General features: G+C 37.5%; 4 protein-coding genes, 3 long non-coding RNA genes, 1 other non-coding gene and 6 pseudogenes across 53 annotated transcripts, besides 34 other annotated features; 8 read left to right on the forward strand and 6 right to left on the reverse strand.

Moving 5' to 3' along the window:
- Window positions 5,334-5,988: an enhancer, noted in NCBI's record as "OCT4-NANOG hESC enhancer chr2:148513531-148514185 (GRCh37/hg19 assembly coordinates)". NCBI's record gives its function as "activates a minimal SCP1, AML or CMV promoter by ChIP-STARR-seq in naive H9 embryonic stem cells {active_cell/tissue: H9 hESC(naive)}" and the evidence as "EXISTENCE:reporter gene assay evidence [ECO:0000049][PMID:30033119]".
- On the forward strand, window positions 51,219-59,936 carry RPL26P14 (ribosomal protein L26 pseudogene 14; annotated as a pseudogene).
- Window positions 92,751-93,501: an enhancer, noted in NCBI's record as "NANOG-H3K27ac-H3K4me1 hESC enhancer chr2:148600948-148601698 (GRCh37/hg19 assembly coordinates)". NCBI's record gives its function as "activates a minimal SCP1, AML or CMV promoter by ChIP-STARR-seq in primed H9 embryonic stem cells {active_cell/tissue: H9 hESC(primed)}" and the evidence as "EXISTENCE:reporter gene assay evidence [ECO:0000049][PMID:30033119]".
- Window positions 93,628-93,817: a silencer, noted in NCBI's record as "silent region_11995". NCBI's record gives its function as "represses an Ori minimal core promoter by ATAC-STARR-seq in GM12878 lymphoblastoid cells {active_cell/tissue: GM12878}" and the evidence as "EXISTENCE:reporter gene assay evidence [ECO:0000049][PMID:35858748]".
- On the forward strand, window positions 93,889-180,194 carry ACVR2A (activin A receptor type 2A). 4 transcript variants are annotated; one of them, NM_001278579.2, is made up of 12 exons: window positions 93,889-94,078; window positions 94,446-94,579; window positions 145,673-145,880; window positions 148,830-148,939; window positions 149,116-149,270; window positions 164,563-164,706; window positions 166,655-166,798; window positions 167,819-167,964; window positions 169,602-169,716; window positions 172,345-172,483; window positions 175,403-175,533; window positions 176,452-180,194. In NM_001278579.2, the coding sequence occupies exons 2-12, from the start codon at window positions 94,525-94,527 to the stop codon at window positions 176,644-176,646; spliced, it is 1,542 nt and encodes a 513-aa protein (NP_001265508.1). In that variant the 5' UTR covers window positions 93,889-94,078; window positions 94,446-94,524; the 3' UTR covers window positions 176,647-180,194. The 4 variants fall into 4 exon arrangements, with proteins under 4 accessions (NP_001265508.1, XP_047302248.1, NP_001265509.1 ...); XM_047446292.1 differs by lacking the exon at window positions 94,446-94,579; NM_001278580.2 differs by lacking the exon at window positions 94,446-94,579 and having other exon boundaries at window positions 145,736-145,880.
- Window positions 93,898-94,007: a silencer, noted in NCBI's record as "silent region_11996". NCBI's record gives its function as "represses an Ori minimal core promoter by ATAC-STARR-seq in GM12878 lymphoblastoid cells {active_cell/tissue: GM12878}" and the evidence as "EXISTENCE:reporter gene assay evidence [ECO:0000049][PMID:35858748]".
- Window positions 94,763-94,842: a silencer, noted in NCBI's record as "silent region_11997". NCBI's record gives its function as "represses an Ori minimal core promoter by ATAC-STARR-seq in GM12878 lymphoblastoid cells {active_cell/tissue: GM12878}" and the evidence as "EXISTENCE:reporter gene assay evidence [ECO:0000049][PMID:35858748]".
- Window positions 126,794-126,900, forward strand: RNU6-1275P (RNA, U6 small nuclear 1275, pseudogene; annotated as a pseudogene).
- On the reverse strand, window positions 179,768-270,923 carry ORC4 (origin recognition complex subunit 4). 10 transcript variants are annotated; one of them, NM_001374270.1, is made up of 16 exons: window positions 269,980-270,109; window positions 231,300-231,453; window positions 229,511-229,570; window positions 225,274-225,347; window positions 222,820-222,896; window positions 222,111-222,201; window positions 208,163-208,238; window positions 207,670-207,755; window positions 204,719-204,767; window positions 201,745-201,896; window positions 197,423-197,596; window positions 192,808-192,894; window positions 188,512-188,620; window positions 187,670-187,765; window positions 187,518-187,585; window positions 179,768-185,070 (listed from the first exon to the last, which is right to left on the reverse strand). In NM_001374270.1, exons 4-16 carry the CDS (start codon window positions 225,328-225,330, stop codon window positions 184,882-184,884), a joined length of 1,311 nt encoding a protein of 436 aa, NP_001361199.1. In that variant the 5' UTR covers window positions 225,331-225,347; window positions 229,511-229,570; window positions 231,300-231,453; window positions 269,980-270,109; the 3' UTR covers window positions 179,768-184,881. The 10 variants fall into 10 exon arrangements, with proteins under 10 accessions (NP_001361199.1, NP_001361201.1, NP_001177808.1 ...); NM_001374272.1 differs by lacking the exons at window positions 229,511-229,570; window positions 231,300-231,453 and adding an exon at window positions 209,614-209,678 and having other exon boundaries at window positions 270,005-270,109; NM_001190879.3 differs by lacking the exon at window positions 229,511-229,570 and having other exon boundaries at window positions 270,005-270,109.
- LOC105373674 (uncharacterized) lies at window positions 232,983-242,607 on the forward strand. Its single transcript, XR_007087258.1, has 5 exons — window positions 232,983-233,426; window positions 233,595-233,692; window positions 237,555-237,680; window positions 239,413-239,543; window positions 242,349-242,607. It is a non-coding gene; the product is annotated as an uncharacterized LOC105373674 (long non-coding RNA).
- Window positions 257,316-258,515: an enhancer, noted in NCBI's record as "P300/CBP strongly-dependent group 1 enhancer chr2:148765513-148766712 (GRCh37/hg19 assembly coordinates)". NCBI's record gives its function as "activates an origin of replication core promoter dependent on BRD2, BRD4, P300/CBP, MED14 and CDK7 cofactors, with strong dependence on P300/CBP, by STARR-seq in HCT116 cells {active_cell/tissue: HCT116}" and the evidence as "EXISTENCE:reporter gene assay evidence [ECO:0000049][PMID:35650434]".
- Window positions 269,754-270,351: an enhancer, noted in NCBI's record as "H3K27ac hESC enhancer chr2:148777951-148778548 (GRCh37/hg19 assembly coordinates)". NCBI's record gives its function as "activates a minimal SCP1, AML or CMV promoter by ChIP-STARR-seq in naive H9 embryonic stem cells {active_cell/tissue: H9 hESC(naive)}" and the evidence as "EXISTENCE:reporter gene assay evidence [ECO:0000049][PMID:30033119]".
- Window positions 270,021-270,180: a silencer, noted in NCBI's record as "silent region_11998". NCBI's record gives its function as "represses an Ori minimal core promoter by ATAC-STARR-seq in GM12878 lymphoblastoid cells {active_cell/tissue: GM12878}" and the evidence as "EXISTENCE:reporter gene assay evidence [ECO:0000049][PMID:35858748]".
- MBD5 (methyl-CpG binding domain protein 5) lies at window positions 270,299-766,343 on the forward strand. Of its 31 annotated transcripts, none has more exons than XM_047445058.1 (16): window positions 270,463-271,056; window positions 274,338-301,368; window positions 303,763-303,821; window positions 428,072-428,165; window positions 482,617-482,767; window positions 591,586-591,708; window positions 707,575-708,243; window positions 711,954-712,056; window positions 713,111-713,291; window positions 717,713-719,833; window positions 732,482-733,507; window positions 735,114-735,322; window positions 738,758-739,966; window positions 751,769-751,881; window positions 759,432-759,507; window positions 762,242-766,343. In XM_047445058.1, exons 7-16 carry the CDS (start codon window positions 708,131-708,133, stop codon window positions 762,311-762,313), a joined length of 5,223 nt encoding a protein of 1,740 aa, XP_047301014.1. In that variant the 5' UTR covers window positions 270,463-271,056; window positions 274,338-301,368; window positions 303,763-303,821; window positions 428,072-428,165; window positions 482,617-482,767; window positions 591,586-591,708; window positions 707,575-708,130; the 3' UTR covers window positions 762,314-766,343. The 31 variants fall into 31 exon arrangements, with proteins under 31 accessions (XP_047301012.1, XP_011509774.1, XP_047301024.1 ...); XM_047445074.1 differs by having other exon boundaries at window positions 274,338-290,761; XM_047445079.1 differs by lacking the exon at window positions 274,338-301,368 and adding an exon at window positions 469,319-469,405.
- Window positions 270,531-270,630: an enhancer, noted in NCBI's record as "active region_16614". NCBI's record gives its function as "activates an Ori minimal core promoter by ATAC-STARR-seq in GM12878 lymphoblastoid cells {active_cell/tissue: GM12878}" and the evidence as "EXISTENCE:reporter gene assay evidence [ECO:0000049][PMID:35858748]".
- Window positions 282,967-317,731, reverse strand: LOC105373673 (uncharacterized). The gene is made up of 2 exons (XR_001739136.3): window positions 317,671-317,731; window positions 282,967-283,203 (listed from the first exon to the last, which is right to left on the reverse strand). It is a non-coding gene; the product is annotated as an uncharacterized LOC105373673 (long non-coding RNA).
- Window positions 287,027-287,528: an enhancer, noted in NCBI's record as "NANOG hESC enhancer chr2:148795224-148795725 (GRCh37/hg19 assembly coordinates)". NCBI's record gives its function as "activates a minimal SCP1, AML or CMV promoter by ChIP-STARR-seq in primed H9 embryonic stem cells {active_cell/tissue: H9 hESC(primed)}" and the evidence as "EXISTENCE:reporter gene assay evidence [ECO:0000049][PMID:30033119]".
- Window positions 297,840-297,929: an enhancer, noted in NCBI's record as "active region_16615". NCBI's record gives its function as "activates an Ori minimal core promoter by ATAC-STARR-seq in GM12878 lymphoblastoid cells {active_cell/tissue: GM12878}" and the evidence as "EXISTENCE:reporter gene assay evidence [ECO:0000049][PMID:35858748]".
- Window positions 438,464-439,167: an enhancer, noted in NCBI's record as "NANOG-H3K27ac-H3K4me1 hESC enhancer chr2:148946661-148947364 (GRCh37/hg19 assembly coordinates)". NCBI's record gives its function as "activates a minimal SCP1, AML or CMV promoter by ChIP-STARR-seq in naive H9 embryonic stem cells {active_cell/tissue: H9 hESC(naive)}" and the evidence as "EXISTENCE:reporter gene assay evidence [ECO:0000049][PMID:30033119]".
- Window positions 508,584-509,783: an enhancer, noted in NCBI's record as "BRD4-independent group 4 enhancer chr2:149016781-149017980 (GRCh37/hg19 assembly coordinates)". NCBI's record gives its function as "activates an origin of replication core promoter dependent on BRD2, P300/CBP, MED14 and CDK7 cofactors, and independent of BRD4, by STARR-seq in HCT116 cells {active_cell/tissue: HCT116}" and the evidence as "EXISTENCE:reporter gene assay evidence [ECO:0000049][PMID:35650434]".
- Window positions 509,946-510,080, reverse strand: LOC124900532 (small nucleolar RNA SNORA48). Its single transcript, XR_007088725.1, has one exon. It is a non-coding gene; the product is annotated as a small nucleolar RNA SNORA48 (small nucleolar RNA).
- On the reverse strand, window positions 544,777-546,036 carry USP12P2 (USP12 pseudogene 2; annotated as a pseudogene).
- LOC641381 (ARF like GTPase 5A pseudogene) lies at window positions 580,755-581,410 on the reverse strand (annotated as a pseudogene).
- Window positions 611,425-611,963: an enhancer, noted in NCBI's record as "H3K27ac-H3K4me1 hESC enhancer chr2:149119622-149120160 (GRCh37/hg19 assembly coordinates)". NCBI's record gives its function as "activates a minimal SCP1, AML or CMV promoter by ChIP-STARR-seq in primed H9 embryonic stem cells {active_cell/tissue: H9 hESC(primed)}" and the evidence as "EXISTENCE:reporter gene assay evidence [ECO:0000049][PMID:30033119]".
- On the forward strand, window positions 769,452-778,795 carry LOC124907896 (uncharacterized). The gene is made up of 2 exons (XR_007087259.1): window positions 769,452-769,564; window positions 771,079-778,795. It is a non-coding gene; the product is annotated as an uncharacterized LOC124907896 (long non-coding RNA).
- Window positions 772,566-773,103: an enhancer, noted in NCBI's record as "OCT4 hESC enhancer chr2:149280763-149281300 (GRCh37/hg19 assembly coordinates)". NCBI's record gives its function as "activates a minimal SCP1, AML or CMV promoter by ChIP-STARR-seq in naive H9 embryonic stem cells {active_cell/tissue: H9 hESC(naive)}" and the evidence as "EXISTENCE:reporter gene assay evidence [ECO:0000049][PMID:30033119]".
- Window positions 792,180-792,373: a silencer, noted in NCBI's record as "fragment chr2:149300377-149300570 (GRCh37/hg19 assembly coordinates)". NCBI's record gives its function as "represses an EF-1alpha promoter that drives an FKBP-Casp9 reporter gene in an ReSE screen in phorbol 12-myristate 13-acetate-treated (for megakaryocytic differentiation) K562 erythroleukemia cells {active_cell/tissue: K562(+PMA)}" and the evidence as "EXISTENCE:reporter gene assay evidence [ECO:0000049][PMID:32094911]".
- Window positions 803,174-804,131: an enhancer, noted in NCBI's record as "NANOG-H3K27ac hESC enhancer chr2:149311371-149312328 (GRCh37/hg19 assembly coordinates)". NCBI's record gives its function as "activates a minimal SCP1, AML or CMV promoter by ChIP-STARR-seq in naive H9 embryonic stem cells {active_cell/tissue: H9 hESC(naive)}" and the evidence as "EXISTENCE:reporter gene assay evidence [ECO:0000049][PMID:30033119]".
- Window positions 809,642-810,593: an enhancer, noted in NCBI's record as "H3K4me1 hESC enhancer chr2:149317839-149318790 (GRCh37/hg19 assembly coordinates)". NCBI's record gives its function as "activates a minimal SCP1, AML or CMV promoter by ChIP-STARR-seq in naive H9 embryonic stem cells {active_cell/tissue: H9 hESC(naive)}" and the evidence as "EXISTENCE:reporter gene assay evidence [ECO:0000049][PMID:30033119]".
- Window positions 827,194-827,908: an enhancer, noted in NCBI's record as "OCT4-NANOG hESC enhancer chr2:149335391-149336105 (GRCh37/hg19 assembly coordinates)". NCBI's record gives its function as "activates a minimal SCP1, AML or CMV promoter by ChIP-STARR-seq in naive and primed H9 embryonic stem cells {active_cell/tissue: H9 hESC(naive and primed)}" and the evidence as "EXISTENCE:reporter gene assay evidence [ECO:0000049][PMID:30033119]".
- Window positions 827,909-828,622: an enhancer, noted in NCBI's record as "OCT4-NANOG hESC enhancer chr2:149336106-149336819 (GRCh37/hg19 assembly coordinates)". NCBI's record gives its function as "activates a minimal SCP1, AML or CMV promoter by ChIP-STARR-seq in naive H9 embryonic stem cells {active_cell/tissue: H9 hESC(naive)}" and the evidence as "EXISTENCE:reporter gene assay evidence [ECO:0000049][PMID:30033119]".
- On the forward strand, window positions 844,499-844,787 carry RPS29P8 (ribosomal protein S29 pseudogene 8; annotated as a pseudogene).
- Window positions 852,602-852,711: an enhancer, noted in NCBI's record as "active region_16616". NCBI's record gives its function as "activates an Ori minimal core promoter by ATAC-STARR-seq in GM12878 lymphoblastoid cells {active_cell/tissue: GM12878}" and the evidence as "EXISTENCE:reporter gene assay evidence [ECO:0000049][PMID:35858748]".
- Window positions 853,242-853,431: an enhancer, noted in NCBI's record as "active region_16617". NCBI's record gives its function as "activates an Ori minimal core promoter by ATAC-STARR-seq in GM12878 lymphoblastoid cells {active_cell/tissue: GM12878}" and the evidence as "EXISTENCE:reporter gene assay evidence [ECO:0000049][PMID:35858748]".
- Window positions 853,964-854,073: an enhancer, noted in NCBI's record as "active region_16618". NCBI's record gives its function as "activates an Ori minimal core promoter by ATAC-STARR-seq in GM12878 lymphoblastoid cells {active_cell/tissue: GM12878}" and the evidence as "EXISTENCE:reporter gene assay evidence [ECO:0000049][PMID:35858748]".
- Window positions 863,183-863,788: an enhancer, noted in NCBI's record as "OCT4-NANOG-H3K27ac-H3K4me1 hESC enhancer chr2:149371380-149371985 (GRCh37/hg19 assembly coordinates)". NCBI's record gives its function as "activates a minimal SCP1, AML or CMV promoter by ChIP-STARR-seq in primed H9 embryonic stem cells {active_cell/tissue: H9 hESC(primed)}" and the evidence as "EXISTENCE:reporter gene assay evidence [ECO:0000049][PMID:30033119]".
- Window positions 863,790-863,919: an enhancer, noted in NCBI's record as "active region_16619". NCBI's record gives its function as "activates an Ori minimal core promoter by ATAC-STARR-seq in GM12878 lymphoblastoid cells {active_cell/tissue: GM12878}" and the evidence as "EXISTENCE:reporter gene assay evidence [ECO:0000049][PMID:35858748]".
- Window positions 893,777-894,356: a silencer, noted in NCBI's record as "silent region_11999". NCBI's record gives its function as "represses an Ori minimal core promoter by ATAC-STARR-seq in GM12878 lymphoblastoid cells {active_cell/tissue: GM12878}" and the evidence as "EXISTENCE:reporter gene assay evidence [ECO:0000049][PMID:35858748]".
- Window positions 893,777-894,700: a biological region, named in NCBI's record as "H3K27ac hESC enhancer GRCh37_chr2:149402393-149402897".
- On the forward strand, window positions 894,123-1,036,941 carry EPC2 (enhancer of polycomb 2). 4 transcript variants are annotated; one of them, NM_015630.4, is made up of 14 exons: window positions 894,123-894,542; window positions 939,586-939,745; window positions 992,994-993,139; window positions 1,003,299-1,003,505; window positions 1,011,154-1,011,302; window positions 1,012,042-1,012,174; window positions 1,014,327-1,014,518; window positions 1,018,523-1,018,612; window positions 1,020,164-1,020,309; window positions 1,020,416-1,020,759; window positions 1,031,016-1,031,152; window positions 1,032,969-1,033,128; window positions 1,034,040-1,034,373; window positions 1,035,677-1,036,941. In NM_015630.4, exons 1-14 carry the CDS (start codon window positions 894,390-894,392, stop codon window positions 1,035,747-1,035,749), a joined length of 2,424 nt encoding a protein of 807 aa, NP_056445.3. In that variant the 5' UTR covers window positions 894,123-894,389; the 3' UTR covers window positions 1,035,750-1,036,941. The 4 variants fall into 4 exon arrangements, with proteins under 4 accessions (NP_056445.3, XP_011509243.1, XP_011509245.1 ...); XM_011510941.3 differs by having other exon boundaries at window positions 1,031,022-1,031,152; XM_011510943.4 differs by lacking the exons at window positions 894,123-894,542; window positions 939,586-939,745 and adding an exon at window positions 985,232-985,478.
- Window positions 894,196-894,700: an enhancer, noted in NCBI's record as "H3K27ac hESC enhancer chr2:149402393-149402897 (GRCh37/hg19 assembly coordinates)". NCBI's record gives its function as "activates a minimal SCP1, AML or CMV promoter by ChIP-STARR-seq in primed H9 embryonic stem cells {active_cell/tissue: H9 hESC(primed)}" and the evidence as "EXISTENCE:reporter gene assay evidence [ECO:0000049][PMID:30033119]".
- Window positions 895,117-895,206: a silencer, noted in NCBI's record as "silent region_12000". NCBI's record gives its function as "represses an Ori minimal core promoter by ATAC-STARR-seq in GM12878 lymphoblastoid cells {active_cell/tissue: GM12878}" and the evidence as "EXISTENCE:reporter gene assay evidence [ECO:0000049][PMID:35858748]".
- Window positions 895,297-895,446: an enhancer, noted in NCBI's record as "active region_16620". NCBI's record gives its function as "activates an Ori minimal core promoter by ATAC-STARR-seq in GM12878 lymphoblastoid cells {active_cell/tissue: GM12878}" and the evidence as "EXISTENCE:reporter gene assay evidence [ECO:0000049][PMID:35858748]".
- Window positions 902,783-902,872: an enhancer, noted in NCBI's record as "active region_16621". NCBI's record gives its function as "activates an Ori minimal core promoter by ATAC-STARR-seq in GM12878 lymphoblastoid cells {active_cell/tissue: GM12878}" and the evidence as "EXISTENCE:reporter gene assay evidence [ECO:0000049][PMID:35858748]".
- Window positions 927,396-927,995: an enhancer, noted in NCBI's record as "H3K27ac-H3K4me1 hESC enhancer chr2:149435593-149436192 (GRCh37/hg19 assembly coordinates)". NCBI's record gives its function as "activates a minimal SCP1, AML or CMV promoter by ChIP-STARR-seq in primed H9 embryonic stem cells {active_cell/tissue: H9 hESC(primed)}" and the evidence as "EXISTENCE:reporter gene assay evidence [ECO:0000049][PMID:30033119]".
- Window positions 1,013,579-1,013,748: an enhancer, noted in NCBI's record as "experimental_53210 CRE fragment used in MPRA reporter constructs". NCBI's record gives its function as "activates a minimal promoter by MPRAs in K562 erythroleukemia cells, with activity observed for the non-introgressed 2:149521861 variant allele {active_cell/tissue: K562}" and the evidence as "EXISTENCE:reporter gene assay evidence [ECO:0000049][PMID:34662402]".
- RNU2-9P (RNA, U2 small nuclear 9, pseudogene) lies at window positions 1,075,063-1,075,207 on the reverse strand (annotated as a pseudogene).
- Window positions 1,088,398-1,088,594: a silencer, noted in NCBI's record as "fragment chr2:149596595-149596791 (GRCh37/hg19 assembly coordinates)". NCBI's record gives its function as "represses an EF-1alpha promoter that drives an FKBP-Casp9 reporter gene in an ReSE screen in K562 erythroleukemia cells {active_cell/tissue: K562}" and the evidence as "EXISTENCE:reporter gene assay evidence [ECO:0000049][PMID:32094911]".

The following is a 1,099,305-nucleotide window of genomic DNA, read 5'->3' on the forward strand; positions in this document are numbered from 1 at the left end:
ATGAAATACTATTCAGTTATTAAAAAGAATGAGGTAGTTCTATAGGTACAATATGGAAGGCTCCTGAAGATATATGACTGAATTAAACAAGTCAAAGTTTATATCTTTAGTATGTTAATATCTTTAGTATGTTACCTATCTTTTATATAAGAAAACAAAGGAATAAAAAATATATCATTGTATATGCCTAGAATATCTCAAAGGATACACAATAATCTAGTTACAAGGTCACTTCTGGGCATGAGAACTGTGTGGGATAGAAGAGAAACTTATTCTCAGTTCATACCCTTTTGTATCTTTTGAATGTTATAGCATATACATGTACTACCTATTCAAAAAGTATTTTTGAAAATTTAAAGAAGGAGAGCTCCAAGAGGTCAAGTGAAATAAGGACTGAAAATTGACCATCGTTAAGGCAAGATGGAGGTTCTTGGTGGCCTTGGTAAGAGTGAGTTCACTGGAGTGGTAAGCATGAAAACGTGATTGGATTTTCAGGAGAGAATGGGAGGTAAGTGGCAATAGTGAATGTAGAGTTCTATACAGGAAAGAATACTGCACTTTATTTTAACTTCTGATTCAACCATTTCTTACCCTTTCAACCTGGACAATTCACTTAATTTCTGTGAGCCCCAGTTACATCACAAGTAAGATGAAGAAAGCCATGTTTGCCCTCCCTACTGTAGAGCATCCTTGTTGAGCTCAAATGAGAGAGTGTCTTTTAATTGGTAAGCTGCAAAACTCTGATAGGACATGTCATTATTGTTATTAATATACAAGCACTCTTGCGATACAGGAAAAAAACTCTCAAAATAAGTATTTTGGAGAGTTTGAGATTTTGTTTTTGCTGTACTGGTCCATTTTTCTAACATAACCTATATTATATTATAGGTGTCTCTATACTGTTGCTTTCTTAAATGCCTCTTTTTTCCCAAAGGGAAATATATTTTATTTCTGATTTTAAACTCACTGGTTTTAAAACCATAGCTTTAGCAAAAAGCTTTAAAAAACCTACTGGTTATCTTTTCCTTAACATTATTGTGATGATAAAGAAATACATAAAGTCAAAAATACAATATCACAACAGTCTCATTTCTCAGAGATAACCACTATTAACCAGTACATTTTAAAAATCTTTCCAGACATTTCTCTGTCACAGTCAGCAATGCAATCAATGTCCTTGTATGCATTTACTTTGGATTTAAACAAAAACAAGTTGACCTCTCCTGACAGTTCTTAATCCAAAACCGAAACTTAGTCACAGTGTCCCACCTCAAACATACATTACCCATCCAGATTTGACTTACAATAGGAAAAATCAAGAGCTTTTTTTTTTTCTGGCGTGAACAGAGTCCATGTAAAAGTGTGAATAGAAACAACCACTTTTGATATTAGTTCCTTCCTAAATGTTAAGTTTCTAGTTTGGGCAGAAGTTGTTGTAGCTAATTTTACCCTGCCAAATAATTCTTATCTTATTGGAAGCTGGGGTAATAATGTGGATGAATGCCTTGCAGAATAAAGAATGCAAAACTCACTCTGCTACTAACTTCTTTGACCAAGATAATTAGGAATCACCTAATTTAGCCCTGAACATTCAATAGTGAATAACATATTCTCATTTGAAATAATGATTTTAAGACATAATAAATATTCTTTTTAATCAAATTAATCTTTGTTTGCTTAAGCAGACCCATCTCAAGGGCAGGCACAAGAACAGAATTTGCTCATACATTATACAATCCACCTCTGTCTACAACTGTGAATTTGCAAGTTGCAGAAACTTAGCATGCACTGCAGGGATAAGTATACTTCTTACTTTCTAACTGTAATGTCAGTACTTGCAACATCACCAAATCAATGGGAAAATAGCGGAATTTGGCCATATGAAAAAAGTATTTTTTAATTGGTTGTTGGCTGCTCATCTCTCATAACAAAATCCCACCTACTATGTGACTTAAACAACAGAAACATGTTCTCTCACAGCTATGGAGGCTAGAAGTCCAAGATCAGGGTGGCAGCATGGTCAGTTTTTGGCAAGGGGTCTCTTCCCAATTTACAGATCGCTGCCTTCTTGCTGTGTTCTCACATGATGGAGAGAGGACCAGCAAGTTTTCTGGTGTCTCTTCTTATAAGGAGCTGTAGTCCTATCATGAGGGCCCTATCCTCATGACCTCATATAACCCTAAATACTTTTGTAGGAGTCCTATCTGCAAATACCATCACACTGAGAATTTGGGGCTTTGACATCTGAGTTTTGGGGAAACACAAACATTCAGTCCATACCATTAGTCCTTTCTATGGTGATTTTATAATTAAAAGAACTATAAAAAGAATGAAAAGTAGTGAAAAATGTCCTGGATTAGAAGTCAACAGATTTGAGTTGTATCACAACTCCTTGTGTCCTTGAGCTAGACATTAAATATCTCTCAGTTTCTCTCATTTGTTAAAATGAAACAGGTACACAAGAGACTCACCACCAAAGCTAATACTGCATTTATTCAAAGCAAAAGAAATGTTATAGAACTTAATTTTTCTAACACTGGCTAAAATTAATTTCTCTCCAGCTGTGAAAAGGCAATTGAATTATAACCTCCTTTTCTCTTTCAACAATTATCTTTTCCAAACAAAAATCTAGTTTTGTTGCTAGAAATAAATCCCAATATCTATAGGAGAGACAGTTTAACATTGCAAAACCATGTATAATGTATACCACATGACTGATGAAGAATTAACAAAGAGACATTGGGAACAATCCACTGGAGAAAAAGTTTAAATTATTTCAAATTTCTTATTAATTTTCTTTCATCATCTCACCTTCATCTCTGAATTCATTCCTTCATACTATAATGTTATCAGGACCAGATTTAACAAAATTAGTTAATAATCTTTCCACTTTCATAGTGATACATAATTGCCTAAGCTTCATTTTATGAGGGTAATATGTAGGTTACATGACTGTCACAAAATACTTTTAGATACCATGAAATTTAGATAGCAAGTATTTGGGGATTTTGTTATTCACAGGATTCAGACACCTCACAAACTCTAAGAATAAAAACAAGAACTCAAAAGTTACTCAATAACTATTTATTGAGAGTTTAACAGTGGCATGTACTCAATCAATGCTTAAATTTTCTGAATTAGAAGTAGGCATAGAAAATATTCCACAGTGACACTAGGAAGCCATAAAAATGATTTCTACACAACACGGGATCATTCTAGGTGGAATCCAACCAGTGGCTGTTTCCTCATATCAAAAAGCCACAGAAATACTTCTAATGACTTTCAACCCCTCAATATAGAACAGATCAAAACCTCTCAGAGATTCTAAGCTGCAGCAATGCTTGCAAAGCACAATCCCACTCCAGGAACCAAAATGGGGAAAAGGATTTTACAGAGTATAGGGGAAGCACAAGAATCCTTATATTTGATGAAATTATAGAGTTGAAACAAATTACATTTGATGCAATTAGCTAAAAAATGGTTTATAAAGTGCTACTTAGAGATTGTCTTGTGTGATTGTAAATGTAGCAACCAAATATCCTCTTCTAGTCATAACCCAGACTCTGAGGCAATGCATGTTCATTCTGAGACGGGTAGAAGTAGGACATGCAGACTGTAGGACCCGGGAAAGGAGCCACGCAAAGGGACCAACACTAGGTCGGAGGCATTTCTCTGATTCACACTCACCTAAGGTTTCATCAATTTCCTCATGTGAAGGGAATGAATGTTGCTGTCAGAATCATGTTCAATATCCATTGTAGTTTGTTGGATATATGTTCATGTTCAACTTAATTTGAATTATAATAGTACTAATTTTATAGCATGGTTTCAGTGATTAATTACACACATTTCCTTCATACCTTCTTAAAGAATGTTAACTGGGCTAAGTGGTTCCCAAGTCCCCAGCTAACTGCAGTCAAGATTCAGTTGCCCAAAGTGAATGAGCTAAGTGAGCATTACTCCTAGCAGAGGGCGTCTGAACAAGTCTTATTCCTACCTGGCTGTATATAGAGTACACCAGCCTTTAACTAGGTAATAAATGGACGACTACTCTAGAAACTTATTACATAGTTGAGAAGGCAAAAACTAATATACATACACGCACAAATGTAGCAAACGAGGGTCTAAGTGTAAGACACTATGCTACGCATAATATAAAGATGAACGAGACAGGCATGGTCTTGAATTCAAAATGATCATAATCTTGTAAGTAGTAGAGGACATAATAATAACAATGAAATAATAATTTAAAATATATAGGGCTCACATAATGTGGCAAGGACTACACCAAGAGACCCATAGCACATTCTGTTTTATCCTTTTATTAATACTTACGGGGTAGGTATAATTATTCTCAACTTACAGGAGAACAAACTAAGTTCACAGAGTTTAAGTAAGCAGTTCAAGTTTATAAAGCTACTTAGTAGGACTTGTCTGTTTGACTCCAAAGAGCATTAGCTCCTTTCTGTGACATCATATTTCCACATATAGGCAGATCACTGTGATATGGCAAACACTACAAAAACAGACCAAAAAACTGAAGGACTTTTACAGCACTCATTTCCAGCCAGAGGAAACTAGAAACGTTTGGTGGAAGAGGTGTCCTTTGAGCTGGCCCTTGAGGACTCTAATAGGGGATGAATAACTGTAGAAAGCTGGATTATTCCAGGAGGCAGAAGGCACGGGGGCAAAAACATAGAGGTAGGAGAGCCTACGTTTTGCAAAGGAAGAATGATCAGTAATCTATTTTGGTGACAGCCTAGAAAAAATATGGTGGAGTGGTGGGAAAAATGGGTTGGAATTAGGTTGGAACCAAATGGTAACACACAGGTCTGGAATGTGACTTTAAGAAGTTTAGAATATTTGATAGGTACCATTGACCTACTGAAAAGCGTTTGAGGAAGAAGGGCTTAATCAAAACCATGCTTTAGTGTGAACAAACAAACAATAATCAGGGATATGTGACAACAAATATTTGATAAAATCTAATGTCAGGAAATATTCTTGTTGTAACATAAGGAGAAAACTAGTAGGCTGTTGAAGTTTGATCCCCTGGAAGAAATAATAAGAAAAATAAAATAATAAATTATAATAATAGCCAACCTTTGTTAAACTCATATTATGCACCAGGCTCTGTCTCCAAGTTCCTTATAATAACAATCGAGTATTCACTCTGTGAGTCCAGGTTTGCTGCAAAGGAGGTTGTAAGTCAGCAGTCCCCAATTTTTTTGGCACCAGGGACTGGTTTCGTGAAAAACAGGTTTTCCACAGACCAAGGATTCAAGTGCATTACATTTATTGTGCATTTTATTTCTATTATAATTACATTGTAATATATAATGAAATAATTATACAACTCACATAATGTAAAGTCAGCGGGAGCCCTGAGCTTGTTTTCCTGCAACTAAATGGTCCCATCTGGGGGTGACAGGAGACAGTGACAGATCATCAGACATTAGATTCTCATGAGGAGTGCACAACCTAGATCCCCCACATGCTCAGTTCACAATAGGGTTCACGCTTCTAAGAGAATATAGTGCTGCTACTGCTGATCTGACAGGAGGTTGAGCTCAGGCAGTAATGCATGTGATGGGGAGCAGCTGTAAATACAGATGAAGCTTTGTTTGCTCACCCACCACTCACCTCCTCCTGTGCGGCATAGTTAGTTCCTAACTGTCCATGGCCCAGGGGTTGGGGACCCCTGCTGTAAACTATTTAAATCAAGCTGTTAGAGATCAGAGAATTCATCTCTTTTCAAGTGATCAGGTCACTAGTGACATCAAATATAGTCTCTTCCTCCTGTTGAGTGGGCATGAATAAACACTGAAAAATACTCTCACCAACTTTTTCTTTCCTAAACTCCATAAGGACCATTTGTCACTAACATGCCTCCATTTCCAAGATTACAGTTTCTTTTACATTACTTATATTTTGTGGTGCTTGTTTCCCAGCACTTCTGTCCCTTCAGTAAACTCTCTTCTCCAAATCAGACTGTAGGATGGGTTATTTCTAGGAAAAGCTCCTCCAAATAAACTGATTCCACCCACTATGTATTCATTCTGATGTCTTGTTCCTGCAATTTAAAGCACTTTTGGAACCTGAAGCTCACAATTTATAATTGCTTCAACTTTCTCAATGTAAGGAGGGGCAGGGATTGCAAAACAAAAAGCAAGAGAAAGATTTTGCGACCATTATCATTCTTAACTAGCAAAGGAGAATTAGTCACCCATGTTCTCATTCACAAAACACTATCTGTAAGTAAGCTGTGTGCTTACAAGCTACATGAGTACAGAGTATGGGGGAATAAGCACAAGTTTGAGCCAAATTATTACATATCAGTTCTTTAATGATAGAAATTACTTAATTATTTTTATATTTCTGAATTGCCTAGCACAGTGAACTGCACACTCTAGACACTGAATAAATATCTGGTGAATAAATGAATAAATAAATGCTTTCTTAGCAAACTATAGATTAGTAAAGGGAGAGAAAGTAAAATTCAAATGTGAATAATTCATATATTTTAACAGTTTGGATTAACGTATCTCATGAAGAATGAGGATAATGGCTAAATTTGAGCAGAATGTTGGATTTTTGTGGAGATTTAATTATCTATTATTTAACATGACCAATGCAATAAATACCTTTAATAATAATATTCAATTATTTAATCTGACAACTCAGGCAGGTGTAGCCTCCAAAAAGATATGTCCAAGCCCAAATCCCTGAGACCTGTGAATATTGCCTTATTTGGAAAAGGGGACTTTGCAAACGTAATTAAGTGGAAGTTCTTAACTAAAGATTATCCTAGACTGCCTGGGTGGGCCCTGAATTCAATGACAAGTACCCTAAGAGACAGAAAAGCAGGATGCAACATGACAAGGGAGGCAGTGATTGGAGAGATGCCACCGAGAAATGCCAATGAATGCTAACAGCCACCAGATGCTGAAGGAGACACAACATGGATTCTCCCATAGAACCTCCAGAGGACGTAGAGCCTTACAGACACGTTAATTTTGGACTTCTGCCATGCAGAACTGTGAGAGAATACATTTTTGTCATTTTAAGCCACCCAGTTTGTGGAAATTTGTTACAGCATGCCTAAAAATCTAAGATAAATAAAGACCCCTTCTTTCCCCTAAAATCAACCTTGACTTCCATCTTTTGTTCACCAACAATCCCTCCAACAGCACTGCTTTTAAAACATACCCAGTATCCAACCACTTCTCACCACTTCCACTGCTCCCACTGATCCTAGCCACCATCCTGCATTAGCCTCTTAAAGAATCTCCTTGATCCCGCCCATCCCCACTACAATCTATTCTCAGCACCCAGGCTGCAACATTTAAACTTAAGTCATATCATGTAAAAACACTGCAAGCCCCCACTCCCCCGCATTACCTCCAGAGTAAAAGCAAAAATCCCCACATTGGCCTACACAGCCCCCAGTCACCTACTGATCTCATTTCCTACTACTCTCCCCAGGCATCGCTCTGCCCCAGACTTGGCCTCTAGTCCTCTTTGCTCCCCTCCTGCACTCCAGGCATGGTCCCACCTCAAGGCCTTTGCACTGGCAGTTTCCTCTGTTCTGTAAGTCGTTTCCTCAGGCAGGTACCTTCTTCTTCTAATGTCACCTTCTCAGTGATGTGTAAAAATGTATTGAATATGTAACAAAGAAAATATTTTTATAACTATCTTTATAATTTTGTTTACTTTATTCTGTTTTCTCTATTATTGTTCTTTTTTTAATCATATGACCTGGTCTTAGTGTTCCATGCATATTTTCTCAGCTTGTACAGAACTAGATTCCTCTATAATGTCCCATGTGTTAACTATGATTTGTTAATGACTTTGGATATTTGAGAAACATACAATAATGTCCAACATTTTCTGAAGTAGTACATCATGCCTTGACCATATAATTAATTATTTTTAATTTGTGACTTAAGTAAAATAGTCTTTGCTTTATGATCAGGGAGACAACTGTGTATCTCCTCTTTACTTCCAAAGTTACAAACCACTCTCAAAAGCACAAATAGTGATTAGTTAATGAATAATGTAAGAGAGTAGTGAGAATAACATAGAAATTTAGCTTCAAAAATGAGCAAATCTATCAAAGTAAAAGCTATTTCTCCAATATGGTCAGGATGGTAGCAGGTATATTATCACTACAGGAAGCAAATTTGACTGTCAAGTTGATGAGGAATAATTACGATTGTCAGGCAGAGAAATGATGAGATTGTGGGAAATTGAGCATTCCAAAATTCTCATGAAAGTGTTGACTTCATGTCATAGTCCCCAAACTCATTTTAATGCTATAAGATCCAACTCACTTTTCCAGAAGTTATTGTTGCCAGTTTTCATCCTGCCAATTGTGAGATGTTCCAATGTGATTTTTGTGTTTGTTTGTTTTGTTTGGGAATTCATTATCACATTGTCAGATTTCTAGGTCATTGCTTGGAGAGGCAATTCTAGTAGTGTTTTAAATCACCCATGTGATAAACCTTTTCTTTGGAAAGACCTCTCCCCCAATCATCCAAAATAATTTCATAATCTCTCTTGGTTTGAAAGTTTATAGATTTGAGGCCCACGTAATTCTTTCCTTGGCTAAGATAATATGCTAAAAAGAACTTTCCCAAACTATATTGAAAACAAAATTATGACATTCTACTAAGTATCAGTTTCAACAAATACTTTTTTAAAAATTTCAAGCAGATCAAATACTTCTACAAGTTAGGCATTGTGGGTCCCCTTCTATTTCATTAGGTGTATGGCTTCTGGAACTCCTAAGACCGCAGCACTTCCTTTGAAATAAGTATTCTTGAAGGCTCTAGAGACAGTGGGCTCAGAAAAGCGCCTCAGGCCTCTATACAGGAGACAGACCTGGTATAATTTGTACAACAGCCCACGGCATTACCAATTCACCCTGTAATTTTGCCAGATCTTATAAACTAAGCAGGCTTGGCCCTAGTCATTACAGAGATGGGAAGCCTCCAGGGTAAACCCAATTGCTGCAGAAACTATCATTAAAACTATTATTGAACATCTATCTGGTGCCAAAAATACATCCAACTTATTGTAGTCATTTGGATCTGCAGCAAGACGATGCTTCTGCACTTCACAAGAAACACATGAAGGCCTTGGCAATTTTAACCTAGGGAAATGCTGAAATGGAAAAGCACTTGTCCCAAAAGGCACTCAGGCAACATCACGCTGCCCCCACAACCCCAGACTGGATCACTGCCAGTTCCAGCATCCTTTATCATTCCCTCCTGTAGCCAAGACTCTGAAGGGAGGCCCAGATACAATTTGGTCATATTTAGACTATTTTATCACTAAAATACTTCTCAGTCTATCTCCTCTTTCTTCATGCCAAATACCATTGCCTTAGTTTAGTCCTTCACACCTTTGACCTGAACTAACACAAAAGCTTCCTAACTGATTCTCTTAACTCCTTTCTACCTTCCTCCCACACCTCAGATCCCCTTACATACATCCTCCACACTGCAGAGAGAGTGATCTGCCTGAAACACACATCCGATCATTTCACTCCCAAGTTTTGAATGGCTGTGAATTCACTCATTGATGCACTCATTTAATTCATTCAATAAACACCCAGTGCTTGGCACTAGGAATACAACAGTAAACAAAACAGACACATCTCTACCGTCTTGAAGCTTACATTCCTGTGGACAAGATGGGAAATAAGCAAACAGATATAAATATATATATATATATAAATATATAAATATATATATATATATATATATATATATATATATATATATATATATATATATGGAAAAAGAGAGAGTAAAAGATGGGGTGGGGGATTTTTAGAAAGAGTAGTCAGGACAGTCCTTCATCAACACATAGGGATGAGGGGAGAGAGTCAGCCATGAGGCAGGGAAAGGGAGTGTTGGACCAACTCAAATGAGGCCTTGCCTTTCAGGCCTTGGTAAGAATGTGGATTTTATTCTAGATGGGGAAGAAGCCATTGGGGTTTGAGTACTGGGGAATGACATTATCTAACTTGTGTTTTAGAGGAAACACTCTCACTCTGTGCATAGGGTAAACCATAGAGGGACAGAAGTGGGAGCAAGGAGACCTGATTACCAGACTAATTGTGGAGCCATTGATGTGATCCTGGTGGAGGTAGAAGTAGCTTAGATTAGCCTGGTGATGATGATCAGATTTGGGATATCTGGCCAAAAGGATTTGCTGAAGGACTGAATGTGGATGTGCAAGAAAGCAAGGAATGAAGGACTCAGCACTGCCCACAGAAAAAAACAACCCACATGTGGCATCCAAGTCCTTCCCAATCTGACTCCTCCTTCTCTCTTCAGCCTCATCTCACACCACTCCACACCTGAAACATTTCCTTCCAGTAATTCTGAATTCCAGGAGTTTCTTCACTCAGGCTTGCACACAGCAAAGGCTCAATGAATGCTGATCAGAACTGAACTCCTAAGAACTATCCATATCATCAGGTCAGCCAGATCACAGACCAGAGGAATGATATCATCAGAGAAAAATGGAAAGCAATGCTTTCCTGGATAAATCCCCTTGCACGAGGGGGTGTGCTGACCACATGAATCAGGAGCTCTTCCTATGGAGTCAAGTCCTGTAGTCAAAGTTAGCCAGCCCCAAAACATCTCTGGAGGTGACAAAGATAGGCATCAAAGATAAATGGCTTGGGGAAAAAGAGAAAAAGAACACACTCGCCCATTCTATTTTACAATGAGGGTAACAGGCATCTAGAAAAATGAAAAAACCAGGCGCTAGCTGCCTGTTACCTCCACGCGCAACCTCAACGGCAGCCCATGCTGCTTTTCACAGTCATGCCTGGTAGACAATGTTGAGAGAATCAGTCCGCAAGCTACAGGTACAAAGCAGTGTTCAGGGGATCTATAATCATGTTACATAAAGTGGGGTTTATATAAAGTTGACAGAATGTGCTGATGTGAGCCATTTACAGTTCAATTGTAACAGAGCAGTCTGGCAAGCAGCTAGCTTTATCTGGGATACGATGTACTTTGGATTCTGCTATCAAGTCAGATTTAGAATAACAATCTGAAGGGAATGCAATCCCCCTTTTAAAAATCCTGCCTTTTCTTTCTTGGATCTAGGAAATAAAACTAGGTGAGTCTACATAATCCCAGCAAACTTTTCATTACTTTATAAAGAAATAAAAATCATCTAAAAATTTTGTTCAAGGAAAACAAATTCAGTGCACAGAACTTGATTTAATACAGTGGACAAGAAATCTTTAAAAATATATATATATGTTTCCTTGAACTTAAGATATTTGCCAGATGAATTAATCTAATATTTTAATGTATTTCAGCATAGCTTTACTATGTACCATAAAACACAAAGCCAGTGAAAATTCTACATAGGGATTAAATTATAGAAAAGACACAGACTATCAGTCTATATGTGTTATGTGTGTGAAAAGATTGAGAACTGTTCTCCTTAAAAACACAGGACTATATTGTTATCTGATTTTACTTTCAGATGCATTTTCAAATATGTGTTTAAAATGTTTTCCCAATTTGTTTTAGATTCTTCTGGGTTTTTAAATCTTTTTACTATGCTGAATTTTTTTTATTTTTATAGATAAATAATTCAATATTTTCGTGTGTGTGTGTGCGTACGTGAGCACACGTGTGTGTGTGCATGTGTTGGGAAAAGGCTTTCCCCACCACAAGTGTATATTAGCCACCTTTGTTTGTTTGTTTATACTTCTATTATTTCAGTTTTTCACTAAATATTTAATCCATTTAGGATTAAAGTCAGTATTGGTCTCTTTTTTTTCCTGAATGAACAGTTTTCTTCACTATTCATTAAATAATTCACATTTTTTACACTGCCACCTTTATCATAGATTTTGTTCCTCTATTTACATTAGTCTCTTTGTGAACTCATTGTTGTATTTCATCCTTCTGTCTATTCCTGTGCTAGGAGAACCACATACCTTTACTTATCCCTCATCACTTTTCTTTTTCAGATTTTTATTGGCTATGATATCCACTGGCTATTATTATTTTTTCAATATTGCTGGATATATTTATGTATTTATTTATTATTTTTATTTTTATTTGTTGAGGTGGACTGAGTCTCCCTCTGTCACCCAGGATGGAGTGCAGTGGCACAATCTCATCTCACTGCAACCTCCACCTTCCGGATTCAAGCGATTCTCCTGTCTCAGTCTCCTGAGTAGCTGGGATTACAGGTGCAAGCCAGCACGCCCAGCTAAATTTTGTATTTTTAGTAGAGATGGGGTTTCGCCATGTTAGCCAGGCTGGTCTCGAACTCCCGACCTCAAGTGATCCACCCACCCAGGCCTTCTGAAGTGTTGGGATTATAGGCGTGAGCCACCACACCTGGCCTGTTGACTATATTTATGATCCATGATTATCTTTATAATTATTTTGTCAAATTCCCTCCAAAAAACGCACTTGTGGTTTTGATGAGGATTACCATTCACATGCAGATTTTGAGAACACTGTCATCTTTACATATAGTGTACATTTCTAGCCAAGAAAAGATATCTTTACACTATTGTTATCTTCTTTTATGCCTCTTTATTAGTCAATTTTCACACTGCTATGAAGAAATACCAGAGACTGGGTAATTTATAAAGAAAAAGACGTTTAATGGACTCATAGTTCCACATTGCAGGAGAGGCCTCACAAACGTGGCAGAAGGCAAAAGAGGAGCAAAGGTGTATCTTATGGTGGCAGGCAAGAGAGCATGTGCGGGGGAACTGCCCTTTATAAAACCATTAGATCTCATGAGACTTATTCACTATCATGATAACAGCACAGGAAAAACCTGCCTCCATGATCAGTTACCTCCCACTGGGTCCCTCCCACGACACGTGGGGATTAGGGGGGCTACAATTCAAGGTGAGATTTGGGTGGGGACACAGCAAAACCATATCAGCCCCTCGGTACATTTTATCCCTTTCTTCATAGGTTATACCCATTTCCTGTTACATTTATACCTCAGTATTTTGGGTGTTTGCAATTTAGAAATTATAATTTGTCATGTCCTATACATCAAGATTCAAAAAAAAGATCTTAGCCCCTTTCAGTCACACCCTGTTAATGAATCACTAATTTTAATTGCTATCTCATCCCAAAACAAATGTGTCTTTACTGAGTTTCTTCAGTCATAGCCTTTGGAATTTTATCATTTATAGCTGCTTGGTATCTTTTAAACACTCTCAATATTTTGATAGATTCTCACATTGTGAATCCATCCTTGCCAAAGTAGAATTAAACAAAACAAAAGGAAAACAAAAGACACTATTCCTTCCAGACTCACTTGCAGCTACAGTACAAGCATCAGACCTAGACTGTACTAAGCAAATACAACCATAGAAGACTAAACTTGTGGAAGGTAGCAACATGACTAGTGGCCACATGGGGGAAACTGATCTGGCAAATGTGGTAGTATAGGCATCTCATTCTTCAGGAGATATCTGACTGCTGGTATGTGGCACCACACACAGTCAGTGAAGGGTGGCAGCTGGTTTCTTGGAGATAACAACCCTGCAGCATGGTGAGGCAGAGCTTCAGCCTGTATTGGTGGAGAATGTGTTGCATTCAAAAGGGGTTGATGGCCCTTGCAGAGATTCTGTGAGCTACCTGAGATACTTTAAGATGTCTCTCTTCAAACTATCCAGAGTGGACTCTGGGATTTGCGACTAAAAACCATGACCAATTCATAAATGAAAGATGGAAATTCAGGCAATAGGCACTAAGAAGAAAGAACTAGAAGCAAAAGTGGATGGATTTTGTCTATGCTTCTCTTTCTAGTCCTCTGGCATTTATTTAATTACGGCCTTTACCATGCATGCCTCTAATTAGTAAACAAGGCTTCTGTTTGAATTCAAGTGCTGGTAAACTTGGCTCCCTGGTGTGAAGAGGAAACATACTTTCATAACACAGGACTTCGATCCCTCAGTTGTTTAATTAACAATGCCTTTTGGAGAAAATGTGTGAATTTGCTCATTTTTTTTAATCCTTATTAATAGGTATGCTTAAACACACAAATTACGCATTCATATATAACCATTAATCCACAAATAAGACAATAAACATATATATTGCTAAACTGCATACTGGTCTCAGATACACCATTCACCACCAATAATTCTACATATTTTTACAGAGTTTCCAAGCCACGTTAAATAAGCTAGAAGAGACCAAGTTTTTAGAATCGAATGGGGACTTATTGCTTTGGTTATTGGTTTCCCATTCCTGAACACCAGCTGAAGATGAAAACAAAAAAAAGGCTCTCTTTAAGATTGCTAGGTATAACATATGGAAAAGTGAATCCCAATATATATTCCATTTTTTTGTCTAATTCCATTTTTCTCTCCCCATCTCATACACATAGTTGACCCCTTTCCCCTTTTTTGTCTCCTTTCCATTTCCTCAACTATATAGTGAAATCTCTGCTCTGTTCTTCCTTAGTCAAAGTTCAAAGACACCTAGGACTTCTATTTGTCTCAACCAAGACTAAGATCATCCCTACTGATTTCCAAAAATACACCTCATACTCTGTTTAAGTCATCTGCTAGTCTTTAGAAGAATAATGATTAACAGAGGATTAATTCCCAGAATGCTCACACCACCTCGAGTGCCATTTTATTTCTCAAGCTCCAGAATCTGTAACCTCCATTTTAATTTTTTTTAAATTATCTTCTCCAGAGCTTAACACAGTCCCTGATACATATGGGGTGCACAAGCAATATTTATTAAATGATGTTTTGGTATTGATCAGTTTCTTGAATATATGTGAAAATGCATTATAACTACATTTTAAATTTCCAATGCATTTGAGGTGGTCCATGGTTCAAATAGCAAAAATATTGATCATTAGTGCATATTTTTTCCTTCTGAAATTTATTTTTATAATTTACTTTAGAAGAGAGGATGAAAGTAAATTCATATTCACCCAAAAATTGCCTTATATGAATACATTTTTGAAAAGTTCATGGTTCTGCTCATATTAGCAACTACATGCACCAGACATAGCTTATTCAAATGAAGCAATCAACAGAGACCATTTCACAAAGAGTTGAACTGAAACATTTATCCAGTGAGAGTCAGTGGGATTATCTTTACTATTGTAATAATATATATTATTAATATATTTTGGAATGAGTACTAGACTCTATATTATATTATTATGTGGAAAATTTTCTATCAAATTGAAAAGTCTTTTCTTTTTTCTGATCTAATAGGCCATCCTATCTAAAGACTCTTTTCCTGTGAGGACATGGCTAAAATGAGTTTTTAAATACTTGTTTCTTTGGCTCTGAGGTTATCTGATTGTCCCTCTAAAACGTAAGCCACAACTCAGGTAGCTGCTATAAATTTTATTTTTTGTGCAATGATTCATTTTTCTCCAATTGACCTTCCTTTTTCAATAATAATTGCAATAAAAATTAATAGCAATTGGGAAATCAAGAAGGATTTTACCCAAGAAACTTGACAATGTAAGAAAAACTGAACACTTCAAAGGTAGTGGCCTTTATAAATATTTTCTTGACATCTTGTATTTATTGCTTCAGACTAATCATGTTGATTGTAATTACTGGCTTGCATATAAATACAATTAAGAAACATTTTCTTTTCATATAAGAAAAGATGGATACTTGTTCTCTAATAAAGCAAAAATGATGACAGAATGAAAAAGGAAAAGAAGGTAAGCTCTCCCAAACCTAAAACACTGTGATTGATTCTTCTTTTTAAAGAATACAAAAGGGTCCTTTCTCGGCCCTTTATACACTAGGAATTTATCTCCTCAGCTTCAATCATATTAAACAGGAATCTTATGGTTTAATGCCTATATATCACATTGAAAAGAGAGGACAAGGGGGGTGGAGCCAAGATGGCTGAATAGGCAGCTCCAGTCTACAGCTCCCAGCGTGAGCGATGCAGAAGATGGGTGATTTCTGCATTTCCAACTGAGGTACCAGGTTCATCTCACTGGGGAGTGTCAGAAAGTGGGTGCAGGACAGTGGGTGCAGCGCACCGAGTGTGAGCCAAAGAAGGGCGAGGCATCGCCTCACCTGGGAAGCGCAAGGGATCAGGGAATTCCCTTTCCTAGTCAAAGAAAGGGGTGACAGACGGCACCTGGAAAATCGGGTCACTCCCACCCTAATACTGCGCTTTTCCAATGGTCTTAGCAAACGGCACACCAGGAGATTATATCCCACGCCTGGCTCAGAGGGTCCTACACCCACAGAGCCTCACTCATTCCTAGCACAGCAGTCTGAGATCAAATTGCAAGGTGGCAGCGAGGCTGGGGGAGGGACGCCCACCGCTGCCGAGGCTTGAGTAGGTAAGCAAAGCCTCCGGGAAGCTCGAACTGGGTGGAGCCCACCGCAGCTCAAGGAGGCCTGCCTGCCTCTGTAGACTCCACCTCTGGGGGCAGGGCATAGCCAAATAAAAGGCAGCAGAAACCTCTGCAGACTTAAATATCCCTGTCTGACAGCTTTGAAGAGAGTAGTGGTTCTCCCAGCACGCAGCTGGAGATCTGAGAATGGAGAGACTGCCTCCTCAAGTGGGTCCCTGACCCCCAAGTAGCCTAACTGGGAGGCACCCCCGAGTAGGGGCAGACTGACACCCCTCATGGCCGGGTACTCCTCTGAGACAAAACTTCCAGAGGAAAAATCAGGCAGCAACATTTGCTGTTCACCAATATCCACTGCTCTGCAGCCTCTGCTGCTGATACGCAGGCACACAGGGTCTGGAGCGGACCTCCAGAAAACTCCAACAGACCTGCAGCTGAGGGTCCTGACTGTTAGAAGGAAAACTAACAAACAGAAAGGACATCCACACCAAAATCCCATCTGTATGTCACCATCATCAAAGACCAAAGGTAGATAAAACCACAAAGATGGGGAAAAAACAGAGCAGAAAAACTGGAAACTGTAAAAATCAGAGCACCTCTCCTCTTCCAAAGGAATGCAGCTCCTCACCAGCAACAGAACAAAGCTGGACGGAGAATGACATTGACGAGTTGAGAGAAGAAGGTTTCAGACGATCAAACTACTCCGAGCTAAAGGAAGAAGTTCGAACCCATGGCAAAGAAGTTAAAAACCTTGAAAAAAAATTAGATGAATGGCTAACTAGAATGACCAATGCAGAGAAGTCCTTAAAGGACCTGATGGAGCTGAAAACCAAGGCACGAGAACTACGTGATGAATGCACAAGCCTCAGTAGCCAATTCGATCCACTGGAAGAAAGGGTATCAGTGATGGAAGATCAAATGAATGAAATGAAGTGAGAAGAGAAGTTTAGAGAAAAAAGAATAAAAAGAAACGAACAAAGCCTCCAAGAAATATGGGACTATGTGAAAAGACCAAATCTACGTCTGATTGGTGTACTTGAAAGTGACGGGGAGAATGGAACCAAGTTGGAAAACACTCTGCAGGATATTACCCAGGAGAACTTCCCCAATCTAGCAAGGCAGGCCAACATTCAGATTCAGGAAATACAGAGAATGCCACAAAGATACTCCTCGAGAAGAGCAACTCCAAGACACATAATTGTCAGATTCACCAAAGTTGACATGAAGGAGAAACTGTTAAGGGCAGCCAGAGAGAAAGGTTGGCTTACCCACAAAGGGAAGCCCATCACACTAACAACTGATCTCTCAGCAGAAACTCTACAAGTCTGAAGAGAGAGGGGGCCGATATTCAACATTCTTAAAGAAAAGGATTTTCAACCCAGAATTTCATATCCAGCCAAACTAAGCTTCATAAGTGAAGGAGAAATAAAATACTTTACAGACAAGCAAATGCTGAGAGATTTTGTCACCACCAGGCCTGCCCTAAAAGAGCTCCTGAAGGAAGCACTAAACATGGAAAGGAACAACCGGTACCAGCCACTGCAAAAACATACCAAATTGTAAAGACCTTCGAGGCTAGGAAGAAACTGCATCAACTAACAAGCAAAATAACCAGCTAACATCATAATGACAGGATCAAATTCACACATAACAATATTAACTTTAAATGTAAATGGGCTAAAGGCTCCAATTAAAAGACACAGACTGGCAAATCGGATAAACAGTCAAGACCCATCAGTGTGCTGTATTCAGGAAACCCATCTCAAGTGCAGAGACACACATAGGCTCAAAATAAAGGGATGGAGGAAGATCTACCAAGCAAATGGAAAACAAGAAAAGGCAGGGGTTGCAATCCTAGTCTCAGATAAAACAGACTTTAAACCAACAAAGATCAAAAGAGACAAAGAAGGCCATTACATAATGGTAAAGGGATCAATTCAACAAGAAGAGCTAACTATCCTAAATATATATGCACCCAATACAGGAGCACCCAGATTCATAAAGCAAGTCCTTACAGACCTACAAAGAGACTTAGACTGCCACACAATAATAATGGGAGACTTTAACACCCCACTGTCAACATTAGACAGATCAACGAGACAGAAAGTTAACAAGGATATCCAGGAATTGAACTCAGCTCTGCACCAAGCGGACCTAATATACAACAGAATATACATTCTTTTCAACACCACACCACACCTATTCCAAAACTGACCACATACTTGGAAGTAAAGCACTCCTCAGCAAATGTAAAAGAACAGAAATTATAACAAACTGTCTCTCAGACCACAGTGCAATCAAACTAGAACTGGGGATTAAGAAACTCACTTAAAACCGCTCAACTACATGGAAACTGAACAGCCTGCTTCTGAATGACTACTGGGTACATAACGAAATGAAGGCAGAAATAAAGATGTTCTTTGAAATCAACGAGAACAGAGACACAACATACCAGAATCTCTGGGACACATTCAAAGCAGTGTGTAGAGGGAAATTTATAGCACTAAATGCCCACAAGAGAAAGCAGGAAAGATCTAAAATTGACACACTAACATCACAATTAAAAGAACTAGAGAAGCAAGAGCAAACACATTCAAAAGCTAGCAGAAGGCAAGAAATAACTAAGATCAGAGCAAAACTGAAGGAAATAGAGACACAAAAAACCCTTCAAAAAATCAATGAATCCAGGAGCTGGTTTTTGTGAAAAGATCAACAAAATTGATAGACTGCTAGCAAGACTAATAAAGAAGAAAAGAGAGAAGAATCAAATAGATGCAATAAAAAACGATAAAGGGGATATCACCACCGATCCCACAGAAATACAAACTACCATCAGAGAATACTATAAACACCTCTACACAAATAAACTAGAAAATCTAGAAGAAATGGATAAATTCCTTGACACATACACCCTCCCCAGACTAAACCAGGAAAAAGATGAATCTCTGAATAGACCAATAACAGGCTCTGAAATTGAGGCAATAATCAACAGCTTACCAACCAAAAAAACTCCAGGACCAGATGGATTCACAGCCAAATTCTACCAGAGGTACAAGGAGGAGCTGGTACCATTCCTTCTGAAACTATTCCAATCAATAGAAAAAGAGGGAATCCTCCCTAACTCATTTTATGAGGCCAGCATCATCCTGATACCAAAGCCTGGCAGAGACACAACAAAAAAGGAGAATTTTAGACCAATATCCCTGATGAACATTGATGCAAAAATCCTCAATAAAATACTGGCAAACCGAATCCAGCAGCACATCAAAAAGCTTATCCACCATGATCAAGTGGGCTTCATCCCTGGGATGCAAGGCTGGTTCAACATATGAAAATCAATAAACATAATCCAGCATATAAACAGAACCAAAGACAAAAACTATATAATTATCTCAATAGATGCAGAAAAGGCCTTTGACAAAATTCAAAAACCCTTCTTGCTAAAAACTCTCAATAAATTAGGTATTGATGGGATGTATATCAAAATAATAAGAGCTATCTATGACAAACCCACAGCCAATATCATACTAAATGGGCAAAAACTGGAAGCATTCCCTTTGAAAACTGGCACAAGACAGGGATGCCCTCTCTCACCACTCCTATTCAACATAGTGTTGGAAGTTCTGGCCAGGGCAATCAGGCAGGAGAAGGAAATAAAGGGTATTCAATTAGGAAAAGAGGAAGTCAAATTGTCCCTGTTGCAGATGACATGACTGTATATCTAGAAAACCCCATCGTCTCAACCCAAAATCTCCTTAAGCTGATAGGCAACTTCAGCAAGGTCTCAGGATACAAAATCAATGTACAAAAATCACAAGCATTCTTATACACTAATAACAGACAGATAGCCAAATCATGAGTGAACTCCCATTCACAATTGCTTCAAAGAGAATAAAATACCTAGGAATCCAACTTACAAGGGATGTGAAGGACCTCTTCAAGGAGAACTACAAACCACTGCTCAAGGAAATAAAAGAGGATACAGACAAATGGAAGAACATTCCATGCTCATGGGTAGGAAGAATCAATATCGTGAAAATGGCCATACTGCCCAAGGTAATTTATAGAGTCAATGCCATCCCCATCAAGCTGCCAATGACTTTCTTCACAGAATTGGAAAAAACTACTTTAAAGTTCATATGGAGCCAAAAAAGAGCCTGCATTGCCAAGTCAATCCTAACCCAAAAGAACAAAGCTGGAGGCATCACACTACCTGACTTCAAACTATACTACAAGGTTACAGTAACCAAAACAGCATGGTACTGGTATCAAAACAGAGATATAGACCAATGGAACAGAACAGAGCCCTCAGAAATAATGCCACATTTCTACAACCATCTGATCTTTGACAAACCTGAGAAAAACAAGCAATGGGGAAAGGATTCCCTATTTAATAAATGGTGCTGGGAAAACTGGCTAGCCATATGTAGAAAGCTGAAACTGGATCCCTTCCTTACACCTTATACAAAAATTAATTCAAGATGGATTAAAGACTTAAATATTAGACCTAAAACCACAAAAACCCTAGAAGAAAACCTAGGCAATACCATTCAGGACATAGGCATGGGCAAGGACTTCATGTCTAAAACACCAAAAGCAATGGCAACAGAAGCCAAAATTGACAAATGGGATCTAATTAAACTAAAGAGCTTCTGAACAGCAAAAGAAACTACCACCAGAGTGAACAGGCAACCTACAGAATGGGGGAAAATTTTTGCAATCTACTCATCTGACAAAGGGCTAATATCCAGAATCTACAATGAACTCAAACAAATTTACAAGAAAAAAACAAACAACCCCATCAAAAAGTGGGCAAAGGACATGAACAGACACTTCTCAGAAGAAGACATTTATGCAACCAAAAGACACATGAAAAAATGCTCATCATCACTGGCCATCAGAGAAATGCAAATCAAAACCACAATGAGATACCATCTCACACCAGTTAGAATGGCAATCATTAAGAAGTCAGGAAACAACAGGTGCTGGAGAGGATGTGGAGAAATAGGAACACTTTTACACTGTTGGTGGGACTGTAAACTAGTTCAACCATTGTGGAAGTCAGTGTGGCGATTCCTCAGGGATCTAGAACTAGAAATACCATTTGACCCAGCCATCCCATTACTGGGTATATACCCAAAGGATTATAAATCCTGCTGCTATAAAGACACATGCACATGTATGTTTATTGTGGCACTATTCACAATAGCAAAGACTTGGAACCAATCCAAATGTCCAACAATGATAGACTGGATTAAGAAAATGTGGCACATATACACCATGGAATACTATGCAGCCATAAAAAATGATGAGTTCATGTCCTTTGCAGGGACATGGATGAAGCTGGAAATCATCATTCTCAGCAACCTATTGCAAGGACAAAAAACCAAACACCACATGTTCTCACTCATAGGTTAGAAGTGAACAATGAGAACACATGGACACAGGAAGGGGAACATCACACACCAGGGCCTGTTGTGGGGTGGGGGGAGGGGGGAGGGATAGCATTAGGAGATATACCTAATGTTAAATGATGAGTTAATGGGTGCAGCACACCAACATGGCACATGTATACATATGTAACTAACCTGCACGTTATGCACATGTACCCTAAAACTTAAAGTATAATAAATTTTTTAAAAAAGGAAATGAAAAGAGGGGACAAAACTGTAAATAGGCATTGTAAAGTGATGAGTTTGCTGTTAGAGGTCTTTCAAAGCCATGTTGAAGAAAATCAAGTCCCTAATTGTTGGAAACAAACAACAAAAAAAGTGACAGTTACTAATAGTAAGTGGTCACTTACAAAGCAGAGGATTCTTTTACTCCTAAAGTCTCCACATTTTTGACTTCAGTCTGGGTGACCCATTTCTTTGCTATTTCAAATTTGTGTCAACCCCAGTGATCTCTTTTCCTTATGTGCCACACTGCAGATTAAGGTCACTGATTTCACACACAGCAATATGAAGGGGAAGAAAAGAAAAACAAAAACAAAACAGAACAAGAACCAATTTCAATCAGTAACTAGGAGGAAAAAGGTCAGTCTGTTAACAGTTATCTATTAAACAGCCACTATGTGTGGAGGCCTGGAATAAATTCTGTATAGGGAAACAGGAAACAGAAGATAGTAACCATACCTCTTGAAGAACTCAAAAGCTAACAGGGATAGAACAAATCTAACAGAGACAGAACAATTATAAAAATCATGACATACAAAAATCTAGGAAAAAATACATATGAACGGCCTGAGTTTTCCATGCAGGAAAAAAATCGAAGATCTTCACTACTTTGCTGAATTTAAGGGGTAGACCGTAGGACAAGAAACCTGGGTCAAACAAACACAACCCACATGTGTCAACCTTTCATCATGCAAGTGTCTGAACATTTCAAAGTTTATTCCTTACTTGTGAATTCAAAGGTTTAAAGAAATCTTTTAATATCAAAACTATATTCTAGATAACCATTAACTTAAATCTTCATTGGAAAGTGAATGTTTCCCACACCCTTCTGGTTTAATAAAAACAATTCAATTTTATTAGTATTTTTCATTGGATTCCTTGAGAAAAACAATTGGAAAAAAAAATTTCTCCATTTGTGAATCCAGGCCAAGCAAGCAGAAGACTATGTGAAAAAACAAAAGATGGCTCTGGCTACCCCGTGGAGCATCAGGGCTGTGTGACTGCTGCTTCTCCTCATAGGGTAGCTGTCCAAACAGAGGGAATTTTTGAAAAACGGTAGAAGATGAACACAGAACCGCAACCTGGGAAAATTCACCAAGCATGCCAAGCTTGCCAAGGAAGCTTTTCCTTCCTTCTTTTGTGTTGGCAATAAGCACCACAAAGACACACGTTCACATGCATTAAAATTTTTCAAGACAAGTTCCTATCTCAAAAATAGCAAGTTCCTAGTGGGAGCAGAATAAAAGGTATGTTGATTCTTTTGCAGATAGATGGTTACCGCTGTGAATGCCAGTGTTTTTGTTGGGCTTGGGTTTTTTTTTTTTTTTTTAAGTACTCAAAAAAAAAATGCCATCCATCTGTCCTTAATCTGGAAATGACTCAATGGTTTAAAAGCTTTTGTTTAAAGCTCACAGGATTGCTATACATTGACTTGACTGCCTAAATGTGAAACTCAGGACTTCAATTAGACACCCAAGTGAGAAAATTATAAGTAACAGAATTGTGTTTTTTAATAACCATTTATTGTCATCAGTATATTTAACTTAATATCTTATGTCTTCCTTGACATCTAGTTAAAATGTTAGTCTCATTTCACTGAAATTGATGAAATCTAAAATGTATAATTAATGACCTCCTTTGCAGAAGAGTAGAAAATTAACTTTATTTCTTTTAGAAAAGGTGTTATTCTCATGAATAACCAAATTTATCTAAGTTGTTGGAAGTAGTTTAGCTTAATAGTCTTATAAAAAAAGATCACAGAATTTTTATTCTTCCTTTTGCAAAAGAAATAAAAGCTGCATGTTCTGTAACACTAATTCTCAAAATCAGAAATTTTATACTGACTACTTTCATTCTTAGCCCCTCACCTCATTGCTTGCTATAACCCCCCTTTTCTATCCTTTTGTATTATTTCTGCATTTCTGTGCCCCCTACCCCACTCCCACCCTCACAAGACAGTAAACTCTTTGGAAACCAAGAAAGGAGTCTTATTCATTGTAAGTTTCAGAGCTTCCATCTCCTAGTCCAATAATGAGTATCTAGTAGGTGCTCATTAAATATTGGCTCACAAATATTTTAAAATCTAAATTAATAAACAGGCAAAATATTTTTATTTTGTTTCTATATACAAAAAGGGAAAATTGTTGACATCACAGCCCTGATGATGGTAAGACTTCCAATTAGGTAGGTGATATGTGAGCAATCCCTTGCCCAGCTCTACCTTCCCCATCTGGCCTGGAGCTGCCGTTAGAGTGAATCACATAACATTCCTTCCTATCCTTAAGGCTGTTCTTGATACCAGAATAAGTCACGTGCTCCAAGATTGAGAACCCATGTCAGGAGAGCTTAGCCATGATAGTGTCTTATTCCAAATACATATATGGCCTTGGCCTGGAGAAACCCCGCTAAACTTCCCCAGGTCCCAATCAGTAGGAGGAGTCCATTGGTTGCCTGAGCAGGAAAATGCAGAGTTCCTTAGAGAATGTGCATATGCTTTAGGAAGATGCTCTAATAGCCTAGGTCTGTTTGAAGAAGGAAAGATTTCAAGCTGCTGGAAGTTGGTGATCTAGAGCACTGCAAGAATGGAGGGGGTGAGTATCAAGACTCTGAAGAGTGTTCGTCTAAATGTTCTCGGAGTCAACTGTGTTTCTGCAATCAGCAGATCCAGTGCTCCATCACACATGGGTTAGAGTGTTTGGCTCTTCGCTGTCCATTCACACTCCACCCTGGTTAATATCAGGGATCCTCAGTAGGGAATGAAAAGGCTGGAACAGAAACCCTTTGGCTTCAACCTCCCCAGCTCCAAGAGTAACAGCATCTAGGAGAAGAATGATCAGGGTTAGCTTGAGGCTGTGGCCAAATGGGGCTCAAAGTCCCACTCCTGCACTAGATAGCTCAAAGCGTCAAGCCCAAGCATCAAGCATAGAACAGAAATAATAGTTCTAAGCACAAGGTTCACTGTGACAGGCAGAGGGCCAGTGGGTTCAGAGGCAGAGCTGTGATGACATGGCAAGAATGGAAGCCTTTAATGGAGTTCCACATACAAATCCACCAACAAACAGGAAACTGTTAGTGGCCATGCTGGTTTGTACTTATTGTTTTCTCAGTACCCAAGAGTATCAGAATAGGAGGAGAATCTTATAGGATCCCAGAACATGCCCTTCCAAGAGGTTCTTAATTTTTGAGTTGTTTGTTTCCCAAAATCAGAATCAGAGAATCACCAATTGGCTCTGGGAGGAAAAGAGCATTGATGTGGAAGATGACAAAAATGATATGAAGGCAACATTGGCGATGGCACCAGAAAAAGCCCCAGGGAAGTCAGCAAAAACGGAGACCCATCTATGGTTCCAGGAGTGGCATCCCTGACTGAGACCAATCAAGGGGAAGCCAGAATAACTCTAATACTTGTACTAATGTGTTGCCTTCACCAAGTAACATAAGTATTTGAGTTACACGAGGCATACGTAAGGCACAGTTTTCTAAAGGAAACAATCAGGATGCTACACTCTCCTGTAGTATATAAATTCTGTGCCTGTGAAGTAACTGCCACAGTTAGATTGGATGGCTACCACTTGCCTTTAAGAAGGAGCATTCATGTGAGAATGGGATTCACCTGGATGCTTCATGCACAGGCAGAGGGGAAGAGGGGGCCTTCATTTGTCATCTGCATAAACATTCTTCAGCTATTCATTGAATGACCAGTAGGCACAAGATTTTGTTTTAGGCACTGGTGATAGATAGTAGTGAGCAAAAAAGGTAAAATCTCTATCCTTATGGAGTTTTCTTTCTACTTGGAGAAATAGATCAATAAGTAAAACATATTTTTGAGATGGTAGGAAGCACTGTGTAGAAAATATATCAAGGAAGTTGGATAAGGAATGTTGGTGGGGGAGAGTTTACAATTGCAAATAAGATATCCAGACAAGGTCTCACTGAGAAGGTGATGTTCATTTGACAGGTGACATCCTCAAGCATTTTTTTTAACCATGAAAATGCATATTATCTTTAAATAAATATGGAGAGCTGTGTAGAAAAATCAAAGAAGAGGAAAGGATGTCACATAAGGGGTAAGGTGTCTGCTGAGAATTATATGTGAAAATGGGGGAGGACTTGCAGCAGGTCCAGCATTGAAGTATTTATAAGGAACTTGGGAGTTCCCTGGGGCCCCCACCTCCTCCTTCAGGGAAAGGGTGCTTTCTGTCCTCTGGGTGCAATCAGAGCCTGTTCTTACTGCTGGTCGTCTCCAGAAGTGGCTCCCTCCCTGCTGGCTTCTTTGTGGGATGCCCTTCAGGACCAGACCTCTACCTGGAGCTCAGAGTGTGACTGGAACCCAGGAGAGGATGGAATGGAATGGAATGGGCATCGTTTCCTTTTGCTGCACAAGCCTTTTAGCTTCCAAAAAAAATAACTCACTAGATTGCACAAAGGCAAATTTCTTTTCTAAAGGATTAGTGGAATTTCAGAAGGTAATAACATAGGCAGAACAAATATTAAAATTTCATCAATTCCAGCACTTTGGGAGGCTGAGGTGGGATCATGAGGTCAGGAGTTCAAGACCAGCCTGGCCAACACAGTGAAACCCTGTCTCTACAAATTAGCCGGGCATGGTGGCAGGTGCCTATAATCCCAGCTACTTGGGAGGCTGAGGCAGGAGAATCTCTTGAACCTGGGAGGCGGAGGTTGCAGTGAGCTGAGATCATACCACTGCACTTCAGCCTGGGTGACAGTGCAAGACTCTGTCTAAAAAAATAACAATAAAAATAAAAATATCAACTTGAACTTCTTCCTTGAGTGTCAAATGCACCTCACAGACACACATCAAGACTTAAACCTTCACAAAGGATGGTCCTGACTTTCCCTAGCTCCAAGTATGTTTCTCTTACTCTCTCTTTCTCTCTCTCTTTCACACACACACACACACTCCCACACACTCATACAACCAACCTTCCCTCCACCACCACCTCCTTACAGATGGCTATTGATGCTAAGCAAAAACAAAAAAACAAAACGATGTAAAACAATCCTCTCTGGTTTTTATAGGTTCCTAAATGTCACTCGGCTGGTACATACATAAATCCTTCAGTAGTGGGTCTCCTGGATACCTTCTTATTTTTTAGTACTATCTGATAGAACTATCTCTATATTTACCCTGTTTCCAACCTATAACCAGCCATTTAGTTCCAAAATCCTAGGGGTTCATCCTCCCATCCTTTCCTAAATTGACTGTATTTGAGAAATAGCTTCAAGCACAAAAGCAGCATAGAAATTCAATCACATGGAAAAAAATGATTTGAAATAGGAAAATTAACCCAAATTTTCCTCCATACCTAGAAAATATAGTTTGAAATTCATCTCTGAAAGTTCTTCTTTGAATGGACATCCAATTGAATAAAGAAAATAAGGTTACCAGTATATCATTTGTTGAACAGCTGTGAATACTCAGAAGACTGAAGGTTGAATGATTTGCTATTAAATATTTTTGACCTAACAAGCTATTATAGAGAAAAAAGGGCCAGTTTAAACATAACCCACACTGGACCATGCCTCAGCATGGGAAACACATGAGTGTGGCCACTCAGATTTGTCAAGGGTCATTTTAATATTTAGTAGAGGAAAATGTGACTATTCTTCTAACATTTAATTAGAGGAATGTCATCTTTGAGAGCTCAGGGCACTCACGTTTTCACCTCCATCTGATTTAACGAGCACTGTCCCTTTTTCTCCCTACAGATTATTTTCCTGTAAATTTTTCTGGGTAAGATTGCATTTTCATCTAACTAATATTCTCTTTATGCAAATAGATGTTATTTACATATATAAAACTGGTTAAGAAATCAAAATGACATTCAATTGATATTTACAGGCAATTTCATGTGCTTATTTTTCAGTTTCATAGGATTTAAATTTAGCATTTTCTGACTTGGAATCCATTGGGTTGATATACTTAAGAGTTAAGCTGATTTTCTTTCATTAAAGTTTAGTTTCTCTGGTTTAATCAGTGAACATATAATTGCTTAAAGTATCCACTTTATAAGATTTTTCAATAAATTATCAAGGATGTTTAAATCTAAAAACTGATGCTATTTCTGTACTTGTGGTCATAGATACACAGCACAATTTTTGCAGCTAGTCAGCCTGCTGTACTTTAATCTAATAAGCCAGCTGGAAAAATGGTTCTGTTTTCTCCCTGCGGATTCTTTTTCCTATATGAATATGACCATTTCATACTCTATCATTCTGTTTCAAAGGCCATCAAGCTTTACTTTGAATCATTTCTTGATTCATCAGGTATACTTAACATTGATTGAGAGCTTACTACATGCTAAGCACAGAGTAATAGATTAACTCATTTGCTCCTCATAACAACCCTAGGAGATATTTAGAAATAATGCTCACCTTCCATGTCTGCCATGTCTTCAATAAGTGCAAGAATGTATATGTAAAGCATGTAGCTTTGTGAGGTCTGCCATGTTCTTATTACATGTGGTGATATATGTGAAATGTGCAGCATAATACCTAGCATCATCTTCGCACTGTAAGCATTCAACTAGACTTAGCTCCTGTTGTACTTTCTGTATACATTCCCCTACTATAGCAAGTGGCTCACCACGTTCCAATTATGTATTTAGCTAAATGAACTTAAAGTGCTTAACAGCTAGCAAGTAGCATGGCAGGATTCTTACCCAGGCAGTTCTTGCATTGAGTCCTAGCTCTTAATCAGTACCATATAGTGCTAGATAAACAATGAAATATTAATAATTCCATCAAATCAACACATGTTCCCCCTTACTACACTATTATGAAACACAGGGGATAACCCTATTACCACAGTTACTGAGAATATCATCCATAGTCAAATCTACATGACAATACCATGGAGTAAATACTAAGGGAAAATATGAAATAAGTGCACACAGTAAAAGGTGTAGTCTGTAGTGAGCACTCTATAAAACCTAGTTAAGACTGGGTAGGACAAAAGCATGAGTCACCTAACTCTGAAGAAAAGGGAAAATGCAGAAACCCAGTCCTAAAATAAGAAAGGGATAAATGAAGCATTTCGTTCATGGCCTTCATCTTGGTAATGCTTTTAAGTCAATAAAGAAATTAGTGAAGTAATTGTAATTTGTAAAACTTTTAAAGATAGAATCATTCTTACCTGCCACCAGATTGCTCTTTCTGAAACACAAATCCAATATTCCTTTGCCGAAACCTTGTGGAGGCTGCTCACCAGCCACGAGGTTCCCCGTGATCTGGTCCTGTCTCTTGCAGCTGTCTCTCCTTTCCTCACCTTGCACTAACCACTTAATGTGGTGGAGAGAACTTGGGTTTTGAAGCTAGAAAGACACATTGAAATTCCTTACTCCATTACTGCAAACTGAGTGATCTAGAGGAGTTTACTTAACCTGTCTAACCCTACTGACCCTTAACCTCTTTGATTCCTTCTCTGTAAACTGCAGATAATTATACATACCTCTAGGGTAATATTATTAGGATTAAATGCAAAATACATACGTATATATACGTGTATATATGTGTGTGTGTGTGTGTGTGTGTGTATGGCATGTAACATAATGCTCAACATACCATAAGTATTGTAAGCATTCAATTAGCTTTAATCCCATTATATTTTATTTGCATATTTTTCTATTATAGCAAGGCTCACACTATATTCCAATGCTTTCAAGGTCCTTCATTTATTTAGGCCCCATTTTCCTCGTCTTCAAAATGGTCATAAGAATACACATTTACCTAGAAGAATTTTATGGGGATTAAGGAAAATAAGGAAAGTGAGCTCTGTTGTAATCACTCCATAAATGGTAACTGTGTTTTATCACTGTGCTGCTGTCAGCCCATGAGCTTCTCCAGGACAGGACTCTGTCTTCTTTTTATCCTGGTGTCTTACGTAGACAGCACCAAACAGATGCTATGCAGTAGGTGTTCAACAAAATCTCAAAGTGTGAACAAAGGACTTATATTCACTCTGCCCTGGAGGCAGGATTCCTTGGGATCCTCCAACAAAACTGGAATTTACAGCAGTTTCAAACCTCATATTCTTAGTCCTACTGGAAATTTCAGAATCCAACTTTATTAGTGAAGGTAAATATCTACAATTGCTATAGCAGACAACCCCCAAACCTCAATAGTTCAACCCGAAGAGTTTATTTCTTAACTCATAGTACAATCTATAGCATGTTGGATTCTCAATGGTTTGTGATGGGGATAAAATTACCAAAAGCTTCTAAGTTCCTGTAGAGTAGGATCAGTGTTGTATAGTATATTTATTTATATATGTGACTTTCTCAATCACCACTACCACCTTTGTCTATAGATATTAGCACAGTCTCTTGTCCTCTGTAAGAATATTTATTGTTTACAAATCAAACTACACAATAAAGTCAGGCCATTGTCCACATATTTTAGAAAAATATTCTCTTATTAAAGAGAAGAGAACTGGAATATAACTTTAGGCAGCTGAGCTCAGAGCCTGTACTTTTAACCACCTCCTCTACTGTAACCGTAATAAAGCATGGATTGAAGAAAAAGAATTTATTTTTGGTTTTCAACTACTGTCTTGGTCTTTACAAAAAACTGTGTAGAAAACCACCTGGGAAAATTGTCATTAGAAACAATATAAGCACAATTGTCTTTTATTATTTTAGCTTTTAAAAAGCTAAAGCTTTAGAATCACCTAAATTGACAGCACTTGAGTTATGAATTAGCTTGGGAGCTGCTTTCTTTGATGCCAAAAAGGCACTTGATTTGATGTGGCAAAATAATACAATCCAGTTTTAAGGGTAACATTTGAGCTGAACTCAAGATTTGCTTTTTAAAAAACAATCTGTAATCTTCAGTTACCAATGGCTGATTTCCAGGTTCTATTTTGAAAGTGATAATTAGGCCTGAAATTTTTTTTTTGCTAACTTTGTTATGTAAATCACACCTTTGGGGGGAAAATTGGACAAAATAACACAATAGCAATAAAAAAAATTTTACTCTGAATGATTTTTTTAAGTCTATTCAGTCAGATGAGATATATGCCAGGCTTTTTGTTACACTCCATGATTTCCAGAGCATTTAAAATTTCAGTCCTCAGTTTAAAAAAGAATGGTCCCTATTTTTGTTTAATCCAACCTCAGATATAATCTGGAGTTCCTTAGGTCTTGAGTCTTCATCCCTTGACTAGTTAGAGGCTCATTATAGAATCTCAAATGTTAAACATTTTTCTCTTTTATATCACATTCCCTTCCCCACCCCTCCAACTCCATTTGTAACAACTCTACTCTGGAAAGACTATAAATAAATCTCCTGTTCATAATTTTTCATTTCTATTTCTACACTTTTTTAAAAACTTTGAGATTAAATTATACAACTCCTGAAGACTTTTCTTATTCAAGGCTATGGCCAAGTAAAAACCCTATAGTCTGCACTGCACAACCAATGGGAGATGGCTTGTTGGGGACAGACAAGAAAAAGAAAGAATAACTGTATCAGTTCTTTTGCTGCAGTGCTGCATCACAGTGGGAGAGAAAATAAAAATGGTCCTACTGAATAGCACTGAACATCCTATTCTGACTCCTCAAGAAGCAGTGTCTGGTTTTGATGGGAAAGTCCAATTCCAATGACAGACTCAAGACATCTGCAGAACTAAATATATCTCTAAATACAGCACAGCTTGAAAAACAGACCAGATCTGGTTTCAAAACACTATGTTGTTAACCCTTTTCAAGATGTGGAATTCCTTGAAATGATTATCCTCATAGTTATAGAGAAAAAAAAGTCATAGAAAATCATTTGGATCCAAATATTTGCTTATATCTTATGATATGACATTCACATAGTGGCTGCATCCTACCTTAAATTACTTACTGTATGGTATCCAATGACTTACCAATTGCTAAAGCCAAGAACAAAAGCAAATGGATATAATTCTCCCACTCATATGTCGAGGTCAGAACAGAGAGGCTGACTCATCATAGAGTCGTTAGCAAGTCATAGTCCTTGCTACTATCAGTTTGTTCATTTGTTATTATGAGCTATTCAGTTGCTGTTTTGCTTTATTCATTCAGGGCAGAAACATAAGGTCTAGGCCAGAGAGAATGGAATCCTTAATGGCTCTTTTCTCTCTCATTTCCCCACTTGACAGGATGGCCAGTTGGCTTACGAAGCCAGTTGGATACAAATGCCTTTGTCATTTCGCATCCTCATGTCTTCCTGCATTAATCACTTGCCAGTGTGCTTTTGTCTCTTGCCTGTTGAGAGGGTAGTTTTGCTGAGCACATATGCTCTCTTTGTTGCTAGATATGACATTTATCACAGTGCAGCTTAAATTTAATGTGTGTTTTAACAACGCACCTACTTTAAGGATGTCACTTTCCCTTAATTCACATTCTTCCCGATGATGAAGATCCCACATGAATAAGGGGACCTTGCTTTTTCTAACTCCAGATCCTAACGTATCCAGGTTTCAATAAACATGCTGACTCAAAGAAATTTTCTCTAATATCATAATAATATTTCCCTTTTCTTTCCCTTGGCAGTATTATTTGGAGTACATATTTAATATCTTATTCTATTCTTTTTCAGTCTTGGCTTGCCTGTCAGTGATTCCCAAACCTGTTGTGTATTGGAAATGCTACTCCTGTGCATTCTGACTCAGTAGTCCCTGAAAAACCCAGGAATTTGTATTGTTTTTAAAGCTCCTACAATTTTTTCTTATTCTTATTCCCACCCACAAAAAGAGATTGCTTGCATTGCACAATGTGAAACAGACTAAGAGAAGCACAATGTCTATGTGGAGGTGGCCTGGGAATATACTTTTTTAAGTTCCATTAATGATTCTCAGGTAAACAGTCCCTGGGCCAGTAATTGAGAATTTTTGTCAGCAACTTATAGTAGAAATAGGGGATGTTAAAGTGGAGATAGGAATGCAGAGAAGACTAGCGTGGCTGGAGCATACAAGTAGGGACTAAAATGATAGGTTGGACTGAATGAATAAGGACCTCAAAATGCTAAGGAATGTGGATTTATTTTGTAGATAATGAAATGCTATCAAAGCTTCTTAGAAAATGGGTGTCGGCCGGGTGCAGTGGCTCACACCTGTAATCTCAGCACTTTGGGAGGCCGAGGCAGGCTGATCACCTGAGGTCAGGAGTTCGAGACCAGCCTGGCCAACATGGCGAAACCCCATCTCTACTAAAAATACAAAAAACCTAGCCAGGCGTGGTGGCGGGTACCTGTAATCCCAGCTACTCGGGAAGCTGAGGCAGGAGATTCGCTTGAACCCAGGAGGCAGAGGTAGCAGTGAGCCGAGATCACGCCATTGCACTCTAGCCTGGGCAACAAGAGCGAAACTCTGTCTCAAATAAAAAAAAAAAAAGTGTCATGATCCAGCCACAATTTTAAAAATATAATTTTGAAAGCATTAGAAGGATGGCATTGATGAGGGAAGAGACTAGAGTCAGGTGAAACCATTAATGGACTAGAGATGAAGAGGGTCTAATTAATGAAGTGTGGGAAAGAAGTAAATGTGAGATGGCAAAGGAAAACTGTCAGGTGTTAGTGTTAGAACGAAGATGGAGAGTCAGGTGGCAGGAGGGATTGAAAATGACCTCAAACCTCAAACTGGATCACAAGAAAGTTTGTAATCCCATTACTTTAAAAAGGAGGCACAGGTTTTGAGGGAAAGATGATGACTATAGCAATGTATTTCTTACTTACAAATGAGACTCAACTTAATTTTGGAAAGATACTCAGTAGCCAGTTGGAAGTTTAGGTTCAGAATTCAGGAGAGAGTTGGAAACTGGAGAGGTATGTTTAGAGTCATCTACATAGAGGTACTATGTACTTCTCAGGGAACTAGAATATTGAGAGTGTAAGGAGATTGGGATCAGTGGGGGCCTTACTTTTGAGTGTAGGCTAGCTGCATGTTCTTTCCTGAATCTATCAGCTCAGTGAAGAGACCATTGTGGGGAATGTGAGAAGGAATAAATCGAGGAGGAGTAAAAGATCATCTAGCAGCATCAATGGCTGTATCAGGCTTTGCCAACTGCTATCTCAAACAGCCTCCAAAAGTCAGTGGCTTAACACAATTACAGTGTATTTCTTATTTATGTCACAGTTCAATGAAGGTTGGTGGTGGCATGGGAGGAGTAAAGGATTAGAGTCAGTGATGGGCTTGACTCTGCTCTGTGTACTCATTCTGGGACCCCAGTTTCTTCACTCTTCAACAGTGGTGTTAAGGCCAACCTGGCATCATCCAACCAGAGGATGCGGAAAGGCATATTGCGGCAAATTTACAAGACATTTTAGAGGTCTGGCCCAGAAGAGGTGTATATTGCTCCATCCACATTCCACTGGTCAGAACTCAGTTAGATGGTTTCATTCAACTGCAAGAGATGCTAGGAAATATAATTTTGTTGCATGACCAGTGGAAAAGAAGACAGACTTGGTGAGCACATGGAATTGTCTCTGCCCTTCTGGTCTCCACATATCTGTTTCAGCCCCTCCTCCTATACACAGAACAAAATCACCCCCTCCCCACAAGAGACAATCCCAGTCCCCATTTAATCACCACATCCAGCCCGAAGACCAGGATCTCTAAGTCATGATCAGATGCTCCATCAAGTCCAGCTAAGAGTCCTCAAGTTCTTACAAACTATGAACTAAAAGAGACACAAGGTGTCTGCCCCTCAACACACACACACTCCCAAAATTCATTGGTAGAATGATCACAGAATGACCATCAAAAAACACCTCCCATTTGGGAAGAGAAAGCAGGCATGAGTTAAAGCAATTCTAAAATTGTGCTGGCCAGGCACTGTGAGGGCCTCCTATCCTGGAGTGGGGAAGGGGTGGGGGTAGGAGAAGATTTTAGTGTGCAGATCTGGATTCTACTCTTTGGGAGTTGACCATTTTATCCACAGCCACTATCCCTTATCCAACAGGTTCTCTAGCCATGTCTAAAATGGGCACTAGGGAGTATTTCCTTCTTGCAGACTGCATAGCTTTTATAGGCTGCTTCCGGTTAGAGCAACTTGAAAGTCTAAAAATTGTCTTATTGCTTGAACAGTCAAGTTTTTTTTTTAAAATCCAAGTTTGCAGTGTTTATGGTTCCCTCAAAAGCACAGAATGTCTCTGGTCTACTTTACTCATGTTCATTCCATTAGCTAAATAACCATCCCAAAGTTATTTCTTAGATGAAATTCTCAAATGTGTTTTGTTTCTTTTTCTTTCTCACCCTGAGCCTTGCTGTCTCAATTTAATGACAGTTACCTCAAAGCCATCAAGCTTCATTGTAAAGCCACATCCTTAACCTGATCTTTGCCAAATGCTTGGCTCTTAATTGGTTTGGGGACTTTTTTCAATCTTATTTCCTACTGATTGGGGCTGAGAAATGGTCACCTTTGCCAACCCATCAAGGCCCCAAATTTCTAGACTCTTACTTTCATTTCTGCTTGCTAAGTGGCCAATTCTTTCCTGATCTGATCTTTTAAAAATATTTTTCAGTATGCAGCCAACAGGAGTCAATACACATGGATACTTTCTTTCCATCCACTTCCTCTATAGTTATTCCCTCAATAGGGATGTCATCTGCTTCCCGAAATATAAGAGGTGATACTTTTACCAAACCATTTACTACTGTGTAACATGGAGTGCTATCTTTTAGCTTCTAATATCAGTTTACTATCTGCTCCCTCTCCTGAAAACTGCTAAGCCAATGCGACATATTTTCCCACAAAACATGCTATGAAAAACCCATTTTCTTGTCTTTGCTCACACTTTTCTTGCCTTTGCTCACACTTTTCTTGCCTTTGCTCACACTTTTCTTGCCTTTTGGAATATCAACCCCATCCTTCTCTGCTTATCAGGCTAAGTCCTACGAATTCCTCAAGTCTCTTCTATGTCCTCCTCTGTGGAGTTTTCTAGGTATTGCAGCCCACCTCAATTCTCAATTACTAGAACTCACTATTTTATAATATTATTTTAGCATACTATCCTTAGATACCTTCTATATAGCTTTTTTCTGTCCCCAATAGACTTAGAATAAAATGTATTTTTATATTTCTAAACTTCTCAGGCTTTCAAAATTCATTTGTTGGCTAGAATATGTTCGCATGAATTACCTGTTCATTTGCTTCTTTCAAAGCCATAAATTGGCAAATCTTTTTTCAGTGTGGTGTCTAGATATGGTCTTCCCTGGTCAAAAGTGTGAAACAGATAATGCTGTGTAGTCTTTCAAAGCTTTTTCCTGCATATTTTTTCCTTTTAAAAAAAATGTACTCTATACCACCTTCCTACCACTGCCAGGGTATCAAGGGCTGCCTTAATTGTGTAGTTCTATCTAGGATAGCTCCTATGACCATAGATACTCTTCAGTTTTCTCATCTCTCCCCTAAAAAATATACTCATCCTCTCTTCCACCTCCAGGTGTCCAAACCTAATCTTATAAACAATTTTAAAGTAAGGTATAGATGCTCAAGATGGCAGCAGTTTCATGACATTCAGGATTGTTTGTGCAAATTGTAGGCAGTGAGGTAACACCGGAAGTGGGAGGGCAATGCGTAAAGAACTTTGCATGTCCCTCAAATAACAAAACCACATGGGCTAAACTCAGTGGTCCAAGGGTATCCAGTAAAGTATCATCATTGTAAGGGGGAGAAAATTCTCCTTAAAATCGATTTGAGTAGTAAAACATCATAAAATGAGTAATCTATAGAAATAATTTTAGTATTGAGGATTTGTATTCCTATTGTAGCTATTGTGGCTGTCTATATATAAGTCTATGGTTATAAGAGAATTGCATAGAAGCTGAGCAGCTACTTCATATAAAAGTTTATTTTAAAAAATAATCATTTTCTGACTCATAAACATCTAGTAAGAGAGATATAATAACAAGCAGTGCTTTGGAGAACAACTTTCTGTTTAACAGTAAATTCATCTAATAGAAAAATAATGACTAGATATAAGCATGAAAATATCTACCTCTTCTGCAAGACAGCTGGATGGCAGGGCCACAGATATAATGACCCAGGCCCTCCAGACATAGTCCAGCCAGGCACTGACCACTTCTGAGAGACAGCTGGAGATGGGCAGGCTCTACTTTTAGATTATGAGCCACATATACCTGGAGACGACCACGTCTCATTGATTCTCCTAGAATACTCTTGCATAGTACCATGTGCATTTTTAACACTCAACTTTCCTTCAGTGCTGATAACAAAAAGCTTTTCATCTTTGCAAAGAAGAGAAACCTTCACCTACACTCAAATGTTCCCATACCATTTAAGGCCCAGCAGCTGAGACGTCTTCCCCCACTCCATCATAAAATATTTTATTATGTCAATTATGGGAAACCCAATTACTCAAATAATTCATAGTGAGCTGGAGCAAAGTACCTGGAGAACCATGGGGAATAGTCATAAAACTGGCAATGGATGTGAGACCATGGTATAAACGTCTTTCTAATTTCAATGATTCCTGATTCCTAAAAATAAAGGAAATTAATCATTCATTCCTCCTTTTTAACTACAAACCTAGATATAAATGGATTTAAATAGAGGAGTTAGGTTGAGCATCATAATCACCAGTTTTCATTATGGATGAGGTCAATTCAAAGAAAGAAGAAAAAGACAAAAACTAGCAACATTCTCCTGTTTCTCTCTGTATATATATACAGTCCTCTATGTATCTCTAGAGACAGAAATATAAACATACACACATACAGTTATCCCTGGTATCCCCGGGGAATTGGTTTCAAGACCCACAAAGATATCTAAACCCTCTGATGCTTAAATTCTTTACATAAAATGGTATAGTATTTTCATGTAACCTACGTATATCCTCCCATATGCTTATAGATTACCTATAATACATACCACAATGTAAATGCTACATAAGTATTATAATAGTTGCTATACTGTATTTTTGTTATTTTTTGTTTTATTATTTTTATTCTTTTTCAAAAATATTTTGATCCTCAGTTAATTGCAGAAACTGCCAATACTAAGGGCCGATTCTGTGTGTGTGTGTGTGTGTGTGTGTGTGTGTGTGTTCATTAGCAAATCAAGCTTCACATATTTTTATTTAATTTTTGAATAAAAGTAATTTAAGGATCTTTGTTATATAACATCAAAATAAAAGACAGAGTTAATCTCTTCTTTCTTTCTTTCTAAAATAGTCCTACCCATTAATAGGTATTTTAAAGCACACTGAAGGGTAAATTGTTACTTATAAAACAAAGGCATACTGATTACCTGTAATGTTTCTTAGCTATATTTTTCTTTACCACACAAAACTACTCTTTTGATTTTATTATTCTTTTTGTTTTCCATTTCAACAATTTTGCCACCAACTGAATTAATATTAACACGTTTGTGAATTTTACAAACAAAACCCTGTAGAATTAAAAGTCTGCCTAATAGCCTTTTTGTTGTCAGAAATTCTTCTTTTCCACATCTTTGCTGTTACCAAAAAAAAAGCCAATCCCAAATTTTATTATAAATGACAAACATTTTAAAAAGAAAAATTGGTTTCAGTGATCCTTTTTCAATTCATGGCAAAATAATTTCTCTGATACACCAGTGACAATGCCTTTGCACCATTCCTCATGAACACTTTTCTCTGTCCTATAATATGTAACCTCTCTGGCTTCAAATAACTAAAGGCAGATGCAAAGTTGCAAAGAAGCACACCTTTATGCCTTTCCAGAAAGAAAGAATGAAGTTCTGTGGCTACATGGCTTCATCTCTGAATGAGTGATTAGTCAGCTTTCCCTTCCTTGTGTTCTCTCCTCTGCCCTGGAATGTGCACCCACAAATGTACGTGGTGGAAACAGGTAGGGTGGCTGTCACAGGTTCAAACTCCCCTACTCGTGGCTGAGTCAATGGGATCTGTTTATGGCCTCAAACATGTTTGTGATGACAAAAGAAAGGAGAAAATACAAAGAAGGGACTTCTCTACCCCTGGCTATTTGAACACTTAAAGATGACCTGCACCCACCTCCAACAAGTTACTGTTCCTGCAGAGCCCTGTTCAAATTAGAGCATTCATCTCCAAAGACTGACTTTTCTAATGGTCCAAATAGACAACCTACATTCTCACAAGAAAAACACATTCTCATTTATTTAAAAAACGTCTTACGTGCTTGGAACCAAAACACTCTTCTAAACAATATCATGTGGTGAAAAGTGAAAGTAATAAAAGATGTTTTAGTCACTAGGTTTTGTTGTGTTAAATAAATGCAGCATGAAGTTTACATATTTATGTGGGTGTAATGATGTAATCCAACCTCTGAAAACTCATACATTAACAAATTGATGTTGGGTTATATGCATTCCTGAACAGTGACATTAACAATGCATTTATATAAAACTATAAAAACTGTTGACGAAAAAAAATTGCCACTGTTAAGAGAAGAAAAATAAAGACAAAGGCCAGCCATTCATATGAAGTATCTTGATCAATTCTCTGTTAGCTTAAAATTGAATTAGCTCAATTTTCTTCCAGTTTAACAGTCCAGCAAATTCTCCTGAAGTCCTCCTAAACCATCCTGAATCTTCTTTTCCTATTCTTATTTCAATTTTACTCTAAAATTTCCTGTTTTTTATCATGCTATATTGTACATAAGCTACCGTAATTTTTTTTTTGAACAATGTGAAAAAGATACCCATTCATATCTCCTTTCCCCAGTCCCAAGAACAAGATGGTACCTACTCTGCCTTCTTCAGAGAGTCTGTGTCCAAAGCTCACCTCAGAACTGCCTTGGGAGAATTACTCAGCCTTCATAGCAGCTCCACTCTTAGCTTCATGTGGTAGAGAAGTTTTGCAGGGATGTGTGTGTGTGAGCATTAAAAATCATCATGTAGAGAGACTGGCTTGAAGAACATACAGGATCAGATACTGTATGTTAGAGCAGCTACAATTAGACCTAGCTCAATTCTGCCCCTTCTTCCAGGTGACTTCAACAAATTGATTGCTCCTCCATGCCCTTTCCCCAATAACGCTAAAGTCCTAAGTGGCAGGATTATGGCCCCAACACTCCTTGCGTTCCTCTTGCATTTCTTATGACCTCATCCAATCCTGTATACACAATGCAAATATTTGTTGAGCACTTAACCATATGCCCAGCAATATTCTACTACCCACTTAACATATATGAGTATTACTGCATTTAATTACATCAACAACACTATGAAGTAGGGATTAATTTTATCAACATTTTTTGAATGATAGAACCAAGGCACAAAGATGTTCAGTAACTTGCCAAAGTACAAATCCACTTTATAAGTAGCAAAGTCAGAACTCAAAGCCAGAGTCTGCACTTTTTTTTTTTTTTTTTTTTGAAACAGAGTCTTGCTCTATCACCCAGGCTGGAGTGCAACCGCACAGTCTCAGCTCACTGCAACCTCCGCCTCTCAGGTTTAAGCAATTCTCCTGCCTCAGCCTCCCAAGTAGCTGGGATTACAGGCGTGTGCCACCACACCCGGCTACTTTTTGTATTTTTAGTAGAGGCAGGGTTTTATCATGTTGGCCAGGCTGGCCTCGAACCCCTGACCTCAGGCAATCAGCCCGCCTCGGCCTTCCAAAGCGCTGGGATTACAGGCATGAGCCACCGTGCCCTGACAAGTCTGCACTCTTGACCACTAAGCAACCCTTCTTCCTACTAAGCACACTAAAGATGTTTCATTTTTGTTTGCTTGCTTAATCAATTTTTGACATGAAAATGGGTGATTTCAGCAAGCAAGATCATGAAAATGGGAGAAAGCAGTTGAAAGGTCAATTGTTCAAATAAAAAGGTGGTATGGTTTGGTTCCGTGTCCCCATCCAAATCTCATCTTGAATTGTAATCCTCACATGTCAAGGGAGGGATCTGGTAGAAGGTGATTGGCTCATGGGGGTGGTTTCCCCATGCTGTTCTCATGACGTGAGTTCTCACAAGAACTGATGGTTTAAAAGTGTTTGGCAGCTCTGCCCTCCCCCTTCCTGCTGCCTTGAGAAGAGGGTGCCTGCTTCCCCTGTGCCTTCTGCCATGATTGCAAGTTTCCAGAGGCCTCCCCAGCCAGGCAGAACTGTGAGTCAATTAAACTTCTTTTGATTATAAATTACCCAGTCTCAGGTAGTATCTTTATAGCAGTGTGAAAATGGACTAATGAAAAAGGAGAGTATCCTTGATAATTCAGAAGTTCTACCTTATATCATGTGTTCAGCCACTGTGAATGGCACCTCTTGAACCAGACTGTGTTGTGGACACTGCCATCGCCTAAATGACAACAGAAACTTCCTACCTGGCCCTCCTTGTCTCCAATCTCTCCCACTTTCAAACCATGTTCTCTGTTTTTCAAATTGATGATATTAAGGGTTCTAATGTAGATTGGATCAAAATAATTTAGTAAAATTATTTGTCTCTCTTATTTGTCTCAAAATTAAAGCTCACTGAGATAGGGACTATATCTTATGATTTTTATGTTTGCTATATTGTCTTTCAAGTAGTAGACCCCCAATAAATGTTGAAATTAGTTTAATGAGAACCTTGTCAGGTTTGGCTACTTTTCAGGGGGCTGAGTAGGGTGACCTTGATTGACAAAATATTCTGGAAGGAGGACCAAGTGTAGATATATGCAAAATTATACCTATATACAGTTTCTTCCTCCAATTCTGTATTGTTAGGAACGTGTTCAGCTTCAAGAAATAGAAAGACTAGCTACATGTTTCAAATGAATAGAGTTTCTTTTTCTTACATAGCAAGATTAAGGGTAGCAGTTGCCAGGATTAGCTCAGCTGCTCAAGTATGCCTCGGGACCCAGGCGCTTTCTATTCTGCCCTTTCACCATACTCAATTTATTGGCTTTACCTCTGCATGATTTTTATCCTATGTTTGAATGGTGGATCTGAACATCACATCCACAGTCAGGGCAGGAAGAAAGGAAAGGGACAACACCAGCCATTCCTTTTATCAGGAAAGCAGTACTTTACCAGAAATCTCTATTCCCACCCCAAGCAGGCTATTACTTATGCATCATTGGTCAGCATTCTGTTACATGGCCACCCACCTAAAAGGAAAGCTGAGGCAGTACATTGTCTTTTCCAGCCTTCCTAGTGAAAGGAGACAAGAGAGAAGGGGGATTGGAAATTGCTATGGTTTGGCCAACCAGCAGTGCCTGCCACAGATTCTTCCCTTCCCATCTTCTTTGCCCCCATAAGAACGTCATCTCTGGGAAATTCAGATATATGTGCTCTTTTCACCACCTCTTACCAGTCTACATATCAAAACTAGTTGTAAGGAAAGAATCTGAAACTTAGGGTAAATTCTGAGTGACAATGACAACTCTGGTATTTACATGTTAAAAGAAACCAAAGCCTTAAGCTAGACTATCAGTACCTCTCACCACATGCAACATAACTGACAGCTCATGCAAGATAGTCTTCATTGTCCCTGTGCCCCACCCCAACTGACTGTAGTAATCCAAAATGTTCCTTTCATTTCCAAATGTCCCGTAAAGAATCTCCAGTTGAGAACCATTGAGCTAAAGGAATGGACCTCCAGGGTGTGATGTCAGAAATCAACAGCTGGAGACTGAGTAAGAAATTGGGTTGGGAAAAAATGTGAAAATGACAGCCTAATGAGTCAATAAGACCTCCTCAGAACCCCTGAAAAGTTAATGCCATCTGAAAAAGAAAAAAACCTAAATAACTTCTCATTATTGTCTGCCATTAGCTCTTCAGAAAGAAGAGATCATTTTGGATTCTTATCTGACCAACGTCACTGCATTCCACAATCCATCAAAGACCACAGATGGAATGAGAACAGGGTTGGTGAAGTAAGTCTGACACCCAGTTTAGGGAATGGCCAAGGCAGCAGGCATTTACACACACACATACACACACACACACACACACACATACACAGGTTATGCAGAATTTTTTCTAAGTTATATTGCAATGTCATCTGCATACCATACAGTTCACCCACTTACAGCATACAATTACCGTTTTCTTTCCAAGATGGATTTTACTCGTGTCTGAGGACTGAAAGGTTGGGCTCGATGGTCTCTAAGGGATTCTCCAGCTTGCTGTGCTCTTCTACTTTTCTTATTTCTGGGAGAATAAAGGATGATGGCAAGAGGATTGCCTAGCCCTGCAATCAGTGCTGAGGCAGAGACGCTCTCTGCGTCACCACCCTGTACCCAGTACACTGAGAATGTGGTGCCACTGAGCAATAATTGTAACAGTTATAAATATGTATTTAATAGTACCATCCTGTAAAGAGCTCAAAGATACCATTACTTTACAGCAGTATTTATTTTCAGTGTCTGCATTAAGTAGGTTGGGGTTGAGTATGAATATCTTTACTTCGCTGATAATGAAAATGAAGGAATTTGTTTTAGGTGGCTTAAGCAAAGTTCCATCATTTCTCACTGGGTTAACTGCACTGAGATTTCCAGTGAGAGTAATCTGCTTTTGGCCAGGAGTGGTGACTCACACCTGTAATCCCAGCACTTTGGGAGGCCAAGAAGGGAGGATCACCTGAGGTCAGGAGTTCTAGACCAGCCTGGCCAACATGGTGAAACCCCATCTCTACTAAAAGTACAAAAATTAGCTGGGCGTGGTGGCACGTGCCTGTAATCCCAGCTACTCGGGTGGCTGAGGCAGGAGAATTGCTTGGACCCAGGAAGCGGAGGTTGCAGTGAGTGAAGATCGCACCACTGCACTCCAGCCTGGGTGACAGAGAGAGACTCTGTCTGGAAAAAAAAAAAAAAAGAGTGCTCTGCTTTTATCTCTTAGGAGAATAAACGTTAATGGCAGTTTTCAACAAAATTGAAGAGAAAACATTACAATAAAATACAATTTTTGTACAATATGCTTGATGTGCTCTTTCAAACTTGATCTTTTGTTACTAACAATGAAGATTTAGCACTTATGTAGCACTTTTAATCCACAAAGCACTTTCCAAATGTTAACTAATTAAACATCACAAGCACCCTAGGAATGAGAAAGTTATTATGTTAGAATTATATGCTTTCTGTAACATGTATATTAAATACTTCATTTTGAGTTCATCAGAATATTAGTGACATCGATGAAGGAAATTTCATCTTAACTAATTAATTGTCTTCTTTACATAAGGCAATAGAAAATGTTATTGAAAGTATTGATTAGATATTCTGAAATTTTCATTTAAATGGAATAATATATGGCTTGAGACTCTTAATGTCTATTTGCTGTGACATATTGTGATTTGAAAACACAATAAAGTAATATCATTAACTAGGATCATTTTAAATCAACCATTGAGAGGGTAAAAAAAATCATCAACAGTAATAAAAATTGCTAACATTTATCAAGCCTCCTCTACGCCAGATACATTTGTAAGTGGTTTGCATTCATCAGTTTAATCCTGGGAACAACCTTATAATCAAGTATACAATTATTCCCATTGTACAGATGAGGAAACTGAGGAAGAGAGGTTAAATATCCTAAACAAAGTTAGGGTTAGGGTCCCAGAATCTATGTTCTATAATTATATAATATACTATTAAATTATACAATAACATACTATCAGTCTCAGGACTCTGAGAGGCTGAGGTGGGAGGATCGCTTGAGGTCAGGAGTTCAAGACCAGCCTGGGAAATACAGTAAGCTTCCACCTCTAAATCATTTCTTTGTTTAATTAGCTGGGCATGGTTGTGCACGCCTGCAGTCCCAGCTACTCAGGAGGCTGAGGCAGGTGGATTTCTTGAGCCCAAGAGTTTGAGGCTGCAAATGAGCTATGATCACAGCACTGTACTCCAGCCCTGGCAAAAAAAAAAATAAAAATAAAAATAATGAGATCCCCATCTCTTCCAAAAAAAAAAAGGAAAAATAAAAAGACTTTGCAATCTTAAAGGCCCATGAAAAGTTACTAGTATAAAATCTGTCCAGGCACCCTTAGAAGTCTTAAACATATTTAATTGTGAATATAGAAAATGAGCTAAAGTTCTGGCAATGTTTCAAATTTGTGGAAAATAATGATAGATTTCATATTTTTCAAGATGATTTTAATGCTTGATAATTACTTTAAATGCGCATATATTAAAACTATTCTCCAACACCAACCACAGTTAAATTTTTGAATTTTTAATTTGTCTGTTAATAACATCTAAAAACAACTGTTAAACCTAACACTGAGTGGGGAAAAAAAGCCATATGTAAAATGTTTCCTGTAGATATATAAAGTACGTAAAGATGTGTGTGGTTGTGTGTGTGTGTGTGTTTTACATAATATAAGCTCAGAACAAGTGGAATAAAATACTTATATCAGGAAAGAACCAAATCTAACCTTGGTAAACATATACTGTTTCAAATACCATAGTAAATTCAGTGGGTATTCAATAAGCATTCTTCATGCACACAGCATCTATTGAGCTTCTGCTGTGAATCTTTGGCAAGGAAGAAGAAATTTAAAAACAAAAATTGTCTAGCATCTTATCTATAATTGAGTATATTACTACAAATATCTTCATAGAAAAAGAAATGCTCATTTGCTAGGATTCAATGTGCCAAGATACATGACTTAACATCCATGTTGAATCAAAATAATGTGTCATCCTGCAGTTAATTGTTTCATTTTACTATGGATTAGATGTATACTTCAATTCAAATAGTGACCTTGAGTTTCTCTCACTAAAATGCAGGAAAAAACCTTAAGTTATGAATGTAAATTTCATGTCTGATACTCATGTTATAACAGTGGCTCCATTGTATCATCAATGTTTTAAAAGTCATCTTTGAGAAAGCTACAGAATCCTCACCTCCTTGTTGAACCAACCCAGAGCAAATTCCCCACTCTTTACCCCTCCTCTTGCCATCCTTCTATCACAATGCCCTCCCCACCCCCACCTGCAGAGTAAGAGGCATACCCCTAACAAGCCATGTATGGCCAAAGACACTAAAAATAGCTCGAATTTTAAAAAACACTCTAGCTATTATGTCACTTATTGGGAAGATATATGCATTATACTATTTTGTTACTTTTTCTCCCCTGTAGCATTTCCATCACTTCATATTCCTGGAGGTATAAACATACGCTCAAAACAGTTAAAAACAACAAAATTAGTCATGGAGTTTACAAACCAAACATGTCAATGATATTTTGAAATGCTTGTTAATGTCAGCCTTATTAACCCTCCACTTGGAATAACTCATTTCTTTTGCTTTGTCAGAAAGACAATTAACTATTTTAAAGGTGTATATCACGATAAGAACAATAAAACTTATAATGCTTAGTGCATAGAAAATCAATAAGACATTTTACATTTACCTTCAAGACTGGAAAGTTTTTCTTTCACTTTCCCTTTGTTTTTTAACTACAGCTTCAGGAATAAGAAACATTGTACCTAATATGTGTGTTATGTAAGGCCAGTGGAGACAATACCACTCACAGGCACTTGTAAATCTTAAGCAAAGCTCTCTGATTCAAGATATGGAGCCTAACCATCAAACAAATCTTCCAATTAAGAAGTCAATCATTTTGATAAAAAGCACCAAATTTGGTGATGTTAAAAGAAAGTTACAATAAAAAGAAGGAAATGTGACAAAACAGCAGGGCATACTATATTCTAACTTGTCTCACTAGGGAATTAATGTGCTGTAATGTTTGATCACAATCTAGTTGTTAAGTGAAATGATTGTGTGACAAATGAGTGTAACATGTGTCACAAGGACTATCTAGATAAGGAGTGTTTCATGCCTAAGAAGGACAACATCCTATTTTAATAAATCTATGGTAGGAAGGCATTTGTTTAAAAAATGTTTATTATTTTTTATCATAAAGATAATGTTTTCCTTTGTGTGTCCACGTAGTTGACACTGTATTCTCTATAGAACTATATTTGTATTATATTTGGGAGTATGTATGTATGTAGATTTTTTGTCCTGCTTTTTTCATCTTGCATCTAACACCACATTTTCTTAAGAAAGAGTTTTGAAAATATAATTAAGGGATTCCTATTCTGCTACATAGCCTAAGTCAAAAGGAAGGAAAAGAAAGAGTGAAAAATGGACAGCCAGAAGCAGGACTTTCATTTACCATTCCCCCAAAAAGATTCTTATCACCATTATTGATCACCTCAGGTTTAGGCATATAAACAAGGGTGTGGCATGTCAGTACATCACTCTTTATGTTGCAGATGACAGAAAACCCAACTCAAACTGCCTTAAATAATAAAAGAAATGTGTAAGGCTTAAGGAGTTGAATTTCTTCGGGAAGGCTGGATTTAACAGCTTCATTGATTTTACCAATGAGCCAGTTTATCTGTATTTTCTACATTTTACCTTCCTTGGTGTTGAGTTTATCCTTCAACGCCGTATATTTGCCCCTAGTGGCTTCATCTGCAGCAGCTGCAAGCCTGACGTCTTTATAACACACCAACCAAGAAAAGAAAGACTTCAAAAGTCAAAGACAAATCTTTGGTTCAGGATCTCCTTGGTCCAGGTTGGGTCACATGCCTAACTCTGAACTAATCATGGGGGCCACAAAGATGAGATATCAATAATGCAATAAAGGCCCAGTCCATGACTGAGAATAGTGTCAATCTCATCAACCAAACCATTGGCATGGTTTAGAATGGAGGAAGATACACTGGAAAATGACAAGGATTGTGAGACAGAATAAAACCAAATAATAAAATAGTAAAATATGTACTCTATGCCAGACCAGTATTGTTCCACTGTGGTTGCTTCAGATCAGACCTTCTTGGATCTATTGTCTTCACAAAATAAAATGGGAAATGTTAAAAATGTGCAGATGATTCATAGATGAACAACAAAAATAACTGAAAGTATTTGGTCCTTAGCCTAAGGAAGGAAAATCTGAAATCTGATCTAACAGATTCCACAAGAATTGTTGTTTAAAAAAAGCTACAATCTACTTTATTTTTCCTTTTGGAAGGACAAAGTTGTTGATCTCTTAGATTTTCCCCTGTGACTGAATTTATCTTGCTGTTACACTGCCTGTTCTACCTCAGAGCCAGGCTAGAATGCTCTATTGCTGTATTATGGCTTAGAGTGGCAGAATTAGCCAGGTCTCTTGGCTAAGCATATTGTCACTCACAAGTGTAACCACCACCACAAGGGCCAGCTTCTATTGACTGCTTACTATGAGCCAGACAGTGTGCTAAGAGCTTTACACGCACGCTTTTTAAGGTTCACAACTCCATTGGGTGGTAACTGTTATTATCCTCATCCTATAGATGAGGAAACAAAGTCGAGCTTCTTCTTCAAGGTCACATTCTCGAAGTATTGCAGAATTCTTTCTCCATGTCCAAATGAAAAGCAACATAATGAACCTATTTATAATAAGCCTATTGTAGGGCTCTTGGATAAGGTACTACTTTTTTAAAATAAGAGACTCATTTTTCTTGAGGATATATTCATGTACTCTTTGAGGATAGCTACCAAGTTTTATGCTCTTTGAATGACTGTTACAGCTATCCTAGGACAATGACCATAATTGGCCCACATAGATTATATTAGTGGAGGATTAATCTGGTCAAAGATAGTCTTAAACTATTGTTCAAATATATCTCTCTATTTTATAATGATACATAGGCTTAGCTGAGTTTCAAGATTTCTTTTTCATGCTAAGTCTATAGGTATGGATTTTATCTTTACAATTAAACCCTTTTGTAACAGATAGCTATTTCTCCTTAACAAACTGCCCCAACACTCAAATCAAAAAAATATATGAGCATTGATTATTTGTCATGTCTCTATGGGTTAGCTGAAGTGTCTTTGCTTCAGACTGGACCAGGACTACTCTGCTTCACTGCTGAAGGGGTATGACTACCTGGGGTGTATACTTACCTTGGTGGAGCCAGAAGAGAAATAAAAATAATCCTAGTGTGGAAGCATATGCCAAAACTTCACTCACATCATATTCTCTAACATCCTATTGGCAAAGGCAAGGTACATGGTCAAGATCCACATCAGTGGGATAGGGAAATGTACCTCTTTTATGGAGGTTTTTGAGGGAGAAGAGACTAAATGTTGTCTGAACAATAATTTATCACAACTCCTTAAATAAATGAGAAGAAAAGATTAACATGCATTAAGCACATACTCATTTATGCATCATTTTAGAAAATATTAAAGAGTAGGTACAATGTAGCAACTTTGTGCTAGATAACTGAGGCTGCAGTAATGAACAATAACCTAGTGGCAAAACAAATGTTTATTTCCTTGTGAGCCCTAATAGCAATCCCACTGCTAGACATACACTCTTCCTTATTTTGCAGCTGAAGAAACTAAGGCAACAATTGATTAAATAATTTGGCCAAAGCCACACAGATAGGTAGCAAAGGTGGAATGTAAAGACTAATCAGCCTGAGTAGAAAGCCTTAATTATTTCAACCTCATCAATTTTGCTTTCCAGTAATAGATAAAATCTTATATGGCTTCAGAAATGAATAATGAAAAATAGACCACCATGGGTATGAGTTAGGGTTCAATCAGGTAAGCAGGACTAATATAAGTGATAGAGAATAAGGAATTCATTTATTAGAGCAATTAGCCCTTACACAGTTGAGGATGTCTGTTGCCTCTAGGTCTGGTGCTGAGCCCGAGGGCCAGCAGTCAGGAGGAGGAGATGGGTTTAATACCCATCTTAATGTAGGAGAGGCCAAGGACAAACAGGAATCTTTTAGGAGAAACTAAACATTCACCAAATCACTCATTACCTCAAGTTCCAATGACTGGGTGACTTGTGGGATAGGCCAGCATCCTTTAGTACAGAGCTGTATGTGCCCAGGACTCTCAGAATCCGAAGGAGTCTAATGAGAGCTGTAGCAGCTGTGGGCCCAGCAGCTGCCCCTTGCCAGCAGCAAATCTGTGACACCGCACACAAACTGCAACTGCACCTGCCTGACAGCAATCTTCAAAACCTAAAAATGTCTCCCCTCTACTTCCAAACCCTGCCCAAATAATTATCATGGCCAACCCTAACCTGAAACCACATAGGAAGGGAATTTGAGGAAATTGACATGGTCCAAAGCCAGCATACTCTGTTAGAACTCTTACTATGAATCAATTAAAAGTAGTATTGTAGTATTTGAAAGAGGAATATATAAAGTAAAATGATTCACTAGAATTTTCAAGTGCTGTAGTATGGGAAATACTGAGAGAGATCAGAGAGTTCGTGTCCAGAAGCTTTTCCCCTGCTTCTCTTTATTGTCACATCTGGGAGTTATTCCTTTTAGGGGTTGGTGACAGATTATGAGTACTTTTCATTTAACATTAAATGTCATGCTTAAGGATTCTTTTTTTTTTTTTTTTTTTTTTTTTTCAGACAGAGTCTTGCTCTGTAGCCCAGGCTAGAGTGCAGTGGTGTGATCTCAGCTTGCTGCAACTTTCGCCTCCTGGGCCCCAGTTCAAGCAATTCTCCTGCCTCAGCCTCCCGAGTAGCCGGTATTACAGGCACGTGCCACCATGCCCAGCTAATTTTTGTATTTTTAGTAGAGACGGGGTTTCACCATGTTGGCCAGGATGGTCTTGAACTCCTGACCTCATGATCCGCCCGCCTCGGCCTCCCAAAGTGCTGGGATTACAGGCGTGAACCACCACATCCGGCCACTTAAGGATTCTTAACATTTGTTTTTTCTCAGCATAATTCCTCTCTGATGTATACTATTTTGGCTACAAGTGATATAACTCCAACTCAAACTTGCTTAAGCAAAGAGGAGAAAATTTATTGGCCCAAATGCCTGGAAATTCAAGGATGACTCTTGCTTCAGGCATAGCCTCAGTTCAGGAGTACAAATTGTATCATTAGGGTTAGGCAGTATCCCAACTATGCTAGCCTCTGCTTATCAGTGTGTGTAAGGTTCACATTTTCCTATGTCAAATGGACTCTCTTCACATGGAGGAAAACCTAAGCGCCCGTATTCCCAAGTGTGCATCTTTACATCTTGAAATGCAAAAAATAAATAAGCCATTTCTCTTCCAACACATGCACACACTGACATTCCTCACAAAAGGACTCTAAGTTGTCCTGTCTCGGTCATGCGCCCACCACTTGCATCAAACACTGTAGGCAGAAGGAAGAGATACCATGATCAGACAGGCTTGGGTCTTCTGCCCATTGCTACAGCCACAAGCTGGCCCTTCACTGAGACTGACGTTTCCACCAAAACCCCCGGCATGAGGGAAGAGCAACTCCTTAAAGAACATGAGGGTTCTGGTGAAATTAAAATGACTGGTATCTGATTCAAATGTACTTTAAGGGAAATAATTGTACCTCCTTTAATTGAGAGAGGGAGGATGTTGACACTTACGTTGTTATTTTCCCTTTTCTAGAAAGTACAGCAGTGGCATAAAGAAGCACCTTTATTAGTTTTCTGATAACAGATGGAATGTAAGGAGAGAAACACACACTGGCAATAGAACCAAATGCAATTTTCTATAGATAGCTCCGTCTACTACTATACCAATTTAAAATACATTCAAAAAATTGCCACCAGATGAACTCTTTATAGCCAGCTTTAGCTTTGAGGGAAATAAAAGAAATCTAATGTCCAAGTGATATCTTGTAGTGGTTTGCTTTTGTTTGGGATTTTTTTTATTAACAAATAATCATGCATACAGCTGTTACACATTGGTCATTCACAACTCATATTTTTATATGAATTTTCTCATAATCTTATACATGTGTGTGTTTATGTGAATGGAGAGGCTTCTAACAGTGAAGAATGGCCTCTAATTGTAATGGATTTTACTTTTAGGTAAATTGGTAAAAACTAATTTTTACAGCATAACTTTAAATGGCTATTTTTCTTAATGATTTTTTTCCAGACAGAATGTGAATCCAGAAGTAATAAAGTACTGAAACCATTTCACAACTAAAAGTACTAAAGGATTTATCATTCACTCCTTCCTTCACTCTGTATGGAGGGGCTATCTTATGTCATACACTGAGCTAAGAACTAGGAATACTAAAAAGAGTAATACAGGTCCTTGCCCTGGATAAGCTCACAGAGTGGTGGAGGAAAATTCAAGAAACACAGAAAGTGCTATAAGCCACTTATGTCCAAACAACTATTACAGCACAGAAGAAAAAACATCTCATTTTCCTGAGGGTGTCAGAGAAGGCTTTTTAGATGAGATTTATGGAAAAAATAGCAATTTTATAATCAGAAGCCTAGAAAAGGGTATTCCAGGAAGAAAAAGCAGCATCCACTACTATAGAGCTCTTTGGACTAACTAGGTCACTGGTAGGACAGGGGACAGTGGGTAGGAGTGCCCAAGAAGCTGATAGGGGTGAGATCAGACAGAATGGGATGAGAACAGTATGTCATGCCAAGGAGTTTGGAAAGATAACTCTGGAAGCAAGGAAAAGGGTTGTGACAAATGAGAGAGACTGGTAACACTGAGACCTTATAGGTTGTAGAGAAGGCTTATAGAAGGTTGTAGACAAGGGGCCTAAAGGAAGACAATGGAAGCCTACAGAGACTTCTCCAATTAGAATGGAAATTAAGTAATGGATTGAATGAAAGAGCTAAGGAAGAAGAAGGAATGAAAATATTTCTCATGCGTCTAGTTTAGGAGAAATTAGTTGGATACAGTTACCATTAAATATACTAGGGAAAATGAGAAGAAACAGACATAGGGGTAGAGATTGGGGCAGCAATGAATTAGAAGAGAGAACAGAGCTATGTTTGCCTGTGCTACTAGGCATTAATTTTGTGTTCAGTGCAACAGCTCATAAAATAATGTATTTTAATCATAATATATTATTCTTTGATATATTTTGATTAATGTCACTTATGAAAGTATTCATCATGTCAATACACGTTATTAAATAACAGTATGGATCAAGTCATCTATTTCCATATTCCTAATACTTTATGAGAAATAGAGTGCTTTGAGTAGCAGTAATCTCATAATATATTTAATATTCTGTCTTCATAATTAGTATATTTATTATAGATGCTTTTGGGGGGGAGATACTGTCTGTAAGGTATGTGACTGCACAATATTTTGAGACAAATAATTTCTGCTGACCTCAACTGGTGATCCCTTTATTAAAGCTGAAAGCTAATACAGTTCATATTTCCTAAGCTCTATTTTTCATGTAGAGATGTTTTCATCTATAGGGGTATAACAAATGTTAAACCTTTTCAAATGGTGTCTTTTGGTTTAATTTGTGAAACTGGAGGACTACAGATTCCGTTGGGCTGGGATTAAACTGTGTGCACCAGAAACAATATAGCTAATAGTTGTTGAATATACACAGCATTTTTCAATGATGCTCTGAGAAACATGCTTACTACTACAGTTTAACTTTCACAGTGATCTTAGATAAGGCAATAAAATGTATTGCAAAAGAGGTAGCTAAGATTTTTTTTCTTGTCAAATGTCGGGTCGCAGGGGGTGGTTTGGGTGTCTAGTCTTATTTCACACTGAGTCTTTTTCATTTACTTTTCTTAATGCATTCAAAAGTTGTTAAAGTTTCTTATATAAAAAATATGATTGATTGTTACAGTGACAGTAATTGCATTTTAGCAAAAGTAACCATTATAGTAATTTTCTTCAGGGAAGAGAAATCTAACTAACTAAAGTAGCTAGTTACTTCCTCACACATTAACTTTGAAAATTTTTAACATAAAAATACTTTATAAGGGAAGTACAGAGTGAAGAACATAAAATGGCATGCAATATTTATAAAACTACTTCCATTAGGTGGCTCACAATTTTATGTAGCTGTTAATCACAACTTAAGTGAAACAAAGTAGAGAGAAAAACTAAAATTTCCTTGCTGTTGGGTCAATTAAACTAAGTCCTCAATTGAAGCCTTTTAAAAATGACTCTCAGATATTTTTTTTCATTTGTAAACTACAGAAGGTAATGATTTTTTAAACCAAAAAGATTTATTCATATCATGGCCTTAGAAGATTGAATAAAATAACTACATGAAGATATTATGATTGCAAAGAAAAAACAACTATTATACATGTGCATAGACAGGGTAATGTAGCATATAGTAACTTGTACATGTTAAATCACAAATGAAGCAGCATTAGCATTTAATTTTATGTATTCCACTGCACACCTGAATACTAATTAGCAACTAAAATAAGAAATGTGTGGTACTGCATGTATTGATAAAATCTCAGTTTGGTATTCTTCAGACACCATCAATTTAATATGAATTGCATACTGGGAAAAGATAGTTTATCATTTTTACAGTTTTGTTTCTAAAATCATTTTTCCTTATTATTGAAAGCAATATACTAATTTCAAAATCAGTTGAAGGTACATGGAATGCTGGCTAAATCTGGAATTACATTTTTAAATATTTATTGTTAACAATGTATAGACAGCAGCTGCCATTAGGAGTACAAAGCAGAAGCTGCAAATTCAGTATGCAAACGCATGAACAGTAATTCAAGATAACTTAAATCAATTGAGTCAACTCAAATTTTTCATTTTTAGTGAGGCACAGAGAACACTGGTACTTTGTCTCTGCCCTTCCTTAACCCTGTTTTTGAAATGGCCCCCAGAACTGCAAAAGAAAGATTTATTTTGAAGGCTGAGATACAGAAAAAAGAGTTTAAACTTCATGATTTTCCCCTGGCCACCTCTATTCATCTCTCTCCATCTCCATTCCTTTGCTAGCCTCTGTATTTAAATTGGCCTTTGCACTACCATTTGATTTATTTTTGAAGTTGTTATAGAAGAAAATTTCATTCACAAAACCACATTTCTTTAAATTAATACCTTCCTTTATTTTTCTATTATCCCCATAGATTACAGATCCCCTTCCATTCATTGGTACCATTCTGCCCATCTATTGCATCTATAATGCAAACTAGCTTTTATTATACATGGCAGGGAGTTCAGTGGGGGAAATTGCAGGGGTGTGTGTGTGTGTGTGTGTGTGTGTGTTTGCTTTTGAGTTGCAGTCTAAGGATTTAGTATACAGTTGGCTTATTGTAGTCTTTCAGCAAAGTCCTATCTGCTTAATGCATGGCTGGTATCTCACGTATTTATTAATAGAACACAAAGGTAAAAGGTAATTTTAAAATAATCACAGTAGCAGACATCAAAATAAAATGTTTCAAAGAGAAGGACGCAATAAATATCTACCAAGAAAATCACAAGGACTGTATTAGTTAGGATACTTCTAGTTATAAACAACAGGAAATCCAACTCAAATTTGCATAAATAATAAAGAGAATTTATGGGCTCATATAAGTAATAGTCCAGAAGATGGGAGACTTAGGTGCAAATGATCAGTTCCAGTTCCATTTGGCTGCCACTCTCTCAGTTCTTTCATTCTTTGATTTTTGGGTCTGCCCTTAAGCTACTTTCTTTCCAGGTTGCAAAGCTTTAGCTAGCAGCAACCGGGTTCATGTTATTTCTCATTTATATCTCCCAAAAGAAGGCATGTTCTCCTTTAGCCAAAAAAAACATCAAAGTCTGAGCTTCATTCTGATAGGCCCAATTTGGGTAATTCTTGAGTCATTTGTAGTGGCAAGAAGGAAAGATATATTGGTAGGAACCAACTTCAGCATGTACCTGGCACACACTGATATAACCCCATAGGTATATAAAATATTGAAATCCTTCTATACCGGAGGATAAGTAGCCAATATTCTAAGCTCCCCTCTCCCTCTGCTAAAGTGTTCACTGTACCAGCATCCCAGCCTTGAATGCCCCTGACTTCTCTATTACCCAGTGGTTAAAAAGTTAATACCTGCAAAGCAAGCATTCATTTGGACCCTGTTCCAGCAATGTAGCAGACACCTCTTCTGTTTGGGTGGATCGTGTACTGGTTGTTAGACGTGTTCACAGTCATACAAGCCTTCAGCTGAGGGCAGGATCAATCACACTGTATTGGTTCCATAGAGCTGCCGTAACAAAGTACCACACACTGAGTAGCTTAAAACAATAGACATTTACTCTCATTATTCTATAGTCCTTGAAGTCCAAAATCTAGGTATTGGCTGGGCCATGCTCCCTGTGAAAGCTCAGGGAAGAATCCCTCCTCATCTCTTCTAGCTTCTGGTTGTTGACAGTAATCCTTGGTGTTCCTTGGCTCGATACATAACAATTCCAATCTCTGCCTCTGTCTTTACATGGTGCCTTTATTCTGTGTCTCTGCCTAAATTTCCCTCTTCTTGTGATTCAATTAGGGCCCACTCTAATCCAGCATGACTTCATCTTAACTTGATCACATCTTCAAAGACCCTATTTCCAAACAAGGTCACATTCACAGGTTCTGAGTGAATAAGAATTTGAGAGGAGAAACTATCCAACCCAGTACACTAACCCAAATGGAATGGCTGTTAAGCAGCAGGAAAGTAGCAAAGTGCTGTTGGGGAAATGACCACAACGTCCACTACAGATACTGGACTCTCTGGGCCTTTGCTCTCCTCACTTACCTAATTGAAGTCAACAGCTTCATGGCTGAACTGGCATTTCAGGTTTTATTTGCATAAGACTTTCAGAGCTGGCTCCCATACTGCTTAACCTCATTTTTAACTCTAAGTCCTGAGTCCATGGACTTCAAAAAGTAGTTTAGAGAAGGGGTTTGGCAAAGAGTTCTTAAACCCACATACCAGTTCACACATCAGTAGAGTGAACAAGCAATACATCTCATCTGTGTAAGCACTATTATTTTTCAAGTGTATGTAGCTGTGATTAATTAAATAAAAATTTACTTAAAACCTTCTTGCATTTATAATACCTCATTGTTATTATGTATTTTCTCTATCAACAGATAATAGAGAACAACTGCTGCTGTACTTTAGCACACTGGCCTCTATTAGAAGGGCCATGGGATTCAAGTCTGGCCTCTGTAGTGAAGGTGAAAACAACAATGGCTCAAATAAATAGTCATTGATTTCTTTCTTATATAAGAGCTGGAGGGCCAGACACGGTGGCTCAAGCCTGTAATCCCAGCACTTCGGGAGGCCAAGGTGGGCAGATCACTTGAGGTCAGGAGTTTGAGACCAGCCTGGCCAACATAAGCCATTTCTAAATGACTTACATGGCTCTGCTCACTGAAAACACTGGCCATCACCTCTCAATGTTCATTATCCCACTTTTCTACTTTAGATGTATTTGTAAGCCATTTCTAAATTTACTAATCCTTGTTCAAGGCTTGGGGTTTTTTTTTAGAGACTTTAGTGTCTCTGGTATATAGATAATTTTTTGGTCTACTTTCCATAGAAATCTCCTGAAGTTTTGTGAAGTTTTCTGGAGTTCTAAGCTTCTTAACCAATAGATATGCAATATTTGTTATTTCAAGGAAGCAAACGTCTCACTCTCTAAAAGTTTGAATTGGGAAGTGAGGTGAAAGATAGATTTCCTCAAAATGTATTCCCCAAATTACATTTTATTATGAGCAATACATTAGCAAGTCAGATAGTTCTTCCTCATCTCCAGCTTTTCTTCATCCTAATGCTAGTGCTAGTGGGTCCCAGGACTTAGTCTCTTGTCTACATATACTCATCTTCTGGTATCCACAGTCTGCCTACATGGCTTAAAACCCTAATGAACATTTTCTCTTCTTGGTCTAATAAGCATTTTAATCTCAAACTTATCTAAATGAACACTTCTGATCTGTCCCCCATTCTCATTTCCAAACATGTCAATGTCCCAGTCTTAATCTTTCATTTACCAACCACTCCAGTTTCTTAAGCTAAAATCTTTAGAGTCATCCAAAATTTTATTTGCCTTTTTCTCACACCCTACAAAAATCCTTCAGCCCCTTTATGCAAAATATATCCAGATTACAATCCCTCCTGACTGCTTCCTCTGCTACCCACAACTCTGATTCAAGTCACCACCATCACTTGTATGGATTACTACAGTAACCTACTCATTGATCTTCCCTGCCTCTGTCCTGGTCCTTCTAGCAGTATCTTCTCAACAGAGGAGTCAGACTGCTTTCTGGTTAAATCATAGTCAGATCTTGTCATTCCTCTGCTCAATCCCCTCCATTCAGAGTAACACCCAAAGCCCTTACACCGCCTCCAGGGTGCCACATGACGTGGCCTCTGCTATCTTTCTGGCTGCATCTCCTACTCTACCCCAGACACGCCTGCCTCTTTGCTTCAGGATAATGTACTTGCCATTATCTCTTCCATCAGGTATTCAAATGGTTCACTCCCTCCACTCCTTCAAGTCTCTGCTCAAATGTTACCCGTTCCTGGCACAACTTGTTCTCCTACAATTGTTATCATCATTTGATATATTATATATTTCACATATTTATATTGTTCATTGTTTGTCTTCCCCAGAAGAATATAAATTCTTATATAAAAGTAATATTTCTTAAATAGTCTCAGTTTTTTCATTTTGTTTTTTGGGTTTGTTTGTTTGTTTGTTTTGAGACAGGGTCTCCCTTTCACCCAGGCTGGAGTGCAGTGGCTTGACCATGGCTCACTGCACCTTAACCTCCCGGGCTCAAGTGATTCGCCTGCCTCAGTCTCCTGAGTAGCTGGGACCACAGACATGAGTCACCACACCTGGCTAATTTTTAAATAATTTTTTTTTTGTGCAGATGGGGTCTTACTGTGCTCCCCAGGCTAGTCTTGAACTCCTGGATTCAAGTGATTCTCCTGCCTCAGTCTTCCAAAGTGCTGGGATTACAGGCATAAGCCACTGTGCCTGGCCTATTCTAAGTTTTATTTACTATATATTTTCAGCTCTTAAACCTGTACCTGGCATAAAGAAGAGCACAACAATATTTGACGCATGAACGAAAGTATATTTTTTTAATTTTTTAAACATAAACCCTTTCACAAAAATAAATAGGCATTCAAATATCCCAAATAAATTTAAAAGAAACTCATACATATAGAGTGCCAACCACGTGTCAGGCTCTAGGTAGCACTTTACAAGTATGGAATTTTCATAGCAGGTCCTGTGTGATTGGTCTTATTATAAACAACTTATGATGAGATGTTACATAACTAATTTTAGAAGTGGAAAAAGTCAACACATGCGTAATAAGCTCAAAGTCTGACTTATCTGACTCCAGAGTCCATTCTTTCAACACGTCTCTTTGAACAACGACAAAAAAAACCACCAAAACAACAATAAAAAAAAATGGGGTGGGGCTGAGCGTGGTGACTCACGCCTGTAATCCAGCACTTCAGGAGGCTGAGGCGTGTGGATCACTTGAGGTCAGAAGTTCGAGATCAGCCTGGCCAACATGGTGAAACCCCGTCTCTACTAAAAATAGAAAAATTAGCCTCACGTGCTGGTACATTCCTGTAATCCCAGCTACTCAGGAGACTGAGGCAGGAGAATCGCTTGAACCCAGGAGGCAGAGGTTGCAGTGAGCTGAGATCGTGCCGCTGTACTCCAGCCTGGGTGGCAGAGCGAGGCTCAGTCTCAAAACACAAAACAAAACAAAAAACAAACAAACAAAGAGATGTCATCAAATCTTTGTGTAAAAGAGTACAGCTAAATGCCTAACTAGGATTCCAAGTGTGTGAAAATTACAAACACAAACTTTCAGAAGAAAAAAAAAAAACTCAGTAGGCCAGGCAATAGACTGAGTGCAGACTGGAATGGAACACCTGTACAGTCAAGCAGACCAGGAGATTCTGGCTAGAGAAAATGCTCTGAAAACTCCATCTTCTCTTCTCTTTTGTGGCCATCACTGAAGCAGCAGCAGCCAAAACAAAAGCCAATCCCTTTGTGATATGTGAGCAGACCAAGAACTGGAAAAGTCATTTCAATGCACCTTCCCACATTCACAAGAAGATTATGTCTTCCCCACTTTCCAAAGAACTAAGACAGAAAAGAAACGTTCAATCCGTGTTCATCCAAAAGGATAATAAAGTACAGGTTGTCCAAGGACACTACAAAGGCCAGCAAATTGGCAAAATAGTCCAGGTTTAGAGGAAGAAATATATGATCTACATTGAACCGATGCAGCAGGAGAAGGCTAATGGCACAACTGTCCCTGTGGGAATTCACCCCAGCAGGATGGTTGTCACTAAGCTAAAACTGGACAAAGAGTGCAAAAAGATCCTTGAACCGAAAGGCAAATCTCACTAAGTACAAAAGGGAAAGGACAAATTCAAGGAAGAAACAATTCAGAAGATGGAGAAGGCCGGGTGCAGTGGCTCACGCTTGTAATCACAGCACTTTGGGAGGCCGAGGCAGTAGGATTGCTTGAGCTCAGGAGTTCCAGGTCACAGTGAGCCATGATCACATCACAGCAATCCAGCCTGAGCAACAAAATGAACCCTGACAAGAAAGAAAGTAAAGGAAGGAAGGAAGGAAGGGAGGGAGGAAGGGAGGGAGGGAGAGAGGGAGGGAGGGAGGGAGGAAGGAAGGAAGGAAGGAGGGAGGGAGGGAGGGAGGGAGGGAGGGAGGGGAAATAATCTTATATACAATTTTTATTAAAAACTGCTAAAATATTTTTTAAAAAATCTTAGCCCCATTCCTGTGGTACACCTGCTACCCCACATTCCCACCACTCAAAAGGTAGAGGATGGTTTTAAGTTCTTAGTGATTTGATATCAATTTGCACCAGAAGAAAGACATAATCAAAGACATCCAGGAATACAATTAGGGCCTTCTTTATGCAAGAGTTCTCCTGTCTTTGTCAATTATAAAACAGTAGAAAGGGCATTCCTTTGCCCTGCTGCTGACCATGTGAAGAAACCTGAGCATGGCTCTACCTCTGTTCTTCTGGAAGTCTTTCCTTTGAAAGATGCATTACCTTTGAAAACAACTATGTTTTAAAAATAATCCAAAAAGGAAAAAGAAAGAGGGCAAAAGTAATGGCACACCCTAGATATAAGGAAATGTTCTTGGGAAACATTTGCAAGTAGGTACCTGAAATTTTTTTAAACCACATCAATAAAAGAAGAGATTATATGAATGACTTTTGAATATTGAAACTTCAAGTATGTTGGCAAACAAGAAGGCCCATAAAATAAGACAACACCCTTTCTACCTTCCCCTAAGGTCTCTAGTCCATAAGCAGAAATTCTACAGGAACATTTATATAAGTAATTTCTATTTGGAGCCAACAGAAGCCTCACAATTGCCAGTATCTCTCAGATAATAAAGACAATAATAAGTGCCTTAAGATTTTGATTCTTCATGTTATCTGATCTGAAGTTTCACTGGTTTTGCTTCAGAATTTGTCTCAAAGAAAATTAAAATTTATATAAAAATCTGGGATTTTAAAAGCATTTTATATCTTGGCTTTCTTTAGAGAATTTTGTAGAAGACAGATAAAATATTAAAACCATAGCTGAAACAAGGCAATAAATTTGAATTTACTAGAGCAAAGTCAGAATTTTAGTACCAATAGTATAAATCTACATATTCACAAATTCATTTCTCTATTGTACATATTTTATATTAACTGACACAACTGTCCAATATCCATGCTTATGTTTTCTCTAACAATTAGAAACATGGCTTGAGATGTACCGCAAATGAAAATATTCTTCAACATACTAAATTTCACATTATAATGGCTAGCTCAGTACTAAAACTTGGGTGACAGCTGCAGCTCTTCAGAAACTAGCATTTAAAGGTAGTAATATTCTAGGAAGCACTTAAAGAAGACATGTTGTCCCCATCTAATTTAAGGTAGAGAACTGTATATATAGAAAAAAAAAACTGGCAGAAATTCAGCAAACAGAAACCTGTGTCTCATAGCAAAAGACAGTTGGACAACTTCAAAAGATAGCAAGATATTATTTAAGTCAAACATCTCTACTAACTAGGAAAAATTAGATTATCTCATCAAATCCAATATGTGCCATTTTTAAAAATTACATGCCCATAATTAAGTGGTTGAGTTCACCTACATATTTGAGCTAACGTATCAAACAAAGAAAACAGGCTTGGCCGCAAAGTCAATGAAAGTCAAATAAAAGGCCAAACTAAACAGATGAGACACCATGCCCTGAAGATCAACAAAGGAGATTACTGTTAGGTGAGGCAGGTTTAGAAACTTTTGGCAAGGAGGATTTGATGTGCCCATCACAAACACAAAGCAACTCATTCAAGCTAGTTAAACACAATTGTACTGCAAGATTGATGGATAGTTGATTGCCTACAATTGAATTTCTTTTTTCTTTTTTTTTTTTTTTTGAGACAGAGTCTCACTCTGTCACCCAGGCTGGAGTGCAGTGGTGCGATCCTGGCTCACTGCAAGCTCTGCCTCCCGGGTTCACGCCATTCTACTGTCTCAGCCTCCCGAGTAGCTGGGACTACAGGCACCCGCCACCACGCCTGGCTAATTTTTTTTTTTTTTGTATTTTTTAAGTAGAGACGGGGTTTCACCGTGTTAGCCAGGATGGTCTCGATCTCCTGACCTTATGATCTGCCTGCCTCAGTCTCCCAAAGTGCTGGGATTACAGGTGTGAGCCGCCGCTCCCAACCACTAATTTTTCGTATTTTTTAGTAGAGACGAGGTTTTGCCATGTTGGCCAGGCAGGTCTTGAACTCCTGACATCAGGTGATCTACCCACCTCAGCCTCCCAAAGTGCTGGGATTACAGGCGTGTGCCACCATGCCTGGCTGAATTTCTTTTACCATACTGTACTAAAGTTAAAATCCAATGAGCTTTACATAGATAGCCCAGACATATTTTTTAAATGTTTGGTAATAACAGAGTAGTAACAAATAGGTAGCTTTGTATTCATTAATTGTTTTAAATAAAGACAGGGCGCTATATATATATATATACACACACATATATATACACATATATATACATATATGCACATATATACACATATATACATATATACATATATACATATATACATATATACATATATATACATATATATATACACATATATATGTATATATATGAAATGTGATGGCAAGAATGACGGCTGATGTTAAGATAATAATGCAGTATTCCTGTTTTAATACAATCCTCATTCAGGTGTATCCCTCCTAAAATAATTCTATACCTTTTGAACACCTGTCATCACCTGGTCTGGTCTAGGGTACCAAAGAGTCCATAATATAACCATATTTGCCATTTCTGGGATTTGTCAGAAGAAACCTCCATTCATTAAACTTTGCAAAGCACAATTTCTTCTCCCTCGTGGCATTCATCAGGATTCTTCCTGCAGGTATTACAATCATACACCTAGAAAACTCAATAGACTTGACTAAAAAACTGTTTAGCAAAGTATTAAGGCACAAAATTAATATACAGAAGTCAAACAATAAACAGTATAAATGTGTAATGGAAGAAAGGACCCACTTACATAGAAAAGCAAAATAAAATACACAAAAGTGTAAGGGACTTTTGAGAGAAATACAAGAAATTTTGAACAAAGGGAAGATGTACCTCATCAGTGGAGTTAACATCCAAAAAATATCAATTCTTTATCAGCTAATTTATCATTTCAACATGAGCCCCATAAGAAAAATATTGACAGTGGGTTTTTGTGAAACTGGCAAACATCATAGAGTTTACAAAGAAAAATAATTTACCAAAATAAATCAGGAAAACTCTGAGAAAAAGCAGCAGAGAGGGAATTAGCACTATCTGATATTAAAACATATTATAAAAACCTAAATACTTAAAACAGTGTGGTGTTGGTTCATCAGTACACAAACTGACCAACAGAACATTACAGAAAGTCCAGAAATAATTACAAAAGCATACTTCAATATATGATAGAGACAGCATTTCAGATCAGTAGGGAAAAGATGAACATTTTAATAAATGATAATAGACTATCTGAGGGAAGAGATGTCTTTTTTCCTATTTAGATGGGTACTTTCTTCCATTATATAATCATACTGTTTGTTGTTTGATTTCTGTATATTAATTGTGTGCCCCAGCACTTTGCTAAAGAGTTTTTCTGTCAAGTCTCTTGAATTTTCTAGATATACAATTACAATATCTGGCAGGAAGGATTTTAATGGATGTTGAGAGGAGGCATACTCCAATAAAACCAGTATAAATTTCAAATGAATCAAAGATCTACACATAAAATACAGAGAGCATATAAATATTGGAAGAAAGCACAGAATTTCTTTTTAACATTGCAGTGGAGATGCGAGTTATATTTGTGACTTAAAATTCAGAATTCATAAAATACAATAGTAAATTTAATAAAAAAGCTATAAACAAAGTCAAAAGACAAATGATAAACTGAGAAACTCAAATCATAGACAAATACTAATCTCTCTAACTCATAAAGAGTTACTAGAAACTAATAAGAGCCCAACCACATAATAAGAAAATCAGCAAAAATATGTATATTCGAGTCATAGAAGAGAATGCAAATGGCTTGTAAACATAAATAGATATAAACATAATTAAATGATCAAGTTCACTTAAAATAAGATAAATACATGCTGAAACTACACTGGAATACCTTTTTTTTCAGAATAGTAATGGTGTAAGAGCTCGATCGTAGGAAAACAGACCCTCTTATACATTAGGGACAGCTGAAATTAGACAACTCTGATGGAAGGAAATTTTGCAATATTTATTAAAGCCAAAATTGCATATACCCATTGATGCAGAAGTGTACTTCTAAGGAATTTATACTTATACTTGCCCACATGTGAAATGACTAATATGTAACTGTATCCATGCCAGTATTGTTTGAAATTTAAAACGTTTTAAATGTTTGAAACAATTTGAAATAACTCAAGTGCCCATCAGTAGGAGAATGGTTAAAAAGTTATTGTACATTTACAGAGTGGAGTACTACACAGTGGTATTTTTAAAAAAAAGAATAAGGAAGCTCACTAGTATTGAGCATCAAGATGTATTGCTAAATGCAAAATTAAAAGCAATGTATAAATTAGTGTAATTTTATGCTGCTTTTTGTAAAAAGTGAAGGAATAAGACTGTATATTCATATTTTCCAGTGTATGCATAAAGAAACTTTGCAAGAACATTTAAGAAAATAATAACAGTGATCATGGTTGTGTGTGTAAGAGGGTTGTGGAAATAGTATACAAAGTGAGAGCAACACTTTTCACAGTGCCTTTCAACTTTTTTTTAAAGTTTGAACTATGTGAATATATCACATTTTAAAGAAGGGGTTTGAGTAGACTGTTCTTGCCAAGAGGAGCTGTTCCATTACAGACTTAGTCACAAGACAAACCATTTGCTGTTAGGGAGAGTGGGAAGTCAATTAAAACTACCTTCTTCATTGACAGAGGACTCCTACTAAAAAGTACACCATTAATGCTACATTTTGGAAAGAGAGATAACATACATTTTTATTTATTTTTGTGGCTTTACCTAAAAAAAAGGGAATTATGACCAAATACAATGTCTTTTCCTTTAAGTTTCTCTTTTTTTCAACTACTATTATTATTATTATTTTTTTTTTTTTTTTTTGAGACAGAGTGGCGTGATCTTGGCTCACTGCAACCTCCGCCTCCCAGGTTCCTCTATCTCTTGACCTTGAGATCCACCCACCTCGGCCTCCCAAAGTGCTGGGATTACAGGTGTGAGCCACTGCGCCCAGTCTCTTCAACTATTCTTAAACATTTTTTTAAAAACCCACTCCTCACCTTCCTTGTAACGTTGTTGTTGTTGTTGTTGTTGCTGCTGTTTTGTTTGAGAAGGAGTCTTGCTCTGTCACCCAGGCTGGAGTGCAGTGGCACAATCTCAGCTCACTGCAACCTCCGCCTCCCAGGTACAAGCGATTCTCCTGCCTCAGCCTCCCAAGTAGCTGGGATTACAGGCACCCACAACCACACCTGGCTAATTTTTGTATTTTTAGTACAGACGGGGTTTTGCCATGTTGGCCAGGCTGGTCTAGAACTCCTGACCTCAGGTGATCCACCTGCCTCGGCCTCTCAGAGTACTGGAATTACAGGCGTGAACCACTGCGCCTGGCCGTAACCTTTTTAATGTTATTTTGAAAGCTGATATTTCCTCTATCTTTGTTGATTTTGCCATTAACGTGGGAAATGATTTCAGTTTGTCTAAAGAACTTTAAAGTTTTCTCATCAAGGTGGAAATATTGTTTTAGTACAAGCTTGTCAAATGAAAAGTGTAGTGGAAAGGATTGTTTCTCAAACTGAATTCATGAGAGTTTCTTTGTGCTTAAGGCTCACCTTGTATGTGTCGCCTCTGATTTCACACTCTGGCTTCAGACTAACATCTTACCAACTTATGAAGGTCATTTTTCTCTCCTCTAAGATATTAATTAACAAACCATCCATTTCAGCTCCCTAAAAGTATAACAATATGTTTTCAATTCTTTCATCAGGAAATCAACGAAATATAAAAGCAACTACACTCATCACAGCTTTGCACTATCATTTGATTCATTTCCTCTAGAAGCATGTCTATAACTGACTACTCTTCAGCTGCAACTTTGCCAAATTGTTCAACTACCTAGAAGTGGGGTAAACCAGACTGCACTATTTTAGTTATCTGAAAGCTTCTTCCCTCTTCTCGCAGCTGCTGCAGCTGCTAATACTTCATCATAAGTAGATATCCTTAGACCTCAACCTGCCTAGATTGAAACTGATCCAATCTTCTGTCCAGAGGTTTCATAGAAGAATGCATAACTATGACAACACTAGTTTGATGAAAGAAAAGTAAACTCCAATAATCTAGAATTCCCTTTAGCAATTGTTTCAAAGAGGAATTTATCACACTTTGCATTGTAACTTGGCGTATGTGGTAACAATAATATGAAAGAGCTACTGCTGGAATTAAAAGACTTATATTCAGTTCATTTTTCTTTATCTCCCCTCCGCCTCACCACTGTTTTTTCCCCTTGTGCTTCAGTTTGGTTTCAGGACTGTAAATAGAATAAAGGGCAGATTGATCTTGGGGGAAAATAATTTTAATGCAATATGGTGACCAAAAATGTTTGTTTAAAAAATAAACATAAGCAGGCTGGGCTCGGTGGCTCATGCTTGTAATCCCAGCACTTTGGGAGGCCAAGGCAGGTCAGGAGTTCAAGACCAGCCTGGCCAACATGGTGAAACCCCATCTCTACTAAAAATACAAAAATTAGCTGGGCATGGTGGCATGCACCTGTAATCCCAGCTGCTCAGGAGGCTGAGGCAGGGGAATCAGTTGAACCTGGAAGACAGAGGTTGCAGTGAGCCATGATGGTGCCACTGCACTCCAGCCTGGGCAACAGAATGAGACCCTGTCTCGAAAACAGAAATAAAAATAAAAACATATGCATACAATAATAATTGAAGTAGCTAAGTGGTAGATCCCTGAAGGTTTAATATACTGTCCCTCAACTTTTGTGTAATCTCAGCACTTTGGGAGGCCGAGGCAGGCAGATCACAAGGTCAGGAGATCGAGATCATCCTGGCTAACATGGTGAAACCCCATCTCTACTAAAAATACAAAAAAATTAGCTGGGCGTGGTGGCAGGTGCCTGTAGTCCCAGCTACTCGGGAGGCTGAGGCAGGAGAACGGTGTGAACCCGGGAGGCGGAGCTTGCAGTAAGCCGAGATTGAGCCACTGCATTCCAGCCTGGGCGACAGAGCAAGACTCCGTCTCAAAAAAAAAAAAAAAAAAAAAAAAAAATTCCATATCAAAATATTAAAATCGGTAAGCATTAAAGTACATTCTCATTCTCTTTTGCTGTGGTGCATCTTATCGGATATCCTCTGAATTACCCTTTGCCTCATCCCCCCAAATTGGATTTAAATCCAGAGACAGGGATTAAAATATAATTGAGGTAAAATGTCCTGTTGTTTTGTTGTATTTGAGAATATAATGGGGAAGGTACAGCGATAACAGCAAAGTGATAGTGATCCCTGAATGCTAGAAAATGGGGGCCACTCAGGCAAGTTGTTGATGTTGATTGTATATGTTTAGAGACAGGGAGGAGAGAACATGGTATGGGGTTACACAAGGTTGCTGTGAGGAAATAAGGGTTTAAAGGAACTCTGAATCCAGACAGTCAAGAACACGAGGGGAAAAAAAAAAAAGAACATGCTCAGAAGGGGCTGGTAACTAACTAAAGGCTGAGCTCAGGAGATCTCTGGATATTTTTACATTTCCAAAATAAAGGAAAGAAGGCTGATCATGAGAGATCTGTGGTTTCATTCCCAATGGCTCTGGATAGGCTGGACACTCAGATGGCTACAAGGATTGCTGTTTTAATCTGAAGCTCATCCAGGCATAAAAAGACACTGAATCTACAAGACATAGCTTTTTTAAGAAAGGTTTATTTGCCCTTGCTTGAGAATGGAAGTAGAGTGAACTAGAAAGGAAAGTGATGTCACAGGTTAGGATTCAAGGGGGAGAGCAGCAAAAGAGAGAATTGAGATTGCTTAAGAGAGATGGTTTATGGCTTTCAGGCTGTACTGAGCTAATGAAGCAACATACAGAAGTAACTCACCTCTTCTAGCTATAGCTTGTTCCTGAGATTGCCCAAGAAGATAGTAATATAGTTGTGGGATTGATCAGATTGTGTGTACTATATTTTGATGAATGTAATGGAAAAGGCGTGCTCCAGAGAGGAAAAGGACTATCAGTCTGTAGAGAGGTATTTGGAAAAGAGATCCCTCCTGGCTTGAATCTTTAAATGGTTGAAAGGTAAGCTTTTTCTCAAGATGAAGGTCAGAGAAAACCCAGGTGAAGTTGCTTTCTGTTTGGGACTTGAGAGTGGTGTTTCATCAAGTATTTAGAACCTAATTGCAAAAGCATAAATAAATTTCCCAAGCCCCTTATTCTCTTTATAAATAGCACCTTCTCACTTATATGCTGTTCTTCATTTGCCTGAAAAACAAAATAAGGCTTTCTAGTATCTGTATCTATCCACAGATACTCAGCAGCTTTGTGGGTCCTGCTTTATTATTCTCATTTGTGATTTCAGAATTTATCTTGAGAATATGCTTATGAAACTCGCCAAAGATGCAAAGTTAGTTGGAATGCCCTTTACTTAAGAAAACATGATTAAATTCTAAGTCATCTTCACAAATCTGATTACCTTTAATAGGGGCAAAAGCAGATTAAATCACTTAAAAGAAATAGATGTTATAAATTTATATAAGAAGGCAGAATATTTTCTACTGTCATGATGTATCAGAAACAAACAAACAAACAGAAACCTCTACATTGATCACTGACCAGGTCTTAATCAGGGTACTGTTTTTTAGGAGAAAGCCTTTTAATGCAGATGAAATGACAAGGCAAGGATCTCTTCTGAAAGGGAGAAATTCAACCAATATGTCAAGGTTTACTAAATGACAGAAGGAAAGCTTAAATGAAGTAAAGATCACTAAGGTAAGAATAGAATCTAATAATCTTCAAATATCTAGAAAGGAATCATAGAATTGTGATCAATCATACTACATTTGAATAGAAGGCAGGGAAAGAGCAAATTGTAAAAATACTTATTATTATCATGGAATGACTTCCTTATCATAAAAAGTATGTAAGATTATAATAAATAAGCATTAAGAAATCTCATCAAAAGACATGCTTAAGTTGGGATTGGGCATGGTGGCTCACGCCTGTCATCATAACACTTTAGGAGGCTGCGGTGGGAGCATTGCTTGAGGCCAGAAGTTTGAGACCAGCCTGGGAAACATAGCAGGACTCCATCGCTACCAAAAAAAAAAAAAAAAAAAAAAAATAGCTGGGCAGTGGCATGCACCTGTAGTCCCAGCATCTCAAAAGGTGGAGGCAGGAGGATTGTTTGAGCCCAGGAGTTTGAGGTTGCAGTAAGCTATTATCACACTACTTGCACTCCAGCCTAGTAACAGAGTATAATGCTGTCTCATAAAGAAAAAAAAAAGATATGTTTAATTTGGATGACAAATACTCTTCTGTCTCACAGAGAGCATTAAAAGATGACGTTCAAAATTCTTTCTATCCCTGAAATCCTAAGATTATCTGTAGAATCAAGAATTAATATTGTTCTTTATGAATGACCTAACAGAGATTCTGAAACCTTGGATACCTATCTAATTTTAATAAGTTGGTGGCTAGTAATATTCTAAAGAAACTGACACGGCAGTAAGTGTGGTAGAAAAGCATAATAATCCTAGAGTAAGACAATCCTGACTCTCTCCTCACAAATCTTATGACTGTCTACATCTGAATCTCCACATTTGGAAATTACTACATTTGAAATCCAACTTCAAGAGTTGTACAAATGGTAAGATAATATATGTGAAAGTTTAAAAACTATAAAGCCTTGTAGGCATATAAGTTTTTGTTAATAGTAGTAATACTGTTAGAAATAAATCATTCCTATTTCTCAGTGGCACATGCAGGAATCTCTCTACTGTGAGTATAAAACCTTTCTCTCCTTGCACAAAACTACGCAAGGGAATTTATCCAAGAATTAAAGAAGGGCCTCAAGGTTAATCATTTACTTTTATTTGTTTTTAAAGTTGTTTTTACAAGAGTATGCATTCATATAACAAAGTACACAAAGTGTATTGCTCAAATAATTTTAATAAATGAATACACCTGTGCATCCATCATTCAGGTCAAAATATAGAACGTTACCAACATCCTAGAATGTTCTCTTATGTTAATACCTCCTCCTCAAAGATAACTACTGTTGTGACTTTCATTTTAACTATCTTAGAAGTTCACATAAATAAAATCATAGTGTACACTCTTTTGTATCTGGCTTCTTTGGCTCAACATATTTCTATGAGATTCATCTATGCTGTTGCATGAAGCAGTTGTTCATTCTTTTTCTTACTATAGGCTATTTCAATTTAAGAAAACACCAAAATAGAAGCACTTGTAGAACGACAAAGTAAGGACCTCTGAAAATGTCTACCTCTACAAAAGCAAAAGGACACTAGTAAAACTGGTCAAAACTAACTTTTTCAAAAGTCTGGAAACAAAAAATTTACACCAATCTGAGCAGCATTAATTAAAAACACAACTGGATTTTGGTAAAAACAGTGAGTTTTGTGGCATTTTAACTTGACTTTTTACCATAGTCCTCTTCCCACCCAGATCCAGGGTAGCTTTGAAAATCAGCAGACTTGCATCATGTTTTGTAAAAACCACCCTAGCAGTCACCGAAATGGCAAGAAGGGTTTGGGGTTCCCAAATACTCCTCAGTGAATTGTCAGTATTCGATCTATCTGGCAGCTCCCTGGAAAAGCTCTTTTCACAAAACTTGTCGTTTTTACCTGACTCAAGAGTTCACTCAGCGAGGAGAGGTCTATCCTCAAGACAATTTTCAGAAGCATTCAGTGACAATTGTTTGACATTATAGCTGCCTAGGCATTTCAGCCAAATAAGAGGCTTGCCAAAAAACTTTAAATGGAAATTCTGGAAAATGAGTGCATAGTGGATTTTTAAAAAACTCCAACACATTCCTTGAAATGTAGAAGGCCACATGCATGCCCCAGAAAGACCTGGCAAAGCCCTATTCTTTTATCTCTAGCACAATTTGAGGCTCTGTGCAAGTAGGAAGTGAAGGCTAAGGCAGGCTTATAAGATACCTGAACACTGAAGGCATGTTCCAACACAAACACACATAGAGCCTCTGGGCAAAATCTGGGAGACATTATTTCAAGGCACTTAAGAAAATCTTCCTCCAATCATTAGCTGACCACTAAGCTAACCAAGCAGAGACTTCAGGGGCTACATGCAACAAAAAGTACAAATTTTACAGAATTAGTCCAGGAAAGTCACCAAACAAAAAAGAACAAACAGTAACAACATTAAATGCTGGAGGGAGGAATTCTGATTTCTGACGTTACCACATTATATTATATAAATAGTCCAGTTTTCAAAAACAAAAACATGTAAGACATACAAAGACACAGGAAAGTATGTCCCATACACAGTGGGGAAAAAAGTAGTTAATAGAAACTGCCCCTGAAGTATCCCAGGTGTTGAGCTTTCTAGGCAAAACATTTAAATCAGCCACTAGAAATATTTTCAAAAAGTTAAAGGAAATATGGCTAATGAATTAAAGGAAAGTGTAAGAAAGGTGTCTTATCAAATAGAGAATATGAAAAAATATATAGAAGTTACTTTTTTAAAAAAGAATCAAAGAGAAAATTTGTAAGAACTAAACTGAAAAATCTGTAATAACTGAAATAACTAACATGAACAATTTACAGAAGAGTTCAAGACCAGATTTGAGCTGGCAGAGGAAGAATCAGCAAAATTAAAGAAAGGATAATTAAAGTTGTCAGTTCTGAGAAATAGAATTTTTTATGAAGAAAAATGAACAGAGCCTGTGGAACACACTCAAGAGTACCAAAATGTGCCTAATGGAAACCGCAGAAGGAAGAGAGAGAAAGAAACAAAGATTATTTGAAGAAACAATGGCCAAATACTTCCCACATTTGAAGAAAAACTTTAATCTATAGATCTAGGAAGCTCAACAAACCCAAATGTAATCAACATGAAGAGATGTATCTCTAGATAAATAATAGTCAAACTGCCAAAAAACAAAGAATAGAAATGTAATTTTGTTCATAACACTTTTCTTCTCCTGAATGATTTAAAAGGTAGCTGTATAAAATGATTATAGAACTCTTTTGATGGGTTTTGATGTATAAAAGTATAATTGGTATGATAAACACAAATAGCACAAAAGAATGGGGAGGGAAGGAGCTATAGTGGAGCAAAGTTTTGGTACATTCTTAAAATTAACTTAGTATTAATCTAACGCAGATCATTTTAACACATCAAATGCAATCTCCATGGCAACCACTATGAAATTAACTCAAAATAATAGAAGAAACAATAAAGGAATTAAAATGTTACACTAGAAAGTAATACAAAAGCAGGCAGTGACTGAGAAACAAAAACACATAAGACATATAGAATACAAATAGCAAAATGGCAGGTGTAAATTCTATCTTATCAGTAATTACATTAAATGTGGATGGATTAAGCACTTGAATCAAAATACAAAGACTGGCAAAATAGATTTTTAAAAATATGACCCCACTATTGAATCTAAAGTCTTTAAAAGATATACTTTAGATTCAAAGAACAAAGAGATTGAAATTAAAGTAACAGTAAAAATCTCTGGGGTTGTAACCAAAGAGACTTAGTACTCAAAAGAGACTTTGATTGGCTATATTAATATCAGAAAAATGGAAGCGAAGATTAAAAAAATGACTATTAGAGACAAAGAGAACATTTTATAACAATAATTGGGCCAATCCATCAAGATGGCTAAACAATTATAAACATATATGCACCTAGCAGCATAGCTCCAAAGACATGAAGTAAAAGGTTATAGAATTGAATAAAGAAATAGTTCAAAAACAGTAGTTGGAAATGTCAATATTTCACTTTAAATAATGGATATAAGAAAACAAGAGAAGACTAACAAGAAAATAGAAGCCTAGAACAATATAAGCCAACTAGACCTAACAGGCTTCTGTAGAACACTCTCTAGTAATAGCAGAATTCACATTTCTCTCAACTGAACATGGAATAATTTTCCAAGACAGACTGTGTGTTAGGCCATAAAACAAGCCTCAATACATTTTAAAAGACTGAAATCATACAAAGTATGTTCTCCAAACATAATACAGTGAAATTTGAATTAATAGAAACAATTAAAGAAATATACCAAAAATGTAAGCCATGAAGTAAAAACAGTGCTCAGAGAGAAATGTATAACTATAATTATCTATATTTAAAAAGAAGAAAGACCTCAAATTAGTAATCTAAACTTCCATGTTAAGAAAATAGCAAAAGAACAGCAAGTTAAATTTGAAACAAGCAGAAAGAAATTAAGAAATAAGCAGAGGAAACAAATAGATAACAGAAAAATAGAGAAAAAACAAAACCAAAAGTTGGTTCTTTGAAAATATCAACACAATTGGTAATCCTTTAGCTATACTGACCCTCTCTGCCCCCCACCAAAAAACACTGGAAATACAAGGCTCAAATTACAAAAATCATAAAGGAAAAATGGACCATTACTACAATCTTACAGAAATATAAAAGATTATAAAATACATTTATAATGTTTATAACACTGTATGACAACAAATTAAATAAACAAGATGAAATGGACAAATTGCTAGAAAGACAAACTATTAAAACTAAGTCAAGGAGAAATAGAAAATCTGAATAGACCTATAAAAAGTAAGGAGCTTCAATTTATCATTACATACGTTGCAAAAAGAGAAGTTCGGGCCCATGTGACTTCACTGGTGAAAATTACCAAACGTTTAGAAAAAAAATACCAATCTCTACAAGCTCTTGAAAAAGTTAAAAAAAAAAAAAAAGGAAGTCTTCTCAAGTAATTCTATGAGGCCAGTATGAACCTGATACCAAACCAGACATCACAAGGGAAGAAAATCACAGGCCAATATTCCTTAAAAATATAGATGCAAAAAGTTCTCAACAAAATATTAGGAAAGCAAGTCCAGTTACATATAAAAATGATTATACGCCATGACAAAATAAGATTTAACTCAGGAATGCAAGTTTTGCTTAACATTCAAAAATCAATCAATGTGTTACATCCTATTAATAGAATAAAGAACAAAAATCACATGACCATCTTAATAGATGCAATAAAAAAGCATTTGATAAGATACAACACTCCTCTGTTAAAAAACACTCAAACAGCTAGGCACAGATTTCCTAAACCTGATTTAGAGAATCTACAAAATGTACAGCTACCACCGTTCATAAAGGTGAAAGACTAAATGCTTCCCCACAAAGGTCAGGAATGAGACAAAGATGCCCTCTCTCGCCACTTCTATTGAATATTGTATTGAAAGTTCTAGCCACAGCAATTAGAGAAGAAAAGAAGTAATAAAAGACATTCACTTTGCTAAGGAAGAAGTAAAACTATTCATAGTTGCCAATGGCATGATATTATTATTTATATAGAATATCCTAAGGAATGTGAATGTGCACTAATACATACATTTAGTGTATGTAAAATTACATGATACAAGATTAATAAATAAAATCAATTGTATTTTTATATACTAGCAATGAAATTTCTAAAAATGAATTCAAAAAGACAATTCTATTTACAATAGCATAAAAAGAATAAATACTTAGAAATAAATTTAATGAAAGAAGTGCAGTGCTAAAAACTACAAAACATTGTCTAAAGAAATGAAAGAGGTTGGGCACGGTGGCTCATGCCTGTAATCCCAGCACTTTGGGAGGCCAAGGCGGGTGGATCACCTGAAGTCAGGAGTTCGAGAACAGCCTGACCAACATGGTGAAACCCCGTCTCTACTAAAAATACAAAAATTAGCTGGGTGTGGTGGTGCACCCCTGTAATCCCAGCTACTAGGGAGACTGAGGCACAAGAATCACTTGAACCCAGGAGGCGGAGGTTGCAGTGAGCTGAGATGGTGCCACTGCACTCCAGCCTGGGCAACAGAGTGAGACTCTGTTTAAAAAAAAAAAAAAGTTAAAATGGCAGTATTACCAAATTGATTCACAGATTGAGCATAATTTTTATCCAAACCCCAGCTAGCTTTTCTGCAGAAATTAATAACTTGATCTTAAAACTCACAAGGAGGCCAGGTGTGGTGGCTCATGTCTGTAACAGCACTTTGGAAGGCCAAGGCAGGTGGATCACCTGAGGTGAGGAATTCAAGACTAGCCTGGTCAATTTGGTGAAACCCTGTCTCTACTAAAAACAAAAATTAGCCAGGTGTGGTGGTGCGCACCTCTAATTCCAGCTACTCGGGAGGCTGAGGCAGGAGAACAGCTTGAACCTGGAAGGCAGAGGCTGCAGTTAGCCAAGATCACGCCACTGCACTCCAGCCTGGAGGACAGAGCAAGACTGTATCAAAAACAACAACAACAACAATAACAAAACTCACAAGAAAATGCAAAGGACTCCAAATTGCCAAAATGATCTTAAAAAACAGGAACCTACTTGGAGGCTCACACTTCCCGATTTGAAAACTTACTACAAAGCTACAGTGACAAAAATAGTGTAGTATAGGCATAGAGTTATTGGGAATCCAGAAATAAACCCTTACACTATCTTCAATTGATTTTAACAAGCTTGCCAAGACAACTCAATAAGGAAAGCTCAGTCTTTTCAACAGTTTTGAGACCACATGCAAAAGTATGAAGTTGGACCCCCACCTCATCCTGAGAGGTGACAGCGGGCTCGCTCTTGGCGCCTCCTCGGCCTCGGCGCCCACTCTGGCCGCGCTTGAGAAGCCCTTCAGCCCGCCGCTGCACTGTGGGAGCCCCTTCCTGGGATGGCCGAGGCTGGAGCCGGCTCCCTCAGCCTGCAGGGATGTGTGGAGGGAGAGGGACGGGCAGGAACCGGGGGTAAGCGCGGCGCTTGCGGGCCAGCCAGAGTTCCGGGTGGGCGTGGGCTTGGCGGGCCCGCACTCGGAGCGGCCGGCCGGCCCCGCAGGCCCCGGCAGTGAATGGCTTAGCACCCGGGCCAGCAGCGCGGAGGGTGCGCCGGGTCCCCCAGCAGTGCCGGCCCACCTGGCGCTGGGCTCGATTTCTCGCCGGGCCTTAGCTGCCTCCCTGTGGAGTAGGGCTCGGGACCTGCAGCCCGCCATGCCTGAGCCTCTCCCCTCTTCCGTGGGCTCCTGCGCGGCCTAAGCCTCCCTGAGGAGCACCGCCCCCTGCTCCACGGCGCCGGGTCCCATCCACAGCCCAAGGGCTGAGGAGTGCGGGCGCACCGCGCTGGACTGGCAGGCAGCTCCACCTGCGGCCGCAGCGCAGGATCAACTGGGTGAAGCCAGCTGGGCTCCTGAGTCTACTGGGGACTTGGAGAAACTTATACACCAATCAGCACTCTGTATCTAGCTCAAGGTTTGTGACCACACCAATCAGCACCCTGTGTCTAGCTCAAGGTTTGTGGATGCACCAATTGGCACTCTGTATCTAGCTAATCTGGTGGGGACTTGGAGAATCTTTATGTCTAGCTAAGGGATTGTGAATACACCCATTGGCACTCTGTATCTAGCTCAAGGTTTGTAAATGCACCAATCAGCACTCTGTGTCTAGCTCAGGGTTTGTAAATACACCAATCAGCACTCTGTATCTAGCTAATCTAGTGGGCATGTGGAGAACTTTTGTGTCTAGCTCAGGGATTGTAAATGCACCAATCAGCACCCTGTCAAAATGAACCATTCAGCTCTCTGTAAAACAGACCAATCGGCTCTCTGTAAAACAGACCAATCGGCTCTCTGTAAAATGGACCAATCAGCAGGATGTGAGTGGGACCAGATAAGACAATAAAAGTAGGCTGCCCCCCAGCCAGCAGTGGTAACTCGAGGGTTCTTTTCCCCACTGTGGAAGCATTTGTTTTTTTGCTCTTAGCAATAAATTTTGCTACTCCTTACTCTTTGGGTCCACACTGCCTTTTTGAGCTGTAATACTCACCACTAAGGTCTGCAGCTTCACTCCTGAGCCAGCGAGACCACAAACCCACCAGAAGGAAGAAACTCCGAACACATCCGAACATCAGAAGGAACAAACTCCGGATGTGCAGCCTTTAAGAACTATAACACTCACGGTGAGGGTCTGCGGCTTCATTCTTGAAGTCAGTGAGACAAGAACCCATCAATTCCAGACACAATACCATACAGAACAATTAATTCAAAATGCAGGAGAGACCTAAATGTAACATGTAAAATTATAAAACTCTTAGTAGAAAACACTGAGATAGAAAAAAATTAATAAAACGAATTTTATCAAAATTAAGACCCTAGCTGGGCGCAGTGGGTCATGCCTGTAATCCCAGCACTTTGGGAGGCCGAGGCAGGCAGATCACTTGAGGTCAGGAGTTTGAGACCAGGCTGGCCAACATAGTGAACCCCATCTCTACTAAAAATACAAAAATTAGCTGGGAGTGGTGGCACACACCTGCGATCCCACCCAAGGTCCTGAGGCAGGAGAATCACTCAAACTCGGGAGGCGGGATCACCTGAACAGTGAGCCATAATTGTGCCAATGCACTCCAGTCTCAGTGACAGAGCAAGACTCTGTCTCAAAAAAAAAAAAAATTTAAAACCCTAAGCACTTCAAAGGAATTCCACCAAGAAACTGAAAGTGACAGCCTACAGAATGTGAGAAAATATTTTTAAATCATATATATAAGGGATTACAACTCTTTTTTTCTTTGAGACGGAGTCTCGCTCTGTCGCGCAGGCTGGAGTGCAATGGCGTGACTTCGGCTCACTGCAAGCTCCGCCTCCTGGGTTCACGCCATTCTCCTGCCTCAGCCTCCTGAGTAGCTGGGACTACAGGCGCCCGCCACCACGCTCGGCTAATTTTTTGTATTTTTAGTAGAAACGGGGTTCCACCGTGTTAGCCAGGATGGTCTCCTGACCTCGTAATCTGCCCGCCTCAGCCTCCCAAAGTGCTGGGATTACAGGTGTGAGCCATGGCGCCTGGCTTATTACAACTCTTATAACTCAATAATAGAAGGACAAATAACCCGATTTAAAAATAGGGAAATTATTTGAAAAGACATTTTCCAAAGAAGATATTCAAATGGCCAATAAGTACAAGAAAAGATGCTAGACATCATTAATCATTAGGGAAATGCTAATCAAAACCACAATGAACTATCACTCCACACCAACTAGGATGGCTAAAATAAAAAAAAAAAGTTAGAAAATAACAAGTGTTGTTAAGGAGGTGGAAAAATTGGAACCCTCATATGCTGCTGATAGGATTGTAAAATGATGCAGTCCCTTTGGAAAATATCTTGGCAGTTCCTCAAAATGGTAACCATAGTTACCAAATGACTCAGCAATTCTACTCTTAGGGTCATACCCAAGAGAAATGAAAATAAATACTCACATGAAAACTTGAACATATATGTTCATAGTAGCATTATTCCTAACAGCCAAAATGTGGAAACAACCCAAATATCCATCATCTGATGAACAGACAAATAATATGTATACTATACATACAGTGGAATATTCTTCAGCATTAAAAAAATTAATTACTGATATATGCTACTTCCTGGATGAACCTTGAAAGCATTATGATACATAAAAATAGCCAGTCAAAAAACACCACATATTATTTGATTCTTTGTATATGAAGTGTCCAAAATAGACAAATCCATAGAGACAGAACATAAATTAATGGTTGTCAAGGGATGTAGGGGAAGTTAGGAGTGACTGCTAATGAGCATAGTGCTTCTTTTTGTGGTAATGAAAATGTTATAAAATTAGATAATACTAATAACTCCACAACTCTGAACAAACTAAAAACCACTGAATTGAACACTACAAAGGTGAATTTTATGGGATGTAAATTATATCTAAATAAAGTTGTTTTATAGTCACATATATAAAGCTGTTATATACGTATCATTGTATTTATTCATCCTACTGTTTATGGTTGTTTTTAGAATTTGGGTATTATAAATAAACCTTTATGGACACTTTTGTGCTTGTCATGGACATATGTACCCACTTATCTTGGATATAGAAATAAAATTGTATTTGCTGGGTCATAAGCTAAGCAACTATAGTAGACATGTTAGTAGAAAGTGAAGCAGCTTTCAAAAATACATGTATCAATTTATGTTTTTGCGAGCAACATGTGAGAATTTCAATTGATCTACCTTCTTGCCAACAATGGAATGGTCATTAAGATAAAATTTTCAGCTATTCTGGTGGATGTGCGTTAATGTCTCATTGTGGTTTCAGCGACCATTTTCACTCCTTACTTACGATATTACTTTTTCATATGTTTATGAGATATTTGCCTATTTTCTTTTGTGAATTGCTGGTTCAAGAATTTTGCCTGTTTTAAAAAATTCGTCTGAGGAATTCTTTATATACTCTCTTTAAACAGTGTCTTTGATCACAGAAGTTTTTCATTTTATTACAATTCACGCTTTCATCATTTTTTATGCTTAGGTGGTTTTGTGTTTTGTTTTGATTATCTTTAAGAAATCTTCACCAACCCTAAGCTCATGAGTATATTTGCCTGTGCTATCTTCTAGAAGATTTGTTGCTAAATATTTCTCATGGAGATCTATGATATATCAGAAATAGAATATCATTTTTACGTATGATGTGAGGTCGGGGACAAGTCTCATTTTTATCTCTAAGACTGTCCAGTTTATTCAACTATTTATAGAACATACCAACATTTCTTCACAACATTGCAATGGCACTTTTATCATAAAACAGGTGACTGTACACATGGTGGATATGTTTCTGGACTATCTGATTTGTTCCTTCAGTTTTTTTTTTTATTCTTGAGCCATTACCACACTGTTTTAATTACTATAGCTTTACAATAAGTCTTAACATCTGGATGTGAGCCCTCTTTGCTCTTTAAGATTATTTTGAGCATTTCAGACTCTAATTTGTGATTTCATATTTTAAAATTAGCTTGCCTATTTTTATCAATATATCTAAATTCTAGCATCACTGTATCCAATTGCCACCAAACTAAAAACAAAAGCACAACCTGTTATGCTTTTCATTAGCAATGCATTGAATCTAGAGATGAATGAAAGGGAATTGAAATCTTTATAACATTATCTATTTCATGAACATGGTATGCCTTTATTTATGTAGATCCTCTCTCATTTCATTCAGTAATATTTTGTAGCTTTCTGTGTAGAGGTATTTTATATCTTATATTAGTTTTACTCCTAGGTAACATATTTTTAGATGCTTCTGAAATTGGTGTTCTTTAAGCTTTCATTTTCTAATTGTTGCTAAATGTTGATATACAATTGCAAATTGACTTTTTATCAAGAGACTGCTAAATTCACTTTGTAATTCTAGCAGTTTATCTGTGGATTCTTTTGAATTTCCTACATGTTACAATTATGACATTTGTAAATAGTGAGAACAGTCTTATTTCTTCTTTTCTAATCCATATTTATTATAATACTAACACATCCAGCATAGTGTTGAATAAAAGCAATGATAGCAGGCATAATCTTTCCTTCCCAATTTAAGGGTGAAAACTCTCAATATATCATCATTAAGTCTGATGTTAGCTATAGTTTTATTTTGTTTTTATTTGTTTGTTTGTTTTGCAGATAGTGTTTATCAGATGAAGAAAGTTCCCTTCTAGTCCCAGTTTGTTAATAATTATATTTTTAAGTTACAATCAGGTGCTGAATTGCATTTAATAATTTTTCTGGATCTATTGAAACATATCTATTGAAATCAAGGGGCTTTTCTTGTTTATTATGTTAATACTGTTAATTACTTTTTTGATGTGAAATTAGCCATTTATTTTTAGAATAAACACAATTTGATCATGACATATTGCTTTATTAATATATCACTGGATTTTATTTGCAAATTTTTCTATTGGATTTTTCTGTCTCTTCATGAAAGTTATTTTCCTGTGATTTTTCTTTCTTGTATCAAGATTTTAGTATCAAGATTTTGTTAGATTTTGGTATCAAGGTTAAATTCTCTGGAAGAGTTTATGTAATAATAGCGTTATTTTTTCCTGTACTATTTGGAAGAATTCACAGGTGAAATCATGTACACTTGGAGTGTGTGTGTGTGTGTGTGTGTGTATGTGTGAGAGAGAAACGAACTGTGAAAAGTTTCTTATTAAATGTTTTAATTTATTTAATAGATACAGGATGATTTAGATTGTCCAGTCATCCTGTGTCCATTTTTCTAAGTTTTCTTTTTTAAGGAATTTTGCAATTTCATTGAAATATTCAAGTTTATTAGCAGTACATGTGACAATATTCTCTAGCCTTTAAAATATCTATAGGGTGATGTCACCTTTTAATTTCTAATACTGATAATATTAATTTTTTCTTGATTAGAGTTGCTAGGGCATTGCCAATTTTATTAATCATTTCAAACCACCAAGTTTTAAATACTTTCTTTATTTTATATTTTATTGATTCCTGTTTTTAACTTTATCATTTACTTCCTTTTGTTTTCTTGCATTTATTTTGCTGTTCCTTTTTTAGAATCTCAAAATGGAATCTGAGCATTGATTTTCAGCATTTATTCTTTACTAAATGCACTTATGACTATACATTTCCTGCTATGCATTTTAGCTGCAAGCACTAGTTTTTGTATACACATTTTTGCTAACATAACTCAAATATTTTCTAATTTCCATTGCAATCTCCACTTTGGTCCGTAAGTAATTTAAAAATGTATTGAAAATTTCCTAACACTGAGGATTTTTGCGTCCTTTTCTGTTAATAGTTTAATAGTTTTTAGCTTCAATCTATTGAGGTCAGAGAATATACTCTGTATGATTTAAGTGATTTGAAATCTACTGTTAGTTGCTCCAACTATACATAGTTGATTTTGAGCAATGTTCCATGAGAATTAGAAAAATGTTTACATTCTGCGGTTGTTAGGTATAGTGTTCTTCACCATCAATTACTAAAATAGGTATTAAAAAGATCTTCAACTATGGTTCTCTAATTTGTCTATTCTATATTTTATTTCTGTAATATCTTTCTTCCTGTATTTTAAGGCTATATTATTACCTTTAAATTTAAATTTAAAATTCTACTGATCCCTTTATCATCATGAAACTATTATTTTCTCTACTAATACCTTTTGCTTTAGAATCTGCCTGATATGAGTACAGCTGCACCATTTTCTTTTGGTTATATTTTTATGTTATGTCTTTCATACTATTACTTTCAACCTTCAAGAGTCCTTATATTTAAAATGTATATCTTATAAGCAGCATATTGTTGGGTATTATTTTTATTATTTACTCTGATCATCTTTGTCATTTAATTGGAGTATTAATACCACTAGTTTAATCCAAGTATTGACATATTTGGATTTATGGTACCATCTTACTATTTTCTCTATTTTACTGTTTTCTGTTTTTCTTTCTATTAGGTTAATCAAATGTTTATTATTCCATTTACTAGATTGTTAGTTATAGATTTATTATTTTATTGGTTACCCTAAAATAATAGATTCAAATATTAATCCTTGCTTATTACAGACTACCTTAAGTTAGTACATTTATTACTCCTTGAATAGTGCAAGGACCTTACAACACTCTAACTTCATCTATTCCTTGTTATGAATGGAATGTCCGTAATGAAATTTGTGTATTGAATCCCTAATCCCTAGCATAATAGTATTTGGAGGGGGGTGCTTCAGGATGAGCCCTATGATAGAATTAGTGCCCTAATAAGAAGATAAAGAGATCAGAGTCCTTGCTCACTTGCACACTCATGCACTCTCTCTCTGTCTCTTCCCATGCAAAGTCAAAGCCAGAAGGTGGCTGGCTGGCTGCAAGCCAGGAAGACAGCCCTCACCAGGAACTGAATCTTTTGGCACCTTGATCTTGGACTTCCCAGCCTCCAGAACTTCGAGAAATAAATGCTTGTCGTTTAAACCACACAATCTATGATATTTTGTAATAGCAGCCTGAACTGACTAAAATACTCTCTTTTTACTTTTTGTGCAATTGCTGTCATGTATTTTAATCTTACATCTATTTTTAAAACCTGTAATACATTACTGCTATTGTTTATATTTAGATTTACTCATATATTTACCCTTCCCTGTGTTATTAATTTTTCTGCAGTTCCATGTTTAAATATGAAACATTAAGCTTAGGTCTAGAAACTAGAAAAAAAAAGAAAACAAAAATAAAAACGAAAAAAATCCTTACATTCTCTTTTAGTGTGAGTCTACTAGCAACAGACTTGCTCCAATTTTGTTTGTCTGAAAATATACTTATTTAACATTCCTTTTTGATGGATATTTTTATGATTATAGAATTCTTGCTTGGCAATTGTATTCTTTCAGAACTTTGAAGATGTCATTCCATTGTTTCCATAGTTTCCATTGGAAAGTCAGCACTAAGTCTTATTTTTACTCCTTTGAAAGTAATGTGTATTTATTCTCTATTGTTAGTATTTCATTTTTATCATTGTTTTTCAGATGTTGGACTACAATGTTCTAGGTGTATTTATAAACAAATTTATCCTGAATACAGATTGTGGAGCTTCTTGAATTCATGACTAGATTTCTTTCATTAGTTTTGTAAAATTAGTTGCCAACAGCTTTTCAAATGTTGCTTTTGTTCAATTAATGTTCTCCTATCCTTCTGGGATTCCAGTTACAGATACGTCAGAACTTAAATTGTCCTACATATCTCTTATGATCTCTTCTGTATTTTCTATCCTTTTTACTCTCTATCCTTAAATCTGAGTATTTACTATGTCCTTCCTCTCAATTCATTATTTTTTTTTTGCCGTGCTTGATCTACTATATACCCATATTTTAATTTATTATAATTCTTCTAATTTTGGTTACAGCATTTCCATTTGGCCCTATGTTTTACGTGGCTGGTAATTTTTTAATGAATGCTGGGTATTGTGAAAAATTGCAAAAACTCTCCATTAAGTTATCTTTTTCCAGAAAGAATATAACTTGCTCCATCAGTCGTATAATATATGGATTTATCATACCAATTTAGTCATGTTGGATTTCAGATTTTAGGGGGCTCATCAACTTCCAGTTTGTCCTAAATCTTAAAGCTTAGCCTTTACTTTGCAAAGAATAGTCTTCTTGAGTTCTCATCTGAAATCCTGAGGTATTTTACTTGGACTCTCCCTCCTTGGTGGTCCCCAAATTCCCATCTCTGGTTCCCAAGGTCTCCAAAATTGGCAAAATCTTGGCTAAACTCTTTAACCTCCAGCTTGCTCCTTTACCCTTAATTTCTCTACATTTCACCCTGCATAGTTGAGGAGTCAGCACTGCCTTGAAGGGATATTGCACAGAATTTTGGACTCCCTTTTGGTTTTCTCAACTCCTGGACCTTAGTTCCTCAAGTCTTAATCACTTTGGCACCTCAAACTCCAACATCTGTCTCCCTAACCCAGTGAAACTACATAAGCCCAGACTGCTACTTTCTTCTTAGCCTCTATTACTCGTGCCATGTATCTGCAAGTACCAAAGTGAAAAGCTTAGGTGAATGTGGGGCTCAATTCAATATACTTCTCTCCTCTCTGGGTTCTTTGTCCCCCCAGTACTGTCTTCCTTAGTTCCTCTCTAGTGGCTTCAAATAGTTGTTGAATAAATTATTTTAAAATAGTTGTTCATAATAGGAGAGTTAATGTAATACAAAGTATTCTATCATAGCCAGAAGCGGAAATAGAATTATTTACTTTTAATTTGCAATTTAAAAAGAATCTACTTTCAATAATCTTCTCATTTGTGGTTTTAAAATTACAGAGTCAAAATTGAGTGAAAAACAATTATGTACCTGGGTGGACTTGAAATAAGAGAAATGAGTCAGGAAGGCATTTATTCAAATAATAAATAAAATTTGTACAATTGCTATTTTTCTATGATTAGCCTAAATAACAAAGGGTAAATTGGATGCCTGAATTATCTTGGTGTTTATCTGATACAGCAAATTCACCATTCTGTGTAACCCAGGTCCAATGATAGCATTGAAAAACAATATCAGACATTCTTTTGGTTTTATAACTATAAAGTTTAGTGCTTTTTCTGTAACAGTTATTTTGTATTACTTTTCAAATTGATACCAGTTATTTCCTCTTTAACAAAAAGGCAAGTTTAACAGTTCTGTGGCCGGGGGGTGGTTTTATTTGTTTGTTTGTTTTTGTTTTTTGTTGTTGTTGTTGTTTGTTTGTTTTAACTAAGTAAAAGAAGTAGGTCTTTTTACTGTGTTGCATAGGTCTTCTGGATGGGACATGCTCCATTTAGAGTTCTTTTTCCTGCTTGAAGGAACAATTAATATGCTTACTACTTGAGAAACAGCATGGCTCATTGGACTAAGCTTTGAGTCAGTAGTTTGGAGTTATAATCCCATTTCTGCTACGGATTCAATTTGTGCCCCTGGGCAAGCCATTTAACCTTTGTATTTGTTCAGCAGAAAATAGGATAAAATTATTACTTCATTTCAGGAGTAGCTAATAATAACTGCTTTTGAATATAAAGAAATGCACATAATGTATTTTGACCAGTTAAAATCACTGCAAACATTCCTACAATTTAGTTTCCCCTAAAGCTTCAGTATGGCTTTGATTAAAATTCTTCTGATTTAAGTTAAAATGAAGCACAATAAAGTGCAGTTAAGTGTTTTGTTTAATTTGCATTCTTAAACAGGTGGGCAAATCCAGTGTAGTTAAGCCTAAGAAAACAAAAATTAAAAAAAAAAAAAAAGAAAAGAAAAAACAATCGCTCTTTCCTTACAGGCTTTAAAAAAAAAAAATGGTAAAAAGTACTCTATATCATTCTCTGTCACCAAAGTGCAAAAATTTACATTCATACCAAATAATATTAAACTTACACCTATTATTTTTCTTTTCTTATTTATAATTCTTTAGAAATAGAGTATTAAATAATAATTATTCCTAAAATGTTATGATAATTTTATCTCAGCACAGATTGACTCATCCAACACCCTGGATACTTTGACATCCCAATTCTTGGACCACCTCATCACCAGTGACCATTTTTTCTATCACTACTATGGTAACTCCCTGGCCATTGTCATTATCAGACACAATTCCTCTCCAAAACCTTGTTAATTTCTAGTCTCTGGCCATAGCTCCTATCCTTCTAGCTCACTTGCTTAAATATCTGCCAAGAAGCAATGGATCCTCCTACTGATGTCAGTTCTCTAATCCAGCGGTCCCCAACCTTTTTGACACCAGGGACCGGTTTTGTGGAAAACAATTTTTCCATGGGGGTATTGGATAATTTCAGGATGAAACTGTTTGACTCAGGTTATCAGGCATTAGAGTCTCATTAGGAGTGCACAATTTAGATCCCTTGCATATGCAGTTCACAATAGGGCTGGCGAGAATCTAATGCTGCTGCTGATCCCCGGAGGTGGAGCGCAGGTGGTAATGCTTGCTGGCCTGATGCTCACCTCCTGCTGTGCGGCCTGGTTCTTAACAGGCCACAGACTAGTATAGGTCTGCGATGTGGGACTTGGGGACTCCTGATCTAATCCATTCTCCTATCAATTCTTTCTATCCACATAGCCTCTTCTAGACTGTCCTTTCTTTTTGTCCAACTCAAATTCTGTGAGTCATTGTTCCAATGGCTCCCATATAATTCCCATAACTTCTTTACCCCTCACTTTCTCAAAATCACTTACTTAATAAATCCAGCCATGTAAGAACTCAATCATCTGCCTTCTCCGTGCCTGCCAACACCTCTACGTTGCAGAAAATAATCACACAGCTGGGTAGACTGGAGTCACCAATCTCAAATGGGCACTCAACCCTGGCAATTCCACTATAAAGCCTCTCTCTCCAGTCTCACTTAGGACTCTTTCATACCTTTTCATCATGCCCCTTTCACTTTAAGGTGAAAACCTTGCTTTACATGTCAGAGAAAAGAAGAGCCCTCAGCTGGGATTGCCATTATGCTCCAATGTTCGGTTCTGTAAACTCATCTGCTTCTGCAAACTCATCTGCTTCTGCTTGCCCTTCCTGCCTCAAAAGGAGGAGGAGGAGGAAGAAGAGGAAGAGGAAGAGAACAACCACTCTCTTCTCAAAGGCCAACCTAACTCTCTCATGTTCTGAAGCTTGTCCTTTCTTGCCTTCACAAGTATTTTGCCCATTCAGTTTTCCTTTCTTCTGCATTTTCAATCTTTCCTCCTATGGCACCATACCTATGAGTTTACATATATAATTTATGATGTCTCCTCTGAAAAGAGAAACAAAATAAAATCCTCTCTTGATTGTGCATTTCCCTTTAGCCACCACCCCATTTATTTGATTTTTTTAAATAGCCAAATGTCTTTAAGGCTTTGTTATTTTTGTATTTTGTTTTTATTTATTTATTTTTGAGACTGAGTCTTGCACTATCGTCCAGGCTGGAGTGCAGTGGTGCGATCTCAGGTCACTGCAGCCTCCGCCTCCCAGGTTCAAGCAATTCTTGTGTCTCAGCCTCCTGAGTAGCTGGGACTTCAGGCACGCACTGCCACGCCTGGCTAATTTTTGTATTTTTAGTAGAGACAGGGTTTCGCCATGTTGGCCAGGCTGGTCTTGAACTCCCAACCTCAGGTGATCTGCCCACCTTAGGTTCCCAAAGTGCTGGGATTACAGGCATGAGCCACTGCGCCGGGCCAAGGCTTTGTTATTTTTGATGTTTCTAAATTTTCATTTACCATTGACTTCAAATATTTCCATCTAGCTTCTGCTAAAACTACTTTCAAGGATGTTAATTCCTTCTATGATGCCACATCCAATGGCTTACATTTTTGTTTTTCATTTTGCTGTATGTCTCTATCGGATTCAACACTGACCCTATCTTCCTTTTGTGAAACACGCCCACATGTGACATCCGTCGCCCCTGGTTTTTATTTAATCTCTGCCTGCCACTTCTTTATCCCCTTTCCTGGCTTTTAATCCTCCACTTGATTGCTACATTTATTCTTCTCTCTCTCTCTCCTCCCTATTTAGATACTCTCATTCATTTCTATGGCCTTAAATACCATTTGCATGGTGACAACTCCCAGATTTATATCTGTAGCATTGCATGTTGCTCCAAACTTCAGTCACGTAGATCCACTTGCTTATGTTACACTATCTCCATTTGAGTGTCTCACAGGCATCTTAAATATAACATTTTTAAAACTAAGTATTTTCACTATTCATCTTTCCAATTTCTGCCCTATAATATCTCTTCCCTTTAAATCTTCCCCATATCAATAAATGACATGACCTCTACTCATTTGCTCAAGAAAAAAAGTAGGAGTCATCCAATCCATCAGCATGTCTTCCAGAATATATCTTAAATCTGCCCACTTCCTTCTGTATTAGTTTACAATATTATCGTCTCATGTCTGACTTACTATAATGCCCTTCTAACTAATTTCTCCGCTTGCTTTGGTAACCTCTTGCAACTCGTTCTTCATGTAACAGCCAGAGTGATCTACTAAACATAAGCCAGACCACACAACTCCCTGACTTAAAACCCTCCAATGGATTGCTACTTCACTTTGAATAAAATCCAAGGACCTTACTTTGGTCCATAGGCTGTTGCATGGACTGGAGCCTATTTTCCTCTCTCTCCTTATTCATACTACTCTCCTAATTGCCATGAGAGCCTTCTTTCAGTTTCTTAAATACATCATCTGTACTGTTTCTTCTTCACTAGCTTCTTTCATGGTTATCTCCTTTTCATCTTCCAGGTTTCAGTTGAAATGTCACATCCTTTGTAAGTCCTTCCTGAATCATTTTCTCTAAATAGTTCCCCTCTTCCTATACTATCCCATTGCTCTTTATCTTAGCATTCTGTCTGCTTTTATAAATAATCCTTTCCATTTGGGAATTACTTGTTTACTGGCTGTTTTCCTGTCTTCTTCGTGATACTGTCAGCTCAGTGATGGTGGAGACTATATCCATTTCATTCGACACTTGTACAACCAAAATCTAGCACAAATTCTGTATCTGATAATTACTTGTTGAATAGATGAATGCCACAGAGAGTGTAATGAAAATGACTGACCCTTATGTGGACTTGTATTATAGAAAATTTCAGGACTATAACATCAAAGCTTTATTCGAGATTTTAAGCACTTGTCAAAATGGATGAAGGCCATTTTTTTTTGAGAAAGAATTGTGTATATAGTCTGCTTTCTACTCCAGTAGGAAATCCATTCTTAGATCCTCTATGATGAATTTCCAATCTGTGAGACCTTTGTGAAGTCAAAGTACAATAAAATTGAATTACTAAGAACTTGAGGCCGGGCACAGTGGCTCACACCTATAATCTGAGCACTTTGGGAGGCCGAGGTAGGCAGATCACTTGAGCTCAGGAGTTCAAGACCAGCCTGGGCAATATGGCAAAACGCCGTCTCTACAAAAAAATGGAAAAAAAAAAATTAGCCCGGTATGTTTGGCACACGTCTGTAGTCCCAGTTACTCAGGAAGCTAAAGTGGGAGGATCACCAGAGCCTGGGAAGTCAAGACTGCAGTGAGTGGTAATTGCATCACTGCACACCAGCCTAGGTGACAGAGTGAGACCTATCTCAAAAATAAAAACAAAAAACAAAACACTTGAAATTAAAACAATAAAATATAAGCTCAATTATTTTATAGTTTCAACAGACGTAATTATCAAGTTTCTACAAAACTTTGTGAACAATTGTTGTCTGTGTCCATACATATCTCATTAAATATTAGTAACAAATCTTTTGAGACCAGCACTGGCTTAAGACCTACACTTTGAGTAGTGCAGGTTTACTCCATCATCCTTCCATTTGATATTGGTTTAAGGTAATAGATCTCAAATCCTGAACTATTCTTTGTCGGGTATGCTAAATGCCCAACCTCCTGCAGAGTATTTAGTATCCTAGTCCTAGGACACTAAAAACCAGTGCCATCACCCTTACTAGTTATTGTCCAAACCAACACCTTTCCCACCTCCTACCCACCAATGGGGGAGCATCAGCAACGCCATAATTTGGAACCACTTGGGGGTGTGGGTTCTGACAGTTGCTCAGTAGTGTTAGCGTAGGCACTGTGGTTATCAGCCTGGGGAGGAATTGAGTCCTAGCACCTGTTCAAGAAAATTAAGCACCTGTGGTAATGAATTTAAAGTGGAGGGTGGGAAAGAATCCTTGCCAAATTATGCCTATTAGTTTTGTTTCCTACACATTTCTTGAATTTTGAAGGGGGCGATAGTGGGGAGAAAAAGTCAAATATTACCTTTGGGATGTTGGGATGTTGAGATTTATATTACATCACAGTTTCTCTTAACTCTTCTAACTCACTTTCTCCTTCACCTAAAATCTTTTGTCTTAACACTTTTCCCCTTATCCATTCCCACATTCTTATCCTCCTCGATATGTCTTTTTGACCCCATTGGCACAGTGCAATGCTATACAGATGGACGTTAAGTAGAAGGGGAGGAATAAATAGCAGCAAAAGCTAGGATGTAGAGAATTTTCTTCCCACCTTGGGCACTTAAGGAGAGGGGGATATTTATAAAAGATACATCGATCATTTCTCCCTTCCTTGGACTCACCAAGTTACCAAATTTATTCCCCATGCATTATGCCTTACAGCGTTGGCATATAAGAAATTCGTTACTTGTGCCACTTCAAGAATGCCCATGTCATCTGAACACAGATTTTTATAGTAGCTAGAAAGCAGCACGAAAGCTTCTAAGTCCTTCATTTAAGGGGAACTTAACATCCTCCATACTCCAAAGGTTTTCAGTCATCTTCCTGAAGATGAAGGAAAAGAGATTAGACGTGTGTTGCTGAAGTGTCTGTTGGTGGGTCCAAACGCAAGTTCAATTATAACCCAGTTCATTTCCAGCTCTACTTCAGAACTGAAGATTTAAACTTCTCCACATCTTTTTGAGCCATGACTTTGTTAACACAAAAAGAAATCTTTTATTCTGGAAGCAGTCTGTGTCACTTATTTACCTCTACCTCCTCATCCAGCCAACACTCTAGATTGAACTGGCTTCTCAAGATTCTTCCACCTGGGAATAATTTTCAGTTCAATTGAACTTGGCAGGACTCTGAACTTCAAATTCTAGCATTGGAGTGGCCATAAGGCTAGGTCTTGGGGCTGGGAAGTGAATGAAGTTAGCTAAAGATGTTTATCTCATAATGCCCGATGCTCTGGTCGATTAGAATTCATGTTTCCTTTTCCTTTCCTCTCCTTTCTCATTTTCCTTCCCAAACCAGGTTTTACACCTTGCAATGTGTTAGGAAGTGGTTGTTGGATTTATGGATTTTAAAAAGTGATTCTAGAAAACAAGGAGGAAAGAAGGGCAATGGGGTTAGCTGTAGCTACCTCTTTTTAAGCTTTGAAGCTCCGGTGGAAATTAGTCACAATTCCTTGTCTTTTTAGGTTACATTATTTTTGAATTAAAAAAAAAAACGAAGGGGTAATTGAACACATTTAGGAACAGAATAGCTGCGTTACTGGTTGTTAATACTTTTCCCATGGGGTTTTCTGTCTTTGTTAGAAAGGAATGTCCTCGTGAAGACTGGCTGCTTCTCTTTAGTACTACAGAAAAATAATTTTCATGCTCTCGTTCTTATAATGGCAAATTTAGTTGGTAAGATAAGGAATATATTTACAAGTTTCAGTTGTATTACTCGCTATTCCAGTTATTCCACTTGCTCAGGCTTCACAATTAAAGAAATACTGAAGTGATGCACAGATAAGACAAGAGTGGGGCCTGACCCTAACTGACATCAAATTCTCTAATGAACTTCAAGTGTTTCTAGAGTAAAATATACTCTTCCATTCCAGAACCGTTAGTACAACTCTTAATTCAACCAGAAAATGGAAGGCTTACACATATTCCTTTGACCAACTCATAAAGATAGGAGAACTACATGAGATCATTCAGACACCTTTAATACCGACTTGGGACTTTGTAACTGTTCCAACATCAGTCAAATTCTGAGCATCACGATTTGAGAACTGGCAATCTTGGAGAGATTTAAAGAGCCACGTTGATTATTAATAACCCTGATAAGTTGTAGAAATGGGCAGATAATTACAGGATGAACTTAATAGACAGAAATACAGAGTAATTTAGAGGAAGTAAACTGCTGTAAATATAAGTGAGAAGACTTGGCTTTGTGGGAAAAGGTGGGAATCAGTAAACCACAAATGAAACATGAATTAGCCATATTATACAGTTGTTTTATTAAAAACCAAAACTTTGTAGAGTACATTAACAGAGACTGTATTTAAGAGAAAGGCAGTCATCCCTTAGTCATTTATACAATTATTTATTAAGCACTTATGTGCTAGTTGATACTTCTGGGTGCTGGAATAAAATAAGGAAAAAATCAAGATCTCTACCTTCACGAAGCTCACTAAAGTGTGGTAAATGACAGAGCAACTACCTTCAATAGTCTCTAGTTTGTATTCTGCAACCAACTGAATACAGCAAATACTAAAAGCTACTTGAGGTAGGGATCCATCCTATTTTTACCTGTTGGATCCCATTCCGTGCCTAGCACACCAGCTTGTAAGCAATCGACATGGATTAAGGGGTAAAAACAGGCCCTTAAATAGCTAAAATTTTGACAAGTAATCACTTGTCTGATCATCAAATATGTCGTTCGAAATCCTCATTTTTTTCTTCAAAGCGCAGTAAACAAGTATTTGCGCACCTATTACGTGCAAAACAGTTTTCAACACAATGCTTTGTGTGTAAAAGGAACGGCGGGAATGGATTCAAGTTGCGCATCGTGATAAATGGCGTGAATATCCTGAGCGGGTGGACAGCCCTTCCTCCGTGAGTTTTTTCTTTTTCTTTTCTAGTCACCAAGACAGCACGCGTGTGCAGAAGCTGCAGCGGTGGGACGCAGTGCTAAGTCTGGGGGCGCACACACCAGCTCGCGCGTCGCGAGCTCGCCTGGGCAGCTCGGCGGGCGCGGCGAAACAGCTCCCACGTCCGCCTTCCACCGACTCCTCGGTATCAGAGCGGACGAGGCGTCCCCCCAGAGGAAAGACTGGGCGCCGCAGACGCCCCTTGGAGAAGTCCCTGGCCACTCGCCCCACCTCGGGGTCCTCTTCCTCTTGGGCTTCTCCTGACCCTTTGGGTGGGCGCTCCAGACAGGCCCGTCGGACGCGATTTGGAAACGGGTCGTGCCCGGCCTAGCCCGCATCTACTCGCCCGGCCACAGCCCAGCCACAGCTTAGGGACTTTGAGGCGCCCGCGCCCCTTTGTCGCGGTATCTCTAGCCCAAGCAGGCCGGACGCCGAGGCCTCGCGGTATCGAGCCTCCGTCCGCCCCGCCTCCTCGCCCTCCACTCCGCCCCGCCCTCGCTCTCTCACCCCTCCCCCGCTCCCGCCTCGCTTCCCCGACAATCTCCTCGCGCTCCCGGCCCGGCACGCGCGCTGCGCCCGGCCGCCGCTGCCGCCGCCGCCGCCGCCGCCGCTGCCGCCGAGCGTTCCTCCGCTGCGCCTGGCTTCCAGCTTCGGGCCGGAACCGGAAGTTTGGGGGGCGGAGCCCGGCGGAGGCCAGGAGACCGAAAACGCGGCCGAGCCCGGAGCCCGGAGCTGGAGCCAGAGCCTGGACCAGAACTTGGCCGCCGCCTGCACCGCCGCCGCCGCTGCCGCCCGCCGCCCCTTCCCCGCGCCGCAGCCGCCTCGCCGCCACCGCCGCGAGCTCGGCCGCCAGTGGTCCTCGGACTTTAGGTGTCTGGGTTGAAGGTCGGTCCGGACATCGGACCCAGTCAGTTCCCAGACTGTCCGGGCGGCAGCGGACGCCGCTGCCGCCGCCGCCTCTTCGTCGCCTCAGCCTGGCGTTTTGTTCCGAGAGACGGGAGAGGCGAGCGGAGCTGACAGTGATTTTGACAGTGATTTAAACCCGCTTTTGTTGTTGTTGGCTTTTCGTTGTTTGGTTTTGTGTGTTGTGCGTGTGTGTGGCGGTTTTTCCCCCGTGGTGCATTTTATTTTTTATCGTTGTGCTCTTTTTTTTCTTTTTTTTTTTTAACCCAGTGAGCGTTTTTTTTTTTTTTTTTTTTTTTTTTTGGTCTGGGCTTCCGAATATGTTTTATGACGGTTGATTTTACACCAGGAGGTTTGTCTCCGAGGAAGACCCAGGGAACTGGATATCTAGCGAGAACTTCCTCCGGATTCCCCGGCGCCTCGGGAAAATGGGAGCTGCTGCAAAGTTGGCGTTTGCCGTCTTTCTTATCTCCTGTTCTTCAGGTAGGTGCAGGGAGCGCGGCGCGGTGGGGCTGCTCCTGCGGCCGCGGCGGCCGCTGCTGGGGGCCGCGGCTGGTGTTGAGTCGGAGAGTCCAGTGGAGCCTGGGGAGGTTGCCCACTCCCTGCGCCCCTCGGCTGCCACCGCCCCCCCCCCCCGCCCCCAGGTCTGATTGTGATCTGGAAACCTCCATGCATTTTTCTCTTTTTGAGTTGGGTCGGCGAGCTGATAAGAGTGAGTGCTGTGTTGTTGTGGAAGTGAGAAAGTCATGTTTTGTGGCCATAACACTGGATGACAGCGCTGGTTGGGTTGCAATTAAGCCGCAAATACCACAAGTGACAATTTATGCAAAGGTTGAGATCTGAAAGGAGTATTTAGTGTGGGCTCCTCCAAAACAAGGGTTGCTTTTTGTCATCGTTTAATTAGTGCTTCACCGGTGAATATCACGACATAGATCAAGCCAGTTGCTGCTTAATTTTGGCTGTGGGAAACAATACATCCTATCAGCAATTTAATCTGGGTCTCCCCTCACGTTTTCTTCAACTTCAGCGTCCAGCAGTGTTAAAAATAGTTGTAGTTGTTGTTGGAGTATTAACTATAACCCAGTGCAGAAGAGGTATGCCGCTTGGTATTGGTAATGTGCTGGCGTTCAACCACCATTTGTGTGCTCTTTTGGGGCATAGATTTTGCTTACCTACGGAATACTTATTTTAAACGCTTTGTATTGAAGCATTGTTTTCGGTTTAGAACAACCCATGTGAAATTGTTTTTGTTAAATATAGTACACTCATAAAATAGGTTTTAGCTCAAGGTTGGGGGAATAAACGGGCCATTTTATATTGGAAATTTTGATTTTGTGAGGACGTTCTATGGTTGCAACCAGTGGTTGGAAAAACTATCTAGTCTTTTGTATTTGAAATTCTATAAATAAATACAGCATCTAGCTGAAAGGTGTGCAGATGTACATAACAGGAGAGTTAGTTCAATAGATGAAACATTTTAAATAAGTCTCATTGGATCTATTTATTGTAAAATTTAATATTCAGTTACAAGCTTGTGGCATAGAATTACGGGGGACTCTTGGAAACGGGGGCGAATTGACAGGTTTCATGGCCATGTCTTTATCTCGTTTGCCACAGGAAAATTAAAGGGTGGTAGTCTTCTTTGTGTACCTCTGTGGGGTGTGTGTGTGTGTGTTTGTGTGTTTGTGTCCGTCTTCCCCACCCCCCTTTAAATATAATCTTTTGTAATGTATAGAATTTTGCTGAATGGTACATTTCCTTGTGGTTAATAAATGGATAAAGTCTAGTCTTATGTCTGTAGTGGTATTGATCAGTTCCGGGTGGGCTGAATGTGTTGTGAAATGGCGATCATTGCCAGAGATTAACCAAAAGAATCATGTCTGTTTAAATGGAAGAAGGAACATGCTTAAGGCAGGCTGACAGTTCTTTTTGTGCACGGTTTGGGAAGGAAGCTAAACAATGGTGTGTCTGAAATGAATGAAGGCCTTGATAACATTAAACCTCTTGCTTTTGTGACATGACTTAACCATGTAGTTTTTATCTTTCCAGTAGTACTCTTTTTTCCTCTGCTTCTATATGTTGTGGCTGGTGAACTCCTCTTGTTCAAATCCCTTGTTCTGATCTCTTGCCCTTGAGGAGGAGGGGCATCATGGCCACTGACCAAGGAATTGTGGACATTATTCCCTCTCAAACCCACCTGAGTCACACTAATTGATGAAGGAGGTTATTCTTGAGCAGTCTCAAGGTATTACTTCTTGAAAAGCAGGCTGTCGCTACAGATCTTACAGCTTCTTCTGCTTGGTTTGGTAGTAAAAATAATTGAGCATTAGTTTCTTGTGGGATTATTTTCATTGGGCCAGGATTATTTTCAGTGGGCCAGGAGGTTAATAGCTATAATTTTGAAATAAAGTGATTTTGTTGCTGTAGGGCATATAGATATTCCACTTATATTAAACTAATATTATGTTGTTGCATAGGCTTTTTAAGATGAACATTCCCAGTTGAACTAAAATATGTGATTCTGTTGAAGATAATTGAAATAATCATAAAGACCTTAATCCATATTTATACATGAACAATTTGAGTACTTAAAATGTCTGATTTTTAAAAGCCTTTTGTTATGGATCAGATGCACTCTAAAAAAGGATTATTATGTTTCTCCAACTAATTGATTTTTCTACAAAATGTGTGATCTGACATGTTGGAAGCATGAGGTGACTATTTTTATGAGAATTTTAAAAATTCTCAGGTTGTCAGTTTTTCATTTCTAGATATTTGATTTTTTTTAAAAATCAAAATGGGAAACAATAGTAAGGAACAGTTTTGTTCCAGGTGTTTAGGAGGGATGTTTACTATTTCGTGGACTCTGATTTTTCAGTTTCCATCCCATGGTATGTATTCTGGAGACTGATTATGCAGACTATTCCTGTAGGATATGGCCAAGTGTATAATTTCCTCCTCTCTCTCATTCCAGGGGAAACATTTTAAATTTTGCCCCTATCCTGGAGTGCCTTCAGATTACCTTTGATTTTGAATTTTTTCATTCCTCTCATACTTTCTCAGATTCTGTTTCAAAACATAAATCTTAGTTTTCTTTTTATAGCATTGTGGTTTATTTGTGTCTTTCCCCACAGTTTGTTGAAGTATGAGAATGACTTTAATACTTGCTTTAGTACTTAGATTTATCCTATCTAGAGTTATGCAGCTATTGTGGTATTTGAGTTGCATAGAAGTAAGTTGAGAATTCCTTTGGATTTTGTGGGAGCTGGAGCAGTATGGTCAATGTATTTGATGAAAGAGGAAATGGAAATATGGTAATTATGTTTTCTTCAGTTCAGCTAGGCAGTACTGTGTATGTGTGAATGTATGTGTGGTTGGAGGGGGAGTTAGCATTACAGAGAATCTTTTGGGATTCTTTTGAACTTTGATTAACAAGTGATGGATGATAAATACTTTGTTTTCTAAAAGGCAGAATCTCTTATAAATGGTGTCTGTGGTCAAATTCAAATATAATACATTGAAACATGGAGACTAGAAACAAAATGAAACAAAATTCTCCCTCCATTCATTTTCTATTTTTTTTTCCTGTTTATGATCTAAGCCAACAGTTCTCAAGCTGGGGTGAGTCCCCCTCCCTACTTCCCCAGATCCCCATCCATGGGACATTTGGAGACATTTTTGGTTGTCACAACAGGGGACGGGGTGTGCTACTGGCATCTAGTTGGGTAGAGGGCAGGGATGCTTCTAATCGTCCTAAAATACATGGTACAGCCTTCCACAACAAAGAGTTAGCTGGCTCAATATGTCAGTAGTGTAGAGGTCAAAAAACCCTGTTCTAAGAAAACCAAATACCACATGTTCCTATAAGTAGGAGCAAAATGATGAGAAAACATGAAAACAAAGAACAGAACAGCAGACACTGGGGTCTACTCAAGGATGGAGGGTGGGAGGAGGTAGATGAGCAGAAAAGATAACTATTGGGTACTGGACTTAATACCTGGGTAATGAAGTAATCTGCACAGCAAACCCCATTATACGAGTTTACCCATGTAACAGACCTTCACATGTACCCCCAAACCTAAAATACAAATTAAAAAAAAAGGAAAAACTCAGTTCTAAACTCTTAAATTTTAAAAGCAGTAGTTTATTAGTAAAAGGGCTCTGCTCTCTTCCCCCTAAAGTTAGTAATCTAAATTTTACAAGTACATGGTATTGATGATCTCCAGGTAACGTTGTATTGAAAGATTTTTATCTTTTCATTATCTTTTAAATTAGAATATGATTAAATTAGAGAAACAGACTATAGATACGCACATTCTTTCATCCTTGATGAAATGCTTGAGAATTCACCAGTATAGTATAATATTTTATACTATAATAAAATATTCCAATGACTTATGGATAAACTCTCCTATCACCGATTTTGATAGAGTGCTCATGAAGACTGCATGTTCCTGGACATAATGAATGATTGGTTAAGGTATCAAGTTTAATTATATTTGCTTTAGATCCAGGATTTTCTTTGCCATGATATGATCTTTAAGGATATTTGCCTTTATTTTTACTGACATCATTGGGCTGCCTTATGGCGGTATTCGTGTGTGTGTGTAACATGTTGCCTGAAATATGTTCACTATTACATGTTCCCTGAATAGTTTCAAGGTAGAAATTCTGTTTTTTTAAAAAAGATATTTCTTTTGTCTAGCTAACTTTAATTTCAAGAAACTTTTAACCTAATCTCTTAATTACATAATTATCTTGAGAATCACTAGCTGGGTTTTGGTTACCGTTAGACTAATTCATGATACAGTAAGTAATATTTTATGATCTATTGCAGATCGTTTCCCTTTTTAAGGCTAAATCTTGACCATAATTAATAAAATGCTTACCTTGTTTTGAACTCTGGTTTTAAGGGAGTTAACCTAGCCAACCAAGATAAGAATTACAGTGAAACTCTTAGCAAATTAAGGAGCATTATACCATAGAGAGGAAAATTCTGAAGTCATTCCCACAAATGGTGTCCAAATGAGCCTCACAGTGTCTTTGTAACACACCTCTCCATACCCTTCTCTCTGATACTGACATTTTCGCCTTTTGGGTCCACCAGACTCACTGTTCTTAAGAGAAGCACAACTAAACCAAATGAGATTTTAGTAATCTCTAAATTGTTTCTTTAGATTCCAAGACTTTATTTTGTTGCATTTTGACTTTTTAAAGTGCTACTATGATTTTCTCATCTTTGATATTTCATGAGTCCAATGATTTAAATTTGTGTTTTCATGGTCTGTTAAGTTGCCAGTTGCCATGTTGTCTCAGATTATAGGTAAGGTTGGCAACATTTGATACTAGGGGTCACTGGTATGCCTTAGCTTTTTGCTCACTGCTCTGTAACTCATTGTTTTTTCCATTCCCTTTCATTATTGTTCCCTTTCCATTTTCCTCCCTTCTTTGTCTACTCCCTTTTCTTCCCCTGACCCTTCTGTACTTCCTTATACTGCTTGCTTGTGGAACCCAGTTGTGGCTTAGCATCATGGGTGACTCCAGAGGGCTTACCCGTAGTTTTAATGAAAACAGATTGAATTTAGAATGCTTGAGAATTGACCAGATAGTCTTTTCCACTGTTTTTTCATTTACTGGTTTCTGGACTACCTCGCACACCCTCTTGGGAATAGTGTTACTCTCTTAGAATCAAATGGCTTGAACTTTAGATTGCTCTTATTCTCTTTTTTAATATTCAGGTTTTCCTTAACTCTTTGCTGCTTCAGAAAAAGTTTCGCTCATCTTATTATTCATTTATCATCTCTGTTTAAGCCAAAATTTGACTAGAACCAAGAGTATATTTATTGCTGCTGATAGGACCACATTAGACTTCCTCTGTGGTAGATTTAATTCTGTTAGATTGTAAAATAGTCATGTCTAGACAGAACATTGATTTCAAATTGACTATTGAACATGAAAATTCCAGGAATAGTGTATAGAGGAAGGAGGAGGAGGAGGAGAAATCAAGAAGGTAAGAAAACTACTGTAGATAGCAAGTGACTTTCTGTCATTCTCCACCTAGATTTCTTGTTAGTCACTTTTGTATACCCAGTGCATCTAGAGGTCAGGCTTTGTTTTAATAAAGGGACTTAAAGGAAATATGTTTTTGTCTCTGAGATTGGATTTTTTGAACTGTTAGAGTGGTGGACCTAAGGGAAAGAATTGGAAACTTCATATGGATAGTGATCAAGAATGTGGTCGTAGAGGTTGGTAGACTTGAGCTGTGGTGTCAGTGCTGCCAGTATCTAGCTTATGTATCATTTTCTGTTACTTGATTATTGTAGCACTTTTCTAGCTAAGATTCACCAGTTCCCTATCACTACTTCCTTTTCTTTCTAGTCCATCTGCATAGCTGCTGGAGTGATCTTATTAAAAAATAAATCTGAATATGTTACCCTTGCTTAAAACCTTTCACTGACTGTGAGTCACCTTTAGCATAGAATCTAAAGTCTTAGAATGTCATAAAAGGTCCTTCATCGTTTGGTTCCTGCCTATTTTTTCTAACCTCTTGGTATTGGTTAAGAGTATAGACTCTGGATATAGACCTAATTGGTTTAAATCTTGGTTTCATAACTTAACCTTGGTCAAGTTACTTCACCTTTGTGTGCCTCAGTTTTCTCATCTACACAATGGGGGGATATTAATAGTGCCTACCTCAGAGAGTGGTTTGAATATTAAATGCTAGTTATTCTGCTGCAGCTTCTCCTCAGCCTGAGTACTATATTCCATCCATACAGACTTGACTTGCAGTTTCTTAAATGTGTAATCCTTTATTGTATATCAGTATGGTGCCTTTGTACATATTACTCTTCCTCTTCTACCTGGCTAACCCCTTTTTGGTTTTAAGACTGAGAAGTATCACCTCTTTAGAAACATTTTCTCTGTCACTCAACCCAGATTGAGTTAGTTGCTTTCTGTTCATCTAACACCTTGTAAATGACCTTGATTTCAGTAATAATTGCAAATGTTTACTTGCCTGTTTCCACTTTAGACTGTGCAAATGTTTACTTTCCTGTTTCTACTCTTTGAAGACATCTTTCCTTTATCCACACACCCATTCCTGGAACCTGGTACACAATAGGTGCTCAGCAAATGTTTATTAAATGAATGAAATGAAATTATTTCACTTCTCTGAGCCACGGTTGTCCTCTTAATGTATTGAAGTGGTGAACTTGGATTAGATGATCCCTGATTTTTTTTCCTACTCTGAAAGCTTTATGGTTCTATAATTTTAAGGTTAGAGTTCAGTGGTGACATTTTATTAAGAAAAGATGATTTTGCTCATTGTTTTGATATCTTTAAGTTATGTTCAAATTTAAATTTTTTTAAATAATTAAAATTAGAATTTGAATTATATAGATTTAGAGGGGATCTTAGGTATCCTCATGTTCCATGGCTTTCATACTTTTTTGACTGTAATACACAATAGGAATTACACATTGCATTATGACTTAGTTCCCATGTAGTAGTAGGGGTGTATGTATATATGTCTGTGTGCATCAGAAATGAAAGTTTCATGAACTGTGTACTCTTAACTATGTGCAGGACACTTATGTATTTTTATATTACATTTCATTTAAAAAACATTGATCGTGACCCATTAATTGATTCATTGACCAACTAATGGATTGTAAATCCCTAAAACCAGTGACCTAGTTCAACAATCCTTATTTCCTGTATTCAGTACTCTCTTAGTGGAAAAGGAAGCTTCATATGTAAATGTGTGCAATGAAAAATATATGCACTGAAAAATATGGTCATTAATTAATCTACAATAGAGACTGTGTGCCTAGGTATAGAATATAGGGAAAACTGGTCTCAAGGGAGAACATGGCTCTTCCCTGATTAAGGTCTTCTCTCTTTTGGACTAGTCGAATAAATTAAGCACACACGAAGGCGCTGAAACAACATTAGATTGTAATTTTGGGGAGTTGGGATTTTTTAATTTAGGAAAGACTTGCTGGACTTAGTACTGGAAAAAAAGTCTTAGACGGAGATTAGGAAGGATGTTAATATGAAGGAAAAGACACAAAATAGCATCAGGAACACAATAGCCATTTGAGAGTAAACTTGACCATGGATGAAGGCAAGGTGGGATGGAGAAATTTTGACTAAATCTGAGGAAGAGATTTGTGTGATGAAGAGAGTTCACAATTGCTTGAAGAAGTAGGACAATCTCAGGGGGTTAACCCTTAAATTCAAATGAAAAGTAATTAAAACTGAGGAGGTAAGAGTGGATGATACATATCCTGATGTATGTCCCAAATACCCCATATGTGGATATAGGACTGAAAAGCAACTCGAAGACTAAGGTAGAATGGTAGCACTACTAAATAAAATTGGTAAGGAAGTAATGAGCCAGAGGAAAATTGAAAGTGCCTTCATAACTAAAAAAGTTTACAGATAGATATAGTTTTAGATGATAAGCATGAATAGAAATAAAGACATGTATTTGGAAAAATAAGAGTACATAATAAAACATGATAACGTAATATTCTCTTAAAGAGGCAGACACTGTATGATGGATATGTCTTCATTGTGAAGTCTAGTTAAAGAATTCTAAACATTAGTGGCTCAATATGTTGTTTATGTTTAAATGATGGTCAAATTTCAGTAATTACTCATACTGGTCATCCAGATTATATTCTTTGAAATCTGTATGAGACCCTACAGTAAAATACACTGTTCTAAGGAAGTAGATTTAGATGCTTTTCTGAATTTGGTATATGGTATTCACGCTTGAAACCTAAACTTTTCAGTGACCATTCTTTTGGACTAGTTTTTTCTTTGGTTGGCTGTAGTCACACTGGGAATTACTTTATTCTCTAATATTGCTAAAGAAAATAAATGTAAAGCAAGAAGAGAGTTACTACATTAGAAGGACTGGCTACACATGTGGGGAGGGGTTGCCTTTCAAAAGATTTTAAAAATGAATCAAGTCTTTACATATTGTAATAAAAGTAAGCCTATTTATAAAGCTTAGAGGGAGGAGTTTTCGTAGTTATGATTATTAACTTTAAAATTTTTATTTTAAAGGAAAAGTTTATTGTTCTTCCCATCTTCATAACTATATGTGATATATCAAGCTTGCTCCAAGGCATTATTTCAAGAGGAAGGGGCATGGACAAGTTATGAGATCTTGGCACATTTCTAAAACTCTGAGATTAACTTTTAAAATTTGTAAACCAAGATGTATTAAATGAATTGATAACTCCACATAACATGGTAGCTGGTCCAGAGTAGATCTTACATATTAGTTTTTAATCTATCTTTAAGTCCCATTTAAAAGGATATGGTATGTAAAACATTAAAAAATATAGATTTGGTTCTTGGGGGATATTTACATTTGCAGGTTACTTATCAGTCAGTTAATGTGAAATAATACTCTGACTAAATGATACAGCCAAAGAACATATCATTATAGAGAGCCAGATAGCTGCCAATAAATATCTAGAATATTCAGATATCGTGGTTCCTTACAAAGAGTTCTTTAAGGTCTCACTGTTTTAGCATGCATTAAAAAGAAACAATGGACTAAATCGTCTCTATTTATTAGTGGGAATTTAAAATATCTTTTTTTCTTGGACAACTTCTCTTAAACTTTTTAAGTGTTTTAAAACTTTTTAGTAGAAGTAAAGTTTTGAAAGATTCTCAAGTCTGTTTTTTAGGTACCAGCTACTTTAAGCTTTGAAAACACAAAGCTATTCAATGACTGTACTTTGAGATCAATATTTTGAATGTGGTATAATATTTTGGACTAAAACTTAAGAGTCTGTCATTCAAATTCCTACTTTCCTACTGACTCTTCTTTGACCTTTGACAGCCATTAAGATTTCACTTTACTCACCCTAAATTAAAGAGGGTGAAATAGGTATTCATTCACTTAACAAATCAATATTGAACTACATGCTAGACACTATGGTAAGTGCTTGGGATACATTATTAAACATGAAGACAGATATGATTATGCCTTTCTGAAGCTTATAGTCATAAAGTAAGTAGTCAAATGAACAACATAATTACAGATTGTCATACGTGCTCGGACAGAAACTAACAGGGTGCCGAGAGGATTACTCTTTATTTGCCTTATCACATATCACATCTGTTTACTTTATCTGCCTATTTCTTTTTTTTTTGAGACTGAGTCTCGCTCTGTTGGCCAGGCTGGAGTGCAGTGGTGCAATCTTGGCTTACCACAACCCCAGCCTTCCAGTTCAAGTGATTCTCCTGCCTCAGCCTCCTGAGTAACTGGGACTACAGGCATGCGCCACCATGCCTGGCTAATTTTTGTATTTTTGGTAGAGAGGGGGTTTAACCATGTTGGGCAGGCTGGTCTCGAACTCCTGTCTCAAGTGATCTGCCCTCCTTGGCCTCCCAAAGTGCTGGGATTACAGGTGTGAGCCACCGCGCCTGGCCTATTTCTTATTTGTCCTTTCTAATATTAGAATGTAAGCTCTACTGGGGTGGGGAAGGGTGTGACTTTTTCTTAATACTTCCAATGCATGGCACAGTTTCTGGCACAGAGGCGAAGCTCAGTGAATATTTAACTAGCTGCCTGAAGCAATGAATGCAGTGATGGGACTGGAGAGATAGGGACAGGATCATGCAGGTCTTTGATGTAACAGGGGAAGGAGTTAGAATAAAATGCAAATGGCAGTGTGAAGCAAAGAGTTTTAAGGAAGAGCAGATCTGGGTTATGTGTTGAGATCACTTTGGCAGCTATCTGAAAAACATACTGGAAGAGTGTAGGAGGGAAGAGGTGAGACCATTAGGAACCTGTTGCATCAGTGTAAGCTAGAGAGACTCTCCTAGATCCCTTCCAGCTTTGAACATTCTCTGATTGTATTGTAAAGCTTGCCTACACTTATCAGTCTTCCTTTTGTATCTTATTTTAGTCATCTTATTTTTTTTCCTACTTGTCATTGCTTAAAAAAAAAACATGAATGGATAGGCTTCTTGTGCATATGTGAACTTTGAATACAAATTCTCAGAAAAAAGAAATAATGAAACGCAGACTAGAGGTTATTGAATTTTTGTAACAAATTTCTATCTTTAGATTTTGTACATTTGCTAATTTATATATATTCTTATTTAAGCATTCCTATTTCTCTCTGAAATTGGCTTTACTCCTTTTCAGGTGTCTATTTTTTTCATAAGCTTACCACCTCTTTATTGTTTCAGATGTAATATACTATATTGTTGGTATGGTTGAAGATTCAGAAGTAGAAACTCAGTGTATTTTATATCTTAATTCTTAGAAATTTGATATCTTTTCAGGTTATCAAGGTCTTACAATAAAGGCTGAAAGGATGAATACTTAATACTTTAGGCTATTAGTTTTACTCAGGGCTGCAGCCTCTAACTCTAGGTATTCAGCTTGAATGTTTTTATCTGGAAAGATTTCAATCCTCTCCTGTTGGTGGTAAAGAGGTGGTGCTTGGCACAGGGAAATAAGCTCTTTATTATGGCAGAAGTTCAGCTGTAGCATCTGTGCCTAGGAAAAACTGCATTATTACACACAGGTAAAACCAGAAGAGATGTTAAACTTTACTGAATTTAAAAAATATAATGGTGCCTGCCTCTTTTCATCTGGTTTCACTTGGATTTTTTCATTTTGGAAGCAGATAAAGCTAACCATCTTTGATAAGCCACCTTCTATAAAGTTCAGTTTTACCCTATAAATACTATAGGTCATTTTATTTATTATTACCTTAAGTAAAATAGTTCTAGAAGAAGAACTGGATGCTAGGCCTTTCTTTTACCTGGTAGTGGAGTTTCATACTTCAGGATTAGTGAATACAGTTTGCTAATTAATTTTATATAACCTAAGACTCAAAATGAACTTGTAATAATTACTAAAATTATATGAGGAGAAATGAAAAGTCAATGAGTAAATGAGGACGATGATAAATAATGAATAATTGCAAGATAACATATACAAGACGGATATGGTAATAGTAAAGCAATTTGATTAGTGGGCATTCAAAGTAGAATAAAACACCTTTCTGAATGGCCAGAAAAATGGTTGAATAGCCACTGACCATCTTTTTAATTCTATATTATATAACAAATCTTTCTTGGTAATCTTTACTTATTTTCCTCCTCAGTTCTTTAGAGATACATATACTTGGTTTGGGTGTTGAATTAGGAAATTAATTGCTAATTGTAGTTTTTGTTAAAATGTAAATAGAGATTGCTTATTAGCTGAGAGGGTTAGAAATAATAGAGGAAATTAAATTAGCAAGCTTTTACTGCTGGGAGGGCCTAACAAACTGTCAGGTACTATTTTCTCCAGTAACTACCTTTATCGGAATGATGCTTAGGAAGAATAAACTACTCAAGCTGATCCTCACTTCTGAAGGATGGAGTAAAAGTAAAAGGTTAGGGTCAGAGAAGAAGGGTGGTTATACTTTATTTTCCTTTTGAATCATTGAAGAGTAGTTTTGACTTTTTACCTGCAGATCTTATTTTTCACTATTGTATCCCTAGAATATCCCCACATCAAGAACTGTAGTTTCTAGTTAGTCTAGCAACATATATTTAGCAGTCCTCAATTAGACAGTATTTTTGTAATTAATATCTAGCCTTGCATCTGTGATGGAAGGAAATCAGCTCACTAAGCCAGAGCACAGAAGAGTAGAGGAGCCTACTCTGTTATAGATAATAGAACCATTGAAACGTTATTTGTCAGTTAGGGCTGGTTAATAGAAATAAAAGCTCATTTTGTTGGTACATATGTAGCCGTTTGTTGGCAAGAATGGTTTTCTTTAAAAAAAAAAAAAAAAAAACAAAAAAACCCCTAACACTTGCTTTATCTTCAGATTCAATGAAAGTAATTAATTATGCAGATCTTTGGGTTGATATAGTAGAAAGAGCAAACATTCTGCCAGGAGAAAACCTGGGTGTTGTGCCTGTCTACCACAGTATGGAATATCATGTGAACTTGGGAAAATTTCATTACCTTAGTTTCTATTTTATAGTACCTACCTCAAAGATTTGAGTAAGGATCAGAGGCTACACACACAAGCCCAAGCATACTCACATAAACATATATACATGCGACTTAAAAAAAAAATTATTTTAAGTTCAGGAGTACACCTGCAGGTTTGTTACATAGGTAAACTTGTGTCATGGGGGTTTGTTTTATGGATTATTTTATCACCCAGGTATTAAGCCTAGTACTCATTAGTTATTTTTCCTGATCCTCTCCCTCCTCCCTCCCATAGGCCCCAGTGTTCCCCTCTATGTGTCCATGTCTTCCCATCATTTAGCTTTCACTTGTGAGAACTTGTGGTATTTGGTTTTCTGTTCTGTGTTAGTTTGCTAAGCATAATGGCCTTCCAGCTCCATCCATGTCCCTGCGAAGGACGTGCTCTCGTTTGCTTTTATGGCCATACATGCAACTTAAATTATTTTTCTTCTCTCCTACCTTTTGCTGAACATGCAACCTTTAAAACTTTGAAATGCTATGCCAAATATTTGTAATTAATACAGTTATTTTTTTCAAGGAGTAGAGAGTAATAGGAAGGATTGAAGGGAACTATACCAGCACTTCGAATTCAGAATTTGTGATGCCTGATGGGTCGACATTTATCTTTAGGCTGTCTGCAAATAAAGGGGTTAATTCCATAAACAACCAAATATTAGATATTAGAGGGCTTATTCCTTACAGTGACCTTAAAGGCTCTGTATGATATGGCCCCATTCCATCCTTATCTTTTGCGGTATTGGCCCTCTGGTAGTTCCTACAACAAACCAACTGCTTTTTATTCCTCTGAGCTTTTTTTCACTTGTTTGTCTTCCATTAATATTTATGACAAGGGCCATATCAGACTTATAATGTAGTTTCTTCCATGCCTGGCACATAACAGATGCTTAACAAATATTTATCAATGAATGTTGAATGCTTTCGAGCACTTAGAATGGGGGTCCGCAGACATTTTTGTAAAGGGCCAGATAGTATTTTAGGCAGTCCCTTTTGCAGTTTCTCAGCTGTGCCAGCTGTAACACAAAAGCAGTCAGACAATATGTAAATAAACTAGTGTCACTGTGTTCCAGTAAAACTTTATTTGTGGGCACTGAAATTTGAATTTCATATAATTTCATGTGTCACAGAGTATTATTATTTTGATTTTTTTTCAACCATTTAAAAATGTAAAAACCATTGTTCAGGGGCTATATACAGACTGGATTTTGACCTGAGGGCTGTAGTTTGCCAATCTCTTGGACATTGTATAGGTGGCATCCCTCCCCCACCTTAGAAATATGTTTAAAAAACTTTGTTCGGGAGCATTTTCTTATAGAATTATTGTTATATATGTAGGTTAAGTTCCTAGACTAATCCACAATCCTGTTTTACTTCCAGTGTTTTAGTCTAGCAATACAACTTTGTTTTACCCCCAAGAATAACTCTGTCTCTGAGGGAAAATAGATTTAGTATTCCTTCTTGGACCAGAAGCAGCACATATTCTCCCCAGCACTCTCACAGTTTCCTTCTTCCCTGATCTCTCTTCTACCTGCTGGGGTTTGCATCCTAGGAAATACTCTTCTAGGGGCTCCTGTAGGGTGGAATGGTAACAAAACTAAAAAGAGCTTTCTGTGTGTGATTAGAGAGGAGGGCATGGGAGGAGAAAGGTGGAGAGAAGAGTGCAAAGTAGTTTCTTTTAAAACTGCAGATTACAGCCCATTTGAGGCTTATAAAATCAGTGTAGAGGGTCACCACAGACAAAAAAAAAAAAAAGAAAATAGAAAATATTAGAATGAATCACCCATAGCATAGTATTGTTTTGTGAAACTTCAGTTGTGTGTGTGATTGTATGTGTGTATGTACTGGGTCACAGTGAAAAATGTGCTATGTGGTCAGAAAAGTTTGAGAGCCTGTGTTCCAAGGGTTTGGGGTACTGATCCTGAGTTTTTTTGTTTGTTTGTTTTTGTTTTTTTCCCTTACTGTATATGAGGCGCATGAAAAGTGTAAAGGCAGTCTCTTGATTTCTTGCTACAGTACGTTTTTGGTACTCAGCTACCTTATGAGGTAGTTAACTGTTTTACAGATGAGAAAACAGGGTCATACAGATAAAAAGCTTCACAACTGAGATTGAAACAGAAGCTCACCAGAAGCTCACCTTATTTTAGAATATGTTCTTCTTCCATTATACCATGTTGTTTTTCCTGTAGGAAAAGGAGCTATGTACGACTTCCTTTGTGTTTTAGAGGACAAAAATTATTCCAGTTGGCCACAGCTCACTGATTTCTTGAGACAAAGCATTGGCTTTAGTGATAGGACAGGGCCACTGAAAGGTGTGAAGAGAATGGTTAGGAACTCAGTAGAAAGGATGACGTAGTATGTAAGAAAGGAGGGATTTCACCTTTATTTTCTTCTTTGTCCTCTGTAGTACTATCCCTGCTCCTTCATTCCTCACCACCAGCTGGGCTCTTAACTCATGCTAGAAATAGCACAGAATTGAGGATGAGGTTTAGTGAGGAAGGGTAATATAATCATGTCTTTAGCTGAAAGGGGAATGAGGAGGGAAACCCAAGTAGCAGGGCCACCTGGCCACCCAGATGGGTTGGCTGTTCCCAGGTGGCAATTTACAAGTGGGTGTAGGTAAAACAGGGCCTGCTATTAATTGTGTTACAAGCAGAAGTCTTGGCTGTGGAAACTGGTAGCTTTGATACGCTAATTGAAAATAGTTCTTTTTAAAGTTATATTAAGGGAAAGCCTGTCTTAAGCAACACTTGGTTAGTCCAGAGTCAGTTACCCATTTTAAGTACTTAAAAATCATAATATATGTCTTTTAAGAAATCTCTTTTTCTTAGTTTCTGGTAAAAACTAATTTATCCCTGATTCTGATCTCTACCTTAATTTGGAATGGTTTTGGGAAGAAAAAGATTGATGGGAAGGCTCTTCTTCACTAGGAAAGTAACAGAACCATAGTAGACAGGTTGGTTAATTGAACAGAAAGATGAGAGATCCTTACAGAATGTGTTCATCTTCCCCAGGCCGAGTTGGGATTCTTGCTTTTACAATGGGAATTACTGTTTCATAGGGAATGAGTTTTAACTATGTAGTAGTATCTGAAGACTTAGTATTTTTTAGCCCATCACTTGCCCCTACAGTATTGCTTACCATTCTGTATTATAATATCTTGTTAATGTGTCAGGCTCCCAGCTGACCCTAAGTTGTTACAGATTTTTCAGTGTAAAGTTAGTGTGTTCAGCTTAGGTTAAGAGTATTGAAGCCAGATGCCTGGTCCTCGTCTGGAAAATGGAGATAATAAGGGTAACCTACTTTACACAGTTGTTATAAAGTGTAAATGAGTTGATAGATGCAAAGTGCTTTGAATGATTTCTCACATGTAGCATTCTAAATAACTAAATAAATATTAATTGCTGATGCTGCTTGATATTACCCACCAGTGTCAAGCTCTGAACTATTTATTGAATACGAACAAGTTATAATGTAGTGAATGTATTCACAATATTGAGGACATTCCAGTATATTTATTGAGAAACTGTACCTTTGTAGATGGCCATGCTGTTTTGTTTAGGATGCAAGTAGTGTTTATTTATAATATTTGTATTTATTTGACTCTGATTTAATTCTAGAACATCATCTGGTGTTCAGGGAAGAATACTAATATTTTCAATTATGTAGTTTATTGGTATAGTTTTATGTAAAGATTTTGGGGAGGATCTTTTCAGAAAAGTGTAAAGTAGCATGTCATTCAGTAGTATACAGGTTGAGCATGCCAGATCTGAAAATCCAAAATTTGAAATTCTTCAAAATTCGGAACATTTTGTGTGACAGCATGATGCTCAAAGGAAATGCTCATTGGAGCATTTCAGATTTCAGATTTTCAGATTTGGGATGCTTAACTGGTATACCACCAGTATTTTGAAATATTGAAATATTTGAAATCCGAAAAAAAAATCTGAAATCCAAAACACTTCTGATCCTAAGCATTTTGGATAAGGGATATTCAGCCTGTATTCCCGAATGAGAGCACCTGAAAACCTTCTTTCCAAAGTGAGAGAAAGATAAAGTGGTGTGAATGTGTGAGGGGAATAACTGAAATTTCTAAAAGTGTATCTTGTTTTGTTTTCTCAGCATCTGAATATTAACATTTCTGGGTAGTTTCCGTGTTTTATAGTTTTTTAAGTGATTTCATGTCTGTTTCTGTTGATCCTATTTGAGCCTGTTTGAACTAGGTTCTGTTTTGTTTTAACTCAAACCCTGAGATAATGCAATTTGCCTGAAGTCACTAATCAGTGGAGCTAGAACTAAAACCCTGATTTTCAAGTTCAGTGTTCTTTTGTAGTAGCAAAAAATGCTTTCTGGCTTTTAGAGAGTCCCCTTCCACTGTCTCCCATCCTTAGTGTTTGCAGTGATTTATAGAGTTGGTTGCTTTGCAGATAATCTTTGTACCACACTTTCAGAAACCCATGTTTAGAGTCTGGGGAGCCAGAAGTAGCAATATAGCAATAATAAGCACCAAAGCGAACTCTAATTCTAGGGCAGATTTTTTTTTTTTTTGGAGTAGGGGTCTTGCTTGGCTAGCTTGATGTTGTAACTATAAATCCACATGTTAATTGTTGCCTGAAGTAAATTTGTAGGTAAATCCTGCCATTGATTGCTGCAGATGTGCTTTTCTCAATCACTTTTGCTTTTGATTAAGAACATTTAAAATTGTTTTCCTGGGCAGGGCACCATGGCTTCATGCCTGTAATCCCAGCACTTTGGGAGGCAGAGGCGGGCAGATCACCTGAAGTCAGGAGTTTGAGACCAGCCTGGCCAACATGGTGCAACCCCGTCTTTACTAAAAATATGAAAATTAGCCGGGTGTGGTAGCACACACCTGTAATCTCAGCTACTGGGGAGGCTGAGGCAGGAGAATTGCTTGAACCCATGAGACGGATGTTGCAGTGAGCCGAGATTGCGCCACTGCACTCCAGCCTGGGTGACAGAGCGAGACTCTGTCTCAAAAAAAAAAAAATTGTTTTTCTAACAGTCCATTGCTAGATCAGTCTCATTACACATGTGCCAGAATTTTACATTATTTTCACATTACTACATTACTTGGGTCAAAATTGGAACTGGCAAGTTATGTCACAGCACAACCATTATGTATAACAATAGTATTGCTAATGATTACCGTTTGTTAAAACTGTCATTATTAACCACCACTTATAGCATGCTCCCTGCTAAGTGCTATTAAGTTTTCATGATAATGTGCCTGACTAGCCCTACAAGGTAATTGTTACCCCATTTTATAGATAAGGAAACTGAGACTCAGTGACTTGCCTAAGGCTATGTAATTAAGTAAGTAGCAGAACTTAGGTCTGTAAGGCTTACATCTATTCTTTGGTATCTACTATGCTAAAATAATGAGTTACCAATTCCAGGACTGTGTGATGTTTTTTGAACCTGTTCTGCCAAGGTTCTCTATCCTGCTCAAGTTAACAGCAACTACTGTTGCCAGCACCCCTTGAAACCTATGATGTGGTAAAAACTGCTGACTTACCAAATTGAAGTGAATGATGGTCTACTATGTTTCCTGTGGCTGATAATAGCAGAGCTTTCTCCACCTCTGAAATGAAAGTACACTGCTTGACCCTTGAACAACGTGGGGATTAGGGGTATTGACACCCTGTGAGGTTGAAAATCCAGATATAACTTTTGACTCCACCAGAAGTTAACTAATAATACCCTGTTATTGACTGGAAGCCCTACTGATAACATAAACAGTTGATTAACGCATGTTTTGTATGTTATATGTGTTACACATATACATACTATTTTGTATGTTTTATTGTATTCTTACAATAAGGAAGCTAAAGGAAAGAAAATGCTATTAAGAAAAATCATAAGGGAGGGAAAATATTTTTACTCTTCATTAAGTGGAAGTAGATTAGTCTTGCTATCTCAGGGATGGCAGAGGTAGAAGAAAGTCTGCATACAGGTGGATTCACACAGTTCAAACCCATGTTTGAGGGTTGTTTGAGGGTCAGCTGTAATTGTCCATAGCTGCTTAAAAACTGAGTAACAGAAGTTGTTCCTTTTGGTTATATAGTGAGCCAGAATCAGAACTAGGTCAGAATTCATTTGCTCTGATCACCACTTGAGTAATTAGAGAATCAAATGTTCAAAGTAAATGCATCTTCTTAAAATGATTATACCTTGACTCAGAGAAGTTGAATTAATTGAAATTTGCTCATGTAGAAGAAAACAAATCCATGTTGCTTTTGACTCATATTTAGAACATAATTTAATGTTAGTGGTCATTAATTGCTCATTGGTGCCTGTTTCCTGTGTTGGGTGAGTGAGCAAGAACATGCTAGATAAGTACGAATAGTTCTGGCATTAGGATTTGTGGTTCCCCTCTTCACATTATTTTTAAGACAAATTGATTAAATGATGTAGCATACTTTGTTTTTCCTAATTGAAGGACCTCAACTTTCTGTTACTATAACTTTTTGTTTTTTTTGAGAGGGAGTCTAACTGTGTCACCCAGGCTGGAGTGCAGTGGCGCGATGTCGGCTCACTGCAACCTCCACCTCCCAGTTTCAAGCAATTCTCCTGCCTCAGCCTCCTAAGTAGCTGGGATTACATGCGCGCTCTACAACGCCCCGCTAATTTTTTTTGTATTTTTTTAGAGGTGAGGTTTCACCATCTTGGCCAAGCTGGTCTGAAACTCCTGACCTGGTGATCCGCCTACCTTGGCCTCCCTAAGTGCTGGGATTACAGGTGTGAGCCACCGTTCCTGGCCTGTTATTGTAACTTTTAAAGTATCAATTAGCTTGCAGAAACTGAGATATGAAGAGAATAGGAAGAAAGGGAAATTTCTTATCTGTGTTTTTTAGGCTAGGGAATATGAATAAAAGGTGGCAAAGGAGTAGTGAAGACAAGTAAAAAATTCCTAGGGACTTGATTTGAATTTAAGGGATGGAATTTATAGAAAACCAAATATAGCCATAATCCGTTTAGTTATAATTTCCATTATAATTAAACAATAATCCACTTAGTTGTTGAAATCAACCAACAATTAAGGGGACCCTACTATGTTCGTCTCATTGTGCCAGGTACTATGGAGCTTACAAAAAGAGTGTAAAGTTTTTAATTGTCTAAGAAAACAGTCACTTTGGAATGATAATCCATATGCTCTAAAAATACACATTCTGAAACTAAAAATGCAATATAAAAACATGAGATACATTGATTACTAAAATTAATGATATCTGACACCAAGTGACTTTTTTTTTTTGGGAGGCTTGGCTTATCTTTTAGGACTTCACTAGGTTAGGGATGCATTTCAGATTCTACTCCACCTAGTCTTAGTTCTTGGCCTTGTTTCTTTCTGAATTTATTGCTGCTAAAATAAAACCACCACGAGGATAGGGATTGTGGCCCTCGTGTTTATTACCACAGTCCTAGTGTCCAGTGCTCAATAAATACTGTTGAATAAATTAATATGAAAGTCTTCCTTTTTCCTCTCACCGTCCAGTTTCTTCAAATGATTCCTCTGTATGTGGCTCCACATCCGTACCTTTTGTTCCCTCTTTAACCAACTGTTAACCTAAAGTAAGTGACATAATTCTCTCAAAGATTAAGGATTTTTTAGTAGCCTAATCTAAAGCATTCTTATTATATTTGATTATGAATTGACTTTTCTATAAGTTTGACGCTATTGTCTGCCTGTTTCTTCTCAAAGTTCTCTTGTCCTGTTACACTCCCAATTCTGTAGCCCCTTGCTACCTCAGTATTCATTCTGCCCATCCTTTTTGTGTTGCTGTTTCTCAGAGTTTAATCCTTAATGGAATTTTGCTCTACATACCCTTCCTGTTGAAGTAATCCCATCTCATCTTCACTTTTTGACTAAGTGTAGGAGATGTCCAGAGTTACCTTGCTGATTCTGATCTCCCTCCTGAGCTCCAAACTTATTTATTAGTCATCTAGTAAATGTTAAGTATATGTCACAACTGGGAGAAGAGATGAATAAGACACAATCTTTACCCTAGGGGATTCATAGCCTAGTGGGAGGAGAATGATTAGTAAACTAGCATTTATGCAGCACATGGAATCTATGTTAGAGTCCCTTGGGATAGCAGAAGCAGCTTTTGGAGTGGGGTCAGGTAATTTTTCCTACAGGGACACTTGAGGTGATCTTGAAGGATGGATGATTAGGAGTTCACCAGGTAAATAGAGAGGGAGGAATATTTTATGTTTTCTCTGTCAGGCCTGGTGAGTTGCTCCCTGGTGGTGAGACAGCTCAGTATGGACAAGTTTTCCAAGGCCCGAGGACAGTTAGAGAGTAGGCCCAGGGGAGCCAATGTCATGGCCAACAAAATGGTATCAAGCATTAAAGCCAGAGGGTTAGAAGTGACTGAGAAAACAGGGGAGTTAATAACAAACGAAATACATGACTACTCATTCAAAGCAGTGTATGTAAGGGAATGATTTAGACTAAGACTCTGAAAGTGGCATGCGCTGGGTTTGTCCTTTTCAGTGATACCTGTTGTATATTGCCGTAGCCACCATGATAGATTAAAGCAGTGCTTCTCCAGCTTTAATATGCATAGGAACCGCATGGAGATATTGTTAAAATGTAGATTTTGATTTGTTAAATCTGGAGTGGGGCCTGAGGTTCCGCATTTCCAAGAGGCTCCCAGTGATGCCATGCTTGGTTCAGGGACCGTACTTTCAGAAGAAAGAGATTAAAGGAGCCAAGAATGGCCAAATGCAGAGGAAACAATTTATACAGGCACATGAATAATTGTTATGTGTTTCAGGAACTGAGATTAGTTCAGGACACTGAGATCTTAAGGCATATATGGGGGATGGAGCAGTAATGGGAGACGAGTCTGCAGAGGTGGGTAGGGGTCAGGTTATGAGGGGCTGGATTTGCTAGCGAGTGTTAACTTCATGCCAAGGACTGTGGAAGGGCCATTTTGAGCAGAAGAGTACTATTATCATTCAATGCTTTAGAATGAAGAGATGAATTAGGTTTTTATCAAGTTGAGTTCAAAGTACTTGTGGCCCATTCTGATAGGGATATCAAATAAGTAGTAGAGGTAGATCTAAGCTGGGCAGAGAGATTTGAGTATTCAGCCAATAGATGTACAGCATGAAATCAACTAGGCAGAATGAGGAATGAAAACAGACCAAAGATCTAACTCTGGGGAATGCTGTCATTTTCAGAGCAGGGAGAGAAGTTAAGGAAGAGCTTGTAGAGAAGATCAAGGTGTGTCCAGAAAGGTAGAAGGAAAACAAGTATCGTTTCATTGTAAGAAATCTAGATGGAGACAGTATTAAAAAAATGTCAGATCTAATAAGGTAGAGCCTGAAAAGTCACCACTAGATTTGTCAATTAGGAGATTATTTGTAACTTTACCAAGAGACATTTTGGTAAAGTGGTGGAGACAAAATCCATGTTGTAGGAGATGAGTAGTGAAATGTAGATGAGGAAGTGGTTTCAGCTGTGGTCTATTACTTTTCAAGAAATGTTGGCTAAGAAGGGATGTAAAGAGGTGGGGAAGAAAGCCAGAGTCGAGATGTTTCTGTGCTTAAGAGTTGAGTTCAGGAGAGAGCTTACAGAAAGGGGAAAATTAAAATTGAAACCATTTGGAGCCAGAAACTTGGCTGCCATCTTCAACGTGTTCTTCATAATGTTCTTCAAAATCCAAGCAATTACTAAGTTCTGTCAGTTTGACTTTCCATGTGTTTCTTGAGTCTATACCTGCTTCCTTTCCATTACCAATGTGTTAGTTCCATCCTTACCATCTCGTATCTGGACTCTTTAAGTGGACCTATTCCTCCCTTACTCCAGAAACTAAACAAAGCAAACAAAAATGCACCAGGGAAACAGAAAACTTCCCTTCCACACTCTTTGCTAGAAACCGTGGAGATTACAGAAACTAAGGGATCTATGAAAATGTACAGATCTGCTCCTGACAGTTAACTTCTTAAAACCCCTTACTTCTTGTCACTTACAAATGGTGAAAGTCAAGCTTTTTAACAATACACGCAGTACCCCCAAGATTATTCTTTTCCAGCTTCATTTCCTGCCACTCACTGCCTCCCACTTTAATCTTACAACACTAGAAGACTTCTGATCTTTACTACCCTTGTGCCTTGTGCCTCTACACTCCGCTGATTTTGTACTTCCTGCAATTACTGTGGGACACCTCTATCTCACCTCTTCCCTAGCAAGTTGTTAGGTGCTTCTTTCTGTGTTCCCATAGCACCTTACTTATTTACTGATTGTTACACTTTCTACATTATTATTTTCTCTACTTCTCTCTCTTCACGTTAGAACTTAACAAGTTTTTCTCATTCATCTCTGTATTCTCCGTGAGTGGCTCAATGCTGGTGGAATCGGCGCCCAGTTCACGTTCACTGAAATGTGAAGAGTAATACAAGGAGGTAGTGGCATTTGTCTGGACCTTGGAAGAATGATAGGATGTCACCAAGTTCCCTTTGATGGGGAAGAGGATTCTGTACAGAGTGGCTAGCATACGCAAGAGCTTTGAGGCAGTCAAGATGATAATATTTATAGATAATGCTGAAAACTCCCTTTAGACAGGAGAGAAGAAGTGGAAAATGTAATGGCAGATAACGTTAGAAAAATAAGTTGGGCACAGATGAAATGGAGCCTGGGATGCCATGTTTTAAGATTTTTCTTTCCTTTTTTCCCCTGTAGCAGTGGGCAACCTTTGTGTATTGTTAAAAAGTAGAAAATAACACCAACTCTTGAATTTTGAAGAAAGGTTCTGTATTTTCTGGAAGTATCTGATGTGGATAATCTGTTCCCTGCCCCCCCCAAGGTTTTAGTCATTTCTGTTTCTGTTATATTTTATTTTATTTTATTTATTTATTTATTTATTTATTTAGAGACAGGGTCTCCTTCTGTAGCCCAGGCTGGAGTGCAGTGACGGGAACATGGCTTACTACAGCCTCCACCTCCCAGGCCCAAGCGATCCTGTCACCTCAGCCTCCTGAGAAGCTAGGACCACAGGCATGCCACCACACCTGGCTAATTTTTTAATTTTTTTTGTAGAAATAGGGATCTTGCCATGTTGCCCAGGCTGGTCTCCACCTCCAGGGCTCAAGCAGTTCTCCTGTCTTGGTCCCTCAAAGTGCTGGGATTACAGACGTGAGCCACCATGCCCAGCCTTTATTTTTTTTCAGTTTCCTTCCTAAAGATAAGATGTTTTGTTTTGTTTTTTCAGTTCTCTTCCTAAAGATTATAGCATGTTTGCCCATTTTGGGTATAAGTACTTTCTGTCACTGTTCTTTCATATCTTTAAAAGCAGTCCTTGACGAGTTCTAGATTTGTTTTCTCTCAGAGATAATTATTTAATAATATACCTTGCATTATTTTTTTCTTTAATATTAGAAAATATTCTGATACCTACTTTCATATTCCTTAGAAAACTTTCTACATTTGTTTCCTTTTGGCTGGTAACTTGCTGTTCAGAATTGCTTGTTGAAATTGGTAAACCTGGAAGTGTTAATATACGTATGCTTTTCCAGGTTATTTGTAAAAGTGTTGAAATTGATTTTGCATCATTCATAAGGGAGACTGACTATTCTTCCTTGACGTTTGCTTATTCCCTTAAGCCAATAATCTAGTTTATGATTGCAAGACCCTCGCAGTTGTGTTTGCGTGTGTTTAAATGTGGTGTTGTCAAGTTGTGGAAGGAAATCCAGGGATTGAATGTGTTTGGGAAACTGTTAGACAAGATTAGGTTAAATAGGGGAATAACATATAGGGTAACAGCCATTGAAAAGCAGTGTGCCTTTTATTTTGTTGCTGTGGAGAAAACAGAAAGCTGTGGCCTATGCTTATGCTCTAGTTGAAGGGAGAATTCTATATTTAAATCAACAGTAAATGTTACAATATAGTTTATATTTAAATGCAAAATTGCATGAGAAACCAGATGAATACCAGCTGAGTAACTAAGAAATCCAGGACAAAGAAAAATCAAGAGGCAAAGTAGGCTGGAAAGCTTCATGAAGGAAATGGGACTTCAGTGAACCTTGAAAGATGAGTTAAAATCTATATAGCTGGAAAAGTGGTTGTGGTTGAGGGGGTGAGAAGTTGCGGGGAAGGCAAGGGAAGGGGCATGAACTAAGATGGGGTGGGACAGTGAGAACAGTATGTTTGCAGTGTAGGGTTTAGAACTGGGTTGGGAGGGTCAATTATTGCCAGGTTATTTATGTAGGTCCTTGAATGTCAGAGTAAAAGAGTTGGAAAGGTGTTTGGGGCTGTATGAAGGGGTATAGGTGGGTGTAGGGGTATATGGGAGGACGTATGAGGAGGGGGGATGTGAGGTATGTGGGGGATGTGAAGGTGTTGTCAGGTGTGTGAGAAGGTCTTAATGTGGTGTATTCTCTAAAGCAAAATAAAAAAATTAGTAGAGTGAAAAATGTCTGACCTATAAGAAAACCTTCTATAATCGTAAATGCCTGTTAGTCATTGTGATTAGCATAACATTACAGTAAGTATTGGCCTATTTTTTCCTCTCTTTAATATTCTACTTGATCATCTTTGTTATTAATTTAATAAAAAATGCTACTTATAATCTGAAATAACTCTATGTATCTGCCCTTTTTTGATTTAGTCTTTGGGTGAAGTATACCTTGCCACAATGCTGAATTTAACATGCCACTTCTGATTTTTCTTGTTAGAGTGTTTGAGTCTTGAGAGCAGATGTCACATTTCGTACAATTCTTTGGCCTGTCTAGTACCCTGTGGGCTGCCCGGTATGGAGTTGGCACTAAATATTGGAGATCTATGCATTAACCCTTACGTCTTCAGGCTTGGTAACCTGTAAAGTCAGTATGCAGTAACTCTGAATATCATAGATAATTGTCGTGAGTCTTTTAGTTGCAAGAACTGTTTACCCTGATTTATCTCATTTCATTCTCCTGTTTAATCCACTGACTATATCGTGAAGACAACCCCATTTTTCCTTCTTCCCTTTTAATGAGTTTCCTTTTTCATTACTTCTCAGTACAGACTGCTTTCTGCATATGTGCCATTCTTTTCCCTGAGTACCCTCTTCCTTCTTTATATACTTCTTTTTATACTTTCCAAATATAGCTAGAATCTTTTTCATATACTGCTTCTATGAAGCCTTTTTTAATTAATCTTTTTTATTCCTTTTAGTCTTTATTCACATTCCTCATGTATTTTGTTTGCCAATAAGCTATAAATTATTTTCAATAAATTTCTAAATTTTTGATATGTTTGATATTCAGAATGAATTGCAGATTCCCCAAGGGCAGAAAAAGACTCTTCTATTTCTTTTGGTGTGTTTCCATAATGTTTTGCATATACTGAGCATTTAGATACGGTTATTGTTACAAGCTCAGTCTCCTGTCCTGTGCCTAGAGCTCATGTGTGGAAAGGTGCCTCCCCTGCTTTATTAAAAGTCCTCTGGTTCTCAGACTTGATTTTTTTTTTTAAATATACATTTGCTAGGAAGAAATTGTTTTTCCTTTGTCTTTGTCAATGTTGAGTAAATGCCAATGAGTTAATATATTAATACTACTTAAATTAGTGGTTGAATACGCTTTATTGTGCATTTAGCTCCTGCTAATAATTTTCTTTGCATTTTAATACCTAAATTCTAAGAACCTGAAGGGACATCAAGAAATAATTTAATTTGATCTACTTTTAGGTCATGGTTTTATTCAAATAAGAAAATTTGCAGAATATCTAGCCTAGATGTCTCTGCATTTACGTAGGTATGTATAAAATTATAAGTACATTTTTATATCAGATATATCAATATTTTGTGAAGAAAAAGTAAAAAGAAAGAATATGCTGTTTGCTGTATGTTCTAGCAAGCAAAAGTGTAGAATAGCTGCTCTTATGCCTTGCACTGCCTTTTCAGTTTCAATGGAATTGAGCAGATATATATTGAAAAACTCATTGTGTAATATTCTGAGGACTAAGCCTCGTTGTTAGCCATCTGTTAAGATTTCATTTTAAAGACAAACTTGCCTTCTACTCTTTGGGGTCACCTAGAGAGCTGCTTAAATTGCCATCTTCTTGCTCTTCTTTTAATCGACATCTTGTTAATTTTTCTGCTCATTCTCTTCTCTTGTTTCTTTCTCCCATTTGCATTCCTTATGACTTGATTTCATTTGTTCATTGATCTTTGGCATGAGTAGGAGAAAAATAATTTGTTGAATGCCTACCGTATTACAGATTTTTATTTATGAAGATTGCTTGTTCTCTGATGCAAGTTCTTTTACCCAACATAGTGACAAACCTGATCACGTATTTTCCATTTTCTCCTTTGAGTTAGCATTGAAAATATGGAGCCCATGGTTTGATACGTATTTATTCTACCACAGCAAAATTTTAATGATTGATAGCTCACTTCTTAAGTGTGTTCCACCTGCCACTTTTGCATCTACCAAAAAAAGTCATACATTATTTTTGCACATTAGCCATAGTATGTAAAGCCCAATTAAAAGTAAGCCATGCGTTGATGCAAAAAGCTTATTATGTCTTAATGGAAAGTTAATATCATGGACATTCAATGTGTTGTGTAATTGATTTAAAGCATTGATAGCTTACCTTATGTTGTGCTTCATATTTTCAGAATACTTTTCAACAGACATTTCTCTCTCTTGCCCCTTTTCAGTCTGGCAGCAATAGACTGCAGTGATTTTTTTATTTGATGTTCTGGTTTATCACTGCCACTTGTGCAAATTCAAGAAAGTTGTCAATGATGTATTTCTTGGCCCATACAATTAACGAAGTGTTGGCTTGATCTCTTCCTTTGACATACAGGCTACTAGATGAACATGGTAGAAGTCTGTGGTCCCTGAGTCATTTTGTTGAGCAGGATTTGTTGTAGATGTTTAAATGCATCCTTTCTGAAAATTATGATGTTTTTTTTCTTAATAACACATCTTTTAACTCCCAGCATTTTGTATGCATTTAGTTTTACATATAGATATTTTACAAGTAGAAGTTATACTTGTCTTTCTATAGTTTCCAGGATTTTCTTTTTCCTTTGTTAGAGGTAGCCATCACTTTACCTTCTTGGAGGCACATTTTAAGTACACAGGAGAGAAAGCAGTAAGAAAAGTTCCAGAAATTACTTGAGAGAGTAATTTCCAAGTACAAGATAGGACTGTTTCTAGGGTAGGCAAGAAGGTGGTTTATGTGTTCATTTGTTTGACAGCTGTGCCTATTTGTTTGACACTTGTATTGGAGACATTCATGTTAGCTTATTGTTTTCCTTGAAATGCCCACATACATTATTTGTGATGAGACATCATTTTAGATTTTTTAATTGGATGAACTAGTTGGTACAACATTGAGGAAATGATTGAACAGATAGAGTGGCTGTGTTCTAAGAATGCCTCATATGGCATGGGTTATAATGAGGTCATTGGGACAATCAAGTTTAGCACTATGGAGTGTCTAGAGTGGTGCTACAAAAGAAATGCAATGCCAGCAGCAAACATGAGCCAAAAAATGAAATTTCAGATTTTCTAGTAGCCACATTAAATGTTTTTAAAATAAAATTAATTTTAGTAATGTATTTTATTCAACAGTATATTCAGAATATCATTTCAATGCATAATCAATATGAACATGATTAATGTGGGTTTTTTTGGTGCTAATTTTTTGAAATCCAGTGTGTATCTTGTACTTACGGCACATCTCAATTCATATTAGCCACTTTTCTAGGACTCTAACTATACATGGCTAGTGGCTACTGTATTGGACAGCTAAAGTCTAGAGCATTTGGTGAAATTGTGAAATTGTGATGATGCCAGGAAATTGGGGAAAGCATAAGAGGAGCAAATATGAATCTCTAAGGTAGACCTTGTGCAGGGAATTCTATAGGAAATTATATACTTTTGGGAGAGAGACAGAAACTGGTGTGGAATGAAACTTTGATGATGGTGAAACCATTTGGAAAATGAGAATGGCAGAGATTCAATAGAAAATGAAAATAGGAAACGGCAGAACTTGACAATGCTTAATATTCTATGACAAGGCCAAAATATAATAGTTGGTTCTTTTTAAGAAAAACATCTTTTTCATCCAAGGGCTTTTTAGCCTAGGCTGTGTCTGTGTAGCCTGGAGGAGAGAAGTAGTTATTCATGAAACACAAGAGAAGCCATTGAGATCAGCAGATAAAATTGATTGCAGAGGAATAATGTGGATAGCAGCGTGGCATGGAGGATGAATTATGCTAATATAGTAGAGAGGAAGAGTCTGAGGTAAATGATTGATTTTTGTAAAGTAAGAACTGGACAAAGTTCTTGGTGACTTAAGAGCAAATGAAAGATTAGGCAGAATACTATATCAGAATTTATTGCTTTGACAGTGAAATAAGATAGGACCTAGTGATAGGGACTTTGGTCACAGTATATAAGTGGTTAAGAGCTCATGCACTTAACTTTAATCCAGTCTTGACCACTTAACTTTGCATTTCTTTGCAAGTTACAATTATCCAGGTCTCAGTTTTTTCATCCATAAAATGGGCAGAAACACCTACTTCATAGAATTACATGGATTAAATGAGATTATATATGTAGCAACTTTGACTAGTATGACACATCTTCCTGTTATTTGTCTTAGTTTGGGATGTCCAGAGGGGAAAAAAAGAGTTACCATTGTGTTTTCTTGGAATACATGTTTATATCACATCTTCTAAGTTGTTACCCCTTAAAGCAGTTTTCAGAGTTCAGCTTGGTGAAATCTCTTGATTATTTCTCAAACTGTGGTGTGAGGACCTCCGGCATTAGAATCACTTTGGTTGTTAGATAAAAATATAGATTCTTGAGCTGCACGTTAGGGCTGCTCAGTCAGTCTCTGAGAGTAGAACCAAGGAAGTTTTATTCAACACTCAAATATAGCTGTTGCATATCACATCCAATTGGAGAACCACTAGAATGGATGATTCTAAGATCTGGTTTGGTTCAAGATGAATCTACTACGCACTGTGTTAATCTAGAGTAGGAGTTGGGTAGGAATAATAATACCTATTCCTGTTTACAACGTAGGATTGTTGTGGGGGATGAAATAAGATATTTTTAAGTTTGTAAAAGTAGGTTTAAGTTAAAAGATATTTGAAGTTTAGACTCCTGTAGATTGTAACATCTAAAGGGCAGTGACTTTTCTGTACTAGGTGAGTCTAGGTGGCTCATAGTTGTCATTAAGTAGTTTTTGATGACAAATTTCCTGTCCACCAAATTATGAGCTTATTTTTATCTCTTTCATCCACATTTAATTTTTTGCTTATTTTACTTGTGTAGAGGCGAAGCGGGATTATAGACGTTCAAACCAGATGGATATATAATTTGAAATATTAATATCTGTTTAAATTTAGAGGTTTAGAGTGTGTCAGTATTATAAATTTTTTTCTCACAATCTCTGTAACTCATTAATCATTTAAGGTAGATTGTTCTGTTTAAGGATTATCTGTAATCTACCCATAATACTCTTTTCCATCAGTTAACCTCTTCTGCTCTCAATTAATGATAAAACCAACCCAGAACAAAAAGCCACCCTACCGTGAGTGTACTTTATGGGGATAAAATACAATCTCCCATTTTCTCCATTTCCAGAGAGATGTATATGCTCTCTTATTGAGCAGTGTAACTACTTTGTGTTCATTACAGTGTTTCGTGCTTTAAAAATTTTTATTTAATCCTACACATAACTAATAGAATCTCTTTTTTCCCCTGTGGAAATAAAAAAACTGCTTATTAAAAATGCAGAGCCCCAGACGAACAGTACACTTTGAGAGAATTTCAGTGAGTCTGGAATAGGCCTGCAAATCAGCATTTTGATGATTTTGATGGAGGTTGTGCACTGTGAGAAACATTGCTCTGTTTCTTATTACCTCCAGAGGCATAAATATGTAGGTGCTGTCTACATAAAATAAATTAGGAATGGTATGCTTCCAGCTTGAAAATGAACAAATAAATGTACATCAGAACTCCATGTATGTTGGTGTATGTTTCACATAGGAACTGAAGATGATATTAGCACAGATGTCAGATAAAGGGACAAACCTACCATCCACAGGTTACAAGTGTTTAGTATTACAGAAAACATTTTTATAAAAAGGAAGATCATAGGACATGTAACCTCTCAAAGTTTATACTTCTCAGCCTTCCCTTTTAGGTTAGCTTCAGGGATCTAGAAACATTACCATCCATTACAGAAAACTGAAAGATTATGTGGCAAAATAAACAGGGAAGCAGAAATAGAATAGACAGTGTACTTCTGTTAAGAAAAAGTACTTACATTAAGAAAAACTATTGAGCTTTATTAGATACTGAGTACTGTGCTCTTGCAAGCATCTTCTACAGCACTAGTGTTCACCTCTTAAAAGCATTAAATGATACTGGCATTGCCTTCATTCCCTTCAATCCTCAGTTTTTGGTCCTCTTTCCTCTTCCTAATTTAAACAGTCTACTCACTGTTATTCTATTCTTGTAATTTGTCTCACTTTTTTGGCTTCCATGACTTCTTGCTTTTCTTTTTTATTGTATAGTATAAATACAAAATGAATAAAACAGCTTCTAAAAGAAAATTTAAAATATGTATCAAAAGTGAGCAAAAAATTTAAATTTGGTTTAATAAAACCCATTTTCTTTATAGCAGTGTTGCTGTTTTTTCTTTTAGGTATTTACCCCAAAATTATGCCTTGAGGCATATGCCTCAAGGTTGAGGTATATGCCATAAATTGCTTATTTATATTTTTAAAATGCTAATATTAAAGGCTAAGATCTTGGACTGTGTGGCACCTAGGGACATAATTCTCATCAGCCTATCACTGTCATTCACTTCATCAGAATTACAAGGGCTTTTAACACCTGTAGATATGTAAGTTCCTCTTGCGCTTTCATTGCAGTTGTTTCCTCTTCTTAATTTGTTTTTAAAAAGCAGAATTGTTCTTCATTAGAAATTGGAGCAGGTGGATGAAAGTGATAAACAAGGAGAGGATACGTGAGTTCCACTAGGAATTGGTCTTAAAATTTAGTGGAAGGCCAGGGATTAGAATTGGTGACCCCTGACTCATCTGCCAGCCAGTTGCTTAAATTGAGAGCAGTTCTGATAGACACAGTTGTTCCTTGTGTCCTTTCAACTACATTTTGTCTTCTATATGTTGCTCCTGTCCCTTCACCATGTCCTCATTGCACAGATACGCCACTGAGTTTGAAAAGGGATAACTGGTAGCCTTATTAGTAAAGCTGCTGTGTCTCTCTATTCTTTTACTTTCTTCTACACGTCTTGATCGCAGGATTTTATGCTCTGGGTGGACCTGAACGTAAAAGTTGGCCAGCTGTGGCCTTATTTAGTTTTTGGTATTCCAAAAGTAGCTTTTAACATGGAGAAAAGTGCCCTATTATTTGAACTTTTTTGAATCTTTTGGTATCTTTCAGTGGCCCACTAGTAAGAATTTTTTTGTCTTATGTTTAAATGTTTCACTAATAGAAGACTGGGAACAGTTCCCAATAATTATTATGGTTCTGTGGATCTTTGTTTTTTAAGAAAATGATGGATGTAAACATTTCTCTGAGGAAAGAAATGGGGGAATGACATTCAGGATAGGTTGACAAAAGTCACAAAGTTTTTTTCAAGACATTTGTTTTATTAAAACATAAGCAAGGTGCTTGCTTTGGCAGCACATATACTAATATCGGAATAATAGAGAAAACATTAGCATGGCCCCTGGTCAAGGATGCCATACAAATTCATGAAGAACATAAGCAAAGAAAGATATATCACCTTGTTAATTTAACTCTTCCACTGTTGAATTTAAAGTAAGGAGTTAAACTTTGTTTATTATTCTTTAGTTCTACTTTTCCTGAACAAAAAATTGCTTTTACTCTTTGCTTAGTAAACAATTTTTCTTATTTTATTAGTTCACATAGATAGTAAAACTTATCAGTCATTGATTATTGTTGAAGTAAACATGACCTTTCAAGTGAAAGTTATATTAGTGAAATTGATAAAATTTGTAAACTAAATGTGAGTAATAGGCTTTACAGATGTTTATATGAAAGCTTTCTGTTTCTGTAGGGGGCTAGTCTACACTGTGTTGTCCATGTTCTGTTGCTGTGTCTTATCTATGTTCTGCTGTAACTTCGATCCTTGCTTTAAACTTTACATTTATCATGCTGCTTTTTTTACTCTTCGAAAACTGTATTTCTCAATTACCGACTATACAGAGAAATGTGAATACTTATAGTAGAAGCTGTTGCCTGTAGTATGTGATTTTTTTTCCATTAAATTATGAGGGCAAAATCTATAGAGCTACTATTAAAATAATTCTTTGTGGTAATTAACATAGGACAGAACTGTCTTTTTGTTAGATTTTAGGCAGTGTTAATATAGCAAGACTATAAAAGTGTCAGAGAAAAATTTTTTATTTTGGTTTACAAGACAGAATTAAGCTGGATTTGGAGGAAATGTTTTTAATTGTAAACGTGAAAGATTTAAATTAAATATACTTTGGAATATTAAACAAAAACATGTGTGTGAATCTGATTTTATTATTCCTGCTACTCTTCTTTTATAGTACTTACGTAAGCCAGTATCGAAAACAACTTTGGTGATTGTTGAAAGGTGTTGGGTTGAGATTTTTACCTTTAAAGTGGACAGACATGACTTTTACAAATAAGACTTTTACTTTTTTTTTTTTATTAAGAAAGAGGCCAGGAACTATGAACTAGATTTAGATATTTATCTGATTTAGAATGTCTATCTGAAATTTTTGGTTGCCTTTTCTCTGAGTTTGAGGGGAAGACTGCCCTTGTTTTGTGTTACAGTGACTTAGGGATTTTTAGAGAAAGGTTATTAAGGTCTTTCCTAGGCTGGGCATGGTGGCTCATGCCTGTAATTCCAGCACTTCAGGAGGCCGAGGTTGGTGGATTGCTTGAGCTCAGAAGTTTGAGACTAGCCTGGGCAACATGGCAAAACCCTGTCTCTACAAAAAAATACAAAAAAAAGCCGGTGTGGTGGCAGCCACCTGCAGTCCCAGCTATTTGGGAGGCTAGGGTGGGAAGATCAATTGAGCCCAGCAGGTTAAGGCTGCAGTGAACTGTTACCATGCCACTGCACTCCAGCCTGGGTGACAGAAAGAGACCTGTCTTTAAAAAAAAAAATCTTTTTTTGGAGGAAAAGGTAATGGTTATAGAAAAATCATATAAGCTTAACTGATTATTTTAATTTGTTAAGAGTTTAGAGAATAGTATGATAGTTTCTTGGGAGTAGACCATATGGTAAATGTATGTTTTTCAAACTTACTAAATGCAATCAAACTGTTTTCAGTGGTTCAAGAAGTATTTGCAAATTAGAGATGATATTTTGCTTTTTTTCATTTCATTTTGTGAACTGGTGATAACTGTTTTTCAACTTTGTTTTACTCTGTTTTGTGTTGCTATTACAGAATACCTGAGAGGAGGTAACTTATAAAGAACAGAAATTTCTTCTCTTACAGTTCTGGAGACTCCAAGATCAAGGCAAAGGCATCTGGTGTGGGTCTGTTTACTGTGTCCTCACAGGGCAGAGGGCAGAAGGACAAGAGACAGCCCACTCCTAAAAGCCCTTTTTATAATGGCATTAATCTGTGACCTAAACGCCACCATTAGGCCCCACCTCTCAATACACTGGCAATTAAATTTCAACATAAATTTTGGAAGGGGTGAACATTTAAACCATAGCAAACTTTTTCAAACATTTTCTCAATGTTTAAGTCCACTCCATTATCTCACCTATTAAAAGGAAGTTAGGGATGGGGAGAAAGTGGTAGAAAGAATGTATCAAGGCCTGAGATAGTTTGATGTTCAAAGAGTGTCCACTTGTCTCATGTGAGTTGAGGCTAAAGAAGAGCCAAACTGTGGAAAGGCCTGTAAGATTTGTTAAAGATTTTGATTTTAAGGCCAAGGGTAGTGGGAAGCCATTGAATGGCTTTAAGTTGGGGTAGTGACTTGATTTTGTTTGCTTTAGTAAATTGTCTGACTTGTGAATGAAGAACTGATTAGATGGGATAAAATGGAAGCTGGGAGACCAGTTAAAGAGGCTGTTGCTATAGTCCAGGGAGAGATGTTGGTGACTTGCAGTAATAACCTTCCAGTGATACTCACATTCTTTAAAAATCTAACTTAGATTTTCTAATTCTAATGCTTATGCCTTAAACCTCTTCCCTGATGTTCTTTTTTGTTGTTGTTTCAATTCTCTATAAATTCTCATTTGACAAGCTAGATAACATGGTTTTATTGTTTTACTGATTAAGAGTGCTAGTATAAATGGGTGATATCTTTATGACTAGTATGAATTCCTTTATAGAGGGTTTATTTACTTTCTAAGGTATCATTACTACCTACCATCAAGAAGCTGTTATGGTTGCTGCTCTGTATTATCAAGCAGTGATGACTAGTAAGCATTTTTTATTTTAAAAAAAATTTTTTATAGTAGGTTCTTGCTATGTTGCTTAGGCTGGTGTTGAACTCCTGGGTGTAATTCTCACACCTCTGCCTTCCAAAGTATTGGGATTACAGGCATGAGCCACTGTGCCTGGCCCCAGTGACATTTTTTAATGCCAACTCAGGATACTTCAATCATTTTTTTATATTTCTTTATTAATCTTTTTATTTTCTAAAGTCAGTTTTAAGACAAAAATCTACTCTTTCCAGAGGTATTAACATGATTTTAAAAATAATAAAGTACCTTGATAAAGATGTATACTTGAAATCCTCTGTCTTTATGATCTTCTAGTTACTTGTCTATCATTCCTTCCTTCTGTCTTACCTTGCAGGATAAATTAGAATAGGCCTTAGTTGAGTTTCAGAATTATTGAAAGATTTGTGAGTTCTTTTACTTTCTACTTGTTGTGTCTTTTGAAAATTGAGCTTCTCATTTTTCTCTTCCTTTCAAGAAGTTAGCTATTTCTCAAACTTTGGAATTACTTTTTTACTATTTCTGCTTAATACCTAGGTTGTCAAAGTGCCTGCAACTAGTATGACAGCATTAGATATTTGTTGAATGCAGAAGATGCTGTACCTGTGTGAAAGACCTAGTGTCCTCTAAGATTTCTTGTAGCATGTCACCAGAATAGATTTCAAAGTGTCCTGCCCAGGGGTGGAAGGGCTAGAAAGGGTAAAATTTTCTCATTCTGAAGGGGAAAACACTGGGCTCCTATTTTTCCCTCTTTGTTTAATGGAAATCTATCCCTTTTATAATGTTATGAGAAGCTTACTTATATTGGTTAAAATGAGAAGAAAGCAGGTCTTTTCTTAAAACCATTTCCCCTACCCCATTTTTAATTATTAAAAAGGCACAGGGAAGTTGAGATCTGGAACATTTTCAGGCTTTCTTGGCCTGTCCTAGCAAAGCAGTCCTAAATGTGGTCCCAGGTGTTATTCAGTTGAATGATAAATCCGAAGTTTTGTGATTTGCTCTTTTCCTGGTTCCTGTTGTTCTATATATACTTTTTGTATTTAGGGAAGTGAAGTTTTTTGATAGTTGATTTTAAAATCAGTGTCTTTATTCTGGGCTACCAACCAAATAATAACAATTTGAAGTATATTTCTTCCCAAAAAGATGTCAAGTCATTTCTTAAGAGTGTTAGAACAGTTACCTTTAAAGATGAAATGATTCTTGGTTCTGATGCCTTCATATTGTAATTTTTCTGCCTGTACATCAGTGTGTCTGTATCTGTGACTTGAATTTTTTTTTTCTTTCCTTTAGGTCTTTTTGGAGAAAACATTATAATGGATGTCTAGTTATTTAGTAATTGAATGCAGGTTAGTTAGCATCTTTTTTTTTCTCCTCTCAAGAAGCTGCTTAGTGTGTGTGTGTGTGTGTGTGTGTGTGTGTGTGTGTGTGTATGTGTGTGTGTGTGTGTGGTTTTTTTTATATTAGATTGACAGGGCCTAAAATGTTGCATTGCCAATATAGAAATTTTATTTGAAAATTTATTCTTTTTTCATATATCTAACTTGTCTATCATTAAGTTTGTGAGAGGATAGGACAAAAAGATGCTAACTAACCTGCATTCAATTACTAAACTAAGTAACAACAAGCCCTATGTAGAGTATCTTCTGTATTTAGAGAAAGGTTTAAGAAATTTAAGTCCTCTAAAAATTTTGTTAATACAAAAATGTACCGTTTGTGTTGAACTGGATCTACAATTTAAGTGAATTAAGAAACAAACTATTAAGAATTATTTTAAAAGGATGGTTGCTTGTCTCTTTTATAAAAGGAAATTCTACCATTACAAATTTGCCACTCTCTTTGGGACTCTAAAACTTTTATGTTGAGGCATTTTAAGAAAGAGATTTGAGAAATTGATTGAGTTATTCAAATTTTGGTCTGTATCCAGGTAGATATATATTTATTTGGAGCCATCTATGTGGGGATAATTAGTCATTTAAGTGTTAACAATATTGAAATACGTTTTGGATGCTTGCCTTTGTAATTTGTCAGGAATTAACATTAGAAGACCTTAAATAACGCTGGATGCAGTTGCTCATGACTGTAATCCCAGCACTTTGGGAGGCCCAGTGGGGCGGATCACTTGAGGTCAGGAGTTCGAGACCAGCCTGGCCATCATGGCGAAACCCTGTCTCTACCAAAAATACAAAAATTAGCTGGGTGTGGTGGCGTGCGCCTGTAATTCCAGCCACTTGGGAGTTTGAGGCAGGAGAATCGCTTGAACCTGGGAGGCAGAGGTTGTAGTGAGCCGCTAAGATTGGGCCACTGCACTCCAGCCTGAACAACAGAGTGAGACTCTGTCTCAAAGGAAAACAGCAACAAAAAGAAGTCCCTAAGTAACTAGTGGTTAAATGTTGACTTCCAAGTATTTTTACTCTCCTTACACATGCCACATGCACATTGTCTAGTGCCACAACATATAATGTTTATATTTTTAGTTTATTCTGTGCTAGTTGTGCTTTTAGTTTAGTAATAGAAATATATTACTTTAGTTAGATGGATGGAATCTTGTAATGTTTTGTCAGACTGATAGTAAGTACTAAGTATGGGGTATTACAGACAAGAGGAAAAAAAATTTCTGGGAAGAAAGCCAGACAATGTTTGTGTTTTCCTTTAGAAGTGATTGTTTGGTGGTGGGAAGGGGCTTAGTTTAAAAAAAAAAAATTAGATTGACAGGGCCTAAAATGTTGTATGGCCAATGCAGAAATTTTATTTGAAAATTTATTCTCTTTCTTCATATATCTAACTTGTCTATCAAAAGTCTTTTGGGACAGTGTGGACTTTATGATAACTTTTGAACAGTGTTACCTTTCATAATGCTTAAAAGCAACCCAGGGCAGCCAAATAGGAAAGGTGACTGCCTCTAGGATGTGTATCAATATAGAAAAGAAAAGATATCAAAAGACTCAATGTGTAGTAAAATGAGTTTTTTTGTTTTTGTTTTTGTTTTTGTTTTTTGAGACGGAGTTTTGCTCTTGTTGCCCAGGCTGGAGTGCAATGGCACGATCTCAGCTCACCACAACCTCCATCTCTCAGGTTCAAGCAATTCTTCTACCTCAGCCTCCCGAGTAGCTGGGATTATAGGCGCACGCTACCACACCCAGCTAATTTTTGTATTTTTGGTAGAGACAGCGTTTTGCCATGTTGGCCAGGCTGGTCTAAAACTCCTGACCTCAGGTTATCTGCCCGCCTTGGCTTCCCAAAGTGCTGGGATTACAGGCATGAGCCACTGTGCCTGGCAAAATGAGTTTTCAAGTAGGAAAGAAACTACATAATACACAAAAGTAATAAACAAGACATTGAGATTTTTTTTTAATACTCATAATCTTGCTTCTTAAAAGTTGAAGCAACATAGTTATGAAAAAAACTGTTGGTGATTATGGCCTGTTAAGTGATTCTATATCCATTGTTATTTAAGGTCATTATGAATTATCAGCTTACCATCTTCTACTGTATTTAAAGCTACTCTAATATATATTGTTAATTTTCTTCATTAGCTGGTTTTAAATGACCAAATATTGCTTTGATGGAAATGTTTGTGATGAGGTTTTTGTGCTTTGTTTTATTTTTGTTTTTCAAATTTCTCACTCTTAACATTGCTGGTTCCTCAAAGATGATTTCACATTATCTTCATAGCAAGCAGAAGTGATCCATTTTTACTCTTTCTGTGACAGATTGATGTTTTATTAAAAAGAGGGCCTGCATCTTCCTAAGTAAAATAAAGCACTAAACAAACCCTTAATGTAGGTAGTGTCTTTTCAGTGTAATTGACACTTTTAGGTTGGTTTTTGCAGGAACTAGTAGGAACTATTGTGTGCATGTTTGTTTCCTTAATTTTTTTAGAAGCTCTGTTCTGATTTTGAGAATTTACCTTTTATCTCTTATTCTTCTAAATTTATGCCCGATTTTGTTTTTTTGTGCATTTAAAAAACTAGCCTATAAATTCTGTTGCAAGTATTGGCCTCTAGCTGCAGTCACCATTATCCCTTCTCCCCGCAAAGAAGAACATCTAATGTTAGAAATCTGTTTTGCACAGCCTAGTTAAAACTTGTATTTACTTGTACCTGTTTTGATGTAATTCATCTTATGAGTTAGGGCCAGAGAACTGCATGGAACTATTTTAATCTTAAAACCCGGGCATTTGTAGATACTCTACACATTTTGTGGCTGTAGGCAAAAAGAATTTTCTGTTGTGTGTTAGGTATTTTTGAAGATGCCTAACTTATTCTGGGCAATATACAGTGTATCTTTCATGACAGTAAGACTAAAATATTAGGAAGATAATTAGCAGTGAAGTGAAGCATAGGATAATTATGTATAGAAGCAAGCTTTGTTTTCTCAGAAGTTTATAAGATAAAACATTTAGAAACAGCTAACTACCCAACCCAATAAACCAAATCATTTTTATCTTTTAGTTTCTTATGCTTAGGGAAAACAAATAAGGGACTGTGGAAGGCAAAAGCTTCATCTCTGTATTCTAATTTGACAATGCATTTGATACCTGTGGCCTTTCAGCATAGATATTGTATACCCCTTGTTTTTATTGGGTAGTTAATATAGTGTCCTGAGTTTTGTTCTGTTCCAACAGTTTACTCATTGTTTTCTGATTAATCTTTAAAATACTACCTCTATTCTTTTGATGACTTCCAAACCTCTCCTGGCTATACCCAATACTACAGAATATAGAATGCTGTAGTCCAATGAGGGCAGTCTTGTCAAACACTCTGGTTATTCACAACCCTGTTTATTTGGTCTTCATCTTCCCAACCTCTGTTTAACTTACAGTTCTGTGTCTCCTTAATAGCCCTGCTTTAGTTTCATTTTCTCTGCAAAGCCCTCTTTTTTCTTACTATTCTAGGCCTTGTGAATTGTTGATTTAGTGCAAATGTAACTGAATTCCTATACTGTGCTAGGCACTGATGATACTTCATCTGCATATGTCCAGTATTAAGCAAAGTTTTCTCTAAAAAAAAATTTCTAAAAAAAAGTCATCTTATATTTGAGTCCTTAAAAAGTTTTTCATATTTTGAGCTCTCTCTCAATTATTTTATTTTGAATAGAAGTATAGTATTTGGAGAATATAGAAGAGCTTGAAATGATGTCAGTCAGTACTTGTTTTAAAAGTCTGTAGAGGTTTCCTGAGGGAATAGATAAAAGGGTATAGTAAAAAGTTTAAACAAATTAGAAATTATTTGTGGGCAGGGAGTTATACTCTTATAAGTTGTTGTGAAAAAAGCCTTTACAATCACTTTTAAAAGAGATATGTAAGCAGTTACATTGTGAAGATCATAGTATGTACCTGTAGCACAATTAAAAAACCAACCATCTTAGAATCATGTGAATGGATATTTGTGGCTTGGAAAAACATTTTCAATGATGGTATTATGACTTCTAAAAGTATTGTTTCTCAGAACAACTTAAATGGAAGTAAAGATTATTCACTTCATGATACTTACAGGTCACTCAAAAAGAAAGTAACGAGATGATACTTGGTGAAGATGTAGGTAAAGTTTGAATAAAGTTATTTTGTAAAATTTATGTGCTTTGTGATTTTAAAACATTCATAAGACTAAATTAATAAAAGTATATATTGGACTGTATGATGTACATGGAAAGGTTTGTATATTTCAAATTGGTAAAAATTTAAAAAAAGAACTTTTTATTGGGGAAAATTGGGAAATCCTTTGTGTTGAGATTTGCCTGGTACTCATTTATTTATGGTAGCTTGCAAGTTTCTGGGCAGTAGGATGATTATTAAGCATAGTCAGAGACTGTTAAATAATACCTACTGAACTAATAAAATTTTGTATACATTTACTGATTGATGCCATGAAAGATTGTACTATACCAGAATTTTCCAAGTACCTAAAATCATTCTTTTGTATAGTATTCTTGATACTTAAAAAAAACTATACTGTAAGATGTTTTGGATTAAAACCATCATTCAATTTAATCCATCTTCTATAGCTGATTCTTTGGACTTGTGGTTTGTCCCCAGAGTGGCAGGAGCAATGACACGTGAAAGGGAAACAAGAATTGCTTTTTAAGTTGGATTTATTACATTTGAAACTTCATTAACTCTTCCCAGAGGACTAAGTTGCCTGTGGTAGGCACAAGTTTAGGAAAGAGATTGTTTCATACCTCTTTATACTGTTTCTCAATGACTTTTTGATGATTTCAGACAGCATTAGAATGTTTTTCCAGAAATTCCTCAAATTTGTAAGTTCCCGAAACAGTTCTTATTTTTCTGCTTAACATTGGTTGCATACATAGGAGAATTGTGATAGGTAAGCTAGTCACAGGACTATGAAAGATATTGTCATCTTAATCAGAAAAAAGTGTAGTGAAATTGATAATTGTAAAAGATTTACATTTCATCCACCTGTTTCAAAGAGTAGAGGGAAATCAGTAGTAGTTGAGTTTTTATTCAGTTATAATTTGTTTTTGCATTTTATCATTCATTAAGTACTGTTTGTGTTAAGAACTCAAGTAAGATGGATAGTCTTAGACCCTAGTGGCATCTTTTTTTTTTTTTTTTGGGACGTTTGTTTTACATTGATTTAATTCAAAGCTGCAGACCCCAAAAACTCCTTAATGCCAATGATAAAATTGTTAGGTATTTCATCATATTGAGAATGACACATTCTAAGCAACTATAACTGTACTGTACAAGAAGACAAGGCTGAGTGCTTGGCTCACACCTGTAATCCCAGCACTTTGGGAGTCAGAGGCAGGAGGATCTCTTGAGGCCAGGAGTTCAAGACCGGTCTGGGCAAAATAGCAAGACCTTATCTATACAAAAAATAAAAATAACTAGCAGTATGTGGTGGCACATACCTGTTGTCCTAGTTACTTAGGAGGCTGAGGCAGGAGGATCGCTTGAGCCCAGGAGCTCAAGTCTACAGTAAGCTATGATTGCACCACTGCATTCCAGCCTAGGCTATAGAGCGAGATCTTGTCTCAAAAAAAAAAAAAAGTTTAAAGAAGGGAAACTAGTGAAAATGTGATTAAAGAATGTAATAGATGGAACAGTTTGGGAAAAAAAGAACTCTTTAATTTTATATTAAGCTACATCCAGATATTTTTTGATTGACTACATCTATTTGTCAATTTACCAAATATTAATTGAATGCCTTCTGAGTTTCAAGAATTGTGCTAGATATTAGGGATTCAGTCATGAAAATATTACACTATTTGCTTGCAAGAAGCTGACAGTCTGGTGAAGGACATTCCATTCTATCACCACCTTCTATCTTCTTTCTAAATAAAGACGTGTCAGTTTAGGCCATTCTAACTCATATATCTTCTCTGGTCCTTAAATCAGGTATCTATCATTATTTTTATAAAAATTAATTTTTTAATTGACAAATAATTGCATATATTTATTATCAACATGGTTTGAAATATGTATATGTTGTGGGATGGCTAAATCAAACAAATTAACATATCTATTACCTCACATATGCAGTACTTATTTTTTATGGTGAGAACACTTAAAATCTAACCCCAATGGAATTCTGACATGTAGAAGAACGTATATAGACAACTGATTTAAAAATCAGTGAGTAAATATAAAACAATTACATTGGATTGCAAGAAGTGTGCACTTTGGGAGAAGGAGGAGTCCTGATTAAAAGATTTTTAAGATTTTATTATGCATACCTTGAGAAAACTTGGAAATTGTCACCATATGAGAGGTTTTTCTGGGAGGCTTTCTACAAGAGCTGGGCTTTCTGGAACTACTGGGATAATAGAGTGAGGACATTCAAAATGTATTTGCCTGAACCATGTCTGATTGCTCCAGCTCCATTTGTTGGAAAAGCTATTCCTTTTCCATTGAATTGCCTTTGCTTATTTGTCAAAAACGAATTAGACGTGTTTGTATGTAGATCTCTTTCTGGGTCCTATATCTTTTTCACTGATGTATGTTTCTGTCCCTCTGTCAGTACCTTGCTGTCTTTATTATTGCAGTTACATTTTAAGCCTTAACGTCAGGAAAGCGGGTGGTGATTTCTCCCACTTTATTATTATTTTTCAAAAAAGTTTAGAATATACTTGTTTACAGTGAAACTTGCTGAGATTTTGATATGAATTGCATTACACCTATCCATCAATTTAGGGAGAATTGACATCTTTATGTTCAATCTTCCAATCCATGAACAGTTTGTCTTTCCAAATGTTTAGGTTTTATTTGATTTCTTTCATCAGCATTTTAAAATTTTAATCATAGGGATCCTATACATGTTTTGTTAAATTATACCTAAGTGTTTTATTTTTCTTCAGAGCAACCGTAACTGGTGTTGCATTTTTAATTTTAGTTTCACTTGTTCATTGTCACCAAATAGAAATGCAATTGATTTTTGTGTTTCGTTCATCTATCCTGTGACCTTACTTAATTCGCTTATTAGTTCGGGGGCTGCTGCTGCTGCTTCTTTTTTTTTTTTTTTTAAAGATTCCTTCGGAATTCCTCCGTATACCAGCATGTCATCTGCAAATAGAGGGAGTTTTATTTCTTCCTTTCTAGACAGTATGCCCTTAAGTTCTTTTCCTTGCCTTATTGCAGTAGTTACAACTTTCAGTACTGTGTTTCAGTACTGTGTTAGAGTGTTGAGAGTGAAATTGTTGACTTGTTTCTGAGCTCAGCAAAAACATTTGTTGTTTCACTGTTAAGTATGACATCAACTGTAGGTTTTTTGGTAGGTGCTTTTTATGACATTGAGTAAGTTCCCTTCTATTCCTAGTGTACTGATAGTTTTTTTTTTATTGTGAATAATATTCAATTTTATCTAATGCTTTTTCTGCAACCACCGATATGACCATATGATTTTTCACTTTTAGTCTGTTGATTTGTTAGATTGTGTGATTGATTTTTGAATCTTGAGACAGCCATGTATGTCTGGAGCAGATCCCACTTTGCTGTGATGTAATACTTTTAAAAAATATATTGTTGGATTCTCTTTGCTAAAATTTTGTTGAGGACTTTTGCACCTAAGTTAATGAGAGATACCGGTCTGTGTTTTTCTTTTTGGGCTTTGTTTTTGATATCGAGATGATACTGGTCTCATAAAATGAGTTGGGAAGTCTCTTTTGTTTCTGGAAGAGGTTGTATAAAATTGGTGTTGATATATTAATCATGTTTTTAAAAAACAAAACTTGAATTGTCCTCAGATACAGTTGCTTGAGGTGAAAATTTTCTCATAGAAGTAGACTTTTGGCCGGGCGCAGTGGCTCACGCCTGTAATCCCAGCACTTTGGGAGGCTGAGGCGGGCAGATCACAAGGTCAGGAGATTGAGACCATCCTGTCTAACACGGTGAAACCCTGTTTCCACTAAAAATACAAAAAAAAATTAGCCAAGCTTGGTGGCTGCCGCCTGTAGTCCCAGCTACTTGGGAGGCTGAGGCAGGAGAATGGCATGGACCCAGGAGGCGGAGGTTGCAGTGAGCCGAGATCGCACCATTGCACTCCAGCCTGGGCGACAGAGTGAGACTCCGTCTCAAAAAAAAAGAAGTAGACTTTTGCAGAGTTATGGTAAAACATTTTACCAAATTTCAGATTCTGTGTATTGCTATTTTTTTTTTAATGGTAGGAAGAATGAAGCAGTCAGTACTAGTCAGTAAACCATAAGCAGTACTTTGAATATAGAACTATTATATAAATTAACTCATACTAGATTATGTGATTAGACTTACTGATTTACTGTAAACTGAGTGTGAATTATGGTTCTGGAAAAGAATTTGGAAATTGAATCAATCTGCTTGATTTTACAGATGCGGAAACAAGGTAGTGAGGGGTTTGGTACCTTGTCCAAGGTCACAGTTTGTGAAACAGATTCCAGATTCAGGCCAACTCTATTAAGCCAGTGGGTTTTACATAGGGAGGAACATTAGATTACCAGTGGGTCTTTGCAGAAAAACAAAAACAACAACAAACCCCACACATGTGCATATACTATATTCTGTATACATTAGAAGTAGCAGCCCTTCTTCTATAGAATACAGGTGAGACAGATTACCAGAGGAGTTTGCAGTATGTCAGTTCATGCTATTTTTTCTTCCGTAGTTGAGAGGAAGTCCATGGCACCATTAGTATAGTGTGTGTGTGTGTGTGTGTGTGTGTGTATACACACATACATGTACTCTTTATATATAGTAGCATGTATATATATAGTGTATGTATGTGTATATTTATATATATTCTCAAAATAAACTTTTCAGCTCCCCATTCCCAGGACCTACATAATGGCACTCAGACATATGAATGTGAGAAAATATAGAGGGGATTCTGATGCACATCATTGGTTAAGAACTGCTGTACTAAACCCTGCACGCAAACCTTTTATACTTATTTATTTCTTTTGAAAATGTCAGTAGTAACTATTTAGAGTTACTTTGATAGAATAAACCTATGGGTAGAGATTTAAAGTTTCAGAAAATTTTAAATTGGGAGATGTCGTTAAAACTTAATATACATAAATAACCATGCCATCCTTTTTAGAACTACACCTTTAAAGTTGTAATGTAAGCTTAAGAATATAAAAATACATATAATTTACTTATTTTTATAATCATGATGTTACTATATTGAGTTTTTTTAGAGACTTGATGGGATAGAGACTGATTGCAGAATCAGCTTGAGGAGGGGTGGGAAAATTGTCACAGCATTCCCCGTAAGCCATTTTCTTTCTACTTATGAAAAATACCACTCTAGTTTAGATCTAGAAAACCATCCTTAATCCTATCTACCTTAAAAAATGGTGGAAATATCTTTTTAATAAATAAAATGGCCCTTTGTTTATCTTTTTTCTAGACTAGGATGGCAAATACAAGACACTAATGCTGCTCCCCTTCCCTTCCAATACTATGAAATCCTCTCTAAAAATATCCTCAAAATCTTTCTTGGTATAGTGCCCTAGGCAGCCATTACTAACGCTGATTGGAATTGACTCCGAAGGTAAAACCTATTTGGCACTTTTGCTCTAGGCAGTGTTCAATTTTTTTGTCAGTTTTGTTTAGTTTTTGGGGTGTTCCTATGCCTGAGTGGGATTCTTCTTTTGGAAATTGGAAATAGTTGCATAGTGGTTTTTAACATGAATTAAATAGGTGATAATTCACAGAGCCCCCTTTCCCAACAAAATAAACAAAAGGTAGGTTAGACGGACTATTGGGATTAGGATGTTGTTTTAAGCTAGGAGGTGGCAGACCGCACAACCTATGGGCCAAATCCATCTTGGAGCTAAGAATGATTTTTATATTTTTAGATGGTAGCAAAAAAAAAAAAATCCAAAAAAAGAATAGTATTTTGTGAGTTGTAAAAACTACCAAAAAAATCCAAAAAAAGAATAATATTTTGTGAGTTGTAAAAACTACATGAAATCCAATTTTCAGTGTCCATAAATAAAGTTTTAATGCAACATAATCATGTTCATTCATGTATTGTCTATGGATGCTTTTATGCTACAAGGGCAGAGTTAAGTAGTTGTGACAGACCACATGGCCTGTAAAGCCTGAAATATTTACTGTCTGAATCTTTACATAAAAAAATTGCCATTCCTGTTTTAAGATAACAGTGGGGGCATTGAATATTGCTTTTGTATTATTTGGTAAAGGAGGAAACTTACCTTGCTCATATTTTCAACATGTTTCTGAAAATAATTTAGAAAGTGCCTATTGTTTGCATACAGATAAGTGGTGGTAGCAGCCCTTCTTTTTTTTGTTTTTTTTGTTTTGTTTTGTTTTTTTGAGACAGAGTCTCTTTCTGTTGCCCAGGCTGGCGTGCAGTGGTACGATCTCGGCTCACTGCAACCTCCACCTCCTGGGTTCAAGGGATTCTCCTGCCTTAGCCTCCTGAGTAGCTGGGATTACAGGTGCGCGCCACTATGCCCAGCTAATTTTTGTATTTTTAACAGAGAAGGGGTTTCACCATGTTGGCCAGGCTGGTCTCAAACTCCTGACCTCATGATCCGCCTGCCTCGGCTTCCCAAAGTGCTGGCATTACAGATGTGAGCCACCGTGCTGGGCCCATTCTTTTATACACGGTTGAGATGGAGTTACCAGAACATAGTTTGCACTGTCAGTTCATGCTATAATTTCTTCCACAGTTGAGAGGAAGTCCATGGCACCATTACTGCCCACAAATACTGGCAACTTATAACTACATCTCTGTGCTAGTATATTGTAGAACCACTGTTCTCAAACTTTTTAGTCTCAGGACTTCTTTAGAGCTCTTAAAAATTAAAGACCCCAAAACTTTTTTAAAATAGTAATATATATCAATATTTACCATATCAAAAATTAAAGAAAATGTTTAAATATTAACTTATTTAAAATAGCAATAATAATCCATTATGTGTTAGTAAAGAACAAGTTTTTATGAAAAATATTTTCCAAAACAAAAAATTAGTAAAATTACAGTCTCTTAATGATTGTTGTAGTAGAAGAAAACTGGATTATTGTATCTGTTTCTCCGTTCAGTTTTTGTGATATGTTATTTTGATTGAAGCATATGAAGGAAATCTGGTCATACACAGATACATAGTTAGAAAAAAAGGAATAGTATTTTAATAATTTTTTTTTTTGGTGTGACTGTTTTTCTTTGATATCATACCATAACTCAAGATATGGTAGTTTCTTTTCTATTGTTTTTTTTGAAGTCAGTTTTATTTACATAGAATAAAATGTGCTTTTTTAGATATGCAATTCCATAAGTTTTGATTAGAATATATGAACCATACATATTATACAATCATAATACACCCTAGTCAAGGCGTGGTGTTCCTATTTCCTTCATCCCACAAAGTTTCCTCATGCCCTTTTGTAATCACCTCCTTTTCCCTCACTCCCAGCTTCTGGCAATCTCTGAGCTGATTTCTGTCTGCCTTTTCCAGAATATTATGTAAATGGAATCATACGGGACAGCCTTTTGAGTCTGTCTGCTTTCACTTAGCATAATGTTTGAGATTCATCCATTTTGTTGTAGGTATCACTAGTTCATTCCTTTTTTATTGTATGGATATTTGCTTCTCCATTCACCATTGATGGACATAGGAGTGTTTTTAGTTTTCAGAGATTATCAATAAAGCCACTCTGAACAGTCATCTACAGATTTTTACATGGACTTATGTTTTTATCTCACGTAGATACCTACACATGTGATTGCTGGGTAGTATGGCTGGTGTATGTTTTAACTTTAAGAAGCTGTAAAGCTGTTTTCCAAAGTGACTGGGCCATTTTGCTCTACCACCATCAATATGTGAAAGTTCTAGTTGCTCACATTTTCAGCAATACTTGATATTGTCCGTTTGTGTTTTTGTTTTGTTTTAGCCATTCTAATTAGTGTTAGTATTTCATTGTAGTTTTAGTTTGCATTTCCCTGATGATTGATAATATTGGGTAGCTTTTTTCAAAAAAAATTTTTATTCTTTGCTCTTTGGCAAAGGACCTATTTGAATCTTTTGCCCATTTAAATAATTGGACAGTGTTTTTTCCTATGATTGACTTGTAAGAGGCCGTTATATTTTCTGAGCATCAGTCCTTTTTTAGAAATGTGTTTTGCAAGTATTTTCTTCCAGTCTGTGACTTTTTTCATCCCCTTAGCCTTCAAAGAGTAGAAGTTTTCATTTTAGTGAGGTTCAGTTTATCGGTTCTGTCTTTTTTGTAGGTCATATGTGTTGTTCTAAGAAATCTTTCGTAATTCAGGGTCACAAAGATTTTTCATGTTTTCTTTTGGAAGTTTAATAGTTTCAGGTATTATTTTAGGTCTATGATATGTTTAGAATTAATTTTTGTATATGGCGTGATATATGGGTTGAAGTTGTTTGTTTTTTCTTTTTGTGTATGGATATTCAATTGCTCCAGCATCTGTGGTTGCTACGACTATCGTTTTTCTATTGAATTGCCTTGACATCTTTTCTCTACATCAGTTGACCATTTATATGTGGGTCTATTTCTGGGTTCTCTGTTCTGTCCCATTGATACATGTTTCTGTCTTTTCACTATAACCATACTGTTTTTATTGCTGAAGTTTTATAGTAAGTCTTAAAATCAGTTAGTATGAATTCTCCTTTGTACTTCTTTTTCAGAATTATTTTGGGTATTCCAGTTTCCTTGTTTTTCAAATAGACAAGACATAATTTTGTAAATGCTAGTTGCAGTGGGGAAGCTGAAACCATTGATGAACTTTTTGTCTTTTGTAACATTAAAGTCTGCTTTGTCATGCACATTGAGTGGATTTTTTTTTAACCCATGAATACTTTTGTAATATCACAATTCATTTGGAAAATATTGGTTCTCTGAATTATGTAGACTTTCTAAATACTGTCACATTTCATTATTCAATATTTAAAAGTCACATTTATTGATATCACCACTGATCTCATCAGAAAATTCTTTTGACTATTGGAAAGGTTGACACCATCACCTATTGCTGATGGTAGTAGATAAAAATTTTCAAAATTTTTATTTTTTGCTTGAAAACTTAAATTTTATCATTGGAAACGCATACTTGTTAGTTGCCTTTCTTGAAGTCACAGGTTCACTTGGTTTACTTTTGAGAACATGCCTGTCAGATACCCAAGTCTAAATAGCCATAGGTTGTTAGTTTACAACTCAGTCATACGTGGGCTTTTTCTTGAGGCAACCATTGTACAGTTGATCCTTGAATAACAAGGGTCTTAATTGTGTCAGTCTACACATATGTGGATTTTTTTCAATAAGTATGTTGGAAAAGGCTTTGGAGATTTGGGACAATTTGAAAAAACTCACAAATGAACTTTTTAGCCTAGAAATATTGAAAAAATTAAGAAAAGATATATGTCATGAATGCATAAAATATATGTACAAACCAGTCTTTTATTATTTGCTACCATAAAATATACGCACATCTATTATAAAAAGTTAAAATTTATCAAAACTTACATACACACTTACAGACCATACATGGCACAGTTTGCAGTTGAGAGAAATGTAAACAAATGTAAAGATACAGTATTAAATTATAATTGCATAAAATTAACTATAGTACATAGTGCACTACTGTAATAATTTCATAGCCACCTCCTGTTGCTATTGCGGTGAGCTCAAGTGTTGCAAATATCTACTTACAACACCATATGATGCTAATCATCTCAGCTTGAGCAGTTTGTCTCTCCAGTAAATTGTATATCACAGTAAAAAGTGATCTCTTGTGGTTCTAGCATATTTTTCATTGTGTTTAGTGCAATGCCGTGAACCTTGAATAACACCTTGGGACCCATACAAAGTGCCACTCTTGGTACTGGAATTGCTCCTGAGAAGAGAAAAGTCTTGACATTACAAGAAAAAGTGGAATTGTTTGATACATACCATAGATTGAGGTCTGCCGTTGTGGTTGCCATTTATGATTTATTTTGTGAACAGAAGGTGTAAACTTACAGTATCGATAAATACAGTTCAGTACTGTAAATGTATTTTCTGTTCCTTATTTTTAAAATAATATTGTCTTTTCTTTAGCTTACTTTAGTGTAAGAATTTAGTATATAATATGTATAACATAGAAAATATGTGTTAATCGACTGTTGATGCTATTGGTAAAGCTTCTGGTTAACAGTAGTCTATTGGGAAAGTTTTTGGGGAGTCAAAAGTTACACACTGATTTTTGTTTGTGCAAAGCCAGTGATCCTTACCCCTGAGTTGTTAGGGGTCAACTGTAGTCACTATGCAGCAGAGTTATGTTTGCTTAGTTTTTGTCCCACACAATATTAAAAAGTAGTCTACTCAAGGGCCAAGGTTTCATAAAATTAACAATTTCTGTGGCTTTTCATCAAGGACATTCTCAAGTGAAGTGAAACTAGTGGTGTTCAGAGAAATACTGTGATATATATGGTTATTTCCTATTATAATGGCTATTTTTATATTTAAAGTACAGGGATTAACCTGGAAACCTAAACCCAAAGTTATAAGTGGGAAGACGGTGAATTACTGACACTTTAGGAATACCTAAAGTTGCTATCTTGGGAAACAGTCTTTTATTTTAACAGATAATGTGGTTATATTATTGTTTTTATTATCTTATAGGTGCTATACTTGGTAGATCAGAAACTCAGGAGTGTCTTTTCTTTAATGCTAATTGGGAAAAAGACAGAACCAATCAAACTGGTGTTGAACCGTGTTATGGTGACAAAGATAAACGGCGGCATTGTTTTGCTACCTGGAAGAATATTTCTGGTTCCATTGAAATAGTGAAACAAGGTTGTTGGCTGGATGATATCAACTGCTATGACAGGTAAGAACACATTTAAGATTTTATGGTAGTATTGAGTAATTTTCACACTTCCCCTCTTTTTGAAAGGGGAAAGATCAGTGCATAAATTTTCACTTAAATGTTTCTTGCTTTTTAAAAAATGGGATTATAAAGAACATTATAACATGCTGTAATGACAGTATATTTTAAAGTAATAAACATGGCATATATATGTTTTATCTTTGATATATTTTGAATAATCTACCCAGTAGTGAGAACTCTGAAATAAAAACCATTTTCCCCAATATTGTTACGATTATAAACTTTTAAAATGCCAGTTTTAAGGAAAACATTTAAAAAATTACTTTAAAAGAGTATATCTGTTGAAAATCTGTCCTCAAGAAGAATAAAACTTAATCATGTGTTTAATTTTCTTTCAGTTTCCTTCTTTATGTATCTGGAAGAAATTGATCTTACTACATTCCCCCCTCCCCCCGCCCCTTTTTTTTTTCTTGCAAAGTAGGCCTTTCGCTCTTTACCCGAAGAGACTTTTTATTTTTGAGACAGATTTCGCTCTTGTTGCCCAGGCTGGAGTGCAATGATGCAATCTTGGCTCACCGCGACCTCCGCCTCCCGGGTTCAAGCAATTCTTCTGCCTCAGCCTCCCAAGTAGCTGGGATTACAGGCATGCACCACCATGCCTGGCTAGTTTTGTATTTTTAGTAGATACAGGGTTTCTCCATGTTGGTCAAGCTGGTCTCGATCTCCCGACCTCAGGTTATCCGCCTACCTCAGCCTCCCAAAGTGCTAGGATTACAGATGTGAGCCACCATGCCTGGTCTACCCCAAGAGACATTTTAACTTGACATTCAGAATTTCATCAGAACTAACAGTCCTCAAACTACATACTTGTTTTAATTGCTTTACTCTGTACTGGAAGTAAAATACAGTGGTCATGTTATTGACTGCCTGTGATCTTTCTGTATGGAGTCCCATAGCTGTTAGGGTGATCCCTTAACTGCCTGGGCCACAGGATTTCTACTGTGGGTAGGTGCTGAAGACAGGCAGAAGCTGTGAAGTCCTAGATAAACAGACATTTTGGAGCCAAAAAGTACTGCTGTATACAGTGAACACTAGATACTTCTGGATCACTTTTGAGAGCCTCAGTTGATTACCTGGAATCTGTGTTTGATTAGCTGTATGTGACTAAGAGCAAAATGCATTGAATAGGCCCTTGAAAATTGGATTAACTACACTTTTTGTGAGAAATTACAACACAGTCATTTAGATTTAGATATATATTTCGTATTTAGAATGTACTTCTAAGTATGTGAATTTTCCAGGGATTATTTCTATGTACTTATATATTTTAGCTGCATTTCTGATTATCAGCCTCTGCTAACAGAAGTGGTCAAGTGATATGTGCTGTTACGAAAGGTACACAGGAAGAAATTGGGGAAAAATGAGTTTGGGAATCATCTTTATCCCAAACTATCTTTTATCATTTAGTTGGAATCAGGGATTCCTATTCTTTTTTGTAGTAGAAAACTACTTTGCTCTTTACCTAAAGACAATACTCCAGCTATGTGAGACTCGGATAGTGCCAAAAAGAGTAGTGAGCCATTTTCACTGGAGTCTGCAAGTGTGTTATTCATTGCAAATACTTGCTCTTAGAATGGTAATTACTATACCATCTTTGTGTCTGGAGGTTAAATGCTAATTTTAAACTATAAAATTTTGTTTTTATACTCTAAATTTGATTGAAAACAAATAGGATAGTAAGAGAAGTAAGAGGAAAAGAAGATTCAAGAATTGTCAAAGTGTGGAAGAAAAGAAAATGATAAAAGAAGAATGAAATTGAATGGTGAAAAGTAACTTTATTGAATTAATTAGGCTAAGTAATCATGTTAATCTGTTGTAATTTGAGACATGATTTTAAATATGTTTTTAAATTTATATATTTCTCTTTATAAATTGTTAAAATTTAGCTTTCATTTATCTTTAAAAACCTCCTGCCAAATAGATGTTGATGTTGAGTATATTTTAGTTTGATTTTGTTAAAACTCCTATCTCCCTGAAATTTCTTCAGCTTTTCACTTAAGAATTAAATTCTACCTTATTATTCTGACAACTATCAAAAAAGTTCAGTTTGTTATTAAGATACATCTTTTAAGTTCATCTGATGTTGATTTTTTTTAATAGTTTTAGCTGTTTATTAGTGGCTGATTAGGATTTGTTCTAGAGGCTAAATCCAGGTCTTTTCATGACTTAAGGTCCTATATAAAAGGCTACTTTATTTTTATTTTTTTGGTTTAATTCTAATCCGTTTGAGTTAGTAGGTGCTATGTGATTATTGTTTACGTGTTTGTTTTCTACTTATTGCTGCTCATCTCAACCCTGTTCATTGCATTCAGGGAATTTAAATCTACACTCTAAAAAACAGTGACAGTATTAATTTCTCAGCCTAGTTTGGGTTTCTGATGTTGAAATGTTTCACCCATGAGATACGAGCTTTTATCACTTAGCATGTGTGTATGTATTTATATGTATACATACACACACATACACAGTTTTATATATAGTTTTCAGTTTTTGTATTCACAGAATGGAAATGCCATATTTCCTGTGAGCAAAAGCACTCTTTGACCAAATTGCCTCATTGACTTTATGTCCTCTTCAAGCTTTTCTAATAATTAAAAAAATAAAAAAAGATGCTTGCCTTAGGTTGCTCATTAAAAACCAAATTACAGCAATAGTCTCTAGTAGTCAGTGTGATTGTTATAAAATCAGTTGTTAATTTTTTTTTCTTAAGAGATTTAGTAACAGGAATCCAGGAACATTTTTGGTTTTTAAGAATTATTAGATATAAATACGAATCTTGAAGTTGAATATAAATGACTAATTTATTATTTTATTGCAGAATAAAAACACTTGTTGTAGGGTCAGTATAATAATATTGATTTTAATTATTTTTTCTCTGCTTATTTATAGGACTGATTGTGTAGAAAAAAAAGACAGCCCTGAAGTATATTTTTGTTGCTGTGAGGGCAATATGTGTAATGAAAAGTTTTCTTATTTTCCGGAGATGGAAGTCACACAGCGTAAGTTCACAGGGAAAATACGTAGGTTTGCTCAACTGTAGATTGGAAACAAAATATATTTGTGTTGATGGAATAATTTGCCCCTACCTCTTCCCCAAAATTTGAGACTATGACAGATATTTATTATAGAATTTTGTAGACCAAATCTGAGTTATTTTTCCCCCCCTTTTCCACAGCCACTTCAAATCCAGTTACACCTAAGCCACCCTATTACAACATCCTGCTCTATTCCTTGGTGCCACTTATGTTAATTGCGGGGATTGTCATTTGTGCATTTTGGGTGTACAGGCATCACAAGATGGCCTACCCTCCTGTACTTGTTCCAACTCAAGTAAGTTATTGTCCTGTACTTTGTAGTGTTTTAAATTGTATATTTTTGAGAAATATTACTGTGGTGAAACCCACTAACTTATTACAGATTATTTTCCTTTGGAGTTAATTTTTGAATGTTTATTGTCATGAGAACTCTAGCTAACTTTGCAAACTTATTAATGTACCTACCGTGTCCTTAACTTTTCTCACTTTAGGGTTGAGGTCGAGTAGAATGAAGGGATATTCCCATTTCTATTCCTCTTTGGAGAGTTTTACTCTCATGCTAACACTAACCTGCTTTGCTTCTTGAGAAGTCATTTATGATGGAGAAGTGAAATCATAACCCTGTCTTTGCCCTCTGTCCCCTCCTCCATTTCTAGATTTCTGTGCCTTTTTCAAGACCACTTGGCAAAACATTTTATCCATGGGGATAGACTTAGGAAAGTAACCAAAAAAGTATAGAAAAGAGAGGTTTCATAAAGCCTTCAGGAAGATACCTCCATAAAGATGTTTTTGTAGGGAAGAGGAGCAGAAAAGTAACCTTTCTTACCATATGTTGTTGGTAGATCAAGTATTTTTTTTGGTTGCCTCATATCAAGTGTGTACTGAAGACTAAACACTTCTTTTAAGGCTCTTGATTGTCACACATCACACCCCAAATATTTCTGGAAATATAGGTGTGGAGAGTAATCAGATTAAATTCATTAAATTTTCTACATTCTCTTATCATGTAGACACTTTGTGCAGGTCTGGTATTTATAAGGACTTTTCATGGAAGTAGTTAGTATTCTACAGGTCTACGAAAACTGATAACTTTTGGTTTTACTTGCTTGAGACATCTCTGAATTGTAGTTTTTACTGTGTTTCTTTTAACTCTTAAGATCACATTACCTCAGCCTTCTGAATCTCTTGGTGTAACTTTGCTTCTTTAATACCAGAAGGATTAATGGTTAAAACTTGATAGAAAAAAATGGCAAAGTCCTATAATTTAATGACCAAAACAACTCCTTCCCTCTAAGCTTTATTTATATAACACATTTATTTCTCAGCGCTTGCAGCAATCTGTTAGCATTAGATCATGGATTCCCATAATCCTTGTAAGATGTGTATATAGAGAAATAAACCCAAAGGTAAAATACCATGTTCGGTAATTAGGTAAACATTATTTTGTACACCTTGAGTATTTTAACTTTTAAACAGTAGTAGCTAAGTTTGTGTTCATTAAGAATCATTTCTAAAAAGTGTTTTAAAATAAAAAGTTTTAGTACCTAGTCTATGTAGTTTACTCCAAATGGCCATAGGATACACTTTACCTTCTGTCAGTGATAACTTTTAAAAAATTTGTTTTAGTATCAAAATTTAGAAGAGAGAGTATTCAGTATTATAATAGTTTCCTCAGTTTACCAGATCTGTGATATGCTAGGAACAAGCTGGGAACCACATTTATAAATAAATTTGTTAAGGTTTTTATAGGAGGAGTTTTAAAATGTAATCTTATAGATAACACTGATCTGTATACAGTATTGTTACAAAAATGTGCTTAAAGCTTTTCTTAAAGGGCTTTATATCCTATGTATGTGGTCAGTTTTTTAAGAAAGACTAAATAATTTAAGGGTTTGGACTTTTAAAAAGGATTGATGTTATGCATAAATAAGAACCAGGGATTTTCTGTGAGTATCCGTACATCTCTGTGGGTTTTAGATATTTGTTATGGTTAAAGTTACTGTACACATTTATTTAGTACTTACATGCTCTGTCATGAGTTTATATGAATTTGTATGAATTTCTGAAAAATAAGGAAGAAATGTAAAGATTTTGTGATAAAGTCACCTGGTGTGGTCAAGCTTTGGTATGAAAAATACAAGACAGGCCTGACTTTATGCTTTCCTTCTGTCATAAACTATGTTGTGGAAAAGGGGCATTGTCATCAGTGTGGAACTTCACTTTTGTCATCTTTTGCAGTCTCTGAAGCAGTATGGTTTCGTGCTTCAAATCTTGTTTTTGCTGAGAGGTTTATGCAAACTGTTCTGCAAGACCACTTCGTGGCCATCATGTAACAAAAGGCTTAGTTTTATCTTCTATTTCAAAATAATGATAATTACATCAAGCATTTATTGAGCATTTTACAGTGTACTAGGGCACTGTTAAGTTATATTATACATAAAGATATAAATTATATGGGAACATATAAAAAGCATAAAATATTTTTTTTCAATGATTTCCAAGTTGTGAGACTGATTATCATCTTTGGAATTTGTTAAAAAATACAAATTTTGGGACCACACTCCTGAAAGTATGGAATGGGGCATGGGATGTTATGTTTTTAATAAGCTTCCCAGGCGATTCTGGTGACCAGCCAGGTATGGAAAATACTAATTTACTTTCATCTCACAGAGTTGTTTATGTAGTAAAATCTCCATTTTATAGATAGAAAAATCTGACCCAAGGACTCTTTGACACTAAAGCTTTGTTCTTATTACTTACGCTGTTCTGCCTCTTTTTTCATAAAGCACATGCCTTTTGTTTCATATAATTCAGTAAACTTTTCTGCCATCTCAAAATCATCCTGTAGGCTAATTTATTTTCCTTTTGGATATTGAATAATTTGTATGACTACTAAAATGAGGAATAACATCATCTTATGTAAACATTGTCTCACATAGGACAAAAAGAGAAGTAAAGAAGTCATAGATACATAGAAGGGCATATTCATGTGTTTTCCATTAAAAATTTCCAAAAATTCTAAAGTACATTTTGGAATAGGGTTGATGACCCTTTTTAGAATAGGGTTTATAAACATGTGATTGGGCTGTAGATAAAAATATCTGTGCTTGAGTTGATACTGCCAATTCCTATTAAGACTTTTTCGAAGGGTAGGAGAAGTAGGAGAGAGATATTTGAAGTCTTAAAGTGACTTCTGTATTTCACCCCATATTCACGTCCCCATATTTCAACTTTACATCAGTTAGGAAAAGATCTTACAGTCTTGCTGCGGATTTTTGGAACATTCTTCCTCTGGATTCTTTAAGTGCTTTTAGACAGTGCCATAACATTTGTCATTCTTTTTCTTAGGGAGACTTTTTCTCAAAGCTTTGGCTAAAGGATGGTTTGTGAATGAACTGGTCTGTTGTAAGACATTGTTCTCATTATTAGTAAGCTGGTTCTGGCAGTTAGGTGAGGGATTCTTTATGACATCAAATTGTTTAGAATTTTTCCTGGTTGTGTTAGTATTTTGTTCTGAAGAAGTGATGTAGGGGTATAAGTACTTTAAAATCTGGTCTTTCATTATGGTTCCTAGTAACCAATACAAATACAAATTCTAGAATAAATTTAGCACAGTCGAAGGCATAGAAAAAAGCAGTTTTCTGGTCGTTTTTTTTTTTTCATAAGTCCTATATTTCTGTCATTGTTTCATGGTATCACTTTATTCTTATTCATCCTGGATGAAAGCCTTGGAGACAACTATTCTTGGCTCTGTCATTTACCAAGTCCTGTTCATTCACCTTTTCATCCTGATTGATCCTATTGTAGTTCAGGACATTATTACTCCTAAGGCTAAGATTATTTCTATAATCTCAAAGTTGGCCTTCTTGCGTCCATTTCTCTCCCTTCATCTGTACTATTGCCAGAATAGCATTTTACATGTTTGATTATGTTACTTATGTGCTTAAAATATGTGTGGGCTCTCAGTGAGCCACAGCAAAGAATACAAAGTTGGAGCATGACATGTGGTCTTCCATACTCTCTTTGTCTTTTGGTACTTTCTTCCCATTACACCCCAAAACATCTGTCATATGCATCTAACATTGTATTAGTTGTAATCCTCCTTGAAAGATTTGAGAAAATAGTGCTTGGGTCATTCTTTCATTTGTCATTCATATAAATAACCCCAGTTGAGAAGGGCTCATAATGTGTTTTATTCTCCCACTAGATTGTAAGCCTCTTGAAGATGAGATATGTATTGTAATTACTGCTGTGTCTTACACAGTATTTGTATGGAATAATCATTCAGTAAGTGCTGAATTGCTAAATTGAGTTTGTTGCATTTGGAATTATACTGAGATGATAATGAAGTATGTCCAGGGATTCCTTTAATAAACATTCAGGTGCTTTAGGGCTTTGCGTTGAGAGAAATCTTGAGGCCATGATTTTGTGGGGGGCTGTAAAATAAGTTGAAGTATTTCAGGCATTTATAAGAGAATGACATTATTCAGTTCTTTCTGTAATCACAGACTGAAGCATCCTATCTGTTTTCGTTACCCAGCTCACTTTTCTTTTGCCTGTGCTGAAACTATCTTCCCACATATAGGAAGATGCTTTTATAATATGCATTGAGTAAACCGAATGCAAACTGGTTTTTCTAGTGACAGTGAGTCATGAATATGAGGGAATTGATGGACTCTATTATTAAGAAGTCTTATTGTGGTTAGAGTTAATGCAGTTTCAGTAAAATGGCGCCGCTTTCATAACCATATGTGAGCTTGTTTCCTGCTTATAAGATCTATATTTGTGCTGATAAAATACCACTTGATAAGAAATTGAATTTTAAGGGTTAGAAATGACCTACCTTTAACAAGGCACGAAGTTAGCTTCTTGTTTACTTTTAAAGGCTATATAAGTAGCACTTCAGTATTGAAAATTAATTCTTTCTTAAATAACATCAGCCTGTTCAATCTTTATGATAGTTTGTCTAGGTGTGGGTCTGATAAGGACTAAAGCTTTGGGATACCTAAATTAGGCATACAAAATAATCCTTTTGACCTTAGCATTAAAGTGATAATAGGTTGTCATTTCATGCTATGTCAGAGTGCTATTCACTGAGAAACCAAGCCATCTGTGAAAATGCTTTGTAGGATTTTCTTCTTGAACATGAGTTTATGTATTTAAAATTAATAAGAATCTGAAAGGGTAGGAAAACAGTTTTCAGCCAAGTTAATTTAGAAGAGTATACTGCTTCCTTACTGGGGGAGGGTGCAGGAGAAATTTACTAAATTTATTGAGTATTTAATATGCTAATAACAAGTTATACTTACAAAATATTACATTCATAGAAACATGTCTTGAAATAGGTTGACTACTGATTGGAGTTTATGAACACATCTCTTTCTCTTCTGCTTTTTCTCTCTTCATTTAAAATTCTCTTCTAATTAAAAAGTTAATTATAAATACATGCTTGTGGTATCAAGACAAACTGTACAGAAAGACGTATGAAAAAATAGAATCATTTTCTCCTCTTTTCCCTTTCTCTGTCACTTTCCTGAAATAATCAATTTTAACAGATTGGTGTGTATCCCTTGGCACCTTTCTTTAGCCTTATTTTTTTGAGTATATATGTTTTCTTTTTTATAAACTATAAACTATTCCACAACTGGCTTATTTTAATTTAACAGTATATGGACAGCTTTTCAGATTGATATTTTTAATCTTTTGTTTTATTATGTGTTTTTAAGTGAAATGTAATAGAGTTTTATTGTATGCTTATGAAATAGCAAAATTTGATTTTTTGGTAAAAATTTTGTATATTTAAGGTGTACAATGTGATTTTTTTTTTAAGCTTAGAGTTTGTATTAGGTTTCTGCAAAGACAGAACTCACATCTCACAAATATTTGCAACTGTATTGTTTTAGTATGTTTGAAATATGACATAATGCTGTTGTCTTAGGCGTGAGCATTCTTTTGTGTGTGTGTGTGGGTGTGTGTATGTGTATGTCTAAGAAATAGTATAGGGCTACTATAGATGTTGTTCTGTGTCCTACCTTGGTGTGTGATTATTTTTGTATTGGTAACCTAAATTACAACTTACTTTAAATATATACTTCTAATTGTGGGGAGAAGTGTCATAAGTTATCTCGACATGCAGGTTGACAAAAAAAATTACTCTCATCAGGCATATATAATTTATTCCACTTACAAATGCTCAGACAAGGCCAGTTGGAGATTGTCTAAAATTCTGTGTCCAAAAGCAAAAAGGGAGGAAGGGGAGAAAGTAGAAAATTTAAACCTTTATCAATAGCTTAAAATAAGGTAAAGTTGCACATTAAAATTAATTAGTGCACCTTATTTCTAAAAGTGACTTCTGTTTAAATTTTGAAATCTTGAGTTCAGGTTTTCTTTGGCTTGTACAGGGTCTCGTCTGTCAGTTGATTGGTGCATATGGACCAGACTATATAATTTATCCTCCTTCTCTGGCAAGGAGATGTGTATTTAGGAGGAAGTGAGTTTGTTTTTTTCCTGTGTTCTTCATTTCCTGGACCTCATCCTAGACCTTGTTCTTTCATTCCTAGTTACTTCATTGCTGTCAAATCTTTTTTTTTTAAATTAAGATAATAGAAATGAAAAACGTCCCATTGTTAGCTAAAGCTGCTTGTAGCACATGAGCTAGGAATTGTTCAGGGTTTTCATTTTTGCTTAACCGCTCACTCAATGCTTGATTGCCTATGGTGTGCCAGGCACCATGCTGTGTGTATGGTAAAAGTGGCACGAGGACAGTACTTGCTTCACCTTCTGGGGCCTACAGTTAATATGTAGGTGAAGTAACACAGGATGATTGTTTGACTGTAGCCTGGAAATGAAGGGTAAAGAGTGTAAGAAGTGAGTTGCTTCAACAATTTTAGGCAAAGACTGGAGGAAGGGAGGAAAAATGTCTATTTCCAGATCTGTACTGATTGGGAGAGGAGCCACATGTGGGTGCCTAGCTAATGCTAAGTGCTCAGTAAGTATTCACTGTTATTGGTGTTAGAGTAACAGCTTCAAAATTGAACTCAAACAGAATCATTTTTACTGAAATTATTGTTGATATATGTTAATACTTTGAAATTAACTTGGTGTAATAAAAGATTCATTTTGAGTATTATATCAGGCACTATACAGATCACTTTACACATATTAACTCATTTAATTTGTTAGTACCATGGGGTTCTGTCCTGTTTATCAAGTCCATTTTTTTTTTTTTTTTTTTTTAACTTTAAATTCTGGGATACATGTGCAGAACATGCAGGTTTGTTACATAGGTATATCTGTGCCATGGTGGTATGCTGCACCTATCAACCCGTCAGCTAGGTTTTAAGCCCCACATGCATTAACTATTTGTCCTGATGCTCCCCTTCCCTTGTTCCCCTGCCCCTTGACAGGCCCCAGTGTACGTTGTTCACCTCCCTGTGTCCATGTGTTCTCATTGTTCTACTCCCACTTATGAGTGAGAACATGTGGTGTTTGGGTTTCTGTTCCTGGGTTAGTTTGCTGAGGATTATGGCTTCCAGCTTCATCCATGTCCCTGCAAAGGACATGATCTCATTCCTTTTTATGGCTGCATAGTATTCCATGGTATACATGTACCACATTTTCTTTATCCAGTCTATCATTGATGGGCATTTGGGTTGGTTCCATGTCTTTGCTGTTGTGAATAGTGCTGCAGTAAATATACGTGTGCATGTGTCTTTATAATAGAATGATTTATATTCCTTTGGGTATATACCCAGTAATGGGATTGCTGGGTCAAATGGTATTTCTGGTTCTAGATCCTTGAGGAATCACCACACTGTCTTCTACTATGGTTGAACTAATTTACATTCCCACCAACAATGTGAAAGTGTTCCCATTTCTCCACAGCCTCGCCAGCACCTGTTGTTTCTTGACTTTTTAATAATCAGCCATTCTGACTGTTGTGAGATGCTATCTCATTGTAGTTTTGAAGTCCGTTTTATAGATAAGAAAATTGAGGCATTCATAGATGAAGTGACTTGGCTTAGAGTCACCCTAGTGGGTGGCAAAGCCTGGGCATTTATATCCAAGGATTATTGCCCATTGATTGAATGGCTTATTTCAGTAAATAATTAAGTGGAGTCCATAAAAAAACCAAAGCAGGGGCTGGGTGTGGTGGCTCAGACCTGTAATCCCAGCACTTTAGGAGGCCGAGGTGGGTGGATCACCTGAGGTCAGGAGTTTGAGACCAGCCTGGCCAACATGGGAAAACAACATGGGGAAACCCCATCTCTACTAAAAATACAAAAATTAGCCAGGCATGGTGGTGCACACCTGTAATCCCAGCTACTTCGGAGGCTGAGGTGGGAGAATTGCTTGAACCTGGGAGGCGGAGCTTGCAGTGAGCCGAGACCATGCTACTGCACTCTAGCCTGGGTGACAGAGCAAGACTCTGTTTCAAAAAAAAAAAAAAAAGAAAAAAAAGAAAAAAAAAGCAAAGTAGGATAAAGAGATCAAAGTATATAAACTACATTTAAAATAGTTTTCATAGTGACTATATGTGGCCTTGTAGATAACCATTTTACCATCTCACAATTTATTCATGTGTAACATGGTTTATTTTCTGGTTTTTTCAGCTACACTTGCAGAATACAGATATGAAAATAAATCAAAATAAACTTCTGTAGCCAGTCATAAAACCTGATTCTTTTAAGCATCAACCCCAAAAAGAGAATGGGCATACCTACGTTTTTTTCAGACTTTTAACTCCAGTGCTGGCTACCTTGAGGTGCTCTACTTCTTAGGGAACATATCCAGAATCTTCATTTCACCTGCCTTGGCCTTTCTTTGCTTTCCTTTCAAGAGGAGTAAGATGAGAGAAACTGTAGGAAGTAGGAATTATCACAGAGGAATTTTGACGATCTAATTGGCTGGAATCATTGCTGTGCAATTGACATGTCAATACTGTTGAATCTCTTAATGTATGTCTTGCTTTCCTTAGTTCAGAAACATTGTCCTCGCATATACTGTATTATTTATAAATTCTGTTTCTATTCTGCTTGGCAGGATAGTCTTTTTAAAATTTAAAATGGTAAAATTTCTTAGAATGTAAAATAATTAGTTGATATTAAGAGGAAACAAATTCAGAATTTGTCAGTTTTCATATAGTTTGGATAGGAGGACCTTAATTCGTCTTGGTAGTCCTAAAAAGTTGTTGAGTGAGGTATCTCCACTCCCAGAAAAAAATCAGTCTCTCTCTCTCTAGATACAGAGATACAGATATTTCTTGGAATGGTTTGAATAGTAAATAAAAGAAATCTTATAACACATATCATATATACATATTTATAGTATATAAACAAAAATCTCTATTTTCTGGAAAGATTTTTTGTATTCCAGATCTGTGTATGTGTTTACTAAATATCTCCATTTATATGTCTCCAAGCACTTACCATTCACAGGTAGTGATTGTCTCTCACAAACCTGGTTCTCAGTAAATGGAACCACTGTCCATTTGGTTGCATAAGCCAGGAAACTAGGATGTCTCAACTCTGTTTTTCACCTTAACTGCTTCTCCCTAGTACTTACTCCATTTTTCAAGGGTGTTCTCCACAGGGAAATCTTCTCAGACTTTACCTGTCATTATAAGTCAGGTTTCTCTTTACAGATGTTGAAGGTACTGAATTCCTTTTTATTAGTGTGAATTGTTGATTAGTCCTTCTGTCCTGCACTGCTGCAAGCTTCATGAGAGCCTGGCTAGTCAGTGCCTGGCACAGACTAGTTACTCAGTAAAATTTGTTGGATGAATGAATGAATGAATGAATGAACTATTCTTCATTCTTTTCTGATATTTGGCAGTAGTTTTTTTTCCACCTCAGGGAGAAGCAACAAATCTTTTTCTCACCTACAAACCTAATAGCTTGATATTAATGTGCAGATTCGATTTTCACCGTTACCTACAGTTATAGTATATAATAGTCAAGCTACATTTTCTATGTTGTGAATCCAGAGTTTTGTTTGCTTTTTGCTTAGTTGTATATTTTAGTGCATTTTATTTTGCTTTATTTTTATTTTTGGAGATGAGGTATCACTCTGTCACCCAGGCGGGAATGCAGTGGCATGATCACAGCCCACTGCAGCCTCAATCTCCCAGGCTCAAGATGTCTTCCCTCCTCAGACATCCGAGTAGCTGGGACCACAGGCATATGCAACCACGCCCAGCTAATTTTTAAAAAATTTTTTTGTAGAGAAGGGATCTCCCTGTGTTGCCTAGGCTGGTCTCGAACTCCTGAGCTCAAAGATCCTCCTGCCTTGGCCTCCCAAAATGCAGAGATTATAGGTATGAGCTATCACACCTGGCCTTTAAAAAAATTTTGCTTTACCGCTCTTATTTTGTCATGTAGTTTATACATTGAGGACTGTTGCTGGTGTCTCTTGTTTGTTTATTCTAATCCTCATTTATTGAGAAGTGTATTAAGCAAACATATGTGGTTATTTTGTATTTATTCATGTACTTAAGTGAATGTATTTTTTTGTTCCGTTTTTACCCTTCATATTTTGTTGCATAGTTGATATTTTGAGGCTTGTTCTTGGTGTCAGTTTGGGTTATTTTATAGCTTATCCTAATGTTCATTTCTTGGGAAATGTATTGGGCAGAGACATACTTTTTGGTAAGATGTATGGATAGCACCTACTTGCACAGTGCTAGTATAGTGTCATCTTTATAGTGTCATCTTTATCTCTGAAAACACCTGTATTTAAACAAGATCTGAGAGATCCTTGAGCCTTTGGAAACCATAGTCTACTTATTCAGTTGGCATGTATTTCTTTCAAGGGATTAATTTTACTCTGGAGTACTGGATAAGATGTTTTGATAGTAGGATTATCTCAGCCTTTTGGATGAATTATAAATACTCTTGAATCATTATCACAGGAAGAAAATCTAGAAGGAAGAAAACTAGTTAAGCAACTGGTACAGATAAATGAGTTGTCCATTCTGTTTTGTCAGTGCTATTGTTCTCTATAGAAATATTGGAAACTGGGGAACATAGCCATCATCCATTGGAGGAATTCTCAGCCTTCCCTACCACTGGTGATCATATTTCTTTTAATTTTAAATTTAGACCCTTACCTATTTTGGGATGACTGGAAAAATGAAAATCCTGTTCTCTATCAGTGTCTGAGTGTCTTTAGAATGTGAGATGTGTGATTACTTGTTCCCAGGGCCACCTCTGCTTAACTGCTTCACCTTGATGTGCTGGGCAAGTAGGTTTGATAATATTCTGTCACTATGTTTTACTTAATTCTGATGATCTTGTTTTCCTGTCTTAGTTTCTTGCCATGGTGTATTATGGTGCACGCACATAGCCACCAGAAACATTTTTCTGTCTCACCATTATGATTCTGTCTTCCATGAAAGGGAAGTGAGGCAGTTCAGGAAATAGGAAATTCTAGAGGTTCTTAAGACAACTATCAGAAAGTCTGAGAAACTGATTTCTAGCTATATATAAATTTGTTAGGGCTGCTAGCTCGTTTTTGCTAAAGGCAATACTGCCCTCTAGTGTCGAGAAGGCAATTCCAATTTGTAAATTCCTTGTTTTATAATTTAGACTCTAGAGGCTCTTAGAAAAATAAATAATCATTATTTAAGACTTGATTTAGTTTGTTTGCAGGCATGAAGTCATTGGATCAGTTAACTTGGGATTAAACTGGAGTCAAGAATTTGTTTACCACCTATCTCTCATATCTAAGGGGTTCTTTTTGATATTACTTTCCTCTGTTTGTAAGGAAAGTGTTCCCTATCTTTATTTAAACAATGTAAAACTTTGGATCATTGCCAACTTTTAAAATACTAAACCATTATTCTCTTTCCTTCACTTTTGTAACTGATGTGTCATTTTTCATTTCATTCTGGATATGAATCGTAATTTCTTTTGCCTGTGTTTTTTCTTCACAAGCACGCCTTTCATATAATGATAGAGGTAAGATGCATTGATGTTTGTTTTATGGTTGTGGAACTTTCTGTGGATGCATACTAAACATTTTGTTCTTAGATTTTTGTTGTTGTTACTGCTTTACTGTGCATCCTCTATAATTTATATATTTATGTCATAAAGGGTTCTCCCTCACCCAGCTTTTATAATTAAAATGTGATTGATTTGACTTAGGAATGGCTTTTAGTTTTAAGAGACTGAGAGTATTTATATTTATTTAAGGTAGGATGTAGAAAAAACCGTTTTACTTGATTAGAAGTTAACACCTTAACGGCTCCATTCGCCTCAAAAACCTTGTATTGGTTAATTTTTATATGTCATTAGCTTAAATGTCAGCATGTGTTCATTTTTAACAGGGGTCGATTTTCTAATCCAGCCCATTGTATTTAAATGTGAAATAGATATTTTTAGATAGCTTCATCTTTGGCATCTTTAGCAAATGAACTAGCTACAGGAGTATAACTTTTGATGATATTTTGCTATCTGAGGTTTAAGCGTTTAATTAGATTAAAATTCACCCTTCAAATGGAGAACTCAGAATAAGTAAAATGATCAGAGATGACTTTGTAGCTTCCCACCTCTAATAATTTATTCCACTGTTGGTTATAGTAATGATATTGGGTAGTGGTTTGGGGGCAGGAGATTACTTTTTACCAGGTTATCATTTCAGTATGTGTTCTGAAGCTGATGTCTTCTGATACCATAATTTTTACATATAAATGAGTAAAGAAGAAATGTAATCAGAACTGTGTTTGAATGCATATCTTTTTAGTTTTGCAAAATAGCATGGATGTTGTAAGAGAACTGGAAATTTAGGGAAGTTTTTAGGAATTCTGAAATCCTTCTAGGTGCCTCTCAGCTCCCCATTGGTTTCTCTATGTAGCCAGGTAAAGCCATATTTTGTGTATGACATCAGAAATTGCTTGTCATTTTGAAATTTATGTCTACATTTGTCTTCCCAGGGGCTCATATATTTTAAAGGTATACATTTTTATTTTTAGAATCAAGTATTGATTTTTTTGTGAATAAATTACTATAATGATGCCAATTAATTGAAAATCATTTCTACTATTATAGGATGAGTGAAACTTACAGATGAATTTAAAGTTTCATTCTAGTAATTTTTTATTTAAAAAGGATTAGAGATTTTATAATCTGTCCTACAGTTATCATTTTTGAACCCAATCCTTTGTGTATTAAAGAATATTATTTAAAATTCCATTTTTGAAAAGCTCATGTCATTGCTAAAGGTTTTGAGATTCTACAGGAAGACCTTGTAGACCTTTTTGTCACCCTTTCGAAATTGACCAGTATTCTTTCTAATTGAAGCTTTTACCTTTTAAGTAATTTTGACAACAATATTTGTTCTGGCTGTTACTATACAATATTGAATAAATTATAGTAGGAGGGTGATCTAAGATTATTTCTTTCTGAAATAATGATAGCTTAGAAACTTGTTAAACAGAGCCTTGGGAATGTATGGGAACTTGAAGTATATGCATTTGGAAAACATTTAATGAACTTTTTTTTTTAATGTAGATATTAAAAATTATTTTTTCTAAAATTAATGTTATACTAAAATCATAGTTTGAATTGCTGACATATTAATTGTGGATTAAATAATCTATATCTTACAGACTGAATCATATTCATGTTGTTGATGTCCTTTAGAACAGAGAATGGGTAATGTGTAGATTAACTATAGAGACATTACCAGTGTACATAAAAGCTATTAAAAATCTTAATATTGTAATTTAGCACTGTATTCCCTCTACCTAGTTATTTTTCCTCTTCAGCTTTCAGCCATTTTCTGTATACTTTAGTTTTTAGTTTTTGGCATCCCCTCTGGTTTGAAACCTATCTCTCTACCTTTCTAACATTTTCTATTTAGTTTAAATATGTCTTTATGCAGTTATACAATAACTCTTTGCCCTTGAGGACTGAATGGTTTCCTTTCCTGTAGAAGAGTTGTTTTCAAGCTTTTTTTCTCTTGTCTCCACATTCATATAAGCAGTCTGCTCTGATCAGTAGAATTTCTCGGATAGAGGTGATCACTTGAAGAATGAGGGAGGGAGGGTGTAGTTTTTAATAAAAACTCTCTAGAGGTTCTTGTGTCCCCTCCACTGAGAATCACACTTGAGAGCCCATCCTTCCTATAAGATTTATATCTGACCTCCTTGACCCGTCACTCTGCTAAACAGAAACGTTCTTTCATGTTTTGAATGTGGGAAGGACAAGCAACTTGTAGACAAAAAAAAAAAAAAAAAAAAAAAAAAAAAGTCTGAGTTTGAAATGAGTCACAAGAAGTCTTTTGTTTTATCTTACTGTTTAAACAGGAATTCTAAAGCCATTTTATAAAGATGGTTTCATTTAGAAGAAGAAATTGCATGTTTTTCCTACATAACACCTTGCAATGTTTCTGTTGCTGAGGTTCTTTCTAGTACACAGTAAACTTTTAAAACTCCTGAGTGGCACCAGTGAGCTGAGTGATGCCTAAAGAAAGCACTAACTGTCTTTGAGGCATTAGAAGAAGAGAGAAAAAGAAAGGCAGAGAGGATGCATTGATCTGGGATCACATACCATTTCCAAGTGTCTGAGGTGCCACCCAGTGTCATCATATCAGTTGCTTTTGCCACAGAAATTTTAGTTCCTCCTCAAAATACTCATTATGCAGCCCTCCAAACCCTTCTGTTGCTTTTCTCTGGAAGCTTTCCAAAAGGCTTCCTGCATCTTGCTTTAGTTGCAGATAGGGAACTGAGAGAATGCTTTCAATGGAGGGTTGCATTCTGCTTTGATAGGATTTCCTTGTGATTTGTAGATGCTGTATTCCTATTTATATATTATGTTTGCTCTATTTTTAAAAAACTATAGCAGTGCACGTTTCTTTCATTTACCATATCCTGTTATCTACTATGATGACCACTTCTTTTCTGGATTTTTATTCGTACTTCTTTGCCAGTCAGTCAGTTCCAGAACACAAATGATTTTTTATCTCAGATCAAAGGGATGAATTGTTAATATGTTTAAAATTAGAATGAACCAGTTTGGTTAAAGAAATATTTACTTACATATTTCCTGTATGTGCTTTGTATTTGATATACCTATCTGCAATGTGTTTAAGAATGACTGCCGGTATCTCTGAGATTAATGAAGAAAAAATTTAAACAGTCACTGGAGAAAGTAATAGATCTTCAGGAGAGGTTTTTGCTGATATATAGTCATAATTTGCTGTTTCTGGCACTTTTCAAATCATCCTCCTCGAAGTACACACTGGATGAAACAAATGAAATATTGTTAGGAGTATTTCGTAGTTCACAGAAAATCTTAGTGGGGAATATTACTGAGACTGATCAGAAAGATTTTAGATCTTCTCTCCTGTGGTACATATATAGCAATAATGCTGAACATTATTATGAAACTCTGAATTCAGGTTGCCTGCCTTGTGATCACTATAGATAATTAGTAATCTAATTATGGCAACATTGAAGTTAATGTCATTCATATGTGTTTACTGTTTCTGTCAGTTGACTTTTCAGTATACTCACTTTTTTTCTCATTTTCAGAGTTGGTGTGTGTCATGTTCTGCTTATTTATAGTATTATTATTATTTATCTGTAGGACCCAGGACCACCCCCACCTTCTCCATTACTAGGTTTGAAACCACTGCAGTTATTAGAAGTGAAAGCAAGGGGAAGATTTGGTTGTGTCTGGAAAGCCCAGTTGCTTAACGAATATGTGGCTGTCAAAATATTTCCAATACAGGTATGTTTATTGCAGTTTTGTCATCTTACATACATGTTTTATGGCTAGGTCATCATAACTCAGAAATAGTCTCAAAACAGAAGCCATATGTACCAAGGTGGTTCTTTGTGATACTGGGGAAAGCAGTTAGCTCTTTTAATGCCTGCCTTTGCATCTGAGAAATGGAATTGTTAATATAACAATCATTATGTTTGTCTGGAGTGGTGGAATTAAATGAATGCATAGTAGATCTTTTGCCAGTGAAAATTCTAATAGAAATGTTAAATAAAGATAAAGATTCCAATAAACAAGTCTAATTGAGTGGTTAAATTTTAATATCCCCCTACGTTGTCAGAGAAAGCAAACAAAAAAACAAAAGAGCAGTATACTTTGTTTTAGAATTGGTATTTAGAGGTATATCACCAGACTTGACTTACTTTCATTCTACTTTGAGTGTTTAATTATTTCAGTTTTTGTTTGATGCATTTTCAGAGGCAATCGAGACTTCAAATAATTGGTTTACTGTTGAATTGTTTTTAAGGTTGGCTGGACTTCTCATAAAACTCTGATCTAATGTACCTCTGAGCTATTCTTGTGTTTTGTTTTGTTCCGTTGGTGGTATAGATTTATGATGATTCTGTCTTCCCCATCTCTTGCTTATATACCCTGGCAGCTCATGATACCCTTGGTACTGACGTCTTGGCTGGATTTGGTGTTGCAGGCTCTACCACCATACTTAGAGAGTGGATGTTTCTTTTTCCAAAGTTATCATATAAGCAGTTTCTTTGTCTTAATATACCTAGATTTTAACCTTTTTACCTCCTCTGTTCAATCTTACCTCCTCTGTTCAGTCTATAAACTGTTTACATAGAGTTTATGAACTGTATTACATTTTTTTTTGGTAGCTGTAAACCACAGTTTAGTTTTCAGAGAGAAAGTGTATTCTGTTGTGCCAAGATTCATAAATAAGATAAGGGAAGAAATTATTTCCATGTGTAAGGAAGCATAAAGCTCAGAGAAAGGCATTTGGATGATATTAACAAGCCCGACAACAGCAACAACAGTAGCTAACATTTTATTGTATGCTTTTATTGGGTCAGGTAGGGGTGTTTTACATATATGAGTACTCACTAATATGTGTACGTATATTACCCACATGTACATAAAATGCAACATATAATACAACAATTCTATAAGACAGACACTACAATGCCTTTTCTACTTAATGAGGACACTGAAGGATTATGTAACTTGCCAGAGGTTAGTGGGAGAGCCAGGATTTAAGTTTGGACAGTTTGGATGCAGAGAGTTTCTAAGGGTTTCTAACCATTATGCCATAGTGCCTCTTACTATTATTGTCTTTTAGTAGTGAAAAGAAGCTAATCTTTTATAAGTAGATACTTAGTAGACATGGATTGCTTGCAGGCACAAGTGAATATATGGTGTCTTAAATTATTGCATTGCATATCTTTGCCCCTTGCTTTCTCATAGACCTTGTAGGGTATGCTAAACATTTTTTGAAGGATGTTTGATATTATGTTAGTTTTTGAAAAGAAGAAGTTTTCTATTTAGAGGAAGTCATTCTGCCGGAATTTCATCTTTCAAGGAGATTATTCTGAATAGTACCACAAGTAACTTCACACCATGATGAAATTACAGTGTAATACTTGCAGTAACTTACGTGTTGCCATTGTAAGACACAGAATGCAGCATTTCCGATCACCTTCTGTGTTTGTAAACTAGAAACACAGAAAAGTACGTTTTGAGGGAATGAAAAGGGCAGGCATTTAGTATAAATTTGTTAACCTATTGTCAGAGCTTTTTCTTATTACAAAACAGAACAAAAAATTTTTTAAGACTTTTTTGTTTTGTTTTGTTTTACTTTGGAACTTATTTGAGTAATCTCTTATGCATGGTTTATTAAACCTGTATTCCTTGTGTTCTTACTATTCTTTCTTTTTGACTCTAGGACAAACAGTCATGGCAAAATGAATACGAAGTCTACAGTTTGCCTGGAATGAAGCATGAGAACATATTACAGTTCATTGGTGCAGAAAAACGAGGCACCAGTGTTGATGTGGATCTTTGGCTGATCACAGCATTTCATGAAAAGGTAAAACTACTTAACGTTTTACTTTAGTAAAGTCTGAGTTGGCCTGCCTACCTAATGCTGGCTATAAATCCCTCAGAGTTATTTTTCGAGACATCTTATAGTTGATTAATATTTAACCTGAAAATAAAAATCATTCTTGAATAAAAATGTTTTAAAAGGTAGTTTATTTTAATAAAAGAGCAAAGATGGCAACTTTTTAACCTAAAACTCTACTCATATAAACCACCCTTTTGTTCCTTATTTCTTGTGCTGTAATTACTCTTACAAACATTTATTTTAGTGTAGGTAATGCTTAGTAATTTTCATTTACCATTTACAATTCATTTTGATTACGTGAACCATTTTTTTAAGTTTTAATCAGTCTTGCTTGTGACAAAACCAGAGTCAGGAAATTTATCTGATCTTTGATCTGTCACTAACTTGCAGGGTAATTATCACCAAAATGTAATTGCTAGTTTTCCTCAATTTTTCTACTTTTAGAGTCAGTGTGAAAGTACCATTAATGAAGTAGGAAATTATGTTTTTGGTAATTGGTTTCATCATTGTGAAATGTAAGTGGTTCTTTTACTTCTCTTATCTTGACCTAAAGGACAACAATAATCTAGAGGAATATTCTACATATTAGTTGTTATTTTATGTTGTTATTTTGTGTTCTGCTAGTCCCATGATATAACAACTCTATAGTCAGGATATTTTAACTTTTAAAATATTTTCTAGAACCTTAGATTTTCAACTAGTCTTTAAAAAAAAAAAAAAACAAACTTGTCTTATAGATTGGTGGAAGTTGACTATTCTTGTAACAAAAGTTTAAAGCTCTGGTATTTCCTTCTGGTCAAATGTTTATTAATGTGAAATGGAAGGAAATTTGAACCATTTGAACCATTCCAGAAAGATTGTTTCTTGGATATTATTTTTCCCTGAAAGGGAAACTCACAACCTCTTATAGGTAAAAAGAAAAGTCTCCTTATACATATGGCCTTTGTCAAGAACATAAGTTTCTTTTTTTCCCTCTTTTTTTAGGGTTCACTATCAGACTTTCTTAAGGCTAATGTGGTCTCTTGGAATGAACTGTGTCATATTGCAGAAACCATGGCTAGAGGATTGGCATATTTACATGAGGATATACCTGGCCTAAAAGATGGCCACAAACCTGCCATATCTCACAGGTAGACTAAATTTATATTGTTTTCCCAGATAATTGAGTATATATTTACTAAACTTTTAAGCCCCTGGGTAAATTTTAATTTTTCCTTTGTTATGCAATCATGCTTTACAAGACAGTCAGTTTTCATTTGTTTTTTAAAATTAGCTTTGAGATTGGCCAGGAAGTATTTTGGATAATGTATATGTTAACATTATTGGTAAAGTTTAATGATCTACTTCATCTCATTTCTGAAAGCATGATTGAAAATAAACTATATTTTCTCGATCTCAAAGGAAAAAGACATTTGTTTTACCTCAAAACATGATTTATCAATAGGGATTATTATCCAAGGGCATGTAATGAAGGAGAGACTTTGAATGTCTTCCTTGCTTGTTTTTTGAATGACCTTATCTGTACCCTGAGCCAAGTCTTAAAGGGAGGCATCACTTAAAACAGTTGTCCAGTGAAGAAATACTACTTAGACCCAACAGTTGTCATGCCCGCAAAAGGAAAAATGATTGTGTCTTAAACATGGAATTCAGTTTGCCATGTATTTAATTTTCTTGAACGTGGGATTCAATTTGTTGTCTTGTGTTCCATTTAAAGATGGTTGTTTGAAAAGTAGGCATTAACTGATTCACAGAACAGATACTTAGCTGAGTGCCACCAGGCGATGTTTTAGGTTGCTGGGAGGCATTATTGTAAGTCAGCCTCTAATTTAGGTTCTGATTTTGCAAACTTTAAATGACGTCTACCTCAGAAATAACTCTTCTCACTTTCTTACATGCAGTCTATTGGCCTCGTCTTCGATTTTCCCTTGCCCTACCTGGTCACATAGGGAATTAATCCTTAAGGACCCCCAAAGTTATTAAGGGCCTGAAAGTCTTTTGAAACTAAGATCGATTAGCTTTTATAGCATTTGGGAGTGTCTGCTTGTGCTTTCAGTATCCCATTATTGGTCTATATGTCTGCACATAAATTTAACCACTAGTCATTGGCATAGATGTATTTAACTAGGGTATAGTAATCTCTAGGATGAGCCAGTTGAGACAGGTGTGTAGAAGAGGATATCTTACTGCCTTAAAACTGTTACCCTTTTCAGAACACCAGGATCTAGCTAGAGCAGTGTATGTTTATGGTAAAAAGTTTCTGTTATTCATTCCATAAGATGCTTTTCTACAACCAGGTGGAAGAATATAAGAACCTCTATAATAAGGGATTATTCTAAAATGTAGGTCTCTACCAATAAGCAGAAGGCCCCAATTCAGCTATTTTTTAAAAGTTTCTTCATTTTGGTTTAAAATTTCTGTTTCTATGGGAGTTTGCAAATCAGAACTCTGAGATATTAACAGTAGTTTTATGATTGGTAGGTGGGTGACATAGATAACATATCTTTTTGGTATGGCAGATTTTTATATAACTGCTTTATAGGTAGGATTCCTTCTTATTGTCCATGTTATGAATAGGGGTTTGTCACCGTGCTCTTGTGTTTAAGGCTGCATGGGGCTCTGAGCTTTGTTTGTCTCACTTTCTCTGCATTTCATAATTTTAAGTAACTATTTTTTCATAGTGTACATATTCCCCCTTTTCTGCTTTCAATAAAAAATTTAAAAAGGTAACTAGTTTAAACTTAATTTGAATACTCTTTTTATTTGCAAGGGACATCAAAAGTAAAAATGTGCTGTTGAAAAACAACCTGACAGCTTGCATTGCTGACTTTGGGTTGGCCTTAAAATTTGAGGCTGGCAAGTCTGCAGGCGATACCCATGGACAGGTAAGGATGATGATTATAAAATGTAAGAAAAAATAAACTTGTTCCATATTTTCTTAGAATGGCATGTCAGGACTGAATTAGTCTAAAATTGTTGTGGTGTTTAAATCAGCATCTAATAGAGTTATCAAAGTTTCTGAGGAAGACATTTTCATATGATGGTAGAGGACTCAGGTGGTTTAGATCAAGCACTTCGTAAAGCAACCCTTAGACACACGTCATAGGATTCTTTTTGAAAAATTGATCAAAGAATAATCCACCACCTTTTAACAGACCTCATTCTTAGGGAATTCTTCGTATGAACTCCGTAGTTTTAGTCTGTTAGTTCTTTCACCATCTTAAGAAGAGTGGAAGAATAATTAGTCACTGTCCTTACTACAGTGTATTAAGATTTCCTGTCCATTTTCCCATGCAATAATAGTTTATTGCTTCTTGTTGTTTATTGCTTCATTAATTTCTTTAATCAACTTGATGGCTTTTCTCCAAATTCTCTCCAGAGTTCAGAGCACTTGTAAACCCCTGAATTAGGTAACTCTTCACACCTCTGTATATATCCATATGCACAGAAATCTTAGTAATGGGAACCTCTAGGAAGGCCAAAAGGGAAAAGAACATTATCCATACAGTTTATTCTCAGAAACTTTGAGGCTGGAAAAGATGTTTTCATTCCTGCAAGATCACCTTTTATTTTTATTTATTTATTTATTTTTGAGACAGAGTCTCGCTCTGTCACCCAGGCTGGAGTGCAGTGGCATGATCTTGGCTCACTGCAGCCTCTGCCTTCCAAGTTCAAGTGATTCTCCTGGCTCAGCTTCCTGAGTAGCTGGGATTACACACATGCACCACCATGCCCAGCCTAATGTTTGTATTTTTAATGGAGATGGGGTTTCACCAAGTTGGCCAGGCTTGTATCGAGCTCCTGACCTCAAGTGATCCTCCCACCTCGGCCTCCCAAAGTGCTGGGATTATAGGCGTGAGCCACCACGCCCAGCCAAGATCACCTTTTAATCAGGGAAACCAGTTCAACCTAAAAGGTGACATTTTCTACAAAGCTAAATGGTTCAGGCCTTCGACATTATCATTTCTTCATCTTTCATATCATGTAAATTATTTGGCCAACTAATTCTTAGGTTTCTTTTCCCCAGCATATCCTATTGGTTCCTGAGGACACGTTTTTAATGTCATGGCACCACCAATTTTGGCAGTATTGACTAACTATTTAAGAATGTAGTTTGGGGTAATGGTCAGTAGCCATATAGCTCTAGAAAAGTTGACTGCAAATGTGTATGGGAATGGAGGCAATTTTGTGGAGAATACTACCAAGATTGTGTAGGAAGCCTGAGGACAAACTTCTAAGCTAATTGAATGATAGACTATCATAAGACTAAATTCTGGGAACATATTCTTAATTTGGTACCTCATAAGCCCTCCCTCATTTTTTGAGAAAAAAAATTTCTGACTCATTCATGTCATATTTTTAACTCCTTCACAACTGGGTTTTATGATTAGTTAAAAATTATTGGCTTACAGTAATGACTCCTTGACTTTAGATTTCATGGACCAGAAAATTTCAGAAATATTTGGAGGGACTTGCATGTTATTGCACATTTTATATAGTACAAAGAACACATATAAAAGAGGGAACATTTTATGTCAACATGGTAAATAAACCATAATCTTACAATAAAAGAGGTAGGTACCTTGGATGGCATACATTTACCTGTAAGAGAAAAGTAGGCTTTAGGGAAACATTCACTGATAGCACAATTAAAATAATTATTCTGAGTAGTAAATTTTTTAAAAGTAGAGCCACTTTTCCCTTTAATGTGTTCTCCTTGAACTTTAGTCTTAGTGATCTGTCTTTATTCTTAAAAAAAATCTTTACATGTATATTTGCATAAATTGCCCAACTTTTAGTCTAGAGTAGAGATTATAGCCACCTAAGGATGGAGCGTTATGGACGTACCAATATCTAGACTACTCTCTAGTTCGAATACATCGCAAGTATGTTGTGATGTACCCAGCTATCTCACAAATATTTTTAAGCATTCATATATGAATGTTGTCAAGCACCAACCAAAGCTAGCTGTACTAGCTTAGTAACCATAGTTACAGTACTAAGAAATACCAAATTGTTGGGGACAGTTATAAATAAAGGACTCCAAGACAGAAGAATTTATGAATAAACAAATACATAGATTTTGTACAGATAGAACTTTTTAACATCAGTCTGTCCTTTACTTAGCTAATTCTTTTTATAACATTTTATTAGTTTTTTTAATACAGAGAAAAGACCTCAAAAAAAGTTTTTTTTTTAAAGCTACATTTCAAACAGTATGCAAAGGTACAGTTGAAAAGTATGCAGCATCCTTCTCCCAGCTGACAATTGGTTCAGTTTCTTGTGATTACATCCAGAAAGGGGAACATAAAAACTTCTAAGTCTGTACCAGCATAATGTCTGTTGATATATTTTTTAAGTATACGCAGAAAGGATCTTTCTATTTATACGCTATAGTGTGTATACCTTACCCTGGTAATAGACCACATTTGGTTTTGATTCATCTTACAAAATCATATGTTAGTTCATAAAGTTAATGAATGAGTACTCTTTGCTTTTAACATCTTTTTCAGGTTGGTACCCGGAGGTACATGGCTCCAGAGGTATTAGAGGGTGCTATAAACTTCCAAAGGGATGCATTTTTGAGGATAGATATGTATGCCATGGGATTAGTCCTATGGGAACTGGCTTCTCGCTGTACTGCTGCAGATGGTAAGGGAAAAAAATATTTTTAAAAAAGATATATATGCCTACCACACATATATGAAAAGGGATGATACACTCCAAGGTAATATTTTAAAGTACAGTTTTTTTTTAATTGACTCCAAGAGATGGTAGAGAATTCAGGAGGCAGGGGAGCAGTGGGTGGGGTAGGAGAGGAAAGGAATTGCTATGTATTGATCCTTTACCATTACTAGCTATGTTGCTGGACACTTCACATACCTTAAGGTTATTTCCTAAAACGGTTTCAGAGGTAGTTATTATGCTTTACATATGAGGAAATTGAGATGCAGAGAAATTAAGTAGTTTGCCTACTTTAGCCTCAAACTGGTGAATGATGAAACCTAGATTTGAAACTCTGATCCAGACATAGGGAGAGGTCTGCTTTAAGGTCATATGGGTCCTGCCCCCCAGGTTAAAGGGTTTCTATTACTTGTTCTTGTTATTGAAGTCCATGTTCAAGTCTTATAGATATTTGCTTTTATTTATTTATTTTTCTGGGTAAATTTTCAGACGATATTTCCAGTGTGACAGAACTATTTTAGTGTTTCAAGCACTGTCTTTAGTACTCCTTCATAAGGTCTTTACTCTGTCTTCAAGTATGTTGCAGCATTTTTTGTTTTGAATAATATAAGGCAAACTTGCCGACTGCTAAACTCCTAAACAGATGTAAATGAGCTTGATCTGTTTCTTAAGTTCTAATTTATAATTGCCTAAAAACTTCCTGTGATTGTCAAAGACCATAGAAGAAATTGTGAATATTTTAAGTTATAACCAATGTAACCTATGTTACTAACAATATTTTATTTTCTGAGTACTGTAATAGGCTCTCGTTGTAGGACAGACTGCCACTGGAATATGAAATTCAATATAGGGTACTATTAAAGGGAATTTAATAGAGTGTTCAGAAATGGGCATTCTTCCAGGATTGAGGGATTGGCTTGGGAGTCAATGCCAAACCTAAGAAAAGTTGAAGCAATTTTGGAATAATTTCAGAAGTCTTTAGGAAGAAGCGTTAAGAACGCAGAGTGTTTTGACTCTAAGAGGAATGACATTTATGATGTGCATTTATGGAAGCAGAAGTAGGTTAGATGGCAGATGTTATAGGAAAATATATTTTATAAGAACTTTATTAATATGAACTCTCCATAACAAATCATTGGATTAAGTAATTTAGGAGACACAAGACCTTATTCTCAAGTAATATACAGTTTAGTTAGGGCAATAAAATATATCCTGGACAATTAACTCTAGAGTAAGTTAAGTGTGAGTTGTCTGGCCCATTCCCCAGTACATAGGTATTCAATAAATGTTTCTGGGTTAGTGCAATACTTAAGAAATACAAGCATGTGTTTTAGGAGTTTAGGGGAGAAATTGCTTTGTTTATGGGGAAGAGAGGTTTCAGAGAAGTTCTTTTGGAAAAAGAAAAGGCTAGATACTGACTTTTCTTAAATGCCATGAAATAATTTCAGAGTCAGGCATTTCTGACTCTTAAGTCAGAACCCAATTGTTAAGTCAGAAATTGGGGTAGAGAGGATAGTGTGAGCATTGATTGCTAAAGTAGGTGCTTTCACGTGTGTTGATGGTTACTTGTTTGTTAAATGAAGTAATTCTCAAACTTTAATGTGTCATACCAGATTCTTAGGAATCTTGTTAAAATTTAGATTCTGACTCAGTAGGTCTGGGTTGAAGCCTGAGAGTCTACATTTCTTAAAAGCTAAGCTACCAGTTGACGGCAGTGTTGCTGGCCTGTACACCACATAAGTGTTGAATAGACACCTTAGAATGTCGGTACTTTGTCACTGGAAGTACTCAAGCAGAGACCAACTGTCCAGCCATAGATAATTCTTATATTTGAAGAGGGTTAAGTTAGATGACCCCTTTATGATTCATTGTATTCTACCCAGGAGTATTTAGTGCATTTCAAGAGCTTCACAAAATTTGTGTTTATGCACACATACATCTATCTGGTCACTGATACTGCTCAGTGGTGACCTGTGTCTGTCAAAGGAAGGCAATCCAGTGATTAAAACCAGACTTCAGAGTTATTTAGAGAGTTGGGTTCAATTCCAGCTCTACCGTTTAACAGCTGTATGTCTTTGTGCAAATTATGTAACTTTTCTGAGCTTCTTATCAGTAAATAGAGGTACTGCCATCTTAACCCTGTGAAGTAAGTAATATATGTAAAGTTTCTGATCAGGATAGGTGCTTACTGGATGTTAGTTATTATTAACTCCTAAATACAATTTTCTATTTATCTGAGTAGGCCTAAGAAAAAAGGAATTATTTATGTTGTTTAATGTTGTCTATGAAGGCACATCCTGACTTGTTGGGACCCCTAGTTGGAGAGCCTGTTTGTGATTTTCTAAAAAATAAACATGTACTTTTTGGCAGCTGTTGTGAGGGAGTGTAGAGAAGAGGTATGACTCTGAGGTGCATAATTCCTCATGTGGGGCATGCAGGGGGTTTGGATATGCCATAGAATAAACATGGTTATAATAGATTGAACCTAGAGCCTCCAGAGCTGGAAGCACCACTGTTAACATTCTGATCTGAATTGTAAGGAATGGGTACCTTAAAGGGATATTATATAACGTTAATTTACAAATACTGATTGTTCCTTATGTCCTCTGTGCAGATGGAAATAGGCATCCTTTATACCTAGATAAGAAAGCCCCTTATGCAATCTTTAAGGGAATTACATGCCAAATTATAGGCCTTTTCATTTCCCATACATTAGTTTGGTCACACTGTGGTATAAGTACAGTTGAGAGTCTGTTTCTCTTCTGTCCTCATAGCATGTAAACAGTTGGGAATAGGTGACAGAGTATATTTTAGAAAGTTTGTACCAGTTTGAAAGTCAGGAGGATTTTAATGAAAATGATTTATTTTACTTTTCTTACTTTTCAGGACCTGTAGATGAATACATGTTGCCATTTGAGGAGGAAATTGGCCAGCATCCATCTCTTGAAGACATGCAGGAAGTTGTTGTGCATAAAAAAAAGAGGCCTGTTTTAAGAGATTATTGGCAGAAACATGCTGTAAGTTATCCAGTTAGCTTTTCATTTGAAATTCCAATAAAACACTTTTCAGAGGAATTATTTATCTCTGCACATTTCTCTTTCTTCTGCAAGTATTTTCTGGAAGGTGATCTTCACACAGGATATTCTAGAGTTCTAGAGGCAGAATTAGGGCTATGTCTGTATACCCCTGAAGGTGATTGTAAAGTAATAGAGCTTTAGAGGGCTTTTGTCTCAATGGTCCTGTGCAGAAGATTGTGTCATCTATTTAGAAAGTTTCCCAGGGAAAAGGCATGCCAGACTCGGAAACTGTGGATAGTTGGGTAACTTTGCTGATGACCACTTCCAATATGACAACATTTTAAAAAGTTTATGAAGCACCATGTTTTCTCCTCTCCATGGGAGTTTGTTGTAGCCTTTTAATTTCGGCTTAGACTTTCAAGTCTTAATAGTGCTTTAAAACTATAGAGACCAGGCACATAACAGTATTGCCCTGGTTATTTCAGTCTAAATATAACTAGAAACCTGGCTAAAACCAGGTAGAGAAATCCCAAGGGTGGCTTTCTGATCTTCTGTTTAATTGTAAGATAGAAATGCTGATATTAACTAAGAAAACAATAAAAATTGGTAGGTCCCCTTTATCCTTGATTTTTGAGTCCATTTGAAGGGTTAGCATTGAAATGACCTGGGTTATGAACAAGGGATAGAGATTTTTTTTTTGGAGTTAAAAAAATTCCTCTTGTGATAGTCTCATGCTTAAAAAAAAAGTTCTGTTTGTGCTTTTCTTTATGATTCTGCACATGGTAGTCAATAAAAGTGAATGTTGACAGAAACTTCTTTGACCCAGAAAAATAGCCATTTCTTCATGAAAATTTTATTGTTTCCTAATAGAAAACAAAAACTGCTGTGGCGTTTGAGTATATGTTTTTCTCCTTTTAGGGAATGGCAATGCTCTGTGAAACCATTGAAGAATGTTGGGATCACGACGCAGAAGCCAGGTTATCAGCTGGATGTGTAGGTGAAAGAATTACCCAGATGCAGAGACTAACAAATATTATTACCACAGAGGACATTGTAACAGTGGTCACAATGGTGACAAATGTTGACTTTCCTCCCAAAGAATCTAGTCTATGATGGTTGCGCCATCTGTGCACACTAAGAAATGGGACTCTGAACTGGAGCTGCTAAGCTAAAGAAACTGCTTACAGTTTATTTTCTGTGTAAAATGAGTAGGATGTCTCTTGGAAATGTTAAGAAAGAAGACCCTTTGTTGAAAAATGTTGCTCTGGGAGACTTACTGCATTGCCGACAGCACAGATGTGAAGGACATGAGACTAAGAGAAACCTTGCAAACTCTATAAAGAAACTTTTGAAAAAGTGTACATGAAGAATGTAGCCCTCTCCAAATCAAGGATCTTTTGGACCTGGCTAATGGAGTGTTTGAAAACTGACATCAGATTTCTTAATGTCTGTCAGAAGACACTAATTCCTTAAATGAACTACTGCTATTTTTTTTAAATCAAAAACTTTTCATTTCAGATTTTAAAAAGGGTAACTTGTTTTTATTGCATTTGCTGTTGTTTCTATAAATGACTATTGTAATGCCAATATGACACAGCTTGTGAATGTTTAGTGTGCTGCTGTTCTGTGTACATAAAGTCATCAAAGTGGGGTACAGTAAAGAGGCTTCCAAGCATTACTTTAACCTCCCTCAACAAGGTATACCTCAGTTCCACGGTTGCTAAATTATAAAATTGAAAACACTAACAAAATTTGAATAATAAATCGATCCATGTTTTGTAACAAATTCACTGTGTTATTTAAGGAAAAAAAGGTAAGCTATGCTTAGTGCCAACAATAAGTGGCCATTCGTAAAGCAGTGTTTTAGCATTTCTTGTGCTGGCTTGTAATGTAGGGAAAAAAAGTGCTGTTTTTTGAAAAGATGGTGTCATTTCCCCCTTCTTCCCATGTTTTAAAGCCCCATCTTATATCCAGTTCCCAAAATTTGCATACTTACCTAAGTATTTTTTTTAGGTGTGCTGTGTTTGGGGAATATTTGAAAATTTAAAGCATGATTTAAAATTTTTTAAAGTGAGCTGTGACACTGGAAAGCTCTTCATTTTATCTTTTAAAATAGAGTTTTTTCTATTTATATATGTAAAATTGTAGTGTATTTCTTTTCACCAAACAGTGTGTGGGACATTCTTTATCACTGTTTTAGGATCACCTCAGGAAGTGTCGTTACCCAGAATTCCCCACTGTCTGCTATGAGACTTGTAACTTTATCACTATACTTCTGCTTGGTGCCATCTTGTCAGAGTAATATTTGATGTCTGTGATATGTAAAGAATTATCCTAGGATAAAGATATTAAACTTTAAGCAGATTTCAGATGTTACTGCTTTAAAACAAATCAGGGATAACAAATTAAACGTATAACTTAAAATATGCAATGACATTTAGAGGTAACCAATGTTGATATAGGTAGCATAGCCTAGCCTCCTCCCCAAAATTGCTTTTACAACTAACACTGATACTAATTTAGGATAGTTCATGCCTTATCCTTGCTAAGAAAATGGAATTGATGGTAGGCAGGTGCTAAAGTGCTTTTCAAAACAATATTACGTTAGAATACAATTGGATTCTTCCTCAAATTTATACAGGCCAAAAAGTAAAACATTAATTTTCTGAATTTCCAGATTACCAATCAATTAATCAACAAATAGCCAGTATTATGCTGTGTATTTCTGTCAGGTCATTTTAAAATCCATGTTAATTTTATAAAAGAATTTTTTACATGTCACTGTCAGGAGCTCACTGTGAATGTGTTGTCTTCAAATGGTTATTTAACCACACAGTACACTACATTTTACATATATGTACGTAATCTCTGGGAATAGTAAATTAATTATGTTATTTATAAACAATACATAGGTCAACAGACTTTAAGCAGGGAGGAAAAGAAGAGTAATAGCGTCTGTGTGCTGCAGACCATTCAGAACTGTCACGTGTGTCCCCATGGTCTCATTCATTGTATTCCTAGCAATTCCCTTTTCAATGTTGAGTTCACCTCTTTATTTCACAAAGTACTTGGTCTCTCAATTTCTTGATCTGGTTTTGCTTCCATTTAAAAACTAATCAAGAAGGGAAAATATTGAGAATGTGCATACAAGAAAATCATTAATTTCCTGAAGATGAATTTCTACCTGTTGTGAACATTTAACTTTCTTTTTAAAAGTTAAACAAAAATAAACAAGGGATATTATGATGAATGTTTGGCTTATGTGAGTACTAGAGATAAAATTTTTAAACCCAGTTATTCACAATATAAAATGTTTTCAAGTTAGAAAAAATTTTTAGAAATCCTGGGTATTGTATTTAACTGTAGCTAACCAATTTTAAAACTTGTATTCTTTTGAGAACTATTATTAATAGAAAAACTTTTTATAAGCAGTAAAATAAGAATGTTCCAGTGACTACCTGTCCTTATACCTAGTCTTGTTAAAACTTTCTTTTGCAGGGTATTTAGTGTTTGGTTTACAGTCAGTGCAGAGTGGGCAAGTTAACAGAAAGTTTGAGCTAGAGATACTGGAAAAAAAAAAGATCAAAGAATGAGAAAAATGGTGATCCATTTTGGGGCAAACTGAGACCCCCCAAATAACTCTTTCCTCATGTGTATGGTGCTCCTCATGACTCGTCTTGTATTTTGCCTTTCTGATACCCATCAGAACTGCTGCTGCTCTAACTTATACTCTTTACCTTGCCCAGATCTCCGCGTAAGGAATGCTTTATGATCAACTTGCCATAGGACTGATGGATTAACCAGTGTTCGGCTTTATTTGAAGTCTATGCCCTGCACAGCTCTTGTATGTATTTTAGATGCTAGAAGTTTTTTTAGCATGTGATGTGTGATTCTTGTTTGAATTCTAGGTACCTTGTGAATTCCAGAAAAAGAGACTGTGCTTCACGATTGTTAGTCCCATGAACTTGCACTATCTATCTTTCATGGTGATGTTTTGAAAATACAATCAGGAAAAAACCCAACACCTTTGGAATTTAAAATAGAATCATATCATGAAATTTAAAAAGAATCTCTTCTGTTGCATTTCCTCACCCCTAAGTAACAGCTACATTTAAGTAAAATGCAGGTGGTAGGGGAAAAAAAACCATGGCGAGATGGTGGTTTAGTGGAATAAACTGATTACTGGTTTTTTTGTTTTTTTTTTTTTTTTTAAAGAAAGAAGCTTCATCACAGATACTTTCCAGTTTCTCTTTTATACTTTTTTGAAAGATTACTTTTTAGGAACATTTGGTATGATATGCATAAAATTATTTATCCATTTATGGGCAAAATGATACAAGTAGCATCTTGATTGAACATCATTTACCTCAGATATTCAACCAGCAGTACGTTTTTTATGCAGTCTCAACCCATATCCCATTTGTTACCTCTCAGAATATTGGTAAGCAGTTATTTTCGCTTTACTCTGTATTTCTTGTGTTTTGGGCACAGGTTATTGTACTACTGTCAAATCGTACTTGCTATTTTTTCTGCAAGTATTTAACAGAAAGCTTAAAATCCCCATAAAACCCCACCTTGGATAAGTGATTGTTAAATATTGTACAAATAAAATGTATGCTATCCCCATTCCATCCCCAAGTTAAATAAAAAAATGAATACGGTATGATTTGCATATGCAGTTTTTCTTTAGCTATGTTTTTTTTTTTTTTTATACTTTAAGTTTTAGGGTACATGTGCACATTGTGCAGGTTAGTTACATAGGTATACATGTGCCATGCTGGTGCGCTGCACCCACTAACTCGTCATCTAGCATTAGGTATATCTCCTAATGCTATCCCTCCCCCATCCCCCCACCCCACAACAGTCCCCAGAGTGTGATATTCCCCTTCCTGTGTCCATGTGATCTCATTGTTCAATTCCCACCTATGAGTGAGAATATGCGGTGTTTGGTTTTTTGTTCTTGTGATAGTTTACTGAGAATGATGATTTCCAATTTCATCCATGTCCCTACAAAGGACATGAACTCATCATTTTTTATGGCTGCATAGTATTCCATGGTGTATATGTGCCACGTTTTCTTAATCCAGTCTATCATTGTTGGACATTTGGGTTGGTTCCAAGTCTTTGCTATTGTGAATAATGCCACAATAAACATACGTGTGCATGTGTCTTTATAGCAGCATGATTTATAGTCCTTTGGGTATATACCCAGTAATGGGATGGCTGGGTCAAATGGTGTTTCCAGTTCTAGATCCCTGAGGAATCGCCACACTGACTTCCACAATGGTTGAACTAGTTTACAGTCCCACCAACAGTGTGAAAGTGTTCCTATTTCTCCACATCCTCTCCAGCACCTGTTGTTTCCTGACTTTTTAATGATTGCCATTCTAACTGGATAAAATACTGGCAAAACGAATCCAGCAGCACATCAAAAAGCTTATCCACCATGATCAAGTGGGCTTCATCCCTGGGATGCAAGGCTGGTTCAATATACGCAAATCAATGAATGTAATCCAGCATATAAACAGAGCCAAAGACAAAAAACACATGATTATCTCAATAGATGCAGAAAAAGCCTTTGACAAAATTCAACAACCCTTCATGCTAAAAACTCTCAATAAATTAGGGATTGATGGGGTGTATTTCAAAATAATAAGAGCTATCTATGACAAACCCACAGCCAATATCATACTGAATGGGCAAAAACTGGAAGCATTCCCTTTGAAAACTGGCACAAGACAGGGATGCCCTCTCTCACCACTCGTATTCAACATAGTGTTGGAAGTTCTGGCCAGGGCAATTAGGCAGGAGAAGGAAATAAAGGGTATTCAATTAGGAAAAGAGGAAGTCAAATTGTCCGTTTGCAGACGACATGATTGTATATCTAGAAAACCCCATCGTCTCAGCCCAAAATCTCCTTAAGCTGATAAGCAACTTCAGCAAAGTCTCAGGATACAAAATCAATGTACAAAAATCACAAGCATTCTTATACACCAACAACAGACAAACAGAGAGCCAAATCATGAGTGAACTCCCATTCACAATTGCTTCAAAGAGAATAAAATACCTAGGAATCCAACTTACAAGGGATGTGAAGGACCTCTTCAAGGAGAACTACAAGCTACTGCTCAAGGAAATAAAAGAGGATACAAACAAATGGAAGAACATTCCATGCTCTTGGGTAGGAAGAATCAATATTGTGAAAATGGCCATACTGCCCAAGGTAATTTACAGATTCAATGCCATCCCCATCAAGCTACCAATGACTTTCTTCACAGAATTGGAAAAAACTACTTAAGTTCATATGGAACCAAAAAAGAGCCCACATCGCCAAGGCAATCCTAAGCTATGTGTTCTTAAAGAGGGGAGTGGTAGCTTTGTAACTTACAGTGAGGCTTACACCTTGACAACTGCAAGAATGAGGATAGTGGTGAGTGAAGGGAGATTTGTTAATTATGGCATTTCCCTCTATTATCGTCTAAACAGATTATATTCCCACTAAAGTATGTGTGTTGGTCCTGCCAGTATTAGAAACCAGAGGCTTGTTGGCATTGTGTCACACAGTACACACCAATGGATTCTCAGATTTTCTAGGGTAAAGGTGAAGGATGGGGCAGCACTTAGGTTATGGTGGTTTGAAAGAAACTGAATTGCTTTCTAAACCAGATGAGGATCAGAGTGCGAACCATGGTGAAATATGCATGGAAACTACAGAAAGACTGAAGTGTTTCTTACGGTGTTTTCTGCAAAACGTGATTCATTAGGACATTAACAGGTATTACGTTTTCAACATATACAGCATTATGATACAGTAAGTTTGGACCAAACAGGTATTCATTCCCCAGAGCCTTTCACATGCACGAGAATCAGTCATTTTAACAAGAATTCCGTTTCTGCTGGGCCACTTGGATCCCTTGGATTCAGATGTAAAAACACACTGAAATATTCCTCCTTTCACCTGCTTTTCAGTTTGAGGTAATCAGATTGAAAAGCAGGAGTTCATGCATTTTTTGGTTCTATTTTTCCTCCTCTAGTAAATGAAGAAAATAAGCTATATGTATAAGTTTACATTATTCTTGAACCGCTTTTTAAACTAGGGTTTTTCATATTTGTTTTTATTGATGACAATTAAAGCAATTTAAGAGACGAAGTTAGCTCAAAACTCTTGCGAATAGATTTTAGCATTTTTGTATGAGGGAATATGGAAAGGCCAACAAGCAGCACTGTTCCTCCCCACAAAAATGCCTTGGGAATATAATAGGCGTACACTTCATTTGTGTAACTTTTCCTAATGTATTTTTTTTTAATTTGCTTTATAACGGTTTCATGTTTACCTCAATTGGTACTTAGTCTTAAAATCTTTCTTTATACTTGGTTATTGATGGATCTTCTGCAGCTCTTATGTAGCCAATGAGACAGATGAGGGCTGTCAGCTTTTAAGTGACATCTTAAGCTAATAAGAAATTGGAATCCTCAAGTCATTTCATGAGGCTGTTACCCTTTAAGACAAATAATACTTTCCTCAAATAGTTCAGAAAATTTTTAAAAGGATCACTTAGAGCATAAGTGTAAAATTCTTGCTTCTAGTATATAATAGTGATGTTACCATGTCAAGTATTTTGGTGAAATATCCCCTAAAAATGTGTAGACTACGGCACAGATTGAGTATGCAAGCCTTAGCTTGAATGAGACTGCTGAGAAGTAAATGACAGGGATCTGAATACTTAGCAGGCTTAACTTTTTGCAGGGAAGGAAAGGCTATGTATGCAAAAGAATAGGTTGTAACTACTGAAGAGCTACTTTATGCTCAGAAACCTTTTATTCCACTTTGTATCCAAGATTTCATTAAAACATTGTTCCTTAGAGCATACTTTAAAAACTATTTGGTAAGGAATCCACTGTTGAACTTCAGGTCTTAATAGCACTGGCTTTGGTGCTAAACTGAGTTGAATTCCAAGCCTGTTGGCCATTCCCAGCATTGCCACTGCTGTGTTAGTTTTCTCATCTGTAAATAACTGCCTACATCTCACAGGGCCTCTAATAGTTAAATAGATTGTAAGCTGCACAAGCATAGGGACAGTCTGTCTTTTGTAAACCTCCCATGCACACAATAGGAAATCAAATATTCTTGAACAAATGAAGTCACTAAGTGCTCATTAAATTTCATTTTAAATATATGCCTCTGTTAATTCATGGATCTTGGAACTTACTTAAAAGACAATGCTTTGACGGACATTTCCACATTCCTCATAGGGATTTACTTTTTAATACAAACAGGTTCAGTTAACATTGCCATACACATCTCATTACTTTTGGGAGTGCTTTTCCAGAAATCTCTGGTAGTCACGTCACTTCATGATGGGGCTACGTTCTGAGAAATGTGTCTTTGGGTGATTTCATCACTGTATGAACATCACAGAGTATACTTACACAGACCCTGATGATATGTATATAGCCTGTTACACACTTAGGCTATACAGATAGCCTAGCCTATTACTCTTCAGCTATAGCACTGTACAGAATGTTACTGTAATCATACTGTAGGCAACTGTAACACAATGGTAAAACATTTGTATATTTAGACATAGAAAAGGTACAGTAAAAATATGGTATAATCTTATGAGACCACCCTTTATACAATGTCATTGACCAAAATGTTACGTGGTGCCATGACTATACTTGTTAAGAAGGAAAATTCCAGTCCTTTTGACCTATGGTAGGCTCAACAATCTGTAATTTTAGAAAATCCTACAAGGGATTCTGATGTGGATGGTATGAGTACCACATTTTGAGATGTCTAGAAGAAAAATCTTCAAACTCCTTGGCCTTTTTCTTCCATGGAACCATCTTCTGACTAAGCTGGTTAGTCTTCTGAACTAGAAAACCTGGGTCTGGGATAGAATCCAAAATTTGCATGTGGACAGAAAAAAACACTGCAGCAAACCTGCTGTACCAAAGGTTACTTATTATACTTCAGTGCTTACCATTGTTTTTTTTACTCCTTTGGTTTAAGGTTTGTAAAGACATCTAGCTGTTAGGTTGAAGTGAGCTCTTCAAATAGACCATTATATATATAAGTGTTAAAAAAGCACATGGTCTAGTCCCTAAAACAGTCATATTTTATTCTTCTGAACAGCTACTTACAAAGTAATCTCAATCAGTGAAATTATAAATCATGTAACTGTTCATGATTAAAAGGCAAGACACAGCCAAGACAGTAGATGGGCAAGTCTCACATAAATACAAGAATGTTTATAGAATGTTTAGCATATCATGTTAATGGACAATAGTTTTCCGTTCTCTACAGAAGTATGAATGAAATGCCAAAGTTGAAGTCACTGGTTATATTCATAACCAGCTTAGTGAGGATGTTGCCCACTGCCTCACATCTGTAGGACAGTTGGGATATTTCTGCAGAGCATTCATAATTTGAGTATTATCCAAAAGCAGTTTCATCAGCTGGTACTCTCTCTGTGAATTTCCTGAAGTTCTTTCCATGGGCTTTATTAATTCTAATTGCTGCAAGTGTTCAAAAGCCTGAAAGATGAAAGAAATAGTTTAGGTTGAATAGGAGAGGAGAGTGACAACTCTCCTGTTCTCTCCCAGAGAACAGTTAGCATTTTGGTCAGCTGCAGAACAGAGTACTGGGAAGCAAAATGTAACAACAATCAATAGGATTAAAAAAACTCTCACAACCCCATGAAAACTCATATTATCAGGTAAAACAGTGTCAGTGCACACTTACTTGTCCATATATTGTTGAATGTAAACACGGCAAACTTTAATTCAATATATACAATATGGTTTTCTTCCTAGCCTCATTCTCTATCATAGCTCCTCCTAGTACTTTAATAAATAGTTTCCAGTTCTCTGTAAAAACCTAAGAATCAGATAAGACTTTCTGATCAATTCCCTAGGCTACTCAGATTTGCATTTATATTTTGTCTGTCTCTATTTTTGCTTTGCTATGTAAAAAGGTAACACAGCTGTAACAGAGGGAGGCAGAAAAAGACCCTTGAGTCAACTAGACATATTCAGCTGATCCTGTAAGTAAAGGATTCAGCAGGCTAGTATGGACATGGAGGAGAAGGGACAGGCTCCTGTTTCCTCTAAGAAGTCTGACTGAGACTGTCACAACCTTCTTCCATCTTCCCCATCTTAATAGGGCTCTTTCTTGTCTACTTCCTCTTATCCTTAATATTCACCTATTATATCTTTTCTAACCTTGAGTGTTGTGTTAGGTACGTTATTAGGTTATGAAAAAAAAAACCATTAAATCATGATATACTAACCATTAAATAATGATACACTGAAATAGATTCCTGAGGATTCTATTATATTCTTACAACTCACTGTAAAAAACATCACTGGAACATATTCTCTATGTATCACATAAATTCTTCTGATAGAGAAACAGCTCAGATACCTTCATATCTGAACATGAGAAAATACTGGAGGCTGCAGGTGTTAAGAGCTGAATAGAACTGTGCAGATTTAAAACATTTCTAAATAGCAAAATACTTCATAATTGAAAATTCAGAAATGAGCAGCTACAAATTATTGAGAATTTAAATGCAGGCTGGGCGCAGTGGCTCACGCCTGTAATCCCAGCACTTTGGGAGGCCGAGGTGGGCGGATCATGAGGTCAGGAGTTTGAGACCAGCCTGACCAACATGGTGAAACACTGTCTCTACTAAGAATACAAAAATTAGATGGGCATAGTGGTGCACGCCTGTAATCCCAGCTATTCAGGAGGCTGAGGCAGGAGAATCGCTTAACTTGGGAGGCAGAGGTTGCAGTGAGCCAAGATTGCGCCCGCCACTGTACTCCAGCGTAGGCGACAGGAGACTCCATCTCAAAAAAAAAAAAAAAAAAAAAATTTAAATACTTGGGTAACCTTTCCATTTTCACAGCTCTCACAAAATAAGACTATTAGGGGAAAAAAACCCTCCAGTATTGTAAAATACTTTTCCTGTTTCTTTGAAGAAATGGCAATGCTCTGTACTCATTTTTGTTGCTACAAGAAATGAAATTCTGGTTACTAGGGCCTATAAGGGATGCCAATGGACTTGGGGAATCCACTGTTTTAAAAGTTTCTTTCCTTAAAATCTTCAAGAGCTGCACTGTCCACGCTAGGCTACTGAGCACTTCAATGTGTGACTCAATTTTTTTTTAAACTTAAAAATGGATATTTAGTTCTATTAGAAAATTCTGAGCATGTTTAGAACAATTTCAAAATGTAAATTTACTTTCTCAGCTATACATTTTATGGAATCTAAACAGCAAGAATTTCCAGTAAACATTTAGGCCATTGAGATGTGCTTAAATATAATGTACACCAAATGTTAAAGACTTAATTCAAAAGAATGTAAAATACCTTACTGTTCTTCTATAATGATTATAGAATGACACATTTTTGATATGTTGCATTAAATATATAATTAAAATTAAACCTTTTTATTTTTCTTACAGGTACTAGAAAATTTAAAACTACATTACATGGCTCACATTATCTTTGTAGTGGACAATGGTAATCTACATGAAGTCCTGAAGTTGTAAAACTCATGACTCAGCCCCCAAATAACACTTTCTCTGTATGCCCTCACAGGCCAATAAGATTTTGTCTTTTAAGTTTCTTAATGGCTCTAATTTTCATTGTTTTCTCCTTTTACTGCTGAGATTATAAAAGCCAATCCTTGGGTTGGAAAGGGAAAGGTTATATCACACACTATACTGAATAGTTGTTTTCGGGATGCAAGTGCTCTGAAGAGACAGCAGAGGGCAGTATACCTCCACAAACTAAAACAACCGGTCACTTCCTCAGATTTTTCCAAAATATTTCATTTTTAGATAATTTTCTTGTTTTGAAAAAAATCTCTATAATACTTAATGTTTAAAAATGAAAGTGCAATTTTAATACATAATCAAATTGGATGTAAAAAATATACTTGTCTGTAGAAAAATGACAGCAAACTAAATCTTACCTTCATGACAACAGGTTTTTCAAAATTATAAACGGAATGTGCTTTCCTTTGAACAAACTTCTGAAACTCTGAGTAGAAAGCAATGACAACATTATACCTTCAAATAAGCAGTGGGGAAGAGTCAGAAAAAAGCTACTTAAGTCTCATCTCACCATTATAGACCATTTGAAAATTAAATGGCTCTTCCTCATAGATGTCATTTAAATGTTTCATTGCTATTATAAGACAGATTTCCAAGACTGATAGACCTACAGTAAAAGGGAAAAAAAACTATCAGTTTAATGACATATAAGACTGAAATAACTGTTCTCCAAAGAATACAATATAGTGAAAGATCTATGGTTCTGAGGGGTGAAGAAGGTCAAGATTCTTCTAGATTTCAATGTGTTTCAATTATCTATATAAATTTAAGTTACTTAACCTCCCTGAGCTTAGTTTTTTTCCTATCTGCAAAATAAGGATATTTTTAAACTTTTAGAAATGTCACAAAGATTGGCGAAATATTATCAGGCACTCACCATATGGCCCACAGTAAACAAAATAAACTTCAATTGTTATGTGACTTTAAATCACACAGGGCCTTTGCGTAGGATTTATCTAGAGACTTCCTAAACTCCTGGAAATTATATCCAAATCTGTGTATTCCTTTTTTCCCCGGAGAGGAAAAGGTTCATTACATTTGGAAAAGGAAATAACAAACCCAAAATGACTGAAACCCAGAGAATGCTCTTCAGTAGTTCTTGATACAATGATAACATCAGCAACACAGTCTTACCTGGATTTCCAATGTGGCAAAAGAGGCAGAGCGTCAAATTTTTTTTTCACTTTAAATGGGAGTGATAGTACCTTTAAAAGGACTAAGTTAAAGGCTATATGGATACGAAAGTATTTTATAAAGCATTATGCCCACGTTAATTGTAATTTTAAAAACATTCCATTATCTAAATTCAAAGTTTTAAAAACCACAATTTAAAAAATAAGGCTGGGTTCTCACCATGTACAATATTTGCTTTCGAGTCCATGCTACACAGTTGGCTTGCTTCCATTAGATCTACGGCAGTCATAAATGGGTGCGATGCTGTTACTCGATTTAAAGCAAGCATCTAGGGAAAGACAGATCAGAAAAACAATTACGTATTTACATGGGCATTTTGGAGATACTGTGCAAAACTTCTGAATTTGTATAGTTAATTCTTAAGGGAGAGTAAATATTAATGCTTAGGAAGGTATTCTCAAATTCAGTTGTATTAAAATACAGTATTTCAATTTGTGTGTCACATAACTGCAGATGTAAAGCATAAAAAAAGTTCCTGCTGCTCTCTCTAACCCATCCCAGTTGCATAACTTGTTTACTTACTGCTTGGAAGAACAATGTTTAAAGAGGAGTAGGTCAAGGAGAAGAAACTGAAAATAATTAAGAATACTTACTAATAAAAGCCCCAAACACAAGCCCAAAAGGCAGATCTACGCCTTACTTGTTAACTTTTTCACCACCCAATCATCCAGCCAGGTTAGTATTAATTTAGACAGAAGTTAGCTGTTTTATGTTCAATTGTACAAAAAAGAAAAGAAAATAGCACATTTATACTCAGGAATAACTCTCCTTGAAAGCACAGTCTCCTTCTCTTGTGCTGCTTCTCTGTTCAAAAATGAACAGAGGTCCTGGACCAGAGTTGCTACTCAAGTATTTGAAGATTTCCTTCCTTCCTTCTTTATTTGTATTTTTCATGAAAGTTAAATTTGGTCATTTAGGGTTACAAGATTTAGCAGATAAAAATGCATGACCTCTGGTTAAATTTCAATTTCAAATAAACAATAAATAGTTTCTTAGTAGTATGTGCCATGCAATATTTGGGATATAATTATCCAAGAAACTCTCCTTCACCTTAACAAGGGCGCAACTGATTAGCTGGGCAGAGAGTTTGGCAATCCTTGTCCTTCATTCTCCTACTGGTTGGGACCTAGATTGCCAGTGCTCCCTCCCTTTCTCTCTCCTTTCCTTTTTCCTTTAGTTATTAATTTTTTAATTTTTATTTTTTAACTTCATTTTTCCATAAGTTATTGTGGTATGGGTGGTATTTGGTTACATGAGTAAGTTCTTTAGTGGTGATTTGTGAGACTTTGGTGAATGCATCACTTGAGCAGTATACACTGCATCATATTTGTAGTCTTTTATCCCTCGCCCCACTGGAAAACAATGTGGAGATTCCTTAAAGAACTAAAAGTAGAACTACCATTTGATACAGCCATCCCACTACAGGGCATCTACCCAGAGGAAAAGAAGTTATTATTTGAAAAAGAAAGAAGTCATTATTTGAAAAAGATGCTTGCATGTGCATGTTTATAGCAGCAAAACTCACAATTGCAAAATCGTAGAACCAACCCAAATGCCCATCAATCAACGAGTGGATAAAGAAACTGTGGTATATATATACTATGGATATGGATAAAGAAACTGTGGTATATATATACTATGGATATATGGATATATATATATATGTGGTATATATATACTATGGATACTACACAGTCATAAAAAGGAATGAACTAACAGCATTTGCAGTGACCTGGATGAGACTGGAGACTATTATTCTAAGTGAAGTAACTCAGGAATGGAAAACCAAACATCGTATGTTCTCACTGATATGATATGTGGGAGCTAAGCTATGAGGACACAAAGGCATAAATTTTTTTTAACATATACAAAGGCAACAGAGAATAATAAATATCTATGACTACTTTACCTGCTTAAGAAATATGATTTTAGAGTTGAAGCCCATCTCCTCCGGATTGGACTCTACTCTTCCCCACATAAAACAACCAAGTATGTCTATACTATTAGGTTGGTGCAAAAGTAATTGCCATTTTGGGCACTGAAAGTAATGGTAACTTTTGCACCAACCTAATACTTCTACTACATATACATGTATTATACAACAGAGTAATTTTCAACTTTTATATAAATATATTGTATCTTCACAACTCTCTTCACTGTGAGGTTTTACCCATGTTGAGGCAGTATCAATTCTGGTTTATTCATTTTTTCATTATATTTCTTTGTATATATCCACGATTATTCATTTCCTAATTTCCTATTGACAGACATCTTTCATTTCTTTTTTTTTCCCAATTATAAACAAGACTGCAATAAACAACCTTGGACATGTCTTCCTGTGCATTAGGTAACTAGACTTTCTCTAATTAGTATGTTTCTCTAGTTACCTAATTTGCTAAATAAATTGCTCTCCAAAGCACTTACACATATTTACATTGGCAGCAGCAATAAATATTAATAGTCACAGTCATGATACCATCAAGCATAATCTTTAACACCCACTAGATTGGCAAGAAAAAAAAAGTTTAATTGTAGTATTTCTCTGGTTACTGGAGAGGCTGAAAATCTGTAATCTATAATGAGCTTCCACAGTAAGACAATGACAACAAATAATGGGATGAGCTAAGAATATGAGTAAGCAGCCCTCAAAGTAGAATCCCATATGACAAAAAACAAGCCATTATTTAATTCATTACCATGAATTAAAAATGTAATAGAAAAATGGCAGAACAATGGCCGTTAATATTGACAATACTGAGGCAGAGATATTTTCCCAGATGGAGATGTGTGTGTATATATATATACATACACACATACACACACACACCCCTCCTCTAAAAATTACTAGTCCCCAAATTCCTTCATGATATGCTGAAAATGGCAGTATGCTTTTGACAATAGAAGAAAAGTAAATAGGGATAAAAAGACTTAAATTCCTCAGCAGAAGCAGCAATGAGGAAAGAAAACTTGTATATAAACATGGGTGAACCATACAGCCAAGTAGGACACAAACTTGAAGCCAGAGAGCTTTGGATTAAGTCCTGGCTTTGTTATCTACTAGTAGTGTGACCTTCGGCAAGTTACTTAGCTTTAAGGAGCCTCAATTTCTTTAGGGGTAAGAATAAAAAATAAGATTATTCCAATGGCCAGACATAATATAGGTACTACTAGCATCAACAGTACTTGGCTCATATGCCAGTCCATAAATGGTAGCTACTGTCATTATTATTCTATTATTATTAAAAATGACCTTTCTATGAAACCAAAACTATCTTGTCTTTCAAAGGTATTTGCCATAATTTTCTAGAAATATTAGACTAAAACCAAATACTCTTAGTGAAGAAAGTTAATTTTCAGAACAATTAAGTACTTCTTGTTTGATATTGGTATTATGTAAGCTTAAGATATAATTACTTGGCAAAACATCATAACCAGGTAGGATTTATTCCAGGTATATAAGGCTGGTTCAACACTCAAAAAATAACATAATCAAATATATCAACAGGTTAAAGAGAAACATGGTCATGCGAAACGATCGAGAATAAGCATTTGACAAAATCCAACACCCATTTATAAGAAACTCTCAGCAAGTTACAAACAGATGAGGATTACCTCAACCTGATAATGAACATGTATAAAAAACCTACAGCTAACATTATACTTAATGGTAAAAGTTTGAATCCTTTCTTCCTAAGACTGGGAACAAGAAAGGATGTCCACTCTCACTGCTCTAATTCAACATAACACTGGAAATTCTAGCCATTGCAAAAAAGCAAGAAAAGAAATAAAAGGCATACAGATTGGAAAGAAAAAAAAAACCGTCACTATTTGTGAAAAATGTAATGGTCTACATCAAAAGTCCCAAGGAATCTATTAAAAAACCTCTTAGAATAAGTGAGTTCAGCATAGACTATAAGTCAATCACATTTCTATATATTAATGTGTATATATATAATCAATCACATATTCTATATGTAATGAATATGTGGGAAATGTAATGAATATGTGGGAAACCAAAATTTCAAAACCCATTTACAATTGTTCTAACAAATTAAATATTGGTATACACATTAAATAAGTACATCATCTGTGTAGTAAGAGCTATAAAATGCTGATGAAAGTAATCAAACAAGAAATCAAATAAAAGGAGATATGAACCCTATTCAGAGATTGGAACACTCGATGTAGTGTTCCAATGCATGTCGATTCTCCCAAAATTTACCTACAGGTTTAATCAATTCCCATAAAAACTTAATTATCTAATGAAAGATAGAAAATGATAAAAGTAGGCTGGGCACAGTGGTTGATGCTTGTAATGTCAGCACTTAGGGAGGCAGAGGTGGGAGGATGGCTTAAGGCCAGGAGTTCGCAACCAGTCTGAGCAACAAAGTGAGACCCCGTCACTATTAAAAACAAAAACAAAGCAACAAGCAATAAAACAAAACTAATACAAACCAATAGCATGTGTAATGACCGCAGGTTTTTGCTGATATTGAAATGCTTCTGTAGTACTTCTTGCACACTTCTATCTTCTGAGAGATACTAAAAGGAAAAAAAAAAAAAAAGCCAAAATTGAGGAAAGATGTAGTTTAAAACCTAAATATAATCCTGTGCCTTACTGGTTGGTGTACCTTAGTAACTCTATCTAATATTAATTCATTATTAAATAGATGTTGGTCTTATTTGTAGAACACTAAAACCAAAATAAAGTTTCCAGTCTACTGATTTTCTTATCCTGTTCTTTACGTTAATTCAATAAACACAATGATAAAACAATCCTGGCTAACCCCAAATTCGTACTTGAATAAGGGAAACTACTACACAGTCATACTAGTGAAATGAACAAAATGCAGCACAAAAACAGAAGTGCATGAGTTACTGTACCTAGGGATACAAGGTAAAGTATTACAAAGAATGCTTAAACTGGATGAGACAAGAGATTTAAAAAAGAAGGAAGAACATTCCAGTTACAGGGAACAGCATGAGTAGCAGGAAAATTATCACATTGGCAGAAAATGAGTAGTCACGTACTGGAGTTTCAATTACTGGCAAAGTGAATGTACAAAAAGAAAAGGCAGAAAAACCTAACTGGAGGTAGCTGTCCAGACAAGAGGTAAAGTGGGTCGGAATTATCTGAGTGTTATGAAGAAAAAAGAATTAAGACGTTTATAGGAGTACATCTGGTAGAGAATTAACTGGTAGCAGAAGAGAAGGAAGGGTTTGAAAGGTAGAAGATAAAAATCAAACATGATCTATGGGAAACAAAATGGCCTGTGAAAAGTGAAATGTGGTCAAAAAATGAATCTTGGATTATTAATATTTAAGTAGTAGGTGGGAAAAGAGAAAAACTAAGAAATTAAGAAAGATACCAAAGACTGGAAGAGAATCTAAGACAGAGTAGAGATCTAGAAAACAAGGGAACAAAGTTTTAAGAGAGAAGTGAGGTTCAACAATATAAACTACTTTGTAAAAAGATATATTTGAGAAGAGGCTAATGGCTTTAGAAATTCAAAGATCACCACAGCCCTTTGAGAAAGTACCATCTAAAGAGGCAAGTGACTGCAGTAATTAGGGTTGAATGGAAGGTGAGGAACACTGGCATTGAAGAAAAGATTAGATGAAAAAAGAGTAAATTCAGAAGTAGCAGAGCCAAGAAAGGCCTGGAAAAGATTGTCATAATTTTTCAAAAATCATCTGCATGGAATAAGGATTCTTTTAAAAAAAAAAAAAAGCCCAGAAAACTAAGCATTTCTGTATTTTCTAGAGCTGTAATTATATGTCTTTACTTTGTCCACTCTAAGAAGACCAGATTCAGAAGTAAGTTCTAGTCTACTGGAATAAAATTTTATACTCTCAGGAAATATATTATCTTAATTATAGTTCCCACTCCCTTGCTATTGTTTCTAGTCTTCTCTTTGTATTTTAAAGGACTTCTGGTTACTATATCTTTTTCTATCACAAACACGGTAGAATATCCTTGGAAGTACACAGGGTGAACATAAAAAAAACAAAGTAATACCTTTTGGAAATTAAAAAAAAATTTGTTTAGCTTTTCCAGTTTTAAAATTGCAATATGGAAGATATGTGGCTAAATATCACAGGCAAACTATAGTCTTGGTTTCTGTAATCTGTAAGTTGTAAAAGTTGATGTGGTAAAATCGGAGCACTTAGGAAAACTAAAGAAAATCACCTGGGACAAAATTGAAGAAATTTTCTCTGCAAGAATCAATTATTTTTAAAACCTGCATTTGCCTCTCTTTGACATGATGCTTCAAAGGTTAATCTTCTATACTCCACCTTCCTACTTTATCTCTTTATTTTTTAGTGGTTTGACTCCAATTCCCCCTCTTTCTAAAAGCTATCGCCTTCTTGCTTCTATAATTACTTATTCTGCTTTTTAAAATGCCTACCTTATCTACATGAGCCATTTAAACAAAAAAAATTGTCTAACCTCGTTCATTATATTTTTAATTCCATCTTGATTCAAACACTATACTCTATTTGAGGATAAGGCTATTATCAACAACCACATAAGCTACAGTACTTTGGGAGATTTCATTTGAGGAGAATAAGGTATGATTCTTTTAAATGTTCTTTTCAAAGGATCCCTCTTATACTGCCATGCTAAGATAGAGTCTACTTTGCTTATTTGACTCATTTGAAGTAGGGCTAAAACAAACCTTCAAATTAGGCAGGATATCAAGGTTCAATCTTATCCTGAAGATATTTCTTGGATGAGATTCCATGTGTGACCTGTTATCTGTATCACTGCTATTGGCTTAATCCTGCCATTCAAAATAGCTTCCTGGATAATCGGCACTAAGAGAAAGAATAGCTCCCTTAATGCAGCTACCACCCTACTCCACAAGGCAGGGACTCTGACCATGGTGCTGACAGATTTTTCAAGTGAAGCTCATTTTATTCACATACCAAAGACAGGCACAAGATGATCAGGATAGGGGAAGAAAATATTAGAACTCAGAGACACAAACACCAGTGATGCTGGTTCTACTTAATGAAACTGACTATTAAGACTATCAAAATGATGACAAGACAGTGCTCACATGCAGGGGATTTAAGGTCTGCAACAAAAGTCCAGAAAGTAGATTAGTTATGCTACTAACACATGGTTATCATTTTCTAAGTCACGCAGTTATACTTCTTCACCAGTAACTCCCAGCATCCTCTTTATTTATAGACTCAATTTGAGATGCTCAGAATGCAACACAGTTGGGAAGGAAAGTGGATGAAAAATGGCACAGTGCAACCTAGACCATGTAGTTACCTTAAGAAGATTAAGTGTGAGCAGGTATGGAAAAAAAAAAGCCCATGGAAAGTACAGACATTTAAATACTATGAAAGACTACATTTGAATCTCTAAAACAGCCAGAAAAACATACTGGTGGAATAAGACAATCAGTTCAGGAGTTGTAGAAGATGAAAGTCTGTGAGGCACTGAAAAGTAGATCTAAAAGCTGAAGATCCAGAGGTCTGGTTCACACCAGACCCCAGTAAAAGGGGACAATGTGGGAGTACCAACTACAAAGAAGGTGCTCCTATAGATGGAATCCTATAATTAGAAATAGTATCAAAGACACTTGGTCAGGTAATTGAAATACCCGAGTCTCAGGAAAGATTGAGTGGAAGGGAGGATCCATACCTAATTATATCAAGGCATAATATCTGAATTTTAAAGATAATGTCAGCTATTTTTACATACAATTATGTATAGTTGTATTAAGAAAAAGAACAGGGAATTATTAATCATAACAATGGGAAAAAAGTAATATAAAAATATGTAGGCTTTGAGTCCTTTATGTAAAAACAACATATTTAGCATGTATATAAACTCTGCAATGTTGTAGACCAAGTAATTATTCCATAGTAGAAGAAAGGAGAATTGATATAGTCTTAAGGGAAACTTCCACTGTTTATCATGTATTCTTTTGCACTAATTACATTTTGTTCAATAAACTTTTATGATATTTTAAAAAAATGAAATGTGTCAAAATACTGCTTACATGAGCAGACTATATTTTATAATCAAACAATAATCATTTAAAGAACAAACTAAATGCAAAACGCTTCCAATTTAGTATTAGTATTTAAAAATTCACGGTAAAAATACAATCTACCACTATTGCTTTAAAATAAAATGATCCTTTTTATAGAGTCAGTGAATATAGACTGTGTAATTCTATTCAAAGATCTAATTATCCTTACCGGTATTTTAACATTATAAATCAGTTTTTCCCAATTCCTTCAGAGCCAGGGACTCTATATTATTTTCCACTCTCACGAGGCCAATATTTTTTGAGATTCTAGCATAAGGGACTTATTCATTAATGATGTTTTTCAATTATATTATTAAATACACACACATATGCATACTTCCTCCTTTCTCTTTGCCAACTGAAACTTTTTGACAGCGTAAGATTAAAATGCTAGTGTGTTGAGAATATTTTAAGCACAGGTAAATTTATAGTCTCAAAGGTGTGGCAAATCTTTAAAACAACATATGAACCTGCCTTTGTATCTAAGACTCTCAAGTCTCCAGGGACTGTGAGATGTGATCACCTATTAGATAATATAACTGGAGGTGCCACAGTCTGTACTGCCTCTTAAGGCCCAACAAAATAAAAGCTGAAGTTGCTAATGAAAACTGGAAGAAAAAAAATATCCACACATAATAGGTATGAGTCATTAACATTTATTTATCATTATTTACTATTTATTATTATTGCTAAATATGTAAAATATATAAAATAAAATTATCTAAAATATAAACCACATACAGATAAAACTAAAGCCTCATTAAAGTTTACTTCAAACTAATAACATAAATCCTAAAGCTTAACTGTGATGTTCTTTTGAGATAGAATTTAGGAGAAATGACATTTCAACTGTCTAAGAAGAAAATTTTTAAAAAGTATATAATTTGTATTACTGCAGCATTATCCTTCAGCAATATTAGAAACTTTGTGTTAATTTACTAATTTCTAAAATTTGTGTTTTAATTGCTTTAAATCATATAGCAAGGAACATTTAGCTTTATTGCCTTTTAAGATACCTGAACATTTTCATTCCACTTCTCAGCAAAAACCTTGTCTGGAAACTCTGCAGGTAGAGATAACTGTTCTTTAAATATTTTAACATACTGTGGAAAACCAAATGAATTCATTAAGTGTATCTGCCGGTGAGAAAATCTTGACTTCACTCTTTTTTCTAAGAGTTCCAAAATATCCTTAAAAACAAACAGAAATCTCTATAAGGAAGATGAATGTTTTTAAAAAAACAAAAACACTGTACCAATGTTAGAGGTATAAGTAAACTATCACCTATAATTAGTAATGTTTAGTCTACAATACATAATTAAACATTTAAAACATTTTATGCAAACTAAATAATCCACCTCCAGGCATTTGCTGGCTTGGTGATGTCATGCCTTTTTCCCACCATGTTACTCTCAGCTAATCTGTAACATTCCAAGACCCAACATGACTGTTTAAAAAAACTGACAATATTGAATAGCTATATGTCACAATAACACCAAGAGTGTCAATAAGGAATTCTGTACATTCTATGAAGAACTGAGATTAAAAAATTAATAGCATGATAGGCAGCAGGAACCAACTTTAGGAGAGGAAAGTGGCAGAAATGCAACATGGCATTCGTAAGTTATCTTCCGGCTTTTTTTTTTTTATAGTAATGCTTTTAGACTCTATTTGTATTTGTGCTATTTTTCCTTAAAAAGAAATCAGGAATCAAATTTACTGTCAAAGAACACTAAAAACCAAAGGATAACTAATATGTACTGCTTGTAAGGACATACGAAGTGTTCTTAAATGAAGAAAATACTTCCACAAAACTGATAGGCATTCAAACTATCCAAGACATCAAAAGCACAATAGGTAAGCTGTCTTCCTAAGTCACATATATTGCAGGAACTGTCATTCCTAAATCTCTTTTTAATAATGAACTTGAGCAATTTTTCAAAATATATTATAGTACACAGCATATTATATATAATATATATAATTTATATTATATATGTATATATACATCTATATATATACAGTATAGTATAATATATATTTATTACTTAAGTTACACTCCAAGGTATACAACCAAGACAAATGAAACCAGATAACCACAAAAAAAGTGTATGTGAATGTTTGCAGCAGTATTATTTTTAATAGCTTAAGAAATATAAACAACCCAAATGTCCATCAACTGATGAATGGATAAACAAAGTGTGGTATATCTACACAACAGAATATTATTTGGTAATAAAAAGGAATAAAGGGCTGATATATGCTGTAACACAGATCAACTCTGAAAACATGTTAAAGAAGCCAGTCACACAAAACTATACGTTGTATGATTCAAAAATTACTAAACAGTCAGAAAGTGGATTAGCAGATTAGTGGTTGCATAGGGCTGGGGAGGGAACAGGGGATTTGGGGTGATCACTAAAAGGTACGTGGCTCTTAAACTGTGGTGATAAATGCACAACTCTATGAATAAACAAAAACCCTGTTAATTGTATAATTTAAATGAGTGAGTTGTATGGTATAAATTACATCTCAATAAAGCTGTTTTAAAAACAGTGACATGATATTTGATGACTTTAAGGAATTACAGCTAATATAACAATTATATTAGGGAAATATATTTTTAAAGAGCTCTTATCTCCTAAAAATACATTCTAAAATACTTACTGATAAAATGATATAATACCTAGTTTTTGCCTCAAAATAATACAGGAATGAAAGGAGATGTTGAGGATAAATAAAATTAGTCTGTAGTAATTGAATCTTGGCAATGAGTGGAGAAGGGAATTCAGGGCTCATTATTTATTCTTTCCTATGTATATTGTTGAAATGTTATAAAGATTTTTAAAAGGGGAGTAGTTTAAGCCCAGAAATATACATCTCCACATCTAGCCAGATGACTCTCATAATACCTACGTGAAGAAATCATGATATAGAGGAAAGAATTCAAGTGATCAAAATGGGATCATGGTTAGTTTGGGAAGGTGGACAGGAAAGACTAATAGCCTGAGGTAGGAGGTGGGAGGGTGAATAAAAAATTTTGAATGTTTTTATGAGGTCAAAGAAAAGTATAGTGCCAGCATGAGAACTAAAAGACAAGAAAGGTTATATTCAGAGATTCAGATATTGTACATTTATTTTCTATTAAGAAAGAGTTCTAGGTCACCCATATAGGTAGACAGTGGAAGTAATAATCTATACAAGCAACAATTCAGACCCTAAATTTGGGAATGAAAAGAGATGGAAGTAAATACTGTCTTTGTAGTAGGCAGTAATGACAGAAGTTGGCAATGTGGGCATACAGGAACTAGTAAAAACAAAACAAAACCAAAAAACAAAAATGGAATTACTCCCAATGGGGAAGAAGATGCTTGCTGGCAAAGTCACTACTCCCTCTATACTTTTGTTCTCTCCCTATAAACGTGGATACACAGATAAAATTATACTTGAGGCCAGGCGCAGTGGCTCACGCCTGTAATCCCAGCACTTTGGGAGGCCAAGGGGGGTAGATCACGAGGTCAGGAGTTCGAGAGCAGCCTGGGCAACATGGTGAAACCCCATCTCTACTAAACATACAAAAATTAGCCAGGCATGGCGGTGTGTGGCTGTAATCCCAGCTACTCGGGAGGCTAAGGCAGGAGAATTGCTTGAACCCCGAAGGTGGAGGTTGCAGTGAGCCGAGATTATGCCATTGTACTCCAGCCTGGGCGACAGAGCAAGACTCCATCTCAAAAAAAAAAAAAAAGAAAAAGAAAAAAAATTACACTTGAAAGAACTACACAGTTGGAGAATTATATATATACAATAAAAAAGAACATCTGATAACACTGCTAAGAAGTTACTGGCATTTTATTTGGTCCGTTATTGGGTCAACAACACTCACCACAGCCACTTCCACCCAAAGGAAGATTTTTTTTTTTTTGGCAAGAAGGAGGATGCTTCTTTGATCCTTGTCATCGCCTGCTGCTTTTGGCAAGGAGGAATAAAGATATGTGGAGCACCAGCCAGTGATGTATGAGGGATGTTTATACTAAAGCCATGTATCATAAGCTCTAGAGCACAGGAAAGGAGGGGCAAATGACAGTCACTCTATAGAGAAACAGCACTGGAAGGAGGACTGTTGAAATATGAATTAGAAAAAAGTTTCACTTTTCTGAAAAAGAAAAAGGGTTGTAGGAAAGGAGATGTGAACATGTAAATGTGCCTGACACATCTGCCGAGAATGGAGGGGGAAGAGGATTGCAAGAAAGCTATGGAGGCATGGCAGTCATAGCATGAGAAAAGAGACAACTTTGCTATGGTTTGGATATGGTTTGTCCCCACCAAATCTCATGTTGAAATTTAATTGCCAGTGCAACAGTGGGAAGTCACTGGAGTGGACCCTCATAAATAGATTTAATGCCTTCTTACTGGAGTGAGTTCTTGTTCTCATGGGGATAGATTAGTTCTTGAGACAGTGAGTTGTTATAAATTGAGGTTCCAACTCCTATCTGGTTCGTTTTTGCACATTTCGGTTCCCCATTTGACCTTCCACCATGTCATGCAGCATGAAAACCCTTGCAACAAAGCCAGTGCCATGCGCTTGAATTTTTCAGCCTGCAGAACTGTGAGATAAATAAACTTCTTTTCTTTAAAAATTACCAAGTCTCAGGTATTATGTTATAGCAACACAAAATGGGCCAAGGCACTCTTCAATACCAGTTTTATCTGAATTCAGTAAGTTAATACTACATGCGTGTAAGAAGGTAAACACAAAAAGGCCTGTACTGCTGTCCAAAGGTACACATGGTTCAATATGTACAGAGCCTTCACAAGGCAAAGTGATAGTGATATTGAGACTATAGTTAAAATCATTCTAAAATATCCCATGGAATGAAGAAGCCACTATCTACTGTCAGTGCTTGGTAGAATCTTTTCCATTTCTGGAGATGTGTACTTTGAAAGTTGGAATAGTATTACTTAGAGTTGATTTCAAGCCTTTTCAAAATATGGAAAAAAATCTTAAAATAAAAACTATTACCAAGTTTTCTCAAATATTGGTGAGATTTAACCGCCTCATTACTTGATAATGTAGAAATTATATTTATTAGCATAATCTGATTTCATACTTTTTTCTTCAGTAATTTCACTGGGAGGAGGGAGGTATTCATTAATGGGCTAAGGTAACTACTAAACTGTTTTCCTCAATTTGAGTTGAAAGCAGGATAAATACACCAGGCACTGCTGAAACAAAATTTTTAAAATGACCTAAATAAGTGAAAAAAACTAGCAGTGTCAGCAATTAAGCTTGAATTTTAAAATATTATAATCAATTTTTTTAATGAACAGAAAGACTTACCAATCTACATGTAAGACCAATAACTGCTATTGGGGTCTGTGCAGACTGAGAAATGTCAAAAAGATTATAGAGAAGTGTTTGGTTTTTATGATGAGCAAAAAGATCAAATTCATCTAATATGAAGATCACTGGGCAACTGCTAGTTCGGTCACCTAAGATAAAATAAGAGCATTACATTAATAAGAAATTATATCCACCTTTCCTAAATTTCCAAACCATTTACTATATTTCAGTTTTTAAAACTCAATTCTGTAAACATTCTGATAGCCTACTTTGGGTAGGGGATTTACTGATGCATATACGTTCATTCAACAGAAAAAAATTATTCAAAGGACAAACACAGCCCCGACTGCTCTCAAGAAGTTCAGTCTAGGCTGGGCGTGGTGGCTCATGCCTGTAATCCCAGCACTTTGGGAGGCTGAGGTGGGTGGATCACCTGAGGTCGGGAGTTCGAGACCAGCCTGACAAACATGGAGAAATCCCATCTCTACTAAAAATACAAAATTAGTCAGGTGTGGTGGCGCATGCCTGTAATCCCAGCTACTCGGGAGGCTGAGGCAGGAGAATTGCTTGAACCCAGGAGGCAGAGGTTGTGGTGAGCCAAGATCGTGCCACTGCACTCCAGCCTGGGCAACGAGAGTGAAACTCCATCTCAAAAAAAAAAAGTTCAGTCTAGGCCGGGCATGGTGACTCACGCTTGTAATCCCAGCACTTTGGGAGGCCGAGGTAGGTGGATCACCTAAGGTCAGGGGTTTGAGACCAGCCTGGCCAACATGGTAAAACCCCATCTCTGCTATTAAAAAAAAAAAAAAAAATTAGCTACTTGGGAGGCTGAGGCAGGAGAATCTCTTGAACTGCGGAGGCAGAGGTTGCAGTGAGCTGAGATCACACCATTGTATTCTAGCCTGGGCAACAAGAGTGAAACTCCATCTCCAAAAAATAAAAAGTGCAGTCTAGTTCCTAGACTCTAGTAGAGTTTGTTGTTGAAAAATGTCAAAAATCATTTAAATGACTAAAGACTATTATTTTTATAATTACGTAAATATAATTCTTATTTAATGATTATAAAATTGACAGAGTTTTCTATACCTACACAGAACCAAAACACTTTAAGATTAAAATATAAGGGGAGTCACTAATTAATGAACAAAACTAATGCTTTAAAAGAGAGTTGTTTATTTAGTAGAAATACAAGGTACATTTCTTGTAGAAATACTTTTTATAAACAAACTTGTAGATTATAAAGTTCAACTAAAGCCACTTAAACTCCCTTGAAGCACAACTTTTAGCATTTCAACTACAATGCTTTTCATGGGGAAAGTTCCACATCACCCTCTGGTTACATTTTTCTCACTTCAATAATGGAAACAACTTTAGTAAAAGAATCCCTTTTACCTTAGGCTTAACGCCTTTATATTTGTGTTAAAAAGTGAAACAAATATCTGATAAAAGAAAGACTTATTTCAACAAATAACAAATACAGTAGCCTAAATGACTTAATACTGGTACAAAACCAAAGGGATTACTCAAAAGTCTAGAAAGAGACTTATGTACTAATATAGAATTTTAGTATTTGATAAAATATTGCATTATACATCAGTGGGGAAAATTAGTCTATTCAAAGTCAGATCCCTACTTTACAGGTAAAATCAGAATAAATTCCAAACAAATTATAAATTACAAATATATATATATATTAAATAAAAAGATGGATCAATGAATGTTTTTATAATCTGAAGGAGAGAAAAAACTTTCTAGATAAACTTAACTATGTGGAAAACATAAAACTTTAGATCAGCAGAAAAGTCCAAACCAAACTTAAGGGAAGAGAAAAATAAAACACAAAAATTCCGATAAATAAGCATAACATAAACATTACCACAATAGGTCAAAGACCCAACAGGAAATACAGTCGTGTGTCCCTTAATGACAGAGATACGTTCTGAGAAATGTATTGTTAGGTGACTGCATCGTTGTACAAGCATCCTAACAGTGTACTTACCCAAGCCTAGATGGTATAGCCTACTAGACACCTAGGCTATATGGCATAGCCTATTGCTCCTAGGCTATGAACCTATGAGCATGTGATAGTGTAGACAACTGTAACACAATGCGAAGTATTTGTGTATCTAAACATATCTAAACACAGGAAAGGTACAGTAAAAATATGGTTTTATAATCTAATAGGACCACTGTCACATATGTGGTCTATCATTGAATTAAAGGTTGTTATGTGGCACATGACTGTACATAAACCAGGAAATTTCAAAGGTCAATAAAAATATGAAATGACAAGCATCACCACTATCAGAATTATGCAAATTAAGTAACCAGAATTATGCAAATTAAAGAACAAAATTATTCAAATTAAACTAAGAGCTGAAAGTTTTTCTATTATATGGGCAAACATAAAAATAATAATTGTTTTTGAGGTTGTGAAGAAAAAGGTATTATCAAATATTTTTACAAATTAAACCTTTAGGGTAGTTTTTAAATGTTAAAGATGGTGCCTTTTAACCCAGAATTCTACCCACAGAAATTTATCCCAGGAAATATCTGGATGATCATCAAAGTATCTCTTCTTAATTATAAAAAATTAGAAACAAAAGCCCATAATTGGTGATTAATAAATAGCACCTTATAAAACAAGAACCATAAAAATGATGATGCAGATCAAAATCTTATTACAAAATAGGTAAAATAATTTTATTGTTGTAAAAAATCACATTTATCTCTATCAATAATATACTGATATAAAGATCAGTATATCATTGAATAAAGATAAGAAACCAAATGCTAATTGAGATAATCACTGTTATAGTGGTGGGAATACAGTGAACATTGTATTCTTTTTAATGTTTCTGTATTTTATGAGAGCTTTTTTTTTTGGCAAAAGCTTGTATTACCTTTATAATCAGGGAAAAAATAAAGTTAAAACAGATCTTCTGAAACGGCTGAATATGTTAATATTTACCTTTTTTTAAAGCTTCCAGAAGAAATGAAAGGTTTTCAGCAAAGCTTCCCTGAACAACAAAATGAGATAAAATGATTAAAAGTTTAGTGAAATAAAGAACAAAAGATGGCTGTCTGATTCTCAAATTTTATATAAACACTGTATATCTTCTAGTTATTAGAGTCATTGCCCAGACTCTGCTGAGTGTCTCTATACTTCCTATCTAAAACTTAAATACTTAAGCAAAGATGGCACATCACTGAAAATGGCAATTACAATGTCATCTTTGAAATTTTATATTTTAGAACTTGAGGATAAAACGGTCAAAGAAGAAAAAGAAAAGTAAGAAATTTTATATTTTCCGGAAAAAATCTGAAAGAATGTTAAATTTATTTGAAGGTAGTTTTGTAGAATTGCCATATTCTAAATATAGTTTGAGACCTAGAAATGGATTCTACTTTGTGTCTTCAAACACAATGGGGTCTTGCAAGTCTCTAATTTGTACTGGTAAAGAAATAACCATGAATTTAAATGAGAAACAAAAAGAAAAGGCTTTTTTGAAACATTAGATACTATAACAGTGTTTGTCTATTCAAGAGTATACTGAAGAATTTATGTATATCATATCATGTTTGGCTATGTTTACTTGGAATATAGCCAAAACATTTTTGGATACTATTAAATATTCTTGATGAAACTTAGTGTAGTAGATGCATTATCCAGGTGCTCCAGATTGTGGGTAGAAGCCCCATTAAAATATTTGTTTCATTAAAATTATTAACTTTTACTTCATTCAGAGTTCATAACTAAAAGAAACAGCCAACTTTAAATTTGAGGAGATATAAAGGAGAAAAGAAACACACTTATTCACTCTCCAGTTGAGAGATCTAACATAAAAATAGCATAAAGGTTTTAAAACTTTCACATATTGTGATGTTGTTATGCTATTTCCAAGGCAGGCAGACCAAGAGGTGTTATCCATAATTTACCGTAATATAACAAATCCTCAAAGAGACAATCTGTTGGGAAATCAGTGGTCAGTTACTCAAAGGTAGCTTGTCTTTCAGGCTTTTTGCTTAAAAGATTATTACATCTGATACTAAGTATATGCTTCTATAAATACGTATTTGTGCATGTATAATATACATATATATGTCTGTTTATATCAAACCAGAAAAGCTGTGGGTTGAATTAAGTGACTTAGGTTCTTATAATGTCCAGGCTCTGCCATTTTATGACCTTCGGCAACCTAATTATGCTCTCTGAGCAGAAGCCAAATTTATATAATGAAGGAATTAAACTATTAATTTCTATAGCAGTATTTCTCTATTCAAGAGTACATTGAAGAATTTATGTATATCGTATCATGTTTGGCTATGCTTACTCGGAACACAGCCAAAACATTTTTGGGTACAACTTAAACTAATAATCTCTATATATGATAATAATAGCGAAGATTAGAACAGAATGATAAAAAATTGTCATTTTTATTATTTCACATAAAACCAATATGAATATGTAACATTTAAAAATGTCAGAAACACCTACCCAGATCAACTGGGAACCAAAAGCCAAACTGAGCATACTTAACAAGAACTGTCTTTGGCTCAGTATAGGCCACTAGCTTCAACATCACATTCTAAACAGGAGGTAGAATATTAGATTTATAGATGGGGCATTTTGAAACTGCACTTCAAAGACCTACAGACTTTGGAAGGGACAAATTTACTCAACCTTTTAGATTAGATTAACATTTTATATTAATATTTTTATAGATTAATATATTATATTAATAATTTAGATTATAATCTATAATTACATATAATAAACTATAATTATATATAATCTATTAGATAATTATATAGATATAACCTATTATAGAATTACATAGATTATATAATTATATAATTATATAATTAATAATTTTATAGAGTATATAATTATATAATTAATAATTTTATAGATTGATTATTAAAGAAAGAAACTCATAAATGCTAGGAGTCTTACACAACTATGGCGGTGTCATTGCAGCACAAAGCACACAGTTCAGAAATTAGAGCGATGCCACCGCATGGTCACCAGTAACCAGAAAATGAAGTTGGAATGTGTATAATCCACTCCAACTGCATAAGCAGTATGAGGCTAGGTAATTTCATCATGAAAATTCAGGTAGGTGCAAAATTAAATTATCATGTTTTCCTTAGGCCCTATATATTAGGTGAAAGGTAAAAGTTTAATACAAGTTTCAAAACATTTCAAGTCAGTTTCTTTTACTGATGTTGTTCACTGCCCTGAGACTATAAGATGATATGATAATGAAGTATGAATAAATTTCTGAAAACAGAATAACTGACATTTGTACAGCACATTACCATCCAGCAAATTATTTTTTAAGTTAAATGATGTGTAATGTTTTCTTTCTTCTTCAAAATAATCCTGTGAAGTATGGATAATAAAATAACGCCCAATTAACATGTAAAGAATCTGAATTCAGAGATACTTGTTAGCTCAGGATTATCAGGCAGTCAAAGGGTTGTAAGGCATGACTGAAACCCACCTATTGCAGCCTCAAATTTAGCACATTTTCTACTATACACAGGCTACTCAAGTCTCAAAAAAGTAGAAATAGGCTGCTGGAGCATGGTATTTTTAAAAATGTGTTAATCTATCTCCAGAGATACAGAATCAAAGTATTCACCTTACAGAAAATGAAATAAACTCAGAATATCTACATAAACTTGGGTTTCTTAGCTATTTTACAGCTACTATAACCTACTATGGAAAAATCCAAGTATTGTAGACTTAATGACTAAATGTATCCTATACATTACACATTTTTATGAAAGAATCTCATATATTTCAATTAAGAATTTCTGAACCTCTCCCTACCCTTCCAGAAATATAAAAATATACATGGTATAAAGACATTACCTTAAAAGTCTATTTAATAAAATAACTGAAATGATACTTACAAAAACTTTATCTCCAACTACATTTTCCAGATTTAACTGCCTTGTGATTTCCTTTAGGGCGATTTTGTCATTGATCTGCAGCAGTCCTAAAATAAAGTCCATTTAAAAGTATTTAATTAAAATTAAACATGTATTTGATACAGCAGGTTGTTTTCCAGTTAAGTAAATCTTCCCAGTCAAAGCCTGTGAGTTCATATCACTTTCTTCTTAAAACTTAGCAATAAAGACATTCGGTAGAATCAAAAAACAATCCTCCTTGGGATTAGAATGATTAAAAAAAAAAAAACCAAAAAACCCACAAAAACCAGAGTCCTTCTGCGACTCCTTCATTATTATTATTTTAATTTCTAAAAATACTGCATATGGTGTGCTAAGTAAAACATGGATCTAGTTTTCAAAATCTAACTATTAAAATGGATTTGAAATATACAAGTCATATAAAAACCCCACAAAGTTTACATAATCTCCAATGGCAAAATAATGGCATACTTACCATTTAAGTGAACTTGTAATACATTTTCACTCACTTCTTCTATTTCCATGAGTTCTTTCAAAGCATGATTTATTAACTAAATATGAAAAGTTTATGAAATAATAATAGGTAAAAGATAAAAATAAGTCCATATTCGTTTTTAAACTACAAGCAGTAAGAACAGAATATAAATAAATTGACCTCTTTAACAAGTAAGTTTTCAAATTCTTTACAGATAAAAGGTTTAACTAGAACATCTCATATCTGACTCTTTTTAAGAAACAAGAGCCAGGACTGATACAATATTCTCTCAATCACCTACCCGAACTTTTAATACAAATTTAGAAACAACCAAGTTTTAAAATAAATATTTCTCTACATGTCACATTAAACATGTGACATGGCCCTTATAAACTTCATGTCTCAGTTAGTACATTACACATCTCTCTGACAATTACTCTACTAAATATCATTGTAATCAGTTAAAAGCCCATTGAATTAAAGGTTTCTATGAAGCATACTTTTTTAAATAACATTGTATTGCTCTTGTACTGTGATATCATACATATCTCTTCATATTACCAATGCATTCTTTTTTTTAAAGAATTTGAAAATGAATGTAATTAAGAAAAGCCAAAAACCTATTTAAAGAGTAAAGATGGACTGTTCCTTCCAATATTAAAATATAGGTACTATCATAAATAAGTGAACTGGGAAAAGCAGTTGTATACACAAAATATTAATAGAGATGGCATCAAAACTTAGGACAAAAAGTATTACTCAACGAAGGCACTGGGACAACTGGTAAACTATTTTCCAAAACAAAATACTGTTTGTATTTGCAATATGCTACTTATTTGTCATTGCAACACCTTATCTAAAAAGAAAAAAGCAAATATGATCCTCATTTTAAATTACATATGTTTCATAACAAGACAACAAAAATAAAAAAAATTTCCTGTTATACCTGCATGGTTTTTAAAGCATAGGGAATTCCAGGTCCTCTGAAAAGGAGACAATCTCAAGATATCACCTGTCATACTACCAGTAATAGCCCAACTGAGAAGTGACATTTAATGAGAAGTGACATTTAATGAGAAGTAACATTAAAGGACTGCATAGAGGTACTTCTTCACCTCTGGATCAGGTCAGACACTATAATAAGAGTACATCCCTAGATGATACAGAGTTGGTCTCTCAAAACAGTGCTTTCAGCAAAAATTTTTTATTTTTTATTTTTTTTGCAATCCATGGTATTTTCTTTCTTCCATCTCTTGATATTTTGCTTAATATATTTTTTCCTAGGTTATGATTTTGTTTTAATTCATACAATGTTTTATGTTTTGATGAATTATTCAAAACCATTTCAAATCCTTTGCTAAAAGGAATGGGGATTTTAATAATACCTTCCATTTTATATATGCATAAGGAGAGTTGTAACAGATTTATAGCTTTCTTTCCACTCAACTTACTTTAAACACCAACTTATGCTTTGCTTGGATCAGCCCACTAATATTTTATGGGTTGTGTGTATGGTCTGAAATGATAAATATATTAGCAAGTGAGTCTTCAAATAATGTTAGTTCTAATCTGGGTATTGCTAAAATTTATTGTTTATGCAATCAACCATTTAAGTTAGCTTTTTTCTTGAATATGTTATCATTTCAAATATTTAAACTACATTATACACTAAAAATATTTAGTTGGTTATTAATATCACACTGACCAACATAACCAAATTTGGTCATCTCCTTTCCACATTCTTTGTGCCTAAAATTTAATTTTACAAACATACTAAGATAATTTTCTTAGACCTCCCAACATCCAGTAATTTTTATGCTCACCAACTTATACTATTCCCAAATATTATAATAAACACAGGTTTCACCAATATGCAACTAGGAGAAATATCCTATTTAACCATCTAGCAAATTTGTCTACAGTAAATTGCATGTGTAAGAGCATTTTCTAAGGGTCGGTACAGTGGGTCACACCTGTAATCTGAGTGCTTTGAGAGGCAGAGGCAGGAGGACTGCCTGAGCCCAGGAGGTTGAGGCTTTAGTGAGCTATGATTGAGCCGCTGGGCGCCAGCATGGGTGACAGAGAGCCTGTCTCTTAAAACAAAAAAAGGTATTTTCTAGGGGTCAATCTGTCACTTGAAGCCATATCAATTTTTTTTTTAAATAAAATGCTTGTAATATTATAAGCCACACTATTGCCTTTTTCAATTAACTATAGAGTTAGCATTTTTGTATTTCAGACAGTTTGGCCAAGTATAGTGTTTTAAATATACTATAATCTTAGGGTTAGGATTAGGGGTTAAAACAAACAAACATAAGACTACAGTCTTATGTTTTAAAATTTGAATTTATATAATTATACTAATGAGGCTAGGCACAGTGGCTCATGCCTGTAATCCCAGCACTTTGGAAGGCCAAGGTGGGTGGATCACTTGAGCACAGCAGTTCCAGACAAACCTGGTAAACATGGTGAAACCCCATCTCTACTAAACATAAAAAACTTAGCTGGGTGTGGTGGCACATGCCTGTCCCAGCTACTCGGGAGGCAAATGTGGGAGGATTGCTTGAGCCCGCGAGGCAGAGGTTGCAGTGAGTCTAGATCGTGCCACTGCACTCCAGCCTGGGCAACAGAGTGAGACTCTGTCAAAGAAAAAAAAAAAAAGAAAAGAAAAAGAAAAAAATTATACTATCGAGAGTTATTGTCTAAAAATAAATTATATCTGACAATTTATTCAATCTATATTTTCTCTCAGGATACTCCCACACATACAACAAATTACAAAAGTAGCACAAGTCAAACAATGCTCATCTCTTCAACCTGCCAGCATCAGAGTACATCAGGAATATATGAAACTATATCAAAATGGAATGCCATGCAAGGGACTCTTCCAGATTCCACTATAGTGAAAATAAATGACTGCAAGGCACCACAATAGGGCTCTGGTTTAAAAAGCAAAAAGTAGATAAACTGTCAGTGTGGCCAAGAATAACTGATCCATTTTATTAACTGATAAATACTATGATTTAATGCTTTTGCCTTTAAATTTCAGTACATTGATTAAACCTATAGGGGTTTATGAAAAGGTGCTATAACGTGGAAGGGAACAACAAGCAGATTAAAAAGATTAAGTTCAGATTTAAAATATTAAGCAAGATGGCTGATTAGAGACTCCTGGTGCTCGTACTCCCAACAAGAAAGGACCACAGCAATGAATGAACAGCTAAGATTTGACTGGCGTGTTGAAGGGAGAGTACTGGAGTGCAGCAGGGAAGGGGAAATGTGTAGTGACTGAAAATCCAGGAGGGTAGTGTGTAGGCACCTGGCCTCTGCAGCTACATCTCCTGCACCCCGATCAAATCTTCCCGTAGTCAGGAGGGACTTCCCGTTCTGGGGAAAAGGTAAGCAGAAGATCCCCACCAGTCCTCACCGCCATCACAAACACCTACAGTCCTTACCACAGGAGAATCCCATAGTCCTAGCAAGCCCTAAGTCAAGGTGGACAGCTGCTGGGAATTCAAGCAGTTGCATTGCTCCAGATCATGAGAATAAGGTATGCACTCTCCAACCCTCACCCACCTGTAGGCCAACCTGCCCTGCTGCAGCATGGCACCATTGAGGCCAGAGCCACCTCTGTTGTGCGCCCCGCTCTGTGGGCCAGTAGTCACTGCACCTTTCCAGTACTAGGGGTCCATCTTCATTCCACCAAGCCCACATAGGTGGCTGAACACACAACTCTAGCTGCACAGAGACTGAGCCTATAATTGGTTATGACTCTGGTCCTACACAGCAAGGAAACCAACCCCTTGCTGCCACACTTCCAGCCAGAGAACCAATCTGGCAGTCCCACCCAGGGCAAACTCTCACTTGAGGTGACCAAACCAGGGTGGGGCTCTCTCCCAAGAAGGAGAGGCCCCCGAGCATCCAAGCAGCTGATACACCCCTTGCACTGGCAGAGCGGCTATGCACCCACACTCAGAACCTGAGAAACAGCCCCACAATACCGTGCACCCCTCCCTCCCGCAGACATACCCCTAGCTTGCCCAGTGGTCCTGTGCCCACAATCAGAGCCTGAAAAATAGCCCAGAAGGTTACCCCTGGCAGGCATGCCCCCAGCCCAGCCGAGCAGCCATGAGCCATGACCTGTACCTGAGAAACAGCCCTATGGGCCACCCATGGTGAATACACCTCCCACAGGGTGGCCAAGCATCCCTGTGAACACATACTAGGCCTGAGAAGTAGCCCTTCAGGCCATTCTTGAGCCTGCCAAGCAGTCTTGTGCTCACCTCCCAAACCTGACAAACAGCACAGCCTCCCTATAACTCCATCAGACATGCCCCAGGACCAGCCAAGCAATCATGTGCCCACGTCGCTAACCTGAGAAGTACACTTGCCAACTGCCCCTAACAGACACATTACCCTAGCTGGCTGAGCAGCATTACACCTTAGGCCTACAAATCAGCCCTGAGGGTTGCCTCTGGCAGACACTCTTTTGGGCCAGTCGAGCAACCCTGCTCCTACTTCCCAGGTCTACAAAATGGTCCAGTGGGCCATCTGCTGCAGAAAAGTTCCCAGGCCAGCCAAGCAGCAGTGTCACAGGCCTGAGAAACAGCCTCACAGGACGCCTCTAGTGGGCATGCCCATAAGCCAGCTGAATAGCCTTGTGCCTGCATCCTAAACCTGAGAAACAATCCTGTGGAACCCCTCAGCAGATACGGCCCTAAGCCAGTCGAGGAACTGTATCCCTACACCTCTGTTGGGATCAAGCAGCCTTGCACCTGGATCCCAGGCATCTCCTGGGCCTGAGAAACAAACCAGTGAGTTGTTCCTGGCAAACATTCACCAAGACTGGCTAAGCAACCACATGACTATGCTCCTGGCCACATTAATAGCCCCATCTGCCAGTGTGTCAGATCCCAAGGTGATTGACCCACCATATGCATGCATATGCCCCCAAACTGAGAACCAGCCCAGCAAACCCACCCCTTGCAAAGCTGTACAACTGCCACCACAAACAACTCTCAGCCTAGGCCACTGAGACACTTGTAAATGACACTAGTGTGGATTACAGCTGAAAAAACTACACAAAGACCACACTACTGTATCCAACTAGAACCAAGGCCAATGAACCACATCAAACTGACACCTCGAGACACATTGACACAAATCAGTACTTCCTTACGAGATCAATTCTGTAAGATTGGAAAAGACAATTTTACTTTTCTACCTGAGGCGTATCAATCAACATAGGGACACATTAAACATAAAAAAGCAAGAAAACATGACACTTCCAAAGGAAAACAATAATTCCTCTAGTAACAGACAAGAATCATAAAGAAATACAGAAAATGCCAGAAGAATTTAAAATAATAATCTTGACAACACTCAGTGAAATTCAAAAGAATACAGATAGAAAATTGAACAAAATCAGAAAAACAACTTGTGATTCGAATAAGAAATTAACAGAGATACCATAAAAAAACAAACAGAAATCCTACAGCTGAAGAAGTTAATGAATGAAATAGAAAATACAACTGAGACCTTCAATAACAGACTACATCAAGCATAAGCATTTCTTAAATTGAAGACAAATTGTTTGAAATAACACAGGCAGACAAGAAAAAAAATAGAATGAAGAAAGTCTACAGGATTTATAAGACTTCAATAAGTGAACAAATATTTGTATTATTGTACTTTCAGGAGGAGAAAAGAAGGAAAAGGTGAGAAAAACATATTTAATAAAACCATAGTTGAAAACTTCCCAGTTCTTGAGAGAGGAATGGACATCCAAAGGAAGCTCAAAACTCCAAACAGACTCAACACAAACAGAAGGTCTTCTCTGAGGCATATTATAGTCAAATTGTTAAAAGTCACAGACAAATAATTAAAGCAGCAAAAGTAAAGTGTCAAGTCACTATAAGGGAATCCCTATTATACTAACAGTAGATTTCTTCTTCTTTATAGCAGATTTCTTTTTTTTAATTAAAAATTTTAAACTATCATTTTTTTAAATGATATTTTAAAACATCTTTCATCCTTCTTGTTTACATTTTAGCTGATTGTCAGAATATACAACAGCAGATTTCTTAAGAGAAACCTGACAGGACAGAGGGGAATGGGATGATACAATCAAAGCTCAGAATGAAAGAACTGTCAGCTAAGAATATAATACCCAGCAGCTTCAGAAATAAAGGAGAAATAAAATCTTTCACAGACAAGCAAAAACTAAAGCAATCCGTCATCACTAGACCAGACCTATAAGAAATGTTCAAGGGAGTCTAACATCCACAAATGCAAAGATGATGACCACCATCATGAAAACAGGGAAAACTATAAAACTCACTGGTACTGCGGATACATAAAGGAGAAAGAGAAAGGATCAAGCCTTATCACTACAGAGAGGCACCCAACTGGAAAAATAAATGAGAGGAAGTAAGAAACAAAGGATATATGAAACAACCAGAAAACAATCACTAAAATGACAGGGTAAGTCCTCACTTATCAATAATAATCTTGAATATAAACCAATTAAGTTTCCCATTTAAAAAATACAGAACAGATAAAAAAAAAAACTCAATTATATGCTGCTACAAGAAACTCACCTCACCTGTATAGACACACAGACTTAAAGGTATGAAAAAGATATCCTATGAAAATGGAAAATAAAAGTGATAAGAAAGTTGTAAAAACAAAGAACATTATATAATAATAAAAGGATCAATTCAACAACAGAATATAACAGTTGTACATATAAATGTACCCAACACTGAAACACTCAGATGTATAAAGCAAGTATTATTAGATCTAAAGAGAGATAAATTGCAATAAAATAATAGGAACTTCAACACCCTATTCTCAGCATTGGACAGATAATTTAGACAGAAAATCAACAAAGAGACATTGAATTTGAACTTCACCATAGACCAAATGGACCTAAAATACATCTATAGAACATTTCACCCAACAACTGCAGAATGTACATTCTTCTCATCAGCACACAGAAGATTCTCCAAGACTGACCTCATGTTAGGACACAACAGAAGTCTTAAAACATTTTTTTAAAAAAAGCAAAATCCTATCAAGTATCTGATCTGGCCACAATGGAATAAAACTAGATATCGATAATAAAAACAACTGGCTAGGTGTGGTAGCTCACACCTGTAACCCCAACACTTTGAGACGCCAAGGTGGGAGGATCCCTTGAGCCCAGGAGTTTGAGACCAGCCTGGGCAAAATAGGGAGACCTGGTCTATATTTTTTTTAAAAAGTAATAATAATGACAGGAACATTAAAAACTATACAAAAATATGGAAATTAGACAACATGCCCATGAACAATGGGCAAAAGAAATTAAGAATATTACAGATTCCTAGAAACAAAAGAAAATAGAAACACAACTTACTAAAACTTAAGGAACACACAGCAAAAGCAGAATTAAGAGGCAAGTTTATATCAATATATGCCTACATCAAAAAACTAGAAAAATTTCAAATAAAGAATCTAACAATGCAATCCAAAAAATTAGAAAAATTTTAAATTAAAAAATCTAACAATGTATTCCAAAGAGCTAGAAAAGAACAAACCAAACCCCAAATTAGTCAAAGGAAATAAATATCAGAGAAGGAATAAACAAAATTGAGACTAAAACAATACTACAAAAAATCACTGAAACAAAAGTTGCTTAGCTAGACTAAGAAAGACCAAAATAAATAAATGAGAAAAGAAAAAGGAGACATCAAACTGAATATCACAGAAATAAAAAGGATCATTAGGGACTACTATGAAGAACTATACATCAATAAATTACAAAACCTAAAGGAAATGGTTAAGTTCCTGGACACATACAACCTTTCAATATTGAAGCAAGAAGACACAGAAAACCTGGAGAGACCAATAACAAATAATGAGGTAGAATCAGGAATAAAAAGTCTTCCAACAAAGGAAAATCCAGTACTGGATGGCTTTGCTGCTGAATTCTACTAAACCCTTAAGGAATTAATGCCAATTCTTCTAAAACTATTCCAAAAAATTCAAGCAGAGAAAATTCTTCCTAATTCGTTCTATGAGGCCAGCATAACCCTGACATCAAAACTAGACAAGGACAAAACAGCAACAAAAACTACAGGTCAACATCTCTGATGAATATAGATGCAAAAGTCTTCAATAAAGTATTAGTAAGCTGAATGCAAAAAGATCATTCACCATGATCAAGTGGGATTTATCCCAGGGATGCAAGGATGGTTTAATATACGCAAATCAATAAACATCATACACCACATCAATAGAATGGAGGCCAGAAACTATATCATCTCAATGGATGCAGAAAAAAACACGTGATAAAATTCAACATCCCTTCATGATAGAAACTGTCAAAAAGGTATAGAAAAAAAACACCACAACACAGTAAAGGCCATATATGACAAACCCAAAACCAACATCACACCAAATGGGGAAAAACTAAAAGTTTCTCCTGTAAGAACTGGAACAATACAAGGATGTTCACTCTCCCCATTCTTATTCAATATAGTACTAGATGTTCAAGCCAAAGCAATGGGAAAGGAAGAAGTCAATTCATTCCTTTTTGCAGATGACATAATCTTATATATAGAAAAACCTAGAGACTCTACCAAAAAACTCTTAGAATTTCAGTAAAGTTGAAGGCTACAAAATCAATATACAATAACCAGTACTGTTTGTATATACTAACAACAAACTACCCGAAAAAAAAAAATCAAGAAGGCAATCCCATTTATAAGAGCTACCAAAAAAACGTAATTACTGAGGAATAAATTCAATTAAGGAGGTGAAAGGTACAGTTTTGTACAAGGAAAACTACAAAGCACTGAAGAAAGAAATTGAGGAGGATACACACAAATGAAAAGACACCCATACTCACATGATAGAAAGAATGAATATTGTTAAAATTACTATATTACCAGAAGCAATCTACAGTTTCAATGATATTCCTATCATAACACTAATGATATTCTTCACAGAGATAGAAAAAAAATCCTAAAATTCATATGAAACAACAAAAGATGCCAAATCGCTAAAGCAATCTTGAGCACAAGGAATAAGGCTGGAGTCAACATACTGCCTTACTTCAAATATACTACAAAGCTGTAGTAACCAAAACAGCATGGTACTGGCATAAAAACAGACATGTAGACCAATAGAACAGAATAGAGAACCCAGAAATTAATCTGCTTATCAACAGCCAACTGATTTTTACAAAGGCCAAGAACACTCACTCATCAGGGAAAGGGCAATTTCTTCAATAAATGGTGCTGAGAAAACTGGATATGCAGAAGAATTAAACTAGATTCCCATCTCTCATCCTGTACAAAAATCATTTCATAATAGATCAAAGACCTCAATGTTAAGACCTGAAACTATAAAACTACTAGAAGAAAACATAGGGGTAATACTTCAGGACACTAGTCTAGGAAAATATCTTATGAATAAAAACTGCAAATCACAGACAACATAAAAAAATAGACAAATCTGCTAACATCAAACTCAAAAGCTTCTGCATAGCAAGGGAAACAATCAACAGCATGAAAAGACAATCTACAGAATAAATGAAAATATCTGCAAAGTATTCATCTCATAGGGATTCATATCCAGATTACACAAGGAACTCCAGTATCTCAAAAGCAAAAAACCAATTTGCTTAAAAAACAGGCAAATTATCTGAACAGACATTTCTGAAAGGACATACATATAGCCAACGAATACATGAAGAAATGCTTAACATCATCAATCATCAGGGAAATGCAAATAGAAACCACAGTGAGGTATCATCTCACTCCAGTTAGGATGTCTATTTTCAGAAAAACAAAAAATAATAAATGCTGGTGAAGATGCAAAAAAAAGGAACTTTTATACACCATTGGTGGGAATGTAAACTAGCCAATATTGAAAACAGTACAAAGGTTCCCCAAAAACCACTACAAATAGAACTACCATATGGTCCAGCAATCACACTACTGAGAATTTATATAAAGGAACGGAAATCATTACATCAGAGAGACATCTGCAGCCCGTATTTATTGTTGTACTATTCACAATAGCCATGATATGGATCAACCTAGTTGTCCAACAACAGATGAATGGATAAAGAATATGTGTATATACACACAATGGAATACTGTTCAGCCATTAAAAAAAGAAATGAAATTCTGTCATTCACAGCAACATAGATGGAACTGGAAGAAGTTATATTAAATGAAATAAGCCAGGAAAAGAAAGTTAAACACCATGCGTTTTCACTCATCTATGGAAGCCAAGAAAAGTAGGTCTTACAGAAGTCAAAAGTAGAAGAGAGGATAGGGTAGGAAGGGTAGGAGGAAAGGAGGGATAGTGAGAGATTCAATAATGAACACAAAATTACAGCAAGATAGGAGGAGTAAGTAACAGTGTTGTACTATCATTTTTCTGTAACTATAGGATGACTATAATTAACAATAATATTTTCCAATAGCTAGAAGAAGGATACTGGATGTTCCCCACATAAATAAATGATAAATGTTTGAGATGATTGATATGCTAATTATTCTGATTTGATCACTATACACTATATGCATCAAAACATCACTATATATCCCATGAAAGTGTATAATTATTATGAGTCAATTTAAAAATAAAGTATAAAAAGGTTAATTACTACCTAAAATGACTATTTTATGAAATAAATGTTTTGAGCTATTTAAGCCAGACTTAGACAAGAAGAAAAGATTCTTAGAAAACTGAAATGCAATATCAGATTAGAAGAAGCAAATGACAGCACTGGCAGTAAAGAAAATCACATTGGCCATATGACAGAATGCTGAGAGAGGGGGAAAAAACATGAAAAAGATGGTAGACATGGAAAAATGAAAACAAAGATTTAAGAACTGAATATTCTAATATTGGATATTCATTTTTTCTAATCATAAGAAAAAATGAAAGAATATTCAAAAATAAAAGAATATTATTCTTTAGTGAACAATACCCTCTAAATTTATACTAAATCAGTATGCAGAGTATTAGTGAATTTTATGATTAACTGTTAGACATAGTCTATGAATAACTAATGCAATAAAAGAAGAAAAGGAATAGAAGTATGGAGATAGGGAAGGAATAATTAAAACTGTCTTTGTTGACAGATAACATAACTGTCTAAGTAAAAAAATCTCAAAGAACTGACAAAAAAACTAATGGAATTGAGAAGCAATTATAGCAAGGTTGCAGAATACAAGCAAATATAGAAAAGCCAAGTGTTTAGCTATCTACTAGCAATGAAGACTTAGAAAAGGAAATAAAAAACACAGTACTATTCGCACTAGAACCAAAAAAATGAAAAATTAGGTATAAATCTAACGAAACATGTGTAAGATCTTTATTAAGAAAACTACAAAAACTGACAAAAGTCTTAAATAAATAGATACTCCAAGAACGGGAAGACTAAATATAGTTAAGATGTCCATTCTTCCTATTGTGATGTATAAATTTAACTCAAAATCTAGCAATTCACAAAGATTCCCAGAATTTTCTGGATATGTACAAAGTGATTCTAAAGTTAATATGAAAAGGCAAAGTATGCAGACAGCCAACACAATACTGCAGAAGAACGAGGTCAGAAGACTGACAGTACTTACCTTAAAGACTCACTAAAAATCTACAGTAATCAAAACAATGTGATATTGGCAAAAGACAGACAAAGCAAGGGAATAGAAAGAGAACCTAAAAACAGAACCACATAAACATAGTCAACTGATCTTTGACAAAGAAGCAAAGGCAATTCAATGGATAAAAGATAGTCTTTCTCCAATTGGGCATTCATTTGCAAAAAAAAAAAAGAAAAAAAAACGAATCTAAACACAGACCTTACATCTTTCACAAAAATTAACTCAAAATGAATCACAGACCTATATATAAAATGCAAAACTATAAAGCTTGTAGAAGATACATAGGAAAAAATCTACATGACTTTCGGTTTGGTGATGAAGCTTCAGATACAATACCAAAATCATAATACATGATAGAAAAAACTGACAAATTAGATTATTAAGATCAAAGACTTCAGTTGGGCACAGTGGCTCATGTCTGTAATCCCAGCACTTTGGAAAGCTAAGGCAGGATTGCTTGAGCTCAGGGTTCAGGACCAGCCTGGGAAACATGGGGAGACCTCGTCTCTACACAAAATTAAAAAAAAAAAATTAGCCAGGTGTGATGGTGCATGCTTGCAGTCCCATGTACTCAGGAGGCTGAGGTGGGAGGACTGCTTGAGCACAAGAGGCCAAGGCTACAGTGAGCTGTGATCATGCCACTGCACTCCGGCCTGGGTGAAAGAGCAAGACCCTATTCTTGTAAGTAAGTAAGTAAAATAAATAAATAAAAACTACTCTACCAAAGATACAGTTAATAGTATGAAAAGACATAGCAACATCCCATCTCAAAAATAAATAAATAAATAAATGAAATCTTCTGCTCTGCCAAAGACAATGTTATTATTAATAGTATGAAAAGAATAATATTCTTTTAATATTATGAAATAATATTAATAGTATGAAAAGAAAAGCCACAGACTGTAAGAAAATACTTGCAAAACAAAACTGAAAATCAGAAATATAAAGGACTCCTAAAACCTATCAATAAGAAAACAAATAACCCAAATTAAAAATGGGCATAAGACACCTCACCAAACATATATAGATGAAAAAGAAGTGTATGAAAAGATGCTCAACAGCATATGTCATTAGAGAATTACAAGTACAAACAATGAGACACCAATATATACCTATTAGAATGGTTAAAATAAAAAGTTTCTTAAATTTAAAAATTTAAAAATTTGAAATTTAAAAACATTTCACATAGCCCTCTTGTGAAAACTACCCAAAATAACAGTGAATTCAAATGCAAAGAAAAACCATAATAAAAAACTCAAGAATGAAGAAATAGTGATTATAGAAGCTGAGTATGAGGACTAAAACAAATTAAACATAGATTTGAAACTAAAAAATTACTGCAAATATGATTATATATAAATGTGACAATTTGTGAAATATTGAAAGAAATTACCTAGATCTAAATTCTCAATTTATATTAAACAATACTTCAGATGTGATAACAGTAAAATCCTAACGTACTCATCTTAATAATGTAATTTCAATATACATTGCTTAAATGTTAAAAAAAATTTTGCTTCTCATCCATTTTTTTAAAGTACATTGGTCAAAAATTGAAATTTATTGTATATAATACATGAGAACAGATTTTACACAGACTACTTAGCATTGAAATTAATTGCTTTCAAAAGTTAACACCCATAATTTGTCTCCTATATTGCATAAAGGATATCAAAGAAAAGAGTAAAGGGAAATAAGTAAGAATATCTTTTTGAGGTAACTAAGCAAATATGATAAAGAGCAAAAGGAGACAAGAATGATATAAGATGTGAGCATGCACTGAAAAACTGTGTAAGTTAGGGTTAAACAAATAGTAATGATGTAGGAAAAATAAAAAGAATGCATGATATGATAGTTCCCTAACCTATAACAAAGGGAAAAACCCTACCGTGCAGTGTTGATGTAAAGAATAAATGAGAGAACACAATAAAAAGACACATAGTACATGCTCAATACATGCTATTTTCTTTTTCCACTGGAAATCTCTACTTCTTTAAGGACAAAAGACCATGTTGGAACAAACATCAATTGACAATTTTTCACTAGGAGGACAAATAAGGGGGAAAAAGGTCTGCTACACTCAAATATACCACCCTAAGTTTATAAAGTTTTACATGTCTTCTGTGATTAAAAAAGAAAAAAACAAAAAAGTAAAACATTACAAAATAATGAAAAGTATTTTCAGTATTACATAAAATAAGATTTATATATGAATTTATTTATTCTTATATAAAATAAGAATCATCACATGCCAACAAACACCAGAAATCAACAGCTTTTACCATAGTTTTTCCTGATCCTCGGGGTCCGATAATAAGGACAGAGTTACTCTCTCCATGGAGAGCAGTTCTTTTCAGCAGCTCACTTAAGTGTCTAAAATGATATAAATAGGACAAAATTTTAAAAATGAAGCTGGAATACTTTGTTATGTTGTAGTTTTTAAAAGGCATATTTGAATATGCACAGAAATTTCCTCTCTTCTCTCCCTCTGGGTACTTGGCCTAGCTTCTGAATGGTCCTAAATAGAAAAATACAAAAGAAATAGTAGGGCAGTATTGATTCTCTGAAATCTTCAGGTGAAAACGTAGTCAGATTGGAATATATTGATTTATACGATAGTAGGGGACAAGGGACAATAGTGGCAACTCTCGGGACCCTTGGATTCAAATCTCTTTTCCTACTAATACTCTGGACTTTTACTCCATAGCTGGCTGCTGGGTATTAAGGGCAAGATGGCTAGAATTCTCTCCACAGTATCAGATAACAGAAACAAAACAAAATTGAAAGTTAAAGTGCTATTGCATTATGGAAATATTTGTATCTGCTCCTGCTTCATGCTATGTGGTGTTTCTATTCACAAAGCAAAATTTTTTATTTCTATAAAAGTGTTTGTTAGCTTTATTTAATATCAAATTTGTACAATAATTTTTGCAAAACCTGGAAGGCATCTGTAAGTAGGTCCATAACAGTCAAGAGGACAGCTAGACTTACTTGTATTGTACTTGCACTCCAAATAGGTTACTATGTGGACTCTGACGACAAAATCTTTCACGTAAAATTCTTTGTACCTGATGAAAATAAAGTGAATAAATATAAATAAAAATATTACACATGATATAAAAAATAAATAAGAAAGCACATTTACAATAGTCAGAATTAGGTATTAATGAATCAATTCAACCCTCCCTAAATTCTTATCCTCTAGAGTTCTGGCACCATTTTCATATGTTAAAAAATTAATGGATTTCTTACCTATCTCAAGTCCCATAGGAAGAATGAGAATTTAGTTGTGAAGGTTTCAACAAGAGGGAGAATCACTGACTTTAGCTATATTAGCAACTTAAGGGCCATTGTAATGCATGTGAACGAGTTAAGAAAAGAATTCTTGTAAGCAGCTATATTTTGAGGTCATCTTAGAACTAAGGCCTTAGACTTAGTCATGAAAAATTATGTCAGATAATCTACCATACTCTTTAAAAAGATGGACCATTAAAGTCGTTCCTTTTTTGGATCTGCAGCTAATACAGAGGTCTTTCAAGGACAACAACCTGAGGGTGCTATCTCAGATTTGGCCCCATGAACTGGAATAAAAAGGCTCCAAGAATATTTGCTTCTCCTAGACTGACAGCATGGAACTAATCCTTCATGTACCAAAGAAGTAAATCTGAGTTCTTGTTCCATGTACAGAGGCAAAGCAAAGAAAATGATTCATTAGGGACAAAACAATACATACTTGTTCATTATCGAGGAAGTTAAAGAGTAAGGACATTGGCTCCAGAAGAGTCTATTATATGAATTTTAAAAGGTTAAGTCTGTTCTAAATTTTAATTTCTGTATCTATAAAATAGGGACAATAACATCTTATGGCAGGCCTGTTTGAAAGATTAAAAAAGGGGGCTGGCCGCTGTGGCTCACGTCTGTAATCCCAACACTTTGGGAGGTCGAGATGGGCAGATCGCTTGAGGTTAGGAGTTCAAGACCAGCCTGGCCAACATGGTTGAAATCCCTTCTCTAATAAAAATTCAAAAATTAGCCAGACGTGGTGGTGGATGCCTGTAATACCAGCTACTTGGGAGGCTGAGGCAGGAGAATTGCTTGAACCCAGGAGGCAGAGGTTGCAGTGAGCCAAGACTGCACCACTGCACTCCAGCTGGGGCAACAGAGCAAGACTTGGTCTCAAAAAAAAAAAAAGGTTTAAAAAAGGCAATTATTTGTAACACAAATAGGCTTTGTACAGGTAATAGCTAATATCTGTAAAAATACATAAAAGAACATATATATGCCTCAACTAATCATAATGTGTATTCCTCTACCTAGATGAGATCAAAAGAAAAAACTCAATCTTTTCCTTAAAAAAAAAAAAAAAAAAACCCAGAAAACCTCATTAAAATATCTTAGAGGCAGTAACGGGGTATAAAATATAAGCTAGATAAAGCTACAGTGACTAGTCAGAAGGTTCACAAATCTCAAAGTGATCTGGCATAGAAGTTAAATAGGTATACACATGTATTGATATTAAGTCAGCTGTACATGGAGGATTCGTGCACTTTACATACAAAGGTATGTAAAGCATATTTCAGTTAAAAATTTTTTTAGAAAGAGAGTTAAACTACTTCCTTCAAAAAGAAAGCCAAGTCGTATAAAAGAATACCAGTAACACTTAATTTTTATTTAAAAACTACATGGAGTTCAGGTCAAGCTAGATAAATACAAATGCCAGGGTAGAAATACCATGCTCATTTCCCTACTAATCTATAAGCTTCTTAAGGAAGAGACATACAGATAGATGCTCAGCACTTGGAATACAATATACACTTCTTATAACATTCATTATAAAAACACTCAACAGATGAGGAAACGTAACGGAACTTCCTCAACTTAATAAAGGGCATCTACAAAAAAATCCTACAGTTAACATCATATATAACAGTGACAGACTGAATGCTGCTGTTTCTCTAAGATGAAAACATAGACAAGAATGTCCATTCTTCCCAATCCTATTCAACATTTTAAAGAAAGTTCAAGCCAGGGCAATTAGGCAAGAAAAGGGAAAAAAAAAAAAAGGCATCTAGATTGGAAAGAAAAAAGTAAAAGCTAGAATTCTGACTACCCAGACTTAATAAGGATAAAATTAAATTACAGTATAAAACACTAATATTAAAAAAAATATATGAACTGACAAAAAGGGCAGAGAACAATCATAACAACAAAATCTGTTGGTCCACATTTAATTTTGACAGAGTTTGGAAAATTTTGCTTCCAGATGATTGTTCTTACGACCTTGTGCTGGCATCTCGTTAAGGTCTCGTACTGATATCTCCCTAAGGTTAGAAAGAGTGATTCTTCCTAAATGCTAAAGGGAAAATTCAGGTTAAGAAGATAACTATTTCTCTGAACAGCTTTACAGGGTAAAATATCTTGAGATTAATGAAAATACATACTAACCTGTGAAAGGCACTCTGTGTGAATTAAGCTGTTACTCTTTGATTTACGACTGCTCATTTCAACAAATTCAAATCCTTTAAAAAAATTGGCATAAATATTATAAACGTAGTGACTTAAAGAGATTACTTAAGAATTTACTGTTCTAGAATTAAAATAAATACAAGTTTTTAAAAGTAAAAAATGCTCAAACCCTAAGACCTTCAAAATCTTCGATGGCTTCATTTTGTCTAAGTACAGGCTGATTCAACACTCTCATACCACACTTTAGGCACACTTTGTTTTACTGTGCTTTGCAGATGGTGCATTTTTTTTTTAAAGTAAACTGAAGGTTTGTAGCAACTCTGTGTCCAACAAGTCGATAGGCACCATTTTTCAAACACCATGTCCCCATTTTGTGTCTGTCAGCATTTTTTAGCAATAAGGTATTTTCAAATTAAGGTATGTACATTTTTTAGACATGCTACTACTGCACACTTAGTAGACTAGTATACTGTAAATATAAATTTTATATGCACTGAGAAAAGTTTTGGGTGATTCACTTTATTGTGATATTTGCTTCACTGCAATGGTCTGGAACTGAACCTACAATACCTCCAGGCCTGTATGTGGTTCTTACAGCTACTCCTCCCTTTCGATTAAATCTTCTATTCACCTTCCCTTTCTTCCTTTTTCTTTTTTTAACTTACATGCTTCCTTTATGATTCTCCCACCCATCCATCCCACAGGATCATCCCTTATAGAAAACCTTCCCTTTCTTGCTCCACTCACCAACAATACACAAATAATCATTACAGACTAGGTTAAATGCCTCTTCCTTAAACACTCATAAGTGCCTGTATTTTGCTTTATTATTGAATTATTTTAAACAAAATTGTCTGTTTAATTGCTACTGTTTCCAAATTGAGATTTTTTATATTCTAAGCATTGTAGCATAATGCCCAAAACAAAGTTGGCAATGAATAACTGGAATGAAAAAAAAATTAATGAAAAAATTATATTTTTTGTAAAATTCTCCTCAAGTGTACCATACTCATAGACAAATGACTAAAAGACCTTTGACTAAAAGACCTAATTTTCTTAGCACTGATTTCCTATAGGAATAAATTTTAACAGATAGACAGTAACAGCTTAAGCAGTGTTTAGGTATCAGGAATTGTTACAAATGCTTTGCATTTATCAACTCATTTAATCCTCAAAACTATCATGTGGAATAACTACTATTATAATCCTCTTTTAAGGTTAGAAGACACAGATAGGCTAGGTATGTTGACCAAAATCAAACAGTATATAAATGGAAGAGCCAGGATTTGGATCCAACCAAGTTAACCACTTTTTTAAAAAAGTGTATTCTGGTCTCATCTAATCTCCAGAAGGAACACAGCTTTGCTAACACCCTGAATTTAGCTCAGTGAAAGACATTTTGGAACTTTTTTACTGCCAGAACTCATAAAACTCAAAAAAAGCTGACTTATCATCAAATCACCAATGATTAACATTATAATAATGCGAGAATGACAGCAGCAAGATGAAATAGGAGGCCCTTCAGCTTGTGTCCCCAAATAGCAACAATAATTTCACAGCCACCCACGGACAAAATGGTCTTTGTGTTAGCGTTGAGATTCAGGCAGGCGTCTGTGAAACCCCAGTGGGGCCCAAGACCTGGAAAAGTCAATTGGAGGGCAGATCTTCATTCACGTGACAGATTCCCCAACTGTGGTCCAGGCTTCAGACTTGGAAAGGGCCCTGTCCTCCCGATAGGACCTTGTTACCAGGGGCTGTAGCAGGATATGAACCCTATCTGGTCCCTTGGCGGACTGGACTTTTTCTAGGACCTCGGTCTGTACAGTGGATGAAGATATGCAGAGAAAAGACCTGTTACCAGGTGTGTGGATGGTTTGGCTTTCTCTGGGAACCTGGGAGGGCTCCTACTGGATCACTGAGTAGATTCCTTAACAGGCAGTACTGCCCTAGTCCACAGCTGAGTGGGGCTGGAACTAAGCTACAGGGTTGCTTCAGGGCCTACAGTCAAGACTTAGGTCTTCAGGCCTAAGGTGTCACAAACCTGCATGTCTCCCTTCAGGTCCTTAAGTTAGCGGGCCTGCTGTATTGAGAGGGGCTGGAGCCACTTTTCAGGGGTGTTTCAGGGACTGATGAGGGACCTAGGTCAGGTGGCCTGTTTGCAGGGCTATGGACAGCCCCATCTCCCTCCAGGATGCTGGGTAGGCAGAACTGCTCTCTGACCACAGCTGAGAGGGGCTTATGCCAAGATTCAGGGTTGTTTCAGGACCTGCTGTGGGACTGAAATCTGCCTGCCTGTCCTGAGGACACAGAAGGATGTATCTCCTGACTACAGGAGGATTTCTGTGCAGGATTTCTGTAAGACTGTGGCTGAGTGGAGCTGAATCCCCGATTCAGAGCTTTTTCAGCATATGCTATGGGACAGAGATTGGCAAGTCTGTACTGATGGCACAGACAGGTGAGTCTCCTAGCAGTTCCTTGTGCAGGCAGGGTTGCTCTCAGGCTGCAACCAACAGTGGCAGGAGCTGAGCTTCAGGGCTGTTTCAGTATTTAATGCAGGACCAAGTTCAGAAAGCTTGACCCAGGGATTCAGACAGTTTTGTCTTCTTGTGGGTCCTTGAACTGATCTCAGACCATAGCCAAGTTAAAGTGTCTTATCAGGGTCCGCAGTTGGGACTGAGGACAGTGGACTTATTTTCTGAGGTACCAGTGTGCATGAATTTTCCCAGGCCTCTTGGTGAACAGTTTCGGTAGCAGGCCAATATCCTTGATGAATATAGGTGCAAAAATCCTCAACAAATACTGGCAAATCTAATTCAACAGTACATTAGATCAATTACCATGATCAAGTGGGATTTATCTTTGGAATGCAAAGACGGTTCAACATATGTAAATCTATAAATGTGATATAATGCATTAACAGAATGAAGGACAAAAATCACATGACTGACTCAACAGATACAGAAAAAGCTTCTAACAGAATTCAATATTCCTTCAGGTTTAAAAACTGTCAATATATTAGGTATAAAAGGAATATACTTCAACACAATAAAGGCCATATATAACAAACTCACAGCTAACATCACACCCCAAAGGTAAAAAGTTGGAAGCTTTCCCTCTAAGATCAAGAACATGACAAGAATGCCCACTTTGGCCATTTATATTCAATATAGTACTGCAAGTCCTAGCCAGAGGAATTAGGTAAGAAAAAATAAATAAAAGGCATCCAAATCAAAAAAGAGAAAGTTAAATGGTCTGTTTGCAGATAACATAATTTTATATAGAGAAAATCCTTAAGACTCTACCAAAAAACTGTTAGTACTAATACATACAGTAAAGTGGCAGGATACAAAATCAACATAAAAAAATCAATAAGATTTCTCCACACTAATAACTATTTGATAAAATTAAAAACCAGTCCTAATTACAATAGCATCAAAAACAAATTAGAAAGAAATGTAACAAAAGAGGTGAAAGGTCTGTCACTGAAAACTATACAATATTGATGAAAGAAAGTGAAGACACAAATAAATGGAAATATACTCCATGTTCATGGACTGAAAGAATCAATGTTATTAAAATGTCCCTACTACTGGAAGTGAAGGTTCAAAGTAATCCATATCAAAATTCTAATGACATTTTTCATAGAAATAGAAAAAAATCCTAAAATTCATATGGACCCACAGAGACATTTAATAGCTAAGACAATCATGAGCTAAAGAACAATGCTGGAGGTATCAGACTACCTGATTTCAATACCTAGTGCAAAACTAAGATAATTCAAAACAACATGGTTCTGGCATAAAAACAAACATACAGACCCCAGAATACAGAGTCGAGAAATAAATCCATACTTTTACAGTTGACTTATGTTCAACAAAAGTGCCAAGAACACACAACGGAGTAAGGACAGTCTCTTCAAGAAATGGTGTTAGGAAAACTGGATATCCACAGGCAGAAGAATGAAATTGAACCCTTATTGCACACCATATACAAAGATCAACTAAAAATGGATTAAAGACAAACATAAGACCTGAAACATAGGGGAAGAAAACACAGGGGGAAAGCTTTTTGACACTGGACTCGGCAAAGATTTTTTTGGGATATGACTCCAAAAGCAGAAGCAAGAATAATGAAAACAGACATAAAACTAAAAAGCTTCAATCAACAGAGTGAAGAGACAACCTTCAGAATAAGTGAAACTATTTGCAAATCTTACATCTGCTAACAGGTTAAAATCCAAAATATGTAGTCGCTCCTCATCAGCAGATTCAACCAACTTAAGAGAGAGAAAATTTAGAGGGGAAAAAAAATGCAACAATAAAAATTAATATAAATTTTAAAAACAATACATTATAATAGCTATTTACAAAGCACTTACATTGTATTAGAAATTATAAGTAATCTAGTGATGATTTAAAGAATATGGGATATGTGTAGGTTATACGCTAATACCATGCCAATTTATAGAAAGGACTTGAGCATCTACAGATTTTGGTATCTCAGGGGAGTCCTGGAACCAGTTTCCCGTGGATACAGAGGGATGACTGTATAAGGAACTAAAAAAAACAAAAACAAAAACAACAACAAAAAAAACTTAATAGCAAGGAAACAACCCAATTTAAAAAATGGTCAAAAAGATTTCTCACAGGACATAAAAATGTCAAATAGGTATTTGAGAAAATTCTCAGTGTTACTAATTGTCAGGGATTTTCAGGGAAGTACAAACAAAACCACAATGAGATAACATTTCACACCTGCTAGGAAGGCTATTGTCAAAAAAAGGCAAAAGATGATGAGTGTTGTTGAGGATTATGAAGAAAGGAAACTCTTGTACACTGTTGGTAAAAATGTAAATTAGTATAATCATTATGGAAAACAGTATGGAGGTTCTTGAAAAAATTAGAAGTCAAATTACATGACCGGTAATCCCACTCCTGAATATCCATCAATATATACAAAGGAAATGAAATCAATATGTCAAAGATATATCCTCACTCCCATATACACTCCAGCATTATTCACAGCCAAAATACGGAATCAACCTAAGTGTCCATCAATGGATGAAAAGATAAAGAAGATGTGGTATATATACACAATAGAACACTAACTCAGCCTTAAACAAAAAAGAAATCCTGTCATTTGCAGCAACATAGATGCATTTGGGAGATATTCTGTTAGCTGAAATAAGCCAGGCACAGAAAGACAAACACCACATAATCTAATTTATACAGTAGTCTCTCCTTATCCATGGGAGATGAATTCCAAGGCGCCCCTCGCATGTCTGAAATCATGGATAGTACCCAACTCTCTCTATATACTATGTTCTTTTAATCTGATAACCTAGATGGCTACTGAGTGATTATGGGACACATGCAATACACAGCATGGATACGCTGGACGAAGAAATTATGTATGTCCCAGGCAAGACAGAGCAGGACACTGCAAGATTTCATCACATTACTCAGAGTGGCATGCAATTTAAAACTCATGAATTATTTATTTCTGGAGTTTTCCATTTAATATTTTGGAACTTCAGCTGACCAAAAGTAACTGAAACAATGGAAAGTGAAACTGAGGATAAGGGAGGGACTACAATAGGTGGAACCTCTAACAGGGGAACTCATAGAATGAAAGCAGATTTTAAATTTTCTTACTACAAAAAAATGGTATGTGAGGTAACAGATATATTAATAGGCTTAATTTTGTCATTCCACAATGTATACCTATATTAAAACATTATGCTGTATACCATAAATGGATAAGATTTTTATTCATCAATTAGAAAAAAAACATATAAAATATACATCAAAAAGCAAGTAAGTGCAGAGCCAGGATTTGAATGATTTGAACCCAAATAAGTTGTACTCTTATGAAATTGTTACGTATTTAGCAAACTTTTTTGAAAAAAGAAGTACAAACACATTTCAATAACCTGAAGGAAGATCAGCCAATATATTTTACATTCACATTTATTAATTTCATATAGTGACAATTAGAAAGCAAACCATGGTAATGCTGTTTTCTTCTCTAGAAATGTTAACAGGTCCTTAGCTGAGCCAGGCCTTGACAGACAGACAGCAAGCAAATCTGTGTCCTCCTTAATGTGTAAGCCAGGTAGCTAAGGCCTCAGCCACCAAAAGTCCTCTGGCTCCAGGCTTCCTAATTGAAAATTAAATAACAGAGTACTCAATTATTGTCTTGACCCTTAAGCATCTTCTTTCTTAGAAGAAAAGTGGTCTTCTCAGCTGTCTTAGGATACCTTCTAGCAGTCTTTTATATCTAAAGTTTTATCTTATTCTATTTTTTATTTTTCCTAATCAGTGTTATGAGAGGGAAAAACCTTTTTAGCTAATAAAATATCCTCAACTCTGGTTTATGATGCTCTTGACTATCAGCCAAAATCTAAAATCACAAAGAACTATGTAATAATTGTCTCCTAGATTATAAGACTAATTAAAATGTAAAAAGGAGAAAGGGCTTTTGCAGTATGTTTTATTTTGTAGAACTACATTAGCTATCTTACAGTATTGTTAGAATTAAAAGATATTTTTTACCCACTTCATGAATTAAGAAAGAATTACTCAAAAAAGCTAAATAAATGTCCACAGTTCCAAGGCAGGTATCTAATCTGCCCCTTTGCATCATATATAAATCAGGTAAGCTATTAAGATAATTCATTTTTTCTTCATGTGGGGCCAGCATTCATAAAAGAAACAACAAACATGCCACTATGGTATCTACCTTATAACCTACATAAATTTTGACTGTAAATAAAGTTTTAGTCCAAAGGTTATTTTGACATCTTCCCCCTTCATGTAATGGTCAAATATCTACTATATAATAAAGAATATTTCAAAGACAATTCTAATAGTACAGATGAGACAAGCTTCAGACTGGGAGAAAATACCTGCAAACCACATATCTGACAAAAGATCTGTATCTAAAGAACCCTCAACACTCAATAATAAAAAAGGAATCCCATTAGAAAATAGGCAAAATACATAAGTAGACATTTCACCAAAGATATGCAGGTGGCAAATAAGCATATGCAAAGATGTTTAATATCATTATCCGCTAGGAAAATGCAAAGTAAAACCATAGTAAGATACCACCACACACTGATTAAGGCAGCTAAAATAACACAAAGATGGTGAGGATGTAAAGAAAATGAATCTTTCATTTAACCACTGGTGGGAATGTATAATGGCATGGCTACTCTGAAAAGTTTCTTGACAGCAGTTTCTTAGAAAACTACAAATACTCTTACCAAGCCACATAGCAATTGCACTCTTGGGTACTTACCTGACAGAAAAACTTATGTTCACACAAAAACCTGTAACACGTATGTTCATGATAAATTTATTCGTAATAGTCAAAACACTGGAACCGATTCACTCAATGAGCCAATGGGGTTAATGAATTAGTTCCACTGATGCTTTGTCACTGAAGTCAGGAAGTACCCAGACAGTAAGGGACTGCCTTTTGAAGTTCTTCTGATATTGGACAATGCCCCTGGCTACCCAGAATCCCATGAGTTCAACACCGAAGGCTTTTGTCCAAGTGGTCCACTGGTCCCCAAACACAAACTCTCTAATTCAGCCTGTAGATCAGGGGGTCATAGGGACCTTTAAGGTTCATTACACACAGAACTCTATGGAAACGAATGTCAACACTATGGAAAAACCTCCACAGACAGAACATGATGAAAGTCTGGGAGGATTATCCCATTGAAGATGCCCTGTTGTCATAGAAAAAGCCATGAAAGCCAACAAGACTGAAACAAATTTCTGCTGAAGAAATCTATGTCCAGATGTTGTGCATGACTTCACAGGATTTACTACAAAGCCAATCAAGAAAATCATGAAAGAGATTGTAGACACGGCAAAAAGGGTGGGGAGTGATGTGTTTCAACATATGGGTCTTAGAGAAATTCAAGAGCTAACAGATACCACACCAGAGGAATTAACAGAAGACAAGGTGGAGATAGATGCTTCTGAACCACTGCCAGACAGTGAGAAAGATGCAGAACAGTGCCAGAAAACAAACTGACATTAGACAATCTGGCAGAACGGTTCTGAATATACAAGACTACTCTTGACTTCTTTTACGACATGGACCCTTCTATGATACAGGTACTGGAATCAAAGCAAATGGTTGAGGAAGGGTTGATACTGTATAGAAACATTTTAAAAGAAATTAGAAACCAAAAGAGATAGACAGAAATTACCTGTTTAGTTACACCCAGTGTGCCTAACCTGTCTTGTCTCCCCTTCTACCTCCTCCACCTCTTCTACCCCTAGGCAACAAGATCAACCCCTCCTCTTCCTCCTCAGCCTACTCAACAGGAAGACAAGTAGGATGCAGACCTTTACAATGAGCCACTTCAACTTAATGAATAGTAAATATATTTTCTATATATAGTAGATATATTTTCTAAATATCTTTTCTTTACCTTACTTTATTATAATAATACAATATATAATACATACATAAAATATATATTAATTGACTATGTTACCAGCAAGGCTTCCAGTCAAGTAGGCTATTAACAGTTAAGTTTTTGGGGAGGCAAAAGTTATATGCAGATTTTCAACTGCTTTTGGTAGGGAGGGGGTGTTTCGACCCCTAACCCTTACATTGTTCAAGAGTCAACTGCGTATGGAGGAAATTCTCATTACTGCAGTTCCAGAGCACTACTATACATCAGAGAGCTACTGACCATTTTAAATTTACTTCTGTATTGACAAAGGACAAAAATTATAGGAATTGTAAAAATGTGTCATCTAAAGCTGTCTGCTCTCTAAATTGCCTATGTGCATTTCCCCATGACAGTAAGTCCCCTACAATCTATACCTTTACAAAGGAAGGGATGAATTCTGAAATATATTCACTGACCACTACTTACTGTATCTGTATTTGAAATTTTATAGTTACATGCTAACTAAAGCAGGATGACTAAATAATCTCAAGACTCAATCACATGTATATTCATACTCCCATTTTTCAACTGAGGTGGCTTATTTATTGTAATTCTCCATTCCTATGCTTTCCAAGGGTTGCTTGTTGATAAATTCTAAAAATTATGAAGTACATCCTTTACTGCTCTTGAGGTTTCATGAGTACTTATAACTCTTCTTTCTCATGATGCCTTCCTCAGATCCAAACCCTCACTCAGAGCCTCTTTGTCTACCACACTGATTCTGCATAATGTATTTTAGACTAACTCTGTTTGGCCAACAATAATGATAACTATTCAGTAAACTCTCTGTTTTTTTTGTTTTTTTGTTTTTTTGAGACAGAGTCTCGCTCTGTTGCCCAGGCTGGAGTGCAGTGGCGCTATCTCGGCTCACTGCAAGCTCCACCTCCCGGGTTCACACCATTCTCCTCCCTCAGCCTCCTGAGTAGCTGGGACTACAGGCGCCTGCCACCATGCCCGGCTAATTTTTTGTATTTTTAGTAGAGACGGGGTTTCACCATGTTAGCCAGGATAGTCTCGATTTCCTGACCTCGTGATCCGCCTGCCTCGGCCTCCCAAGGTGCTGGGATTACAGGCGTGAGCCACCGTGCCCAGCCTTAGTAAACTCTCTTAACATCTAAAGACAGAATTAGAAAATAGCTGACACTAACAACTTATTCCTACATATAGCTCAATAGCCATTCAGATGTCAAATGTTTTCCTACCTTAGAAATAGAACATAAAAGCCCTCCATTTAGTTTGCACAACTAACTTAAGCTCCTCATCTTAGGTTAGTTCTAATCACTGTTTTTTAGACTAACATAATCCTAAACTTTGTGGGAGAAGCAACCTGGATGAACTCCTGGTGACAGTCCTTCATGTCAAATTTGAAGTTTGGTCAATTTACCAAATACCTCTCTGCTTGCTGACTAGCAATGGTATACAATGACCTGCCCAAGATGACATAGCTTACTTAACAGCAGCAGTAGCTGTTAGGTCTATTGACTCCCAATCAGAGGTTGGTTAGTCTCAACTGGCATGAAAAAAAACCCTGCAAACATCAGAAAGTTCATCAAAATCATCACTGGGCTTTTCTTTAGGAGACAAAACATAGCAGAGGAATACATTCTGAAAGAACACGGTTATTATAACAGATGTTCAATACCAACAATTCACTTCTCTTTGAATGTCTATGTGTACAATTTGTATTTTTTTCTGTACACATCTTTATTTTTAAGATCATAAACTTTCTTCCCATCGCTAAAAAGGAATACATGTTTCGTACAGAAACTCTGGAATTTTAATTAGGAATTGTGCAGATAAAATGGTAAAAAATGGAATCAGAGAATCTTTCTCCTCTAATAAAACAAAACAAAAAACTGTTAAACAGAAATACTTTAGCAGTAACTAAACAAAGAGACAAGTTAATAATAAACAAGCCTAGAAAATTCTACAGGAGTTCTCCATAGTTCCTAACTTTAACCTCACTCTTAAAAGCTATACTTGCATCAATAAAATCTCCTAAACTCTCATCAATGTATCAAATATGAAAAGAAGAAAACTGATAAAAACTGTAATTCAATTATTAAATTTCAAGCCTAAAAAAAAGAATTCACTGGGACTCAGCCTGAAAAACACCTACAAGGGAGAAAAAAATGCTAAAATATGGTGTCATAATATCTACAAAGTTCTGAGAGAGAGACCAAGACTCATACCTAGCAAAGATGTCACTCACATATAAAGGTAACAGGTATAGCCTTATCAAATAAGAATGAACTTATTTAGTACACAGAGCCAATAAAGCCTTGTGTGGAGTGTGTGTGTTGCAGGAGGATATGGGGAACTCAATGACAAAATCCAGCCAACTAAAGCATAATTAAAAACACAATTTTATACAGACACACACACACATACACACACACACACACACACACACTAGTGACCTTTGAATCCACTAAAATAAAAAACTAAAACCAAAAAAAGGTAAATAATTATAGTAGCAGGTGGAAACATAAGTCGTTACACAGTGAAAATAATCATTCAACAAAAAAATGAAAAAAAAGTGGCATGAATGCATACGGTTGCTAATTTCATTCTTCAGAGTAGAAAGAAAATGTCTAAACTTAAAACATGAAGTGTAAAAAAGGAACTTAAAACTATTTTTTTTTTAGACCCAGGGTCTCACTGTATTGCACAAGCTGGATTTGAATTCCTGGGCTCAAGAGATCCTTCCGTCTCAGCCTCCTAAGTAGCTGGGTCAACACCTTGAGCAGCTTGAAACTTTTTTTAACCTAAGATTGAGATCTTTAAAAAAAAAAAAATCTCTTGGGTTTAATAAATATCTAAAGTCCAGCAATTCCTATAATTTTTATTAGGTTAAAAATGTGGCCTGCCTACACACACACATACTTTTTCAACCAAAATGGGCTCTATTTCATAATATTTGTCATTTAAAAGAACAAGAACTTTCCATATATAGATATATATATGTGTGTGTGTGTGTGTATATATATACACACACACACACACACACAAAAAGTAACATATTTTAAATTATTTTTTCTACAGCTACCATAAGGTAAAAAACAAAAATAAGAATTAGTGGATCAAATTGTTTAAGAAAAAGAACCATGTACCTCAGCTGGATAATCAAAAGTACTCTAGTATTATGAGCATCTTACTAGTAATTACGACGCCAGGAGCTGTAACACTGTGTACCCAAAAAAAAGCATTTAAGGAGAAAACAGGTGTGAACATGTCCGATTTATTTAGTTTCAAAGTTGTCCAAGCACAGGTCAAAGAGGTAACAACAAACAATTTTTCCTATCTTTCATATAAATGGTCAGTAAGGTGGCTGGTGCAAAATAACCCTCTGGAATAAGAAAGTATTGTAGGCTGGGCACAGTGGCTCCCACCTGTAATCCCAGCACTTTGGGAGGCCGAGGCGGGCAGATCATGAGGTGAGGAGATCGAGACCATCCTGGCTAACATGATGAAACCCCATCTCTACTAAAAATACAAAAAATTAGCCAGGTGTGGTGGCCGGCGCCTATAGTCCCAGCTACTTGGGAGGCTTAGGCAGGAGAATGGTGTGAACCCGGGAGGCGGAGCTTGCAGTGAGCCAAGATAGAGCCACTGCACTCCAGCCTGGGCAACAGAGCGAGACTCTGTCTCAAAAAAAAAAAAAAAAGAAAGTATTGTAATATGTTTACCTATAAATATCTATCCAAAAAATAAGAGCTAAATTAAACTTAACTAATATTTAATATATACATTGACAAATTTTACTTGGTCTCTGTATCAGCAGGTCAAGTCATGTTACTCAACCCAGACGCCCTAAGGAAAGGGAAGAGTTCAAGATCAATAACAAGAAGGGGTTCCGAGTGGCACCATCACATATTCATTTACTGTCAGCTCATTAATACACAATGTAGGTATATGAATCCAGTTTGGAGACATTACTGAATCCAGCTGACTTACTGAATTTTTTTTTTTTTTTGAGACAGAATCTCGCTCTGTCGCCCTGGTGGGAGTGCAAGGTTGCAATCTTGGCTCACTGCAACCTCCGCCTCCTGGGTTCAAGCTATTCTCCTGCCTCAGGAGATAGGAGCTGGGATTACAGGCATGTGCCACCATGCCTGGCTAATTTTTGCATTTTTAGTAGAGATGGGGGTTTCACCATGTTGGCCAGGCTGGTCTCGAACTCCTGACCTCAAGTGATCCACCCACCTTGGCCTCAGTTGGGATTACAGGCCTGAATCACCACGCCCAGCCTCACTTGCTGAATTTAAAGATGTTATTATTTTTAAAATGTAAGTGAAATAATCTCAGCTGTTCCAACTGCAGCTTTTTCCTGGAATGAAAAATGGCTGCCTGTCAACAGCATGCTGCTTAGTAAATAAAAAACAAAAAGCAAAAAAAAAAAAAAGATTTACTTCATCTGGAATTTTAAAATAAAAGTAGGAAAGAAACTGCTTTTTAGAAGAAATTTGTGTTATAGGGCATTTTGAAAATGTTTCCAACACTGATTTTATAGCCAAAAATTAGGTGTTACCTATAAAAATTCTCATATCTATACACTTAAAACATTTATAAACATAACTTTTTATTCTATTCACAAATATTTCTGTAAATAATGTAAGTTTTATATGTGTTGACCTAAAAGGAAAGAAGTTGAGGCAAAATTAATAACATACATAGAGAGTTCATTTGAGCCAAGCTTGAGGGTTGCAACCAAGGAGCATAAATTCAAGTTGCCCTGAATATGCTCATTAGCAGCAGTAACAAGTAGATTTTTAAAGAGAAAAAGAAAAATAAAAAGGCACGCTCTGAGTTGTTCACCAAGAATCTACATTAAAATAACAAACTATCCATTGGCTACAGAGTGGCAGGGGGTAGGGAGTTGGGGTGGAGTATGGGGGCATAACTGAAGTCCCATACTACTCACATCTCTCTGGGCCTGCATACCTCAGAGCTCAGACTGTTCTGAGCATTTTTTGTTTTCTCATACCCATTTGTTAAAAATATAAAAACATACCACTTTTCGGCTGGGCGCAGTGGCTCACACCTGTTATACCAGCACTTTGGGAGACTGAGGTGGGCAGATCACTTGAGGTCAGGAGTTTGAGACGAGCCTGGCCAACATGGTGAAACTCCATCTCTACTAAAAATACAAAAATTAGCCAGGTGTGGTGGCACGTGCCTGTAATCCCAGCTACTCAGGAGACTTGAGGCAGGAGAACTGCTTGAACCCAGGAGGCGGAGGTTGCAGTGAGCCAAGATCGCCAACACTGCACTCCCACCAGGGCAATAGGGCGAGACTCATCTCAAAAACAACAACAATAGGAACAACAACAACAAGAAACAAAAACCATGCACCACTTTCCAAGAACACTAATTTATATCAAGTTTTTCTTAGTTTGGAATAAGAACTAACACATCAAGAGAAGATGAAATTGGCTAACAACTCCTACAAAAACCTTGGTAAAATTAGTGGATGAGACTAGAAAATATAATTCAAAAATACACAAATGATCATGTATTATTTTCTCTAATACCCTTACTTTGAGGCAAAACCTTACAGCTCCAGCAGATGGGGGCATTACTTTGTGAAAAGAACTCTTAGTAAATTAAAAAGATGTTTAATACTGCTTTCTTTCCAGATGGTGGCAGAAGAAAACACCGAAAACAATACCACTACCCCACTCCCTTTATTAGAAAAAAGTTAAAATACAAATTCTATTACTGTTTACCTAGGACCTAACTTCACACGGCTGACATTTCTCAAAGATAGGTAAGTATGGACAAAATTTCAGAACTTTGCCTCTCTTCAGTTCGATAAAATGTTCTTGATTTGCTAGCTAAACAGTCAAATAACGTAAAATGAAAGGTATTTTAGGAGAAATTTGAAGGTGGTTTCCATGTTTTGTTACTGTCCTTTGAGATGAAACTGAGGCAAGAAAAATACATTTAAGCTGTTTTTCAGTCCATCAGAATTAGTTTTCATTCTTTTTTCTCCCCCAGTTGGATTGTTTGTACAGAGGTAAAGATTAAAATAGAGTTAAAAGAATGGTTGAGTGTGGGGAGAAATAAGGGCCAATACTGATATATATTCCAAGTTAGAAAATAAGTAAACTCTGTTAGTTCTTCCTAAAGAGATCAGCTCAAAAATGCTATCTATATCAAGTTGGGGCACAGCCTCTGGTGAGATGTTTCCTTGAGTTCTCCAGAGCTGAAGAATAATTCCACACAAATCAACTTTTGGACCACAGGTGAATAAACCATGGTAATTACTGACAGTTTTGTAAAATCTTTTTTTCCTCCTCATTTGTTGCCAGTGAATATTAAAAGGACACAATTTACTTAAGGACACATTCAGATTAAATGATTCCAAGGTTTGATAACCTTTAGTTAAGTAATATGATGCCATGATATTTTCTCATTGATATTAAAATGAAGAAAAATATTTTATAATGTCTTGGTACTTAAACTGATTAAATAATTGAAAAGGCTTGCAATTCTCCAGAAAAGCCATGTTCTCTCTAACCTCTGAATTTCAGTAATCTTCACTAGTACATGGCAGTATGTCTGGAATCATATATACACAGACACACACAACCACACATACATATATATACACACATATGAATATAAACGTATATACATATATATCTTTTTTTTTTTTTTTTGAGCTGGACTTTCACTCTGTCGCCTGGCTGGAGTGCAGTGGCACCATCTCAGCTCACTGCAACCTCCACCTCCAGGGTTCAAGCGATTCTCCTGCCTCAGCCTCCTGAGTAGCTGGGATTACAGGCATGCGCCACCACGCTCGGCTAATTTTTGTATTTTTAGTAGAGATGGGGTTTCACCATATTGGCCAGGCTGGTCTCGAACTCCTGACCTGGTGATCCGCCCACCTCAGCCTCCCAAAGTGCTGCTGGGATTACAGGCGTGAGCCACTGCACCCCATACATATATATCTTTTAATAAGTGTACTTACTTTATAAAGTACCTATTAGAGCCTTGATATTCATGAATAAGCCAATAAAGTTGTTTTCAAGAACATGGGAGGTAAATAGTTATGAAATAAACAACCCCCAGAAGGATAATCAGAGAGTTAATACTATGATATGTTCAGTAAAGAAAGACATTTAGAAATTACTACAGTTGGCCGGGCATGGTGGCTCACACCTGTAATCCCAGCACTTTGGGAGGCTGAGGCGGGTGGATCACCTGAGTTCAGGAGTTTGAGACCAGACTAGACAACATGGTGAAACCCCGTCTCTACTAAAAATACAAAATTAGCCAGGTGTCGTGGTGCGTACCTGTAATCCCAGATACTCGGGAAGCTGAGACAGGAGAATCGCTTGAACCGGGGAGGCGGAGGCTGCAGTAAGCGGAGATTGCACCACTGCACTCCAACCAGGGCAAGACAGAGCAAGACTCCGTCTCACAAAATGAAAAAAAGACATTACTACAGTTGTTTTGATTATTAACCATGGAATACACCTTGTAAATGATACAAAGTATCAATTCTGCAGTAGTGTTGATGAATGAATAAAAAAGAAATACTAGTTGGAGGACTTCTTTAAAGTATACGTCTTAAAATGCATTTACTTCTGAATTATATAGGCTAACAAAAGAACTAACACAAATTTGCAACGTATTTAGAAATCCTTTAGAAGCTTTGGAAATGCATTATATGATCTTACTGGCACTGACATAACTACATCTTAAATATTATAGTGATCAACAGTAGTCTATGTTCTCTGAGCACATGGAAGTAGGCTACCTTCAGGATTTAAGCTTGTGAATCCAAGCTAATGTGTTTAATTGGATGGATAAATAGTATAAGGGCGACAGACACTTGAATCAACGAAAACTTTTTTTTGTTTTTGGTTTAAGAGATGGGGCTTCCCTCTGTCAACTAGGGCAGTGGCACGATAATAGCTCACTGAAGTCATGAACTCCTGGCCTCAAGCAATCCTCCTGACTCAGCCTCCTAAATAGCTGGGATTACAAGTGTGAGGTACTGCCCCTGACAAAAATATCATTTTTGTGAAGGATGGTTGCATTATATGGGACACAAGATTTAAGACTAGGGCACTAAAATTGGTGGGTGAGAAGGCACATGTAGACAAATTTTCCTTGAAAAGCCCCAAACTACACATAAATTACAGAACTGTACTTTCTTGCAATATCAATTACTTCAGGGTATATGTTCATTTGAGAAGAATAATGAATAGAATACTGTCCACTATTCAAATAAATTTTTCCTTTGCCACGTTTACAGACTTGAGTTTACTTAAATGTAAGTATGATACTGCTAGGGCTAAGGAAATGATACTCCAAAATAAAGTCCTCCAAAGCAGCTCTCTCTGACCATCTCCTAACTTCCTGTCTCTGGCCTCTCATTCTCCTGAGGCTAGCCACTGAAACTACCATCCCTCGTCCCCAAGGTAGTCCACAGAAACCAGAACTCCCTTTCCCCAAAGCCAGCCACAGAACCTAAATATATTACTCTAATGTTCCCTGCCCTCATCTTTCTGTGTAAAAACTAACTATAAAGACATATCTGACCTATTCTGTTTGATTGTAGGTCATAGGATCCCCATTCCAGAAAGGGTGCTGTTCCATACCCGGAAGGAAAGAATGCTGCACAGAGAGGCCAAGAAGAATCTATACAGACAGGCAGGCCTTGCTGGGTTTCCCCACTCAGTATATGGCTGTCCAGACTTTGCTGAACCTAAGCATACCAATGGGCAGTTTTCTCCTATATCTTTAGGTCTTTATTCTGAAGGCTCCCATGTCACGTAACACCAAGATCAAATAAAATCATATGCCCTTTCTCCTATTAATCTGCCTTTTTTCAGCTGATTTTCAAAGAACCTTCAGAGGCTGAAAGGGAAGTTTTTTCTTGGCCCCTACAATATGCTACAACTCCAGTAAGTTAATTAGTAAATATTAAACTATTTTTGGAAGGAAAAAAAACTGAAAATAACATTGCTTTAGAGATAAATTATTTAAGAATTGCTAGAAATTACCCTAGAAATTATCCTAGAAAAATCTTAAAATTTTCCCTAAAAACTTTTAGGAATAATACATTGTTTCTAATGAGACCCTTCAGCTTATGCAAAAAGCACAGGAGACTAAATTCTAGAGTCAACGAAACGATATTCTCCAATTCTGTTTTGCTAATGAATATGTTGTCCATCCCCCCATCAGCATGCTTAGGTAATCTTGCAAGGATAAATGGAAATGTCAGTTGACATTTACAATGAAATAGGATTTTTAGACAGTTGTGCTTTTTGGGTGGGAAAAGGAGAGCTAAAAATTAGGGGGTTGGGGGCTTAAAAAAGACAGCATTATATGGCTTAGAACTTTGGTACCCTACCTTCATCCTTTTCTGCAATCCCTTTTACTCCCCAAAGTTAAAAGGCTATCAATGGGACAATAATTGATGATCAACTATGAAGAAATAGGCTCAAATACACTGTTTTATTATATTTTTATCATTCTTTATATACCTTTTCTCATCATTCTTTGTCCCAATAGTATGCTATGATTATGCACGTAGAAAATCCCAAAATAACAACAAAATCACTGGAACTAATAAACTACTGTAGAAAGGTTGCAGGATACAAGGTTAATATACAAATTGTCAACTTCCTTCCTATGTATCAGTAATGAACAACTGAAATTAGAAATTAAAATAATACCATATACATTAGCAACAACAACAAAAAACATTCACCAAAAATGTAGATATAAATCTAACAAAATATGTACAAGATCTCTATGAGGATCACTATAAAACTCTGATTCAAGAAATCAAAGAAAGTCTAAATAAATGAGATCATTCAAGAGTAGAAAAAAATTCGTATTGTTAAATGTCAGTTCTTCCAACCTTGATCTATAAATTCAATGCAATCCCAATCAAAATTCTGGATAGTTATTTTGTGGATATGACAAACTGATTTTAAAGTATACACAGAAAGACCCAGGAGAACCAACACGATACCGAAGGAGAACAAAGTTGGAGGACAAAACCTACCCAACTTCAAGACATTATAAAACTATACTAATCAATACAGTGTGATAATGGTGAAAGAACAGACAAATCAAGGGAACAAAACAGAGCCCAGAAATAGGCCCACATAAACATAGTCAGCTGGTCTTTTACGAATAAGCAAAGGCAATTCAATGGAGAAAAGAACAATCTTTGCAACAAATGGTAATGGAAAAACTAGACATACACATGCCAAAACATGAATTGACACAGACCTTACAAGTTTCACACACAAAAAATCTAAAAATGGATCACAGACCTAAATATAAAATGCAAAACTATAAAACTCCAAAAATGGCCGAGCACAGTGGCTCACGCCTCTAATCCCAGCACTCTGGGACACCAAGGCAGGTGGATCACCTGAGGTCAGGAGTTCGAAACCAGCCCGACCAACATGGTGAAACCCTGTCTCTACTAAAAATACAAAAATTAGCTGGGCATTGTGGCAGGCTCCTGTAATCCCAGCTACTTGGTGACAGGTGAAGCCAGCTGGACTTCCTGGGTCGAGTGGGGACTTGGACAACTTTTCTGTCTAGCTAGAGGACTGTAAATGCACCAATCAGCACTCAATAAAAAAACGCACCACTCAGCGCTCTGTGGATTAAAGGATTGTAAATGCACCAATCAGCACTCTATAAAAACGCACCAATCAGCGCTCTGTGTCTAAAGGACTGTAAATGCACCAATCAGCACTCTGTAAAAATGCACCACTCAGCATTCTGTGTCTAGCTAAAGGATTGTAAATGCACCAATCAGCACTCTATAAAAACGCACCAATCAGCACTCTGTGTCTAAAGTATTGTAAATGCACCAATCAGCACTCTGGTCTAGCTAAAGGATTGTAAATGCACCAATCAGCACTGTGTAAAAACGCACCACTCAGCGCTCTGTAAAATGGACCAATCAGCAGGATGTGTGTGGGGCCAAATAAGGGAATAAAAGTTGGCATGGACCAATCAGCAGGATGTGCGTGGGGCCAAATAAGGGAATAAAAGCTGGCCACCCGAGTCAGCAGTGGCAACCTGCTGGGGTCCCCTTCCACGCTGTGGAAGCTTTGTTCTTTCGCTCTTCACAATAGATCTTGCTGCTGCTCACTCTTTGGGTCCGCACTGCCTTTATGAGCTGTAACACTCACCAGGAGGGTCTGCGGCTTCATTCCTCAAGTGAGCAAGACACAAACCCACTGGGAGGAACAAACAACTCCAGACGCGCCACCTTTAAGAGCTGTAACACTCACTGCGAAGGTCCGCTGCTTCACTCCCGAAGTTAGCGAGACCACGAACCCAATGGAAGGAAGAAACTCCGGACACATCTGAACATCTGAACAAACAAACTCCAGACACACCATCTTTAAGAGCTTTAACATTCACTGCGAGGGTCTGCGGCTTCATTCTTGAAGTCAGCGAGACGAAGAACCCAATGGAAGGAATAAATTCCAGACACATCGGGAAGCTGAAGCAGGAGAATCGCTTGAACCCAGGAGGCAGAGGTTGCAGTGAGCCGAGATCACGCCATTGCACTCCAGCCTGGGCGACAGAGCAAGACTCCATCTCAAAAAAAAAAAAAACAAAAAACAGGCCAGGTGCGGTGGCTTACGCCTGTAATCCCAGTGCTTTGGGAGGCAGAGGCTGGTGGACCATGAGGTCAAGAGATCCGAGACCATCCTGGCCAATGTGGTGAAACCCCGTCTCTACTAAAAATTCAAAAATTAGCTGGGCATGGTGGTGTGTGCCTGTAGTTCCAGCTACTTGGGAGGCTGAGGCAGGAGAACCACTTGAACCCGGGAGGTGGAAGTTGTAGTGAGCCAAGATTGTGCCACTGCACTCAAGCCTGGTGACAGAGTGAGACTCCATCTCAAAAAACAAACAAACAAACAAACAAAATTCCAAAAATGTAACACAAAAGAAAATCTAGGTGACCTTGGTTATGGCCATGTGTTTTTAGATACAACACCGAAAGTACAATCCATGAAAGAAAATAAAAAATTGATTTAGACTTCATTAAAATTAAAAACTTCTGCTCTACCAAATGGCACTACTAAGAAAATTAAAACACAAAATACACATGGGGATAAAATATGTGAAAAACACTTATTTTGTTACACAAAATATACAAAGAACTCAACAAGGAAATAACCCAGTTTAAAATTGGCATCCAAATAAACATCTCACCAAATAAGATACAGAGGTGGCAAATAAGCATATGAAAAGATGCTCAACATCATATGTCAATAGGGAATTACATAATCAAACAATGAGATACCATTGCACACCTATTACAATGGCTAAATCCAAAACAATGACAATACCAAATACTAGTGAGAAGGTAGAGCAATGGGAACTCTCATTCATGGCTCATGGAAAAGCAAAATGGCACAGACACTTTGGAAAACAGTTTGGCAGCTTCTTATAAAACTAAACATATTTGTTTTACATAATCTAGCAATCATGTACCCTGGTTACACCCAAATGAGTTGAAGACAGGTCCACACAAAGACCTGTACCTTCCTGTTTACAGCAGTTTTATTTATAATTGCCAAAACTTGGAAGTAAGCAAGAGTGTCCTTCAATATGTGAATGGATAAACCAACTGTGGTACATCCATACAATGGAATCTTACTCAGCATGTAAAAGAAATAAAGCCATGAAAAGACATGAAGGAAACTTAGATGTATACTGCTAAGTGAAAGAAGCCAATCTGAAGAGACTACCTACTGTATGTTTCCAACTATATGATATTCTGGAATAGGCAAAACTACAGAAATAGATGTTTTAGTGATCTTTTCACTAAAAGATCAGTGGTTGTCAAGAAAAGAGAAGTATGGAACATGAGATTTTTAGGGCAATTAAATTATTCTGAATGATACTGTAATAATGGATCATTATATATTTATCAAAATCCATAGAATGTACAAAACAAAGAATGAATTTATTCATATGTTTGTCGTTTTTAAAGAAATAAGACATTTCAAGAACATTTATATACCAAAGTAAGAAAATTTTTTATATCTTATCTTTCTTTGTCAACACCAATCATCACACTATTCAAGAGCATAATTCCTAATGGTTGAGAAGAGACTCTTGCAATATAAAGCAAACAAACATATTGTTATTTTGTAAGTATTTAATATAATGAAAACATGTTATCTATGATTATTTCTTCTCAAAGTACATGACAAAGCTCTATGATCTCATGCTGCCATTAAATGTATAAAAACATAGCTTAAAAAGACTAATATTACACATATTAGCATCTTGGAATTATTTCTGGGTGCAAAGGTTATAGGTAATTTTCATTTTTTAATCACTTTTATACTGAATGTATATTATGTTTGTAACTTTAAAAATTTTCTTGCACATTTAAATCAAATCTTGTACTTTACAATTTGAATATATAAATTTCTAAGTGTAAATTATGATGCTAAAATTCTATTTTAACTTTTAAACATGTTACAAACATAAAATGTGTTTTAACATAAAATTTTAAAAACATGATGCTCACCAGATATTGCAGCAGTGTTGGTATAACATGCTGGACATAATTAAAAAAACACCAAAGTCTAATGGATATTAGCTGAAACCCAGCTTTTTAGGGAAAATAGTTTTGGTATTTACTCATTATAAAGTAAGTTGACTGAGACATAAACAAACCATACAAGTGGTCATATTAAGAGTGCATTTAAGACTGACATGTCTGGGTTATCTGTATTAGATATTTTTGTAAACAATACAAAAAAGAAACAAAGGAGAAAGTGAAAATGTGCAAGTGAAAAGCCAACAGATCAGAACTTAATTCTTGAAAAAGTCTGACCTCACTTTGGTCATGCTATAATTTGGATTTGGTTTCTTTATCACCACCAAAGCTAATGTGGAAATTTGAACCCCAGCGTGGCAATATTGAAAGGTGAGGCCTAGAGGGAGGTGTCTGGGTTCTACGGGTAGATGCCTCATAAATGGCTCAGTGCTATTCTGGAGTTAGTGTGTTCTGGCTCTCATGAGACTGGATTAGTTCTCTGGCGAATGGCTTAGTTCCTTCCCACAAGAGTGGGTTGTTATAAGGCCACTATGCACTCCTCAGATTTTCCTCTCTTTGAATGTTTCTTTTTCTCCTTTGACCTTGTCCACCGTGTTGTGAAGTATGAAAGATCTTGCCAGAAGCCAGGTCTATGCTCTTGAACTTCTCAGTCTGCAGAACTGTGAGCTATAAAACCTCATATCTTTATAAATTACCCAGTCTTAGGTATTCTTTTATAGCAATACAAAACAGACTAAGGCAGGTCAAAATTTCACACTATTCTCAATTCCCCTATTAATCAAAAAAGTAGTATAGGACTAAGAATTTGTTATGTTTTATTGGAGGTGAGGAGAGATATGGGAGAATATAAGATAAAGGTTAAAAAGAGATTAGGAAAAGGTAGCAACCCCAAAGCATGTTTAAGATCAGTGCTTTGAGCAAGATCAGGAATGAAAAGAGAGAATAAAACAGAAATGAAAGGATGGGAACAGCTGTCAATTCCAGGTTTCATCTACCTTTTGGTTTATAATCTTCAACTCATGTCTTATTTTTCTACTTATGCATTTAGTAAAATATACAAAGCCATCCAGTCTCGTCAGCTAATACTCTAAATAATATAAACATACAACAAGTTCACTAAATAACTGGTCTTTTAATTTGGGCTAGAATTCAATGAGAAAACCATTTCTAAAAGACTTGCAGTGCTAACATGGCTCAAATTAAACAGAAGCCTCTAACCCACTTCATCAGAGGCCATGAGGCTTATTTTCTACACAGGGTAAGACAGAAGAAATCTACCCTGAGGACACAAGACACAGCAGAAGGTGAGGGTATCAGACAAAAAGGTTTTGAGGGGGAGGAGAGGATTAAGAGAGTGTTTATATATTGAACGTTGAGGCCCCCTAGCTCTCTTCTTTCACATAGTTCTCATACTACTGGCAATCAGACTTATACCCTAAAGCAGGGTTTCTCAGGATAACATTTTAAACTTGATTGTTCTTCGTTGTTGGAGCTGTCCTATGCACTGTAGGATGTAACAAGACCCCCAGATTCTATGCATCAGTTTTCAGGAGCAACCTATCTGTGGCAATCAAATAAGTCTCTAGACACTGCTAAATTTCTCTTAGGGGGCCAAATTGTCCCACTTGAGAATCACTGACCTAAAGGCAGAAGCTTGGAGAACTCTTCTTATTAGACTCTTATTAACCCTAGAAAAAAGGTTTCCAAACTTAAAGATAATGACACCAGGGGTTTCCACCCACAAAATGCCCAGCCATATTCACAGAGCTCTAAAATAGCTTTCTAATGAATCTAACATAAATTTGAACATGCAATCAATGATTGCTACATAGCTGAGGAAAGCCTCGATTAAAAAGATGAAAACATATTAACAGAAAGAATAATTTGGAAAAAGTAGAGAAAGCAGGAAGCAATAAATTTCAAAACCAAACAATAATTTTAATTCATAAAAAGAAAACATAACAGGATATAATAAGAAAATTATACAGAGATCAAAAAAGGCCTTGGAAATTAAAAGTATGATAGCAGAAATCAAAGTCTCAAAAGTTTGAAAAAGGTAAATTTTCCAGAAAGTATGAAGAAAAAAAAAACATAAAAAATGACAGAAAAAAAATAGGTCCAGGAGGTAGAATGTTTAATTAGAGTTCCAGAACCAAAAACAAAGGCAAGAAAATTAAAGAAAAAACATGAGGAATTTTCCCAGAGTTGATGGACACAAATTGTCAGACTGAAAGGACCCATAAAATGCATGGCAAAATGAAAGACTATAGACTCATAATAAGTAACATGGCTGTGACATTTCAGAACTCTAGATACAACAAAGAGAAACATTTGATAAGTTTCAAAATGAGATCGTATAATCTTCCACAGAGGAGACAAAAGTGATCTGAAGAGTGATGGAAGTAAGAAGGGCTTCTAATTTTACAACAGATGCTATGAATTCCTTCAAAGCTCTTAAGAACAATTTCACCTTTATAATTTGAAAGCCAGCTAAACTAATAGTTGGGGTAAAATAAAGACACTTATATAAATATAATACCACAGAACACTTGCCTTTCAGAAAGCTACTAGAAAATGGAATAAACCAAGAGAATACACAAGCCAAAGGATTACATAGGATATAGGAAACAGAGGAACTAGCATAGGATAGAGACTGCACCAGCAGCAACTATATCAAGCAATGGGCTAAAACTGCAGCACATAAGAATGCTCTGGGAGAAATTTCTTGATGATGGATAAACTGATAAAAATACTTGATACCTCTGAATATATGGAAAGGCTGTTTTGACAACCAGCAGATAGTTTGGGTCTAAATGACTAATAAATATTTAGAACTATACAAATGCTCAATGGTCGTATATGAAAAATTAAACTATCAATGGGAAGATGGGGGGAATGGATGGGATGTTTGTGGAAAAAGGCTAAATCTACATCACCTATAGTAAGTCAAGAGATAATGCCTAAAACTGAAAAAACAGGAGGTAGCAATATAAAATGTTATTTAGAGATACAGAAGTATATACCAAAAGAATAAGCCAAAAAAAGTTTTAGAAGTATTTCCCTCTATTTGGGGAAAACTGGGGTAGTGACAGCTACCTTGTCCAACATCACAGCCTTCCTGGGATTAAGCAAATAAGGCGATAAAGGCCCAATCATTTCGTTGCACCATGGTATCAATCTGAAGGAAAATATTCTGGAGAACCTAACCTGTGACAAAGAAGTAAGAACTGTTTTTAATCATAAGCTATGGAGAAGCAGTTAAAAACTTAAGCATGTGTTCTTTTACCTTTGCAACAGTTAAAAGAAAAAGAGAAAGAGAAGAAACAGGCTGCTTAAATATATTTTCTAATTTCATTAACTTGGCTTCTTATACTGCAGAGCCGAATGTTATTTTAGAAATTTAAAGCCCATCAGACTAACAACGGATCTCTCTGCAGGAGCCCTATAAGCCAGAAGAGAGTAGGGGCCAATAGTCAACATTCTTAAAGAAAAGAATTTTCAACACAGAATTTCATATCCAGCCAAACTAAGCTTCATAAGTGAAGGATAAATAAAATCCTTTATAGACAAGCAAATGCTGACAGATTTTGTCACCACCAGGCCTGCCTTACAAGAGCTCCTGAAGGAAGCACTAAATATGTAAAGGAAAAACTGGTAACAGCCACTGGAAAAACATACCAAATTGTAAAGACCATTGACACTATGAAGAAACTACATCAACTAACGGGCAAAATAACCAGCTAGCATCATAATGATAGTACCAAATTCACACATAACAATATTAACCTTAAATGTAAATGGGCTAACTGGCCCAATTAAAAGACACAGACTGGCAAATTGGATAAAGAGTCAAGACCCATCGGTGTGCTATATTCAAGAGACCCACCTCACTTGCAAAGACACACAAAGGTTCAAAATAAAGGGATGGAGGAATATTTACCAAGCAAATGGAAAGCAAAAAAGAGCAGGGGTTGCAATCCTAGTCTCTGATAAAACAGACTTTAAACCAACAAAGATAAAAAAAGACAAAGAAGGACATTACATAATGACAAAGTTATCAATGCAAAAAGAAGTGCTAACTATCCTAAATATATATGCACCCAATAAGGGAGCACCCAGATTCATAAAGCAAGTTCTTAGAGACCTACAAAGAGACTTAGACCCCCCCACAACAATAGCAGTGGGAGACTTTAACACCCCACTGTCAATATTAGACAGATCAACAAGACAGAAAATTAACAAGGACACTCAGGACTTGAACTCAGCTATGGACCAAGTGGACCTAATAGACATCTACAGAACTCTCCACCCCAAATCAACAGAATATACATTCTTCTCAGCACCACATCGCACTTATTCTAAAATTGACCACATAATTGGAAGTAAAACACTCCTCAACAAAGGCAAAAGAATGAAGTCATAACAAACAGTCTCCCAGACCATAGTGCAATCAAATTAGAACTCAGGATTAAGAAACTCACTCAAAACTGCACAACTATGTGGAAACTGAACAACCTGCTCCTGAATGAATACTGGGTAAATAACAAAATTAAGGCAGAAATAAATACATTCTTTAAAACCAATGAGAACAAAGACACAATGTACCAGAATCTCTGAGACACAGCTAAAGCAGTGTGTAGAGGGAAATTTATAGCACTAAATGCCCACAGAAGAAAGCAGAAAAGATCTAAAACCAACACCCTTACATCACAATTAAAAAAACTAGAGAAGCAAGAGCAAACAAATTCAAAAGCCAGCAGAAGACAAGAAATAACTAAGACCAGAGCAGAACTGAAGGAGATAGAGACACAAAAACCCCCTCAAAAAAATAAATGAATCCAGGAGCTGCTTTTTTGAAAACTTTAACAAAATAGGTAGACCGCTAGCCAGACTAATAAAGAAAAGAGAGAAGAATCAAATAGACACAATAAAAAATGATAAAGGGGATATCACCACTGATCCCACAGAAATACAAACTACCATCAGAGAATACTATAAACACTTCTACACAAATAAACTAGAAAATCTAGAAGAAATGGATGAATTCCTGGACACAGACACCATCCCAAGACTAAACCAGGAAGAAGTCGAATCCCTAAATAGACCAATAGCAAGTTCTGAAATTGAGGCAGTAATTAATAGCCTACCAACCAAAAAAAAGCCCAGGACCAGATGGATTCACAGACAAATTCTACCAGAGGTACAAAGCGGAGCTGGTACCATTCCTTCTGAAACTATTCCAAATAAAAGAAAAAGAGGGACTCCTCTCTAACTCATTTTATGAGTCCAGCATCATCCTGATACCAAAATCTGGCAGAGACACAACAAAAAAAGAAAATTCCAGGCCAATATCCCTGATGAACATCAATGCAAAAATCCTCAATAAAATGCTGGCAAACTGAATCCAGCAGCACATCAAAAAGTTTATCCACCATGATCAAGTTGGCTTCATCCCTGGGATGCAAGGCTGGTTCAACATATGCAAATCAATAAATGTAATCCATCACATAAACAGAACCAATGAGAAAAACCACGATTATCTCAATAGATGTAGAAAACGCCTTCGACAAAATTCAACACCCCTTCATGCTAAAAACTCTCAATAAACTAAGAATCGATAGAACGTATCTCAAAATAATAAGAGCTATTTATGACAAACCCACGGCCAATATCACACTGAATGGGCAAAAACAGGAAGCATTCCCTTTGAAAACCGGCACAAGAAAAGGATGCCCTCTCTCACCACTCCTATTCAACATAGTATTGGAAGTTCTGGCCAGGGCAATCAGGCAAGAGAAAGAAATAAAAGGTATTTGAATAGGAAGAGAGGAAGTCAAATTGTCTGTTTGCAGATGACATGATTGTATATTTAGAAAACCCTGTTGTCTCAGCCCAAAATCTCCTTGAGCTGATAAGCAATTTCAGCAAAGTGTCAGGATACAAAATCAATGTGCAAAAATAACAAGCATTCCTATATACCAATAATAGACAAACAGAGAGCCAAGTCATGAGTGAACTCCCATTCGCAATTCCTACAAAGAGAATAAAATACATAGGAATACAACTTATAAGGGATGTGAAGGACCGCTTCAAGGAGAACTACAAACCACTGCTCAAGGAAATAAGAGAGGACACAAACAAATGGAAAAACATTCCATGCGCATGGATAGGAAGGATCAATATCATGAAAATGGCCACACCGCCCAAAGTAATTTATAGATTCAATGCTAAACCCATCAAGCTACCACTGACTTTCTTCACAGAATTAGAAAAAAAACTACTTTAAATTTCATATGGAACCAAAAAAGAGCCCGCATAAGCCAAGACAATGCTAAGCAAAGAGAACAAAGCTGGAGGCATCACGCTACCTGACTTCAAACTATACTATAAGGCTACAGTAACCAAAGCAGCATAGTACTGGTACCAAAACAGATATACAGACCAATGGAACAGAACAGAGTCCTCAGAAATAACACCATACATCAACAACAACCATCTGATCTTTGAAAAACCTGATGACAACAAGCAATTGGGAAAGGATTCCCTCCCTATTTAATAAATGGTGTTGGGAAAACTGGCTAGCCATATGGAGAAAACTGAAACTGGCCCCCCCTTCCTTACACCTTATACAAAAATGGATTAAAGACTAAAACATAAGACCTAAAACCATAAAAACTCTATAAGAAAACCTAGGCAATATCATTCAGGACATAGGCATGGGCAAAAATTTCATGACTAAAACACCAAAAGCAATGGCAACAAAAGGATACGAACAGACACTTCTCAAGAGAAGACATTTATGTGGCCAACAAACATGTGAAAAAAAGCTTATCATTACTGGTCATGACAGAAAAGGAAATCAAAACCACAATGAGATACCATCTCATGCCAGCTGGAATGGTGATCATTAAAAAGTCAGGAAACAACAGATACTGGAGAGGATGTGGAAAAACAGGAACGCTTTTACACTGTTGGTGGGAACATAAATTAGTTAAACCATTGTGGAAGACAATGTGGCGATTCCTCAAGGATCTAGAACCAGAAATACCATTTGACCCAGCAATCCCATTACTGGGTATATACCCAAAGGATTATAAATCATTCTACTATAAAGACACATGCATACGTATGTTTATTGCAGCACTGTTCACAATAGCAAAGACTTGGAACCAATCCAAATGTCCTTCAATGATAGACCAGATAAAGAAAATGTGGCACATATACGCCATGGAATACTATGAAGCCATAAAAAAGGATGAGTTCATGTCCTTTGCAGGGACACGGATGAAGCTGGAAACCATTATTCTCAGCAAACTAATACAGGAACAGAAAACCAAACAACGCATGTTCCCATAAGTGGGAGCTGAACAATGAGAACACATGGACACAGGGAGGGCAACATCACACACTGGGGCCTGCTGGGGGATGGGGGGGCTAAGGGAGGGATAGCATTAGGAAAAATACCTAATGTAGATGACAGGTTAATGACACGTGTATACCTATGTAACAAACCTACATGTTCTGCACATGTATCCCAGAACTTAAATTATAATAAAAAAGAAAAATTTAAAATAGACATTGTTTTTCCTTGCAGAGGAGGCAGAACAAGATTGCTGAAGAGAATCCCCCAGGAATCATCCCGTAGCAGGAACACCAAACTGAACAACTATCCATGCAAAAAAAAAAAAAAAAAAAAAAAACAACCTTCATAAGAATCAGCTGGCACAGTGGTACATGCCCATAATCTCAGCACTTTGGAAGGTCAAGGCGAGTGGATCATTTGATCTCAGTTCAAGACCAGTCTGGGCAACCTGATGAAACCCTGTCTTTACAAAATATGAAAAAATTAGCTGGGCATGGTGGCATGTGCCTGTAGTGCCAGCTACTCGGGAGGCTGAGGTGGGAGGATCACTTCAGCCCAGGAGGTCAATTGAGGCTGGAATGAGTTGAGATCACGCCATGCACTCCAGCCTGGGTGACAGAGTGAGACCCTGCCTCAAAACAAACAAATAAACACACTAACAAACAAACAAAAAATCCAAAATCAGGTGAGTAATCACGGCACCTGGTTTTAACATAATATCAAGGAAAGAAGCATCGAAGAGGGTAGGAAAGACAGTCTTGCGCTGACTACACCAACCCTCCTCCAACCCCAGGCAGCACAGCACTGAGATAGAATCTGTGTGCTTGGGAGAGAGAGCGAAAGTAAGTATGGGACTTTGCGCTGGAACTCAGTGCTGCTCTGTAACAGCAGAACACAACACAGGGCATTCTGCTGGTGCCCACAGAAGGAGCATTTAGCTTAGTCCTGGGCCAGAGAGAAATCCTCCCCCCAAGGAGAGTAATTGGTTTTCATCACATTCTGACTAAAGTAGTCTAGGGCCCGGAATAAATTGGAGTGACAGGCCACAAGGACTGCATCCTTTGGCAAGCCTTGGTACTGCACTGGCCTTGGAGGTAATGGACTTAAGATAAAACCCAGTGCAATACCACCCGTGGCAGCTAAGGGAATCCCTGAGGCACCCCTCCCCAACTACTTCAGCTTGGGGTAAGGAAAAGGAAGAGTAGACAGAACTTTGTTTTGCAACCGGAGTATTGGTTCAGTCACAGTAAAATAAAGCAAAAGACAGATTTCTGAAGCTTTTGATAGCAAGCTTTTGCTCCGGGATGGCATTTATAGATTGACCCTAGGCAGGAAGGGAATGGCTGCCATGATGGGATGGACTCAGTCTTGGCAGAATTCACCACCTGCTAACTAAAGTGGCCTTTGGCCTTGAATAACCAGTGGCAGTCACGCAGGACTGGCCGTGGACCTTGGGTGAGCCCCAATACTGTGCTGGTCTGCAATGCTTCAGAGGCAACTCAGCATAGTTCCAACTGTGGTGGCTACAGGAATGCCTGTATCACCCCCCACCAACACTGGGCAGGCCAGTACAGAGAAAGACTCCTGATTGAAGGAAAGGGAAGGTAGAGAGCAAGAGACTCTGCCTGGTAACCCAGGGAATTCTCCCAATTATCTTCCCAAGTCCATCAGGACTGTGTATGTAGGAGTCTGCAAGACTCACAGCGTTCCTGTGCTTTGGATGCTCCTTAATGCCAAAATGGCTGCAGTGACTACAGGCTTAGGTCACAACACTCAATCTGCTTTGATTTCCTGGAAAGCCCCCTGGAGAGTGACAGGAATGAACAAACCCAAACTGTGAAGACTAGCTCTTCGATGCCTAGACATCAATGAATATCCACAATTATCAAGAACATCTAGGAAAACAGGACCTCACCAAACAGACTAATCCTGGAGCAATAAAGATACGTGACCTTTTAGATGGGAAATTCAAAATAGCGGTCTTGAGAAAGCTCAATTTAATTCAAGATAAAAGAGATAAAAAATTCAGAATTATATCAGAGAAACTTAACAAAGAGACTAAAATGATGAACAAGCAGAAATTCTGAAGCTCGAAAATTCAACAAGCTGAAAATGCATCAGTCTCAACAGCAGAAGAATAAATTAGTGAGCTTGAAGACAGGTTTATGAAAATACAGTCAGAAGAGAAAAAATAATAAAACAATAATGAAGTATGCCTACAAAATCTGGAAAATAGCCCCCAAAAGTCATAATCTAAGAGTTACTGGCCTTAAAGAGGGCTTACAGAAAGAGATTGAGGTAGAAAGTGTTTTCAAAGAAATAATAGCAGAGTACTTTTCAAACTGAGAGAAAGATATGAATATACAGGTACAAGAAGGTCAAAGAACACCAAATAGATTCAACCCAAATAAGATTACCTTAAGGCATATAATAATTAAAGTCTCAAAAGTAAAGGACAAAGAAAGGATCCTAAAAGCGGCAAAAGAAAAGAAGTAACTTCATATGAAGGAGTTATACTACATCTGGCAGCAAACTTCAGCAGAAACGCTACAGGCCAGAAGAGAGTAGGATGACAAACTTTAGCAGAAACCCTGGCAGGCCAGAAGAGAGTAGAATAGTATTAGGTTGGTGCACAAGTAACCACGGTTTTTGTAATTACTTTTAATGGCAAAAACCACGTTAACTTTTGCACCAATCTAATACATCCACCGAAATTATCCTTGAAACAGGGAGACATGAAGACTCTCCTAGACTAATAAAAGCTGAGGGATTTCATCAACACCAGACTCATCTTTCAGAAAATGCTAAAGGGAAGTTCTTCAATCTGAAAGAAAAGGACATTAACAAGCAACAAGAAATCATCTGAAGGTATAAAACTCACTGGTGAAAGTAAGTGCACAGATAAATACAGAATACTCTAACCGCTCATATCTTTAGCAGGAAGATTAAAAGACAAACCTATATTGTTAGAAGAGTTCTAAACTCTACCTTATCTAGAGAACCTTCTTCTTTTAGAAAATCAAGCAAAACAACTAAGCCAAGACATGTTAAGAAAAGTTTGAAAAGAAAGCTGTAAGGAAATACAAGGGGAGGGATTGTTAGATATGAGTTCTAAATTTCTTTTCAAAGAATTAGTGTGTCAGTATGTTCAATTCTTTGCCTTCTAGTTTTAAACTTAACTTCCTCGTAAAGCAACCTTTTTCGATTACCTACTCCACCCTGACTCATTCTGATCATCTGCTCCACCCAACATTCCAATCACCTGCTCCACCCTAACTCATTCCAATTACCTGCTACCTGCTCTGCCCTGACTCCCGCCAAAGCATTCACCCTGTCATTCTCTTTAAATTAGCCAATTGGAATTAGTTTAGCCCGTGCGGTCTAACCCCAGCCAATAGGGGAACGACAGAGCAGCAGGGGCCACATACGTCAGGGATTAGAACCCCTTCCCATCCCTTGTCCAAATGTGCGCTCACCATTGTTCCATCTGTAAGGGTGCACCCTTCTATATAGAAGTAGCTTGCCTTGCTGAATATTAAAAAGAAAATTTTGTATTCGAGTGCTATTTCTTTTGCAGCATCGAAACTTTCTATATAACACTATCAAAAAAAAACTACTCCAAAACTTAAAATATAAAAATATATAGAGACAAAAAGTCAAAAAGTGAAGGGATGGAGTAGAAGTGTACAGGTTTTTAGTTTTTTCTGTGCGTGTATTTTTTCTTTTCTTTGCAATCAGAGTTGTCATCAGTTGCAAATAATTGGCTATAAATTGTTATTTGCTAACCTCATAGTAACCACAAAACAAAAACCTCTAATAGGTGCACAAAAAAATAAAAAGCAAGAAATTAAAACATACTACCAAAAAATAATTATCACAAAGGAAAACAAGGAAAAAAATGGGGGAAAAGCCCTAGAAAATAACCAGAACAACAATAAAAAGGCAGTAGTAAGTCCTTACCTATCAATAATAATACTGAATGTGAATGGACTAAATTCTTCACTATAAAAACATAGACTAACAACAAAAAGACGGAAAAAGATACTGCACCAAACAGAAACCCAAAAAGAGCCCAAGTAGCTTTGTATCTATTTTTAGATAAAATAGATTTCAACATAAAAACTATGAAGAAAGAAAAAAAGGTTATCATATAATACAAAAGGTTTTAATTCAGCAAGAGGACATAAAAATTATAAATACATATCTATCCAACACAGAAGCATCTAGATATATAGAGTCAAGTGTATTAGAGTTAAGGAGACAGAACCCAATACAGTAATGACTTGGGACTTCAACAGCCCACTTTCACCATTGGACAGATCATCTAGACAGAAAGAAACAATGAATTTAATCTGCACTATAGATTAAATGGACCTAATAGACATTTACAGAAGCTGTCATCCAACAGCCGCAGAATACATTCTTCTCCTTAGCACATGGAACATTTCTCAAGGATGGATCCTAAATTCTCCAATCAAAAGACACAGAAGAGCTGAAGGGCTAAACAAAACAAGGCCCTACTACCTGCTACATATAAGAAACCCACTTCATTTATAAAAACATAGATAGACCAAAAGATGGAAAGAGACATTGCATGCAAACAGAAATCCAAAAAGAGCACCATCATGTTAGGCCGCAAAACAAGTCTGATAAAAAGTATATTTTCTAACCACAATGGAATAAAAGTAGAAATAAATAACAAGTGGAACTTTGGAAACTATACAAACATATAAGAATTAAACAATACGTGCCTGAACAACCAATGAAGTAATTAAGGAAATTAAAAAATGTCTTGAAACAAATGAAAATGGAAACACAACCTACTAAAACTTATGAGATACAGTTAAAGCTAACACTAAAGGGAATGTTTATAGCAATAAATGTGCAAATCAAAAAGTAGAAAACCAAGAAATAAACAACCTAGTAATGCATCTTAAAGAACTAGAAAAGCAAGAGCATGCCAAGCCCCAAATTAAGAAGAGAAATAATAAAGAAAACAAGAAAATAAATAATAAAAAACAGAAATAAAATTGAGACAAAAAAATAGAAAAGATCAATGAAATGAAAAGGGTTGTTTGGAAAGACAGACAAAATCAATGAACCTTTACCCAGACTAAGAAAAGAAAAAAAAGAAGATCCAAATAAAATCAGAGACAAAAAAGGAGACATTACAATTGATATCACAAAAATTCAAAGGATCATTGGAGACCATTTGAACAACTGCATGCCAATAAATTGTAAAACCTAGAAGAAACGAATAAATTCCTAGGCACATACAGCCTAAGAAGAATGAAACATTAAGAAAACCAAAATCGAAATAGACCCATAATAAGTTTCAAGATAGAAACAATAATAAAAAGTCCCCCATCACAGAAAAGGCCAGGACTTCATGGCTTCACTGAGTTCTACCAAACATTTAAAGAAGAACTAACATCAATCCTACTCAAATCATTCTCCAAAATCAAGGAGGATCTCCAAATTCATTTTATGAGGCCAGATTTATTCTTTTTTTTTTTTTTTTTTTTTTTGAGACAGAGTCTCACTCTGTTGCCCAGGTGATCTGCAACCTCCACCTACTGGGTTCAAGCGATTCTCCTGCCTCAGCCTCCAGATTAGCTGGGATTACAGGCATAAGCCACCATGCCCAGCTAATTTTTGTATTTTTTGTAGAGATGGGGTTTCACCATGTCGGCCAGGCTGGTCTCAAACTCCTGGCTTCAAGAGATCTGCCTGCCTCAGCCTCCCAAAGTTCTGGGATTACTGGCGTGAGCTACCATGCCTGGCCCCAGATTTATTCTGATACCAAAACCAGACAACGATACAACAACAACAAAAAAGAAACTACAGGCCAGTATCTCTGATGAAAATAGATATAAAAATCTTCAACAAAACACAGCAAACCAAATTCAACAGCACATTAAAAAGATCATCATAATCAAGTGGGATTCATCCCAGGGATGTAAGGATGGTTCAACATATGTAAATCAATCAGTGTGATACATGGTATCAACAGAATGAAGGACACAAAGTGTATTGTCATTTCAATAGATGCCAAAAAAATCTTTTTTGATAAAATTCAATATCCCTTCATAAAAACTCTCAGCAAACTGGGGACAGAAGGATCATCCCTCAACATGATAAAGCCATACACAACAAACCCACAGTTAGTATCAGACTGAATGGGGGAAAAACTGAAAGCCTTTATTCTAGGATCTAGAAGAAGGATGGGCACTTTCACCACTATTACTCAAGTTAGTAACAGAAGTCCTAGCCAGAGTAAACAGACAAGAGAATGAAATAAAGGGCATTTAAATTGGAAAGGAGTAAGTAAAATTATCATTGTTTGCAGCTCATGTGATCTTATACTAACCTAAAGACTCCAACAAACGACTATTAGAACTAATAAATTCAGTAACATTGCAGAATACAAAATCAACACACAAAAATCCATAGAATTTCTCTATGCCAACAGTGACAACCTATCTGAAAAAGAAATCAAGAAGGTGATCCCATTTACAATAGCTACAAATAATATTAAATATCTAGAAATAAACTTAACCAACTACAATGCAAACTATCAAACATTGATGAAATTAATTGAAGAGGACACAAACAAATGAAAAGACATCCCATGCTCATGGGTTGAAAAAAATTGTATTGTTAAAATGACAATACTTCCCACAGCAATCTACAGATTCAAAGCCATCCCTATCAAGAGCAATGACATTCTTCACAGAAATAGAAAAAAAAAATCCTAAAATTGTATGGAAGCACAAAAGACCCCAAATAGCCAAAACAATCCTGACCAAAAAGAACAGAGCTGGTAACTGGTAGACTTACCACACTACCAAACCTCAAAATATACTACAACGCTATAGTAACCAAAATAGCACGATAGTGGCATAAAAACAGACATGTAGAACAACAGAACAGAGAGTCCAGAAATTAATCTGTGTATTTAAAGCCAATTAGTTTTTTACTAAGGTGCCAAAAACACTCATTGGGAAAGGACAGTCTCTTCAATAAATGGTGTTGGGAAAACTGGATGCCCACATTCAGAACAACAAAAGTAGACCCCAACTCTTGCCATATACAAAAATCAAAGAAAAATGCATTAAAGACTTACATCTATGAAACTAATCAAGGAAACCATTAGGCAAAAACTCCAGGACATTGGTCTAGGCAAAGACTTCTTAAATAAGACCTCAAAAACACAAGCAACTAAAGCAAGAAAATAAAATAAAATAACAACAAATGAGATCTCTCCAAGCCAAAAAGCTTCTGCACAGCAATGAAAACAATAAAATGAAGATATAACATGTAGAATGGGAGAAAATATTTCAAACTAATATCTGACAAAGGATTAATAACCAGAATATATAAGAATCTCAAACGACTCAATAGGAAAAAAAAATCTGATTTTAAAATGGGCAAAAGATCTGAGGAGACATTTCTCAAAAAGACATACAAATGGCAAACAGGCATATGAAAAAAATGTTCCACATTATTAATAATCAGAGAAATACAAATCAAAACTATAATGAGGTATCAACTCACTCCAGTTAAAATGGCTTTTATCGAAAAGGCAGTCAATATCAGATGCTGGTGAGAATGTGGAGAAAGGGGAACCCTTGTACACTGTTGGTGGAAATGTAAACTGGCACAGTCACAACAGAGAACAGTATGGAGCTTCCTAAAAACACAACAAATAGAACTATAATCCAGCAATCCCACTACTGTGTATATACCCAAGAGAAAGGAAATCAGTATATAAAAGGTATCTGTACTCCCATGTTAACTGCAGCACTATACACAATAGCCAGGATATGGAATCAACCTAACTGTCAATCAATGGATGGATAAAGAAATGTGGTACATATACACAATGGAATGTTATTCAGCCATAAAAAAAAAATGAAATCCTGTCATTTTCAACAATATGGATGTGACTGACATTATAAGGGAAATAAGCCAGGCATAGAAAGACAAGTATCACATGTTCTCACCCATATGTGGAAGCTTCAAAAAAATTGAAGTCATAGAGATAGTGAGTAAAAAGATGTTAGCAGAGGCTGGGAAGGGTAGTGTTGAGAGGAGAATCAAGAGGAGATGGTTAATGGGTAGAAAAATATAGTTAGATAGAAGGAATAAAATATAGTGTTCAGTAGCACAATATAGTAATTACAGCTAACAATAATTTAGTGTATGTTTTAGAACAATTAAATGAGTGGAAATGAAATGTCCCTAACACAAAGAAATGACAAATACTTGAGGTAATGGATATCCCAATTACCTGATTTGATCATTACACATTGTATGCTTATATCAAATATCACATACTCCCCATTTTATGTATCCATAGTAATTAAAAATTAAAATTTTTAAATATATGAGTTAAGTTAAAAAAATTTTGGCTCAAAGCATAAATATATTAAAATCAAATCTCAGAAGTAAAAAAGAAAGACAATTAGGGTTTTATTTATGGTAGTGGCAGACAGGACCAACCTTTCTGCTGACGCCAACAAAAAAACTAAATAATGAATGAAATAAAGTAATGTGAAATTACTTACCAAATTCCATGTGAAGGTAAACCAGAAACAAACCATACACCAAGTAACTTTTGTTCTGAGGACATTTTCCTGTCTAGAAGAAAAGGCTGAGAAAAAAGGCTGAGCTAATGGAAGATGTGCCGGTCTATGGTAAAAAAATCAAAGCACAAGGCCAGGTGTGGTGGCTCATGCCTGTAATCCTATCCTTTGACAGGCCAAGGCAGGAGGATAGCTTGAGCCCAGGAATTCAGGATGATTGTGTGCAATACAGCGAGACCTCATTTAAAATAAAAATAAACACAAAAAATCAAAATCAAAAATAAAAATAAAAGCACATTGCCTAACAAAGCTGGGGACTCAGATAAACTACCCAATTTATGTTCAGAGTTTAAGGACAACATCATTAGGATAAGAGGAAATTGAAGGAAAATAGAATTCATGATCTTAAAGTCTTCCTTAATGTCATGTGTATAACAGAAGGAATCCCAACTCTTGAACATGAATAGTGACTTGGGACTGAAAGCACTCCTAGAGACCTTTCCTAGAAAAATGTACCTTCTTAAAAAAGATACTATTATTCTAGGACTCATATATTCCTATAATTTTTTAAATACAACTGGTACTCAAGGCACACAAGAAAAAAATATCATAAGCTAGCAGACACAGACTTAGAAAATTTAGAAACTGGAATTATCTTCAACAAACAACAAATGAACTATGAATATAGTCGGCCCTTCATAGCCACAGATTCACTCAACCAAGGATTAAAAATACATGTATATTTTTAAAAACACGACTATAAAAAATAATAGAAATTTTTAAAAAGCCATGACAGTATAACAATATTTACATAGCATCTACATTGTATTAGGTACCATAAGCAATCTAGAGATTATTTAAAATACGTGGGAGGATGTGTGTAGGCCGTATGCAAACATGATGGCATGTTATATAAGGAATTTGAGCTGCCTGTGGATTGTGGTATCTGCACGGGGTTCTGAAACCAATTTCCAGCAGATACTAAGGAGCAACTATACTAGGCCAATAAAAGCAAGATTGTAATTTTCAGCAGGTAACCAGAAACAGTAAGAATATCACCAATATCTTTAAAAAGATACTGATGCATTGATCTAATAATCTCGATGAATACAGGGCAAGATAAAGAATGCCACACGATGATTGAACATTTCCTCTACCCCCACAACCACACTTGACTAGGAGAAAAAAAAAAAAGAAGAAAAGAATTCCACACAAAAAGATTAGAGTGAAACAGCAGAAAAATTACAACCAAAAAAAGAAACAAACAAAAAAAAATTCTAAAAGAGAGATTTCCTTCAAAGCAGCATGAATTATTAGGTTGGTACAAAATTAATTGTGGTTTTTGCATTGTTGGAATTTGCCATTTGATATTGGAATTTTTTTTTTTTTTTTTTTTTTTTTGAGATGGAGTCTCTCTCTGTTGCCCAGGCTGGGCTGCAGTGGCGCGATCTCGGCTCACTGCAAGCTCTGCCTCCAGGGTTCACACCATTCTCCTGCCTCAGCCTTCTGAGTAGCTGGGACTACAGGCACCCGCCACCACGCCTGGCTAATTTTTTGTATTTTTAGTAGAGACAGGGTCTCACCATGTTAGCCAGGATGGTATCGATCTCCTGACCTCGTGATCCGCCCACCTCAGCCTCCCAAAGTGCTGGGATTACAGGTGTGAGCCACCACACCCGGCCTGGAATACATTCTTAAATAAATGTGGTTATGTTATATGTCATTTTAATGGGCATTTCTTGCTTTTTTTTTTTGGCTAATGACTTATTACTTGCTGTTTATATTTATTTTGGACTATGGAAATGATGCTAGACAAAAAGCAAAGTTGAGTGATTTTCTTATTTAAGTTCAAAGTGGGTCGTAAAACAGCAGAGACAACTTGCAATATCAACAATGCATTTGGCCCAGGAACTGCTAATGAACGTACAGTGCAGTGGTGGTTCAAGAAGTTTTGCAAAAGATACCAGAGCCTTGAGGATGAGGAGTGTAGTGGCAGGCCACTGGAAGTTGACAACAACCAATTGAGAGCAATCATTGAAGCAGATTGATCCTCTTACAATTACATGAGAAGTTGCTGAAGAACTCAACGTAAGAACTCAACGTCAACCATTCCACAGTTGTTCAGTATTTGAAGCAAATTGAAAAGGTGAAAAAGCTCGATAAGTGGGTGCCTCACCAGCTGAGCAAAAATTTAAAAAAACACCGTTTTGAAGTGTTGTCTTCTCTTATTCTCCACAACAACGAACCATTTCTCAATCGGACTGTGAGGTGCAACAAAAACTAGATTTTATATGACAAGCAATGACCAGCTCAGTGGCTGGACCGCGAAGAAGCTCCAAAGCACTTCCCAAAGCCAAACTTGCACCAAAAAAGGCCATGGTAACTGTTTGCTGGTCTGCTGCCGGTCTGATCCACTACAGCTTTCTGAATCCTGGAGAAACCATTACATCTGAGAAGTATGCTCAGCAAATCAATGAGATGCACTTAAAACTGTGATGCCTGCAGCCAGCATGGGTCAACAGAAAGGGCCCAATTCTCCACAGTAACACCCAACCGCACACTGCACAACCAACACTTCAAAAGTTGAACGAACTGGGCTACAAAGTTTTGCCTCATCTGCCATATTCACCTGACCTCTCAACTGACTACCACTCCTTCAAGCATCTCTACAACTTTTTTCAGGGAAAATGCTTCCACAACCAGCAGGATGCAGGAAAAAGCTTTCCAAGAGTTTGTGGAATCCTGAAGCATGGATTTTTACATTACAGGAAAAAACAAACTTATTTCTTGTCGGCAAAAATGTGTTGATTGTAATGACCTATTTTAATTAATAAAGATATGTTAGAGCCTCGTTATAATGATTTAAAATTCGCTGTCCCAAACCACAATTTCTTTTGTACCAACCTAATGCATTGACAGCTGATTTCTCAAAATCAATAATGAAAACCAAAAACAGTGAAATGTTATCTTCAAGGTACAAGTAAAACAACCACAAATCTGTAATATCCCCCAAAACATTCTTCAAGATTGAAGGCAAAACAAAAAATTAAGACAAAGCAAAAAAATTAAGAGAACTGACCATCAGAATGTCTGCATTATGAAACTTCTACTGAGTGTGCTAAAGTAAAAGTTAAAAGATTCCAAAAGAAAAGTCAGAGACGCAGGAAGAAATTAAGACATGGTAAACACATAGGAACATCTAGCTCAAAGTACTGTCCAGCAGCAATACAGTAAAAGTGACATAAGTAATTTAAAATTTTCTATTGTTCACACTAAAAGAAAACAAGGTGAAATCAATTATAATTTCAACATGTAATCATAATGAAAAGCTGAGGTATTTTACATTGTTTTCATACTGTCTTTGAAATATGGTGTTTATACAACATTACAATGCAGATGCTAAATTAAAACTGCCATATAAAATACTTGATCTATATTTTTATATAATTTGCAGCTAATGCCGGGTGCAGTGGCTCACGTCTGTGATCCCATCACTTTGGAAGCCCAAGGTGGGTGGATCACTTGAGGTCAGGAGTTTGAGACCAGCCTAGCCAAAATGGTGAAACTTTGCCTCTACTAGAAATAAAAACATTAGCCAGGTGTGGTGGCACATGCTTGTAATCCCAGCTACTAGGGAGGCTGAGGCAGGAGAATCACTTGAACTTGGGAGGCGGAGGTTGCAGTGAGCCAAGATCATGCCACTGGACTCCAGCCTGGGCAACAGAGCGAGACTCCATCTCCAGGGGGGAAAAAATCTCCAAAAATTAAAAAATAATAATTTAATAATTTGCGGTTAAGAAAGGTTTATGTATCCGAGTTGTTCCAAACATACAGGTTTTACAGTAACTGAATCAAGTGTCAGTTTTTAAACTTAATTGAACACTAAATAAAACTAAAAATTCAGTTCCTCAGTCATACTAGCCACATTTCAAGTGCTCAAAAGCCACACGCAGCTAGTAGCTACTGCAATGAATAGCACAAGCATAGAACTTGTTATCTGGAGTTTAAACTACGTATACAATTCAAAGAACAATGACAGCCTATAAGACCTACATGAAGATAAAAGTTGCCATCCCAGAAGAGAGTAATGCTCCAAGCACAGAGAAGATATTGGCCATACTGCTAGAAATCCCTGAGTAAAACAGACAACCCAATTAAAACAAAAAACAAACAAACAAAAAAACCTCCCAAAAAGATTTAAAAAGACAATGCACAAAAGATTTAAGAATTAAAAAGACAATTCTAGAAAGAGGAAATTCAAATAGCCGGTAAGTTTTTGAAAAAGTGCTCAAACTCTTTAGTGTCCTGGGCAGAATAAATTAAAACAACAATAAGATAAAGCCACATTCATCAAGTTGGGAAAAAGGAAAAATAACTCTTGGTGAGACAGTAAAAGTAAAGGGATCTACCATATACTGCTGTCGGGGTATACATTGGTGTATCTACTTTGGAAAAGGCATAACTAGTGAAGTTGAAGATAAACATACGTACTCTACAAAAACCCATGGTAATGTACATTAAGAATACATGTACAAGAACATTCATAATAGCATTGTTCATAACTACTAAAAACGGAACACAATCCAAATGTTTATTAATATTAGACTAAACTGTGGCTCATTTCCATTAAGACTTTTTATACTATACTTATTATACTATAGATTACTACAATCCAATATAAGAACTAGAGCTAAATGTACTAATAGAGTTATATCCCAGCTGCATGAGAGAAAAAGATACATAATGATATGTAATATATAATCCACTTACATACAATTAAGAAACAGGCAAAACGAACCTAAATTGCTTAGGAATGCTGACATAGGTGGTTAAGAAATACTAAGAAAGAAAGCAGTAAATGATTGCCATAAAAATCAGTATAGTGTTAACCACTGAAAAGAATTGAGGAAAGGGATGATCAGGAATAGAATGGAGAGGGGAGCTTCTCAGGTGCCACAGACGTTCTAGTTCTTGACTGTGGCAGCGCTTACATAGAGTTCACACTTTATAGTTTTTCATTATACTATGTATCGATGTTTGTATGCTTAAATACTAAATGTATGGAAAAAGACACAAAATATTTAAAATTGTAGCTAAGGCACATTAACTGCCTTGCTGGTATTTTTTTTTTTCATTACAAAGTGGCAGACAATTGGTTACACTATAAAGACAGACAATTGGTTACACTACAAAGAAAATTTTAAAGCACAGGAGTCTAGTTTTGATTCCATCGGACATGATTACCGTACACAATACAGAAGATACTAAGGGCTAAGCAATGATGCATAAACGGGGTCCACTGCCCAAACTTACAGAAAGCAAAACGTGGAAAATTAGTAACTTTAACTGATAGTGTACACCTAAAGAACCTACACCGGCCGGGCGCGGTGGCTCACGCCTGTAATCCCAGCACTTTGGGAGGCCGAGGCGGGAGGATCATTTGAGGTCAAGAGATCGAGACCAGCCTGACCAACATGGTGAAACCCCGTCCCTACTGAAAACACAAAAAAATTAGCCAGGCGTGGTGGCACATGCCTGTAGTTTCAGCTACTCGGGAGGGTGAGGCAGGAGAACTGCTTGAACCCAGGAGACAGAGGTTGCAGTGAGCCGAGATCGCGCCACTGCACTCGTCTGGGAGACAGAGCGAGACTCCGTCTCAAAACAAAAAACAAACAAAAAGAACCCACCCAACAGAATTAAGTACCAACATAATAAATACGAAGAATTTTAGATTCTTGGTTTTTAAAAAACATACAAAGATGATATTCCTTCAAAATATCTTTACAAAACATATTGAGACTGTGATGCTTTATATTGATTGTATGAAAACAATGAAAAAGAACCAGCACTGTTTCACTATAAAAGCTTTACTAATGTAAATTTATAAATCCTTTCTTAAATATTTTGAGTTAATTCTAATTTTATGATAGAAATTCATTATTTTCAGCAAAAACAGCTGGCATTTGGGAAACCAAAGGCTCAAAAACTAAGAATAGTAACCAAAGAAACTTGACAAAACAGTCCTTTTAAAACTCTCATCTACACTATAAGGGGAAACTTTGATCACGTCCCTTCTCCTTCATCAATCGTAGAACTCAACATTAAGGACTACACAATCCCACATCCCTCTCCGAGAAAAAGCAAAGGCTTTGTGTTGTAGCAACAACGCAAGACATGGAGGGAAGCTCCACTCAAGACTTCCCTGCCTGCTCCTTCCCCAAAGCCACTCCAGAATACCAGGGAGGGTTGAGAGGTAAGGCATGAAGGGCGCAATATCCAATATGAGCAACGCGTGTGATGCATCTGGTCAAAATGCATACAGAGGACTTGTCTCTGTCCCTAGATAGAAGTCCTCCGTCCTGCAGTCATGAGGGTCAATTGCTGAGGCTTCACAGTTCCCTTCTCTCTTACACTCGGACCGTCACGCTCCTCACCTACTACCCCGATGCAGAGGTAGACTCAGGATCCCTGCACTTGTCAAGGATTCCTCGGCAAGCTCACGGGGCGGGAGTGGCCACAAGACGGAGCTCGCCTGGTCCTGGCCTTCCCGGCCTATACAAGCCTGCCCCCTTCCCAATTCCCAATCTCCACAGCCTTCCATCCTCCCACTTTCGATTCACCTTGCGCCACCGACGCCCCTGGCCTTCGTTTGCAGCAAGTTTACCCCCACCATTACCTCTCGCATAAAAGCCTGCATTTACCAGGTCAAAGAGGGGAACCAACGCCTGCAGGAATCGCTTCACCGAATCGCCTGGCCGCGTCCTCTGCTAGACTTCACCTGCCGCTGCGGACCGTACACAACCACTCCCGGCATGCCCCGCGCACGCACTACCTCTCCCACCCCGCCCCTCTCCCGCCCAAACACGTGACCTCCTTTCGTCTCCGTCCACGCCCACTTCCGTTCCTCCACTTTCCCTTAGGAAGGAGGAGGGAGCTGGGGGTGTTAAAAGCGTAGCGACTTCCTCCTCCTCCCCGCCCCCGCTCCTGTACCTCCCGCTACAATGTCTTCCGGGTCGCTAGCGCCTCGACGCCTTCTGGGAAAATAGCTCATTTCCTCCCCTCCCCCTCCTCCTGCCTTCAACCAACCAGCCACCCGTCAGAGAGGGACATGCGCAGTGAGTGCCTCCCGTCTCTTCTACCCGAACCCCCCCTCCCCCCCAAGCAGAGAGACCCCAGCAGCAGCAGCAGCTGATGATGAAGAGAGAGGCAGTGGCAGAGGGGGGGCACCTTTTATTTCTATTTTTAAAGGGACAGGACACTAATTCTACCCCACTTCAACCTTGAATTCAGGGGGGTGGGGGGAAGGCGGCTGAGTTCCTTCCCCCACCCTCCAGCCCTGAGCCCTGAGAGGGGGATTGAGCCTGAGAGAGGAGAAGGAGTTTCTTCTTCTTCGAAAACCCCCATCCACGACTCCTACCCCCTCACCCCTCCAACTCGCCTCCCTCCCTCCACCCTCCTCCTCTTTGGCCGTGAGAGGAGGAGAGAAAGAAACCAAAAGCCTCTTAGCAACACAGACCCTTTGCTGCTGCTGTTGCTGCTGCTGCTGCTGTTGCTGCTGCTGCTGCTACTGCTGCTGCTGCTACTGCTGCTGCTTGGCCCTGGCTGGAGACATCTCACTACACCCAGGAGCAGCCACTTCCCCAGCTCTCCTCCTCCTCCTTCGCCTCCTCCTCCTCCACTCCCCCCCTTTATTACCCTTTGTGTCATCCTCCACAGCTCCAGGGAAGGCACTCAAAAGTGGGGGGCAGGAAAGGTAAGTGTGTCTGTGGGGGCTTCATTGCCTTCCTCTGGCTCTGACTTTCACTCCGGGGCAACAGTAGCACCAAACCACATACGCAGTGGAGCTCCGGGGTGAGGAGGGGGTGGTGCTGGGGGGGGTGAAGGAGGGGTTGGAGTAGGGAGGGGTGTGTGAGGTGGGGTGCCCATCCTGTCAGGGGAGGAAGGGCACTTTTATTTTTATTTGCTGTTGTCAAAAGTGGTTTCTCTCCTCCATCTAACATCTGATTGTGTCTTGCTCCAGTGGGGGAGAATACAAAAACAACCCCCTCCTTCCTCCAATGAGGCGCCAGGGAAAGAGACAGAAAGAGGCACACTTTCTAGATGTCACTTAAAAAAAATTCATTGGAGAGCTCTTTTTCTCCAGGAAAAGCTCCACTGCATTTGTTTCTGAGTGGGAAAATGTCGGGATCTGGATTGTATTGGAACTGCTTATCCATTTGTAGACCTGAGTGTTTTCCCCTTTTTGGTCCTGTATGAGATTTGGATATTGACTTCAGTGTTGGAAGACTTGATTGGTTTTTGCTTTAAGGGTTTCATTTTCCATTTTTTCGTTTTGTCTGACTTCCATGGAAAATTTCAAATTTTTAGTTGGTAGAGGCCTTTGGTTAGGTTTTGACTTGCATTATTGCTTTTTTTTTGGTTAAATGTCTGTTTCATATATCAGTATATAAAGTCCAAAGCTCTAAAATGCTTAAAGTTTAAATGCCACTGCTATTGTCTGTTCCCACATACGTTCCTGATACTTATTTTCCATATGATGAGAATATTAGCTATTTTATAATTAATCTGGGTATATTTGTAATCTTTGTAACTTGTCTGAACAAGTAATCCCCATTGAAAACTTTATGTTGTTCTGGCTGCATGGAAGGCCAAACCTCTCCATCAATAGTTTGCTGGATTGGTACCACTTTCAGTTTTAGCTGAATTATTTATTTACTGTTGTAAATTGAGATGAGTTTTTCATCTCAATTTCTCTTGGGGTTCTGAACCAAATTGCCCACTGTATGTAAAAGTACACAAATTTCTAAAATATGTTTTCATGAGTCAAAGAAATCATGAACTTATAGTTAGTATATTAATTTCAGTTAGCTATAAATTGAAAGGTAAATCCAGATTTAAGTTTATGGAATAACAATATTGATAAAAATCACTTCATTTTTGTATAATGTGTTCTTAGTGCATAGCTTTAAAATTCAGTGCTGTATTTTATTTCACAAATGTTAGAAAGTATGTTTCTGATGTAGGCCTTTTACTAGGGCTTATATTGGAAAGTGTTATTTTGTTTCATATATACATTTCTTTATTCTTTCCTTGAAGATGGATGCACACATGCATATACACACACTCTCTTTCGCTCGCTCTCTCTCCCTCACACCCTTTTTTTTTTTTTTGTAACTGCATTGGTATCTCTGATCCCATAATTTATGTCAGCAAAAAATATTCTTCTGTAAAGCAGCAATTTTGTGATCAGACTGGCAATATGAAAACAGCAATTTGATCAACTAGAAAGGATTGAAGAAATATAAATCTAGAAGGATATTTGGCAAAAATATTATAAAGACATGATAATACTTCTAATTTTTTATTTTCTTGATGGTTAAAGCTAAAACATATATTTTAGTGACAGTGAAGCATTGCATATGTAGAAACTTGTTCTGTAAAATTTTAATTATCAACTGTGTGCAAAAGTAGACATTTACATACCGAAATAAAAAAGCTTTATAGCAGTAAACAATATGATCTTATTTCCCTTCTGTTATAAATTTGAACAATTTTTTACCTTTCTCTGAGATGTAATTAGTGCACTTAAGCAGAAATCTGTGCCAAGTTCAAGTTTTTCTCCCAACATCAATACTGCCATTCCAAGTCCTTGTAAGGTTTCTTGTTCTCACCTTAAAACCTCAGCAACTTTAAAGGTAAGAGAGAGACAGTAGAACTTACTGAAGAAATTAATTTTAGGTAAGGGAATTATGTAGATAATTGGGGTGGTAGTTGCCCAGTAGGCAGCTGAGTAAAAATTTAGTCTTGAGTTTAATGTCTTTCCTTATTTTGTTTCTTTTTTTTTTTTAAACATTTTTTTATCACACCCCTCACCCTCACCCCCATGATCCTTTATGGTTAGAAGATTGCAGACTTTATCTAAGTTGGATAATGATTTATGTTTAGAAAACCTTTTTAAGTATTAAGAACCATTGATACTTTAGGATTGTAATTGTTCAACTGGGTGGTATCTTGGAGGTCACTTTATCCAACTCTACCTATTGCTGAAGTTCTAAGAACTTGAACTTGCCTGAGGTTCCAAGGCCTGGAAGTGACAGAGCAGGGACCAGGGAACTCAGGTCTCCTGATGCTCACTATGCTGCACTACCTCATTTCCTTTGTCAGAAATGAAACTATTATGTACAGTTCTGGGTATACCACTTGAGGGTTTCATATGGGAGCATGTTATTGTAAGAATATTAAGGTAAATGGCTTTAAAGCTATTATTTTGTCTACTTAAATTTAGTAATTTGTTAATTTTTTAAAGTACTAATTGCACTTATTGTAGGTTATTACTATTTTGAAAATAATTTCAGCTTTCTCTAATACTTATTTTCCTCCTGCACTTACAATTAATCAGTAAATATACTTACTGTTGTATTAAGGGCCCATACTTATAAGAATAAATGGAATGCATATTCTCTTATAAATGCTTACTTGTGAGTCTTGCCCTATGAACTGCCTAAAAACAAACATTTTTGTTTTGTTAACACATCCTTCTACTCTTGGCACAATATCTGGTACACAGTAGTTCCTACTGGTAGCTTGTCATAATCCATGTTAGTTTTAGAGTTAGGCATATTTGAATTTCTTTACTTCCATATGTGGAATTCCTTTCCTCTCCTTTTCTTGTCCTCCCTTGCCACAATTTTCACTATCATGAACATTTTTTCTTTATCTCTACTGTGGCTCTCATTTTATCTAATTAACAGCCAAATTAAATACTGTTAACAATATGGTACTCATAGTAACAAGACATATTCCCTTCTTATACAGGAAGCAGTTTGGCAAAAGTGATATATTATGAATAAGCAATAATGATCCAACACATTCCAGTTAAAAATATACTTGTAAAAATTGTTCAGGATGCACTTAAATTTCATTGACCGGTGCAATAGGTTGTTGGAATGATTAGGCCGCTTTTACCAGCTCTATAAAACAAGTGCTACTTAGGTGACATGTTTCCCTGACTTTGTTTTTTTGGTCCTTACCCAGACAATTATCAACTTTCCAGTTTTCTATGGATATGAAGATTTACTCCTAGTCATCAGTGGGACCCCCATGAAGTCAGCCAGAAAGCCTATATCCAACTTATGTACCTTTGCAAACTTGTCTGGATTTTGACTGTATGTGCAAAACAGATTGTACTTAGCGATTCATTAAACATCTTTTGATCATCTGCTGTCTGCCAGGCACTGTGCTAGGCATCTGAAAAACAAAGATGGTCCCTGCAGTTTAATGTGAAGAGCTATCTTAATTGTATTCCACAAGTGTATTGGTCGTATCTTTGTTTTGGTGTTTCTACCTAAATAAATTTTATATTAACTAAATGGATACTGTTAGGTGGAAAAATGCATGTTTAAGAAAGATATTGCTGTTATTTTATTAAAATACAAATATATAAAGAAAAATTTTCCACTTAATACTGTATTCTAGGGATTTATATTCTGTATATAGTTAACACATTTTAGACAATGAAAATAGCCTATGTGGTTGCCTTTGCTGGATTTTTATTGCTAACCGTAATTCTTTTAAGATGACCAACAATGTTCATTAAGTTATCTCATTAAATTTTTCCAAAAAAAAAAAAACACCCCAAACCCTCTAAACTTAAATCTTTTTCTCAAAAGTAACTTTTTTCTTTTTTATCTCATATAACAGATTATCATTCATGATTCATTGGAAGACATTGTACATTTTCATTTTGAGTTTTCAGATATTTTCTACCAAATTTTAGCAAATCTAACAGCATGATTTAATTATTCTGCAGTAATTAGTGTGCACTATTTAGGAGTTTTGGAATTTTTAGTATGTAGTAGAAATATCATTGCAAAATCCTCATAAGAAACTTCCCAATTCTAGTTCTAAGTCAGTTGTAATTTTTAATCTTTATTAAGTGGTATAATCTCTATAGCTTTAGTAAAATGATTTGGAATTTTCTTAGTAGATAGATGTTTCAAAAACAAAGAATCTTATCTCAGTTCCTGTCATGGCTTTCATGTGTAATCGAAAAGTATATTAGAAAAAGTACTGGATTAAATTTGCCTTTCTTAAAGTATACCTTTTACAAAAGTATTGATTTGCAGTTAAAAAGAAGGTGGGGATGCCTCTGCTGGTGCAGTATCTTGTGAAGATAAATAGACTCCTGAGTGGTGAATTCTGATCTCTTTCACGTTCATTCTTAACTTTCTATTTTAGTAATAATCATAGTTACCATTGATTATAAGTACCCAGCACTGTGATAAATTGAATTCACATTACATTTATGACACTTTCTAATTCAAAACACAGTCACAGTAGAGTTTTTATCAATCTGTACACTGGTAAGCGATGGTAAAATTATGGCCCTGATAGCTTCACAGACTAATGGAAAATTTCTGAAAGTTTACAAGTACAGAAAAACAAAGAAAAAAAACCCAGTCTTTTATAAGGAATGTAGATACAGACCATTGTACAATTTAAAATATACATAATGTCAGTCTTTTCTTTGTATGGCAAAAATGACATTTGGGAACTGCTCATGGTGACTCAACGCTTGTAATGTAATCCCAGCTACTCGGAGGCTGAGGCGGGAGAATTATTTGAGCCCCAGATTTTGAGGCTGCAGCGAACTATGCAATCCAGCCTAGGCCACAGAGCGGGACCTTGTCTCTAAAAATAAAAAATAAGGTCAGGTGGAATAGCTCAAGCCTGTAATTCCAACAACTGGGAGGTGAGGTAGGAGGATTTATCACTTGAGGCTAGTAGTTCAGGGTCAGCCTGTGCAATGTAGTGAGATCTGATCCCTACAAAATCAAAATAGTAGCTGAGCTTGGTGTGGTGCACACTGTAGTCCCAGCTACTCAGGAGGCTGGAGAGGATCTCTTGAACTCAGGTTGAGGCTGCAGTGAGCCATGATCATGCCACTGGACTCTGTGCTGAGCAACAGAGTGAGACCCTGTCTCTAAATAAATAAATAAACAAATAAAAAAACAGTAAAAAAAAGTTCAGTTCAATCCTTATCTGTATTAAACTTCCTTTAACTTGTGTGGAGTTACATTTAATATTTTCTTATATGAAGTTCAAAGGTTATAACAATTTCTGATCCAATGAATATTTACTATAAAATTTTTAATATAAATGTGTTGATGGTGTAAAAGCCCATAAAAAATGGGAAGTTTATATTGTCTTGTGCTTTGGTGTATGTATACACATTACCTTCTGGACTCTATCATACATTTTCATAATTACTACATTACATATATAGGATTAAGTTTAATGTACTCTTTTTAGTACTAAAGTCAGAAATATTTTGGTATAAGAATGATCAACTTGTTGGGTTCTCTAGGTGCCTAAATTATTTCATATTTATACTTAAAAGCTACTGAATTAAAATACTTTTTAATACAGTTCTCTTTGGGTAGTTGAGTTTTACATCCTTTACTTTTAAGAGAAAAAAAATTAAAAACTTTTTTTCCTGTTTTTATTACTTAAGTAACTTTTGTGTCTCTTCTAAGTAAATACATGTTCATATTATAAATTTATACAGGTTGAGTATTCCTAATCCAGAATTCCAAAATCCGAAATGCTTAAAAATCTGAAACTTTTTGAGCACTGACATGATGCTCAAAGAAAATGCTCACTGAAGCATTTTGGATTTTGGATTTTGAGGTTAGGGATGTTCAATAGATATATAAGGCAAATATTCCCAAATCTGTAAAAATCCAAAATTCTAAATACTTCTGGTCCACAAAACCTTTTGAATAAGGGATATCAACTTTTATTGACTCTATCGTCCTGCAAATATTATGCCAGTACATAATGACCTGCAGAGTTTGGAAACATTTTTAAATGCTAAAGAAATATTCTTTATCATCTGTTATATATTAGAAAAGTTTATTGCAAATGTTTTGTTGCTTATAAGAATAATCCGAATAATCAGTAGTGTGATCTTAAATAATTTCTTTAAACAACCCAAAGATAATTCAGTTAAAAGTAAATATTCTAACTCTAACACTTAGAGTATTTCTGTTTGAGGTATTTCTATGTCATGTAAGATGTCAGAAGCTGGAATGACTCACTGTAACTCACTATAACTCTTCAAAGAGACAGTGAGATCCAGGCTTAACTTATATTATGGTATAATTTATTCAAAGTTGGATATCACAAATTTTGATTTGTATCCTTATTTCAGTTGACCTATATAACCTTTTATTAGAGAACCTGTAATTAAGTTCAGTGTCATTGAGTAGATTATTAGAATACATTGTTTTAAAGGACTAATATGAGTTATGTAAATCAGTCACCAACCTTGAAATGGTGAAAAGTTTTTGTACACATATGCTTCACTGAATTCTTCTGCTAACCAATCAAGATTCTAGCAATGGGAGGAAAATTTTCTGTGTGGTGCTAATGTTAAAACTTAAGTTCATGTGTAGCTTTTAAAAAAAAAATTTAATATCTGTATCTCAGAAGTTAGAAGTAATCCCAAAGTGTTTTTTAAGATTGACTGTGTGCTAAATTATACTTAGGGTTATCCTTGTATTCACAATTACTGTTTTTTATACACCATGAGTCCAGAAGTATCTACTAATCTGTTGGCCATCAACTAACTTAATCCATACATTCTTAATATTATTAGGATCTAAAAATAATAATTTAGACTGTATAAGTACATTTACTGATGTTGGGGGAGGGAAATATTCCACATTCAATAAAAGCAAATATTGATTTTTAAATAGCTTTGTTACTTGGGATATACTGACCTAAAAAGAGTTCACTGTGTAAGATATAAAATATTCTTATTTGAAAAGTTATAAAGTATCATTAATGAGTATTAAATAACATAAAAATATTTAGGAAATCAAATACGTGCTCCTGTAATATTCAGAGGCTATTTTTTTAGTGTTATTCCAAAATCATTTTCCTTCTATATTTGTCACACTGGAGTTTCTGCTGAAGGATTTCTTGGCCATTTTAGACAATGTAATCTAGTTAAAAGGTTTGTTTATGCTTCCCATCTCTGTTCTGCTGATGGTATTAGAATGCAGGCCAGAGCCAGACATCTAACTGTTTATAACATTCAAACTTCAATTAAAGCTACAGTGTTCAGTTTACTATGTATCAGAAAGCTCTTACTAGCTACAAATATCACTAATAGTGATGAGAGTGATGTTGACTAGCTATAAGCTTTCCTAAATCATACCACTCATTAAGAATACTTTTTTTAAAATTTAGGTGTTAACCTTTAATTCTTTCATAGAAGTATAAAATTAAGCTTTTTTTTTTTACTAGAAGTAATATAGTCTTTTCCTTTAACACTTTTTATAATAAAACCTAACAGCATATATTATTGCATGTATTATTTAAATGGTCCACCTTAGTTGTTTTGAAATTAATGAATTCTGTAGAAGGTGTTACTTTGCTATTCAATTTATTCGAATTTTCTTCCTAGCTTGAAAAATATAGCAATATGTTGCCCACTAGAAAATAAACCTAACAGTCACATTAGTCAGGTGTTCTTACATGTATGAAAGGAGTCTAGTCCCACATAACACAGATTCTAATTTAACATATCGCTTTTCTAGGCTGCTGTTCTTATTGTTTTAAGTATTTTGGTAAATTGTTTTAGAAGGGTTTTTTGTTTTTAAAAATTATTTAGAATTCTTTGAAACCATTTCTTCAACAGCTTCTGTTTTTGTACAGTTTACCTGGGCCAGTCAGAAAAGGATTTGAATTTTATGTGTGTTTAATTTTTCTAATTAGTAGGCAAATTTGCTATGTTACATTGGTTTCTTTTTTTACGAAACCAAATTTTAGTTTTTATTAATTTTAGACCTTGAATGACTAAATCTACACATTCTTTATGTATGTACATGTAATTTTTATTGACATCCAAGTTTATAAGAGGTATAAGTAACAGATCATTTAGGAAAGATGGAAAATCATATTAAATCTAATGCATTGCTGGTAAAATGCTTTTAATTAAAAAATACTACGATGGAAATATTAAAAGAAGCTAAGTAATATAAAAAGTTAGGGGCCAGGTGCGGTGGCTCATGCCTTAACCCCAGCACTTTGGGAGGCCAAGGTGGGTGGATTGCTTGAGGTCAGGAGTTCATGACCAGCCTGACCAGCATGGTAAAACCCCATCTCTATTAAAAATACAAAAATTAGCCAGGCTTGGTGGCACATACCTCTAATCCCAGCTGCTTGGGAGGCTGAGGCAAGAGAATCGCTTCAACTCAGGAGGCAGAGGTTGCCTCCTGAGTGCAGAGATCATGCCACTGCACTTCAGCCTGGGTAACAGAGCAAGACTCTGTCTCATAAGAAAAAAAAAAGTTGGGAAATACTCTCAAGTGTATCTGAAGATAAGAATGAAAAACAACCATGCAAAACTTAGATTTATAGTTTAAATCCATGGAAAGATCTCTAAGATAAGCTAGGTTGAAAAGCACATCACAAAATAATATGCACACTATGATTTCATTTATGTAAAAAATGGACAGAATAATAAGTATGCAATGTTTATGAATGTATATGTTTACATCCATACAATACATTTTTATACTATTTATACCATAAAGACATAAAGTATATGCCATATATATTAGAACCTCAGTACATTAAGAAAAAATCTGGAAGATAGGTATCAAATTCCATGCTTTGTATACGGAAAGTATATATGTGGGATGTGGGAAGGTTGACGAATTCTTTTTATTTAATCTTTAGCATTACTTGGATTTATTTGTAGCAATAAGCTTATATTCATGTAATGATTTTTGATGAGAAAATATACTTACGTATTGAAGTAAAAAATGACCCAGGAAAATTGCAGTTCTAGTCTAAATAGTCACATGAATATATCCCTAGAATATCTTGAAGAGAATATAGTATTGGCTAACAGTCATCATAGCTTGATAGAGAATAAAGTCTGTCAGACTTATCTAACAGGGTGAAAAGCCTAGTCAATTGAGGAAGGAACAATGGATATAATGTAGTTTTTAAATATTTTGCTTCTTACTGAAAAATGCACTTCTCACTGTCCTGGAAAAATATAGACTGGGCTGCTGGTGATAAAGGATGGCAGTTATAAAGTGGTAGACAATTTCAATCTGAGATAAGATATAATATATGGGAATAAGATGAACTTTATTATTTTAATCAGTGATCCAAATTATTATATGTTCACTCAAAATACAGATAGTATAATCATGTAATATTTTTGTAATGTTTTCTATAATCAGGTACTGGTTTGAATAGAGGACAAAAATAAAACAGAAGGTTTGAAGACTAAGTACTTCTTTTTAAGTGACTGAAACATGTACTTGAAAAACACTTTAAGAACCTTTGTAAAATAACATTAAACTGAGTGTGTAAATATGCCTTGTAAAAAAAAAAGCAATTAGAATTCTGTAGAGTTAATCACAGTGTGCTTTTGGGGAGGACCTGAGTTAATCAGGGTTTAGGTGGAGTTTAGATACTAGTTTGTCACAGAAGAGGGTAATTCAGGTAAAGACAAAGCTTCCAATGGGTGAGAGGATTGGGAAGCTTATTTTTACTAGTTTGAAAGCTGGGATTAAAATTCAGAGTAGCCTGGTAAATTAGGGAAATGATTTGAAATAATATACCGTACCTTTACTTTTATGGTTCTAAAATTTTATTTCCCTGAATGTAGTTTCGAAAAGAAAGAAGTAGAGAAAGGGGGAAAAATTATTTGCACAAAAAATAAGGAAATGAATAGGTCCTTGCAATTATGACTAGAGAGTCCATTGGAGTCTGAAGTGTTTTCTGAATATGAGTTGGAAATGAAAACACTAGTTAAGGCAGCAAACATGCAAGAATACTAGCTAAGGTTCTTTTTTCTTTCACAAATAAATTTTTTACCCAGGTTGATCCCTAGGATCAATAGTAAATAGTACACAATTAAAACTATAAATCATCTATAAATGCTGAAAGTAACAAAGGATGCAGCTTATGTTTTCTCCATTTTCTTTATAAGTTTTGTTTGCATCTAATTTATTTCCAGGTACCCCTATGATGTAAATTACCATCCAGTCTTCACCTACTACCAGAAATTGAACTTTTTTATTTCTTCTGAAAGTTTAAAGAGTTCTAATATGGCTCTGTATTTTTTTTAGCTAAAATGTCATAGTGAATTTCTTTAAACGGTGGTTATTGTTGACTCAGTGTTTATCTCTTTTTCACAAAGGGTTTGCCAGTGTCTTTCTTTGACAAACATGTGTTGTTACTATTATGTGCTCACTGGGATAGTGAGCAAAAATAGACATAGGTCTTGATCTCCCGGAACTTATATCTAAAGATAGAAAAGGATATTAATGAAATAATCATACAAATAAATGCAAAGTTGGAACTGTTTCAGTTGCTGTAGAGAGGTACGTAATATGAGGGCTTTTAGAAGGAGAATTTACTCAGTGCGATCAAGAGGAATTTTTTTTTGGAGGAAGTGTTTATTTAGCTGAGATCTCAAGTAAGTTAATTTGATCAAGATGAAGAAAAGAGTTTTCTGGGAAGAAGGAATAGCATATACAGAGGTTCTGAGGTGGGAGGAAGCATAGTACCGAATATTAAACAAAGGTCAATGTGGCAGAAGTTTAGAGCAAGAGTTTGCATGGTAAGTGATGATGCTAGGGAGTTATGTAGGAGCCAAACTGCAGAACTTTGTGTAGGCCAAGCTTTCCTTTATCCTTAGGTTTAATATTTAAACTTAGACTAATGTTCCTTAGGTTTAACAAGAAAAACCTACTATTAATTATAAAAGATTTGTGTTATAGAAGTTCATTTTTATTTCAGTTTAAAACCAATAATGCTTTTTCCCATAGAATCATGGTTACAGTGACAGGTCTCATAAGAAACCCTTTTAACAGAAATAACATTGGAAACCAGTCAACGTAGTGTCATAAATATAACCAGGTAGAAGTTAGAAAAGAAAAGGAAGGAGATTAAAAGTTATGTCTATATGTATTCAAAAGAGAATGTCCTGGGTATGATTGACTAAGCTGTGAATAATGAAGAAAAAAGCCTTACTTCAAGTGCATTAGGCTGGTGCAAGAGATTCTAACAAATGATGGTGAGGGACACATTCAGCTGGACAGCTTAGAAGATCCTTAGCTGGCACCTAGATATAGAACAGAGTGATAATGTCGAGCAAACCAAGGTAGAAGGAGAGTAGAAGTATCACATTCATAATTTGTTCTGAATTTAGCACATATTCGTGTCAGTTGTTAGAATATAAACATTTAAAAAATTATATACTGGTAAGAAATGCAGAGCTACCAAATGTCAGCAATACAGATGCCAACTTTATTTTGATTATATTGAGAGTGATTTCATACAGTTAGAAGTGATTATAAATTGCTCAGTTGTACTATTTTAGGCCATAATGTTAGCTTTGAATATCTTAGTGTGCATCACTTGGAGTGATACTTTAAAGAGGAAGTTGAAGAAATTTAATTTTTTAATTCTTATTTTTCTTTTAACTTATTGTCAATAAATTATCTTCATTTCAGGTTGATCTTAAGTTTTAAGCCTCTTTGGACACTAGTTTCTGTCTGTATTAAGTAATTAACAATCTAATAACTGAAAATTCAAGGAATGCCCAAAATATTAAGAGCATTATAAAAAATAATTGATTAAGCAACTTTTATTAAGAAGAAAATATCACAAAGATGTAATAAATTGTAAGAGACAAGGAAGATATGTACAAGTCTTCATTAAATAAACAGCGTACCACATAACAGTTGATGAATTCTGCCAATGCTTGAAGTTGAAAATTGATGAAGGTACTTCATCAGGTGATCTTGAACTTAATTTTCTCGCATTCTCAGGTACAGCAGACCATGCTTTTACAGCAGATTGGCATCTAAAAATAAGAACTATAGAATTTAGAGCTTATTTATTTGTTTACTTATTTTTAAAACATTCCAATTGAGAAAATACCAGCATTGATTCATTTTCCATGCAATATCTAGCAGGCTACTTTTAATTAATAGACCAACAGTGTTCGGAAAGCTTATTAGAATGTTTGACAGCCTGGGCACCATGGTGAAACCTCATTTCTGCAAAAAATGCAAAAATTAGCCAGGCATGGGGGCAAGTGCCTGTAGTCCCAGGTCCTTTGGAGGCTGAGGTAGGAGGATCACTTAAGCCTGCGAGGTCAAGGCTGCAGGGAGCCGTGATGATGCCACTGTACTCCAGCCTGGGTGACACAGTAAGACCCTGTCTCAAAACAAAAGAATGTTTGAAAAGACAGTTTACTAAATTTATCTAATAATTCTAAGAGGTCAGTGTACCTCTTAAATAGAAATGAAGTTTCACTTGTGCATTTTTCAGGGATTGATACGTTTCTTCTATTTTACAGCTTTCTACTGTTGTTTAGCGAAGCGTATTCCAAGGTCCTCTAGTTCTGTGATAACTTAATAGGTATGATTATCCTCGCACCTGAAAAAACCCAAAAGGCTGCTTCATCAAATAAGGTTTAAAAACCATGATTATGATTAACGAATGCTGGATAAACATTTTTACTGCAATATTTTTTCAAGGGGTCTTAATATGTAATTCTTCTGAACTTCTAATAATGGTCACTAACATTTATTGAGTACTTTGCGCCACTCATTGTGCTAAAAGTCTTGTAGACATTATCTTATTTTATCATTATAACAAACAAACATTCTGAGGAACATACTTAATGAAGTGTTTCTTCATATTTCACTGCTTATAAACACCTACCCAAAAATTTAACGTGAAGAATACAAAAGTGAGACAAACATCATTTTCTTTTGTTGCATCCTTAGCGGCTTTGAGAAAGAAAGGTCATGAAAATTATTTTTAAAGTTAAGTGCTGAGCTTATCAATATGTTTTTACACTCTTCTAATTACTATTACTCACAGATGACCAATGATAAACATTATACCCTTTTTATTAATAGGCGACAACCTGTAGAGCTTTCAGAGACATTCCTGGGTTTGAGCATTGGCTCCATAGACTGAATACTACAATATAGAACCTTTAACGAGCTGTTAAAGTTCTGAACTTTAGTTTATCAGTAAAATTAGTATGGTAATGCATATCTCAGAGTTGTCATGACTATGAATGATAGAGTATGAAGTCCTAGAATGTTGTGGACATTCACTAAATTTTTTCATTTTCCTTCTCTCCTATTACTAATAGCATCTACTACCATAGTAGATGAAAAAAAATGAAAAAAATGGATTGTTACCTTTATTAATAACAAAATATCACAAAGATGAATTAATTCTAAGAGAGGGAAGATATGTGCAAGTCTTCGTTGAATAAGCAGGGTGCACTATTAGTAATAGTAGAAGGCGAGAAGGAAAATGAAATTATATTACTATTAATAACTGTTCTATAATCTGTATGTTATGCGTTAAAAATTTTTTCTTTTTTTAGAAATAAAATTATCTGTTAATCTTAAAGCTATTTTAAAGCTTTCTTGAACTCCTACATTTTTCTGAGGACTGATATACTTCATTTTTGTGCTGTTCTGCACTTTGCCAACACAGTAAGACCCACAAAGTGGACATCTGTAAACATGAAACTCAGATGGTGGAGAAATTTGAATAAATGCTCCCCAACTTGGTTAATGTAAATATTCTCATAACTTACAGCATTGGTTTTGGTGATTGTTATTAAGTGAACAAATATGTAAATATATTTTCTTTCCTTGTCTTTGTTTCCTCACATTAGGTAGGCAATATTGCAAAAACGTTAAGAGCACGGACCCTAGAGCCAGACTGTCTGGATTCAAATCCCTGCTCCACCACTTAACTAGCTATGGGATATTCTGTGCCTCAGTCTCTTCATTAGTAAAATGGGCCTAGTCAGTTGTGTCCACCTCAGGGTTATTTAGTGAGTTTAGATATAATCAATGCTTTAGATATATACAATGCTTTAAAAATGCCTGGTTCATGCTAAGTGACACAAAAGTATTAACTGTTATAGTGATTATATGTGTTGTCTTTATATTAGTTGTACTATAGAAAATAGTGACTAGTATATTATGGTAAATCTTTAACTTGGTAATATTTCATTTGGTACAATAAAACAAATTCTATTTATAGTTCTTTGAAATGTATACCAGACTTTTCAAATGACACTTTTATGTGTCTTTTTACATTTGCCAGATTCTTTACATTATTGTTTTACTTCTTGTTGAGGGAGATAGTGGGAAAAATATCTTTGTTGTTTCTCATAAAGAAACAGACATACAGAGTGTTTAGGACCTTTTAAAGTATAGCAATAAGAAAGTCAGTGGAAAGACTAAAATTAGAACCCAACATATTCCATGTGCCAATGTGTTGAGCCAAGCTATCTGTTCTCCTTATTGAGAATTCAAACAACAAAACTATTAGTTGACATTCTCCTCATTGAGAATTCAAACAACAAAACCATTAGTTGGCAAAGTAAATGTAAAGATATGTTCTTCTGTTGTTTAAAATTGTATTAGCTTGTGTCTGCTTTGGATATATCCTCTTACTTAAGGTTGGTTCACTCAAAGATTACTTGAAAAGTTTGATTTAAATGGGTGTAGACAATTAAAGTTAAGTATTGGGCTAGCCATCCCTTAGGACATTTAAGGGCTGAATATCTTTTTTAGCCATCAACTGGCTTTTTCTCCATCTTTGATGAACTAGGTCAAAAACTCCTATTTCTCATAGTCAGTACTCTAGTACTATATATGGGCTCAGTGCTCCTGTGAGCCATCCTAGAAACTTAACTGTCATTCTTAGTATTTCATTTCTATTAAGTGATTCCAAGTTTCAGGGAATAAATTAGTGAGCAATGAGGTTTTGAACAGCACTAGATTTATAAGGTGAACAGTATCTATGTTTTAATTTTCATATTAAAGAACATTTTAAATAGGTTTTTATTTTTTCTTATTTAAACTATTACAGAGTGTGTAACTCATAAGTTTAAGAAACTGATGAACAGTTTGGTTGGGGGACCCAGAAAATAATAAATATTGGCAATCAAAACACTCAGAAGCATTTTTAAAGAGATAATTATAAATGGTTGCGTAGATAACAAAAGTAATTTCAAATTTATAATTTATGCTCATAATTGCTTAAGACGTAGGGTTTTTATGTAAAGGCAGAATGAATTTTCTCTTCCAAAATAACCAAACTTAACATTTAGTATACTACTCTAAAAATTGCAAACACTTAATGGAGATTTTTACATAAAGGCCACTTTTATTGTAGAAAACTAAACAAAGATAATTTGTTTGTTTCAAATAACCAAGTATTGACTGGATTCTGGTACACAACATCCCTGGTATTTTTCATATGAAATAATGCTTAAATGTTATAAACAAGTTCTACAAAATGTTCTAAAATCTTTTTTGGTATTTTCATATATTCATTCTGCATAGAATCAGGAAACCTAATCACCCAGTAACCCAGTTTGAAAACTCATATTATTTTGTAAATCCTGATGTAATTAAACCACTTTAAATGTCTGCTAAAAAATATCAAGTTATATTTACATATGCTTTTTTAAAGTTATGCCTTGTGAAAAATATTATTATCTTTAAATGAGACAGTTAGAGACATCTTAAACTATTAAGGTTAACATCAGCTGCTAAGAGACATCAAATCCTGATTCAAGAGAATAGTAATATTTTCATAAGCAGAAATTTTTCTCAAAGAGAAAAAACAGAATGTGCAGTGTATTCGCATTATAAATGCAGTTAGGAAAAATGCATTTACAGAAAGTCCCAGGACTTGAGAAGCAAGCTCAGGTTTTTCATAGTGATGTAGAGAAGCATAAATGTTCATTAATTCAGTTACTCATTCTAAAAATATTAAGTACTTACTGTATGCCAGTTATTCACCTATGAATAAGACAGGCAAGGACTATGGAGCTTATAGTCTTTCCACTGAAGACCAATACTAAGGAAATATTTATGAGTGATATACATTACAAAAGAACAAACAGTTCTTTTCAGCTATTTAGAGAATGCAGATACAAGTTGAGTTGTAAAGCAAACATTTCTAGGTGATAATAATAAAAGCATTAATTTTTCATTCTCTCAATGTTTTGGATCAGGAGAAAGAGACCCAGAAAAGGTCTCTTATCCAAGGTTATATAACAACTGGTATATCTGGTACCTCGGTCCCCTGCCTCCTAGTGTAATAATATCTGCCATAAGAAATAAAGCAGGAATGTGAAAGAGAAGAAAGTCAGGCAGGATGCCTAGAAAGTTCAACCAGACACTGGATTTCAGTGTAGTCTATATAACAGGAGGAATCACATTTTTAAAACTTCTTTTATGCTTGTTTTATACATTTCTTTTCAGTTTCTTTTAGCATTTACTAAATCTTTCAGGACTTTGCTAAGTTCCATACATCTACAAAATTTCTAAACAGGAGTCTTATGTCCCTGGAAGCAAACTATGTTGGTACTATGGTTCCTAAATCTCATCTCTACAAAAACTTTTCAGGGTTGTATCTTTTTTCTTTTTTCTCGGTAAAGAAGGTTGTTTTCTTTAATTACCTTGAATTTAATAAGTACAGTCTTATGATTGCTGACAAAAAAAAAAAAAAGGAAAAGAAAAAGAAAACTTGAGGATTGGGGAAATTAAGGACACATTTTTTTTTCCTGGGATGGTTTTGATGTAACACCAGTTTGTAATCTTCTTACTGTGAATTAATCTTCACTGTATCTGATAATAAAAGAGTTTATAATAAGTTAGAAAGCATATCCCATCAATCACATGTAAGGTTTTGACTAAACTAACGGATAAAGATTTGTAAGGAAGTTAGGTGATTTTATCTTACTGTCCATTGTATTTTTTTAATTTGGTTTTTGATGTTACTGTTTAAATTATACCAGGTTAACGAAGGGTTTGATTTTTGTTTCAAAAATATATATTAAATAGAAAAACTGAGTACACATCCTAATACTTACTTTGACTTGGGGACAGCAAAGCACAATTATAGGATCACACTTTGAGAAGTAAATAAACTGTTTGAAAATTGAGTCTGCAAAGCTAGACATAGTAACAACAGGAAACATCCCACCTACAATGCATATGGCAAAGGAGAAAGATAGTGCAGCAGACTACAGACAAAAATAATAGCTGAGAGCTGAAAACAAGTATTCTGCTTTACAACCTTAGATCTGTCATCTCAAAAATAGAGATAATCTTTCTTCAAAATATAATATGGTGATGTGAGCATATTTTAATTTATAAGAAAAATCTTTTTCTTTAGGTATCCCATATCATATTTTTGCATTCTTTATAGTGGAGGGTACAGTGTCTCCTGTATGTTTTAAACCTTATTATTTTTCTGGTGTATATTTGTTGTTTTGTCTTCTAGGGACACATACTATTTTTACTTTACTAATGTGCCAAATTTTAAGAAATTTAATACTTAAAAAACCGAATATGCAAAGTTCGTAAAGTAAATGGTGAGAAGATTTCACTGAAGAATTGCTTTAAATAGAAAGCTCTTCTGATGTACTTAAGTGTTTGTAAAGTCACTTCCTACCCTGGGCTAAAAGAGACACAAGAAAACTCGAGGCTTAAAATGTTGGAAATCACTGTTGCTTGAATAGTAAGCAGAAATGAGGGTAAATCATTTCTGAAATTTTAAGTATAAACTAATGAAAAATTGCTTTGCTATAGAAATTGCATTTTCATCTAATTGAATATATTCATTTTATTAAGTGGGTTACTACTGTGTATTCTTTAATTTCATTATCTTCAAGATTAATTTATAGAGTCTATATGAAAATACTACGTGGAATAGGAGTTATATTTTATAAGGAGTTGCTGTGTTTTAAGGAGTTATGTTAAAATCACATTATCTGGTGAGTATCAGTTAACCACAAGGGTACTGGCCAGTCAGTTATGTTTCAAAATACCTGTTACTTAGTTTGAGAAAAAGTGACTTTGGGCACATATTCCTGCTTCTTATTTTGTAAAAGGGAATGCTGTGGTTTGTAATACTAGGCTATTGTCTAGTTTGATTCAAAGCACCCTACTCCATTCAGCCTGGGCAAGATAGTGAGACCCCATCTCTACAAAAAATTTAAAAATTAAGGGCGGGAGGAGGGAGAGGATCAAAAAACTATGTATTGGGTACTATGCTTATTTCTTGGGGGACAAAATAATCTGTGCACCAAACTCCTGTGACATGCAGTTTACCTATCTGACAAACCTGCACATGTACCCCTGAACCTAAAATAAAAGTTAAAAAGTAATAACTAAATAAATAACAAATAAGCTAGACATGGTGGCACGAGCCTGTAGTCCCAGAAGGAAGAGGTGGGAAGACCCCTTGGGCCAAGAGGTCAAGACTGCAGTGAGCCATGATTGTGTGACTGCACTCCAGCCTTTCATAAAAAAATCCCTGCAAAAGTACCCTACTGGTAGATAATATCTTCTTTAAAATTATAAATAATGTCATGTTCATTAAATCTGAGTGTGTATACTATATGGACAGAATAGATTATCCAGCCTTTTGATTCTTTAATTCTATCTCTCTGTGATCTAATTAAATAAAACTAAGTTACTTTGATGTATATATGGGTATTTATATCATTAATTCATAATAAGGCAAAATAAATAATTGCTGTAAGTGACAATGATAGCTTTTTAAAAAATATAGCCAACATTATTTCTGTTATATTTATTCAAACTCCCAATTTTGATAACAAACACAATTTAATCTTTATCATATATGTGTATCCATTAATTTATTTTTGGCCCCATCCTTAACAGTTAAACATATTATGGCAGTAGTTTTTGTTTTTGCGTGCGTTTTTCTCCTAGGTCTGGAATAACTATTCTTGGCCCTGTGGGTGCACATTAAAATCATGTAGGACCAGGCCCTAAATTTTAAATCAAAATCTTTGAGGGTGGAGGCCCTGGTATTTTTTAAAGCCCCTCACGTGATGGCTTTACAAAATAAGCCACAAAAGCACTGGTAGATGTTATCTACCAGTGATATGCTTTTGTGGAGTTTTGTTTGTTTGTTTGTTTTTGAGTCAAGATCTAGCTCTGTCACCCAGGCTGGAGTGCAGCAGATCGATCATGGGTCACTATAGCCTCAACCTCCGGGCTTAAGTGATCCTCTAACCTCAGCCTCCTGGGACTAAAGGCTCATGCCACCATGCCCAGCTTATTTATTGAAGTCCAGCCAGTATCGAGAATTACTGTGCTAGGGCTATGATCCCCTGTGTTAACATTTTCTTACCTTGCTCTTGAAGGATCGTTAAACACCAGTTCAGCGGGAGTTGGAGGGCTGACGACACTACAGAATCTGGACTCTATGACTTGTTTTGGGAGTAACAGGAGGGTGTGATGAGGAATTTCTGTGAAGGTGACTTCTGGATCCTCAGCTTCAATTACTGAAACTATGGAGAGACATGAAAGCACCCCACCCTGGCTCAGGTCAGGAAAGAATTAGGAAAGGGGACTTCTGACTGGTTAGGTGAAATTGAGGAAGGGTTAGAAGTTCAGGAAAGTAATACTTAAAAGTAGCAGATTGTATAGACACTCTTGTTCTGAAGTACCTTGAAATGGATTTGGAGAAGAACCACCATCAGGCCATCATGGATGATCTTTCTCAGGAGAAAGATGAGAACCAGTTTACAACAGGCCATCTAGTTTAACAGCTTTCACTCTTGTACCTGTACACACGTTACACACTTATGCATACTCATGTACATCATACACACAAACACTCGTTATTCTAAAGCAAGTAAGATGATGCAGAGATTGATTACTGGGGCAAAAGAAGGTTCTGCCTTGGTCTTCACTGCCTTTCTTCTGCTTTCCACCCATCTTTCCTCTCTCCAAAAACGTAAAAATCCTTTAATACCTACTTGCTTGTACTTGAAATTTTTTAAGGGGAACAAACTTTCTTCTTAAACAAATAAGAAAGTCTTAACATGGAAATATACACAGAAATCTTCTCAGAGCATTGTATGGTCTTTTAACAAGTTAAAGCCATCTTTATCCTTTCCTATATTTTAATCTGAGAGAGAGTGATAAGGAGAGAAAAGCTCTGGCCACCTAAAGGGGACTGTCTTCTACTTCGTTGTTTACTATTTACTTTTAATTGTGAAGAAAACCTAAAAATATATGTGCAAAAGTACTTATAACCTACCAAACCTCTGCTGAGCACTTTAGTTGCAGATACCTCATTAGCATATAATACTCTTGCTTTCAAGAGATGTGGAATTTCTCTTTTATAAGAATCTATGTGGATATAAATAGTGGTGATCAAGGCACTCTTACACTAAGAGTTCAGTGATGATACATCTCTGTCCTTTCTTGGCAATTTTTGCTACCACTTATTTTTAGTGCCTATATAACATTTTAAAGTTGCATCCTCCTTTTTATGACTGATGAGAAGCATATGCCTCTATGAGGAAGAAAAGGTATTTATGACTTACAGAAAAAAATTTCTCACAGCTATGAGTAAGCTATAGGGAACTGAAAACAAGAGGCCAAAGAACCTTTTTTTTTTTAATGGCCTTGGTTACATAAAGATATTTAGACCAGCTTTCAAAAATAACAACAGTTTTTAAAATTTACCATATCGAGCCTCAGTACGTTACTCTAAAACACAGCTTTATAATTCCTCTATAATCTACATTAAATGAAGAGTAAAATAAAACTACAAATTTAGGAAGATGAGGAGGACCAAAAAAACTACAAATAAGGTAAATAAGAAAAATTGCAAACCTCAAATCTCTTACAAAGAAAATTATGATATTAATAGTTTCCTTACTCACATTTGGTAATTGTATAAAGACTGCAGAGTTACTACCTGTACATCTGAAAAAGGAGAAAAAGGACCTAACCAGTGTTGCTGAAAGAAATTTTACAAATAAAGGGATCGATCTGGTAGCTAGTCAGGTTTATTTTTACCTGGGATTTAGGGCTTCCTGAGGCAATGTAGCCTTTACCCTTTTTTAGGTCTTAGCTCCCTTTGAAAATCTGATGAAATCATTAGATTTGGGGGGTAGGATGTCTTGTATAAAAAATTTTGTATGGGCTTGTTTATGTATTTCAGGGAGTTTGTGAGTGCTCTGAAAACGAATGAACTCCTAGACCACCTGTATCGGAATCACCTGAGTTGCATATTAAAATTGCAGACTATTGGACTCCACCCTAATCTTATTGTATTAGAATTTCTAGGCCTGGCACTGTGGCTCACACCTGTAATCCCAGCACTTTGGGAGGCCAAGGCAGGTGGATCACGAGGTCAGGAGATTGAGACCATCCTGGCTAACACAGTGAAACCCTCTCTCTACTAAAAATACAAAAAAAAAATAAAAAAATAAATAAATAAATAAATTAGCCGGGCATGGTAACGGGCACCTGTAATCCCAGCTACTCCTGAGGCTGAGGCAGGAGAATCGCCTGAACCCAGGAGGCGGAGGTTGCAGTGAGCCAAGATCGTGCCACTGCACTCCTGTCTGGGCGACAGAGCGAGACTCCTTCTCAAATAAATAAATAAATAAATAAATAAATAAATAAAAGAATAGACTTTCTAGTTACTTGGGCTCAGGAATCTCGATTTTAACAAGGATTGCCTGATGGTTCTCTTTCCATCACTAAAGTTTGAGAATCACTGCTCTAGAGCTTTATGGATTACACCAGTTCTGCCTTTGGCCTAGAAGCAGGTTTTCTTATTCCCTGTTCAGTGATACTTGACTCACCATATGTTGCCTACCAATTTCTTACCCATCTACAAAATCAGGATTGTAAAGAAAGATATTTGTGCTGGGTTGATAATTTTAGTTGAAGGAAATAAGTCATTAGAAATACATATTTTAGATCCTGGGTCTGTCAGTACCTATGATTTGCAAAATAAGTAAATTTAACTTATTTCCAGTCTTTTGTAAAACATATTTATTTGCTCTAAAAATGTATCTGCAGTTATTTAAGTGTTTAATACATCAGACTGGGATTTTCAATTATAGCTACTTGAAAATACTGCTAACTCAGAATAATTGAGGTCGGATCCAGTGTAAATTTTGGGGAAGCATGACTTACAGAATTAAATTAAAAATATATGCAGTTTAACTTCAGATGTACGTAGTGATATGAACTGTCTCCAAGAAGAGTCATCTTTATATCTGAATAAAGCTTATTTGTAATGCATATATTAAGTGGTGTTATGTAAATCAATGCTTTTAAGATAATTTAAAAACTGCTTGAAAATAATATGCAAAATTTGACCAAACATTTCCTTGCAAATCTTGTTATAGTCTTAATTTATTTTTGCTGGTTTACTTCACAGATAAATTTAGAATTGAACTTTAGTCTAGTAGGGACATGCCATTATCTCATTTCCAATTATTGGATCTGGATTAATGAGTGAGTATGCCCATGGGGCTGAACTATTTAGTATTAAGCAGAAACATTTTTATACCATGACACTGAGAACCAGGTTACAAGTCTAGTATTCCTGTGACTTTTTTAAACACAGAAGAAAAAGTTTCCTAGACAAGGATTATGCGATGTATTTTAGTCAACTTTCTCATCAAATGTGTTGTTGGGAGTCACGGGAGACCAGGTAAAATAATGTAGATGACTCAGTGAAGGATACTTGTTGCTAAGAGGAAATAAATAAATATAAGATGATGAGTGGGTAAGTCAGAAATACCTTTTCTGTGTGGGAAAAATATATGCTATTGTTATTACTATTCATTTGTATAATAAAAGTGCCTGTTAATGTTTATCTGTGTCTTTCTTAAAAGCAAATTAAAATTAGTTCAGTAAATATTATGTAAAATCTGTTATTCCTAAAGTCCTTATTTCTGAGAAACTACATGAAAATACCTTATAAAAATTTTTCATGTCTCCTATGGTCATCCAAATTTATGTAAAGATAATAGTTTTGGTAATTACTCTACAAAGATTAAAATTTAGTTGGTGATTTCCCTGCTGCCTCTTATTTTCCTCAGTAAAAATTTATGTTTTACTATAAGATGATACTGATTTTTATGGTATATTGTTTGGTAACTGTTGAATTCAATTTCTTGGTTCCCTTTGACTTTGTCCTCATGTATTCCTCAGTGGCGCACACGTGCACACATGCACACAAATACATCATTATGTCTCTGTAATAAGAGGTGTATTATATTTTCCTATTTGACAAAATGGAGTATAATGGTTATAATAGCAGCTTACTTTTGATAAGCGTACTAACTGGTACATAGTAAATACATACTGTGCATGCATTATGTCATTTATATCCACACAGTCACCTTCAAATTCAGTACAATTTGTATTCCCGTTTTACAGATGAGAAAGCATATTTTGGTGAACTCAACCAAGGTTACATGACTAGTAAATTTTAAATGAGATTTAATTTCAGTACTTACTAACCATTATGCATTGCTAAATTTGAACATTACTTTAAAATATAACTTCTAAAGTGTTCATATTAGAAACCTATAAATATACATAGATTTGTCTCCTCTCTTACGAAGAACACATGAAGGAAAGAAAGATATTAATTTGGTGGCTTATCATATGCCAGACATAGATATAGATGCTTGTATGTATGGCATTTAATCCTTATCTGTGAGGTAGGTCTTTTTATGCCTTTCTATAGATTTAAATTAAAGGTTCAGTTTAGTAACTTGCTCGAGGTTATACAGAATGTGGCAGAACTAATATCTGACCCCATAGTGCTTATAACTGGTAAATAAACAACTTGGATTAGGTCACTTTCTCAAGTGTACTGGAGACTAATTGCTCCAAGATAAAAGGCAGATAGACTGTTACCTACTAGTAAATGTAAAGAGGAAATGTCATTTCTCTTCTTTCTCCATTGTCTTTATGCTATTAAGTATGTTAGAATTTGTATATAGCAATCTAGAAATTTTGAAAACTTCCCCTCTTAATCCTAGAATGGATAATAAAATTGTTTCCTAATTTATGTACACAATCATGGTTCACACTAGTCAAACAGTTCACCAAGGGCTTGTTGTTAGTATTGTCTTAATGAAGTGCCTTTTTTTTTTTTTTTTTTTTTTTTTTTTGAGACAGAGTCTCGCGGTGTTGCCAGGCTGGAGTGCAGTGGTGCAATCTCGGCTCACCACAACCTCCGCCTCCCAGGTTCAAGTGATCCTCCTGCCTCAGCCCCTCGAGTAGCTGGGACTACAGGCGTGTGCCATCACACCCAGCTAATTTTTGTATTTTTAGTAGAGACGGGGTTTCACCATGTTGGCCAGGACGGTTTTGATCTCTTGACCTTGTGATCCGCCCACCTTGGCCTCCCAAAGTGCTGGGATTACAGGCATGAGCCACTGCACCCAACCTTAATGAAGGCTTTTTATACACTAGTGATGTTATGAAAGAAATAAAATACAAGGTTTTCGAAGTTTTGTGATTGGTTGAGAAATCTACTTAAACACATCAAAATAATTCAGCATATGATTAAGTTGTAGACTGAGTGGTTAGCAGTATAAGTCCCTGAGGTCTTTCAAACTGAGTATTTATGTAATTACTCATTAACATCTCCCACAAACCTCTTTTGCTTGTATTTACTTTCTTGGATGGTGCTGTCCCTGTCTACCCCAATTCCCCAAGTTAGAAATATCATAGTCCTCTTCCACCCCTTCTTTACCTCCATAGTCAGCCTATCACCAAATCGTATAGAATTGTTTTCCTTCCTAATTCCTAAGTCCGCTCAGTTCTATCTTTGTGTTATGCACATTGCTGCTAGTTTAGTTCATTCCTTGACTAGAGAATGGTAGTAAGTAATCTCCTTAGCTAATTAATCTGCCTCTGACTTTTCTGTACTCTGGGCCATATTCTGTCTTTTGCTGAGTTGTTACCAAACATAAACCTGGTTATGTCACTACCCTAATTAAAAACCTTGTGGATTGTTCCTTTTTATTGGTTTATATAAAATCCTATTTTCAATCTGAAGTATAAGCCCTTCATCTTTATATCTTATGTCAACTTAGACCTCCAGCTTCATCTCCCATTACTTTTCCCCTTATGATGTCTTTCATCGCAGCTAACCAACCCACTTCCTCTTCAAGATTATGTTGTGCTCCTTCAGGTCTCCTTGGCTTTATTCACATGCTGTCTTTTGTACAGTGCCTCTTGCCTTATCCACTGTCTCCCCCAACATAGTTTTACTGCAAATCCCAAATCAGGTGTCACTTCTTATCAAATCATCCTGGCCATCCTCAATTTTCCCCTTCTTAGTTAATGATGCACTCATTTAACTTTTATGATCATATAAGATGGTTGTTTTTTTACTTCTAGTGTCAGTCACCAAGATTATCAAGTTCTTGCTTTGTTTTCTTTTGCATCTTCAAATCTAGCTCAAGCCATAACTAAGACCATGACCTTTACTAAGGGTCATACAAACCTGAATTGAAGTAAGGGCTCTGCAACCAAAAGAAATGGAGTACATTTTGCGTGGAGACAGAGGAAGTTTTAAAAAGGATCATGGGCAATGGCAATTCTAGATGTTTTTTACATCCTGCTTGGCCAGAATTAAGCAGATAATACCTGAATATACGAGAAGGCCAAATTGGGAGATGTAGAAATTGTTAACCAATATTTTTACCAAGTGCCTTGATAAATGTTTGTGTTTGTGCCACACAGGCACTAGGGGTACAAAGATGAATAAGAAAGGAACTCTGCCTTTGAAGAAATTTAGAGTGACTAGGGGAGAAAGACATGTAAATAAATGTATAAGGTCATCTAGAGTATTCATTTAATGAAGTAATTGTAAAGAACAGCAAGCAACCACTTAGGATGAGAATACCTCCTTTGGCAGAATGGCCCTAAGTCCAAAGTGATACCTTAGCTAAATTTTAAGTTATGAGTTGGAATTCTACAATTGCATAAGATGGTAAGGGCTTCCTAGACTAAGAGAACAGCATGTGCAAAGACACGAGTTACAAAAGCAGCAAAACTAGAGAAACCATTGTTTGTGAGATCTCATACATAGAGTTGTTTATTTTAGAAAGCCTCACAAAGAAGCCTCTAGTAAGATACTGTAGATAATTCCCAACTTAAATATGCTGTCTTGAAACAATCCTCTTATATCAATTTATTCATTGTTCTTTCCCTTTGAAGTCTAAGGTGGATAGGGGCATAAACTTTGGTGATGATTAATTTAAGTTCAGATCCTGAAACATTCTGTCTCTGTAAAGCATCATTTTACCTGTTCAAAAAAAGGTTACTAACTACCTCCTTCTCATGGTTTTTGGAAGATTCAGAGGGATAATGCATACAAAGTTGTTGACACAATGCCTGGTCCGTCTCAGTAGGACTCGAGAAATGTTAACATATATTAAGGCTCCTGATAGGCCTTTTTTGGTTTCCCACCCATTTATTTAAGAAATTGTTTTTTAAATGCTTACTACTTATTAGGTGCTGGAATTATGAAGATGAGTAAACACAACATCTGCCTTTGAAGAATTTATAGTTTAGTGAGGATATGCACATACCTATGTTGAAAATCAACAATAATAATACAACCTGGCAAATGCTTTAGTGGAGAGTTTTGTGAGAAAATAAGAACTGAGAAAAGAAGCCGCCAAATCTATTTTTGGACATTAGCAAAGTCTTCTTCAGGGAGCACTGACCTGAAGAATGAAGAGCAGTTTGCTGTTTTGGAGTTGGAGAGTAGAGAAGAGTAAGGCTTTCCAGGAATGAGGAAGAACATATTCAAAAGGAGGGTCAAGGTAACATGACTTGTTCAGTAAAAGACAAATGATAAGAAAACCACTAAAAGAGAAAAGAATGGAGTAGAAAACAGAGGACTGAATGTACTCAGGGGAAACTCTGTGGTTGAAAAGTCCCCCAGAAGGCCTAAAGTTACTACTTTGCTCCCTTGAGAAAAGAAGTGAATAAATTTCCTAGGGTGGGTATGAGATAAGCCTCTCTGTGAAAAATTGCCCTGTCTCATCCTGGGATGTTGGAATAGTCTAGTCCACTCTTCTTACATGAATTCTTGTGTACTCCCAGAAAGTACTGCAGTGCTCAAAGGGTGAGGCAGGAGGAGCAAAGAAATAGAATTTCATTAGTGATGTTAGTGTCTGAGAAGTGGTGCCAGCAAGAGTCATATTGACCACATTGTGGGAAATGGTAAAAAAGAAGCATTTTCCTGTGGTTGCTGGGAGTTTCTGGTAACATGTGATGGATTGACTGGACTGTAGCTTGACTAGACAGTGGCATCAACCTGTGTATTCACTGGTTCTCAGCTGCCCAGTGATTGTACCCAGAAACTGGACATCACCTTAGCTCTTTAGAAGCTAGAAATCTTGTGGCAAGTGGATTTCGTGCACCATCCATTCTTCACTTTGCTTTGAACCAAGGGAGGAATTTGGATAGCACTAGAAATTTATGGAAATCTGTCAGTGGGAGCTAGCCATAGAATAATTGTTATGCTGTGGTTTTGCACTCCAGCTGTATTTCTAGCTAGTTAGGACTATGGCAATATCTTTTGAACAAGAAAGCAAACAGGAAAAATAACTGAAATTTGTTGAGTAATTACTGTTTACCTAGTACTGTAGTACTTGCTTTCTGTGGGGGAGAAGGGTGGCTTTCATTTTTTATTGAGGTAAAATCCACATAGCATGAAATTTACAATTTAAATCATTTTAGAGCATGCAATTCCTTGGTTTTCAGCATATTCACATTTTTGTGGAGCCATCACCAAATCTAATTCCAGAATATTTCTATCTCCCTGAAAAGAAACCCTATACCTGTTAGCAGTAACTTCCAAGTACCTCCCTCCTTCCCATATCGTCTGGCAACTTCTAGTCTACTTTCTAACTATATAGATTTGCTTATTCTGGACATTTCATATAAATGAATTTATATAATATGTGGCCTTTTGTGTCTGGCTTCTTTCACTTGAATAAGGTTTCATTCATATGCTAATGTGCATCAGTACTTCAATCTCCTTTATGGCTAAGTAATTTTTCATATGAGGATGTACCACATTTTGTTTATCCATTCATCAGTATTTGGTGATGGACATCTGGGTTGCTTTCACTTTTTGGTTATGGATAATGCTGCTGTAAACATTTGTGTACAAGTTTTTGTGTTAACATATATTTTAACACATTCCTAGGAATGTAATTGCTGGGTCTCATGGTGACTCTATGTTTAACATCCAAGGAACTACCAAACTGTTTTTCAAAGTAGCTGCACCATTTTCATTAGCATACGAGGGTTCCAGTTTCTCAGCTTCCTTACCAACACTTGTTGTGTCTTTTTTGTTACAGCCATCAAGTGAGGTTGAAATTTTATCTCATTTGGTTTTGATTTGCCTTTACTGATGGCTAACGATGTTCCAAATGTTTTCATGTGCTTATTAGCCATTTGCATACCTTCTTTAGAGAAATGTTTATTCAAATCCTTTTCCATTTTAGAGAAATGATTATTCAAATCCTTTTCCACTTTTTCGTGTTTGCCTTTTCATTATCTTTTTATTATTGAATTGTAAGAGTTCTTTATACATTTTGGATACTAGACCCTTATCATATATGATTGCAATATTTTCTCCCATTCTGTGTGCTGTCTTTTCACTCTCTATAATGTCATTTGATCCACAAAAATTTTGTCTCAATAATTTTTTTCTTTTGTTACTTTAACTTTTGGTGTTAATTTAATAGATTATTGCCTATTCCAAGGTTATGAAAATTTACATTATATCTTGAAGAGACTATATCCCCCCATTGAATTGCCCTAGCACTCCTGTCAAAAATCTGTTAATCAAAGACATGTGGGTGTATTTCAGGCTTTCAGTAATATCCTGTTGGTCTGTACGTCTCTCCTTATATCAATACTACACTGTTTTGATTACTGTAGCTTTGTGTAGTAAGTTTTGAAATCAAGAAGTGTGTTTCCTTACTATAGTTTTTTTGTTTCTTGATTTTTCTAAGATTGTTTTAGCTATTCAGGGTTCCTTATATTTTCATATGAATTTTAAAATCAGCTTGTCCCTTTCTGAAAATGAAAAATAGACTGTTGAAATTTTAGTAGGAGATTGTATTGAGTCTGTGGATCAGTTTGGGAATTATTGCCATCTTAACAGTAGTAACTCTTCCAGTCCATGAACAGTATGTCTTTTCATTTCTGTACATTTCCTTTAATTTTTTAAACAGTGTTTTGTAGTTTTCAGTGGACAAGTCTTACACTTCTTGGCTAAATTTATTCTTAAGTATTTTATTCCATTTAATGCTATTGTAAACAGAATTGTTTTCTTAATTTCATTTTTGGTTTGTTCATTGCTAGTTTTTAGAAATACAACTGCTTTTTGCATATTAATTTTGTATTCTGCATTTTTGCAGACCTTATTAGCTCTAAAATATTTTAGTGGATTCTTCCGGGTTTTTTATACATAAGATTATGTCATCTGCAAATAGAAATAGTTTTACTTCTAATCTGGATGTCTTTTCATTTCTGTTTTTCTTTTTTTTTTTTCGCCCAGTTTCCCTGGCTGGAATGCTTAGTACAATATTGAATAGAAGAGGTGTGAGCAGACATCCTTTTCTTGTTCCTGATTACTTAGGGGAAAGCTTTTACTGTCTTACCATTATGTTAGTTTTGAGGTTTTCACAGATGTTCTGTCAGGCTGAGGAAATTTCCTTCTGTTCTGTTTGTTGAGTGTGTGTGTGTGTGTGTGTGTGTGTGTGTGTGTGTGTGTGTGTTGTCATGAAAGGATGTTATATTTTGTCATATGCTTTTTCTGCATTTGTTGAGATGATCATATGGTTTAATATAATCACAATTATGATATAATAATTCTTCTAGATTAAATTTTATAGTATTTTGTTGAGTATTCTTGAATTTATATTTATAAGAGCTATTGATCTATAGTTTTCTTGGGATTTCTTTGGCTTTTGTGTCAAGATATGCTGGTCTTACAGTATGAGTTAAGGAGTATTCTTTCCTCTTCTGTTTTTTTAAAGAGCTTGATAAGGACTGACATTAATTTTTCTTGAATGGTAGAATTCGCCAGTGAAGCCATCTAGTCCTGGGCTTTTTATTTCTATAAGGTCAGTAGTGACATTCTTGTTATCATTCCTAATTTTACCCTTCTCTCTTTTTTTTCTTGGGTAGTCTAGCTAAAGGTTTGTAAATTTTGTTGATTATTTTAAAGAACAAACTTTTGCTTTTGTGGGTTTATTTTTCTCTTTTGTTCTAGCCTCAGTTTTGTTATCTCTGTTGTAATGTTTATTTTCTTATGGTATAAGACTGTTATTGAGTTTTTTTTTTTTTTTTTTTTTGAGATGGAGTCTCACTCTTGTAGCCCAGGCTGGAGTGCAATGGTGCAATCTTGGCTCACTGCAACCTCTGCCTCCCAGGTTCAAGCAATTCCCCTGCCTCAGCCTCCTGAGTTGCTGGGATTACAGGCATGTGACACCACACCCAGCTAATTGTGTATTTTCAGTAGAGATGGGGTTTCTCTGTGTTGGTCAGGCTGGTCTCGAACTCTCGATCTCAGGTGATCCACCTGCCTTGGCCTCCCAAAGTGCTGGTGTTACAGGCCTGAGACACCATGCCCAGCAGAGATCTTTTTTATTGTGGGCATTTACAGCTATAAATTTCCCTCTTAGCACTGCTTTTTCTGCATACTATAAGTTTTCATATGTTATGTTTTCGTCTTAATTTATCTCAAAGTATATCTAACTTTCCTTCTGATTTGTTCTTTGACCTATTGATTATTTAGGAGTATGTTGTTGAATTTCCACATATTCATGAATTTTCCAAATTTCCTTCTATTAAATTCTCATTTCATTCCATACAGTCTGATAAACCCACTTTGTTTGGTTTCAAACTTTAAAAAATATATCGGTGTTTGTTTTCTATGCCATAAACATGTGACTTATCCTGGAAAATGCTGTGTATTTACTTTAGAAGAATGTGTATTCTGTCACTTGAGTCCAGGAGGCAGAAGTTGCAATGAGCCAATATCACATTACTGCACTCCAACCTGGGCGACAGACCCAAGAGTTCGTCTCAAAAAAAAAAAAAAAAAAAAGAGAGAGACAATGTGTATTCTACTTGGGGTGGAGTCTCCTATAGATGTCTATTAGTTTCTAGGATTGTTCAAGCCTTCTTTTTTCTTGCTCATCTTCTATTTAGATTTGTATGTTCATTATCAAAAGTGTAGTGTTGAAGATGCCAACTGTTATTGTTGAACTGTCTATTTCTCCTGCAATTCTGTGAGTTTTTGCTTTATGTATCTTGGGGCTGTATTGTTAGGTGCACATATGTTGATAACTGTTATATCTTCTTATTGAATTGACCCGTTTTTCATTATATGATGCACTTTTCTTTCATGACAGCTGTGTCTCAGTAGCACTGTTTTTACAAAATACTTTAGCATTTACATTTAAAGTTTTTTATTGCCTAATATTTAATACAAAATAAAATACACAACATGGTAAATTTTGAAGCTTAATAATAAAATAAATATCTATGAACCTGTAATACCATAATAATGAGAATATAAACATTTTATTATTCTGTGTTGCTCTCTTATCCTATCTGCTTGACTCCTCCCAGAGGTAACTACTAATGTGAATTTTGGGTTTAATCATCTCTTGCTTTTTAAAAAATAGTTATATAGTCTATTTATCTTTAACAGTATATTTAGTTTGGCCTGGTTATAAAATTTATACAAAGGAACTTACACCATATGCATTCTCTGGCTTATTTCACCCAGTATTATATTATTTGAGATTCATACATATGTTGGTGTTGGTGTGTGTACTTATAGTTTGCTCATGTTCATTGATTTGAAGCATTCTATTTAAATGTATTATAATTTATTTATCCATCCTACTAGTGATGGGTATTTGAGTTATTTCAAGTTTATTTATTTGCTGTTAGGAATACTGATCCAATGAAGTTTTTTTCTTTTCTCTTTTTTTCTTTGTATCATTTTATCTTTCTTTCTTTTTTTCTTTTTTTTTTTTTCTATGACAGGGTTTTGCTTTGTCATCCTGGCCAGAGTGCAGTGGCACAATCACAGCTCACTGCAACCTCGACCTCCTGGGCTCAAGTGATTCTCCCACCTCAGCCTGCTGAGTAGCTGGGACTACAGGTGGGCGCCACTACACCTGGCTTATTTTTAGTTTTTGTAGAGACAAGGCCTCCCTATGTTGCTCAGGCTGGTCTCAAACTCCTAAGCTCAAGGCGATCCTCCTGCCATGGCCTCCCAAAGTGCTGGGATTACAGACATGAGCCACTGTGCCCAGCGTGATCCAATGAACTTCTTTGATTATGTATAAATTCTCTTAGTTCATATGTTCAAGAATTACTCTGAGGCTACACTACTACAACAGTAGCCACTAGCCATACATCACGACTTACATTTAAATTTTATTTGATTTAAATGAAATTTTAAAAGTTAGTTATTTATCTCTTTTATTTGTGCTTAACAGCCCACATATGACAGTGGACATAGAGGACAACGCAGATATAGAACATTTCTTTTATCACAGTAAGTTCTTTGGATAACACTGCTCTAGAACAATACTTTCTAAAATGTGTCCCATGAATCACAGTGGTGATCCGTAAGCTGTCACTGGTCTGCAACAAAATAAGTACAAATATGGAGACTTTTTAGAACATTTTATGGCAACTTCACGTTGCTGCAACATCCAAGTACATGATCACTTTTACAGTCATTTTAGAAATTTAGTATTTTAGAATTTAGTAATTCATTTTCATTGTATTTTACATAAGTATTAATTAGCAAAAGATTAGAAAGAAAGAAAAACAAGAGTTTGCTCACAGTGAATACTTTGAGAAACACTACCCTTGGGTATGTTTAGGTGGAATTGCAAGATCACAGTGTATGCTTATGTTCAACTTTATTGGATAAATTCACTACGTTTTCCAAAATTATTGTGTCAATATTATATTCCCACCATCAGAGTATGAGAGTTTCCATTGTTTTGCTGTTTCTCTGTCCCTGGCTTTTGTGTCCCTCATTTTAGATTTAAATTTTGCCAGGTGATGGATGTGAAATGGCATCTTATAATTTTAATTTACAGTTCCCCAATTGCTAATGAGATAAATATATTTTTATATGTATATAATGCATTCATGATTCTACTTTAGATTCATAGGGATTCTTTTTATGTTCTGATACTGATCTGCTTCTTAAGTGTGTTGCTAATGTCTTCTCCAAATTTGTGATTTGTGTTGTCTTTGATAAATAGAAATAGTTAATTTTAACTTAGTAGAAATTTTCTTATTTTTGTATGTGTGTGTGCGTGTATTGTGTTTAAGGTCTCCTAGAATTCTTTTTTGTCTGTTTAAGTTTTAAAGCTTTATCTTTCACATTTAGGTCTTTATACCCATCTGCACCTTGATTAAATTTCCGTTCAGGGTTTGGGATAAGGATCTAATTATTTTTGCCTTCTTTGATTAACAATCCCTTCACTGCTTATTGAATAGGTTTTTCTTTTTTTTTTTTTTCTTTTTTTATTTTGAGACAGAGTCTTGCTCTGTCTTCCAGGCTGGAGTGCAGGAGTGCAGTGGTGCCATCGCTCCCTGCAACCTCCGCCTCCCGGGTTCAAGCGATTCTCCTGCCTCAGCCTTCTGAGTAACTGGGACTACATGCGCGTGCCACCACGCTCGGCTAATTTTTTGTATTTTTAGTAGAGATGGGGTTTCACTGTGTTATCCAGGATGGTCTCGATCTCCAGACCTCATGACCCGCCCGCCTCGGCCTTCCAAAGTGCTGGGATTACAGTCGTGTGCCACCGCGCTTGGCCGTTTATTGAATAGGTTTTTCTTTACCATTGATTTTCAGTGTCTCCTTGGTCTTATAATTGTATTTCCATATGTGTATGGGTCAGCTTCTGAACTCACTATTGTGTTGCATTGGTGAAGTAGTTCTGAATCTTCCCTTAATTGCTGTAAGTTTAGATAAGTCTTGGTAGTTGATAATGTAAGACATGTCACATAGTACTCTGTTAGAAATTTCATAATCAGTTTGGCATGTTCTATAAGAAATCTTGTGGGGATTTTGATGGAATTGATCTAATTATTATAATTTAATTTTATGTCCAAGACCATGGAATACCTCTCCTTATATTTTACTCTACTTTAACGTCTCTCAAAGTTTTGAAATCTTCCCTGTAACTTTCTTATGTGTAGTCTTGGTACTTTAAAATTCATTTTCTACCTCTTGCTTATATAAAGAAATGCAGTTGTCTTTTGTACATTTTTTTATATATTTGTTTAGAAAGCTTACTAAACATTCTTTTTAAATCTGATAACATATTTGTGGATTCTTGGGTATTTTTAAAAGAGATGATCATTCTCAGCAAATAATAATGCTTTTGTTTGTTCTTTTCCAAACCTTATGCCTTTTATTTCTTCTTTTGCTTTTTGTGGGCTAGAATCTACAGTGCTGATAATGAGCATTTTCTTGTAATGTTGCCAGTCATAAAAGGAATACGTTCCAGGTGTTACCTTTAATTATTACTCTTTTTTTCTTGTGGATGCCTTTTATTATATTTAGACAGCTCAAATTTTTGTATAAAAGTTTATATCACGCACAAATATTGAGTTATATTAAATGTGTTTATTGAGATGATAACTGTATAGTTTTTTCTCTTTTAATCTGTTAATGCAGTGAATTATATTTATATGATTTCCTAAATTTAACCAAAACAGACTTTGTCATGTTATCTTTTTTATACTTTCTGGATTAGTTTACAGATGTTTAGTTTTGGCATTTTGCATTTCTGTTTAGGAAGTGAGATTGGCCTGTAATTGCCCTTTTTAAAAAATGAGTCCATACGTTTTTTCTATTCTCTGGAAGTTTTGTATAAGATTAGAATTGTGTTTCTTGAATGCATAGTGAAATTCATCTATAACCTATTAAGGTTGCTTTTTGTGTGTGTGAGAGCATTTTTAACTTTTGATGTAATTTTTTTTTTAGTTGTCAAAGGATTATTTAGAGTCTCAGTTTATTCTTTAGATAATACATTGTATTTTTCTACGAATTCATCTAAGTCATCTGTGTTTTCACATTCATTGACATAAAGTTCTTAATATTCTCTTATTTGTTTAATGTATGCATTATTTGTTGTTTCATTTTAAATATTTAATATTTTTATTTATGCTTCTCTTGTTCTCGAATAACCCTGTAATAAGATTAGCAATTTTATTAATCTTTTTGAAAAGGAACCAGTTTTTTGTATTACTGTTATTTTCTATTGTGTGCTATTTACTATTCCATTTATTTTTGTAACTGTCTTTTCTGCCTTCTACATTTTAATTTTGCTTTATTCATTATGTATTCTGCTGACTTTTAACTTTTAAATTTATATACTTTCTCATTAATTTTCAGCCTTTTATCTTTTTAAACTTTAAGTACTTACGGCCATTAATTATCCTTTAAGTACTGCTTTAGCTATATTTCACAGGCTTTGTTATATAAGGTTTTTGTTTTTTTTAGTAAGTGTCTTCTAATTTCTATTGTGATTTTTTTTTCAGTGACTCCTGAGTTTTTTAGAAGTGTTTTTGCCCCAAGCCTGTGAGGATATCTTTTTTTATTATTGATTTCTATGTACATTTAATGGCATTGTGGTCATGGAATGTGGACTGTATGAAGACCTTGTTACTTAATTAGTAGAAAGATTATAATTCTTAGAAACCCATACTGCAATACTAGAATAAATTTTTTCCAATTTTAAATTCAATGTGCTAGAAAATCCCACAACAATATGCTTTAGGGTTTGTAATTTAACCAAATGAATTTGCAGTACTCTCATTACTTAGGTTTCTTCCTTTGAATCTGAGATCTTAAAGTTTAGCAGCTGCATGAAGAGCATGTCCACAAAATTCTTTTCTTAGTTAAAAAAAATAAAGTTAGATTCTAAAAACTTACTGAGTTGTTGTTGTTTTATTGCTGCTTTGTAATTTGTTTGCTTTTGTTTTCTGGGTCATGCAATAAGCACTAGTGTAAATCTGGTTCAAGTTTATTGATTTTAAAGAACAGATATTAAAATCTTCAATGTGATTCATAGTTTATTCCAGAATACATTACATCAAGAATGATGTTTTTTACCCTGTACATTTCAATACTTTAAACATCGCAATGAATACTGTTTTTATAGTGCTGTTTTTCAAAATTTCTCACCTCCCTACCCTTTACTTCATTTGGGGTCTGCATTTTCTTTGTATTTCCCCTTGCCCTTACTTTCTTCTTATAATACGTATTACATTTCTGTAGCATTTAAACTTTTGATGAATACTTTCCCCTGGTACTATTTCTTGGATACTCACAGAAACCCTACAAATTAAGTAATGTCCATCTTTTCCAGATAGTGAATCCAGTACTGAAATGTTAAATTAATTGTTCAATATTCCTTAGCTAGTAAGTGGGAAGAGCCAGAATTCAAACCTATCTCATCGCTTTATACTTAAATTTTTTTTCTATCGGTCTTTTTTCAGTATTTGCGATTTTATTAAGAAGGAAGTTTAGACCATGGGTGGCTTAACATGCCCTAATAGGTGAATTTTTTTTTGGCTTTCCAGATGGCTTTTATTTATTTGCATTGCAAATGCTTTTTTTTTAAAAAGAGATTTTCTGAGGCTCTTAGTTGTTTACTACTTAATATTCTCCACTGTCATTTCTCTTTAATGACTTCATTAAAAATAATTGAGCAAAGTGTTATAAAGTTTGATTCTATCTCCTAACATATTTTTCCATTATTGCTAACTACTATGTAGGACAGAAAAAATGCTTGAAGTTTCCTCAAATAGATTTTATTATTTAATTCTGTCTGACTTTAAAAGATTTGCTTCAAAAATGTCTGTTAAGCAAAAAGTATGCTTGAATTACTAATTTAAACACTTCCTGCCAGAATGCATTTTTTTGCGTATTAAACATGGCATTCCAGAAGAACATAGTGGCCTTATATGAGCTTGGTCAGAACTTCTTTTGGCTATCTGAATTTGTAAATTGTCATTGGAACACAATGAAAGTGTTTTATGAAGTGTATTTGATGGATAAGTGAGTAAATCAATGAAAAGCTTGCACATAGTTTTTTTTACAATAACTACTTACTTGAATGTGTACCTTTGTGATGTTGCTGATATTTTAGAGGTAACAACAGAACAAAGACTTCTAGATGAAGAACACTGACAAGAACTTTGTATAAATTGTTTATTGTGATATTTGCTTATATTAAAAGTCATGTATCTATTTCTGTAATTTGCAGATAGTCTAACATCATTTATAAATATTTAACTGAAGAGTTGGCAATGGCTTTTTTAATATGAAAATATTTTCAAATGTGTGAAAGCCGGTTCTGACAATTAAAAAAAAAAGTTTTCTATTTAGTTTCTACACATACAATAAATATACACACTTGGTAATTTTGTACTGGTAACCCGTAAAGAATTTTCCTGTCCTATTGCGGTTACCGTTACTGTTAAGTTTGCATACAGTAAAACAATTTTACCTTAATGCATTAGTTTATTGGAAATTTACTGTTAGCTATGTAAATATACTAGCATAATTAAAATGTTATTTGATAATCTGAATGTAAATACACTTAAAAATTACTTTTCAATTAAGAAATGTCGAAGGAGGCCGGGCGCGGTGGTTCATGCCTGTAATCCCAGCACTTTGGGAGGCCGAGGCGGGCGGATCACGAGGTCAGGAGATCGAGACCATCCTGGCTAACACGGAGAAACCCCGTCTCTACTAAAAATACAAAAAATTAGCCGGGCGTGTGGCGGGCACCTGTAGTCCCAGCTACTTGGGAGGCTGAGGCAGGAGAATGGCGTGAACCCGGGAGGCGGAGCTTGCAGTGAGCCAAGATCGCGCCACTGCACCCCAGCCTGGGAGACAGAGCGAGACTCCGTCTCAAAAAAAAAAAAAAGACAAAGGAAATTCTTCTAGTTCCTTTAAGGATTTCTCTAGCACAGGATCAGAGAGGATCTTGGTTATTGGTGACTGGTGAGATTCTGTTGGGTGTTTGGAAGCTTCAAATGCATGGAGCCACCCCTTAAAAATGTCTCACTGGAGGCAGGCACGGTGGCTTATGCCTGTAATCCCAGCATTTTAGGAGGCCGAAGCAGGTGGATGGCTTGAGTATATATACTTCGCGAGCACCGTGGGCAACATAGTGAAACCCTGTCTCTACAAAAAGTGCAAAAAAAAAAAAAAAAAAAAAAAAAAAAAAGCCAGGCATGGTGGTGCAGGCCTATAGTCCCAGATATTTGGGAGGCCATGGTGGGAGGATTGCTTGAACCTGTGAGGTCAAGGCTGCGATGAGCTTTGAACACACCCATTGCACTCCAGCCTGGATGACAGAGTGAGACCCTGTCTCAAAGAAAAAGGAAAAGAAAAGTCTCACTGGAGAGGCATACTTTATATATCTTTTAATTGTATGTTTTGTAAAAAAAAAAAGAACAAATTTTATCATACATTCTTGTGACACTTGATAAATTTTCACCATGTTTCCTTACCACAATAGTGAAGGTTAATTGTATTTGTCTGCTTGCATGTTGCATACACTGTAAACTGATTATTTCAGGACTTAACTGAGGCATGGACTGTTCTCACATATTCCAAAATATAGTGACATTTTTAAACTTGAAAGATATTTACTTGTTTTTAGTATTCTTAAGAATGCCCAGAATTTTGTTACAGAATTAAACAGAAGACTTCACAGGAGAATTGGAAAAAGCAATTACTTTCAAGTTTCCTTTTTTTATAGTGATTGATAGGGTATGATTATTTTGTTCTATAAATATATTTTTGCCATTTCTCCCTAAATGCCTTACTTTAGTCAAATCATATCTATGATTTTTACCATTCTTCACAGAGATATTTCAGAATTAGAGATAATTCTGCTGTTTATCTCATTGCCTGACCATTTCACTATCTGTTCATTGGCTAACCAAAGAGGCTCTATATGTTTCCAGTAAGATTGTTAAAAAGTTAGATAGGACTAATTCTGGTGCTGATGCTATTTATCTCTTGTTTTATTCTTCATATTCTTTCTCATACATTTTCTTCTCCATTGTAAAAAGTTTTCCCAATCCCAGAATGACTCATTTTTTGAAATAGTTTTTGCGGTTTAATTTTGCCAAGGTATTTAAAAATCAAATACTAATAATTATTACTGATTTTTTATTTTTTTGAGTTTATAATCAAAGAGGATTTTATTTTGATCGTTATTCCTTTACAAAGTGTTCTTCCCCTGTATCATAACCCTGCTTTGCTGTTCGTGATGTTAAGTCTCACTGATAGGTAAGATTATTGTAATTATCAGTAATTGGTAATAGCATTCAAATGATCAGTCGCTCAGTGGCCATTTCTTTTTTTCTTTTAGTGTTTCTCTTTTTAAGTCCACTTTATGCTTACTTTAGCAAATCTAGGAAATATTTAAAATTAGAAGAGTTTGGCACATTTGTCTTTCCTCTACCCTTCCCCCAACTCTTTCCCTCTACATAATTGACATCATATTGTGCATCTAGTTTTTCTTACTCATTGAAAAAGGGAAATCTACCATATCATAAATATGTTTTCATATTATTAAAAATTGTCAAATGTAATATTCCTTTATATGTGTACATCATAATTAGCCATTCCCTTAATGTTGGGCCTTAGGTTGTTTACAGTATTTCATTATTATATTACAGCAGTGAGTGTGTGTGTGTGTGTCATCTGTGTGTGTAATACTTTGTCAACATCTCTATTTCCAAAGACTAGAATTCTTGAAAATGAAATTCTTGAATCAGTCTATGAAAACTTTTAAAGCTATTGATTCATATCATAAACATAATTTTTAAGAAAAGTGAAGTTGATTTATATATCCTAGCTGGCAGTATATCACAATATCTAGACTGTATCTTTAGAAAGCTTTAGATTTTCTCCTCTTTAAAATCTTTAATTTTTTCAGGTCCTCAGGATTTTAAATATTTCCCATGGGTTTTTTTTTTCCGTTTTTATTTCCTTTTGTTTGAGTAAAATATATATTCATGTACCTTTTCTTTACATCTATAGAGGGCTTACTTTTTTATTCATAAATATGTAAGGATGTATTTTATAGTATGCATAGTAACATTGCATTGTCATGATGTCTGAAAATATTTTCCCATTTTGTTTACATATTAGATTGAAAGCAGAATTATTATAGAATTGCTCAACTAATTCTCTTTTTGTTGCCATCTTAACCTTAAGATGAATAGATGTAACCATATGGATATACATACATGTATGTATATACATGTATCATTTTAGCTTTTTTTTTCTGTCAGAGGAAAGCTGCAACATACTAAAGTTTGACAGTAATCCCTAGAATCTTAATTTGTAAAAAGTAAAAAACTACAAGGTTTCTACTTTCAAAACAGTTATAGTCTTTACTCAAAATGTAAATTAATAAATGTATAAAGTTTGTAATAGTATAATAATGTATAATAATAGTATAAATGAAGTTGCATAACCTGCTTTTAAAATGTGTGTAATTTTATGTATTTGACAACTTAAGCATGATAAACACTTAACTGTTTATATTCTACAAGCTCAGTGTAATGTAAAAAATTTGCTAAAGTCATTTTGTTTTAACTTCAAGTAAACAATGTTTTCTGAATTTTTTTTGGCATATGTGTGATTACTGTTACAGGTGATTAAATATCTTGTTTGAACTTTGGTTTAGGAAGTTTTAATAATTAATAGTATTTGAATCATAAAATCACTCCTGAGTTTCATTAACCATGGTGGTATGATTCTTTGGATGTTATTTCTCTTTTCTTTGCCAACATACTGTTTTATGGATTTCTCAGGTTTTACTGTTGTATTTACAACTCTAAAAGTAAGAAAAAAATCACACTCTTTTTCTAGAAAGTTTCTTAAATGCATATAGTGGTATTAACCAAATATAAATGCAGTCACTTATATTTCTTACATAGCTATAACCACCATCCTCATTAACACAATAAAGTACAACCAAGACGAAAAATAATTACAAATTATCTTGGAGAATGTCAAAATTTCTCAGCACATATTTGCGGATTCCTTGAGATCTATGACCCAGTTTGTTAAACAGTTCACTTAACCACTTTATGTTTTAGTATTCAAATAAAAACATTGCTAATAATGATATCTCCTCTTGCGTACTAATTAATAAAGAAAAACTACAAATGTTTTTCAATAAAGTTGAGGTACATGTTACTTTTATAATTTCCTTTAGGAGTTGTGGGTGGGTTGAGTACCAATGCAGCTTCATCACAATTTAAGTCATTAGTTTTGAATTTGTCTTTCCTGTGATTTCAGGATCTTTACTCATTTATTGTCTTCATTTTAGTATAATTTGCTTTTGAAAAACATCCAAATTTTAATTGATGCAAGAAATTGAAATAAAATAAATGGCAGGGATAGAAGTTGGGGATCGTTAGGGTTCTTTCCAGATTGTGTTACTCTAATGCAAGTGTCAGCACACTTTTTCTGTAAAAGGCCAGATAGTAAATATTTAGGCCTTAGGAACCTGGCTCAACTCTGCTTTTTTAGTGCAAAAGCAGCCATTGACAATACATAAATGAATGAGCATTGCTATTTTCCAAGAAAACTTTTTTTTTTTTAATACAAAAACAGGCAGCAGGTCTTAGTTTGCTGACTCCTGTGCTACACATATTTTGGATGACACTGCCTATGTGAACAAGGGCTCACTTATTTATTTTTTTAAGTGGAGATCTTAATGGCCTCTCTATTGGTGGCCTTTCCCACCACTGTACAATTTACACGTCCTGAAAAGCCTGTTAATATACCAGTTATAATATTGCTGTTTTCTTATTTTCCAATATCTAAGCCCTTTGACCTGTGGACTCTGCCCAACCTGTTCCTGAGCCAAGGTATTTAATAATCCTATTCTTGGATGGGGATTAATCTGTCTTTTTAGTCCAGTAATCACGTGCCTATATTGAGTCCATAAGTGCCAACAAGCTCTAGTTTTCTCCTACCATTGCCACCCTGTTTGCTCAGATTGAAGATTGATAATATGTCTAATACTAGCAAACTTGTTTCTCCTGGGTTCTGGTGGGACTATAGCTTCTTACACCCAAGCAGGGAGTCTTTATGCTCTTGCTCTTTCATATATAGGGTGAATCTAAAGGAAACATACTATTCCCACCAGCTGTCTTTTTTCTTTTTTTTTTTTTTTGAGACAGAGCCTCGCTCTGTCGCCCAGGCTGGAGTGCAGTGGCGCGATCTCAGCTCACTGCAAGCTCCGCCTCCCGGGTTCACGCCATTCTCCCGCCTAGTAGCTGGGACCACAGGTGCCCGCCACCACGCCCGGCTAATTTTTTGTATTTTTAGTAGAGACGGGGTTTCTCCGTGTTAGCCAGGATGGTCTCGATCTCCTGACCTCGTGATCCCCTCGCCTCGGCCTCCCAAAGTGCTGGGACCACAGGCGTGAGCCACCGCGCCCGGCCCCCACCAGCTGTCTTTAAGTACCGCCACTACACAAAGATTCTTTCCATAGTGTGCCTTCTACCAGATGAGATTATCTAGAAACTGGTAGTAGCCTGGATCAAAGCTATATTCTTCTTCATAACCCCTTGAATACTCTAATTTGGCTGCTAGATACCTTTCTTTGAGGCAAACCGATTCTCCCAGCCCCAACCCTGCCTATTCCCAGCTATTAATTATTTTGCCTAGGGCCCATCAGTCCTTACACCTGAAATCAATCTTCTCTTACTCAAGACACAAACAAATTAAAGGAGCAATAACTTTAAGATAACTTCCTGAAAAATAATTGGAGGCTTTATATTGGCTCATTTTCTTCCCCTTCATTGTTTCTTACTTTCTTCCTTACCTTTCTTCTTTCCTTCTTTTATTTCTTTAGTAATTGATGTATGAAAAACAGAATAATTACAATCTTGACCGTTCTTTCTTATATATAGCCCACTACTTTTATATTAATGTATTTCTGATAACATACCTGAGAGCTGAAATTATGTATTACAGTCACTTCCTAAAATTATGGTTCCTGCTTGTGTCCTACTTCTTTCAGGCCCCATACACCAGTAGTCAGGGGAGATTCTTCCCTGCTTTGGAGTCTGATAGAGATGGAGTTGCACAGCCAGCATCCGGAGATAATAAATTTAGAATTACCACTTTCTAAAAGGAAGATTAGGGGTTTGATAGCTGCCGACTTTATCCACAGTCTTAAATATGTAAGCCCAACCTGCTTGGGTAGTACTCAGGGAAAGGCAGACCATTTCTGCTTTCCTCTGGACCATGTATCAAGAGGGACCTAGCAGATCTTTTTTCAGTCTTTGTGATGAGCCTCTCCTGTCTTCAAATAGCCTGGTATTTTCCAGCGTTGTTAAGGTAGGAGGGGGAGGAACGTTTTGTGAGAACAGCTTTAAGATTGGAGGAGGCTGGACCAGTAGACCTGTGTGAACCATAGGTTCAGTTAAGAGAGCAAACCCATGAGTTTGTGAGATGCTTCTGTGTTCTCCTAGCTTGTGAGCATGCTCTGTTGTGTGGCGGAAACCAGACTATTTCCTTTAACAGTAACAGCTCAGAGGCAGTATTATGAGCATTTGAAATCATCATTCAACAAAATATGTCAAAAAAATCAAACTCAGAAAAGGAAATTAATATAGGATATCATAGTTTAATGAAAGATCATATGAGTTGCTTCAAAGTTGAATGTGTTGAAGTTAATGACTGCCTATCAGGTAAACCATAGATGACATGGAAAGTAGGGAATAGGAACATCACAAAATAAAATGCTGAAGTTTGATATTCTGTGAATTATAGACTTTTCAGTAGGAAACACTTAAACTCTGAGCCTTATGTGAACTTTCTTAAAGATAGGAAGATTATTTATGTTCATTGCCTGGAATATATACAAAACAAAGCTAAAAAGATGAACTCAGCATTTAGTTGATGTGTAGTTAATAAGACATATCTGTAATTTGTATGTTCCAAAATTAAGCTTATGCTATTTTAAGGTTTCGGGTTGAGGAGGAGACAAGGGACATTTCTAGCTTTATTTTCACTGGGTAGATTTATAAGCATTAATTTTAAATGCCATTGTTGGGCCAGGCACGGTGGTTTCCACCTGTAATCCCAGCACTTAAGGAGGCAAAGGGAGGAGGATCAAGACAAGCCTGGGCAATATTATAGTGAGACTTCATGTCTCCAAAAATTTTTTTTAAAAAAATGAGCCGAGCATGGTGTTGTGCGCCTGTCATCGCAGCTACTTGGAAGGCTGAGGTGGGAGGATCCCTTGAGCCCAGGAGGCGGAGGTTGTAGTGAGCTGAGATCACACCACTACACTCCAAATCCAGCCTGGGTGACAAAGCAAGACCCTGTCTCAGTCAGTCAGTCAATCAATCAATAATAAATGTATACCATTGTTTTACTAGGTAAATATTTTATATTTATCTCCTGATGAAGCCTCATTTTTTCTTACTTCCTCACTATAGTATTTAGTGTTTTCTTCAGCAGTACTAAACTATATTTAGATCTACCGCATATACCATTTTTTTCTTTTTTTTTTTTTTTTGTTGAGACAGAGTCTCGCTGTGTCACCCAGGCTGGAGTGCAATGGCATAATCTCAGCTCACTGCAACCTCCACCTCCCAGTTTTTCCTGTCTCAGCCTCCTGAATAGCTGGGAGTATAGGTGCACGCCACCATGCCCGGCTAATTTTTTGTATTTTAACAGAGATGGATTTTCACTGTGTTGCCTAGCCTGGTCTTGAACTCCTGAGCTCAGGCAATCCACCTGCCTTGGCCTCCCAAAGTGCTGGGATTATAGGCAAGAGCCACTGTGCCCAGCTACCATGTTTTTTTCACCTCAGCACCTTTGCTCAAGCTCTTTCTTCAATGCAGAATGTACTTCATTTACCTGCGTTTGTCTCATTCTAACTTAAGACTTGGCCTAGACATCCTGTCAGAAAGACTTCTTTTCTCATTCTTTAGTGCACCCACCCAATTTTGTACTCTCTGTCATTGTATTAGAATTTTGAGAGAACACCTGGAAAGCAAAAGTGATGTTCCCAGTACCTACCACAGAGCATGGCACATAGAGATATTCAGTAAGTATTTGTTGAACTGAGTGTAGATTTAAGGTTAGCTATGTCCATTCTGGTTAATGCTAAGAAACACTAATTGATGTTGATAAAAGTTTTGGTTATGTAGGTAATAGCTGTGCAAAATAGAATGCAAAAGTACAGTCTCTGAATGTTCATCAATTCAGCAGTTCTATTGAACACCCACTCTGAACCACACGCTATATTAGACATTGAAATGTCTATGATCTTTAAATGTGTCTACATCAAAGAACCATTTTGAACTCCAATTAACAGCCACTCAGCAATTGTTAGTGACAATAATAACTACGATATTTTTGTCATAATTGATTTTCTTTACAAATTATCGTTAGACATAGAGCAAGCTAAACAAAACTTTAAGATTTTAGTAAACATTTTATTTGCCAAGACATAAAATTTTCTTAAGTTCTGATACCTCTAAAGCTGAAGAGGTAAATCTGTATTTTATAGATTCATTCTAGATGAATTATTTAAATAAAATAGTCTAGGACCTCACTCTACTTGCTTACAAAATAAAAACAATACATTTAGATCTATTTTTATTAAACTGCTACCTAGAATTAAAGCAAGTAGAAATAAGATGTTGTTCAGAGTTACAAGAAAATTTTCTTCGATTCATTTCCCTTGTCTTACATTATCCCCAGCCTCCTATTCTCACCCTACCCTCAGCCCCATCCCCTAAGCTGGCTTCTAACATCTCATAGTAACTGAATGGTCATTCTTACCTCAACTCTTAACCAGTGCTATAAGAAAGTATATTGCCCTGTGTGGGCAAAAGTTTTAACAAACTCTTTTCCTTCAGCATGAGAATTTGACCTTCTTTTAACTCTAGCTCTGTTTCCTTGGTAATCTGATAAGGGTAGTATGTCAACTGTGTTAATAGACAACATTGCTTATGGTAGAAATAACCCCTAATTGGTAAGCTTCATCTGAACTGGTAGCACTACAAACACCTGGCAGGAAGCCATATCTTTGGGTCTCTCTGTATGTGGTGACTTATAAGTGGACATGTCCCTTGATTCTGGCAGCTGTGGCCATTGAGTTGTTACAAGAAATATTGGCTCTGGTGGGGCATGAAGCCTCTAGGTCAGTGCAGCTCCCTCACCTGCTTGATGTAAATCTCAAGTTGTACCTAAGCTGCGATCTAAGAGGCCAGGAAAAAAAAGCTCCTAGATAGCTATGTGAACCACTACATGGAACCTGCAGAGACTCCTGCAGAAGAGGAATACCTGATTCTGCCCTACTCACATGCATTAGTTCTTGTCCTGTAATATTCTGGGTGGACAGGTGCTCAGGATGGCCTATGGTTGTCCCGTGAATTTGCACATTCAGTTGAACCTAAGGAGACCTCTTAGTGGGCATTGAAGATCTGACTACCTTTTGTTTCTTGGATCTTACTGAGAGAGAAATGTAATGAAAGAATGGAAGCAAAGATTTTTGATTGGTTATTTCACAGTGATGCTGTCTCTGTGTCATAGTACCCATATGTTCTGAATCTAAGAGCTCTTGTCACACAGGATTGTTGAAGGAATACTTCCAGCAGGTAACTTCTGTGGCAAAAAGTCTGGTGTGGCTGTACACTACAGTATTTGTGCATTCATCAAATATTCTCCTGATCATGTATTGATAGGTTCCTTTTTTCTGTTTTTATGTTTTAGAGACTATCTTAAGAAGTCAGGAGGTGACTGGTGATAATTGTAACTAATTAGCACTTAGTGGATACATTATTTCACTCTTCACTATATTATTGTTCTCTGTATCATGTTGATAAGATTCTTCTAATTTTACTAATAATTTGATTCTTTTGTTTAAGATTGGACCTTTAAGGTCATTTATAAGGAAGCTATTCAGTCCTTGATTATAATTTTAAGTAATGCATTATAACCAATAGGTGAGAGAAAATATCACAGTTTTTTAATAATTGAAAAACACTTAGACTAAAACCAGTTTTTCTAGTAGTACAGGATTCATTCATTTAAATTTTTGTCTGTGTTACAGAAACAATGTGTCTTCTCTTTTGGAAAATTAAAATGTATGGATACATGAGAAAAAAAATTCAGAATATCTGATTCCCTTACTCAGAGATACCCAGTGTTAGCAAGCATGTTTTGCATTCCAAACCTTTTGTTACTCTGTGTGTATAAATGGAGAGAAAGGTGAGGGGGAGCAAGTAAGACAGAGGAGGGATGTGTTTATTTATATTATTTTTGTAATGGGATCAAAATGTGCATACTGTTGTGAATCTTTTTTTCACTTGATCCATCTTGAATTTATTTTTATGTCAATACATATTCATCAACATTGTTTTAAAATACAGAATAGAAACTAAATGGAAGTATCATAATTTATTTGATCAATCCACTATTGTTGGCATTCATAGTTTTTTTTTAATGATAGGAATCTCTCTTCAACAGCTCACAATAAATGATCATACAGCTATTGCTTTTTTCTAGATTTAACATTTATATTAAATATCATCTTATAGTATGCTACTGTATTTAGAAGCTATGTCACAATGCTGGGTAATAAGGAGTTTGTGGGGAACTAGAGCAGGCAGTTTTTGTCTATACAAGCCGCTGTTAAACCACTTTTCCCTGACCTTTTTAATGTCTTAATTAATTAATTAATTAATTAAAATACTGAGTAAAAGCAAAGGACAAAGGTGGACTCTCCCTGAACACCTCTCTTTACATTGGCATAGCACTCTACTTTGAGAAGCAAGATTGTTAAGCCATTGGTGATTCTTTTTTAATTTTTTAAAGTGATACACAATATTTGTACCTTTTTATGGGTTACAAGTGGTATTTTTTTACATACATAGACAGTGTAATGATTAAGTCAGGGTATTCAGTTTAGCCATCATCTTGAGTAGTTATCATGTCAATGTGTGGGGAACATTTCAAGTCCTCTCTTCAAGCTATTTTGAAATATGCAATAATTGTTGTTAACTGTAGTCACCCTGTTCGGCTGTGGACATTGGAATGTATTCCTTCTATCCAGCTGTATGTTAAGGCCCATTTACCAGCCTCTCTTCATCCTCTCCATTCCCCCACCACAAACAGCCTACTTAGCCTCTGGTTACTATCATTCTACTCTCTACCTCCATGAGGTCAACTTTTTTAGCTCCCACATATGACTGAGAGCATGTCATGTTTCTCTTTCTGTTCCTGGCTTACTTCACTTAACATAATAACCTCCAGTTCTATCCATGTTGCTGCAAATGACAGGATTTCATTCTTTTTTATGCCAAGTAGTATTTTATCATTGGTGCTATGTGATAGTAGACATTTAGTGATTTGATATTGGTAGCATGTTTGCTACTAGTAGGGCAGAGAGCTAATCCCTACTATTTTTTCCAAAAATATTACAACCATTGTTAAAACATAAATCATTAAGAGAGCCACTATAAAAATAAGTTTAAAAAATTCTCAGGCAAAATGACCATTTTGTTTTTATCATGGTGGTACCAAGATTACTTAATAGAGAAATTGGTAGGATAGAGGGTATAAAACTCTGAGGGCCATATCTCCAGTTTATATTTCACTGTTTTGTCCAAAGGTATATGTTGGAAATCCTTGGTTCATTGCTTTGTTAAACTTCATGCCATTCTGATACTACCTGGCACATTTTAGGTTTTTAGAATTATAGAAAAGCCTGGCAACTTCTCTAGTGTGAAAGTTGAAAATGCAGAAATAACATTAAACAGGATCTTAATACTATTTTATTTACACAACAGTCTATTTAAAATGGAAGTGTAAAAATTAACTATAATAATACCATAAATTAAGCATTATACCAAGTTTTTTGTTTTTTTTTTTTTAGATGGAGTCTCGCTCTTGTCACCAGGCTAGAGTGCAGTGGCACAATCTCAGCTCACTGCAGCCTCTGCCTTCTGGGTTCAAGCAATCCTCCTGCCTCAGCCTCCCGAGTAGCTGGGATTACAGGCGCCCACCACCATGCCCAGATAATTTTTGTATTTTTAGTAGAGACAGAGTTTCACCATGTTGGCCAGGCTGGTTTCGAACTCCTGGCCTCAGATGATCCACCTGCCTCGGCCTCCGAAAGTGCCGGAATTACAGGTGTGAGCCACCACACCCGGCCAAATTATACCAAGATTTAACAAAATAACAGACATATATTAAAATATTAAGAATCATTTTGTTCAAAGTCAAAAATCACTAATACGGGCCTTTTTCTTTCTCTCTGTGTTTAGATATATCTGTATATGTGTGTGTGTGTGTGTGTGTGTGTGTGTGTGTGTGTGTGTGTGTGTATGTGTAGATATGGGTTTATGTATATGTAAATGTGTGAATATTTAGCAGGAAGCCACAATTATTGAGGCAGGTATTGTGGTAAGTCACTTTATATTCTCATTTAATCCTTCTAATAATCTAGTGAAATAACTACTATTTTTATCCCCATTTTTGAGATGAGAAAAGTGACTTCTAGAGAGAGGAAGCAACTTGTGCAGGATTACGCAGTCATTAAATTATAGACTTTGGAACTTACATAAGATCTCTCAGTGCTTTATGATATTGTAGCTAACAGATATGCTCAATATGTTTTTACCTGTTGTAGAATCCAGATCATTAAAAGAAAAGATATTTGCTCTGTGATAATTCAGCATTACGTTTATCCTCTTAAGTTTTCTCCGGCTTCCCTCTGTCTTTAGAATGCGTTCTGTGTCTAAACTTTTGAAAAACAAAGCCCATTGCTTTTGTCCTACAAATATTTCATAGAGGATGCTACGTTGGCTATCTCTCTTTTTAAGTTGAAAATAGAATAAGAATTTAACTTCACATGAGAACATAAGAATAAGAATGCTCTAGGTTTTGTAATCATTAAGTTTAGTTTTTAAAAAATGTTCATTGTGAATCATAATCCTAAATTTGAAAGATCATGTGAAGAAAATGTTAAAAGCTTATTGGACAGTACATTTAAAAAAGTCTTGCATGTTCAGACATTTTCATCCTCTAGAGGAAATCATAGCTAAATATACGTATCTGTACTTCTTGTTTTAGCCTTTGTATACTAGTGTTTATTCACCTAGAGAATTCAGTATTCTAATTTGAAGATAGGTTCTACCCTGCTCATACTATTCAATATAATAATAGCACTTATCGTCATAGATATACTGGCTTGAGACTTGAAATTCAAGTGAAAAATACCTTTGGGTAATTAGACTACACAAACTTATGTAGTTACCTGAAATCTGCATAGTAAAAATGAATCATCATTTAGTTTAAAATAAATTTACTAAATTATAACATCTGACACAATGCCATCCAGTAGGATAACATATTTAAAATGTATGGGCCGAAATGTAGACTTTAGTATTTATAGGTAAGACTTCTATTATAGAAATCATCATCATGGTTTGCTTTGTATCTAAAAACAAATTCTCTATGTATATAAGTTATATAGTGTAAACAAAAGTAGTAGATCCTTTTGTGAATTATTTAAGCTTAGAATTTTTTTTCTGGGAATAGAACATATATACCAACCAAAGGTTTGATTCAGCGGTAAATTGAATGATTTTAGATTTAATACGACGTGCCTCTTCAGTTCTTTAGGCACATGTGAATTAATTGTTGCATGAAAACTGAATAAAGTGACACTTGATTGCCCCTGATAATGAGATCCTTAGTTTCTGTAAGAGGCTGCTGTGTTATGAATACATCAGATTTAGTTATTAACTAAAAAGTTTTTTTCCAAATTTTCATGTCCTAGGAAGGCTAGATCAATTGGATCTGACTGGGGGTAATATTTCTTTTCAACAGTGGTAAATGTTTATGAATCTTTCCAATAAGCTTTCTAAACCACAGTGATTTGGTTGAGAAATACAGATTTCTGGTTGTATTTTGTTAATGTTCTGGAGTACCTATATCCAGCTCTAAAGTTTAGCTTTTTAACAAAAAATGATATAGGAGATGAAGTGATAGACAGCTGGTGGGTTATTCCCAAGGCCTTAGGCACCCTCCACCCCACCCCACCACCATAGAACTGGCTGAGAATCCTTAGATAGAAATATTTCAGGTTTTTTTGTACTGATTTAATCTAAATAACTTGCACTTCTTAGAAGTGTGAGTTTCTCGCTGTGATGTTTTTCTATTACTGTATGCCAAGGAGATAGATCAGCTTAAGACCCCTACTGTGGTGATGAAGTCAATGTAGAAGAGAAAATGCTCACCATTGTCTTAATTCTAGATTTATCATTTGGGGTAGGGGGTAGCAGGTATAGGCAATCACACAGCCCAATAAACATTTTCTCCTGATGTACAAATTAAACTCTTGGAGTTATGCGGTGGGGATATTAATATAAGGGGTGGTTTTGAAGTTGATGTTAAAAGTCAGTGTCATAGTTTTTCATGGATCAAAACTGTATAAATGATTTTATCACTCTTCCTTCCTTGCTCTTACATTTAAAAGCTTTGCCTCAGTGGAAACAACTTAAATGTCTATCAGTAGGGGATTATTTAACTATATATGGTACATTCTTATAATGGCATACTGTATAACCATTAAAAATGACTTCTACATACATACAAGTAAAAGTTATTAATATTTATCAAGCACATACACTTAATGTGCTAGACACTATTCTAGGAAATGACCATGGAATGTCTCATTGTATCTACACAACAACCCCATGAGAGAGGTACTATTGTTATCCCTATTTTAAAGATGATTTACTTGAGATTGAGAAAAATAAATCACCCAAGGTCACACAGCTATAAAGAAATGCCAAGTTATGGACCTAGGCAGTCTGATTCTATAGCAAGTGTTACTAACTACTGTGCCATATGCCATAACTACTATGTGGCTGGTATAGAAATGTGCATTTTTTATAAATCAACAGGTAAAACAGCATATCATGTATAGCTTGATACTGTTTACATAAAATTGTTGCCCCTGGTTATTTTGGGCTTATAGGATACCAGATAATCTTTTTTTTTTCTTTTAAGATTTTTTTTATCAGTGAATATTTAGAATTTTTCTAATATAAAGATATCAATAAAACTTTTGTATTTTGTAAACAATAAGTAAATCACTGCTCAAACTAATTTCTCCTCCACTTCTCTCAGTTAAGTGTTTCTTCCTTTCCCTATCAATTTTGGTGCTTTGACTTCTATGAAGCAGCAATTATACTGCTTAGTCTGCTTACCTTCAGCAACACTCTAAGTGTTAAAAGGACCTTCTACATTTGTAATTTGTTTGTATCTTATTTGTAATTCCTTTGGATTCTTTCTCTTTCCTTTGTAAAACTCTATCATATTTAGCTTGGTGTTCATTGGACTTCCAATAAATATTGATGAGGTAAAAACAAAGTCTAATGTGAGCATTCTGGTTTAACAGTTTTATAGGTTATACTATTTCCTTTTAGAAAGAGTTTTGGATATAACCGGAAACTAGTACCTTCAAAGGAATAGTTTGTTTTTTTTTTGTTTTTTTTTTTGTTTTTTTTTTTGAGATGGAGTCTTGCTCTGTCGCCCAGGCTGGAGTGCAGTGTCGCCATCTCGGCTCACTGCAACCTCTGCCCTCCCCGGGTTCAAGCAGTTCTCCTGCCTCAGCCTCTTAAATAGCTGGGATTACAAGGAGCCTGCCATTGCGCCCAGCTAATTTTTGTATTTTTAGTAGAGACGGGGTTTCACCATCTTGGCCAGGCTGGTCTTGAATTCCTGACCTTGTGATCCACCCACCTCGGCCTCCCAAAGTGCTGGGATTACAGGCGTGAGCCACCACACCCAGCCAGGAATAGAATTTTACATGAGGATGTGGCAGTAATGATTTGGAAATGATCATATGTGGCTAGAGGAATGCTGTTCTTCTCTTTCCTCCAAACTCTGTTATAGTATTATTCGAGGGTCTTGGAGAATAAAGACCTCCTCTAGAGAGGACCACCAGAGAAAAGCATCCTCTGGGTTTCTGTTAAGACAGAGGTGTCAAAAAGCATTTTTGAAGACATGAGGCATACGGGATTGTCAATTGTTAATTATGAAATATAGCAGCAGTAATAGAGATGCAGTAGAAAAGCTTTGTGGGAAGAGATTATTGGAAAGATGGCTCAGGGAAGAAGCAGCCCAGAATAGAATAAGGCAACTAAGGAAGACTGTACATGACTGTGGAAGAGGGGTCTACATGTCAGAGTGTGGCCAAAGATGACAGGGCTGTAAGGGAGAAACTGAGACTTAAATATTCAGTCAGTTTTATTTCTTTGTTTTTTGATAATCAGAGGCAAAGGTAAAAACGTATTTACTGTTTGAAACCAGAATGAGGGTCTAGAACCCTGCCACCATATCTCTTTTTCCTTGCCTCATTTCCATCCTGTGGCCCATCTTACATCAGGCATTAGCCTGGGCTAAGAGAAATGGAAATAGTTTTCCTAAAGAAGTCATAGCATCAAGTTATTAAAACTTTTTTCATCCGTAAATATTTCTGTCTGTATATCTAAAAGATAAGGACTCAATTTTAAAATTACTACATTATCACACTTCTAAAAAATTAGAAATACTCCTTAGCTATGAGCATTGCACCAGTCAGTTTTCAGATTTTTCTGATTGTATTATAAGTGACTTCTTGTGGGTCTTTTTTTTTTTTTAACAGTTGTTTGTTTGAATCAGGATCTAAATAAGATCCATATGTTGCAATTGGTTAATGTATTCTTAAGTGTTTCTGAATCTATAGGCGTCTCACTCAGGATTAATAATTGATTAGACTTTTATAAGTACAGTTTCTGTAACTGTAGTGATTTTAAAAAGTAATAATTTATATTGCAAGAGTTAAATATACCAGTAAGATCTATTCTCAGTATGGGCTTAAATATAATTAAAATTCCACAGCTTGGAATCGTATCCAGTTTTTTATTCAGTGCCCACATAAATGTATTAATGATCAAAATAATTAGTTTGCAAGAAATCAGGAGCCACTAGTAATTGGCCAACTTATTCTATTGTAAATAACGTCTGTATAGTTATTTTCTTAATTTGCCCTAAAATCATGGCCTTAGAAAGTAGTAGTATCCTGATTATCCAATGCTAGTTAAAGAAAACATATCACAAAAATTAAATGTTTAGAGATTTTTCCTACTTTACCAATAGGAACTAATTTGAAAACTCAAAGTCGTCGTTTTTTGTTGTTGTTGTTGTTGTTTTCTTTTGCAGAGTGATAAAGATGTTTCTGTCTTTCTGCTTTGTACTACAGCCCAATATTGGTTTTAAAAAAGGCTCCATGTAGCCTGAAGAAGCAATAATGATTGGTAGTATATCAGTCAAGATGGGCTATATTATGAAGTAATGAGAAATAACCACAAAACCTCAGTGGTTTAAAAACAACAAAGGTTTATTTCTTGCTCTCCTTGCATGTCCATCATGGTCAGCAGCATCTCTTTTTGTAATAGTCACTTAGGGACTTTGTGTAGCAGCCACCATTTCAATCATTTCTTTCATCATGCTGGAAAGAAAGACAAAAAAAGAGGCCTCAGAGGTCTGACATCTGCAATTAAATGTTCCAGCTTAGAAGTCACACATTCAATCACAAGGAAGCTGTGAAGTTAGTCTTCTAGGTGCCAGTGAGAGAAAGACCAGCTATTGGTGAGCAGTACAGATAACTAACAGAGGTTATCATTGTAATAATAGGTTAAGTGATAATTCTATTACTAGCTTCTGATAAATCTGTTCACTCATTTATTCATTTACTCAGTTATTCATCAAATATTTATTAAGTAACTGCTATGTACAAGTTACTGTACTAGACAGTGGGAACATTGAAGTGAATAAAACGCATCCATCCCTCTTCTCTAAGTTCTCATAGTCTAGTAGAGGCAAACCACAAGTAATTTTATATTGGAGATTGGCAAACTATTGCCTACAGGCCACATCTGCCCTGCAGCTTGTTTTTGTGTGTCCCATAAGCTAAGAATGTCTTTCACATTTTTAAAGGGTCAGGAAAAGAAATGAATGAAGGGGACTATGCAACAGAGACTGTTAAGTGGCCTGCCCACAGCCTGAAATATTTACTGTCTAATCCTGCACAGAAAAAAGTTTGCTGACATCTGTTCTATAATAACTGTACTTAAATTTGAAGCTCTTCAAACTAACTGCTCTCTAGCCCATTGTCAAAAGTCACAGAATTGTCTTGTAAGCTCCACATATCTCTTAATAGTGTGCCTTTTGTTTAATCTGATACTTTATTTCATGGAAATATAAATCTTTTCCTGTGTCTTTGGAATGGCAATTTTATTGGCATCTTGAGTTGTCTTGTTACTGGGCATTGTAGGCATAGGTGACTATTTGATTTGTTGCATAGTTAGGTAGCTGTGAGATGGCCAGACTCTTAAATGTCTTTATGCAGATATTAAGTAATGACTTGTTTTGGAACAGGAATTATAGCAACCAAGAGGATACCTGCTTCCTTAGTTTTAGAAATCAAAGTCAGAGAATGGAAGTACATAGAAGTAGATTTTTATCTTCTCTACTATGGACTGGGTAACTCTATTGAGGATAATTTTAAACGGAGTAAGAGACTGTGGTTCAAAGTGTATAGAATGTAAAAACAATATATAGTGTCCTGCTCCATATGAAGCACTTGTTGATAATACCTAAGGACGTGTAAGAATCACTCATGGTACTCAAATTCATAATAGAGGAGGAGGGTATTTTGATTCAGACTGAGAGGAGTGGGATTGTATAAAACAAGTCTGGATTGTTCTAAAGCAGTTTTTGAGGAAAAATCTGCAAAAGATGTGACTTTTATAGCATGAGGGTAGGGTGAACAACAGGAAGGAAATGATGCCTTGAACTTAATACATAATATACTCTCATATTGACCATCAGAGCTCAATTTATGATAGAGTTGGGAGACTCGATAGATTAAAGAAGTCTGCTAAATTCCACACCAACTTTAGGATCTACTTAAGGTGTAAGGGGTTCTGTTATGTGGAATGTAGAATGTCAATGCCAAAAACACCTGTTCAGCAACAGTTTGTAGAATTCTAGATGGCCTTGGTAAAGGACATTTCCTATGCCGTTGAGTTGCTTATAGGAACTAGATTTTTATATTTTTGGGAAAACTCCTCTTTCAGATCTGTTGCTTCAGAGCTTGTATCCTTAACCATCATTCTGAACTCTTATAAGGATTAGAATCAATTTCCTTAACAGTGAACAAGTGTATTTTTCCAAGTGATTCCTAAGGTTCTTTCTAGTTTTTTGGCTGATTATGACAGTCAAAAATGACAGCCCTGGCTCAGGTCTGTGACTCCAGTAACTCTAACCAGATTCTGAGCTTATATACTAGATGTCCTATGTATCCAGTGGGTGATCATTTACTTGTATGTCAGATTGACAAAGTATTTTACCAGTCTTCTATTTGTTTGGAGACTACCAGATACACACAAGATATGCCAGTGCTTACTATGGATTACATACAGTCCACTTCTCCTGGCTATTGACTGTTACCATATGTAATTCTGAGATTATCATTTAAAATCTCCTTTTCCTTGTATAGTCATTTTATTGTTAATTTCCATAAAATGAACTGCTCGACCACATAGTCCCTGCAAATGTACCATTATATAACAAGGTCGTATGACTGACTGCTCTTTCTACAGTAGCTAAAATAGCGTAAGTATATATTATCCATTGGAACATCTAACATATATTCTTTGACTCTTTCAGAGCTGATATCTACATTACAAATAAAGTGTTTTTGTTGGTAATTGTGGGCTTCTTTTGGTTAATGATAATTGCAAATGTAACTTCATGTAACTGGATATCATAGCCATAAAGTAATTTGGATTAGCCAATAATCCTGACTTTATGTTGGAAAATTTAATATTGTAAAAGAACAAGTGTGTTAATTATTTTATTAATTGCCCCATTGTTCATGGAGACAAGTGCTACAGACTGGAACAAATGACCCCATACCCAACTTTTAAGACATGCTTATAGGAAAATGTTTAATATTGTTCACTCATCTCCCTATGGTAGTGATCTTCTTGATGCATAGCTTTATAGCTTCCCTGTCTTTATTTTGACTGTCCACTGAAATGTATTTCCAGGTCAAAAACATTACAGTTTTAAAAACAAAATTTAAGTGGTGAAGTGTCTAAAGTTATTCATTGCCACCTAAGCCAGTGCTAATTCATAAAATGCTGACCTGGGATCTCAGCAGAATTGTGAATAGTTTGCTTCTATCTTCCAATTTCAAAATGACTGACTTTGTGTGTTTGGTCTAGCCTCATCCAGCCTTAAGCAATGGTTTTCAAATGTTTTACAGGATGATAGTAGTATTGGCAGCAAGCTCAATCGATGAGGATATTGTTATAGTTATAGAATCATAGTCAGTTTTGATAATACAAACTAGAGAAAGTGAAGCTTCATATAATCTTCTTGGCTAGTGAGCATATAGAGAAAATACACCATCTATATGTGCCTGAAATTCTCAAGTTAGAGAGGCAGTCTCTGCCAGTCCACTGCATCTCCATCCCACTTCTACTTGTGTCTACTCTCCTCTCTTAAAACTTGCTTTTGGCCTAGTGCGGTGGCTCACATCTGTAATCCCAGCACTTTGGGAGGCCTAGGCGGGTGGATCACAAGGTCAGGAGTTTGAGACCAGCCTGACCAACATGGTGAAACCCCGTCTCTACTAAATATACCAAAATTAGCCAGGCATGGTGGTGCACACCTGTAATCCCAGCTACTCTAGAGGCTGAGGTAGTAGAATAGCTTAACCCCGGGAGGCGGAGGTTGCAGTGAGCTGAGATCGCACCATTGCACTCCAGCCTAGGCGACAGAGGGAGACTCTGTCTAAAACAACAACAACAACAACAACAACAACAACAACAACAACAACAACAAAAACTTGCTTTTACCCATTTTCCATAAAGTCCAGAACCTCAAGGCTAGTTAATTTAATAAAGTGTGTTGTCATGATGTTAATAGATTCTAATTTATCTCTATCAGGTAAAGACATTGAATAAAATAGTGACTCTTCTGGAATTATTAAAACAAAACAAAATCGAAACAAACAAGAACAATAGAAAACCCTTGGTCTTATTGTGCAAAGGAAGTTTAGGATTAAGGTGAAGGTGATGTTGGAAGGCATGGAAATAGGGGCAGCAGGTTAATCTTTCCCTCAATTACAGCAGGCAGGCATTCATGTACTGAATGTTTGAGTCAGTTTTGGTACAATGGAAGCATTTCTGTCTCAATGTATTAAAATCATAATCCTTCAATAAAATTAGTGTATATGGAAATTCATTATATTTCATATTTAGTTTCAGACACATCTCCTATAGATAGCTAGTTTCCAAGTAACTTCAAAAAATGATCTAGGAATATTAAATTGTAAGAAAAGCAGAGTTTATTAATTTTATTCAACAGCAAATTTGAAGTACATATTCATGATAATATGAAAACAACTTTTTGCTCTATATATAATAATGCTTTTTTTAAAAAAAATCTGGCATCCACTTTTGAAACTAGCATTGTTTAGGCTTAAATCTTTTAGTATTGGACCCTAATTTAAAGACTAGTTAGGTTTAAATAGACATTTTATTTCCATTCTTAAAGTTTTTAGATGGCCTGGGGGAAAGATGAATACACATCTTGCTGTTTTGCTGATTTGTGAATCTACTAAATTTAAAAGGAAATAAAATTATGAAGTAGTGAAAAATACATAACATACAACCTAGGTCAAAGGTATTTGAAATTATTATATATTATGATAGCAGCTATGTAAATATGCAATGGTTTAAACATTTAAAAAGTATTAGAAGCAAATGTATGGAAATTCTGAGTGATTGTATTAAGGTGCTAAGATAAGAGCCTTTTTTCTTCTAGATTCTGATTTTTCTGTAATATGGTTGTACTTTTATGATGAGAAGAATAAATACGTTTTAACAAAATGCAATATAGGAAGCTAAGATTAAATACGGAAAACCATTTGCTGCTTCTAATTATGGAAAATGTTTCAACGGCACTTATATTAAATATAAGGATATTTCATGTACCCAAAAGACTATATTTTCTATAGAGTATATTTCAGCATAAGAACCAGCTCACAGCTCAGAGTGTCAGGGTGCTAGGCAATCTTCAAAATTAATGTCCAATAAATTTTAATGTAAAAGGGTCTAAATAAATGTTAACTTGTTTATTGTCTCCTCCAAACTTCTTCATTCCCTCCAACAGTTTGAATAAAGTACAAAGGTAGGGTTCTTGACTGTCTTTTAAAATTGTTATATCTTTAGCATTTAGAACAGTTTCTGGGAGAAAGTAGGAGCTTAATGGTATTTGTTGAATGAATGAATAAATAACAGATGAGGGAGATAATGCAATTAACTCCTAATTGTATATGCACAGATATTTCCAGTATAAATTGCTTATGTTCTCTCACCATCTCTCCTGGTTTCGACTACAATACTAGAGAAATATTAAACTTTTTACAAGGATTAAGGATACCTTGAACTAGCTGAGAAAGAATATAGCACCTTGGGGCCAAGCAATACCAGCCGTGGTAAGGAGTTACATCCCATCACTCATATCACCCTGACTGTAATAAGGAATAAGAGTACAGTAGATAGGGAAGAGAGGTAAGAGGAGCATATTGTAAGTTCTGGTCTCCTTTTTTTCAAATGGACCCTGTGTTGCCGCAGAACCCATGGTGCCACCCACTCAGAAGGCTTCCTGGATGGCTCTGTGCATGCTTAAGATGAACGGGTCTACCTTTCTTTGTTCCTTCCCCATTCTTATTCTACATAGTACCTACTGCACTGTAACTTATGGTTTTGTGGGAGAAATTCCAGGTATCTTAGAATACAGAATCATATAAAAGAGCAGTAACTACTCATCTTGAGAGTGATTGCATTTATTTCATAGGTAAGTAATCTTGCCCATAGCTAATACACTTATTATTTCCTTTTATTCACTTCCGCATGAGTCTATATAATTCATTTTTAGGCTCTTCTGAATCATTCTGCTTCCATTCTGTAGCATCATTCTTTTTGGTTGCTGTTTTCTTCCATACTTATTCCTCTTTGAGGAAATACTTCGCACTTCATATGCAAAACCAGAGGCATTTCTCATGAATCCTTTAGATTATGAGAAAGCAAAATTTCTTTTCACAAACCCCACACCTTTCCACAATTTTAGGCTGAAACTGCTCTCTACAAGACCTTTTGAATGCTTATACAACAGCATCTTTTATCTGAACCCTGAGTTTTTCAATTCTTTTCATTTATTCAGTGTCTTCTGTGGTGTCTTCCCTTTTCCAGAGCACTTATCCTTCTCTGTCAAGCTTCTTTCAAGTATCTTTATTCCTTTTGACTGTAACAGGTTCTCTGAACTCTTCAGGTCTATGCCATTTGCCCAGTACTACCAGCATCTCAGTCTGGATTATTCATCATCTTAGATGGTCATATTTTCTATTATTCACCTTTTTGTCCTTCTATTTCTTCTCTGATTGGCATTAGCATATTCATTCACTTTTTCAGTTATTCATCAGATATTTACTGAGTCACTACCATGTACCAGAGCTCTGCTAAATGTTGGAATAAGTGGTAAAAGAAACAAACATGGTCCTAGCCCTTACAGAGTTTACTGTCCACTTGAGGAATAAAACAGTAGGCTCACACATCTACAACTCAATTATACCTCCGTGACTTAATCTGCATGTGATTTCAGAGGAAGGGGTTTTTTATTATGGAACTCTCCTGTTTATTTGCAACTCAGAAAGTAGTAAAATAATCTTACCTTTTTGCTGGTGGCCTTGGAACAAATTCAAGATCATCTGGTTTGTTTCCAACAAAATACGTAGGTTATCCTCTATAAAAGTATTATTAATAATTATAAACAACATTTATTAGGTATCATCTCATTGTCTTTCTTGCCCTTGGTAGGCATGATCTCCTATAGTCCTTCAATAAACCTGTGACAAAACTGGGGCCCAAAGAGGTTGGCATTTGCCCAAAGTCATTCAGATACTAAGTGAGAGAGGGGATTTAAATCCAAGTCTGTTTGGTCCCCGAATCTGAGCTCTGTTGTCATGTTTGCCAGTTTTCATCACTAGTAAAAGGATTCAAAAGCTGAATGTCTAAAACCTGTGTTCTTCTTTTGCGCTTATTAACCATCCAATATTTCTGCTATATAAAATGTTAATGAATCTTCATTGCAAAAATCAGGATATCAATAAAATCCATTCACAAAGCAACTTTATAGATGGTTAATTGGTTTGGCTTATTAATGAGATTATGGCTTTTGAAATACTAGGAAATATTTACTATCAAGTGGAAAATATTTTTGCGAAAGGATTGATTACAGTTTAGCGTTATTTATTATTTTAAATCATAGCCTCTGGTTAACTGAAACCAAGGAACATATTTTCTTTGTTAAAAATGAAATTTTTAAAAATTGAGAAGATAAAAAGACATATACATGGTCCATCCAAAATATAATATGTATATTATTTTAACTTTATGCTATTAACATATTTTATTCAAGAATAAGAAATAGAGGATCGCAATCAAGGTCCTATATTACACCCTGTCCTTACTCAAATAGTTTCATTTTTTATTTATTTTTATTTTATTTTATTTTATTTTTGAGACGGAGTCTTGCTGTGTCATCCAGGCTGTAGTGCAGTCGCGCGATCTTGGCTCACTGCAACCTCTGCCTCTCGGGTTCAAGTGATTCTCCTGCCTCAGCCTCCTGAGTAGCTGGGACTACAGGCGCACGCCACCACGCCCGACTGATTTTTGTATTTTTAGTAGAGATGGGGTTTCACTATGTTGCTGAGAATGCTGTCGATCTCCTGACCTCATGATCCACCCACCTCGGCCTCCCAAAGTGCTGGGATTACAGGCATGAGCCACTGCACCTGGCTGAATAGTTTTATTTTTATTCTTTGTTTACATACTTGATTTTAAAAGTATTTTTGTACCCTTCACATTTTCAATACCAGAAGACTTTTCCTCCTCAAGATGTAGTTTACACAAAAAGATTGAAAACTTGATGTAGAAATGCTTTATAAAGTCTCTCGTTTTGCTGTTTGCAATACAAGACGAACTTTCACATGGTAGAACACAGATCTGTGTAGTACTTATTGCATTTAAAGTCAAATACTAAGATCTTATGTCACCATTAATATTGGGCAGATCACTTAGCCTTTTCCATGCTTCTGTTCTCCTACGGGGATGCCACCAACTCCTTGTGACATGTCTAGTTAGAAGATTTAATCTTTACATTAGGATTATATTATGTAATTCTGCCCAACTAGAATTAAAAATATTCTAACATGAAGGACATATAAAAGGTATTGTATTATGATTGACAAAATAAAACAATTTTGACAGACCTCAGGTAATATCTATTCTAATTATCTGCCTTTTAAAATATAGTTTTAAAAATACTTCAGTACAGTGTTTATTGATTTCCAAGTCATTATTTCAATATAGATTTTTCAGCATTGTTACATTAATCTTTCCATGGAAATTTAGGCCAATTGAGATCTTTGCCTCAGAAACAACACAATATCTTTAATAGGTTCTGCCTTTTTTTAGGGCTAAGTAATTAATCTGCAGTATGTGAATATCATATACTTTTGGTTATTTAAATTTAGCTGATTTTTGCTTTTCTTTTTTTAAAACTTTTCTGGACATTAAAAAGTGCATTACCATGAAATTTTTGGGAACCAGCCATTATGTAAATACAGGGTATCATGTAAAATATTTTTGTCATTTTCATTTAGTGATGGCTGGTTTTTATCCTGAGGCATTTGCCCACATTCTTAAGAAATCCACTCCCTAACTCTGTACCTCTGGCTAATAATATTTCCTTGTTGCCATCATTTTTTCTTAATTCGTAAACAATAGAAGGTGGAGTCCAATTTGAAGTCAAACAATTCCATCAAGGCATAAATGAGTTGACTCCAACTACTGAGATAGAAAATGTCACCAAAGGGGTTAGTAGGAAGAAGAGAGAAGGAAACACCCATGCAGATTGACCCAGAAATAGCATCCCCTGTGCCACATTTGTGTTGGTCTGTGTAAACAACACAGCAGGTTATGCCCACTGAAACAAGAGCAGAGGTGAACAACATTGCTCAGGTCCAGGGAGTTTTGCTTGAGTGAGAGGAAACAAGGAATGGTGGGTTTTGTTGGCAGTCCGTATAAAGCAAGGTTCCCCACATCACTATTATTATTGTTACTGGTAATTGTGGTTGATTGTTGCTAATTTAAGATTAGAAACTAATTTAAACCTCCTATTTTGAACAATGTCATTTTCTAACATCCAAAACAAGAGAAATTTTGTTCTTTTCCCGTTACTGAGACTCTTGAAACTTTTACAGGAATCCTTGGGCACCAGAGCAATTACTTCCAGTGCTTTTAAAAGTTTTGGAGCGGCCGGGCGCGGTGGCTCACGCCTGTAATCCCAGCACTTTGGGAGGCCAAGGCGGGCGGATCACGAGGTCAGGAGATCGAGACCATCCCGGCTAAAACGGTGAAACCCCGTCTCTACTAAAAATACAAAAAATTAGCCGGGCGTAGTGGCGGGCGCCTGTAGTCCCAGCTACTTGGGAGGCTGAGGCAGGAGAATGGCATGAACCCGGGAGGCGGAGCTTGCAGTGAGCCGAGATCCCGCCACTGCACTCCAGCCTGGGCGACATAGCGAGACTCCGTCTCAAAAAAAAAAAGTTTTGGAGCTAGTTAGAAAGCCCCAAATTTCTCTTTTAATGGTAATCATGAACCATCCATATAAAGACACTGAGAGAATGGAAATACTGATATAAATGTTCATAGTCCTTTATCTATAATTGTGAATTTGCAAAAAGATCTGGAGGGGAAAATCTACTGTTTTATTTATAAGAAAATTTACGTAAATGTATACGTAGTTCACACAGCAAAACCTGACTTGAACTAAACTCTTGGTGGAAGTACAGAGCTCAACTTCCATGATACTGTTTATAGACTTTATATTTCCTATATGTGACTATTCTTATATTTCACTACAGAGATGCTGATGCGTGTGATTCTCAAGTGCTGCCTCAGTCACTTCTGGGCTATTGCATCATATATATAGTATATGTACTATATAGCCTTTCTAAAATTAAATATATACATGGTATATATTTTATGTTTAAAATGTGTTTGTGTGTGTGTGTGTGTGTATGGTTTCTGAAACTTTACTGGCCCTGAGGATTTCTAGAGAGAGATATTTGTATACCATTAGTAGTATAGTCATGTGACTCTGGAGTCACATATTTTGTAACTGTTAACCATAATAGATTCCATCATCCTGAAGAGACAATACAGTCAACCTCCAATTTGCATATCAGTTTTGTCATTCAGAATCTGTTTTCTCATAGAATTTTTTTTACATGGTGGTTATGCATGGTGATATTATGTTTATTTAATGTACATAAGGCATAATATTAGTTCTATGGAACTTATGACAGTGTTTTAATGCAAAATATTTTTAAAGTATACCTGTCTCCTTACCTGACCCTGGCTCATCCCCAAACATAAACAAACCCCTACCACAGCCTTTACATAATTTCTGAGACTCACTTATCCCACTCGTGCAATTAGAGTAGGAATTGGAACAGGCTCAGACTACTGCTAGAGTTACATTTACCCAACAGGATACAGAATAGGGGTGGGATTCTTTTTGTATTTCCTGTCTTCACTGTTCTCTTCATTCTTTTCTTCTTTAGATCTTAGGAAGTGCCCTGTCTAAATCCTTTCCTCTTTATGCTACCCGTAGTTCTGGTATTTATTTGGAAGTAAATGGGACTAGACTTCCATCTGTCTTTACTACCTCGCCTTTATCTTTAATTTTGAATTACCCATTTGACCCTTCTCTATCTCTCAATCTTCCTTTCATAAGGAAGGCTAATGGTTTTTGCCACAATAATGACAGAAAAGAGGAAGCAAAAATACATGATAGGTGATTGCAGTTATTAAAAAAAACTGAGGCTAGAGGTAGAGGGAAGATGACAGATAGGAGACAGGGCTGACCTGCAGCTCCCACTCGGATGAATAGAACAGCATATGGAGACTCACACCATGGACTTTTGCTCCAGGAACCACCACAGGAGTATACCAGAAAAACTGAAAGAAATCACCAATCCTTTGAAAGCAGCAGCAGGCTGCTGCAAATTCTGTGAGACTGGCAAAAAACTCTGGTGCTGTCTCCAAATTGCCACCTTCTGGCTGGAGGCCAACCAACTCAGGACATTATAGCAACTCATGAACCAACAACCCCGCTCCAAGGAAAGAGAAGACAACAGTGAATTCTGCTGCCTGCAACATCCTGGCTAACCAGTGATCCTGAGTTTGTCCATGTGACTGTCACTGCTACTATAACCAGCATTCGAGAATGCTAGCACACTAAACACTTCTACAACCAATTACAGAGTCTACTTCACTCCCTGCCACCTCTACCAGAGAAGGTGCTGGTATCCATGGCTGGGAGACCGGAGTATGGATTGCATCACAGGACTCTTTGCAGACATTCCCCAGCACCAGCCCAGAGTCTGGTAGCCCCATTCAGTGGCTAGACCCGGAAGAGTGATAACAATCACTGTAGTCTGGCTCTCAGGAAGCCCCATTCCTAGGACAAAAGGGAGTGCACCATATCAAGGGATTGCCCCATGGTGCAAAAGAATCTCAACAGCAGCACTCTAGTTCCACATTTTTCCACTACCATAGTCTACCCAAATGAGAAGGAATCAGAAAAGTAATTCTGATAATATGACAAAACTAGGTTCTGTAACACCCCCAAAGACCACACTAGCTTGCTAGCAATGGATCCAAACCAAGAAGAAATCTCTGAATTGCCAGATGAAGAATTCAGAAGGTTGACTATTAAGCTATTCAAAGAGATACCAGAGAAAGGTGAAAACCATCTGAAATAAATTTTAAAAAAATACAGGATATGGATGAAGAATGCTCCAGAGAAATAGATATCATAACGAAAAAAAAAATACAACTTCTGGAAATGAAAGATAGACTTAGAGAAATACAAAATGCACTGGAAATTTCAACAATAGAATCAAACAGAAAGAAGAACTTCACACGTTGAAGACAAGGCTTTTGAATTAACCCAATGAGACAAAGGCAAAGAAAAAAGAATTTAAAGACATAAATCCTCCAAGAAATTTGGGATTATGTTAAATGGTCAAACTTAAGAATAATTGTTATTCCTGAGGAAGAAGATAAATTTAAAAGTTTGGAAAATATATCTGAGGGATTAATTGAGGAAAACTTCCCTGGCCTCACTAGAGATCTAGACATCCAATTATAAGAAATTAAAAGAACATCTGGGAAATTCATCTCAAAAGGATCATCACCCAAGCACACGGTCATCAGGTTATCCAAAGTCAAGACAAAGGAAAGAATCTTAAGAACTGTGAGTCTAAAGCATCAGGTAACCTATAAATGAAAACCTGTCAGATTAATAGCAGATTTCTCAGCAGAAACCCTACAAGCCACAAGGGACTAGGGTCCTATTTTTAGCCTCTTCAAACAAAATAATTACCATCCAATAATTTCATATCCAGCAAAACTAAGCTTCATAAATGAAAAAGAAATAAAGTTTTTCAGACAAACAAATACTGAGAGAATTTTTCACTACCAAGTGAACACTACAAGAAATGCTAAAAGGAGTTCTAAATCTTGAAACAGAATATCAAAATGCACAAAAATAGAACCTTCTTAAAGCATAAATCTCACAGAACCTATAAAAAATACCACAATGAAAAAAATCTAAGGTATTCAGGTGACAACTAGTATGATGAAGTACCTCAAATCTCCATACTAACATTGAATGCAAATGGCCTGAATACTCCACTTCAAAGGTACAGAATGGCAGAATGGATAAAACTCCACCAACCAAGTATCTGTTGTCTTCAAGAGACTCACCTAATGCATAAGGACTCATATAAACTTGAGGTAAAGGGTGGAAAAAAATATTCCATGCAAATGGAAACAAAAAGCAAGCAGGAATAGCTGTCCTTATATTAGACAAAACAGACTTTAAAGTAACAACAGTTTAAAAGACACAGACAGACATTATACAATCATAAAAGGATCAGACCAATAGGAAAATATTATAATTGTAAAGATACGTGCACCTAACATAGGAGCCTCCAAATTTATAAAATAATTATTACTAGGCCTAAGAAATAAGATAAACAGCAACACAATAATAGTGGGGGGACTTCAGTACTCCACTGAGAACACTTGACAGGTCATCAAGACGGAATGTCAACAAAGAAACAAATTACACCCTAGAAAAAATGGACTTAACAGATATTTGCAGAACATTATACCTAACAACTGCAAAATAGACATTCTTTTCATCACCACATGAAACATTCTCCGTGATAGACCATACGATAGACCACAAAGTAAGTCTCAATAAATTTAAGAAAATAAATTATATCAGGTACCCTCTCAGACCACAGTGGAATAAAATTGGAAATTAACTCCAAAAGGAACCTCAAAACCATACACATACATGGAAATTAAAGAATCTGCTCCTGAATGATCTTTGGGTCAACAATGAAAACAAGATGGAAGTAAAAAATTATCTGAACTGAATGATAATAGTGACACAACTTATCAAAACCTCTGGGACACAGGAAAAATGGTGCTAAGAGGAAAGTTCATAGCATTAAATGCCTACATGAAAAACTCTGAAAGAGCACAAATAGACGATCTAAGGTCAGACCTCAAGGAAGTAGAGAAACAAGAACAAACCAAATCCAAACCCAACAGAAGAAAAGAAATAACAAAGATCAGAGCAGAACTAAATGAAATTGAAACACAAAACAATACAAAAGAAAATGAAATAAAAAGCCAGTTATTTGAAAAGATAAACAAAATTGATAGACCATTAATAAGATTAATGAAGAAAAGAGATGATTCAAATAAGCTCAATTAGAAACAAAATGGGAGATACTACAAACAATACCACAGATATACAAAAGATCATTCAAGCCTACTATGAACACCTTTACACGCACAAAATAGAAAATCTGAAGGAGATGGATAAATTCCTGGAAATATACAAGCCTCCTAGATTAAATCAGGAAGAAGTAGAAACTCTGAACAGAAAAATAACAACTAGCGAGATTGAAACAGTAATTTAAAAATTGGCAACAACAACAAAAAAGTCCAGAACCAGATGGATTCACAGCTGAATTTTATCAAGCATTCAAAGAAGAATTGGTACCAATTTTACTGAAACCATTCCAAAAGATAAAGATAGAGAGAATCTTCCCTAAATCATTCTATGAAGCCAGTATCATCCTAATACCAAAACCAGGAAAGGACATAACAAAAAAAAGAAAACCATAGGCCAATATCTGTAATGAACATAGATGCAAAAATTCTCAACAGAATACTAGCAAACCGAATCCAACGGCATATCAAAATGATAATACACCATGATAAAGTGGGGTTTCATACCAGGGATGCAGGGATGGTTTAACATACTGCAAGTAAATAAATGTGATACGTCACATAAGCTGAATTAAAAACAAAAATTATATGATTATTTCAATAGATACAGAAAAAACATTTGACAAAACACAGCATTTTTTTATGATTAAAATCCTCACCAAAGACAGCATAGAAGGGATATACCTCAAAGTAATAAAAGCCATGTATGACAAACTCACAGCCAACATCATATGGAATGGGGAAAAGTTGAAAGCATTCTTCCTGACAACTGGAACAAGACAAGGATGTCCACTTTCACCACTTCTATTCAACATAGTGAATCAGACCCATAACAATCAGACAAGAGAAAGAAATAAAGGGCATCCAAGAGGAAGTCAAACTATCGCTGTTTGCTGATGATATGATTATATACCTAGAAAACTCTAAAGATTTTTCCAAAAAGATATGATAAATGAATTCAGTAATGTCTCAGGATTCAAAATCAATGTGCACAAGTCAGTAGCACTGCTATATGCCAACAATGACCAAGCTGAGAACTCAACTTCTTTTACAACATCTGCAAAGAAAATAAAATGCTTAGGAAATCTACCTAACCAAGGTGGTGAAAGGCCTCTACAAGGAAACAAAACACTGCTGAAATGAATCGTCAACAATATAAACAATGGAAACACATCCCATACTCACAGATGGGTAGAATCAATGTTCTGAAAATGACCTTACTGCCAAAAGTAAGCTACAAATTCAGTGCAGTTCCCATCAAAATACCATCATCATTCTTCACAGAACTAGAAAAAACAATCCTCAAATTCATATAGAACCAAAAAAGAACCCGCATAGCCAAAGCAAGACTAAGCAAAAAGAACAAATCTAGAGGCATCACATTACCTGACTTCAAACTGTACTACAAGGCTATAGTTACCAAAACAGCATGGTACTGATATCCAAATAGGCACGTAGACCAATAGAATAGAATAGAACACCCAGAAATAAAGCCATATGCTTACAGCCAACTGATCTTCAACAAAATAAACAGAAACATAAAGTGGAGAAAGGATACCCTATTCAAAAAATCATGCTAGGATAATTGGCAAGCCACATTTAGAAGAATGAAGCTGGATCCTTATCTCTCACCTTATACAAAAATCCATTCAAGACAGATCAAAGACTTAAATATAAGACCTGAAACCATAAAAATTCTAGAAGATAACATTGGAGAAACTCTACTAGACATTGGCTTAGGCAAAGAGTTGATGACCAAGAACCCAAAAGCAAATGCAACAAAAACAAAAACAAAGATAAACGGATGGGACCTAATTAAACTAAAAAGTTTCTGCACAGCAGAAGAAGTAATTAGCAGAGTAAACAGACAACCCAAGAGTATGAGAAAATATTCTGCAACTATGCATCTGACAAAGGACTAATATCTGGAATCTACAAGGAACTCAAACAAATCATCAAGAAAGAAACAGTCCCATCAAAAAGTCAGCAAAGGATATAAATAGACATTTCCCAAAGGAAGACATATAAATGGCCAATAAACATGGAAAAATGCTCAGCATCACTTATTATCAGGTAAATAAATGCAAACCAAAACCATGATGAGATACCACCTTACTCCAGCAAAAGTGGCCATAATTAAAAAATCAAAAAATAACAGATGTTGGCATGGATGTGGTGAAAAGGAAACACTTTTACACTGCTGGTGGGAATGTAAACTAGTACAACCACTGTGGAAAACAGCGTGGAGATTCCTTAAAGAACTAAAAGTAGAACTACCATTTGACCCGGCAATCCCAATACTGGGTATCTACCTAGAGGGAAATAAGTCATTATACGAAAAAGACACTTGCACATGCATGTTTATCTCAGCACAATTTGCAATTGCAAAAATAAAGAACCAGCCTAAATGTCCATCAACCAACAAGTGGATAAAGAAAATGTGATGTGTATGTATATACCATGGAATACTACTCAGCCATAAAAAGGAATGAAATAGTGGTATCCACAGCAACCTGGATGGAGTGGGGACCGTTATTCTAAGTGAAGTAACCATTATTCTAAGTGAGTAACATTGTGTGTTCTCACTTACAAGTGGGAGCTAAGCTATTAGAATGCAAATGCATAAGAATAATATAATGGACTTTGGGTACTCAGGAGTAAGGGTTGGGGGGTGAGGGATAAAGACTACACATTGGGTACAGTATATACTGCTCAGGTGATAGGTTCACCAAAATCTCAGAAATCTCCATTAAAGAACTTTTCTATGCAACCAAACACCACCTGTTCCCCCAAAACTTTTGAAATTAAAAAAAAAAAAAAATTTAAACAAAACAAAACAAAAACTGAGGCCAGGAAGAAAGAATATTGAAGTACTGTTGCCAAGAAGTTAGAAAAGCTAGCTTCTTATCTATCATGACCTTTTTTTTTTTGACGGAGTATCGCCCTGTCACCCAGGCTGGAGTGCAGTGGCGCGATCTTGGCTGACTGCAACTTCTGCCTTGAGGGTTCAAGTGATTCTCCTGTCTCAGCCTCTCGCGTAGGTGGGATTACATGCCACCACGGCCAGCTGATTTTTGTATTTTTAGTAGAACAGGGTTTCACCATGTTGGTCAGGCTGGTCTTGAACTCCTGACCTCAAGTGATTCACCCACCTTGGCCTCCGAAAGTGTTAGGATTACAGGAGTGAGCCACCGCACCTGGCTGGTAGACTGCTTTTAAACTAATATCCTAGAAACTATCTATGCAAACAGGCAACTTACAAAGTAATCTCATAGGAGGCTATGCACTATGTCATTAATGCTGCTTTGCTTAAACACTGGAAACTCCTAAGGTTGTCTTCAGAGACTTTGCTGTTATTTTGAATGTTATTTGTATTATCAGTCATTTTTTTGAGGGTTATGTTTGATTTTTACAGACAGCTGTCTTTGTGAATAATGTCTGATGAGGCAGGTTTTTGATTTTGTGTTTTGTTTGTTAGATTTTTGGTCAAAAGCAAGTAAAAATTAAAAATAGATTTTTGTGGAGCTTTAAAATTCATTATTATACTGGGTATAGAAGAGAGTTCAAAGCTGTTTTGAATAATTGTAGCCCTGTGATCTTGTACTTTAAATGCAGCAACATCTATTTAGTATATAGGTTTTTATATATTGATTTAAAATACATGCTCATTATTATTCTTAACTATATTAGTGTACAAGTGTATTTAAATATTCAGATATTGACACACATATAATATATGTTCATTGAGATGTTGAGGCTATGGAAATTTCAGTGTAAAAGAAAGAATTTTCTTAAAAACCTAGCATGTATCAGTGTATCTTTGTTGTTTTGAGATGACGAATCTATCTGGAAGAGCAGAAGAAACTGAATTGGAATAACATAATTATTACAAGAACTACTTATTAAGTACCCACAAAATAACAGGTAATTTCTGAATATTGTGTATTTGTTATCATATTTCATTTTCATAACAATTCTTGGAGAAACTTGTTGTGTTCTCTTTTATAGATAAAGAAACTAAGGTACAGAGAGCTGAAGAGACATGCCCATGATCACATGGTTATAAGTGGCAGAGCCTTCCATGCCTCTGACTTTTTTTAACTGCCCTAAATTTCTTAGACCATGCTTAATGCTACTGGCACTGTACTTCAACTAACTGAATGTATATTGTTACTTGTATGTTGAGACCTTGTTTTTGTAAATACAGTTCCAACAGATTAATTGTAGTGCTCATTATTTGTACTCTACTGGCAGTATTTTAAAGTGTGGTGTATTGGAGCTCTTTCCTTGCATAAAACTCTACAAATTATTTACTCTGACCCAAAAGACATGATTGATTTGGCCACCCTCATTTATAATCCAAATTGACTTGCCAATTTTGGACACACCAAGCTTGTTTCCACTTCAGATCATTTACACAAATTGTTCCCTCTGCATGTTATTACTTTCAGTCATTCAATGTCTGTTTCCTGTTAGATCTCAGCTTGAATGTCAACTCCTAAGAGAAGTTATCATAGAAGACTTGAGGAAATCATTTTCATAGGTACCCTTTAAGTAGTATTTAACTATAGTTAGTGGTATGACTATATAAAGCAGTTCCAAAAAATGAATGAAGCCAGGGTGTTATCTGTATTGATATTTTGAAATATTGATGTTTTTCCTATCAGGCACAGTACTAAAATCCTTATTTTGTAAAATCTGGATGAGAATGTTATTAAAAACAAATCACAGTTAATTTTCTAAAAGCCTAATTAAATATTTAAGAAGAAGAAAAATAACTCATGGAATGCCAGCTACAAGCCAGGTACATATAGCTATACATAGAGATAATAGGTATAGAATCTGCTGCTCAGAGAGTAAGATAAGTGACTTGACTAAGATTCTGCAGGTACTTTGCTGCACAACAGGATTTAAACCTAGGTGAATCTGATTTCAAAGCTAGTGTTTTTTCTATACTCAGTGCTGCCTCATAACTCCAGCGTATAAAAGGCCAGGTGAATCATCCTGAATTATTGGAAGCTAGCAGGGTATAAATAATAAATGAATAAATAAAACTGTGGCAAGTGATTTTACTTTGTTCACTAAATATAGTTAAAAGATTGACATTCCCAGCATATGCCTAATCACTTGGAAATGTTGGATCACTTTTAGTAAATCCAGATTCAGCAGCCCTATTTAACAGGTGGAAAAATGTTACTTGTTATAAAAATGCTTATTTTCAAATTCCTAAAAGAACACAGTGAATATTCAGATAACATTTTTTAAAGTACTTGAAAGTGAACATTTTTCCCTTATTCTGTTGCTTAATAATTAAACTACTTCTTTGTGATATTTCTACATTAGATATTATAGGAAATAAGAAATATAAATCTGCTCAAGAAATGATTTATAGCTGACCACCTCATATTTTGTATTATTGGTTTCATTATTTAATCCCTGTAATACACATGCAATCTGTATGTAAGTAAAAAGTGTATATGATTTACTTAGTACCAAAGTGCTATAGTAATATAGGGTGTATTTTGAAGACTTTATTTTTAGGTTCATACTGATTCCTCTCTTATAAAAGGTGGAAACAATTAACAATTAGATTTAACATTATAAAGTATTGTAGGGTGTGCAGAATAAAGCAGATGTGCACATTTATATAGATTACTTATGAGCAATACATATCTTTATGTATAATACCTATTTTAAAATTAATTAAGTTATTCTGAGTTAGTTTTTTTTTTTTAACTTTTCTGGCTACCTTCATCAGACTTGAGAAAAATGCTATGAACGAGAAGCATTTTGAGATGTTCTGTGTTTGGAATGTTAAATGTTAATTGGGTTCTCTGAGCTATAAAGCCACCTTAAACCATCTTATGTGGGGAGAAGGAAGGGAAATTGAGGTACAATTTTCTCTTGAAAGAGAATATAGAAAAAGTAATTGAAATGCTATTGAAAGTTAAAAGTGATATTATTAATTTTTAATTTTCTAAGGACAAATCAGTTGTCCTTGTATAATCAATGTAATATTTACATTTTTCCACTTTCTTTTTCTGGTATGCTTTTGACCATTTCAAAGCAAATTATAAGAAAGCACAGAAGAAAAAGGAAATGACACAGACTATAAACATTTAACTGGAAATTTATTAAGCATTCTGGAAAAAGCTAGCAGATAAGTTGCTAAAATGACAAAGCTGTAGAATCATACAATAGTCTTATTCCTTACTGCAAAGCAGCAGTTCTCAACTGGGAGTGATTTTGTCCCTCCAGGCACATTTGGCAATGTTTGGAAAAATTTTGACTCTCCAGACCTGAGTGCTTGGGGTATTGCTACTGGCATCTAGTGGATACAGGTCATGGATGCTGCTAAACATCTTATAGTGCACAGGACAGCTCTCAATAACAAAAAATTATCCAGTCCAAAATGTCAACAATGTGAGGTTAAAAAACCCTGCCATAGAAAGTGATGTACATCTCTCATTTTGAAAATAACAGAAATACAGAGATATGCTTGAGGCCATACAACTACTGAGTGAAGTGGCCAACACTTGAACCTGGATGTTCTGACACCAAGCCATTGTGCTTTCCTTGGCTCTGATTGTTCTGCGAATTAAAACCTCAGTTGTCTTTGAAGTATTATGGGGAAAAAAATAAGAGAGAGAAAGAATCATTAAAATCAGTGCTATGTCCCCATTTTTGTTATGTTTCTTTTAATTGTACTGTCATTGGATTTATATTTTGTTCAACAATGTCTTCTTAATACAACACCCAGAAGTACCCTTTGTTTTGAAATTGATAGCTTCATTAAAAATATAATACATATTATCAATGTTTATTCAATTCAAGGCACCTAGTGAGGCATATTATAGAGATATAACAAAATATTAAGACAAAATTCAAACTTTCAAGGAAACCAGGGTAAAAAAGAAAATGAAACCTTTGAAATATGGGGGAAGTTATTCAAAATGTAAGTTGAACAGGGATAGAAACAATCTTGCATCTGAAATTGATTGCAGGAAACTACCTAAATGTCCAAGAATAGGGAATATTTGGGTACATGACAGTATTTCTATAAAAAGGAATATTATATACTTATTATAACTGATATTTATGATAAATTTATAACAGCAAAGGTATATGTTTATGTTAAGTGAAAAAAATAGGATACAAAGTTTACACAGCTACTTTTAGCTAAGATGAAAAGTTATAGAAAAATACTAGAAGATAAACTATTTGGTGTACAGTATTACTTATAAATTCAAAGTGGTGGCACTACTGCATTGTACTAAACAAGGTAAGTTATATTGATCCATTCATTCATACAGTGAATAGTTTCTCAACGCCTTCTATGTTTCAAGCACTTGCTAGATCCTTGTAGTCTTATTAGGGAAGACAGGTAGCAACGAGTGTGCTAAGTAATAAAGAAGTCCTGTGGGAGTGGAAAGCTGAAGCCATATATTATTAGTAAGAACCTTCATAATTTATCACACAAGTTATTTGTTTTTCATTCAAATAATATCCAATTTGTATTAGGTGGCCCTTATCCATCTTGCAGAAGCATATGGTTTCTTAGGTCTCCAAGAAAGAGGAAGGGAGAGTTTGAGAATCCCACAGGATGTTTTGAAGGGCCAGTCTTGTAAGTGGTTTGTAAATCAGCTTTATTTCCCCAACCAAACTGGAAGCCAGCCTGGGCAATGTAGACGAGGTACATTTGACTATTTGGTAAATACCAACTCTGCCTCTGGTCTTTACCACAGATTGAACAATTCAGAAAAGGTTTCCCCAGAAGCCATAGCATTTAAATTGAGACCTGAAAAATAAAAGGTAGTTGGCTAGAGCAGGAAGGAGGTAAAAAGATTCTTTCAGGTAAGAATGTTGTGCCAGTGCCTAGAGTAAGAGAAGAATACTACCTTCTAGGAACTTCATGAACGTTTAAAACTTGAACATTGAATGTAGGGGCACAGCAGGCAGGGGCACAGTCCTGAAGGACTTTATAAACTGTGTAAAGGTGTTTAGAAATTAATTCTGATGGCAGTGGGAAGTCACTTGCAGGTTTCATGTGTGATAAAGTTTGAGTAACGTGAGGAGAGTAATGTGATAAAGTTTGTATTTTAGAACGATCACTCCAGTTGCAGTGAAGAATGTGGATTGGAGGAGAGCAAGACAGCAGGTGGGAGACCAGTTTAGAAGTTCTAGCATCAGTCCAGTTAAGCAATGGTGGTGGCCTGTATAAGGAATGGGAATAGAAACAGATAGATTGGAGAGGTATTTAAGAGGTATAGTTATTGGAATTTAGTATTCTTTTGGATTGGCAGTAGCGGAAAGGGTTACATGAGAGAAAGGGAGTGATTGGTTGAGTTTGGCACATGTTTGAGTTGGAAACATTCAAGATATCAAAGTGTTTATATCCAAATGAGACAAGAGATCCTAGCTAAATATATAGATTTTTCAGCATATAGATCCATGCTGTATGCTGAAAGCCATGAGAGTACATGAGTTTGCACAGGGGGAATGTGTACTGAGAGAAGAGGGTGTATGACGGAGCCCGGTGGACAGTATTTAAGGAAGAGGTTATTAACTTTCACATTGCATCTGAATCACCTGGTGAGCTTTTCATAAATATCATACCTAGGTTTCTCACTCCACTAATTGCAAATCAGTTGGTCTCAGGTGTGTGCTAAGGTATTCTACTGTTTCAGAAGTCCCGTGGTGATTCTATGTATAGCCAAGCTTGAGAACCATTGATGTAGGGGTTAGGAAGAAGACGAAGAGAGGCCAGGTGTGGTGGCTCATGCCTGTAGTCCCAGTGCTTTGGGAGGTGGAGACTGGAGGATTGCTTGAACCCAGGAGTTCAAGACAGGCATAGGCAACATGGCGAGACCCTGTCTCTACAATAAAATAAAATAAAAATTAGCCAGGCGTGGTGGGACACACCTGTGGTCCTAGGTACTTGAGAGGCTGATGCAGTTGGATCGTTTGAGCCCGAGAGGTCGAGGCTGCAGTGAGCCATGATCGTGCCACTGTACTCCAGCCTGGGTGACAGAGCAAGACCTCATCTCAAAAAGTAAAAATAATAAGACAAAGATAATACAAAAAAGACTAATGAGAAGTGGCCAGTGGACAGGAGGAAAACTATCTGGTATTTCCAAGACAAAGAAATAAAAGTTACAAGGCGTGAGTTTTTAGCTGAGTCAAAAGCTGCTAATGAGTAATGAACTTACTTATAATTAGTATTGAGGAATGGAAGTAAAAACTTACAAGAATTAGAGAAAGTAATCTTGGAATCTTTAGTTAGATGTGCATTATTTTATCTCCAAAAAGAAAATTGTGATACATCTTATAGAATACTTTTGTCAATTCATGAATGTGTTTATATATTTTTATAATAATATTGTTATTTCTTATAGTTTCAGACTTAATTAATGAAAAGGGAAAAAAGCAATTAGTACTGCCTTGAAATGTACCAAGTGCATGATCTTTTAAATATGGGACACTTTTAATGGCAGCTCTGGAAAAGTTCGGCAATTTTGGGCATTTTGGAGGTTATCATGAGGTTCTACAGACTTGGGTAATAAAAGAAAAGTGAGAGAAAGTGTCAGGAAAGAAAGGTAAAATGAGCTGAGGGAGAACTGTCTGATATGTAAAATTTTCTAGAACCCAAATCAGAATGTTTTACCACTGAAATTCATCAGATCTGATGCCTTTGGTATATTTTGGGTGTTCTTAATTAGGAAGGACTCATTTGGAAGGATGCTAACTCCAGTTTATCTTTGTTCAGTTCTAACCTACTGAATTTCTGAATATCTACTTCCTCCAGTTTTCCAAGGTCTACTTTTTCAGTCCATGTATCTTTCAGCAGGGTATAGGTGGAAATGATCATTCATTCACATAAAAATATTAATCCAATTGATATTTATTGATCATCTAGCATTATTTGATGCTAGGTATGAAATGGTAAATAAAAGTCATGCCCTCAAGGAGCTTACAGCCTAGTGGGGTAGACAGATAATTAAACAACTGGAATATAATGTGTTGAGTTTACCAAAATCTGATAGACAGGGCACCCAAATCCATCCCTTAGAAGTCAGTTGAATCTTCTAGGAGAATGTGACATTTCGAGTGAGACCTAAGATCTTTAAGGAGAGTAGGAACTTGCCAAGTGAAGGTCAGAGTGAGTGTTGGGTCACTGGGGAGGAAGAATGTGCCCCAGGCTGAAGGAAGAGTTGGAGGAGAATGTTCTTGAAGCAAGAGAAAGCAAAGAGCCATGCATTGACTATGAAAATTAGATCACATTAACTTCCCCTTGGCTTCTCTAACTCAGTTATCAGGTATACTCAGATTTTCCTATAAGTTCAAACCTCTATTTATAGCCTTCAAATAATGGCAAATAATAACTGAACCTTCTTTCAGTTATCTCCTGCTGCATAACAAATTACCCCAAATTAGTGGAATAGAATAGCCATTTTATATACTCACAGATTGTGGGTCAGAAATTCAGACAGGGCACAGTAGGGATGGCTTTGTCTCACTTTCATGCTGTTCGGGGTCTCAACTTGAGGACTAGGAGGCTGTGAGGGCTGAAATAATCTGCAACATTGTTTATTCGTGTGTCTAGCAATTGACTGTGTTTGGCTAGGGAGCTCAGTTCTCCAAAAGGGCCTGTGCCATATGTTCTCTCCTCATAGGCTAGTTTATGCTTCTTCATAACATGGTGATCAGATCCCAAGAACAAATATGTCAAGAGGAAGGAAACTAGGTGGAAGCTTTATCCTTTGTATGACCTATTGTTTGCCATACTCTTTTGGTTGGAGCAGTCTTAAGCCTTTGCCCACATTCAAGGGATGGGAGCATACAACTTACTTCCCCTCTCAATGGGAGGAGTGTCAGTCACATTGTTAGAAGAGAATGTGGGATAGGATTGATTGATTGATTGATTGATTGGCATCTTTGTAAAGTACAACTTGCACACTCCTCATTTCAGAATGTTTACAAATAACAAATCTATATTCCACTGCATGGGTAGGTCACTAATTATCATTTTTAGTTTTAGCTTACCTGTTGGTTATTCATCCATAATGTCTTTGACCTTACTTTTAAGGTATATTGTAAATTTTTTTGTGGCCCCATTCTCTCTTAATATTTGCAAAAACGGAAAGAAACCTAAAACTGGTAATAAGAAAAATTAGGTCAGGCACAGTGACTTCTAGTGCTTTGGGAGGCTGAGGCAGGAGGATCACTTGAGGCCAGGAGTTCAAGACCAGCCTGGGCAACACAGTGAGACCCCATTTCTAAACGTTAAAATTAGAATTTAAAAAAATTAGCCAGGCATGGTGGCACATGCCTATATTACTAGTCATTCAGGTGGCTGAGGCAGGAGGATTGCTTGAGCCCAGGAGTTTGAGGTTGCAGTGAGCTATGCTCACTCCACTGCACTTCAGCTTAGATGATAGAGAAAGACCCTGTCCCTAAAAGAAAAAAAAATCATATGGTTCCAATGGAAATCAAAAATATTTTTAATTAAAATAGTGATAAAACTACTGCTTATGTGTTGTCACTTTAGTTGTCACATATATATAAATGGACTTCAATGAACATTCTTTCAGAAACTATAGGGATTTCAAGTAGAGGACGTTCAGTACTATTTTATCATCTTTACAAACATGCTAGCTAGTTAGGACAGTGTTTTTTTAACTTCATCTTATTGCACTATGCTGTCTGCTAGCTTCAGCTGGTAATATAAGCAGAATATTAAACTAGAAAAATTGTGTTCTCTCAGTAAAAATAGGTGCTAAAATTAAAAACACAATATATTACACTTCTGTTTGTTTTGTCTTTTGGTTGGCCCTGATATTCTTGTGCATAGAATTGTTTAATATCTATGTCTGTGTGAGATATGTGTGTATGTGTGCATGCATGTATATACATACACACACATAGGCTGAACAATTTGAATGTCATACTTGCATATTTAGCCATAAGTCTCAAATTAATCCTTTTCTTGTTTCTATCTTAACCCATCACTGACTCTTTCGATTTAAAATGCTCCAGGAAGGCCTGAATTAAATTGAAAGGAAATTTTTTAAAACTCATATCTGTTCCTGATATCAAGTTTTCTGTTCTAATACATCCTATCTGCCCTTCTCCTGCCTCAAAATACTGTAAGAACAAGGTTGAACTGTAAGAAGTTAAACAGGATGTTATTTTCACCTACTTTGTCCAAATCTCAGAATCACAGACCTGAAAACGGCTTTCCAATTATTTTATCAAAACCTAAGTTAAGATTTTACAAAGGCGGTTTCAAAAAAATCAAAAAACAAAAAACCTAGTTTAAGAAGATGGTAGTGTCCACTGTTTCTGTCAGGTGCTTTACATTTGTTACCTCATTTAATCCTCACAGTTCATAGGAGTGTGTGTTATTCTCTATGTCACAGAGAAGAAAGCTAAAGCTGGAAGAAATGAAGTAGCTTGTCTGTTACACAGCTGTGACATAGTGAGGTTACACAGTGGTGACATAGTGATGACTGCAGAATTCTAGGCCATATCTCCCTAATTCCAAATACTGTGTTCTTTCGGTGGTATCAGTATTGGTTGCTTTTCTGTAATATTTCTCAGTTATTTTGATTTTGATTTCACATTTATATGAGGAGTCAGAATTAAATTGCTTATTTTACACACACACACACACACACAGAGAGAGAGAGAGATCACACACACACACACACACACACACACACAGAGAGAGAGAGAGAGAGAGAGAGAGAGAGAGGAAGAGAGAGAGAGAGAGAGATCCAAATCGTTTGTATAGGGCATTTGTAGGAGCAGTAGAAGACTTAGGAAAGCAGAACATTGGCACTACCAGGAGCTCACAGTCTGTTCACTGGCAGATCAAATGTTTTGTGGGGAATTTTTTTTTAGCTCTTTGTTATGACCAAAAAAGTATACAAAAGAAACTATGAAAAGCATAATTTATTATATGTTGTACAAGACCAGAACATTCTAACTCACCAAGAAAAGATAGATGAAAAAATTTAATCAGAACATATTGAATTGTCTGTAAAAATATATATAACTTATTCTGTAAGAAATCAGACTGTTGTCTTAGAATAAATTCCTCAGATATCCATGTAAGCTACATGAGGAAAATTAAATGTGCTTTATCTGCTTGTATTATGTTTTTCTTTATTGTTCCCAAGCCAAAGCCGGCTCCAACTACGTTGCTACTTACTGACTGATCCTTCTGTTATTTTGCTTTCCATCAAAGTCTTTTTTTCTCTTCAGGGTAGCATATACTCTAACACTGGGGTTGCATTTCTAACAGATCAAAATTAATCTGATTGAAAACATTGCAGCTTTGAAAATATTTTAATATTTACTGTAGTGTCTCCTGGGTAAATATTTCTGGGGCCATAGAAAAGTTAAGATAAAAGTAGTGGTATGAGATACTCTCTCCGAAGCTCATCACTGATAGAGGGAGAGCCAGGACTGTGGCCTTAGTTTAGGGAACCTTTCCAGGAAGCAACGCAACCTGTTGATGTTGCGATACATGCTACATGCTAAGTAGGCAAATTGGTGCATATGGTTTTGAAACAGCCTCAGAATTCAGTGAAGTGCCCTTTCTTTGTTCTAGACCAGAGATATACCCACCTTTTCCATCCCATCATAGATCCCCTGGATTTTTTCATACAGTTTCTAGCCATACAGTGCATAGAAAACTCAAATAAGATGGATGTGATTTTCTTAAAAAATTTCATTATATTTTAGTCAAAAATGAATCTCTGAAGTTTTATTTCAAATTAAATAAAGGTATCTGTGCCAGAGCTAGGAGAATAATTTAAAAATATTATATAATTCATATTATTAAAACTTGTTTTGGGCATTATTCAGTAGTAAATTTAAATTCCTACTCCTTAGGAAATAATTTTTATAGCAAGTACCATGCTTGACCAAGGCAGTATGGCATATGTGTGCATGATGAGGCTGTGAGAATATGAGATTTTGCAGCATTAACCTGAGTACCCTACTCTTCCCTTTCCCCTGACTAACTCTAATTTATTCTTCAATAAACAGCTTAGAAGTCATCCTTTCAGGAGATAATCTTTGATCTCTTCATTTAAGATTAGGTATATCTCCCCTGGGAACATCTGTAGTGCCCTGTGCTTGCTTCTGTCATGGTACATCTGTTTATTCTCTCCCCCTCACTGGACCATAAGACTGTTTGTTGTAAGCTGACTGTTTTTCATCTTGTATCCTTAGCAGCTAATCTTGTACCTGATACTTGGTAGGTACTAACATCTTTGTTCATGAGATGCATACATGAAAAAAATGAACATGAATAGATTTACAGGTATTTTGTGAAGCACAAATTCATAGAAGATGGTGTTTGCAGAGGAAAAGGCCTGAATTTGTTACCCATGAAACACTAAACCAGTGTCTTTATTATGCTTATTTGTCCCAACCTGCAATATTATTTTTGTTCCTTTGGATCTTTAACCTATTGCATTAAACAAAAAATGATTGTCATTTAAGTTAAGTTTTACAACTTTGTCAGTAATGTTTTAACACCCAATCTTAACAGTTTAAAAAATGAGTGTTTAAAAATTTTCAGCATTCTCGATTTGCAGTTGTATTGTTAATTTTCTTCCCAAAGAATGTGGCCTTAGTTAGTGCATGCCAGTAGCAAATTAGATTTGCCTTATCATGAAAACTTGACTTTTGGGTGGACTCTTTGGAATATGTCTTTGTTTAGAGTTATGGGCTTTCTGATTTAAACCTAAAATTGGGTGAATAATATTTTCAATTTTTGTGACACTTTCATGTTTACAAATTGCCTTCATTTGAGTATTACATTAAAAAGTAATACTCAAATAATAAGCTCATGAGATATTTAATGCTTGTGAGTTAATATAATAGGATATTATAATATCCCATTTTTTGAATAAATAAATGAAGAATTATAGAGGTTAAATAACATCCTAAATTGTACAGCTAGTCTTGGAATTTTATCTGTGGGTAGATATTTACTGTTGAGCCCATTTCTTTCATAGTATTATTCAGATTTTTCTATTTCGTCTTGAGTCAGTTTCAGTAAGCTGTATTTTTCTAGGAATTTGTCCATTTCATCTATGTTTTCAAATATATTGGCATGAATTTCTTTTAATATTTTCTTATTATCTGTTTAATGTCTGCAGCATCTATAGTTATATAGTTAGATTATAACGTTTCTTTCTTTTTTTTTTTTTTTGAGACAGAACCTCACTCTGCTGCACAGGCTAGAGTTGAAAAGCTCAATCTCAGTTCACTGCAACCTCTGCCTCCCAGGTTCAAGTGATCCTCCAGCCTTAGCTTCTCAAGTAGCTGGGACTACAGGCATGTGCCATCACACTGGGCTAATTTTTATATTTTTAGTAGAGATGGGGTTTCACCATGTTGGTCAGGTTGGTCTCGAACTCCTGACCTCAAGTAATCTGCCCGGATCGGCCTCCCAGTGTGCTGGGATTGCAGGCATGAGCCACCACGCCCGGCAAGTTATATAGTTTCTCATGTTAGCAATTTGTATGTGCCTGCCTCGTTTCTTCCTTGTTCCTTACTGCTTTTTGTAAATCTCTCCAAAAGTTTGTCAGTTTTTTAAGACTTTTTTCAGGGCCCGCTTTTAGCTTTCTTGTCAGTTTCATTTTATTTTTATTTTCTATATCATTAATTTATCTTATTTTGATTATGTCTTTTCCTTTGTTTCATTTTGTTTTTCTTATTAAACCTATTCTATTCAATTCTCCGATTAGTAACTTTCATCCTTCTTTTCCATATGAAGCATTTACGGCTATAAAATTAAAATTCTCATCAAATATTGCTTTTGCTATATACAACAAAATTGTATTTAGATTTTTGTTTTCATTTTGAGATTTTTAGAAGTGTGCTGCTTATTTTGAAAACAATTGGATTATTTCTAGTTATATTTTTGTTAATAAATTCTAACTTAATCTCATTATTATTAGAAAATATGGTTTATATGTCAATTATTTGAAAATTGTTCAGTTTTACTTTTTTGTCCTAGTACATAATCAAGTTCTGCATATGTTTCATTTTGGAAACATACTTAAAAATAATGTGTATTCTACAACTGTTGATGCAGTTTTATATATATGTCCTTTATATAAGGATAATTGTTGTTCAGATCTTCTGTATTATGGAATTGTCTTCTTTACCTTTCAATTACTGACCTACATTAAATATCTTCCATTTTGGGGTGTTCGTGTAGTTCTTGTTAAATTTTGCTTTAGGTATTTTGAAGTGATGTTATTATTTACATACAAGTAAATAAATGAAATCTTTTATCATTTTTAATGATACTCATATCTAGGAATGCCTTTTTCCTTAGAGTATATTTGCCTTAGACTAATAATAATATAGTTTTTGCTAATAGTTTTCATGAAAATCTTTTTCTACTTTATACTTTATGTTATGTAATTGTCTCTTGAAAAGAAAAACATATAACTAATTTTAAAAATCCAACCTGACAATTTTTATTTTTTGCTGTATCATGATACATTTATATTTATTGTATTTGCTGTTATATTTGAATTTATTTCCACCACTTTGTGTTTTTATTTTCCTATTATTTTTTACTTTTTTCTCCTTTATTGCCTTCTTTTTGTATTACTCAGTATTCTTATTATCATTTGTTTTCCCTTCTACTAGTTTGGAATTCATGCAGTCTATTTGTAGGTGGTTACTCAAGAAATGGTATCATGTGTACTTTTCAATTTATGTGCATACTTTTACTATCTAACCAAACAAAACAAAGGCCTTAATGCAGAATATTTTTATTACATTTTTCCAATTTATAGATTTCTGTTTTATTCATTTAATTTTGTCATTTTAACAATGTAATAAATAATTATTGTTTTATAACATTTATATTCCTTAGGTTTACTCACATATTTATCATATTTTTTCTTGTCATTCCTTTGGCATTACAGATCTTCTATCTGTTATTATTGTCCTTTTGCCTGGAAGGATATCAACTTATCCTACTTACTCTATCTGGTATTTTAGTTGTTTTAAGTGGTATTCATCCAATAATATCCTGTGAGGATATTAGAGTAGTAAAACCTCTCAATCCTTATTTATCTCCAAATGACCTTATTTCACTGTGATTCTTAGAAGTTATTTTGAGGGGGCATAGAATTTTAGGCTGTGAATGAACTTCTTTTAGTGTGTTGAAGATATTATTTTAGTGTCTTCGGGCTTCTACTATTTCTTTTGAAAACTCATTAGTCTTTCAGTCCTTTGAATGTTTCCCTTTGAGATCTTTTACTTTTCCTTGATTTTCTGCAGTTTCACTATGGTGTGTACAGTGTGTATTCTTTTTTATTTATCCCAGTTGGGATTCATTGGGTTTCTTGACTGTTTGAATTGAGTTTTTTTTTATCAGATATGAAAATTATTTCTCCCAGTATAGCCTCTACCTTCTCTCTTTGCTAGCAATCCAACTTAGATATATTTTACATCTTGTCATGTTATTTTTCATGCCTCTTCCTCTCGAGACTATATTTGGTATAATTTTTTATTTCTCCTTTCCAGTTTTCTAATTCTCTTTTCAGCTATATTGAAGTTGCTGTTTAACTTATTCATTGACTTTTTTGCTTTAATTATCATGCTTTGCATTTTTAGAAATTTTTTTTTGAGTTCATGGTTATTTTTGCATTATTTCTTGAAATATATGAAACAGTTATATTGTATGTATAGTGTGTAGTAATTCTAATACCTCCATCTTCTTAGGATTGATTCTGTCACATATTTTTGTTTGTATGTTTTACATATAATGTCTTATTTTTAAATGAATTTAAATGATTTTTTATATCATGAACTACTCATTTTTTTAACTTTACATGTGAAGAGAATGTTTCTGTTTCTGTTAGATGCCTGAGAACAGTATTAGTACAATACTATTAATGTAGGATCACTTTAAATTGTTAGCTTGAGGTTTTGTGGATCAAATGAGTAGTGAGGATTCAAACTACAGACTTCAATGAAGGCTCTCTTGTGGTTACAAATTCTCAGAGAAGATTTATATTTCCTCTCCCCCGAGTTCCAAACTTCTGTACAGCCAATTTTCCTTGCATTTCCTTAGGGAAAAGGGTTGGGGGTGGGTGGGAAAGTGAGTACTGTGTCATAGTGCTTTAAAAGCATAGTCTCTAGACACAGAGTATCAGAATTTGCATTTTGGATCTAATACAAATTAATACTAATCTAATACTAATTAATACTAATTTACCATGAGCAAATTATTTAACCTTTCTGTGCTTCACTGTCTTGACCTCTAAGGTGAGGATTATAATGGTACCTTTTTTATAATTTTTGTGAAGATTAAACGAGTTGATATCTTTGACACACTGAAAATGCGGTAAGCTCTATAAATGTTTGCTACTGTTATTATGATCAATGTGGTGTGTCTAGTTTATGCTTACACTAAGTAGCCTTTTGTGGTCCCAGCATTATGGATGGTCGGCTATTGGGTTGTCCCACCTTCTGAAGCAAGAAAAAAAGAAAAAAAAAAAAAAGCTAACGCTCAAGTTCAGCTGATTCAGCAAATATTCTCAAGGTGAAAAACGATTTAAGTGCTTGCCGTACCACTTTCAGTACCAGTCTTAACTTAATCTTGTCCTCAGCATTTCTTTTTTTGCTAGCTCCTGGGTACATTTAAGAGTTTTTGTTTGTTTGTTTGTTTTACTCTATCTGGTATTTTAATTGTTTTAAGTGGTACTCATGTTACAGGACATAGAAGTCTATCATACAGCTTGTAAATGCCAAAAGTAAGGCTAAAATCCCAACCGATTATGAACATGTGCTTCAAAAAATAGCTGGACAAAGAACATATGTAGACACTTCCTAAAGAAGAAATGTTGCATGGGCATTACATTTGCAAAGTCACTGGTAATACCAAAACAATACCATTTTCTTATCAAATTAGGGAAAAAAGGATGGAAGGGATGGAGGGAGGGAAACAGAATTTGAAACCCATTATTGAACATTCAAGAATTCAAATGCCTTCGTATCTTTTACTAACAAGAATGCTAATTGCAATAGCTCCTATGCAAAGCAGTTTGGCAATGTATGTCCAAATTGTTAACATACTTATATTTGGCCAGGTGTGGTGACTCATGCCTATAATCTCAGCACTTTGGGAGGCTGAGGTGGGAGGATCACTTGAGGCCAGGAGGTGGAGGCTGCCGTGAGCCATGTTTGCACCGCTGTACCCTAGCCTGGGCAACAGAGTGAGACTCTGTCTCAAAGAGAAAAAAAATTATATTTGTGACATAGATTTCAAATCTAAGAATTTATAAAAATAGATAATGTGCAAAGCTTTAGCAACAATATGGTCATTGCATCACTTTATAGAAAATTAGAATTTTGGAAACATAATTATTTCATCATAAGAGAATGGGTTGATTTGACTATTAAATAGCCATGATATATAGCAATTTTAAAAGATGTCTTTGAAGGATAGGTATGCCATGGAAGAAAGTGCATGATAATTTGTCTACTAGAAAAAGAGATGATTGCAAATGAAAATATACAAATGATCAAAAATTTTTTAAAAGCCACGATTATATATAACCATAATTAAAGAGTTAAAAGTATCCAAGCTCATCAAATTGTGTACATTTAAAATATGCAGTTTTGTGTATATCAGTTATAACTCAATAAAGCTGTAGGTTTTTGTTTAAATGGTTACAAGTAACACCTCTTGGGAAAGTGGCTTGGGATGATTTTCAAAACATTCTCATTTTGCTTATTTGTATTTTCTACAATGATCTGAACATTATTAAAAATAGATAACATACCATTTAATAAATTCCTCAATAAGTTATATGGTTAAAATTATTTTGTATCTATATTTTATAATCTGCCACTTTCTTGGCATGTTCTAAGTACTTTTCCATGTTTCTTCATGGTTTTGGAATTATCCCCCGATGACCACATCATATTCTATTTCTTAAAGTACTAAAGTTAATATATTTTCACCATTGGTGTAAATATTTACTTTGTTGTCATTTACTATGAATAGCATATCAATTAAAATAATTCTGAAGATAATAGTAACAGTTACAATTTACTAAGTGCCTTTTTGTTGCTCCACAAAAGTTATCACATTTAATTCTTGGAATAATTCTATGAGTTAGATATTATTAGCCTCTTATTAAAAATGGTGACACTGAGATTCAAAGATGCAAGTGATTGATTAGAGCTAGTGAGACGTTGAGCCAGAATTCAGTCTAGGTTTGTCTTATTGTTTCTTGATTTGTCTAAATCTTTTCTGGTAGTATTTCTAAAACTGTTTTGTGATTGTTGACAGGAAATGTGGTCAGGAATGAAAGTTAGTTTGCATTAATTCTCTTTTCAGGTTCTTATCTGTATTTCCAAATGTTTAAGACTTGTCTTTTCCTTTAGAGTATTGTTATTAAGACTGATACCTTTCAGATTCTCATCTTGTGCATCAGAGCTCCCCTGTTGAATCTCTAGAAGCTTTTAAGATCTTTTTCCTTAGTGTTGTATTCTTTCTTAATGATACACCTTCTTTTTTCTATTTTCATCCTTTGGCCTGGAAATTAAGTAAACTTCTTCCATTTGGGAATTGTTCCTGTTTGTTTTTTTTTAATATACTTTCTTGTCTTCTCATTTTGTTTGTGGTGTTGTTGCTGCAGGATCGTTTTTTAGCTCTCATCTTATTTGGATGCTGGTCCTCTCAGGCTGGTCCTCTAATTGTCTTACCTTTTTCTTTTTTTTCCTATGGTTGATTTCTCTATTGTTTTAGTTCTACCCTGTAAGAGACTTCTTTAGCTTTGTCTTCTAACCCTCTTTTTATAAATTTATGCTATTTTTATCATTTCTCATGAATCTTTCTTGTTCTCTGAGTTTCATTTCTATAGCTTCTGATTCTTGTTTCCTGGATACAACAGTTTCTTATTTCTATGAGGTTTTTATTTTAAAATTTTTTTGAAGTTTCTTCTGTTCTCCAAATTTAATCGGGGGATATTTTGGCTTCTGTTTTCAATTAGTTCATTATTTTTTAATGTAAGGACATGCTCAAAAACTGAGGAGACATGTCCAAAGGACACAGAAGCTAGTTTAAAGGGGATTCCCTCTGGAATATACTTACTAATTAAAAAGGAAAAGGTACCTTTAAAATAGAGAAATCTGGCAGATATTGTCTTAGCCAGAAGACTAAATTTCACAGCACCAATAAAGCACAGCCTGATATCCTGTGCCTTCAACTGTGGTAAACTCCAGAAGGAAAAGATGCCACTTTTGTTTCTGCCAATAATGTTTAGCCTAAGTCTAACCACGGGGAATTTACCAGACACATTCAAACTGAGGAACAGTCTGCAAAACTACTGACCTGCACTCTTCCAAAATGTTAGTGATGTGAAAAACCAAACAAGATTGTAGAATTGCTGTAGGTGAAAGGAGAATGAGAGTGAATTATCCTAAATTGAAAGGAAAAAAAAGCAAAAACAACAAAAGGTTGTCTAGGACACTTTGCAGGCAAATGGAAAAATGCAAATATAGATTATAGATTATATCACATTAAACATAAATGTTAAATGTCCTGAATTTATCATTATATTATCACTATTATATGTGAGAATATCATTGTTCTTAGGAGATATCTACTGAAGTATATATTTTCACAGTGTGTGCAACTAATTATCAAATGGTTCAGCAAAAATTATAGTATATATACAGATACACAGAGGTCCCACTTTGTCTGTGGGGGTAAGTTCCAAGGTCCCAGTGGATGCCTGAAACCACTGATAGTTCCAAACCCTATATATACTATGTTTTTTTCTATATGTACATACCTATAAGTTTAATTTATAAATTAGAGACACAGATTAACACAAATAATTAACAGTAAAATAGAACAATTATAACAATATGCTGTTATAAAAGTTATATGAATGTGGTCTATCTCTCTCAAAATATTTTATTGAACCATACTCACCTATTTTTGGGCTGCAGTTGACTGCAGGAAACTGAAACCATGGAAAAGGAGCAACAACTGTACATATACACAAACACATACCCAGAAATAAGGGAAGGCAAATGTGACTAGAGCCTAGAAATTGCTTAAACGAGATGAAAAGTAAATGTTCTGTGGGAATACTGTTATTGGAACTTTTCTTAGGTTTGAAATTTTTCAAAGAATTTATAGTTCTCCTAGCCTATATAAGAAATTATGTGAATATGTGTTTGTGTACGCACACATGCATTTTTGAGAACATTTAGGGTATTTACTAATATCCTATTTCCCAAGGAATCTCCTCAGCATATGTACATTTTATTAGTAGTTCTGCTCTGTCATAAATATCCTAAACTAAAATGTTCTGTTCTTCTCTATAAAATTATACCATTTATAAGGTTTCTTGAAATGTTTTCCTAAAATGGCCTAACAAACCTTTGTACCAAATACTTTATACTTGGTGCAAAACGAACGTCTTTATGAATTTTTAACACTTTGCAAAGTAACATAAGCATGAGGAATTATCACATGAGCCTCTTTGCAGTTCATGGTTTACAGTACTTAATACAAATAGTCTTAGGTGCTATTTCTTCTCCCAACAAATTTAGTTTTAAATGCTTATTGTTGAATCATTATTTCATTTGTTACCCAATTATACTTACATTTTATTTAAATCTAATTCCCACCATATTCTGTTAATGGCTTGTCCATCTCATTTGGTCTACTATGGTGCTGAAATTGGAAAAAAAAAAATTCAATCTGGACTCAGAAATCCCAGGAGTCCTGTTCTGGCACTTACTACTTCTAAAACTCAGGCACCTGTTTGATCATCTAAAAATCTCATTGGCCAGGCATGGTGGCTCATGCCCGTAATCCCAGTACTTTGAAAAGCTGAAGAAGGAGGATTGCGTGAAGCCAGGGGTTTGAGTTTGAGTTCGAGACCAACTTGGGCAACAAAGTAAGACCCTGTCTCTTAAATAAATAAATCAATGAATAAATAAATATCTCATTAGACCAGTTACACAGATAGCAATCACCAGTATTACTTCTACTTTAGCGTACAGTGAGTCAGCCATGCCCCTCATTATTATGTGGCTTCTACAGCTATTCACTGACAAGCTATGGCTAAAAGCTTGCTGCTTTTATCACACAAACTCCTAATACTTGAGGTGCAGTTGGGGTTATAAATAGGTGGTATGACCTGCAGTTTCTTCTTACCCTTTGTAATAATTCATTCTATGATCTAGTGATCAATGCTTCCTTTTTGTTCATAAAGTTAAACTTTTGTGTAACATTAGGTGCATTGTGTTTCATCTCCTGGGAATATTACCTTGTCAAAAACTTTTTTTTTAACAGTACTTACTCTCTAACTTATACTATTGATATTTTTGGCATTTACTGTTAACAGATTCCAATCTTGCTCACTAAAATGTTGTTGACATCCCCAGTTTTGTTGGAGGACTAGAAGATAGAGGAGCTTAAAATAACATGTGTAGAGAAATGATTTCATTGCTTCTTCTGTTCCAGAGGAATGTGAGTAGTCTCAATATACCTTAGTCTGTTATAAACAGCTAATTTTCAGTATGAAAGCAGTTGTTAGGAAAAGTTAATCAGTAGGACAGAATGCTGAAACTGGAAAATGATGTGCCCATCACTTTGCCTTTCAACTCCATTTTTTTTCCTCTTTGTAAATAATCTGAATTATGTCTACTAAGTGGTTAACATAACACACAAGTTTGATTCTTTTATATTTTTAAACTAATTTTCTGTTACAAAGTAATATCTTTTTTAGAAAACATAGAAGAAAAAGAGGAAATAAAAATCACATGCAGAGATAATCATTTTAGCCCTCATTCTTCCAGATTTTTGAGGGATTTTTATTTTTTTAATTAGTTTATGTTATATTGTTACCTGATTCTTTTCATCAACAGTATATTGTGAACATCTTTCTAGGTCATTTAATTTTCTTTTGCACTGTTATTGGCTGTATAATATTGTATATTTGGCTGTATAATATTGTGTAGTTTTTCCATGATTATTTAAACAGCTTCCCATTATTGGTTCAAATATTTTATATACTAGTGCTCTGATTACATTGATGAAATAAATCTTTGGACACAATTTCTTTTGAATAAAAAATACAGTTGCTAGGTAAAGAGTATTCCCATGGCCAGGCATGGTGGCTCACACCTGTAATCCCAGCACTTTTGGGAGGCCAAGGCAGGCGGGATCACAAGGTCAGGAGTTGGAGACCAGCCTGGCCAACGTGGTGAAAGTCCGTCTCTACTAAAAATACAGAAATTAGCCAGGTGTGGTGGTGTGCGCCTGTAATCTCCGCTTCTCGGGAGGCTGAGGCAGGAGAATCACTTGATCCTGGGAGGCAGAGGTTGCAGTGAGCTGAGATTGCACCATTGCACTCCAGCCTGGGCAATAGAGTGAGAGTCCATCTCAAAAAAAAACCAGAGTATTCCAATTTTAAAATTTTTCATCCATATTGCTGAACTACTTTCTCTTAAGGACTCTATACCAAAATGGTTTAATTTAATTGTTAGAGAAAACCAGTAAGGGGTGTGGCTGGTTTAAATACTGTCTGAGAATTCCACATAACCTCTCAGCATGCTGAAAAATTGTTGGTTAAAGGTCTGGACGTGAGAATAAGTTACTTACTGTGTGCTGTCATTAGAAATAACATATTAGGAATTACCAGTATAAACTGAAAGGAATACTTATGTAACAGCACAGGATATTTTACCAATATATAAAAGCTATGAGCTATAAGATAGGTTTGATTAATGTAGTTTCCCCTTCTTTTTTCTTAAATTGGAAATGTCTTTATTGCTGATTCTAATAACGAAAATAATGTGTACATTGAAAAAAAAAGTCTACTAGTATACAGAGAATAAAAATTCCTACCTGTAACAGTACTCCTTATAGATAACTACTGAAGTTTGTGTGTATGTATATATGTATATGCATATGTATAAAGTATCTGCATATACATACATATATACAATTATGTATATTTAATTTTTTAAATTTATGAAAGTGGGATCATACTCTAATCGTTCTGTACAAGTTGCTTTTTAAATATCTATCAATATACTGGTAACATCTTGTCAGATTACTACATATAGATTTATTTCCTATAGATAATCATTTAGATCATTTTTCTTTTTTCTTTGTTACAAATAATGGGTGTATTGATTATCATATACAGACATCTGTGTGCTTTATTATTATTTTCACAAAATAAATATTTCTGCAATAGTGGAATTGTTATTGGTGAGCAGTGATAAGACTCTGAGCTCTGCTAAGAGAGCTTGCATCCCAGCCTTCGCCACTGACATGCTGTGTAATTTCGACAAGCTAATTAACCTCATTATAAAATTGATATGATTCTTGAAGCCACTTTACAGAATCGTTGAGAATTCTGCATTCTCTATTAACAAGAAAATGCATGTAAGGTATTTAGTATGGGTACCTGGCACAGAAGAAGTACTAAAATATTCCCTATTGTTAGGAATTTCCTCCTTTAGCGAATTTTCTATTTTTTCTTTCATTTTTCTTTTGGATAGTTTATGTTTTTTATTGATTATAGGAGAATTTTGCATACTAAGAATAGTTACTATTTTGTGAGCTATACATATTTTTCCTAATTTATCATATCTTTTGCTGCATTTACATTTTATATTTTCATTTACTCAAATGTGTCAGTCTTCTATGGTTTTTTGCCTTTGTGTCATGTTAACAAAGAACATCTCTACTGCAGTATTATAAAATATCTTTCTGTATTCTGTTCCAGAGATCTTATCATTTTTATTTTTTACATTTATTCATTCATTTGAGACAGGGTCTTACTGTCACCTAGGCTGGAGTGCAATGGCATGATCATGGCTCACTGCAACCTTGACCTCCCCAGGCTCAGGTGATCCTCCTACCTCAGCCTCCCAAGTAGCTGGGACTGCAAGTGCATGCCACCACGCCCAGCTAACTTTTGTATTTTTTTTAGAGGTGGGGTTTTGCCATGTTGACCAGGCTGGTCTCAAACTCCTAGGCTCAAGCCATCCGCCTGCCTCAACCTCCCAAATTGCTGAGATTACAGGCATGAACCACTGCACCTGGCCCCATTTTCTACATTTAAATATTTACGTTTACCTACATGTTTTTTTAATGTGGCTAGTACTGTTCCTTCCCCCCACCAAGAGACATATTGGAAATATAGAGTTCTTTATAGGTTATCACCGTGACTGAGAAGTCACTACTGGTATTCATTGCTCAGAAGCCAGAGATGTCTGCCAGAGTCCTGTAGTGCAGGGGATTGTCCCTCAACAAAGAATTCCTGAGTCCAACATGACGTTGAAATGTCCTGCCAGACCTCAGAATCTTACTATTGCTTTCTGCCAACAACAAACATGTGAAAACTAAGCATCTAAGAATTCTAAGTAACAAACAATGGGATTCATCTGTTGCTTCTCAGATTAACTGAGCTTAAAAATAATTATACCTCAGGATGTGGAGGAATTCTGAATTTCATGTACCAGGGTGGACGTGTAGGTTAGTTCAACTCTTTTTGGTTGTTTTATTATTGATTCCTCCTTTTCTTTAGTAGTATAGTTCTGCTTTATTGACACAATTCCTCTCCATATAACTGAAAACAAAGTTAGAAAATTTCAGTCACCATTCCTGTTTCTTGCAGTATCTCTCTTCATTGAATACCATTTATACTGATTGCTCACATTGATCTTTCTCTTCTTAGCTGCTGATTCTACTTTTATATCCAGTATTCCTTATTCATGTAGGTCTCCACTAATAGTATTGTTTGCTTTCTTGCCCTTCTGCAGCACATAGGTAAGTCTGATTGCAGGGGTTCCCTGGAAGGAGTGGGCTAGGGAACAATGGTTTTAACTACTGATTAAGTGTATGATGAACTGGTAGAATGGAAGTTCATTCCTTTTCTATACATTAAGGTAGATCAGTCATTCCTTGTTATTTTATACCTTTTGGTTTAATATAGATAATGTACAGTAATTTGAGTTTATAGCCTTCTGGTAGTAAAAGTTTATTTAAAAACAGTATTAAAAGGTTGATAAAGATATAACTAACAAATAATTTTCCATAATACCATTTTTCTCAGTGTTTTTTTAAAAGCAATTACCCATAAGAGAAGCTGAAAAAAGGCATCTCTAGAATGTGGAAGCATCTTTAGAGATTATGACGAAAAGTTAGATAGCTATAGCTTTTATAGAATTTCAATAACAAGCACAGTAATAGATCTCTTATAGTTCTTTCTTCTTTCCTTTTTCAATAAAAAAAAAAAATGGAGTTTCCTCAGAGGACTAAGACATGTGTAGCCCAAATTTATAGCCTTTTGGAAATTATGTTTTCTCTAACAATAGAACTTACAATATTTAGAATAATGAATGAATTACATCACCTTAAATAATTTCCCACATCTCATTTTTCTCTGCTAGATCTTGCATAGATATTGTATAGAAAGCAGTTGTTTGTAGATGCCAGTCCAGGACATACCTATATATTTTTTTAAGCCAGATGAAAAAATAGGTAAAGTTAATATCCTTTTAAAATAATTAGACTAACCAGAGCACATACCTGGATGGAGAAAAAATTTGCCTGTGTATATAAGAGAACAAGACAGCTGCCATCTCCATCATCAAAATTATCATTATTATGTTTATTAAGTATTTAACTGCATGGCAGACAATAATCTATATGCCTTCAATGGATTATCTCATTTAATTCTTGTAAGAATCCAATATAGTACATATTATTATCCCCATTTTGCAAATGTAGAAACTGAGACAAGGAGATTTAGGTTACTTGCTCAAGGTCTGATAGCTAGAATAAGACCTAAACTGCCTGAATTAAAAATGTATGCTTATAGTATCATCTTCAGTGAAAAAGAGTTTTTGATCTGCTCCAGCACATGGGGTAAAAGTTTTGGCTGAGTCCTGGAAATCTGCACTACAAAGCACCATAAAGCATCTTGTCCTGTGTCTTACTAGAGTAGGTATTACCAGTATTCCACTATAGCCCTTAAAGAATGGTCGCCACCATTACCCAGAACTTATCACAGTGCCAAGCTCATAGTTGGTAAGTAGTAAATATTAACAGAGAATGAGAGAATATCTGTAATCATGTTCCCATGAACTGACTAAAATGATGGATGACAGAGTCTCATTCTACCAAATAAGTTAGTGTCAAAATGTGCCCCCCAAATTACAAATATGAATTAATTTGCCATATTAGCTTATTGCTGTAAGTCAATTATGTTATTAAGAATAACTATTAGCCTGGCACAGTGGCTCATGCATGCAGTCCCATCTACTTAGGAGGCTGAGATTGGAGGATGGCTTAAGCCCAGGAGTTTGAGACCAGCCTGGGCAACATAAAAAAAAATATATATATATATATAGTTTAAATTAGGCTGGAATGGTGGTGTACACCTCTACTCCCAGCTACTGGGGAGGCTCAGGCGGGAGAATCTCTTAAGCCCAGGAGTTCAAAGTTGCAGTGAGCTATGACTGTGGCTCTACACTCCAGCCTGGGTGAAAAAAGAAAAAAAAAAACTATTAAAATTCATCATTTTGGCTTGTATTACCCGTCACAAAAACTCTGTATCCATTAGTGATCACTCCCCATTCTCCTCTGACCCTACTCCCAGCTCTAGGCAATCACTAATCTGTTGTCTTTCCCTAAAGTTTTGCCTATCCTTGACATTTCATACAAATGGAATCATACCATATATGGTGATTTGTCACTGACTTTTTTCATTTAGCATTAAAGTTTTCATGGTTTATCCATGTTGTAGTATATCTCCTAACTTCAGTACTTTTTATTGACAAATAATATTCCATTGTATGGATATATACCACATTTTGTTCACCCATCAGTTGATGGGCATTCGAGTTGTTTCCACCTTTACTTTTATGAGTAATGCTGATATGAATATTATGTACAAGTTTTTTTGTGGACATATGTTTTCACTTCTCTCAGGTATATACTCATTATTGGAATTGTTGGGTAAATTTATATTTAACATTTTGAGGAACTTCTAAAGTATTTTTAAAAGCAGCTGTACCATTTTACATTTCAAAAAACATAATGGGCATTCCAGTTTCTTCATGTCCTTACCAACATTTTTATCTATCTTTTTTTATTGTCGCCATTTTAGTGAATGTGAAATGGTATCTCGTTGTTTTGATTCACATTTCCCTAATGACTAATGATATTTAACATCTTTTTCTGTCCTTATAGGCCACATTTATAACTTCTTTGGAGAAATGTCTATTTAAATCCTTTGTGCAATTTTTAATTGAATTGTCTTTTTATTACTGAGTTTTAAGTGTTATTTATGTATTTTGATTACAAGTTTTTTAATCCTATGTGATTTACAAATATTTTCTCTTATCCTATGGGTTTTCACCTTCTTGATGGTGTTCTATGCAGTACGAAATGTCCTAGTTTTGATGAAGTCAAATTTATTATTTTTTTCTTCTTTTACTTGTGCTTTTGGTGACATACCTAAAGAGTTCTTTGCCTAACCTAAGGTCACAGAGATTGTTTCCTGTGTTTTCTTTTAAGATGTTATAGTTGTAGCTCTTACATAAAGGTATATGATCATTTTGAGTTAATTTTTATGTATGGTGTGAGGAAGTGATCCAATATCATTCTTTTTCATGTAGCTCTCCAGTTTACCCAGCAACATTTATTGAAGGTGATTCTTCTGATTGAATGTTCTTAGTACCCTTGTCCAAAAACAGTTGACTGCAAAGGCAAGGATTTACTTCTGACTCTCTGTTCCATTAATCTATATGTCTACCCTATGCCAGTACCATCTTGTCTTGATTACTATAGCTTTGTAATTTGCCTTTTTTTTTTTTGGAGACAGGGTCTCACTTTGTCACGCATGCTCAAACATGCTCAAATAAAGTGACACGAACACAAAAGCTCACTGCAGCCTCAATGTCCAGGGCTCAAGCCATCCTCTAATCTCAGCCCCCTAAGTATCTGGGACTACAGGCGCACGCCACCATGCCTGGCTAATTTTTATATTTCTAGAGATGGAGTTTTGCCGTATTGCTCAGGCTGGTCTCAAACTCCTGGGCCCAGGCAATCCTTTTGCGTCGGCCTCCTAAAGTGCTGAGATTACAGTACTCCGCACCTGGAGTGTATACATTTTGAATTGTAAAGTGTGAGTTTTCTAACTTTGTTTCTCTCTTTTTAAGATGGTTTTGGTTATTCCTGCATTTCCATGTGAAATTCTAATCAGCTTGTCAGTTGCTGCAAAATCGCCAGCTTGAGTTTTGATAGGGATTGCGTTGAATATGTAAATCAATTTTGGGATTATTGACATTTTAACAATATTAAGTCTTCTAATTCAGAAATGTAACATGTCTTTTCATTTATTTAGGTTTTCTTTAATGTCATAAAGAAATGCTTTGTAGTTTTCACAGTGTAAGTCTAACACTTTTGGTTATTCATAAGTATTTTCTTTTACATGCTATTGTAAATGGAATTATTTTCTTAACTTCACTGTCCAACTGTTTATTGCTAGTGTGTTGACATATTGTTAACTTTGTATATTGGTCTTGAATCCTGCTACCTTACTGAACTCATTTATTACCTCTAATAGGTCTTTTGTTGATTTCTTAGGATTTTCTCTGCATAAATCATGTCCTCTGCAAATAAAGATTGATTTAATTATTCCTTTTAAACCTGGCTGTCTTCTATTTCTTTTTCTTGCCTAATTTTCTTGTCTGGAAACTCCAGTACAATGTTTAATACAGACAGTGAAAGTCTTGTTCCTGATCTTAGAGAGAAAGCATGTAGTGCCTCATCAATAAGCATGATGGCTATGACTTTTTCATAGACGCCCTTGATCAGATTGAGGAAGTTTCTTTCTATTCCTAGTTTGTTGGATGTGCTGATTAAGTTATTGATTTAAAAATACTCACAGCATTTTTACAATAGATTCGTCATTTTATATTTTAGAATCCAGATCAGATGGAGACTAAAGTAGCCAAAATATCTTTCACCTTTATTAACAGCATTGTCTAGTGCATCCGTTTTCTAGCTGTGTTAAATTGGACAACTTTAACTTCTGTTGACCTGAGTTTCCTCATCTGTAAAACTGGGTTTGATTTTAGTGCCTACCTCTTAAGGTTTTGTAAAGATTTAACTATTTACAAGTAAAAGATTTAGAGTAGCAGTTGACACTTGTTAGTGCTAATATACCTTGGTCGTTATTAAGAATATGCATAATTTATGCATGGATTACATCCAATATATTTTTCACATGTATAGCCTTTTTACAAAGGCATGCCTAAAAAAATAAGATTTTATTTAAAGCTTTATTTCTAACTTTTGGGTTTTTTTTTTCTTTTTACAATGATATGCATTTCTCTCAGTAGTAAAATATTCAAGCAAACTTCTCTATGGCTATATATCTAGCACCTACAAAAGCAGGTAATGTAAGATTCAAGAAACCATTATTCAATTATTGGAAACTTTTAAAGTCCATTTGGTTTGTTTTTATACCTTGCCTGTTTTTACAGAAAACTTCAGTTTTTCAGGTCATTTTTCTTTTAAAAAGCCATGCAACATGTCTGAAAAGCTTGAGAGACATCGTCCTGGTTTTGATATGTAGTTAGCTAAACTGATTCCTTTGAGAACCTGAATGAATGGATATGAAAAGCAACACATCTTGCCATGAGGGGTTAGATTCATTAAGGATACTCTAAAAGCTGAAAAAACTACATTTCTAGGCTTTCTTATCCACGTTTTTAAAAAAATTATTTTGTACTTAGAGAATTCCTTTGGATATAAGTTAAAAGAAAGAAAGGAGACAGATATTATATTTTCTTATTTTCTAATGTTATGAGTTAGACATATAGGTCTAAGAAGAAATTTTAAAAAGAAATTCTTTGGATTCTTTGGAGTCAACTCTCAGTTTCAACATGTTAATTTCTTTACATTATGGAAACCCTTGCATATGATTTACTATCATCTGATAAGACTTGCATCCTGTTTTTAAATCATTCTTTTAAAACTCTAGATTTAACTGACCTCCGCATTTTTGGTCAGAAATAAATTTTTGCACAAGCGACCATTTGAGCACAACTCCTAATACAGAGGTAAAATAACGTAAAGATCCAGAGCCCTGCAAATAATTATCACAAAACTGTTGTTAAAGCAGTTGCCTTTCTCTTTACACCCTCACTAAATTTATTGACTTTTAACATTCTAATTGTCTGGTATATAAAAGTTTAGAAACAATACCTGATTATAGAGATTTGTGGAAGTATTTTGGTAGAAAAGAGATTGCCTTAATTAAAAGAGGAATCTTAAAAATGAGAGACACAAATGACATATGAGAGTGTATCTTAATAGATGGACTAGAGTTTTCAGGTAAAGTTAAAATTATTCTTTGCCTCTCTACTTACGAAGGCAGGGAGGTACATGATATGTTTTAGAATGCTTTTCTTCCAAAGTTGTTAATGTTTAAAAATTTGATATTTGAAGAGGTAGAGTTACTTAGAAAATTGGTTATGTCAAACACTTCATTTTCTAAAAACTGCATAAAAGAAGTATTTTATTTTCTTAACATTTTCCTCGAGGTGGCTTGACGAAACTAACGGATACCATTACCCATTCAATATGTTGACTGTCTTTTGCCTATAGTTAGTAAACTATGCTATGTTGCATTTAAAATGTCCAGTAAACAGTGAATAAGCGAATAATTATGTTAAATGCAGTGGATGTGAAAATAGCCTTTGTAAACTGTGAAATGCTTTATAGAGTTAAGTCTTGGCCATTTTTATCACCTTCAAAGCTACATTTTATTTTACTTTCACTGTTGCCTTCTTCTGTAAGGGACATAGGATAGTGAATGAGAGGCCATATATGAGGCCAAATGACTTAGCCAAAGGCAGAGATGACTAAGGATAGACAGGCTGGGGTGAGCAATGAAGAGGTGGGTGGATGTAATGAGAGCTAAGAACATGTAACTTTGTGTTCTCACCAAGTGCTGCTCTTCCTATCTTTTACCTCCAATCCTAATGGTTTTCTGAAGTCTTTCTCCTGTTTAGTCACATATGTGGGCACACAATGAGTACTTATTAAATATTTGTGAAATTATTAAAAACTGAAGAGTTTGAGCTCTATCATTATGGGAAACTTTTCAAATTTTTGGAAACTTTTCAAACTTTTAAGTTAGAAATGTCACATGAACAGATATATGTCTTAAGAAAATGACTATGATATGAATTGACATGAAGAGATTAGAAACATAATGTAGAAAGCTATTATAATCCAAGTATGGGACCTTGAAAGATGGGGAAATGTTAGAAAACAATATACCACAATGGTGGTGTAAATTTAACACTTTTTGGTGACTGTTGACTGACTTGATTGAGAGCCTTGTAAAAAATATAGTCAGAGGTGATTCTGAAATTTGTAGCATGAAAGTTTATGATTGTATTAACCAAGATGTAGAACAAGGGTCAAAGTAAGATGGGGGATGGATAATATAGGTTGTGTTTTGAATGTGTTCTTTGTATGTTTAGTATGTGATATCTGCCTAGAAATGTTCACCAGACAACTGGAAATTTACCTCTAATATTCATACATGAGAGGTTAGGATTAGTGAACAGATTCTGAATAGTTATGAGTTGACACTATTAAAATAGGTGAAGTCCCCAAGGGAGGTATCTGTGCAGGAAGAAGACTGCTGAGATCTAACACTTGCAGCAACATATGTAAAATTGAGCAGAAGAGTATCCAGTAAAGGAAATTCCATAGAACACATAGGAAAACAAGAACTCAGAAGAGCAAAGGATCAAAAAAGACAAAGGACAGATTACTTCGGTGGTGATGGTAATTAATAAAAATATCTGTAGTGATTTTTTTAAAAGAAACTTTAATTTCAAGAACATCTCATTGTGTTGTTAAAAAATCACTGCAGGTCACTGTGGCTCATACGTGTAATACAGCACTTTGGGTGGCCAAGGAAGGTGGATCACTTGAGGGCAGGAGTTCGAGATCAGCCTGGCCAACATGGCAAAACCCTGTCTCTACTAAAAAATACAGAAATTAGCCAGGTGTGGCAGCACAAGCCTGTAATCCCAGCTACTTGGGAGACTGAGGCACAGGAATCACTTGAACCCAGGAGGCAGAGGTTGCAGTGAGCCAAGATCGCCCACTGCACTCCAGCCTGGGTGACAGGGCAAAACTGTCTTGAAAAAACAAACAACCAAACAAACACACACACACACAAAAAACAAGAAAACCCTGAAGGTTGGGCACATTTGCTTACACTGCTTGGGCCCAGGAGTTCAAGACCTGCCTGGGCAACACAGGGAGACCTTGTCTCTACAAAAAATCTAAAAAGTTAGCCGGGCATGGTAGCACATGCCTGTGGTCCCAGTTACTCATGAGACTGAGGTGGAAGGATTGCCTGAGACCAGTAAGTCAAGATTGCAGTGAGCTGTCATTGTGCTACGGAACTCCAGCCTGGGTGACAGAGTTAAACCCATTTTCAAAAAAGAAAGAATAATTACTGAGGGTTTTAAAAGATAGAAAGTGAAAGATAAGTGTCTCTCTCCTAAGTTGTTCCTGGAGTGTTAAGGTTAGATTTTTTCTGCATATTTTTAAATCCTTTTACTTGCATATATGAGCATAACTGTATTTTCCCTATTTCAAAATGCAAAATTTTTTGTATTTTCATATTTCTGAAATCTGGAGTATCCTACAATTGATGTATCTATTTAATTTAATGGAATTTTTCAGAAAGATTGGTATTTAATATGATTTGAGAATCAAGGAATAGTTATACATAAAGAATAAAAATATATGTACATATATTTATAATGTATCAAAGAAAATATAGTAAATAAGTATAAGCTATATATGATATATATGTAAAAATATATATAAAAGTGGGATCAGGATTATACATATATATTTATTTATATTGAGATATATTATTCTAGAACACACTTTTTAAACGTAAGATTTAATTATATCTAAAATTACTGTATTTCATCAATTCTAAGACGAACTTTCTTCATATTTTGACATCTCTGAACTCAGGTTATATTTAATCATTCCAGCATGTAGACGTGAGGAAAATAGTTGTTATTCTTTCTCTTTGCTGTATATTATTCTGTATGAATCTTTCATAATTTTTTTAACCAGTTCTTTATTTAGGAGCTAGGGATTTTTCTGTTTATTATGGTTTTTGGCTTATGTTTTCTTTTTGTTTTTAGCTTTTTACTATTACCAAAAATGGTTTAGTAAGCATTCTTTGTCTACCTCAAATGTTGTATTTATTTCATTTTATATAATGCTTACAAGCTAAATTACTATTAAATATACATTATGAAAATGGAATCATGGTTAAAATCATATTTTTACCTTTTTAAATTTATTCCTCATATTACCTTAGTTGACTTTCTAAAAGATAAATATGATCATAACAAACATATAATTCAGTATATAAATTCTGATGATATTCCCTCTGCTGGAAATACCCTTCCCAATTTTTCACTTTCCCATTCATACTTCAGGGCTCATCTTTGGTGTCATCTTGGAAGTCTATCTACAACCTCTCTGGTTTCTCCAGCACAGCCTGATGGCTTCCTATGCTTAACTCCTTTTAATACTTATCACTGTGTAGTGCAAATGCCTTACTTAATTTTCTGTCTCTCTTACTAGGCTTCCTTGATGTCTGGGACTGTGTAGCTAACACAAGGGCTATGGCTGCCACTTAATAGGTCAATAAATATTGAAAGAATGAATAATGCTATAAAATGTTTTGTTTCTAAATATTTTTTTAAAGGTGGCTATGAAAAGTTCTTTGCTATGCTGAAAAGGAAAGTAAAAAGAAAGATTTGTAGAGTCCCATGATTAGCTTAGAAGGAAATGAAAAATACATTGGTAGTATAAGTACATGCTTTCTTCTCTAAAAATCCCTCTTTAAAGGAAGCAGCAATTATTAATAAAATAAAGATGTGTTCAAGAGATCTGTTTACTAGCCAGCCAGTGCATCATGGAGAATTGTAGGTTAAGAAGCAGGCTGGGCGCAGTGGCTCACACCTGTAATCCCAAGCCCTTTGGGAGGCCGAGGCAGGCGGATCACCTGAGGTCAAGAGTTTGAGACCGGCCTGGCCAATGTGGTGAAACCTCGTTTCTACTAAAAATAAAAAAAAAAAAAAATTTAGCTGGGCGTGGTGGTGTGTGCCTCTAGTCCCAGCTACTTGGGGAGGCTGAGGCAGGAGAATCGCTTGAACCCAGGAGGCAGAGTTTGTAGTGAGCCAAGATCGTGCCACTGTACTCCATCATGGGTGACAGAGGGAGACTCCATCTCAAAAAAAAAAAAAAAAAAAAGTAGGTGTCTTTACAAAGGAAAAGTTACTAAAGATTTTGGATGAGGAAATACAATTTTAGTTATTAGATGGCTACATATTACCTTCCAGCATTTGCTGTATATGGTAAGTGTTTTCTCCCAGGTGTTCCCCTTCCATATTCTCCATACACACCAAAAGGGAAAAACGAAGCAATCCTTGTTTATACTTATATTTTTCAGGTTGTGGTATCATATGAATTACAGTATTAAGAGGAAGCCCCTAATCTGGGCAATTTGAATAATAGAAATAATGACAGTAATGCCATCTTTTCCCCCCTGGCTCTTTATTCTTAAAAAGCAGTTGGGAATCTCTTATCCAACATGTTAGATAGTAGTCATATGTACAACACACTGCTTACCCAAAAAAGCATGTCAGAATGCACTTTTATTGAGAGAGAGAATATGATTCATAGTATACTGATAGTCTTGAATTCTCCTTAAATTAAAAATATGTAAGATGTTTTGCAAACTTTAGCAATAAATTATTAGTAACAAAGTACTGTTGGGTTGTTTTCTTCAGCTTTTTTTCTTTCTTTTTTTTTTTTTTTTTTAGACGGAGTCTTGCTCTGTCTCCCAGGCTGGAGTGCGTGGCGCGATCTCGGCTCACTGCAAGCTCCGCCTCCCGGGTTCGGGCGATTCTCCTGCCCCAGCTTCCTGAGTAGCTGGGACTACGGGTGCGTGCCTGGCTAATTTTTTGTATTTTTAGTAGAGACGGTGTTTCACCGTGTTAGCCAGGATGGTCTCGATCTCCTGACCTTGTGGTCCGCCCACCTCGGCCTCCCAATTTTCTTCAGCTTTTATTTCAAGTTCTGGGGTACTTGCGCAGGATATGCAGGTTGGTTACATAGGTAAACGTGTGCCATGGTGGTTTGCTGGACAGATGATCCCATCACCCAGGTATTAAGCCCAGCATCCATTAGCTATTCTTCCTGATGCTCTCTCTCCCCGCAGCTCATGACAGGCCCCAGTATGTATTCTTCCCACTATGTGTCCACGTGTTCTCATCATTCATCTCCCATTTATAAGTGAGAACATGTGGTATTTGGTTTTCTGTTCCTGTATTAGTTTGCTGAGGATAACAGCTTCCAGCTTCATGCATGTCCCTGCAAAGGACATGATCTTCCTTTCTACGCCTGCATCGTATTCCATGGTATATATGTACCACATTTTCTTTATTTAGTCTATCGTTGATGGGTATTTGGGTTGATTCCATGTCTTTGCTATTGTGGATAGTGCTCCAATGTATATACGCATGCATGTATCTTTATAACAGAATGATTTAAATTCTTTTGGGTATATACCCAGTAATGGGATTCCTGGGTCAAATGGTATTTCTGCTTCTAGATCTTTGAGGAATCACCCACACTGTCTTTCACAATGGTTGAACTAATTTACACTCCCACCAACAGTGTAAAAGTGTTCCTTTTTCTGCACAATCTCACTGGCATCTGTTGTTTCTTGACTTTTTAATAATCACCATTTTGACTAGTGTGAGATGGTATCTCATTGTTGTTTTAATTTGCATTTCTCTAATGATCAGTGATGATGAGCTTTTTTTCATACGTGTGTTAGCTGCATGAATGTCTTCTTTTGAGAAGTGTCTGTTCATGTCCTTTGCCCACTTTTTAATGGGGTTGTTTTTTTCTTGTAAATTTGTTTAAGTTTCTTGTAGACTCTGGATATTAAACCTTGTCAGATGGATAGATTGCAAAAGCTTTCTCCCATTCTGTACGTTGTCTGTTCACTCTGATAATAGTTTCTTTTGCTGTGCAGAAGCTCTTTAGTTTAATCAGATCCCATTTGTCAATTTTTGCTTAACACAGTGCTGTTAACTCCCTGGTTAAAAGACCCTACTTTAAAAAGCATGTCTACATATATTACTTTTTATGCATATAATATATATGCTATACAGATATGTATTATTGATCCTTATAATAGCCTTGTACTTTTAGTAGAACAGGTTGTAGCATCCTGAACCCAATGACAAACAGTTGTCCAAGGTCACACATTAATTAGAGTTGGAGCAAAAACTAAGTCTTAAGTTTCTTTGTGGGACTGTCCTTTTTTGTTCATACCACATTTCTATGTCATGGACTGTAAATGACAGCACAAAAAAGCAATGCATAAATCTTTATATGCACATTTGCATATATACACATATATGCATGTTTTTTGTACTTAAAAAGCAGTTGGTAATCTCCAACATGACTATATGGTAGATAGTAGTCACATGTACAATATATGCCTTACTCAAGAAAGCATGTCAGAATGCATGTATGCATGTGTGTATGCATGTATTGCCAGTGAGCCACTCTTTAAGTGTCTGAAAATTGCTCTATCAGCAAGCATATAAGGCTTTACTTTTGCCTCCATCTTAGAAAAAAAAACTTAGTTAAAAGTACTGGATTTCATGTGCATAAAATGTTTCTACTTATTCAGTATAAAATGACAATTCTTGTTTCCTTAAGAAAATGATCTGGCATCTGATTGAATGTTTCTATCAGCATAACTTTGCAAAGATCTAGTGCAAAGGTGTGATCGCTAAGAGTTGAAGCTTTAGTCTATTTATTTTAGGCTAGCGATTTCAAATTGCCTTTCGTCTTTTTTATAAGGACCTTTAAAATACTATCCAACCCCAATTTTAATTATTTTCACACTCCCAGGAAATTAAAAGCAGCAAAGAACCATTAGCAGTCTTGATCAAGAAAACAGAACACAAAGATGTCTGAGGGAAACTTAAGGAACTTCTTAAGCAAAATAGTGACCCAGACCGGGTGCTGTGGCTCATGTCTGTAATCTCAAAACTTTGGGAGGCAGAGGCAGTGGATCACCTGAGGTCAGGAGTTTGAGACTACCGTGGCCAACATGGTGAAACCCTGTCTCTACTAAAAAATAGAAAAATTAGCCAGGCGTGGCGATGTGTGCCTGTAATCTCAACTACTCGGGAGGCTGAGGCAGGAGTAATCACTTGAACCAGGGAGGCGGAGGTTGCAGTGAGCCAAGATCACACCACTGCACTCCAGACTGGGCAACAGAGTGAGACTCCTTATCAAAAAGAAAAAAGAAATAAATAAAATAGTGACCCAGATATACTCTATCTCTAAAAAGATAGGCTCTGTGAAAATACAGCTGATACATTGTACAAAGAAGGTTGTCACTATATTGAAAGTGCCACTAAGCATTAAAACAAAAAACATTTTATTGGTAGTAAGTTTTAAGAGTATAGCAATTTAGGAAAATGTTGAAAATCTGGGGAAGAACTATTTTATATCTACTTGCCATTTTGTGGCTTTATAGTATATTAATTGATAATTCAGACATTACAAATATAGTTCACTGAATAAGTGAATAGACAAAGGTAGATTTGGTATTCATATTTAATTTGTTATTATAGAACATGGGCCTTTAATTTTTTAAACTTTCTGTACTAATTTCCATCTACACACTACTTAAACAAAATTTATTAGCATTCTGAAATTTGGATTACCTCCCTAAATAACATCATCAAAATGTTTGAATTAATAAAATTTTTCTGTTGTTCCAAATAATTGTGATTCAAATACAGTTTTCAAATTTAAGCAATTTCATGACATGGCAGACATTTAGCTGACCTCTGTAGGCCTTAAAATAACTTCATTATAGAACCATGAATGTAGAAAGTGTCTTTGAACATTTAGGAAAATAATAGCTTCAAGCCCATGCATTTTGTCCTAAAAGAGAAGACTATAACTATCATCATTATTTTGAAGAAATGTTAATACAAATTTTAATTTAATTATTTAAATAAACTTTATCTTCCATTTTCTCCTGACAGCGCTCAATTTTTCTTACATAGCAGATTAGAACTACTGTACTTCTCATAGCTGATGCAGTATAGCAATGACCCTGTACATCTCAGATGCCCCTAGAGTATCATTCTTTTATGGAATGGTACAGCAAATGATGAACTAGGTCACTGAAACCATGCAAAATTATTTTTGTATGCTGTCCTTTATGATGGATATTTCTGTTCATTACTATATAAACATGTAGAAACAAGCATGTAGAGAATTTTCACCAAGTATGAAACATTTGTATTGGATGGTCTAACAAAATACTGGCTGTGTGATATTAAAAAAAAAAAAATGCACTCTGGGGATCAGAGGAACCTATCTCACAGACCGGTTAAATTACAATACCAAAGAGGTTCTTATGACTCCTCATCAGGGGAGACATGCCTGTGTATTAAAACACTGTAGAAGGAAAAAACAGTCGTGTTAAATATGAGTCACCAATCAAAAGTCCCAAGGATGGATCTGCCACATTGCAGGCTTTGGTTTGCTATCCAGCTCTTTCTCGTGTAGCATACTCCAGAGTTAACAGCAGCAGGAATTTACTCACTTAGTGATGGTTAATGATTCTCCTGGGCAAGGTTGGGGAGACTAGCTAATATGTAATATATTTTTAAAAAGCTCACCAAAGGTGATTAGAATCCAAATAGTTTGGGCACTTAATAAGTGAAGCTTCACTTAACTGAAAACTGCATCCATCCATAACATCTCATTTCCTGATAATACGAGATGAAAGAGGAGTTCTTTGGCATAAAATGTAGTATACAGGTTATTCAAAGGGACTTACTTGTTGCTGTTTTTATAAAGGGGAGTTATAGGTCAAGTTATATTATCAACTAATGCAATGATTAATTGTCCATATTCTAAGATAGAAATTAATGAGGGCTTACTAGTTTGAAAGCACTTATTTTCCTGTCTTCACAAACATTAGACTATGAGGGTTTTTTTGTTTGTTTGCTTTGTTTTTTAGTTCAGGGAATATCTCTTGGTCATCTTTATTTTATTGTTACCTAGATACGCTGTATGACATGTAATGAGTGGTCTATAAATCTTGAATGAATGAATGAATGGCGTTTCATCTTTTCTTACACAATTTTCATAAGAACTAGCTTGCATTATCAAAAAAAATAAGTTATTGGGGGAGTTTGGTGGCTCATGCCTGTAATCCTAGCACTTTGGGGGGCCGAGGTAGGAGGATCACTTGATGCCAGGAGTTCAAGTCCAGCCTGGGCAACATAACAAGACCCCCATCTCTTCAAAAAGATTAAAAAATTAGCCAGGAATGGTGGCATGCAGCTTCAGTCCTAGCTACTCAGGAGGCTGAGGCAGGAGGATGATGAGCCCAGGAGTTAAAGGGTGCAGTGAGCTATGATTATGCTACTGTGCTCCAGTCTGGATGACAAAGAGCAAAACCCTGTTTCTAAAACAGACAAAAAGCTATATTCATTTTTTAAGAAATAAGGAAATTTTTGTATGCATTTAGAAAAATTATCTTAAATATTTTAAATGGTAAATAGAGTGCTATATTTTATTTATCTGGAAAAATCTTAAAAGTTTTTAATTCCTTGATGGTTATAGATGAGTGGGATGTTATCATCTTTTCAGCATAATGGCTTCTTCACCTAAGGGGTGTGTGTGTTTTCATGTGTGTGCTTTTTTGAATGCTATTCACTAATAACTACTTTGCATATAGTCAGCTTAGAGTTAAATGTTTTTGATAAATATGATTCCATTATTTTAAAAAGCTTTGAAGTCAGACTTGAGCTGCAATTCTGCTCATGTGACCTCTCCAAGTTTGTTTTCTCACTATTAAAATGAGAATAATTATGCTTACTGCATAGATCTATTACAAGGCTTAAATGAGATAATCTACTGAGTATAATGCCTCGCACATTGAAAGTGTTTAATAAATAGTCAAAACTATTGTTAGAGGATTACAAAAAGAGAGTTTTATATGAACTGTGGTAGTTTTTAAGGGTCTGCTCCTTCACATTTTTATTTTTCTAGAGACCTTCAAGTCTGCTATTGAAAAACAGGAAAAGAAATTATATATATACATATATATATATATATATACACATATATATATATATAGATGATTCATAAATTATCCTCTGTTGCTTTTACCTTACTGTAAACAAAAACTCTCCAGGCTTTCAATAGGAATGAATCTTAAGTGAAGTACGTCCATATGGCAATTCTGAAATGTAAAAATGAACTGCTTTTTTAATATTGAATAAGCATAAAAATCAAATTATGTTGCTTAAAAAGGAATCCTCATACATCTTTTCCCATCTTGCATAACACAAAAATAGCTAACTGCTTTGCTTAAATCATATTTGGAGGGTGACTAAGCATGAGACAGTTCCCAAACAAATCTTTGAGAAACTTATGCAGGAGTGAAAGTGAGATTTCAGCTGTAATCAGTCTCTTAATCTAGGTTAGCTCAATGAGGGTAGGCTGGTAAATTTTTAAATTCATCAATTAATCATACATCATTTTTCAAGATATTTTGGATTTTGCTGAAATATTAAAAATTGATGTGATTTCTTTTAAACCACACCTGGTTTTGTAGGCTATAGCTACTATGTACTTTTGTCTTTACAGGCACATGCATGTATTTTCATAAGAATGTTTATTAATTTACATAAAATGCATTAAACAGTGAAACCTTATCTTAAGGCTGACTTAAAATGTAACATATTATATATTGGTATACTAAAATACCTAAAAAGATTTTTTACCTAAAAATAATTTGTGTAACAAAAACAGCATTTTTATTGAAAAGTGGGGATATTGATAGTATTATAACAGAATGTTAATTTTATTAAAAATTTACGGTTCATGTGTCAGAACACATAATTTAGAGGGATTATGCAATCACTTTTAAAGGAAGCCAAAAAATCTATCTGCTGTTTCTTAGGTTCAATAGTAGTTTAATTTCTTAAAAGACAATACATATATTTTTAGAGAAATCTTTAATTTCCTCTTGGAGTTGTTAAATGCCATTTAAGGCATGTTAAGATATTTGGTATTGCAGTTTACCTTAATAAGCCTTAGATTCACAAATTATACCAAGCCAAGAAAGTTATTCTCAGTAGAATATTGAGATATGAATTTGCCCTTGTTTATATCCAACTTCTGATTTCCATTTGTGTAAACTTTGCAAATTTGAAGCTTCTGCTTTCACTTTGTTTTATTCTTTGTTTTTCTTGTCATTTTGGTTGTCAAATATAGAAAATAGTATGTTTAAATAAAACCATACTAGGCCGGGCACAGTGGCTCACGCCTGTAATCCCAGCACTTTGGGAAGCCAAGGCGGGTGGATCACCTGAGGTCAGGATTTCAAGACCAGCCTGACCAACGTGGTGAAACCCCGTCTCTACTAAATACAAAAAATTAGCCAGGCATGGTGGCATATACCTGTAATCCCAGCTACTTGGGAGGCTGAGGCCGGAGAATCGCTTGAACCCGGGAGGTGGAGGTTGCAGTGAACTGAGATTGTGCCATTGCACTCCAGCCTGGGCAACAAGAGCAAAACTCGGTCTCAAAATAATAATAAAATAAAATAAAATAAATAAAACCATACTATTTTCAGGAAATAAAACAAGTTACATATACTACTTTTAAAAGTAATTTAAATTCAAAATAATTTAAATTATTTTGAAAAGTTACTGTTCAAAACTAACATTATATCATGAAAATTTATTTGCCAGGATAATGAGGGCAGATATTCATCCAGCCAATTGCTGTGAATTTCATAGACATTCCTAAAAGAAAATATTTATCCAGAATATTCCAGAATATGAAATTTTTTTTCTGCTGATGGCCGTGTATTAGCCAGTCTTTGAACTAAATTTGATTTTACTTACTGCTAATCATGCCCAGCTCTTATTTTATTTTCATGATAGATAGATAGATGATTGATAGATAGATGACAGATAGATAGATAGATAGATAGATCGATCGATCTACCGATAGAAAGTAATAGAGATACAGATATACAAACACCCATATATACATATATGTTGAAATTCTTGGCATTAAAACAATGAAAATATTTAGTACTGGCTTTTCAATGTGTTTTTTATAAAATATCACATAGCTGGGCTTTGCTTTTTAACCCAATCTGAAATTTTCAATATTAAAGTGGATTATATTTCCTTTGAACATGGATAATAGGCAAATTCTTTGCTTTGTATTCTGATATTCATTATCTAACATGTATTTCTCCACAGTCATCTGAAAAGTATGAACTAAATAAGCACCCTACAAGTATGCTTTATTCTCTTCTTCTAGATGAAAGCTTAAGAATGTTTAATTCCCTATTCCATTCTTCCCCCCAAATTAGACCTCTAGGATGCTTTTACATTTCTCCACCGTCTTCTAACTCCTCAGTTTTGCTGACGTAGTTCAATACTTTTGGTTTTAGATTTATTAGCTTTTTCCCTTACCATATGTCTCTTCTATTTTAAGAATTCTTACTTAGCTGTTATGTTATGAATACCCAGTCACAATTCTTATCCATTTAGTTTTAACGTATATATTGCAAGGCTTATTGCACTCTTTTCTATTTATCTTCATGTGTCTTGAGATTTCTATTCTGATTCATATGTTGTTTGGTTCAAATACTTCTTGAGTAGTTTCCTCGGACAGGGTATAGGGGTGGTTTTATCTCTCATCTTTGAATATCCACAATTGTCTTTCTTCTAACCTGGAAGATGAATGATAACTTACTTGGTGGGGCATAGAATGCTTTGCTGCCAGTTCTTTTCTCTCTGTCCTCAACAGTCCAGTATCTTCCAGTTTCAGGTATTGAAGATGCAATGTAAAATGCCAGTCTGGATTATTTTTCTGCTGTAACTTGTTTCTTCTGGATATTTGAAAGATTTTCTCTTAATCTTTAGAATATAGGAAGTTTACCAAAATATGTCCGGTTGTATGACTTGTTTTGATTAACCTACCTGGACTTTAATGAGCCCTTCTATTCACAAACAAAATTCTTCAAACCAGGGAACTTTACTTGTGTTACTTCTTTTTTCCTAATCTCTATTTCTTTCCCCCTGAAGATTTCCCTCTCTGCATTTTGCTGCATATTTTCAGCTGTTTCTTCAATTTGATGTTAAAAGCCAGTTATTGTGGGCTCAAAGACAACATACTTTATTTAACTATTTTTTAATTTAAAAACATATTTTTACATTCTAGAATATGTTTTAAAGTTGATCATTCTTTTGTATTGCTTGTGTTAAAAGTTTTCTTCTATCTTCTCCAGCAACTTTATTCTAGGAGCCCCCTAGGTTTTAGGGCTCGACTTGTTTTTTCTGTCTTTGATTTGTGTACCCTTGAATACATTATTATTTCCCTTTGCCTAACAATGGCTCTGTATAGCCTTTGAGTGGTGAGGGGCCCAGGATTTTTTGCTCTGTGAGCTTTAAAAACACCATTGGTAAGCTTATTCACAACTTCTTGAGGCAAAAGGATTATTTTTGGTTAAAGTTATCTTTAGGGATATAGAGCAACTCTGACCATCTTTGTGTCTGTTTGGAAGTCTTCCACAAACACCAGATAGACCTCCTAGGACCACATATGTGGGCAGGCACTTAACTTTCAGCAAAGGCGAAGACCTCTCGGGGCCCTGTAAATTTTGGTCGTACCTTCTGAACCCCAAGCCACAGCACCTCCAATCTCCAGCAGCCCTAGCAGGGAACAAAACTGGTTATCTGATGCTTCCTTCTGGAATTCTGGCATATCCTATGGCCTTGCACATGTTATAAACTATCTAATCATCAGTCTAGTATTCATAGTGGGGGGTGGTGGGTGTCAGAGTTGGGAGATTAAAGCATCAGGGACACATTCTCAGGTGACCACATTTCCAACAAGTTAAATGGAAAGAATTTGTTTAATTTCAAAGTACAACTTTTTCAGAAAACTACAGAATCACGGTCTTACGTGTACTCTAATTGTGATATCTTGTTTTACAAATGAGGATCCTAAGACAGGAACTGTATTCTGTTTCTGTGTATTCAAATTGAATTTATAATCTGGGGGGTAGGGGGAAGAATGGCCATAGACAAGTTGTACATAGATAAGTTAAAATAGAAAAGTGAGAAGTTGAAATTTTGGCGAAAAGAAGAAAAACTTCAGGAAATTTGATATTGGGAAGGTATACAAATGAACAAATTAAGCAGATTGTGTTGTGACAGTGGTCTCTCTCTGGATACATTTGTTGTAGCCATCACCAAAGATTTCGAATCTCTTTCCAGAAAAATCTTTGGTCATATAGCTGTTTCTTTTAATTTCTCCCTTACTTCTGAAGGCATTAGGTCAATAAAGGAGGTAAACAGTTATTAGGTCAATAAAGTTACTTGGCTAACATGTGAAGTTTCATCAGTTGCCAGTCAAGCAGTAGCTAAATTAGGCAGTAGCTGGCTTTATGCAGAAATCTTACTTAGAAAATCCTTAATAAAAAAATCTTCTCCCCAGTTTATTAATTTTTTTTTTTTTTGAGACAGAGTTTCACTCTTGTTGCCCAGGCTGGAGTGCAGTGGCACAATCTTGGCTCACTGCAACCTCCACCTCCTGGGTTCAAGCAATTCTCCTGCCTCAGCCTCCCAAGGAGCTGGGATTACAGGCATGTACCACCATGTCTGGCTAATTTTGTATTTTTAGTAGAGACGTGTTTTCTCCATGTTGGTCAGGCTGGTCTCAAACTTCCGAACTCAGGTGATCAGACTGCCTCAGCCTCCTAAAGTGCTGGGATTACAGGCGTGAGTCACCGTGCCCAGCCCAGTTCCTTCTTAATTGAGTCTATTTCTACATTATTATTAGCAACTTGCAGCTCTTCTTAATTTCCTTTATACCCCTTGCCCAAGTTCCCTAAATCTCCTATTTGTAGCCAACAGGTCTGTTCCCCCTGATTTTCTCACTTAACACACAGTATTTCCATATCATACTTGCTAGGCTTAGTCTTCCTGAAACTTTTTCATAATGTTACTCGCTACAAATTTTTCAATGATGACTGGTTCAAAATCTGTCATCACTGACCACTATTTCTATTTTATCCTGAGCTCCATCCAAACTGGGCCACTCTGCTGCTGTCTATACTATCCTTTGCACTGCACCACCTCTGTTCCTTTTCTGGTTTCTTCCCTTCTTCTGGAGCATCCTCCTCTTCCATCTTTGCCTATTAAAATCTTACCCATCTGGCCAGGCCTCTTGGCTCACACCTGTAATCCAGCACTTTGGGAGGCTTAAGCAGGAAGATCGCTTGAGGCCAGGAATTCAAGACCAGCCTGGATAACATAGAGAGACACTGTCTCAGTGATCAATCAATCGAATCGAGTCGTACCTATCCTTCAAGGTCCATTCTAAACTTTACCTCATAGGATGTGATGGATGATACTGTGGTCATGTGCCAGATAACAACATTTATCGCAACAATGGACTGCAAATAGGACTGTGGTCCCATAAGATTAAAATGTTGTAATTTTACTGTACTTTTTCTATGTTTAGATATTTTAGATATGCAAACACTTACCATTGTGTTAAAATTGCCTACAGTATTCAGCACAGTAACATGCTTCACGGGTTTGTAGCCTAGGAGCAATGGGCTGTGTCATATAGCCTACATGTGTAGTAGGCTATATCATCTGGGGTTTTTGTAAATACACTCTGTGATGTTTGCATGATGACGGAATTGCCTAACAATGCATTTCTCATAATGTATCCCTGTCGTTAAGTGACACATGATGGTATTTATATATGTCAGATTACGAATTGCAAATTATGTCTTAGATAAAAAAGAAACAAATTTCAGGTAACAACAAGGACAAAAATAACAACAATAAAATGTAGAGCCACTAGCAATAGCTATCTTTACTGATGGCCTACTACTGTGTGAGAGATACTTGCAAAGGCCTCATACACAGTGCCACATGAACTGTACAACTTATATGTATTTTTACATATCTTTCTCCTTAAGATGATCATATGAGATATTTCTATTATTCTCATGTTACAGATGTAATAAATGAGGTATGTGAAAGGTGAAGAAATGTGCTTACAGTCAGTGAAATCCAGACAGCCTAGCCATAGATTTCAGGCTTAAATTTCAATTAGAATATGGAGAAAATGCATTTATCAAGGAATTTTGCCGAGATTCATTTGGAATAAATCTTATTCTTCAAAGAGAATGCACACATAACTTTTTAGAATGTAGCAGGTACCATGATGTGACTTATACTTGTATAGAAGAATGTCACCTCGGGAAAGATAATGGAGAAATTGTTATTTATAGGAATCATTATAGAACACAAAATGAAGTGGGGAGATTGGGAAGCTATTATACTAACCTAAGCAAGAGATAGTGTGATTTTAAACTAGTCAAGGCAGTGAGAATGCAAAGAAGAATTTGAATGCTTGAGATAAAGAAATTGAACATATTTGACCTGACATTTGAATGGATATGGGTAGGGAAAGATAATACTTAGGTAACTCAAATCCCCAAATTTTCTGTCTGCTGAACTCCACAAGATAAATCCTTTTAGAAAGAACCGCTAAAACATTGGGGTTTGAATTTTAAAAAGTGTTTACCTTGGAAGAATGATAAACAATTGATTTGAGTTTCAGATCAAGGCAACAGTTCAAATATATTTCTTCTCAGGAGATGCAAATCTCAGAGAATGCAGTTTCTACTGTTGTGTTTTGTTTCTTTTTGAAAGCTAAATTCATTCTTTGTGACGTTACTAATGTATTTGAAAATTATTTTTATATATTGTTTTAGAGAAATTTTTACATTTTTGAGTTTAGCAAATTTTGAAACTATTTTTATGCCCTATTGATTATCTATAATTTATACAGAGACTGGGCTCAGAGGATGTATTGGTCCAGAGGAAATGGTCAGTTTCCTGAGTATATTGTCCCAAGATGGTTTTTTTAACCTTTTTTTTTGAAACAGAGTTTCGCTCTTACTGCCCAGGCTGGAGTGCAGTGACGCAATCTCGGCTCACCGCAACCTCCACCTTCCGGGTTCAGGTGATTTTCCTGCCTCAGCCTCCCGAGTAGCTGGGATTACAGGCATGCGCCACCACGCCCAGCTAATTTTGTATTTTTAGTAGAGACGGGGTTTCTCCATGTTGGTCAAGCTGGTCTCGAAATCCTGACCTCGGGTGATCTGCCCGAGGCCTCCGAGGCCTCCGAAAGCGCTGGGATTACAGGCGTGAGCCACTGTGCCCGGCCTTCTTTAAACATTTTAAGGCAATATGTAGATATGAAAGTTGTGAAGTCTCTGATGCAAAAACGAAAAAAGCAGTGTGAAATCTAGGCCTTGGTATATGTAAAGAAAATAGTCCATAGATACGATTTTTTCATGTCCACTCTCCCCAGACAACAAAAAGTACAGAACCTATCATTCTTGTACCTTTCTTCCCAGGATGACTTCTCCACTTTTAAACAATAGCTACCCCCCTGCACCCATTATCTCTCAATATGTTCACCAGATGTACACGTACTGGTGCATCTCTGAGCTTTGGTTCTGGCTTTTCCCTGGCTTGGTGGGCCCCAACATATCCTGTTCACCTCTCAGCCTTTAAGGTCAAGCTGCTGCTCAATAGTAATGGCAGAATGAATGATTGTGACAAAACCTAAGCATGCAAATTGTAAAACTAAATTCATCCCCCAAATTACCAATTAGTAAATATTGTTGCCGTGAAAATGATTACATTGGGGTAACTGAACTTTCAGTGATACAGTGGCCTTACTTAAAGATTATCTAGTCTAATGCTTTTATTGAATAGTGGAGAAACCTGAGGCCCAGAGAAATTAAAGGATTTCTCTATATTTGAAATATTGGTAATGTCCTAGAACACAGATTCTTTTATTCCCATTTCAGTGCTCTTTTTACCACATCATATTGGAACCATTATTTAAGTGTATATAATGAAAAGCATCTTGTTTTTTTCATGTATATTGACAATGGATTTTTGCTTTGAATTTTAGACAAATAATGCATTTTAGTGTAACTAAATTGAAAGCACCAAACACTACTACTAATTTTAGTTTTGTTTAACTATTCAAATTTTGTAGGTTGTTTTAGACAAAAGCAGATAAAAAAATTATGTTGTACATTTACTTTAAATATTTTACCACTTTTTTTGGTAAGTTTATTTGCATTTTGCCATCCCATGTAAAGGTAGTTAACTAGTCACAATTCTCCCATTTAGTTAATCTCTTGAGGAAATTACTCAAATACTGTTTCTTATTCTATAAAATAAAATAGGTGATCTGGAATGATAGCTTAAAATTCTTTCTAGCTCTATATTTATCTGAATAAGAGCTATCTAAAACTTGAATTTTAAAATGCTGTCATACAAAGTACTTTTTTCCTAATACATTTTTGAGATAAGTAGGATATATAAAACATTGCTAATATATTGTGAAAATCTCTGGAAATGTCTTAAGTAATGTGAACTTTATTGTTGGTAATGCTGTTCTTTTTTTTTTTTCCCGAAGATAGGGCCTATTGTATTGCCCAGGCTGGAGTGCAGGCAGTGGTGTGATCTTGGCCCACTGCAACCTCTGCCTCCTGGGCTCAAGCAATGCTGTCACCTCAGCCTCCTAAGAAACTGGGACTATAGGTGTGTACCACCTCGCCCAGCTAATTTTTTTATTTTTTACAGAGATTAGGTTTCACCATCATCATGTTGCCCAGGCTGTTCTCGAACTCCTGGGCTCAAGCAATCCACCTGCCTCAGCCAACCAAACTGCTGGGATTACAGGTGTCAGGCACCGCGCCCAGCTGGTAATGCATTTTAAATTGACAAATTTAAAAGTGTAATCAGAATTAGCTGTAAAATAATTTTCACAATGTCAGACTAGGTGAATGTATTTATGAAGTATCCTTGAGATTGCTGTGGGTTTTGGAAAACCTACTCAATGTAAAGTTTCAGCCTGTATAGTAAAACAGAGCAAGGAAATACCTCTTTACCATTGAGACCTCTTGAAAATTCAAGCAAGATCTTCAGGTTCTTGCAATTGGAGACACTCCTACAAATAGGCCATCTTATCTGATTAACCTGATTAACCCCCAATAAACTCCACTAGTTGACAGGTCCTACCCACTCATTTCCTTTTGGTACTTCATTCTTAACACGAATAAATGTCCAACAATTCATTCCAACAGTAGTCTAATAATTGAAGGAAAGCATTTACCATGAAACAAAATGAAACAAATAGTATAATGGAATTTGGAGGAAACTGACAATGAAAGTTGTCAGAAAATTAAAATGCAATAAGGTGCTATTTAAATTTTTAAAATTATATCCACAGGCAGAGCTTTGAAATACAAAATATGATAACATAAGTAAAAACCAAAAGCCAGGCATGGTAGTTCATGCCTATTGTCCCAGCTACCCAAGAGGCTAAGGTAGGAGGATCACTTGAGCTCAGGAGTTTGAGGCTGCAGTCAGCTGTAAACATGCACTGAAGTCCAGCCTAGGTGACAGAGCAAGACCCCGTCTCAAAAAAAAAAAATGTTTTTAATAAAAATAAAAATTCAAGGCTGGGCACAGTGGCTTACATCCGTAATCCCACATTTTGGGAGGCTGAGGCAGGAGGATCTCTTGAGCCTAGGAATTCAAGGCTGCCATGACCTATGATTGTGCCACTGTACCCCAGCCTGGGCAACAGACCAAGGCACTGTCTCAATAATAATAATAATAAATAAAATACTTTGGAAACTTAAATAGGCTGGAAGAAAACCTATGGAGAACTCCTAGAAAAATAGGACAAAAAAACCGAAGCGATAAAAAGGCAGACAAAACCATGAGACTCAAGACTGAGAAGGCCTATCGTATTGCAAATGGGAGTCCCACAAAAGAAGAACCAAAACAATAGAGTGAATGAGACATGATCAAAGAAAGAATATGTTAAATTTTCTCAGAACTGAAGGATATGAGTCTGCACATTGAAAAAGCCCACTGAAATATCCAGCACGATAAATAATAAATACCCACACTCAGGAATATAATCACAAAATTTCATCATAATGGAGATAAAGAGAAGATTGTGAGGTGCTTCCTAAGGGCAAGGAATGTGGATGGGTCACATTCAGAGTAGTAGAATGGCATTGAACTTCTCAAATAATTTAAATTATGGAAGAGTTTCTTCAAAATTGTAAGGGAAACAAATTTTATTACATAGAATTCTATATCCAACCAAATCAAGTGTGGTGATAGAATAGAGAGAATACTACCCTCACACCCAAAAATACTTTCCTTGGACTGTTTCTTGGGAAACAACTGGAGAATGTGATTCAGTGAGATAAACAAGTAAATCAAGAAAGAGAAACACATAGACAAATGAAAGCAGGGTCCTATCCAGGAAAGGGGCAAAGAAAAGTACCAGCATGGCTGTTATTCAGCAAACTAAGAGCGAAACCAAGTCCAGATTGTACCCTAACAACAGAGCCTTCAGGAAGGAGCTCTCCAGGAAACTAAGGAAATTGATATGTTTGAACATATAAAAAAAATTGATACCCAGATAGCAGTGGTGTCGGAAGAGTATATAAAAATTGTACTAAGTACATATAAAACTAGGTGATTGAAAAAATAATGCAATTAGTAAATCCAGGAGAAATAATAGCCATGTTCCTAGTTCACTTTTGGGCCTATAATATTTATAAGTCATGATAATACAGACATTGACCATTCATTTAACCCAAAATTATGACATTACTTTGGCATTAGAGATGGGTAGAAATGGCAATTATACGGATGCAAAAGAGCTAAGTCTTTATATATGATGAGAAGTCAACCAATAGGGTTTAAAAAATTGTTAAGTGAAGAAGTAGAAGCACAGTAAGTCCCCACTTAATATCCTTGATAGGTTCTTGGAAAGTGCAACTTTAAACAACGTACAGCAGGTCCTCAAATAATATCCTTTCAGTTGGTTTCATTATACCTGGTTTTGCTTAAAGTCGCAATTTCCAAGAATGTATTGACTATGTTAAGTGAAGGTATAAGAATATCATTTAGAAATAGGCTAGTCCCAGAGAAAAAAGACAGAAAAGTTGAGGATGTTTGCCTCTGGAGACAGACAGAGTAGAGACAAACGTGGCAGAAGAATGCTGGTTTTTACTATGAGCCTATTAATATTATTTTACTTCATACACTATCTACATTGTATTATCTTGATAAAAATGAAATCAATTTTTTTTAATTATACTTTACGTTCTAGAGTACATGTGCACAATGTGCAGGTTTGTTACATACATATGTATATGCCATGTTGGTGTGCTGCACCCCTTAACTCGTCATTTACATTGGCTATATCTCCTAATACCCACAACAGGCCCTGGTGTGTGATGTTCCCCACCCTGTGTCCAAGTGTTCTCATTGTTCAATTCCAACCTATGAATGAGACCATAAGGTGTTTGGTTTTCTGTCCTTGCGACAGTTTGCTCAGAATGATGGTTTCCAGCTTCATCCAGGTCCCTACAAAGGACATGAACTCATCCTTTTTTATGGCTGCATAGTGTTCCATGGTGTATATGTGCTACATTTTCTTAATCCAGTCTATCATTGATGGACATTTGGGTTGGTTCCAAGTCTTTGCTATTGTGAATAGTGCCGCAATAAACATACGTGTGCATGTGTCTTCATAGCAGCATGATTTATAATCCTTTGGGTATATACCCAGTAATGGGATGGCTGGGTCAAATGGTATTTCTAGTTCTAGATCCTTGAGGAATCGCTACACTGTCTTCCACAATGGTTGAACTAGTTTACACCAACAGTGTAAAAGTGTTCCTATTTCTCCACATCCTCTCTAGCACCTGTTGTTTCCTGACTTTTTAATGATCGCCATTCTAACTGGTGTGAGATGGTATCTCATTGTGGTTTTGATTTGCATTTCTCTGATGGCCAGTGATGATGAGCATTTTTTCATGTGTCTGTTGGCTGCATAAATGTCTTCTTTTGAGAAGTGTCTGTTCATATCCTTTGCCCACTTGTTGATGGGGTTGTTTGTTTTTTTCTTGTAAATTTGTTTGAGTTCTTTGTAGATTCTGGATATTAGCCCTTTGTCAGATGAGTAGATTGCAAAAATTTTCTCCCATTCTGTAGGTTGCCTGTTCACTCTGATGGTAGTTTGTTTTGCTCTGCAGAAGCTCTTTAGTTTAATTAGATCCCATTTGTCAATTTTGGCTTTGGTTGCCATTGCATTTGGTGTTTTAGTCATGAAGTCCTTGCCCATGCCTATGTCCTGAATGGTATTGCCTAGGTTTTCTTCTAGGGTTTTTATGGTTTTATGTCTAACATTTAAATCTTTAATCCATCTTGAATTAATTTTTGTATAAGGTGTAAGGAAGGGATCCAGTTTCAGCTTTCTACATATGGCTAGCTACTTTTCCCAGCACCATTTATTAAATAAGGAATCCTTTCCCCATTTCTTGTTTTCGTCAGGTTTTTCAAAGATTAGATGGTTGTAGATGTGTGGTATTATTTCTGAGGGCTCTATTCTGTTCCATTGTTCTGTATCTCTGTTTTGGTACCAGTACCATGCTGTTTTGGTTACTGTACCCTTGTAGTATAGTTTGAAGCCAGGTAGCATGATGCCTCCAGCATTGTTCTTTTGGCTTAGGATTGACTTGGCAATGCGGGCTCTTTTTTGGTTCCATATGAACTTTAAAGTAGTTTTTTCCAATTCTGTGAAGAAAGTCATTGGTAGCTTGATGGGGATGGCATCGAATCTATAAATTACCTTGGGCAGTATGGCCATTTTCACAATATTTATTATTCCTATTCATGAGCATGGAATGTTCTTCCATTTGTTTGTGTCCTCTTTTATTTCGTTGAGCAGTTGTTTGTAGTTCTCCTTGAAGAGGTCCTTCACATCCCTTGTAGGTTGGATTCCTAGGTGTTTTGTTCTCTTTGAAGCAATTGTGAATGGGAGTTCCCTCATGTTTTGGCTCTCTGTTTGTCTGTTATTGCTTTATAGGAATGCTTGTGATTTTTGCACATTGATTTTGTATCCTGAGACTTTGCTGAAGTTGCTTATCAGCTTAAGGAGATTTTGGGCTGAGACGATGGAGTTTTCTAAATATACAATTATGTCATCTGCTAACACGGACAATGTGACTTCCTCTTTTCCTAATTGAATACCCTTTATTTCCTTCTCCTGCCTGATTGCCCTGGCCAGAACTTCCAACACTATGTTGAATAGGAGTGGTGAGAGAGGGCATCCCTGCCTTGTGCCTGTTTTCAAAGGGAATGCTTCCAGTTTTTGCCCATTCAGTACGATATTGGCTGTGGGTTTGTCATAAATAGCTCTTATTATTTTGAGATACATCCCATCAATACCTAGTTTATTGAGAGTTTTTAGCATGAAGGGGTGTTGAATTTTGTCAAAAGCCTTTTCTGCATGTATTGAGATAATCATATGGTTTTTGTCTTTGGTCTGCTTATGTGATGGATTACATTTATTGATTTGCATATGTCGAACCAGCCTTGCATCCCAGGGATGAAGCACACTTGATCGTGGTGGATAAGGTTTTTGATGTGCTGCTGGATTCGGTTTGCCAGTATTTTATTGAGGATTTTTGCATCGATGTTCATCAGGGATATTGGTCTAAAATTCTCTTTTTTTGGCTGTGTCTCTGCCAGGCTTTGGTATCAGGATGATGTTGGCCTCATAAAATGAGTTAGGGCGGATTCTCTCTTTTTCTATTGATTGGTACCATTCCTTCTAAAATCAATTCTAAAAATACAGTATCCCACCTTTTGTGAAAATAAGTTAATTGTATATTGATATGACACTGCAGAACATTTAACAACAACAACAAACTCTTTAGTTAATGCCCAATTTATTTTGGTTATGTAATTTATTGACCTACAGTTGTTTATAGTGAGCTTTTAATCTTATTACAGATATCTTATATATGATGAGTTTGTTTTTTCTTGCCACTTAGAAATTATCTCTTTGTCATTGCCATTTGTTTTGTTTTTTTGAGACAGGGTCTTGCCCTTTTGCCCAGGCTGAAGTACATATTATGATCATGGCTCACTGCAGCCTCAACCTCCCTGGCTCAAGTGATCCTCTCTATAGGTGTGCACCACACACCTGGCTAATTTTTTTATTTTTTATTTTATAGAGATTATATCTCCCTGTGTTGTCCAAGGTGATCTCTAACTCCTGGGCTCAAGTGACCCACCTGCCTCAGCCTCCCAAAGTGTTAGGATTATAGGCATGATCCACCCCGCCTGGCCTTGTATTTGCCTTTTGACATTTTAGTTTGATGTGTTTGGTTATGTATGTCTTTAATTTATACTATTTGAGTTTGTTGAGCTTCTTGGGTACTCATATTAAGGTTATTTTTTCAATTGTATTTGGGAGCTATTTAAAAAAATTATTATTACTGCCCCTTTCTGTTGCTTCTTCTGGGACTCCCTTATGCATTGTTGGGATGCTGGATGGTGTCCCACAGATATCTGAGGCTCTTTTAATTTTTTAATTGTATTTGCTTTTTGTTTCTTATATAAGATAGTCTCAATTAACCTGTCATTAGTTCATTGTCACCAAGTTCACTGATTCTTTCTTCTGTGTTCTGTGACCTCAAATATGCTGCCAGTCAGACATTCTAGTAAATATTTTGTTTCTGTTATTACCTTTTTCAACTCCAGGATTTCTATTCATTTCTTCTGAAAGATAATTTCTTTCTTTTTACTGTTATTTTCTATTTGGCAAGACATTATTTGTATACTTTAATTCATAGGCATAGTTTCTTTTAGTTCTTTGAACATATGTATTGTAGGTGGCTTAACATCTTTGTCTAATAAATCTAATATTTGGGTTTCCATGGGAACAGTTTCAGTCGGCTGCTATTTTCCCTTTGTATAAGCCACACTTTCCTTTTTGCATATATCATAATTTGTTGTCAAAACTGAACATTTTATTTATTTATTTTTATTTTATTTATTTTATTTTTTTTCTGAGACGGAGTCTCGCACTGTCACCCAGGCTGGAGTGCAGTGGGACGATCTTGGTTCACTGCAACCTCTGCCTCCTAGATTCAAGCGATTCTGTTGCCTCAGCCCCCGAGAAGCTGGGACTACAAGCATGCACCACCCCACCCTGCTAATTTTTGTATTTTTAGTAGAGACGAGGTTTCACCATGTTGGCCAGGCTGGTCTCAAACTCCTGAGCTCAAGTGATCCCCACCTCAGCCCCTCAAAGTGCTGGTATTACAGGTGTGAGTCACCATGCCCAGCCCCAAACTGAACATTTTAAGTAAATGTTAACTGTCAACTCTAAAAATTAGATGACCCCCTCCCCTCAGTTTGTTGTTATTTGGTTTTGTTGTTGTTGCTATGTGTTTTTTGAGTTATTTTTCCTTAAAACCTGTATTCTTTGTTGTGTGTGGCCACTAAAATTTCTGCTCTGTTACCTTTATGGTCAACTAATGATTAGTGGGAGATTAAGCCAGTACGTTTCCCTGCCTTTGTGAAGGGCCTGTGTGTGTGTGTTGGGTGATGACCTCAATGCTCCAGCAGACTGTTTACTACTCTGTCTTAGCCTTAGCCTTCACTTTCTGCTTGCACAGAGCCTCAAAGTCAGCCAGAGGTGAGAGCTTAGAGTTTTCTCAGGTCTTTTGTGATCATGCACAAGTCACCATACATGGCTCTATAGATTCCCAGAAATATGTTAGTCGTTTTTGTAGACCCCTATGAACATTTTACTCTCCAATTTTTTTCTTTGATTTTTTTGTAAGCCTCTTGTTAGCTCCAGCTATTAAAGCCATCTCCAACACCTGCATTGTTAAACAGTTGCCACTGATTATTTTTGACAAATATTCTGTAGGTAGCAATGGTTACATAAAGGCAGTTCTGAGTCAGCTGAAGTGAAGCCATGTCCTGAAAATGGAGCTTAGTGAGCTGCCAGATAGGTCAAATGGTGACTATTCTATGAGAATGGACATTTGGGAACTCCTAAAACTGTAGAATGTAGAATTTAAAAACTGTTCTAACCTCTTAGTGACTGCTCAGCTGCTAGTTTACACAGCTACCATAATAGTGAAGCTTTTGGCTTTTGGCCTACTATACAACTGGAGAAGAGGATGGGATTAGTGCAAATTAAAATGCCACAAGATTCGCTCTTCATATGGAAATTCAGCCACTTTTCTTGAATAAATATTCTTTGGATTATTTTAAGTTTTTAATTTCCAGAGTTCTGAAAAAGGTGATTTTGACAATGTTTGCCAGTGTTATTACCTCAAAGTTTCTAATTCAATAAATCTGAGTTAGGGCCTGGGAATTATTTTTCCTTTATTAATATTCTCCCTAGTCCTTTGTCTATTCCTTTTTAGATGTTTTTGTTCTTCTTCCTTTGCCTACTCCTTAAATATATGGTATTTCCCAATTTCTATGGGTTTTATAAATTCTCTTGATCCCTTATACATTGTCTATAGATATGACATGCTTGATAGAACCAGCTGAAACATTTTCCTTGTGCACCAGTTTAATGTCTCAGAGACAGCCCCTAATTTAGCATGTCTTAAAATGAACTTATCATCTTCTACATTTATTTTTCTCTCTATATGCCCTTGTGGGCAACACTGTACAGTTCTTCACTGAATCATTAATTAATTAAATAAATATTTCTTTATTTATTTTATTTTATTTTTAATTATACTTTAAGTTTTACGGTACATGTGCACATTGTGCAGGTTACTTACATATGTATACATGTGCCATGCTGGTGCACTGCACCCACTAAATCGTCATCTAGCATTAGGTATATCTCCCAATGCTATCCCTCCCCACTCCCCCCACCCCACAACAGTCCCCAGAGTGTGATATTCCCCTTCCTGTGTCCATGTGATCTCATTGTTCAATTCCCACCTATGAGTGAGAATATGCGGTGTTTGGTTTTTTGTTCTTGCGATAGTTTACTGAGAATGATGATTTCCAATTTCATCCATGTCCCTACAAAGGACATGAACTCATCATTTTTTATGGCTGCATAGTATTCCATGGTGTATATGTGCCACATTTTCTTAATCCAGTCTATCATTGTTGGACATTTGGGTTGGTTCCAAGTCTTTGCTATTGTGAATAATGCCGCAATAAACATACATGTGCATGTGTCTTTATAGCAGCATGATTTATAGTCCTTTGGGTATATACCCAGTAATGGGATGGCTGGGTCAAATGGTATTTCTAGTTCTAGATCCCTGAGGAATCGCCACACTGACTTCCACAAGGGTTGAACTAGTTTACAGTCCCACCAACAGTGTAAAAGTGTTCCTATTTCTCCACATCCTCACCAGCACCTGTTGTTTCCTGACTTTTTAATGATCGCCATTCTAACTGGTGTGAGATGGTATCTCATTGTGGTTTTGATTTGCATTTCTCTGATGGCCAGTGATGATGAGCATTTTTTCATATGTTATTTGGCTGCATAAATGTCTTCTTTTGAGAAGTGTCTGTTCATGTCCTTCACCCACTTTTTGATGGGGTTGTTTGTTTTTTTCTTGTAAATTTGTTTGAGTTCATTGTAGATCCTGGATATTAGCCCTTTGTCAGATGAGTAGGTTGCGAAAATTTTCTCCCATTTTGTAGGTTGCCTGTTCACTCTGATGGTAGTTTCTTTTGCTGTGCAGAAGCTCTTTAGTTTAATTAGATCCCATTTGTCAATTTTGGCTTTTGTTGCCATTGCTTTTGGTGTTTTAGACATGAAGTCCTTGCCCATGCCTATGTCCTGAATGGTAATGCCTAGGTTTTCTTCTAGGGTTTTGATGGTTTTAGGTCTAACATTTAAGTCTTTAATCCATCTTGAATTGATTTTTGTATAAGGTGTAAGGAAGGGATCCAGTTTCAGCTTTCTACATATGGCTAGCCAGTTTTCCCAGCACCATTTATTAAATAGGAAATCCTTTCCCCATTGCTTGTTTTTCTCAGGTTTGTCAAAGATCAGATAGTTGTAGATATGCGGCGTTATTTCTGAGGGCTCTGTTCTGTTCCATTGATCTATATCTCTGTTTTGGTACCAGTACCATGCTGTTTTGGTTACTATAGCCTTGTAGTATAGTTTGAAGTCAGGTAGTGTGATGCCTCCAGCTTTGTTCTTTTGGCTTAGGATTGACTTGGCGATGCAGGCTCTTTTTTGGTTCCATATGAACTTTAAAGTATTTTTTTCCAATTCTGTGAAGAAAGTCATTGGTAGCTTGATGGGGATGGCCTTGAATCTGTAAATTACCTTGGGCAGTATGGCCATTTTCACGATATTGATTCTTCTGACCCATGAGCATGGAATGTTCTTCCATTTGTTTGTATCCTCTTTTATTTCCTGGAGCAGTGGTTTGTAGTTCTCCTTGAAGAGGTCCTTCACATCCCTTGTAAGTTGGATTCCTAGGTATTTTATTCTCTTTGAAGCAATTGTGAATGGGAGTTCCCTCATGATTTGGCTCTCTGTTTGTCTGTTGTTGGTGCATAAGAATGCTTGTGATTTTTCTACATTCATTTTGTATCCTGAGACTTTGCTGAAGTTGCTTATCAGCTTAAGGAGATTTTGGGCTGAGACAATGGGGTGTTCTAGATATACAATCATGTCATCTGCAAACAGGGACAATTTGGCTTCCTCTTTTCCTAATTGAATACCCTTTATTTCCTTCTCCTGCCTGATTGCCCTGGCCAGAACTTCCAACACTATGTTGAATAGGAGTGGTGAGAGAGGGCATCCCTGTCTTGTGCCAGTTTTCAAAGGGAATGCTTCCAGTTTTTGCCCATTCAGTATGATATTGGCTGTGGGTTTGTCATAGATAGCTCTTATTATTTTGAAATACGTCCCATCAATACCTAATTTATTGAGAGTTTTTAGCATGAAGGGTTGTTGAATTTTGTCAAAGGCTTTTTCTGCATCTACTGAGATAATCATGTGGTTTTTGTCTTTGGCTCTGTTTATGTGCTGGATTACATTTATTGATTTGCATATATTGAACCAGCCTTGCATCCCAGGGATGAAGCCCACTTGATCATGGTGGATAAGCTTTTTGATGTGCTGCTGGATTTGGTTTGCCAGTATTTTATTGAGGATTTTTGCATCAATGTTCATCAAGGATATTGGTCTAAAATTCTCTTTTTTGGTTGTGTCTCTACCCAGCTTTGGTATCAGAATGATGCTGGCCTCATAAAATGAGTTAGGGAGGATTCCCTCTTTTTCTATTGATTGGAATAGTTTCCGAAGGAATGGTACCAGCTCCTCCTTGTACCTCTGGTAAAATTCGGCATGAATCCATCTGGTCCTAGACTCTTTTTGGTTGGTAAACTATTGATTATTGCCACAATTTCAGATCCTGTTATTGGTCTATTCAGAGATTCAACTTCTTCCTGGTTTAGTCTTGGGAGAGTGTATGTGTTGAGGAATTTATCCATTTCTTCTAGATTTTCTAGTTGATTTGTGTAGAGGTGTTTGTAGTATTCTCTGATGGTAGTTTGTATTTCTGTGGGATCGGTGGTGATATCCCCTTTATCATTTTTTATTGCGTCTATTTGATTCTTCTCTCTTTCTTTCTTTATTCGTCTTGCTAGCGGTCTATCAATTTTGTTGATCCTTTCAAAAAACCAGCTCCTGGATTCATTAATTTTTGAAGGGTTTTTTGTGTCTCTCTTTCCTTCAGTTCTGCTCTGATTTTAGTTATTTCTTGCCTTCTGCTAGCTTTTGAATGTGTTTGCTCTTGCTTTTCTAGTTCTTTTAATTGTGATGTTAGGGTGTCAATTTTGGATCTTTCCTGCTTTCTCTTGTGGGCATTTAGTGCTATAAATTTCCCTCTACACACTGCTTTGAATGCATCCCAGAGATTCTGGTATGTTGTGTCTTTGTTCTCGTTGGTTTCAAAAACATCTTTATTTCTGCCTTCATCTCGTTATGTACCCAGTAGTCATTCAGGAGCAGGTTGTTCAGCTTCCATGTAGTTGAGTGGTTTTGAGTGAGATTCTTAATCCTGAGTTCTAGTTTGATTGCACTGTGGTCTGAGAGATAGTTTGTTATAATCTCTGTTCTTTTACATTTGCTGAGGAGAGCTTTACTTCCAAGTTTGTGGTCAATTTGGAATAGGTGTGGTGCGGTGCTGAAAAAAGTGTATATTCTGTTGATTTGGGGTGGAGAGTTCTGTAGATGTCTATTAGGTCCGCTTGCTGCAGAGCTGAGTTCAATTCCTGGGTATCCTTGTTGACTTTCTGTCTCGTTGATCTGTCTAATGTTGACAGTGGGGTGTTAAAGTCTCCCATTATTAATGTGTGGGAGTCTAAGTCTCTTTGTAGGTCACTCAGGACTTGCTTTATGAATCTGGATGCTCCTGTATTCGTTGCATATATATTTAGGATAGTTAGCTCTTCTTGTTGAATTGATCCCTTTACCATTATGTAATGGCCTTCTTTGTCTCTTTTGATCTTTGTTGGTTTAAAGTCTGTTTTATCAGAGACTAGGATTGCAACCCCTGCCTTTTTTTGTTTTCCATTTGCTTGGTAGATCTTCCTCCATCCTTTTATTTTGAGCATATGTGTGTCTCTGCACGTGAGATGGGTTTACTGAATACAGCACACTGATGGGTCTTGACTCTTTATCCAATTTGCCAGTCTCTGTCTTTTAATTGGAGCATTTAGTCCATTTACATTTAAAGTTAATATTGTTATGTGTGAATTTGATCCTGTCATTATGATGTTAGCTGGTTATTTTGCTGGTTAGTTGATGCAGTTTCTTCCTAGTCTCGATGGTCTTTACATTTTGGCATGATTTTGCAGCGGCTGGTACCGATTATTCCTTTCCATGTTTAGCGCTTCCTTCAGGAGCTCTTTTAGGGCAGGCCTGGTGGTGACAAAATCTCTCAGCATTTGCTTGTCTGTAAAGTATTTTATTTCTCCTTCACTTATGAAGCTTAGTTTGGCTGGCTATGAAATTCTGGGTTGAAAATTCTTTTCTTTAAGAATGTTGAATATTGGCCCCCACTCTCTTCTGGCTTGTAGGGTTTCTGCTGAGAGATCCACTGTTAGTCTGATGGGCTTCCCTTTGAGGGAAAACTGACCTTTCTCTCTGGCTGCCCTTAACATTTTTTCCTTCATTTCAACTTTGGTGAATCTGACAATTATGTGTCTTGGAGTTGCTCTTCTCGAGGAGTATCTTTGTGGCGTTCTCTGTATTTCCTGAATCTGAACGTTGGCCTGCCTTGCTAGATTGGGGAAGTTCTCCTGGATAATATCCTGCAGAGTGTTTTCCAACTTGGTTCCATTCTCCACATCACTTTCAGGTACACCAATCAGACGTAGATTTGGTCTTTTCACATAGTCCCATATTTCTTGGAGGCTTTGCTCATTTCTTTTTATTCTTTTTTCTCTAAACTTCCCTTCTCGCTTCATTTCATTCATTTCATCTTCCATCACTGATACCCTTTCTTCCAGTTGATCGCATCAGCTCCTGAGGCTTCTGCATTCTTCCCGTAGTTCTCGAGCCTTGGTTTTCAGCTCCATCAGCTCCTTTAAGCACTTCTCTGTATTGGTTATTCTAGTTATACATTCTTCTAAATTTTTTTCAAAGTTTTCAACTTCTTTGCCTTTGGTTTGAATGTCCTCCCGTAGCTCAGAGTAATTTGATCGTCTGAAGCCTTCTTCTCTCAGCTCGTCAAAGTCATTCTCCATCCAGCTTTGTTCCGTTGCTGGTGAGGAACTGCGTTCCTTTGGAGGAGGAGAGGCGCTCTGCGTTTTAGAGTTTCCAGTTTTTCTGTTCTGTTTTTTCCCCATCTTTGTGGTTTTATCTACTTTTGGTCTTTGATGATGGTGATGTACAGATGGGTTTTGGTGTGGATGTCCTTTCTGTTTGTTAGTTTTCCTTCTAACAGACAGGACCCTCAGCTGCAGGTCTGTTGGAGTACCCTGCCGTGTGAGGTGTCAGTCTGCCCCTGCTGGGGGGTGCCTCCCAGTTAGGCTGCTCGGGGGTCAGTGACCCACTTGAGGAGGCAGTCTGCCCGTTCTCAGATCTCCAGCTGTGTGCTGGGAGAACCACTGCTCTCTTCAAAGCTGTCAGACAGGGACATTTAAGTCTGCAGAGGTTACTGCTGTCTTTTTGTTTGTCTGTGCCCTGCCCCCAGAGGTGGAGCCTACAGAGGCAGGCAGGCCTCCTTGAGCTGTGGTGGGCTCCACCCAGTTCGAGCATCCTGGCTGCTTTGTTTACCTAAGCAAGCCTGGGCAATGGTGGGCGCCCCTCCCCCAGCCTGGCTGCCGCCTTGCAATTTGATCTCAGGCTGCTGTGCTATCAATCAGCGAGACTCCCTGGGCTTAGGACCCTCTGAGCCAGGTGCGGGATATAATCTCATGGTGTGCCTTTTTTTAAGCTGGTCGGAAAAGCGCAGTAATCGGGTGGGAGTGACCCGATTTTCCAGGTGTGTCCGTCACCCCTTTCTTTGACTGGGAAAGGGAACTCCCTGACCCCTTGCGCTTCCCAAGTGAGGCAATGCCTTGCCCTGCTTCGGCTCGCGCACGGTGCACACACCCACTGACCTGCGCCCACTGTCTGGCACTCCCTAGTGAGATGAACCCAGTACCTCAGATGGAAATGCAGAAATCACCCATCTTCTGCGTCGCTCACGCTGGGAGCTGTAGACAGGAGCTATTCCTATTCGGCCATCTTGGCTCCTCCCTAAATAAATATTTATTGAGTTCTTATGAGGTTCTATAGGCCCTGAAGGTGCAATAGTGATATAAAGAAACAAACAAATATTTACCTCTCCAGAAAGGTATATTTCTAGTGAAAGAGACAAAGCAAATAATTAAAATATGTTGTGTGTCTGATATTGACAAATTCTTTGGAGAAAAATGAGCGGGAAAGATTGCTAAGGAGAGCCAAGATGAGGATAAAAGTTGCAGTTCTAAGTAGGATGCTTAGGGAAGTCATCACTGAAAAGTTACCATTTAAGCAAAGATCTGAGGAGGTGATAGATCAAGTCACGTGGGTACCTGGGGGAAGACTGTTACAGGATGAGGAAACAGCAGCTGCTCAGTGTGAGGCAGGAGTGTACCTGGCATTTTGGGAAAATGATGAGGTAGCCATTGTGCCTGGCTTCAGCGATAGGAGAGAGCTCAGACAGGTAATGGGAAACATGATTGTCTTGGTCCTGAATTCCTGTTTTCTTAAAAATTGGGAACTGTCCTTCAGAGATTAAGTAATTTATATCATTCTTCTCTTTGTCCTTTGTCCTCCACATCTTGTAAGTTATCACATTTTATTGATTCCAACTCCTATGTTACTCTTCTGCCTATGCTCTTCTTCATCCTTGATACTTTTGCCTTCATTTGGGCTTTTATCATGGTCACCCAGCTGGTCTGCTGCCAGGCTCACATGCCGTATTCAACACTCATTCACAAGAGATTTATTGAATACCTTCTGTGTTCTAGGTCCTGTGCTAGATATTGTGGATATAATGGTTATTAAACTTGAAATGATCATTGCCCTTAGAAAACTCATAGTAACTGGTTTATAGAGACTGTTAATGACATAGAGCAGTGTAATAAGCACTTTGAGGGCAAGCACTCTTAGTAGCACATGGGAGGCTGGTAGCTCTGATTTATGAGTGCGAACTCTCCAGAGTAAGCTATACTCCTGTTACTATCTGAAAGATAAGAGGGAGTTATACCTTCAGAGAGAAAAGAAACACTGTCCAAACGAAGGGACCACTTGTACAAATGCCCAGAAAATGGAAATGAAAGCAGTTTACTGTTACCAGATACAGCATAGGGGAAAGTGGCTCAAAATCATCCCGGACAGGTACAAAAGAGCCAGATCATACATGATATCTTTAGGCCCTATTAAAGTATTTGGTTGATTAAATGATTTGGTTGACCAAAACGATAATTTTAAACAATCATACAATAATTTATCTCCCAGAATTAAAACCGACCAATGATTCCCTGCTGACTTTAGATTAAATTTAAACTGTATAACATAGCACCTGAGGTGCTTTAATCTGGCTTTTGCCTCTTCAACATCAGCTCCCACAGGCCCCACTTGTCTGTTTGTACACTAACAGGAAAGAACTGCTTATAACTACTCCCCAGAAGAAACATCTCAAGTCTCCAGGCCACAACAGATTCTAAGAGTGCTCTTTCGTCCCGCCAACCTCATGAATTCATATTTGTCCTTCAAAATTAATCTCAGATATCATCTTCTGTAAGAATCTTTTCCTGAAAATTCAAATAGAGTTAATCATGTCCTCTTCTGTGATACCAACACTTCTGTATGATCTTTTCTTGCAGTTATCATAATCTACAAAACCTGTTTACATGTTTAACTTCTCCACTAGTGTGAGCTCTTTGAGAGTCTGTGGATTTTTTTAGTTTTTATTTTTTGTCTGTGCATATTTTAGCATAGCGCCTTTCACTTAGCCAAAGTTAATAAATAGTGAATTTAGTTACTCTAATAGAAGGCTTGGTTAATTTTGACCAAAAACTAATGATAATTATTTATAGGAAATAACATAAACTTATAGGTCATTTAAATCACAAGACTGTGATAGTGCTCAGCACACTTGTTATTTATTGAATGATAGCCAACCTTATTATAATATAATTTTCATGAGAACAGAAAGCTTATCTGCCTATTGACTGCTCCTCTTCCATAGCTAGCACAGTTCCTGGCACATAGAAAGATACTTCATAAGTGCTTGTCCCTATCACACTTGGTACATTATTATAGTTTATACGATTTTTAAAATTCTTTACTTTCAGTCACATAGCAATATGGTCACCATTAAATATTTAAATAATTTTGTAAGTTATTATTTGAATCAAAACATCTGTTCATTTTTGTTTTACTTTTTTATTTCTTTTTTTATTATTATTATACTTTAAGTTCTGGGATACATGTGCAGAATGTGCAGGTTTGTTACATAGGTATACATGTGCCCTGGTGGTTTGCTGCACCCATCCACCTGTCATCTACATTAGGTATTTCTCCTAATGCTCTCCCTCCCCTAGCCCCCCACCCCCAAACAGGCCCCAGTGTGTGATGTTTCCCTCCCTGTGTCCATGTGTTTTACTATAATAATGCTTTAAATTTTCAATTTCTGGTTATTGTTTTTTTAAAAGCATGGTATTTTATCATAGACAATAGGTTGTCTTCTCCAAAGTGAGTACTTAAGTCCTAAAAGCATGAAACTACCTTCTAGGCACTTCAGAGACCTTGAGCAGTGTCTCTCATCCAGCCCAAGCTCAGGTATTCCTTACATAGCAGCCTGCAAAGCATCCGCCATAAAAACTACTACAAATGCCTCATAGATAACATCTCAGAATTATCTCATCACTGGGGGCAGTTCTGAAAAGAAGAAACTTAGATAGCAAGTAAATATTTTTAAAAGGTAAAGCCTTGCCAGTAATCACTGAAATTGAAGAACTAGGATATATTAAACCTTTCTCACTATCAAAGATTTTTTATTTTTTTGATACTAATAATACACATAGAAGTAAGTGTGCTATGAAATGGGCTCTCTCAGGTGCCACTGGTGAAAGTGTAAATTGGATTAACTTTTTTATTCCAGAGGACAGTTTAACAATATATATTGAAAACATTTAAAATGTTCATACTCATTAATATCTCAAAAATATTCATCACGATGGAAATGTTTTAGAACTAGATAGAGGTGGTGGTTACACAATATTGCGAATGTATTAAATGTCATTGAATTGTGCACTTTAAAATGGTTAATTTTACATTATATGAATTTCATCTCAAATTATTTTTTAATAATTATCCTAACAAAATAATATGCTAGCATTAATTAGAATGTTAATTTCAGCATTATTTACAATAATAAAAATTTAAAAATAAAATAAATGTTTAATAGAATAGTGATTATATATGATCCATCATATGCTAGAATACTGTGCAACCATTGAAAATAATATTTTAAGGGATTTTTAATGATATGGGGAAGTGCTCAAGAGAAAATGTCATGAAAAATGTTGAATATAAAAGTATGCAATTAGACAGTTATGCAAAACAAGCATACACAGCAAAAGACCTAAAGAAAATTATAAGTATTACTTGAACGCCTTTAAGCACATGAAGCCCTTGTCTCAGAGGTTTAAATGGCAGGTTTTTCTTTAAGTCTCTTGCTTCTTTAAGACTTTTGGCCATTTGGGACTCTGATTTTGTCAATGGTCTACTCATTATACCCAGAGCCTAAACCTTCGTGGTACGAAGAGCCAGGACAAGAGAAAACGTTACTAGTATACCAACTTGGGAGGTTATACTTGGCCGTTTATACTGTCATTTAACTATAAATGGATTAAGTATGATTTGGAGGACTAGCTTAGAGCATCAAAGATATTGAATATTTACCATGTGTCTGACCATATACTAGATATGTTCACATCCATTATTTCCTGTAATTTTTGTTTGTTTGTTTGTTTTATTTATTTATTTTTGAGACGGAGTCTCGCTGTGTCTGCCAGGCTGGAGTGCAGTGGCGCAATCTCAGCTCACTGCAAGCTCCGCCTCCCGGGTTCAAGTCATTCTCCTGCCTCAGCCTCCAGAGTACCTGGCGCTACAGGCGCCCGCCACCATGCCTGGCTAATTTTTTTTGGTATTTTTAGTAGAGACGGGGTTTCATCGTGTTAGCCAGGATGGTCTCGATCTCCTGACCTTGTGATCTGCCCGCCTTGGCCTCCCAAAGTGCTGGGATTACAGGCGTGAACCACCGTGCCCGGCCCCATTATTTCCTGTAATCTTTATAAAAACACGGTAAAGTAAAAAACTGCTTTTCTACCTACTTTACAGATGGAGAAACAAAAAGGGCCATTGACTTTCTCTGGGTTACACAGGTAGTTAGTTAATCAAGACTCAAACACTCTTATTCTGTTTCCAAATCCGTGCTTGTTCTCATGTACCACATAGCTGTTATTCCTCTATGCCACACTGGACATGACAGCACAAAGCCTCAAATACAAACAGTCCTCATTTTGCAGATAAGTTGTCTTCTAATTATACTTGTTTTGTTGTTGTTGTTGTTGTTGTTATTGTTTTGAGACAAGGTTTCACTCTGTCTCCCAGGCTGGAGTGCAGTGGTACGATTGGCTCACTACAACCTCCACCTCCCAGGCTCAAGGGATCCTCCAGCCTCAGCCTCATGCCCAGCTAATTTTTTTGTAATTTTTGTAGAGATAGGGTTTCACCATGTTTCCCAGCCTGGTCTTGAGCTCCTGAGCTCAAGCGATCCACCTGCCTTGGACTCCCAAAGTGCTGGGTTTACAGGCGTGAGTCACCACACCCTACCCTAACTATATTTCTCAATTAGAAGTATATATATGTAATGCTTTTTCTCATAGGTATAGCATTATACTCATTAAGACTCAACCCCCAAGAGTGTTTCTCAGGTCTGAATTGGCAAATAACTCAAAACTCATAATGCCTCTTCCGTGACAATTCCTAATATTTAGTTAAGCTTTCCCTTTGCAGGTACTAACCCTTTCAATCCCCTCAACAACTCTAGTAAATATGAGCATTATCTCTGTTTTCATAAAAGAAAGCTGAAGTACAAAGTCAGACAGGTAATTGGTACCAAAACCAAGATTTGGATCCAGGCAGTCTGAACTTGCACTGGCTTTAGTACCCTTCTTAACATGGTGTTTCAGGCAGCAATCAAAATTGGCACTCAAGAAGAAATCTATGTGCTATGTAAAATTTGTCTGTGTTCTGAAAGTGTGTGATGCACACTGGCTCTCAACCCTGGCTGCACATCAGAAACACCTGTGGGGTTTTCTAGACATATAGAACCCAAACCCAGCTATGGAAATCTGCTCCACAGAGGCCGGGTGCGGTGGCTCACGCCTGTAATCCCAGCACTTTGGGAGGCCGAGGCGGGCAGATCACAAGGTCAGGAGTTTGAGACCAGCCTGGCCAACATGATGAAACCCCGTCTCTACTAAAAATATAAAAATTAGCCAGGCATGGTGGCGGGTGCCTGTAATTCCAGCTACTTGGGAGGCTTAGGCAGGAGAATCACTTGAACCCAGGAGGTGGAGGTTGCAGTGAGTGAGATAGCACCACTGCACTCCAGCCTGGGTGTCAGATCAATACTCCATCTCAAAAAAAAAGGTGCATCACAGATTATTTTGGTGTGGTATATAAGGTAGTTATGAAAATGTGGAAATGTACCTGGATATTACAATAAACAATGAGTAGTGTGGCCATTATGTGCTATAAAGAACAATCATAGCTTTTGGAATCAGGTGAGAAAGCTTCCTAGAGGTGATGGCATTTTGAGTGGTCATGTGAAATATGAGGGAAACTGTTGAGTAGGATCATTTCAAGGGATAGGATATACTGTAGGAGATACCTTTGAGAAGGATAAGCAGAAGAGATTTATATGTTTTTTCACTGAAAATTATAATTAGGGATGAACTTGCATCTTAGCCCCTTAGTATTTGATTTTTAAATCTTAGTCCACCGAATTTTAATTTGCCTTATATCAGTTCTTTAAGAATTACAAAGGAGTTAATAATCCTTCCCTCCTTTTAGCTTGCATGGCATTTTATTTGTACCTCTACTTTTATAGTGATTTGTGTGTATTTGATATCCTCAACTCTGTGTTCTTAAAACACCCAAGAGTACCTAAACTTGCTTTGCACGTAGTAGGAGTTCAAAATATTATTATATTGAATTATGGGAGAAGACTCATTTTCTTGCACATACTGCCTTCTACCTTTTCTTCTGTGTACTCTCTGCAAAAAGTAAATCACAACCATGAGTCAGTTTCACAGCTACAAATATTGGTCCTGGTACCGATATATAGTTTACATACACTTAACTTTTTCACTGATACATTTAGCTTTCAAGAAATTACTACTCTTTAATAAACCCACATCAGTGGGCAATATGTGACCACAAACACCCCTATCTTAGGCTTAACCATCCAGTCTGTTTTAGCCATCCATTCAGCTGTGAGCTCTAATCCAGAGTGGGACATTGAGCAAAGTGAAGATCCAGAAATAACCCATTGGACTTAGCATCTCATTGACCAAAGAAGCTCTGGCATTATGGGGATGCTGGGATCTGGATCTGAGCCCTCCTGGTCAGCATCTTTATGCTGAGGACTATGAATAGGGACCAAGAAAGACTTTAAAGCTAAGGAAAAATTTGAAGCTTAATAAGAAAAATCTTACTTAGATTGAGGAAGTGTTGTCCACACAGAGAAAGTATTTGTGGATCCTCCAAATGACTTTAATCCATACTTTTTTTTTCTTAATAGTATCTTCCTTCACGTTGCAGTAGGAGTGTAGCCGTTTACTAGGGGAACAGACAGGCTGATTATTTGGGACAATGTTTCACATCCTTGACTCTTGTTCTGGTGGATGTTTGTTCTTGCTATAATTTGGATCATACCAGGAACTGTAAGGATTATTTCTTGAAAGAGTCAGAGCATAGACTGATATTATTATTCTTTGAATTTTTCTATGTCTTCTAGTATCCTGATACCAGGCTCTTATTTTGTTAGCATTTTGAATTGAGAACTTACAAACTACATTACTGTAACAATACTTAGCTATTGTTAGTGTATTTTCAGCTAGTTTGCCAAAATTTCGCCAACATTTAGGGCTAAATTTACTTTGTCAGAACTATCACTGTGGTAATTATGGATGTTTAATGGTTTTGCTAATGTAATAAGTGATGTGAGTGGTCTGCTCATATGGTTTGAAATCCCTTGCCATTTTGTGCACACCTGCCTTCCAAAGGCCAGCTCCTCCACCTAAGCTGTAAGACTGCCTTTGAGCTAGTAGAAGCCACTAGGGGAAGACCTTAAGCAGTGATTGGCAGGTTTCAGCATATAAATACACTAACTTCTTTGGCCCTTACTTAGCCAATTCTAAGGCATGTGCCTACACTATTTGTCAAGAGTTTCCTCTACAGGATTAAGCTTCAGTTGGCGCCTGTGATTGCTATCTTAATATATTAGCTGCCTTCCCTTCTGTTATCATGTTCCCCACCCCCCTGTCCATTTACTGAGACCCTCCCAAATAACTTATCTTCACTCATTCATTGTCTCAGAGTCAGCTTCTGGAGGAACTCCAACTAAGACAACTACCTAATTAACCCAACGATTAGAATTATTCACATTTAGGCTGATGTTAATTTATTTTACACTGTCATGATAAATTGTTTAGAAAAAATTGACAATTTTTCTAAATTGCTGTAAGGGTGATCTGTTTGAATTTATTTGAGATTTAAAATATTTAGGATGACATCTCTTTTCTTTTTTTGTGACACAAAATTGTTAAAATTACTGGCTATCAAATACTAGTAAAAATTAGCAATAGTGTGTGAGTAAAAGGGTGTTACATGGTCACTTATTAGCATTCTAAACACAACTTTTAGTAAAATCAATATAAGTAATAAAGTCTTAGGAAAAATACATTCTAACAAACAAAAAAGAATATAATTCTAACAAAAAGTTTATGGAGATCTATAGTCTAAACTAAAATGAACCTTAATACCTCTAAAATGCTCAAATATTAATGTTTAGGGGCACCTAAAATGCTAAAGAATTGAAAACAATAAAAAATGGCAAATAAATAAGATCCTAAGACAGTAAAAACTAATATTCAGAGAACTTAATGTACCAAATAAACTAATAAAATACTTAACAGCCACCTTGATACTAAAAGTAAGTTGTAATAAAATGCTCAAATGAAAGTATTAAGACAATCCACTTTATGTCTCCACCCATCTTATCTGTCTCAGCCTGCTTTTCCTCAAACCACCAGCATGTTAAGATAATTCAGTATACTTTTCTTGTTCTTTTGCTTAATTTGACCAGTTTTGTTTATATCACAAGTTGAGAAACTGCCACATATTTTTTCTAAATGTTTTGGTTTTTAAAAAATGTTCTTTTATAATTCAAATAACTCCAAAGACATTATAGTGTAATGAATAGGATCATAGGTCTTGGAGCCTAAGCCTGGACTTTAGGCCCATTCCTGGGTCCAATCCTGGCTCTGCCACTTTCTTGCTAAGTGACCCAAAGCACTTTACTTCTTCTCTTAGCTTTGATTTCCATCGGTTAATTTGCGGATGATCAGAGCATACTATCCATAAAGTTGCTTTGAGAATTAAATAACTTTTTTTTTTTCAAGACGGAGTTTCGCTCTTGTTGCCCAGGCTGGAGTTCAATGGCGTGATCTTGGCTCACTGCAACCTCCCAGGTTCAAGCGACAATCCTACCTCAGCCTAGCAAGTAGCTGGGATTACAGGCATGTGACACCACGCCTGGCTAATTTTGTATTTGTAGTACAGATGGGGTTTCTCCATGTTGGTCAGGCTGGTCTGGAACTCCCAAGCTCAGGTGATCTGTCTGCCTCAGCCTCCCAAAGTGCTGGGATTTACAGGCGTGAGCCACCATGCCCAGCCGAGAATTAAATAACTTAAATGTACAGTATTTAGAATAGCGCTTGGTATGTATGAATGTTCAATAAATGTTCATTTTTTTCATGTAGAAAACAATGTATTATGGGTAAAATTAGACTTTATAAAGTTGAGTTGAGATAAAAACTGAGATAAAAAGTGGTTGACATATGTAACCACTTTTATATAATGATTAGTATGGGGAAAATGCATTCTAATTACCAGACTACTGACTTCAAAAATGAGTGTTTGAAACACAACTTGTTTGTAAAATACTACATCTTTTACTAATTTTTTCATGTAGTGTTTACTATTTTTCTAGTAAGGCAAAGTGAATGATATGCCTACTGTGTGCTAATCAGCACTTTCATGTCATTGCATGTAATCCACAAACAGTCCTACTAGGTAGCTAGTAAGAACTTCATTTAAAAGGAGGAAGTTGGAACTTTAGAAGGGTCCAGTGATTTATGCAGATAGTAGCTGTTGTAATGTAGCCTCTATAACTCCAAGCTCAAAGCTTCTGCTACTATCTTCTGTTATTAACAGGGGAGAGGTTTGATACATGTAACAACTGTTATGCTACAGGCACCAACCATTCTGGCATTATAGTGGATGCCAGAATACTAGAGGATCCCTGTTGCACCAGGTGTTAACCTTAGGGTATATGGAGGTGTCTTGGTGGGGGTAGGGTCCATAGAGAAGGGGACATTTGGAGAGCTTGGAGCAGTGCCCATTTTCCAACCAGTATTTAAGTATTATATTATTTAGTATTTTAGCAACTAGTACAGCCACACTGTTCTTTCTGACCAAACATTAGCCATATAAAAATTTTGATATAACTAGTGTTATAATTAAGTATAAGAAAAAATTTAAAGACCATATTAATTTTTGTTTTCATGTTTTTTTCTACAAGACGTTTTTAGGACCAGGCATAATTGAGAATTTCTTCCTTGTAATTCTTGCTAAACTATAAGTACATAAATATTTGGTCCTGTTTCACTTACATTGATTGATTAATCACTGATTGTTTCAGTTCATTTCCTGTTGCCATAACAAGAATACCTGAGACTGGGTAAATGATAAGAAAAGATAATTATTTCTTACAGTTCTGAAGGCTAGGAAGTCCAAGACTGAGCAGCCAACATGTAGTGAGGGCCTTCTTGCCTTTATTATTTTCAGCCATTTTTTAAAAACTTTATGAACTTGTGGTAATTTAGAGGAAGAAGCTTACATGTTAATGTATTCTGTCCAAAATATTTCTCAATCTATTATAAATATCATGAAGGAGTTTATTGTTTACTTGTTTTCCAAATGTGAATTTGTTCTCAGTTATAACTTTCCTCTTGTTACATATTCTTTATCATCAAAGAAGAATAAAACAACGATCATTTTTACCTAACAATCTACATATTATGTGCTCAAATTTGCTAAAAGATCCAATCTCTTTATTTCGTAGTTTGGAAGCAACACAGATCACTGATTGTATTTGTTCCTCTTTTATCTTTTTTATGTGGTAGAAAAATTATTTGAATTACAGATGTTAGACAGTGAATATATTTTTCTTCATTTAGATTGTAATATTACATAGAATGAAATGAATTAAATATGTTAACTCTAATGCTTTTAGCCTGAACCACATGAAATTACCAATATTTGACCTTTTTACCAATAAAAAGGACAATTTCTCCAATTTAACCCAATATAGAAGCATATATTGCCAAAAATATTGAGTACTTTGAGGTAATCTTTTTATTATTTTCTCTGTTTCTGAAGTGAATATTTAATTTTTGTTTCAGTTACTAATGGTTAGTTGTTCTCTGTTGCAACTAGCCAATGAACAGGTTTTTTATATATTTTATATTTGATTTTTCTGGAAAGTGAACCCATCGTACTAAGATTAATTTACATGTATTGATTTGCAGTCTTCTGTGCCAATTTAAGTTTTTATGTAACATATTTTTATATAGGGCATATTTTATTATAAATATCTATGTCTATATCTGCAACAATATCTACAGCTCTATTCTCAGTGCTATAAAATCATGAGAAAATCATAGCATTATGAAGTCCAGCAACATAGGGAACATTTAATATTTGATTAGTTTTAAGTAGTATTTGAGACTATGTGTGAGAGGCAGTGTTAAGCCTTAAATCACTCATATGGAGCAAATTGTCTGATAATATTTTGGTTTAAACATTTGAATAGTTATTTTTCTGCATAGTGATTTCAGTTCATTATAAACAGAGAAGATTCAGCAAGTTTCTGGAAATATTTAACATACTTCACATTTTATTTTATGGCTTTTGTATTGTCACCTGTGAAATCTAAAATTATATTCCATTTATTTTTTGTACATCTTAAAAAACTTGACAGGACAATTCTCTAAATGTAAGAAAAAAATCTAATAAACAAGAATGACTCAGAAGCTCTTTATGGTTGCACTTGCTCATTCAGGTTTTATTTTTTGATTTGCGAGTTATTGCAAAGTCAGTAATGGCCCCATCTTTATTTACTCCTGTACATAATTTATGTAATCCAGACATCTTTTTTTGCTTATGAGGGTTTTATTTTCATGTCAGTGTGTTATTTTCCCTATCTAAACTCTTCATTATTTGTCAGATTGGCATAATATTGTGCTGCTCTGGGTAGGATTTGAAATATTATTCTCATCTGGTAAAAGATAGCTGTTTCTAGACATGATAAAAATCAGGCATTACTGCTGGCTTACAGAATTCCTTACATAAAATGGTTTCTTTTACTGTTATGAGTGCCTGCACCAAAAATCTGCAGAAACTCAGAGCCTAGTGTTTCTCCCAAGTGCTGGCTGTTTTGATGCTCTAGTCACATTAACTAACCTCCTTTTCCTACATCACTGAGGATGATAGGATACTGCTGTTCTTCTGTGTATTTGCGTTTTCTCTGCCTCTCATTTAATTCTTTAAGTATTTTCACATGAGGGTACTTCTCCACCTCCTTGCACAGAGTTCTAACACCTCTCCCTGCTATGTTTTCTGTGTGTGTGTGTGCCTACTGGAAATTGTTGGAATTATTTGTGCCTATTGGAATTTGTTGTGGTTATGTCAGAAATTTTCATTTTGTTTTGTTTTCTTCTGTATTTCTTTCTTTTATAACTTCTTAATATGTTCCTAATATGTAACTACTAATTGCATTTTTTTTTGTCAATTATGCTGGCTGAAGTGTTTTCCCTTGAGGATTTATTAATGAGGATTCTTTAATTGGGGGTTTTGTTTCTGTTTTTTTGATAATTTTTAAAGTCACATAGGCTGAAGTATGCATCATCTAAAAGATTATGCTTTACATTGTTAATGTCATAAATACTGGACAGAGCTTGTTTATATAAAGTCTTATAACAAATTTGATCTTTGCATATAAGCAGTTTATATGCTAATTTTAATCCTCTATAGCTGCATTTTGAAGCTGCTCCTTTAAAACATATCTACAGGAAAAGAATTTTTAGTCTTTATGCCGATTAAAATGGTATTTATTAAAAATCTTTTTCTATAAATTAATTCAAATATATCTTCCCTCTAGTTCCCTTCAAATTAGCCTTAATTATCAAATACTGATTCATTAGTCTACCATATCTTGTTGTTTAAACTTACATGATTTCCTTCTGTTTTTATACAGAGAATGTCTTCTAAGAAGACTGTAAGTTCTGATTCAGTTTTTTCTGCTTTAGCTCCTACAACAACCTAGTGATTTGTTCTGTTGAACACAGTGGAGTCACTGTTAGACCTATTCATTTCTTTGCTACTACCATGTAAATAAAGGATTGTGGTCTGCATTCTAGATTTTTTTAAAAACATTGAAGTAGATTTATGATAGCTTAATGAAATTTATCTTTATAATAGTGTTTTTCTTGGAATGGTAGTGTCTTGTATGTCCAGTACCCAAAAATGTTATCATTGCTCCATTAAAATACTGGAAAATATGTGATGTCCTTTAGGATCTCCTAATTTTTGTTGATAAAGACAACAGCTCATCCCTCTGTCCTCTTCCCACTTCAGAATCAGGGACCCATTTTCTACTTTATCATCAACAGGAACATCATTTTTTTTTTGAGCCAAATCCCACATCTTTTGCTATTTTTTATTTGGTGATTTGTTTGTTTGCTTGGTTTATTTTGTTTGTAATGGTGGCCCACCACCACTTTATTATATTTTGTTTGTTTTCACTTTGGGGCTAGTTAAATATGTTAAGTAATAGACTGCTGACTGGTAAAACTAATGCCTATATTTTACCATATTGCTTTAGACCTTTTAAAAAAATCATGATACCCTGTTAAGTACTTATTGGTTTCTTTTGGCTGAATCCGAAAGGGGGCAGTACAACTTTGGTGTTTAATTTGTGAAAGTATTTTTTTCTTGTTTGCTCCTACAAGTTCTAGTTCTATTCATCTAATTTGATGAATTATCCATTCATCAAACCATGGAGTTGGAAGAGACCTTCAAGGCTACCATGATTCAGAAGGAATTTAAATATAACCTCTGGTTAAATTCCTTCTTCAATAGCCCTGTCTCTTATCCAGTAATTTCATCCATATTTTTAGGATGAACCTGAACAGTGAAATCAGCAGTAGTTGTCACTGTTGCATTTCTTCCCTTCCCTTCTTTTTTCTCCACTATAGAACTTTCTAGCACTGAAAAATAATTTCTGGCATTCTGGAAATGTAGGCAATTCCCGTTGGTAGTCATAATGAGAAAAAGAGGAATATGATATTTGAGAAAAGTAAATGAAGATGATGTCAGTGGTAGTGATTTTTTAAGAAAGTCATGAAAATGATAAAGTGGGAAAGTAAACCTGGGATTTCAAACTGCACTCCATTGGAACCAGTGAGGAGGGATATACTACTAGAGATGTGTAATAGCTGGACATGGTGGTACACACCTGGAGTCCAAGCTACTTGGGAGGCTTAGATGGAAGATCATTTGAGCCCAAGAGGTCAAGGCTGTGGTGAGCCATGATTGCGCTATTACACTCCAGCCTGGGTGCCAGAGCGAGACCCTGTCTCAAATTAAAAAATAAAAATAAAAAAGAAGTGTGTCAGAGATATCTCTAAGGACTCAGTGCAGCAAGAAACAGAACCTGAGAAGATATAAAGAGAAGATAGCATAAACATACTAGTCATAAACTTCTAAAGGTGCCAATATTTGGATGGAAGCAGACAGTAAAATTATATTCCAAATATATATATAGGATATATATACATATATATACACGTGTATATATAGGATATATATACGTATAATATATATATATATATTCCAAAAGTAAAGTAGCTTCATAAGCATTTCTATAACACTGCGCAGAGGAAGTTCTTGAAAGGTACTAGCAAGAATGGAAAAATAAATGGAAATTACCCCTAAAGTTAAAATATATGAATTGTCATTGATCATATCTTTAGTTTGCTATCCTTCTAAAAATTTTGTTTTAGTGACTGTAGGCCTATTGACATAGACTTTCATGTTCACTTGATCTTAATCACCTAATTCTGTTTTTCTTCACAATATATTAATTTTCTCAACCTTGAATTCTTGATCCAGAGATTTTCAAGAACTCTATTTTTGAAGTCAGGGAGAAACTATATAGAATTAAGAGTAATGGATGAGCTGCCAGCTCATTCACTGAGTCCCAGCCTTATTAGATCATTAACGTCAACAAGCCCAATACATTGATAAGGTACATGTTCTTGGAACTATATTTGATAAAATATTATACTTCTTCCTCTCAGAAAAATCTCTCAAGGTGTTTGCATACAAGTTACACAAAAATCACTCACTGGTCTTCCCCAAGTAATGGATATAATAAAGGTGGGCTCTCAGAACCAGATTGCTTATTTATTCCAGCTGGAGAGATACCCTTAGCAGATCTGATAGACATTTTTAGAAAATGCTTGTGAGGAAAAAAAGAGTGCTTCTTTTTTAATCTCTAATGAAAATATTTCACTTACTGTTAATACTCTGAATAGCCTGGTTATTACGAACTTTCACAGAGATCTTTAGATTCTTTGTACTTTTTTTCAGTGAGCTCACATCCTACTGAAGCCATATTGTCTGGGCAAGTTGCAAGAGGGGTAAACACAAAGCTTAATTCGGTGGACAGGATTTAGAATTTCCTTTGGTTCTTTGTTCCTGAAAGTGACCTGGTCATACCCAATAAGGGATTCTTCTTTTTTTTTTTTTTTGAGACGGAGTCTCGCTCTGTAGCCCAGGCTGGAGTGCAGTGGCGCGATCTCGGCTCACTGCAAGCTCCGCCTCCCGGGTTCACGCCATTCTCCCGCCTCAGCCTCCTGAGTAGCTGGGACTACAGGCGCCCACCAACACACCTGGCTAATTTTTTGTATTTTTAGTAGAGACGGGGTTTCACCGTTTTAGCCAGGATGGTCTCGATCTCCTGACCTCGTGATCTGCCCGTCTCGGCTTCCCAAAGTGCTGGGATTACAGGCGTGAGCCACCGCGCCCGGCCCGGGATTCTTCTTTTCTTTGCGACAAAAGGATAATAGTTGCATTAAAATCATTTTAAAAGTAATTTAAGGCCCACTAAGAGAGTAATCTGGAATAAACCTACTAATAGTCTGAATTAGTACTAAGTAATGGCTGAAGTATGCTCAGGCTAAAATTATTCTCTGTGATAAAAACAGTTGATAAAACAAATCTGTGGATTGCATGATTAGAGCTATGGTTATACTGAAGAAATTTGGAATCTTTTAAACAGCAAATATAAGCTAAAAACATTTTTAATTCATTGACTGTTTGATTTCTGTTGAAATAAAGGATTCTTTGCGGTTTTATTTTATTTTATAACTTCTTGCTATGATTGGTTTCTGTTCAACTATGTATGATATTTGTGAATTAGAATTTTTTTAAAAGTCACCTGTCAGATCAGAATGACTGGGATCTTGAAGGCTACGAGAAAGTTGCATAATACTAATACTATGAAAACAATCACTGTTAAAAGTTTATGATTTGATATAATCCAATAGCTCAGGGAAGTAGAAAGCGTATTTTCTTTCTCTAAGAATTGCCTTATTTTAAAACTAGAATGAAATTTTATTGGAATGAAATGAAAGAGAAGACATTACAACTGATTCTACAGAAACAGAATGGATCATAAGAGACCACTATGAACAATTCTACACCAACCAATTAGATTACCTAGAAGTGGATAAATGCCTAGACATATGCAGCCTATGAAGACTGAATATGAAGAAACAGAAAATCTAAAAATACCAATGACAAGTAAGGAGATTGAATTAGTAATCAAAATCTCTCATCAAAGAAAAGCCCAGGACCTGATGGCTTATGGCAAAATTCTGTCAAACATTTAAAGCAGAACTAATACCAGTCCTTCTCAAACTCTTCCAAAAAATCAAAGAGCAGATAATACTTTCAAACTCTTTTTATGAGGCTAGCATTACTCTGATACCAAAGCCAGACAAGGACATTTAAAAAAAGAAAATTACAGGCCAGTATCCTTATGTATATATTATGCAAATATCCTCAACAAAATACTAGCAAACCAAATGCAACAACGCATTAAAAATATCATCCACCATGATCCAGTGTTATTTATCCCTGGGATGCAAGGACAGTTCAAAATACAGAAATCAATAAATGTGATACATTGCCTTAACAGAGTGAAGGACGTATGATCATCTGATACGGATGAAGAAAAAATACTTGACAAAATTCAACATCCTTTCATGTTAAAAAACTGTCACCAAATTAGGTATAGAAGGAACTCAACACAATAAAGACTATGTATGACATTCAGCTAACATCATACTGAATGGGAAAAGCTGAAAACTTTCCCTCTAAGGACCAGAAAAAGACAAACATACCCACTGTTACCTCTCTTTCTCATTATAGTACTGGAAGTCCTAGCCAGCACAGTTAGGCAAGAGAAAGAAAGAAAAAGCATCCAGATAGGAAAAGAAGTAGTAAAACTATTGCTGTTTGTTGATAACATGATCTTATGTATAAAAAACCCTACAGATTCTACCAAAAAACTATTAGAATAAACAAGTACAGTAAAGTTGCAGGATACAAAAAATCAACATACAAAAATCAGAAGCGTTTCTATACACTTAAGTGAACTGTCCAAGAATCAAGAAAATAATCCCATTTACAATCGCTACAAACAAATTTAAGAATAAATTTGCCTGGGCACTGTGACTCATACCTATAAACTGAGCACTTTGGGAGGCTGAAGTGGGAGGATCACTTGACACCAGGAGTTCATGACCAGCCTGGACAGCATAGCAAGACCCCATCTCTACAAAGAATTTTGAAAGTTAGCCAGGTGCAGTGGCATGTGCCTGTAAGTCGCAGCTACTCAGGAGGCTGAGGTGTGAGTGATGTCCACAATGGCCTGTCTGGAACTGCCCCTGCAAAGAATCCAGCTGCAGGGGGGGAGGTGCAGCCAAAGCTGGGTGCTCTGAGGAGCCTGCAGGAACCAGGAACAGCACCTGCAGCCACCCAGCAGTGGCTGTAGACCCTGGCATCCCTGCGCTATCAGAAGCCTGGGAAGCCCACCCTGCCCCTGCAGGCTCCAAGACACCTGCTCCTGCTGCCTGGCCTCTCCTTGCTCCCGGTGCCTGCTCCCATTTCAGAGCAAGGTTGAAGGCGAGCTGAGGCACTCTTGTGACCAGTCAAGTGTGTGCATGCTCGGGGCTGTGCAGACATGCCAGCTCCCACTGCCACCTCAGCCCCCTCTGAAACTTTGGGAGGGAGGCCTGGGGTTGGGGAAGGCAGAGGGTGGCTGGGGCAGGCCTGTTGGCTATTCCCCTCCACAGGAATAGCCTGGCTGCCCTGGTTGACATGATTGATGGCAGCAGGAGACAGACAGGCTCCTGGGTGGAAAGGGGCAGGTCCCTGGTGAAGCCCCACCTTCAGACTAAGGACAGCCTGAAGCGTGGGTGCTAGGCTGTTAGTTCCAGGTGGAGTCTGCCAGTCAGAGTGAAAACTTATGATGCTTTTTCCAGACCCGCCATGGCTGCCCATGGACCAGTCACCATGTACTTCCTCCCTTCTGAAGCCCATAAAAACTCTGGACTCAGTCAGACTCATACAGACCGTTGGGACTACCAGGTGCGGGAAGGAGCTACCCATTTCAGGTCTCCTCAGCTCTTAATTACCAGCCTGCAGAAATCAGCCACCCACCATGGGTCTCCTCGCCACTGAGAGCTGGACACTCATCAGGACGACCTGCCTGCGGAAAAGAGCTACCCACTTCAGATCTCCTGAGAGCTGCTCTGTTGCTCAGTGAAGCTCCTCTCTGCCTGCTCACCCTCCAGTTGTTCGCGTACCTCATTCTTGCTGGATGGTGAGACAAGAACTTGGGACCCGCCGAATGGCACCACTGAAAGAGCAGTAACAAACAGGGCTAAAACACGCCCCCCACTCACCACAATGCGGGCGACTAGAAAGAAAGACGAGCTGTAACCCTTCTGGGAGCCCAAACCAGGGGGCTCCTTGAGCCAGTGCTGTGACACCCTCTTTGTGGCTCTGTGTATCCTGGCATCTCCAAGCTTCCACGAGCCACTGTGTTCCCAGGTGTCTCCGGTGGAAATTGCTTGCGGTATGCCTGGTCCAGCCATAGCCTTGCACGTAGCTGGTGCCTTTGCCAGCGCCTGGGGCAGCCCACCCCGCTGCAGTCAGCACGCCTGGCTCTGCGCAGTGGTCGGACCCCACGCTTGCTCACACACCCGTTGCCACTCCTTGCCAGGCTCACCCTTGGCAAGTGTGGATCTGGGCCAGTATCATGAGCTGAACTCAGTCTGCGTGCTCAAGTGGACAGAATGAGCCCAGTGGACCCTAGCAAAACTCAGGCAAAGGCGCCACTAGCCACAGAGGTTTCTGGCTGGCAAAGTGACACCCCAAGGATCCCATAATGGGAGATTTGCTTGTGCCCAGCAGTAAAGAGGCTACAGTGAGCTATGATCCTGCTCCTGCACTCCAGCTTAGGTGACAAAGCAAGACTCTGTCTCATAAATAAATAAATAAATCTAACTACACAGGTTCACTGAAAACTAAAACATTGATGAAAGAAATTGAAGAAGACACAAATAAATGGAAAGATATCCCATGTTTATGCATTGAAGAAACTAATATTCTTAAAATGCTCATATTACCCAAAATTATCTACAGATTCAATACAATCCATATCAAAATTCCAACATCATTTTTCATAGAAATAGATTAAGAAATCCTAAAATTTATATGGAACCACAACAAAAACTTGCATAGCCAAAGCAATCATGAGCAAAAAAATCAAAGCTGGAGGCATCACACTACCTGAATTCAAATTGTACTACAAACCTATAGTAATTAAAAATACTGTAGTGCTAGCAAAAAAAATTAAAATAAAAATGAACACATCCCCAGTGGACTGGAATAGAGAGCTTAGAAATGAGCCCATGCATGTATGGTCAATTGATTTATGACAAAGATGTCAACAATAAACAATGGCAAAGGATAGTCTCTTTAATAAATGATGTTGGGGAAAGCTGGATATCCACATATAGAAGAACAAAATTGGACCCTTATTTCACTCCATATACAAAAATCAACTCAAAATGGATTAAAGACTTAAATGTTAAGACCAGAAACTGTAAAACTCCTAGAAGAAAACTTAGGGGGAAAACTGCAAAATTGGTCTGGGTATTGATTTTTTGGATTTGACCGCAAAAGTGCAGGCAACGAAAACAAAAATAGATAAAGGGGATTATATCAAATGAAAAAGCTTCTGTACAGCAAAAGAAACAATGTACAGAGACAGCCTACAGATTGGGAGAAAATATTTTCAAGTCATACATTGAATAAGGGGTTAATATCCAAAATATATAAGAAGCCGAAACACCTGAATAGCAAGAAAATTTTAAAAAAAAACATTAAAAATTGGAAACGGACCTGAATATACATTTCTCAAAAAAAGGCATCCAAAAGTCCAACTGATACAAGAAAAACTTCTCAACATTGCTAATCATTCAGGAAATACAAATTAAATCTGTAATGATATATAATTTCACACCTCTCAGAATGACCATTACCAAAAAAAAAAAATACAAAAGATAACAAATGTTGATGACGATGTAAAGAAAAGGAAAACTTTGTACACTGTTGGTGGAAATGTACACATGTGGAAAACTGTGTGAAGGTTCCTCAATAAACTAAAAATAGAATTATCTGATGATCCAGCAATCCCATTTCTGGATATTCACCCAAAACATTTTAAATTAGTTTGTTTTAAGAGATGTCTGCACTTCCATGTTCTCTGCAGAGCTGTTCACAATAGCCAAGTTACAGAATCAAACTAAGATGATGAATGGATAAAAAGTAGAGTATGGTAAAATTCAAGATTGCTAAGAGAGTAAATTTCAAATATTCTCACCACAAAGAATATTAAGTATTTGAGGTGGACATGTTTACTGGCTTCATTTAGTTATTTTGCATTGTATTCATAAATCATAACTTCACTTCGTATTTTATAAATATATATAGCTATTGTGAAAATACAACAAAACATTGAAATTGCAGTCATATTTTAAGAAGGTATAATTTTTTGTAAGAGAATTGAAAATGTTTTAAAACCACAAATTTATATCTCAGTATTGACCATACTTAATGGATCTTGATGTGATTAGGCACATAGAATATTACATTTAGAAGCAAGACCAAGGTTTTAAGAAAACTCTTTGTATCATAGAGACCTTATTATATTATTTAGATTGCACAGGAATAATAGAATGTATGTACAGCTAAGTGGGGCTTAGTAATCATCTTTTTTGTGAGGAATAAGAAAAGTTGGAAGTGGAACACCATGGCATTCTGTTTGCAGATGGAAAACCTGACCAAAGATATCTTCATATTAATTTCTGAGGCTTCCAGAGTTATTGGAGATTTTAGGTTACTGGATGGGGCCTTCAGAAAATACCATAGTTAATTGTAGACTGCTGGAGTTTGAAATCCAGTTCTTCCAGTTATTAGCTATGGAACCTTGGATAACTTATGTAATCTATGTTCCTCACTTTCTTTATCTGTAAAATATAGATGATAATAGCACTTCTTTATTTTCTACTTTTTAAGAACATAAGCACTTCTTAGGATTGTTGTGAGAATTAACTGTACTACTTATAATTTAGAACTCAGTAAATGTTAGCTATTATTTACTATATTTAAAAGCAAGAAATAAGTTTTAGTAATTTACATGACAAATGTTAGTGCTACTTAACAATGCCTGTTATCTGGAAACTTGTATTTTTAATCATTAAAGATTAATATGATTGAATTCTTTTGTGATGTAGACTATTTGTGATTTACAGAGCTATTGGTTCTTATTAAAAAAGATAAACTGCAATGATAAACTGTGGATTGATTTGAATTTGTAGAAAATCTGAGATCTTTAGCATTACATGCATGTAAAAAGAATACTTTATTAAGAGTACTTCAAACTAGGTAAGGAAAATAAGAGCTAAAGTATAGTTTTCTTTTCTGGTTTAGTAGTTTTTAAGGTCTCCATCCTTGTTATGTATAACAAAGACTCAGATAATTACCTCTGTTTATTAGAGTTTTGTTTTTTTTTTTTTTTTTTCAGAAAAAAATCTTAAATGGTATATGTGTATGAATATATTTTTATTGCAAAGTATTTGGGGACCTGTTTATAAGAATTTTCTTGCTTTTTTTTTTTTTTTGAGACAGAGTCTTGCTCTGTTGCCCAGGCTAGATTGCAGTGGCATAATCTCAGCTCACCGCAACCTCTGTCTCCTGGATTCAAGAGATCAATTCTCCTGTCTCAGCCTCCCGAGTAGCTGGGATTGTAGGCGCACACCACCACACCCAGCCAATTTTTGTATTTTTAGTAGAGACAGGGTTTCACCATGTTGGCCAGGCTGGTCTCGAACTCCTGACCTCAGGTGATCCACCTGCCTCAGCCTCCCAAAGTGCTGGGATTACAGGCTTGAGCCACTACGCCCAGCAACAATTTTCGAAACTAAAACATTAATAGCCTATTTCATGTCATTTTTAGTAGTTATGAGAGAGAGAGAGACGATTCAAGACTTCATAAAATTTTTGACTTTGTATTTAAACAGAAAATTAAGCTAGGAGTGCTTCTCCCCAGCCTGCCACCCCCACTAACTTAAGGACAAAAAAAAAAAAAAAATTAATTCTGAGCCATCAAGGGCATGTTTCTAGTTATATGTGAGGTTTTCAGTAAAATTTTCATTATGGAATATAACATTTCCCTCTTTTTTGCCACAGTATTTTATTGATTGTCTACCTACACAGTTTACCTAAGAGGATAGCAAAGCTTACAAAAGATATAATCCATAAACATGATTTTAGTATGTCTATATTGATTTATTGCTGAAGTCCTATTTACTATATGTTCAAAGTTCCTTCCTAAGCTGGTGGGTCTCAGGATTATCTTTAAAGATTAGAAATATAATCTTAGAAAACTCAAGAAGTATTTACATAAATGCTAACAATGAGAGTCTAGTAATAGTCAGTGTTCATATGTGTGCTTTAGATCACAATTCTACACGGACTGTAGATCTACATTATAATCAAGATGCCTGTAAAGAATAGAGAATCTGCCTCAGCCTAGTTCTGAACCAGAACTGTGGGCATGCACCTGGGGTTCTAGATTTTAAAGTGCTACTTTGGTCCTTAAGTGCATTACAGTTTGAGATTCATGCCAGATACTAATTGCATCATGCTTGCATCCTTGTATCTAAGATATTACATGGTCATTGAGGTATGTTTGTGTGTATCATGGAAGCTTTCAAATCATTTTGACATTTAGTATTTGTATTAGAAATAACTCAGTGTTTTTCATAGACATCTGTAAATAGTATTTTTGGAAGTTAATGTCTTATTAATATGTAGAAACTAAGCTAAATATTTGCAGTGAAATTGTTTCTCAACTGGAGAAAAAGATATCCTTCCTTCATGCTTTTTAAAAATACCTGAGCCCTGGCCCTACCTCATACTAATTAAACCATAATATGTAAAGAATATGCTGAGTGTGAATATATTTTAAAAGTGTTTCAAGTGTTTGATTGTACAGCTGCAACTGAAAAACCGACATCTGCACTAATGACCAAAAGGAGCAATGATAATTGCTAATCCAAAAATCATTTATGTTTGGCTTGAGAATCTACAGTACTCAAAACCACTTACTTGGGAGGATGAGAAAGGAGGATCTCTTGAGCTCAGGAGCCCAAGACCAGCCTGAGCAACACAGGGAGACCCTGTCTCAAAACAAAACAAAAACAAAAAGTACATATTAAGTATGGCACTGTAGAATCCAAATCCTGTTTCCCTAACTGCATTGTCAAGGAATTCACAATCAAGTTCTTTAGGCAAAAAACACTCTCTCTGGATAATCACATTTGTCTATTAGAGGGAATTTTATTTAAAGGGCTTTTTTTTTATGCTAAGTTTAGCAGGTTGGTGTAAAGTACTGACTGGGGAGATTTAAGTAATAAGAGGAATAGAATTTTGAATTTTTCATGAGGACAGAATACTGAACTAATTGATTTCTATGATTTTGGCTTTTATAAGCAACTCAAGTGTAATTAAGAATATTTTTGTAATAATTTTGAGCAGGGAAACTATTTTTTAGAATGGGGCTCTGTTCATGCAGGACACCACAATTTATGTATTTTAAATCGTATAAAAATTTTGCATAGAAACTAGGTAGGCAGATCAAATTAGTATTATAGAAAGTACTCAACTCTGTGACATGGATCATAACTTACGTTCCACAAAATATTCTGATTCTTCTAAACGGTTAATCTTAATGTTATTGCTGTTTGTTTACATAAAATATGTCCTATAATACATCCCTTTGCCCAGGCTTATTATATAAAGTCATGAAGAATAATTTCAATTTTTTTATATTTAAACTAAATGAAGCAATATCTATAATCTCAAATTCATTATATTTTCTTATGCTTCTCTTTTAGATGTACATTGAAGATGTCAGTTTCTACATGTGGGAAGTAGACATTGAAGGCTTTATGGTTTACAGACAAGATCTTTAGAAGATAAGCACTAAAGGTAAGTAGTAACTATAGCCCCATATATAATTTCATGTAAATGGTTAGGGTTGTCAGATTATAATTCGACTTGTTAAACTTGTTTACTTTTTATCACTGCTCCTGTCTAAGTTACCTCACAACTGCATTCATTCATATTCAGACACAAATTTTTATTCCATAATATCATCTTGACAGAAAGTATCAGATTTCATTTGTAATAAGCGGTTGATTAAAAAATAATAAATTGTAATACACAAGTGCAAACCAGTTAAGAATAAAGAATAAAAAAGTAACTTCTGGCCGGGCGCGGTGGCTCACGCCTGTAATCCCAGCACTTTGGGAGGCCGAGGCGGGCGGATCACGAGGTCAGGAGATCCAGACCATCCTGGAGAACACGGTGAAACCCGGTCTCTACTGAAAATACAAAAAAATTAGGCGGGCGTGGTGGCAGGCGCGTGTAGTCCCAGCTACTCGGGAGGCTGAGGCAGGAGAATGGCGTGAACCCGGGAGGCGGAGCTTGCAGTGAGCCGAGATCGCACCACTGCACTCCAGCCTGGGTGACAGAGCGAGACTCTGTCTCAAAAAAAAAAAAAAAAGTAACTTCTATCAAACCTGTGAATACAACTCAGCAGAATTTAATTTGAAAAAATAATTAAACAGAAAAACTATTATTCATTGCACTGTTTTCATGTATTTATTAATCAGCCCCTTTAACAAGTTAAGAACTTGTTCTTTATCCACTCCAAAACACTCTGTCATAGTTTCATATACTCATAACATTATAACCCCTGAATACAAACCTCTTTTCATTTTATCATGGCTCCCCCAAAATTTCTCTTTACCTAGCATATTCTTTCACGTAGCACGTTCTGTTCATGCCTCCCATGACTGCTTACATACTTAACATGACTAAGTAAATTTCTGAGCACATTTTGTTAAAATTTCAAGTGAGATACAAGGGGAATAAACCTCCAAAAACAATATTTTAATGTTCCTTGCCAAATGGGGACAATGGAAGCCTGGAGAGTATGTGACCTGTAAACGGGATGCTCCTATTCAGTTCTAGGATCCTTGCTAAATGGAAATGAGATGCTGTAAAATCAATTCTCAGTAGTTTTTTTAAAGAACAGAAATAAATTTGAAAAATCCTTATTTTTAAATGTCAGCATAAAATTTTTCCTTTGAAAAAAAGTTTACTTTTGCTACTACTTAAGCCAAGTAAAACAGTTTACAGCCCCTAGTGCAGGAGTGTTTTTTCTTTTTTCTATTTTTCTTTATTCTCTTAGAGTGCAAGTATTTAGAGTCTATTTTTTCTCCTTAATTTGTGGTTAACTGTTTAATGATTTTTGCCAGTTTTCTATAATGAATATTATTGTCAGAAATGACTTCTCTTGAAAACATAAGTGATATTACTTATTTCTAATTCATTTACATAGTTATATATGGTGACTTGGTTACTTGGAAGAGCTATTCAATTGTTTTCTGAATTATAATGATTAGATAACTATTTTTATGGTTCCTTCTTCTCCACAGTCTAAATCAGATCCTTCTAGTAAAAAAAAATTATACATATATATATATATATATGTATATATGTATCTTTTACTTTAAGAGATGTAGTCTCTTTAAGTTGCTCAGACTAGATTTGAGCTCCTGGGCTCCAGCAATCCTCCCACCTCAGCCTCTCAAGCAGCTAGGACTGCAGGTGTGCATTAACCATGCCGGGCACTTTCTGGTTTTTGTTGTTGTTGTCGTGTGTTTGTTTGTTTGTTTTGAGGCAGGGTCTTATTCTGTTGCCCAGGTTGGAATACAGTGGCATAATCATGGGTCACTGCAGCATCAACCTCCTAGGCTCAAGCCATCTTCCTGCCTCGGCCTCCCAAAGTGATGGGATTACATGCATGTGCCACCTCGCCCGGCATCTTTTTTTTAAAAGACCTTTTACACAAAGAGAAAGCAGAGTTAATCACACTCTTAGGTCCATGGGGCACTGTCATTACTGGTTCATGCAAAGCACTTCTTGTTTTATTTATTTATAAATTTTCCAGTCTCATTCTCCTGCCCTTGACCCATAGGAAATCATTCTAATATTATGATATTCTAAAATAATATCTATTGTACTGTTCTATTTTGTTTATATTTTCATAATGAGTATTGTTTTGCATGCATACATTTTAAAATTTTTATATGAGAAATTTCAAATAAATGAAAAGGAAAAGAGAGAATATTATGAACCGCCACATGTCTATATGTCAGCTTCAACAGTTAGCATCTTATGGTACAATTTGTTTTACCTCTGACCTCTCCTCACCCTGACTTATATACATGAAATTTAAATAAGTGTAAGTGATTTCGTGCTGTGTATCTCATTGTGATCCTTACTATTTTATTTCATATAACCTTAAGTTTTAAACTTTATTTATGTTGCCATGTTTTTACTGCTGCTTACTGCTACATGGTAATCCACAGTATATGGCAGCCATATTTTCACTACCCATTTTCCTCAGTGTTTGCCATCCAAATTGCTTTCAATTTCCTTTTACCACATGTTCATCATGTCCTATCGTGGAACTTTGCAAGGATTTCTTTAGAATATATACCCAGGAGCAGAATTGCTGGGTGACAGAATATATGTTTATGATTAATTTAACCAATCCCTATCAGATGCGTCCCCACATAAATACTTTGGTCTTTACAGACTCCAGCAATAACCTTCTCATCATCCATGCCAGCCCTTAACGTTTTCCAGCTTACTCATGTTTTCAGTCTAATGTGTGTAATTTTATAGATCATTGTTTTGAGTTTTTTAAAATCACTATTGAGTTTGAGTATCTCATCATATACCTGTTGGCCTTTTGATTTCCCTCTTCTGAACTTGCTTCTCATATTCTTTATATATTTTTTCATTTGGGTTCAATTGTTTTATAGGAATTTGTTGTATGTGCTCGATATTAATTTCCTATCAGTTTAGATATTATAAAATATCTGCTTCCATTCTTTCAACTTTTAAATTTTATGCATGATGTTCTTTAAGTAGACATTCAGATTTTAAATATCCCATTAAAAATATTTTCTTGATGTTTATTGCTGGAGTACATGAGTGCTACTGATATTTTTAAAAGTTTATCTTTGTCCTAACTATATTGCTAAACCCTCTTATTCTTAACAGATTGTTCTTTTTTTTGAAATAGATTATTATAATCATTTGAAATTAATGATAATATTATTTCCTTCCTTCCCATCTTTATATTTAAACTCCTTTCTTCTTTCCTATATCTTTTTTTGTTAGTTCCTCTGGAACTATGTTAACGAGTAGTAGTGATGTTGGCCATCTCATGTCTCATCATAAAGGAGGTGAACCTAAAGTTTCTCAATTAATACTTACAAAATGTTTTTTAATATATAACATTTACCAGATTAAGAAAGGTTCTTCTATTTTTAGTTTGCTAAGCAGTCTTATAAATAGCTATTGAACCTTAACAATGCTTTTTATTATGTGTATGTTAAAATAATTATAAGGTATTCATCCTGTGGTATATTAATGTTATGTATTATATGTATAGAATTTCTAATATTAAACCATCCATGCATTCATAGTTTGCATTATGAAGTATTACCTGATCATGATGTATTATTCTTTAATACACTGTTGTGTTTGGTTAGCAAATATCTGACTGGAGATTTTGGAATCTATATTTTTAAGTTAAATGCAGTGTAATTTTCTTATTTTCCTCGTTTGGTTTTATAATTAAGATTACACTAGCCTTCTAAAATGAGATGTGCATGTTTGCTCCTTTTAAGAAAGGAATTTACTGTTTCTTTTAATGTGTGCTAACTCAAATGTAAAACTATCTGGTTCTGGGGATTTTGGTGAGGACATATCTTTGACAATTATATACATCTTTAATGCTTTTTGGTCAATTCAGGTTTCCTTCTCAGCTTCTTCCACTCCCCTTCCAATGGCTTTTGATGGCAGCTGGTATTCTTCTCACCCTCAGGTATACCTCAGACTGAGTTTCCTTTGAGTCAGGAAATACTGAGCCCACATTGACATTCACATTCACATTCACAGGAAATCTCAGTGCCCACATTCAACTGAGCCATGTAATGGGCACCCCGCTTTTGGACTGACTGGGAATTGATTGTCCTAACTCTGACCACTGGTCTCTGATCTGCCTGGTCTTGCTTCAGTTAAACTCCCTCTGCCACATACCTAAATTAATCCTGCACTACGACAGTATCCTGCTTTTGTATAACTAGAAATTTCAGTTAATAATGCCCTGAATTGACTTCCTCATAGCTCTTAAAACTTCTGGTTATATGTGTCAAGATGAATATTTTGATAAAAGAATAAGTAAAGCATCATGTTCAGGAAAGTAAGTGTTGCAGAAGAAATGAGCAATGATATGGTCTGATGTCCTCTACATTTGATATATACTATATATCAATTTGATATATAGTATGTATCTGATTGTAGTTAACTCCAGGAGATTTTCCCCTTATCTTAGAGTTTGAACCATATAGTGACCATGTATTATCGAAGAAAAATGAAGGGTATTTCCCCTTACAAAAAGAAAAAGGAGTAAAGATCATAAGCAGGAAGTTCATGGACACACTAACAAAAATAAATGAAATAGTAATTATAATCATAATTGTTTATACATTACAATGTGTTTCACCATTTTCAATATTTAAGTTTTTCCCACACTTTGAATGTTTTCTGAATTTATTTTGAATCTTTTATTACTAAAAAAAAAATTGGATGTATATATATCTCTCCTACAAAGAATCTTGTCCATTCTGACATCCCTTTGTCTCTTCATCTTCTCCTACCCCATCATTTGCTACTATCTACTTTAAATCCTAAACCATTATGCCCCTATGTTCTCCTTTTCTTAGTTGTTGGCTATTTAAAAAAACAGCACATTTTCCCAAGACATTTTGTCAGCATTACTTCACACGTCTTTTAATTATCTTCCATATTTGTTTCTATTTAAGGATTTTATCAAAAACTGTCTTCTGAGGTCTTGTATGCTTGGAAATATATGTCATCATAGCCTCATAGTTGAATGACTGCATTGTCATATGTAAAAATCTAGGTTTTAATATTTTTCCTTCAATACTTTGAAAATCCATGATATTCCCTAATCACATTGTAAAAAAATTTTTTTAATTAATTTAAAAAAATAAAATCCATGATGTTTTTGGCCTGTTCAACTCCATCATTCCTTCAAATACATCCTTCTTAATTTTTTTTTTTTTTTTGAGACCTTCTGACTCTGTCACCTGGGCTGGAATGCAGTGACACAATCTCTGCTCAACCTCCTCCTGGGCCCAAGCGATTCTCCCACCTCAGCCTCCTGAGTAGCTGGGACTGCAGACACATGCCACCACGCCCAGCTAATTTTTGTATTTTTTGATAGAGATGGGGTTTCACTGTGTTAGCCAGGCTGGTCTTGAACTCCTGACCTCAAGTGGTCCTCCCGCCTTGGCTTCCCACAGTGCTGGGATTGTAGGTGTGAGCCACCAGACCCAGCCTATTTTTCTTTCTGAGTCTCCTGTTATTCAGATGTTAGCACTGTCAATCCCTTAGCCTTTCTTTTATATTTTCTATATCCTTGTTCTTAGGTTTGAAGATTTCCTCAAACTGATCTTTGGATTCATTAATTTACTCCTCATTTAAATTCTATTATTTATCCAGTCTATATACTTCAAGTATTATATTTTTGTACCTAATATTTCTGCGTGCTTCTTTGTTCTCTTGTTCTTATTATATGCCGCTAATATCTTCCCTTATCTCTTTTAGTATGTTTATTAGGCTTATTTTAAGTTCTTGGGACATCAGATCTAATAATTCTGCTTCTCTTAGAATCTGTATGCCAATATTTTATTTTTCTTTGAAAACAGTTGTGCTTCTTCAATGTCTTGATATGTTGACCTGTAAGGTAATTTCCCTCTGGGGATATTGGCTACTATGACATCACATGTGGGAAGAGACTAGTATCCAGTCTGGCATTTTCAGTGAGCTCAAAGGATGGAAGGTAGGTAGAAAAGCCCCAGGCTACTTGAGAAATCAGTTTATCAAATCTACAAAATGACACCTCAGATCTCTGCTTCACCATCTCTCCGCTTCTCCCTGATCCCACCAGGGAGAACAGCAGCCAAAGCTATTTATTGTAATTTACCAGCTTTACGGTTTAGTAGGAAAGGGCAGAGAAATTACTACCTAAGGTTAGTTGGTCTCCACCTGTTTTCCTCAGCTTTTTATAATTATGGTTTACTTCTGAGGGCATTTGGACTGTAGTCTGAGTCCCTGTAGATATGGGAACTATAAGTTTTTTACTCAAGTCATGGAATAGTCAAAAGCAGAACTCCAATAGTTCATTTCCTGTTTTATCCTCCCACATATTTGAAGGACTGCCTCCTGCCCCAGATCCAAGGCCCAAGCCACCAGCCAGCACACTTACCAGTTCAAAATTGTCCTTTTTCACCCCACTTTCTTCCCTGGGAGTTTTCGGGTTTTCTTATTTCTTGGCTTTTTTTCTTTATATTTCCTATAGGAGTTGGTCTTTGGAGAGGGAACCAGACAGTGTACTATTCCAACATCTTGGTATTATCTTTCTGAAAGAAACTCAAACAAAAGCTATATGTATGTGTGTACCCTTTGACCCAGAGATTACATTTCTAGAAATTTCTCCAAAATGTATTATCAAGAACTATTTAATCATGATATTGGAAAACAGTTTAAATATCCAAAAGTGGGGGTTAATTAAATAGATACATAGTCATGGAATAAACTATTCTGAGTAATACACTACTGATTTCTGGTTTTTTAAAAGATTGATGCTCAGGTGTGGTGGCTCATGTCTATAATCCCAACACTTTGGGAGACTGAGGTGAGAGGATCACTTGAGCTAAGGAGTTCAAGACCAGCCTGGGCAACATAATGAGGCCTCCTCTCTACTAAAAAATGTAAAAGTAAAATATCAGCCAGGCATGGTGGTACGTGCCTGTAGTTCCAGCTATTCAAGAGGATTGCTTGAGCCTAGGAGATCTTGATCTGTTTCTAATGACTATCTTTTCTCTTGGTTTTAGGTCACATTTTCCTACCTTTTAAAATGTCTTGTAATTATTGAATTGATGGGTTTGCGTAGGATAGTTTTTAAATGTGGATATTTAGCATGATTTGCGTATCTCTGTTATAAAGTACTTCTCAAACTGTAATTATTTCTTTACCTCTATAACACACAGAATGTTAGGACTGAGAAAAGGATGACTGGAGCTGGCAGTTGAATCACTGGTTTAGTTGCAGTATAGTACTAGAATGAAAGTAATACGGTTTGGCTGTGTCACCACTCAGATCTCATCTTGAATTCCAACGTGTTGTGTGAGGGACCCAATGAGAGGTAATTGAATCATGGGGGCGGGTCTTTCATGTGCTGTTCTCGTGATAGTGAATAAGTCTCATGAGATCTGGTGGTTTTTAAAAACAGGAGTTTCCCAGCTCAAGCTCTCCCTTTGCCCTCTGGCTGATTGTGAGGCCTCCCCAGCCATGTAGCACTGTAAGTCCATTAAACCACTTTTTCTTCCCAGTCTTGGGTATGTCTTTATCAGCAGCATGAAAACAGACAAATACAATGAGTAAAAGGAAATAAAAAAGAAGCAGTCACAATCCTTTCATGTAATTTGTCAACAAGAGGGTAGATGCAGCATCATGGAGGAAACACTTTACAATGCTTTGAATATTACCCAAATCAAATTGCCCTTAAAAAAGTAAAGAGAAATTAAAACAGTCATGAAGAAAAGAGCCTCAAATTAAAATAGAGACTTTTAGAGATTTTTTAATAACAGGACATTTTGCCGTTGTGATTTGGAGAAAGTTTTTCCTTATAGTTTTTAACCAACTTGAGAATAGACACGAAGAGCCAGATGGGAAGACAACTAAATCTAAACATTTTACAAAACCTTGATAGTGATCAGCATCTAGCCAAGAATTATAAGACATGAAAAAGTAGGAAAATTAACCCCAAACCACTAGAATAGACAATCAGTAGAAACAGAGCAAGAAATGACAGCAATAATGTAAACAGCAAAGACTTTAAAACATCTAATTGTACACATATACAAGGATATAAAGTAAAACATTAAAACAATGAAGAGAGTCTTAGAAAATATATTTTTTAGCTCTAGGAATTCCCACATCTGAATGGAATATCCACTGGATGGGTTTCTCAATGCAATAAACATTGCCAATTAAAAAGATCAATAGACTTGAAGAAAGTATGAAAAACTGAACCGCTGCTGGGTACAGTGGCACGTGCCTATAGTCCTACCTACTCAGGAGGCTGAAGTGGAAGAATAGCTTAAGTACAGGAGTTTGGGGCTGTAGTGTGCTATGATCACATGTGTGGATAGCCACTGCATTCCAGCCTGGACATACTAGCCAGTCCCCAAGTCTAAAAACGAGTAAGTAAAGTAAAGTAAAAACTGAATTAGAGAGTAAGAAAACTGAACCCTCCCCCTTCCTCCATACCCCCCCCAAAAAAAAAACCCAGCACCTAAGTGTCCTGATACTATGAGGCATAACAAATATGGAATTGGAGTTGCAGAAGGGGTGAGGGCAGAAAAAATATTTGAACAAATATGGCCAAAATTGTTCCACATTGGATGAAAAATAGAAACATAAAAATCCAAGTTCATTTAACTTCAAATAGAAAAGAAAACCATACCAAAACATATCATTTCTGAAACCAGTGATAAAGAGAAAAGTCATAAAAGTAAATGAAGAAAAAGGCACATCACAAAATGCAAAACAAAAATGAACTGACTTCACATCAGAAAAAATGCAAACCAGAAGATAATGGAATGAGATCGGTATCAAAAGATGAAGACTTATAAACCTTAAATTCTATAACCAGGAAAAAACATCTAAAATGATGACATTTTCAGAAAAAAAAAATCCACTGAGAGAATTCATTGCTAGCAGACCTGTTACAAGAAATGTTAAATAAAGTCTTAAGGCAGAAGAAAAATGATGCTAGATGGAAACTCGATCTCTTCAGAAGAATGAAGAGCCCCAGAAATTGTAAATAGATTGGTAAACATAAAAGACTGTTGTTTATATATTTAAAAAGATAACTGACTGCTTAAGTAAAAAACACTGAAAAATAAAAATGAATATTTTGTTATCACATATGTAGAAGTAAAATATATGGCAATAGTGCAAAGAATGGGAGGGATAAATTGTAGTACAGGTGGAATATTCCTAATCCCAGAATCCAGAATGGTCCAAAATTCAAAACTTATTGAGTGCCTACCCGATGCTCAAAGGAAATGATCATTGGAGCATTTCAGATTTTGGATTTTTGGATTAGGGATTCTCAATCTGTTTAACACAAGTATTCCAAAATTTGAAAAAATTCAAAATTTGAATGAATTCTAGTCCCAGACATTTCAGATATTGTGTCTTAAGCTCATTATATTATTAGGAAATTATAGGCTATTATTTAAAATTGGGCTGTGATAAGTTAAAGATGCATATTTAAACCCTAGAGCAATCACCAAAGATTTAAAACAAAGAAATATAGCTGATAAATCAATAGAGGAGATAAAGTAGAATACTAGAGAACTGGCTAGGCATGATGGCCAATGCCTGTAAGTAAACACTTTGGGAGGCCAAGGGAGGAGGATCACTTGAGTCCAGGAGTTTGAGACCAGCCTGGGCAACATAATGAGACCCTGTATCTACAAAAAATTAAAAAATTAGCCAGGCATACTGGTGTAAACCTGTAGTCTCAGAGGCTGAGGCTGAAATGAGAAGATAACTTGAGCCCAGGAGGTTGAGGCTGCAGTGAGCCATGATTGCGCCACTGCACTGTAGCCTGGGCAACAGTGTGAGACCCTGTCTCAAAAAAAAAAAAAAAAAAAAATCAATCATTTCAAAAGAAGACAACATTAAAAATAAAAGAACAGGGAGGAGCCAAGATGGCCGAATAGGAACAGCTCCGGTCTACAGCTCCCAGCGTGAGCGACGCAGAAGACGGGTGATTTCTGTATTTCCATCTGAGGTACCGGGTTCATCTCACTAGGGAGTGCCAGACAGTGGGCGCAGGCCAGTGTGTGTGCGCACCGTGCGCGAGCCGAAGCAGGGCGAGACATTGCCTCACCTGGGAAGCGCAAGGGGTCAGGGAGTTCCCTTTCCGAGTCAAAGAAAGGGGTGACGGACGCACCTGGAAAATCGGGTCACTCCCACCCGAATATTGCGCTTTTCAGACCGGCTTAAGAAACGGCGCACCACGAGACTATATCCCACACCTGGCTCAGAGGGTCCTACGCCCACGGAATCTCGCTGATTGCTAGCACAGCAGTCTGAGATCAAACTGCAAGGCGGCAACGAGGCTGGGGGAGGGGCGCCCGCCATTGCTCAGGCTTGCTTAGGTAAACAAAGCAGCCGGGAAGCTCGAACTGGGTGGAGCCCACCACAGCTCAAGGAGGCCTGCCTGCCTCTGTAGGCTCCACCTCTGGGGGCAGGGCACAGACAAACAAAAAGACAGCAGTAACCTCTGAGACTTAAGTGTCCCTGTCTGACAGCTTTGAAGAGAGCAGTGGTTCTCCCAGCACACAGCTGGAGATCTGAGAACGGGCAGACTGCCTCCTCAAGTGGGTCCCTGACCCGTGACCCCCGAGCAGCCTAACTGGGAGGCACCCCCCAGCAGGGGCACACTGACACCTCACACAGCAGGGTATTCCAACAGACCTGCAGCTGAGGGTCCTGTCTGTTAGAAGGAAAACTAACAACCAGAAAGGACATCTACACCGAAAACCCATCTGTACATCACCATCATCAAAGACCAAAAGTAGATAAAACCACAAAGATGGGGAAAAAACAGAACAGAAAAACTGGAAACTCTAAAATGCAGAGCGCCTCTCCTCCTCCAAAGGAACGCAGTTCCTCACCAGCAACAGAACAAAGCTGGATGGAGAATGATTTTGACGAGCTGAGAGAAGAAGGCTTCAGACGATCAAATTACTCTGAGCTACGGGAGGACATTCAAACCAAAGGCAAAGAAGTTGAAAACTTTGAAAAAAATTTAGAAGAATGTATAACTAGAATAACCAATACAGAGAAGTGCTTAAAGGAGCTAATGGAGCTGAAAACCAAGGCTCGAGAACTACGTGAAGAATGCAGAAGCCTCAGGAGCCGATGCGATCAACTGGAAGAAAGGGTATCAGCAATGGAAGATGAAATGAATGAAATGAAGCGAGAAGGGAAGTTTAGAGAAAAAAGAATAAAAAGAAATGAGCAAAGCCTCCAAGAAATATGGGACTATGTGAAAAGACCAAATCTACGTCTGATTGGTGTACCTGAAAGTGATGTGGAGAATGGAACCAAGTTGGAAAACACTCTGCAGGATATTATCCAGGAGAACTTCCCCAATCTAGCAAGGCAGGCCAACGTTCAGATTCAGGAAATACAGAGAACGCCACAAAGATACTCCTCGAGAAGAGCAACTCCAAGACACATAATTGTCAGATTCACCAAAGTTGAAATGAAGGAAAAAATGTTAAGGGCAGCCAGAGAGAAAGGTCGGGTTACCCTCAAAGGAAAGCCCATCAGACTAACAGCGGATCTCTCAGCAGAAACCCTACAAGCCAGAAGAGAGTGGGGGCCAATATTCAACATTCTTAAAGAAAAGAATTTTCAACCCAGAATTTCATATCCAGCCAAGCTAAGCTTCATAAGTGAAGGAGAAATAAAATACTTTATAGACAAGCAAATGCTGAGAGATTTTGTCACCACCAGGCCTGCCCTAAAAGAGCTCCTGAAGGAAGCGCTAAACATGGAAAGGAACAACCGGTACCAGCCGCTGCAAAATCATGCCAAAATGTAAAGACCATCGAGACTAGGAAGAAACTGCATCAACTAACCAGCAAAATAACCAGCTAACATCATAATGACAGGATCAAATTCACACATAACAATATTAACTTTAAATATAAATGGACTAAATTCTGCAATTAAAGGACACAGACTGGCAAGTTGGATAAAGAGTCAAGACCCATCAGTGTGCTGTATTCAGGAAACCCATCTCACGTGCAGAGACACACATAGGCTCAAAATAAAAGGATGGAGGAAGATCTACCAAGCAAATGGAAAACAAAAAAAGGCAGGGGTTGCAATCCTAGTCTCTGATAAAACAGACTTTAAACCAACACAGATCAAAAAAGACAAAGAAGGCCATTACATAATGGTAAAGGGATCAATTCAACAAGAGGAGCTAACTATCCTAAATATTTATGCACCCAATACAGGAGCACCCAGATTCATAAAGCAAGTCCTGAGTGACCTACAAAGAGACTTAGACTCCCACACATTAATAATGGGAGACTTTAACACCCCACTGTCAACATTAGACAGATCAACGAGACAGAAAGTCAACAAGGATACCCAGGAATTGAACTCAGCTCTGCACCAAGCAGACCTAATAGACATCTACAGAACTCTCCACCCCAAATCAACAGAATATACATTTTTTTCAGCACCACACCACACCTATTCCAAAATTGACCACATAGTTGGAAGTAAAGCTCTCCTCAGCAAATGTAAAAGAACAGAAATTATAACAAACTATCTCTCAGACCACAGTGCAATCAAACTAGAACTCAGGATTAAGAATCTCACTCAAAGCCGCTCAACTACATGGAAACTGAACAACCTGCTCCTGAATGACTACTGGGTACATAACGAAATGAAGGCAGAAATAAAGATGTTCTTTGAAACCAACGAGAACAAAGACACCACATACCAGAATCTCTGGGACGCATTGAAAGCAGTGTGTAGAGGGAAATTTATAGCACTAAATGCCTACAAGAGAAAGCAGGAAAGATCCAAAATTGACACCCTAACATCACAATTAAAAGAACTAGAAAAGCAAGAGCAAACACATTCAAAAGCTAGCAGAAGGCAAGAAATAACTAAAATCAGAGCAGAACTGAAGGAAATAGAGACACAAAAAACCCTTCAAAAAATCAATGAATCCAGGAGCTGGTTCTTTGAAAGGATCAACAAAATTGATAGACCGCTAGCAAGACTAATAAAGAAAAAAAGAGAGAAGAATCAAATAGACACAATAAAAAATGATAAAGGGGATATCACCACCGATCCCACAGAAATACAAACTACCATCAGAGAATACTACAAACACCTCTACGCTAATAAACTAGAAAATCTAGAAGAAATGGATACATTCCTCGACACATACACTCTCCCAAGACTAAACCAGGAAGAAGTTGAATCTCTGAATAGACCAATAACAGGCTCTGAAATTGTGGCAATAATCAATAGTTTACCAACCAAAAAGAGTCCAGGACCAGATGGATTCACAGCCGAATTCTACCAGAGGTACAAGGAGGAACTGGTACCATTCCTTCTGAAGCTATTCCAATCAATAGAAAAAGAGGGAATCCTCCCTAACTCATTTTATGAGGCCAGCATCATTCTGATACCAAAGCCGGGCAGAGACACAACCAAAAAAGAGAATTTTAGACCAATATCCTTGATGAACATTGATGCAAAAATCCTCAATAAAATACTGGCAAACCGAATCCAGCAGCACATCAAAAAGCTTATCCACCATGATCAAGTGGGCTTCATCCCTGGGATGCAAGGCTGGTTCAATATACGCAAATCAATAAATGTAATCCAGCATATAAACAGAGCCAAAGACAAAAACCACATGATTATCTCAATAGATGCAGAAAAAGCCTTTGACAAAATTCAACAACCCTTCATGCTAAAAACTCTCAATAAATTAGGTATTGATGGGATGTATTTCAAAATAATAAGAGCTATCTATGACAAACCCACAGCCAATATCATTCTGAATGGGCAAAAACTGGAAACATTCCCTTTGAAAACTGGCACAAGACAGGGATGCCCTCTCTCACCGCTCCTATTCAACATAGTGTTGGAAGTTCTGGCCAGGGCAATCAGGCAGGAGAAGGAAATAAAGGGTATTCAATTAGGAAAAGAGGAAGTCAAATTGTCCCTGTTTGCAGACGACATGATTGTTTATCTAGAAAACCCCATCGTCTCAGCCCAAAATCTCCTTAAGCTGATAAGCAACTTCAGCAAAGTCTCAGGATACAAAATCAATGTACAAAAATCACAAGCATTCTTATACACCAACAACAGACAAACAGAGAGCCAAATCATGAGTGAACTCCCATTCACAATTGCTTCAAAGAGAATAAAATACCTAGGAGTCCAACTTACAAGGGACATGAAGGACCTCTTCAAGGAGAACTACAAACCACTGCTCAAGGAAATAAAAGAGGACACAAACAAATGGAAGAACATTCCATGCTCATGGGTAGGAAGAATCAATATTGTGAAAATGGCCATACTGCCCAAGGTAATTTACAGATTCAATGCCATCCCCATCAAGCTACCAATGACTTTCTTCACAGAATTGGAAAAAACTACTTTAAAGTTCATATGGAACCAAAAAAGAGCCCGCATCGCCAAGTCAATCCTAAGCAAAAGAACAAAGCTGGAGGCATCACACTACCTGACTTCAAACTATACTACAAGGCTACAGTAACCAAAACAGCATGGTACTGGTACCAAAACAGAGATATAGATCAATGGAACAGAACAGAGCCCTCAGAAATAATGCCACATATCTACAACTATCTGATCTTTGACAAACCTGAGAAAAACAAGCAATGGGGAAAGGATTCCCTATTTAATAAATGGTGCTGGGAAAACTGGCTAGCCATATGTAGAAAGCTGAAACTGGATCCCTTCCTTACACCTTATACAAAAATTAATTCAAGATGGATTAAAGATTTAAACGTTAGACCTAAAACCATAAAAACCCTAGAAGAAAACCTAGGCATTACCATTCAGGACATAGGCGTGGGCAAGGACTTCATGTCCAAAACACCAAAAGCAATGGCAACAAAAGCCAAAATTGACAAATGGGATCTAATTAAACTAAAGAGCTTCTGCACAGCAAAAGAAACTACCATCAGAGTGAACAGGCAACCTACAACATGGGAGAAAATTTTCGCAACCTACTCATCTGACAAAGGGCTAATATCCAGAATCTACAATGAACTCAAACAAATTTACAAGAAAAAAGCAAACAACCCCATCAAAAAGTGGGCGAAGGACATGAACAGACACTTCTCAAAAGAAGACATTTATGCAGCCAAAAAACACATGAAGAAATGCTCATCATCACTGGCCATCAGAGAAATGCAAACCAAAACCACTATGAGATGTCATCTCACACCAGTTAGAATGGCAATCATTAAAAAGTCAGGAAACAACAGGTGCTGGAGAGGATGTGGAGAAATAGGAACACTTTTACACTGTTGGTGGGACTGTAAACTAGTTCAACCATTGTGGAAGTCAGTGTGGCGATTCCTCAGGGATCTAGAACTAGAAATACCATTTGACCCAGCCATCCCATTACTGGGTATATACCCAAAGGACTATAAATCATGCTGCTATAAAGACACATGCACACGTATGTTTATTGCGGCACTATTCACAATAGCAAAGACTTGGAACCAACCCAAATGTCCAACAATGATAGACTGGATTAAGAAAATGTGGCACATATACACCATGGAATACTATGCAGCCATAAAAAATGATGAGTTCATGTCCTTTGTAGGGACATGGATGAAACTGGAAACCATCATTCTCAGTAAACTATCGCAAGAACAAAAAACCAAACACCGCATATTCTCACTCATAGGTGGGAACTGAACAATGAGATCACTTGGACACAGGAAGCGGAATATCACACTCTGGGGACTGTGGTGGGGTCGGGGGAGGGGGGAGGGATAGCATTGGGAGTTATACCTAATGCTAGATGACACGTTAGTGGGTGCAGCGCACCAGCATGGCACATGTATACATATGTAACTAACCTGCACAATGTGCACATGTACCCTAAAACTTAGAGTATAATAAGAAAAAAAAAAAAATTAAAAAAAAAAAAAATGAAAGAACAGATGGAATAAGTAGAAAACAAATAGCAAGGTGCTAAACTTAGAACCAACTATATCATCACTATATTAAGTATAAATTGTTGAAACACTCAGATTAAAAGGCTTTTTTGTTTTCATCAGACTGATAAAAACCCAATAAACAACTCCAGGGGTTGGCAAACTTTTTATTAAAAGGACACATTATAACTATTTTAAGATTAAGGTCCATACTGTTTCTGTCACAACTACTCAACTCTCTTATCAGAGATCAAAATGTAAACAAGTAGGTATGTCTATGTTCCAATAAAACTTTATTTGCAAAATAAGCAATTGGCTTTTTGTAGGGGGTTAGATATAGGGGGTAGACTCCTGCTATACTAAATAGAAGGAGTGCATTTTAAATATAAAAACACAGGTAGGTTAAAAGTTAAAGGATGTGTTAAATATACCATGCAAACACTAATAATCAGAAAGTCAAGGTGGCTAAAATAATATGAGAAAAAGTATATGTCTGGACAAGTGTTTTAACAGAGATAAAGAGGAAATTTTATAATAAGATAGTTCAAGAGGATTTATTCTCCTAAATGTATATCCACTTAACAATAGATCTTAAAAATATATGAAGCAAAAACTGGTAAGAGTTGAAAGAAGAAATAGACAATTCCACAATTATAGTTAGATATTTCAACCTTCCTCTCCCATAAATGGTTATAACAAGTAAACAGAAACCAATAAGAAAATAGAAACCTTCAACAACACTAAAAACTAACCTGACCGAATTGACATTTGTAGAACATATGCCTAATAACAACAGAATACACATTTTTTTCACTGTGTATAGAACATTAATCATGATAGAACATATGCTGGCCCATGAAAATCAATAAATTTTTAAAGATTGAAGTCATCCAGAGTATGTTCTCTGAACAAAACAGAATTAAGTTATAATCCAATACCAAAAAAGCAGGAAAACCTCTCGATATTTGGAAATTAAACAGCACACTTCTAAACTTATGCGTCAAGAAAAAATTCACCAGAGAAATTAGAAAATATCTTGAACTGAATTGTGATGAAACCACAACATAAAATGTAAAATGCAACTAACACATGGCTTAGAAAGAAATTTGTAATTTTAAAAATAAAAGCAAATTAAACTAACCAAAGTAACAAGGCAACAACAAGGAAATAACATAAGGAATGGATGGGAAGTCATTAAAATAGCAGGTGGGAGATCTTGATGATGACAGCCCTCAAGCTGAGTAACAACTTGTTGCAGTCTGGCCTGGCTGTTATCTTTGCACAGGTATCATTGGTATCACTTATCCTCTTACATGACGATTTCCTTTCTCCTATGTTGAAACTCATGTTTCTTAATCTTTTGTTTTTTTCCTTAATTTGCCGTCTCATTTTTTGGAGCAAGTCCTCCAGGAAGTTCTTGAGAAAGAATGTATAGGAGGTAATTTTTTGTAATAGTTCCATTTCTCATTGTTTTAAATTTCCATGGATGTTAGATCTTTCCACTACGGTTTCATTTATATTGCCGTAATCTGTTATGACTAGTGTAGGTAATTAGAAGTAGCTATTTTAAAATATTTTTGTGCCACTACTAAAAAAAAATGGTTTCCTTTATGTAATGCCTATAACTATATGAGGGAAGCATTCTGAAAGAGTCCCTTTCATAAGAAAGAAAATTCCAGAAGACATTGGTATTAAAAGAATCAATCTCTTAGGTAAGCTTTGTTACTCAGAATTGTGTTTACCAAAATAGGTACATCTCCATTTGTGTCTATTTCTTCTATGTAAAATTAAAATTTTTGTCATCAGCAATAACAGTATGACTTAGTATCTTTAAAACTTGGTGTCTTTTATGAAATGCAAGAATGTAGATCATATGGTAACCTAGCTTACCAAATGGGAAATCCGTGAGCCAGAGCTAGCCATGATTCCTCTTGTTATTTTCTATGAATTTGAATGAAAATTGCCTAATTCATTCATGTTTGGGATTATTTTATTGTGTCAGACAAAGTAGGCTCTTTTATAAGCAAAGGGAGTGGGGGTGCCATTTGCACTGGTGTGTGTGTGTGTGTGTATAAACAAATCTGTATGTAATATAGATTGTATAGCATTTGGTGTACCTCCATCCACATGTGCCAAAATTGGAAAATTAATATATCTCACTTGAACAAAAGTATGGCAACTTATATTTGCCAAAACCAGCTACAGAAATATTCCAGATCCCACATGCTCTTTATATTCTTTATACTCTCCCATCAAGAGGTAGATTCCATTTCCCCTCCTCCTGAAATTTGGCTTCTTTGACCAATAGAATATGGTGGAAGTGACTCTAGGTAGCTTCAAAGGCTTAGGCATAAAAGGCAATCCCGTTCTGCTAGGATCTCTCTCAGAATACTCACCCTTGAAATCCCAGTCCCCATATTGTGAGGAAGACTGAGCCACGTGAGAGGCTGCAACCACACCAAGCATGTGATGGAGCAAGTTTTCAGACGATTTCAGTTCCCAGCCTTAAAGGTGCCCCAGCTGGTACCAAGTGGAGCAGAGACAAACTATCCCTGCTGAACTCTGCCTAAATTTTTAAACAAACTAATGATTGTTTGTTATGCAGCAGTAATTAATTAGGACAAAAAAAGGTTCTGTTTCCAGGTAAGTTTGGAAAGTACCACATTAAAGAACAGCAAAGGAAGTTTCCTTCCTGCAAGAAAGCCTTCAGTGTGCTAATGTGTGTAATGGTCTCCAAGATCATATAGCATACACTTTGCAAAGAGCATGTTAGTTCTATATTCCATGGAACTTAACTTGGGAAACCCTTCTCCATATTCATTATTTTAATGGTTACGTATTCTATTAATAAAGTATGATGCTTCATTCTTCTGTGCTTGAACATTTAGGTTACTTATAACATTTTGCTGTTATATGTGATTTAGTGTTTTCTTTCTTTTATTTATTTCCTTAGGCACTATTCTTTGGAGTAGAATTACTGTGTCATAGCATCTGAGGTTTTTTTTTTTGTTTTTTTTTTTGTTTTTTTTTTTTGAGACAAAGTTTTGCTCTTTTTACCCAGGCTGGAGTACAATGGTATGATCTCGCCTAACTGCAACCTCCACCTCCCGGGTTCAAGCGATTCTCCTGCCTCAGCCTCCAGAGTAAACTGAAATTACAGGGACCCACCACCATGCCCAGCTAATTGTTGTGTTTTTAGTAGAAATGAGGTTTCACCATGTTGGCCAGGCTGGTCTCAAACTCCTGACCTCAGGTGATCTCCCCGCCTCAGCCTCCCAAAGTGAAATTCTTAATGACTGGCTACACTAACTTATGAATGCCATAATCAATACAGATTTTTTCTCCAGAGTCTTGATAGCTATTAACATTTTCCTCTTTTTTTCACTAAAACATAAAATGGAAATATAATTGTTTTGATTTGAATTTAATGTCTATCAAGATTGCATCTTTTTTATTGCCTTCGTATGTGTCTGTAGATCCAACATGTTTATCACCACAACTACCTGAGTTCTAATGGTCCCAAGACAACTCTACCACCAAATTTCTACCTTTGTTTCTCAATGTCTCTGTGCATTGGCTTCCTCTGTAAATGGGAATACAAAAATTACCTGTTTCAGGTTGTTACAAGGAGTAAAGGAAATAATGTACATAAAGCATTTGGTGAGGTTTTATATATTATGATATCATAATATATAAAGAACAATAAATAAGTCTAGGTTTTCTCCTATAGATGAGTTACAGTGATTTTTACATGTTTTCATAGTAAGTTCATCATATATATTAGATATAAGCACTTTGTTTTATTTTTTATTGTCATTTTTCTTATCTTTTGATTTCATTCTATGAAAGTTATAAATATTTATAATGAAATGGCAAGGAAAAAAGCTTATAAATGTTCATATGATAACTTCTGCTTCTTAATGGTTAAAAGTACATTCCATCTACCTATGAAATTAAAATATTCTTCTATAAATTATTCCATCAAGAAAGCATCGTGCTATGAGCTATATTAAACACAGGGATCATAAGAGGACATGATGACTTTCCTAGAGTAGCTTCTAATCTGGTCTAAGAGGAGGATTGTATTGTTCAGGGTTCTCCAGAGAAACAGTAGGGGGGAATATATATATGTATGTATGTGTATATGTATGTATGTGTATATGTATATATCTGTGTATATTATATATATATGAATATATCATATATGTATTTATGCATGTATATGTACATTTATAGAAATTTATTTCAAGATATTGGCTTAAGCAACTAAGGGACTGGCAAGTATTAAATTTGTAAGGAAGGCCACAGGCTGAAAACTCTCGGGCAGGAGCTGATCCTGCAGTCTTGAAGCAAAATTTCTTCTTCAAGTATATCTCAGCTTTGCTCTTAAGGCCTTTCAACTGAGTAGATGAGGCTCATTCAGATTGTGGAAGATAATCTCCTTTACCTAAAGTCAGCTGATTGTAGGTATTAACCCCAGTATTGTTTAACTGAATAACCGGGTACTCTAGCCTATCCAATTGGGGCAGAAAACTAACCATCACAAAGGCAAATAATATGGCAGACTTTTAACAGTAATTTTCATATTAATACATTTCAGCACTTCAATACTAAGTCATTCTTTAAATTGTGGCCTTTAATAAATAAACAAATAAAATGAATAAACTAATATGTTGAAAGGGAAAAGATGGCCAGGCACGGTGGCTCATGTCTATAATCTAACCACTTTGGGAGGCCGAGGTGGATGGATCACTTGAGGCCAGAGTTTGAGACCAGCCTGGGCATGATGGTGAAACCTCATCTCTACAAAAAATAGCTTGGCATTGTGGCTTATACCTGTGGTCCCAAGTTACCCTAGTGGCTGAGGTGGGAGGATCACTTAAGCCCAGGAAGTTGAGGCTGCAGTGAGCCAAGATTGCGCCACTGTACTCCAGCCTGGGTGACAGAGTAAGACCCTGTCTCAAAAAAAAAAAGAAAAGATTTGTTTTCAATATAAATGTCATGGATTTCTTTATTATCCCAGCTCTCTATAACATATATCCTATGAGTGTCTCTCTACAAAAAGAAACTATCATATGCGGTATACAAAGTATGACTAAGAAATAAAGTGATTTGATTTTTAAACTACTACATCATGCCATCCAAATGAATGTTAAGTCTTCCAAAATAATCATCTTAGGAAGCTGTACATTTATCTTATGATAGAAAAATTCCTTAATCGTTTGCATATCCTCTTTTAAAATTACCTCCTCAATCTGAAGTGCATTATTTTGACTATATTGATAGTTTCCTCACCTTCTTTAAACTTTTGCTCAAATGTTACTTCCTCAGTAAGAATTACTCTGACCATTCTATTTTAAATTGCAGTCCCCCCCTTACCTTGCTTTCTTTTTCCCCCCTAAGATTTAAATTTTCTAATGCATATGTAATCTACATATTTATTGTCTGCCCACACTAGAAACTACGCAACACCGAGGCAGGGTTTTTGCAATCTAATAGAGGTACTTTCTCAAAGAGTTTGTAGATATACAATCCAGTTTTTATAAAAATGTAGCACTTAAAAGCAAGTCTAATTCAGACTTAAGTTGTTTTTGAACAGAAATGTGATCTGGGGCTGGGCGCGGTGGCTCATGCCTGTAATCCCAGCACTTTGGGAGCCCCAGGCAGGCAGATCATGAGGTCAGGAGATTGAGACCACCCTGGCTAACACAGTGAAACTCCATCTCTGCTAAAACTACAAAAAAAATTAGCTGGGCATGGTGGCGGGCGCCTGTGGTCCCAGCTACTCGGGAGGCTGAGACGGGAGAATGGCGTGAGCCTAGGAGGCAGAGCTTGCAGTGAGCCGATATCACGCCACTTCGCTCCAGCCTGGGTGACAGAGCGAGACTCTATCTCAAAAAAAAAAAAAAAAAGAAATGTAATCTGGTTTCAACACAGAAAAAAAAAGACATTATACGTATACTGATGACTTTTAAAAATACTTCGCACATCATTAAGGAACACTTTAAATGTAAGAACTTCTAAAGAAGTTCTTCTGATCTAAATAGTTGGCCTTTGTATACTTTATTTTAACCTATTAAGGCACTTTTTTAAAAAGCTGCTTTAAAACTTTTTTTAAAATTCATCATTGGAAACATGATCCATTTATTTATTTGTTAATTCATTCATTTAAAAATAAAGCAAAGTTGTGTACCAACCATCTGCCAGGGATTATTCTAGAGATGCAGTATTTTTCTTGATTACTTTGCCAACCGGAGACCTCTGGCCAATGATGCCCCTCCCCAGGCCTTGCTCAGGCCTGGGCTTGCCACAGGAGATGCCCTGTTTACTTGACACACCAGGCCATGCCTGGCTTGCCCCCCAGCATGGATCCCACGGCTCCTGCAACTGCGTGCTCAGTCCCTGGCAGGAGGAGATGTGTGTGCCAGTGAATGCAGGGTCTGGCTGGCCATTCCAAGCACTGGCACAAGAGTGGGCTCCACATGGGGCTTGTTCCTGGACCAGGTGTGTTGCAAGTGACTCCCACAGTGGGCTCTGGTCTCCGGACGAGGGAAACACAGGGACACCCAAGCAGGGGTACCCACGACCCTGAAGCCCCAGAGGGGGATGTTACAGCATGCTAATGACCTCTTTTAGTCCCATTGTCTGCAGCCCGACAGACAGAGGCGCCTTAACAACTCTGTCAGCCCGGTTGCCCTGCTCTAGCCTGCACCTCCAGGGCTGCCTTGGCCTTGCTGCTGCTTCTTGTCATATGGGATGGCTGCCCTCTGCTGGCAGAGGGCCACAGTGTTACAGCCTTCTGTGTACCCGCGTTCAGTCGGTCCGAAGTTCTTGTCCTGCATCCAAGAAGAATGAGGTTATGCTGACAATCAAAGGGTGAGAAGGGTGGAGAAAAATTTTATTAAGTGACGAAACAGCTCTCAGTGGAGAGGGGATGCAAGAGTGGTCCCCCACCTGAAGTTGGGTGGTTTCTCTCTCAGTGTGGCTGGATCTGAGGCTTTTATGGGCTCAGACTGGGGGAGTGTGTGCTGATTGGTTTGTGAGTATGCAAAAAAGGCTAAAACAAAGGCTCAAGGGGCACAACAGTGTAGAAAACAAATTAGGAAAGGGTAGGTACATGTAAAATAAGTGAAGGGTAGGGATGAATCGGAGGAAAGCATGCCAAACAGGAAGAGAAGTTCTCAGTCCGGTCCTTGGATTTACCTGAGATTTGTAGCTAGGCTTTAAACTGTCATTGGCTTGAAGGTTGGGTTTCACTGGCCCTGCCTCTATCTGCCTAGGCATTTGACTGCCTCCTGCCACTATCACTAGGAGCTGGCATAAACAGTGAAGGAGATGGAGTCCTTGCCTGCATGGAGCTTACTACCTTATTAGGGAAGACAAACAATAAACAAGTAAATAATTACATAATATAATTTCAAAATATGATATGTTCTAAAGAGAAAAATAAAGCATGGTAAATAGATAGAAGGTAATTGGGTTTGGAATTGGAAGTCCTATTTTGATAAAGTGGTCAGGGAGGCCTTCCCTGAGGTAGTGATATTCAAGCAGAAACTTCCAAGTTGATGGAAGTGGTGAGCAATGTCTAGAAGAGTGACCTAGGCAGCAGAATGGAACAGCAAATGTAAAGACTGTTGATTCAGCAAAAACAATTGTACTTGAGGCTCAACAAGAAATCTAGTCTGCTGGTATGGAGAAAGTGGGAGAAAGAGTGGTTTGAAATGAGGTTGAAGGGATTACAAGGCCAGAAATGTAAGGGGCTTATAGATCATATTAAAGAATTAAAAATTTAGGTTTAATTTTAATCACAAAGAGAAACTATTAGTGAGTTTTGCACTTGGGATTGATGTGATTTGAGAAATTTAAAACATCTTTGGAACATATATTGGATTTTTTTAGAGGTAACTTCAATGGTAAATAACTTTTTTGTTTAAAAAGCAGTTCTTTAGGCCAGGTGTGGTGGTTCATGCCAGTAATCTCACCACTTTGGTAGGCTGAGGTGGGAGGATCACTTGAGGTCAGGAGTTCGAGACCAACCTGGCCAACATAGTGAGAACCCATCTCTTAAATAAATAAATAATAAAAAGCAACTCTTTAAAAGCTGTAAAATAGACTGGCCAACATAGTGAAACCAGTCTCTACTAGAAATACAAAAAAATTAGCCAGATGTGGTGGCAGGCACCTGTAATACCAGGTACTCAGGAGGCTGAAGCAGGAGAATCGCTTGAACTTGGGAGGTGGAGGTTGCACTGAGCCAAGATCGCGCCATTGCACTCTAGCCCAGGCAACATCACGAGACTCCATCTCAAAAAAAAAAAAAAAAAGCTGTAAACTAATGAATTTTTAATTTTTTACCATAACAATTTTTAATGATTAGGAAAGTTCACAAATGAAATTAAAAGGCACTAATGAAATTAAAAGGAAACCTGGGAACTAATATTTGGTACATGCAACAAAGAAGATGCTGATTTTCTTAACATGCAAAGAGTTGTAACAATTAAATGTGGGAAAGATGGCCTATTTGCATAAAAGACCTGAAAATGCAGTTTATCAGAGAAGAAATGCAAATGGCTAATAAACCTGTAAAAATAATTTTCCACCCATTCCCTTGCACTCTGATGACATTTTTCTAGTGCTCGCTTGATGTCTGTGTGTTTTGCTATTCTTTTTATTCTTTTCCTGAATTATCTTTGTTATTACTACTGTTCTTCTTCTGTTGCTCATGACAGAATATAATGGTTTTACCTAGCTACCTATTTTCAAGAGGTGCGTGTGCATTAGGAAGGAGGGTCAAGGAAAGGGTGGGTTCACATTATTGTTGCAATTTTGCAAGTCTTCACAAGAAGGTAATCTCCGCTGCAACAGAAACAAAATACTTCCTATGAGGATGGCTTGTCTGTGGATCCTTTATGTAGCCCTGTCTTTTATGCTTCTCTAAAGCTGAGTCTAGCAAGATTCTGCTGACAACTCATCTCACCTTTGTTCCCATACTTGTGATTATAAGCAATACCTGTAGCAACATAAGGTATGTTATGTGTACGATCAGAGAATAGATTGTGGACATCATTTTCTTGGATCTACACTGCAGAGCCCTTTACCATGGATAAATTTCTCCAAGACTGCTTCTGTTCATGTATTTTCATGTGGCTCCTTCTAATTTTGCATCCCCTTTTGCCTATTTTAGAGTATAAGGGTCAAACCTGAACTCTAATTTTGCTGAAAATATAATGCTTAACTTTCTTCAGGAAGAAAGAAAAGGAGAGAGGGAAAGAATGGGAGAAAAGAGAAGAGAAAAAATGAATAAAGCAATCACCTTTGTTGGAAAAACCTACAATCCAGAAAGCAAGGACTCTGGAAAAGACATCATGAAACAATAGTAGAAGATGAATTATGAGCTGGCCAAACTTAGGAAAAAAGGATTTATTTCAAATATGAAATTGGAAGGAGCACAAGAAAGGCTAGACATCATGGAAAGCACCTTAAGGAATATTGTGGATTAAAATGTGAAGAATGAATAAAATAAACCAAAGAAAAAAAAGATTAGAAATAAAATTTTGTGAATGTATATAGATAGACTGAGACAGAGAAAGACACAAAAGAAAACCAAAAGAGTAGAAAAGAATGAATTATTTAAAGATAAGACTCAATAATAATTTAAAATATAATTTTGATCTACATATTGAAAGAGCATACCATGGACCAGGGAAAGTTGACCTAGAACTGTCAATACTGAGACATGTCCTCATAAAATTTCTGTACATTAAACATGAAGAAAGAATAGTCAGGTCAATAATAGAAGGGGAAAAAGTCAGACTTGTGTCTGTCTTATCCACATCAACATTTAGTACCAGTTGCCAGTGGAGTAACAGCTACAGGATCTTATAGAAAGGAAAGTGTTTAATATTTTAAATTTAGCCCAAATGTCTTCAAGTTTAAATACTAAAGACAGTTTTGAACTCAACAAATATAAAGACAGTTTTGAACTCAAGAAATACTTTTTGAAAACATTCTTAGAAAATGAGCTACTGCCAATCAGATATAAATAAACAGGAAAATTATCATAGAAGGTCTGTCAGCAAGCATTGAAAGGATTTAACTGTAAAAGAAAGACTAAAATGTGGGAATTAGAGCTAAAGAACAAAATGTAGACACTATATATAAATATAAATATAAAATGTTTACTAAAATTCCCTAAAAATAAAATATATTCCCTAAAAATATACCACTTCTACCTGTTTTCTCCACTTTTTTTCCCCAGTCTTTACAATTGTCTTATTATTTTTATTTTATTTTTTTTTGAGACAAGTCTCTCTCTGTTGCCCTGGCTAGAGTGCAGTGGCGTAATCTCGGCTCACTGTAACCTCCACTTCCCAGGTTCAAGCGATTCTCCTGCCTCTGCCTCCCAAGTAGCTGGGGATTACAGGCACCCCCCACCACACCTGGCTAATTTATTTTTATTTTTTTGTATTTTTAGTAGAGACGGGGTTTTACCATGTTGGCCATGCTGGTCTCAAACTCCTGACCTCAGGTGATCCGCCTACCTTGGCTTCCCAAATTGCTGGGATTACAGGCGTGGACTAATTTTCTCATCTTTAATACTTGGAAGTCAAAGAATATCAATTAAAGCTGACAAAAAATAAAAGTATCAGCATAATTTAACAATACAAGGAAAAATAGTGAAAAACATTAACTGAAATATGATGAATGAAAGAAAAAGGGCAGAGTAATAGAAAGCATGCAAATATTATAATTGCTTATAACAGTGAACTAATAGATTTTGAATACAGAAATAAGGACAGATATAAATTACATGTTTATTTGTAAAAACAAAGTTGCATAAAATTATAAACATAACCACTGGAACAAAGATACAGAGAAATTACCCATGGAGAAAAATAGGATAAACAGTACCAATGATATTTTTGTTTAAAAATATGTAGAAAATAGGCAGGCTGCAATGGCTCATGCCTGTAATCCCAGCACTGTTGGAGGCCAAGGCAGACGTATCCCTTGAGCCCAGGAGTTTGAGAACAGTCAGGGCAACATGGCAAAACCCTGCCTGTACAAAAATACAAAAATCAGCCAGTGATCCCAGCGACTTGGGAGGCTGAGGTGGGAGGATCACTTGAGCCCGGGAGTTCGAGACCACCCTGGGCAACATGGCGAAACCCCAGCTCTACAAAAAATACAAAAATTAGCTGGTGGACCCAGTGACTTGGGATGCTGAGGTTGGGAGGATTGATTGAGCCTGTGAAGTGGAGGTTGCAGCAAGCCGAGATCGCGTCACTGCACTCCAACTTGTGCAACAAGAGTGAGACCCTGTCTCAAAAAAAAAAAAAATAGAGAGACACACACACACTTGTATATGTAGACATATATATTATATACACACGCATATATATGTATACAGAGAGAAAACAAAATAACAGAATGAAGAACAATTCTTTCTGTTAGATGCCCACTGTCACATTATCATTTAACATTTTACTAAGGGGAATCAGCCAAGAGAAAAATTAATGTAAGTGGATTTTAAAAACATGTTTTGTTGAAACATAATTATACACATTTATGGGGTACATATGATGTTTTGATACATGTATACAGTGAATAATGATCAAATCAGGGTAATTGGGATATCCACCACCTCAAATGTTTACCATTTCTTTGGGTTAGAAACATTTCAAACCTTCTCTTCTAGCTATTTTGAAATATACAACAAAATATTCCTATTTTGCTATTGAACCCTAGAACTTATTCCTTCTATCTAATGGTATTTTTGTACCCGTTAACCAGTCTCTCTCCATCTCCCCTCCCCACTGCCTTCCCAACCTCTCACTTTTTAAAAAGTAGATTTCTGACCAAATCATAGAGCACTCTATTCTCTGATATGTTTAAAAGATACAATAAAGTATCTTATAAATGTCAAAACATAAAGATGAAAAGCCAGATAAAGGTAAGCAAGGTATTTATATTAGACCAGAGAAATTCAGTCAACAAAAATGTTAAGTGAGGTGAACACAGTCTCATTGTGAATACACATGAAGATGAAGCAGTTATGAATATCTACAGGTTAAATAGCATGGCATCAATAATTGGAAAGACAATGCACGTACCATTGAAAATAGTCAGAAACACTGAATACAGGTTCAGCTGCTTGCTGTTTGCAAAACCAAATTACAAGGACAAAGTTCAGTGGAAGAAAAGTGACTTTATTTCCAAAGTAGCATTGGGGAAATGGTCTAGACTTCCTGCCTTAAAGAAACCATTTCAAATTTTTGGCCAGAATACAACAAGTTAAAAGTGAAATTTGGTATGAAGGATGTGCAGGAGGGGCAAGGAGGTACAGGACCACGTAACTTGCTTCAGTGCTTTATTATGTGCTATTGTCCAATCTGGTAAATGGGCTAGCATTATCTTGAGCATATATAGGTTGTAAATTAACTGTACACTCACATAATCTCTTGTTGGGAGAAAATTGCATAGGTACCTGGATTGTCTCAAGATTCAATCACAGAAACTTCTAAGCAGACATAATTAGATAAGTGAGCAGTGCAAGGGAGTGCCTGGGGGAAAGAAGGAGAGTAAAGGTCATTATTTTATTATTAACAAGAAACAGGCACCAAATAAGGGAGGGAAGTAAAAAAGAAAAAAAAAGGACAAAAAAAAAACCCTTAAAAATAGGTTACTCGGTTACAACACCACTAGACTTGGAAAAGTTACTAATTGTCCCCTCAGTCCATAACAGATCATTCGAGGGTGGGAGATGGTGGAAGAATGAGGAAACACTGGAAGCATTTGTGCAAAAGTCAGGAACATTGCAAAGATACCCACTGGCGTGACTATTATTTAACATTGTACTAAAGGGAGCCAGCTGAGAGAGATACTAGAAGTTAGGAAAAAAAAAAAAAAAGATGACGTTAAACCCCTGGGTGTAGATGACACGATTATATACCTGCGTTCATCACCCAAAATAAAATCAACTAACTATCACAAATAAATTCCCTAAGATATATGGCATGACATTAATATATGTTCATATAGATAACTTTTCATGTATACCAAAATAACTTTCAGTTAAGCCCTAGCACCCTAAAGCATGTTGTTTGTGTATTAGTGTCCTGTGGCTTCTGTAACAAATTACCACAAACCTGGTGTCTTAATGCAAAAAATAATTATTTTCTTATAGTTCTAGGGGCCAGGAGTCTGAAATCAGTATCACTGGACCCAAATCCAGTGGGTCCAGTGTGTTGGCAGAGCCATTCTCCTTCTAAAGAATAAGCTGTTTCTTACCTCTTCCAGCTTCTGCTGGATGCTGCTGGGGAATTATTATTAAGATTAGTTAATCAATTGATTTTATGTAGTTTGTATATTATTCAATCTAGAAAACATGGAATAAGGACACTCTACCTTGTGTTTGTTTCCCCTATATACCTACTTTTATTTTATTTTACTTTATTTCATTTTATTTTTTGAAAATAGGGTCTTACTCTGTTGCCCAGGCTGGAGTGCAGTGGCATGATCTCAGCTCACTGCAACCCCTGCCTCCCAGGTTCTAGTGAGATTCTGGTGTCTCAGCCTCCCAAGTAGCTGGGACTACAAGCATGCGCTCCAATGCCAGGCCAATTTTATTTTAATTTTTAGTAGAGATGGAGTTTCACCATGTTGGCCAGGCTGGTCTCGAACTCCTGACCTCAAGTGATCTGCCTGCCTCGGCCTCCCCAAGTGCTGAGATTACAGGTGTGAACCACCACGCCAGGCTATACCTACTTTATATGACTGCTCATCTCTTTTAGGTGAAATGTGTGGCTGGAAACAATTTTGTGATCTTGCTGCCTTTTTCATTTTTGGTTATCTGTTCTTTTTTTTTTTTTTTCCAAGGTTGCCTGTAAACATCACTTGACTATTACAATTATTTTTATAGATTACTTTTACCTGATGGTTACTTTAAGGGACTCTTCATTCCCCAGCTTTTCTCTTCAACTACTTATTTTTTTAGAAACTTTAAAATTAACTTTTATAGCAAAGCAAATATTTCCATGAATTATAAAATGAATAGAAATAGTATCATCAAATACCTCTGTTCTATAAATTATAATCAAAGGAATTTATTTGAAGCAAATTGTATTTTAATTGTCTCTAGTTATGTTTTCACATGGGATTGATTAAACACCGTTATATGTGATACTACATTTTTTCAAATCCAAATGTTATTTTTAACTTTCATTATTACTTCTGTCTTTTCATTGGCATTGGCATAATATATTGTAACTTTTTCATTTTGATTTTACCATGAATAGATAGTTTTTAAATTACATTCTAAAACTGATTATGTTGACATAGGAGCATACAACTGAATTTGCTACATATGATCATTTTATTATATATCTCATTGTGTTATTTGAGATTTGTAGTTTTGTGTATTACTTAGTACTCTAGTCAGAATGTTTCTGTCTACCCAAAATTCATATGATGAAATCTCATTCCCAATGCAATAATGTTACGAGGTGGGACTTTTAGGGGCCAATTAGATCATGAGGGCAGATCCCTCATGATGGGATTAGTGCCACTATAAAAGTGGCCCAAGGAAACTTGTTCTGCCATTTGAGGACACAAAAAAGGCACCATCTATGAAGAACAGGCTCTTGCCAGACACAGAATCTACCAGTTCCTTGATCTTGGGCCTCCCATTCCCCAGAACTGTGAGCAATAAACTTCTTTTTTCTTTCTTTTTTTTTTTTTAATAAATTACCCAGTGTAAGGCACTTTGTTATAGAAGCTCAGACTAAGACACTGTGTTAGGTTATTTTTGCATTGCTATAACGGAATAATGAGACTGGCATTTATAAAGGAAAAAGATTTAATTGGCTCACAGTTCTGCAGGCTGTATAAGCATGGCACCAACATCTGCTTGGCTTCTTATCAGGGCCTCAGGAAGCATACAACCATGGTGAAAGGCAAAGCATGTCACATGGTGAGGGGAGGAGCAAGGGGCGGGGGGAGGTGCTACATACTTTTAAACAACCATATTTCACATGAACTCAGAGTGAGAACTCACTTGTCACCAGGGGATGGCACTAAGCCATTCATGAGCTAGCTATTTGTCCCCATGATCCAAACACCTTCCACCAGGCCCCACCTTCAACAGTGAAGATTACATTTCAACATGAGATTTTGAGAGGACAAATATCCAAACACATCAAACACATATAAAATAGAAACTACTACCTCTTGGAGGAAGGCATTTGTTTTTCATTGCTTTTTAGTTCCAACTAAAATTCTAATGTGGACTTTAGGAAGCCTAACAAATACTTTTTGATCACAGTATGTTACATAATAGATCTTAATTTTATTTTCATTTCACAAAGAAAAGCCATAAAACTACTTATTTAGAGCTACAAGCATTAGCCTAATTCCTACATTTTAAATAAGACTTACAGGCTGATTTTCATACAAACCAGTTGCTACTACTAAATTATCTTCATTTATGTATACCCTACCCCTTTCTACCTCCAATGTTAAGGATGTACCATTTAGAAAAAAACTGGTTAATTCTTTTTTTTTGAATACCTCAAACATACCTCATTTATTATATTGTTCAAGAGATAATAGGTCTTATAAAATGACTGGCAAGCTCATATTTTGCTAAATTACACAGATCCAATTATATTTTATACTTTTTTAATATTGTTAAACTTTTTAAATAATATTAAACTTGTATTATCTTAATAGGCCAAAACAATAACAATTTTTAAAAATTGTGATTTACCACATATTAGGGTAAATATTGGGAGCTGCTTAAATTTAGCTCATGTCATATGTTAGAATCTAGTAATCATCTTATTATATTATAAATCAAAGTTTACCCATTTATTTTACTTATATTGCTTAACCTGAAGAAAACACACAAATTATAAAAAATAACTTAGATGACTATATAAACATTGGTAATGTAAACGTTTTATCTTGTTAATTTATTTTCTATGAATATTAAAGAAAGTATGCTGATTTTTTGTTACATATATACTTTTTTCACTTCTACTAAACTTTCAGTTGTATCTAGTTTTGATTACTTAAGATCTTAAAAAAATCCTGTCTTTAGATAGTTCCCTTTTTATATGTATGTATAAGAGAAGATTATGTGATTGTAAATTCAGTGTAGACTTTCCCAATCTGCTGAAGTAAATTTTTCTCCTTATCCATTGCTAACTAGCTGTAATCTGCCAGTGGAAGGGATCATTCAGCATATTTTCATACGTGAATCAGCAAACCAATTTATAAGTTTTATTGAGTAATATTTTATGCTTAAGCCTAATACAACATCAGTCTAGGACGCAAATGAATTGAGATAGATTTAGGGGGACTTTGCTGTCCCTTTCTTTCTTTGTTTCTTTTTTTCTCTGTGAATTATCCTTTACATGTTAAAGCTGAAGGTTGTTCAAAGTTAGTTTCCAGTTTCTTCATTCTTTCATTTTTCTAGTTGGATCTTCAAATTTACATTTTCTTCAGTTTTCAGAAGCCATAGTTCACAGTGATCCTATTGTAGTAGCTTTGAATTCATTTATAAACATTCCTAACTTCATTTGGTATAAAAAGAATGTAAACTTTGGACTCAGAGAAAACTGCAAGATTAACTCTTTAAAACTACTTTCAGCGTTTGATTGAAATTTTCGATTTTTGTTATATTTTTTGGAATAAGCACACTGTGGCCCAGACTTGTTCTTTGATTATTTTCCTGTGTTTATTTATTCATACTAATTATAGATGTTCCATGATTATATTTATTTTAAAATATGAAGTATCTGAGGAACTCTTTTACAATTTTTTTTTCCAGTGGATCTTACAAGATCCATGTGGCTATTCAAAGTCACAAACAAGTACATCCCTACAATAACTCATCTTGATGGCTTATTTTAAATACTTTAAAATGTGCATGTTCACGAGATAAAAAAATATGAATTTCTTTTTTGAATCAGGATCTCGCTCTGTCACCCAGGCTGGAGGGCAGTGGTGTAATCATGGATCAGTGCAACCTCAACCTCCCAGGCACAAGCGATGCTCCCACCTCAGCCTCCCAAGTGGCTGCACTACAGGTGTGTGCCACCATGCCCAGCTAATTTTTTTCTGTATTTTTTGTAGAGACAGGGTCTTACTATGTTGCTCAGGCTGGTCTCAAATTTCTGGACTCAAGCAATCTTCCTGCCTTGGCCTCCTAAAGTGCTAGGATTACAAGCATGAGCCACCATGCCATGCCCAGCCCACTGTTTTTTAAAGAAAAGAACAGCTTTATTGAGATATAATTCATGTCATAAAGTTGAAAATTTTAAATTGTACAATCCAGTGCTTCTTAGTATATTCACAGTGTTGTATATCATTCACTACTGTTCAATTCTAGAACATTTCCTCACTCCAAAAAGAAACCCTGTATCCATTTCCTACTCTATTTCCCTCAACTCCTAGTCCTGGCAAACAGTAGTCTACTTTCTGTCTCTTTGGATTTGCGTATTCTGGATGTTTCATTTAAGTGGAATCATACAATACATGGCCTTTTGTTTCTTTCACTCATGGTAATGTTTTCAAGGCTCATCTGTGTTGCAGTATATATCAGAATTCCATTACTTTTTATAGCCAAATAATGTTCTATTATATAGATATACAGTACTGCATTTTATTTATTCATCAGGTACTTAGAGTCCATTCTTTTTGAATCACTATCAATCATCAATGATAAAAAGCCTGAAATTATAGTTTGGTATAGAGCAGTCTTTGACGTGTATTTTAGACATTAAAAAGGTGTGTGTATGTATATATGTGTATGTTTTAATTTTTGTATGTTTTAATCTTACCTTTCAAAACTCTAAAAAATTCTTAGTTCTAAAACACTGTGATTTTCCAAAGGTTTTGGATGAGGGATTTTTTATAATAACTTGAAATTAAGAAGGAAGAGGATTTGGTCATCTCTAGAGGAAAATTTTTAGCATATTCATTTTTTCTAGGTAAACATTCACTAGACCCTTTCTTTCTTCTCTTTATATCTCTAAATATAAGGCATCTCATTGACAACAATTTTAATTCTCTATCTTTCTTCCCTCATCTAATTGGTCAGGATGCCCAGTGTGTTTTACCTTATTAATAGTTCCTATTTGTTCGTTCTTTTCTGTTCTCACCACCAGAAACTGAGTTCATCTTTATTCTACATGATAACAGTGGCTTACTTTACCTGTGTCAGAGAACTTATCAATCTTTGTACTCGTCTCCTTCCAGCCACCAGCCAGTAAGCTCTTTGAAAGCAGGAACTGCCGTTTTTCTCTTGGCTTTCTTCCATAGTGGCTGGCAAAGAGTTGTACTCATCTCTTAGCTGAAAAAATAATGATGAACAAGTGGTATGAATAATATTATCACTTAATTTTTTCCCTATTCTTTAGTATAGTGTTCCTCAATGTTTCTTAGGAGGTAAACCTTAAGATTTTCAAAAAAGGATGTTATTATTTTTTAGCTACAAAAATTTGAGAAACTATATTGTCAAGAATTATATCATTAAATTTATTTTAAATATAAGCTAATATGCATAATAAAGACATTAAAACATTCTCACTTTTAGTAAATGATCTGCTTTTATTTTACTTTAAATTATGTATGGGGCAGGGAGCAGGGAATAGGAGGACTTAACAACAGTAACTATAAAAGTCAGATGATACTTAAACAGTATTTGACTTTGAGGCCAAACTAGTATTTAGGTGGATATTGAAAAGTAAATTTAAGTTGCCGCATCAAAAGTACATGCAAAACTGTGTTTATGATGTTACATTTTAGAGTTTTTTATATTTTATTCTTTCTAAATTAACTGATTTTAATTTCTAAACCAGAAAATTTTGGATTTGATCATCACCAAATTTCTTTTAACACAGACTTTTAACGTATTTGAGACTTACCCCTTTTAACTACATAAATACAACTTTTTGATATGGTGATGGTCATCTTGAGGCAAATTTATAGACATCAAAGAATGTTTATGCTTCTCATTAATTATATGTCACCAACTGTTTTTTTTTTATTCTGTCTTTAGCCAGCAATCTGTGAGTCAGTAAATTTTAAAATGTCAGACTGAGAATTAAATAATTTAAACCTGTATATTAACAAAAAATACCATGATGTCTAGAGGTCATCCAAGTGATCAACTGACTGAGTGGCTAAGATGTGAACATGCTTCTTAGGCCTCTAGGATATTCATTCATTTGCCTCAGGTGCTTTCAAATCATTCCATTTTAAAGGGAAGAAATATTTAAATAACTATGCATTTACTCATTTTTAAAATTATAAGTTAAACAGATGTTATTACTGCCTTTAACATTAACTCTGTGACCTTCTAGGTGAGAGGCCAACAAATTTTTTCTGCAAGAGGCCAGACGGTAATATTTTAGGACTTGAGACCCAGGTCTTTGTGGAGCTACTCAACTTTGCTTTTGTAGTGTGAAAGCAGCCATAGGCAGTACATAAATAAGCATGGCTGTGTTTCAACTGTATTTATAGACACTGAAATTTGAATTTTATGTAACTTTTTGCTGTCAAATATCTTTCCTCTTTTAGCATGTTTTGAACCATTTAAAAATGTAAAAACAATTCACACAGGCAATATAAAAACAGGTAGCAGATTGGACTTACTCCATGGGCTGAAGTTTGCCAACTTCTGCACTAAATGGTTCAATTCATTGGTTGGAAAAATCTGCTTTTGTAATTCATTCTTAAATTTCCCCAGTATCACATCTATCATACCACCCCAAAGTTCTTGCTAATCTGAGCTTATGCCTGATAACCAAAAGTGTTCAATTTGTTACCAGTAGCTCCTATATGACCCCTGTTATGTTGCTTCTCTACCCCATGTCACAAGTAGATTATGGAAGTAAATAAAAAGAAATTTCAACACTGTCTGCTGTGAAACTTGTCTTCGGTTGTGATTAGGTAATGTGGTATAAAGGAAATAAAACCAGGAGATGTGAAAACCAGGCTATATTCCTGGTTCTACCACTAATCAAAGTGATCAAGTTTGGTGGGCCTCTAAGGCTCCATTTTCTCACCTGCCCATCCTGACAGATTATTAAGAAGTTATAATAGCACATATGAAATTACTGGTAAGGTAACCTTAGCATTGCTATTTACCTTTATTGTCATTGTGGTAGTTAGTAGTTGTACTTTATTATTGCTCTTAAACTTGACTATGGCAGGGCTCCCTTCATATGTTAATATATCACTTAAAACTAGATATAGGTTAAGGATTGCACATTAATTTCCTCTAAGCATTTTGTGTTTCTTACTCTCACATTTTAAGCTACTCTAATCTCCTCGCTGTGGTACTTGTACCAGGTTCATTACTAACAGTAGTGTGAAATTTTATATTCTACATATTCTTTCTTACCACTACTCTGTGAGGGCAAAGACTGTCTGTTTTGTCCCTGCTACATCGCCAGCCCCCAAAATAGTGTCTGGAATATATTTGAGCACTTCTGAGTAAATCAGTGACATAAATAATCCCATATGTTCACTTGCCTTGAATTATCAAAAGGAGTAAACAAAGCTCAATAGAAATAAAATGTTTTAATGCATAAAATACATAAGATTATGAAAGATATCTACTTTGTTCAGTTTTACTGATATATAATTTATCCACAGACTCCTTGTGGGCCCATGGACCCTGTTTTTGTTTGTTTGTTTGTTTTTGTTTTTGTTTTTGAGTGGGCAGGTTGTGGGCGGGGTTTTTTTTCGAGACAAGGTCTTAGTCTGTCACCCAGGCACCATCATACCTCACTGCAGCCTGGAACTCCAGGCCTCAGGTGATCCTTCCACCTCAGCCTCCCAAATAGCTAGGAATGCAGGTGTGCAGCACCATGCCCGGCTAATTTTTTTTTTTTTTTTTTTTGGTAGAAACAAAGTTTTGCTATATCGCTGATCTCAAACTCCTGGCTTCAAGCGATTTTCCTACCTTAGCCTCCCAAAGTGCCAGAATTACAGGCATAAGCCACCATGCCCAGCCAGACCTTGGTTTTTGAAAATATGGAAGAATTTTTAATGAATATCAGGGGACACATTGTCCACAACTATAAATTGCAAAACTACTTTGATAGGATATAAAACAAATGCAAGCTTTATTTGGTCTTGTCTTTAAGAAATCCTCCCTCTGCACTTTTAAATTATAACAGAAAAAAACAATGGATTTTTAAACTTTTGGTTAAATTTCTTAAGATTACAAGAAGAAAAACAAATTTTGGCAAGCTTATACAAAAAGGGTATTTTCTGGGGAAATACTGGAGTTTCTAATGCAATTGGAAGGTGGGAAGGGAGGGAACAAAGATAGCTCTGGACAGTAGCTTTCTCCAGAGTGGAGCCAATGATAGAAATGCCCAGTCATGGGTGCAAATTTGAAAATATTAGAAGAGAAACCTGGCCGATCAAGCTTAGATCACAGATGCATGCCTCAACTGGTCAGCCAGAGCCAGAGAGTAGAAACTGTAGTAGATCTGTTAACAGTGAGATCCATTATTTGGTATGGGGATGAGCTACGAAACTACCCCAAGAGCTGTCTATAATGTAGTCTTATTAATCTGACTCCAGAAAGCAGTGCATTTATTTTATATTATTGATGTCTCAAGACAAAAAACTTTTTTTTTCTGTAGATTAGGTTTATTAGCACCAACTTCATGACTTCTAAAATGTGACTGCTTTCATGTCCAGATAGCTTGAATACAGGTATCTACCGTGATATGGGGTGGATAATTAATAATGCTTGGCTACTTATATAAAGACAGTGTTGCTTATTTTTCAAAACATTTTTTTAACAATTATATTCTTCCCTTCTCCCCAAGAGGTGGGCAGAAAAGCATTGTTAATCTCCTTTTACAGATGAGGAAAAACAAGATCAGAGGTGCTAAGTGCTGTAGCCTAGTGCTAGGTCTTCTGTCCCCAATTCTGGGTTCTCCCCAAGCCCGTGTTTCTCCTTTCTCACAATCTTTACTTCTTCCGCTGACCCTCAGCACCACCCAAAGTACTTTTAGTTCTGGAAAAGAAACCCAGCTGCACACTGGCACACTTGACCTTCATGCAGCCAGAAGCTTTGGATGGTTCCCCATCCAAAATATTAGAGATGAAATGAAAGCAAAATAGGCATCTGACAAAAGTTGCTTTTTCCCTTCTGCATTTTAGGACCTAAAGTAATGTTTATCCAGAAACTGCTGTCATACCATAGATTCATTGTACATTCAACAACATAAGCATACAATCTGGCAAATTAAAAATCTCTTAACCTACACCCCGGATCCCTGCCCAAATTTAAGAAAAGAACTAGGGTGGACACAGTGTTTTTTCCATGTCACGTCTTCTGTGATGGGGCTACGGTATGTGGGAGCAGAGAATGGGGTGGGTGGGTGAAGCGTATGCCAGATGAGGATCTATCAGCAATGGGAGGGATCCTCTGCTTTAGCATCTCCACCCCTGCTCCTCTCAGAGGATGGCCTTTCTTTGCATTCAGCTGTGATGGTAGCAAGAACACAGGCACACCAAAGATGAGGAGAGAGGGAGCCTTGTGCTCTCTCTCTGCATCTGAGGCAGGACAGCACAGGGTATGGAGCAGTCTGCAGAGAGGCCAGCTCATCAGCTCTTCATGGAAGCACTTGTCTTCCACCTTGGGCTTTGAGCGCTGGGCAACTGGCCCCTGGGGATCAATGGAATAATCCTAAGCAGACTTACTCTATGTCACACTATGGAATGTTCCAAGTAGGTGGCCATGTTTTCATAAGATGTCTTTTCCTCCTTTTGTTGTTGCCATTTCATATGTTTAGGATTGGATGTGTGTTTCTTCTCTCTGAATGGCACTCGAATGTTTGCTGAGTCCTATTCTGTATGACTGGGGCGTACAGCTGTGGACTGATGCATGCCATCCCATCATCTTTCATGATCAAAGCAGTCTCTTCTTTTTTGACAGCTGAAGAAACATCAAGTCACCCTTAGTCTGCCACTAATTTATTTCCTTCTTGCTTAAATGATGAGAGACATATAATCTCCACCCTCACGGAGTTGTCATTACCCTTCTTTTCAAGGGCCAGTTTCCCTTGCCTCCATAACTGTTGTTGGTACTGATGGCCAGGCTTCCAAACCTCTTAAAACTCCCCCGATAAAAAACATTTTACTCCAAATTGCAAGACAGCTTTGTCCATTGATGTGTATATAGACAATATAGACAAAATTAAGAATTTTAATATGTGCCAGATCACTCACTAGCGTATTAATACATAATTTAATATCATACAATATAGCCAGTATAGTGTAGTGGCAATATGGCATGGGACTTAAGAGTATAAGCCCTTGACCAGACTTGCATGGCTTAATGTCTTAGCCCTACCACTGGATGAGACCACTGGATAGGTCTCATCCAGGCTGGGCTCAGCTGGACTTGGTTCTTGGTAGGGGGTAAGTCTAGGTTCATATCACATATCTCTCATCTTCCTTGGATCAACGGATACCTGAGACATTTTTTTTTCTCAGTATGAACAGCAGGATTGCAAGGGAACAGACTAATCTGCATAAGCATATTTCAAAGTTCTACTTAGGTAATGTCTGCTATTATTCAATTAGCTAAGAGAAGTTACATAGCCGAGCCCAAAGTCAAAGCACAGAGAGGTGCACACTTTCTGTGGAGATGTGGTAGTGAAACAGATGGCAATCTATTCTACCACAGGGGATGATACAGTCATGCATCGCTTAATGACATGAGTACTTTCTGTATTGTTAGGCAATTTCCTCATTGTGTGAACAGCATAGAGTGTACCTACAGAAATCTAGATGTTATAGCCTACTGTACACTTACGCTATAGGGTATAGCCTATTGCTCCTAGGTTACAAACCTGTGCAGCATATTATTGTACTGAATACTGTAGAGAATTACAACATAATGGTATTTGTATATCTAAACAAAAAAGGTACAATAAAAGTAAGATATGAAAGATAAAAACTGGTACATCTGTATAGAAGATTTACCACGAATGGAGCTTGGAGGACTGGAAGTTGCTCTGAGTGAGTCAGTGAGTGAGTAGTGAGTGAATGCGAAGGCCTAGGACATTACTGTATACTAATGTAGACTTTATAAATAATGTAGACTTAGGCTACACTAAATTTATTTTAAAAGTTTTTTTCTACAATAACAAATTAACCTTAGTTTACTGTAACTTTTACTTTATAAACTTTAAATTGTTTAACTTCTTGATGCTTTTATAATAACACTTGGCTTAAAACACAAAGCACAATCATGTACAGCTGTGCAAAAATATTTTCTATTTATCCTTATCCTATAAGCTTGTTTCTATTAAATTTTTTTCTTTTTAAACTTTGTTGTTAAAAACTAAGACACAAACACACACATTAGGCTAGGCTTATGCAGGGTCAGGATCATCAGTATCGCTTTCCTCCACCTCCATATCTTGTCTCACTGGAAGGATCTCAGGGGCAGTAACCCACACGGAGCTGTCATCTGCTATGTAACAGTGCTTTCTTCTGGAGTACCTCCTGGAGGACCTGCCTGAGGCTGTTTTACAGTTAACTTTTTTTTTTAATAAGTAGAAGGAGTACACTCTACTATAACAATTAAAACATAGAGTATAGTAAATACTAGGCAATAGGAATTTTTTGACTTCATTATAATCTTATGGGATCATTGTCATATATGCAATTGATAGTTGACCAAAACAATATTATACAGCACATGACTAATAGAGAGTTGTAAGGTTAGTGTATGTAAAAAGCTTAAAATAGTTTCTGGTGCATAGAAAATGTCCAATAAACGTTTGCTATTATTAGGCATACAGAAACACACAAAAATTCAGTATTGTGTAACTGTAACATAAAATACATATTTGGCAAAGGTGTCACTAAGTGACACTTTTTCCTATCCTAAGCAAAAAGAACAAAAAACTGGGGAAATCACATTACCTAACTTCACATTATCCTACAAAGCTATAGTAACATTTAAACAAATAAACATGCTTAAGTTTAATTGAAAAGCTAGTGTGAGCCAACCTCTAGGATAGTCAAATATTATCACAATTATTTACTGTTAGCAGAATCAGAGAATGGCTAAAGATCACCAGGTTTTATCCACTCATTTGACAGATAATGAATCGAGCCAAAATGGCGAGATATGTAAGTCAAAGAGGAAGAAGTGGATGAATGGAGGATGGATAGATGAATAATAAATAGGTAAGTAGTTGATAGAAAAAGGAAAGGAAGGAAACCAACCTAGATCTCTAGAACTCTAGCTGAGAACTCTTCCCACTGTATCACACAGACCAGGTGTTTTTTCCTGTAGTTTATATAAATACTGTTTATCATATTTTTCTATCCTTCTGCCTTTCAATGAGCCTTAAAAGAAGAGATAATTTTAATAATAATATTTTTAAAAGTTCAACTATTGCTTCAATTGAGAGATGACTGTAGGACAAGATTTACTTAAAATGTAAAAATAACACAAAGCTAATCCTTACAGAGGCCTTCATTTGTCCACTTAGCTAATATTTATTCAGTTATTATTATCTGTTAGGCACTGGACTACAGAGCAAAAACAAAACAAATCTTTGTTCTTGTGAACATGCATTATGTGGAAGAGACAAGAAATTAACAAATTAATAAGTAGTATGTTCCACAGTCCCTTATCTGCAATTCTAATATCAAAAAGCTTGGGAAACTGGAAATTTTGACATTTCAAATAGTGGTAAAAGCTGAATCAGATTCATTTAGTAGTAAAGCTGATATGAGACTAGTCATAGTCTTATTTTTTATTTTAATTTTTGTGGGTACCTATGTGTATATATTTGTACGATATATGAAATGTTTTGATACAGGCATGCAACATGTAACAATCACATCATGTAAAATGGGATATTCATCACCTCAAGCATTTATCTTTTCTGTTACAATCAAATTATACTTTTAGTTTTTTTCTAAGACATCTTGTTATAACAATTTTTACTTATTTTAAATATACAATTAAATTACTATCAACTATAGTCACCCTGTTGTGCTATCAAATACTAGGACTTAATTCATTCTTTCTAGGAGTTTTTGTACCCATTAACCATCCCCACGTATCCCCAACCCTCCAACTACCCTTCCCAACATCTGGTAACCATCCTTCTCTCCTCTATCTCCATGAGTTCAATAGTTTTGATTTTTAGATCTCACACATAAGTGAAAACATGCTTTGTCTTTCTGTCCCTGGCTTAACTTAGCATAATGACCTCTAGTTCCATTCATGTTGTTGCAGATGACAACATCTTATTCTTTTTGATGACTGAATAGTACTTTATTGTGTGTCAGTACCACACTTTCTTATATTCATCTGTTGATGGACACTTAGGTTGCTTCCAAATTTTGGCTATTGTGAACAGTGCTGCAACAAACATGGGATTGCAGATAACTCTTCGATACGCTGATTTCTTTTGGGTATATACCCAGCAGTGAGATTACTGAATCATGTGGTAGCTCTATTTTTAGTTTTGAGGAACCTCCAGACTGTTCTCCATAGTGCTTTTAGTAATTTACATTCCTACCAAGACTGGGGTTCCGTTTTTTCCACATCCTTGCCAGCATTTGTTATTGCCTTTCTTTTGACTAAAAGCCGTTTTAACTGAGGTGAGATGATATCTCATTGTAGTTTGGATTTGCATTTCTCTAATTATCAGTGATGTTGAGCACTTTCTCATATGCATGTTTGCCATTTCCATGGCTTCTTTTGAGAAATGTTTACTCAAATCTTTTGCCCATTTTTTAATCAGATTATCAGATTTTTTCCCATAGAGTTGAGCTCCTTGTATATTCTAGTTATTAACCCCTAGTCTGATGGGTAGTTTGCAAATATTTTCTCCAATTCTTTGTGGTGTCTCTTCACTTTGTTGTTTCCTTTGCTGTGCAGAAACTTCTTAAGTTGATATGATCCCATTTGTCTATTTTTGTTTTGATTGCCTGTGCTCGTAGGGTATTACTCAATAAATTTTTATTCAGACCAATGTCTTGGAGATTTTTCCCCAATGTTTTCTTGTAGTAGTTTCATAATCTGAGGGTCTTAGGTTTAAATCTTTAATGTATTTCTATGTGATGTTTCTATATGGCTTGAAATAGCAGTCTAACTGCATTCTTGTGCATATGGATATTCATTTTCCCCAGCACCATTTATTGAAGAGACTGTCTTTTCCACGGTGTATGTTCTTGGCACATTTGTTGAAAATGAGTTTACTGTAGGTGTGTGAATTTGTTTCTGGGTTCTCTATTCTGTTCCGTTGGTCTACATGTGTGTTTTTATGTCAGTGCCATGCTGTTTTGATTACTATAGCTCTGTAGTATAATTTGAAGTCAGGTAATGTGATTTTCTCAGTTTTGTTCTTTTTGCTTAGGATAGCTTTGACTATTTTGAATTTTCTGTGGTTCCATATAAATTTTACAAAATTTATGTGTGTGTGTTTGAAGAATGTCATTGGTATTTTGATAGGGATAGACCTGATTCTGTAAATTGCACTGGGCAGTATGGACATTTTAATAATATTGATTCTTCCAATCCATGGACATGGAGTATCTTTCTGGTTTCTTTCGGTGTCCTCTTCAATTTCTTTCATCAGTATTTTATAATTTTCACCATAGAGATCTTTCACTTCTTTCATTAAGTTAATTCCTAGGTATTTATTTGTGGCTACTGTAAATAGGATTCCATTTTTAGTTTCTTTTTCAGATTGTTCACTGTTGCATTTTGAAATGCTACTGTTTTTTGTAGGTGGATTTTATATCCTGCAACTTTACTAAATTTGTTTATCAGTTTGAATAGTTGTGTGTATGTGTGTGTGTGTGTTTGGGGTCTTTACATTTTTCCAAATATAATATTATGTCATCTGCAAACAAGGATAATTTGACTTCTTTCCTTCCAATTTAGATGCCCTTTATTTCTTTCTCTTGTCTGGTTTTCTAGCTAGGACTTCCAGTACTATGTCGAGTAACAGTGAGAAAAGTGGCCATCCTTTTCATCTTCCAGATCTTATACAAAAGGCTTTTAGCTTTTCCATATTCAGTATGATGCTAGCTGTGAGTCTGTCATCTATGGTTTTTCTGATGCTAATGTACATTCTATATCCAGTTTTTTAATGGTGGATTATAAAGGGATGTTGAATTTTATCAACTGCTTTTTCACCATCAGTTGAAATGATCATATGGTTTTTGTCTTTCATTCTATTGATATGATACATCACATTGATTAATTTGTACATGTTGAACCATCCTTGCATCCCAGGGATAAATCCCACCTGGTCATGATGAATAATCTTTCTAATGTACTGTTGAATTTGGTTTGCTAGTATTTTGTTGAGGATTTTTGCATCACTATTCATCAGAAATACTGGCCTGTGGTTTTCTTTTTTTAATGTGTATTTGTCTATTTTTGGTATAAGGGTAATACTGGGCTCATAGAATGAGTTTGGAAGTATTCCCTTTTCTGTTTTTTGGAGTAGTTTGAGTAGTATTGGTATTCATTTTTTAAATATTTGGTAGAATTCAGCAGTGAAGCCATCAGTTTCTGGGCTTTTCTTTCCTGGGAGACTTTATTACAGCTTCAATCTCATTACTTGTTACTGGTTTGTTCAGGTTTTGGATTTCTTCATGGTTTAATCTTGGTATGTTGTATTTTTCTAGGAATTTGTCCATTTCTTCTAGATTTTCCAATTTATTGGCATATGGTTTCTCATAGGAGTAATTAATGATCATTTGAATTTCTGTCGTATCATTTGTAATGTCTCCATCTTCATCTCTGATTTTATTTATTTGGATCCTCTCTCTTTTTTTCCTAGTGTGGCCAAAAGTTTGTTAATTTTGCTTAACTTTTCAAAAAACTAACTTGTTTATTTCAATTTTATTTATTTATGCTCTGCTCTTTATTTTTTCTTTTACTTATTTTGGGTTTGGTTTGCTCTTGCTTTTCTAGTTCTTTAAGATGAATCTTTAGGTTGTCTATTTGAAGTTTTTCTTCTTTTTTCATGTAGGCACTTATGGCCGTAAACTTCCTTCTTAGTACTACGTTTGCTATATTCCATAGGTTTTGCTTGTTGTGTTTCCATTATCATTTGTTTCAATGAATGTTTCAATTTTCTTTTTAATTTCCTCATTGACCCACTGGTCATTCAGGAGCATATTGTTTAATTTCCATGTATTTGTACAGTTTACAAAATTCCTCTTATTATGGATTATGAGTTTTATTCCACTTTGGTCAGAGAACATGCTTGATATTATTTCAGTTTTTTGAATGTTTTAAGATTTGTTTTGTGACCTAATGTCTTCTCTTGAGAATCATCCATGTGCTGAGGAAAAAAATGTGTATTCTGCAGCCATTGGATGAACTGTTCTGTAAATGTCTATTAGGTCTATTTGGACTGTAGTGCAGATTGTCCAATGTTGCTTTGTTGATTTCTCCATCTGGACGATATGTCTCTGTCTGATACTGAAAGTATGGTGATGAAGCCTCTAGCTTTATTTTATTTATTTATTTATTTTTTGAGATGGAGTCTCGCTCCGTCACCAGGCTGGAGTGCAGTGGCACCATCTCGGCTCACTGCAACCTCTGCTTCCCAGGTTCAAGCAATTCTCCTGCCTCAGCCTCTTGAGTAGCTGGGACTACGGGTGCACGTTGCCACGCCTGGCTAATTTTTTTTTTTTTTTTTTTTTTTTTTTTTTTAGTAGAGACGAGGTTTCACCATGTTGCCCAGGCTGGTCTCAAATTCCTGAGCTCAGACAATCTGCTCACCTTGGCCTCCCAAAGTGCTAGGATTACAGGCGTGAGCCACCACACCTGGCTGCCTCTAGCTATTAGTGTATTGGGGCCTATCTCTATCTTTAGCTCTAATAATATTCGCTTTATAAATCTGGGTGTGTCAGTGTTGGGTGCATATGTATTTAAAATTGTTTTGTTTTGTTTTTTTGCTGAATTGACCCCTTTATCATAACATAGTGACTTTTTTTGTCTCTCTTATAGTTTTTGACTATAAATCTATTTTGTCTGATAAAAGTATGGCCACTCCTGCTCTTTTGGTTTCCATTGGCATGGAATATTTTTTTTTCCATCCCATTACTTTCACTCTATGTTTGTATTTATAGGTGAAGTGTATTTCTCATAGGCAACAGATCACAGGGTCTTGTCTTTTTTTTGTATCCATTCAGCAACTCAATGTCTTTTGATTGGAGAGGTTAGTCCACTTACATTCAGTTTCTTTATTGGTAAGTAAGGACTTACTCCTGCCATTTTGTTATTTGTTTTCTGGTTATTTTGTGGTCTTCTTTCCTTCCTGTCTTCCCTTCAGTGAAGGTGATTTTCTTGGGTCTTGCCTTTTATGTTTTGTGTATTAGTTGTATGTTTTTTTGGTTTGAGGTTACCAAGAGGTTTGCAAATACTATCTTATAACCCATTATTTTAAGCTGATAACAACTTAACACTGTTTACATAAACAAACAAACAAAAAACTAATAAACACTCTATGCCTTAACTTCATCCCCCTGTTTTTTTGACTTTCTGTTGTTTCCATTTATATTTTATTGTATTGTTTATGTCTTGAAAACTTGTTATGGTTATTTTTTATTTATTTTATTGGTTAATTATTTCATTTTTCTATTTAAGATAGGAGTAGTCTACACACCACAGTTACAGTGTTATAATATTCTGTGTTTTCCTGTGTATTTGCTATTACCAGTGAGTTTTGTACTTTCAGATGATTTGTTGCTTATTAATGTCCTCTTCTTTCTGATCAAAATACTCCCTTTAGCATTTCCTGCAGAAAGTTCTGGTGTTGATAAAATCCCTAAGCTTTTGTTTGTCTGGGAAAGCCTTTATTTCCTATTCATGTTTGAAGGATATTTTCACTGAATATACCATTCTAGAGTAAAAGTTTTTTCCTTCACCACTTTAAATATGTCATGCCATTCTCTCTTGGCCTGTGAAGTATGAAATGAAAATTCTGCTGTCAGATATATTGGAACTCCATTGTATGCTATTTCGTTTTTCTTGCTGCTTAGGATCCTTTCTTTATCCTTGACCTTTGGGAGTTCAATTATTAAATGCCTTAGGGTAGTCTTCTTTGGGTTAATTCTGCATGGTGTTCTATAACCTTCTTGTACTCTCGATATTGATATCTTTTATAGGTTTGGGAAGTTCTCTGTTGCTATTCATTTGAGTAAACTTTCTGCCTCTATCTCTTTCTCTACCTTCTCTTCAAGGCCAATAACTCGTAGATTTGCCATTTTGAGGCTATTTTCTTTTTTTTTTCATTATTATACTTTAAGTTTTAGGGTACATTTGCACAATGTGCAGGTTTGTTATGTATGTTCATATGTGCCATGTTGGTGTGCTGTACCCATTAACTTGTCATTTAGCATTAGGTATATCTCCTAATGCTATCCCTCCCCTCTCTCCCCACCCACAACAGTCCCCGGTGTGTGATGTTCCCCCTCCTGTGTCCATGTGTTCTCATTGTTCAATTCCCACCTATGAGTGAGAACATGTGGTGTTTGGTTTTTTGTCCTTGTGATAGTTTGCTGAGAATGATGGTTTCCAGCTTCATCCATGTCCCTACAAAGGACATAAACTCATCATTTTTTATGGCTGCATAGTATTCCATGGTGTATATGTGCCACATTTTCTTAATCCAGTCTACCATTGTTGGACATTTGGGTTGGTTCCAAGTCTTTGCTATTGTAAATAGTGCCGCAATAAACATACGTGTGCATGTGTCTTTATAGCAGCATGATTTATAATCTTTTGGGTATATACCCAGTAATGGGATGGCTGGGTCAAATGGTATTTCTAGTTCTAGATCCCTGAGGAATCGCCACACCGACTTCCACAATGGTTGAACTAGTTTACAGTCCCACCAGCAGTGTAAAAGTGTTCCTATTTCTCTACATCCTCTCCAGCACCTGTTGTTTCCTGACTTTTTAATGATCACTATTCTAACTGGTGTGAGATGGTATCTCATTGTGGTTTTGATTTGCATTTCTCTGATGGCCAGTGATGGTGAGCATTTTTTCATGTGTGTTTTGGCTGCATAAATGTCTTCTTTTGAGAAGTGTCTGTTCATACCCTTGACCCACTTTTTGATGGGGTTGTTTGTTTTTTTCTTGTAAATTTGTTTGAGTTAATTGTAGATTCTGGATATTAGCCCTTTGTCAGATGAGTAGGTTGCAAAAATTTTCTCCCATTCTGTAGGTTGCCTGTTCACTCTGATGGTAGTTTCCTTTGCTGTGCAGAAGCTCTTTAGTTTAATTAGATCCCATTTGTCAATTTTGGCTTTTGTTGCCATTGCTTTTGGTGTTTTAGACAGGAAGTCCTTGCCCATGCCTATGTCCTGAATGGTATTGCCTAGGTTTTCTTCTAGGGTTTTGATGGTTTTGGGTCTAACATGTAAGTCTTTAATCCATCTTGAATTAATTTTTGTATAAGGTGTAAGGAAGGGATCCAGTTTCAGCTTTCTACATATGGCTAGCCAGTTTTCCCAGCATCATTTATTAAATAGGGAATCCTTTCCCCATTGCTTGTTTTTCTCAGGTTTGTCAAAGATCAGGTAGTTGTAGATACGCGGCATTATTTCTGAGGGCTCTGTTCTGTTCCATTGGTCTATATCTCTGTTTTGGTACCAGTACCATGCTGTTTTAGTTACTGTGGGCTTGTAGTATAGTTTGAAGTCAGGTAGCATGATGCCTCCAGCTTTGTTCTTTTGGCTTAGGATTGACTTGGCAATGTGGGCTCTATTTTGGTTCCATATGAACTTTAAAGTAGATTTTTCCAATTCTGTGAAGAAAGTCTTTGGTAGCTTGATGGGGATGGCATTGAATCTATAAATTACCTTGGGCAGTGTGGCCATTTTCACCATATTGATTCTTCCTACCCATGAGCATGGAATGTTCTTCCATTTGTTTGTGTCCTCTTTTATTTCCTTGAGCAGTGGTTTGTAGTTCTCCTTGAAGAGGTCCTTCACATCCCTTGTAAGTTGGATTCCTAGGTATTTTATTCTCTTTGAAGCAATTATGAATGGGAGTTCACTCATGATTTGGCTCTCTGTCTGTTATTGGTGTATAAGAATGCTTGTGATTTTTGCACATTGACTTTGTATCCTGAGACTTTGCTGAATTTGCTTATCAGCTTAAGGAGATTTTGGGCTGAGACAATGTGGTTTTCTAGATATACAATCATGTCCTCTGCAAACAGGGATGATTTGACTTCCTCTTTTCCTAATTGAATGCCCTTTATTTCCTTCTCCTGCCTGATTGCCCTGACCAGAACTTCCAACACTATGTTGAATAGGAGTGGTGAGAGAGGGCATCCCTGTCTTGTGCCTGTTTTCAAAGGGAATGCTTCCAGTTTTTGTCCATTCAGTATGATATTGGCTGTGGGTTTGTCATAGATGGCTCTTATTATTTTGAGATACGTCCCATCAATCCCTAATTTATTGAGAGTTTTTAGCATGAAGCATTGTTGAATTTTGTCAAGGGCCTTTTCTGCATCTATTGAGATAATCATGTGGTTTTTGTCTTTGGCTCTGTTTATATGCTGGATTACGTTTATTGATTTTCGTATGATGAACCGGCCATGCATCCCAGGGATGAAGCCCACTTGATCATGGTGGATAAGCTTTTTGATGTGTTGCTGGATTTGGTTTGCCAGTATTTTATTGAGGATTTTTGCATCAATGTTCATCAATGATATTGGTCTAAAATTCTCTTTTTGCTGTGTCTCTGCCAGGCTTTGGTATCAGGATGATGCTGGCCTCATAAAATGAGTTAGGGAGGATTCCCTCTTTTTCTGTTGATTGGAATAGTTTCAGAAGAAATGGTACCAGCTCCTCCTTGTACCTCTGGTAGAATTCGGCTGTGAATCCATCTGGTCCTGGACTTTTTTTAATTGGTAAGCTATTAATTATTGCCTCAATTTCAGAGCCTGTTATTGATCTATTCAGAGATTCAACTTCTTCCTGGTTTAGTCTTGGGAGAGTGTATGTGTCAAGGAATTTATCCATTTCTTCTAGATTTTCTAATTTATTTGCATAGAGGTGTTTATAGTATTCTCTGATGGTAGTTTGTATTTCTGTGGGATCGCTGGTGATATCCCCTTTGTCATTTTTTATTGCGTCTATTTGATTCTTCTCTCTTTTCTTCTTTATTAGTCTTGCTAGTGGTCTATCAATTTTGTTGATCTTTTCAAAAAACCAGCTCCTGGATTCATTGATTTTTTTGAAGGGTTTTTTTGTCTCTATTTCCTTCTGATCTTAGTTATTTCTTGCATTTTGAGGCTATTTTGCAGCCTGCTTTGCTTCATTGTTTTTTCTTTTCTTTCTTTTTTTTTTGTCTTTTCTGTGTATTTTCAAACAGCCTATCTTCAAGCTCATTAATTCTTTATTCAGCTTGATCACACCTGCTATTAATGGACTTTGATGCATTTTTCAATATGGCAGTTGCATTTTTCAGCTCCAGAATTTCTGCTTGATTCTTTGTAATTATTTCAATCTCTTTGTTAAGCTAATCAGATAGGATTCTGAATTCCTTCTCTGTGTTATCTTGAATTTCTTTGACTTTCCTCAGCACAGCCATTTTGAATTCTCTGTCTGAAAAGTCACATATCTCTGTTTCTCCAGAATTGGTCCCTGGTGCCTTATCTATTTCATTTGGTGAGGTCATGTTTTCCAGGATGGTGTTGATGCTAGTAGATGTTCTTTGATGTCTGGGCATTTAAGGGTTAGGTATTTATTATAGTCTTCACTTTCTGTACTTACTCGTAGCTGTCCTTCTTGGGAAGGCTTTCCAGATATTCAAAAGGACTTGATTGTTGTGATCTAAGTGTTGTGATCTAAGCTGTATCTGCTTTAGGGGCACCACAAGCCTGGTAATGCTATAGTTCTTACAGACTCATAAAGGTACTGCCTTGATGGTCCTGGACAACATCCAGAAGGATTATCTGGATTACCAGGCATTGACTCTTGTTCTCTTTCCTCACGTTCTCCAAATGAATGGAGTCTGTCTGTCCCACCCCACCCCCATCTCTGTCTCTGTCTCTGTCTCTCTCTCTCTGTTCTAGGCCATCTGGAGCTGGGAATATTGTGACATAACCACCTCTGTGGCCGTCACCACTAGAACTGTACTAGGCCAGACCTGAAGCCAGCACAGCACTGGGTCTCACCTGAGGCTTGCTGTAACCACTCCTGGGCTTCAGCCTGTGTTCACTCAAGGCTTTAGGGCTCAACAATCAGCAGGTGACAAAGCCAGCCAGGCCTGTATCCTTCACTTCAGAGTGGCGGGTTCCCCAAGTCCCTGGGCATGTCCAGAGGTGCCATGCAGGAGCCAGGGACTAGAGTAAAAAAATCTCAGAAGTCTACCTGGTGTTCTATTGTACTGTGGCTAAGCTGGCACTGAACTCAAAAGATGTAGTCCTCCCCACTCTTCCCTTCCCTTTTTAAAGGCAGAAGAGCCTCACCCTATGGCTACCGCTACCACATCTCCACAGGGAGTGCTGTACCACTGATGTTCCCTTAAGGCCCAAGGGCTCTTCAGTCAGCTTGTGTTGCATGCTGCCTGGCCTAATACTCACCCTTCAGGGCAGCAGGCTGTCCTCTGACCCAGAGCAGGTCCAGAAATTCTATTCAATAGCCAAGTCCTGGAACCTGGGACCCCAATAACCTGCTTGGTGCTCTGACCCCTGTGGCTCAGCTGGTAACTAAGGTACAAGACAAAGTTCCCTTTGCTTTTCCCTTTGATTTTCTCAAGAAGAAGGAGTCTCACCCTGTACCCACCACAACTAGGAATGTGCTTAGTCTCACCTGAAGCCAGCAAGTCTCAGAGTCTCACCCAAGGCCCTCAATGTAGTACCTGGGTATTACTGCTGGTTGTTCAGGGCCCAAGGTCTCTTCAGTTAGAAGGTGATGAATGCTGCCAGGACTGGGTTCTTCCGTTCAAGGCAGCAGGTTGCCTTGTTGCCCAGGGTGTGTCTAGAAATGTCATTCACTAGCAAGATCTGGAAAGGGGACTTCATAACTCTAACTGGTGCCCTACCCTGCTGTGGCTGAGCTGGTATCCAAGATCCCAGAGTCCTCTTTATTCTTCCTTCTTCTCTCCTTAAATGGAGTGAGTGGGTCTTTTTTGGAGCCACCAGCTGTATAGCCTGTGGTTAGGAGGAGGTGATGCCAGCACTCCCTTCCCCACCCTGGCTGGTGTCTCAGTAAGTCACATACCCCCCTCCTCCAGTCCACTGTCTCTGGCCCAAGTTCAACACTAGGACTTGCCTTGGAGTTGCAGTCCTTATGGCCTAGCCTGCCTTTCCAGTTTATTTTGGGCCACAGAACACTTTAGCCTGCACTGATGAGGCTTGCAGGAACTCAAGTTTGGACCACTGGGATTGGCGATTCCTTTCTGGCTAAACAGGCCTGGTTAAAATGCTCCTTTTTTGGGTGGACATCAGCTGTGTTTGGTCTACTTTTGTTTTCTGTTATAATAGGGCAGCACTGAGCTCAGTGCCTCATAAATGCTACAATCTCCCTGTCTCCAGCACACCAAACACTCTCCACACCATGCCTCTGCTGCTGCGGGAGAGGTGGCATCAGCTATTTAAGACTGTTTTTCCTACCTGTTCAGTGCCTCATTAGTGATATGAAGTTAAAGCCAGGTACTGTGAGTGCTCACCTGATTTTTGAGTCTTATGAAGGTGCTTTTTTTTGTGTAGATAGTTATTGAATTGATGTCCTTGCTTGGAGGGACAATCAGTGGAGATTTCTATTCTGCCATCTTGCCCTGCTTCAAGTTATAGTCTTTAAAAAATCTCACTTAGAATGAATATATGTTTTACTGCAAGGCTGTTAACATGTTTGACTTCAGGGTGCTTTCCCAGACGTCTTGGATGGGAGGGGAGAAGGGTAGGAGATGTTGCATAATTATAGTATATGTACTATATTACCTTAAAAATACCAAAAATACTTAATTCCAAATGACATCTGGCTTCACCGGGATTGTGGGGCTACATAATATCTAGGAATTATAAATACTGTGAATGGAAATGAAGCAGGTATGGATATAGAGAATGAAGGCCAATGGTGAAGAGGGTAAAAGTTGGAGGCGGAGGTTTTTTAGCTAGACTGGTGAGAGAATCCTCTCTGGGAAGTGATATTTGAGAAGATCCAGAAACAATCCAGAAGCTTTCAAGGAAAAAGAGTGTTTTAGTCAGTGGGAACAGACATGTCGTTATCTAAAGAGACATTCCAATCTGAGAGAAGACAAAGGTCAAAGACTTAAATCAAGAGTGTGCTTAGCATGTTTGAAGAAGAACATGAAGGCCACTAAGGCTACAGAATACGAAACAAGAGGAAGAGTGATCAGATAGGCTTTCAGAAAGGTAACCAGGATCCAAGTCCTTGCCTTAGATGTTATGGAAAGTCTTTGGGGGATTTTGAACAAGGGAGTCTTAAATTCAGTTTTCTTTTTAAAAATGTCATTCTGTTGCTCTATAGATAATTTTTAAAAATCATTCTTTTGTTACGTGGATAGTAGAGTAGTAGATGGTTGCAGTGGTGAGGATTGGAAAAGATAAGTGATCATGACAATGGATGAAACTCAGAAATTTAATGATGTGTGATCATATAGATACTTTTTTTGTTTTTTTCAAGAAAGCGTCTCACTGTTACCTAATTGGAATGCAATGGCATGATTGTAGTGCATTGCAGCCTCGACCACCTGGGCTCAAGTGATCCTCCTGGTGGAGGCTCCCGAGTAGCTAGGGCTATAGTATAGCATGCAATACCATATCTGACTTTTTTTCTTTTTTTTTTTTTTGGTAGAGACATAGTCTCACTATGTTGCCAACACTGTATAGATACTTTTTAATAAAATAATGTCCTATATTATATTTTAACAAAATAATATCTTTTAGGTATCTGTTGCGTGAATGGTATGCTATGAATTGATAATCTAAATATTTTGGTTTTTGTTCTAGATTTTTCCCTAAGTGTTAGAGCTAAGAAATCAGCTTGGTCATTATAGTGCTCTTGCCAGTCTCCTTCTCTTTTCTCAAAGAGGGAAAGAGCCCCAGCTAGAGGAAAGAGCCCCCAAACTTGGAGTAAAAAGAACTGTTTTCTCATCTCCGATCTGCCACTGACTATAACGTTGTTTATTTAACCTCTTTTGATTTTGGTTTTCTGTACTGTAAAGTGGATTGAATTACCTGATTGATATAGCTCTTTTTGAATCTTCAGTCTTAAATTTAACAAGCCCTTTCTGTTAGAGTCTAAAATTCTATGATTTTAAATGAGACTGCATAAAAATCTCAAAACTTCCTTAAATATGAATGTAAAAGAATACAGAATAACTGGATGTGTTCAAAATTGGTAAATTCACCCTGGTATCGTTTTTAACAGGACCAAGGAAATAAATACCAGAAATCAAGAAGAGCACACACTATTTTCCTTCATCAATCCATAGAACCCTAATGCTTCTTTAGTTCCATCAAACACAGAGGAATGACCACCATGGCAGATGGCAACAGAGGATGTCAACAATTTTTTGGAGGCAAGCAATGAAATATTTCTACTATGAGTTTTCTGTTATTAATCATGTAGACACAAGTAGAATTATATTGGGTTTTAATTTAAAATGAAAAGTATTATTTCCTGTAGGAATTTATGTATGCATGTCTTTTTCTTTATTTTCTTTTTTTCCTCTTTTAACACTATAGCATGTCAAAAATTACATTAAGATGCATTTGCCCTTACCTCTAGAGTAACAGATAGAATAAGGCTATCTTAAATCCTGAAATACAGAACAAGGATTTAAATAACCAAAATTAAGTACCTATATTTGAAAGCAGGGCTTTTTCATATCTCTCTTGGACACATATATAACTGTAAATACTAAATAAAATTGGAAATCAGAATTATTTTCTATTTATTTTAGAGTTAGTCATACTATTTATGAGTTTTATATAGTTAAAGGTAGCCCAGCATTTTTCCTCCCTTTTCTTTAACAACTAATCTACAGTGCTCCAAAATCTTGGAAAGCTATCCCTTTAAAACTCTCACAGCTTTACATTTTGTGAAAATTCTGCATCAAAATATTTCATTGAACTTTTAGTTAATTCCATGACAGCTCCTATTGCTCCCAAAGAGCATCTGGGCAAGGATTGTGGACCACAATGCCACCTTCAAATTTCAAATTGATTACATTACCTTTAAAAGAAAAGCTTGCTTGGAAAGAAATTGACCATATATATTTTTAAGTGTATAAGGAATCTGGCTTTTTTTCTACATTCATGAAAAATATAGACTTAAGTAGATGAAAATAAAACAAAATAAAAATATACACTTTTAAAATTTTAAGTAGAATTCACTGAAATGTAATCTTTCAAGGGATTTCATACAAAGAAACTATATATATATGCTTAGAATTTTTTATTTAGTGTTAATTCAACTCATCAGCCTGAGGTCATCCATGAAAACGTGTCTGCTTTTTAAGTTTCACATAAGAGGAATGCTTTCTATAAATAAAGACAATGATAAATGTTTAAAAAGCCCAGTGTAGAGATTCTGAGTTTTCTTTCAGTAACTAGAGTCAAAATTAATTCTTGCTTTTCTGTTGGGGAAAATTTCATCTAATTACATTCAATTTATTCTGCAACTTTTTGGACAGCAAATCCTGATCACCAAAGAAAAAGCAGCTGTGTTGCCTTTGCCTCACAATTATAACAATAGTATTATTATGCAGTCAACAGAGTTTATGGAACCATGAAGTGGTTATATCCACTGGCTGTTTTCTGGCAGAGACACACCTAAACCTTTCTGAACTGCTGATAATGTATGCCTTCTATTTCTAAGGATCTTCAAAGAAATAGATTCCACTGCTTCCTTCAGCAAGCCAATTTAGTATAACAGCTCTCAGAAGCAGAAAATTCTTTCTTATAACCCTTTATGCACTTTTATTAACTGTTTCTAAAACTTATTTTCCTGGAATTGCATTTTAAATATTATTTAAATATTTTCTTAGTTTGGTATAATCCACTTAACTATTTTTAAAAACTACTAAAAATTGATCATTGTTTAATTAGTAGAAATATTCTCATAAACCATGCTTCCTCATAAGTAGTCTACGTTTCTCCCTTGGTATCTGCAAGGGATTGACTCCAGAACCCCCTATGAATACCAAAATCCAGGAATGTTCAAGTCCCTTATATGAAATAGTGCAGTTTTTGCATATAACTCACACCTATGCTCCTTATACTTTAAATCATCTCTATATTACTTATACTACCTAATACAACCTAAATTCTAGGTAAATAGCTGTTATATTTTTTATTCTGATTATTTTTTATTGTTGTCATGTTATTTGTATTGTCTTTTTTCTGAATGTATTTGATCCAAGCTTGCTTGAATTTTTAGATGCAAAACTTGTGAATACAGAAGACTGACTATACTATCAAATTTCTTTTTCTTACATTTCCTTTCCTAACTCATCCACACATATATTATTTTGAGCTTCAGTTATTCTTTAACCATCAGACTGTATCAATGGTATATAGCTTTAACTTATTAAGAATCAAGCCCTTTGTTTTTTATTAATTTCATTCTATTTGTGACCATGTAATTAATAAGCCACAGATATTTATAATTCTAATCCAAAGTGCTATTTCATTTATTTTCCACATTTTTAGGGAAAGTTATACTGGCAAAAACTTTTAGAGGTTAGAAAGGCAGTTGAACGTAGCAGGTATGATTTATAAGAATGCTACAGGCATACCTCAGAGATATTGCAGGTTTGGTTCCAGACTACCACAATAAAGCAAGCCATACATTTTTTTCCCAGTGCATATACAAGGTATCTTTGCACTATACTGTAATCTATTCAGTGTGTAATTGCATCATGTCTTTAAAAAACAATGCACATGCCTTAATTTTAAAATAGTTTTCTAAAAAAGGGGGAGTGTTTTGGGGGGTGGCGGGGACAGGCTCTTACTCTCTCTTCCAGGCTGGAGTCCAGTGGTGCAATCATGGCTCACTGCTGCCTTGACTTCCTGGACTCAAGTGATTCTCCCACCTCAGCCTCCCGAATAGCTGGGAATACAGGCATGCGCTATCACACCAGGCTAATTTTTATATTTTTTGTAGAGACAGGGTTTTGCCATGTTGCCCAGGCTGGTCTTGAACTCCTGGGCTCAAGCGATCTGCCTGCCTCAGCCTCCCAAAGTGCTGGGATTACAGGTATAAGCCACCATACTGGCCTCCTTTTGATAGTGAAAGGTCTTACCTGGATGTTGATGGTTGCTAACATCCAGGCAAGACCCTTTATTATGGCTGAAGATTGGGATGGCTGTGGCGATATATTGAAATAAGACAGCAAGGAATATTGCCACATCAATTGACTTGACTTGACAAAGTAAATTGGTTTTCAATTTACTTTGCCCAGATTGGTCAGAGGATTCACTATTTGTATTTGTAAGGCAGATACTATTTGTAAGGCAGATACAGCCTTAAAAAATACATTTCTTAAGTAGACTTGAAAGTCGATGGACTTTTCAAGTTAGAAGAGTTGATCCATGGACTACAGAAGGAATGTTATGTTGACAAGCATGAGAACAGCATGAATCTCCTTGTATATCTTCATCACAGCTCTTGGATGACTAGGTATACTATAAGTGAGTATAATTTTTCCAAAGGAGTATTTTTTTTCTGGGCAGTAGGTCTCAACAGCAAACGTAAAATAGTCAGCGAATCATGCTGCAAACAGATATGCTGTCCTCTAGGCTTTGTTGTTTCATTTATAGAGCACAGGCAGAGTAGATTTAGCATAATTCTTAAGGGCCCTGGGATTATTTGAATGGTAAATGAGCATTGGCTTGAACCTAAAGTCACCAACTGCATTAGTCTCTAAAAAGAGAATCAGTGGTTCCTTTGAAGCTTTGAAGTGGGACATTGACTTTTCTTCTAGTTACGAAAATCCCAGGTGGCATCTTCTTCCAATTGAAGGCTGTTGTATCTACACTGAAAATCTGGTGTTTAGCATAGTCACCTTCATCAATGATTTTAGCTAGAGCTTCTAGATCACTTGCTGCAGCTTCTCCATCACTACTTCCTGCTTCACTTTGTACTTCTATGTTGTGTAGACAACTTCTTTCCTTAAACCTCATGAATCAACTTGCTCTGCTAGTGTCAAACTTTTCTTCTGCAGCTTCCTCACCTCTCTCAGCCTTCATAGAACTGAAGAGAGTTAGGGCCTTTCTCTGGATTCAGCTTTGGCTTAAATAAATGTTGTAGTCAGTTTGATCTTCTATCCATGCCACTAAAAGTTTGTCTGTATCAGCAACAAGGCTGTTTTTCTTTCTTATCATTCATGTATTCACCATAGTAGCACTTTTAATTTGCTTCAAGAGCTTTTCCTTTGCATTCACAATTTGGCTAACTGTTGGGCGCAAGATGCCTGGCTTTCAGCTTGTCTTGGCTTTTGACATGTCTTCCTTACAGTGCTTCATTATTTCTAGCCTTTGATTTGAACTGAGAGACATGTGACTCTTCCTTTCATGTGAACACTTAGAGGCAATTATAGGTTATTACTTAGCCTAATTACAATATTGTATTTTCGGGGATTGGGAGGCCCAAGGAGAGGGAGAGAGACGGGGAAACAGCCAGGCATTGGAGTATTCAGAACACACATTTATCAGTTAAGTGTGCTCTCTTATGTTCAGGCAGTTCGTGGCACCCCAAAACAATTACAGGAGAAACATCAAAGATCACTGATTACAGATCACCATAACAGATATTATAATGAAAAAGTTTGAAATATTGTGACAGTTATCAAAATGTGACTCAGAGTCATGAAGTGAGCACATGCTGTGTGTGAAAACGGCACCGATGGACTTGCTCAGTGCAGAGTTGTCACAAAACTTCAATTTGCCAAGTACAATAAAACAAAGCACAAGAAAATGAGGTATGCCTACATTTAAGAACTCAAATTCACAGAACTGATTAAGGCTGATTTATTAACCACAACCGTGCATTCTACCAGCTGTGTGACCATGGGCAAATTGTTGATTTTTTTCACCCCCAATTTGTATATCTTTAAAATTTGAGTGCTAATAATAATATAACTGTGAGGATTAAATGGAATAGATAATATAAGTAATAAGCTTAGGTTCTTAGCACTGCCTAACATGTAATTCAATAAACAGATGACATAGTTATCCCACTCTGCAAAATAATTGAAAACAGGTTTCTTCATAGCAAGCTCAATTCTTAAAAAAGAACAATGAATTTGCTCATTCTATTTATGCCAAACTTGTTTTACATCATTGTTTCTGTTTTACTGCTGCTAAATTTTGTTCACATTGAAGTGTCCAAACAAGCAGTTTAGAGTTCATGTTTAAAAATATGAAAATGTGATTTATCCAGAAACCACATTAGAAAACATTATACCAATGGTTATTAATCTGAGTCTCATAGAAACTATGTACATTCCAAATTTTGTTTAAAAATGTAGGGTATGCATGGACTGTTCTAAAATTTTAACTGAAGTCAACCACTATTATTTAGAGAAATATTCCATTTATAGGACAGAGTGATTTGAGGAATCTTCTTGGGATTAAATCTCTTTTATGTATATATCGATCAGATGTTTATTTGGTCTGAAAAATGGATTCAATACTTCCACTAGAAAAATAAAAAGAAACAGATAATTTTGTTCTATTAATATTAGTTTTCTAGGTCTGCTATAACAAATTACCATAAATTGTGTAGCTTAAAATAACGAAAGTTTATTCTCTCACAGTTCTGGAGGCTAGAAGTCCAAAACTAAGTTGTTGGCAGAGCCTTGCTTTTTGAAGCCTGGTGGGGAGAATTTGTTCCTTTTGCTTGGCTGTGGCGTTGCCAGCAATTTTTGGCATTCCATGGCTTGTAGACATATTACTTCAATCTTTGCGTTCATCATCACATGGCATTCTCCCTGTGTGTCTGTTTCTCTTCTGCTCTTCTTATAAGGATTGGATTAGGGCCTACCCTAATTCAGTACGACCTCATCTTAATTACATCTATAAAGACTATATTTCCAAATAAGTTCACATTCATAGGTACTAGAGGTTAGGACTTGAACATATTTTTGGAGAAACATAATTCAACCCATAACTCTATCATATATATATATATATATTATATACACACACACACGTGTGTGTGTATGAGTGTGTATATATGTGTGTGTATATATGTGTGGGTGTCTGTATATATATATAACTGAGAATAGAATTAGAAAAGAAAAATGAATTTTGAAAACAAATTTCTTCTGTTCAGCCTCTGAAAAGATGTTATTTCACTTGTGATAAGACATGATCTATGACTAGATCTACATGTTTTGCCTAGTGATATCTGACACCACCATTTCTTGGACATCGACAGTTCCTTGATCATTCATTTTCCTATCTACTCTCTAGCTTTATTTGTTAAAATTTAAAGCAATAGCTATCATTTTGCTTGCTTTGTTTACTTGACATCAGAGTTCAAACAATAGGTTTACAGATTCAAGATCACAGGATACATACTACATGCATCAACAAATGAAATGCCCTACGACTTTAGAGATGGTATAGCATTTATATTTATAATCATACTTATAGTTATATTTTGTAAATGAACTTAGGTAAGATTTCCTTTTCCATATTTGTTTAAACCAGGGCCACCTTTTATTATTATGGGTAAGAAATTAAGAAAAATTGTTGACATTTATGAGTAACGTTTATTGATAATGTTTATGGGTTATATTATGGGTAAGAAATTAAGAAAAATTATTGACATTTCAAAATGAACAAGTTTATTTTATTTACTTACACACACACACACACACACACACACACACACATATATTGAGATAGGGTCTTGCATTGTAGCCCAGGCTGGAGTGCAGTGGCATGAACGTGGCTCAGTGCAGCCTTAACCTCCTGATCCTCCCACATCAGCCTCCTGAATAACTAGGACCACAGCTGCACACCACCATGCCCAGCTAATTTTTCGATTTTTTGTAGAAACGGGGTCTTGCCCAGCCATCCCATTACTGGGTATATACCCAAAGGATTATAAATCATGCTGCTATAAAGACACATGCACACATATGTTTATTGCGGCACTATTCACAATAGCAAAGACTTGGAACCAACTCAAATGTCCATCAGTGATAGACTGGATTAAGAAAATGTGGCACATATACACCATGGAATCCTATGCAGCCATTAAAAAAGGATGAGTTCATGTCCTTTATAGGGACATAGATGAAGCTGGAAACCATTATTCTGAGCAAACTATCGCGAGGACAGAAAACCAAACACTGCATGTTCTCACTCACAGGTGGGAATTGAACAATGAGAACGCTTGGACACAGGGTGGGGAACACCACACACTGGGGCCTGTCGTGAGGCAGGGGGAGGGGGAAGGGATAGCATTAGGAGATATACCTAATGTAAATGATGAGTTAATGGGTGCAGCACACCAACATGGCACATGTATACATATGTAACAAACCTCCATGTTGTGCACATGTACCCTAGAACTTAAAGTATAATTAAAGAAAAAAAAAAAAGAAATGGGGTCTTGCCATGTTGCCCAGGCTGGTCTCGAATGCCTGGGTTCAAGCAATCCTCCTGTTTCAGCCACCCAAAGTGCTGGGATTATAGGCATGAGCCACTGCACCCAACCTCATTATGAATTGTTAACATTAATTCAACTGCTTATTCTAGTAAAGCTCATTCTAGTGAAGACTCTTTCTAATCATTACTACATTTTTAGTATATATCTTCTTTTTGGTCATGTCCCATATAGTATTCAGGCAATTGTCACAGATATTTCATGTAATAAAACTTACATAGAACTAACTATTCTTTAGAAATTTCTGTTTCTTCAGGTTCACTGGCTGGTTTCTCTGCCATATCCAATGTGCTGTTAAGCCTATCCAGTGAATTTTTCATTTTGATACTATACTTTTTAGTTTCATAATTTGCATGTGATGCTTTTGAAAAATATTTGTTATGGTAAAATATATATAATATAAAATTTTATCCATTTTTAGGTATACTTGGTTCTTTTTTATTGGTTTTATTTCTCTGCTGAAATGCTATTTGGGCATTTATTATGATGATCTTTTTCTTTATGTTCTCGGTAATAGCTGCCATAAGGTACATGTATGAATCATCTCAGAGTCTGTTCTATTGGCTGCTCTTTCTGTGGACTTTGGTTTATATTTTTCTGTTTCTTTACATTTCTAAGAAATTTTTTACTGTATGTTAGATATAGATGACACACTGTAGAGACTCTAGATTCTGTTATCTTCTTCTGAAGAGTATTGACCTTTTTTCTAACAGTTAAATCAGTAGCTGCTCACATTTATCTAGTGAAGGCTTGGTTTGATGTTTTGTTAGAGAGTGGATCTATTTTGGTTTTGTTCTTAATCCTTAGGTGACTTCCTTAGTATAGGGATATAATATTTACTCCTAAAACGTGGTCCTTTATGGATTTCTGTGGAAAGCCTGAGGTGTTACTAATCTGCTTTTATTTGATGGGGTTCAAACTCGAAACTCTTTGTCTCATGTAATGAGCAGTAGAAGAAATCCTTATTTTTGCTTTCCAGCTGTTACTTTCCACTGGGTTTTTTGGAGTCTTCCCCATGCATGTACAGTTTAGGTGCCAGCCTAGGTCGGAATCAATATACAAATATTGTAACTCCTGCTTTGTATTTTCTTCCTTTCTGGGCCCCCCCTCCCTGACCCTCGATTTTCAGCCATTCTCTCAACCCTGAATTCTGGCCTCTGATACTTCAAGCAAGTAAGACTGTGGCTTTCTGCTTAAGTTCTACTTGCTCATATACCATTGTACCTCAGGAGAGCCATATAAACGTAGAATTATATGTTGCCCAGTGATGTTATCTTCTTTCAAGGGTCAAATCCTCACTCTTTCTATTTCTGCCTTCATTTGGTCACTCTCTAACATGTCTTCAAATAATTGTGTTTTGCTTATTGGCTTTAGTATTTTTTCACCATTTACAGTTGTTGTCAGTGAGAGAGTCAGTGTGATTTAAGTTATTGATTAATTACTTGAATTGGAATTACTGGGTCTTTTTACTTTCATATTTACCTGTTTGCTTTATTATTTCATTTCATCATTAGTGTAGTCACTTTGACCTAGGTTGGATTCCTGGTTCTGCTGTTTATTACTGTGTTACTCCAAATTTCTGATCTTCAGTGTTCCTGTATGTAAAGTGGAAATGATCATATGTATCTCAGAGTTGCTTTAGAATATTAAATGTGAAAATATACGTAAAGCATGTGACACATAACCTAGAAGTTGACACTTGTAAATACTACTTCCCTTTATTACCATAATTATTCTATAAGGTTGGAAGGTCAAATATTACTATATGGGATGAATCACTTAAGACCTTACTACTAGATACCAGAAGTACAGTTTAATTATATTAAATATGTAAGGTAAGTTTATGCCTGCCAGAGGTTCATTTCTATATTACACACACATATATATATATATTCATTTCCATATTATCACATCAAGAAGAATTAACTGCAATTCTGAGGAAATATAGAAAAATAAGTAGGGCATTACTGCATGGCCAGTGTTCTGGGCTGTGTCCTTTTTCTCTTCTGGGTACACTTAAAGCCAGCCCACTGTTAGGTCGCCAGAAGATATTACTGCAGTATTTCTTTTCTATCAAAGAAGAATGAGTCTAAGGAAGTTTCTGATTTTAGAGTCAGATGGAATTTCCAGTGAGAAACCAGGCCCAGTGAAATAAATATGTGTGTATGTGATCAGTGAAGAATGTATTAAAAAACTACCACTATATAATGAGCTATTCTATTGTCAGAGTTTCCTTATGACTAAAAAGTGAGTGATTTGTACCCTTGCTAAACATGTAATTTTAAAAACTGCTTATTGAATGGTCTCTGCAATGAGTAGTTAACGTGTCTGTCCTGCCTATTAGAATCATATTTTGAATGTGTGTATGTATAGATTGTTTTGTGTTATTTTTAAGCAGTGCATAGGATTTTATGTGTGGGTTTCAAAAACGTTTTGCTATAGTGGAAGTAATGTTATGCTGAAGACAACAGGGGAAACTGGTTGAGGTTGCATTAACTCTCTCTGTAAGCATTATTACAGTTGCCATTCACATTTATGCCTTTTCAAATAGAAGCCCATCAATCACGTAAACTTAGGGCCAGATTCTGATCTCTAATGCATAGCATGAATTGCTACATATCTTTTTTCCACCAAAAAAAAAAAACTGCTCAGTAACATCTGAGATTAAAATCTGTCCTTTCAAATTGATTTTATTTTTATCTAGACTAAGAAGCAAAGTATAGTGTCAGTCCTGTCAGGACGTGATTTCTTTTTTTATATAGAATTCTTACAGAATCAATTGTTTATGTATTTCTGTAATCATAATAGTAGCTCTGAGAAATATAGAAAAATTATTGTTATACTTTTTAAAATGGAATCTTTTTATCTCTATGCAATCACATGTGCTAATGTAGATTGTAGGGAAAAGCTGTATTATTAAAAATAAATTACCTAAGGTTATAATATATGAAAAGCAAACAAACCTGTTTACGTAGATTATTCTGTTTATCAGAATATATTTTATATTTTCCATTAAAATTTAACAATCATATTAAACCTTACCAATAAAGTAAAATATTTAAAATAATAAAGCTATCTTGTTTTGGCATTTGTGTGAGGGTTTTTTTTAAAGTTGTAAGATAATTGACAAAAAATTGGAAGATAACATTTTTATTTAAATTTTTTCTTACCCAAGGAAAATTAGTTCAGTTTATGTATATTTTTATATTTAGCAGTGTATATTGAAAACTTGTTATGACCAACGCTCCAGGCTAGACCTTTTTCGGGGACCCAAGAAGATGAATCTGTTATCACCCGGCCTCAAAGAAGCATATAGTTTAGTAGGACAAACAAAAGCACACATATCACACATAGATAAGTATAGAGTGGAGAAACTTTCAGACTGTACTTCTTAGCACTATGATTCTATAGAAAAATCTGGCTATGTGTCTTTTTTTATGTGTATTTCTGAATTACAAGTGATCTTTAAGGGAACCTAGCATATTGCCTGGAACATAGTAGGTGTTCAAAAATGTTGAAAGAATGGGCGAATATTCTCTAGTGCCTGGGATAAGACAGCATGCTAGATGTAATGTGAGCCTATGTATGTATGTTAACTGTCTCTGCTGGAAAACAAAGTACTTTAGAATTAAACTGATTTTATCTGGCTTTCACCATTTTATAGAACAAAATAGGCAAATTATTTCTTTGAACTCTGGTTTCTTCATCTGTAAAGTATGGTGACAATACCTATCTTATAAGTTTGTTGTGAAGAGTGAATGAGATAATGTATGTAAAGCTTATATTGTTATAGTGGCTATAAGAGTTTAGTTGAGAAATTAGTGTTACAGTTACTATTACTATTATTTTTACTAATAAAGGGTGGGTAAAAGTACCACATTATGAGACAGTAGTTAAACCATAACATTGACTTTGCATGTGTATAAGAAGCAGAATTTTTGTTTTGAATAGGTAGCCCTTCATTCAATCTATATTATGTGAGTTTTTTTAATTAAGGAAATATGTCATGAGCTATAAAATTAATTCATTATTTTACTTTGTACTTGATCATTTTGTCTTTGTATGTTGAAAACTCAAATAAGTGCTTAGGAATTAGTATTTACTTTTTAAAAAAGTATTCATTCAACAAATATTTACTGAGTGCTATTTGCCAAGCATTGTAGTGGGCACTGGTGACACAGCAATAAACAAGGCTGATGAAGTCTCTGCCCTCAAAAAGTTTACCTTTTCTGTTTCATTTTTAATGGACCTGGATTTGCAGGTCTGGCCCTTCAAAGCTGGTTCACAGATGGTTAATGGTGTCCTAAACAGTGTGCTTGAGATGTAGGGAGTAGTTGTCACAGGAGTGAGACATGCGAGGTTTTTTTTCCTATGACCCATGAATCATAACCAGGCCAAATACCAACTGTAAAAAGTTACTACATTCAAGCCTACATTCCTGGAAATTATATGTAATTGTTCTCCTTTGCCATCTTAAACAAAAGATAAATTTTAGAGCATGCTTTACAAAATTATGAGGGCCTACGTACAAATGAATAACAGAGTTAGTTAAGGAAGGCACATGATCACTATTGAATCTAACTTGTTAGCAATATTTTACTTAGAAGTTAAGCACTGTGGCTCACGCCTGTAATCCCAGCAGTTTGGAAGACCGAGGCAGGAGGATGGCTTGAGCTTAGGATTCAAAACCAGCCTGGGAAACATAGTGAGACCCTGTCTCTACAAAAATTTTATTTTTATTTTTTAAGACAGAGTCTCGCACTGTTGCCCAGGCTGGAGTGCAGTGGCACTATCTCAGCTCACTGCAACCTCCGCCTCCTGGGTTCAAGCGATTCTCCTGCCTCAGCCTCCCGAGTAGCTGAGATTACAGGCGCCCACCACCATTCCTGGCTAATGTTTTGTATTTTTAATAGAGATAGGACAAAAATATTTTTTTTAATTAGCTGAGTGTGGTGGTGTGTGCCGGCTTGTGCCTGTGGTCCCAGCTACTCAGGAGGCTGCAGTGGGAAGATGGGTTGAGCCCTGGATGCTGAGGCTGCAGTGAGCTCTGATTATGCCACTGCATTCCATCCTGGGAGACAGAGTGAGACCCTGTTTCAAAAAATATATATCTATATATTACTTTAAGTATAAAGAATTAAGTTTCTTTTTATCTTTTGAGTATTAGAAAACCTTGGGCTTTGGGCTGGTACCTAGGTTCACAGTTATTTTCTGTTTGGAAATTTTCTTCTAACTCTCCCACCATTAATCACCTTATAGCTAAGTTTATGGTGAAAACATTCTACTAAGCAGAATAGACTATCACTTCTTATTTTCTATGCTTTCCTGTTTGTTTACATGAGACATTAAGTAAACTAAGAGGATACAGTTTTCTTGCTAATTTAATTTCTTACTAATAGGAGAATTTGGGCAAGTTTACTTAATCTCTTTTGCTTAGCTGTAAAGTATAGATGAAAATATTAAACTGATTGGTATGTGATTCAGATTTCAAAATGAAAATGAAGTCATAGGATACATGAGGTTTCATGTAGTTATTATTGGCAAGAAGAGAGATGATCATTAATGATAGAAATTGCTGTTAATTGAGCATTTTTAAGTGCCCTATGCTACATATAGATTATAGTTAGGCCTCAAAATAAATCTGCATGATAGGAATCATTATTTCCAGATTCTGTATAAAGGAATATACTCTAAAAAACATTAACTGACTTGCCCAAGGACTTTCAAGTTAGTCAGTTAGTGAGCCAGAATTCAAATTGGGATTTGTATATATCGGAATCCAGCACTCATAACATTACATTGCCTTTCTTGGGTGCTAAAACACAGAGTGGAGTGAAAATGCACATGCAACCTTAGATTCTCTATTATGGCCTTACTCTCTTCTCCTTTTAAAATTTTTATTCATGTATTATGTGTACATGTTAAATAGTACTGAGTGCCCCAACCCTTGGAATTCATCTACAGATAACTGCTTTTAATTGTTTGCTACTAGCTGGGCACGGTGGCTCATGCCTGTAATCCCAGCACTTTGGGAGACTGAGGCAGGTGGATCATGAAGTCAGGAGTTCAAGACCAGCCTAGCCAAGATGGTGAAACCCCACGTCTACTAAAAATACAAAAATTAGCATGATGGCAGGCAGCTATAATCCCAGCTACTCAGGAGGCTGAGGCAGGAGAATTGCTTGAACCCAGGGAGCACAGGTTGCAGTGAGCCGAAATTGCGCCACTGCACTCCAGCCTGGGTGACAGAGTGAGACTCCATCTCAAAAAAAAAAAAAAAAAAAAAAAATTGTTTGCTACTGTTCAGGTACCTGTTTCTAAATGTTTTTTTAAAACTGCTATCTCTAGGTTTACCAATATGAGACATTATAGAAAGAAGTTATAGATCATTTGTCTATTATCACGGATGATGACTTAGCATACTTTTACCACCTAATACCTCTTTGTTATCCCATCCTTGAAATATAGTTAGTTAAACCAAAGACAAATGTTTACCTTATTGATGTTATATAAATATTATTCTCTGCAACACCAAATAGTTATAATTACATTTCCTTTCCTGTAAAGCTTTTTTTAAATTGTCTAGAGTTTTTCTCTCATTCTGTCATCAGCTTTTTAGAATATAGAAAAAAATGTCTTCCACCTAATTCTTTTCCTGTCTCTATCACTGTTTCTTGAAACCATGGTTGGTATAAATATTACTTTTTATTCAGTTTGTTTCTTGAATAAATTTTGCAGCAGATTTTCTTGCAGACTGTATGACTTATCTGTGTCAGAAATTAATTTTAGTTCTTAAAGAGCCTCTGTCCTTGTTTCCAAAAGTTTACCAAAAACTACATTTGAGCCATTTTGAATAAAATACACAAGCTTTAAAACAAACATTGGCAATCTTTTTTTCACATCAAATAACCTTTATGGTAGGAGGAATATTTTAATCAGGCCATCCTTTAAATAAGTTACCATGGGTTTTCAGCACATAACCAGAGAAGATAGTAGCCCAAAGCCAGTTCAGATATTGAGTTCCTTTAACAAACATAACAGCTACCTAGGGACATTCTAAATTTAAGCTTGTACAGCGTATTGAGTGGTGGTATACAGTGGTAAGTCCACTGAGCCTAACAATTTATAAAATTATAAATATTATATAAGAGCCAACAATTAACAGTCTTTTCCTTGGGGTTATGTGGAGGGTGGGATGGGGGCTACAACTGTTCACTTTTATACTTCCATACCATTTGAATTTTTTTCAAAATGAGTATTTGTTTATTTTTGAAACCAGAAAGAAAAAGGATTAAAGATATTCTAAAAGAAATAATGTAAAGGATAAAGCTGAGGGGAAAAAAATAAAATTTAAACTTTATGTCTTGGTAGTATGGTGAAGTTAGGTACCCTGACATCTCATGATAAACAACTAAAAACAATGTGAAATATAAAAATAGTGTTTATATGCAGCTATGAACTGGAAAGATGGCAAATACTAAGAGGCTAAAACAAACAAACACAAACCCTACATAAAAGTAGTGTTCAGAGAGGTAAGCCTTAAGGATACTTGCTGAAGCTGGTAAATTCTGGGTTACAATTTTGTTTTCATGGCCTCCTATTGAAAGAGTAACAAGAGACTGTCAAAATCGTGGACTCATCCAAGATGGAGAGTCTATACTTAAGGTCCCGTCAGTACGGACGTCCAAATATCTACATCTTTATTGGAAGGGTACCTAGTAAAATCAGCTATCACTTCCCATGACACTGCAAGGAAAATTGGTTAATTTAAACCTTGACATTGAGCATAGGAATGAAATATCTCTTTGATCATTTGAATATCAAGCTGGTATTGTGGGTTTGCTACTGAAGTTCACACTACATAAGTGATACCAAAAAACAAAACAGAACAAAAAACAAAAATTAAAGCCAAGAACTTAAGGTAGTCCCACGTAGCTGGCAGAAGCAAACATAAATTCTCATTGAAGAAATCTACCTTCAATATAGGACCCCAAAAATTTCCACAGGTAAAATTCCCCCAAAATATGAATTTACTGTCAAAAATTAAAAACCAAGGCATCATGAATGAGTGTCAGAAACTATATTCCAAAGAAGCAGACTCATAAATATTTTATATATTAAAAATTATCAGGGAGAATATAAAATGTCTGTTTAATAAAGAAATATGAGATTAAAGATAATGATATGACATTCCTGAGGAAGAAGAATAAAGTAGGGAGACTTATAAGATATGAAGGTTAATATAACGCTTTAGTGATTAGTAGAGTGTGATACTGGTAAAAGATAGACAGACTGACCAGTGGAACAAAATAGATTGCTTAGAAACATCTATCTATAGGTGGTAAGTTGGTATATAAAAGAGGATATAAAATTAGGTATATAAAAAAGAGGTATATAAAATTAGGATAAGGGTTGACTTTTCAATAAGTATACTGGGATCATTGATTATCCGTTAAGAGGAAAATGAAATTTGACCCCCTACTTTATATCATATGTAAATATCAACTCTAAGTGGAATAGAGACTTAAATATGAAAAGCAAAACTATACAAATTTTAGGAGAACATCTTTCGAGTAGAGAGAAAATGAAAAAGCCCATTAAGGAAAATATTGTTAAATTTTATTGAATTACAATTGTGATATTCTTTTCATCAAGAGTCACCTTAATAAGAATGAAAAGACAAGTTGCAAATTAGTGAAGACATTCACAATATATCTAATTGAAAAAGAATTATTACAAGTTAGTATAAAAAAGACAAAATTGGAAATTTGGCAAAGACTTTTTGTGTCTTAATCTGACTTTGCTTTCCAATAACCCTTTGTTTCTGATCATCTCAACCTGTTTGACCACCTGCCTACCCATAAAAGGGGCAAAATCCACTGCCATGAGTTCTTCAGTTATTGTTTTGGAAAAAACAATAAGTAAAATAATTAAAAGGAAAATTTAAATCAGCATACTGAAAAAGTTACTCCTGAGCTTACTCACTTTCATATCTTTTTCTCTACCCCCACACAATTTTATTATTCCCTTCTCTCAGCTTCTGACTTTTGACACAGTTCATTACATTGCATTCACTCTTCTTGTATAGTATCATGTAGATACTGTACTATATACTGGAGAATTACCACTGATAGTTTTCCCCTGACATGACTTATATAAATATATATCATTTTTGTGTTGATAAGTCTTTTAAAATTGTGCTTCTTTTTAATTGTGAATTTTGTGGGCAGTATTATTACTTACCTCACTCTTTTTCCTCCTGCCTTCTATTACTATCTAAATCAGTGGTTCTCATCCAGGGGAATTTTGCCTCCTAAAGGAACATTTGACAATATCTGGAGACATTCTCAATTGCCATTACTGGTGGGGTTTGACTGCAGGCCAGGGATGCTGCTTCACATCCGACAGTGCACAGGATAACCCTCCACAGCAAAGTATTATATAAAATGTAAATAGCGCCGCAGTTGGAAACTCAGCTTTTAACTTTTTTTCCGCTACTTTCTTATTATGCTTGTCTTCTGTTTTTGGCTCTACCTCTCATAACTACCCTCGTAGACCCACTCATCTTCCTAATACAATAAAGAATATGTTCTCATTTGGCTACTACAATTAATATATAGCCATAAGATACAACTTTTTCAAGCAAGATCATGTCTTTTGTTGGAACATGGATGGAGCTGGAGGCCATTATCCTTAGCAAACTAATGCAGGAACAGAAAACCAAATACCACATGTTGTCACTTATAAGTGGGCACTAAATGATGAGAACTCATGGACACAAAGAGGGAAACAACATACACTGGGGCCTACTTGAGGGTGGAGGTTGGAAGGAGGGAGAGGATCAGAAAAAATAACTACTGGGTGACAGCAATAATCTGTACAACCAATCCCTGTGACACAAGTTTACCTGTGTAACAAACCTGCACATGGACCCCTGAACCTTCTTCTTTGCTGGGCCCCACAGAATAGTACTGAAAGTGGGTAATGGATTGGCAGAAACAGGTTTAATTGAAGACAACTAGGGCTTTTCTGCTTTTGAAGATCAGGGCTTTTTCTCCATAGAGATTATGAAATTTAGACCAATTAACATAACGTGATGAAAAACTTCACCAGATAGTAATCTTACCTTGTTTTTCATTTCCGGACTTCATGGAAAAGTAACATTTAATGAGTGGCTAGTTTTATGTGCTAGTCATTATACTATGGTGGTGCATTCAGAGAGCTAGCTTGTTAATTCTCAGAACAACTCTAAGAGAAATGTTATTATTCTTATTTCACAGAAAAGAAAGCTGGGACTTAAAAGAAAAGTAGATGTAAATGCCTTGCCCAATGTCACTCGGAGGAGCCTGATCCCAAGTTTTCTAACTCAAGTTTAGTGTTCTTTCTGCTGCCCTATTTTGCCACTTCATCACTTGCAGCATGCATGCCTGTTTCATCTAGTTCTTTTTAAAGCTTTTGCTATCTGGAAAATAAATTATTTTTAAAATAGTGGGGTTTTTTAATGTGGTTTTTGTTTTTTGCTTTTTTTATTTTTTACCCTGACACAATTCAGAGTGCCTAGTATAGTGCTATAGGTACTAAAAAACGCTTAATAAATATTCTTTTAAAATAAAAAAGGGTGTCGGGCAAAAGGGTGCAAAAGGCAGGAGTGCCTGACCTCTTCAGAACAGTGCAAGAAGTCTGCCAGAGCAATTATTTTATAACAAAAAGGGCTAGATTTTTCAGTCTAAATAAGGACTTAGTTAACATTTCCATTCGACTCGAGAAATACTGTACTTCAGAAGCCCTTGTTACTTGATGTATTTGAATCGTTTATTTCACTGATTTTTTTCCAGTTGCAGTGAAGTTAAATGTCATAATAAGAAAGCCAAGAATTTCCATGCATTATGGGCTTACCTGTGACTCATCATTCTTATCATCAAAATACAACATGATTGGTCTTCATTTTCATAATTTTGTTTTACAATGAGAAAAAAGCATTTGAAAGTATTTAATACCCATTTATGATATTAAAAATAAAGTTCTCAGTAACTTGTACCTCATAAGCCAAAGTAGAATGGCTAACATAAATTTATTCATAGTATACATTTTACGTAATTCCTATTCAATTGAAAATACCTCTTGGTCATAATTCTTGAAGAGTTGTTATTTTTCAGAGTCATTCCTTCATATTTTAAGGTGTTCCAAATTCTGCGTATTTAGTTAAATGTTAGTATGTGTAAAAATGTTTAAAAGATAACATTTAGCAAATGTACCTATGGTCAACAATTAATGCAATTGTTGACTTTTCTAACATTTGACTGCTGTATGCCCAAAAAGACAGGTCATTTTGAGAGGGAAAGAAGTAATCTTTGCAATTTCCCTGCCTTGCTATCACGAGTGAGATATCAGCGCAAAATAATAATTGTATTAGATAAATGAGTACATTTTAGAAGTTACATGAATAATCCAACTCAAAATGATTCTCAGCCAAGTGTGGTAAATTTTGTTTTCCCGCACCTCACTCCTGCCAGAGACAGTTTGGAAATGTGTAGAGGCATTGTTGGCTGCCACAGTGATTGGAGAGAGAGAGCTATCAAGAGCGTCCAGGAATATAACATTTTCAGTGGATCAGGGGATAGTTCCATAGAACAAAGGCTTTTGCTGTCCAGAGTATCTGAAGTGTCCTCATTAAGAAACACTGTCTGGTCACGGTGACTCACGCCTGTAATCCCAGCACTTTGGGTGGGTGAGGTAGGCTGATTGCTTGAGCCCAGGAGTTCAAGGCCAGCCTGAACATAGCTAGACACCCTCTCTACAAAATACAAAAAAAATAGCCAGGCATGGTGGTGTGCACCTGTAGTCCCAGCTACTGGGGAGACTGAAATGCGAGGATCACCTGATCCTGGAGAAGTTAAGGTTGCAGCGAACCCAGATCATGCCACTGCACTCCAGCCTGGGTAAAAGAGTGAGATCCTGTCTCAAAAGGAAAAAAAGAAACACTGAAAGATACAGACTCATATTCTAGTTATGAATAGGTGTGAAATACCAGATATCATGTATCTTTATGGAAAACCTCTGCAAGTTAGTGGATCTTTAAGTGGATCTGTCTCCCAGGCTGGAGTGCAATGGTGCAATCATGGCTCACTGCAGCCTCGACCTCCCAGGCTCAGGTAATCTTCCTACCTCTGCCTCCCACATAGCTGGGACTGCAGGCATGCACCATGATGCCCAGCTAATTTTTGTATTTTTTGTAGAGACAGGGTCTCACCATGTTAGCCAGGCTAGTCTCAGACTCCTGAGCTCAAGCAATTTGCCTGCCTCAGCCTCCCAAAGTGCTGAGATTGCAACAATGAGCCACTGCACCCAGCCTGGAAAATATTTTAAATTTAACAAATATCTAGCCATGAGCATGTTTATTGGAAGAATCTCATTTACCCACATCATCATGGCATTGTGGTGTCTGAAGAATGTGTCTTGAACTATTGTTATGGACGTTTTTCTCTAGTGTTCACTTTTTAAAAGAAGGCCCAGAAATGGAAATCGGGACTTAATCTCCTATTATGAGGAGATTATTGGGGTTTGGGTTCTGAAACTCAGCAGTAAAAATTGGCTTAGATCTAAGTAAAAAAGATTCACCTAATGGCCTGGTACTTCATGCAAAAGGTCAAAATAAAAAGCAGAGGGAACTCTACTAGGAGATTGTAACACCATCATCTTCACTACAGACTGAGAAAATTGATAAAGAATTGAAATATATTGACCCCCTACTCTTTCCTAGGCATTGAAAAAAGACCTTTATATGTAGTTATTCATTTATTTGTACAGTAAAATTTCACTGTAATGTACAATAGGAAAACTGCTGGGGAAATATATAGCTCTTACAATCCAGGGACATCAAGTATGATAATGGAGACAGAGAAGCAGTCAGTTGTAACTATATATGACAAATGCTATAATATGTAGTACATATTGGTTGCTGTGAGGGCATATACAGGCATACCTCAGAGATACTGCAGGTTCGGTTTCAGACCACCCCAGTGAAGCAAATGTTGCAATAAAGTGAACCATAGGATTTGTTTTGTTTTCCCAATGCATATAAAAGTTATCTTTATTCTATACTGTAGTCTATTAAGTATGCAATCTCATTATATCTTTAAAAGCTATTGTCAGGTTCTAACTGAGGTCCGAGGGGAGTCAGTGGGTGAGTGGCGGGTAGCTGGAAAAACACTCAAGGAATTGTAGACAGTTTCAACATGGCTTTACTCTCTCTCTGGGCATGAGCAAGCCATATGTAGAGCATTAGCAGGGTAATTATACCTTTTACAGACAATAGTGGCTCCAAGCCAAGCACGAGCTCATGTGGTTGATCACCTAATGTGACTCACGTGACATGGTTACATAAATGTGCGGGGTTGTGCACCTGCACTCCAAACCTGCTGAGTCATGCTGCGCTGGAAGTCTACCCCAGCCTACTCCTGACTAAAGCACAGCCATTTCCCTTACTTTCCACGCTCTAGGCCAGGGGCACCCTCTGGGCAGGAACACATACCCATAGGGCAGAGTCCTGAATCCATAACTCACAACAACAATACAGAGAGGAACAGCTCACTACTAGGATCCCAGCTATGCCACTCATGACTATTAGGGCCCAGCATAGGCCAGAGCCTAGGGATGCCCACCCTCTCTGCAGGGGTTCATCAGCAAGGCTCTTGACTGCCTTAATCTCCCATGACCCACTCGCAGGGCTGCTATTATGTTCTGCTGATTGTTAGGGATAAAGGTAAAACATTGTGTTCCTAAAAGGGCACAGGTGCCTCCTTAGGCAGCAGTTACTATGTTTAAGGCCATTTAGTTTTGCAACACCACCTTTCTGATCTAATCAACCTCATCCGTTAACAGGAGGAGTGCCACTCAGGTGGAATTCAGAACCTGAGTGGTGTGCTGTGCAAGAACAGTAACTTGTACTTCTACAGTTATGACACCTGCTCCAGGGATAGTCATTGTCAAGGGGTAGAACCACCAGGGGGCTCATCACAATCGCAGAAGCTGAGAGCATAGCACCTCCCATTTATGCAGGCATCTGGGCAACATGAGGAGAACAGTGGCAGGTACATAAGGTCACCCCCAGGTACAACGTCTGCTGGTAGGTAAGGCCACCCTGTGTCCTCACAGACCCATAAACTCCTAAGGGGGCACAAAATCCATCAGGGACCAACCTTGGTGGGACTGCTTGTTCCACCATATGTTCAGTGTGATGACATGTGTTATGTTTACACAGGCTGCGATGGGTATCCATCCCACACAGTGGTGTTACCACAGTGTTGCTCTATGCACTGCGGTGCTTGGGCTGGGGGTACTACATGTTCCCCCACGAGCCAGCCCCACCCATCATAAACACTATGGGCCAGCCAGGGGGCAGGCGTGCTGTGGGTCTTGCAGTGTCCTTTGTCCAAAGCTTGCTGCATCATGTTCCAGGCATTGTTATGGAACCCCAAGTCTCCAGCCATGTCCAGTTCTCTGCAGATGCTGAATGCATGTGCCAAGGCACAGCTGCTGCTGGAAGGGTGGTACAGAACCAACAGCTGGAAACATTGGTCATCTCAGCATAGGTGTGGGCCCAGTCCACAATGCAGTTGGAGCATGTTAACCTACGGTCAAAACGACAGAGCAGGCACAAGTACTAACAAAGGTAGATCATGTCCCTCAGGCAACATAGAAGCTAACTTTTTGTCCCGGGATAACAATGCAGCTGCCAAGGGCTTCTGCCCTGGGCAGTCGTACCACACCTTCTCAGCTCCCCGTGGTTCCTTTGGGTGCTGTATCTGTGCCAAAGTCAGAGGGGAGCTCATAATAGGCCACACGGACAGTACATGTGTCCCCCAGAGGAGGGCTCTTTCCCTGGCCATTCCCCTATGAGCAGTCAACCATGGGGGCCGTGTATTGAACACCCAAGGAGTAACATGCAAGTCATACTGTAGGCCTTTCCCCCAGGGAGCTACAATGACCAACCACTGGCAATGGGGTGCTTGGAGGGTCCATGGCCACAACCAGGTTTTCTATTCCCCTGCCTTCAGGTGCACTAGGTCAGGTAACAACAGGTTACCATTCATCGCCATACCTGGTTGGAGGAGGTCATCCTTAGTGTGTATCTACAACTGAATGGGGGTGGCAGCCTGTTGTAAGAAAGCCTCCACCAGGGCCAGGCTGCCTTTCCGTGGCCATTCATTCGAGGTTTAGAGCACCAGGTCCAGCCTGGAACTCCAGCCCCACAAAGACAGGAGTGTGACATGCAAGTATAACCCATTCTTCAAGAGCCCATTATATTGCCCAATCATACCTGCAGCTTGCAGGTTGTATGGCACACGGAATCTCCACTTTATGTCCATTTGTTATGCCAAGTGTTGTAGGTGTCATCCAGTGAAATGTGTTCTCCTCTCAGTCTCAACGGCCAGAGGGTGACCATACAGGGGACATAAGTATTTCAGGGCCTGGATGGTGTTCTGTTGGTCAGCCACCCTACAAGTGTAGGTGAACAACAGGCCTGTGGCCGTGTCCACATCTGTTAGCACATGCGTATACCCTTGTGACTTTGGCAGCGGCCCGATGTAGTCTATTTGCCACCTGGTCAAGGGCACTCACCCTGTTGTTACTTGTTGCGTAACATTGGACAGCTGCCTCATTTAGGGCATGCCTGAGCACATGCCAGGCATTTCTGAAAAGCCTCCCAAATGTCTTGCGTGGGCAGGGACAGACCCCAATGCGTATTGACCTGTTGTATCAGTTTACCCCCTGCATGTCCCAATTTCCAGTGTAGCCACAAGGCCACATCTCATGTAGGTGCCGACTCTAACCATTGGACCTTGGCCAAGGCATCTGCCTCATCATTGCCGGGGGTGGCCAAAGGCATATGGCCTGACACATGATAAACGGTTACCTGTTTCTGATGACCCATTTCCCAGAGGTCTTGCCACGTGGCTTGACCCCAAATGGGTTGGTGGCCGACTAGCAACTTCTGTATTTTCCAGGTAGTTAACCACAAAGTTAAGCCTTGGTAGACCACCCAGCTATTGATACAGATTACCATCAGTGTCACCTCCTTGGTGATCACCATCCACACTGCTCTAAGTTCAGCCCATTGGCTACTTTGTCCACACCGGGTTTCAAACCATATGGTGTCAGTACTAGGTTGGACTGCAACAGCGGTCCAAGCAGTTATAGCACCTCGGCTAGACCCATCTGTGTACCATGGCCTATCGAGAATGGGGGGACACCCTCCCTTAAATGCTGAAGGCTCAGGGTCTAGGGGTGCCTCAGGCCCCATGGCCTTAGGCCCCATGACCTTATCTTGCATTAGGACTATAGGTCCCAAGACCTTTTGCAGCTCTGCTGCTATGGTACTTGTACTCAGCTTACTCCACTGCTCCAAGTAGGCACTCCACTTTGCCAAAGTGGATGTCTGTGCCATCCCAGTTCAGGGGGTCGTTACCCATGAATGCACCCATCCTGCTATAGGCTAAGTCATCCACACGATGACTGCACCCTGCCCTGTCACACTCTCACAAGCCTGAAGGGTGGCATATATAGCTGCTAGCTGTTTCTCTATCAAGGAATAACAGAACTCAGCTCCCTTCCATAGTTGGGACCAAAAGCCTACCGGTGTTCTCAAGTGCTCTGTGCACTGCCACAGGCCCCAAACAAAACCATCTGTGTTCATCTGTGGTCACATGCACATCCAGCTCAAATAGGCGCCCCTGGTCCACTACCCATAGGGCTTATGCCTGCTGAATAGCCCGCTTGGCTGCCAGGAAGGCAGTCTCAGCTGCATCATTCCAATCCCAGGTAGCTCCCTGCTTTGTTAATCAATGGAACGGTTTTATCATTTGAGCTAAATGGGGCATAAATGCCCACCAATATCCCAGGAGGCCCACAAAAATTTGCAGCTGCTTCGTTGTGGTGGGCTGGAGATATGCCTGAATCTCATCAACGATAGCCTCTGGGATGGCCTTTGTCTTACCCGACCAGATAACTCCCAAGAATTTGACAAATGAAGCAGGCCCTTGGACCTTAGATTTGTTGACGGCCCAACTGCATGCTGCCAAATGTCGCCACAAGAGGGATGCCACCACTTCTAAATCTGCAAGAGAATCAGAGGTTAACATATCATCAATATAATGGAATAGGTGGACCCATTCTGGCATTGGCCAGGCAGCTAAATCCGTGGCAACTAGACCATGACATATGGTGGGACTATGCATATAGCCCTGCAGCAACACTGTAAAAGTTCATTGTTGCCTGTCCCATGTGAAGGCGAACTGTTCCTGGCTCTCTGGAGTGATATCGATGGAGAAAAATGCATTGTCTAAGTCCACTACGTAGTGGTACTGTCCCACTTCCATCATCAAACAGTCCATCAAATCCACGTTTGATGATACAGCTTCATGCAAAGAGGGTGTTACTTTTTTCAGTTCCCAATAGTCCACCATCATCCACCAGTTTCTATCAGGCTTTCTAACTGGCCACACTGGAGAACTGTAGGGGCTATGGGTGCCACGCACTATCTGCACCTCTTCCAGCTTTTTGTCTCAGTTATCTCTGTATGTCCATCTGGCAAGCAGTATTGATGGGTGGAAGTAACCAGTCAGGGTTGTGGCAGATCCTGAGGCTGGTGATGTGTATGTCCGTGCAGCACCAGCTACACCACATGCACTCGGAGTCTGAATTCCCTGGCTGTAGTTTGTAATGCCAAGCCATGTAAAATGTCCACCCCCAGAATGTATTCAGGTATGGGAGAAACACACACAGTATATAAACGGGGAGTCAAACAACGGATGCCAAGGTACAGAGATACAGGTTTCACTTTCACTGACTCGCTTTCATAACCCTCAATGTAAGCAGGTTTGCCCAGAAACTTATTCAGGTTCCCATAAAGAAGGCTGCAATCTGCACCGGTATCCACCAGTGCCAGCACCTGCACCCACCGTACATTGGTGGGGGACCAGTGGATCGCTAATTCCACACGTGGCCTCCAATCGTCCAGTGTCCCCCCAAACTGGGCATCCCGGCAAGTTCCCTAATGAAACAGAAACAGCTCTACATGTCCTCCTGGCTACAGCAAGTAGTCTTTGAGGTAAAGCACCCGGGTGGGACCGGGTGGCGCAGCAGTGTATTTCTCCCCCTTGGGCATTTTCTGGAATTGCTGCTCCAGAGACAACTGTCTCCACAAAGCTAAGAGTACTTCATTGGGCTGCTTATTGATTTTCTCTTGGTCAACCCCAGCCAAAATCAAATCTATCCATATCCATGAGCGTGTCACTTGTTGAGGCCCCCTTTTCTCCCATGGGGGCCCCCCTGTGGGTGGGGCATCTTCCCCTTCTTTAAGGCGCAGACCCCTTGGTCCTGCCAGTGGCCTTCTGCTTCCCTGAGAGCCGCCATAGCAGTGGTCACTTCATGTATGTGTCACCCTACATACAGGGTGGGGACAGCAGCTAGGGAGTCAAAGGCACTCAGGGGTGCAGAACCCAACACGAGACTCCTCATGTGGGAGTGAAATGTTCATCATCTGGCCTCTGAGTATTCAGGTCAAACATAGCCTGCTGCATACCCATCTCCCGGATGACTTGCCCCAAATCACCATATGACTGTCATTTACTCACAGTTTCAGGTATTTCACCAGTGTCGTCCCACATAGTCCGTATGGCTGCCCATAGCCACTCAATCAGGGTGTGGTCACCTTGCCCTTGTGCCAACTGCCCGCTCACCTGCAACCAACGTGCTGCATCCCTCAGAGACTGGAAGTGTAGTTCTTCTAGTGCAGTCAAAAATGCCCATCCAACTCTGCAAGCAAAGACTCGTTCATTCTCAGTGCTCTGTGCTTCCAGCTGCTTCAGCATATTCTCCATGCTTGCTGGGGACCCATCTACCTCTGCCCATGTTTCCCTCAGAGCCCATCCAAGCAGCACAGCTGCCACCGTGTATCACAACCCATGTTGTGGATACATGGCCGACCCAGAATCAGTGGGGACCAAAGGTTCACTTACCTCAGGATCCTATTTGATATGCCAATTCTCAGGTTCTAACTGAGGTCCAAGGGGAGTTGGTGGGTGAGTGGCAGGTAGCAGGAAAAACACTCGAGGAATTGTAGACAGTTTTGACATGGCTTTACTCTCTCTCTGGGTGCAAGTGAGCCATATGTGCAGCATTACCGGGGTAATTATACCTTTTACAGACAATAGTGGCTTTGAGCCAAGCATGAGCTCACATAGGTCATCATCTAATGCTCCTCACGTGGTGTGGTTGCATAATGTGCAGAGCTGTGCACCTGCACCACAAACCCGCTGAGTCATGCTGCACCAGAAGGCCACCTCAGCCTGCTCCTGACTGAAGCGCAGCCATTTCCCTCACAGCTATGTAAATACCTTGATTTAAAAATAGTTTATTACTAACAACAACAACAAAAAAGCTAATGATCACCTGAGCCTTCAGCAAATAATAATCTTCTTATTAGCGAGGGGTTTAGCCTCAATGTCGACATCTGCTGACTGGTCAGGGTAATGATTGCTGAATGTTGGGTTGTCTGTGGCAGTTCTTTAAAATAAGACAATGAAGTTTGCCACATTGGTCGACTCTTCCCTTCATGTAAGATTTCTCTAGCATAAAATGCAGTTTGATAGAATTTTAGCCACAGTAGAACTACTTTCAAAATTTGAATCAATTCTCTCAAACCCTGCTGCTGCTTTATCTACTAAGTTTCTGTAATACTCTAAATCTTTTGTTGTCATTTCAACAATGTTCACAGCATCTTCACCAAGAGTAGATTCCTCCTCCAGAAGCCACTTACTTTGTTAGCCATAAGAAGCAACTGCTCATCCGTTCAAGTTTTATCATGACATTGCAGCAATTCAGTCACATCTGCAGTCTCCACTTCTAATTAGAGATCTCTTGCTCGTTCCACAACATCTGTGATACTTCCTCCACTGAAGTTTTGAACTCATTAAAGTCATCCATGAGGGTTGGAATTCACTTCTTCCAAATTCTTGTTAATGTTGATATTTTGACCTCTTCCCATGAATCAAGAATATTCTTCCCTCCTGCCCCCATATTTTTCACACGTGAACCAGGCATGGGCACAGACTAAAAGCCAAGCTGGGATAAACAAGGAATTGCTGTATCTCTGGCTGATATGAGATGGGCACCACCAACCAGATGCTGCTCTACCCAGGTCAGAGATAATGAATATTCCTAATGGCATCTAGAATGGTAAATCCTTTCCAGAAGGTTTTCTATTTACTTTGCCCAGATGCATCAAGGAAACACTGTGTATGGCAGGTATAGCCTTACAAAATGTATTTCTTAATTAAAAAGACTTTAAAATTGATGCATTTTCAAGTTGAAAGACTTGATCCGTGGGCTACAGAATAGCTATGGTTTTGGCAAGCATGAAAACACATTCGTCTCTTTGTACATCTCCATCACAGCTCTTGGATGGCTAGGTGCACTGTCAATGAGCAGTAATATTTTGAAAGGAGTATTTTTTTCTGAGCAGTAGGTCTCTCAACGGTGAGCTTAAAATAGTCAGCAAATCATGCTGCAAACAGATGTGCTATCCTCTAGGCTTTGTTATTCCATTTATAGAGCACAGGCAGAGTAGATTTAGCATAATTCTTAAGGGCCCTAGGATTTTTGGAATGGTTAATGACCATTGGCTTCAACCTAAAATCACCAACTGCATTAGCCTCTAACAAGAGAATCAGTGGGTCCTTTGAAGCTTTGAAGTTGAACATTGACTTCTCCTCTAACTGTGAAAGTCCTAAATGGCATCTTCTAATAGATAGATAGCTGTTTCAACTACACTGAAAATCTGTTGTTTGTTCATCAATGATCTTAGCTAGATCTTCTAGATAACTTGCTGCAGCTTCTCCATCAGAACTTACTGCTTCACTTCGCACTTTTGTGGAGATGGCTTCTTTTCTTAAACCTCATGAACCACCTTGCGTTACTAGGGTCATACTTTTCTTCTGCAGCTTCCTCACCTCTCTCAGCCTTCAGAGAATTGAAGAGAGTTAGGGCCTTGCTCTGAATTAGACTTTATTTTAAGGAAATGTGGCTGGTTTGATCTTCTCCCAAGACCACTAAAACTGTTTATCAGCAAAAACGCTATTTCACAGCAAAAAGGCTGTTTTGCTTTCTTATCATTTGTGTATTAACTGAAGTAGCACTTTTAATTTGCTTCAATAACTTTTCCTTTACATTCACAACTTGGCTACCTGTTCAGCAGAAGAAGCCTAGCTGTCAGCCTGACATGTCTTCCTTACTAAGCTTAATTATTTCTAGCTTTTGATTTGAATTGAGACATGTGATTCTTTCTTTCACCTGAACACTTAAAGGCCATTGAAGTAATCTTGGCCTAATTTGAATATTGTTGTGTCTTAGGGGAGAGGGAGAGAGATGGGGGAACAGCCGGATTCTGTGGTAGTCAGAACACACACAACATTTATCGATTGAATTTGCCTTTTTATATGGACATGTGTTGTGGCACCCCAAAACAGTTACAGTAGAAACTTACAAGGTCACTGATCACGGATCACTATATTAGATGCAATAATAATGAAAAAATTTGAAATATTGCAAGAATTACCAAAATGTGACACAGAGACATGAAGTGAGCACATGCTGTGGGAAAAAATGGCACCCATAGACTTGCTGAATGCAGGGTTGTCGCAAACCTTCCATTTGTAAAAAACACAATATCTGTGAAGAGCAAAAAAACAAGGTGTGCCTATACATTTATTCCTGCACTGGGGAAATGGGAGATCAAGGAATGTTTACCAGAGGATGACATATAACATGAATCTCTTTTATCATCTAAAGTAAAAAAAAAAAATTATGTCATACGTATTATTCCTATTTGTAGAAGAGGAAGAGACTGAAGTACAGAAAGTCTATACATTCTATTTAAGGCCATATAATATTAGCATACATTTATATGGCTCTCACTCTACAAGAGCTTTATGTTCATTCATGTAACCCTCACAGCCACCCTATAATACAGATGCTTTTGTCATTTCAGTTTTATAAAAAAACTGAGCCCTGTGGAAATAAATAAATAGAAAGAAGGGAAAAAAATTGAGCCCTGTGGGGTTAAGTAATTTGTCCAAGGTCATATACCAAGGTCGTATATGAAAAGGCAATGCTGGGATTTGAACCAAGGCAGATAGACTGTAGTGTCTATGTGCTTAACAACTATGGCATACACTGTCTCTTCCTCCCAGTTGGTCATTAAGCCTGATTGAAAACTCAGCAGTCAGACTGGAGAACCCATACAGTTAAGTAACAGAATGCCATTGGCATTTTAGATAGATTGTTTTGACTGTAGTAAAAGCAATAGCCTTAGGTGGGACTCATCTGGAGGTGGGAAGACCAAATAGAGGAAAGCATGGATGTTAGTCTGATCTAGGCTAATTGCAATAAATATGCAAGAGATATTTAGCAAATTGAACAATCAACTTTCTGATACATGAACACTGAGTGTGATTCAAAGGAGAAGGTCAGGAATCATGCGTTGTTTGATTGACTAGGTGAAAAGTTGATATTTGGATGGAGAATACAAGAAAGAGACAATTTAGGGGAAAAGATGATGAGTTTTTTATTCTCCATAAATTTTGTATTTGAAATGACCATAGGGTGCTCATATGAAGATATACAGAAGGCTGTGGAATTTGTGAACTGAGCTCAGGAGAAATATCTGGGCTGAGAAATAGAGAAAAGGACTAATCAGGGAAATGTAGGATTGCTAAGCATGTTTAAATACACAGTGGAGTTTTTAGATCAAAATATATCGTGGCACAAATGTACACAGTTGTGGTGTGTGCATTGGGAGGCAGAGAGAGGGAGGGAGACGAAGAGAGGAGAAAACTTTTTGTAAGCCATGGGAGAAGACAACAGATTATTAATACTTAAAAGTTTATAAGTTTTTCCCTGTTTCCTGCTGAAATTAAGGGTCAACTTTTGGTGCTGTTTTATATATTGGGAAGGGAGGAAACTTGAAAGAAGCCAATAAAGCTAGAATCACTTAGATTAGGAAGTTTTAGGGAGAATACAATCAATCTTCAAAGACCGGAAAAGTGGATGTATTGAAGGAAAAAGTCATATTGGGTGGAGGTTAGAGTTTGAGGAAGATTTGGGTGTGTGAAATAAGATCCTGGGACAGCTGCCCTGCTGCACAATTAAGGGAGAAGACAAAAGAATCTAATTATCTTTTACTATGCATTAGCAATGAAATCCTACATTAGTGTGTCTTCATGAGAGTTCAGTAATGATTTAAGTTGTTTTTCATTTTTCAATGCTTTTTACATATAGGCTCCTGTTTTATTTGTTTTTAATATGAACATAGTTTTATGAGTCTGGCCAAAAGCCATCTTGGCTGTATATGGGTTACTTCTAATTTCTCTAGCAGTACTCCAGCAACCTATGTATAGTATTAGAGAAAGCAGACATTTGCATTCATTTATAGGAGTTTCATAACCTAGTGAGATAGAGAGAGTTGATAGTATTGACAAGTAGTGTTCAAGATAATGGAGATATATACATCATCTCAAAGTGCACATGTAGATGTGGACCATGAAATACCAGAAGAAATTTAAGAATTTGAGATAAATATGAAAGATGCAAAATGTTAACATTGTTGGATCATCAAAAATAGTTTACAGGCTCAGTAGGATGGCTCATACCTGTAATCCCATCACTTTGGGAGGCCTGTGTGCTACAATCGCTTAAGTCCAGGAGTTTGAGACCAGCCTGAGCAGCATCGTGAGACCTCGTCGAAGAAGAAGAAGAAGAAGAAGAGGAAGAGGAAGAGGAAATAATAATAATTTACAGATGAAGAAATTAAGACTGAGAGAGGTTAGGTCTGTTGTCTAAGGTCACACACAACTAGCAATTATAGTAGCTGGTATTCAAACCTGATCAGTCTGGCTTCAAAGTGCATTCTCTTTCTAGTATGCTTTTGAACTGCCTAGAAAAATAATGGCAATTTCTGAAATGCAACAGTATGATTCACGATAGTTGCTAGGCATTGTACCAATCAGAATTCTTAGTTTTAAACAATAGAAGCCAGCTTTGTCTAAAGCAGAAAAGGAATATTTGGTAATATCATAGAGCCTGCAGAATCTATAGGGGTGCTGGAGAACTAGACTTAAGAAACTGGTAGAAATGAAGAAATGTAAAGCCTTGCCAATGTCATACCATAGGAAAATTCTGCTTTGAAGTCTGCTGCTGATACAGTTTCCACTGGACAGCCTTTAACATGCCACTGGGTTCTGCTGCCTTTGGACACTCAATGAAGTTTGCTGTTTCAGTGTGACTGCAGCTTCCATGAGTAACCTCTGCCTCACTCTCACAAAATTCAAAGTCCTGGGTGGGAGCATTAGTTTGGTTAACAAAGGTCACATGACTGATGATCAATAATCAAATAACTAGGAAAGGGACTATCCCAGACTTTTTGAGATTTCCCAAAATAAGGAATGTGTTCAGACACTGGGCAGCCATCAACAGATGTCATTTACACGTATGTGTGCATGTAGACACACGCACACACACACACACACAAACACACATATTCGATGATTGCTTCCCAATGCCAGAGATTTCTCATTAAATTTGTAACAGCATGGTGTTCAAATACTTTTCTTTTTAAATTTATGTTTTACTACCTAAAACATAATGTTTCATGGTCTAAAGGAAGAAAAACACAAGTAAAGGAAAAGAAATAAAAAACTTTTAAAATTCCAGTACCTGATTAAAATAACAGCAACATTTTTGTGTATATTCTTCCAGGCTTTGTTCAATACATAGAAATGAACTCTTTAGCCAAAGTAGGATGATAGTACATATTATAGTAAGACCATCTTTTTAAAATTCACAATGTATTCTAAACATCTTTCTATGGCAATTTTAGAAGGACATACTATTCTGTTCCATGGATGTATCATAATTTGTTCAAAAATCACAGATTATTGAACAGTTAGATTATTTACAGTTTTCTGTCATAAACAATGCTTTGATAAAAAACTATTTTTTCATACCCTTTTCACATTATTGAATTACTTCAGAAAAATAAATTGCTAGAAATGCACTTGCCTCATCAAAATATAACACATTTTAAAGGCTTTCAGTTGTTACCCTCAATTTACTCTTTCAAAACATTATATTAATATATGCATAAATATGTACATTTTGCAATATGGATATTACAAGTTTTTGTGTTGCAAATTTGATAGATGAAAAGTAGGATTTCATTTCTTTTATTTGTTCAACGAGTATTTTTGAGACTCTGCTATATGCTTAACACAGACCTCATTTCTGGAGATAGACAAGCTGCTTACTTTTGTGGAGTTTACATTCTAGGGAGTATGTGAGGTGGCAGGCTGGGGACAAAGAACAAGTTCAGGAAAGAGAAAAAAATGCTTAAATAAATTTGAAAAGAATGGGAGGATTAAGAGGATAATTCAAATGGCGACTTAGATTGGGGTGGAGAGAGAGAGAAGTGTTTCAAGAAAAGAGGGAAAGCTTTTCTTTTGATTTTAATATCTAAATCAGGCAAAGATAATACAAGAAAGAAAAATTATAGGACAGTCTCACATGGAAACTTCAATGCAGAAACCCTAAATAAAATATTGATAAATCAAAGTGAGTATTTGTGTTGGTATCTCCTGACCACGTAGGCTTTATTTGAGGAATTCAAAAGTAGTTCAATGTTTTTCTTTTTAAAAATCTATCAGTGTAATCTGTAACATTGAACAAATTAAAGGAGAAAAACCATATGGTCATCCCAATAGATACATTAAAAGCATTCAATAAAATTGAACAATAATTATAAGAAAAACTCTTGGCACATTAGGAATAGGAGGACAATTTCTTAATATGATAAAAAGCATTTACAAAAAATAAGAAAAAAATTTTAAGAATAGCAAGCATGCCACTTTAAAGTATGAAAGAAAAGGTTGCCTGTTGTCATGCAAACTTGTCAACATTATACTAGAAGTTCTACCCAATGCAGTAATAAAAAGAGAAAGAAGAGAAATAAAAAGATTGACTAGCAAGACAGAACTGTTATTATTTGCGCATGTTACTATTACCTATATAGAGTTAATAGAAAATGTCTGCAAATATGCTGGACTAAAAATCAGTTTATAAAATAATAACTCCCCTATCAATAATCAATTGATAAAAAGAAAAAGCTTACCAGTAATAATAACAAAAACTATAGAATAACAAGGATAAACATAACAGGCACTTATAAACAATTTATCTGAAGAAAACTATAAAACTTTGCTGAGAGACATTTAAACAAATAGACTGGTAAGACTAACACAATAAAACGCAAATTTCTTCCACATTAGTCTGTAAATAGAATCCTAGGTTTTCAGGTGTTTTATTTTGTTGATTAAAAGAAAAGCAGAAGAACAGATACTTATTAAGTGATTACTGTATGTCACACTCTACGGAGGCTGTTGGGATACAGCAAAGAATGAAACAAGCTTTATCAGGAATCATTGAAGATCTTCTAACATTTAATATGAATGCTATAAAGAACAAAAAACATGCAGGAGGTATGAGGCTAATGTTGATTTGGGAGGTGATGAGGGGTGTGAGTAGAGGGAGGAGATATGCAGGCTTTGACATCTATCCGTTTAAAAATGTATTGTAAGGGGCATTGAGACCACAGTAGACAGATAAAAAAAGAATAAAACAGACAAATAGATCTGGGTATAGAGAAAGTTACAGTTTGTTTTAGGTGGCATTTTAAATTAAAACAGAGAAAGGATGAATTGTTAATAGAGTTGTGAAAATTGGGATGAAATGAGTACACTAATCTCACAATTTAGCATCAGCCCAAATAAAGATCAGATGGGTTAAAGATGTTTACATTTTTCTAATTTTACTTTTCCTTATGAAATATTTTGAACATATTAAAAAGTACAGAAAATAATGACATTGGTAACTTTTAATCGAATCACATCACATTAATTCTGATTTCTCTCCCATTTTTTTAAAGAAATAATATATTACTGACAAAGCTAAAGCCCATCTCCATTCCTTCCCCTTGCCTCCCTCTCCAGAGGTAACCATTATTCTGAAATCAATGTGTTCATATGAATGGATATTTTTATATTTTTACTAAATATATGTTATTGTTAAATAATACATAGTGTTCTTTAACTTTTTAAACTTTTATGTTTGTTTGCTTTTACGTGTAGATCTTTAATCCACCTGGTTTTGTTTTATGTATGACTTGGGGTAGGTATCTAATTTGATTTTTTCCATATGAATTACCTATCCTGCAGAAGAATCAATCTTATTCCCACTGATTCTAATAATACATCTTCTGTTTTATTTATTCCAGGTCTATATATTTTTAGTTGCTATTGTGAACGATTTTTTTTCTTTTCTCTCTCGCTCTCTTTTCTTTTTTTTCTTTTTTTTTTTTTTTGAGACAGGTTCTCACTTTTTCACCCAGGCTGGAGTGCACTGGTGTGATCTCATCTCACTTTGACCTCTGCCTTCCAGGCTCAATCAATTCTCCCACCTTGGCCTCCTGAGTAGCTGAGACCACAGGCATGCACCACCAAGCCCAGCTAGTTTTTGTATTTTTTTGTAAAGCTGTAGTTTCACCATATTGCCCAGGCTGGTCATGAACTCTGAGGCTCAAGGGATCTGCCCGCCTTGGCCTTCCAAAGTGCTGGAATCAGCTGGGATGAGTGCTCCCTTCCTTCTTTTTCCTTTTGTATAGCCTGGTCTCCCTAAACTGCCCCCAGGCTGGTCTTGAATTCCTAATCTCACGCAATCCCCCCACCCAGGCCTCCCAAAGTGCTGGGATTACAGGCTTGAACCACAGCATCCCCCTCTCTTTTCTTTCTGTTATACTTTATGTTATCTTTCTATTTATATGAGGCTCTCCTTGTTTTTATTTTTATTGTATACTTATTTTTTAACAGCCCATCTTTTCTGAACTTTATTAATTTAGTTGGTAGGCTTAGTTTTTTTCATGTCGATTATTTTGTCATTAGTAGTTAATGGTAATTCTAAATCTTTGCCATTATTTATATATAATATCATGTTCTTATCTGGTTGTGTTGGCTAATTCTTACAGAATTATGTTAAATAAATGTACCATGTACAGTTTCTAATTTGCTATGAGTATTTTAAATAAAAGTGGATATTGGACATTATAAAAAAACTTGAGTCATTTATAGTGATAGTCATTTGGTTTTTCTTTTTTAACCTATTATTATAATGATATATTTTATTAAATTTCCCAACATAGACATTTCATATTCTCCATTTAAACTCTACTTCATCATGTATTTGGTTTGCTTATTTTTAAAATCTAATATCCATAGAGGTGGGTGGGGATTTCTATTTTTATTTACTTATTTTTATTTATCTTTCATGCCTAGTACAATGCTTGGCATAGAATAGACACTCAGTAAATATTAAATGAATGAATGAATAAGTGAGATTGGTTTTCAGGTTTTATTTTGTCTTGTCATTGTCATGTTTTATAGTAAACTATACTAGTTTGATAAATGAAATTAAAGACTTTCTTTCTCTAAGATCATTGAAAGTATTGAAATATCACTAGAATCATTTGTTGTATTTGTCTTTAAAAGGGAGCAGCTTTTGTTGTAGTTGTTCAAGTCTACCTTTCTGGTTTTTGTTTCATTTATTTGTATTTATCTTTATTCACCTCTTATTTTTCTCTGTTTCTTTAGGTTCATATTTTCTTTCTTTTCAGTTTTCTTGAATTCAATGCTTGGTTTATATATTTTAATTTTTTTTAATAAGTAGGTTTAATGCTCCAAGTTCTCTTCTCAGATCAATCCTAAAAAGTCTGTAATTTATTATAGATTTCTTCTTCAATAGAAGTATTAAAGGATACATAGGAGATAAACTTTTAAGTCCTTGTATTTCTAGAAAATTTTTATTTTACTTTTATATTTGAGAACTGCTTTCCCTAGACATGAGTACAAAATCATTTTTCTCACAACTTTTAAGACATTATTTCATTTCCTACAGTGATGTTGATCACATAATTGATATGTGACTTTGTTTCTTTCTGGAAGCCTTTAAGATCTCCTTATCTAGTGGTCCAAAACTTTATACAGATATATCTAATTGTGAGTTTTTTTAGTTTTTTTTTTTTTTTTTTAGTGTAGTATACTTGGCATACAAGGACTTTCAGTCTGAAGTCTTATACCAGTTTTTATCTTTAAAAATTATCTTCTATTATATCTACTGTTATTTTTTCCTCTATATTTCCCTACATATTCTCATTCTGGGATTCCTTTTAGTTGAATGTCAACCCTTTAGAATCAATCTTCTCTCTTAACTTTCTCATATTTTACCCACCCAGTGCTAATATTCTACTTACTGAAGATTTTTTCTTAACTTAGATTTCCAAATCACTTATTGTATTTAGCAATCATATATTTAATTTCCAAGACCTCTTTCATATTTCATGCTTATTCTTTCTTTAAGATATCCTCCTCTTGTTCATGGATGCAGTGTATTATAAGTTTTTCAAAGTTATTTTTATATTCTATAAATATTCTCCCTTTTCTCAGTGTCTTTCTTTTTCTCTTCACTGTGGTAGATGTGATTCATGTGTCTGATGCCTGTTTACTTTTTAAATAAAGTAATAGGAAAGCTCTGATTTCTCTATGTGTGAACAGACTACTGTATTGGCTGGCTTGTCTTGAATAAGGTATGCATGACATTAGCCTTATATTTTGCAAGCCCTAAATATCAAAGGTGATTTTTCTGATAGAGAGCATTGCCTCTCATTCTAGCCATCCTTGTTCTCAGCAAAATTGTGTTCAATATTTTAGAGAGGAAACTTCCATTACTTCCTTTCTATTTTTTTTTTTTTTTTAGACAGTCTAACCCTGTCACCCAGACTGGAGTGCAGTGTCAACATCTCGGCTCACTGCAACATCAGCCTCCAGGGTTCAAGCGATTCTCCTGCCTCAGCCTCCCGAATAACTGGGATTACAGGCATGCACCACCACGCCTGGCTAATTTTTGTATTTTTAGTAGAGATGGGGTTTCACCATGTTGGCCAGGCTGGTCTCAAACTCCTGACCTCAAGCAATCCTCCTGCCTTGGCCTTTCAAAGTGCTGGCATTACAGGTGTCAGCCGCCATGTTTGGCCTCACAACTTTGTCTTCTGACTTTCAATTTTTTTTTTGTTTTCAGCCTCATAGGTCTCTACTAAAGTTCATTGCATTTTGTGTTTCCAATTGCCCTACCTTTCTTGGATTCCTACAGCAGGTTGGCCCCCTCCTCACCTTTCATCTCTTCCTCTACTGCTCTTTATCACTCAGCACTCCTTCTGATTTCCTTCTTTCTGAAATTTTTTAATTCCCTTTTCCACAAACAGATAGCCCTTTATTCCTTTTCCTTATTGTTTGTTTTCCCTTTAAAAATGTATTTATTTACCAGTATTTTAAGGAGATCTCAAGAGAGAAAAGATAGGAATATGAGCTCAGCCTCATATCTCATATCTCACTCTCATAACAAAGACCCATCTTAAGAGCTTTTGCTGCCTTTATTTTTATTGTTAAAATATGGAGTCTGTAATTGATGTTTCAGTTTCCTCTTTGGAGAAAGATTTTTAGGCTCTAGGTAATTTTATTTATACTCTTTATCTTTAGTCAGTTGTTTCTAGTTTTATTACCCTATGATTAGTGGCTGGACTATAAAATTTTTAATTTTTGGAGTTCAGTGATGTTTTCTTTGTAGTACGGAATATAATCAATTTTGGTAAACATTCTGTGGACATTTGAAGAGAATTATGTTCTCTGTTATATACAAGGTTAGGTACATCTGTTATATTGGTTAATTCTTTAATTTACTTTTGAATGTTTGATTTATAAATGACTTTTTGAAAGAAGTTATTTTCCCAAGACAATTATTCCATGTTTTCGTGCTCTCCTTGAGTTTCAAATAGCTTTTATTTCATATTTCAGCACTGTGTTATTTCTAGTATAAAAGTTCATAAAGTACATATCCTCATTGTGGAGCTTTACTTTTTAATCAGTTTAAAATAATTTGTTTTGCCTATATAATAAATTTTTCTCTAATTTCCGTCGGTATGCTATTGATATTTCCACTCTGCCTTTTATTATTTCTACTTTTTTAATTGACAAAAATTGTATATATTTATGGTTTTGAAATATGTATACATTGTGAATTGGCTAAATCAAGCTAGTTAGCATATGCATTACCTCCATTTTTACCATTTTTTGTGATGAGAACACTTAATATCTACTCAGCAATTGTCATTGTGTCATAATACAAAATACATTTGTATTAACCACAGTTGCCATATTATACAATAGGTCCCTTGAACTTATTTCTCCTGTCCAGCTGAAATTCTGTACCCATCGACCAGCGTCTGCCCCATCCCTTCCTCCCCTCCAGTCTGTGGTAACCACATTCTATGCTCCACTACTATGAGTTTGACTTTTTTAGATTCCACATGTAAATAAGATCATGCAGTATTTGTCTTTCTGTGCCTAGCTTATTTCACTTAACATAATTCCTCCAGGTTCATCCATGTTTTCAGAAGTAACAGGATTTCCTTCATTTTAAGGCTGAGTAGTATTGTCTTATGTGTTCATACACCATGTTTTCTTTACCTATTCATCTGCTGATGGACACTGAGGTTGATTCCATATCTTGGCTATTAGTTGTATAATGCTACAGTGATCATTGGAATGCAGATATATCTTTGAAAGACTATTTCATTTCCTCTGGATAATACCCACTAGTGGGATCATGTACTAGTTCTGTTTTTAAGTTTTTTGAGGAACTTCCATACTGTTTTCCATAATGACTATACTAATTAACATTTCTACTTACAGTGTACAAACATTCTCATTTCTCTACATCCTTGTCAATACTTATTTTTTTTGTTTGTTTTTCGTAATAGCTATTCTAACAAGTGTGTAGTGATACTTCATTGCGGCTTTAATTTTCATTTCCTCGATGATTAGTGATGTTGAGCATTTTTCCATATACCTATTCACCATTTGTATGTCTTCGTTTGAGAAATGTCTATTCAGGTCCTTTGCGCACTTTTTAATCAAGTTGTTTGTTTGCCTCTTGTTGAGTTCTTTGTGTTCTGTATATATTTTAGATATTAACTCCTTATTAATTGTATGGTTCACATATATTTTCTTCCATTCTATAGATTGTCTCTTCACTCTATTGTTTCTTTTGCTGTACAGAAGTGCTTTTTAGTTTGATATAATTCCATTTATCTATTTTTACTTTTTGTTGTCTGTGCTTTCTGTTTGCATTTGCCTGATATATCTTTATGTATCTGTGTATTTTCCTTCACTTTTAACCTTTGCCTAGAAATTGCTAAGGTGCAAGTATTATAAGCAACACAAAATTACATTTTGTTTCCTAGACTGGGCTAAAAGTCATGTATTTCTAGACAAAGTACAGAATGATCTCACTGTTACTGGGAGAAAAATACACATTTGTTCTCATTTTATGCTGTTTTTTACACTTCTTTTTAGAAAACATTTCTCTTTGTTTCTTTATTGTCTCATTTCCTATTGAAATCACCTTTGCAAAAATTATGACAGTGAGAGAAATCTGACAGAGCTGACTCCATCATGCTTCCAACCTCACAAAATGCCTTTGCTCATTCCTGGGCATCGGTCAAACTGTGCACTAACTATGGGAGGAATTTAGTTTACAGTTTAACTTTAAAACAAAGATGATTAACAGTCTCTTCCTGAAGCTAACCCCCACTTTGCTTGGGGATTGAAACTGCATTTGTAAGATTAACAAATTGTCCACACAGTTAAAACTATGGTTCACGAGTCATGTAGCTGGAGGTCACAAGATTTGTAACTCCCCACTTGCTCCTTATATAACATCATTATGCTAAAACTTAAGACTGGTGTTTGGGGTATTTTTCAGACCTTGCATTCTGATGGACGAGCTGGCACCACCCTGACCAGTAACCCCTACCAAGAAACTGACTCAGCACGTTGTGACACCCCCACCCTCAGGAATAGAAACAGTGCAAGAATACAGCTTCAACCCCCTGTGATTTCATCCCCAACCCAACCAATCAGCATTCCACATTCTCTAGCCTTCTACCCACCAAACTCCTTGAAAAACTCTAGACACCAAATTCTCCCTGGAGGCAGACTTGACAATTATCTCCTGTCTTGCCACTGGACTGCCTTGTGATAATTAAACTCTGTCTTTGCTTCAGCACTTCTGCTGTTCTCATTATATTGGCATTTTTGGGCAGCAGGGAAGAACCTAGTTGGGCAGTAACAATACATGTACTGGAAAGTGAGAGTGCTTGGATTTTCCTGTGTCCCTTATTGATATGGGAAGTCCACTTTCATCATTTGTACTTTTCAATGCTAGATAATTCTTCTTTGCTATTTTATTTTTCTCTTCCTTTATTCTGCTATACCCATCAAGTTTTTCTTAATCTTTTTTTATTCTAGTTCTCATTTGGAAGTTTTTCTTAATCTTTTTTTATTCTAGTTCTCATTTGGAAGTTTTTTATCATATTCTTATTCTACTAGTGCTTCATTTCTCTTTCAGTGTCAAGAGCAAAATTGTCTAATACTTTTCCATGTGTACAATGAGACATTTAACATAATTTTACTTTCTACTATTCTTATCCTCACCCCCGACACCACCACACACACAAACCACTTTTTTTAAATTATACTCTAAGTTCTGGGGTACACATGCAGAACGTGCAGTTTTGTTACATAGGTATAGACGTGCCATGGTGGTTTGCTGCACCCATCAACCCATCACCTACATTAGGTATTTCTCCTAATGTTATCCCTCCCCAGCCCCCCACCCCATGACAGGCCCCGGTCACACATCACTTTTTTGTTGAAATAATCTCGACCTTTAACTTTAGATTAATGTTGCTTATCATTTTACACTATGTAAATTTTGTTATTTGAACTTAGGCATAACCCGATATTTTACTGATTTTGTTGCTAATACTCCTTCACAGTTAAAACATTTTGCATTTCTTAAAGTCCTAATTTTTTAAGAAGGATGGTAAAATTTCTGGGTCCTTGCATGACTGTGAAATACTTAGTGTCTTTGGAAATGAATGATAAAGCTAGGCTGGGTTTAGAATTCTGTTACAAAAACCTTTTACACTTAAAAATTAATTGAGTTTTTTTGTTTTTTTTTTTTTTGAGACAGAGTTTCGCTCTTGTTGCTGAGGCTGGAGTGCAATGGCACGATCTCAGCTCACTGCAACCTCCGCCTTCTGGGTTTAAGCAATTCTCCTGCCTCAGCCTCTCAAGTAGCTGGGATTATAGGCGCATGCCACCACACCTGACTAATTTTTGTATTTTTAGTAGAGACGGGGTTTCACCATGTTAGCCAGACTGGTCTCGAACTCCTCAGGTGTTGACCTCAAGTGATCCACCCACCTTGGCCTCCCAGAGTGTTGAGATTACAGGCGTGAGCCACTGTGCCTGGCGTCTTTTCTTACATATGGTTGTGTGAGAGAAATCTGATGTTAATCTGATTATTTTTTGTTTTAGATTATATGTTTTCTTATGCAACCTATATAAGATTTTGTTTTCCTTTATTTTTTAAAATCGTTAAATTCATAAGCATCACTAGGTTATTCTAGGTCTCTTTTTTGACTGCATTTGAATAAGCCCTTTGAGTATGAAAATTTATATTTTTCTTTATTTCAGGAAAATTCCCAGTATTATTTCTTTGATTATTGCTTCCCCTCCATCCATTATCTTCTTACCTTCTCACATTTTTATTATTGGACTCCTGGATTTGTCTCTCTATTAATCAGTGTTCTCCAGAGAAACAAAATTAGTGGGATGTATGTAGAGAGAGGGATTTATTTTAAGGAATTATCTCACGGGAGTGTGGGGTGGGCAAGTCTAACCTATAGAGCAGGCCAGCAGGCTGGAAATTTCTGCAGGAGGGAATATTAAAGTCTTGTATCCCAAAGCAGTCTAGGGAGAATTTCTTCACAGGAGACCTCACTCTTTTCTCTAAATACCTTCAAATGATTGGATGAGGCTCATCTACTTTATGAGAGTAATATGCTTTACTTAAAGTCTACTGATTTAGACTTTAATCACATCTAAAAATTACCTTCACAGCAACATTTAGACTGGTGTTTGAGCAAGGAACTGTGCACCATAGCCTAGCTGAGTTGACATATAAAGTTAACCATCACAGCCTGGAAATCACTTTTTTTTTTTGGCTCATTTTTCTTTATTATCTTAATATGAGTTCTAGGAGAATTTGTCAAAACAGTCTTCTAAAATCACCTGTTTGCTGCTTACAGCATTTATTGCTGTTATAAATTTGTTAATTTTTATTTAAAATTAATATTTTCTGATTTTATATTTTTCATAGTTTCAAAGTTTTCTCATATTTTATTGAAAAATGTTTTAATTTGAAATGTTTCTTGGATATTTATATTTTTGTTTTGACTATTTTTTAACGTTGGCCAAGCATGGTAGCTCATGTCTGTATTCCCAGCACTTTGGGAGTCCGAGACAGGAGGATCACCTGATGCCAGGAGTTTGAGACTAGCCTAGACACCAAAGCAAGACCCTGTCTCTACCAAAAAACAAACAAACAAAAAGTTAGCCAAATGTAATGGTGCATGCCCATAGTCCTAGCTACTTGGGGGGCTGAGGCAGGAGAATAGCCTGAGCCTGGGAGTTGAAAGCTGCAGTAAGCTATGATCATGCCACTGCACTCCACCCTAAGTGACAGAGTAAGACCCTATCTAAAATAAATAAATAAAAATAGAACTTTATTTAGAAAAATGTCAAAGCTATAGAATATTTGTAAACATACTATAATTAATATTATTGCACTTTTCACTTAATCAATTACCATTTGCCATATTTGGTTTATCTCTCACCATACACATGCATCACTTATTTTGCTAAACCATTTAAGAGTAAATTGCAGACCTTATGAACTTTTACTTAAATACTTAAGCATGTATCTCTGAACAAGGCCATTCATTTACATTATTTAAAATAGTTGTGAAATTCAGAAAATTTAACATTGATACAACATTAATATAGTCTATGTTTAAATTTTTCCAATTATTTCAGTAATGTCGTTTTATAGCAATTTTTTCTCCAATCTGGGTTCCACTTGAGAGTTATATATTGCCTTTAGTTATCATGTAAGAGATTTTTTTGAAGTAATTTTCTCTTTCTTGACATAAATCTGTTTCACAAAGAAATATTTGATATGACTCCTTAGAATGTGCCTCTTGTTTTTATATGTATGATGACTTTTCTTTATTGCCTTTAAAGAGCAGTTCTGCATGTTTCCAGTATCAGGATTTCAGAATTTGGGGTAAAAATTCTATTGGTTCTTATTTGAAAAAATTAAACCCAAAGGAGAAGAGAAAGTTTGTATTTTCTCTCATTTTGGTATACTCAGTTGTGGTACTTTTGGCTCTGTGGCTTCGGAGAACAATTGTGTCTCCCTTTCTTCAACATCACTCTTAAGGGGCAATTTTCAGTTGTCCACAGTATTTATAGAGTGTTATGTTAAGTCCAGTTGAGAATGCAAAGTTTGCAATCTGGTTCAATGAATAATAATTATTAAGGTAAGGCAAGTAAAGAGCATTTGTGAGACATGGTAAGAAGTTATGGAAAGTTCAAAGCCTTGAGTCTAAAAATATGAATAATATTTGGGTAATAGGGGAAACATTCCTGTTAAGAGTTTAGGAAAAATATAGATCATTAAAATTTGGTCTTAGTGTAACACTAGGAAGCATATCGTAGAACTAATTCCTTTATTTAAATTTTACCAGAGAAAACACAAACTTAAATATGTAGCTAATATATATTATGCATATAATACAAACAAATATAAATATATGTATAAATTGTTCAGTTCATCCAAGCTGTCAAATATTTCCTAAAGTTGTTTTTAATATTCTGTAACTTATTTTTTAGAGACAGGGTCTTGCTCTGTTGCCCAAGCTAGTCTCTTGAACTCTTTGCCTCAAGCAATGTAGTTTTTTATCTCTACTTTACCTATAATTACTCAAGCAATGTAGTTTTTTGTGTCTACTTTATCTGTATTATGTACTCTTTTTCATTGATAATGCCTCTATTTGTGCTCGTTTTGTTTTCTTCATCAGTCCTGCTAGAGATTGGTCTATATTATCATTATTGTCCTCTTTCTTCTTTCTTATATTTACTCTTATTTCTTTTCTCACTTATTTGATTGGGACATAATTGATTAGCTTTTGATCTTTGTTTTTCTAATTTAATAAATGAATTGAAGAAATGCTTTTTATTGTTTTAACTAACTGAACTGTTTTTAATATCAGGTTAATTAAGATATAATTTGCATAAAGTCAGATCACCTTCTTAGTGTATAGTTCTGAGTTTTGGCTTGTGTACACATTCATTGAACCACCACCATAGTCAAGATACAGAACCTCCATCACCCACGAAAATTTTCTTGGGTCCCTTTGTAATAAACCCCTCTCCCAACCTCAGCCCTTGGCAACCAATGATTTGTTTTCTGTCGCTGTAGTTTTGCTTTTTCCGGAATGTCATATAAACATAATTACACCATATGTAGCCTTTGATTCTATCTTCTTTCACTTAATATCATGTATTTGAAGTTCATTCGTATTGTTATTATGATATTGTGATCAGAGGGCTGGTTTATATGACTCTGATTGTTTGGCACTTATTTGGGCTTATTTTTGAGGTTTAGTGTGTGATCTGTTTTCATGAATGTTCTGTGTGTGTTTGAAAGGAATGCTCTATTTTTTAGTGCAGGGTTGTATATATATAGCTGATAGAGAGGCTTGTTGATTGTGTTGTTCAAATCTATTTTTACTAATTTTTATCCTTATTATCCATCAGGTTTTGATGGGGTTGTGTATGTGTATGTGAAAGTCTCTCACTGTGTCTGTGGATTTTTCCATTTCTTTGGGTAATTTGTATGTTTTTAAGTATATTAAGGCCATCATTTTAAAAATCTTCATACTTTTTTTAATGCCACTTTTTTCTCATTTAATGTTTATTTGCCCTAAATTCTATTTTTTAAAATTTATTTGTTTTAGTCAGGGTTCTCCGGAGACAGAACCAGTAGGATATATCTAGAGGTATGTGAAAAGGGATTTATTAGGGGAATTGGCTCACTTGATTATGGAGGCAGAGAAATCCCATGATAGACTGCAAGCTAGAGAACCAGGAAAGCCAAAATACTCACTCAGTCCAAGTATGAAGGCCTCAGAACCAAAGAAGCTGATAGTGTAATTCTCAGTCTAAGGCTGAAGGCCTGAGAGCCCAGTAGGCCACTGGTGTCAGTCCTGGAGTTCAAAGGTTGGAGAACCTGGAGTTCTGAAGTCCCAAGTCAGGAGAAGGGTGTCATGACTCCAGGAGAGAAGTGGTGAAAAATTGCCCTTCCTGCAGTTTTTTGTTCCATATGGTCCCCCAAGCGATTGGATGGTGCCCACCCATGTTGAGGGTGTATCTTTTCCATTCATTCCACCAACTCACATGCCAGTCTCCTCTGGGAACACCATCACAAACACACTGGGGCAGCCTAGTCATTCTAATCAAAAGCAGAGCCATCAAGGTGTGGTAGCTCACACCTGTAATCCCAACACTGGGAGGCAGGGTGGGAGGATCACTTGAGGCCAGGAGTTCAAGACCAACCTGGGCAACATAGTGAGATCCCATTTCTTAAAAAATGAGAAAAGTTATCTGGGTGTGGTGGCATGAGCCTATAGTCCTAGATACTAGGAAGGTCAAGTCGGCAGGATCGTTTAAGCACAGGAGTTCGAGGGTGCAGTGAGCTATGATTGCACAACTGCACTACAGCCTGGGCAACAAGCAAGACCTTGTCTCTGTAAAAAATAAAAATTAAGCAAAACCATCTGAGTTTCTCTTTCAGCAGAAAAAGGTCAGGCACAGTGCCTACTGAAACATTGAGAGTAATTAATGCTTTACCAGCTGTCTGAGTATCCCTTCATCCAGTCAAGATGACACCCACAATCCACTATCACAGTATTGCTTTGCTACTTTTCTTTTGGCAAGTTTTTGCTTAGAATATCATTTCCATTCTTCTTTATTTTCATTTAGCTCTAGATGTATCTCATCTGAACATCATAAAGCTGGATTTATTTTTCTAATTCCATTCTGATAGTACTTTTCCTTTAAGAAGTTAATTTAATTTATTATAGTTACACATTTGGACTCTTTCTTTTTTAAGAAGTGTATCTCTCTGTGTTGGACAGGTGGAGTGCAGTGGCTATTCACAGGTGCAGTCATAGTACACTGCAGCCTCAAACTCCATGGGCTCAAGTGATCCTCCCGCCTCAACCTCCCAAGTAGCTGGGACTAGAGGCACATACCACCACACCTGGCTTTGGGCTCATTTTAACCATTTTATTGTGGTTTTGTTTAGTTAATTTTTCTTCACTTTTTTTCCTCCTTTCATGACATCTGTTGAACTGATATTTCTCTTGGTTGCTTCTGCTTTTTTCTTTTTTCTCGTTTCCTGGTTTGGAAGCTATAGATTTGTATTTCTATTCTTTTAAAAACTAACTGCAAAAAAAAAAAAAAAAAAACAAAAAGAAAAAACAGAAAAAAAATTAACCATAAATTTTAATACATATGTGGACTATATTATTTTTCTCACAGAGTCTAAAATTGCTTAGTGTATCCTTTAGTTAAACAATCCATGCACATTTTATCTGCTGCCTTTCTTTACAGGTTTTTCTAGAATTTAATTCACCTTTGTATTTTGTCGATTTTATTTTAAAAGGGACAGTAGTTTGATTTCCATCCTCACAGTTACTTCTTATGTCCCTTGCCTTCCCTCAATGTTCAGTTTTCTTTTTTTCTGCTTTTTGTTTCATTTTTCTTGAGGTGGGTATCTCACTCTGTCACCCAGGCTGAAGTGCAGTGGCACGATCACAGCTCACTGCAGCCTTGATCATGCAGGCTCAAGTCATCCTTCCACCTCAGCCTCCCAAGTAGCTGGGACCTCAGGTGTGCGCTCCCTGCCCAGCTTATTTTTGTATTTTTGGTAGAGAGGGGTTTTGCCATGTTGCCCAGGCGGGCCTCAAACTCCTGCACTCAAGTGATCCACCCATCTCAGCCTCCCAAAGTGCTGGGTTTACAGGCATGAGCCACCATGCCTGGCCTAAAGTTGTTTTCTTGCTGTGAAAAGTAGTTATTTCAGCAAACACATGTAGCAGGTAAACTAGTTTTTGTAGTTCTGAAAATATCTTTATTTTGGCCTCTCTACTTAATGGTAATTTAGCTAATTTTAAGTGTTTAGGCTACAGTTGTTTTTCCCTCAGCAATTTGAAGATCAGACTCTAATATCTTTCAGTGTCTTTTGAGAGAAAAGAAATCTACCATTTAACTATTGTTACTTTACAGATCATCTTTTTCTAACCTCTGATAGCATTAAGACTTCTTATTAACCTTGATTTTGTCCTTGCTCTGTGGTGGATTGAGGTGTGGATATATTTTTATGGATTTTATCTTCTCTGGATTTGATGATAATGATGCTTTTAATCCAAGGTATTCTACTGATCTTTAGTACTGGGGATATCTTAGACATTATCTGTGCAAACATTCTTATCTGCTATGCCTTCTACATTCTATTTCTAAAATTTGTTCTATGTTAAGGCCTGTATCCTACATGACTTAACGCTGTTTCAGTTTTCATCTCTCTGTATCTCTGTATCACATTCTCAGTGAATTGCTCAATCCTGTTTTCCAGTTTACTAGGTGCCTTTTCTACTATATCCTTTTCTAATATATCCTGTCTACTAGGATTTTCTTTTTCAAATAATAAATTTCAATTTCCAAGAATTTTTGTCATTTTTTTGCATACACCAATTCTTATATTTTCTTTTAATTTTGTTTTCAAAATTTCTTATTCTTTTTTAAGATATTTCTTCCTTTACTTCTGTATGAATCTTCAACTCTTATTTTTATGTTTTCTGATTGCTCGTAAATATATTTCCTCTTGCATTTTTTTAAAAATTCATGATCTTTCAATTGTGTTTGTTGACTTTCTTAGCTTTAGTTTTCCTCGAGTGCTTTGGAAATCATTTTGCAGGTTCATCCTGACAGTGACTTTTTTTTCTCTCTATCTCTATCTCCTTTTGTTTATCCCAATCATTGAGTCAGTGGGTGGATTGACTTAAGTTTTAGGAACTAGGATTTGTCTCCCTCCTCTGTCTTCCTGGTTTTATATAATGGTTTATCCCCAAAAGCTTTTTTCAGCTTCTTTTCACAGTTTGGGGAATCACATCTTAGTGCCATTTTTATGCACTGAGACTTGCTCAAGTCTTTTGCCAGGTGGTTCTTTTTAATCTCCACTAACATGCAATATTAACCCTTGGTGCATCTAACCGCTACCAGACTTGGAGCTTAACTATTCTATAATGTCAGCCTTGCGTACTACTTTGTGTTCTGTTACACAGTGACTTTTATTTTTAGTACAGCAGTATCTTGATTTTTTTCTTTACTATATCTCTTATACTTTATTCTGTTATACTTTTTCAATAATATATCTTATACTTTATCCGTAATTGCTGAGTACTGTTTTAAATAGAGAAGTCTCTAAAGTGTCTATTGCCAGTACCATCTTGACCAGGAATCCTGTCAAAACAGTTTGCACATACATATTTGGAAATTAGGATATGAATCTTTGTCAAACCCATCACCTTTGGCATATATATGATTCATTCTATTTATTTGTTTAATGCATAGATATGCTACAGCAAAACAAGAATAAGAATACCAATTCATGTTCTCATAGCATGACTTCCAGACTCAAATTGGATGGATTCAAATCCTGGCGTTGATATTTGCTTCCTGCATGACTCATCTTTTCAAAACCTTTGTTTCCTCATCTGTATTTATGACATGTCTGCTTCATAGACATCTTGAAAGGATTAAATGAAATCTCAAAAACTCATGTTGTTCAAGGTTAAAAAAATATGTATATATATAATGTGTGTGTGTGTATATATATATATAATTAGCATAGCATTATGAACCCTCAATGAATGTTAGCCATTACTCGTACAGTGGAGTTGCATGATATACATGTTTAATGTATAAATTCACTTATAGCCATTCTCTTTTGTAAAATACATGTAGCATAATAATTTTAGATATATATATTACTATATATGATATATTAATTTGTACTTTAAAGTGAAATATTATCAAGGTTATTAAACCTCCCCCACACTGTATTTCTGTACTTTCTGGGTCATTTAAATGATCCTCAAAAGTAATTTTGACTACTGGATATTTTTTCCATATAGACTGACTTTTAAGACTTAACCGCCCCCCCCCATCAGATGCAATTATTAGTTGTCTCTATACTAGTCAGTGTATTTTTATGTCAGACATTGGCAATTATATAAAGCTGTATAGTACTGAAAAATCATTTGGGCTCAAAATCAGAAGATCTAGGTTCAAGTAGAGCCTATTCCATTATCCAGTCACCTCACCTTACTGGATGTCCATTTCTTCATTTATATAACAGGGATGATAACACTCCCATATCAGAGTGTTTGTAAAGATTAAATGCAATAAGGTATTCTCAGAATGCAATGTATAAACTGTAAATCACTAGTTATGTAGCTATGATTGCATGTCTTTGTTACAGCAGCTTCCTTCCATATTTACATAGTCATATGGAAAGTAGGTAACCCTGAGCCTGGTAAGTTATTGGCTCTCCAATCCATCCTGCACTTTTTGCAGTAAGGAAAAACTCTCAGTGAGAGTTTTATGAATAATGATTCTTTGGGGATGGGAGTGAAGTAGATCTACATTATCTGGTATTTGTATTTGACAGCTTTAACTGCTAAGACCAAAGTATTAGAATCCTTTGCTCTTTCAGTCACAGCATACAATATTTAGCTTTTAGCAATTCGAAGCAGAAATAGGCAGCCTAATTTTAGTCCTGAGGTAAGTAGAGCAGGCATTTCCTTTCCTATTCAGATAAAATTATTACATACCTGTAGTGGAATATGCCAAACAAATCTAAGAACTAAACCATTTATCCTTCACCGATGGCCCTATTTTAAGTCATAAGAAATGTGCTCTCCACTGAAGTCCCCAATACAGTTTTCTCCTCCTCCTTCACATGCAAATATAGTCAAAAGTACTCTAAATGGACCATGCCTATGCTTACTAGAGCAGTGCAAAGGTTAGTAAAATTTCTGCCTCTGGGAGCCCAGAAAAAAAGTTAGCACACAAACATAGCTACACTCAGCTGCTTTATAACCCCTTTCTTTCTTAACTATCTTCCTAACTTGCCACATTTGATTCAAAAATCAAAGCAATATTAGAAGGTATACACTGAGTATCCTGCTTTTTACCCTGTTCTGCCCCTGCTGCCACCTACTTCTGGTCACTGTTATCACTAGTTTCTTTTGTACTCTTCTGATGTTTGTTTATATAAACACAAATATAACAACATAGATACAGATGTATTTTCCCTCTTCTTACACAAATAGTAGCATACTATATATACTATTTTGCCCTTGCTTTTTTTACTGAACAATTTATAATGGAGTTTGGGGGATTAAATCTCCACACATAGAGAGCTTCTTCATTTCTCTTTAGAGTTACATCTTATTACATCAGAAGTATATGCCATTGCTTATTTAACCAGCCCCTAATAAAGGAACACTTTTTTTTTCAATCTTTTGCTGATGTAAAACCAGCACAGTAAATAACCTTAAATATTGTCATTTTGTATATGCACAGGATATCTCTAAGATACATTTCCAAAGGTATGATTACTAAGTCAAAGAGTGAATGCATTTTTTAAGAATTTTCTATTGTTTCAATCACCTCAAAACAACAGATAATGAGGGCATCAGGGAAGAAACCTGGTGGCCGTGTTGTGCAGGCAGACTTGCATTTGATCTGGGTTTCATCCTTGACTCGGTGCATGGCTTTGGGCAAGTTACCCCCCTCTCATGGAGCCTTGGTATCACCCTCTATCAAAAGTGGGGGCTGGTCCCTATCTCAATGGAGTAATTTTAAAATTAGATGAGATAATGGATGGGTCTTGTCTGTACTGCCACCTTTAAGATGCTGGGATTATTAACCAAAAAATGGCTACAAACCTGATGCCAGGCTCACTTGCTTTTTTTCTTTCTTTTTTGTTTTTAAATTATCAGATTGTAAAATGACTTTTTCTTTCTTTTGATATACTGTTCTATCAATTTTAATATATACATAGATTTGTGTAACTACTCAAAATCAGAATACAAAATAGTAAATATATTTTTAATTTGGATAGATACTGGCTAGTTGCTCTCCATAAAGGTTGTCTACCCACACTGCAATCTCCCCAACAATATATGAGTGACTTTTTCCTCACAGCCTTGGCAAATGATAGAGTTGGTTATTTGTTTGCTGTCTGTTATTACAGCCTTCCCCATGCAGAAACACAGCAGCAGACTAGGACCACAGCAGCTGTCTGGTCCTTCTTCTCTTGATTAAAGTTGCTTAAGCCACAAATCTGAAGCTTAAAAAGAAAAATAAATACTAAACAGAGGCCTCATATTTTAATCATATTTCAAAGCAGCTACTTTCCCCATCTGCTCTTCAAACAAATAGACAGCTTAGTTTACAGCACTCTGTTATTCTGAATAACTACAGGATAACTGAAAGAGAGTAGAAAAAGTCATCTCAATAACAGTTATATACCTTTGACATTGTAACTGTTCTTGTTCACAAGTTCCAGTGCACATACAACCTCTTTTTTCTCATCTGCCTCCTACCTAATGTCAAAACATTTAGAAATGAAAGCTGATTAAGATCTTATCATGTTGAATTTTGTAAACATACTAAAAGAAAGAATGATATTAATAGAATTGACATGAGAAAATTGGACTAAACTGTTTGAAGCATCTACTTTCTTTATTGTAGATGTAAATTAGCCACACTTAAGCAAAATACTAGATTTACAAATCTCTTGCTTATGGGCCAGATTCAGCCAACAGGCTTGTATTGCTGGCCTCACATAATCTTTCAAAATTAGGAAATATTACATTGAAATCCAGATTTTACTGAATAATGAGAATATCTGAGAATAATATGCCCATATTACCACATCACCACTGTTAGTTGGGGCATATACTCTAATTCACCGCATTTTTTTTTAAATAGAGGCAAGCTGTCACCATGTTGCCTAGGCTGGTCTGGAACTCCTGAGCTCAAGCCATCCACCCACCTTGGCCTCCCAAAGTGCCGGGATTACAGGTGTGAGCCACTGTGCCTGGCCTCTAATTCATTACATTTTATATACATTAAATTTTATACAATTTATATTTTATTAAAGTGATTTTATATATCACTTTATTCATTTTTTTCTACTTATTCTTCAGAATAGTGTATAATTTAGTAAAAATTTTAATAAGTTTTAATAGCAGCAAACACTTCTTTTTATTATTAGTATTTTCAGGTATCCATATAGTATTTAGCAATAATATTTCAATTGAAAGAATTTACAGTTATTGTGACTAAAGTGTTTGTTCTTACAGACATGAAATTTGCCGTTTGACTTAGTAGCTGGATTATTTGTCGTAAAGCTTTTTTTCCGTTTTAATACATGAACATATTTTCTTACCATTTTGGGAAACTATTACTGATTTTTATTACTTTCTGAATGATTCTTGCTTTTTATCATCTGATATGTTTATTATTTCATATTCATGTGTCATTTGACTTTTAATATATAACTTTTAAAAACTTTAGTTGCTGAGAAATGTTGTGCCAAGATTCATCAGAGTTATGATCATATTTCTTCTGCATTTCGATCCCCAAGCTGACAAGCAGACTTACCCACATAACTTCTCATTGATTTTAATTTTCCAGACTTTGCAGACCTCTGTTTATTTAGGTAAGCTGTAATCACTTTCTCACCCTACTCCCAACACTCTCTGCATTAAAATCTATCATTTTATAAACAAAGATTGCAGATGATGGACATTGCTTTCTTTGTTAACACTGTACCAGAACTATGAATGCTTTGTTTATGAGCATAATTAATTAAGGTTTGCCTCTGTTTTAAAAAAGGTATTCATTTAATCTGGTTGTACTCATCTTTAAGAAGCAAAATTATTTTTATGACTTGTCCTTTATTATTATTGTTGTTATTATCTAAGAATAATTGCAGCCAGGACAAGGAATCTAAATGAAATAGGAACCAAAGACTTATGGTAAAGGAACCGAAGATTTACGGTAAATAGTAGTGGTAAGTTTAGTGGTACTTACTTATGAAAAATATTTAACTGAAGGCTATTTAAATGCAAGTTATAATTTTAACTGTGGGAATAATGAAGAGCAACAAAGGATAAATGACATTTTAATTTTCATTTTTGTAATTTCTAACAAAGTTGATGATAATGCAATATGACATCTTGCCCTTATTGTTTAACTTTCTATTATGGTTTTTAAAGAGGTTCTTTTTTTTGCAAAAATATTCAGAGGGTTTTTTAGTTTTCCTAAAGGTGTCTCCAATCATTAATGTTTATATTATTCTCCTTTCAAACACCCATTGAATCATGATCCTTGCTTATTTTCTTTATTTCACTTTTAACTGCTCTTACTGGCTTTATTTGTGATGTGAGTAGTGTTCAAATATAATTTTCATTAACTCCATGAAATCCCACATCTTTCCCAATATTGACTTTGCATAAATTTGCATATTTTATAGGCATAGATAGCATCCCAAAAGAACAGATATGTTTACACCATCCATTGATTAGAGAAAGACTGACCAACAAAATTTTTGTCATGAAGAGTAAGAACAGGCTCTTTAGTGTTGAGTAGGGAAGGATATTTGAGAAGGGCCCAATTAGTGAGTGACGGATGTATCAGTCAGTTTTTTATGCTGATAGAACTTTTGATTCGGTAATGAATATTCAGGTAATGGGACCTCTCCTGTTTTGCCTTCAGTCTTCTGAATATGGGAATTGTCTTAGTCCATTTTGTGTTGCTACAACAGAATACCACAGATTGCATAATTTATAAAGAAAAACGTATTTCTCATGATCCTGCAGACTGGGAAGTCCAAGGTCAAGGGGCCTGCATCTGGTGAGGACCTACTTGCCACATCATCCCAATGGCCAAAAGCAGAAGAGCAATAGAGCATGTGTATAAGATAAAGCAAGAGAGTGTCAAACTCACTTTTATAACAAACTCACTCTCACAATAATGAAACCATCCTATGATAACAACATTAATTCATTTATGAGGGCAGACCCCTCATAACCTAATCCCCTCTTGAAACTCCGAGTTCTCAACGTTGTTGCTTTGGGGATTACATTTGCAACACATGAACTTTGGGGGACGCACTCACTCTGTAGCATAAATGGTGAATTTCTGGATAGCAAGATTCTGAAGCTTTTCAAGTTTATTATAGATGCTTTCTCATCTCAAATAACTCATCAACTATGGCATTTTTAAGTACCATGAAAGTGTGTGTTATGTTGGTGTGTGTGTGTGTGTATAAACTTCAGACCTTTAAAAAAGTGATTTCTGGCCGGGCGCGGTGGCTCACGCCTGTAATCCCAGCACTTTGGGAGGCCGAGGCAGGCGGATCACGAGGTCAGGAGATCGAGACCATCCCGGCTAAAACGGTGAAACCCCGTCTCTACTAAAAATACAAAAAATTAGCCGGGCGTAGTGGCGGGCGCCTGTAGTCCCAGCTACTTGGGAGGCTGAGGCAGGAGAATGGCGTGAACCCGGGAGGCGGAGCTTGCAGTGAGCTGAGATCCCGCCACTGCACTCCAGCCTGGGCGACAGAGCGAGACTCCGTCTCAAAAAAAAAAAAAAAGTGATTTCTTCACAGTAATAAGATGGAAATTCATTCATAGCATTGACTAAAGTGGGCTGTCAGTGTTGATAGTGACATTTATTTAGCATGAATCATATTCTACTATCCAAGAAAGATATTTTGCTATGTCATAGCTATGAACCAAAATAACCTAGCACCAATTGATTCACCATTATATTATAATAGATGCTCCAAAAACAAATACATACCAAGGGAAAAAAGCCCTGATGATCGGACTAGGTGAACCATAGGCGCAATTAACTACTCAATGCAGGGATGTGTGTAGTGTAATCTATCACAGGATACTTTGTTAGAAGTGAGTCTTGAAGTAGAAATAATAAAAAGGAAAAAAAAACAGTAATCTAAAAATGAAATGATTAAATGTTATAAACACTAAACAGAATTTTTTAAAGGCTGATGCTTATGGTTCAAAGACTTTTGAATAAAGACCAAGACTTCTCTGTGTTTTCTATATATTTAGTAAGTTCTGTAATTAATAAATCTTATCCTAACCTGCAGTGATCTCTCTCATCTGAATTTCCAGAGGCTTCATTTTTCTGTATTATATCTTTGACAAATAATTGTGTGCAGCCCCTGAACAACTCTTCTGCTGTTTTCTGAAACTATTTATTTAAATCTCATATGGTTATTGAACTACTTTTGTGCTTACAACTTCCCAAACTATAAGCTTCATTCATTACAGTGCCTTGCTAATAGTAGAAATGGCCAAAATAGTTTTTTTATTTGACTCAAGCTGATACAAACTCATTCTTTTCCAGAATAAGAAAAATTAACTTTACTCCTATTTAATGTATAGTACATTTATCTCATAAAACTATGAAAAGCCTTTATAGCAAATATTAACAATTTCTCCTTTTATGAAACTTATAATGAGTTCTTCTTTCAATATAGGTTATGAGTGGAATTTTAGATTCATGTTCTAGAGATTTGGTAAGACAATAGTGCTCATGAGGGTAAGATGACATGTTTGTGAAAATGTCCAGAAACAGGTATTTTCTTACACTGTGGGTAGGTATAATTAGTACAACTCTTGGAAAACAACTAATCAATGTATGTATGCCATACCTACATTGGATACCTACCAAGGTATGCCATACCTACATAAAGGATAAAAAGATATTATTATCCTTTAACTCAGTTTCTAAAAATCTATTCTAAGGAAGCATAGAAAAACATTATCCACAGGAAACTTTACAACATTATTTATAATAACTAAATTTGGAAACAACCTAAATGGTAAACAGTAGTGAATGGTAATGAACAAATTACAATGCAATAATGTGATGTTATTATACATAATGTTTTCAAATAATTTGCTTAAATGTGGACTTTCTCTTTAAAAATGTACGAAATTTAGTATTGTCACTGCTTTGCAAAAAATGAAAGCAGAAAAAAAGTCTGAGAAAGTTATGCAAAAATATCAACAGTTTAATAGTTATTTGGTTTTAATTAATAGGACTGTTTTCATTCTTACACTTATTTGTATTCTCTAATAATCCTATAAAAATCATGTATTACCTTTTTTTTTTTTTTTTTTTGAGATGGAGTCTCACTGTGTCATCCAGGCTGGAGTGCAGTAGCACGATCTTAGCTCACTGCAACCTCTACCTCCTGAACTCAAGCAATTATCCTGCCTCAGCCTCCCAAGTAGCTGGGATTACAGGTGCCCACCACCACGCCCAGCTAATTTTTTTGTATTTTTAGTAGAGACAGTGTTTCACCACGTTGGCCAGGCTGATCTCGAATGCCTGACCTCAGGTGACCTACCTGCCTCAGCCTCCCAAAGTCCTGGGATTATAGGCGTGAGTCACCGCACCCAGCCAAAAATCATGTATTACTCTTTAAATGAATGGAAAAGTAAGCTGCTTTTTTTAAATCTAAGAAACAATAAACACTTAAATCATTCTCTTGGGAAAGATATATTTCTTAAGAATGAGATTCCTGCCTTTTAACAGGCTTTAGGAATTTCAGAATAAAAAAGGAGAACTAGAGCAGTTTAAAGTACTGAGCAACTGATCAAATTCACCATTGCACTGCCATGACTCTCCTTCTAGATGAAAGAGGCCTCAATACAAATTATCAGTCTCCTCATACCTTAACTGACCTTCTGTTGACTTATCAATACTAAGCCATTTAGTGACTGTATGTTTTCAGTGTGACAACCCCAGGCTCTTCCCCGCTCATTATTTTCTCTTCATTTCCTTTTACTCAGTACAGTATTTTTAATGTTCATCAATATTGTAGCGTGTATCAGTAATTTTTTCATTTCTATTACCAAATAATATTTCAGTTACGAATATACCACATTTCATTTTATTCATCAATTGATGAATATTTGAGTAGTTTCTACTTTTTAGCTATAGTGAATAATAATACTATAAATATTTGTGCACAAGTTTTTATGTGAATATATATTTTCATTGCTCTTTGTTATATAACTAGGCATAGAATTACTGACTTATATGTTAACTTTATGTTTAACATTTGAGAGACTGTCAGGCTCTTTTCCAAAACAGCTGCACCATTTACAGTCCTACCAAGAGTGTATGAGGGTTTCAGTTTCTCCACATCTTTGTCAATACATGCTTTATTTATCTGTCATGTCTATTCCATTGATCTGTATGTGTCTATCTTTTTGTAGGTACCACACTATTTTAATTACTGTAGCTTTGATAAGTTTGAAATAAGGAAGTAAGAGTCCTCCAATTTTGTTCCTGTTTTTTAAAATGGTGTGTTTGGGCTATTCTACGTTCTATCAATTTCCATGTGAATTTTAAGATCAACGTACCAATTTTAGCAACAAAGCTAGCTGGGAGTTTGATAGAGATTACATTGAATCAGTAGATCAATTTGGAGAATTTTATCATCTTAACAATAGTAGAGCTCAGATCCATGAACATGAGATGTCTTTGTATTCACTTAAGTCTTTAATTTCTTTCACTGATATTTTGTAGTTTTTAAAATGTAACTTCACTCTTCCTTTGTTAAATCTATTCACAAATATTTTAATTTTTTAATAGAATTTTCGATGGAATTGTTTTATTATTTCATTTCAGATTATTCATTGCCCGTTTAGAGAAAATAACCAATTTTTTTTAACACTGAGTCAATGGCAAAAGAAAATGATTGATTTTTGTATATTGATCTTGTATCCTGCAATTTTGCTGAACTTGTTAATTTTTGTAGATTTTTAGAACATTCCTTTGGCTTTCTTATATATAAAATCAGTGTAATGCCTATCAAAATACCAATGACATCCTTCACAGAAATAGAAAAAACAATCCTAAAATGTATATGGAATCACAAAAAATCCAAAATAACCAAAGCTGCTCTAAGCAAAAGAACAAAACTGGAGGAATCACATTACCTGACTTCAAATATACTACAGAGTTGTACTAACTGAAAACAGCATGGTCCTGGCATAAAAACAGACACATAGACCAATGGAACAGAATGAGAACCTAGAAACAAATCCATACACATACAGTGAACTCATTTTTGACAAAAGTGCCAGAAGCATACGCTGAGGGAAAAGAGTCTTTTCAATAATTGGTGCTGGGAAAACTCAATAATCGTATGCAAAAGAATGAAACTAGACCCCTATCTCTCACCATAAACAAAAACCAAATCAAAATACATTAAAGACTTACATTTAAGACCTCAAACTATGAAATTACTACAAGAAAACATTGGAGTAGCTGTCTAAGATATTGATCTGGGCAAATATTTCTTGAGCAACACCCCATGAGCACAGGCAGCCAAAGCAAAAATGGACAAGTGGGATCACATTAAGTTAAAAAGCCTCTGCACAGCAAAGGAAACAGTCAAGAAAGTGAAGAGACAACAAACAGAATGGGAGAAAATATTTGCAAACTACCTATCTGACAAAGGATTAATAACCAGAATATGTAAGGAGCTCATAAACTTTACAGGAAAAATAATCTAACAATACAATTTAAAAATGGGCAAAAGATTTGATTCAATAGACATTTCTCAAAAGAAGACATACAAATAGCAAACAGGTATATGAAAGGGTGTTCAATCATTAATCATCAGAAATGCAAATCGAGACTACAATGAGATATCCTCTCACCCCAATTAAAATGACTTATATCCAAAAGATAGGTAATAACAAATGCTAGCTAGGATGTGGAAAAAAGGGAACCCTCCTACAATGTTGGTGGGAGTGCAAGTTAGTACAGCCACTATGGACAACAGTCTGGAGGTTCCTTTAAAAACTAAAAATAGAGCTACCATATGATCCAGCAGTCTCACTGCTGAGTATATACCCAAAAGAAAGGAAATCAGCATATTGAAGATATATCTGTGCACTCCCAAGTTTGTTGCAGCACTGTTTACAGTAGCTAGAGATTCGGGAGCAAGCTAAGTGTTCATCAGCAGATGAATGGATAAAGAAAATGTGGTACCTATACACAACAGAGTACCATTCAGCCATAAAAAAAAAAAAGGGATCCAATCATTTGCAACAACATGGATGGAACTGGAGATCATTATGCTAAGTGCAATAAGCCAGGCACAGAAAGACAAACAAATGCATGCTCCCACTCATTTGCTGAATTAAACAAAACAATTGGCCAGGTGAAGTGTGGCTTATGCCTCTAATCCCAACACTTTGAGAAGCCAAGGTCAGGTGGATCACTTGAGCCCAGGAGTTCGAGACCAGCCTGAGCAACGTAGTGAAACCTTGCCTCAAAAAAAAAAAAAAAAAAAAAAAATTAGCCAGGCATGGTGGCATGTGTCTGTAGTCCCAACTCCCTGGGAGGCTATGGTTGCCAGAGGCTGGGAAGGGTAGTAGGGGATTGGGGGAGAGGTGGGGATGGCTAATGGGTACAAAAACTATAAAGAAGGAATAAAATCTACTATTGTATTGTGATAGCATAATAGAGTGACTATAGTTAATAATAATTTAATTGTATATTTTAAACTTAAAGAATGTAATGGTTTATATCTCAAAGGATAAATGCCAGAGGGGATGGATACCCCAGTCTCCATGATGTGTTTATTTCACATTGCATGCCTGTATCAAAACATCTCATGTACCCCGTAAATATATATACCCACTATGTACCTACAATAATTTTTTTGAAAAAGATCATATCATCTTAAATCGAGATAGTCTTACCTCTATCTTAGTCTTTCCCAATCTGTGTGCCTTTTATTTCATTTTCTTGTCTAGTTTCCTTGGCTAGAACTTCCAGTATAATGTTGAATAGAAGTGGCAAGACTAGATATTTTTTGTTCCTGATCTGGGGGGAAAACATGCATTCATTCACCATTAAGTATGATATGAACTGTGGATTTTCCATAAATGTCCTTTAATGGTTGAGGAAGTGCCCTTCTACTTCTTGTTTGTTGAATATTTTTAAAATGAAGAGGTGTTAGATTTTGTCACATGCTTATTCTGTGCTCCTTTATGTTATTCTTGCCAGATATATTTCTATATGTGATAGACCCACAGTACTTTCTCCTACAATATTGTTTTATACAATTTCTTTTTCGATCAATTAAGGAAAGAAGGAGACGAAATATGCATTCATTGTATCTTTTATAATTACTTTTACTTGTGCTGCCCCTTTTTGTTTTCTTCATGTCAGATTATCAACTGGATTCTTGAAGAAGTTTCTTTAGTACTTCTTGTCATGTAGGTAGATGTGTTATCAATAAATTTTCTCAGTTTCAGTTTCCTTGGAACATACTTATTTCACGTTCCTTTTTGAAATAGAGTTTGGCCAGAATGAAGTTTTTTTTTTTTTTTTTTTTTTTTTTTTTTTTTTTTTTTTTTTTTTGAGACAGAGTCTTGCTCTGTCATTCAGGCTGGAGTGCAGTGGCGTGATCTCGGCTCACTGCAAGCTCTGCCTCCCGGGTTCACGCCATTCTCCTGCCTCAGCCTCCCGAGTAGCTGGGACTACAGGTGCCCGCCACCACGCCCGGCTAATTTTTTGTATTTTTAGTAGAGACAGGGTTTCACTGTGTTAGCCAGGATGGTCTTGATCTCCTGACCTCGTGATCCGCCTGCCTCGGCCTCCCAAAGTGCTGGGATTACAGTTTTTTTTTTTTTTTTTTTTGAGATAGAGCTGGCTCCATCGCCCAGGCTGGAGTGCAGCCGTGCGATCTCAGCTCACTGCAACCTCCACCTCCCGGGTTCAAGGGATTCTCGTGCCTCAGCCTCCCGAGTAGCTGATATTACAGCCACACACCACCATGCCCAGATGATTTTTTTTGTATTTTTAGTAGAGACAGGCTTTCACTATGTTGCCCAAGCTGGTCTCGAACTGCTGGCCTCCAGTGATCTGCACACCTCTGCCTCCCAAAGTGCTGGGATTACAGGCGTGAGCCACCACGTCCAGCCCAGAATTAAAATTTTTAAGTAACAAGTTTTGGGGTTTTGTTTTCCTGTCAGCACTTTGTTTATATCATCCCTCTGCCTTCTGGTCTCCATTGTTTCTGATGAGAAATCAGCCACTGATCTTTTTGAGCTTCCCTTGTATGTGAGAAATTATTTTTCTCTTACTGCGTTCAAGATTTTCTCTCCCTTGAACATTTTCACTTTGATGTGTCTGAGTATGATTCTCTCTGTCTTCATCCTACTTGGAATTTGTTGAGCTTCTTCAGTAGGTCAGTTAGTGAATTTTCATCAAATTTTGGAAGTTTCCAGCCATTATTTCTTTGAATATTATTTTGTTTCTTTCTCACATCTCCTTCTGGTACCCCTCTTATGCATATGCTGCTGTGTTTCATGGTGTCCCACATTTCTCTGAGGCTCTGTTATTTACTACATTCTTTTTTCTCTGTGCTTTCATTACATAATCTCTATCAATCTATCATCGTGTTCACTGATTCTTTATTCTGCCAACTGAAATCTATGATTGAGCCCCTCTAGTGAATTTCTTATTTCATTGTATTATATATTTATTTCCATCCGGAATTTCCACTTTTCTCTTTTTTTAAAATCCATAGTCTTTGCTTCATTGTGTGCAAAGAGTATTAGTGGCTTTTGAGCTCCCTGCATTTCTATTTCTTGAAAAATTGGTGTTTGATTCTCTCCAAAATAACCAGAGAAGAAATAAGGCAGAAAGTATGTCCTCCTCACAGTCTCCACTCAGTTCCGAGACTAATAGAAAAGAACGTAACCAGACTCTGAGTTCTTTGCAATATCTGAGGTCAATACATAGAATTCTTCAGTAATTCGTGCATTCATTTTTTTCTACAGTGTCATCAAAGGACAAGCAGAAATCTTGATTCTTAACTATTACAATATAATGGCCTCACCTGTGACCACTTCCGCAGTAAATCATAATAGCAACAAGGTCGTGTATTCTGTCTGGATTGGTTGCATCCCCTGAAGTGTTACACAGACAAAGTTCTAAACGAAAAACTACCTAGTAAGAAAGTTTCGTACATCAGTGAATTTAATCCATATATTTAAATATTTTCAGATGTAGAGCTCTAATCATGGGTGGTTTTTAAACTTTCATTCATTTATGTGCTTCCTATTTGCTACAACACTCTTCACAGTAATGTCTGTATTCACTTCATAGAGTTTCTGTGTTGCTAAAAACCCTTAAACAGTGAATAACTGATATATTTTGTTCTATATCACAGGAAGTTCTTTAAAATCTTCATCTTTGCTCTTATAGTTTCACAAGTAATACATCTGGTTTCATTAGTTAATGTTTTCTGAAAAATTTCATGAACCTACATTGGGTCTGGTGTGCTGTTGTTATTTTCATTATCAATATTACCATTTGGTAAGTGACCATTTTGTTTATCCTGCCTTCTCTCTTCTTATAGAATATCAGCAATTGTATTTAGTAGGTAATTTAAGAACCCATGGGTATCTTGTTGCATGCAGAAAAACTCATTTTCTTTCTGTAACCTTGTTTTGAACTTCTCGGGCGATATTACTTCAACCTTTTCCTTCTGTGTGGCTACACAGTGGAAGAAAGTTGCTGAGCACATTAAAATTTTCCTTCTACCTAGGTTGTCTTGTATGCTAGAACTTTTTCCTGAAATGGATGACAAAAATAAAGCGCATGAAGAACTGAATTCCCAAAATTGCACATATTTCCCAAATTGACTAACCCAAAAGTGCCCATTGCAGGTATTCCCAAAATTGACTAACCCAAAATAGTGTTCATTGACTGGAAACTGTTCTGGGCCAATCTCTTTCTCTAATGCTGAAGCACTGGCACTCGTGGTCCAGATGGAGGCAGGGGAGGAGAGAAGCTAGGCCACCCACTTGCATTGCAAAGCATGGGCCACAAACCCACACACCAAACCTGCCCAGCCACCATTGCCCAATTTTTTTTTTACAATTTCTGTCTCTTTATTAATATTGTATATCTGTTAAAATGTTGTAATCATACTTTCCTTTTGTTCTTTAAGCATAGTTTGCTTTAGTTCTTCAATTTTTTTTTTTTTTTTTTTTGGAGACAGAGTCTCACTCTGTCGCCCAGGCTGTACTGGAGAGTACAGTGGCACAATTTTGGCTCACTGCAACCTCCGCATCCCAGGTTCAAGCAGTTCTCGTGCCTCAGCCTCCCAAATAGCTGGGATTACAGGCACCTGCCACCACGCCCGACTAATTGTTTTTATTTTTGGTACTTGTAGTAGAAACGGGGTTTCACCGTGTTGGCCAGGCTGGTCTGGAACTCCTGACTTCAAGTGATCTGCCCACCTCAGCCTCCCAACATGCTGGGATTTACAGGCATGAGTTACCGTGTCTGGCCTCTTTGCATATCTTATAATATTTTATTGAAAACTGGACTTTCTAGATAGCATATTGTAGCAATTCTGAATATTAGTCCTCAATATTTGTCATTGTTGTTGGCCTGTTTATTCATTTAATGACTTCCCTGGACTATTTTAACAAAATCTATTCACCACCTATGTGAAGCTTCTGATGTTACTCTTCAGAGCACGCAGCCTTTCCCATGCATATAGTCCTCCTGGGATGACAGTAGCTATGACAGACTCCCTTTGACTGTCTCTTTCCTTGATCTGTTATGCTGTTTGCTTCTATTGGTATCATACCTACCTGTTAAGCTCTACTAATTGCTGGGGTAATGCTTTATTGTTTCCAATAATACCCCAGGGAACAAACTGCTGTAGTCTGTTCCAATTAAATTCTGTCCCCTATACTGAACTAATTTTGAGGCCATTCTTTGAAGTTTATTCTGACTCCAGGAAGATTGTTCTTAACTGCCTCTTTGATTCTCTCTGGCAAATACCTTCAAGTTTTGGGGAGTGTTTTTCTGTTTTGTTTAATAACTGATATCCAGTCATTTCCTATTGTTCACCGAGATGACCTACTACTTAGCTTATTTCTCTCATGGAGATACTAGCCTCCTTTTGCATACCATCAGAATCTTCATTGTTTCAAGAGCACTCTTGGGCTTGAATTCTCCCTCACTCTATTCTCAATAAAGTCAGTTCTCTTGGGGAGAGCTTCGGAGTTCTCTGTTCTTATGATATTCTCCTCCCCCTGGGCAAAATCTTGGAACTACTAGCCTGAAGCTAAGGTTAGGAACAGCAGCCCACTTTTCATGCAGTGGCAAACCTGTTTTATGAGCAGAGCAGTGTGCAGAGGAGTAGCCTCTAATCTCTTGGCTTGCTTCTCCCAGCATGGAACCTGTGCCCTAAGGGTGAGCTGGGGCATGGATGCTTTAAGCTCCAGTGTTCTCAGTCTACCTCACCTGGAGTAGAAGAACTTTTGCTCTACAGGTAAGGTCTTGGTGCAGAAAGGGAACCCCTGGCCTCTCAACTGTACTTGAGTAGAATTTTACATCTGCAATACATAGCTGGGGTCATGAGAAATGTTGATAGCTTGCCTTCTGTGGAAGATATCAGAGCCCTTGGCTGGGAGGTGGGGAGAAGGGCAGCCCTGTAATCTTGACCACACCTACCTGGAGTGGAGCTTCTGTCCTGCTGAGCTGGTGAGTGGGAGTGAGGAAGGCAGTGGGTTGTGACTCAAGTGCCAGTGACTCTCTTTGTTCTTCCCAAGAGTTAGTAAATTGTCTTGCACAAATGTTTCTTCATTGGCTGTGTGCCCTGAAGACAATTTTCAGAGATTTTAAATGATTTTATTTTTATAATTTTTTACCAGTTATGGTTGTTTCACTGGGGAGCTCCTCACTCCTCATCCATTCCAGAAGTGAGTCTGGGCTATTATCTTTTGGACAGTATCCCATAAACCTCTCTTCTTCTTCTCAGAAGGAACTTTATTACTGTATGATTTATAATTTATCAATATATTGCTTATAGCTCTAGAAATCGGCATCATGCCATAAACCACTTTGTACACTGCATGTCAGTAAATTACAGCATCCTCATATATCAATATTGTATGTATAGACTTAGTGCCAACATGTACGAATAGGCACAACCTAACCTAAGTACACCTGTTTATATACATGGCATTCTGTAGGTGATATACAAGGAAAGAGAATAAGCAATTCTGGGTTACAGCCAATCTCAGTTGTAGTCATGCTACTGCCTCCAAATCCAGTGTGACAAAGCAAGGATGGGGAAACTTTCTCCTTTCCCCATCCTTGATGGTCCCCCAGTTAACCCAGGATATGCTAGGCCAAGCCAGGCCCTTTTTCTTCTCTAGCAGTTTCTTCCTAGAACCTCCCAGCAGAAGGTAAGCTTTGCTCCATCCTCTGTTTAAAGAACTTTCTTTTTTTTTTTTGAAACAGAGTCTAGCTCTGTCGCCCAGGCTGGAGTGCAGTGATATGTTCTGGCTCTCTGCAACCTCTGCCTCCCAGGTTCAAGCGATTCTTCTGCCTCAGGCTCCTGAGTAGCTGGGATTCCAGGCATGCACCACCACACCCGGCTAATTTTTGTATTTTTAGTAGAGACAGGTTTCCTCCCTGTTGGTCAGGCTGGCCTTGAACTCCTGGCCTCATGTGGTCCACCTGCCTCAGCCTCCCAAACTGCTGGGATTACAGGAATGAGCCACCATGCCTGGCCTAAAGAACTTTTTTAAAGAACTTTGTCTAAAGTTGTTTGTAACTTTAGGAGTTCTTCTTTGCTCCTGCAACCCTCTATTCTCTCCAAATGTTCATTGACTACTAATGCTCTATTCTGTTTCACCGGAGAAAAATGAAGGACCGACCTTCTGGATCTATTGCTTAAGCCTTCAGGTGCCTGCATATAAGATATATAAAAGGCTCAGTTTTATTCCATTTCCTGGGGTGTTTTGTTTTGTTTTAATAACTGATATCCAGTCATTTCCTATTTTGTTCACTGAAGTGTCATGTTTTACCCATATGCAGAGTTAACAAGTTTCTATTATGTATGATCTCCATTTTCAAAAATGTCTGAGGACCTGTAGAGTACACTTTAAATGCTTCAGGAAGTCAGTCATAACCTTTTATATTTGCCCATAGTTTGCTTTCTTGCCTCATCTCTGATCTCCCTGAGCTCCATTTATACTGGGCCAAAAACTTACTGCTTTCTCTTAAGCAGACCATCTATTTTATGTGTCAGTGCTTTTGCTTTCACAGATATTTAACCAAATGATTGTCACAGAATATCCTAATAGTAATATGAGATATCAGGGACCCAGTACATACCTATTGAATAAGTGACTACATTTGGGGATTTTTTTTTTTGAGATGGAGTTTCACTCTTGTTGCCCAGGCTGGAGTGCAGTGGCACGATCTCAGCTCACTGTAACCTCCGCCTCCCAGGTTCGAGCAATTCCCCTGCCTCAGCCTCCCAAGTAGCTGGGATTACAGGTGCCCACCACCACATCCAGCTAATTTTTTGTATTTTTAGTAGAGACAGGGTTTCATCATGTTGGCCAGGCTGGTCTCGAACTCCTGACATATCATCCACCTGCCTTGGCCTTCCAAAGTGCTGGGATTACAGACATGAGCCATTGCGCCCGGGCATGGGGATTGTTTTTTAGAAAGCTCTTCATTTGATTCTAAAGCTACTTAAGATCCAATGCTATTCTCTCTTCTTTTCCTGCAGTGTCTTCCCTATCATCACTTGTTCCCTTTGCTTGACAAAGTCTTGCTTAACAAAAAGAAGAAAGAAAAAAAAAAACTAGACACAACTAAAATATTACCTTCCTTGAAAAGTTTTTCTCAATTTTGTCTGTATTCCTCAGCTAGTGGATATTTGTTATTCTTGGATAATTAGTATTAGAACTCTTTTTCTGGGTTTAGGGAGTACCCTACACTCTGAATCAGAGACATTTTCTATCTTACAGGCTTAAAATGCCAACTACTTACTCTCCCAGTCTCTGTTACACATTGGGCATGAGTCCATAAACAGGACTGCCAATCAGGCATACTCACCACAGACTTTGAAACAAAAATTAGAGACATGAAAAAAATGTAGACTACAGACTCCATTTCTGGAGTCTTCATTTCTGAAGTAGCAGTAGCAGCTACTTCCAGTTTCCAAATATAACAGAAAAGTTATTATAGTGGCAACATCTATCCTGCAGCTTCCAGACAGTAGCATTGCATGCTGCACGCTCCTTTCCTGGTTGGGTAACTTCCAAAGCTGTTTCTATAGCATCCTGAAGAATTCTGTGAGGTGTTTCCTATCCTTTGATAAATGTATTTTCTTCTGAAATTATAAGTTGGTTTCTATTGCTGGTGACTAAGATGGAGGGACACCTCTGTGCCCCTAAAGCACTTCATTCATAAGCCAATATAGCAACAAACCAAACTATCTTATAGTTAATTGCCAATAGAATATGAGTTAACTGAGTCAAGAAGGAAAGAAAACACATTCTAGGCAGAAAAGCATAGCAGTAGCCTGTGTAGCTGGAAGGAACATAGAAGGTACCAGGGACTAAAGGGACAGTGTGTCTGGAAGATAAAGTGAAGTAACTGGTGAAGAGTGTCAATGGATGGGAAATTGTTAGAGGAATTAAGTAACTGAATCATACTGTTAGCAGTGGTGAATCCATATGGGTTTTCAACAACCTTAATTCTTACCTCCTCAGAAGAAATAATTCAACAAAGGGGCATAAGAGCAGAGTGGGAGACTGAGGCAAATTTTAGAGCAGGAGTGAAAGTTTATTAAAAAGCTTTAGAGCAGGAAGGAAGGGAAGTAAAGTACACTTGGAAGAGGGCCAAACAGGTGATTTGACAGATCAAGTGCACGGTTTGACCTTTGACTTGGGATTTTATATCTTGGCATGTTTCTAGGGGAATTACGTCCCTTTTCCCCTGATTCTTCCCTTGGGGTGGGCTGTCCTCATGAGCAGTGGCCTGCCAGCACTTGGGAGGGGCTATATGCATAGTATATTTGCTGGAGTTGTACACGTGCTCACTTGAGGCATTCTTTTCTTTAGCAGTCTAGTGTTCTTAGAAAAAGGTCATATACCAGTTAAACTCTGCCATTTTGCTTCTTAGTGTACATGCTTGACCCCACTTGCCTAACTCCTGAAATCTTATCAGAAAGCTGCTGATCACCAGTTTCAGGTGTTTCTATCTATTGGGAGACTGCCTTTCCCTGGCACCAGCTGTGACCAATTATTATTTTAGAGAGACAGACCATCCACCTGACTCTCACCTGATGGTTGCCTGACATTCTTGGTTGGGAATGGGGGGCCCTCTCCTGCCTTGCTCGTGTCTGACTAGCTACCTACTGTAACAATACTAGCTGTATAAGACCATGTGAAGATATTTTTAAGTTCAAAAATAACATAAAGCTATTGAGTCTTTATAAATGGCAGATATTATGCTCAGATTAATATTTTGAAAAAAATCCTCTTGCTGTGGGCATGAAGAATAGATTGGAGGTGGGAAAATACTGGTGATTTTAGTTGGATTTGTGATTTGCTCATAGTGTTAAGTTCTGTATTATTGTTCCAAGTGATCACTGCCTCCAGACCAGATCTTTCTATTAATGCTTACTTTTTCCTTTTGGAGCAATCTGGAATGAGGACTTTCCCTCCCCATCAAAAAGCCTTTTATTTTAACCTTTAAAGCTACCTAAGACACAGAACAGGCTAGAGCAATATTTTCTCCATGCTTCTTGCTGTTATTAATAGCTCTTGCTAATAGAGATGTAATTTTTTAAAGTCAATGTTCTGCTGAAGAGACTTAAACTTATATCAAGTCCATTTAATTACATATAGATGTGGGACTTAGATTGGATTATTTTTCTATGCAGATATTAAAGCATTTCGGTTTTGGGTTTTTGTTTGTTTTTTTTCTGGGTTTTCTGGAGACACGGTCTTACTCTGTCACCCAAACTAGTGTGCAGTGGTGCTGTCATGGCTCACTGCAGCCTCAACCTCCTGGTTTCAAGTGATCCACCTCAGCCTTCCGAGTAGCTGGCACTACAATGTACACCACCCTACCTGGCTAATTTTTTTTTTATTTTTTTAGAGATGAGGTGTCACTATCTTGCCCAGGCTTCTGTTTTATTTTGAAAGCACGGTTGCTTTCATCTTACTCTTTTCAAACTAAAGTGAAAAGTAAAATGATATACCACACTAAAGCGTATATGTTTCATTATATCATATATACATTATATGTTATACATTATTATATATATTATATATATTTATTTGAAGAGCTATTCAAAAATAAAATTTGAAGATGTTATTTATATTTTTAGTTGGTCTCAGAAAGTGAAATAATGATTGCAGATTGCCAGATTGCTAATGGCCAGCAAAATAATTGGAGCTGCTATTGGTTTTTAATAAGTGGAACCTTCTGAATTTTAGCAAATCCAGCAAATCATTACAAAAGGCATTCAGTAGTAAATCAGACAAACAATTTGGTGTTTCGTTAATTAGTATATTCAAGCCATTTAAGCTTCTGAAGAATAAGGTTGCCCTGCCAGAAAATCTTTCCAAGCATACTTAAAAAAGCAATATTCTAAACAAAGGCACAGCATTTGGTTGCTAATATATGCAAAGTTGGTAGGGAAAAGTCTGTGTGGCTACATGACAGGCCAGCCGGCTTACCACAACAGCACAGCAGGGAGCAAGGGGAAGTATTGGAGGTTAAAGGCAAAGACAAAGAGGAGTTTTCCAGTTCCAGAGTGTTATTTCATATAAGAATGATTTTGTTTGCTGTTGTTGACCTTATCTGTCCACATCATTTCTTAGTTATTTTAACTGACAAAAAAAGAAAAGTGTAGAATATGAATAAGAAAAAATAAAAGCATATATTCTTTGTCTAAAGTAAAATTCAGGAAATATTAGGTTTAACAATTTGAAAAGATCTGTCGTTTTTGTGAGTCAAAAATGATTGATTATGGACAATTTCATGTGGTTCAACCTAATCAAACCTACCAGTAGATTGTAATACATCACAATATACAGCATGTTGCAAATATAGTTTGCTCACTCTGAATAGATTTGTATATCTTTTTCTTTTTTTGTTATCAAAAATTATTTGTAAGAAAATATTTACTGGTATCAAATAAATCTAATTTTATTAGGTGTCAGAAACACTTGATGTGGACATTTTTAATAGAGATTAAAGCTCAAAAGAAACCTTTAAAGTAATGAGGGGGCAATAGAGTACAAATGACCTCAAAGCCTAACGCTGATGAACTGAGCCAACTTATAATGCCCTCATCAATCTCTCAGCTGATATTCCAGGACTCAGAGATTTTCCACAGCCATATATCCACACTGCAGATCTCCCCGATTCCTAGGAGTCTGAAATCTCAGGAAAGATGAGAGTCAATGTAAGTAGTAATAATAATAATAGCAGCTAACACTTAAACAGTATTTACTGTACCCAGGCACTGTTTTAAGTGTTTTACATATATTAATTCATTTAATCCTCAAAGCAATCTAATTAAATAGGTAATATTAACATCAAGAAATAGGTGAGGAAATGCAGGCACACAACAGTTAAGCAATTTGCACAAAAGTGCCACAGTAAGTAAGTACCTGAGCCAAAATTTAATCCCAGGCGTTCTGGCACAAGAGTCAGTACTTAACCAGCAGCAAACTGCTTCTCAATATAAAAAAAAAAGTCTAGCATCACTGAATCAATTCTAGTACATTGTGGGTTGCAAAATTAGTTGAAATACCAACATCCTTAATAAAGCTTTTCAAGCTTCTTTTCATTCTAATAGCTACTATTCTGGACTACGTTAAAGAAAAATATTATGGATGACATTTGATAAGACAATATGTTCAAGGGACTACTGCATTGGGGACTGCAGTGGGAGAGAGAGATTGGGCCCAACTCTAACTCCAATAAGGGCAGTGGGTATCTATACCCAAGGAGCAGAGTGGGTGTCAGTGGATGGAAAATTACTGAAAGGAAACATCAGAGGCAAGGAGAATTCTGGCTGAACTGACTTGACAGGGTTATTTTAAAAGGCACGCCGGGCGCGGTGGCTCACGCCTGTAATCCCAGCACTTTGGGAGGCCGAGGCGGGCGGATCACTAGGTCAGGATATCGAGACCATCCCGGCTAAAAAAACGGTGAAACCCCGTCTCTACTAAAAATACAAAAAATTAGCCGGGCGTAGTGGCGGGCGCCTGTAGTCCCAGCTACTTGGGAGGCTGAGGCAGGAGAATGGCGTGAACCCGGGAGGCGGAGCTTGCAGTGAGCCGAGATCCCGCCACTGCACTCCAGCCTGGGCGACAGAGCGAGACTCCGTCTCAAAAAAAAAAAAATAAAATAAAATAAAAGGCAGGCCATTTGATCAGATATCAAGGATGGGAGATTTTTGCTAAACTGATCCAGCAGGATACTTGCTTAAAGTAGACTAAACAGTCAGAGTCACTAGACTAAGGATGGAGCCCAAGATTGAAGCCTTGTTAAGAGGAGGACTCAGAGGAGCCTAACGTTTAGTCAAAGGAGAGAGTTTCTGTCAATCCTCCCTGTTGTTCAAAGGAAAGAAGAGTCAATCTTCTTTTCTTTAAATAATAAAAGTCCATTCCTCATTTGGTAGAGGATGTCTGCCGGATGGTATGAACAATCAGGCATTTAATGAGTGGCATTTCTATGAAACAGAAAAAGAAAAACCAAGATTAATGTCTACAAACCCAGTTTCTGTGTCCAGAGGGCAGCCAGTCAAGAAGATTTCTGGTTATTGGGCTCAAAGCATCTTTAAATGGTCGACTGAGGGTGAGAGAAGCAACCCCACACATTTCCTGGTTTGCAGTTTGAATGTGTTTAGCGATGACATCGGGTGAACTTTCTGAGGGGCCCAAACAGCAGCAGGCATGATGTCGCCTGCACACAATCTGTTATGGTAATTTGTTTGAAGTTCATGTCAAGTTGTCCAGCCTCAGCTTGCAGAGCTTTGGGAAAATGGCAGTTTTAGTTCTTAGTGATGCCAAAGCAGAAGGATGGGAGAAAAAATTAGAATGTTAGTTTGGACAGTTGTAGCCAGATATCAAAGGAAACTAGAGGAATTCTGGATCCCGTCCAGTTTACAAGTATATAATGAAACCTCAAAGACAGTGAACAGAGCTAGAATCTAATAACAGGTCCACTATAGTTTTCCAGTGAAACAAAATTTTTTACAATCTCCCCCCTTTTTAATTTTTTATTACAAAATAAATCTAGTGTCATTAGATTTGACCTGATTATTTAAATAAGCATGGCAAGAATGGTAATTGATCACATAGGCTTTTAAAATTTGCTTTGTTTGAACTTTTCATAAGGAATCTCAGATTAAACTTTTAAAACCCAGGCTAGGATAGCAAGCCAAGAACTCACCACCAGATTTTGCCACCTATTACGCCTACAGATTTAAGTGAATTCCTCTCTTCTCTAAGTCACCAAGGTATCCAGAGTTTCCTGGGCCTCCCAGGAAGAGACTTCTGTATTCAATTGTAAGAACGGGAACCCTGTAAGCCAGGTACCAGGCTGGTATCTTAAGAGGGCTTTGTAAGCATTGGCTTATAAAGTTGACTCTAGTTTCTTAAATCTGTTTAGTCATATCTGATTCTGTGTACTTCATTCTAAAATATGCCATTCCAGTCAAAGCCTTGGTAATGTAATCAATGTTTCCAGCTCTGTCCTGCTATAATAAAAACATATTTTATTGAACTTATACAAACAACTATATTGCCATAAAAATAATAATACTCAATAATAGTATCCATATTTTGGAGAGATTAGGCAGGGAGAAAAAAATAAATGTTTCGTTTTGTTTACAAAGACATAATCTGTAAGATTGCTCTAAGTTATAGATAGTTTAAGAGAAAAAGGTTTCTTTAAATATGGAAAACAAAACAACAAAGAACCAGCAATGTTTCAAACAAAACCTAATAAAAATTAGTTCATTCAGTCTCATGTAATTAATTTTTGTTCTGCTTGATCTTGAATTAATAGTTTTATGAACCCATCAACTTCTAAGGGTCTGATAACAATTTATTTGAAAAGAGAATTTGGTTGTTTCTGTGACACACAACAATAATAACCAGAAAAGAGGATTTTGGCAAAGTCCTATGAATGTCATACAATTTCTGGAATATTTATATCAATGACATATACTCATAGAAATAGAAAATAAATAAGCTTAAACATCACATTTTATTTGACAGTGCTTCCTTGTAATTTAACATGTCAAATACACCAATGTAGGGTAACATCCTTCTTTTTACAAGATTAGAGCATTTAGGATTTGATTTGGGGAACTTTGTCAAAAATGTTAAAAGTTGGAACACTTGATTAAATGGGATCACAGGTCACTGTGAAACAATACTTAGTTGTTTATTTAACCAAAGTAATTATAAAAGGTTTTGCAGGCAAATACAGAAATTTACATAATTGTAAAAAAGAAACCTTAGGTCTTTTAAAATTGATAAGACTTAGGTTTTTTAAGTAATTGAAAACAAACAGACTAGAAAACTTTATTCTTTTAACAAAGAGAAAACCCAATTGTAGCTTTTCATCAGAAAATTATGAGCTCTATTTTTTTAAAGAACTTTATAAGTAAATCCATCCAATCTTAGCAACTTGATTATACAAAATTTCTTTTTCACAAACTTTTACAACCATTTTACATCCATTCAGTTTTTATCATACTCTTTTCCTCTTTCACATCCTAAAACAACAGTCATCTTACTGTAGTAGAAAACTCCCTTTTTCCTCAGTGAAAACACATTTTTAAATCTTTTATACTGTTTCTTACTAAAAACACATCTTACTTTTCTTACACATTTTGCACACAAAGTTGTTTCCCTTTACCTTTATTATTTCTAGTAGTTTAAATTACATATATTGCTTATACTTTTTTTATTATACTTTAAGTTCTGGGATACTTGTGCAGAACGTACAGGTTTATTATATAGGTATACACATGCCATGGTGGTTTGCTGCACCCATCAACCCGTCATCTACATTAGGTATTTCTCCTAATGCTATCCCTCCCCTAGCCCCCGACCCACTGACAGACCCAGGTGTGTGATGTTCCCCTCCCTGTGACCATATGTTCTCATTGTTCAGTTCCCACTTGTAAGTGAGAACATGTGGTGTTTGGTTTTCTGTTCCTGTGTTACTTTGCTGAGAATGATGGTTTCCAGCTTCATCCATGTCCCTGCAAAGGACATTAACTCACTTTTTTTTACAGCTGCATAGTATTCCATGGTGTATATATGCCACAATTTCTTTATCTAGTCTATCACTGATGGGCATTTGGGTTGGTTCCAAGTCTTTGCTATTGTGAACAGTGCTGCAGTAAACATATGTGTGCATGTGTCCTTATAATAGAGTGATATATAATCCTTTGGGTATATACCTAGTAATGGGATTGCTGGGTCAAATGGTATTTCTAGTTCTAGATCCTTGAGGAATCACCACACTGTTTTCCACAATGGTTGAATTAATTTACCCTCCCACCACAGTGTAAAAGCGTTCCTATTTCTCCACATCCTCTGCAGCATCCGTTGTTTCTTGACTTTTTAATGATTGCCATTCTAACTGGCATGAGATGGTATCTCATTGTGGTTTTGATTTACATTTCTCTAATGACCAGTGATAATGAGTTTTTTTCATATGTTTGTTGACCTCATAAATGTCTTCTTTTGAGAAGTGTCTGTTCATATACTTCTCCCACTTTTTGATGGGGTTCTTTCTTTTTTTTTTTTTTTTTTTTTTTTTTTGATGGGGTTAAGTTCCCTGTAGATTCTGGATATTAGCCCTTTGTCAGGTGAATAGGTTGCAAACATTTTCTTGCGTTCTGTAGGTGGGCTGTTCACTCTGATGAGAGTTTCTTTTGCTGTGCAGAAACTCTTTAGTTTAATTAGACCCCGTTTGTCAATTTTGGCTTTTTTGGCATTGCTTTTGGTATTTTAGTCTTGAAGTCTTTGCCCATGCCTATGCCCTGAATGGTATTGCATAGGTTTTCTTCTAGGGTTTTTATGGTTTTAGGTCTTACATATAAGTCTTTAATCCATCCTAAGTTCATTTTTCTATAAAGTGTAAGGAAGGGGTCCAGTTTCAGTTTTCTGCAAATGGCTAGCCAGTTTTCCTAACAACATTTATTAAATAGGGAATCCTTTCCCCATTGCTTGTTTTTGTCAGCTTTGTCAAAGATCAGATAGTTGTAGATGTGTGGCATGATTTCTGAGGCCTCTGTTCCGTTTCATTGGTCTATATATCTGTTTTGGTACCAGTATCATGCTGTTTTGGTTGCTGTAGCCTTGTTGTATAGTTTGAAGTCAAGTAGCATGATGCCTACAGCTTTGTTCTTTTTGCTAAGGATTGACTTGGCTATATGGGCTCTTTTTTGGTTCCACATGAAATTTAAAGTAGTTTTTTCTAATTCTGCAAAGAAAGTCAATGGTAGATTGGTGGAGATACCATTGAATCTATAAATTACTTTGGGCAGTATGGCCATTTTCACGATATTGATTCTTCCTATCCATGAACGTGGAATGCTTTTCCATTTGCTTGTCTCCTCTTTTATTTCCTTCAGCAGTGGTTTGTAATTCTCCCTGAAGAGGTCCTTCACGTCCCTTGTAAGTTGTATTCCTAGGTATTTTATTCTCTTTGTAGCAACTGTGAATGAGAGTTCACTCATGATTAGGCTGTCTGTCTGTTACTGGTGTATAGGGTGATTTTTGCATGTTGACTTTGTATCCTGACACTTTGCTGAAGTTGCTTATCAGCTTAAGGAGATTTTGGGCTGAGACAATGGGGTTTTCTAAATATAAAGTCATGGCATCTGCAAACAGAGACAATTTGACTTCCTCTCTTTCTATTTGAATACTCTTTATTTCTTTCTCTTGCCTGATTGCCCCAGCCAGAACTTCAAATACTATATCGAATTCAAATTCCTGAATAGGAATGGAGAGAGAGGGCATGGTTCTCTTGTGCCAGTTTTCAAAGGGAATGTTTCCAGCTTTTGCCCATTCAGTATGATATTGGCTGTAGGTTTGTCATAAATAGCTCTTATTATTTTGAGATACATTCCATCAATACCTAGTTTATTGAGAGTTTTTAGCATGAAGGGTTGTTGAATTTTATCAAAGGCCTTTTCTGCATCTATGTGGTTTTTGTCATTGTTTCTGTTTAAGTGATGGATTATGTTTATTGATTTACAATGTTGAACCAGCCTTGCATCCCAGGGATAAAGCCAACTTGATCATGGTGGATAAGCTCTTTGATGTGCTGCTGGATTCAGTTTGCCAGTATTTTATTGAGGATTTTTGCATTGATGTTCATCAGGGATATTGGCCTGAAATTTTCTTTTTCTGTTGTGTCTCTGCCAGGTTTTTGTATCAGAGTGATGCTGCCCTCATAAAATGAGTTATGAAGGAGTCCCTCCTTTTCTATTGTTTGGAATAGTTTCAGAAGGAATGGTACCAGCTCCTTTTTGTACCTTTGGTAGAATTCGGCTGTGAATCCATCTGTTCCTGGGGTTTTTTGGTTGGTAAGCTATTAATTACTGCCTCAATTTCAGAACTTGTTATTGCTCTATTCAGGGATTCGACTTCTTCCTAATTTAGTCTTGGGAAGGTGTATGTGTCCAGGAATTTATCAATTTCTTCTACATTTTCTAGTTTATTTATTTAGAGGTGTTTATAGTATTCTCTGATGGTAGTTTGTATTTCTGGGGGATCAGTGGTAATATCCCCATTATCATTTTTTATTGTGTCTATTTGATTCTTCTCTCTTTTCTTCTTTATTAGTCTGGCTGGTGATTTATGTATTTTGTTAATCTTTTCAAAAAACCAGCTCCTGGATTCATTGATTTTTTTTGAAGTGTTTTTCGTGTCTCTCTATCCTTCAGTTCTGCTCTGATCTTAGTTATTTCTTGTCTTCTGCTAGCTTTTGAATTTGTTTGCTCTTACTTCTTAGTTCTTTTAATTGTGATGTTAGGGTGTCAATTTTAGATCTTTCCTGCTTTCTTCTATGGGCATTTGGTCCTATAAATTTCCCCCTAAACACTGCTTTAGTTTTGTCCCAGAGATTCTGGTACATTGTGTTTTTATTTTCACTGGTTTCAAAGAACATCTTTATTTCTGCCTTGATTTCATTATTTACCCAGTAGTCATTCAGGAGCAGGTTGTTCAGTTTTCATGTAGTTGTGTGGTTTTGAGTGAGTTTCTTAATCCTGAGTTCTAATTTGATTGTACTGTGGTCTGAGAGACTGTTTGTTATAATTTCTGTTCTTTTGCATTTGCTGAGGAGTGTTTTACTTCTAATTATGTGGTCAATTCTAGAATAAGTGCTATGTGATGCTGAGAAGAATGTGTATTCTGTTGATTTGGGGTAGAGAGTTCTGTACATGTCTATTAGGTCGGCTTGGTCCAGAGCTGAGTTCAAGTCCTGAATATCCTTGTTAATTTTCTGTCTAGCTGATCTGTCTAATATTGACAGTGGGGCATTAAAGTCTCCCACTATTATTGTGTGGGAGTCTAAGTCTCTTTGTAGGTCTCTAAGAACTTGCATTATGAATCTCTCAGTGCTCCTGTTATTAGGTGCATATATATTAGGTTAGTTAGCTCTTCTTGTTGCATTGATCCTTTTACCATTATGTAAAGCCCTTCTTTGTCTTTTTTTACCTTTGTTGGTTTAAAGTCTGTTTTATCAGAGACTAGGATTGCAACCCCTGCTTTTTATTGCTTTCCATTTGCTTAGTAAATATTCCTCCATCCCTTTATTTTGAACCTATGTGTGTGTTTGCATGTGAGATGGGTCTCCTGAATACAGCACACTGATGGGTCCTGACTCTTTCTCCAATTTGCCAGTCTGTGTCCTTTAATTAGGGCATTTAGCCTGTTTACATTTGAGGGTAATATTGTTATGTCTGAATTTGATCCTGTCATTATGATGCTGGCTGGTTATTTTGCCTGTTAGTTGATGCAGTTTCTTCATAGTGTCGATGGACTTTACAATTTGTTATGTTTTTGCAGTGGCTGATACCGGTTTTTCCTTTCCGTATTTAGTGCTTCCTTCAGGAGCTCTTGTAAGGCAGGCCTGGTGGTGATAAAATCTCTCAGCATTTGCTTGTCTGTAAAGTATTTTGTTTCTCCTTCGCTTTGGAAGCTTAGTTTGGTTGCATATGAAATTTTGGGTTGAAAATTCTTTTCTTTAAGAATGTCGAATATTGGACCCCACTCTCCTCTGGCTTGCAGGATTTCTGCAGAGACAGCTGCTGATAATCTGATGGGATTCCCTTTGTGGGTAACTTGACCTTTCACTCTGGCTGCCCTTAACATTTTTTCCTTCATTTCAACCTTGGTGAATCTGACCATTATGTGTCTTGTGGTTGCTCTTCTCAAGGAGTATCTTTGTGGTGTTCTCTGTAATTCCTGAGTTTGAATGTTGACCTCCCTTGCTAGGTTGGGGACGTTCTCCTGGATAATATCCTGAGGAGTGTTTTCCAACTTGGTTGCGTTCTTCCCATCACTTTCAGGTACACCAATCAAACGCAGGTTTGGTCTTTTCACATAGTCCCATATTTCTTGGAGGCTTTGTTCGTTCCTTTTCATTCTTTTTTCTCCAATCTTGTTTTCACACTTTATTTCATTAAGTTGATCTTCAATCTCTGATATCCTTTCTTCCACTTGATCGATTCGGCTATTGATACTTGTGTATACTTCATGAAGTTGTTGTGCTGTGTTTTTCAGCTCCATCAGGTCATTAGTGTTCTTCTCTAAACTGGTTATTCTACTTAGCAATTCCTGTAACCTTTTTTCAAGGTCCTTAGCTTCCTTGCATTGGGTTAGAACATGCTCCTTTAGCTCAGAGGTGTTTGTTATTACCCACCTTCTGAAGCCTACTTCCGTCAATTTGTCAGACTTGTTCTCTGTCCAGTTTTGTTCCCTTGCTGGTGAGGAGTTGTGATCCTATGGAGGAGAAGCATTCTGGTTTTTGGGATTTTCAGCCTTTTTGAGCTGGTTTTTCCTTGTCTTCCTGGATTTATCTACCTTTGGTCTTTGATGTTGGTGACCTTCAAATGGGGTTTCTGTGTGGTTGTCCTTTTTGTTGATGTCGATGCTATTCCTTTCGGTTTGTTAGTTTTCCTTCTAACAGTCAGGCTCCTCTGCTGCAGGTCTGCTGGAGTTTGCTGGAGGTCCACTCCAGACCCTGTTTCGCTGGGTATCACCAGCAGAGGCTGCAGAACAGCAAAGATTGCTGCCTGTTCCTTCCTCTGGAAGGTTCGTCCCAGAGTGGCACCCGCTAGATGCCAGCTGGAGCTCTCCTGTATGGGGTGTCTGTCGACCCTTGCTGGTAGGTATCTCCCAGTCAGGAGGCACGGGGATCAGGGACCCATTTGAGGAGGCAGTCTATCCCTTAGCAGAACTCGAGCACTGTGCTGGGAGATCTGCTGCTGTCTTCAGAGGTGGCAGGCAGGAACATTTATATCTGCTGAAGCTGCGCCCACAGCTGCCCCTTCCCCCAGGTGCTCTGTCCCAGGGAGGTGGGAGTTCTATGTATAAGCCCCTGACTGGGGCTGCTGCCTTTCTTTCAGAGATGCTGTTCTCAGAGAGGAGGAATCTTGAGAGGCAGTCTGGCTACAGCGGCTTTGCCAAGCTGTGGTGGGCTTCGCCCAGTTCAAACTTCCAGGCAGCTTTGTTTACACTGTGAGGGTAAAACCACCTACTCAAGCAGACGCACCTCCCTGCTCCAAGCTCGAGCCTCCCAGGTTGACTTCAGACTGCTCTGCTGGCCACGAGAATTTCAAGCCAGTGGATCTTAACTTACTGGGCTCTGTGGGAGTGGGATCCACTGAGCTAGACCACTTGGCTCCCTGACTTCAGCCCCCTTTCCAGGGGAGTGAACGGTTCTGTCTCATTGGCATTCCAGGCACCACTGGGGTATGAACAAAATCTCCTGCAGCTAGCTCAGTGTCTACCCAAATGGCTGCCCCATTTTTGCTTGAAACCCAGGGCCCTAGTGGTGTAGGCACCCAAGGGAATCTCCTGGTCTGCAGGTTGTGAAGACCATGGGAAAAGCAGAGTATCTGGGCTGGAATGCACTGTTCCTAATGGCACAGTCCCTCAATCCTTCCCGTGGCTAAGGGAGGGAGTTCTCTGACCCCTTGTACTTCCTGGGTGAGGCAACGCCCCACCCTGCTTCTGCTTGCCCTCCATGGGCTGCACCCACTGTCTGACCAATCTCAATGTGGTAAGTTGGATACCTCAGTTGGAAATGCAGAAATCACCCGCCTTCTGCATTGTTCTCGCTGGGAGCTGCAGATCGGAGCTATTCCTATTCGGTCATCTTGCCAGCCACCCTGCTTGTACTTTTTAGCCATCAGTAGTCTTTTCCTTACAGAGAAAACTAGGAAGTAGAAAACTGTAAACTGTCTGTCATAGATCAGCATTTTATAAACATATCATCTCACAATTCCTACAGACATACGCTTCCTCATACTATAGTTTTTCATGTGGCAAAAGGAAATTTTTTTTTTACAGACCTAGATATCTTAACTTCTTTATATTGTATGAAAACAAGATGCCAAAAGTTTATAAACTTATGTTCAGCAATTAATGTTTCAGTGTTATGGTTTTTTTTTTTTTTTTTTTGAGACAGAGTCTCACTCTGTTGCCCAGGCTGGAATGCAGTGGCACCATCTCGGTTCACTGCAACCTCCACCTCCCAGGTTTAAGGGATTCTCCTATCTCAGCCCCCCAGGTAGCTGGGATTACCGGCAGTGCCACCACTCCCAGCTAATTTTCTGTAATTTTAGTAGAGATGGGGTTTCACCATTTTGGCCAGGCTGGTCTCTAACTCCTGGCCTCAGGTGATCCACCCTCCTCGGCCTCCCAAAGTGCTGGGATTACAGACGAGATCCAGCGCATTCAGGGTGGTATGGCCATAGACAAGTGCTGGGATTACAGACGTCTGCCACTGTACCCAGCCTGTTTCAGTAGTTTTTTCTTTCTTAGAAATTATTTAGATATTCAGTAACTATCTCTTACTCAACATAGCATAACTCTAAAGTTTCAAGTTACCAAAACAGTTGGCAACTGTTTTTAGGCATATATATATATGGTTATTTTAGGGATGGTTATTACTGAAAAGCTCATTTATAAGCTTTTATCGACTTATATCCATTCAATTCACTTGTTTGTAACAACTATGTTTGTATTGTTCATGGATATTTCATGAGACATTAAACAAAGCTACCCATTATCTTTTTTTCCTTCTTTTCTTTTTCTGAGGAGAGGGGGACTAAGAACAGAGCCCAAGATTGGAGCCTAGTTAAAAAGAGGACTCAGAGGAGCTTGATTAAAATTTGGTCAAAGGAACTTTTTCCATAGTTCTTTAGCTAGGTTACAGATTGTTCATCTCCATATTCTAGACCAACCTGCATCCTGCTGCTACATTAGTATAAGTAAATCATCATTTTAATCCTGTTACTACCTTGCTGAAATCCCTCTTACGGTCCCACATATCCACTGCCAGAAAAGGATGTAAACAAAGGTAGCATAGCTGAAAGCACCTCACCACAAGCTCAATATTTCCTTGAAGTCTCTTGTTTTACATTAAAAATTCACACATTTTACATTTCACTCCAAAATACATCTGTTTGTTTTAATATAAAAATAATGTTTTAAATCAGGTATCACTTAAATTTCTTCACTTAATTCTTCAAATGTTCAAGTAAAATTGAAGAGTCGGGAAGATGCTTCATGTTTATCCTGGGCCTTCCAGTGGACCATGAGGTATATATTTCTACTTGAAGAGCCCAAGTATACAGAATACATTTTAGGTGACTTTGCTTATTTTTAAGACCCTCAATTATCTGGCCCCAGTCCAACCTTCCCATCTTATATATTGCTGTTTCCCTCCATTAATCCTCTGATAAATCCATTCCTCTACCCATCTACAATTATTTACAACATGCCCACCATGTACCAGGCACTGCATTCTGAAGATGTCTTATAATGTATACCACCCATGTATCTTTACTTTTGTCCTTTCTCCCTACTTGGAGTATCTTCCCTCTTTACTTCGTGCTAATCTTCAAGACTAATTTTAACACCAGTTTCATTAGTCCGTTCTCACATAACTGTAAAGAACTGCCTAAGACTGGGTACTTCATAAAGAAAAGTGGTTTGATTGACTCACAGTTCCATAGGCTGTACAGGAAGCATGGCTGGGGAAGCCTCAAGAAACTTAAAATCATTGTAGAAGGTGAAGGGGAAGCAGGCATGTGTTACATGGTCAGAGTAGGAGGAAGAGAGCAAAGAGGCTGGTGCTACATACTTTTAAACAACCAGATCTCATGAGAACTCACTTCTTATCATGAGAACAGCCAGGGGAAAATCTACCCCCATGATCCAATCACCTCCTACCAGGGCACTCCTCCAACACTGGTGATTGCAATTTGACATGAGATTTGGATGGGGACACAAATCCAAATCACAACACCTGCTTTTCCTGACTACCCCAATCAGGACTCTGAATTCCTATAAAACTTACTTGATACTTATTATATAATAGTCTATATTCTTGATATTTGTATGAGTAGGTCTTGTAAATGTTTTAAGGAAGAGTTTGTCATGCTGAGAAGCATGTAGATTACATTGGGTATATAAGATGAAAGTAAACATGTATTTATAGTTTCTTATTTATTATATGCAATCTCATATCCTCAGCTTGCTACCAAATCAGTGGGCATTTAGGAGTTGTTCCCACCAGTAATATAACATTATAACCCTTGAAATAGACCCATTCAGTGACTCAAGATTTAAGTTAAAGTGTAGTGATACTTTACATTTCTTAAATAAAATCATCATATTTCTTAAAAAAATTAAACCCAGAATCTAGCATAATACTTGGTTCATAGTTGATATCCAATAAATACTTCTTACAATAATAAATGAATGGATGAACAAATTAAAAAAATGAAGTTGATGGTTAATAATAAAAATATTTTTAAAAGGAAAAAGGAGGAAAATTGTACATACAAGATAGAAGCTTATTTTACATCAGAGTGTTTGGTAATAAGAAAAGTCAAGAATATTCAGAAGTAAGATTAAGTTGATTAGTCTTTCAGACCAGGTCAGTTTTTTGTGTTGAGCTTGTGCTTTGTTATTTATTGTTTTGAGGTTTTAAAAGCATTTAGATGGGACTAAAGTTACACATCTTCACTTAATGGGAAAAGCATCAGGGTACTTGAAAGCATAGACAATTTTCTTCACAACTTAAACCATGCTAAAAAGGAGATTAATATTATCCCAAAACTCCAGTATAAAGCAGTGGCTCACACCTGTAATCCCAGCACTTTGGGAGGCCAAGGTGGGTGGATCACCTGAGGTCGGGAGTTCAAGACCAGCCTGACCAATATGGAGAAACCCTGTCTCTACTAAAAAATGAATAAATAAATTAAGAAATACAAAATTAGCCAGGCATGGTGGCGCATGCCTGTAATCCCAGCTACTCAGGAGGCTGAGGCAGGAGAATCACTTGAACCCGAGAGGCAGAGGTTGCAGTGAGCCGAGAACACACCATTGCACTCGAGCCTGGGCAACAAGAGCGAAACTCCGCCTCAAAAAAAAAAATTGAGTTAACCACATCTAAAGAACCATGTTTAAAGCCTCTAAAGTAATAGATGGGGCCAAAGTAATTATTTTTAAAAAATTATTTTAATTTTAGTATATTTAGTGGGTACAAGTGCAGACTTTTACATGCATTTATTGTGTAGTGGTAAAGTCTGGGCTTTTATTGTATTTGTCACCCAAATAAGGAACAATGTACCCAATAAGTAATTTTTCAACCCTCATCCCTTCCCACCCTCCCACCTTTTGTTGTCTCTAGTGTCTATTATTCCACTCTGTATGTCCAAGTGTTTCCGTCATTTAGTCCTCGCTTGTGTGAAAACATGCAGCATTTTACTTTCTCTGTCTGAGTTATTTCACTTAGCTGTAATGACCTCCAGTTCCACCCATGTTGCTGCAAAAGACATGATTTCATTCTTTTTTATGGCTGAGTAGTATTCCATGGCATATATATACCACATTTTCTTTATCCAGTCCTCTGATGATGGACACTTAAGTTGATTCCACATCTTTGCTTTGTGAATAGTGCTGCAATGAACACGAGTGCAGGTATTTTTTGATATAATGATTTCTTTCCCATTGGGTATATACTCAGTGGTGGAATTGCTAGGTTGAATTGTAGTTCTATTCTTAGTTCTTGAAGAACTTTCCATACCAATTTCCATAAAGGTTGTACTAATTTACATTCCTACCAATGGTGTATACATATTTTCTATTATCCCCATCCTCTGCAACATCTGTTGTTTTTTCACTTTTTAGTAATAGCCCTTCTGACTGGTGTAAGATGGCATCTCATTGTGGTTTTAATTTTTATTTCTCTGATGATTAGTGATGTTGAGCATTTTTTCGTGTGTTTGTTAGCCACTTGTATATCTGCTTTTGAATAATGTCTGCTCATTTACTTTGCCTACTTCTTAATGTTTTTTTTTTTAATTATTTTTCTTGTGAGTTGTTTGAGCTCCTTGTAGATTCTGGATGTTAGCCCTTTATTTGGATGCAGAGTTTACAAAATTTTTTCCCATTCTATAGATTGTCTGTTTTCTCTGTTAATTGTTTCTTTTGATGTGCAGAATCTTTTTAGTTTAATTTAGTCCTATTTGTCTATTTTTCTTTTTCTGGCATTTGTCTTTGAGAACTTACTCATAAATTCTTTGTCTAGGTCAATGTTCAGAAGAGATTTCCTCGGTTTTCTTCTAGGATTTTATAGTTCCCAATCTTACATTTAGATATTTAATCCATCTTGAGTTAATTTTTGTATATGGTGATATACAAAAATTCTTACGCATATGGCTATCCAATTTTCCCAGTACCCCTTGTTGAATAGGATGTACTTTCTCCAGTGTATTTTGGTTTCTTCTTGAGACAGAATCTCACTCTTTCCCAGGCTGAAGTGCAGTGGTGCAATTTCGGCTCACTGCAACCTCTGCCTCCTGCGTTCAAGTGTTCTCATGCCTCAGCCACCCTAGTAGCTGGGATTACAGACATGCGCCATCATGCCCGGCTAATTCTTTTATTTGTAGTAGAGACAGGGTTTCACTGTGTTGGCCAGGGTAGTGTGGAACTCCTGGCCTCAAGTGATCTGCTAGTCTCGGCCTCCCAAAGTGCTGGGATTACAGGCATGAGCCACTGCACCCAGCCTCTCAGTGTATATTTTTGTTGACTTTGTTGGAGATCAGTTGGTTATATGTGTATGGCTTTATTTCTGGGTTCTCTATTCTGATCCATTAATCTTTGTATCTATTTTTATACCAGTACCATGCTATTTTGGTTACTATAGCCTTGTAGTGTAAACCGGAGTCAGGTCATGTGACATCTCCAGCTTCATTCTTTTTGCTTACAATTGATTTGGCTATTTGGGGTCTTATTTTTTAGACCCATATTAATTTTAGGATTGTTTTTTCTAATTCTGTGAAAAATGGTGCTGCTAATTTGATAGGGATTGTAATGAATCTGTAGATTGCTTTGGGCAGTCTGGTCATTTTAACAATACTGATTCTTCCAATCCATGAGCGTAGGATGTTTTTCCATTTGTTTGTGTCATCAAAGATTTTTTCATCAGTGTTTTGTAGTTCTGTTTATAGAGATATCTCACCTTGGTTAAATATATTTCTAGGTTTTTGAGTGGTTTTTTGTAGCTATTGTAAATGGGATTGCCTTCTTCATTTGGTCCTTTACTATATCATTATTGGCACATAGAAATGCTACTGATATCTGTATGGTAATTTTGTATCCTGAAACTTTACTGGATTCATTGATCAAATCTAAGAGGTTTTTGGTGGAGTCTTTAGAATTTGCTAGATATAAGATCATATCATCAGTGAACAGGGATAATTTGAATTTCTGTTTTCCAATTCAGATACCTTTTATTTTTCTATGTTTCCTGATTGCTGTGGCAAGGACTTCCGGTACTGTGTGGAATAAGAATGGTGAATGTGGGCATCCTTATCTTGTTTCACTTCTTAGAGGCAATTCTTTCAAATTTTCCCCACCAAGTATGATGTTGGCTCTGGGACTGTCATATATGGCCTTTGTTATTTGGAAGTGTGTTTCTTCTATGCCTAGTTTGTTGAGGATTTTTATCATGAAGGGATGCTGAATTTTATTGAATGCCTTTTCTGCATCTATTAAGATGATCATATGATTCTTGTTCTTAGTTCGTTTTGTGATGTATCACATTTATTGATTTGTGTATGTTGAATCATCTTTGCATAAATCCTACCTAATCATGGTATGTTATGTTTTTGATGTGTTGTTGGCATTCTATTTGCTAGTTTTTTGTAGAAGATTTTTGCATGTATCTTCATCAGGAATATTGGTCTGTAGTTTTGTTGTTGTTGTGTCCTTGTCTGGTTTCAGTGCCATACAGACCTCATAGAATGAGTTAGATAGAATTACCTCCTCCTCGATTTTCATCTGCTCCTGCACTTTTGTTTTATTGGGAGTTTGGGTTTGTTGTTGTTGTTGTTGTTTTTGCTTTTTGTTGTGGTTTGGTTGTTTGACAGAATCTCACTCTGACACTCAGGCTGGAGTGACAGCCTGAGTTATGGTTCACTGCAGCCTCGACCTCTCAGGCTCAGGTGATCCTCCCATTTCACCCTCCCAAGTAGCTGGGACTACAGGTGCATGTGCCACCATGCCCAGCTAATTTTTGTATTTTTTGTAGAGATAGAGTTTCACTATATTGCCCAGGGTGGTCTCAAACTCCTGGGCTTAAGCATTCCACCTGCCTTGGCCTCCCAAAGTGCTGGGACTATAGGCATGAGCCACCACACCCAGCCCTGTTGGGACATTTTTTTATTTACTGACTTAATCTTGCTGTTCATTATTAATCTGTTCAAGGGCTCTATTTCTTCCTGGTTCAACCTCAGGAGGTTGTATGTTTCTATCCCTCTAGGTTTTCTAGTTTTTGAGCATATAGTTGTTCATAATAGTTTGATAATCTTTTGTATTTCTGTGGTATCAGTTGTAATGTCTCCCTTTTCATTTCTGATTGTGTTTATTTGGATCTTCTCTCCTCTTTTTTAGTCTAGCTATTGGTTTATCAATTTTGTTTGTCTTTTCAGAGGAGCAACTTTTCATTTCATTTTTCCTTTTTATTTTTTGTCTCTATTTGATACCTTACATTTTAAATGAAGGGAAACTAAAAAAATTTTTCAAACCTATATGCCAAAGGGAATTTCATAACAAAGGAATTCTGTGGTCAAATTAATTTGGTAAAATATACTGGATTGAACTGCATTATGCAAGCATGTATTGCATTTCTGTAGATGTATATTGTTCAATGAAATATAACTTAGTAAACAGTTACATTATTCCAAATTATTATAGACCAAGGGTGTCCAATCTCTTTGGCTTCCCTGGATCACATTGGAAGAAGAATTGTCGTGGGCCACACATAAAATACACTAACACTAATGATAGCTGATGAACTAAAAAAAAAAATTGCCAAAAAATCATATAAAGTTTTAAAAGTTTACAAATTTGTGTTGGGCTGCATTCAAAGCCATCCTGGGTCTCATGCAGCCTGCAGGCCATGCATTGAACAAGCTTGTTATAGACATTTGAATTGTGTCCTGTCATGCAGATAGGTTCCCAAGGGCCATTTTTGTGGTATCTGTTTTTGTCCCCTAGGTGTGCAGGTGTGGGAAAGCAGACCCACTCAGATCCCTACTAACTTGCCTATGAAAAACATCTAGACTAACCTTCAAGATACCACTAATACATCTATCAATCAATCACAAAAGCCTGGAATTCTGAAAATACTGGATTATAAATATTTTTAAAGCATCCCCAGTACTTTTTTACCTTTGTGCTTTTGCAAACCTTTCCCATTCCATTTGCTTACTCTCTCTTTCCTCTATTTCTATATATTAAAATCCCAACTCTTTTTTTAAGAGATGAAGTCTCACTATGTTACCCAGGCTGGTCTTGAACTCCTGACCTAAAGCAACCCTCCTGCCTCGGCCTCCTAGAGTGCTGGGATTACAGATATGAGCTGCCACCCCCAGCCTTAATTTTTTTAAAATGCCATACTCTCTTTGAACCTTTCTCCAAGCTCTCCAATGGGAATTAAACTATTCCTTGTTTGGTTTTCTCATTCTCACTTTGCATTTATTTCACTGATAGCACATCTAACAATCTGCTTTATTGATCCACACAATTGTTGTGCATGTACTCTACGCTAGACTCCATAATATGACCTCTAGTTCTTCCTCGCTCTGGAGAAGCTCATAGGCTAGCCGAGAAGGCAGATACATAAGCAAATTTCTACAGTGTAAAGTGATATGTATTCATAAAGGTATACAACACTGATGGTAATCGGATTGACCTGAGAAAATATGGACTAAAGTATTTGAATGTAAATTGGCTTATACAACTAAGCTTTTAGCTTCATTTATAACGTTCAAGTCTAAAGTAGAATGTTGTCATTCTTGTTGTACATAACTTACTATTCAACAGCTTGTAAGTGCCTTGAGGACCTGACCTGTGTATTTTTCATTTTTCTATTTCCTATTGTACCTAGTACTACTTTAGTTACCTAGAATACATTCAATAAATGTTTGTTAAATTTCGTTAGTTTCTAAGAGTTGCTCATTTTTATGAAATTTGATCTTAATCTGCAGTTTAATCTATCTTCATATTCAGACTCCTATTTTTTCCTACTTTAAAATGTAATTGTAGGGAAGGAGACAACACACAAGACTTACATACCTTGATTATTATTTGACTTTCTCAGTGGCAGTTTGGAAACTGTAGACTTACTCCATGTGCATTGCCTTTGCACAAAATATTTACGGAATTGCTTTTGTTCCACACTATTTTGAACACACATGTTAGTTTCATCAGAATTCTTAGTCCAACTAAATGTCATCTAAAACTAAGTTTAGTGAGTCAAAAGTTATATATATAACTTTTATACATAAAAACCTGATGAAGTAGATGCAAAAGTTATATATATCTTTATTTATTTATTTATTATTATTATACTTTAAGTTTTAGGGTACATGTGCACAATGTGCAGGTTAGTTACCTATGTATACATGTGCCATGCTGGTGCGCTGCACCCACTAACTCGTCATCTAGCATTAGGTATATCTCCCAATGCTATCCCTCCCCACTCCCCCAACCCCACAACAGTCCCCAGACTGTGATGTTCCCCTTCCTGTGTCCATGTGTTCTCATTGTACAATTCCCACCTAGGAATGAGAATATGCGGTGTTTGGTTTTTTGTTCTTGCGATAGTTTACTGAGAATGATGATTTCCAATTTCATCCATGTCCCTACAAAGGACATGAACTCATCATTTTTTATGGCTGCATAGTATTCCATGGTGTATATGTGCCACATTTTCTTAATCCAGACTATGATTGTTGGACATTTGGGTTGGTTCCAAGTCTTTGCTATTCTGAATAATGCTGCAATAAACATATGTGTGCATGTGTCTTTATAGCAGCATGATTTATAGTCCTTTGGGTATATACCCAGTAATGGGATGGCTGGGTCAAATGGTATTTCTAGTTCTAGATCCCTGAGGAATCGCCACACTGACTTCCACAACGGTTGAACTAGTTTACAGTCCCACCAACAGTGTAAAAGTGTTCCTATTTCTCCACATCCTCTCCAGCACCTGTTGTTTCCTGACTTTTTAATGATCGCCATTCTAACTGGTGTGAGATGGTATCTCACTGTGGTTTTGATTTGCATTTCTCTGATGGCCAGTGATGGTGAGCATTTTTTCATGTGTTTTTTGGCTGCATAAATGTCTTCTTTTGAGAAGTGTCTGTTCATGTCCTTTGCCCACTTTTTGATGGGGTTGTTTGTTTTTTTCTTGTAAATTTGAGTTCATTGTAGATTGTGGATATTAGCCCTTTGTCAGATGAGTAGGTTGCAAAAATTTTCTCCCATTTTGTAGGTTGCCTGTTCACTCTGATGGTAGTTTATTTTGCTGTGCAGAAGCTCTTTAGTTTAATTAGATCCCATTTGTCAATTTTGGCTTTTGTTGCCATTGCTTTTGGTGTTTTAGACAGGAAGTCCTTGCCCATGCCTATGTCTTGAATGGTAATGCCTAGGTTTTCTTTTAGGGTTTTTATGGTTTTAGGTCTAACGTTTAAGTCTTTAATCCATCTTGAATTGATTTTTGTATAAGGTGTAAGGAAGGGATCCAGTTACAGCTTTTTACATATGGCTAGCCAGTTTTCCCAGCACCATTTATTAAATAGGGAATCCTTTACCCTTTGCTTTTTTTTCTCAGGTTTGTCAAAGATCAGGTAGTTGTAGATATGTGGCGTTATTTCTGAGGGCTCTGTTCTGTTCCATTGATCTATATCTCTGTTTTGGTACCAGTACCATGCTGTTTTGGTTACTGTAGCCTTGTAGTATAGTTTGAAGTCAGGTAGTGTGATGCCTCTAGCTTTGTTCTTTTGGCTCAGGATTGACTTGCCGGCTCTTTTGTGGTTCCATATGAACTTTAAAGTAGTTTTTTCCAATTCTGTGAAGAAAGGCATTGGTAGCTTGATGGGGATGGCATTGAATCTCTAAATTACCTTGGGCAGTATGGCCATTTTCACAATATTTATTCTTCCTACCCATGAGCATGGAATGTTCTTCCATTTGTTTGTATCCTCTTTTATTTCCTTGAGCAGTGCTTTGTAGTTCTTGAAGAGGTCCTTCACATCCCTTGTAAGTTGGATTCCTAGGTATTTTATTCTCTTTGAAGCAATTGTGAATGGGAGTTCACTCATGATTTGGCTCTCTGTTTGTCTGTTGTTGGTGTATAAGAATGCTTGTGATTTTTGTACATTGATTTTGTATCCTGAGACTTTGCTGAAGTTGCTTATCAGCTTAAGGAGATTTTGGGCTGAGACAAGGGGGTTGTCTAGATATACAATCATGTCATCTGCAAACAGGGACAATTTGACTTCCTCTTTTCCTAATTGAATACCCTTTATTTCCTTCTCCTGCCTAATTGCCCTGGCCAGAACTTCCAACACTATGTTGAATAGGAGTGGTGAGAGAGGGAATCCCTGTCTTGTGCCTGTTTTCAAAGGGAATGCTTCCAGTTTTTGCCCATTCAGTATGATATTGGCTGTGGGTTTGTCATAGATAGCTCTTTTTATTTTGAAATACATCCCATCAATATCTAATTTGTTGAGAGTTTTTAGCATGAAGGGTTGTTGAATTTTGTCACAGGCCTTTTCTGCATCTATTGAGATAATCATGTGGTTTTTGTCTTTGGTTCTGTTTATATGCTGGATTATATTTATTGATTTGCATATATTGAACCAGCCTTGCATCCCAGGGATGAAGCCCACCTGATCATGGTGGATAAGCTTTTTGATGTGCTGTTGGATTCGGTTTGCCAGTATTTTATTGAGGATTTTTGCATCAATGTTCATCAAAGATATTGGTCTAAAATTCTCTTTTTTGGTTGTGTCTCTGCCAGGCTTTGGTATCAGGATGATGCTGGCCTCATAAAATGAGTTAGGGAGGATTCCCTCTTTTTCTATTGATTGGAATAGTTTCAGAAGGAATGGTACAAGTTCCTCCTTATACCTCTGGTAGAATTCGGCTGTGAATCCGTCTGGTCCTGGACTCTTTTTCGTTGGTAAGCTATTGATTATTGCCACAATATCAGCTCCTGTTATTGGTCTATTCAGAGATTCAACTTCTTCCTGGTTTAGTCTTGGGAGAGTGTATGTGTCGAGGAATTTATCCATTTCTTCTAGATTTTCTAGTATATTTGCGTAGAGGTGTTTGTAGTATTCTCTGATAGTAGTTTGTATTTCTGTGGGATCGGTGGTGATATCCCCTTTATCATTTTTTATTGCGTCTACTTGATTCTTCTCTCTTTTTTTCTTTATTAGTCTTGCTAGTGGTCTATCAATTTTGTTGATCCTTTAAAAAAACCAGCTCCTGGATTCGTTAATTTTTTGAACGGTTTTTTGTGTCCCTATTTCCTTCAGTTCTGCTCTGATCTTAGTTACTTCTTGCCTTCAGCTAGCTTTTGAATGTGTTTGCTCTTGCTTTTCTAGTTCTTTTAATTGTGATGTTAGGGTGTCAATTTTGGATCTTTCCTGCTTTCTCTTGTGGGCATTTAGTGCTATAAATTTCCCTCTACATACTGCTTTGAATGTGTCCCAGAGATTCTGGTATGTTGTGTCTTTGTTCTCATTGGTTTCAAAGAACATCTTTATTTCTGCCTTCATTTCGTTATGTACCCAGTAGTCATTCAGGAGCAGGTTGTTCAGTTTCCTTGTAGGTGAGTGGTTTTGAGTGAGATTCTTAATCCTGAGTTCTAGTTTGATTGCACTACGGTCTGAGATATAGTTTGTTATAATTTCTGTTCTTTTACATTTGCTGAGGAGAGCTTTACTTCCAAGTATGTGGTAAATTTTGGAATAGGTGTGGTGTGGTGCTGAAAAAAATGTATATTCTGTTGATTTGGGGTGGAGAGTTCCGTAGATGTCTATTAGGTCCGCTTGGTGCAGAGCTGTGTTCAATTCCTGGGTATCCTTGTTGACTTTCTGTCTCGTTGATCTGTCTAATGTTGACAGTGGGGTGTTAAAATCTCCCATTATTAATGTGTGGGAGTCTAAGTCTCTTTGTAGGTCACTCAGGACTTGCTTTATGAATCTGGGTGCTCCTGTATTGGGTGCACATATATTTAGGATAGTTAGCTTTTCTTGGTGAATTGATCCCTTTACCATTGAGTAATGGCCTTCTTTGTCTCTTTTGATCTTTGTTGGTTTAAAGTCTGTTTTATCAGAGACTAGGATTGCAACCCCTGCCTTTTTTTGTTTTCCATTTGCTTGGTAGATCTTCCTCCATCCTTTTATTTTGAGCCTATGTGTGTCTCTGCCTGTGAGATGGGTTTCCTGAATACAGCACACTGATGGGTCTTGACTCTTTATCCAATTTGCCAGTCTGTGTCTTTTAATTGGAGCATTTAGTCCATTTACATTTAAAGTTAATATTGTTATGTGTGAATTTGATCCTGTCATTATGATGTTAGCTGGTGATTTTGCTCGTTAGTTGATGCAGTTTCTTCCCAGTCTCGATGGTCTTTACATTTTGGCATGATTTTGCAGCGGCTGGTACCGGTTGTTCCTTTCCATGTTTAGTGCTTCCTTCAGGAGCTCTTTTAGGGAAGGCCTGGTGGTGACAAAATCTCTCAGCATTTGCTTGTCTGTAAAGTATTTTATTTCTCCATCACTTATGAAGCTTAGTTTGGCTGGATATGAAATTCTGGGTTGAAAATTCTTTTCTTTAAGAATGTTGAATATTGGCCTGAACTCTCTTCTGGCTTGTAGAGTTTCTGCCGAGAGATCTGCTGTTAGTCTTATGGGCTTCCCTTTGAGGGTAGCCTGACCTTTCTCTCTTGCTGCCCTTAACATTTTTTCCTTCATTTCAACTTTGATGAATCTGACAATTATGTGTCTTGGAGTTGCTCTTCTCGAGGAGTATCTTTGTGGCGTTCTCTGTATTTCCTGAATCTGAATGTTGGCCTGCCTTGCTAGATTGGGGAAGTTCTCCTGGATAATATCCTTTAGAGTGTTTCCTGCAGAGGGGGGGTTCCATTCTCCCCATCACTTTCAGGTACACCAGTCAGACGTAGATTTGGTCTTTTCACATAGTCCCATATTTCTTGGAGGCTTTGCTCGTTTCTTTTTATTCTTTTTTCTCTAAACTTCCCTTCTCGCTTCATTTCATTCATTTCATCTTCCATCGCTGATACCCTTTCTTCCAGTTGATCGCATTGGCTCCTGAGGCTTCTGCATTCTTCACATAGTTATCGAGCCTTGGTTTTCAGCTCCATCAGCTCCTTTAAGCACTTCTCCGTATTGGTTATTCTAGTTATACATTCTTTTAAATTTTTTTCAAAGTTTTCAACTCCTTTGCCTTTGGTTTGAATGTCCTTCCATAGCTCGGAGTAATTTGATCGTCTGAAGCCTTCTTCTCTCAGCTCGTCAAAGTCATCTCCGTCCAGCTTTGTTCTGTTGCTGGTGAGGAACTGCGTTCCTTTGGAGGAGGAGAGGCGCTCTGCTTTTTAGAGTTTCCAGTTTTTCTGCTCTGTTTTTTCCCCATCTTTGTGGTTTTATCTACTTTTGCTCTTTGATGATGGTGATGTACAGATGGGTTTTTGGTGTGGATGTCCTTTCTGTTTGTTAGTTTCCCTTCTAACAGACAGGACCCTCAGCTGCAGGTCTGTTGGAGTACCCGGCCGTGTGAGGTGTCAGTCTGCCCCTGCTGGGGGGTGCCTCCTAGTTAGGCTGCTCGGGGGTCAGGGGTCAGGGACCCACTTGAGGAGGCAGTCTGCCCATTCTCAGATCTCCAGCTGCGTACTGGGAGGACCACTGCTCTCTTCAAAGCTGTCAGACAGGGACATTTAAGTCTGCAGAGGTTACTGCTGTCTTTTTGTTTGTCTGTGCCGTGCCCCCAGAGGTGGAGCCTACAGAGGCAGGCAGGCCTCCTTGAGCTGTGGTGGGCTCCACCCAGTTGGAGCTTCCCAGCTGCTTTGTTTACCTAAGCAAGCCTGGGCAATGGTGGGCGCCCCTCCCCTAGCCTCGCTGCTGCCTTGCAGTTTGATCTCAGACTGCTGTGCTAGCAATCAGCCAGACTCTGTGGGCGTAGGACCCTCCGACCCAGGTGCAGGATATAATCTCCTGGTGCACCGCTTTTTAAGCCCATCGGAAAAGCGCAGTATTCGGGTGGGAGTGACCCAATTTTCCAGGTGCCCTCTGTCACCACTTTCTTTGACTAGGAAAGGGAACTCCCTGACCCCTTGCGCTTCCCGAGTGAGGCAATGCCTCACCCTGCTTTGGCTCGCACATGGTGCGTGCACCCACTGACCTGCGCCCACTGTCTGGCACTCCCTAGTGAGATGAACCCAGTACCTCAGATGGAAATGCAGAAATCACCCGTCTTCTGCGTTGCTCACTCTGGGAGCTGTAGACCGGAGCTGTTCCTATTCGGCCATCCATATATATCTTTTTAGATCAGAAACAACAGGGCATCTTTAATTAAAGTTATCTTTAATTCAAGAATATCATTCTTATTTCATTGTTTTCTGTCTTTTGAAAAAGTCATTATAGCTCAATTTTAAAATTCTTAATTGAATATTTTTAATTGAGAAAATGTATACATACATGCTCATGATCATTTTTGCATTATTACATTCACTGTCATTAGGTAATGATAATAGAGGGTGAGACAAAAATCAGCCTCATTAGCTGATTATCTGACCCTTTACCTAAAGGATCCTAACCTGGAGATAAAACCAAGGATATATCAGATGGAGCAAATACTGTAAAACAACATTTATTTCAACTGCACTTACTCAGTTTCTGAGAAATGAAACAGTAGTTGAGCTGAAGTTTACTTCTCCTTTAGCCAGAAAGAAAAGAAGTGCCAGTCAAATTAATCCTATAGACATAAATAGATAGATAATTTTAAGAAAACAAATGCTTTTTTAAAGGCTGTGAGCTTATTTGGAATATCCATTTACTTTCAATTTTTATTCTGACTTCAAAGTATTTTATAAGTTTATGAAATCATCTTTTTAAAAATATGGAGTAGGTACCTTTTTTCAATTTCCCCTTAATGTTTTATTTATAAATAATAAAACAATTGTACTTCTCCAGACTGTACTAATTAAGCCCAGTAAAATTCACTTATAAGTAATTAGTAGAGAATACATATTTTCATAAGGGTTCAAATAGGTTTATGGAGCATAAATATCACAGGGCAAAAATAGAGATTTGAGGGATACTAGCTTAACCTTTTATGTTTGATGTATAAGAAAGGCAAATGAGCTACTGTCAGAGGCATAACCTGGAATGATTTGAGCAACAATTGCACATTCTTATATTTTATACAAAATATGTATTCACAAATAATATCCAATGTGTCAAGACTTTTAACAGGGTACTTTGGTTTTTATAAAAATTATTTGTAACTGTTACAAGGCATAACTTGCTTTGTGTAGACATTAGGCTTGTTTTATAAAAAATTATGTTAGTAATAACAGTTACCATTTGCATGCTGCTTTGAGTTTACCAAATATTTTTATATCTATCATATCAGTTCATCCCAGAAACATTGAAGATAATACCGATAAGGTAGGCAAGAGTTAAGACTTCCTTGGTTGTAGGTAAGAACCCCCCCCCGCCCCCCCCACACACACACACACACTGCCTAAAGCCCTCCTGCCATACACACACACACACACACACACACACACACTCTACCTTAGGCCAAAAAAGGGTATGGTGGGTCATAGGATGAAATGTTCAGATAGGTTGATATGAGACTCCCAGCTTCTCTCTCTCTGGATTAGCGGCATTTTTAACTCCAGTCTTGGTAGCCCTGACAGTTTTGAGCATCATTGGCCCTGATTTGGCTAAATGCCAATCTCTGGACCCATCACTGTAGACAGAGAGAGAGAAGGATATGCTGATTGACTTTGGCAGCTAGACACATCTCTAGAGGTGGGGTAAGATTTCCAAAGGAAAATCCATATACAGCTACCAGAAGTAGCAGGAAAGAATGGTGAGAAGTCAAACAACAAACATCCACTCCAGCAGATGCAATCATCTCCATTTTACAGATGAGAAAATGGATACTCAGGCTATATGACCTACTCAAATGTAAGTCTTCTCATTACAAATCCTGCTATAGATTTCTTAAAGGAAAAAGGATGGAAAAGAAAAGAGACGTGGTTTCAGGTATGACATCTATTTCTAGTCTATGTTTTGTAGTTAATCAGGCATGATTGTCTTTACGGTGATAAGTGAGTTTGATCTGTGTGGGGTAGTTGAACAAGACATTTGTGTGAAATAAAATGTCCCAAGATCAGTGTGGAGGAGTAGGAAGAGGTGCAGTGGACATGATCCTTATGATCCAAAGTTAGGAATTTTGGAATACTAAATCAAAATAGCTAACAAGTATTAGCTACTTACTATGTCTCAGGCATTTTGGTAATTACTGTTCATGTATCATTTAAAAATCACCACATTCCTATGAAATGAAGATTTTACAGATAAGGGAGCTTAAGCAAAAAGAGGTTTAATATCTTATCCAAGATTATATAACTAGAAAGAAATAGAGCCAGGATTTGAATCTAATCTAGAACCTATGCTCCTACCCACAACAGTGTCTGTTTTTGTCATGGTTACCAAATAAAGTAGTGATGTTTACATATCTGCTATATGCTAGCTTCCATGGCAGATACTTGTCTGGTACAATACCTGTTTTCTAGAAATTTCTCCTATAAAGTTGTATGAGACAGCAATTCATATGCAGCACACTTAAGAATTTATAAATGCCTACTTAGTTTCCACAGATTATTAAAGTTAATTTTATGCTTTTTTAAATTTATCAAAGTTACACATCAAATTATTTAAAAAATTAAGTAGTCGTTCAAGACTTACAACAGCAGTCCCCTGCTCTAAGCTTCCTACCATCAGTTTCCAATCCCCAGATGCAATCATTTTCCATTTTTTTTTTTTTGGTAATTTAAGATTTACTTTTGTAAAGCCATGTGGACAAAGATTAAATATTATGCTTGCATTTTGAACATTATAAATACAAAACACAAAACATCCAGTGTTAAATGCTGATTTCTCATGCCTGATGTGTATTTAGATATTGAGTATTTCCCATTTTATAGAAAGGAACTTTCAAAGTTTTGTCAATACTTAAAGTGTATACTATTATTCCTCACCAAAATCTTCATGAAATTTAAAAGGCTGATATTAAAAGTAGTTTTTTTTCTTAAATATGCTAAAACATGTGAGTTTGGATTAACCTTCAGATTTTCAAGGCATGAAAGATATACAAATAGAGTACCCAATAATATGTTTTAACACAGTTAGGATAAGTTTGTTTACAGTTGTGACAGGAATGCCTTTGACTTTCAGACATTGAAAAAAAATACCCTAAGCAAACATACAGGGTGTTTTGGGTCAAGTTACTTCTTAGTAAAAATAATACATGGTAGCAATCAATTTTTAAGCCAAATTCTTAAAATCACTCAAAAAACACTTGCATTTTATAATTATCAAACAATGAGTTTATGTAACAGAAGATAAAACAAAATCTAGAAATAAAAAATCTCACACTATATTCCAAGTACCAAAATAAGAAAGAAGAAATTTGCAAATTCTTTTTTAACTGTGTCTTTTGGTAATTATAAAACAGAATATCTCTAAATCACATGATTATATTTCTACTTCTTGATTTTTTTTCAATTTCACAGGTAATCTACTAAATCCTTACTATGCAAGCTATAGACTTAGATCTCTTTATTATCTCCTACCCTACTGCCACAAGCACACCATCATTTCTATATAGTTATATAATGATTTTGTTAAGTTTAATATTCAATTGTGCATGTTATTATAATGATACAAACTCAGTTCATAGCTGAACCATATCCTGTATCTAACTCTGCTTTTCCTAAAATTAATAACTGTCTTGTCATTTGCTTGGTTCTCTATGTACTTATTTCTGATTTGGCTGAAAACTGTGTCCCACATAGTACAGATCCCTTTTCACTATCAACTTGAGGCTTCTTTCTGCCCCTGTTTTGAGTTGGATCTCCCAGTTTTCATGTCTTTTCCTTCTTGAGTTGGTCTTGCCTGTCTGAAGATGTCTTTATTGTTTACTGACATTTGATTGATATTGTGGCTGAGTATAGGATTCTGGTTTGTAATTCATTTTCTTTCTGAATTTTTATGTCTTCCCTCCATTGTCTTTTAGCCTCCAGTGTTGAAAAGTTGAAAGATAGTCTGATTTCTGTTTTATCTATTTTTCGTTTCTAGAAGCTATTAAGATTTTCTATTTCTATCAGAGATCTGAAATTTTATTAGGATATGCCCTTTTGGAGGCCTATTTTCATTCATTCAGCCAGGTACTCAGTGAGCCCTTTTAATCTGAAAATTCATCTTCTTTAGTGCAGGAAAATTTTATAAATGATTTTTTGAATTTTTTTTCTTTTTATTTTCTTGGTTCTCTCCTTCTGTTATTTGGATGTTGAACCTCCCAGACTAATTTTCTAATATTCATGTCCTTTGTCTCCTATGTTTGTTTTTTCTTAGTGTCTTTACTTGCAGGGAGATCTGACCTTTCTATTGAGTTCTTCATTTCTATCATTATTTTGTCTCTCAGCAGTACTTTCTTGTTCCCTGAATATTCTTTTGTTTTTGTTTAGACCATCTGTTCTTCTTTCATGGATGTAGTTCTTCTCTTATATGTTAGAAACATTTTTTCAAATTTTATGTCCCTAAAGAGTCTTATTTTCTGTTTGTTTTACCCTCCATCTTTCCTGTTAAGGGCTTTCCTCAGAAGTCTAGTGGTCCTTGGCTGTCACCTTATAGTTAAGGAAGTAAAAATGTGGATACCTCGATAACATGTAATTGGGGCTTAATGACTATGAATTTCCTAGATCTGACTGCTGTTTTATCCAGGAACCTAATATTGTTTTATTGAATATCTTTCTTTTGGGCCTGTTAGATTCACCAAAGAAGAATCTTCTTCCACTTTCCTACCTAGAGACTATAAGATGGGCTGCTAGCATTGTGTGAACCAAGTAAAAGAGGACTTAGAGTCTCAATATTCAGCAAATAAAATTTCATTCAGTTTTCCTCTTTTCAGTAGAGTACCCTTCAAAATTCCCCAGTTCAAGGCTGGGCACGGTGGCTCACACCTATAATCCCAGCACTTTGGGAGGCCGAGGCAGGTGGATCACTTGAGGTCAAGAGTTCAAGATCAGCCCAGCCAACATGGTGAAACCCTGTCTCTGCTGAAAAAAAAAAAATAAATAAATACAAAAATTAGCCAGGTAAGGTGGCATGTGTCTTTGGTCCCAGCTACTTGGGAGGCTGAGGTGGGAGGATCACTTGAGCCCAGGAGGTGGAGGTTGCAGTGAGCTGAGATCACACCACTGCACTCCAGCCTGGACAACAGAGCAAGACCCCATCTCAAAAACAAAAAAATTCCCCAGTTCAAGAACCTCCTATTTTATTCACACCAAAGAATGAACTTTTAGTCTTCTGCTAGAATGAGAGAGGGAAAAGTACTTGGCCAGTTGTGAATGGTGGCAGTTAATTAGAAAGTATATAATTCTTTTTAGTTTCTTCTTTTTTTTGTTTATTTATTTATTTACTTTTGCCACCTATTCTTTTATTCCTCTAAAGAAAGTATCTAATTCTTAAATAAATTTCTAACCAAGTTTGTTCATAGTCTCATCTTTATCTCACTTCCGTAAGCACTGGCTGTCACCAATTCCTAAGTCTTTTGGAAATTGTAGTACAAAATTGCTGCCTAGCTTATCATTACCAACTGCTGGTTTAGAAACCAGCTTGCTTGGGTCTGCTAAGTCAGTTAGCAATAGTCCTGCTTTCTAGCTTCCAAACTGTGGTTACTGTCACTCATCTCTCATTCTCCTTTTTCTTATTTGTTTTGTTTTTTTTTTAAGAGACAAGGTCTCATTCTGTCACTGGGCTGTAGTGCAGTGGTGCTAACATAGCTCATTACAACCTGGAACTCTTGGGCTCAAGTGATCCTCCTGCCTTAGTCCCCCAAGCAGTTGAGACTACATGTGTGCGCCACTAAGCCTGACTCCTTTTTTTAATATTTTATAGAGGCAAGGTCTTGCTATGTTGCCCAGGCTGACCTCAAGCTCCTGGTCTCAAGTGATCCCCTTGCCTTGATTTGCCAAAGCACTAGGATTACAGACATTACCATTGTGCCCAGCCTTGTTTTTGCTTTTTAATAAAATACTTAAGATAAAATTATATTTTAGTTTGGTTTTGGAAAGGGATAGAGTTAAGTGCATATGTTCAATCTACCATCTTTATGAATAATAGATACTGTTGATTTTTCTTATCTGTTGTGAAGTTTCTTCTTTTTAACATTTGTTGGATTTGAGGCAAATATCTTTTGAAATGCCAATATCTATGTGGAGAAAGTGGGAAATTGTATATCCAACCCTTGTACTCAGTCTCAGGGTAAGACTTGAGGAGATTTCTGTTTATGTATCCTATATTTTATATTTAAATGCTTATATATTTAAATGCTTGCTTCACTGCATGTAAGGGTGTTTATTACTCAGTAAACCCAGGAACAATAACTAGTAGTCATATATTATTTAATATATGTAGAGCTTAATCTCTTTTAGTTAGGACATATGATAAGATGATCAAATATTCCAAGTCAAAAGCTAGGCAACTGACCGGGTGCAGTAGCTCATGCCTGTAATCCTAGCACTTTGATAGGCCAAGGCAGGCAGATCACTTGAGCTCAGGAGTTCAAGACAAGCCTGGGCAACAAAGTGAGACCCCCATCTCTACAAAAATTATCCAGGTGTGGTGGCACATGCCTGTAGTCCCAGCTACTCAGGAGGCTTAGGTGAGAGGGTGGCTTGAGCCTGGGAGGCAGAGATTGCAGTGAGCCGAGATCCCACCGCCACACTCCAGCCTAGGCAACAGAGCAAGACCCTGTCTCAGAACATTAATTAATTAATTTTAAAAGCTAGGCAACATAGTTTAAACTTTAAGGAAAGGCTGAGCATGGGGCTCACACCTGTAATCCTAGCACTTTAGGAGGCGGAGGCAGGAGGATGGCTTGAACCCAGGAGTATGAGACCAGCTTGGGCAACATAGCGAGCCCTCTTCTCTACCAAAAATAAACACAATTAGCTGAGTGTGGTGGCTCTCACCTGTGGTCATGGCTACTCAGGAGCCTGAAGTGGGAGGATCACTTGAGCCCAGAGGTCAAAGTTGCAGTGAGCCATGATCGCACCACTGCTCTCCAGGCTAGGTGACAGAGTGAGACCCTGTCTTAAAGAATAATAATAATAATAAAATAATAATAAATAAATAAACTTTAGAGAAAGAAGATAGGTCCACCCACCATGAGCCAGACAATTTGCTTTGTATATTTTATTGTCTTACATAATACATGTATGAAATGATTTTTGACTTCTATATTTTATGGATGAAGACTCAAAGATTCAAATAAGTTATTTCCCCAAATTCATACAGCTAGTGCATGACAAAAGTCGAATTCAAATTCAAGATTCATTTATTTCAAAGTTAATGCTCTTTGGAACTGAGTCTGTGTAAGATAAGATGGCATGTGTGGTTTCCACATATGGGACTGCAATAAAGGTCCCAAAACTTGGAGAAAAGTCAAAGAAAGGTCACTATCAGAAATTGCAATCAGAAAATCCACCATTCTATTTTCTCACACCTATGTCATTGAATCCTTCTAACACCCCTAAGAGCTGGCTATGTAAGTTTAAGTTTTGTAGTTATTGATCTTAAATCTGTAAAACATTGTTTGCCTATATCAAAAAATTGATTGATCTCAGTGTCTTTTCCTGGTACCCCCACCAATAACATTTCCACAGATAAATTTGAAGTTACTTGGTCATTTCTGAATTAAAATTAATTTCAGTTTTAAACTAAGATTCTACCCCTATCTCCTATTTGTATCCCTTCTACTCTTCTTTTCTTTCTTTTCTTTTGAGACAGGATATGGCTCTGTTGCCCACACAGGAGTACAAAGGCTCAATTCTGGCTCGCTGCAACCTCCACCTCCTGGGCTCAAACCATCCTTCCATGTCAGCCTCCCTTGTAGCTGGGACTACCAGCATGCACCACCACACGCGGCAAATTTTTGTATTTTTGGTAGAGATGGGGTTTTGCCATGTCACCTAGGCTTGTGTGGAACTCCTGGACTCAAGCAGTTCTCCCACCTCAGCCTTCCAAAGTGCTGGGATTACAGACATGAGCCACCATACCTGGCCTCTTCTTCCCTTTCACTCTTCCTCAAGTTCCTGAGGGAGACTGACATATCCTGAGGCATCGTCAACACTTATGGGTTTGCATATTCTTTTCTGTTCTTGCTGGCCTCTGTTGAGTAACTGCTTGGCCCTTGGCCTTTTGGTACCATGTGCCAGCATCTACTTATGTCAGTTCCGCTTGCTTGGCCTCTGGACTTCATATACTGGATCCACTGCCATGGTCCTTGCTGTAATTTCCAATTGTGAGAACCATGTATTCCTTACCCTTCAAACCCCAGTCTCCTTTATGTCTTCCAGCTTAGTCTTAGCCACTTTTGCACCCCTCGCATGATGGAAGCTTCAATAACTTTTCACATGCTCTGCCACAATACAATGGAATGTTTAGGATTCAAAAATGTCTTCAGACAAATCTTCCCAACTACCTTTCTTAGCCTTTGTCTTTGGTACCCAGTGCTCAGTTACCTTAATCACAGCCCCTCCAAACTCTTTCCTGCCTAGTAGCCCGTACCTTATTTATTTGCATGAGAAAACATCTATTATATTCTCTTGCATTCTTGTGTACTCTATGTTTTTAGTGGTACTCTAGGTTTTTAGTGGTATGTTTTTACATAAAGAATATGGCCATATTCTTTATATAAAAGAAAATGGTTATATCCTCTTGCATTCTTGTCTACTTTATGGTTTTTATCATGTAAGCTTTATACAATGATGCTCTTAAAATAATAAGGCAGCTTTATATGTCCTGATATGATCAGTTGACAAAACATCTTACACGAAGAAAGCAAGGTATAGAACAGTATGCATAACCTGCTTCATTTGTGGAAATTTATGTGTAGCATGGCAATGCATTGAACATCTCTGGAAGGATGTATGAAAGTGGTAATGGGGGTTGCCTCTGGGGAATGAAGAGACAGATGGCTGAGGGACAAGACTGAGAGAGATTTTTTACTCCCTTTTTATATCTTTAAAATTCTATGTCATGTGAATAACCTATTAAAAAAAATAGATACCAGATAATTATAAAGCATTTGTAATTTGGCTTCTTCACTCTTGCTAATGTCCAGATCTCCTATTCTCAGACACAGATAAAAAGTAGCTTTATTGGCAAAGGTATCTTTTTTTCCTTCACTGCTTCCTGACCTTCCACTCTTTCTTGTAGGACTTTACTGAAGGCTGCATAAAGCAGCCAACCTGCTCCAACAGTCTGAATTTTTCCCTTCAATTAGAAGGGAAATACTTCAGTAGGCAGATGGTCTGAGTCCTGAAATGTAGCAGATGATAGTTTAGTTATTTTGCTAACTTGCCAGACTGAGATAGAGGGGTCCTCACTACCCTTCACCTGACCCTCTTGGCCAAGCCAAGTCTACATTTTACTTACAAGAATTTTTCAGGTTCTGTTACTTACAAGAATTTTTACCTGCAGGGTTATTACACTGAATAGATATTTAATATTATTATAAATGTATGAGTGAATAATTTTTCTAAAGGAATAAATTACCTGAGATAGTTTTAAATGTGTTTTTGATAGAGATTCTTTAAATCAATATTTAAAATTTCCCAGTTGTCCATTAATTATAGCTATCTTTTTCCTCCTGATCTGAGGTCCAGTCAAGGTTCATACATTGTATTTAGTGGTTATATTTGCTTAATCTCCTTTAATCTAAAAAAAAAAATTCCCAGCCTTATGTGTCTGTCATGTTGTTGACATTTTTTAACTCATTCAAAAACATTTATTGGCCACCTATGAAATGGCAGGCATGGTGTCAGGTTCTAGGTATTTGTACATAATAATCAGTAAAATGTTATAAATACTACAATAAAGACCGTATAAAGTGCAGAAGGAGCACAAAAGAGGAAGATACCTGTCCTCTCTCAAAGATTCAGGAAAGACATGTCAGTGGGGAAATGACATTTCAGCTAACTTGAAAGATAAGCAGACAAAAAAGGGAAAGCAGAGATCATCATATGAGCAAAATATGTGTATTACTTTTTATGTTTTTGCAAAGCACACAGTTTAGAGATCTGAGTCACCTCTGAGGATATTACCATGAGACATGAGTCAGGAGAAACACACAGGAACAGGCCTTTGTATGCTGGGCCAATGAATCTGGACTTCATCCTGTGTTTGAGAATTCAAAAGCTTTAAGGGACAGGCAGAAAACAAACACAAACATATGATGTGAAATGATAGACCTGTGGCAAACTGAATTGTATGAGTTCTGCCTAAAGACATTCAAATTTGGGCTGACCAAACCTTGCCAATGGGCTGGATTCCGTAGACAGGACCCAGTGAGGACTTTTGAGCAGGCACTCGTGACAACGTGGAGAGAAGCTAAAGTTGGGGATGATGGGGACAGGAGACAGATCACAGGTTGGATATAGACACCACAGTGTGAAGGAGGACAGATGCCTCGTGCCTATCAGGTCTCTGTGATGACTGTGTTAAAATCTCAAGCTCATTCTTGGCACCGGACATACATAGCATTCTGAAGGCAGAGGTGCTTCCATCCCCTTTTCTGCCATGTCTTCCTCTGGATGAAACACATTCCTCACTACCATCTCAATACATGATCTAAAAAAATCTTGTTTTTTTCACAAAAAGGATATGGTAGGCTGTTCTTCCCCTTTCCCAGCTTTCTTTCACCCACATGGGCCAAAGTGAGTGGCCCTCAAGTCTCCAAAGTGAGTGGCCTCCCTTTGCCCTCAAGTCCTTCAAGTTTCTCACCCAGGAATTTTCATCATCTCTGACTATGTTTTCCACATTTCTTCTCAAAGTATCATTTATTTCTGTATAAATAAGCAAGAAAATGGAGCAGAGTTTGATGAATCTCAATGAACTCATCTCTCATTTTCACATGAGCTTCAGAACACATCATGCCTCCAGATTAACAACAGTACAACACACAGTCAACACTGGCCCCTGAGCAGAAGGCCATCCAAGCACTGTACTTTCTCCCTCACCCCTAAGAGCAGGGACAAATATCCTAGTACCTGCCAACACCTAAAAGTCTTTCTTTCGTTCCTACAAATGACGATCACCATTTTGGTCACATACTCTATACAAAAAATAAATAAATAAATAAATTTATTGTCTATCCTCAATAAAAATATATTTTAAAGGTACTAGTGTTAATCTATATAAACATTACTAAAGCTTTTTTATTTTTATAGAAAACAGGTAAGTACTGATATTTCCTCCCCACATCAGCAGATTGTCTTGTGCATAACTATACCTGCTGTGTAATTCCCAGAGGCTGTATAATTTCCAGGGTTCAGATTTTTTTCTCCTTCCCTTTTTTCTCTGTATCAGTTCTTCTACTCACCAACATCTCAACACTGATTTGGGTCCCTCTCTCCCTTCAGAATCCTTTATTTCCTGGCTGTTTATTCTCAGCAACTCCTTCCATTCTGCCTAAAAACTCTTTAAAATCCTTCACAAACTAACAAACTTTAGTCCTTAGGACAAGCCAGGGTTCTCAAGTGAAATTTCAAATCTCTATGAGGCTTCCCAATACCTTCATGCCAGAAGGTAAACAAATTACTTGTCTATTCCCATCAAATTCTAGCCTTTGGACTCTAATCTCATTGACATTTTTGATTGCCCTGGGCCAGTTGTTTGCAAGATATCACTTTAGTTTGAATATTTCTGAAATTTTTTATTGTTAAATTTAGGCTAAATATTCTTTGCAAAAACATTACATTGGTGATGGTATGCCTTCTCAAGGTATGATATCATGTAAAAGGAAATTTTTAACACAGTAGACTACTATGGCTTGATGGGAGGTCTAATTTGAGTTTTTAATTCTCCATGTTTTAATTTTACAGTAATGAAGTAATTTCTTAGCGGTTTGGTACTCAAGATAGACTTGATATCGATATGTAGTGTTTTATCCAATTCATTGGCTATCATTTTGGAACAACAAAAAAATTTCCCTTTTAAGTTGATAAGTTTCTAATGATTGAGGGAGTTGATAAAATCAAGTTTCTGCCTTTTGAAGCTAAAAGCCAGGTGGCAATAATATATACCTCATAGGATTGAAGTGAGGATTATTTGAGATGTTAACAGACAAAATATAACTGTGAGTAATATGCTCCATGAAGGGGCTCTATTAATATAATTAACCCCACTCAGATATTTATTTTAAACCACACATACACACACACACACACACACACACACACACACACACACATAGCATTTATTATTGAAACTGATACTTTAAGTGCTTTGTGAATGTTAATCCTTATAACACCTCTATTAGTTAGATACTGTTATTGTTGTCATTTACAGATAGGAAGCTGTGGCCCAGAGAAGATAAGTAACTTTCCTAAGGTCTAAGCAAGTGAGTGGTAATATTTCCTGCTATTTTTCTGTGAGACCCCACTTGAAAGTAAGTGGCCTGTATAGCTACAATCTGTGTTTGAGGATGATTTTCATTCAGCTTCTCCTCCTAGATAGTTGCTTTCCCCTGTCATCCTCCTCCCACCCCAATACTGTTTTGCCAGATAATGATGGGTGTTTATTGAATGGCAGTACCACAATCCATATAGGTGTGTGATACTGTGTGTGTTTTGTATGTGTGTGCATACATCAGGCTGCTTAAATGAGTTGTTTTTCTTACTTCTTTGTTGCTTTCTCCATTTTAATGTAAGTTTTTTTTTTTCTTGTTCTCTTTTTGAGATTTTTAAGCATTAGAATTAGGCCGACCCAGATTTAAGCTGAATGTTTCTAAGACAGTGTTCTCATCTACAAAATGGTAATACTAACACCTATATCATGAGATTAAGTGAGGATTAAATTAGGTGATATTGCCAATTATAAAGGCTATATAGAGATATTTTGTATATATTTTATACTACATTTAGTTGAGTTGTTGGGGATTTTTTGGTATTTTTTGGTATTTTCCATTTTAACTTAAAAGGTTTGGAGTTTATTTTTGTTTTTAGTGGTGACGGTGATAAGACTGGCAAACTTCTTTTAATTGGGCTATAATAGAAAGAGTAGGTTTGAAGTTAGACTATTTAATATTAAATCCCAAAGCCTCAATTACCACATTTTAAAGTGGGAATGTTAATGACTGTCTTGTATCATTATAGTGATCACCATTATATCTCCAGTGCTTCCCGCAGTACCTGGCACAGAGCAATAAATATTGTTGAATAAATATCAAATAAAAAGATGTTGAGAGAATTAAATGAGATATAAAGGATCTAGCATTGTGTCTGGGTAGATAGTAGATATACAAAATTATACTACTATTTTTATCAATAATTTTTAATTTATTAAATATGTTTCTTCTGATTATATTATTAAACATATGAAAATAAAGTATAGAACATTTGCTTTAATTATTTCTGGTAGTTAATCATAGTATTTCTGAAGGATGAAGATACTAATACCTTGATTCTCTCTAGTTCTTTGGCAAAGACTTATTGATGTTTGGAAGTGAAAAAATGCCAACAATACTGTTAATGATTTTGAAAACAAGCCTTTAAATAAATGTGCGGACTCATGTTATTTCTGTTCCAGAGAGAAGAGGTACTCCCTTATAGGGACTCGTAAAGACATAGAGCATCTGGAAATTAACTGCCTCCATTACACTGCTGAGTCACACACAACGCTTGTTATGTTTTCATCACTTCTCTCCAGAAGGTAGGCATCATGGTTTCTCTTCATAGATTCTTCATACAATTATAGTTTTTGTCTGCAGACTTAGTTTTTATTAAATATGGGAAGTGTCTGACATCTATAGATTGAAATGCTGTATTTCTCCAAAGTTAGGATGCTTAAACACGTTGCCTCTAAAAATTATTTCTATTGGAAAATGAATACATGTTTACTATTTTTTAAAAAAAAGAATGTAATACAGAAAAATATAGTTATCCTACCACCTTCAGGTAACTATTCTTCATATTTTGTTATATCTTCCTGAATTTATTTTTATATATGTGTATTATGTATAATATGTGGATTTATATAGTTACAATAATTATGACTAGACACCATAGGGCTTAAATGGTGTTTCCCTGCTCTGCTTCTTTTACTTAGTGGTTTATTTCAGCCTTTTTAAAAAAAATTTATTTTTTTCTCCTCAACTTTTATTTTAGATTCAGGGGGTACATGTGCAGATTTGTTAACTGGGTATACTGCATGATGCTGAAGTTTGTGGTATAAATGATCTCCTCATGCAGGTACTGAGCATAGTGCCTAGCAGTCAGTTTTTCAACTCTTGCTCCCCCTTCCACCCTTTCCCCTCTAGTAGTCCCTGTTGTCTATTGTTGCTATCTTTATGGCCATGAGTACCTGATGTTTAGCTCCCACTTATGTGTGAGAACATGCGATATTTGGTTTTCTGTTCCTGTGTTAATTATCTTAGGATAATGGCCTCCAGCTACATCATGTTGCTGCAGAGAACATGAGTTCATTCCTTTTTTATGGCTGCATGATATTCCATGGTGTATATGTACCACATTTTCTTTATCCAGTCCACCACTGATGGGCACCTACGTAGATTATGGAATCTTTACTATGAAGAATAGTGCTTAATATTGTGAATGCATGTGTCTTTTTGGGAGAACAATTTGTTTGCTTTTGGATATGTACCAAGTAATGTGATTACTGGGTTGAATGGTAATTCTGTTTTAAGTTCTTTAAGAAATCTCCAAACTGCTTTCCACAGTGGCTGAACTAATTTACATTCCCGCCAACAGTATGTAAGCGTTCCCTTTTCTCCACAGCCTCACCAACATCTGTTGTTTTTTGACTTTTTAATAATAGCCATTCTGACTGGTATGAGAAGGTATCTAATTATGGTTTTGATTTGCATTTCTCTGATGATTAGTGATAATAAGCACTTTTTCTTATGTTTGTTGGCCTCTTGTATATCTTCTTTTGAAAAGTGTCTGTTCATGTCTTTTGCCCAATTTTTAATGGGGCTGTTGGTTTTTTGCTTGTTCAATTGTTTAAGTTCCTTATAGATTCTGGATATAAGACAATTGTTGGTTGCATAGTTTGCAAATATTTTCACCCATTCTGTGGATTGTCTATTTACTCTGTTGATAATTTCTGTGGATTGTCTGTTTACTTTGTTGATAATTTCTTTCGCTGTGCAGAAGCTATTTAGTTTAATTAGGTCCCAATTGCCAATTTTTGTTTTTGTTGCAATTGCTTTTGAGAACTTAGTCATAAATTCTTTCCTAAGGCCCATGTCCAGAACGGTGTTTACTGGGTTTTCTTCTACCATTCTTATAGTTTGAGTTCTTACATTGAAATCTTTAATCCATTTTTAGTTAATTTTTGTATATAGTGAAAGGTAGTGGTCCAATTTCATTCTTCTGCACTGCATGTGGCTACCAAGCTATTCCATCACCATGTATTGAATAGGGAGTCCTTTCCCCATTGCTTAATTTTGTCAACTTTGTCAAAGATTAGATGGCTGTAGGTGTGTGACTTTATTTCTGGGTTCTTTATTCTGTTCCATTGATCTATGCATCTGTTTTTATACCAGTACCATGCTCTTTTAGTTACAGAAGCATTATAGTATAGTTTGAAGTTGGGTAATGTAATGCTTTCAGATTTGTTCTTTTTGCTTTGGATTTGCGTTGTCTCTTCAGGCTCTTTTTTGGTTCCATATGAATTTTAGAACAGTTTTTTTCCAATTCTGTGAAAAATGACATTGGTAGTTTGATAGCAATAGCGTTTAATCTGTAGATTGCTTTGGGCAGTATGGCCCTTTTAAAAATATCGATTCTTCCAATCCATGAGCATGTAATGTTTTTTCATTTGTTTGTGTCGTCTGTGATTCCTAGCAGTGTTTTGTAGTTCTCCTTGTAGACAGACATCTTTCACCTCCTTAGTTAGATGTATTCCCAGGTTTGTGAATGTGTGTGTGACTATTGTAAATGGGATTATGTTCTTCATTTGGCTTTCAGCTTGAACATTATTGGTGTACAGAAATGCTACTGCTTTTTGTATACTGAAACTTTGCTGAAGTCATTTATCACTTCCAGGAGCCTTTTGGTGGAGTCTTTAGTGTTTTCAAGGTATAGAATCATATCATCCTATTGCAGCAATTTTTATGCCAGTAAATATCATCCACCTTAAATTCCAATTAAAGGTTATAACATGAATCATGTAACCACCTTCCTTTTATTAAATATATGGAAACATGACTTAAGTGATATGTATTCATATCTGATGATTTTTTAAGAGAATCTCTAAAAGTAAGTGTTATAGAACTTTAGCACCTAAACATTTTCTCTGATGGAAGGGTTCCATGACATATAACCTAAGGAAAGACTTATTCACCATCTTAGAGATATATGTCCTAGTGTATAGTATTACCGTATACCAAGGTTGTAGAAATCAAACTTATTTAACCATGGAATGCATTCTTAAGATAACGTATGTCTTCAAGATGTTGATAATGGGGGAGGCAGTTTGGAGTTGTATTAGTGAGGGTTCTTTTAGAGGGACAGAACTAATAGGATATATATATGTGTGTGTGTGTGTATATACGTATATATGTATATATACACACACACATATATATACCCACACATACACATGCGCATATATATTTGTTTCTATTGTCTATGATTCCTAGCAGTGTTTTGGGTATATATACACACACATATATATATATATGTATATACACATATACATATACACATATACACATATACATATACACATATACACATATACATATACATATATACACATATACATATACATATATACACATATACATATGTATATACACATACACATATACATATGTATATACACATACATATACATATGTATATACACATACATATACATATGTATATACACATACATATGTATATACACATATACACATACATATGTATATACACGTATACACATACATATGTATATACACGTATACACATACATATGTATATACACGTATACACATACATATGTATATACACGTATACATATACATATGTATATACATATATAAATGTATGTGTGTGTATATATGTATTATATATATTATATATATATGGAAGTTTATTAAGCATTAACTTACAGGATCACAAGGTCCCACAGTAGGCTGTCTGCAAGCTGAGGAGCAAGGAGAGCCAGTATGAGTCTCAAAACTGAAGAACTTGGAGTCCAATGTTCGAGGGCAGGAAGCATCCAGCACAGGAGAAAGATGTAGGCTGGAGGCTAGGCCTGTCTCTCCTTTTCACATTTATCTGCCTGCTTTACATTTGCTGGAAGCTGATTAGATTTTGCCCATTCAGATTAAGGGTGGACGTGCCTTCCCCAGCCCACTGACTCAAATGTTAATCTCTTTTGGCAGCACCCACACAGACACACCCAGGATTAATAATTTGTATCCTTCAATCCAGTCAAGTTGATACTCAGTATTAACCATCACAGGAAGCAAGGGGTATATGGGAGTCTCTGTACTTTCCACTCCATTTTGCTATGAAACTAAAACTGCTCTGAAAAATAAACTCTATTTGAAAAGAAGAAGAAGAAGAAGAAGAGGAAGAGGAAGAGGAAGAAGAAATGGAAAAACTTTAAAAGGGAAATTTTTTAAATGACATTTTATAAATTTACATTTAAAATTAAGTTTAGACTTACACAAACACAAATAACATCTGTCAATATCCCACTACACACTTTGAAAATGCTAGATTATGATATATTCTTAAAAATGGAATCGGTAGATCAAATAGTAAATAAATTGAAAGATTATACCAGTTTACATTTCTACCAACAGTGTTTGAAAGAATGAGAATGTCACTTTCTCTATAGTTTTGTCAACATTTGACATTAACTTTATTTTTTACAAAACCTGATACAATAAAAGTATATGGCATTTTAATTTTCATTTGTGTGATTACTACTGAGCATGAGTATCTTTTTATATTTTTATTTGAATTTTAAGTTCTTTTATGAATGTCCCATTCATGAGCCATGCCAAATTTTTCTTGTGGAGGGGTCTTTGAATTTTATGTAGACTGATAAGAATCATAATCATATTAAGAATATTAAATCTATAAATCATATATATCACAATTATGTCTTCTTTTTTATTTTTAATGTTTTGTGTGCTTTATTTTTGTTATATAATGCTATCATTTTTATGAGCTTAAATCTATCATCTTTTTCATGGCTTTTGGGTTTTGATGTTTCTTTGTACCTTGGCTTTATTTTAAAAAAAAACTATTATAGAAAGTCAGAAACAGAGGAGTTGACAGGATAATAAAATGAACCCCAATGTACCTCAAATCTGGCTTCATTAATTGAGAATTCATGGCCAATCTTGTTTCATTTATACCCCCTGTATTATTCTGAAGCAAATCCCAGGCATTATATGATTTTCTCTGTTACTATTTCAGTGTATATACTAACTTTAGATGGAATTTTGCCTAACCCATGTTTTACATCTGCCATAGTTTGGCTGAAATCACTGACTTCCACTACAATATACTTATGTTATATCAAACATCAGCATTAAGCCTGGGCAACATAGACCCTGTCTCTGAAAAGAAAAATTAACTGGGCATGGTGATGTGTGCCTATAATTCTAGCTATTCAGAGGCTGAAGCGGGCGAATGGCTTGAGCCAAGGAGTTTTGAGGCTATAGTGAGCCATGACTGCACCATTGCACTCCAGTCTGGGCAACAGAGTGAGATCTTGTCTTTAAAAAAGAAAATCAGCATTAGCTAAGATTATTGTTATTTAATTTACTATTTTAAAATGGCCTCTATAAGAATTTAATTATTTTAATATGGCATGCCTCACCAGCCTCCCTTATGCCATCCTCTCCTACACTCCCTGCTCTAGCCTTTTAATTCCCTGAGCAAGTAAGCCCCTAGAAACTTCTCTATATGCTATTCTCTCTATCCAAAATGTTCTTGCCCCAAACTTCCCCACCTCCAGTGCCGACTTATCCAAAAGGCACAGTAAGCGCAGTGCCTAGGGTTCACAAAATTTTAAGGGGTCCACAAAAATGTTTAAATTTATTTTAAAATAAGAAAACAAAGGACTTCTAGGTAAAAGAAAACATTTCAGTATACAGTATTAACTAACATATTCATCTTTTTACCATGTAAGTTGCAAAATATGATTTTTAGTTTTATTTTTTATGCTGAAAGGGGCCCATGATGGCAGAAGTACCTAGGGCCCATAAAAATGATAATGCAGCTCTTGCCTACCCTACCCCCCAATGCCACTTTTACTAGTAGAATCCTACTCATCCCTCAGGTTTCAATGAAAATGCCCCTTCTTCAGGGAAGCTTTGTCTGATTCTTCCAGATTATGTGAAATCCCCTGAAATATGCAAGCCCATCACCTTGTACGATGGAAATAAAATAAGTAATTGTATAATGCTGTGTTTAAAGAAATCAGGAACTGAGCCTACCTTGTTTAACACTATATCCCCAGCACAAAGCACAATGCCTTGTATGCAGTGATATTAGACCCTGAAGGACTGATCATCTTTCACTGTGACTCTCTTATGCCCTTGTATCCAGTGGTTGTTCCTCCCCATACCTTTTTGCACACAACTTTAGCCCGTACCTGTTCCTCTCCTTCCCTCTTGATAAAATCTAGATTGCCCAAACAGTGGGTACAAATCAGCAAGGACAATTCCTCCCTCTTGCAAGAACTATCCCTGGTTAACTCTTCCTCAAACTAGTCAGACTTTGGCTGATCCTCCTATACATTTCAACTCACTTTAAATTAGAATACACCTTTGAAGCCTTCTCATATTCAGTATTTTCAAATAAAGGTTTATATGCCCTGGCTAATTTTGTTCCACAGTGGCCATTCAATGAAGTCACACCGAATAAATTGCTGCTACATAAATTATAGGCTTGGTGTCTTGGAATAATTAAGAAATTTTTTGAGAGTAGTCTTGCAAATCTAAACATACTAAGTAATAGCTAACATGACAGTGAGAAATAATCCTAATAAGAATTTCAGTGTAAGTAGATTCAATTGTTTTTATTTGTGTTAACAGAAGGGGTTGCTGGTGTAGACATTCCAACATTGTGAGAAATATCCACATGGCTCTGTTGTGGGTTTTTTGTTCTTGCATTCGAACTTGGATTTTACGTTTTGGGGAGACTTTAGAAGTCACCAGAAAGTTGTCCAGTTTTCCTATCTTGCTCACAGTTCAGAACTGGTTTGCTTTCAATGTACATAACAGCCCCTGGAATAATGTTTGACAAATAGTAGGGCTTCAATAATTATTTGCTGAATTAACAGAACTAATACCATTTCGAACTAGTCAGGCTCAACTAGAAACAGGAGGAAGGAAGGGTAGCTTAAAAAACATCCAAGCCCTATATTTTTGCTTTGATTTATTTTATTATATTTAATTTATTCTAAAAATGAAATAGAAATCATGAGATTTTATGTTTTATCAAGGAAAATAGAAGAATAGATTTCAAAGGGTAAAAAAAAGGTCTCAGTAGTTAAAAAGCGCTACGCTAAATTCTAGGTTTCTGTAAGTGGGGTACATTTTAGTCCAATTTTCTGATCCTAGATTTACCAATGCTATTTAATCTCATTGAGTCTCTTATTGACTCAGTTTCCCATTTGTAAAATGGGGATAATGGCTAATGATGGAGTTATGAATTAATATATGAGTCAGAATAGTGTTGGTATACAGTAAGCCCTATTTAAAGCCTATTCTCCTTCATATCATCAGATTGTTACTACTGCACTTATATTTTTATTATTATCATCATCATTACTCTGTAAATTGAGTGAGATAAGTAAATGTTTTGGTTTGTTAAATTCCCCCCTTTACTATTTATTATGTAAATATGTTTTTAAAAAGTGGGTGTCATTCACACAACTTAAGTCACAACGTGTTAATGACGGAGAAGAAAACAGCATTAATATGACAGCAGGAAACTGAGGTTCTGGTAAATAAAAATACATAATTAGCCATGAATTCAAGACTTCAGAGCTTTCAAAATAGCCACACTAACCAGTTCATAATTTTGCATGTTTAGATCTGGCTAAAAGAATATTTTTGGCAATATACAATAAGTCACAATTCTCTGAAATACAAATTTGCCATGAAAATCTAATAAAAATGAGAGAGAAAATTTGTTCTCTTAAATCTTATATTACTTCCATTGAATACACACCTAACATAGTAGAACACAATTTCAGTAGTGATTTTGGGGTTACAATTTTCACATGTAATTCCTTCTGCAGGTAAATAAAAATATAAACCCAGAACAGTAAAAATAACATAAGGTAACAGTAAAAGCCTACCAAGGCTTTTGTTTAGGTAAACATTTATCTTAACACTGGAGCTTCGGAATCCTGAGAAGACCCTTGGGATAAAGTGACAGACACAGGTTTGATTCTTCCTGGTATTTCAAACAATGCCCCCATAACCTAAGGACAATTTTTTGAGGATAAATGACTGGCTAGGAGCACCAATGTCCTCAGGCCTTGCTTGGGGCCTGTAATCTCACCTAATCATTATTCACTATCCCCCAGAAAAGCCTCAAGCTAAAATTGTGATTGCTATTTAGAACTAAACTTGCAAATTCATTTTTGAACATCCGTTCTTCTGCCCTCATGACTTCATTTTTTGTTTAATTCATGTGCACCATTACATAGCAGCTGCACTAAGCATTAAAACCTACAGCAACAGTCAATGTGTTCTGAGTGCTGGCCTTCTTTATTCATTTATAAAAAGATATTCTGATAACAAAAATGCCTAAGGATTACATTGCATAATTCATGCAACTGGATATCTAGTCATTAAAGGGGATAGGAAATGCAGTGATAGTGGGCAATAGTTCAGTAAACTCAGAATTTTGCAATACAGTTTTTATAAGCCAGCTTTTACTGGAAAAATCAAAATAATTTTTATAAGTGCAAAAATAAGTTTAGAATGCAATGGTCTCTGAAAACCAGGGGATAAGCTAGAGTAAAATCAGGCTACAAATTTCCTTAATGAGACCTTTCAGTTTTTCTTGCATGGGATGTAAAATATATTATTTCTTAGCATCTATCCTGCTAAAACTTCCCATTTTTGCTTTGTTTCTAGGATTGAGCATTGCAGTCCTTTCCCTGTTCTTCCAGTAACTGTCTGCTTCAGTTGATAGTGAGACACAATTTCTTACTGATTATCATATTTAAGTCTCTTTTATCTCTTTTTATATGCAATGCTATTCTTTTTCTAGTTGAGGCTGACTTTGTTCTTTCCTCATTGAATAAGAACCACAACTGACAATATTGTGAACTCTTACTGCCATTAGTTATTATGCAATATTTTCCAATTTCCTATGATGAGCTATTACATTCACTAGCAAACCTTAACAGAAGACCTCAAGGTATTGCTTTCTTTTAGTTTTTAATACCTTAAAAACTAATCAGATATTCATCACATATAATAACACATGAAATTTTATATTCTATTTAATCCAAGGACTTTTTTTCATTTCAAATATACAATTTAATATTTTTTACAATTTGGGGTTGTGCACCCATCGTCACAGTTAATTTCAGAGCATTTTCATCACTCCAAAAAGAAATCCTATAAACACTGGTATTCACTTTTTCCACAAATCCCCCAGTCCCAGGCAGGCAACCACTAATCTACTGCCTCTGTGGATTTGCCTGCTCTAGACATTTCAGATAAATGTGATCATAAAATATGTGGCCTTTTGTGACCGGCTTGATTTACTTAATATAATAATTTTAAGGTTCATCCATACTGTACAGGAATCAGTACATCATCTCTTTTTATTGCTAAATAATATTCCATTGTATGTACATACCATATTTTATTTATCCATTCATCAGCTGATGGACATTTGGGTTGTTTCCACTTTTTGGCTACTATAAGTAATGCTGCTGCACACACTTGTGTACAATATTAGTGTATTTATATATTTTTATTTCTCTATGAGTAGAACTGATGAGTCATCAATCTGGTAAGTTCTTAAGGAATAACGTTGTAAGAATAGACAAAAGATAAATATTCCTGATGTCTGAAACCCTTTCAAGTAAAAGCACCTGGACCCTAATCCCACACTTGCTGCCAATATGTGTTTTCCTTCTCAGTGAAGAGTGCCTCCCAAGGTTCTGCTATGTAAGAATTGGGGTGTTTATTGCTGCTTCTCTCTACCCTTCATGTCCTTCATGTCAGATAACAGATGATCCTGGCATTGAAGTCTAAAAGTATAATCTCTGACTCTTGGTTCTGCAACCTATGTGTTTAGTGTAGAGATCCTCTCTGCCCTTTGTACCCTGTCTGGCTTCCTTTTGAGGTTGTCGTTGGATACTGGCAGGTTTGGTATCCACAGAAATGAGAGGAGCTTGGGTAACTTTTGGAGTCAAACCCTAATGAGTGGGACCTTAAAAAGATTTGTGTATCTTTGCTTGACTAGTTCTCAGTTTTCTTGCTCTTCCAAAGCAGAGGAAGGCTCTGGACAAAGTAGCTTTGTTATAAAAGTAGCTTGATAAAGCCATCTCCCTCTCCATGTATCTCTCCTCCTTTGCTTGAAGGCCTGAATTACCATCACCCCACCTCCTTGCCACCAATGGAGAACAATTCATATTTTTATAATACGTACCAGCTTTTTTTCCAAATTAAACTTTTTATTTTGAAATAATTATATATTCACATGCAGTTGCAGAAAATAATACAGACATATGGTGTACTCTTTACCCAATTTCCCCCAATGGTAGTATCTGTCAAATTATAGTACAATATAACAAACAAGTTAGTGACATTGATACAGCCAAGATAAAGAACATTTCCATCACCACAAGGGTCCCTCATGTTGCTCTTTTATACCACACCCATTTCCCTTCCCTCACCACCTGTTTCTTAACTCCTCACAACTCATTAATCTATTCTCCATTCCTATAATGTCATTTGAAAAAATATTTTATGAGTAGAATCACATGGTATATAAACTTTGGGGATTGACTATTTTCACTCAGCATAATTTTCTGGAGATTCATGCAGGTTACTGAGTGTATCAGTAGTTTGTTCCTTTTTATTGCTTAGTAGTGCAGGCTAAGTATACCTCTTATGGAATGCTTGGAACCAAAAGTGTTTCAGATTTCAGATTTTTGGAAGTTTTGGAATATTTGCATTATCAAACCCTGCAGAAGACCCTAATAAGGTATTGCCTTCTTTTGAAGTGATAACATAAAAACTAATCAGATATTGATCACATATAATAGCATGTAAAATTTTATATTCTATCTACCCAAGGATTTTTTGAGAAATCAAAACTGTCATGTTTCTGGAGAAAGCATATGTAAAATTTTACTCAAAAGACTTGGGAAATTCCATGATACTATTCACAATTTAGTACAATATCTCCTGAGGATAGAGAAATAAAATTTATATACTGATGGAGAGAAGAGCTATAGTTTCCAATAAAATATTACTTTAGTAAAAAAGGGCACTGAGGGTTTTTGTGTACATTAAAGGTTCTGCTTTTAACATGAGAGATAAAAAAACACTTTTGTGTCACAAGTATTTAGTATAATTAAATTTTTATAGAGGTTGTATTTGGGATTCTGACCTTTATCCTAAGAGTGATGGAAAACCTCTGAAGGGTGTATATGTGAGCAGATGTGTGTGTTTAAATCAGATTAAAACATGCGCATGGTTAAAATAAATGGTCCTTTGGCCCAAATTTTCCCATGTAAGCCTCGCTTCTCTTTCCACTTTTCCTTTGATACGTATCTCTATTTTTTCAGGTAAAAGTAATTTGCTTCCACTTGAAAATTTTTGTTAATCATTTTTTAGACATCATATATTAACAACACGCACACAAACACATAAAGGAAGCATTATATACTCACTCACCCAACCCTACCTCCACCTTTCCTGTCTCTATCATTCAGCATTTAGTTTGTTGTTGTTGTTTTGAGACATGGTCTCACTCTATCACCCAGGTTGGAGTATAGTAGCATAATTGTGGCTCATTGCAACTTCCGCCTCCCAAGCTCAAGTGATCCTCCCACCTCAGCCTCCCAAGTACCTTAGACTACAGGTGTGTGCCAGCAGGTACAGCTAATTTTTGTATTTTTTGTAGAGCCAGGGTTTCACCATGTTGCCCAGGCTGATCTCAAACTCCTAACCTCAAGTGATCTGCCCACCTCAGCCTCCCAGAATTCTGGGATTACAGCTGTTAGCCACCATGCCCATCCTTTATTTAGTTTTATCTCTATTTTTAGTTTCTCTGTTGTAACTATAATACCTTTCTTTTTTTGTCCCATTCGCTATAGATACTTCTTTGTGATTGCCCTCATCAGATGAGGATATTAGTACACCCACCTTCTCCTTCAACTCTTCTTCTTCCTGATTTCATTATCAGGTCTTTCATTTTTGCATTTCTAAAATTAATGCCAGTTACATCTTTTAAAAAAATTTTTTTATTTTACTTTAAGTTCTGGAATACATGTGCAGAACATGCAGATATGCTACATAGGTATACATGTGCCATGGTGGTTTGCTGCACCTATCAACCCATCATCTAGGTTTTAAGCCCTGCATGCATTAGATAATTGTCCTAATGCTCTCCCTCCCCTTGCCCTCCACCCCCCACCAACAGGCCCCAGTGTGTGATGTTCCCCTCCCTGTGTCCATGTGTTCTCATTGTTCAACTCACACTTATGAGTGAGAACATGTGGTGTTTGGTCTTCTGTTCTTGTGTTAGTTTGCTGAGAATGATGGCTTCCAGCTTCATCCATGTCCCTGCAAAGGACATGAACTCATCATTTTTTATGGCTGCATAGTATTCCAGGGTGTATATTTGCCACATTTTCTTTATCCAGTCTATCACTGATGGACATTTGGGTTGGTTCCAGGTCTTTGCTATTGCGAATAGTGCTGCAATAAACATACATGTACATGTGTCTTTATAGTAGAATGATTTATAATCCTTTGGGTGTATACCCAGTAATGGGATTGCTGGGTCAAATGGCATTTCCAATTCTAGCTCCTTGAGGAATCACCACACTGTCTTCCACAGTGGTTGAACTAATTTACACTCCCACCAACATGTAAAAGCATTCCTATTTCTCCACAGCCTCACCAGCATCTGTTGTTTCCCGAGTTTTTAATAATTGCCATTCTAACTGGTGTGAGATGGTATCTCATTGTGATTTTGATTTGCATTTCTCTGTAAGCTTTTTTTCATACGTTTGTTGGCTGCATAAATGTCTTCTTTTGAGAAGTGTCTGTTCATATCCTTTGCTCACTTTTTGATGGACTTTTTCATAATTGCCATTCTAACTGGTGTGAGATGGTATATCATTGTGGTTTTGATTTGCATTTCTCTAATGACCAATGATGATGCGCATTTTTTCATATGTTTGTTGGCCATATAAATGTCTTCTTTTGAGAAGTGTCTGTTCATATCCTTTGCCCACTTTTTGATGGGGTTGTTTGTTTTTTTTCTTGTAAATTTTTTTAAGTTCCTTGTAGATGCTGGATATTAGACCTTTGTCAGATGGGTAGATTGCAAAAATTTTCTCCCATTCTGTAGGTGGTCTGTTCATTCTGATGATAGTTTCTTTTGCTATGCAGAAGCTCTTTAGTTTAATTAGATCCCATTTGTCGATTTTGGCTTTTTTTTTTTTTTGCCATTGCTTTTGGTGTTTTAGTCATGAAGTCTTTGTCCCTGCCTATATCCTGAATGGTATTGCCCGGGTTTTCTTCTAGGGTTTTTATAGTTTTAGGTTTTACATTTAAGTCTTTAATTCATCTTGAGTTCATTTTTGTATAAGGTGTAAGGAAGGGATCCAGTTTCTGTTTTCTGCATATGGCTAGCCAGTTTTCCCAACAGCATTATTAAATAGGGGATCCTTTCCCCATTGCTTGTTTTTGCCAGTTTTGTCAAAGATCTGATGGTTGTAGATGTGTGATATTATTTCTGAGGTCTCTGTTCTGTTCCATTGGTCTATATATCTGTTTTGGTACCAGTACCATGCTGTTTTCATTACTGTAGCCTTGTAATATAGTTTGAAGTCCAGTAGTGTGATGCCTCCAGCTTTGTTGTTTTTGCTAAGGATTGTCTTGGCTATACAGGCTCTTTTTACATTTCATATGAAATTTAAAGTAGTTTTTTCTAATTCTGTGAAGAAAGTCAATGGTAGCTTGGTGGGAATAGCATTTGAATAGTATTGAATCTATAAAGTACTTTGCAATAGCATTGAATCTATAAAGTACTTTGGGCAGTATGGCCATTTTCACAATATTGGTTTTTCCTATCTATGAGTATGGAATGTTTTTCCATTTGTTTGTGTCCTCTCTCACTCTCTTGAGCAGTGGTTTGTAGTTCTACTTGAAGAGGTCCTTAACATCCCTTGTAAGTTGTATTCCTAAGTATTTTATTCTCTTTGTAGCAATTGTGAATTAGAGTTTGCTCATGATTTGGCTCTTTGCTTGTCTGTTATTATTATTTTGCAACCATAATTAACCATGTACATTATTGTGTGAAAAGGGCTTTTGCATTTGGTGTTCCCTCTACCTGCAACATAAATTCACTGAGATGACAATTTAATCCCTCTTTTTCTTAAATTCTTGACGATAATGGCAGCTGATCAGTAGGGCCTCCCTTGCCATACTTATTTTAAATAGCAACTTCCCATGCCTGGAATTTTTGCTCTGGTTTCCTTATTTTTTTTCTTCATAGCTCACGTTGTTAATACACATTATATATTTTAATTTTCTTAATTTTTAAAACTACTGTCACTCTCCCCCACTGGACTGTAAGCTTCAAGAAGGGAGAGAATCTGTTCTAACTAATTTAATCCATTTTTTAATTCATTACTTTCCCCATCATTACTGTATTCCTAGTAGCTAAAACAATGCTATATAACCAGCTGACACTAAATAAGTATTAATTTAATTAGTGATTAATTACAGTGCCAAGTATTCTTCTTTGGTTATATTTTCTTAAGCAATTTTTCCGTTTTCTTAGAATTTCTAATTCCCTTTTGTTTTTCTTGTATCATTTTTCTTTATGATATTCCCAGTTCTTTCCAACTCTCCATTATATAAAACATTCTGGTGTATCTCTTTCCTTTTCTTCCCCCTTTTCCTTGGGAACTGCTCTTCCAGAGTCTTGACATCCTCTGGCTGCACAACTGTCATCCTGAGACTCCCCTTTCCTGATCTTCTGGATGGTGCTATTTCAACCCACATTTTTTCTCTTTTCTTTTCTTTTTTTTTAATTCTGCTGTGATGAAGCGTATCCCTTAGCAACTCCTAAGAACAAGTATATGGATAATCAATTTTTTAAATTTTTATGTTTGAATTTTTTCTTATTTTATACTCACAAGTTATCCAGGTTCTAACATTAGAAGATGCAAGCCTAGGGGCAGAGCCTTACAGGTCTGGGGGAAAGGAGAGAAGTAGTGAGTGTATGCATCCACATTAGAAAAGGAGAAAACACATTTAAAAGGTGCTATTTTTGGCCACCTACTCTACATGAGACACTGTTTAAAATTGACATTTTGTACCACTTTCCTAACTGTTTTTTATAATAGTCTTCACAATTCATCATGTTGAAAGTTATAGAAAAGGCACACCTTTAAAGACTGTGGTGAGGAGAAGCAATTACTATCCATTTTAATTGCTTGCCATCTTAATTCTAGTTTATCTGGGACTCTAGATTACAAATCTTCCCTCTGAATTTGGAAGGTGATGCTCCACTCTCTTCAGACATTCATTTTTGTCCTTTGTAGGTCATCTGCTTTTTTCTTCTGGCTTTTAGGATTTACTCTTTTTTTTTTTTCTTGGTATTTTGCAATTCCTGATATGTCTAGGTGTAGGCCTTTTAAAATTCATGTTGTACTTGAATTTTAAGTGGGTACTCTCTTCTGAGGAGTTGTGTCCTTCATATCTAGAAAATTATCTTGCATTATTTTCTTATAATTCTCCCCTAACCCACCTTTTTTTTCTTGTTCTTTCCTTCTACAACTTTTATTATTCTATGATGGTCCACATGGGCTGGCCATTTGAAGTCTGTTCTTTTGCATGATACTTTGTTTCATTTTTAATCTACCTACTGGGAAAGCTCTCAACTCTTAAAACAAAAATTCATGGGAGGGTTGAAATATAAAATTATGTTTTTATTTTCTAAAAGTCTTTCGTATTCTCTGTGGTCTCTGTGTGTCATTGTTCATTATACAAATATTCAGTAAATCTCCCCATTTTCAGCCCTATTTCTCCCTGCTGTCCTCTTACCAGGCATCTCAGAGCCCCTGAACCTCCCTGTGTATCTACAGATCAATGGGTCTTGTCTACTCTAGGCTGAGGTTTCCTGTGCCCACTTCAGCAGTTCTAATCTGTTTTCCTGCTCACATTAATATATTGAAATCTCACATCTGTTAATGGCCCATCCTCCACCTATTGTGGTGTTACTTATTTTTTATTTCTGTATTGTCATTTTACTGGGTCTTAAAAGAAGTAAAAACATGCGTGGTCTACCTGGTATCTTTAACTAGAAGTCATTGAAAGTTTGTAGGCAAAAAAAATGGCCAGAGGAAATGCCATTTTACAAAGATCACTCCTGATAAAGCTTGAGTTATAGCAGCATAAACTAGCAGATGAGGTTACTCTGCATGTAATTATGTGATGCTTATAACACAGCCCAAGATATAGGTAATAGGGCTACTTATTAAAATAATACAGGAGGGATATAATTAGTATATTCTTACATATAAAGAAATAAGTGGATTAATATTTAAAGGAATGCAACCACCTAGGAACAAGTTAAATACAATACTTTCTCCTATTATAAAGCAAAATAGGCTGGGTGCAGTGGCTCACGCCTGTAAGTGCTCACACAGCACTTTGGGAGGCCAAGGCAAGTGGATCACTTGAGCTGTGAAATTCCAGACCAGCCTGGGCAACAGGTGAAACCCCCACTAAAAATACAAAAAAAAAAAAAAAAAAAGCTGGGTGTGGTGGTACACGCATGTGGTCTCAGCTACTCAGGAGGCTGAGGAGCGGATCGCTTGAGGTGGGGGTTGGGGATGGGTGGATGAAGGCTGCAGTGAGCGGCATGCCACTGCACTCCAGCCGGGGTGACAAGAGTGAGAACCTGTCTTAAAAAAATTAAAAGACAAAATATAATTTATTCTCCAGGGCAAAATTGAAGTGACTCTTTTCAGAAATAATCTAATCTCTACCTACTCTACCAGTGCTTTCTATCACTTGATTTCAATGTTATTTTGCATAGAGTAGCAGTAAGTTAGCTTTATACCAGCCTTGGACTTCTAGAAATTTATAGTCTTTTGACGGGGTGTGGTGGCTCAAGCCTGTAATCCCAGCACTTTGGGAGGCCGAGGCACATGGATCACCTGAGGTCAGGAGTTCAAGACCAGCCTGGGCGACATGGTGAAACCCCATCTCTACTAAAAATACAAAAATTAGCCAGGCTTGGTGGCACCCTGCACGCCTGTAGTCCCAGCTATTTGGGAGGCAGAGGCATGAGAATCACTTGAACTTGGGAGGAGGAGGTTGCAGTGAGGCATTATCACACCACTGCACTTCAGCCTTGATGACAGAGTAAGGCTCTGTCTCAAAAAAAAAAAAAAAAAATTGTAGTGTTTTATTTTCAGTTAACAGCAATAAGGATCAAAATGCTATTTCATAGGGTGGTAATGATGAATAAAATGAGATAAAACATATCATGTTCATTTTTGCTCTTTCTTTGTGCTATATACCCATTTTTAAACCGCTTCTAGAATATCTCCATAACTATAGTAAATTCTCTAATATCAAAATCCTCCTACTATATGAAAATTTTGGTCCTTTAAAAGGGCACTATTGCCAAATAATGGAGTGTGATATGTAAAAAGCATTTTTCTTGCCTTCTTAAGTCTTAAGAAAGGCTTTGCAGTCTTAAGCAGCTCCTTTGTGTACTCGATTGAAAGATCCTTGTAAGCTTTAGTGCCATTAAAAAAATACATTGTTTATAGCCAGTTCTATAGATCTTTTTGATAATAGGAATAAACTCTTTATCAAAGCATGATCTCTATGAATCCTAGTCATTTAAATGTGGTTTTTCAATGTTACCCATTTTAATTGTTGTGCTGGCATATGTGACTGCTCTTTATGTATTGCTTTTCAAATAGATTAAGAAAAATTCACTGAAAAAGTTGTTTTCATTTCTGTCTCCCTTTAAAAGAAGTATACATATATAAAAGTTATATGTGGTAGCAGTTTTATTATAGATTATTAGGGACTCTCATTTTGCTGAGACACATATTTACTTCCTGTCCTTCACATAAAAACTTGGAAAAAGGGCAAGAAGAAATTTTAAATCCATAACTGAATAAATTCACTAGATTTCAAGGAAAATAATAAAATTATAGCAAAGATCATTTCAGGTTTCAAATATCTGTAACTGTATATTATTATGGCTGAAAGAAATTGCAAATGCAGTGTGCATTTTTCATAATCAAAATGTATTATAAACCCTCCATGTCTCTTTTATATAAATAAAAAGGATTATAATTTCAAATATCATTATTATCATATCTGTTTGCCTTTATTATAAGTGGAAGCTGTAGTTTCTGATTACCTCTAACTACTGCTGGATTTTTCCCTAAAGTGCATATATTTTTTGGATTAACAACACATTTATTTTTAGTATATGTTCTTTTTACCTGCTTCTGACCATTCAGTGTGCACATACACACACACATCTCAGAGAATAGGAAAAACAAAAGACATTTTATTAAGTAAATAATACTCTGCAAAGGTTTTATTTGGTTTACATAATAGATGAGAAGTTCCTTTTTGGGATACTGTCTTCTATTTTATGTAGGAATTATTTTTAAAACCATGATATCCTAGGATTTTTTAAAATGTATTTTGCATGTTATGATTTTCTGGTGGCTATACAGAAATCTTCCTGCTTTTTTTCCCCTATTCACAGTATTCAAAGTAGTCCATGTGACCTAGATATTGAAAATCTAGGTAGAGTGTGCTGCATTGCTGATATTTACTGTGAAACCTTAGAAACATTCTGGTACCACATGCTGGAATTACAGGGTGCACACTGTTTAATATTGCTGGTATTTTTGTGACAGTCTATATGATCATTTTTCTAAGCTGGCATTAAAATTGTTGAAAAATATTCAAAAACAAATAAAAAATAATGTTTTTATATTTCAGTTAAAATGCACATATAATCAATGTTCATTTTAAAATTTTAGCTCAGACTAGGTAAGTTTTATTATGAGTTTTCCCACCATTATTTACCTTGTATTTAGAATTATCATAATCTGCTAACTATAAAAATCTTCCCTCCGCTCCCCTCCTCTCCTTCCATGTTTTTATTGAGAAGAAAAATAAGAAAAAAAGTGCTGGGTTGGGGCCAGGCGTGGTGGCTCATGCCTATAATGCCAACACGTTGGGAGGCCGAGGCAGCCGGATCACAAGGTCAGGGGTTCAAAACCAGCCAGCCTGGCCAACATTGTGAAACCCAATCTCTACTAAAAATACAAAAATTAGCCAGGTGAGGTGGCACATGCCTGTAATCCTAGCTACTGGGGAGGCTGAGGGAGGAGAATCTCTTGAACCCAGGAGGTGAAAGTTGCAGTGAGCCAAGATTGCACAACTGCATTGCAGCCTGGGTGACAGAGTGAGACTCTGTCTCAAAAACACAAACAAAACAAAAAAAAAAACGTGTTGGATTTACAGATTTCTTTTCAGTACATATTCTTCTGAACATCAGTTGGGACACTGACTCCCCTGTTTTATTAGTATTTCCAAACAGAAATCTGTTGCAGAGCCATTTTTAAAAGGTAGGGTATATGTTGAATGACTGGCTTAACAATTTGTCCAATATTAACTAATGTAGCCTTTTGCAACATTGCCCAGGATCTAGGCTATGAAACAAGAAGGGCTCACATTATCTATATAGTCAGAGAAATAGGAACTTAACAATAGTTATTTTTAAAGACACGTTGCCAATCCCATAGTTTGGACAACAATCACTAGATGTTAATAAGAGCATCAAAATGGTGGTGGCTGCCAAGATGGCCAAATAGGAACAGCTCCGGTCTGCAGCTCCCAGCGAGATCAACGCAGAAGGCGGGTAATTTCTGTATTTCTAACTGAGGTACCCAGCTCATCTCATTGGAACTAGTTAGACAGTGAGTGCAGCCCTCCCGACTGGGGAAGCACAAGGGGTTGGGGAACTCCCTCCCCTAGCCAAGGGAAGACAGGAGAGACTGTGCCATGCGGAACAGTGCACTCGGGCCCAGATACTACGCTTTTCCCATGGTCTTTGCAACTGCAGATCAGGAGATTCCCTCGGGTGCCTACACCACCAGGGCCCTGGGTTTCAAGCACAAAACTGGGTGGCCATTTGGGCAAACACCGAGCTAGCTGCCGGAGTTTTTTTCATACCCCAGTGGCCCCTGGAATGCCAGCAAGACAGAACCATTCACTCTCCTGGAAAGGGGGCTGAAGCCAGGGAGCCAAGTGGTCTAGCTCAGCGGATCCCAGCCCCACAGAGCGCAGCAAGCTAAGATCCACTGGCTTGAAATTCTCAGGTCAGCACAGCAGCCTGAAGTGAACCTGAGATGGTGGAGCTTGGTGGGGGGAGGGGCATCCACCATTACTGAGGCTTCAGTAGGCGATTTTCCCCTCACAGTGTAAACAAGGCCATCAGGAAGTTCGAACTGGGCGGAGATCACTGCAGCTCAGCAAAGCCACTGTAGCCAGACTGCCTCTCTAGATCCCTCCTCTGTTGGCAGGGCATCTCTAAAAGAAAGGCAGCATCCCCAGTCAGGGACATATACATAAAACTCCCATCTCCCTGGGACAGAGCACCAGGGGAAAGGAACAGCTGTGTGCACAGCTTCAGCCAACTTAAAGGTTCCTTCCTACTGGCTCTGAAGAGAGCAGTGCATCTCCCGGCACAATGCTCGAGCTCCGCTAACTGACAGACTACCTCTTCAAGTGGGTCCCTGACCCCCGTGCCTCCTGACTGGGAGACACTTCCCAGCAGGGGTCGACAGACACCTCACACAGGAGAACTCCAGCTGGCATCTAGTGGGTGCTACTCTGGGACAAAGATTCCAGAGGAAGGAATAGGCAGCAGTCTTTGCTGTTCTTCAGCCTTTGCTGGTGATACCCAGGCAAACAGGGTCTGGAGTGGACCTCCAGCAAACTCCAGCAGACCTGCAGCAAAGGGGCCTGACTGTTACAAGGATAACTAGCAAACAGAAAGGAATAGCATCAACATCAACAAAAAGGAAATCCATTCAGAGACCCCATCTGAAGGTCACCAACACAAAGACCAAAGGTAGATAAATCAATGAAGATGAGGAAAAAACAGTGCAAAACGGCTGAAAATTCCAAAACCCAGAATGCCTCTTCTCCTCCAAGTGATCACAACTCCTTGCCAGCAAAGGAACAAAACTGGACAGAGAATGAGTTTAACGAATTGACAGAAGTAGGCTTCAGAAAGTGGGTAATAACACACTCCTCCGAGCTAAAGGAGCATATTCTAACCCAATGAAAGGAAGCTAAGAACCTTTTCTTTTTTTTGAGACAGAGTCTCACTCTGTCACCCAGGCTGGAGTGCAGTGGCGCAATCTTGGCTCACTGCCAGCTCCACCTCCTGGGTTCACACCATTCTCCTGCCTCAGCCTCCCGAGTAGCTGTGACTACAGGCGCCCGCCACCACGCCCGGCTAATTTTTTTGTATTTTTTGTAGAGACGGGGTTTCGCTGTGTTAGCCAGGATGGTCTCAATCTCCTGACCTCGTGATCCACCTACCTCGGCCTCCCAAAGTGCTGGGATTACAGGCATGAGCCACCACACGCAGCCTCTGAGAACCTTGAGAAAAGGTTAGACAAATTGCTAACTAAAATAACCAGTTAAGAAAAGACCTGTTCTGCAGCCTCTGCTGGTGATACCCAGGCAAACAGGGTCTGGAGTGGACCTCTATACCTGATGGAGCTGAAAAATACAGCATGAGAACTTCATGAAGCATACACAAGTATCAATAGCTGAATCAATCAAGCGGAAAAAAGGATATCAGAGATTGAAGATCAACTTAATGAAATAAAGTGTGAAGACTAGATTAGAGAAAAAAGAATGAAAAGGAACAAACAAACCCTCCAAGAAATATGGGACTATGTGAAAAGACCAAACCTGTGTTTGATTGGTGTACCTGAAAGTGACGGGGAGAATGGAACCAAGTTGGAAAACACTCTTCAGGATATTATTCAGGAGAACTTCCCCAACCTAGCAAGACGGGCCAACATTCAAATTCAGGAAATACAGAGAACGCCACAAAGATACTCCTCAAGAAGAGCAACCCAAGACACATAATCGACAGATTCGCCAAGGTTGAAATGAAGGAAAAAATATTAAGGGCAGAAGAGAGAAAGGTCAGGTTATCCACAAAGGGAATCCCATCAGGCTAACAGCAGATATCTCAGTAGAAACCCTACAAGCCAGAAAAGAGTGGGGGCCAATATTCAACATTCTTAAAGAAAAGAATTTTCAACCCAGAATTTCATATCCAGCCAAACAAAGCTTCATAAGCGAAGGATAAATAAAATCCTTTACAGACAAGCAAATGCTGAGAGATTTTGTCACCACCAGGCCTACCTTACAAGAGCTCCTGAAGGAAGCCCTAAATATGGAAAAGGAAAACTGGTACCAGCCACTGCAAAAACATACCAAATTGTAAAGACCATTGACATTATGAATAAACTGCATCAACTAACGGGCAAAATAACTAACTAGCATCATAATGACAGGATCAAATTCACACATAACAGTATTAACCTTTAATGTAAATGGGTTAAATGCCCCAATTAGACACAGGCTGGCAAATCGGACAAAGTGTCAAGACCCATTAGTGTGCTGTATTCAGGAGACCCATCTCACACGCAAAGACACACATAGGCTCAGAATAAAGGGATGGAGGAATATTTACCAAGCAAATGGAAAGCAATAAAAAGCAGGGGTTGCAATCCTAGTCTCTGGTAAAAGAGGGTTTAAACCAATAAAGATCAAAAAAGACAAAGAAGGGCTTTACATAATGGTAAAGGGATCAATGCAACAAGAAGAGCTAACTATCCTAAATATATATGCACCCAATAGGGGAGCACCCAGATTCATAAAGCAAGTTCTTAGAGACCCACAAAGAGACTTAAACTGCCACACAATAATAGTGAGAGACTTTCACACCCAAATGTCAATATTAGGTCAACAGGACAGAAAATTAACAAGGATATTCAGGACGTGAACTCAGCTCTGGACCAAGCAGACCTAATAGACATTTACAGAACTCTCCACCCCAAATCAACAGAATATACATTCTTCTCAGCACCACATCACACTTATTCTAAAATTGACCACATAATTGAAAGTAAAGCACTCCTCAGCAAATGCAAAAGAACAGAAATCTTAACAAACAAGTCTCTCAGACCACAGTGCAATCAAATTAGAACTCAGGATTACAAAACTCACTCAAAACCACACAAATACATGGAAACTAAACAACCTGCTCCTGAATAACTACTGGGTTAATAACAAAATTAACACAGAAATAAATAAGTTCTTTGAAACCAATGAGAACAAAGACACAACATACCAGAATCTCTGAGACACAGCCAAAGCAGTCTTAGAGGGACATTTATAGCACCAAATGCCCACAGGAGAAAGCAGGAAAGATCTAAAACCGACACCCTAACATCACAATTAAAAGGAGTAGAGAAGCAAGAGCAAACACATTCAAAAGCTAGCAGAAGACAAGAAATAAACAAGATCAGAGCAGAACTGAAGGAGATGAACCCTTCAAAAATTCAAGGAATTGAGGAGCTGATTTTTTGAAAAGATTAACAAAATACATAGACCACTAGCCAGACCAATAAAAAAGAAAAAGGAGAAGAATCAAATAGACACAATAAAAAATGATAAAGGGGCTATCACCACTGATCCCACCAAAATACAAACTGCTATCAGATAATACTATAAACCCCTCTATGCAAATAAACTAGAAAATATAGAGGAAATGGATAAATTCCTAGACACATGCACCCTCCCATGACTAAGCTAGGAAGAAGTCGAATCACTGAATAGACCAATAAAAAGTTCTGAAGTTGAGACAGTAATTAACACTCTACCAAAAAAAAAACCCCAGACCAGATGGATGCCCAGGTGAATTCTACCAGAAGTACAAAGAGGAGCTGGTACCATTCCTTCTGAAACTATTCCAAACAAAAGAAAAAGAGGGACTCCTCCCTAACTCATTTTATGAGGCCAGCATCATCCTGATACCAAAAGCTAGCAGAGACACAACAGAAATACTAAATCTCAGGCCAATATCCTTGATGAATATCGATGTAAAAATCCTCAATAAAATGCTGGCAGACAGAATCCAGCAGTACATCAGAAAGCTCATCCACCATGATCGAGTCGACTTCATACCTGGGATGCAAGCCTGGTTCAACACATGCAGATCAATAAATGCAATCCATGACATAAATAGAACAAATGACAAAAACCACATGATTATCTCAATAGATGCAAAAAAGGCCTTCGATAAAATCCAACACCCCTTCATGCTAAAAACTATCAATAAACTAGGTATTGATGGAACGTATCTCAAAATAATGAAAGCTATTTATGACAAACCCACAGCCAATATCATACTGAATGACCAAAAGCCGGAAGCATTCCCTCTGAAAACCAGCACAAGACAAGGATGCCCTCTGTCACCATTCCTATTCAACATAGTGTTGGAAGTTCTGGCCAGGGCAGTCAGGCAAGAGAAAGAAATAAAGGGTATTCAGATAAGAAAAGACAAAGTCAACTTGTCCCTGTTTGCAGATGCCATGATTGTATATTTAGAAAACCCCATTGTCTCAGCCCAAAATCTCCTTAGGCTGATGAGCAACTTCAGCAAAGTCTCAGGATACAAAATCAATGTGCAAAAATCACAAGCATTCCTATACACCAATAATAAACAAGCGGAGAGCCAAATCATGAGTGAACTCCCATTTACAATTGCTACAAAGAGAATAAAATACCTAGGAATACAACTTACAAGGGATGTGAAGGGCCTCTTCAAGGAGAACTACAGACCACTGCTGAAGAAAATAAGAGAGGACACAAACAAATGGAAAACATTCCATGCTCATGGATAGGAAGAATCAGTATTGTGAAAATGGGCCATAGTATGCAAAGTAATTTATAGATTCAATGTTATCCCCATTAAGCTACCATTGACTTTCCTCACAGAATTAGAAAAAACTACTTTAAATTTAATATGGAACCAAAGAAGAGCCCATATAGCCAAGACAATTCTAAGCAAAAAGAACAAAGCTGGAGGCTTCACACTACCTGACTTCAAATTATACTACAAGGCTACAGTAATGAAAACAGCATGGTACTGGTATCAAAACAGATATATAGACCAATGGAACAGAACAGAGGCCTCAGAAATAACACCACACATCTACAACCATCTGATCTTTGACAAACCTGACAAAAACAAGCAATGGGGAAAGATTCCCTATTTAATAAATGGCGTTGGGAAAACCAGCTAGCCATATGCAGAAAACAGAAACTGGACCCCTTCCTTACACCTTATACAAAAATGAACTCAAGATGGATTAAAGACTTAAACGTAAGACCCAAAACCATAAAAACCCTAGAAGAAAACCTAGGCAATACCATTCAGGACATAGACATGGGCAAAGCCTTCATGACCAAAACACCAAAAGCAATGGCAACAAAAGCCAAAATTGACAAACAGGATCTAATTAAACTAAAGAGCTTCTGCACAGCAAAAGAAACTGTCATCAGAGTGAACAGGCAACCTACAGAATGGGAGAAAATTTTTGCAATCTATCTATCTGACAAAGGGCTAATATCCAGAATGTACAAGGAACTTAAGTAAATTTACAAGAAAAAAACAAACAACCCCATCAAAAAATGGGAGAAGTATATGAACAGATATTTCTCAAAAGAAGACATTTATGCAGCCAACAAACATATGAACAAAAGCTCTTTATCACTGGTCATTAGAGAAATGCAAATTAAAACCACAATGAGATAGCATTTCACACCAGTTAGAATGGCAATTATTAAAAAGTCAGGAAACAACAGATTCTGAAGGGGATGGGGAGAAATAGTACACTTTTACACCATTGGTGGGAGTGTAAATTAATTCAATTATTGTGGAAGACAGTGTGGCGATTCCTCAAGGATCTAAACCAGAAATACCACTTGACCCAGCAATCCCATTACTGGTTATATACCCAAAGGATTATAAATCATTCTACTATAAAGACACATGCTCATGTACGTTTATTGCAGCATTATTCACAATGGCAAAGACTTGGAACCACTCCAAATGCTCGTCAGTGATAGACTGGATTAAGAAAATGTGGCACATATACACCATGGGATACTATGCAGCCATTAAAAAGTATGAGTTCATGTCCTCTGCAGGGTCATGGATGAAGCTGGAAGCCATCATTCTCAGCAAACTAACACAGAAACAGAAAACCAAACACCGCATGTTCTCACTCATAAGTGGGAACCGTACAATGAGAACATATGGGCACAGGGAGGGGAACATCACACACTGGGGCCTGTCAGGGGTTAGGGGGTATGGAAGGGATAGCATTAGGAGAAATACCTAATGTAGATGATGGGTTGATGGGTGCAGCAAACCACCATGGCATGTGTATACCTATGTAACAATCCTGCACATTCTGCACATGTATCCCAACTTAAAGTATTAAAAAAAATAAAAACTTTTTTAAAATAAATAAAAACAAAAAATATTTAAAAAGAGCATCAAAATGTGTTTCACAATAGTTACCTTCTGCTCTTACTAATTCTTGGTAAAGGGACTCCAACTGAAGCAGTACTAAGGCGGTCTTGTGTTAACGTAGTCCCAGCAGCCAAATGTGGGGCAATTTGAGCATTAAGATAAATAATGATAATAATGAATTATAACACACTATATAAAATGAGAATCTTATCAATCCAGACCAATATAAATGAATACATAAATGAAGGAGAACAGAAAATTCTTTCTTACATCAGAATGCCAACTAATAGAAGGGATAATAGAGTTAGAAAATGATTTTATAACTCTATTATCCCTTCTATTAGATGCTAAAATTAGCGAGTAAAATTTTATATTAGTTTCAAAATATTCAAAATTTAATTATAAAGGAAACCTACTAATTTGACAGTGGAGAAACCAATGGATATCACATTAACAAAGTGATCATAGTTACCACCACCAATATTGTAATAAACTTTCATTTCCTGTGTCTCCTGATATGATGCATGGAGAAGGACACAGCATCGCCTCTGTAATATTCCCACTAAAATGCGTGACCTCAATTGAATTATGAGGAAACATCAGACAAATTCAACATGTGGTAAAAATTTTTAACAAAATGACCGGCCTACATTCTTCAAAAGTGCCAAAGTCATGAAAAAGAAAGACTAAGTAGTGGTTCCATTTTTCAAAAAACTTAAAAAAAAAAAAAGTAGGAAACTGAAGACACTTAACAACTAAATGTCATGTGATAATTGATTGGTTCTTGGCCTAGGGTTTTTTTTCAATCTATAAAATCCCACAAAGGGCATTGTTGGGACAATTACAAAAATTGAATAGCGTATGTAGATTAGATACATTACTTTTTTAATTTGATAAGTTGTATTGTAATTATGCAAGAGAATATCCCTGTTCTAAGGAAATGAAGTATTTAGGGGTAAATTGGAACATTGCTCCAGTTTACTCTCAAAGATTCCAGAAGTACAAATTAAGCAGATAGATGCTAAGATGACAAATTAAATAGAGAAAAATGAAAATCATTGAGGAATCTGGATAAAGAGTTACAAGAGTCCCTCAGCCTATTCTTGCAGCTTTTCTGTGTGTTTGAATATATACTGAAATAAAAAGTTGTAATACTTTTTCTTTTTGTTGTAATACTTTTTGTTGTGATTGTTTTTATTTCAATAGCTTTTGGTATACTCCTGTGTTCAAATCAATAAAATTATGAAGCAAAATTACAGTGACTAATCTGCCTCCCTCAAGAAAAGATAGTTTATGTTATATTTGTGAGCCATGTTAAATTCTTTATGTTAAATGTACCATTTGAATTCAGGATATTAATATTTTAAGTGAATGCACTTAGGGGATGTATAATAGATAGCTATTTCAAAACACATAAAACTACTACATCCAGTCTCTTCCAATCCCCACCCCACCTACCATACATTTACTCATTCTTTATTCCCCACTTTACCTGGCTAATTGAAGTGTAACAAAAGCTTCATCCAGGAACATTTTTCTTCCTCTATATTTTATACTAAATTATTATCATCACTTTATAAAGGTGATAGATTACATATTAAATTGAGAAACATGTTTTGTTAAAAAAGACTTTGTGCAAGAAATTGTCTAGTTGTTGATACTTGCTTTGTATCATAAATTACCATAATGTTTGTATTTTTAAAATGGGACAATTATCAAAATATCCTCAATTTTAAATATTTTGCCTGCATCATGGTTTTTAAAAACTTGGCACAATATATTTACATTATATTTTCTTACTTTAATATAAATTCTGCCTTCATTGTACTGATGAGCTATCTGGTCTGTATTCCCAGAAATGTAGTATTACACCTTTCTGTTCAGAAGTTAAATATTACTGTTTGGTGATTTTTTGACAATGAGAGTTAGTAAATTCAAAGTAAAATACAGATGACAAAAATTGCACGATAGCCTATTTATTTATTTATTTATTTATTATTTACTTATTTTGAGATGGAGTCTCACTCAGGCTGGAGTGCAGTGATGTGATCTTGGCTCACTGCAACCTCTGCCCACTGGGCTCAAGTGATCCTGCTGCCTCAGCCTCCCAAGTAGCTGGGACCATGGATGTGCACCACTACACTTGGCTAATGTATGTATTTTTAGTAGAGACAGGGTTTCACTGTGTTGCCCAGGCTGGTCTCGAACTCCTGAGCCCAAGAGATCAGCCTGCCTCAGCCTCCCAGATTACTGGGATTACAGGCATGAGTCTCCATGCTGGCTGATAGCCTAATTTTTTTAAAGATATTTACCATTTAATAGGAAATTAGGAGAAAAAGACTGTTACAGATTCAGATAGTACCTGCTTTAATTTTTTTAATCTAAGAGTCCAAACCAAAGCAAGAATATAGATGAGGGATAACTAGGAACCAAGTATTTGCAAATATATGAGTATATTTGAAGCAGGATTTTAATATAGTTTGGTGTTTCTGTTTAAGAAGGAATATTGTTATTCTCAACATTATAAGCGTTAAGAAAGAAAGGATTGTCTTCTCATGGAACATTTAGTAGCTTTCTAAGGAAAGATATATGTATAAGCATTTCAAAAAATTATTTCTATTTTCTGCTGTTCCTTAGTTTTTTAAAATTCCATCAAGAATTTTAAAGTCTACATTTAAAATGTACTGAATAAAACATGTTAATACTCTTGCCCTTTTAATGACCATATAATTTCTATGAGAAAATGGTCATGTGTCATCATGTAAATGATTTTATAGAATTAAATCTTGGAGCTCTTATTTACAACAGAAAGAATCCCACATCAATGTTGACCTACTTTTTTCCCCCTCAATTAGATATTTTTTAGCAAGAGAATAACTGTCTCACACCAGGATATGAAGCCAGAATTCTTATTGTAACATATTAAAAAAAGAGAAACTCTTTCTTGCTGTGTTTCTGTAATCTGAATATAAAGTTACACTGTATCAACAACCAACAGATGGAGAAAAAGAACACTCTAGGAAACTAGGCTATAAATATTACGTTAATTCCAGAACTTCCAAGATTTTCTAGATTTTGCTAAAGCATCCCTAAAGTGTGTGATCTTTTAGTAAGAAATTAATAACTTAGAGTGGAAAAGAAGGGCACAGAATTTCAAGTCAAGGCCTGTTTATTACATCAGGCAGTTTTCATCATTTTCTTATACTTAACGTGAGAGCCATTTTTGGTTCTGAATTCCTAACTTGTAGGATTTCAAAGTAGTAGCTCCATCAGGAATTAAAAAATGACTTTTTCCCTCCATCAGTGTTGTGATTCTCTTATTATACATGTAGTGAACTTCCTATAAAAACATCAACATATTAAAGTCACCCTTGATATTGGTGATTGAATACACTATTGAAAAACCTGCTTTGGCTTATATTCATTTAGCTTATATCATATACATATGTACCAAATACTGTGGTTGAGCTAAAGCTGTAGACATAGAAGATACAGTCCCCATTCTCAACTTGTTTAAAACAAGCAAACTGGACCATGATAAGCTAATATAATAAATATGACAAAAGTAAGTAAAACACTCTATGGAACTATGTAGTAAGAGCTGCTAGCCCATATGGGGTAGTTATGAAAGTCAGTGATTTTGATTACCCAAGTTACAAACAGAAAAATATAAATGAATTTTGGATCCAAATCACGTTATCTAAAGATAAACAGCAGTTTTAATAACATTACCAATACACTGAATGACTAGGATATGCTAAGTGTTAACAACAAATACAATCTTATCATCTACATTAGAGATCTAAAATAATAATAATGAAGATTTTTTCCTAAGAAAATATTTGTCTTATTTCTTCTGATTGTTGGGCTCTTTATTGTTAATTGGTATACAACAATTCAAGCCACACAATCGACCTTTTCAGAGTGACACAGCGAAAAGAATATGTGTTTATTAATGAAAATCCATGCTTTACTACTAGAAACACAAGTCAAATTCGTGGCCTACTAATGATAGATCATGAGGTTCATCCTTATGTAAAGGACAGTAACCTCATGGTTACACTGTGAGCCCTCACTGGTGGGAAAAGCATTATGATATGTTGTTTGAGAAAGATAGTAGTGGTGAATTTGGAGAAATGGCCTTGGACAAAGAGGGAGATTGCCAAATATAAGAAAAAGTGTGAATACAGAATTGAGATGAAAGACAAGAGCTTGAGAAAGGTTAGCAAAGAGAATGCGAGTGTAAGTGAAGTAAGTGGAAGAGAGTATAGTGGGCTCAAGAAACTCGAAGTGTTTGATAGCTAAATATCATGAAAAAAAGACTTAGTGGAAAGTAACTTCTACTTGAACCTGGAATGTTGGGCAGTCATTGTTACTCTCTATAATTTTTCCTCTGATTTTCCACCGACTCTGCTAGCAAGGCAACTGAGTAATAGTAATTTAGCCTTTGAGCAATTATTCTAATTAGCTCTCTGTAGTATAATAAAGACCTACATCTTTTCTTTTGGTTACATGCTATAATAAACACATAGTTTAGCTGTGGATAGTCTTTACCATTTTTTAAAGAATTACGTTTTGATATGGCTACAATATTGAATTTTAACTTCGGTGAATAAACAGATTTTAATGAAAAATTGAAAGTCAGTTCTCTTTTACCACAGGAAAGCAAGAAGGCCTGTTTTTGAATAGGTTTCAATATTCAAAGCTTTCAGAGAACAGAGGGAAGGGATATCTTTGATAAGATTTTATTTATTTAAATTTTATTTCCACTCATGATTTTGGTAGATTTCCATCAATTCTGGATGTAATACTCTTGTTCATTGGTAGCATTGCATTACAGTGAGAAGTGCATATTGAATAACCAGATAATGACCTAACACAGTAATGAACCTTGCTGATTTGGATTAATTATAGGGAAAAATACAAACATGTTCTTCTATATTCGTTATTGGAAGGACAAGTTTTACAAATACCATTTTAGCTTTCACTTATCATATATTATATGCATTATCCATCTGATGATAGATAAACCATAAGGCTTTCTAGAGCATGCTATTCTAGAGCCTTTAAGATTTTCAAAATTTCAAATTAATAGTACATATGTGGCATAAATATTGATGAATTTAATATAAATTTAAAAATAACAACCTCTCTATATGCAAAGTACCTTTTTTAGAGACTCTTGAGATGAGTAACATTTATTAGAAGATTGTTAATGAAAGCACAAACCAAATAAGCTACTCTCAGTGATCAGGTGACTACAATTCTTTTAAAAATGTTTGTTGATTAGAATTATTCATAATACTTTAATTGACTTTGTGGCTTTCCTCTGTCCTCTGTCCTTATTTAGTGTGTTTCTTTCAGTGATGAATACAGGCTTACCTTATATCAGTAGTAACATAATACAGGCTGGGCATCCATAACCCAAAAAATCCAAAATGCCCCAAAATCAGAAACTTAGCCCAATATAAGGCTCAAAGGAAATGCTCATGGGAGCATTTTGGATTTCAGATTTTCAGATTAGGGCTGCTGAACTGATAAGTATAATGCAAATATTCCAAAATTCTTCTGGTTCCAAGCATTTCGGATAAGGGGTACTCAACCTATATACCAAAATGTTTGATTGGGTTGTAGTGACTTACTAGATGCCAATTTGCCAAACCCAGAATGTTGCTTAGCTTTGTACTTTGCACACAAAGCCCATTTCCTTATTCCAAACTAAATATGTTTATGCATACACACACACACACACACACACACACACACACACACGAACATGCATATGCCCATGTATTTTCTTACTACAAAGTCAGATGGTGGAACAATTCTGAATGTATATGTAGATAGTTAACTGTCCTCAATTACCATATTGTGTCTTACATTGTAAAAGACCCTTGAGCAACATTAAACAATATGCGACTTCCTTTTATTTTTCTTGTTACAAGTCTTACTGAGATATCCAGTTGTTGTTTTTTATTACTTCCATAAATTATAGTTAGTTAGCAAGTGCTTATTGAATGCTTTCTAAGTGTAATGTAGAATTTAAAGTGATATTAAAGAAAATTAAGGCCTAGCGCCTGTTGACCTTCCGTTTGAAGTTTTTCTCCACAGTAGGTGGGCCTGAAGGTGACCCATATGCTCCTTCACCCTGAGGTTAAGGTGCAAAAGACAAAGTACCTCCTCTCAGGATTCTGGGATATTACAGAAGATGATCGCTCAGGCAGACGTGCAAATTGGTACAATAGATACAGAATAATCATAGTACAAATTATACTATCCTCTTGAATTGTCATGCCTAGCTTCCTTTCTCCCACACATGCGTATGACTATTCTCCCACACATGCGTATGACTATACTTATATTTTAAATTATTTTTTACTCCTATGTATGCTTTTTTCTTAATATTAGAAAACAATACTATTTAAAATACTTGATTGCTTATCCAACTTAGTGATATTATTTTGAATTCATTTAAGTTCTTAGCTAGCATTGCTTAATACCTGGTGTGTATAAATATTATGCTAAATATCGATCCTGAATGCTACAGTCTCAGACTTCTCATATTTTAGCATCTTCTCCAAAGTATAATACAAGTCATCAATGAAAATACAGTAAGCACCAGATTCAAAACTTTATGGTTTCATAGCATATCTTAGGCCTCCTAACTGCTGAATCTTCAGTAACTTTATAAAAAATAATTTAGGAAAGAAATTTTTTTACATTTTACACTTTTCTACCAGTCAGTATTCTTTATTGCAAACCACATAATCCTCACTGACCAGTATAACAGCAAAAGGAACATGTTAAAGTTATCTCTGACTTTGCTAACAGACATCAGCAAGACAAGAGCTGGCTTTGGAGTTGTCTAATCAGTAATGTTGTGCGAGCACATTCCAGGAGCTTGATCCACTGCATGCAGCACTTACTATGCACGAATCTGAACACCACTCTCATCCCCAAGGAACCTGATTAGTCTTCCAACAAATCAAATCCCTCAGGAAGATTTGCATCCCCAGTTCGTTTGCTTCCAATTTCAAATCATATTCTGTGGATTACATTGCTGGGATATGGGGTACTTGCCTTGCTGTTAGCAGTCTGGAAATGCTAGTTTTCTGATTTCTGCCTTAAGAAGATTGAAGCCATTTCATAGAAAATTATCAAAATATAAGGAAAGTGTTCAAAATTTGGGGGCTGTCACAGGTCATAGATGTCCACCAATACCAATGAACTAGATTAATTTTCATCTTAAATCTTCATTGCATTATTTTAAATTTCTAAGGATCAGATATTTCTTTGGGAAATTTACCCCTATTTTTGCCTTCAGTAATCATCCAAATTATTTTCTCAGTAAATCACTCCCACCAAATGTTAGCTGCTCTGACTATCATCGTTCATACTTGAGTGAAAGGGAGAAGCACATCTGGGGTTGTAGTATAGAATTTTTTATCCTTAGCACTATTGACATTTTAAAGTGAATAATTCTTTGTTATTGGGGCTTTCCTGTGCATTGTAGGATGTTTAGCAGCATCCCTGGCCTCTGCCTACTAGATGCCAATAGCATACATACACATACTCAGAATGATAATCAAGATTGTCTTCCCTTGAGGGGTCCTAAGGGAAGTTTCCAAGGTACTAGTTCTCTATCCTGTTTGACCTGATGCTGATTATATGGGTGTGTTCACTTTGTAAAAATTTGTTAAGCTCTACATGTATGATTTGTACCCTTTAAAAATATTCTTATTATATTTCTTTTTTTTCTTTTCTTTTCTTTTTTTTTTTTTGAGACGGAGTCTCACTCTGTCGCCCAGGCTGGAGTGCAGCGGCGCAGTCTCGGCTCACTGCAAGTTCCGCCTCCTGGGTTCACGTCATTCTCCTGCCTCAGCCTCCCGAGTAGCTGGGACTACAGGCGCCCGCCACAACGCCCGGCTAATTTTTTGTATTTTTAGCAGAGACGGGGTTTCACTGTGTCAGCCAGGATGGTCTCAATCTCCTGACCTTGTGATCCACCCACCTCTGCCTCCCAAAGTGCTGGGATTACAGGCGTGAGCCACCGCGCCCGGCCAAAAATATTCATGTTATATTTCAATAAAATGTACTTAGTGTTTATGAAGAAAAAAATTGTCTTCATACATTGACAGATACTAGATTAGGGTACTGTATTGGTCAGGGTTCTCTAGAGGGGCAGAACTGATAGGATATATATATCCTATTATATATCTAATATATAATTATATTATATATTATAATTATATATATTTATATAATTATACTATTATAATTTATATATATAATTTTATATATAATATTATAATTTATATAATATATATAACATATATATAATTATATATTATAATCATATATATAATTATATATTATATATAATTATATTATATACCATATATGGTATATTGAGTATATAAATAGAGAGTTAGCAAGTACTTATTGAATGCTTTCTAAGTGTAATGTAGAATTTAAAGGATACATTTAGAGAGAGAGGATATATATATATATGGGATATGTATACAGATATATATATATCCTATTTATCCTATTAGTTCTCTCCCTATATATATAAAGGGGAGTTTATTAAGTAGTATTAACTCACGCAATCACAAGATCCCACAATAGACCATCTGCAAGCTGAGGAGCAAGGAAGCCAGTCCAAGTCCCAAAGCTGAAGAACCTGGAGTCGGATGTTCAAAGGCATTCAGCACGGGAAAAGGATGTAGGCTGGGAGGCTAAGCCAGTCTAGCCTTTTCACATTTTTCTACCTGCTTTATATCCTGGCCATGCTGGCAGCTGATTAGATGGTGTCTACCCAGGTTAAGGGTGGGTCTGCCTTTCCCAGCCCACTGACTCAAATGTTAATCTCCTTTGGCAACACCCTCATAGACACACCCAGAATGAATACTTTGCATCCTTCAATCCAATCAAGTTGACACTCAGTATTAACCATCACAGGTAGTAAATTATTGCTGGTTGAGAACCAGTAAGGGACTCCTATGTCTTTGCTTCATGGGCAACTAAGCAAACAAATAGATGCCTTGTATAACTATTACACTTTCTCTGCGTTTCTTACAGTTTGACCACTGATGTGATTATGTCTCTCTCACTGCTTCCTCTAAATTATTTTCATCAAAACGTAATAAATTATATAAATCTAAAGAGGAGGCTGAAAATTCTCTTTGCTATGGAGGCCTTCAATAATTCACTCTGCTTCCTCCAATACTTCTTGTTTGTCCTCTGCCCCTTATGGACAGACAGTCTAAGTATTCTGCATCCCCTTCCTTCTTTGAGGGTATCCTCGACAATAGAAACCTACAAGAAGGTAAAGAAGAGAAGGATAGTAGTTCATACTTTGAATTTGAACTTTGTACTTCAGAAATTTGGTTAGTTGGGTGAGTACATATTTCTTAAGGTTATCATGGGAGCAAATGAAATAAAAGTATCCATTTTGTCTTTGCATTAATTTTACATGAAAAAGTGTTCCCCCTTTATAGAAATTAGCTATTATGTAGCTAAGATTTGGGATTGAGGCTGTAAACCAGTAACCTTCCTGTATTTCCTTTTGTAATTCAGAGTATATGCAGGGAACTGTAGATAAGCCATATGAATTGCCTTTTTCTTTTAATGCATTCTACAGTATTCATTAATTTATACATATTTTCACTCCTTAAAAATGATACTGTATGTGAGTAAAATGGTTTTATATATTAATCCTTAACTATTCCAAGCAAAGATAAAATAGTACAAAAAATCAGTTTAATGACATTTGGTTTCCTGATAAATTTCAAAGTTGGCCTGAGTCATATTGCTGCTTTTTCACATTAACCTCCAAAATTGCTAACCTGCTTTAAGAGTTTAGGAGCCTGCCTTTCCAAAATTGAAAAGTAATATTTCATTTCCTTATTTTAAGCATTTCTTTTACTGCCTAATAAGTTATAGCTCTGCAAGTATGAGGGCATGATTAAATTTTTTCCTCTCGCTTTTAAGTAGAATAAATAATTCCTTTTTTTGTCAGAGTAGTTTTAGTTTTTATACTATATCATAAATAGCTCATCAGCTGTGTTTGAGAGAACTTTTTTCTCACTAGAAATACTGTTTTTCTATTATTAAAAAAGATACAAAATGTTTGTCTTCTTATGTCTTAAATCAATTGTAATCAATTTTTTAAAAATATTCATTTGGCTAGCTTTGTCTTAATGTGTTTATTTAGTACCCATATTCTAATTAAAATTCACTCAGAATTTGGTATAGCTTCAATATAATTTAATAATATATGTAGGAAAAATGCATATTTACAAATATGTGATTAGGTAATTACAAATGTATAGTTATTGGCTTTCCATTGACCAGTTTGGAAAGTAACAAATGTCTTGTGGCTTGAATCTTTCTATTTGTATATTTAGATACAGGTGAAGAGACAATTAGTGGATTGAGAGAGATTTTTTAAATGACACAGAACATAGCATAGAAAGAAAACTACATGAAATATATGAAAGGTAGAGATTTGTAGACTAAAATGTGAAATTCTGAGACTAGTAAAAGACTCACAAAGACAAGATAGAGCAAATGAAAGAAAGATAATATTTAAAGAGCTCATGGCTAATGATTTTCCAAAAACAGTAAAGAACAGCAGTCTACAGATAGTGAAAACAATATGTAACAAATGAGAAATAAAAAGAAATCCATACCTTGAGATATTATGGTAAAACACAGGTCATCAAATACAAAAAAAAGATGCTCAAAGCAGCTTAAGGGGGAAAAAACACAGATAACCTGAAAAGAAACAATGAAATTTACCACAGACTTCTCAACAGCAATAATGGAAGCTAGAAATCAGTGGAATAACATTTTCAAAGTGCTGAGAGAAAATACTTGTCAACCTAAGATTGAATGCCCACCAAAACTTTACTTCAAGCCAAGGATGAAAAAAAGATAATCAAAAACAGTGTACTATCAAAAGACATAAACTAAAGAAACCTCTGAAAGATAATGATTAGAAAAAATTCAGTAAAATGACAGGAAAAGGAAAAATAATTTCAAAAGGAGAATCTGAGATGCCAGAAGGAGCACTGAGTGAAAAAATTGGCAAATGTGAGTAAATCCAATAAAATCTATATAAAACACCATTACTGCTGCTATTAATACTACTAATAGGTATTATTATCTTATCTAGTTTCAGAGATTGATAAAAAGGACAAAAATAAAATGTTAGACAAAAATTGCATGAAAGCCAGGGGAGGGGGTATAACAGGAACCATCAGTATACCTAGTAAGATTTCCAAGGTAACCCACTAAGAGATTATAATCCAATAAAGGATTACAATCCAATAGAGGGAGGAAATGAAATAAACACAGTTTCAAACAAATAAATATAAATTTTGTAAGTCTATTTTTAAGACAATAAGAGGGATTTTAAGTATAGAAGAAGTGGCACAAACAGAAAGCAAAAAGTAAGATACTGGGAGCAAGTCTAAGAACATTAGCAATTGCTGAGGTACTCTGCAACATAAAAATGTGAAAAGATTGAAAATGAATCGATAGCAAAAAGTTATGCCAGGCAAACACCAACCAAAACAAAACTGGGCATCAATTTTAATGCAACAAATATGACTAGAGATAGGGAAGGTCACTGCATAATAATGAAAGGTACTACTCACTAGAAAAATATAATTATAAGCCTTTTTGTCCACTTAATATCATAGCCTCTGAATATATAAAATTCAATTAAATTAAAGGAAGAAAATGACAAATTCAGCAGTATAATAAATCTTAATATACATTTGTCTGTATTGAACTGTGTACCCAACAATTAGAGAATATACATTCTTTTCAACTGATTAATCATTTACAAAAAGTGCCATAATTTTACCACAAAGTCTCAGCAAATTTCAAAGAATTGTTGTCTCATAGACCACATTCTCTGATAAATAAAAGACCATACCAAAAAGATAAATTTAAAAATTATTACACATTTAGAAATGTTTTAAATCTTTGAATAGCTCATTAACCAAAGAAGAAATACTTTTAACTAGACAAAAACTAAACATGTAAAATTTATATATATATAGTCTTAATCACTTGCATTAGAAAAAGGACAGCTTTGAAGAGAGTAGTGGTTCTCCCAGCACGCAGCTTGAGATCTGAGAATGGGCAGACTGCCTCCTCAAGTGGGTCCCTGACCCCCGAGTAGCCTAACTGGGAGGCACCCCCAGTAGGGGCGGACTGACACCTCACACAGCCGGGTACTCCTCTGAGACAAAACTTCCAGAGGAACGATCAGGCGGCAGCATTTGCAGTTCACCAATATCCACTGTTCTGCAGCCACCGCTGCTGATACCCAGGCAAACAGGGTCTGGAGTGGACCTCCAGTAAACTGCAACAGACCTGCAGCTGAGGGTCCTGACTGTTAGAAGGAAAACTACCAAACAGAAAGGGCATCCACACCAAAAACCCATCTGTACGTCACCATCATCAAAGACCAAAGGTAGATAAAACCACAAAGATGGGGAAAAAACAGAGCAGAAAAACCAGAAACTCAAAATCAGAGTGCCTCTCCTCCTCCAAAGGAACACAGCTCCTCACCAGCAACGGAACAAAGCTGGACAGAGAATGACTTTGACAAATTGAGAGAGGAAGGCTTCAGAAGATCAAACTACTCTGAGCTAAAGGAGGAAGTTCGAACCAATGGCAAAGAAGTTAAAAACTTTGAAAAAAAATTAGACGAATGGATAACTAGAATAACCGATGCAGAGAAGTCCTTAAAGGAACTAATGGAGCTGAAAACCCAGGCACGAGAACTACGTGATGAATGCACAAGCCTCAGTAACCAATGTGATCAACTGGAAGAAAGGGTATCAGCAATGGAAGATGAAATGAATGAAATGAGAAGTTTAGAGAAAAAAGAATAAAAAGAAATGAACAAAGCCTCCATGAAATATGGGACAATGTGAAAAGACCAAATCTACGTCTAATTGGTGTACCTGAAAGTGACGGGGAGATTGGAACCAAGTTGGAAAACACTCTGCAGGATATTATCCAGGAGAACTTCCCCAATCTAGCAAGGCAGGCCAACATTCAAATTCAGGAAATACAGAGAATGCCACAAAGATACTCCTTGAGAAGAGCAACTCCAAGACACATAATTATCAGATTTACCAAAGTTGAAATGAAGGAAAAAATGTTAAGGGCAGCCAGAGAGAAAGGTCGGGTTACCCACAAAGGGAAGCCCATCACACTAACAGCTGATCTCTCAGCAGAAACTCTACAAGCCAGAAGAGAGTGGGGGCCAATATTCAACATTCTGAAGGAAAAGAATTTTCAACCCAGAATTTCATATCTAGCCAAACTAAGCTTCATAAGTGAAGGAGAAATAAAATCCTTTACAGACAAGCAAATGCTGAGAGATTTTGTCACCACCAGGCCTGCCCTAAAAGAGCTCCTGAAGGAAGCACTAAACATAGAAAGGAACAACCGGTACTAGCCACTGCAAAAACATGCCAAAGTGTAAAGACCATCAAGGCTACGAAGAAACTGCATCAAATAACGAGCGAAATAACCAGCTAACATCATAATGACAGGATCAAATTCGCACATAACAATACTAACCTCAAATGTAAATGGGCTAAATGCTCCAATTAAAAGACACAGACTGGCAAATTGGATAGTCAAGACCCATCAGTGTGCTGTATTCAGGAAACCCATCTCACGTGCAGAGACACACATAGGCTCAAAATAAAGGGATGGAGGAAGATCTACCAAGCAAATGGAAATCAAAAAAAGGCAGGGGTTGCAATCCTAGTCTCGGATAAAACAGACTTTAAAACAACAAAGATCAAAAGAGACAAAGAAGACCATTACATAATGGTAAAGGGATCAATTCAACAAGAAGAACTAACTATGCTAAATATATATGCACCCAATACAGGAGCACCCGGATTCATAAAGCAAGTCCTTAGTGACCTACAAAGTGACTTAGACTCCCACACAATAATAATGGGAGACTTTAACACCCCACTGTCAACATTAGACAGATCAACGAGACAGAAAATTAACAAGGATATCCAAGAATTGAACTCAGCTCTGCACCAAGTGGACCTAATAGACATCTACAGAACTCTCCACCCCAAATCAACAGAATATACATTCTTTTCAGTACAACACCACACCTATTCCAAAACTGACCACATAGTTGGAAGTAAAGCACTCCTCAGCAAATGTAAAAGAACAGAGATTATAACAAACTGTCTCTCAAACCACAGTGCAATCAAACTAGAACTTGGGATTAAGAAACTCACTCAAAACCGCTCAACTACATGGAAACTGAACAACCTGCTCCTGAATGACTACTGGGTACATAACGAAATGAAGGCAGAAATAAAGATGTTCTTTGAAACCAATGAGAACAAAGACACAACATACCAGAATCTCTGGGACACATTCAAAGCAGTGTGTAGAGGGAAATTTATAGCACTAAATGCCCACAAGAGAAAGCAGGAAAGATCTAAAATTGACACCCTAACATCACAATTAAAAGAACTAGAGAAGCAAGAGCAAACACATTCAAAAGCTAGCAGAAGGCAAGAAATAACTAATATCAGAGCAGAACTGAAGGAAATAGAGACACAAAAAACCCTTCAAAAAATTAGTGAATCCAGGAGCTGTTTTTTTGAAAAGATCACCAAAATTGATAGACCGCTAGCAAGACTAATAAAGAAGAAGAGAGAGAAGAATCAAATAGATGAAATAAAAAATGACAAAGGGGATATCACCACTGATCCCACAGAAATACAAACTACCATCAGAGAATACTATAAACACTTCTACGCAAATAAACTAGAAAATCTAGAAGAAATGGATAAATTCCTTGACACATACACTCTCCCAAGACTAAACCAGGAAGAAGCTGAATCTCCAAATAGACCAATAACAGGCTCTGAGATTGAGGCAATAATTAATACCTTACCAACCAAAAGAAGTCCAGGACCAGATGGATTCACAGTCGAATTCTACCAGAGATACAAGGAGGAGCTGGTACCATTCCTTCTGAAACTATTCCAATAAATAGAAAAAAAGGGAATCCTCCCTAACTCATTTTATGAGGCCAGCATCATCCTGATACCAAAGCCTGGCAGAGACAAAACAAAAAAAAAAAGAGAATTTTAGACCAATATCCTTGATGAACATTGATGCAAAAATCTTCAATAAAATACTGGCAAACTGAATCCAGCAACACATCAAAAAGCTTATCCACCATGATGAAGTGGGCTTCATCCCTGGGATGCAAGGCTGGTTCAACATATGAAAGTCAATAAACATAATCCAGCATATAAACAGAACCAAAGACAAAAACCAGATGATTATCTCAATAAATGTAGAAAAGGCCTTTGACAAAATTCAACACCCCTTCATGCTAAAAACTCTCAATACATTAGGTATGGATGGGATGTATCTCAAAATAATGAGAGTTATCTATGACAAACCCACAGCCAATATCATACTGAATGGACAAAAACTGGAAGCATTCCCTTTGAAAACTGGCACAAGACAGGGATGCCCTCTCTCACCACTCCTATTCAACATAGTGTTGGAAGTTCTGGCCAGGGCAATCAGGCAGGAGAAGGAAATAAAGGGCATTCAATTAGGAAAAGAGGAAGTCAAATTGTCCCTGTTTGCAGATGACATGATTGTATATCTAGAAAACCCCATCGTCTCAGCCCAAAATCTCCTTAAGCTGATAAGCAAATTCAGCAAAGTCTCAGGATACAAAATCCATGTGCTAAAATCACAAGCATTCTTATACACCAATAACAGACAAACAGAGAGCCAAATCATGAGGGAACTCCCATTCACAATTGCTTCAAAGAGAATAAAATACCTAGGAATCCAACTTACAAGGGATGTGAAGGACCTCTTCAAGGAGAACTACAAACCACTGCTCAATGAAATAAAAGAGGATACAAACACATGGAAGAACATTCCATGCTCATGGATAGGAAGAATAAATATCGTGAAAATGGACATACTGCCTAAGGTAACTTATAGATTCAATGCCATCCCCATCAAGCTACCAATGACTTTCTTCATGGAATTGGAAAAAACTACTTGAAAGTTCATATGGAACCACAAAAGAGTCCACATTGCCAAGTCAATCCTAAGCCAAAAGAACAAAGCTGGAGGCATCACTCTACCTGACTTCAAACTATATTACAAGGCTACAGTAACCAAAACAGCATGGTACTGGTACCAAAACAGAGATATAGACCAATGGAACAGAACAGAGCCCTCAGAAGTAATGCCACATATCTACAACCATCTGATCTTTGACAAACCTGAGAAAAACAAGCAATGGGGAAAGGATTCCCTATTTAATAAATGGTGCTGGGAAAACTGGCTAGCCATATGTAGAAAGCTGAAACTGAATCCCTTCCTTACACCTTATACAAAAATTAATTCAAGATGGATTAAAGGCTTACATGTTAGACCTAAAACCATCAAAAACCCTAGAAGAAAACCTAGGCAATACCATTCAGGACATAGACATGGGCAAGGACTTCCTGTCTAAAACACCAAAAGCAATGGCAACAAAAGCCAAAATTGACAAATGGGATCTAATCAAACTAAAGAGCTTGTGCACAGCAAAAGAAACTACCATCAGAGTGAACAGGCAACCTACAGAATGGGAGAAAATTTTGGCAACGTACTCATCTGACAAAGGGCTACTATCCAGAATCTACAATGAACTCAAACAAATTTACAAGAAAAAAACAACCCCATCAAAAAGTGGGCAAAGGATATGAACAGACATTTCTCAAAAGAAGACATTCATGCAGCCAAAAGACACATGAAAAAATACTCATCATCACTGGCCATCAGAGAAATGCAAATCAAAACCACAATGAGATACCATCTCACACCAGTTAGAATGGCGATCATTAAAAAGTCAGGAAACAACATGTGCTGGAGAGGATGTGGAGAAATAGGAACACTTTTACACTGTTGGTGGAACTGTAAACTGGTTCAACCATTGTGGAAGTTGGTGTGGCAATTCCTCAGGGATCTAGAACTAGAAATACCATTTGACCCAGCCATCCCATTACTGGGTATATACCCAGAGGATTATAAATCATGCTGCTATAAAGACACATGCACACGTATGTTTATTGCGGCACTATTCACAATAGCAAAGACTTGGAACCAACCCAAATGTCCAACAATGATAGACTGGATTAAGAAAATGTGGCACATATACACCATGGAATACTATGCAGCCATAAAAAAGGATGAGTTCATGTCCTTAGTAGGGACATGGATGAAGCTGGAAACCATCATTCTCAGCAATCTATCGCAAGGACAAAAAACCAAACACCACATGTTCTCACTCATAGGTGGGAATTGAACAATGAGAACACATGGACACGGTAAGGGGAACATCAAACACTGGGGACTGTTGTGGGGTGGGGGGAGGGGGGAGGGATAGCATTAGGAGATATACCTAATGCTAAATGAGGAGTTAATGGGTGCAGCACACCAACATGGCACATGTATACATATGTAACAAACCTGCACGTTGTGCACATGTCCCCTAAAACTTAAAGTATAATAATAATAAAAAAAAAGAAAAAGAAAGGCTACAAATTAAATGACCTAGATTTTCAATTTATTAAGTTATAAAATGAACAAAAGCTTTTAAAAAAGTAAGAATAAGATAATAAAGAGCAGAAATTAATGAAATGAAAACATACATTCAGCCAATGGGATCCACAAAACCTGAAATTACTTAATTTGAAAGACCATAAAATTGACAAACCTGTGGAAGTTTAATTAGTTAAAAATTAAGAAGAAAAACAGAGATAAGTGATATGATTAAAAAAGGGAAGCACACATCTCTGTGAGTAGACATTTAAAAGATAAGAAGATACTTTATGCCGGCCGGGCGCGGTGGCTCACGCCTGTAATCCCAGCACTTTGGGAGGCCGAGGCGGGCGGATCACGAGGTCAGGAGATCGAGACCATCCCGGCTAAAACGGTGAAACCCCGTCTCTACTAAAAATACAAAAAAATTAGCCGGGCGTAGTGGCGGGCGCCTGTAGTCCCAGCTACTTGGGAGGCTGAGGCAGGAGAATGGCGTGAACCCGGGAGGCGGAGCTTGCAGTGAGCCGAGATCCCGCCACTGCACTCCAGCCTGGGCGACAGAGCGAGACTCCGTCTCAAAAAAAAAAAAAAAAAAAAAAAAAGAAGATACTTTATGCCAATAAAGATATGGCATATGTTTTTGTATGCCAATGAACTGTGAAATCTAAGATGAACTGTACCCATTCCTAAGAATTATACCTTACCAGAAGTGACTCAAGAAAATATTGAAAGCTAAAATGGTCCTGTAAATATTAAAGAATCAAATATTTAATTAAAAACTTGTAACTAAAAAATAAAAAGCTTCAGGCCTACATGGCTGTAACTGACCCCTGGCCTTTCAAATGAAGGTCATTTCAAACTTATGCATTCCTCCAGAGAATGGGAAAAGATGGAATATCTCTAAACTCAGCAATGTACATCTATATCAAACCCTTAATAGCCAAACCAGCCAAAGACAGCAAGAGAAAGTAAAAGTACAATGCATTCTCACTCATGAACTTTAATACAAAATCCTAAACATAACATTAGCCGACTGAGTATAATAATGTATATATAAAAAAGAAAATACATCGTGACCACGGAAGGCATCCAAAGAATACAAGTATGGTTTGACATTAGGGAGGAAAATTATTTAGCATATTAACAGATTAATAGAGAAAAAAACATGATCATCTCAATAGAATTTTTTAATTCAGCTGAATCATTCATGAGAGGAATGAAAGAAAAAAAACCTCTTTGCAAAATAGAAAGGAAGTCCTTAACATAATGAAGATAATCTGTGAAGAACATACAGCAAGTATCATTCTTCCCAATGAAGTACTAGAAGCATTTACTTTAAAATCAGAGCAATACGATTGAACATTTTAGTGGAGGTCAGAGTTCCCACAGCAAGAACAGAAAAGAAATACAAAGTATAAGCATTAAAAAGAAAGAAATAAAACTGCCTTCATTTGTCTGAAGGACATGACAAATGAAAATTAAATTATTAGATGTAATAAATAATTAGAAATAATAGAATTAGTAAAAATAGGAGAATTTAGCTACTATTTATTTCACTATAAAATCAGTTTACAAAAATAAGTTGCATTTCTAATACAAAAAAGTTAGAAAAGATAATATTTACTATAGCAACAAAGATATAAAGTACACAGAAATGAAAATAACAAAAATGTGTGTGATCTCTATGAAAAAACTATAGACTTTATTGAACAATATTAAACATCTAAATAGTTTATACGAATATATTAGATCCAATATAATCAAGATGTCAGTTCTCTCCAAATTGATTCATAAATTAATTTGATTCCAGTGAAAAATCCTAACAGGGTTTTTGGGGAATCTAAACTTCATATGAAAAAGCAAAGAGCATGGAATAGCCAAGAGACGAGGGAAATAAGATGGAATTGGCTCTGTCAGAAAATGAGATTTGTTGTAAAGCTGTAAGATTTAAGAAAGTGTGTTATTGGTGGAGAAGAAGACAGCTTGACCAAAGGAACAAAATACATTGTTTTGTGATTACCTAAATATGTGGTAAAAGTTTTTTTCCACACAAAGGAATGGCGAATATAAAATTTAGGAGAATGCAATTGAAAAATATGTTCGAAGTTGGATTTTGTAAATTAGTTAGGGGAGAATTGTTGGTTCCTAAGCACAGATAATTTAGAGAAGTCTTCGGTGACTTATATATGAAATCACTGTGGATATAAACGATTACAAATGTTACTTTTGAACCATTTTATTTAAAAGAATACAATGTTTTCCTGGAAAAATAATTAGGATAATAATTACTTCTGAGGCAGGGAGTTTGAGATTACAGTTAGTATGGGTTTGTAAGCATGTGTTATTTTGCTTCATAGCTCCCATATATGTGTATACATATTTTATACATCATATAATTATATTCATTTTCTAGGGCTGCCTAAGAAAATACCACAGACTGTGTTGCTTAAACAACAAATATTTTATATTCTCACAGATTTGGAGGTTGGAAGTCCAGAATCAAGGTGCTGGCAGGTTTAGTTTCTGCTGAGGCCTCGCTCCTTGGCTTGCAGACAGCTGCATTCTTGCTGTCTTCTCACATGACCTTTTCTCTGTGCATGCACATCTCTGTTGTCATCTCCCTTTTTTATAAGGACACCAGTCCTACTGGATTGGAACCACACCATTATGACCTCATTTTTCAAAATTATTATAATTATTCAAAATTATTATAATTTCAGGGGATACATGTACAGATTTGTTCCATGAGTATGTAATGCTGGGGTTTGGCCTTCTAGTGACTCCATTACCCAAATAGTGAACATAGTACCCAATAGGTAGTTTTTCAACTCTCACCTCCCTCTCCTTACCCCTCTTTTGGAGTCCCTAATGTCTGTTATTTCCATCTTTATGTCCCATTGTTGAGCTCCCACATTTAAGTGTGAACATGCAATATTTAATTTTCTGTTTCTGAGTTACTTCACATAGGATAATGGCCTCCTGCTCCATCCATGTTGCTGCAAAGGACATAATTTCATTCTTTTTATGGCTCCATAGTATTCCGTGGTGTGTGTGTGTGTGTGTGTGTGTGTGTGTGTGTGTGTAATGTGATATAAATAGGAAAAAAAAACATATATATATATATATATATATATATATATATATATATATATATATATATATAACATTTTCTTTATCCAACCCAACCCAGCATTGATGGCACTTAGCTTGATTCCATGACTTTTGCTATTGTGAATAGTATTGCAATGAACATAACAGTGCAGGTGTTTTTTGATGAAATGATTTATTTTACTTTGGATATACACCCAGTAGTGAGATTGCTGGATGGAATGGTAGTTCTATTTTTGTTCTTTGAGAAATCTCCACATCATTTTCTATAGGAATTGAAGTAATTTGCATTACCACCAACAGTGTATAAGCATTCCCTTTCCTCCACATCCTCACCAACGTCTGTTATTTGTTGACTTTTTAGTAATAGCCATTCTGACTGGTGTGAGATGGGATCTCATTGTGGTTTTGATTTGTATCTCCCTGATGATTAGTGATGTTGAGTATTTTTTCACATGTTTGTTGGATGTTTGTATGTCTTCTTTTGAGAAGTGTCTGTTCATGTCCTTGGGCCACTTTTTAATGGAGTTATTCACTTTTTTCTTGTTGATTTGTTTAACTTCCTTATAGATTCTGGATATTAGACCTTTGTGGGATGCACAGTTTGCAAATATTTTCTCCCATTCTGTAGGTTGTCTCTTTGTTGATTTTTTCTTTTACTATGCCGAGCTCTTTAGTTTAAGTCCTATTTGTCTGTTTTTGTTTCTGTCGCATTTGCCTTTGGTCTTAGTTAAAAATTATTTGTCTAAGCCGATGTCCAGAAAAGTTTTTCCTAGGTTTTCTTCTAGAATTTCTAGTTTCAGGTCTTACATTTAAGTCTTTAATACATCTTGAGTTAATTTTTTAATATGGTGAGTGGTAGAAGTCCAGTTTCATTCTTCAGCATATGGCTAGCCAGTTTTCTCAGCACCATTTATTGAATAGGGGGTCCCTTCCCTGTTGCATATTTTTGTTGTCTTTGTCTAATATCAGTTGGATGTAGGTGTGTGGCTTTACTCTTGGTTTCTCTATTCTGTTGCATTGATCTGTGTGTCTATTTTTGTACCAGTACCATGCTGTTTTGATTATTACATTATAACCTATTTAATCTTAATTACCTCCTTAAAGGCCGTATTTCTATATGCAGTCACTTTAGGGGTTAGGGCATCAACATTTGAATTTTCAGTCTATAATAATTATATATATATGTGTGTATATATGTAAGTATATATATGTGTGTGTATATATATAAGTATATATATGTGTATATATGTGTGTGTATGTATATATGTGTGTGTGTGTGTATATGTGTGTATATATATACGTGTATGTGTGTATATATATATATATATATACATACTTTTTGAGATGGGGTCTCACTCTGTCGCCCAGGCTGGAGTATAATGGCATGATCTCAGCTCACGGTAACCGTGACCTCCTGGGCTCAAGTGATCCTCCCACCTCATCCTCCCAAGTAGCTGGCATTACAGGCATGCACCACACCCAGCTAAATTTTTGTAGAGATGGAGTTTCACCATGTTGCCCTGGTCTCGAACTCCTGGGCTCAGGCGAACCTCCCACCTTGGTCTCCCAAAGTGCTGGGAAATCAGGCGTGAGCCACTGTGCCCAGCCTATAGTAATAATTGTTAATTACAAATTTTAAATAAAATATACATCCTATGCACGTCCTTTTTGGTGTTCAGAAGTTCTTAATAATATTAATCCCTTTTGGAATTTCTTTCCATATTTCTCTAAGGAATTCAATTTAAAAGGTCTATATAGGATAGGAATGATTACAGCCTTTAACAGGCATATTCACAAATCACTCTGCAAAGTCTGAAGTCTACATTTCAAGCCAATAAATTGAAACTCCCAAGACTCTTTAATAAACCTAGTAATAGATGAGACAAGAGAAGAAAATGTCCTGAGGTTTCTGAATATTTTATTTAATCAAGTCGTATTTCAGGGTTATTTGTTTCTTCCATTAAGGGCTTACAAAAATGCTGATTATTTTTAGATGTTTTAGAAAACAGTGTTAAAGAACAGTATTTACTGGGAAAATATACAGCTAAATATAGTTTTATCATATGAGTATATATTTTAGCACAAACAAAAAAATTTACAGGTTTAATTTGCAGCTATATTTTTGACATTTTATTGCTTCACTCGGACTAAATGACTCAATGACTTAATATTTCTCTGCACTGCCTACTAGGGATTTTAGCAAATACCAGGATGATTTGATGTAATTTATATTACTTAAATCTTTTTCCTGCCTGAATGTAATGTTTGACTTTATAATGTTTTTCTTTTGACATCATATATTTCACAAGTAATATACTTTGGGATCACCTAAAACAAGGAATGGGTTTCTTATCAGCAGACAACATTCCTCTCTAATATGGTCATCTTCCTGATTTTAGAAAGCATATAAATAAAAATTAATGGAAGCTTCCAGATGTTTTTACAATAGGCACATTTATTTCAATTATTCTGTATTTTGTCAAAGCCTAATTCCCTGAAAGCTAATAGGTATATTGATGAAGTTATCAGATAAAAGCAAATATTTACAAATCATCATTCTGAAAACAGATAAGTTAATATTGGCTTAGGTTTTGCATCTGTTCATCAAGGAACAAAGATATACAACATGTATCTCTACAAAAGGATATTTCCCTTGACCCTTATATGTGTGCACAATTTTTTCCTGTTCTTTCTTCTTGTATTGCATTATTGGAAAACTTAATAATTTTTTGTTGTAGCCTGCCTCCAAGTCTAGTATAGCACATATGTAAATTTTTGTTTTTCTTTTTTCTCACAAAGTAGAAATTAGCTCATTGGTTTTTTTTCTGAATATAACAGTGATACTATTTATTACAGATGTCTGTTTTTCTAATAATACAGACAAAGTTCATATTAGACTATGGTTTTTGGAAGACATGGTATCACATTTCATTATTGCTATAGTTATTCTATAATAAACAATGTAGACAGCGACATAGCATGAATCCAAATTTCAAATCTTTGTTATGGTTTTTGATTGGCTTTTATTAGCAAAAATAAACTGGGGAACTGCCAAATACTCTATTTCTTTATGATATTATAGATCAGTGTTTTTCAATTTGTTGTGTCTAGACTTTCACTTCTGTAAAAATTACCTGGAGTTGCTTGTTAAAAATACAGATGCCAAAATGCTACCCTAGTCTTCTCAATCTGATATCTTCAGTTTGGCCTGGAGTTCTGAATTTTCACGCACAATGCTGATGATTCTTAGGCTACTGTTTGAGAGCCACTTATGTACACCATAGCCTGAGTAAGGTACAAGCTTTGTTCCCTGGCTTTTTTGGTGTGTTTAATTTTCCAAATTACTTCTTGAGAATATTTTATCTGTCTGACAGTTATTTTATGCCTTTATTTAAATCAAACAGCAACTTAAACCAATGAGAGCCAGCCTCAGCTCTGGCTCTGTGCTAAAAGGCCTTCCCTACTCCAGTTTATCTAAGGAACTTCTCTTCATCCTTTACAGCCTGTTACTGGCCTGTGCTTGCCTTCATCAGGCCTGGGGTATAGAGAGCATTCATAAAATCGGACCCATTCTTAATACAGTGAGCTTAGGAATTATTTTCTCTTTATTTATTTAAATAAATATTTAGTTCATTGTTAACAGGGGATAATGGTTACAATGAAAGATTTATTTTCATTTCTTTATTTAATGTCATTGCAAATTGGAAACATTTTTAAAAACTCACTGCCCTTCAGCCTCTTAAATATAGCCTGTAATCCTCTGCTAGAGGTTACAGTATATTTCTTTTCTGCATTTCCAGGATTTAGTTAGTCCTGGAAATATTATAGGCCATAGGACTTTTGATATTGTTTGTTATAGAGAGACCAAGGGAGCTAAAGATAAAGGCCTTGTAAAATTATTCAGTTCTCACTCCTGTGAGAGTATCTAAATAAAGGAAAACAAGAAATTACCAGCATGTTTTAGAGAATTGAGAAGTTTGGCAATCCTATGGGAAGGTATTTCCATGTAATCTTTTAAATTTATGCCCACCCAATCTGTTTTCCATAGGTTTCAGAATCTCCTCTTCAACTACCTACAATGAAGAAATAAATCACCTCCAACAGTCAAAAGTCTGAAATTAAGGAAAGTAAACAGTATATTACCCAGACTAGTTAAAATAACAAGACAGTAAAGTGACACAGTCTATGATTGACGTCTCCTTTTCCAAGGACATCTCTCACAGATGTAATCTTCACAGGTTAGCAGGGAGTTGATGTTGAAACCATACTAAGAAACAGATTGTGCACCCCCAAAATAAAAAAGAACAAAAAAAATTGATCCCTATGCACCAACACTATAAACCAGTGCTTCTAAATTAACTAAATTATCCTAACTCAAGTTAACCAGATATACCAAATTTGAGGGTCAGCAGCAAACATCTCCTTGTCCTTGTCCATTACCCTGGTCTCTTCTCACTTTATCCTGGTTTTGAATTTGAGTTTCTAGTTTACCAACTTTGATAGACACAGAAAGCACAGCCTCCTTTCAGATGAACTTCAGATAGAACAGATATTCTTGGTGTTCACATTCAACTCTAATTCACCTGAAAGATTAGTAGCAGTGACACAATACAGTGGAATGGGAGGGGAAGCTGGCATGTTGGGGGCAATAGGAGTTATTGAGAGTCACTGAGGATATATTGAAATTTTGAATTGAAAAGAAAAGGTTATGCTTATAACTAGGGTAGACATTTAGGCAATGTTACCTTATTGCTGTCTAGTGTTACTTGTACTTTTTACTGCTTTATGTTACAAATGTTCTGATTTAAGATATACAAATAGCAAATGCATTTTTGCACCCATAAGTATGTGGGGTCCTGTTGTTTTCTGACATCCTAAATTCACTGCGTGGCTATATTGTTTTTTCTTTAGTGGTATTATTTTCACCTTATGTTGGAATCAAGATTATAATAGCCTCATAAATAATAACTTGAGTAGCTTTTGCTCTTTCTATGTTTCCTGGAACAACTTAAAATAAGAATTCACTATACCTTGAAAATTTGGTAGAATCTACTAGTTATTTTACTCTGGGGTTTCCTGAGATGGGTGGTCTTTGGCTATCACTTTAATTTCTTTATTTCTTATTCAAGTCTATGTTATAACAATTTTGATATCCTATATTTTTCTGGGAATTCATATATTTCATTTCTATCTTCAAATATTTTAGTATATAATTGTTCATAATAACCATTCTTATGTTTCTTAATCTCTGTGGTGTCTACAGTTAATTCCCTTTTTTCATTCTGTACTTTGGTTTTTTTTTTTTTTTCATTTTTTTGTTCATTCCATACCTTATTTGAACATTCTGTCTTTTGTCTTTTTTTAGTCTCAACAAAAGTATGCTTATGTTATTAATATTTTCAAGTAATCAGCTTTTGATTTGCTATTTTTTCTTGTTATTATTTTGTTAGTGCTGTTCTCAATTTCATTCTGTCTTTATATTTATTATTTCCTTCCTTGTTTCTTTGTGCTTGCTCTGTGCCTCTCTTTTAACTTCTTTAGTTAGATGCTTAACTCATTTAATTTTAACCCATTTTGTTTCATGATGAATATATTATTGATATGAACTTTCTTCTAACTCCTATATCAACACCTTTTCTTACTTTCTTCCTAAGATCAATGAAGTTTAGGTTTTTCATTCCTGTTTGAGGCCAACCATTTCCAAGTTTACTTTTCCTTTCCTATCTCCTCCATGGCTTTGTTTTTAGTCTTTGTCTCAGTGTTGGAGCTCAGGATGTGGAACAGAAAACCCATTCATGCTAAGAGAAAAGGTGAGTTAGTATAAGGATACCAGTGGACCATACCTGGAAAGCTATGAGATACCAATGCAGTTTGCTGTCTCCCCTTAAGGGATATAGTTTCCCATGGAGCCTCTGCTTCTCTCTATTCATGTTTGGCCTATTCTGTTTTCTCTAAAAGCTAGTTTCCTCATGTTCTACTTCACAGATATTTCCTTTAGCCACTTATGGTTTTTGTTTCATCTAACTTCAGCTTTAACATGGCTCATTACTGCTGCACCATCCTTTGTTTTTACACCACTACCCTTTCATCTGAGTTTCTACGCTATTCAGTCAATTATTTCCATATTTCTTAGTTTATACTCCTAATGAAGAGAATCCATTGGCCCAACTCATCTTTTTTTTTTTTTTTTTTCACAGAGTCTCACTCTGTTGCCCAGGCTGGAGTGCGGTGGCGCAATCTTGGCTCACTGCAACCTCTGCCTCCCAGGCTCAAGCAATTCTCCTGCTTCAGCCTCCCGAGTAGCTGGGATCACAGGCATGCACCACCACACCCGGCTAATTTTTGTAGTTTTAGTAGAGACAGGGTTTTACCATGTTGGCCAGGCTGGTCTCGAACTCCTGACCTCAGGTGATCCACCCTCCTCGGCCTCTCAAAGTGCAGGGATTAGAGGCGTGAGCCACCGTGCCTGGCCCCAACTCATCTTTTCATAATAGGTAACAGGTCATTAACCAACGTGTATGCCTAATGTTAGTCAGTCAGCTATACTGAGGGGTGAGGAATCACACCATATAAGCCACACTCTCATGGGCAAGAGCTGTGGGCAGGGTATTTCCACCTCATGATGTGAACAGGCTCCGGCAATCTCTAATAGCCCTCCAGTTCTTATACATTCAGTTTTACTCCACTGGTTTTTTCCACCTTACACCTTAATGTTATTTGTCTTGTCACTCTAAAAAATACTCTCTTTTGATGTTGTTTTTTTCTAGCTGTGTTCAACTCATTCTTCTTTTCCCCTCATCCATTGTTCTCAAAAGTATAATATTTGCTGTGTTCACATTCTCATCTCTCATTAACTTTTTATCCCATTAAAACTGAGCTTCCTCTTCTATTACATTCCTGGAACTGCTCTCGCTAAGGGAACCAGTGATCTTCCAGTTGTCATATCCAGTGGATACAGAGGCAGTCAACTGTGTTGGAGCCATGGTATGGAGACCTCCTTACTTGCCCCTCCTCCTTCAGCTAGAGCTTAGTGAGCTAGAGCCAGAGCTGGTGTTAGAGAGCAATGGCAGCATGGTGACCATGCACAGCGGCGGCTACAAGCAAAATTCCACTGCCCTGTTTTCAATATCTAACATTCATGGCAGCTTTCTTCCACAAATGTTCCACTCCCTTGATTTCCATGAATCTACACTTTCACAGTGCTGCTCATAACCTCTGGATATTCTTTCTTTTTTTCCTTTTGTAGATTCCATGCTTACCTACTACTTTTTTTATTCTGTGTACTCTCCACTTTTGTAGATCCGAGTATCACAGATAAGCTGCTGATTCCAAAATTCACATTTCCAACCTAGACTTATTCTCCACCTTGCTCTTTGTGCAGTCACCTTTATGACTATGTCAAAGAGCTTTCTTGCCTTCTGGCTTCCAGTTGGGTTTGGCCCAATGAAAGGCATTTGGAAAAGATCAGAAGGTGGGAAGTGAGTGAGACTGGGGTATTCTTACAGGGTTGCCACAGGTTAGCTACATCCATTTACTGAAGGGCACAACTCCTGTCAACACCCAGGAAGTGCCCTTTTCTGACTTAGATATGATAATGGGTCTCCAATATTGCCTGTGTCAGTTCCCTTAAACCTTGCCCATGTCCTTATAGATAAATTTTTCTGCAAATTACACTTTTGAGCGTACTGTCTTTTTTTCTACCAGGACCCTGACTCATATAACATATGAGTTATAACTTATTTACCATGCCTTTCCTAAACTCCTTACATTGTCCTGAGGCCCCACACAGCCATATAATTACTAAGACTTGCTGATTTCAGATCCCAAATATTACTCAAGTATATACCTTTTCTCTCTTTTCACTCTTAAAATCCTAGAGGCCCTTAATACATCTCTATGAATTTTTTTTAAGTGTGAGATAGAAAAGGACTGATTAAGGTAAACTGTGTAGTAAAAATTGTCAACCACCAGCAAACTGATCATATGGTCAACGTGATTATATTTGGCTTTATTATTCTCTAGCTAATACATGAATGTGCATCTTGTGGCCCAAATGTTTCTGTCTTCTGATCCTTTTTTTTTTTTTTTTTTTTTTGAGACGGAGTCTCGCTGTCTCGCCCAGGCTAGAGAGCAGTGGCACGATCTCGGCTCACTGCAAGCTCCGCCTCCCAGGTTCACACCATTCTCCTGCCTCAGCCTCCCGAGTAGCTGGGACTACAGATGCCCGCCACCACGCCCGGCTAATTTTTTTATTTTTTACTAGAGACAGGGTTTCACCATGTTAGCCAGTATGGTCTCGATCTACTGACCTCGTGATCCACCCGCCTCGGCCTCCCAAAGTGCTGAGATTACAGGCGTGAGCCACCGCGCCCAGCCTGATCCTTATATTTTATTTATTTTATTTTATTTTTTATTATACTTTAACTTTCAGGGTACATGTGCACAACGTGCAGGTTTGTTACATATATATACATGTGCCATGTTGGTGTGCTGCACCCGTTAACTCCTCATTTAGCATTAGGTATATCTCCTAATCCTATCCCTCCCCTCTCCCCCTACCCCACAACAGGCCCCAGTGTGTGATGTTCCCCTTCCTGTGTCCATGTGTTCTCATTGTTCAGTTCCCACCTATGAGTGAGAACATGCAGTGTTTGGTTTTTTGTCTTTTGCGATAGTTTGCAGAGAATGATGGTTTCCAGCTTCATCCATATCCCTACAAAGGACATGAACTCATCATTTTTTATGGATACATAGTATTCCATGGTGTATATGTGCCACATTTTCTTAATCCAGTCTATCATTGTTGGACATTTGGATTGGTTCCAAGTCTTTGCTATTGTGAATAGTGCTGCAATAAACATACGTGTGCATGTGTCTTTATAGCAGCATGTTTTATACTCCTTTGGGTATATACCCAGTAATGGGATGGCTGGGTCAAATGGTATTTCTAGTTCTAGATCCCTGAGGAATCGCCACACTGACTTCCACAATGGTTGAACTAGTTTACAGCCCCACCAACAGTGTAAAAGTGTTCCTATTTTTCCACATCTTCTCCAGCACCTGTTGTTTCCTGACTTTTTAATGATCGCCATTCTAACTGGTGAGATGGTATCTCATTGTGGTTTTGATTTGCATTTCTCTGATGGCCAGTGATGATGAGCATTTTTTCATGTGTCTTTTGGCTGCATAAATGTCTTCTTTTGAGAAGTGTCTGTTCATATCCTTAGCCCACTTTTTGATGGGGTTGTTTGTTTTTTTCTTGTAAATTTGTTTGAGTTCATGGTAGATTCTGGGTATTAGCCCTTTGTCAGATGAGTAGATTGCAAAAAGTTTCTCCCATTCTGTAGGTTGCCTGTTCACTCTGATGGTAGTTTCTTTTGCTGTGCACAAGCTCTTTAGTTTAATTAGATCCCATTTGTCAATTTTGGCTTTTGTTGCCATTGCTTTTGGTGTTTTAGACAGGAAGTCCTTGCCCATGTCTATGTCCTGAATGGTATTGCCTAGGTTTTCTTCTAGGGATTTTATGGTTTTAGGTCTAACATGTAAGTCTTTAATCTATCTTGAATTAATTTTTGTATAAGGTGTAAGGAAGGGATTCAGTTTCAGCTTTCTACATATGGCTAGCCAGTTTTCCCAGCACCATTTATTAAATAGGGAATCCTTTCCCCATTGCTTGTTTTTCTCAGGTTTGTCAAAGATCAGATAGTTGTAGATATGTGGCATTATTTCTGAGGGCTCTGTTCTGTTCCATTGGTCTATATCTCTGTTTTGGTACCAGCACCATGCTGTTTTGGTTACTGTAGCCTTGTAATATAGTTTGAAGTCAGGTAGAGTGATGCCTCCAGCTTTGTTCTTTTGGCTTAGGATTGACTTGGCAATGTGGACTCTTTTGTGGTTCCATATGAACTTTCAAGTAGTTTTTTCCAATTCCATGAAGAAAGTCATTGGTAGCTTGATGGGGATGGCGTTGAATCTATAAATTACCTTGGGCAGTATGTCCATTTTCACGATATTTATTCTTCCTATCCATGAGCATGGAATGTTCTTCCATGTGTTTGTATCCTCTTTTATTTCCTTGAGCAGTGGTTTGTAGTTCTCCTTGAAGAGGTCCTTCACATCCCTTGTAAGTTGGATTCCTAGGTATTTTATTCTCTTTGAAGCAATTGTGAATGGGAGTTCACTCATGATTTGGCTCTCTGTTTGTCTCTTATTGGTGTATAAGAATGCTTGTGATTTTAGCACATGGATTTTGTATCCTGAGACTTTGCTGAAGATGCCTATCAGCTTAAGGAGATTTTGGGCTGAGACGATGGGGTTTTCTAGATATACAATCATGTCATCTGCAAACAGGGACAATTTGACTTCCTCTTTACCTAATTGAATACCCTTTATTTCCTTCTCCTGCCTGATTGCCCTGGCCAGAACTTCCAACACTATGTTGAATAGGAGTGGTGAGAGAGGGCATCCCTGTCTTGTGCCAGTTTTCAAAGGGAATGCTTCCAGTTTTTGCCCATTCAGTATGATATTGGCTGTGGGTTTGTCATAGATAACTCTTATTATTTTGAGATACATCCCATCCATACCTAATGTATTGAGAGTTTTTAGCATGAAGGGGTGTTGAATTTTGTCGAAGGCCTTTTCTGCATCTATTGAGATAATCATGTGGTTTTTTTCGTTGGTCCTGTTTATATGCTGGATTACGTTTATTGATTTTCGTATGTTGAACCAGCCTTGCATCCCAGGGTTGAAGCCCACTTGATCATGGTGGATAAGCTTTTTGATGTGCTGCTGGATTTGGTTTGCCAGTATTTTATTGAGGATTTTTGCGTCGATGTTCATCAGGGATATTGGTGATCCTTATATTTTAAAAGATCATTGAATTCTTTCAATTTTGTTTTATTTATAAACATAGAATGTTTTTATCTAGTGGAATGTTGATAGAATCCTTTTTTAACTTTTTCTTTTTTACTTTTTTTAAATTTTTTTTTCAGTAATATGGTATTCCCCAGAAAGAATCCTAATATACAAAATAAATTAAAGTGAAGCTGGTTCTGGTTAAAGCAGGGTTAGCACCTAAGACAGAGCAGGAATGTTAATTCTCTATTACCAGTGCTTATTAAGTATTTGTTTTCTCCCAGTTATTTTCTCCAACTCTAACTCTATTGCCATCCTGGCCCTGGGCTGAAACCCTTATTCACTGACATAATCAGAAACTGGTTATAATGAGATCCTAGCTCCCATTCCACCTGGGCAGGATGATTTTTCAAGAAAGATTCTTGTTTCAAAGGTATTTGGAATCTCCATCCAACATGAAGGTTGGTTTATTCTTTTTTTATGTAGGAATTAAAGAAACTTGATGAAAGAAATATGGAAAAGCTTTCAGTAAATCAGAAGAGTTCCCCATTGTAACATAAGCTCTGAATATCACTTTCTGAGAGGTATGATCCTATTAGCCCTATTATTAACTATATTTTTGAGTAGACTTATCAAACTTGCAGTTAGCCAAATGTCTTTTTTATGTCATATACTATAAATTATATCTCTTCCATTTAATCTTATATTTAAGGTGATTTTTTACCCTTTTATGGATATTTGGATTCTACTTCTGCATTCATTCTTGCTGATATTGTCTTCATCCTAGTTAATGGAAAATAATGTTTATTTGAATAGCACTGCAGAGAAAGCCTTTTGATCTACCAATAGAGAACTATCTAAAAGGAAATTGAGTCATAAATCTGTGGATGGTTGTTTAGTCAATAATAAATATATCTGACTTTTGAGATATCATCTAGCTCTTGTTTTGTCATCTGGTCCATAAGGAGATTTTGAATGACTTTGCGAAATACCTTCTTAAAATCAAATTAACTATGTCTAGAGCATTTTTCATATCTGCCAACCAAGTAATACTTTCAGAAAATGATTAAGATTAGTCTGACATGTCTTGTTCTTGATGAAGCCAAGCTTGCTTTCACTGCCTTCCTTTCTAAACATGTGTAAAACTATCTGCTCATTAATTCCTTCAAGAAATCTTGCGGAGTTCAGCAGCACGGTTTAAAGCCTGGCTGGTTTATAATTTGAGGTCTCCACATTCTTTTCCTTTTCAAAAAAAAAACATAGAAACAGTTTTATTCTCTAGTCTTCCAGCATGACTTCTATCTTTATAGTTCTTCAAAGATTACCATCATCAATCCAATCATTTCATCTCCAGTTTCTTGTATTCAATTCTTTCAAGAAATCATGTGGGTCAAAATGATTGCCCTAATTTAAAGCAGGTGAAAGATCTGCTACTATTTCTTCATCTGTCTGAGCTTATGATTTATTCTGGTTTTTAAAAAAATTATTTTGAAATTATTTTAGAGTTCAGGAAGAGTTGCAAAATTGTGCAGAACATTCCTATATACCCTTTAAACCCTCTAATGTTAACATCCTGCCTAACCATAATCTAATTATCAAAACTAAGACATTAACATTGGTACAGTATTGTTAGCTAAAGGCTTTCTTTTCATTTCACCAGTTATTCCATTAATGCACTTTATCTTTTTCAGGATCCAATCCAGGATCCCACGTTACATTTAGTTTTCATGTCTCCATCATCTCCTCCAATCTGTTAGAATTCTTCAGTCTCTCCTTACTTTCATGACCTTGACACTTTCAGTACTATTCAGGCATTTTGTAGATTGCCCCTCAATTTGGGTTCTTCTAATATTTTCTCCTTAGTAGATTAAGATTATGCATTTTGAAGACAAATACTTGGAAGTGATATCCCGTTCTCGGTGCTTTATAGTAGGGTCACATGATGTTGATTACATCTTATTATTGATGAGACTAACCTTATTGCTTGGTTTAGAGGTTTACATCAGGCTTCTGCACTGTAAAGTTGCTATTTTCCCCCTTTGTCATTAATAACTATGTGGAAAGAGATACTTTGAGACTATACAGATATCCTCTTTATTCCTAAACTTTCACTTACTATTTTTTAGCATTCATTAATGGATCATGCCTGCTATAATTATTACTAGAGTGGTCATTATAACAGAGTTTTTTTATTTCCTTCATTCCTCCTACTTTTATTACGTGAAATTCTTCAATAAAGAAGAGCTGTTTCTTCTTTTATTTTTAACAGCCTCTTGAGATATAATTGACAATAAAACAGCACATATTTAAAGAGTGCATTTTTATGTTTTCACACACGTAAAACACTGCAATCAAGATAATGAAAATACAACCACCAAAAGTTTTCTTGTATTTCCTTCTAATTCCTCCCTCCTACTTCTCCCCATCTTCCATGCTGTTCCCAAAGACTGTACTGCTTTCTGTCACTATAGATTAGTTTACATTTTCTGGAATTGTATATAAATGAAATAATGCAGTATATACTCTTTTGTCAATTGGCATCTTTCACTCAGGATAATTATTTTGAGATTTATTCTTGCCGTTACATAAATAAATAGTTCTTTTTTTCTGAGTTATGTTCCACTATATGGATATACTACAACTAGTTTATCTATTGACTTGTTGATGGATATTTGGGTGTTTTTTGTTTTGATTATCACAAATGGCTATTCTGGCTTTCTTTTGATTAGTGTTAACAGAAGTTATCAGATAGTTGTTTTTTTTTTCTCTTAAGTCTGGGTGCTGGAATAGAATCAGGTAGTAGAGTTATCAGGCCACTGATAATTCTATTCATTTTATTTTCAGTTTCATTTCTCGCTCTGTTTCATTTTGGATAGTTTCTATTGTTATATCTTCAAGTTCACTAATCTTTTCTTCTGCAATGTCTAATCTGCTATTAATCTCATCTAGTGTATTTTTATCTCAGACACAGTTTTTATCTCTAGAAGTTCAATTTGGCTCTTTTTAAAAATAGCTTTTATATCTCTCTATCTTTTTAAACATATGGAATACAATTATAATAACTATATTAATGTTCTTCTTTTTTTTTTTTGAGACAGGGTCTCACTCTGTCACCCAGGCTGGAGTGCAGTGGCACAATCTCAGCTCACTGCAACCTCCACCCCCCAGGTTCAAGCGATTCTTGTGCCTCAGCCACCCAAATAGCTGAGATTACAGGCACGCACCACCACACTCAGCTAATTTTTGTACTTTTAGTAGAGATGGGGTTTCACCATGTTGGCCAGGCTGGTCTCAAGTTCCTGACCTCATGTGATCCACCCTCCTTGATCTCCCAAAGTTCTGGGATTATAGGAGTGAACCATCAAGCTCAGCCATAATAGCTGTATTAATGTTCTTGTTGCTAATTCTAAAAATCTGTGTCAGTTCTGATGTTTCCATTGATTTCTAACTAAAAATTTAATTGATTTAATTGTAGATTTGCTTGCAATTTTAAGAAATAATATAGAGAAATCCTATGTGCCTTCTGTCAAATTTCCTTCAATGGCAACATCTGGTAAAATTGTAGTAAAAAATCACAACCAGAATATATCGATACAATGCACCAATCTTGTTCAGATTTTCCCAAATCTACCTGCACTCATATCTGTATGTGTGTGTATTTCGTTCAATACAATTCTGTCCCATGTGCAGATTCATGTGTCTACCTTCACAGGCAAGGTACAGATTTGTGCCATGGCCAAAAGGATCACTTATGTTACCCACCTCTTTCTTGTCCCCACCCTCACCCCCATTCCTAACCCCTGCAACAACTAATTTGTTCCCCATTTCTAAAAGTTTGCCATTTCAAAAATGTTATATAAATGAAATTATAGAGTATATAAACTTTGGGTATTGGCTTTTTCATTCAACATAATTGCCTGGAGGTTCATCCAAGATTGATTAATTTTTCTCTTCATTATGTGTTATATTTTCCTGCTTCTGTGCATGCCTGATCATTTTTATTGGCTGCTAGCATTATGGGTTTTTTTTTTTTCTTGTTGCATCCTGGGTATTTGTTTATGCCTTTAAATATTCTTCAGCTATGTTCTGGGATGCAGTTAAATTACTTAGAAAAAAACATTTGATCTTTTTAGGTTTTGCCTTTAAGACTCATTAAGTGTTACTAGAACAGTATCAGTCTAAGTCCTCTTATTCTCCACTGCTGAGCAGAACACTTCTGAATATTCTACCCTATACCTACGAGTTTGAATTATTTTAGTTCTGAGCTCTGTGTGACTTTCTTTCAAGCAATTATTTTCTCAGCCTCAGTTATCCCCTCACATGCTGAATACTCAAAAGGAAACTTCTATAGATCCCTGCATTTCTCTCCCAGTGTGTTTCTCTCTTCTCTAGCATTCTATTCTGTAAACTCACACTGCATTGGTCTCCCTTGACTCTTCAGATACGTTTCCTCTACTTAGGATTTCTGCTGAGCTCCAGCTAGGTTTAAGCTCTTTGCGTGCAGCCTGGAAACTCTCTCAAGACAATAAGCTAGGGACGTTCTAGGGATCACTTCATTTGTTTACTATTTCTGAGGGACTGCGCCTTCATTGCCTGCTGTCCATTGTCTTAAAAACCATTGTTTCATATATTTTCCCTGTTTTATTTTTGGTTGTTTCAGGCAGGAGGGCAAATCTGACCCTTATTTTTCCAGGTTGACTTGAAGCCAGAGTCATTACTTATTATTTTACAGTCTATTACTTATTTTTTATCTAATTTATTTTATCACTTTGATATAAGTTTGAAATTTGAAATATAATTTTATTTTTATTTTATTATTGCATTGTTCATCCAAGTAAAAGTCTTTTCCATACTATTCTTGTTGTTCTGAACATAACTTTAAAGATTTCTATTTATATCTTTAGGCTTTTAATTTGTTCTGGACTTGATAAACATTTTGACATTTTTGTCACATAGCTTTTCATTTCCTCTCCCTTTTCTTTCTACCTTTATTCCTTCTTTCTATTCAATAAATATGTTTTTGAGTGTGTATAATATTCTAGATGCTGTGCTAAGCACTGGAAATAATTTCATGAAAAGGATAGAAAAAATATTTGATCTCTTGCTTAAATTCTAGTGATGGGAGAAAGGAAATAAACACATAAATAAAATTATTTTAGTACAGAATATGTGCTATGTAGAAAATAACATGCTTTTCAAGGTGATATTTGAGCTAAAACAGTAACGAGTACTACACGAGTGCTGAGAATAAGTCTGCTTACTTCCCACAACTAAGTAAGATACTTCTGAGTATTCCACCCTATGCCCCATGAATTATGAAGTGATGAGCAACAGCAGTTATCGGAAGAGCTGGAAGAGCATGCCAGGAAAACGGAACAGCAACTGCAGAAGCCAAAAGTCAAGAATAAGTTCGACATGTTCAAGGAACAGAAAGAACAGGATGACTGGAGGGTCATCCAGGAAGAAAGGAGTGCTGCAAAGTTAGGTCAGGAAAGTATTCAGAAGTCAAAGCACATAAGCGCTAAAGGACTGAATCTTAGATTATGTACCTTGCCTTTTACTCTTGAAATATGGCTTCATTATACCTGAGGCACTTAGAAAATTCCTTGTACAACCATTTGAGCCTGTACAGCTATCTCTTTAGGCTTGTATGTTCAGAGAGTCCTTTTTAAAAAAAAGTAAATTAATAACTTCAAGACCTTCTTTGTCTTCCACATAACAGTTGCTGGTAGCTGGGCATAGTGGCTCCTGCCTGTAGTCTCAGCACTTTGGGGCACTGAGGGAGGTGGATTGCTTGAGCCCAGGAGTTCGAGACCAGCCTGGGCAGCATGGTGAAACCAAATCTCTATAGAAAATATAGCCAGGGGTAGTTTTGTTTAGTGTGCTGGTTATATACTAAGTTGATTTAAATAAATAAATAATTAATTAATTAATAAAAATTAGCCAGGAGTGGTGGTACATTCCTGTAATCCCAGCTACTCCAGAGGCTGAGGTGGGACAATCACTTGAGCCATGAGGCAGAGGTTGCAGTAAACCAAGATTGTGCCACTGCACTCCAGCCTGGGCAACAGAGTGAAACCCTGTCTCAGTAAGAACAACAATGAACATAATTTCTGGCCATGTACTTTTTTCTGGCTTTGAATACTTTGAAATATAGTTTTCCAATGTCTAAAATAACTGTAACACTCCCATTGTACATTTCTTAGGCTGTTATAATCTCCAAGAAAACATGACCCATTATTCCAATTATTCCTGTTATTATTGGTCAGAGTTAACTACAGAGAAGCAGCTTGAAGGGACAGCTATGAAGAAGGCATCCAAAATTTCATCAGATTGTCAGCTTTTATCACAAAGACTTCCAGCAGATTGCTTCTTCCAGTCAATTCTCAACACAGCAATAAGAGATACCTTCCTAAAGTGCAAATAAGGTTTTGTCACTCCTCTTGCTTATACTCTTACAATGGCATCTCATTGCAATTAAAATAAAAAGCAAAACATTATGATGTCTAATAAATCCATACATGATTCCCTCCTCACCTATTTTTCCAACCCCATCTCATGCCAGTCCCACTTTCCTCATTACACTCAAGTTACACTTCATTACAGTGAATTCTTCCTTCAGCTTCTAAAACATACCTACCCAGCTTTTGTCCAGCTCCGTAGTTTTTCGCATCCTGTTTCTGTTGCCTGGAATACTCTTCCCCTGATTCTCTTCCTACGGTCAGCTTCTTTCTCATCCTTTAGGTCTTGTTGAAATGCCACCCTCTCAGAAGAGACTTCCCATTTATCTAAAGGTGGTCTTTCCTGCCCATATGCTCTCTTGAACCCTTATTTCTTTCATAACATGACCTGCAATTATTTTACATATGAAGTTGGTTATTGGTTTTTGATCTGTATGCACCATTACAATGTAAACTCCAGGAGAGCAGGGTCCAGATACAGAATCCCCAGTGCCTAGCATTATGTCTGATACATAAAGTCCAGTAAGGGAAAAAGGACATTTAGGTGTTGAAAATCCTCATCATCCAAATACTACTGATTCAGTATGAACCAATAACTCTTATGAATCTATTTTCGAATAAGATGAAAAAGATGAACATAAATGTTATTGTCTCATAACATGCATTTTTACTAAACATAATTTTATTTTTAGTTGTTTATGACAAATTTCCACTTGTATTTTGTAAGACTAATGAAGACTTGATAATGTGGAATTTCCCAGTGGCTTTCTGAGTGTGTGTGTGTGTGTGTGTGTGTGTGTGTTTGTGTGTGTGTGTGTCTGTGTGTCTGTATGTATTTATGTATCCTTGAAGTAGATTGATGCTGCCAGAAATTTATTCAAAAAACATAATTTATATAGTAGTAAGATGTTTGGCAATGCCTGATGTAAAACCGTGATTGAAAATATGAATTAGCATGGGATTTTATCACTTTGTCATTCAGCATCAGTCACTTAGTACTCTTAAATTATAGCACTCATATTATAATATCCTGGATTTCTTTTTCAAAAATAATATTATGTTGTTGAGGTGTTCATACCTGAAACACTAGAGTTATCATTGCAAACACATCTATAGATTTAATTGTTCATTATGAGTGAGAAATGAACGGACGATCTAAATTTAAAGTTTATTTGAGGGTTTCAGGGCTATTTTCTTATACATTTGTTAAATTCCTTTCATTTGTCCCTCTTGTTTTTAGTGTAAAAATTCATAGTTACTTTTCAAGGTTGCCCACTGTGTTTAATAGATGCCTTATATGTCAACATCCGTTTTCTGATTCCATTTTGTATATTTTTCTGACAAAAACAACCAATCAATAGCTGGTAATACTGCTTAGCCATGAGCTAGAATTAATATATGCTCCCACACATTACATAACCTATTTCAGAGACTGACTGTGTAGATCATTAGAGGCTAGTTTATTAGCTGATTGGTTAGTCAGACTCATCAGTATTCATCTTGAGAATTATAAAAATAAAAATTTTAAAACATCCCAATTGATGTTAAAAAAGAAAAAGCTGCAATAAAGAAGAAAATCTTCAAATGGTACCTTCAATTCGAAATAAAGAAATCTTTATATTTTACTCTGCACCTTTGCTTCTGTATCAGGTTGCCATGGAAATTTTTTCATTAACATTAGATTGATTTGCCCAGAGATAAAATTGCTTGCATCATTTCATCTTTTAACGTTCCTGAAGCCTCCTAAGCCAACTTCAGTGTTTTAACCTCCAAGTCGTTCCAGATTCCCAAGAGTTTCTGCCTTGCTGAGTATTTTTGAAACTCAAACACAGCACATTGATTTCTTCAATGTTAGCATCAAGGTTGCTGTCATGTTTTCATTCTGTATGGGTGCAAAAATAATTTTAAGCATTTTGTGTCATCAAATAAAAATCTTGGATTATAATCTATAGAATTCCAAGGACATTTACATAATAAATATAAAGAAACAAAGACAAATGCTTGTATAAAGGCTTCTATTTAATGTTCTAGTCTTTTTTGCTGTAAAACATTAACATCCATGTTAATGAAAATAAAAAATAGTATGTAATTTGGGTAATTGGGCTTCATACACCCCTATTTATGTATTAAAATTTGTGATTGAAAGGAAATCTAATTGGCTCTCTGTATCTGAGGATTCTACATCCATGGATTTAACTAACCATGGATCAAAAATATTTGGAAAAGAAAATTACATATGTACTGAACATGTATGTACAGGCTTTTTTTTTCTTGTCCTTATTCTGTAAACAATGCAGTATAGCAACCAGTCACATAGCATTTACATCGTATTAGATATTATAAATAATCTAGAGATGATTTAAAGGATATGGGAGCATGGACATAGGTTATAGGCAAATACTATGTAATTTTATGTCAGGGACTTGAGCAGCCATGGATTTTGTTATTCATGGGAGGTTCTGAAACCAGTCCCCTATAGATACTAAGGGATGATTGTATTCAACTTGTGTATATTGTCTAAAATAAACATAATTTTGACTGGGTGTGGTGACTCATGGCTATAATCCTAGCACTTTGGGAGGTTGAGTGAGTGGATCACTTGAGCCCAGATATTTGACACCAATCTGGACAACATAGTGAGACCCTGTCTCTACAAAAAAATAAACAAAAATTAGCCAGACGTTATGGCACGTGCCTGTAGCCCTAGCTACTCGGGAGGCTGAGGTGGGAGGATCACTTGAGCCCAGGAGGTAGAGGATGTGGTAAGACATGATCATGCCACTGCACTCTAGCCTGATGACAGAGCAAGGCCCTGTCTCAAAAAAAAAAGAAAGAAAGAAAGAAAGAAAGGGAGAGAGAGAGAGAAAGGAAAAGGGAAGGAGGGAGGGAAGAAGGGAGGGAGGGAGGAAGGATTGATTTTTTTCTAAGTACTGTGATTGCTTCATGCTACTTAAGTGTAGCTCTGAAGTGTTTTCTAAAAGTTATTCCACAGTTTTTAAGGGAACATACCATGTATTATTTCTTTTGAACACCTAGACATATATATAAGTAGACGCTCACTACATGTTTTATGCACTAACATTTAATTTTAGTGTCTAAAAATGAAGATACAAAGAATAGTTTTACTAAGGCCAACCAGGGAAGAAAATCTCAAGGTATTTTGTGTTAAAGGAACCCAATTTCACCATCTATAGATACTCAAATACTATATGTGTGATATTTAAATGTCAATAGTTTTACACTCAACATGTTCTTTGACTCACTTTTCTTCACTTGACAGTATGTATGGGGAGTCTTTCCATATCACTATAGAACTAGCTTTTTTAAGTGTTGTATTCTCTCTGTAGTATGAATGTTTTATAGATTATTCATTCCCCAACTAATAGGAATTTAGAGTTTTTTGTATTTTTTACTCTAATGTTCAATGCTACCAAGAATATCATTTTATGTAACTTGTGCACATGTTTGATTATTTCTTCAGACCTGGTGAAGAAGAACAATTGTTCTTCCAAAGGATATGCACATTTAAAATTCTTGTAGATAATGATACATTACCTTCCCAGAAGAATATAACAGTTTGTCCTTTTACCAGTGGTTTATAACACTACTTTTCCATGTCTTTGATAAAACTTGATATTAGCAATCACTTTTAAATGTTTACAAATTTTATGAGTAAAAAGCAATACTTCTTTATTAGTGTATTTTGCATTTTATGATTACTTCTAAGATTAAGCATCATTTATTATGCTTACTGGTCTTTTGCATTTTCTCTTCTCAGTCTGTCCATATGTACTGTCCGTTTTACTTTGGGGCTCTCTATCTTTTTCTTATTGGTTTGTAGGTGTTCTTTATACATTCTGGATATTATTTTTTTGAGAGAAATAGAGGGTCTCACTCTTTCACCCAGGCTGGAGTGCAGTGGCGTGATGTCAGCTCGCCACAGCCTTGACCACTCTGGCTCAAGCAATCCTCCTGCCTCAGTCCCACTGAGTGGCTAGGACTACAGGCGTGCACCACCACACCTAGCTAACTTTGGTATTTTTTGTAGTGACAGACTTTTTCCACTTTGCCCAGGCTGGTCTTGAACTCCTGAACTCCAAGTGATTCACCTGCCTCGTCCTCCGACAGTGCTGGTATTACAGGCAGTGCTGGGGTTACAGGCATGAGCCACTGCACCTGGCCAGGATATTAATATTTTGACTCTTGAATATGTTGCAAATATTTTCCCCAGGCTATCAGTCGAATTTTAAGGTTTTTTTATGATTCTTTTGCAGAAGAGAAGTTTTAATTTTTTTAACTTTTATTTTAGATTCAGGGGTACATGTGCAGGTTTGTTATATAGGTAAATTGCATGTTACAGGGAGTTGGTGTACAGATTATTTCATCAGCCAGGTAATAACCATAGTAACCAATAGGTAGTTTTTTGACCTTCACCTTCCTCCCACCCTCCACGCTCAAGTGGGTCCTGGTGTCTGTTGTTCCTTTCTTTGTGTCCCTGTGTACTCAATGGTTAGCTCTCACTTATAAGTAAAAACATGCAATATTTGATTTTCTGTTCCTGCATTAGTTTGCTTAAGATAATGGCCTTGAGCTCTACCCATGTTGCTGCAATGACATGCTCTTGTTCTTTCTTATGGTGTAATAGTATTCCATTGTGTATGTATACCACATTTTCTTAATCCAGTCTACTATTGATGGGTATTTAGGTTGATTCCATGCCCATAATTCTGCAATGGGCATATGCGTCCGTGTGTCTTTATGATAGAATGATTTATATTCCTTTGGATATGTACCCAAAAATGGGATCACTGGGTCGAGTGACAATTCTGTTTTATGTTCTTTGAGAAGTCACCATACTGCTTTCCACAATGGCTGAACCAGTTTGCACTGCCACCAGCAGTGTATAAGCATTCACTTTTCTCCGGGAACTTACCAGCATCTGTTCTTTTTTTTTTTTTTTTTTTTTTGTAGTAATTGCCATTCTGACTGATATTAGATGGTATCTCCTTGTGGTTTTGATTTGCATTTCTCTGATGATTAGTGATGTTAAGCATTTTTTAATGCTTGGTTCCTTGGAAGTCTTCTTTTGCAAAATGTCTCTTAATGTCCTTTGCCCACTTTTTAATGGGGTGTTTGTTTCTTGTTCATTTAAGTTCCTTATAGATTCTGGATATTAGAACTTTTTCAGATGAATAGTTTGCAAATATTTTCTTGCATTCTGTAGGTTGTCTGTTTACTCTTGATAGTTTCTTTTACTATGCAGAAGCTCTTTATTTTAATATTGAGTCACATTTCTCACTTTTTTGCTTTTGTTACAATTACTTTTGGCATCTTCATCATGAAATATTTCCCAGGGCCTATGTCTAGAACGATATTTCCAAGGTTATTGGTTATCTTCCAGGGTTTTTATAGTTTAAAGTTTTACATTTAAGTCTTTCATCTATCTTAAGTTTGTTTTTCTATATGGTATAAAGAAGGGGCTCAATATCAATCTTCTGCATATGGCTAGCCAGTTATCCCATCAACATTTATTGAATGGGGAATCCTCTCCCCGTTGCTTGTTTGTCTTGACTTTGTTGAAGATCAAATGGTTGTAGGTGTGCAGCTTTACTTCTGGGCTCTCTATTCTATTCCATTGGTGTATGTCTCTGTCTTGGTACCAGTACCATACTGTTTTGGTTACTGTAGCCTTGTAGTATACTTTTTGTGTGTGTGTGTGTGTGTGTGTGTGTGTGTAGAGAGAGAGAATATATATATGTATATATATAGAGAGAGAGACAGAGACAGAGACAGAGAGAGAGAGTGAGAGAGAGTTGGATAATGTGATGTTTCCACCTTTGTTCCTTTTACTTAGGATTGCTTTGGCTGTTTGGGTGCTTCTTTGGTTTCACATGAATTTTAAAATAGTCTTTTCTAATTCCATGAAGACTGTCATTGGTAGTTTTGTAGGAATAGCATTGAATCTGTAAACTGTTTCTGGTAGTATGGCCATCTTAATGATATTGATTCTTCCTCTCCATGGGCATGGAAGTTTCTTCCATTTGTTGTGTCATCTCTGATCTCTTTGAGCAGTGTTTTGTAGTTCTCCTTGTAGAGATCTTTCACCTCCCTAGTTAGCTGTATTCCCAGGTATTTTATTCTTTTTGTGGCAAATGTGAATGGGATTGTGTTCCTGATTTGGCCTTAGCTCGGATGTTGGTTTATAGGAATGCTACTGATTTTTGTACATTGATTTTGTGTCCTGAAACTTTGCTAAAGTTTTTTTTCTTAATGAGATCTAGGAGGTCTTGGGCAGAGACTGTGGAGTTTTCTAGATATAAAATCATATCGTCTGCAAACAGATGGTTTGGCTTCCTGTCTTTCTATTTCAATGACTTTTATTTCTTTCTCTTGCCTGATTGCTCTGGCCAGGACTTCCAGTACTGTGATCAATAGGAGTGGTGAGAATAGACATCCATGTCTTATTCTGGTTTTCAAGGATAAGGTTTCCAGATTTTGCTCATTAAGTGTGATGTTAGCTGTGCCTTTGTCATAGATGGTTCTTATTATTTTGAGGTATGGTATGTCCCTTCAATGCCTAGTTCATTGAGGGTTTTTTAACATAAAAGATGTTAAATTTTATCAGAAGCCTATTCTGCGTCTATTAAGATGATCATGTGAATTTTATTTTTAGTTCTGTTCGTATGATAAATCACATTTATAAATCTGCATATGTTGAAGTAATCTTACATCCTAGGGATAAAACTTAATTTATCATGGTGGATTAGCTTTTTGTTGTGCTTCTTAATTCAGTTTGCTAGGATTTTGTTGAGGATTTTTGCATTGAAGTTCATCAAGGAGATTGGCCTGAAGTTTTCTTTTTTTGTTGTGTCTGCCAGCTTTTGGTATCAGGATAATGCCGGCTTCATAGAGTGAATTAGGGAAGAGTCCCTCCTCCCCCACCTTTTTTTTTTTTTTGGAGTAATTTCAGTAGAAATGGTACCAGATCTTCTTTATACACCTGGTAGAATTCAGCTGTTAATCCATCTGGTCCTGGGTTTTTTTCTGGTTGGTAGATTTTTATTAATGATTCAATTTCAGAACTCATTATTGGTCTGTTCAGGGATTCAGTTTCTTCCTCATTCAATGTTAGGAGGTTCTTTGTTTCAAGAAATTTATCAATTTCTTCTAGGTTTTCTAGTTATGTGCATAGAGATATTCATAGTAGTATCTGAGAGTTTTTGAATTTCTGTGGAGTTGGTGGTAATGTCCTCTGTGTCATTTCTGATTGTGTTTATTTGAATCTTTTTTCTTTTTTCTTTATTAGTCTAGCTAGCAGTATATCAATCTTACTTATTTTCTAAAAAAAAAAAAAAAGCCACCTTTGGATTTGTTGATCTTTGGTATGGTTTTTTGCCTCTTAATTTATTTCATTTGATTTTGGTTATTTGTCTTCTGCTGGCATTGGAGTTGGTTTGGTGTTGTTTTTCTAGTTCTTCTAAGTGTGATATTATGTTGTTAATTTGAGATCTTCCTCACTTTTTGATGTAGGCATTTAGTGCTATAAACGTTTCTCTTTACACTGCTTTAGCTGTGCCCCAGAGATTCTGGTATGTTGTATGTTTGTTCTCATTAATTTCAAAGAGTTTCTGGATTTTGGCCTTAATTTCATTATTTACCCAAAAGTCATCCAGAAGCCGGTTAATTTCCATGAAATTTTGTGATTGTGAGTGATTTTCTTAGTATTGATTTCGATTTTTATTGCACTGTGGTCCAAGAGTATGTTGATATGATTTCAGTTTTTTTGAAGTCACTGAGAATTCTCTTACAGCCAAATGTGCAGTCAGTTTTAGAGTTTGTGCCATGTGCATATGAGAAGAATGTATATTCTGTTGTTTTCAGTGGAGAGTTCTGTAGATTTCCATTAAGTCCATTTTGTCAAGTGTCCAGTTCAGGTCCCAGATATCTTTTTTAGTTTCCTCCTTGGTGATCTGCCTAGTACTGTTAGTGGGATGTTGAAGTCTCCCACTATTATAGCGTGGGACTCTACATCTCTCTGTAGGTCTCCAAGAACTTGTTTTATGAATCTGGGTGCTCCTTTATTGGGTGCATATATTTTTAGGATAATTTGGTCTTCTTGTTTAATGGAACCGCTTACCACTATGTAATGCTCTTCTTTGTCTTTTTTGATCATTGTTGGTTTAAAGTCTGTTTAGTATGATACTAGAGTAGCAACCTCTGCTTTTTTCTGTTTTCTAATATCTTGGTAGATTTTTTTCCATCCCTTTACTTTGAGCCTATGGGTATCATTGCTTGTGAGATGGGTCTCTTGAAGACAGCATACTTCTGGGTCTTGATGCTTTATTCAACTTGCTGCTCTGTGCCTTTTAATTGGGGGATTTAACCCATTTGTTTTCAAGGTCAGTATTGATGTGTGAGAATTGGATCCTGTTATATTGTTATATTGTTAGCTGGTTATTATGCAGATTTGATTGTGTAGTTGCTTTATAGTGTCAATGGTCTATGTACTTGAGTGTGTTTTTGTGATAGCCAGTAACAGCCTTACCTTTCCATATTTAGCACTCCTTTAAGGACCTCTTGTAAGGCAGATGAGGTGGTAGTGAATTCCCTTAGCATTCACTTGTCTGAAAAGGGTCTTTTTACTCCTGTATTTATCAAGCTTAGTTTAGCTGGATATGAAATTCTTTCTTGGAATTTCTTTTTTTTAAGGATCCTGAATATAAGCCCCCAGTCTCTTCTGGCTTTTAGGGTTTCTGCTGAAAGGTCCACTGTTAGCCTGTTGGGGTTCCCTTTGTAGGTGACCTGCCTCTTCTCTCTTGCTGCCTTTAACATTTCTTCCTTCATTTAAACCCTGGAGAATCTGAGGCTGTGTGTTGAGGATGTTCATCTTGTATAGTGTCTTGCAGGGGTTCTTGGCATTCCCTGAATTTGAATGTTGGCCTCTCTAGCGAGGTTTGGGAAATTTTCATGGCTGATATTATCAAACATGTTTTCCAGGTTGCTTGCTTTCTCTCCCTCTCATTCAGGGATGCTAATGAGTCATAGATTTGGTCTCTTTACACAATTCCATATTTCTTGGAGGTTTTGTTCATTCTTTTTTATTATTTTTTATTTTTGTCTGACTGAGTTATTTCGCAGAACCAGTCTGCAAGCTCTGAGATTCTTTCATCAGCTTGTTCTATTCTGATGTTAATACTTGTGCTGGTATTATAAAATTCTTGTAGTGTGTTTTTCAACTCTATCAGATCAGTTTGGTTTTTTCATAAAATGATCATTACATCTTTCAGCTCTTCTATCATTTTATTTAATTCCTTAGATTCCTTGGATTGCATTTCAACTTCTCCTGAATCTCAATGAGCTTTGTTCTGAGTCATATTCTGAGCTCTATTTCTGTCATTTCAGCCATTCAAGCCTGATTAAAAACCAGTTTTAAGGAACTGGTGCCATCGTTTGGAGGTAAGAAGATGCTCTGGGTTTTTTTGAGTTACCAGAGTTCTTGCACTGGCTCATCAGTGTGGCTTGGTGTTCCTTCAGTCCTTGAAGTTACTGTCCTCTGGATAGGGTTTCTTTGCTTTTATCTTCTTTAATGCTTTTGCATTTGATTGTGGTCTAAGGTGGGTTCAGTTGATTGGCTTTGTTTCTGGAAGATTTTAGGGGACCAAGGCTCAGCTCAGCACTCATGGGCTGCATGCTGTAACTTTAAGGGGCTGGTACTGGGCCCCCAGCTTTGTTCTCTGGCTCTTTAAGGTTAGGAACCTGCTGCACCAGAAGGGCCAAGGTGTACTCAATCCACTGGCCATGGTGCTCCAATGGATGGTGCTAGCCAAAGCAGTTCATTAGGGCAGTGGCTGCAGAATCCATGCTCACTCACACATGCCAGCAACCATGGCAGTGCAGCAGGTTGCACACACATCAGCTGGGGCCAGGCACTGGTGGGGGTGGGGTTGCCAGTATCTGTGCATGTGTTTGCACAGGTAGTGTAAATATTTATGTAGTCAAATTAACTAGTCTTTTGTATTAGGACATTTGCTTTTCGGTTTTTTATATATTTAATTTTTTTTTATATCAATAGCTCTAGGGGCACAAGTTGTTTTTGTTACATGGATGAATTGTATGGTGGTGAAGTCTGGGATTTTAGTGTACCCATAACCCAAGTAGTACACATTGTACTCCAATAGCTAGTTTTTCATCCCTCACACTCCCCCACCCTCCCTCATCTGAGTATCCAATGTTCTTTATACCACACTGTATGCCTTTGCATACCAATAGCTTAGCTCCCACTTAAAAGTGAGAATGTGTGGTATTTGGTTTTTGATTTCTGAGTTACATCACTTAGAATAATCACCTCCAGTTCCATCCAAGTTTCTCCAAAAGACATTAGTTCATTCTTTTTTATGGCTGAGTAGTATTCCATGGTGTGTTTATATATATAAATCAGTATACACCATATTTTCTTTATCCACTCATCGGTTGATGAACATTTAATTTGACTCTATTTCTTTGCAATTGTAAATTCTTCTTCTGTAAACATACATGTGCAGGTATCTTCTTGACATAATGAATTTTTGTTTTTTAGACAGGATCTCACTCTGTCACCCAGGCTGGAGTGCAGTGGTGTGATCTTGGCTCACTGCAACCTTTGCCTCCCAGGCTCAAGCAATCCTTTCACCTCAGCTTCCTGAGTATCTGGGTCTACAGACATGTGCCACCATGCACAGCTCTTTTTTTTTTTTTTTTTTTTTTGTACTTTTAGTAGAGATGGGGTTTTGCTATGTTACCCAGGCTGGCCTTGAACTCCTGAGCTCAAGTGATCTCCCATCCTTGGCCTCCCATAGTGCTGGGAATACAGGCATGAGCCACTGTGCCCAGCTGGTATAATGATTTATTTTACTTTGGGTAGATACCCAGTAGTGGGATTGCTGCATCAAATGGTAGATCTATGTTTAGTTCTTTGAGAAATCTCCATGCTGTTTTCCACAGAGTTTGTACTAATTTGCATTCCCACTATCAGTGTGTAAGCATTCCCTTTTCACCAAATCTACACCAACATCTATTGTGTTTTAACTTTTTAATACTGGCCATTCTGGCTGAGGTAAGATGTTATCTCATTGTGACTGTAATTTGCATTTCCCTGATTATTAATTATGTCGAGTATTTTTTTCATATGTTTTTTCGCCATTTGTATATCTTCTTTTGAGAAATGTTTAATCAAGCCATTTGCCCACTTTTTAATGGGTTGGGTTTTTTTTTGTGCGGGGGGGTGTTTTTTGTTTGTTTGTTTGTTTGTTTTGAGACAGAGCCTCACACTGTTACCCATTCTGGAATACAGTGGAGTGATCTTGGCTCACTGTGACCTCCGCCTCCTGGGCTCAAGCGATCCTCCCACCTCAGCCTCACGAGTAGCTGAGACTACAGGCACCCACCACCACGTGCAACTAATTTCTTTATTTTCTGTGAAGACGGGGTTTCACCATGTTGCCCAAGCTGGTCTTGAACTCCTGAGCTCAAGCAATACCCCCATTTCAGCCTCCCAAAGTGCTGGGATTACAGGTGTGAGCCACCACGCCCAGCCTTATTTATTATTTTTCTTGCTGCTTTGAGTTTCTTGTAGATTCTGAATATTAGTCCTTTTTCAGATGCATAGTTTGCAAATATTTTCTCCTATTCTGTGGGTTGTCTGTTTACTCTGATGATTATTTCTTTTGCTGTGCAGAAGTGTTTTAGTTTAACTAGGCCCCACTTATTTATTTTTTGTTTTGTTGCATTTGCTTTTGGGGTTTTCATCATAAATTTTTTGCCAGAGAAATCAAGAAAGAAAAATAAATAAAGGGTATTCAAATTGAAAAAGAGGAAGTTAAACTAACTCTGTTTGCCAATGATGTGATCTGATCTGATACCTAGAAAACACTAAAGAGTCCTCCAAAAGACTCCTAGATTTAAAAAATGTATTTAGCAAAGTCTCAGTTTACAAAATCAATATATACAAATCAGTAGCATTGGTATAAACCAAAAACAACCAAGCTGAGGATCAAATTGAGAATTCAGTCCCTTTTACAATAGCTACAAAAAATAAAATAAAATATTTAGGCATATACTTATCCAAGAAGGTGAAAGATGTCTACAAGGAGAACTATAAAACACTGTTGAAAGAAATTATAGATGACACAAATGGAAATATATCCCATGTTCATGAATTGGAAAAAACAATATCATGAAAATGACCATAGTGCCCCAAACAATCTACAGATTCAATGCAACTCTTATCAAAAATACCAATGTTATTCTTTATAGAATTAGAAAAAAAAATTCTGAAATTCAAATGGGACTAAAAAAGAGCCAGAATAGCCAAAGCAATTCTAACCAAAAAGAACAAATCTGGAGGCATCACATTACCTGACTTCAAATTATGCCATTATACAAGGCTATAGTAACCAAAACAGCATGGTACTGGTATAAAAGTAGATATACAGACCAATGGAACAGAATAGAGAACCCAGAATTAAAACCAAGTACTTACAACCAATTGATTTTCTAGAAAGAGTACAGTAATATGACTTGGGGAAGGGACACCCAATTCAATAAATGGTGCTGGGAAAATTGGATAGCAACATGTAGAAGAATGATACTGGATCCCTATCTCTTTCCATATGCAAAAATGAACTGAAGATGAATTAAAGACTTAAACCTAAGACCTGATAACCATACAAATTTGGGAACAAACCCTAGGAAAAACTCTGTTGGACAACCTAGGCATTTGCTTTTTATATCTTTTAGAAGGCCATCGTAAATATGACACAAATACACAAATTCTTCTATATTTTTTAAAAAGCACATATATTTTACTTTGGTTTAGTTTTTAAGTCCTGAGTCATCTGGAATGCATTTCTGTGAATTTTATGAGCTATGAAAATAACTTACTTTTTTCAGATGGGTATTCAATTGCTCCAATATCATTTATTGAATTAGCCAGCCTTTTTTCAGCAGTTTAAAATGCCACCAGTGTCATAACTAAATCTGTATATTATGTGGGTTTGTGGCCACTCTCTTGTTACACTATTTACCTATTCCTGCACCAATACTATAGCTTTTAAAGTATATTTTACTATTTGGTAAGGTAATTTACCTTGCTTTTTATATGTTAGTATTATATCCAGCCACCCTCTACCTACCTTTCTCATTGGTTCTCATAATTTTTCAGTTTGGGTTTCCTAGGTAACTGATCCTGTAGACTTCAACTACTGACAGTTTTATCTCTTTATTTCTATTAATCATACCCCATATAAGAGTTATTTATTTTCCCAAACATTTAAGATCAGTCTAATTCCAGATAAACATCTCTGGAGGAACTCATTTCTATCAGCTTCCCCAGAAGTTTTTCTTCCTTTCTATCCATTCCTCACCCAAATTTAGTCCTTCTCTATTCATCCAAGGTGGATTTCTAAGCCATATGTAAGCCTGGGGGAGGTAAGGAAGAGATTCAAAAGTGAAATATCCCATTATGACATTAACCTTTTCTGACCTGATACAAAATTGTTTTGAATTGTTTTTCCCCTTTATATGAGCATTTAATGACTTTTTTTATTATACTTTTCATGAGACTGTGCTTGTCTCCCCAGCATTTTGTCTCTTTCCTGCCAGACTTTTCATCTTGCTTGTCATATGTCCAAAATTACTTTCCTTCCTCCCTTATACTCATACTGCAACTTCTTTAACTTCATGTAAATCTTTATTATGGCTTAGAGTCTATGTTCCATATTTTCAGTAACACAGTTAGCATATCCCAAACTTTATTACCCCTCTGTCTTTTGTCCCCCAACTTCAAAACCCATCTCCTATTTCATTTTTGTATTTTTCTTATATTTTAAAAACTTTATTTTTGAAATAATTTAACAATGACAGAGAAGTTGCAATAATTCAGAGTTCAACACTAATTCAGCAGTTATTAACATTTTCCCACATTCTCTTTATTATTCTTCTCTGCCTCACCTCTGTGTATTTGTGTATATGTTTTTAGAACAGTTTGATACTATATTGCAAACATCACATGATCTGTTTTGTTTTCACTTTTTCTATCACTATACTCAAGCCAGGTCCAGCTCTACCCATATTGCCCTCTTGTCTGATAAGTCATGTTTTGTTTTGTTTTGTTTTGTTTTGTTTTGTTTTGTTTTGTTTTGTGACAAGGTCTCACTCTGTTGCTCAGGCTGGGAGTACGGTGGTGCTATCTCTGCTCACTGCAACCTCCTGCCTCCCAGACTCAAGTGATCCCCCACCTCAGCCTCCCAAGTAGCTGTGACCACAGGCACACACCACCACACCCAGCTAACGTTTTTGTATTTTTGGTAGTGACAGGGTTTTGCCATTTTGCCGAGGCTGGTCTTGAATTCCTGGGCTCAAGTGATCCACCTGTCTTGGCCTCCCAAAATGCTGGGATTACAGGCATGAGCCACTACACCCATGAAAAGTGGTGCTCTGCTAGATTAAGTCACACTTTGAATTCTGTCACAAATTTGTGATCACTATCCTCAAATTGCCGTTTAATACTGCCTGTGAGAGGTCTAATCTCAAGATGGCTGAACAGGAACAGCTCCGGTCTGCAGCTCCCAGCAAGATTGACGCATAAGGCACGTGATTTCTGCATTTCCAACTGAGCTACCTGGTTCATCTCACTGGGACTAGTTGGACAGTGGGTGCAGCCCATGGAGGGAAAGCCAAAGCAGGGTGGGGCATCGCCTCACCTGGGAAGCACAAGCGGTCAGGGTATTTCCCTCCCCTAGCCAAGGGAAGCCATGAGGGGCTGTGCCATGAGGAACAGTGACTTCTGGCCCAGATATTGCGCTTTTCCCATGGTCTTTGCAACCCGCAGACCAGGAGATTCTCTCAGTGCCTACGCCAACAGGGTTCTGGGTTTCAAGCACAAAATTGGGTGGCTGTTTGGGCAGACACGAAGCTAGCTGCAGAAGTTTTTTTTTTTTTCATACCCAGTGGCACCTGGAAATGCCAGTGAGACAGAACACATTCACTCCCTTGGAAAGGGGGTTGAAGCCAGGGAGCCAAGTGGTCTGGCTCGGCGGATCCCACCCCCAGGGAGCCCAGCAAGCTAAGATCCACTGGCTTGAAATTCTTGCTACCAGCACAGCAGTCTGAGGTCCACCTGGGACACTCGAGCTTGGTGGAGAGAGGGGCATCCACCATTGCTGAGGCTTGAGTAGGCAGTTTTACCCTCACAGTGTAAACAAAGCTGCCAGGAAGTTCGAACTGGGCAGAGCCCACCACAGCTCAGCAAGGCTGCTGCGGCCAGACTGCCTCTCTAGATTCCTCCTCTCTGGGCAGGGCATCTCTGAAAGAAAGGCAGTAGCCCCAGTCAGGAGCTTACAGATAAAAATCCCATCACCCTGGGACACAGCACCTGGGGGAAGGGGCAGTTGTGGGTGCAGCTTCAGCAGACTTAAATGTCCCTGCCTGACAGCTCTGAAGACAGCAGTGTATCTCCCAGCACAGCATTCGAGCTCTGATAAGGGTCAGACTGCCTCCTCAAGTGGGTCCCTGACCCCCATGTATCCTGACTGGGAGACACCTTTCAGTAGGGGCTGACAGACACCTCATACAGAAGAGCTCTGGCAGGCATCTGACAGGTGCCCCTCTGGGAAGAAGCTTCCAGAGGAAGGAACAGGCAGCAATCTTTGCTGTTCTGAAGCCTCTGCTGGTGATACCCAGGCAAACAGTGTCTGGAGTGGACCTCCAGCAAACTCTAGCAGACCTGCAGCAAAAGGGCCTGACTGTTACAAGGAAAACTAACAAACAGAAAGGAATAGCATCAACATCAACAAAAAGGAAATCCATTCAGAGACCCCATCTGAAGGTCACCAACACAAAGACCAAAGGTAGATAAATCCACGAAGATAGGGAGAAACCAGCGCAAAAAGGCTGAAAATTCCAAAAACCAGAATGCCTCTTCTCCTCCAAAGGATCACAACTCCTCACCAGCAAGGGAACAGAACTGGACAGAGAATGAGTTTGACGAATTGACAGAGTTGGCTTCAGAAGGTGTGTAATAACAAACCCCTCTGAGCTAAAGGAGTGTGTTCTAACCCAATTCAAGGAAGCTAAGAACATTGAAAAAAGGTTAGACAAATGGCTAACTAGAATAACCACTTTAGAGAAGAACATAAATGACCTCATGGAGCTGAAAAACACAGCACGAGAACTTCGTGAAGCATACACAAGTATCAATAGCCAAAATGATCAAGTGGAAGAAAGGATATCAGAGAATGAAGATCAATTTAATGAAATAAAGTGAGAGGACAAGATTAGATAAAAAAGAATGAAAAGAAACAAAGCCTCCAAGAAACATGGGACTATGTGCAAAGACCAAATCTCTGCTTGATTAGCATACCTGAAAGTGACGGGGAGAATGGAACCAAGTTGGAAAACACTCTTTAGGATATTATCCAGGAGAACTTCCCCAACCTAGCAAGACAGGCCAACATTCAAATTCAGGAAATACAGAGAACACCACAAAGATACTCCTCGAGAAGAGCAACCCCAAGACACATAATTGTCAGATTCACCAAGGTTGAAATGATGGAAAAAATATTAAGGGCAGCGAGAGAGAAGGGTCGGGTTACCCACCAAAGGGAAGCCCATCAGACTAACAGCAGATCTCTCAGCAGAAACCCTACAATCCAGAAGAGAGTGGAGGCCAATATAAAGCATTCTTAAAGAAAAGAATTTTCTTTTTTTTTTAAAGGCTAAAATATTTAATTATGTTTTTAAAGCACATGAATTCTTTACATTTCAATAAAATATTTCCAAACTATATTATCCCAGAAAACAAAACATGATTGCATTTTCAACCCAGAATTTCATATCCAGCCGAACTAAGCTTCATAAGTGAAGGAGAAATAAAATACTTTACAGACAAGCAAATGCTAAGAGATTTCATCACCACCAGGCCTACCTTACAAGAGCTCCTGAAGGAAGCACTAAACATAGAAATGAAGAACCGATACCAGCCACTGCAAAAACATACCAAATTGTAAAGACCATCGACACTATGAAGAAACTGAATCAACTAATGGGCAAAATAACCAGCTAGCATCATAATGACAGGATCAGATTCAGACATAACAATATTACCCTTAAATGTAAACAGACTAAGTGCCCCAATTAAAAGACACAGACTGGCAAATTGGATGAAGAGTCAAGACCCATGGGTATGCTGTATTCAGGAGGCCCAGCTCATGTTCAAGGACACACATAGGTTCAAAATAAAGGGATAAAGTAATATTTACCAAGCAAATGGAAAGCAATAAAAAGCAGGGGTTGTGGCCAGGCATGGTGGCTCACGCCTGTAATCCCAGCACTTTGGGAGGCTGAGGCAGGCAGATCACGAGGTCAGGAGATCGAGACCATCCTGGCTAACACAGTGAAACCCCATCTCTACTAAAAATACAAAAAATTACCCATGCATGGTGGCAGGTGCCTGTAGCCCCAGCTACTCAGGAGGCTGAGGCAGGAGAATGGCATGAACCCAGGAGGCGGAGCTTGCGGTGAGCTGAGATTGCGCCACTGCACTCCAGCCTGGGCAACAGAGCAAGACTCTGTCTCAAAAAAAAAAAAAAAAAAAAAAAAAAAAAAAAAAAAAAACAGCAGAGGTCGTAATCCTAGTCTCTGATAAAACAGACTTTAAACCAACAAAGATCAAAAGAGACAAAGAAGGGCATTACATAATGATAAAGGGATCAATGCAACAAGAAGAGCTAATTATCCTAAATATATATGCACCCAATACGGGAGCACCCAGACTCATAAAGCAAGTTCTTAAGGACCTACAAAGAGACTTAGACTCCCACACAATAATAGTGGGAGACTTTAACACCCCACTGTCAGCACTAGACAGACCAACGAGACAGAAAATTAACAAGGATATTCAGGACTTGAACTCAGCTCTGGACCAAGGCAACTTTATAGACATCTACAGAACTCTTCACCCCAAATCAACAAAATATACATTCTTCTCACCACCACATCACACTTATTCTAAAATTAACCACATAATTGGAAGTAAAACACTCCTCAGCAAATGTAAAAGAACAGAAATCATAACAAACAGTCTCTCAGACCACAGTGCAATCAAATTGGAACTCAGGATTAAGAAACTCACTGAAAACCACACAACTACATGAACACTGAACAACCTGCTCCTGAATGAATACTGGATAAATAACGAAATTAAGGCAGAAATAAAGATGTTCCTTGAAACCAATGGGAACAAAGACACAATGTAACAGAATCTCTGGGACACATTTCAAGCAGTGTTTAGAGGGAAATTTAGAGCACTAAATTCCCACAAGAGAAAGCGGGAAAGATCTAAAATCAACACCCTAACATCGCATTTTTAAAAAACTAGAGAAGCAAGAGCAAACAATTTCAAAGCTAGCAGAAGACAAGAAATAACTAACATCAGAGCAGAACTGAAAGACATAGAGACGCGAAAAACCCTTCAAAAATCAATGAATCCAGGAGCTGGTTTTTTGAAAAGATCAACAAAATAGATAGACCACTAGCCAGACTAATAAAGAAGGACAGAGAGAAGAATCAACTAGACACAATAAAAAAAATGATAAAGGGAATATCACCACTGATCCCTCAGAAATACAAACTACCATCAGAGAATGCTATAAACACCTCTAAGCAAATAAACTAGAAAATCTAGAAGAAATGAATAAATTCCTGGACACATACACTCTCCCAAGTCTAAACCAGGAAGAAGTCGAATCCCTGAATAGACCAATAACAACTTCTGAAATTGAGGCAGTAATTAATAGCCTACCAACCAAAAAAAGTCCAGGACTAGACAGGTTCACAGCCAAATTCTACCAGAGGTACAAAGAGGAGGTGACACCATTCTTTCTGAAACTATTCCAAACAATAGAAAAAGAGGGAATCCTCCCTAACTCATTTTATGAGGCCAGCATCATCCTGATACCAAAACCTGGCAGAGACACAACAAAAAAAGAAAATTTCAGGCCAATATCCCTGATGAACATCGGTGCAAAAATTCTCAGTAAAATACTGGCAAACCAAATCCAGCAGCACATCAAAAAGCTTATCCACCACGATCAGGTCAGCTTCATCGCAGGGATGCAAGGCTGGTTCAACATGTGCAAATCAATAAATGTAATCCATCACATAAACAGAATAAATGACAAAATCCATGTGATTATCTCAATAGATGCAGAAAAGACCTTTGATAAAATTCAACATCGCTTCATGCTAAAAACTGTCAATAAACTAAGTATTGATGGAATGTATTTCAAAATAATAAGAGCTATGTATGTCAGCCCAAAATCTCCTTAAGCTGATAAGCAACTTCAGCAAAGTCTCAGGATACAAAATCAATGTGCAAAAATCACAAGCATTCTTATACACCAATAACAGACAAACAGAGAGCCAAATCATGAGGGAACTCCCATTCACAATTGCTTCAAAGAGAATAAAATACCTAGGAATCCAACTTACAAGGGATGTGAAGGACCTCTTCAAGGAGAACTACAAACCACTGCTCAATGAAATAGAAGAGGATACAAACAAGTGGAAGAACATTCCGTGCTCATGGGTAGGAAGAATCAATATTGTGAAAATGGCCATACTGCCCAAGGTAATTTATAGATTCAATGCCATCCCCATTAAGCTACCAATGACTTTCTTCACAGAATTGGAAAAAACTACTTGAAAGTTCATATGGAACCAAAAAAGAGCCCGCATCGCAAAGTCAATCCTAAGCCAAAAGAACAAAGCTGGAGGCATCACACTACCTGACTTCAAACTATACTACAAGGCTACAGTAACCAAAACAGCATGGTACTGGTACCAAAACAGAGATATAGACCAATGGAGCAGAACAGAGCCCTCAGAAATAATGCCACATATCTACAACTATCTGATCTTTGACAAACCTGACAAAAATAAGAAATGGGGAAAGGATTCCCTATTTAATAAATGGTGCTGGGAAAACTGGCTAGCCATATGTAGAAAGCTGAAACTGGATCCCTTCCTTACACCTTATACAAAAATTAATTCAAGATGGATTAAAGACTTACATGTTAGACCTAAAACCATCAAAACCCTAGAAGAAAACTCGGCAATACCATTCAGGACATAGACATGGGCAAGGACTTCCTGTCTAAAACACCAAAAGCAATGGCAACAAAAGCCAGAATTGACAAATGGGATCTAATTAAACTAAAGAACTTCTACCCAGCAAAAGAAACCACCATCAGAGTGAACAGGCAACCTACAGAATGGGAGAAAATTTTTGCAATCTACTCATCTGACAAAGGGCTAATATCCAGAATCTACCATGAACTCAAACAAATTTACAAGAAAAAAACAAACAACCCCATCAAAAAGTGGGCTAAGGATATGAACAGGCACTTCTCAAAAGAAGACATTTATGCAGCCAAAAAACACATGAAAAAATACTCATCATCACTGGCCATCAGAGAAATGCAAATCAAAACCACAATGAGATACCATCTCACACCAGTTACAATGGCAATCATTAAAAAGTCAGGAAACAACAGGTGCTGGAGAGGATGTGGAGAAATAGGAACACTTTTACACTGTTGGTGGGACTGTAAACTAGTTCCACCATTGTGGAAGTTGGCGTGGCGATTCCTCAGGGATCTAGAACTAGAAACACCATTCGACCCAGCCATCCCATTACTGGGTATATACCCAAAGGATTATAAATCAAGCTGCTATAAAGACACATGCACACGTATGTTTACTGCGGCACTATTCACAATAGCAAAGACTTGGAACCAACCCAAATGTCCAACAATGATAGACTGGATTCCATATACACCATGGAATACTATGCAGCCATAAAAAATGATGAGTTCATGTCCTTTGTAGGGACATGGATGAAGCTGGAAACCATCATTCTCAGCAAACTATCACAAGGACAAAAAACCAAACACTGCAAGTTCTCACTCATAGGTGGGAATTGAACAATGAAAACACATGGACACAGGAAGGGGAACATCACACACCGGGGCCTGTTGTGGGATGGGGGCAGGGGGGAGGGATAGCATTAGGAGATATACCTAATGTTAAATGAAGAGTTAATGGGTGCAGCACACCAACATGGCACATGTATACATATGTAACAAACCTGCACGTTGTGCAGATGTACCCTAAAACTTAAAGTATAATAAAAATAAAAAAGAATAAAAAAATGAAAAAAGAAGGAAATACCCAAAAATGTCCACAAAAAAAAAAGAGCTATGTATGACAAACTCACAGCCAATATCATACTGAATGTGCAAAAACTGGAAGCATTCCCTTTGAAAACCGGCACAAGACAAGGATGCCCTCTCTCACCATTCCTATTCAACATAGTATTGGAAGTGTTGGCCAAGGCAATTAGACAAGAGAAAGAAATAAAGGGTATTTGAATAGGAAGAGAGGAAGTCATATTGTCTGTGTTTGCAGATGACATGATTGTGTATTTAGAAAAGCCCATCATCTCTGCCCAAAATCTCCTTAAGCAGATAAGGAACTTCAGCAAAGTCTCCGGATACAAAATCAATGTGCAAAAATCACAAGCATTCTTATACACTAATAACAGACAAACAGAGAGCCAAATCATGAGTGAACTCCCATTCACAATTGCTTCAAAGAGAATAAAATACCTAGGAATACAACTTACAAGGGATGTGAAGGACCTCTTCAAGGAGAACTACAAACCACTGCTCAAGGAAATAAGAGAGGACACAAATAAATGGAAAAACGTTCCATGCTCATAGATAGGAAGAATCAGTATCGTGAAAATGGCCATACTGCCCAAAGTAATTTATAGATTCAATGTTATCCCCATCAAGCTACCATTGAGTTTCTTCAAAGAACTAGAAAAACTACCTTAAATTTCATATGGAACCAAAAAAGAGCCCTTATAGCCAAGACAATCCTAAGGAAAAAGAACAAAGCTGGAGGCATCACACTACCTGACTTCAAACTATACTACAAGGCTACAGTAACCAAAACAGCATGGTACTGGTACCAAAATAGATATATAGACCAATGGAACAGAACAGAGGCCTCAGAAATCACACCACACATCTACAACCATCTGATCTTTGACAAACCTGACAAAAACAAGCAATGGTGAAAGGATTCCTTATTTAATAAATGGTGTTGGGAAAACTAGCTAGCCATAGGCAGAAAACAGAAACTGGACCCCTTCCTTATACCTTATGCAAAAATGAACTCAAGATGGATTAAAGACTTAAATGTAAAACCTAAAACCATAAAAACGCTAGAAGAAAACCTGGGCACTACCATTCAAGACATAGGCATGGGCAAAGCCTTCATGACCAAAACACCAAAAGCAATGGCAACAAAAGCAAAAATTGACAAATGGGATCCAATTAAACTAAAAAGCTTCTGCACAGCAAAAGAAACTCTCATCAGAGTGAACAGGCCACCTACAGCATGGGAGAAAATTTTTGCAATCTATTGATCTCACAAAGGGCTAATATCCAGCATCTACAAAGAAGTTAAACAAATTTACAAGAAAAAAAGAGACAATCCCATCAAAAAGTGGGAGAAAAATATGAAGAGACACTTCTCAAAAGAAGACATTTATGCAGCCAACAAACATATGAAAAAAAAGCTCATCATCACTGGTCATTAGAGAAATGCAGATCAAAACCACAATGAGATACCATCTCACACCAGTTAGAATGGTGTTCATTAACAAGTCAGGAAACAACAGATGCTGGGGAGGATGTGGAGAAATAGGAACACTTTTATACTGTTGGTGGAGTGTAAATTAGTTCAATCATTGTGGAAGAGAGTGTGGCAATTCCTCAAGGATCCAGAACTAGAAATACCATTTCACCCAGCAATCCCATTACTGGATATATACCTAAAGGATTATAAATCATTCTCCTATAAAGACACATGCACACATATGTTTATTGTGATACCGGTCACAATAGCAAAGACTTGGAACCAACCCAAATGCTCATCAATGATAGACTGAATAAGGAAAATTTGGCACATATACACCATGGAATGCTATGCAGCCATGAAAAAAGATGAGTTCATGTCCTTTGCAGGGACATAGATGAAGCTGGAAACCATCATTCTCAGCAAACTAACACAAGAACAGAAAACCAAACACCATATGTTCTCACTCATAAGTGGGAGTTAAACAATGAAAACACATGGTCAGAGGGAAGGGAACATCACACACTGGGGCCTGTCATGGGGTGGGGGGCTGGCGGAGGATAGCATTAAGAGAAATACCTAATGGAGATGATGGGTTGATGGGTGCAGCAAACCACCATGGCACATGTATACCTATGCAACAAATCTGCACATTCTGCACATGTACCCCAGAACTTAAAAAATACTGCCTGTATATTGATGACTATTTTTAAAATTTGCAAACATATTGGTTTTTGGCAATAACATTTTCTTATGGCATTTTATTTTTATGAGAATTTGACCAGAGCATACATTCTGTGTGAATTCAGTTGTTTGGAATCACTGAGATTTCCCTTGCGGCCAACTATTTATTTACAATTAATGAATTTAGTGCTTACTATTTAGTGCTTACTTAGTGCCAGGCACTAAGCCCTTTGCAAATCTTCATTTATTGCATTTTCTGAACAATCTATTATCTTCATTTGGCAGATAAGGGAACTAAGGGAAGGGGAAGTAACTGTCACTAAGTCTCACAGCAAGTAGCAGACTAAGATGTAATCCTAGCAGTCTGGATCCAGAAATTATGCTCTTAACCAACATACTGTGCTAATTTTTTCAATTTCATATGTTGTTTTTTTAAAAAATGTGTATCTATAATTCCTATAAATTTATGTCATTCCCTGTGTGTTTCCAATAGATTGAGCACACTGGTTTATTATAGTTTAGATCTTGTATATCTTCATTAATTTCTTGCCTATTTTATTTATCCATTTTTGAGAAATGTTTGCAGACTGTCTATTAATCAACTTCTCATTGTAATTCTATCATTTACAAATGTCAATTATTTTTAGGCTATTGTTAGGTATATTTATTTTCAGAGATTTTATATCTAATAGATATTTCCACTTAATATTACATACCATGTTCTTTATCAATATGTTTTTTAAAACAATAAGAGAATAAAATGAAAAATCAACCTTAAACTCTAAACAACTTCATCATTTCAACATGAAATTCATATTCTCACTCACAAACAATTAAGTATTACTTTTGTAACAGCAAGAAAAGTCCTCTTACCCAACACAATCTGAACCAATAGTTGGTTAATTGAAAAGATTTGTTTAAACAGAGAATTATCTAAAATTACTTATAATTAAACATTTTGTTTTACCTAGAATAAATTTATACTGGCTTTTTATGAGTTTACTGATTGGAGTACAGTCTGTCTTTACACATAATGTAACATAAAACACTTTCCTTTCTTCCCCCTACTTTGGAGAGGAACAAGAACTCAAAGCCACTTGCAAGGTGATCTGAGTACAGAATTATTCCAGATTTTTAGGATTCCTTTCCCTAAAATTCTCCTCTCTCTCATTTCATTCAACCTTATTTTTTAAAAGGCTGGTGTTAAAACTTTTCTTTCAACTTATTTTTCATAGAAACATTCACTTTTTATACTTGTATTTCATCAGTTTACAAAATATTTTATTAAATTTCCAAATTAGACCAATAAATATTACTGTCTCATACCACTTTGGAAACAACACAACTCATATTGGAAATCATACAACCAGCAAGAGCAGAGGTAAGCATTCTGTCTGGCCTTTAACATTTGTTTTAGGTTTGGTGTACACGTGCAGGTTTGTTATACAGGTAAACTGCATGTCACAGGGGTTTGGTGTACAGACAGTTTCATCACCCAGGTAATAAGCATACTACCTGATAGGTATTTTTTCTGATCCTCTCTCTCCCCCCACCTCCACTCTCAAGTAGGCCCCAGTGTCTGTTGTTCTTCTGTTATCCACGTGTTCTCATTGTTTAGCTTGCACTTATAAGTGAGAACATGTAGCATTTGGTTTACTCTTTCTGTATTTGTTTAGGATAATGGCCTGCAGCTCCATCCATGTTTCTTCAAAGGACATGATCTTATTCTTTTCTATGGCTTCATAGTATTCTATGGTGTATATGTGCCACATTTTCTTTATCCAGTGCACCATTGATGGACATTTAGGTTGATTCCATGTCTGTCCTGTTTTGAATAGCGCTGCAGTGGACATACACGTGCATGTGTCTTTATGATAGAATGATTTATATTTCTTTGGTTGTATACCCCAAAATGGAATTGCTGGGTGGAATGGTAATTCTTTTTTAAGCTCTTTGAGAAATCACCAAACTGCTTTCCACAATGGCTGAACCAATTTATACTCCCGTTAGCACTCACTTTTCTCCAGAACCTCACCAGCATCTGTTCTTTTTTTACTTTTTAATAGTAGCCATTCTGATTGGTGTCAGATGGTATCTTCCTGTGGTTTTGATTTGCATTTCTCTGATGATTAGTGATGTTAAGCATTTTTTCATGTGCTTGTTGGCTGCATATATGTCTTCTTCTGCAAAATGTCTCTTAATGTCCTTTGCCCACTTTTTAATGGGGTTGTTTCTTGTTCATCTGTTTAAATTTCTTATAGATTCTGGATATTAGACCCTTGTCAGATGCATAGTTTGCAAATACTTTCTCCCATTCTGTAGATTGTCTCTTTGCTCTGTAGGTAGTTACTTTTGCTGTGCAGAAGCTCGTTAGTTTAATTAGATCCCATTTGTCAATTTTGGTTTTTTGTTGCAGTGGCTTCTGCTGTGTTCATCATGAAATCTTTGCCAAGTCCTATATCCAGAATAGTATTTCCTAGGTTATCTTTCAGGGATTTTATAGTTTTAGGTTTTACATTAAGTCTTTCATCCATCTTGAGTTGATTTTTGTGTGTGGTATAAGGTAGGGGTCCAGTTTCAATCTTCTGCATATGGCTAGACAATTATCCCGTCAACATTTATTGAATGGGGAATTCTTTCCCCATTTCTCGTTGTTGTCAACTTTGTTGGAGATCAGATGGTTGTAGGCGTGCAGCTTTATTTCTGGGCCCTCTATTCTATTCCATTGGTCTATGTGTCTGTCTTGGTACCAGTACAATGCTCTTTTGGTTACTGTAGCCTCGTAGTATAGTTTGAAGTTGGATAATGTGATGCTTTCACCTTTGTTCTTTTTCCTTAGGAGTGCTTTGGCTATTTGGGTGCTGTTTTGGTTTCATATGAATTTTAAAATAGTTTTTCTAATTCTGTGAAGAATGTCATTGGTAGTTTCATAGGAATAGCATTAAATCTGTAAATTGTTTTCAGTAGTATGGCCATTTTAATGATACTGAGTCTTCCTGTCCATGAATATGGAATTTTTTAAATTTGTCTGTATTGTCTCTGATTTTTTTGAGCAGAGTTTTGTAATTCTTGTTGTAGAGATCTTTCACATCCCTGGTTAGCTATATTCTTAGGTATTTTATTCTTTTTGTGGCAATTGTGAATGGGATTGTGTTCCTGATTTGACCTCAGCTTTGATGTTGTTGGTGTATGGGAATGCTACTGATTTTTGTTCTTCGATTTTGTATTCTGAAACTTTGCTTAATTTTTTATCAGATTAAAGGAAGAGACTATGGGGTTTTCTAGATATAAAATCATGTCATCTGCAAACAGGGGTAGTTTGACTTCCTCTCTATTTGGATGCCTTTTATCTCTTTCTCTTTACTGATTGCCCTGGCCAGGACTTCCAGTACTATGTTGAATAGGAGTGGTGAGAGAGGGCATCCTTGTCTTGTGCTGGTTTTCAAGGGGATTCTCTCAGCATTTGCCAATTCAGTATGATATTGGCTGTGGGTTTGTCATGGATGGCTCTTATTACTTTGAAGTATGTTCCTTCAATGCCTAGTTTATTGGCAGTTTTTAATATGGAGAGAAGTTGAATTTTATTAAAAGCCTTTTCTGCATCTATTGAGATGATCATGTAATTTTTGTATTTAGTTCTGTTTATGTGATGACTCACATTTATTGACTTGCATATGTGGAACCAACCTTGCATCCCAGGGATGGAGCTTTCTTGATCGTGGTGGATTAGCTTTTTGTTGTGCTTCTGGATTCAGTTTGCTAGTATTTTGTTGAGGGTTTTTGCATTGATGTTCATCAAGGAGATTGGCCTGAAGTTTTCTTTTTTTGTTGTGTGTCTGCCAGCTTTTGTTGTCAGGGGATGCTGGCTTCATAGGATGAGTTAGGGAGGAGTCCCTCCTCCCCGTTTTTGTTGTTGTTGTTGTTTGTTTGTTTTCATTTTTCTTTTTTTTTTTAATAGTTTCAGTAGAAATGGTACCAGGTCTTCTTTATACACCTGGTAGAATTCAGCTGTGAATCCATCTGGTCCTGGGTTTTTTCTGGTTGGTAGGCTTTTTATTACTGATTCAATTTCAGAACTCATTATTGGTCTGTTCAGGGATTCAGTTTCACCCTGGTTCAGTCTTGGGAGGTTGTATATTTCCAGAGTTTATACATTTATTCTAGATTTTCCAGTTTGTGGTCACAGTGGTGGCTGATGGTTCTTTTGTATTTCTGTGGTGTCGGTAGTAACATACCCTTTGTCATTTCTAATTGTGTTCATTTGGATCTTCTTTTTTCTTTTTTTGTCTAGCAACTGTTCTACCTATCCTATTAATTTTTTCAAAGAAACAAATTCTGGATTCGTTCGTATTTTGTATGGGTTTTCCTGGCTCAATTTCCTTCAGTTCAGCTCTGATTTTTGTTATTTCTTGTCTTTTGCTAGCTTTGGGGTTACTTTTGTGTTGCTTTTCTAGTACTTTTAGTTGTAATGTCAGGTTGTTAATTTGAGAGTTTTCCCACTTTTTGATTATTTCGTTATTTACCTGAAAGTCTTTCAGGAGCAGGTTGTTTAATTTCCATGTACTTGTATGGTTTTGAGTGATTATCTTACTGTTGATTTCTGTTTTTATTGTGCTGTGGTCCAGGAGTGGGGTTGGTTGATTTTGGTTCTTTGCATTTGCGAAGGATTGTTTTATGTCCAAATGTGTGATCCATTTTAGAGTATGTGTCATGTGGCGATGAGAAAAATGTATATTCGGTGTTTTGGGGTAGAGAGTTCTGTAGATGTCTGTTATGTCCGTTTGGTCAAGAGTCCAGTTCAAGTTCTGAATATCATTTTTAGTTTTTTGCCTTGATGATCTGTCTAATACTGTCAGTGAGTTGTTGTGTGGGAATCTACACCTCTTCATAGGTCTCTAAGAACTTGTTTTATGAATCTGGGTGCTTGTTTTATGAATGTTGGGTGCATATATATTTAGAGAGTTAGGTCTTCTTGTGGAATTGAACCCTTTGTCATTTACATAATGGTAAGCATAACATGTGGTCTTCATTGTCTTTCTTGATCATTATTGGTTTAAAATCTGTTTTGTCTGAAATTGGAGTAGCAACCTCTGCTTTTTTCTGTTTTCTATTTATTTTCTTGGTAGATTTTTCTCCATCCCTTTACTTTGAGCCCATGGGTATCACTGCATGTGAGATGGATCACTTGAAGACAGCATACATTTGAGTCTTGCTTCTTTATCTAGCTTGCCATTCTGTGCCTTTTAATTGGGGCATTTCGTCCACTTACATTCATAGTTAGGATCAAATCTGTACATATCAATAATGTCATTGTGTTGTTAGCTGGTTATGCAGATTTGTTTGTGTGGTTGCTTTATAGTGTCACTCATCTGTGTACTGTTTTTGGAATGGCTGGTAACAGTCTTTCCTTACCATATTGAGGGACCTCTTATAAGGCAGGTCTGGTAGTAATGAATTCTCTTAGCATTTGCTTGTCTAAAAAGGATCTTATTTCTCCTTCACTTGTGAAGCTTAGTTTGCCTGGATATGAAATGCTTAGATGGACATTTTTTTCTTTAAGAATGCTGAATATAGGGCCCCAATGTCTTCTGGTTTGTAGGGTTTCTGCTGAAAGGTCTGCTATTAGCCTGAAGAGATTTCCCTTGTAGGTGACCTGCCCCTTACCTCTAGCTGCCTTTAACATTTTTTTCTCTCATTTCAACCTTGAAAAATCTGATGATTATGTCTTAGGAATGGTCTTCTTGTGTAATATCTTGCAGGGGGTCTCTGCATTTATTGAATTTGAATGTTGGCCTCTCTAGTGAGATTGGGAAAGTTTTCATAGACAATATCCTCAAATATGTTTTCAAGGTTGCTTGCTTTCTTCCTGTCTCTTTCCATTCTGTCTGTGTCCAAAAGGAAATGCAATTTTGATTAATTCAGTGATTTGTTTAAACAGAAGTCAGTTAAGAGAGTGTCCTCTGTAGTTCAAATCAGAATATGTTCTTCAAGTAAACGAAGGCAAATTCAGTGAAAAGTTATTCTACATCTGACAGATGTTATCAGAAAATAGCTACATAGGAATGAAATTGCATTTGTAAGTTAAGATACCTATAGACCAGCAATGTTTCTGTTTATAGGGTGTCATGGATTTATGATACCAAGCTGTTTTTAGCTTATCTGTGTAGGAATTCTGCCTGTTCTAGGAAGATTGACATGTTTTCTTAAATGTAATATTTCTTGATACTCCCTAATACAAGTTCTCCACTCCTGTCTGATCAGGCTCTTTCTTCTCCCATGAGTGTCTAATCTCAGTAAAAGTGTACAAGATTTATTTGAAGAAATAAAAAACATCTTTATAAATTCTTTCTTGGTTTTTTTGTTGCTGTTGTTTTGTTTTGTTTTGTTTGGTTTTGTTTTTTGACATAGTCTTGCTCTGTTGCCCAGGCTGGAATGCAGCGATGTGATCTTGGTTCACTGCAACCTCCGCCTCCTGGGTTCAAGTGATTTTCTTGCCTCAGCCTCGCAAGTAGCTGGGACTACAGGCATGCACCACCACGCCAGGCTAATTTTGTATTTTTAGTAGAGACGGGGTTTCTCCATGTTGGTTAGGCTGGTCTCGAACTCCCGACCTCAGGTGATCTGCCTGCCTCAGCCTCCCAAAGTGCTGAGATTACAGGCGTGAGCCACCACGCTTGGCCCTTGCTTTTCTAGATTATGTAGAAATGATGGAATTGAAAGGACCAGAAAGAGTATCCAGTTCACAGGAGGTTCTTCAAGGTTTTCCAAATGTTGGCTACAACATTTAAATATTTTAAATATATTAAATATTTTAAGACTGTAATAAAAACAACATGCACACTCAGATGTGTTGTACCAAAGTGTAACACATTAGGGATCACAAAATAAAATGAAACTATGCCACTAGTTTATATTTTTATGGACTACTGATTAAAGCTTCCCTACTAATTTTTATGTTGGTATTTGAACTTCCTATGAATATATGTTTTTATTTATTTTTTATTTTTATTTTTTATATTTTCACTCTGTCACCCAGTTTGGAGTGCAGTGGCACGATCTCGGCTCACTGCAACCTCCACCTCCCTGGCTCAAGCGATTCTCCTGCCTCAGCCTCCCAAGTAGCTGGGACTACAGGCACGTGCACCGCGCCTGGCTAATTTTTTGTATTTTTAGTAGAGATGGGGTTTCACCATATTAGCCAGGATGGTCTCGATCTCCTGACCTCATTATCCACCCGCCTCAGCCTCCCAAAGTGCTGGGATTACAGGCATGAGCCACCACGCCCAGCCCATATGTTTTTATTTTTAAGTTTATAGCTGGCCTTTTTAAATCTTGGGTGCAATATTACATACCCAAATCAAATTATACAAGCAAGACCACTGCTGCAGCATATGTATGCCTTGGATTTGGGTCATAATCCCAAAAGCCACAATCCTGAAGCCATAATCCCAAATACTGAAATTCTGAAACATCAAATTCCCTAATGTCTAAAATCTTGAAAGTTACTATCTCAAAAGATCAAAATCTCAAAAATATTATTCTGGAAAAAATAATTTTAAAAATTCTTTAAAGACTTTTATTTACACTTTGAAAAGAGGATCTATTTGATAAACAAAAAATATGTCACAACACTTCACAGGCCACTTTACACAATGAAATAGGAAATAATAACATACATATCTTTGCAAGCAGAAACAGGCATACTAAAGACAGTCACATAGGTGAAACAGTTATGAGCAGATGAACCATATTCATGAAGAAATAGGCCAAAAAGTGAAATATATAAACACATATTACTATGGTTGGTAATTGTTTGCACCCAGCTTTATGACTGCAATCATCTGAAATACCATGACAGACAACCTAAGTCTTTTGATGAGATTAATCAAAAGCCTTAATAGGTCACCACCACATATGCCCAAAGAATCAAGATCATGAGAATTTTGGTTTTTATCTTTTAGAAATGCAGATATACAAAAAGGACCTGTCTTTATTTACTGAGGAAGTTTCAACATTTTATGTACACCCACAATGTTTTCACACAAAGTCAACTTGTGATAATGTACTTTCGTGGAGTCAAATTTGCAATAAATGCATAAAATGAATTAGAACTCTCTAAAAGTCTTACATATTTTGTACATCCAGTATTGGAAATGATGCAAAGACGAAATACATAGTGTATCATATTGATGCTATATGTGAAGCTACGGAAGTCATACACAACTGAGAATTTGGCAGGGGAGATTTTTTGTATTTTTCATCTGCCTTTTCACTTCTGTGATCTTCAAAATACTCACTGCACTTGTATTTGGAGAGTCGTAGTGGTCTACACATTTTGTAAGTAAATGCTGTCACTTGAAACTCTGGTTACTGCTCAGACATTTCAATTAAGCAATTTTCTGCTTTCACACACCAATAATAATTAGCTTTATACTTTGTATCTGTCATTATTAAGTAGCCTTGTACACTTACCTGATCATAGCCCTTTTGCAACAGAACAATTTCACAGATCTCTTCCACAGTGTTGTGAGGAATACAGTAAGAAGGAAGGATATTTGGCTTCTTGATACCAAATCTATATTAGACAGAGTTTTCCAGAGAGAGAGAACCAAGAGAATATGTATATAGATATATGAGAGGAGATTTATTAGGGGACTTGGCTAATGCTATTATGATGGGTGAAAAGTCTCATTGCAGGCCATCTGCAAGCTGGAGATCCTGGGATGCCACTGGTGTAAGTCCTGGAGTCCAAAGCCCACCAACATGTAGTTCTGATGTCCAAAGCAGCAAAAGAAATGTGTGTCCAAGTTCTCGAAGAGACCTGTTTGCCTTTTGTATTACTTCTCTCTAGGTCCCCAGCAGATTGGATGGTGCCTGCCAACGCTGAGAGAAGATCTTTCCCACCTAGTTCACTCAGACTCACACTCCTGGAAACACCATCACAGATACACTAAAAATAATGTTTTACTAGGTATTACTTAACCTAGTCAAGTTAACACCTAAACTTAAGCCCACCAGTCCACCTCTTATCAACCTGGCACCCAAACACATCCCCTTAAACCACACTTAATTTCCAAATAAAGACAAGAACAAAGTAATAGTTCCACCTAACATGATCCAACTATCTGACGTACAAGTGAAAATCACTAATCCCTTCCTCAGAAGTTGACTTTCAGGATTTCAGCATTTGAAATTTTAAGTTTTTGGGATTCTGATTTTCAAGATTTTAGACTTTAAGGATTTTGATTTTCTGGGATTTCAGCATTCAGGATTAGGGTGTTGAGGATTGTATCTTTTGGGGTTATGATTGGGACTAGTATGCCACATTAAGTATAAACAGATGTAGGGACATCTTTCTGCCATGTGTACTTTAGCACTTTAAAGTAGTTTGCAATGATAAGTTAATATGATAATACTATATTAAAGAAAGTTTTCTTGCTTAATTTAAGTTTTGGGTGGTTCTGGTCCATTTTTTATATTCGTGACCAGAAATATGAATAATGATTATAGTCCCTCAGTTTTGAAAACAAGATATTCTATACTCCTCATTCAAGCTGCTGGACCATTTTAATTGCAGAAATCTTAATATTGCCAAATTATTTTTTTAAAAACTGTTACCATTTGTAATAGTGTATTTGTGGTAACCAGAATTGTATCAATATTGTAAAGCCAAACAAAATACAGAAATGACATTGTTGATGAGGATAATTTAAAATTGCAATTGTCACCTATGTTCATTCTCTCTCTTTTTTTTTTTTTTTTTTTAGAGATGCAGTTTAGCCCTGTCGCCCAACTGAAGTGCAGTGGTATGATCATAGTTTATTGCAACCTCAAACTCCTGAGCTCAAGCATTCCTTCTGCCTCAGTCTCCCAGGTAGCTGGGACTACAGGCATGCACCACCATGCCCAATTAATTTGTAAAAATTTTTTGTAGAAACAGGTTCTGCTATGTTGCCAGGCTGGTCTCAAGCTCCTAGCCTCAAGCAGTCCTCCCACCTTGGCCTCCCAAAGTGCTAAGATTACAGGAGTGAGCCACCGCACCTGGCGCCTATTCTTAATAATGAATTTAAATAAGTAGTATCATAATTTGATCTTACGAATTTTTACTAATGAATCTTTTCTGTTTTATTTAATGGCAGTTCCATTTACATTTCATTCAACAATGGAGACTACTGATAAAATAATTTGAAAACTAGTCTAATCTATTATTTTTACAAATTAAGAAATTAAAGATCAGTTTAAATGTGTCTTGCTCAAAGTTATAAAACTAGAAAATTGCAGATACCAAACTTTCTAATCCTTAGTTCACTGTTTTTCTGATTTGTTACTTCATCTCTGTGTTCCTGTAATACATCTGGTTCAACAAGTCATTTTCTGTGTGCCAGGCACTTTTCTAGGCACTGGTGATATCCCCTGAATGTGGAATTGTGCTGAAAATAAAATAAGAAAAGTAGATTCTATTCGGCCTCCACTCAGTTTTGATTGAATACATGCCTGCAGTTAGCATCTGTGTGTGTATTTACCACTGGGTGATTTTAATATATTATTAAGAAGAACTTTTCTATCTATGGTTATATTTTAGGAGAGTAAAAAAAGCAAGTTTTTTAGTATTTTGAAAGGAGAGAAAAATGAGTAATTAAACTTAAAGCACATTGTTTGCATACTATGTACCTGACAATTTGTTTGGAAACCAGGAACACAAAGATAAATAAGATAAGGGATGTGTGTATATTAAAACGGAGTTTGGCAAGTGCCGTAACATACATGTAACACATGTAGGATGAAAGAGGAATAAACAGGTAACTCTAGGCAGGATAACAAAAGGTTACTTTAAAGAAAATGGGGAGAAGTTTTTTTTCTATGCCCAGAGAGCAACATATGCGAAGGCTTAGAGTTGTAAACACATTGTTAAGGCATTTCCAAGAAAGTTTAGTGCAACAGAATACAATGGTATCTTGGAAGGAGCTGTGAGTAGGCATTTTTAGACATTGTTAGATGATTGAGAATGGAATTAATGACATGTGAGGACTTCTTCTTTTATGCCCTTGGTATTGGTCATGCCTCTTTCTATTTCCTGCTTCATCCCTAGCTCTATTCCTAAGTGTTATTTTAATTTTTTTTTATTTATTATACTTTAAGTTCTAGGGTACATGTGCACAATGTGCAGGTTTGTTACATATGTATACATGTGCCATGTTGGTGTGCTGCACCCATTAACTCGTCATTTAACATTAGGTATATCTCCTAATGCTGTCCCTCCCCCTACCCCCGACACCACCACAGGCCCCAGTGTGTGATGTTCCCCTTACTGTGTCCATGCGTTCTCATTGTTCAATTCCCACCTATGAGTGAGAACATGCGGTGTTTGGTTTTTTGTCCTTGCGATAGTTTGCTGAGAATGATGGTTTCCAGCTTCATCCATGTCCCTACAAAGGACATGAACTCATCATTTTTTATGGCTGCATAGTATTCCATGGTGTATATGTGCCACATTTTCTTAATCCAGTCTATCATTGTTGGACATTTGGGTTTGTTCCAAGTCTTTGCTATTGTGAATAGTGCCACAGTAAACATACATGTGCATGTGTCTTTATAGCAGCATGACTTATAATCCTTTGGGTATATACCCAGTAATGGGATTGCTGGGTCAAATGGTATTTCTAGTTCTAGATCCCTGAGGAATCGCCACACCGACTTCCACAATGGTTGAACTAGTTTACAGTCCCACCAACAGTGTAAAAGTGTTCCTATTTCTCCACATCCTCTCCAGCACCTGTTGTTTCCTGACTTTTTAATGATCGCCATTCTAACTGGTGTGAGATGGTATCTCATTGTGGTTTTGATTTGCATTTCTCTGTTGGCCAGTGATGATGAGTATTTTTTCATGTGTCTTTTGGCTGCATAAATGTCTTCTTTTGAGAAGTGTCTGTTCATATCCTTTGCCCACTTGTTAATAGTGTTGTTTGTTTTTTTCTTGTAAATTTGTTTGAGTTCATTGTAGATTGTGGATATTAGCCCTTTGTCAGATGAGTAGATTGCAAAAATTTTCTCCTATTCTGTAGGTTGCCTGTTCACTCTGATGGTAGTTTCTTTGCTGTGCAGAAGCTCTTTAGTTTACTTAGATCCCATTTGTCAATTTTGGCTTTTGTTGCCATTGCTTTTGGTGTTTTAGACCTGAAGTCCTAAGTGTTATTTTAAATCAGAGACTGTATTTTGTACTTCCTTATCTTATGGCGACTAGCTCAGTGCTGAGGGCTTGGTATATGCCTACTGATTAATAGTGTTCATCATTCACTCATCAAATATTTTTGGTTCCAGTATGTGCAAGGCCTGTACTTTGTGCTATGGGGGAAAAAGTGACACAAAGCCAACCTTCAAGGAGCTAGTGAGCCCAAAACAAAAATTAGCAGGGATTTTTGTGTGTTATGATGACTGCTATATCCCATGTGCTCACAGAGCTTACATTCTTGTCAGAGGAGACAGACAATAATAAGATAAATTGTAAAAAATAGACTATGTTAGATAGTAATAAATACTAAGGAGAAATAAAAGTAGAAAAAGGATATATTAATTACCAGAGAAAGAAAGATAAGGTAAATTTACATAATTTCTCATCCCAGTTTCCACAACTCTAGAACAGAAAAAATAAAAGTATATGCCTTATATGATTGTGATAAGGATTAAATGAGCTTGGATATCCATATATAAAAGATGGAAACTAGACCCCTATCTCTTGCAATATACAAAAATCAAATCAAAATGGATCAAAGACTCAGATATCTAAGACCTCAAACTATGAAACTACTACAAGAAAACATTGGCAAAACTCTGCAGGACATTGGAGTGGGCAAAAATTTCTTGAGTAACACAAGCACAGGAAACAAAAGCAAAAATGGACAAATAGGACCACATCAAGTTGAAAAGCTTCTGTACAACCAAGAAAACAATCAACAAAGTGAAGAGACAACCCATGGAATGGGAGAAAATATTTACAAACTACCTATCTGACAGGGATCAATAACCAGAATATACAAGGAGCTCAAACAGCTCTATAGGAAAAAAATCTAATAGTCTGATTTAATAATGGACAAAAGATCTGAACAGACATTTCTCAGAAGAAGTCATATAAGTGGCAAACAGGCATATGAAAAGGTGCTCAACATCACTGATCATCAGAGAAATGCAAACAAAACTACAGTGAGATACTGTCTCACCCCAGTTAGAATGGCTTTTATCCAAAAGTCAGGCAATGAATGCTGGTGATGATATGGAGAAAAGGGAACCTTTGTACACTGTTGTACACTGGAAATGTAAATTGGGAATGTAAAGAGAGAACAGTTTGGAGGTTCCTCACAAAACTAAAAATGGAGCTACCATATGATCCAGCAATCTCACTCCTAGGTAGATACCCAAAAGAATGGAAATCTGTATCAGATATCTGCACTCTCATGTTTATTGCAGCACCATTCACAATAGCCAAGATTTGGAAGCAACCTATGTGTCCATCAACAGATGAATGGATAAAGAAAATGTAGTATATATACACAATGGAGTACTATTCAGCCAAAAGAAGAATGAGATCCTATCATTTGCAACAGCATGATTGGAATTGGAGGTCATTATGTGAAATGAAATAAGCCAGGTGCACAAAGACAAACTTCACATGTTCTCACTTATTTGTGGGAGCTAAAAACTAAAATAATTGAACTCATAGAAATAGAAAGTAGAAGGATGGTTATGTTACCAGAGGCTGGGAAGGGTAGTGGGGGTTTTTGGGGAGAGGTGGGGATGGCTAATGAGTACAAAAAATAGAAAGAATGAATAAGACGGAGTATTTGCTAGCACAACAAGGTGGCTATTGTCAAAAATAATTTAATTGTACATTTTAAAATAACTGAAAGTATAATTGGATTGTTCGTAACACAAAGGATAAATGCTTGACATGATGGATACCCCATTTATCCTAATGTGATTATTATGCATTGCATGCCTATATGAAAATATCTCATGTAACTCATACATATATATACCTACTGTGTACCCACAAAAATTAAAAATTAAAAAATTTAAAGGATTAAATGAGCTAATTTGTGTATACATAAAGTGTTCAGTGCAGTTCCTGGAAGTTGATAAGTGGAAATATTATTTATTCATTTGGCTAAAATAACTTTAGCATCATAGCCATCTTCTTCTCATAAGTTAGAGACTTCTTTTGTTAAAGGACATACTTTTCAGTGGTTTTAAACTGCTTTATCTAAGGCTAATACTTTCTCGCCCGTGTGTTGCTCCTTTTGGCTTCTGCTTCCACTGCACTCACATCTATTCCTTTCTTATTAAAGCAAATCATCACTCTTTGATAATACTTTGTCAAGAAAACAGCATTTGCTTATCTAGATGTCTGGTCATCATTTTCTACTTCAGCCATCAGGCAGGTATCCACATCTTCTTTGGAAAATATTTATTACTTCATCACTTATCACATCTCAAGGTTAAAAAGTCTGACAAAATGAGACCCCTATGTTTGTTTACCACCTAAAAATGAGTACGATATTAGAAATGTTATTAACAGACAGAAATATAAAATCTTCAATATTAATCTTTCAGAAATGAGATCATTTGCAAAGATTAGGCGAAGTTTCAGGTCTCCCACTAACCTTTTCTTTGCCCATCTAAGCTCCATGCAGCCCTAGATGTCTCCTGCCCACCACACCTACCAATTCTTGAAAACTAGATTAACTCTCTCTTCAAGCTTAATTAGCACGCCATACTTAGCCCTATCATAACAAGTATCATTCAGTGTTATGCCCACCTCCCCACCCCTCTGCTCCCCAGACAGTAAGCTCCTTAAGGTGAGGACTACGTTCTCTTCATGTTTGGATTCCCAGTATCCATCACAGTGCCTCACATAGAGTTGATGTCCAATACTTGCACCATTAATAATAATACCTGGAGTACATTTATTATATCAGGATTATATAATATAAATGCCACTTGACCTTGTTTCCACATCCCTTGCTTGCTCCTTTGTCTCTCTTGGCTGCTTTCTGAGAAATAGCACCACCCAAGCATGTTGCCACACCTTGTCCTACACATTCCCCTGTCCTGCTCTGGTTCAAAATCATTCCCTAGTTTTTCTTTTTTCTTTTCTTTTATTTTTTATTATACTTTAAGTTCTAGGATACATGTGCACAACGTGCAGGTTTGTTACATATGTATACATGTGCCATGTTGGTGTGCTGCACCCATTAACTCGTCATTTACATTAGGTGTATCTCCTAATGCTATCCCTCCCCGCTCCCCCCACCCCATGACAGGCCCCAGTGTGTGATGTTCCCCTTGCTGTGTCCAAATGTTCTCATTGTTCAGTTCTCACCTATGAGTGAGAACATGCGGTGTTTGGTTTTTTGTCCTTGCGATAGTTTGCTGAGAATGATGGTTTCCAGCTTCATCCATGTCCCTACAAAGGACATGAACTCATCAATTTTTATGGCTGCATAGTATTCCATGGTGTATATGTGCCACATTTTCTTAATCCAGTCTATCATTGTTGGACATTTGGGTTTGTTCCAAGTCTTTGCTATTGTGAATAGTGCCTCAATAAACATATGTGTAAATGTATCTTTATAGCAGCATGATTTATACTCCTTTGGGTATATACCCAGTAATGGGATTGCTGGGTCAAATGGTATTTCTAGTTCTAGATCCTTGAGGAATCGCCACACCGACTTCCACAATGGTTGAACTAGTTTACAGTCCCACCAACAGTGTAAAAGTGTTCCTATTTCTCCACATCCTCTCCAGCACCTGTTGTTTTCTGACTTTAATGGTCGCCATTCTAACTGGTGTGAGATGGTATCTCACTGTGGTTTTGATTTGCATTTCTCTAATGGCCGGTGATGATGAGCATTTTTTCATGTGTCTGTTGGCTGCATAAATGTGTTCTTTTGAGAAGCGTCTGTTCATATCCTTCGCCCACGATGGGGTTGTTTGTTTTTTTTTCTTGTAAATTTGTTTGAGTTCATTGTAGATTCTGGATATTAGCCCTTTGTCAGATGAGTAGGTTGCAAAAATTTTCTCCCATTCTGTAGGTTGCCTGTTCACTCTGATGGTAGTTTCTTTTGCTGTGCACAAGCTCTTTAGTTTAATTAGATCCCATTTGTCTATTTTGGCTTTTGTTGCCATTGCTTTCGGTGTTTTAGACATGAAGCCCTTGCCCACGCCTATGTCCTGAATGGTATTGCCTAGGTTTTCTTCTAGGGTTTTTATGGTTTTAGGTCTAACATGTAAGTCTTTAATCCATCTTGAATTAATTTTTGTATGAGGTGTAAGGAAAACTGGCTAGCCATATGTAGAAATCATTCCCTAGTTTTTCTAATAATGATGTAGTTAGAGGAAGGTGATATCCAAAAACAAACAAACAAACAAACAGAACAATAGTCTGGATATGAAGGGAAGACCTCAATGGTGAGAGGACCCTGTGGAGTAACTGTGGTCCAGGATAGCTCTTCCAGGTTAAAAACTTTTCTTATTCTCAAGAGTGATGAGCCCGTGGGATCTAACACAGACCATCTATATTTACAAGAAATTAATTTACATACCAGATTATTTATCTGTGTGTGTGTGTGTGTGTGTGTGTGTGTAAAACTGAAATACTTGAGCTTGCTATCCGAGTAAGTAACTTAATTATATCAGAGCACCTATGAAATCCATCAAATAATCAGAAGGTTATCCAATGGTGGCCATGGAGGTAGAACAAAATAAGTTAGAGTGTTTCAAGGATTATTTTACCCAGGCTGAGGAAGAGCCTTGTCACACAGAATATGGTAATATCTCCCTGATGACTAGGAGAAAGTAAACAGGTTATAAGATCTCAAGTATACCTTTGAAAGACTTGATGAATTTATTTGCTAACAGAAAACAATCTTTTTAATCCAGAAAAATTTCAGTGGCATTTTATATATCCTAAAATGAGTAATTGTACAATTAGATTCCATAATTATTTGATTTCCAAGATGAGTTCCTGAGACAATGACAATGTGATATTGCCAATGATGGTGGAAAGAGAGAAAGAAAGAAAGAAAAAGAAAGAAACAAAGAAAGAAAGAAAGGATAGGAAGGAGAAAGAAAGAAAGAAAAAGAAAGAGAGAGAGAGAAAGAAAGAAGGAAAGAAAGGAAGAAAGGAAGAAGGAAAGAAAGAAAGAAAGAAAGAAAGAAAGAAAGAAAGAAAGAAAGAAAGAAAGAAAGGGAAAGGAGGGAGGGAGGAAGGAAGGAAGGAAGGAAAGAAAGTAGAGGATTGAAATTGGATGGTTCTCTGTACCCTTTACCTACTCTAAGTCAAGAATCACCAGTCTCAATTTCCTTAGGAAAGTTACCTGTGTGCTTATGGTTTTAGCTGGCTTACTGGCCCTCCTGCACACACTGGTAATGCATAATGATCTACTAAGAATTCATCATTTATCCTTTTGAAGAAACTATGAAATGTAGGATAAATGGTTATTTAGCAAAATAAGTTATACCTCTTGTCAAGGGCTATAGTGAAACCTTCAGCCTTATCTCAAGGTACTTTCTATTCCAGAAGTTGGAAACCCACATGCCTATAGAGGCCAGGCTGATGGGAATGAAGCAGGAAGCTATTGCAGTGAACTGGAGCGCCAAATCCTTTCTGGAGGAGCAGCCACTGCTCCATTCCAGATAATTGTTGCAAGGCAGGAATGTTGGCCTAGTGTTACCATATTGTCCAGTTTCTCAGGTAAAGCAGGAAATAGAATTGTTATGTGAAATCTTTTGATTTAAATATTGTCAATTAATTTACTTATATTATTATTCTTAAACCATGTGCAAGCCAAACACTTCTGTAGGTAGGGTTTGGCCCAGAGTCCTCCTGTGTATGGCTGGTCTTACATTTTGCTTATCTGTTTGTTAAATTAGAGACTTTTACAGTTTTTGCTTTTCTTCAGTACATCCTCTAAAACACTCTATGCCTCATTTGGTTATACTGAAACTCCCTCCCTCTCCAACCTGAGTACTTTGTGCCTAAGATTTCTGTGGCTGCTACATTTTCTCTGCCATCCTCATCATTCCAATGAGCAGTCAGTCAAGTACTGAATGGAGTCTCCTTGAGATACTTTTCATATGACGCCATTAAACAACCATGGGTTTTACTACTTGTTTCATTCCTGATATGTGAGCTACATAAACACAGTAAAAGATCACTTATTTCATGGGGCTTAGAGATTATATGCTCTTTGGGCTCCCTTTTCTAAAAACTGCACAGAAATAATCTTCCTCCTCTTGTTTCTTGAAAGACCTTACCCGATACTTTATTAGACTGTAGTTATCTTGAACATTTAATTATATTTGCTGGAGAGATTGACTGGACTTGAGTGTTCCTAGATACATATTCAGACACAGTGTATTTGGGTGGGTTTCTTCAGTGGGTAAGGAGTTGTCTTATTTTTCCTTTTAGTAACCTGATTTTCAAGGTTACTAGGGTACTAGCAGAGTATTACTTTACCTCTGTTTGGTATTGATTTATTTATATTTGTTTATATACTTTATATAAAGTATAAATTACTTTACCTCTGTTTGGTATTGATTAATCCAAGTAGGAACTTGGCAGCCATTGCTAAATGAATTGAAGAGTGCTAAGTATTTTTATAGTAAAAGTGTATATAAATATTAGTGTATATATAAATACACCATTTGGTGTATTGCAAACCCCCAAATGGACATAATTTGCATTATTTTATTCTCATCCTACAGGTTTGGGAATAAACAAAATTGATATACATCATTTTTCAACAAAGATTTGACGTTCATATATCAAGCTGCATCCTGAGTAGACAAAACAGTAGTAATGCACAGATAAGATGTGAAAATTACCCCCCAAACCTTGTTGGTGTACTCTTAAATTGGTTATGTAAATGCAGCCAAGTTTTTTTTAATCAGTATTCTTTATGAGAAATCACCATATTACAGAAAAGCAAAAAATAACAGCTGTGCTAACAGCTAACATACAAGAATAAATCATGAATAATTTTTCCTTCAGAATTATAGTGAGTTTATCGTTTTGTTCATAGATGTTCTGGTATAACTCGTTGCTATTCTTTAAAACAATTCCCTACATTTCTTGAGTACATTCCTAGGTGGGTTTGCAGAAAATATAAAAAGTAAATTTTTTTAAAGATATGTATTTGAGAGCTGGTAATTGTTCACTTTTTTGGCTTTAAAGAAAGGAAGTGTTGCATAGTATTTTCCACACATGCATATAGACCTTCACTTCCCACCTCCTTATGTATTTTCAAAGGCACAAAGTGAAGCTTTAACCTGAACTTCTCTGCCTCAACTGCTTTTTCTTTTGCAATCTTGTAGGATGTCAAGGGTGAAGAGAAAGCTCAGTTCGTAATAATTTCTGTGAAGCAAAAGAACTGGATATTATATGGGAGAATTACAAGGGGAACCTAATTTAAAGACTTGGAAAGTTAAGTAAAGATTAGGATGATGAGGGAAGACTTCTCTGAGAAAGTGACATTTAAACTGAGATGAATGGGAGCTATTCAGTGAAGAACAAGAGGGTGAGATGGGAGACAATATTCCAAGCAGAAAAGTGGGCATGACACCCAGAGGCATTTTAGAACCAATCTAAAGGATAGCCTTAATTTTTATTTGCAGTATGTAGATCATAATAGGTTAATGCAGTATTCTTTCCGACTCTCCATATCTTTTTCTCCAGTTGAATAAAACAGAAAGAGAAATAATAGCATATTACTGGGCATGAAGCTTTCCAATAAAAAGCTTCCCTAATACTTCTAAGGATTAGGGAAACATTAATTAGCTCTTCTACAGATATAACACTTAATTTTTTGAAGATAGTATTTTCCGTGATTATAGAGCTAATATATGTTTATTATAGAAAAATTTGAAAATCCAAAAAGGCAATGAGAAAGTATGTTTTTATACTACCAGAGAACATATAGAGTATAATGGTGTTCTATTCCTATGTCTATATAAATAGTAGCATTTTTGTAAATTAAGATTATAATTATATGTATAATTTTATAGTATGTTTTTTCACCTAACAAAATCATGGTCCTTTCCCTAGTGCTATTAAAATTTCTGTAATATGACTTTAATAGCTATATATGACTAATAACAATTTGGGTACTTACTATGTGCTAGGCACATCTACATTAACTAACTTTTTTCCCAGAACAATCCTATATGGTTATAATCTCCATTTTATAAGAAATTTTAAAACTTGTGCAAGGTCACAAGCTAATAAAGGGTGGAGCCAGGGTTCAAACCCAGTCAGCTTCTAGCTTCTGCTGTTAACCAGTAATGCTATGTAGCCTCTAAATACTATGATTAATTTAAGTTAAACCCTATTTTAGGCTTTTTAATTGTTTTTAGTATGGTTTTGGCTATTTGAAATAATATTTTTGATTCTGTGAGTTGGCAGTTAAGTCTGGGCCCAGCTCTAGCAGCTCATCCCTGTTCCACATAGTGCTGGCTATATTTACTTACAAGTCTAGGGCCTCAGCTGGACTGGCTGGACAGCGAGACTTCTCTCTTTACATGGTCTCTCATCCTCGATGGTGCTAGCTCAGATTGTTCACATGATGATGGCATTCCAAGAAACAAGAGCGAAAGTTATAAGGCCTTTTGAGTTTTAGGTGCAAAACTTGAACAGTATCATATGCATCAAATTCCACTGGTCAAAGCAAATCACAAGGCCTGCCAAGATTCAGCATATGGAGTGATAAATTCATCTCCTGATGGAAGGAACTGCAATTTTGTGGCAGCCTACCACACTTAGCATTTAGTTCAATGAAGACTTCTATGTGACTAGAGTGTATAAGTTGCTGAATTTTTGTAGCAAAATATGGCCTGGAATAAATAAACTTATTGACCAAAGATGGGCACAGACAAGCATGGCTGCTACTTTGACTCTGAGGACTGGCCTCACTCTCAGGAGCCTGTCTCTCTGTACCTTGAGAGCTGATGAAAAATATAACTTTCCTACATCATTATGATCCCTCATTCTCAGGTTGTGAACTTTTACACTTTTCTGCAGTGAACGGTCAAGGACATCTGAAGCTAGAGAATATCTCTCTAATGAGTGGCAGGGGCAGGAGAGATTTGCCTTTTTAAGGTATCCCTGTACAACTACATAAAACAAAAGTAAATGTGCTAGGGGTAGTTAGAGTGATTAAGTGGAGCCTGGCAGAGTTATTGGATCGCTTACAAAGGGTGTATCTGAGAGGTATATTTTGGAAGAAGTGACTGCACAGTGAAGATAAGCAATGAAAATAATAACTAAACCAAAAATGGGGCTAGTGTATTGCACAGTTTAAAAAATATGAAAAAAGATATAACTGCAAGATAAGTGTGCTCATAAAGAAAAATGCATGTCTTGAGTAAATAGGTCAAAGGTGAAACAGATGGGGGGAGGTTGAATGAGGGATTGACTAGGTACTGTGAAGGAGCTGTTTGAATAATTGATATGAGGGTGAAAGATAATTAGAAAGGGGAAATGTCATTTAGGGTTACTCTAACAAGCATAATTCAGCCAATAATGATGGAAAGATTATGAATATGTTCATTTATTATCCAATAAAATGATAATTATGTTGTAGCCACTCAGACTTCCCTCTCCACAATAGTAATGCTATTATTTTTAATCCAATCATGTCTGTTGTTACATGTATATATTGTTTTGGAATATAAACATAAAGGCGGGTTTTATGTAGGACTTGTTCTTAATTGGAGAATATGAGGTGTTCACTTTTGCAAATATAGGAATAGAGTGGACTTCTTAATTATCTTTAAATATTCCATAAGCTAAGTTTATAATCATAATATTAAAAGTATAAGCCATGATTTACATATATCAAATATCTATGTTTTACCTAATGTACATAGTCTCAGCTTGATAAATCAATAATTAATTGGGTGTTGATTCTGTCCCACTGTGTCTCCCAGTATTCCCATCCACTGAGCACAAGATCATTGTGTGATGTCATTATAAACATTTTAATAGAATTTACTCATAATATCACATGACTCAAAAACCAATTCATTATTTTTATCATTAATCATTTAATTATTCAGAAGAATTTGACATTTGATGTTATTCAAAAAGATTTATGAAGAATAGCTATTTACTTATTTTCATGATGTTACTTCATGTTGTTTTGAGTATAACTTTAAAAATACACATTTAAGCCAAGCACGGTGGCTCGCACTTGTAATCCTAGCACTTTGGAAGGCCAAGGCAAGAGGATCATTTGAGCTCAGGAGTTCAAGACCAGCCTGGGCAACAAAAGGAGACTCCCATCTCCACAAAAAATAAATCAAAAAATTATCCAGGCCTGGTTTGGACACCTGTGATCGCAGCTATACAGGAGGCTGAGGCAGGAGGATAGCTTGAGCCCGGGAAGTCAAAGCTGCAGTGAGCCGTGATTGTGCCATTGCCCTACAGCCTGGGCAATGGAGTGAGACCTTGTCTCCAAAAAATTAAAGTAAAATAAAATACCCATTTAACACTTCATAAAGTAGTGAGTTTATTATTAGGTTGACAATAATCTCATTAAAGCAAAATGAGAAAAAAAAAAGGTCTATTTCATTAATTAGCATCCTGTTGAAATATGTTTAATTTTTATATTGCTACACTTGTTTATTTTAGGGATTCCTTTATTAATCCAATTAAAATGTGTCTATAAACCACTTAGTAAATAAAACCGTGATTAACTTTATAAATAAAATTTAAAGTTAGCATATCAGTTTTCTTGGAAGCCCTGTCACACTTTTTGAACACAGAAATTATCACTCAGAGATTGTGAGATCATCAGGGAAAAATCTAGAGCAAAAGGCTCTTTTGCTATTTTATCAACATGCATAGTCATTGGCTTCTTTTAAAAACCTCTTTCATTTTAGACATGTGTTGCTAAAATTTTATAAGCCCACATGGTAAAAAATCAGAATGTAAAATTATATTGACTAATTAGAATATGCACAGTCTTTCAGAAGTACTTAAGCACCTACTGTATGCTAGGGATGATACCAGGAACTGGGAATATGACAAGGTCCTGCTCTTAGAGTGTTTACATTCCAATGGGGAGAGCTAGTCAATAAACACACAAACAAATGATAAACAGTAATAATCATCATCAGATAATGAAAGTATCAGTGAATTAAAGTGTGAGAGAGTACCCCTAGAGTTTACATTACAGTCATTTTGACGAGATGATGTCTAATTTGAATGATGAATGGTCAGAAGAAGCCAATGTAAAGAAGAAAATCAAGTTGCTAAAATTCAATCCACCAAAAGCCATTTCCAGAGACTAATTTGCATTTTTAAAGGAATCAGGAAACTGAAAACATTGGTGGAATTGTGGCAGGTATCTCCCTCAGAACATACACACAGGCACACACACACACATGCACACAACTTTGCATCTCATTATTATTGCTACTGTTTGTGAAATAAATATAAATTAAGTCCTAAGTATAAGATCTATTGTAGATCCTGAGTCTTAGTAAGATGGAGGTACCTTCATATCACAAAATCTTTAATTTTTGACCTATGCTTATTGGGCTTAAATGAAGCCATATAAACAAGGTGGGTCTTTGGGGAGGTGAGGCAAGATGCTGTGAAATAGGTACTTCTAAAAGCATAGTAATATTAAAGTGTTAAATTTGGAAAACAGCAGAAGCTTTAGTTTTTATAATATTATAATTATAAAATTATAAAAGTAAACCTGACTACATCTTGGATGAGTCTATATAGAAGGTGAAGTTATCAGAATCATGGAGGCAAGTAGAATCAATTTTAATATTTAGCAAAAGAAGGCACGCATCAGTTTCAAAAGTTTAAGAAACATGGCCTGAAATGCTTTCCTAGTTCTACCCTCCTGGCACTTTAAGAAATGTATGAAGGACCCTAGAATTATATAATTCTATGTTAGCAAATAATTTTAAATGAGTTATCAAGATGGGCATAGATTTATGTACAGGAATATTTTTATCAGATTTATTTGTCATTGTGAAAATTTGGGAGAAAAATCTATGTCCACCAAAGGAAAATAAGTAAAGAAATTATATATACATTTATCACAAAATTATATCCAACAATTAAAGATCATGTTTTGGAAAAGTGTTTAATGTCATAGTAAAATGCCCAGGAAGAAAAAAAGTGGTAATGATTCAATATTTAAAAGACACACATTTACACATAGAAAATATTTGGAATCAGTGCAACTGCTTCAGAGAACAATTTGGCAATATCTGTAGAGTTGAAAATGTGCAGATCCATTAACATGATTGATATACCAATAGATGAATAGTTGTATAATCATATGATAGAATACAATTTCAAGCTTAAAAATTCATGAATTGGAATCCTATATCTGCAACAGAGATAGATCTAGGTACCTCAATAGAGATGGCTCTCAAAACATGTTGAATTTTAGAAAAGCAAGTTGCAGAATTATATGTAGTATATACCAGTATTTATATAAAATTTCAAAATACATATAACAGTAAAATATTGTTTATGTATACATATATAGGAAATAAACATATTAAAACATAACCCAGAAGGATACAGACGAGAATCGTAATACTGGTTGCCTCTGGGGTGGAAGGGAGGGGATTGGGCTGAAAAGGAAAATGGGGTGAGGGTGAGGGATAGTATTTAACTTCATCTGTAATGTTTTCATCTTATTTTTTTAAATAAGCAAAAATGACAAAATGTTTACATTGTAAAATTAGAGTAGTGGATGTTGTTGTTTATTAAACTCATTTTTAATGTAAGCTTTTAAAACTTTCTAAAAACAAATGATTGAAAAAAAGCATATCAATGGTTCCATAGACATTTAGGATTTTTTTGTTTCTGTGAAGAATGTCATTGGTGTTTGATACAGATTGCATTGAATCTGTAGATTGCTTAGGGTAGCATTGTCATTTTAACAATATCAATTTTTCTAATCTGTGAGCATGGAATAGCTTTCCATTTGTTTGTATCCTCGCCTATTTCTTTAATCAGAGTTTCATAGTGTTTTTGTATTTTCAGTGGTTATTATTCAGCAGTGAGATTACAGTTCAGTTTTTATTTTCATCTTCAAACTTCTCTGTATTTTCCAAATTCACAAGATGAGTGTTGCGAAAAAAATTGCCACTTAACAGATAAATGATAACTATATTGGATTTTTGCTATGAGGGCTTCCTAAGACCCTTACAATTGTGCTGCCTCTGGAAGGCTGAAGTAGCAGCAAAAAAGGGATGATCCTCCCATACTCCATCCCCAAACCCTGGACAAAAGAAATTAGAGGGCTGGCTGCCTGCAAGATGTAAAGCTGTAAAACCAGCCTTTTCTTGGGAAGAGAGGCAGACGGATTAGGGTGTCAGTCTTGATCAGGCATCAAACTTCGAACAGGCATCAGAACAAGCACCTAGAGGTTTACTAAAAAATAGATTGTCCCTAGAGTTTCTGATTCACTAAGTCTGAGATTGGGCCTGTGAATCTGCATTTTTGACAAGTTCCCAGGTGTTACTGGTAATAGTGATGTTTGTCCCAGAACCATGTTAGAGAACTCCTGGTTTAAGCAAAACCCAGCCATCAGATATTGGTATTTTTGATTACTGAAATGTGAGGGAAGCATTTGGCAGGAATCACTACAATGTTATTATCTGGCAGATCCACAAATTACTTAATGGAGTGAGCCAGCCAGTCTCAGGGAAGTTGGAGCCACATTTAAGAGCAGGCAGAAAAAAAAAAAAGGTATCAAATAGAAAGCTGAAAAGTAGGGAAAATGGGAATGGGCCCAGTGTAATGATGAGACCACTGAAGAGATTTCTTTGGAAAAGCAAGGTAATAAAACAGGCATGAAAAGGGACTGTAAAAAAAACAAGTTTGGTCATCAGAGTCTGTTGCTATTTGACAAAACTAGAGGTCCAGGATGACACAAAGTTCATACCACTTTCACAAGCGCTAGAAATTCCATGAGGCCACAAACTCCTTGTGAACAGGGATTGACCCGTCCTAACTTCCTCATCCCTCCCGTCCTCTTTCCTTTTTGTTCTTCCACATTGAATAGCTCATTAGTGCCAAATATTACACTGGGCTTTGGATAAATAGTACTTTGCTGTCGTAGTTCAGGCTGCTATAACCAAACACTGTAAACTGGATGGCTTATAAACAACATAAACTTTTTTATCATAATTCTGGAGGCTGGGAGATCCAAGATAAAGGCACTGGCAGATCCAGTGTCTGGTAAGGGACTACTTTCTGGTGCATGTGGTCTTTTCACTGCAAACTCACATGTTGGAAGAGATCTCTTTATGGCCTAATGCCATTCATGATGGCTCTGCCCCCATGACCTAATCATCTCCCAAAGGCTCTATCTCCTAATACCATCACCTTGGGGGTTAGGATTTCAACCTACGGATTTGGGGGGGACACAGACATTCAGACCACAGTACTTACCATCTTTGTACTCCCAGCACCTAGCATAGTACCTAGCACATATAGTAGCTGCTCACTAACTGTTGAATGAAATATGAATAAACACAGACATGAACAGCAGGAGTCATGGTCAAAGGTATAGTGAGTGGAAGATGTTATGCCTGTAGATGGGCCATTTCTGTGAGAAGTATAACACAGTGGACTGGGGCCAGTGGTGCAAATTTCCAGCTTGAGACCCCATTGGAATTGCTACTACTTGGTACTTTTTATAGTCTGAAATTTTTCCCAGTAAATTTTTGATATTTTCCCCATTGCCTGCCAGTGTTTGCCACGTCCATACCCACAGTTCCCTGTTTTCAGTTGTGAGTAAATGCTTCATTACAACACCCTTAACCTGTCTCAGAGCCAAGGCTGCAAATAAGGCATATACCTGAATATACGATGGCCTTTACTGCAAGGTGGTCTCCTGCTTTCCTAATGAGAGATCCAAAAAAAGGTTTCGGGCCAACTTAACTACACAGACTTTTAGGAATGTAGTTAAGTAGTTATGTGTCTATTTACACTGTTTAATTTGTTACTTGATTAAGTTATGCATGCATCTTTGAAATACGTGTTGTCTAAAATAATACATTAGCTTCTTCACTTATGTGTTTTAAAATGATTTCAATTTAATACTTTCATAAGAATCTTAAGTCATTTAACACAGTTTTTCAGAGTATATCATCTTCACTTCCATTTAAATTGTTTGAAATATAGTATTTTTTGAATCTGTGGACAATGCTGCCACTGAAATATTTATCACAAACCACAAGTCCCATTCATTCAACACTAGGATAATTGTTTTTTACGCATTCTTTAGTGTAGTTTCATGAATCCCACAATGTAACTATATACAGTATATTAAATTGGTCATAAAAAGGCTTCTTTACAAAAACAAATAATACTAACAAATGTGAAGTTGCATTCCCCACAAGATTGGATACTAAATCTTCTAAAAATTTACTTGCCATGATTTTTTATTTAATAGCTCAATCAAGATAACTTTTATAAGCATTCCACACTATCATTGATTATGGCTGTTTCAAGCTAGTATGTCCTCCTCAAATAGCACCTCATAACTGAATAAGGGAATTAAAAGAGCACCCCATAATATAAGGAATTTTGTAAATTCTTGACTATAAAGCAACTTCCACTCATATTCAGTAATATGGGAGGGAAACCACCTCTTATATTTGGAAAAGTACTATAAATTTATTTCCTTCTAACTTTTTATTTTAAAAAAATAAACATTTTCTTCTCTAGACCAAAACTGTATAATGATTAGAAAAGAAAACTGAATCAAAGGGTTATATAATATTAAGGACTTATTAAAATATGGTTGGATTAACACACAACTGTGTAGTTTACGGTCATTAAGAAGTGATGGATATATTTTTATGTCAAGTTAGAAGGAGGCCTTATGTGTACGTTTGTATGTTTGAGTGTATGTGTATATGTAATGCCATAATTACGGGTCTGTCTCTAGTAATTAGAAAGTTGGATATGCCGAAGAGCAAGTAGATTAGTTTAATTGGAGTAAGTGGACTAAGTTGGAAGAAGGAAACAACTTGAATTTGACGTATGATTTTGATAGCAAAGGACATCAATGTGATTGGGTACACTTCGTAGTTTATTCTATTTTAAAACTGTAAAGCTTCTCAGTTTTCAACATTAAATATACAAGTTCACATATTTACATATGTTTCAGGCTACATTATTGGAATTTTGAAGTCATGAAAACATCAGATGAACCAACCTGCAACACCTTGGATTCAGATTGGAAGATAAAGAGAAAGTTTAAAGAATGTGGCCTATAAAGGCGGGTACCTGGAAATATTAACCGACTCACACTGTAAAAATGAGACCAGTTTCTAAACAATAGAGATTGTCTTAGTACAACATCAAGGTTCAAGACAAATGTTGAACTAAAAACTTTACACTCCCCACCCCCACTTCAGACAGGTACCAGCATTGGTGAATTATGATTTTCCTTAGTCAGAAGCACTCATTTTTACCCATGTAGACCATCCTTAGGAATTAAATATTGGTTATTTAATGTAGATTATAATGGGAAGCTGATTTTTTTCACAATGGCATATTTCAAGGACTTGGTTCCAAACTGAGCTGAAGCTTCCCAATGCGTTTTGTACAGTCTGGGAAAAACTGTGCTGCACTGGCCCACTTTTGAAGGCCATCATGCTCTGTAATATAAGGATATCATCTTATTGCTGATATCTTTGGAGAGTCCCTAGCAGACACAGAAAATGAATGGAGGCAAAGAGTGTGACGGAGGGGACAAGGAAGGAGGTCTTCCAGCTATACAAGTTCCTGTGGGTTGGCAGCGTCGTGTGGATCAAAATGGAGTGCTTTATGTCAGGTAAGTTCTTATTATTACCTGTGGTACCTGCAAAGTTGTACTCCAAAGACTAAGGAGAGAACCAAGCATGGTGACTGATGGCACCTCATATAAATGTGAAAAAGTGACCTTTGTGCTAGAAACATATGAGAATTTTTATTGCCTTAGATTTCCAGAGAGAATTTTTTGCATTACTTGTTTATATAAGGTGTCATTCTGCTTATCTCTGTAACAAGAATAAAGAAAAATAAGAAGATTTCTAAAAGAAACATGCAATCATCATTACCACATTCACAGGAGAATGTAAAATACTGGGAATATCACTTGACCTGATATCACTTGACAGAATTACTCTGTCCTTCAGAGTGTGTCAGCTGGCTTTTTTGATAAAATTGAGTTTTTATCCATAGAAAGTTTCAATTATTAGACTTCTTAATGCCTCATGTTAACTAAAAATACATTTCTTTTTTTCTGCATAGTCTTTAATCTATTTCCTTGCGTGTAATAGTAAAAGTGAAAAAGTCATGGAGAAGGCTCTGCATCTTACAAGTAAATAGTCATACAAATAAAATGCCTACTCTTTTCAATGTCAATGCTATACATCTGTTGTAGAACAAGTTGAATGGAATGACTAAACTGTTAAGAAGAAGTTTTAGTCTTACTCATTAAATAGTTGACATCTAAGTTCCCTACTTCATAGTTTTTCTGTAAGTGTCTGAAAGAAGATACCATAAATCTTTCTTGTGATGTAATGAAAAATTTTAGAAACAACTTAAAACTTTTTAAAAGGTATCACATTCCATTATTAGATTGATGCATTTACTTTCAGTGTGGCTATTTATATCCCAGCTTCAACAGAATTTGCCAGTCCAGCAAGAATGTATTCATAGAAATGAGATATTTTTGGTTATGTAAACACAGACTATTTTATGGCATAATAACTCAGAAAGTCAGTTCAGATTCTGTCCTGAGTTTGTTTGCTTGTTGTGTGTAAGGCGTTTCTGGAGGTAAATCTAATTACCAATTAAAAGCATTTTGTTGCATAAATTTTACTTCTATAATATTAAAGATGTGATCCATATTTATTGGGGTGAAGGGATAAGAAAGCAGAGAATATGAAGCTCATCCCATGGTAGATGAGATGAACAAGCACACATGAGATAACTTCTTCAGAGTTTCTATTGCCAGTGCTGTTAACAAAGTACCAGAAATACTTTGTTATAAATATAATATAGCAAGTTATCTGTGTTATATGTTTATACTTATGGTTGTTCTAGTTTATAAAGAGCAAATGTATATTCAGCATAGAACAAAAGACTCTAAAATCTGGATAATTTTTTTTTCACTTCCTTTTTGTTCCTATGAAAGATAGATGAGCTTTTTCAACTTCTGCGAGCAAAAACCAAAGTAAATCTGGGAGTCAAAAACCAAGTTAAAGTCTAAGAAACTGTCAGGTATCTTGTTCATGATTTTCTAAGTCTGACTAGACTTTATACCATCTGATATCCTTGTTAGTATGGGTTCTCCAACTTCAAATCTGTATACTGATAATTATTTTGGAAACAAGCTTTCCTAGATTAGGTAAAACACTCTCAAATTAAATTAACCAGCATAGATTTAATTTGTTTGTATATAACTAAATTACTACTTGAACATGTATAGCTCCTTCTATAGCTCCCTGCTCAATGTGCAGTTTACTCATAATTTTTAGATTGGTCTCCAGCTGCTCCTGCCTCAGGGTGGCATTGAGGCTACACATTAAATTTTCCACCTACTTCCAATCTTCTAAGCTTTATCTATGCTGTAAGTTTTTAAACTTTTTTACATTAATTATTACTCTGAGAAATTAATTAAAGAGATACAACTGAAGGAAAGAAGCCAACTGACTTTTTGAGAGGAAATGTTTTTAAAGCATCTGGAGTACTTTAATAGAATTAAGGAATTCATGTCTTCAGGTTTAATTTTACAATTAAATTCCTCTAGGATTCCGTCCATATACTTTCTTCTAAGTTAAAATGTTGGGCAGTTCCTTTTCACCAAATTCATGAATGCTTCACATGAAAAATCAACAAGACATTATACTTTTTTTCTTGTTGTTTTTGAGACAAAGTCTCACTCCGTCGCCCAGGCTGGAGTGTAGTGGCGCATCTTGGCTCACTGCAACCTCTGCCTCTTGGGTTCAAACATTTCTCATGCCTCAGCCTCCCGAGTAGCTGGAATTACAAGCACACACTACCATGCCCAGCTAATGTTTGTATTTTTAGTAGAGACGGGGTTTCACCATGTTGGCCAGGCTGGTCTCAAATTCCTGACCTCAAGTGATCCGCCTGCCTCGGCCTCCCAAAGTGCTGGGTTTACAGGCGTGAGCCACTGCACTCAGCCTGACTTAGTTTATTGAAATCACCAGACCTCCAAAGACATCTTGTTGCCCTTCCCTGCAGTGGTTGAACTCGTCACTAAAATGAGAATTCTCTGCATATCACCTGAAAAAAAAATAGCCTAAGTAAATGAGTAATTTGACAAAGTTGAGGATTTTTGTTTAGATTTTCTACATGCTGAAATTACTTTCATAAGTGTCCATAAATAAAATATGAATTGCATTTTAAAGCTAGTTCACTAATAGATTTTTAAAAAATACTACTTGTGTTTTTGTAGATAGAACAATCTGTGTCCAGTATTGTAATGTTTTGTATATGAAATGGAGATTATTGTTTCTGGATGAACTTGGTCAGAGGGCTTAAGTGAAGGTTTTGGTAAATAGTCATAACTAAAAGATATTCTCAAGTGAAAAGTATATAATTTCAAAGCATAATATGTATTTAAGTTCAAACATTGACATGTTAATGTAAAGTCCTAAAATGCAGATTGTCCATCTCACATAAAATAACTCCCATTGTAAATAAAAATCAGAGACATCTCTTGTCATCTGAATTACTACTTAATCTGTATTGATGAATATTCACATATCTTACTGACTTTTGTGATCTGAAACTTCGTAACATTGAAGTACCTACACGATTATTAGCCCGAAGACCTGCGAGGCACATTTCTGCTGCCTAAAACCCTATTTCCTCATAAGTTTCCTTTCTTTTGTCAACTCTGCTTAATTCCTCTCTCTCTCTCTGTACAGTTTGACTCTTCAGTGTATCTTCGGATATAACTGATCTATTATATCTTTAAAGAAACACATGGGTAAGGGGGAGATAAAAGAAACCTGTTTTTACATAGGGACAACTTGGTTCTAGATTCCAAGATAAACAGGGACTTGCTCACTCCAACTTTTGTGGACTTGCCAACTTTCTGGTTCGAACTTCAATATGTTTCTAAATTTCTGTTTTTCCTCAAAGAGCTTTCAAAGTAGATATTCTAGTTTAAAATGAGAGTCATTGCTTTTATGTAGTTTTCTTGTTCTTTGTTCCTTTCTTGCCTGCTTCTGTCCTTTCTTAAGAATAGCATTTTTACCACCTTTAGTCTACTCTTGGTTTTCAGAATACTTTTATTTAATTTTCTATGAAGATCTGTATTTTTCTGAGAAATATTTTGGTTCAAAAGAAAACACAATATTGTTAAAGGCTATAATTTAGTAGCTAACATAATATTGACAAAGAAAATGCTTTTCCCTAGTGGGAAAATATCCCATAAAGGACAGTAAGACTATAAATTATGCCTTTTTTCATATAATATGTGTAGTCAAAATTATTTCCTGATGTTTTTTTAAACTATTTTTACAGTCCCAGTGGGTCTTTGTTATCTTGCTTGGAGCAGGTTAAAACATACCTGCTTACTGATGGAACATGCAAGTGTGGCTTGGAATGTCCTCTTATTCTTCCCAAGGTAACCATTTCACAATAGATCTACAGCAGTGTTTTATTTTTTAGGTATTTTGTATATTTGTTTTTCTCATTTGGAATTTTATTTTTTATTACTTCTCCAATCATACATTTTAATTCTTTATCTAATTCTCATATTTTGCATGTGTTTTGGAATGCTTAAAAATTGTGGAAAATAATTCATGTCTAAGAGTCATTTTCAAAGGTGTCAAATCTATATTCATATTAAATTTCATTAAAACCACCTTTCTACCTTTTCATTAGAGCTGTATCTAATATTGCTCGGCATTTAATAGTGCAATATTTTCTCTCATTACTGTAACTGCTCAAATCTGCAATGTTATTGTTAGCACTGGTATTGATAAATCTGCCACAGATATTCTCAAAATCACAAAACTGAACCCTCCTAGCCAAAATATGAAACTGTTTTACTCATTTGCAAGGTAAAAAGTAAAATCATGTAAAATGGTAAAATATTATTTGCTATAGAAATAGGTCATTATTTTGTGAATGTCTATTATAATGCCAATTTTAAAAGTAAAGGTTAGACAATTTTTACTTTTCATTTGTGTGTCACCGCATTCCAAAAAAAGATTAACATAATAAATAAATTTAAAACAAAACAAGTAATAGATTTTCAAAATCAGTGACAAGATAATATTAACGTAATAATAAAATGAAGCCAAGGAAAAAGTTAATATGTAGAAATATCATAGCTTTTTGTTTTGTCTTTTTTAAGTGTACTTCATCTGTTTTTACACTGTTAGAACATCAGGAGGTATCTAAAATTGAGAACATTATCAGATATTATACCTTTTCATATATTTATCTTGGCTGTCTTAGAATTAGGATAGTATTCATTATTTACTTTGCCACTAAAAGCTTGAGTTCAGCAGAAGTACTTACTAAGTTATATAAAGTTGCCTTTCTTAAAAACTTGAGAAAGTTTTATTCAGATTTATGGCTTAATCTATGCACAACTTTTTTTTTAAACAAAGGGATCTTTTTATTAAATGTTTTTACAGACATATTCTAAACAAAGGCTGTGCTTTTTCCAGGTATTTAATTTTGATCCTGGAGCTGCTGTGAAACAGAGAACCGCAGAAGATGTTAAGGCAGATGAAGATGTCACAAAGCTATGCATACATAAAAGAAAAATTATTGCAGTGGCCACACTTCATAAAAGCATGGAAGCCCCACATCCTTCTCTGGTGCTCACCAGTCCCGGAGGAGGAACAAGTATGTAATATGGTGAAAGGTTCAGGAATTCTCCTCTCCCTAGAGAAGGAGTTGCTAGAAATCATTTTGCCTAGCATTTTCTCATTCTACTTTTCAGGCACGCACAATGCTTTTAAAATTCTGTATGTCCTGTAATTTTATTACAAATAGCAAACTAGTTCTGAAAAAATATAGTGAGGTTATTTTCCAAAATTTCTTACCCAGAGCATTCAGTTTAACAGGCAGAATAAACACTAATTAGTACATACAAATACTCTGCAAGTGTGTAAAGCTGAGCTAACAAAAGTTCCCTTGGTTTTTAGGAAATAAATGTAGCCTTTTTCCTGGGGGTGGATTGGAATGTGTGGTATCAAGTCCCCAAAAGCAGTGTTATTCTTTTAGTTATTTGTCGAACACCTACTAAACAGAAATCACCTTGCTGAAAACTTTTTATATCTCCACCACCACACACACGCATGCATGGGGGCTTTCTTTTTTAAATATTTCAAAGCTGCAGAAAAGTTGCAAGAATAGTTCATGGAGTATCCTTCATCTAAATTTACCAATTAACATTTTGTTGCAGAAGTTGCAGTTATTGTGACAATTCAACCCTAAATATTTCAGAGTACAAGGGCACACTCTTACATAAACACGATCTAAGGCTCACATTCAGGAAATTTAACACTGACATAATATTATTATCTAACATGCAATCTGTATTCAGATTTCTCCAATTGTCCTAACAGTGTCTCTTATAGTTTCACAGAAATTCAGTCTTGACCAGGTGCAGTGGCTCATACCTGTAATCTCAGCACTTTGGGAGGCTGAAGTGGGAGGATCGCTTGAGGCTAGGAGTTTGAGACGAGCTTAGACAATACAGCAAGACCTGTCTCTAAAATAATTTAAAAAAAAAAAAAAAACTAGCCAGGCATGGTGGTGGCTCATACCTTTAGTCTTAGCTACTTAGAAGGCTGAGGTGGGAGATCTCTTGAACCCAGAAGTTGGAGGCTGCAGTGAGCCATGATCACACCACTGTGCTCCAACCTGAGTGATAGAGCAAAACTCTGTCTTGATTAAAAAAAAAAAAGAAGTCAGTCTTTTTAAAGATTCACATTGCAATCAAAGATTGTACACTGCATTTAGTTGTTACATATCTTTATATCAATTAAGTCTTTTTCAATTTTTCATGACATTGAAATTTTTGAAGAGTCTAGGCCAACTTTGCACGATGTTCCTCAGTTTGGATTTTCCTCATATTTATGTTCAGGCTAAACACATTTTGCTAGGAATACTGCATAGATGATGTTAGCTCCTCATCATTAGACACATAATGTCAGTTTATCCCATTTTGATAACATTGTTTGATTGCTTAGTTAAAATTATGTCCATTTGATTTTCCCATTATTGAAGTACCCTTTTCCCTTTATGATTAATGTGTACTCTGTGGAATTATACTTTGGGACTGAGGAACTTCTTTTTGTAAGGGATAGAATATGAATGCTCTCTAAAATATTATAATCTAATGTTTGAATATTAATTCAGAATAAAATATGGCTAAACACCAAAGCATTTGTTTATGAGGGATTATTGATACTTTCCCATGGAACTCTGAAAAATAGGGATGATGAGTATACCTGTAGTGATCAGAGAAAGCTTTATGGCAGAACTGAGATTTGGACCAGTCTTAGAAAATAGTAGGATTTAGACATATAAGAGGGATAGGAAAAACCTTCTCCATAATGAGTGTCGCATAATAAGGGATGTTGTAGAAACTGACTTGAATAGAAGATTAGACCGATGTAGGTAAATTGGGGCCAAATTACTGATTGCTTTGGATACAAAGAAGAACAGTTGCCATGTCATGCAGGTAATTAAAGATTCACACTTAGAATTCATGTGAAGAGGTATAACTATGTTTTCATTGTTGCATATTACCGTGGACATATTCTTACCTGTGCTTGCTCTCACATCACATAATATCATATAGATTTACCAGTTTCTACAGAGTCTGCTTATTGCCTTTCTAAAGACCCTGGCAGAATCTAGATCTCACTTCTTTGTCATACCTATACATACAAGTTTAATTATTGAAATTAAAGGTAAATATATAACTAGCACAGGTAGTAATAGGTACACCTCCATTCCTTTTTAAAATGATACTCTTTATGGGATTGATTACTTTTCCTAGCTTCAGACATAGCATTTATTTTAGTTTCCTAATTTTAAACTATATTATCATAAGGTTGAGATTTGAATAATTAAAAGTTCAGAAGACTGACTTAGTAGTTTTTCACCTCCCATTATTTAAATACATAAGCATCTGTTTCTGTTTATTCTTTTGGAAGGTACTGTTTATTCTTTTGAAAGCACTTGATGGGTGCCTAGCATTTCCACTTGCCAACTCTATAACAAAACATCAGCCTGACTTTTGTTTATTTTGTATTTCAGTTACTTTTAAAATGGTAACTATTTTCCCCCAAGTTTGGAAGAAATTTTTTCTGAACCACAGTTATTATCTAAATTCTGTTAGTTGAATATAAAAATTCCAGTGTCTGTATTTTTAATCACTGAACTGTAGATAATTATATAAATACATTGATACCCAAGAAAAAATGCAAGTAGGTTGTTTTGTCACTAAAGAGAACATGGTCAGTCATAGGATAATGCTAATGACGTTAATGTTCTCACTATTTGCCAAGCACAGTGCCCAAAATATTAACGTTTTTCATTTTGTTCCTTTAATTACAAACTTTAAAAATCTCTTTTTAACAAGAAAATAAGCTTCAGTTGAGTTTATCTACTGCAATTCTCTCATATCATTGGATCTCAACTTTTCATATATTATATCCAGAAATCATTCTATCAAAGAACCTCTACCATGATAAAATCAGAAATTCCACATTTTCCAAGAAAAACAAATGTTCACAGCATTCTCTTACTAATTGAATGTGCTCTATGTAGATTTATTTGGACCCCAGGTTGAGATCCACTATCTCAGTAATTGTTATGATATGATTTGACCTGTATAGTGTCTAGCAGATAGGAAAAATATATTTAATCTTAAATGTGTAATTATCCAGTTAAGTAAGCATACCTATTATTGCAAATGAATGTAACTCTACTTGCTAATGTAAGTCTCAAAATAGGTATGGCAGGATGTATAGTTTGAATGGTGCCATTCTCATCTCCTATGCCTGTAACAGTCTCACTGGCATTTTCTCATGGAGCCCAGCTAGAGTTCAGCTTCCTTTCCAACACAGCTTTCTAAGCAGCTACCACCAATTGGTGGGAATTGGCATATGAAACAAATTTTACTTGCCATTTTCATTTTAAAAGGCATAACTTTATAAAATAGATATCGTAAGGGGCTAAAAAAGCGAAACCTAGAATTCTGATGTGATAGAATGAAAATTCTGTATGATGAATCTGCTTGCTTTTGTTGCCTGTATTCTGTCTGATCTCCAGAAAAACTGAAGGGATTCCAAACAGCCAGAGAAGGAGAAATGCACTCATGTAAAAAGAGAATATGCAATTGGAGCCCAGTACTGAAGGTTTTAGCACTTCAACTAAATTTTACATAAGAAACCTATCCTAATAAAAGAATTGAAGTCTGTGGCCATACCACCCTGAATACACCCAATTGTCTAATGAAAGAATTGCAGTCTTTTACCTAAGTTGGTAAAAGGGTGTGGCTGTTTTTACAATAATGACTAATTAAGGGCAAAGAAATTACAGTGTTAGAAACATGATGTGAAACTAAGCATGGGTTAGTTTGCAATATCACTGCATTTATTCTTCTTATTACTCCCATTATAAAAGATTTGGAATCCCATTAGACAGAAATCAAGTCTTACTCTCATAGTGAAAATGTTGGGATAAGGAAATATTACGGTATCTGTTCTGAGAAGGTTGCAGTAAGATAACAAACATTTTGTTATAAGGGTGAACATTTTGTGGTGAAAATGGCAATTCATTTAAATCACCCAAGAAAATATTATGCCACACAAACCACAATTTTCTATTGTAACTGCATTCTTAAAAATTCTAAATCCAACAAAATAGTAATATCACCATTTCCATCTGGACTGCCAGTCTTGATTTTGTATATTCTAAATATTATTAGAATGGCTAATGTCATTATGTATTGCTTTAGATGCCCATGCTTTCTCAACAGATAAAGAGTAAATAAGCATAATGAGCAGTTACTGAGAACCTTTGGTCAACAAAGGGAAAATAATGTACATTTTTTAAATCAAATTTAAAATAGTATTAATATATAGAACTATTTTTAATTGCATAGAATCACAGCTTTTATTTACAGATTCCTATTTCCAGATGCCCATCCTCCCTCTCCCTTCCTGATTTCCTCCATTCCTTCCCTCCCTCCCACCACAAAAGAGTTGAGACTGTTAACAGAATTCTTTTTTTCTCTTTCACATCAGATGCAACTCCAGTAGTACCTTCTCGGGCAGCAACTCCAAGATCAGTAAGAAATAAGTCTCATGAAGGAATTACAAATTCTGTAATGCCTGAATGTAAGAATCCTTTCAAGTTAATGATTGGATCATCAAATGCCATGGGAAGGCTATATGTACAAGAACTGCCTGGAAGCCAACAACAAGAACTCCACCCTGTCTACCCCCGACAGAGATTGGGCAGCAGTGAACATGGACAGAAATCTCCATTCCGTGGCAGCCATGGAGGCCTGCCCAGCCCAGCGTCATCAGGTTCCCAGATATATGGAGATGGTTCAATCTCTCCAAGGACTGACCCACTTGGAAGTCCTGATGTTTTCACAAGAAGTAATCCTGGTTTTCATGGAGCTCCCAATTCTAGTCCTATTCACCTGAATAGGACTCCTCTTTCTCCACCTTCAGTAATGCTACATGGTTCTCCTGTACAGTCATCCTGTGCAATGGCTGGAAGGACTAATATACCTCTTTCCCCAACCTTGACTACAAAGAGTCCAGTAATGAAAAAACCAATGTGTAATTTTTCAACTAATATGGAAATACCACGAGCAATGTTCCACCACAAACCACCCCAAGGCCCACCTCCCCCTCCTCCACCTTCTTGTGCTCTTCAGAAAAAGCCATTAACATCTGAGAAAGATCCACTTGGCATTCTTGACCCTATTCCTAGTAAACCAGTGAATCAGAACCCTGTTATCATTAATCCAACCAGTTTCCATTCAAATGTCCACTCTCAGGTACCTATGATGAATGTAAGCATGCCTCCTGCTGTTGTTCCTTTGCCAAGTAATCTCCCATTGCCAACTGTAAAACCTGGTCACATGAATCATGGGAGTCATGTACAAAGAGTTCAGCATTCAGCTTCAACCTCCCTGTCCCCTTCTCCAGTGACATCCCCCGTGCACATGATGGGGACTGGAATTGGAAGGATTGAGGCATCGCCCCAAAGATCACGCTCATCTTCCACATCATCAGATCATGGAAATTTCATGATGCCACCTGTAGGACCCCAGGCCACTTCTAGTGGTATTAAGGTTCCACCCAGGTCACCAAGGTCAACAATAGGGTCCCCAAGGCCATCAATGCCATCAAGCCCTTCTACCAAGTCCGATGGACATCATCAGTACAAGGATATCCCTAACCCATTAATTGCTGGAATAAGTAATGTACTAAATACCCCAAGCAGTGCAGCTTTTCCTACTGCATCTGCCGGAAGTAGTTCTGTAAAGAGTCAGCCTGGTTTGCTGGGAATGCCTTTAAATCAGATCTTGAACCAGCACAATGCTGCCTCCTTTCCAGCAAGTAGTTTACTCTCAGCAGCAGCCAAAGCACAGCTAGCAAATCAAAACAAACTTGCTGGTAACAACAGTAGCAGCAGTAGCAATTCTGGAGCTGTTGCCGGCAGTGGCAACACTGAAGGACATAGCACTTTAAACACCATGTTCCCTCCTACTGCCAACATGCTTCTCCCAACAGGTGAAGGGCAAAGTGGTCGAGCAGCACTAAGAGATAAGCTGATGTCTCAGCAAAAAGACGCATTGCGGAAAAGAAAACAACCACCTACGACAGTGTTGAGTTTGCTCAGACAGTCTCAAATGGATAGTTCTGCAGTTCCTAAACCTGGACCTGACTTGCTAAGGAAGCAGGGTCAGGGTTCATTTCCCATCAGTTCAATGTCTCAGTTACTACAGTCTATGAGTTGTCAAAGCTCTCACTTGAGTAGCAATAGTACCCCGGGTTGTGGGGCCTCAAATACTGCTTTGCCTTGCTCTGCTAACCAGCTGCATTTTACAGATCCCAGTATGAACTCTAGTGTTCTTCAGAACATACCTTTAAGAGGGGAAGCCGTGCACTGCCACAATGCAAACACTAACTTTGTTCACAGTAACAGTCCAGTCCCCAACCACCATCTTGCAGGTTTAATAAATCAGATTCAGGCTAGCGGGAACTGTGGGATGCTCAGTCAGTCGGGCATGGCTTTAGGAAATTCCTTACATCCCAATCCACCTCAGTCAAGAATTTCAACGTCCTCCACTCCAGTGATACCAAACAGCATTGTTAGCAGCTATAATCAAACAAGTTCTGAAGCAGGTATGGTTTTATTAGAAAAAAGTACCCAAAGGTACTAAACTTTTCTACTTTTTTAAAAAATTTGTACCAAAATATTTATTATGATAAGAAATGATCCTTTCCCCATTGTGAAATTCTCTTCATTTCTTTAGTATTTATAATTTTATTTACAGAATGCTAGGGATTTGTCTATTGGGAAGATTAACAGCTAAGAGGATTTCATGTGTTTCCATTATTTGTTGTCAATCTGTGTCATTTTGAATATTGTTCGACTTTCACTTGGTTTTATAACCATTGGACTCCAAACTGCAAAATAAGCCATACGAGGCAGGGTTTCCTGGTTTGTGAGACATGTCCTTGGTCTATGCCAATATAAAAGCCATCTCCCTAGCTTTTGTTTGTATTCAGGTAAATGAAGTTTATCTTGGAAAAATCCAAAAAGGCAAAAATAAATGGATTTTTTTTCTTGCTGCTGAACAGAAGTAGGTGAATGGATAGGAAAAGGTAACTAGAAGTTGTACGAAGTAGAAGGCTGTCTTCTAATGTGTTTTCTTATCCTAGTTTGCTATCCTTATTATTTGTTTGAGAAAACTCAAAAATGGATATTGGCTACTCCCTTTTAAAAAAAAAGCTAATAATTTAAGCTTTCTAATAAAAAAAAGGCTTGAAAACCTGATTTCCAGAATTTTTAATCTTGAAATTGTTTTTTGAGTTTCTTGTAGAACTAAACCATTTTTATCATTGACATTAAGGTTTTGAACCCAAATCTATTGTATCTCTTCAGCCACCATTAAGGAAACAAATTTATTTAAAAGTAGGCATATTAGAAAAAGACCTGTATTTTGTGCAATAGAGTCCTCAGAAATTGTTATAAAAACTGTACAGAAGCACCTAAGAGGTAAATGTGTTGAGGCATCAGAAAATTTGACTATGAAAACATTATTCAACACTAATGATTTATGAGAAATGACAAGGAGGAAATAAAAGATGGTTGTAAAGACATTATTGTTCACTATGAAAACAGTGTGCTATGAAAACCAGATTGCTACTGGGAATGAGAAAACTGCTGAGGTTTTTAATAATAAGCTAGTGTGTAGGTATAATACCGTCATGCTGGAGAAGCATTCTAACCCACATGTCTTTGTTGCTGATAGTAAAAGCGTTTTCCTTCCTAGTGTTGCCATTTACACCTGCCATCCTTCACATCTTGTGTTATGTGTTATGTTTTGATGTCACTATTTAATGAAGAACTATTCAATGATCTCTTATGTTAAATATATATATGGTTTAGAAGATATTTGAAATTATTAGTGCCTTCTTGATATTCTTAGTTTAAAGAATCTCATAAAACTTTATGTTTTATGTGTCTAACAGTATACTTATCCCATAGGGGGCTTCCAGCTTTTCACTCACTCATCATATTTCTTTTTAGATAACTCGACACAAATGAAAATTTTATTTTATCTATTTAGCAGAAAAGTCACACAAAGTTCATAACTATTTAAAAGTACACCATATTTATTGAGCATACCTTAAATAATTTTGATGGGACATTTTTAGTCTCATTGCATTATACAGTTTTGATATCCCCTACCTCAGTTTACTTCATTTCAGGTCTGAGTTCATGTGCAAAGTGTATGTATTTCATTGATGTATTTCAATTCATCTATAATGGAAAAGACCAACATTTACTTATATTCTTGTTTCTTCTGATGGTCAAGTTTAGACTTATTTAATACTGTTTTGGTCATTTATTTTTTTTGTTTCATGTATCTTTGTAATACATCTGACCTGTACTGTTACTGCTGGGGGTGTCAAAGCATATAGGTTAAAAATTTATTAGTGTCAGAAAAGTGTGAGCATATAAATAGCTAAAAAGGATAAGGATACATGTCTAGAAATGATATGAATATGACCAACTAGTGTAAACTAACAGGAAGTATGTGCTTAATAAAAATCTAAGTAGAATTTTTAAAGTATTAAACCTAATAAAATTAAATACTAATTAACGTGCATAGGTCTGATGTGCAGCTGGTTATGAAAACGGATTGATTCACTAATGAACATAACTCTTTCGATGAGCTAAATATTGAAGCAGTCTCTAATGCCATGTTTCTTTTTGCCATGTAGTGAACTGTGTCAACTCAATGTACCATCACTGTAATTGCCTAGCCTAAATATCTGTTTACACTGACATTTATTCATTCATCAAATAACCGTTGAGCCTTAAAGGTAGGCATTCAGAATGAGACAGTAAATGATAGTCACAGCTTTTCCTCTAGGAGTGTTACTGAGTATTTCTATGATACCAGAAAGACATTAGAAGAAAACCACATTTTATTCTTAAAATGTTGCTATAGCTATCTATCGTCAAGTACCTTTTATGTACCAGGTGATTTCCCTATATTATTTCTAATCTGTGCAGTTTTCTAAAGTATAAAGTATTATTGTTCAATTTTACAGATCAGGAGCCTGAGGCTAAAAAAACTTAAGTAACTGTTCCGTATCATACATAACTGAATCAGGATTTGAACTGAGGTTCATCTGATTCTAAAATCCATTTTCCTCCCAGCTGCATAAATTCTTCATCTGAAACATTTAGTGCTCAAAAGTATTGTGTTCCCTTTCAAAATCTTTTAAAATGTTCAATAGATAATAAATTAAATCACATTAATGCATGTTAAAAGCCACATTTGTTAACTATTGATATACTTCAGATGAAAGTCAGTTATTTTTGCCAATATTATAGCAAATAATGACTAGAATTTTTACGTCAGTGCAGAAGAAGAAATACCCAAAATGTCAAGAAAACTGCCCCTTATTAGTGAATCACATTTGGTGACCTTTCTTTTAATTAATTATCACCTCACTCAAATTAGAATGGGTTTCCTAGTAGGTGACGTGTCAGTAGGCCTTTAAAAGAGATGTAGATGCTAGTCATGTCATTCCAAGCATGGTAGCACAGTGAGGATGAAAAAAACCAACAGGTAACATGGTCCAACTGTACTCTGTGGTTACAGAGCTTAGATACAACTCAGGTGACCTCTTGCTCAATCCAGTGCCTTTTTCCACTCTTCTAAGTAAAAGTTCAAAAATATTACATTAAGACATTAACAAGATAAGAAATAACTTTCTCTGAAAAATGCTTAGTTCCATTGGTAATCTATTTTTAAATCTTCTTTTAAGGAGAGTCTTCCTATGCAAAACAATCCAAATATTGATTTTTAGGCCTATATGTGAATTCTATGGGAGGCATTTAAAACATACAACTTAAGCATGGGAATTGAAGGCAAAGATAGTAGCAAAATCAGATAAAAGATATTAAATACTTTGAAGAATTTCTAAAGCTTATGAATATACAAGGCTTTATTAATTCTACTTTGTGTTTTCAAGTTGCCTTTCCACTAAAGCTTCAAAATACTTTGCATTTTAAAGTTTACAGTTTTCCACTGGCTTTTTCAATATCAAATTACAGATAAAGTTTAATATTTCCATGTAACAGATTTAGAAACTGACCAGTAGGATACTTGGTGACATTCCTCAAGTTGTAAAGCAAATCTCTGTTGGATCTGGCAGCCAAATCCCAAAGTTCCCAATTCTCAGTCCAAACACTCAAACTGCCAAATGCAGGTATGTTCTGGAAATCCATCAGTAGTAGACATTTAAAGCAACTTTCCATTTTTAAAGAGAGATGCATTTCAGCATGTGAGTAGCTATAGCACATGTCCTATAATATTATGACTTAAGGAAGACTCCAAAATCAAGTGCCCTTGCCTGGCAAACTTCAAAATGCCCAGGCCTCTTTAATCCTCTGACTACTGCACACCTGCTTACCAGATAACAAAAACACATGCCAGTAACCCAAGCCTCTGCAGAGGACTTAGCCCTGTTAGTATCCACACAATGACCCATCCATTCCTTTGCCCTGCAGTTTTTCACGATTTTCAAAGAAGGAAAAAGATTTAGATTATTCTGCCAACATGCTTATTAGCAACCCTACCTTCTTCCAATATGATAAAGTCACTAAGTCATTCAACACAACATAACTTTTTTCACTTTAAAATGACTTTTATGTTCTCTTATTTTTTCCTAAAAAAAAACCAAAACATTTAATCAGCTCTTTTAAACACATGAAAATTTAATCCTCTGAGGGGACACGGTATGGGTTTGTGCCAGAAGAGAAAATAATTCAAACATTTATTTGCCTTAACTCTTAAAGATATACATGACAAGAATATAAATAAGCCTACAAATAAATAAATGTTCTTGAGTATTTATATACTTATATTTTTTTAACTGCAAAAGAAAGTTTTCTTTCAGCACAAAATACATTTGATTGAAACTCAGGACAGCCATTAATATGGTAGGTATAAGACAATGGAATAGTGAGACCACAAAAGAACACTTTGGGTAAAAGACTACAAAGTAATGAGTTTGGTTTTTATGTCCTGTTTGTTCATTTGTTCTTGGAACATAGCAGTAAAGAAAATAAAGGGAGTTGTCATCCCTGTTTTTTCTAGATGAAGCTACAGGGGCAGAAAGATTAAGGGATAAAAATGCTCAAGGGTGGATTATACTATAAAGTATCCTTCTCAGGAGATGAGAGATTTGTATAGAAATAATTCAGTGTTATATAGATTAATGTAGACTGAAGAAAGAGGAAGAGCCTCCTTGAAGGCTGTGACTGAATAAATATGAGTTGCTAGTGAAAGTATTTTCACTCAAATTTTTAAATGCTTCGATTTTATCCCCCAATCAGATGCACAAAGTTTGTAGTTTAAAAATTGTCCTCTGCACTTGTTTTTTAACCAAACAACAGAACTATACTAAATTCTGGATTGTGTGATTAAAAATCTATGTCTATTATTTTAGTAAATTTTTGCAAAATGAGCCATTTATTCTTTGCTGTAAGACATTCTTAATATAGTCAATGTCTTGTTGTTTAAGAAGGTCTCCTAATATCAGGGTTTCACCACTTATTTTGTTTACTTATTCCAGGTTTAACGTTTCCTTGTATTAAAAAAAAAAGGAGTTAAAATATGTTCAGCTGTAGACGTTGAGTCTATGTAATCAAAGGTGATAACAGAACTCAGAGTGGTGATATGTTTGCTGATTCAGTGATCTATTTTGTACCTTTCAAGAAATAAATTGTCCCAGTGTGCAAATTGGGAGAATTTTATTCCATTACAACACATTGAGCTCACTTATAAAGCCACTAGAAATCCTTCAGTTCTCTAGAAGATGCCTAAGCTACTATTTACTAAAATCAAGTGGTCCAAAAAACATTTACACAGTTGCAAAACGTACCCAGATTCTATGGAGTAATGTTAATTCTACAATGTTTGAGTCATAAAAATAATGCTAAAAAATATTCCTATGATGTCATCAAAATGGATTTCATTTTTTCATGCATGTAGTACTAAATAATTCAAATCATAAATAAAATTCTTACCTTCTAGGAACTTCTATCAAACAACATTAATGCCAGCCAAGCCAAGAGTAAAGTAAAAATTATTTCTAAGCCTTATACTACTTGCAAATTCAAAGTAACAACTCACCTTTTTACAGATTAAAAGTGGAGCTAGACAACAGAAGTCTGAAGGAGTTGCTGAGGTATTCCTGGGGTTGGAGTTAGTCCAGGGAAGTCCGTATTATCTATCCAAGACCCATGGGCACAGGTATAAGAGAGAGTATTCATCACAGATATACTAGAGCAGGGCTCCTGTGCTGCATAACTCCACAGGGACCCCTTTCTCAATGTAGCCTGATAAATATGCTCCCAGAGCACAGCTCCATAGACCATCTCCTACAGAGTTGAGCAACTGAGAGGCCTGATCCTAAAGCAGTATTTTTCAGCTTTTTAAAATTCTTCCCACAATAGGAAATTAACTTGCATTACAGTCCATTAGACATACATTTATAATGTGTAACAAAAAGTTTCATGAAACAAATACTTATTACATGTAATAACTTCTGATTTTTTATCCCATTCTATTTTATCTTATTCTATTTGGTATTTTTTAATAACAGCCATGACTCACTGAAATGATTTTAATCACTCACAAAACAGATCATGACCTAGCACTCACATATATAAGCTAACAGAAAGAGCTTCCACAAAATACTACCCTAGCTGTGCATTGTCCTTTACATTTCCTTTTCAATTTCATTTATCAAAAATATACTAGTTGGGGCATACTAAATTGATGTTGCACCCCACTAATAGATCTCAATAATGTTTCAGAATATCCATGAGGTAATTAATTCAGCAAATATTTATTGAGCACCTAGGATGTGCTAGGCACTGTTTTAGCACTGCAGATAAAACGGTATAGTAGAAGAATACAAAGCTAAGCATATTCATAATCTAGAAACTTAGCCTGCTCTGCTCATTAAACAAAATGAGATAAGACTTCCAATTGGAATATTGATGAAGTGTTTTAACTGTTAGGTACTGTAGTGCATATTCAGAGAACAGAAATTATACCAGCAAGAGACTTATACTCTTTTCTCTACATTTGTTTTCTCACAAATATTAAGAAAAATGTGATCAAAGAGGAATTTTTTAAAAAAAACCCTATTACTTGAGTAAACTGAAAAATCCCAAGCATTTTAAAGTTAATTCCAACAGTTTTCAGAGTAACTATATGTGTTAAGAAAGGAAACAAAACATTATGGGGAGGGGGGAAGAAAAAAAAACAAACTCTTTTTCTGACTCCATCACCACCACGAGACTGAAAAGACTGATCCCCTTGATAGTCATAACTACACAGACATCATATTCCAAGATTCAAGCTGCATCCCTTCTACTGCTCTTTTCTCCTCCCCATCCTCTTGGCCCTGTTGAGTGTGGAGAGCATTTCCTCAGATACTGCCATAGCTCCCTTTCCCATCTTCTCTACCTTCTCCTAAGTCCTTTGGTTTAGGGCCCCTTCCTCCCTCCCTTGAATAGAACAAAGTAGCCTCTAGTCCCTAAGATTTCGTTTCTATTGCTGCTAAAAGAATGTTAATTTATATCAGAATCCAGAGCACAAAGATAGAGATTTGATATGTTTTTGTAAATACACATTACCATTCCCTCTTACTAAAACTTGAGAAAATAAAGTCTCGTAGAAAGATCTAGTATTCTCATAAAAGTTATCTTTCAATTTATTATTGTTATCATTAAAAATCGGTCCTTTAAATATAGAGGAGAAAATTTACTATTTCAATGGGATTGAAAAGTGAATTATATTTATTAGACTCACTAAGCCATGATATTTTCTCTTATCTACATGCATCCATTTTTATTAAGGATTACCATTGTCCCTGTTTGCAATGCAAGTACACTTACCAAAGCAAATGATAAAGGTCAGATGGTGAAGGCATACACATTCTATATGACTTATTTCTTAGGTTCTTGAATTTTATAGATAAAAATCAGTGTTTGGACATATTAATTTAGAAAAGGTTTCTTAGCATAAAGTAGTATTTGTTCAAAATTAGAGCTAAACAAAATGGTATAAGGAGGTTTTAAAAATACTTCATTGGTCTCTTTGATATGAGCTTTATATCCTATCTTGTACACATCCAAAGACGTGTATAACAATATTATTAATATTTAAGAGACAGCCATATAAGAGTTTAGCACAATACAAACAATGACCAGGAAGAAGAGAAACGAATCAAAAGAGGTAGACATTAACTTTGTTTTGAAAAGTAGTTTTAAAAATGAGACAGATAAAACATGTCAAGGATTAAATTAATATTAGGAAAATATCCTTTAAAATTTACTCGTGCTGTCATGTACACACATATGCATATACATATATCATGAATTATAAATGTGTGCAGAATACTGTTTACATACAGAAATTTGTCTGGAGCAGGCACAGTGGCTCACGCCTGAAATCCCAGCACTTTGGGAGGCTGAGGCAGGTGGATCACAAGGTCAGGAGTTCGAGACCAGCCTGGACAATACGGTGAAACCCTGTCTGTACTAAAAATACAAAAGTTAGCCGGGCGTGCCTCAGGAGGCTGAGGCAGGAGAATCACTTGAACCCAGGAGGCGGAGGTTGCAGTGAGCCAAGATCACATCACTGCACTCCAGCCTGGGCAACAGAGTGAGACTCCATCTCAAAAAGAAAAGAAAAGAAACCTGTCCTACTGGGCAAGCTACCACTGTCATTTCCTCATTGGACTAGACTGTCTTAATCTCTGGGTGTCAAAGCATGAGATCTCGCACCAAAGTTTGTTTAGGTGGCCTTCCAGTCTTCTCTCCTACTCTTGAAAAGCAACAGAGACAATGAGAAAAAGAAAGTATGCCAGTTCATGGTGCTGCTGGCCAGTGTGAAATAATCATTTTTTCCCAGTAAAGGACTTCTCCAGCTTACTAACTTGTTCCAGGATCCCAGCTGCCTTTTGGTTATTTAACTGGTAAACACGTAATGAATAATTTGCTTCTTAAAAATCTCAGCGACTGTCCTTTTTATTCAATTAAGCACAAAATATCTTGGCTGCAAAAACAAAACAAAACAAAAAAACAGCTTTAACAAAACATTTTTCCCCACGGTTTAACAGACCATAGGGTTTTTGTGCAGAACTATGAAATACGTTCACCAGAGAGTGCCTATTCAAGATTAAGTGGTTCAGAAATAAGCAATTTCCAAATTTTCCTCCATCTATAAAATTTCATACAAATTCAGGGTCCTCTTTGAATGACTGTAAGCATGAATGAGTAACTTTAAGAACTCAGAGTAATTTGGGATAGACCTCTCCCTCTGTGGGGTGATTTCAACTTCTCGAAATATCTGGAAGCCTTCTTAGGTAATTTGTCATCCTGCACCCATCTCCTTTCCAATGTCCCTTATCTCCTGGCATTGGACTAATACACTGGAGAGTTCATTTTCACTTTCTCCACAAACGGGTGGTATTCTTTCCCTTTGTCCACAAACACACCAACACATAGCATCAAACTACCTACTTCTAAACGTTGAGTGCAAGTTTTATGATTTTACAATCTTTTTAATACTAACAAATATTTTTTGAATACCGATCATGTGTCAGAGACTGTATTAGGTCTTGGAAATACAGTGATAAATAAGAAATGATTTTTGTCTTTAATGGTTTAGAAAGATGATTTCAAATGTCTTCACTGCTTATCTAAGGCAGCAGGTTCAACCATGGGTAGGAGGAGCCGGAAGCATAGGGAAACCTCACAATATTTTCAGTCATATTTCTTTGTTTTGGGGAAGCACAGGACTCTTCATTACCTTCCATCTACTTTATTATGTCTTTGTTGTTTTTTTTTTTTTTATCATCTTGCTTCTGCATAGAGGCCCTTTATATTTCCTTTTCATCTCTCAAATTCCAGACCAAATATTATACCACTTGACTAGTTTTCCCTGACATGTTCAGTTTTATAGTGGTCTCCTTATTATACACCTGTTATACCTCTTAGCATATTGCCTTATAGTTATACTAGCAATATAAGAAATGAGCTTTACATTTTTCTAGTTCATAATAAACTCTGAATAAATATATATTTGAGAGAAGAAAAAGACAGAGAGATTTCTGTGTTTCTTTCTTTACCTAAACTCTTAGTTCCTTTAGGAAAGAACAAGGGTTTTTTTAAAATTTTTATTTTCATGGTTCTATTCTATTGTCCAGCAGAGTACACCTGTTTGTTGTATAGATTTGTTGAAAATTAAAGAAAAATTTAAAAAACTATACCTTCATCTTTGTACTACATTTAAGAAGCTTGTGTTATTCACCACTTTCTTGATGGTAAAGCAAAAATACACCCAGAGTATCTATACTTCGCTTCTTCTAATTCTTCAATAATATTTAGATATTTAGAGCTTTTATGTTATCCCAAAATGGCTACTTCCTTGAATCATAAATGTGGATACTTGTCTGTTGCAAAATAAAGATTAAAATTATAATAATCTCTAAGGAAAGCCTTCATCTACAAAGCCTTGCCATGTACACTCTAGAGCATTTTGAAAATGTGTTCTCCCTTTGGTTAGAGAAATTGTGATCTCTACATCTAAATATGTCATTATTATTTAGCAGAGAGAAAAACTTGCCACAGATAGTGCCACAAGTAGTGATTACCAGTAAATAAGACTTTTTATTTAAACTCTTAAAAATATTTGTAAAGGTTTAATAAAAGTTTTAAAAAAATTAAAAAGATGGTGTCCAAATGGAAATAATCCATACTATCTATGGAAATAGCAGCAAGATTTAAGAAGCAGTTAAATGTTTAAGGTTTTGATTATTTTGTAACAAATCTGAATTAGTATTTAAAGAATTGTATACTATATGCCTACTTCAGTATTTGGTATGTTTTCTTACCCTACTCTTGGTGAATGTGGTCATTATTTCATAAATATTTATATATTTTCAAAGAGGAGTTTTTAAGATCTCATTCTTTAAAACACTGAAAACTTAAAAAAAAATAAAGGCAGACCAAGACAGCCAGGAAAAATGACAAATCCTTGCTATAGGGATGTTCTGTAAAGTGTGTTGGATGTGCAGATTTGTACTTACTACTATTAGCACAGCACCACTACTATGACTACTAATGTCAATAATGATGATAACTCCTTTTATTTTTATAGACTTTTCCATATTTCAGAACTTTTGCTTCCCTTTTTTTGATTCTCAAAATAATCATGCCAATTACGAAATTTTTTCTAAGGAAAAAGTTCAAAGGTAGCAAATATCACATGTAGAAAGATATTTATCCCTGTATTATCTATAATGATGAGAAATCAAAATATGAATACCAGGCTTTATCAGAGTGGTTCAATAAATATAGTAAATACATACACTACACAGTTAAAATATAAATACGAAGTCTATTTATCAGAAAGGAAAAATCCTTGTGTTATTCTATTAGGTGAAAACAAGAAGAATATAAAATTATATTCATATTACTGTTACAACTATGGAAACATTTCTGTGTATTTGGATGAAGCCTCAATGGTGACATGATAAAATGTAAAGTTTTTTAGGATAGCATGGCATAGCATAGCCCAAAATGTTTGAGTTATTTTAGATTTTCAGTGACACTGGTGTTGTTCATTATGCCATATATGTGTTTAGTATTTTTAAATAAAACTAAAAATGTGTATTCTTAAAATAATAAAATATTTGTCAAATGCATGTATTACATAAAACAATGGATTTACAACAGGGAAAGACTATTTACAAAAAAGTGATTATAGGTTCCTTTTCAATAGATGTGGTTTTCACCCTATCTACCTCACCCCTTGTGCATCTGGATCACCAGGGGTGATTTCAAAGAATACTACTGCGCAGGCTGTACCCCGAGAGATGAGTTTTCAGCGGGTCTGGGTTAGGGCCCAGGTATTGGTTTGTTTTTGTTTTTTTAATTTCTCCAGATAATTCTGTTGTGCAGCTTGGGTTGAACATCACAAAAACAGTTATAAATAAGTGAAATTTTATCTTTTCAGATATTAAATTCCCAGAATTTTCATCCCTAGTGTAAGGCTTTTAAGAATAAGAATGCTATGTAAGACTGGTCTAATTTAAAAAATCATAAGTACAAAGTATCTTTACGCAATCAGAATGGTAAAGATTCTTAACTATTGTTTTTATTCATTGTCAAAAATAATGATAAATAGAGTATTGGTGAGAGAAATGAGCACTGTCTTCCACTGCTTATAGGAATGTAAAAACTTCACAGGAGGGTAGTTTGACAATATGTATTCAAAGCTTCTAAAATATGTAAACCCTTTTGTCCCTGGAATTTCACTTTTAAGAATTTATCCTTAGAAAATAATTAGGTGAACTGGCAAAGAAGTGTTAATAAGAATAATTGTCATAGCGTTGCTTACAATAGTAAAAGATTGGAAATAATAAAAAAACTCATGACTGTGGATTGATTAAAGTACAGTATATCATACATGATACTAATAAAATGGTTCTGTAGCTATATATAAGCTAACATGGAATGATAATCACAATATATTGATAAATAAAAAAGCTACAAAATAACATTATAGCATGATTCTATTTTTAAAAAATATATGTAACATATATATGCATATGTGTATATATATATGCATGCCTGCATATGTATAGACATGCAGGTAGAAAAAGCCCAGAAAGCTATAAACTAAAATGTTAATAGTTAATCTTCACAGGTACTTTTTATTTTCTGCCTTATATTTTTATGTGCATTCTACTTTTGTGGGTTTCTTTTCACTAAAAGGAAGTAGTAGTTTTATAAATAAAGACAAATAACTTTTTTAATGAAAAAAATTTTTAAAATAAAACTACTGCTTTTATCTACCCAATTGAATGAAGAACGTGGATTCTCCCATCTTCCCCTTTCACTTGTCTGCCTGTGAAAAACAAGCTATTTGATAGTCAGCAACAGCTATTTCTTTTTTTAAAACCCCCACCTCTCCTGCCACCACAACTCACCAGCTATTTCTCAATAAAACGTCTTCAATATATTTATTTTCAAAAGCATACATTCTAAACTTAAGTCCCATTAACAGATGTCAAGTGATCTGATTACAATTAATCTAGTTACAATCAATGAAGGTGCCATGGAACAAATAAATTTAAATTTATGTTAATGCATTTTTATGCCTAGTCTCACATAACATTCATGATTAATAACTGGGTTTTGTGTTTTTTTTTTTTTCATTTTAGGCGGTTCAGGACCATCATCCTCCATAGCCATAGCGGGCACCAACCACCCTGCCATCACAAAGACAACATCTGTTCTTCAAGATGGCGTCATAGTCACCACTGCAGCTGGAAACCCACTGCAGAGTCAGCTACCCATTGGGAGTGATTTTCCTTTTGTTGGCCAGGAGCACGCACTTCATTTTCCATCCAACAGCACTTCAAACAACCATCTTCCACACCCCTTGAACCCCAGCCTCCTCAGTTCTCTACCTATCTCTTTGCCAGTGAATCAACAGCATCTCCTAAACCAGAATCTATTAAATATCCTCCAGCCTTCAGCAGGAGAAGGCAAGTCTGAGATCAACCTCCACCCTTTAGGTTTTCTCAACCCGAATGTAAACGCTGCTTTAGCTTTTCTCTCCAGTGACATGGATGGGCAGGTATTGCAGCCTGTTCACTTTCAGCTCTTAGCAGCCTTGCTTCAGAACCAAGCCCAAGCAGCTGCCATGCTTCCCCTGCCATCTTTCAATCTGACCATCTCAGATCTTTTGCAACAGCAAAATACCCCTTTACCCTCATTAACACAGATGACAGCCCCACCAGACCATTTGCCAAGCAATCAGTCAGACAACAGCCGAGCTGAGACCCTTTTAACCAGCCCCCTGGGGAACCCTTTACCAAGCTTTGCAGGCAGTGACACTACTTTTAACCCCCTGTTCCTCCCAGCTGTCAATGGGGCCTCAGGATTAATGACCTTGAATCCCCAGCTGTTGGGAGGTGTCCTGAACTCGGCATCGGCCAACACCGCTAATCATCCAGAGGTTTCCATAGCAACCTCCTCCCAGGCAACCACTACCACAACCACTACATCATCAGCAGTGGCAGCACTGACTGTCTCAACACTTGGTGGGACAGCAGTGGTGTCAATGGCAGAAACATTGCTGAATATATCTAATAATGCTGGGAATACACCTGGTCCAGCTAAACTCAACAGTAACTCTGTGGTGCCACAGCTACTTAACCCTCTACTGGGGACAGGTCTACTTGGTAAGTTAAATTTTTTCACAAATTTTTTACAAAAGAAACGTTTTTCTAATTCTATTTTCTCCTTTTTAAAAACTCCATTTTGTCACACTATTTTTAAAAATGTTTTTGTTATGTCACAGCTTGCTTAAGGAACTAAATATAACAACACCCACACACAACCATAGTTATACAAACATGAGTGACTTTTTCCTCTTTCCCCTATTCTAGCAATACTAAATATCATTTTAATCTGCTTTCTCTTCTAATTCTGATGCCACCTAAACCTAACCTACCCATCACCTCTTAAACCAAGTAGAGTCTCATTTTTCAAATAATAAAGCACAGGTACATCTTAAAAATCACTTTTATTTGAATTTTAGTTGGTGTGGCATCACAGGGTTAGTATGAGCAGCTGCACTGTGGATGGAAACAGATTGAGAAAGTGTTTTCCAGGTGAACCCTAAATAAACAAAACTAAATGCTTGTCTAGCAAAACAAGAAACAAGATGTAAAAACACGCAAAGCTAAAGTTTTCCCAAGTTCAAGGGAACAGACAGCCCCTCTAGCTGCTACTAGATTTCCTCAGTCAGTATTAATTTTTTGACTTTTGTGGCTTAAAAATACAGTTTTTCATCTGTATTATCCTATCACAAAATAGTTCGAAAATAATGCCAGGTATATTTAACTGATGGATATAGGTAACTATAATATAAAGTGTGGGGATGGTGTCCATAAAGTCTAGAAACAGGGAAATGTACATCATGATGTCAATGGCATCTTCAAGGTGTAAAAAATTTGTTTATTATTTATGTGTTTTTGATTTTATGAATGCCTTTATAATATAGTATAATTAGTTCTATTTGGCATTGAAATCTTTGTAGTTAAATAAACTACGAAGCATTACAGATTTACATGTTTCAAGTTACAAGACAATTTCTATGACATTCTCCTCAAGAAAATGTCAGAGTAATTTCAAAATAATTTTGAATTTTGAATATAAATTTAATTATTAATCCTACTGATTATATAATATTTATTTTGAATGATTATGACAATGAATTCTTTTGTGTTGTTAGCTTTCTTTTCCATGTTAATTTTAGGTGACCAACCTTCTACTGCAAAACAAAATGCACGTTTCTAAACCAAATCGATGATTTGATTTGGTATCTATTGATGATTATGGCTTGAGAACTAAATTTTGTAAACAAGGCCTGATCAGGCTCACTTATTTTAATTATCTGGTCAGATACTTACAATTGCTAAAACATTATAGGACTAATTTCAACCTTTAATTTTAGGTGCTCTAAAATAGATCTAAAATCTAAAAATAGATGAAGGAATCATATGACACTGCAGCTCAATATATAAGGACTGCCTAATGAATAGAGCAAAGACTAAGTAGTCTTTCCATGATGTAAAATTAAAAAACTAATTATACAAGATAAAACTAAATAATAAAGCTACTCTTTCCTTACCACTTAGTAAGACTTTGAGAAGTAAAAAAGAAAAGCATTACCCAAGTAAGCATAGCACTTAGTTTCTGTTTCAGGAATTCTCGGGTACAAAGAGAGGCATCGAATCTCCGAAGAATCACATTTATTTATATTTTATGTTTTTCAAACTGTAGGTGATATGTCATCAATAAACAATACTTTGAGTAACCATCAACTGACTCATCTACAGTCGCTGTTAAACAACAATCAGATGTTTCCTCCAAATCAGCAACAGCAGCAACTTCTCCAGGGGTACCAGAATCTCCAGGCGTTCCAAGGACAGTCCACAATTCCTTGCCCAGCTAACAATAACCCCATGGCTTGTCTGTTTCAGAACTTTCAGGTACTCTCCTCTGCTGTGTCATTTTAGAAGAAAACAATGTCTGAGTTTGTTTAAATACTTAATTTGGGGGAAAGGGTGAAAAAAGTAGGTTACGTGCCCTTTCACCTCTATTTACTGTTATTTCTCAGTCATGAGTATTGTTAAACATTCCAGTCTTTTGTGTGAAGGTTTTCTTTTTTTAATTTTGTCTGAAGTATCTCAGCAGTTCTTTTGGAGCTGTTAGTAAAAACTGATCGTGTGACCCTCATAAGCCCTTTTGTCATTTATCATTGTTCTCATGACTGAGACTCACCTCCCTTGCATGCCCACCTGTCCACCCTCTCCAGCCTCAGCTCTCACCACTCTTCCCCTGGCTTCAGCCACATGGTATTTCTTTAGTTCCACAAAGTGAATAAATTCCTGCTAGGTTAAGGAGGTAGGTGGAAAGGGTAACACTAAATCCACATAGGGAGAAAATATGGGCTTTTTAAAAATAATCTTGGGGTAGAGAAGGCTCTTTCAGCATGACAGAAAACCAAGGCAGTCAAAAGGAAAAGTAACAAATTTGAATAGATAAAAATTTAAAATCTCTGTATGATCAAGCATATTCTAAACAAAGCTAAAGACAAATGACAACCTGGCAGAAAATATTTTCCTAATACATATTAAATAATTAACACCTACAACATAAAAAGAGCTCCTACAAATCAGGAAGAAAAAGGACAATTGATTAGAAAAAAATTAGCAATAGATATGAACAGACAATTCACAGAAATTGAAAGATAAAGTATTAAAAAACATGAAAATAACAATCAGAGTTACATAAATTATCACACTAATGTGTCCATCAGATTGATGATACCCACTGCTGACAAGGGTGCAGGGAAATAGATTCACTCAGATTACTGTTGGTCTGATTATATGCTGATACAGTCCTTTTGGAGGGTAATTTGATAGCATATCAGATTTTTTAAATATCTTTTGACCAGAAGCTCAGCTTCTGTGTATTAATATCTCATTTTAGAGAAATCTTCAAATGTGAACAAACAAGCACATATCAAAATGTTCAGTGCAATATAATTTGAGGTGTCAAAAATTATGAACCACTCCATCAGTAGGGAAATAGTTAAGTATATTATGGTACAGTATATCCATCTACCTGGTGGTTTAGAAAATTAGGTAGACTTACATAATCTGATATGGAAAGATCTGTAAGACTGCAAGACTCCAGTGCTATAGTATTGCAGAACAGTACTTTTAAATCTGGAAGCTGTAAATATAATCATACGCTAAAGGAAAGACCCAGAAAAGGGGAACATCTTTATGTTCAAGGGATAATAAATAAGGCAGGATTCCTGAGGAGGGGGTGTGGGATCCAGAATCTAGGACCATCCCATTTAGGTTGAAAGAAAGAAGGAGGGGAGCAAGGAAGGGAGGTAAGAATGATGCACTCCAGTGCTGGTTAGTTCTAAGAAAGGAAATAGGACTGGAGTTTAGGGTAAGAAACTGAGTTTCAGCGAGAAGTAATGATGAAGAAAACTTGTATCTTTATGATAATATATATATCTTCCATAGTAAAATAATTTAGAAAGGAAGAGGAAGTGCTCAACCGTGTCACTGAGAAAAAAGGTAAGATAAAGCCTGAAGAGAATCCATTAGATTTAGCAATTAGGACATCATCAGTGACTTAGTGGAATGCAGTTTTGCTGGAGTGGTGAGAGCAGGAGCCAGATGGCAAAATGGAGGAACAGTGAATAGGAGGTTAGGAATTAAAGAGTATAGATTAAAGAAGTAGATTTTAGCTGTTCTTGACACACACACACACACTACTATATGAGATGATAGGCTAATTTGTTTCACTCTAGTAACAACTTTACCATCTGTATACGTATTCCATAACATCATGGTGTTAACTTCAAATACACACAACAAAATTTATTTCTGAAAAAAACTTAACTTTGAAGAATGTAAGAGAAATAGGGCAGTGCCCCAGCAGGGGGTCGGGGGTAGGATGAATGCAAACTTTAAAATATGTAAGCCATGAACATAGTCATGTGCTATAGGAAAGACCCAGAAAAGTGGAAGAGATTGAACATAAAGAAGGGAAGGTATAATAAATAAGACAGGATCCTTGAGGAAGGGGCTTGGGATTCAGAACATAAGTGGAGGGCACACCCTCAGAGAGCAGAAGGGACCCCTCATGTGGGAAGCAGGACAGAATTTAGGACGGGTATAGTTGCAGAGAAGTCTGCTGCCAGGGGGCAGGGAGTATCAGAGTATAAGAAATTGTGAGAATTCTTGCCTGATGGGCTTTATTTTCTCATTACGTAAGATCATCTACTAAGAATAGTCTCGGAGATGGTGAAGAAGTTGGTGAATATTTGAATAGTTGTGGAAATGATTGATAACTAACTAGAAGATCTAGGATTGATGGGCAGCAATAAGCCCTCAACTGAGGTTGGAAGCTACAAATTCCTATAGACAAATATCAGCATCCTCACTGTAGATGTAGATAAGGCAGGCAGTTGAATTGATCCAAGATTGGGATTTTGCCTGGTAAATGTAGACAGGGTGATAATAGCAAGAGAGAGGCTGATGTGTCGACAGATCCCAGGTTCTGGATTAGCAGGGAAGGATGTAAAGAAAGAGAGAGATCATTGTGGAAAAAAATCTGAAAGTTCAAAGTATCAAGGGTCTAGAGCAGTAATTCTTAGATGGTGCGGGGGTGGGGGGTGGGGGGTAAAATTAGAATTACCTTGGGCACTTTTTCAAACTGCCCTCATCCTTCCTATACTGGAATTCTGATATGCTCCCCTGGTAAGTATGCTCTCCTTCCACCACTTTCCAATTGAGAATCACTTCTGCAAACAGCCATTGTCACTATTGACAGCATGGGGATGTGGCCTGAAAAGGTTGAGGAGCAGGTATTACTACCCCATCTGAAAACTAGTGTCATGTTATTATTAAGAAAGGAGTTTATATGTTTTTTTAAAATTTTATATTGTATTTCACTTAGTTAAGTGGAAACATCAGTGAGTTAGAAATCATTTTCAAAATCTTTCTCCTTTGCTAATTTGATTACCTGTGACTTGACTCTTTTTGAATCCTAAATTGCAAAGACCTGTAATGACACTAAATAAATGGAGTCATCCCAACCTGAGTACGTTTTCTGTCCAGCCACTTCAAGTTTAATTTTTCTAGAGAATGTTTCGCAGTGATGATTTTTAAAAATCTGTTGAATGATTTTAATCAAAGAAACAGCATGCAAATATAATCAAGACATAAGCTTTCCTATACAAAGTGACTTTTTATTTCATTTTTTGAGTCTTGTTCTTTATATTTCCTTCCTTGTTAATATTTGTTTGTCTTTTGGTAAATTTTAAAATTATAGTCTTTCTCTTTGAGGCCTCAAAATTATTTCCCTTTCTCTCACTGCTTCCTGTCTATTTCTTCAAGGTGAGAATGCAGGAAGATGCAGCTCTCCTAAACAAAAGAATAAGCACTCAGCCTGGGCTCACAGCACTTCCTGAGAATCCAAACACTACACTTCCACCTTTTCAAGATACACCTTGTGAGTTGCAACCGAGGATTGACCCATCTCTTGGTCAACAGGTGAAGGATGGCCTCGTTGTGGGTGGCCCAGGTGATGCTTCCGTAGATGCCATTTACAAAGCAGTTGTCGATGCAGCCAGCAAAGGAATGCAGGTTGTCATCACCACTGCAGTCAACAGTACAACTCAGATCAGCCCCATTCCAGCTCTGAGTGCCATGAGTGCCTTCACTGCCTCAATTGGTGACCCATTAAATCTCTCCAGTGCTGTCAGTGCGGTCATTCATGGACGGAACATGGGAGGTGTTGATCATGATGGTAGGCTGAGGAATTCAAGAGGGGCTCGGCTGCCCAAGAATCTAGACCATGGGAAAAATGTGAACGAAGGAGATGGGTTTGAATATTTCAAGTCAGCAAGTTGCCACACATCCAAAAAACAGTGGGACGGGGAGCAAAGCCCCAGAGGGGAGCGAAACAGGTGGAAGTACGAGGAATTTTTAGATCATCCAGGCCATATCCACAGTAGTCCTTGTCATGAAAGGCCCAACAATGTCTCTACACTGCCATTTCTGCCTGGGGAACAGCACCCAATACTGTTACCACCAAGAAACTGTCCAGGGGATAAAATTCTAGAGGAAAATTTCAGGTATAATAACTACAAAAGAACTATGATGAGTTTTAAGGAGAGACTAGAGAACACTGTGGAAAGATGTGCACACATAAATGGGAATAGACCTCGACAGAGTCGGGGATTTGGAGAGCTGCTAAGCACTGCAAAGCAAGACCTGGTCCTAGAGGAGCAGTCTCCAAGTTCCTCAAATAGTTTGGAAAATTCTCTGGTCAAAGACTACATCCATTACAATGGAGACTTTAATGCCAAAAGCGTTAATGGGTGTGTGCCTAGCCCTTCAGATGCTAAAAGCATTAGTAGTGAAGATGACCTAAGGAACCCAGACTCCCCCTCTTCAAATGAATTGATACATTATAGACCAAGGACGTTCAATGTTGGCGACTTGGTCTGGGGCCAAATCAAAGGACTGACTTCCTGGCCTGGAAAATTAGTAAGAGAAGACGACGTTCACAATTCATGTCAACAAAGCCCCGAGGAAGGGAAGGTATACCAATCTTTATCCATTGTCAAATACTAACCTTTGTTCAGATATCAATTATTGCTTTTTGTTATCATCACTTTGGATTCTTTGGATTTGAAATTAGGATTCTTCATGACTCATTGAGGTCTCACAAGCTTCTGGAGCATAAAATGAAGAGGGGATGGTTATAGTCAACAAAATGTCGTATCAACAAGGGGTGAGTTGTAAAGCATTTATAGATCACACTAGGGCTCAGGGTGGCTGTAAGCCAGGAACCAGATTTCCAGAATTTAGTCAACTCTGCCTTCCCTCTCTACAGTTACCTAGTTCTTCATTTCATACACAGAGGAGGAAGGCAAGTGTCAATGACTGGGGAAAAAAATCTGGTAGCCTTTGGAGGTCCAGGAGTGTGGCAGGGGTAAGGACCCCCCAGGCAATGGTTGCGCCAGGGGACGGCATCTCCTCCATGTGCTTACATGTGGCACACACAGCTGGGAAGGGGGTACAGTCTGGGTGGAGTTGCAGCCATTTCTGGAAGCAGCAGGTAAAGTCTGAGTTCAGAATGATGTCTCCTTTCAGGAAAAGTTCTGGGCCTTTAAAACATATGGAAATGTTTAACCTCATAGTCTGGTTCTACTTAACACAATTAGATCACATAAATTAAATGAAAGCTTCTCCATGAAACTACCGTTCAATTTAAAAGAAATTAGTAGGGGTCTTCTGGGCCTTTTTTTTTTTTTTTTTCGGCCTTTACAATAATGGTGGAATTGGCTCACTAGGCAAGAAATATGCAGAGTGTTTAAAGTAGATAGAAAAATTTATATCTGACCAGGAGGAGATAATTATGCACATTCCCCCATATGATTAAAAACGTATAATTTTTCATCTTCTTAGGTAATAAAAATTACTCTTACAGGTATATGTTATTCTCGTAAAGAGTGTATTGTATAAAGCAATTTCAACTGTGCTCAAACTTTCACTGGCACTTAGGTTTAATGACAGGAAACCAAAAGCATTTTTGCCAGCACAATAAAGGGATTGTCTTTCTCCAAATGACTAGGAGGTCCTAAAACCTTGCTCATAATGCCTAATATATACTTGTCAGGATACACTCTGGCCATAATGTTTGTACATTTGATAAGAAAATGAATTCCATACCCCTATTCACAAAATATTTTATTCTCTATACTCTCTGAGTTCAGACAAACATTCTTTAGGTTGAAAAACCTAAATATTTTTGACAGTTTATTCAAGAAATAATTAGAAACAGAAAAAGTGGGCTTTTATGATATAAATGGAACTGCTACAAATACAAGATGTAGACATTGAACTGTTTTACAATGTCTGTGCAAACGAACTAAGTCTTTTTTATGTGCCATTTTACCAAAAGCTTAACTAAAAAAAAAGATTATGGCCTCCCTTCCCTGGAAGCATTCTCCCTGTCCTAAATGCCTTGTCTAAATATCTTTTTATGCCCTTAGGAGAATAAAGGCATGTACTTTTAACACATTTCACATTAAACAATGGTCTAGATCTTCTGATTAATCTGTGCTCGAAAACTCCTGAGACTGAGGTATTCACTGATGTTAGGGGAGATGTACTTTAAAAAAAAAAAACGAAGAGAAAAATATTTTTCTTCACTTAAATAAGCAAAGTAGTATGTAGTATTCATTCCACTATAAAGTAATATTTTTAAAATCCAGATTCTTCTTCCTTAATTTTGGCAATAGATGAATTATAATAGGAAACATAAAACTGTTGCTGTAAATTCATATATTCCTCCTCTCACTGGCTGACCTTGTCATTTTGGATTCTCAAGTAAAAACCTTTATATCAAGATATACTATATACTAAAAGTATTTTTAGTAATTCAGAGAATTTAATTTAAAGCACACATTTAGAGGTGAAAAACTGAAAACATGTAATAAAATATTAATGATAATACATGAAACATTTATCTATCATTTAAAAAGCAAGGTATAACAGCCTTAGAAGTGCTAAGGACTCAGCATTTTTAAAAACCTGTTCCTTTCAGGACCTACCACACTTTTGCACATAAGTAAACTAAGTACTACTTCATAAACATTCTTTTTTCCTCTATACAACACAAAACAAGACTTCCTAATACCTTATTTAGTGATGCTCCGTGAGTCAAAGTTCTCATTTTACAACACCAGAAAAGGTAAAAATTCAAACAGAGGTCTGTCTGACTTCAAGCCAAGTGTCTGATATATTAATGGCCCTAGTTCAGGAAGAAAAAGTAAAACTATGTTCAATATCTGTATAAGACAAAACGTGATGTATTTCAGAGAGATATCTAGTAGAACACTTTTTAAAATTTGTTACTCATTCAGGTGAACCAATTTTGATGTAATTTTATTTATGTAGAACTCCTTAATGCCCAAGAATGTTGGATAAAGCCTTACACACTAATAACTGGACTTCTGCTTCTAGAAAGGTAAGCATTGCCTTAGTTTACCTTCTGTACACTATGGCAATGCCTGACATTTTTAGAAAGTCTAAAGCAGAAAGGCAGAGACTAGGTCCAAATCTGTTTATTATAGTAAAACTTTTCTCATTCCGCCTTGCTAATGTGCAATGTGGGATCATTTTCCATAGTGTTTATCTTTGTAGCGTCTAGGAAGAAAAAAATTGCCAAACAATTTTCCTACATTATCACTTTAAACTTTCTTAGCTTCTCAGCTTTCATACTATTTCTATGTCCACCAAAGAATCCAAGATTCTGTCAGATCCCACCAGATAAAAATCTACGTTAACACAAGTTTTAGAATAGATTTATTACCCCTGACTCCACCCTACAACATATCATTTATTATTTTCAGTTACAGGCTTTGTTCTCAGCAAGCCACTCCAAATTCTTTATGGAAGCAGGCAAAATAGAAAATAAAGATAATTAATTGACAGGATAGAAGATTACTATTTCAAAACAAGCTGGGTGCCTCTCCTATTTTTAGGTTGCGTGAATGGTCTCTGGTCTAAGGAAGTCAATGCTGTGTGATCAGAGCACTGATAATTGCCAAGGGCTGAGACCTCCCCATTGTCAATACATTAATATTTTAGCAGACACTGTTGGTCATAATAGTAACTGACTTGGTCAGCTTATGATCTTAGAAAGGCCTTTTTGGTCTTTGGTGGGATAGTAAATGTAGCAGATTATTGATATGCATTAGTCATGTTCTGTAGTTTCTGAGATGATTTCCTAAAAGGTATGGTTTTTAGACATCGAATACTGTATAAACACAGTCTGCAGAGAACTAGAAAAAAAGCAGGGTGTAGCATAAAGAGGCATGGGTTTTGGGCACTCTGATGTGAGCCTAATCTTAGCTCTGCCAGTTACCTAAGTGGTCATAGTAGGTATATTAATCTCCTAGAAGCTGCAGGCTACTCACCCCTTTCAAGTGAGAATATTAATTTCTATTCAAAGAGATGCCTTAAGAATTCAGTGAAATACTGTAGATTATTATCTAGCACATCAAAGAGGTTCAGTAAACATTAACCTCCTATCCTCTGCCCTTTATGTTAGACAGTCTTATTAATTTAGATTCCACCATTATGGAATTGTGGTAATTTGACCTTAGTTATTGTTTACCTCTGCATTGTCCATGTATAAAGGATTTATTAACCAGGTTGAGAGTAAAGGATTATAAGGATTACAGTCAATGAATGAAATAGTTCATAACTATGTTTACAGCACATGTACAAATTGGCATATCTGATTATAAGCTAGTGTTAGCTGTTAATTTCAAGCAGGAGTTCCACTTGAAAGCGTTTTAAAGCACTCAGTTTGTTGAGTGAACTTGAAAGTTCCTCTTTCCTCAATGTTTCTAAAAAAAAACAACTCAGACTTTCTTCCTCTACCTTCCCACATAACTCTCTTTCACACGTAAAACAATATTAATTAGTGGAGATTTTTAACAGCCTGTGAAAAGTTGGGATGAATTGCCTGTATGTATTACTTTCCTAAGATTGAAGCTATGTGACAGCATTGGAGGACATTATGTGCCTTGTATTATACCACTCAGGAAGTGCTATCTCCTTCCTAATGTGTTTTTTCCCTTGGTTAACAATTTGTAATAAAGTACATTCTGGGCCGGGCGCGGTGGCTCACGCCTGTAATCCCAGCACTTTGGGAGGCCGAGGCGGGCAGATCACGAGGTCAGGAGATCCAGACCATCCTGGCTGACACGGTGAAACCCCGTCTCTACTAAAAAATACAAAAGAATTAGCCGGGGGTGGTGGCGGGTGCCTGTAGTCCCAGCTACTGCGGAGGCTGAGGCAGGAAAATGCCGTGAACCCGGGAGGTGGAGCTCGCAGTTAGCCGAGATCGCGCCACTGCACTCCAGCCTGGGCGACAGAGCGAGGCTCTGTCTCAAATAAAAAAAATAAAATAAATAAAAAAAATTGAAGTACACTCTGGGAGATAGTTATACTTGTTCTAAATAACTGGTGCAAGTTTCTTTCTGAACCATGAACCCTTTACTGTTCGTGGCTCAGTGACCAGGAATAAGACCTCAGTGCTGTGCTCCAGTGCATAGCCAGAACCAGACAGATTCACTTCCAGATCTTGGCGTAATGTTAGGGAATTCTTGGGAAGAAAATGGCTACCTCTGACATTACACCTCTATGCCTTAATTTGCAAACATTTTTAAGCCTATGCAACAATGGAGGAAATGGTTATCTTTATGTACCTATTTCAATAACTATTTAAATTTAAAGAAAATGCTCTTGTTTTCTAAAATATATTTTATAATTGTCATCTGTCATCTTTAATTTTATGTTAACTAGCTTAAAAGGGTTGCCTCTCAAGCAGTAATAATCAAAAACTAAAATTTTTATTTTTTTCTGCATAGATCATTTTTACTTTTTGAGCATCCTCCCATTGGTCTTCATATATCATTGCTCTTACATTTAATGTATATTCTGACCCAAGCCAAATTTAAGAAATAATTTATTACTAGACTGGCACCAAAAGGTTTCTTTTCAAAGAAATGACTGTTCTTGGACAGATACAGAGACACCTGATTACCAAAAAAAGGTCTACATCTCTGTTCTACACTACCTGGTTAAATGAAGACATTATTTTCAAAGCATAAGTGGGTAGGGTGTTCCCTCTTCAAAACTGCTCTTTGACTTTTTTCCATACAGTTATTTCTGGCAAGTAGAGATAAAAACAGCTCTCTGAATAGTCGTTCAAAACCAACAAAACTTATCTTTATTAAAACTCATAACCAAATCTATTGGGGGGCAATACATTTTCTGTATGTCAGTTCAGCATCACACACACATGTGTTTTGACAGCATGGAGCATAACCAGAGACAACTTACCTTGCATTCTGGGGGTGTGTAACTTAAGAAGTTGAGCCCCAGGAACTAACTTTGGGAGGTGCGTCCTCCTGTGATGTTCAGACATTTTACTTTGAAGAATGTTCTTTCTGTGTTTATCAGTGTTAGCTGTTTGTATTCTTTGGTACTATAATTCTCTGTTGAGAATGTTCTTGGTGTATTCACTTTGCCTTATACATTTTCTTAACCGCTGTTGGAAATGAATCCTTTTCTCTCTACCATAGCATCCACAATACTTGGGTTGCATTTTGGTTGGTGGTGTGACAGAGGCAATCAATGCCCTGTCAGCACCAGAATCTCCTTGAAAGGGAGCAAAATAGTTTTTCAAAAGTAATAAGAAAGATAAAATCCAGGCCAATAAAGTCAATTCCTGATCAGAATTTGAAAGATAATAAAAATGAAGAACTAGCAAAGACCAAAAATGTGAATATAAAGAAAAAAACTAAGCTGAGTAAAAGAACTGTAAACTTTACTATAGTGAACTGTGAAATATTGTGAACTTTTTTCCTGAGCCAGATTAAAGAGGACTAGGAGGCCTATCTTCATTCGCATAGGTAACTGAGCCCAACACAGACTACATGAGCTTGTTCATATAATTTCAGATAGGAAGCAGGAAATAGATTCTCAGGTCTGAGGCAACTACTTGCTTCTGTTACATGAACTTTTAAACATTGTTTCCTTAGAAATTACAAGTTTATCTGAAACATTTAATTCTATCTATGTGTTGTGGATTGATATGCAAATTGTAGTCACATTTAGAATGGATTTACCCCCGTCCTGTAATGTACTTCCCCAGTGCTTAAAAACACTGCTATCCAAAGTGAAGAAGAAAGGAAGCACCGAAAAAGGCCTCAGATAATGCCACTAAATTGTGATAAAGAGAATTTGGTTAGTTCATTTGAAAAAAATTGGGATTCATTTAAAGGAATGATTAGTACTCTGCCATGAGAACTATTGTACTATTGTTGGAAAACAATTAGGTTCATCCTGTCACAGGTGAATCAACTTTTTACTCTAAATTATTTATCATTTAATATTAATTCCCAGTCTTTAAAAAATATTGAAATATTGCACTTAAGTTAGCAGAAATTTTTTCAGTTTGAAGATGTTATTTTAAAAACATATATATTATTTTTAATATTTACTATTTAATAAATGTTTGATAATGAACCTAATAAATGCCTCATATTTGCTTTCTACTTCAGAGCTATATTTCCCAGACTTCAGCTAAAGCTGCATATTACATATATTATTATTTACTTAAATTTTTTCTTTAAATTTATCACTTAATTGATTCATTCAATAAATATTTATTAGGCACAAATGTACTAGGCACTATTCAAGCCACTTTTTAGATTTAAACAACTTAAGTTTTATCCTAGGATATTGTATATGTAAAATCATAATATTACTTGTATTTTTCTAATGTAAACTTATATGAATAATATAACTATTAAAAATATGCAAAGGAGGCCAGGCACAGTGGCTCACACCTATGATCCCAGTGCTTTGGGAGTCTGGGGTCAGAGGATCACTTGAGGCCAGGAGTTCAAGACTAGCATGGGCAACATAATGAAACCCTATCTCTACAAAAAATTGTTAAAAATTAGCGAGCATGATGCTGTGCACCTGTGGTCCCAGCTACTTGGGAGGCTAAGGTAGGATGATCACTTGAGCCCATGAGGTCAAGGCTGCAGTGAGCATGCCAGGCATGGTGGTGCACCCCTATAATTCTAGCTACTTGGAAGACTGAGGTGGGAGGATCACTTGAGTTCTGGAATTCAAGGTTACAATGAGCTATGATCACACCACTGCACTCCAGCCTGGGTGACAGAGTGGAGACCTTGTCTCTAAAAAAAAAAAAAAAAACTAAAAAAGAATATTTAAAGGTTTGTCCATGTTTTACCTAAATAATTTTACATACCACCAGTGGCCCTTTGACTGCTTTGGTGTTCATAAAGCACCTTCATGTTCGTGGTCATTTTAGATCCTTTCAGTGACCCACAAAGATGTGCAGAATTATCCCCATTTTACAGATGGGAGAACTGAAGCTCAGAGAAGTGGCATCCCAAAGAATACAAATCACAGGTAGTTAAGCCAGGTCGCAACCCTGGTCTTCTATTCTATATGTAGCACTCCTTACATTATGCCATTCCCCAACAACAGGACTTTGTAGAAATGGAATGGGGAAGTAAAGACTGAAAAGGTGAGCTTGAGGTCAACTCTGTTATAAGATCGATGATGTGGCTAGTGCTCCATTATTCTTTGACGTTTGCACAACAGCTCTGCTTCAGCAATAAGGAGCACCAAAGAATTCACACAGAGAGGTGTTATCAAGATTAAAGCCTGCAGAAAATTTTAACATCATCTCCGGTTAACCAGCTCTATTTAAAAGTGATCTAGGATCATTGATCCAGGTTCTTCGTTTTTGTTTGTTTGGTTTTTGTTTTGTTTTTGAGATGGAGTCTCTCGGCTCACTGCAACCTCCAGCCTCCCATGTTCAAACAATTCTCCTGCCTCAGCCTCCTGAGTAGCTGGGATTACAGATGCCTGCCACCATGCCCAGCTATTTTTTGTATTTTTAGTAAAGACAGAGTTTTACCATGTTGGCCAGGCTGGTCTGGAACTCCTGACCTCATGATCCACCCGCCTCGACCTCCCAAAGTGCTGGGATTACAGGCGTGAGCCACCATCCCCAGTCAGATCCAGGTTCTTCAAATATGTATTATACCTCTCTTTCGAGGGTTGGTTTGGCTCTCTGAAAGGTTATGTCTTCTTTTGTCAGACTTTAAGTTTCTTCTGAGATACATGAGGTCCCACTGTGCTGACACCAAATCAAAAACTTAGTTAAATTATCAAATGTGTAATATGGGCCTTCTGAACAAAATAAGCAAATAAGCAACCAGAGATTCAGCCTTGTTCAGAAAAACTCTTAATCATCTACCACATAGTAATGTCTGGCTTTATGAATATGTTTCTATCCGCACTGAACAAACTATAAAACTATTTATGTTGAAGAATTATTATATCCAAACAATTTGAATGAAAGAAGAGTTTTTAATAGTCAAAAAGTATTGGTAGGGCACGGTGGCTCATGCCTTTAATCCTAGCACTTTTGGAGGCTACGGCAAGCAGATCGCTTGAGCCCAGGAGTTTGAGATCAGCTTGGGCAATATAATGAGAACCCTGTTTCTACAAAAAAATAAAAAATAAAAAAATTAGCTGGGCATTGTGGCACACAGCTGTGGTCCCAGCTACTAAGGAGACTGAGGTGGGAAGATTACTTGAAGCCCAGGAGGTCGAGGCTGCAGTGAGCCAAGGTCACGCCACTGCATTCTAGCCTGGCCAACAGAGCAAGACCCTGTTAAAAAAAATTAACATTTAACATATGTGTATATTTATACATGAATAAGTAAACTATGAATACATATAAATTCCAGGTAGCTTTATGATTCTTAAATGACATGAGTAAAGAGTTACACCATGATGGCCAGTACTATTAGCATCATTGCTATCAGCATGAAACTGTGTGGGTAGATGATGAGTAAAGATAAATGATAAAGCCCTCTCCTAAATTCTCACTAAGATAGAGTTAAATAATTCATGAAACTCCTGGCTTGTGATCGTACAAGAATACAAGATTATAATTATAGATAAAAGTATTATCTTAAATTAGTTGCTCCTTTAGTGTAAGTTTTATAAAAATATTTGTGTGTGTTTAACCTTTTTAATGTTACATTTATGTATTTGATTTCCTGGTCCTTTTTAAAATTTACAAGTTAGCTAAGTAATTTACAAGGGAGTGTTCATTAAACATGATTTCTATTTAACTAGAAATTGAATTTATTTTGTTGTTCTCTGATACCATTTTGGGCGGGGGTATCTTTAAAGTTTCTTGAATATTTTTCAAATGTATGAATATTTCCCCAGAAAAAACACACACTCTTCATATATATTTCACAACACAGTAAAGTGCTAAAATCCTGAAACAAACTAAACTTTCTTCTGAATATGTATGATCTTGTTATAGCAGAAATGCACAGTGATATATATCTTACTTACATTTAGTTTCAGGACTATATTTGCTTTCTTTTTCGAGGTCATTTAATCCTTTATAAATAATATAGTTCATTATAAGAGTATGTTAGAGGCTTAGAGGCAGATTTAAATGAAGAAACCATGGCAGAGTATTAGTTCAGAAAAAATATCCCTGGAAAATTATTCAAGCATAAAAAAATTGAATATAAATTTGGGCAAGTTGTCATCTAAATTTTGTAGAAATATAATTTTAAATAGTTTGACCTAAATTTTTGAGTGTGCCTGTGTGTGTGTATTTTATATATGTGTGTGTAATTTTATATATATAAATGCTATATATATATAAAATGACTACATTTCAATGTATATTGGAGTTGGTATGGTGGAGAGAAGTTGAGCACTTTGGAGTCAGACCTGAGTTTCAGTTCTGGTCACGTTATTTAAATGCACCGAGTCCCATCTGTAATAACATAAAAGTAATACTAGTTTGCAGTAGTATCATATTAAATGATAAAACAGTGCCTTTTACATAATAAATGCACAAGAAATGTTTTTACTGTCCCTTAGTCCATAATTAATTAAAAATAAAAATTGAAGACTTAAAAAAATAGTTCGACCTAACTTTGTTTTTTAAATTAAGACCAATGGGGTAAGTTTTAATTGCTGTGTCTTGCTTTGTTTCACTGTGACTCTGATTCTGTGACCTGATCAACCCCTTCTGAGGTCCCTCGCTACACCAGTTTAAGTCTAATAGAAGTTTATGTTATATAGCACAGCTCCTTTCCTGCTGCCAAGAAGCTTATTTAAATATAAGTGGAATCATTTATTGATTACAAAAATGAAATATGCAAAGCATCTTTCATATCCCCTTCATGTGAGTGAATACAAGATGGAGGCTCATTTCTAACATGAAATATGAAAGTGCTTCCAGGCATCTTTTTTTTTAAACAACACATGGATACATTTAGCTCACTTTAGCTTTTCCAGTGGTCCCAGTAACCCAATAGGACACTTTTCTTTATGTGAAGTGTTATTGGAACAAAGTTGTCTCTTGTGCTGGCACACAGTGAGTTGGGTATGTATGAGCTTGTGTGTATAAGACATTTGTTTGGGCAAAATACAAAAACATGAAAAGGAAAACAAACATTTCCATATTTGACTGTTTTTCTCATTGAATATTAGAAATGCTTGTTTTCAGACTTAATAATGAAAACTTCTTGTTAATCATAACTGTGTTCTAGATTTGAAGGGGTCATAGAGAAGTTATTTCTAAAGGACATTCATGAGTCAATGTTGGGGACACAAAGACAAAAGTTGATAATCATTTCCTTGCTTATTAGTGTTTATTTTCTTACCCATGAGGCATTTTGTTTAACTCTGTATTTTTATGTAACAGTGGATTGGAGGGGAGTAGCAGGGGTTGGAGGAGAAATGGGAGTAAAGTGGCTGGCTTTTGCCCCAACTGAATAGCTGAGTTACTTGCCTTGAAACTATGCTTACATACCAAACAACACTATTTTTACTTAGATTGTGTGTGTGTGTGTTTACAGAATAAAAATAGCCATGTTTTTCTAAAAGTGCTTTTATTCCCAAGTCACATACAAGTTTTCCTAATTATTGTTTTTATTGTGGGGAGGTGGCTTCAAGAACCATGATAGAGATTCTCAGGAGTGTGCAGCAAAGGTTGCACCCTCCACACACACACATATCCCCCCACCACACTTGGTGGCTGACCTCTGTTGACATAGCTGACCACACACAGACTGGCAGTGATAAAGCAAGACAAGACAAAGGACACACCCACAAGGCATAGCAACACCCTCTTCTCACGTTTTATGGCCTCTGCAGAGCCAAATGTGTACTAGGTCATGATCATTACTGTATGCTAGGATAAGTGTTCAACAAGACTTGTCACATTTTAATTTTCACAGCAGTTCTAGCAGGAAGGTAGGTATTATTGTCCTCATTTTACAGAGGAGACTGAGGCTCAGAAAATGTGTTTTACTCCTACTAGGAAGTGAAAAGTAGGATTCAAACTTTGATCTGTTGGCCCAAGGCCCACCCACTTCACTAACTACCTCTCTTGTCTTCCCCTGATACTTATATCACAGTAGTCTGATACTACAGATTTGCAGTTGCTAAGAAAGTGAACCAGGATCTCTGATTTTTATGATTTTGTGAATTGAAGGTTGTTTAAATTCCAGATTTTATTCCCAAAATATTATTTTCAAAATGTTGACAATTTTAAAGCCAAACAGCTTTTCACTTCCACTGATGCTGCAGCCTGGAGCCACAGAATCAACCTCTAATGATTGAGTGAGGACAGAAGATTTGACAAGGTAGTGAAGGTTAAGGCTCCCCTCCCCGCCAGTGCAGCACCTGCTTGTACGGCAGGAAAGTAAAAACCGTGTTTAACAATTACAGGTCTGGGTAATGTGGTTTGGTCTTCATACCTTCACTCAGGTGGAGCCCGAGAAGTTGAAGACACTAACAGAAGGTTTGGAAGCCTACAGCCGTGTCCGGAAAAGGAACAGAAAGTAAGCACTTTTCCAAAATTTTACTTTGTTTTTCCAGGATATAATTTACTGTTTTTCCATCAAAGGGACAATGAAATCTCACTGATTCTGTCCACGCTGTGGCCTGCCTAAGTGAAGTTTGTTACCACCAAAGAGGACCATTATAGACAAGCCAAATTAGTGATTATGGAAAATATCCTCTTAACATTTTATGTTTACACTATGTGTAATATTTGCCTCTTCATCTGTTCTTTCTTCATTCCCTGCATCTTCATTCCTCTCATTTAGTGGAAAATAAAATATAATTAATATTCTCAACATATAGCAATTAAATAGGCTCTGGAAGTGTAGTGAATCAATCCATTTGCAATTCAAATACTTTGGGGAGTAAATACCCCTCGTTGTACACATGTAAATAATTTTGGCAGATTACTAGTCAAAGTGATGCTAAATAAAGATTTTTTTTGTTGCATCAGGGATGTGGACTTAAAAGTAAGTTTTCTTTGGAATTACAACAAGAAGTTGAATTTCAGGCCAGTATTATTCAAGTTTTTCTAAATCTTTATTTTCTGAGTAAATGTAGTACGGACAAGCAGATAATATTAGAAACATAGTTTTTACTGTGATACAATGTATGTTTATGTATCATAACTATTATTTCATATTAAGGTAGAAAACTACAAATGTGCTTCTCTATATGTACATAGCTATTTAAACATATGTAATTGATATGCCTGTTCAGTTGCCATACTAATTTCTGCATTATCAAGCAACCAAAAATTATATATTAGTTAATTTTTATTCATTTGCAAAATGATCCTCACATTTCCCCCCAAATATTGACACATAGGCTTAATGTGTATATGTATTGTCGTCTTTCTAAAAATACCATTTTAACTTCTGTTTGTACATCAAGACTTACAAAGTGGAGATCAGAATGATTCGTAGTGTATCTTGCATAGAAGGCTTATATAATGATATCAGTAATATCTATTAAAAAGCATTCTCTTTCACTTTATGGTGTTTCCCATAATTCTGGCCAGAGGCATAATTTTAGAAGTCAACAAATCTTAGGAAGACTCTTCACCTCAATAAAAGGTATCTGAAAAGATGACAGCTGCAAGGGGCAAACTCCTATGTCTCTATGTCCCGGACTCCTTTAAAAGGTAGCAAATTGGTACTGGCTGTGTGAAAGGCCAAGTTAATTGCCGGATAACATCCCTCTAGACCTGATAAGGAAAACAGGGATCAAGGTCCCTTCTACTCTTACTGAAGCACACTTGCTATGCAGAGCTTAGCAACAAGATAAGGCCACTAAAATTAATACAAGGTCTGGATAAAAGAAGGAAAATTGCAAATTACCTACACCACAAATTTGCAGTGGGCCAGTTGCTGTAAACTATTCAACAGTACCCATTTCTTTGGTGTAAAGGAGCCCTGAAAATGTTTCCTACAGTGAAACATGCCAGTTACTTGGATTATGTACAAAATAAAGTTAATAACAGAAATAAAATAACTCCTCCAAATATTCAAATACACTGCCTTGAAATGAGCTGTATTTTCCCCATGTATTTGCTATTAAGCAATTTCTGAAAGGTAATGAAAAACAAACTACAATTTTAAAAATGTTTCTTCAAAGCCAATTTCCTATTTGTAGTAAATTAATGTGAGAGCTATCTAAAGGAATTCTCCTCATGATAACCATAAACTTAAAGTACAGTTTGGAGAAGTAAAAGTAGAAAATACAAAACTAACATTTATAAAAAGAACTTTATTTACCATACTATTGTCTAAGCAGACAGACTTTCCTTTTCGATGCCCAGTAGAATGCTTTACATTTTGCACATGTAATTGCAAATTCATCATTTTATTCTCCCAGTCACGAGATGGGTCAAAATTACTGAGCCATTTGCAGATGCGGACACTCAGACTCAAACACTTTAAATAATTAGTTGAAAGTCCCACAACTGATAAATTATATGTTGAACCAAATCATTTTTTAATTTATGCATTTATTCCCAATTTAAGAAGACAAATTTAGCAAAAAAAATCTGTGCCAGGAACAGTGCTACAGTCCCTGAAGCTCACTGTTTAGTGAAAGAGACAGATGCAGAAACAAGTAATTCAAATGTCAAAATTGCAACAACAGCAATATATATACTATATTTTTGGGTCACAGGGAAAAGGCAGGTAAAGGAAGGGTTCCTAGAGGAGAAGATATGTGGGCCAAGCCTTAAACACTACATAGGCATCAGCCACACAAAGGAAACAAAGACGAAGATGGGGTGGGATAGTGTTTAGATGAGAGCAGCAGTTGGATTTGGGGGACTGTAAAGTATCGGATGGGAAGATATAAGAGGTATAAGCGGGAACCAGATCATGAAGGGCCTAGTAAGGACCAATAGGATGTTTTATTGTTTTGGAAGTGCCTAAAGGGGGCAGGTGGTCAGATTTTTCACCTTAGGTATGGCCGTGTACAAGGACAATTTTAAGGCAACAATATTGAAGATGAAGAGATTGTTCAGGAGCCATGGCAGAATACAAGGGAGAACGAGGACCCAAACCAGGAGCTGGTGGAGTTGGGGATGAGGATGGAAAAGAAGGAATGTGGTCAAGAAATACTTAGGAGGTAAAATAGACAGAACATGGGGTGATTGATCAGAATGTAAAGGAAAGGGAACAAAATCAAGGACAGCTCTCAGGTTTTCAGCTTGGGAGACTTGGTAGGTTGTAGAAACACTGACTGAAGTGGAGGTTACAGGGGGAAGCTGTTCAGTACAGTTTGGGGTGCCTGTAGGATAGGCTGGACATACGTGTCTGAAACTGGGGAGAAGTGGTATTTGACAGTATACAAATGACTGCAGTCACACAAAGATACTTTGACCAATTTGAAGAATAGTAGGCTAAGGATTGAACATGCAATAGAATGAAGAAGATGGGAAGAATGGTCAGTGAGGAGGAGGAGAATCAGGGAAAGTAGACAGAGTCTCAGAAGTCAAAGACTGATAAAATGATCAACAGAGGTGCAGTAAGACAAGAACTGAAAAATCCCCATCAGATTGGGCAATTTGAAGGTCACTGGTAAACTTCAGTGAGAACAGTTTCCAGTAGAGTGATGGGTATACACACAAAATGGCTATTAAATAAGAATAAGGAAATAGGGAGAGGAGATGTAGATTATTTACTCTTCTTTCTACCCATAATGTGAAAAATTCCTGAAAAATAACGAAGAAAGAATTTTTAAAATGACAAAGATTTGACTACTTTTGTAGACTGAGGGGAAGAAGAAAAGAGGAAAAGGCTGAAAAAGGAAGGTGTCATTTGGAGCAAGATAATTAAGAGGTTGGTTTTTCACCTGGACTCAAGTCCTGTTTCTACCACTTCATAGCTGTGTGTTCGTAATCTCCCTGGGCCTAAATTCTTCATTTCTAAAATGGGCATAATCCTATTTTAGGATTGTTATAACATAGATAATATAGAGAGAGCCTCAGCACAGTACTTGGCACATGGCATTTAGTAAATAGCTATTTTTCTTATAAAGATACAGGTGAAAGAAAGAAAATTATCTGTTATTTTTGCCAGTTGAAACATTCTACCACCATATTAGATGTTTGGTATTTTATATAGTCATTTTAATCCTCAGTATCCTCAATCAAACTGTACAACAAATAAATATCTTTAAACATATGTTCTAATTATATCCTAGTAGTAACATATTTATTTAATACATTACTTAGGGCAATTTTGTACTTAAAAGCAGAAATAGCTTTATTAAAGAAAAATTCCACAGCTTTTACATATGTTATAGTTTTCATTTAAGCGAGGAGCAAATCTTCTGTCTATATGTACGTATACATTTCTTGGGAAACCTGATTTTTTGTGAAGCTGGAAAACAATAAAGTGATTAAGTAAATCACATTTTCACTTTAAAACCAAGGAATGATACTTACCATGTTAAATTTCCTGAGATCTGCATACATTCCCCATGGATTCAGTTTCAGAGCTCAGGGTTTTTGACTTTTAGGTCTCACCCAAATTTGTTACATACTGTATGAAGTGAGTCACTTAAACTCTGAACTGACAGTGTAGAACAACTTGCAATTTCTCATTTCCCTTCTATTTCTTGTACTACTCATAGAGGTGTACCTGGCTTTTTAAAAAATTAGTGAAGATAAAGATAATGTGTGACAGTGTAGGCAATGAAGTTGAGAAGTGGCAATTATCTCCATTAATAATTAGAAATGTGATTATATGAACATCTATTACTTAATCAAGTAGGTTTTAGAGTGTCCATTAGTAAAAATGTTTATTATTAAATGTCAGCAGGGAATAGAAAATAGTAGAAGAAACTCCACAGGGAGGCCCTCTGGACTGAAAGACTGAATTTTGACTAATTGTTCATTTCTTGAATTCATAGAGCTTTTTCTTCCTCTTTTAAGTTCATTCTTCCCTGACCTGACCAGTAGCTGGTCTGCAGATATGACATCTGGGAGAGTCTCTCTTTACCTCTCAAATCTCATGATATATACAAATAATTTCATGCCCCACATCTATGTATTTATTTTCTCTTCCAAAAGTAGTCATTTCTCCCTCTATTAACTACTAAGTTGTGTTAAAGGTGAAACATTATACTAATTTAGCTTGAATTAATGCAAGGTGTTTACAAATATTTTAAATATCTTGAAGAATGAGATGACAAAACTCATGAAATTGTTTTTTCCAACAAGTAATGCTGAATCGTTTTTGTGCTTGAATGGTAATTGTTATTGCAATTTTTCATGGTTAGGTAAAAATCTTTTACCCATGACTATCACTTTTGAAAACTATAGTCAAATATCCATTTTCTTCATTACAAAATTAGAATTAATTTCACCAATTCTTAAAAAGTCATGAAGTATCACATACAAACAGTTGTCATAATACCTATTCCATCAAATTATTGTAAGGATTAAATGAGATAATGTATATAGAGTTTTAATACAATACTTGGGCCGGGCGCGGTGGCTCACGCCTGTAATCCCAGCACTTTGGGAGGCCGAGGCGGGCAGATCACGAGGTCAGGAGATCGAGACCATCCTGGCTAACACGGTGAAACCCCGTCTCTACTAAAAATACAAAAAATTAGCCGGGCGCGGTGGCGGGTGCCTGTAGTCCCAGCTACTCGAGGGGGCTGAGACAGGAGAATGGCGTGAACCCGGGAGGCGGAGCTTGCAGTGAGCCGAGACTGCGCCACTGCACTCCAGCCTGGGCGACAGAGCAAGACTCCGTCTCAAAAAAAAAAAAAAAAAATTCTTGGCACATAGACATTTTTTAATAAATAACAGGTATTTCTTTTACTAAGATTAAATGTGAGAGAACCAAGGTTCTCTGGAGGTTTTTCATTAAAACATTGTAACTTCATTTTAAATATTTGGAACTTTATATAGTCAATTTTAAACTCCTAAGATATTTTAATCAAAATTTATAATAAATAAATGTCTTATAAAACTTGTTAATACGTCAAACTTATGTTCATACAAAAGAAATAGTGAGGATAAATTTATTTAACACATTACACACAGTGCGATATTGTCAGGCAACGTGGCAATGATAATACTGTCAGAACCCTTGCCAAGCAGCCTGCAAAAGGGGCCCCAGCCCAGCCTCAGCAAACCCTAGGTGGCCTTGCAGAGTGCTCCCAGGAGCTTGCTTGGCAGACACCTCATTAGGAAAACAACTGAGACTGACTCCATGAGATGACCAGGGCCCCTTGAAACTGGAATGGGTAGGTAAAAGGAAGACAGTACATACATAATAAAAAAACTTCTTATATACCAGTTAGAAGGAATGAATAGATTATACAAACTAGATGGTATTTAAAACAGTTATAAGGAGAAAAAAGAGAAGTATGTATATCATGACACCTTTTGTGTGTGTGTTTAAAAAAAAACACACATAAAACAATACTAGATTAAAGTATAAAAGCAGACTAAAAGTTGAGGGGGGAAGGTGAGGGAAAATGGGACCAGGATAGGTAACAGGGAACTCCAGCTTTATTTTTTTAATATAAAAGACTTAAAGGAATTTATTAACATTTCCTTCCAGCGGGGGAATATATTAGGTTTATTTTATCCTATGTACTCCTCTGCATTTTAAAATTTCTAAAAATAAATGACAAAAATATAAAAGCTAAAGACTAGCTTACAGGGCAGCAAAAGGTAGGGGTTGATGCCATATTCCCCTTATAATTTGGTTAAAACCAATACACTAATTTTTCCCTTCAGTTAAACTGACCTAAGTACGTATATATTTTTTGAAACATAGGACCATCTGGGCCACCTTTGACAAATATTTTTATTTAGCAAATACATAGAGCATCTATGGTATGTCTAGCACTATAGAACTCAGGGGTGGAAAACTCGGAGTTCTCAAAGTGTAGACAGAAACTCAATGTATGCATTGTCCAGTCCTGGTGTGTGAGGAAAAAACCTAGGGAAAGCTATGGTAAACTGAACTAAAGTTCAAAAATGTTTCAAAACACTATGCTAACCAAACTAAATACAACAGTAAGCCAAACTCTCCCACGACTGCAAATTTCCAGTCTCCATGGTAGATGCTAAGATAGGACTTAACTCATGGAAACCCATGCTAACCACCTGTTATGAAAACGTTACCTCCAGCAGCTTTTCTAGTAATTGTCATGACAGGGTAAATGAAAAGAATCACCTTAGCACTTGGAAAAAATGAGTAATTATTTATTGCATAAAGGAGGAAAAACAAGTTAACAGTCAGGATGGGCAAAGTGTACATAACCACAGAGGTGGGTAGCATGGATTTACCTGATTTTAGTTCAACAGCTTCATAGATCTAAGCTTCAAAAATGGCAGATGCACCGTGTGTGTTATTCGGGCCAAACATGTGTAATGGAATGCTAAGTGGAGAGAAAAGGTCAGAGAAGTGATAGGCACCCTGAGGCCGTCATTCTTTATCTGTTCAAATAGTTACCTCATTTTGGCTTTTGGCCCTGGGGGGCAGGCTCCGGAGCCTCAGGTGCGTCAGAGTTAAGCTGTTTCCCACCCCGGAACACGCACCGGCATTTCAGCCTTCACTTGCTCAACTCCAGAGCCAGGACGCTCCAGAGAGGACAGAGGGAGCTCCCTAGTGGCCAGAGCCTGCAGTTCAGCCCCTCCGCCCTTCCTCTGATCACACAGTCAGGCTGACTGAGAAAGAAACAAGAAGCAACACAGGGCCGGCTGGAGCCAGGGAGCATGAGGGGCGTCTCTGGGAGAGGGAACCCGTGGCCCAACTTTCTTCCCAAATCACCAGATTGTGGAAGAAGCATGTGGAAGAGGAAAAAGTCCATCTCCCCGCCCCACAATCTGTTCAACTTTTTTTAGTAGTTCTGTGACTTTAATCATTAGTATTCAGTGATAAGAATCCCAGAGTGATGTTTTGTCATCTGAATTTTCCAAACGCGAGTATAAATTGGCTTTCTCTCGTGGAATTGGTACTTTTGTTTTCTGATTAGGAAATTAAATTGAGTTTTGTTTCTTTAATTTTTTAATCTGGTGTGTTGTTTTCATTAATTCCAGAAGTGGAAAGCTAAATAACCATTTAGAAGCTGCTATTCATGAGGCCATGAGTGAACTGGACAAAATGTCTGGGACTGTAAGTTAATTTATTTTTCCATTATACTACGTTTCTTTGAAAATAAATTGTGTTACACTTTTTGGTAAAGTCTCTTGAGTATTGTCAAACAACTCACATAGCAATACTAAATTACTAGCCTAGAAAAAAAAGACAAATATTAGAAAAGATTCAAAGTCATTTAAGAAAAAGAAACCTACCACATTAACTATGTCTTTCTTCCTGAGATAAGTAATTTTGTTTTGCCACATAACGTTCGTTTAAAATATGAGCAGCAAAATATTGAAGTTCAAACCACAGCTTTCTGCACTTGACTCTGTGAATGGCCATGGCCATTACTGTTGCTTATATATGTAGTAATGCAAACTTTGTTCTGTCCATTGAACCAAAAAGACAGTGGGGTCAAGATCAAGAGTATATAGACCTCTCATATCCCATTTTTATTGAACTGTGCATATAATAGCATTGAGTGTGAGAAGTTTAATCGTTATGCTCCAGTTCACATATTGACTGATGTAAATACTTAAAATATAATTTTGGTAATCTGTTAAAAATGTGAATTGTCTAAGGCTATTTAGCATGAAAAATAATTTCTTTTATTTGACCTTATGTTACAAGGTTATCTGAATCCCAACAAACCATCCAATGACAATTGAATGATGGGATTAGTATAGGTTTTAGAGATTTTGTAATCCAACCAAACCATCATTTCGCAGATGGGTGAATTGAAGCCCTGAGACATTAAATTTCCTGATAAAATTATAGGAAAGATCTAGATTGGGGATTATAAACTCAAATGTTTTCTAGGGCCAGGCAAATTATATCAGTAAGTAAAGTGGGCCAGGTATGACAGCAGTTGGAATGGATGAGAAATGCCAGTGAAGATCCATGGGTTAGGGTAGGCTACCAATCTAGAGGCTCAGCACAGTATAAGCCATTACCCACTTGAGTCTGGTGCTGGTTGAGGAAGGGTTGCTCCACACCAGGGCACAGATTCTTTCTGTATCTAGTGACCACCTCTCTTAGGACCTCAGAGTGCTCCATTATATCCTTTGCATTTTGCCTTGAAGGTAAAAGAAAAGAGCGTGCTAAGAATACTGCCAGCATAGGTTTTATGAGCCAGACCTGGAAGCTCATTCTGTTGACTTTCCACTGACCTGACCTAATCATATGGCCTTCTTAACTCAAGTAGAATAGGAAATAGAACATAGAATGTGCCTGCCCAGGAAAAAGAGAAAATGAGTTTGGCCATCATCTCTCTAGGCTCTGCCTCGGGACATTTGGTCCTGGTGGAAATCAGGTAGTTGAGAGTAATAAGGATCAGGGCAACCTGGGAGTCATGTGCTCTCTCCAGAAGGCATTCCTTCCATGCTCCAGCAGATCTTAGACATCTGGGAAATTGTGTTCATGTTGCAAGATCTTTCCATTTTTCATATAAAACTAGAAGTCTAGAAGTAAATTTTCTCATTTTTATGGGTTGACAACTGTTTTAAAAAATATTAAAGTGCCATATGGCTAAACAAAATACCATTTCAGCCACATTTGGTCCACAGATTACTAGTTTGCAGTCTCAGTTATAAAAAGTTTCTTTCCTCAGTTATAAAAAGTTTTGGCTCTTTACTACAGAATAGTTGTTTTAAAAAATGTGTATGGAGAAGATTAGGAGGAATAGGCAGATTGAAAAACCCATAAACATTATTTAAAATTTTTAAATATTATTTTTTAAAAGCATTCTGCATTTGAGTCTGGATAGCATTGCCCTTTGCTGCTGTCTAAACATTATTTTTAAGCATGTAATTGAGCCAACTTGTAGTGGATCCGGAGAGGCGATTGTACTCATCTCTTCCTAATTCTAAGTCCTGTGACATAAGGTTGGCCAGGGTAAAAGTTTTACACCACAGAAACTGGCAAAATGCTAAAATGGACTTGTGTCGAAATGCTGATTAAGCATTTGCTACACCATTGCCTTGGGTTCATCCCTCCTCTCCTAGGTCTTGGACCTTGCTCCTTTCCACCAATAGCTACAAGACAATTTGATCACTCCCTCCTCCAAATTATACCTGCTATCTAATGCTGCTCAGCCACTGCTCAATCTGATGAACAGCACTAAATGTTGCTAGTTCCTGCATTAGCACATAAAGAAAGGTGAGTTGTATTAACTGCTCCTCCCAGACTACACAATTTCAGATCTGCCAACAGATGATAGTGGTATTCTCTTTTCCATTTTGATTCTTCTTATGAACAAACATCCTTGGGCTGAGCTATGTGTGCATGTTATTATAATTTGTGACCCTTCCTAGTCATTGTAAAATAAGTAGGGTAACAAAGTGAGGGAAAAAAAGGGGCATGTTTGGTGTGTAATTATTCATTCTTCCAGGCTGTAGTGAAATTGGTGATCTAGGGTCTCTGACAGGGAAGGCTTTATTTTTGTTTTAAATGGACAATGGGGGTAACAACTGCACATTGCATTTCCCATACTTGATTTTGTCCAGTTCATCCTTTGTTTTCCACTGTCTATTGGCACCCGCAGAGTGTTGCACTGCTTATCAGTTTCTAGCATTCTGCATTCTCTGTAGTGACTGTGGGCACACTGACATCTGGGGTCTTGGTAAACATTTGAAGTGCCTCAGGATATCAGTAATTGAAAGTGAAAGCCAGAGTCTATTCCCTACCCTGCTCCTTTGTCAGAAATTTTATGGTGTTTGTGATTTCATCCTCTGTTGTTGTTGTTTTTTTTCTACCTTTTTATTTCCAGGTACACCAAATCCCACAGGGTGACAGACAAATGAGACCCCCCAAACCCAAGAGGAGGAAGATCTCCAGATAACAGAGACTACTCCACTAATGCGCAGTGTTTATTAAAGGAACATGCACAGATGTATCTGTATATAGGTATTGATATAGCCACAGTTATATCAATATTTAGACTATGGCAGATAGCTACCACCACCACAGGGTGCTAAAAGAAACAGTGATACAAAATTTTTTTGATCAGGAAGGATAATGAATGCTGGAAAAGCCAATCAAAGTCTCTGTGTGATGAGAGTGATCAATGGTCAAGAGATTACTGAGAAACTCTTTTTCTATAATACTAAATTGTGATTATAAGAAATAGTCCAAATGTTTCTGAAGAATTTTCAATGTTGTATATAGAAAATACAGAATTTCATGGTGATATCAGAAATGTAAATATTGTACAGTATTGTCATGTACAAGCGTACCTAATGCACACTTTATCTTTTATTGTACAAAGAAATAGTGTACAAAATTCTTTGGTTTCTATGGAGTACACCTACCAGAGACTACCAGTGTAAAGTGATAAATAAAAATACAACCTAAATGCTTTTCTATGATAATGTAAAAGATGCTGTTTTTGTATTTAACAGCAGAGAAAAGGCATGATGATGTAATATCTGAATTATGACATACACTGCACACCACTGAGTGTCCATTTATATTGTCTGTTTGGAATGAACCTTGCCTGGAAGCACTGGACTCAATTTCGGGTGTCTAGGAAATTGCAACTTTGCAGATTTCTAAAGGGATGAGGGCTCACAGGTCTAAATTAAGAATTCAGAAACTGCAACCATTTGTTGCATATTTTTTTTACCTAAGTTTTAAAATAGAATAGGTTTTATAAAAAAAAATCTTAGATGGAATATTTTACTCAGCCATTTCTGTAGTTAACATTTGATAGCCACCTGTTGAAGCAGATAGCTTATACTGACTGCACCACCGCTGGTGCTCAGAATTGAGGGTTTTTTTGCAAATGATATCTGACAAGGTAAAACTTTCTATTTCCGTACATGGAGGCAAAAACCCCACTTTGCAACCATTATCAGAGGTAAGATTGATAATAATTCATTTTTTTGTAGTGGCAAATATAAATATGAATCATCAAAGCAAGTTTCATATCCATTCATCAGTATTACTTAACCCAGAAGTTAAGGTGGCTTACGGAATTATTAGCAATGGTAATTTTTTTATCAGTATTGTGTAACATATCAGATTTATTTTATTTAAAGAATTATTTATACCATTAACAGATTCTTATATATATTAATGTGGCAAAAATGTGCAGGTTAAATCTATTAACCAAATTATTTATATTATATTAAGTAAGAAAAAATGTGAAACAAATGTAGAGAGAAAATACTACATTACAAGTATACAAACCTAAAACTGTGAGCCATTGTAAAGTACAAGGTAATTAATAAGAAATGTAGCACAACATAATTTTCCGTCTTCTTCTCACAATTTTTGTGGTGGTGGTATTACCCTATCTTCCAGGCAGTTAAGCAAAGTTTAGGCTTCCAGCCTGACTTCAGTTGATGGATTGTCAAAAGAAGGGATCTATTATCCCTTTATTCTTGGAACCACCAGTCCCTGCCCCAAACCCTTAAACCCCTAGAGAGCACTGCCTCGTCCTCTAGCCTGGGGCTCACACAACAGTCTGCCACTCAGGCTGCTAGGAGATTCTCCAATAGCAGGCTCAGCACCTCAAACTGCCCACCACCTCTCCTACTGCTCCTCTCCCACCCACCACCCAAACTCCTCAGTCCTGTCATGTAGCAGAGTTCCAGTAACTCAGGAAAATGGAGACCAAGGTCATTCCTTAAGTTGGTTTCTTGGGGCCACAGCACAGAGCATGCCACCTGGGCTCACTTTTGATAGCAACAGCTCTTAGTTATTCCCCTAGGTCTCCTGTGTCTCTCTGTCCCTCTGTTCCTACTTTCAACCTACCCCCAAGCCTGATGGAATGCAACTGGCTACCCTGGGCTTCATGACCTCAAAGTAGGAACCCTTCGTTCTGGGGGTAGGTTCATTTTGTCTCTCTTGTAATGGTGGGATTGCCTGCCCAGTTCCTTCATGCAGTCACATGAAGTAATCTTTTGTGTAGTTTAGTTGACACATGTTTATAAGTTAAAAGTTGATGTGGCTAGTATGTTTAAACCATTAATGTCCATTTTTTTTGCACCAACCTGTTTTTCTACTGTTTTTTCCTACACATTTTTGTTTATTCACAGACAGACAGACATGTGTGTTTGTATGCTGGGTGTGTCTGTATGTGTGTATGTGTTGATATGTAAATTTTTTAGCCTTTGCTTTTCTGTCTTCAGGCTGAGTTTGTGTTGACCAAGCCTTCTTTTTGGTATTTTGAGCTAATTCAGTTTGTGCTTCCCTCCCATTGTATACTTTACATAAGTAGACCATGTAAAGTATGTTTGTGCCCATGATTTCACTGGTTGCTATGGCTTTGATATGGGTGCTAGGTGTAGTAGTTTCAGTCCACGTGGGTTTTTTTCATCTCTCTTAGAGTTATATGGTTTTGTGTAAGCAGTTAATGTAAATATTGTTAGCATTACAGGTCATACAGTGCTGTAACATTTTTTTAAATGTTGCACCTACTTTACAATTAAAAAATTGGTCACTCGCACTTCAATTTTGCCCATAGAGCCATTTCTTTGTCTTTGTATTGAAGCCAATTCATTTTTTTAAATGAAGGCTAGGCCTTCTATGTTACCAAAATTTTTATTCCCTAAAATAAACTTTTTAAGAAACAAATCCAAGAATGGAAACAGATGAAAAATTTTTTCTTCTTTAAAGAACATAATAGTTCCTGCTGGAAAAGGAAATCTAATTTTATTTTGTGTCCCTTAACAGTCCTAGGAAGCACAAGGAGAATAAACTAAACCTCTAAGAAGGTTTTAAAAATTATTTCAAATGAGTGAAAATTAACTGAGCAGCTTTTGTGTGATTTGTCTTGTTTGTAGCATTAAAAGCAAACCAGGGTTTTTATTTATTTAAAGGAACATTTTTGGCTTGTACTTTTCAGTGCCATTATGAATGAAAATGTTTTAAGAACATTCATCCCTTGTGATATCATGGGCCACTTTTAGTCTTTTATTTGGACCCTGACTTTGAGTTTTTGCTATGCCTGTTTTTTAAGTAAACACAGCCTTCTTATTTGAACGTAACACTGCAGAATTGCAGGAAGAGAAAAGGGCAGTTAGTTATTTCACTTTCTGTAAGTTTTAGGAAGATTCTTATATCCTACGAGGTGACTCATGTTTCATTTTAGACCATGATAGCACATTGTTGTTAACTTTGGTAATCTTCCATGCAGTTTGCAGTGTTCCCTTGCAAGTCACAAGCATATATGCATTAAGATTTTAAAATCTAAGATGCTTAAGATGTTGGTGGCATTGCTCTTTCTGAAAAGAAAGACAAAATACTAGACCTTGCTGAAAATTGGATATCTTATTTACTTTGCCCATTTATGCCCGAATGGTGTAATGCAAGACTCAAGACTTTTCAATGTAGTATATCAAATGAGTTGTGCATTGATTCATTTGGGGGACATGAACAAAAATTATCAACCAGCCAGAACTGTAATATTTAATTAGTTCATCTTTTTCTTTCATTCACTCTATCACATTTGCATTAGCCAAAGAGATAAGAACATTAGTAATTCATATGTGTAAACAACCCAGAAGTGAATATTAAATCAGTGAGCCAAAAAGCAATAAACAACTCGAGCATGGGAAATCCTGCTAACAGTGGGGAGTCTGATATAGAAAAAATATATAAAAAGCATTATCTTCAAATATGAAAGATTAATTTGTATCTACTGTAAATATGTATTACCAGCCTTATCTGCATTTATACACACTGTGTGTGTACCTCAGTGACCTTTTATAAACCGGAAAAATGGTTGATTTAATAATTTGTTATGTAAATACAAAGTTGTCTATAAATTGGAAAATTTGATGCCAGATGGCTTCATAATATACAAATGTGTTTTGTAACATCATGCCTTTATGGATTAAGTATAAATACACTGGATTGTCTATGTAGAAGTGTAGCAGTTTACATTTCACCTGCATTTCAAATGGATATTTTTGTCCAAATGGTTATACTAATAGGAAAAGAAAACAACTTGAACATTTTCAATATGAAAAACAAATATGGTTTTGATTTTACCAAAATTCCTTTCCACACCCAAGAATCTGTTCAGTTCCATGCCGAATGTTTTGCATTATGAGATTTCCTAGGAGATTAATTGATCCACGACAGGGATCTACCTAGGAAAACTCTCCAACTGAATTATTCTTTTTGAGAGACAAGCTACACATGTTTCATTCTAACATTAGGCAGGGGAAAAGCCCAGCCTCTTACTGCTTCTTAACTTATTCTTGTCTTTGTTTCCATGTGTCTTAGAAAGCACCACACAGATGAATAGGGTCTAGCTTTTGTGAGCAAAGGTGGCTACAGAGTGTTGCCTCATCCTTGGGCTATTGACTTGGGCAACCTAGGCTTCCCAGCTTAGGTACTGTTGATGTTTTGGGCCAGGTCATTTTTTGTTCTGGAGGCTGGCCCATGCATTATTGGATATTTGGCAGCATCCGTGGCCTCTACTCACTAGATGCCAGTAGAGCCTCCTCCTAAATTGTGACAATCGAAAATAACTCCAGACATTACTCCCAGGGTGAGAGATGGAGGTGGGATAGGGGAGGGAGGGCAAAATGAGATTTGAAAACCACTGCCTTGATGGAATCAGTTAGGCTTATTATGTCTGTGTGAAATATGGGCATATTTGCATGCAATAATCAACAGGAACCTGATTCCTAGAAGCAGCCAAAATCCATACCAAATGAGTGCTTCTCAGTCTGTGGATAAAGGAGTAAATACACTAATGTCAGATTTACTTTGAACACCTTTGACACTTTCGATCCTAAGACCCGGGATGATCATGTTTTGAGGACGCTCAAATAGTAGTTTAGTAGAGATACCTAAATGCTCATGGCTCAGAGTTTGCAAGAAAACTGATAGTTCTCTTTGCGTTATACAAGGAGCTTCAGGTAATGGAAGACTTCCAGATGATAGTGTAGCTGCCTCCATTAGGCCGAAATGAGGAACTGGGCTAAGGGGAGCATGTTATGTATATATTTTAACAGCTTTCTACAGCAGCCTAGTTCAGGTGTCAGTGTTTGTGCAATCCTCTTATAAGTTCTGACAGAAGCAGTTCCTTAGAGCTTGGTGGTATCATGGATATATTTATTCATTGAATACATTCTTACTGAGTGCCACTATGTGTGTGCACAGTCTGTGCGTAGCCGTGGGGATACAATGACGAATAAGACAAGCCCATTCTCTGCCCTTACAGAGCTAACGAAGGAGATGGCCAAACATGTAAGTAAAAGAAAGGATGATAAGGGATAGGGGAGCACATGTCAGGGCTACTGACTTCGTTTAATAGGGATGGGGGTTTGAACAAGGATCAGAGAAAGATGAATAGAAAATAGGCAAAGGAAGAATGTGTGGCATCAGGGAGGGTGAAGGACAGTGTGTTTGAGGCAGAGAGAATGGCACATGGAAAGGCTTGAAGGTCAGAAGAAGCAGGAGAGAAGAATGGCTGCAGAGCCGCGGAGGCCAAGGCAAGTCTTCTCAAGATTTTGCCCTTAACATGGCAGTAATGGGGAATTATTGTTGGTTTTTAAGGAGGGGGTGATAGGATCAGGTTTGTGTTTTAGAAATATTTATTCTGGCTGCAGTGTTAAGAATGGACAATTGGAGAGGGGTAAGACTGAAAAGCACACAATACATATATCTCATTTCAGCACAGCATTGCAAAAAGCACATCCTTCCTTGACAATTAAAATAACAATTCAGACCCAGCAAAATTCTTCATATAAGCAATTTCCTTCTCAGTCTTGAGGTCAATGTAAATATATATATGTAAATTCATGTTAGTAGTCATGAAGAAATGTTCTCCAGTACACTTACACTTACTGCCAACATTATTCCCTACTTCTTCTACACAAATGGGAAAGCAATAATGTTCCTACTTCGGTGATTAAAAGTCAGGAACATTTAAAATCCTAGGACGTTTTGCTAACATGGTAGGAAGCAAGGCCCGCCAAGCAGAGCGCACAGGTAAGTGCAGGTCAGGTATGGACCTTTGGTTTCTTACACGCCTCCCCCAGGACACAGGAAGCTGCAGTGGAAAACTCAGGATGCCAGAGGTACCAGGTGAGCCCTGAGGATTATGAAAGCAAAGGAAATCAGGACCACAGGTGGTCAGCGCCCAAAACAGGGCCATCTGGCTACCGGGATCTCTGCCACACAGCAGGGGAGACCACGGTGGCCTTTCATCATCCACTCCAGCCTGTGATTATGTACATGCTCTTCAGAGTATCCCCAGCCGCCCTTAGTCACCTCCTACACTCAATATAACAGTGAACTTGAGGGCTTTTTAAAGTTAATTATCTATTTTTTAAAAAACAAACAGAGGCAGTGCAATAACAGGCACCCAATCCTACGATCCTGAGGCCAGCCAATAGCCCCTTCCTCCAGCACAGGTCCCTGTACACAGAAAATGAACCCTCAACTGGGGGCAACCCATTGGAACAGTTACAGACTGCGCCCTGAAGGGTCCCCCAATCTAGATACATTCAAATCTAGACTGTGCCACTAACTAGTTGTTTGATTTTGGGCAAGTTACTTAACCTATCTATACTTAGCTTTTGACAAAAGAGTGGGTGATAACAGCACTTTCCTCGTGGGATTGATTAAAGATTGAATGAGATAATGTAGATTTGATAAAGCTCTTCATGCCTGGCACATGCCAGGCATTCAGGGAACATTTATTATTAAACTGCAGTATGAAAGTTTTAGGTTAGCAAAGGGGAAAGGTGTTGTCAAACATAAGGAGGAGATCTGTCTAGAGTGACTGTATCGACTGTATCTTCCTGGGACACCTTTTTTTTTTTTCTTGAGACAGGGTCACACTCTCTCACCCAGACTGGAGTGCAGTGGCGGAATATCAACTCACCACAACCTCTGCCTCCCAGGCTCAAGCAATTCTCCTGCCTCAGCCTCCTAAGTTGCTGGGATTACAGGCGCGTGCCACCACCCCCAGCTAATTTTTTATTTTTAGTAGAGACAGGATTTCGCCACGTTGACCAGGCTGGTCTCGAACTCCAGACCTCAAATGATCCACCTGCCTTGGCCTCTCGAAGTGCTGGGATTGCAGGCATGAGCCACCACGCCTGGCCTTCCTGGGACACCTTTACAGGTAGGAGAGGGGTTTACTTGTCTAGGAAAGTTCTGCTGAAAGGGAACAGCATTGTGGCCACCTTTTCTGGTTCTCCCCTTAGAGCCCAAGGTTTCTGGATCTACTACTGAGAGTGTTGCCTAGATGAATTCCACCGTCCATGATGCCACACACAGAAGTGGATCAGGGCAGAGTCAGAATCGTATAATTCAAGAACTTCTAACCTTCAGCCTGGGCGAAGCTGGAACCAGCTCTGTAAATAAATAGCTCAGGACTCGAAAGTATAAACAACCTAAAATCAGTCCAATCAGGGAATGCAGAGTTCAGTACAGGGAAAAGTATATTTTTAACCTGAGAGACTGAAATTTGGGGGCTTCGATCTTGGCACTGACTGGCTCTGTGATCTATGATTTGGTACAAATCACTAAAAAGATCCTGGAGCCAGACTCCCAGGATGTGGATCCGGTCATTTCAGGAGCTCTGTGACCTTAGGCAAATTCCCCCGCCTTAGTTTTACTAACCTAAAAAATTGGGATGATAAGAAACCTACCTCATAAAATTATGTGAGGATTACCTAAATGAATACAGATGAAACACTTAGAAGGGTGTCCTCTATGGTAAGTGCTATGTAAGTTAGGTTATTGTTACTACTGTTAATATTAGAGGCTGAGCCTCACTCAGTTTATGGGAGTGATGCAGCCCTCATGTATGTTAGAGAACCAGCCTTCCGTGCAGTGGTCACTTAAGAGGGTCCTGCTGTTCACATTTAACCATGTAGTTCTCTTCTTTTAATTTAAACATGGATACTCTTGAGAGGAGTAAGATTTTGAACCAATCAAGAGTCAGGAAGTTCCCAGAAGATTTGGGAGTAAGAGAGTAGGTGTAAGAGGGTGTTCATAACTATCTTAGGATTAGATGTACTCAAAAGACTACCATAAAAATGAAAAGAGATAATACATGGAAGAATGCTTTTAAAAGGGGAGAAGAAAGCACTAATATTGTAAGTGGTAGTATTTTTAAGTGCTATTAAGGATGATTATTTATTTCTTAATTGGAAGTTCATGTCTAAATTCTGTACCTAGACTTTTCCAGACTGAAGACTTGGGCATATCTTGCTAAAAGATGGGGGCAGAATGTGTTCAGCACCGGTAGAGGGGGTAGGTTTAGCTGAGCCTCTGTGAGGGTTTTAGCAGAGCCTCTGTGGGGTTTCCTGTCCTTCCAGCTCCCACTGCAGAACACTGTGTATGAGGAACACAGCCAGAAGGACTGGTGGCCTGAGGCTTTGGTCCCTGAACTGTGACCAGGTCCCCCTAGAACACAGCTTTCCCTGCCAAGTTAATCTTAAATAACTTTGGTGGTCAGGGAGATAACCTTAGGGAAAATCTCCTGTGACCTTTTACAGACTCTGTCTCCCTTTTCCAATCAAATCAGGATTATTTAGAATCGGTGGATTCCTTTGAATTCCTAAATAAGCATGGAGGTCAGGAGCTTGTGATTTCAGGCTAATTGTCACTGTTCTGGTTTATTTGGCAAAGTGGGAAGCAAACATTCACCAGAGCTGGGAGAAAAAAGCATGCAAGAATTGGAATGAAGAGATGCACTGGGCTGCTTCTGGACAAGCTGTCTGTCTAGGCAAGAGTCAGCAAAGGCAAGAAGAGACCATTTCCTTCTCCATTTCTCTTGGTTTCCTGGCTCTTCCCAAATGTCCAGGGGATCCTGAAGGGGGTGAAGGGTGGGGGTGGTAGGGGAAGTGTGTGCCTTGTGCCTTCTAAGGCAACCATGTTGGCCAAAAGAATCAAGCCATGACAATGGCCATTGTGAAGACCCCGCAGCTTTCTGAGCAGAGAACACAGCGAAAGAGCTGTGTGGTTCCTGTCTCAGAGCATAGCTTTCCTTTCTCTAAGGCAATGGTCTCCAAACTTTTCTTCAAGAATTCCTATCAGTAAAGTAAAAATAAAATTGAGGACATACTATGCATATATACATATGTGCATATGTACTTTATGTGTGCTACTGAATTAATATATCATATGTGTTATAAAACACACAAAATAGAAACTAGGTAACTGAGATGAACTGATAGGTTTATATTTTCCTCCCTCTTCCCAGTGGATTGCCTTGCATCATGGCCAGGGTGTGTGCATTCAACTTTGGCAGTCTTGGCCTGAGTGACAGAATACTGGAAGGTCCTAATAAGCTTCTCCAATGAGCATAGGCAGTGATGGAACCAAACCATCAAAATGAGCTCTTCAAAGAAGAACCCAGGTTTTCCTCTTCAGCTGCATATGATCAATTCTAATTAAATGGTAAAGGAAAGAAGAATAGAAGGAAAGAATTCTTGAAAATCTGGTAACTAACATGGAAGCTGTGCTTTATATCAGGTTATGTGAGTAATCTTGATCTGTCTACAAGCTCAAAGTTTCTATCCAAATATATTTATCTGGATCCGAGGCAGGATCACTGCCAGGCTCTGTCACCTGCTCAGGAGAGTCACCTACCCAGTATACAAGGGGATAACCACAGGGCACACCGAAGCCATTGCAGAACTTCCCAAGCTTGGGTCAGGCCTCCTGACTCTACACACGCACGTGTACTCCACCCATTCCCAGCCTCCCAGCTTTCTTGACAAGTACCCAAGGAGGATGGTTCTTGTCAACTCATTGATAAGGTCATGGTATTGTGGAGCAGGAGCTAACCTGTGTTCTATTTTCAGCTCTCTTGTTAGCTGTGTGAGCTTGGGCAAGTGCCTCACCTTCTCTGAACCTGAGTTTTTGCATCTGTTTAGGCCATGATATTACCCTGCCTACCCCACAGTGTTATCACGAAATTCACATGAACACACATATGAAGGTGCTTTGCAAACACTGTACAAGTGAAATTGTAAGGTATCCTGACTCATGTGCTAAGGCCTTTTCAAGGCACAAGGACAAATGTTTCCCAGGGATCCTATAGTTAGCCACTCTGAGGCATTTTCCCTTAGGAGCCCAGCCCTGAGGGAAACTGGCTCATGGCAGATTTTTAATCCGAACCCAGAGCTCTGGAGGCTTTATAATCCTAAAGACTAAACCAGGTGAACAACAAAAACATCCATAAAGCAATTTGGGTAAATTTCCATGCTTCCAGGTAATGCCTAGGTTTCTAAGGGGTTGCATTTGTTTGTTCAGTCATTCAAGAATTTATAGATCATCTTAACTCTGAGATAAAGTGAAAAAAAGAGCTCATGTTCCAGCAGATGAGAAAGACATGGAAACAGTCATTGCAAGACACTGACAGGAGCCACAAACCAGGTATGCATTACAATGGGCTTTGGAACACTGGGAGGCTTAAATAAATCGAGTTAAGTGACTTATGAAAGAATAGGAGTTCAGGCATGGCCAGCAGGGGCAAAAGACATTCAAGAAAGAGGAAAAGAAGTGCAGAGATCAGGAGTGGGGCTGAGGGGTAAGGAGGGGTAGAGAACAGCATGATTTTCTGGGAACTGTAAGGGATTTAATAAGTCTTGAATGTAACATAAGGAAGAAGAGGGGTAGACAGTAAGCATAGAAAGTAAGCAGAAGCCAGATCATGGTGGAAGTGGGGTGGCAGCAGGTCTCCCAAGCCAGTAGAAAGTGGAAAAGGGCAGGTGCTCTGCCCTCAAACCCACCCCATTTTCCATAGGAGGACCAGGAAGATATCTGGGAAGAAGAGACGTACCTAAAAGAAATTTTTTTCTTGAAAAGCCATTTATGCCATGTACTGGGCAACATAAACTCCCTTTGTGCCTCCAAAAATCTTTAGAGAAATTTCAAAAAAGTTATGATGTGTGTGGTATAATTGCTTTTATTGTTATAGCTAGTTTAGAGGCTGAATTTTGTATTAAGGATAGCTCAGAATCAGCTCATGCTGATAAAGAGGGAACTGACCTCTGAGTTTTTAAATCATGCCCTGTAATGAATAGTTCATGTTCCTGACAAAGTAATCAAATTCATTAACTAGCTTTAGTCCTAGTAGGAGCCCCTTTATTTCAGGAATTGACATCAAGCCTAATCTGTTCCAGGAGGAATGAATCTCCTCCATTGAGCATATGCTTACCAAGTGCCTATCACACTTACCATATACAGATATGAAGAAACCTCAGTAAGACTAAATTCTATATTGAGGGACTGTTCACCTTTTTTTGCCCACTCAGGATACCAGGCATCTAATAGGAAGGCTGGGCCCATTCAGTCCAGATTTATAACAACTCCTCAAGGAATCTGTGAAACCAACTGCAAGTACTTGTTGAGACTAAGCCAACATTCTTTGCAGTAAGAACCAGAGAAATTTTATTCTCTGTGCTTAACAACAAAGGACTTCAAGAATTGCTTCTGTCTCTCCTTCATGAGAAAAGTGGCTGGCAATCACTCTTAACCTGTCTAGTTGAAGGCATAGCTCTGGTCTGATCTAGGTCACCATTGGGCTTCCTGTGCTGTCATCTGCTGCCTCTTGCCGCAGATTCCTGGTGGTATGTCTCAGCCTTTGCATGAAACACAACCATGAAACACTAAGTGCCAATCATTTCCTATAAACTGCTTTGATTTCCTCCATGAAGCTCTTTTAAAAAATCTGGTATTGTGGTATTTATAGCTTCCTGTTTCTGCCACCTACATATTCTGATGGTTGTTGTGCTTTCTCTTTGGAGATAGATAAACATTCACAGCACCAAAGGGAGTAAGGGCTTTGTACCTTTTTTCATGGAAAGAGTTAGTCATATTTAGATTGAAGTTATAGCTTAAAAAGGAGCCCTCGTTGTATAGAAACATGGATGCCATGACACCTCCAGTGCAATATTTTTAAGCCTCTCCCTGCCATTGGTCACTTACATAGTACTGTTAAATCACTCTGTGGAATATTGTTTCTATCTTCTAGAAGCTCACAATCTATGTCAGAAGATTAGACATGCAAGTGTCTGTTGAAGTAGCTGGAGAGTGAGGCAGGAGGAGTGGAAGGATGGCCAGCAGCATGGAACCCACAAGGGGAGATTTCACAGAGGAGCCTCAATGGTGTGGGGGGTCAGGAAGAAAAAGGACCAGACAGCTGTGAATTTTGTTTCCAGGACATAAATAGGGGATTTCTAGCAAATACACCCAGGTGAGTGTGTAGAACGGGCAGTCAGATGCAAGGGGTAAAGGAGGCGGAGAGGGAGCAAAGCCATCTAGAAAGATTGTTCCTTCAACATGTGCAGTGAAAGAAATCATGGCAAAGGGAAAGCCAGGATTAGGTTGTTTGGCAGGATGCTGCAGTAGGCATACTCAGGGGCTTCTGCTCTACCTGCTCTCCCTTCTCACAATCTACCCCTACCCACATGCCTGCTGAGTGGAAAGGGAATTGGTTATCCCAACGGTTATTCCAATCTCCTGGCCTTGGGTGATTGGACCAAGATGAGCACCTGATTTGAGGAGGGCCAACCTAAGTTTCCAATGACATGTCACCTGACTGACTGGCCTCAAAAAGATGAATATGGAACAATCAGATTCGTTCTCATAGGAAGCCCAAACCAAGAGGCACAGAGAGGAGATGCCCTTCAGGAATGGATCCTTGAGATGAAAATCAAGTTGATGAGAATAAAGTGGCTGTTATCAGGTCGTGTGTATGCATAAGTCATGGGGAACCACAGGAAGTAGCTGGGAAAGAGAGAACAACAGATACAGGGAAGAAAGTGGAGAAGCCGGGAATGAGAAAGAGCGATCACCTCTAGCATTTCCTGTATGCCAAGTGCTGCACTAAGTCCCTAAGTCCTTTACATTAAATTACCTTATTTATTTCTCATAGCAATCTTATGACATGGATGCTATGATTATCCTCATTTTACAGATAAGAAACCAAGGCATAAACATAGTGTGCCCAAAATGACTCTTGGGAAAGCCATGATGTATACTAAATAGACTGGCTCCCTATTTAGTTTTTTTTTTTTTTAGTTTTATAAGTGCTTGCTTGTAGCCACCATGAATTACCACCTCTCAAAAGGGAGATGAGATAGAAGTGATCCCTGAAGCCATCTGACACCCAACCTTTCCTAAACTCAGGTACTTAGAGTTATTGGATTTTCCAGAGATCACCTGACCTCATGATCCTGAATGGGTTTCAGTTCCTGGCAACCAAAAGAACCCTAACCCAACTGGATAAGGAAATTGAGCATTCTGGGTGGGAGAGAATGATGTTATACAAGGGAGTGTTGATGATGCTGACCCACCTATGAGGAAGCACAAAGCGATGGGATGCATGGATATGGAGAGATTTTTCTTCTCTGTTAGCCAAGACTATCCAGCTTAGTTTTACCATCCGGCACCCACAGCACCACATGGTAAGCCAACTAGATAACCAAACCCACAGGGAGTGGCACATAACCCAGCAGCCGTGCCCTTCCAGCTGGCTCTGCCACCAGTGCAAGGTGAGGTTGGTCCTGTTATGTCTCCTCCCTTCCAAGCCTTCATTTATCTGTCAATAGAAAGGGGATGATGACAAAAGATGGAGAGAATTTGACTTGCTAGGACTCTGGGGGAGGCTGGGGAAATGCAGATTACCATGATGGGGCTGCCCCCGGGGGCAGCCAGACCCAGGTTTTCCAGAGATGGTCTCACAGAGGGAGATTGGCATGCAAGAAGTTTACCAGGGAAGGTTCTCAGGGTCAGCACTTGTGAGCGTAGAGAGGCAACAGGACATTGAGCAGAGGGGGAAGTGGCAGCACAGTCATCAGCCAGTTCCATGGGAAACTGGAACTGGGGTGGCCTTTCACATTGCCCCAAAGGGAGGCATAAGGGCTACGCTTTGTACCCCACCTCCCATGGAGAAGTCACTGGGTGTAGGATGCCCTGTTGGTGAGGCAGCTCCCTTCAGTCTGGGGCAGTTCCTGGGGAAGGGCTCAGCTGTGAGAGCTTCTGGGGGCAACATCCCATGCAGATAGAAGATGGTCTCCTCGGTCCTGAAGGGGAGCTGAGCAGGGCAGCACACCATCAGCTGCACACGAGAGCTGGGCCACACTTCCCAGGGGCCAAATAAACAGGGGAGCCCCAGCTCTGGGGAAGATGAAGGGCTGAGGGTCAGGAGGAGGTCGCAGAAGGCTGTTGCACGTGGAAACCATCCGGAAGTTAAGTGACCAGGGAAAATGCTGCTTGTGAGTGTGTGGAGACTGTAAAAGGATGGACTTCTGTAGCTGGTCTGAGGCCAGCAGGCCTGAGGAACTTAGCAAGGAGTCAGAGAGAAGCTGGTGACAAAAAAGTAGGAAATTGTAGGAAGGCTGTAGAATTAAGAGTTTGGGCCAAGTTAACCTAAACCATTTGTGTCATATTAGAGAAGGGTACTTTTCCCAGCACTCAGCTGGGTTTTGAGGATTTCGGACCTTAAAGAGCAGAATACATCTATTCCCAGGCCATGCCAGGGGCTGTTGAAAGAGGTCCTGAGAACTGTGCCAGGCCTGATTCAGGTAACAGGAAGAGATGTGGGAGAGGATAAGCCTCCGACCAAAACAGCTTCACTTCAGAGAGTTAAGGGAGTTTTATAGACTGAATCATGTCCTCCCCAGAGTCATACACTGAAGCCCTAATTCTAGCATGACCATCTGCAAGCCAAGGAGAGAGGCCTCAGGAGAAACCAACCCCGATGACACCTTGATCTTGGAATTCCAGCGTCCAGAACTGTTGTTTAAGCGCCTCCAGTCTGTGGGATTTTGCTATGGCAGCCTAAGCTAAGACAGGGAGACAGGCCACCCACCAGCTGAGAAGGTGGGTGCCAGAAGCAAAGCCAACCCGTGTGTCCTCACCTCGCTCTCCCTGCTCTTTCCTGATCCACAGTCTCTGACTCTGGAGGGGACTGCTCAGTGGCCAGCAGATGCCTGGCAGAGGCACATCTTCCCCACTACATGTGAACCCTGGACCTATGTAAAATGCCAGAAATCAGGAGCTCCCGGGTTACTTTGCACATCTGCAAGCACCAACTTCTGGTCCGGCTGCATGCACTTGACTCGGAGGGAAAGGAGCAGCTTCACACATGGGTCTCCTCGTCCCCCGCTGCTGGCCTGGCTATCGCCAATGTCACTGACCTGAATTCAGTTTTCAAAGGAAATGTGTTTCATGGTGATTCTTTTGGTTCCAGTTCAGAACTTGGATAAAAAATATGCTCCAATTTAAGAAAAATAGTCAATTCGCAAATCAAAACTGAAATCTAGAAAGGTGAAAGAGTTGACTCTCTGGGCCTCCTTATCTGAAAAATGAGGCAGTTGCACTAGATTTGTAGGTTTTCTTTAAAAGTTTTTTTTTTTAACCACAAGAAAACTTTCTTCAAAAGAAATGTTACCAGGAAGCAGAAACAAAAGAGGGGCATAAGGGTTGAGCTGCTTGATCAAAAGGGGAGAGAAAGGTTGAGTTCCAGAATCCTGCCCTCCAAGGCACGGCTTTGCAAAGCAGAGTCTAAAAGGCATTTTACTCTCATTGCCTACATGCTCCTCCAGCCTCCTGTCTGAGGATCCATGAAGAGTCAGTATTCCCACACACCCGGTTGTATACCCACCAGGCACCTCGGAACCAGTCACTGAGAACATGGGCCATGCAAAGAAGGGAGCACGTACAGGGCTCAGCAGGGGCGAGCAAGCCTGGGTCCAGGTGAGCTTCTTTAGCTCCTTCTCCCAGATTCTCCATCCAGGAGCCAACACTGACCACAGGGAGAGGGAGGGCTGGGTGGGGAGAGAGCCAGGGGAGGTGGGCCTACTGAAATTCCTCCACATAAAAACAAGAGGTGTGGCTCCAAAGTGGCACATCTTGTCACAAAGAAGGTGGAAGCAGCAGATGAGAATTCGCTCACCTCCCAAGGCCAAAACCACTTGGAATAAAGAAAATGTGGTACCTACACACCATGGAATATACTATGCAACCATAAAAAAGAATGAGATCATGTCCTTTGCAGGGACATGGATGAAGCTGGAAGCCATCAACCTCAGCAAAATAACACAGGAACAGAAAACCAAAGACTGCATGTTGCCACTCATAAGTAGGAGCTGAACAATGAGAACACATGGACACAGGGAGGGGAACAACACATACCGGGGCCTGTTAGGGGGGCGTGGCAAGGGGAGGGAGAGCATCAGGACAAATAGCTAATGCACACTAGCTTAATACCTAGGTGACCGATTGATAGATGCAGGAAACAACCGTGGCACACATTTACCTATGTAACAAACCTGCACATTCTGCACATGTATCCCAGAACTTAAAGTAAAATAAAATTTAAAAAAAAAAACCACTGGGAGACTCTCCCCAGGGCCACCTCTCCCGTGCACCTTCAGCCTCTCCTTCTCTACCAACCTCTTGCGACCATCAGGCAAATGTGTCTCTCCTCGTGAAAGATCAAACAAAACTCGATAAAAAGACCTTCAACCCCTTGTTCTCCTCCTTGCTGACAGCTTTTTGAAAGTGCCTGTAATTGTCTCCATCTCCTCATCTTGTATTCACTTTCTAAGTGTTCTTTTCTGCATGTGCATGTCTTGATTCCTTGCTCTTTTCTGGATTTGCATTGCCAATTCCCTGTCAATCACTTATTTTTGTGAATGGGTCACTAGTGCAGAGGTCGTGACCTTGGGCTTGTGTCTTTGCAGGGAGAAGTTGAGACATCCCCCAGGCTTGCGCAGTGCCCCTCCATTGAAACCAAGCACACTAAACTCACTGCCAGCCTTCTTGGTGGGTCCATTAGCGCTCATCTCCCATTCCCTCTGCCGCACCAGAACCTCAACTCCAGTCGCTCACCAGCTGCCCCTTAAAGGCACCCCTCACTGGCCACTGCCCTGTCAGTGAAGAGTAGCTGCCTCCACTAGAAGGCCTCCCACTCCCTTTCCCCTAAGCCAATGACTGCCTCCCTAACATCTCTCAATTCTCTCCATTCCCACTGCCGTTGTCCAGTTGAGACCACCATCACCTTCAATCTGCATCACTGCTGATGCAGTCGTGACTTCTGAACTAGGCTCTCGGCTCTGGTTCCCTCCTCTCTAATTAAGAATCCACATTGCCACCAGAGCAAGTAACAGACCTGTCAAATCTGTTACTCTGCTGAGTAAAACTCAAGGGATAAAATCTCAACTCCTGAGTGCAGCTTGAATTGTGTCCCCCCAAATTCATATGTTGAGTTCCTAACCCCCAATGTGACTGTTTTTAGACATGGGGCCTTTCAGGAGGGCATTAAGGTTAAACATGGTGAGATGGGTGGGTCCCAATCTGATAGGATGGGTGTCCTTATAAGAAGAGGGTGAGACGCCAACAGTGTGTTCTGCACAGAGGACACAGCAAGAAGGTGGCCCTTTGCAAACCAAGGAGTATGGCTTCAGGAAAAAACAACCCTACCAGTCCCTGAATCTTGGACTTTGAGCCTCCAGAGCTGTGGGAAAATAAATGTTGCTTAATTATGTTGTTATGCCACGTGGTCTGGTATTTTGTGAAGGTAGCTGAGCTTCCTGGGATGGAGACCTTTCGTATGCTTTGCCCCAGCTTCTCTCTCCACCCAGCTCTTGGGCCTGCGCCCTTTCATGCCCATGCTCCAGCCAGATGGAGCTGCAGGCACATCCTTCAATGTGCCACACCTCCCTTAAATCATGCCCTCACCATTTCCTCCACGTGGATGTGTCCGCTGCGCTCGCCATCTCTACCACCTGGATGGCTTCCATACTCATATTGGATGTGGGCTTAAGACAGCTGTCTAGAATTGTCATCTCCACTTCCTCATCCCACTTAACAGGTTTCTTTTACATGAATTAATGATCTATATTTTTTCTTAATTTTCACTGATGCTTCTTTACAGTTGTATCATTTATTCTTGTGTAACCTCTGTGCTTTGTATCCTCCTCCTTCAAACTCATGTTAAAACTTGCCTACTCCACACCATATGCCCAGACCAGGCAACTGACACCCACTGATGCTGGAGGACTTGCAAAGCTCCCTGGACTCCCTAACTCTGCTCTTCATGTGCGTCTCTGTACAGGTGTGTGTATGTGCATGTGTGTGTGCAGATGTTTGTATGTGTGCAGGTGAGTGTGTGTGTGCAGGTGTGTGTCTCTGTGCATGTGTGTATGTATGTACATGTGTCTGTGTGTTTGTATAAACATGTTCATGTGTCTGTGTACGTGTGTACGTGTCTGCGTCTGTGTGTCCATATGTGCATGTCTGTGTGTGCATGTGTCTATGTGTCTGTGTCTGTATGTGCATGTGTGCATGTGCATATGTGTGTGTTTGCATGTCTATGTGCCTGCATGCATGTGTGTGTGTTTGTGTGTCTGTGTATATGTGCGCATGAGTGGATGTGTGCACCGCTCCGGACGAGCCCTCCTTCCTGTCAGTGCCTTCTCTACCACAGCCCACCTGGATTTGTCTGTCCTGGGAATGCTCCCACAGGGAATGTTGTGCCTGCAGGCTCTTGCTGATATTGAGCTAAAAATGCAACTGTTGATGTACCCAATTTAAGATTAAACTCTTCCCACCCTCATGCACACCCTTGCCAGTCAGCTGCCTTCTTCAGTGACCTCTAGATATCACAAACAAGCCAGGTTTATCAGCTCCTAGTGCCCTTAGAGAAGGGGGCTTTTCCCAGCTGCCCCCAGCCTGGGGTGGGGGGTGTTAATGCAAGAGCAGGAGTGAGGTGGGCTAACCACCAGCCGCTCTGAGGGGCCTCTGAGCACCGGGCAGCAGTCCTGCTCCACCCCAAGCCCCAGCCCCAGGACCACACTGTCCACTGGCTCCTCCCAGACAGGCTTAAGGCAGGATAGTGCCACCCTCTGACATCCCATGGTAACATTAAAAATCCGTATAAGGGGAGTTCTAACATTTTCCTCCTAAGCTCAGTGGATTGACTTAGGCTTCCCTGGCTTCAGCATCTGCTGGGCACTCAGGGGTGCACAAACGCCTGAGGGGACATGGTATTGTGCCAGAGGCAATGGAAGCTGCAATAGACAGGACACGTTTTCATGGAGCATCAGTCATACTCAGCTATGAGTGATTCAAAATACTTTAACATAGATACAAACACCGCGGTGTTATGGAGGAGGATACACCACCCACGCACGTTGTGAAGGTCCAGCAGGAGGACTCGGAGGAAGCTTCCGTGCTGTGGGACACTCTGGAATCTGGGCCAGATCACCAAGAGTGTGTCTTCTTCTGAGATAGGGGCACTTGGCGAAAACATTTCTGAAACAATGTGCTAAGTGGAGGCTGTGAGGCCTGAACGTGAGAAGGAGTTTTAAGAAACTTGGAGTTACTGGGTGGCTGAGTGTTAAATAAGAACATTTGTCCTTTACCCTAAATGAGCGTTTACTCACTCGCTCATCCATTCATTCAACAGATATTTCCTGAATGCCTACTCCAGTCCAGGCACCATGGAAGATGTTGGGCCAATTATTTGGGAAAAGTCTCATCTTACTAGTATCAGATATGGGGAGAAGGAAGGGACAATTATGTTTGGAAAATAGGAGTAGAGGTTCCTCTAAATCCCAAATACTCTTTTGTATCTCTGTTTCCCTGACTGCAATGATGGTTACAGAAAGGATGATAAAGGAGAAATACTTTGAAATGAAAATTGCTATTTATTTGCAAATGAATCTAAATTATGAGCATAATTTATTCCTCCGGAAAATATGAATTGAGCACCAATTCATGCCAGGACTTGTGCTGGGCGTGGTGGGGAGGACAAAGATGGTCCCGAGGAGAGCTGCCCACACAGGGGAGCTTGGTAAGGAGACAGGAGACAGTGCAGATGAAAAGCCTGGGATGGATCAATGGGTGCCACAGGACTTCCACTTGGGAAGAGGTGATCTGCATTGTACACTGTTAGTGGTGTGGTTACTCCTTTTTCTCCCAAGATTTCACTATGCTTATAAATAAATACGATAACCAGAACAATGGCTATACTGTGAAGGCCCGTGAGCAAGTGGCTGGTTCGCCAATGGTCATCATCAACAACGTCTCAGCAGCTCAGACTTAGGACTGTGATTAGCCTCATCATGCCTGCATGGACGAGGCACAGGCCCTGTCTGAAAAACACAAGCTGCAGGCAAGCATGTGTCTGTGTGCTGTGCTGGTGTTGCTGGAAATACACTTGGGAAGGTGATGCCCACTGGATTAAACCCGTGATGCAGGGAAGAGTTGTAAGATCTGGTGAGTCGGTTAGCTAGAATGGAGGGGACCGAGAAGGTAGGTTGTACATGTGGGTCCTCTCCTCCCCTCTGTTCCCCTCCACAGACTGTTCCCCAGCCAGAAGCACCTGGTAAGCCTCTGCAAGTCCTCAGAACTAGAAAGATTAGAAAGAGAGAGAGAGAACACATGTGGATGATACCACAGTCAGTGAGAAGGGACTCCAAGCTCATGCCTCTGGGGGATGGCCTCATTGCCATCTCTGGATCCAGAGGGCAAATTATTAGCAGTTCTATTCAGAAAAAGGGCTAGAGAGCAGGGGCAAGAAATCATGCTTGCAGTTGCTCTTGAGGGCAGATGTATTAGTTTGCTAGGGCTGTCATAAGAGAGTACTGCAGATTGGGTGACTTAAGCGACAGAAATTTCTTTTCTTACAATTCTGGAGGCTAGAAGTCCAAGCTCAAGGTATCAGAAGAGTTGGTTTCTTCTGTGGCCTGCCTCTCTTCTTGGCCGTCTTCTTCCTATGTCTTCACATGGTCTTCCCTCTCTGAGCGTCTGTGTCCTAATCTCTTTTTAAGGACACCAGTCATATTGTCTTAGGCCCCACCCATATGACCTACTTTCATCACCTCCTTGAAGGCTCTGTCTCCAGATACAGTCACATTCTGAGGTACTGGGGAGTTAGGGCTTCAACATAGGAATTTTGGGGGGACACAATTCAGCCCATAACCAAAGTGTCTCCTTAACTTTGGTAAAATGAAGCAATAGGAAATAAATAAATAAATAAATAAAAATTAAAAAAAAAAAAAAAAACAGCTCTCTGTGCAGAGTGCTATAAAGGCCTCTCCGGGTCCTGGTGTGGATGACATGAAGACTGAGCCAACCTGACCCTTCTTGGCCAGGACCTCGGTAGGGACCGGCTCCTCTCGAAGGCCTTCTCTGCAGGAGGGTGGTGAGAATTCTAAGAGTCTGTTGACCCAACCACATGCATGAAAAGGGAGATCCTCCTTGATCCCAAATGTGATATGGCCTCACTGCCCAGTGAAGTGAAGCCATCTGCACAGACGGCTGTCAGGGCCCAGTCTGAGCTAGAGGCAGCACTTCCCAGAGATGGGCCCTGATGCTTCCTCTTCTTTCCCAAGAACGTGCTCCCAAATTCACATTTCCCCACTGGCCCAGGCCAAATCCCCATCTTTTAGATGCGGTGCCCCAGGAGGCCATGTGGTATGGGGTTGAGATCTCTGTCACTGTAGAGGCCTGAGCCTTCGAGAACCTGACGGAGAAGCAGCTCCCCCAGAGCGTCGCTTTCCTCTCTGGGGAAGTGTGGGCTTTCCTGGGTGCTGACAGCAGGAGGCATCTGTAATGCTGCTAACAGCTCTGTGTGGCTGTAATCTGGTTTATGCAAATCCAGTCACTTTGCAGCCCACAGGGAAAGCTGGAAGGAGGGATCTGCTTTGATCTCTTATCAAAGAAGATTTTGCATTTACGTGAGAATGGCTAATGCTAAAAATATTGCTGTTTGGGAGAAATGGCCCATCCCTGCCCTGAATTTATAATTTATAATGATACTGTAGCATCTTGGAACACTCGTCATTAAACAAACAAATGTGAAACTCCTCCTTTATTCTTCACATAAAGACCAGATGATGAGAAGGCAAAGCACCCAAGTGCTCGTGCCTGTGTCCCACCCCTGCTCTTGCGCAAGAGTCCTCCACCACCCGTACTCCAGTCTGACCGTAGCTTCCAGAACATGGGAAACTGCTTTCCCCTGGCACAAGACTCTGCACAGAAGGGCTGGGCTCCAGCAACTTTGTTTCAGAAAGAAGTTTCTTCTCATTCTGATCCAGCCCAAGGAAACAGGATTTAAGTCAGGAGACTGGGTCTGAATCTAAGCTCTGCCCCTCACCAGCTGTAAGGGATTCACCTGGGTGAGCTCTTACCTCTGAGTCTGGACTTCCTCATCTGTAACATGGGAATGACACTATTTGACCTTCCTCCTTCCTCCTTCATGGGGTTTGACCTTCCTTCTTCGTGGGGTTTGGTGAGAATCAAATGAATTAGTGTACATGAAGGTGCTTGTAAGTGATGAAGCTTCATATACCTTGCAGGGGACATTTTTTGGTTTTGTCACCCAGCATCTGTTACCTCACCTTCTAGTAACAGTATAATGACTATACTATAACCTAAACTTCCTCTGGACTGTTGGTCCCCAGGCTACTGGTAGACTTGACCTTCCTCCTGTCTCCAGTGGACTTGACCTTCCCCTAGTCCCAGGAGATAAGTGTCACTCAAGGCCTGGCAAAGGGAAGCCTTGCCCCGCCCCACCCCCATAAGCCTCTTCCCGTGGTGGACTGGCTCTCAGAATCCTTTCCAACCTCTCTCCAGTGTGCCGTCCTGTATTACAACTTGCAAGAGCTGTACAGCTAAAATCTACCTTTTCCTGACTATTCTGTGGACAATGATCTGAATGTAAATTACTATCCAAAATGTTCCACTCAAGATTTGGAAGACAGGTATGTGACACTTGTGTCTTGGGTTTGAGAAGCAGATGGGTGGCAGTGCTGGCCTCCTGAGGCCTGTATTACAAATATGGCGTGTGAACTTGAACTCAGTTGCTCCCATGGCAGTCTCCTGATCCCCCATCTTGCCAGGTGTTTCAAAGACCATAGCTCTCTGAAGCAGGTCAGTTCTGCTGTGTTCTGGGAGTCATTTCTGAAGATTCCACCTGGAACTCACTCCTTCAGACCATCCAACAATTCTGCAAGCATCCAGTACCTGTGTTAAATCCTGGTCTGCTCTCAATATCTAGAGTGACTTCTGTGTTCAAAAATGAAACCCACCTGGTACCAATGAAATGGGCACTTGGAACCCGACTAGGACCCAAGAGTCAGATCACACAACGTCATTTAAACAGCTGAGAAATGGAGGCTAAGTTTCTGATGGACTCGGAGGTTATAAGGCCAGAGCAGCTAGCAGCCCTCCTGCCTTCACAAGGAGCTTGTCTGAGGTAAATAACCAACCCGAGAAGGGCCACGCTGAGAGGAGAGGAGCCCGTTCTTGACACCTTTTGAGTAGCTGAACAAAACAACGTCTTGTGCCAAACCTACTTCTGGATCTCCAGTTACGTGAGCCAACACATTCCTCCAGTCTAAGACAGTTGGCATCAGACTATTCCATCATTTGATCAAAACATAATGTATGAGGGACGTGATGCTAACAGGAGCGAAACCACATGGCAGCAGTGATCACGTGGTTACAGATCACATATTCTCAGCCAGAGGCTAGGGATCTCCTGGGAGCGTTTTATAGGATACACGTGAAGAGGTGTGAGCCTAGGCCTTCTGGATCCCATGAGGGACACATGCGAGCAACCGGAAAACCTCACAGGTGAAGGGGGTCCCATATGCACCCCTAGGGACGGGGGCTGCTACGGACCAACGCGTCGGGAAGGGAAGGCCAACAATGGGTATTCCTTGGAAACACTTGAATGTTTGAATCCCAGTTTTAGGCACTAACATTATTTTTTACTTAATTTTGATTTTCTTCTTTTAGGGTTAAAAAAACCCCTTGCATTAATTCACTCAGTATTATAACCACCAGATGAGAATACTATCGAGTGAAATATTTCAGCCCAGCTTGTGTAAGCTGAAGCAGCTGGGCCATTTTTAAAAATTGTAATAAATAAGTGAATGCATAATCAATCCCGCGAGTGTCAGCTTTCTGTTCTGTGTGCTCCCAGAGCTGTGCTTTTTCATCTTTATTCTACACCCCTGAAAAGAAAAGCAACATAGAGAAAAATGTTCACAGACTGTTCCCTGTGACCTTAACCAACAGAAAAAGGCTAAATTGTTGATGCTTATTCCAGAAGGTATTTCTACCATGGGCTAGGGTGGGTGCAGATTTAGAATAACCCTTCCTTTTCAGGGATAACTGTTTAATCCCAAAAAGCTACCTGGGAAGAGAAGGCCGATGTTTTGATTTTGGGGGTCTGCTATCTGTAGAACCTAACAGTGTTGGGAACAGCCCTATGGAGTAGAGTGAACAGCCTCAGAAGAAATGTGGATCAGGCATTTTTGAAGTGCCTGGCCAGGGCTTGGATGGCCAAAGATGAACCAGGCATGCTCCGTTGGTTCAAGAAATTTACAGTCTACAGAGGAGGAGGCTTGGTGGACAAGCATAATTATTTGACAAACGATTTTTATCTTTGGAACCAAACAAAAATTATTCAAAGGCAAAGCTGAAGAATAAATTGGGCGATCAAACCAGCTGACTCCAAAGTATGACTCACGGAATGGCTCTGAAGTCAGTTTTCAAAGATAATTTCTGAAAGTATCATGAGCATTGTTGGAATGCATGGGTAACCTCCTGAGATACTGTTTTGAAGGGGCAAATTCATTCAATATGTACGTTTCAGTTTGTTTTTTGTTTTTTGTTTGTTTTTGTTTTTAGAACCATCCATGGGCAAAAGGGATCACATGATGAAATGCTTGGTTGATGGAATTTTCCTCTAAGCTGAATTTCCCTAAGCCTTCCCCAGATGTGGATGTTTGTTAGGCCACATAACTATTAACATTAAATTATATTGGGTCATTGTCTCTGACCCCTTCCCCCCCACCCCCCACTAGTATTGCTGGGGTCTCCCCTGTGTAAAAAACCAGCTTCCCTCTCAGGATCTTCTGCCTGGACCCCTCACTGATCGCTGCCCATGAAGCCACTCATGAGCATTTTGGCCAGAATCTCTGGGAGCGTGGCCATCTTCTTGAGCTCCTACTTACCTGCAAATGTGGGAGAAAGACCTTCACCCCAACGCTGTGTTGAATTCCAACCTCTGGACCGGGTCTCCAAAGTCCCTGTGGCAGGGAGCTCATTGACCTTCTGTCTGTAGCTTCTTTTTAATCCCACCTCTTACCCACAGCAGGGGGACAAACACCATCATGTCCACCTCCTTCCCTCCTCCTCATTAGGCTCTGAATGGAAGTCTGCATGGGCTCCTCTCTTCATGAAAACAGATCCCTGAGCACCTGGCTACCAGCTCATGGCAGCTCCATGCTGGGAAACTGTCAGATTCAGCCATGACCTCAGGAACTTAGAAAGTAAGATCAGGGTAGGGCCTTACGAAGTTAGTGTCCCTCCTGGCACTTCCTTTGGTTTCTGATGGAGCTGACATCAGGCCAAAGCTTACATCTGATGAACAAAATGGGAAATAGGCAGGAGTCTGTTCTCTGTGCACAGGGCAAGTCACAGTGCAACCAAGACACAAGTCACAGACTCTGGGGGGCAGGGATGTTCCACACTCAGCAGGGCTGATGGAAATGAAGATACCACAGATACTGTTTACCAGGGGCTTCTTTAGGGAGTTAGATTATAGAGGATGTTCACATTCAGCTTTTTTAAACCTGTAATGTTTTAGTTCTTTCACAGAAAGATATTTCCTCTAAAAAAAAAAAAAGCCTCTACCTCATAGGGTTATGGGGAGAGAATTAAACAAGGTTTCAGATGTGAGAGGCCAAGTTCTCCCTCCTTTTCCTCAACACCCAGTCCCCTTCTCCCAGCAACTTCCTAGAACTGTATATTCTATTTGAATATTTGAGGAAAAGAATATATTTATATTAAAACAAGCATGAATAGATTATGGAGTAAGATGCACAATTCACATGAATTTTTAAGATAGAACAAGGGACTTAAAAGAAATTTCCTATCTATGGCTCAGGGGCAGGCATTTGCTCTTCTTAGGGACACTTCAGCAGAAAAGTTCGAGAAGTTCTGATGCAGGCTCTGGGGAGCACAGGGCTGACGGTGTCCCAGAAGCCACTATGAGGGCAGCATGGCAGCGCAGAAGGCACCGGTCAGGCCCCTTGGGCTCAGCCCCCAAGACATAGCTGTGCACGTCACCTCTTGAATCCGTCCAGGCAGCTTTCGAGCTCAGAAATCCACAGACGATTCTCTCCAGGTACACACAACCAGCTCCATATTATTACACCAAAGAACAGTCGGCCTTGAAGAGGAAGAGCTCAAAGTCACATGGCTACGTCCAAACCTAGGCTGCTGAACTCCGCCACACTGCACCAGCTGACACTGTCCCACGCTTACCACCTGCTCCCCCACCCATCTCCGATATGGCAGGGCCCCCAGAGCCCCTGTAACCAGGCCCATCTGTAGGACGCCTTGATTTCTCAGCCATCCTGGCTAGGGCCAGATGCTGGCCACTGTGCTCTCTCTCTCTCTCTTTTTTTTTTTTTTTTGCTTTGAGACAGAGTTTCGCTCTGTCACCCAGCTGGAGTGCAGTGGTGCGAACTCGGCTCACTGCAACCTTTGCCTCCCAGATTCAAGCAATTCTCCTGCCTCAGCCTCCCTAGTAGCTGGGATTATAGGTGTCCGCCACCACACCCAGCTAATTTTTGTATTTTTAGTAGAGATGGGGTTTCACCATGTTGGCCAGGCTGGTCTCGAACTCCTGATCTCATGATCCACCCGCCTTGGCCTCTGAAAATGCTCAGGTGATCTGCCCCCCTCAGCCTCCCAAAGTGCTGGGATTACAGGCATGAGCCACTGTGCCCGGCGACTGCATTTCCTGGCAGAACACTCTCAGCTCTTCCACACGGAACTGCAGGATAAAGCAACTCTGATTTTTCCAGAGAGGCACATGGAAATGAGCTTCAGGTGTCTGTGGTTGACTCTGAAGAAAGGGAGTGGAAATGAAGCTCCCCTTACCCTGAGAAGGAGGCCGACAGCCGTCCATGGAGGAGAAGCTGCCTTCCCCCACGGCCACATCTCCCTTCAGGAAGGTGAGCTACTCCAAGTGCCCATGTCCTTCCAAGGGAAGAAACCAGTGGCTCCCACGCATGGGCCCTCATGGGAACCTCACCCCACCCCCGGCATCCCAGCTGTGGTTTCTCCCACCAGACCTCTTTCTGCAGCCCAGGAGAGACACTGACTTGGGAACCTCCAAGGCTTCCACATACTACTGAGGAGGCAGGAAGGGGACAAGGACGCCCTCTCCCCTGGCGTGCAGTGCAGGGGGAACAGGAAATGGCTCCGGCCTTTCTTCCTCTCAGCCTACGCTTTCTGTTTGAAGTCTGTAGTCTGTATCTTTGAGTGACACCAACATTTTAGAACAAAGAGTAAGAAAAAAGTCTGCTTGTGTGGAGAATGTCCAGAATTCTAACCGAGACATTTTCTCTCTGGAAGGCAACAGCCTTGCTTCCAGGTTCCAAACCGGACTCTGTCTACATCCATTTCTTTCCATATTCTGTCCCCGCCAGCAGGAACTTTGTAGGTGTGAAGCTCCGTAGATGCTTAATTAAGAGGCCAAAGAGAGTCTCGAGGGGGTAGTTGGGGCCACACCTGATAGGCAGCCAGCCGATATTTATTTCCTAATCATTGATTGTGTGCCAGGCACTGTGACAGCTGCTTGGGATGGAGTGTGGAGCACCGTGAACAAAATCTCTACCCTTTTAATTGAATGAGGAAGAAAGTTTCCATTACATTGAATATTTGAAGGAGACAGGCAAGATACAGTGGGTGCATGTAAAGAGGATGGGACTTAGCTGGAAGTGGGAGACAGAGGAAGAAAACTTCTCCTCCAAGAGGTGATATGTAAGATAGAACATAAAGGAGTTGGGACTGTGGAATGAAGGGGCAAGTGGAGAGCTAACAGCTCCAAACCGAGGCATCAGCCTAGGTGGAAAGCCTGAGGTGGGAGAATGGGGTGTGTGGCTTGGAGTCAAATGTCCCAGGCATCTAATGGTGATGGGAGGAATGTGGGCATCGGCGTGGAGAACACTGTGGGCAGTGGGAAGTAACTGGCAGCTTCCAGGAAAGGAAAAGACATTATGAGATTTGCATTTTTGAAGGATCGTTCTGGCTTTTGTGGAAAGAACTGAGTAGGCAAGCAGCAGCAATCAATTCAGAGACCATTAGGAAATATTTCAATTGTCCGGATGAGAGATACTGATGATTTGCACCTGGGTGGTGGCAGCGATGGTGGGAAGGACAGGACAATTCATCAGAGACTGAGGAGCTAATATAGTGAAAAGTTGGGGCTTGGCTGCCTGCAGTGGGCATGAGAGAGAGGAGAGTCCAGGACAACCCCTGCTCTCAGGTTTCCCCAGGTTATAAATTGCATCCTGAAATGCTCAACACCAGCTCTTACTGGAAACCAAAGGAGAGCTCTCTGCTTTATGAATGACCCCTAAATTTCAGCCTTGCTGCGGCTCAGTTCAATGATACCATCCGCTGGATTTCAAGTCCACTTAAGCATGAGACTTGGAGGAGGCGGAAGACCAGCAACTCCATCTCTAATATGGGGGACAAGCCAGAGCCCTTTGCAGGCTGCACGCCCTCCCCTGCCACGGGAACTCCTGGTCCGACAGCCAAGCCTTAGTATAGCCTCCTACTCCTGCTAATGCCCTTTCTCAGCATCTCATGATAATAAAAATAGATTTGCGTCATTTCTGTTATGAATATTCTGTCAGGGAAAGGGTGCCATAGGTATTTGTTATTGAACTAAACTGGGGTTCATTTACCCGCTGCAGCAAAGCCAAACACTGGTATCAGGATTGCAGCAAGAGAAAGTGAGGCATTTATTGCAGGGCGCCAAACAAGGAGAATTGGGCAGCTAACTCCCTGAACTCCCTGATGGCTTACAGGTAAGGGTTTTTAAAAGCGAAGAGGCAGAGGTTACAGGCAAAGTCATAAATCAGTGCATGGAGGTTATACACTGATTTGACCTAAAAAGGCTTGACATCTCAAAGAGGGTCAGAGGTGGATTCAAAGATTTTCTGATCTGCAAGTGGTTCAGGAGGCAAAGCTTTGTCTAAAAATTTGAGCTCAGCAGCCTGGGCAACAAAGCAAGACCCTGTCTACACACACACACACACACACATACATATATAAATTGGTGCAACGGCTCACACTCATAATCACAGCTCTCAGGAGGTTGAGGCAGGAGGATTGCTTGAACTCAGGAATTGGAGGCTGCAGTGAGCTATGATCACCACTGCCCTCCAGCCTGGACGATAGAGTGAGACTCTATCTAAGATAAAAAAATAAAATAATAAAATAAACTTGGGATCAGTAGGAAAGAGTGTTAGTTCTGGCCTAGGGTTGTGACCTCCTCCAGGGCCCTGAGGAAGAAATTGACAGTAGTCAGAGTTCAGTCCTCAGTTCCCCCTTATCTGAGGTCTTTGTGCCAGTGGATGCAAAGTCTGCAGGAGACTGGGTGTCTAAACAAAGTCTGCAGGAGACTGGGTGTCTAAACAACCACTCGGGGGCACGTGTTAAGATGCGTTCTTTAATTTCTAGAGGGAACCAAACATCCCATGATTCTAGCTCCTTGGCTGTTCTTTTAACCTACTATTTACCTTCTTGCTTATCAAGTTGCTTACTTACTTCTCAGGGCCAGCTAGGTGCCTAGAATTCCCCTTGAGGAAACCCAGGAGTTTCCTTTGTTTCCATGTTTTTTGGCGATGGCGAGGTGCCTGCTAGGCCTCTAAGAGGGTTCCCTCCTTTGTCTCATTCTCACAGCAATCCACAGCAGCAAAGGCCGGGCACAAGTTTCCTATCAGCCCCTTGGAAGGTGACACTTAATCTTGTGTCCGGAACTTCAAGTTAATGTCATTCAAAGCAGGATGGTGTGACATTAGGAAAAACTGTCTGGGTCGAAATGGTGCCAGGGTATGCCAATGTTTCCACCTTCTGAGAGACCCCTCGTACCACTGCCTGCCTCCTGCATTCCAAACAACACGGGTGACTGCAGGATCCGGGGTCCCCTCCCTTTTCTCTCAAAATAAGGAAACGGAGATCCAAAAAGGTTTAATAGCTCATTCCACCAGTTAGGGAGAATGCTCACTCAGCCTTGGGTTTGTTAGAAGAGTCTTGGTTACTTACAAAGATTTATCTCTTTGTTGTAAAAAACACAGTGGCTTGAAGGATATGAAAATTTATGACATAGGAGGCTGAGTTGGGCTTATCACTTGAGGTCAGGAGTTTGAGATCAGCCTGGCCAAAATGATAAAACCCATCTCTATGAAAAATACAAAAATTAGCCAGGCGTGGTGTTGGGAGCCTGTAGTCCCAGCTACTCGGGAGACTGAGACAGGAGAATCGCTTGAATCCGGGAGGTGGAGGTTGCAGTGAGCCGAGATTGTACCACTGCACTCTAGCCTGGGCAACAGAGTGAGACTCTGCCTCAAAAAAAAAAAAAAAGAAAGAAAGAAAAAAGGATGAAAATTTATCCTTGAGGGGAATTGAGCGATAAGGTGGCCTTCAGGGTTGTTTGATCTGTCAGCTCAACACTGCTGCCGAGGACTTGGGCTTCTCCCAGCTTTCTGCTCTGCTGCTTAGCACATTGGCTTCATCCTGAAGCTGGTTTTCTTCCAGGTTGCAGCATGGTTGCTGGTGGTACCTGAGGCCACCTCCTTTCTCCCTCCTGTCTAGCTGAGTAGGAGAGTAGGGAGAACAGTTCTCAGAGACCCACCAAACCTCTCCTTCTATGCCGCGTCCTTCTAGAACTAATCATCGGCAGGAAGGTTGGGCTCACTCTGATGGGCTGAGACTAATCAGGGCTGGAGGTGGGAATGGGTCACCTTCCCTTGAGACACAGGGCTGTGTGTGAGGAGATGACACCTGCATGAAATCAAGCGGTTATTTTAGGAAACAGCAAAGGAGCAAGAGATTCTGGGTGACCATCCCAGGGCCCAGTACAAGCTCTGACTGTGATGGACACTACAGGGCTACAGAAAAATATTGTTTTATTTACTTTTTAAACACTTTATCATGGAAATTTTCAAACATATAAAAAGTGGACAAAATAGCATAACAGATCATCCTGTACACATAATCCAGTCTCAATAATTATCAACTCAGAGCCTATTTTTTAAATCAATTTTCCTGCCCACGTTCCTCTCCAATGTATTAAAATCTCAGATATCAGCCAGGCACAGTGGCTCAGGCCTATAATCCCAGAACTTCGGGAGGCCAAGGCAGGCAGATTTCTTGAGCCCAGGAGTTCAAGCCCAGCCTGGGCAACATGGCAAAACCCCATGTCTACAAACAAACAAAAATTGGCTGGGCATGGTGACACACACCTGTAGTCCCAGCTACTTTGGAGGCTGAGGTGAGAGGTTTGCTGCTTGACTCTAGGAGGTCCAGGCTATAGTGAGCCAAGATCGTACCACTGCACTCCAGCCTGGGTGTCAGAGTAAGACTCTGTCTCAAAACAAAACAAACATCCCAGACATCATATCATTTCAGCATGTAACTTTATTTCATGCATGTAACTTTAAAAGACAAATTATTTCAGCATGTAACTTTAAAAGACAAAGACTCTTTTTAAGACAAAATCATAGCTCACCTAAAAAGTGATTAATCAAAACTAATTAAAAGTAATTTCTTAACATCTTCAAATTATGTAGTCAGTGTTCAAATTTCCAACTTTCTTATATGTGACAAAATTTCTTTCTGCAATGCATTCAAGGGTAAGTTCTTAGAGATCAGTCTTGTCCTTATCTTTCAAAATAAGGAAATAGAGATCCAAAAAGGTTTGATAGCTTACCCCAAGGCCATTAGATTTATTTTAATTGATCATTTTATCCTGCCTTTTTTCTTGATGTATTTGAGGCAGATCATCACGCAGTGGAAGACCCAAAAATTCATTCATTCATTTAGCAAATGTGGTTTGAGCATCAGCTCTGTGCTTAATTCGGCCAGTGTGGTCACAGCACTGGGATCTGTAATCAGAAGACGTAAGCTTCTACTCACAGGGCTTCTGCCTATGACATTAGGCAAGTCTCCCCTGTCCATCTGTCTTGGTGCCTGAAATCCCCATGAGAGTCACTCTTTTGAGTTAGGGAGTTGTGGGAGGCCCCCCTTATGAATGTACACACATATTACTTTACTGGATAGTTGTTCTTTCGGGATGCCGACATTGAACACTCGTCCTATTTTGGAGAAATCCTAGAATAGGTGGTGGGGATGGGGCAGTGGGGGAGAAAGGGCTCCTCCCTCACTACAGAAACAAATGGATGCATGGTCTTTTCCCATTCCAGGCAGCTAGAGAGGGACGCTGGGTCTGGGGCTTGCAATCAAGTGCCGCAGCCCGAATCATCAAGCTTGAAGGAGTGACACAAAGGCCTGGGGCCACTGAAGATGACCCACGGGTGCCTCTGCCAAGGCCAGTCCAGGGCAGTTGTGTTGAGTGTCCAGAGCCACCAGGGTGGCACCAAGATGATGGTCCCCCAGGAGCCACCTCTGCTCAGCCTGGCCTTGTCTGCTTCCACAGCAACGTGGTTCCTTCCCATCCGTCCATGCTGTGAGCTGCCTGTCCTTCCAGTAAGTGACATTTCTGCTTAAATTGCCTAGTCACTTCCTGCAGTTGGCAACCAACATCTCTGACTAAAGGAGTCCATTGAGAACAACAATCTAGTAACATGATAGGTGTTTTCCAACATTGTTCTGATTGGCTTATCAAGTTCAATAGTTGTCATCTATTAAGAAATAAAATAGAACCCAAGGCAAGGCACTTGACACTGCTGGGGACATGAGAGGTTCAGAGCTGTGGAGACCCATGGCCAGGACCTGGAAGTCTAGTGTGCTACCCTAGAATGCTGGGGGACCAGGCGTGTGGGGGAACCTTCACCTCCTTTCCAAATTTGCTGAGGGATGACCCTGAAGAACGGGCCAGTGTGGAACAAGGATTTATGCCAGTGCCCAGCACTGTGCCTGGAAGGAGGAGACACATGGTTCCCTAGAGCCCCAGACAGAGCAACCTGCTCTACCCACTCCAACCCATTCATTCTCTGCTGGACCCACAGCAGAGTCCCCTGGGGACAGAGATCGGTAGGATGATCTTGGGGATTATACTATAGATGGCTGCCGGGAATGGTGTTTCCTTCTGGATCCGAGGGAGCTTGGAGCTGTACCTGCTTTCCTTAGGGTGTATGAGTGGGCAGTATCTAGCCAGGGCCTGGGCTCAGCTCCCACAGGAAGCAGCTCCACACCCCCCAGGCAGTTCTACCAGTCCCCTTGCTGGGGTGTCTGTTAGCCTGGACTTGGGACCACAGCTCAGGGATATGGCTCCAAATGCCATAACCCTGGCTTCTCCCATGTGCTCATCCACTTCTAAGCCACATGAAGCAAGACCATCAGCTGGCTGAGCAGAACACCCACTGCCCTTCCAGCCTCAGGCAGGAAGTTGCTTAATGAACTCCTAAATAGTTACCCACAATAACCAGATTTCCTACACAGAGTCTGTGGTTTCCTGCCCTCCAGAAGGTGCTCCCAGCCCTCCTCCCCCATGTTCCTCACTGCCCATGAGTCTTCCTGGGCTCAGGTGCACCCCTCCTTCCCTCAACCTCCCATCTCCTCATTCTTGCGCTACTTCCTCACTCTTTGCTCTTATTTTCTTCCTAACCTGTGCCCTTATTGTTTGTCTGTTTTCTGAAAATATTTCCACTCTCAAGGGATTTTGTGGCTATCCCTGGATCTCCTTGCTGTTGCACTAATAGCTCAGAGGGCATACCCATCTTTAGCCCTAACCCCAATTTCTCCCAGATCCAGTGATGTTATAGTTGAATGACATCCCCTTAAAAAGATATGTTGACATCCTAATCCCTGGTACCTCAAAGTGTGGTGTTATTTGTAAACTTGCAGACATAGTTAAGAAGTTGTACTGGAGTACGGTGGGCCCCTGATCCAATGCTACTAGTGTCCTTCTAAGAAGACAGCCATGTGAGGACACAGGCAGCTGAATAAATGAATGACTGCCTACATGGAGGAGCTAAAACTCCTCCATGCTGGCAGGGGCAAGAGAGGGAGTGGCAGGACTGGAAACAGTGAATACAGTGGCCAAGTGACAGAGAATGAAAAAAAGCTAATTTTTCATTTGTCTAATGAATCCAAGTGAGAGCTATAGTGAACGCAAGGCCTCCCTGGGTTCTTTTCCATCTTGTGATCGCCATTTCTCTGCTGCTAGAGGACATCAAATCCTTCGCTCTCAACTTGGCACAACCAGGTGAGCCCACCCAGGTGGTTGCCATCCAGCACTCCGGCCTGGCGTCTCCAAGGTCGACCCTAGCCAGCACAACCAATGCATCTGATGGTTCCAGACCCGAACAAGGAGGCTGAACATGAGCCTTGGGAGGCGGAGGTGGGGCGGGGCGTGGGGTTCATGTGCTGCATGTTTGGAGGCTGAAGTGCTCTCCCTCACACTCTGGGCCTGAGTGCTGCACTCACAGTGAAGCTTTACCATTTATGAGGCTCCTGCTACTGCAAGGTATGGCCAAGACTCATCCGTAGACACACATTAGCAACTCTAAGGCAGAAATCAGTGCCATGGAACTGGGCAGTGGGCCACTGGAATTCAGAGAAAGAAGACGTCAGTACTGTGGAGGGCATGGTGGGTAGATGTCAAGAGACCCAGAAGTAGCCCTTGAAGGGAGAGTGGCCCTAGAATCCCCCTCTCTAGAATCCCCCTCCCTAGAAGCCACCTCCCTAGAAGCTCCCTCCCTAGAAGCCCCCTTTCTTCAAGGGCAGCTTCTTGAGTGGCAGGCATTTCATGGGAGGACAGCAAAGACATGGGTGTGGGGATAAGTTTAGAAGACAGTCAGCCCCTGGCTGTACATGAGCAAACAAATAGCTCCAGGACAGACAATGCCAAGGTGGATGGTATCTGGACCTTCCCACCCAGGAACAAATGTGTCCTTGATGCCAAGAGATGCAGAAGGGCTGCTTTCTGAGTTAAAGAGGGAAGCATTGGCCTTTTTTCTATTTGGATGAATAACATCCTGATCGTTTTGGTAACTTCAAATAAAATATAAAGGCAGAAATAATATAGCATCAGCCAAGTTATTATTAAAAAATAACAGAATGCAGTCATTGGCAGTGTTGGACCAGAAATACAATCCCCCTGAGGAGCTGACATTATCCATGGGCTGGTAGAGGGGCCTCTCACTTGCTCTCTGGCTGGTGTGTCTTTGCTTCTCCACTGGCATCTGCAGGCTGGGGGGCTATTCAGGTGGCTGACCCATAGGGACCCTACTGAGTGCTTGCCTATTGGGAAATGCGCAGTGAACATTTAATGAAGGGAGTGGGATGGGGGAAGAGAAGAGACAGCGTGTGAATTATCTTCTGACAGTGTTAATATGGAATCAATTTCTAAGAAGAGATGAGCATTTACCACCAAGGTTAACATGATGGAATATGTGGATACAAGCCTTCAAGACTTTTAAACCAACGGTGTTCATGGTAGGCAATTGCTTTTCTTTATAATGAGAATTGTAGGCAAATGATAACATGCTGTAGAAGTTATTAATTGATGTTTTAAAAGTTACCCCATGGCAGAAAATTAGAGAAAATGCGTTGCTGGCTTAAGCTTCTTCTCCTGAAGATCATCAGGATCTTGTCCAACGAAGTGCCTTCATTATGTCACATTTAACTCATCCATCTTCATTTTCAACTCAACTGGTTCAGCTGCTGTGTATCTCTGGGTCCCTTCAGCCTTCTCCCAGGACAAGCACCATTTAGATGCTCACTTGATCATTAGATGTTTAATGGCTGGGACGTTTGCCACTTCTTGGCAGTCTCAGGGCCCTCTTGTGTTAGGAAGTGGGCCAAATGCATCTAAATGGGGAGTGAGGTGAGATAGAGGGGCTTTTGTGCTAACTTCTGTCTGAAAGATGTGCGTAGACTGCTTAGTGTGGAATCTGTCACAGAGCAGCAATGGGAATGATTTTGGCCCATCTGTCCCCGTCAGTCCATCAGTGATCTTTTGCCCCAGGCAAGGAAGTCATGGGAGATAGGGCTCTTTGCCACCTTCAGGGCCCAATTCCCGCCAGCCTCTCAGTGTGAGCACTCCACATACTAATATGATTCTTGGGCTTAACAACAATACATTTTTTATACAATATGGCTCTTAGATGCAAGCCAACTACACATCCGGTGCTTGACCAAAGCGGTGATCTATCCTCACTCAGCCAGAAGAAAAAAGTGGACTCTGTGTCGGACATTTTGACAGATGGTGCCTTGGTCTCCAATGTGGCACACAAATACCAACCCTGTGGGCTGAATTCAGGTGTTTTTTTGTTGCTTGTTTTGTTTTGTTTTTTGAGAAGGAGTCTTGCTCTGTTGCCAGGCTGCAGTAAGGTGGCGCGATCTTGGCTTACTGCAACCTCCACCTCCTGGGTTCAAGCGATTCTCCTGCCTCAGCTTCCCAAGTAGCTGGGACTACAGGTGCGTGCCACCACGCCCAGCTAATTTTTGTATTTTTAGTAAAGACTGGTTTCACCATGTTGGCCAGGATGGTCTCAATCTCTTGACCTCGTGATCCGCCTGCCTTGGCCTCCAGAAATTTGGACCTCATGCAATTTTCATCTTAGGAGCAACCCCTAGTTCAGACATGATGGCCCTGAGGGCGACACTCTAATTAGTCCTAGGTTACTCAGGCTACCATCACTGAGTCAGCCCCTCACAGCCCTGTGCCCCCATGCTAGTGAACTGCAATTCTCCAAACGCACCTCTATTCTGCATTCCATCTGAAGTAACTGCAGGCCCGGGGAGGAGGGCATGACATGAGGAAGGGGTGATGGAGCAGACTTTACTGGGAAAAAGGCACTAAGTCTTGCCTTGCTCATCCTTGAGCCCTGGAAGAAGGCAGGCCTGGGTTTGCCTCTTTCCACTTGGAACAGGCTTAAAAATTCCAGCTGAGTGAGTCTTGGAGCGCAGGCCAGAGGCCTGAGGTAGGGACACTGACAGGGCTACCCTGCCTCAGCTGGAGGGGACCCCGGGGACTGTCCCTTATCTTTCCTCTGTGATGGGTCTCAGTTAAAGCCAGCAGTGGTAGGCAAATGAGTGCTAAGCCCAGCTTTCACCTTCTCATAGCAGCGGTCTTCAAACTTGGGTCAAGTACACCTGAGGGTGTACAGACCTTTCAGGAGGAAAAATATCCATGAGTGATTTAGAGGAAATCCACGTCCACAGTCTTAATATCCAAAGCACCGATTTCTAAAATCGTCTCATGGAACTTCCCATGCCCCGCTCACCCATCGTGATCGCAACATGAAGCCTTACTCTGGGGTGTAAAAACTTCCTTGGACCAAAAGAGGGGAGAAGCACTTTGGGAGGCCGAGGCGGGTGGATCATGAGGTCAGGAGATCGAGACCATCCTGGCTAACAAGGTGAAACCCCGTCTCTACTAAAAATACAAAAAATTAGCCGGGCGCGGTGGCGGGCGCCTGTAGTCCCAGCTACTCGGGAGGCTGAGGCAGGAGAATGGCGTGAACCCGGGAAGCGGAGCTTGCGGTGAGCCGAGATTGCGCCACTGCAGTCCGCAGTCCGGCCTGGGCGACAGAGCGAGACTCCGTCTCAAAAAAAAAAAAAAAAAAAGAGGGGAGATCGATCAATTGGTTTCTGGGGGCTTCTTTAATGATTCATCAAGGCATCTTCCATCCTCAGGGCGTGCCGTCTTTCCCTGTCTTATGTATATTTCTGTCAAGGGTGAAGCGTGGCCCACATTGAGGTGCTCTAAATTTAGAACAGCTAAGGCAGTATAGGTTAAAGAATTTTAAAATGATTTCTTTCAGATTCAGTCTGCATTATTCAGTAATTAAAACTTACTTTATCAAACCAGCTCATGAAATACTATTCCAATTATAGTTAGTCCTCATCTTATTTCATCTTATGAAATGTTTAATCTTTTATAACTCCTAACAAAAATAAACTTTTAAACTAAGGAGGAAGCATTTAGATGTCAAATTTAATTTCTGCAAAGAGATATACAGTTGTTTAAAACTGTTTTAGGGAGCGCATGTGCAAAAATGTTTGGAGACCATGACCCCAGGGATCTCATGCTCCCTGCCCCCGTATCCCACATGTGCAAGCTCCTCCCAGCCCCTCAGCTGCAAACATAAAGGATGTAGTCACTAGCCACAGATGGCAATTAACATTTAAATTAAGTTAAAAATTTAATTCCTTAATTGTACTAGCCACATTTCAAGTGCTAAGTAGGCATGTGAGGCTAGTGTCTGCTGTATTGGACAGGTCAGATGCACAATAGTTCCATTGTCACAGAAAGTTCTCTTGGACAGCCCTGGTCTAAACTATCCTGGGAACTGACATGGCCAGGAGAAGCTGTGACATCATCAAACACATTTGATCATTTAATATTTTTAGAAAGGCAGTTCAAGCCCATGATGAAAAATTCAAAAGATACAAAATGGTCTATAGGGCAAAGTCTCTTCCTGCTCTGGCCTTCGGTCACCTGGTTTCTCCCGGTACCAGCTTCTTGGGATTCCCTCCAAAGATATTCTACTTAAGCTCATGACAATACTGTACAGTATTTATGTTTCTGATATCGCCATGAAATTCTGTATTTTCTATATACAACAATGAAAATTATTGGCTGTGCGCAGTGGCTCACACCTGTAATCCCAATACTTTGGGAAGCCTAGGCGAGCAGATCACTTGAGGCCAGGAGTTTCAGACCACCCTGGGTAACATGGTGAAACCCCATCTCTACTAAAAATACACACACACACACAAAAATTAGCTGGGTGTGGTTGCGCATACCTGTAATTCCAGCAACCAGAGAGGCTGTGGCACAAGAATCGCCTGATCCCAGGAGGCGGAGGTTGCAGTGAACTGAGATCATGCCACTGCACACCAGCCTGGGCAAGAGAGTGAGACATTGTGTCAAAAAAGAAAAAAAAAGGAAAATTCTTTGAAAAAGTTTGGACTATTTTTCAACACAATTTTAGTATTATCTCACATAAGTTGTCTCTGTGGCAGCTTTAAAACATGGCCATAAATCTTCCTGAACATTCCTTCCATAGAGAGGATAGCTTTGTGCTTTTTTCCCCATGATCTGGGTGAGGTTTTGACTGCTTCCATCATTGCAACAGGGGAGAAGCAACCCTATGTGACTTCCAGGTAAGGTCATAAAAGGCCGTGAGACCTCCACCCTGTCTCAGGAATACTCACTCTTGGAGTCCTGAACTGCGGCGTGAGAAGTCCCACTCCCCTAGCCTGACCACACTGGAGAGGCCACACACATGCACAGGTGACACTCCCAGCAGAGCTGTTCATTGGCGGTAGCTGGATTTGGGGGTGAAGAAGCAGTCTTGAATGGTTACCTGTGACTCAAGAGAGGACTTTTGCAATTTGATTGGAAAGCTTAGCAAAAACTTAGTAATTAATATTTGGAAGACTAAGCAATGAAAAAATGAGGTAATTAGTAATTCCAAGAAAACCAAAGTTGACCCATAAAAGAATAACAGCCTATATGGTTCAGCTGTGAGTACTTATAGTAATGCTAGCACAGTACATTGATTTAGCCAAAAATGGTGCTGTAACGATGTTGGGAGGGTGGGTGGAGGGGAAATATGCACAAGGAGGGTGCAGGAAGGCAATAAGTGTCTAAAATTGAAGAACCTAAAAATAGCTGTATTATTTGGAAGTACAGATATAAATTACAGAAGAAACAGATGGGCGATACTGAAGCAGGTGTGTGTGCCAATGGGAACGATACAGTAGCAAGGGAGACGCTGATGGGAGGGACTGAATGGATGATAGGAGGCCACTTGGACACAGCTGAGCAGACAGGGAAGGGGCAGAGGAGGCCAGCAAGTGTGGCTGTGCTTGTAGGTTTCTAGGTGGGGAAATGTGAGCATTTCCATCGGACAGCATCTCTTTCCTCAGTGAAACGAGGAGAGTTCATCAGCTGAGACTAAAAAGCAGGGAAGGGCAGTGGGAGTTTTAAGGATAAAAAAGGAATGAAAAAGTACCCTAGAAGAATACGAATGCTGGTTTTAACAGAGAAACACAGCAATATTGCTTAGTAGCTCCAAGTACCCCTTTGAGGTCTGCGATGAACTGAAAGTGAAAGCAGCCTGCTTGCTTGACTTTTCCATAGTAATGTCGAGCTGCTTGAGTGGAGAGATACATGGGTGGGCTCACTTAGTATTTTGTAGGAGACTCCGTGGAAAGGCAAGGGGATTCTGAGGATGAGAGTTTTGGAAGGAAGTTGTTTATGGTGATGAACCATAAGCCCTAAGCTGGACACGAGGAGTGAACAGAAAGGTGACTGACAAATTGTAAAAGGCGGTGGAGCCAACAGAAAAGAGATCTCAACAGAGTTGAAGAATTGTCACAGTAGACGCTCAAGTATGTGTCAAGGACAGAAAGCTTATGAGAGAGTGGGGCTTTGGGCTTGCAGCAGCAGAACAGTTTCTGGTGGTGACAAGGTTCAGGCTATGACCTTGAGGTGGAGTGGAGGGAGAAAACGTCATTCGAGATGAGAAGGTCCAGGAAACTGAGAAGCCAGGCTGCTAGATGGGACATTGTATGGTTACTTTAATGAGATTGTCAAGAAAGGCTATGCAGAGAAAAAGATGGGGAGCCAGGAGGTGCAGTCCAGTGAATGAGTGAATGGATCACATGGAAGAAAAGAAAAGACATGTGATCGCGTGGTATAGTCAGGAAGCCAGAGCTTTTAATGGGTAGGACATTTTGTAAAAGGTAACAGAGGTTAAGTTCCAGGAGCAACAGTAGAGAACAAGCAGGCACCAACACTCCTTCCAGGCCCTAAGGTTTGTAAGATATCAGACTGTAAGATATCAGACAGGCTCTGCCAGAAACAGCTGTGTGAATGTTGTACTCTTGGGACCAGCCAGGCTCCAATTAAGGCAAGGAAGAAAGAGGGAGGCTCTGATGTAGGCTGAGGACAGGCAAAATTGAGAGTCAAGGATTGGGGCTTCCAGAAGGCACAGTGGAAATGTTAGGGAGGAAATGAAGAGAATGGGTGGGAAACTGGATCAAATCAGGTGACGAGCACAGCAGGAAGGGGATGCAAGTCCAGGTGATAGTGGATGACTGGAGAGGTCTGCTCCTCTGGGGATAGCAGAGGAAAATGAACATCAGCTCTTGCCACTCCCCTGCTTAGAATCTTCTGATGGCTTCCATCACACTTCGAGTATAACTGAACTCCTTACAAGGACCCACAACGCTCTCCATCAGTGGTTCTCCAAGTGTGGTCCTTGGACTTGCAGCATCACCATCACCTGGACCTTGTCAGAAATGCAAATTCTTGGGCCCCACCCCAGAGCTACTGCGTTAGAAACTCTGGGGTAGGACCCAACAAGCTATGTTTTAACAAGCCCTCCTCCAAGTGATTCTGATGCATACTAAATCTGAGACTCTTTGGTGCACATAATCTGGCCCTTCTCTAGCTCTCTGACCTCAGAATTTCTTAATTTGCTGAGCGTTAGCCACACTCGTCTCCTTTCTCTCTGTTCTCAAGCTCATACTCTCCCTGGGGCCTTTGCTGTCACTGTGTCATCTGCTTGGAATGTTCCTGCCCCAGGCTACCATGTGGCTGCTCTTTCTCCCCAGGCAGGTCTCTATTCAGACTGATACCGCCTGACCATTTCATCTCACCCTTGACTCCCATTCATTTTCTAATCCATTACCCTCTTACTTCTTCAGGCACTTGCCACTTCCTGAAATCTTTACTTTTAAATGCGTTTATGTCTGTCTTCCCCACTAGAATGTAAGCTGTATGAGAATCGAGACCTTACCTGCCTTTTTAACCACTGTGACCCCAATATCTAGAACAGCAGGGTGTCTAGTGGGGTATCTGATAATTGTTAATAAATGAATGAGACATGATGGAATGAATGTTGATATTTCTTAGGCTTTGTGCATATAAATGGCTTGAGGCTCTGTTCAAATGCAGATTCTGCTTTGGGAGGTCCGGGGTGGGCCCTCAGATCTTGCATTTCTAACAAGTTCTCAGTGGTACCTGGCTTCTGGCTCACAGAGTTCACTCTGGCTAAGTTTTACAGTGAGCCCTTGGATCTGTCTCTTGTGGTCTCAAATACTTGATAGTTTGGTGGTTTCCAGACAATATCCTGAACATGCAGTTACATCTGTGATGATTCTATTTGAAACACCTTCCAGCCAGGAACAATAGCAGTTTTCCTAAACCAGCTCTCCTTGGGGAGATATGATGTTTGGGCTGTTTCCAGAGTACAGGGTAAGGAAAAGGAGCTTACTAAGGAGGCTACTGCTTTAAAGGAGGCCAAGTTTTGCTGAGAACAACTCAGCAGAAACCAACTTCCAAGTTTCCAGATTAATAAAGAAAAGAGAGCCTAGATAATTACAATCTGTGGCTAATCTGCTAACTCTAAAGTAAGGAATAGCTAAAATCTGTTTCCATCCAAATTGTTTTCTAGGAAAGCCAACAAGAAACAGCTGAGTGTCCAAAACACATTTTTGTCTCTTCTTCTCTTCCCTGCCCAGACACCATGGGTTGGCAATTAGTTAGATATCAAAACAAGAAAATATTGGGGGCTATATCATCTTAAAACTTGGTTAAAAAATACTCTAATTGAAAACTATGACCATCAGATATGCCTTTCTCATAATGTATTCTTAACGGGTGATAACATGCACTAAAGAGCTCTTTGACAAAAAATATTTTGGAAATCGCTGGCCTAAATGTACACCAGTCAGAGCTCCTGACTGCAGGACTTCTCAGAGCCATGAATTTGCTAACCTACTTATGACTCTCTGAGGACTTTCAGTACACAACATTTCCCAAACTTATTGGACTGCAGAATTTTCTAAGAGTATCATGAAGAACCAGTGTTTCATGGAGCAAACCTTTAGAAGCTTGTGGAATGAGGTTGGCCTCCACTGAGGCTTTGCTTAAAAGAAGAAGGCCAAGGAGAGATGGGAAATAAGACCAAGGAAAGAGGTAAAAGTATGTGGCTCGTCTCCAGGCCCCTCACTCAGCCTTTTGCCTGCCAGGGATTTCGCAACTTCAATATCTCACCTGTCCCAGCCTTTCCAAACGATGTTCTCTTAATCCCTCTCTTCTTCATTCCCCCATATTCCTGTCTCTCGGAGCCCTGATGAAGAACTAAAGGAATCAACCATTGTTGTGAGTTAATTTGATACCCCTGCCAAAGGTGTTAGTATTTTAAAGAGGATTTATGGAGAGGACCTATCTGACCCAAAAGGAATGGTTCTGCATGGGACTCTCTGGCTGGTGGGAGTGGGTTTTGTTTCAAGAATGTGCCTACACTTACTGAGGGACGTCTTCTTCCTGATCCTGGAATTAAGGGGCAGGAGTCTTGGCTGATAAAGAAATGGCTCTTATCTCGATCTGTTTTATTCTGTGGAGTTTGATGGGAAGACCTGGGATACTATTGCTGCCCTGCAAGCCTTCAACCAGTTCTCTTTCAATAGGGTGTCTGGGAAATACCAGCTACAGTTCCAAGTAATATTTTACAAGTAGAACATAGTTTTCAGCATTTTGGGGTAATGATCAATTTTTTCCACCACACTTTGTTTATGTGATATTTCTGAATCAAATTCCTATTTTTCTTCCTCTAAACTGTACTCACTTTGACCTTGTAACTGTATTTCTCACCAAGTATATAATCAACAGCAGTACAGAAAGTGAAGATACAAGTGTAGATGAATACTAGATGAACTGTTTCGCATTTATTTCCCACAACTTGGATGAAATATAACCTGGAAATTTTTTTGGCTTGGGGTTTTTGGTTTGCTGCAGCACAATCATAGCTCATGGCAGCCTCAAACTACTTGACTGAAGCGATCCTCCTATCTCAGCATCCTGAGTAGCTGGGACTACAGTCATGTGACACCACTCCTGGCTAATCTTTCTTTTTTTTTTTTTTGGTAGAGGTAGGGTCTCACTATGTTGGCCAGGCTGATCTCAAATTCCTAGCCTCAAGTGGTCCTCCCATCTCAGCATCCCAAAGTGCTGGGATTACAAGCGTAAACCACTGTGCCCAGCCGGTTTTAAAAACAATATATAAGCACTTCAAGGAAAATGACCAAGATCTTATTCCCATTTCATTCCCCAGTGCTGAGTGCCTGGCATGTAACAGCTCTCATGGTTGTTTGCTGATGTGAATATCCTAGTTGTGTTACACAGAATTGTTTTTGTTTCACCTTATTTCTATTGTTACCTTATTGCTATTATTTCAGACCCTCTCCCCGTTTAACATGGTGGTTGACTATAAATCTTTACACATTTTGTTTTGCTACTATTTTCAGCCAAGCGTGAACACATATATATCAAGAAAGGTTTTTTCATCAAGATTTTTCAAGTTTTGAAATTATTTTTAAGTTGCTAGGATATTTAAAACAATTTGACCATCTTTGCCTTAAGGCAATGTAGAACCAATCTAAATCTCCATCATTTACTAGGCTTCTAGCCACTGATAACACTCCAACTCAAATGGAAATAAGGGGTATAGAAATGTATTATCTCACGTGACTGGAAGGCTGGGATAGGACCAGCTTCAGGGCTGGTGGAATCACTGGCTCACCAATGGGCTCAAATTGCAGCAGCTGCAGGCATCATACCTGGACATGCCATGTCCAGGGGAAGAAGAGGAAAAGAAGGGCCATCTCTTCCTGTGGCTCTCTCACGGAAGATGGAATTGTCCTAGAAACTCTCTAGATTTCCCTCTGATTTGGCCACATTTTGGACATGTCCATTCTTGGACCACTTGCAAGGGGAACAGGATTACCACAATTGCTTGGAAAAACCAGGAATGACCCCTGGATATGAGGTGGGGTCAGCTTGCCCTGGGGCACAGGCTACCTATGGGTGAGGCAGACACCCATGTCAGACAGGCTTCTGCAGGAAACAGGTGGCTCACGAAAACCGAGTAATGTGAGAAGAGGTTAACAGTGAGACTACAAAAGTATGAGCGGTCTAAGGAAAGCAAAACAAAACAAAACAAAAAAACCACTGCACCTGCAAGGCCAGTAATAACAGGGCATACTGTTACCATCTTACCATCTATATTGGTTTCCTGTGGCCACTATAACAAAATAACACAAATTAGGTGGCTTAAAACAACAGAAATTTATTCTTTCACAGTTCTGGAGGCCAGAAGTCCCCAGAGGCCCCAGTCACACTCCCCCTGGAGGCCTGAGGAGAGAATCACTCTTTGCCTCCCCAGCCTCATGCGGCTGTGGGCACTCCTTGGCTTGTGGCTGCATCGCTCCAATCTCTGCCTCCTCACATTGTCTCCTTCTTTGCTGTATGTCAAATCTCCCTCTGCTTCTCTTTTATAAGGACACTTATTGGATTTAGAGCCCACCCAGATGATCCAGAATAATCTCTTCATCTCAAAATCCTTAATTTAATTACATTGACAGAGACCTTTTTCTGAAAAAGGTCACATTCACAGGTTCTAGGGGTTAGGGTGTTGACATGATTGGGGGGTGAACCACCACTCAGCCCATTACACCACCCCAAGGCTGGCAAAGGAAGGCGAGGGTACCAGAGACAAAGACAACTGTGTGAAGAGAAGCATCCGAGGGAGACGTGGCCTTTTGAAGAGGGTCGCAGCTGGCCTGCTGGGAGGAAGCCCGAGGAATCAACACCCAGCATCACGTTCCCAACTCCCTTTGATCTCCTGCTGGTGTTCCCTACTAGCCAAACCCAGCCAAGGCTTTTGATGTTGTCCATAAAGGTCAGCCTCCCTCCAGGACATAAAGTGGGAAAGAGGGAAGTGGAGAGTGGGTCTGGAGGGGTGCATGGAAGTTGCAGAGCACAGCAAAGGAGAGAATTGAAGGAAGGAAGAAGGGGGAATGGATGCTGGCAGGCCAGTAACAGAGCCCACCCAACCCCTTCTCATTTACCGACAGCTCCCTGACTCTTTGGCCTTTAAATGGAAGTACCAGTTTAAATAGAGCTAATGCTACCATTTAAATAAACAATTATTGTCCTCTGTTTACAAAAGCAAAGCATGTTGATTACAGAAAGTTTGGAACACAGAGAAAAACATGAAGAAAACAAATGTTACCCACAATGCTGCTACACAGAGATAACCAGTGCTGATAACTAGTACCTTCCCAGGCCAGCGGTGGAAGTGGATGTATTCAGCAAAATAACTGGACTCCGTATCTGTACCTGCTGTTTCTAGTGTTGGTAATGCTAGCTTTTTTTTTTTTCAGTTACAAATATATAATGAAGGCTGGGTGCGGTGACTCATGCCTGTAATCCCAGCACTTTGGGAGGCTGAGGCAGGTGGATTGCTTGAGCCCAGGAGTCCAAGACCAGCCTGGGCAACATGGCAAAACCCCATTTCCAGCAAAAATACCAAAAATTAGCTGGGCATGCTGGTGCATACCTGTGGTCCTAGCTACTCAGGAGGCTGAAGTGGGAGGATCACTTGAGCCTGGAAGGTGGAGGTTGCAGTTAGCCAAGATCGTGCCACTGCACTCCAACTTGGGTGACAGATTGAGACCCCATCTCAAAAAAAAAAAGAAACAAATATATAATAATTTCCCCATATAAATATTCTTAAAGAATAGCATGATTTTTAATGACTACATAGTATTCTATTACATGGCTATACTATGCTTGTCTGGGGCTTCAGGTTTGAAGTCACCTGGGCCCCACCATACCCCTGATCCCTGGAGAGGTCAAGCTGTCAGTCTTTCCATAGGCCCTGTTGGATGCCTGGCCGAGCAGCTTGAAATCCAGTCCAGCCCATCAGGGTTGGCTTCCTCTCCAAAATAGCCAGGAGCAGATACCTGGGCTTGGGCTGGTCTAACCCATCAGCTTTGAGCTTCCTTTTCTTCCTTTCTCGAGCCTGCCCTCCTCCCCCTGAAGTGCTTCTCCAGGGATTCTGGTGCATCTCACTGCCTTCTGACTGAAGAGCACCCTACCTGTGGCATCCCTTAACTGAGTGTATCACGATGAACTTGGGGCCTCCCCATTTATCACCACACCTCTACCCACCATCACTACCTCCTCTGTCCCTGCCTTGCTAGCTTGTACCTTGCAGAAGCTTCCAAATGTGCATCCTATATTAAGATGTTCTTAGCTTAACGTTATCCTCTCCCTGGGTTTTTGCAGCTGTAAGGAACTATTTCTTCGTATACCAGAAGAATAAGTCTCAGGAGTTTGGAGGAGAAACAAAACACCTATGTTCTTCTGTTCTGGTGAAGTCCTAGACTCTGTGTACTGAGACCTATCCCAAAGATCATTCCTTAAACTCAGGGGCAGATCTCTTGCTTGAGACCGGCCAAGGGATGGGAGTGACTTTTCAGGTCTCTCCACAGGCAGCCTCAGCCTTTTTCTTCCACTCTTTGTGGAGATGCCCAGGACTGTAGTGCAGCCCTGACTGGCACCAACAGCACTGGCTGTGTTCCCAAAACTGTCCCCAGCCACCTAATACATGGTGCAAGTTTCAGAGCCTTTTCTTCCCAGAAAATCTGTGCTAACTCAGGATCCTGAACAGCTGGGAGTGATTAAGCAGGAATCGAAGGGGCAGCATCTCGGGGAGGCAGGGCTTCAAGCTGGCCCTTGGCCTCCAGGAGTTGATGAATCTGTCTCCAGGCTGAGATAAGGGCCCCAGCTGGATGTTAACATATGCTCTGAGCAATGCTGGGCAGGGGAGAGGCAGCCCAGCCTCTAGGACCAGGGCGGCTGTGGGTGGCCCTGAAGGGACTGAGCAACTGGCCCTGACGTTCCCCTTCATGCCTTGGACACTTGTCCTTCTACTGGAATCTAGTCCGTTGCCTTGACTTAGAAACCTCACCAGACCTCTCAGGAGGTCAAGAGAAAGCGGGCCCCAGGACAGGCTCCTAGCAAAATCAGGGCTGGTCAAGAGGTCTCAGAGCTCGTGCTTCAGGCCACCAGCCAAGCTGCAAAGCCTTTTTCCCAGGGCATCTGTGAGAATTCAGGAGACAGGTAAGCCTTCGTAGGCCTGTTTGTGTTCCTAAGGAAACAAGATAATTTCTTGACTCAATTGTAGTTCCCTCACAGCCTGATTGGATAGCTATTATATTAATAGTTCCAACCTCTCTCTCTGGAATAGCCCCGCTGGAGCCCTCTTCCTGCAGAACCCCTCTACAGCTGCCTCCAATTCCTTCCTCCCTAAGGCTGCCCCAGGCCGGCATCTCTCCAGCAAACCCGCCCCGTAGCCTGCTCCCTCCCAGGCACGAGGCTACTGTATGGGAGGTTCTTTTCACAGCGCCTGGCTTGAGTAAAGATGGTCGAAGGTTCTTTTTCCCCCAGCTAGGGCTCCTTGAAGCCCCTTAAACTGTGGAAGGACTTCCAACGGCGGAGGGCATCTCCTCCTCTGTGTTCCTCAGAGGGAAAACCTGGGAGCGCCAAGAATGTGCTGGGACAGACCAGACTTCCTGCCTCAGGTGCCCTCTGACCTCCGGTAATTACAGCTTCGGAAGTGGTCGGCTCCCCATGTAGACATTGGAGATAATGAGCTCCGACTTCCTGGGGCTGCTGGAGGTTTAATTGGTTCATGGTGGCTAAGCGGTTGGCGATCCTGGCCTGGAATTCCGGCGGACGCTGCTCCATCCACAAGGTAAGGGGCAGCCCGAAGTGGGGACCTGGCTGGCTGCCAGCCTCAGCCGCAAGTTGCCTCTTCCCCCACTTCCTCAAGCTGTTCCTAAGTGTCCTGCTACTAGAACCTCTGTCTGGCATGGGTGGTCTATTCCCAGCCTCCTCGTATTGCCCCTTTCCTCACCTGGAATGTCCACTCCATATGTCCTTGTCTGTTGAATTTGAATCATGCCCTGCAGAAATCCCACAGTGCCAGAAGTCCTCACCGTTTATACCAGCCCTACTTGATTTCTCTTCTGTGAAGTCCTATGGACAGGCACTTCTCAAACTCTCATGTGTGGGGGAATCTTACTGAAAGGCAGATCCTGATTCAGAAAGTCTGGGCAGGGGCCTGGGATTCTGCATTTTTGCCAAGCCCTCCATGCTGCCTTTGCTGCTGGTTTGCATGAACACTTAAAGGGGCGGGTCATGGATCTTCCCGTCCCAGTGCCCAGGCCTATTTGTTTGTAGCACAGGCCTTTTCATTTCCCCCAAATGAAAATCAGTATTTCATTCAAATTTATAAGTTTAAGCTTAACATTTATTTGTAAAATCAATTAGACTGTTCAATAGATACAAAAATATGAAATTGAGTGCTATAGATGACAGTAGTCTTTTATCAGCTTCAGCTTCCAAATTTATTTCTGCATTTTATCTCTTAAACCTGGTATGCACAAATAGTTGGAAATACATATATTTTTTAATAACAGCTCATCTAGAAATTTGAGGAGATTCTTCAGAGTAGGTAATCTTGTTAGAAACTGTTCTCCTTTACAATTGCTGTGCCAGCAAGATTTAGTCCAAGTTCTCCACAAAACCATTTAATCTGACAGCAGCATTTAATCCTTTGGTGAGTACAATGTGTTAAAATTTAGTATGTAATCTACGCAAATCAATAAACATAATCCATCATATAAATAGAATCAAAGATAAAAACCACATGATTACCTCAATAGATGCAGAAAAGGCCTTCGACAAAATTCAGCAGCCCTTCATGCTAAAAACTCTCAATAAACTAGGTATTGATGGGATGTATCTTAAAATAATAAGAGCTATTTATGACAAACCTACAGCCAATATCATACTGAATGGGCAAAAACTGGAAGCATTCCCTTTGAAAACTGGCACAAGACAGGGATGCCCTCTCTCACCACTCCTATTCAACATAGTGTTGGAAGTTCTGGCCAGGGCAATCAGGCAGGAGAAAGAAATAAAGGGTATTCAATTAGGAAAAGAGGAAGTCAAATTGTCCCTGTTTGCAGATGACATGATTGTATATCTAGAAAACCCCATTGTCTCAGCCCAAAATCTCCTTAAGCTGATAAGCAAATTCAGCAAAGTCTCAGGATACAAAATCCATGTGCTAAAATCACAAGCATTCTTATACACCAATAACAGACAAACAGAGAGCCAAATCATGAGGGAACTCCCATTCACAATTGCTTCAAAGAGAATAAAATACCTAGGAATCCAACTTACAAGGGATGTGAAGGACCTCTTCAAGGAGAACTACAAACCACTGCTCAACGAAATAAAAGAGGACACAAACAAATGGAAGAACATTCCATGCTCATGGATAGGAAGAATCAATATCATGAAAATGGCCATACTGCCCAAGGTAATTTATAGATTTAATGCCATCCCCATCAAGCTACGACTTTCTTCACAGAATTGGAAAAAACTACTTGAAAGTTCATATGGAACCAAAAAAGAGCCCACATTGCCAAGACAATCCTAAGCCAAAAGAACAAAGCTGGAGGCATCACACTACCTGACTTCAAACTATACTGCAAGTCTACAGTAACCAAAACAGCATGGTACTGGTACCAAAACAGAGATATAGACCAATGGAACAGAACAGAGCCCTCAGAAGTAATACCACACATCTACAACCATCTGATCTTTGACAAACCTGACAAAAGCAATGGGGAAAGGATTCCCTATTTAATAAATGGTGCTGGGAAACTGGCTAGCTGTATGTGGAAAGCAGAAACTGAATCCCTTCCTTACACCTTATACAAAAATTAATTCAAGATGGATTAGAGACTTAAATGTTAGACCTAAAACCATAAAAACCCTAGAAGAAAACCTAGGCAATACCATTCAGGCCATAGGCACGGGCAAGGACTTCATGACTAAAACACCAAAAGCAATGGCAAAAAAAGCCAAAATTGACAAATGGGATCTAATTAAACTAAAGAGCTTCTGCACAGCAAAAGAAACTACCATCAGAGTGAACAGGCAGCCGGCTGGGCACGGTGGCTCACGCTGTAATCCCAGCACTTTGGGAGGCCGAGGAGGGTGGATCACTTGAGGTCAGGAGTTCGAGACCAGCCATGGCTAACATGGTGAAACCCGTTTCTACTAAGAACACAAAAAATTAGCTGGGCATGGTGGTGCATGCCTGTAATCCCAGCTACTCGGGAGGCTGAGGCAGGAGAATCACTTGAACCCAGGAGGCGGAGGTTGCAGTGAGCCAAGATTGTGCCATTGCACTCCAGCTTGGGCAACAAGAGCAAAACTCTGTCTCCAAAACAAAACAAAACAAAACAAAAAAAAAAACGGGCAACCTACAGAATGGGAGAAAATTTTTACAATCTTTCCATCTGACAAAGGGCTAATATCCAGAATCTACAAAGAACTTAAATTTACAAGAAAAAATCAACCCCATCAAAACGTGGGCAAAGGATATGAACAGACGCTTCTCAAAAGAAGACATTTATGCAGCCAACAGACACATGAAAAAATGTTCATCATCACTGGGCATCAGAGAAATGCAAATCAAAACCACAATGAGATAACACCTCACACCAGTTAGAATGGCAATCATTAAAAAGTCAGGAAACAACAGGTGCTGGAGAGGATCTGGAGAAATAGGAACACTTTTACACTGTTGGTGAGATTGTAAAGTAGTTCAACCATTGTGAAAGACAGTGTGGCGATTCCTCAAGGATCTAGAACTAGAAATACCATTTGATCCAGCCATCTCATTACTGGGTATATACCCAAAGGATTATAAATCATGCTGCTATAAAGACACATGCACAAGTATGTTTATTGCGGCACTGTTCACAATAGGAAAGACTTGGAATCAACCCAAATGTCCATCAACGATAGACTGGATTAGGAAAATGTGACACATATACACCATGGAATACTATGCAGCCATAAAATAAGGATGAGTTCATATCCTTTGTAGAGACATGGATGAAGCTGGAAACCATCATTCTGAGCAAACTATCGCAAGGACAGAAAATCAAACACCGCATGTTCTCACTCATAGGTGGGAATTGAACAATGAGAATACTTGGACACAGGGTGGGTAGCATCACACACCAGGGCCTGTTGTGGGGTGGGGGGAGGGGAGAGGGACAGCATTAGGAGATATACGTAATGTAAATGATGAGTTAATGGGTGCAGCACACCAACATGGCACATGTATACATATGTAACAAACCTGCACGTTGTGCACATGTACCCTAGAACTTAAAGTATAATAATAAACAAAGTATGTAATCATTTTAGCTTATCTGTTGTTTTATTACTATTTTTAAATAAAGGGTAGTTTTAAAAATAAAATCAAGTAATTATATTACCCTAGAGCAGCTTTCTCAACCTCTCAAAAAGACTGTTGCCATTTTGGGCTGGATAATTTTTTGTTGTGGGTTCTGTCCTATGCATTGCAGGATGCTCAGCAGCGTCCCTGCCCTGTGCCTAATAGATGCCAGCGGTGCACACCCTCCAAGGTTGTGAGAATGAAAAATGTCCCCAGACATCACCAAATGTCCCCTAGGGGGCAAAATCATCCCACCCTTTGAGAACCGTTACTCTGTAGGAACTAGGATCTGGGGTTTCCAGGGAATGCAGTTTTGAAAATAGTTTACAGCCTTCATTTAGCACTAGGCATATGCATCCCATGTTGCTATGTAGCCCATATAATAACTCTTTATTAGACAGTAAAATTCTTGTAAGCAGGACCATAAGAAAAACTTCACATGAACAGTGACTTGCTCAGTGTGATGCCGGACAAATGTTTGTTGATTGACTGATAGAGATACTAGCATCTGCCCTGGCTGCCTTACCTAGATATTTTGAGAGAAATCTAAGGAAAGCATAAAAATATAATAAATTAAGGTGTTAATAAAACTGCCAATGTGCATTTGTTCATCCACATGTAACAACCTGTTTTCTCCCAACCAGAAATAGGAACAATGTAAAATTCTTTTTTGTTTCCTGAAATTCTCTTTTTCTGATAAAGTAATATCAGCTCTGCCGTTTATTAGTTGTGAGACTTTTAGCACATTACTTAGCCCTTTTGAATCTCAATTTGTGCATCTATAAACCAGACACAATATTCATTTCACTACCATTTTGAGGGTCAAATGCAGTAATATAGGTAAAGTCTTTACCCATCCAAAGAAGTCACAAACGAAGCACTTAGTAAATGTTAGTTGTTTGTTCTGCTTTGGAGTATCTTTATTCTCACTCTAAAGAAGAGAAGAGGTGGCAAAAATAATATAAAATAGCAGAAAAACTAAACTTCTTTTCCATTTAGCTTTGCAAGGAGCCTTTCACTAACTTCACTCCTTCCACTCATATGTACACACACTCCACTACACACAGTCCTTCATCTTCATCCTGCATCCAACGAGAAAGTTATCCTTCCACTTGCACACCCCGTGTCTCCTGAATCACCATGATCCACTCCAATTACCCAAACCAGAAACCAGGGAGTAGTCCCTCCTCCTATCAATAAGTTCTTCAGGCTCCACTGATTTTGCTTCCATACTTGGATTCCTGGATTCCTTCTGCTTTAGCTCAGGTTTCATCTGTCCTGCTTGAGCCACTGCAGTAGGTCCCTAACATTTTTCCCACTGTCTAAGCATAGTCCCTTCAAAACCATTCTACACTGTGTTTCTAAGTGGTATTCCCCTGCTCAACACCCTCTGGTGATTTCTTACAGCTCAGAAAAATCAAGTTAAAGTGCCCAGACAAGACACCTGGTGTGCTGATGGAACCCTCCCTCTCCAGCCTTATCTCCCTCTCCTTGCACTTTAGGCTCAGGTCATACTCTGGTGCCTGTGTGTTCTGGACTCATCACGCTGTGCCTTGTATTTGGACTGCTAGACACATTCTCCCCCCTGAATGTTATATCTGTTCCCTCCCTGCTTGTCTGCTTGGAACCTCTTCTCCATCACTCAGCGGCACTCACATCAAGGCATGCCAGATTATCGGTGGCAGGAATATAGTCGAATGACATGTGTTCCCACCCTTTACCCTAACGTTCCTGAGAATATATGAAGTACTGGGTAAATTATCTTCATATTTACATTAAGAAATATAATCAGGCTGGGCGTGGTGGCTCACGCCTGTAATCCCAACACTTTGGAAGGCCGAGGCAGGTGGATCATCTGAGGTCGGGAGTTTGAGACCAGCCTGGCCAACATGGGGAAACCCCGTCTCTACTAAAAATACAAAAAATTAGCCGGATGTGGTGGTGGGCACCTATAATCCCAGCTATTTGGGAGGCTGAGGCACAAAAATCACTAGAATCCAGAAGGCAGAGATTGCAATGAGCTGAGATCGCACCACTGTACTCCATCTTGGGCAACAGAGCAAGACTCTGTCAAAAAAAAAAAAAAAAAAAAATTCTATATAACATAACAACACAGATAGCACCTATAACACCCGATATTATGTACATGACTGACTTCCTTCAGTGCCATCCATGTCTCCCCCCTGCTGTTAACACTGCATTCACTTCCTGGGCTGACATGTGAAACTTTGGAGTGTTTATCCTCTAAAGTTATGGCCTTTCTCAGAAATCAAGATACTGCCATTTTGGTTCCCGTGAGCCCCTGGGCAATGCGTCTTTTTGGACTGTGTAACTCAGTTCTTCTGCAAGGAGACTCCGACTTGGCATATGGAGGCATGGAGGTGCCTGGGAGACTCCCATCTGCCCAGGGATTTGCCACCCATTTCTCCCCTTCTCTTCACAATTCCAGCCCCATCTTTTCTCTTCTCCCCATTCCCCATCTCTTGGGTTTTGCTTTTTCTTCCACTTTTATCCCTGTTGGGCAAAATGAAAAGATTCCCATCACAGGAAGGGTAAAAGCAGATGTTCTGAAGTTGTCTACTAGCTAAGTCAGCACTTAATATATACCAGAAACTGTGCTAACAGCTTCACACGTGTTAACTCATTCAATCCTCACAAGAAGCTTGCCAGACAGGAACTTGTGTTTCCTCCACTTTTATAGATGAGGAAACCATGACCCAGAGAGGTTAAGTCACTTGCTCAGGGCCCCACAGCTAGAAAGGAGCATAGGCCAAATTTGACCTTGATGTCTGACTGTGGCACCTGCACTGCCATATTCCCACTGAGTCCTGCAACAGTTTTGTAAGCTGTGTCTCAACATCCCACAAAGGTGTCTGCTCCATGGGGCTTCTTGACCACCTCTCCTTCAAAAAAAATAATTTAAGAATAGAGAAAATAAACCAATAGCATTTATTCCTATATGCTGTTTCTGTCCATGCTTTTATTATTGCATGTGCCACAACTCCATGGTAGGACTTTAGAACTATGCCTTTTGGGCCATCTTTCTACCCTAAGAGCTTAGTACACAGAAATTTGTCTGGGTGAAGATATTTTTCTAGAAGCAGCCTAGTCGCAGAGCCATAGTCACCAGCTCATGCTACCACCACAGTGGTCTTGTTTCATCTCTTCTGTAGGTCAGCTGGCCGAAGCCACAGGGCTGAAGCAGATGGCTGAGCCTGCAGATGGTGCAAGGCTTCTGATGGAAGGACCTAGCAATTGAGGTAAAAGTGCAGCAAAACGTTCAAGAAAAATATCTGAGCCCGCGGCAGACCACAGTCATCATTGCCCTCCTGTTAAACCAGAAGGCTTCCAAGCCTGAGAGCAGGCATGTTTGCCTGACCACAGTCTGTCCTCATTGATTAAACAGTTTATAAATGAAAATGAAATAAGAGCTCTCTGCACTGTAGTAGAAAATGTTTCCTGTGAGGCCAGTGCTGCCCAGACCTGGGAGTGTGTGGGAGACAGCAGCATGGGTGTGTGCGAGCGCATCACCTTGGCCGCATGCCGCCCTGCACCACTCCACAGCGTGCCGTGGGGTTACTCAGCGTCACCACATCCTGGCTCGGCTGGTGCCCATAGGTGCAATGTGGCGCTTCCATGGAGCTAGCTTGATCAAAGGAGGCTCCTGGGCCTTCTAAAAACCCCCACACCAGCTCTTGGAAAAGGAGTCATAGAATAATGTCAGGGAGAAAAATGAGTAGGGGCTGGTGACCCCCCCAGAGGGAGTGGAGGGGAGGGTGGAACAGGGTAGGGCTGTGCTCTGCGTGTGCCTGTTCCTGTAACTGAGTTCCAGTCTTGAGGCGTGAAGGCATCTGCTGGAGGAAAGTGGGCTGGATGGCTCTGCCCAGGTAAATGGTCAGGAAAGAGAAAAGGAGAGCCTGGTCATTAGGACATCAACCATGTGGCTAACAGGCCACTGCGTTGATGCGTCTTGTGGCAAACTGTCCCTTTAGTGACCTGAAGATCCTCAGGTGACACAGCAACTTCCATCCTCCAGGTCAGTCCTGGCCCTGTGTGCCCCATAGCCAGGGAACAGCTGAAGTAGCCACTCCTGCAATGCCCACTTGGCTGTCACGATGCCCCACGTTCTGCCCAGGTGAGGCCAGGCTGAGGGTGGAGGGACGGGAGAGGAGAGATCATAACCCGAATCAATGCCGAATCAATGGCAGCCTCCTGTCATCGCATCCTTTTCATAGGGAGTGGGCACCAGAGAAGGCACTGGGTGCAGGGAGGAGGCAGAGGATGCAGCATGCAACCCCACATCTCTGAACCCACTGTGAGATGCGGCCTTTCTCCCCACCTCCCTTTGTAGGATGGTACGATGGTGGGGAAGAAGCAGCTGCAATCCTTCATCTACCTTTTCTTGTTCATTCTTCTTACGCTTTGGGTCCTTCTCCAATTCTGACATTCAAACATGGAGACTTAATACATTTGAGACTGGAGAATCTGGCTAGAATGTACACAGCCACATTCTGGCTTTGTGCTGGGACCGGGACCACAAGGGGACACCATCTGATTCATTCATTGCCTCTTTGGCTTTGTTTCTGGTCTGCTCTCAATGTCTTTTTGGTGACTGACTCATGGATTTTGGTTAGCACACATTTAAAAAGGTGAACATTGATGTATTAGTCCATTCTGACACTGCTATAAAGAACTGCCTAGTGGGGATCTGTGGCTCACACCTGTAATCCCAGCACTTTGGGAGGCCAAGGCAGGCAGATCACGAGATCAAGAGATCAAGACCATCCCGGCCAACATGGTGAAACCCTGTCTCTACTAAAAATACAAAAATTACCTGGGTGTGATGGCGCACAACTATAGTCCCAGCTACTCAGAAGGCTTAGGCAAGAGAACCGCTTGAACTCAGGAGGCGGAAGTTGCAGTGAGCCGAGATCGCACCACTGTACTCCAGCCTGGTGACAGAACGAGACTCCATCTCAAAAAAAAAAAACCAAAAAACTGCCCAAGACTGGGTAATTTATTATATAAAGAAAAGGTTTAATTGCCTCACAGTTCAGCATGGCTGGGGAGGCCTCAGGAAACTTACAATCATGGCAGAAGATGAAGGGAAAGCGAGGACCTTCTTCCTTCTTCACAAGGCAGCAGGAAGAAGTGCTGAGTGAAGGTGGGGAAAAGCCCTTCATAAAACCATCAGATCTTGTGAGAACTCACTATCACAAGAACAGCATGGGGGAAACTGCCCCCATGAGTCAGTTACCTCCACCTAGTCTCTCTTTTGACACGTGGGGATTACAGGGATTTGGGGGATTACAATTCAAAATGAGATTTTGGGTGGGAACACAAAACCTAACTATATCAACAGAAATGCAAAGAAATGGTTTTGGGGTTGGTAATGCTTCCTTTCAGATACAACTACCTTTTCCGGTAGGCTACAAAAAATATATTTAAAAAGCCGTGTCCTGCCTAGAAAATATCCCTTACTTCTCTTTGAGGAGACATTGACAAGCAGGCTGGATGGAACACTTTTATTTTCATGCCTGGCTGTCCTTAGCTCCATCACTGGTTAACAGGAGGTGTCTCAATGCCATTACAGGCAGACTGAAAACTGCCGCAAAAGAGCAATGAGAAGCAGGGTTCTCTGGAGTCCAGCTCTGAGAGAAGCCTTGAGGGAAAAGGAAAATGGCTGAGTCTGTAGAACTCCTGGCTTCTCTTCTGCTGCTGCAGTTGTCCAAAAGAGCCACCCATCAGCCACACATGCAAGGGGTGGGGGGATTCCTGGAATTTCTCTGCCACCTTACTGCACTCTTCACCCTCAGTGTCACTTTTGCCTCTTGGGGATGCAGTGGTTGGTATCCACAAAGAAGCAAGTGGAGTCAGCTTCTCAAATGTCTAATCAGCGCTATTGTAGTTTGGGTTTCCTGGGAAACAGACTCTGAGATGGAGGCTTGAGTGCAGGGGGGTTGTTGGGGAGTACGCTCAGGAACAACACTGTAAGGGAGTGACGGAAGCAGGGTGGATGAAAGGAGAACTCGAACCGCAATGCAGTCACAGCGAGGCCTCAGTTCTGAAGCTGGGGTGGCCCTCAGATGTGTCTCAAATTGAAGCAAAGGGTACAGGCCTTTGGGCCTCCACTTCGACTAGACCCTGGCTTACCTAGCAACGGGCATAGCCTTGGCTGAGGTAGCTCCCTTCAGCCAAGGACAATTTGTGGGGAAGCCTCGACCGAGAACAAAGCCATCAGCAAGCACCACTCCTGTACGTATCAACTGGAGGAACGAGTGCCTCGGTCCTGGAGCGGGATTCTTGTGTCCGCTGCCATCCACCCCTGGTGTCGCTTAGCATACCTCCCTAGCTAGAGAGTAAGTCCCTTGATCCTTGTGATAGTTTGCAGGAGTCTATGTTAGTGGATGGAACATTCTGGAAGCCCTTGGATAGTGGTGCTGGCTGAGGCAGGAAAGATGAATCAAGGCATGTCACATGTATTCTTTCCAGTCAAGAGGAATCAGTGACCCTCATGGGGTGGGAGGAGTCCAATGTTTTCAGCTTGCCAGCAGTTGGTTGGTTGGTCTTCATGAGGGATGGTGCTTTATAGGGGACTCACTGTTGGTTTCTGTTGCCAGGACTTTGGTCATTCTGCAGTGGCAGGTCTAGTGAGTGGGAGCACAGATTATCTATTGTATTACTTATAAATAATCAGCTTTTGGATTTATTTAATTGTACTGTTTTCAGTTCATTTTTTTTATTTTTATTCATTTCTTCTTGCTTCCTCTAGTTTTTGTTTTGTTTTGCCTTGTTTTTTGTTTGTTTGTTTTGTTTTTTTGTGGCAGAGTCTTTCTTTGTTGCCCAGGCTGGAGTGCAGTGGTGCAATTTCAGCTCACTGCAACTTCTGCTTCCCGGATTGAAGTGATTCTCCTGCCTCAGCCTCCCGAGTAGCTGGGATTACAGGCACGCACCACCATGCCCAGCTAATTTTTGTATTTTTAGTAGAGACAGGGTTCCTATGTTGGCCAGACTGGTCTTGAACTCCTGACCGCAAGTGATCCGCCCATCTTGGCCTTCCAAAGTGCTGGGTTTACAGGTGTGAGCCACCGCTCCTGGCCTAGTTTTTGTTTTGTTTTGTTTTTTTGTTTTTCTTTTTCTGACCTCCGCTGCCTACCCTTATTTTTTCCTCAGCTTATCTCTTGAATGGCTTGTCACAGAAAGATCTTGGGTCAGGAGTCAGCCAGAATACTGCAGAGTCCACTGTCCCAAAGGTTCTGAAGTCCTTCCCTCCTCCCCACCCCTCTGAGGTGGGTACTCTCACAGGTGGCCTGTCTTCATCTTGCTGTAATTTAGGGAGACCAAACACTTTGTTAGGAAGGCATCCAGGTTCCTTGCTAGGGTAAGAAGCCTGTTGTACTTTTTGTGATTTTTTTTTTCTGGAACCTAAGGAGGAATTTTTCCTTTGCATCTTTGATCCTGCCCTTGGCTTGGAAGGAAAGTAATGGAAACCAAAATGTTGGACCTTGGGCTCCAAAGTGAAGCCCTTCCTGTGAACACCACCAAATTGACAGGGGCAGCTCCAGGGTGCCCTAAACACACTTTAAGTTTCTGCAGCTCAGCTGGGGAGGGCTTTCCTTTACCCTACTTAAGCGTCAGTTCCCTGCTCTGTAAAATGCCCTTGCTGGTTACTGTGTGGATTAAATGAAATGCCTAGCACAGAGCTTGGCACTCAGTCCTTGCTCAATAAATGTTCATTGTTACTGGTAGTACAGATAGGGTATTCCTTATTTGAAATGCTTGGGGCCAGAAGTGTTTCAGATTTTGAATATTTTTGGATTTTAGAATATTTCATATACATAATGAGATATCTTGGGGATGAGATCCAAGTCTAAATAGGAAATTTATTTATGTTTCTTATACACCTTTATACACATAGCCTGGGGGTAATTTCAGTTTTCCCTTGGAGATGCTGAATAAAATCCATGTTGTGCGCCTGCATTTTGACTGCGACCTGTCATATGAGATCAGGTATGGAGTTATCCACCTGTGGTGTCATGTCAGCACTCAAAATATTTTGGGTTTTGGAATGTTTTGGATTTGGTGATTAGGGATGCTCAACCTGTGATGATCTCTGCACTCCTTTCAAGCCTTCCTGAGGGCAGGCAGCTGTCTTAGTCACCTCATTATCCCCCTGAACTTTGAATATGCTCAGTGAATGCTTTGGAGGCTAACAGAAGAGTCTCCATCTGGAAAATGTGGGATCCCTGTAAAACTGCCCAGGCCTGATTTTTTTTTTTTTTTTTCAGTAAGCCTCTTGCATTCCTACTGCTTTTTCTACTGCAGCCCATGTCTGGCTGTAGGTATCAGGTCTCTTACCCAAGTACAGCCCCTACACAGCAGTACTTCATAATGATGCTGTTGGTTGGGATTACCATCACAGTCTCATTTGGCTTGGCCAGCCCAGGTAGGTTTGTTTATGATGCGAAAATTCACGCAGTGCAGATTTATTCAATATTGCTCAACCTTGGAAGCAACCCAGGTGTCCTTCAATAGGTGAACAGATAAATAAACTGGGGTTGATCCAGATGAAGAAATATTATTCAGTGCTAAAAAGAAATGAGCTATCAAGCCATGAAAAGACATGGAGGAACCTTAAATGCATATTACTAAGTGAAAGAAGCCAATCTGAAAAGTCTACATACTGTATGATTCCAACTGTTTGACGTTCCATAGAAGCTAAAAGTATGGGGACAGTAAACAGAGCAGTGGTTGCCAAAGGTTGGGGGCAGAGCGAGATGCACAGAACATGAGGATTTTTAGGGCAGTGAAAATATTCTGTATGATACTACAATTACGGATATATGTCATTATACATTTATCAAAAACCATGGAAAGTACAACACCAAGAGTGAACCCTGATGTAAACTATAGACTTTGGCTAATAATGATGTGTTCGGGCAGGTTTATTAATTGTAACAAAAGTACCAGTCTGGTGTAATCTGGTGTGGGGTGTTGATAGTGGGGGAGGTTGTACATGTAGGGAAAGGGAAAGGGGGTAAATGGGAATTTTCTGTACTTTCCTCTTAATTTTGCTTGTAACCTAAAACTATTCTGGCAAAAAAAAAAAAAAAAAAGAGAAGAAAAAATCTATTAAAAAGAAAAAAGCCTGCCAGATGAATGAGTGTGGAATTATGTGACGGGGATTCTATGTGGTCTCTGTGATAGGCCATGCATCGTGGGAATTTGCAGGGAACATGAAAGCCTTTATGACTGGCTATCTTCCCTCATCTTTCCTTGGAAAGGACCAATTCAGGAACAATAAAAATAGTTATAGCCACATCTCTTTTTAATCATTCACAATGAAAATAGCTCTTTTTGACTCTGATAAGAAGCATTTTCTTACACCCAAGATTACCTATTTTATTGAAAAAAATGTCAAAAAGAAAATTAGTGCTAGCCTGCCACAGTGGCTTATGCCTGTAATCCCAGCACTTTGGGAGGCTGAGGCAGGAGGACTGCTTGAGCCCAGGAGTTTGAGGCTGCAGTGAGCTGTGATTGCACCACTGCACTTCAGCCTGGGTGTCAGAGCAAAACCCTGTCTGAAAGAAAGAGACTGAGAGAGAAAGACAGAGAGAGAGGGAGGGAGGGAGAGAGAGAGAGAGAGACAGAGAGATGGAGATGGAGAGATAGAAGAAAGGAGAGAAAGATAAGAAAGAAAATTGAAGCTGATTTTACTTTTTAATTTTTATTATCTGGTCATGTTTAGAAAGTAGCAACATGGAGGCGGGTATCTAATTTTTTATTATGAAATCAGATAACTGGCTCTTGAAGCTCGGAGGATTATGGTTGGCTCTATCAGTTCTTGATTGTGCTGGTTGCTGGTGCGTGTTCCTGGATCTTACGGAAGCCAAAGCACACATAGGGAGCAATCAAAGGGCTGCGAGGAGCCATTGGGAAGCAATGTGCTTCAAATGGTATTTTGTGAAGATTAATATGTCAGCTGTGATGACAGTAGATTCAGCCAGGGGAGAAATGGAGGCAGGGAGACCCATTGCATGATGTTATTGCAACAGATGTGAGGTGAAAAAGATACAAATTTTGGTGAGAACCAAAGGACTGTAAGAAGGGATTGTGAGCTGTGAGGATAAATGAAAAGTCAAAACATTCATGGGGAGGAGGTGTTGGTCACTGGATGTAGATGTAAGGCCTTCTCCATTGCGGGGTGTGGCATAATACCTAAAATGAAGCCTCCACTGTTACGTGCTGCCTTGACAGCTGGTAAAATTGGGAGAGCTGCAAGTGGCCTAATTCCAACTTCCCATCCTCATTCAACTCCCATGGATAAGGTCCGCCAACCAAACTCCCAGCCTTATCAAAGGCCCCAGACACAGTTCCTGCTGGTCCTGAGCACCAGGTCTCAGTTCCCTGCCAGCCCATGGAATATGTCAAACATGACAATCACATCTTTGTGTGGGAGCCAGGGGTCACCTCACTGTCTTGACACTGCACAGCCTCTGGTGGTTCACTCTGTTCCCAAATGCAAATTCTGTGTAGCCCTGCATGGCGTGCAGTGTCTCCTCCCCCAAGCTGTGAGTACCTGTGACTAGTGTATACATATATGTCCACTGCCAGGTCCCTTTCTTTGGCCATCCCCATAACCATAGGGCAGGAATCCCCTCAGCCCCCTCACCGACAGGGTGGATGACAATTGATTAAAACAGGATGTAGCATAGTTAGGGTGAGGCTGAAGGTAGTTCCACACATAGAGGCAAAGAATTTCAAAGCCAGAGAGCTGATCTCACCCTGTAGATAAGAAAACAGACCTAAAGGGCAGGGTTTCTGATTGTCTATGCCTCTTCCACATCTCAAGAAGGAGATTTGAAAGCTAAGGGCAGGAGAGACGTATATATAAAGGTAAATGCCACTGAATAATGACATGAAAATTATAGATGTTCTAGATGATGTTATCTTCCTCCAGAGTTGACTGACTTTTGCTTCTATAGGGCAACTAGAATAGGGCTGTTTGCCTTAATCCAACCTTGAATTGATCTGATCTGAGGTTAGGTTTCACTCTTCCTGAGACAGAGCTATTTCTGGTTCTTTCTTGTTCCTATGGTGTGGCCCTTCGGGGATCCCAACTGAGAACCTGAGGTATTTACCCATGCCGCTTCTACTTGACTCCAACTTTTATTTCTTCAACCCTGTGAAACTACTGGAAATTCCATTCAGTCTCTCTGTCCCTTAGCCATCTCTTTCTGATTGTATTCTCCGCCTCTCAGCCCCATCTCTCCTATGAATCAAATGCCTAGGTGGGATGGGGGGTAAGGGAAGTGGCTCCACTTGGGTCTGCCTCAATGTATTTCCTTTCTTTCCTGGACCTTGCCCCTAATTTATGCCTGCCTTGGTCACTCTATCTGTTTGATGACTTCAAACAGATGATCTTTTTACAAAAATTTAGCCATTCTAGTTGTTTTCAATGGAGAGTTGCTCTAATACAAGTTAAACTTTTGGAGCCAGAGTAGAAATCTAGCTCATGCAGCATTTCTTGAATATTTACTGTCTGCTCAGCATTGTGGAGCTTCAGTGCATATAAAAGAGATAAAAGACTCACTCCTGATCTGCATTCATTTGGGGAGATAAGACAATATCCAGAATAATTATAGCATACTACAAAGAGTACATGATTAGGTGAGAAATGAAACACTAGAGTGAGCCGTAGTAAGCAAAGAAAGTTTCTTTGTTCCTCAACTCCTAATCCAAAACAATAGTAAAATCTCGCTGTCAATTTCTGAAGGTGTGTATGCAGGTGGATGTGCTCCTGTGCACGGAAATGCACATTTGGAAGGAGTGACTGGGTCTGGACTGGAGAGCGTGGGGCAAGAATAGCCTCAAGTGAAGACCATGCATGTTGTCCCAGCCTTGCTTTGGCCAATCTGATGCATCTGAGTAAGAACTGCCTTGCAGTGAAGTTCTAGGTGTAGACAGGTGCTCCCACATTAAGCAGCTAGTTTCCTTGTCTTGCTTTGGTTGTCTCTCATTTGCCTGTTCATTCCTTTCTTGCCTTAGAATCAGGACTATAGTGAGATATTTCTATAGAAAAAGGCAAGAGAATTTGCCTCCAAATAACCTGTAGAGTCAAAAAGTTGTAATTCAGCATATATTCAGTGACTTTATAGTCACTTTTGAAGTAGGAATCATTTTCCCTATTTGACAGATTTAAAAAGCAGACATTGAGGTTCAGAGCAGTTAAGTCATGTAGTTAGTAAGAACCTTTTTTTTTTTTTTTCTTTTTGAGACTGGGTCTTGCTACATTACCCAGGCTGGACTTGAACTCCTGGGCTCCAGCGATCCATCTCCTTCAGCTTCTTGAGACCCTCCCACTCCCGGCTGGGGCTATTGTGTGGACCACCAGCCTGGCTGTAAGAGGTGTTTTTACTCCAAAACGGATGCCCTTTCCACCACACCCATTGGGTTATGCTCCTTGCCAGACACTTCTCAAACAAAATGTGCTTCCTCACTTTGATACCTTCTTGGTGTCCCCGGTTCCCCTGGGAAATAACCGCTTTGGAAAGTCTAATACCCAGATGTATTGGGAAATGATTTGGAGTAAGCTTTTCCCAATCTCTGGGAAAACTCAGCTTACAAAAGTTTCCCAGAGGCAAAATTCCCTTTTATTTTTGTTGATGTCAGAGCATTACAAGGACACAGTGATTGTAACTAGTTCGTTTGCTTTAGTTGTGAGCAGATGAACCAAAAATATCAAAGGAGCCAGCTAAAGCAGCACTCAGCTTTGCAGCTCTATTCCTCTGTCTGAGACGGGTAAAGGGTGTGCTCTCTGTAGCGAGAGAGCCAACAAGAAACATCATGGGCAGGTCGGAAAAATGAACCTGAGGCTTCAAGTTTTCTGAGTTTTCTGGAAGGCTATGTTGACTCTTCCATTTATTTTCTGCCTCATTTGAACTCATTTCCCACCCCCCAGGTGTGGCATTTTCAGCTCATCCTACTGACCTCTTTACTCACAGATGAGCTTATTGCTCATCTGTGGGTCAGTGATTGTCTCCTCAGTGGGGGCTGCTGAGAGGGACAAAGAGTTCACAGCAGGAAGACTGGCATCTTGGCTGTTTGAGAAAGAGTCCTAGATAGGTTGCTTCTTTGGCTTTCTGGAAAGCAGCAGGTAGTGACTTAAGCCAGAGTGACTTCTGAGAAGGGTCAGAAGAAAATGTCAAAGGGGGTGACAGCTTGGGAGAAGAGGTGGGGAGTGGGCAGTGGGGAGGGATGAGGAGAAACAGGAACAAAGATATGGAGAGTATGAGTGAGTTTTTGTTCTCCCATAGAGATGATGGGCAGGTTCTTTGAAACCAAGTCACTGCTTTCTCTCTAGCAATAGCTATTTCCTTTGAAGAATGATGATACCAAGTGAGACCAATGTCAAGTGGTCAAAAGACAGAATGAAACTGGGAGGAATGGCCCATTGTCTAAACAAGCCAGCTGTTGAGGAAGCAAAACATTTCTCAGTCCAGTCATATACATACAGCACAGAAAAAGGCATCCCTGTTACAGATAGAATTATGTCTCCCCAAAGCCGAAGTCCTAACCCTCAGTATCTCAGAATATAATCTTATTTGGTGATAGGGTCTTTACAGAGGTAATCAGGTTAAAATGAGGTCATTAGGGTGGGCTCTAATACAATATGACTAGTAGCTTTAGGAAATGAGGACATTTGTCCACAGACAAACCCACAGGGAGAACGCCAAGTGAAGATAAAGGTAGAGATCAGGGTGATGCTTCTTCAAGCCAAAGAACACAAAAGACCACTCATCCTCCAGAAACCAGGGGAGAGGCACGGAGCAGATTTTTCCACACAGCCCTTACAAGGAACCAACCCTGCCAACACCTTGATCTTGGGTTTGTAGCCTCCAGAACTGTGAAACAATACATTTCTGGTTGTTTAAGCCAACCAGTGTGTAGTACATTGTCACGCAGCTCTCGCTAACTATTATATCACCTTTGGTATCCAACACTAATTCTCAGACATACTTCCCTACATGATTGTAACTGTTTCCTTTCAGTAAAGAAACTGAGAAATTGAAGAATGTGAAAGAAAAAAAATACATCAAATTATGAACAATGCAGTCAATCTTTCATAAACAAAACCCCAGGAAAATTTTGCGTCAGGAAAATGAAGGCAATATGGTTAGCACTTCATCTAATTTTCTGCCTAATAATTATTCCCTGTCAGTTAAATATCAATACAGGGAAAGAGTTGGCTTGACAAATGAGTGGTTAAAAGCTTTAGAGATGCTGGAACAATAAGAGAAAGGCTATTGCAAAATTACAAGAGGAAGGAGTAAAGAAATAGGATGGAAAATAAGTTGATAAAGAGGCAATTCGGCAGCAGGTGAAATGGGGCGAATTATGATAACAAATGTAACAGAAAGAATGAGATGCTTGAATCTATGTATTTTATATGTCGTATAATATAGATACATGTTTATTTTTTACCTTCTCATTCTAGAAATCAGGTGTATTTTTTAAAGTGATAGGCCAGGCTTGGTGGCTCACGCCTGTAATCCTAGCACGTTGGGAGGCTGAGGCAGGTGGATCACCTGAGGTCAGGAGTTTGAGACCAGCCTGGCCAACATAGTGAAACTCCATCTCTACTAAAAATACAAAGATTAGCCAGGCATGGTGACAACACCTGTATTTCCAGCTACTCAGGAGGCTGAGGCAGGGGAATCGCTTGAATCCGGAAGACGGAGGTTGCAGTGAGCCGAGATCGTGCCACTGCACTCCAGCCTGGGTGACAGAGCGAGACTCCATCTCAAAAAATAAATAAATAAATAAAATGAAATAAAATCTGATCAAGATCACAAAGTGAAGGTGTGAGTAAGCGCATCCATGAGAGAGAGACCAAGTGAGGAGGAGGGTAATTTGTAAAATCTTCTTCCTGCAAAGATGCCATTGTACAGAAGTGAACCCTCTCCCTGCCAATGTCCCAATTTCCAAATGATATTATGGAATTGATCTGCCTGCAGCTCAGGCCCCCAGAATTCCGAAGAACTTCCTGCTGCCCTTGTGTGCCTCGTCAGGGCACACAAGGCTCTTTGCATGTCCAAGTAAGAAATTGTGGGTGCTTCCACTTGAGCCAGGAGCTACTCAGGTGACACTCTTGGACACTCTAATTACATTTGCAATGGCTAGTGCTGCAGCAGGTGGTATCTTCCTGGAATAATCTGCATGGAGCCTTACACATCAGCTACATAGATTGATGTCGAATAGTGAAGACTTCTTTATCATGCAAGTATTGGAGGATGAGACTAGTATCTACCAATACAGGTGGACCATGCCAGAACATAGCATAGTATAAAAATAGCTTATACTATTTATTAGTATAAACTTCACAAAATAAGCTGGTCTCCAATATATCCAAATATGTGTACTAAAAGGTCTATTGTAGTGGGAAGCTACCATAATAAGAACACAATGTAATACATCTTGTATAGGATGTACCAAGGCAGCAGGATATGCTACATAGATTCTGGTCTCCCAAATTGTTCAAAGGAATTCTTTCATAGAAGGTGACATTTAAATACAACTTAGACTTACAAACACACCCACACATGCGTAATATGCCTTGATCATAGGAATTTTGTTCAATATCTGACAGCCCAGTCCCACCATAGTCAGTCGCAGCAAAGAGGGCAGAATTTTTCAAAGGTGAAATGGTTGACTCTAAGAAAATAAAGGAGAGTTACTCTCACAGAATTCAGTCCCTGGCTACCCAAGCCTATGGAACTCTTTCTTCTCCCGTGGTGTTAATGTCATGTCTGATTCTCCCACGGAAGGCACTCCTTGCGTAATCACACCTTGACCCTGGCAATGACGAGCCCCGGATGAAGCAGGGGAGGGTCCAAGGACCTCCACAGCTGCCGCAGAGATAGGTTCAGGGGCCTCTGATCAGTCTGTGGCAAAGGACTCATGCTTGTCATTTGCTGCTGAGGAGATGGGTAGTGAATGACTGATTGTAATCCATGGAGCTAGGAACAGTGGAGCTAGTTCACTATGCCTTCTTTGACTCAGGAAGGCTAATTTCTATGCCTTCTTTGACTCAAGGCAATAATGTGGTACTATGGTACTGCATCATTATTCCTTCATTAATTGAAGCCTATTTATTTATTTATTTATTTATTTATTTATTTATTTATGAGATGGAGTTTTGCTCTTGTCAACCAGGCTGGAGTGCAATGGCGCAATCTCGTCTCACTGCAACTTCTACCTCCCGGGTTCAAGCGATTCTCCTGCCTCAGCCTCCCAAGTAGCTGGGGTTACAGGTGCATGCCACCAAGCCCAGTTAATTTTTGTATTTTTGGTAGAGATGGGGTTTCACCATGTTGGCCAGGCTGGTCTCAAACTCCTGGCCTCAAGCAATTCTCCTGTGTCAGACTCCTAAAGTGCTGGAATGATAGACATGAGCTATAATAGCTGGCCTATTTTTTTCTACTTAATAGACATGTATTAAGCACGTGTGATGGGCTAGGCAGTATGGGTATGATGTTGAGAAGCCTCCCAATAGTCATCATTAAGATCTTCAACACACACTGAAGAAAGGTACTGGAAATATAAGACCTGGCCCATGTTCTCAATAAACACAAGAAAAAATATTCTTTCTATTACACTGAAATCTCAATAAACTTATCACTCTGATTTACATATGCATGATTTTAATACGATATGATAAAAACATGTATTTCAAAGTAGTGGTTCTCAACCTTGGCCCACAGGCTGATCACATAGAGAACTTTTTAAAAACCCTGATGTCCACTGCCCCACTTCAACCAATTGAATCAAAATCTCTGGGAATGGGGTCCAGGCATTAGTATAAATTTTTTAAGATTCCAAGTGATTCTACTATACTGCCAGGGCTAAGAACGACTACATCAGAATTTCTGTTTTAGATATTTAGAGCCAGAAACAGTACCAAGCACATAGTGGGCTCATCTGTAATGTATTTTAATCTACTACTTTACCCAACTCTTAGCAGGCACTCAGCAGAATGCCTGGCACAGAGTAGGGGCACAGTAACTGCCCACTTCTTTCTATTCTTCCTCCTTGTTACACAGTACCTGGAGAAAACTGAAGCACATGAATATTTAGGCTTTGAAATGCGCTTGTCAAATGTACATGTTGAGGAACGCTTCCTCTCAAATAAATGATGTTACTCTTATTTGTATAGACTCATCAAAGTCCTTGATTATATATAATTACATGAGATAATGTTCTAACAATAACCTTTTATCACCCCCAACAGCAAATGTTGAGAAGCTAGTTGGGAAAATTTTTGAATATGCTGAAGAAATATGACACAGAAATGAAATGGTATCAACATTGGAGCCTAGAATGTTTTGAGTTCAGAATAGAAACCTGGAAACAAGGAATGAATAAGCTAAAAATAAAAGAATTTTCTCTTTTATCTAAATATTAGAGTATGGCTCATGCAAAAGGATAGAATCTCCATGGTTAGGAGCAGCCCCCTGGCTTTTTGTTTGTTTGTTTTCTGATTGGCAAATTTCATTTGGCCATCCTAATAACCAATTTCTGCTTAGTCATTGGAAATGTTAAAAAATGGTTTTGATTTTATTGTGTTGTTAGGATGGCAGAAAATGATATCAAATAGCCTTTAGCAAAATTCCAGAGATTCCACAGGGGCTGAGAGGGAAAGGAGGATTTCTGGGCTATTGCCCATAAGGGGAAGTGATTTCACTCATTCATTTATTTAACAAATAGGTGTTGAATGTTGACTAAATGAAGAAATTAAGGAAGGAACAGGAGTTCTGAGATCAATAAGAGAGCCCTCTGGGCAATGCTTTCTAGAGAAATGTTTCCTCATAAAAACACCCATGTCTTCTCCCTGTAGAGGTAGACATTTCCTTTTTTATGTGAATAAATTAACCCATACATCTTTTACTTCATTTGGATGTTTGCACTTCAGGTGTTCATTTGGAAGCTTGCAGTTTGACAACATGTGACAGGTGTGTTTCAGGCCAGTGAGTGCAGGGGTGTGAGGTGGTGAGATCTGGTGGGAAGAGGAGGAAAATGAGGGCTATTTTTATGTTAACCTCAGTGCCTCAGAAGGACCACAAGTTATGGTTTGGGGTTTTGATTTTAGTTTAAATTGGTGTTTATTTTTTCCCCTAAATGAAATAAACTTTCACTTCCTAAGTTTTCTGTGTAATGTGGTGTTCCTCAAAGACGGTGGAGAAGAAACACTCGAAAATCTCAAGTTTTTAATCCATCAGGATCCGCTGGTCTCCTTGCTTCCCTGCCCTGGGATATGTCTAGGAAGGACTATTTTTAGATAAGCCACGGTTAAGGTAGGCTTAGATGGCTAGAGCAGTGCTTCTCAAACTTTATTATTCATACAAATCACTTGGGGCCAGGAAAAATGGCCAGTTGGGCCAGATTCCAATTCAGCAGGTCTGCCATTAGGACCCGAGAGCCTACATTTCTAACAAGCTCCAGGCCATGCTCATGTCCACCAACCATACTTTGAGTAGAAAGGGCTTAGAGGACCTCTGGCTGGTTGTAATAAAGGAAAGAGCTCGAGTAGTTTCTAAAATCTTTTCTTTCCCAGATTAATCAGAACAAACCTGTTTTCCTTATTTCCTAAACAAAATTCCAAAAAAAACTTTTTTGAAGCAAAGATCATATGTGTTTTCAAGTATCAAGAGATCTGAAGCTTTTTGCCAACATAAAGCTAATTAAACTTCAAGCTCCAGTACTTTCAACACAATTATCCTTACTTTGCCATGTAAATAGTTAATAGGATTTATTTTTGTGCTTAAAGAATATGTATTGTTGTATGTACTTATATTTGTCCGTGTCAGTCTTGACCCTTAGAATTTTGGGGCACAGATGGTGTATATCTGACTTATAACCACAGAAACACCAAACACAGGAGCTAAGAATATTACTAGGGGCCAGCTAGTTCCATGTCATCCCAACATGGCATGGCTCCCACTGTGGGTAAGAGAGATGATTTTAGGTGTAACATGAAAAAACATTTAGGCCGGGTGTGGTGGCTCACACCTGTAATCCCAGCACTTTGGGAGGCTGAGGCGGGTGGATCATGAGGTCAGGAGATCGAGACCATCCTGGCTAACATGGTGAAACCCCGTCTCTTCTAAAAATACAAAAAATTAGCCGGGCGTTGTGGCAGGCGCCTCTAGTCCCAGCTACTGGGGAGGCTGAGGCAGGAGAATGGCTCGAACCCAGGAAGCGGAGTTTGCAGTGAGCCGAGATTGCACCACTGCACTCCAGCCTGGGTGACAGAGCAAGACTCCGTCTCAAAAAAAAAAATTAAAAAAAAAAAAAGAAAAAACATTCTGTAAGTTTTTATAGTTATGTATTTATCTTAATACATAAAGTATATTTTATATATTAGGGAAAGTTACAACTAGATTTTTAGGGAAAGCTAGCACATCTTGCCCAGGATTTCATGGATATGATTATGAGAAAAATGCCACATTAACTTACCTTTTAAAAGGGGGTTGCTGTAAAGAACAAATACGGTATGAATGTCATTATTGTAGAACATACAGATAGTAAAGATGGTGAGAGTTATTTGCGAATAACTGAGGTTTTGGAAATAGTATTTAATCCAACACTAAAACTCACAACTGAGGAAACAAGCTCAGAAGAATCACCATGTTTCAGAGAATTTAAGATGCCATGGATCATAGGATGTGTCTTAATTTCTGAGATGCTAAAATGTGAGGAAATTTCAAGAATAAATGAAATATGAAAGTAGGTTACTCAAAATCAGACATCTAGGATTAAGAGTATTTATTTATTTTTATTTATTATTAGTTTTTGAGCCAGGGTCTCACTCTGTCACCCAGGCTGGACTGCAGTGGCACACTGCAGCCTCCACCTCCCAGGTTCAAGCAATCCTCCGTCTTAGCCCCCCAAGTAGCTGGGACTACAGATGCGCGCCACCACACCTGGCTAATTTTTGCCCAGGCTGGTCTCAAACTCCTGGACTCAAGCAATCTACCCACCTTGGTCTCTCAAAGTGCTGTGATTATAGGCATGAGCCACCACACCTGGCTGGATTAAGAATATTTAAAGGGTAATTTCTTCTCTAAGAACCTTTCTACTTTAATAGGTGATAAGTGTTCACCCAAAGGAATAACATTCTCAGGATGGAATTTCAGGCATTGCCTGTGGTGAAATAGTTTTGGGCAACAGCCCTTCCAAGGTCCCCTGAAGTCATCCTTGTAGAAGCTGCCTGTTCTCCTGTCAATGTCCTCCAGTCAAATATCACCAGGAACGCAGCTGTAAATGAACAAGTTGGGTTTACTACTCATTGCAGTGAGGGAGAACTGTGAAGCATCTCAGCTAGAAGTGTTTGAAAGGACATATGGTAGGATTTGGGCTTGAATTATGTGATTTTGAAAAAGGTTTGAGGAAGCTGGGCCTTGGTCTGGAATAGATGCTGTCGGGGAGCCAAGGCAATTCTATGATTTGGCGTCCTAATAAAACTTTGCTAGAGGGTGAGAGAAATGAAGGAAAGCTAAAGCTGGGATTAGTAAGGAAACAGCATTCACTCGTATTAGCCAGGGCAAAGGGATGTTTGGTTATTTTGGTGGTTTGGACAATGTTCATGTTTTTGTCCATATTCAGACATAAGAGAGTGGTCTCGTCTTTGTGTTGAGCCATCAGGATCACAGAGTGGCCTTATCTGATGTTAATGTTTATGAAATTGTTTATGTTCAACAGAATGAGACTTGGCTGTGAGTGCCATGTCAACCCCTGGATGTCAGGGCTGCTCTTCCTTCTCACACCCAGGCAGCTCTCTCCTAAACTGTCTTGCTCCATTTAGCAGAAGGGTGGTTACCAGAGGCTTGGAAGGGTAGTGGGGGCTTGAGGTGGGGAGGTGGAGATGGTTAATGGGTACAAAAAAAAAGAAAGAATGAATAACACCTAACATTTGATAACTTAATTGTACATTTTTAAATAACTAAACAAATGTAATTTGTTTGTAACACAAAGGATAAATGCTTGAGGGGATGGATACCTCATTCTCCATGATGTGCTTATTTCACATTGCATGCCTGTATCAGAACGTCTCATGTACCCCATAAATATTTACAGCTACTATGTACCCACAAAAATTAAAAATTTAAACATTTTTAAAAATTAAAATGAAAACAAAATGTCAGATGCAAATTGTCAGCAAGTTAAGAATTTTGTATAATGCTAATAAATGGAAGACCCAGACTTGGACTTTAGGATGGCAAATGCCTTTGTTTAACTCTGAAAGTAATGGCCCTGCTATTTTATCCTTCTAGAGAATGTGATCTTCAGCCATCCATGACAATCAATACTCTACTTCAGTAAAGGCAATAATCTGTGTGCTCATCAGTTCATCCTTCACCAGCCGTCTCACACATACCCTCTCTTTTTACATGACAAAGAGTAATTGCCCTACTGAGACTTCCCTGGGATTTCTTTGCTTGGTCAATAGCATTTACCGGTGGTGGCAGAGCAAGAAAAGTATCTTAGAAACAGAACTCTCTCAAGGCCTGTGATGCTAACGGCCACCACCTCCCAAGGCTAGAGGCATTATTAACTAGAGGTAAGCAGGAGGAAATGAAGGTAGATTAGTAGTTGCCAGGAGCTGGGGATAGGGAGTTTCCTTAGGGGTGATGAAAGCATTCTAGAATTAGATAGTGGTGATGGTTGCACAACCTTTTGAATGTACTAAAAATCACTGAATTGTACACTCAAATGGATACATTTTATTGAATTATATATCAATTAAAAAATTTTTTTAAAGAACTGAATAACAAGAGAGGTCAAATAACACTTCAGAAAGACTTATCTTATTGGTCATCGTTGGATTTCTTTTTTTTTTCAGCTTTTAAGTTTAGGGGTCACATGCACGATGTGCAGGTTTGTTAATAGGTAAACGTGTGCCATGGTGATTTGCTGCACAGATCATCCCATCACCTAGGTATTAAGCCCAGCATCCATTAACTATTTTTCCTGATGCTTTCCTTCCTCTGACCCTCAACCCCCAGTCAGCTCTACTGTGTGTTTTTCCCCTCTATGTGTCCATGTGTTCTCATCATTCAGCTCCTACTTCTAAGTGACAACATGCGGTATTTGGTTTTCTGTTGCTTCATTAGTTTGCTGAGGATAGTGACTTCCAACTCCATCCATGTCCCTGCAAAGGACATAATCTTGTTCTTTTTTATAGCTGTATAGTGTTCCGTGGTGTATATGTACCGAATTTTTTTTTTATCCAGTCTATCATTGATGGGCATTTAGGTTGATTCCATGTCTTTGCTAGGATTTCATTTTTATTTTTGTCCCCTAAATTGTGGAGTTTTCTAGTTCATCAGTAATGTGGCATTTGATGTGATGGATTCATTTAGTAACAGGGTTGCTAGTAGTAATCAAAGCTTTCTTCTCTGGCTAAAGGTAACCAGTAGAATTGGTCATTGTGATTGTGGTTAATTCAGTCTGCTCAGCACAGCACTATCAGAAGTGGAAGCTTCCTCTTTGGAATAATGTAGAGTGAACCAGGGTAGGATATTATATTCTGTTCTTGTAATAGGAAGCTTCATTTTTAAGAAGTCAGTTGTGTTTTCAGAGAGAATCCATACTTGTCTTTTAAAATATTTTGTCATCAGTTCTAGCAAAAGTCTAAATCAGTAGTTTCTAAAGGATTTCTTCAAAGGCTAAAACTCAGTTGAGAGTAATATATTAAGCCATTCTTGCATGCTATAAAGAAATACCTGAGACTGGGTGATTTATAAAGAAAAGAGGTTTAAGTGGCTCACAGTTCTGCAGGCTGCACAAGCGTGGCACCAGCATTGCTCACCTTTTGGAAGACCTCAGGGAGCTTTTACTCATAGCAGAAGGCAAAACAGGAGCAGGCATATCACACTCATAAACAACCAGATCTCATGTGAATTCAGAGCAAGAGCTCATTTATCGCCACGGAGCTAGCCCATGATCCAAACATCTCCTATTAGGCCTCACCTCCAACAGTGGGATTACATTTCAACATGAGATTTGGACAGGGACAAATATTCAAACCATACAAAGAATTAGGAAAGTAATAGAAAGTATGTCATCCTGCACAGATTTATAATACACACAAGGATGCTCCCAGCTCATTCATTCATCTGTGTGCCATCATTCTGCCAGGCACTGAGGGATACAAGGGTGAATTGGACACATCACCTGCTGCCAGAGAACTTCAAGTGCAGTAGCACAACTGAGCGTGCTTTTTATGTCATCTGGGTATATGGCCGGGCTGCATTTTGTTAGTTTGTTTAAGGTATTGTCTTATACTGATTCTATAATAATGGAAATTAAGACCCTGGACTTGGAAATAAAAGAGAAAAGATATCTTTATTCATTATTTAGGAAAAAACTCCTCTCAAAGAGGAATCTGTTCTTTCTTTGGGACCTCTTTGAATCCGTGGGATGATACTGTGTCAGTTCTGAGGGAAGGGACAGCTGCCTGGGCCGCTCCGTCTGAGGCCCACTCTGCCATTTCCTCTGGGAAGTATGATATTAGGTAGTATTCTCATGCAGAAAAAGCTCTCAAGTATTGCAAGCTTCCAAACATTTTTTAATATGAGCACCCCATTTTTAAAATAAAATAACAAACTTCTACATGATAGTGGTTTAAGTAGCCATTGATTGAGAAAATACATCATAAGTAGGTCAAATGAATGTAGTAATACTTTGATACGATTGTATATTTCAACAATCACAACAGCATCTGTATACACTTGAAACATAGAATAGCATTTACTCAGTTTACACACAATTCTTCTCAACCATCAGATTTCCAAAAATGTAAGTTTCCAAAAATTTAAAGTTCTAACTCTGTGTTAATGAGAGTGTGGCAAACTTCTGTGCCCTGGGTGGGATAGATTGCTTTTTGGAAAGCAATCAGACAATATCTATCAAAAATTTAAATTTAAATGTGCATTCTCTTTGACTCAGCTATTTCACTTTCACTTAAAAAAAAAAGTCTGTGACATATTATTAAGAAAGAATTTAAGTTACAGAACAACACAAATAGGATAGTCCCATTAAGATAAAATATATTCATATGTTTAGTCTACAAGCCTACACAGACACAAGAGACATTTTTTAGCTAATTTACACTAGGATTTATCAGATTTGGGTAATGTATTGATCCCGTAAAGGGAAACAGTTCTTTGGATACTTACTATTGGCTTAAAATTTTCAATCCTAAATTTTACTTAACTAGGTATAAGTAGTAGAAACCAGTGTTCTCTTTATGTTTTAGCACTCATAGGAATGTAAATCCAAAGACAATTTACAAATTAAATGCCTTAGGAATCTGTGTCATAAAAACCCAGATTCACAGATGATGTGCTAAAAATGAGGTTTCTGATGAAGTTACAATTGTAGAAAGATGTACAAGTCTATCATAAATCTTTTTCCATTTGGCTATGTCAGTATTCTTTGTATTGTTATTATGCTAGAAAAAAATATGAAAAAACTTCAAGCCTATGTTTAAAATTCAAGATAATCAGACCACACTGAACCAAAACTGTAGACCAGTTTTAATGATATGACACCTGATATGACACCTGATAACTCCACATTGGTTTTGGCCCCTTAAAAGTAAGGTTAATGTTGGCCAGGCGCAGTGGCTCATGCCTGTAATCTCAGCACTTTGGTAGGCCGAAGTGGGTAGATCACCTGAGGTCAGGAGTTCGAGACCAGCCTGGCCAACATGGTGAACCCCGTCTCTACCAAAAATACCAAAATTAGCTGGGCTTGGTGGCGGGTGCCTGTAATCCCAGCTACTCGTGAGGCTGAGGCAGGAGCATCACTTGAACCTGGGAGGCAGAGTTTGCAGTGAGCTGAGATCACACCACTGCACTCCAGCTTAGGCAACAAAAGCAAAACTGTGTCTCAAAATAAATAAATAAATAAATAAATAAATAAATAAAATAAAAAGTAAGGTTAATGTGATTTTTTTAAGTATTAAATATTCTGGGGGAACAGAAAATAATATCTGAATCTGCTCTATTTTTTGTAGATGTTGAAAAAAATGCAAAGTTTCAACACAGAGTTAGCTCATAGTCAAAGTGTAGAAAGAAAATGCTAAAAGCTGGAAATGAGTCATTTATATCATTTAGAAAATAACCAAAATTCAAATATTATTCTTTCTATCTTTTCTATAATTGAAATGTTCAAGCTAGTATCAGCATGATGTCCTGTGACTTTCAGATAGGCCAAATGTATCATCTTCATATTAAATCTGCTTCTGGTCTTTTCTCATTACTCCTCATTAATTAAAGTAGTGCATTACTCATTTTAATTATGTTAATTTTCAGGATGTTAATTTGAATCCTCAACTTATTAAATAATTCTAAAAACTAAAGTCTTTGCATTTGAAAATGGCACTCAACTGTAAATTATCACAGCCAAAGGGAGGCTTTGTCTTGATAACGAGAAAAGAATTCAATGTAAGGGTGACAGTTATCATTTTGATGCTGAGACCTGCCAACCTTATGGCAGTCAGGCTTGCTTTCTGACTCATAAATGATTAAAAACCAGACAGAGAAGGATGGTCAGAGTGTTTATGGCATGAGTGGTAGCATTTCGAGTGACTTTTCCCTTTGCTTTATCCTTTCATGTAGTATCTGAAACTTTGTATATGATAGTGATTGTTTACACAAACTTAAAAGTAAATGATAAATCTAATTTCATTGTGGAAAAAATAAAAAGATAAAATGCTATCATTGTAAGTTTTCACTTGACTCCCAAAGATTTTAAACACAAATGAAACTGAGGGCGATTGGCTGGGTGCAGTGGCTCACGCCTGTAATCCCAGCACTTTGGGAGGCCGAGGAGGGCGGATCATGAGGTCAGGAGATCGAGACCATCCTAGCTAACACAGTGAAACCCCGTCTCTACTAAAAATACAAAAAAAAAAAAAAATTAGCCAGGCACGGTGGCAGGCCCCTATAGTCCCAGCTACTGGGGAGGCTGAGGCAGGAGAATGGCGTGAACCCTGGAGGCGGAGCTTGCAGTGAACCGACATAGTGCCACTGCACTCCAGCCTGGGCGACAGAGCGAGACTAGCTCAAAAAAAAAAAAAAAAAGAAACATAAAAAAAGAAAACGAGGGCGATAGAATTGGAGTCTAGCCTTAGGTTGAATGTGGTCATCTTCTGGTATCCAGATGGTGGACTTTTTCATATTTAATCGTTGAGATGGCTATCCAAATGCATAGATAAAATTAAAAATAATTTCGTGGGCTGGGCGTGGTGGCTCATGTCTGTAATCCCAGCACTTTGGGAGACCAAGGCGAGCAGATCAACTGAGGTCAGGAGTTCGAGACCAGCCTGGCCAACATGGTGAAACCCTGTCTCTACTAAAAATACAAGAAGTAGTCGGGCATGGTGGCGGGTGCCTGTAATCCCAGCTACTCAGGAGGATGAGGCAGAGAATCGCTTGAATCTGGGAGGCGGAGGTTGCAGTGAGCCAAGATCTCACCACTGCACTCCAGCGTGGGTGACAGAACGAGACTCTATCTCAAAATAATAGTAATTATTGTTATTATTTGGATAAAGAACTTGTGGGCCTCAGATAATATGTCCAGAATCTCCAGGGATCCTTAGACCTGGCTGAAAAAATATATCTTTATGTGTCATTTAAAGTTTTTATGGTGAGCAAGATATAAATAAAGTGTGCTATCTTCTAGTCCCCCACCTTCTCACCTGCTCTCCCGTTTCCATTACAGGGTTCCCTCCCCTTGTGTGTCTACCTAGAACCTCTCCTGGTTCCTTTCAGTTGCTCTTGTCTCACCAAAAAGTGCTTTGATACATGGACAGGACTGCTACAGAAACAGCCAGCTATGCAGCATGACCAAGACAGAAAGGAACAGACCAAAGATTGGGTGCCACACAGGAAGCCCAATATGCACAGTCCCAGCTAGGATTAAGAGGTGAGAGGGAACCCAGGGTTTTGAAGCTTAAAACTGCGGGTATTGGCTCCATATTGGAAAGCAAAGTCTCTGAGTGCTGCTGATTGGCAACCAGTGTCAAGGCTTGAGGATGGGGAGCACTGAGTCCCCTGGAGGGTCTCCAGTGTACCTCTGGTGTCCACCCACAATGCCGGGTCCAGCGCCTCTGCTGTGTGAGTGATGTACCTGGATTTTGGAGCTCAACCAGGTTTGCAGGTTAGGTGCCGTGATGGGGATTAGTCAGCATCTAGAAGATGGTTTAAAGCACCCACTTTACAAGAAGACTCAGAAAGTTAGGGGAAAGCTTAAACGTTAGCTACTCTACCTCCTACAAATGGGAGAATATGAGTTTCATGGTGCTTATTGCTTGCCCAGTGGATCCATTGGAAATAGAATCCAATTATCTTGACTCATCTCAGAGCTCTTTGAAATTACAATGCATTGCAAAATCATCTTAAATGAAATAACCACCTTCTCCCTTTCAGAAAAACAAAAGCAATGTGGGAAGTGTCCATATTCAGCAAGACATTATAGGGAGCACCCATGAAACCAAAGTTTTGTCAGAAAGAGTTGCCTTTTATGAACCTCCCCACTGCTTCCCCTCTCTCAGGCTGGGCTCCCCAGAAGAGGACTCTGACAGAGTCAGATGCATGTGCAACCCCAGTGTCAAAGAAAGTGCTTCAGGAAACCCAAAGAGAATGGGGCAAGCAGGATGGGGAAGGGAGAGAACTCAAGCAAGAGTATGATTCAGGCAAAGTCTAGAGAAAGGAAACCAGCCTGATCCCACAGGGGACATCTGGAGTGAAAGTTACACTTCAGAGTTCCGTCCTCACGACTTGAGCAAGAGGATTAGCGTTTCATACCCCACTGTCTTGAGCAAAGGCCTGCCTGCAGTAGCTTAAACTCCTGGGTACCTCCAGCTGCTGCATAAGCAGGCAAAACTGCTCCAAGATTCCAACGGCAGGCCTCTGCGGAAAGCCACAGGTGCAGGCCACAGAAGGCACAGGGGCCAGGGGAGGGGCACACAAAACAGGACAGGGGATGTGGAGAGGAGTGGCAGTATCCACGACACACCCAGAATCCCACAGTGCAATCTTCTGTCAGATCCTTTCCCTGTTTCTTCTATAAACCAAATTAAACAGATGTACAGACTTGAAAAAAATGCATCATAAAAATGAGGCCTCTAGATCAGAGGTCGGTAAACTTTGCCCATAAAGATAGAAAATATTTTAGGCTTTGTGGGCCATAAAGTGTCTGTTGCAACTATTCAACTTTGCCAAAAGCAGCCACAGACAATACATAAACAAATGGGTGTGGCTGTGTGCCAATAGTACTTTGTGGACACCGAAATTTGAATTTCACATCATTTTCACACATCATGAAATATCCTGCTTTTTGAATTTTTCCAAACATTCCAAAGTGTTAAAGCCATTCTTATCTTGCAGGCCATACAGACAATAGGCAGTGAGCTGATTTTGGCTTGAAGACAGTATTTTCGAGCCTTGGCTCTAGATCAGTGGTTTGTGCACTCCTTTGACCGTGACTGTGAGCAAATAATTTAATTGTTTTTTTTTTGTTTGTTTTTTTTTTTTTTTTGAGACAGAGTCTTGCTCTGTCGCCCAGGCTGGCGCGATCTCGGCTCACTGCAAGCTCTGCCCCCCAGGTTCATGCCATTCCCCTGCCTCAGCCTCCCGAGTAGCTGGGACTACAGGCACCCGTCACCATGCCCGGCTAATTTTTTTGTATTTTTAGTAGAGACAGGATTTTATATTAAACCTAGAACATACGTAAACACACATACACATATGTAATTAAAGCTGAAGTTTCATAAAACAGTTCTTATGTTTTCTCTGAACTGTAAACTCTGGTGTTCTCATTTTCATCCTCCTTGATTTTGTTTTGAAATGCTGTCGTGATCCATTGACTTGTTTCTCCAGTCCCCAATGGGTCATGCCGCTTCTGGTTGGAAAGCCCTGCTGTGGATCCATTGAAGTCTGTGCTCTTGGTGGTGGCGGGTTTGCAGTCACAGTGGCTGTTTTGTATTCATCAGCTCTGACGTTACTTGGAATTTGTCAGTAAATAACATAAAGACCAAAAAAAGATGCTATCACAAACCTGTCAAGGGCAGCATGACAGGATTGCCTGCCTCAACCTGCCTGGCACCAGGTGTTTCAGGAAATTTCAGATGGCTCCCTGTCGTTCTTGATGTGTGATGCATGCATTTCATTTGAACTGAGCAGAATTCAGAGCAAAGAGAGAATTTAAAGTAACTGCAAGTCCCAGCCTGAAACCTCGCGTTTGGCAATTTTGAAGAGACTGTGGGCCATTTACATTATAGCCATGTTTGTCACCAGCTGAGGTATTTGAAAAGTGTGACAATTTCAAATAGCAGCCCTCTGGTATATCTCAGCCAAGTATTAAGGTAGACTAGACCATGGTTGGCTTTAAAAAAAACAAAAAAAAAAAACAAACCTTCACTGTGATTAGAGGACAAAAGCTCGAATGCTCAGTATATTTTTCGAATCCAGGACAGCTTCGCACACCTCCCCTTGCAGTTCAGGGTTCAGGACTCAGCTCTGGAAAACAGGGACTAGATGAAACTTGCCTTTGTCATTTCCCACTGTCCATTTCCCTCTTGTCACTCTTCTCTGACCTCTCAGTCTTGCCTTCCTATCTAGATTTTAAAGGTGTGGTGAGGGAGGCAGGGAGGGAACACTTTGAAATCCTTTTAAAAGGCCAGGCACCCTGGCACATGCCTGTAATTTCCAGCAGTTTGGGAGGCCAAGCTGGGGCCATTGCTTGAGGCCAGGAGTTTCAGACAAGCCTGGGGAACATAGCAAGACCCCATCTCTACAAAAATTAAAAAATAATGAAATTCGCCTTTGGCCTCATTGCACTCCTGACAGCAAGATGGGTCACCAGCAGCTATACTGGAGCCACCTGTGAAAATTCAGCCAGGGTTCTCATTCTTGTCGTGTCTGTTCAAACGGGCATGGTCTGATCTGGAAATATGGCCTCAATATGTGCCGCCAGTGTTTCCGTCAGTAAGCGAAGGAGATCGGTTTCATTAAGTTGGACTAAATGATCTTCCTTCAAAGGATTATCCAAGGCATCTACTCAATGAAAACCCACGATAGTTCTTGTACTTAAAATAAACATTTGAAAAAAAATAAATAATGCAATTCTATTGAAAGACTTCATGCTTATTCCTATTCTCAGTATTCTCCTCCCATCTCCCATTCCCCCCAACCCCTATGCATGATGATGATGATGACGGGGATCTTTCTGCTCTTTTCTCTCCCCAACTTCAGTTCAGTTTGGCTTAGAAAATATCTTTTGTGCACATTGCCTGTGCTAGACCCTGGGGATGGTAGTTGATGAGATAAGGAGGAGGAGGCAGTCATATTGAGCCACTCTAAGAATATGGGCCTTTATATGAGTGAAATGAGGAAAATGTGCAGGGTTTTGAGGAGGACAGTGGTATGATCTAACTAATGTCTTACTAGGATCATGGATGCTCCTTTAAGAATAGACTTAGGTAGGGCAGGAGTGGAAACAAGGAAACCAGTAAGGAAGCTGTTGTGAAAATTCTCATGAGAGATGATGGGCTAGAGTGTGGCACTGGAGACAATAAGGGATGATCAGATTCTGGATATATTGAAATGTAACGCCAACATGATTTTCTGATGAATTAGATGTGGAATGTGAGAAAAAGACATTAAGGATAAAGCTATGTGTATTAAGTCTCTATTGCTCCATAAAAATTAGCATAAAACTTAGTATCTTAAAACAATTAATATTATAGTCTCACACGGTTTCAGTGGGTAAAGACTTTGGCAGTGGCTTAGCTGGTGGTTCAGTCATGATATTGCAGTCCAGATGTTCGTCAGGGTCATCCAAAAGCTTGACTGGAGCTGTAGGACCTACTTCCAAGATAGCACACTCATATGTGTGGTTAGTTGGTGTTGGCTGTGGGTAAGCACTTCAGTTTCTTGCCATAAGAACTTCCCCATAGGGCTGTTTGTGTGTCCTCATGACATGACAGCTGGCTTTCCCCAGAGCAAATGTTCCAAAAAAGAGCAAGGTGACTGCAGCTGTGTCTTTTAAGATCTAGTCTCAGCCAGGCGCAATAGCTCACACCTGTAATCCCGGCATTTTGGGAGGCTAAGGCAGGCAGATCACAAGGTCAGGAGTTCAAGACCAGCTTGGCCAACATGGTGAAACCCCGTCTCTAGTAAAGATACAAAAAATTAGCTGGGTGTGGTGGCGCACACCTGTGATCACATCTATTCGGGAGGCTGATGCAGGAGAATCACTTGAACCCAGGAGGCGGAGGTTACAGTGAGCTGAGATTGCGCTATTGCACTCCAGCCTGGGTGACAGGGTGAGACTCTGTCTCAATTCACAATTCACAATAGCAAAGACTTGGAACCAACCCAAATGCCCATCAATGATAGACTGGCTAAAGAAAACGTGGCACATATATACCATGGACTACTATGCAGCCATAAAAAAGGATGAGTTCATGTCCTTTGCAGGGACATGGATGAAACTGGAAACCATCATTCTCAGCAAACTAACACAGGAACAGAAAACCAAACACCGCATGTTCTCACTCATAAGTGAGAGTTGAACAATGAAAACATGGACACAGGGAGGGGAACATCACATACTGGGGCCTGTCAGGGGATGGGGGACTAGGGGAGGGATGGCATTAGGAAAAATACCTAGTGTAGATGATGGGTTGATGGATGCAGCAAACCACCATGGCACGTGTATACCTATGTAACAAACCTGCATGTTCTACACATGTGTCCCAGAACCGAAGTATAATTTAAAAAAAAAAAAAAAGGGAGAGATGAGAGATGGTGAAGATGGTAAGAGGTCTGCTTCTCCTTAGCTGCATTGAATGCAGTTTAAGAGAATGCTACTGTGAGGGGATGATCAAGACAGTCACAGAGAACAGATAAACAAAATGTAGTATATCCATATATTGGACTATTATTCCACAATTAAAAGATGAAACAAAAATGAGTCATGTACAACGTGGATGAACCTTGAAAACATTATGCTAAGTGAAAGAAGCTAAACAATAAACCCCATGTATTATATGATTTCATTTATATGAAGTGTCCAGAATAGGCAAATCTTTAGAGGTAGAGAGTAGATCATTGGTTTTCTAGGGCTAGGAGAGGAGAAGGGGCTTGGGAATGACTGTTAATGGGTATGGGGTTTCTTTGAGGGTTGATGAAAATGTTCTAAAATTAGACTTTGGTAATGGTTGCACCACTCTTTAAATATACTGTAAACTAACCATATACTTGAAAAAAGATTGGCCAGGCGTGGTGGCTTATGCCTGTAATCCCAGCACTTTGGGACGCCGAGGCAGGAGGATCACAAGGTCAGGAGTTTGAGACCAGCCTGGCCAATATGGTGAAACCCCGTCTCTACTAAAAATACAAAAAATATTAGCCGGGCATGCTGGCGCATCCTTGTAATCCCACCTACTCAGGAGGCTGAGGCAGGAGAATTGCTTGAACCTGGGAGGTGGAGGTTGCAGTAAGCCGAGATCTTGCCACTGCAGTCCAGACTGGGCGACAGAGTGAGCCTCCATCTCAAAAAAAAAAGATCTAGTCTCAGAAGTCGCATACCATAATTTATGCAAGTCCTATTAGTTACATAGGTAGGCATATTCAGTAGGAGATGGGACAAAAAAAGAGAGGAATAGGGACTACTACTGGTGGCCACCTTGAAGCCTGGCTATCACAGTATGTCCCCAGAGCCCCATTTGTTCATGTCCCCAACATGCATAATATATTTCCTCCTGTCCAGACTCTTCCAGCAGTCTCATACCTTTATATCATTGATTCAAAATCCTGCCACCTAAATCATCTAACCATGAATGAATGGAGTGTCATTTACTGAGATGAGTAAAACTAGAGTAGAAACAACTTTAGTGGGGAATATTAAGTGAAGATTTAGGTATGTTAAGTATGAGATGTCTATTGAACTGCAAGTAGAAATTTCAAGTGTACAACTTAATGTGCAAAACTTGGGTTCAGAGAAAACACCTGGACTAGATGTATAAATTTTGGAGTTTTTGGTGTATGGGTAACAAAATTTAAATTAGGATAAATTCACCAGGGCAGTGAGTATACATAAAAATGAAAAGAGGCTTTCCAACATTTGGATGTCAAGAAGATGAGGAGGCACAAAAAAAGAAATACATGATATGATTGAAAAGGAATAATAGTTCCATGGCCGGGCACCGTGGCTCACACCTGTAATCCTAACACTTTGGGAGGCTGAGGCGGGCAGATCACAAGGTCAGGAGATCGAGACCATCCTGGCTAACATGTGAAACCCTGTCTCTACTAAAAATACAAAAAAATTAGCTGGGTGTGGTGGCACGTGCCTGCAGTCCCAGCTACTTGGGAGGCTGAGGCAGGAGAATCTCTTGAACCCTGGAGGAGGTAGAGGTTACAGTGAGCTGAGATCGTGTAATTGCACTCCAGCCTGGACGACAGAGTAAGACTCCATCTCAAAAAAAAAAAATAGTTCCATGATGCACTCATGCAAATCAGTCCCCTTACGTTACACTCCACAATGCTTCCTGTAGTTTCTTTCTTTTATTTTTTTTAAGACAGAGTCTCGCTCTGTTGCCCAGGCTGGAGTGCAGTGGCACAATCTCGGCTTACTGCAAGCTCTGCCTCCCGGGTTCACGCCATTCTCCTGCCTTAGCCTGCCGAGTAGCTGGGACTACAGGCGCCCGCCACCACGCCCGGCTAATTTTTTGTATTTTTTTTAGTAGAGACGGGGTTTCACCATGTTAGCCAGGATGGTCTCGATCTCCTGACCTCATGATCCACCCACCTCGACCTCCCAAAGTGCTGGGATTACAGGCATAAACCACGGCACCTGACCTGCTTCCTGCAGTTTTTAATGTCACACAACCATTATGACTGTATTAGCTGCAAATTATATAGCCTCAGCCTAGCTTCTCAAAGGACCCAGTCTTATTCCTTGCTGACTAGGAGTCAGAAGCCAGAAGATTGTGCAATCTTCTCCTTGTGTTACCTTCTGGTCAGTGTCAGGTTCTTACACAAACAACAGAGGTCCTCTCTCTTTTAGTCTCCCCTCTACTTCCTTTTTCTATCCCTTTCTCCCCAGGGTCTCTGGCTCATTTTACCTCCACTCTTTTTATTTGCACCAGTTATTCCTGTTTGCTCTTCAAACTTTTCTCAGTGGAGCATGCTGAGGTATTCTTAACTAGAATGACATGTTTTCATTGATGTCACTGCACCTGCCACCATCATGGCAGGCTGTACCTTCAAGGACTGTCCTCCGCATAGCACTCCCTGACAAAACATATCCACCAAAGTCCCTTTGGAACCAGTCATAGGAAACTTCTAACTTTGGGAAAATTCCAGCACCACAGAGGCCAGCATGACAGATGACAGGAAGAGCAAGGCTGGACTCTACAGCTGCTAGCCTTCATATCCAGAGTCATGTCTGTGGTCCAACACCCCAGGGCTTGCCTGCTATGTGCCTATGTCACCGATTTGCCTTTCAACCCTTCAGCCTTTCTGGAAGGAGCCAGATCCCAAGGGGATGTGTGTAGGCTTGGTTACTCTGACAGCTGCATTGTGTTCCTCCTTTTCCTGTATCTTATCAAAAGCAGGGTGATGTGAGCAAGGCACATGGGCATGCTGATTGTTTAGGGCATGTACTCAGAGATGTGTGTCAATCCACAGGGCTGCTCTGTCTAGCCTGATGTTTCTCAGTGGGAGCTCTATTAGCAATTTGGGCAAGACAGTTCTTCATTGTGCGAGACTGTCCCAAACACTACAGGATACCTAATATCCCTGTCACACTCCCACCAAAACACTAGTAGCACCCACCAATCATTGTGACGACTGGTAGCTGCCTTGTGCTTCCCTACACAGTCCTGGTCCAAGTAGAGCAGCTCCAGGATGACCTCCCTTCGGCTACTATTGTGCTCCTCTCCTCAGCATTATTTTTATCTTTGAGAATAAGAAACTCATGCAATAGGCAGAATTCTGAAGATTCCCATCTCCTGGTTATTAAATCAAACATTTAATCTAAGTTCTGCTTTGGACTTGTGGATGCAATTAAGGTGACTAGCTGAATTTAAAGTGGGGAGATTATCCTGGATTATCTGAGTGGGCCCAGTGTAATCATGTGAGTCCTTAAAAGCAGCCGCAGAAGGCAGAAGAGTCAGTCAGAGAGACGGGCAGAAGGGGAAGTCAGGGACACTTGAAGCATAAGAAGGACTCAACCTGCCATTGCTGAACAGGAGATGCATATGGAAAGCATGAGAAGGAAGGCGGCAGCCTCTGGGAGAAAAGATCAGTCCATACTGGCAGCCAGCAAGGAAGCAAGCACTTCAGTCCTACACCCACAAGGAACTGAATCTGGCCGACAATGTGAATGAGCTTGGAAGCAGATTCATCCCCAGAGCCTCTAGAATGGAATCCAGACCTACCAACACCTTGATTTCAGCCTCATGAGGGTCTAAGCAGAGGACCCAGCAGAACCATGCTGTACCTGGACTTCCAACCCACAGAACTGTGATTTAATAAATGGCTGTTACCTCCTTGTAAGGAAATGTCTCCTTATTTATTGAACTAAGATTTTCACTCTGTTCCTTTCACCATCAGACCTAATTTTATTTCTTGTAGCCATGTAGACTGACACTGCTATAGATTGAAGGCTATATCTGAGTCTTCTCCTCTTTGAACCAAAGATTCCCTGTGCATTCTCTACCCTGGTTACTTTTCTGTAAATGTATTTTATCTTGTTTAGGTCCCTGGATTTATATTCTAGATAATGGGGAATTTAATGACAAAATAAGTGTTCAGAAAGCCCTTACTACTCTGAGGTGTCTTACTCTTGCATTATAAAAAGAAATTTTCTATCTTTATCACCAAAGAGAAACATCGTTTTCTGGATCATTGACCATTCTATTGTCCATAGTAGAAAAGCATCATTTAGAATGACCTGGAATTGAGGAAAATGAAGTAGAAAATTGTCAGGAAGCTTTCACAAGTATGAATCTGTGTGAACATTATTATAGGTTGTGATACTTAATGAGGATTAAAATTCGATGCTTAGGAAGCTGAAGAAATTTTGCTGAGTGAAATAAGCTCAGCAAAAAGCAGCCGCATCTGGGAATTAGGATATTGTATTCCATCTGTCCAGCTGGGCTTCTGATTAGAATCAGTTTCCTTGGTTGGTTCTTGGAACATGGGGCAGGACCAAAGCCTTTGCCAAGATATCAGGGAAGGCAGGTGGGGCCGATTATTGTCATGATCCTCAACTGACAGCTCCTGAAAGCTTCCAGCAGCATGATTCATGACTGACTAGAACAAAAATGGACAAAAGGAGAAGCAACAGCCTTATAATGGGAGCAACAGGGGGAAGAACATTTGAGTCTTCATTAAAATTACTGAGTATGCCATAAAAAGTGACTTTAAAGATACGCAGACATAAGGAAATCATGGCTATTGGGAATACTTTGGAAAGTGACCAAAACAAACAAACAAACAAACTAGATTCAATAACTAGGAAGTGAGTAGTTATCTTGTTTGCTTTGTATTGCAATTGAACCATTTCCAGTTTCACACATACAGGGGTATTTTCCTCAATTAAATTTTAGCACTTTTGGAAGAATGGTTACATCTTATGATTTCTTTGAATAAGATAAATAGCATGTTCTCAGAAACTCTTAATTAATTGAACTGAATGAAATTGCCTGTTGACTGGCTGAATAATGAATAAAATCATTGTTGTTCTAATTAGAATACAAGTCCTTTGGGAGAAAGCTAGATTGAGTTGGAAGAAACCATATGTTCCCGATTCCTCCATCCTTCCAGATTAAATGACCTACAGCCCTGGGGTTTTTTCAAAGTGTGGCTAAAAGACTTCTACAATAGAATTGTCTGGAGATGCTTGCTAAAAATGAAGAATTCTATACCCTACTGCCCTAGACCCACTGAATCTGGAAGAGAGGGGTATTTGCCTTTTTCTAAAATTAAAGCACAATTTACATACAACTAAACGCACAGATTTTAAGTGCACCTTTCAATGGGATTCAACAAATGTATATAATCCACCACCTCAACCAAAACTTCCATCACTCTAGAAAGTTTCCATAGGCCCCTTTCCAGCCAGTCACCCACCCTCCCAGAAGTGACTACTGTTCTGATTTCTCTCACACTTGTATACTCTTTTGAGCCAGGCTTCTTTCACTTAACATAATGGTTTTGAGAGTCATCCATGTTGTTATAGATATTAATTGTTCTTTCTCATTGCTAAGTAATATTCCACTGTGCTACATATGGAATATGCTACAATTTGTTCATACAACCACCTGCCGAGGGGCATTTGGGTGTGTGTTAGTTTTTTAGGCTGTATAACCAATTATCACAAACATAGCAGCTTAAAACAACATACATTTGCAGTTTGAGTCTCCCTTATCTGAAATGTCTGGGACCAGAAGTGTTTTGAGTTTTGGATTTTTTTCAGATTTAGGAGTATTTGCATTATACTTACTGGTTAAACATCCCAAATCCAAAATACAAAATGCTCCAATGAGCATTTCCTTTGAGCATCTTGTTGAGCAAAAAGTTTTGGATTTTGGAGCATTTCAGATTGGGTTTTCAGACTTAGGACGTCCAATCTACATTAGCTCACAATTTCCATGGCTTGGAGCTGAGGCATGGCTTAGTCTGGTCTTCTGCCAGGGTCTCGCAAAGCTGCAACCACAGTGTCAGCAAGCTCCATTACTATCTGGAGCTCGAAGTCCTCTTCCAAGTTCACATGGTTGTTGGCAGAATTCAGGTCTTTTCAGTTGTAGTACTGTGGATCTTGGCTTTGTACTGGCTGTCAGCTGGAGGCTGCCCTCTGTAGTTCCCTGCCACGTGGCCTTTTCCAAGGGCAGCTTACAACATAGCTGTTTAATTCTTCAAGGCCAGCAGTAAAGTCTCTCTCTCCAGCCTGCTAAAATGGAGTCTTATATATGTAACATAATCGTAGGCATATGACATTTCATCACCTTTGCTATATTGGTTAGGAGCAAGTCACAAGTTCCACCCACACTCGAGGGGATTATACAGGCTGTGAATTTTTGGGAGGCCACCTTAGGGTGTGTCCACCGGAAGGTATTTTGCATTCTCAGCAATTATGAATATTAGCGCACAACTCTTTGTGTGAACATATGCTTTCACTTATTTTGAGTAAACACCTAGGAGCGGAATTGCTTGATCACAGGGTAGGCGTATGTGTAACTTTGTAAGAAAATGCCAAACCGTTTTTCAAAAAGTTTGTGCAGTTTTATGCTCGTATCAGCAATGGAATAAACGTCTCAGCTGCTCCACATCTTCACCAATATTTGCTGTTGTCTGTCTTTGTCATTTTAGCCACTTTCTACTGATGTGAAATGTGCATTTTTAATATGCTCTGTGGGTGCTTCTTTCACATCTTCCACCACTGCTTTTTAGAAGTGAGTCATAGAGAAACTGCCTGAGACTGCTCAGCTCTTGCTATGAGTCCCTCAGAAGTCAGTCCCCAAACCTAACTGATCAACCTGATTCACAGGGAGCATTTGTTAAGAACATGGACTCTGGGGCCTATTCCAGACCTCCTGAATGAGCATCTTCAGGATTATAAATTGGGAATCTATTTTCCAAAAACCCTCAAGGTGATTATTTGAATTGCTGGAGCTTGGAACCATTGCCTTCACTACTTCAAGACACAAAAGTGTCTCTAGTGTGCTCCTCACACAGAGAACATGTCCATAAAGTGGGGCTAGGACCCTGCGATGGCACCACAGCTGTCCCTGCTTGTAACATTGAAGAATTGTAAGTTGAACCATTGTATAGAGACCATCTATACAATTAAATTGTTTCCAGTTTTTTATTCTTGATAACAATGCTGCAGCCAATAGCTTTAAACATTTTCTTTTATGCTGATGTGCATAGGATAATTTCTTGAAAGTCAGGTTGCTTATTCAAAGAGGTAGGGCTTCTTTAATAACATCCATTAGCATATTAGTGCTTATTTGCTTATTTGTTTCTTCTTATGTTAATGACATAACTTCATGGGAGAAAAGAAGTTGGGGGAATTACAGCTCAGGTGTTTAGCTTTGCTAGTAAGACTTGTATTTCTTATTTTCATCTCCAAATGTAACTCAATCATTCCAAGTCATATTCCCTTTCAATTTTCAGGAAGACATTAAATTTCTTTAAGAAGTAATTCATATAAAAATACTTGTTGAGTACATATTATATGCCTATCAGGCTCTGTGACATGATGTGAGCACTAGATGGAAGCCCAGAAAGAAGACAGACAATAAACCAAGCAATTGCAACCCAGGGTGCTGGGTACAGAGCCCTCTGGCGGCACACAGCTGGGACACCTAACCTGATGGGGAGCGATCAAGATTCCTCCATGATTTTTTTTTTTTTTTTTGAGATGGAGTCTTGCTCTGTTGCCCAGGCTGGAGTGCAGTGGCGCCATCTCAGCTCACTGCAAGCTCCACCTCCCAGGTTCATGCCATTCTCCTGCCTCAGCCTCCCGAGTAGCTGGGACTGCAGGCGCCCGCCACCACGCCCAGCTAATTTTTTTTTTTTTTTTGGATTTTTAGTAGAGATGGGGTTTCACCATGTTAGCCAGGATGTTCTCAATCTCCTGACCTCATGATCCACCCGCCTTGGCCTCCCAAAGTTCTGGGATTACAGGCGTGAGCCTCCACGCCCGGCCCAGGATTCTTATTCTCTAACCTTCGTTTTGTTAAAAACACATTCATATGAATAGACATTCATGCATTCCTCTCTGATTAACAGTCTTTCCCCCTCAGGCCAGATCCAGGGTAGTTACCTGTCTAGGATGAAACATTCAGGAGGACTGCTCAATCCCTTGCTGCCACTGCAGTGAGAAAGATAGAGGAACGGACGAACAGGAGGACAGGGGCATATGGCCAGCTACACATTCAAATGCCTGTGGTGAACAGTTGATGGGTTGTAGAGTAAGAATCAGGAGAGCCCTAGCTGTGCTGCTAGTTGATTTCTTTGGGGTTGCATACCTCTGCCTCTTCCACCAGAAAAAATAAAATATCAGTGTCTCAACAACCTATAGATAGAGGGTGTCCAAAATGTGTGGGGACATAAGACAAACCTGTTTTTAAATGGTATGCTCAATAGTCTCTTTTTTCAATCTCCAGACAGCTTTTCAAGTAAAATTCTTCTAAATTTCAGTATATACTACAGAGGGTTCACAAAAGTCTGGACACAGAGAAAACAAGTACTTACTGTATTTTTTCAAATGGACAATTGGACTCATTGCTTTAAGTTGAGAAGTTCTTCACCTGAAAAGGTGTCTGGAGAATGAAGAAAAATAGATTGAGCACAGTATTGGAAAATATAACTGACATACTGTTTAAACATAAATTTGTCCTATGTTGTCCAACTTTTCAAACACCCTGTACATTGTCCATTTAACCCTCAAAGCAAGTATGGTTGCTGAGGTCAGGGAGGTTACACAAGTTGCCCAAGGTCTCCCAAAGACTCAGTAGCAGAACCATGATTTAAACTTCACATATCTGAGGCCCAAGCTCACCTGCTTTCTCCTTCAGGGCATCACCTCTGAGCTCAGACCACCATACAGTGTTATTGTAAGACCACAGTACCTTCCTGACACCTTGATTGCAGCCTGATTCTATTCAGCAACAGGCTCATCTCTTAACATTGTGGGCTTCAGGAACCTTTTTGAGACACGAATGAAAGTTATGGACTCCTCTCTAGACAATTGGAATTTTGTGTTCCATAGTAAGGCATACACAAGACCCCAAAATCTAACCCTAGGCCCCTTTGGGGATTACAGACCCAGGTAAAGAATCATTTCTTTTGGCTGTAGAGTTCTGAAAGACAAAGTCTAGACCTTATGTTCAGGTGCCTTAGAAACTGTTGGAGGGAATGTAAGGAGCCAGTGAAGCAGAGAGGAAGGAAGGGAAAACCCTTCCAATAATAAGGATGCTATGGAACATCATAAGGCTCAAGCAATGATATTAATAGTTCTCTTTCCTTTCAGCAGAGCCATGTAATTATAAAGGACACTCATGAGGCAGTAGCTGTCGGTGCTCCACTTCTTATCTGTGTTGCTACCACAGCCTGTGAGCACATGAATGTGTACCCATACATGCACTCCAACCTGAACCTTTCTTGGAGTTAGAGACACAAGGAAGGACAGCAACATATGCATTTGGGTCTGTTCCATGGGATACCCAGGAGGCTTAAAAGCTATTTTCTACCTCCTATGTAAATAGAAACTGACCCCTTCTTTGAGGTGCTGGCCATATTTGATGTCAGAATTTTTTCATATTGCTGAGAATCAGAATGATCTATCATTATGTATAATTTCCTAGGAAAGGGTTGCAATATTATACCAAGCTTCAAAGCACTTTTGAGTATAGAATGTTCACTCCCTTCAAGCCCAAGAAAGATGTTGGGAATGAATTAGTTTCCCTCAAATTTTCCTCCTGGGCACTCCTTTTCCCTCTCTCCCTCCTACCACCACCTGGCATCCCCTGCCATGCCCTACGCACCCCATTCTGATGGCTGTATTGCCCCTCTGGGAAGCATTTCTTACAAACAAAAATAAGCAAAGCACTCAGCTCATACAACATCTTCCATCCTTGCGTAAGGTTCTCATTCACTAATGAATGCCTCCCTGGGGCTTCACGGGTTGTGAAGGCAAACATAGGCCTGGGGACCAAAAAGTGAATTATTGATCACTTGTGCACAAGCATCTTAATGAAGTGAGAACAAGCAATGAGCCCAACCCTTGGAAAGTCATTTCCAAGCTGTATTGTCTGCCTTTTTAGTAAATGTGTTCTGTCCTTTGCCAGGTAAAGTAGACAGCTGCCCACAGAAAGAGATTTCTTGAGACACAAGGAGTGCATTCATTCATTCATTCAATAACTATGAGGACTTATTATGTAGTAGGTACTATGCAAAATGTGGTGGATGCCATGAGCTTATCATTTAATAGGAGACACTTATGAGTGTCTGTACTAAAGGGAAACATAGGGGTCCTGGATGCAGGACTGCTTCCAGGCAAGATGCCAACAGTTGGGCCAGGGGTTGAAGACCTGTAGGAATTACCTGGAAGTGTCTGTGGGGAAGTAGAGGGCCTTAGAGAGGTCCTTCTAGGCAGAAAGAACAGAATAGGTGAAGACTTCAGAGGCAGAGGTGTGCCGAAGCCTGTTCGCACTGATGGGAAAAGGGGATTGTGGCCTTTCCTCCCAACTCCGCATTCATGGATGTCACATTACTAGCTGGAAATCAGTCATGATGAGGGTATTTACACAACAGAAATTGGCAAATATTGTCAGGGCATTTTTTTGCCCCTGAAGAGCGAGTTGATAAACACTTACCAACACCACTGCCCAGAGGTGAGGTGACCAAAAGCACGGTAGCCTGGGGCAAACTGCCAGAAGGTCATCATGTCTGCTGTTTAATACCGAGAGTGGTTAGCAGAGACAGGGTGGCTGGGTGTGTCAACAGGGAGCAAGTCATGAAATGCCTCATAGCCACACAAAGGAATTTGGGAGTGATACTATCTTGCCAAGTTTGTTGTTTTTGTTTTTGTTGTTGTTGTTGTGATGGAGTTTTGCTCTTGTTGCCCAGGCTGGAGTGCAACAGTGCTATCTTGACTCACCGCAACCTGCACCTCCAGGGTTCAAGCGATTCTCCTGCCTCAGACTCCTGAGTAGCTGGGATTACAGGTATGTGCCACCGTGTCCAGCTAATTTTGTATTTTTAGTAGAGACGGGTTTTCTCCACGTTGGTCAGGCTGGTCTTGAACTCCCAACCTCAGGTGATCTGCCCTCTTCGGCCTCCCAAAATGCTGGGATTACAGGCGTGAGCCACCGCACCCAGCTATCTTGCCAAGTTTTTGTGGTGGATATTTGTTGTTTATTCTTGACCAGCATCTATACCTCTTTCTTCTGGTATAAGCAGTCCAGTTTTCCTCTAAGGAACCATCCCCTTCTACTTTTAGGTCTTATGGTTTCAGGGGTAGGTTTATAGCACAACTTTCGGTAATCTAGAAACTGTCTTATCTATAGTCACAGAGGTGCAATGCGAGCCAGCCTTGGGATTTGTGCTGGGGCTACAAGGAAAGAGACATGATTTTTCCACTGGGATGGCTAAATCTGGAACTGTTGGTGACCATCTTACCACCTTGAGCTAAGAGCCTACCTGGGACTGAAGCCAATAGTAAAGAAAGAACACCTGAGAGACTGAAAGAGACACATTCCTGATGATATTATTTGAGCACCTTGATTTAGTTGTACTCTAACTGGACTTCATTATACGAGACTAATATATTTTCTTTTCTGCTTCCGCTGGTTTGAGTTGGATTGCAGTCTTCTGAAACTGAAAAAGTCCTAAGGTAGTATCTGAAGTCCCAATCCTACTCCTCCCAATTCCTGCACTTTTTTTTATTAAACATTATCTCTCTAGGAAGTGCCTCTTAAAATACAATTACATTATGGGCTTGGTGGTGTGCACCTTAGTCCCAGCTACTCAGGAGGCTGAGGTGGGAGGATTGCCTGAGCTCAGGAAGTCAAGACTGCAGTGAACTAAGACCATACCACTGCATTCCAGCCTTGTGGAGCAAGAAAAGAAAAGAAAAAAGAAAGAAATCAAAATTTAAAAAAAAAAAAAGTTTAAAATACAATTACATTAAAAGAATAAAATAATAAGAATATTATTTTAGCATAGATTGGCTAATGAGCAGAAAGCATGTGTGATAAACACACACACACTCACACACACAAGAACACAAATGCATCCAAATCTGAATTAGCAGACTCTAGCATGAATAACCGAATAAATGACAATGACAAGGAAATTACTGCGTTCTTTTATTAAGAATCTTTGTTTGGTGTCTATGCACACCTAAGATAATTACCTAGCTTCAGCATTAAGTGAAGCACACACAACCTTATAATAGTTCCTTGGGCCTCAAGAGTGACAAACGGCAAGTTTCTGTGACAGCGACTTTAAGGGAAGAGAAAAGGCTTCCAGGAGACGGCTGGCACAGCCAAGAAGCCATTTCTGCCATTCTCCAAAGAGAAGCTGCCTGTCTTCATTAGAAACAATCAAACAATCTGCTTAGCTTTGGAATCAGGGCCACACAGGCACGGACACCACAGCACATAATTCTTGCAGTAAAAAATAACGGAGCTCTGTTGACACCCCAACAATCAGAGGTCTTGGGACTGAAAACTGCACCAAGACCCAAAGTGACTTAAGTTGCATAATATATTTGTAAGATAAATCAGCAATCACAAAGCTCTAGGTAGAGGAAAGCTGTGGATAGGGGCTGCGTTCTAATCTGAGCCCTAATGAGCTGTGGGTCACTGCATGGGTCAGGACCTTAGTTCCCTACCTATAAAATTCTATTTGATTTTTACTCAGTTGGTTCTTCAGTTTCCTCACCTGTAACCCAAAGGGGTGGATCTCACTCTAAGATTTCTGAGGATCTTTTGATTCTAACATATATAATATATACACACACATATGTATATATATATACACACACACATATATATATATAATGCTGTCTTTCTCAGCATGGTAGTCAGGGTCCCACAGGAAATAGAAGGCATGCTCTGGGAATTTGAAGAGATGTGGGTATAGTTAAGGGAACTAGCAAGGGACGTTGAGTGTATCAGTTATCTATAGCCACCTAACCAACTACACCAAAACTTAGTGGTATATGACTTCTCATGGCTCAGGAGGTTGAATGGGTTCAGCAGGGTAGTTCTCACCAGGGTGTCTCATGCATTTGTAGTCAGACATTGGCTAGAACAAGAATCATCGGAAGGCCACCTATTCATATATCTGCACCTAGACGGGGAGGCTCACACAGGTGGAGCTGCAACAACCAGCGTCCTCAGACAGAGCTCTCTCTCTATGTGGTCTCTCCATATGGTCTCTTGTCAGGGTAACTAGACTTCTTACATGGTGGCTGAAGGCTCTAAATGTGCATGTCCCAAGAGAGCTAGGAGAAAGGTTTACCTAAAGGAGATGACCTAGCCTTGGAAGCTACATTGCGTCCCTGCTATTGATTCTATTTGTCAAGGCCAACACAAAAGCCATCCCAGGTTCAAGGGGGGTGGAGGGGACAAAGATTCCACCTTTTGATGCAGCGATGTCAAGGTTCTTTAAGAGCAAGTAGGAGAAGAAATTCTATGGTTGTTCTTTTGGAAGAAACAATCTGCCACATTGAGGCACCCAGGGCCTAGCAAGAGTGGAATGCTGTTATCACACCCAGCTTGGCCTGAAGGCCAAGGAGAGGAAATAGTGACAGCTGAACCAATGAAAGAGAGCAAACTGATAGGAGCTATAATCCTGAAGGTAAAGCCACTGGCTGACCACAGTATCAAGGGCAGGGAGAATGTGGGGTAAGAAATACTCCAACATCTCTATTCTCTGACTCTGATCTCCTGTAGATGCCTTCCATCAAGAAACTATAGGACAAAATGGGCTTCATGAGGTGGTGTATATGGGTGTACCTCCCCCCAATCCAGGGTGCAGAGAAGGGCAGTGAAGGGTGGAGAACAGATGGAGGAAGGGTACAGATTAACCACCATATTTGCTGATGCCCTGAAATGACCACACATACTCACCTGAGAATTTTAAAATACAGCTAACTGATAAAAGCAACAACTCTTACTCTGTGGCTAATAATTCAAGGACAATTTGAAAAGTGCTATAAGATTCCATCTAAGACTTGCTCCAGACAATAAAAAATAAAGTGTTTCTCTAGAACTTCCTTAAGTAAGAAAGAAACCATACACCAAAGGAAAATCAGAGCATAAGCCACTAGTTTGATTACTGCATGGAAGGAACAGTAAAGGGTTGGAACTGAAGAGGAGGTTAAAGGTAAGAGGCACAAATTTATTTACCCAGCATATTTATATGGTGCCAACAATATACTTCATATTCTGAATGTATTTATTAAAGATGTCAGTATGGCACAGAAATAACAATTCAAAGCAAAAAATGGAATCTGGATCTAAAAATGAAAAAAAAAAGTCTTTGAAGTAAGTATTAGTATTCTTTTAACTGCCAAGGGCAGAAAACAACCCTCTGGTTTTAACAAAAAGAGTATCATTGGCCCATGTTTCTGGAAAGTTCTGGTTAAGGCTGGCTTTAAGTATTGCTCAAAGGATATCACCAACTCCCAGATCTCTGTTTTTCTCTTGAAGGGATAAATGTGCAGCCCCTAGGATCTGAATATGTGGGAACACAGCCCAACTTTATCACTTAGTATCTGTTATCAACATGGGTAGATCAGTTAACTTTTCTGTGCCTTGGTTTCTCCCTCTATTAAGTGGGAATCATAAGCATACCCTCCTCATGGAGGGTTGTGAGGATTATCTGCCATAAAGGCTTTTCCCCCACTTTTCAATAAGTTATGTTATTTTATAAAATAGCTCAAAAGAATTACATGAGGATATTCTAGGTAAATAAGCATTTCAATTATGGTAGAAGAAAAAAATACATCTTAACATAAAGTCTTAAATTAGGTCTGCTAGTCAATATGGCAGGTTCAGAAACTCATCAATTGCTCTGAGAGAGGGTTCCAAGCAATGTAGCTTGCTGGGACTGGAAGAGGATTTGTTACTTTTGATTTGATCACTACTTTCTGATCTAACTGGGGGCAACAGACTGGTTGATGGCACCTAGTTCATGAACAGTCCTTGGTGACAAATGGAATAAGCTCTAATCATCCAAGTGTTGGCTTCCCCTGTGATTCTGTGTTTGTATTTGTATTGATTGGGTGGGGAATTACAAATTGAAGATCTTACAAGTTCACCCACAGCAGTGTTTATCAAAATGTTGGACCAGGCTGGGCGCGGTGGGTCACGCCTGTAATCCCAGCACTTTGGGAGGCCGAGGCAGGTGGATCACCTGAGGCCGGAAGTTCGAGACCAGCCTGACCAATATGGAGAAAACCTGTCTCTACTAAAAATACAAAATTGGTGGGGCATGGTGGCACATACCTGTAATCCCAGCTACTCAGGAGGCTGAGACAGGAGAATCACTTGAACCCTAGAGGCGGAGGTTGTGGTGAGTCGAGATAGCGCCATTGTATTCCAGCCTGGGCAACAAGAGTGAAACTCCGTCTCAAAAAAAAAAAGCTGGACCAATCACATCAGAATCACTCAGTGGTTGTTTACAGTGATGAATCCTGGTTTCCATCCTAGAAATACTTGATGAGAATATTTGCAAGGGATCTGTATTAATAAGTACCAGGTGATTCTTATGTACTCTAAAGTGGAAGATCTTAAGAATACATAGTATTTTTCTCTTGTGCATTCATCATCAACTACATTTATTTATTCATTTATTTAACAAATATTTATTTGTGTCAGTCACTGTCTGAGGTACTGAGGAATAATGTGGTCTGTAAGATCAACCAAGTCCCTGCTCTCAAGGGGCTTATACTCTGGGGGATGGAGGAGAAGAGAGGCAATACTTTATAAAACAAACAATATAATTTTGGCTAATAAGAACTATGGAGGAAATAAAGTGATGTGAGTTGGGGGCAACTGGCTCAGTGGTTTCTTTAGATCGAATAGTCAATAAAAGCTCAAGGTGGTGTAAACATTTCAGTTGAAAGACGTGCAGTATGATATTCTTTCCCCTGTTTATTCATGCTCAGGATAAAGTACACACACATATATATATACACATGAATTATAGTCCTGTTAGACAAACTGAATGAAAAAATTTAATATTAGTTTAATTAAAAGGATTTTTTTTTTTTTTTTGAGACGGAGTCTTGCTCTGTTACCCAGGCTGGAGTACAGTGGTGTGATCTTGGCTTACTACAACCTCCACCTCCTGGGTTCAAGCAATTCTCCTGCTTCAGTCTCCTGAGTAGCTTGGATTACAGGCACCCACCACCAAGCTCGGCTAATTTTTGTATTTTTAGAAGACATGGGGTTTCACCAAGTTGGCCAGGTGACCAACTCCTGACCTCAGGTGATCCGCACACCTCGGCCTCCCAAAGTGCTGGGACTACAGGCTTGCGCCACTGCACCTGGCCAAAAGGATATTTTAACTACATACTCACACATTTACATTAGACACGTCAACCATGGTGCCTACCATTATTAATAGGAACTGCCTCATTCATTGCCTCTAGGTAGGAGACTGCCCAAGACTGCCATGGGCTGAGCATGGTGGCTCATACCTGTAATCCCGGCACATTCAGAGGCCAAGGCAAGAGGATCTCTTGAGGCCAGGAGTTCAAGACCAGCCTGGGCAACATAGTGAGACCCTGTCTCTACTGAAAATTTTTTTTAAACATTAGCCATGTGTAGTGGTGTACACCTGTTATCCCAGCTACTGGAGAGGTTTAAGAGGGCGTATCACTTGAGCCCAGGAGTTGGAGCTTACAGTGAGCTATGAGCTTGCCACTGCACTCCAGCCTGAGCTACAGAAAGAGACTGGTTGTTAAAAAAAAAAAAAAAAAATAGAGACTGTCATGCTTTGAACCACATGACTTTATTCCTAGTTTACAACTGGCTGTACCCAAGGTCAATCAATCCTCAGGATGGCCAGCAGTATAGAAAAAGATAAACAGGACCATCAAATTCTCTCCCAGAAAAAGGATGAGAAGATACTTGGTGCTATGGTTGGAGATTGTTTGTTTGGTTCTGCCTAGTCCCATGGTGAAATTTGATCCCCAATGTTAGAGGTGGAGCCTGATGGGAAGTGTTTGGGTCATGGGGGCTGAACCCTCATGAATGGCTTGGTAATGAATACATTCTTGCTCTGTTGATTCCTGCCAGCACTGATTGTTAAAAGGAGCCTGGTGCCTTCCTCCCTCTCTCTTGTTCCCTCTCTCTTGACACATGACACACTGGCTCCCCTTTGCCTTCTGCCATGAAACAGTCTGAAGCCCTCACCAGAAGCAGATGCTGGTACTGTGCTTCTTGTGCAGTCTGCAGAACCATGAGCCAAATAAACCTCCGCTTTTTATAAATGACCCAGTCTCAGGTATTCCTTTATAGCAATGCAAATGGATTAAGATACTTGGTGAATGAGGCAGGGAGAAGCAAGCTCTGGGGCTGAAAGGGTATATTGAGAGAAATTGTGACACACAGTGGATCAACACGTGGCCAGAGAAGCTAAAGGGAAACAGAAACTCTGAGTAAGATGAGGAAGCAAAAACTATGAGAAAGCAAAAATAATGAGGTGGAAGCTCAGGCCCACCAAGCGTAGCTGGTTGTCACATGGATGGCAGCCTACATGTGCGGAGTTGGACAAATTCCTCTTCTCCCTTTTACCTGACTCTACTCCAGTTCCTGTTCTTCCTGTGGCTAGGATATGTGGCTTTTCCTGGGTTCCTAAATGTTTTAAATCACCAGCAGCAGGAGTAGGATAAGCACTGCTCTCAGCACACATTTTTTGAGATAACTTGAATGTGTCTCTGTCACTGAAACTATTTATAGTGTTGTTTTGAATGATGTAATTGTAGCAGGATTATAGCTTAAACACACACACAGACACACACTCCTTTTTTTGTGCCTGCTTCCTGCATGTGAGGGAAGTGAAGTGGTTGTTATGCTTATTCATTTACACATAACTTCTGGAATTCCACTCATACCCCCCAAATACAGGCCATGACTCAAAAGTGCCCCGGGCACATTCTTGCTTACTTTTCTCGCTAGCAAGTGAACAGGTGAACAGACTTATTTTGTGGGTCTGCAACAGCTTCAAGGGATTTGGAGTTCATTGATCCCAAATAACAAGAATACTTTGCAGTAACTGTCCTCCTAAGTTGATTTTATTCTGATGAACTCTTATCAGTGAGTGGTTTTTCCCTAAAAATAGTTTCTAAAAGGGCTTACACAGTGGCTACCTCCCTAGCAAGAAACAGAATGTATAAATGGAACATGCATCTAATTGTCAGACCCCATCCTCAGTTCTTTTGTGTAATATGAAAAAGAAATGTTTTAAAGCAGTCAAGATATTTAGCTCTAAAAATTAGCCAGTAAGAAGCTACTTGGATAAAGTTAAGTACGTTTTTTTTTTCTTTTTACAAACCTCCCTTTGAAATAAACCAGACAGAGGTTCCTTTCACTTCCATGGGAGTTTTCAGCAAAAGGAGAATGGAAGACTTCATAAGCTCTAAACAGCCTTGGAGGCCATTCATAGACTTCCTAGCATTCTCTGCCATTTCCCAGTGCTAACGGCCCTGAATGTAGCTTCTCACTATCGTTATTGTCCCTCTTGGGCACTAGCCTGGCAGCTGAGCTCTCTGAAGCTTATAGCCTTTGGAGTATGGGAAGAAGTTACCAACAGACACAGTCACAGGCTGCACAGAGAAGAGATGAGCCAGGAACTGGGGCAGTGGGAAGATGAAGAACATAGGGCTATTTTCACACCCTCCTGAATCCCATTTCCTGTTTCCTGCGCCTGCTGCTCCTATAGCAAGTCTGCAAAAAACCCCTGGGGTGAGGACACTCAGAAACCATCCAGACATGCACAGATTTCTCTGCCTCTGCCTCCAGAAACAAGACCTACATAGCCTGCTGCTTCTTCAAAATGTCCTCCTCATACTCTGTTGCTGCTAGCATGGCACTGGCTTGGCTTCAAGAATCCTGTCTTTTAGGGGATCAGAGGCAGATTCTGATATCTGGCCAGTACTCCACATGCTAGTTTACTATTTCCTCTGCTAGAAAATCCTCATCCTCTTCAGGTTCCTATTTTCTCACAGGTATGATGGCATATTCTTTTCTAATTTCATTTCTCTCTTTGAAAGGGTAACAGGTATAGCTTTTGGAGTGCCCCACCACCATCTCCACCAAAACTTCCTTCATTGTTCTGCCAGCTCTGAGTGAATTTCCCAGATAACCTTTTTGGTAAGTGTTCAAAATAACTCAGGACAAAAGATCCTAAGAGTAATCCTAAAAAGATCCTAATTATATTATACCTAGGGAAATACCCTAAAAGTGGGATCTCAAGATGTCAATGCATAAGTCTCTTTAAGAACTTCAGTAATGTCCATCCCTGATTAACTCTATTATAATAGCTGAACAAATCCACACAGATCCAGAGGGAAGTCCCCATTCTTTGCCTGTCTTCTCTTCCCCATAATATGGCCCCCAATCTCAGATCTCTGTGCTATTTGAGATTAGAGCTAGGATGGGCTTTATAAGTAGGCTTATTTGAAAAACAAACAAACAAAAAAACCAAAAAGATGGGTTTTTTTTTTCATCAACTACAAATTATAATCTGGGAAACTTTGAAAAGACAGCTACATTTGCAATATATTGCCCTCCCTGTATTAGCTAGGAATGCTTTTGAATACAAATCACAGAGATATAATTGTAGTTTAAACCATTATTATTAAAGAGAGGCAGGTCCAGGGTTCAATCAGTGGCTCAGTGATGTCACAGAAATAGACACTGTCTACTATTCTGCTCAGACATCCTCAGGGAGTTGGTTTTTTTCCTCCCTGCCTGTTGCCTAATGGTCACATGGCATCATATCCTCAAATCAAAGTGGATGGACAGAAAAGGGCTCAAGAGCTTTCTTCTAATAGGAGTCTGTTTCTTTTATCTGAGAATGAAAGCCAGAATTCAGTCATATGTCCATCACCAGTCCAGTCACTGGTGGAGGAGACTCACATTCCTGTGACTGACTAGAGCAATCACTATCCATTCCTGGGGCTGTAAATTAGGGTTTGGCCCCACCTTCCTTGAAATCAAGGAGTCTAGTTCTTTCATGAGGGAAAAGGGGTAAAGGTGGCGGGGGGGGAGGGGGGATGAGGAATGGTTGTTGGGTAGGCAGCCAAAAATGTCTCCCATAACCACCAAACTTGCTGATACCTGGAATCCAATCCCATAATTTTTTTCACTGATGCTTTAACCCAACAGAGGCTCTGCCCCAGTGAAAGAACACTCCTTATATTTTTAAAGACATTTATATCCCCAAAATATTTAGTTCATCACATTTTTAGAACAATACCAAATAGGAAATTGAAAACCAAGAGCGAAACATACATTATCATGAGCAGTGGTGATGCGCTTGTAAATCTTTAGCCACTAGCTGGGGACGAACCCTGATTTATGACTGTTGATTTTTGTGGTGTAAATTTTCCCACCACAGTCGGTTTCAAGCTGCCAATGGTTTAGCAATTGGCTAGCAGAATTCCTGAAAATATAATAATCAGCCCTTGTGCATTCATACTAATCAACTCCAGCACAATATTGAGTGAGTCTACTCTATACTAACATGCCGTGCACTTGTTCTGTATACTTTTGTCTGTGTGATATCTCCTTTGTTCTGGCTCTTATAACTTACGAAGTAGGTACTATCACGTTTTACAGATAGGAAACCTGGGCTCAAAGAAGTTGAGTCTTTTGCTAGTTGTTGCAGATTACAACCCAGTTCTTCTGACTCTAGGTATAGAGGAAGCCAGTGGCAGCTCAAGGCTGAGACAGCCATACATGCTAGCAATTTTACCCAAGTACCAAACAAATACTTATTACTAGAATGGTGTGTACTGTCAACTATTAATGACCTTGGAGTAATAAGAACAAAGTCAAAGTGAAAGTCACCAGAAGCCTTTATTCTTGTTTTGAAGAAAAAGAAAAGAAAAATGTAAAGATCTCATCAGAAATATCCAAAACAGAATACCTTCTGTTCACATTGCGAATGTTCTACATTTGAAAGAAAGGTGAGATCCTTCTTGTTTTTCATGACATCAGAAAGAAAATTTTCTAAAAAGCGTTCATATTGGCATTCATTCCTATCTTTAGCTTTACACCAAGGAACAGCCTTGTGGCTTCAATATATGGGCAGCTTTTACAACTTGTATATTTCCTTATTTTAAAAATATTTCCTGGCTGGGCGGGGTGGCTGACACCTATAATCCCAGCACTTTGGGAGGCTGAGGCAGGCAGATCACGAGGTCAAGAGATGGAGACCATCCTGGCCAACATGGTGAAACCCCGTCTCTCCTAAAAATACAAAAATTAGCTGGGCGTGGTGGCAGGCACCTGTAGTCCCAGCTACTCAGGAGGCTGAGGCAGGAGAATCGCTTGAACCCAGGAGGTGGAGGTTGCAGTGAGCCAAGATCGTGCCATTGCACTCCAGCCTGGTGACAGAGCAAGACTCTGTCTCAAAAAGAAAAAAAAAATCCCAGCATTTCTTCAAGCTGTGAGGCTCACTTTTCCCGTTGCCTTCCTCATTTGGTTGTAGTGAGGTACAACTATGGTCATGTAAAATGTGAAAATGCTCCATAATGGTAAAGTGCTTTGTAAAATGCAAGGCACCATTCTTTTTGCTATAATGAGCAGCCTTGGCTTAGGTTGAGCTTTCTTCAATGAGCCTCTCCTCATGAGAAGAAAAACATTCTGGTTCTCTTTCCCTTTCTCCTGTTTCATAATCTTTTCCCTCTTGGCCATTGACACAGCAGATTAGGCACATTCTCTTGATTCCAACTCACCAGTCAGGGCTTCCAGCAGTGTCCATATCATCCATCATAGGGCAGGAACATGAGGTAGCTGCTGACCCATTTCTGAAATTCCATCACCATGTCCCCCTAAATGCCCTGCCTCTGCAGTCTCAGAGTGAGGCCTGCCAGTCAGTGACATTCGTCAGTGTTTCAGGCTCACTGGCCTGGTGCTACTGTGAGTTTTTGGTGGATACCTAAAATTCTCAGGGTGCAGTAAGTTCTGCCCAGCAGAACTCTGCCTGCACAATTTAGAGTCAGAGAAGATGCTAAAGAAACCCAGAAAATGTTGTTTTCCCTGACAACAGTCAAGCTGCATGGATGTGATGATTAATATAGCTTGTTCTCCTCTGTCTCCCATTTCATCCAGATTCTACCTCCATGGCCCCCTCAGCAAGGCTCCCCAAGCCTAGCGCCAGCCATGAAAATGCAACATCCTGGTTTGTTCAACATTACACATTAAAAGATGGGCTTACTCCTCTATTCACTGCTCTTGACTGTGAACACAGTATGCTTACAGAGAACTGTGCTCCACCCTGAGAACAACTCTATGGCTGCAACATTCTTTAAAGGTACTTTTCATTTTAAACATAAAACCTTGCCCCCAAATTAATAAAGCTTTCCTCACTCACAAAGTTGTCCTCTCCCAAATGTCATGAGGCATTTATTAATAGCCATGGAATGCTACCATCAGCACCCCAGAGAGAGAGAGATGTAGTGTAATTAGCCAGAAGTAAGAGCTCAAATCGGACTGGTGAGGAGTAGCCAAATTTCTGCCAAAAGGCAAATTCTGGTCTGTAAGACATCTCCTCCCTGAATTCCTCCCTCCTCCTCCTCCTTTTTCCCCTAAAAATCAAACTCATATTTCTGTGTATTCTGAGAAACAGGAACTTGTAGAAGCCAGCAAGACATACTGACCATGAAGATTGTTACTGAAGCATATCATAGGCAAAGTAAGGCAGAGTCTAGAATCAGCACAACTATAATGTGTTTCTACCCAGATACCGTATTACTTCATCATTCTCATGCTGCTAATAAAGACATACCCGAGACTGGGTAATTTATAAAGAAAAGAGGTTTAATTGACTCACAGTTCAGCATGGCTGGGGAGGCCTCAGGAAACTTACAACCATAGTGGAAGGGGAAGCAAAAAAGTCCTTGTTCACATGGTGGCAGGAGAGAGAAGAATGACAGCCAAGTGAAGGGGGAAGCCCCTTATAAAACCATCAGATCTTGTTAAAACTTACTATCATGAGAATAGCATGGGGGAACCACCCCCATGATTCAATTACCTCCCACCATGTCCCTCCCACAACACGTGGAGATTATGGGAACCAGGATTCAAGATGAGATTTGGGTGGGGACACCCAAACCATATAAGATACATTGTAACGAAAATTGCCAAACCATATCAGATACATTGTAACAAAAATTGCTTATCTTGTCTATAACTGAGTCTCTCCTCTCCCACATTGTTTTTCTTCTCCTGGTTCTGAAACCATTTTCCACTCTCAGACTTACATTGTTTTACAGGAGTATTGTCTGGTCACATGATACTAGAAGATGTGCCTAACTCAGTCAATGGTATTTTCCAAGTGACCAAATACATGACATTACAAAATTACACCTAGGTCCATTCAAAGTGCAAGATAGAGGAATGAACTTTAATGTAACAGTATAAAAATTTTCTTTATAGGGTTCCATATTTTATATTGAACTAGCCTATAAGAAACTACCAATTGTTAAATTTTGGTATAGTATCAGAATATCCACAATTATCTAAAAGGGCTATTAAAAAATACTTCTTTTTCCACCCACATATACCAATACTATATGTATATGCTATATGTGAGTATATATACATATATGTGTGTATATACATGTAGCAAATATATACACATATGTATGCTATAGGTATATATGTATAATATGTATACTTCAACCAAAACAATAAATGTTTTAAGATTCTCATTTTTAACTTTCAGCATAGTAAATATAAATAAATATAATTCTTATTACAAACTCTTTGAGGGTCGTCAATAATTTTTTTTTTTTTTTTGGAGACAGAGTCTCACTCTGTTGCCCAGGCTAGAGTGCAGTGGTGCAGTCTTGGCTCACTGCAACCTCCACCTCCCAGGTTCAAGTGATTCTCCTGCCTCAGCCTCCCGAGTAGCTGGGACTACAGGCGCCCACCACCATGCCCGGCTAATTTTTGTATTTTTAGTAGAGATGGGATTTCAAATGTTGGCCAGGCTGGTCTTGAACTCCTGACCTCAGAAGATTCACCCACCCCAGCTTCCCAAAGTGCTGGGATTACAGGCATGGGTCACTGTGCCCAGCCCTCAATAATTGTTAAAATTATAAACAGATCCTAAGTCCAAAAGGTTTGAGGACTCTAGGCTAAACAGGCACATTGAAACCCTAATTAGAAAGCAATAAAGTTATCTTGAACAGATGTGCTAGAACTTATGCAACCAATTGAGTCGCGCCCTGTAGACTGTACACTGCTTAGGACTGCTGACATTAGGCAGCCATCAGCACCCCTCTGCTGCAGGCCACACACGCATGATCTTACCACTTTATAATCACAAGGCATTTTGAACTGACGTTAGATTACCTGATTGTGACAAACTTGCTCATTGCAAATTGGACCTCAAAAGACTTTTATCTATAAATAAGTAAAACCTACCCTCAGAGGAAAAGAAGTTTGCCTTCTCAGCAATAAGCAAACAGTAAAAAGCATTTGCCACAGACTCAATAATTTAGATAGTATATGAAACTTTGCAAGGTTCTAAGATGAGAATACCAGAAGGGAGTCTATTCATTTATTTGTCTATTTGAAAGGTGTGATGTCTACTGTGGGTCAGTTGCTGAGATGAGTGTTGGAATATGGTGCTGAGCAAAACATACCCAGTCCCATCACTTGCAGAGCAAGACAAGACATTAGATAGTAAACATGCCAAGGAATATTTATTGAGATAAATGCAACGAAGGAGAAGAACAGGATGTATACAAACAGGAGAGACAGTCTAGGCCTCTATGAGTAGGACATATGGAAACAGACTTGAAGGGCGAGAAGGAGCCCATCATGTACAGCATGAGGGAAGGTGCTCCAGACCAGAAGGCATGGCTTATGTGAAGGTCCCGGGTCATCTCCTTTCTGGAGGATGAGACACATTCTGGGCACATGTAGCATAGTGGTCGAATCACAGGCTCAGAAGTCTGAATGCCTGGGTTCCAACCCCAGCTCCACCAGCAGGCTACCTGACCTTATGAAAGTCACTCAACCCTTGTCGTTCTTGGTATTTTCATCTATAAAACAGGAAAGGTAGTACTGTCTTACATATAGGTATGTTCACACGAGATAATTGATGCAAAGTGCTGGGCTTATAGGAAAAAATCCAATAAATATCAGTGATACAATATTGGTTTGCAGGAATTTGAGATAGTCGGCCTTGGCCAGGCTGATGTGCTCTTAACTTGGTTTAGCATCAGATCCCGGCAGCTTCTGGTTATGCTATAGGAATAGTATATATGCAGAGCCAAGATAGTGTCAAGAATTTCGAACAAGACTGGAAGAAATATATTGTTGAGAAAAGCAGTTATCACAACTTGGAATTCACACACATGCTAGGGCTAGAGTTTGCAGAAGGGGCTCATCAAAGGCACAAACACGTGGAGGCTGAGGTTATGAATGGGAAAGAGTGCCAAGCAGTGAGCAGGACAGATGGGAACATGGGCAACAGGCCCAGATCAGGACTCAAGAGATGATGGGACAGGCAGAAGCCAAGGCTTGATCTCAGACAGCAAGTACAGTCATCCCTAGTAGTCTTTGTTATCTTGAAAGGGAGTCTATTTGTAAGTGTGGCTGCCAACCCATTCCTTAATATTTGAGTCTATTAGTATGTTGAGCTGAGCTGTACTTCTTCGCCCATAAACCCTTCATATTACACTTGATGAAAGTGTTTTCTCTTCCTGGAAAATGGGGATGAGGGTAAAAGAGTTCACCTAGCCCTACATGCTAGCCTACAGAGGCTGGCATCTCTGAGTTCCCATGCTTTTTGTACTTTCCTCCTAGAAAAGGCTCTCTGTCCAGATGGCCATCTGTTCTTTGCTTCTGTAGCCTAAATTAAGGCTAGGATAACTTGGGGTCTCTATCCACTTTCTTCTTCAAATAAAATACTGGGATGCAACTTAAATCCTTTGTTAGGTGTTTTAGAAAATTCCAAAGGGAAAAGAATGTAATATTGAATGACACACAGTCAAACAACCTAACATTCCTTTTTACTCATCTATTGCCCCAAGGTCCCTCTCATCCTAACAGCAACTGCTTCTCTTACTCCCTCCCTCCCTGAAAAAAAAAACAAAAAAAAACAAAAAAACAAGGCTCAAACTTTCACTCATATCTCAGGCCATGGCTTTTTTTCTTTTTTTTTTAACTTCTGCCTCTTCTACTTCCTTCATAGCAAAATGAAAGAGAAGATTTATGATGGTATTGTGTGATCCTGTCACACCCCTAAAGGAGAGAGGTGGTGGTATAGTTAAGTTTTATTCCTTCAGTCTCTTTCCTGCAGCCATGCTCAAGAGTGTCACAGGGGGCTTGGAGGTTGGTGCTAGCCTAGTTTTTAGTCTGAGCCAATACAATGGCTAAGACTAAATTATCAAGTCTCTGAGACAGACATGTAGGATTTCTTTATGTTGCATCTACTTTATATACCATCTCCCAGTAAAAACACTATGTCCCAAATTCAATGCTATTTTACAAATTGTTGGTGTCAAGTCTGAAATAAGGTTGTGGTCCACCCTCTGAAAGTGGTACACAATGGACGTGCTGGATATTTTCTGCCACCCTCCCGTCTCCTGTTTCCATCCTTCTTCTCCTTTTCTTGGGCCCCCAAGGGACTCATCTTTGTGGACTGAATCAGCAGGCAATTTTGCCTGCTTCAGGACTTGATTGCTACCAATGAGGAGCAACAGCAGATGTGGGGGCCGGGGAGAGTGAAGAAGTTGGGCGTTGATTTATTTTCTGTGCTGTCTGACTGCCTGGTCACTGCATCCTTCTTCTGAAGGCCACAGCTCATTGCAGGCGGCCCACTTTATCTATATAGTTCATTCTCTCTCTCTCTCTCTCTCTCTCTCTCTCTCTCTCTCTCTCTCTCTCTCTCTCTCTCTCTCTCTGTCTCCCCCTCTCTCCCTCCCTCTCTCTTTCTCTCTCTCTCTCTCCCTCTCTCTCCCTCTCTCCTCCTGTCTCTCCCTCTCTCCCTCTCCCACCACACCCCGCCAGGCCTAGTGTTGGCCTCACTGTTACCAGACCCTAGATATGGCACAATCCTTGAGGTTTCTCGACATGCTCCCTAAACAAACCCATATCAAGCCTATCTTTTTCCTGCCCAGACCCAGCCCTGAAATAAACAAACAAATCAAAACAAAAACAATTTAGAGCAAGAAAACATGAACAATTTAAGACCCTTTATTTAGATGGTCTTGACAGCAGATAGATAAGTGGAAATACTTTAGTTCCTGTCTTGTTTACATCTTCATAAAGGAAAATCATCTGTTATTCATTCATTAAAGGAAAGATAAATTTTTGATTTTGTTTCAAATTTAGCCATGGATGCAGAATGTATCAGAAGCCAGGAGTAGATCCCACACATGCTCCCCTAGCTTCTCCTGGGTTCCCTTAAGGGCCACAGCTACTGCTACTGTCATTTTTTCATGCAGGTAGAGTCCTGCCATCTAAACATGGTATTGCAAAGTCCTTCCTGTAGTCTAGGCATTACATGAACCTCAGCTCCTTCTGGGTGGTAGCCTCCATGGCACAATTCTTGCAGATGCAAACATCTCTCTGTCTGTCTCTTCATTCCCCTATAGTGTCTCTTCAGAGACTTTCCTCCCACATTAGGTTCACAGCTGCTCTCCACTCTCTCGCAATTACATAGAAAGAATATTATCAAAAGCACCCATCCCTTTCAAACTATATTGCCCATGGCTCACACCTACATTTTCTTTGAATTTTTTAAAGTTTTGCCACTGAGGGAAGAGAATATACCACTTGTTTATGGCGTACCTATTATAAGTCAGATACTGTGCTAAGGACAGAGCACACAATAGTGAGCAAAACAGAGCCAGTTTCTACTTTCATAGAGCTTATAGCTTAGGAGAAAAACAATAAGCATGCTAATAACTGTGTAATTGCAAACCTTGATACATGCTATGAGGAAATGTTATACAATGTTATAAAAACATGTAATGAGATCCCAGCACTTTGGGGGGCCAAGGTCGGTGGATTGCTTGAGCTCAGTAGTTCAGGTGGATTGCTTGAGCTCCAGAGTTCAAGACCAGCCTGTGTAACATGGTGAGAGTCCATTTCTACAAAACAAAAAACAAACAAACAAACAAAATAGCAAGGGCTGGTGGCATGTACCTGTCATCCCAGCTACCTGGGATGCTGAGGTGGAAGGATGGCTTGAGCCCAGGAGGAAGAAGTTGCAGTGAGTCAAGATCACACCACTGTACTCCAACCTGGGTGAGAGAGATTCTGTCTCAAAATAAAAAAGGGAAAAAATATATAATGAGACATTAGATTTATTCTGAGGGGTCAAGGAAGGCTACCAGCAGGTGACGACATATTAGTTAAAATATGAAAGATGAGTAGGAATCAGTTAGGTCAGTGATTCTCAGCCAGTTATGATTTTTGTCCCTAGGGGGACATTTGACAATGTCTGGAGATATTTTTGGTTGTCACAACTTGGGGATGCTACTGGCATCTAGTGGGTAGAGGCAAGGGATTCTGCTAACATTGTAAGAAACACTGGAGAGCCCCCCAATGACAAAGCATTACGTGGCCCCATATGTCAATTGCACCAAGGTTGAGAAACCTCAACCGGGTAAATGATTCCAGCCAGAGAGAACAGAAGAACATGTGCAAAGATCTAGCCTCACACCTAGCCTGGCACAGAAAGGGCATCAAATATTTGACTAAATTTCTGGTTTAAATTGGTTGGGATATCATCTCTATTTTTCTTTTCTGTCATTACCTACATCAGATAAAATCCTGTTTTAAAAGGCAAGGGTAGGAATGAATATGGCAAAACCATTTCTCTTCAAAATGTATGTATAACTGAAAGCTTGACTCATGCAAGAGAGTGAAATATAGTTGCCGGATGTGAGGATTTTTCTTTTACTCTAGATGAATGTTGCTTGAAAACAGAAAATGACCTCTTCCACTCAATTGGTAAGGTGACTCCCTAAAAGTAGACATTTGTGGATGGGGTCCCCATAGGAGTTGAGCTGAAATGGAAATTAGGGTTCTTAAGAAATAAACGGAATAGGGGATAGGAGAAAGGGTGAAAGAGAACTAAGACTTGTGAAGTGCTTTGTAAAGTCAGGGCCTATAGCTACTCTATTTCTTCATTTAACAAGTATTTATTGGGCTCAACTGTCCTAGATATCAGGGCTTGGCAAAATAAAGACTCAGGATCTAGTGAGGAGACAGATAAGCAAACAAACAATGATAACACAATATGAATAATGCTCCCACAGAGTTAATTTTACATGAAGTGCTGAGAGTAGGCCTGAATCAATGATGACCAAGGTTGGGGGAGGATGAGAGGGCATCACTGTCAGGGAGTCTTAGCGGAGAAGCAGTTAATACAGACGAGATCTGACAGTGGGATAGGAGGATACCGAGCAGAAATTCCAGGGAATAGCATATGGAAAAAGAAGGAAATTGTGAAACAGCATGGTCTGCTTGGAGTGCAGTGGGTGTGTGCTATGATATAAAGGATGTGGATGTTGGGGCTTGGGTTGTGAGGGATGGAACAGTGGCAGGGGGTGAGGTTGTGGAGGGCTGTGCGCCATGCTAAGAAGCAAAGGAAAGGCAGAAACAGATTTACATGTTCAGAATGAGCACTCTGGTATCATTGTGGGAACTGGATGGGAGGAAGGAAGGCAAGACTGGGAAAGAGTATCTAGTTAGGAGACCACTGGATCTAGAGACGAGCAGTAGTCCAGGCAAAAGCGTGTAGACATGGAGAAATGGTGCCACAACCGACAGCAGTGAGTGGGTGGGCCACAGGAATGAAAAGGCTACCACATCACAAGGAGTTCATTTTGTCTTCATTTTGAATGGTTTTAATTTTGCAAATAATCCATTTTTAGTGGCAGCCCAAAAGTTTAGCATAAAATAAAAACCACCAGAAATTTAGAACTAATGAAAGTTAGACTTCTACTGAAGATTCTTTGAGACATTGTCTGGTATAAATATACTTATCTTTAATCAATTAAATTGTTTGATTCCCTGTGTGAAGAGGGAATTAATTTCAATCTGAAGTGACTAGTGGCTTCTGGGTCCTAGATCAGGACTGAGTTTATTCTTTAGGGATCAGTGGAGCTGGGAGGAGTGGCCTAGTGTGAGCCTAAGAGTAGTAGTTGTAAGAATAAGAAATCTGAAATAGTGGCCACCATATACAGGCCAGAGGACATACCTGTCAGAGTATAGGAGAAGAAAACAGGGAAACTTGAAGGCTGCACTTAAAACTGAATCTGTAGCAAATTGATTTAATGTGAGTTATGAGTGTGTAATTTACCAAATGTGTACACAGCTGGTATACTAGATTATATTACACTATGTAAAATAAGCAACCAGACTTCCCCTAGGAAGCAATGGGAAGTCTCAGAGCAGGACCTTGCTTGGTCTGATGCAGGTGACTTATTCAAACTCCTTAGCTTGATGTTCAAGCCTTCCATCATTGGGCTCCAACCTACCAATAAAAACACTATCCTCTTGTGTCTTCATTGGTTTGTGCTGCTATAACACATTGGTTTCGTTGGTTTGTGCTGCTAACACCTGAGACTTAGTAATTTATAAAAAGTAGAAATTTATTTCTCACATTTCTGGAGGTTGGGAAGTCCAAGATCAAAGTGCTGGCAGGTTTCATGTCTGGTGAGGGCTGCTGTCTGCTTCTAAGATGCCACTATGTTGCTGCATACTCTGGAGGGGACAAATTCTGTGTCCTCACATGGCAGAACAGACAGAAGGGAATGAATCCACCCTCTTAGGCCTTTTTATAAGGTTCTTAATTCCATCCATGAGGGCTGTACCCTCCTGACTTAATCATCCCCTAAATGCCCCACCCTTTAATACAATCACACTGGCAATGAAGATGTAACACACGAATTTTGAAGGACATTCAGATCATAGCAATATATATAGCTTTTTGTGGTTTATATAGCATTTTCACACACTTTACTATATCACATATTCACAATAACACTGTGGGATTGGCAGGTATTCTGTTATCTGCAACAATAAAAACTGAGAATGAGAGAAACTAAGTATTTTGACCATATAGCCATTAGTAGGCAAAACCAGAACTGGAAGCTTTGTTGATTACATCTTTGGATTCACTATGCTCCATCCTTTGGGTTCCTGATTCTGGAATGCATCCTATCCTTCCTCCCTTTGTGTGTTTGCTCACACATTTCTTTTTTTTTAAATTTATTCAATAGGTTTTGGGGGAACAGATGGTGTTTGTTACATGGATAAATTCTTTAGTGGTGATTTCTGAGATTCTGGTGCACCCATTACCTGAGCAGTGTACACTGTACCCAGTGTGTAGTCTTAAACCCTCGTCCCACTCCCACCCTTCCCCCAGAGTCCCCAGAGTCCACTGTATCATGTTTATGCCTTTGCATCCTCATAGCTTAGCTCCCACTTCTAAGTGAGTACGTATGATGTTTGGTTTTCCATTCCTGAGTTTTCATTTAGACTAATGGTCTCCAATTCCATCCAGGTTGCCGTTATTCATTCCTTTTTATAGCTGAATAGTATTCATATACATATCACAATTTCTTGATCCACTCATTGACTGATGGGCATTTGGGTGGTTCTGTGTTTTTGCAATTGCAGATTGTGCTGCGATAAACATGCAGGTGCAAGTGTCTTTTTTGTATAATGACTTTTCCTCTGGGCAGATACCCAGTAGCAGGATTCCTGGATCAAATGGTAGTTCTATTTTTAGTTCTTTAAGGAATCTTGACCTGTTTTCCATAGTGGTTGTACTAGTTTACATTTCCACCAGCAGTGTAGAAGTGTTTCCTTTTCACCATATCCATGCCAACATCTATTATTTTTTTATTTTTTAATTATGGCCATTCTTGCAGGAATAAGGTGGCATTGCATTGTAGTTTTAATTTGCATTTCCCTGATGATTAGTGATGTCGAGCCTTTTTTCATATGTCTGTTGGCCATTTGTATAGCTTCTTTTGAGAATTGTCTATTCATGTCCTTAGCCCATTTTTTGATGGGATTGTTTTTCTTTCTACCAAGAATGAACTTCTTGTCCCATTTCCACCTGTTCACATCTTTTTCAAGCACCAGGTAGTATTTCCTCCCTAGAGCTTTCTCTGACATATTCCCAAGCCCATCAGCCAGCTGTAATCTCTCCATAGTTTCTCTCCCCATAGCATTTTTTTGGTGTGGGTTTCTCTTAAGATAATTATCACTTTCTATGTTGCACCATAGTTAACTGTGTCCGTGTTTTGTCTCCTATGCTAGGCAGTATACACTGAGAATGGACACTTTCTCATCTTTAAACCCTCATAGCACTTAGTTGAAAGCCTACTTACTCAGTAGAAAGTGTGGTAGGCATTACTGAATGTTCGGACGGATGAAGTGAGAAAGGTGAAAGTCCCAGAGACATGATCTATGGAAAAGAAATGTTTGTAACACTTTCCTCTCTCCCCAATATCTCCTCTTTATTCCAGGGATGAGAGCAGACAAATACTCTAAAAAGTTCAAAATACTTAGCCAGTGTGCTTTCTGTTTAATTTTTATGGAGGAGTCACCCAATTTTTGACATAAATTCAACCAGGCATAGAGTCTCAAACTTGGGTCAAGATATCTGGTAAACCAGCCAGGCACAATGGCTTCATGCCTGTAATACCAGCACTTTGAGAGGCCAAGGCGAGAGGATCGCTTGAGCCCAGGAGTTCAAGACCAGCCCTGGCAACATAGAGAGACCCCATCTCTACAAAATAAAAAAAAATTTAGCCAGGCGCGGTGGCATAAGCCTGCAGTCCCAACTGCTTGGTAGGCAAAAGTGGGAGGATCACTGGAGCTTGGGAGGTTGAGGCTGCAATGAATTGTGATCATGCCACTGTACTCCAACCTGGGCGACAGAGTGAGACCTTGTCTAAAAAAAAAAATTAAAAAAATTAAAAAATTTAAAAAAGGCTGGTAAACCAGTGTTATGGTTAGTCATAACTTTTATCTTCTCTGATTAAGAACAATAACACTAGGGCCATGATGGGGAAAGTCTTTGATTGCATTTGCCAGGGTTCCTTTCCACCACTTCCTAGTTTCACCTTCCTCAGCACACAGGTGGAAGTTTCACTGAGAAGGCCTATCTGATACTTTGGAAAAGAAAGGTCCTCATTGACAATTGTCTCCTGGCTCTGACAGACAGAAAAAGAAAATATGTACATGGAGTGGGGCATGGAAATTGGGATCAGCTCCACAAAACACCAGAAAATTTATCTCCCATTTACACCTTGGTTTTGTTCTTTATGATTTTTAATGGGTGGTCCCTAAATTCATTTCCTGCTTTTTTACTGGTTACATTAAATATTCAAACAAAGCAATATAGAATTCAAGTTAATAACCACAAAAAAAATTAAAAATGGGCAAATGACTTGAATAGACATTTCTCCAAAGATATACAAATGGGCACCAAGCATACAAAAAGATGCTCAGTATTACTAATCATCAGGGAAATGCAAAACAAAACCACAATGAGATATCACCTCACACTGTTAGTGTGGCCACTATAAAATAACCACATAAAATTTCATGTTGGAGAAGAGGTACAGAGGTTGAAACGCTGTGCACTGTTGGTGTGAACGTAAAGCGGTACAGCTGCTATGGAAAACAGTCTAGCAGTTCCTCAAAAAATTAAAAATAGTATTATCATATGATCCAGCAATTTCACTTTGGGGTATATCTCAAAGAATTGAAACCAAGATCTCAGAGAGATATTTGCATACCCATGTTCATAGCAGCATTATTCACAATAGTCAAGAGGTAGAAGCAACCCAAGTGTTCACCGATAGATGAATGGATAAACAGAATGCAGAATTTTTTTTTTTTTTTTTTTTGAGACAGAGTCTCACTCTGTCGCTCAGGCTGGAGTGCAGTGGCGCGATCTTGGCTCACTGCAAGCTCCGCCTTCCAGGTTCATGCCATTCTCCTGCCTCAGCCTCCTGAGTAGCTGGGACTACAGGTGCCCACCACCATGCCCGGCTAATTTTGTTTTTGTATTTTTAGTAGAGACGGGGTTTCACCATGTTAGCCAGGATGGTCTCGATCTCCTGACCTCGTGATCCGCCCACCTCAGCCTACCAAAGTGCTGGGATTACAGGCGTGAGCCACTGCGCCTGGCCAGAAGGTAGAATATTAATCAGCTTTAAAAAGGAAGGAAATCTTGACACATTCTACAAATTGGATGAACTTGGAAAATATTATGCTAAGTAAAATAAGCCAGATACAAAATGACAAACACTGTATAATTCCACTTGTATGGGGTATCAAAGTAGTCAAATCATAGAAAATGAATAGGGGAAAATGGGGAGTTATTATTTAATGAGTATAGAGTTTTGGTTTTGCAAGATTAAAAAAATCTGGAGATTGGTTGCACGACGTGAACATACGTAATGATACTGAACTATACGCTTAAAAATGGTTAAGATGGTAAATTTTATGTTACGTGTATTTGACCAAAAAAAAAAAAAAAAAAAAAAAAAAAAAAACCTAGTATTGAACTCTATGAAATCCAAGGAAATTTCAGGCTGTTGTTAAATTTTCTGATTAAGTTCTCTGTCTGGGTAGATGGGACAAGTGAGAGCCTAATATTAATTTAGTTAATTGAGTACAGGAAGTAATACCTGCTTTGTAGGATGGAAAAGGAAAGGTATGTTTATATCTTGCAAGGGGTAAGAGGAAACTTTTTTTTTTTTTGAGACAGAGTCTCACTCTGTCGCCCAGGCTGGAGTGCTCAGCTCACTGCAACCTCCACCTCCTGGGTTCAAGCATTTCTCCCACCTCAGCCTCCCAAGTAGCTGTGACTACAGGCATGTGCCGCCACACTTGGCTAATTTTTGAATTTTTAGTAGAGATGGGATTTCACCATGTTGGCCAGGCTGATCTCGAATTCCTGACTTCAAGTGATCCACGAGCCTCGGCCTCCCAAAGTGCTGGGATTACAGATGAGAGTCACCACACTGGGCCAGAGGAAACGTTGTAAACTTCATTAGTTGCAATAAAATACCAAGTAACCTGTGCAAAGAACATAGGTCAATAATAATGGATTGTTAAAGATTGTTACTGGATTAAGTGAAGGCAACATCCATGTCTTTCTTACTCCCCATTCCATGCTCAGCTCTTAGGTTAGGCATAGCAAGTATTTAATAATTATTTGTTAAATGAATTAGAAGAGTCTAGTATAGTGCCTGGTGATGAGATTGTGCCCTGAGTGTCAGTTCTCTTCCCCACTGCTCCCTGTGATTTTTCTGTCCCAAGAGCCCTGTATGTCTTAATTCTATATCATAGTCTCATCTTTTTTATAAGCGTTCAGAAAATAATTAAAAATATTTTTTTCTCACGTTATTCAAAGGGCATCAAAATATGGGTTGTGGTAATAATAAACTGATAATTTAACCCATTCAAAGTGTTTAATTTCTGGTACTTTCTTTAAAAGATAGTCAAGATTTATACATATATATTTGAAACAAAGGCTCACTCTGTTGCCCAGTCTGGAGTGCAGTGGTACGATCTTGGCTCACTGCAACCTCCACCTACCAGGTTCAAGCAATTCTTCCTCAGCCTCCCTAATAGCTGGGATTACAGGCATGCGCTATCATGCCTGGCTAATTTTTGTATTTTTAGTAGAGATGGGGTTTCACCATGTCAGCCAGGCTGGTCTTGAACTCCTGACCTCAAGTGATCTGCTGCCTCAGCCTGCCAAAGTGCTGGGATTACAGGCATGAGCCACTGCGCCCAGCCTAGACAAAAATATATTCTTAATAATAAAGAAATTTAAGAAGCCAGTATTTAAGAAGCCAATTTAAAACATTAACCTCTTCTTAAGTTTATATTTTACCATGCAGACTACTTTTGATTATGGTCTAACAGAAACAGTAGGAAATTTGGCAGCCTTTATATTTTGACTCTAGTTAAGATACTGCTTGTTTCAATTTTTTTTAAAGGACAAAAAGTCACCTATTCTGGACGCTGAAAACTTATCACTCACATCTGGCCCTGTTTATCTTGAAGCAGTACAGAAGAGTAATATGACTTCTTTTGATTCTGTATAATTTTAGAACTAAAATGAACATTGTAGATAACCCCTCACTTTAACGGTTGAGGACAATGCTACTGGAGAGTTTGCATAACCTAAGATCACAAGATTGACTAATGCCAGGGCCAGATGTGGATCCAGGTTTCCTTGCCTCCTGAATTAGGGTTTTTCGAACCATATTGCTGCACCCATGTTCAGTAAATAGCCCATGACAGAAAACAACAAAAGCAAAAGGCCCATAAATAGATGGAGATTGGGGTCAAGGGCAGAGGGAAGAGATGAGAGCTGGAACTTCAATATTTACAAAGACCATTGGTGGGATTCTATGACAATAGCTGCTCCAATCCCAGGTTTGCCATAAGAATTTTAAATGCAGCATATTTTAGTTGGTGGAGACAAACTTGGACAATTGCAAGTTCCATTTAAGATCTCTGCCCATCTTCTCTTGACTCTGATGACCTCCATCTGTAACCATGACTAGAAAATTAGGTGGCATGATCCATGTGCTACAATTAAAGAGGCACAGGGAATACACAGAGACCTTGTACTGTTTTGGAACATGGCTTGAGGCTTATGAAATTGGCAGGATTTGCTTTCTCCTCTTTTATTCACAACTGTCCAACCAACCTTCCCATCCCTGTCACCACCCCTCCCCCAGCATCTTCCTACCCATACCTAGAAAAAAACAGAAAAAAAAAAAAAAAAAATGGAGGAGGATAGAGCCAAAGACAGAAAGGAGACAAGAAACATAAGGAGAAGAAGAGAAAGATGAAAATTAGACGGAAAAAAAAGATGAAGAAGAAAAAAGGAACCAATGAGATGAAGCTGTGTAAAATATTCTGATGAAGAATCACCTGGTATATTTGTTAAATGTATATTTCTGGGCCACATTCCAGATCAGCCAAATTGGAGTCTATGGGAGTAGCATCATTTAAAAATAAATGAAAAGCTTTTTGATATAATAATTACTCCCTTTTTGTTAATTTGATTTCAAATTTTGTTATTTTGATTTCAAATTTGCAAATCCAGTTGCTTCTTTAAAGCTGGCAAAAAAGAAATACTTCATTTATTTTCCTAAAAGTCTTTTCTTTTGTATTGTACATAACAGTTGATAATGTTACTATACATAAAAAAGTTAGTGTATTTTCACACACATCAAAGCAGCACAGAGACGTACCACCTTCCATCAAAAGGATCTGCTCTAATGAGAGTAGCAGGATAATGTCAAATGCGTTCTTTTCTGCCACAGGCACTGGTGGTGTGGATGCAGGAAAATCCACACTCAACATAAGCAGTGTGCTCTTTGTCTTTTTCTTCAGGTCCATTTGTTGTGATGTTTTGTAAATTACAGATCTTTTGCTCATCATTAGGCTCTTTCGTATTGGCACTTGGCTAAAGATAGAATATTGCCTGCCATGTTAGCAGTCCCATTGGGAGGTCCTATCAGAGCTTGTCTGCAAAGCCAAATCTGTTTCTGCTATGTCTGTGGTCAAATTTTTCTATGGCAGAGCCTGCTGTGCTAAACGACCTTCTGCAGAGTATCTACACCTGAGTGCACACGTGGAGTTAGGTATAATATAATGTGTCCCCAACAAGCTGTTCTTGCAGGGATGGTGGTTGCATTTCAGTTGCATGCAAGGTGCCTGGTATATTAGTCATGGCCATGTTAGACATCCATACTGAAAAGGGCTTGCTGTGTAGTGATCATGTTGTCTAACCATATTGAACGGTGCCTACTGGGTAAGTGATCATGTTGTGTATCCATATCTAGCTGGGCCTGCTGTGATAGTGATCACATTGTGTGTAATTGCATGGCCACCCTGGGAATTTATTGCTATAGATCAGGCTAGAGGGCAGAAGAGAAGCCAATAATTGTGCTTGCTCTGGGCCGTTAGCTGTACTATTGAGAGCAGGCATCAACTTCTAGGGTGGGAAACAAATCTTTGATTGGGGGATGAAAACAAAGTTTACATTTTCAATTCTAAGCATTTGGGGGTTATTGCCTCTTTTCTATTTCACGTAATGGCAAACTATTTGTAATTTGGGTAAGATTACTCTATAAGTGATAAAATCTGTACACTTAAAGGTTATATTAAAGTTAACATACAAGCCAGGTGCAGTGGCTCATGCCTATAATCCTAGAGCCTTGGGAGGCTGAGGTGGGAGGATTGCTTGAGGTCAGAAGTTCAAGACCAGCCTAGGCCACGTGGTGAGACCCCCCCCCCAACCCCCGTCTCTAAATAAATAAATAAATAAGCAAGCTGTGTTTGGTGGTGAGCACCTGTAGTCCTGTAGTCCTAGCTATTTAGGAGGCTAAGGTGGGAGGATTGCTTGAGCCCAGGAGTTCCAGGTTACAGTGAGCCATGATCCTACTGCACTCCAGCTTGGGTGACAGAGCAAGACCCTGTCTCTAAAAATAAATAAGTAAAAAAAAAAAAATTAAATTAACATATGAAAAATCAAGCTTGATTTAAGCTTATTCACATAGAATGCCTTCAGAACTGTTCATAAATTCATAAAACTAACAAAGAACAAAATATCCTGCCAGAGAACACAAAGCCAAGCCGGATATTTATTATTGTATTTTGGCTAATCTCTTGTTTGGAGAATTTTCTCACCTCTCAGGAGTCAGGAAAGGTTAGTAAAACCAAGGCTACCAGCCTTATGTTCCAATATTTTTCTTCTTAATTAAATTATATCAGTGGATAATAAAAATGAGAGAAGGTCAGTAAGTGATGGACCTGGTTTAGTAAGCACAGCAATATACACACATCTAGATCAGTATGCTCCTTCAAAGCAGAGACTTGGGCAAACATACCGCATTTTGGGAACTTTTCTTTTGGAAAGACTTTCAGAGTTAGTTTACAAATCATATAAGCAAACCAGTGTCATTATCTCCTTCATTACCAAAAAAAATAAAGAAAGAAAAGAAAAAAAGAAGAGCATGTACTCAAATGGCTCTGGCTCACTCAAATTTGACTCTGAGAGATGTTGACTTTTAAACCAATGTGGATATGTAGATGGGGACACATTAGGATAAATATAATCAGACAGATTTGTTGAAAACAATCAGACAAGCATTTTCAAACATCATTTGTAAATTCTTTTGGAAATTGTCCCACTGTGTTATAGATGTTATATAATGACTCCTGCTAATATCCCTTGTGAACACGGTAGCCTTATTTTGCAGGTGAACATAAACTCAGACACAGCCAGCCCATGGATTATGGGGGGATTTTTTCATGGGTAAGTAGCCTAGCTCTTTCTGATTTCGAATACGAGCTAACCATGTTGCTGTTCAGACAGAAATTTGGACTTTTAAAATTATCTTTAGAATTTCATAAATTAAGAGGAGGACAGAGGGAAGGAAGAAATGGCGAAGGAGAGAGGGTAAAAGGGAAGGCAGAAGAAAAAGCAGACTACCTCCCCTCAAATCCAGTCTTAAGGTCATGTGATTCATCTCATAGTTATTGAAGAGAACTTTTGCACAATGAGAAACAAGTCTGACTTTTCAGAGTCCGATTAAGTATTTAGACATAAATGTGTCTCTCCAACAAAGATATGATCTTCCCACTTTGAAGGCTCTAATGTCATCTTTTTGGCAGGGCCCTATGGCCATGACGATTTGAATAATAGTTCCACTCTGTTCTTGGGTAGTTGATGAGCCCTAAACGAGGCTAGGGAATAAAGTGTCAACTGGGAGTGGGGAGGGGTGGGAGGGTGTATGTTCAGTTTACTCTAGTTTTGAAGAATTTAAAACGAACCATAAACTGGAGTAGAAACTCAAGATTTCATTTTTTCTATGTGCTACAGTTCTAATTTTATCTAATTTTAATCACCTCAAGCCATGTAAATAAAAAGACAGAGGGAAAGGAATAGAAACAGTAGCTTTAATATTGATTGGGCCTGTGTGCCTGGCACTGTGTTAGCCAATTTGTATCATGTTACTTCATCTACTTCTCATAAGAAGCTGGTGAGATAGGCACATTATACCCATTTCACAAAGTCACAGAGGTTCACAGAGGTGCAGCAATTTAACAAGGGTCATAGAATACAGGGAGACCAGCTTTGTCTCTCTCCAAAGCCCAAGCAGGTTCTATTACCAGATTGTAATTCTTTTATTTTTTTATTTTTTTGAGACAGAGTCTTGCTCTGTCGCCCAGACTGGAGTACAGTGGCGCTATCTCGGCTCACTGCAAGCTCTGCCTCCTGGGTTCATGCCATTCTCCTGCCTCAGCCTCCCGAGTAGCTGGGACTACAGGTGCCCGCCACCACACCTGGCTAATCTTTTTGTATTTTTAGTAGAGACGGGGTTTCATTGTGTTAGCCAGGATGGTCTCAATCTCCTGACCTCGTGATCCGCCCACCTCGGCCTCCCAAAGTGCTGGGACTACAGGCGTGAGCCACCACGCCTGGCCTACTAGATTGGAATTCTTTAAAATGAGTTTTTAAAACCATCTATCTAGAATAATAACAGAGAGGTTTATAAAGTAAAAAGTATTTCTCTTTACCATCATCCTTTCCTTGCAATCTCATTTCTCTCACTAAGGGGAATATTTTGGTAAAATATTCCAGACTTATCTCTATACCTAAAATAGGTTTCAAATGTTGTTTTCTTTGTTAGTCACTCAGGCACATTTTAAATGACTGGCGTCACTTCATACATGGCCTGGCACATGCTATTTAAGCCATTTCATTCCCATGAAGTAGGGAAGTTGTAGGAGAAAAGACCATAAAAGTAGGGCCTTCAGGCACCAAGCTCCAGACCAAGCTATAACCACCTTCAAACCTAGTAGAAGGCATCAATGGTGAAAATTGGTTCTCAAACTGACATCCACTTCTGGAGTCCCTTTGCCCATGCAGATCCCCCAAGATATTTCTAAAATGGCAAGTCTGCATCATCGGTTGGTATGGGCCTATGTACCAGCCCTAGAGGGGAATGCACAGTGCTAGAAGAACTACTGGACTAGTAAGCGTGAAAAATGGGGACTTGGTACATAAGTGTCCCTTGTATGGCTGAGTAAGAGGACCTAATGTCCTCCTTTAACAGAGGACACTCTGAAACTCAGTTTCCTTCAAAACAAGCCTTGCACAGTCTGCTGGGCTACAAAAGCTGCCCTAGAGAAGTAGCAGTTACAGATGGGGCGGCTCTCTTTCTAAGTAAGTAAAGGCACAATGTAAGCATTGGAAGCAGAGTCCACAGCTAGAAAACAAAGCTTGCAAACAACAGCTACACCAACTACAGGACAACCTTCACATGGATGCAGTGTGCAAGAACAACCTTTCCCTACCTCCCCACCCCCTGATGCCATCTAACCTGAGATAGGAATGCACACCTTATTTATGCAAAGGTCAGACTACCTCTTGGCTTTGCCAGTGGATACACCCTTAGCTCATTGCAAGAGCGGGAGGAGAGCTTTCTATTCAGGCACTGGTTCTTGTTAAGCTTCTTTCTTTCCAGAAAATATCCTCCACAACATGGTCATTTAAGGCGTGTGGGCCTGCCCTTAATTGGGCATTTAGAAGAGCTGCACTTCAGGCAATTGTAATAGTGCACAATTTTGAGCTCTCAGCAGGACAGTTTATCAGGAGACAGTTGAGAGAAAAAGAATCTTCAGGCAGGATTGCCTGGGGGCCGTAGGGTCCATTCATACTCCCAGATCTGTATGGGGTGGGGCTCATGGCTTCAGACATCCAGCTCCATTCTAACCTCTGCAGAATTGGTTGTGCTGGATTGCGTATAATGCCGTCAGTGTATATGGAGGGTCACTATAAGAAACAGCCCTTAGATGCCCCTTTTGTATCTATTGTAAGATTACTGTTGAAATATCTGTTATATCACCTAGTTGCTCTATTTATAAAGACTCTTGGACATTGCAATGAGTACCAGGAACAACTGTAACTCTCCTGAGCAGTCATTTTATCTAATGGATATTGTGAGCTGTGAAGCTGACAAAGTTTCCTAATTTCGTGTTACTAGGAAATTTAGAACCCAAATGCTATCCTAGCATATTTTAGCAACTCTTAAAAGCCACTTGAAATCCTTTCTGAAACAAGGTGAGAGGTATGGGTGAGTCAGTAAATTTCTAAGTAATTAGTGTGTTTTATTTCAGTGGTCTCTGTTTCTTTCCCTGCCAAAGTCACCTTTAATAGCTGAGGAAAGACAAGTAAATCTGTCTTCTAATTTGGAGAAAACAAAGTGGCTTTCCTTTCTACCTCCTAACAAGTCACTGTGGAATTTAAGGGGCTCTCAGTATGCTACTATCAGAACCTTTTTCTTAGGAAACAGGTTATTTTGTTCTAGGGGACAACAAAAGATCAGATCAGTAAGGCATGGCTGTTAATAAATCAATTCACCGATTTTCTTCAATTCAGGATTCCAGCTGCATACGCCATTCACAAATCTGTGGTTATAAACATTTAATCTTTTGTTGGTGGTAGAGATTTAAAAAAATAGGTGAGAGGAACCATGTTTAGACGAGCAACCCAAGTTTCCTAACAATGGACTCCTCTTAGCTAACACTTGGACCCCAGTGAGCTTGGTGCTCTGAGCCTGCTTGTTGTCTGAGATGGGCCAGCAAAGTCAGTGAGACTGAACTGCCTTCACAGGGATTGAAACAACCTTCCAAGTTACCTTTCAGAGGTGCCTCAGGAGAACAGGATGCACCAATGGAGACAGAAACTGTGAAGAATATACATTTCAGGAGCCCTAAACCAACAGTGGGTGTGCATCTGTAGCCCCCAAAGCCCCAGGATCTCCACTCCAACACCCTTATGAAAATAATATGAATCATCCAGCTAGTTCCATGAATGTAATAGTGTCTTCAGCTGAATGACAGCTGTGCTGAATTTAGAGTGGGTTTCCTCCAAGTGTGGAATTTCTCAAGGGCAAGGTAGCTGGATTGGAAAGGATCCTATTTTTTAACCTCCCGTGGCCTTGCTCCAACAATTGTATTTCTGTTCCAAACTCGGTCATTTTTAAAACCTCACTATCATCCAATTTTATTAAAATAAGTACTTATTTTTAAAAATAATTATTTTACTTATTTTATTAAAACAAGTAGGCTCATATTCATCAGCTCAATGGAACCTAGTGCCTCTCAAAAATCCAAAGTCCAGGCCAGGTACGGTGGCTCACTCCTGTAATCCCAGCACTTTGGGAGGCTGAGGCAGGCAGATCATGAGGTCAGGAGTTCAAGACCAGCCTGACCAACATGGCAAAACCCTGTCTCTACTAAAAATACAAAAATTAGCCAGGCGTGGTGGCATGTGCCTGTAATCTCAGCTACTCAGGAGGCTGAGGCAGGAGAATTGCTTGAACCCAGGAAGCAGAGGTTGCAGTGAGCCAAGATTGCACCACTGCACTCCAGCCTGGGTGACAGAGACTCCATCTCAAAAAAAAAAAAAAAAAAAAGAAAGAAAAAAAAAATCCTGAAATTACATCTACATAGCTTGCTTGCTGTTTGGACACACATAACTGTCCAAGTCAGATTTGTTAGCTTCATCACAAGAGCTTTACTTATTTCTCTTATCCCCATCCAAAAGCCTGAGTGAGCAGCGTCAATCTATTCCAAATGTGGAGCACTGGTTGTGTTTTACGGTCCGGGTGGGGCAACAAATGAGACAGGCTGTCAGTGCAATTCAAAATTGGGTGTTGTGGACCCTCTGGAGCTGTGTGTTTTCAAATCTGTTTCTTTTTTTTTTAGTTACCAAAATGCAGAGCTTTCAGGCTGATTATTTTGGAGTCTATTTGGATCCTTTGTGGAGCTGGGAAGTAAATCGTCAGCTTATACACAAGGTGGCACCCTGTGATTCCAACCAGGTCTGAGAGGAGCGATGCTGCTAAGAAACTGAGCCACAGTCACAAATTTTTATTTACCATCTGCTATTCCCACGGTGGCAAATGCAGAGGTAGAAGTAGATGTTTGGCAGGTCACCTCTCAGTGTAGTCTCTGTCCCTATGTCTCAAAGATGCAGAGCTGCCTCAGAAAAGGGCACTGGAACCACAGAACTGATTCCAGTTGATTGTAATGAATGCAGACCCCACATTCAGATTACATATGGAAAACAACGAAGCTTTATTAGTACTAGGCTCATTCCTGGGAACATAAGGGGGAGGGGTGGAGATGCAGTTCACATACTAACCCAATTAACTTTCAAATGGTTTTGCTGAAACCAGGAGCCAATTAGAAAGAACGTGACATTTGCAAAACTCTGAAATAGTTGAATAGCAACTGTGTTTACTAGTTTTAAGATTCCTTTCAAAAAGTAATTTGTCCATTATTTGGAAGCTGCCTGCCTTGATTATAGTACTGGGAGATGGACACTGGAATGTAATCCTAATTCTAACAGTTATTTGACATTTATTCTAATTTAGACTACATTTAGACAGTGATTTTATTTTGATATGGCTTTAAACTGGTTTTAATTCTTGGGTGCTTATATATTATGCTTGCTGGGCTAAATGCATGTCATTTGGAATTGGTCTAGAGCATATCTGAAGTGGACTGATTTTAGAATGACTATACTTAGCGCATTGTATGTGGAAATTAAAATAGGCTATTAGGCTGCACACCCATTTGAGGCAGGTCTTGATAAAAATATTTCATGAGAGAATTTTTTATTTTATAAGAAGATATTTTTTGCTTTTAGCACTAACAATTATATGAGTATTCAACAAATCAATCAGAAATAAACTTTATGAAAAGTAATATTTATATACAAATAAAAGTTACTTTCCAAAAGTGAACAGTGGCATTCCGGTTTGGGCACTGAATTGGAAGCCAAGAAAACACAGGCTGTGTCTCCGTTGAAAAGTATATTGTGTTATTTGCCTTAAATGGTTTTATTCCCAGCTCTATAATCATTGCCTACAGGGTGAGAAGAAAATGGAGATTTGGGGAAGAAATCTTTTACATGGTCAAAGTAAAAGAACAACAAAGAAACAACCACAACAGCAAAAATCCCTTCCTATAAATTCCAGGTTTCAAAAAGGTGTTTTTGAATAACATTAATTGGTTCTAAAATCTCTATGCACAAAGGTACAAAGCTGGACAACAGGGTAGGCCACAGTAAGAACAAATATTGGCAGCAATAGCTAGGTCAGGTGACAGGCCAGTGAGGTATGTGAACTATAAACTAGAGTGGCATGGGGTCAGTATCAGTGAATTTCTTCATGGAATATCAGTCAACAAATATACTTTAGATGCCTGCCATATGTGAGGCATGGAACTGGGGATACAGTGATTGACAGACAGATGTTGTTCCTGCCCTCCTTGGTCTACTGCAACTTTAGGCTCTGGCTTATGCGCTCCCTTGGCCGTTGGTTGGAAGGTCTTAGTAACTAATTTTGAATTAGCAGCTTTAGAATGCTGACTGGTCAATAAGCTGAAGAGCTTGGATAGCAGGGTAGCACCACTGAGAAAACCAGAGTTTTGGAGTCAGGTCAGACCTGAATTTGAGCCCAGTTCTGCAAGTTGTTGGAATTGAAATTTGGCAAATTATCTGATGCTCAGTTTTCTTATTGGTAAAATTATATTTTTTCATAAAATTATAATAAGAATTAAGTGGAATTCAACTAGTTGAGATAATATATATAACATGTTACTACAATGGATGGTATATTACACATACTTGATATTTCCTTTTCTGAGAGAAACAGTAAAACTAAACATAGGGACTAGAAGAAAGCTATCCTTTCTGAACCTGAGGAGGGCTGGGCATCCAGATGAAAGCTCTGGATGACTCATTTCTTCAACTATTGCTTTTTTCTTCCCTTTCAGGCTTGAACCCAGTGCTGACCCCCTCCCAAGAACTTCTTGTTCTTGCTTCCAGAGGATTGGAACTGTTCCAGGGGTAGCACTTAGAGAGCAGGACATGCCCATAAGCTTGAGGAAGGTACTGCTTACAAGAAATGAGTCACAGCAACTCCATTGCTTCCAACAACAAAGTGGATGAAAAACACTCAAGCCCCACTAAACAATACTCGGAGTTTTGCTGCGACAGACTGGTTAGACTATTTGGACACTACCATGAAGACTATATCCACCATTCTGCCTTCAAAGGAGGAGACTGCAGAGAGAAAAGGGGAAGAGGAACAGGAGGAAAAAGGGGGAGGGGAGGAAGTGGAGGAGGGGAAGAAGGACGTAATAGAGGAAGAGATATAGTTTTATTGTCACATAGAAATGACAGTAGGAATCAATTTTTTCACTGTTGGTCTTTAGGAAATCATCTGACTTTCTCTGAGTTAGAGTATGATCGATTATTAGAAAATGGTAAAATGTGTTAAAAACTCTCTTTGTACGGTTTTGTGAGAAATGTGTAATGCTTAAAGACTAACCAAGAGCCTCTTGGCTAAACCAGGTTGATGTCAACAATAGCTAGTACTTATTTGAGTCACCTTGATTTTCCCTCCTCTTGAGAACTTTCTCTAACCAGTTTAGGCTGCAGTCATGCCTCCTTTCCTTTCTCTGAACTCTCACAATTATTGCCTAGATCTCGTTTGGTAATTAATCATGTGCTACTTACTGCCTGTGTCATCTCTTGTATTGTTTTCTTAAAATATTTACACTTTTTTTTCGGTTGTCACTTATCTTTCCAGCTGTCATTTTCTTCAACTATTTACGTCTCTGTTACTCATCTTTCCAGCCATCCTGGCATCCCATTAAGGTGAAAGCTCTCTGAGGCAGGAACCTTTTCTCAGATTTCTTCGAGTCTTCCACAGCACCCCACATTTGACACACATCTGCTACTTCGCAAATGTGTGCTGCCTTGGCTAAATTTTTAGAAGCTGAACTTTTAGGAAAGCTACTATTTTTGAACTCAGAAAAATACCTACCATCCACTAAACAGCTGTACCGAAGTTTGGGTGACAGGGAACCTAAGTTCACTTGTTGCATCTGGCAGCCTCAAACCATGAACCCTCACTGCAAAGCGAGGATGAACGCGCTGCTGCACCTTGGAGAGCTCTTTCGGACAGGTACGGAGGGGAGGGCGTAGAAGAGGGCTGGCACCAGCAGCGCGGTCCAGTCCTCCGAACGGACTGATGGGACTGATGGGAGAGACCTCTTGCACCTCTCGGGGATGTGCGCCTCGGAGGATGCGAATTAGCTTGCGCACAGGGCGCCTTGGGGATAGCGCTGTCCAAGTACAGGCTTGGGTGATGGCTGGTGGGGTCCGGGTCGACATTTTCCCTTCCCGCTCCCGGACTTCTGCACACACGCGCTGCTCGGCGCAGCCGTCTTTGCCCGGCGCCTTCCTCCGGGACACCCAGCGAGAGGGGTGACCGGGCGGCGGCGGGAGAGGCGCACGCTCCCGGGCGCGGGCGAACTTGCGCACCTGGCACCTGCCACACAGCGAAAGCACCGGCCAGCGAGCGGAGGGGCGCCGCCCCCGCCCCCTCTCCCCGGAGCGGACCGAGACCGAGCACGCTCCCGCGGGCCGGCAGCGCCGCGGAGAGAGTGGGTGGGCAGGCGAGGGAGGGGAAGGGAGAGGAAGGAGGGAGGGAGGGAGAGGGCGAGGCGCGTTCCCGCGACGGGGGCGCGCTCTCGCGCGGGCTGCCGGGATCGCTCGCCGCCGCTGTGGTAATGTCCGCCATGTTGGCCATGGCGCAGGGAGCGGATCGGGCGGGCGAGCGGCGGATCTAGTGTGTGGAGGCGGCCGCGGGCGCGGGGGGCTGTTTTCGGGCGGGGTGGGCGCCCATGCTGTGGCCGGGGGCAGTGAGGAGGAGGAGGAGCGGGCCGGCCGCGCTGCACTGAGGAAGGAGGTGGAGGAGGCGGCGGGAGTCCTCCCCCCCTCCCCGCCCGCCCCGCCGCCGCCGCCCGGGCTGTTCCTGTAAGGCGGGGAGACAATGAGTAAACTCTCCTTCCGAGCGCGGGCGCTGGACGCCGCCAAGCCGCTGCCTATCTACCGCGGCAAGGACATGCCTGATCTCAACGACTGCGTCTCCATCAACCGGGCCGTGCCCCAGATGCCCACCGGGATGGAGAAGGAGGAGGAATCGGTAGGGACTCGAGTGTTTATTACCCCCCCTTCCCTCCTCCCCCCTCCCCTTTGTCAGTCGGGCCTCGCCATTCACAGAGCGCTTTACGCTCGCTGGAGGGCGCCGCTGCCGCTCTAACGCACGGGACTCTACGCCGGCGGAGTAGCGTAAACCCTCTCGGCCGGCGTAGCGCCCGCCCGCGGCCGCCATGTTGTTGCGTCCCAGTGTTGTGATTAGCTCGCAGCGCTGCTTACGCTGCCGTAAGGGGGCCTTGCCGTAAGCGGCGGCCGGGAATGGCGCAGGGGATGCGCTGGCCGCTCTTGGCGTACGGTCTCTGTTTACCTTTCCACCTCCCTCTCTCAGGCGCGGGGCTAATTAATGGCGTGGTATTATTTGGCTAGGCAAGATTATTATTTTTTCCACTTTTAACTTTGGCTTTGTATTGAGTTCTCTTTGAAATGACTGTGGAAGGGTGCTTTCAAAACAAACATCTTCCTCCCAGCAATGTAATCATCCTGGCTCCCCCGCCCGCGAAGGTGCAGCGGGATGAGGCGGTGCAGCACTGCGGCGGGGGAGGGCGGGGGCCACGACTACCGAGCGGGTCGTAGCGTCCGAGGGCCGCCCGCCGGCCAGTTCTGCCGACCCGAGCCGGGCGCGGGGCGGACGGGCTCTGCCTGCTCCGCCTGGACGGCCGTGCTCCGTGCGCAACGTTAGAGAGGAGCCGGGGATGCCCGGAAGCGAGCCGCCGGCGTTGCGTTGTCCTCGAGAATTGTCATTGCGAGGTGGTCCTTAGAAGTTGAGGACCTAGTGCATCTAAATTGGCAGTTGTAATTTTGATAATACAGCACCTTTTGGGAAAATTGCTGCTTTTCCTCCGATGGGTTAAATTTTGCAGACGGTTGGATTTCATCTGGCTTGACAGAGAGTGTTTATGACTCGAGTGGTGTTACTTGCGTGCGAAGTTCATAGTAACTGCACCCTCAAGAATTTCTTCAATGAACCTACAGTCCCGCCTTATTGTCAACCTCGGGTGTGTGTGGATTGGTTCTCTTGCTTCAGTGACTGTCAAAAGGAAGCTCGAGGTTTCAGTGATTGGTTTTCTCTTTTGACTATTAATATTGCAGGAAATGCTTTTATGCCTTCGATTGGCTGGTTGAGTTCTGACCTCATTATGTTACCCTGTTAATACTACTTTGCTCTTATTTAATCACATTTCTCTTTGATGTATAGTTACTTGAAAGTCTTACATTTTCAGTAGAAAATGCATATGGCCGTAGCATCGGGATGAACTTAACTGTGTGTGTACACACACAAATATGTAATAGATATATATACACGCACATACACATATATATTTGTGTGTGCATATATATAAATATGTTTATAATCAAAACCCAGCATTTATCCCTAAGGTTTAGAGCTGTGAGAACTTTTTTTTTTGTATGTGAGAACTTTTTTTTTTAATTTGTTTCTAACGACTCAGTTTTCCATGGGAAGGAAAATTAAAATAAAATCATATTATATACAATAGTTAATTACATTGAACCCTAATAAGCACAACTTTGGATATTTTTGCTATTTTGTGGGTCTTGATCCAAAGAAAGATGGCCTTAAAAGTACCAGTATTGTGTGTAATTACTTTGATCCTATTATTTTAGAACTTGAGTCAAATCTGTTCTAGGCCGGGCACGGTGGGTCACGCCTGTAATCCCAGCACTTTGGAAGGCCGAGGTGGGCGGATCATGAGGTCAGGAGTTCGAGACCAGCCTGGCCAGTATGGTGAAACTCCGTCTCCACTAAAAATACAAAAATTAGCCGGGCCTGGTGGTGCGCGCCTGTAATACCAGCTACTCGGGAGGCTGAGGCAGAAGAATTGCTTGAACCCGGGAGAAAGAGGTTGCAGTGAGCAGAGATCGTGCCACTGCACTCCAGCCTGGGGGACAGAGCGAGACTCCGTCCCCCCCAACAACAAAAAAAAGGAAATCTGTTCTAGAGTGAACAGTTAACTCCTGGAAGGTATATTACTTTTTGCAATCACCAACATACGTGGTCCTTAGTATGCCACATATGTTTTGGTATTTTAATTTAGTAAGATAACTTAGAGTAATTTTTTCATGCTTCATTAAAAATAAAAGTGCTTAACTCGTGTTGCAATTTTTTGTTTATTTGTTTTTTGAGATGGAGTTTAGCTCTTGTCGCCCAGGCTTGATTGCAATGGCGCGATCTCGGCTCACTGCAACCTCCGCCTACCAGGTTCAGGTGATTTTCCTGCCTCAGCCTCCCGAGCAGCTGAGATTATAGGCGCCCACTACCTCGCCCAGCTAATTTTTGTATTTTTAGTAGAGTCGGGGTTTCACCATATTGGCCAGGCTGGTCTCAGACTCCTGACCTCAGGTGATCACCCGCCTCGGCCTCCCAAATTTCTGGGATTACAGGTGTGAGCCACTGCGCCTGGCCGCGCCTTGCAGACTTTTTTTTTTTTTTTTTTTTTTTTTTTAATTTATTACCGAGTCTAGCTCTGTCGCCAGGCTGGAGTGCAGTGGCGCGATCTCAGCTCACTGCAACCTTCGCCTCCCGGGTTCAAGTGATTCTCCTGCCTCAGCCTCTCAAGTAGTTGGGACTACAGGCACGTGCCACTATGCCCAGCTAATTTTTGTATTTTTAGTAGAGACGAGGTTTCACCGTGTTGGCCAAAATGATTTCGATCTCTTGACTCTTGCTCCACCTGCCTCGGCCTCCCGAAGTGCTGGGATTGCAGGCGTGAGCCACCGTGCCCTGCCGCGCCTTGCAATTTTTTTATTAGCTCTTTTAGAAAGAATTATTTTCAAACTAGAGCATGAGTGCTAAACTTGGATACTTTTCAGTAGCCTACTTCAATTGCCCAATTTTAAGGAAGAAGAAATCCAAATTCTGATAAAACTAGAGTTGAAACCCAGAACCTCTGATTCTTTGTCCTGTCCTTTCTGCCTCTTTAATACATGCTAAAAGTGGAGATTCTTAAAATCAAAATTAAGCAAACCGTAACAGTTAAGATTTATAGTCTGAAATCTTTTGCTTCCCAGAGTGTCCAATTGGAGTATTAGTTTTTCTTTTTCTTTCTTTTTTAAATATGTATGTCAGAAGACTTGTGTTTTCATGAGTGACAGCAAATTCATTTCTCTGGTCTTACAGGACTTCTGTTATTAAACAGAATTATGTATTTATAAAAATGGTTCTGCCTTGATAAATATTTCTAAGCAGCAGTAAAATGTCATACATTTCACAAATGTTTTGTGTTTCACTTGAATTGCATTTTAAGTAACTTTCAATATCTAGATGTCCTTAACTCCTTATTTTTATAAGATTTTTTTCTTTTAAATCAGTAGGCTTGTAACAAACAAACCAACCTTGGCTTACGGATTCACAATTGTTGCTGGGTGTCTCTGAACTGTGCTGTCCTGCTTGGTTGGCAAAATCTTTTGAAGCCTTCATGGATGGCTTTTTCCCATTCCCCCTCTATCCCCACCCACCCTTAAAATTAAGGCCTGTCTCTTCTGTGTAGCTATTGGACTATCATTAGACTTCGTTTATATAAACAAAGTCATTATTCAAGTTCGAGTTACATTCTGACTGAGTTACATTCTGACAATGCCTGGATGAGGTGATTTAGGTGTTCTTGGGCATTGGTAACATTGTATCATTGATAATCATGTCATCCTGTGTAGCCTCTTCTTTTGGACATCCAAACATCTTTTACTTCTTTTCTTCCCTATCCTTATTATCATTGTCCTCTGCTAAGAGCTGCCAGTTGGCATCCTCCTTTAACTTGGTCTTTGTAATGCTCCTCACGGCACTTGGTCTAGGTCAAGTACTGTACACTTATGTTTATTTAGAATTTAGACCAGAAAGATCAGGCAGCCAGCGGTTCTGCCGCCTCCCCATGAGTGTTGTATAGTGGTAGTTGATGTTTTTACTAATACTTGCCATTTACTGAATACTTCATATATCCGAGATACTGTGTTAAGGGCTTTACATATATTATTTCATTTAATCCTTTTTTTAAATAAACTTTTTTTGAAGTATACTTTACATACAAAAAAAGTACCTATATACAGTGTGGAGTTTGATGAATTTTGACAAATGCATACAAACATGAAAACAAGATATAGAACATTTCCAACATTGGAGAAGTTCCCTTGTGCTCCTTTGCAACCAGTCCCTTTCCACTCCTAGTCCAAGCAATTGTTGATTTGTTTTGTTTTACTGTAGATTAGGTTGCCTTTTCTACAATTTCATATAAATGGAATCATACATACTTTTTTATGTCTAGCTTCCTTTGTTCCGTACGATGCATTTAAGATTCATCCTTGTTGTATGAGTCTGTTCCTTTATATTGCTGAGTAGTATTCCAGTGAATTTGGTATGCTATCTTTATGCATCTCTCTGATTTTTTAGTTGTTTCCAGTTTTTGATTATCATTTAATTCTGGTAACAGCCCTGTGAGGTATTACCATTTCTGTTTTATAGAGGAAAAGCTGAAAGGTCTTGCTGCTAGTGCAGGGCTGAAATTCAGACCCTTGACATTGGTGTCACAAAAGCATATACTCATAGTCACCATGCTGCATATTCAGGGTTCTTACAGAATCCAGAGTTATCTTCTGAACTGTGATTAAGTTCATTATAGCTTTTGTAAATAATATTTTACTTTTTATAACTTTGGAAACCTTAGAAGTTGCCAATTTGGTTAGACTGTTAAATTATTAAGAAGTGTAGTTTTTTCATTACTTAATTTGGTCTGACTTTTGCTCTTGGGTTTTCAGATTTTCTTTCTTTTTTCTTAGCAGTTTGTGAACTTTGCTTTCCCCTGTATTGGCACCATTATATTTATCCCACTGTTTATGTTATCTTAAGCATATAAGAAATTTGTGGGAAACTGTCCCATTTTATTGTTTAGATTTTTCTCCTGCTAGGATATAATGTCTCTAAGGGCAAAGATCTTTGCTTATTTTGCTCATTAATATATTCCAAGTGCCTGGAACTGTGCCTGGCACATAATACATGCTTGCAAAATGTTTGTTGAGTGTTGAATGGGCTTCTATTTCTTTTTCTGTTCCAAGAGCTATATTTGTGTCTTTTCTCCCCCTCCCCCAATATCTATCTATATATAAAATTTATTAGCAGCATTTGATAAAGTCTTCTTCCAGGAATTCTTTTTGGTTGCTTACTTTGGTACTATGTATATCTAAATATTATATCCTCTTTTCCTCTTGAGTCAGAGGCCTCTTTAAATATAGAATCTTTTCACACGCCGATATGGTTGTAATGATAAATCTTTATCTTGTTTTAAGTAACTCTCATAGGTGTGTGTAGATTTCTGTGAGATACTTTTTCATACCAGAATGTACCAGTCTACATGAATCATGTGATTCACCTTATTTTTAAAGAAGATCCATGACTAATTTGAATTGCCATATCTCCTCTCATATGTTGTCTAATTTTTGCCGTTATGTTAATATTTTAAGTGATATTTTGAATTGATACAGTAGGAATATAATCCTGATTGATACCTTTTCAGAATTACTATTGGCACTAATATATTTCATGTTTCATAATGGAGAGGGTATAAAATGCAGTTTTGTAAGTTGATACTGTAAAAACATGAAGCATTTCTTCTTCTAACAAAAGCAAATGACATGCCAGGTATTATCTAAATGCCAGTTGTTATCTAAATAAGATATTGGGAAACTAAAGTGTTCTGTATAGGAAAAGTATGTGTAAGGCCGTGTACTGAAATGTTAGGAATAAAAGAAGATGCAGACTTCAATTTCATAGAACTTAAATGAACCATTAAGTCCAAAAACATGTATCTGGAAAGTTAGCAAAAACTACAGGGTTAAGACAACCTGACAGACATCAAAAGAGCATTAGAGAAAGTTAAATGTTAGTGTAGTTGAGAGGCATGAGGTGATTCATTGCATGTCATAAAGAAGGCTTCTTGGAGAGAGGCGTAACAATTTGGGCTTTCAGGTTTGGTTGTATGGTGTATGTTGAAGCAAATATTTGAGCATAAGAATATCTAAAGGAAGTTCTGAGGATGCTGAGTAGACCAAAGGAAGGTTCTTCCATGTTAGATGCTTTCTGTCAATCATTTCCTATTCTTCCTGCTAATAGAAACTTTAGGAGGATAGCACTCTGATGTTGCTGACCATATCATTCCCCTGTTTTCGTTCGGACATGCAGACATCTTTTGCTTCTGTCTTCCCCTTCATTTTATCCCTGTTACATCTTCAGCACTAAAAACCGTTTAAAACATAGAAGCACTCAGTAAATATTTGGTGAATGAAGGAGTAAAAATAGGGGTGGAGATTAGGTTGGAAAAAAGGTAGAATTAGACTAAATTATAGGCAGTTTTGAATGTTAGGCCTAGGAGTTTGTAGGGTGGTATAGATGAAAGACCACTGAAGTATGATTCTGGAGTTTTTGTTTCTAGTTCTGGTTGTCATGGATTAACCCATTTATGCCTAAGTGGGTTAAATGGCCATATAATTTGGAAGTTGCTTAGCTTTTCTGAGCCTCAGGTTGTTCATCACTACTATCTCAGCTAACATTTGAGTGTGTGTTGTTGAGTGTTTGAGCATGTGCCAGGCACTTTGTTAAACTTAATAGATGGTTTAGAGTTGATTTTAAGAGTAGGACATATAGGTGTTACTACTTCTTTTTCAGAGGAAGAAACTGAAACTTTAGAAATTAAGTAACTCGCCTAAGATCATCCGTCTAAAAAAGAACATGCTAGAGCCAGAATTTGCACTCAGGCTGATTGACTCTGGGGCTCTTGCTTCACCGTTGTACTGCTTCATCTGTAAAATGAATGGGTTGAGAACTAGAAGATATCTAAGGTCCTTTATAGCTTTACTGTTCTATCATTTATTTTCCCATTTAAAGTTCAAAATTCCAGATTCTTGAGATAGAGAGCGTTATTGGTCTGGCTTGCATCAGGTATCTACCTCTGAGTCTGCCATTCAAAGAGAAGGGGAAGTTAGTATACCTATGTTGAGAAGTGTTACCCTCTCAGCTGGAGAGCTGCCCTGAGAGATCTGCTACCGATGGTAATATAGCATGATCAAAAGTTAGGAAGTTAAAGTGTTAAATCATTTTAATCCATGATTTGTCCCAAGGTGAATTTGTATACTTAGTGTGTTTTTACAAACCATAAATTTGTAAGATGTTTTAATGAGCTTAGAATAATTTGTATGTGTTATGTTTTAAATGAAATTTGAATCAAAGACTGTAAAAGAAGTCTCCAGTGTCCTTTTAAAAAAAAGCAAACTCTTCACACTTATTAATTTTCAAAGTTGTAAGGGATGAGTTTTGTTTGACCGCGTAGAAATTATTTAACCTTCCTGGCCCTTAGTTTTCTCATTTGTGAAATAGAATTGGACTGAGTGACCTTTAAAGTACCTTTGACTCTAAAAATTACTTGAACCTCTGAAACCGCATGTCTATCTACTGGCATATTGTCCAGGATTATAATTAGATGAAAAGAACTAACAAATGTGACATTAAATATTGGGAAGAAATTAATGCTTAAGGTTTAACTCTTTAATACTGCTGAGATCCTGTCAATTTGGCTTATCGTTCTTTTATGAGGATCGATTATATTCGTCCTCTATCTAATATTAATTTTTCCTAGAGCCTAGTAGAGCAATCCATTCTGTGTATGTTTTGGTTATGATCATCTTGCTTTCATGAAATTTTCTTCACTTTACTAGGCTTACTCATTGCTGTAAGTATTCTGAAGTTCAGTAGTACTTTTAGTCTTTACCACTTGAGTTTATTTTAATTTTCTAGTATCATTTTTCTCACTTGAGTGTGTGTGTAATGGTGTGTGTGTGAATTTTATATATGTATGAAAAAGAGCATGTGCACGAGAGAGAGTAGACACTTATTTCCCCAACAAGACTAAATGTCTTGAGGGAAGGTATCATGTGTGTTTTATTCAGTACCCAAGACAGGCAGGATAGCAATCCAGGTACTTCTGTCACTTTCTGTCTTAAGTGATAAAAAGTTTGTAATACAGGCACTTAGCATGTTGCTGGTCACTTGGATTGAGTTTCGTTGTATTGGTAAACAATGCAGCTCTGCATCTTCATTTAGTTTTAAGTAGAGTTGAAGTAGAAAAACAGTAATGGGTGTGTAGAGACAGCATGAGGAGGAGAGGCTGATAGGAATAAGCCCTGAAGGAGACCAATGCAGATGGCAGAAGGTCCATCATGATTATTTGATTTTAACTTAAAGTTGATCATCGATTATTTGCCTTGTCTATACTATTTAAATGGGACAGAGCTTTAAATTTACATATTCTATCATGCAGAACCGCTTCTTACAGGGTTAACACTGTGGAGGAAGATGCCAGTCACTTCCAGTTTCTCCTCAGCAGTTTCATTGTATCTGTCTTCTTTTAGGTTTTTTGTTTTACTGTAAGCAGCTGTTGCTATAAAGTCAGAGGAATGCAGACTGGAGAGTCAGCCTATCTGCTACCTCTCTTAACTCCTATCTTTGCTTCCCTGCTTGCTTGCTTTTTTTTTTTTAAATGGGCTAAGGACGTGTCTCATGTCTTGGTTGGGGAGTCAACAAGCAGCATTCAGTTTTGCTGCTAATTTGGTGAAGTTGTTGGAACTTTGAAATTGTGATTTAGGTTCCAATCCTGGCCTCTGCCACTTGCCTTATGGGTGAGGTAAATTACTTAACCTCATTGAGCCCCATTTCCTCATCTGTTTAATAAGTATCTGAAAAGTTAGTTTTAAAGATTACTTTTTTTTTTGTTTTTTTTTTTTTTGGAGACAGGGTCTTGCTCTGTCACCCAGGCTGGAGTGCAATGGCGCGATCTTGGCTCACTGCAACCTCTGCCTCCCTGGTTCAAGTGATTCTCCTGCCTCAGCTTCCCAAGTAGCTTGGGACTATAGGCACACGCCACCACGCCCAGCTAATCTGTGTATTTTTAGTAGAGATGGGGTTTCACCATCTTGGCCAGAATGGTCTTGATCTCTTGACCTCGTGATCTGCCTGCTTCTGCCTCCCAAAGTGCTGGGATTACAGGTGTGAGCCACCATGCCCGGCCAAGATTACATTTTTTTGTAAAAACTTAAGTCTGTGTCTTATAGGCAACACTCATTTTTTTGGTAACAATTTTCACTTATACAGGATAACAAATATGAAGGTTGATGGAAGAGTAAAATGTAGAGTATTCCCATACATTATTCTGTGATAGAGTTTCACATTTTTTCTCATGCCAATTAAACATTTTTACAGCTTGAGGCCAGGAGTTTTGAGACCAGCTTGGGCAACATAGTATGGCTTCGTGTCTACAAAAAATAAAAACATCAGCTGGGTGGAGTGGCATGTACCTGTAGTCTCAGCTACTTAGGAGGCTGAAACTGGAGGATTCCTTGAGCCCGGGAATTCAAGGCTGCAGTGAACTGTGATAGCGCCACTGCACGCCAGCCTGGATGACAGAGTGAGACTGAGGCCCTGTCTCTTAGAAACAAACAAACAAAAAGAGAGAGCGCTTTCAAACATTACAAGTTAATATGTGTGTTTTCCTCCTTCCTTCTGTTTTCTGGCACAGCAGTTGACAAGCAAATTGATTTTAAAAACTAAAGACCTTGAAAATTTTTTGCTAAGAGAACTAAATCTTCACTTAATCCGTAGAGTAATAATTGGGCCCTGAATAATTAATAAATATTGTTTTTGTTCCTCAGAATGATTTTTTTTAGGTTAGATGATTAGTTAGTTATGGGAAAGATAAGTTTTAGTGATGAAAATCTATGCAGTGGGTGTTGTACACTAGAGAAGTGAATAGAGACATTCCAGTATACCATTGAATTCTTGGATGAACACTTTTGTTTGGAAACTTTCAAAAGTATGGTATTGATGAGGGTAGTCATGCCATTTATTTGATTCTTGAGATGTTTCTCAACTGGGGCACTATTAGCATTCAATTTGTAGTTGGTTGTATGAGACGGTCACTGGCAAAACAAGTTTATTACATCTATCTTCTGCCCATTAATTTCTGGAACTTTCTAGTTGGAATAACCCCAAAATGCTTCCTCCTTCAATTTCCAAGTGAAGGGTATTGGCATCTGATTTGAGAATTATGATCCAGGGCTTCTTAACCTTTTTTTGGTGACATGGACTCTTTTGGCAGTCTGTTGGAACTCCTCAGAATGATGCCATAAATGCATAAAATAAGGTCAGATAAATCAATTGTATTGAAATAAAGTTATCAAAATAAACAATTTTTAATATGTGTACTTTATTAGCACATTAAGTACAGAATCTACAGTTGGATCTAGTTATTGTAAATTCAAAATAATGATAAATATAAACGGTATTTTGACATAATTTGACGTGAAAAGATCTAGGATTTCTGTTGGTATTGCTAGTACTACTGTGGTCTGTTGTCTACATTAGGAATTGAAGGAAATGTTAAATTTGTTAGAAGTTTATGTTTTCTCATCCAAGTTCATGGACCCCTTAGTTCTTTCTATGGATGTTTTGGGAACCTACGACCTGAGGTTCAGAAATCTTCAGGAGAATTTCCATGGCCCAAATGGCAATCTCATTCCTGTGTCGTCCTTGTCTCAAAAGCATACAGGCTGCAGATTTTATTCCCATTACTATACAGGAGATGGTACTATAGACAGAATTGTCTTATTTTCACATTTAGCACATTTACTACTAGCTTTTTAAAATTGAAAAATAATAGATCCACATGATTTAAATATAAAAATTTAACAGCACAAAAGCATATACATAAAAAGTGTCTTTCCTTCCTCAAGTTCACAGACACGCTACAGAGGCAGCTGCTGTTAGCTGTGTGTGTGTGTGTGTGTGTGTGGGGGGGGGGGGGGTTATTCTAGAAAATTTCTAGACAAAGGCTTTTTTACTCGGTAAAGTAACCAAGTAATTCTCTTATACTCATTTTGTAAGTGAGTAATATGTGATCCTAAAGTTAGCTTTTTAATCTAGAGTTACAAGGTCAGGCAATTTTGATTTTCAATTCCTTCCCTTTAACATCTCTGAGGAATTGAGAATTAGCAGAATGTAGCTTTCTGTTGATTGTTTGTAGTTTGGATAGCAAACCTTAACCCGTCATTCCTAAGTGGCAGTTTGGTTGTCAGCAAAGCCTTGCATTGTGCATAGGACTTTATTTATTGCATTGTGCATAGTGCTTGTATTCCTATTTTTATACCAAAAAAGTCAGATTAATTATTAAAAATGTGACTTGTCAGTGTTTTTACTGTAATATTTATTTATGACCTCAAGTAGTAACTTGAGTCAGAAGAGCAACAATAATATACTCTTTTGAAGAAAGCCATCCTATTCAGGTATCATGTTGGCAAGCCAGATATTTCATATGGACTGCACTGTCTCCTACTGTCACTGTAGTTGTTTGTGATGTTTATTCATTCAGTAACTTAGCCTCATAAGCACAGGGACCTTTTCTTTGTTACCTTTGTATACTCCATCATTTGGTATAGATGGCATATTGGTATTTGCTCAGTAAATATTTGTGACTGAATGTACAGCACCTTCTATGTGCTTTAGACGCAGAAAGGAGTAAGATGTACCCATTCACAAGCAGCTTATTGCTTAGTAGGAGAGAAAGGAGTTTTACACAGATGAACACATTTTAAGGTGTTAATGTGGAAAATGAAAATGATACTGTGGAAATTTATATCATGAAGGACATGATTTGAACCAGAGTTTAAATATCAATTCATGTAATAGCTAATTGACTATAATGTACTATTGAATTAGTTTTTACAGATTAGTCTTGAAATGATTCCTGTATGCCAGAATGCCATGAGTTTTTTTTTAGATGCCTGTTGTTACGCTCATATAGGGAAGTGTATGACACCCAGTAGAGTTATTAAGAGAGTTGAAACAGTTTTGGGATCTAGTGTAGAGTCACCTTTTAGGACGGGCAAAATTGTATTATAAACAGTGCCTATTGAACGAATTTGGAAGAACAGAAACTGTTACGGAGGATGGACTAAAGAAACAGTGCTGCTTGATTATTAATCAAGTAATGCATAGATTTTACTTAATTTTGGCTTAAAGTGATGGGTCACTTTCTGTAAAAGCCAAGTACTTGGAAGAAGATTGTTTATACATTATAGGTGCTTGGTCAGTAGGAGTTTATTTGAAATAGCCTAGCCACCTTGCAAAATTCATCAAGGCTTTCAAAATACCTCCCACAAAAATTTCCAAAGATATAGGTCAGTGATTCTCAAGCTTTAGCATGCTTCAGAATCACCTAGAGGGCCTGTTAAAACAGAGATCAGTGGGTCTTATTCCTCTTAGTGTCTGATTAAGTCTAGAATAGGGCCTGGGAATTTGCATTTTTAAGAAGTTCCCAGGTGATCCTGGTGCTGCTTGTCCAAGGACCCAACTTTGAAAACCAGCAGTTTGAGAGGTAGTATTGTAGTTCTTATCTTGGCCACACACCAGAATATCTAGGATGCTTTTATAAAGTACACTTAAAAGCTTTATCCTAGATCTACCAACCAAATCACAAGTTAGGGGTGATTCTGGATTCAGTAGAATTGATTTGTCTAGGTAGAAAAAAGGGATTGGCGTGTGTGCCCATGATCCATGCCTTTCTGCCTTACCATTTTACCACACCTTTCAGGGCTTCTTTCCTTGTGGTCTAATTTATTGGCTTTCAAATGTTTTTTTGACTATCACTCATTTTGTGTGTGTGTGTGTGTGTGTGTAACTGAAATAAAGTGCACTTTGACAGACATATCTATATTACACATATACCAATACAGTTGATTTTCATTATTCGAGATAGTTATGTTCTGTTATGTTGCCATGAGCACGAATTATTTAATACCTAAGCCATTGCTCCAAGGGACATAATAGGGTTAAGTTCTCGCTAGACCCTGGTCACAACAGTTTCATCTGCTGATCAGTTTGTAACTTTGTTTTATGTATGTTTCTGTTTTTAAATTGTGTATTTAAAATACATTGTTGATTCATTGACATTGAACTCACAGCCGGCAGCATTGTAACTCATGTCTGAAGGAAGCTTATGTTACACATGTATTTTCTCCATGAGGCACATGACAGTCTTCTTGTGCTGAGGAACACCGGACTGCACTTCAGCACCATACTCGGGGGCACCTTTAGACAGTGAAATTACCCACAAAAGGCATAAAAATGTGAAAAACATGGTACAAGTAGAACATGAAAAGGATGCTTGTTTATAGTATGAGAGTTGAAACAAGATGTCAGAGTGTCACCTTGTTTGACCTCAGCTGGGAGTATATGTCAGGTGGGCAACTCAAATATTTCACTGTTCTGCACGTGTCTGCAAGTGACTGAGAAACTGTCACAAATAAAATTTAGCAAGTAGGCGAATTTGCAAATAGGGAATTTGCAAGTAATGAAGATTAGCTGTGTGTGTGTGTGTATATATATATATATATATATATATGCATTTTTCCCTTTTCAGTTCTATTTTGTTAAAAATAATTTTGGTCATGAGCTACTAGATTGATTTCATGATTCACTAGTGGTTCAACTCACAGTTTGAAAAACGCTGCTTTACTTAATTCAGCGACATGGGTTATATATTACTTACTACTTATGCAATGATAAGTGATAAATGATATTAAACTATATATGTATGTTATATAGTTTATTTTGTATGATTATTATAGTTTTATTATTAAAAGATATATATGTATATCTTTTCCCCCTTTGTGTAGTAAATATAGAGTTTAGTCTTGATGGGGAACTTGGGTTTTGCAGGGTATATCCTCAAGTTTGTATTTGTAATAGATCATTATTGGATGGACTGTGGAGGCAGTGCATGGGTGGTGGTGGTGGCAGAAAACTAGAGACAAAACTAGTTATGAGTTTACTGAACTGTGATTTCTGACTGCATTTTCAGCAAATTTATGGCAGAATAAAAACAATTCGGATACTTTGTGGATTAAGGAGTTTCATTTAAATCTTCATCTTATGTCAGGGTTTCTTAACTGAGGTCTTTGGTGCCTAGATAGACTTAATGGAGTCTGTGAACTTTCTGGGTTTGTTTTGTTTTGTTACCGCAGTTTCATATGGATGTTTACCACTTCCCTTCCAGAGAATCATCAGACCTAGAGTAAATGACCCTGATGACTCATTAAGGAGGTTAAGAATCACATTTTAGTTGATAATGCAGATTGCTTTTTTAAAAAAAAATAGTTAATCTTCATTGCATGTGAATCACAAAGGTTTAAATTTTCTGAGAAATCTGAGGAGGTATTTTAAAGTTTTAGACTGAATTTATACTGATGTGAAATGCAGAATTTTACTTATTGATACTTTGTTGTTTGTGGAAACATATTACTGATGAATAGAAATGTATTGAATATAAATAATATTATTACATTTAAGCACTAAAGTAAATCTAGATATTGTGACTAGGCACTCTGGCTTATGCTTGTAATCCCAGCCTTTTGGTAGACTGAGACAGGAAGATAACTTGAGGCCAGGAGTTTGAGACTAGCCCAGGCAACATAGCAAGTTTCTACACACAAAAATTAAAAAAAATCTAGATACCATTTGCCTGTATTGCAGTGGTATTGTGTTTAGAAACAGTGGCATAAATAAAAGTTGCCCTTTATTTACTGTTAGGACATTAACACAGCACAGGAAGGTGCTGATTCTGTAGAGTAATAAAACAGTACAGATGGTCGTTGGAAAGGTACTCAGCCACCTAAGCATATCTTGAGGTAGTTAATTTCTCTGTAAACTAGAAAAATGAAACCCCAGATTGTTTACATTATATTCTGTTTTTGGAAATACCTACTCTTCCATTATAACAATATCATGTGTGTTCATTTGTAAAAAAATTCAGAATATGCAGAAAAAGTGTGAAGAAGAAAACACAAATCCCTTAAATTTCCACATCTCTGAGATATCTCTGTGGTTGACCTTTGGGTGAATGTACATTCTTCCATACTTTTTTTCTATGTAATATATTTGTATGTGAATAGGTCTATGTGTGTAAGAGAGAGAAAGAGAAAGAGAGGTTTGTTTTTTAAAATCTATTTCAGATTGAAAAATTTCAGGAAAGAATTTCTTTAGCTCCTTTTGAGCCATCACTTCAGTTATTGGATTAGCTTTATTCACTGTAGCCTGAGACATGGGCGTTGTAAGAGAATGGCAGCTTGTATTGGGTCACTGGTCTAAAGGGAGCTTGAGAGGAAGGGATAGTCATTTTCCAAAACAAGAGAATTTTAAATATAGATATGGTCATTAAAGAAATTCTTGTGTGCTGAGCATCAATTCTTATTTGTTATTACTGTAACTAGTTAGTGGTCTGGTGTATATGTTGACTGTAATCTATTCAGTTCCATATTGAGGGAAATTGACATATCAGTCAGAGTTTTTTTTTTTTTAAGTCCTTAATAAAAAATGCTTTTGGTTTTTGAATTAAAGTTAAGTAGATTTCCCCCTTCAAGTTAATTACCTCATTTTTTCCTTAGAACTTTTGTAGTTTGTTCTAGTATACACTGCGTTGTAGATCAGTATATTCATTCAAGTGGATATCCAGTTGTCTAAACATCATTTAAAAAAATAATCTTTTCTCCCTGGTATGAGATGCTACCTCCATCCTATTTGAATTTTTTTTTTTAGCTCATTTGGTGTATATTTTAACTTTTAATTTTGTTCCCTTTAAATTTTCCTTCAGAATTTTTTTTGTGTGCAAGAAACTGTTTAAATCATTAATTGTTTTATCTTTTCAAAGATAAGATTATTAATTGTTTATTATCTTATCTTTTATCATTTATTTTTATATCTGGTAGAGCTAGTCACTTCCCCTTACTCATTATTCTACTTTTTCAGAGTTTACTGGCAATTGTTTCTTATTTTTTCATATGAACTTTATCATTGTTTTGTCTAACTCCCAAAAATAATGTTGGCAGTTTTACTGGGATTCACCATACATTTATAAATTAGCTTATAGAGAATTGACATCTTTATGATGTTGACTTCCTGTTTTGGAATGTGGTTTGTCTCTTCATTTGTCAAAGTCTACTTGTGTATCCTGTTGGAGGGTTGGTTTTGTGCATTTTTTGTTGAGCTTATGCCTAGGAATCTCATCTATTTGGTATTGTAAATGGAATCTTCTCTCTCATTATACCTTATAACTTGTTAAAGCTGTTGATTTCTATGTTAATTTTTATATCCTGCAACTTTATTAAATTGTTTGTCCTAGTTTTCTCTGATTCTCTTATGTAATTGAGTTAGATACCATATCACCACCTAATAGAGATAGTTCACCTCTCCTTTTCCAAATAGTATGCTTCTAATTACATTTCCCTGTTGTGTTTGCAAATACTTCCAATTCTGTGTTAAATAGTAGTGGAGATAATGGGCATTTTTGTTTTGTTTCTGAACTTGTGTCTCTAGTGTTTCTTTGTTAAATGCGATGTACATAATTTTGTATTGATTTACAGATGTAGAAAACAATATACATATTTATAATAGCATATAATACATATATTATGTAATACATAAAAGTACATAACATGTAAAAATTCTGTAGTGTATCTACCATGAATGAGTGTTGAATATTCTCAAATTTTTTTTGGCATCTGTGGAGATTACCATATGATTTTCCCCTTAGGTGTATTTATAATTAGTGATGAATAGTATAATACTGAACCATACTAGCTTTCCTAGAATGAACACCATTTGGTAATGAGGTGTTACTCTTTTCAAAAATGTCTTTAGTTTTGGGCTAATATCCAGAATCTACAATGAACTCAAACAAATTTACAAGAAAAAAACAACCCCATCAAAAAGTGGGCAAAGGATATGAACAGACACTTCTCAAAAGAAGACATTTATGCAGCCAAAAAACACATGAAAAAATGCTCATCATCACTGGCCATCAGAGAAATGCAAATCAAAACTACAGTGAGATACCATCTGACACCAGTTAGAATGACGATCATTAAAAAGTCAGGAAACAACAGGTGCTGGAGAGGATGTGGAGAAATAGGAACACTTTTACACTGTTGGTGGGAGTGTAAACTAGTTCAACCATTGTGGAAGTCAGTGTGGCGATTCCTCAGGGATCTAGAACTAGAAATACCATTTGACCCAGCCATCCCATTACTGGGTATATACCCAAAGGATTATAAATCATGCTGCTATAAAGACACATGGAGATGTATGTTTATTGCGGCACTTTTCACAATAGCAAAGACTTGGAACCAACCCAAACGTCCAACAACGATAGACTGGATTAAGAAAATGTGGCACATATACACCATGGAATACTATACAGCCATAAAAAATGATGAGTTCATGTCCTTTGTAGGGACATGGATGAAGCTGGAAACCATCATACTCAGCAAACTATCGCAAGGACAAAAAACCAAACACCGCGTGTTGTCACTCATAGGTGGGAATTGAACAATGAGAACACATGGACACAGGAAGGGGACCATAACACACCGGGGACTGTTGTGGGGTGGGGGGAGGCGGGAGGAATAGCATTAGGAGATATACCTAATCCTAAATGATGAGTTAATGGGTGCAGCACACCAACATGGCACGTACATACATACGTAACAAACCTTCACATTGTGCACATGTACCCTAAAACTTAAAATATAATAATAATAAAATTTTTTTAAAAACTCTTTAGTTTTATTATTTGCTTTCCTGCAAAAGGACTTCACAGAGCTTTCACATATTCTTGGCCAAAAGTGGCTACCTCAAAGCTTCTAATTTTATTTTTTATTTAAGCAGCCAGCTTTGGCTGAGAATAGTGATTCAGTCTCATTTTTAAATTTCCAGGAGATGGAATATGATTGGCCTAGTTCAGGTCAAACATCTAGCTCAATATAGTTAACTGTGGCTGCAAGTAGGGTGAGATGATTTACCAGCTTGGCTGATGGCAGCACACTCTTGTGGGAAAGAATGGGAGAGAATGGTAGAGTAGACAGTTGATACATGGGACAGATGCCTCAAAAGGTATCTACTGTGTTTTTGTATTATTATTATTATTATTATTATTATTATTATTATTATTATTATTTTGAGACAGAGTCTCTCGCCCAAGCTGGAAAGCAGTGGCGCTATCTTGGCTCACTGCAAGCTCCGTCTCCCAGGTTCACGCTATTCTCCTGCCTCAGCCTCCCGAGTAGCTGGGACCATAGGTGCCTGCCACCACACCTGACTAATTTTTTGTATTTTTAGTAGAGACAGGGTTTCACCATGTTAGCCAGGATGGTCTCAATCTCCTGACCTCGTGACCCACCCGCCTTGGCCTCCCAAAGTGCTGGGATTACAGGCGTGAGCCACTGCGCCCAGCCAAGTTTTTTGTATTATTTAATGCAAAATTTATAGCTGTAGCTAGCAAAATTCCAGTTTTACTATATAGATTAAGATTTTTTTTTTTTTTTTTTTTTTTTTTTTGGTAAGAATCTATCTTACCACTGAAGCCTGGATCATCACTGGCTTTCTTATTCACTCTATAGCAGTAGTCCCCAACCTTTTTGACACCAGGGACCAGTTTTGTGGAAGATAATTTTTCCATGGATGAGGGTGGGAGATGATGGTTTTGGTATGAAACTGTTCCATCTCAGATAATCAGGCATTAGATTTTCATAAGGAATGCACAACCTAGATCCCTTGCATGTGCAGTTCACAATAGGGTTCACACTCCTATGACAATCTAATGCTGCCACTGATCTAACAGGAGATGAAGCTCAGGGTAATGCTTGCTTGCCCTCTGCTCAACTCCTGCTGTGTGGTCCATGGTCCAGGAGTTGGAGACCCCTGCTATATAGTACATGTTTTCAGTGGTTACTTGGAACTAAGAAAGATCCTAAAGGACTCTGAGTCACCTACTACCCAATTCCCCAAAAGAGGAGTCTCTTACTCTTAGTATAGGCATACTGTTGTGTATTACATGGAATTTTCCAAGAATTAGAGCTTAATATTTTATATATAGTGACATTATTTTAGCCAGAATTTTGTGTTTGGAAGATATTGTTAAAAATAATTTATTAGGCTGGGCACAGTGGCTCACACCTGTAATCCCAGCAGTTTGGGAGGCCGAGGTGGGTGGATTGCTCGAGTCCAGGAGTTTGAGACCAGCCTGGGCAACATGGCTAAACCCTGTCTTCACTAAAAATAGAAAAATTAGCCAGGCAGGGTGCTGTGTGCTGTAGTCCCAGCTACTCGGGAGGCTGAGGTGCAAGGATCACTTGAGCCTTGGAGGTCAAGGCTGCAGTGAGTTGTGATCGCACCGCTGTCCTCCAGCCAGGGCGACAGAGTGAGTCAATGTCTCAAATAAATAAACGCAAACATTTATTGAGGTATAGTTGACATACAGACTGCACGTATTTCAAGTGTGCAATTTGTTGTGTTGATGTTTGTGTTACACCTGTTTTCATAGTCAAGATAATCAACAGATCTCATCCCCCAATCCCTCCACCTCCTGGTCTTCAGGCAAACGCTCATCTGCTTTCTGTTACTGTAGATTAGTGGTTTGCATTCTCTAGAATTTTATATAAATGGAATCACAGTATATACTCTTTTTCTTTGCTCTAGCTTCTTTCACTCAGCATACTTTTGTTTTAGATTAATACATATTGCAGCTTGTATAAATAGTTCACTCCATTTTGTTGCTGAATAGTATTTCAGTTTGTGGCTGTATCACAATTTGTTTATCTTTAGAGTGATTTTTGGCTTCGATCTGTTTTCCTTTGTTTGGGGTAAATACATACCTGAAGGTGAAATGCCTTCATCATATAGTAGTTACATTTAAAAGGTTTAACTTTAAAAAGGATCAAACCATTTTTCAGAGTGGTTCTACCATAAAGATACTTTGAGACATTTATCTAGTTTATAACTTTGCTACTTGAGTTTGGTCTGTAGCTACGCATTACCTGGGAGCTTGTTAAAATGCTGAACCTCAGGTTCCATCCTAGACCTGTGAAATCATTCTGTCTTTTTCACAACTTTGGATCTAATTCTTGGTTGTTTTCATATATAGGTATCTTGGAATTATCTGTATGGGTTATCTGTCTACCCTTAGTATTCAAGGAATGCAAAATAATTTTAGAAATGACTTTGTAAATCAGTAAGTAAATTAACTGAATATCAACTAATGTTTTTAAAAGTCAAATACCAGTAATTTATTCACCTACTGTTTGAATTTTTTTTACTACTGTCATTTCCAGTCTCGAGTGAATATTTAAGCTACATTGATGTTAGTGTCACCTTTCTAAGTTGATGTTGAAGACCGTGGTCTTACTTAGCATTAGGAAATTGTTGATTTAAAACAAGGTTTTCGAAAACCCAACAATTAGATATGGGAACAAAAGAGTAAACATTTGTTGCATTATCAAGTGGTACAAGTTAGCATTATACAACTTATAATTAAGTTTTCCAAAAGTTGATTTATAATTCAAATATTCTAGAATTATGATGTTTAGGATAACAGTTTTCTGCACAAGATTGTTTTCACTTTTATATTTCTGTTTAGGATATCAGTTACTCAGTCCGTTAAAGCCATCCACTCACACCTCTTCTTCATACCCCTCACAGGCAGTTAAGACAGAGCAACTATGAATGATTCAGTTCTTATTAATTTAAAATTTAATAACAGCTGTTTTTCAGGAGAAAAAAATCTTTATAATATAAAATTCTAAAAGGAATTTATAGTAAATGGGCACTTATCTGTTTAGGTGATAAATGTCTTTAAATATAGTTTTACAGAAAAAACAAACATCAATAATGCGACTGCTTATTTTATTGATTTTTAGCTAAAGCTGATGTGTTTCTTTGGGAGGCAAAGTTAATGAAACTTATGTAATGTTTCTACAAGCCAGTATTTAGAATATTAGTGAATTGGATGGATAGCATGTTCTTTAGGCCACGTTTTTCAAATTGTCTGTGGTGAAAGACCAGTTTTTGTGTTGTTGTTTTTATTTTTATTTTTTTGAAACAGGGTCTTGCTCTGGGTCAGCCCAGGTTTGAGTGCAATGGCATGATCATGGCTTACTGTGGGCTTCATCCCCTGAGCTCAAGCCATCTTCCTGCCTCAGCCTCCTGAGTAGCTGGGATTACAGCCATGCTTCACCATGCCTGGCTAATTTTTTGACTTTTTTTGTAGAGATGAGGGTCTTGCTGTGTGGCCCAGGTTGGTTTTGAACTCTGGAGTTCAAGTTATCCTCCTGCCTTGGCCTCCCAAAGTGCCGGGATTACGGGCATGGGCCACTGCACCAGGCCAGAGGACCAATTTAAAAAAAATTTTTAATTTATTGCATACCGATACTTTTGTCAGGTACAATAAAAATACAGAAAAATTAAAGATATAGAAAATACAAGTTCACACTTTTAAAATTATTAGTTTCAGCAGATAAAATTACTCTGTCTGATTGCTTTAAACTCCTAAATGCTTACACTGAATTTTGTGCTTCTAGAGAATTGCAGTCTGAGTAGCACTGCCTTAAACTGGTGGTTCTCAGAGTGTAGTCCCAAATGCACAGCATCATCAAACATCACCTGGGAACTTAGAAATGCCAGTTGTCTGGTTCCATCCCAGGCCTACTGAATCAGAAATTCTGGTGGTTTGGCTCAGCAGTGTGTTGAAACAAGACCTATAGGTGATTCTGAAGCTGAAGCACATGAAACTTTAATAAGCCATTGTTAGACTTTTTTTTTTTTTTTCCAGGCTCAGGAGGTATTTCCTTCTAAAATGCTGATTATCTGTGCTTTTTTGAGTAGGAGCTGGATAGCACTCTTATAAGTCTAAACTCTCTTAGAGTGCCAACTATGTAAATGAAAGACTGAAAGACATGATTGGTTATAAGTTAAATCTGTCACAGATTCTTAGAAAGGAAATAATATGTGTAACTGAGGATTGATATGGTTGAAAATATATGTGCTTAATGAAAAGGAAAATTCTGGTGTTTTAAGATACCAGTAGGATGGGCCACGTTATTAACATTCTGTTGATAGAATTGAGAAGCCTGTCTTGCTGTTCCGTAGATGAATGAAGACTTTGCCAATCAAAACTCTTCATCGTTGTAAGACCTCAGGGTCACATAGCAACTGAGTCAGACAGCCCCAAGTTGGATGTGTGGCAGGTTGTTTCAGTACAAAATAAAAGGAACTAGCACACTGTTATGTTTCAAACCAGTGGAGATTGAAATGGGATCTTTACAGAGATTGTCTGGAATCTGTTTTTTCACTTCAGTGTCCTGTTGTTTGTAACTAGTATATAGAATTACAGTAGATTTTTTTGTGTATATTGATTTTATATCCTTCAATATTACTAAACTCACTTATTCTAGTAGTTTTTTTTTGTAGATTCCATCAGATTTTCTGCATAGAGGATCATGTGGTCTGTGAATAAAGGCAGTTTTACTTCTTCCTCTCTCAGTCTGGATGTTTATTCACTCCGTTTTTTTGACTCCCCACTGCCTTTCTTTTGTCTGATGATTACACTGACTAGAAACTCCAGTACAATATTGAATAGAACAGTTGAGAATGGCCATCCTGAGAAAAATAGTATTTCACTTCTGTGTGATGTTAGTTGTAGTTTTTTTTGTAATGCCCTTTATCAGATTGAAGACATTCTTTTGTAGTTCTGGTTTTCTGTGAATTTTTGGAATGGATGTTGGCTTTTGTCAAATGCTTTTTCTGTATCTGTAGAGATGATCATACAGTTTTTGTTGTTGTTGTTGTTGTTGTTTTGAGACGGAGTCTCACTCTGTTGCCCAGGCTGGAGTGGTGCAGTGGCATGATCTCGGCTCACCACGACCTCTGCCTCCCAGGTTCAAGCGATTCTCCTGCTTCAGTCTCCCAAGTAGCTGGGACTACAGGCACACGCCACCATGCCTAGCTAATTTTTGTATTTTTAGTAGAGACAGTCTTTCACTATGTTGGCCAGGCTGGTCTCGAACTCCTGTCCGTGTGATCCACCTGCCTCGGCCTCCCAAAGTGCTGGGATTAAAGGTGTGAGCCACCACTCCTGGTCTCAGTTTTTTATTTTATTTATTTTTTAAAGCTTATTAATATGGTAAGTTACATTTATTTTGAATGTAAGTCAATCCTGCCTACCTGGAATAACCCCATTTGGTCATGTATTATCCTTTTAATGTATTATTGGATTCTATTTGCTACATTTTTGTTTAGAGTGATTGCATTTCAGTTCATAAATACGTATTTGTCTGTAGTTTTCTTTCCTTCCAATATCTTTTTCTGGTTTTAGGATCAGAATCATACTGGCCTCGTGGAATGAGTTGGGAAGTATTCCTCCCTCGTCAGTATTTTGGAAAAAATTGTGTAGAGTTGGTATTGTTTTTCTCCTTAAATATTTGGTAAAATTCACCAGTGAAACCATCTGTTTCTGGAGTTTTCTTTGTGTGAACTTTTAAAGTTCAGTTTCTTTAATACGTATAAGGCTAACAGTTTCTTCCCAAGTGAGCTTTGATTACTTCTTTCAAGGAATTTGTCCTTTTCAGCTAGTTGTTGAATTTATTGTCATGAAGTTCAGATATTCTCTGGAGTGATATTACCTCTTGTTTGTGATATTGGTCATTTGTGTCTTCTCACTTTTTTTCCCCCCTAATCTGGCTAGAGGTTTATCAATTTTATGAATTTTCTTAAAGAATTAGCTTTTGGTTTTGTTGATCTTTCTCTGTGGATTTTCTGTTTTATATTTTATTGATTTCTACTATGATCTTATTTCCTTTCTTTCTTAGAGTTTATTTTGTTCTTCCAGGTTTTTAGGGTAAATGCTGAAACCTTTTTCTATTTTAATACAGGTGTTTAGTGCTGCAAATTTTTTTCCTGTGTGCTGCTTTATTACATCTTACATCCTGTTGTATTTTCATTTAGTTCAAAATAGTTTCTAATTTATTTCTCTTTTGATTTCTTCTTTGAGCCATAGGTTATTTAGAAGTGTGTTATTTGATTTTCATCTCTTGTGGTGTTTCAACCATTTACATTTAATATGATTTTTAGTAAGGTTAGGTTTGACTCTGTCATCTTACTAGTAGTTTCTTCTGGTTTTGTTCCCCTCTCCCTCTTTTTCTGCCACCTTTTGGATTGAATATTTTTAATGAGTCTCTTTTAATATCCATTGAATATTATACTGTTGGGTGCTGGATATTTTTGTATTCCTATAAATGTCCTTGAGCTTTGTTCTGGGATGCGGTTAAGTTACTTGTAAAGGCTGGGCACAGTGGTTCACACTTGTAATCCCAGCACTTTGAAAGGGCAAGGTGGGAGGATTGCTTGAGGTCAGGAGTTTGAGACCAGACTGGGCAACATGGCAAGACCCTGTCTCTACAAAAGAGAAATTTAAAAAATTAGCTAGGTGTGATGGTGTAAACCTGTTGTCCCAGTTACTCGTGAGGCTGAGGCAGGAGGATCACTTGAGCCCAGGGGATCGAGGCTGCAGTGCGCAGTGTTGGCACCAAAACAATCATCCAAAAGAGTTTGAGGGACTAGTGCCTGTTCGTAGCAAGACTGGAAAAACCTCAAAATTTGTAAAGTTACTTGTAAATAGTTTGATACCTTTAGGTTTTGCTCTTTTAATTTGTTAGGGAGTCTGAAGCACTGATCATTCTTGGGTTAATTATTCTCCACTACTGAATCAGTATTTTTTGCTGAGTACTCTATCCAATGCCCTTTAAATTTTGAGGTTTTTCAGTCTTGTTAGGAACAGGCATTGTGTTCCCTCAGACTCTTTTGGATGGTTGTTTCTCCAGCCTCGGGTAGTTTCTTCACACAGCTGTGCTGATCAGTAGTACACTGCTAAGTACTCCAGGGAAGCCTCTTTAGAGCTCCTGGGTTCTTTCTCCGTGCAGTTCTTTTCCTCTTTGGTACTCTGTCCTATGAACCTTAGCTGCCTTGGTCTTCTGAACTCTGTCTCAACTCATGAAGTCTACTGAGCTTCATGAAGCCTTCTGCCTCAGTTTATTCTCTTGCTCCATACTCTGGGAACTAACTACTGAGGCAGCCATAGGGCTTACCTCATTTGTTTTCCTTCTCTTAAAGAGCACTGGCCTTCATTGCCTGATGTCCGTTGTCTTAAAACCCATTGTTTTATTACTTTGTCGGGGTATTTTGCTGGTTGCATCAGGTGGAAGGGTGAATTTGGTCCATGTTAACTCTTTTTTTTTTTTAAGTTTTAAAATTGAGAGACAATTCATATAATGTAAAATTCTGTATTTGAAAGTATTCAAGTAAGTGTTTTTTAGTATATTCACAATGTTGTACAACCATTACCACTATTTTGTTTCAAAACATTTCTATCAGCCCCAAAAGAAACCTCTTACCCGTTAATATGGGTTCATTTACAAGATAGGATTTATTTTTTGTTTCTTTTTGTATTCCCCGTTGGGTTCTTTCTTCCAAATCCCTGTTGATTTTAATTTTTTATTTTTTGAGCATGTCAAACGTGGTTCTAAAATTTGGAACTCTACAAACAGTATGCTTAGAAAAATTTCCTCTCCCCTCCTCTCCCTTGTCTATTCTCTCTCCTCTTCCCTGTCCCCTCCCTTCCCCTCGGTCTCACTCTGCTGCCCAGGCTAGAGTACAGTGGCAAGATTTCTGCAGCCTCAACTTCCAGGCTCAAGCAATCCTTCCACCTCAGCCTCCCAAGTAGCTGGCACGTGCCACCTATTTTTGTTTATTTTTTGTGGAGACTAGACATCAGTATGTTGCCCAGGCTTGTCTTGAACTCCTAGGCTAAGCAGTCTTCCTTTCTCATCTTCTGAAAGTGCTGGGATTACTGTGTGAGCCACTGCACCCAGCCCCTATTCTTTCTCATTCTTGACTAATACATGAACAATTTTTATGATGGTTTCTTGGGTACTTGGGAAGGAGGGGCCATTTGGGCATAAAGTCTGATATATAGGTTTAAGATCAACCTTATTAAGTTGCTTAGGTGTTCACTTGATTTGTTTTATGCTGATAGTGGTATATTAAAGTTTGCTGTTATTAGTGTGTTTTTATTTATTGGTACTTGCATATCTGGTAGCTTTTGCTTCATAAAATGTTTGCTTCATTACTTGCTGTAAAAATAATCATAAATGCTAAATCTCTATTGTGGATTGTGATTTTTTTTTTTTTTTTTTTTGTAGCATTAAAAAGTCATCTTTTTGGCTGGGCATGATGGCTCATGCCTGTAATCCCAGCACTTTGGGAGGCCGAGGCAGGCGGATCACTTGAGATCAGGAGTTTGAGACTGGCCTGGCCAACATGGTGAAACCCTGTCTCTACTAAAAATATAAAAATTAGTCAGGCATGGTGGTGTGCACCTGTAATCCCAGCTGCTCGGGAGGCTGAGGCAGGAGAATTGCCTGAACCTGGGAGGTGGGGGTTTCAGCGAGCTGAGATTGTGCCACTGCATTCCAGCCTGGGCAACAGAGCAAGACCCCATCCCCCCAAAAAAAGTCATCTTTTCTATGGTCATATTTAATTTTCTTTGGCTTGAATTCTACTTGTATTAGGATCTGCTTGCATTTCTTATTGTCTCCATTTACCTGGTAAACTTTTGTCCGTCCCTTTATTTTTACCCTTTCTTAACCATCTTTGAGTAAGCTCACAAAAATTCAGCTTATTCTATTTTTTCCTCTTCCTCCTTGCATTTTTAGTTGCATTATTTTCATTTAGAGGAGGAATTTTTTTTTTTGGTGTACAGTGTATAGTTGAGCCTTGGATTACAAGCCAAATTGAAAACCTTTTTGTTTTAGTAGGTGAGTTAAATTCATTCACATTTGTTGATATGCCTGAATATGTATGGGATATTGGCCTATAGTTTTCTTAAAGTATCTTTGAGTTTGAGAAGGATTTGTGTCCATCCTTCTTGAAATGTTTGGTAAAATTCTCCAGTGAAGCCATCTGGTCCTAGGCTTTTCTTTGTTGAGAGGTGTTTTGATTACTGACTCAGTCTTCTTAATTATAAGAAGTACTTAAAAGTAAGTCTTATAATTGTTATATATTACTGGTGAATTAACTCATTTGTCTTTATGTATCTTTATGTCTTTGATGGTTTTTGACTAAAGTCTCTTTTGTCTGATAGAAGTATGGACATCTCTGCTTTCTTTTGGTTACCATTTACATGGAATATCTTTTTCCATCTTTTCACTTTCAGGCTATGTTTGTCCTTATGTCTAAAGTGAATCTCTTGTAGATAGCATGTGGTCGGAGTCTTTTTGTTTTTCACGCCATTCATCTACTCTATCTCTCACATGCTGACTTCCCTTTGTGCTTCGTTGATTTTGTTTTTTATAGTGACATACTTTTATTTCTTTCATTAATTTTCTTGAAGGTATTTGTGGTGTGATCATCATGGGGATTACATAAAACATCTTACAGTGGCAACAGTCTAAAAACTTAAAAGCAATTTATTTTTGTATACAAAAACTATGCCTTTTGCTCACCACCGCTTAATATTATAGTGTCAAAATTATATTTTTTGTGTTTTGTATGCATTAACATAGTTTTTTAAAAATGTTTTTGTCTTTTAAGTTGTATACCAGAAATTAAAATAATTTGCATACCACTATTACAGTAGTATAGGTTCTCTATTTGCCTATATATTTACTTTTACCTAAGTTTTATATTTTTGCGTGGTTTCTTGTTGTTGTCTAGCATCCTTTTGTTTCAACTTGAAGGACTCCCTTTAGCAATTTTTATAGGAAGGGTCAGTAGCGATGAACTCCCTCAGTTTTTACTTATCTGGGAGGTTTTTATTTGTCTTTCATTTTTGAAGAACATTTTGTCAGATATATCATTCTGTTCTGACAGTTTTTTTCTCTCAGTCCTTTGGATATATTACTCTGTTTCCTGAGCTGTAACGTTTCTGCTGAGAAATGCACTGATAAATCTATGAGCTCTCCCTTGTACATGACAAGTTGTTTTTCTCTTACTTTCAAGATTCTCTGTCTTTGACTTTTGATAACTTGATTATAATTATTATAATGTTTCTCAGTGTGTGTGTTGTTGGGCTATTCTAGTTGGAGTCCTTTGAGCTTCCTGAATTTGGATGTCCATTTCCTTAATTGGATTTGGGAAATTTTTGCCATTATTTCTTCAAATAAGCTCTCTGTCCCTTCTCTCTCTAACCTTCTTAAGCTCCTATAATGTGTATATTGGTCCGCTTGATTGTATCCCATAAGTCCCTTAGTGTTTCTTCACATTTCTTCATTCTTTATGTTCCTCTGACTCAAAAATTTCAAATGACTTGTATTTGAATTCACTGATGATTTGCTCTGTTTGATAAGTCTGCTGTTGAACCTCTCTAGTAATGTTTCCAATTAAGTTATCATATTCTTCAACTTCAGAAGTTCTGTTGGATCTTTTAAAAACTAATCTATGTCTTTATTTTCATTTTATACATTAATCATTTTTCTTATTTATTTATTTATTGAGACAGAGTCTCACTCTGTCACCCAGGCTGGAGTGCAGTGGTGCGATCTCGGCTCACTGCAGCCTCTGCCTCTTGGGTTCCAGTGATTCTCATGCCTCAGCCTCCCAAGTATCTGGGATTACAGGTGTGCCTCACCATGCCTGGCTAATATTTTTGTATTTTCAGTGGAGATGGGGTTTTGCCGTGTTGGTCAGGCTGGTCTCAAACTCCTGACCTCAAGTGATCTGCTGGCCTTGGCCTCCCAAAGTGCTGGGATTACAGGCGTGAGCCACCACGCCTGGCTTTCTGATTTTATTTACTTGTCTATCATTGTTCTCTTATAGTACATTGATCCTCTTTAAGACAGTTATTTTGAATTTTTTATTAGATAATTCATAGATCTTTTGGGTTGTTTTCTTGATTTAGTTTCTTGCTTTATTGGGCTGTTTGCCTGCTTCTTTTTTTCTTATTTTTTGCCATGACTGGTGCATTTGAAAAAACAGGCATCTCTCCCAGTCTTTACAAACTGGTTTTGTCTAAGAGAAGACCTTTGCAGATCAGTCCAGCTAGAGATTCTGGAGATGCATCTTTGTTGTACTTGTATGTGTAATTTCCCAATTAGAGAGGTTTGCTAGTTTCTTTCTCAGGTGTTTGTACTCTCTTGCTCCCTCTTGTCTCTGTGTGTGGTACTGCAGATTCTCTGGTGCTGCAGCAAGCCACTGAGTTCTTTTGTTCTCTACAGTCTCCAGGTTTCCAAAGTATGTTGGTTAAGTCAGTGCTTCAAGTCAGGAAGACAGAATTAGTCCCTTCTACATTCCACCAGATGGTCAGAATATTGGATGCATTTTCCACTCTTCCATTTCCTTCCAAAGGGAAAAGCCATGAACTGGACACTTTTGCCTCATCACACCAAGTTGTGCTGTTTTCTACCTGCTGTGGTGCAGGTTCTCTGGTGCTACACAAAGTTGCTGAGCCCAATTCTGTTCTCAGTGGACCCCAGGTATCCAAAGTATACCAGTCCATCAGGCAGACTCCTGAAAAGCCAGAATGTTGGACATAGGTTTCACTCTTCTCTTTCTCTCCTGAGGAAGAAGCCATAAGTTGTGCTTTTTCTCCCAGTAGTGTTGATGTGTGCTGGCTTGGGGGAAGGGCTTATGGCCTTTTAAACCCATTTCAATGCACGTGTTCCTGGCTTTGATCTTGCCTGGGGTACTGCAATTTCTCAGCTGGTTTCTGGATTTCTCAAGGCTTTTTGGACTGTATATTGTACAGTCAGTATGTTTGTGTGGGAATGAGGTATGGGGCTTACTCATCCTCCATCTTGCTCCCTTTACTGGTTTGTAACTTCGTAGTCTTTTGTTCCTAGAAGGTTTTCTTGGAATATAGTTTTAAATATTAGTTCTGTTGCATTGTTTTGTTCTTTAGGAACTCTACATGACTGTCATTCCTTCCTTGCCTGTTGCACATTCTGCTTACCACCTTCTGTCTTACTCATTTTATTTCTCTATTTATCTAATTTTCATTCAATTGGGTATTTGACCAGCTTTATGCAGCACACTTAAAGGTTTTTTGGGACATAATTTTCATTGGGCTTCTAATAATTGTAGTCTTTATTTCTGAGATTTTTTTTTCCCTTTTCTTCCATTTATGAGTAAATTTCTTTCTAGGTCTTCCTACCTCTGCCTTTTATGTTCTTAGTTTTGGAGATTTTCAGATTTCAGGTGATTTTTAAAATTTTTCGTATCCCTAAATGCTACTTTTGAGTATATTAGGTTTGGAGCATTTTTCTTGAACATTTCTTTTTTCTCCCCTCCCCAGAGTGAGAGTTGTTCATCAGTAGAGATATAGCTGAATCTTGTCTTCTCGTTTTAAGATAATTGAATAGATTTATTACATTTTCTTCTGTTCATTTTTTTAGATTTGAGGTATTCACAACATTCTTAGTTTAATGGTACCCTCTTCTATCTGTATAAAATGATGGGCTTTCAACAAGTAGGCAAGGAAGTGCTTTTTTCATTCTAACTCTTTCTAGCTGGTGTTCATAAATCCCTATCATCTCTGATTTTCTGTGGGTCAGATGGGCCCAGTATCTATCCTCTCTCCTGCTCTTTTCAATTTTAGTTTCCCAGAATTTTACGGCACTCTTGTGCTGATGGCCTATCTCATTGTTTTTGTCATTGTGGTTTTATACGTTTTTTAGTCCATTACTAATAAGCTTACATTATAAGGTGGTAGAGTATATAAGTATAGGCATTCAGTCAGCTATCTTTAGTTGGGAGTTTTAAAATAGCAATGAATAATCTTTGGCTATGTGTGTAGCCTAATTCAGTGGATAAATCCTGAAAGCCAGGAAGTTGGGGCATGAACTTGGTAAGATGGAAAAGCGCCAGACAAGGATTCAAATTTCATTCTTGCTGATTTCTACCAGTGTGGCCATAGAACCTTAGTTCATTCGTCCCCAAAAGAAAAACAACAACAACAATAACATACTACTTCTCTGCATCTTGGTACTCATTGTGTATGACTAAAAGTCATGAATTACTTAGTTTTTTTTTTTTTAAAGTCTGCTTTATTTACCATGTAATTTCATGTTTTCAGGGGAAAATAAAAAGTAGAAAGTGTATAATGTCTTTACAGAAACTCAGAAAAATGCTCAAGCGTAATTATAGTAGGTTTCAAAAAGATTTTTCAGAATGTCAAAGTAGCTATAAGAAGTGATTTTGTGTATCTTGGTGGAGAGGTGTATCTAGGTTTCAAAAAGATTTTTCAGAATGTCAAAGTACCTATAAGAAGTGATTTTGTGTATCTTGGTGAAGAGATGTTTCAATTAAAATGCAATATTTTTATAACATTAAAAAACTTTATTTTATAACATTAATATAATTAAAAAGTAATACAGATTTACTACAGAAGATTTAGAAAATACAGAGGGCACACAGAAAAAAATAACAATCACTTAATTAGTTAGCATTTTGTGGTATATTCTATTCATCTAGGCTCCTTTCTCTACATATATATGTATTTATATTTGCTCATGTTATTTTATAACCTGCTTGTTTACTTCATATCCTAGTTTTTTTTTTAAGTGGAGATCTAAAGTTATGTTGTTTTTTTACTGCTGCCTAAGCAAGAGTTCAGTCTTATGTGTAATAGTGTAATTTACATAAGTAATTCCCTGTTTATTGACATTTAGGTGCTCTCTCTCTCTCTCTCTCTCTCTGTCTCTCTTTTTGTCTTATAAACAGTGCCATGATGACCATTTTTATATAGCCATTATTACCCACTTTTTTTGGGGGGGGGGTTGAATTCCATAAACAGAGTTGGTGGGTCAAAGGGATACCTTTTTAAAGGAAAGGAAATCACGTAGTGCCTGTGCTTGAGTTTAGTTATTTTTAAAAGCCTAGTAACCTACCAAAGTATAACGCAGCATGTAACAATGTAACAAGGAATTGATATTACCTCTGTCTACCCTTTCCCCAAAAAAGACAAACCAGAACTCTGGTACCTACTTCCAGGATTCTACATGTTTACAACTAGTCATGTTTATTATATGAAACACAGTCCTCTAAAAACGTTTACTGTATTTTCTTCTGGTTTTTTGGTTTGAGAGACTGTCTCATAATCTGGTGAAAGAAATGAAGATGAGATTTATTTTTAGAGCTAAATTTGGTCTGTAAGTTAAATTGAGGGAGGATGTCATGATCTGGCTCCTTAATTTCTGGATTCAGCTCTGTCATCTGCCAACTCTCTTAACAAGAAGAGAGTCATCTGTGATCTGTTTAAAAATTTTCTCATTTATGAAATTAAAATAAGGCCAGCATGCTGGCTCATGCTTGTAATCCCAACACTTTGGGAAGCTGAGGCAGGATAATTGCTTAAGGCCAGGAGTTCAAGACCAACTTGGGCAACATAGTGAGACTCCATCTCTATAAAAAATTTTAAAAATTATCTAGGTTTGGTGGTACGCACTTGTATTCCCAGCTACTTGAGAGGCTAAGGCAGTGTGTCCGGAATTGGTGGGTTCTTGGTCTCACTGACTTCAAGAATGAAGCCGTGGACCCTCGCGGTGAGTGTTACAGTTCTTAAAGGTGGTGTGTCCAGAGTTTGTTCCTTCTGATGTTCAGATGTGTTCGGAGTTTCTTCCTTCTGGTGGGTTCGTGGTCTCGCTGGCTCAGGAGTGAAGCTGCAGACCTTTGCAGTGAGTGTTACAGCTCTTAAGGCGGCGCATCTGGAGTTGTTTGTTCCTCCCGGTGGGCTTGTGGTCTCGCTGGCTTCAGGAGTGAAGCTGCAGACCTTCACGGTGAGTGTTATAGCTCATAAAGGCAGTGTGGACCCAAAGAGTGAGCAGTAGCAAGATTTATTGCAAAGAGCGAAAGAACAAAGCTTCCACAGTGTGGAAGGGGACCCGAGCGGGTTGCCACTGCTGGCTCCCGCAGCCTGCTTTTATTCTCTTATCTGGCCCCACCCACATCCTGCTGATTGGTAGAGCTGAGTGGTCTGTTTTGACAGGGCGCTGATTGGCGCATTTACAATCCCTGAGCTAGACACAAAGGTTCTCCACGGTCCCCACCAGAGTAGCTAGATACAGAGTGTTGATTGGTGCATTCACAAACCTTGAGCTAGACACAGGGTGCTGATTGGTGTGTTTACAAACCTTGAGCTAGATACAGAGTGCCGATTGGTGTATTTACAATCCCTGAGCTAGACACAAAGGTTCTCCACGTCCCCACCAGACTCAGGAGCCCAGCTGGCTTCACCCAGTGGATCCCGCACCAGGGCTGCAGATGGAGCTGCCGGCTAGTCCCACACATTGCACCCGCATTCCTCAGCCCTTGGGTGGTTGATGCGACTGGGTGCCGTGGAGCAGGGGGTGGCGCTTGTTGAGGAGGCTCGGGCTGCGCAGGAGCCCATGGAGGGAGTGGGAGGCTTAGGCATGGCGGGCTGCAGGTCCCGAGCCCTGCCACACGGGAAGGCAGCTAAGGCCCTGCGAGAAATCGAGCGCAGCACTGGTGGGCTGGCACTGCTGGGGGACCCAGTACAGCCTCCGCAGCCGCTGGCCCGGGTGCTAAGCCCCTCATTGCCTGGGGCCGGCTGCTCCGAGTGCAGGGCTGGCCAAGCCCACGCCCACCTGGAACTCCAGCTGGCCCGCAAGCGCTGCATGCAGCCCTGGTGCCCACTTGTGCCTCTCCCTCCACACCTCCGTGCAAGCTGAGGGAGCAGGTTCCAGCCTTGGCCAGCCCAGAAAGGGGCTCCCACAGTGCAGCGGTGGGCTGAAGGGCTCCTCAAGTGCCGCCAAAGTGGGAGCCCAGGCAGAGGAGGCGCCAAGAGCGAGCGAGGGCTGTGAGGACTGCCAGCACTCTGTCACCTCTCAGCGGGAAGACCACTTGAGCCTAGGAATTTGAAGTTACAATGCACTATGACCATGCCACAGCACCCCAGCCTGGGTGACAGAGTGCGACCCTGTCACTAAAACAAAATAATATTGAATCCTCATATATTAAAGATGTATTTTGATAACTGGATCTAAAAATGTTTTGTACTTTGGGGAAAGTGAAGTATGTATCCAAAGAATTGCTTTAAATACATATGCTGCCATTTAGCTCAGTTTCTTCTTATTTACCCATATCTGTAGATCATCAGCATTACTAGGACAGGTTTTTCATCTTTATACTAACACTCTTCTCTAGTAAGGATGGAGTAAAGAACCCTGGAATTAGTCTTGAAATTTGATTCTCTTGTAAAATGATGCCATAACTAAGAGCAAATCACCTGTTTCTTGAGTCTTATTTATAAAATAATATAAATATCTACCAATATATCCCAAGATTGTGAGGACCTAATAAGCACATGATTGCAGAGGCTCTCTGAGAACTGTAAAACATTACATAACTGCAAGGTGACATTGTATATTTCATCACTTTCTGTGACCAGCAAGGTGAGATGTAAGAAAAGTATAGGAGAACATGGGCTTAAATCGTTAGAAATTACTGATTCCAGCCTTGGCTTCCTAGTTCTTTGATGTTGTTTGTTGTTGTAGGTGTGTGGTTCTCACTGCCTTAGAGCAAAAGTTTGTTTTTTGAGAGAGAGAGGGTCTTGCTCTATCTCCCAGGCTGGAGTGCCGTGTTGCAGTCACAGCTCACTGCAGCCTCCCATTCCTGCGCTCAAGTGATCCTCCTGACTCAGCCTCCAAAATAACTAGGACCACTGATGTGAGCCACCACATCCAGCTAATTTTTATTTTTTTAATAGAGAATCATAGTCTCACCATGTTGCCCAGGGTGGTCTCGATCTCCTAAGCTGAAGCGATCCTCCTGTCTTGCCTCCCAAAGTGTTGGGATTATAGACATAAGCCACTGCGCCTGGCAAAAGTTTTTACTACTAATAGATTCTAACTAAATTTGTAGTAATACTTGAATGGGAAAATGTATTTGGTGTTCCAACTTGGGATTCTGCCCTATTAAGAAAAACATATTTCTGCCTGGCACTGGAAGCCCTTTTCTCAAGCCCCTTTTTTTTTTTTTTTAAATGTTTCTGGACCTTTGTTCATTTTGGACATAATGTTTTCTCTGCCTCGCTTATTTATTTCTTCTTTTGCCCTGCTAAATCCCTATTGATCCTAAAAGTCAATAGTTTAGATTTTACTTTCTTTGGGCATCTTTCCCTAACCTTCCAAGATGAGTGGTTTGACTAGTTGAGATTGGACATGCTTGTGAAGTTCAAACATGATTGCATACTTCATTATCTCTCTCTGACTAGGTGAGTTTCTTAATGGCAGAGACTGTTTCTCATTCAACAGTTCTCAATAACAGGATAATATCCGGTGTTTAATAGGTGTTCTCAAGTGTATAGAAATGATGCCTACTGATAAATAATTTTTAATTCATGCATTGTAGCATATTCAGCCATCTAGTTTCGTTTACTCTAGTGCACTTCTATATCTTGAGGCCGGATATTTATTTCGTTTGGAGGTTGATAAATGTTCACTTAGAAAGCCTCTGTGGTGCTTAAGGACCCTGAAATATTTGTTGAGCCAACTTGGTCACTATAAACATAGAATGAAGTTGACAGAGAAATTGATGGCATTGAGGTAAGATGAGTCATAGATTCTAGACCTGAGTGAAGAAATAAGAGCTATAAGGGAATCTGATGAAGAAAATGGAAAGGTCAAGAAGCTGGAGATTTTCATGAATTTGAAGACTAGGCATAGTGAGTGAGAAGATATGTGTGAACTCAGGGAATAGGAAGTAGAAATTGTATTCAGAAGAGGACCAGTATATAAAGAAACAAAAGCATAAAACAGTATGCTGTTACTGGGGAATAGCAAGAAGGTTGCTGTAATTTTAGAGAAGGATATTTGGGAGAGGTATGGTGCTAGAATGATAATAGGTTGGACTGCTTCAGATGAGACATGTTTGTCAAGCTCAAAAAATGAGACTTTATCCTGTAGATGGTGGGCAACTTGCCTTTTTCTTTAGTATGATGTAGAAGCTCCATGAGCTTATGGTGTGCCAGGCACTGGGGACAAAGTGGTAGATGCAAAACAGACACATTGTCTTGCCCCACAGTCCAGTGGAAGAAGGAGGCAGAAATCACATGGTTACAAAAACAGATATAAACGTCCACTTCTGAGAAGCCTATGCTGGAAAGGTGTGTGTTTCCGAGAACTGATAAAAGAGATTTTTTTTTTCCACTTAGGATGGTCAGATTTCACTGAAGACGTGACATTTTAAATGTGGACCAGAAGGGTTTATTTAGGAGAAGTAGGGGATTGTTATTGGGGGAGGGGGCTGTGTGGAGAATGGCAGGTAGGAGAAATAGTAATTCATGTTGCTGTTTCAGAGTTTACAAATCTCTCAAAGGCTACATTTGTTTAATTTTGTTACAGGCAGTAAGACCTTATCAAAACACAAATGGGTAGTTTGAATATATTAGGGTTTTCTTAAAAACAGTTTTGACTGCGATCGACAATAAAAAACATTTTACAAACGTATATGACTGAAATAACTTTTTACATTCAGTACTCTCTGATTTTTTTTCTTTTCCGTAAAAAAAAATTGCTGACTATGACCTATTAGTGGGTGCAGTTTGAAAAACATGGGGTAAAATGACTGGTTAGGTTTGTTTGTTTGTTTGTTTCTTTCTTTCTTTTTTAATTATACTTTAAGTTCTAGGGTACATGTGCACAACATGCAGGTTTGTTACATAGGTATACATGTGCCATGTTGGTTTGCTGCACCTATTAACTCGTCATTTACATTAGGTATTTCTCCTAATGCTATCCCTCCCCCTACCCCCTACCCGACAACAGGCCCCCGGGGTGTGATGTTCCCCACCTTGTGTCCAAGTGTTCTCATTATTCAGTTCCCACCTATGAGTGAGAACATGCGGTGTTTGGTTTTTTGTCCTTGTGATAGTTTGCTCAGAATGATGGTGTCCAGCTGCATCCATGTCCCAGCAAAGGAAATGAACTCATCCTTTTTTATGGCTGCGTAGTATTCTGTGGTGTATATGTGCCACATTTTCTTAATCCAGTCTGTCATTCATGGACATTTGGGTTGGTTCCAAGTCTTTGCTATTGTGAATAGTGCCGCAGTAAACATATGTGTGCATGTGTCTTTATAGTAGCATGATTTATAATCCTTTGGGTATATACCCAGTAATGGGATTGCTGGGTCGAATGGTATTTCTAGTTCTAGATCCTTGAGGAATCATCACACTGTCTTCCACAATGGTTGAACTAGTTTACACTCCCACCAACAGTGTAAAAGCATTCCTATTTCTCCACATCCTCTCTACCTTGTCATTTTATGTTTATAAAGTTATTATCAGTATTCATAAGCCTTTATCTCCACTAATTAATGAGTAGTGTTTTTGACCTGTGGTTACTGGGGTGCATTGAGTGCACACCAAAACCCTTGTTCAGTTTTAAAACTAAATATGTTTTGAAAACTCTCCAATACATAATCTTATTATTGTATAGAGTTTTTTTTGGGAGGAAAGTTGCAGAGAGTCGAGTTACTCATATACCTCAGTTTTGTGGTACGTTGTTACTGTTGGTTTCTACAAGGGCCTTCTCTTTTCCTCTCCTCCCCTCCTCTCACTGTATTTTCATTTTTATTATGGAATTATTAAACATACACAAGTATAATGAATCTCCATGTGGTCATCTTCTGCAGTTAATCACATATGGCCAATCGTGTTTTGTCTCTGACACTGTAGTCCAATACGGCCTGAATTTGAAAGGGTATTGCAAGACTCCTCTCTGGTTTCCTTTATTCTGTTCTCTCTCTGCTACTCCCATTCTTTTCTCTACCCTCTCAGGCAACCAACTAATATATTTAATGTGTCTCTTTTGGCAAAATCCATACTGTTTTATGTACATTTGCTTTTAATTTATAGAAATCACATGTTATATCTGATTCTATTTCTTACAAGTTTTCTGAATTAACACTGCTTTTTTTTTCCTTATTCACAAAATATATCACAAGGATCTTAAATTTTTTTTTTTTTAATTTCAATAGCTTTGGGGAAACAGGTGGTGTTTGCTTGCTTGGAAAAGTCCTTTAGTAGTGATTTCTGAGATTTTGGTGCACCCATCACCTGAGCAGTGTACACTGTACCCAGTGTCTAGTCTTTTATCCCTTAATCCCCTCTCATCCTTCCTGCCAAGTCTCCAAAGTCCATTATATCATTTTTTTTTTTTTGAGATGGAGTCTTGCTGTGTTGCCCAGGCTGGAGTGCAGTGGCATGATCTCGGCTCACTGCAACCTCCACCTCCCGGGTTCAAGCAATTCTCCTGCCTCAGCCTCCCAAGTAGCTGGGACTACAGTCATGCACCACCACTGCCGGCTAATTTTTGTAATTTTAGTAGAGACAGGGTTTCACCATGTTAGCCAGGATTGTCTCGATCTCCTGATCTCGTGATCCACCCACCTCGGCCTCCCAAAATACTGGGATTACAGCTGTGAGCCACCACACCTGGCCCATTATATCATTCTTATGCCTTTGCATCCTCATAGCTTAGCTCCCACTTATAAATAATAACGTGATGTTTGGTTTTCCATTCCCGAGTTACTTCATTTAGAATAATGGTCTTCAACTCTATCCAGGTTGCTGCAAATGCCATTATTTCATTCCTTTTTATGCCTGAGTAGTATTCCATGGTATATATACACCACATTCACTCCTTAGTTGATGAGCATTTAGGCTGGTTTCATATTTTTGCAATTGCAAATTGTACTGCTGTAAATGCGTGCAAGTGTCTTTTTCATATAATGATTTCTTTTCCTTTGGGTAGTTACCCGGTAGTGGGATTACTGGATCAAATCTACTTTTAGTTCTTTAAGGAATCTCCATACTGTTTTTCCATAGAGGTTGTACTAGTTTACATTCCCACCAGCAGTGTAAAAGTGTTCCTTTTTACCACATCCACACCAACATCATTACTTTTTAATTTTTAAATTATGGCCATTCTTGCAGGAGTAAGGTGGTATCTCATTGCAGTTTTGATTTGCATTTCACTGACGATTAGTGATGTTGAGCATTTTTTCATTGTTTGTTGGCCATTTATGTATCTTTCTTTTGAGAATTGTCCATTCATGTCCTTTGCCCACTTTTTGATGGGATTGTTTTTTTTCTTGCTGATTTGAGTTCCTTGTAGATTCTGAATATTAGTCCTTTGTTAGATGCATAGTTTGCAAATATTTTCTCCCACTCTGTGGGTTGTCTCTTTGCCCTGCTGATTATTTCTTTTGCTGTGCAGAATCTTTAGTTTAATTAGGTCCCATCTATTTATCTTTGTTGCATTTGCGTTTGGGTTCTTGGTCATGAACTCGTTGCCTAAGCCAATGTGTAGAAGAGTTTTTCCGATGTTATGTTCTAGAATTTTTATGGTTTCAGGTCAGTTGATTTTTGTATAAGGTGAAAGCTGAGGATCCAACTTGATTCTTCTACACGTAACAGTGCTTCTAAGATGCATCACATTGTATATGCATCTGGACTGTTGATACCAACTGTTTGGTAATATTCATGATGAGCATCTACCACATTTGACTTCCCTACTGTCCCACTCATAGATACCCACGTTGCCTCAAACTTTCCTCTACAGCGGATACCATTTCAGTGAACCCCTATGCCTACTTACATACCTGCGTGAGGTTTTCTTTGGGTTATACAGTCAAGACAGGAGTTGCTAGTTCACAGATTATGCAGATTCAGTTTGAGTAATTAATCACGTTGCTCTCTGGAATGGTAGAAAGTCTGTGCTTCCATAGTCATACATGCCGGAATTTGTATCATATCCTTGCCAACACTTGGCATTATTTTAGTTTTTTATTTTTGCCAGCCTAATCAGTATAAATCGTCTCATAAAATTTTTTAAACTTGTGTTTTTCTGATTACTAATGAATTTGCACATCTCTTCACATACTTGTTAGCCTTTTGGGTTTTCTCTTCTGTAAATTGCCTATTTATATCTTTTACCCATTTTTCCTTTAGGGTTACTTTTCCTGTTAATTTGCAGGAGTTTCTTATATATTCTTGATAGTAATCATTTATAGGTTTTAGACATTTAAAATAACATACTATTTTGTCATAAATTTATTAACTTTGTCCGTGGTGTCCTTTATTGAACAAAAATTTTTAATTTTAATATAATGGATTTCGTTGAGTTTTTTTTTTCTTTATTGTTCGTACTTCTGAAATTTTAAGGAGTTCTCTGCTCTTACAGCTGAAAGATATTTCCCTTTGTTTTCTTCTGTCTATGGTTTTATTTAGCATGTTTAGATATATACAGATATTGTAGGTTTGGTTCCAAGCCACCACAATAAAGCGAGTAACACTAAATAAAGCAAGTTACATGAATATTTTGGTTTCACAGTGCATATAAAAGTTATGCTGGCTGGGCACGGTGGCTCACGCCTGTAATCCCAGCACTTTGGGAGGCTGAGGTGGGCAGATCACGAGGTCAGGAGATCGAGACCATCCTGGCTAACACGGTGAAACACCGTCTCTACTAAAAATACAAAAAAATTAGCCGGGTGTGGTGGCGGGAGCCTGTAGTCCCAGCTACTCAGGAGGCTAAGGCAGGAGAATGGCGTGAGCTCCGCTTCGGGGGGCAGAGCCTGCAGTGAGCCAAGATTGCGCCACTGCACTCTAGCCTGGGCGACAGAGTGAGATTCCATCTCAAAAAATAAAAATAAAAAAATAAAAGTTATGCTTATACTATACTGTGGTCTATTACGTATGCACTAGCACTGTGTCTAAAATATATCCATTCCTTAATTTTAAAATGCCCTATTGCTAAAAAATGGTTGCTAACGGTCATCTGAGCTTTCGGTTATTCACAATCTTTTTACTGTTGGAGGGTCTTGCCTTGATGTTAATGGCTAGACTGATCAGGGTAATGTTTGCTAAAGGTTAGGTGGCTGTGGAAGTTTCTTATAATAAGACAATAGTGAAGTTTGCTGCATCAGTTGACTCATGAAAGAATTTGTTGTAGCATGTGATGCTGTTTGATAACATTTTACTCACAGTAGAACTTTTTTCAAAATTGCATTCTCAAACCCTGCTCCTGCTTATCAACTTTGTATAATGTTCCAAATCCTTTGTTGTCAGTTCAGCAATGTTCACAACATCTTCACCTGCAGTAAATTCCATCTCAAGAAACCACTTCCTTGCTCATCCATAAGAAACAACTCCTCATCTGTTCAAGTTTTATGAAATTGCCACAATTTGGTCACATAATATTCTGAACAGGCTCCACTTCTAATTCTAGTTTTCTTGCCATTTCCACTACATCTTCAGTTACTTCCTTTACTGAAGTCTTGAACTCCTCAAAGTCATCCATGAGGATTAGAATTCCCTTCTTTCAAACTCCTGTTAATGTGGGCATTTTGACCTCTTTCTATGAATCATGAATGTTCTTAATGACATCTACAATAGTGAATCCTTTTCAGAAGGTTTTCAGTTTACTTTGCTCAGATCCATCAGAGGAATTTATGGCAGCTATTGCCTTACAAAATGGATTTCTTAAATAAAAACTTGAAAGTCAAAATTACTTTTAATCCATGGACTGCAGAATGAATGTTGTCTTAGCAGGCATGAAAATAGCATTAATCTCCTTGTTCATCGCCATCAGACTTCTTGGGTGACCATATGCATTGTTGGGTAGTTGTATTTTAAACTAATTTTTTTTTCCCTGAGCAGTAGCCCTCAACAGTTAGCTTAGAATATTTATTAAACCTGTAGAGCACAGGCAGAGTAGATTTAGCGTATTCTTGAGGGCCTTAGGATTTTTGGAATGGTAAATGAGCATTGACTACAATTAACATTACCAGCTGATTAGCCCCTAACAAGAGAATCAGTCTGTTCTTTGAAGCTTTGAAACCAGGCGTTGACGTTTCCTCTCTAGCTGTAAAAGTCCTAGATGGCATCTTCTACCAGTAGAAGGCTATTTCATCTACATTGAAAATCTATTATTCAGTGTAGCCACCTTCATCAGTGATCTTAACTAGATCTTCTAGATGACTTGTGATGTTTCTCCATCAGCACTTGCTGCCTCACCTTGCGCTTTTATGTTATGGAGATGGATTTTTGCCTTCAACCTCATGAGCCAATCTCTGCCATCTTCTAACTTTTTTCCTGTAGCTTTTTCACCTCTCTCAGCCTTCATAGAATTGAAATGCCTTGCCCTGGATTAGGCTTTGGCTTACGGGAATGTTGTGGCTGGTTTGACATTGACCACTGACCAGACCACTGAAACTTTCTCTGTCTCACCAATAAGGCTGTTTTGCTTCGTTATTATTTGTGTGTTCACTAGAGTGGCACTTAGTGAGCTTAAAAAGGAGCAGAAAATGTGGCTTTATAATATTTTGTGATTTCTAGTAGGCAGGTCTCCGTTCTCATGCCACATTTTCTGCTGCTTTTTAAGTTTACTTAGCTATTCCTAGACTTCTGTTCCTTAGCCAAATTTCATGGCATTTTTCTTAAATATGCTTTCTTGATTTAACTTATTCTGACAAAATGCCAAAGAGATGCTGACTATGATGTAGTATAGATGATTATTTGGGGAAAAGCAGGTATGACTTGATTGGATCTGACAAAACGATGCTGCTTGTGGGAGTCCCAATAGCTGCCCTGGCTTACTGTTCACTTGTCTATGGCATAGAAGCTTGTTTGCCCACTTCCTCATATTGTATTTCTTTTCTTTCCCGTTTGTTTTTATGTCTCTGTCTCTCTGCTTTCTTTAACGGTAATTACTGGCAGAAGATCATGAAATTAATTATTTTCTTATTATTTGGTATCTATCCCCCTCTATCATCTTACCTTCCTTTTAAAGTACTAGTTATAATCAAACTAATCTACTGTGTATTTTGCATAGAATGGACCTTCAGTTTAATTTTATTTATGTCTTGCTGAACGAAACTTTTCTTTTTGGATCACTGCACTAATTCCTTTTGTATAATAACATTTCACATACCCTAAAGGCTTGAATGAAATTAAGACCTTCTAATTTCCAAAAAAATGGTGTAATATCTTAGGATTAAGAATTTTGGCTTTGCAAGACTTGGAACCAACCCAAATGTCCAACAATGATAGACTGGATTAAGAAAATGTGGCACATATGCACCATGGAATACTATGCAGCCATAAAAAATGATGAGCTCATGTCCTTTGTAGGGACATGGATGAAGCTGGAAACCATCATTCTCAGCAAACTATTGCAAGGGCAAAAAATCAAACACCACATGTGCTCACTCATAGGTGGGAATTGAACAGTGAGAACACATGGACACAGGAAGGGGAACATCACACACACCAGGGCCTGTTGTGGGATGGGGGGAGGGGGGACGGATAGCATTAGGAGATATACCTAATGCTAAATGATGAGTTAATGGGTGCAGCACACCAACATGGCACATGTATACATATGTAACAAACCTGCACATTGTACACATGTGCCCTAAAACTTAAAGTATAATAATAATAAAATTTTAAAAAAAGAATTTTGGCTTTGCATATATATGTATATCCTGAATTGTGTTTCTGTTTTGTTACTTAGAACTGTTTGACCTCAACAACTTACAAAACATCCTTATGCCTCAGTTTCTTTATATGCATTTTGCATAGCTTGACATATAGTAGGAATCCAGTAAAGATTTCATTTATTCATTCAGTTAATGTATGTTAAGCAGCTTCTATATTTTGGCCATTGTACTAGGCATTAGGGATAAGAAATTAACAAAACAAGCAAAAATCATTGCCTCCTTGGAACTTACTTTATGCTAGGGGGAGAGGGGCAGTAAACAAATGAGATCTTTACTATGATGTTGCAAAGTGGTATGGAGGAAAGTAAAACAGGAAAGGTATGGAGGAAAGTAAAACAGGGAAGGAATGCTAGAGGAGGAGTACTCTTTTAGATTAGAAAAAAAAGTCACGGAAGGCCTCTCTGCTAAGATAAGACTGGAAGCAATTTTGAAAGCAGACCGTTTGGATATATAGAAACAGCAACATCAGTGTGGCTAGAATTAAAGATTGGAGAGGAGAGAGGTTGGAAATGAGATAAGAGAGATGCAGAGTCTTGTAGGTCATTGAGTGAAATTTTTTTTTTTTTTGAGACGGAGTCTCGCTGTGTCGCCCAGGCTGGAGTCCAGTGGCGGATCTCGGCTCACTGTAACCTCTGCCTCCTGGGTTCACGCCATTCTCCTGCCTCAGCCTCCTGAGTAGCTGGGACTAGAGGCACCCGCCACTACGCCCGGCTAATTTTTTTTGTATTTTTAGTAGAGTCGGGGTTTCACTGTGTTAGCCAGGATGGTTTCGATCTCCTGACCTTTTGATCCGCCCATCTTGGCCTCCCAAAGTGCTGGGATTACAGGCATGAGCCACCACCCAGCCATTGAGTGATTTTTAACCTTTACTCTGAATAGGATGGAGATCAGAAATCCTTTATGGGGTGGGTGGCATGACACGATTTACCTTCCAAAAGGTAAAACTGTTTTATTGGGAATGGGCCATTGTGGGGGAAGGGAGGAAGGAGGGAAAATTCTATTTAGGAGGCTATTTCAGTAAGTTGTGGAAGTAATGAAGTGATTAGAAACTGGATATATGTTATAGGAACTGTTCATTTAACCTTTATTTAAAAATATTTTCTGCCCTGGTAGTAATAAAACTTGTTGAACATAATTTTATCTTTCTTTGAAATATTCAGAATTTTGTACTGTTAAAGTTTGAAGTAATAAATGCAGAAGATACTTAAAATCTGTGATACAAATTTATTTCCTGTAATTTGGAATTTTTCTTTCATCTGGTAGTGGTGACAAACACCTCAATTAATCTAGCAAACAGATTAATTTTTTGTAATTGAAATTTTATATTCTAGTTTCTGAGTATATATTTAATTTTGTTTAAAAAATTCTACTTACAAAAATTGTAATAATCTAAGGTGTTATCAGTATGAGCCACGAGTATTAAGAGAGAATGATGACAATGTAACTGTAGGTCTTTGGCAAAGGAACTATTTATAATTGATTCTTAAAGCACTTTGTGATTATTAAACAAAGTAACTTTTATATAAAATTATGCATTGATTAATATTACTAAAACAACTTATGTTGCCTACTTTACATTTTCCAGGAACATCATTTACAGCGAGCAATTTCAGCACAGCAAGTGTTTAGAGAAAAAAAAGAGAGTATGGTCATTCCTGTTCCTGAGGCAGAGAGCAACGTCAACTATTACAATCGCTTGTACAAAGGAGAGTTTAAACAGCCAAAACAGTTCATTCATATTCAGCGTAAGTTTGTTAATTCATTGTTTTCTGTTTGTACTTTAAATTTATCAACCAGTGGAAATCTTTTCTTTTGTCTAAAGAAATTCTGATTTTTTAATTCATACACACTGATTAATAGATATGTTAAACATTAAAGAATAAAATCCCTCTGTGCTTACATCTGAATTTGGAAATCATTTTGAGTTTTAAGTAACATTTGGAACATTTGATATTTATGTAGTATAGGATTTTGTATAGCACTTATACTTTATTACATAGCTAAAAGGTGGTGGATTACTATACCCAAATGAGATTTCCTTTTTTTTTTTCTTTGAGACAGAGTCTCTCTGTTACCCAGGCTGGAGTGCAGTGGCATGATCTTGGCTCACTGCAACCTCTGCCTTCTGGGTTTAAGTGATTCTCCTGCTTCAGCCTACTGAGTAGTTGGGATTACAGGCGTGTGCCACCACACCCAGCTGATGTTTGTATTTTTAGTAGAGATGGGATTTCGTCTTGTTGGCCAGGCCGGTCTCAAACTCCTGACCTCAGTTGATCCACCCACCTCGGCCTCCCAGAGTGCTGGGATTACAGGTGTGAGCTACCGCGCCCACCTGAGATTTACTTTTAAAGGTCCAGTGGCCCTAATGCCCAGGAGTAGTCTTCTGAAATTTTTCAGAATCAAATCTAATGCCTTTACTTTCATATAGTTTTTATTAAAGAATTCTGTGTAGTTCTGCCTCCTTAATACTCTTACTTTTCTCCCACTGTTAGTATTTAAATGATCACCACCTCTAGCGTGAAGACTTTTAACAATCTCCTGTTATATTTACTGTCCTGTATCTCCTGTCCCTATACTCTTCTAATCTAGCTTCTCTCCAAAAGAACTTCTAGAGTAGGATTTTTCAGCTGATTCCACAGACAGATGCTAGTGTCTTGTTATCTTGTCAGGTGTGTAAAAAAGAAATGTTGGATAGCTTGTTAAAATAGAGATCCCAAGGCTCAACATCCGGCCTAGCTGAAGTATCCACCTGTCTGACAACCTACCTGTATGAGAATCTCTGGGTGTGAAGTCTGGTGATTTGTATTTTTAAAGAGTTCCCTGTGTGATTCTGAAACATCACCAGCTTTAAGACTGACTATAAGATTGACTGCTTTTCATTGATTCTGAGATGCACTGTTTTCATCTTTGCAGTGAAATTGCATCTTAAATTGCTGTTGTTCAGGATTGAAGTCTTGTTCTTCTAAAGAGAATTTTCATTTGTTTCTGCCAGGCATTTGGGGACACTACCAACCGGAGACCACGTTAAAGTTTTTGCTTGTTTGTTTTGTTCATTTGTTTTTGGACCACAGTATTAGCTTTAATTTAGGCTGCAGATCTGCTCAAGGTTCAGTTCTCAGGAAGATTTTTTGCTTCTCCTTTCTACCTAAGGGCAAGTTGAGAAATACAAAATTCTTTGCTTTCCCTTTCTGCATGGCTAATTTATTTCTTTAATCTTACACTGAGGGCATAGCCCTTTGGTAATGTATCTTTATTCAGTAGCATTCTATACTAATATTAACACACAAGCATAAAGCTTTTTTCTTTCTTATGGTATATATAGTAATGTTGTGTCTTTTAATTGATGGCAGTTTAGATTTGATAGAATTCAATAATAGTCATATTCTCTAGTATGAATATTAGGTTCTTTGTAATTTGTTCCCGCTTTCTCCTTTAACGTCATTTATTTTTGCTCTTCCCTTCACTCTGTGTACCATAGGGACTACGAAAATTACCCTCATTCACCTTCTTTCATATTTAACATTTCCTTGGATGTGCTATTGAAGTCTTCTTTCCCTTCCTATAGCTCATTAAAGACTTAACTCCCTTATGAAAGCCACCTTGACTTTTCTCACTCTACCTGTCTTCTTTGCTTATCGTAGTATCTTTTACATACTTCTGTTAGAGGACTCACCATACTTTATTGCAATTATTTGTAACCATTCTTTCTCTCCTTTTAGACTGTGAGCTCCTTGAGGGCAGGAACTATATATTTTATTTTCTTTTGTGTTTTCAGAGTAAAGTGCTTGGTTTATAGATGCTCAATAAATGATGTGTTTGTCGACTGAATTGTTTTAAAATGGCTTTAAAAAGTCTTTTGGTGGTACAGCCATTTTCCACAGATTTCTTTTCTCTGAAATAGTCTAGAGAAACACACATGCGAAAATTATTTATGTATATTTTTTTCTCCTGTGTTCTTTGACTTTGAGTCCTATTAGCTTTTTGAATTTGCCTTTACCTTCTATCAGTCAGGAAGGAGATAACTATTCATAATAGAAATTTTAAGGATCTCTCTTAAGCCAAAGTATCAATTATTTTGTATTTTGATAATATTGCAGTTAGGCAGGAAGACCATTTGTAAAAACCATTCTAGGAAACCAAGAACTAAAAATCGGGTGTAACTCATGTGGGTCAGGCCCATCGAATACAATAAACATTATTCTTGTGTTGGTTTTTTTCATTTCATTTTATTCTATTATTGTAAAAAACAATAAAAATAATAGAAATTATTTTACCTTTCATTTTTTCTTTTAGCTTGTCAGCATATACTGCATACTATACAGTATCTTACTGCACATATGATATTTATTCTGCCTTTCTAGTCATATTTTAAGTTTCTCAGATTTTTATATGTAGTCATTTAAAATGCATATACCATTTTCCATCAGTTTGATATTTCACAATTTGCTTATTGGACTTAAGATTATCTGTACTAAATTTTAAACTCATTACTGATTTTTTCCAAGGAAGGTTAAAAAAAATTTTTTTTATGTAACTTTTTGCTAAGCCTTTAAGGAGTTTCAGAAAATTTCACTCTGGATTTTTCCTTTTCTTCTTTTAATGATAGATTAGAGAGAATCCCCATTCACTTGGCTAGAAAAAAAACATTGTAAAGTTGCCACAGTAGGATGGCCTTGTTCAGGTTCATCACATACTTGCCTGGGCTTTGGCAGAAGCCTCCTTCTTGCCCTAGTCTTTATACCTTCCAATCCATCATCCACTGCCACTGTTGTAATTACTATCCATTTCAAAATTTTCAGTGACTGTCTGTTGACTATAGGATAAAATTTTTAACATCTTTGTGTGATGTATAAGGCACTCCTTTGTGCCTGTCTAGCCATGTTTCCCTATGTGTTCTTCCACTATGACACCAACCTTATTGAAATGAACTGTTTGAGGGTCTTTTTCTTCCTCTACACTGTAACCTCCTCGCGATCAGGGGCTCCATCTTATGGTACTTTAGAATTTTTATTACCTAGTACAGTCCCAGAGTGTAGTCTCAGTACACTTTTCCTTCCTAATTTCTTTAACCCATCATGCTTCAAGCTACACTAATAATGAGATCTTTGTAGCTCTTTGAGTTATGCCTTATTTTGTTATGTCTTCACATAGCCTTTTACTTCTCAACTTGTTAAAATACAACTTGCCTCCAGGATTACCTTTAGGAGCCTTTTTCTGACGTCTCTCAGCATTGTTCTTGGTACTGTTTGCCCCACCCCTCCTGTGTCCAGTGCGTACTTTCGTTGTGGCACTGACCACCTTCAGTTGTGATTGTTTGCCCTCTGTTGGGCAGAGTTTATTGAGAGAAGGGACTTTTTTTTCTTTGAATTTCACTGCCTAGTACAGTACTTATAGCATGTGGTTAGGTGTGCAGTTAAATATTTGCTGAATAAATAAATGAGTGAAAGAATTAATGAAATTAAAAGCATATACTCCATGGCATTTTCGAGCCATCAGTATTTGTTGGACTAAAAATTGTACACAGAATCAAATATAAGGCTAAAATTATTAGTGCATACAGTGAAATTGAGCAACCCGCTGTGTTAGAAATTAAAAGGTGAGTTCTGTTATTCACCAACTGTTAATTTAGCCCAAAAAGTGCCGAGAAGGAGTTGGGAGTGGACTCCAATCTGTTATGAAAGTGAGACAAACATTCTTGTTCCTTCTGATCCCTTTCAGTAGCAGTTCTTCATAGTCACCCTTAATCAGCTTTATGCAGAATTTATTGAATCATAACACATTGAGCTGTCTTTACCAGGTGGGAAGCATCCTGAAGGCACAAAGTCTTTGATGACCTAAGATAGTAAAACACTTCAGTTGTGTGCCACATGCAGAAAAAAACACTACCTACTTTCATTAAGTTACATTTACTTTGGGTTCCTCAACCCAAATGTTATAATTTTCATTCCTCTTGGAGTTCAATAATTTTATTAAATTCAGTACCCAAACTTTTCTCTTTAAGGAAACAACTTTGTTTACATTTCAATAGTATCTTTATTTGATCTCCTATTACCTGTTTTATTTAATATGATAACATTTTACAGTTGATACTAAATATCTTGGAATTGTAGAACACGAAGGAACTTAACATTCTCCTCCCCCCGCCCAAACCCTGGTGACGGAATCTTGCTCTGTTGCCCAGGCTGGAGTGCAGTGGTGCAATATCTGCTCACCACAACCTTCCTCACCGCCCCCACCAGGTTTAAGCAATTCCTCTGCCTCAGCCTCCAGAGTAGCTGGGATCACGGGTGCGTGCCACCACGCCCGGCTAATTTTTGTATTTTTAGTAGAGATAGGGTTTCACCATGTTGGCCAGGCTTATCTTGGACTCCTGGCCTCATGATCCGTGATCTGCCCACCTTGGCCTCCTAAAGTGTTGGGATTACAGGCGTGAGCCATCGCACCAGCCTGACATTGTTTCTTAAGTATTCTGAAGTTAATTTGTATCCAGTTTTGAACTCAGTTAAATAGTTCTTGGTAGCAGGACTCTCTTTTCTTATTTTGAAATGAAAGTTTACTTCCCCCATCTCATTCCCTTAGTCTTACAAACATAGAACAGTAGACGGTCCTGACTGAAAGAAGAGTTCAGGAGAAAGGATAGGTGGAGTAATAACTTGTCATCTGTCAGGCAGAGAGAGGAATGCACTCAAAGGGAATTGAAATGTACCGTTTGTGTCTGCTTCCAAGATTTTAAGCCCTAGCAAAATGCCTGTGTGTGGACACTGCTGTACACTTCTGTACAACTTGAAGCTGACTCCTCAGACTGATAAAGCTGACTGTTGTCAAGTCTACATTGGAAAAGAGAAAAAGTTACACTTACCAACATAAAGTGGACCTGTGTATACCACTAGGTTTTTCAGCATGGTTAAAATAGATGCTGGCCTGACATCCAACTTCAGTCTCATTATCCTTGGAAATGTCTTTTGATATTCTCTGCATTATGCAAAAAATGATAATTGACCTGTTCTTTCAGGGCAAACATATTTTGATTGGAAAGAGTTGGGGAGGATTCAGAACAAATGAAGAGCATTGTTTTGTTTATACAGTAAGACTTATTGGTAGAAAGGATGCATTCCAGGAACATCATTTTCTTGTAAAAAAAATACTATTGGATGTGTATTAAGAAATTGGACATAAATTCTGTGAAAGGACATCACATATTCAAATAAATAAAGACTGGTAAAACAATGCCATGGGTACAGAAGCAGATTTTGTCAGATTTGTGGAGAACACATTACAGGTGAAGCTGGATCTCAATTTCAGGTGATTAGAAGGGACAGGGAATAAGGCCAGCCCCTGAGGGCAACCCACATTCAGATCAGCTAGCTCTAAGGATATTCCTCTCTCCTCAGATTGTGCACTAGCTGCAACCGTGTCCTATTCTTGGGCAAAGCTGTGAGTGTGGACATGGGCTGAAATGGTAGAGTTGTATCTGGGTAGGTACTAATCCAGGAAGGAGGAGAAGCCTCCAAACCTAGAAGATAATAGATATGAAAGGAGGCCAGGCACAGTGGCTCACACCTGTTATCCCAGCACTTTGGGAGGCCAGTGTGGGAGGATCACTTGAGTCCAGAAGTTGAAAACTAGTTTGGACAACACAGTGAGACCTTGTCACTACAGGAGAAAAAAAAGGTAATGCCAGACATTGTGTGAAAAGCAAACTAATCATTGGGTAGTCTGAGATAAATGAAAGAGAAGCCTGAGTTTAAAGGAGAACGCCCCTTCAGGCTATGTGCATTTATTTATGTCCACTTTTCAAAAAAGAAAAAAAGGCATTTGCAGTGACTTAGAGTAAAATACAATGCAATAAATTAAAGACCATGGTTAAAGAAATCAGGGAGAGAATAAAGACACTATAATAAGGTAAATTTGATGTATAGTGGCACATATTTTAGCCATGATGTGATTACAAAATATAAAAGCAGTATTGGTCATAAAGGGTGCATGATTCTTGGTCTTCAAGCATTTTGAACCCTCCTATGGGGCCTCCCAAAGAAGATACCCTGAGGTAACTCAGCAGAACTGATTGTGTTAGGAGGAGTTACCAAAGATAGGCCTTCAGCATATTCACCTAGCAACTAATATCTCCATAAATGATTCTCCAATGATGCCACACTCCCCTGAGAGCACCTTACAGCATCTTGTTTCCCCTACCTTAAGAGACTAAAGGAAATTTGCCTTCTCATCTTACTCAGTAACATAATTCCATGGGCTGTCTACCTACAAAAATATTTTCTCATATGTTTATTTCTTGAAAATTTTAAAGAAGTCTAAACTTTTCCTTCCACAGTTATGGGTAAAAGATAGTAAAATAACATTTACTGACCTCTGTATTTACATCCTGTTATGGTTTGCATACATTTTTTGTATGCTAAGCCAATTATTGCTCAAAGGAGCCTTCTGGACAGATAATGTATTTCTCCCATTTTAAACCTAAGATTAAAGAGCCCAGGGTGATGCAGCTAGCAAGTAGTAGAGTCAGAATTCTAATCCAGGCCATCTGGCTCCAGAGTGTGCCTGTTTAACTGTTTTATACTGCCTCTTAGTCATGGTTCATCATTACAAGTTGCAAATATTTCTACACTTTAAACGTAGAAATTCATTACCATTCAAAGGGGGTTGGTAATAGAATCAGTAATGGATTCTTTTTTTTTTTTCAATGGATAAATTGCAGGGTAGAGGCAGGTTGCTTGCTGATAGAAAAGGCAGACGTGTATAACTGTGATGATGCACTGTTCTCATTTGGCCTGGCAGAAGATTAATGAATGGAAGAGCACTATGAATGGGTCAGAGAAGAGGTGCCAAAGGGAGAAACTTGAAGAAAAGGGAACCATGAGAGTAATACAAGCACACACTTCATATTTTACTGTATTGCCTAGAGTAGTGAGGAGCTCTACTGAAAGGGAGTGAATTTTAGCTTTTGGGAAAGCCTAAGATTCAACTTTTAAAAGGGCCTTTTGAGTTTTATAAATCAAAGACATTAGAGGGAGAACCACTAGGGCAGCAATACAAGCTGATCCTTAAGTGCTTCCATTCAAACACATGCATGCATGTGTGCACGCATACACTAGAAGAACACAAAATAAAAGGGTCAGCCAGGACCTTTGGGTTTTAGGGATTAACTCAGCAGAGCTAGAGAACCCATTCTAGTGCCTTTGGGTATACTGGTTTGCTGCAAGTCCAACCTATCTTTGAAAATAATTCCACAATTTGAATAAAGAGAGGCCCAAATTGGGAAAGGGTGTGTGGCAGTTATTGATTTCTAAGCCTCCAACTAAGCACTGTGCCTGACAAAAAATAAGATTTGCTTTCAATGAAATTGGACCACGTAGGACCTCAGTCAAGTGGGCTTTATTTTCTCTATATGTTAACAAACAAAAAAAAAAAGGTTACTGTACCTTTCATGGTTTTAGAGGAGGCTAAAGTAGATAGCAAGTGATGTAAAGAATGAGAGAATGAAAAGGCAGCCTCTATGATGATGATGTTGCTTTTTAAATGAGATGATTTAGTATTAAAAGAATTGTTTCCTCACTAACATTGTTCTTATTAAGAAACTGAAGTTGTTGTAAATACGCAATCTTCCCTCCATGGAGTTCAGTAAAGCCACCTCCCTGCCCCACCGCCCCCTCTAAAATTGGACCTTGTTTGAAAAAGTTTTCTCATTACTGGCTTAAGAATCTCCTGTTTTGGCTGGGCGCAGTGGCTCGTGCCTGTAATCCCAGCACTTTGGGAGGCTGAGGCGGGTGGATCACGAGGTCAGGAGTTCAAGACCAGCCTGGCCAAGATGGTGAAACCCTATCTCTACTAAAAATACAAAAATTAGCCCGGTGTGGTGGTGCACGCCTGTAATCCCAGCTACTCCGGAGGCTGAGGCAGAAGAATTGCTTGAACCTGGGAGGTGGAGGTTTCAGTGAGCCGAGATCGTGCCATTGCACTCCAGCCTGGGTGACAGCGAGACTCCATCTCAAAAAAAAAAAAAAAAAAAAAAAAATCTCCTGTTTCTCTGATAGAAACTAAGAAAGTAAGCTTTTTTTTTTTTTTTTTTGAGAAGCTGATTTTCATGTTCTGATTATAATGAAAAGTAAAATGTTAATTGTGGAAAAAAATAATAATTCTGTCTCTCCAAGATAATTAACCCAGATAAAAGTTGTATTTTCTTCCCTTTTTTTTTTTTAAAAAAAAAGCATTATACTCTGTGTATGTGTGTATGTGTTTGTGGCTTTCGCTTTTTCACTGACTGTCATAGAGTAAGCATTTTTCCATTGTAATCAAATAATTTTAATAGTCTTTGGAAGCTGTAAATTATTACAAGGAATTAGTTTTATATCCTTCCGTAGTCAGCAGGGATCTATAAGAGGGCCAGTAATGAAGGTTTTTGTTTCTACCTTAATTATTGAGAAGTTTTAGACCCAGATTATTAGTAAACTAGTAATTTGAATTAGTGAAATATGAATTTGTATGTCAAGGAAAAATAAGATTTTAGGCTTTTTAAAAAACAAATAAACTATATTTTAAAACACGATTTTAGATTTACAAAAAAGCCAATAACAAAATTTTCATGTGCTACCCCTACACACTTTCTCCTACTATTAGTATCTTGTATTAGTCAGTACATTTCTTACAGCTAATGATGTTATTAAAGTTCATAGTTACAGTTTGCTCTTTGTATTGTACAGTTTTATGGATTTTGAAAAATGCGTAACATGGATCCATGATTACAGTATCCTACAGAATAGTTTCATCACTCTAAAAACTCCCTGAACTTCGCTGGTACATTCTTCCAAATCCCAGGCAACCACTGATCTTTTTGTTGTCTCTTTAGTTTTGCCTTTCCCAGAATGTCAAATAGTTGGAATTATATAATACATAGCCTTTTCAGATTCTCTCATGTCTTTTTGTTGCTTGATAGCTCATTTCTTTTTATCATTGAATAATGTTTTATTATATGGCTATATCACAGTTTATCCATTCACCTATTAAAAGACATCTTGATTGCTTCCAGTTTCACAGCTATAAATAAAACTGCTCTAAACATTTGTATGTAGGTTTTTGTGTGGCTGTGAGTTTTCAGCTCAATTGGGTATATACTTAGGAGTGCAATTGCTGTAAACATGTTTAGTTTTATAAGAAGCTGCCAAACTGCATGCCAAAGTGGCTGTACCATTTTGCATTCCCACTGACAGTGAATGAAAGTTTCTATTGCCCCGCATCCTTATCATCGTTTGGTTTTGGGTCAGTTTTTGGATTTTAGCCATTTTACTAGGTGTGAGATGGTATGTCACTGTTGTAATTTGCCGTTCCCTGATAACATAAGATGTTGATCACCTTTTTGTTTGATTGACATTATTTATATATCTTCTTTAGTGTGGTGTCTGTTCAGATCTTTTGCCCATTTCTTTATTGGATTGCTTGTTTTATTGTTGAGTTTTAAGTGTTCTTTATATATTTTAGATACGTGTCCTGTAGAGATATGTATTTTGCATATCTTCTTCCTCTCTGTGCCTTGTCTTTTCATTCACTAACAGTGTCTTTCACAGAGTGAAAGTTTTTAATTTTAATGAAGTCCAGCTTAACAATTTTTTTACTTTCATGAATTATGTGTTTGGTATTATTTCTAAAAGCTCATCATCAAACCCAAGGTCCCTGAGATTTTCTCCAGTGTTATTTTCTAAAAGTTTTGTAGACTGCATTTTATATGTAGATCTGTGATCCATTTTGAGTTAATTTTTGTGAAGGGTATAAGTTCTATATCTAGATTCATTTTTTTTCATATGGGATGTCACCGTTCTAGCACTCGTTGTTGGAAAGACTCCCCCCCTCCCCCCCGCCCCGCATTGAATTGCCTTTGCTCCTTTGTCAAAGATCTTTTGTCAAAAACTATATTTGTATGGATCTGTATCTGGGCTCTATTCTGTTCCATTGATCTACTTGTTTACTCTTTTGTCAAATTCTTGCTGTTTTGTTTATAATAGCTTCAGAGTAAGTCTTGGAGTCAAGTAATGTCAGTCCTCTGCCCTTTTTACTTTTTTTTTTTTTTTAGCACCAGTTGCTCTGAACCTAAGTCCTCTGCCTTTTTTCTTCTTTACTCTTGTATTGGCTCTTTGGGGGCACTTGTCTTTCTATATGAACTAGAATCTATTCATCATTGTAACAAAATAACTTACTGGGATTTTTACTGAGACGTTGTTGAATCTGTATCACATTTGAGAAGAATTGACATAATAGTGTCTTCCTGTCCATGAACATGGAATATCTCTGCATTTTTTTATTTCTTTCATCAGACTTTTGCGATTTTCCTCATATAGATCCTCTGCATGTTTTGTTAGATTGATACTTAAGTGTCTTTTTTTGTTGTTGTTCTAATGTAAATGGTGTTGTTCCTTAATTTCAAATACCGAGTGTTCATTTTTGGTCTGTAGGAAAGCAACTGACTTTTGTATATTAACTTTGTATGCTACAGACTTACTATGCTCTAATTAGTTCCAGGATATTTTTAGTCAATTCTTTGGAATTTTCTACATAGACAGTCTTGTCATCTGTAAGCAAAGACAGTTTCATTTCGTCCTAATCTGTATACTTTTTATTTCCTTTTCTTGTCTTATTGCATTAGCCAGGACTTCCAGGATGATGTTGCATAGAAGTGGTGAGAAGGAACATCCTTGCCTTGTTCTTGATCTTAGTAGGAAAGCGTCTGGTTTCTTACACTTGTGATATTAACTGTAGGTTTTCTGTAAAAGTTCTTTATCAAGTTGAAGAAATTCTCCTCTATTCTTAGTTTGCTGAGAGTTTTATCATGAAAGAGGGTTAGATTTTGTCAAATGCTTTTTCTACATCTATTGATATGCTCATGTGATTTTTCTTCTTTAGTCGATGAAGTGGATTAAATTAATTGATTTAGCATGCTGAACAAATCCCACTTGGTCTTGGTGTATAATTTTTATATGTTGGATTCAGCTTGCTATAATAATACTTTGTTGAGAATTTTTGCATGTATGTTCATGAGAGCTATTCGTCTGTCATTTTCCTTTCTTGTAATATCTTTTTCTGCTTTAGGATTGGGGTGATGCTGACCTCATAGAATGAGTTAGGAAGTGTTTTCTCTGCTTCTGTTTTCTGGGAGTGATGAGAGAGATTGATAAAATTTCTTTCCTAAATGTTTGGTAGAATTTATCAGTGAACTCATCTGGGACTGGTGTTTTTTGGGAGGTTTTTTGATTTGACTCTACTTATTATAGATCTATATAGATTTTCTGTTTCTTCTTTAGTCAGTTTTAGTAGTTTGTGTTTTTGTCCATTTTCTGTAAGTTGTCAATTTATGGCCATATAGTTGTTCTGTGCTTATCATAATATACTTTTATTATTGTTTTAATGTCTGTTGGATGAGTAGTGATGACCACTATTTCATTTTTGACATTAGTCATTTGTCTTCTTTTTTTTTTCTTAGAGATTATTCAGTGTTACTGATCTTTTCAGAAGTCAGGTGGCTTGTTTTTGTAAACTGATTTCTTATCATTTTAGAAACTTGAAAGCTGTAAAAAGGATTTTATGTTTTGGTAAGCTTTATTTGTCATTTCAGCAACAAAACAGAAAATCAAAATCTTGTGTTGTTAAATTTACCTAATGTAAAAATAGCTTTTTCTGGGGATTAGGAGATGATGAAAATTTGCCTTTTTCTCTCTCTGTTTCATTTTCCCTCACAAATATTCATAGATTAGAGGAATTTCAAAGCCAGTATAAACCTTAGAAATTGTTCAGTGTAACCCCTGCTGTGATTCTCAAACCCAGAATTAAGAGGTTCTGCAGGGCTTCCCCAGCTCTGAGGGCTAATGAAAGAGCATCTCTGGAATTGGGCACCAGGAATCTGAACTTCTAACAAATTCTTCACTATTGTTTCTTTTGGGCATATACCCAGAAGTGGATTTTTAACCAGCCTAGTCTCCTGCAGTGAGAACTGTTATATAGAAGATGACTCAATACTGTGATTTCAGAAATTGGTAACAAGAGGCAAGGACATTAAATGACTTGTATAAGGGACCACACCTGTTGAATGAAAGCAATGAGATGAAGCCCTAAGTCAGGCTTGTTTAATTTGTGGCCCAGGACAGCTTTGAATGCAGTCCAACCCAATTCGTAAACTTTCTTAAAACACTATGAGATTTTTTTTTTTTGCCATTTTTTCTTTAAGCTCATCAGGCTATCATTAGTGTATTTTATTGGTGGCCCAAGACAATTCTTCTTCTTCCAGTGTGGCACAGGGAAGCCAAAAGATTGGACACCTCTGCCCTAAGTCCTTTGACTGCTTGAAGTCTTCCCACTGTATCATACTTCCTGATATTAAGCATTTAATGGTGCAGAGCACTATGGGTGATACATGTGTTAAACACAGTCTGTTTTTAAGGAACTTAAAATACAGGATTTTATTTGTTCATCTTAAGGCAGCCATGCATTATCTCAAAATGAATAAAATGTGTTTGGTATTTTTTTTCCTTGTTGTCCATTTTAGAGTATTTTTGGTAGTCTGTTAATTGTGAACCTTCAATGCATCCTTAAGTTTTAATTATTAGCCATTAATCCTTACTCAGAGGAAAGCTTCTGTCCTATTTTTTCCTAAGCTACATGTTTTCTTCCATTTCTGTCAGTTTATTAGATTATAGTGCAGTTTTTTTTTAAAAAGTATGTTCTGGGGAGCTTTAGTCACCTTGATACTCCTTGGGATGGTGAAGTCAGTTTTTAAAGCCTGTTTTTAGTTATATTGTATCAGAATCACCTGTTTGGTTTTTTTTTGTTCTAAAGGAAACAAAAAACGTTTCAGGATCCTTTTCTTTGGGAGTGAGGCCTGAAAAATGAGGGTTTTTGTTCTTTTGTTAGTAGTAGTATTTGAGACAGGGTCTCACTGTGTTGCTCAGGCTGGAGTACAGTGGTGTGATCATGGTTCACTGCAGCTTTGACCTCCCAGGCTCTAGCACTTCTCCCACCTCAACCTCCTGAGTAGCTGGGACTACAGCTGTGCACCACTATGCCTGGCTAATTTTATTTTAATGCTTTTAGACACAGGATCTCACTTTATTGCCCATGCTGGTCTCAAACACCTTGGCTCAAGCAGTCCTCCTGCCTTGGACCCCCAAAGTGTTGGGATTACAGGTATGAGCCACTGAATCCATTAAAAAATCAGTTTTAAAAACATGCATTATACCACCTCATACCCTTTAGAATGGCTACTATCAAAAACAGAAAATAACAAGTGTTAGCAAGGATGTGGTGAATTGGAACTCTTGTGGACTGTTGGGAATGTAAAATGGTGTAGCCACTGTGGAAAACAGTATGATCGTCCCTCAGAAAATTGAAGATAGACTTACCATGTGGTCCAGCAATTCCATTTCTGTGTATATACTCAGACAAATGAAGGTCTCAAAGAGATATTTGTGTACCCATGTTCATAGCAGCATTATTCACAAAAGCTAAAACATGGAATTAATACAGGTATTCATCACTGGATGAATGGGTAAGCAAAATGTGGCGTGTACTTAGAATGAATATTATTGAGCCTTAAAAAGGAAGGCAGTGACACATGGTTACAATATGGATGAAACCTGAGACATTGGCCAAGTGAAATAAGTCATTATCTGAGGTACTTAGAGTAATCAGAATCATAGAGACAGACAGTAGAATGGTGGTTGCTAGGGACTGGGGAGAGGGAGAAATGGGGAGTTATTGTTTAATAGGTACAGAGTTTTAGTTTTACAAGATGAAAAGCATTAGGGAGACAGATAGTGGTGATTATGCAACATTATGAATGTATTTAATACCACTGAACTGCACACTTATAAACAGTTGAGGGTACTTTTATGCTATATGTATTTCAACACAATAAAAAATGAAAAAGGAAAAACATGCATTGTAGGTATATACTCAGATTTGAGAATCCCTGTTCTTGATGAGTCACAGTGAGTATCAAGTGGCATGTCCCCAAACTAATTGATAAAGAACTCAACATTTTTACTTATTTAGCCTCTGAATCCTTACCCTATATTCCCAACTTTCTTTGTAAGTGGTGTTCTTTTGTCCCTTTCAGGAACTGGAACAACAACAGGGATATAACTTAGCCCAGAGTTGGAGGCAAATTAGCTTTGCATATTGTGGCCACGGAAAGCCTTACACTTCTAACCTGGGCCATAGGCTCCCAGCTATGTCCTGGTGACATTAGGGATTTTTAATGTGTATCTTTTTTCTTTTTCTTTTTCTTTTTTTTTTTTCTAATTTTGTTTGAGTGTTTTTATTTTTAAGGCAAAGGAATGAATAGTACGGGGAACCCAATGTATCTGTCAGCAAACCATCAGCTTCATATTTTATTTATTCCTCACACTTTTTGTGTTAATATATTTTAAAACAAATCCCAGACACTATTTCACCCATAAATATTTCATTGTTTATCTTTCAAAGAAAAGGACTTGTGTCTTTTTCCCGGCATAACCACAGTACCATTATAACCAAATTAATAATAATTCCTTGATAGCACCTAATTTATATGAACTGGCCAAACAGTACATCTGGCCTTAGGGCTGTCTATAGATTCTAACTCTTAAGTAAGATGTTATGTTTTATGTATTTACTACTGCACAGTTATCATTTTAAAAAAAAAACTCTTACTTTCCCTACTAACAGTAGTTGAGTGATGATAAGTTTTAGAATATAAAATTCACGGTTCCAAGATGGCTGAATAGGAACAGCTCTGGTCTGCACCTCCCAGCGTGATTGATGCAGAAGATGGGTGATTTCTGCATTTCCAACTGAGCTCTGAAGAGAGCAGTGGCTCTCCCAGCACGGTGTTTGAGCTCTGAGAATGGACAGACCACCTCCTCAAGTGGGTCCCTGACCCCTGTGCAGCCTAACTTGGAGACACCTCCCAGTAGGGGCCGACTGACACCTCATACAACTGGGTGCCCCTGAGATGAAGCTTCCAGAGGAAGGATTAGGCAGCAATATTTGTTGTTCTGCAATATTTGCTGTTCTGCAGCCTCTGCTGGTGATACCCAAGCAAACGGTCTGGAGTGGACCTCCAGCAAACTCCAACAGACCTGCAGCTGAGGGACCTGACTGTTAGAAGGAAAACTAACAAACAAAAAGGAACAGCATCAACATCAACCAAAAGGACATCCACACCAAAACCTCATCTGTAGGTCACCATCATCAAAGACCAAAGGTAGATAAAACCACAAAGATGGGGAGAAACCAGAGCAGAAAAGCTGAAAATTCTAAAAACCAGAGCGCCCCTTCTCCTCCAAAGGATCACAGCTCCTCACCAGCAACGGAACAAAGCTGGACGGAGAATGACTTTGACAAATTGACAGAAGTAGGCTTCAGAAAGTCGGTAATAACAAACTTCCTCAAGCTAAAGGAAGATGTTTGAACCCAACGCAAGGAAGCTAAAAACCTTGAAAAATGATTAGACGAATGGCTAACTAGAATAAACAGTGTAGAGAAGACCTTAAATGACCTGATGGAGCTGAAAACCATGGCACGAGAGCTTCGTGATGCATTCATAAGCTTCAGTAGCCGATTCAATCAAGTGGAAGAAAGGGTATCAGTCATTGAAGATCAAATGAATGAAATGAAGCAAGAAGTTTAGAGAAAAAAGAGTAAAAAGAAATGAATAAAGCCTCCAAGAAATATGGGACTATGTAAAAACACCAAATCTACCTGTGATTGGTGTACCTGAAAGTGGCGGGGAGAATGGAACCAAGCTGGAAAACACTCTTCAGGATATTATCCAGGAGAACTTCCCCAACCTAGCAAGGCAGGCCAACATTCAAATTCAGGAAATACAGAGAACACCACAAAGATACTCATCGAGAAGAGCAACCCCAAGACACATAATTGTCAGATTCACCAAGGTTGAAATGAAGGAAAAAATGCTAAGGGTAGCCAGAGAGAAAGGTCGGGTTACTCACAAAGAGAAGCCTATCAGACTAACAGCGGATCTCTCGGCAGAAATCCTACAAGCCAGAAGAGAGTGGGGGCCAATATTCAACATTCTTAAAGAACAGAATTTCCAACCCAGAATTTCATATCCAGCCAAACTAAGCTTCATAAGTGAAGGAGAAATAAAATCATTTATAGACAAACAAATGCTGAGAGATTTTTGTCACCACCAGGCTTGCCGTACAAGAGCTCCTGAAGGAAGCACTAAACATGGAAAGGAACAACCGGTATCAGCCACTGCAAAAACATGCCAAATTGTAAAGACCATCGATGCTAGGAAGACACTGCATCAACTAATGGGCAAAATAACTAGCTAACATCATAATGACAGGATCAGATTCACACATATCAATATTAACCTTAAATGTAAATGGGTTAAATGCCCCAATTAAAAGACACAGACTGGAAATTGGATAAAGAGTCAAGACCCATCAGTGTGCTGTATTCAGGAGACCCATCTCACGTGCAGAGACACACATAGGCTCAAAATAAAGGGATGGAGGAAGATCTACCAAGCAAATGGAAAACAAAAAGAGGCAGGGGTTGCAATCCTAGTCTCCGATAAAACAGACTTCATACCAACAAAGATCAAAAGAGATAAAGAAGGCCATTACATAATGGTAAAGGGATCAATTCAACAAGAAGAGCTAACTATCCTAAATATAAATGCACCCAATACAGGAGCACCCAGGTTCATAAAGCAAGTCCTGAGAGACCTAAAAAGCGACTTAGACTCCCACACAATAATAATGGGAGACTTTAACACCCCACTGTCAACATTAGACAAATCAACAAGACAGAAGGTTAACAAGGATATCCAGAACTTGAACTCAGCTCTGCAACAAGCAGACCTAATAGACATCTACGGAACTCTCCACCCCAAATCAACAGAATATACATTCTTCTCAGCACCACATCACACTTATTCCAAAATTGACCATGTAGTTGGAAGTAAAGCATTCCTCAGCAAATGTAAAAGAACAGAAATCACAACAAACTGTCTCTCACACCACAGTGCAATCAAATTAGAACTCAGGATTAAGAAACTCACTCAAAACTGCTCAACTAGATGGAAACTGAACAACCTGCTCCTGAATGACTACTGGGTACATAACAAAATGAAGGCAGAAATAAAGATGTTCTTTGAAACCAATGAGAACAAAGACACAACATACCGGAATCTCTGGGACACATTTAAAGCAGTGTGTGAGGGAAATTTGTAGCGCTAAACACCCACAAGAGAAAGCAGGAAAGATCTAAAATTGACACCCTAACATCACAATTAAAAGAACTAGAGAAGCAAGAGCAAACACATTCAAAAGCTAGCAGAAGGCAAGAAATAACTTAAGATCAGAGCAGAACTGAAGGAGATAGAGACACAAAAATCCCTTCAAAAAATCAGTGAATCCAGGAGTTGGTCTTTTGAAAAGATCAACAAAATTGATAGACCGGTAGCAAGACTAATAAAGAAGAGAGAAGAATCAAATAGATGCAGTAAAAAATGATAAAAGGGATATCACCACCTGCCCTACGGAAGTACAGACTACCATCAGAGAATACTATAAACCCCTCTACACAAATAAACTAGAAAATCTAGAAGAAATTGACAAATTCCTCGACACATACACCCTCCCAAGACTAAACCAGGAAGAAGTTGAATCGCTGAATAGACCAATAACAGGCTCTGAAATTGAAGCAATAATTAATAGCCTACCAACCAAAAAAAGTCCATGACCAGACGGATTCACGGCTGAATTCTACCAGAGGTATGAAGAGGAGCTGGTACCATTCCTTCTGAAACTCTTCCAATCAATAGGAAAAGAGGGAATCCTCTCTAACTCATTTTATGAGGCCAGCATCATCCTGATACCAAAGCCTGGCAGAGACACAACAAAAAAGGAGAATTTTAGACCAATATCCCTGATGAACATTGATGTGAAAATCCTCAATAAAATACTGGCAAACTGAATTGAGAGGCACATCAAAAAGCTTATCCACCAATATCAAGTTGGCTTCATCCCTGGGATGCAAGGCTGGTTCAACATATGCAAATCAATAAACGTAATCCATCCTGTAAAGAGAACCAAACACAAAAACCACGTGATTATCTCAGTAGATGCAGAAAAGGCCTTTGACAAAATTCAGCATCCCTTCATGCTAAAAACTCTCAATAAACTAGGCATTGATGGAACATATCTCAAAATAGTAAGAGCTATTTATGACAAACCCACAGCCAGTATCATAGTGAATGGGCAAAAACTGGAAGTATTCCCTTTAAAAACTGGCACAAGACAGGGATGCCCTCTCTCACCACTCCTATTCAACATAGTGTTGGAAGTTCTGGCCAGGGCAGTCAGGCAAGAGAAAGAAAGAAAGGGTATCCAATTAGGAAAAGAGGAAGTCAAATTGTCCCTGTTTGCAGATGACATGATTATATATTTAGAAAACCCCATTGTCTCAGCCCAAAATCTCCTTAAGCTAATAAGCAACTTCAGCAAAGTCTCAGGATACAAAATCAGTATGCAAAAATCACAAGCATTCTTATACACCAATAACAGACAAACAGAGGCCAAATCATGAGGGAACTCCCATTCACAATTGCTTCAAAGAGAATAAAATACTTAGGAATCCAACTTACAAGGGATGTGAAGGACCTCTTCAAGGAGAACTACAAACCACTGCTCAACGAAATAAAAGAGGACACAAACAAATGGAAGAACATCCCATGCTCATGGATAGGAAGAATCAATATCGTAAAAATGGCCATACTGCCCAAGGTAATTTATAGATTAAATGCCATCCCCATCAAGCTACCAATGACTTTCTTCACAGAATTGGAAAAAACTACTTTAAAGTTCATATGGAACCAAAAAAAGAGTCTGCATTGCCAAGACAATCCTAAGCCAAAAGAACAAAGCTGGAGGCATCACACTACCTGACTTCAAACTATACTACAAGTCTACAGTAACCAAAACAGCATGGTGCTGGTACCAAAACAGAGATATAAACCAACAGAACAGAACAGAGCCCTCAGAAATAATGCCACATATCTACAACCATCTGATCTTTGACAAACCTGACAAAAACAAGCAATGGGGAAAAGGATTCCCTATTTAATAAATGGTGCTGGGAAAACTGGCCAGCCATGTATGGAAAGCTGAACCTGGATCCCTTCCTTACATCTTATACAAAAGTTAATTCAAGATGGATTAAAGACTTAAATGTTAGACCTAAAACCATAAAAACCCTAGAAGAAAACCTAGGCAATACCATTCAGGACATAGGCATGGACAAGGAATTCATGACTAAAACACCAAAAGCAATGGCAAAAAAAGCCAAAATTGACAAATGGGATCTAATTAAACTAAAGAGCTTCTGCACAGCAAAAGAAAGTACCATCAGATTGAACAGGCAACCTACAGAATGGGAGAAAATTTTTGCAATCTACTCATCTGACAAAGGGGTAATATCCAGAATCTACAAAGAACTTAATCAAATTTGCAAGAAAAAAATCAAACAACACCATCAAAAAGTGGGCAAAGGATATGAACAGACACTTTTCAAAAGAAGATATTTATGCAGCCAACAGACACATGAGAAAATGCTCATCATCACTGGTCATCAGAGAAATGCAAATCAAAACCAAAATGAGATGCCATCTCACACCAGTTAGAATGGCAGTCATTGAAAAGTCAGGAAACAACAGGTGCTGGAGAGGATGTGGAGAAATAGGAACACTTTTACACTGTTGGTGGGATTGTAAACTAGTTCAACCATTGTGGAAGACAGTGTGGCAATTCCTCAAGGATCTAGAACTAGAAATACCATTTGACCCAGCCATCCCATTACTGGGTATATACCCAAAGGATTATAAATCATGCTACTATAAAGACACATGCATACGTATGTTTATTGTGGCACTTTTCACAGTAGCAGACTTGGAACCAACCCAGATGTCCAACAGTGATAGACTGGATTAAGAAAATGTGGCACATATACACCATGGAATACTATGCAGCCATAAAAAATAATGAGTTATGTCCTTTGTAGGGACATGGATGAAGCTGGAAACCATCATTCTCAGCAAACCATTGCAAGGGCAAAAAACCAAACACCGCATGTTCTCACTCATAGGTGGGAATTGAACAATGGGAACACTTGGACACAGGAAGGGGAACATCACACACCGGGGCCTGTTGTGGGTTGGGGGGAGTGGGGAGGGATGGCATTAGGAGATACACTTAATGTAAAAGAGAGTTCCCATATACCTCCTGTATGCACGCATACACACACACAATCTCCCCCACGGATATCCTCCACTATATTTCATTCAGTCTCTCTTTTTGTTTTAGCCTGGGTAGAGGCTTATTGATTTTATTGATCTTTTTAAATAATCAGCTTTTGGTGTTATTGTTTTTTTCTATTGATTTCCTGTTTTCAGTTTGATTAATTTCTCCTCTTTTTTTTTCTTCACTTACTTTGGGTTTCATTTGCTCTTCTAGTTTTCTAAAATGGAAGCTTAGATGATTGATTTTAGATCTTCTTTCCTAATATATGCAGTCAGTCCTATAAATTTTTCTCTAAGCACTGCTTTTCTCTGTCCCACAAATTTTGGTGTTAAATTTTCATTTTCATTCAGTTTAGAGTATTTAAAAAATTTCTTTTGAGATTTCTTCTTTGATCCATGTATTATTTTAAATAACACATATTTAAAATACTTGGGATTCTAAGTATTTTGGGATTTTCCAGCTATATTTTTGTTATTCATTTCTGTTTTAGTTCCATTGTGATCTTAGGACACACTTTATATCATTTCTACTCTCATAAAATTTATTATTTTTTTATGGCTCAGAATGTGGTCTTTTTGATGATTGTTTCCATGTGAGTTTTAGAAAAAGTGTGTTCTGCTCTTTTTGTATGCAGCATTTTATAAATAAATGCCAATTAGATCAGTTGACTGATCATGCTGTCCATTTTAAGTATGTCCTTACTGATTTTTTGCTTGCTGTATCTGTCCATTTCTGATAGAAGGCTATTAAAATTTCCAGCTACAATAGTGGATTCATCTTTTTTTCCTAGCAGTTATATCAATTTTTGCCTCACATAGTTTGTTGCTCTGTCGTTAGGCACATGCACATTAGGGATTGTTATATCTTCTTGGAGAATTGACTCTTATTATGTAATATGCCTCTTCATCCCTAATAATTTTCCTTGCTGTGAGGTCTCTTCTGTCTCAAGTGATTATAGGTACTCTGGCTTTGTTTTGATTGGTGTAAGCATGGTGTATCTTTCTCTGTTCCTTTAATCTCTATGTGTCTTTATTTAAACTGGGTTTATTTTAGATAGCAATTTGGGTCTTGTTTTTGTTCCACTCTGATGATCTCTTTCAGTTGGTGTATTTAGACCATTGATATTTAAAGTGATTATTGATTTCCTTGGATTAATATCTACCATATCTGTTAATGTTTTGTATTTGATTCCCTTGGTCTTTGTTTCTGGTTTTATCTTCTACACTTTTTGTGCTTTTAATTAAGAATTTTATACTTCTGTTTTCTCTCCTTTCTTAGCATATCTATCATACTGTTTGTGTGTGTGGGGGTGTGTGTGTGTGTGTGTGTTTGCCCTAGAATTTACACTGTACATTTACCGTTAATCCAAGGCCACTTGCAAGTAGCACTATAATGCTTCACAGGTTGTACAAGTACTTTATAATAAAAAATTTCTAATTCCTCCTTTCTGTCCCTTGTATCATTGCTGTCATTCGACACACAGACACACACACAGACAATGTGCCACATAATGTTTTGATCAATGATGAACCACATATACAATTATAATGGAACCGAAAAATTCTTATTGCTTAGTGATGTCATAGCCATTGGAATGTTGTAGAACAGTGCATTACTGATGCTGGTGTAAACAAATCTGCATTGCCAGTTATGTAAAAGTATAGCACATACAGGCCAGGTGTGGTGGCTCACGCCTGTAATCCCAATACTTTGGGAGGCTGAGGCTGGAAGATTGCTTGGGGCCAGGAGTTGGAGACCAGCCTGGGCAGAGACTCCGTCTCTACAAAAAATGAAAACAATAGCCAGGTGTGGTAATATATTCCTATAGTCCTAACTACCCAGTAGGCCGAGGCAGGAGGATTACTTGAGATTAGGAGTTTGTGGTTACAGTGAAGCATGATCACTCCACTGCACTCCACTCTGGGCAACATTGTGAGATCCCATCTAAAAAAGGAAAAGCAAAAGTATAGCATGCTAGCCAGGTGCCATGGTGGCTCACACCGGTAATCACTTTGGGAGGCGTGAGGCAGGAAGGTCCCTTGAGCCCAGGAGTTTGAGACCAGCCTGGGCAACATAGACCCTGTCTCAATAAATAAATAAATAACAATTATTCACAGTACTAATACTTGATAATAAATATGTTACTAGCTTGTGTATTTACTATTCTATACTTTTTAATCGTTATGTTAGAATGTATTTCCTCTACTTATCAAAAATTGTAAAACAGCCTTAGGCAGGTCCTTCAGGAGATATTTCAGAAGACATTATAGGAGATAATAGCTTCATGCAAGTTATTGCCCCTAAAGAGCTTCCAGTGGGACAAGATGTAGACATGGAAGACAGTGATAATGATGATCATGACCCAGTGTAGGCCTAGGCTAATGGGTGTGTTTATGTCTTAGTTTTTGACACAAAAAAATTTATAAATAAGAAAAAGCTTATAGAATAAGAATTTACAGAAAATATTTTGTACAGCTGTATACTGTTTTAGCTGTGGTGTTACAAAAGAGACAAAAAGTTAAAAAGTAAAAGTTTATAAAGTGAAAAAGTTACAGTAAGCTGTTTATTATTAGAGAAAAAAAATTTTTTTTAAGTTTAGTGTAGCCTGAGTGTAGTCTACAACAGTGTAATGTCCTAAGCCTTTGCATTCAGTCACCCCTCAACTCACCTAGACAACTTGCCATCCTATAAGCTATATTTATGATGTGCCCTATACAGTATATACCATTTTTTATCTTTTATACCATAGTTCTACTGTACCTTATCTATGTTTAATGTTTAGATATACAGATACTTCCCATTATTTCACAGTTGCCTACACTAGCATGCTCTACAGGTTTGTAGCCTAGGAGCAATAGGCTACAGCATATAGCATAGGTTGTACCTTTAGGTTTGTGTAGGTACACTCTGTGATGTTCCCACAATGAATGAAATCATCTAACAGATGCATTTGTCAGAATGTTTCTTTTTTATTTCTTGATTGAGGGGTACATGTGCAGGATGTGCAGGTTTCTTGCCTAGTTAAACATGTGCCATGGTGATTAGCTGCACAGATCATTCCATCACCTAGGTATTAAGCCCAGAATCCATTAGCTGTTCTTCCAGATGCTCTCCCTCCTCCCACCCCCCACCCTCTGACAGGCCCCAGTGTGGGTCGTTCCCCCCATCCCCATGTGTCCATGTGTTCTCATCATTCAGCTCCCATTTCTAAGTGAGAACATGCAGTATTTGATTTTCTGTTTCTGTGTTAGTTTGCTAAGGATAATGGCTTCCAGCTCCATTCATGTCCCTGCAGAGGGCATGATCTCGTTCCTTTTTTTTTGGCCACATAACATTCTGTGGTGTGGATGTAGCACATTTGCATTAGCCAGTCTATCATCGATGGGCATTTAGGTTGATTCCATGTCTTTGGTATTGTGAATAGTGCTGCAGTGAACATGCATTCATGTATCTTTATAATAGAATGATTTATATTCCTTTGGGTATATACCAAGTAAGGGGATTGTTGAGTCAAATGGTATTTCTGCCTCTAGGTCTTTGAGGCATTGCCACACTGTCTTCCACAATGGTTGAACTAATTTACACTCCCACCAACAGTGTAAAAGCGTTCCTTTTCCTCCACAACCTTGCCAGCATCTGTTGTTTTTTGACTTTTTAATAATTGCCATTCTGACTGGTGTGAGATGGTACCTCATTGTGGTTTTGATTTGCATTTCTCTAATGATCAGTGGTGTTGAGCTTCTTTTCATGTTTGTTGGCCACATGAATGTCTTCTTTGGAGAAGTGTCTGTTCATGTCCTTTGACCACTTTTAATCAGGTTGTTTTTTTCTTGTAAATTTGTTTAAGTTCCTTGTAGATGCTGGAATATTACATCTTTGTCAGATGGGTAAGTTGCAAAAAGTTTCTCCCATTCTGTAGGTTGTCTGTTTACTCTGATGAGAGTTTCTTTTGCTGTGCATAAGCTCTTTAGTTTAATTAGATTCCATTTGTCAAGTTTTGCTTTTGTTGCAGTTGCTTTTGGCATCTTTGTCATGAAATCTTCGCCCATGCCTATATCCTGAATGGTATCGCCTAGATTTTCTTCTAGGGTTTTTTTTTTTTTTTTTTTTTTTTTGGAGACAGAGTCTTGCTCTGTTGCCTAGGCTGAAGTGCAGTGGCACGATCTCAGCTCACTGCAAGCTCCGCCTCCCAGGTTCACACCATTTTCCTGCCTCAGCCTCCTGAGTAGCTGGGACTACAGGCACGTGCCACCGCACCCGGCTACTTCTTTGTATTTTTAATAGAGACCAGGTTTCACCATGTTAGCCAGGATTATCTTGATCTCCTGACCTTGTGGTCTGCCCACCTCGGCCTCCCAAATTGCTGGGATTACAGGCGAGAGCCACTGCGCCCAGCCTCTTCTAGCGTTTTTATAGTTTTGGGTTTTCCATTTAAGTCTTTAATCATCTTGAATTGATTTTTGTTTTTGGTGTAAGGAAGGGGTCCAGTTTCAGTTTTCTGCATATGGCTAGCCAGTTTTCCGAGCACCATTTATTAAATAGGGAATTCTTTCCCCATTGCTTGTTTTTGTCAGGTTTGTTGGAGGTCAGGTGGTTGTATGTATGTGATCTTATTTCTGGGTTCTCTATTCTGTTCCATTCGTCTGTGTGTCTGTTCTTGTACTAATATCATGCTGTTTTGGTTACTATAGCCTTGTAGCATAGTTGAAGTCAGGTAGTATGATGCCTTCATGTTTGTTCTTTTTGCTTAGGATTGTCTTGGCTACTCGGGCTCTTTTTTGGTTCCATATGAATTTTAAAATAGTTTCTTCTAATTCTGTGAAGAATGTCAATGGTAGTTTAATGGGAATAGCATTGAATCTATAAATTGTTTTGGGCAGTGTGACCATTTTCACAATATTGATTCTTCCCACCCATGAACATGGAATGTTTTTCCATTTATTTGTGTCCTCTCTGATTTCTTTGAGCAGTGGTTTATAGTTCTCCTTGAAGAGGTCCCTCACTTCCCTTATTAGCTGTATTTCCAGGTATTTTATTATTTTTGTGGCAGTTGTGAATGTGAGTTCATTCGTGATTTGGCTCTCTGATTGCTTGTTATTGGTGTATAGGAAGGCCAACAATTTTTGAACATTGATTTTCTATCATGAGACTTGCTGAAGTTGCTTATAAGCTTAAGAAGCTTTTGGGCTGAGACGATGGGGTTTTCTAGAAATAGGATCATTTTATCTGCAACCAAAGATAATTTTACTTCCTCTCTTTCTATTTGAATACACTTTATTTATTTCCCTTGCCTGATTGCCCTGGCCAGAACTTCCAATTCTATGTTGAATAGGAGTGGTGAGAGAGGGCATGCATCTTTGTCTTGTGCTGGTTTTCAAGGGGAATGCTTCCAGCTTTTGCCCATTCAGTATGTTATTGGTGGGTTTGTCATATATGGCTCTTAATATTTTGAGGTATGTTCCTTGAATACCTAGTTTATTGAGAGTTTCTAACATGAAGGGATGTTGAATTGTATTGAAGGCCTTTTCTCCATCTGTTGAGATAATCATGTATTTTTTTGTCTTTAGTTCTGTTTATGTGATGAATCTGTTTATGTTATGTGATGAACATTTATTAATTTGCATATGTTTAACCAGCCTTGCATCCTGGGGATGAAGTCTGCTTGGTTGTGGTGGATAAGGTTTTTGATGTGCTGCTAGATTCAGTCTGCCAGTATTTTGTTGAGTTTTGCATCGAGGTTCACCAAAGATGTTGGCCTGAAGTTTTCTTTTTTGTTTTATCTCTGCCAGGTTTTGGTATCAGGATGATGCAGGCCTTATGGAATGAACTAGGGAGGAGTCCCTCCTTTTCAATTTTTTGAACAGTTTCAGTAGGAATGGTACCAGCTCTTCTTTTTACCTCTGGTATAATTTAGCTGTGAATCCGTCTGGTCCTGGGCTTTTTTTGGTTGATAGACTATTTATTACTGCTTCAACTTTAGAACTCATTATTGGTCTATTTAGGGATTCAGTTTCTTCCTGGTTCAGTCTTTGGAGGGTGTATGTGTCCAGGAATTTATCCATTTCTTCTAGATTTTCTAGTTTATGTGCATAAAGGTGTTTATAGTATTCTCTGATGGTTTGTATTTCTGTGGGGTCAGTGGTGATATCCCCCTTATCATTTCTGATTATATTTATTTGACTGTTCTGTCTTCTTTATTAGCCTAGCCTAGTGGTCTGTCTTATAAATTTCAAAAAAAACAACTCCTGGATTCATTGATTTTTTTTTTTTTTTTTTTTGAGGAGTTTTTCTTGTCTCTGTCTACTTCGATTCAGCTCTGATATTGACTATTTCTTGTCTACTGGTAGCTTTGGGGTCTGTTTGCCCTTGGTCCTCTAGTTCTTTTAGCTGTGTTGTTAGGTTGTTAACTTCAGATCTTTCTAGCTTCTAGATGTGGGCATTTAGTGCTATAAATTTCCCGCTTAACACTGCTTTAGCTGCATCCCAGAGATTCTGGTACATTGTATCTTTGTTCTCATTAGTTTCAGAGAAATTATTGATTTCTGCCTTTATTTCATTATTTACCCAAGAGTGATTTGGAAGCAGGTTGTTCAGTTTCCATGTAGTTAGTTGTGTGGTTTTGAGTGCATTTCTTAATCTTGAGTTCTAATTTGGTTGTGCTGTGGTCTGACAGACTTTGTTATTATTTCAGTTCTTTTGCATTTGCTGAGGAGTGTTTTACTTCCAATTATGTGATCAATTTTACTCAAGTAAGTGCCGTGCAGTAATGAGAAGAATGTATATTCTGTTGTTTTTGGGTGGAGAGTTCTATAGGTATTTGTCAGGTCTACTCTATCCAGAGCTGAGTTCAGATCCTGAATATCTTTTAATTGTCTTTCTCTATGATCTGTCTAATATTGTCAGTAGGGGTGTTAAAGTCTCCCACTATTATTGTGTGGGAGTCTAAGTCTCATTGAAGGTCTCTAAGAACTTGCTTTATGAATCTGGGTGCTCCAGTATTGGGCACATATATAGGTTAGTTAGCTGTTCTTGTAGAATTGAACCCTTTACCATTATGTCATGCCCTTCGTTGTCTTTTTTGATCTTTGTTGGTTTAAAGCCTGTTTTATCAGAAACTAGGATTGCAACCCCTGCTTCGTTCTGTTTCCCATTTGCTTAGTAAATTGTCTTCAGTCTCTTTATTTTGAGTCTTTGTGTGTCTTTGCATGTGAGATGGGTCCCTTGAAGGTAGCGTAGCAATGGGTCTTGATTCTTTATCCAGCTTGCCATTCTGTGTCTTTTAATTGGGGCAGTTAGCCCATTTACATTTAAGGATAGAATTCTTATGTGCGGATTTGATTCTCTCATCATGCTAGCTGGTTATTTTGCAGACTTGTTTATGTGCTTGCTTCATAGGGACTGATCTGTGTACTTCAGTGTGTTTTTGTAGCAACTGGTAACTGTTTTTCCTTTCCATATTTAGTGCTTCCTTCAGGAGCTCTTGCAAGGCAGGCCTGATGGTGATGAATTCCCTCAGCATTTGCTTGTCTGAAAAGGATCTTATTTTTCCTTTGCTTATGAAGCTTAGTTTGGCCCAATATGACATTCTGGGGTGGAAATTCTTTTCTTTAAGAATGTTGAATATTGACCCGCAGTCTCTTCTGGTTTGTAGGATTTCCACTGAGAGGTCTGTTGTTAGTCTGATGGGCTTCCCCTTGTAGGTGACCTGGCCCTTCTCTCTGGCTGCTCTGAGCATTTTTTCTTTCATCTTGATCTTGGAGAATCTGATGATTATGTGTTTTGGGGATGATTCTTCTCATGGAGTATCTTACTGGGGTTCTCTGTATTTCCTGAATTTGAATGTTGGCCTGTCTTGGTAAGTTGGGGAAGTTCTCCTAAATGATATCCTGAAGTATGTTTTTCAACTTGGTTCCAACTCCCCATCACTTTCAGGTACCTCAGTCAGTCGTAGATTCAGTCTGTTTACATAATCCCATATTTCTCAGAAGTTTTGTTCATTCCATTTCCTTCTTTTTTCTCTAGTATTGTCTGCTTGTCTTAATTCAGAAAGCCAGTCTTCCAGCTCTAAGATTCTTTCCTCTGCTTGGCCTGTTCTTCTATTAATATTTATGATTGCATTGTGAAGTTCTCGTGTTGTGTTTTTTTAACTCCATCAGGTCATTTATCTTCCTCTCTAAACTGGCTATTCTGGTTATCAGCTCCTGTATAGTTTTAACATGATACTTAGCTACTTTGCATTGGGTTAAAACATGCTCCTTTAGCTCAGTGAACTTCGTTGTTACCACCTTCTGAAGTCTACTTCTGTCATTTCAGCAATCTCAGTGTCAGCCCAGTTCTGAGCCCTTGCTTGAGAGATGTTGTGGTCATTTGGAGGAAAAGGACACTCTGGCTTTTTGAGTTTTCAGTGTTTTTGCATTGATTCTTTCTCATCTTTGTGGGCTTATCTACCTTTGATCTTTGAGGTTGCTGACCTTTGGGTGGTATTTTGTGGTTTTTCTTTGTTGTCGTTTTCTGTTTGTTTTTCTTTTCATAGTCTGGTCACTCTTCTGTAGGGCTGCTGCAGTTTGCTGGAGGTCCGCTCCAAACCCCAGTTGCTCTGGTTCTTCCTGTACCTGGAGGTATCACCAGTGACGCCTGCAAAACAGCAAAGATGGCAGCCTGCCCCTTCCTCTGGAAGCACCATCCCAGGAGGGTGCTGACCTATTGCCACCTGAACACGCCTGTAGGGGGTGGTTGGAGACCCCAGTTGGGAGGTTTCACCCAGTTAGGAGGAATGGGATCAGGGGCCCGCTTAAAGCAACAGTTTGGCCTCTTTTTGTTAGAGCAGCTGTGCTGTGTTGGTGATCCCTTTAGCCACCATTTGATCTGGGCTCTCCAAGCCCCACTGGCTGAACTGGCTGAGGAGCCCAAACAGCCAAGGTGGCAACCTGCCCCACTCTTCAGGCACTCCATCCCAGGGAGAAATTGGAGCTCTTTCGGCCCATAGAACATGGGTGGTGACTAGAGGCTCTGGCTGGGAGGACCCGCCCCACAAGGAGGAGTGGATTGGGGGTCCTGATTACAGAATCAGTCTGGCCATGCCTTGACAAAACAGCTGTGTCATGGTAGGGAACTGCCTCTGCCCAGGTAGCAGCCCTCCCCTCTCCTGGACACTTTGTCCCAGGGAGAGATAAGAAAGGTAAGAGCTCTGTCAGGCCATGGCTGGAGGGCCTGGCTGGGAGGTCCCACTCAGTGAAGAGGAATGGATTGGAGCTTCACTTAAAGAAGTAATCTGGTCAATATCTGGCAAAGCTGCTGAGTTGTGCCACTGGGGGGACCCTTTCTCGTCTGGACCATTTGGACTCTCCAGGGTCTGCAGGCTGGAACAGCTGTGTTGACCAAACAGCAGAGATGGTGCTGGCCTCTCCCCACAGCCTATTGCTGGTGGCTGCTTGGAATTCCAAGCCAGTGGGTCTTATCTTGTGAGGTGTCATGGAAGTGGGCCTGCAGAACAAGGCTGCTCAACTTTCTGGATTCCAACCCCTCTCGGGGGGTATATGTGGACCTCCCGCCTTGTCTGAGTTGCAGACACGTTTGTTGGAGATCCCGGTACTGGAGTATGTAAAGCTCTTGGGTCTCTGTGCATGCCTGAGCAGCTGCTCTGCTGAGACTCCACGCAGCTCCGTGTGTTGGCCCCAAGGCCCTGGTGGCGTGGACTCATAAGGGGATCTCCTGATCCCCGGGTTGCAAAGATCCATGGGAGAAGCGTGGTTTCCCTGGGTCGCATAATCACTCATCACTTCCCTTGGCTGGGGATGGGGGTTTCCTTGGCTTGTGTTGCTCCCAAGTGGGCCGCCGCGCCACCCTGCTTTTCCTCATTCCCCGTGGGTCGAGCTGTTTCCCTGATAAGTCTCAATGCGACTACCTGGATTATTTCAGTTGAAAGTGCAGTATTCACTCGCCGCTTTCGTTCCTCTCCATGAGCGCCACGGACTGCAGCTGCTTCTAATCGGCTGTCTTGGCCCTGTCCCCAGAATTGCTTCATTAAGACTATATCTGTCTGTATGCTATGTGTAAGTAAACTGCTTATGTATATAAGCATTCATAATTGAATATATTGTTCCTATTATTGTTTTGAACAAGCTGTTGTCTGTTAGATAATTAACAGTAAGAAAATAAAAGTTTTTATTTTACCCTTTCTCCCCAGTACTCTTCCTATGTTTATGTAGATCTGAGTTTCTAACCTATATCATTTTCCTCCTCTCAAAAGTACTACTTTTAAGATTTCTTATAAGGCAGGTCTACTGGCAACAAAGTCCTCAATTTTTATTTGTCTGAGAAAGTTTTTATTTCTCCTTCACTTTTGAAGGGTATTTTCACAGAGTGCAGAATTTTAGGTTTGTAGGTTGTTGGGTTTTTTTTTTTAACTCAACACATGAAATATTTCACTCCATGCTGTTCTTACTTCCATGATTTCTGAGGAATATCTGATGTGATCTTATCTTTGCTCCTTTGTAGCTAAGGTGTTTTTTCCCCTTTGGCTTCTTTCAAGGTTTTTTCTTTACCTTTGATTTTCTGATGTTTGAATATCATATGCCTAACTATAGGGTGGTTTTGTTTATTTTTGTTTTGGCTTTTATCCTGCTTGGTGGTGTTTGAGCTTCCTCAATCTGTGGTTTGATGCCTGACATTAATTTGGAGAAATTCTCAGTCATTGTTGCTTCACATGTTGCTTGTGTTCCTTTCTTGGAATTTGCATTATGCATATTTATACATTTAGTAGTATTCTGTTTTATTCTTTTTTTTTTTTTTTTTGCCTTGCTTTTCAGTCTTGGAAGTTCCTATTGTCATATCATATTACCAGGCTCCAAGATTGTTCTGTCAGCTGTGTCCAGTCTACTAGTGAGCCCTTCAGATGCATCTCTATTATATTAAATAGTAATTTGTATCTTTGTTTCTTTTTCTGTTTTGATTTCTTTTTTTTTTTTTTTTTCAGAATTCTCATCTCTCTTCTTATATTATTCATCTGTTTTTGCATGTTGTCTGTTTTTTCCATTAAAGCCTTATAGTTTTCTGAAATTCCTGGTTGGAAAAGTACAGCATTCTTTTCATATCTGACTCTGATTCTGATGTTTGCTTAGCTGCTTAGTATGTCTTATAATTTTTCTTGAAAGGTGGACATGATGTAACTGGGTAAAGGGAACTGCAGAAATACAGGACTTTAATGATGCGGTTTTATGGTGTGTTTTGTGGGGTGAGATTTGATAGTTTCATGATGAGGTCTGTCTTTTGGTGAGCCTGTGTCTCTGGACTGTGAACTTCACCAGTGCTTCTCAGTTTTTCCCCCCTTAGGGTGGGACAGGCTGTCTAAAGGGGGCTGGAGTTGGGTATTTCTCTTCTCCTGCATGGAAGACTAGAGGCAGCTGGACTCATCTTTTTCCTTCCCCCAGGTCTGATAGGCTTTGATAAAACCCAACAGAAGACATTCACACAGCTAACAAGCATATGAAAAAATGCATCACTAATCATTAGAGAAATGGAAATCAAAACCACAATGAGGTAGCATCTAACAGCAGTCAGAAAAGCTGTTATTAAAAAGTCAAAAAGTAACAGATGCTGGTGAGGTTGCAGAGAAGAGGGAATGCTCATGCACTGCGGGTAGGAATGTAAATTAGTTCAGCCATTGTGGAAGCAGCGTAGCGATTTCTCAAAGAACTCAAAGCAGAATTACCATTCAACCCAGCAATCCCATTATTGGGTATATACCCAAAGAATTATAATCATTCTGCCATAAAGACACATCCACATGTATGTTCATTGCAGCACTATTCACAGCAGCAAAGACGTGGAGTCAACCTAAATGCCTATCAACAGTAGACTGGATAAAGAAAATGTGGTACATATACACGATACATATATACATAGTCATAAAAGAACGAGATCATGTCCTTTGCAGCAACATGGATGGAGCTAAGGCCATTATCCTAAGTAAACTAAGACAGGAACAGAAAACGGAATACTGCATGTTCTCACTTATAAGTGGGACCTAAATAAACATTGAGAACACATGGATACAAAGAAGGGAACAAGAGACACTGGGACCTCCTTCAGGGTGGAGGATGGAAGGAGGAAAAGGATCGAAAAACTATCTATTGGGTTCTATGTTTATTACCTGGGGGATAAAATAGTCTGTATATCAAACCCCCATGAGATGCAATTTACCTAATAACCTACACATTGAGGCCCTGAACCTAAAATAAAAGTTTAAGAAAAAAAGCAGGTTATACTCTGATAAAATTGTTTCTCTTGATTGCAGGCATTGTTAAAAACAGAATGCTCTGGCACATTTCAAAATGCTTACCTTTCTGGAAGCACAAAGATATTTTTTCCCTAAGTATTCACTGTGAGAACATGGTTGAGTTCTTGAAAGGTGATACTCACAAAGGTGTAAGGGCTTCCCAGTGACTGAGATGCCTGGATTTTTAATCTCTCAGAATTGGCCATACTGAGTCAATTACAGTTTAGGTTTTCCAGCCCTCCCTCTCCCCCATTGGTTTTCAGGAGGGTTTCTGCTAGTGGGTTTCTGTTCCCGTAAGTTGTGATTCTGTGTATTCACCTCTGTCTCCAGTTTTGGGTGCGATGCTTTTGCCTTGTGACCTCACAGATTTAAGTGTTGTTTATTTTCAGTTTGTTCAGCCTTTTATATGTTGTTAAGATGGGGTGGCAACTTCTAAGTTTCTTCTAAGTTTCTTACGTGCCTACCTGGAAACCAGAAGTCTTACTTACAATTTTGTTTTCAGCTTTTTTTCCACTCGATGTTTAGACTTTTTTCCATATCGTCGTCTTTGTAATTTTTTATTGGTTGCATAATTTTTGAGGTTGATATACTTAAATTTCTTCTGATTGAGACAATTGGATTTATAACTTTTTAGAGGGTTTAACATTGATAACACTGCTTGCATTTGTAGCTTTGTTTTTTTAATTCTTAGAGTTCTATAAAAACTTTAAAAATCTCTTGTGGAATTTTTAGTGTTTTAAAAATGTCTTCAGTAGTAATATTTGTCTTTGACAGAATGGACTTTAATTTCAGAAAACCCATTCAGAGCCAAGTATGGTCAATAACTTAGATGTTATTTTGGTTTTAAAGAAGTTTTTGACTGTAAAATGTAGGACTCTTTTATACAATTTATAATCTTATTCTGAAGACAGTTTCAGAGAGCAGTTCCTCAAATGCTTTCTTTATTTTTATTGGAATATGTATGCTCCCTAAGGATTAAGATAACTTATTCATTTATTTTTTTAAAAATAAATTTTTCTCAATATTTTTGTTTTATAATTTTTAACTTTTACAGCTTTTAATAGATATAATGTACATATTTATGGGCTACATTGTGATGTAGTACATATAAATGTTAGTGACCAGATCAGGATAATAGCATGTCCATCATCTCAAACATTTATCATTTCTTTGTGGGGAACATTCAGTTATCCATCAATGCTGTAGAACACTAAGACTTATGCCACCTATCTAGCTGTAACTTTGTATCCAATAACAAATTAATTTTTTTTAAAGTCTCGTTTTATCTTCACCTCAATGAAAGCAAAATGAGTAGGTTTTATATTGTGTTCTGAAATATAAACAATTTAAGGCAATAGTTTAAAGAATTGGAGAATATTGTAGCTTATTCATTCACCAGTGTTAGTTGGCCCACAATGTATAAGCTCAGTTTTCATGATATAAAGTCATTTTTTATCTACAACCTCAGTAAAGAATTTTATTTTTTGTATAGTAACTGACAGTATTTGGCCACTTTTTTGGGAGATGTTTCTAGTGAATTTTTAGTCATTGATGATATTGAAGCAGGAACTGTTGATAGAGATGTCATATTGGGAGTTTAGGAATTTTAGTCCACTGACTATTGGAACCATTTCTGAAGGAGCTAGAATTATGATGTCAGATAGGCTGTTTTGAAGCGAACATGGATGGCACTGGAGGAATAAGGTTATAGTTAAGGAGTAGAGACCCTAGCTGCAAATTCACCTTTATTATTAGATGGTTATGGGCAGGAAATATTTTTCATCTCTTTGATTACTTTGGCCTTGTTCTAGTAGTATTTGGTATATAGTGTTAAGAGAAATTGAAATATCGATGAATTTTCTAATTTTTTGGAATATAGAATTCAATCTTTAAGAATCTTTATGTCTTAGAGTTGGCATAGATTTATATTAGAATACAAGAGATAGGTTCTGAGAAAGTTGTGTTTAAACATTTTGTTTTACTTTTTATTTTGAGACTATTTTAATTAAATTTTAAAATTTTGGCCTTATTTCCAGTTTATAGAGAAGTTTCAAGAATAATATAATGAATTCTATCTACTGTTCTCCATGATTCATTAAATGTTAACACTTAACAATATTTGCTTTCTGTTTTTTTAACTCTTTCTCTGTCACTTCTCTCTCTGTCAGCCTCTCTTTCTCCTCACCCTCATTATTTTCATTCAGAACCCTTTTAGAGTAAGTTGTAAATGTTATGCTTCTTTACTTCTGAGTACTTCAATGTATGGTTTTTTAAAACACAGACATTCTTTTATATAACCACAGCATTGTTATCAAAATCAGTCAGTTGTCATTGATACAATACAGTAATCTGTTGACCTCATGCATAATTTAATAATTGTCCGAAAAATGTCCTTTGCAGTGCAGAAAAATCCCAAATAATGCATTGCCTTTACTTACCATGTCTCTTCAGTCTACTGCTGAGTCTTTTTGTCCTTCATGCCACTGACATTTTTAGATTACAAGCCAATTATTTTCTCAAAAGTTCCTCAATTTGGGTATACTTGTTTCCTCATGACATGATTCAGTTTCACATGTGGTTTTTTTTATGCTTTATTGTGGTAAAATATACATAACATAAATTTACCCTCTTAACAATTTTTAAGTGTACATTACAGGTATATAGTTTAACTATGTCACATTGTTGTACAACAGGTCTCTAAAACTTTTACATTTTGTAAAACTTAAACTATGTATACCCATTGAACAACCTCCTGTTACCCTCCAGCCGCTGGCAACCACCATTCTGCTTTTTGTTTTTAAGAATTTGACTACTTTGGATACACCATATATGTGGAATCATGCAGTATTTGTCTTTTTGTGACTGGCTTATTTCATTTAGCATAACGTCCTCAAGATTCATCCATGTTGTAAACAAGATTTCCTTTAAGACTGTTAATAGTCTATTGTGTGTATGTACCATACTGTTTTTATCAATTAATTGGTCCATGGACATTTGGGTTGCTTCCACTTCTTAGCCATTGTGAATAATGCTGTAATGAACATGGATGTGGACACGTCTCTTCAAGGTCTTGTTTTCAGTTCTTTTGGATATATACACAGAAGTGAGATTGCTGGATCATATAGTAGTTCTATTTTAAATTTTTTCAGAAACTACTCCTGTTTTTCATAAGGGCTGTACCAGCGACAGTAGTACAGTAGTTACATTCTTACCAGCAGTGCACAGTTTCACTTTCTCCAAATCCTTGCCAACATGTGTAATTTTCTGTTAGTTTGATAGTGGCCATCCTAACAGGTAGGAGTTGATGTCTCATTGTGGTTTTGATTTGCATTTCCCTGATGATTACTGATGTTGAGCATCTTTTTGTATGCCGGCCATTTGTATATCATTGTGTTTTTTTGTTTGTTTTTTAATACTTAAAGAATTTTTTTTTCATACCTCAAAAGAGTTGAGTATGTATATCTTCTTTGAAGACCTGTCTCTTTAGATCCTTTGCCCATTTAAAAAATCTTTAAATTTTTGCTTTTGGGTTTTTTTTTTGTTTTGTTTTTTGTTTTTTTTTTTTTTGCGTTTTTTTGTTTTTGAGTTTTAGGAGTTCTTTATATATTTGGATATTAATTGTTTATCCACTACATGGTTTGCAGATATTTTTCCCTTTCCATAAGGTTGCCTTTGCAGTCTGTTGATTGTTTCCTTTGCCCTGAAGAGGTTTTTTAGTTTGATGTAATGCCATTTGTCTGTTTTTTCTTTGTTACTGGTGCTTTAATGTCATATCCAAGAAATCACTGTCAAATTCAATGTCATGAAGTCTTTCTTCCTGTATTTTCTTCTAGGAGTTTTATAATTTTGTGTCTTACATTTAGGTATTTAATCCATTTGGGGTTGATTTTTAAATATATGCTATAAGGTAAGGATCCAATTTCATTATTTTGCATGTGAATATTCAGTTTCACCAGCTCATTTATTGAAGAGACTGTCCTTTTCCCATTGTGTAGTCTTGGTATCCTTGTCAATCATTTGACCATATATGTCAGGGTTTATTTCTGGGGTTTCTGTTCTGTTCCATTGGTCTGTATGTCTGTCTTTATGCCAATTCCATACTGTTTAAATCACTATAGCTTTATAATTTGTTTTAAAATCCAAAGACTACTGTTTCAAATATTTCTGATGTCTTCTGTATACTGAGTTTATATCTTTGTCCATTCACTTCCTTACTAACATTAGAACAACAACTCTGTTAAAAAATAAATACTCTATTTAACTTTTCAAGTTCCTTACCATGTAGTGGCCTATGAAGATATGTTCACTTTCTATGACATATTTATTATTTTATGCCATTAGATGTTCTTAGTGGAATTTCTTTTTTTGTATATATAATGTTATTTTAATGTTAGTTTTTACTGGTTAAGCTAAGGTATTGCCTGAACACAGATGTCTGAATAAAACTTTTTGCCTTCATTCTATGCTTGTTAAGAGTGAGTGAGAAAGATACTGGGTTTGAACAGAAAATGTGGGAGAATCTCAGATGATAACAGAGGGATCACTGATCCAGAATATTTTTTAAAACACAAAATTATCTTTAGATTCACAAAATAACATGATCTTGTTTTATTTCAAAAGATAATGCATTCAAATGATTTCAAAAGAAAAGTGTATAAAAATAAACTCACTTCTGTACACTCTCCACTCCAACCACCCCTCCTTTATAAGTGACCACAAGTGACCATAAGTTCATGTATTCTTTTAGGGTTTCAAGCACATAGGAATTTGTATTCTTTTCTTTTCTCTTTTGAGACAGAGTCTCACTCACTTCATCACCTAGGCTGGAGTTCAGTGGCATGCTCATGGCTCACTGCAGCCTCAACTTTCTGCACTCAAGTGATCCTCCTGCCTGAGCCTCCCCAACAGCTAGAATCACAGGAGCTTACCATGTTGCTCAGGCTGGTTTTGAATTCCTAGGCTCAAGCAGTCTCCCACCTCGGCCTCCCAAAATACTAGGATTACAGGCATGAGCCACCACACCCTGCCAAGAAAGTGTATTTTTAAACCTTATCTTACATCTGTATGCTTTTTGTAGCACCTTGCTTTTTTTGTTTGTTTGTTTGTTTTGCTTAATAATATAGTCTCAAAATTATCCTATATTAATATGTACATATGTTCTCATTCTTTTTTTTTTTAATCACTGCATAATAGTCCATTGTTTGGGTGTGCTCGTTTATTATCCAGTTTCCTAGAAAAAACGAACTTAAGGCTGGGCACATTGCTCATATTTGAAATCCCAGCACTTTGGGAGGCCTAGACTTGAGGCCAGAAGTTCAAGACCAGACTGGTCAATATAGTGAGACCCCATCTACATAAACTAAAAAGTTAGCCAGGTGTGGTGGTGTTATGTCTGTAGTCCCAGCTATTTGGGAGGCTGAGGTGGGAGGATCACTTGAGCCTAAGAGGTCAAGGTTACAGTGAGCCATGATCGTGCTACTGCACTGCATCCTGGGTGACAAAGTGAGGCCTTTCCTCTTTTTTTTTTTTTTAAAAAAAGGCCGGGCACGGTAGCTCACGCCTGTAATCCCAGCATTTTGGGAGGCCAAGGCGGGCAGATCACGAGGTCGGGAGATCGAGACCATCCTGGCTAACACAGTGAAACCCCGTCTCTACTAAAAATACAAAAAATTAGCCGGGCATGGTGGTGGGCGCCTGTAGTCCCAGCTACTCGGGAGGCTGAGGCAGGAGAATGGTGTGAACCCGGGAGGCGGAGTTTGCAGTGAGGCAAGATCGCGCCACTGTACTCCAGCCTGGGCGACAGAGCGAAACTCCATCTCAAAAAAAAAAAAAAAAAAAAAAAAAAGCAAACTTGGATTGTTTTCTTTTTGTTACATATTATAAATAGTTCATGGTGAATAATGGATAACTGTGAACAAATAGAATTTCATAGAGATGTGATGATATCTGTTACAGAAGTTGCCAAATCACTCTGTAGGAGTTATACCATTTTGTACTAGCTTGTACAGGAGTGCTTGTTTTCCTACACCCTGTCAAAAGACTGCTTTTAGTTTTGAAATTTTGCTAATCTGACAGGTGAAAAATTACATACCTCAGAGTAGTATTTTTTTTAATAAGCCTTTTATTTCGGAAAATTTTTAGATTTACTGAAGAGTTGGCAAAGGTAGTATAGATAGTTCCTGTATCTATACCTCTCATCCAGTTTTAGTTTCCTTTAATGTAACATCTTGCATTACCTGTGTCAGAAGTACATTATTATTAACTAAACCCCAGACTTTACTTGAATTTCTCTCAGGATTGTTTTAGTTTAGATTTCATGTTAAGAATGAAGTTGGGTATCTTTTCATCTGTTTAGGAGCCATTTGCATTTTTACCTTCTAAACTATTACTGTCCTTCACCCAGTTTTCCATTTGGTTATTATAAAGCAACAAGGGATGGAAAATCTGATGAATGAGAAAAAACCTAAGAAAATGCATAGTTAGAGAGAGAATAAAAGGGTCATTATCTTTACACAACTGCCTTTTAAAATCATTAAAAAATATATATTCTTGTATCCCCTAGATGCTGTCATTAGGCTCTGTCCTCTCTGTAATTATGAAAATCCTTCCCTGAAAGATGTGCAGTATCCAGTTGCCATTCTTATGGCCTGTGGTTCTCATAGTTGTCATCATTACCACTAATTTTGGCCAGTAATATTTGTTACTTAATATAAAATGTGAATTTTGCAAAGGAGGAGAGGAGTGTAGTGTGTAGTTAGCTAGTCAGCAAAAAGACTAGGAATAATCTTGATTATGGCATGAACCTGGAGTTTTAAAAATTTTAAATTAGTCAGTAGACTTGGATTGCATTACCTTGTGGAATATGGCTTTGAACTTTTCTGCACTTCATTTTCTTGAGTTGTCAATTGGTAGAGGTGGGAGTTGTGCATATGATCTGCAGCCAAGTTTTATAATTCTAGGAAGTCTGGAAGATTCAACATGAAGAGTCCTAGGTATCAGCATTCAGGGTCTTTTAGTACATGTTTAAGCTAAAGTTGGAAGCTAGGTCAGAACTTTGGAGAGCTCCAAGCAAAGGAGATTATGGTGCTTGGGTTGCTTCTGAACTTTTAGATACATTTGCTTTTCATTAGCTGTCTTTAAGGTTATTGAAGCCTGAGAACCTTAAAGGTTTACAGATTTTTAAAGTTCAGTGTATTTCACAGTTACCACAAGTAAAGTTTATAATGTTTTAGAGCAAAGACTGTGGGTTTAGAGCAGTATTTCTCTAAACATGGTCCAACATCACTTGGGAACACGTTAGAAATGCACATTAACAAGCCCCACCCCAAATCTACTGGATCAGAAACTGATGATCAGGCCCAGTAACCTGTTTTAACAAACCCTTCAGATGATTCTGGTGAGTGCTAGAGTTTGAGAAACACTGGCTTACAGGCTTTCGTGATACTTACATCAAGGAGGGGCATCTGAGTCTGTCAGATCCCATGATCTCCTTAGGGTTGAGAAGTATACAGGCTCTGAGGAAAATATGGTTTTATTTAAATACTTCTTAGTTCATATGTCTACCTACTGAGAGGCCATTTTAGTATATACTAGGATCCATTTAACTGAAAGTTAGATATACAACAGCACTATTGCTAGACTTGTAAACTATTCAACCCTGCATTCTTTAAATCTACGTTTTATATTTGTGCATATAACTTCATTGAACATATGGTCCTGAATATTTGTTCTGCTTGAAAATGGATTTGTATCATATAGCTTTTATCCAGTCTTGTTTTTGATAATTTATATCTCTTGCAGTTAAGGATATCCTCTCTGCTTTCGTGTCTGTTCCTGCTGCTCTGTTTAGAATACCCTTGCATCTACTTTCTCTTTGCCATTTAGTATTAGTACCTAACCTAATTTAGAAGGGATACTGTTATACATGTTGTACTTGAGGTACAGTCAGTGTTGGTTGTTACTGGATTCATTGGAGTGGTAAAAATAGTTTTGAAAAGTTATATAAGAAAGGAAATACAGAGTTGCAAGAGGATAGACCAAAGAGATTTTAAGGGAATGACACTTTTGCAGAGTGCTGTTAATACTCAAAATAATCGCCTTTAGAAACAAGGTGTGCTTGTGTTTCTGTCTTATTTAGTTGCCTGCTATCAAGAGGTTTAGATATTGACAAATAATTTCCAGAAGTAAATATTTAGGATTTTTTTTTTGAGGTGGAGTTTCACTCTTGTCACCCAGGCTGGAGTGCAATGGCACAGTCTCCGCTCACTACAACCTCCGCCTCCGGGGTTCAAGCCATTCTCCGGTCTCAGCTTCCCGAATAGCTGGGATTACAGAGGCCCACCACCACACCCAGCTAATTTTTGTATTTTTAGTAGAGACAGGGTTTACCATGTTGACGAGGCTGATCTCGAACTCCTTACTTCAGGTGATCCGCCTGCCTCAGCCTCCCAAAGTGCTGGGATTACAGGCATGAGCCACTGCCCCCGGCCAGAAATTTACAGATGCATGAAAGTAGGGGCTTTGTATAAACATGGATATTGCTTCTCTTTACATTAAAAAACACCACCATTGATAATTCATAGATAAATGTTGGAAAGCTTAAATGTATAAGTCTAACAAAAATAATCTTTTGATTTATCTGTATCTTTGCTCCCCTTGACAGTCCAAAGAATTTTTCCTTACTGCTGTTATGATTAGAAAGGTTTAATTTAGCTTCTGTGTGGTATAGTGGGAAAAGTACTGAGCTCATTGTTCATTTACTAATTGGTAAGATTTATAAACAGTATCTCATTTATTTACAAAAAGCTACCACAGGGAATTTGCAGTCTTTTGTAACAATTGATAAAAAAGAGTGAATGTCAGTACTACATGGAAGTTGTCCAGGCTCTCTTATGGTTTTTCCTCACCAAGGGGAGCTAGAATCAGGAAATAAAGTAAAATCTTCTGTGGGAAGGGGCAAAGAGTTCTTTCAGTTCTATTATTCTAAGAAAATTAAAAATGACTGCCTGTACCTAAGGGGTTCCTTTCCCAGAGAGGTGCACCCGCGGTCTTGCACAGCTCTTAGCTAGTGACTGGTTGCATTTTCTCCTGATGCCGTCAAACAGTGCTTTATTGCAGTCTGTTTGTCTCAGCACCCACAAGTCAGTGATTCCATTCTGTTATTTTTGTCTTTTTTTTTTTTTTTTTGAGATGTAGTCTCATTCTGTTGCGTAGGCTAGAGTGCAGTGGCACGATCTCGGCTCACTGCAGCCTCCGCCTCACAGGTTCAAGCGATTCTCCTGCCTCAGCCTCCCAAGTAGCTGAGACTATAGGTGCGCGCTACTGTGCCCGGCTAATTTTTGTATTTTTTGTAAAGATGGGATTTCACCATGTTTGCCAGGCTGGTCTTGAACTCCTGATCTCAGGTGATCCGCCCACCTTGGCCTTCCAAAGTGCTGGGATTACAGGCATGAGCCACTGTGCCCGGCCATTTTTGTCTATTTTTAATATCCCTTGAGGTAGTAGCCAACCACTCTGAGTGGCTTATGTGGTCATCTAAAATAGCATTTATAGTTTGTTTGGACTCTGATAACAAAATGATAAGTTTTTTTATAAACCTGTATTTTTGTATGCAATTTTGCATATAAAGGATTTTTTTAGGAATATCTATCATGTTATAGCAGACATATTTGTATTTTTCATAATAATGTAAATCAAATTATAATGGTCAATTCTAAATATTAAGTGAATAGCTCTTTTTTTTTTTTTTTTTTTTCCAGTTAATAAAAAACAAGAAACTAACTTTAGGGACCCAGACACAAATTACTGGCCAAATTCAGACTTGAACTTTTTTGAACTTTTTAGAGCTAGTCAATCCTTAAGGAAGATTTTATTTTTTAAAGAATAATAGATTTCTTGCCGTTAGCTCCCATCCCTAAGAGTATTTCAAACAGTATCTCTTGATAATATCACATAAGATTGTTTTCTCTGTATATGGATGATGAAGCTGGAGAGAGGGCCTAGAGGAAACCATACCACAAAGAGTGAAATCTTGAAAATTGTACTTCCTTAGTAGCCTTTGCTGATCATTCACATTCCCAGTTTCTCAGAAATACTTTACTTTTCCTAATGAACTTAAACTAGGGATGAGCAAATCTTTTTTGTGTAAAGGGCTAGTTAGTAAATATATTGGGTTCTGGGAGGCCACTATTGATCTCTATCACATATTCTTCTCCTTTTCTCCTATTCCTTTTTATTATTACCTTTCTCTTTTCTTTCTCTCTCTGGATTTTTTTTTTTTTTTTTTTTTTTTTTTTTTTTTTTTGATACAGGGTCTCACTCTGTCACCCAGGCGGGAGTGCAGTGCCGCCATCATAGCTCACTGCATCCTTGAGCTCCTGGGCTCCAGCCATCCTCCCAGCTCAGCCTCCCGGGTAGCTGGTACTACAGGCTTAACGCCACTGCCCCCAGCTGTTTTTTTGTAGTGATGGAGTTTCACCATGTTGTCCAGGCTGGTCTTGAACTCCTGGGCTCAAGCAATCCTCCACCATAACCTCCCAAAGTCCTGGGATTACAGCCGTGAGCCACCGTGCCTGACCCTTTTTATTATTACTTTTAAAATTATCCATTAAAAATGTAAAAATCTGTTTGTTCATTTTGTTTTACCTTTTCACAGCCTTACCAAAAACAAGCTGCAGGCCAGACTTGTCTCACAGACCATAGTTTGCCATTCCTTGGGCTAGACTGTTTTAACCAAAGAAATAATTAGAATCCACTGGAAAGTAGCTTAGAATCACTTTTCTTTTCCAAGAAAATGGAAAACATATAGGAAAAGAAATGATTTGTGATATCACTTGTCTTTTACTTAGCAAGTCCCCATGCCTGGTTGTTTATTACTTCTTTTTTGCTTTAAATTAGAATTTTATATATATGGACTCACAGAATAATAGAAAAAATTATTCCTACATGTAACCATGGTTGGATACATGTTATCCCCGTCTTTTTTTTTCTATGAATTAATTTGAAATGTTTCCCCATTGAAGCCCTAGTGACTTTAAGTTTTATAAATCAAAAGCACATTGGGTACAAATTAATCTTTAAAAAAATAAGCCAGAGAAATAGATGTAGCAGCTCATACATGGGAAGTGTTAACCTTCAGAGAGGCAGAAATAAGTACTTTTTTTTTTGCAATACACTTTTATGATTTCCAGTTATTCATAGTTGAGACTTCAAATTATTTAAACTAAAAACCATGATTTCTGTATACAACGATTATTAAGAACGTTAATATTAAAAAGACCTATAAAATTCTATAGTACTTGACTTTCACTTCTGGCTAAATTAGAGGATAGTCTTGATCTACTAATAGGGTATAGTAATGGAGTTCAGTAATAATAATTGCTTGCCTTTATTGAACACATACTTTGTAGGGGGCAGTGTAATATGCACAAATTATTTCATTTAATTTCTACAAGAATCTTTGGAGATAGGTGCATTTATTGCCCTTGTTTTATAGCAACTAATCTGTTATCCATCTCTATTATTTTGTCATTTCAAGGAATGTTATGTAAGTGAAATCTACAGTATGTATATAACTTTTTGGAATTGATTTCTTTTTTTTTTTTTTAACTCAGCCTAATTCCATTGAGATTATCCAAGTTGTTGCATGTGTCAGTAGTTTGATCTTATTTATTGCTGAGTATAATTTCATGTTCTACAGTTTTTTTTTTATCATTGAAGGACATTTGAATTGTTTCTAATTTTTGGCTATTATGAATAAAGTTGCTATGAACATTTGTGTGCATGTTTTTATGTAAACATAGTTTCCGTTTCATAAATATTTTGTACAAATATATCTCAGTTTTCCTATTCTTATTGATGGACATGTTTTTGCTTATATGAATATAATGTTATGAATGGCCTTGTGTGTGTCATCTTGTCCACATTTATGAGAGCTTTTCTAGGTAGGTTGTGGGCCTATAAGTGGAATTGCTGGGTCTTATAAAAAGTACATGTTTAACTTTAGATACTGCAGAATTGTTCTTCAAACTGATATCAGTTTATATTTTCACCAGTAGTGTATGAGAGTTCTTGTTGTCTCATATTTTTATCAACACTTGTTACTGTGAAACTTTACAATTTTTGTCAGTTTGATGGGTATGAATTGGTATTTGTTGATTTAAATTTGCCTCTTATCAATCACAAAAGAGAAGTTAAACATTTTTATGTAGATTACCTTTTCCTATCTTTGGGTCCATTTTTCTCTGGGTCATTTTCTTACTGAATTTTTAAAGAGACTCTTTATATATTCTACATATTTATCTTTTTAAAAACTTTTATGGAAAAATTTTAACATTCAAAAGTAGAAATAATAATAATGAACGGTCATATACTACTGGCCAATATTGTTTCTCTATACTTATACCTTTTCTTCCACCTCCATGATTTTATAGCCATCCCAAAATTATTTGCTCTGGGGGTATTAAAGCATAGTTATAATATTATCTAAAAGTATTATAGTAATACTATTAATATGTAATAATACTGTTAGAATAATATCATATCACTCCTTAAAAGAAAAACATCGTTTTCTTAATATCATCAAATATTTAATCAGTGTGCATATTTCTTGACTGTCTTATAAGTGATCTCATTTATCTTACTTTTTTTTAACAGCTGATACTTTTGAATTGGGATCCAGAAAATTTCCATGTGTTATAGCTGGTTAATCAGTCTCTTAAGATTCTTTTAATCAGGAATCAAGCATTTATCTTTCTTTTCTATGTACTGTATTTCAGGATCTCTGAATAATTGAGAAAGAGGAAGGTTCTCTTTGTAGAAGTATTCCAGCTAATGTAAATCAAGCAGGAATGATAAAAAATTATTTTGTAACCCCTAATGAATTAGTGCATCAAGGTAATTGTCATTAATGGTTGCTGACATCACAAAAGAAGAGAAACAATGAAAAATTATATACTTCCTGATGGAGACTGATTTTTTAGTACTCTCCAGAAATGATTATGAGGATGTTTATTTTGTTTTAAAGTCATTATGGATCATGGATTTATACATTTGTATTATATTTTAATCCATTGAATTTATTATCCTTATTGCTGTTTTTGGGCAGTAGGAACCTATTCAGGTTTGCTCTTGAGGTTTTTTTTGACGTGATAATATTATACCAGAAAGCAAGAAAACTAAAATGTGGTAGGGTTACCTTACATGTTTTCCTGGCCCAGATCTGAAGTCATTCATTTCCACAGGGTGCTCTTGTTTCTTTTAGTGGGAAATTGTATTTGGAGACTGTAAGTTGGGTCCTAGGGGTGTTCATTACTACTGGGTTGGCCATGTCTCTAAGATTGATTAGTAGGCCTGACCTATGAAATATGCACTTAAAAAATTTTGAGATAAAATACATCATGAATTTATATTACGATTTCTCTAATTCAAGACTAAAGGTTTTAGCCTTCCACACTTTTTTCTACAGTTACTTTTTTTCCACACTTACTTTTTTTTAATATCAGTTCTTAAGGGCATTTGCATAATCCCCATGTTTTGTCACAGTAGTCTCAGAATAATAATACCAACTCTTTCACCAACAATATAATTTTACCAAAAAAGTTTCAGGGCCGCACACGATGGCTCATGCCTGTAGTTTCAGCAGTTTGGGAGGCTGAGGCAGGCAGATCGCTTCAGCCTAGGAGTTCAAAAGCAGCCTGGGGAACATGGTGAAACCCCATTTCTACAAAAAAAAAAAAAAAATTAGCCACGCCTGGTGGCATGCATCTGTAGTCCTAGCTACTTGGGAAGCTGAAGTGGGAGAATGACTTGAGCCCAGGAGATCAAGACTGCAGCCAAGATTGTGCCATTGCACTCCAGCCTGGGCAGCAGAGCAAGACCATGTCTCAAGAAAGAAATAAAACTAATTTCAGGTTTTTTTGTTTGTTGATCGATTGATTTTTGCTTTTATTTCTTAGGGTATTCCCACTAGAAATGTACAGTCACTTTACAGTATCTTAAAGGCACTTTCAGTAGAACCCAAGTGACAATTGGCTTTACTTGTTCCATTTACTTTGTAATTTTAGGGATTTTTTTCAACACGTTATTTCATTTTGTAATTATGTAAAATATTTACATGATACTAAAAGTCCTATCTATAAAATTAAATATATTCAAAGAGGTCTAGTTATTACCTCTATCCCTGCCTCCCCACACAGTCTTATTCCTGGGTGGCTGACAGTATTTTTGTATTTATGGCTGAGGGGGTTGCTGGAGATGGAGGAGTGGGATGGCTGTAGTGGAAGATTCCATGGTTCCATTTGTAGACTTCCACTACTCTCTTTCTCCTTTGGTATGGAGCTTTGTACTTGCCCTCAGCGTGCCTAGTGCTTCAGAGTCCACAGGCTCTCTGAAGCAACGTTTGTAGGTCAAACCTTCAGTCTGATACTATTTGGAAGGAAAAATAGTTGCATAGCTACACTGAATGAGGGAAAGAGTAACTGTTGATTTCAGCTCTCTCAGGGATGTCCAATCATTTGGCTTCCCTGGGCCACATTGGAAGAAGAAGAATTGCCTTGGGTTACACATAAAATACACTAACAGTAATGATAGCCGATGAGCTTAAAAAAAAAAAAGTGCAAAAAAATCTCATAATGTTTTAAGAAAGTTTACGAATCTGTGTTGAGCCACATTCAAAGCTGTCCTGGGCTGCATGCGGCCCGTGGGCCATGAGCTGGAGAAGCCTGCTCTGAGTCTTTAGATGGGGCCAAGGCAGGGGTTGGGAGTGGGTCCTGCTTCCTGTTGTCTGTCCCCTGCAGCCATTTTATATTTTAGCATTCTCTTTGTCTGCTAATACATGCCATTTATAACTCTGAAAATTTAATTGATGGTTCTCACTTTGTTTCTGTTACCCGTAAAGATTTATGCCATTTGAAACAACAACAACAACAACAACAAAAACTCCTTTGCTTTTGTTTTAATGGGATTTTGAGATAAGTATGTGTTCATTTTGCTTTATTTAACCAGAAGCTATCTCTGTGCTCACATTTCTGTTAGAGGAAATTTGGCCCAGGTACACTTTAAACCCTGGCTGTTTGAGAGCCAGTTGCTCATCTGTGATCCCACAGATACCCTGTGGATTGGAGTGTCACCTGTCAAACATGGCTGAGGAGAGTCTAGGGACAGACACACACAGTGATTAACATCTATAAATACAGAGATGGGTTTACATAAAGAGTTCTAAATTCACAGAATTAAGTTAGAAAAATTATAGTGTGGTTTTTGTTGTTATTATAAAGCCTTAAATTTAAAGTACTTTTGATTGGTTTACATTCAGTCTATTAGAGGGTACTTATGCTATATGTGCAGTTGCATCCTAGTTGTGTAAATAACCAGAGAAAAGAGGGTAAGTGACATGAATTCTGGGTGTTGAGTGTGTATTGTCAAAAGGACATATGATGGAGACTGAGTATAGAAAATAGAATGTTTTGGAGTCAGAGTAAGTGTAGCCATTTATAAAAATAAATTAGTGAGTTTATAATTTAGAGGCTTTAGGAAGGCAAGAAATAACATTCCTTTCTCTTCTGCTTTGAAACTAATTGATAAATACGTGGACATAAAATTTCAGCTTTATTACTAATAAAAGTGGTGTGGAAGGTGAGATATTTGGCCTTCATGGACATTCTATTATTTAACCCCTGAATTAGACAAACATACTCTAATGCTGGTTGGTCACTGAGAGAGCAGGTCTCCCCCTAATAGGAGCAGAGTCAGCCCCTGTGCTTACCATGTAGTGGAGGGCTGACTAGAATGCTGCCACTATGAAGGAAGGAAGAACCACTGGAGAACATGTACCCAGAAGCTGTTGACCGGATAGGTCCTTCTCCCAGGTTCACAGTTCGTCACTCCTTCCTTGGCTGAGGGGAGAAAGAACAAGTGAAAAGAAGCTGAAAGTGTGCTTTCTAAACTTTTCCCTCCTGGAGATTTGAATGGAAATATGGAGAATAAATGTCTCCCCTAAACAGTTCTATATAACAGGTATTATATAGCAATCATATTCATATTCATAACAGTATTATGAAGTAATGGGCAGTAACTGGCCCATCATTATGTGCCACATTGAATTGCATGCTACTCATTTTATACCATGCTTGGTAAGCCCCCTTTAACCTGAAAATATCTTGCCATTTTTTGGCCCTGGAAAATTTTCCTCATACCGTTTCTTCTCCTGGGTTCTCTGTATTTTCATTCCACTAAATAGCTGTGCTTATTAGATACTTACATATGAATATGGCCAAGTACTAAGGGACTTTGAAAGGTACTTTTAATTAGAAGTAATATTTGCTTTACCAACTAATTTTAGACTAACTATATATATTTTGTAAGCTATAACCAGTCAATGTGTGAATGCTTTATATATTCAAACAGCAGGTTATACCCACTTCCTTACCTACACAGAAGCTGTTGCTCTTTTTGCCAGAGAGCAACCAAATTTTCCTGAGCAGTGGTAGCTACCTGATGGCTACTGCAAGGAACTTCTCATCTACTTTCCTTCCTACTTGCTTTCTTCTTCTAATAGTAGTCATGCACCCTCTTAAATTCGCTTATTTTTCTTTTCTTTCTTCCTTTTCTTTTCTTCTTCTTCTTTTTTTTTTTTTTTTTTTTTTTTTGGTTTACTGCTCGGTTAACTTCACTACAGGAAGTCTTCCATGTACACACAGACACATGCCCTTATTAGCTTTGTCAATATCTTAATTCTGTTGCTGTACTACATCAAGAAGTTGTCAAGTGTCCTGTCTGCCCCCTTCTTTATGTTGAGGTGGGAGGTATTGTTTTATCTGTTTTGTTTGGTTGACTGACCTATGAAACTAACCCACTATTTGTAAGAGTGGATTTTTTAGCAGGAGAAAGCTATCTGGGTTTCAAAAAGTGAGGTATCAATCAACTTAAAATATTCTGCTTGTAGTTTAAAAGAATCTCTTCTTATATTTATATATTTTAGAAATGCTATTTTTATTCAGTAGCTTTTAGTATGTCCTCTTTTTTTTTTTTTCTCTAAGTGCCATGTAGGGAGTATACAGGTATGACTGAAGTAATCACTGCTTTTAAAGAATTTTTACCTCTGTCTGGTAGAGGAGATAATAGAACCTGAGGTAAAGAGAGGTACAGGCAGGCACCTGTACCTGGTTTAAAAGCAACAAAATCTCCAAAATCTATAATGATTCTTATATGGGTTTTGAGTGAAAGAGAAATGGTAGTATAGAATACTTAGACTGCTAGTGCAAGTCTTTGCCCTGGTTCTGATTTAACACATTGTCAGATCTCCTATCAATTCTCACTATTAATTTTTCTAAACTATTTCCCAGCTTTTCTTGTTCCTTCCCCTGCCTCACAAGCTGGGGTGCTGGCTTTTGTAAGAATAGAATAAGAAGATAGAGCAGATAGGAGGTGGAGGAACAAGAGGTGAGTAAGATTAGGTAGGTGTATAAAAGATGGTCATGCAAAATTTGTATATATAGCCTTGCCCTTGAACTTTTGAAAACTTCTGTTTAACTTATAAATTCAGTATATTGTGTTAACTCTGCTCCACACTTTCCTAAATCTTTCTCTAAAATGTCTTCTAGCTGTATCAACTACCTGATTTTATTGACTGTTTGCTGTTAGTATGTGGATTAAGGCAGATCATTGGACTGTCATTATGTGCATTTACAAATACAACATCCTTTGTGAAAGGAAGAGTAATTTTTAGTAATCTATGTAGTTTATGAGCTCTGTATCATTTTGTCATTGACTTTGATGCAGATTAGATTGACTTTTTAAAAGCATGCTTTTGAATTATTGATTATCATATAATAAAGACAAGGTTTTACATAAAAGATAAGAGAAAAATGCATTTTATTCTCAAGAATATTTTAAATGAATCATACTTACAAAATAGTTTTTATCATTAGTTCACCAATAGCTGTAACTCCTCTGATTTAACTTTAGATTATATCGCATACTTAAATACAATAACACAAATTTTAGAATGTGGGACTCATTGAGAGATGAAATACTGCCTACCACATAGGATGGTTGTGACAGTTAATTTAGTATGTTTAAAGCACTTTGAGTACTACCTTGCCCATAGTACTATATAAGTTTATAAGTGCTAGCTAACATTTATTTTTGTTTTTATTATTGTTATCTAGTGGTAAAAATTTCTTAAGCAATGAACTGAAGTCTAGATTTTTGAGATGTAGTCCTTTACTGATTATAAAGCAAATGCCTTTAGATATTTTAACTTCATCAGTACTATCTGTAGTAGGAGGCTGATTTTACTAAAATTAGATAATTATATACATCTGTTCCTATTCCTTTGTTAGTACCTTTAAGAAAGTCATGCTGAATCTGAGAATGCCAGGACATTTCACGTGGTATGAATGTAGGATATTCATTTACACATCGCTGCACAGACAGCCTCTATATAACCAACCTGTTGGTTATTGATATCTCTTTTACTGCCTTACTCTAAATCTTGTCATGTAATTTCAACACATAATTTGTGGCACTTTAGTTTTTTTACCCTTTATAGTTTAATAACTTATACATGTACATGCTTAAAATGTCAAACAATACAAATGGGAACAAAGAAAATTGCTTCACCATCTGTGAACCCCTCCTTTTGTAGTCCCCTTAACCAGAAATAGAGATTACTAGTTTTAAGTATTCTTTCAAAAATATCCTGTGCATTTACAAACACATGCATATATATCCAACCTTGTCCTTTTTAAAACACATATATTAGTGCGCTATATATACTATTCCTCCCCTTAGCTTTTTTCATTTAATATTTATGAAGATCAGTTTCATTCTATGTCAGTATACATGGGTCAATGTCTTTTTCAGACCTTCAGTCTATATATTCCATGTATGTGTAAACTATCATTTATCTAATCCTACACACATTGTTTGTTTTGTATTTTTTACTTCTTGCAGTGTCATAACTAATACCCTGTGTACATATCTTTGTTTCTGTGTATGTTTATATGTAAGATGAATCCTAGAAATAGAGTTGCCAAGTTCAAGAGGATACATTTTTAATGAAACTAAATACCAGTTTATAATTGCCTACACACATGGTTTGAAAGGGCTTTCTTCTGCTGCTCTTTCTAGAGTAGCATATTATCAAGTTTTAGATCTTTGCTGAGTGAAACCTATTGTCTTATTATTGTATATTTATCAATCTATCACTGAAGTTACACTTTTTTTATGTTTAAAAGTCATTGACATTTATTCTTGGCTGGGTGTGTGGTGGCTCATGCCTGTAATCCCAGCAGTTTGGAAGGCCGAGGCAGACAGATCGCTTGAGCCCAGGAGTTGCAGACAGATCGCTTGAGCCCAGGAGTTCCAGACAAGCCTGGGCAACATGGGGAAACCCCATCCCTACAAAAAATGCAATATTAGCTGGGTGTGGTTGTGCACACCTGTAGTCCCAACTTTACTTGGGAGACTGAGGTGGGAGAATTGCTTGAGCCCAGGAGACAGAGATTGCAGTGAGCAAGATCGTGCCATTGCACTATAGCCTGGGCAACAGACAAAATGAGACCTTGCCTCAAAAAAAAAAAAAAAAGAAAAATCATTGATATTTATTCTCTACTAAAATACCAATTCACATCATTTGCCAATATTTGTTGAGTTACTAGTTTTTTTCTAATTTGCAAGAAATCTTTAAGAAAATCAGCCTTTTATTTATATAGTACATCTTTTTCTTTTTGTTCTTTGTCTTGACTTAAAGTTTTCTAAGTAGAAATTTAAAAAGTTTATATAGTCAAATCAATCTATTTTTAATCAGTGTTATGGCTTCTGAGTTGCTGCCCGTGCAACATTCCCACCCTGTATGTTCCTCTAGTATTTTTATGTGTTTTACTTTTTACCATTAAATTTTGTTGAATATGTCACTTACTGGTGTTAGAAGTAGGGTAGGAATTCAGCTTAATTTTTTTAAGATAACTAGTCTGTTATGCCAACACTCTTTTTTTTTCATTAGATACCTGTTTTATCCTCAGTAATTTGAAACATCATTTCCATTATACTCTGTTCTTGAGCTTGTTTCTCAATTCTTAATTTTGGCAAAGTTTCTCATTATGCCACCAAACTACCATGTCAACATGTATATGTCATCTTTTTTATAGCTGCTATTTTATATTCTGTTATACATTTTCAAAATAAGATATTTCTTAACGTTTTTACTGTTTAAATCATATATAAAGCAAAATTTTATTTTTTCTTCCACTGTGCAGTAAGTCTCTGAAATTAATTGTGGATACCTTCTCCTGAGCTCCCCTTTAGTCAGTGCACTGTAATTTAGAGGTAGTCTGCAGTCAAATATGATGAACAATGTATAATTTCATAATTTCTCCTGAGTTTGAAGAATTTTTCTTTCTTTTCTAGCTTTTAATCTAGACAACGAGCAACCAGATTATGATATGGATTCAGAAGATGAGACTTTATTAAATAGACTTAACAGAAAGATGGAAATTAAGCCTTTGCAATTTGAAATTATGATTGACAGACTTGAAAAAGCCAGTTCTAATCAGGTACTGTACCATGTAAAGATGTCTCTTATCTTCTAGTTAACCCAATTTGCACCTTTATAAGACCTGAGTGTGTTGCATTTTACTGTTTCTTGGATTTCTTTTCCTGACATCCTGGAATTTCTGTTTACAATGTTCCGTGAGTGGAGAGTACTTAAGCACAATTTCTTTGAATAAGAGTATGAAGAGTACTGTTCTGACTGTTTTCCTGTTTGGATAAAAATAATACTAGTCACAATGTTATAATATTTTATTGATCCTTTCCATATGACTAGTATTGGTGCTTCCATAACTAAATTTGCTTGCTTGGATCTTTAAGGCAGTCATCTTATGTCAAATCTTGCTCAGATATTAAGGTACTCATCATTTTAAATGGATTTTAATTTTAATTACTTATACATTATTTCAGTTCAGTGAGGGAAAAATTATTTACAAAAGAATATTCTTTAGTGAGGTATTTTATATATGGCACAGGTAATTTAAAATGGCACTGTCTTTCTGGAAAGCAGTTAAGCAGTGTAAGTCAGGAGCCTAAAAATATTTATGCACTTTGATTTAATAATCTCATCTTTTGGAATTGTTCACAAGAAAAATAATTAGAAAAAATGTCAGTGATTTTTGAGCAAGAATGTTCAGAATAAATAAGATGTCTCTGAGGTAGACTATAACACAGGCATTAAAATCATGATTTTGAAGGATGTCTAGTGCCATAGGAAATTGTACATTATATAATATCAGATTTAGAAAACAGGATACAGAACTCTTTATGTGGAAAACTTTGAGGTTTGTTTAATCATTTATATTTATACATGTGCATAGAAAGCAAAAGAATAAGGAAGTTTACAACAAAATGCTAACAGTGGTTATATTTGGGTGCTGCAATTGGTGATTTTTATGTTCTTTATCCTATTTTTCTATGTTTTCCAAATTTATCATGAGCTATGTGTTGATACTATAATTAGATTTTTAAAATAAACTTTTTAAACATAAGTTTTGGTGTACCTGTGTGGTATATTAATGTGCTAATTGTTATTAACATTCTAAGAAGTTAGAGTTGCAAATAAACTTTTTACAGTAGATTGTTAAAACTTTTCATTAGTTTACCCATACAAATTTATTATTTTACCCTACAACTTAAATCTTTTAAATCTCTAAGGCATTACAAGCTCTTCAGAGCATTTTCCTTTGGCAAGTGACTTTGCTGCATATTTAGCCTATCAGTTTGCCCCCCCCCCCCGCACCATTTTGATGAAAAATAATATCCACTGTACTATTCAAAGAAATACATTTTGAAAATTGCATTTTGTAAAATTCATGTTACTGGTTTTTGAGAGATTGTCTTACTTGGTTTTTTGTTGGGAGTTCTAAAAAAGTACCAACTTGATGTTCATTATAATTGGTGACTTACAGTTTTCCTGGGATTTTAATCGCAGGCATCAGGTAAAGTTTCAGTTTTTCTTTAGATGTAAATTTTCTTAGCAATCCTAGGCTGGATCAGCCTTTTGGTATGTTTATGATTTTCTATGATTGCTCAGAAACTACTCATAGTGGCTGAGATGATACCATCAGAAGCCTTCAGCTCTCTGTTCTGTAATTTGCTTTCTTTGAGTCAGTAAGCAATATTTAGTGTCCAGGTGGACAAGGCAGGTGATAGCAGTGAGTAAGACAGATGACAAAAATTCTGCCCTTGTTCAGCGTATTATCCAATTGGAGACAGGATAAACAAAAAAACATGTAAGCAATACAGTTAACTGTGCACATATAATCAGCCCCATCCTATTTTAGTTCTCTTTGCTCAGGGACAAGCTTCTAGGCTGTGAAACAAGTAGCTAGGCACAGAGCATGATAGCATCTACTTTCAGCAATGGAAAGTAAAAGTGGAGGTTTTGTCATTGGAACAAAGTAATGGTCCTGCATTAGAATCAAGGATTAAAGATAACAAAGGGCTATCTTCATTCCATTCCCTGATCTGTTAATTTATGGATCTCTTTACTTTTCCTTTATGGGGGCTGGCATAGTACTAGGTCCTGGGACAAGGAATCAAGTTTGTAGTTAAACTACTATTTATTAGGTTAACAGAAAACGACAAAAGATAGACTTAGGCAAACCTGCCTCTGTTATTCTGGGAGACTATTTCAATGAAGTCATGATTGAAAACTCCTGTTGTCAAATGCTGTAATTATTTTCAGTCCCAATCTGTTTATTTGATTTGTGCTCTCATGTCTTGGAGCTGTCTTCACCTTTTTTTAAAAAATAAAAATACAGTTTATTCCCTCTGGTTTTATTGTTTCTCATGACCATTCCTTCTTTCTTTTGCTTGATCCCTTTCATTCAACTCCTGTAAACATCAGGGTTTCTTGAAATTCTGTTCTTGGTTTTCTTATCCTACATATTTTTGTGTAATATCAGCTCAGTGAGTATTTTTATAGATATAATAATGTATTACCTTTGGCCTTGACCTCTTTCTCAAACTCCAGGATTTTTTTCCCCCTTTTGGTTTTGCCTATTAACATCTTCACCTGGATGGTCCACAGTCCCCTCAAGTTTATCCTTTTGGGAACTGAACTTACTGTCTTACCCTATGTAATCTTGTAATCCTTATCTCTTCAGTAACTCCCAAACTCAGATCCATCCATTTTTTATCCCTTTCCTTCATTGATAACTAATTCACTTCAGGGTTTGTCAGGTTTTATCAAAGCACTGAATGAAGGAAAGGGATTTGACAAACCCATGAATTGAATGTTATCAAATTGTTTGATTTAGTATCTTCTTTCCAGTGTGACAGACAACTAATTGCAGTACCTAACCTGAGACTGAATCTTGTAGTGGATGGGAGTAGGGGGATGCTATGAAGATTATTTTTGAGTCAATTGACAATATTGGAATATAGAGAGTAGATTACATAATATTTTCAATGTTAAATTTACTAAAGTTGAAGGCTGTGATTATGAAAGAAAATATCCCTATTCTTAAGAAATATACACTTAAGTATCTAGGAGTAAAGAGCCATGATATGTGTAACTTCCCACCCTCAAAAGGATCAGAAAAAAAATTGTATACACACACACACACAATTAGAGCTTAAATGCACACAAATGTTAAAGCAAATACAAAAGCTAACAATACATGAGTCTTGGTGTAAATGGATATACAGTGTTCTTTGAAATGTTTTATTCTTGTAAGTTTTCTAAATATTTGAGATTAAAGTTAATTTTTAAAAATCACAAGCCATCTTAAATGGCATTCTCTTTCATAGGATTTTCTCTAAAATAAATAATAAAACACTTTCCAAGAAATGTGTTTTTAATTTTTCTTTTGAAAACCCTCAGTGTTTTAATGTATAACCCTTATCTCATTCCTAAACTATTGAACACCCGATTTTTAGTTACTGATTAACCTTCTATATACCCTATTGACCTTTCACTGCTCTCCACTTATCACACATTCCCATAGAAAGACCACTCCTGCCCAAAACAGAACTCTCCTTCTAACACCCTGGGTAATCATTTTCCATCATTTTCCTTCCTTTCTACCTCCATACTACCTTTTACTCCTGTAGAAGCATAATCCTAAACCCTTCCTAACTCTTCCTTGTGTACCTGTATAGTCCTCGAATATTTTATTTTCACTTATCTCCTCTCTCATTTCTTCAATCTTTCTCTTTCTGCCCCAAAAGGTGCCCAAGTCCCTATTTCCAGGAGAACCCTTTCATTTGACCCCATCCTTCTCAGCAAACTACCACCCATTGTCTCTTCTTTCTTTGTCATAGTTAAATTTTCAGAAGTTTGGCTATACTTGGTGCTTCTTATGTTTACCTTTTACCCACATCACAATCCATTTCACTTTACTGAAATTGCAGTGTTTAAGGTTACCAGTGGTCTCCTAATTGTCATCAGGACCTCTTTTCAACTTGTATCCTACTTAATGTCCCTGCAGTATTGAATGATGTTGACCAGGACATTTTCCTGATTATTGTCTTCTTTCTTCATCTCCTCTTTATCTTCAGTGTTGATATTTCCTTTGTTATCTGTCCCCTGCATTTTTTCATTTATCTTAAGCTGCTAGTAGTTTTTTGCTGGTTCCCAAATGCTCCAGAGCTGGATTTCTAGTGGAACCTTTCCACCTAAGCAAGTATTTCAAATTTAACATCTCCAGACCTCCTTTGCCTCCCCCAGTTTTGCTCTCTGATATGGTTTGGATTTGTGTCCCTGCTCAAATATCATGTGGAATTGTGATCTCCAGTGTTTGTGGAGGGCCTGGTGGAGATGATTGGATCGTGAGAGTGGATTTTCCCCTTGCTGTTGTCATGATAGTGAGTTCTCACAAGATCTCACAACATTGTTTTACAAGATCGATTCACAAGATTGTTTCACAAACTTGTTCTCACAAGAATATTTAAGTGTATAGCACCTCCCCCTTCTCTCTCTTTCTTCTGCTCCCACCACATAAGATGTGCCTGCTTCCCTTTCGCCTTCTCCCATGACTATAAATTTCTTGAGGCCTCCCCAGCCATGCTACCTGTACAGCCCGCAGCACCATGAGCCAATTAAACCTCTTTTCTTTATAAATTACCCAGTCTTAGGTAGTTCTTTATAGCAATGCAAGAACAGACTAATATACTCTCTTTCTTAATTAATGATATCATTTTCATCTTCCTTCTAGTTGGCCAGTTTGCACTTTAGTGCTGACTTCTTTAAAATCATCCCAAACATCACTAAATCAAACCAGTTTTTTGTTCCACAATGTTACACAGGTTGAGTATACCTTATCCAAAATGTTTGGGACCAGAAGTGTTTTGGGTTTTAGATTATTTCACATTTTGGAATATTTACAGATATATAATGAGATTATTTGGGGATGGAACCCAACTGTAAACATGAAATGTATTTATGTTTCATATATACTTTATACACACAGTCTGAAGGTAATTTTTTTACAATATTTTAAATAATTTTGTGAATGAAACAAAGTTTTGACTGCATTTTGATTGTGATCTGTCAAATAACGTCAGGTGTGGAATTTTACACTTGTAGCATCATGTTGGGACTCAAAAAAAAATTGATTTTGGAGCATTTCAGATTTATAGATTAGAGCTGCTCAACCTGTATTTGTTGCCTGTACCATGTTCCCTTATTTTTATTATTTTTCAGCTGGACCACTGCTATTCTGCCACTAGCTATTTTATTAAAAATTCATCTTCTTAAAAAAGAAAAACTTCATTGGCTTCCACTGTCTATAAAGTGAAATCTGAACCACCTGATTCCAGCCATGCTGAACTTCTTTCTGGTCCTCTAATGTACCATACCTTTTATAGCTTTACATTGTTACTTCTGCCTGTAATGCCAGGTCCTCTATTTATAATAGTTTTTAGTAAAATTATCACCTTGGGATACAGGCTACATGTTTACTAAGACTGTAGTGTAAGACTAAATATTTGCTGTTCCAGCTATAGTCCTCATGCCGGTGGTGTTCATAGTACCAGCAGCAGTGGTTTCCCTACTGGATCAGTTCTGTGGCCTGATTTTAGGCATTATGGATTCCAAGCCTGATTCACCAGTACTTCTGAAGGTGTAGAACTATCCAGTATCTTGTAAATAAATTCCATCTATTGCTTGCAAATAGAAACTTTGACTGATACATGTTCTCAACCTTCATTGTACTTAGAAAATTCAAATTAAAAGCGCCTAAAACTCAATATAATAATCACATCATCGGTTTTTTTTTTTTTCATCATGCAGCATTTTAATTGTTTACTTGATACTGCATTATTGATTATGCTTTGGATGGGGCAGACCACAAGCAGTGGCAGTTAGGAAAATGTGGTTCTCACGTGCACTAGGAACAAGTACATTTTTACATGGGAGAGGGTGCCTCTTGTATTTTTTAATTTAGTATGTAGCATGTTGAAATGGATATGTTCTTTACTATGATGTTAAAGTATTTGTGTATTAAAAATGAAATTTGGTCTAGATCTTTTGAAGCAGTCCCAGTGAACCCCATCACACAATAAAATTTTAAAACCACCATACCATGCTGTAATGTGTGTGTACATGTATTTTATAATTATGTTATATAAAGTTAATGAGCAGTCAGATTATAAAAGTAATTTGAGTTTATGTCTTCCATTTCATCTCATTTAAAGTGTTGTCCTATCCAGATTTGTTTTAACTTTATATTATTAAAAGATCAGGGGGTCATTCCTATGACTGCAGAGAAGGTTAGTTTCAGCATCAGTGATCTATCAATATGTAGACAGAATTGTCTCCTAAACGGCAGATTAATAGAATTCTTGACAGTTTTGAAGACCTTAGAAGATTATTCATGGAATTGAAGAGATCTTTTTTTTCTGATCATTTTATCATTCTAATTTCCTTATTCTATTTGTGGTTCAATGTGGGTTGACACTGTTGAGAATCAGAAAACTATAGTGGAAAACTTTAGAGGAAGAAATGAATTGATAAATCCTTCTAAAATAGTCATCTCAAGCATGAAGATCATATGTGTTTTAATGGATTAGTATCACCTTTCTATGGGAGAGAAAAGTATTTCATTTAGCTGTATTGCATTAGCAGTCTTCGAATTTACACAGCTATTTTCTTTTTTGATGTAGGCATATGTCCCTTAAAAAAAAAAGTAGCACATGGTTTATGTTTGGGCACTTACCCAAAGACAGGAGAACTTTATAACTCTACCAGTCTTTGTTGTTGTAGTCTGAAGACTTCTTCCATTTTCTGGGTCTTTGGAGAAGAAAATGTTTTCTCCTTAATTTAATTTATGCAGAATACTCAAAATGTGCAACCATGTATATTTTGATTTCATTGAATGCTGATGTTTTCATTTCAGATTGGCTTGCCGTAATTTTGTGGCATTGTGTAAATTAGGGGTCATTTGCTAAATAAGATGTTTCCAGTGTTATCTATTTAGAATCATAATTTCAGTGTGTTGGTTTTGAGCTGTGGTCATTCATTCTTGAAGAGTATAAGGTAAAAAGTGGTCATTTAACTCTTTTTGAATTTAATGTAAATGCTTGTTATTTGGAAGCCTGCCTTTGGTAGTATTTAGGCTGTTACACAAATAATAAGCCATAGATTTGAAAGAAGTAAAGTTAAAAAAGAAGTTGTGTAGCAAAGAGGTGTTCACTTATCAACCCTGAACACAGTATAGGCAGTCCCAGATGGAAATTTGTCCTACTCTGCCCTGTATCTTATTACAGTAATGCTCAGTTCCAAAGTTTTCACATTGTTCCCTTATTAATTAATTTGTGTTTGTCTTACCTTTGTTGCCATGTCATGAGTTTCTTTAGGTAGCAAATTCATCTTAAAGTTTTTTCCCTTATCTTCCCCACATTCTATAACCCATTAATGGGCTGATGGTAGTTAATTTTTAATAACTACCTAGTTGACTGTTTTGTAAATTAAATTACTGCTTAACTCAATGTTTTATAAATTAGAATACATTAATTTTTACATATAATATATTCGTTTATGTATTCAAAATATATTTATTGAAATTACAGATTTTGTTGATTAACAGACTAAGTGGTCCTTGTCTTCATAGAGCTAGTAGCCATCTAGAAGAAAAGCCTATATGGTAGGATAATTTTTTTTTATCTCCCCATCCCTGTAAGTAAATAATGTAAATCAACTCAGAGCTATCTTGGAAATAATAAATTTACCAGACTTTTTTGCCAGTTAAGTAACTGGTTTCTACTGCTTTTTAGTGAATGAATTACGTGCTAAATGATGGAACATTTTTATTTTTAATTTTTTTAGAGTTAGGGGGTCTCAGTATGCTGTCCAGACTGGACTTGAACTCCTGAGCTTAAGTGACTCTCCCGAGTAGCTAGGACTACAGTTGCATGCCACTGTGCCTGGCTGCTAAATGACAGAACTTTTTTTATACTGTATAAAAATAGTAAAGTTCTGATTTTGCAGATTTTTAATCATGTGACTTAATAATGTGTGACTGATTTATCTACAAGTAGTTCTTCCCCACTCAAATTGATGCTATACCCACAATAGAGATACAGTGATACTAGTTGCCTCAGAGTAGCTAAAGATAATTTTTACAGAATTATTAAAACCAAGATTACTCATAAAATAGAAAGTTGCTTTATAACAACATACAGCAGTGAACTGAAAAATTAGTTAACACTGGAAAGAAATATCAGAATGTTTAACTGTAAAGTGTGTGTTGAATTCTTATTACTTGTGATATAAAGACGGCTTTTAACAACACGGCAATACACATTGTAAGCTGGAGCAAGAAGCACCAGAGAAAGAAATCTGAGCAGGTATTTTAATCTCAACATACCATGCAGGAGCATAAGAAGCAATGTTAAACCTGAGTATTGTTATGTAAGAAACTCATTAACGTTCTGCTGATTGGTGGAAAGAGCACTTATCCTTCTCCCCATTCGGAGGTTAGATTAAGCTCTTGATTTAGTAGTGAAGGTAACAAAATTTTATCAGAAGTGAAATGATCAAGAAGCTGAAGAACATGTGACACATCACAGAATTGTTTCCCTTGGCCTCCAGAACACATGAGAACTGCCGTGTTGCTGTCAGTACAAGGTAGAATTTTATTAGATCTAGAAAGCTGTGTTCTTATTCTACCACTGTTGTTGTAGACTGGGGTTGACATCACCATTCCGGAGAACTCCAGCTAATGGTAGAAAGGTATCCACTTAAAGGTGGATGTTTGGAAATACTGGTTCTTATGGTGTGGTCTTATTTTCCAGACTCTGGCTATCCACTTTAAGGACCAAATGCAGCCTCTCAAATGTAGTTAAGCTACCTCTACTAAGAGATTGGGTAACCATAGAATGGCCACTTAGTATTTTAATGCACTAAATGTAATTGTGACATGGACTACAATACTTGAGTTGACATTGTCAGTGTGTTCTCTTCCTGTGGTCAAACTAGGCAGACAAATTACAATAAGAAACCGATGAATTAATTCTAGAAATAATCATCATAGGACTTGAAGTCCAGTGATCAGTGCATTTATTCCATGAAGTTATACCAACACAAGAAATCATGAGAAATTTATTTGGTGAATTTTGAGTTCTTCAATAGACTTCATACAACATACAGGTCAATTTTTATATTGATCTTATAATTTCAATGAGAAAAATTTTCATTTCCAAGTACTAGGGAAACATTTCTTGGGAAATATCTCAGCTTCTGAAAATGAGCCTTCATCTCTAAAATAATACAAGTAAAAAGATTGAGATAGCATCACTTCAGGGAGACTTCCCAGCCCTAAAGTGGCATGATCTTTTTCTAATGTTTGCTGTAAATGGATATGTGTAACCCCCATTCCATCCTGCTAAAGCCGATTGTCTTATCCGATCTCGAGGTGCAAGGCAACAAATATGACCAAGCAAATGTTTACAGCCTTAATTTGAGATGTGTCAGCATTATGCTGGCTGCACTGGTAAAGAGGTAGGTCCCTGAAATACCAGCATTAGAGCTCCTAAGGGAACCATCCTAGGGCCACTGTCCCAGGACATGACATTGTCATTAGCAGAATGAGTGTTAAGAATAAGTATTCTCTAGTACTTAACACTTGGATAGAGGAATTATTTTATATGTCACTGGTACAAAGAATTCAAAATTGCATAATGTTGAAACTTCTGGAAACATGCTAAGTTTGTTTTTATAATCAATTCCGAAAGAGGTATATTATAGTAAATTGCAATATATTAGAGAATATTCATCTTTTATTTTGGACGCACATAAAAAGAAACCCCCATACCTCCTACTTTGTGTAGGGGAACAAACAAGCTATTAGACTTGAAAACTGATAGATCCTCAAATGTGTATAATATCAGAGTTTTGAAAGATCTTGGATGTCTTCTAGTCCAAGACTTGCCTGAGGCATATATTTATTATAGTCTTCCCAAATATCATTGATCCAGCCTTCTTAAATATTATCAGTGGTACAACTCACTGTCTCTCAGGGAAAATTACTAATTTTTAGATAAATCTCCTAATTAATGATTCCTTCATTAGGTTGAATTGAATTGTGTCTTCACTTACTATAATATTATCTGTTAGTAGTTATTGAAACTGGTCGCATTTTTTTCTACAGCCATAAGCTAACTTTTATTTCTTTTTGCAAACATTGTAGCCAATGACATTTTGTATTTTTCATTTAGCTTGTAACACTTCAAGAAGCAAAACTGCTGCTAAACGAAGATGATTACCTTATTAAAGCTGTATATGACTACTGGGTGAGAAAACGTAAAAACTGCAGGGGGCCATCCCTCATTCCTCAGATAAAACAAGAGAAAAGAGATGGCTCTACCAACAATGACCCTTATGTTGCCTTTCGGAGAAGAACAGAGAAAATGCAAACTCGAAAGGTAATGTGCAAATTAGGTTTCATTGAAGGTAGCTTAATAGTATTCAAGATCAATCTTTTTTTTTCTAATAACTTGAATAATTTTAACATAATGGTAGCTAATGGCATTGATGACTTTCTATAAGAAATCCTACTTTTCGTCTGATCCGTGGTCAGACACATTATCCATTGCGCCACTGGCCCACCACAAGAAATCCTACTTTTCAGTAGCTTCTATTGGCCAGTTGTTTACGCTGTTTATCTGCTACCTATGCCTTTTATAAATTTACTGATCATACCATTTTATGCTTGCAGTTGAAGTGATAAGAGGAATTTAGTGTCCTTATGCACCTTGGAAGTTTTGATCTCTTCAGTAAACTAAATATTCTATCACAGATCTCCTGTGTTTGGGAAGCTGATAACTTGAAATACTACTACTATTCCTTGTTGCTCGCTTGAGACTTTACAGTTCCTTGGAAACCATATTGTAGTTCTTCCAAGTGAAAATGGACCTTGCTGCCTCTGGCTGCTACAAGGTCGTGGGAAGTAGGGAAGGGTTCATTTTCAACCCTCTTCTGCAAACAGTCAGAAGTAAGAGTGGAATCTTTCTCCTTTTCTGAGTTGTCAGTTGTGTTCGATTTCAAATTGATGAGCTTGTTCCCATCTGGCTTTCAGAAGCAGTATGAAGCAGAATTTTAAGTAAGAGAAACAGGATCTCATACTGTTAAATGATATGGTATAGAGGAAAGCACTGTTCTGGAGGAGTATTCACTGTCTTCCATTTCTCATAATTAACAGTTAACACCACACACAGTAGTACCTTCTCTAACATTGCAAAGTATCAGGAACGTATAAATGTAAAATAAGGAATTATAATTGGAGGCAAAGCATTTTCTGTGGATTCTCCTAACATTGAAAGCTTGTCCTTGTCAGCTGTTAATATAACAGCTGTGAAGCATGACAGCTGCCAAGGATAGTATATTTTAGGAAAAACTCTCTTCCTGGTTAATAACCAGAATTTCTATAATTCTTGAGGATGTGATTTTTTTAAACATTAGAGGATGGATTTCCCAAGTGTAGATGACATTCCCTAACCCAGACTTGAGTTTTTAATTTGGCATTCTGGTTCTTAGCTAAGGGAATCTACAATATTTTATGAAGATTTGGCACTTTTCTAAGACTGAAACAAGATAAGTTCATAAATATATTAAGACTTTATAAATGTGGACTATTGGACATGAGGAAAGAGAGGTTTATCTAAATCATTAAAAAAAAACCCTGAACTATCAATCGCTTTTTGAAAGCAGTATACAGGCGTGAGAAGTAGGGAAGGGTTCATTTTCAACCCTTAAATATGTCATATATATGTTGCATAACATTTCGGTCACTGACGGGCTGCATATATGATGGTGATCCCCTAAAATTATAATACTGTACTTTTACTGTACCTTTTCTATGTTTAGATATGTTAGATACACAAGTACTTACCTTATGTTAGAGTTGCCTACAGTATTCAGTACAGTAACACACTGTACAGGTTTGTAGCCTAGCAGCAATAGGCTATACCTTCTAGGTTTATGTAAGTACACTGTGACATTTGTGCAACAAAGAAATTGCCTAACAACACATTTCTCAGATCTTTATTTGTTCGATTATTTCTTTAAGAGACTGGATCTTACTGTATTGCCCAGACTGTTCTTGAACTCCTGGGCTCAAGCTGTCCTCCCGCCTTGGCCTCCCAAAGTGCTGGGATTACAGGTGTGAGCCACCACATCCAACCTCTCAGATCTTATCTGTGTCATTAAGCAATGCATGACTGTAATTAATTTCAGATATATTGCAAAACAGACCATTAGCAATGCCTTTTGAAGGAAATTATTGGACTTCCTTTAGTGAATGGGTATGGAATACTTAAGATTAGCAGTATTTATTGGCATATTGACAATATTTTCTGAGTGTTAAAATATGTTTTCTGCTTCTTTTGTTCTAACCATTAGAGAATTGCTAGTAACTGATTCTTGTGTTTAGGCATTTCTTCATTTTGTGATCACTAATACAGGTTTTCCTGACACTCTGATTCCTACCCTTTCTCTTGTTTGTTATTTTTCCATTTTCCTCTGCAAAGAGGTACACTTTCTTTTCTGATGCTCTTTACTTTTTATTCCTTTCTGTTTTCAGTTGTGGGACCAAAGACGATTCCCTATCATGCTCACCATTGCTAGTTAGAAATGTTTATGTGATTTGAAACGAGAAAAATGGGAAAGCACTCAAATAATGAATACTCCCTAGGTGTTCAGGAGGTGGCAAGCATTGGGTTATGCAAAAATGAATACAACTAACAAAGGCTCTCTGTTTTCTGTTTGTGCAAAGTCAAAAACACTTGTGTAGTTGATGCAAAGGGTAAAAGGTCTTCTGAAATATTTGTTTGGCTGTCTGGAATTTAATTTTAAGTCGCTGAACTAATATTTAATTAAGGAGCATGTGAATACTTCAGGGCATTCTTAAATGAGATAGTCTTAAGGCACCAGCATGTCTTAATGCACTGATTGGGAAATCCTAGATCAGCATATGCATTTAATATATTTAACCACATAGATTCAACTCTTAGTGTCTGTGCCTTCTCTCTTCCCTCTGTGAGGCCCAGAAGAAGTAAGATAGTTAAGAGAGGAAATTCCCAGCGTAGTGGTTGTCAGTTCTAGCTGCTCTACATAACAGTCACCTGTGAATCATCCTTGGTCATGAAAAGATGTACAGTTTATTCTATAGTGTAACCATTTGAGAACCACTTCCCTAGAGATTTGGCAGCAAGTACAGAACTGTAATATGTAACTGTATTAGGGAGAAAGGAGTTGGCCCTGAGCAGAGACGGTTGTGAGAAGGAGTAAAGGGGGCAAGTGGATTTGAATACAGGGAATAGGGCCGTCTTAGAAGAATAGAAAAAATGTCAATATGAACTTGTGGTTTTTAATATTGATATAGTTAGGGCTGGGCGTGGTGGCTCACGCCTGTAATCCCAGCACTTTCGGAGACTGAGGCGGGCGAATCACAAGGTCAGGAGTTCAAGATCAGCCTGGCCAACATGGTGAAATGCCATCTCCACTAAAAATACAAAAAATTAGCTGGGCGTGGTGGCAGGTGCCTGTACTCCCAGCTGCTCGGGAGGCTGAGGCATGAGAATCACTTGAACCCGGGAGGCGGAGGTTGCAGTGAGCCGAGATCGCGCCACTGCACTCCAGCCTGGGTGACAGTGCGAGACTCCGTCTCAAAACAAAATATATATATATTGATATAGTTAGAAATAGATATAGATCTGTGCATATATGTACATACATATATTACATACATATTTCCTAGCTCTGTTCACTGAGAGTCTCTAGAAGCAGTGACACCCAGTAGAAATGGGCATGTCTAGCATGTAGATCTTGATTTTAAATACTGTTTTTTGGCTGGGCATGGAGCCTCAGGCCTGTAATACCAGCACTTTCAGAGACTGAGGCGGGTGGATCACCTGAGGTCGGGAGTTCAAGACCAGCCTGACCAACGTGGAGAAACCTCATCTCTACTAAAAATACAAAATTAGCTGGATGTGGTGATGTGCACCTGTAATCCCAGCTACTCAGGAGGCTGAGGCAGGAGAATTGCTTGAACCCAGGAGAGAAGTTGCAGTGAGCCAAAATTGCGCCATTGCACTCCAGCCTGGGCAACAAGAGTGAAACTCTATCTCAAAAATAATAAAATAAAATATATAAAATAAAATACTGTATAAAATAAAATAAAATAAATCTGTTTTTCATTAAAGGGAACCAGGACTCCTTAGGAAAATTATTCCAGGTGTAGGGCTGGAATACAAAGATAAGCCTGGAACACACAGTTTATTATGCCAGAAAATAAGAATATGATTGAAGAATGTTGGAGCCATGTCAGAAGGACGCAGGAGCCAGCTTGAAAGGGGACTCCACTGATAAGAGCTGGGAAAGTTTGAGCATCAAAATAGATTATGAAAGTAATGGATTCTACCCCATAGAGTAACCCATGAGTCCATACTGATGTGGGTGGGTGGGTGGGTGTGGATGGATGAATAGACAGCATTTCCTTACAGTAGATTTCCAAAGCTGTAAGTGTTGGCAGAATGATGGAATTAGAATTATCACTATTTGGCAACCACCATAATAATGCAGATAATTATTTCAGGCAAAAGTTAGAACTAATGGATATTAAACTTAAGGGGGGAAGTTTGATGGTAAAATAGTGTTTCTGTAGTCCTACAACATACTTGTTAATTAATTAATTTATTTATTTTTTGAGATGGAGTCTCACTCTGTTGCCCAGGCTGAAATGTAGTGGTGCAATCTCGCCCCAGTGCAACCTCTGCCTCCTGGGTTCAAGTGATTCCCCTACCTCAGCCTCCCAAATAGCTGGGACTACAGGCGCTTGCCACCACACCCGGGTAATTTTTGTATTTTTAGTGGAGACGGGGTTTCACTATGTTGGCCAGGCTGGTATTGAACTCCTGACCTCAAGTGATCTGCCCGCCTCGGCCTTCCAAAGTGCTGGGATTGCAGGCATGAGCTACTGTGCCCGGCCTAACATATTTGTTAATTTAAAGGGGAAAAATAGTATTTGACTAGGGCAACCTGGGAGATGCCATCTTAAGCAATCAAAGTTAATATCAGCAGTAATGGGACAAATAGTATCTTCTAACTCCTAATATGACATGAGAAGGATACAATACCACTTTTGTGGTAGTTGTACCAAAAATACATAACCTGAATTTAATCGTGGAAAAACATTAATGAAACCCAAATTGAGGAATATTCTACAACATAGTCTCTAGTCTTTGAAAATGTTAAGATCATAATCACTGAAAGATACAGAAAACAATTGTAAGGAGATTAAATTACAGAAGATTAAAGAAACATGACAACCAAATGTGGTTTTTAATATGGAGTCAGATCCTAGACCAGGAAAAAATGTATTGTTATTATTATTACTATTTTTAAGATGGAATCTTGCTCTTGTCGCCCAGGCTGGAGTGCAGTGGTGCAATATCTGCTTACTGCAACCTCTACCTCCTGGGATCAAGCGATTCTCCTGCCTCAGCCTCCCAAGTAGCTGGGATTACAGGCGCCCATCACCACACCCAGCTAATTTTTGTATTTTTAGTAGAGACAGGGTTTTACCATGTTGGCCAGGCTGGTCTCGAATTCCTGACCCCAGGTGATCCGACCGCCTTGGCCTCCCAAAGTGCTGGGATTACAGGCGTGAGCCACTGCGCCCGGCCAAAAAAAGTACTATTATAATAAAAGTTATTATCTTACTGATGTCCTTATAGCAGTAACTATATTTTTTGCTGTAAAGGACATTAGTGGGACAATTGTTGAAATATGAATAAAGTTTATATGTATAAAGAAATTAAGTAATAGGATTATATTAATGTTAATTTCCAGACTTTAATAATTGTACTGTGGTTCTATGTGAATATCATTTTTTTTTGAAAATATATATTAAAGTATATAGGGATAAAGGGGCATTTTATATCTTCAACTTCTCTTGAAATTTTTCAAAAATAGTACTGCTGATAATTTATAGATGTGTGTGTTTATATTCATACATACATATATGTATACACATACAGAGAGATAAAGCAAATGTAAAACATTAACCTTTAGAGAATCTGGATGAAGATATATGAGAATTCTTTATACTGTTTTTGTAACTTTCTTGTAAGACTGAAACTATTTCAAAACAAAAAGGTTTTGTTTTTGTTTTTTATTTGTTTTTTAAAAAAAGGACAAGACTGGGGAAAGGAAAGTTAGGAACGATAATTATTTGGGCATAAAGAGAACAGAGGCTGGGGGCAGTGGCTCATGCCTGTAATCCCAGGACTTTGGGAGGCCAAGGTGGGCAGATCATTTGAGGTCAGGAGTTTGAGACCAGCCTGCTCAACATGGTGAAATCCCATCTCTTCTAAAAATACAAAAAATAGCTGGGTGTGATGGTGGATTCGTGTAATCCCAGCTACTGAGGCTGAGGGAGGAGGGAGGCTGAGGCAGGAGAATCGCTTGAACCTGGGAGGCAGAGGTTGCAGTGAGCTGAGATCACACCACTGCACTCCAGCCTGGGCAACAGAGTGAGACTCTGTCTCACATACACACAAACACACACACACAAAAGCAAAACAAGATATGAATAAGACAGGGTAGAACCTCCAAGAGGAACACTTACTGAACAGGGGAGCCATCTAAAAGGTTCTGGTGCACTTTTGAATATTATTCAGCTGCCAGCTGGCATGTAACCTCATATTATTATCTGCCTTACAATTCTGTATATCTGTTTTCTGTCTGTCATCCTTACTAGATTCTAAGCCTTTTGAGGGTAAGGGACATGTGCAATACCCTGCACAGTGTAGGCACTTTAATAGTTGCTGTCGAAAATATTAATTTTTTTAATTGAAAGGTATTATTGCTGCCTGTTTAAAAAAATGCTTAAACATATGCTTTAGATTTACCTTTTGTCATAGTAATGAAGAAGAAAAAGATGAATTTTTTAAAATTACACAAAAGGATGACTTATTTTTAATATTCGATGTGGAATACCATAATGGGACTTAGTGTAGGTTATTTTTAATATATGACTATTATTTTTCAAATGCAGGAAACTATACACAAAAGAAAAAGAGTATAACTTTGACTTTTTCTCAATTGTTATTTTTCTCTTTTATAATCCTCCAATATGAAACCTTTGGTATTCCTTAGGTTCTTTCTAATGTCATTTCAGATTATTAAATCAAGGCATGAATGATTGCTTAAGTACAGTTCACTCTGGATGCATAGATTGGAGAGGTGGTAGTGGTCTATTTTTAAACAAATAGTTCCATGCCTAATAGTAAAGTGAGGAATCTGTGGATGTTTAACAAAATAGTTTATATTAGTAATAATTTTATATGCAAATAGATGCTACTAATTACAACTGAGCCTTTTCTAGTTATGTAGCAGGGCTTTCACTTTGTATAATAATTAGTTGAAAAGCTAATAAACAGTGTTCTGAAATTCAGTATTTTTGCTAAATCTCTTTTCTACTCAGCAGTGGAGTGTTACATTTACATTGAAAATTGACAGTCCGATTTCTTGAAATGGTTGTTATCCTACTTTCAGTTTTCTGAGTTTCTGAAGTGAAGCTTTACTGGTCATTGTTCATGTTCACATAATAGTACAGTGTATCAAACCATCCAGCCCCCAGTTACAGAGCTGGAGATGGATGGATGAATGGATGAGGGGACTCATTTTGACTGTTACCTTGATCTGGACAGAACTGTTCCTCTCTGTCATTGGAAAATACTTTCCTACACGCTGAATGGACTACATTTTCTGATAACAGATTTTGTTTCAGGTGGACATTTTTTGTTTGTTTACATTGAAATTATCTCTTTATGCCATTCTACCTTTTCAACAGCTGGCAACATTTTTTTTCTGAGTGTCGAGAGATACTTGCTTGTACTTATATTTTCAGAGTTAAATAGTTATAGGTTATCTTACATAGGTTGCTGTTCAGATTTTTTTTAACATTTTACTTTTATAGGATAAATTCAGGTCTGATAAGAGTTTATTGAATAAAGCCGGAAATGTAGATAACTGTGTTGTTTATTCTTCTAAAATTATTATTTTTAATAGAATCGTAAGAATGATGAAGCCTCTTATGAAAAGATGTTGAAACTGAGACGAGAATTTAGTAGAGCCATAACAATTTTGGAAATGATTAAGAGAAGAGAGAAAACAAAACGAGAATTATTGCACTTAACCTTAGAAGTTGTGGAGAAAAGGTAACATTGCTCCTGTTACAACAGTAAAATGACAACTTTACCAAATGATGGGCAAAATGAACCAAAAGATTTTTAGGGGGGAACAGGTTAAGCTTTATGACAGTTGATATTGATTCTGTAAGAATTTATATTTTTTAAAGATTTGTGGTTACTAGTTTTTATAGATTAAGTTATCAATTTGGATTGCAGATTTTGGGAGAGTTTTGTGTATACTGTAGATCCTATACTTAATTTTGTTTTGGCAGAATCATTGAATTTTATTTAGTAAAGAACTCTAGTGATCATATTGTTTACTTCTCTGTATTAAATTTTCTATTAAATCTGAGGGAAATAAGTATTGATTTTATTTTCTGAGTAGGTAGACATTTTTCGTTTCAACTCCTTTTAGAAATGTGTGCTCTAATATAGTATATTTTCCTACAAAATTAAATAGACTAAACAAAAACAGAATTTTGTATGATTCCTGGAGTAAGCATTCTAAACATTTCCTAGTGCTTGATTATATAATATATGTAAGAAATTTGTTTGCTGTGTACCTTAGGCCTTTTTTAGTTTTTTGGTTTGTTTTGTTTTTACCAAATCCCTGTTTCTTTATTCCTGCAAATTTTATCTTTTAAAAGTAATTTGATTGTTAGCCCTTTTTGACTAGGTGACTTCCAATTAATTGAGGTATCACTTATTTTCCTTCTTTATTGTCAAACTATGCAATGTTTTCTTATATTTTTGTTACCTTTTCAAGATACCATTTGGGAGACTATGGTGGTGAAATCCTTAATGAAGTAAAAATCAGTAGATCAGAAAAAGAGTTATATGCCACTCCAGCAACTCTTCATAATGGAAATCATCACAAAGTTCAAGAATGTAAAACTAAGGTGAATATTGTCTGGGAAGAAGCATGTATGGATGGTAATGTTGATCAGAGGAGTTATTGATTTCTGCAGTTGTCTTAATATGGTTTGAGTAAAGAAAAAGTAATTAACGTGACTTTAGTTCTTACCATGAGCCAAGCACTTTGCTAGGAGTATTTATATACATACTGACCAATTAATCCTCATAACAACCCTTAGAGATAGTTGTTGCATCTGTGTGACTTCTATATAATAGCTAGTAAGTGGCAGATTCAAGGTTTCAGTTCAGGTCTAATAGTCCGTCATGTTCAATATGCTATCTGCCTCCCTAGGGAATAAAGGTAATTAAAGTCTAGTTATTATCACTAGCCTTAGCAAACCTTGCATTGTAATGGAAGGAATCAACACCTCAAAGCTTTCTTCATTGAGACTATTGAAAATTATTATTGTCATCATCATTTCCAGAGCCAGCATTTATCAATTGTTATCTACCTTGAGTGACTTTGAGAAAGTCCTGTAATTTCTGGGTCACAGTTTCTTCCTAATGAAAGAGCCAGACTCAGTGGTTATTTTAGTCACTTGGACTAGATAACTATATTTATTTGGTCCTCACTTGGTACATTAATTAAAGTATTTAATTGGGAAATATGAAAACTAATAAAGCCTTTAATTTTAAGGAGCATAGATTTAAATAGGAAACAGATATTGACTGAAGCTTCTAGACAATAGAGCTTTACTCTGTAGCAAAATTTTTTAAATGACCTAGGGTGTTTGTGGAAAATTCATCTTTTAAAAATGTACACAGTTCTCATTTTTCATGGGTTCATTCTTAAAGGTCAAGAAAGAGTGTGGAGCAGGAAGACTCCTTCATTCAGCTCATGTCAATTAAAACACTAAAGTTCTTTCTTATTAATCACAGGCGTCTAGCCCACCATCCTGATTCTCTCTAAATCTCGCTTGTCTCTATAGCCGAAAAAGTTATCAGTGCAAATGTCATTTTGTAAGTTATTTTTAAAAATCCATTTTGTGTCAATCAATGCTTTTCCTAGGTATGTGATTGTTAAGCATTGCAATATGAAAATCTTAACCCAGAATTACTGACAGAATCAGCCTTTATTATATATTGATTCTTATTTTAGACCTCCTCTATGAATAAATACTCAGCCTTCCTAAATACTAACTTTAGGGATTTGGTTGCATCCATTGTTGTCCTACTCCATTACACATGGTTAATTATATTTACTTTGTCATGTATCCCACTTTAAAATATGGGAAGTTTCTGAAAGTTGGGGCTTTGTTTTGATGTAATAGTTATACCTATTATATGAAAAATTTTATATCTCACTAAATATAATTTGCCTTTCAAGCAATATTTTTATTGTGTGTACTGTTTTTGACCTTAAAGTAGTTAATATCTGGACTAGATGTGGAAATGTATAAATTGTGTAGTTTGTACCTTGGTGCTTGGAACAGTCTTTTCCGACTTTTAAAGTGCTAGATCCCTTTTTATTAAAAGGAATGCCAGTATGTTAAAACAGTAACAGAGCTGCTCTGTTGAGGGGAGGTGGGGGCTGGAAACCTACCCCTTCAGTCAGTGTCTTTGCCAGATGGCCTCTCAGGAACCTCCACAGAAGCCTGGGGGACTTCAGAACGTTACTGTTCAGTTGCTGCAGTAATTATACATTCTAAAAAGTGAGGGTTTTTTTCCTAGTTAAGCTTATTTTTCTCAAAAGATTACCATCCATAGAACAGACATTTTTAAAAATTAGATCTAAGTGTAGAAATGACAGTAAACTCATGATCCAGTTGAAGATTTTAAAAAATAAAAATAGTGGTTAATTTTTATCAATACAGCAGATTTAAATAAATATTGAATTTAAATACCTTTTAAATACTGGATTACATAATAGAGCAATCCAAAAAATCACTCACATAGTTTAAAGTAGTGATAATAATGTAAAAAGCAAATTTAAATACCATAATTATTTTTCATCATAAGTTGCAGAAAGTAAAACATGTTTCAATTTATGAACACAGAATAATTTTTGCGTATTAAAAACAATAAAATCACCTCCTGGGTAAAAATGTATGTTTTTCAAAGAGCAGTATAGTTTTTCATGATTTCTAAAATGATTTTTATTTCTTCCTTTTGGGGGAAAAATCGTCATGTAAACAGCACCCTCATCATTTGTCTTTGAAAGAAGAGGCTTCTGATGTGGTTCGTCAAAAGAAGAAGTACCCAAAGAAGCCTAAAGCAGAGGCTTTGATAACATCTCAGCAACCCACTCCTGAGACATTGCCTGTGATCAATAAGAGTGACATTAAGCAATATGATTTTCACAGCTCAGATGAAGATGAATTTCCACAGGTGCTTGTTTTAAAATATTTTAAAGATATTTCTTCTTAGTATTTTATATTGCTATATTTTTAAAACAATTGCTATCTTAGAGTTTTTATTCTTGCTTTGTTCCCCTAATGTATATAGCATAAACATTTCCACAGTATTTATGTAGCCACTGAAATGGTATTTACTCTGTATTACTTTTCATCAGTTGTATAGAATTTACTCTTTTGTGGAGCGCATGGTTTTTAGTTTTTCCATTTATAAAAATGAACATAGATTTTTTCCCTCTATTTAAAATAGATTCTTAGAAATTGAATTACTAGTTACTAACCAAAAATTATCAATATTTTAAGACAGTTAATATATAATTGTAAATATTGAAAATATTCATCAACAATACTTTCCTTTTTACCACACTCCACCAGCATTGTGTTTTATAACTTTTAATGTAAACTTTGCTAATTTGTTAGGTAATGGCTATTTGATTCTAAAAAAGACTTAAAGGAACTGATTCAAGTTTTAACTCTTTGATAAATATTGCAACAGCTTTATAGAAAAATGTGTGCAATTAAAAAATATTTTTATAAGTGCTGTTTTTAAAATAAGACTTTTACTTTATATATTAAAAGATCCGGCCAGGCGTGGTGGCTCACTCCTATAATCCCAGCACTTTGGGAGGCCGAGGCAGGCGGATCACAAGATCAGGAGATCTAGACCATCCTGGCTAACACAGTGAAACCCTGTCTCTACTAAAACAAAAAAAATCAGCCAGGTGTGGTGGCGGGCGCCTGTAGTCCCCGCTACTCCTGAGGCTGATCCAGGAGAATGGCGTGCACCTGGGAGGTGGAGCTTGCAGTGAGCTGAGATCGCACCACTGCACTCCAGCCTGGGCGACAGAGCGAGACGACGTCTCAAAAACAAACAAGCAAACAAAAAAAAGATCCATTTTTTTTTTAAATATTGTGTATCACCTGCTCTAGCAATACCCTCTTTTTAAAAATAGTATGGGAAACTTAACAGAAAATACTGTAACAAAGACCTTGAACTACTACCAGCTTTATCATATTTTAACTTTTTGACTTGTTTGCTTTAAGGAAACTTTCTTTTAAAAACCAACATTATAGATATGTTTGAAAGCAAGACTGTTTATAAAACTCTTCATTGCTATAACCATTTAAAATCTGGAGTTTGCATAAAATGTGTCCATTTGGCTGGATTATATTATTTTTACTCTTTTTCACCAATTGGTTTTTCTACCCAGATAATATTCTGATAGTCATATGAATAGTATCAAATGTGCAAAGATATGCTTAATTTTATATTCCCTTCAGGAGCACTTAATGAACCCATATATTACTTTTGTCAGAGGATCATCTAGTTTGACTCAGGCAGAGCTTTGAATAGCCATGGGACATTTATCAGATGACCATTTTGAAGGAATGAGGGATATAGTGCCCTACAAAAGAGTAATTTTCCAGATAGAAAGTATAGGGAAGGGTTCTAGGCACAGCATATTAGAGGGAACTCCTAGCAGTTTCGCATTGCTGGAGCACAAAACATAGAAGAGGAAGAGGGGATGAAAGGCTTGATGCCTGCAGTAATACCCAGATGGCAGATAGCCTCTATCTACATCATACATACTGGGAAATTATTTAAAATGTTAAGTAAGAAAATGACATAGTTAGATAAATATTTGTATAATAGGCTTATATTGGTGGTACTAATGAGAGCCTAGAAAGTTTTGCTATATATTTCCAGCCCTTTAAGAATGATGCTGTAGACTGGACATTGTGGCTCATGCCTGTAATCCCAGCACTTTGGGAAGCCGAAGCAGGTGGATTGCTTGAGCCCAGGACTTGGAGACCAGCCTGGGCAACATGGTGAAACCCCATCTTTACCGAAAAAACAGAAACAAACGTAGAAAAATTAGCCAGGCGTGGTGACACATGCCTGTAGTCCCAGCTACTCCGGAGGCTGAGGCGGGAGGATTGCTCGAGCCAGGGAGATGAAGGTTGCTGTGAGCCAAGGTTGCACCACTGTACTCCAGCCTGGGCGACAGAGCAAGACCCTGTTTCAAAAAAAAAAAAAAAAAATGAATGATACTGTAGGGTGCTATGACCTACAGAAACTTTTATCGGTGGAATCAGTACATCCAGCCTGAAAGTAGAGCTCACTCAGCATAACTACTCATATGTTTCTCATGCATTAAGGGATCTTCATTTCTGCTCCAAATTCTTGCATTGATTTATATAGTTTCCAGTTCCCATACCCACATGAAAATTGCATTTTGAAACTTTTAGGTTCTTCTGATTGTTTGTATTAGGTCTTAGACAATCCTCATTAATTTTATGGTATCTCCATATTACTAAAGAGTAAGTATTAATGTTTACCTATATTTGGGCGTCATTCAGTGAGGCAGCTATTCAGAGTGTACATCTTATAAAATCAGGATTTTATTGCTGACAAGATCATTAAAGTAATCATATTTTTCTTTGTCTAATAAACCAAGAACAAGGAATAGGGAGCCTTAAGAGAACAAACATTTTAACCAGACTTATGCCACTGAATTGCAGCTGAACAGAGCTAAAACTCTGCCTCTTGATCGTGCTTCCGATTTTCCTAACATTAGCTTTGTCTTCCTATGCCTCAGACTTCTTTTGTCCCCTGGAATCTACCCCGGGGAATCGTAGTTAGGAGGAAGGGGTGATAGATTTTATACACAGAATTTCTGAGACTTTGTGACACTTCCTGTGTATATCTTAGAATAGGTACGTTATTTGCAAAGGAACCAAAGTGTAAAATTCACGTTTGGGATTTCCTTTCAAATTTCAGGTTTGAGGCTTGGTTCCCCATGAAGAAGATTCAGCCCCAGCTCACTGTTTCTGTGTCTCCCCCATAGGGTTGGTGGAGGTATATTGGAACCTCAAACAAATACCTTTCTCCCCTGGATGACCCTGCTCAGTGGTAATTACCACAGTTTGGAAATAATATGGAGAAAACATTTTTCCTCTCGAAATAGGAAGAGAGGGATTTGTGAGGTTCAGAAATTTGCAAGTAAATATGGTTGAGCCAGCGTTTATCAGAAAAAGAGATGTTCTACAAAGTGAGAGTGCGAGACAACTGAAACTTAAGTACCAAAACTTTTAAAAAAATTTTAATAATTATGGGTGGAAATTTATCTAAAACATATTATTTCCCTATCTTCAGTGTATTTGTATATTATTTAATCTGTTTTTGTGACATTTATAAAGCGTGCTCTAATAGGTCAATGCTACTGCCCTAGAAGTCCACTCAATTACATAGGGATATTTGGCCTGATAGGACATGGCCTGGGAAGAGTGCTTTCTAATATGTGACAGCTTTCTGAAAGTCTTTATTCTTTTGCTCTAGCGTTGCGGGCTTATCTCTTCTCTATAACCAATGTGCTTACTTTAGCAAGTCATTTCTCTTCTTCTTTTCTACTTCTGATCTGCTAAGTTTAAAAAGTGATTTTTGAAAAATGAGTTGGGAGATACAAGACTTTCCTTTGAATAAAACCTGGCCTTTATGGCCTTTGGGGTTTTTTTTGTTGTGGTGATTTTTTTTGGCTGTTTATAAGCTGTTTTTATGTCCTAGCTTTTGGCTTTATTACAGAGAGATAAAGTTATTGGATAAAAATACACTTAACCTATAGGTGAAGTAAATATTTAACTGTCATTAAATATTTATAGCCACATACATTATTTATAAAATATAATGGGATGTATAAAAACTGTATTAATTCTAAGACTTAGCACTTCATGTTTAGAAGCAATCAAGCAATACCAATGCCATCTAGACTTAACCTGAAAGAACTAATCCATTAAAAACAATGATTTTTAACTATAGAAAATTTTTGCTAGTCATTGAATGTTTTGGGGAATTCAGTACTTATGATATGTAATATAGAAGTGATTTACTGTTTGTGATCAGATTTACATTTTAGAGTATTACAAACATTGATCTATTGACTTTTGATAACTTCTAAATGGAATGCCTCTTTTGTCTAGGTATTGTCCCCAGTATCAGAACCGGAAGAAGAAAATGATCCTGATGGTCCCTGTGCTTTCAGAAGGCGGGCAGGATGCCAGTATTATGCTGTAAGAACTTTTGTGTGTGTGTGGTGTTTTTGTGAACTGGAATTAACAGGTAACCCATGTCAAGATGACTTAGTCTTGATCTAAAAATGGGAAATGCATCAGTACTTTTTATTTAACATCCTTTATGTGGATACTGGTAAAAGATGCTAAAAGGTACTGAGTCCTTTCAAAGGGCGTCGGAATCCTCTTCTTGGAAATTGATAATTCCTCACATTTTAGAAATTTAGGTTCATTTTGGGCTCTAATTATAGCTTCAGCAGCTGTGAAAATTACTCAGTGTGTCATTACTAGAATTAGGTAAACCCAGAATTTGTAAGTTGGTTCTAGAACCTTTGATGGCTGCTAGGTGTTTATTGAAATTTATTGTTATGCAAGCCCATCTTGTGCATACATACCAGTAAGTATCAAACAAAATAATAATTTTGTTTGATACTTCCATAATGGCAATGTTTTGTCTAATAATTGTATTCATAACTTTTTGACACACCTAGAAGTTGCTTTATGCTATGAAGTCGCATTATATCACTCTCCAAGGTTCTCAATGAGATATAATGTAGCATTGTGAGGATGGCTTTGACTTTCTTATATGGCTTGTAGAGATCATTTATCTTGCTATATAATGGTAAGCATACACTGACAGCTTTTTTAGAGTGTGTAAATTTAGGAGAGGTGGAGATTTGTTTACTAGTTATGTTGATGAGAGAAGGGAAAATTCTTAACGAAAGGGGACAGACAGCATGATAAAATGATGAAGGGAATGGGAAGGCAGGGAACAGCTTGTTTGTTTCTTTATATTTATTTATTTACTTATTTATTTCTTTTAGAGACAGGGTCTTGCTCTGTCACCAAGGCTGGAGTGCAATGGTGCAATCATACAGTTCACCGTAACTTCAAACTCCTGGGCTCCAGTAGTCCGCCCACCTCAGCCTCCTGGGATTACAGGCGCATACCACTACATGCTGCTAATTTTTGTAATTTTTGTAGAGATAGGGTCTTGCTACGTTGCCCAGGCTGGTCTTGAACTCCTGGTCTCTAGTGATCCTCCTGTCTTGGCCTCCTAAAGTGCTAGGATTACAGGCATGAACCACTGCATCCTGCTTGGATGTGTGTTTCTTAAAAGTAAAGAGGAAGCTTCAGTTTGACCCCATAGTGTTTGAAGTGCAATTTTTAGTCCAAAAAATATTCTTTCTGGTTTCTCAGTAGGAAGCCTACAAATTACTATGTAATTTCACCATCTCTACTTTGTACACAAATGTTAAAAGCTGCATTATTTTTAACTATATATTCCTTTTTAAGTATAATAGACCCTAAATGAATTTATATTTACAAACTAAATTCAGTTTTGGTAATCTTGGTGAGTGAACTTTTGATTCAATTTTGTAAAATTTAACCTGATTAATAGTCAATGAAGCCCCACTTTTACAGTTTTATATCTAGATTTTAATTGTTCTGCTAATGTTGCAGTTACTTCATGTTTATCATGATCTAACCTGTCTTCATTTCAGATTTACTCCATGAGTTTTTTGTTTTTTGTTTTTTCTTTCTTTGCAGCCTCGTTTGGACCAAGCTAACCATTCATGTGAAAATTCAGAATTGGCAGATTTGGATAAGTTGAGGTATAGGCATTGCCTTACAACACTTACAGTCCCAAGAAGATGTATAGGATTTGCAAGGAGGCGAATTGGCAGAGGTGGAAGGTGAAGTATTTGTTTTCACCTGGTTTTTGTTTGCTATCTGGAACAGAAGACAAAGAGAACATGTTCAGCTCTCTCAGTTAATATTTGGTTTTATTTTGCTTTTCAGGGTCATAATGGACCGAATATCCACAGAACATGACCCAGTCCTGAAACAGATAGACCCTGAAATGCTGAATAGTTTTTCAAGCTCTTCCCAAACTATAGACTTTTCTTCTAATTTCTCTCGGACCAATGCTTCCAGTAAACATTGTGAAAATAGACTGTCTCTTTCTGAAATATTAAGCAATATCAGATCATGTCGACTACAGTGTTTCCAGCCAAGGCTACTAAATTTACAGGACAGTGATAGTGAAGAATGTACCTCAAGAAAACCAGGGCAGACTGTGAACAATAAAAGAGTTTCTGCAGCATCTGTAGCTTTATTGAACACCAGCAAGAATGGCATATCAGGTAAGCTGTTGCTGTGTTAAAAGTATATCCTGCTATTCTTTTTTACTTAATTTTATTGGGAAAGGAATTTTATCTTAACCTACTTAATTTTTTTTCCAACCTAAGAAACAAAATTGTTCTGTTCTGTCTCACATTTTAACCAAATTGTCCTAACTAGTACTGTAAAACCACTGACATCTGTTTCGGGTGTGTGCCTGGTACGGTAAATGTAGGCAGAATGCATACAGAGTTCCCTGTGGCCACACTGCTTATAAGCTGCCACCAGATCATCACAGCACAGTACTATCTGCTGCTTATGTTAAAGGTAGTTTTCATTTTGGTGCGTAAACTTTCATTAAATGTAACCATTGCTCCTTGAGAGTACCTTTGAAAACTCTTGCTGAAAAATGAATTTTAGGAGACTCCCTGTGAATAATTTTTTTTTTTTTTTAGATGGAGTCTCGCTGTGTCGCCCAGGCTGGAGTGCAGTGGCTTAATCTCAGCTCACTGCAACCTCTGCCTCCCGGGTTCAAGCGATTCTCCTGTCTCAGCCTCCCAAATAGCTGGGACTACAGGCGTGCACCACCACGCCCAGCTAATTTTTGTATTTTTAGTAGAGACAGAGTTTCGCCATGTTGGCCAGGCCAGTCTCGAAATCCTGACCTCAGGTGATCCACCTGCCTCAGCCTCCCAAAGTGCTAGGATTACAGGCATGAGCCACTGTGCCCGGCCCCTATGAATAATAATTTTTGTCCAATAGCTTACCTCTAGTTAAATCAGGAAGTTTTTTCATTTTTAAGAAATGTATTCAGGTTAATTTAATATTTTTATGACATGTACATTGTAAATAATGTATAATATCTAGAGAATCTAGGGTACACTTTTGATTTGTTTTCTTCTGTGGTCTCTTTATCACATGTATGCAAGTATGTATAATTTATAGATATCTTTATACATTGTATATATGCATTGTATCCCAAGACTAAAATAGATGTGGCTTGACTTACACTGTTGATACCATTTTTTTCTGTATGTATTTCTAAATTATTTCCTGGATGATGCATTCTAGGATGTGAAATTATCATCTTAAACTTCTTTAAAGTGATCATAAATCACTTTAGCTTGAAATTTGGTCTCAATAATGTTCAGTCTCTTTTAGCTACTGAACTGCCTGTTTTCCAACTTGACTCGTACAGTGATTTGTTTAAAGGTTATAATGGAAAATTGGATTTGTTTGAATGATTAGAAATTGGCATATCATTTATCCAAATTGGTTGGTTAATTTTCTCCTAAACAAACTTAAGTAAGGAAAATGGCCTCCCATTATATAAAGTTCATGAGTCTGTGAAGTTGAAAGAGTGCTTGAAGCTGAAATGGATGAATGCGTAATATGATTTGAGGCTGCAGGATTATTAGAAATCTAAAGATAGTAGAAAGTTGACAAATATTAAATCAAATCTTTTTTCAGCCAGCTCTAAGACAAAGTTCCAATTTATTTAACTAAATGGGAATTCCTGTACTAAACATTCTCAAAATAATTTTTCCCAAAAAGAGAGTTTAAAACATATCATATAGAGGCATTTATAATTACATTTGACCATAGGCTGATTGTCTTCTCTGCTGATGTATACCACATTAAAAAATGATTTTAATATCTTCCTTCTCAACGTGAACATTGTCAGATATTTGCAGCTTTCTCCTATACATTCCAGATTAACTCTAGATTTAACTTGACTTTTTTCCAGAAAGTGTATATATGTTGTATATATTGTTATATCATCAATACAACATATGTATTGGTCCAAAATATAACTTAATATGACTTAAATAGTTCCATTATAATCACCTCTATAATCCTATGACACTACCATACAACATAAAATAAGCATTTAAACTGTTATCTTAGGCGTGCATGTACTTCTCAGGGAATTTAAGTCACAAGTAATCAGTGTTAACATCATAGACAACAAGTTTTTTTGTATTCTTACCTTTACCTTACCATTAGAAAAAAATAATCTTTTTGGTCTGTGTGATTTTTCCTATCTAAAATTTTTTAATATCCTCAATACAGTACCATTTCTTTCTTCCCTTAAAAAATTTTAAGGCTTAAGCAACAAGTAAGGTACATTAGAATTCAGTGTTTTGAAATAAGATCTATCTTATTTAATAATTTATTCTTAGAGTAAAAGATTTTGTTTGAACTCATTCTTCTTCACTGACTGTGACCCCTCTAGTCACTGGGACCACAAGATTTTTTGTTTTCAACAGATGTCTTTTGTTTTAAAATAATAGGCATGGCAATATAAATACATAATGAAAAAAGTTTTTTAACAGCATTTTTTAAAATAATTGAAACCATAATTTAATGATTTATATCAGTTACATTCATTATATAGATTTCTTAGTTCTGGTTAGATAATTTTAAGTGAATTCAGTTACAGTTCCATGAATGTGGATAGGAATTTCCTCATCTACCTAAATAGAAGGATGAGGGAGTTTTAGAAAGCTATATTTTTACTTTTGATGGATATATACAAAAGAATGGGATCCTCATGTGTTTGGTTTTTCTAATCCATGCGTCTTGAACACTTTTTCCTTCTGCTTGTTCTTAGTGGGCTTGGTCATGAGAGCACAGTTGTTTTTAAGAGTAATAAGACAAAAAATAAAGGAACAAGACTAACACAGGATTATACTTTTCCCTAGCAGAGAATAACACTGAGCTAAACAGATTATTAGTACTGAATTGTCCATTTCACAGCTGGGAAATCCCAGCAAATGAAGCGTTTAATGAGAAATAGAAACATAATGCACTTTATTTATATCACCAGTTCCTTAGTTCTTAAACAAAAATTAAAAAGAGGGCTGCATCTTATGTGGAATTGAGGGCTAGTGGCAAATAGTTTTCTCTTAAATGTTGTTAATATAAACCCTGATTAACGTTTTCCATGTCATAACCCATGTGTCCAAAATATATTCTAGGCCGGGCGTGGTGGCTCACGCCTGTAATCCCAGCATTTTGGGAGGCTGAGGCAGGTAGATCACTTGAGGCCAGGAGTTCGAGACCAGCCTGGGCAACATGGCAAAACCCGGTTTCTACTAAAAATACAAAAGTTAGCCGGGTGTGGTGGCACGTGCCTGTAGTCCCAGCTGAGGGAGGAGGATCTCTTGAGCTCAGGAAGTAGAGGCTGCAGTAAGCCAAGATCCTGCCACTGTACTCCAGCCAGGGTGAGACCCTGACTCAAAAAAAAAAATATATTTTATATATATATATATATGCATGTACTATTTGTTATCTTTTATATACTTGAAGGAAAATTGAAAAGTGTATCCTAGATGTTAGAACTAAAACTAAAGACTTTTCATTTGAAAGCAGAGATGTGTTTTGTTAACCTTTAAGTAAAATAAAGGTATATTCTCTTAATTGAAAAACACTTCTCAGGGCCAGGCGCGGTGGCTCACGCCTGTAATCCCAGCACTTTGGGAGGCCGAGGCAGGCGGATCACGAGGTCAGGAGATTGAGACCATCCTGACTAACACGATGAAACCCCGACTCTACTAAAAATACAAAAAAAATTAGCCAGGCGTGGTGGTGGGCGCCTGTAGTCCCAGCTACTGGGGAGGTTGAGGCAGGAGAATGGCGTGAACCCGGGAGGCGGAGCTTGCAGCAAGCCGAGATCCTGCCACTGCACTCCAGCCTGGGCAGCAGAGCGAGACTCCCTCTCAAAAAAAAAAAAAAAAGAAAAGAAAAAGAAAACCACTTCTCAAAGAGTAAAAGCAGGATAAAGAATAGATTGATTGTGGTGAACATGACAATTGAGTAACCAAGAGAAATTAATTTCATACATTATTTAGTATCTGTTATATGCGAAACACTGTGTTAAATGTTTAAAAGTTGCAAGGTCTTACAAGACAATCCTTACCTTCAAGGAACTTAATTAATAGCACATGCAAATATTACATTCTTCATATAAACGGGATAATCCTTTGAAATTACAGTATTATTTAACTGTTCTTTGAAATGATGTTCTTAAATCCAGAACTCAAGAAAATGCATTTCATATCTAAAAGTGCTTTGCTTTTTCAGATTTGAAAGGACAGATTAATTTACATTTAGTTTTAGTTTTCTCTAATGCATGGTTGCAAATTAACATAATACTTTTTTCTTTTCTTACCTGTCATAATATACAGAATAGATACCAGCAGCCTTTCTGACCAGCTTTAAATATCTTTAAATATTTAAATATTTAATTATTTAAATTAAATATCTTTAATTAAATAAAATCTTTAAATAAAATTAAATAAAATTAAATTTAATTTAATTAAATAAAATTAAATATCTTTATTAAATAAAAAATTAAATATCTTTAAATATCTTTAAATATTTAAAGAAATATTACCAATTTCTTTTCTTTTTTTTTTTTTTTTTTTTGAGATGGAGTCTCACTCTGTTACCCAGGCTGGAGTACAGTGGCACGATCTCGGCTCACTGCAAGCTCTGCCTCCCGGGTTCACGCCATTCTCCTGCCTCAGCCTCCCAAGTAGCTGGGACTACAGGTGCCCACCACCACACCTGCCTAATTGTTTTTGTATTTTTTTAGTAGAGACAGGGTTTCACTGTGTTAGCCAGGATGGTCTCGATCTCCTGACCTCGTGATCCGCCCGCCTTGGCCTCCCAAAGTGCTGGGATTACAGGTGTGAGCCACCGCGCCCGGCCAATATGACTAATTTCCAAAATCATTAAGTTTGTACAGTTTTCCAAGAGAAATTCCTGTTTTAATTTCTTCAGTTTCTCTTCCCATTCATTCTTAAATTGTCATAAATGTTTGCAACTATGATAGTTTTAGGATTGATATAATGTGATTTAACATCTAGCTAAGGGTTAGGGTTGCTTCCAGAAGTGAGAAACGGATTCAGACCTAAGGGATTAAAGTATTTTAGTTTGACTATAAAAGGAAATAATGAAATTTCAATTGTAAATATTTGGCTTGGGTTTCAGAAGTTTAAATGGATTTTTAGTCTTTCTTCATTATCCTCACATCTGTTTGTTCTTCATTCCCCAACCCCCCTTATCTTTCCTCTCCCCAAAGACTCAGTTGATTTGTTAGTTTGTCTTTCACTGTAAGAGTTACATTTGTAAGATGTATATAGTCCTGGAAAGGTCATGTCAACCCTCCTGGATATGTTTGTCAGCAGAGTAGCACCAGTGGTTTATATGAACTTTCATCTGACTTCCTATTCTAACCCAGAGGATTTGATGTAAGATCCCTCTCTCTACCCTTTAATCCTGCCCCAGACCTGCCCTTTAAAACAGACAAAAATTGCATATAGTCAGCATATCTTTGAGAAAGCATATACCAAAACTCTTGTAACACTGGGTATAGTGACTCACCTCTGTAATCTAGCACTTCGTGAGGACAAAGTGGGAGGATGGCTTGAGGCCAGGAGGTTGAGAACAGCCTGGGCAACATAGCAAGACCCTGTCTCTCTCTCTTTTTTTTTTTTTTTTTTTTTTGAGACAGAGTCTTGTTCTCTCGCCCACACTGGAGTGCAATGGCACGATTCCGGCTCACTGCAATCTTCACCTCCCAGGCGAAGCAATTTTCGTGCATCAGCCTCCCAAGTAGCTGGGATTATAGGCACGTGCCACCACACCCAGCTAATTTTTTTATTTTTAGGAGAGACGGGGTTTCACCATGTTGCCCAGGCTAGTCTTGAACCCCTGACCTCAGGTGATCCACCCACCTTGGCCTCCCAAAGTGCTGGGATTACAGACGTGAGCCACTGCACCCAGCCAAAGACACTGTCTCTTAAAAAAGAGAAAAAAAAAGAAAAGACACTCTTGTAACAAAGACTGACCTGGTAGATGAAGAAATACTAGATGATGTATTCTTTTTGACTTTTAAATAATCTTTACTACCAAATTAGGTATTCCTCATTAAGCTATGAAAATTTGGTCTAGGCTAGTATTTGAAAAATTCATGACTTCCCAAGAATACATCTTAGCCCAGTTTAAGAAACACTGCATTAAAAGTTAAGAGATGATGAAAAAACAAAGGCACAAGCACAAAAATCCTGTGTTCCTACTCTGTTATGGGATGATGATCCAGAAGATCCAGAGTGTATTTCTGTTTAGATTGTTCTTTTTGTTTGTCAACAAAAAATCTTTGTTAGTTAACAAAGATTTCCCATATACTCAAGAATACCTGTGGGCACAAGCTTGAGAAGCAGGACCTAAAGCTTTATAATCATTATGTTAGTGTAAAATCTGTGGAGGTACCCAGAGTATGTTTTTAGTTGATCACTAAAAAGTCACCCTAAGCAGAGCACCATACAGGAACCACACACCTAAAAGGCAAAGGATGAAATGAGGGATGGCTGGGACCTTTGAAAACAGTCTGCTTTCCAAGGATGGTGACAGATACCTAAGAAAAGGCATATGGATTTATCTGAGGAATAAAAGTAGACTGGTAATTACAAGATAGATAATGAATCAGATTTGTAGAAGATAGCCAGAAAGGTGAGGGGCTTTCGTGAAAAACAGACTGTTCTGTATACAACATATCTAGAAATGCAAGTATGTTACTAACGTCCTGAATGACATATTTGGGTATATAAAAGGGAAAATCCTGTAACAAGTATGCCAAATGTGTTATATAGAATGTGTTACCTAGGAAGTTTTGCAAAACATTTTACTTAGGGAAAGGAATGCTTCTCATCTATCTGGAGTATTGAAATACTCCTACCTTCACAAAACAATCAGATTTATGGTTACTTTTAAATTGATGAGACTTGTGGGCATGTGGTGAGATAAATTTATGACCAGCATGAATTTCACTTTTAAGCTAGCAACTTAAGATCAACTAGTGAAAAGAACTTGGCTTGGCCCTAAGCAAGAGAAGCAGAGAATCTCAGTTTCCCTTTTGTACATTCCCACTTGCCCATGGTGCCACGATCACCTCACCCAAAGCTGGGTCTCTATCTTGTATCTCATTCTGAAACAGATTTGTTCACTCTATAACTATTACCTCTTCCCGATGTACTTTGATGTGTGCCTCTTGTAATCCAAAGCAATGTAAGAAATCTCTTATGAATGTATTTCAGTAACTTATGAAAGAAAAAATAACTAGTAGAGAAAGTGCTTTCAATCAAATTTCTGCCACCTGCCCCTGCCCCCCCGCCCACCACCAGTAAGTAAACCCTGAGAACCCTGAGAATTGCAATTCAATATTTTGTCCATCCTATTAAAACTATGCATTTCATACCACTTTTCCTCCTCCCTGAAATAATAAAGGAGTTAGAAAGGATGTTTTGTATGTGTTCCAATTTTGTGTCATTGATTACTATTGGCAATTTTTGTCTAAAGTTTTGAAGTAATAATAAACAGTGCTCTAGAAAATTCTGAATGAGGAAAATCAGCTTGTTTCAAGCACAGAATACCTTACTTAATAATAAAGAGCTAGATGTCAAGAATGGATATAACATATTGAGATTGAGGTGAGGGGGAAAAGAAAAAAATGAATGTAATTTTTTAAAGCATATACATATAGAATTAAATTTGTGTCAGTGATTCTCAACCAGAAATGGGATCAGAAATGAGAATTTTAGTATCAAAATCCACCTAGGTTTAAAAAGGTTAAGAAACACTGACCATTAATCTGAATAATTTGGATTGCAACCAGATTGGGATTTTCTGAGTTTTCTATGAGGAGAAAAGAATAAGGTTCCTGAGCAAATTAATGGTCTCAAGAAGACAGGACAGTAAATGGAGACACCCCAAAAAACAGCTAGTTTTATCTGTTTCCGTTTTTAATATGTACACAAATGATCATGGTTCATAAAAAGAAGTGGAACACAGCTAGTTGGCAATATTTTGTTATCTATGGTCTACCAACCCAAAAAATATTTTTTGTTGTTTATAAAAAGTAGCAATTTGGGCTGGTCACAGTAGCTCATGCATGTAATTCCAGCACTTTGGGAGACTGAGGCAGGAAGATCATTTGCAGCCATGAACTGGAGGCCAGCCTGGGCAATGTAATGAGACCCTGGGTATACAAAAAATTTCTAAAATTAGCCAGGTGTGATGCCATGCACCTGTAGTTCCAACTACTCAGGAGGCTGAGGCGGGAGGATTGCTTGAACCCAGGAGTTCAAGGCTGCAGTGAGCTATGATTGCACCACTGCCCTCTAGCCTGGGCAATAGAGCAAGACTCTGTCTCCAAAAAACTGTTCCTTCTACTAATTTAGATATATACTTTATTCTGAATTAGTAAGATTTTATCAACTGACTTAAAAGATTTTAGAAAGAAGAAAAAATTCTCATTCTTGTTTCTCTCTCAATTTTGAAATAGTAACTGAAAGTATATATCCTTATTTGGCTTATTCCTCACTTAATGTTAATCACTGTGCCTCTCACCTTTTCACCAGAACATAAAGCTCAACTCTGGACACACTTGACACTGGACTTAAGGACTGTTGTAATAATACCAGATTCCAAGTCCATTTCTTTTGAATTGGTGCACTGTACACATGGGACTTAAACAGATTTATTTGGGTTTAATTTAAGATTTTTCTTTCTGCCTTTGTATCTAATAAACTATTTTTCATCTCTTTCCCCAAGGTTTTCAAATAGCTGGAAATTCATGAATACTTCACATTTTCATTTGAGTTTGAAGATTATAAATTTAGAATTTAAAAAAAATTTTTCATTTAAAAATAGAACACTTGCAGTGAATTTAACATGTGCAAAGAAAGACATTTGATTTTGTTGGTAATTCAGTAAGATAACTAATGTGTACTTCAAAAATACAGGTAATATAAAATTTTGGAGTGAGCACTGTAATAGCCCCCAGTTTTGAGTCTTTTAAAAATAAAGTTGCTATCTAAGAACTGTTTTCCCCTTATAGTCCAATACAAATTTTAATGGTAATATTGTGGAACAGAAATGAGAGTGTATCTAAAGCTTTGTTCATTTCTGGGGCATAACTCCTTTTTCATAGAAAATAGACTGTACTAGGCATAACTTGTTATATCTAATTTACCATAAAAAAATTTTTTTGATTATTCATGTGTGATCCTATTCAACAGAAAACTTGGGAGAGTTAAGTAAGGTAGATTGAGGCTATAGTTGCCAGTCTAAACTCCTTTAGGTCATATTGATTAGATCACTCAATTGCATGTAAATGTTGATTCATTAATTGGTATTTCTTATGTCTGTCTTTTCTTCCCAACTACATTCCAGGACTTTGTAACAGAGATCCTTTTCTTATTTTCCCCTATATTCACTGTGACTCTTAGTGCAGCATTCTGCATTATAGTAGATAGTAAATATTTGTTGATTGAAATCATTGGGAGAAAGGATAGCAAGCAATAAAGAAAACAGAGCAAAATTACTCTAAAGTACATGTATTATCATGTCATTTAATTTTTCTTGACTCTAATATTATAATGACTTCCATGGAAATGTCTTTGTGTTCTCTAAATCAACTTATCAGTGATCTACTTAAATATCAACGAATGAAATTTTGTTTACATTTCTTTGAGAAAAGTGGTTTCTGTAACTTAGCTGATTTTTTCAACAAAAGTTGTAGATGTCTTGTTTTCATTTGAAACACACTTTTAACACAGTTGGTCGCAGTAGAATTTACTACATCTGAGGATACATAGTATCTTCAGTTTTCTGAATACTTGTCTGATTTCTAGCCCATATTTTTATAGATGGATTTACTTTAGGCGTTGAATCTATTGGCTTAAACTATGGTTTGTGGTTATGTTAGATGAATGTTGTTCTCTACTTTGATTTGTAATCAGAGAATAAAGTATTTTCACTTCAGTGTTTTATGAAACCAGCAGTAAAAATCATTTATAGTCTTGCAGATGGTCCTGCTTTCTTATTAAGGCTATAACTTAGTCATCATTATTATTAACATGAATAAATCAAAGTTTTTTTCATTACATGCTCTCCATAATATAGAGAATTAAGAGTGGTCTCAAAGATACTAAGTCTGAATAAATGGTAAAATACTCATGTTAGAACTGTATTATTCAACAAAAACTACATTTAGGCACTTTTCTTAGCATGTGATGGAGATTATAAATACAAGCATACACCACACTTGCTGGAAGATTTGCCATTTTCATTAGATTATTTTCTGATATTCCATATTGTAATTTGTAATTGCTTTCATCTTAATTGTGGAATAAGTTTATATCATATTCTGCTTGTGTTATTAAAAATCTTTTAAAACGTACTCATTTCCAAAATTCATGTTCTTTACCAGTAACAGGGGGTATCACAGAAGAGCAGTTTCAGACACATCAGCAGCAGTTAGTTCAGATGCAAAGGCAGCAACTTGCCCAGCTTCAGCAGAAACAGCAATCTCAGCATTCCTCGCAACAGACACATCCAAAAGCACAGGTAAACTGCTCTTTTCGTCATAGTTACGTTTGTTTCTTTCATCATTATGTAGTTTTATTCCATTTTAGTCAAGTCACAGAAGATAATCTTGGTTTTGCCACTCTTGATTTGGGGTCTGTAACCTGAATTTCTTTTCAGTTAATGTACGTAATTTTAAGTGACTAGCTTATAAACTAATCTCTTAATATTTTGAGAAGAGTGCTGGAGCCAAATATGGTATTTTAAATTTTTTGAAGGGTTGTTGAGAATTTATAGAAGTAATTATATATGTAGTTGTAAGAATCATTCTCCACCTCCACTCCCCCAAAGATTTTTTTGAAAGATAAAACTTTCCTAACCACTTCCTAAACTATGTGTTTAAGTGCATGTGGATGTGCTCCATGAGCTGGGCAGTAATTCAGTTGAATTGTGCAATACATCAACAGCATAACCCCTTGCCATTGTGAATCACATTTCCCTGTTGAAGAAAATTGCAACCAGGCACGGTGGCTCATGCCTGTAATCCCAGCACTTTGGGCGGCCGAGGCGGGCAGATCACTTGGGGTCAGGAGTTCAAGATCAGCCTGGTCAACGTGGCAAAACCCTGTCTCTACTAAAAATACAAAAACTAACTGGGCATGGTGGTGAATACCTGTAAGCCCAGCTACTTGGGAGGCTGAGGCATGAGAATCGCTTGAACCCTGAAGGTGGAGGTTTCAGTGAGCTAAGATCGCACCACTGCACTCCAGCCTGGGTGATAGAGTCAGACTATGTCTCCAAAAAAAACAAAAAAAATTAATTAAAATTTTTTAAAATGAAGAAGAAAATTGCCACTAGGGGAAGTTGTTTGTAGACACCACTAAATAAAGATGCTAGAGATAAGAATAAAAATACTTCATAAAACCATAATTGCCAGAAGGAACCAGCCCTGCCAACACCTTGATTTTAACCCCATAAGCTTCATTGTGGACTTCTGGCCTGCAGAACTATATGATAATAAATTTTTAAGCCACTAAAAGCAAAACTAAGAAATCTATTTCAAATTTGAACCACCTGAAAAACATAAACCTTGCGTTTTAGGTCTTAAGTTTTATTGCTCTATAATTCTAAAACCACTTCTAAAGTAATAACTGAGGTTTACTCAATTTTGGTTATATTTTGTGAGCTCTCAGGCTAGAATCTGCCCATTGTAGTTCAGCCCATTCTCAAAGGGTCAGTACACTGACTTTAAAGATCCTGACTCCAGTAACATGAAAATCTCAGTGACCCTGGAATGCAACACTCCTGTGACATCCAGGTGGATCTGGGACTTGCTCAAGGACTAGGGCTGTAGGACTTAGTAACTAGGACTTAGTAACCAGTTTTATACAGAATCAAGGAGGAATGGCCATTTAACTTTACTTTGTTTGCTTTTTCTGAGTCTCCTGGTTAACCAACCAAAAGTATTTTCATCCTATTTCAGGGTTAGGCCAAGATAGGTTTTCACATTGTGACAAAAATGTCTATTAATCATCTCTATGATTTCATTTTATCCAAGTATGTAGTTTTTCAAGCATTTTTAAAACCATTCATTAATATTTTTTGGAAAAATTAATAGAACATTAAAGCCTTGGGTTATTTAATCTCTAGTTCTTTCTCAGAAATAACTTCTCAGTTTTTGTTCGTTTCCCTGCTTCATATGCCAAAAATCATCTATGGAATCGTAGATCGCTTAATCTAAACACTTGTAATTGTTCAAGGTTAGAAAGGCAACAGCCTCTTGGGTTTGCCCCATCCCTTAATATGTTCATAAAATCACATCTAAAAATTAGAGTGTTTAACTTTGTTCATTTTATAGGGCTCAAGCACCTCTGACTGTATGTCTAAAACACTTGACTCAGCCAGCGCCCACTTTGCTGCATCTGCAGTGGTCAGTGCACCTGTTCCAAGTCGCAGTGAGGTAGCCAAGGAACAGAACACTGGCCACAACAACATAAACGGTGTTGTCCAGCCTTCAGGTACAGCTGGGGTTTCACATGGTACCTACTTTCTTGAAGTTGTAACTCAGTGATTGGGAGTTTGTTTTTTGTTTTTTTATCCAAGGGGAAAATGTGTATAAGTCAATCAGGACTCTTTAGGATTTCTTTGGAAAGATAGTGGGAAATAGGTAGATGTTTTCTAGAATTCATGTAGAATCTACTCCTTGTTTTCTCCCTCATCCATTGAATACATACCTGTGTAACATTCTACCCTTCCTGGTTTCATTCACATACTGTCAGTTGCCTCACATCTTAGGAAATCTGTTGAGCTAACCATCCCCATTGAATCATGCATGCATTGATAAAAAAGTGAAAGATAATCCAGGACAGTAATAAATTGGAAATCAGATTTGCCTTCCCACTCTTACATACTGCTCATAGGCATACTAACTCTGGCTCCCGCTCTTTAGATAGAGTATTGCTGTGAAACCCTGTGTGCTTCTTAGTACCCTGAGTCCGCAAAGACTTGTTATTCCTATCATCCTTCAACTACCTCTCAGACCCTAGGATTTTCCAGTTGCTTTTATATATACCCATGAACCTGATTGTCCATTTTTACTAATATTCATGCATGTGTACATACTTAGGGAAACCCAACTGTCATTTCCATCTGTCCTGTTATACTTAACTCCACAGTTGCCAGATACAGGCAGCAGAATACTTTGCAAAGCCGTTTTATGTAGACCAGTAGAAAGAGGGTGTTTTGGGGGTTGTAGCAGATTAGTACATTCTACTTAGTGATCAGAAGCTCCCTTTGGAGAGACCAGTGTGTGAAAAGTTAACTTGGCATTCAATTCAAATACAAATGTTCGTATTTATTTTATTAAGCTTCTAAAAATAGTTGTATTGATGTCTCATGATACTAGTTGAATGACTTCTTTCTTTTTCAGGAACCTCTAAAACATTATACTCCACCAATATGGCTTTATCATCCAGCCCAGGGATTTCAGCTGTACAGCTTGTAAGGACAGTTGGCCACACCACTACAAACCACTTAATCCCAGCATTGTGCACAAGCAGTCCTCAGACACTTCCCATGAACAATTCCTGCCTGACAAATGCAGTGCACCTCAATAATGTCAGTGTTGTTTCTCCAGTCAATGTGCATATCAATACACGGACTTCAGCACCATCGCCAACAGCCTTAAAACTTGCCACAGTTGCTGCCAGTATGGACAGAGTGCCAAAGGTTACTCCCAGCAGTGCCATCAGCAGCATAGCAAGGTGTGTGTGTGTGTTTCAGTGATTTTTCTCCCTTTGTGCTGGCTGTCCTGTGGGAAGAAAAAGACTTTTTTTTACACTGCTCAAGCAATAGGTGTTTATTGACAGACTTGATTTTCAATAGATACTGAAGATCTGTATAAAGCTCTGTGACTTAGGTATTTGTTTAAGGTGCCTAGTAGGATGCTTAAATGCCAACCTAGTAGGATTGTTAGAGAAAGACAGAGTAGTAGTAGAGAGAGAGAGAGAGAAAGGAAAAGAAAGAAAAGGACATCCAACTGTCAAACACATCAGAGTCTATGTTAGAAGCTTCAGTTACTCTTCCCCCCACTGCCCGCCCCACCCCCGAGATGGAGTCTTGCTGTCTTGCCCAGGCTGGAGTGCAATGGCGCAATCTCAGCTCACTGCAGCCTCCGCCTCCCAGGTTCAAGCGATTGTCCTGCCTCAGCCTCCCAAGTAGCTGGGATTATAGGCACATGCCACCATGCCTGGCTAATTTTTGTATTTTTAGTAGAGACGGGGTTTCACCATGTTGGCCGGGATAGTCTCAATCTCCTGACCTGGTGATCCACCCGCCTCAGCCTCCCAAAGTGCTGGGATTACAAGTGTGAAGTTCCTCTTGTATTAATGTTTTATAGTTTAGGCAGTCTGGAAGATGGGAGTTGTTATGATTAACTCCATGCCAGAGTTTAGGTTTCACATCCAAATTTGTGTTTTCTTTAGCGTCATACACAAAGGGAAAGTAAATTACCTTATTTACTTTTATGGATTACTACGGACATCCATAGTATATTTTAGAATGTTTTTATATTTCTTTCTATGACACTAATACAAGGAGAACAATGAATCAGAAAAAAATTGATTTGCATAGGTTAATAAATACATGATCTTAAGCCTATAGAATTAAACTCTAATGGAAAGTAATTTCAGTAATATTGTGCTCCTAATGATTATTCTTTTTGAGTGTCATATGCTTCATCTCTCGAGAAAAAAAAAAGAAAAACTTGGTTTGTCCTGTGATACATATTTCATAAGTAATTTCTCATTGGCTTCTACTGAAATGCCATGTTAAATTATTATCTTTCCTAAGTAAATAGCCATAATAAAAAAATTAGGAATTAATGGAATTTCTGAGCTGAAGAAAAGTTTTTCTCATTCCTATCTAGAAATGGCAAAAATGGGAATTGTTCTTGTGAAGTCATGTTTAGTTGTAATTATGTAACAATGTTTTTGTAAAATACTAAATGGTAACGTCATGTTCTAGAGAGTATTGATATTTATTTTATCCTTTGCCTTATTACCATAGAGAGAACCACGAACCAGAAAGATTGGGCTTAAATGGAATAGCAGAGACAACAGTAGCTATGGAAGTGACATAACCTAAAACACGTGGCTCTGACCTGTGCTGATGGTGTGCAGTCATTCATATTCCAGCTGAATGCAAAAGGCAACACTCTGTGGATCACAGAGTGTAACAATGGACCTAAATGGACTATAGTATATTGGATGTTAAATCCATATATGATGTATATTTTGTAAAATTGGGAAAATCACTACCTTGTAAAATAGTTTATTTGTATCATCAATATTATTTCTGTTACTTGAATAGTAGATATTCATCATCATGCTTTTGCACTTGAATTTGCAACTGAATGGATTTTAAAAAATAATTCTTTAATGGGATCATGAGCATGAAATGGGATCCTGCATCACTTGTTTTAACTATTTATTTTGCCATGTTTACATTTTGTATCTTGTAAAAATAAATCCAACTTTGTGTCTAAAAAGTTAAAGATTCATAGCTAGGAAATGAAATTCTTGTAATTTTTTTCTAAAGGAACTGTAAAGTTTTCACTTGGTTCATTTTGTTTCACAATTTGACTAGATGGACTTTTTGGTAAATACTTTAGTGGCATTTCACTGTCAAATATGAAGTTCAAGGCAAAATAGTATTTTCTATTACTGTGCAGGGGAAAGGGATGGATCGATACATGCAAATTTAATGTAGTAACTCACTTTTCCATATATTTTGAATGTATATTTCTATTTATGATACCAATTTATAAAAAATAATTACACAGAAAAAATGGAATAGGAAAAATTATGCATCTAGCACATTTAAACTGTGCAAATATGAAAATTTTTCGAGGATTACATTTTATCTGAAGGCTGCATATTTTAACTGGCTTTAAAACTGTAACACATCACATAAAAGATACTTTACCAGGTATGTATTGCATTATATCATTGCAATAATTATTGGAAGTCTAGATATCGAGCCATCCCAGGTGTTGGGCGGGGGGAGGGTTGTGGCAAGATTGTCTTTTCAATTTTGGAGAGTTTTCCTGTGGCTACAAGGCAAGTAACGGGTTGGAAAAAGTCTGACTGTAAGCGTTGGACACCTTCATAGTGTAGTGTTTTAGTGACTTTTTTTATACGGTTCTTGTAAATTAGATACGTGTAGTGGTGTTTCAGAATGTTTGTTTATGCACTAGTTCAGACAACTTTCCCTGTTACTTGTTCTTGATAAGTGAAAACTGCAGGGAAATAAAAAATACATATCAAAACATGGACATGCTGCATATGTGTTTATTTCACAATGTGCACACAGTATAAGTGAAAATTTAAGGGAGATGATAGCACTTAACAGCACTTTTCATGTTCACATGCTTTCCAAGCATTAATGAAAAGAACTATAGGAAGCTCATCTGTGGGCTCTATTGGGTTTCAGATAATCCAATATAAACTACCTTTGATATGAAAGTTCGTAAGATATTTTACAGAATGTAAGTAATTTGCAGTATCGCAGTCATTGAAATGTCATAAGTGAGCCTCATTTTATAAATAAAAGTTTAGAGTAGAATTATATTGCAAGGGGGTTTTGTCAAGTAAGTACTGGGAAATGTAAATATTTTTAATGAATACAATTAAAACCATTTCAAACTTACATAATTTTATACTTTACATTTTTTATATCTGCAGTCCTGAAAGTTGTAAATTGAAATGTCAGTTGAATTAATGGGCCAAGATTTCTGGTGAAAGTGGTTTTTATTCAGGTCCTAAATGTGTAAAGCAATTTATGGTCAAAACCATAGAAAAAATACTAATTTTGTCTTGGTTGTGACCTGATAGGATCCATGCTCGTTTCTGCCATACTACCTCTGGAGTTACTCATTGCTGATTATATAAAGGAAATAATTTTGATTTGATATGTATTATGACTGTGTTCATTCTGCTTATAGTTGGATGTATCTCCTTGCTATTAAGAACTTAAAACAACTTTAGTGCCAATTGCAGAGAAAGCTTTTTTCCCCATTTTACTGAAGTAAAGCATGAAGTGAATTTGCCTTATGTGATATATATGTTATAAATAAGTAAAACAAAAGAATTATCCATTTGTACGGTTTCTGGAGGTGGTGGCAAATCCAGAACTTATAAGACTGATGACCAATTGATTTGTTCCTTTTGAAGTAAAATAGAAACGTAAGCCTTCCTTATTTTGTTGGTTGTAACTGTTTCATGGATGGCATTTCAGTTATGTACATACACATTTTCCACTGCTTCTCTAAAACTTAAGTGACAAATATTTGTTTTCACTTTATTAAATTGAAGAATAGTCTATTTCTGCACTGGACAGCACTGCTCTCTTAGTTTTCTCAGGAAATTAGTGTTGGTACTCGGAGTCCAGTAAGCTTTCAGAATCTTTGGAGAATGTGTTTCTTTGGAATGGGTGGAGGTGGTTAATTTTTTTAAAAAAATAACAAAACGGGTAACTCTCACGTGGTAGGATATTCTTAATTCAGCACAGATAAAAACATTTTTGATTGTATTTTTCTTATTTCTCTACCTTCATAAAGAGAGTACACGCCCTTCCTTTCCCAATAATTCAAGATCATTTTTATGATGTAGCTCTAAGTATATTTGAGGATTTGTTTTCTTTTGCAAAAGACCAAGGGAAAAACTAAAAAATTTATAGGGCACATTTTAAAACTATATATATAACACACACACACGTATATTCTGGCTTTTTAAAAAACAGGAATGTATTTGCAACTGTGCTAGGTGTTTTTTTTTTTATTACTAAGGTTGTTTTAGGGGGGAAGGTAGGGGGAGAACAAGGAGGACCAACATTACAGAAACTTCCCTAGTATGTACTGCTGTATTTGAGTATGATGCTACACTTTTCAACAAATTTTGTTGATCAACAATATACTTGTGACTGATGTGTTTTATTGTCTCTTAACTGACTTGGCAAACTTCCAAATTTTAAAAGGTAAGAATATCTGAAGGGATTATGAATATTACATCCTGTAAGATAAGAGATGTTTTTCATCACTGACAGCAGCATCATAATAGCTAACATCATGGAGCATGGAACATTCTCTCTTAATGACTTACTCATTTACTCCTAACAACAATTCTGTTTAGTAATATTATTTTTCCCATTTTAAAGATCAGGAAGATGAAGTTTAGAGAAGTTAGGTAACTCACTCTATGTCACATAGCTGTTAAGTTACTAAGGAATTAAACTTTGGAGTCACCACACTTCTAACCACACTGCCTTCTACCTTTAACATGAAAGAAGCCCTCCTCAAAGAAGTATTTATTCTATTTCTCAGTCCACTTGTTAGCAGCATCCGTAGCAGTTTAGAATTTCATTTAGAAGACAGCCACCCAACTATTACACCACGAGACTAAGTGAATTATATCCAACTGTGGCTTCTAGCCATCCACTGAGGAAACCCAAATATTCTTTTCTGCCTGCCGGACCTAGTGAGTAAGTGCTAAAGCTCTCAACACAAAGCAATGGGAGCGAGGTCTGGTCCAGGTCTTGGCTGATTTAGCACTTTCCAGACCTGTTTCCCCATCTATAAGATGAGCAAGTTCTTGAAACTCCATAAAAGAGGCCACACTGAGAAGCTTCGTGGAGGTGTGCATGTGGCTCGTGTGTCATTGGTTGCTTATTAAGGAAGTAAATTATGTGAGCTGTAAGGTTGAGCATACAGTTTAGAGCTTAAATATATATATACACACACACATACATACACTTCTGGGATACATATGCAGAACATGCTGGTTTGTTACATAGGTATACACATGCCATGGTGGTTTGCTGCACCCATTAACCAGTCATCTACATTAGGTATTTCTCCTAATGCTATCCCTCCCCTGCCCCCACCCTTCCCCAACAGGCCCCGGTGTGTGATGTTCCCCTCCCTGTGTCCGTGTGTTCTCATTAATCAACTCTCACTTATGAGTGAGAACATGAGGTGTTTGATTTTCTGTTCCTGTGTTAGTTTGGTGAGGATGATGGTTTCCAGCTTCATCCATGTCCCTGCGAAGGACATGAACTCATCCCTTTTTATGACTGCATAGTATTCCGTGGTGTATATGTGGCACATTTTCTTTATCCAGTCTATCATTGATGGGCATTTGGGTTGATTCCAAGTCTTTGCTATTGTGAATAGTGCTGCAATAAACATACAAGTGTTTATAGTAAATGATTTATAATCATTTGGGTATATATCCAGTAATGCGATTGCTGGGTCAAGTGGTATTTCCAGTTCTAGATCCTTGAGGTATCACCACACTGTCTTCCACAATGGTTGAACTAATTTACACTCCCACCAACAGTGTAAAAGTATTGCTATTTCTCCACATCCTCTCCAGCATCTGTTGTTTCCTAACTTTTTAATGATAGCCATTCTAACTGGCATGAGATGGTATCTCATTGTGGTTTTCATTTGCATTTCTCTAATGACTAGTGATGATGAGCTTTTTTTCATATGTTTGTTGGCCGCATAAATGTCTTTTTTGAGAGGTATCTGTTCATATCCTTTGCCCACTTTTTGATGGGGTTTTTTGTTGTTGTTGTAAATTTGTTTAGGTTCCTTGTAGATTCTGGATATTAGCCCTTTGTCAGATAGATAGATTGCAAAAGTTTTCTCCCATTCTATAGGTTGCCTGTTCACTCTGATGATGGTTTCTTTTGCTGTGCAGAAGCTCTTTAGTTTAATTAGATCCTATTTGTCAATTTTGACTTTTGTTGCCATTGCTTTTGGTGTTTTAGTCACGAAGTCTTTGCCCATGCCTGTGTCCTGAAAGGTATTGCCTAGGTTTTCTTCTAGGGTTTTTATGGTTTTAGGTTTCAGTCTTTAATCCACCTTGAGTTAATTTTTATATAAGGTGTAAGGAAGGGATCCAGTTTCAGTTTTCTGCAAATGGCTAGCCAGTTTTCCCAACACCATTTATTAAATAGGGAATCCTTTCCCCATTGCTTGTTTTTGTCAGGTTTGTCAAAGTTCAGATAGTTGTAGATGTGTGGCATTATTTCTGAGGCCTCTGTTCTGTTCTATTGGTTTATATATCTGTTTTGGTACCAATACCATGCTATTTTGGTTACTGTAGCCTTGTAGTGTAGTTCGAAGTCAGTTAGCATGATGCCTCCAGCTTTGTTCTTTTTGCTTAGGATTGTCTTGGCTGTATGGGCTCTTTTTTGGTTCCATATGAAATTTAAAGTAGTTTTTTCTAATTCTGTGAAGAAAGTCAGTGGTAGCTTGATGGGGATAGCATTGAATCTATAAATTACTTTGTGCAGTATGGCCATTTTCACAATATTGATTCTTCCTATCCATGAGTATGGAATGTTTTTCCATTTGTTTATGTCCTCTTTTATTTCCTTGAGCAACACCCCTCCATGCTAAAAACTCTCAACAAACTAGATATTGATGGAATGTATCTCAAAATAATAAGAGCTATTTATGACAAACCCACAGCCAGTATCATTCTGAATGAGCAAAAGCTGGAAGCATTCCCTTTGAAAACCAGCACAAGACGAAGATGCCCTCACACCACTCCTATTCAACATAGTATTGGAAGTTCTGGCCAGGGCAATCAGGCAACAGAAAGAAATAAAGAGTATTCAAATAGGAAGGGAGGAAGTCAAATTGTCTCTGTTTGCAGTTGACATGATTGTATATTTAGAAAACCCCATCATCTCAGCCCAAAATCTCCTTAAGCTGATAAGGAACTTCAGCAAAGTCTCAGGATACAAAATCAATGTGCAAAAATCACAAGCATTCCCATACACCAATAACAGAGAGCCAAATAATGAGTGAACTCCCATTCACAATTGCTACAAAGAGAATAAAATACCTAGGAATCCAACTTACAAGGGATGTGAAGGACCTCTTCAAGGAGAACTACAGAGCTCTTTTTTTAAGTCATTAATGTCATCAAGTCTGACTATGAATAATTAGATCATGTAATGTAGCTGATCTTGTGCAGAACTAACCAACTTCAATAACTACAAGTCTCAAAAGAATTGTGTATTTTTTAGAGGGAGGACAGTGGAGAGAACAATTAGGATAGAATGTGGATATTCTATCATGGAAATTTGTTAAGCTGGGTTTTAATCCCTGCTCTGCCATTTAATTGGCTGGTGATTTTCTGGTCTTCATATCTCTGAGCTTGTATCATGCAATGAATGAATGGAATTGGATAACCTCAAACATCTGTGCCAGCTCCGATGTTATAGGAATCTAATCTCCTCACCCCCACCTCCCTAGGTGGCTATCTTGCTTTCAGAAAAATCTGCCTTTGTCAGTATCCATGGATTTAACAGCACCATTCAAAAGTATCAGTAACAAATCAGACCCTATGCACCCTCCTACTACTACGTTTCCTCTTCCTGTTGTCCAAAGGGGAAACTGCTTATTTCAAACATAAGGGCTTTGTTGCTGTTACTTACTGAGTGCATTGTATCCAACTGTGGTTGAAATTTTAGCATAGGGAAGACGAACACTAAGCCACATACTTCTTTAGCAGTAATTTTAGGTTTGAAGTTTATGTCGTATCAAAATTAAAGTGTCCTGTGTGTACTTAAAGATGCTGTGTTTTCCTCATGAAATCTCCCTTACAGTATTATTGCATATTTGAACAAAACCGTTGTTACACTAGCTGACTCAGTAACATTGCAGAACAAGATGGTAACATATTTCTGAACAGTGATTCTCAGTGAACACCTGTTATCCTCAGGAGAGCCTAGGATTCTGCAGTTACTTTTCAGTGCTAAAACAAGAGATTGACTACAGTCACAAAAGGAAAAGTATTTCACCTTCAGTATACAAATTTGATTGGTGAACAGCATATTCAAAAGCAATGACATTTTCCTTTTACCAATGTTGAACATGGTTAACAATTATTGTTTAGAAGAACACTGTGTTCTTCCTCTGTTTTAGTTCCAGGGTGAGCAGGGGTCATGGACACACACAGCTCCTATCTTACGAATATCTATCTTGTGTGCTCTTCTCACTACCATAAGGAGATTTTGGTCAGTGATCAAGTGAACCCAGATTAGGGATCGCTAAGATGTAAGAATTCTGCTTTTGGCCTAGGACATCTATGTTAGTTATCTGCTGAGTAAAAACGATTACAAATTTAAAACAATAGCACATTATTATGTGGGTTTGGAATCTAGCACAAGGCTGAAACCAAAGTGGTGCCAGGGCTACATTCTCATCCCGTGGGCCAAGTAGAGAAGGATCCAAATCCAAGCTCCTCAGATTGTGACAGAATTCTTTCTCTGTGGCTGTAGAATTCGTAACGGTTTAAGGCCAACAATGGAGAGTTTCCACTGCTTGGAGTCTCTTACTTCAGGGAAGATCTTGGCTCTTGGAAAGGGCTCGCCTGATTAGATCAGGCCCATGCAATGGGAGCACGGTCTTTGATTAGTTCAGTCAACTTATTAGGGACTTCAGTTATATCTGGAAAGGGCTTGCCTGGTTAGATCAGGCCCACACAACACAGTGTTTGATTAGTTCAGTCAACTTATTAGGGACTTCACTTATCTCTGCAAAATCTCTTCACTTTTTCCGTATTTTATTAGTTAGAAGCAGGTCATTGGCCTTCCCCACACTCAAGGGGAGGGAATTACACAAAGGGCATAGACACTAAGAGACAGGAATTATAAGGCCACCCAAGGGTGTGTCTGCCACAACATCTACATGATTGTATTAACCATCCCACCACCGCACACTCCAGTCTTCTCCTATCTCAGGACCTGCCTCAATAAATTAACTCATACATTTATAAAGAAACAATTTAAGGTCCTCTTTAAATTGTTATTTTGTAAATCATAAATGCCACAGTCCTGGATATTGGGCAGGAGGTCAGGTCGTCAAGACCAGAGATAAGACTGGCATCAGTAACACCAAAGGCTTTGCAGAAATTGGAATGGATGAGATCAGCTAGAAAAGAACAGACTGGGGAAAAGGAAGTGTGACCAGCAGAACCTCAGCATCTATGTGGCCAGGACGGGGGTGGGGGCAGAGGAAGAGACGGAGTAGCAATAGGGAGGAGGATCTGGTCATCCAGGGCATTCTAATTTCCTTCAGAATCGCCATGCAGAGGTGGAGGACAAGTGGTGGAGGTCAGAGGTTGCTAAGGAAATAGAAGTGATGAGAGTTTAGCGGTGACAAAGTAAAAAGTAAAGTATCGAGGACAGATACTTAGGTTAGAAAGCTTGAGTACAAGTCCCGTCTGATGCTTCTGGCTGTCAGAACCACCTGGGTAAGCTTTTATTTTTTTATTTGATTTGTTCTTTATTAACAACCTCTGAAAGAAATAGGCAAACTTTGAAAAATACAGATGTGTGGATCTCACTCATCCCAGGCTGAATGAATCAGGAACTCCAAAAGTGAGTCGGGATGCTGGTATTTTGTGTTTGTTTTAGTTTGTTTGATTATGTGGTTGGTTGTTGGGTTTTGGTTCATAAACTTACCAGATGATGATTACAGCTAAGGTTGGGAATGACAAGTTGTGACTGGACAAGTAACTTCACTGTAAACCTCAGAATTTATTTCCTCAACTGTCAAATAAGGGCGATTAAGTTATTTCCCAGTTTCATTCACTCCAAAAAAAAACAAGAACAACAAAGAATGCCTCTCACTGAGCAAGCTCCACTGCCACTAGAAATTTGTGCTATGAACAATTCCCTATAACAAATGCCTTCCTTTCCTGCCCTTTTAAGATTATGAGACCATATGCTTTAAACAAGTAATTCTAGCCTGGGCAACATGGTGTGACTTCATCTTTACAAAAAATTTAAAAATTGGACAGGTATGGTGGCGCACACATCAGTAGTCCCAGCTACTTGGGAGGCCGAGATGGGAGAATTGCCTGAACCTGGGAGGTCAAGGCTGCAGTGAGCTATGATCACATCACTGTACTCCAGCCTGGGTGATGGAGCGAGATCCTGTCTCAAAAATAATAATTCTTTCTTGGCAGTTCATTATAGATTAAAGGTAGAGTTAGTTAAATTTTCTATAGGAATTCTTAAATATCCCCCACACTTTCCCATCTCAAGCCATCTAAGTTCCCAAATCACCCCCAGAACATCATGCTCAGAGAATTGTTCCTCCCTGGTGGTCTAATCACTTTTCAAGTGCTCATTCATTCCCAGTGCTAGAGGTTTCCAGGCTCTCCAGACCATGGTTGTCAGTTACCCTTTCCAATCATATGACTGTAGTATTTGACTACAGGGGCAAAGTAGCCGTCCTGAAGCTGTGTTCGGAGAATTTTGCTTGCCTAACATATACGTGGCTTGTTGGAGCTTCTCAGGGTTTTTTCCTAGGATTCTGTGCCTCTCTGTACCATCTTTATCCTGGTGACATCAAAGTGTTATTTTTAGCCCAGAATTCTGTTCTGAATTCCATTCTCCTATATCCAATGCTTTGTTGACACCCCCACTTGGAAGTTTCACAGACATACCCAAACTTACCATGTGCAAAATGGAACAGTTTTTTTCCTGCTTTCTCCCTAACCTGTTTCTACCACCTCTGCATCCTACCCCTGCTCACTCCAGTCCTTCCCATCTCAGGATATGGCACCACCACCCCAACCCGATTACAAACCATCAACACATCATTTGATATGCACTGCAAAATATATATTGAATCCGTCCATTCTTCTCCTTGTTCAGACTACCACCACCTTCTCCAGACCACTGCCCATCTCTTGCACTGCAGCAAGCTCATGACACTTCTCCCTACCCCCATTCTTATCTATTTCTAATCAAGTCATATGGTAGCCAATATGGATCCTTTAACAATCAGATTTGATCAATTCCCTCCTAAAACCTCTCCCTTCCATTGCTTCCCATTGCACTTAACATCCAAATTCCTACCCTGGCTGTAAGACCTTTCATGGTCTTGGCCTGCCTTTCCCTCCAAATTCATCCATATTACTTCATCTCATCCACCACACTCGAGTCCCACTGGTATATCTGGTCCTTGACTTTAACAAACTATTTCCTGCCTCACTGCCTTTGTATGTGGACATCCCTTTTGCCAAGAACACTTCTCTGTGTCATCTTATCTTTTAGGGCTTAACCCTGTTCAGAGAGTTGCTCTCTGGTCCTCCTGTCTAAAGTTGCTCTCCGGTCATCCTCTGAATGAATGGGACAGTGACTTTCTGTCTTAGCCCCTTACCTGTGGGTGCCATGAAGGAAATCATTGTATTGATATGATTTCTTTGTTTACTTGTCCCTTCATCTGTCTCGTGAGCCTCATCATGGCAAGGATGTGTTCTCTGTTTTATCTTCTGCCCTTGGCACAGAGTCTAGCACATGGTAGGTGTTCAAACATTGGTTGAATAAATAAGTGAAGAAATAACAATTAGTGCAATTAAGCAGAGTCGAGAGATTTCCTTTTTATTTTTTATTCTTTTTATTGTTATTTTAAACCAAAACATAATGATTGTTAAACATAGTTTAAGTTCTCTTGAACTTATTAGCCAAACAGGTTTGAAATCTAAAACAGGTTATGTTTCCAATGCTGACCTCTCCCTTCAGAAGCTGCTTTTCCTGTGAAGCTTCCTTGTGAGGTTGCTGTCATCTGCAGCTTCCATCAAGAGTCTAACAGATGGTTGTGGGTGGAGAGTGGCAGAAAATAGGCTTTGTTTTAAGAGTCCCAAGAGCTATTTTTCTGCTTATATTTATACAGAATTAGCAGTTGTACGCAAGTGTAGGAAAATCTGGGAGCAGGTTGGGTAGCCGCTGGTTTTGTCATTGTGTTTGTAAGCTAGAAAAATGTTCTCATTAATGATTTCTGTGAGATTCATATCTGGGGTCTGTGGATAACCAGTGTTTCTTCTCCTTCCCAAAGCATTGTCCTTTCAGGGTGTATTTTTGTCAAGGATCAGATTTCAACACACTTATCAGGAATTTAGGGAATTATCAAAGCTTTCCATTTAAACTATTTTGGAGAGAGGATGCTTGCTCACACCAAAAGCCACATCAGATGTTTGTCAAAAAAAAATGCAAATGCTGTGTGTACTCAGCTGTTGATGTCTGACACCAGTTCTCTTCTAGATGTGGCTTGACTTGGGGTTAATTTTTTCATCTGCAAACTCTTCTGTCTTGGCTGATTTGAAGGGTGCTATTCTCCCCAACCCCTGTCACTGGAGGTGAAATTTGTTTCCGTGTTTATGAATGAGGAACAACCCTTTTCTCAAAGGCTTTTGCCTTTCCCCATTCTTTCTTGGGGAATAGATTGCACAGAATTTTTATAACTGAAAAACAGCCCTACCGATGATCTAGTCCATCTCTCACCTAGGACCCAGAGAGAGGAAGGAGCTTGTCCAAATCACAGAGCAAGATGGTGCCAGATCTGGGATTGCTCCTAGAAGGATGCCAGTTGCCATGTGCTTTCCTCCACATAACCTTCCTCCAACAAATGGACCTTTAAGTGGTTTTAGCTCTTAGTCATGGTTCTAATTTTGAAAGTGTCAGCAATGTTACAAACATTTAGATGGTTTATTTTATACATTGTATAGGTTAGGGACCCTTCTTAAGTACTACATGCCTTGAAATTAGTATTTTAAATGTTAATTTGCATTTAGGGTAATATTTATTACATCTAAGAAGTACATAAAACTACACAACTTTTTAAAAATTGAAAGCCATCTGTTTAGAAATTTTTCATATATTCTCACTAATTCAGCCTAATTTCATTGGATTAAAGACACCTATTTGCATGTATTTAAATTAGATCTATCTTTCAAACTAGTAATTTCACTAGAAAGTGGTAAATTACTGGAATAGTGACCCTCAAGAAATCCATAAAGAAGACTGGATGAAAATCTGGACCAGTTGCTTTCTTTTGTTCGTTGTATTTATTACTTTTTCAGAATAATTTGTTTATCATTTTACTCAGTAACTATTGAGTATCCATTGTGTTTAAGACATCCTTGAGCACTGGCAAGGATGTAGAAATTTAAGATGCATGGCCCCCTGGGAAAAAAATACACAAGTACTAGTGGGGAGGACGGGAACAGAAATCAGCTGACCAAGGTGTGGGTCTCAACTCCTGCTTCTACCAGGTGTGATGTTTGCATCCTTCTAATGTGGCTCCCAAACTCCAGGCCTTCACATTACTCATCAAACAAAAGCTCAACTCCCCACTTTGGCCTACACCACCCTTCCTGACTTCTTCCCTGCCCACCTCTTAGATCTGATTGATTTCTGCTCCTCTAGTGGCCTCCTGGTCAATCTGGTACCATCAGGCTTGTTCCTACCACAGACCCTTTGCATGCTGCCCCTCTGTCTGGAATGTTCTTTGTTCACTTCTTCACATGACTGCAGCTCCTTCTTATACAGTTCCCAGCTAAAATGCCTCTTTAGAAGGCCTTCCCCAGCCAGTTAAACTCCCTATCACTTCACCCTGCCTTATCGTCTTCATCGGGTGTCTGAAATGCTCTTCTGTATTGGTCCTTTTATTTCCCTGTTGCCTGTTTCTTCTCCCTCTAGACTGCCAGTCTCATTAGAGCTGGGACCGTGCCTATCTTAATCCTGGTTCTGTCCTCATCACCTCACGCAGCAGCGTGGCATGTAGTAGGTGCTCCATAGATAGTTCCTGGATAAATAAGTGAATGAATGGTGCTAGGCTGATTACATCCAGATTTCTTGAGAAGCTAAAAAAACACCCCAAATACCCAGGCATCTGGGATATACCCTCAGAGATTCTGATTCATTATAGAATAAGTCCTAGAAATCTGGTTTTAAATCCCCCTACATGTATTCAGGTTTGGGAACTAATATATTAACACCAAGTGGCCCATCTCCCATCTCCCAAAGTAGCCCATTCCTGTTCTGACTGCTTGAGTAAAAAGATCTTCCTGATGCAGAGCTAAAACCTTCACTGAATTCTCACCATTGATCCAAGCTCTACCCTTCAGTTCCACATGGAATATGTCTTATTAATTCATTCATTCATTTAATAAATAAATGTCGATTGAATGCCTATTTCACATACCAGGCAATGTTGTTTAGGCACAAGGATTCAGCAACTAAAACACTGCATTACAGCTGGGGGTGGTGGCTCATGCCTGTAATCCCAGCACTTTGGGAGGTAGAGGTGGGCAGATCGCTTGACGTCAGGAGTTCGAGACTGGCCTGGCCAACACAGCAAAACCCCATCTCTACTAAAAATACAAAAATTAGCAGGCATGGCGGCACACACCTGTAATCCCAGCCACATGGGAGGCTGAGGCACAAGAATCACTTGAACTCAGGAGGCGGAGTTTGCAGTGAGCCGGGATAATGTCACTGCACTCCAGCCTGGGCGACAGAGTGAGACTCTGTCTTTTTTTTTTTTTTTTTTTGAGATGGAGTCTCGCTCTGTTGCCCAGGCTGGAGTGCAATGGCATGATCTCGGCTCCCTGCAACCTCTGCCTCTCAGGTTCAAGCGATTCTCCTGCCTCAGACTCCCGAGTAGCTGGGACTACAGGCGCCCATCACCACGTCCGGCTAATTTTTGTATTTTCAGTAGAGATGGGGTTTCACCATATTGGCCAGGCTGGTCTTGAACTCTTGACCTTGTGATCCACCCTTCTCGGCCTCCCAAAGTGCTGGGATTACAGGAGTGAGCCACCACACCTGGATGAGACTCTGCCTTAAAAAAACAAACCAAACCAAAACAAAACAAAACAAAACAAGCACTGCACTAAGTCTGCCACCACTGTCCCCATTCACCTTTATAGGTGTCCATATTTCCATATTTATTAGTTTCTGGTTTGTCCTTCCAGTGGTTCTCAATGCAAATACAAGCTAAAAAATGCATACATTACACATACATTCTAATTTTCCTACTTTCTTACACAAAGTGGAGCAATGACATACATTATTTTGTGCCTTTTTTCACTTAAAAATATCCTGGAAATCTTTATCAGTGAAATGAGAATTTTTCATTTTTTAAAAACAGCCACATGGAATTTTATTGTGGGGATATACTACTGATTATTTCCACATTGCTGGACATTTGGGTTGTTTCCAATACCTTGTGTCTATAAGTAGTGCTGTAATGCAGGCGATGGCAAATGTTTGCTGTAAATGGCCAGATAGATAGTAAATATTTTAGACTTCTTGAGCCAACAGGTACAATTAAGGATATTACGCTGATGCTTATGTAACAAAAAAGAAAAATATTTCACCAAATTTTTATTGGTGAAATTCTAAATTCATATATAAATGCTGAGATTTAAATTTTATATATTTTTCATGTGAGAAAGTGTTTATTTGGATTTTATCCAACTATTTATTTATTTATTTATTTATTTATTTATTTATTTATTTATTTTTGAGACAGAGTTTCGCTCTTGTTGCCCAAGCTAAATGGTGCGATCTCAGCTCACTGCAACCTCTGCCTCCTGGGTTCAAGCAATTCTCCTGCCTCAGCCTCCCGAGTAGCTGGGATTGTAGGCATGCGCCACCATGCCCAGCTAATTTTTTGTATTTTTAATAGAAACAGGGTTTCACCATGTTAGCCAGGCTGGTCTCAAACTCCTGACTTCAGGTGATCTGCCCACCTCGGCCTCCCAAAGTGCTGGGATTACAGGCGTGAGCCACCGTGTCCGGCCTATCCAACCATTTAAAATGTTAATATCATTCTTAGCTTACAGCCTGTATGAAAACAAACTGCAGGCTAGATGTAGCCAGCAGGCCATTGTTTGCCTACGCCAGCTTAATGAAGCAGATATATCTGGGAAATAGGTTCCCCAAGTGGGATTAATAAGTTAGAGGGTAAATGCATTTGCAAGTCTGCATAACAGAATGGGGGTGTATTTGTACACTTCACAAATATTTGAGTAACATTTGAGTGTGCATTCCTGCCCACCCTCCCAACAGAGTGTGGTTTTAAACTGGGATTTTTGTCAGTCTGAAAGGTAAAAAAGTGTATCGTTGTAGGTTTAATTTCTCTTAAAATGAAAGAGATTGAGCATCTTTCACATATTTAATGGCCACTTTTATGTCCTTCTATCAATTTTTCTATTAAATTATCAGTTCTTTTCTTCTCAATTTCTGGAAATGCTTTATAAAATAGAAAAATCAGCACTTTTTCTGGGACAGGGCTTACAAGTATATGTCTTTGGACTTTGCTTATTGTGTTTTTAATCATGCAAATTTTTTTTTAAATATTTATGTAGTCAAATATACCAAGTTTTCAATGGCTTTGGTTATTGAGTCATGGTTTAAAAGGCTTTTCCCACTCAAAAGTTATAAAGAATTTACCCCTTGCTATCTTCCAGGGCTTGTACCATTTCACTTTTCTATATTTAAATATCAATCTATTTGCAGTTTATCCTGGCATTGAATAAAAGGTGTAGATTCAACTTTTTCTTTACCCAAAGCTGTAGCAAACCTTTGTTAATCAGTCCATTTTTTTCTTCCTTGACTTGAGACGCTGCCTTTATCACATTTTAAATTCTTTTATATATTTGTGTCTATTTCTGGATTTTTTTTCTGTTCCATTGGTGTTATCTATTAATGTGCCAATATCGTATTATTTTAATACTTGGGCTTTATAGTATTTTAATATCTGATGGAGATAGTCTTACATCATTGTTACATTATTCTACTGTCTTCCATTTTATTTTTGTCTTTGTTCGGGCTGATATAACAAACTATCATAGGCTGAGTAGCTTATAGACAACAGAAATTTATTTTTCACACGTGTAAAGGCTGGGATTTACTTTTCATAGGTCTAGTGGCTGAAAACTCTAAGATCAAGGTGCTCACAGATATGGTGTTTGGTGAGGGCCCACCTCCTAGTTCATAGACAGCCGTCTCCTCTCTGCATCATATGGTGGAAAGGGCCATGAAGCTCCTGGGGGTCTCTCATCAGGGCACTAATCCCATTCATGAGGGCTCCACCCTCATGACCCAACCATCTCCTAAAGTCCCCCCCACCTCCTAACACCATCACATTGGGGATTAGGTTTCAACATATAGATTTTGAGAGAACACAAACATTCTGTCTGTAGCAATTTTTCGATATTAACTTTAGGTCATCTTGTTTAGATCATCTTTCTTTGTCTTGTTTAATGACTTTTGTCTAAATTCTACCCTATGTGATATTAAGGCAGGGACTCTATGTTTGAATTTTCTTGATAGACTTTTATTTTATGGAGGTAACATTAACATCACATAAAATTAACTATTTTAAACTGAACAATTCAGTGGTATTTACTACACAATTCACAGGGTTGGGCAACCACCTGCTCAATCCAGCTTTAAAACACTTTCAACACCCTACAAGGAAACACAACAATTACTCACCATTTTCCTTTCCCATCAGCCCTGGCAACAATCTATCTTGTTTCTGTCTCTGAGGATTTTCCTATTCTGGATATTTTGTGCACATGAAATCATATGTGACCTTTCCTGTTTGCCTTCTTTCACTTAGTGTAATGTCTTTAAGGTTTATCCACATTGCAGTGTGTCAGTACTTCATTCCTTTCTATGACTGTGTAATATTATATCATATGGATATATTACAATTTGTTTATCCATTCATTTGTTGGTGGATGTTTTGGGTTGTTTCTGTCTTTAAACTATTGTGAACAATGCTGCTATGAACATGTTTGTACATATATGTATTTAAGTATCTATTTTTTAATGCTTTGGGATATATAACTAGGACTGGAATTTCTAGGTCAATGTTTAACTTTCTGAGGAAGGACCAAACTGTTTAACCACAGTGGCCACGTTAGTATTAACCACAGTGGCCAGGCTGTTTGACATTCCACCATCAATATATTTGACTTCCAGTTTCTCCACATCCTCATCAATACTTATTTTCCTTTTTTAAAAAATCATAGCCACGTAGTTTGAATTTGCATTTTCCTAATGACTGAAGAAATTAATTATCTTTTAATATGCACATTTGGCTACTTGTACATCTTCTCTGGAGAAATGTCTATTCAAATCCTTTGCCCATTTTTCAATTGGGTTGTTAGCCTTTTTATGTTGAAGTTCCTTATATATTCTACATACTAGATCCTTATAAGTTTTACGATTTGCAAAGATTTTCTCCCATTTTGTAGCTTGCCTTTTCACTTTCCTGACAATGTTTTTTGATGCATAAAAGTTTTTAATTTTGGTAAACTTCAATTTAATTTTTTTGTTAATGCTTTTGGTGTCATATCTAAGAATCCATGAGTATTTAATTCTATATTTTTTACAAGAATTTTATGATTTTTTTTTTGAGCCTGTTGCCCAGGCTGGAGTGCAGTGGCATGATCTCGGCTCACTGCAACCTCCACCTCCTGGGTTCAAGCTATTCTCCCACCTCAGCCTCCTGAGTAGCTGAGATTGTAGGCACCCACCACCACGCCCGGCTAATTTTTCTATTTTTTTAGTAGAGATGGGATTTCACCATATTGGTCAGGCTGGTCTCGAACTCCCGACCTAAGGTGATCCGCCCACCTTGGCCTCCTAAAGTGCTGGGATTGCAGGTATGAGCCACCACGCCTGACCAAGAGTTTTATGATTTTTTAGCTCTAATACATAGTCATTCATCCATTTTGAATTCATTTTTATGTAAGGTGTGAGTTAGGGGAACAACTTCATTCTTTTGCATGTGCTATCTAATTTTCCCAGCCCCTATTTGTTGGAGAGATTATTCTTCCCATTTTGAGTGATCTCAGCATTCTGTACAAAATCAATTGGCTATAGATGTAGGGTTTTATTTCTGGACTCTGAATTCTATTCTATTGATCTATATGTCTATTCCTATGCCAGTAACACACAGTCTTAATTACCATTGCTTTGTAGTAAGTTTCAAAATTAGGAAGTATGGGTCCTCCAACTTTCATCTTTTTCAAGATGTTTTGGCAATTTAGGGACTTTGCATTTCATATGAATTTGGGATCAGCTTTTCCAAATCTGCAAAAAGGCAAATAGAATTTTGTAAGTATTGCATTAAAACTGTAGATTTATTTGGGTTGTATTGAAATCTTAGCAATGTTAAGTTTTCCAACTTATTAACACATGTTGTCTTTCCATTGATTTAGGTCTTCTTTAATTTCTTTTAGCAATGTTTTGTAGATTTCAATATACAAGTCTTTTGCTTCCTTGGCTAAGTTTATTCATAGGTGTTTATTCTTTTGGATGCTGTTGTAAATGGAATTGTTTTCTTAAATTTTTTAACTTTACTGACTTCTTATTTATTAGCTCTAGTAGTTATTTTTGTGGATTCTTTGAGACTTTATAGGGGATTATCTTTATGGAAATAGTTTTACTCTTTCCTTTCCAATTGAGAGAACTTTTTTTTTTATTGTCTAATTGCTCTGGCTAGAACTTCCAGTATAATGTTGAATAGCAGTGGTGAAAGCTGGCATTTCATTGTCAATCCCAGGGTTTTGTGACTGATCTTAGGGGGAAAGCTTTCAGTCTTTCACCATTGAGTCTGATGTTAGTTGTGAGTTTTTCATAGATGTCCTTATGTCGAGGAAGTCCTTTCTACTCCTCTTTTCTGAGTGCTTTTATCATGAAAGGGTGTTGGATTTTGTCAAATGTGTTTTTAGTGTCAATTGAGATAATCGTGTGGTTTTTCTTCTGTAGTTCTATTAATGTGGTGTATAACATGGATGGATTTTCTTATGTTGGACCATGCTTGCATTCTTGGAATAAATCCACTTGGTCATAGTGTATAATCCTTTTGATGTGCTGATGAACTTAGTTTGCTAGCATTATGTTGACGATTTTTATATTTATATTCATAAGTTTTCCTATGGTATCTTTGTCTACCTTTGGTATCAGGGTAATGCTGGCCTCATGGAATGAAGTGGGAAGTTTTTTCTTCTCTTCTACTTCTTGAAATATTTTGAGAAAAATTTGTGTTAATTTTTCAAGTGTTTGGTATAGTTCACAATGATACTATGGGAAGATTTATTTTATTTTTATTTTTATTTTATTATTATCATTATCTTTTGAGATGAAGTCTCACTCTGAAACCCAGGCTGGAGTGCAGTGGTATGATCTTGGCTCACTGCAGCCTCTGCCTCCTGGGTTCAAGAGATTCTCCTGCCTCAGCCTCCTGAGTGGCTGGGACTACATGTGTGTGCTACCACGCTCAGCTAATTTTTTTGCATTTTTAGTAGAGATGGGGTTTCACTGTGTTGGCCAGGTTGGTCTCAAACTCCTGACCTCAAGTGATCCACCCACCTCAGCCTCCCAAAGTGCTGGGATTACAGGTGTGAGCCACCATGCTCAGCCTATGGGAAGATTTAAGCCATTATTTCTTCAAATGTTTCTTCTTCTTCTTTTCTTCTTCTCCTCCTCCTCCTCCCCTCCACTCTCCCTCCCTCCCCCACCCCTCCTCCTCCTCCTCCCCCTCCCCCTCCCCTCCCCCACCCCTCCTCCTCCTCCTCCTCCTCCTTCTCCTCCTCCTTCTCCTTCTTCTTTTTCTTCTTCTTTCTTCCACTTCCATTTCTTCTGCTTCTTCTTCTGCTTCCTGCTCTCCTCTCCTCTCTTCTCCTTCTGGAATTCTCATTATGCATATGTTGGTGCACTTGATGTCCCACAGTCCCTTAGGCTCTGTATTAGGCTGTTCTTGTGTTGCTTTAAAGAAATATCTGAGACTGAGTAATCTATAAAGAAAAAGAAGTTTAATTGGCTCATAGTTTTGTAGGCTGTACAGGAAGCACAGCTCCAGCATCAGCTTCTGGGGAGGCCTGAGGAAGTTTACAACCATGAGGAAAGGCAAAGTGGAAGCAGACACCTCACATGGCAAAAACAGGAGCAAGAGAGAGGGAGGTGCCACATACTTTTAAACACTCAGATTTCATGAGAATTCACTCACTATCTTGAGGACAGCATCAACAGGATGATGCTAAACCATTCATGAGAAATTCACCCACGTGATCCAATCACCTCTCACCAGGCCCCAACTCCAATGCTTGGGATTATAGTTCAAAATGAGATTTGGGTTTGGAAAAATATACAAACTATTATCAAGCTCTGTCTATTTTTCTTCATTCTTTTCTCTTTCTGCTCCTTAGACTCAATTATTTCAATTGATCCATCTTTTGTTTGCTGATTCTTTCTTCTTACTCAGATCTGCTATTAAAGCCCTCTAGTGAGGGGCCAAACAAGGTGGCTCATGCTTGTAATCCCAGCACTTTGGGAGGCCGAGATGGGCAGATCTCTTGATCCCAAGAGTTTGAGGCCAGCCTGGTCAATATGGTGAAACCCTGTCTCTACAAAAAATTTTTTAAAAATTAGCTTGGCATGGTGGCCTGTACCTGTAATCCCAGCTACTTGGGAGGCTGAGGCAGGAGGGTCACCTGAGCCTAGGAGGTTGAGGCTAACAGTGAGCCATGATCATGTCACTGCATCCAGCCTGGGTGACAGAGACCCTGTCTCAGAGGAAAAAAAAAAAAAGCCCTCTAGTGAGTTTTTTCTTTCAGTTATTGTATTCTTCATCTTCAGAACTTCTATTTGGTTCCTTTTATAATTTCTATGTCTTGATATTCTCTATTTGTTCATACTTTGTTCTAGTTTCTTTTGCTCTTTGTCCATGCTTTCTTTTACTTTTTTTTTTTTTTTTTTTGAGATACAGTCTCACTCTGTTGCCCTAGCTGAAGTGCAGCGGTGTGATCTTGGCTCACTGCAACCTCAGCCTCCCAGGTTCAAGCGATTCTCCTTCCTCAGCCTCCCAAGTAGCTAGGGCTAAAGGTGCACATCATCATGCCAGGCTAATTTTTGTATTTTTGTAGAGATGTTGGCCAGACTGGTCTCGAACTCCTGACCTCAGACAATCTGCCTGCCTAGGCCTCCCAAAGTGCTGGGATTGCAGGTGTGAACCACCGTGCCCAGCCTTCTTTACTTCTTTGAATATATTTAAGACAGTTAATTTAAAGTATTTGTCCAATAAATTCAATATCTGTGCTTCTTCAGGGAGAGTTTCTGTTAATTTATTCGATGAATGGGCCATATTTTTTCCCCTTGCATGCTTCATCATTTTTTGTTAAATCATATTTTTCCCTGTCCTCGGGATTTCTTTCTTGCTATAGGTTGTAGCTATTTGTTTATTTAGTAACTTTTCTAAACTATTTTTGTAAAGTTTGTATTCTTTGTGATGTCTCTGAAGTTTATATTTATCTTGCACTCAGCTAGTGTTTTGAAAGAGATTTCCTTGGTGCCAGGATTCCCCCCACTGTTCACCCACAAATAAAATGAAACAAGGAGAAAGAGAGATACAGGGGGACAAAAAAGATGAGAAGCAAGAAATCCAACTTTTCCTCGTTCTTTGCAGATTGGCTCTGTGTTGGAGCATGTCTTCAACTTTTGGTCAGGCCATTTACAACTCTACCTTAACCTTCACTTCCTCCTTGCACTGAGCCTAGAGATCATTCAGAAGTGAAAATGTAGCATCTTCTCAGGTCTTACTATGTGTCCTGCCCTGGGGATGCCTCTGGCCTTCTAAATTCCTAAGTATGGAAGGGCCCTTTTGAGTGCCCCGATTTCCCAAAGAAACTCTCTTCCCAGCTTTTTCACTCAGGCTTGTGACACTTCCTCAATCATAATCTTTTGCCCAAAGTGGCTGCAAGTAGTTTGGCTTACAATACTTTTAGAAAATGTCAGCCACTTTTCTGCTCTGAGTTGGTTCCAAGTTAGTTAAAACAAAAACAAGTACTGTGTGTCAGTCCTTTGGTTAACTCCCAGACTAGTTAGAATAGAAAAACATAAATCTCAGTAGTGCACACCTGTAATCCCAGCACTTTGGGAGGCCAAGACAGATAGATCACTTGAGCTCAGGAGTTCAAGACCAGCCTGGGCAACATGGTGAAACCCCATCTCTACAAATACAAAAAAAAATTAGCCGGACATGGTAGCACATGCCTCCAGTTACTCAGAAGGCAGAGGTGGGAGGATCATTTGAGCCTGAGGGTGTCAAGGCTGCAGTGAGCCGTGATCAGGCTACTACACTCCAGCCTAGGTGACAGAGTGAGACCTTGTCTGAAAGAAAAAGAAAAAGAAAGAAAAAGAAAGAAAGAAAGAGAGACAGAGAGAAAGAAAGAAAAAGAAAGAGAGAGAGAAAGAAAGAAAAAGAAAGAGAGACAGAGAGAAAGAAAGAGAGACGGAGAGAAAGAAAGAAAAAGAAAGAAAGAGAGACAGAGAGAAAGAAAGAGAGATGGAGAGAAAGAAAGAAAAAGAAGAAAGAGAAAGAAAGAAAGAAAGAGAAAGAAAGAAAGAAAGAGAAAGAAAGAGAGAAAGAAAGAAAGAGAAAGAAAGAGAGAAAGAAAGAAAGAGAAAGAAAGAAAGAAAGAAAGAAAGAAAGAAAGAAAGAAAGAAAGAAAGAAAGAAAGAAAAAAGAGAAACAAATCTTTACAAACAGGGTTTGCTCTACTCCTTCTAGAACAAAAGACTAGAGTCCCACACTCGGAATGTGAATCACCACCTTCAAGACTGTTGAGGAGCTCTGGAGGGGGATGGGACAAGAGCAAATAAAAGCACCACAAAGCTTTCCTATCATTTCTGGATAGTTTTTTCTTGATACAGGATTTGTTTGTTATTGTAAGCCTTTGGCTTTTCTAGAGTTCTGACAAAGTTGATTCTGAAAGTTTGTGCTTGATTTTTAAATGTGTCTATGGAGGGATGGACCCTTGGAGCTGCCAACTCCATTTTTTTTTTTTTTGACATCCAGCAGAGATACTCTTGCCCATACTTTTGTTTTCTTTGTAATCTTTCCGAGTCACATTGTTTTGGGTATATCTCTGAATATGGCATAGAGCAGTGTACTGCTTTTAATAGGTCATTTAAACCCATTTTCATTTTTTGATATGAGAGATATGTTTTGTCTCAGTCCTTTCATATTATTTTGTTTAATGTTTATATTAGTGTTTATGTGTGTGTATACATATTTGTGCAGGTGTTTATTTTACTGTGTGATCTGTTTTCTTTGTTCATTTTTGTTGCTGTTGTAGTCATCTTTGTGTTTAGGAAGGTTTGTATTTGCTTTAGTGGTTTCTTTCACATTTCTGTCTATATATAATACCCTTACTTTCTCCTTCCTTTGAACAACATTTATTGGTTCCCTACTATGAGTAGCAATTTAATCTTTTGTCTTCTTTGCTCTAGTGCCCCTCTCTTATCATCCAGTTTTAGTCACTAATAACTTGTTTTCACATTTGTGTGCTAAAAATCCTCAAGCTGATATTACTATAAGTAGCATCTTTGGATTCCCAGCAATTTTACATGACACTATCACTAAGCTTATTTTACTTCCCATTTTCTCTCCCGTTATTGTTAGTTTTACTATTTCTACATTGTTAGAATACATAACATTAACCCTTTATTCCTGCCTTTAATTACCATAATTTTAATAGTTCTGAATATCTAGTAGATTAAAGATAACATTTTCTAAATAGTCTTGCTTGTTCTTGAAACTTCTCTTTCCATATAAATTTTAGAGATAATTTCTTAGGTGCTAAGGAAAGCTCTGTAGGCAATTTGCTTGGAATTGTATTGAATCTTGGATAAATTGGATGGGATTTACCCATAAATACCTTTGTATATTCGTTGTTAGTCTTACTGCTAGGCATGATTTTTGTCGTTATCATAAATTATTGGAAACTATGGTTTCTTCATGAATCTATTGCTTGTCTTCTCCATAACATGAACACTTTCCACCCCTTGCTCCTCTCTGCACTGACCGCCAAGCGGTTGCCCGTCTCCTGTTCCTTCAGTACACCTCAATACAGCCAAAGGGGCACAGACATCATTGTCTCATTACACTGATCATCCAGACAGTCAGTACTGGCCAGAGATCACACTAGCCAATCCCTCGTCAGGGCCCTGCTTCTACTTTTCAGTCTATTTTGATTCTTGTGTTCTTATAAGCACCACTGTGGTTTTTTGTTCATTTATTTGTTTGTTTGAGATGGAGTCTCTCACTGTCGCCCAGGCTGGAGGGCAATGGTGCAATCTCGGCTCACTGCAACTTCTGCCTGTGGTTCAAGCGATTCTGCTGTCTCAGCCTCCTGAGTAGCTGCGATTACTGGTGCATGCCACCATGCCCTGCTAATTTTTTAATGAGGGGGCTGTTTTTTTAGTCCAGGCAGGAACTGATGGGACCCTGAGCAGGCAGTGGGAGTGGAGAGAGGGTCAAGACATGAGACAATATGAGGTAAATCTTCCAATATGTGGCAAGTGGCAAAATGTGGGAAGCCCAGAAGAAAGAGGTGCCGTGATATTTCTCTTCCTTCAGGCTCCTAGGATTATGTGCCATGGACCTTCATGCTCTCAGAGAAGGCATGCCACAAACTTGCAATGAATGTTGTCTCCCTCAATTTCTTGTCTTTGTTGCACCTGTTTTGTGGTGGGCAGGCCTAGGCAAACCTACCCCAAAGTCTGAAGAAACTGATAGGCTGAAGACAGAGGCTGGCAAATGCAGTTTCTTAGAAACATTTAATAGAAGAAACCATAGTTTCTAAGTAATTTACGAACAGAAGCCATGTCAGTGTCTTGGGCTGCAATAAGATGAGACGGTGGATCCATGCATTGTCCCTCAGACCTAGGGCTTCTATGCCACAGGGGAGGGGTGCTTCAGAAGGGATGTGTAGGATAATTGACGTACTATGACATCAAGGTTGTTTGACCTAAGGGCAGGATTTACAGTAAGTTCCTGCCCTTACCAAAGGAACAATAGATACACTGGCAATCTTAGAGGCTTCCTGGAACGGGTTAGTCAGAATCCAACATAGCAGATTAGCATCCAAGATGGAGCTGCTTTGGCCCCCCAGCACCTCTCCCTCCTCTCCCCGAATTCTGCAACTCCAAGCCTGCCATCCTCTGGGTTCCCTGACTATTTGCTACCCTCTGACAATGAACTCCTGTGCCTGACACTTTTGATGCCCCAGGAATGCTATGTGAATAAATGAGGGACCGCTATTGTATATGTTATTGTGTGTATTTCTGGAGCAGGTCAGGGTGGTAAAATCATCCCAAAACACATTTGGCACTGGTGTGGCTAATAAATCCACACATTATTGCTGAATGCATTAACTCATGGTGGAACAGCCCTCTCTCGCCTCTGAGCCTTTGTGTGTGCAAATCCCTCAGCTGGAAACACTGTCCTCTGCCCTCAGCCTCCCCTGGATTGCCAAAATATACATGCATGTTCTTGTATGTAGAGGCCTTCAAGAGGCCTTCTCTGACCTTCAGATAAGAGTACCTTCTCCTTACTTCCCTTTCTCAACACTTATACTTTCTTTTTTTCTGGAGATGGAGTTTCATTCTTGTTGCCTAGGCTGGAGTGCAATGGCACGGTCTCAGCTCACTGCAACCTCCGCTTCCTGGGTTCAAGCGATTCTCCTGCCTCAGGCAACGGCCACCACGCCCAGCTAATTTTTTTGTGCGTGTTTTTAGTAGAGATGGGGGTTTTACCATGTTGGCCAGGCTGGTATCAAACTCCTGACCTCAGGTGATCCACCTGCCTCGGCCTCCCGAAGTGCTGGGATTACAGGCGTGAGCCACTACGTCCTGCCTGTACTTTATTACACAATGACCTCCTTCTCCTCGAAGCTCCTTGAGGGAAGGGAGGCACCACGAGTGCCTTGGACTCCAGTGTCTGGCTCATATTAGGCCTAAAAGAAAGCCTGTCAGACTGAGTGAACTAGACTGCCTCTACTGGTGGGAAGAACATTCTTTCCTTCTTCAAGATAGTAGCTCTTCTGGGCTACATAGATGGCTGTTTTGCAACTTAAGAGAGCCCCTCCACCAAGAAGTCTCACCCCAAGTTCACTACAGGATGTGACCTAGGATTTTGGATCCTGTTTGCACATAGATCAATGCTCCTCACACCGATGACTAAAGTGTGCAGGTGCAGGTGGCTGCCCGCTGTAGCACCCCCTCCTCTGGTGCTCTGTGAGGTGGTCACTCTTCTAGCCTTGATGCCCCCACCCCTGCCCTGCACAGCCCCAGGGTTTTCATGAGCGAGCCTGGTGACAGCTTTGTCTCTGTCCTTGGAACGGAGCCTTGGCCCCTTCTGCCCCCTTCCTCCCACCCACCAGCACCCCAATTAGCTGAGAAGCTTTCCTGCAGCTGACACAGGGCCAGGCTCCTGGATCCTGTGCCAAGAAAACTCTTGTACTAATTTATAACCACAATGCCTCCAAAAGTCTAACCTTGAGGATGTCTGTGAATCACACACACTTCCCAGGGCTGGCAGCCACACAAGAACATGCGGGGGAGAGGGCACGAGGCCGCTGCAGATGCTCGCTCCGGGCCTGCCCCTTGGCACTCTTTGCTGTTCTTTGTCTCTGCCTGGGAGCAGTCAGTCTGGGTCAGGAGTGTGGAGCAGGGGTCTGCAGAGCCAGAAATGAGACACATTGCTTCTGGGCTTCATGGCTGTGGCTGGGTTGCAGGAACTGAGGTAGATTTCTCTCTCAAGAAATTGCTTGAGCATAAAGTTTTTGCTTTCAGCCTCGTCAACCTCTCCTGCCCACCCCAGAGTCTCCCAGATCCTGATGGGCGGGTGCCAATCCCCAGCAAGAAGGATGTCATCCTCCAACAGGAGGAAGGTGTGGACTGTGCTCTGCTTTGTAAGCACACAAGTCTCACAGCAGATTTTAAAGTGCTCCTTAATTTTATTTTATTTTGAGATGGAGTTTTGCTCTTGTTGCCCAGGCTGGAGTGCAATGGTGCTATCTCAGCTCACCGCAACTCCACTTCCCGGGTTCAAGCGATTCTCCTGCCTCAGCCTCCCAAGTAGCTGGGATGACAGGCGCGCGCCACCATGCCTAGATAATTTTGTATTTTTAGTAGAAACGAGGTTTCTCCATGTTGGTCAGGATGATCTCGAACTCCTGACCTCAGGTGATCCGCCCGCCTCGGCCTCCCAAAGTGCTGGGATTACAGGCATGAGCCACTGTGCCCGGCTAGAGCTCCTTGATTTTAAAAAGCCACCTTTTTATTGTTGTTGTTTTAGGATTTTACTTCCAATCACTATTAAGTATAGGCCAGCACTGTCTGGTGAAAAATAATACAAGCACATATGTCATTTTAGGTTTTCTAGAAGCCACATTTTACAAAGTAAAGAGACACAGATGAAATTAATTTTAATAGTATATTTAATTTTTGTACAATATATTCAAAATATTATAATTTCAACATGTCTTCAATATAAAAATAAGATATTTTAGACTCTTAGGAAGGCTATTTAACAGAAGACTGGAATAAAAATGTAAAATTCAGTTCCTCAGTCATGCTGGCCCTATTTCAAGCGTCCAAGAGCCCCAAGTTACTAGGGGCTCTTGTGCTGGCCAGCACAGGTGTGTACAGGTGTTAACAAAGTGGTCAGGTCAATTGAGTAGGCGAGCTTGCAGAATCTTACTTCATTATCCCTGTAGATTAACCATGCCTTTTGTTTTCTGTAGAGAAGCAAAACCCTGGAGGGGGTGCCCCTGCCGGGATTAGTCAATTTCTAGATACAGTAAACAACTCACGAGGCAACCTGCCTTTCAAATGCAAACCGAGCAATTCAGAGCCCCAAACCCCAAACCCCAGCCACCTCCGCTATTGGGCTGTCATACTCCCCTAGCGGTACCAGACCACTAGGGGCAGCCCCCATGGCTGCGGAAATGATTCAGACTAGCCAACCTTGAGTCCGCCTACCTTGCCTCACCCGCTCATCCCCTGGAAACCACGGTAAAGACTGTTGCTCTCGTTTTCTCCTGGCCCCCTCTTCCTCCTGCCCAGCCTGGGGCTTCCTCCTGTGTCCCCTGGTGCGGTGGGCCATGTCTCCTGTTTCTAGAGAATCTGTGAGTATAATAAACTTCTTCCTTCAGCCAGGTGCAGTGGCTCACGTCTGTAATCCCAGCACTTTGGGAAGCCAAGGCAGGAGGATCACTTGAGCTCAGGAGTTCAAGACCAGTCTGGTGGTCTTGAACCTGGTTTCAACATGGTGAATCCCTTCTCTACTAAAAACACAAAAAAATTAGCCAGGCGTGGTGGCACAGGCCTGTAGTCCCAGCTACTGGGTGGGGTGGAGGTGGGAGGATCACCTGGGCCAGGAAACTGGAGGCTGCAGTGAGCTGAGATTGTGTCACTACACTCCAGCCTGGGTGACAAAGTGAGACCCTGTCTCAAAAACAAACAAACAAGCAAACAAAAACAACCAAAAAACCTTTCTTCATAATGAAATCGCCTTTGTAAAATTTGTGACAATGAGAGAAATCTGACAGAAATTATGGCAATGAGAAAAATCTGACCCAAATGACTCCGTCTTGCTTCTAATCTCACAAGCTAACTGCCTTTGCTCCTTCCTGGGTGTAGGCCAAGCTAAACAGGAGAGGAATTTAGTTTATAGTTTCACTTTAAAACAAAGATCATAACTGCCCCTTCCTGAAACTAACCCCCACCTTGCTCAGGGACCAAAATTGCCTTTGTAAAACCAATAAAAAATTAGCAACGAGGATAGAATGGGGTTTAGTAGTTGTGTGGCCAGAGGTCACAAGATTTGTAACCTCCCCCAAACGCTTCTATAGAGAACACCACTTTTGTAAAAACTAAAACTGGCATCTGAGGTACCTTTCAGACCTTGCATTCTGATAGACCAGCTGGCACCACCCGGACCAGTAACCCATACCATGGAACTGGCTCGACTGGTCTTATGACCCCCACCCCGGAATGGACTCAGCACAAGAAGATAGCTTCGACCCCCATGATTTCAGCCTCCAACCTACCAATCAGCACTCCCCATTCCTTGGCTGCCTGCCCACCAAATGATCCCTGAAAAACTCTAGCCTCCAAATTCTTGGGGAGATGGATTTAAGAGCTAACTCTCATTCTTCCACTTGGCTGGCCCTGTGATTATTAAACTGTTTATTTGCTGCAAAAAAACAAAAAAAAAAAAACCAAAAAAAAAAAACCGCTGCTATTCTCAGTGCATTGGCTTTGGCAATTACAATGAGTCATTTCGGTGTCTGTGTGTCTTACCAGACCTGATCAGAACAAATCCCTTAAAACACCTTGTTCTGGAGCTCATCTTCTCTTTCATCTACTGCCCCCCTCAACCCTGGCATTCGCCTTCATATCTCTTCTTTGCTCTGAGGATGAAGCTTCTATTTATTTCAGCTCCTGTTTCCTGAGCAGGGCTACCATGTACTGTTGTGCAGGTTGTACACAGCAGCCAGTTAGGGTTGATCTCCGGACTGATCCTGAGATCCTCCCTGTGGCCATCTCACCTAACTCTATCCCACCATGTAACCCTTCCAGACGCATTTGCAGACCCCATGCCTGTGAAACAGAGGGCAGGATCCTATTCAGGCAGCTGCTTTATCATTGCACTGGGTGGATCCTGCTTCCACAGGGAAGGCAGAAAAGATGTGCTCCTCTACCTCCTCAGCCTCTCTGCCTCCGGTGTTCTCACCTTCACCCCCTCCACCTCCACTCCCATCCCCATTTACACTAGGGAGGAAATGACTGCAATAGCTTAAAGCAGGGTCCTTCCCTGCCGCCCTCCTGCCTGTAATCCAGCAGGGCTCAAAATTTCCAAGATGATTTTCTGGAGTCCAGACTACGTCAATGGTTCTCAAACTTTAAATTGAATTAGAATCACCTGGAGGACTTGTTAAAATGCAGATTACTGCCCCCCCCACCCCCCCCACTGCACCCCACCAAGTTTCTGACTCAGAAAGTCTGAGACAAGCCCTGGGAATCTGCATTTTTACTACATCCCAGGTGATGCTGTTGTCTCAGAGACCATACTTTGAAAACCACTGCTCTAGATGCAGTGCTTCAGGCCTCAGCTGCTACTCGAGGTGCCCCTGAACCCTGTCTTCATTCCGGAAACAAGCCTCTCTGTTCTGCAACGCATGGTGCCTGAGCTTTCTGGGGAGAGATTCTGTTCTGAGGTGGATTATTTTGTTCCCCCTCAGCAGTTCTTACACATTGCTCAATGAAAGCTTGTTGGCCAGGAACAAATATCCAATATTGTTCTATATACGCTGTGGTTTTAAACATTTTTACATTTTTTTTTAGAGACAGGTTCTTGCTTTGTCGCCCACGCTGGAGCAGTGGCACAATCATAGCTCACTGCAGCTTCCACATCCTGGGCTCAAATGATCCTCCCACTTCAGCTTCCAAGTAGCTGAGACTACAGGTGTGCCATCTCACCAGGTTGATTTTTAAAAATTCTTCGTCGAGACAGGATCTTGCTTTGTTGCCCAGGCTGGTCTTGAGCTACTACTGGCTTTGAGCGTCCTCCTGCCTTAGCCTCCCAAAGTGCTGGGATTATAGGTGTGAGCCACCATACCTAGCCGTCTGTGTTGTTTTTCATTTGTTTGTTTTTTGTTTGTTTGTTTTTGAGACAAAGTCTCACTCTTGTCCCCCAGGCTGGAGTGCAATGGCACGATCTCGGCTCACTGCAACCTCCGCCTCCCAGGTTCAAGCGATTCTCCTGCCTCAGTCTCCCGAGTAGCTGGGATTACAGGTGCCTGCCACCACGCCCCGTTAATTTTTGTATTTTTAGTAGAGACAGGGTTTCACCATGTTGGCCAGGCTGGTCTCGAGCTCCTGACCTCAGGTGATCCACCCTCCTTGGTCTCCCAAAGTGCTGGGATTACAGGCATCAGCCACCGTGCCTGGCCGCTGTCTGTGTTTTTGACACTGAAGTGATGGTGGTAATTTTCAAAGCTCTACAGAAATACTCATTAAATTCCCCCTACCCTCAGCTGAGTGAGACTAGGGTTCTGATTCTAGGACAAATAAGGATCTTTGGGGCTCATTGCTATGAGCTATAAATGTCCCAGGGAGAAAAATCAAGTAGGGTCTTATTTTAGAGAAACCTATCTCTGCCTGGCTCTCTCTCCTTTCCCACTTGATAAAGATATTGGCTTTTCAGAACTCCCAGCTCAGCTTCTGAAAGCCACAGTGGTATGAGTGGAGCACTGAAAAGAAAAGCAGGAACCCCTCCCCCACTTGGTGCCAGCTTTCCTTGGAGAGCGGGGAAGCATCATTAAATGACAGCAAGTTGAAAATTGTCAGCGAGATAGGCTATTTGCATGCGACATTGAAACCTCTATGCAATCGTCATTTCCGAGTTGTGACTGCCTGTCTGCAAGGACACATTGGATGGTTCCCAGATCACTGCAGCCTCCAAAATTGGACCTGGTTTTATGAGCTGACGTCTGGATATGATGTCTCCTGGGAAAGTGGGGGTGGAGGAGAGAGAAGATTTTAAAGAGCTCCTTAAATTAAAACCCAAAGCATCTCCAGTCTGCACAGTGAGAACTGCGTCAGCCAGGCACACTTTCTCTTTGCACAGCCTGTAAATGATGCTGAGAGATGGTCTCCCGGACTGCCTGTCATTTAACTCTTTCTGCACTGGGGGACAGGGCAATCTTCTGGAGCCAAACTGTATGATGCAGCAGGGAGCTCAGAGCACATTTTGAATCAGAGTTTCTGATCCCTAGAATCACTCGATGAACTTTTAATTTTTTATCTATCTATTATCTATCTATCTATTTATTTTATACCCCAATTTTGTGATTCCAATGAGCTTTAAAAAGTTACCCATACCTGGGCCTCCTCCTCAGATCAATTAAATCAAAATTTCTGAGATTGGAGCCTGGGCATTAGTAATTTTTACCTCGCCTGCATTTTAGGTAACTCAAATGTGCAGCCATTATTGAACCCCATTGCTTAAAGTCTTTCTGTTTCTTACTGGCTGGGTGATATTGGGAGGTTGTTTAGCTGCTTTCCCTATTGATTCAATGTGGTGACTGTTATTTGCCTCCCAGAATTGTCGTGAGTAGCATAGGAGGTATAAAGAGCTTAGCACAGTAGAGGGCTCACAGTAAGTGCTCAATAAACGGTGTATTCTATTTGAGCTTAGGTTAGCAATTGAGGGAAGACCTGGAGCCTAGAAATATAGTGGAAAATAAAATTGAAAACAAAGTCTAAGGAAGTGTAATGGCAAGCTATGGATTAGGAGAAAATATTTATAATACATATATGTGATTAAAAAAAAACCTGGTACCCAGAATATAGAAAGAATCCCTATAAATCAGGGATAAAAGGATAAACAACATAGGGTCAAAAGACTTAAGATACCTCAGAAAAGACATGAGATTATCCAATAAGTGCATGCAAAGATGTTTAACATCACTAGTTGTGAGGGAAATGCAAATTAAAATCACGAGAGATCACACCCATTGTAACAGCTGAAATTCGAAAGACTGACAATATCAAGTATTGGTTACAACACGAGTGTAATTCAAGTCAGTTATTCCTATGAATGATTGGAATGCTTATTCATCATGGGTAGAAGCGTAAAATGGTACAATCACTTTGTCAAGCTGTTCAGTAGCTTCTCATAAAGCATATACAATGTCTTTGAGAAGTTCATGAAAAATGCATATTATGAAAAAACTATGCATGGATTTCAAAAAAATTTTGCCGCCAAATAAACTCATACTAATTTGTTGTAACTTGTCTGAACAGGATCTAGTTTGAGGCATTTAGAAGGATAAGACATCAGTTTGGAAATAGTCCCTATTAGAGCAACATCAATTCTGTTAAAATTGAAGCAAGAACAAACATCAAATTGATGATGAGTCTTAGGTGGCAGAATGGTGAAATCACTGATGTTTCATGAAAAATTTATGGGGGCAGTATCCTCAAATAAATCAGTTTACAAATATATAACTAATATAAGAAGGGACAAGATGATGTTGAATATAAAGCCTGGAACAGCAGACAATCCACATAAATTTGTGAGGGAAAAATTCATCTTGTTTGTGTCCTGATTGCAGAGGATTGATGATTAATAGTACAAACAATAGCCAAGACCATTGACATCTCAATTGGCCCAATGTGCACAATTCTGACTGAAATTAAAGTTGAGCAAACTTTCCACTAGATGAGTGCCAAAACCGTTGTTCCCAGATCAGCTGCAGACAAGAGCAAAATGTTCAATGGGAATATAAAACAAGCGGGATCAAGGCCGTGAAGCATTTTTTTCAAAGAATTGTAACAGGAGATGAAACGTGGCTCTACCAGTACAATCCTGAAAACAAAGCACAATCAAAGCAATGGCTGCTAAGGATGGAAGTGGTCTAGTCAAAGCAAAAGCAGACAGGTCAAGAGCAAAGGATATGGCAAGAGTTTTTTGGGCAGCTCAAAGACTTTACTTAGTGACTTCCTGGAGAGCCAAAGAATGACAACATCTGCTTATTGTAATAGTATTTTGAGAAAGCCAAAGCTTTAGCAGAAAAACACCTGGAAAATCTCCACTACAGAGTCCTTCTCCACTACACCAATGCTCCTGCTCCTTCCTCTTATAAAACTAGGGCAATTTTGTGACAGTTTCAATGGGATATCATTAGGCATCCACTTTAGAGTCCTGATTTGGTTCTTCTGAACTTTTTCTTTCCTAATCGAAAAATCTTTAAAGGGCATCCATTTTTCCTCAGTTAATAATGTCAAAAAGACTGCATTGACATGGTTAAATTCCCAAGACCTTCAGTTCTTTAGGAATGGACTAAATTGCTGGTATCATCACTCTCAAAATTGTCTTGAATTTGATGGAGTTTATGTTGAGAGATAAAGTTTGTTATTTTAAAAATCTTTTAATTACCATTTTTCTGTGGACTTTTTGAAGTCCTTTTGTATTTAAAATGTAACTCAATCCCAACCCAAGAAAAATGAAAACATATGTCTATAAAATAACTTGTACTTGAATGTTTATAGCTGCTTTATTTATTACAGGCAAAAACTGGAAACAACTCAGATGTTTATCAGTTGATGAAAGAATTAACAATTTGTGGTGTGCTGCTACTCAGCATTAAAAATGAATGAACTACTTATACAACAACGTGAATAAATATCAAACACATTATGCTATGAAAAAAAAAAGCCAGATACTGAAGAGTTTATTCTGTATGGTTTTTATTTATGTGACATCCAAAGTAAACAAATCTTATCTATGTGATAGAAAACAAATCAATGGTTGTCTGAGGGGATGGGTGGGATTAACCAGAAAGAGGCATATAAAATGTTCCTATGGATTGTGATGTTCTGTTTCTTGTTGTTGGTGATATATACATGGGTTGTGAATTTGTCAAAATCCTTCAGCCTATACAATTAAATCTGTGCATTTATAAATTATACATCAATAAGAAAGAGTGTTTAGGGAAAATAAATAAAATCTCATACCAGAGATTTTCAGTGGTTGGGTACAAAGAATGGATATAAGAAGGTACTTGGCTGTCAAGTTCACTGCCAGCTGCTTCTGCCTGAATAATTGGAAGTGTCTGTGCCTGAAAGAAGGCGTGAAGTATATTTATATACTTCATATAAATATAAAATATAATTATATAACTTTATATATAGTGTAATGTTAATCAAGGATGCCCTCCTCAGAGGAGTATGATCTACTTTTTACTCATGTAGTCTTCTTGCCAGGTTAAGAAGCTTTCCATTCTCCAAGGTTTGTGCAAATAAAGTCTTTCGACAGGGTAAAACCATTCCATGTGGATTTTCAAGTTGTATTTTTATCAGTCTAACCTCAGAACATGACATTGTGTTGTCTTGTCTTAACCTAGCCAGTACTCAGGAGCAAACCAAAAGGTTCCAGCTTGCTAAAGACTGGACAGTTTGAGCATTGCTGAGGATGATGACTATAGTAGACTGAAGCTGTCAATAATGTTTAAATGCGTGAGTGTATAATATTAAAATAGCAAGGACAACAAAAATAATTAAATTAGTCACCACTGGAGGATGCTGGGGGAACTAAGCCATTCTTTTGAAAACTGGTAAATAACAGGAAAGAATTAAGTATTTATTCTGGCTTGTCTTTTTTTGTTGTTGTTGTTTTTTTTTTTGAGACGGAGTCTCACTCTGTCGCCAGGGCTGGAGTACAATGATGCCATCTTGGCTCACTGCAACCTCCGCCTCCCAGGTTCAAGCGATTCTCCTGCCTCAGTATCCCAAGTAGCTGGGATTACAGGTGCCCACCACTATGCCCCGCTAATTTTTTTTTTTTTTGTATTTTTAGTAGAGACGGGGTTTCACCATATTGGCCAGGTTGGTTTCGAACTCCTGACCTCAGATATCCGCCCGTCTCGGCCTCCCAAAGTGCTGGGATTACAGGCATGAGCCACCATGCCCTGCCTAAAACTATTTTCTTTTCTTTTTTTCTTTTTTTTTTTTTGAGATGGAGTTTCGCTCTTGTTGCCCAAGCTGGAGTGCAATGATGCGATCTCGGCTCACTGCAACCTCCGCCTCCCGGTTTGAAGGGATTCTTCTGCCTCAGCCTCCCCAGTAGCTGGGATTACAGACGCCAGCCACCACGCCTGGCTAATTTTTGTATTTTTAGTGGAGATGGGGTTTCACCATGTTGGCCAGGCTGGTCTCGAATGCCTGACCTCAGGTGATCCGCCTGCCTCGGCCTCCCAAGGTGCTGGGATTACAGGCATGAGCCACCGTGCCCGGCCCTTCTTCTTTTTTTTTTTTTTTTTTTTTTTCTGAGACAGAGTCTTGCTCCGTTGCCTAGGCTGGAGTGCAGTGGCGTGATCTCGGCTCACTGCAACCTCCGCCTACCGGGTCCAAGTGATTCTCCCACCTCAGCCTTCCCAGTAGCTGGGACTACAAGCACGCGCCACCACACCCAGCTAATTTTTGTATTTTTAGTAGAGATGAGGTTTCGTCATGTTGGCCAGGCTGGTTTTGAACTCCTGACCTCAGGTGATCCACCCACCTTGGCATCCCAAAGTGCTGGGATTACAGGCCTGAGCCACCGTGCCCAGCCCTGTCTTGTCTTTAACTGTATCACTAGGTAAAACAGTAGAAGATGAGGAGCTTACATTTATTGAAGGATTCCAGCCATTACATGAAGAAACAGTGGATTTTGAATATCACAATTTTAGATCTAGGCATTGAGCATGATAAGCCAATAGTATCACAGAAGGAAAGACAGCCAAACATTATGTGCATCTTGATGGAGGCACACGCTATCATCTATCAAGTATTCTTGGCAAAAATATCTAGCCTGAATCTGATCAAGCGTATAGATCTAACTACCAATACAGATGACAGAGGCACTTATCAAATGACACCCATGGGATGCAATCAGCAAAATCTAGATTTTATAAATATAAGCAAGTATATGAAGTTTATGATGACTACCCATTAAGCTAAGCTGTACAAGCTCTAATCTTTAGCATATGGACATCATCTAGTACAATAGCACCATACAATCACTGATCATACATAGCACATGTAGGTCAAATAATTTCTCATCAACATTCTTTATTTTTTTTATTTTTATTTTTTGAGATGGAGTTTCACTCTTGCTGCCCAGGCTGGAGTGCAATGGCGCGATCTTGACTCACTGCAACCTCCGCCTCCTGGGTTCAAGCAATTCTCCTGCCTCAGCCTCCCAAGTAGCTGGGATTACAGGCATGTGCGACCATGCCCAGCTAATTTTGTATTTTTAGTAGAGATGGGGTTTCATCATGTTAGTCAGGCTGGTCTTGAACTCCTGACCTCAGGTGATCCACCTGCCTTGGCCTCCCAAAGTGCTGGGATTACAAGCATGAGCCACCATGCTCGGCTTCTCATCAACATTCTTATCACCCCCAAATAAATTCCTTGACTACCAAGGTTGTTGTTCGAGAAACCAACAACCCACATGGGAAGTATGCCCCTCCTAACTCTGGGCCATAAAACTTTGGGGTTTCTAGACTGAAACTATACCTAGTGTCTGGCTCTTACTTCAAGGCTATATTAATAACACTATGATCACCAACTCGTTCCCCTTAAATAAGACATCTTGATGGACTAGTGACTATCTGCTTCATGATCACTCACGGATGATCTATATAACTATAAAACAAACAATTTGTTTTTTTAACAAATGAATTGTAAGAAAAAAAGACATAATTGGAAATCTATGCATTAAGAGATGTTAAAGACATATGAACCAATTGCAATATATAGACTATTTGAATCCCAATTCAAACAAGCTATAGGAAAAAAGTTACAATAACATGTATGACATAATTGGAATTCTGGGTATTTACTAGTTATTTTTAATTGATTCTTAGGTGTGATACTGTATTTATATATGTGAAAGGAGCCCTTATATCTTCTTGAGATAGGTACTGAAAGATTTACAGATGAAATATGATATCTGGGCTATGCTTCAAAATAGTGTGGGAGGAGCAAATGGATGGGGATGTAAACTTGGCCATGAGTTGAGACACATTCCTCCTGTTTAAGCTGGTGAGTAGTACAGAGGGATTCATTAAAGTCATTGATCTACTCTTGCCTATATTGGAAGCTTCCGTAATTAAAAATTTTAAAAAAAGGAAAGGGACAAATTGTAATAACAATATTACCCTGTTGGAGTATGAATGTTATGAATGCTTGTTAGTTTTCAACATTGATAGAAAAAAAAGCATCAATATCATTGTAAAAATGTAAGTGTAACATCAGATAAATAAAAATAAGATATATAATTTTCTAATAATTAGGAGAGGAAAAGATTTAAGATCTTTGAAATTCATTAAAAGGAAGAAGGGAAATACAGAAACAACACAATGGGAAAGTTTTCTTGTGCTTAGTTAATCCAAGTGATTCCCTTTGTTTAAAGGAAACCCTATGTGTTTATAAATGCATAGAAGAAAAAAATAGAAGCTCAGATGCTTAACTCCGAGGAGGTTATTGGGATTTCTGTGGGAATAAAGGCAGACTCTCATCTTATTTTACCTACTTGTATGATGGATAACTTTAGGTGTCAACTTGATTGAATTAAGGAATATCTAGATAGCTGGTAAAGCATTATTTTGGGGTGTGTATGTGACGGTGTTTCCGGAGGAGATTGGTGCATTAGTTGGTGGACTGTGTGGGGAAGATCCCTCTTAATGTGGGTTGCACAATCCAATTGACTAGGGTCATGGATACACCAAAAAGCCAAAAGAAAGGCAAATTTACTCTCTTCCTCCTGGAACTGGGGCACCCTCTTCTCTTGGTCTCAGACATCAGAACTCCAGGTACTCCAGACTTTGGACTTTGGAACTTGAATCAGCAGTCCTCCCCCTTCAGGTCATTAAACCTTTGGCCTCAGACTAAGAGTTACACCCCCAGCTTCCCTGGTTCTGAGTCCTTTGGACTTGGACTGAGCCACGCTACTGGCATCCCTGGGTTTCCAGCTTGCAGACAGCCTGTTGCAGGATTTCTCAGCCACCATAATCATATAAGCCAATTACCCTAATAAATGCCTCTTCATCTAAGTATGTATGTATGTATGTATGTATGTATGTATCTATCTATCTATCTATCTATCTATCTATTTATCAATCCTTTCAATCCTCTATTCATCCATCCATCCATTCTATTGTTTCTGTCTCTCTGGAGAACTCTGACTAATACAACTTGATATCACTTAAATTTTTAATATAAAGCTTTGAAACTTTATTAAAATACCACAAAAAGAGATTATAAATTTTAGTCATACATAGGGACTGGTTGGCCCTGAATTTCAAACTCAATTTTCTGGAGTAGGGCCCATGTACCACTTTTTACCTCTACTCCGGTGATTCTGTGGAAGTAAACCAGCAATCACACTACAAGAAACCAAGTTGAGGGGTCACAGAACTTGGCAAGGCTGAGAAGAAGGGTTAGTGGAAATGAGGGAGCAGCAAAAGTGACTGGGTGGCTATTGTGATAGGTAGAGAGAATAATCCTTTTTATTAGACGGAGTTTGACTCTTGTTGCCCAGGCTGGAGGGCAATGGCCGATCTTGGCTCACTGCAACCTCTGCCTTCCAGGTTCAAATGACTCTCCTGCCTCAGCCTCCCAAGTAGCTGGGATTACAGGCACCCACCACCATGCCCAGCTAATATTTGCATTTTTAGTAGAGACGGGGTTTCACCATGTTGGCCAGGCTGGTCTCGAACTCCTGACTTCAGGTAATCTGCCCGTCTTGGCCTCCCAAAGTTCTGGGATCACCAGGCATGAGCCACCGCACCTGGCCTGAGATTAACATTTAAATGGGTAGACTGAGTAAAACAGATTGCCCTCCTTAATGTGGATGGGCCTCATCCAATCAGTTAGTGGCCTGAATAGAACAAAAAGACTGACCCTTCCCTTTGTGAGAGGGAATTTTTCCTCTTCAGATTCAAACTGAAACATTGGCTCTTCTTGAATTTTGAGCCTTGCTGGCCTTCAGGAACTACACCATCAGCTCTCCTCGTTCTCAGGTCTTTGAACTCAGGCTGGACCTACATCATCAGCCCTTCTGGGTCTCTAGCTTGTTGACTCACCCTGCAGATCTTGGGACTTTCTAGCCTCTATAGTTATGTGAGCTAATTCTTTTTTTTAATCCTGCGGGAGAGGAGGAAGTTGCACCATTCCTGGAGGTACTGCAATACCAGGTTACTGCATGGAGTAGATGGAACAAGCTCCTATTGTATCTCCCTTCTCCAAAAATTTATTTTATATATTATGCCCAAATAGAGGACACATCAGATATTAAACTGATAAGAATAGTGATATGATTTGGCTGTGTCTGCACCCAAATCTCATCTTGAATTGTAGCTCCCATAATTCCCATGTGTTGTGAGAGGGACCCAGTGGGAGGTAACTGAATCATGGGGGTGGGTCTTTCCCATGCTGTTCTTGTGATAGTGAGTAAGTCTCATGAGATTTTATGGTTTTATAAAAGGGAGTTCCTACACAAGCTCCCTTGCCTGCCACCATGTAAAACGTGACTTTGCTCCTCCTTTGTCTTCCATCATGATTGTGAGGCCTCCCCAGCCATGTGGAACTGTGAGTCAATTAAACTTCTTTCCTTTATAAATTACCCACTTCTCAAGTATGTCTTTATTAGCAGCATAAGAACAGATCAATACAATAGATACTACACTTAATCCTAGGCAAAAGGCCAAGTGAGGCTAAGACTTTATAATAAATCACCCCCTACCCTGATTCTGATGGGTTCTATTTTTCTGGAGAACCCTGACTAACAGATTTTGGTACCAAGGAATGAGACGCTGCTGTAACAAGTACCTAAACATGTGGATTGGCTTTGGAACTGGGTGATGGGTGATGAGCAGATGTTGGAAGAGATTTGAGGTGCCTGCTAGAAAAAGCCTAGATTGCCTTGAAAGAACTATTGGTAGAGATATGAATGGTAATGGTGATTCTAGTGCGTTCTCAGAGGCAAAGAAGGAACACACTATTGGAAACTGGATGAAAGGCCATCTTTGTTATAAAGTGGCAAAGTATCTTGGCTGAATTGTGTTGTAGTTTTTGTGGAAGGTACCACTTGTGAGTGACAACATTGAATATTTAGCTGAGGAGGTTTATAAATAAAGGGTTGAAGGTGCATTCTGGATTCTCCTTACTATTTATAATAACAGATAAGAGGAGAGAAATTAATTAAATAAATTGTTAAGTAAAAAGCAACTAGAACTTGAAGATTTGGAAAATTCTCAGCCTATCCATACTGCAAAAAAAATGAGAAAGCATGTTCTGGAGCAAACACCAAGGGTGTGGCTTGACAATCACTCCATCAGGAGATTACCCATGGAGTCAATCAGCCATCTCAGCAGAAACCAGGAATAGAGATGGGCATATACAAGAAGAGACACTGCCAGTTTGGACCAAGGAGAATGGAGCTGGGACAAAAACAAAGGAAGGCTTTCAGACTTCTGGGATTCTACAATATGGCAGAATAGAACTATTTGTCTTTATCCTTCAAGAAAAGAGCAGAATGACCCTGAAGTTGATTCAGAGATCATCAGGTCTGCCACTCCCACCACAGGCTGAGGAGGCAAGGCTGTTTCCTCCTTGGTTTCACAGAGTGGGGCCCCTTCTTGGTTTTTGTAGGCCAGGCTGCATGCACCCAGGGCCTCAAGGGCAGGACCTTTGTAAAGAGTTGAGGGGGCAACATGGCAGTGATGCTGCTGCCTCAGTGGGTCAGAAGGCAGAGTTTCCAATCAAAGGGGATTATTCTTGAGCTTTATAATCATGGAATTTGACTTGCTAGGCTTTGGACTTTCTTGGGAACCTGTCACTCCTTTCTCCTTTCCACCTTCTCCCTTTTGGAAGGGGGTGTCTATTCTGTGCTTGTCCCGCCACTGTATTTTGGAAACACATAACTTGTCTAGTTTCTCAGGTTCAAAACTGGAGAGGAACTTTGCCTCAGGATGAATCATACCTCAAGTCTCACCCATACCGGATTTAGGTAATATTTAGATGAGATATTGGACTTTAGAACTGATGCTGGAATGGGTTAAGACTTCTGGGGCTGTTGAGGTGGGGGTGAACGTATTTTGCATGTGAGGAGGACATGGATTGGGGGCGCCAGAGAGTGGATGTTATGGACTGAATTGGGTCTTCCTCAAAGTCCTATGTTGAAGCCCTAATCGCCAATGTGACTATTTTTGGAGCTAGGATATTTAAGGAAGCAATTAAGGCTAAATGAGGTCATGAGCATGGAGCCCTACTCCGGTAGGTCTGGTCTCCTTATTGGAAGAAGAGAAGTCAGGGATCTCTCTTTCCTCCATGTGCACATAGATGAAAGGCCACATGAGGACACAGAGAGAAGGTGGCTGACTACAAGCCAGGAAGGGCAGGTTCACCAGGAAACAAATTTGCGGGCACCTTGATGATAGACTTCCAGCCTCCAGAACTATAAGAAAATTAATTTCTGTTGTTAAATTCACTCATTCTGTGGTATTTTGTTATAGCAGCCCTAGCTGACTAATACAGTTTTTAAGGTTTTTGTTTTGTTTTCCTTTAAATAAAAAGTCTGAGGTCAAAATATTTTCATAAGTAATTGAGTTTGGGCCCTCCTCTGTACTTGCTCTGGCATCAAAATTTGGAGTGTTTCTTTTTTTTTTTTTTTTTAGCTTTACTGAGATGTAATAAACAATAAACTACATAAATTTAAGGTATATAATTTGATACATTTTGATATACGTATATACTCATGAAACCATCACTATAGCTTGGCTGACTTATAAACAAATCAAAGTACAGTACCTGGCCCTTTAAACACACATACGCACACACACATTCACCTGTAGTGCACACACACTCCAATGCTATATGGCTATACACATAGTAGGAAGGACTAAGCTGGTCAGAATTTACATTCAGAGAAATAGCATGTAGGACACACAGTACTCAAAGGTTTGCTAGCTTGTCTGTTTTATTATAATAAACTTTTTTCTTTTTGAGACTGGATCTCACTCTGTTGCCCACGCTGGAGTGCAGTGGTGTGATCTCAGCTCACTATAACCTCTGCCTCCCGGGCTCAAGTGATCCTCCTGCCTCAGCCTCCCAGGTAGCTGGGACTACAGGCATGCACCACCACACCTGGCTAATTTTTGTATTTTTTGTAGAGATGGGGTTTCATCATGTTGCCCAGGCTATTCTCAAACTCCTGGCCTCAAGTGATCCACCTGCCTCGGCCTCCCAAAGTGCTTGGATTACAGGTGTGAGCCAAATAGACTTTTAATTTTATTATAGTTTTAGATTTACCGAAAAGTTGCAAAGATAGTATAGAGAGTTCCTGTTTTCTGTATACGCAACACCAAGTTTCCCCTATTGTTAGCATTTTACATTACTTTGGTAGATTTGTCATAATTAATGATCCAATACTGATACATTATTATTAAATAAAGCTCTCATTTAATTCCAGTTTCCTTACTTTGAACTTAATGTGCTTTTTCTGTCCCAGGATCCCATTTGGGATACTGCATAACAATTAGTCATCATGTCTCCTTAGACTCTTCTTGGCTGTGGCATTTCCCCGACTTCCTTTCTTTTTCATGACCTTGACATTTTTTAGGAGTATTGACAAAGTATTTTCTAAAATGTGCTTCAATTTGGGCTTGTTTATAGTTTGTGCTTCCTTTATAGTTTGACTTGCATTATGGGTTTTTGAGAGGAAGACCACAGAAGTGAAATGCCATTCTTGACACATTGCATCAAGGTATAAACTATCGACATGACATCACTGATGATCTTAAACTTGATTATCAGAGGTGTTTTATACCACATAAAATTACCCAGAATATATTTCCAGAAGAGATTCTTACACATATTTATTAGCAGTGTGTAGTGCCTTTTTTTTTAATAAGACAAAAGTAAATTTAAATATTTCATTAAGTTTGACGGAGGTGCAAACACTCTGTGGCTTCACAGAGCTGAGGGAAAAGACAGAACAGCAGCAGCCCAGGGCTCAGGGCAGGAGCTCAAACTGATCTGAGCTGTTTCCCGTAAGTGTATGTTCTCTTCCCTGATAAGATCATAAAACCCTGCAAGGTGGGGATCGTGCCTTCGGATTGGTTTGTCTGCACCTCAGCATTAATCCTAAGCTGCTCAGCATCCTACATATAGTAGGTGACGGAAGTATGCCTGCTAAGTAGCTGAGCAGGTGCTTAACTACTGGTCTGGGATGAGAGAGCCCTGTCTCCTATCCTGGCTTCCTCCTGGAGATTCCTCTCTGTGCTGTCCAGCACATCTCCACCAGCAGGGGCTCTCAGGGGGAGGGTGAGAAAGAACCCACAACAGGATGGAGGTTTTGACTGGGTAATTCAAGGGAGGGTCAAGGATATGGGGCTTTGCTGTGGCTTGAATGTTACCAGGAAGTGGAGGAATTATATGATGGGGAATCTCAATAAATCTTATCTATAGAAAGGACAGACTGAAGTGAAGCTAAAGATGTAATTGGTAAAGAAACAGAAGTCACTCATAGCTGAGAGAAAGAGAGGATTTTTGGGTTGCACAGTGATATTGTTTGGGTGTTTGTCCCCTCCAGATCTCCAAATCTCATGTTGAAATGTTGGAGGTGGGGCTGGTGGGAGGTGTTTGGGTCATGGGAGTGGATCCCTCATGAATGTCTTGGTGCTGGCTTCCCAGTAATGAGTGGTTCTCACTCTCAGTACATGTGAGATCTGGTTGTTTAAAAATGTGTGGCATCTCCTTTTGCTCGCACTCTCCTAGCGATGCACTGGCACCCTCTTCACCTTTTACCATGATTGTAAGCTCCCTGAGGCCCTCGCCAGAAGCGGATGCCAGCAGCACACTTCCTGTACAGCCTGTGGAACTGTGAGCCAAAATAAAGCCTCTTTTCTTGATAAATTACCCAGTCTCAGGTATTCCTTTATAGCAATGCAAGAACGGCCTAACACACAGTGACCTTGCTTTTGTCCCACTGTAACATGGCATCAGAATGACCTTGTCTGATGTTGGTGTTCTGTGAGGTCCTTTATGTCCAACAGGAGAACAGTGTGGTCCAGTTGTGAGTGTCAAAGGAGCTTCTAACAACCCAGGGGCCAGCTGTGAGCATCAGACCAGTGGGTGGGTGCTGGGCTGCTTTTGTTTCTTGGTCTCTTGGGTGCTCTTTTTCTTTTCCAAGAGCTTTACATGATTTATCTCCATGAGTCCTTACAACTGCCTTATAACATAGGCATTTGTCTTAGTGTGGGCTTTCTAGAATGCAGAACCTGAGACAAGGATGTGACTAGAGCTTGTCTATGGGAAAGTGACGCCAGGAAGCAGGAGGGAGGAAGCAGAGAGTGAGATAGAGAAGGAGGGGAATCACTCCAGATCCTGCTGTGAAGGTTGCTGCTGTAGGCAAGAGACGCTGGCCTCCTGGGACTCTAAGGAGCACTCAGAGAGCCCACAGAGTCTGTGGCAAAGAAGAACTCACAACTTCCTTCACCCATGTCGGGTTGCCAAGAAAGCTCCCATGGCCTCTTTTGCTGGCAGCTTAGAGACTGGTTCCCATTGTTTTTCACCCCACACACACCTGCTGATCATCAGTGGTATCAAACAACACTGGCTACTTGGCCTTGGGCTAATGGTTTTTATCCCTCTGGAATTTATTTACCTTTCTATTTTAGGTCCCAAATGCCCAGATGTCATAGGCCATGTCTGTGCCTGTCATGAGTGTCACGGGGAAAGAATCTCACTGAATGACCCTGCAACTGAGTCAAGTTTCCTGGGTTGGGTCAAAAAATGAGTGGACAGAGATCGACACCAGGAGAGCTATTTTCCATGCAATGGAGCTGACTACGTATCAATTTTTACACTTGGATGTATCTTGTTATGTTTTTCAAGGTGTGTCTATTTCATTAGTAGCTTAAGGTAAATGACTGCATATTTGTTCTTTCCTCTCTATCCCCCACAATATGACTGATAGTGAGACATGGGTACGTGTGGGTGAGAAGAGAGGTGGTAGCCCTCTGTATCATGGTCATTGGCCAAGAAGTTGAACAGGGATGGATTATGTCATGCACTGGGCTTGGACTTGGGCAGCTAGCTGATAAAGGGGAAAACTGATGGGCTGAGCAAAGAGGGTTGCTGAAGGAAAGCCCACAAACTTAGAGGATGATGTGTAAAGCTCTGCAAGCCCAAGGGGCTGAGCTCAGAATCTGAGATCAAGAAGGAGATAATAGAAAAACATGAAGGGTTCCAGCTGGCAGCTGGACTCAGAATCCAGGAGCACCCCAAAGACAGTCAACCATGAGCAGCATAAAGGAATGGGGGCCTGTGCATAGGCCCAGGGCAGAGGACCCCTCATTCATGCTCCCTCCTTTGCAGGGGTAGGGACAGGCTGTCAGGCATGCGCCTGTAACCAGAGGCAGAATTCTGGGCACGTTCTTGACTGTCACAGAGGAGGCAGGGCTGGGCGTGAGGCTCTACAGGCCTTTGATCTTCTTGGCTTCTCCCTTTCTTGGTCACCTTAGTCGGGCTGTCACTTCAGAGAGACCTCACCAGGGTAGAAGCTCGTCTTAGGTAGTTCACTGCTGGATGGTGAATGGAATTCACAAGAAGGCAGCTGGTAAGGACATGTAGCTGGTAGAAGCAGAGTGTAGGGGTCAGGGGATGGAGAGATCTAGACGCTGGTGCCCCGTTGTGCTCCAGAAACCATTTTTGCTGATCTTCCAAGGCTCAGCTGCCCAATGTCCATTAGAGCTCAGAGCCAAAGAGCCTTGGCAGTTTCAGCAGTAGTAATGGTATTGAAGAGATGGAGTCAATGCAAAAAAGTAAATTGCTGGCACGCTTACTAACATTCCCGTTAAAGAATCTGGAAAAGCACAAGAGCTGCTGAAGCAGTTGAATACTTTGTAATAGATTTTAAAGAAAAGGGAATCAGAGATTGAAGACTGGTGGAGCTGCCCCAGGCAAATGTGCAGCTTTTGTCTTCAGTTTAGCCCTTCTTGCTGAGGCCCCATTCCTTGTGCAGATCTCTCCCATCCACTAGTCTCAGCGATGTTAGCAAAGGTGGATTGAGCACCTACTGTGTATGAGGCATGCATGCAGGCAGTGAAGATGCAAAGAAAGAAGTGAGAACATCCCAGCCCAGGCAGATGGGCGTCACAGGCAAGGTGTCAATATCCCTTTTACAAAGGAGCCTGGACTAGGGATGGGTGAGGGACTGGGACACTGAAGCTGTCTCTCTACTATCCTTGTTGTGACAGATGGAAGAGTGTTAGTTCTTTAATTTCAGTGCCGCTTTTGATTGACAGCTCCCATCATGTGACTGCCTTTTCTGGTCACGGCAGCACATTGGGCATGGTTCTTCATGACGGTCCAAGACATTGTTAGGAGCGTCGATTCAGGAATACTGGGCAACTTGCTAGTCCTCTCCAGCCCGCAGTTTCTTTATCTGTGAAATGAGGCAGTTGAACTTTTGTGTGGACATTTATCAAAGACCTTCTAAAAACTAAGTAGAGCAGTGCTCCCCATATGCTAGTGTGCACTTGATCACCTGTGCATCTTGTTAAAATGCAGATTCTGGTTCAGTAGGTCTGGGTGGGGCCTGAGAGTCTGCATTTTGCACAAGCTCCCAGGTGCTGCTGGTGCTGCTGGCCCATGGACCACATTCTGGGTAGCAAGAAAGAAGATCACATCACATGGTGTAAAGAGAAGATCTAAGGTTTTCTGTCACATAGCCCTGGGTTTGAAGTCCAGTGCTGATATTGTGCAGGCTTGGGCAGGTTTCTTAGCTTCTTTGGGCCTCAGTTTCCTCATTTGTAAAATGGGGGCAATACGACCCTACTTGCATGGTGGGGATAAGGGATAAATTAGAGAATGCTTATGAAATGGGTTGTATAATGTTCATATGTAGCAACTACTCAATAATTGACAAGCTCTGCCTGTACCTACTTTCCAGAAAGCCCTCGGTGCCTAACCCCCACCACCACCAAACAAAGACCACCTACTTTCTCAGGACTCTCAGGGGAAAATTGCTGGGGCTGGGTGCATAGGGGGTTGGCATTACATCACTGGGGCTGCTGCAGAGAGGCAGGATCTGCCTGATGCTCCTTTAGATTAAATGTCCCCATTGTGTCCAGGGTCTACCTTCTCGAGTGTAAAATGACGCACATTGCCATGGTGCTCATGCAAGTGACCCTCACTGTCTATAACCCGTGAACCCTCAGGAGGCCTCTCACACACAGGCGCGGGAACAACAACTACTTCTGTGCCCACACTCTGACCACTGCTTTCCAGTGTGATTCCTGAATGTCGTCATTACTTGTAGGTAAGCCTCATACAGTGATGTGCCTGTGGCTAATTTGTCAATTTGTTTTAAATATATTCCAGCAGGACCAATTTCTTTCTCTCTCTTTCTTTCTTCCTTCCTTCCTTCCTTCCTTCCTTCCTTTCTTTCTTTTTTTTCTTCCTCCCTTCCCCCTTCCCCTCTTTCTTTCTTTCTTTCTTTCTTTCTCTCTCTCTCTCTTTCTCTCCCTCCCTTCCTTCCTTCCCTCCCTCCCTCCTTTCTTTCTTTCTCTCTCTCCCTCCCTCCCTCCCTCCTTTCTTTCTTTCTTTCTTTCTTTCTTTCTTTCTTTCTTTCTTTCTTTCTTTCTTTCTCTCTCTCTCTCTCTCTCTTTCTTTCTTTCTTTCTGTCTTGTTTCTTTCTTCAGCGTTTTGCTCTTGTCACCCAGGCTAGGGTGCAGTGGTGCAGTCTTGGCTCACTGCAACCTCTGCCTCCTGGGTTCAAGCAATTCTCCCACCTCAGCCTCCTGAGTAGCTGGGATTACAGGTGCCTGCCACCACGTCCGTCTAATTTTTGTATTTTTAGTAGAGGCGGGGTTTCACCATGTTGGCCAGGCTGGTCTCAAACTCCTGACTTCAGGTGGTCCACTTGCCTTACCCTCCCAAAGTGCTGTGTTTACAGGTGTGAGCCACTGTGCCCGGCCAGGACCAGTTTCTTAATGCTATCCTACAGAAACAGAGGTAAGTACTTGTGGCCTCAGTTACTCCTGTCTTGTTTATTCTTGGGTACATCTCCCAGTTCCCCATAACCTCAGGAGATCCCACTGGTTGATCTCTTTTCTTTGACATTTAGAATTCAAAGACTGCTTACTGGTCTTGCAGTTTTTTGCAAAGTGTTCCTCAAGCATGTTCCTCAAGCAGGTTCCTGGCAATGAATTCCTATTTTGTTCCTGCCCCTCAAAACCAAGATACCCACAGTTCCTGTGGGCTCTGCTTTCAAAATTCATCAGGCATCGGACAGTGGCGTGATGCCTCCCTGAAACCTTATTCTCTGCTGTGGGCACCTGCACTGGTTTCCCTGAGCCTTGCTTTCCTAGGACTTCCCTAACAGAGCATCACAAACTGGGTGGCTCCAGCAATGTAAATTCACTCTCTCCAGTTCTGGAGTCCCGAAGTCCAAAATCAGGGTGCCAGCAAGATCCTGCTGTAGGACAGGAGCCTTTCTTGCCTCTTCCAGCTTCAGGCAGCCCCAGGCTTTCCTTGGATTGCAGCAGCGTAATTCCAGCCTCTGCCTCCATCTTCATGTGGCCATCTTCTCTCTGTGTCCATGTCTCTGTGCCTTCACATGACATGCTCCCTGTGTATCTGTCTGTGTACACATTTCCCTCTGTTTATAAGGACGGTAGTCACGTTGGATTAAGGCCCACCCTAATGACCTCATTTTAACTTGATTAAATCTGCAAAGACCCTATTTCCAACTAAGGTTGCATCCATAGTTACTGGGAGCTAAGGCTTTAGCACGTCTTTACTGGGGGACACAATTCAACCCATAACACCCTGCTTCCCCACTTCTTAACATCCCCTCCTTCACCACTCATCTTTCAAAAGTCAATACATAATAATTGTTCATATTTGTGGGGTACATGTGATATTTTGATACATGCAACAATGTGTATTGATCAAATCAAGGTATGAGGATATCCATCATCTCAAGCATTTATTATTTCTTTGTGTTGGGAACATTTCAAATATTCTCTTCTAGCTATTTTAAAAAAGACAAAAATTATTACTAGCTATAGTGACTCTACTGTGCTATCGAACACTAGAACTTATTCCTTCTATCTAAAGGTTTTTTTTGTCCCATTAACAAACCTTTCTTTGTCCTCCCCATCTAGCTTCCACTCATCTTTTTATAACGCAAATCAGATCGTTTCACTCCTAGTTTAAAACCTTCCCATGGCTTCCCATCACATTTAAAATATACTTGACACTCTTACTGCACCCTTTTACCATGGCCTAAGACCCTCATGGACGATCTGGCCCTGCTGACCTCCTCATCTTGTCACTTTCTGCCTGGCTTCCTGTGCTCCACTGGCCTTCTTGCTGGGCTTCTTGCTCTTCCTCATGCTCTCAACTCCATTCATTGCTCCAGCAGCCCCTCTGCCTGAGATGCTCTTCCACACATAGTCACCAGGCTTACATCTTCTTGTTCAAGTCTCAACTCTTCCTGTGCCACGCCTTCACAGCAGTCTGCTTCACGTGTCCGATCACTAATTTATTTCTCAACCAGCTTTATTTTCTCCCCAGCACTCATCACTGGACCATGCTATACATACAGCCTTGTGCACCATTCATAATCTGTCTTCCTCTACTGAACTGGAAGCTCCATGAAGGCAGTTCTTAAGCACCGCTGTATCTAGGATGTGGATCATGGTAGATGCTCAATCAATATTTGGTAAATGAATTAATAGATTAACGAAGACACTGCCTCATTTGATGACCTTTTCCGTTTTTCTCACCAGGACCATCTTTTCCTTTCTTCATAATGGACCCTGCTCTCCTTTCCTAGTACCCTCCCAGTGTTGACAGCCATTTAGTGAATTATTTTAAATACATGGGGTTTTTTTGTGTGTGTATATGTGGATACTTAAGAGGCATTTTCTTGTACTTCAAACAAAACTTTATTTTTGAAACAATCTCCAAGCTACTTGTAGTTAATTGATCTTTAAAATTCTGCAAGAGTTGGATTTCTTGTTCTGCAGTCACTATTATTTAGCAGTTCATCTTCTATTACCCTACCTGGCAAAACCAGGTTCTTTTTCCTCATCTTGATTTCCATTCTTATTCGTCTCTCCAGTTCAAGTCTTCAGTCTCTTATAGGGACCATTTCAACAGCCCCCACACCTTCAGATTCTATCCATCCAAGTCATTTTTGAAAAAGCAGCTTTATTGAGATATTCACATGCCATACATTTACTCCATTTAAAATATATAATTTAATGGCTTTTAGAATATTCACAACATTGTACAGCCATTATGACAGTCAATTTTAGAATATTTTAATTAACCCCAAAAGAAAACTCATACCTATTAGCCTTCCCTCCCCAAGTCTCCCATTGCCTTACTCCCAGCCCTGGGCAATCAATAATCTACTTTGTATTTCACTTTACTTTGCTTTGCTTGCTTGCTTGCTTTCTCTCTCTCTCTCTCTCTTTTTCTTTCTTTCTTTCTTTCTTTTTTGAGACAGAGTTTCACTCTTCTTGCCCAAGCTGGAGTGCAATGGCATGATCTCGGCTCACTGCAATGTCCGCCTCCCAGGTTCAAGCGATTCTCCTGCTTCAGCCTCCTGAGTAGCTGGGATTACAGGCACCCACCACCACGCCCAGCTAATATTTGTATTTTTAGTAGAGACGGGGTTTCACCATGTTGGCCAGGCTGGTCTCGAACTCCTGACCTCAGGTGATCCACCCGCCTTGGCCTCCCAAAATGCTGGGATTACAGGTGTGAGCCACCAGGCCTGGCCTCTACTTTGTATTTCTATAGATTTGCGTATTCTGCACATTTTCTGTATATGAAAGCATACTAGATGTGGTCCTTATGACTGGCTTCTTTTATGTGGCATAATGTTTTCAAGGTTAATCCAAGTGGTAGCATTTGACAGTACTTCATTTCTTTTTATTGCTGAATAGTATTCCATTGTGTGGCTCTACTGAAGATTTTAAAAAATTTCTTCTTAGGTCACTTTAAGTAGTTTATGTTTTTATAGGTTGTTCATTTCATATAAGTTAATCACTTGGCTTAGAATTGTCTGTAGTATTTCCTTATTTTCTTTTTATTTCTGTAAGGTCAGTAGTAATGTCCCTTCTTTCATTTCTGATTTTAGTAATTTTTCTTTCTTCTTTTCCTTGTCAATGTAGTTAAGGGTTGGTCAATTTTGTTGATCTTTTTGAAGAACCAACTTTTGGTTTCATTGATTTTCTCTATTGCTGTCCTACATTCTCAATTATCTCAGCTGTAATCCCTAGGCATTACCATATACATGTTATCAGAATTCACTTGAGTTTTATTCCAACTTAATTCCAGTGAGATATAGAAATGTTACTTCTAGATAGCTCTATTCCTTCTTCCCTGTTTTTGTGCTATTATTGTTATACATGTTATATCTATATATGTTACAAACCCAACAATACATTGTTAAAACTATTACTTTATATAATTTTATGTTAATTAAAGGGACTGACAAAAGAGATGAAAAGCAAGCATATTTTTATAGAGGTTGCTTTATTTACCTTCTTATTTATTATTCCCAGTTCTCTTTGTTCCTATGGGTCTGAGTTATCATCTGGTATAATTTCTTCTCTTTTTTTTACTTTAGAGACAGGGTCTTGCACTGTCATTCAGGCTGGAATACAGTGGTGCTATAACAGCTCAATATAACCTTGAACTTCTGAACTCAAGTGATCCTCCCACCTCAGCCTCCTGAGAAGCTAGAACTACAGGTGTGCATCATCATGCCTGGCTAATTTTAAAATTTTTTTGTAGAGATGGGGTCTCACTATGTTGCTCAGGCTGGTCTCCAACTCCTGGCCTCAAGTGATCATCCCGCCTTGGCTTCTCAAAGCACTGGGATTACAGGCATAATGGTGTAATATCTTGCTCCAGTACAACTCTGTTCACACCCACCTCCTTTGTGTGGTTACTGTCATTTCTATATGTTATAGGTACAATAATACAGTTATATACATATTATCTTATAAAATGACTTTTAAAATCAGTTGAGAGAAAAAAGATGCATTTACACTATCTTTTATAATTACATCATTACCTTTACTGCTGTGTTTTGCTCTTTCATGTGGATTTAAAATTTCATCTCGTTCACTTGCTTTTAGCCCTAGGAACTTCATTTATTTCTTATAAGGCAAGTATGCTGGCAATAAAGTCTCTCATTATTTGTTTATTGGGAATTTCTTTATTTCACCTCAATTCTTGAAAGATAGTTTTGCTGATGTAATATTTGTGGCTGGCAGATTTTTTCTTTATGTTAAACATGTCATTCTTTTGCCTTTTAATCTTCATTGTTTCTGCTGAGAAGTCAGATGCTAGTCTTTCTGGGGTTTTCTTGCCTGTGATGAACAGCTTTTCTCTTTATCTTTGATTTTCAGCATTTTTTCTATGATGTGTCTGGCTGTGCATCTCTACATTTGTCCTGCTTGAGGTTCATTGAACTTCTTGGATGTGCACGTTGTTTTTCAGCACACTTGGAAAGTTATCAACCATTTTCTCTATTTATTTATTTATTTATTTATTTATTTTGAGGCGGAGTCTCGTTCTGTCGCTCAGGCTGGAGTGCAGTGGCGCGATCTCAGCTCACTGCAAGCTCCGCCTCCTGTGTTCATGCCATTCTCCTGCCTCAGCCTCCCGAGTAGCTGGGACTACAGGTGCCCACCACCACGCCCGGCTAATTTTTTATATTTTTAGTAGAGATGGGGTCTCACCGTGTTAGCCAGGATGGTCTCGATCTCCTTGACCTCGTGATCTGCCCGCCTCGGCCTTCCAAAGTGTTGGGATTACAGGCGTGAGCCACCGCGCCCGGCCCATTTTCTCTTTAAATACTCTTCCTGCTCCTTTCTCTTTCTTCTCTTCTTCTAGTACTTCCATTACACATATGTTAGTGCACTTACAGACGTCCTATATTTCTCTGAGGCTCTGCTTATTTTTCTTTATTGTATTTTCTCTCTGTTCCTTCGGTTGTATAATCTCTATCAATATATCATTAAATTTGCTCTTTCTTTCTTCTGGCTAGTTCAAATGTTCTGTTGTGCCCCTCTAACTAACTTTTCATTTTGGTTATTGTACTTTTCACCTCCAGAATTTTCATTTTAATAATTGGCAAGGCATGGTGGCTCATGCCTGTAATCCCAAGACTTTGGGAGGCCGAGGTGGGCAGATCACTTGAGGTCAGGATTTGAAGACCATCCTGGCCTACGTGGTAAAACTCTATCTCTACTAAAAATACAAATAAAAGTTAGCTGGCATGGTGGCACATGCCTGTAATCACAGCTACTCAGGAGGCTGAGGCAGGAGAATCTGAATCACTTGAACCCAGGAGGTGGAAGTTGCAGTGAGCCGAGATTGCACCACTACACCGCAGCCTGGGCAACAGAGCAAGACTCCATCTCAAGATAAATAAATAAAAATAAAAATAATTTCTATCTGTATATTGATATTATTTATTTGATGAGACATTGTTTTCCTATCTTTCTTCCTTAAGCATGGTTTCCTTTAGTTCTTTGAACTATAATGGCTACTTTAAAGTCTGTTAAATCTGATACCCAGTCTATCTTACAGACAATTTCTCTTGCCTGTTTTTTTCCCCTTTGCATGGGTCATACTTGGCTGTTTCTTTGCATGTCTCATATTTTTTTGTCGTTATTGAAAAGTAGAATTTCAGGTAATATACTGCAGCAACTCTGGATATTAATTACCCTCTCCCTTCTTCTGGACTTGATTTAGTTGTGGTTTGCTTGTTTCATTATTCTGTGACTTGGCTAAGTAAAGCCTATTAACCCTGCAGTGTGAAGGCTTTGGTGCTGTTCCTCAGAGGGCATGGCCTCCGGCATGCACATAGCCAACCTGAAATGAGAGTGGTTTGTTTTTGTTTTTGAGACAGAGTTTCATTCTTGTTGCCCAGGCAGGAGTGCATTGGTACCATTTTGGCTCACTGCAACCTCTGCCTCCCGGATTCAAGAGATTCTCCTGCCTCAGCCTCCCAAGTAGCTGGGATTACAGGCGCCCACCACCACTCCTGGCTAATTATTTTTGTATTTTTAGTAGAGAAGGGGTTTCACCATGTTGGCCAGGCTGGTCTCTAACTCCTGACCTCAGGTGATCTGCCCACCTCAGCCTCCCAAAGTGCCGGGATTACAGGCATGAGCAACCGTGCCCAGCCGAGAGTGGTTTTATCAGGGCTCTGTCTACTGTCTCTTTTCTTGATCTCTCTTTTGAACTGTCTCATTTGGTATTACATCAGTCCATTAGACTCCATTAATTACTGGCTAACTGCTTTATTGTTTTTGCCATAAATTGCTTAACAGTATGACCCAATTGAATTCTGGCAGGATGAGCTTTAATTTTCTTTCAAGTGTATGGTCATTTTTATTTAAGAGCATATGAACAAATTTATAATATAGTCTCTATATTACATTTGCAAAGTCACCTCTTATAGTGACTATTCTCAACACAGGAAATGATTATCTCATAATTAATCACCCCATCTACTCTACCCCAATTTTTTATTGTGATAAAGTACACATAACATACAGTTTACTATCTTAACCATTGTAAGTGTACAGTTCAGAGGTGCTAAGTACATTCATATTTTTGTGCAACCATTACTGCCATCAATCTCCAGAGCTCTCTTCATTTTTCAAAGCTGAAACTCTGCCCACTAAAAATAGCATCTCATTCCTCCCTCTTCCCAGTACCTGGCAACCATGATTCTATTTTCTGTTTCTATGATTTTGACTACTCTAAGTACCCACTGTAAGTTTCACTTATAGTGGAATCATGCAATATTTATCTTTTTGTGAGTGGCTTATTTCACTTAGCATAATGTCTTCAAGGTTCATCCATGTTGTAGCATATGTCAGAATTTCATTCCCTTTTAATGCTGAATAATATTTCATTATCTGTATATACCACATTTTGCTTCTTTATTAATTTGTTGTTGGACACTTGAATTGCTTTCACATTTTGCTATTGCGACTAATGCTGCTATAAACATGGGTGTACCAGTTTCTATTTAAGACCCTGATTTCAGTTTTTTGGGGTACATACCCAGAAGTGAAATTACTGAATTATATGGTAATTCTATTTTTAATTTTTTGTGAAACTGCCATACTGTTTTCCACAGCAGCTACCTCATTTTACATTCCCACCAACAATGCACAAAGGTTCCAATTTCTCTACTTCTTTGCCAACACTTGTTATTTTCTTGTTTGTTTGTTTGTTATAGTGACCATCCTAGTAGGTGTGAGGTAGTATCTCTTCATAATTTTGATTGGCATTTCCCTAATGATTAGTGATGTTAAGCATCACTTAGATTGTGTGTGTACTGACCATTTGCATATCTTTTTTCAAGAAATGTCTACTCACGTCCTTCGCCTATTTTGAAATAGGGTTGTTTGCTTTTTTGTCGCTGAGTTTTAGGGGTTCTCTATATATTCAGATACCCTTATCAGATATATAATTTGCAAATGTTTTCTTTTTAAATTTATTTATTTATTTATCATTTCAACTTGTATTTTAGATTCACAAGGTATATATGCAGGGATGTGTGTGTGTGTGTGTGTGTGTGTATTTGTTACATGTGTATATTGCATGATGCTCAGGTTTGGGGTATGAATGATCCTGTCGCCCCGGTGGTGAGCATAGTACCCAACAGGTAATTTTTCAGGCCCTGCCCCCAACCTCTCTCCTCCTCTAGTAGTCCCTAGTGCCTATTGTTCCCATCTTTACGTCCATGTGTACCCAATGTTTAGCTCCTACTTATAAGTGAGAACATGCAGTATTTGGTTTCCTGTTCCTGGGTTAATTTGCTTAGGATAATGGCCTCCAGCTGCATCTATATTGCGGCAAAACACAGATTTTGTTCTTTTTATGGATGCACAGTGTGCCATTATGTGTATGTACTACATTTTCTTTATACAGTCCACCATTGTTAGGCACCTAAGTTGATTCCATGTCTTTGCTATTGTGAATAGTGCTGTGATGAACATATGAGTGTGTGTGTCTCTTTGGTAAAACAATTTGTTTTCCTTTCTGTATATACCCAGTAATGAGATTGCTAGGTTGAATAGTAGTTCCATTTTAAGTTCTTTGAAGAATCTCCAAACTGCTTTCCACAGTGCCTGAACTAATTTACATTCCTACCAATAGTGTATAAATGTTCCCTTTTCTCCACAACTTTGCCAGCATTCATTATTTTTTGACTTTTTAATGATAGCTATTCTGACTGGTGTGAGAAGATATCTCATTGTGGTTTTAATTTGCATTTCTCTGATGATTAGTGATGTTTAGCATTTTTGTATATATGTTTGTTGGCTGCTTATATATCTTCTTTTGGGAAGTGTCTGCTCATGTCTTTTGCCTGTTTTTTAAATGGGGTTATTTGTTTTTTGTTTGTTGGATTGCTGAGTTCCTTATAGATTCTAGATATTAGACTATTGTGAGACGCATAGTTTACAAATATGGCCTCTCATTTTGTAGGTTTTCTGTTTACTCTTTTGATAGTTTATTTTGCTGTACAGAAGCTTGTTAGTTTAATTAGGTCCCAGTTGTCGATTTTTGTTTTTGTTGCAACTGCTTTTGAGGATTTAGCATAGATTCTTTCTCAAGGCCCATGTCCAGAATAGTATTTTCTAGATTTTCTTCTGAGATTTTGGTAGTTTGAGGTCTTACATTTAAGTATTTAATCCATCTTGAGTTAATTTTGGTATATGGTGAAAGGTAGCAGTCCAGTTTCAATCTTCTGCATATGGCTAGCCAGCTCTCCCACCACCATAGGAAGTTCTTTCCCCATTGTTCATTTTTGTCAACTTTGTTGAAGATCAGATGACTGTAGGTGTGTGACTTTCTTTCTGGGTTAATGTGTCTGTTTTCATAGCAGTACCATGCTGTTTTGGTTACTGTAGCCTTATAGCATAGTTTCCAGCTGGGTAATGTGATGCCTCCAGCTTTGTTCTTTTTGCTTAGGATTGCTTTGCCTATCTGGGCTCTTTTTGGTTCCATATGAATTTTAGAATTTTCTATTCATGTGAAAATTGACACTAGTACTTTGATAGGAATAGCACTGAATCTCTATAGCTATTTTTTGGGCAGTAGGGCCTTTTTTTTTTTTTTTTTTTTGAGACAGGGTCTCCTTCTGTCACCCAGGGTGGAGTGCAGTGGTGTGATCTGGGCTCACTGAAACCTCTGCCTCCTAGGCCCAATTGATCCTCCCACTTTAGCCTCCTGAGTAGCTAGGAATACAGGCACATGCCACTGTGCCCAGCCAATTTTTGTATTTTTTGTAGAGAGGGGTTTCGCCATGTTGCCCAGGCTGGTCTCGAACTCTCGGGCTCAAGCTATCCACCAGCTGAGCCTCCCAAAGTTCTGGGACTACAAGTGTGAGCCATGCACCCAGCCCAGTAGGGCCATTTTAATGATACTGATTCTTCTAATCCATGAGCATGGAATATTTTTCCATTTGTTTGTGTTATCTATGATTTTTTTCTTTTTAAACACAAGGTCTCGTTCTGTCACCCAGGCTGAAGTGCAATGGTGTGATCACAGCTTGTTGCAGCTTTGACTTCCCAAGCTCAACCAGTCCTCCTACCTCAGCTTCCTGAGTAGCTGGGAACCATAGGCATGAGCCACTATGCCCTGCTAATTTGTTTATAATTTTATGTAGAGACAAGTTTTCACCATGTTGCCCAGGGTTGTATCAAACTTCTGGGCTCAGGTCATCTGCCCACCTTGGCCTCCCAAAGTGCTGGGCTATGATTTCTTTCAGCAGTGTTCTGTAGTTCTCCTTGTAGAGATCTTTCACCTCCTTGGCTCAATGTATTCCTAGGTATTTTTGTGTGTGTGGCTACTGTAAATGGGATTGCATTCTTAATTTGGCTCTCAGCTTGAGTGTTAGTGTATAGAAATGCTACTGATATTTGTACATTGATTTTGTGTCTTGGAACCTTACTAAGGTAGTTTATCAGTTCTAGGAGCCTTTGGTTGGAGTCTTTAGGGTTTTCTAGGTATAGAGTCATATCAATAAAGAGAGCTAATTTGCCTTCTTTTTTTCCTATTCAGATACATTTTATTTCTTTCTCTTGACTGATTGCTCTGGGTAGGACTTCCAGTACTATGTTGAATTAGAGTGGTGAGAGTGGGCATCCTTGTCTTGTTCCTGTTCTTAAGGGAAATGTTTCCAGCTTTTGCCCAGTCAGTATGATATTGACTGAGGATTTGTCATAGATGGCTCTTATTATTTTGAAATATGTTCCTTCAATGCCTCGTTTGTTGAAGGTTTTTTTTTTATCATGAAAGGATATTAGATTTTATCAAAAGCTTTTTCCATATATATTGAGATGATCATATAGTTTTTGTTTTTAATTCTGTTTATGTGGTAAATCACATTTATTCATTTGCATATGTTGAACCAACCTTGCATCCAGGTATGAAGCATAGTTGATCATGGTGAATTAGCTTTTTGATGTGCTTCTGGATTCAATTTCCTAGCATTTTATGGAAAATATTTGTGTCTATATTCATCAGGGATCTTGGTCTGTAGTTTTCCTTTTTCTTTGTTTCTTTGCTAGGTTTTAGTATCAGAGTGATGCTGATTTCACAGGATACATTAGAGAGGAGTCCCTCCTCCTTTTTTTTCTTTTTTTTTCAGGACAGTTTCAGTTGAGTTAGTACCAGCTCTTCTTGTACATCTGGTAGAATTTGGCTGTGAATTTATCTGGTCCAGAGCTTTTTTTGGTTGGTAGGTTTTTTTGACTGATTCAATTTAACTTGATATTGGTCTCTTCAGGGTTTCAACATCTTCTTGAGTCAATCTTGGGAGGTTGCCTATTTCCAGGAATTTATTCATTTCCTCTAGCTTTCCTAGTTTGTGTACATAGAGGTGTTCATAATAGTCTCTGAGGATCTTTTTGTATTTCAGTGTGATCTGTTGTAATGTTACTTTTGTCATTTCTGATTGCTGACTTGCAAATATTTCCTTTCATTCTATGGGTTGCCTTTTTACTCTGTTGATAGCGTTTTTAATATATATATATATATTTTAATATTATGTAGTCAAATTTTATGAAGTCTATTTTTTCTTTTGTTGCCTGAGTCTCTGGTGTTATGTCCAGGTAATCATTGCCAAATCCAATGTTGTGAAGCTTTTCTTTTTTGTTTTCTTCTAAGAGTTTTTTAGTTTTAGGTCTTGCATTTAGCTCATAGATCCATTTTGAATTAATTTTTCCACATGGTGTTAGGAAAGGGTCCAACTTCATTCTTTTGCATGTTGATATCCAGTTTTCTCAACCCCATTTGTAGAAAAGACTGTCTTTTCCCACATTGGATGTTCTTGGCAGCCTGTTGACAATCATTTGACCATATATGCAAGGCTTTATTTCTGGCCTCTCTATCCTATTCCATTGGACAACATGTGTCTTTATGCCAGTACCACACTGTTTTGATTACTATAGCTTTATGGTAAGTTTTTGAATCAGTAAGTGTAAGTCCTCTGGCATCATTTGAGGCCAGGAGTTCGAGACCAGCCTGACCAACATGGTGAAACTCCGTCTCTACTAAAAATACAAAAATTAGCCAGGCGTGGTGACACATGCCTGTAATCCCAGCTACTCTGGAGACTGAGGCAGGAGAATCGCTTGAACCCGGGAGGTAGAGGTTGCAGTGAGCCAAGATCGCACCACTGCACTCCAGCCTGGGCGACAGAATGAGACTCTGCCTTAAAAAAAAAAGTTTATTGTTTAATTTCTACAAACTTGTGAATATTTTAGTTTTTATGTTATTGATTTCTGACTTTATCTCATTGTCAGAGAAGATACTTTGAATAATATCCGTCTTTTAAAATCTATTGAGAGTTAATTTGTGGCTTAACATACGGTCTGCCTGGAAAAGATCCCATGTGCACTTGAGAATAATGTGTATTCTGTTGTTTGGTAAAGTGTTCTGTATATTTCTGTTAGATTTAGTTAGTTTGTTGTGCTGTTCAAATCTTCTATTTTTTTAATTACATTCTGTCTGGTTGTTCAATCCATTATTTAGAGTGGGGTATTGAAGTCTCCAACTATTATTGTAGAACTATCTATTTCTCCCTTCAATTCTGTCACTTTTGCTTCATATATTTTGGTGGTCTGTCATTAAGTACACAAACGTTTATAATTGTCATTACTTTTTGCCACATTGAAACTTTTATTAACATATAATGTCTGTCTTTACCTTTGTTGACTTACAGTCTATTTTGTTTGATATTAGTATAACCACCTCTGCCCTTTTTTGGTTACTATTTTCATGGAATGTCATTCCATCCTTTTTCTTTCAACCCATCTGTGTCTTTGGATCTGAAGTGTGTTTCTTGTAGATGGGATATACTTAGTTGAATTATGTTTTTTAAATCCATTCTACCAATCTTTGTCTTTTGATTGGAGAATTTACATTACATTTGCATTTAAGGTACATAAAAGTATCAGTTAGAAGTACTTTCTGTCATTTTGCTGTTTGTTTTCTATGCGTGTTATAGCTTTTTTGTCCCTTATTCACTATATTACTGTTTTGTGTTTAATTGATTTTTGGTAGTGAAATATTTAAATTCTTATCTTATAGGTGTGTATTCTTTAGCTATTTTCTTTGTGGTTATTATTGGGGATTACACTGAATATCCTAAAGTTATAATACTCTATTTTGAATTTATACCAGCTTCATTTCAATAACATACAAAACTCGTTCTCCTTTCATAGATCTATCTCTACCCCTTTCAGTTGTTGATGTCACACATCTTTATATATTGTGTGTCCAAAAACATAACTAATAATTTGCAATACATTAGTCTCTTAGATTATGCAGAAAACAAACTGTGGAGTTACAAACCAAAGTTACAATAACACTAGCTTTTAGACTAATAATTGTTTCTTTAAGTGCATTCATCCCTAATGTCACCTAGAACACCAAAAGCGAAGTTACATATCATTGTTAAAATAATACTAATTTCTATAACTGCCAATGTATTTGCCTTTACTGAGATCTTTATTTCTTTACACAGCTTCAAGTACCATCTAGTATTCTTTCTTTCTTTCTTTCTTTTTTTTTTTGAGACAGTCTCACTCTGTTGCCCAGGCTAGCATGCAATGGCACTTTCTCCGCTCACTGCAACCTCTGCCTCCTGTGTTCAAGCGATTCTTCTGCCTCGGCCTCCTGAATAGCTGGGATTACAGTGTGCCCCACCATGCCTGGCTAATTTTTGTATTTTTTAGTAGAGATGGGGTTTCTCCATGTTGGTCATGCTGGTCTTGAACTCCTGACCTCATGATCCGCCCACCTCAGCCTCCCAAATTGCTGGGATTACAGGCATGAGCCACCATGCCCGGCCATATTCTTTCATTTCAACCTGCAGAACTCCTTTTATAATTTCTTGCAGGGAAGATCTAATTGCAATGAACTCTTTCAGTTTTTGTTTATCGGGAAATGTCTTTATTTTTCCTTCACTTTTGACAGACAGTTTTGTCAGATATGGGATTCTTAATTGACAGGCTTCTTTGTATGTGTTTGTTTTGTTTCGTTTTATTTTTGTTTTAGTATCTTTAATATATTGGCCCTTCTGTCCTCCAGAGTTTCTGATAAGAAATCTTGCTGCTTTCAAAATTGTCACTTTTATCTTGTCTTTCAACAGTTTGATTATTATGTGCTTCAGTGAGTCTCTTTCAGTTTATCCTATTTGGAGTTCGTTAAGCATCTTGGATGTTTATACTCATGTCTTTCATCAAATTTAGAAAGTCATCAGCCATGATTTCTTGAAATAGTCTCTCTTTTTTTCTCTCTCTCTCTTCTTCTTGGACCCACACAATGAATATGCTGGTGAATGAGTACTTGATGGCATCCTACAGGTCCTTTAGGCTCTGTTTGCTTTTCTTCAATCTTTTTTCTTTCTGTTCCTCAGATTTGTTTTTTATTGTTCTATCTCCAAATGTACTGATTCTTTCTTCTGCCTGGTCAATCTGCCTTTGAATCCCTCTAGTGAATTTTTTATTTCAGTTATTGTACTTTTCAGGTCCAGAATTCCTTTTTGGGTTTTCCATTTCTTTATTGATATTTCAATTTTGTTCATACATTGTTTTCTTGACTTTCTCCATGTCTTCTTTTAGTTCTTTGAGCTAATTGTTTTAAAGTCTTCTTCAAGTAGATCCACCATCAGTTATTTTTTCAGAGACAATATCTATTTTTTTTTCCTTCAAAAGGGCCATACTTTCCTGTGTCTTTGTATACTTTGTAACATTTTTGTTGAAAACTGGACACTTGGATTTTATAATGTAGTGACTCTGGAAATCAGATTCTCCCTTCTCCCCAGGGTTTGCAGGATTTTGGTTTAGTTATTTTATTTTATTTTATTTATTTATTTTTATTATTGTAGGCTGTCTTTGTGCCAAAGATCAGCCGAAGGTGTCAACGTAAAGCCTTCTCAGCTGTTTCCCAAGCCTGTGCTTTCCTCTGGCATGGTGACTTTCTAATTTCTTCTATATGTGTGGTTACTCTGGAATGTCTCAGTCTTCAGCGTCTGACTCTCAAAAGGAGAAGAAGAGAAAAATAAAGTGAGGGAAGCACTGACCTTTAAATCTGTAAATCATTTTACCTGGAGCGGGAGGGGCCTGCAATACTGGGGTGGTGCATCAATAGCCACTCCTCCTTTGTCTGCATCTCTGTAATCAAATGCAACAATCAGTGATCAGAGCACAGATCCTAAGAGTTAGAGAACAGTGTCCTTTTGGCCACTTTGGATCCCACTAGCTGTGTGCAAGCTGCTGCAGGCACATGTGCAAGGACTCTCTGACATAGGGCTGGGTGTGGGTGACGAGTAGCTAACAGCTACTGTGCTCACAGCTGAAATTGACCAAAATTCACCATGATTTATGTTCTAAGCCATCGATCCAGAGTTCCAAAATAGTTACAGCAGACATATTCTGTCAGTGTAATTGTTGTCTAGGTGGGGAGACAGATTTCTGGTGCTTCACAATCAATCATCTTACCAGAATTCTCCCAGGGGTAGCTTTTGAGGCCAGTTTTGGAGGTTTATTCTGACCCCAAGAGGGCTCTTCTTTACCTCTCTCTTCCTGAACTAGCTAATCTATGGTTTTGCTTATTGCTGTTAATTAAAATAAGTTATTGTTTTCTAGAGCACTCGTAGGCTAACACTATGCCACACTATGTTTTAAATAAAGTCAGTTCCTTCGGCCAGACCTTTGAAGTTCTCTTTTTTTTATGGACTGCCCCTGGGCAAAATCTCTGAACTACTTCTGTAAGCTCTGGGTAGCTGGTGTGGTAGCCTCTAGTCTTGGCTTGCCTCTGTCCTACAGGTGAGCAAATGG

The sequence above is a fragment of the Homo sapiens genome, chromosome 2 (assembly GCF_000001405.40).
Source record: "Homo sapiens chromosome 2, GRCh38.p14 Primary Assembly".
Lineage (NCBI taxonomy): Eukaryota > Metazoa > Chordata > Mammalia > Primates > Hominidae > Homo > Homo sapiens.

Excerpts from the sequence above, each read along its gene's own strand:
- ACVR2A (NM_001278579.2), top strand. The coding sequence starts at position 94,525 with ATGGGAGCTGCTGCAAAGTTGGCGTTTGCCGTCTTTCTTATCTCCTGT. Across the intron at positions 167,965-169,601 it reads AAACCTGCCATATCTCACAG|GGACATCAAAAGTAAAAATG; the intron begins GTAGACTAAATT and ends TTTATTTGCAAG. Across the intron at positions 175,534-176,451 it reads ATTATTGGCAGAAACATGCT|GGAATGGCAATGCTCTGTGA; the intron begins GTAAGTTATCCA and ends TTCTCCTTTTAG.
- ORC4 (NM_181742.4), bottom strand. The coding sequence starts at position 225,330 with ATGAGCAGTCGTAAATCAAAGAGTAACAGCTTAATTCACACAGAGTGC. Across the intron at positions 204,768-207,669 it reads TAGTTGGAGATAAAGTTTTT|GGAAGCTTTGCTGAAAACCT; the intron begins GTAAGTATCATT and ends TTTGTTGTTCAG. Across the intron at positions 188,621-192,807 it reads GGTCATTACACATGCTATTG|ATGCTTGCTTTAAATCGAGT; the intron begins GTTTGTATTAGT and ends GTCTTTCCCTAG.
- MBD5 (XM_047445056.1), top strand. The coding sequence starts at position 708,131 with ATGAATGGAGGCAAAGAGTGTGACGGAGGGGACAAGGAAGGAGGTCTT. Across the intron at positions 712,057-713,110 it reads GTCCTCTTATTCTTCCCAAG|GTATTTAATTTTGATCCTGG; the intron begins GTAACCATTTCA and ends TGCTTTTTCCAG. Across the intron at positions 751,882-759,431 it reads GTCCGGAAAAGGAACAGAAA|AAGTGGAAAGCTAAATAACC; the intron begins GTAAGCACTTTT and ends CATTAATTCCAG.
- EPC2 (NM_015630.4), top strand. The coding sequence starts at position 894,390 with ATGAGTAAACTCTCCTTCCGAGCGCGGGCGCTGGACGCCGCCAAGCCG. Across the intron at positions 1,003,506-1,011,153 it reads AGAAAATGCAAACTCGAAAG|AATCGTAAGAATGATGAAGC; the intron begins GTAATGTGCAAA and ends TATTTTTAATAG. Across the intron at positions 1,014,519-1,018,522 it reads ATGAAGATGAATTTCCACAG|GTATTGTCCCCAGTATCAGA; the intron begins GTGCTTGTTTTA and ends TCTTTTGTCTAG.